Source organism: Caretta caretta, chromosome 1 (assembly GCF_965140235.1).
Source record: "Caretta caretta isolate rCarCar2 chromosome 1, rCarCar1.hap1, whole genome shotgun sequence".
In the NCBI taxonomy this organism is placed as follows: domain Eukaryota; kingdom Metazoa; phylum Chordata; order Testudines; family Cheloniidae; genus Caretta; species Caretta caretta.
The window spans coordinates 80,920,224-81,938,281 of record NC_134206.1 but is presented as its reverse complement, the minus strand read 5'-3'; the positions used below and the strand labels follow the sequence as shown (position 1 = coordinate 81,938,281).

Genomic DNA, 1,018,058 nt, shown 5'->3' with positions numbered 1-1,018,058 from the left:
GAGAGTATGGCCACTACCAGAAGTTTAAGCACCTAGAAAACTTTACAAAAAAAAGTTTAGGTGCCTAAAGGATAACGCAGCTGATGAACAAGGATTCTGAGGATCTAAATTTTGGATTTAGGTGCCTGAAAAGGCAGTTAGATGTCCAAATCCCCTGCTAGTATAGCCCCCAAGTCACCTAGGTGACTTTGAAAATTTTACCCAAAGGTGCCTAGATGCAGATGATAATGGAAGAACCTGAATAGAATAGACCTCAACCAGTCTTGAACCAGAAGTCTTCAGACATGAAAATCCAGAATACCTAGCAGTGAACCTGATAGCACTCTTTCCTGAAGAGCACTAGTGAATCCTGGCCCTACTGAAATCAGTGGCAGTTTTGAAACACATGAGAAGTCATTGAGAAAAGGCTTCATTTGTAAAATACCTTAAATTGTGAAATGCAAAAAAGAAAACCAAGACTTTCCCAGAAATAATCTTTATTTAACTAATTAGGGCAGAGCTTTCCCTCTGTGTGACATGCACCATGCAGATTTTTAAAAAAGCAAGTCTAACACAGCATCTATGGCTGCAGGACTAAATAAATAGGATAGGACATAAAAACTTAGCTTTGACAGTTTGGTTTTGTAATATTAATTAAATGGTTTCTCTGAACTATTGCTATAATATACAATTAATCTAAACAGTTCAGAATGTTGTTAATATCAATAACCTGTTGCTATGATTCTATACTCATTTTAAATTCTCATTTAGGTTACTCACTGTTATTTACCACTAATCAATGCAGGGCAGAAAAAAAATTTGGAATATATTTTATTTACTACCCTATGACAATTTCTAGAAGGACTCAATGCAAAAGTGGATGGGAATCTGGGAGGCAGTGACCATGAGTTGGTTGAGTTCAGGATCCTGACGCAAGGAAGAAAGGTAAGCAGCAGGATACGGACCCTGGACTTCAGGAAAGCAGACTTCGACTCCCTCAGGGAAGGATCCCCTGGGGGACTAACTTGAAGGGGAAAGGAGTCCAGGAGAGCTGGCTGTATTTCAAAGAATCCCTGTTGAGGTTACAGGGACAAACCATCCCGATGAGTCGAAAGAATAGTAAATATGGCAGGCGACCAGCTTGGCTTAATGGTGAAATCTTAGCGGATCTTAAACATAAAAAAGAAGCTTACAAGAAGTGGAAGGTTGGACATATGACCAGGGAAGAGTATAAAAATATTGCTCGGGCATGTAGGAATGTTATCAGGAGGGCCAAATCGCACCTAGAGCTGCAGCTAGCCAGAGATGTCAAGAGTAACAAGAAGGGTTTCTTCAGGTATGTTGGCAACAAGAAGAAAGCCAAGGAATGTGTGGGCCCCTTACTGAATGAGGGAGGCAAACTAGTGACAGAGGATGTGGAAAAAGCTAATGTACTCAATGCTTTTTTTGCCTCTGTTTTCACTAACAAGGTCAGCTCCCAGACTGCTACGCTGGGCATCACAAAATGGGGAAGAGATGACCAGCCCTCTGTGGAGATAGAGGTGGTTAGGGACTATTTAGAAAAGCTGGACGTGCACAAGTCCATGGGGACGGACGAGTTGCATCCGAGAGTGCTGAAGGAATTGGCGGCTGTGATTGCAGAGCCATTGGCCATTATCTTTGAAAACTCGTGGTGAACCAGGGAAGTCCCGGATGACTGGAAAAAGGCTAATGTAGTGCCAATCTTTAAAAAAGGGAAGAAGGACAATCCTGGGAACTACAGGCCAGTCAGCCTCACTTCAGTCCCTGGAAAAATCATGGAGCAGGTCCTCAAAGAATCAATCCTGAAGCACTTGCATGAGAGGAAAGTGATCAGGAACAGCCAGCATGGATTCACCAAGGGAAGGTCATGCCTGACTAATCTAATCGCCTTTTATGATGAGATTACTGGTTCTGTGGATGAAGGGAAAGCAGTGGATGTATTGTTTCTTGACTTTAGCAAAGCTTTTGACACGGTCTCCCACAGTATTCTTGTCAGCAAGTTAAGGAAGTATGGGCTGGATGAATGCACTACAAGGTGGGTAGAAAGTTGGCTAGATTGTCGGGCTCAACGGGTAGTGATCAATGGCTCCATATCTAGTTGGCAGCCGGTATCAAGTGGAGTACCCCAAGGGTCGGTCCTGGGGCCGGTTTTGTTCAATATCTTCATAAATGATCTGGAGGATGGTGTGGATTGCACTCTCAGCAAATTTGCGGATGATACTAAACTGGGAGGAGTGGTAGATATGCTGGAGGGGAGGGACAGGATACAGAAAGACCTAGACAAATTGGAGGATTGGGCCAAAAGAAATCTGATGAGGTTCAATAAGGATAAGTGCAGGGTCCTGCACTTAGGACGGAAGAACCCAGTGCACAGCTAGGGACCGAATGGCTAGGCAGCAGTTCTGCGGAAAAGGACCTAGGGGTGACAGTGGACGAGAAGCTGGATATGAGTCAGCAGTGTGCCCTTGTTGCCAAGAAGGCCAATGGCATTTTGGGATGTATAAGTAGGGGCATAGCGAGCAGATCGAGGGACGTGATCGTCCCCCTCTATTCGACATTGGTGAGGCCTCATCTGGAGTACTGTGTCCAGTTTTGGGCCCCACACTTCAAGAAGGATGTGGATAAATTGGAGAGAGTCCAGCGAAGGGCAACAAAAATGATTAGGGGACTGGAACACATGAGTTATGAGGAGAGGCTGAGGGAGCTGGGATTGTTTAGCCTGCAGAAGAGAAGAATGAGGGGGGATTTGATAGCTGCTTTCAACTACCTGAAAGGGGGTTCCAAAGAGGATGGCTCTAGACTGTTCTCAATGGTAGCGGATGACAGAACGAGGAGTAATGGTCTCAAGTTGCAGTGGGGGAGGTTTAGATTGGATATTAGGAAAAACTTTTTCACTATGAGGGTGGTGAAACACTGGAATGCGTTACCTAGGGAGGTGGTAGAATCTCCTTCCTTAGAGGTTTTTAAGGTCAGGCTTGACAAAGCCCTGGCTGGGATGATTTAACTGGGAATTGGTCCTGCTTTGAGCAGGGGGTTGGACTAGATGACCTTCTGGGGTCCCTTCCAACCCTGATATTCTATGATTCTATGGGCCTCACATCCATCATTTTACCCCCCTGCTAGGAGGTCAGCGGGGGAAGAGCAAAGCTTTTTCCAACCCTGGGATTAACAGTAGATAAAGGCTTTTGGTGGGTTTTTTTTTTAAATATACTTGGTTACTAAATGTTGGAGATCTTTAAAAAGTTACATATACACTACACAATCAAGAAATCTCATTCAATGAGAGCATGATGCAATACGAAGGAAGGCACTTTCAATATTTATGGCTTGATCCTGAGAAGTGAGGACTTAAATGGTAGTTTTAGGACTTCCACACCTCCTAGGATCAGGCTTTTGGAATAGAGATGCCAAATGGGAATTTCTACAATGAGATATTTACCAGTGTCACTATCCTGGCATAATAATGCCATTGTAGTTATACCAGTATCCCTCCCCACGTCAGCACTCTTATTCTGAAAGGTACAGTTGTATAACTACAGTGATGATATTATACTGGAATGTATACAAGCCCTAGGAAGAGATTGTGGTGATTTATCATTCCCTAACCGGGAACTGAAACGTAAGAGGAAGAACACGTTCAGTCTAGCTTTTGAGGGGGAGGGGAGAAATGCACTTTTAAAAGCTTGTTTCGGGGGGTTGCAGGAAATCAGCTACTGCTATGTGAATGCTACAATACTCTTCCCCATCCTTTTAATTAACTGCAGTACTGAGCAAGAGCCCTACTTGCTTTACTCATGCAAGTGACCTCATTGACTTGAATTAAGCTACCTGCAAGATTAAGAACAGAAGGATTAGGCTCCAGGTGTGGAAAATCCATTCCACTCTTTGTCTAATGCAAATAGAACAGTTGTCAACTTGATTTATCTGCACAAAGCCTGGGACTATGGGACCCTGATCCTTGATTGTATTGCAGTACACCTGACAAACCTGAAAACTAACAACTCCCAACAGGGTGATTTGTTAGTAGGGTGTCCAGACAGCAACTGTGAAAAATCAGAACAGGGAGTGGGGTGGTAATAGGCACATATATAAGACAAAGACTCTAAAATCAGGACATCTGGTCACCCTATTTGGTATGGAAATGGAATAATAGCTAACAAAAGTACATATATTGATTAGAATTAGGAGGTTTTGCTCAAACAGAAAGTTTTACCTTAACTAGTGGAACCTAAGAGCTACCACAGTTTGCTATTTTGATCTTCATATCCTTTTATTCTCTTACTTACTGAGGCCAAGATTCTGCCACCCTTTACTGGTGCTCTGTATGCATCATGGCAACTCTTGCATTACAGGGTGTATACACACAATAAATGCCAGGCCAAATTCTGTACTCAGTTTACACTAATGTAAAGCTGGAGTGATTCTGAATTTAGTAAATCACTTCAGCCTTATCCAAGTGTAACTGGAAAGCAGAATTTGACCTGGAATGTCATGTAAAAGTTATTTTAGAAATAAGTAGGTCAGCAAATATTTTATTGCTGTTTTTATTTAATACATGGAGAATCCTATACAAGATACCACTCCAATCACACAACCTAGTGCACAGAGCCTAAAGTATACCTAAATATACTGAGTGCAATTCTGCTCCACCTTTTTAGGCAGGTGTGACAGTCTATGCCTCTAGGGTCAGGGCAGCGCGGCCTAGCAGCCAGAGTCTATAGGGGTGGGGCACCCACCAAGGGGTGTGGCAGCCCAGGATACCAGTTCCAGGATACCAACCACCTGACAAGGCTGGCGACAGTGACTGAAACACTCAGGGAGATTAGAGAGCCTACAAAAAACAGAAGAGGAGGACTTGTGGCACCGTAGAGACTAACAAATTTATTTGAGCATAAGCTTTTGTGAGCTACAGCTCACTTCATCGGCTATCATATTGTTTTTCAACTCAGTAGTGTTGGCTTCTCCCACAGGGTGTTTTCCAACCCAGTCGCCCTGTGGGGCAGGGCAGCAGATCCTCTTGGTCACCACCATATAGGTGGCCTCTGGCGGGCACCGCAGGAAGGTTAAGGATCTGTTATTCTCGCTGCCCCAGTAACTAGACCAGAGTAGGAGGATCAGTGGCGAACCACGTCTTTTCCCCCTAAACTTTGCAGACTAGTGAAAGAATCAGCGAACCTCAAGAGGAGAGGTGCAACCTCCTTATCCAGCCGGAGCCCCGACTGCTTGGGAGGAGACAACCCCACCTCCTCAACGAAGCTGCTTCTTCCTGCCTCAAGAGCCCAACTCCCCAAAGTAGAACACTTTAAGAGAGTCAAAAAACAGAAAACCCAGTAATAATGGGGGATTTCAACTATCCCCATACTGACTGAGTACATGGAACCTCATGACAGGATGCAGAAATAAAATTTCTAGACACCATTAATGACAGCTGCTTGGAGCAGCTAGTCCTGGAACCCACAAGGGGAGAGGCAATTCTTGATTTAGTCCCAAGTAGCACATAGGATTGGGTCCTGAACAGCTTGGTAATAGCAACTATACCCTGATTAAACTTAGCATCCTTGTAGGGGAAGGGATACTAAATAAACCCACCACAGTAGCATTTAACCTCAACAAGGGGAACTACACAAAAAGCAAGGAGGCTAGTTAGATGGAAGTTTAAAGGAACAGTCACAAGAGTGAAACGCCTGCAAGCTGCATGGAAACTTTGAAAACACTGCAATAGAGGCTCAGATTAAATGTATATACCAATTTAAAAAAAATAGAGGAGCAAAAAAACGCCATTATGTCTAAAGAGAGTAAGAGGTGATTAGAGACAAAAATTGGAAGTCACATTCTACCGAGGAAAATAGAAAGGAGCATAAGCTCAGGCAAGTCAAGTGTAAAGGTATGATTAGACAGGCCAAAGAAGAATCTGAAGAGCAACTAGCAAAAGAAATGAAAACTGACAGGAATTTTTAAAGTACATCAGAAGCAGGAAGCTTGTCCCCCCTCCCAAAAAAATATCAATGGGGCCCCTGGACAATAGAGGTGCTACGGGGGCATACAAAGAAGACAAGGCCAGGGCAGAGAAGCTCAGTAAATTCTTTGTATCAGTCATCATTGTAAAGGGTATGGGGGAAATCCTCACTCCCATGCTGTTCTTTTAGGTGACACATCTAAAGAACTGTCCCAGACTGAGGTGTCAATATAGAAGGTTTTAGAGAAAGTTGATAAAAATCAAAATAGTAATAAGTCTTTACCCAAGACTTCAAGGAACTCAAATATTAAGTTGCAGGACTACTAACTGTGTTATGTAACTTCTCTCTTAAATCTACTTCTGTACTAGGTGACTGGAGGGTAGCTAATGTAATGCTGACTTTTAAAGAGGGCTCCCAAGTCTATCCTGGCAATTACAGGACAGTAAGCCTAACTTCAGTACCAGACAAATTGGTGAGGCATGATTTCCCATTTCAAGAGCTGGGTTGACTCTTCTCCAACATATTGTATTTGTGTCTGATAATTCTGTTATTTCCTACAATTTCAAACAACAATCTATTAGAATTTTCTGAGGGTATCAACAAACATGTGGACAAGGGTGATCCAGTGCATATAGTGTACTTGGACTTTCAGAAAACATTTCACAAGGTCCCTCACCAAAGGCTCTTAAGAAGAGTGAGTAATCATGGGATAAGAGAAAACGTCCTCTCAGGTTAGTAACTGGGTAAGAGACAGGAGATAGAGGGTAGAAATAGATGGCCAGTTTTTATAATGGAGAGAGGATCTGTACTGGGACCAGTCCTGTTCAACATGTTCCTCAATGATCTAGGAAAAGAGGTAAACAGTGAGGTGGAAAAGTTGGAAGAGAATACAAAATGACTCATGATAGCAGTCATCTTTAGATTTAACTATGTTACAAAGGAAGCTCACAAAACTGAATGACTGGGCAACAAAGTAGCATATGAAATTGGTTAGTCTCTAAGGTGCCACAAGTACTCCTTTTCTTTTTGCGAATACAGACTAACATGGCTGTTACTCTGAAATATGAAATTCAATGTTGATAAATGCAAAGTAATGCATGTTAGAAAACAATGCCAACAATACATATAAAACAATGGCGTTTATATTAGCTGTTACAACTCAAGAAAGATCTAGAAGTTATCATTGATAGTTTTTCAAAAACTATCTGCTCAATAAGCAGCAGCAATCAAAAAAGCTAACAGAATTTTAGGAACCATCAAGAAAGGGATAGATAATAAGACAAAATATATCATAATGCCACTATATAAGTTTATGGTACACTCACATCTTGAATATTGCACGCAGTTCTAGTCACTGCATCTCAAAATAGAGATATTAGAATTGGAAAAAGTAAGACAAGAGCAACACAAATGATTAGGAGTATAAAGTATCTCTTCAATTTCCATATGAAGAGAAATTAGAAAGACTGGGACTGTTCATCTTAGAAAAGAGATAACTAGAAGGATGTGATAGAAGTGGAGAGAAAGTGACAAGGGAAGTGTTATTTACCCCTTCACATACACAAGAACCAGGGGTCACCCAGTGAAATTAACAAGCAGCAGGTTTAAAAAACAAAGTCAACTTGTGGAACTCATTGCTAGGGGATGTTGTGAAGGCCAAAAGTATTACAGGGTTCACAAAAGAACTAGATAAATTAATAGATCCATCAATGGCTATTAGACAAGATGGTCAGGAATGCAACCCCATGCTCTGGGTATCCCTAAACCTCATACTTGACAACAAGGGATGGATTACTCAATAATTACCCTGTTCTGTTCAATCATAGAATATCAGGGTTGGAAGGGACCTCAGGAGGTCATCTAGTCCAACCTCCTGCTCAAAGCAGGACCGATCCCCAATTAAATCATCCCAGCCAGGGCTTTGTCAAGCCTAACCTTAAAAACCTCTAAGGAAGGAGATTCCACCACCTCCCTAGGTAACGCATTCCAGTGTTTCACCACCCTCCTAGTGAAAAAGTTTTTCCTAAGATCCAACCCAAAACTCCCCCACTGCAACTTGAGACCATTACTCCTTGTTCTGCCATCTGCTACCACTGAGAACAGTCTAGAGCCATCCTCTTTGGAACCCCCTTTCAGGTAGTTGAAAGCAGCTATCAAATCCCCCCTCATTCTTCTCTTCCGCAGACTAAACATCCCCAGTTCCCTCAGCCTCTCCTCATAAGTCATGTGTTCCAGTCCCCTAATCATTTTTGTTGCCCTCCGCTGGACTCTTTCCAATTTTTCCATATCCTTCTTGTAGTGTGGGGTCTAAAACTGGATACAGCACTCCAGATGAGGCCTCACCAGCGTCGACTAGAGGGGAACGATTACGTCCCTCGATCTACTGGCAATGCCCCTACTTATACATCCCAAAATGCCATTGGCCTTCTTGGCAACAAGGGCACACTGTTAACTCATATCCAGCTTCTCATCCACTGTAACCCCTAGGTCCTTTTCTGCAGAACTGCTGCCGAGCCATTCGGTCCCTAGTCTGTAGCGGTGCATGGGATTCTTCCATCCTAAGTGCAGGACTCTGCACTGGTCCTTGTTGAACCTCATCAGGTTTCTTTTGGCCCAATCCTCCAATTTGTCTAGGTCCCTCTGTATCCTATCCCTCCAGCGTATCCACCTCTCCTCCCAGTTTAGTGTCATCTGCAAACTTGCTGAGGGTGCAATCCACAGCATCCTCCAGATCATTATTGAAGATATTGAAGAAAAACGGCCCAAGGAAAGACCCTTGGGGCTTTCCACTTGATACCAGCTGCCAACTAGACATGGAGCCATTGATCACTACCCGTTGAGCCCGACAATCTAGCCAGCTTTCTCTCCACTTTATAGTCCATTCATCCAGCCCATACTTCTTTAACTTGCTGACAAGAATACTGTGGGAGACCATGTCAAAAGCTTTGCTAAAGTCAAGGAACACCACGTCCACTGCTTTCCCTTCATCCACAGAGCCAGTTATCTCGTCATAGAAGGCAATTAGATTAGTCAGGCATGACTTGCCCTTGGTCAATCCATGCTGACTGTTCCTGATCACTTTCCTCTCCTCTAAGTGCTTCTGAATGGATTCCTTGACGACCTGCTCCATGATTTTTCCAGGGACTGAGGTGAGGCTTTCTGGCCTGTAGTTCCCAGGATCCTCCTCCTTCCCTTTTTAAAAGATGGGCACTACATTAGCCTTTTTCCAGTCTTCCGGGACTTCCCCCGATCGCCATGAGTTTTCAAAGATAATGGCCAATGGCTCTGCAATCACATCCGCCAACTCCTTTAGCACTCTCGGGTGCAACGCATCTGGCCTCATGGACTTGTGCACATCCAGCTTTTCTAAATAGTTCCGAACCACTTCTTTCTCCACAGAGGGCTGGTCACCTCCTCCCCATGCTGTGCTGCCCAGTGCACTAGTCTGGGAGCTGACCTTGTTCGTGAAGACATTAGCTTTTTCCACATCCTCTGTCACTAGGTTGCCTCCCTCATTCAGTAAGGGGCCCACACTTTCCTTGACTTTCTTCTTGTTGCTAACATATCTGAAGAAACCCTTCTTGTTACTCTTAACATCTCTTGCTAGCTGCAACTCCAGGTGTGATTTGGCCTTCCTGATTTCACTCCTGCATGCCCAAGCAATATTTTTATACTCATCCCTGGTCATTTGTCCAATCTTCCACTTCTTGTAAGCTTCTTTTTTGTATTTAAGATCAGCAAGGATTTCACTGTTAAGCCAAGCCGGTCGCCTGCCATATTTACTATTCTTTCTACACATCAGGATGGTTTGTCCCTGTAACCTCAACAAGGATTCTTTAAAATACAGCCAGCTCTCCTGGACTCCTTTCCCCCTCATGTTATTCTCCCAGGGGATCTCGCCCATTAGGTCCCTGAGGGAGTCAAAGTCTGCTTTTCTGACGTCCAGGGTCCATATTCTGCTGCTTTCCTTTCTTCCTTGTGTCAGGAGCCTGAACTTGACCATCTCATGGTCACTGCCTCCCAGGTTCCCATCCACTTTTGCTTCCCCTACTAATTCTTCCCGGTTTGTGAGCAGCAGGTCAAGAAGAGCTCTGCCCCTAGTTGGTTCTTCCAGTACTTGCACCAGGAAATTGTCCCCTACATTTTCCAAAAACTTCCTGGATTGTCTGTGCACCGCTGTATTGCTCTCCCAGCAGGTATCAGGGTGATTGAAGTCTCCCATGAGAACCAGGGCGTGCAATCTAGTAACTTCTGTGAGTTGCTGGAAGAAAGCATCTGGCATAGGCCACAGGATACTGGGCTAGATGGAGCCATAGGTCTGACCCAGTATGGCCATTCTTCTGTTCACTGATACTTCATATTATTGCAGGCTCAATTCTTTCTGTTAAGAAAGCAAACAAGGATCAAGTGGTTCATTCAGTTTTGGAAGGTATAGGCTATTAAAATATACGCAAAGTTTTAGAGTCAGCTTGCTAATATCTATTCAATGACTTTGTACCAATTATAAATATAGATGCTATGTTGTCAATATTTTCCTCCAACTTCATTGATTGGAAACAATTTCCTTTCAGGCATTGTTGCTTCATACACATGAATTTGGTCTCTGAATATATTCATGGGTCGAAAACAAATGTTTGACAAGCTTGCCTTTTTGGTTTTAATAGGTCAGGTGATAGTATCAAAACTCCAAGTGAGTTCAGTTCTTAACATCTTCAAAGTATATTTTAAATTTATCTGTAACCTCAAGACCTATGAAGCTATAGTAATCTGTTGAATTACAGCTCAGAAATCATCATTTACATTTGAAAGGCAGAGGTTCCTAAACTTTTGTCATAATGTGACCTGTATTTTAATACAGAGTCTATGGACCCTGCTCTTCACAAATGGGAGGCAAGGGGGTCCACAGGGTTGTGATCTCATAACATCCCTGTATCAATTTCAGGGATTGCCTACAATGAAAATATTAGGAATGTTTTTACTTTTTAGATGTTTAATGCAGTTTGCCTTCTGAAAATTTGTAGAAGAAGCCAGGCCCATCCATGCCTATTGAAATCAATGAAAAGAGAAATCAAGACCAGCAAGCTCTCTGTGGGTCCAGGGCAACTCCTGTGTAGACCACTGTGTAAGAACCTCTGCTTTTAGGAATGTAAATATCAAATGGTCTCATGTTTAGATAAGAACCTGTCAAAATAAAATTCTGGGTCTGCATGGAACCCATCAGCTCAGTTTCTAAAAGAGCTGCAGCTCCTCACTTATGGAAATCTGGCCCAAGGTATCTTAAGTTAAGGATCCAAACAGTGAATGTTTTGCTCTTGGTCAAGAAGAAGGACAGACACAGCACAGTGGCTGTAAATATTAGAAAGGCTTCTGAAAGTAATTCAGAAGTCTTGTAAGCTGAGCCTAACCCGCGCACAGCATAACTGAAGTGTAATTTAATAAATATTTATAACTTAATTATAGTTTAATAAATATCAAATTGGGGGCAGTATCATATGATTGGAGAATAGCAAACCTAGTAACTAAATTTACAAAAGGGAAAAAAAAGTGATCCAAGCAACAGATCCATTAGTCTGACCTCAATAGTAAACAAGGCTTTAGAACAAATTTTGAAGGAAAGAATGATTAAAGACATGAGGAAAATAGAAAATGGGATAAAAGGCAACATGGGTTTATCAAAGGTAGGTCATGCCAGACTAACCTGATTTCTCTTTGATAAGCTAAATCACTAATTAGAAGAGAGATGCCTTGAGAGATAAAGATAGGTTTATCTGCACTTCAGTAAAGCACTTGACGTGATACCACATAGGAAATTAATAGTTAAACTGGTAAAGATGGGGATTAGTGCAGAAATTGTAAAGTGGGTAAGGAAGATGACAGATTACTAGTGGAGCTCCTCAAGGGCCTGCATTGGGACTGATCTTAATGTTTTTATGAGTGATCGTAGCACAAAAATTTGGAATATGCTAATGACAAAGTTGGGAGGCACCATCAATACAGGAGGAGGACTGAAGCTATAGCAGTGAGATAACATGCAAAGTCATGCACTTAGGGAAAAAGAATTTCTGGCATTAACTAGGTACTCATGAGGTGGAAACAGAAAGAGACCTCAGTGATCACAGGATAACTATGATCTACCCGTGTAATGTGGCTGTAGAAAAGGAATCCGCAAATGTATCAGGTGAGATATTTCTAACAGAGATAGGAAAGTATTAATGATATTGTACAAGGCACTGGTAAGACCTCATTTGAAATACTGTGTACAATTCAGGTCACACACTTTCAAGAAAGATTAGTTCAAATGGGAATAGGTGCCAAGAAGGGCTATTAGGATGATCAGGGGAATAGAGAGCCTCTCTTATGATAAGGGACTGAAATAGCTTTTGCTTTGCTAGGCTAAACAAACCAAGCTGTGAGGGGTTGTGGCTGTTCTCTATAAATACAGAAGGGGCATAAGACCAAGGAGGACGAAGAGCTATTTAAGCTAAAAAAGACAGTATTGGCACATGAACAAGTGTGTATAAACTGGCCTTTAATAAATTTCAGCTGGAAATTAGAAGGTTCCCAACAATGTCCCCTCTAATTTTGTCCATCCATGTGTGGAAAGAATTTTGTTATGTGCATCATATAGAGGTAATGTGCAGATGTGCACCACCAGTAGAAACAAAAAACTGAGAAAAAATATATATTTTTTAAAAGTTACCATAGGGATAATTACTCCAGCCAGAACAGGTTAGGCATTTTAGAACTCACTACTCAAAGAATTAAATTTAAGCGTGAGAGAAATAAAAATTATGAAATAGACCGGTCAAAAAAACAAACAAACTTTGAGAGAATCATCAAGTAGTAACAACAAGAAGTATGTGCTGGGAGGTGAGTGACAGAGACACGTGTGCACGTGCCTGTGTGTGTTGCCCCTTTAAGTACGCTGCCCTTTTAAGTAGATTAGCACTCACTGGTCTGAAGCCTCCTTGTTCAGACACAACAGCAGCCCCCAACAAGCTCCCTCCATCCCTCTCCAGAGCCCTGTTGCGTCCCCTCCTGCTCTGTGGAGACAGGGTACAGGGGCGGGAGGAGGGGGACACCCTGACATGAGCACCTTCCCTCCGCTCTGCACAATCAGCGGGAGGCTCCCGGGAGCAGCTGGCCAGGGGTTCCAAGGAAGAGGGGAGGAGCAGTGTGGCATTGGGAGGAGGAGCCATCTGAAGTGCATAGCCCTTGATACATTGCTGCATGGCCACACAGCTTAGAGGGAACTTAGGTTCCCAACCATCACAGGAATAGTTTAGGTCTAGAATAGCCTCCTCATAAGGGTGGTGGGGAATTAATTTCTGACTTTTTCAGTTTTTACACCCCAGCTATTTGTTATTTTTAAAAGTTAAAGTAAACTTCACCCTTGGACAAGAAGAACTCCAGTGTATGTTTTCTGACTTTCCTCACTAAGTTCCCAGTCATTCAGGGCCCAGTCCTAGCCCCAGTAAATAGCAAAAGCATCCAGTCAAGACACCTTATAACAGATCATAGTGTCAAAAGTAGTGGATATGTTTACAAAGATATAACAGTACAACTACCATATTACATTTGTATTTTATCAGTTATATGTAGTTTTGCAATTTATTAATGAAATTATTCAATGTCCTTCACAACTCTACACCACTGCTTATCTGCTCTTCTCTCTGTACAGCACCTCACATCTAAACACCTCTGCTGCTCTGTCAATGAAGCCAGCGTTAGAGGCCAATTTGTCTATTTCTCCACAAGAGGACTGATTTCTCCCCACTGCTACTTATGATAGAACACACTGTCCCTCCTCGCCACACCAAGAGCTATTGTTTAAGGCTAGTAGCAAGAGCAGTGCAGGAACCTGATCTTTTTGTTTTGTGGAAAATTCTGCCATTTTGACTTTTTCCTTCAGAATGAAGGAAAACAGCAAAAAAACAAAACAAGAATTCGGAATTTTCTGCAAATTGAAATCAAAATATTTCACTCTAAGAGTGAAACATTTATTTGAATTTTTGCTTTTTTAATATGTTGTGTAACATAAAAGTTCCAAAATTGAAAAAGAAGAGTTTAAAGCAGAAAATAGAAGGTGAAAGTGGAACATTTAGATCTATAGAAGTGTCTCCCTCACCCATTTTTCTTTCAAAATGAAATTTAATTCAACTTGACGTTTCCACAAAGCATGTAGCTTTTGACAAACTGGCATCTTCTGATGGACAAACATTCCATCTGAAAATTTCCAACCAGCTCTATTAACCACTTCTTCAATTCCCACCTCAATACCTACTCTAGTCTGACTGTGATACCTGCAAAAAGTCAGCCAACAAATAATGACTAGATTGAGTGGCAGTTGGGGAGAGTTGTTTATTTATATATTATTTCAAATAAAACTAGATTCTTCAAGGCAGGGATAGTGTCTTCCTAGGTCTTTGCTCAGCACCTTTTATAGTGAGACTATGTTCCTGACTTGCGTCTTTGGGCACCATCGCAATAAAAATACTAAATAATTAGGGTGGTAAAGTTCCTAGTTCTGCACAGAACTTTGAGTTTGTCCATGCTCCAGGAACTTTACAATTGAAAAGCCAAATCCTGCAGTCCTTGCTCAGGCAAGGCACCACTGAATTTCATGAGGGTTTTGCTCATTGCAGACTAAAGAATGGGGTTCCAAACTTGACAGATGTCCTGATTAGGCTGTTATCTGTGTAGTTTAGAAACCAATCCTTCATTCCTTGCACAGGCAAAAAAATCTGTATTTCCTTTAAATAAATTAGCTCCTTTCAAATAAGACATTAACTCCTTTTGTTTTAACTGGGAAAAAGACCCTGACTTCCCATTCAATCCTCAAAACCAGCTGAGGACCTGGCTCCAAGTATCTCAGCTAGTGAGTCCAAGCAGATGGCATGTTTAAAAGCAGGCCACAATGTAGATACAATAAGTCTTGGCTATCTGGACCTGCACTGTGTGTTTCTCTGGTCTCCACAAGACAGCATGTATTACAGTTTATTGCTTATGTGATCTGGGATATTGGTGAGAAACACGTTCAACTGCCTCTCTGTGGAGAGGCTGTGTGAACCAACCCTGACTCCAAAGAAAGTACCTGGACAATCACGTGTTTTAATGTCTGATTTATTTATGTGTCAAACTTAGTCCTCCAATTCTCACTCAGGAAAAATCCTTATTAGTTATAATGGGGTTCAGTGTTTCTGCCTTTGCACCCCCCTTCTCTTTTCTTCCCCTCTACCAACCTGCTTCTGTCTCTGCTTTTTTGGGGGGGGGGGGGAGGGGAAGGGTGAAAGGGGAGAGAAGAAGAGGAATGAATAATTGAATGGGGAGCCTCAAAGAAAATTGGATTTGATTGAACTGTCTTCTAGCTTTAATCCCATCTATGAGTCAACACTTCAAGTCCTTCTCCATTCCAGTCTGTCTTGAAGTCATTCCTTAGAACCCTGCAGCTAATCAAATCCTTTTGTACAACAACAACATCCATCCATCTAGTTTTGGGTCTTCCAATCCTATTACCCTCCACTTCTAAGTTTGACACCATTTGATATATTCTTCCAGTTTTAGTTCCACATGCCCAAACCAGCTAAAACCTGGATTCCTTCAGCTTTTTTAGCATTAGCCCCACCTTCACATTTACTCTAACTTGTTCATTCTGAACATGATCCATCTTGTAATGCCAAGCATTCATCTTAACATTTTCATTTCCACTGTATTCAGGATCTGCTTCTGTCTTTTCCTCAGTGCCCAGCATTCAGAGCCATACAGAAGTGCAAGCTTGTTGAGCTTACTTTTAAATTTGATAGGAGAATGACTATCACAGACCACTCCACTCACTTCTCTCCATTTAATCCATGCTTTTTCTGTTCTACTTATAAGTTAATTTGGTTGAACTGGCTCTGTGTGGGAAATTAATTCTTTATTAAAGACTTAATTTTACAAACAGAAAATCCATCAGGAGCCAGATTATCACATCACTTGCACCCACACACCACTCCTGTTGACTTGGACATAGACAAATTTACTGTATGTGCAGTAAGGACATCAGCAAAGTGCACATGTTTGTCCCAGAACAGCCATACAAAGCACCATACACCAATGGGGGCGTCAGGCAAGAATAGTATCAGATTCCCAATGCACAGAAAGAAGGAGAAAAACATTGACAAAAGGAGACAGACCACACCACTGAAAATAAGACAATCATACAAATATAAAAACATAGTTATTACCTTAGCAACTGTAGGAGTTATGCCCGTAAAATCCTTGAGGAAGTCCGAAGCACATTAAATTCTTAATTTGATACAGAGATGTTCCTAAACCATATACAACTCAAGTGGCTGACAAGTTTGTCAGTACACACAGAGTTTATCCAACTAGCAAAGGACACTCATATTTTACAATTTCCTGAAGTGCATTATAAACTGCGAGCTACTGCACATCTGGAGCTGCAGCAGTTTTCCATGAAGAATGGATGAAGTGCATTGGTCTCTAAGGAAAGCATTGTTTCTGATGGTGGCCCAGATTATGTAACTGCTCAGTGTTACCAGGTATGATTGATTTAAATTAAGTGCAGATCTGACACACCACTAGACTTGTCCCAATAACAACACTTTTTACAATTAACATAGTACTTAGATTTTGAAAGAACTTTACAGTCATTTACTAATTACTACGCACAATTAGCACTGGTAAAAAAAAGTTGAGTATTTTTTGAGAAAACAGACTTTTCACAAAATGTCAGTGTTTTAAAACCAAGAATAGTATTTGTGTCTCTTCCCCCCCCCCCCCCTGTTCACTGACAAAGTGGAAAAAAAAGAAGGGGGGGGGGTCCGTTTTTTAAACTGAGGTGTCATTGTCAGGGTGTTCTCCACACCCACTCTCTGAAAAACTGGAAAATCCTATCCCAATTCTGTGACCATTCCTCCAGAACAAATTGCCTCCCATAATGTATCAACTTTAAGGGCACTCCCTTTCACAATGCCCAGAGGAACATAATATCGCTGAGCGCGTTAGACTAATGGTCCACTTAACTAGTATTTGAACTCTGGCTGTGGCCTGTGCCAGAGGGAGGTGCAAGAAGTCTTTTAGTGGACAATTATGTAACAAGCCACCTATAGGGAAGTTTCCTCCCAGCCATAGTCAGTGGCTCTTTTGTTCGTTGGAAGAATTCTAGAAATTGGGGGCTGCATGTTTTGACTTTGTCGCAAATGATAAAATATCCCAGAGCGGATGCACTGAAGGGAAGCCACCTCCTACTCTCTTCAGTCCCCTTTTTACACAGACGTGTGTTGTGGTCTATCAACAGAGCAAAAGCCAGCTGAGGCTTAGGAACATTAAGAGTACTATTTTCTAAAAGATCCTTGAGTTGGGAAAATCCCTTGTCTTTCCACTTGTACCAGAGTGCACTCTTTGTATCCTAAGAGCCAAACACCCTTTCAAGGACACCTCAGACATTTAAACTCTAGCTTGAGCAAACCAAGAAAGATGAACTTGCAAATACAGTATTCTCCACAGCATGTCATTCATCTTTTAAGAATTAATGGATTAGCAATGAAATCACTGACAACAGATGAGCTCAGTGCCTGGGGGAGCTGGATTCACATCACTTGCTTACACCTCTGACCTTCCAGCATTTAGTTCATCATCCTCTAATGAGAAGGATTGCTAGTGTTTACAAGCAGTATGAAAAAAAGTTTTAGATTTTTAAAGTTTATACTTCCCACAGCAACAGCAGCCTGAAATCTTGTAACAATAATCTTTGCTTACTTTCCTCTCCCAGAGAAAAATCTTTGAGGATGGAAAAAAAAAGAAAGCTTTCGGGAATCTCCAAGGGAATCATTAACAATAGACTCCAAGAATCAGTTGTCATTTTGAATGATCTCTCCCTTCCCTTCCCTCCCCCTTCCACAGGGGCAAATACAGTGGTTTCCATTAAGCAAGATCACTTCTATCAGCACTTCATAGACAGTTCCCTTTAAAAACCGTTACTAGAAAATTTGAGAAGCTTAAATGACTAATTAAACTTGCTTCCCTTTCCTGTGCTAAGTGGATACTGTAGCAAATAAAGAGAACCATGGTGTCTCTTTTTCAGTAAACAATCTGCATTAAGTCAGAGACTTCACATCAGATTTCCGGGGAAGTGGGCTGCAAGAATGAGAGTTTATTTGCTTGTTTTCCCGACCTAGCCTGCTGCCAAGCAGATAAGGGAGGTCTAATTAGTTGTGAGAGCAGAGCCTCATGAGGCTATAAAATTCTTCACTACTACTATGTGGAGCTCAGTGGTGGAACCTTCTCATTCCTAGCTTCTAATCTGTGGTCTGGGGTTAAGCTTTCACGATTCAGGCACCCTAGGCTTGATCCAGCAAGATCACTACATACATACTGAGGCGGATTAAAGTTCCCTGGGCAAGAGCAAGTGGGGTGCCCCTCTCCACCCCTTCTGCCTGTAGCCCTGCCCACAGCCCCACCTCTTTCTACCACTTCCCCAGGGCCTGCCACTGTTCCTCCCACTGCAGCCCCACAGCCCTTTTTGCTACTTTCTCCCCTCCCCATTTACCATGGCCCCAAGACCAGAGAAGCTCTGCCCCCACACCACGGCCCCAGCGCCACAGCGGGGAGCGAGAGCTCCTCCAATCTCAGGGTCTGGGTGCTGGGGCTTCTTCCGCTCTGCCCATCCAGCATTTCTGCCGGGGATGGGGGCAGGGGCCATGGGCCACTGGGGCAGGGGGCTTCCCCCATCCTGCAGCTTCCCCCATCCCACGGCGTCCACTGGGGGCTCCGAAAGCTTAACCCTATTGCTGTCTAACCGTTTATGGCATTTTGATCAACTGCATTTTGTAGGATCTAAAGGGGAAGCCATCACAATGGAATGTTCCTCCCCGCACCATATACTTTTTTGTATTTGAGAGTTCTTCACCTCGTATATACACAGTGTGCTCCAGTTACTCCACGCCCTGTCGTGAGACATGTAAGAGCTGGCTACTTTGGCCTTACATCCATTGGGAGCTACCCCAGGCCGGGAGGTCATGTAAGTAGTTTCCACTTCTCTTGGGCTGCTCACGTGGTACATGGGAAGTGGTACAGGGCAGATAATCTTTCCCTAGACTCTTAATTGTGACCCCTGGACCTTTTTGAAATAATACATTCAGCCCTCAGGTTGAAGAGGTTGGAAGCACTAGTTTATGGTGTTTCTCTGGGTGGCAAGAGTCCCCACATAAAATGCAGCTGAAACCTTAAACTGCATTTGAGCAATTCTCAGGCTTCCCAAGGTCCCATGTCCATACTGACTGGCACTATGCCTATAACCAGTAGGAGCAACTTACTTTTAGTGACTACTCCCTCAGAGTAGAGGGCATCCAAACTTCTCATTTAAAACTTGCTGTGAGTTAACACACATATTCCACACTCACAAGAATATACATTGTGGGAGATACTATATTACATTTGTTACTCTTCAAAGTAATGTGTTTTCAGGTATAAACAGGAGTTGGTTATCATTTGTTCCAATAATATTCAAGGTGCTTTACAGATCTGCAAAGAGACCTAATCCCTACCCTGGAGATCTTACAATCTATGCAGAAATCTACAGCTGCAGGAATGGGGAAGAGAGACATGGCAAAATTGTTGCTCCAACACACCCCTTCTTAGCTAGATATGGTAACCATAGAGACCTCAGGAGGTCATCCAGTCCAACCTCTTGCTCAAAGCAGGACCAACACCAACTAAATCATCCCAGCCAGGGCTTTGTCAAGCTGGGCCTTAAAAACATCAAAGGATGGAGATTCCATCACCTCCTGAGGTAACCCATTCCAGTGCTTCACCACCCACCTAGTGAAATAATTTTTCCTAATATCCAACCTAAACCTCCCTGACTGCAACTTGAGACCATTGCTCCTTGTTCTGTCATCTGCCACCACTGAGAACATCTTAGTTCCATCCTCTTTGGAACCCTGTGAAGGCTGCTATCAAATCCCCCTTCACTCTTCTCTTCTGCAGAAGAAATAAGCCCAGTTCCCTCAGCCTCTCCTCATAAGTCACGTGCCCCAGCCCCCTGATCATTTTCAATGCCCTCCACTGGACTCTCTCCAATTTTTCCACATCCTTTCTGTAGTGGGGGCCCAAAACTGGCCGCAATATTCCAGATGTGGCCTCACCAGTGCCAAATAGAGGGGAATAATCACTTCCCTCGATCTGCTGGCAATGGTCCTACTAATGCAGCCCAATATGTCGTTAGCCTTCTTGGCAACGAAGGCACACTGTACACTCTCACCCAGCTTTTTGTCCACTGTAATCCCCTTGTCCTTTTCTGCAGAACTGCCACTTAGCCAGTCAGTCCCCAGCCTGTAGCGGTGCATGGGATTCTTCCATCCTAAATGCAGGATTCTGCACTTGTCTTGGTTGAACCTCATCTGATTTCTTTTGGCCCAATTCTCCAATTTGTCTAGGTCACTCTGGACCCTATCCCAAGCCTCCAACGTATCTACCTCTCCCATCTTAGTGTCATCCGTGAACTTGCTGAAGGTGCAATCCATCCCATCATCCAGATAATTAAACAACAAAATTGCAGTGCCCCTCAGTGCCCCTCCCCCAATGTCCTTTAGCTTACTCCAGACACAAAAGTGTCCCAGCCCTCCAGCCAGATGACTTTACAGAGTTCTGCCCCTTCCGAGGCCGCAGAATCCTTCACTAAACTCCTAAAGGAAGTTATACAGAAACAAAAAAAACCCACAAACCTTCAGTCCAGTCAGGCTCAGCAGGCCAGTTCCTCCTCACAGGTGCAGGCTTCCAGCCTCCAGTCAGGCTTCCAGCTCATTCTGTCTACTCTTAGCCTACTTCCAGGTTGCTTCTCAGAGAGAAGGAACTTCCACATCCTCTTCCATTGATAGAGTGGCCACCTGTTCAGGTTTTTCCAGGATCAACCCTTTTTTGAAATAGTTGTCCTGGCAAGCCCGTGAGAGTGCTTAGTATACACTGCCAGCTACCCAGTTTTATAGGGTCATCCTCCCAGTTGTACCTTGGGGCTGATAGCCCTATCTGTAGAGGTCAGGTCCCCTCCCCCCACTGGACTTACTCCACCCTTTATTGAAAGAAGTCGTGCTCTTCCCCAGCTGGGCATTATTTCTAATTAGGCCTGGCCCACCCTCCAAGCAGGAGCAGACAAGTTAATTAGCTTCTCAAGTCCATATTACCTCACATATGTCATGAAAGGGTTAAACACTCCATTACAGGAGGTAATAAGTGCCCTAAAATTTCCTAGAAAGCTCAATAGTTCAAAGATTATGAGACCTTTCAGAAGTGCTCAGAATGAGACACTTTCATTAGGAAAATCCTGTGTTCTGCAGAGTTAAACATTTCATACTCTTTGCAGGAATGCGCCTCTGCTGTTTAAACTGTGCAAAATGGTACAGGTATACATAAAAATCTGATAGCCAGATGGCTAACTAACCAGTTTATTAATGAAACATCTATTACACATAGTAATATGAGCAGCTCCATTTTTCAAACAAACTTTTCAACCACTTTGAGATAACGTTTTTCCATTTGGGCCCCATTTTACATTGTTACTACGCTTTGCCAATAGATTCCTTAGGGTAGGGGTAATCAGTTATTTTTTGTCAAGCTCCAGATTTCTTGGTCAAGGTATAGTCCAGGTACAGACTCCAGAGAAAATACAAAAAAACAATAATGATAATAAGTAAATAAAAAGATTTCACAGTCCATTCAAAAGCATCTGATGGTCCAGATTTGGCCCGTGGTCCACCTATTGACTATCCCATCTTAGGTCATAATTTGAATGTTGGTGCAAATTAAGAATAGCACACACTGTTCTATCAACATGTACAGCATGAATTTATAGATTTTGCATAGTAAGAATATCACACACTAGCACTTTGATAACATGTGGTAAGAAAACTGATTATGAAGGGGAGACCTGTATAACACAGTAATTTAATAACAACTTGGTATTTTAAAAAAATATGATTAAAGTAATAACAGGCAACATTCAAATTAAAGGGGACAAAATTCTGCACTCAGTTACATACTGTCAATCTGCAGTATCTCTACTGAAGTCAAAATATGCACATTTTTTTTTTAAAAAAGGTAATTTCTGATTAATGTGTCAAAATCCACTGTACACTCTATGGGGCAGGAAGTGTTTGCTATATGTATGTACAAGGCTTATCACAAGGGGGGCCTTGGTTGAGGACTCTAAGCAGCTACTGCAATGTAAATATTAAATATGGCATTTGGAAAAATTATTAGTTTTCCATTTCTTTTGTTATGCTCATTTGCCAAGTTTTGGCCTGAAGTAAATTCTAACAGTCTAGTTACAAACCACTGTGAAAGTATGATGCACAGTGGAAACAGCAACTCAGTTCTAGATATTCTATAAGAACAAATTTACCTAATCACTAATTTCAAATTTTAATTTCTCTTAATTGATAAATTAAACAGTTATAAAAGTCACCAGGACCAGCTGGCATTAACCCAAGAGTTCTCAAAGAACTCAAATATGAAATTGCAGAACTGTGGTAGGTAACCTATCATTTAAATCAGTTTTTGTATCAGACAAGTGAAGGATAGCTAATGTGACACAAATTTTTTTAAAAGGCTCCAGAGGTGATCCTGGCAATTACACACCAGTAAGCCTAACTTCAATACCAGGCAAATGGGATGAAACTAAAGAACTGAATTATCAGACACATAGATGAACATGACTGTTAAGGAAGAGTCAATACAGCTTTTGTAAAGGTAAATCATGCCTCACCAATGTATTAGAATTCTTTGAAGGAGTAAACAAACATGTGGACAAGGATGATCCAGAATGTAACCTTTGGGTAGTCTAGTGTTCACTTCATTACCCTTTTCCAGTGTCTTTAAAGAACAAAAACCCCAGCTCCCACAGAAAAGTAGCTGGAGACCCATAGTTCAGTCTCTAAGGGTTTTCAGCAATGATTGCACAGGGTCAACCTCCCTACCTTCAAGTCCCAAAAGGAACTAAAGAAATGAATTTAACTAAATAACTTTATGAAATCTTATGATAAACAAATCTAATTTTTACAGCATAACATGGCTATTTTACAATCACTGTTATACATAAATATAAATAAAGAAAAATTAAAATCTGAACAGGTCAGTCCCCACAGAAACACATTTATAAGAAACAAAGTTCCCAAAAGCTTAGGTTTAGTTCACCGAAGTCTCAGTTAAAGAGTCTGATCTATACAGTCTGCTGAGTTTAAAACATCTTGCCTCCACTTGCTTGTAGGAATCTTCAGTTGAAATCTATGCAGATACTTCCTCTCCTGCAGTCACTGTTTGCTTAATCAGCTAACTGATTAAATCTATACATTTAACTGAGTGGTTGCTTAAAGAAAACCCTGCTGCAAAAGCCTGCTTTCTGCTCCTGGGCTCAGCTTCTTCCAATTCACACAGGGCACATGGCCCTTTGTAAAGCAGCTGCCCTGACTGCTTGCCCTCATGGAGTCTGACCCCAGCAACAGGGAACTTATTGGACCAGACCCAAAACTACCAAACCCATTCCAGAAGCTTCTGGATGTCGAGTGCTAAATCAGCCTAGCCACAGTGACCCAGACCACAACTCACTCCTACTTTGAGTCCCTGCAATGGGTCTCAAAGAGATATCTTCATGCATCCGATGAAGTGAGCTGTAGCTCACAAAAGCTTATGCTCAAATAAATTTGTTAGTCTCTACAGTGCCACAAGTACTCCTTTTCTTTTTAGAGAACATATAGTGTAATTGGACTTTGACAGCCTTGGACTCTGACAGCATCTTTCAAAAAAGCTAAGAGAATGATAGGAACCATTAGGAAAGGGATAGATAAAAAGACCGAAAATATCATAATGCCACTATATAAATCCATGGTATACCCATACGTTGAATACTGCATGTAGTTCTGATCATCCCATCTCAAAAAAGATGAATTATGATTGGAAGAGGTACAAAACAATTGATTAAGGGTATAAAACTGCTTCCACATGAGGAGAAATTTAAAAGACTGACTTTTTAGCCTGGAAAAGAGACAAAGGGGAGATATGATAGTAGTCTATAAAATCATGAATGGAGTGGATAAGTGAATAAGAAATGAATAAGTGAATAAGAAAGTGTTATTTACCCCTTCACATAACACAAAAATCAGGGGTCACTCAAAATTAATAGGTAGCAAGTTTAAAACAAACAAAAGGAAGTATTTCTTCACACAACCCACTGTCAACCAGTGAACTCATTGCCAGGGTGTGTTGGGGAGGCCAAAACTGTAACAGGATTCAAAAAGATATTTGTACCAGGGTCCACAACCCACCCCTCTTCCTGGGGCCCACTTGCTGCCCCCAATAAGGCTCAGAGAGGCTTCAGGGTTGTACAACACCCATGTCTTTATTTACTTAACTTCATCCCACCACCAATGTCCATCTTTGTACAGGATTAATCTCCTCCTTTACAAGCAGAGCCAGCCAGAAGGCCTCCAGTTCCCTGAAACCCCCCCCCCCCTTTTCTGGCTCCCTCCCAGGCTTTATAGCTCTTGGCTTGTCAGGCCAACAGGCATTACCAATCCTCAGGCCAGCATCAGGCCTTTTCCATCAGCCCCAATCTGTTTCCACTGATTGGAGCTGACTGTAGCAGAGGCTTTTGCACCAGCACCCTACCACAGTATTAGATAAGTTCATGGAGGATAGGTCATGTACAATGCCTGCCAGGAATCAGGGCAAAACTAATCTCCAGGTAACCCTACCAGTGCAGCTGGCCTGCAGCAGGCTGACTGCTTAGCCATGCAACCTCATTGGTTGCAGAGGCCAGCAGTCTGCTCTTAAGCCAGCAGCAGGGGTTTCCTGGCTTCTCAATGCTTATGCTTACTGTTGTGAATATGCCTGCCTTACCCCTAGTCACATCTCTGCCCTGTGACCGTGCCTCAGTGGGTCACAACTGAGTATCAAATTCAGGACAAACTGCTGAAAAATAGGTCAGACACACCCCAAAACTGGTGATTACTCTCCCACGAGATATAACAAACCAGCAACCAAAGTAAACTTCTGTTTCACCACACTGGCTAACAAGAAACCAGAAAAGCAGTTTCCTTAGATATTCCAGTTCTTGTATCTCCACCAAAAACACTAGACTTAAAGATGAGTTGTTGTTTAAAACCAATTTAATCAGATAAAAGGTTCTTCTGATCCCAAAGGACCAGCCACAGACCCAGGTCAATATATAACTCAGATCTTACCCAGAAATCACGCCACTGCCAATCCTTTAGTATCTAAAATCTAAAGGTTTATTTATAAAAAGAAAAAGAAAGAAAGAAAGGTGAGAGTTAAAATTGGTTAAGGAATCAAATACATGCAATAATTGCAGAGTTCTTGGTTCAGGCTTATAGCAGTGATGGAATAAACTGCTGGCTTAAGTCAAGTCTCTGATTGCTTCCAAATCATTGGAAGGTCCTCAATTCCTTGGTTAGAATGCTCCCATTAGTGTAAGTCCAGAGGTTTCAGCATGAAGGATGCAAAATGGAGGTGTTTCCAGAGCCTTTTATAGCTTCTGCCAAGGGAAAGGAATCCCATTGTTCTCACTGTGGAAAATTACCGGTAAAAGATGGGTTTGGAGTCACATGGGCAAGCCACATGTCCATGTATGACTTTGCTTAGTCGTAGTAGGAAAGTCCATTAAGAGTAGATAGGCATCTTCCATTGTAAGTTAAGTGTTCTTTAATCAGCCATTCTACTTGACTAGTTCCTTCACAATGTGCTGGCTAAACACCCTGTTGGTGCTACCCAGAAGCAAACACCTTAGAAATACAGGTACAGAGTTAATATTACTAACTTCAGCTACAAAAATGATACATGCATACAAATAGCATAATCATATTCAGCGAATCATAACCTTTCCATAGACATCTTACATGCTACATTTTGTACAAGATTTGTTGCAATTATATAATAGTAGTAGCAACAATGATCTACAAGCTCATAGTTTAATCAGATAACGTCACAACCCCTCCTTGCTCCAGTTCCTGATCTGTGGTTTGACTCTTGGCTCTGGCTCCTGATTATGGACTCCAGCTTGACCCTTAGCTCTGGTATGTGGTTTCTGCTTTCTACTTTGACCCTGGGCTTTGGCTTCTGACTAAGGCTCTGACCCTGACCACTAGGCTTGCTGCCTGCTCTGACCACTAGGCTAGACTGGCTTTGTCCTGATTAGCTGGCACCAATAGATTGTTGTGGCATCAGAACTGAAGTAGGCACTAGACTAAGAGAACCTTGGCAATACTGCATTAGGAGGCAATCTGTAGGTGAGAGGTGCAATTACAGGCCCCCATTGTGCAAAGATTTGCACACAAGCAAAAGGTCAGAGCACATGTGTAGTCCCCATATAACTTAATATAATACTACCTAGTTCTTATAGTGCTTTCCATCAGTAGAACTCAGAGTGTTTTACAAAGGTAGTAAATATCATTATCACTGTTTTACAAATGGAGAAGCCGAAGTCCTCAAAGGGGAAGTGACTCGTCTAATGTCAACCAGCAGAGCAGTGACACAGCCAAGAACAAACCCTCCATCTGTTGAGTCCTAGTCCAGTGCGCTACATGCTAGGCTCCACTGCCTACATTGCTTAAAACTAAGCCTGTACCTAAACTTTTGCAGGATGGGTTCCTTAAAGGAAACTCCAATAAGTGTTCCAATAGAATTTTTTTTTCTTTTCTGATCTGTAAATTTTGATCATCAATGGACATATTTTTGTTGGTTTGTGCATGTACAGTGAAATCAACACTTAAGGATAAAAAGCTAATGCTTCCAAGCCTAAATATAAGCTAAGAAGAAAGGATAGGTTTTCAAATGGAATCAGGAAAAGTTTAAAATAGCTAGGAGCTGCAGCGGGGAAGATTTTCACATCAACAGTGGTGAGATTGTGTGAAAGATGACACTGATTGAATGTTTTCACTATGGATTGTGACCTCAGTTTCTTTGTAGCAGCACTCTGATGTGATATTTAAAGTGTTCCACTGAAACTCTGACACTTCAGTGGGGATCTGGAGCAGCGCTGGAGATGTTTTTCACATGTATGTTGGGCAACAATCCTTGTATAATTCTGTTCTATTGCCTTTTCAGCAGAATACATCAACACAAATTAGCTGTTTTAAAATCTCAGAAGTTTAATACAAAACGTAGTTCTTGTTAGAGCTTCTGTAAAATTATTAGGAATTCTATCAATAAAATGATTAAAAGAAAAATGACAAGTGTTACAATGTAAAGGTTATTTATCAGGTAGTATGTGCCTGTTTCTTCCAAATCTAACCAGAAACATGTAGGGAGAATAGGGGCACACAAACATCTGGATGGATACCCTTACATGTTGTCATTCTCGGGCCTTTATATAAGAGCACCCACTGATAACTAACAAACAGAAAAATTCATGTACTAAATAAAAAAATACAACCTATTTGTAGTGTAGAAGGCAAGTATACTTGTCTCAAAACCTCTTAAGTTGGGTTGGAGCATTGTTTACATTTTATACATTTACAGCAATTTCCTATCCCAAATAAGAGCTGGCAAGAATACTCAAAAGTGTTTAACATGTATTTAAATTTGAAATAGCTGTTTGGTTCAACCAGTTCCATGCCTCTTTTTGATCCATGTTTGTAAACATTTCCCTCAAGCATTTTTTGTTATATGTACACATATAATCACGCATGAAAAAAAGTATTTGTGCACAAACAACAGTATGCTGCCCGTAGTGATTAGTTATTCCCCTGTTTGTAAATATTTCAGTCATATAATCAGGATATAGAAATCAAACCATCTGACTCAAGTGACCAGTTACACAGCAGTTTATGAATAGCCAGTCAGCTGAAAATAGTTTGTCTAAACTATTCAACAAATATTTATAAATGACAAATCACAATCAGTTCATGGGTTAGTGGATAGAAAAAAGGATGCAATCCATCTATAATTTAATTAAATGAATAACATGACTAGCTCTCATCCTGATCAATCAAATGTGTTCTAATAATTTTGAAAGAAAGAACAACGCTTTTCCATATGCAACTAGAGTTGCTTAACTGGATTTGTAAAATCTTATTGATAGTAAACAGACATTTTCTACATGGTTTAAGATGGGATACTTTAATCTTCATGAAATAGGAATCTGACACTAACATAGCACCTTTCTTCCTAAAGAACTTTAGAAATCATGGGTCACTATGTAGTTGTCATGTGCACATAAATCCATGCCAGGAAATCCACAGCCAGAAGGGAATCAGTAGATGGACCTTTTCCCCACTTTGTAGGTTTTGGGATGTAGGCAATAAAAGACTAGAGAGGCTACTTTACTTTATATAGAGAGGTCCTATATGACAATGCTGCAGAGAGGCATTCTTGGTGGAGACCAAATTGTTATGGGCATACAATCCTTACCCAGCAATGTCTTCTAAATTGCCATCCCAACACAGATTATCAGAGTCCTAGCAGAAATGAACTATGGTCTTGTTGATCAGAACGTTGCTTTTGCACTGCTTTTCACTTAGAGTAATTAATTCATCACTAGTAAATTTGATGCTTAATTTTATATCAAAAAACTTAAAGAACCTAAAAGAAAAGGAGTACTAGTGGAACCTTAGAGACTAATCAATTTATTTGAGCATAAGCTTTCGTGAGCTACAGCTCGCTTCATCGGATGCATTCAGTGGAAAATACAGTGAGGAGATTTATATACACACAGAACATGAAAAAATGGGTGTTTTCATACACACTGTAAGGAGAGTGATCACTTAAGATAAGCTATTACCAGCAGGAGAGCTGGGGGGGTGGGGGGGGTGGAGGGGGAGAAAATCTTTTGTAGTGATAATCAAGGTGGGCCATTACCAGCAGTTAACAGGAACATCTGAGGAACGGTGGGGGGTGAGGAAATAAACATAGGGAAATAGTTTTACTTTGTGTAATGACACATCCACTCCCAGTCTCTATTCAAGCCTAAGTTAATTGTATCCAGTTTGCAAATTAATTCCAATTCAGCAGTCTCTCGTTGGAGTCTGTTTTGGAAGGATTCTAGGTGGACTCCTCCTGAAGGTCGAAACAACAGACTGGACTTCTACATAGAGTGCTTCCACCAACGTGCACGGGCTGAAATTGTGGAAAAGCAGCATCACTTGCCCCATTACCTCAGCCGTGCAGAACACAATGCCATCCACAGCCTCAGAAACAACTCTGACATCATAATCAAAAAGGCTGACAAAGGAGGTGCTGTCGTCATCGTGAATAGTCGGAATATGAACAAGAGGCTGCTAGGCAGCTCTCCAATACCACTTTCTACAAGCCATTACCCTCTGATCCCACTGAGGGTTACCAAAAGAAACTACAGCATTTGCTCAAGAAACTGCCTGAAAAAGCACAAGAACAAATCCGCATAGACACACCCCTGGAACCCCGACCTGGGGTATTCTATCTGCTACCCAAGATCCATAAACCTGGAAATCCTGGACACCCCATCATCTCAGGCATTGGCACCCTGACAGCAGGATTGTCTGGCTATGTAGACTCCCTCCTCAGGCCCTACACTCCCAGCACTCCCAGCTATCTTCGAGATACCACTGACTTCCTGAGGAAACTACAATCCATCAGTGATCTTCCTGAAAACACCAATCTGGCCACTATGGATGTACAAGCCCTCTACACCAACGTTCCAGACAAAGATGGACTACAAGCCATCAAGAACAGTATCCCCAATAATGTCACGGCAAACCTGGTGGCTGAACTTTGTGACTTTGTCCTCACCCATAACTATTTCACATTTGGGGACAATGTATACCTTCAAATCAGCGACACTGCTATGGGTACCCACATGGCCCCACAGTATGCCAACATTTTTATGGCTGACTTAGAACAACGCTTCCTCAGCTCTCATCCCCTAATGCCCCTACTCTACTTGCACTATATTGATGACATCTTCATCATCTGGATCCATGGAAAAGAACCCCTTGAGGAATTCCACCATGATTTCAACAATTTCAATCCCAACATCAACCTCAGCCAGGACCAGTCCACACAAGAGATCCACTTCCTGGACACTACGGTGCTAATAAGCGATGGTCACATAAACAGCACCCTATACCAGAAACCTATTGACTGCTATTCCTACCTACATGCCTCCAGCTTTCACCCAGACCACACCACACGATCCATTGTCTACAGCCAAGCTCTAAGATACAACCACATTTTGCTCCAACCCCTCAGACAGAGACAAACACCTACAAGATCTCTGTCAAGCATTCTTACAACTACAATACCCACCTGCTGAAGTGAAGAAACAAATTGACAGAGCCAGAAGAGTACCCAGAAGTCACCTACTACAGGACAGGCCCAACAAAGATAATAACAGAACGCCACTAGCTGTCACCTTCAGCCCCCAACTAAAACCTCTCCAACGCATCATCAAGGATCTACAACCTATCCTGAAGGACGACCCATCACTCTCACAAATCTTGGGAGACAGGCCAGTCCTTGCTTACAGACAGCCCCCCAACCTGAAGCAAATACTCACCAGCAACCACACACCACACAACAGAACCACTAACCCAGGAACCTATCCTTGCAACAAAGCCAGTTGCCAACTGTGTCCACATATCTATTCAGGAGACACCATCATAGGGCATAATCACATCAGCCACACTTTCAGAGGCTCGTTCACCTGCACATCCACCAATGTGATATATGCCATCATATGCCAGCAATGCCCCTCTGCCATGTACATTGGTCAAACTGGACAGTCTCTACATAAAAGAATAAATGGACACAAATCAGATGTCAAGAATTATAACATTCATAAACCAGTCGGAGAACACTTCAATCTCTCTGGTCACTCGATCTCTGACCTAAAAGTCGCTATATTACAACAAAAAGACTTCAAAAACAGACTCCAACGAGAGACTGCTGAATTGGAATTAATTTGCAAACTGGATACAATTAACTCAGGCTTGAATAGAGACTGGGAGTGCATGAGTCATTACACAAAGTAAAACTATTTCCCCATGTTTATTCTCCCCCCCCCTCCACTGTTCCTCAGACGTTTTTGTTAACTGCTGGAAATGGCCCACCTTGATTATCACTACAAAAGATTTTCTTCCTCCCTCCCCCCCCCCCCCCCCCGCTCTCCTGCTGGTAATAGCTCATCTTAAGTAATCACTCTCCTTACAGTGTGTATGAAAACACCCATTTTTTCATGTTCTGTGTGTATATAAATCTCCTCACTGTATTTTCCACTGAATGCATCCGATGAAGTGAGCTGTAGCTCACGAAAGCTTATGCTCAAATAAATTGGTTAGTCTCTAAGGTGCCACAAGTACTCCTTTTCTTTTAACAATTACATAGTCTATATTCTCTAGCACTGTAACTTGTTTAAGATGACACTGGGTCAATGTGTGAACAGACTAAAAATTAGGAATACAAATTTCCTTCATTCACTCCTTAATTTGAAAGCTTTGTACAATGTGACCATACAACATTATTCTATGCTATAACTTTAACATATACATATTCTGTTTTACACTGTACGGATATAAAGCACATACATTGCCTTTATGATACTGGATTTGATAAATGCCATATATTCCTTGTCACAGAAATTAACCATGATTTTTCTGGGTAGTTGTTATCATCCTCCATCAGCTGCGTCAGCGGTGTACACATTTTCTGTAAAGTAAAAGCCTCCTGTTGTAAACTCTGAGGATTCTAGCATTTGTTTAAGATTCCCTGCTTGGTTTTAATCTTTCAGTTTATGTAAAATTGGATAATTTGAGCCATTAGCATTTTGTTAAAGGGTCACTGTCAACTTGAAATTTCGTAGTGGTGTAGCGGTGTTGGGCCCAGGATGTTAGAGACAAGGTGAGTGAGGTGATATCTTTTACTGGACCAACTTCTGTTGGTGAGAGAGACAAGTTTTCAAGCTTATACAGAGCTCTTCTTTTGGTCTGGGAAACTTACTCAGAGTGCCACTACTAAATACAGTGTGGAACAGATTGATAAGCAAAAGTAGTTAAACATTTCAAGGGACAATTCAAGGTAAAGTGGCCTGCTAACACCTGTCTAGTCATAGGGAGGGAATGAAGGAGGTGGGGGAGTGAGCATCCGATGAAGTGATCTGTAGCTTATGCTCAAATAAATTTGTTCGTCTCTAAGGTGCCACAAGTACTCCTTTTCTTTTTGGAGATATGACAGTTTGCTATAGTGATCTCAGGTGCTATAGGTAACAATAGTTATTTTAAAAATCAGACAAATATGATTTTATAGTTGTCTGTTGTAAGATCTGCTTGGTGTGAGGGTGGCATGCTTTTCTTTGTTGAATTTATGTAGCGATTTGGACATTTTCATTACACTGAAAAAAGTCTATTTTACTTTGATTACAATTAATAATAAAATAAAGCAAAAGTATTCCATTCTACTTGTAATAAGGAAGAGCAAGGATTCAGTGATCAGAGGACCAATTAGCTGTACATCAGATAATTTCATAATTATTAGAGTACCTTCTTTAAGCCTTAAAAAAACTATGCACTCTTGGAACACTCTGCTAAGATCCCAGGGAATAATAGACCATAATTGTAATATAAAGGGAGTGATATTCAACTGAAAGTACATAGCCCTGAATGTCCTTTTGGATTAATTGCTATTTAAAGGACTATAGGAATAGTTATTAGGGTTAGATTTAGAATCTGGCCTATGGGGAGAAACTGTAGTTATCACCTTATTCTCGGCTCCTTCACGTACTGCAGTGGCTGGGAGAGCAAGAGAAGGATTAAAAACAGTTTCTGAGCAATAGCACTTTCTGTTTTATGCATTACATTCCAAACATCAAAGCAGTCCCTGCGAATTGCCAAAGGGCTAATAAAATACTAGTCAGAAATACGATGCTAATGGCTGTCCTGTATGTCAGAGGATCTGCTAGCAATAGTGGCCTATAACATGACAGTTTTCTTATTTTATTCATTTTATTTATTGTGACAAGTGTATCTGATAGGTTGCTGTGTAGAAACTATTAACTCTAATAGTAGAAGACAAGCTGTTTATGTAAATAATGACCCATCATTGTGGCATCTGATTTTATATGCCTACTAAGCCCACTCCTGAAGACTTTACTCAGGCAAAAGTCCCATAGACTTCACAATTGCGTTTCAGTGGGCTTTTTGGCTAAGTAAGAACCCCACTTTTGTAAACTGCCTATTTGTGTTTTTAGCTCAGGAAACAATGGAGAAACTCAAGGCTGCATACATGCCACTCATAGCACAGTTATGCATTTATATGTTGTATACATTCATAATTCAATATTATTGGATTGACTCAACTTTTTAATATAAAAACAAGCTACAATGTATTATTTACACAAACTGGTCCAGATTAATACTATCATGTATGAGTCTGTAGTAAAAAAACCCCTAATTCCTATCCAAATTAGATTATTTGAGTCATTTCTTATTCTCTGCTACATATTTCCAAATAAAGACAAGAAAAAAAATCAGACATAAAAAGTAATACTAACAAGAGCAAGAAATTGTAAAAGCAGCTAGACCCTAGTTTAGACAGGTACAATCAAAGTGAAATAAGTAAATATAATCAATGCTCTTTCATTTATTTTAAATTATGCAGGTCAGGGTTTTATCTTTTTTAATGTGTACATAGAAAGCAATGCATAATGTTGTATACATAACTAATCATAATACTACTAAATATTTTACACTCCCCAAGTTTCCACTTCTTACCTGTGCCTTTAAGAGTGATTTTTTTCCCCCCTTTTAGGACAAGAATTGTTTAGCTGTAGAACTACAAGAGGAATGAAAATAAAGTAACAATACTAATTGCAGCATTAATGGGAGTGGCGGGGGGAAATGCATGAAAGCATGCAAACACAAAACCTCTGAACTGCAAAAGTACATAAGAACAAATTGTGAACCAGCATGAAGATTGCATACTTTATATATATATATATATATATATATATATATATATATATATATATCAACAACGCATGCCCAACCCCATCCTCCTACTTACTGCTGTCTTTGGGGAATTCCACTGGTCTGAAAGTGATGATAATCTGATGGTTATTTAGCAACCCAATGTAACATATTGGTAGTCTTAATCCAGCTCTTAATAGACAGAAATGGCTCTTATTGGCAGTTTCAGCAAAGATGGTCAATGATTATGTGGACAAGAAAGTGAACTACCTTCTCATCTCTAAAGATGATTCACCCAGAAACTCTTAAAGCATTTTGACAGGGAACTCTAAACCTCTTCTTCAGACACTTTGTAGCTTCTCATTCAATAAAGTGTTTATTTCCAAGTGACTGGATTTGATCTCTGCCTTCAGCTCATCTCCCAATCCTTTCTGAGACCTGAGAAAAGACCTGTGTATGTTTTCCTTCCTATAAGTCTGGTTTTAAAACTCCCAGCCTGCTTTGATTTCCACAAGCTATTTGTTCCATCTCAGTTCAGCAGGAATACTAGCTCCCAATTTCTCTCCTTGGTAACTTGATCCCTCTCTGATGACCCACTGTTGTCCCTTTGCCAACTGGTAGCAGTGTTTGGAGCCATGAAGGTTAGTTTCCTGTTGAATCGGACATTGGTGGCATAGTCAAGGGATCTCCTAGTATAATTTATTTAGAGAATGTCCAAGTCTCATTTAATTGAATGGAGGTGGACTTGAATGCACACAGGCAACTTCCTGATACTTACATGACACTTTCTGATTCCTTCATTTTCTTCAACTCAGAACAAAAAATGACAAAATTGTTTTCAGTTAAAATTTAAAATTGCACAGCACCCATTGCCTTACAACCCAGCATGGGGCAGAAACTGCCACCTCTTGGGAGTTAAGTGATATCTTTTCATCTCTCATTCTCCTTTCTTCCTGATCTCTGTGCTGCTTTTCATATTGTCAACCACGACATCCATCCCAACCTCCTGGGACCATTTGTTGGAGTCTCAGCGAACTGGCCACCTTGGGTTTGCTCCCATCTATCAGAGTCCTCTTTTTTTGGAGCATGCAGCAGAGAGCTAGGCTAATCTACTAGATAGGGAGCTAGCCCTGAAAGACCAGGGTTCAGGAAATCACACCCCTTTTTTGTTTTTGAATTACCCACAAACAGACTTCGATTTATGTGATTGTTATTCAGTATTTGAGGAGTGATATTTGAACGCTTCCCAGCCCATGTTACTAATAAACTATTTGTTATGGCTGTTCCTTAAGTGCACTGTCCAGTAGCTGCTATTCACACTGTGTGACTGGTCACTTAACTTGCATAGTATTGTTTCCAGTCCCTGTTTGGATGACTCAAATCCCCAAAGAGCTCTCAGGCTGGCCCCATAAAACACTTTTAGTTCAGATACTACCACAGATAAAATGTATGAGTATTCATCATGCAAATATCTGTCCATAAGCATTGCAAACATTCATTCATATGAACACTGATGGAAGTGAATAAAAGGGCTCATAAATATCAAAAAACCTGAATTTGTTTAGATGTTTGTAATGCCCTGGAGTGAGGGGGGTCAAAGAGCAGTCCCAATCAGTGGTCAGAGTTCACACGAGGAGTCCAATAACCAGGAGAGCCAATCCAAGGGGAAAGAACACCAAGGCAGAATCAGGCAGGGCAACAAAGTCAGGCCAGTTGTGTACAAATAGTAATGAGCAGGCAATAGCCTGTTGCACAGACAAGGGCAGAAGGGAAGCAGGAAGTTTCTATTCAGTACTAGCCAATCAGGGTCAAGTTGGCCCACCTGACTTTGTGAATTGCCAGCTGATATAGTGAGTCTGTGTGGCATGATGGTTAAGGCTGTGTCCTGAAAACCCGGGGTGGGTGTGGGTGTGTGTGTCAAGACCATGCTCCTGATAGGTACATTCTTTTCAACACTGTCCACTTTTACTATATTTTCCCAGCTCTCTTCATAATCCCTTGTGTATTCAAAATCTTTTTATCAACACTATATTACCATGTGTGACAGAATGTACCCCTGTATCCACACCTTACACTCTGTTGTAGTAATTTTTGTACAAAGTATGCCTTGTGAGATATCATCTGAAAGCTCATAATTTGCTGGTCACGACTGTCCTGATAATATGTGTGGCAACATTGTATGTGAAGTTATAAGATTTCCCTGTATGTTTATTAATACATGTTCCAAACCACAGCAGAAGTTGGCAAACAGGTCTGTCTCAAACAAAGGAATGCCTACTCTGCTTAATTTGCACTTAAGCAGTAAACAGAATCGTTGACGGAAGGAAAACAAAAGGAGCTCCAACAGTTAAGGAAAAGTAGCAGGGAACATGCTTCCCTATAGACTCTTTGGCTCCTGAATCTCATCTGGAAATGTTTTTCAAGAGGGGGACTGATGCTCTAAAACAGGGGTCTCAAACTCATTTACCTGAGGGCCAGTGCCAGTCATCAAATCCTCCCAGAGGGCCAATAATGTCACTGAAGACGGTGTTCAGAAAAGAAAACATCTATATTGTATTTTTTATTTCAAATTTCTTAGAAATAATAAAACTGTCCTACAACTTTATAGAATTCTTCACCTGCCAGAGAGTTTTCAGTGTTTGCCAGACACCTGGCAATGCTTCAGTTCTGTCAGTTTGTTGATGTTTGGCCTCAGTGACTGAGCAGTTGAAACCTTCAGGATTGCAGCAAGGTGTGCATGTGTTTGGTATTTTGACTTGTTTATGTTCATTGTGGAAAAAAGTTTCTCACAAATGTGAGTACTGCCAAACAAGGACGTGATTTTTCTGGAGGTTTTGCAAAGATTTGGAAAAGAGGGTGGTAGCTGTCTGAAGAACTCTGTGACATCCTCAGTTTCTCTGAATTTAGTTTTTAAAGATGTGTTGCACTGTATATCAATGAGTTCCATTTGTAAATCACATGGTGCTGTTTCCACATCAACAGAAAACGGATTAGCAAACATATCGAAGCTTTCTTTGTGTTTTCTGAAATCTGCAAACCGCTGATCAAATTCTTGCAAAAGCAGGTCAAGCTTAGTAGTGTATTCAGAACCACTGAACTGTATTTCAGAGCCAAGCTCTTCCACAAGTGACTTGCATGCTGGGAAATGAGTGAGATTCCCCTGAGAAATCTGATTTTTCCACAATTTTAGTTTAGTTGTCAATGCTCTCACATTATCATACACTGCTGTCACCAGCTGGCCTGGACCTTGTAGCTTCAGGTTTAAAATATTCAGCTCTTGTGTTACGTCAACAAGGAAAGCAAGATTTGTCATCCATTTGTAATCTTCAAATTGTGGTACAAGCATTTTAATTTCTTCCATGAATCTTTTCACCTTTTTTCAATTCAAAGAATCTCTTTAAAGTAGAACTCCTGCTTAGCCAGTGCACCTCAGTGAAGTAGAGCAAGTCACTGTATTTAGATTTAATTCCCTCCAAGAAAGCACAAAGCTGTCTGTGCTGCAAGCCCCTTGAGTGAATGTAATTCACACATTTCACAACAACTGACATGACATCGTCAGATTTCAAAGATTTACTGCACAGTGCTTGTTGGTGAATGATGCAGTGCAACGCTATTGGTTGCTTAGCGTTTTGTTCAGCCATCGTTCTTTGTACTAGTGCTACCAATCCGCTTTTTTGATCAATGATTGCTGGGGCCGCATCAGTGGGTAAGCCTGCTAACAAGTGCCATGGCAGACCAGGTTGTTCCAGTGCTTCCATGAGGCAGTGAAAAATGTCAACAATGCACGGTAGAACAGTGGCCAGTGACAAGCTGAGCAATTCTTTAGTTACTGCAAAGTTTTCATCAACACCTCTCACAAATATGGCAAGCTGCACACTGTCAACCAAATCAGTACTCTCCTCAATTGCGATTGAATACGTGGGGAAAGCTGTGCCTTTCTCAATGAGCTGCCCATCGATATCTTTAGATAGCGCAAGAATACGCCCTGCTACTGTATTTGGAGATAGGCTGATATTGCTGAAAACATCTCTCCTATCGGGACATATGATCTCACCAACTTTAATAAAGCATTGTTTAATAAATTGACGATAAGTAAATGGCTTCCCACATTTCGCAATCATTTCACTCATGACCGAACTTGCCAAAACTGCTGACTCTGACTCTTTTCTCGCTTTCTGAAAAAGCTGCTGCTGCTTCGCTAAGTCTTTTTTCAGTTGTAAGACCATCTTCTCTCTCTCTTCTCCCTGATATTTATATTGCTGTGCACGTTTCGTTGTGCAATGTCATTTGATATTGTCGTCTTTTAAAACAGCAACTTTGTCTTTGCAGCTCAAGCGTGAGGCAGTCTGTTTGTTTTGTCATTGAGTACAATCAACCGTTCATTTATCTTGGAGTTGGCGGTGTTCATCATCAATTTTCCTTTTTTTAGGTTGAGACGTCTCTCTGTAAGGCTGTTTACAAGCAACCCGTGTGTGTGTGTGTGTCAGAGAGAGAGAGAGAGATGGGTTATTACACAGACCTGCAATGCCGACAGCTAGAAAGAACCTCTTTCCTTTCTTCTTATCTTCACCTTATCGTATCTGCAGGCACCAGGCACATTGCCTCCATGCAGGCACCTTCCCCTGGAGCTCCCATTGGCCACGGAGTCAGCACTCGGGGAGGGGGGATGGAGGCAGCGTGCCCCCTCGTACTGTCATTGGAGCTTCACGAGTCATGCCACCTCCCAGCCCATTTCCCACCCTTTTCCCTTGCTCCCTTGGCCTCATGCTGCCCTGGCTGACTCTGCCCAGCGACTCGTGACACTGCCTCTATGGCTGACTCTGCCCGGTAACTCATGATGCTGCCTCCATGGCTGACTCTGCCCGGCGACTAGTGATGGTATCTCTGTCCCTCTCCCCCAGCCAATGGGAGCTGTGGGGAGTGGCACCTGCAGCGGACAGAGCCATCAGTGTGGCTCCATGGGTCTTTCCTCCGCAGCTCCGCCAGCAACAGCAGGGATAGGGAACCACTTGCAGGGAGCTGAGCTGCCTGAGATGAATGTCCCCCAGGCCACAGACCTCAAAAGTTTTACGAATGACACGTTGCCGAGTGCAACCCCTGGTTGGGTCCCAGGAGCAGCAGGATGGAGAATCTCTCCTGCCTGTTCCCCTCCTGCCCCTCTCCCCCCTGCCCCTCCCGGCCAGCAGCCACAAGAACCAGATGAAAGAACTTTTTAAAAAGTTTCCATGGGCTGGAGTGCAGAGGCTCTTGGCAGATGGCCTGCGGCCAGGACTTTGAGACTTCTGCTTTAGAAAGAAGGGACAAACATAAGAGATCCCCAAACACACCCATTGGTTCACTGCACCAGAAGGAATAAAGGAAGTAGATGCTGGACTGGAGGGGGGTCCCGTCCTAAGAAGTTTTGTCAGTAAGACTGCGGCGAGCATGTGGGGAGAAAACTTTGCTTTGAATTTACCATCATTTAAGTTAGGCACCAGTGGCATCTTATCTTTATTTTTCTTGTAGCCATTTCTGACTTTTATGCCTTGTTACTTGTACTCACTTAAAATCTCTTTGTAGTTAATAAGCTTGTTTTATTTCATCCATTCCAGTGTATTTAAACTGAAATGTTTGGGGAAACTCCATTTTGGGTATCAAGATGTGCACATATTATTTCTATTGATGAAATGACTGACTTTATATAAACTTGTATTGACCTGGAGAGGGCTGGGTAGTACAGGACATACATTTTTAAGGGGAAATCTAGGACTGGGACTGTGCTGGTGTCATCCTGCAATATAACCAAGGCTGATAAGAGCCAAAGTGTGGCTGGCTGGCTGGCTGGCAGAGACATAGCTGGGAGTGACTTGTATGCTGGAGGCAGTTTGTGAGCAGTCAAGGCTGGGGGCTACAGCAGCAAAGAAGGGTAAAGGGCACCCCAGGTTAGAGGTCAGGGGTAACAGTTACTTATGAGTCTGGATTGCAGCCTGGTATGTTACATTGTGCAAACACGCATCTATTATAGCCACTATCACGTATGGTCTTTTCATCATTTAGTACATTCTATGCCCATTGGATGTCTATTTTTTCCTGGTTATTTTTACTTAGATTAATTAACTTGCATCAGTCTCCACTGAATTTCATTTTGTTATATTCTACCTATGTTTCTAGCCTAGCTATGTGCCTGATTCAAAGCCCATTGAAGTAAATGGAGGTCCTTCCCTTCAGTGGAGTTTTGATCAGGACCTATGTCTTTTTTATGTTATTTTTCTGTCCTCGCTATTGTCTGCAACAGCAGTATCGTCTACAAATTGAAGGGAGCAAAGAGAAAGAAAAGATGAAAGAGCAATGGGATGGAGTGAAAAGGAAAGAGTGAGACACAGGAAGATGAAGACAGTATCATAAAGAAAAAGATGGTAGAGGGCCACATTTCAGTCATGGCTGTGCTCATATTGAGCACACCGGTACCAATACATTAATTTATGCACAAATTGGAGTTTGCACTCACCCGATCTCTGTGCAGGGTATATTGGAATGCCAAAAGGGGAGCACGCACTTCTGGAAACCTTGCATTGTTGAGAAGAGGATAAATTAAGAAAATATAAGAAGGGGAAAATGAAAATGGGAGACAGAAAAAGTGCAGGAAACAAAGTAATAGGAAAACATAAAAGCAAGAAAAGACAAATGTTACGGTTAGTACTTTTTATTTATGCTACTCATTTTTGTTTTCTTGTATTTTCCTTGCACAATGGTACAGGCAGAGCCATACCTAAAGTACAGCGAATCTGGGCAACTGCTCTGGGCCCCATGCTTTGGGGGGCCCCACAGGCCAGCATGATTGGCCAGCACAGTCGGTCCTGGAAGTGATGGGTCAGTCCCAGAAGTGACGGGTCGGTCCCGGAAGTGACAGATTCATCACTTCTGCCCCAGGCACTTCCCCCCCCAGAGACGGCCCTGGGTACAGGTTCCATTGTATTAATCCAAAAGATGGCTAAATTTGTGTGTTTGTTTACAAAAGACCTCAGAGTCATAACAGATGCTATATATTTCCATAAGAGGGCATGACTAAAAAAACTGATTAAATTAACAAGTAAGACTTAGCCTGAATATTATGGAAAATGCTCCTGATGCCTGCATAATATCCATGCCACAACATGCATGAACAAGGCAAGCAGGATTTGGACCAGTGAAATCAATAGACTGTAGAAAATCTCTGACGGGAAGTGGGTAGAAGCTCCATCACTTGATATAGTAAAAAGCAGCTAATATAAATACTAGAAAATATTCTATAGGGAACAATCCTGCACTGGCAGCATGATAGACTAGATGACTCACTAAAGCAGGTCTTTCCATTGCTAATTTGTAGGAGTCAAGAACTAATAAAAATGATTGATTTCTAATGACTGTCACCCTGAAGATCTCGGTATTGCTCAAAAGCATGCCCTGTACCAACAGAAGTGGTCCAATAAAAGATATTACCTCACCCACCTTGTCACTCCCATTTCACTCAACTTTCATGGAAATATTTCCATTAGCCTTGCAAAAACAAAGTGACTATAAATCCACCAATGACATTCTGCTAGTTTTCTCTTACCAAATGCACACCTTACTATAATGCTGAAATGACAGTGTCTTCTCTAACAAACCCTCAGCTTTATATACAGCATGCTGTTCTAATTGTAAATCTGCTTTTTCTGGTACTTTCATGTTTCTGCTGTAGAAATAAAAAATAAGCTAGGTTAAGATACCTTCCCTTGCCTCTGAAACCAGAGACAAATGTTCTCACCCTAATCTAATATCAGAATTTAGATCTGATGTAATAATATTACCTAACTGCATGGTGCAAGTCCAAATGTTTTTCTATTGCATTACTAAAGCAGACCAGGGATGCTGTTAACTACCAGTGACTCAATATTCAGCTCTCCTGAGAATAGGTCTAGTAATTGCACATACAGTAATTTAGAGATTGCAAAGCTACCCCTCTCTATTCCAAAGCACGAACATTGTGAATTTATTTTTCCCCTCACACCCTATTTACTCAGGATTAAATTTAGTTTAAGATTTTTTCAGTAATCTCTTGAAGATATTAGGTGAAAAATTAATTCTTAAATTGCCAATAAAAGAAAAGATAAGAACGATTATATTAACTCTCTGCAAAACTTGAGAAAATAAAAAGATTAACTTTAAAAACTAATGAAAGCTTAGACAAGATAATGTTTCCTAACATCTTGTGTGCATCTCATAAATGATACAGTGCACAGCTATCTGTCTGCATATTATTTTATAAAGAACGCTGATAGCACGGGTGATCTAGAACTTTTGCAAGTTAGAAGACGTAAACCTTCAAGACTTTATGAAAACATTATACATATGTCTTAAACAATTCTTTTTTACATAAAATCAGTGTTCATCAACATGGCTTACTCTATGCATAGCAGTGGGTAATGCTTATTTATAATGTGTGTAAACTTCAGAAAATAGTGAGATTGGAGGAAAGAGAGGCAATATTGTTTGTAATACTAACACTGATTTAAAGGTCAGGATGGACTAAATAATTACACTCCAAGCAGAACTGATGTACTGGATAAGATCCATTCCTTCGATACAGTAGAATTTATAAAATGGGCAATAAACTAATTGGTTGGGATTTTCTTATTTTTACAGTAGGGTTAAAATATTCATTTTGTCAATCTTCATCATGATGGGCATAAGCAGGCAAGTTGATTGTGTCTGGGCTGGTACATTTTCATAATGCATTTGCAAGATTAGCTTAATGTTTAAAAATTCAGTTATTTAAACTATCTAGATTTTGTTCATATAGTTGTAAATGTAATAAAGTTACTTTAAATATTTAAGGCAATCTATATGCATTTTTATTCCGCATTGTTCCATTCCCTAGATTCCATAAGCCTCTTCTCCTTCACCTTTTTCCTGTTGCTTTAAACCTCTTTCCCTTTTCTTATACTTTTTACAGTTTTCCCTCCCCTTCCCCCCTTCTTCCGCACCTTTCCTCTCTCTTGTTTTTGTTGCCTATGGCTCCTGTACTCACTCACTGCTATTCACAGTCAGAAGTTTGCTCCTGCACTTCCCCAATGCCCTGACTTTTCTGCTTGCACTATTGTTTAGCAATTTAAATTGTAGTGACTGATCCTGCTTCCATTGAGACCAATAAGGTTTTGATTTGAATGAGAGCAGAACTGAGCTCTTAATCAGACACAGGGTGCACCAGCTTCTTCATTACATTTTAAAAAATACAAATGGAAACTAAAAGTTACCAACCAAGTTCCTGGGGGGTTGAGGAAGATACATCAGGCCAAAAAATAGACTGAACGATGGGGAAGGGAGACAGGTCAGCTGCAGAGATGGAGAGCAAAAGCAAGGGACTAAAAAAAAAATAAAATAAAAAAAATAAAATCACAAAACAGGATAAGAAATATACAGATAGGGAGTAAAAGAATAAAGCCATCGGGAACAGGAAGGGAAGGGACACAAATGGATAGATCAGTATCAGCTATATTCCCCTCACTGAATTAGCACTTCAAAATACATAATTATGGTATTCTTAATCAATGCATGTAGAAATTTCCTGATTGTTCTTTCAAACCATTTGATTTAGTTAAATGCAGGTGGCAAAATCCTGCAGTCTTCACTCAGTTTTGATGGACTGAGGATCAAAACATTCCACCTGTTTTTTTTTTTAATCGAGTATTCTGATGTTATCTGTATAAAATATTCTCTTCAATGCTTAGCCGAACAGTCGGCCGTAGCAATTGTTCGCCATTTAGTCTATTCCTGTGCGGGTGCAAGGGCTTGGCAGCCTGAGAGTCCAACACTGGAACAGACTTGATGAACCCATGTAATAGTGGGTCTGCCTCTGGGCCGCCTCCACCCCTTGGTTGGTGGAATTTTATCCCAGATGTTATAAGCCACCCAGAGAATGACGTTTGCTGGAATGTCTTGTGGCATTCTCATGACGTGTCCGAAAAGCATAAGGCGCCGTCTGCAGACAATGGCCCTAGTAGTCTGTAGACCAAAGCAACCACAAAGATCTGCATTACAGATGAAGTCATTCCACTTTATGCCCAGTATACAGCATTGGCATTGTGTGGAAAGCCTACAGCTTTGCCGAGTCTGAGCAGCACAGTGTCCATGTTTCACAGCTATACTACAGTACGGTGAGGATACAGCTCGAATAGATCCTGAACTGGGTTGTCATGCAGAGATTATGTTGATTTCATATTCATTGTAGATGACCTATGGCAGATGCTGCAGTGCCAATCCAATGGAGAACCTCCATGTGAGAGTTGGAGAAACTGGTGAGTATAGAGCCCAGATAGCAAAAACTGGAAACTGCTTCAACAGCTTCATTATTCAAAGAGATAGGAGTCGCAGGTGGACCTAGTCCTAGATTTTGCAGCTTTGTCTTTGACCACAAAACATGGAGGCCAATCTTAGCTGACTACTCCTCCATTTGCTGGAGTGCCTCATGAAACCTGTTGGGGCTCTGTACTAGAAGAACAAAGTCATTGGCATAGTCGAGATCTGAGAGCAAGAAATCACCAATCTTAATGCCTATGGACCTGATGGAATGCTGCATTATGAAATCCACTGCCTGACCAAAAAGTGTATGGGCCAAGACTCAGCCCGGCCTGACATCAGATACTGATTTAAATAGTTCCGCCATCCCATTCCCCAGACATACACGGACAATGGTTCCATTATGCAGCTCTCTAATCAAGTCCAGCAGAGAGCTAGGGACATCTATGGCCATTAAGGCCTTCCATAGTGCGACACAGTCAACTGAATCAAATGCAGCCTTAAGATTGACATACGCTACATACAGGGGCTTCCTGAACTCATGGTGTATCTCCAACACCATGGCGGGCCCAAATGGCATCTAATGTGGACCTGTTCCTCATAAAGCCTGACTGTTGGGGGCAACGCTTCCAAAGTAGCAGAGGCTCCAAGCGTGCCAGCGCAAACAATCAGCCTGTCGCTCTTACAGGCACCGCATGGTCCCTTGCCCATATAAAATGAGATCACAATGCCATCCTTCCAGGAGGTTGGCAAGCTTCCAGACAAAAGATGGCCAGAAGTGATGCAGCTATGGGGCAACAGCACATTTTAGCAGCTCTGGAGGGATGCCATCAGCACTGGCTACATGCCCATTTTTCAGTTTACAGATGACACACTTCATTTCATCCAATGTTGGTACATCAGTACAAGTCTCTGGGTCCAGAACTGCAGTGGCTGCCAGATTGTCAAGCTCTGAGCAAGCAGCTGCTGGAGGGTGGTCTAGGGCACTGTGATAATGTTCCACCCAGCATAAGAGGATATTGCTAGTTAATCACAAGGTCTTGTGACTGCATGGGCTAATCACAATTAAACCCATGTTACAATGATAATGTATGGGCCATGTCTTGTTTTGGTAGGAGTTTTCTTCAGCAAGTTCAATTGATCTCTGAAACACCAATTCCATCACTTTAGCTCCACAGTACATATGGTTTACCTCCTCTGAATGTATTAAGATGCAGTTTGTGCTCTACACACTCTTGTCCAATAGCATACAAAGCAATTAGCTTCCAAATCAGCAGCACAGACAATATCAAGTGAATCAGAATAAGTGAAATATGAAGAGGCAGTTCTGCTTGACACCATTCAGTTAATTTGGCCACTACCAATTAAGGTGTCATCACAGGGTCTCCGCAGGCTTCCTCCCTCTTGAGCCTGCGCCCTGTGTTTAGGCAGGTAAAATAGAGAATCTTCCATGCCTTCTTTTGCTGGAACACCCAAGTGTCTTTATTTACAGCATTCGTGCAGTTCCCCCAACAGCTAGTGCCCCACAGACCCTCCCAGCTTTTGAGGTTTCCTTCTTTAGTAAGGGGACAGCAATACTACCCTCCTGCCTCCTTCTAAGCTAGCCTCCCCACTGAGGTTTTTCCAGGGCTTTTATAGTCCTGTCACGCCACAGCCCAGCTGTCAGCACTTAGCTCAGCATGTTCCTCTGAGCCAGCCTTCATTAGGGCTTGCAGCTGGGCTCCCTGCTGAATACCTGTGTCTCTAGCCCGGCCTTCTGGCCAGACAGCAGGCTGCAGCAAGCATTTTGGCAGGGCATTAAAGGGGTTTACTCCTGCCCTGCCACAGGTGTATTACCAAAAAGAGGGCTAATTGCTATCGTCAGGTAGGACAGAAGTACTGGATAACCAGAACTCACTGGTAGTAATGATGCAGGGCCTTGGGACCAGTGTTGAACATGGATAAAAGTTACTTGGCTTATTTTCAGTCTGGAAAAGAATGAAGTGTAAGCAGAGTCAGGATGAGCTCCACCCTGACATCTGGTGAAGAGGTGTGGCAAGTTGTGGAAAAGAACTTCAGGGGCTGATCTCATTTGCTTAGGCACACCCATCCCACCTAGAATGAGGCAATAGCTGCCCAAATGGTCACTTTGGCTGCTGTGGGATCCCCGGTGTCTCTGTTATTGGGGGCAGGAAGAATAAATTATTACCCTGATTATGGGAATCAAGGACAGTGGAACTGCACTTGGCCTTTTGTTATGATGGAGGGACTCACCATCAACTAAAAGTAGCACTCGCTAGGCAAGGGACATGGGTTCCAAAACTCTGTGAATTGAGAGAGGCTGGGGATAGGTATTAATACTTGGTGGCAGGGGTCCCTGGTGAGGGCCTTACATGCTAATTGCACTTCCTCTTCTCTCCACTGTGGTATATCAGAGCTAATTTTGATTCCATTAGGAGTCTAGTTACAGGCTGCTGAGCTGAATTCACTTTGGGCTAATGGTGCACTGAGGCTCCCCTACTACAAGCTGAAATCACAAAAGAGCTAAACTTCCTAAGAGCTGAAATCACTGAGTGTTGTGTTAAGAAGTGAGGGAGCCTGAAGATATATGGTAGAGCAGTTTGCGGGACAGCGAGCGGAGCAGCTGGTAGAGCAGAGCAGTTTGTTGGATACCTAGAGCAGCCCATGGGGTGGCTGGCAGAGCAGAGCCCCATGGAGAGGTGGGGCCATCAGCTTTGGTGCCCCTTAAACGCCCCCCAATCTCCATCCAGATTGGGAGGTAAAACTCTGCAGGTAAACTTTTGAACTCTGGGGCTGCCCTGATCAGGGATAGAGACTTTTGGGTCATTGGACTTTTGGGACTTTGGGTGATTTTGAATTGCTGGACTCAAGAACTAAAGGGAAAGGACATGCCCCAATTTGCTTGGGGTGGGTTTTTTGCTCATGGGTTGTGTTATGAATCCTGTTGGTGGTGTTTCCTGAAAATAATGCCACATTGTTTCTCTCTGTTATTAAAAGGCTTTTTGCTACACTCAGACTATGTGCTTGCGAGAGGGGAAGTATTGCCTCTTGGAGGTGCCAAGCAGGGGTGGTATATATTTGTCCCAGGTCACTGGGTTGGGGCTCGAGCCAGTTTTGCATTGTGTTATTGGAATGGAACCCTTAGATACTGAACCCGGCCCTTGTTGCTGCCAACTCTGACAGGCAGAAGGGTTACAGAAGCAATCTTTTTAGCCAAGGAAGAGCACCATCTGCCAGCTCACTAAGTTTTACTGGGCAGCCATAAGCACCAAGGTGTTATACCTCACTAGAAATAACTTTGACCACAGACAATGATCATATAGTTTAAACAGAATTTCCATCCCACTTGGCTATTACAGACTTGCACCGATGACCTAGGGACAAATATCTGCCACATTTGTGTTGATTTTGGGTTGAACAGGTCAGGCAGTTACAGAAGCCAGACCTGCCAGCTTCTGCAAGCTCTGAGATTTACTATAGTTTATACTGTCCACAAGAGAACGAAAGGATCAGTTTTATCCTATTAATTACCAGTGCCAAGGATCTTACCCAGACCTAAGAGGAACATAAGGCATAAATCAAAACCTAGCATTTCCTTGCATAAAGTGGGAAAACTTTGGCACCATACCTGAGACAGTAATAAGATACACTAGAATTATTGTACTATATATGGCTTGCAAGAGAATTCAGTTTTAAGTCTCAACAGGCTTCAGAAAGAAATATCATTAAAGACTGATGTATGCAAGGTTTTAGAGAATGCCAATTTTATTTCAGCAAACCACTGTCAGATAGATACTACACTATTTGTAAACTATGTCCAGTATCGCCAGCCTAAGGCATTAAAAATCATGTCAAGCCCCCCAAAATAACAAAAAAAATAGGGTTCAGTTTGTCTTTTGGTTTCTGTGCCTTTGGGTGCACCCACTTCACATTTTCAAGCTTTTCTCCACAAACATGAGGGCTAGACTCTTGCATACATAATTCTCCAAACACTGACTTCAATGGTGCAGTATAGATTTATACCAGCTGAGTATCTGGTCCTATGTTTACTGTTCATCTTTGTTAATCTCTATCTTCAGGATAGGAGCTGCAGGTCTGATTCTCCACAGCCTTGTGTCTACTGTAGTCATTTATACTGGGCCAAAGTGGGTATGAACCTCTAGTTGATCAAAATTCTCCACTCTGTTGGCCCAAATTCATATCCCTAATATAGAAGTGCTGCACCAGTATAATGTGGGTTTTACATCAATCCAGTCTACTTTGGTAAATTATCAGATTAAGCTGCTCTGGTGTAAATCCCGCTTTGTGCCAGTGCAGCGTGCCAGTGCAGCATGCCTGCATTATGGGTTTGAACAAATGTGACTACACTGATGTCATTAAATGGTATGAAAATCCTTAATATAGAGAGGGCTTTATGGCAGTAGCATTGACATAAATGTCATGCAGCATAAATGACCAATACATAACATGCATGGCAGCAGAGAATCAGGCTAATGCTTATAAAGTTTATCTGGATGAAGAGTACTCATAAGTATCAGTTAGTATTTGATAATTAGCCATGCCCTCAAAAAGACTCAAATTCTACCTGGTCAGTAATTGATTTAATAGCAATGCACAGTTTATTTAGGAATCTATAGAGAAACAAGAAAACTCTCTGATCTCCGATAGTAATTATGGCCTACTGGAAACAAAAAATCATGGGTATGAAGAACAAAATAGAAATATGTGGGAGAAAAGCACCACGTTAAGGGCCTCAGTTACTGACAGATGTCAAATTAGCTATCTGGATAAACAGCATCTGTTTAAGTAACTCCACACTAGTCATACAAAAAGAGAGAGGGTGCCCAGATGGGGCAGACGCCTACAAAATAGAACTAGTTGAACTATTTAAAAAAAAACAATTTGCAATGTTTGGTTTTGTTTTCTGTTTGCAAATTGTTTGTGAATAAGTTTCTGATTTTTATTAATTTGTTCACCATTCCTAATTATTTGAGGACTGTTTTGTGCAAACAAATTTCAGCATATGGATTGCACATAAACCCAGCTCTGGGTATTTTTGAGGAAATACAAACCCTTTTAAAATGATCAGTGCTAAATTTTATAGGAATATTAATATTTACTGGTTACCAGGAGGTATGTATCTACAACCTGATGAGCCATATCTTCTGTTGGTATATATTGGCATAGCTCCAGTGAAGTCAATGGATTTATGCTGCTTTACAACATCTGAGGATCTGGACTGCATGGTTAAACAATAATCCCATGTATCTAAATGCACATACCCAAGGGATTTTACAGCAAAAGTGTAGCCACTACATAAGTTTAGGTGTCTTCAGGTTTAAACAAAAGTTGATCAGGGATTCTGTGGTTCTTAAAACTGGGACTCAGATCCACAAAAGTATATAGATGTCTATCTCCTAGTATATAAGGGAATACACCTATCGTGTTGTTCATAAATACTAAAAGGAGACAAAAGTATTAGGTGTGTAACACGTGTTTGTTAATTCAGATTGTTACTAATATTTTACACTGCATATAATCTGGAAACACATAGAAAAAAATTGCTAAAACAGTGGTCTGTCAGTTTCTCTCTGTCAGTGTCTCCTGCTGAAGCTGTTCCACTTTGTCTAAATAAATATTCACTGGGCCAGAAAGAGACTAACTGACTCTATAGCCCAGTGGTTAGGGCACTTATGTGGGAGGCCCAAGTGAAAGTCTCTGATCTGAGTGAGGAAGAACAGGAGTGAACCTGTATCTCCTACATCCCACATAAATGCCCTAATCACCCTGCTATTGGCGATCATGGGGAAAGGCTCTCTTTTCTTTTAAAAAAAAACATACACACACTCCAAAAGGTCTCAAGTTTGTCCTAATGTGGAATGGAGAATTTTTGAATTCTCAAAAATTTTCACAGGAAAAGAAAACAATTCGCCCCCACCCCAGCTCTGCAGAAAAGATTCTATTGCAAACCACAGTACTACAACACCACCATAAAAATGGATGGGAGTTTCGCCACTGAGTTTAATGGAAGCAGGATCAATCACTTATTGAATAAATATCTCTTCTGGTAGATATGATCTGTACTGATGGATTTAGAGGCATAGGAGCAAAAGAATCAGAAATAAATATTAGTATCTAGATTCATCCTTGGTATAAGACAATAGTTACTCAGGCTTTATACTGGCATAACTGAGAACAGAATTTTGTCCAGGGTCTTTAAATTTGCACTTTCCCTTCTCCTATTTATCTTCTGTGAAAGAATGTGTACGTGCTTCTCAGAAGAATGCCGAAGTCGAATGCTGACAAGTAACTCTTTCAAAACCTGAAAAACCAGTCAGTGAGTTGAGTTTGGTGTGATGCTAATTATTTAGTACTTTTATATTGCCTTTCATTTTAAAACACTCAAGAAATGCTAATTTGGTTAGCATTTCTCACAACGCTCACAACGCTCCTCCAAAGTGTTTCTAAATATTTTTATCCTCATTTTGCTGATGCAACAGAGAGAAAAGTCGTGATTCTCCATTGCTTTGAACTTTGTATAGTTCTTTCCATTATGCAAAGTGAAATATTATCACCTATGTAAGTGAATAGAAAATTTTGATTTGGTACCATTTTATATTCACTTTGCACAAGTATGAATGGCTTACAAAAGGTGCAAGGCAGTGCATAATCAGTCCTAGAAGAGTTAAGTGATTTGACCAAAGTAAAAAAAGTGATAGTATCAAAGCCAGCTAGGACAGAACCAAGGTGTGCCCATCTCTGTCTCATGCTGTGACTCTGTCATGCCATGACTTTTCTTTGGAGGTTCAAGCTTGTAAAATGCTGGCTTTAATGGAAATTGAGAATTTTCAGCAACCATGTTCTTCAGTAGCTTCAATTTCTAAACTGTGTCATTGGATAACGAATATGCTGTTCATGAAGCGAGACAATCTCATGCTGATAAATCCCAGGATAATGATGGGAAGGTCCAGATCAGAAAGAAATGGTAGTAGTGCTTTTCTCACCAGAGGCAGATGGAAAAACATGCTCTTGGCCAGAACTGCTACCTGCGCATCCAGGAGCAGCCCTGCACCTAAAAGAAATCACAAGACTGCAAACCTATGTCGCAGATATCTGACATCTTCCATCTCCCGGAAAGGAACGCTTCAATTTTCCTCTTCTTTGTATTGCCACCAAAAAAGCCTTAAATAAGTAATCTGTGAAACTAGAAAAATATTCAAACAGTCAGAAAACTCTGATAAAAATGTGATGTGATAAAAAGCTGTATTTTAAACAGAAAGGAGGCGCTATACCTTATGTACTTCCCACTGAGAAGTCTTTCTGGAGCACAAATGGAAGAAAAGCAACCTTACATCGCTGTTTGGGGGATGATAGCTATGGTAAGAAAAGTTATTAAACTCAAAATAATCTATAATTTCTGGACTATGAAGACATTACATTTGGAATGGGAAAAAACTTGAACCCTAATGCTTAATTTAATTCTGGATCGCTACAAAAAATAAAGACAGAGCAAATGTAGAAAGATTGAGTAGATGTTTGGACATGTAAAATTCACAGGCCAACACCTTCTGAATCAAAGAGTTAGCCGCAAAGAGAAAAATCCGTCAGGGTCTGTGAATCATAGGGCGTAAGATATAAGGCGTAATCCTGAATTTCAATGACTGCTTTCACGTGCCAGCCAAACAGGCTTTACCTTTTACATCATTCATCATTTAAGAATCATGTAAAACAACTTTCCAGGGTTTCATATTACAGTCTATGAAATATTGAAATAACTCATTCTATTAAAAATATGGAAATTTTAATAAAAAAGTATGTATAAACTTTTGTAACTTCACTACCAGATTGCCAGCCTGCATAGAAGCCCGATAACTTTGCCATTCCAAAAAACATACAGCCCCAAATGTAACCCGTTCATAGGATGATTATGATTATGATTTTACCTCAAGCTTAATACATCTCCACTGTTTTTTCAGTAAATGTATGCTTGCACTGAGTTCAGACAAATTAAGTCCTATTTCCTAATATATTTTAATCTTTCTTGATTATGCCTAGACATTAATAGCCAGCTTTTCTTATAAAATTCTTCTCCCATTTTAGTGTTAGATCATGACTGTTTACTTTTTAGAGAAACATTTTTGAGGGGGTTGGTTACAGAGGTTTAAGGACTATTTGTTAAGATATTACAATGCAGTTTAAGTGTCATTCAGGATTTGTTAATGCTTTCATGTATTTTTTTCTAAAATGTAATACAAGTTCCATATGAAAACGTTATGGAGAAATAATACTAATTATGCTATCAGATTTTAATATCAATTAAATGAGTGCTTCAGAAAATCCCTTGACTTAAGATATAGAAGCAAATTCTGCATTGACTTATTCCTCATACAGACCCATTTTCAAACGGTTGCCCAGGGAGTAATTTACTGTACCACAGTACTTTGCATAATACTGTTGGGAAAGTCTGATATGAGTTAACCATCTTTAAATCCTCCTCAATATTTGCAGTTGAGTTAAATATTATAAAGAATTGCAGAGGCTGTGTGATTGGATACTGAAGACCTCTTTGATCATTACTATATCACCTCTAATATGACACTATGACTAAGATTCTCCAAATTGGCCAATGGATTTTGATGCTGAGGAATCCAAATTCCTTAGGCAGCTTTGAAAATGTCAGCCTGTAATTCTAAACAAAAACTATACAGTTATTATTTAAGCCTATGTTTGCTATCATTGAAGAGAACTCAGTAGAAGAATATTACTCAATCTCTAGTGATATGGCAAGTTCCCAACAGAGAAAAATTAAATTAATGAAAGTCCATTGGTGTAGGGCGAGGTAGGAGGGAAATAAAGTAAATACAGTAGTAAATCATATCAAGTAAGTCTCCATAGCATAATCTTTTCACTTCTGGAACCACAGTTAGATCATTATATGGGGAGGCAACTTACATTATATCAATGAAAGCTAGCCTCAAGATGAACTTCAAAATTCAACATATATGGTTATTCTGATACATTGCAAAATGCACAGTAGTCCTACTATCCCACTAACATTTGAAATCATACTGTATCATTTTCCAAAATGCACTTTGCTCTGTGCAGTAAACAAACTATACTCTCTCTAGAAGAGTCATTCGTCTTTTTATTGCTTTTCTTAATACATAAAACCTATTTTTTGTTTGGCATGGAGAGATTAAGACTTATTTCATACTAGGGTGTGTGTGTGTGTGTAAAAATATAAAATCTCCCCACATGGTGTGAAGAATCATTGGAATTTTTCTTTGCTTATGTAAACATATTAATTTGGAATAAATACACCACTATCCTCAGAAACCTTTTCTGGCAATGATTATCATTTTACCCCAAGCTCAATGTTTCTCCACTGATTTGCAGTAAATGTACAACAAAAAGTCCTATTTATCTCAATTTCTAATATATTTTAATCTTTCTCGACTAAAGGAAGATCATGTGGGACCTATTATACCGCAGTAAAGATTGAGTTGAGTTTCTGCACTTAAATCAAGGATTCCATTTCTTTGATATGTATGAAAAATAGTGTCTCCTCCCTAGCATTACAGCACTCACTGAGTATAGATGGAATTTTCTGAGGATTTACCAGTGAGTTTGCCAATTAATTTGAGTTTTAATTTATTTTAAAATGGGCTTCATAAGAAATTTAGCACCCTGATTTAGAACCTTTTTTGTCCCTAGTGATTTTTGAATTATTATTAAAATTCATTGAAATCTTGTGCGTAGGCTATATTTGAAGGGTTTTTAAAACTGATTAATGGTAATTTTTTGCAGTCATTCTTGATAGTTTTTCCTTCTGCAGAGGCTGGTGAATAATCTTCAGAGAATTCCATGAAGAACTGCCCTCTTTCAGAATGTCTGCCATCTTTCTTTGTTCTGAATGGGACTGAGATCAAAGGCTTTCTGTCAAAAAGATGGCCACGGACTCCATTCAGCCAGCCTTTACAGTGCTCTTCTTCACCTACTGGGAGTCTAGGGAACCGCCATCTTCCTTGAAGGTAGTTTTGCTTCCCATTGTTCCCAGTGGCAGTGAAGCCATGGCTCTTTTCAAAGAGGACAATTCCTCATGGGGTTCTCGGAAGATGAAGAAGATTACTCTGTCAGTTTCCAGACTTCTGTCTAGTTAAAACTCATTGAATTTTTGTGGATAAGCTACATTTGCAACCTAATACTTTCAATGGGGCCACTGTGACAAAGGTAACTCAACCACTCCTCATCCTTCCCCTACAATAATTTGCATGCTACAACTCAATTGGTTGTAACGAGTCAATAGTATGAAATAGACTGGATACTAGTTAAAAAGTTCTCCTTGGTAGAGTTAAATTTAAGGTTTTGGTCCTTATCTTCAAAGTTCTCAAAGCCAAAGTAGCCTTGGCCCAAGATATCTAAAAGAGGGCCTAAAGTTCCAGGATGAAGACTGAGGCCAACAACTCTGCTCCTCTGGCATGATGGAACTCTTTATAATTAGGGTAAAGTTAATCTGTGGAGGAGGCAAAGCTTCCTTCGGGCTGGCCCGAGTGCGTGGAATGAATTTCCACAGGAACTAAAGGACCATCACAAACCTCATTTCTTTCTGCTCCAAGTGCAAGACACACTACTTTGATCTTGCCTTCACTAATAAGCATTGGTAAGGCTGCCATTGATTTCAAGCAGGATCAAGCTCCAGGCAAAGAATTATCAGATTATTAAGGGTCTGATCCTGAAATATAGATTTTCCCCCCTTTAAAAATGTAGGTTTTCTTTTGGAATTATTTCTAAATAGAGAACCAGGTCTCTAAAGAAAAAGAATTGGCTGTTTTTATTTACAGGCATTTTATTCTCATAGGAGAAAACGTTAAATTGATTTAGAGTTGTGACAGATCTCAGCTGGGCTGTGGTTGGAAAAGCAATCTATTAGGAATTAAATAGTTTGTTGCCAGAAACTGCCCTAAAAAGTAAACGCTTTCTCAAACTTTATAAACTGTTCTATAAGCTTCCACTTTAGCTAAACACCACTGAATGCAAGTTGATTGGATAATCTGCTGAAGAAGCCATGATACAAGAGTGTGCTATACCTGGTCTAGTAGTGTGTTAAAGAGCCTTAAGATAAAGGTGTACTTTTCTGAGGGGCTTGTTTAAGTCGCTGCTCCATCTTTATCTTTTTTGTAAGGCAAATTTTCAAAATCCCATGTAAGTCTTCAAAAACTTACTTAGTTAGAGATAAGGTTACACACACACAAAAAAACTAAATCTGAGATTTAACAGTTGTGAGTCTGTTCCCTGCCAGTTTGACAGACCTGCAGACGGATTATGATCTCATTTACACTGCTGTAAATCCCAACCATCTTCATTGTTTTAGAGTTATTTCAGATTTACACCAACGTAACTAAGATCCACTCCAACGCTCTATTCAGAAAACAGGTACAGCATGGACAGCATTTGTTAAGTTTCTCCACAGTGTCCTGCTAATGTGCTAGAAAGGGGACCTCTAAGCCAGATCCTGCACTCCCTATTCATGCAAAACTCCTCCTGATTTTCCCTTTCCACTTAAATGGGACTTCTGTCTGGTAGGGCTCATGGCCCCAGTTCAGCAGCTGAATTGGGGTGTACAGCAGGAAAAACAACTAAAGATGAGTGTAAGATAAAGCAGCACTCCACCACAAACACATTAATTTACACCCATGCCATCCCCAATATTCCCTGGGCCAAATTCATCCCTTTTATAAATATGTTCAACTACCATTAATTTCAGTGGGAGATTCATTCATTTATGCTACACCTGAATTTCATCCCAACAGAATATCGCATTGCTGTGAATTACATTTGTTTTGCACAGCAAATGCATGATAAATTGATGCAAGCTACACTACTTACATTCCTTATTGGAACTTACCCCACCAGTTATATTACTGCTGAAACGACCTTAATCTTCAGCCTGCCTATCACCCTACCCCATCCCATCCTTAATATCCTTTCAGGAGCAGGTTTGAGATTTTCCCTGGCTCATAGAGGTCAGACTGCCAGAAAAAAAAAAAAAAGATTGCAAGATCAGGACAAAATCCCTTTGACAAATAGTTGCTTTATAGAGCAAAGCAGTAAGAAAATGAAAAGCTGTGACAGGATGTATCATTCTGTCCCATTGTTGGCAAAAATAGGGTTAACCCTCTCTGCATGAGCAGAGAAATTACTACAGCTGCTTCCTTGCCTTCAGTGCAGGCATTGCCAGGGAGCCCAGCCAGGAGGGAGAAATGTATGTGGTTAACAGGAGTGAGTTAATGTACTCCAAAGGGAAATATAAGACAGGTGTGTGCTAAAGAGCCTAGCAGCATGTCATAACTTGTCCTAGGGGAAAAGCCCTGACTGAAGAAAGTTTATCTCAGGAGTTTCTGGAAGAAGTGAGGAATTTTTGTTTGCATATAGTTTTTCCTTTCAGTTTATTTATAAATCGGGACTGGAAGAAGCTCATTAAGAGTTATTTGACTTTTGGACTGTACAAAGGCCCTTTGGATTTCATTTAGAACTGGACTGTGAGAAGCCCTACTCAGTTGAATTAGTAATTGTGTACTCCAGAATAGCTCTCTCTTTGACTATGACCCATCAGATTTGTGAAATAGACCTATCAGATGGAAGATTTCCTTCCTCAACTCAAATATTGATTGGGGGAGAAAGGAAGAAGCTATGCTCAGCTGGAAAGCACTCTCACAGGAGGAGGGTTTTGAGTTGGAGACTCTCCCCATTAAGTGATGCTGATTGAAAGGTTCATGTCACTGAACTACAGTTTTGCTTCTTGCTAGCACTAGCAAGGGGATACTACACTGCTTTTAGAAGCTCCTGTGAACTGAATGGTCTCAACGAGAGATGGGGAGGCAGATGGCACAGCATTCTCTACTATCTGAGCATCTTCACAACTCTCAGCTGTTAACAGTGGGAATTACTTTTGGTCTGAGCATACAAGGGCCATAAAACATCTTTTGTGACTTGCACACCACAAAAGGCTATGTACTGATTGGAAAGGGCCTCATAAAGCTGTCATGGCATTATATTCTGGTAATAGAGTTCTCTCTCCCACAATAGCTTATTCAAACTGACAACCTCAAATTTCTAATTTAATAACTAGCTCCCTCCACACACCATTTTCAGATTTATTTAAGAAAAATGTCAAATACAATAACTATAACCTTTTATTGACTTTTTTTTTCTTATTACCACCTTCTACTAACTTCACCAGGCAAGGTTCATCACTAAGGGCCTGTCTTCCCTGCAAAGTGAATTCAAGTTATAACTCAACTGTTGCCCCTAATTTGAGTTCCATCCATGCACAAAAGCCCTTAACAAGTGCCATGGTGCTTTTGACTCAAGTTGGCTGGCCCATCAGGGGGTATAGGCTAACAAGGAGTTAGCACAACTGATCAGCTGATAACATGACTACAAGTTAGCTCAACTCAAATGCTGCTAGTCCACCCATGCCATCTATCAATTCCACCAGTGCCCAGAAAGGACAGACAAGTTTTACCACAATTCACTAGGAAATAATTCATAGAGCAGCTTATTGCTTTGCAAAGAACCATGGACTGTGCCCCCAAAAGCGAGCACCGTGCCAATGTGGGGACAGCAGCTCAAGTGTTATATTGCAGGGTGGCTGATTTCACTCCTCTCAAGTTAAATTGAGTTACTCAAACTAGGCTAACTGTGCAGTGCAAATATACCCTTAATAACTCAGAGTGCTGTTTGATTCCATGGAAGATTCAGTCTTGAATCTTCAGCTAAACTCAATTCTATGTAGCAGAAAGTGGAACTGGAGGAAACAAACAATATAGTTAATTTATATTTTTCCTGTAAAGTTAACTTAAAAAGCTAGATGAGACACTACTTCAAATACACTATGCATAAAAGGAGAATCTCCCATTTTCCTCATCACTAATCCAGTTCACTAATTTGTATTCTTTTAGGAGCTGTACTGGTCTTGTAAAATGGGGCACCTTGGTAAGGATACCTTAAATTACAAAAGTGCCTTACATTAAATTTTCACTGAAGCATTGGAGTTAATCTAGTCTGCAACAGCAGTTCTCTGATTATTAATTTAAAATCACATTTGCTAATCTCTTTCATTACATTGTTTCTTAGTATTTTACATACACATTCTATAGTCTCTTTTCTCTTCCACTTAAGCTTGTTTTACCTTCGGTGGGGGTGGGGGTGTTTCAGCTTAACTTCTGATGCATTTTCTTGCAAAGCATGTTTTCAAAGTTTCTAATATAAGCAACTTTCTCACACATTAGAATTTATTAGCACTGACAGTGTGCTCCATGCTATTCACACAAATAAAACACATTCCTTTCCCTAACGTTTTCACAATCCAGTACAGAAACAAAAGAAAAAAACATTTCTCACATCAGGTGCCATTATGAGTTTGAGATGAAGTAATCTTACAGATGACATTTTTGATAAACTTTATGGAAAATGTGTGATTTGAGAAGAGGTGTTTTGGTACAAAAGAGGGAGACTAACTGTTTCAAGCATGCCGGCTGTGTGGAAGAAGCCATATAGAAGAGAACTGAAAAAGAACACAGAGACGCAGATGGGAAGAAAACCTGGAAGGAGCACAAGGAGAAGAAAGAAATGAGGGCAGAGATAATAAACAGGATGGGAGCTGTGCAAGATCTTGCAAGAGAAGATGAGAAGTTTAAATTTAATGTTAAAGGTGAGGAAGAACCAGTGAAAGAATTTTAAGAAGGGAGTAATTTTAAGTGGCAGGACAGGAGGGTGGTTTTATAGCACCAGCATTTTAGGTGACATGGAGTGAAATATAATGGAGTGAAGTCAGATGCAGGCAGAAAGTCCATTGAGTTAGAGAACAGTCTTAAGTCATTCTCACTCAAAATCCTCAAAACTTCAGGGTCAAAGGTTTATGAGTGAAATTCTCACTCTACTGAAATCAATGGCAAAACTCCCATTTACTTTAATGAGGCCAGGATTTCACCTTATAGATTTAGGCCCTTATTCAACAAAACAGTTGAGCACATGCTTAACTGCTCTGCTGAACTGGGGCCTTATATAAATGTAGTTTGTAAATCAGTAAGTTTTTATTTATTTATTTATGGAATCTGTAAACGGTGTCTGCAAAATGATATCCCCAAAGCCTGCATGGTTAAATTGGACAATAGGAGGTAAAAGCCCTAACTGCAGCACACTATTCAAAAAAATCTGGATCAGATCTATACAAGTTATAGGGCAGAATAAAACTCTCATGTCCTGGTGATTGGAAACTTTTCAGAAGTTAGTAACAAAATCTTACTGTTTCCTGAAGGGAAAACTAAACCAAATTCTTGTGAAATCAGTAGATCTGTTACAGCAGAGAATTAGGTATTTTCAACTCTGCTGCTGACCCATTTTCCTTTTATTCTCCTGTGACCTAGAGCTGGATCTTGTACCTCCAGAAGTAGTGCTATCTTCTTATATTTGAAAGGAAAACTTTCATATGGAAGTAGAAGTTCAATACACTGAAAGAAACAGCACATGTATTAATTTGAAACTGTACCACATGGAGTTTAATATCCTTCATAATAATCAATGTAGTCCTATGTTTCACCTACAAATAGAAAGTGCCATAAGGATATACTGTATTCTGAATGATCCATTCTATCTTAGCATAATACTATAGCTCAAAACAAGTTTTGTTCATAAAGTACCCTCCAAAACAATATCAATACTCCTCCAGCAAGAAGAGAGAAAAGTCTGTAGGAATCCAAAGTTTCCTAATTCTATGTCATTGTTCTAACCTGTTCATGGGCAGAATCTCCACTGCCTGACACTCTCTGGAGTCATTTACAGCTGTGCAAAGTGGGTGTAAAATAGTATAATTTCCCCCATCACAGGTCAATCCCCAAATGGCTGAATTCACAAGCCTTAAAGACAGCATAAAAACTGCCCTAAGGCAGGGCACGAGTTGGACTACATAAATGCCAAGTATTATTAGTATTAATTTTACATCTTGAATTTTTAAAAAATATTCCCTGAGATGTTAAAAGAATTAAACAATTAGCATTATTTTGTGGGCCCAGAAAAAACAATGGTTTTTGCCCCAACTGAAGTAGTAGTTAACTAACAAAAGCCCTGATGTTGCAAATGTTTATGCATGTGCTTAACTTTACTACTGCAAGTAGTCCTGTTGACTTCAATAGTACTACCCGCAGCAGTAAGGTTAAGCAGATATGTTTGCAAGGTAGGATCAGACACTATTATCAGAGCTGTGCAGATCTCAATCAATTATACTAGCTCATATGGAAAACATATTTTAGCATGACAATGCTTTATATAGACGGAAATTGTTACTGAACTGTACTCTAGTTCAATTCAGAAATAATCTTAAAATCCACAAGGTAAAAGAGCTTCTTGCAAAAAAAGAAAAAAAAAGTGGTAAAATAAAGTTAAAGTGCCAAACCTCAAGGCTTAGGCTCCAGCTCTGACTTGCAACTGAATGATGAGACCAAGGATCACAAGACAGCAGCCCAGAAGCTGCACCTACTATCAAATATCTTTGACACAGTAGGGGAGCTGACAGGAGGAACAACAGGCTGAGAGACTTTCTGGCAAGTAGAATGAGAAAAAGTTGGGGTGTGGCTCCAGCTAAAGGAAGCCAATGGGAAGAGCTGGGAGGATAGTAACTGGCTGGCAAGACTCCAGAATACTCAGGAGTGGTTCCCGTGATGTGGAAACTGGGGAATGAGCCTGAGCAGGCCTTCCTTGGGAACTGACAGTGGAGGAGTCAGGGTAAAGTTTTTAAGAGGTAAACGGGGTCATGTAGGAAGTAGCCCCAGTGCTAAGGGGAGTGAATGTAAAACCAGAGTGGACAGTTGCTTCACTTACCAGGGTCTTTAGTCAGGCATGGAGGGGAGTACTGTGCTCTGCTGTGCCCTTATGGTGCTACTTCGAGAGGTATAGAAATCCTGTCACTGAATGGAAACTGGACTGTTGAGCCTGAGAAAGGGCTGAAGGCAGATCCTTGTATTCAGGGGGAAACAGGGCTGTTAACTGGATACTTTTTATTTGGACTTTTGTGCAGATCCACAGTAACTCTAGTTGCAGAAGCCTTTACTTTTGGATCTAAAAAAATATGACTTGATGGCAATTTTGTTCGATCCTATCTTTAGCTTAATAGATTGAAAGGCCTAAAGGGATAAGTATATTCATATATTCTGACCTCCTGCGTAACAAGGGCATGGGAATTCTCTAACTTCATTTGTTTGAGCCAGAGCATCTTTTAGAAAAATATCCAGTCTTGATTTTAAAATTTCTAGTGATGGAGAATCCATCACAGCCCTTGGTAAGTTGTTTTGATGCTTAGTTACCTTCACTGTTAAAAATTTGCATCAGTCTCACATCACATACATACACAGTTCAGAAAATAGATGTTTCTGTTTTTAAAGTATGGCATCTTGCCAACCAAAACATGTTTCAGGGCAGAAACCGTTGTACCAAACTTTGTTTCTGCTATGTTTTACAAATACCCAATGGAGAGAGAAACCGATCAGCTAGTCCTAGACAAAGGGATTAAGAATTGCAATACATAACCTTTAATCACCTAGAAGAATCACTGGAACAACAATGGGATCCACAAAGTCTGGTATAGGTGCCAAGGCTGAGACAGGTACCTAAGAATGGGGTCCACAAACACCACCTTTGGCAGGTAGGGTCATGCTCCTTCCTATTTTCAAAGAATAAAAAACTCTGAGACCTTCCTCCGATCAACTGTCTCTTGGTTTATTTTACCATGGTATCCCCACCCCCTATACAACCTCATGCAGCCCTGTATTTACAATATCATACAATCCTGAGCTCACTCAGTCAAGGAGGGAGGATTCAGAAAGTATTTTCCACTAAGAGCTCTCAACTGAGTCTGAAGAATTCACCAGCTTCTTTCATGCTAGAGGTGCATGAGTCAATACACAATGTGATGCACCATGTGTAGGTATCCCAGTGTACCACTCATCATTATCCTGCACACTGTATTTTGGAAAATTTTGGCAATGCACAGTGAGGCAGAAATTAGTTGCGCAAGAGTACCTGAGAGCATCATGCAATTTTCTCCATCACATAATGCCATCCATATCCCATAATTTTCATACCTTTTTAAAAATACCACAAACCTGTGTGGCACTTTTGCTGTCTGCCATCTGTGACAGAAGCATGGAGCCAGTACAGCTCTGCACTATTGTTACAAATGTTGCAAACAGAGATACAAATGTTGCAAACAGGTACAAATGTTGCACAATCCTCCGCTATTTGAAGAACTACAAGAAGAACTGCAACATCAGGGGACATGATGAGTTCTTTGAGGACAGATTCCTAAGGAAAGCAGTGAAACCAAATGAAAGGTGGCTGGTGGAGGTCACAGAGCAACTGCAAAAAGCTAAGTACTGTTTCCGGACCTGAGAAAGAGGCACTGACTGTTGGGATCACACTGTAATGTAAGTCTGGGACAATGAGCAGGAGCTGCAGAACTTTTGGATGCGAAAGCTCACGTTCCTGGATCTGTGTGCCAGGTTCATCCCAGCATAGGGACAGCCGAGTGAGAATTTCACTGACAGTTGAGAAGCAAGTGGTGATTGCACTCTGGAAGCTTACAATGCTTGATTGCTACTAGTCAGTGGAAAATCATTTTGGAGTTGGAAAAACCACTCCGTAGTCATGGGGGCCGTAGTCATGTACATGTGCAGGTCATCATTCAAGCACAGACGCTGATAAAATCCGTGTACAATGTCTAGATTTAGTCTACTAACTAGAGTCTACAAAAAGAAAAGGAATACTTGTGGCACCTTAGAGACTAACCAATTTATTTGAGCATAAGCTTTCGTGAGCTACAGCTCACTTCATCGGATGCATAACTAGTGTCTAGTACAGTATGAGCTAACGTTTAGCATGAAGATGTCTGTGTCCCTCAGATATACCAATCATTCCACTTTTATGGTGATATTGATAAATGCATTAGAGCTCAGGATCAACCGCTTAGGAAATACATTACAGTGCTTAAGCACTGACATTTTTGTTGTTAGTGCAAATTAGCAGTCCTTTCTCTATACCTCTTTAGTGAACTGTTATCTGGCAACAATGAGGATTTATTACTCATCTTTAAAGAGCAAGAGCCAAGCTCTGGTCTCGCTTACACTGCTGTAAGTCCACTGGCATCAATGGACTTTAACTAGTGTTACTGAGAGCAGAATTTGACCCAAAATATTTAATCTCCATTTTTCAGAAGCAAAAATACAATATAGAAAAAATATCAAGAAGCATAGGGGGACTTCTGTATGACAAAAGAGTAAAAAAAAGTAAGAATACAAGGCCTATTTAGAGAAGAGAAGATTAAGAAGAGAGATGACAGAGGCACATATAAAATAATGGGCTAGAAGTTCCTTTAAGAATTGCCTATACAGAAGGAAGAGGAACATTCACCCGAGCTTATGGAAAAATGCCATCTAATGTAGCATATTCAAATTCCCTGAAATAAGTTATTAACAAATCATTATTATTTATTATCCACTCTGAGGAGGTACTACTCAAGTATAAATATTTTATACTGCATAAGGCACTTCACCAATAGAGAGAGTTAAAAAGTTTGAACAAAATAGTTTACCATCAGAAAATAGGATTTTGTTGAAATTATAATTTTCCATTGTAAAAGATAGATTTTGGTGGATTTTCTGTCAATAAAATCAGAAACATTTTGTTTTGGGTCAAGTCAACATTCATCTGTGTTCACCTGAGATGCCACAGTGTAACACAAGACTCCCATCGTCCACCATCACAGCTGAGCCAGAAAGTGAGGATTAGTGGTTTAGCTGCTAGCCTATAATCCACAAAATCTGTATTCAAGTCCATGTTCTTCCGTAGGCTTCCTGTGTGATCTCTAGCAAATCAATTAGCCTCTCTATATCTGATGCTTTTTTTGCCTCTGTCTTCACTAACAAGGTCAGCTCCCAGACTGCTGCATTGGGCATCACAACATGGGGAATAGATGGCCAGCCCTCTGTGGAGAAAGAGGTGATTAGGGACTATTTAGAAAAGCTGGATGTGCACAAGTCCATGGGGCCGAACGAGTTGCATCCGAGAGTGCTAAAGGAATTGGCGGCTCTGATTGCAGAGCCATTGGCCATTATCTTTGAAAACTCGTGGTGAACGGGGGGAGTCCCAGATGACTGGAAAAAGGCTAATGTAGTGCCAATCTTTAAAAAAGGGAAGAAGGAGGATCATGGGAACTACAGGCCAGTCAGCCTCACCTCAGTCCCCGGAAAAATCATGGAGCAGGTCCTCAAAGAATCAATCCTGAAGCACTTACATGAGAGGAAAGTGATCAGGAACAGTCAGCATGGATTCACCAAGGGAAGGTCATGCTTGACTAATCTAATTGCCTTCTATGATGAGATTACTGGTTCTGTGGATGAAGGGAAAGCAGTGGATGTATTGTTTCTTGACTTTAGCAAAGCTTTTGACACGGTCTCCCACAGTATTGTTGTCAGCAACTTAAAGAAGTATGGGCTGGATGAATGCACTATAAGGTGGGTAGAAAGTTGGCTAGATTGTCGGGCTCAACGGATAGTGATCAATGGCTCCATGTCTAGTTGGCAGCCGGTGTCAAGTGGAGTGCCCCTGGGGCCGGTTTTGTTCAATATCTTCATAAATGATCTGGAGGACGGTGTGGATTGCACTCTCAGCAAATTTGCGGATGATACTAAACTGGGAGGAGTGGTAGATACGCTGGAGGGCAGGGATAGGATACAGAGGGACCTAGACAAATTGGAGGATTGGGCCAAAAGAAATCTGATGAGGTTCAATAAGGATAAGTGCAGGGTCCTGCACTTAGGATGGAAGAACCCAATGCACAGCTACAGACTTGGGACCGAATGGCTAGGCAGCAGTTCTGCGGAAAAGGACCTAGGGGTGACAGTGGACGAGAAGCTGGATATGAGTCAGCAGTGTGCCCTTGTTGCCAAGAAGGCCAATGGCATTTTGGGATGTATAAGTAGGGGCATAGCGAGCAGATCGAGGGACGTGATCGTCCCCCTCTATTTGACATTGGTGAGGCCTCATCTGGAGTACTGTGTCCAGTTTTGGGCCCCACACTACAAGAAGGATGTAGATAAATTGGAGAGAGTCCAGTGAAGGGCAACAAAAATGATTAGGGATCTGGAACACATGACTTATGAGGAGAGGCTGAGGGAAATGGGATTGTTTAGTCTGCAGAAGAGAAGAATGAGGGGGGATTTGATAGCTGCTTTCAACTACCTGAGAGGGGGTTCCAAAGAGGATGGCTCTAGACTATTCTCAGTGGTAGAAGAAGACAGGACAAGGAGTAATGGTCTCAAATTGCAGTGGGGGAGGTTTAGGTTGGATCTTAGGAAAAACTTTTTCACTAGGAGGGTGGTGAAACACTGGAATGCGTTACCTAGGGAGGTGGTAGAATCTCCTTCCTTAGAAGTTTTTAAGGTCAGGCTTGACAAAGCCCTGGCTGGGATGATTTAATTGGGGATTGGTCCTGCTTTGAGCAGGGGGTTGGACTAGATGACCTCCTGAGGTCCCTTCCAACCCTGATATTCTATGATTGTATGATTTCCCTATCTATGAAATCAGGATAACTGTACTGTGCTTCCTCCAAGGAGTTGTTGGCATCCTTTCGTCTGCAAGAGAGAGTGGGAATGGCAGCCTGTGATGTAATTGGTTTGCCATGTCTCACGTGACTGAATAGTCCAATCTGAGATTTGCATGATCTTTGGCAGTTATTGCAAATGTATGTATCTTGATTGGAGGCTGCTTGCTTCGTACAGGCTCTTTTCTCTTCAAGCTGTAGGAGCCAGCTTCTGTCATGGACTTTGATACCCTGATGGAGATGATGGCATCACTTGGTACAATCAATTGCCAAGATTTCCCATTGGTCAGTATCAATTCCAAATTCCTTCATATCTCACTCACATGTGTCTTTATAGTGAAGCTTGGGATGTCCTGTTCTTGTTCCCTCTGATAGCTCCATGTTTAGCATGTCCTTGAGTATGCGTCCACCTTCCAATCTACTCAGATGGCCCAATCAACACAGTCATCTTTGTTTGAGCAGGGCTGTCACACTTGGTAAATTTGCCCTTTGAAAAATCTTTGCATTGGAGTCTTTATCTTGCCATTTGGTCTTAAGTATGCAGTGTAAACAACATAGGTGGAAATTGTTAAACCTTTTCTGCTAATGAGCATAAGTTGTTGATGTTTCCCCCCATACATGAGAGTGCTGAGGATCATAGGCGCCGAGTTTCTAATATGGTGAGGGGTGGTCCCCCCAGCTCCACCCAGGCCCCGTCCCCACTCCACCCCTTCCCCCAAGGCCCCACCCCCACCCTGCTTCTTTCCACCCCCACCCCCACTCCGCTCCCACCCCACCTCTTCCCGCCCCGCCCCCTCCCCCAAGCATGCTGCACCTTTGCTCCTCCCTCCTCCCTCCACCGCTTCCTGACACTGCGAAACAGCTAATCCATGGCAGGCGGTAGGCGCTGGGTGGGAGGGGGAGGCACTGATTCACAGGGCCCGACGGTGGGCAGGAGGCACTTGGGGGCGGGGGAGGTTCTGTTAGGGGGAGCACCCACCATTTTTTTCCCATGGGTGCTCCAGCCCCGGAGCACCCACGAAGTTGGCACCTATGCTGAGGACACAAGCTTGGTACACTAGCATTTTGGTCTTGATGGTAAGCTTTGAGTTGTTCCAGGCTCTTTTAGTATGCTAACGGTGGTGGCAGCCTTTTCAATGTGAACATTTAATTCTTCATCCAGTGAGAAGTTGCTGGTCACTGTAAAACCTAAATAGCTGAACTTTTGGACTATTTCTAGCTGGTTTGCATTTAAGGTAACTGAAGGATCTTGTGGAACCCCCTGTCCTAATACAACCGTTTTCTTGATGCTGATGGTGAGAGCAAATGCCTGACAGGCACTTGAAGGACAGTCCATGAGTTCTTGTAGTAGATCTTCATTGTGGGCTATGAGGGCTATGTTCTTTCCCCTACACTCTTTGGAATTTCTTCTCAGTACTCTTGAACTGTGCGTTTAAGGACATGAAAGATGGAGTGTATCTCCACACAAGATCAGATGGGAAACTCTTCAACCTGTCCCGACATAAGTCAAAGACTTAAGTCAAAAAGGTGCTAATCAGGGAACTTCAATTCGCTGATGATGATGCCCTCATAGCCCACAATGAAGATCTATGTCAAAGGAGTATTATAAGGGAAAGAGCAAACAGCTCTTGTAAAGGCAAATCATGCCTCACCAATCTATTAGAATTCTCTGGTGTCAACAAACATATGGACAAGGGTGATCCAGTCAATATAGTGTACTTGGATTTTCAGAAGTCCTTTGACAAAACCCTTACCAAAGGCTCTTAAGCAAAGTAAGTAGTCATGGTATAAGGGGGGAGATCCTCTTACAGAGCAGTAACTGGTTAAAAGATAGGAAACAAAGGGTAGGAATAAATGATTGGTTTCACAATGGAGAGAGGTAAATAGTGTGGTCCCCCAAGGATCTGAACTGGGAACAGTGGTGTTCAACATATTCATAACTGATCTGGAAGAAGAGGTAAATAGTGATGTGGCAAAGTTTGCAGAGGATACAAAATTATTCAAGATAGTTAAGTCCAAGACAGACTGCAAAGAATTACGAAGGAATCTCACAAAACTGGGTGACTGGGCAACAAAATGGCAGATGAAATTCATTGTTGATAGGTGCAAAGTAATGCACATTGGGAAACATAATCCTTACTATACAAACAAAATGATGGTATCTAAATTATCTGTTACCACTCAGAGAAAGAGATCTTGGAGTTATTGTGGATAGTTTTCTGAAAACATTGGCTCAATATGCAGCAGTGGTCAAAAAAGCTAACAGAATGTTAGGAACCATTAGGAAAACAATAGAAAAGAAGACAGAAAATATCATAATGCCCCTATAGTAAATCCATGGTACGCCCACACCTTGACTACTACATTTCTAGACACCCCATCTCAAGAAAGTTATATTAGAATTGGAAAAAGTAAGAGAAAGGCAACAAAAATTATTAGGGATATGGAACATCTTCCATATGAGGAGAGATTATAAAGACTAGATCTGTTCATCTTAGAAAAGAGATGACTAAGGGAGGATATGATAGAGGTCTATAAAATCATAAATGGTGTGGAGAAAGTGAATAGGTAAGTGTTATTTAGCCCTTCACATAACACAAAAACCAGGGGTCATGCAGTGAAATTAATAGGCAGCAGGTTTAAAACAAACATAAAGAAGTACTTTTTCACACAGCGCACCATCAACCTGTGGAAATCATTGCCACAGGATGTTATGAGGGCCAAAAGTATAACTGGGTTCAGAAAAGAATTAGGTAAGTTCATGGAGGATAGATCCATCAGTGGCTGTTTGCCAAGATGGTTATGGTATCCTTAAGCCTCTGACAGCACGACTCACTCGATAATTGACCTGTTCTGTTCATTCCCTCTGAAGCATCTGCCATTGGCTACTGTTGGAAGTCAGGATACTGGGCTGGATGGACCGTTGGTCTGACCCAGTATGTCTGTTCTAATGACACAGACATTATACATATATAAGGGATAAAGTTAAAGCATTTGAAACTTAAAGGTAGGAAACTTTCATTTTAATAGATTCTTTTATTCAATTTCCCTTTATTTCACTTTCATTTAAAATCTTTTCAAGCAAAAAATATTGATCATTTTTAGATGTAGTAAGTCTTTACTGGAAAGAGAGGGAAATAGTCAGTTAGTTATAAATGGTAGCTCCTGAGCTGTTAAAATCTGATCCTGTTCCTTCTTAAGTCAACTACACACAGGGAAAAAGAGTGGAAAAAAACAGCAGAAGATAGAAACTGCAGTTTCTATTTATGTCTTTTTTACTTGTAGACTAGCTGCTGGGTAGGGTGAGAATGGTGAAAAGCTAATCTTAAAAGTGAAAGGAAATTCAAGGATTTGATAAAACTAGTCATCCATGTCAAATCAAACTACCTCCATCCCCTAACGAGAACGTGCAGAGGTCTGTCTTCCAAAGCTAGAAACAGAACCCAGATCTGTGGGGTAGCAGTCCCATATTTTATTGCCTAGACCTTGGCCTATCATATAAATTGCTTCAAAAATTTGCACTTTGGCTAACTGTAAAATGGGCTACTAATGATTTCCTGCTTTTGGTAAAGTGCTTTGAAATCTGTACATAAGAATGCACTACACAAGAGCAAAGAATTACCATTAGCCATATTTTCCAGATGTGCTAACTAAGGCTCAGAGGTTCAGGGACTGGGCTGGGAGGCATTGTGGTCTAGTGTCTTTAGGCACTGCGTATGGAACCAGAAGACCTGAGTTTTAGTCTTGAGTTTGACCCATAAGCCCCAATTTTACAATGAGCTCTGCATGGGTATTGGCGGTCTGAATGATGGAACACGTTGCGTGATCAGGGTCTGAAACTGCTCTGAATTTTTAGCACTTTTGTGAAACAATATTCAAAGTAATGTTAAGCTGTAGTGTGCATGCATACATGGCCGGCATAGTTAATTATTTAACATGCAACTGTTGTCAGGTGTGATTAGTGGCTCAGATCCATAAATGGATTTAGCTTTGCAATGCTGAGCATTGCAGTGCCTAGAAAATCACAGAAATACTGATCCACAAAGCCTGAGTTAGGTGCTTAGGCTCCCTATGCAATGAATGGGGAGAGATAGGCATCTTAGAATGCGATCCACAAAAGCCAGCATCCTAGGTGGGGAGCTGCCCAAGCTAACCAGTGGGACTGTTCCACTGTGGATAAATAGTTAGTCATTGAACCAGTGGCTTAGAGTATTCTCCTGAGAGGTGGAAAACCCCTGTTCAAAATCCTTTCTCCCGTTCCGGTAGAAAGGAGGGAATTGAACCTGGGTCTCCCACGTCCTTGGTGAGTGCTCCTATCCCTCTGGTCTAAAAATTATAATGTGGGTGCCACCACCTATTCCTTGGGCCAGATTCTGAATGTCTGAATAATCCAATCAGGTAAGCCTCTGATTAAGTATGACTACTGGACTGGGCTCCACAAGCAGGATACGTGGTGTCAAGGTTCCTTCCCCACTCTGAACTCTAGGGTACAGATGTGGGGACCTGCATGAAAACCTCCTAAGCTTACTTTTACCAGCTTAGGTTAAAACTTCCCCAAGGTACAAACTATTTTACCTTTTGCCCTTGGACTTTCGCTGCCACCACCAAACGTCTAATACCGGTTGCTGGGAATGAGTCCATTGGAAACGTCTTTCCCCCCAAAATTCTCCCAAATCTTACACCCCCTTTCCTGGGGAAGGTTTGATAAAAATCCTCACCAATTTGCATTGGTGACCACAGACCCAAACCCTTGGATCCTAAGAACAATGAAAAAGCATTCAGTTTCTTAAAAGAAGAATTTTAATAGAAGAAAAAGTAAAAAGAATCACTTCTGTAAAATCAGGATGGTAAATACCTTACAGGGTAATCAGATTCAAAACATAGAGAATCCTTCTAGGCAAAACCTTAAGTTACAAAAAGACACAAAAACAGGAATATCCATTCCATTCAGCACAGCTTATTTTCTCAGCCATTTAAACAAAACAGAATCTAACGCATATCTAGCTAGATTACTTACTAAGTTCTAAGACTCAATTCCTGTTCTGTCCCCGGCAAAAGCATCACACAGACAGAGAGAGACTTTGTTTTTCCCTCCCCTAGCTTTTGAAAGTATCTTGTCTCTTCATTGGTCATTTTGGTCAGGTGCCACGCGAGAGTATCCTAGCTTCTTAACCCTTTACAGGTGAAAGGGTTTTTCCTCTGGCCAGGAGGGATTTTAAAGGGGTTTACCCTTCCCTTTATATTTATGACAGGTGGCTAAATGCCTGTCTTCTTCTGATTTGTGAATTGCTTTGGGGCTTTGGTGGGATATAGGCATCTGGATGCCTAGAGTTGGACAGCAGTGTGCATTTGCTCAGACACAGAGACTTAGACACCAAGGGAACTTTTACTCTGAAAACTTAGGTATCAAGTGAATGTAGGCACCTACAGTGTTCTAAGAGTTTTGTTGGTCCCATGGAGCCTAAAACTGGGACTTAGATTCTTAAGTCTGGGGTTTAAGTACCTAAATACCTCTGTGGATTGGGGTCAGTGTGCCTGATCTGAAGCCAACTGATGTCAATGGGAGTCTTTTCATTGACATCAGCAGACATTGGTTCAGCCACAGAATGAAGCAGCGCTCCACAGAAGTCATTAGCTTGGCCAATGCTGTTCTGTCTTTTAAATAAAAAATCTGGGAATCTGGTCATACAATTTAAGTATTTTTAAATTATCTTTTATCTACATGTAATGTTGACCACCTCAGACATCATCGGTGAGGATCAAACGTGGGACCTCTTGAAGTTAAAGTATGAACCTCTACTGCCTGATCTAAAAGCTACATCTCACTTAGCTAGGGCTGTTTCAGGCTCATCAGTCTCTAAGTGGCCTAGCCACCATGAGAGGGGGACACAGTGCCACACTGAGCCGGCAGGGGTTAAATACATAAAAGAAAATTATAAAGATGTTAAACCTAGGAAATTCCAAAACCAAAAAATCCTTTTGTTTCAAAAACATGTAAAGGTTTGTAAATTAAAACAATATAGCTACCTATCACAATTTACAAAACCCACTAAAAAGGAAATGAGTTATTAAGGACATTATATATCTTACACTACAATAAAAAACATATTACTCTTAAGTATAAAGAAATGCAGATTTTATTGCAACAAAGTCTGACTCCAACTAAATAATATTGATGAGAGACAGAACAGTAACAACACAAACCCGTTTTGAAAAAGAAAAATATTTTTGTCGGATTGTGCCAGTACTTACACATATGACCTGAATCATGTGAGTTGTCTAATTGATATTAATGGAACATTCACATAAGTCAAGTTGGGTGTACATCTTTTTATGATCCAGAGGTAGATATGTACCTGCTAATGACAAGAGCCTCCAATGCATGTCAACTTACACTCATAATGACCACAAATTGATTATTTACATTTTTTTCTACATCATACTCAATACTCAAACATCAATTATAATTACTCCTTAAAAAGACTGTATCTGTCAGTTAATAAATTGCTATAGTAGCATTACCGGGTGTTCCTGTTACACATAGTCTTCTACTTTTCTTCTTGGGTTGCAAGCAAACGTTCAGTTTTAGGAAGACATGTTCTCTATGTACATATGCTCTTTATGCAGTATTGTTGTAGCCACGTTGGTCCCAGGATACTAGAGAGACAAGGTGGGTGAGGTAATATCTTTTATTGGACCAACTTCTGCTGGTGAGAGAGACAAATACACAGAGCTTTTCTTCAGGTCTGGGAAATGTACTCAGAGTGTCACAGCTAAATAACACATCATATATGTGTTAACTACTTAGTCTAAATAATTGGTTCCACCTTGTATTTAGCTGTGACACTGCGTACATTTTCCAGCCCTGAAGAAGAGCTCTATGTAAGCTCGAAAGCTTGTCTCTCTCACCAACAGAAGTTGGCCCAATGAAAGATATTACCTCACCCACCTTGTCTCTCTAATGCTGTTGTTGTTAGGGTTAAGCAAGATTCTGTGGAGAGGGAGCTGTTTGACCAGGAGGAGACTGGCACATGAAATTGCAAGCCCAATACCAAAGATTTTTAATGAATCTGTAAAGCCGGGGGTCATACCCTAAGACTGGAGAATTGCTAATATAGTTCCTATTTTTATGAAAGGGGGAAAAAAGTGATCCAAGAAACTAAGGCCTGTTAGTTTGACCTCAACTGTATGCAAGGTCTTGGAACAAATTTTGAAAGAGAAAGTAGTTAGTGACATAGAGGTGAACAGTAATCAGAATAAAATACAAACTGGTTTTTCAAAAAGCACCTCATGCCAGACCAACCTGATTTCATTCTTTGAGAACATCACTGCATTTCCTTTGTCTAAAAAAATCAGTTGATCTAATCTACCCAGATTTTAGTAAGGCACTTGATACAGTTCCACAGAGGAAATTATTAGTTAAATTGGAGAAGATGGGGATTAATTTGAGAATTCAAAGGTGAAAAAGGAACTGCTTAAAGGGGAGACTACAATGGGTCATACTGAAAAGGTAACTGTCAGGCTGGAAGGAGGTTACTATTAGTGGAGTTCCTCAGGGATTGGTCTTGGGACCAATCTTATTTAACATTTTTGTTACTGACCTTGGCACAAAAAGTGAAAGTGTGCTCATAAAATGTTCAGATGACACAACGTTGTGAGGTATAGCCAGTATGGAGGAAGACTGCAATATCATCCAAGAAGATCTGGATGACCTTGTAAACTGGAGTAATAGAAATGGAATGGCATTGAATAGTGCAAAGTGGAAGGTCATGCAGTTAGGGACTAACAACAAGAATTTTTGCTATCAACTGTGGACTTATCAGTTGGAAGTGATAGAGGAGGAGAAAAAGCTGGGTGTATTGGTTGCTCACAGGATGACTATGACCTGTCAATGTCATGTGGCCATGAAAAAGTCTAATGCAGTTCTAGGATGCATCAGATGAGGTATTTCCAGTAGAGACAGGGAAGTGTTAGTACCATTATACAAAGCACTGGTGAGACCTCATCTGGAATATTGTGTGCAGTTCTGGTCTCCCATGTTTAAGAAAGATGAATTCAAACTGAAACAGGTGCAAAGAAGGACTACTAGGATGATCCAAGGATTGGAGAACCTACCTTATGAGAGGAGACTCAAACAGTTTGGCTTATTTAGCCTAACCAAAAGAGAAGGCTGAGGGAAGATATGATTGCTCTCTACAAATACACCAGAGCGATAAATACTAGGGAGGGAGAGTTTATTTAAGTGCCAATGTGGACACAAGAACAAATGGATATAAACTGGCCATCAACAAGTTTAGGCTAGAAATTAGGCAAAGGTTTCTAACAATCTGAGGAGTTTCTAACCATCAGCTTTCCAAAGGGAGTTCTGGGGGGCAAAAAACCTAACTGGCTTCAAGACTGAGCTTGATAAGTTTATGGAGGGGATGGTCTGATAGGACTGCCTGCAATGGCATGTGGTCCATCAGCAATTGCCAGAAGCAAAAATCCCCAACAGCTGGAGATGGGACACTAGATGGAAACAAGTTTGAGTTATTACAGATAATTCTTTCCCTGGTACTTGCCTGGTGGGTCTCATCCATATGCTCAGGGTCTAACTGATCACGATATTTGGAGTAAGGAAGGAATTTTCCCCAGATCAGATGGGCAGAGACCCTGGGGTTTTGGGGTTTTTTGCCTTCACCTGCAGCATGGGGCATGGGTCACTTGCAGGTTTAAACTAGTGTAAATGGTGAATTCTCTATAACTTGGAAGTCTTTAAACCATGATTTAAGAACTTCAGTAATTCAGCCAGAAATTAGGGGTCTATTTCAGGAGATGATGTGTGAGGTTCTGTGGCCTACAATGTGAAGGAGGTCAAGATGATTATGATAGTCCCTTCTGATCTTAAAGGTTTATGAGAGTTTCCTTGTGCCTGGTGCGGGTCACAGTTGAGAATGACAAATTCAGGACAGATCCCAAAAAACCAGAGCTGTCACATCCCAAAACTGGTGATTATTCTAACATTAGAGTTCACCAAACCAGTAACAAAAGTGAGCTCCTGTAACACCACACTGGTTAACAAGAAGCCAAAGCATAGTCCCCTTAGGCAATCCAGCCCCTATCACCACGCAGAATTCTGGTCTTTGTGATGAGAGGTTACTGAAAACCAGATTCATCACACATAAGTAGGGCCCTACCAAATTCACAGTCCATTTTGGTCAAGTTCATGGCCATAGGATTTTAAAAATAGTAAATTTCATGATTTCAGCTATTTATAACAATAACTTTGTGACCCTCCTGCAACTCCCTTTTGGGTCAGGACCCCCAATTTGAGAAACACAGGTCTCCCCTATGAAATCTGGATAGTATAGGGTAAAAGTACACAAAAGACCAAATTTCACAGGGGGAGGCCAGATTTCAGAGTCCGTGAATTTGATAGGCCATGAACCTATACATAAGGTTCTTCTAATTCCAAAGGATCAGCCACTCCCCCAGGTCAATATGTGTACTTTAGATCTTACCAAATATAATGCTGTAGCCAGTTCCTTTTGTAACTAAAAACTATAGGGTTTATTAATATAAAAAGGAAAGAAGAGAGTTATTCGTTGGTTAAAGGAATCATATACATTACACTTGATTTTAGAACTTGCAGGTTAGGATAATAGCAGTGATGTTAAATCTGCTATCTTATAATAAGTCTCTCTGGTACACTCATTAGATTAGGGGTCATCAGTCCATTGTGCAAAGCTTTTCTTTGTTAGCAGTCATGTCCAGAGACGTGGAGCAGGAATTAATATAATCCAGTGATGTCACAGCCTCCTTTTATACTTTCAGCCTAAGCCTATGTCTACACTATGCACCTTTTAGTGACAAAGCTGTGCCAAGTCACGCCACTAAAAGGCATGCAGTGTAGCCACTGTTTGTAGGCAGGAGAGAACTCTCCTGTGGTCAAAAAACTTCTAACCCCAATGAGCGGCGGTAGCTTTGTCAGCAGGAGAGCTCTCCTGCTGACAAAGCACTGTTTACACCGGCGTTTTTCATCGGTAAAACTTGTCATTCATGGGTTGTTGTTTTTTTGCTTCACACCCCTGAACAACAAAAGTTTTACTGACGAAAGTCCAGTGTAGACAAAACCTAAGTGTATGGAAAGTTACAGGCAAAAGATGGAGTCGTAGATCACATGTCCTTGTCACATGTCCTTACATGCCTTGCTGAATCATGGGGCAGCCCTCGGAAACATCTCCAGGAGGGGCTCATTGGGTGAGCAGATTGTCCTTAATGGGCCATCAAGCAGGCTGGCTAGCCTTGATGCAAATCTCTCGGGGGGTGGGGGGGGGGTGTCACCCAAGGATACAACACACGTTTGAGATACAAATACATAGCATATAAACAGGATTGTCATATTTATCAGATTACAACTTTTCCATTGATACCTTACATGACATACTTTGTATCAGATTTAGTGCAATTTTGTAAGGCCCTGCCCCCTTCCCTGTCTCTTTCCCCAAGACCCTGCCCCTGCCCTACCTCTTCCACCCAAGGCCCTGCTTCTGCTCCACCTCTTCCCTCAATGCCCTGCTCCCTTCCCTGCCTCTTCCCCTGAGGCCCTGCCACTGTCCCGCCTCTGCCCGTTTCACCTCTTCCCTGGAGGCCCCACCCCTTTCTCTGCCTATTCGCCCCAAGGCCTTGGCCCTGTTCTGATCAGACTTTCTGGTCAAAAACTGGGCATCTGGCACCCTAAATGGCACCTGGACACAGAAGCCAAAATCCGGACTGTCTGGGAAAAACCCAGATGGGTGGCAACCCTACTTTCTATACAGCATCACATCTTGGTCACTGAGTAGATCAATTTTCGAGGTAGAGTTGCTCCCTGATCAGCTGGGTGTTTGGTATTAGGCTGAGATACCTGAAAGAAGGGATTCCCTGCATGCTTCTTTGTAGTCTATTCTATTCAGTTTCCTATATTGCCTTCCTCACACAAATATGTGAACAACTTCTACCAGTGCATTGAGCACTTCCATTCCAGGACTGGAGTATGTATGTGAGTAAAACAAGTTACACTTAGAATTATACCAAAATTCAGCATCACTGACTTGTCCTCCACTGGGAAGCCAGCCTGCTAAGCTCTGAAAGTCTGCTACCATTCCAAGGAGGGGCAATATTGGTGTCAGAATGGAATACTGGTGTTGGAAGAAGGGGAAACAATATAGTAAGTGATATTTCCCTTTTAACAGAATCCCTTAAGACAGTGGTGGGTAACCTACAACCCGCAGACTGCACGTGGCCTGCCGCAAGACAGTTTGTTTACATTTGCACAGCCACCCGCAGCTCCCAGTGACCGCAGTTCACCGTTCCCAGCCAATGGGAGATCAAGAAATCAAGTTAAAAATAATACAGTAAAAATATGAAGAGTCTATGGGTCAGAGTTAAGAATACTTTTTGTAAATAATGTGATAGGTGAAATTATTATTTAGCAAAATTAATTAATTTTTTTTGTTTTGGATCATAGGTATAGGTGTGTTATACAAAGAGAGAGAATGAAATTCTGCATTGGGCAGTAGTCAATACCTACTGTTTCAGAAGAAGCCATAATAAACCCCAAACATACAAAGTAGCATAGCCATGTAATGTTATGGCAGAATTCCTTACAGTTGATCAAATGGGCTCCAAACCCAGCCAGGTAGATCCCTGCTTTCAGTGGTGCTCTGTGTAGGCATATGGGTTCCTCATGTGGCATTCAGTATAGCATCAGGTTCATAAAGTGCATCCAAAATTACTTATACATTTTACAGGATGGAGTGGGTATAGAGTTATCCAGCTCAGCAGCTAAAAAATACACAAGCAATAAGAGAGGCTGAGACAGAAGGAGTGACAGCTCATAGACCTGAAGAGGCTCAGTAGATGTTAAAACACTTAAAAATAAACAAACAAAAATACTACTTTATAATCAGGCATTACATGGCCTTACTGAAAACTTACAGATAAATTGTATTAATTAGGCTTACATAATTCCCATAGAAAATGTCATGACCATGAAAACTTTCACTGAACAAATAACCTCACCAGGTTATTTTCACAGCAGATATGCCAGCACTCAAATGAGATCATCTTTACAATGGAAAAAGTAATTCTTCAGCAACTAACAGTATTCCTCGGTGAGACAATAAAGAAAAAATATTAATGAAAAATGCCTGTTTAGCTTTGCCTCCTGCACTTGCAGCTTGTTTCACTTTGTTACAGTATTCATTTAACTTTGCTACCAGTGGACAATAAAATCTGTACAAATTTGACAGTAAAGTCAATATTTCAAGGAAAGTAAAAAATAGAACCAAATAATGTGTTGAATAATGTACTTGATGAATTTAATTATATTTAAAATATATATTAAACAAATTTCAAAAATTTCCCCACCTATAAAGCTGGACTGATAAATTATCAGATATTGCAAATAAATTATTTGACAAACTTTTGCATTATTGTTCAAATATATAACTCTACAATTTAAAACGTAAAAAAATCACCCCGACCCAGACATGAAAGAATGCAACATAGGTAATAATGAGATGCAAGAGTATATACACTCCTTCAACAAAGTTTCCAATAATAAATGAGGTCCCAATCTGCAAACATTTCTGTACATGCATAATTTTATGCAAGTAACTAATCCTATTGTGTTCAATGGGACTTTTCATGTACATAAGAGTTGGTGTGATCTGGTTCTAAGGGAGCAAAAATTGACTAGGTTGTTATGACATCAAAATCCTGAGATATATTTTATATGAGTACAGACACAAGAAAATGATTACCTTTGTGTGTTGTATTTTACAATGGTTTAATAAGCAAAATGTGATTTTAAAATGTTTTAAATACATTAAAATGTAATTGTATATAATTTTAAATATATATAAAAGTCTAAGGTGCTGTTGCTGAAGAAATATTTCTCTCCTGTCACTTTGACCACAACATCCTCCTCCTTAAACTCCCACTGACTTAAGTGGGAACAGGACTGGGTCCTAAATTCATTCACTGGATTCCTGCCTTTAATCTTATCAAATTCAAGATCTTTAATTTCACCTTCCAGACCCTACATAGGATTAAATCCTGCTGGTTTTATTCACTTGAGTAGTCTTATTGACTTCAGTTGGAAGTCTTCTATGAAAATCAAGACAATCTGAGACCATGATCTCACTCCAGTCTACATCTGTGCTGTAATTTAGGACCTCAGTAGTTCACCAGCTTTCTGTAGGCCTTCTGCACATGAATTTCACTGTTATCTGAACAGTTGTCCATGCTTTGTCTTCTCTGTGTAAATTGCAAGTTCTCTAAGGTCCTGTTTCAAAGCCTATTAGGTTTAATAGACTTTGAATTAGGTTATAAGGAAGGGATCATGTGTTTTATGTTTTAAGTACTTTGAACATTTAGTATTGTATAAATGCTTAATATATCTTCTGTATTTTGTTTTTAAAGACTTAACATCAAGAAAAACAACTGCTTTTAATTTATTCACATACTGCAGTCCTATTTGTTAAAATGTTATATTTGTTTTGGATTTTTCCTCTCTCCTCTACAACTAACTAAGTAACTAAATAAATAAAATGAAAAGTAATATCTATGGCTAAAATGTGCTAGTATTTCTGCAATTACATTTTCAGTGTAAACTATTACTGAATGTATTTTTTGCTATAGACACAATGTGTCTATATTTATTTTGGTCTTGTGCTAAATAAGGTTCAGGCTTCTGAGTGCCATGGTGATTGATTTGGCTTCTTTCTCTATTGTTCTGTGTAATGTTTTGCTAGTTTGTCCTCTTTTTCTCTTTCCATGTGGTGTCCATATTATCACTTGCACCGGAAGTCATGTTATTGGTAGCCTCAAAGCATGCCCCTCCAATATGCACATCATCATCTTCTTACTATATTTGATGCTTTAGATTGGTTTGGTTTACTTAGAATTTCTGATGCTGAGAGAAACTCTTTTCAATGGACTCTGAAGATCTTCCACAGGCATTTACTTTGAAATGAGTTGATCTTTTTATCTATTTCTGTTGTAGATTTGCTTGACTTTGCTCCGTAAAGGAGGACAGACGTGATGCTGGTGTTAAAAATTTGTATTTTTGTGTCTGTGCCAATCATGCTACTTTTCCAAATCGCTTCAAGTTTATGAAAGTTGTTTGCTGCTTATGATATTTTTGCTTAACATCTAGCATGGTGTCATCATCATTGCACATCTCACTCCCTAGTAGATAAAATGGCTTACTTCTTGTAGTGTTTCTTTGTTCATCTAAAGGTTACTTTGGGGACATTGATAGCCATATATTTTGTCTTCCCTTTGTTGATGACCACACTAGTTTCTGTGGGGTGGTAGGAATATTTTATTGACATAAGCTTGAAAGGAAAGCATTATTCATGAATGATGGGGCTGTGAGTTATGCAGATCTCAGTAAACAAGTTCTGTTGGCATAAATCTGAACTGTATTTATTATGATTTATGGCATGACCTGAGTTCCCTGATGGAAATGTAGGTTTGTATTACATTGTTGTTTCCCTTTCTTTATATATATATATATATATATATATACATACACACAGATGTAAACAGAGTCAGAATGAGCTCTACCCTGACATCTGGTGGTGAGCTGTGGAAAAGGACTTCAGGGGCTGATCTCATTTGCATGGGCACTCTCGTTTGCATGGGCACACCCACCCTCCCTAGCATGATGGACTGCTTGCTCAAATGGTCACTCTGGCTGCTGTGGGATCCTCAGTCTCTCTGTTATTGGGGCAGAAGTAATAAAGGGTTGTTATCCTGGTTATGTGAATCAAGGACAGTAGAACTGTGCTTGGCATTTTATGACAGAGGGACCCGCCCTCAACTAAGTAGCACTTGGTAGGCAAGGGACATGGGTTCCAAAATCCAGTGAATTGAGAGAGGCTGGGGACAGGTATATGTACCTGGCAGTGTGGGCCCCAAACACTACATTAACCCTCTCCTTTCTCCATTGTGTAAAGCAGACCTAATTTTGGCTCTATTAGGAGTCTTATTACATGCTGTAGAGCTGAAATTGCTGATACCTAGATGTAAGCATTGGACCTACTTTGGGCTAGTGGTGCACCAGCACTGAGGCTCCCCTACTACCAGCTAAAAATCACTAAAGAGCTGTGTTAAGTGGGGGGGCCCTGAAGACAAGTTGGTGAGCGGACAGCAGGATGGCTAGCATGGAGAGCGGAGCGGTTAGCCGGGTGGCTGGCAGAGAGGAGCGGACAGCTAAGGGAGAGGCATTGAGAGCGGAACTGATAGCTGGGTGGCTTACAGAGAGGTGTGGCTGGTGGTGAGGACTGCAGCAGAACCCCATGGAGAGGCATGGCACTCAGCCATTGACCCGAGCAGTGGAGCATGTAAGATGCCCCCCAGACCTCCCTCCACTTCCACCCCGGCTGGGAGGTAAACTCTGCAGATGAACTTCTGAACTCTGGGGGGCTGCACTGACCAAGGACAGAAACTGGGTGTGCGGGGGTGATTATTGGGTAGCTGGACTCAAGACCCTGAGGGGGAAAGAACACTGCCAGACTTACTTGGGGGTGGGGGGGTCTTTTGCTCATGATTGGTGTTATGAATCCTGTTTGTGGTGTTTCCTCAACATAATGCCGCATTGTTTCCCTCCTTTATTAAAAGGTTTTTGCTACACTCAGACTCTGTGCTTGCGAGAGGGGAAGTATTGCTTCTTAGAGGTGCCCGGGAGGTGGTATGTAATTGTCCCAGGTCACTAGGTGGGGGCTCGAGAGGGTTTTGCCTTGTGTTATTGAAACGGAACCCCTAGATACTGAACCCGCCCCTTGTTGCTGCCAACTCTGATGGGCAGAAGGGTTACACATAGACACACACACAGATGTCTTTATCTTGGGAAGCAATATAATTGGATAACAAGGATTCTGTGCACCGAGACTATAATGGAGCAGAACTTTTTACACTTTTCAATAAAATAACCATTTCCTAAATACTCTCCAGAGTGTGTAGTTACAGAGTGATATGTGCATTACTCAGAATATGGAAGTATTCAACCTTCAACTTAACTGACTCACAGTTCATCCAAGACATATTTATAAGACATCATAAATACATATCTGATTTATGCAAACTGTTACTAAAATTGCTCATGGAATGAACAGATAAGTAAGAAATAATATAAGGAGATTTGTTTTTATACTGGATAACTACAAGACTTGGGTGCATTGTGTGGCATGAAAATAAAGCCTTACAACCCAAGAAGTGGAGTTATGCTTCTTGAAATGTTATTGCTTTCTTCCCATGGAAAGTGAGCCTTGGAGTTCCTTTGATATTTTCCCCTTCGACACCCAGTCCCCCGGCTCTCCTAACCCAAACATTGTTACCGTTTTTCTGGCTAAGAACTTAGGGTCTTGTAGATGTTGCAATGACTCTTCTGGCCAATTCAGTGTGATACTAGGCACTCTCCTCTATCGGAACCAAGTGTGCTCTCATTGCAGTGCTTGCAGCTAGCTCACCTGGCCACTCTGCTGTTTTCACAGAAAGCTTTTTTCAAATTGTAATAAAAGCAAATAATTGCACAAGGCAGTACTAATTCCAAATAAATCTTCAGCAAATAACATTCTTCCTTTCATAATCCTTGTTATATGATTGTCTAATGAATCATTTCTGTGCCTGTAATGTAAAACTTTATACAACAAAATTACACCATTCTTGGCCTATACCTACAAGTTGTAAATTTAAATGCACTCATTTAACATGGTAGTGTCATATATGTTACCACCCAATCAAGATAGGATGATCCTTTGTGTGTGCACTGTTGTAACATCAACATGGTCGTCAGTGGGCGGGATCAAACCTGGGACCTCTAAAGCTTAATTCATCAGCCTCTAAAGCATGAGCTAAAAGCCACGTGGCCCTTAGCTAAGACTGTAGCAGACTAATTAATCTCTAAGTGGTCTCAATGCCACTAGAAGGGATAAAGCACCACATCCAGGAGGTGTGTAAGTTACACTGCACATTGTGACAATTTCATAAACAAAGGGAAATATTTTCCCCAACGTAAAGAATGAAAACTACAGTAAAATCTTCCAAGATGAGTTAATAAATCTTCTGTGGATTTAAAATTAAATAATTAAGAAGTTTACATAAAATGTATATCTTTTTGAGGTAGGTTCTGATACTGTGCTGATTGCCATTGTAATACTATTTTTTTAATTGAAATCACTACTGTACATAAAAGAAATCATGATTCCCACCTCAAGAATTAGAATCTAAATAAAACAGAGTACACAGTATGAAATGATATACATGCTGAAGGTCCAAACTTCAAGAGCAGCAATTTTATATCTATTCAGTACGTGCATTACTGTTTACAGATTTCATATAAGCAAGTTTTAAAAAAGGAATTTGAAAGAGGATTTTAAAGTGGTTGCACTAGGAGACACAAAGGCAGAGGGTCCCCTGTTCTTTGCAAACAACTCTCACCTCAGACTGACAAACTCACTACATCAAATACATTGCTTACCAGGTATTTATCTGTGAAGGGTAACAAGTAAGGTCTATACTGAAAGCTTGCAATGTATAACATTCATAATCATGGTGTGATATGTGTATGGGTAGTATTTAAGGAATAATGTAACTATGCATCCGATGAAGTGAGCTGTAGCTCACGAAAGCTTATGCTCAAATAAATTAGTTAGTCTCTAAGGTGCCACAAGTACTCCTTTTCTTTTTGCGAATACAGACTAACACGGCTGCTACTCTGAAACCTATACTGAAGTTGTTAAAAGGAGTCACCAGGCAGTGATATTATTCAGTGACGGCCTATTTATGCAGGATTAAGTTGCCACCCTGTCCTCATTATCTGGTGAAGTAATTCAAGGCTCAGTTGTCTACGATTGCCCCGCCACAGAACAGTTAATGGAAAACCATCAAAGTCAACTACAAACAATCAAAACCACTTGGCGGTAGAAAAGGAACATTATAACACACAGGGGATCGCCTTGTCTACAAACAAAGAAACAGGTCTGTTTCAGTATAACAGGGTAGGGAGAGGTATTCCGTAACCATTCACTGAGGTGAAAACTTGTGGAGTGGGAACGTTTTCATTAAAGTTGGGATCCTGCTTCCTGTGCAGCCAGCCAGCTCTGCAACAGACTGAACTTCAAGAGGAAAACCAACATTATTAGCTAGGAAAGGTAACTATTAATAAGTGTAGGCCCTAGTTCATGCTTTATAATTTTGTTTTATATTGTGATAGTTTGTTTTCATCACTCTTGTTTCTATTTGAATCTCTATTCTTTTTTAAATAAAGAATAAATAATTTATTTATTTTTTAAATAAACCTACTTTTGTTTTAAGTCCTCACAAATGCTGTGTGTTGCACAGGGGAATGGTGATTTAAGATAAAACTAGGTACACTGCTTCTTTGGGGGCAGAGGATCTAGGATTCTGTGAGCAGTCAGCGTCACTGGCTGGATATCACAGGGGAACACTTCAAGGGGATTCAGAGTCTGGGATGCACCTCTTGTTAACCTACAAATCAACACTTGCAGATGTAGAGGGCTTTGAGTTAAACCAGCCTTCGTAGGGCGCAGTAGGGAAAGTGCTGCAATCTGTTCACACTGACAGATTGAAGCGCACTGGCGTGGCCACATTTGCAGCATTTGCAGCGGCATTGGGAGTGGGCAGCTATCCCAGCATGCAATTGACTGCAACATGCTTTTCAAAGGGGGGGGGTGGAGTGTGACAGGGAGTGTGTCGTCTGTATGTGGGGGGAGAGAGAGTGGGTTTTTGGGGGGCTGAAAGCATGTCAGTGTGCTGTCTTGTAAGTTCAGACAGCAGCAGACCTCCCCCTCCTCCCCGCCTCTGTCTCTCACATACAGCATTCCACAGTAACGGCTTGCTTTGTCTCGGAGCTGGCTGTCAGAAACGGAGCTTTCAAAGGGCATATCTGCATTCCTAGGCGAGTTCAAAACAATGAGAAGAGTGTCCACTTGACTTAAGGAGATTATGGGATGTTTCCGGAGGCTGATCAGAGTGCAGTAATGCAAAATCTCATTCACACTGATGCCCTGGCGTTTCAGCCACTATGCAACAAGCTTCAGAGGAACAGCCGTGTTAGTCTGTATTCGCAAAAAGAAAAGGAGTACTTGTGGCACCTTAGAGACTAACCAATTTATTTGAGCATGAGCTTTCGTGAGCCACAGCTCACTTCATCAGATGTGTACCGTGGAAACTGCAGCAGACTTTATATACACACAGAGAATATGAAACAATACCTCCTCCCACCCCACTGTCCTGCTGGTAATAGCTTATCTAAAGTGATCAGCAGGTGGGCCATTTCCAGCACAAATCCAGGTTTTCTCACCCTCCACCCCCCCCCACACACAAATTCACTCTCCTGCTGGTGCTAGCCCATCCAAAGTGACAACTCTTTACATAATCAAGTCGGGCTATTTCCTGCATAGATCCAGGTTTTCTCACTTCCCCCCCACCCCCATACACACACAAACTCACTCTCCTGCTGGTCTAAACTGACCACTCTCCAAGTTTAAATCCAAGTAAAACCAGAATATCTGGGGGGGGGGAGGAAAAAACAAGAGGAAACAGGCTACCTTGCATAATGACTTAGCCACTCCCAGTCTCTATTTAAGCCTAAATTAATAGTATCCAATTTGCAAATGAATTCCAATTCAGCAGTTTCTTGCTGGAGTCTGGATTTGAAGTTTTTTTGTTTTAAGATAGCGACCTTCATGTCTGTGATTGCGTGACCAGAGAGATTGAAGTGTTCTCCGACTGGTTTATGAATGTTATAATTCTTGACATCTGATTTGTGTCCATTTATTCTTTTACATAGAGACTGTCCAGTTTGACCAATGTACATGGCAGAGGGGCATTGCTGGCACATGATGGCATATATCACATTGGTGGATGTGCAGGTGAACGAGCCTCTGATAGTGTGGCTGATGTTAATAGGCCCTGTGATGGTGTCCCCTGAATAGATATGTGGGCACAATTGGCAACGGGCTTTGTTGCAAGGATAAGTTCCTGGGTTAGTGGTTCTGTTGTGTGGTATGTGGTTGTTGGTGAGTATTTGCTTCAGGTTGCGGGGCTGTCTGTAGGCAAGGACTGGCCTGTCTCCCAAGACTTGTGAGAGTGTTGGGTCATCCTTTAGGATAGGTTGTAGATCCTTAATAATGCGTTGGAGGGGTTTTAGTTGGGGGCTGAAGGTGACCGCTAGTGGCGTTCTGTTATTTTCTTTGTTAGGCCTGTCCTGTTGTAGGTAACTTCTGGGAACTCTTCTGGCTCTATCAATCTGTTTCTTTACTTCTGCAGGTGGGTATTGTAGTTGTAAGAAAGCTTGACAGAGATCTTGTAGGTGTTTGTCTCTGTCTGAGGGGTTGGAGCAAATGCGGTTGTATCGCAGAGCTTGGCTGTAGACGATGGATCGTGTGGTGTGGTCAGGGTGAAAGCTGGAGGCATGCAGGTAGGAATAGCGGTCAGTAGGTTTCCGGTATAGGGTGGTGTTTATGTGGCCATTGTTTATTAGCACTGTAGTGTCCAGGAAGTGGATCTCTTGTGTGGACTGGACCAGGCTGAGGTTGGTGGTGGGATGGAAATTGTTGAAATCATGGTGGAATTCCTCAAGGGCTTCTTTTCCATGGGTCCAGATGATGAAGATGTCATCAATATAGCGCAAGTAGAGTAGGGGCTTTAGGGGACGAGAGCTGAGGAAGCGTTGTTCTAAGTCAGCCATAAAAATGTTGGCATACTGTGGGGCCATGCGGGTACCCATAGCAGTGCCGCTGATCTGAAGGTATACATTGTCCCCAAATGTGAAATAGTTATGGGTAAGGACAAAGTCACAAAGTTCAGCCACCAGGTTAGCCGTGACATTATCGGGGATAGTGTTCTTGACGGCTTGTAGTCCATCTTTGTGTGGAATGTTGGTGTAGAGGGCTTCTACATCCATAGTAGCCAGGATGGTGTTATCAGGAAGATCACCGATGGATTGAAGTTTCCTCAGGAAGTCAGTGGTGTCTCGAATGTAGCTGGGAGTGCTGGTAGCGTAGGGCCTGAGGAGGGAGTCTACATAGCCAGACAATCCTGCTGTCAGGGTGCCAATGCCTGAGATGATGGGGCGCCCAGGATTTCCAGGTTTATGGATCTTGGGTAGTAGATAGAATATCCCAGGTCGGGGTTCCAGGGGTGTGTCTGTGCGGATTTGATCTTGTGCTTTTTCAGGAAGTTTCTTGAGCAAATGCTGTAGTTGCTTTTGGTAACTCTCAGTGGGATCATAGGGTAATGGCTTGTAGAAACTCGTGTTGGAGAGCTGCCTAGCAGCCTCTTGTTCATATTCCGACCTATTCATGATGACAACAGCACCTCCTTTGTCAGCCTTTTTGATTATGATGTCAGAGTTGTTTCTGAGGCTGTGGATGGCATTGCGTTCCGCATGGCTGAGGTTATGGGGCAAGTGATGCTGCTTTTCCACAATTTCAGCCCGTGCTTTATGCAACAAGCGTTAATCTTCTCGCCGAGGTAGAGTACCAGGAGCACTCTAGCCGTGGAGTCAGAGCACTCTACGTGCCTTGCCAGTGTCAATGGGGAGTGAGCTAGGGCACCTGGGGCTGCTTTAATGCTCTCTAACTTGCAAGTGTAGCCAAGCCCAAAGATAGGGATAGCCCAGAGGAGAGTGCTTTAGTGGCTGAAAGATTGGTGGAGTTAAGGAGCTAACGTCTAGTTACAAGTAAGTTTCCCTCATGCAGGAGGTAGGGGGTAACAAAATGACTCTCAGTCCTGGGTACCCTGAGAACCATCAGAGACGGAGAGAGAGTTACAAGCATCAAGGTCATTGTGGAAGAAGGCTTGAAGATGACTAGGAGAAGGGTACAAATGGATCTCTTGGTGGAGAGGGTAGAGAGAAATAAAGCAAAAAATGTAGGATAAAATGTTTTTCCATGTGCAAAGCCTTAAAGGTAAGGATGAGAAACTCTAACTTGATGTGAAAAGAAGCAGCAAGTAAATGAATGCAATAAGAAAGGAGACATGATTGAAGTAGAAAGAGAAGATTGTTATATAAGAGGCTGCATTTTGTCTTGGGAAAATAAGCAGGGCAAAATGGGATTTGGGTAAGCACAGAGGAGCTTACAGTATTATTGAACTGAATAATGGTCAGATGGGCACAAACAAGGATTCTCTAGTTGTGGGAATGGAGAAGAAAGTGTAGGATTTAGAACTCTTATAACTGAAGAAGCCAAAAGGTCAGATGTAGCCCACAGGGGCTATACCAGGGATGGGCAAACTTTTTAGCCCGAGGGCCACATCTGGGTGGGGAAATTGCATGCCTGGCTGGGGCAGGGAGTTGGAGTGCGGGAGGGAGTGCAGGGTGTGGGAGGGGCTGCGGTGTGCAGGAAGGGGCTCAGGGCAAGGGGTTGAGGCAGAGGAGGGGTGTGGAGTGCGGCAGAGGGCTCAGGGCAGGGGGTTGGGGTGCAGGAGGGGTGCAGCTGGGGATCAGGGCAGGGAGTTGGGGTGGGGGGTGCAGTTGGGGTTTGGGCTCCGGCCCAGTGCTGCTTACCTGGAGAAGCTCCAGGGTGGCAGCGGTGTGCACCGGTGCCAGGGCAAGCTCCCGGCCTGCCCTGCTCTGGCCCCACGCTGCGCTGCTCCTGGAAGCGGCTGGCACCACATCCTGCGGCCTCTGGGGAACGGGAGGCAGAGGGCTCTGCATGCTGCACTTGTCTGTGGGTACCACCCCTGAAGCTTCCATTGGCCACGGTTCCCCGTTCCCGGCCAATGGGAGCTGCGGGAGGTGGTGCCTGGAGGTGAGGGCAGCACATGGAGCCCTCTGCCGCCCCCACCAGGGGCCACAGGGATGTGGTGCCATCCGCTTCTGGGAGCGGCGCGGGGCCCGCGGCGCCACTGGGGTGGCAATCCCGCAGGCCGGATCCAAAGCCCTGAAGGGCCGGATCCGGCCCATGGGCCGTAGTTTTGCCACCCTTGGGTTATTCAGTTAATTTTTTTTACAATTTGAACGAAGAAAGACTTAAATATGGAGAATGATTTATAACATCTCATTGAAAGCATACCTGTCAATATTTGAAATATATAGATATTTGAGAGTAAAACAGAAACACAATTTTAAACTGTACTGAAATACATATAATTGGGAGTGTTTTGGAGGGACTGAGTAGAAAACATTAAATTATATTCCAAAAAATATAGTCTTTCTATCTATGGTTTGGCAGAACTATATACTGACATTTTTACTTCAGGATCAGTAGGGCCCTACCAAATTCACTGACCATTTTGGTCAATTTCACGGTCATAGGATTTTAAAAATTGTAAATTTCACAATTTCAGCTATTTAAATCTGAAATTTCAGGGTGTTGTAATTGTGCAGGTTCTGACCCAAAAAGGAGTTGGGGGAGGTGTGTGTCACAAGATTATTGTAGGCGGGATTATAGTACTGCTACACTTACTTCTGCACTGCTGCTGGCAGTGTCGCTGACTTCAGAGCTAGGCAGCTGGAGAACTGTGGCTGCCACCCTTACTTTTGCGCTGCTGCTGGCAAGGCACCGCCTTCAGAGCTGGGTGCCCAGCCACCAGCCACTGCTCTACAGCCACAAATCGCCGCTCTCTGGCCACCCAGCTCTAAAGGCAGCGAAGTAAGGGTGGCAATACCACTACTCCCCTAAAATAACCTTCAACCCCCCGCAGCAACTCCCTTTTGGGTCAGGACCCCCAATTTGAGAAACGCTGGTCTCCCCCATGAAATCTGTATAGTATAGGGTAAAAGCACACAAAAGACCAGATTTCATGGTCCGTGACACGTTTTTCATGGCTGTGAATTTTGTAGGGCCCTAAGTATCAGTGAAGTGGAATCTAGGCATCCTCTCCTTTTTCCTTATCTTTATAGGTCATCATGGTTTAGCGGTAATCTGTAAAAACTGAAGCAAGAAGGAAGATGGCTGCCATGACCCTTGTGGTAGTCATGTGCCAAATCTGACTAATTGTTTTGCTCCCTATCCAGTTAATTACCATTTGTGAGGAAAGCTAGAAAACAAAAAGGCAGCAGCAGGCAGATTCTGGTAGCACAGGGAGATCAAACAAAATGCCAGGCCCCTGGCTGCAGCAAAAATGGGAATTCCATGGGGTTAGAAAATTGTGAAATTCACAGGTGAATAGGACAGTTCACGCTTCTTAAATGCATTATTTCAGACTCAGGAATCTACTACTCCATTGGATTATGCCCACTTTAGGTTATTTCTGCAACTATAAGGACTAGAAAGGTAGTTGTAAAATGAAAGCTGGGACTCTGTATCAAGAACTAAATTCTGTGACTGGAATCACTGAAGATCTAAAGCTTTGACGACTGCGTTGCCAACTCTTGTAATATTTGGTGTTTATCTTGAAGTCCCAACTGCTAGAATTTGCCATACCGCGCCTGCATGTTTATAAAGTGCCTGCCACAATTGAGCCCTCATCTGCTAGGGCACTCATGCATTAGTGTGAGGCGTGCTTTGTGTATGTAGACGAATGCACTTGCATGCGAGTATGCACAGGGCTGTGGAAGGCTGAGCGAGCAGCAGCAGCAGCAGCAGCCGCAGCCTCCCCCCCTATGTCCGCCGCTCGGCGCTGCAGGGGGGAGCCGCCTGCCTAGTGCAGCAGGTACGAGCGCGCGGGAGACCGGTGAGAACGGAAGGGCTCGCTCCTGGATTTCCCGGGGAGGGGGCGGTGTTGAGGGGTCTATGGCGCCTGCGCAGTCGCGCCGTGTGTGTCTGACACACGGAGGGGGTGGGGCCGAGGTGGCTGCGCTGAGGGCGGCGGCGGCTGTGAGAGAAACTCCGCGAGGGGAAGCGGCGCCGGCCTCGCCCCCTGCAGCGGGCGTAGGAAGCCAGCGAGCGGCGCGGGGCCCCCGGGACCCCAGCGGATACACAAGCGCGCGCCCCGGTCCCCAACGCGGCCCTTCCGGGACCGCCCTCCGCCGGCAGGAGGGGGCTGCGCGGGCGCTGCGGCCGGGTCTCCAGCCGGAGGAGGCGGCGGCGGCGGCGGCAGGGGGCCGCTGGGGGAAGCGGCGTCACTGCGCCCCCTGCCCCGGCCCGGTTGGATGAGCAGCGCCGGGGCCGGTGTTGGCGTTTGCGGCCTCCCTATGGCCGGGCCCCGGCGGTGAAGGCAGCGGGAGCCGCCTGTGTCCGTGTCTCGCCGGGGAGGCAGCTCAGCCGCCAGGGGGCGGGGAGGGCGATGTGCGCGGCCGCCTCAGCCGCAGGAGCCGCCGCCGAGACTGGGGCCGAGGGCGGCTTCTTCTTCTTCGCCTCTTCCCGCGGGTCCTGCCCGGCGGAGGCCGGGGGGCCCGAGGAGAGCTCAGCCATGGGGCTCGGGGCGCTGCCAGGGGCGGCGGGGCCGCCACCGCCGGGCTGCAGGGACCGCTACCAGCTGCTGCTCTCGGGCCGGGCCTTGGCCGACACCTACCGGAAGATTTACACGGCGGCGCTGAGCGACAGGGATCCGGGGAGCCACGCGAACAGGTAACGCACCCCCAGGCCTGCCCCTCCAGGGCCAAGCGGGACGCCCTACCCCCAGCCAGCAGGCAGCTACCTGGCGTGTCATGCACTCTTTTCCTTAGCTGCCAGGGCCGTCCTATGCTAGAGAACTAATGCGACCATTCAGGATGGTAAAGTTCCCCCATTGCTACCTAGGATGTCCGCAGAGGTAACCCCCCAGCTTCCTACCTGAGCAAGTAAGGCACCCATGCGCCCGTCTGGAGTCAACTGGCAGGTAGCGCCCCTCCCCCGCCAGGACCCAGAGTTAGATAACGAGCCAGCCAGCGAGGTGATCACCCCCGAATCCTGGGGCTCTGGGGTAGGTAATGCCTCCCTCAGTAGAGCCTCCATGCAAATACCATTCCTACACTCTTCCCCGGGGGGCCACAGAGAACAGAGCTCACAACCTTACTCCTCTCTCGCTGGAGTCCCCCAAACAAATCACCTGGCCTAGTGACTACTCCTAGCAGGGTGATTTTGATAGGTAGTATGTCTAATTTGCTGTCTCCCCATCTGGATGGGTAATGCATTCACCCTGCAACTGAGATCATCCACATAGGTATTACACCCTCACCCCAAGGCAATGCACTCAGCTAATGTACCATCATTGGGGCCTCCCAGTTAGGTAAGGTGCCCCTCTCTTCTGCCCATACCTGTGTCTCTGAGCTGTTACTCCTGCCTCTGTTACCTAGCTAGCACATGTAATATTTGCCAACCAGCTCACTGGGTGCTTAATGTGTCTTGTGCTCTACCCAGTTCTCTGGGACAGGTAAGAAACTCTCCTCAACTGGATCTGCCTTGGCATGTATTGCACCTACTCTCTAACCCCCAGACAGATAACACAGCTGGTGCCTTCGGCTCCTGGGCAGGTGTGAGGTCCTCCATCTAAGTTTTAGTCTGCCATGGACAGACATATGCTATGCCCATTCCCCAGTCACTGTTCTCTCCCCAGGGCAGGTTCCGTGCCCAGGTACTTTGACGTAAGGCATGAAGTCTTCTCGTTGGGGACCTGTGCACCTTCTAAGTCTGCTTCCCCTACAGCCCTGGGCTAGGTACTCTGTCTTTGTGCCAGGTATTATGCTCTCCCCTTCCCACAAGCCCCTGTCCCCGCTTTGAGGGCCATCCTCCAACCGATTCTCTTCATCCTAGACAGGTGCCCTCCCCTATGGTATGTAATACATGGGGTGGGGAGGATGCAGGATCAGAGATTGCCTTCTTGCCCAGCAGCAGCACTGGGAGTATGTGAAGTGCTAGGGAGATGAGATGAGGGCACAGGCACACTACATACTCCGTCCTGCCTAGCAGCAGCTGTGGGAGGTTGCATGAGGCAATCTGCAGCAGTGGTGGGGAGAGGGGAGGACAGATGTGGGTCCCGTACGGGCTCTGAGTTGGTTAGGTGGAACCCTGTGGGGCTGTTGGGGAAAGATGGCTGGTGCAAGCTGGGTTCTAACCCTCCACTCTCTGGCTTCTGGGAGTGGGGGTCAGTGTGTGGTGGTGGCAGCAGCTGCTGAGACAGTATGGAGTGGGGTACTGCCCAGAACCGGGGGTGGGGCAGAATGGGGCCCGGTCCAACCAAAATGCTTACAGCCCCATTTGGAATTAGGGCAGCCTTGACCCTGCACATGATTGTTTCTTGCCATGGGCTGCAGTTTAGGGATGTGCAAATGTTACATCTTGCACAGGGAGGCTGCAGTGCCTGATTCTCCCATTCAGCACTGAAGGGGATAGGCGTTAATGTGTACATTGACAGCTTAGGCCCGTCTGTGCTCAGAGTCAACAGTGAGTTTCTGGGGAACTGGGTGTTGGGACCGCCACATGAAAATGATGTAAGAGGCAGGAGCAAGTAGGGTGCTCACATCTCCCCAGGCTGGGTCACAGTGGGGGACCCCCCTGGTGGCTGCTTCTTTGTGCGCAACAGTGGAGAATGTTGCTGTGTTGAATCCCTTTCGTTTCAGTGGGGTCTGTGTGCACCTTTCACTCTTACCCTTGGAGATTGCTGAGGATTTCAGTGACATGTTCACCTGTCTCTGTTTGGAGACCCTCCTAAGCACAAGAGCTGGAAGGGTGCTGTGTTGATTCACAATCTCGAGTTGAATTAAGTTGTGACATAGAGTGAGCAGAGCCAATTACAATAGAAATATTAGCTCTATGAATCAACTCCTTGACTAGTAAATGCTGGTGAAACATTAAAATTAAGTGGGTTTTTTTTTTTTACAGTTTGGCTTTACTTACTCAAATTATTTTCCCCTTTCGAAAGAACAGGGATCCAATAATTAATTGTAGCCAGTGTGTCTACAAGAGAGAAGTAATTTTACAAGCTACAAGAATAATGCAACCTTTCTGATTTATCTGTTAGCCAGTAGGTGGCTCTGGGTCCTGACCTTTAGTGTGTGTGTTTTTGTGCACCACCTGATTCGGTCCAAGCTGTATAACCAATAAACTGTCATATTTCAGACTGCACCTGTGAAAATCTTGCTGCTTTTGCTTCTGCGATTCCATGTTTCTCTGTTTTTTAATATTTTCTTCTCATCATGAGCCTTAAAAATCAGTTTAACCTGTTCTGGGACTAAAAACATTCATCCTAGGAAATTCAGGTTCAGCCTTAATTATATGGTTATTGCAAGGTGTTGTGAGAGAATAGAATTAAAGTTGTTCTGGTGTCTTAACTGTATGTTTTCACACCTTAACACATTTGGATTTCTTTTAAGTTTAACATTAATTCTGAATTTGGGTTTATAATGGTTGGTTTTGGAATAATTACAGTGATTGCCATGATTTTTACTCTTAAATTCCAGATATGTCCTCTCTTTGAACTCTGGTTTAACAGAGTTTTATTATTTTTTTTAAATTAAAAATGTCTTACCTTAAAGAAGAAACAAACTTAAAGATGATAGCTTGTGGTTTCTCAGAGTTAAAGATGTGTAGTATATCAATCTTAAACTATTTTTAAATTGTAAATTAAGGGCAGGTTCACTGGTATGTTTTGGCTCCTTTGAATCACTTCGGAGCAGCACAAAGAAGCCAGAATATATTAGCCAAGTAAATAAGATTTACAGCTGCTTTGTCATTGGAGCAGTGCAAGCAACTATAGAGTACTGCTGAATTTGGCCCTAATTTGCTAGTGTCATCCACTGAACATTTTAAGAGCAGACACAGTTGTTTCCAATGCAGTGACAATAGCTAAGCAATCTCCCAATTAGAACTCCTGACCAAAAAAAGCCAGTCTTTATCTCACCACTAACTCATTACAACCAAAAGAATTGTGGCATGCAATTTCTCTGTAGAAGAGTGGTGGTAGTCTGAGTTACCACTGTCATAATAGTTAAGTGTGTCCTAAGTTATTAACCTCACACTGCCTGTCGTCATAAGTAGAGCTGGCTGAAAAATTGAGTTTTGAATGTTTTTGATTTAAAAACGGTAACATTTTCTCTAAAATATTTGCTGAAAATATCCTTTTTTCCCATCCAACTCTAGTCATAACTAGATGCAGTAGTTAATAACTTCGACTGCATTAGGTTGTAATTAAGCTAACAGACTATACGTGAAGTTTTAACTGAAGCCTGCTGTTCCATTATTAAAATCATTTGGGTAAGTAATTTTTTTTTAAAGGACCCATTTCAAATAATTTAAACTATAACCAGATTTAGAAGTTGACTTGTAAATTCTCAGAAATTTCATTCTGTATTCAGAGAATGCTGTAATTTGGGGCATGATACACTAATTTTCTTGCATAATGAAGATACTTGAATCTTTTTTAACTCAGTTCAACTCAGTTGTAACAGTGAAGCTGTAAGTAATGCCTCTGTTGTAGTCAGATTTATGATAAAAGCTTGCTTTTTACTTTGTTTTGAAAAGTTAGAATTCAGAGCAATATGAGATTGACCAAGCACTGCCAATGCAGAGTTAAATATAGATTATTCAAGAATCATGTACAGAATTTATGAATGTATACTCAGAGGTTATTTGTACTAGTTGTCATCTAAAAGTAGTGAGTGAGGTATCACATGCTGAAAAGATTCAGTAATAGGTATTGAAGCAGACGTAAAGATGTTTCATATTTCTTACGTAGGGTTAGTTACTATCTGTATTTTAACAATGATGTTTTAGTGTACACCATTATCAGAAATGATTAGACAAAAGCTTTTTAAAGCATTTGACATAGCGCTATGACTAATGTCATACTTCTTGACAGTTGATTAAACTAAGATTAGTTAAAAAGATAAATGAACTTTGGTAAATCTACATTTAACCTCTATTTTTATGATTACTGCAATATTAGGAAACATAAAAACAGTGCTATTGTGGTTTGAAACCTTCCCTAGTAATCTAGACCAGGGGTTCTCAAATTTCATTGCACCGCGACCCCCTTCTGACAGCAGAAATTACTACAAGACCCCAGGAGGAGGGACCAAAGCCTGAGCCCATCCAAGCCCCACTGCCTTGGGCAGAGAGCATGGGGGGCAAAGCCCAAGCCCCACTGCCCCTGGTGAGGGGGTGGGGGCAGGGAAGCCGAAGCCAAAAGGCTTCAGCCCCAGTCAGAGAGCCTGTAACCTGAGCCCCACTGCCCAGGGCTTGGGCTTGGGCTTTGGCCCTGGGCCTCAGCAAGTCTAAGCCAGCCCTGGCGACCCTATTAAAACAGGGTTGTGACCCACTTTGGGGTCCTGACTCACAGTTTGAGAACCCCTGATCTAGACATATTATTGAAAAGTGAATCTAGTTTTTTAAAAGCTCAATTAAGTTTTGACTCATTTGCTATAAATAAGGCTATATTTTAGTCATAGTTACTTTTAGTAAAGTCATGAACAGGTCACGAACCGTAAACAGAAATTCACGGGCCCATGACCTGTCCATGACTTTTACTAAAAATATCTACTGTGACTAAAACTTGGGTGTGGGGGCCGTGGGTGCTCTTGGGGGGGGGGGCAGTCTGGAGACTCCGCTGGTGCTGGGGGAGGTGGCCCAGGATCCCTCCTGGTGCTGGCGGAGGAGGGGCCGGGTGGCGGTGTGGCACACAGCCCCAGGACCCCTGCTGGTGGAGGTGGCAGACTGCAGTGCACAGCCTGGGACCTCTGCTGGCTCTGGGGTGCAGTGGGCTGCGGTGCGTGGCCTGGGACCCCTGCTGGTGCTGGGGGGGATGGGTGTTTGGCAGGCCTGCCAGGGGTTTCCTACCCAGCTCTGTGTCCTTCAGCTCCTAGGCGGTGGAGGCAGGGGCTCCCCTGCTCCTGCCAGAAGTGCTGGCTGCCACAGCTCCAATTGGCTGGGAACTGCAGCCAAGAGGAGCTGCGGGGGCAGGGTCTGAGGGCTTGTGCAATGTGAAGCGCAGACCAACTCCTCCCCTGCCTAGGAGCTGCAGGGGGACCATGCCAGTTGGAGCCCGGGAGCCCCCCACCCTGAGGTAAGTGCTCCCTGTATCCTCCAATCCCCTGCCACTAGCCCTGATTCCCCTCCCACTCACCCAAATTGCTGCTGCTGGCTCAGGGGCTGAGCCATCACCAGTGCTGCAGGAGTCATGGAATCCGTGACTTTCGTGACAGACTTGCAGCCTTAGCTATAAAATATATTAATTTAACATTATAGGTGCCTTTCCCTCAATTTAGGACTTTCCTGCTTCTTATGTTTATTCCTCCATATTACACTGCCTAATGAAAAGAAGCTGATTTCTTGGTTTTGAATCATTCTTTGGATTGGTTGCCAAAGGATACTGTTAGGCCAGCACATCCAACCCTCTTAATGGATATCTGCACATCCTCTGTAGCAAGCTGTCCACTAATTCAAGTTTTTTTTTGGTCCCTCTCCCTCACTTCTGCACAGTTTGATGAAAAATGCCTATAAAGATGCTTACTTCCTTCAGACTTTGAAAACTTGTGCTTGCTTTTCACACTAAAAGCCAAACAGCACTTGTCATTTTTGAAAACATTAGGATGCTTTTTACCTTGAGATTCCGAAGTTTTTTAGTTTCATTGCTTCAGAACTGCTTACAGTGCTGAATGCAGCTTGAAAATACATTAGTCATATTTAGCCAGAAATAATGGACTGAATTATAGATTATACAACAATATTAATAACGAGACACTGGTGTTTCTTGTGAAAGGTATGTGCATTATATGACCACATTCTCCATACCTTTTGTAAAATAAGATTTGCTAGTCTGTTCAGAGTTTATTTTTCTGGTTTCAAACTATCAGACTACATTACATTATACATGGATAATTGTATTTTATTGGAAAACTGACAAAAGCTGTTTAATTCAACATTGTAGCCGTGTTGGTCCCAGGATATTAGAGAGACAAGGTGGGTGAGATATCATCTCTTACTGGACCAACTTCTGGTGAGAGAGATGAGGCTTTCAACAAATTATGTAACTTCTGAATATTTGAGAATCAGTGATATAGTAGCAGACTCTCTCTTTAATTTATACGTTGTTTTAATCTTTTCAGTTTATTGTGATGTTAGTTAATCCTCATGAGTAGCTGAATGCATTTATTTTTAGTCCTGTTTCTTGTCTTACACTAGTGCACAAGGTGTACCACAAGAGGATGTGTACTTTTAAAAGGTGGGTGGTAGAAATTCTGACAAGGCTTAAGAGGTTAAATGTTGATGCACTGTGCTATTTAAAACTATATTAATGATGGAAGTAGTGGAGGAATCAAGTAAACTGATTCATTGTAAAATTGTTAGTAAATGTTGAAAAGGGGCTTTGAGGGAAGGAGATGTAGAAAATCATAATTTGAATAAAGAAAAGGAGTACTTGTGGCACCTTAGAGACTAACCAATTCATGCTCAAATAAATTGGTTAGTCTCTAAGGTGCCACAAGTACTCCTTTTCTTTTTGCGAATACAGACTAACACGGCTGTTCCTCTGAAACCTGTCATAATTTGAATAACTACTTCTGAAGTCAAAGCAGTTTAAAGTGATGAAATGTACTATGAGTGATTCAAAATGAAATGAGGCATTGAGTAATTTTAAATATGACTTGAAGTGTAGGGTATACAGTGGGAACATAAGAGTTTATATGTGGGGATTTGGAAATTAGAAGAAAAATCTTGTTTTGGCAAATAAAGAGGTGGAACAATCCTGACTATACATGCCAAAGGGCATTTTTGTCTGTTTTTGTGGTCTTGATTCAGAACACTATCTTTAAAATATTTTAAATTTTAGACAGGGTGCATTTATTTTGGAGGGGATTAGCTGATTTGATGAAATTGCATTGCGTAGGGATTTTTGGCGGTTCTCAAACTTCATTGCACCATGACCCCCTTCTGACAACAAAAATAACACATGACCCCAGGTGGGATGGCCAAAGCCCGAGCCCCGCTGCCCTGGGTGGGGGCCCCAAAGCCGAAACCCAAAGGCTTCAGCCCCAGGCCAGGGGACTGTAACCTGAACCTTGCCACCCAGGTCTGAACCAAAGCTTGAGCCCTGATGCCTCGGGCTGAAGCCCTTAGGCTTACACTTCAGCTCTGTGTGGTGGGGTTTGAGCTTTTGCCCAGGGCCCCAGCAAGGCTAACACTAGCCCTGGTAACCCCATTAAAATGGGGTTGTGACCCACTTTGGGGTCCCAACCCATAGTTTGAGAACTGCTGGATTAGATTAATAATAAAGGGATATGTAAAGCCATTTGTGTTTAAATTCTAGTTCAAATCTAGTTTATTTTGGAAGTGACCAAAAGTAGTTTCAATTTACAGCTGTTTCATGGCATTTTTAAAATGAGTCTGTGGTTTCAGGACAAACCCTCATAGTTACCTATTCATGTTGCTAATTGGTGACATTTTGCCTTTGTTTGCTGTCTGTGAGGTAAAGGAGTGGACAGGGAGAGAAAACTGCCTTCTCATTTCTCAAGGTGGTTCTCTATAGTTACTGCTGAAGCATGCAAGTGAATCAGGATAGGGAAGTTTGTGCAGAGGTCTTTTTTTTCTGTACATGCTTTGAGGGAGTGTTTTTTGTGAACAATATATTTTGTAAGTATTAAAAGTGAATTTTAATAAAACAAAGCTCATTATGGTGGAGTGAGGATGTTGAAAGGAACTGCATTTTGAATAGTTTCATCTCTCTATAATTCTGGATTTTTCCCTCCCAAGGTGTGTTGTAAATTACACTCAGCAGTCTTTTCAGTTTGTATTATAATATCTTGTTTTGAAGAGTGGTAAGTATTTTAGGCAGCACATTGTGATACATCAGTTTTTTTCCTTAATGATTGCATGCTTGCTTTCATTAGAAAATAGTGATGATTGGGTCAATGTATGAGTGCTATGGGGTGCTGGTGGCCTGTGATATGCAAGAGGTCACACTAGATGAGCTGGTTGTCCCTTTTGGCCCCCAACTCTGATTGTTATCTAATCTTTTAAATAAGTGTTACTTTTTTGTATCAACATTTTTATTTTAAAAAAAATTTCTATATAGAGGGGATATAAGACAAACTTAAATGTATGAAGAGGTGGAAAGCCTCAGTGTAGCTGTTTGCAGGGTATCCTGCTTTTTGCTATCCAGTCATTTTCGCATTCTTCCTGCCTTGCAGTGTGGTTGGGAGTTACAGTAATCAGTTTCAAATTATATTTTTGCTTTTTTAAGTTTTGTAATACTAGCTTCTGCATGGTCTAATAGCGACCTTTAGGCATCTTGCAATTTTATGTATACATGCTATAGGAAGCTCAGTGTGCCTTCTATCATTCTCTTACACAGAAAAATGCATTTTAGTGCCTGCTGTATGTACTTTCCTGTTACCAAAAGCTTTGGAAAGCAAGAGTATGACAATTTAAGAAACGTCTTGGTTAACATTAACTAATTTGTCCACTTCATTAAAAACAGGTTTATTTATAAACAGGGAAAAAAAATCTGAAACGTATATGCCCTTCTAATGTGTGTTAAAATCTTCAATTGCACTTACAGTGCTTTTGAAAAACATGGTAAATGACCCTGCCCTTTTTGGGAAACCATGTCCTGCAGACGTCTGTAGTCTTGAGGTATTGTGTTGGGGTAGTGCCATCTGAAATTCTAGTGTTGTCAGTCCTACTAAGCTTGACTGTCATCTTTTGTCAATAATCTGCAATGAAAATTTGATCTATTTTCCTAGTCCTGTTAGATTTAGGAAGGATATTAATTTTGTAACTAATGGAATGTGACGGTTAAGACCGGTTCCTGCAGACTCCCACAAGGGGATTTCATGTTTCTCTTCATAGTTAAGAGCAGAGGAAATATATCAAGACTTGATAAGAGATGGGGCCAAGGCAGTTATAAAATAATCATCTCTTCTAATAAGGGATCACACTTCAGGCTTTGCCCTGGTGTCTACCCATATAACATCAGCCCAGAAGGAGACTCTATACTTCATGATTCAGACGGTCAGACTCTGAATGTACTAGTAACCCATAGAATGCCTACTTGGTCGAGTTCTCTTGTCCCATCATATTTTTTTTCTTTTAGGGTGAGCATTTGTAGTTCAAGGTCCTTCTGCATGATGCTCTGCACCTTCACTATGGGGGTGATTTTGTTGGAGAATCTCTGGCTTCTCATCTCCACATGGTTGGTTGGTATAGGCAGAATCTGAAATGAGGCAAGTCTTTTGTGAGCTGGGTAGAGTATTTTTACCTATAATTTCAGATCAGTGATATAAAAGCCCTTGGATCAGTTTTTCTTTTTCAGAACTGTTATCTGAGGAATACTTCTGATATCTAGGTATGAAAAATGCCTTATTTTTATGTCTATCTCTGGAATGCTCCACTTAATTCCATCTGCCATACTTCCTTCTTTTGATCCCTTCTTAAACTCCTCCCTTCTTCATTGGAATCTCATTTTAAAAATGTATCAAACTTTGAAGGCGCCATGCATGTATCTTCCAAGTGGCTGTCTTACCCCATAGTTCTCTCCTTTTTCTTCCACTCTCTCCCCGTGTTTTCATCTTCTTCTGTCCCTATCTTTCTTTATATCATAATCTATTGGTACAGAGAATCCAGTCCTTAATCTGTTTTCATAAAGTGTTAGGTACATCTGTGGTCCTATAGACATTATATACCAAAAAACTACTTTCTTTTAATGTTAATGTTTTTTCAAAACTTAGGAAATGCCAGAATTAAATTTCCCCATGGAACTTCAGTTCTGCCTTCGTGTACATATGGTGTTATGATACAATCTTTAGTGACATGATCGCTTACTCTTTTTCCCATAGGACCCTCCCTTCTTTGTAACACTGGATGCTCAGTGCTTATTGAATGAGACAACTATTCAATATTTCTCTTAATTTTCATCATTCAGTTTTTAGGACCATGGTTTATTAACTGCACTCCATCCAAATATGCACTGAATAAATTTTTTTTAACTATCTTAGGGGCTTTTCCAATGCACTTATTAACCATACTATATTAGTACCTTGGAGTAATTAATGCATTTATATCCTAGCATCTTTGAAATAAGGAAGTAGTAGTTTTCCATTTATAGATTGTCCAAAATGTGCAAAAGAATCCTCTGATTCTATCTTAGTGATTGGGTGCTTAATTTTGAGACATTACCTCTGAAAAATCAATGAGATCAGCAGGTGCTCACTATACCTGACTTCTTTTGAAGTTGAGAGCTTAGCACTTGTGAGTCAGGCCACCTGTGAGTGTTAGGACGAGCACCAGAAAATGAGAACCACACACTTAGCAATCATATCTTAGAACCAAATTTTCAGGTCTTCACAATTCATAGAATTTAAGGCCGGAAGGGATCATTAGATGGTCTAATCTTACTTGCTGTATCTCACAGGCCATTAAATCTCACCCAGTTATCTCTGTATTGAGTCCACTAACTTATATTTGACTGAAGCATAATTTGTTTGGCTAAAACCTATCTTCAGGGAAGGCATCCAGCCTTGATTTTGAAGACGTCCAGAGATGGAGAAGCCTCCATTTCCCTTGATAGTTTGTTCCAGTGGTTAATCACTCTCACTGTTAAGTGTGTGTCTGACTTCTGTTGTTAAGTTGTCTGGCTTCAGCTTCCTGTGGTTGGTTCTTGTTATGCCTTTCTTTCCTAGATTAAACAACCTTTTAGTACCTAGTATTTTCTCCCACCAAGGTTACACACTAGTGAATTCACCTCTTGATTTTCTTTTCAATAAACAGATTAGGCTCTTTAAATCATTCACTGTAGGGCATTTTCTTGAGTCCTTGAATCATATTTGTGGCTGCGTTCTGCTCCTTCTCCATATGGACACCAGAACTGGATGCAGTGTTCCTTTGTTATTTTCACTGATGACATGTACAGACCTTTACTCCTCATTGCTACTCCCCTGTTTACACCACTAAGGATCATATTAGCTCATTTTTTGCAGCCTTGTTATGGGGTGGGTATTCTGTTGCTTGCCTGCTATGAGCTCTGAATCCTTTTCAGAGTCGCTGCTTTCCAGGATAAAGTCCCCCATTCTGTAAGTGTGGTTTGCGTTCCTTTTTCCTATATGTATATCTTTGCATTTGGGTTTATTTAAATGCTTTTTATTTTAATGGGCCTGGCTTATCAAGCAGTCCAGATAGCTCTGTATGACTGCCCTGTCCTCATTATTTAGCACTGTGCCAATCTTTGTGTCTGTGAAGTTCCACAGTGCTTTGTTCCTGCCTTACATCCATTGGTTTTACTTAAGAAAACTTTTGGGAAGGAACTGAACAGCACGTTATTGATAAAATATTTTGTTTTTTCTACCATTTTTTTTTATAGCAACATAAAGAACGAAGAATGGTACAATAATATGGTAACTGGTCTGGGTTCAGTTACTTTGCCGTGGATTTTTCGTGTGATTTTCGGCAGGTTGCTTAGTCTACTTGTACATCCAATTTGTGTGGATTAAATGGGGATCATAGTGCTTCCCTACCTCAGGGTTATTGTGAGGATAAATCCACTAAAGGTGCTCTGATTCTATGTTAATGATGGAGATATAAATACCTAAGATAGACCATAGATGTGCATGGTGCTTGGTAATTCAGTTTCAGAAAAAAGTTTTCATGCTAAATTTGGATTCTTAACAGTGTACTTTTACAGCTAAGTTCTAATTGCAGTACCAAATTCTACCTTCATCTAATATGTTGACAATAGGAGTTGCACAGGTGTGATTGAAAACAGCACTGTATCTGCAGAATCTTTAGTGGAGCGGTATGTGAACAAGAAAGAAAACAGCTCATTTTTCAGAGGCCAGGTTGTGTTTGCCGAGCTGACAGGTGTGTTTTTACTTGCTTACTGAACAAATTTGACCTGGAAATGACTGACCAATAAAAATGGATTCCCCCCCCCCCCCGAGCCATTTTTAATCACTTTAGAACTGAGCCTAACTTTTCTTTGATTAGTGCCCTGTGGGTGCTCCAGGTCAGGTGTGCATGCACCTCCTTTTGCTTTTGATGGGAGATTTTCAGCAGCAACGCCTGCTTGATCCACACACGCCCCCATCTATCCTCGTGTCCTGTACTGAGACTGTTGCCGGCACCCAGTGCCAGAGGCAAGCAACAGCAGCGGTTCGTTGCCCGGTGTGCATCACCCAATAAACACAACAGGGTGGAGAAGCAGAAAAGTTTATTTGGAGCTCCAAAGAAGGTACAGGGAGAAAAGAATCTCAAATCCTGCACACTGAGCAGGCAGAGTCACATACCTTTATACTTCTTATCTCTATTGCATTACACATCAGCCAAGTAAAACTGCTTTGCCTTATATGGGTTACAACCATACTCTTTCCGGCAACCTTTAATGAGCATTTTAGCAATTCAAAACAACAGCACAGCCTGCTTAGCCTTGCGATTAATGAGACAAGTAAGCAGTTATGTCCTTGTAGCTGATTCCTGCAGTTATCCTAACTTGGCACCAGCAAAACCTACACAAAACAGCTCTATCTGCAGCTGCAGCATGATTTTGGGAGTACAAGGGCTTTCTCAGGCCAGCTAGGACTGAATTCTGTGAAGGGGGGTTGAGCAAAGAGACTTCCTCGACACTCATGGCCTTCCATCCCCTCGACTTACCCTGGGACCCCAACAAGACTATATAGGGCTATGGCGGATGAGCTACCTTCAGTTCCTTCTTAACTGCCTTGGCCTGAGACAAACTGTCTAATTATGCTGCCTTATTTTGCTAACTATGCCATTTGTACTTGATAGTGTACTTAACCGTTAGTTTAATTTGTACTAATAAACTAGTTTCAATAGTTTTATTATTTTTTTCCCAGGAGGCTTTTAACAAACCTTTCCCTCCTACGCTCCCAACACCTTTCCTTCCTTCCTTCCTTGTGGGAATTTTCCTTTCTTGAAGGAGCCTTTTTTCTTGGGTCATAACTAAATCCACAGGATTCAAGCATTGCCTTACTTGTTGGGAGTCCTCACCAGTTAGAGATGGCCATTTCCACTTTATCTGCTGCTTAAGGGATACTCAAGTGCTGTCCAAGGGCATGATCTGTTTACGATTCAAGAGTCATTTCAGGAAAGAGAGGGAGATAAGGTTAGACTCTCATGATGGAATGCTCCCTCTGACAGGCATCAGACCCAGGCCTGTGCCCCTTCTTCCCCCCTCCCCCCATTCAGTGATCATCAAGTGACCACAGTGTCCCATTACCTCTTTAGCTTGATTGTCCTCTTAAAAAAAAGAGATCTGCAAGTGATAGCATGAAGTCCTCTGTCAAGAGAAGCCCTAAATCTCCTCAGAAGGAAGTTGGGCCCTAAGAGACCTGCCATACTGGAAGTGCCACAAAAGGCATTGCTGAGGTTTCAAGGATTCTCTGTACTGAGGGTCCCTCTATATCTAAATTTAGCATTAGGTACCATGTAAGCAGGATCAAGGTGCTAGGAGACTCCAGAGGCTCTGTGCTGAGGAAGATGGTACCAACTGTGACCTACACTTCCTCATCGCTGCATATGGTACCCAGATCCATCAGTCAATTGATTCTGGCGCATTCTGCATCACTTTCAGTATCACAGGTTGCTGCTGCTGAGGCTTGTCAGAGTTCTTCATAGAGCCACCCAGTACTGCTGGAATTCAAATTCTCCAGAGACCTATTAATCTCTGACGAATCTGAGTTTTCATTCAGTGATGGAACACTGCCAATCCCATGGCCTGCTTTATCCCTTGTGCCACATCACTCACAGGTATTGACTGGTTCCTTGCAAATGGACAACCTGCTACTCCATCATTGTCTGTCCCCCTTTTGGACTTTGGAGATGTGACAGACTCCCCAGGATGCAACCTGGAACTGGGGAACCGTTGTGCCCTCTTAACTCGCCAGCCTGGCTGCCTCTCTCAGTGCTTTGCTAGTGACAACCAGCAAACCCCTCCAGGCACTGTTATCACTCAGCATAGCAGCATGTGGCGCCCCACACCTGGCTAGATTTATTCCTGAGGGAATTCTGCACCAAACAATTAAAAATTTGGCACCAAAATATTAAATTCTGCACACTATTTTAAAATTCTGCATGTTTTATTTGTCAAAATAACACAGTATAATCACACCATTTTCAATTATTTGCTGAAAAGTACTTTGAAGTAAATTACCAAAATAATGGAAAATGTGTTATTTTGTCAAAATAACACATGCAGAATTTTAACATTTTAAACTTTCTGGAGCAGAATTCCATCAACAGTACTAGGGTTCTGTGTGGCGCAGTCTGGGTGCAGGCAAATCAGACTTGGGTTTATAATTAAAGTAATTTTGGACAGAAATTAGGGAGTGAGAAGAACTATTGTCTCCTGTTGCACTCTGTACCTCAAAGCACCACCCTGGAACCACATATGCACTCCATCATATAATTATGATATATTTTATACAAAGCATGTCATGTAAGATATCCTATGAAAGGCCCTGATCTGCTGAAACCCATTGTTCCGTCAAAATATGTACATCAGAAGTGTTTTTTCTTGTATATGGTGTTGGATATGTGATAGGAGAGCAACATCATCTGCAAAGTCCAGGTCTTCAGGGCATGAGAGGTGTCCATTTATTGCCTCTTGGCGTGTCTTCTGTTGTACACTGCATTACCCATTCGATGACAACATTGGAGGATTGCAGACATGAGACACCCCGACGTACTCCTGTTTTGACGTCAAAACTGAGCTCGTGATCAACACTGTATGTAAAGTTGAAATAGAAGCTTTTGATGACGTTGATTATACGGAAAGGAATTCCATATGCCTGCAGAATGCGCTATAGGCTGGTCTTGTGAATGCTATCAAAAGCCTTCTCAAAGTCTATGAAATTTATGTAGAGTTGCCGTTGCCATTCTAAGCGCTGTTTTCTATTACGTGTCGTAGAGTGAAGATCTGGTCTGTGTATATCACCTTTCTGAAAACTGGCTTGCTCTTTTCTGAGAACACAATCAACTGCCTCTGATATATGCTGGACTATGATCTTACACAACACTTTGCGTGGCACAGATAAAAGTGTGATACTATGCCAGTTATTACAATCACCGAGAGTTCCTTTCTTTGGTATCTTTGCTATAACCTCATTGGTCCACTCATTTGGCACTTTTTCCCTTTCCCAGACTGATATAAATAGAGGGGCCAGGATTCTGCATTCAAGTTATCCTTGCTAGGAGCTTTCCCATTTTTTAAGGATTTGATAGGTTGAATGATCTCTTCCTTAGTTGCGGTGTCTGTGCTGATATCAAGATCATCTTCTGCCTCCTGGATGTTTGCTTCCTTTAGGTGGCTCCCTGTTCAGCAATTCTTTGAAATGCTCTTTCCAGCGTATTTCTTGTTCTTTTTCAGTTGTTAGTAGGTGTCCTTGTTTGTTCGTGATGATTGTTTGTTGGTGTCTGCTTTTACCACTGATAAGCCGCATCATTTTGTATATGGTTCCTTGTTCACCACAAGCAGCTGCATTCTCTGCTTGTGTTGCCAGATTATCAATATAATGCCGTTTGTCCGCTCCTACAAGACGTTTGACCTCCCGGTGTGCCTTGCTATACTGCTCGTGATATTTGTCCTTTAGCTTCTGGGATTTTGTCTAAAACTTTTTTTCTTCAGGGCTCGTTTGGTTTCTGTGGTGTTCCATATGTTGGGTGTAATCCTCTTCTTCCTGTAGCCTAGACAGGCTTCACTGCTCTGTTTATAAATTGATGTTACTTTGTCCCACTTCTTGTTGATCTCCTCATCTGCATTACCCTCCCCTTCATCAAGGTCTGCAAGTGCTTGAAACTTGTTCTTTAACTTCAGAACGAAGGCTTTTCTGTATTTCTGCTGTCAACCTTCCATTAACACCCAGCCTACTCACAGAGGACTCAGAAAATATTCTTTACCCCAACCCGAATGCTCTGTGACTCAAGGCTTGGTGCCTGATTGCCTGTTGGGGATAGAACTCTCTTTTTACAGAGATTCAAGAGGTTCTGTTGAATAGTAGAAAAGAATCCGCTAGAGAAAACTTACGGCAGAAATGGAAGAGATTTTACCTTTAGTGTACCCTACAATACTTGTCTCCTACTGACTCTCACCTCTCAGAAATCCTGGAGTACCTTGTTGATTTGAAGAATACAGGCCTTTCTCTGAGCTCTGTTAAAGTTCATCTAGTGGCCGTCATGATGTTCAGTGCTCCAGTGGAGGGGTTTTGGTGTGATCATCCTGCAACTTCTGGGTTCATCAAAGGGCTATTAACCTGTTTCCACATGTCAGGGATCCCCCATCCTGGGATTTGGACTTCGTCATTAACTCTGATGCAACCTCCCTTTGAACTGCTGGCCATGTATTCGCTCTTATGCCCTAGTCAGGAAGACCGCTTTCTTGTTGACAGTCACCTCTGCTTGGAAAGTTGATGAGTTAGGGGCTTTGATGGCTACACTCTTTTCTTTAAAGACAAGGTACTCCTCTGGCCATATCAATGGTTCTGATCTGAGGTCATCTTGGATTTTTGTATCAATCAGGCTAGTCATCTCCCAGTTTTTCACCATAAACATCATTAGACTAGGGATGATGACATCCTTCTCACCTTGGATGTTAGAAGGCTGTTGTCCTTCTGTTTAGACAGGACTAAACCCTTTCAAGCCCCTCTTTCATTTTTGTTTCTGTCACAGATAGAGTTACAGGAGCACTGGTGCCCCCAGAGACTTTCTCCTCTGATACAAAGCTGCTAGTATTCCATTCCCTTCTAAGTTCATTCCATCAGATTGCAGGCCACTTCTGTTACCCTACTAAAGAACATTCCTATTTTCAGAAATCTGCAAAGCTTCCACATGGGTCTCCATCCACACATTTCTCAAAGCACTCTGCTCTAGTGCATGCATCTTGCATAGATGCTGTGTTTGGGACTGCCATCTTCCAATCAGTTTTAGATCCTTCTCCAAAGCACCCACCACCTCTGAGTACTACTTGAGAATCACCTGAAGTGGAGCATACACAGGGACATTAAGTGAAGAAGGAAAGTTTATTTAACTTATACAGTGACTGGAGTTCTTCTTAATGTTTGTCCATATGAGTGCTCTACTCCCTGTCCTCCATCCCTTCTGCTTTGGAGTTGGGTTTCCATGGAACTTCTACAGTAGAGAAGTAACTGAGAACTGTTTGTCCATTACAACCCTATGTACCCCTAGTATGGGGCGCAAGGATAGGCGTTTTAGCACTTGATCCACTCAGAATAGGGTGAGAGATGTAGCCTGGAACTGTAACTTTTCCATAATGTGAATTTTCTCCAGCTTGTCCTAACTCCACCCCTCATTCCTCATGGAGAGGACTCTGCAGGGTCTGGAGATGGATGGTCCTTTTGAAGACTCTGAAGTTCCCTTTCTGTTTGACAATAGGAGTTCCATATGTGCAGGATTCTTCCATGCACAAATCAGGAGGGAGATGATTGGGACCATTGTTGGTTGATTCGATAACCATTTAAAATAGCATTACTTGCATGATTTAAATATTCATTTGAATGAGGTGAGCCTCATCTAATTTTAATAATAATTGTGCCATGAACTGAAATAAGATGGAATAGGGATGTTCAGCAGGCTTTGTTTTTCTTTAATTGCAGCCATTTTAGATGACGTTCTAATTTTCTTTCTTTTCTTGTGTGAACAGTGTTTCTAAGCCCTACGTGCCCATTTTAAAGAGACAATAGTTAATTTGACTAGCTTTGCACATTTATGGTGCAATATTGTTGCTATCAAAACAAATGAGAAAACTACTGTAAGCATCAATGTGAGCAGGCGTCTGTCCTTATTACCTAAAGAGCTGGATGCAACAATTGAGCCAGTTTTAATGAGAATTGAATTTGTATATTGAGTTTGGAAGAGAAGCTGATGGAACAGCCAATTATGATTGTATATGGAATTAGGAAATAGATTCACTAGCAGTAACTATCATTGTAATCAACGCTTAAACAAATTCACCACTTTACTAGCCTGAGCATACCTGGGGGTCACTGCCAGCAAGATCCATTGAAGTACCTTGATAAGGAGTTTCTTCTCATCCTAGCATCGAGCCAACAGCTGGGAACGTGAAGGTGGTGGAATTTTTAGTGGTTTCACTGGACCCTCCTTGGGGCTGCATATTTGGTATTTGTTCTGGCTAGAGGGTGTGCTACAAATTTTAGATGGCAACAACTTCTAATTGCTGGAAGAGAGAATATTCTCCTCTCTCTTTCTAGAGTTTGGCCGTTGTGAGCGGAGAGTGTAGTACGCAAAGGGTAGTTTCCAAGAAAGTGTGCTTCACAGCCTCATTCTTAATAAGGTATTTAGTGCATCCTGATAAATGATCTCATCTTTGTTTTGTTGCCCATAGGGGAATCTTTTAATTATATATGAGTTCAGGATCCTTTAGCTTAATTATTCAACAATCCTGTGCTCTAAATTGGGGGGCTTTTTGTTAACAAAGAGCAGCATGAAAGAATGTTACATTGAGTATTGTAAGTGCCTAAGGACCTATTGCGTTAGGCAATGTACAGACACAGAAATAGATGGCACCTGCCCGAAGGAGCTTACAGTCTTAATAGACCAGACACACACACAGTGAACTGTGTGATGGCAGTAAATTTCATGTTAGTTTCATAACTTATTTTCTGGTAGGGAGTGGGGATGTTGAAAATGAATGGTGAATGAGACATGGCAGAGGGGGATGTGTAAAACAGACTGAGGGATGGAGAGGGTTGGAACAAACTGAGAGTCAGCGCAGGCCTGAAAAAGTGCAGTCAAAACTGTAGAAAATGCTCTGCATGTCCTAAAGTCCTTGTTTTCACAGTTTCTGTAGCTCTTCCTACCAGTTGGCGTCTCTGGATGGTTTCTCCCAGCAGTTTTCCCCCCAAGGCCACATGGAGTGTGTGTGGCACCAGCCCAATATTTTAGCTCTAGTATCCCCAGAGTAATGATGTCTATTACATCTATTACAACCCTACGGGTTCTGGGACCAAGGAATGGTGGGGGGAGGTTTGGCTCTGCCTGGGCCCCATTTTATTCTCTCTCCTCAGTGCAGCAGTCTCTGCTTTAGCTACTTCTGTAGTTTCTCCTACCAGCTGGAGTCTAGTGCTGGTCATGTATTTTCAGAGCCATCTTTCCTGTATGGAGGATTTGGATCTGACTTAAGGTAAATATTTTACTAAAAATGTACACATTTTATCATGACAGAAGTACAGAATGGCTGTGTCTGTACTGAGAATTTTTTGCAATTCTTTCTGCCATTTGTCCTGCACAGTGCATCACCATCAGGGCTAACAATGATGAAAATGCTAGTATAGAGAGTGAACAGATATTTTTCTTGAGGTGACATCTAAACCTACTTAGAAAGGGGAGAGAAGAGGCCATTGGTCCGGGAGCTCTGAGAATCTCACTAGATTCAGTGGAATAGTGAAGTATAACTTAAGTATCATTGATGCATTCTTTGCACCTTTAGCTATAGCAGGTGCTGATTGCTTTGGGAAGGTATCCATAAGTAAGGCTACGTTTTAGTCATGGGTATTTTTACTACAAGTCATGGGCAGGTCACAGGCAATATACAAAAAGTCACAGTCCGTGACCTGACTGCGACTTGTACTATACCCCTGATTAAATCTTGCGAGTGCTCGTTTGGGGCGGAGGGGAGGGGGCACACAGGTGGTGGGGGGAGGATGGCCTGAGGAGGCAGGTGCTTGGGGGGCGCCGTGGGTGCTGGGAGGCGCCACGGATGCTGGGGGAGTGCCGGGGGAGGGGGGGCAGGTACTGGGAGGGGTGGTCCGGGGGGTGCCAAGAGTGCTGGAGGAGCAGTCAGGGGGAGGAGGGGCATTGCGGGTGCGAGCAGCCTGGGACCCCCACTGGTGCTGGGGGGAGTTGGCAGGACTGGTAGGCGACCTACCTGGCTTCTAGGAAGTCATGACATGTCCCTCCCTAAGTTCCTAGCTCCACGTGCTGCCAGCTCCGCAGCTCCTGTTGGCCGGGAACTGTGGCCAATGGGAGCTGCGCAGGCAGTACTTGTGGGCAGAGGCAGCGAATGGAGCTAAGAGCTGAGGGAGGGACATTTTGCTGCTTCCAGGGAGCCCTCCCAAGGTAAACGCTGCCCAGACCCCTCATCCCCTCCTGCGCCCCAACTTCCAGCCCTGAGTCCCCTCCCACACCCAAACTCCTCCTGTTGCTCTTGGGAGGGCAGGCAGTGGCCCATGACTGTCCCAGCTGCGGCCGGTGTGTCTGGCCCAAGGGCTCCCTGAACTGCTGGGGCAGCGCCGGAACCAGCTGCACAAGTCACGGAGATCCTGGAAAGTCATGGAAACTTGACAAACTCTCAGCTTTACCCATAAGGCTCTTGGAACATTCATAGTTTGACCCCAGCAAACTCCTTCCAGGTGCTGCTGCTGTTTCCTGTGGGGGTGTGGTGATAGAGGCAACAGGGCCAAGTATCTACTAAAACATTTTTCCAGTTAAAATTTAATTTTTAGTCTCATGAATGTTTCACTTTTTCAGGAGTAAGAAAATCTTAAGCAAGAAAAAACTGAAAAGGAAACAGAAGACTAAATTGAAAGTGAAAACACGCAACAAGGTAAATGATGTGGATCCATATGTTCAATTTCAAATAGACCAAATATCTTTGCATTAGCCAAAATAATTTCAGATGAGGGACAGATAAAGAAAAGAATGTTAACCAACACAGTTATTTGTCGTCTTTTTGAAGAAATAAAAACAATAGTGTTTGTATCCAGAGTGTACAATATGACTTTGGCTGCAAGCTTAGAGTTCTGCAATTGTTTGGTTCAGTGCATAATTTTATCAAAATTTATTTAGTAGTTATAGTTTCAGTGTGAAATAACAGTAAATATTTTTGGAGAAATAGTTTATAAATTCGATTTCTTTCATACTTAGTTAAATAATCTGTTAAGTCATAAAGCTTGAAAATTTTACTGTATACATAACAGGACAACATTATTGTGTGAGGAGAGCTTTCCCCACATTTGCTGCTGGGAAGACAAGGCCCCCAAGCGTCTAATCAATTTGAAACCTATGCCTCAGCTGTTAGGAGAGGCAGAATTTCAACACTTTGCCCTATCTCCTTCTGTGGGAATTGGAGTTTGGTATAGACTCTTACCGCTTTCTCTCCCCGGTTGTTCACCAGTGATTGCCTCATGCTATCTTGAACAGCACATTAAGCTTTATAACACCATTTTATGCCGTTATCTCCATTTAGCTCTAAGCAGCACTAAATATGAGAAGATATTTGTAAATTTTACTCTGCTGCATTGGAAAGCTACTGTTTGACCATTAGAGACTGAGGATAGGGTAAAGCAGAGGATTGTCTAGTTATATAGTAAAGAGACAAGGTGGGTGAGGTTATATCTTTATTGGACCACCTTCCGTTGGTGAAAGAGACAAGCTTTTGAGCTCTTCAGACTTGAAGCTCTATGGAGTTTGAAACCTTGTCTTTTCACCAACCAAATTGGTCCAATAAAAAATATTACCTCTCCCACCTGGTCACTCTCATATTTGGGGACCAACATGGCTACAACAACAGTGCAAACAACAATAGTTATATATTACAAAATATTAATCAAATTTTTAAAAAATTCAAAAACAAAAGGATTTGATGTATATTTTTAGTTTTATCTTTACTTATACCAAAACATTTAGTATTTAAATTAATATGATTAATTGAACATTGTTTTTGCTGAAATTTGCTCTTTCTAAAGAAGTTTTAAACTGTTCTGTATTCATGTGGACATGGAACTGGATCCCTTTGATTAACAAAAAATGGCTCAAATCAGGTAATGCAGATAGCACAGCAAAAAAACAGCAGTTAGAACTACTGTATTTTCTACTCTGAAAGGCAACAGAATACCCCTGTAATGAACAGTTTACTACACGTCAATTCTCTACCTTGTCCTTGTCTACCAAGCCTACTGTGGGTACTCAGACTCCAGAAAGATGGGTTTGGAAGGACAAAACCAGAACAGTTTCTCTAGCTCAGAGCTCAGTCTTGTCTCCTTGGATACTTACCATACTATTATGCTTAACTCAGCCTGGGGCTAATCTTCAGGACTGTTTCCTCCAGCAAATAGTTAGTTTACTCATATAAACTTAGTTAATTTCTAAACTATTTTCAGTTGTTTGGTAATTAGAGGATAGCTTTTGCCTTCTTTCAGTTACCTTAGGAGAACTCCTCCATTATCAGATTGGCTTCCAAGATAAAAGACAAAACTAAGAAGTCTAAGTAGCACTACAGGATGTATTTGGTCTGTGAACATTTCTCAATCTCTCAAGAGCAGTTTGTGCTTTCTTTAAGTAGGACATCTCTTCAGCTCTGTACCTTACTTCCAGCAACAGACCAAGGCAGCCTTTTACTCCCTTGATGGTGGTTCAGCGAGGTCACTGTCAAACAGGAGGATGAATCTCAGACCTCTGCACTCCACTAAGCTGACAATAAAGCAGATTCCTTGGGCCCCTTTCTTGCTTCCATTACATTCAGTGGAAAGGCTTGGTACTTGAGGAAGTCATAGGTCATCTTGAAGGCTGTAGCTGCTTCTAATCCACTAGTACAGACTCTGCTCTAATTGACCCTCACAGTCTGCATCTGCCACCTAAGTGATTTGGTTTCCAATATTTTTTTGTCCGTGTTTACAATAATTTTCATGTGAAGTGTTAAGCTGGCTTTATTTGTCTTTGAGGCGGCAAAAGTTTTGTTCCTATGCCTCATTCCACTTCTTGTAATAAGGTACACAGATCCTTGATACTGGGGTCTCTCTAATATGCAGCCTTGGAGGCAGACAGGACTTAGTCAGTGGTATAAGAGGTCTGATTCCACATCTGAGAAGTCTACCAGTTTTGTGTTTGCCTCTGCAGCTTGAGGAAGTCATGACATCAGGTCATTGCTTCAGAGCACATTGAAAACAAAAAAAAACGCAAAAAATTTTAACCCTCCCCCTCCCCCTTTAGTTGGCTTTAAATCTCCTGGCTCTCAGAATCTGTTTATTGGGACTCTCCATGTACTCCACTGCTGCTCCACATAGTTACTGGGATTCTCCATGTACTCCACTGCTTATTCATGCAGAGTGCAGCATGTCAGACTACTAAGAAAGGAAACGCAAGATGCTGCTGATTGAGTACCTGGATGGAGACCTGCACTTGTTTCTGTGCAGACTCAGGCTAGAGCAGAGGTTCCTGCTGTATCCCCTTCCTTGAGCAGTGGTGCTCACAAGAAGCAATGGGAGAGTCCCATGAAGAAAATCTTCTGGGCTGGGTGCGGGTAGTAGGCCTCTTTTCCCTACACTCTGTGTAGGTTAAAGTGCAAAAAGTTTCCCACATAGCCATCAGACTCTTCTCTTGCAGTTCTGATGGAGCAACTGTCCATCTCCCCACTTCTGCTGCTGCAATGGTGGGATGACACTGATAGAGACCCAGAAGAGAGAACAAGGAGAGCCTGCTAAATGGTCCCTCAGGCCTAATCCCTTCTCCCATTCTGTAGCCTTTCCACCACCCAGTGACTCAGAGCTACTTTGTTTAAGTGATAGGTTTCAGAGTAGCAGTCGTGTTAGTCTGTATCCGCAAAAAGACCAGGAATACTTGTGGCACCTTAGAGACTAACAAATTTATTTGAGCATAAGCTTTCGTGGGCTACAGCCCACTTCATTGGATGCATGTAGAGGAAAATACAGTAGGATGATTTTATATACACAGAGAACATGAAACAATGTATGTTCTTCACTGTCCAGCCCTTTCCTGGGCAGTTCAAATATTAGAGGTCCATTGCCCCTGTAAGGGATCAAATATGCAACAGGAATATGCTATTTTAACTGGAGCTAACCAAACAGCTCAGTTTAACTGCAGCACTGGGTTAGTTTTGATTAAAGAATGAAACAAAGTTATTGAACTACAAAGAAGTAGATTTTAAGTGAGTACATGTATAATGTATTAAAGTCAGCAATGGTTACAAGAGTGATACAGAATAAACACTTACTAGAAACTAAAACTTCGCAAACTAGACTTGTTTCAAAATAAGATCCTTATTACATGTTCCCAGCAACATAGCTGACTGAATTTTCAAGTTGGGATCTGCCTCCAAAGGGCTGGTTCATTTGTCATCTTAGGTGAAATAGCGAGAGGAGTGTCTGATGTGTTTTTGCCCCTCACTTCTATGGTCCAGACTCCCTTGAAGTGGATTTTCTGAGGATTACATCTCAAAGCAGATTATTCAAACAAGAAAGAAGGTTTATCCTGTGCTCGCTCTTCTCCCCTCTGTATGCTGAAATGCAGATTTGCCTGGTCTCCCTCTTGCTGTCTCAAGGATCCTGTTTACTACTTATATGTAAATTGAAGGAAACGCACATTACTTCGTTTATGATACACTTGCTTAACCATTCCTACCTAATCAGGGCTATGTGAGTTTGAGCATGCAGGGGAAATTCGTAACTTTACATATAATGTTGCAGCATACATTTCACCATGATATTATTGACCTGCGAGTTATTAGTTTTCAGGTGATACACTCACAAGCCATATTTTGTACAAAGATTATTGTACAAAGTAGTGTGTAAGATGTGAATACATGGGTGTATTCAGTCACAAAGGTTTTCCACTCTCCAGGGAGCTTGTAAATTGATCTCCACCTGAGGAGGATGGTTACAGGAAACATTTTTTTTAAAAGAGGGATGTGGGAGGTCTCAGTGCTCAGACTCCTAATCACGCCAACAAGAAGCAGAAACCTGCTCTGGACCGATCTGCCTGAGATGGATAGAAAAGGGAGGAGTAAGACCAGCTGACAAAGAGCATGGGAAGAAAAAAGACCCCCTCATCCACATTGTCTTCTGAGGAATCTGTGGATGCCTCAGGGAGGTGCTCTAAGAGACACAAAGCGGAATCTGCTTCCCACAAAGATTAATTTTCATACTCTTCTTGGGAGAGGGTCACCTCTTAGATTCTGTTCTATAGATCATAAAGAGGAGGTGGTTCAGGACAAACTTCTTCCCACTGATTATTTTATCACTATACTTAAAAAGACAGTATCTATATTGGGTTTGCTTCTACAGGAAATCCCTATAAGAGAGGAAGAGGAAAGCCAGTCTAATAGAGAAAGTGAGACCACTAAGCAATATAACCTTTCTGGTTCCAGACTAGAACAATATAGCTATGTAAATCCTCCCGGTTGAAAAAAATTATCAAAGAGGAAAGGGAGATTACATGCAAGACCAAAATGCATAGCGGCGTTGCCAAATAGTGCTACAATGTGCCCCAATCCAAAATCAAATATGGTCTCCTTTCCTTATGTTGATGCTCTTTTCCTTCTAGTCCAACACAATCAGTCTTTCAGATGGGGATCTATTGCCAAAGGATCTCACAGATTAGGAGAATAGAATCAGACAAGAAAAATTTTGAGGCCTTGCCTGCTACCTCAGTTTGTTTTGCAAAGGAATTCTGGCATGGATTGACAATCTGAAATACCTCTGAAGCATAGAAAGGCTTTTAAACTAGTTGCATCTCTGAAAAAAGATGTCTTTAGAAGCAGACTTCATATTTGACACCTCCCTTGTTGCCCTCTGGTACTCAGCTAGAGCAAAGATGTGATACAGTAACTCCTCACTTAAGGTTGTAGTTATGTTCCTGAAAAATGTGACTTTAAGCGAAACAATGTTAAGTGAATCCAATTTCCCCATAAGAATTAATGTAAATAAGAGAGGTTAAGTTCCAGGGAAATTTTTTTCACCAGACAAAAGACTAATATATATTAATATGACACACACACACACGCAGTATAAGTTTTAAACAATTTAATACTGGTACACAGCGATGATGATTGTGAAGCTTGGTTGAGGTGGTGAAGTCAGAGGGTGGGATATTTCCCAGGGAATGCCTTACTGTTAAATGATGAACTAGCAATGGGCTGAGCCCTCAAAGGTTAACTCGTTGTTAATGTAGCCTCACACGCTACAAGGCAGCACGAATGGAGGGAGGGGAGACAGCATGGCAGACAGAGACACACACCGTGTGTGTGAGAAAGAGATGCGCATTTCCCCTTTAAATACGCTGACCCCACTCTTAAGTACACTGCCTTGTTAAGTAGATCAGCAAGCTGAGACTGCAGCTACTGCCAGGAAGCTCCCTCCCTCCTGAGCCCTGTCCTGTGTCCCTCCTGCTCTATGGAAGATGGGGTAAGCGGGGTGCAGGAGCAGAGGGGAGGGTGACACCCTGACATTAGCCCCTCTTTTCCCCCCTCCTGCCGGCACAGCAAGCAGGAGGCTCGGGGAGCAGCTCCAAGGTAGAGGGCAGGAGCAGCACATGACAGTGTGGGGAGGGACAGCTGAACTGCTGGCAATTGATGGCCTGCTGGGCAGCTGCTGCACAGGGAACTTAGGGGAGTGGGGAGCTGATATGGGGGCTGCCGGTACACCCTGGTTCCAAGCCCCCATCAGCTAGCTCCAGTGGGCTGCTCTTCCTGCAAGCAATGGACAAAGCAGGCGGCTGCCAAACAAAGTTATAAGGGAGCATTGCACAACTTTAAATGAGCATGTTCCCTAATTGTTCAGCAACGAAACAACGTTAATCAGGACGACTTTAAGTGAGGAGTTACTGTTGTATGCTGATCCATGTGGCCCTGGGAGTGAAAGAGAGATCCACAGATTTACTGCTCTCAACCACTTCAAAATACTATGACGGGAAGCTGTTTGGCAAACATATGGGTAAGCTGGTAGTGGACTTCTTGGAAAGATCAAGTTCCTAACAAGCAGGATAGGAGCGACTACAGGTCTTACTCCATATCAAGGTAGTCCTTTTACATTGGCCAATATAGAAAATCCCACTGGAAACACTTAAGAGGAAAATGAAACAGATCCAGCGGAGCATGTGGTGGCAGAGGTGAGTTCTTTGGTTCAACCTCAGATTCCTCAAAACAAACTGCATCTCTAGCAGACACCCCAGTGTAGAGAGGGGCCCCAGATTAGTAGTTGGTGGCTGCTTCAGTTTGTAGTGTTCTGGCAAGTGGTGACCCTTGACAAACGGATTTTGGAAACAGTGCAAAGGGGATAGTCTTTTGGATTTTTTTCAAATTGAGACAAATTTATCCCATTTCCCTTGCTAAAGGAAGGGAAAAGATGAGACACACAATGGCCATCGTTCATCTCCTCTGAATGGGAGGAATAGAATCTGTTCATCCTCCAGAGAGGAACCAGTGCATTCACTCCATTTTCTTATTTCCAAGACTCTTTCTCCCCTTCCCCCCCCCCCCACAAAAAAAAAAAAGTCAAAGGCTGCAAGGCAGTTCTCAGTCTGAAGGTATCTCAAAAGGTTCAGGGAAGAAAAACAAAAGTCAAGATGAAACCTTAAATCCACACTAACCGCCATCAACGAAGATACTCTAGGCCAGGGCATCCTTCAGATCTAGTCATGTCAACTTCCATGTCCCAATTTGGCTGTCTAACAGATGCTTCTTGTGGTTTGCTCTTAGAGAACAGCACCACCAGTACAGGTCTCTTATCTTTTGGTTTAGCAACAGCCATGCAAATATTTATGAAAATGCCAGTAGTGTTAATACTAGGAATGGGATTCTTGCCTATTCTTTCCTGGATGACCTCCTTTTTCTAGCCTTATCCAGAGTCAGAGCTATAGCCGGCACCAGTCAGGATGCTTCAGTACCATGGCTCTGTGATTACATTTGGAGAATAATCATTTTTAACACCTTTGCAGTGGATTTCCCACCTCAGAGAGGAGAATAGATGCCGTTCTCCAGAAAGTTTTCATATCACAGGAAAAACCGGAGAAACTGAGGAATCTTATCAAAACTGGTCAGCCCCTCTTGGGTAGTATCCACTCACACACTGTCTATTCTGAGATCAGTAGTCTCTTGTGTGGATAATCTCTAGTGGACCCATGCTTATGTGAGGATGCTACAGAGCGTCCTCTTGTCCTCCCTCACCAATCTCTTTTCCACCCTTCAGTGAAGGTATATACCCAAGAGGATACTCAGGTCCATCAGATAGTGGGTTTCAAGCAGTTTGAGTCAGGCTTCCTGATAGGCAAACCACTCAGGAAGTTATTGCCACAGATGCCAGTCTGGAAGGATGGGGTGCTCACACCAGGTCAAGGACTTCCTTGGGATCTGCTCTAAATAAGGGAACGAACAAACAATACAAACTGCTTAGTGCTCCCATATTTGGACACTGGTCATGACAGACAAATACCTTGGTAACGTCCTACATCAGTAGGTGAGGGGGAGCAAGGTCCACGCTCTTATAAAAAGAAGGTTACTTGCTAATGACTTTGGCAGATTCTTCTCTGCTTCCTTCACATACAAGGGAAAAATGAATGTTAGAGCTGACTGGCTTAGTTGGGAACAAATAGATCATTCAGAATGGGAACTGTACCCAGATATATTCTGTCTCTTTGTAAAGGACGTTAGTCTCCGATATGTTTGCCTCCCACCTGAATCATGAGGTTCCATTGTACAGGGAAGAAATGATGACTTTTTAAAAAAAAATCAAAGCATAGAAAATTAATTTGTCCTATCTTCCTAGAGGAGCTCCTCATCTTTGCCTTTCAAGGAGAAGTTTTCGAATGTGAAAGTGAAGGGTTATTCTACCAGAATGTTCTGAAAAAATGTTTAAAAAGAAAGAGAAAATTGTCAGTCAGTTTGACATTGAGAATGAGCAAAGTAAAATAAAATATGAAAATTAAGAGAAATGGCACTAAAAAGGGAGGAACGTTACACATATAATGTATTTCTGTTCAGGATCTAAAGAGGAGCTTTAGATTTCCAATGACAATACATTTCCTTAAAGAGAAGACAGGGCTTTGCTTACTCTTGCACAAGTGTTTCAGACATCTTCTTGGATTGACTTTTTGTCAGATTCACAGCCTCAAATGTAATAGTTGGAAGCCAGAGTGTAGCTGGTGTGTTGCAGACCGGCTGCTGGGGTCAGAGTTGCTGGACCAGGCCTATATTACACGAACACTGAGGGTGGGACCCGCATGCTGTTTGTGAGCGGCCCAGAGCTGCAACAGCAAGAGGGCAGGTTTTTCCATCGGATTCACAGTCACTTACCTGACTTTGACCATGCCTGCTCTTGAGCAGTCATGTTCCTTGTTGGTGTAGGATATACTGCTTAACCGTAGAAAGCTGTCTACCAGCAAGTGTTAACTACTATTTGAAATGGACCAGTTTGGTGCCTTGGGTGAGGCAAAAATCTTAGGATCTTAATTTGGTTTCAGCTTCACTTAGGAACTTCCCTTTTGAGCCCTTGTCTGATTGTTCATTGTATTGTTTATCTCTTGAAATGGCTTTCATTATTGCCATAGCCTCAGCCAGAAGAGTGAGCAAGTTAAATGTCTTAATGGCTGAGTCACCATTTATGTCTTTTCAAAAAGTTAAGGTGGTTCTTAGGCCTGATCCCAGGTTTTTGCCAAAAGTGGTGTCTGATTTTCACATGAGACAATTAATTTGCTGGTATTTTTTCCCAGAGCCGTATATTAATAAAGGGGAATCTGTTTTATGTATTTTGGTTGCAAGAATGCTCTTGCATGTTGTTTAGGTTCAGGTGTTTTAGTTTTTGAAAATCATCTAGATTATTTTTGTTTTACCCTGTAACCCACATGATTCTTAGCATATCTTTCCAGACACTAGAAGGATTAAAAATGTATTGTTGAATGTTACACATTAACAAATCCCTGTATCCATGACAGCATGATTACATTCCACTACAGCTATGGTAACTTCTCTTGCTTACCTTAAGCAAGTTCTAGTTACTGAAATTTGCGGGACGACCTGGACCTCTGTACCCACTTTTCTAAGCATTATGCTCTTAACTTGGCTATAGGGGGTAATGCTAGATTTGGTAAAGTGGTGCATCAGTCTCTATTCAACTGGGACTCTGCTTCCTCCTCTGGGTTATTTTCAGCACTGCTTATCAAACAATCCCATGAGTGGGATGTAGAGCCACTTGAAGAAATGGAGGTTACTTACTTGTAACCAGAGTTTTTCAAGATGACTCTGCATAGACACACTTCCACCTGTCTTTTGCTTTGTCTGAGTGCTCTCTTTTTAATCTCTGGGCTGGCAGTGGAGGGATCTGCGGTGGTAAAGGGCACTGCACTCTCTTACATAGCCTTGGAACTTGCAGAGATGCTGAGGGGAGGTATAGGAGAGGGCACAGGAGCTCTTGAACGGTTATTGCTTGGAGAAGTTTTTATTGTTAGGTGCCATTAGGTGGTGCAATACTCATAACTATAAATATACAGAGCCCTCTCGAAGAACTCAAGCTACAAGTAAGTAACCTTCATTTTCAGACCCTGTTGGGCCAGACTGGCTATTAACATTTTTGATAGGTGATTTTTAGCATACCTCATAGACATTGTGATTATCAGGTCTTTAATGAATTCTGTGGTAGCATTTTTTTCACCTATATCTGTTTTTTGGCATCTTTGCCATTGATTATACAGTGATGATGAATATGAGCACCCTTATGTATATAGCTACCAGACATAAAAACATAATGGCAACCAAATCAACATCTCCTTTCAATTTCTCAACAAAACTGCACCCTTAGCCCTCCAGCCCTCTTTGAACTCCTGCACTAAAAGATAGACTTTTATAGTATGCCCTCAAGATCAGTACATTTAGGACAAAGGTGAATAGTGGATTATTCCTAAAATTATTTATCTATATCACAGTAGTGTGTTGGGGCTCCATTTTCTTATGTACTCTACAAACACAATACAAAACACTCCTTGTCCCAAAGAGCTTACAGTCCAGATAGACAAGATGGAGTATGAGGGGAAATAGAGGCACAACAAGGTGAAGGGATCTACCTATGGTCAAACGGGAGATCAGTGGCAGAATTGGGACTAGAACTCAAGTCTCCTGAGTCCCAGCCCATTGGACCACATTGACTCTCCAAATTGAATGGGCTCTCATGGAAAATATTCTGCCATCAGCTCTCTGCTGTACTGATGGGGTTCTAGTTTGAGTACATCCGCAGAATGAGACCGTGTTAGCTCAGTGCAGAAGGACAGATGGGTTGGAATACCTAAGGTTTGAAACCTAAACTATCAATTAAAGAACATAATGCTTAATACTGAAAGTAGGACAGGAGACAATTTCTGAAAGTTGGTCAGCTCATTGTAAAGATGCAGGAAAACAGTCTGTAATACTTAGTCTAGTGCTAAAAGGGTTGACTTCTGAAGTTATGTGAATGTACGTAAGATGACTTGGCCACCTACTTATAAGTAGCGGTGGGTGCTGCAACATATATAGATCAAAGCCTCATGCAATTCTAGTGAGAATGAGTTTAAATACGGAGATGTCAAATTTACCGCACAGTAGCTGTCATTGCAGTAACATTTGGCTTTATGTGGAAGGTGCTCCAAAGAACCTTGATATGTGCCCTACAATTGTTTTGCAGTACAAGGGGAAGCATTGCTTATGAAATAAATTGCTTTTGATTTGTATAATTAAGGCCAGTTTATTCAGCTTTAGGGCTGAAAACTGAGGTGACTATATATTTGGCTTATAAATAATTGCAAACAGTCTCAGAAAGTTTATGTATCGACAAAATATACTTCTGTATATATGTATTAAATTTTTATGCTATTTAATGTCCTGCTTCTATAGAAATTACATTTTTGTTTTGAGTCTGGAGCTTATTTTATTTTGAATGAGACATGACAATCTGGGCAGAACAGATTTGTCTATTTTTTCAAGTATTTTTATTAAAAAAGCAGTTATGCTCTGAAAACTGGCATTATGTGTTTTCATGTTCGCTTCTCAGTGAGTTCCATATCAAATTTGCGAAGCTAGTTGGTAAAATGATGATGGCTTTAACTTCTGGCTTGGCAGTCGCAAACTGAGATCTCAGAATCAGTCTCTGTTCTCTAGGATTTGTTGGAACATAGTTAACATTCTGTTTAGTGTGCGACTCAGGAAAAAAAATTATTTCCCCTGTTTGTATTTGCTCTGCAGCTCTAATGAGTAAGAGGTAGTAAAAATGAACTTTTTCAGAAAATTCTTTGAATACATACATAGGGATCTCATCTGTTTAGAATGAATGTGCCTTTTCTGCAGTCAACTTTCCGACCATAATCACATTTTAGCGTTAACCTAAACCCTGGCACAGAAGAACAAATTTAACATTTCTCTAGGGTTCCCTGCTTGTTTTCATGAGTTGGATTCCCAAATGCATGTCGTTGTATAAATTACATTTAAATATAAAAAGGCAAAAACATGTCTTTCTCAGTTGATTCTGAAATCCTGTCATGTGGTTTTCCTGTTGCTGTATTATGCAGCATATGGTGTCATGTAAAATTTCCTAATTTGAAGACTTGTGTGTTATTTAGGGTTATGATAAAGAAAGATACACATGCTGATGAAAATTGCTTATTACTGTGCATTATGAACGACGTGCTGCTTTTCTCTGCCATATGGAGTTCTGGGCATCCATACTTGAGAAAATAAAATATTAGCCCACTTTATACCATTGTCTGGCTAAAGGGATAGTGAGACTTTGATATTTCTCTTTAGTGAAATTTGAAAAGTTTAATAAACTTTATACATGGAAGAATTAACTTTCAGCCAAAAATAAAATCTTATTGTTTTTCAGACAGAAAACTTGGAGAGTACAATAACCATACCAGATATCAAATTACACAGCAACCCTTCAGCTTTTAATGTTTACTGCAATGTCCGCCATTGTGTTTTGGAGTGGCAAAAAAAAGAATCATCCGTAACTTTGGCTTCAAAGAACACTGTGCAGAGTGGGGATTCAGATAGTGATGAAGAGGAGGAGTCCAAAGAGCCGCCCCTCAAGCTTCCAAAGGCAAGTCACCCTGGATAATTTTTCATGTGTAACTTTATAGTCTACATGGCACATCTTTGACAGTTTTATTCATCAACATAAATTTAACCCTTTCTCAGTTGGGTCCTTTTACTTTATGACAAGTTGTTAGGAACATAGTAATGGTCATACCAGGTCAGACCAGTATCCATCTAGGCAAGTATCTTCTCTGACAGCGGTGGATACTAAATGCTTCAGAGGACTGCAAGAAGCTCTGAGGTGGTCACTGAGCCCTTGTCTACCCTGGGCGGGGGAGATGGATCTATGTTACGCAACTTCAGCTACGTGAATAACGTAGCTGAAGTTGATCTACTTAGATTGACTTACCGTGGTGTCTTCACCGCGGTGAGCCAACTGCTGCCCCCTTCCCCCCGCCCTCCCCCGTGTCGACTCTGCTTGTGCTTCTTGTAGTGCTGGAGTACAGGAGTTGACGGGAGAGTGCTTGGGGGTCGATTTATTGCATCTAGACTAGACTTGATAAATCGATCTCCGCTGTATTGATCGCTGCCCCCCAATCCGGCGAGTAGTGAAGACGTACCCTTAGAAATAAGCTACCCATAGAAGTTTCTTTTTTAACTCCCTCAATTAGAACTTGGCTTATTCTCTGATTTTATGAGTGTTTATATTACTTCCAAATATTTAGTTTTTCAATCCCATCTAATGTAACTGGGTATTTTCATCCTCCCTATAAATATTTTGTCCTTTTTTGAAATCTTGCTTGGCTCTTGGCTGCAATGTTTAGTGGCATTGATTTCCACCAGTTTGTCTGTATGTTAAGATTGTTGACAGAATACTTCAGTAATAATAGCCTTTGGAATTTAATGACTTTAACGATTTTGCTATGAGTGCATGAAAGGATGCTGTTCAGTAGTGGAATATTGGAAAGAAAAGCTGGTGGGAATGGTTAAACTGCATCGTTTTTCTTACATGCATATTTTATTTGCTCATATGTCCGTTTGTCAGTTGCATTTAACTATTGAGTATGCCTTTTGTGAATTCTGTTTTGCCTACCAATTAGTGTTTAATATATGTAATCTATTAATCTTGCTTTCTGTCATCTTTCCCTGATGTGAGCTTAAAGGGGCTTGGGCAGAGCAGCTTCACATAGTTCTTTTTTATGTGACTTATTATGATAAGGTTGAATTAAATACTACTAAAATTACCTTTTTTATGTTGGTGGTGGTGTTACCTGGAAAGCAGGAATCTTACAGTTGTTCGAGTTTACAGATGTTTTGTCATGAAAGGTTAGGTTGCAAGGCCAGAGGGGATGCTGGGGAACTTCAGAGGGACTTAACCAAAGTAGATAATTGGGCAACATGGCAGACACAATTCAGTGTTGATAAATGCCAAGTAATGCATGTTGGAGGGGAAGGATCGGTAGTAATAATGCACTTTTACAGAGTTCTAAATAAACTGTATCATCTCAGCTCATTGAAGGATTGCTCAATGTGTAGCTTCAGTTAAAAAAGTAAACAAAATATTAGGATGCATAAGGAGTGAGATGAAGAGTACTATGGAAAATAGAATGCCATTTTGTAAATCCGTAGTATGGCTTTAGTACTGCTGACCCTGTATCCAAAAGGATATTTGAGAATTAGAGGGGGTTCAGAGAAGAACAAAAATTATTACGGTAATGGAAAAACATTTACAAAGAGAGTAGAAAGATTCCTGTTGTTTGTCAGAAAGGAGAGGAGAAAATATGAGAAGAGTCTATAAAATGAATGGTGTGCAGAAGAAAGATTGGGAACTTCTGTTCTTCCTGTCTCAAAACACAAGCACCAAGGGGGTAGACATTCATCACAATGAAAGGTGGTAAATTTAAAACTGATAAAACGAATACTTTTTCACACAGCACTTAAATTGTGAAAAAATTGGAACAGGATGGTTTTTGAGCCTAATAACTTAGTAAGGCTCAGAGGGATTGGATGTTTATGTGGATAATTTTGTAATAGTCCCCTCCAACGTGCATTACTTGGTATTATCAATACTGAATTGTCTGCCATGTTCCCAATTATCTACTTTGGTTAAGTCCCTCTGAAGTTCCCCAGCATCCCCTATGGGCTTGCAACCTAACCTTTCATGACAAAACATCTATAAACTCGAACAACTGTAAAGAGTCCCGCTTTCTAGGCAACTGTGAAGGACAGAAGGAGACAATAAGCTCTGTTTCAGGATGTAAATCAATCCCCCACGTATATCTAGTGTGGGGTGGTGGTGGTTGGGTTTTTTTTTTTGTACATTCCTTTGAAGTATGTGGTGCTGGCCACTTCTGGAAACAGCATATGCAGCTAGATGAATCGTGAATCTGATCCAGTATGGCAATTCCCATGTGAGGGTACAGGGCCTGTTTTCTTTGTAAATTTGGTTGATAGCTTCTGAAGGTGAAGTTGTAAATGCTGCCTACCTTGATTTGTTTACTTGGGAGGGAAGGGATTTGTGATTTTTAATTGTGAATATGACTTTGTCACCTGATCAAAATGGAATGAGGGACAGCTTACCTGTGTGAATGTGTGTTTAAAAAAAAAAAGCTGTTTTAATGTCTTTAAATACTATTTGCAGTTTCTAGAAATACTTCCATAGTAAGGCAGTATTAGAGCAGTGTGAATAAAATTTTCAGAAGTGACTTAGGCACCAGATTTTCAGTTATTTTGATACCTAATGATGCAGTTAGGCATCTAGTGGGGCTTTAAAAAATCACCTACACAGGGTAGGCGCCTAATTTCCATTATAATAATTTGGAATTAGGCCTCTAAGTTGCTTAGGTGCATATCTGCATCATTAGACACCAAAGTGCCTTTGAAAATATGGACCTTTTGGAGCCCAACAACTTGTCTGCAGTGCACCAATTGCTGTGCATTACTTGTGGTGTGGACTGTGTTCCAGTGCAATGAAAGTCCCTGGTTGCAACTTAGTGGACTTTCACTGCTCTATAGCAGTGTCCACATGGTGTGTTACTGTGAAGCAAGCTGGTGTGCTTTAGATTTACTCTAGCTTGCTGCACAGTATCTCTGTGTAGACAAGCCGTATGTTTTGTTGAAAATCTGTAGGATTTAGGAGCCAAAGTGCCTAAATCACTTTTGAAAATGGGACCTAGACTCCTAAGTCACTTAAGTGTTTTTGAAAATGTTACCTTCATTAATAGGTGAATTGCTTTATGATATTTCTTATGTGCGCGCACACACATATATACTGGATTGGCATAGACTATTGAGCTCATTTTTTGTTAATCTGATATAAATGAGGAGAGTTGTTGCAGATGATTTAAAGTCTCATTTTAATAATTACTAGACTTATTTCCTTTGAATAAGAAACTGGGATAAATAGAGAATATTGATAAATATCTTTTATGTTTGTTAAAGAGTCAGAGGGAGGAAAATGGAAACTGGAAGAAAATCTTACACCTAACTTTTTCCACTTTCACAACTCCTCCAGTGCTAAGCTTCTTTTGTCTGAGATTGAGGCCTGGTTTATACTAGAAAACTAGGTCACTATAACTACATTGCTCACAGGTGTGAAAAATTCACACCCTTGAGTGGTGTAGTTAAGCTTACCGAAGTCCCGGTGTAGATAGCATTAGGTCAATGGAAGAATTCTTCTGTTGACCTAGCTATTGCCTCTCCGGGAGGCGGATTACCGGCATTGGTGGGAGAATCCCTCCTGTTGCTGTAGATAATGTCTGTACTGAAGAGCTGTGCCACTGTAGCATTTTAAGTGTAGACAGGCCTCTAGAATACTTGTTTTTAATTCAAATCCAAAATGGTTTTCCAATTGACAGTAAAACTGGTAGTTGAAAACAAGCAGAAATTTATTGTTCTTTTTGTACAAGATACATTAATAAACCTCAGTGAAATCTCTGGTTTTGTTTTCTGAAATCCGATAGGCCAACAAGCAAACCAAATGGTTTTGTATAGGCTTTTATTTGAAATATAGATCTGAATGAAAAAGTCTTTGGAGGTTCCTGTAAACAGATGATGTTGGAGCAAAATTTGCTGTTTCCTAAATTGCTGTGCCCCTTCGTTAGTCTTAATGCAAGGATTTTGTATTCTTTCAGTGATGAAAGTGTAGTTATCAGTGGTTCACAGTCATGCTGGAAGGGCATAACGAGTGGGATCAATTCTGGGTCCAGTTCAGTTCAATATCTTCATCAGTTATTTAGATAATTGCATAGAAAGTACACTTAAAGTTTGCAGATGATACCAAGCTGGGAGGGGTTGCAAGTTCTTTGGAAGATGGAATTAAAATTCAAAATGGTCTGGACAAATTGGAGAAATGGTCTGAAGTAGATAGGGTGAAATTCAATAAGGACAAGTGCAAAGTACTTCATTTAGGAAGGAACAGTCAGCTGCACACATACAAAATGGGAAATGACTTCCTAGAAAGGAGTCTGGGAGTTATAGTGGACCACAAGCTAAATATGAGCGAACAGTATAACACTGTTGCAAAAAAAAAAAAAAAAAAAAAAAAAAAAGTGAACATCATTCTGGGATATATTAGCAGGAGTGTTGTAAGCAAGACATGAGAAGTAATTCTTCCGCTCTACTCCATGCTGATTAGCCCTTAATTGGAGTCCTGTGTGCAGTTCTGGGCGCCACGTTTCAGTAAAGATGTGGACAAATTGGAGAAAGTCCAGAGAAGAGCAACAAAAATGATTTAAAGCTCTAGAAAACATGACCTGTGTGGTAAGATTGAAAAAATAGTCTGGAAAAGACCAGACTGAGAGGGGACATAAGTTTTCAAGTACATAACAGGTTGTTACAGGGAGGAGGGAGAAAAAATGTTGTTCTTAACCTCTGAGGATAGGAGAAAAAGCAATGGGCTTAATTTGCAGCAAGGGAGGTTTAGGTTGGACATTGACAGGAAGTTTTTCCTAGAGTGGGTAAGCACTGGAATAAATTGCCTCGGGAGGTTGTGGAATCTCCATCATTGGGGATTTTTAAGAGCAGGTTAGAAAAACACTTGTTGGGAATGGTCTAGATAATACTTACTGCTGCCATGAGTGCAGGGGACTTGACTAGATGACCTCTCGAGGTCCCTTCCAGTCCTGTGATTCTATGAGATGCAAACGTGTGTCTGAAACAACAGAGGGTAGGAGAATGGATATCAAGAGAGTAGATACTACCTGTGGTATTGGGACTAACAGTCAGGTTGGCGATACTAGTAGTAGAGTAACTGTACTTAGTCGGGTGAGGAATCTTGGTGTAGCCAAGCAGAAACAACTAAGATGTCTTTACACCAATGCAAGGAGCCTGGGTAACAAAATGGATGAACAAGAACTCCTGGGTCAGGAAGTGAAACTAGATTTAGACATAACAGAAATATGGTGGAATAGTAGTTATGACTGGAGGGTATGTTCTGGTCAGAAAAGATAGAAATACAGGTAAAAGTGGTGGAGTAGCATTGTATATTAACGATAAAGTAGGCGATCCAGAAATTTAGAAGTGATTGGATAAAGTGGGCAATCTATTTGGGTGAAAATCACTTTGGTGAAGAAAGGTGTAAAAGAGGCTTCACTGGGGTAAAGACCCCTATGATCTGATATGGATAGAGACTTCTTTAATATTTTCAGTGAGATATTCATACAATTCCCAGTAGTATTTATGGGAGACTTTAATTTCCCAGATATAGATTGGAGGACAAGTGCTACTAATAATGGTAGGACCCAGATATTCCTGGATGTGATAGCAGACAGATTTTTTTTCGCCAGGTACTCACTGAACCAAGAAGAGGTGATGCCATTTTAGGTTTTGTATTGGTAAGTATCAAGGGACTCATAGAAGAACTAGTTCTAGAGGACAACCTTGGTTCAAGTGATCATGAGTTAATTTACTTGAAACTAAATGGAAGGATATTTTAAAAAAAGGTCTGCAACTAGGATTCTTGATTTCAAAAGGGCAAACTTTAAAACATTGAGGGAAGTTGTTAGGGAAGTGGACTGGACTGAAGAACTCACGCAGCTGAATGTGGAGGAGGCTTGGAATTATTTAAATCAGAGTTGTAGAAACTATCTGAAGCTGCATCTGAAGCAAGGGGAAAAAATGTATAGGGAAGGGTTGCAGACCAAACTGCATGAACAAGCATCTCAAACAGGATAAGAGAAAGCAGAAAGCTTACGAGGAATGTAAGAAGGGATCAGCAAGGACAGGTGACTGTTGGAGGTCAGAAAGTGTAGGGAAAAGGTGGGACCTACCAAAAGCCAAACAGAGTTGGATCTTGGAAAGGAAATTAATACAATAGTAAGAGTTTCTTTAGACATATAAAGAAAAAGAAAACAAGGGAAGAAGTGAGATTGCTAAGCTCTGAGGATGGGGTGGATATTAAAGATAATCTAGATGTTTCCCAACACATGAATACTTCGCCTCAGTTTTAAATAAGGGTATAATATGGCTCTAATAATAGTGGCAGGGTGGCTAATGGAAATGAGGATATGGAAGTAGAAATTACTACGTTCTAGGTGGAAGTCAAACTGAGACAGCTTGGGACCAAATGGGGACCCCAGATCATTTCAATCAAGAATATTAAAGGAACTGGCACAAGAAATTGCAAGTCCAATAGCGTGGATTTTTAATGAATCTGTAAACTTGGGAGTTGTACCCTGTGACTGGGAAATTGCTTATATAATGCCTGTTTTTAGGAAAGGGAAAAGAAGTGATCCCATTAGTTTGACCTCAATTGTATACAAAGTCTTGGAACAAATTTTGAAAGAGAAAGTAGTTAAGTACATAAAGGTAAACAGTAATTGGGATAAAATACAGCATGGTTTTAAAAGAGGTAGATTGTGCCAGACCAATCCGATCTCTTTCTTTGAGAAATTAACTAGTTTTTTTTTTTTTTTTAGACAAAGGAAATGCAGTAGATCTAACGTAGGTGGTTTTCAGTAACGCACTCCCCATGGGACATTATTAGTTAAATTGGAGAAGATAGGGATTAATATGGGACTGGGAAGCTGGATAAAGAACTGGTTAAAGGGCACACTATAATGGGTCATACAGAAAAGTGAAATGTCAGGCTGGAAGAAGGTTACTAGTGGAGTTCCTCAGGGATCGGTCTTGGGACCAATCTTCATTAACATTTTTATTAATGACCTTGGCGCATAACATGGGGGTGTGCTAATAATTTGTAGATGATACAAAGTTGGGAGGTATTGCCAATACAGAGGAGGACCAGAATATCATACAAGATTTGTGTGACATTGAAAACTGGAGTAATAAACATGGGATGAAATTTAATAGTGCAAAGTGCAAGGTCATGCAACGAGAATTTTTGCTATACGCTGGGGACATCTCAGTTAGAAGCAACTGAGTAGAAGGAAGACCTAAGTGTATTGATCAATCACAGGATGACTCTGAGCTACCAGTGTGATGCAGCTGTGAAAAATGCAGTCCTGGCATGCATCAGGTGAGGTATTTCCAGTAGAGACTGGAAAATGTTATTACTATACAAGGTACTGGCCAGACCTCATCTAGAATACTGGGTGCAATTCTGATCTCTCATGTTTTAAGAACAATGAATATAAACTGGAACAGGTACAGAGAAGAGCTACTCAGATGATCAGAGGTGTGAAAAAGTACCTTATGAGAGGAAACTTAAGGAGTTTCATCTTGTTCAGCATAACCAAATGGAGGCTGAAGGTAGATATGATTGCTCTCTTTAAATACATTAGAGGGATAAACACCAGGGAGAGAGAGGAGTTATTTAAAGATGCTGATATGCTCTGGCTCTAACTGCAGATGTAGAGCGCTGGGAGTTAAACCAGCCTTCGGAGACCGCAGTAGGGAAAACTCTGCCGTGTGTTTACACTGTCAACTGGAAGCGCACTGGTGTGGCCATATTAGTAGCTTTTGCAGTGCCACAAAGAGCAGTGCATTGTGGCAGCTATCCCAGCGTGCAAGTGACTGCAACATGCTTATCAAGTGGGGGTGGAGTGTGACAGGGAATGTGTTGTGTTTATGTGGGAGGAGAGACGATGTGTTTTGGGGTGCAGAGAGTGTGTCAGCATACTATCTTGTAAGTTCAGACAGCAGCAGGACCTCCCCCCCCGCCGCCTCTCTCTCTCACACACCGCACTCCACGGTAATGGAATCCTTTGTCCTGGAGCAGATAAGCATGTTGGCTGTCAGAAACAGAGCTTTGAAAGGGGATATCCGCATTCCTGCAGATTTCAAAACAATGAGAAGAATGGCCACTTCAGGGGATTATGGGATGTTTCCAGAGGCCAGTCACAGTGCAGTAATGCAAGACCTCGTTCACACTGATGCCCGGGCGTTTCAGCTGGGGCGCAGCAAGCTTTATGCTTCTCGTGGAGGTGGATTACTAGGAGCGCTCCAGCTGCAGAGTCCAGGCGCTCTACATGCCTTGCCAGTGTGGATGCATCCAGGGCTAGGATGCATGGGGCTACTTTTAATGCACTCTAACTTGCAAGTGTAGCCAAGCCCTAAGTTGAGGGTCAGTGTTGGCACAAGAACAAATAGGCCATCAATAAGTTTAGGCTTGAAATTCTAACCATCAGAGGAGTGAAGTTCTGGAACAGCCTCCCAAGGAGACCACTGGGGGCAAATATTCTAACTGGGTTTCAAGTCTGAGCTTGATAAGTTTATGGAGAGGGATGGTATCAGGAGAGTGCGTACAATAGCACGTAGTCCACCTGTGACTGCTAGGAGCAAATATCCTACGGCCAAAGATGGGATATTAGATCAGGAGGGCTCTGAGTTACTACACTGAGTTCTTTCCCACTTGTGTGTCTGATGTGTCTTGCTGATATGCTCTGGGTCTTACTGATTTCTGCACTGGGGGCCAGGAAGGAATTTCCCCCCAGGTCCGATTGGCAGAGACCCTGGATATTTTTCGCCTTCCTCTTCTACATGTGACACCTAGTGACAGAGGATGTGGGAAAAGATAATGTACTCAGTGCTTTTTTTGCCTGTGTTGTCACGAACAAGGTCAGCTCCCAGACTACTGCACTAGGCAGCACACTCTGGGGAGGAGGTGACCAGCCCTCTGTGGAGAAAGAAGTGGTTCGGGACTATTTAGAAAAGGTGGATGAGCACAAGTTCATGGGGCCGGATGCGCTGCGTCTGAGGGTCCTAAAGGAGTTGGCAGATGGGATTGCAGAGCCATTGGCCATTATCTTTGAAACTCATGGCAATTGGGGGAGGTCCCGGATAACTGGAAGAAGGCTAATGTAGTGCTCATCTTTTTTAAAAAAAAAAAAAAAAAAAAAAAAGGAAGGAGGAGGAGGATCCGGGGAACTACACGCCAGTCAACCTCACCTCAGTCCGTGGAAAAATCATGGAGCAGGTCCTCAAGGAATCAATTTTGAAGCACTTAGAGGAGAGGAAAGTGATCAGGAACAGTCAGCATTGATTCACCAAGGGAAAGTCATGCCTGACTAACCTAATTGCCTTCTATGATGAGATAACTGGCTCTGTGGATAAGGGGAAAGCAGTGGACGTGTTATTCCTTGACTTTAGCAAAGCTTTTGATATGTTATTCTTGCCAGTATTCTTGCCAGCAAGTTAAAGAAGTATGGGCTGGATGAATGGACTATAAGGTGGAGAGAAAGCTGGCTAGATCATCGGGCTCAACGGGTAGTGATCAATGGCTTCATGTCTACTTGGCAGTCGGTATCAAGCAGAGTTTCCCCAGGGTCAGTCCTGGGGCTGGTTTTGTTCAATATCTTCATTAACGATCCGGAGGATGGCGTGGTTTGCACCCTCAGCAAGTTTGCAGATGACACTAAACTGGGAGGAGAGGTAGATACACTGGAGGGTAGGGATACGATAAAGTGGGACCTAGACAAATTAGAGGATTGGGCCAAAAGAAATCTGATGAGGTCCAACAAGGACAAGTGCAGAGTCCTGCACTTAGGATGGAAGAATCCTATGCACGGCTACAGACTGAGGACTGTATTCGGCATTGGTGAGGCCTCATCTGGAGTACTGTGTCCAGTTTTGGGTCCCACACTACAAGAAGGATGTAGAAAAATTGAAAAGAGTCCTGTGGAGGGCAACAAAAATGATTAGGGGTCTGGAACACATGACTTATGAGGAGAGGCTGAGGGAACTGGGATTATTTAGTCTTCAGAAGAGAAGAATGAGGGGGGATTGGATAGCTGCTTTCAACTACCTGAAAGGGGGTTCTAAAGAGGATGGATCTAGACTGTTCTCATGGTAGCAGATGACAGAACAAGGAGCAATGGTTTCAAGTTGCAGTGCGGGAGGTTTAGGTTGGATATTAGGAAAACCTTTTTCACTAGGGGGGTGATGAATCACTGGAGTGAGTTACCTAGGGAGGTGGTGGAATCTCCTTCCTTAGAGGTTTTTAAGGTCAGGCTTGACAGAGCCCTGGCTGGGATGATTTAGTTGGGAATTGGTCCTGCTTTGAGCAGGGGGTTGGACTAGATGACCTCCTGAGGTCCCTTCCAACCCTGATATTCTGTGATTCAATGTGGAATGGGTCACTTACTGGTTTAAATTAGAGTAAATGGTGGATTCTTTGTAACGTGAAGTCTTTTAAATCAAGATTTGAGCACTTCAGTAACTCAGTCAGAGGTTGTGGGTCTATTACAGGAGGTGGGTGGGTGAGAGACTGACTTGTAGTGTGCAGGGGTCAGACTAGATCGTCATGATGGTCCCATGTGGCCTTAAAGTCCATGAGTCTGAGACCTTGTACTGTCCCTCCAGAAAACAAGTCGTAGGTAGAAGACCTTCCTTGTGAAGGAGATGGATTATTCATCAAGAAAACTGAAGTGTTAGAGAAGATGAAGAATTCAGGGTCTACAGCACTCTGTCTTTCAACCTGCTGGAAGAAGGACCTCTGTGGTACTCTTTTAAGATACGGTGGGAAGTTCAGTCTACCATGTTGGTCGTCTTATTCTTGGAGTGCACTGCTGTTGAGGAGCTGGTGGTCATGGTCAGTGTTCCCCCTAATTTTTCCCTCCCATGTGCGGAATGAATTTTGTTATGTGCACCAATATGGAGATGCTGTGAAACACACCAGTTCCGGCGAAGCTAGGCAGGACCGGGGGAGGGGCTCTTCTCCCTGGCTGCGGCAGTTCCGGCTGGTCTGAGCTGGGCCGCGGGAGGGGCACCTCTCCCCAGTTGCAGCAGTTCTGAAGGGGTCTGGGCTGGGCGAGCTGTGCAGCCCTAAATAGCCTGCTGCGTTGCCGTGCAGCTTACAGGGAGCCTAGGTCATGGTACATATAGGTACTAATGAGATAGGGAAGGGCAGGAGACAGGTCTTGAAAGGCCAAATGTAGGCTGTTAAGTGAGAGATTGGGATTTCCATGGTACCAGAATCTGAAATGCTTCCTGTTCCATGTTCAGGTACAGCCAGACAGGCAGAACTGCAGGGTGTCAATGTATGGATGAGACCATGGTGTTGGGAGGAAGGATTTAAGTTTATTAGGAACTGGGGAACTTTCTGGGAAAGGAAGAGCCTATACTGGAAGGATGGGCTCCACCTAAACAAAAATGCTGGCATGTAAAATTGAAAAGGTCATAGAGGAGTTTTAAACCAACGGCTGGTGGAAAGCCAACAGGTGCTCCCTTAGGGGAGGATTTATTAACAGGGATACTCTGTCTTAGTAAAGAGGAGAGAATAGAAGCACAGGTAGGAACTGAAGAGAAGCAATCAAGTGAAAGAGCCCCATCAGTTGCATCACATGAAGGCAGACTACTACATATTTACAAATTTTGTAAGTGCTCATATACAAATGCAAGAAGTCTAAATACCAAGATGAACAAACTTTTGAGTATTAAATGAGGCTATTGATATAACAGGCATCACAGAAACTTGGTGGAACAATGATAATGATTGGACACGGGTAATACCAGGGTACAAAATATATAGGAATGACAAAGTAGGTCATGCTGTTGGGGGGTAGCATTATATGTGAAACAAAACATAAAATCAAATCTAATGAAAATCTTAATCAAACTGTACCCTAGAATCTCTATGGATAGAAATTCCGTGCTTGAATAATAAGAGTATAGCAGTAGGAGCATACTACTGACTACCTGACTAGGATGGTGAAATGTTCAGGAAGATTGGAGAGGCTACAAACACAGCAGCGAACCCAATAATAATGGGGGATTTCAACTACAATAGAACCTCAAAGTTATGAAAGCCAGAGTTATGAAGTGACTGGTCAACCACATATTTCATTTTGAACCGGAAGTACACAATCAGGCAGCAGCACAAGCACACATGCACGCAAGTACAGTACTGTTACATATAAATTACTACTAAAAAGAAAAAAGTTAAAAAAAAATTTGACAAGGCAAGGAAACTATTTTTGTTTGCTTCATTTAAATTAAAATGGTTAAAAGCAGCATTTTTCTTCATAGTAAAGTTTTAAGTCAATGTTCAGTTGTAAACTTTTGAAAGGACAACCATAATGTTTTGTTCAAAGTTATGAACAACCTCCATTTCTGAGGTTTTTGTAACTCTGAGGTTCTACCGTATCCTTGTATACGGGATCGACGTTACCTCAGGATGGGATGCAGAAATAAAACTTCTAGACACTTAGGCTGTGTCTACACTGTCATTCAGGCGTGTGAAGCCCCCCTTCCCCCCCCCCCCCCCGAGCGACAAAAGTTTTAGCGCTGAAAAGCTGAGAGCTCTTCCCCAGCGATAAAGCATGTCTACACTGCCCACGTCACAGTGCGGTCGCGCTGTAATGTGGGCAGTGTAGACATACCCTTAGTGACTAGCTATTCCAGGATGCAGTCCTGGAACACACAATGGGAGACAATTTTTGACTTAGTCCTAAAGCACAGGATCTGGTCCAACAAGTGAATATAGCTGAACTGCTCAGTAATAGCAACCATAATGTAATTAAATTTAACATCCTTGTATGGGGAAAATTGCCAAAGATATCCACCATAGTAGCATTTAATTTCAAAAAGGGGAATGACACAAAAATGAGAGAGCTAGTTAAATGTAAATTAAAAGGAACAGTTACAAAAGTGAAATTCCTGTGAGTATTCGCAAGCTGCATAGAAACTATTTTAAAACACCACTTATACCCCAAATTATAAAAAAACAAAAAAACAAAAAACAAACAAAAAATACAGTAAGAGGACTAACAAATGCCACCATGGCTGAACAACAATGTAGGAGAGGGCAGTTAGAGTCAAAAAGACATCCCTTAAAAATTGGAAGTCAAATCTTGTTGAGGATAATAGAAAGGAGCCTTAACTCTGGCAAGTCAAGTGTAAAAGTATAATTAGGCAGGCCAAAAACAAATTTGAAGAGCAACTAGCAAAAGACACAAAAACTAACAGCAATTTTTAAGTACGTCAGAGGCAGGAAGCCTGACAAGCTATCAGTGAGGCCACTGAATGATTGAGGTGCTAAAGGAGCACTCAAGGAAGACAAGGCTGTTGTGGAGAAGCTATGTGAATACTTTGCATCAGTCTTCTCTGCAGAGGATGTGAGGGAGATTCCCGCACCTGAGCCATTATTTTTAGGTGACAGTTCTGAGGAACTGTCCCAGGTTGAATTGTTAATAGAGGAATTTTGGAACACATTGATAAATTGAACATTAATAAGTCAGCAGGCCCAGATGGTATTCACACAAGAGTTCTGAAGGAACAATATATGAAATTGCAGAACTATTAACTGTGATATGCAAGCTATTGCTTAAATCTGCCTCTGTACCAGATGACTGGAGGGAAGCTAATGAAACGTCAATTTTAAAAAAAGGGTCCAGAGGCAATCCTGGCAATTACAAGTTGGTAAACCTAAATTCAATACCAGGCAAATTGGTTGAAACTATAATAAAGAATGTAATTATCAGACACACAAATACAGCATGTTGGGGAAGAGCCAGCACAGTTTTTTTTAATGGATACCTGACCAGTCTATTAGAATTATTTGAGGGTGTCAACAAGCATGTGGATAAATGTGATTTCATGGATATAGCGTACTTGTATTTTTAGAAAGCACTTGGCAAGGTCCCCTACCAAAGGTTCTTAGCAAAGCAAGCAGTCATAAGATAAGAGGAAGGGTTCTCTCACAGATCAATAATTGTTTGAAAGATAGGAAACAAAGGGTGGAGGAATAAATGGTCAGTTTTCACAATGGAGAGAGGATCTGTACTGGAACCAGTCCTGTTCAATATATTCATAAATGATCTGGAAAAAGGGATAATCAGTGAGGTGGCAAAATTTGCAGGTGATACAGAATTACTCAAAACAGTTAAGTCCAAAGCAGATGTGAAGAGTTACTAAGGGGTCTCACACAACTGGGCGAGTGGGTAACAAAATGGCAGATGAAATTCAGTGTTGATAGGTGCAAAGTAATGCATATTGGAAAACATAAACCCAATAATACATACAAAATGATGGGGGCCATATTAATTAGCTGTTACCAGTCAAGAAAGAGCTCTTGTGGTCATTGTGAGTAGTTCTCTGAAAACATCTGCTCAGGGTGTGGTGGTATTCAAAAAAGCTAACAATGTAAGGAACGATGTGAGCACTGTGATTGGCACTGCAATGAGGTGATTACACCCTTTGAGCTCCGACAGCAGCCTTAACCCCTCAGTGTGAACGTGCAGAGTCAATCTGAAAGAACTCCAGTTATAAGTAACCTTCATTTTCTGTGTCACTGTAAACTTATGCTGTCACAGGCTTTCCAATAGAAGCTATTACAGGTGCTAAAACCAAATTGGGCCTCTGCCATTCATGTGGTTGGTAACCAGGGGGTCTGCAGCCCAGAAAGCCAGTCTAAGTATGGTTGAACTGCATGACTCCACGCAGAGTGAGGTGCAGGAAGCCAGGCCAGTCACACAAGGGATGCATTTGAGAGGAAATAAAGAAGTCCAAGGTACAGTTTGTCCTGTAGCCACGACACTATCTAAAAGTTGAAAACAATCAGCTTTGTTCAGGGGTTTTTAAATATTAAATATCTAATTATGTAGACACACATTCTAGTCTGAAACCATTCATATTGGAATAACCGCATCTGTTTCATATTCAAAATTATACTTTGAGAATTTGGTTTGATTATTTCTGTCTATGGACTGCCATGATCTTCTATATTTACATGGTAGAGTTTGTGTGTTAAGCTAAAGAGAAATTCATACCATTATGTAAATATTTTTATGGCTGAACTGATCAAAGCATCCTGATAATGGGTCTTGTGTTAAAAATGTGTGTTGTACTTTTTTAGATAATTGAAGTTGGACTATGTGAAGTTTTTGAATTGATCAAGGAGACAAGATTTTCCCATCCATCACTGTGTCTCAGGAGTCTTCAAGCTCTGCTTAATGTGCTTCAGGGCCAGCAGCCAGAAGGCCTCCAATCAGAGCCTCCTGAAGTTTTAGGTAATATTTCATTCTTTTGCTTGAGCTTATGTTTGGCACCCCCCCCCCCCCAAAAAAAAAGAAAAAAGAAAAGATGGTCATTAGCTGTGAATGAGAAGAGGATGGTGTTTTCATCTATTTTAATAGATTATTTATACAAGGGATTCGTAGGGTTTGTATTCGGTTCTCTGTTATAAGCTGATACATTTAATTGTTGTGGGGCCTTGACTCCCTCAAGGGAATTGGACACTCTTACCCTTTATCTTTGTAAAAGAGACACCTCATTCTGTGCTTTTATGACATTCAATTCTGTGGTTATTGGTACAGTGTAGTGATAAAGAAACCAGAAAGTCCAACTGGTTGAGGTTCTTTTTGGTTTTACTAATCCTATAAGACATTGGTCTCGGAGAAAACAAGGCAATGTTGTGGAAGGCCACTATTCTATACTACTAGTGCATGCTAAAAAATTGTATATTTATCTATTGTATAAAAGTTGAATAATACACAGAGAAATGTCACGTTTTGTTTGTTGTCACTCTTGCACAATGGTATTGTTGCATATAAATGTAATGTCAGCATTTTGATTCTTTGGTTTTTGGTGGTACTGAAAACAGGTTGGTCTACCTCTTAACAGCTCTGCATATGAAAAGTAGTGAAAGAAGTGCATGCAGTGGAATTAATTACACTGTGGAAATGATCATAGAAAAAGTCTTCACCATAGTAATAGAGTAAGAAACTCACGCTGTCCATGCTTGTACTTGAACATGTATTGTTCTAAAACCTGTTCAGATTCCTTGGCTATTGATACCACTGTACATTCCCAGGCTAGAAGACTAGCTTCGGTATTCACTTGCAGGGATAACCAATACAACTGGTACATATGTTTGCACAAAACTTCTAATTATGGTGAGGTGTACTGTATGAAAAATTGCTAGAAGTTGGATTTGATATCCAGTTGTATATCAAACTACACATTGCTGCTTTGTAATACTGCAGCTGACATAAAAAAGAAGAAACACTAAAGAGGAAGATTTTGTCCGTGTTGTTCAACAGCCAAACAGGAAAAAGAAATGCACGTGATCACAAGTGTGTTTTTATTTTCAAGACACAGTTTACAAAAAAAGTAGGACTGTCAAGCGATTAAAAAAATTCATCACGATTAGTCGCACGTTAAACAATAATAGATATCCTTTATTTAAATATTTTTGGATGTTTTCTACATTTTTCAAATATATTGATTTTAATTACAGCACAGAATACAAAGTGTACAATGCTCACTTTATATTTATTTTTGATTACAAGTATTTGCACTGTAAAAAAGAAATAGTGTATTTTTCAGTTCACCTAATACAGGTACTGTAGTGCGATCTCTTATAAATCTACTTTATAAATGAAGAATTATGTTCCAAAAAAACTGTTTCATTTTTGAATGGAGTGTAAAATTGTAGAGCCTGCAAGTCCACTCAGTCCTACTTGTTCAGACAATCCCTCAGACAAACAAGTTTGTTTCATTTGCAGGAGATAATGTTGCCTGCTTCTTGTTTACCATGTCACCTAAAGTGAGAACAGGCGTTCTCATGGCACTGTTGTAGCCAGCGTTGCAAGATATTTACATGCCAAATGCACTAAAGATTCATATGTCCCTTCATGCTTCAACCACCCTTCCAGGAGACGTGTCCATGCTGATGACGGGTTCTGCTCAATAACAGTCCAAAGCAGTGAGGACCAACACATGTTCATTTTCATTATCTGGGTCAGATGCCACCAGCAGAAGGTTGATTTTCTTTTTTGGTGGGTCGGGTTCTGAAGTTTCCGCATCGGAGAGTTGCTCTTTTAAGACTTCTGAAAGCATGCTCCACACCTTGTCCCTCTCAGATTTTGGAAGGCACTTCAGATTCTTAAACCTTATGTCAAGTGCTGTAGCTATCTTTAGAAATGTCACATTGGTACCTTCTTTGTGTTTTGTGAAATCTGCTGTGAAAATGTTCTTAGAACGAACAACATGTGCTGTGGGTCATCATCTGAGACTGCTATAACATGAAATATATGGCAAAATGTGGGTAAAACAGAGCAGGGGACATACAATTCTCCCCCAAGGAGTTCAGTCTCAAATTTAATTAACGCATTATTTTTTTAACGAGCGTCGTCAGCATGGAAGCATGTCCTCTGGAATGGTGGCCGAAGCATGAAGGGGCATACGAATGTTTAGCATATCTGGCACGTAAATACCTTGCAGTGCCATCTACAAAAGTGCCCTGCAAATGCCTGTTCTCACTTCCTGGTGACACTGTAAATAAGGAGAGGGCAGCTTTATCTCCTATAAATGTAAACAAAGTTGTTTGTCTTAGTGATTGGCTGAACAAGAAGTAGGAGGGAGTGGACTTGTAGGCTCTGAAGTTTTACATTGTTTTGTTTTTGAGGGAAGTTATGTAACAAAAAAAAATCTACATTTTTTAAGTCGCATTTTCACGACAGATTGCACTACAGTACTTGTATGAGGTGAATTGAAAAATACTATTTCTTTTGTTTATCATTTTTACAGTGCAAATATTTGTAATAAAAAATAATATACACTTTGATTTCAATTACAACACAAAAAGAAAAGGAGTACTTGTGGCATCTTAGAGACTAACAGATTTATTTGAGCATAAGCTTTCGTGAGCTACAGCTCACTTCATCGGATGCATTCACAAAAGCTTATGCTCAAATAAATTTGTTAGTCTCTAAGGTGCCACAAATACTCCTTTTCTTTTTGCGAACACAGACTAACACAGCTGCCACTCTGAAACCTGTAATTACAACACAGAATACAATATATATAAAAATGTGTAAAAAACATCCAAAATATTTAATAGTTCAATTGGTATTCCATTTGTTAACAGTGCTATTCAAATTGCGATTAATTGAGATACATTTTTTAAAATCGTGATTAATTTTTTTGAGTTAATCGCATGATTTAACTGCGATTAATTGACAGCTCTAAAAAAAAGCTAATTTTTGTCATGCCTTCACAGAGACAACATTTTAAAGGTTGGGTAATTAAATCTGGTATCTGTTCGGACCATACACATCATCTCACTATAGAGGCAAACTAAATAGGTAATAAGAGGGCTCTGTGGAATGGGGACTGTATTAGTTCATGTTCCACTACTTGATTAAAAAAAAATAATGGAGAATTCCCGAGAGCAGTCTTTTCTCAGCTGAGCAGAATACAAAGGCCCACATTTTCTTTTTCAGTCACAAATCCATCCGAAAAAGCTATGGGTGAATTGTAACCCTGGCTAATTGATCTTCTGTAGGCCTTTGCTTCTTTTTCCCTGTTGTCCAGAATACGAAGGCAAATCAGGCAAGAAAAGGAATTGCTAATACTAGTGACTAATCCCTCCTGGAGTAGAATGTAGGTTTTTAGACCTACTGGAATTACTCTTTCATTTTCCTTTTCATCTGCTCACAAGGAAACATCTATTATTTCGAAGGCCCCTGGTTTGTCCATATTCTGGAACCTTGTGTCTTGGCTGTTGAATGGTGAGAACTATGCAGGAAAGACTCTCTTCTCAAACGGAAACATTCCATTTTTCAACAAAGTCATCCAGTAACTCAGACTTTTCCAGGGCTTGAAATAAATTCAACGGAGGATGCCACTCTAGAGGAATTGAGCTCATTTCAAGCAAGGATTACACGGATTATTGATTTATTCATAGACCAGTGTTCTTATTCATCTTTTAAAGCAAGCACACTTCACAAACATATTTTTGTAATTTCATCTGTTACAAGGTGAATAAACCCACGAATTCTCAGAAAATTAAAAAAAAAAATATCTAAAGTGAAGGCTTGAAAATGCAATTTGGTATTGAATATTCTTACTAAGACCTCCTTTGAATCTCTGTCAGCCTGCAGGGTTTGAAGTGAGAGCCTTGTCTATGGAGTCTCAAAACTTCACCTTTTCATCAGCGAAGTGATGTTTTTGCTTAGCTCAAGCATTTATCTACACACACCTGCTCTCCCTGACCACGGGAAATAGTCCTCAGAACATTCCACACAGATTTTGTACATCTGAGAGAAAAAACAATGGTACGTGTTGGATATCTATGAAGCAATTGGAAGCTACTTCATCCGATAGTCATTTAGGAGAACCAGGTCTCTGTTAAATTTACATGTTAACAGCAGTTGGACAAATAATCAAAACTTCAGTTATTAGATGGAAGACATGTATCAAAGAAGCCTAGAAATGTAGGCTTTAACCCTATAGACTAAGTCACTGCACTCCAGACTAACATCTGATTCATGAACTGAAAAATCCAGAAATTACATTGTGGGTATGTGATCATCTGCACAGATTCTCAAGATGCTGCAGATAAGATACATAAATCCTAGCAGATTCTGCCTTTTATAGAAGTGTGCTCCATGTTGTGGTGTTTCACAAATCTTACAGAAATCAGACTTTTCTTTGGTACATGATCTTGGAAGGCTCTCACTTGAGATTCCACTATTGTGAAAATCCCATTGTATCAATGGTACGCCTGAATAGGATGGGGAATGAAAGAAATTTGTCAGATTTTTTTTTATATCCAGACTCACTATTCAACTCTTCATTTAATTGACTTGTTTTAGTTGCATTTAATCTTCCAGTCTCTCATCTGTTGTTGGATATACCAGGCATAATTAATCTAATATTTAATACTGTTAATGAATACTCTTTGGGCTTGTCTACACGGCCGGGCAATGTGCATTAGAAGGGTGTGAATTCTAAAGTGCACCAAATTGTTGCGCACTAATGGGCCTGGGTAGAACCAGTTAGTGAGTGCTAAAAGTTTCCAAGTGTACAGTTATGTAGTGGGGACAAAACTGGTACACTAATGATAGATTTGCTCTGAATTTTATTGATTACATCAGAATTTTGTGTTCCTCTGCCTAGTTATGGTCAAATAGAAGAAAATGTTTTTGTCTGTGCCATAGCATCATCTGTTAAGTATGCCTAACATAGGTACTTGTATGGTCCCTATCATGGTTACAGGGTTAGTTGCATCATTCTTCACATTGTGGTCTTTCTGAATGCACCTCTTAGGTGGCAAAGCTCATTCCTTTACCTATCCTGGTTTCGAATGACTTATTTCTCCTACTTTTTGGGTTACAGTATCAATCATCCTCGTTCTGTAGGTCCATCTGTGTTGAACAATACTGTATGTTGATCAGAGAGCCTTTTTTCAACAAAAATATTTTAGCAGTAGGAGTAAAGCTTCTAGAGAAAAAAGACTTTAAAATTACAGTCTAAATGCATGTCTGTCTTAACTAAAAGTCCTCCTGGTGGTAACCTTAACAGGCTTAACTTCTTCAGACGCTCCCGGGGGTCCTTATGTCTTTGTATGGTTCCCCTGAACAACTGCCACTCATCTTTGAGAGAAGGTCCCTTTTTAACCATGTTCTTTTGTTCTTCTGTATTCCCAGTCTTTGACCCTGTTACATATGCAGTTGGGCGTCTCCTCCTGGCAGTCCCCGAGACTTGTGAGAGGACCCAGCAGCTGTTCTCTGCATGTTTAAACTCCATGATCTCAGTGCACTGCAGCACTACTTCCTCCCTTGGCCTCTTTGGCACATTACCTGGGTACTTGCTTTGTCTGCCACCCCTTCACTGAAATGGACACTTAAGCCCACCTGCATTAGGCAGCCAGTGCTGACCCTCAAGATACCTCAGTATCCTAAATACACCCCTTGTGGAACTCAGCCTGGAAGCTCACATCCTTGGTAATCATTTAACTTCCTCAGGTGGCATGTGGTAGTGAAGCATATAACAGAGAGACACTTCACATGGAGTCTAAAAATGTTGTTTGCTCTTTCACTTAACAGATAAAACACGAGAACAGATCATTTAGAAAATAATGAACACCCTAAATGCAGTGCCTCTCACTAGCTCTCCTTCAGAGTTCAGGGTTCAGGAAGGGACTTCGGCATATTGGATTGCTTTTCCCTCAGAGTCTTTCTGTCTGGCATGCCTTCTCTATTCTTGGCTGGTGCGTGCCCTTCCTTTCTCCTGCCCAGTGGTTCCTGTGTCTTGCTCCAAGCTTTACATATTTATATGCCCCCTGTCCAACAAGTGGCTTTCTTTGTTCTGCCTTTTGGTATATTTCCACTGCTTCAGAACTCCCCCTTCAGTCAGACAAGAGGATGTCTCTTCCCCCAGCAAACTCCCTTAATCTGCTGGCTAGTCATTTAAAAGTTAAGTACTCTTCATGTCCTCAGTCTGGTGTGTACCTGGTGCAGGTCTTGCCCACAATTGTGGATACACATACCAGGGCTTTCCATGATACAACAGTATCATGAAAACTTCAGAATAACTTCATAATATGAACCAAAGTTCATTGTTGCACAGAGAGGGGGCCCTGAGTTATCACTGATCCTCCTGATCAAAGCCAGTTCCAGAGGCTAGCTGGAGATAGAGCTAGAGTCCTCAGAGACAGTGGTTCTAACACTGTCCATTAACTCTCTCCCGTGTTTGAGGGGTGGCTTATCTTAGGCCATTTTTTCCTTCCGGACTTTTTTTTTCTTCAGACAGATGCTTATTGAGTTAAACCAATCAAGTCTTACAGAAAGCACCCCAATTACCAGACCGACATATAGTATTAATAAATTATTACAAATTTAAATCTCTCATTCTCCATCAGTGACCTATCTGAACACCGTAATGCATTTATCTTGACGATACCTTGTTTGGTAGAGCAGCTTTATCTCCATTTTACAGATGAAGAACTGAGGCACAGAGAGACTAAGGTCTCTGTGACCCAAGGTTATACAGGAATTGTGTTGCAGAGCTGGGAATTGAACCCGGGTCTTAAGTGCCTTGCTGGCACCCTAGCCATTGAACCATCCTTCCTGTCATAGATCAATGGAACTATTGGGCAGTTTTTATTAGAGACGAGTGAATAATATTTTTTCGGTTCAGTGGCTGAAATGAAAAACCTTGAAAAAAATATTTTTGTTTTGAATCAAAACTGACCTTTTTTCCCCCCCTCACAAAAACAAAAACTGAAAAATTTAATTTGGGTCAAATGAAATGCTTTGAATGTATACTTGAAACATTATTTTTGAAACAAAACGTTGATTCAAAACATTTTGGACACAGTTATACAATAGATTGTATGTTGCTTTTGGGAATGGTCATTATTGATGGTTCTATATGGTGTGCAAACACATATAATCACATGTTCTTTTCCCCCAAAAGGTTGCCATCTAAAATTATTTTACAGATAAAATTGATCTTATTTAGGCTGCTTTCATGACTACTTTGAGAAATAGGGTCAGAGTTAGAAGGGAGGAACACAAAGCTTATACAGATGGTTTATTTAATTTTGTCAGGGATTTGTATGTGCTTGAATAGTTGTGGCAAACCATTTGTGAGATGGACCAATATATTTCATGCTTGGTTAAAGCAAGTAGAGAGATCTTGGGCCTATGACTGACTGACTGAAGAATAAGTCATACTTATCTAAGCCATGGTTAGATCTTTGCTTGGGAGACCTTCATTAACAGCTTTACCCAATGTTTGTCAAGAAAATTGAGATGAGGCAACCTAGTTACGTTTGGATTCCACAGATTACTTTGATCGTTATTAGTCTGGAAAGAAGAATAGAGAAGGAGCTATACATGGTAAATATTGGTCACTTCTTTATTTCATCTTTGGAAGGCACTCAGGTACTGTGGTGAAGAGCGTGGTATAAGAACTTGAATGAATTCAGATCTGCGTATGGAAAAGACTGATAAAGGTGGTGGTTATCCACCTGTGCATGAATTGCAGTGTGTCTAGATGGATTCTGTTTTTCATCAACTTTTTGTGCCTTTTGATTACAAGATATTTTTACTCTTTTGAAAGTGTGAAGAGTGCCCTTCAGTGAATTTCAAGATGTTTTTGGCTTCAATAAAGGTTGATCTTGATTTCTGGCTCCTTTACTTCAAACCCTGATTCTCTAATCTCATTGGTTTTGACTGTCATGACTGTAACTCAGTCTAGATAAAGTTATTATTAGAAAATATTTCTATTATAGTGCCAAAGGCTTAGGACCTACTGTGCAGGTGCTGAACAAACACCAAAAATAGACATTTCCTGGTCTGAAGGGATTACAATCTAAAAACATAGACAAAGAGTAGGGGATGTGGATACAACATACAAGCAAATTATTATTGTGAAGAATTGACACAGCTTTTTAATGCATTTTATAATTTTTTAAAATTGGGGTTACAGGTGGGGAGGAAGGGAAGAAGAAAAGGAAAGAGGAGATACAGTTATAACTTGCCTCCTGTCTAGCCATGATCTTCAGGCTAGGTTTTTAGTAGGTATTATGGCAGAGGTGAATATTAAGGAGGGTGTGAAGGAGGATAAGGTAGTGGCTGTTCAGATTCCATCATGGAGTTTTCTCCCTGTGCATAAGGGGCAGCATGGGAGTAAGCATGAAGATGTTTGAGAGAAGCTGACGGGTGGAAAGAGCTGCTAGAGCAGGGGTGGGCAAATTTTTTGGCCCAAGGGCCACATTGGGGTGTGAAACTATATGGAGGGCCGGGTAGGGAAGGCTGTGCCCTCCAAATAGCCTGGCTCCCGCCCCCTCCCCCTTTCCACCCCCTGACTGACTGTCCCCCTCAGAACCTCCGACCCATCCAACCACCCCTGCTCCTTGTCGCCTGATTGCCCTCTGGCCCCTATCCCCCCCCCCCCCGCAACAGGCTCCCGGGGACTCCCACGCCCTATCCAACCACCCCTCTTCCCCGACCCCTGACCTCCCCAGAACCTCCACCCCATCCAACTGCTCCCTGTCCCCTGACTGCCCCCCGGGACCCCCTACCCAACTCTTCCACTGCTGCACCCGCACCATGCAGCTCAGAGCAGCAGGAACTTGCAGCCCCACTGCCCGTGCTCAGGGGCACTGTCTTCCCAGAGAATCTCGTCTTGGATCATGGCCTGCATCCGCTAGTGTTATGAGCTGGCAAAGGTGCCTATTATGAGTATCGTGACGGCTCACTCGACTAGAGCGCAGCAACCTTCCTGGCATAAGTGCTGAACCAAGAAATCTGTCTAGCTGCTACCTGGTCATCTGTCCACACATTTGCATCGCATTATGCACTTACCCAGCAAGCTCGAGATGACACAGCCTTTGGCAGAGTCGTGCTGCAAGACTGATCTGCGAGCCCACCTCCGAGGATACTGCTTGTGAGTCACCTAGAATGGAATCGACGTTAGCAAGCACTTGAAGAAAAAACTTTACTTACTTTTTCGTAACTGTAATTCTCCCAGGTGTGTTGCTCATGTCCATTCCATTACTTGCCCTCCTACTCCTCTGTCAGAATTGCTGGGAAGAAGGAACTGAGAGGGGCATTGGGTCAGCAGTGCCTGACATACTGCCGCATGAGCACGACGCTGTAGAGGGCACCACAGCTGACCCTACGGGTACTGCTAAGGCAAAAATCTCTGACTCTGCACGTGGGCGCGGACAGACCTAGAATGGAATGGACATGAGCAACATGTCTTAAGAAGAACAGTTATGAAAGGTAGGTAACCATTTTTTCCAGTCCTCTGAAAGGGAGAACTATTTGTTGGGTTGTGGGAGGCAGAGATAGCAAAGAGGTTTATATATTACTTAGTGCCAGACATATGTATGTAATTAGATTAAGCTACCTGAAGTCAGAGTTAAGTCTGTGCATTGAAGTGTCATTGTGAGGAATTAATGTGTACATAATGTGTAAATGTTATAACTGAAAAGGATTTGAACGTGACAGAGGTTTTGGTATTAAATTTGGGTGACAAGGCATGTGAGATGAAGCTTGTGTGTGTGTTGGTTTAATCAGGTAATTTTTAATTAATTTGATATGAAATGCAGATGAGCAAACAATTTTTAGTTAAATAACTTTATATAGGATAAAAACTCAGAATTTGCAGGGGCGTGATGCGTATATTGTATCTTTTTTAAATTTTAAGTTAACTGATTTTACTTCATTGGAAAACTGTTTAGTATGATTTGGTGATTTGTTATACCTATGTAATTGTTATATTTTATTCACAGAGTCTCTCTTCCAGCTTCTTCTGGAAATAACTGTTCGTAGCACTGCAGTGAATGATAGTACTGGACAATCCTTGACAGCACTTTCCTGCGCTTGCCTGTTCAGTTTGGTAGCTGCCTGGGGAGAAACAGGAAGAACACTGCAGGCAGTCTCTGCTATTCTCACCAATAATGGCAGTCATGCTTGTCAGACTATTCAGGTGTTGTACTAAACCTGTTCTACATGTAGAATTTTGGTTGGTCATATGCATGAGTTCTGGAAACATTCTAATACAGAAATTAGGGCTGTCAAGCAATTAAAAATATTAATTGCAATTAATCGTGCTATTAAAAAAATTATTCACGGGTAAGTAGAGTTTTAATCGCACTGTTAAACAATAATAGAATACCAATTAAAATTTATTATAAATATTTTTGGATGTTTTCTACGTTTTCAAATATATTGATTTCAATTACAACACAGAATACAAAGTGTACAGTGGTCACTTTATATTTATTTTTGTTTACAAGTATTTGCACTGTAAAAAAAATAGTATTTTTCAGTTCACCTAATACAAGTACTGTAGTGCAATCTCTTTATTCAGAAAGTTGACCTTACAAATGTAGAATTATGTAAAAATAAAACTGCATTCAAAAATAAAACGGTGTAAAATTTTAGAGCCCACAAGTCCTTTCAGTCTTACTTCTTGTTCAGCCAATCGCTCAAACAAACAAGTTTGTTTACATTTGCAGGAGAAAATGTTGCCCGCTTCTTGTTTACAGTGTCACCTGAGAGTGAGAACCGATATTTGCATAGCACTGTTGTAGCTGGCATCGCAAGATATTTACATGCCAGATGTGCTGAAGATTCATATGTCCCTTCATGCTTCAACCACCATTCTAGAGGACATGCGTCCATTCTGACAACGGGTTCTGCTCTGTGAAAATCCAAAGCAGTGCAGACCAACACATGTTTATTTTTATTATCTGAGTCAGATGCAACCAGCAGGTTGATTTTCTTTTTTGGTGGTTCAGGTTTTGTAGTTTCTGCATCGGAGTGTTGTCCTTTTAAGACTTCTGAAAGCATGCTCCACACTGCGTCCCTCTCAGATTTTGGAAGGCACTTCAGGTTCTTAAACCTTATGTCAAGTGCTGTAGCTATCTTTAGAAATGTCACATTGGTACCTTCTTTGTTTTGTGAAATGTGCAGTGAAAGTGTTCTTAAAATGAACAACATGTGCTGGGGCATCATCCGAGACTGCTATAACATGAAATATATGGCAGAATTAGGGTAAAACAGAGCAGGGGACATACAATTCTCCCCCAAGGAGTTCAGTCTCAAATTTAATTAACGCATTATTTTTTTAACGAGCGTCATCAGCATGGAAGCATGTCCTCTGGAATGGTGGCCGAAGCATGAAGGGGCACACGAATGTTTAGCATATCTGGCATGTAAATACCTTGCAGTGCCGTCTACAAAAGTACCCTGCAAATAAATGCCTGTTCTCACTTCCTGGTGACACTGTAAATAAGGAGAGGGCAGCTTTATCTCCTATAAATGTAAACAAAGTTGTTTGTCTTAGTGATTGGCTGAACAAGAAGTAGGAGGGAGTGGACTTGTAGGCTCTGAAGTTTTACATTGTTTTGTTTTTGAGGGAAGTTATGTAACAAAAAAAAATTTACAATTTTTAAGTCGCATTTTCACGACAGATTGCACTACAGTACTTGTATGAGGTGAATTGAGAAATACTATCTTTTGTTTATCATTTTTACAGTGAAAATATTTGTAATGTACACTTCGATTTCAATTACAACACAGATTACAATATATATGAAAATGCAGAAAAACATCCAAAATGTTTAATAAATTTCAATTGGCATTCTGTTTAACAGTGCAATTAAAACTGCTATTAATCGCGAATAATTTTTTTTGAGTTAATTGCATGAGTTAACTTTGATTAATTGATAGCCCCAACAGAAATACTTTCAAATTTACTGGCTTCATTCACTCTTGAAATCAGTTTTGAGATAGAGAAGAGGAGATCCATTTTGGATTGCCATGCATATTATGGAATGAATCAGTTGGAGTTTGTAGGAAGTAAATCTTACCTCTTTTCATGTATTTCTCATTAGTAAGAATGAAAGCATAAATTAAGGCTTACATTTTAGTAAAACAGCTTTTTCAGAGATGCAGTGTAGTTGTAGCTGTGTTGGTCCAAGGATATTAGGGAGGGAAGGTAGGTGAGGTAATATCTCTTATTGGACCAACTTGTGTCTCTCACCAACTGAAGTTGTTACAATAAAATATATTACCTCACCCACATCGTGTCTCTAACTTTTTCAGAGCCGGGATTAGTGACTAAAGCTTTATTTTCACCTCTGTATGTTGCTTAAGTTGTAATGTTTTATACCATCTCTTCGGGTTTTCTTTACCATTTAGGTGCCAACTATCTTAAACTCTCTTCAGCGGAGTGTTCAGGCAGTTCTGGTGGGCAAAATCCAAATCCAGGACTGGTTCAGTAATGGGATAAAGAAAGCAGCCCTGATGCACAAATGGCCATTGAAAGAAATTTCTGTAGATGAAGATGATCATTGTCTACTTCAGAATGATGGTTTCTTCCTGTACCTTTTATGCAAAGATGGACTTTACAAAATCGGCTCTGGCTACAGTGGGACAGTGAGGGTAATGTGACTCCTGAAAACTCATGATATCAGTTGTAAAAATTTTAATTTAAATGACATTTTATGATGTCTTGCTTGACTTTTAGATTGTCTTGTAACTTAGTAATACTGATAATTATTTTTTAAATATATTGATTTTAAAATTCTTGTAGTGTTTGTTCACCAGCTTCTCATTTCTTGTTCTGTTCATTTCTCATTGCTGTAGAAGATAATGTTTCTAGATGATAAAAGATTAACTATAAAACTGTCGTTCTAACAATTGTCAAACTAACTTTTTTGTTACCTTACAGGGTCATATATACAATTCTACATCCCGCATCAAAAACAGAAAAGAAAAAAAGTCTTGGTTAGGGTATGCTCAGGTAGGAGAATACATAAAACAAAAAACATAAAAGAATTAACTTAATATTTAATTCAAATGTAGCACAGTTTAGGACAGCTTTATACAAGTATTACATCATTCCTTTCTATCTGGCTGTAAAATAATAAAGCCAGTCCAGTGCAGTTAAAAATTCTGTTGTGGATAGGGGAGGGACCTCTTTTTGTTTTTCTTTTTTTTTATGCTGGCAGACTAAAAAAGGGATAATGCAGTATCTGCTGTAGCCAGACTATATTGCAATATTATCTCTAAAATTTGAAGATCTTGCACTATTTTGTTTCTGAATTCTGTAATAAGACGTAATAAATTTTGTATTTCCCTTTTAGGCAATCAAGCCAAAAAGTATTAAAAATATGACTTTGTGGTTATAAAGCAGTACAACACTGTTTTAGACTATTGTATTGGAAAGCTCAATTACTGTTTCTAACATAACCATGAATGGCATGTTTAGTTACCAGTAGGTTTTCTTTCAGTACTGTTTTACTACTTTCTTTATTTTTGAGCTATTTTCTTAGCAAGATTTATTACATCTTAAATCATTTTGCGCTCAAATAATCCAGTGCATTTTGAGCATCATTTAATCGCTTTGTGAAACTGCTGACTTACTCAGTCTTTTATCTTTGAAATTAAGTACTTCTTTTGAAAATATATACTATAGTATTACATTTGTTCCATTTGTACAGTACATCATTTTTTGTTTAACATTTTAACAAATATATTATCAAAATATGTATTAACACAAAATATCAATGCAGGAATATGTGTTCCATCTGTAGCATTTTTCTGTCTATTGCCGAGTAATGTGGTCAACACAATCTCACTATTTCTAAATTACTTTTTCATAGACACTCTTGTCTATATTTGATATTTGTACTACTCAAACCTCCCTGATTGGCATCTGAAGAAACTTGTGATTCAGCCTGGGAGAGTACATATGTTTACAGGATGGTCCATGGGCACTCCGCAGGAGTACTCTATACTTGGGTTACTGCTATGTACAGGGCTTCTCCAGGAGGTGAAGAGATGCTGTTCTTGGGGAAGCCATGGAGGATGAAATCTGTAGTCCTGAAGCATGTCCCTCATGCAGCCTGCAAAGGTTGAAGGGAAAGGAGGAATGTTACAGCAAACTATTGGGTGTAACCATGTGTGTTGGGGTTGATGTTATCAGAATTGCTGTGTCTTTTGGAGATATCTTCACTGTAGTGCTTGGGAACAAAAGAAATACACTGGATCTTGTTTTCTGTAAAGCTATTTTTACTTAGTAGGTGACACTGGTATAAATAGGAATACATAACAGTAAACAACACTCAAAAATTCCATTAACCTTTTAATACATTGATCTACATTCATGTCTCTAATACACAGATTCGAACAGTTGCTATTGTAATTGCATCTTATTCCTATGAAGAGAATCCTGGAGAGGGAGCAAGTGGCTTCCAGAGCAGTGTATAAGCACAATGTCACCATTCTGGTGCACAAGGAAGTAGGAATTCCAGAGTGCGTTCAACTTTCATTTTGTATTAGAATTAGCATAGAGAATAAGGTGTGGACCTGAAGATGAGAAAAATCTGATTTTGAAAACAAATAGCTAATGGGGAAAAAAGTAAATGATTATCAGTTTGACAATATCCCTTTAAAAGTGTTTATGAAGATTATACTTTCATTCTAATGTCTTTTTCTTTTTCATTTACCAGAGTTATTTGTTGTATAGAGATGTGAACAATCACAGTATGACAGCCATAAGAATAAATCCTGAAACCTTGGAACAAGATGGTACAGTTGCTTTGCCAGGTAGGAAATTCTAGACGTTACCAAGAGTGGTGGGAATACTTAAGGGACACCATACCCTGAAGATCAACAGATGGGGCGCTGCTAGAGAAGTAATTCATAGATTTATTCCACAGCTTGATGAAATTAGAGCATAACTCTTAAGGCTGTGTACACACTACAGCTTACGTTGGTATAAGTATTGTTGCTCAGAGGTCTGAATAATCCATTCCCCTGAATGATGTAAGTTACACCAACCTAACTGCCAATGTGGACAGTGCAATGTCCATGGGATAGGCTCTCTCGCTGACATAGTTGCTGCCACTTGTGGGGGCTGGAGTAATTAAGTTGATGGTAGAGCTCTCTCCTGTCTGCTTAGAGTGTCTGCAATAGCAGTACTACAGCAGCACGATTGCACCACTGTAAGCTCTTTAGTATTGCCATAGCCTCAGAAACACATCCAGTCTTGACATAAAGACTCCAAGTGGTGTAGAATATACACATCCTTTGATAATGTCTCCCAGTGTTTGTTTACCCTCACTGTTAAACATTTGTATTTATTTCCAGGTTGAACTTCAGTAAGTGGACTTTATTATGCCTTCATCTGCTAGATTAAAAAGCCCTCTAGTATCCAATATCTTTTCCCTGACTAAACACTTACAGACTGTAATTATATTTTCTTTTAATTTTCTCCTCTGAGCTTGAGCTCCTTTAGCTTCTTTCTGTAAAGCTTTTTCACTATACCATAAGTATTTCTTGTAGGTGAAAATATGTACCAGAGCCAAAGGAGACTATTGAAAACTGAATGCCACTAAACTCCCGAATATGCAAATCTGGGATAGTGGTTTTCAACCTTTTTAATTTCTGGACCCCTAAAAAATTTCAAATGGAGGTGTGGACCCCTTTGGAAATCTTAGGTATAGTCTGCGGACCCTAGGTTGAAATCCACTATTCTATGGTTCAACAATCTTTCGCAGACCCTTAGTATAGTGTTAGATTTAGTGTTAGTTAGTTGTAGTTTAAGTATTTCCCTAGTGATGTCCTCACCAGGTTTTAAACATTGTCTGTCATGTTGGGGAGTGATTCCCCAACAACGATTGCTACACATGGTGCTTGTTGTGCCTAGGCAAAGCCCATGGTGAGGAGCAGCGTTTGATTTACAAAACGTTGACAAAATGGATTCAAGTGGCGAGGGATCTTTGTCTGAAGCTGCACTTGCTCGAACAGGCCATGAGGCCTACATTAGCACCGAGGCCCTTGTCATCCTGTGGTTCTGAGTGCTGCCACTTTGCATCCTGGAGCTGGTGCCTCTCCAACGAGGTGGATTAGTCGCTGAGGAAAAGGTCATATAAGACCGACTGAGGCCATTTCATTCCCTTGGGGACTCGTCTTCCTCTGCCAGAAGAAGTGTGGATATGCTGGTGTGTGGGATGAGGCAGGTTCCATCAACTGCTCTGGTACTACAGAAGGAGGCCAGAGATTCTGTGCCATTGACTCCAGATCTAGCCCTGAGGTGTCCGTTTGAGTGATGCTGGCACCAGCTGTTTCCGTGCTGGTGGCGTATTAGGCAGAGATTTGCTATTGCCCATCTGTCTAGACTTCGCCCTTGAACCAGGACTTTGACAGGTCTGTGTGCTTTATAGCCCTGTTAGCTGGCTGGGTAGCTGAACCTTTGGGTCTGTTGGCACTTTACCCCAATGTTTCCCTTTTACAGTCAGTAGAAGTAGGGTAGGTTCTGGGCTTGGCGCAAGGGACCTCCTTCACATTGGGAGCGTCTTCAGCAGCCCTGTGTCTGGTGCTGCTGACGTGACTGTAGTGGCACTCACTGCCATCCACTTTGGCACTGTCAGTTACCTTGGTACTGCTGCCAACTTCATTGTCAACACCACTTCTGGCACCGGAAATGGTGGAGATGTAGTTGGTGCCACTGGTACTGTTTCTACCATTAGCACCAGCTCCCTCTTTATTCTGGGCTATGGTTGAGTTGGACTGTTCGCACTGTTAGGGCTGGCTCCACTTTTATTCCTCTGAAGCCTTGGAAGCTTCGGCATCGCAGTCAGGATCTTCCTCCTTTCTTTCTCCATCGCTTGAGCCACATCGGGGGCCATTCATGGAGCACTATGGATACCAGGACTAGTGCTTGTCTCAGGGTTGGGATGGGGACCTTGGGCCTGGCACCTACTGGCCACCAATGCCCATAGGAGGAGGCAGTCTGGTCTGTTGTTCATCCAGTCTACACACCCTCCCCTGGCACCTCCCAAGTGTCCATATTGAATGCTTGGTTCAGAGAAGTGTTCCAGTTGGCTGTTGTGCTTCCACAATGCTTGGGGCTCTGTCGTCACTGACAGCAGGGTCCTAAGCACCAGCAGACTGCTATGCCATCTAGTTCCTGTCCATCCCTCTCCACCCATCTTTCATGGACCCTCTCACAAGATACTGCTTGTCAAGCAGGTTTGCTCTCTGCTGGCTTTGAGAGCGGTGGAGGAGGTTCTTTTGGGACACTGAGGTCATGGCGTCTATTTCCAGTACTTTGTGGTTCCCAAATGCAAGGGAGGAGGGGTTAGACCCATACTCGATCTTCGCTGCCTCAACAAATATATCATATCTGAGATTCTGAACACTCATTCTATCAACTGTCCTCCCCGTGTTGTCTCCGAATGACTGGTTTGCTGTCCAGGACTTTCGGGATGCCTTCTTTCAGGCCATAGAAAATTCCTTCGATTTTTATTGTAGTAGAGCTCCATTTTCAGTATATGGTGCTTCCATTTGGCCTATCTTCTGCCCCTTCTACCAAATGCATGGTTGTCATGACAGCATATCTTAGGAAGAAAAGAATCCATATCTGTACGATTGGTTACTGTGGGGTAGGTCCAGAAAGGAAGCTTTCTCATGTCGCCACTATGCTGTGCTTGCTCGACCTTCTGGGTCTCATCCTAAACATCAGGAAATCAACTTTGGTTCCCACTCAGATAATCAAGTTCATTGGGGCCGGAATAGACTCTGAGTTTGAGAGCATTTCTGCCAACCGACTGACCGTTTTCTGTTGATTCATCACCTTTGAATCAGTCTGCAGTCTCAGCCTTCCCATACAGTTCAGCTGTGCTCCTGGGTTGCATGTCTGCTTGCATGCAGGTGGTCTAGCTTGCAAGATTGTGTTCACCCCCTCCAAATGTGGCTCAGGATGGTTTATCATCTGACTCTTCACCCCTGGACGGGTTGGCCTGCCTTCCTCAACTGGTCCTGGACTCCTTGCAGTGGTGGACGCTTCCAGAGAATATTTGCCAGGGTGTTCCCTTTGTCTGGCCCTTATCAACCAGGTCTGTTGTCACCAACACCCCCCTGATGGGTCAGGGACCTGAGGTCACTGCAAGTTCAAGGTCTGTGGTTGAGCAAGAGTCCTCTCTGCATATCAACATGCTGGAGCTTCAGGCCATCTACAATGCATGTCACACTTTACTGGACTGTATCAGGGTCTCAGTGGTTCACATACTTACCGACAATTTCACCGCAGTGTATGTGAACAAGGAACAGGGAGCATACTCCTAGATGCTTTGCCAAGAGGCAGTCATGTTGTGATTGCTCTGCATTGAGGAGAGCATTAGCCAATCATTTGTCTAAAGTCCAGAATCATCTCTCAGAGCACCCCAGCAGGAATTTTTCCCTGAGTCAAAAAGTGGTCTCTGAAGACTAGTGTTCTCTGGGTCATCTTTGTAGCTTTGGGCATCCCAACAATTGATCTGTTTGCTATGAGGGACAACAGGAAATGTCATCTCTTCTGCTCTTGAAGGGTCCTCTGTTCAGGCTCCCTGTCCAATGCTTTCCATCTCAGCTGGCAGTCAGCTCTCCTCTACGCTTTTGACCCGATCCTGATCATCCCACAGGTCATCCTCAAGCTGAAGGTGGGTTGAGACAAGTTTTTTCTCACTGCCCTGTTGTGGCTGAGGAGTGCTGGTTCCCTGACCTTCTTGCGCTATCAGTTCAGCCGTCCATACCACTTCCTCTCCATCCCGACCTAGTTACTAAGTATTATGGCCATACATTGGATCACATCCTCAGCTCCCTGCAACTAACGGCGTGGCTACTTCATGGCTAAATGAGAAGGAAGAGCGGTGGTTGGTAGCTGTTTAGCAGGTCCTACCCAACAATAGAAAACCCTCTACCAAAATGGCCTATTCAGCGAAATGGAAGCAATTTTCAGTGTGGTCATTGGCCCTTGGAGTTCAGCTGACGTGGTTTCTATCCAGAACATCTTGGAGTACTTGCTGCAGTTAGTTGTTGGGACTGGCATTTGGCTCACTGACAGTGGATTGCACAGTGATATACGCGTTTCTACTCCTATTCAAGGAAGATCAGTCTTCTCTAGTACCATGGTAGGAAGATTCTTAAAAGGGCTTCTTCATCTCCATCCTCCTGTCCGAGAGCCAGTTCCTCTGTGGGACCCTACCATGGTCCTAGTAGCTTTAATCGGACCTCTGTTAGATCCCCTGGAATCCTGTCCCTTTCTGGTTTTGTGTCAGAAAACTGCATACCTGATAGTGTTAACATCCACAAGGAGTTTGTGTGAGTTGCAGGCTCTGATGGCAGAGCCTCCTTACACACAATTCTCCAAGGACAAGGTGACTTTACGATCACAGCCTGAGGGAAACACTTGACATAAAAAATTTCAGATCAAATGGGTAAAGACTGACCAAGATATAAACAACTAAAAACAGGGTATTACAATGGGAAGTGTCAGGCAACCTTAATAATGATTGTGCTACCAATACTGAATAAAAAAGAACTAGCTCATTGGGTGGCCTTCTCCTTAAAGCTACTGGCTCCAATAAAATGTTTTTACTTAAAATTGCAAGTTTATATCACTAACAGACATCTTGTTAGATTTTAAGCTTGTTCTTAGTAGTCTGGGTTACCCATCACATATGTACTGCTATTATGCTAAGCATTTAGTATTGTGGAAACCCCCTTTGCTCCAGATGCTGTACGGTTTTAATAATTATAAAAGAAGATAGTAAACATTGCATTTTTTTTGGAAGTTTTGGTGCATATTCATTATTAAAACATGAAAAGAAAATTTTTTGGAAAGAAAAATCCTAGTAAAGAAGAACATGTAAAAACTCTAGTTTGCGTTCTGCAAAAATGGACTTTTAAATTTGGTTGCTTTTTGGGCAACCTCCTTTAACACCAGTGACAGTGCTTTGGCAAAGATACGGAGTAGAATGTCTTTAATTGAGGTGAATTAATGCAGACTACTTCATTTTTTCCTTCCTACACAGATTGCAACACTGAAGGGCAGAATATCCTGTTCACTGATGGAGAGTACATTAATCAGATAGCAGCTTCTAGAGATGTAAGTATTCAGTGTATAGTGTAGACATTTTGTTTTTTCCCTCAGCCAACACAGATGTCACTGTACTAAGTGGTCGTCTTTCAGATAAAAAGACGGACTCCTTTTGGCTAGTGTAGATAAAGGCAAAAACGCGTAGCTAGAAAAAATGAAAAATTGCTAGGCATCTGTCAAGAGCTTAGATTTCATACTACTTCATTTTCAATTGTGGCAAAATATCCTTTTCAGACATATATTTTACAATCAGTTTGGTAGCTCTGCTTCTGTATATGAGATTTTGTGGGCTGAAAAGTTTTTTGTTTATTTTAATGTGGCTGGCTGGACTTCCTTGCCATTAGGTCATGCTGTATATGAGTATATTTTCAAGGTAATTTGCGTTATGCTTTTCAGTAAAGCCTGTTCTGTTTCAAAAGAACACTGAGGTTAAAAGGGGCATACTTTTAACGATTGTGCCATTTGGAGTTTCTTCACTTTATGATGATTTCTGCATTTCTTTTTAAAACAGGTTTCCTTCAGATAAGGTAGTAAAAAATTGTACACTTACTGTGATGGATTGAATTCTAGTGTGACATTTGGGAATGGTATCAGGTTTCATGTTCTGTTGTTGAATAAATGCTGGATAATTTTTAATTTCATTAGAGGCAGCATTGTCTTGGCAGGAGAAGGGGGAAACAATCTAATAGCAAAACCATGATTGGCTGCTCATCCTATAGTAAAATTAAGCACTATAAGCAAACATTTGGTTTTTAAAGCCCCCTACACAAATTCATTGGGTGAGATCTTTCAGCAGGGATTGCTATTAATATGGCAAGTTTATGGAAAGGGTTTATCTTGTGAAAAATTAGTTAAGCAATGAGTTAAGTGATCTAGGTGTTCTCTTTCTGACTCTGCCATGGATTTCCTGTGTAACTGTCGCAGTTCATTTAACCTTTGCTTCAGTTTCCCATCTGTAAAACGCTGTCCTTATACTTCCTTTCTTTGAAGAGGTGTTGAGGTATAACCCACTTATGTTTGTTTGTAAAGTGGTTGTCTGCAAGCCATTAAGTACAAAGTATTATATTACTATTGGGAATATCTACCTTCATGGATAATCCTTTAAAAATAGTTATCTACCCTTATGGATTTTCTATCCAGTTTATTCATTTTTAAAAAGGCATTTTGCATTGCTATACTTTGTAAAACTATATGTAAAACCATTCTTCTCCACACACTTGGCATACTACATTTGAGCCAAGTGTGTGGAGAAGAATGGTTTTACACATACATTTGGGCATACCTACAGATACACATCCTCAAATGTGAATTTCATTTTTGGTGGTTTTTTATACTGTAGGAACGGAATGTGGGATTGGTTTCAGATCCTCCTTTCATTCATGTAACTGAAAATCGACTTCAGTACACAAGTATCAAACTTCCTTTATGAAATGTGCTTGGAATAGAAACACATTTTGTAGGTGTAAAACTCTAATCTGTAGTCAGCGTTCAATCCAAACTTCCCTAAAGTAAAAAGCTGTTAATATGTGATTTAGTGGTCTTGTTTCAGTTCATTATAAAGAATCTGGAGATGTGAAGTCTGGACCTAGATATAGAGCTGAAGTTCCTCAAAATTTGGGGAAGTTTGTCTGTGGGATTCTATTTCAGATCTATTACAAAAAGTAATTTTCTCTGATACTCACACCTTCTTGTCAACTGTTAAGAATAGGCCACTTGCACCTTGATTGAATTGGCCTCGTTAGAACTGCCCCCCCCCATTAGTAAGGCAACTCCCATCTTTTCATGTGCTGTAATATATATACTGCTTACTATATTTTTTAATCCATGCATCTGATGAAGTGGGTTTTAGCTCAAGAAAGCTTATGCCCAAATAAATTTTAGTCTCTAAGGTGCCACAAGGACTCCTCATTGTTTTTGCTGATACAGAATAACACGGCTACCACTCTGAAATCTGTATTTCAGATCTGTTTTGTGTATTTATGTGGTGGGGTGTGTTTGTTTTTTTTGTTTTTGTTTTTTTTGCTATGCCAAGTTCTTGATGATAGTGTTCATGTGGAATAGTTTGTACCCTATTTAAATTTTGTGTGTGATCTTTTCCAAATGGCAACTGAGAAAACTCATCTAATGTTCTACTTTATCATTATTTTTTAAAACACCTTCTAATTTTCAAGATTTTGGAATTTTTTTTTTAAAGCGTTACTTTTTTGTAATTTCCAGCAGTAAAAATGGAAGAATGGATTGAACTTCACATTGCACAGATTGACCTGACTTTTTTGAATACACTGCTGAATTTTTTTAGCAGCTGAAAATTAGAGTATATAGCTTGTTGAATACTTGTCTTCTTTAACATCTACGTTCTTTTAATCTCTGATGTCAGTGTAGTCAGTCCTCTGATTCTTATCTAACGTTTCTCTTTCCTTGTATGCTATTTTGCTGTTAAGAAGAAAAACGAAGTTGGTATGAGGGGGAAAACCCAATTGCTTAGGTTGTGACACAAATAAATCAGTTTTGATTCTAGCCTTGATTCATTTCTATTTGAGGGGACAAACAGATCTGTTAAGATAGGTAATATGTATGCTGAAATGCCTATGGACAAGAGTTACAAAAGTCATGTTACAGTTTTCATGTTAGCTTAAAAGTATGTGTTTTGTGTTATCTGACAGTGTTAAATTATTTGTAGCAAGAGAAGTACCAGACTCTGACCATTTTGTTGGTTTTCTTATGCACACTTACTACTTAGCTGTTACGAAATGAACCATAAAATGTTTACTTAAAGCCTTTTAGTAAACATACACTGTGAAGCTGCCAAGACTAAAAATTGGTCAGCATAACTTTTGCCCCATGGAATAAACATTAAAAGACAACACGTTCCATGGTTTTAGGAGTTTCAATAACTTGTGTGTCTTGGTTTGGTTTTTAATACATTTGAAGCAGAAGCAGTTATATATTTGAAAAAGTACGGTTTTTAGGCCTATCTCTTCAGGTCTGTCTGTCTCTAAAACATTTTACTTGTCTTCTATTCTTTTTACACTCTTTTTCACCAATTATTAGTCACTTTTCTACCTTTAAAACCCCCCATAATTTTGTCAGTGTGTTACCTACTGATTTGTTTTGAAGGATGACTGGGGATGCACAGTATACTCTTTGCAGGGTGAGATTAAGTCAGACTTACTTGTGGCACAGAAACTAACTAAAATGTTTGTTTAATGGTTTAAATGATTTATTTGTTACAGGATGGCTTTGTAGTTCGAATATTTGCAACAAGTACGGAGCCAGTACTGCAACAAGAACTGCAGCTTAAACTTGCTAGAAAGTGCTTACATGCCTGTGGTATCTCATTATTTGATCTGGAGAAAGACTTGCACATTATCAGTAAGACTTCATTTTGTAATGTCGTTTTCTTTCAACATTATAAGTAGTACAAACTTCGTACTATAATTCAATCCAATATATAAAAGTGAACAAGAACAAGTAAGGGGAGTAGCAGTGGTCTTTTCAGACTGAGAGCTCCATTCAGGAGTGGTGGAAGCTCACTAAAAGTTGGGGGGCCACCTGCGCCTGAACCGCCCCTTATGCTGCCCCTTCTCCAAGATCCCGTCCTGGTCCCACACCGCCTCTTCGACCCAAGATCCCACCCCCCACTTGCTCCTCTCCACCCCCTCCCCTGGGGCCATGCTCCCTCTCCCCACAACCCCTCTGTTCGAGTGTCCCTGGCTCCATTACAAATATACTGGTGACTACTAACATGGACCTTCATAGTTCTTAAACCCATACCCATATTGGTTTGTAGCAATCAACTTTATCCTATGTAAAAAAGGATCATTGTTTAAAATAACAGTTAGCCATGCCTCTACACTTGGAATCCATGTGGATTTAAAGTGAAACATAGTTGTCCTTTTGGAATTAGTTTAGAACTTTCCCATTGTAATGAAAGTAATTGAAGGTATACTTTCTGAAAATGTTCATGGAAAATATATTTTATTTTAGCTCTGATTTTTTTCTATAATTAGAGGTATGATTGTAAACTTGAAATTTCATATCACCTGGATTAGTTCGCGTTGAAAGAAAGCTTTCTTGAACTAAATGTTTTTCTGAGGTTCTGATCATATTGTCAGTTGACATCAATGACAAAATCTGCTTCTACAACTGTGCAGGATGAGGCACATAAAGAAAAAATTATCTTTAAAACCAACTACATATAAATTGCATACCTAATTTACATCTTGTTATGCTCTCAGGTACAGGGTTCGATGAGGAGTCAGCTGTTCTTGGTGCAGGAAGAGAATTTGCACTAATGAAAACTGCTAGTGGAAAGGTATTAGAAATATTTCATTATTGATATTAAATTGCATAAATAATATGCTACCAGATCTTTGTTATGGAAATTAGATTTGATATATTGGTTTGGAAAAGAATGATTAATTTCTGCTTCTACAAATATATTATGCTATTGTACATTGACAGTTGGCTATAGTTTTTATATATTGGCTTTCACTGTGATGTAGAAAAGACAAACCAATAAGATTAAGTAGTGTTCATATAGCAATTTAATTTTTTTATAACCCTCTCCTATACAAAATTATAGCAACAAAAATTACTGGATTATTCTTTCATTAACCAAATGTCATATGTTCACATTTTTTCAGTCCTATCAAAATTAAGTACTAAATTACAAGTAAAGCCTATATGTTCTTTCTTAGTACGTCTGTGTAGTTGAACGTATACAAAACTTGCCTTAAAATTTACTCTCTAACTTTGTCATCTACTTAATTTCAGTTTTGTTAAAGCAGCTTCTGGCTTTTCTAAATGAAAAGTACTCCTCAGCTGGAATCCAAAAGAATGGCTAGAGTTATTGCTGGGTTACAGAGAGGGAAGGGCCATAAAATGATGTTGTTGCTTTAACAGGGGGTAGCACTATTAGTTACAGCAGTGGATCTCAACGTATTTATCATTGTGGGTTGCATATGCAGCCCACAATGTGTTATGTGGGCCGCAGGTTGAGAACCACAGTGTCCCCCTGCCCAGAGACTCCTCCACAGTGTGGGTCCAGGAGCAGAGCCCTTGGGTGTGGGGCCGGGCAGCCGAACTCTGCCCCTGCTGCCCAGGACTGGGTAAACCTGGAGCTGCTGTAGCACTCCCACAAACTCATAGTTCCCAGCACCCCCCCACCACCTCACTGCCCAGAGTGCGCCCTGCACCCCAAACCTGCCCAGAGACCCACTATCCCGCACCCTGGCCCCCTGCGTCACTCACTAGCCCCGTGCTGGCAGGAGTGCTCCAGCAGGCTTCCTGACACTGTCCCCCTCTTAGCCAGCACCGCCCCCTTTTAGATCAGAGCGGCAAATTTTGAGGGTTTTTTTAGCACACAACTGTGCTAAAAAATTAGCTGTGTGCTAATTGGGCTGGTGGTTGAGAACCGCTGAGTTATAGTGTTGCATAGTAATTGTAAATGGATTGTTTTAAATTCTTGCATATAAGTTTGAGATATTTTTCTTAATGAGTAGCTAAGAAACAGCCTTTAGACCCTAAATGTACTTTCTAAGCTGTACTATCAAATAATTTTATTTTTATGTCATAATTTAGGTTTTGTGTTTACCAAAAAAAAGGGTGGGGTAGTGGTGGAGGAGAGATAACAAAGCATACAGTGGATCAAATGCTTCCCAGTGCGGAAGTTCTGTGCAACGTCCTTTTCACCACTAAATTGGTTAGTAGAGCTTTGTCCAGATGCTTTCTGGACTGGTGAGTCTCACTCATTAAGCTTAGACATGTTTTCATGAATCTTTCTTTTACATGTGAATGAAAGCAGGTTTTTTATAGATAGGAATTTTAAACAGTTTTATAATGGTGGAATTCCATACACTACTTTAAATAGTTTTACTTTTTAGTTCTTGTGAGGTATCACAATGATCAGTTTATCTTCAATCCAAATTGGATGAAGTGAAGAAAAGAAACAACACAGATGGTGAAAAGTAAATTAAACTTAAAAAAGTCTCTTCAGTTTTAAAAAGCTTTTTTGTTTACTTAATTTGTAAAATTTAGTAACTCAAAATGGATTTCAATGTGAATAGTTCAATTTTTTGTACCTTGTCAGTGCCTCCTTTTAAGGAAGCAATATCAATGCAGATTTTTTGTTGGAATACTAATTTTTTAAAGAGGCTGGTATTTTTAAATGGGAATCTTGAGGAACTCAGTGAGAACTATTTAATTCAAATTGTATGTCTAAAATCAACCTTATTGTGAGGTTGCAGTCTTCTGCAAATAAACAGTTATTTTGCTTGAATTGTTTATCTACAAGCCCTAGATACTTCTACAAACCTTCTTTATGCTGCGTGGTTCTCTACAAGTTCTTAACAGGTTGCTTGTTGCTGTATATTTAGAGTGTCAACCTGATACTTTCTCTTGTACCCTCAGTTGGCTTAAGCCTATTCCTAGTGGTTAGGAAGGTTAGCTCAGCTCAGTGGAAACTATTTTCACTTTTCTCAGAGATATGCTACATATTAGTTGATGTCTGTGGTCTAACTGGAAAAGTCAGCTGGGGAAAACATTTTATCTTGGTTACAGTTTGTATGACCTTGTATATTACCTATTGTGATTTTCCCATTTGGACAACTGTTTAGATTTTTTCACGGCTGTTCGTATCGAACAGTTTAGGGAGATATTTTATTTCCCTAAGATCAGAGTTCTGGTTTTGGCATGGTAGTTTGAACCTGTGACAATGGGCATAAAACTTACAAATCCAAATAGTGTCTGAGTCACAGTAAGGTTTAACTATTAAGCTATTAAACTATTAAGTTGCTCAATCTGGAACCTTTTCAAATGAAGGAGATTGCAAATGAATTTGAAGTGGTTCTTTCAAATGTACAAAATCCTTTTCAAACCAAACATGGTAGTTTTCATAGCTCTGATCCTCTGTAGTATTATGTTTGATTTACTGACAACCCTGATCATCTTCAGAAGTGCTGCATGAGGTTTTACATTCTCTAAGAAAGGTAAACTTTGGAGACAAAACAGGTTCAGAGACACTCTGATGATGATATTGTCTAACAGCTTATGAGACATTGGAGATAAAGGTTTCTAAACTACAAACATAGTCAATGGTGCTGTACGTGCTATGTCAGCAAAAAATTGGCCCAATGTTTTGTGGTTGTTTATCAATAATATACATGATGATTACTGTGGTACAGTAACAAACATTCATTTTTAATTTACTCATCCACAGTGGTTGTAGGTATTTACTGAAAAATGAATGTTTTAACATAATGTGTATATTGAAATCCACACAAAGTATCGTATCCAGTGATATGTCAGTGTGTGGATTCTTTGAGTACTGCAGTGTTTTGGTCAGTTTCATTTTTTGAATCCCATATTTACAAGAATGCAACTTTTTTCTATCAAATGTTTTTTAAAAAAACATTCCTGGAATCACTTTTTTCTCCTTTGTTCAGCATTTTCAGGATCGGGATTATATCAAAAAGTAGCACTATGATACTGTTAGGAAGGTGGATTTCAAAATAAAATAAACTAGTCAAAAAGATCCTGAAGTACAAAGTGAGGAAATCAAAATCCTTAGAGCTAGCGTGGAGATCATTTAGGAAAATCATCATCATCAGTTATGCACATTCCCTTTTAAACAAAATAAAACAAAAAGTAGAAAAAGCTCAGTATGGTTAAAGGGCAAGTTAGAGAGGTTATTTGATGCTAGTCTTCAGAAAATAACCATCAAGTGTCTAACTTTCCTTTCCTAATTGATAAACTAGGAAAGAAAAGTCTCTGACATCACTGGCAATATCTGACTCCCTGTTGATCAGGCTTCAAGTTAGGGCAGGGTAGAGAGACGATTCTTGTTGCTCTAATAGAGAACTTCAACGTCTCTGTTTAAAAAAAAAATAACAAGAGGAACTACACCTTCTCAAACACTCTGTGTAGTATTTGACACTGCTAATCATAAAATATTTCCTGACTTTCCAAAAACCTGCAGAGATTAATGGAAATGCCCTGAAAAAGTTTGAATTCTTCTCAGACCAAACCCAGAAGGTTGTATATACTCTATCTCCATAGCCTTTAACTTCAGGGTACCATAATGCTCAGAATTCTGCTGTGTGTGTCTGAAACCATGGGAATAGCTGGTGAAACAACAGATGCTGAGATGTGAGTGCTACACAGACAACATGCAGCTGTGCATCCATCACCTTTACATCAAATGCAAATAGCACAATCTCTACCCTTTTTAATGTGTCGCTGAAATCAGTCACTGATCAAAGAGAGGATGAATAAAGTCTGGTAAGAACCATCTCTGGGTATGTCTCAGCTGGAGCTAGAGGTGTAATTTCCAGCTCAGGTAGGTATATCTGCATTAGCTCTGATAGAACCAATAAAGAAGCAAAAATTATTCTTCATAACATTGCCTTCATGTAGTCCTGCTGGAGGAGCTGCATAATCCATGCTGTTGTAGATTTTTTGAGTAGTACTTGGTAGGAGGTGTGACAGGGTCGGGCCAGATGGCTACAGGAGAGTAATAGAAGGCAGATATATTAGCCTCAGGTTAAGTAGGTCCCTTTTCCATGGGTAAGGTAACAGGGAAGGTTCCAGTACAATCAGGAACCTTCTGGAGACAATTAAGACAGACAGGCTGATTAGAACACCTGCAGTCAATCAAGAAGCTGCTAGAATCCATTAAGGCAGGCTAATTAGGGCACCTGGGTTTAAAAAGGAGCTCACTTCAGTTTGTGGTGCATGGGTAAGGAGCTGGGAGTAAGAGGCGCTAGGAGCTGAGAGTGAGAAAGCATACTGTTGGAGGACTTAAGAGTACAAGCATTATCAAACACCAGGAGGAAGGTCCTATGGTGAGGATAAAGAAGGTGTTGGGAGGAGACCATGGGGAAGTAGCCCAGGAAGTTGTAGCTGTCACACAGCTGTTCCAGGAGGCACTCTAGACAGCTGCATTCCACAGGGCCCTGGGCTGGAACCCAGATTAGAGGGCGGGCCTGGGTTCCCCCCAAACCTCCCAACTCCTGGTCAGGCACAGGAGAAGTTGACCTGGACTGTGGGTTCACGAAAATGGCCAAACTAAGGGCTGCCATGAAGCTCCAAGGCAAACAAATCTGCCAATAAGCGAAAGACCCACCAAGGTAGAGGAGGAACTTTGTCACAGAGGGTTTACATATGCATGATCTTCACATTCTACAATCCATTTACTGCCAGAATAGTATGCCACCCCACACCAAATCTCACTGAACTCCCTGTAAATTGCTCTTTATAATGCAGCTGGAGTTTTATTAGAACCAGGAGTCCTAGTTTTCGGTGATTTAAAAAAAAAACCAAAAAACCCCCAAATTCTCTAATTTAAAAAAAAAATTGCCTTTTTTCTGCTATTAAAATGAAATGCTGAACTTTAGTTTCCTTAGCCACAATATATACAGGTATTAGTTGAACCCAATGTTTTATTGATATATTTACAATTTTTAAGCAAGTTTGAAACCACCAATGCCATCAGTCATAATAAAATAAAATTAATGGAATGAGCTAGTCACCGTGCATTGTTTCTTTACTGTTGTCAATGGACCTGCTGTTTCAGCGTCTCGTTTTCATTTTTTTTTTTCCATTCAGTTTTAGTGCTTTCCATGTGTTCTACAGTTGTCTGTCTTCGAATGTAATCTACAACCTTGCTGCATACAGTACAGAACAGCACATTGCCACCAATGTGAAATTTGTCCAAGCCAAACTCATTGACACTGTTTTTAGGGGTGATTTTTAAAGTTTTCAACAACTTTTTATAACTTTAACTATGTCTGGAGGCTGAAGTGAAATTTCATGTGATGTGCATCCAACGCACTGAACCAGAGTCTTTTGCCTATCAGTACCTGTAGAGGGGTGGCACTTGCACCTTGTGGCTGTGGCCCCTTCTCTGGCTACATGAAGTGGCGCTGCCCCGACACCCTCTGTTCCCTCTTACTGCTTGTGGCTGGAGTCGGAGCTCTGTGTGTGGTTGGAGTCTCACAACTTTGCATTTCATCTTAGCCTACTTTTATTATATGTATCAGAGTAACAGCCACGTTAGTCTGTATTCACAAAAAGAAAGAGAGTACTTGTGGCACCTTAGAGACTAACCAGTTTATTTGAGCATAAGCTTTTGTGAGCTGCAGCTCACTTCATCGGATGCATACTGATGAAGTGAGCTGTAGCTCACGAAAGCTTATGATCAAATAAATTGGTTAGTCTCTAAGGTGCCACAAGTACTCCTTTTCTTTTTATTATATGTAGTTAGTGATAGTTGCTATGTAGTGTTCCCAGCGATGCCCTCATCTGGGTTTAAACATTGCCGTTCATGTGGAGGAATGATCTCAAACAGCGACCCCACATGTGGATGCTTGCTTTTTCTTGGTAAGGCACACCTTAAGAGCGTAGATCATTTAAGGAGAGGACTCAGGTTGCGTGGGAGCTTTGCCTCAAGCAGCACCTGCTTGAACAGGCCATGTGACATGATCTGATACTGAGGCCCTCCTTGGGCCGGAGAGCACCCTTGGGCTTGGAGAGCGCTGCTGTCTCTTGTTCTGGGGCAGGTGCCTCTCTGAAGAGGCTCAGGAGCCTTTCTCCGTCATCTGTGCCAAAGAAGAGGTCTCATAAGACAAATTATAATGGCTCCAGGTTGTGGGGCAACTCCTTTGCCTCCCCCAGAAAGAGCTCAGACTGATGGAGGGCTGGCTTTGGTGCGCATGATGGCGCAGGTACCTTTGGCCCTTCCCTAGTACTGAGTAGGGAGGTCATAACCCTAATACCATTGTTCCAGTTCTGGTCTCCGGATGTTCGTTGAGTCCAGTACCGACAAGGGCGAGGCCTTACAAACTGTATCCACTGCATCGAAGTACCAGACTGTGGTAGAATTGCCCTGCCTTTCGGGCCCATCCTCATAGCTGGTCCAAGATTTTACAAGTCAAGTACCTTCGATAGCCCCTCCAAAGGAGTTTGCCACCAGTCATTGGGCCCCTCAGCATTGTACCCAAGATGTTTCTCCCCTGGTGGCTGGGATGGGTATGCTACCAGAATCAGTACCGGGGACCTCGGTACTGGGACCATCCGTGGCCCCGCTACAATTGATGCCACAGCTGCTTCCATGGCAACTGTCACCACTCTCAACATTGATGCACTTGGGTGCACAAGGATTGATGCTGCCTGCGGTACCAGCATGGTTGGTACTGCCTTCATCGGGGGCACTGATTCCAGACTCATTTTGGGCAATGGATGAATTGATTTGTCTTTTGGCTCCCTTGGGAGTTGCTCCACCCATGTCTTTGAGATCACAGGACTCTTCTGCTTCCAAGTTGGGGTCATCTGCCTCCTGCTCTGCTTAGCCTGCCAGTGGACCAGTATGGCTGCCGCGGTTGACACATGCCCTGGATGGAGGTCCCTGGCCTGGCACCTACTAGCCACCAATGTCCTATCCGTATCAGTGCCTACTTTGGAGATCGTGGGATGCTTCTTGTTAGTGGAGATCTCGCTCCTGGTCCCATTCAAAGGCAAGATTGACAATGGTGGCTGCAGATCAGCTGCAAACTCCGACATCGGTGGTTTTCCTCCCTGAAGAGCTGCTGGAGTCCTTCTGTCCGGGTATGTCATTCCAGGAGCAAGAGCTGGTTTGGCTCAGCCAAGAGCCTTGTCCTCATCTCCAGATGATGCAGTGCTGCCTGGTTTGTCCTCCCCTTCTATTCTGGAAGACTTTATGGCATACCAGGACCTTTTACGCTGTGGAGCTGCATCCTTCTGCATCCAGGCAGTGTTTCTCCAGGAGAACACACACACACTGGTGGACATTCTACAGCCATCTGTCCCTGAGAGAGTGGCCCTCTGGAGTAATAATGTGCTCTTCGAGACAGTGAGAGCCCTGTGGAGTACATTGGTCTCAGTACCACTGGTAGCTAAGCGCATGGAGAAGCGCTACTTTGCTCCTGTGCAGGAATTTTAAGGGTTCTGTTCCCATCTGTCCCTGAATTCTCTGGTTGTAATGGCAATGAATGACAGCGCCTGACAGGGTAAGTTCAAGCCCATCCTCAAGGATAGAAAGTCCAAGTAGTTGGACCTTTGGCCAGAAAGGTCTGTACCTTATCGTCCCAACCGATCAACAAGCTTTGCTGTCCACATTTGATTTTCTCAACTGGTCAGCAGTGTCCAAGTGTGTGGACCAGTTGCTCAAGGGCTTGCGTGAGGAATTTAGGGTGTTTGTCACAGAAGGCTGGTTTGTGGCCAAGATATCACTGCAGTCCCCCCTTGATGTTGCAGGTGCTTCAGCCAGGGTGATGGCCGCTGTGGTTACTCTGAGGAGAACTTCCTGGCTGCAAAACTCTGGGATCACTTTGGATGTCCAGCAAGACATTGAGGACTTGCCTTTTGATATCCAGACCTAGTTCTTGGACAAGACTGGCACTTTTTGCACTCCTTTAAGGATTCCAGGGCTACCTGGAGGTCCTTTGGGGCGTATATACATCCCACGCAGAGATGCTACTATGGGATTCAGCAACAGGAAGCAGGGCGACTACCCCAGAAAGAGGGATAGGTCTCACAAAAGGAATCACTCAGGTTCAGGGTTCAGTCAGTCCATGCCTTCACTTGGCACTTGCTAAGCAGCAATTTTGAGTGCTTGGTCCAGAGCACTGTTCTAATTATTGCTTTACCCTCTTTGTCCCCGTGTTCCTTTGGGGACAGACTGTCCCATTTTTACAATGTGTGGGACTTGATTACCTCTGACAGCTATGTTCTAGACACTGTCAGATGGGGCTATGCCATCCAGTTCCTCTACACATGCCATCCATATCCCACTGCTCCTCTTCAAGGACCCGTCTCACGAAACACTGCTCATTAAGCAAGTCAGCCCTCTGCTGATGTTGGGAGAGGTGTAGGAAGTTCTGCTAGAACATTGGGGCCACGGCTTCTACTCTTGGTACTTCCTGATACCAAAACCCAAGAGTGGGATAAGATCTATCCTTGACTTTCGCGGCCTCAACATATTCATCAAATACATGAGGTTCAGCATAGTCACTCTATTGGCTTTCTTCCCCGTGTTGTCTCAGAATGACTGGTTAGTTGCTTTGGATCTCAGGATGCTTGCTTTCATATGACGATTCTAACGAATCACAGGAAATTTTCTTCGGTTTGTGGTAGGAGAACATTTAGCCTCTTTTCTGCCCCCTGACTTTTCACCAAATGCATTGCTGTGGTCATGGCGTATCTCAGGAGGAAAGGAATCCATATCTTCCTGTACCTTGATAATTGCTTACTGAAGGGTGGCTCTAGAGAGGAAGTTCTTGCCAATGTCACTATCATGTTGTCTGTGCTCCACCAACTGGGGTTAATTTTAAATGCCAGAAATTCATCGTTGGCTCCCACTCAGAAAATTGAGTTCATTGGGGCCCTGTTAGATTCCACGAGGTCGAGAGCATTCTTCCAACTAATTGTTTCTAGGCATTTCAACAGCTCTGCCTCAGTCTGCAACTCAGCCTCCATGACAGTCAGGATGTCTCTGAGCCTGTTGGGACATAAGTGGTCTAGTTAGCCAGGTTATACCTTCACCATCTTCATATGTGGCCTCAGGATGGTCTACTGTCCTGCCTTACATTCTGTGGATAGATTGGTTTGTGTTCCTCCACTAGTCCTAGACTCCTTGAGCTTTTGGGCATCCCCATGCAATGTGTACTGAGGAGTCCCCTTCACTCAGCCTTCTCCAACCAAGTTTAGTTATTAATGCCTCCCTTTTGGTGGAGGGGGGAGGAGGGATGCATCTGGACTCAGTGTATGCAGATCCTGGGGTTGGAACAGGAAACCTCGCTCTATATCAACATTTGGGCCATCCACAATGCATGTTGTGCCTTCCGGTACCATATCAGGGACTCAGTGGTTCACATATTCCCCGATAATACCACTGTGATGTGAACAAACAAGGAGGAGCACTTTTCAGGTTACTCTGCTCTGAGGCCATCAACCTGTGGCAATTCTGCATCAAAGACGACATCCCTACGGTAGCAGTCCACTTGCTGGAGATGCAGAATTGTCTTGTGAACCATTTCAGCAGGTTTTTCTCCATGAGTGGTCCCTGACAGCCAATGTCCTCAAGGTCATTTTTGCGATCTGGGACATCCTCACGATTGACCTCTTTGTGATGAGGAAAAACAGAAAGTGGTGCCAATTCTGTTTTTTGGGGGGGCTCAGCCCGGGCTCCCTCTCGGATACTTTCCACTGCAGCACGTAGTTGACTCTGTTGTACACCTTTCACCCTATTCTGATCATTCCTCAGGGCATCCTCAAGCTCAAGGTGGATCGGGGCAAGCTCATCTTAATTGTTGTGGTGTGGCTGAAACAGTGCTGGTTCACATACCTCCTTGTTCAAGGCTCCCATACCGCTTCCTCTCTGTCCTGACCTGCTCACTCAGAACCATGGCCACACTCTCCATCCTGTGATTAGCTCCATGCACCTCATGGCGTGGCTGCTGCATGGCTGAATGAAGAGGTAGAACAGTGCATGGCGTCTGTCCAACATGTCCTACTCAACAGTAGGAAGTCCTCCACTAGGACAGCCTACTTAGTGAAGTGGAAGAGGTTCTCGGTGTGGTTCTTGGCCTGTGGGACCCAACCAACAGGGACTTCCATCTAGAACATGTTGGAGTACCTACTACATCTTTAGAAATCAGGGCTGACTCTCAGTTCACTGAGTGCATTTTGCAGCAATATCTGTGTTTCATCCCCTTATTAGGGGAAATCAGTTATTTCCAATACTACTGTGATAAGATTTCTGAAAGGGCTTCTCCACTTACATCATCAGGTCCGAGAGCCAGTCCCATTGTAGGACCTAAACGCAGTTCTGCTGGCTCTAGTTGACCCTCCATTGGAGCCCCTTGCATCCTGTCTGCTGCCCCTCCTGTCTCAGAAAACTGCATTCTTGATAACCATTACATCTGCAAGGAGGGTGGGTCAGTTGCAGGCCCTGATGGTGGGCCCTTCTTACGTGCATTTCTCCAGGGGGCAAATAATGCTTTGGCCACACCCGAAGTTTTTTCCAAGATGATCTGAGTTTCATCTGAATCAGGCGGTGTATTTATCTGTGTTTTTTCCCTAAGACGCATTTCTTCCCAAAGGAACAGCTCTTCCATATGTTGGATGTCAAGCAGTGTCTAACCTTTCATCTGAACAGGACTGAACTGTTTCATACTTTGCCTCACTGTTTGTTTAATATGCGGACCTCACAAAAAGGCCACAGGTCTCTGCACAGACCATCTCTAGATGGATAACCTCTTGTTCCAAGACTGTGTATGAGAGCTTCAGCTATGCCTTCTCAGCAGATACAAACTCATTTGATGAGAACACAAGCAACGCCGATAGCGTTCCTCAGTGATGTTTCCATATTGCTTTTGAGTGAGCTGAGGCCTTGTCTACACTACAGGAAAGTCGATCTAAGCTACGCAATTTGAGTTACGTGAGTAGCATAACTTAAGTCGATGTAGCTTAGATCTGCTTACCGCGGAGTCCACACTACGCGATGTTGACTGGAGACACTCTCCTGTTGGCTCCCCTTACTCTTCTTGATCCGGTGGAGTACAGGAGTCCAGTGGGAGAGCGATCTGTGGTCGATTTAACGGGTCTTCTAAATCTACCACCGATGCCTCGATCACTGCACATCGATCCCCTGGTAAGTGTAGACAAGCCTAAAGTGGCGAATATGTCTACATCAACTCCAAGAAGGAGGAACGGTTACTTACTGTAACTGTGGTGCTTTGAGATGTGATGCAGATGTGTATTCCATGACCCACTCTCCATCATAGTCTGCACTTGAGCTTTTGGTGCAAAGGAACTGAGAGGGGGTTGGGGCAGTGTCACCTCATATAGCCACAGGCATGACGTGGGAGTGCTGCCCCTCTACAGGTACTGTCCAGCTCCAGTGTGCTAGGTGTGGCACACCTAAGTTGAATACATGTCTGCATCACATCTCAAAAAAACACAGTTACAGTAAATAACCATTCTTGCCTTTTAATGTTCCATGAATCAGGTAAGTCTGTAAAAGAACTGTCTATGCCACTAAGAATGGCACTTAGCTAAAGGGTATGATGCCTGCAGTGCTGTCTCAAAGAAGTGACCAAAAGTACTGCAAGACTGCTTCACAAAATGCTGCCTCAAGAGGTAGTATGAGAGTCTGAAAGGCAAAAAGTAAATACTTAAGTAGAATGGATTTAGCCTGTAGAATTAATTCCCATAAGATATTGAAGACCAAAGCTTGGTGGAATTCATAAAGGGAATAGACATATGGATATTTTAGTCCTCACATATGGGTATAAAAGCTGGAAATCCCCTAGAGCTACAGACAGACATTTAAATGCCTTCCAAAGCAAAATGCCTCAAAAACACTACTTTCATAAATGGAATGAGTTTATAACAAATGCCAAGATTTGTCGGAGTTCAGCAACCCTTTATACCAACGTTATCTAGAAAAGAAGATGGAAATATATGGGGCATGTGTAAAGAATAAATCCAGAATAGCTGCCATGATGGGTGTGCTATTGAGAAGCTGGAGGAACATGCAAAAGGGGTGGATTGAAAGAATCCCTCCACTGAGTGCTACTCAGAGGCAAAACCTATGGGATTTAACAATACAGAGGATATGTGAAGAGTGGCCCAGGATAGACCGCTTAAGTGACAGGTAATTGCGTGGGAAGTATTCAGAGATTCAGATATGGAGAAGAGTACGTTACATAGGATATATTTTTGAATGAACTTTTGTGTCTTGTAGCATAAACCAATAATTAAGCTGATGGGGTTTAAGAAGAAATGTCCTGTGTGGGCAGGTCACTTCATAATTGTGCATTGTAAGGTCTCTTGTAACTTGGTACTGGTTATTGCTGCAGACAGGCTACTGGGACCAGCTGCAACAGTGGTCCGATTTGGTATTGCAATTCTTTTGGTATTGCAAATCCATAGGAATCATACTGTGATTAGAGTTAGAAGAAGCCTCAGGAGGTCATCTAGTCCAACTCGCTGCTCAAAGCAGGACCAACCCCAAATAAATCATCCCAGCCAGGGCTTTGTCAAGCCGGGCCTTAAAAACCTCTAAAGATGGAGATTCCACCACCTCCCCTGGAAACCCATTCCAGTGCTTCACCACCCTTCTAGTGAAATAGTTTTTCCTAATATCCAACTAGACCTCCCCCCATTGCTTCTTGTTCTGTCCTGTGTTTCTAACAAAGGAGAGTTTTTGATATTGGATGATGTTTAAATTGATATTTTTTAAAAGCAATGTTCAGACTGACATTTCTTAATTTAACTCATTTTACCAGTGTTTTAGCATGTGCCTTGTACCAGATCATGACACTAAGTACCAAAAGTACAATATGTACTAACATATTGAATAACTGGATAAGTTAAAGAATGTGTTTTTTATTTTGGTTTTCCTTGGTCTTTTTGCTTTGTAAGCATGCTTTCTGTTAATCTGCTCCTGTAATCAAATGAATCCTCATGTAGTTTCGGGTGTATTAATGCATAATTAACTATCAAAAGATTTTTGAGCAAACAAAGGAAGAGAGCTATGGCATAGAGTATCTTGGGGAAAAAATGCATGTTGCTGTTGTATTCCATTTCACCTTGCTGAGGTCATAGCTGGAAATAAGTCCAGTTATGGTTGTCATTTATAGTAAACTTTTCTAAGGTCATTATTAAGACTAATTTTTAACTTATTTACCATTAAATCATCAAATGGGAAAAATCCTTGAACCCCTTTATTTTGAATCTTGCTTTTATTAGATACAGTTATTGTTTCATTTTAAGTATTATGATACGATAGGAGAACAATATAACTCTTCCTTTCAGATTTATTACACTGGCAAATATCAGAGCCTGGGAATCAAACAAGGTGGTCCTTCAGCAGGAAAATGGGTTGAACTGCCAATCACGAAATCTCCAAAGATTATCCAGTTCTCCGTTGGACATGATGGTTCGCATGCCTTACTTGTTGCAGAGGATGGAAGTATATTCTTTACAGGCTCTGCTAGTAAAGGAGAAGATGGTGAATCAAGTAGGTTTTACAATTGTATTATCAATGGCTTAATACAGAATTAGTACTCGTAAATTATACCAGTAAAATCAGCATTAACCAGTCCTTAAGGTGTGAAAGGAAAAATGGGTCGACTACGAGAGCAATGCGCGAGCATATCATCAACATGCTTGTGCACATTATCTGCAAGTAAACACAAGTTTGTGTTTGAACCCGGCAACTAACATGAAAAGTTATGTTCGCAAGCATGTTAGTCTTTAAGGTGCCACCGGACTCTTCATTGTTCACAAGCAAGAATATTAGTGTTTCCTCATGAACAAATGTAGGAAAACAAGGAAATGCAGAATTAAGAGAGACTTTCTACACAACCTTAACACTGGCCTCTTTGATCCCAGCCCTTAAGAGACCCTCAGAATATGTTTACATTTGGAGCTTTGGGTGTGATTCACAGCTCACATAGACATGCTTGTGCTAGCTCTCATTGACCTAGTACACTAAAACCAGTAGTGTAGCTAGAGTAGCATGGGCAACAGTGACTGGTGGCATGGGCTAGCTGTGCTGAATGCATACCCACTGTGTTCATATGGGTTTATGGCTGCGCTGCCTCTTAACACTTCCTGTGCTACCTCGGTGATACTATTTTTTGCGTGCTATCTCAATGAGAGCTAATATGAGTATGTCTAATTGAACTGGGAATCAGACCCCCAGCTCCAAGTGTAGATATACTCTCAGAGAGATCCCAGAACCTTAACCCTCCATTAGCTTCTGCAAACCATCAGCAGGTCATCCTGGGATCATTGGTGCTGGACAGAGTGCAGTGAAGGTCCATTGGACTATAAATTGGAGTGTTGATTTGGAGTTGTATTGGAACAGAGAAGACGACAGGTTTTATTAGGGAAGGGATTAGGATTCTGTTAGATTCTTGCTTTTGATTGATATTCCCATTTGATTAGTTAAGGTTGTTTGACCATTATGGGTGGGAAGAGTTATCTTAACTCTGCATTTCTTGGTTTTACAACATTTATATTTTCTTATAATGCTGTTGTTGTAAAGGTTGTAGTAGGACGCCTTACCTCTGTTACAGCAGAGTAACAGTTCTGCTATAGTTAAGGTTAAGACCTGCTTTTCTGATTTAAAGCTTGGCTGTTCTAAGTGCTCTAGAATTTGCATAATTAATCATGTTGTCTTGAAATTTGCTGTGCCTCATGGGGTCTTGGGGTACTGGCAGTGTTCCAAAGTTGGGACCATTTGACTAAGTGATTCACAAGATATAGCTCTTTGGGGGGAAAAACAGTTTTTCTTAAAATTGATGCTTTCTGAAGGGCAGAAATCTGAAGTAAAAGAGCAGAAATACTGCTCCAATTAAACTCTATGAAAGGGGGATTTTTATTTTGGGGAAATATAATCAGAGTACACTAGAATATTCAGAAGGCATTGAAACTATTTTTTGAAAATAAAATGAACTCCACAAGCAAATGCTTGCCTGGAGGGGAGGATGATTATGGATGGAAAAGTAGGTAGGACTAGGGGGAGAGAGGCATTTGTATCAGGTGATGTGGAGGAGATGGGTACTACTTGGTGGAGGGGGACACTTGGATGGGGATTATGAGGGTAAGGTGACAGATGGACTGGGAGATAATAGGGTAGGGGTGCCTGTCAGCCCCATGTTCACCTCCTGTGTGTGTGCCATGATCTGGAGGTCCCCAACCCATCTACAGGGGTGTGATCTGCCTATCTGTTTCCGCTCCTCCCCGCCATGTGAGCCAGGTTCTGAAAGTTGTCTATCTGGGGTGGTCTGAGCCCTTCTCCTTCCCCACTGCTCCCCCCGGTGGTCTGATCCCTGCCCGATGTGAGTGCCAGCATCTGGGGAGTCCTGCCCATCTAGGGGTCTGTCCCCCCCCACCCTCCCCGACGCCTCATGTGGGGGGAGCTTGCCTTTCTCGGAGTGTCTACCTCTCTCCCTAGCCCTTCCCCCATATGTGAGCCAAGATATGGGTAAGCTCTGTCCTTCTGGGTGAGGAGTTTAAACAAGCATGCTTGAAATATTTACCAAGAATGAAAGGTTTCAGAGTAGCAGCCGTGTTAGTCTGTATTTGCAAAAAGAAAAGGAGTACTTGTGGCACCTTAGAGACTAACCAATTTATTTGAGCATAAGCTTTCGTGAGCTACAGCGCTTCATTAGTGAGCTGTAGCTCACAAAAGCTTATGCTCAAATAAATTGGTTAGTCTCTAAGGTGCCTCAAGTACTCCTTTTCTATTCATCAAGAATACACTGAAACTGAGATCAGGATCCGAAAAAATGGGTGAGCTTGATATCTTATCAAAACTCTTCAGCCCTAGTGAGGGGGGAAGGGAATACTCACTGACATGACTGGAATAGTTCACATGTCTCAGAACTATTGTTTCAGGCTGTACTCATCTCCATGGGATATTCTTTCAGCAGAGAACTTCTCATTGAGCTGAATGGGTCACTTAACACCTCCCTGAGCCTTTTATGCTGCTGATCCATGTGTAGAGCTCCAGGAATCATATAGTATTATAATGGAGTACCAGCTTTGTTCTAGGTAACATTGGGAAGCCCTTCCTGTTTAAACAATAAGTCTTCAAAATCTAAAATTTGCATGCATACAAATTGTCTTCACAGTTGCTATGCCTCATGGGAGTGCAAGCTAGGGTTAGTGATCTAAATGTGGAGTCATTTGATACAGCCCCCAGAAAAAATCATTTAAGTTCAAATCCCAGCAACTTTGAATGTTTGAAACCCACCTTGTGCAGAAAGCTGAGAATAAGCTAAACACTTGGGAAAAATCTGCCTCTGTCACAGGGTCTGTGTGTGTGTGTGTGTGTGTGTGTTAAGAAATATAATAAGAGTACAGCAGAATATTCAGAAGTCACTGAAAATATTTTTGAAAAGATAAATTACACATGCAAATACTCAGTGGGAGGGAAACTATCATATATTAAAACTGTCAAGATTTTGGGGCATAGACAATGGATGAGATTTCTCTCATTGTCCTTCTTATCAACTATATATTGCAAATGTTTCAAAACACAGCCATTTTCACCATTCCGCTATAACAGAATGTACAGGAGTAGGGAGGAGCACTGAGGAATCACACAGTAATCATGTGGCCTAGTGGAAGAGTGCTGAACTGAGACTGTTCCCATCTCTGCCACTGGTCTGCTTCATGACCTTGGGCAAGTCACTTCACCTCTCTGTGCCTTAGTTTCCTATATGTAAAATTGGGGTAATGTTGTAAAGTTCTTTGGGATCTAATAATGAAAAGCACTGTATAAAAGCGAGGTCTCTTGATTATTACCTCGCCACAGTAGCATATCTGCTTCAAACCTAGATGAGAACTACAGCTGTCTAAATGGACCACCAACTCCTATAATAAACATTTCTCTGAATTTCCGGGTTTTCAGAAGTTTGAGTTTTGCTGAACTTGATGTTTTGGAGGTGCAAGCTGTCACGGGGCAACCTTACCTCTGCATTAATAAAGTTTGTTACCATTTAATTTCCTGAGTTTCTGATGCTAGAGTTTTAAGATTTAAATTCTGATGTTCTGGAAAGGTATGAGGAGCAGAGGGAGGTGCTAAGTGACGACAACCTAAATTCCCTGTTAAAGAAGTTGTTAGGCCGTGAATTTTTTGAGAAAGTTGAGGTACTGAGTAGGGCACAATTTGGGGCAATTATGGGATGAATGGGTGCTCTGGGGAGGTTTCCTGAGCATTTCTCAGCCACTGAACTACTAACTGGAGGTAACACTAGGAAGCAGTGGGAGCCCCAAACTGCAGGGCTGTACCAATTAGATCAGCTATTGGTGCTGAATACTAGATGAACTCAGTGGCAGTCCATTAATATAATTTTAGTGGATACTGCCCAGGGTTTAGGTGGGGTCCATAGAATTGATTCACATAAAACTCATCAGAGAAGTCAAGCAAATAGAGAATTTGAATTCATGGTGCTTTGGGGTACAGGCCTCTCTCTGAACCACGGAGGTGTGTCTGTGGACAGGTCATTCACTCAGCCTCTCAATAACTGAGGTTTTCCTTGAGGAACTGGTGTTGAATCTGACTGGAGTGACGCCTGAGTAGTTTCCCAAGGCTCAGCTCTTCCTGGTCTCTGCCCAATGTGCCTGTGGTATCCCCCGAGTTTCCTTATTCTCAGCTCGTCTCAGTTCTGTGTGATCTGCTCTAAGCACGTCCATTTTTAGCTCCCCATCCTAGTTTCAGTGGTGAGTGTCTGTGGCTGGCACTGAACATGCCAACTCTCAACTACCCACCCCAGTTTCCGTACTTGTCTGATTCCTCATTACTTGAAAACTTAAAACCAAGTAATTTGGAGAAGGAACTCGGTGACCATATGGCCTCAAATTTGCACCACAAAGTCTGACTCTGAGGTGGCTTAGCTATTTTCAAATCAATATGTCTATTTGTATTCTTTCTAAAGCATTTTGAAAACAAAGTTGTGCTCGCCTTAACTGTGAAGTCACTACTGCACTTCCATAATAAAGTGATAGTAAAATAGATTTCTAAACAGAGGTTGCTAGGCTATTGATTAATAAAGGAACAGTGTAAACCATTTTAATTTTCAGATCCAGATGATTGAGTACAGAAGAATACCTTTTGGCCTTCTGCCACCCATCTGACTGTCTAAGGTCCATTCAAAGAGCAGCTGCTAAGATCATCTGTTCCAACTATGCAAACTTAAGTTGTCTACACTGCGCACTTTACAACGGCGCAGCTGTGCCATTGTAAGGTAAGCAGAGTAGCCGCTCTTTGTCACCAGGAGAGAGGTCTCCCAGTAACCAAATAAAACCACCCCCACTGAGGGGTGGTAACTTTGATGGGAGAGCGGGTCCCGCTGACAAAGCGCTGTCCACACCAGTGCTTTCCATGGTTAAAACTTTTTTCATTCAGGGGTGTGGTTTTTACACCCCTGAGCGACAAAAGTTTTAACCATGGAAGTGCAGTGTAGACATGGCCTTAGTCTAGTTCTAGTCTGAATGGTGACTCTCTAAAAATGGCATTGTCGAGTTGTGTTTGTGTTTTTGACTTCATATCTGATATGCTTAGTTCACAAATAAGGGTACCTCTGTACTGCAGTGAAAAAAACCTGTGGCACCGCGTCTAAGAGCCCGGGTCAGTTGATTCAGGGTTTAGGCTGCATGGCTAAAAAATTGTAGTGTAGATGTTTGGGCATGGGTTGGAGCCAGGCTCTGAGACCTGGTCCCCTTGCAGGGTTTCAGAGTGTGGGGTCCAGTGGATTTGGTGGGATTAAGAGTCCCAAACATTTTCCCTTGTGGTTCAGGTGGCAACAGAAAGGGGCCCCAAAACTCTGGTGGCAAAGTTAGGAGACAGTTGAGAGGTTTAAAACTAAACTGCAGTTGCAGCCTTGATTATGCTGAATGTGTCTAGAGGAAGCTTTTAAAATTAATAGATATATATTTAAGATGTAAAATATGACAGACTGTTTAAAATTTACTTGTAATTTCTAGGTTTTCTGAACAATTACATGAAATCTTAACAGTAATATCATTGTCGATTGGCTTTCATTGGGGCTTTATCATGTTATAATTTTAGCTAAAATATATATATAGTTGTGCTAATTCTATTAGGGAAGCTAATATTGTGGCTTCTATTGAAGCTTAATGAGACTTAAATGGGAACATGATCACGTCTTGATCTGAGAGATTACTGGAAGATTTAAAAATTTTTAAACCAAGATTTTAAAATAATAAAAATCTGGTCTGCAGACTTACTGTGATACAAATGACTTCAGCTTTTGCTTATGCATCTTTTCAGTTTCAGACAAAAAACTTCTGTGAGCAAGTATTGCTTTTTAGGATCACTTATTGTTATATCGAGTATAAACAAACCAACTAAAGAAGCCTTGCAGAGTCGTCATAAAAATGTCAGCCTAGGCACAAATTTTGCTTGTTTACCATTCCACTAATGATAAAAAAGTTAATGGTATTTTACAAAAACAACCAAAAAATTACTTTCAGTGGGAGAATCAGCAAACAGACTTTTGTAGGGATAATCTGAGGAAACCTTATTGTATTATGAAGCAAATGTTCATAGTTTAGCTGGTGAAAATCTTATTTTCTTCTTGCCCTCACTTCTTGGTGAAGCATATTATTTGTAAAATACCTTTCTTCTTTTAAAGCTAAAAGCAGACGGCAGTCAAAACCCTATAAGCCTAAAAAGATCATTAAAATGGAAGGAAAGATTGTAGTATATACAGCATGCAATAATGGGAGCAGTTCTGTCATTTCAAAAGATGGAGAACTCTATATGTTTGGAAAAGATGCCATTTACTCTGACAGCACAAGTAAGTTGATATTTGAGAAACATTATTTAAAGCTACATAATGCCAGTTAAGTACAGATGTAAGAGAGACATGTCTTTAAAATTTTGTTTGGTTGCATTTATTCAGCATTGACACATGCCAGTTTAAATGAAATGTTAGAGAAATTTTTGTTCCAATTGGATTATGGTTCTGTATGAAATCACTTTATAAAAAAACTTGTATATTTATTGTATTGACTGGGCAGATTAGTTATGACTGTTCTTCCCTCCTTCCTTTTTCTTCACTACCTGTGGCCTTGTCTGCACTACAGATGCTACAGCAGCACAGCTACAGTGCAGACACTTGTTACAGTGACGGAAGGGTTTTTTTTTTCCATAGCTGTAGTTAGACCACCCCCTTGAGAGGTGGCAGGTAGGTCGACAGAAGAATTCTTCCAGTGACCTAGTGGATATCTATACTGGGGCTTTGTCAATTTAACTACATTTCTCGGGTGTGAATTTTTTATACTACTGCGTGACATAACTAGGTCAACCTAAGCTTTAGGTGTAGACCAGGCATTTGTTTTACTAACTCCAATATTCTACCATTCTCACCTTACCTTTACTCCTGATTAAAAAATTAAATGTTTTTTAGCACTATTTGTGATATAGTGAATCTCTGATCCAGAGAGAGAGAATGCTGTTCATCATCCAAATGTTTTATATCTCACAGGTTTAGTAACAGATTTGAAAGGCCATTTTGTGACTCAGGTAGCTATGGGCAAAGCTCATTCATGTGTGTTAATGAAGAATGGAGAGGTTTGGACATTTGGTGTGAATAATAAAGGACAGTGTGGACGAGACACAGGCTCCATGAGCCAGGGAGGAAAAGGTGAGCTGCTTGTTTTTAGAAAATAACAAGAATAAAAATGTAGTTAAACTCTTATTTAGATTGTGTTTGAAACCGTATATTCTTCAAGTGATGGTCCCTGTTGTATTCTGCGGAGGGTTATGTGCATGAGCCTGGTGCTAGAACTTTTGAAAGTAGTACTGTTTGGCGGTCCGCGCATACGCCCTGAGCTGCCTTGTGGTTTCGCTTGAGGCGATGAATGGTGCATGGTTCAAGTTGGAGCTTTTACTCTATGTCCTTGTGTTGCACTTTCCAAAACTTTTCTAAATATCCTTAATACTGTTCGTAGTTTAGATTTATTATTGTTCTGTATTCCCTTTTTTATTTTTGTTTGAATTTATCCTTTTATACCAGATTTAGGACTTGGGATGCCACTTTCGGAGTGTTTGTCACCAAACGCTCCCCAGGCCTGGGTACTGGTTTATTCTGAAGCCTCTGGGGTTCAAAATCTGTGTTTCCTGCCCTCACTCATTTTCCATCAGCTTGGGGGAAACCCACATCATGTCAAGGTGCAGTATCTGCCTCTCTTTTCCTGCCTGTTCTCAAGAGAATTGGACTCTCCACCTCAGGGAACACATTATGGAGACTGCCATGGAACTGTCATCGGATCTCGGCCGGGGAATCGCCCCGTACATTGTCCTGAACAGGTGAAGAGTGCTTCCCTGCCATTGGGATCCGCTGGTATCAGTGCTAAGGATCCTGCGCTGAGCCTACGTAGGAACCAAGGAAGCATGTGCATAAGCATAGCAGTAAGTCTTCCTCCAAGTCTAAAGATTCGGCACTGTCCATAAGTTCTGTCCATGAAGGAGCCATATGTTCCAAGTCTCACAAGACTGAACAACAACCACACCAGTTGCTGGATCCGCTTTTGCTGATCATAGATCCTGCGACTCCACCACTTGTGGCCCCGCTGGCATCCTGGGAAACATCAGTCTCCAGACAGGTGCAGTTCCTGATACTGGCTTCTTCAGCGGAACAGGTACCATTCCCCCCAGGAGACATGGAAGCACTCCAGATCCCCATCTGATATTCATACTGGAGGGACTACGATTTCAACGGGCCCAGATCTGATCACCAAGTTGAAGGGACCCTTCCCCCGCTATGTTCCTGCCACCTCTGTTTCCTCTGGCACTGGCATTTGGCAGGATTTATGATTTGGACATTACAGATGTCTGACATGGTCTACCGCTCCTGTTCTGGAAGCACAACTACTAAAGATTCCAGTGGTGCTGTGGCAGTTCCCCACCTTGCCTGACCCACAGAATTGGTATCCGGGACTCCCGCATCTCGTCACCACAACTCTCATCACGTAGGCGTTCCAACATGACACCGGATGACGCACCAGTTAACCCCTCTCCAATGGTACCAATGGATCCGGAGAGGTATCCCTTATCCTCTTCAGATGCACCCACTTCTTCACTCCCCTCCTTTCCATCGGACACCGGACTGTCATAAGTTCCAAGAATTACTGCGGAGAATAGCCAATGCCCTGATGATCCCATTATAGGAAGTACATGACAATCAACACCAGCTGCTTGACAATTTACACACTTTGGTACCAGCGAGGGTAGCCCTGCTAATCAGTGAGGCCATCCTCCAACCCCAGCCACATGTGCACCTTCACCAAAAGGGGCTGAAAAAAGATATTATGTCCCCACCAAACGGTCAGAGTTCCTGTTCTCTTATCCTCCCCTGAATTCATTGGTCATCCAGGTGGCTTTACAGCAGCCCTGCTCCAGCCCATCCGATAGAGAGGGTAAGAGACTAGATTTCGTGGGAAGAAAGGTCTTCTCCTTGGCAGGACTCCAATTTAATATTTCAAATTACTTAGCCCTGATGGCAGAGTATGATTTTATTAACTATGGGCAATTGGCTGAGTTCGCAGATAAGCTGCCTTTGCAAGATTGGATCTTTCCAGGCAGTTCTGCAGGAGGGCAGGTTACTCACCAGGCCATGCTACAGGCTGCAGTGGACTCCTCAGACACAACTTCCTGTGTCTTGGCAGTGGGGATTGACATGAGGAGGGAATCATGGTTACATTCCTTTGGCTTCCCCAGGGAGGTGCAGAACACTATACACTGAGCCTCACCTCAGTCCCTGGAAAAATCATGGAGCAGGTCCTCAAGGAATCAATCCTGAAGCACTTATACGAGAGGAAAGTGATCAGGAACAGTCAGCATGGATTCACCAAGGGAAGGTCATGCCTGACTAATCTAATCGCCTTCAATGATGAGATTACTGGTTCTGTGGATGAAGGGAAAGCAGTGGATGTACTGTTTCTTGACTTTAGCAAAGCTTGTGACACGGTCTCCCACAGTATTCTTGTCAGCAAGTTAAAGAAGTATGGGCTGGATGAATGGACTATAAGGTGGGTAGAAAGTTGGCTAGATTGTCGGGCTCAATGGGTAGTGATCAATGGCTCCATGTCTAGATGGCAGCCGGTATCAAGTGGAGTGCCCCAAAGGTCAGTCCTCGGGCTGGTTTTGTTCAATATCTTCGTTAATGATCTGGAGGATGGCGTGGATTGCACTCTCAGCAAATTTGCGGATGATACTAAACTAGGAGGAGTGGTAGATAGGGTGGGAGGTAGGGATAGGATACAGAGGGACCTAGACAAATTGGAGGATTGGGCCAAAAGAAATCTGATGAGGTTCAACAAGGATAAGTGCAGGGTCCTGCACTTAGGACGGAAGAATCCAATGCACCGCTACAGACTAGGGACCAAATGACTCGGCAGCAGTTCTGCAGAAAAGGACCTAGGGGTGACAATGGGCGAGAAGCTGGATATGAGTTAACAGTGTGCCCTTGTTGCCAAGAAGGCCAATGGCATTTTGGGATGTATAAGTAGGGGCATAGCGAGCAGATCGAGGGATGTGATCGTTCCCCTCTATTCGACATTGGTGAGGTTTCATCTGGAGTACTGTGTCCAGTTTTGGGCCCCACACTACAAGAAGGATGTGGAAAAATTGGAGAGAGTACAGCAAAGGGCAACAAAAATGATTAGGGGTCTGGAACACATGACTTATGAGGAGAGGCTGAGGGAACTGGGATTGTTTAGTCTGCAGAAGAGAAGAATGAGGGAGGATTTGATAGTTGCTTTCAATTACCTGAGAGGTGGTTCCAAAGAGGATGGTTCTAGACTATTCTCAGTGGTAGAAGATGACAGGACAAGGAGTAATGGTCTCAAGTTGCAGTGGGGGAGGTTTAGTTTGGATATTAGGAAAAACTTTTTCACTATGAGGGTGATGAAACACTGGGATGCGTTACCTAGGGAGGTGGTGGAATCTCCTTCCTTAGAAGTTTTTAAGATCAAGCTTGACAAAAAGCCCTGGCTGGGATGATTTAACTGGGGATTGGTCCTGCTTTGAGCAGGGGGTTGGACTAGATGACCTCCTGAGGTCCCTTCCAACCCTGATATTCTATGATTCTATGACCTATAGACCTCCCATTTGACAGATTGCACTTCTTCAGTCAGAAGACGGATGAATTCCTCCACTCCCTAAAGGACTGTAGAGGCACTCTAAGATCTCTGGATATTTACATACCAGGACTAAGAGGAAATTCTACCTCCTGCCCCAATCACATCGTTACAGGGTCTCACAACTATACCATTAACATACCTATGAGCCTTCTCAAAAGCCCTGTAAGGTTCACAGATCACATCTGCCTATGTCGACTGCCAGTCGTCTACTCAGTTCATCAAATTGTCACGTATCGGTATTTCTGAGTATCCTTAGAGAGACGTCAGTCACTTCATACACCAATGTCCATCCTGTCCACCACCTTCACGGGCTGTCTCAAACTCTTTCTGCCAGCATGGAAAACAATAGCAATGGACAAATAGGCCCTAGATATTGTCTAGGGTGGCTATGTCCTAGAGTTTACAGTGATGCCCTCATCTCACCCTCCTCTGCGGTCCACGTGCATGGAACACCCATGCAATAATCTCTTCTAGCTAGAGACTTACTCCCCATTGCAAAGGGGAGCTGTGGAACTAATCCCAGACCCTTTTCACGGAACAGGGTTCTACTCAAGCTACTTTCAAGTCTCCAGAAAGAATGGAGGATGGGGACTGATATTGGATCTTCAGCACCTCAACCGTTCCATTTCCAAATGAAGAGTCCGTGTGGTCACACTCGCATAAGGGAACTAATTTCTTTGGTGATCTCCAACCCTTGGATTACGGCCAAAATCTACTTTTCTCTCTTGGGACAAATGGCCGCCTGCATGTATGTCATGCTGTTTGCATGCTTACACCTGCGCCACCTTCAACTGTGGTTGCAGAGGGTCTACTCCCCCATGCACCAGCTGATGAACGCTCTGCTCCACATGCCACCAGAAGTTCTCTGCTGACTACAATGGTGGATGAGTCTGCTCGGGAATTACCTCCCTCCTGTCCTTTTGCACCGTTAAAATCATAACAGATGCATCCCACCTGGACGACTACATGACACAAAGTATCTGGACAACACGGGAGGCTAGGATGCACATAAACATATTGGAACTCTGGGCAATACTTAGTGTGCCAGGGTTCCTGCCAGCCATCCAGGACTGGTACGTTCTTCTCATGTCAGACAACATCACCATGGTCTTCTACGTAAATAAGCAAGGGGAAACGAGATCCAAATCCTGTGTACAGAAGCCTTACGCCTATGGGAACACTACATTCTTCTGATAGTAGCCTACCTACTGGGCACCTAGAAGATGATTGTCGATGCAGAAACTTTGCAACTGACCATGAATGGGAATTGCACGACTCTGTAATCATGGACATCTTTGACTAGAACCCCAGCGAGGGATCTTTTTGCATCCCATAACACCACCCAGTATTGTTCAAGAGGAGGAATTGGAGCCCAATGCACCCAGTATTGTTCAAGAGGAGGAATTGGAGCCCAATCACAGGGGGATGCCCTAATCGGACGACTGGTTGGACTGCACAAACTGTCTCCTCCCTCTTACCCTTCCTACCATGAGTAATCCACAAGATCAGACCAGAGAAAGCAACAGCCATCCTGATAGCCCCCTTCTGACTTTGCCAATTCTCCTTTGCATGTAGAAGCAACCTCCACTCATGAGAATCTCCAAGTGGGTTTCTAGGTGCGTTACATGCTGTTATCAGTTATCGGGATGAGCCCCACCTGAAGGGATTTGGGCCCATTCTATGACAGCGTAAGCAGAAACTACAGCCGCACTCCACAACGTACCCATCGCAGACACATGCATGTTGGTCACATGGAGTTAGGTACACACCCTCTCCATACACTGTGCTGTAGTGTATGATTCCGCAACAGATGCATCATTTGGAGCAACAGTCCTCCATTCCACAGTCTCCTTGTAGCATCCTCCCACATACCCTCAGTAGAATACAATCGTCACTTCTTCGTCACTCGAAGAAGAAAATGAAGTTACTTAACCTGTAACTGGAGGCTCTTTGAGATGCGTGGTCCATATCTGTATTCCAAACACTCCCTCCTTCCTCTGTGCTGCAGATCCAACAAATCTGCAGAAGAAAAGGAACTGGAGGTGCTGGCGGCCACTGCACCCTTTATCACCTCGGGCGAAACCATGAGGCAGTACAGGGCACGTGCGCAGACTGCCGAACAGTCCTACTTTCAAGAGCTCCAGCTCTGGGCACGTGAATGCACATAACCCTCAGTGGAATTCAGATAGAGACCACACATCTTGAAGAACCTCCAATTACAGATAACTTTTTGTTATTCCTATTGTAGAGTTTACATTTGGAGCATATTATAGTATGACAAGCCAAGAAAGCATAGCACTTTAATGTTGTCTGTCTCTGTCTCTCTTAGTATTGCTACATAGTTGACTTTTAGACATTATTAATATTTTTCTGTTAAACAAATTCATTAGATGTTTTCATTTTGCTTTTTGGTAACTGTGTATTGCCATAATATAAAATATCTCAGATGCTTTTCTTTTAACAGTGGTCCCAAGGCATTTATTGGTTCTTAGATACCTTCCTTCCACTTACATTTACAAAGAGGGTATTTACATTTTACAGTACATTTTACAAATATAGCTGAAAGGATTAGTTAACCCAGAGGATTTTTTTTAAAAGTTATCTACTACAAATTTTAAGAATGAAAAAATGCATAGAATGTCCTGTTTCATAATAGACCTCATTTCTCTCCTCATGTTTTTAGTTCTTTCCCCATGTATCATCCCTGTATTACAACCACATTTCACTTTTTACCTTCCTTTTTGACTGTTTTTATCATCTCCTGTTCCTGCCACACTATTTAATTCTTTTTTCTTCTCTTCCAACACCATTTGATCCTCAAGCTTCTTATTCGTAAACTACTTCCTCTTCTATGCTTTTTCTTTAGCCTTGAAAAAGATAAAATATTTCTTTCACTTCCCTTTCCTCTCTTCAGAACTCTTGCATTTTTGAACATTTTCAATATAAACACTTCTGAACATACCATTTTGATATATTTCACTTTGTGCCACTTCCAATTATCAGTGCCTTTGATATGGCATTTCTACCTGTAATTAACATATTTAGTGATGCTACTGCATTTCAGATTATCATGGCAACTCTTATAATTAATTTAAAAACTGTCACTGTGCCAAAAGAGACACAGGGTTTTCAGTGGCATTATCATATGATCCAGCGGTTGGGGAAGCAAGGAGAGGCTGCTGAATTGGAATTAATTTGCAAACTGGATACAATTAACTTAAGCTTGAATAAAGACTGGGAGTGGATGTGTCATTACACAAAGGAAAACTATTGCCCTTTGTTTATTTCCCCTCCTGCTGTTCTTGTAAAGTGCTGGAAATGGCCCACCTTGATTATCACTACAAAAGGTCGTTCACCCCCCCCACCCCCACTCTCTCCTGCTGGTAATAGCTCACCTTTCCTGATCACTCTTGTTTCAGTTTTCAGAGTAGCAGCCCTGTTAGTCTGCATTCGCAAAAAGAAAAGGAGTAGTTTTGTTAGTCTCTAAGGTATCACATTTATCTGAGCATAAGCTTTTGTGAGCTACAGCTCACTTCATCTGTAACACCCGACGTATGGTAACACCCATTGTTTCATATTCTCTGTGTATATAAAATCTCCCCACTATATTTTCCACTGTATGCATCCGATGAAATGAGCTGTAGCTCACGAAAGCTTATGCTCTAATAAATTTGTTAGTCTCTAAGGTATCACAAGTACTCCTTTTCTTTTTACGGATACAGACTAACACGGCTGCTACTCTGAAACCTGAGTAGTTCCTGTATTTGAAGAGGTTATTTTAAGGAAATATGTCCCAGGACACTATGATTTGTTTGGGGCTGAGGTGGGGAAATCTATTTTCCAATGAGCTCTGTTTGTTAGTGTGTCAGTTAAGTTTGTCAAAGATTTAATTTATACTGGGCATGCTGCAACCCTCATCCTGGGGTTGAGCAGGATGTTCCCTGCAATTGTTCCTCCCAGGTACTGTGGCTCCAGACCTGGGAACTGAGAGCAGGGAGAGACAGTCTCTTCTGTGCTTTCAGTGCTCCTGCTGCTGGCTCTCAAGCAGCATAGCTGAAGAGGAGGAAGTGATATGACTGAAATGCAAAGGGGTGAGGTACTGGGCCAGAGTGGAGGAGTAGATTGGAACAAGGAACCTTAGGGTGAGAAACAGAGACTGTGACATGGGGAAGGGTGAAGACAAATCAGATGAGTAACCGCTTGAGACTAGAGCTGGTTGGGCAAGGAGCCAGGTGAGGGAGAGTGGTATTGGGAGCTGGGGTGGAAGACCGAATTGGACAAGGACAACCCTGGGACTGGCTGGGAGACCGCTAGGGATGATGAGTCTGATAGGATGAAGTCTGGGGCTAACTAGATGGAGAGACTGGGATGAGAAGGTGGGGAATCCTCTCACTGAATGAGGCAGGAGATTTGTTGAAAGAATAGAAAACGATCATGTTTCGAAAGAGTTTGTCATAATCTATGTGCACAAAATGGCCAAATTAAGGTTGCATTGGCATCTTTAATTCTGACATTTCTCAACTTGACTGTGACGTTGAAACCTTGACATTCTTCTAACATTTTTGATGTGAGAGATATATATATAAAATATATGCTATACAGTATATTACAAATATATCAAAATACAAATGAGTACAAAAAGAAAACAAGAATGAACAAATTAGAAATAAAAACACAATGATAGACTAGATTTGTGCTTGTTTTCCATGTTTTGGCTGTGCTGTTAGGGAAGCGTTAAAACAGTTCTGGGTCAAATTTTCTAAGGAATTTTGCATGTACGTGACTTTTATACTCATCTTACCAAAGTTATATATGCAAAATTGAGCCTTTGAAAGTCTGTCCCTAATTTTGTAACTCTGTTAATTGTATGTATCAAAAGATCCAATTTTCATCTGACTTGCCCTTGTTTTAACATTTTCCGTATAGCACTGTGTATCTTACAATAACTGATGTGAATTGTTGAAGTGTTTCAATATCTTTTTCAATAGGTTTTGTAGTTGAGAATATGGCAACAGCAATGGATGAAGACTTAGAAGAAGAACTGGATGAAAAAGATGAGAAGTCCATGATGTGTCCTCCAGGCATGCATAAATGGAAGCTGGAGCAGTGCATGGTATGCACTGTGTGTGGGGACTGTACAGGCTATGGAGCCAGCTGTGTTAGTAGTGGGCGTCCAGACAGGGTACCTGGAGGGTAAGTAAATACATTCATGCAAATATCTTTCATACAGTATGCTGAATAAGTAAAATGTGTACAGAATGTAATCAAAATAGATGTTTACTTTACTTCACTTCAGACTTCAGTCTTAAATAGCACTGTATCTAAAGAAAATATTGCTTATCTATTTTTAAAACCAAGAATATATTTAACTTTTGTGATTTTTTTAATAAACATTTTAGTAATGGTAACAGGTGACTTAAAATATTTCTTATGTTTATTCAAAATAATTCTCACAAAAGCAGAAAGGAGGAAAGTGTGTTGGGTATAAACAAATTTGGTATGCCTAATGACATTGAATGCTGCTATTTCAGGTATGGGATTTCTGGCTTTGGATATAACTTTTTTCTTAATAAAATGGAAGATGAATAGTAGTTGTAAAACCATAGACGTGGGGCTGGAAAGAACCTCGCATGGTTATCAAGTCCAGCCCTTTGCACAGAAGGCAGGACCAAATAAACCTAGATCATCCCTGACAAATGTTGGTCCAATCTGTTCTATTACATCTGTAGTTCAAATACATTTTTATGTAATATTGCTTGTCCTGGTAGATTACGGATAAAACTTATTTGTGTTATGTAGAATCTGTGGCTGTGGCTCTGGTGAGTCTGGCTGTGCTACATGTGGTTGTTGCAAGGCCTGTGCTAGAGAGCTGGATGGTCAAGAGGCAAGGCAAAGAGGAATTCTTGATGCTGTGAAAGAGATGATACCTTTAGATCTCCTACTCGGTAAGTGAGACGAAACTGATGAACAGACATTTGCCAATGGTATAACTTTTAGTCACACGATGCAACCAGCTTCCCTTTAGAATTAAATTTGGGCTTTGTAATCAGTCCCCATACATACTACTTTCAGAGTAACAGCCGTGTTAGTCTGTATTCGCAAAAAGAAAAGGAGTACTTGTGGCACCTTAGAGACTAACCAATTTATTTGAGCATAAGCTTTCGTGAGCTACAGCTCACTTCAGCGGATGCATACTGTGGAAAGTGTAGAAGATCTTTTTATACACACAAAGCGTGAAAAAATACCTCCCCCCCACCCCACTCTCCTGCTGGTAATAGCTTATCTAAAGTGACCACTCTCCTTAAAATGTGTATGATAATCAAGGTGGGCCATTTCCAGCACAAATCCAGGGTTTAACAAGAACGTCGGGGGCGGGGGGGGCTTAGGAAAAAACAAGGGGAAATAGGTTACCTTGCATAATGACTTAGCCACTCCCAGTCTCTATTCAAGCCTAAGTTGCAAATGAATTCCAATACTACTGTAACTAGTGGAAAAATAGCAGTTAATCAAGTAATTGGTACAATCTTATCACTTTTGTATGCATTTTGATTTTCTGGTTGTAGAATTTTATATCTTAATTTCATGGAATTTCATTCTTTCTTCCATTGCATTAACACTGCTGAGCTATGTTCTTTCATGACAGTTTTAGTGCAGTAGGTTGTTTTTTTTTCCACGAGTAAATTATTGCTTAGACTTCTTTCCTTGGTATTGTAGTAAAGATAGTGAGCGGACCTAACATTTGAACTTCATCTCTCCACTTGCATGAGGGCACTGTTTTGATACATATATTCAACTTTCACTTCCCCTTGTGATGACACTGCTGGTGTCATGAGGCTGTTCCTCTCCTAGCTCTAGAAGGGAGGCTTGCCACAGGTCTGTTGCCAGAAATTGGTACAACAGGATTGTACATAAAAACATGGGGTGTTCAGTCCCAACACTGAATAATTTTTCCTCCCAAATTTTTTGGAGAAAGTGGGAGGTGGCAGAAATGTAAAAATAATTAACTCTGTGGAAGAAAGTGAGATTATGTATAACCAGACTAATATTTAAGAGCTGAAGCCAGAAAGAATAAATTAAAAAAAACAAAATGACTTCTCTAAATACAAAGTTTGGGGCCATGACTTCTGATTAGATTTATTATGATAGAAAATGTTTTTAATATTGTATTCCCTAATTTTATAAGGCTGATTATTTTCCTAGTCTCAACTTCCTCCTCTTACTGTGGTTTATTCAGGTACCCGTTCAGAACTTCATACAACATGGAGTTAATAATGAGGCGATTTAGTCCAGGACCCAATTTTGGGGGTTCTAATGTGTGACAACTAACATCTTCAGATATTTAAAATTTTTCTTTCCTCAGTGTTCATCTCGCCAAGTACTAGCTTCTTCAGAATCAGAAATCAGTGTTAAAACATATAGCATAACAGTGGGATTTTAAAAGATATAAAATGTTGCAGGTGTTTCTCTTATTGTATTGGTTGAGCAGGAAAGACAGACCCCATGATACCTGCTATCGTGTGTACTCGTGATGCTCTAATAGCATTGGAGGGTGCTAGTGTTGTGGCACTATAATTATTTGCTGCCTGTTTCTGAAGGATTCTCCTGTTACTTGCTAAGGGGCAGATTTTCTAGTCTGGACTACTGTCAGTTTTAAAAAGATGGGACACATTAGGATTCTTTATTCTGAAATTTGTTGATTTCTGAATTGATTCTGCTTAGTTTACAATTAAGAATATATTTTTCTAACTGGCAGTCCTGCAAATTTACATGTGGTCTGAATCTGAAGATGGATTGTTTTCTTATTGTACGTTGTTCTGATGATGATGGTTTTGCAGAGCAGAAGTAAACTATTGGAATACTGTGAACACTTCTGTTGATACACAAGGAAGACTAGATTCCACCACTTAGCTTTGTTGTCTTTGTGATCCTAATAGAAGTAAAAGCAGTAAACACGTATGCTTCTTTGAGTGTTGGGTCCCCCTATATGGATTCCAAACATGGGCGTGCATGTGCGCCATATGCCAGAGCCAGAAGGTTTTCCTAGCAGTGTCCATTGACCGCGTGCATTGTACGTCCCCTCATGCTCATAGCCGAGGGTATAATAGGCTGCTTCAGTCGATGCCTCTCCACTTCCCTGAGTCGGAACCCCTGTTCCTTTGCTCTCTTAGCCTAGCTAAGAGAGTGGCCTTTTCATCCATTCTTATACATAGTTATAGCTAAGCTGTTTGTGTTCTATACTTGTTTTATCCTTAGATAGTCTAGTTAGTGTAGTTGTTCCCCTGTTTGGGGATTCCCCCCCCCCCCCAGGACTATGCTCTGCATTCCTGGCCTTAAGAACTGTGCCTCTTGCCTGCACTCATTCTCTGTGAGCGATGAGCACCAGCATTGTCTGTATTGCCTTGGCGGGGCTCACATTGTGGTACGCTCTGCTATCTGCAAATCCTTAATGCCCTGAACACGGGAGGCTCAAGAACGTAGCTGCCTCCATCAAGACCTTCCAGAGGTGATGTTCCCCCAGGCGCCTTCAGATCCTGGATCGGCAGAACTGACGGTGGAGCATCCATCACTGGCATTGAGTGCCCTTCCCAGCACCTCCCAGGCACTGGATCCATTGGTACTGAAGACAAGAGACAAGCCCCGCTATGAGGGGAAAAAAACATGGCCATGGCCATAAGAGCAGATCCTGTACCAGGACTGCTCATAACCTCATTGTTTCTTCCATGAGCTCCACCAGGTCAGGTGAGAGGTTGCACTCAGATCCATCTGCACAGGCATCCAGACTGCCCTGTGTTGATTCCGTGTGGACTCTCTGGCCTCTCCAGAGTTCTGCCTCGCACTCCCAGATGACTGGAACCACTTCTGTCCACAGAGGAACTGCTCCTCCCCATCTGCGTTTTCTGCTCCTCTCTGGACCTTCACTCACCACCATCCTCTCCTTGGTTGAACCTTTGCTCCTGCTACCAGAAAGACCCGCTCTGTTGCCACATGCAGCCCTCTGGTACTTATGGTCTCCTACACTCCCCTCCCCCCGGAACCATTGCCGGAACCATCTTCCAAGTCGGAGAGCTTCTCAGAGACAGAGTCCTTGTTTTCTCCCGTTCCATGTCAGAATTTGAAATCATACCCCAGATTGCACTATCCACCAGTTTATGACTGTGCTTCAGAGGCCTGGCATTGCTACCAATGAAGCCCGCCAATGGCCACACTTGGATCCCTACTGGGGATGCCAAGCACCATTGGTAGTCTCATATCAACCATCCTCCATTCGCCCTACAGCACCATTGGTGTACGAGGAAGAAGACAACATGGAACCAGTACTGCCAGTCTCCACTGCTGCATCTTCATCTCCAGATGAGGCATTTTTTCTTTCCTTGCTCTCTCCACCAAATGACCACCAATAATACCACATGTTGACAAACCTCATCACGGAAATCTCTTCATTCCCGCTGACTATAGCCAGGGTCTATCTGCCTGCCGTCTGGTCTGGTCTGTGTCATGCCAGGCTCCGGGTGCGACCCCTGCACAGTGGCTGGTGACACTCTATTCCCAGTCCTGAGACCCCCTGGAAAAGATTGCCACCATTCCCCAAGCGATATTTACCTTGCTGTGGTGGTGGACTGACTACAGAACAGCCCTGGAAGAGGTTCCATTCGACTCCCCACTCCATCAAGTTGGTGTCAGACGCCTGAGACCTTGTGTAGGGGGCACATATCGGCGTCCTCCAGACTCAGGGGATGTGGTCCCCGGATGAAGGGCGGTTGTACATAAAGAGCTCTGAGCAGTCTGGCTGGCATGCAGCATCTTGTTGCCCCACCTGTCAGGCAGGGTGGTACAAGTCCTGACAGACAACACAGCCTCGATGTTCTACATCAACAGGCAAGGGGCAGCATGCTCGGTGACTCTGTCAGGAGGCGCTCTGTCTCTGGGACTTCTGCATGAGCACGAGATTCACCTGGAAGCTTCCCAGCGTTAGGAATATGCTGGTGGACCAGCTCAGCAGGGACTTTTCCTCTCATCACAAGTGGTTGCTCCATTCGGAGGTAGCCTGCATGATCTTCCAAAAGTGGGCAACTCCCCAAATGGACCTGTTCGCTACCAGACAGAACAGGAAATGCCACTAGTTTTTTTTCTCCTCGGTAATGTCTGACCAAGGGCTCCCTCTCCAATGCCTTCCTCCTGTCATGGTCAGGGAGCCTGATGTACACGCTCCCTCCAGTTCTGCTTATCAGCAAGGCCCTGGCAAAGTTCGAGACAAGGCACAGGTCATCATGATCGCCCCGACGTGACCTCGCTAGCACTAGTTCAGCTCATGAGCCCGTCAGTGGCCCCTCCCTGGCCCCTGCCCAGCCGACCGGACCTGCTGTCACAGAACCATGGTCAACTTCTACACCCCAACCTCAGGTACCTCCACCTCTCGGTGTGGATGCTGAGTGGCTGAACCCGGCGGAATGGACCTGTTCGGAAGGAATCCAACAGGTCCTCCTGGAAAGTAGAAAGCCCTCAATTAGACTGACTTACCTGGCTAAGTGGACGAGGCTTTCCTGCTGGGCGTCTGAACGGGACATCTCTCGCCACGTTCCTCCATACAGGCTGTCCTGGACTGCCTGCTCCATTTGAGGGACCAGGGCCTGGCACACTCTTCCATTAGAGTGCATCTCACGGCCATCTCTGCTTATTACCCACCGATCCAAGGACAGACGGTGTTTTCCCATGACATGACAGTCAGATTCCTGAGGGGACTATGACAGGAGAGACTCTTCCTGCAGGTATGGGCTCCTGTCCCGCAGTAGGATCTTAACTTGGTCCTCTCTAGGCTCACTGGCCCGCCCTTTGAGCTGCTCCTTTTCCTATCTGTCATGGAAGGTCGTGTTCCTGGTGGCGGTGCCATCGGCGACATGAGTCTCTGAAATTAAAGCCTTGACCTCAGAACCTCCGTATATGGTCTTCTACAAAGATAAGGTTCAGTTGCGGCCCCACCCGGCCTTCTTGCCGAAGGTGTTCTCCACCTTCCATATGAACCAGAACATCTTCCTCCTGGTGGTCTGTCCCAAACCGCACAAGACCAGTGAAGAGAGGCGTCTTCACGCCCTTGACGTCCTCAGGGCCTTGACTTTCTACTTAGAATGTACCAAGCCTTTCTGTAAATCGACTCAACTCTTCATCGCTACAGCATATGGGATGAAGGGTCACCCAGTGTCCTTGCAGAGGATTTCCAATTGGATTACCTTGTGCATAAGGACCTGTTATGACCTGGCGGGGGTTCCGCTGCTGCCGATTGTCAGAGCCCACTGGATGAGAGTGGAGGCGTCTTCGGTGGCCTTCCTGGCACACATCCCTATCCAGGACATGGGTAGAGCCACAACATGGTCCTCTGTTCACCCATTCACCGCCCATTATGCCATCGCTCAGCAGGCCAGGGATGACGTTGGGTTCAGCAGAGCTGTGTTGCAATCTGCACATCTGTCATAAACATAAAGATGCAGGTAATATAAAATCCCTCCTTGTAGCTGTACTGAATTGCTTTACCTATGAGGGATTAAGAACCTCAAATAACCTGGTTGGCACCTGACCAGAAGGACCAATAAGGAAAGGAGATACTTTCAAATCTGGGGGGAGGAGGGTTGTTTGTGCTCTTTGTTCCCTCTCTAGATGGAGAGAGAAGCCAACTACGGACAATATCTCCTGAAAACATACCTGGAATAATCTATCTAAGAATTACAGAAATAGTAAGTGAGGCAAGGAAATGCATAAGGTTATCTTTTGTTTTAGCTTGTGAATTTTCCCTATGCTAAGAGGTAGTTTTATTCCTGTTTTATAACTGTGAAGCTGAGTCCAATAAATCTTTTTATTACCCTGTAAAGTTACCTTCCATCCTGATTTTGCAGGAGTGATTCTTTTACTTTTTTCTTTGTAATAAAATTCTTCTTTTAAGAACCTGATTTATTTTCAGTGTCCTAAAAACCGAAGGATTTGGTCTGTGCTCACATTGTAACCAATTGGTTAGTATATTATTCTCAAGCCTCCCCAGGAAAAGGGGTGAAGGGGTTTGGGGGGAATAGGGACTCCAAGTGACCCTTTCCTGAATTTTTGTATAAATCACTTGGTGGTGGCAGCAATACCATCCAAGGACAAGGAAAGGAATTTGTGCCTTGGGGAAGATTTTAACCTAAGCTGGTAGAATCTAAGCTTAGGGGGTCTTTCATGCAGGTGCGCACATCTGTAACCCAGAGTTCAGAGTGGGGAGGGAACCCTGACAACGTCTGTGAACTCCTACCCACCTCCAGGGGTATTTCTTGGGAGTCACCTAATATGGAATGGACATGAGCAAGCACTCAAAGAAGAAAAGACAGTTACCTTTTCCGTAACTGGTGTTCTTTGAGATGTGTTGCTCATGTCCATTCCATGACCCGTTCTCCTTCCCCACTTTTGGAGTTTCTGGCAAGGAGGAACTGAGGGGGTGGAGAGCCACCGACGCTCCTTATACCGCACCATGCAGGTGTCACTCTAGAGGGCGCCAGAACCGGTCCCTTACAGATACTGCTGAGGGAAAAACTTCCGGCACCAGTGCATGTGGTGAGTACACATGCCTAATATGGAACTGATATGAGCAACACATCTCAAAGAACACCAGTTACAGAAAAGGTAAATGTCTTTTTTATTTTATTTTATTTTTTTTGAGATGTGTAGTTCCTATTTGGATTCCAATACCTGCTCTCCATTCCCTCTGCTGTGGATTGGACTATTTAGAGGTAAGAGGGATACTGGAGAGGTGTCGACCTGCACAGCCTATTATACCCTCGACTGTGAGCATAAGGGAAGTATGATGCATGTGCAGGTTAACGGACACTTCTAGGAAAACCTTGTGGCTCTGGTGTGTGGTGTGCAAGCACACCCACATTTGGAATCCAAATTGGGAACACGCATCTCAATGAACCTCCAGTTACAGGTAAGTAACTTCCTCTTTCTGTCCCTTAAATAAGCATTTGTAACTCTGAATACAATCAGAGTTGGATAAAAGATGCCATTTTCATGGTCGCTTTTCAGAGTAGAATCATACTTTAAATAAGTTTATGGGTATTTTAATATTAGTGTGTCTCTGTTGTCCTATGCCTGCACTTAGGTTTGTATTAATCTTTCCATTATAACCCCCTATTTTCAAGGTGTTATAACTTGGTATTAAATTTATCAACATGCCAAAAATAACAAGGTTGATATACAAGCTTGATACATAATAATTGAATTAATAAAAATAATGCAACTATTTCTAAAATGAGCTGCTAATTGAAATACAGTGTTATTCATTTTCATGTTGCTATCATATATGCTGTACCTAAAGAAAAGTTTAAATAGATCAGTATTGTTTTAAATAGAATTTGTCAACTTGTAAGTTCTCTTGTCTTATGTTTACTGGAAATTTGGGGCAAAAGTAAAAACAACCAAACTCTTTTTTTTAACAAACTCTAAAAATGTGTTTAGCTGATAGATAGGAAGTACAGAAAACTATTAAACGTTGAAATTGTGACAGACTTATGAAAGTAAAGAAATCCAAAATTGAGGCTGACAGTCCATTCTGAAATCGTTATGTTGCCTCCTTCCTTTATTCCTAAACATCTCAGCATAGCTATATAAAGGATAAATTATTGAGCCTTAGCTTTCATTTTCTTGGCTATTACTAGGTTTTGTCACATTCATCATATTATTTAAACACAGATTTTGTATTTTTTATTTATTAATTGATGTAGCTGTCCCTGTTCCTGGGGTTAATATTGAAGAGCACCTTCAGCTACGGCAAGAGGAAAAGCGTCAGCGTGTAAACAGGAGGCATAGATTGGAGGAAGGCAGAGGTAAGAGATTATTTGTTACTGAATTGAGGCTAAAATAAAGATAAATGCACACCGTTTCTAAAAACGGACTAGGCCTTGCGAAATAGGCCTTTTTTTTATATTTAAAAACTGTCAAACATGAAACAAAAATCAGGTTTAAGTGTATATTCAGTAGAGGTTTGCACTAACTGAACTTAATAGATTTTTTAAAAAAAATCAATATACCAGTGCAATTTTATAATACAGAAAAGGCCTGCAAGGATTCAGTAATACTGCTGTGCAGTTGCTTGAGAATTTGGCTTCCATTAAGCCTATAATGGTGGGTATGGGAGACAGAACCATTGAGAATTTAGATCTAGGCCTTTAATTAGACAATTAAAAGATTAGCACCGTCAGAGATTTCACCTGAGATGTACAGGGTCAGAGTCAGAACTCCTAAGCTGTGCTGTTCAGTGCAACATTGGTGGATACTAAAGTATTTGTAGTCTTTGGTTTAAGAAAGAATGGGGTTCTTTGTTGTGCATATATTACTGGTAACTGTTGGATAAGACAGCTGGCCCATTGTCAGTCCATATGTTTTCAGATAGGTATTTGATACAGCATGAACTAAGAGAGTCATGAAGGTATTGTGAGGGGATGTACGAGTATTTCCTTCCCAAAATCTTACTCATCGGAATGTGTTCACTTTGTGTAAGTGCTAAAATGGGAATAAGATTGCGGGAACAAGTGGTTCTTCTTCGAGTTGTGTTTCTGTGAGTGCTCCACCTTAGGTGTATCTGTGTTCCTGCACCTAGGATTTGAGATTTTCAGCTGTAGTGCCCATTTGGGCCTCACATGCACTCCCCCCTTCGCGCACCATGTTTGGCAGTTATATAGTTCTGTGCAGCCAAATTAATCTCAATTCCTTCTCAACTGCCCTTGTCCTGAGTTGGAGTCCCTAGCAGAGCCCTTTCTATCAAGTTCTTAGTGTCTTTGTTCTCATTTGTCATAGTGACAGTGTTTCAGTTAGGATTTTAGTTATTTATAGTTGTTCCCGTTCTTCTTTTTCCTTCATTCAAAAAAAAATCTCCATTATTTATCATTATCCCCTCGATTAGAGTTGTAGTTTCTACATATCTTCCCTTTAGGGAGATAATCCCTATAAAGGGTGTTATGCTCAGATCCACCAATTTCAAACAGTGCCTCTATTGCTGGGAGGCCATCAGGGTCAGTAATGGTCGCTCTCTTTGCATTCGTTGTCTGGAAGAGGCATGCATTCCCCAAAACTGTATGTATTGCCTTAAACTTAAGGCACAGACTCAGAAAAACTGTGAGCTGAAATTAAAACCGATTGAGAGCTCAGCTTCAGATCCTGGTCCTGGAACCCTGCCTGGACAACGGTTGCTGTCAGCATCAACATCAGCCATGCTGCCCTCCTTGCTAGTTTTGAAGAGAAAATAACAGAGTCCCTGTGAAAAGACAGTAAAAAGCAAGCTTCAAGTTCACCTAAAAAGGAGCCACCAAAAAGAAGGGGGTCCCAGAGAGATCATTAGCTTCGGCACTGACAGGTATGAGACTGAATACCTGTGACACCCCTGGGGCCTCTTGGTAATGTCACCAGTAAGTTCAAGGACCCCAAGAGGGCAGGACTGGATAAGGTGGCATCATCAGGTAATAGGGGTAAGGAAAATATTGGAGTCTCAAAGATGGTACCGACAGCACCAGCTAGACATCCCGCACCGAGTACATCGGCACTGACAAGTCCACTGTGGTGCCGCCTGCTGGACACTCTGTGGAATGCAGCGCAATCCCAGCACCGACGACATCGTCAACAGCAGGACTGATGCAAATGTCCCCATGATACCGAGGCAAATGACTTCCATGGTACCAATGAATTTAGATTCCCAATACACTAATGTCTGATGCACTGAAGTCTCCACTGCTGTGTACCAATGTCGCTGCAGTACACATCTCATCCCCAGATGTGCATGTGGTACCCATTTGCCATTACCACCGAGGACTTCTGAAGTACGAGATCCCACTCCAGCCTGGAACCTCAGCCTAGTGCTACGATGCCTCAGTGGTTTCCCATTTGAGCCTATGGCAATCTGCTTGTTCATACCTATGAAATAACATACCCATATCTATGAAAAAAGCCTTTCTTGTGACCATCCCATCCACTCGAAGAGTGGGGGAAATAGGGGCTCTCATGGTGTACTTCCCTGTACAATCTTCAAAAATAGTTACATTAAGACCACATCCAAAGTTCCTATCTAAAATACCTTCCTCATTCCACCTGAATCAGCCTATTCATCTTCCATCGTTCTTCCCTAAACCACATGGAAATAAACGGGAGGCCGTGTTCCACATGCTAGATGTTAGAAAGGTGCTAAGCCTTATATCTTGAACGAACCAAACCTTTCAGAAAGACAGCAAGATGATTTCGTTCTATTGCTGAAAGATCAAAAGGATCAGCCATATCTAAACAAAGGCTGTGAAATGGATTTCCAGTTGTATTAACCTTTGTTATTGTCAGCATGATTTGCAAATGCCTCCGGGGACTAGAACGCACTCCACGAGATCACTTTCCACCTCAGTAGCCTTCCTGACCAATGTACCAATCACGGACATTTGTAAAGCAGCGACCTGCCTATCTTCCCACACATTCACCAAGCATTATTTAATCGCACAGGACTCTGTGGATGCTCTGTTAAGACTGACTGACTGTTTAATCATCTTGTGACACTCTGTACCTCAAAGTAGCACCCTGGAACCTCCATATTCACCACTCTCGTATAATTATGATATGTTTTATACGAAGAATGTCTTGTGATTTTTAAAGATTTTGAGCTGTTGGTACACACAATCTAACAGGATATTAATGTTTATCGTATGTGAAGTATTACTATATGAGTTAATAAAATATGTTGTGAGGTTGGGAATGCCCATGGCCAGCTGTTCAGTTACAACAAAGGAGTAGCCATCACTGGCCAGACGGTCGTTAACGGCACATCCACATGCAATGTACTATCCCGGAGGCTTCTTGGAGAAGTGATGTATGCCCTGGGGGCGGGCTAGCCCAGGTCCCAGCAATGATCTTTGTAACAGCTGGAAGAACATTTGCAAGAAAAAAAACTTTGAACTGGGGAAGTTTGGTCCCAGCTTCGAAAGTGCTCCAGTCTGTGTACTGAGGAATGTAACCTGCTTGTACCATCTGTTAGGGAGAGACGCTGCTTGGTTCAAATTTTGCTTTGTCTGTTCGAGTTACAATTTAGGCTCTGTTTCTATTTTTGTTTCTTAGGTAACTAACTTTGATCTCTGTGCCTGCTACTTGTAATCACTTAAAATCTACTTTTCTGTAGTTAATAAATCTGTTTTATATTTTACCTAAAACAGTGTGTTTGTGGTTGAAGTGCCAAGAGAATCTCAGCTCAGGTTACAAAGGCTGGTGTATGTCCATTTTCCTCTGAAGAAGTGGCAAACTTGGTAATGTGCTTATACTGGCCAGTCTTCTGATCCGTGCAAGATGGTACAGTTCTGTGGTGCAAGACTGGGGAGAATTGGCTGAAGCCTCTCCATTGATGGTTCATGAGTGGCTGGGAGATCATTCATGTAATCGGTTGGGTGTGTTCCAGCCTCTGGATGGCTGTGTAAGTGCAGTGCCTGTCAGAGGCTTGTAGCTTGACAGCAGCAGCACAGGTTGGTAGGTTTGGAGGGCTCAGCAGTCCCACAGTCCAGGTTGTATCTCCTTAGTGATGGACAGTGGTCCAAGTATCCATGCTAATTTCCTTAGATCTGTCAGCTGCCCTTCATATATTTTGACCATGAAATGTTGTTGACACCTCTGTGGATGATAGCTGGAGTAGATAGAATTACACGTTTCAGTGGGAGGTCCCAGAGGATTGCTTTATGTAATCCTTAGTCCACCGTAGAGGGATTTCTCTTGTGGGGTACCACAAGGTTCTAATCTGCATCTGTAGTTGGAGCTAGGGGTGGGATGCCTGGCTCAAGTAGACCATCCATGCTAACTCTGATTGGATGAGAGCTACTCTTAAAGGTCTCCTGGAAGCTGAATCTATCTTGGAATACAGCTTTCTGCTGGATTGTGGATATTCGCTTCAGAGAACATTATACCGGTTAGTAAATTGTACTAGCTTTTTATTTTCTTCTGTCTGCAATTAAGGGTGTTTACTTTGGTCTACAGGGCTCTCAATGGTTTAGGTCTTAACTGCCTCTTTCATTGATTGAGGCCAATTTAACTGCATGAGTCAACAGTTCTGGGGAACTCACTTTTCTTGTAGGTGTAACAGAGCCCATGTTTGACCTTAAGGGCATGGGACACGGCCCGGCCCACCATTTGAACAAGCTGCTGTCTGAGGGTTGGGAAATTGCTGTAAATGGATAAAAATGTAGGTGAAGTCTTTTTAGTTTTGTTTTGATTTTCTTCGACTCTTGTAATTTTAAAATGTTTTGTCATAGAGCAATTAGTACATCCATCCCGAATACCTTGGGAATGGACACATTTTATATATTTTTAAAAAGTGTATGTTGTGTGTGTATATATACGAAATCTATATAATTGTGTATACAGATATGTTCATATATACATTTATAAATTTGTATGTGTTTAGTGGAGGGTGTTTTCTGTGTTTGTATATTTTGATTGCTGTCAGTCAAGAAATTCAGATAATTTAGTTTATCATCTGGCATCCTTAGACTTCAGGTTAGACCTGCTGAGCTCTGCGTGACTGAAACTCAGGGCTTGTCTATACTTACTGAGGGATTGATGCGTGGTGATCGATGCATCTGCAGTCGATTTAGCAGGTATAGTGAAGAGCCACTAAATCGACCGCAGTCGACATCAGTCTCCCGTCAACTCCTGTACTCCACCGAATCAAGAAGAGTAAGGGGAGTCAACAGGAGAGCATCTCCCATCAACATAGCATAGTGTGTACCCCGCAGTAAGTAGATCTAAGCTACATTGACTTGAGTTACGCTATTCATGTAACTCAAATTGTGTAACTTAGATTGACTTTTCCCTGTAGTGTAGACAAGGCCTCAGAGTTCCCACATAGTTTATAAGCTTTGCAGGAGTTCAGTTTCAGCATTAAAGAGCTTTACAGCTTACCAGAACTGAAGCTTAAACATTCAGGGACTAGCTGCAATATACTGCTAGTTATCTAATTGGGGAGAGCCAGTAAATTGAAAGTTTACTGGACTGTGTGTGTATATATATTGTGGTGTGGCTGTATATTTTCATTTCAGCTACATGATTAAAATATCAGTTTGTCATGATGGTCTGTTGGTTTCTTACTATGATGTGTTAGTGGCTGTCAGTCATGGTAGATTTGTCGTGCTCAAGCTTTCAGCCTGAGGTCCAAATGTGTTGTTTCAAAATAACTCAGGTGGTCACGATCCATAATTTGGGGGCAGATATTTGAGCTATTCAGCTCAAGTAGCAGTTTAAAAAAAAAAAAAAGTTAAATCACCCACAAGTCTCTTGGTGACCACTCTGGCCTGGCAGAAACAGTTGTCTCCTGCTTGTTCATGGTTCAAAGGCTGTCTCAGGAGCAGGGAAGTGACAATTGGATAGAGCATGTTGAGTTTGGACTATCCCCGAGTGGTGTATGGGCCTTTGGTGACTGCAGCTGGCTGGAGCAAATTAGTGCAATCTCTAGATTGCACTAGCCTTGAAGTAGTAGGTTAATGCAGAGAATCAAGGAGCTATGAATGGTGGTTAATTTCTCACTTCTCTTCTCCTGGCTTGCCTTGGTTGGCCATGTTGGGGATGGGAGTCATCCTTCTCTAGATATTCTGTAGTCTCAGGCAGAGCCAGTCTTAAATTCTTATCCTGCTCTTCTTGGGATGGACACGTTCTGTCAGGAAAGCAGGCAATGAAGCAGTCAGATATTCTGCCTCCTGTTTTGTGGTGCAGCAGGACACCGTTGAGATTGAGGTGCCTTAGATTATTTTACTTTCACAATTGTTCCACTGATTTTTTTTTAAGTTCATGTTTGGTGGTGTTGTAATATTTATTACTTAAAAGAAGCCTAGGATTTTCAGCCAGTCTCTTTTCCGCTCAAAGATTCTTCTATTATTACTCAAAAGCGTGAGAGAAGAGGCTTATTTAAATTTACCATTCCTAAAAAGGAATTAAATTTATAGAATTCAGTGTGTTATAAGATATGGTAAGAGTAAATGCTCCTCATTTACTTTTTAGTTTAGTTCATAGCATTCTCAGTTTGATGCAGGAACCCTTAGATTACCCTCACTGTGATATAAAATTGGTGATTTAGACCTTGGTGTGCTTGTTTTCTTCCCATATTAAAAGAAGTCTGTAATCTTAGTGGTAACTGTCCTAAAGTGAGACCAAAAAAAATCTGGAAATTGGTTGCATCACACTTTTAGCCAAAGCTCCTGGACATTGAGACAGCATAATCTGGCACTGTCTGTGCCAGGTAGTTAGTTAGAGAGACCGGGTGGATGAAGTAATATCTTTTATAGGACTAGCTTCTGCTGGTGTAAGAGAAAGCTTTCAAGATTACATAGAGTTCTTCTCCAGGTCCTGAAGAAGAGCTCTGTGTAAGCTTGAAAGCTTGTCTCTTACACCATCAGAAGTTCGTACAAGAAAAGACCTTACCTCACCTGCTTTGTCTCTCTAATATCTTGAGGCCAGCACGGCTACAACACTGCATAAAACAATGGATGGCTAATGGTTTTCTAATATGTAATCAAGTAACATACTTAACCACTTACTGCTGAACTTTTAAAAACTATTTTTAATATGGCTAATACTTCAGCTTTTTAAATGGTAGTAATACCACAATAAAAATGTGTATTTTTGAAGAAAAAAATCACACGGTAATTGCAGCTGGATTATTACAGGTTAAATTATTTAAATCTATTTAACATTTATCCAAGATTTCACTTTGTTGACCTTTCCTTGAAATAAAGTTACCAATAGTACTGCTTATTACATGTCACTGAATAACCATCTTAATTTCCAGCAAAATATGTTATTCAAAGTGTTACTTTTTCATTAAACATTTGATGAAGTTAACTTTATAGTTACATAAGTTAAATGCATTATCTTGGTGATTCCAGGATCTACTGTTGTACTTTTTTCATAGTATATTATGTGTTTCCAGTATCTAGTATTGCACTTTTTTTCATAGTATGTGAAGGATCTTGTATTTACAAACCAAACCAAACCCACCTAACTGTTACATAATTTACTTTTGGTAAATTTTGATAGATCAAGACAAAACTGAGTTCTTTGCCTCTTCACTCTGATGTTTACTTAAAGCAAATATATTTCCTTGACATTTCACTCCCTTTACCTAGTCCATGTGAATTCAAACAGAAACCTCTCACAAACTAACCAGTATAAAACAAACCTGTTAATATATAGTGATATCTTATGAAAAACTCTGAAACACTGGAATCCACTCTTTAATATATATCACAGTAGTATAGATACTCTTGTGGTTTTGGAGGAACTTTATTGCATGCTTCTGCTTATAGATGCTTCAATTTTACAAGAAGTTTATTTGTTGAAATTGCACATGCATGCCATTGAGCCAAAAGCAAATTTTAAAGTTAGATGAAATTCCACTTGAATTATGTGAATTTTTCAAATGTGAAAATAAATAAAACCCCAACTTTTAGATAATTCAGTTACATTTTAAAATGTCTGATTTGCCGTAGACTCTATCCCCAATGAGGGTAGTGTCTGACGTGTTTTAATGTATATTACAGACTATGTGTACTTGTATATGTATACATTACATGTACTAAATTATATTAAAAGAATGTCTTGAGGGCATGATTAACTTAGGAAATGCTTGGGCAACCTTAATTTGGACCCCTTGTGTGTACACATTATGGTATAGTCTTTAGTTACATGATCACATACTAATTTCTTTCTACAGGACCTCTTCATACAGTGAACAGAATATCGGTGCTCACTCATTGAGCAGCTATTTGATATTTAATTTTATCCTCATTGTTCAGTGTGTGGCCACAAGCCTTATTACTCCACACTATTCAAACCATGTTAGGAATACATAATCATACAATCATAAATTTGTAGGACTGGAAGTGCCCTCCAGAGGTCATTTAGTCCAACCACCTGCACTCATGGCAGGACTAAGTATTATCTAGTCTATCCCTGAGAGGTTATTGTCTAACCTGCTTTTAAAAACCTTCAATGATGGAGATTTCCTAACCTCCTTGGGCAATTTATTCCAGTGATTAGCCACCTTGACAGGAAGCTTTTTGTAATGTTCAACCTAACCCATTCTTGCTGCAATTTAAGCCCATTGCTTCTTGTTTTATCCTCAGAAGTTAAAAAGAACAATTTTTCTCCCTCCTCCTTGTAACAACCTTTTATGTACTTGAAAACTGTTATGATGTCCCTTCTGTCTTCTCTTCTCCAGACTAAACAAACCAGTTTTTCCAATCTTCCCTCATAGGTCAAGTATTCTAGACCTTTAATTATTTTTGTTGCTCTTGTCTGGACTTTCTCCAATTTCTCCACCTCTTTCCTGAAATGTGGCGCCCAGAACTGGACATAATACTCCAGTTGAGGCTTAATCAGTGCGAGAAGAGTGGAAGAATTACAATCCTGCTAATACACCCAGAATGATGATTGCTGCCTTTTTTTTTTTTTCTTTTTTTGAAATCTTATCCTAAAACAAAAGGTGACCATAATCAGCCATAAGGACTATTCTGGTCTATTCCTGCCTTGAAATAAAAAAGGGTGGCTGTCAGGATGAAATCAAATCATACATTAATACATTTAATACAGAATACATTATTATAACCGTCAATCATTATAACCTCTAATACAAATATAAAATCCTCCTTCTCCTCCCTCCCCATTTCTAGTCTCTTCGCCCTGCTAGACCCAATTTGCCCACCCTGCTCCCCTCATGTTCCTTTTCCCAGTTTCCTCTTCCCTGGCTACTACTCCCTCTGGACTGTTAGATTTGTGATGATGTTGTGAAGATAAAACCTGATGTAATGATAGCTGTATGAGAAGAAAGGGAGAAGAGTGAAAAATATTACCAGAATTGAGTGTTGGGACAGGGAGAGTTTTAGATGCAAGAGAGATTTGGGGATACAGAAGTGTTAAGTTTTTGATATATTGAGTTTGAGCATATGGCAAGACATCCAGGATATGGGAAATAGACTGAACAGAAAGGGAGAAAGTCCAGTGGAGAATAATATCTGAGTCACTGGGGTAGAGATGTTAGTTAAAGCTATGACAATGGGTATAGATTGTGATAGAAGAGGAAGAGGCAATCTTCTCTGCTACACCAACATAGTGAGATGAATGGATTAGGATGATCATGAAAAACTACCAAAGTGTGACAAAAGGTAGAGGTTGGGAGAAATAGCAGGAGAGTTAAGTGTTCAGGGGTTCTGAAATCTGAGGAGAGAACTGATACAAAAAGGTGCAAATGACCTTGATACAGATAAGACAGATTGTCAGGGGCTAGGCTGTAATAGAAGCCTGGAGATTGTCAGGAAGAGTTGATTAGTATTCTTGATGAGGGCTGGTTTAGTTGAGTGGAGGAAAGAGAATTCAGATGTACACAATGGAACTTATGAATATTTGCACGCATGAAAGAGTGAATGAAATAGTATTCAGGTCAATGAGATTATGCTCTGTTCAAGAAGCTCAAAGGAGGGAAGGGATATGGGTAGTGGACTGTAAACACAGATTCTGACTTCTCTTTTGAGGTCAATGATAAAACTCATTGATTTCAGTGGGAGAAGGATGAGGCCCTACATTTGAATGTCTCTGGTTACAAATAATTCTGTATGAAATTTCGCTTGGTGGAAAATAACACGTGATATACAAGCGAAATTTCATACAGAATTATTTTAAAAGTTTTATGTAATGCAGCTACAAGACATTTTAATATATCTTATCACATTTTTGGAGAGAGTATCTCAACAAAAATTGTAGTCCTGGGATCTTTAAAATAATAAAATAAAATATATTCAAGTGTAAATGTGTTCTCCAAATTATGTCCTTTACAAGAAAAGTTTAAAAAATAATTTTAGATTTGAAGCATTCCGTTGTAAATATGTCAATATAATAAACCACCAAAGTGCATAGTTTTATATAACAGCTTCCCCTCAAAGAATGTCTCTAGGTAGTTGATAATTTGATGGACATTATTTCTGAATTTCAGATTTAGGAAATGTGACCAACCATATAATTTTCTCTGTTTTAGTGTTGATATGGTGATATTTTAATATTTTGTGCCAAATGAATACTTTGCAGTATAATAGAATAGCCTACAATGTATGGTATATACAATTTCTTTAGCTGTAAGACAGAATGTTAACTATTTAGGGCCAAATTCTTCTCCAGCTTACAACTCGTGTAGTCCTATGGGCTTTAGTAAGGTTCCATGTTTCTAAATCAAGGTAAAAATCTGTATCTTATGTGAGAAAATTACTGCATCTTTGAATAACATTTTGGTCTTGTCTTCAAGAATTATCAAATTAACTTATTTTTGACCTTGTAAAGCACAAGAGCAATGTAGAATTAGAATCATTTTTTCACACTTCTAATTTGAATTATTTTTTGTTTGAACACACTGTTTCCATTTTGTGAGCTTTCCTATGCATGTGCAAAATGTTTCTCCTCAGGCCCCCTTGTATTTCCTGGTCCTATTTTTATGAATCATCGAGAGCAGGCTCTAGCCAGAATCAGACCCCATCCAGCACAGCTAAAGCATAAGCGGGACAAGCACAAAGGTATTTGGTCTTCCTTATTGACTAGGAGGGACATATGCCCATCCTCCGAGTCATTTCTTCCATCCACTGAATCTTTGTTTTCAGAGAAATGCACAAAAATTATTCTGCTCTTTTCTTGTTAATCTTCTGTAACCTGAGGAGAAAAACACATTTTATATGTTTGTTTAATTTAAAAGTATGTATGTTTGACACCCTACATCATCTTTGTTTTTTCTTTTTTCTTTGATAAAGTATGTCATTTTATTTTTCTGTGTCTTTTCTAATTTGTTTAAATAAAACTAAAGAAATTTATACAACTTTCTAATTTTTTCATTGGGACAGGTAATTCAAGTCTGGAATATGCATTGTAATTTCATTTACTTGTCTTAATTTTATGATCTTGTACAATGCGTATCTGTTGCAGTTGCTAAAATATTGTTTATATTGCAGATTCATTAATTCAAGGCTTCTTTGATTTTCTGTAGGTTTACCATCTATAAGTAAGCCTTTTTTGATACTTCTGGTTTACAAATGTTAATTACTCAGTAAAAAATTACATTTGGATAACAGAAGACTTATGTCAAACGTATTGACACGTATGCTTTCAAAGCTTGCTGCAAGTAGTTGGTTTCCATCAACTTTTGGTAATAAAGCAGTGGTCATTGTAATCCTAAAATGGATGGGGCAATTTCCTCGCTCACTTTGTGAATTTTGTCTTTCTTTTCGATACTAGTTCCTGTCAAACAAAGTTCTGTGGCTTTTTAAGGTCTTCATGGCAAAACAGTATCTACAAGTGTTTACTGACCTTTTGTAGTAGTAGCAGCAGCAGGATGCTCTGGTGCCATTGTGGCCAGCAACAGTGGCAAGACTGGCAAATTAAAGGATAGTAACTATACTCTCACTCTTTCCATGGAGCTTTCTCAACCAGCTTTCTTCACTTCACCAGCTGGTGTAATGACCAGGAGCTTGCTGGCTGGTCTTCTGTTTTGCTAGCTTCCTGCATGTATTATGCAAGCTCCTTCCCTCATTTCTATTGCAAATATAACTTCATTGCCAGTCTGTTTTACAGTATTCTAAAATGACACCCTAATTTATAGAAAAGGTATTTTAGTTAATTTCCAGAAGTTTACAAAGATATTTTATTTATTTTGTCATCTCTAAGTCTGTACATGGTACCTAGTGCAACCTGTCTTTACATGGAAAGCAGTAGTGCTAATTTTTTTAAAAAAAACCCTCTAAAATAGATTCTGAAAAATGTATCTTAAACAAATTTCAATGGGTTTTGTGACAAAGGGTTTACTAGCACTTGTTTGGGATGAAATGCATTTATAGTTTTGTAAAACAGAAGTAACATGGCCAACTCAAACTCGTAAAAAATCTCTCTCACACACATACACACCATTGTGTTTGTATAAAAAGGAGTAGATAGTGGAATGGCTAATTTATTTGTAAATTGACAGCACTATATGCGCGACTGTTGTAGTTTTCTTAAAGAAGTGGAGGTACAGTTCAATTTTCATGCAACAAGTCTGTGTATTTAACACCCATACATTATATTAGTTCCTGTTTTGCTGAGTTAAATTAACTTGTTCATTCTGCAGAAGTTATTAACTAGTTTTTTCCCAGTTCAGAACCGTGTCCATTAGCAGATTCTGTTTGCAAATAGAATTTCAGTGTATCATATCTCAAAATCTGCTTTATTACCAGTATATGCATTTTGACCTCTTTAATCTGCTGTACTGCAGGTTGTTCTTGCTGTTACCTTATTCATACGTTTTCGTTTCCCACCCTTGCTCATTGTTCATTATTCTTAAATTTGCTTCTTGAAAAGAATCGGAATATAACTATGAATTATATGTTTGTAGATGGAAGTGGAGAAAGGGGTGAGAAGGATGCCAGCAAAATCACAACCTATCCTCCAGGAGCTGTCCATTTTGACTGTGAACTCCGGGCAGTACAAGTCAGTTGTGGGTTTCACCATTCAGGTACAAAGCTACAGCTTTTATCTAATGTGTGCACTTGTTGAAAAAAATTATGTGATCATGTGCCCTTCCACTCATATAACTACCATGAACTGCCTCCTTTAAGGAAAGGTGGTGTTAATCCTTACCCAAGTAAGTTTCAAATCATTGGTATTTTGGGGGTACAGTAGAACCTCAGAGTTATGAATACCCCGGGAATGGAGGTTGTTCGTAATTCTTAAATTGTCCGTAACTCTGAACAAAACGTTATGGTTGTTCTTTCAAAAGTTTACAACTGAACATTGACTTCATACAGATTTGGAACTTTACTATGCAGAAGAAAAATGCTGCTTTCCCTTTATTTATTTATTTATTATTTTTAGTAGTTTATATTTAATACAGTACTGTACTGTATTTTTTTTCCATCTCTGCTGCTGCCGCCTGATTGTGTACTTCTGTTCCAAATGAGGTGAGTGGTTGACTGGTCAGTTCGTAACTCTGGTATTCATAACTCTGAGGTTCTACTGTAATTCCAGTCTTCAGCATTCTATTGGATATCTTGATTAGCCATCTCTGTGTGGGTGCAAAGGAGTGATTAGGTTGGATTAACATCTGCAGGCAACTTCGGTCCTCTTCACCACTGAAGGAGGGTTAAGAAACCATACAGTGGTTAAGAAACCATGCTCTAGTGCTACTGCACTCCACTCTTCCTGCCAGTTGCCACTCTGAGCTGTGCTAGGTGCAGAATTCTGAACTGTGCAGGGGATGGGTATCCCATGTGGCCCACATAAATTCTTAACCTCTGTGTGGTGGAACTGCATCTGCTATGCGTCCATGGGCCCTCAATTCCAAACAGAGTAGGTTCAGAATTTGACCACAAGGCAATATTTATTGTTATAATAATTTTAGTGAGTTTTTGGATTAAGTGTAATTTGGAGTGCCATTGGAACAAATTATAATCCAGCATTATAATTGATTGGAGGCTCCCAAATTATCTCTAGCATGGAAAAAATTGTTTTAAAGTACAGTTATAATCACAAAAGCAACTGTGCAAAAATATTATCCTTGTTTTATTCAAGAAAATTGTTTCATGCTGACAATATGATTGGGCAGGTACTGTATTGTGTGTTGTACAGTGCTAAAGAACTCTTGTGAAGAAACTTAAACACACAGAAACAAGACATATGAGGAACAGATGAATGAGAAATTAGTAGCCTTGAAAAAGTGGATTTTAATGGTAGGATAATATTTTTCCGCAGAAAGATGAAAATCAGTCTGCACAGGTTCTTAGTAGGCAAACAAATGTAATAAATGCTTATGGCAGTCAGTTAACTGGTAATTTAATCCAGCCGTTACTTTTTCTAATTTTGCTCTGATTGCTACTTTTTGTTTTGTTCGAACGAAAATTTGATGATTTTTGTAATTAAACAGTTGAACAAAACATGTTTGACACGGATAGTTCTGTAATCTATTTGTTTAAATTAACAGATGAAAAACGTAATTAGTGTTAAACATTTCAATAGCTTTTTTCTTACCAGGGAAAGGCTTCAGTGGGACTACTCTCAGGTTTAAAGTTAATTGTATGCAAGTTTTTGCAGGATCAAGAACTTAATAAGTTAAAGCCAAAGAGGGTAAAATTATTACCCTATACAAATATTTTTAGTAATATAAAGTACACATCAAATCCAGGCATGTGTGAGGTCCTTCAAATTGTCAGGAAAAAAATATTCTGAAAACAAAACATTTTATTTTTAGTGGTTTTGATGGAGAATGGTGATGTTTACACATTTGGATATGGGCAGCATGGGCAGCTGGGACATGGAGACGTTAATTCCAGGTATGTTGTAAATAGGTTAAAGAACACATTTGTACTATTGAATTTCATTCCATATCTATGAATTGGATTACATATAATGGATATATTCTCCATTACTGAGGAGATGAGGTAGGGAGAATATTCAGGTGTCAAGTGGAGTGCCCCAGGGTTCGGTCCTGGGGCCGGTTTTGTTCAATATCTTCATAAATGATCTGGAGGATGGTGTGGATTGCACTCTCAGCAAATTTGCGGATGATACTAAACTAGGAGGAGTGGTAGATATGCTGGAGGGCAGGGATAGGATACAGAGGGACCTAGGCAAATTGGAGGATTGGGCCAAAAGAAATCTGATGAGGTTCAATAAGGATAAGTGCAGGGTCCTGCACTTAGGATGAAAGAACCCAATGCACAGCTACAGACTAGGGACCGAATGGCTAGGCAGCAGTTCTGCGGAAAAGGACCTAGGGGTGACAGTGGACAAGAAGCTGGATATGAGTCAGCAGTGTGCCCTTGTTGCCAAGAAGGCCAATGGCATTTTGGGATGTATAAGTAGGGGCATAGCGAGCAGATCGAGGGACGTGATCGTCCCCCTCTATTCGACATTGGTGAGGCCTCATCTGGAGTACTGTGTCCAGTTTTGGGCCCCACACCACAAGAAGAATGTGGATAAATTGGAGAGAGTACAGCAAAGGGCAACAAAAATGATTAGGGGTCTGGAACACATGACTTATGAGGAGAGGCTGAGGGAACTGGGATTGTTCATTCTATGGAAGAGAAGAATGAGGGGGGATTTGATAGCTGCTTTCAACTACCTGAGAGGTGGTTCCAGAGAGGATGGTTCTAGACTATTCTCAGTGGTAGAAGAGGACAGGACAAGGAGTAATGGTCTCAAGTTGCAGTGGGGGAGGTTTAGGTTGGATCTTAGGAAAAACTTTTTCACTATGAGGGTGGTGAAACACTGGAATGCGTTACCTAGGGAGGTGGTAGAATCTCCTTCCTTAGAAGTTTTTAAGGTCAGGCTTGACAAAGCCCTGGCTGGGATGATTTAACTGGGGATTGGTCCTGCTTTGAGCAGGGGGTTGGACTAGATGACCTCCTGAGGTCCCTTCCAACCCTGATATTCTATGATTCTGTGATTCTATAGGAGTGACATAAATAGGGCAGGACTTCCTTAAGCTCTGCTAAAAATTTTAGAAAATGTCTCCTGCGCATATGCAAAATCTGTCAGCTGTTTTCAACTTTATTTTCCTCTAGAATAAGCTAAAAGCATTTAGTCTTCAAAGAACTGTTCACACGAAGGTCTAAATGTTGTGTTGCTGTGTCTTTTTAAAAAAAAAAAAATGGTTACAGGAATTTTGATCTGTGGAAAAGTGGTTCCCTCTATTACCAGTTACTCAAAAAAATAGCAGGAAGGGACTTTGCTCAGACTTTTTAAGAACAAACAGTGCCTGCCTTCTGGCAGTTAGCAACCAGGGAAAATTTCAGTCCCCAAAGTATTTCAGAAACTTTAGTTTAAGAAAACTGTCATACAATTCAAAGTGTTTAGCTTTTTCTTTGGTTTGAAAATTTCTATACATTGTTTGGGCCCAAAGATGAAATGTTTTTGAAAGTTATTGCAGACTCCCTTCATGCATTTTGGTTTTCCAGACATATTAAGACTGCAGTGGATAAAGATTTCAGTGCCAAAAAATCTGCCAACCTTGTGAGTTCCACAAGGTAAAAATATGTGCTGAAATCCTTATGCCCTTAAGAACTTCAGTAAAGAAACTTCTACATATTATTATGTTTCTTACAATAGTTCCTAAAGACCAACCAAGAATGAGGTCCCATTGTGCTAGGCACTGTACAAACACAGAGTAGTAGATGGTCCTTGCTCTGAAGAGCATACTATCGAAATAGGCAAGATAGACACATCGTGGGGGAAAAGATATAACACACAAACAAAGTGAACAATGTGATGGCAGCAAACGTTGTGCTTCACGGTTTGCGGTTTTTTGGATAGGCTTATGAGACGATAAGCTAAATGGAAAACGTTTGCAGGGAAGCTAGGTGAGGGGGACAGGACAGGAGAGGAAGAGGGTAAGAAGAGTATGTATGGTTGTGGAAGCACATATTAAAGTCAGAGACAATTTAGACTACATCCTTGAAGTGGATTTTTTTGGTCAGACTAATATATGTATTTATACACACACACACATACACAGTATAAGTTTTAAACAAGCAATTTAATACTGTACACACCAAGGATGATTGTGAAGCTTGGTTGAGGTGGTGAAGTCAGAGGGTGAGATATTTCCCAGGGAATGCCTTACTGTTAAATGATGAATTAGCACTTGGCTGACCCCTCAAGAGTTAACACATTGTTGTTAATGTAGCCTCACACTCTACAAGGCAGCACGAATGGAGGGAGGGGAGACAGCATGGCAGAGAGAGACTGACACACACACCGTGTGAGAGAGAGACGTGCATTGCCCCTTTAAGTACACTGACCCCACTCTAAGTCTTTTTAAGTAGATCAGCAAGTTGTGACAGGTTTCAGAGTAGCAGTCTGTTTCCGCAAAAAGAAAAGGAGTACTTGTGGCACCTTAGATACTAACACATTTATGTGAGCATAAGCTTTCCAGAGCTACAGCTCACTTCATCGGATGCATGCAGTGGAAAATACAGTTGAGACAGCAGCTCCTGCCAGGAAGCTCCCTCCCTCCTGAGCCCTGTTGTGTCTCCTCCCTTCCCCCCGCTCTGTGGAGATGGGGTGCAGGAGTGGGAGAGATGGGGACACCGTGACAATAACACCCCTCTTTCCCGCCCTCCCTTGCACAGCAAGCAGGAGGCTTCTGGGAGCAGCACACAGCAGTGGGGGGTGGGACAGCTAAGCTGCCTGGCAATTGATAGCCTGCTGGGCAGCTGCCACACAGGGAACTTAGGGAGCGGGGAGTTGATAGGGGGGCTGCTGGTGCACCCTGGTTCCAAGCCCCCACCAGCTAGCTCCAATGGGCTGCTCTTCCTGCAAGCAATGGACAAAGCAGGCGGCTGCCAAACCACTTTATAAGGGAGTATTGTGCAACTTTAAACAAGCATGTTCCCTAATTGGTCAGCAACATAATAACAAAACAACGTTAACCGGGATGACTTTAAGTGAGGAGTTACTGTATTCTACCAGAAAAGTGCTCCTAATGTGGATGCTGCTTATACTGGCAAAACTAGGCTTTTGCTGGTATAGCTTATTCCAGTCCTCCTGAGCCAAATAAGATTAAGTAGCAAAAGTGCAGTAATATAAGTTATCATTTTAAACAAAAGTCTGTAAATAAAGTCAAAGGACTTGTCTACATGTAAAAGTTTTGTGGCACCCCTACGCACTTCTCCCCAGCGTGATCACAGTTATACCAACGTAAAGGCAGTTATAACAGTGCCGTTTATACCAGTTCCAGAACAGAAATAAGCTATGCCAGTATAAGGTGCATTATAACAGCACAACTTAGTCTAAATTAGGGCTCAGCAAAAAAGTCACATCTCTGACAGTTATATCAGTAACATTTTTAAGTGTAGACCAGCCCAAAGTTCTCATAGTAATGCCAAATCTGCCATACTGTCAATGTGTAAGTATATAATATTTTATTCCTCCTTTAATGTTAAAGTGCCTGGTGCTCAAAGGTGCAGAGCACCTCAGGATCGAGCCCTAAATGTGTAATTTAATATATTTACTGTTTGGTTTGTTGTATGTATACCATAAAATATACAGGATTGTGCAGAGATAATGTTCCTATAAGCTCCTCACTTAATTTTCCCTTGTTTTCAGTGTTTCAAATTCTAGCCTTAAAATCACATTAACTCACTAAATGCTTTATATTTATATAATAAAACTAAATTTCCCTCATTTTTGTTTCTGATTATCATCAGAATATCTGGTGTTTTAGTACTTTAACTATTTTAGAATGATAACCTTTGTGCAGAGGGAACCATGTCTGTCCAAATGAGCATATTGCTGACCAATAAGAACTGAGTTTTCTACAGCATCTTAAATAACGTAACGTGCCAAAGTACATTTCACTTGTACATTACCGCTTTTACCCTTGGCTTCAGATTTTCTTTCCTTCATTATATATCTTTGTGTATTTTTCCTGTCATATTCAGTGTCCTTCCTTACCTTGTATTCTCTTTATATCTTCTCTCATTTTTTTCATGCCTAATCTATCCATTGTCCTTCCCTCTAGTCATCAGGGATTCTCTACACATGGGTTTCAGAGTAGCAGCCGTGTTAGTCTATATCCGCAAAAAGAACAGAAGTGCTTGTGGCACCTTAGAGACTAACAAATTTATTAGAGTATAAGCTTTCGTGGGCTACAGCTCACTTCATCCGATGCATAGAATGGAACATGCACACGCACCTTGGAAGTTACCATACAAACTGTGAGAGGCTAATTAGTTAAGATGAGCTATTATCAGCAGGAGAAAAAGCTTTTGTAGTGATAATTAAGATGGCCCATTTAGACAGTTGACAAGAAGGAGTGAGGATACTTAACATCGGGTTATTCAGAAATAGCTAAAAGAAAAGGAGTACTTGTGGCACCTTAGAGACTAACCAATTTATTTGAGCATGAGCTTTCGTGAGCTACAGCTCACTGTAGCTCACAAAAGCTCATGCTCAAATAAATTGGTTAGTCTCTAAGGTGCCACAAGTACTCCTTTTCTTTTTGCGAATACAGACTAACACGGCTGTTACTCTGAAACCTATCAGAAATAGCTGTTCCACTTTAAATTTAGACCCTACCTTAATCTGAAACAATTTGCAAGTGTAGGCAAGCACTTAGGCCATGATCCAAAGCCCATTGAAGTCAGTGTTGACTTATCAGGCCTTTAACTTGCTCACCTCAGTGTTTTGGGTTTTTTTTTCTTTCTCACCTCTCAATCTCACTGCTTCTTTTCTCATCTATCACTTCAGGGTTTCCCCCCCACTCACCACTACTGTCCTTTCCCTCAGATACACTCACTACTTCCACTCCAATTGCTGAGAGACAGGTAGAGGGACTTTGGTGTTTTCCTTAAACATATCTGTATTTGGGAGGCGCACAGAAGACTTTTCAGGTCTTCTGGTGAGATTATTCTTTCTAGTATCTATGGACTTTTGGGGAAAGAGGGATGGTCTAATGCCTTTCCCTTCATTTGAGAGATGCAGAACCAGGATCTTCTCTCCCCCTCTGCCCCTCCCTAGACAGCTGGGGTAGAGTGTCATCCAGTTGTATTGCCTGCCATGCTTGGGACTGGAATACTAGCCAAATATTCAGTTGCATGGTAATACAACTAGTATTCCAGATAGTGTCTGACAAATGACAATAACAATATTACTTTGTGATCAACTGCACATTTACTAACATTAATACTGCATGTGTTAAATGTTGCATGAAGATGCACTGATACTGGTGTGGTTTTATTTTGACATAGGGGGTGTCCCACTCTGGTGCAGGCATTACCAGGTCCTAGCACACAAGTTACTGCGGGAAGCAACCATACAGCCATTCTCTTAATGGATGGACAGGTCTTCACATTTGGAAGTTTCTCTGTAAGGAAACATTTCTTTTTACTTTTGGAAATAAGTGTACAATATATAGATAAAAAACTAGAGTTACAGTAAATAGTTTTTAGAAAGATTTTTCACAGTTGCACACATTTGCATATACCTAACTTATGTCTGTGTACATTAAGTGTTTGTGTGTCTTCATTTTAAATCTGGTTAGAAAAGCATGAAAACCTGTGAAAATCTCCTGCTGTTCCTTATTTATTAGTAAGTGGGTCCCATATCAAATTTACTTGGTTTACAGGGGGAACTGTTTTTTTCCCTTCTAATTGGCATTAATGTCAAAACTATCTTCAAACTAACGTGGTGGGATTTCATGGCATCTGTAGAATATTTCTTCTACATGAGAAGATAATGCAGTGAGAAGGTGGTTAATATTGTTCAGAGCACTCCTGGCTTACATCAGAGCTTCTGCTTGGGCTGCATGGGAAGTTGTGGGAGGCAGCTAGGGAGGCAGTACCTTCTGTTTCCTCACACCAATGGTAGGGCTGATTCAAACTCTTAAGGTTAAAAATTGTAGGATGTAGCTCACATTCATAACTTTGCCAGACACTAAAAATCATCAGTTGAATAGAGGCTCTGGATTTAGGGCTTATTACAACAATCTGCAACCCACTAACAACAAGCTCCCCCCTCCCCAGCTGCTTACTCTCCTCTTCATTCTCTCCCTATGACTGGTGTGGTGTTAACAAGCCACTTCACCTTGAATGGTCCCTTGAAATATTTAATTACTTATGCTAAACAATCTGTTCAAACCTTGCTTTTAGCAGCCATATTTTGAGTTAGTTTCCCAGACCTGAAGAAGAGCTCTGTATAAACTCAAAAACGTGTGTCTCTCAGTAACTGATGTTGGGCCAATAAAAGATAATATCTCACCCCAGGAGTGCTGGAACTCCCTAAAAGTGTGGGGGAAAGGGGGGAGGGGTCAGTGGTGCCTGACCTGTGGCCCCACCCCCTGTGCCGCCCCTTGCCCCGAGGCCACATGCCACAGTTTGATGGCATTATGAAGTAAACTTTAAATGGGTCATCTTTTTCCAATTTTCCATTTTGTATATTGAAACTGCTATTTTATCCATCTGAAACTATTGTTGCTAGTATTTACTAATTACTGAATTCTTGCTTTAGAAGGGACAGCTTGGCAGACCAATTTTGGATATGCCATACTGGAATGCAAAGCCAGCATCCATGCCTAATATTGGATCTAAATATGGACGCAAAGCTACTTGGATTGGAGCAAGTGGAGATCAGACTTTTCTTCGGATTGATGAAGCTCTCATTAACTCTCATGTTCTAGCTACGTCGGAGATCTTTGCAAGCAGGCATATAATAGGTAAGAGCTCTTCAACAGTATTGTAAATTAGTTCATTTAACATACATTTAGTGAAGGGACTTGAAACATTACAGTGCAAGCAGTGGAGGTAATAAGTAAAAAATGCAAATTGAGTAAACTCTTACCTTATGACACTCCATTTTACTTTTAAGGTATTTATATTGTATGTGGTATCCTAATTAACTTACAAATGTAATTTTATTATTAATAAAAATCCTCCAAGGTACTCTTAAATTTTTAATGTTCCAGCGCAGTTAAAAAATCTCGTCACACCTATGAAATATTGTACTATGAGTGAACTTTCCTTATAGTAGTAGTATTACTTCAGAGATGGAGGCTAGCATGTGACAGATGGACTATTTGTCTATTTTTTCCAGGTTTGGTCCCTGCTTCTATGTCAGAACCGCCTCCGTTTAAATGTCTTCTGATAAATAAAGTAGATGGGAGTTGCAAGACATTTAATGATTCTGAACAGGAGGATCTTCAAGGGTTTGGAGTATGTCTGGATCCTGTTTATGATGTTATTTGGAGGCAAGTGTGGTTTGTAGTCACAGAAAGGGGGCATCAGTATAGAAATAAGATTGAATTTATTAGAACAATTTTGGGTAGCATCATCTGCTCACATAGGTTCAACTGTCATTTCTCTTACCTATCGTAAGAAGACATCTGTTCGGTCTCCTTTGTATCTGTTGCCAGGGCTGTTGTTTCTCCCTGGCTCCAAAGCATGTGCTGTCATGCCCCTCTTTTCCAGGAGGTTTATTTCTTTAAACAGAGGTTATCAAACAAACAGAAAACAGTCTCAGCTCAGTCCTTGGCCCCAGGCTTCAGGGTCAGCCCTCCCAGAGGTCTCTAGCACACCTGCTCCTGGCAGCTTCCCAGCCTTAATCAGCTTCTCTCCCATCCTGGAACAGCAGCCACAGGTCTGCTTCCCTGAGCCTATTGGTCCCTTGCTCTAGGGACGCACAATAGGAGCTAACTGCACTCCAGTGTGGCTTTTCCTCCCCAGGCTTAGCTCGCTCTATCCATTCCTCTCCACGGCTCAGCCTATCTGTCTTTCCTCCCTCCAGCTGCCTGTTAGCAGCCCTTTTTAGGTTCAGGTGTAGGCTAGCACTCTTTAATTAACTGAATTGGACTTACCTGCTCCAGTTCAGGGGAACTGGCTCAGTCTATCCACAGCAACCAGCTATTCTGTGACAAACTCTATCTCTGTTTTTCTTCTTCGATGGCTGGCTGTCCACTTAAGCTCAACCTCCATGGCCGAAACAGAGCTGCTTCTTTTTCCTCCTGAATTCTCTTCACATCAGTTGATCTCTGTTATTTTCAACAACTCCTCCAGGCTCAAAATATTCGGTAATCTTAAATTCCTCCATCTGTGTTCCTTTCATTGTGTTCAGGCCATATTCAGATTTTACTGTTTGTTCCTCCACAACGTATCGTGTATCTGAATCTTCTTGCCTTGCCCAACAGTTAAACCGCTTGTTTATGTCTTAATCACTCGATTCAGTTACTGTAGGATCTTCCTCAGCAGTCTCACTGATTGGAGTTTGAACTGATAGGAAGGGGGAAGAAGTGGTACTCTTCTAAGCTCTGCATACTTGAGACATAAAAATAAGAGGACATTCCAAATAGATTATAGCTCTTCCTTTGAGTGCCTGTGTATGTTCCCACTCATAGAATGCTCCAACCAGTGCAGCCTGAATGGTAGGATTCTACTAGCAGTAACCATTGGAGTGTCTGTGTGGCTTGGTCCCTCTGCGTGCTTCCCTCACCCCTCCCCGCCGGATGTTTTAGGGTTTAAAAGTTGCATGGAGTTCCACCACCTCAATTCCTTCAACCATGATCAGCTGGACGGTTACACTGTTACTGCGTGATCCTTATGGAGTAGTAGCTAGGTAGTTTGTATTGGTTAGTTGTTACCTAAGTGCTTATAGTTATATATTGTTAGAGGTAGGTAGCTAAAGGATAACATGTTGGATCAGAAGTTAACAAGCCTGGATTCAAAAGATGGTTCTCGTGACCGGCAGTATTCTCAGCATCAGATGCACATATAGATGCTTGGCATGTTTGGGGGAAGATCATTCTCCCTCTGAATATCCAATCATGCATGAAGAAGGACTAAGAGTGAGAGAGATGAAATAGGCTCCAGTCAGTTTTATTGCAGGAAGCACTAACCGTGGCAGCAGATTCTCAGAGAGGGTTGTAGTTCCGATCAGTTCAGCTGGGGAATAAAAACAGATTCAGCTTCTATGTCAGATGCAAGATATGACATAGTTAAGGATCCAAAAAAGAAAAGTTTTGGATCAGTGATAAACTCTGTTTCCATAGCTGTCCCATTTCAGAAAGAATCGGTTGCAGTACCAAAAAATGTGCAGATCTCCTTGGTGTCAGCCTCAATACAAAGAACCAGTCTGAGAGTAGCATTTACAAGGACAGAATCTCATTATAGAGCCAGGATCTGACTTAAAATCTCAGCTCAGAGTTGGGAGTTGTCCTTGTACAGATCTGACAATATCACATCTGGAGGAGCCTGTTCTCATGGTGAGATCTAAGGATCCAGTTAAAAGAACTGATGAGGATTTGTTAACTAGCACAATACTGTTAAAGCGGTAGTTCATCATATGGATCCATCTGTGGCTCCATTGACAGTTGAGCCTGGTATTGCTTCTTAGGACACATCACTTGGGTTGCTGCAAGCAGTCAAAGTGACTGCTTTTCTGAGAGTCGGCAAAGAACAGGAAAGGATCAGGAGCACTGTGCTGCTGCATTCTACTAAGATCCCTTCATGATCCCTGGAGAAGAACTTCTCTCTGCTCTCCATTTCAAGGAGGTATTGTCTCAAGTCCTGTCTGAGCCTCGAGTGATTTGGAGCTTGAAGAGAAATACAGATCACAGATTAGAACCAGGAAAAAAAAAAATATAATCAGTTCAGTGCAGGATCTGCAGGCACAGAGATATTTCCAGCTCAATCTATCCATGGGGGTTTTGGCCTGAGTGGCAGATACCTCCTTTAGTAAGATGGTCTCACTGGCCATTTCAGGCACCTTTTAGGAAGGTGTGAGGACAGACTTTCAGCAAGACTATATCAGGAGGACATTCAGTTGTTGAATCCAAGGGATAAGGACCAGCCAGTACAGCTTCCTCAGAAGAAGTCACCTAAGGAAATTGGTAAAATATGAGGACGAGCTGGAGCTAGAAGATTCTGATTCAGAATTAAGGGATGTGTCTTCTCCAAATGGAAATGTGGAGGACATCTCAGTATTATCACCATCAGAAGATGGCATAGCCTTTCAAGAATTAGTATCTCGAATGTCAAAGATGCTAGATATTCCTTCTGTTTTTGTGTAGGAATCATCACATCCTCTCTGATATTTTGGGGCCAGTGGTTAGATAACTAATCATATTTCCCTTGTTATGAAATATGTCAACCACACAGCTTCTCTGTAAAGTTGATATGTCAGTTCCCTGAAGAAGGACTTGGTATGTTTCATACTTGCGAGCCTCCTAATTCACGAGTGGCATTTCACAGATCAAAAAGTGCCCAAGCTCACTGCTCCATCGGATAACGAAGGGAAGAGACTGGATGTGTTAGGAAGAAGTATGTTTTCTTCAGAGAAAATCAGCATATGCATATCCAACTATGAAGCTGTCATGGCTAAGAGACCAATACCATTTCTGGAGCAAAATATCCTTTTGTTAATGTGCTTCTAGAGGAACACCAAAGATTATCAAATGCTATTTTGACTGAAGGACTGAATGTTGCTAAGCAACAGTTGACTGTGGCTTTGAATCTTCAGACATTTCAGCAAGATCAGTAGCTTTGGCTGTGTCACTAAAGAGAGACACCTGGTTAAGATTGATGGGACTCCCTCATGAGACAGAAATGAGGCTCTTGGACCTTCCATTTGAAGGAGAACGTCTGTTTAGTGTTCAGACTAAAGAGGTACCTGAGAGCATGAAAAATGTAAGATATGCTAGATCTTTTGGTTTCCTTAAATAGGGAAGAAATTATATTCTACTTCATTAAACAGGTATCAAAGGCAATATCCACATTTTTTGTCTCCTTCACATCATTACAGGTACCAGAGAAGGGCATATCATTTTCATCCGAAACATACAGCATCAACATCTATAGAGGAAGAAAGTTAAACCTCGTAATAATAAAGGGAAACTTTGTCATTTTCATCTTCTGCATTGCCTCTGATGGATCAGATTTGACATAATGACACAGAGCTTCAAGTCAGCCCGTATGGGCATTCTTTAATCCACAGTTTGGGGATTAGTTGTCCCATTTTTTTAGCAGTGGGAGTTAATAACATTGGACAGATGGATATTAGAAGCTCTTTTATATGGTTACACAATTCAGTTCAGAACCTCTCCCCCCAACAACCCACCCACTTCCTATTTGGGGAGAGATCAGTCATCTTGATTTGCTAAAAAAGGATTTCCAATCTCTACTATAGTTAGATGCAGTAGAGGTAGTTCCATGAGATCACAGAGGGAAGGGATATGGATTTAAGGAAATTAAACACTTTTATATAAAGGAACTTCACTTCTGCATGTTGTCTCTAACACCTTCTCTTTCCCTCCAGGATTGTTTTGCAGCTCTGATCTTAAAAGACCCATACTTTCACATTTCTGTAAACCATGTCACTGAAATTTTCCTGTTTCATTGTTGGAGACGACCATTTTTCAATACAAGACCCTCCTGTTTGGGTTATCTGCAACACCCAGGGCATTTACAAAATGCCTGCCTGTTGTGGCAGTATACCTAAGAAGGCAGGGGATGTATCTATACCTGTACCTAGATGATTTGCTAATAAGGGTCATCTAGGGAAGAGATCTTGTAAATTAAATATATTCATTAGTTGTTAGTCTGCGATTACAGATAAACTGTGAAAAGCCATGTCTAAACCCTATTTAAAGGGTTCCTTGTTTAGGAGCCATAGTAGATTCAACTGTGAACAGTGCTGTTCTCCCAGAGGGGAGAGAGATCAACATAAAAAGACATATGTATTTCCTCTGCCGCTTACTGAGACAATTGATTCTTTACATACTTCAGTTGCTGGGTCTGCTAGCATCAACCACAGCAGTGACTCCTTATGCTAGTCTTCAGATGAGGTCTTCAACACTAGTTAGCAAAGAATTACAAACCAGGTTTAGACAGTATTTCCACATCAGGTGTATCATCATTTAATGTGGTAGACAAACAATCAAAATGCAACGAAAGATGTACTTTTTCACTCTCTTACATCATCAGTAATACTGACCATGGATACATCTACCCTAGGATGTGGAGCCCATCAGATCAGTGAATTGTTGATCAGAGCTCATTGTTCATCAAAGAAACTTACACATCAATATTTTAGAACTGAGAACAATCAGATGAGCTCTAATGTATTTTCTACCTCAACTCAAAAACAAAGCAATTCTGTTAGTAATAGACTATATGACAGCATTATATCTGTGAAATTATGTATCTGAACCTTTGGTCCCTTCACTTGACTACACGGGGAATAGATCTTTAGATAAGCTAGAAGAAAGGCTTTCATTAGAAGTACAGAATAGACTGTTTTAGTCTAGAAAAGAATCCACATAAGTGCTATAGTCTTCAATGGAAGAGGTTTTTATTGTGGATTTCCATGTATAACACGGATCCTTATATGGCACCAATTAATTATGTATTTGAATATTTATTGTATTTAAAACATGTCTTTTTTTTATCTTCAGTTAAGGTTAATCTCTCAGCCATATCAGCATAGCATGTACCTGTAGAGGAAAATCAGTTTTTGCTAATGAGATGCAGTTAAGAGGTTTTGAAAAAGCCTTAATAATTTGTATCTTTCAGTACGAACTCCTGTGCTCTCTTGGAATCTGAATGTATTACAACACAATTAATGGAATCTCCCTTTGAACCCATTCTTTTTCATTTGTCTGTTAAAAAAAAAAAAAGTTTTTGATAGCAATCACTTCTGCCACATGCATAAGTAAATTACATGCATTAATGACTGATCTACCATTCACTATTTTTCATGAGGATAAAGTCATCCTTTGCACTCACTCTAAATTTTTACCAAAAAAAAATTCTGATTTTCACATAAATCAATCTATAATTTTACCAGTCATCTTTCACAAACCCCGTACTCATGATGGGGATGCTAAATTACACGTGTTATATGTGAAGAAAGTGTTGTCTTTTTATTTAGACAGGACTACAGCATTTAGACAGTCTTCCAAAATGGTCATAGCTTGCTGACCAAAAAACAAGAGAAAAGCTGTTTATATACAGAATCTCTCTAGATGGGTTAGATTTTATGAAGCATATAAATTGAAGGGATTATCCATTCCTCAAGGCAGCAGAACTCATTCATCTAAATCAAAGGCAGTGTGTATGGCTTTCTCTAGATATAACTCTCTGGTGAAGATATGTACAGTAGCAACCCATAGTTGTGTTCACACTTTTAGTAATCATTGTTCTTTAGACTTGGAATCTAGATCTGATGCAAAGTTTGGCAAGGCAGTCATGCACTCCTTGTTTAACTAGAATGCCTCTTGGTCAGAGTACTTGTTAATGCATCCCATAGGTAGGAATACGCAGAGGACATTCAAAGGAAGAAATGGAGTTGACTTACCTGTAACTGAGATTCTTCAAGATGAACTCTGGATAGTCACACTCCCCACCCACCTTTCCCCGCTACCTCAGAGTCCTACTTACCAGAGGGCTGAGGGTTGCAATTGAATGAACTGAGGTGGTGGGTCATCACGCTCCTTTTAAACTCTTGCCCTAGAACTCAAGAGTTCAGTAGGGGTAGGGAGGAGAGTGCAAGGGAGCTGCACAGATGCTTCAACAGCTATTGCTGGTAGAATTTTACCATTTGGACTGCACCAGTCAGAGCATCCCATGAGTGTGAATATGCAGAGTCCATATTGAAGAACCTCAGTTACAGGTAACTAACCTTCATATATTTAGAATATGATAATGTGGACTTTGATGGGCTCTTCAGGATAGACTTCCCTTCATCAGAGTTCAGATACACCTATGAACAGAGATGAGTTAAGGCAATAGGTATATGTTTAAGGCTCTACGATGACATCAGAATCTCAGCTTTCATTTAGAGAGAAGTTTCTAGCCATCATGATTGTGAAGAAAATCTTGAAAATATGAGTCAAGTGGAAGTGTTGCATAAATTTCTGCCTGAGTCAAAAAATCTATAGGAAGGACAAGCAGTAGCAGCTATAGAGCCAGGGAGGAAGCCAGTTAGCCCGCGTTTGTTTAGAAGGGATGCAGTCTGATTAGGGGGCAGGGCTTGAAAGGCCATCTGGGCTCTTCAGGACTGGATCCTTTTCATAGGGCCTTAGATGCCCTGCTCAAATCTGTGGGATCTGTTTAGATGACCTGCTTGGATCTATGGGATCTACTTTCCCTTCATGTGGCTTTTATATGCTCTTAGGGCTTTGTTTGTTTCCACCTACCCTTTTATCTTCATGAATCGGATGAAGAGGAAAAAGATGCTGTAGGTCTTCAAAATATGATTGTTCTTTCCTTACTAACATGCTTTGATGAGCAGTGAAATAATTTCAGTGTCAATTTTAACTGTCATCATTGGGATACCATTGATAACAAATACTTCTCACTCATTTCATTCCCTTTCTACATCTTACTCCATGCTGCTCCTACACATAGAAGGTTCTTATAATCCATTGCTAAGTTACTGTGTTCAGATCATTCTCCCTTTAAAAAAAACAAAAACAAAAAAAACCTCGTGATATGGGTTATCCACAAGAAGGTACTGTCTGTTGAAAAAAACAAGCAAAAATATATTTTGACCCCTCACCCCCATGATTTACATGCGTCAAAACTGCATAACCTCATGACTTTCAGTTGAAACCCTTGCTGTTCTTTGCCTCATCCCCTACTGTTTTGGTACTGTCACTTGTTGTATTGCATCTATTATTAGATTTTAAGCTCCTGAAATCAGCAACCATTTTAATGTCTCTTGTTAGCTCTGAGATATGCTTAGAATATTTTCTGGATGTTCTGTAATTTAAATAATCTAATGTAGTTTGAATTTAAGGTTATTAAGAATGTTTGGGGCTATTGTTATATTTTGTAATAAATAGTGGTTATCTTGCATAACATGTATTTCATTGGTACAGTAGATTACAATCCTAATATTCCCTACTAGTCAGAACTATCATAAAGTAGTTTTCAGTAGATATTAAAATAGTTTAGCAAGTTTAGATATTAAAATAGGTTCAGTTAATTTTTTGTTATGTTAAATTTAATTTTTTTGCTACATTGAAATCTTTTTTTTAACCTTGTGTTTTTGGGTCAGGTTTCGACCAAATACTAGAGAACTGTGGAGTTACAATGCCGTTGTTGCTGATTCCAGGCTTCCCTCAGCTCCAGACATGCAATCGCGATGTAGTATTCTAAGCCCGGAACTTGCTCTTCCGACAGGATCCAAAGCTCTAACCACCAGGTCTCATGCAGCTTTGCACATTCTAGGTATAAATTTATGGTTGATGAATCAGAAAGCTGAAAAGTAATAGTAAACGCACTCTGCTGTGTGTGTGTGTGTGTGTGTGTTGTTTTTGAGTAGTGTCCCCAGGGGTTTTCCACTTCAGGTGTGTTTACACCCCATACACCTGAGAGCAGAGGTTTTTTTTGTATTAGTGCTCGTTCGACTTGCATATATGCCCTACGCATCCTCATGCCCTGCACAGAGGCTATATAGGGCTGCATGGTAGAATTGCTCTCAGTTCCTTCTCATCCGCCTCAGCCTGAGACAGAGTATTAGTATGCCTTTCTATTCAAAAATAGTCTGTTAGCCTCTGTCTCTCATTTCTATTTATTTTGTTTCAGAGGAATTGGTCTCAAAAGTTCTGCTCTGGGTTTAAGGGCAGGGCTAGGAAGAATCGTGAGATAAGACTTAGACTCTTAACAATGGAGCATTCTCCCCATCCAGCCTCAGATCTAGGCCAGGATGCCCATCCGGTTACCTCAGACATTGACCTGGGAGTGAACATCGTGCCCCTTTGACTTCAGCACGTTCACCTGGATCTGTTGGAGGTAAATCCTCAGAGAAGACCTAAAAAAGGAGAGCCCATTCTCCTCAGAAGGAGCTTACTCTGAAGTCTCTGTCTCCTCCAACTAAGACTGTTTCAGAGACCTTACGTCCTGCTCTGGGTACTGTTGAGGCTCCAAGCACCATTCGTACTGACCTCATGTCTGGGCCTCTGGTCTCTTCTAAGAACAGAAACATCAAAAATGCTTTTGTACTGAGTCCGTCTGTACCACAGAAGCAGAGCTCAGCCGCAAAGGAGTTTAAGCACTCTTCTTCTATAAAAGGTAATACCTAGAATTCTTTTGGTACCATCTGTATCTGTGTTGCCCTCCAAAACAAAGACATCCTCAGTACTGGGTAAACGGCATGCATCTTATGCAATCTTGGTGCCCCTTAAAACATTCTTATCAGTATTGACTAATCTACCCGGAGGGACCTGCTCGAACAGCTTATGTCCTTGGAATTGACAGTGGAATATGACCCTGTACTTCAAACTTACCTAGTACCACAGGAATTCAGATATGCCAGAGATCTCCTTGTTTCGCATAAACTGGAGTCTCGCTCGTTAATGGTTGCCGAAATACTATCTGTGCTGGTGGAACTATGGTAATTGAAATTTGACCTTTCCCTGGTACTGCTCAATTCTCCAACATCTTCAGAGTGTGGTAGAAAGGCAGGACTTACATAAAACACGGACCCATGCACCCATGACCTGCTTCGAGCACAAGTGGATGCCTCCCCAAAGTGTCATATGGATCTGCTCATTGGGCATACTGGGATCCTTGGATGGCATATTGCCAGTAATTTTCACAGGCTCATAGTCTGTCTTGTAGGGTCTACGGAAGAATAAATCCGTCTACCCTGTCTATCCCGCCTCAGTTCTCTTACGGTCCAGAGTCCATTGAGAAACGGGAAGCTAGGAGAGATAAGAAAGTTATGCCTTAGACAAATATTTCTTCCTCCTCTACAGATGAGGCAGTTATTCTCTCCCCGACCTTCTACAACTGATGATTTCTGAGACTTCCAGGAGTTAATGAAACATATTGCATACTCCTTACAGATCCCCTTGGAGGAGGTCAAAGAGTCACAGCATAAACTCCTGGGTATCCTTCAGTAGTCTCCTTCTGCCCATGTTGCCCTTCCCACCAGTGAGGGTTGTGCTGGATCCTGCCAAGACCATCTGTCAGACACCGGTAACAATGCCACCAATGTGTAAATGGGCTGCTAAAAATATTACAGCCCAACTAAGGACTCTGAATTCTTGTTTACCCATCCTGCACCCAACTCCCTGTTTGTGGAGGGAGTGGTTGAATGTGGCAGGCAATACCATGCTAAAGCCATTCTGTACGATAAAGGTCAACAATGTCTTAATTGATTTGGCTGCAAGGTCTACTCATCCACAATACTTCAATTTAGAATAGCAAATTGTCAGGCTGTCATGGCTATATACAACCATTCAAATTACACCAATTTCTCCATCTTTATTGAACATTTACCAACTAAACAGAGTGAGCAGTTTTAGGCTATAATTAGGGGCAACTGTTAGCCAGAACGACTTCTCAGGTCTCATTGGGATGCTGCAGCAGTGGTCATATGCACAGCATCCTGGCTTCAGCTTTTGGAATTTCCAAGGGAGGTCAAAAACATTGTTGAGGACTTTCCCTTCAATGGTTTCAAACTTTTTGTGGAATCCAAAGACAAATACTTGCATACCCTAAAACAGGGGTCAGCAACATTCGGCACGTGGCCCATCAGGGTAATCCACTAGCGGGCCACAAGATATTTTGCTTATGTTGACCGTCCATGGGCATGGCCCCACACAGCTCTTAGTGGCCACAGTTCTCTGTTCCCGGCCAATGGGATCTGTGAGATGTGGCGGCCAGCACATCATTGTGGCCCGCCAGCGGAAAGGCTAATGTAGTGCCAATCTTTAAAAAAGGGAAGAAGGAGGATCCTGGGAACTATAGGCCAGTCAGCCTCACCTCAGTCCCCGGAAAAATCATGGAGCAGGTCCTCAAAGAGTCTATCCTGAAGCTCTTACACCAGAGGAAAGTGATCAGGAACAGTCAGCATGGATTCACCAAGGGAAGATCATGCCTGACTAATCTAATCGCCTTCTATGATGAGATTACTGGTTCTGTGGATGAAGGGAAAGCAGTGGATGTATTGTTTCTTGACTTTAGCAAAGCTTTTGACACGGTCTCCCACAGTATTCTTGTCAGCAAGTTAAAGAAGTATGGGCTGGATGAATGCACTATAAGGTGGGTAGAAAGTTGTCTAGATTATCAGGCTCAATGGTAGTGATCATTGGTAGTGTAGTGATCAATGGCTCCATGTCTAGTTGGCAGCTGGTATCAAGTGGAGTGCCCCAAGGATCGGTCCTGGGGCCGGTTTTGTTCAATACCTTCATAAATGATCTGGAGGATGGTGCAGATTGCACTCTCAGCAAATTTGCGGATGATACTAAACTAGGAGGAGTGGTAGATACGCTGGAGGGCAGGGATAGGATACAGAGGGACCTAGACAAATTGGAGGATTGGGCGAAAAGAAATCTGACGAGGTTCAACAAGGATAAGTGCAGGGTCCTGCACTTAGGACGGAAGAATCCAATGCACAGCTACAGACTAGGGACCGAATGGCTAGGCAGCAGTTCTGTGGAAAAGGACCTGGGGTGACAGTGGACGAGAAGCTGGATATGAGTCAGCAGTGTGCCCTTGTTGCCAAGAAGGCCAATGGCATTTTGGGATGTATAAGTAGGGGCATAGCCAGCAGATTGAGGGACGTGATCGTTCCCCTCTATTCGACATTGGTGAGGTTTCATCTGGAGTACTGTGTCCAGTTTTGGGCCCCACAATACAAGAAGGATGTGGATAAATTGGAGAGAGTCCAGCGAAGGGCTACAAAAATGATTAGGGGTCTGGAACACATGACTTATGAGGAGAGGCTGAGGGAACTGGGATTGTTTAGTCTATGGAAGAGAAGAATGAGGGGGGATTTGATAGCTGCTTTCAACTACCTGAGAGATGGTTCCAAAGAGGATGGTTCTAGACTATTCTCAGTGGTAGAAGATGACAGGACAAGGAGTAATGGTCTCAAGTTGCAGTGAGGGAGGTTTAGGTTGGATATTAGGAAAAACTTTTTCACTAGGAGGGTGGTGAAACACTGGAATGCATTACCTAGGGAGGTGGTAGAATCTCCTTCCTTAGAAGTTTTTAAGGTCAGGCTTGACAAAGCTCTGGCTGGGATTTAATTGGGGATTGGTCCTGCTTTGAGCAGGGAGTTGGACTAGATGACCTCCTGAGGTCCCTTCCAACCCTGATATTCTATGATTCTGTGATTACCTTGATGGGCCGCGTGCCAAAGGTTGCCAACCCCTGCCCTAAAGTATTCCAGAGCCACCTTGAGATCTCTTGGGATTTACACACTTGCGTACAAATTAAGGTTTAGTAGATCCCAGGAGATCCTGCCCCACATAATTTTCAGCTTTTCAGAGACCTTATGAAGCACTCATAAAGAAACTGTCTGTTTCTTCAGTGTCGACCACTTAAGTCCCATCAACATATAAACGGCAATTATGACAAGTTGGTCGTGGTCCTGAAACATCCCATAGAACTGAGCTGCATGTGCACCATTCTGCCGCCTCCCTCCTTTTTTGGAAACCACCTCTCCTGTTTTCAGTTTGCATGGGAGTTGATTTCATCAGACAGATGGTAGTTGCAAGATTAGGGTATTCCATCTGTTTTTACCTCCTTTTCCTCTTACCCACGCCTCTTCAGGGACCACTCTCATGAGTCTTTCTTAAGACAGAAAGTCGTTTCCCGTCTCTGCATAGGAGCTGTAAAAATGTTCCAGCTCAGCACAGTGGGAAGGGCTTCTACTCCAACGATTTCCTGGCCCTGAAAAAGAATGGAGGATGGAGATCAATTTTAGATTTAAGACTCCTAAACAACTTTGTGAAATCAGAATGTTGACTGTTGCAGCAAAAATCCCATCCTTGGAACCGGGGGATTGGTTTTCGGCTCCTGAACTTCAGGACACCTATTTTCATATGTGATTCCTCCATTTTGCAAGCAATTTCTTTGGTTTCTGATAGGTCTGGATCACTGATAGTACTGAGTGCTCCCATTCAGCCTCATTTCTGCCCCAAGGATGTTTTCGAAGGTGTTAGCAATGGTCACAGAATTATACCCAGGCATTGGAAATAAGCTATTTCCATATCTTGATGACTGGCTATACAAGGGCCAATCTTACAATCAGGTTTGCCATTCTTATCGCAAAGAGTGGTCTCTGTTCCACAAGCTAGGGTTGCATGTCCTGCCACAAGGCTAGTCAGCGCGTAGGGATTATATATGCATTTATTTATTTCCATCCTTCTTTTTGGGGGTCCTTCCTTCCCCAGTGGCCTGTGCTCGCTTCTATGGGCATCAAGAAGTGCCTCGCCTGCAGTGAGGGTATCCCCATCACAGACACGCATTCACAGTGCATTTGTTGTCTCGGGGAAGGACACATTCCTCAAAGGTGCCCTTTCTGTCAGCAGCTTAGACCTCGGTCTCCCAAGGACAGAGAACTGAGGCCGACGATTATATTCATGAAGGCAGCACTCAGACATTCTCTGGACCTGTGCCAAGAGTCTCCACACAGACATGAGTCTTCCCCACATCCCTCAACATCCAAGGGCTTTTGGGTAAAGAAATCTTCCGCCAACCTCTCTTGTAAGTCAAAAAAGAGAGTGTGAAGTCCCCAGAGTGAGCTGCGAGCTCGCTGCAAATTATCACCAACGTGCTTGGTAACCATGGTACCATCAGCACTGAGACAGGCCAAGCCTGGTACCCATGGCTCAAGGAAGACTACGGTAACAGGCACTGTTGATGTGCCCACAGACCTAGTGGGTATGGGCACAGAGTCAACGGCACCTAAGGAGAAGGACAGGACCAAACACTCAAAGGCACCACTGGTACACGATGTCCCATTGGTACTGACGCCTCATTCTGTACCTGAATGGCCAGTGTGAACAAGATTTGTCCCCCATAGCACCACTGTGGCACTGAGCTAGTCGGCACTGCTGGAATTCCGGCACTCAAGGATCCTCGTGTAACTGACATGCCGAGTCTCTTCTCCTCGTCACTGGGACTTCTGCACCAAGTCTCTACCCAGCACAGTAATCTCCCCTACTGCCTTGCCATGTTCCCCTGCTTTCCAGTGTGGACTCAGATAGCAAACCAGAGGAGGGGATATCTCTGTACTACCCCCAAACCCTCTACGGGGCCCGATACCAGCAGGGCCCATGGGCATATCTTCAGATGGTCCACTGGTGCCATCCCTCTTACGGCCATCCATAGGCATCACCACCCAAGTGTCCATACTGGGACCCCTGGGCTGCATACCACCCCCCATGCATCTTGGGATTCTAGTCCCACGTGTGAGCCCCTGAGACACACTTTCTTAGCCATGGTGTCCAGGACTTTGGAGGAAGTCAAGGATATGCACCACAAGCTCCTGGACACCCTTCATTCATCTTCCTCTTCAAAATTGTCCCTCCCTATCAATGAGGCCCTTCTCGACCCTGCGAGAACCATATGTCAGACTCCAGTGTCGGGTTGCACAGACTTGCAAGCAAGAAGACAAAAAATACTATATCCTTGCGAGAGAAACAGAGTTCCTCTTCTCCCATCCTCCATCCAACTCTATTGTAGTGGATGCTGTCAATTCTCATGGCTGTCAACATCACATGAGGTCCACTCCCTACTATAGGGACTACCGTTTGGACTTATTTGGGAGGAGGATGTACTCCTCGGCCATGCTTCAGTTTCAGATCACCAGCTACCAAGCGTTTATAGCAAAATATGATTATGAGAATTAGTTGAAACTGAACAGTTTTACTGAGCAGCTGCCCAAGTCGCATCATGAACAGTTTCTCTGCAAAGAGCTCAGTGCCCTCAAAGGGAAGATCTTGGATGATTGCCTGCACCTCCTTTGGGAAACCCAACAGGTGGAGTTGATAGGCATGTCACATCACTACTGCCATTGAGATGGATCTGGCAGCAATATTGGTCAAGGGCAAACCATAGCATTGTCTTTGCTGCTAGCTGCCTTTCTTGGATGATGGCCTTAAATTGAACCGATTGATTCACCTTCTATCTCAAGCCTCACCGAGACAACAGAGAGGCTATATAACATACTCTAAATTTCAGAAGAGCCCTAGCTTTCTACCTGGGCAAGATGAAGGCCTTCAGGAAGTCCCCCAGACTTTTCCTGTCCATTATGGGCTGGGCAATATCAGCCCAAAGGCTTTCCGCGCTATATTAGACAATGTTACCAAGTTTGCAATATGACCCCTCCAGATACCATTCATACATGCTCCACAAGGTCAATTTCCTCATCCATTGCCTTCTTCAAGAATGTCCCTGTCTCAGAGATCTGTAGAGCGGTGGCATGAGTCCACACCTGCATCGAACATTATGTGATCACTGGAAGTTCTCTGCTTCTGCTGCCATCTTTGGCTCCACAGTGCTGTCATCTGTAACTGACCTGACTCTGAAGTCCCTGCCCTCCAGAGGGGATACTGCTCGGGAGTCACCTACAGTGGAGCACCTATAGGGACACTACTTGAAGAAGACGTTACTTACCTTCTGCAGTAATGATGGTTCTTCAAGATGTGTGTGTCTCTGGATGCTCCACAATCTACCCTCCTCCCCTCTGTTTTGGAGTTCTTGGCAATGACTCTGTGGTAGAGAAGGAAGTGAGTGGAGTTAGCCTGTGCCCGGTAACTACCCTTGTGGTGGGGCTCGAGGAGAGACAGTGAATATGTAGGCTTAACGGACACTGCTGCTGAAGTTCTTCGATCAGTACAGGGATGCAAACACACCTACAGTGGAGCATCCATAGGAGGACACGTCTCAAAGAACCATTGTTACTGCATAAGGTGAGTAACTACTTCTGCTTATTTCCCAGGTACGAAATATGATGGCCTATCTCAGCAGACACCTCTCCCAGGACTGAATGGGAGTTGGACTCTTGAATGCTCAATCAAATATTTCTGAATTGGGGAGTTCTGGACATAGACCTCTTTGCCACTGTTACAAGAAATGCAAATGATTTTGTTGCAGGGCAGGAGAGGGTGATCAGGCCCTCACTCGTTGAGCCTCACTTTTTTGTTCCTTGAACATGATGCCTTCTGTATGCATTTCCTCCACCACCCCGATTCTGAGGGTGATAAACAAAATCAAGCATGGCAAGGTTAAAATCATATTAATGGTTCACACATGGCCCAGACAGATCTGGTATCCTTACCTAGTTCACCCAGCTGTTTGTCATGCAGTCACTCTTCCATCCATTCTTCATCTCCTTTCTCAATATGCTGGATGAATGTTTCACTCCAACCTGAGGATTCTTCATCTCAGAGTTTGGCTCCTTGATGGACTACAGGCCTAGAGACTTCCTGTTTTGAGGTGGTACAACAGGTATTAATGAACAGTAGAAAGGAATCCACAAGATTCACTTACCTTCATGACTGGGAAAGATACAGCATTAGGTGTGATCAGAGATGTTCTCCACCTACTCACTCATCCTCTCGACTGTTTTGGACGACTTTCTAGAGTTAAAGACTGGATTATTCAGGTTCCATCAGGGTATGGACATACAGCCATAACAGCTTTTTGTTGCTTGATTGAGGGATTCAGTGTTTTGCTTATCCCACAACTGAGGTTGCTCAGAAGATTAGGTAATTTTCCCCCTCAAGGTTAAGGAACCCACTGCCAAGTATTTAAATGCCTTATGAATCCTCTCTCTGAGCTAATTGTTTCTTCTTCCCTCATTAATTTATCTATGAAAGCTGCCTTGTTGTGTCTATTACCTCTGCTCAAAGGGTTGAAGAAAGAAGAGATCTAATGGTGGACCACATTTCCAGTATTTTTCAAGGACACAGTTTCTTTATTTCCACATTCAAAACTTTAACTTGAGTTTGTTGTCTGAGTTTCATATTAACCCAGTCATCCATCTTCTGATATTTTCCCCAAAACGTATTCAGTCCATTTCCCACCTTGGATGTTAGGAAGGCATCAGCCTTTTATCTGGGCAGAACAAAGTAATTTAGAAGCTCACCCAGTCTGTGTGTATCCATTGTGGGTTTGTCTAAAGGTTCAGCAGTTTCCACCCAAAGGTTCTCCAGGTAAATTTCTGATTGTATTATATAGTGCTACAAATCTGCTGAAATTCACCCTCTTAAGATGTTAGCCCATTCTAGGTGGTCTCGCTCTACCTCTGTGATGCTGCTCAAACACGTTCCAGTTCTGGACATTTGCAAGGCTGTAACTTGGATGTCAGTACATACCTTTTCTAGAAATTGTGCAATCGTCTAGTCTTCAAGATCAGATGCTGCCTTTGAAATACAGCCTTGTTGTCAGTCTTGGACGTGATTCCAAATCCCCCTCCTACTGTTGTGAATGCTGCGTGGTAGTCACCTGAAATGAAGCACCTATGGGGACACTACTCAAATAGGGAGAGGTTATTCACCCTTTGCAGTAACCGGGATTCTTTGTGATGTGTGTCACCATGAATGCTCCACTACAGTCTTTCCTTCTCCTCTTCTTCATAGTTTCCTTTGGGGACTTTGTGGTGGAGAAGGAACTGAGGGCAATTTGACTGCACAGGCCTTTGTAGCGTCAGTGCAGGGTACAAGGAAGAGTAGGGTGCATGTGCAGGTCAACTGGGGACTGCTACCAAAAAATTTTGATCAAAGGTACATTGGGTGTAAGCACATCTGAAGTTGAGCACCCATCGGCACACAAATCTCGAACTGCATTTACTGCACAGGGTGAGTAACCTTCCCTTCAGTTATAGCCTTCAGGCTGTTGGAAAACACTTATTTATTTATCTTTTGTGTCTTAGTACTATTATGGAGACAGAGTTATGGATAGAAGACCTCAATTTAAGAAACCAGTACTTAGTCTGGTGGCTTTCCAGGTTTTTTGTTTTGATTCCTTTTTTTCCAACATTTGTAGCCCTTTTGCCAAACATTAATGGTAATCAAATCAAATGGGTTTGTCCCCCTTTTCAGTCTTCCTGCCAATGCTGTTAGGGCTTAGGCTATGGGTGAACTGCTTTAACGGTTAGAGTAGCAAATGCAAAATGGTCTTGGAAATGTATTTAGTAGATTGTTCAAAAAACAGAACAAATGTTGTTTGTTGCAACCTTCCAAAGACAGGAACTCCCTCCCCCCTCCCCCCCGGCAAATGGCTCTTCAGAAGTACCTTTAAGATCCAAGCGTAAAAGTTACCCTCTGTAGGATGTTGTAGCAGATTCCAGAGGAAGAGAGAGCTCTGTTTTTTTATATATACACAAATGCGAGCTGTGTGTGTGTTCTATATATCAGTTGTATGAGATAGGGCATGCTGACTGACAACTGTCTGATATGGAGAGTCTTAGAATGAAAGTTCACAGGTAAAATAGAATTTCCCCTTAATAGAAGGCTCTGTAATCTGGCGAACAAAAGGTATAACAATGTCCAGCTAGACACATTCAAACTGAAACTAAAGTGAGGATAACCATTTTTAACGATGAGGATAACCATTTGAACAACTTAACAAGGGATCTTTTTGTTCTCTATCGCTTAAAACTTTCAAATAAAGATCAGATGTCTGTCTAAGAATATTCTCCAACTCAACCACAAGATATGGGCATGATGCTGGAATTACTAGGTGAAATTCTGTGGCTTGTGTTATACAGGTCAGACTGTATGACAGGGTGGCCAAACTGCAGCTTGTGAGCCACGTACAGCTCTTTTACAGTTAAAAGTGCAGCTCGCGGGGCTTGCTGTCCCCGCCCCCTTCTCCTCATAACAGACTGGCTGGGAGGGGAGCTTGTGGTTTCTGCCCTCTGGTGGGGCTCAGGGCACACCTGTCCAGCCTTAATCTCCTCTTTTCCAAACTAACCATAACTGGTTCCTTCAGCCTTTACTCATATGGCTCGCATTCCATCCCTTTGATCATCTTTGTTGCTCACCTCTAGATCCTTTCCAATTTCTCTGCATCCTTTCTATACAGCTGTGACCAAAACTGGACACACTACTCCAGCTGTGGCCTAATCAGCACTGAGTAGAGCTGTACTATCACCTTCTGTGGCTTGTATGCTATGCCTCTGTTAATGCAACCCAAAATTGCATTTGCTTTTTTTTTGCAACAGCATTGCATTGTTGACTCATGCTGAAGTTGTGATCCATCACATCTCCCAGATCCTTTTCAGCAGTGCGGCTGCCAAGCCAATTATCCCCCCTTCCATATTTGTACATTTGGGTTTTCTTCCCCATGGTAACACTTACATGTCACATATCTGGTGTGCTTGGAGGAGTCTCACTTTCTGGCCCAATGTGTCATTTCGAAGACATTCACCCCTCAGACCTGCAGGGACTTGAGGCTACAGGCCTGTAAGTCCTCTGAGGCCCTGAAGCCAAGATATTTGCCCCCAGAACAGTCTCTTGTGCATATCCCTATATTTTGCTGACGTCCTTGCCTTCTGTGCCTATGAGACACTTGCAGGTATCAGAGTTGGCTGCAGGATCTGGGTTTATTTTCATTACCAACTGCCAGAGGCACTATCTCCTGTCAGCATCTTGCAGCACCATACCCAAGAGAAGCCCCCATGACCTCACAGTGATGGCAACCTTGATGGCACCAGCTATTCTGGCACCTGCTCCTGCCGGGGTATCAGAACCACCCAGAAAAGGTATACTATCTGCTTCTGTGCCAGTGTCAACCCGATTTCTTAGCACTGACTTCTACTTCCACAAAACTTCTTCCAAAAATAAGGAGAAGAGGAAACATTTTGGCATGAGAGAACTTACCCACTTTTCTACACCAAGCATCCCAATTTGGGAGCCATTGCTGCCAAATCAATCTGTGTAGGATGAGTTGGCACTGATGTCAGAGGATCTCGATCTTCTTCCAGTATCCAGGACACTGTGTCTCCATGTCTTAGTACTTCTGGCAGGGATCCTGGTATCCTCTCTTGAAGACACAGCCCATTTCCCAGCCCTCTGGCCAGATTCTTCCAGTTTATGGAAGTAGTAAGGAACAGCCTTGGTGCATTCTAAGGCAGGCTCATGGGTCCCCAATGCCATGCTCTGTGTCTCAGTACATTTCAGCCCATTTTTCACCCTATCCCAGATGTTTCTTGGAAGGAGATGCTTCAAGATCCTGTATAGCTGCTTACATGGCTTTTCATACAAGGGTCAATTTAGGCCCATTTTGAAGCAGCTAAGCTAAAACTCTGGGCACCATCTGACTCGCATTCTAGAAGAGATGTCTCCACTTCTTTGGCACTGGTGAAGACACCACAACTGTTGGCACTAGTACTGGCTGTTCTGATACCTACAAATTATACCAGTTCAGCTTGCTGTCCCTTTCAGGGACCTGACACATCGACTAATGGAAGACCAGGATATGGGTTATTTTGGAAGAGGGTATCCCTTAGGACACTGACAATTCTGCTAATGGATATAATGTAGAGATCACCTCACCTGATGAAAACGTAAGATTTACTGTCATGTCATCACCTGATGTTTTCAAACAGTTTGCTATCTTCACATAAAGAGCCTAAATCTGGAAAAAGGTACTTGTACAGTGGAAGTCAACAGATCTCTTGTTGGCATCTTACAGACCCAGGCTGAAGGGGAAAAAAAACCACAATCCCCATTAGCCATAAGTTGTGATTGAAACTGGCTTCCACCTCATAGGTCTGTAGTAGAACACACTGTATGTATCCCAGTTCTCTTTGAGGATTCCATTTTTGGGGTAACCCCTGTCCCCAATTCCCTTGTGGTATCTGTAGCCCAGGATGGATTAAAATGGCCCAGATCTCTTTATTCAGCACCCAAAGGTGGGGAAGGTAGAAGACTTGGATGACTTTCGATTCAGGTTTTATTTTTCAGGCTACTTAGACATGAGAGTGGGAAGTTGCCAGGCTATAATGGCAAGGTATTCCTAATGTGGTCTGGGAAACATTGAGGCCTTATCTGTAGACCACAACCTCTTCAGTGGTGCAGATAACATGGTGCTAGAGAAAATGAAGTCCACTAGGGTCACTGCTAGATCTTGTAGTCTTTCTTAGCCCTTGACCTTTTTTATAGATACCTACCATCCTTACCCAATTTCACGTTCTACAGATGGGACAGTCTTAATTTGGCAGTGATTCTCTTCACAGAGAAGATTCCAGTCCCTTTCAAGACCCACCTATCATAGGAGGCCTTAACAACAATAAAGGAGCCAGCATCCTCAACAATCATCAACCCCAGACCACTTCATCTGTTTGTAAGAAGTGGATTTGATGGTGCACCCAATAGACACACATTTATTTTCCCCATCTAATTCCATTCTGTTCGCTCCTTTCAGTCCTCATTTATCCTTCTTTTACACCACCTGATGTGTGATTATTTCCAGTTGCTGAATCTGGGAGACTGTCCTTGACCCACTTTCCATCCAGTTTGGCACCAGGCCTCCTCACAACTGTCCTCCCCTCTCTCTGCAGGAACGCTTCTTATGAGAAGGTCCTCCGGGAAGAATTTGACTTGCTCCTGTCAAAGGTACCATAGAATAAGTCCTACTAGAACACCAAGAACAGGAATTTTACACCTGTTGTTTTCTCATCCCCAAGAAAGTAGGAAGTCCGAGAACCATTCTATACCTGAGGAACAAATAAGATAATCAAGAACTTGAAGTTCAGGATGACCACTTTAGGGGATCTCCATTTCTTCATTGCTGTAAGATGACTGGTTTGCAGCTCTAAATTTGAAGAATGCATACTTCTACATACATTCTGTTCCTTTGTGACAGCTTTCACTGATTGGCCATGCAAAGATAGAACTCTTTGTGTCAAGAGAATAAACAACTCCTTTATATTGCACCAGTTAGATAGGGAAAATATTTTCACAGTTTGCCACATGGCCACATCAACAACAGTATTTAGAACTCCTAGAGTTGTCCAAGGAAACTCCTCACCTGCTTCCTCTTTTCCTATAAAATGGAGGTCAGTTGCAGAATCTAAATCTGACTGGAGGATAATTTCCTAATCTGTATAGACTCTTTTTTATGCATACAGAGTGCTGATAATTCTCCTTCACTCAATGAAGGCATCTACCTTGAAGCATTATAGACAAAAATTGACATTTTATGCCTGAGACACCCGCCTGGAGAGGTGGGAGGCTGTCTGCCATGGAGAAAGGGATCTAGCAGCCCCCAGAGACAAGACTCCAGCCATGGAGCTGTTGACCTTGGAATATTTCACTTTAGCACATCAGCATGTTCCTACGAAACTTAATTTTGCCAGAAAAATTCTGACCAGCTCTATTTCTAAGCAGAGACTCTCTCAAATGGATTAAGTGCATAGAGCTATACTTGACTTCAGCTAGGATGCCTGTTCCTGCAGCTAATCTGTTTTCTACATGTTGTTTCTACATCCTGATCTTACTGTTGATTCTTGACCCATTTGATAAGAATATGTAGAGACTGAAAGTCAGGTGAGAAACTTCTGCTTTAACTCTTCATTTTACTTATGTATATAAAGCATACCTGATGCCAAAGGAGGAATGTGTATGTAAGGCTGTTGTTGAGAGGTTCTATGCCATTGGCCACATAACAGGTTTAGTCAAATATTTCTTAGTTTATTGAGAACAAATTCTTAGTAAAAAGAGTTGCCTTCGGTGGTAAGGCTGTATATTTTACCACAGTGACTTCTTCAAGTATAATTGGAGGCAAAGTTCTATTCTTCTGCTACAGTATGCTTATGTGGGTGAGGGGCAAGATGATGGTGCTGCTGATACCTTTTTTCTTTAGGAGCATTCAGCTTTTCATCATAGTTCCACCAACTGTGGTTTCCAGTTACAGAAATTGAATATTTCTTTTTATTTTCTTTCAGGTTGTCTTGATACATTGGCTGCTATGCAGGACTTAAAAATGGGTGTAGCAAATACAGAGGAGGAGACTCAAGCAGTAATGAAAGTTTATTCCAAAGAAGATTATAGTGTGGTTAACAGATTTGAAAGTATGAACTCAGTATAATCTTGCTCAACAAACAGAATTTCATTCCACAAATCTGGTTCTATATAGACCTATAATTATTTGTTCCTTGTAGGTCATGGAGGAGGTTGGGGTTATTCAGCCCATTCAGTGGAAGCTATCCGTTTCTATGCCGATACTGACATTTTACTTGGTGGTCTTGGCCTTTTTGGAGGTAGGGGTGAATACACTGCTAAAATAAAGGTAAGAGACTATCTCTTTCAAAACATACTGTTTTAAGATCATGGGTTTAGAAATGTAATTTAGAATTGATAAGGTTTTTTAATGATTTTACTAATGGGGTGAAAGGAGCCTTGCTGTACAGTTGTAAAAGCTATCCATCAAAAAACAAACAAACAAAAAAACCCACAGAAGAATATGAATCGGGCTCCTCACTGAGGCAGTATTGATTCAGTGCCTCATGATGATGGTAGTATGGGGGAGATATAAAACTGAGAGCTTCGCCACTCATCTTTAAAATCCTGTGCAACTTTTTCAAGAACAGGGGTATTGATTGGCACTGAAGTCCTGGCCAAATTTAAATTAAATGCTTTACCACTTGTCCTAAATTCCTAAGTAGCATTTCTGTTAACTTTTGGAGCTCTTCACTGATGGTGGATGAAGTGATTAGAAACTTTGTTCATTGAAGTGCTTTTTGTATCATTCAATACAAAAGGAGAATTCATATCGTATTTTTGAAGAGACGATATTTTGGTGATACTCTTCTTAGACATTACAGCTTGGGCTACTAGAAACTTTAATGTTGAATAAGAGCATGCTGTCATACTTATAGCTGGGGATGGGTGACTCTTATATTGTTTTTTTTCCCCCTAAATCCCACTGCAGTGTTGTTGAAAATACTGCCATCAGGCGCCTCAAAGCTTAAAATCTAAATAATAGGTTTGGTTATACAGGTTGCCATCTAACTAAAACATGCTAAAAACTATAAACAAAATTCTGTTGAGTACTAGGCTATTCCAAAAGAAGGCAATTGAGGGCAACACTCGGTTAAAATAATGCATTTAATAATTGCAATTCATTTGCTAAATTATGCAGTAAAATCAAGTGATTTTTCTAATGATAATTCTTCGTGATTATTTTGATTATGTGAAAATGGAGACAACATAGGTTCTCCAAAAAGCTTTCCATAATTTTCTGGAATCAATCCATCAAAGCAGCAGTAGTAAGCTTCCAGAAAGATAATGTGATAACTTCCAAAAAGTCCCGTCGTCTTTCCTAGTCATGACAGAAGAACTCACTGTCGTCTAAATGTTTTCATTGACCTACAAGTTGATCTGGTCCTATGCAAACACACAGAGATGATTACAATCTTAGGTCCCAATCCTAGAAACATGCCTGTGACTACCTTTACGCACTGAGTAGCCCCATTGGTGTCAGTATTGAAATTACTGATTTCAATTAATGTATCCCGAAGAAAAGACTTGATATTTTTAAGGAAAAAAACAAACAGGAAAAAAAAAACTGTTTAAAAGAACTTACCCATTATACATAAAGGCATAAACCATGTTTTTCCACTTTGTAGGTCTTCATTGAGTTACTCAAATGTAACTTCATACAGTCCAGGTTTCAAGATGGTCATACTTTGCTGAGTTAACGAATCTTACCATAAATATGAGTTTTTTGTCATTCAATGATTTTTATACTGATGAATTATTAATTCCTGTTCATAGGGATTTCAGAAATGCCTCAGAGGATGTTGAAAGGAAAGGAACAAGTTAGGTTATCTAATTTACTTAAAACCTGCTTTTTCTGCTTCACAGCATGTCATTCAGATGTCATCAGTTACTTAGTTATGCTGCCTGAGATCTCTTCATCTTTCAAACAAGTGGGATTATTAAGAGGCTCTATTTAAGGAAATTTACAGGCTCTGTTCATCAATAACATTTCTAGAGGGGAAAACTGAAACTGTGCTCATATAAACAGATTGGATTGCCATATGACTAGGATTGGTGCAGAGAATCAGAACTACAAGTGATCAGTAAGAGCTAAGATTCTTCATTTGTCTCTGTGGATCACTCTCCAGGTGTGCATATGCCTCATGTGATATCTTTGAACAACAGTGTTTTTTTGGGTTGCACTTGTGCCCTGCATGCTTCTGAGCCTCCTCACCAGGTAGCATAATGGGCAGAGCACCTGCCAGCATCTCTCAGCTCCATCTTACTGTACATGACAGTGAGGCGGGCCCAAACTCTGTCTGCCTGCTACTTCCTAGCACATTTCCTATAGCTTTATTTTCCTGTAAGTTCCCCCTTTATTTCTTTTTCTTTTAAAACCTTTCCTTAAATTCAGTCCCCTTAAGAAGGAGGAAAACAATTAGCTTTTTGCTTTGTGCCAACACCTCTTCAGTGGTGGATTCAAAACCTTTGTGCTTTAAACCCTGTGCTTGTCTTGTGACTGTTTCAATCCCTTACAGACGATCATAGCCATTGTTTGTTTTGTCAGTGAGAGCCATGTGCCCGACTGATGCTCCATCTGCCCATCATTCTCCTCAAGCTCATGAAAATTCAGCGATACTTGGCTGAAATTACATCTTCTGGAGCAGTTTGGGAGGAAGTTCACATCCAGAAGAACTGGCATCAACCTCTGTGTCCCAGTCTGTCAGCTTGGGTGTGACTCCCAAGACTGGTACTGGTAAAAAAAAAAAAAAAAAAAATCTGACCCAGCACCCACAAGCTATAAGTAACAGCAGCCAAGGACCACTTCAGTACTAATGGCTGCTCTGGCATTGAAGACTGGAACCATGCTGTGGAAAGGTATCAGAGCACCGGACTAACCAGGGTTCCCAGCAGTGGCCTTCCCCAAAGAAAGGGAAAGTTGTGGCCTAAGAGCAGCTCTTTTATTTATTTATTTATTTTGCTCTCTTCCCAAGAAAAGAGCACTAGAGCTGTGTGAATAACTGATTTTATTTATCTTTTTATTTTCGTTCACAGGCAATTCTGGGGGGGGGAGAATTGTAGTTCAGGTTGAACCGAAACTAAAAATTCTGAAAAATTTCAGCAAATTTAAGTCAACAAAAAACTAAATTTGATTTGTGCTGAAATGAAATGTTTAGTTTCTGGGCATTTTTAAAATAAAGGCAAAAGAAAATCAATGTCTAGATTCACAAAACGGCTGGAGGAGAAGGTAGCGGTGGTGGTTTTGCTGCTTGCCTTCCTTATAACCTTTAGCCCCAGGATTGGAGCACTCACCTGGTATGTGGGAGACCCAGGTTCAAGTCCCCCCACTTTGCCTTTCAGGGTTCAGGGACTTGAACCCCCCATCTAGGTGACTTCCCTAATTATTGGGGTAAAGGTTATAAAGGAGGCTCCTCCTCCTCCAATCATTTTGTGAATAGTGCTTAAGTCCCCTTGTGAATCTACTCCTCCCACCACCCCAAAAAAGATTGGCCAAAACTATTTGGGTCAATTTTGGGTCAAATTCTTGAATAGTTTAGAGTTGACAAAAGCTGTATTTTCCAGCAAGTAAACAATTTTCAAAAATATTTCTCCTAGCTCTACTGAGCACAATGCCCTTTCATACTATAGGGGCAAGTGACGCTGTTCAATCTCTGACTCTGCATCAAAGGGCCTCAAGGTCACACCAGAACCTGGGACTGGGATAGATGCCTCGGTGCTGAAAATCTCAGTACTGACATCAGAGCTGGCATTGGCAGTTAAGGCACTAATATTCCCTGATGATTTATTACTGATGGAAGCTACTTTCTCTCCAATATCACCCTCTCTCCCGAGGGCACTTCATCTGGCACCAATTTAAAGATCTCAGCTCCCCATACTGACGTCACCTCAGAGATCACCACCACCAATAGAGGAGATCTTCTACTCTGATCACTCTCCTAATTGCACCATATCAACACCCCCACCCCTATCCAACCAGCAATCTTCACTTCCCCGCTCTCCAAGATCAGGAGATGGTTCCAGACTAGAACACTCATTTCAGAGCCCCATTTTATCCATCATGTGGATGGCAGTGGCCCAACCTGGTCAAAGCAAACCATGCAACTTCCCATTTGGGCCATAATGGGCTTTCCAGGGCACACCCTCCAGAATTGGGTCTGCTTCCTGATAATCATGAAAATGTAGCTGGTTTTATTCTCCTGTGGCCTCAGTTTCAAGACCTCCTTCAGAAACTTTTTGGCTTAGTGATGAAGAATAGATGGATGAAGAGTCAGGTTCCCAGCCTCCAGACCAGTAACCTTCAACTTTTCCCAAAGATCTTTATCCTTCCTAATGATATAGTTTTTTCTGTTCCTTTACCAGCCCTGGATGATTTCAGAGTCTTTCAGGAGTTGCTTTCTCAAAAATTGTGTATGCTATTGAGATTGAGACCTCAGTGATCAAGGAGATGGCCCCTAAATTATTTGGTATCATCTGTTCTTGGTGGGTTAGCAACGCTTAAAAATAAAGGCATTTTAGAGCCAGCTAAAGATTGCTGGAGGGCTCCTGCTACCTTTTTTCCCAACTAGCAACCAAGTGGGAAAGAGATATTAAGTGTTACAGAAAGGCTTTACAGTTCTGCACACATCCAGTCCTTGGATCTCTGGCGGTCTCTGCAGTGCAGCAGAAAGCTTGACAGTTTGGCTCATCAGAGGCTACTTCCAGAGCTAAAGACCCCCCAAAAGTTGGATGTCTTTGGGAGGAAAGCTTGCTTTTCCACTACGCACAGCAAGTTGCTAAGTGTTGTTATACACAGTGAATTACTAAGTGTAGTACATTAAATATAATTTTTTGACACGAGACAAAGTATCTCCCTTCATGAACAAGCTTCCTCCAGAGCCCGGAGAGGAATTAAAGACTGTAATCTCTGAACGGTGGAAAGTGATAAAGACCTCTATATGAGCAGTTATGGATGTTTCTGATACTCCAGATGGGTCCGTGGCCATAGAGTAGAGTGAGGAGAGCTTGGTAGAGTGAAGAGAGCTTCAGGAATCCCAGAAGAGGTACACATACCATAGAAGATTTACCCTTTGAAGGAACTGACTTGTTTAGTAACCTCACTTTTGAGACTTTACAATTATTAGAAGATTCTAGGGCTACTTTTGGATCCCTAGGCTTTTTTACCCCGACCTCAAGGTAGAAGCCTTCCAGGTACCAACATCGGCCCAGACTGAGGGCACCCTCCCACTCTCAGCAAGAGCATGTTATAGAGGCGAGGGCTCTCTGGGGAAGAAACCTAGAGCTTTGAAGGAAGTCACTTTCTGTCATAGTCACCATCCACCCCGCAACATCTTTGAGACAGCGGGTTTGACCTGAAAGTCAAGAGTCACACCTGAGCCAACAAATGGATACTAGAAGTCCTCTTATGTGGGTATGTGATGCAGTTCCAGTCCCTACCTCAACCTCTTCAGGAACCTCTTCCCACAAGAGTCAACTGAAAGAAGTGGCCTCCTTGCTTTGCCCAAGAGCCATTCAGGCAGTACCTATGGAATTCACATACCCTTATTTCCTTATTGTGAAGAAGAAAGGGGGTCTTCAACCTCAGAAGACTGAACAAATATATATTCTGTCTCAGATTCAGAATGGCAGTGCTGCCTTTCATCATTCCTTCTCTACTGGCACAATACTGGTTCATAGCTTTGAACCTCCAAGAAGCATATTTCCACATTTCAATCTATCTGACCCATAGGAAGTATCTGTGATTCACAGTAGGGCCCAGTCATTATCAATACAAAGTACAGCCACTTGATCTGGCCACAGCGCAGAGAGTATTAAATGTCTAGCTGCAGTAGATGAATCTAAGAAAACAAAGTCTTGGGTCTAGTTATATCTAGATGATTGGCTGATCTAAAGCAGCAGGATATCACCGCAGCTCTGAAAACCATCCTCAATCTGGTCAAAGAGCTGGGCCTGATAAACTACAACAAATTGTCACTCTGACCATCGCAGACAGTAGAATTCATAGAAATTTTAATCACTTCCAAATTGGCAAATGCACATCTTCTGTAAGAGAAATTCCATTCTATTCAATCAACCCCAGTGCAAACCTGTCTCAAACTTTTAGCCAATGTGTCGATTTTCACTTAGGTGACACTACTATTCAGACATGTCTTACATCTGTTGTGGGACTGTCTGAGCTTTGTGTATCAACTTAAAAAACATCAAGTGCATGCACATGTTGGAGTCCCAGCTCATATCTTTTTATCCCTAAACTGGTGGATGTATTTCCAGAATGTTCTCTACCCATCCATCTATAAAAATGCCTGTCACAGTTGCTCCAGGAACAAGTTGGGGGATCACCCTACACCTCTTTTTAAATGCATAAAATATCATAGAATCTCAGGTTTGGAAGAGACCAGGAGGTCATCTAGTCCAGCCCCCTGCTCAAAGCAGGACCAATCCCCAATTTTGCCCCAGATCCCTAAACGGTCCCCTCAAGGATTGAACTCACAGTGCGGGGTTTAACAGGCCACTGACCTATCCATATGGTCCAAGAAGAACGTGAGACTCCATATAAACGTCCTGGAACTTAAGGCAATTAGGTTGGCCTGCAAAGCATTCCTCTAGCTTTAAAGTATTCTGTCACATAGATCCTTATATACAACACATCTGCAATGTATTATGTAAACAGGCAGAGGGCTGCCCATTCATCACTACAAGGCAACCAGAAAATGAACATGGTGTCACTTTAATGGGATAACCCCAATTGGTGGTCTTCCAGGGACCAACAAGTTAGCAGTCTTTCTCATCAGTCAGTGTGTCACCGATCATAAATGATCTCTAAAGAGCTACGTCCTCTCACTGATGTTTCAGCAGTAGAGAATATCACAGAATTATTTGCCATCAAAGAGAATGCAGAGTTTTGCCTGTGGCTCCGTGGGTGCCTGAGCCTAAGATCTATTCAAGATGTGTTTCTCATACCATGCTGTTGAGATACGATTCTGTCGATGCCCTTGGCACCCTGGGTTATAGGGAAAATCAGGATGCAGCCACACTGGTCCTGATAGCTGCTCATTGGCAGAGACAATTCTGGCTAACAGATTTTCTCCAGATGTCCGCTCTCTGCCCTTGTATCACTTTAGGACTGTTCAAACATAACATCACAGAGCTGTGGACAGATTGGGTATGGATGTACAATCACTACACCTAATAGCTTGGATGTTGGCTGGTGAAGGGCTACTAAAGAGACTGTTCATTACAGGTATAAGAAATCCTCTTAGTTCTCCTCCAAGTGAAAAAAGATTTGCTATCTGGACAGCCCGGGATGACAATGACCCTTTGAAGGCCCCTTCCCCCAAGATCCTTGACTACCTTCTGCGACTGAAACTGTCTGGACTCTCCATTAGTTCAATCAAAGTTCACCTTGCAGCAATCTCAGTATGCCACATTCTGGTTCAGTCATGCTCTGTATTCTCCCATCTTTCTGTTTCTAGATTTTTAGAAGGGTTGAATCACAGTTACCCCACCAGTTAGGGAGCCCCCTCCCTCTTGGGATCTCAACATTGTCCTCGCAGGTCTCAAGCATCTGAATTTGAACCCCCTCTCTGAATGTTCCCTTAACTACTTTACTCTCAAAATAGCCTTTTTGGTGGGTATTACATCTGCCAGATGTGTCAGTGAACTCCAAGCCTTCATGGCTAATCACATCAAAAAGGTGGTGTTGAGACCTCATTCTAAGTTTATTGCCAAAGTTGTTTCACATTTCAACTTAAACCAAGCAATTAATCTAAAGTTTTCTTTCTAAAATCCCATTTTTGTCCAGGAGAGGTAAAAAGGCCGTACTTTAGATTTGTAACAAGGTTTCTAGGTCCTTGTTAGAGTCACTAAAACAGAGTCCTTTACATGGCCTCCCATCTTTTTGTTGGTCTAAGTAGCACTGCTAAAGAGTTAAGCCATCTGCTTTCAAAGAATAACTAAATGCATTTCCCCGTGTATATGAATCTGTCACATGGATGGTGTATCCCTTCCAACAAACATTAAGGTTTGTTCAGTGAGAACTCAGGTTGCCTCTTGAGCATGTTTTAGAAATATCCCCATACCTGAGATGTGCAAAGCAGCTGCTTTGGAGTAATTTTCTCCATGCCCTTGATTTGACAGCAAGGGTTGGAAAGGCAGTGTTACAGTCATTAGTTATTAGCTGATAAGACTCCTCAATGCCACTTTCTAGATGAGAAACTGATTGCCAGTCACCTAGAGTGGGATCCACACAGACATACTCGGAGTACTACAGTTACTGTAAAATAAATATCTATTCTTTTTTATATTTACTAATGGTAGTACACTGTTCAATAGTGTTCGTATAGAGAGAGGCAAGAAAGAATGACAAGCAAATGAGAATGGTAGAATGAAATTTGTAAATATGGATAAATATTTTATTTATTTTTTGCAGTTGTTTGAATTGGGTCCAGATGGGGGAGATCATGAGACTGATGGGGACCTTCTTGCCGAAACTGATGTCTTGGCATATGATTGTGCTGCTAGGTAAATCATTTTATTTACTTTCTCTAAAGAGGCTTACAGTCTTGTTGATTTTGTTTTGGTATGCATCTTAAACATATTTTGAAGGTATGCTAAGTAATCTGTGTTGTTAGACTCTCTAACATGTTGTGCTGCATTTATTATCTTCAACAAAAAGAAACAGAGTGAGAAGAGCAAACAAAAAACCAGTTCAGATATTGTAGGGAGACTGAGATATAAAATGGAAAAGTGAAAGCCTTCCCCGTCCCAGCCCAACACATTTACTTTTATTTTTCAGTGGAAATGTAGATATTAAATTTTGTATCTATTTGATTAAAGGATAAAGAATAGCTTTGAGAGTGCTGTAGCAGAAGGGCACTTTTTTACATATATGCTAGAAGGTCCAAATGTGGAACGTATTGATATATTTCTCAGAACTGACTAATATTGTGATTACCAAAGGAAAGGACACTGTGTTGTGCTTTGATCCATTTTGGGAGTGGGGGAAAAAGAAGCATTCTTCACTGAAATATCAATATGTATGGAATTAGGAGACTTTTTAACGGGGGAGACGGGATGAATTTACACATATGCTGAGGAACTAGGAATGACACATTTCTGTAACGATACTCAACTCAACTCACCTTTCAAAAAGCACATCTGTACCTTGAAGTCTGGATTCTTGAGTGCTCAGTTACCTAGTGATGTCTTTAGCCTCCCTTTGAACAGAAATTGTACTTAGATACTGAAAAGGGGTGTAACCAGGAGGGCATATAATTTGCAAATAGAAAGTGATCCACAAAAAACTGCTTTGACTGCCTTAATTATTGTCCGTGTGAATGAAAAACAACTTTTCTTAAAGTTCATTTACAGCTGCTTTGGCCTTTCATGAACTTTCTGAATATCGGCAAGATTCTTTGCTAAAGCTTGTCATTGGGTTATTGAAATACGTAATGGATTTAAAACAATCTACTTCCCATTTTTTTAAAAAACAAAACAGTCACTGGGTAGTAATAGTATCAAATCAAGATAATGAGATTGTCTAAAAGATAATTAATCTTACATTATATTCTTCAAATAAGAGGGGAGTTACTAATTCCTAAATACTTTCCAAATGTGGTGACTGTCCTACTATGAACAGTTATCCTGCCAATATTTTTCACTTAACCGTCCTGCCCGTTGTGAAGTTTTTTTCCTATAAATGTAATGTGAAAAGGTTCCTAGGCTTTTCTCTGGGGTCTGTTGAAGCTATTAGAAAGCACACCCAGTTTTCTGTTTCATTTAATATTGATTCAGTAGGTTTTGCTTTTTTCATGGGTAATCGTGTTTAAATAACTGGCTGACTACCTTTCTCACAGTTTAATACAGTTACCTAGAACTTGAATGTCATTCCAAGTCAGTTAGAGTAGCTAGCTTTCTAACCTATGTCCGTTAATTAGATTTGCTAAACTTCCACATGGTCTTTGCACACTTTTACCAAGACATTGTTGGTTTGATTAATCCTTCAGACAAGAAACCAAATTTGGCTCAACAGAGTTACAGAATCTTTTTCTGTGTTAGAGTTGCTCAAACTGTCCTGTCTTCTAAAATTTTATTTCTGGGGGTGTGTCTCTCGCTCTCTCGGCATTTTTCAGAGGTATTTTATTTCTCCATATATTTGAAAATATCCAAATCATACAGTTCAAATAATAGTCATCCTGTTTGTTTCTTACTGTCTTTTGCAAACTGTTAAATTTTAATTTTAATAATATCTTAGTTTTTTTAGTTTTGTGACAGGGCATGCATTATGATTAGTATTTTAAGAGTTGGTGTATAAATTCTCATTTCTAAATATTTTTTAGAGAAGCACGTTCTTGCTTACCACTCACCTGTTCCACCCTCTCAACAGACTTGAGGTTTTTCTAAACGTTATTCAACAAATTGGCTACTTTGGGAGTATTTTCACTTCCCATTTGAAAGGAATGTGTGACATCATGAATATTTCATGGAGGCAATATTAGTTGCTCCTTGTTGAGTGCAGCTGCTTAAATGTACATATATGGGAGTTCCTCCAAGGCGTGTTAATCCATTCAAGATGTATATTTTCAAAGAAAATCTATTGCAAGTAACTCCCCCTTCTTTATAGTTTAGGAACTTTCCTTAAAGATTTAGAATAATAATAAAAAAAGAAACTCCTACAGCCCTACGCTGTTTAATTCAGATTTAGCTCTCCAGGCAAAATTTTCTATCACACTTAACATAAGCGTTAGTTCACACAATACTGTCTCCCCTACTACTCTGAGTCCTAGGTCCCCAGTTTCTGGTTAGATTGAGGTCCAGGTTCTTTTTCAAGTGCTGGTCCCTATGTGTATTACAGCTGTGGGTTTGCATGCGCATCATGGTTCCAAGTCTGGAAATTCTAACAAGCTGTGTCCCTTGGCCCACACATACACAGTAGTTCTTCTTGTGCTCCAGACCAAGGGCATAAGAGGAGTGGGGGACTGATGCCTCTCCAGTTTCTTCTTACGCTGCATGGCCTGAGTCAGAATCCCTATGTTCACAGATTTGTCTATAATGTGTTAAATAGATGTTGTAAATAGTTGTACTGAGTCTTGTTAGCTTTTATGGTATAGTTCTTTCCCCATACCGGGGACTATGCCCAGAGTCCTGAGAACATAACAGCCATACTGGGTTAGACCAATGGTCCATCTAGCCCAGTATCCTGTCTTCCGACAGTGGCCAATGCCAGGTGCATAAGAGGGAATAAGAGCAGGTAGTCATCATCTGATCCATTCCTTGTCTCTCATTCCCAGATTCTGACAAACAGAGGCTAGGGACACCATCTCTGCCCATCCTGGCTAATAGCCATTGATGAACCTATCCTCCCTCCATGAATTTATCTAGTTCTTTTTTGAACCCTGTTATGGTCTTGCCTTCACAACATCCTCTGGCAAAAAGTCCCACAGATTGACCGTGTGTTGTGTGAAAAAATACTTTTTTGTTTGTTTTAAACCTTCTGTCTGTTAATTTCGTTTGGTAACCCCTAGTTCTTGTGTTATGAGAAGGAGTAAATAACACTTTCTTATTTACTTTCTCCATACCAGTCGTGATTTTGTAGACCTCTATCATATCCCCCCTCAGTTATCTCTTCGCCAAGCTGAAAAGTCTCAGTCTTATTAATCTCTCCTCATATGGAAGCTCCATACCCCTAATCAGTTAAGCAGTGCCGCTCCAAGAACAAGCTTGGGAGTGGAGGCTGCTACTGCTGCTAAGCCCAAGGACTCCTGATTTAGGGCTTCCCTGGAGAGTAGGCTTTACTCTCATGATCACAAGGACAGATCCCTGTTCAAGTCTGTTCATAAAAGATAACATCCCTTCTTGATCCCATCCAGGTTGGGTAAGCCTTTGCTCATGGATCTTAAGAGCTTGGGACCTCTGAAAACCCTCAGGCATTGACATCCACTGGCTCTAAGGATATGTCTACAAAGAAAAGCAAAGAAAAACCTGTGGCTGGCCCATGCCAGCTAACTCTGGCTATGGGGCAGTTTCATTGCTATGTAGACTTCCGGGCTCAGGCTGGAGCCCAGGTTCTGGGACCCTCCCACCTCACAGGGTCCTAGAGCCCAGGCTCCATCCAGAGCCTGGAAGTCTACACAGCAGTAAAACAGCCTGAGCCCCACGAACCCGAATTGGCTGGCAAGATGTCTGGTTGCTGTGTAGACATACCCATATCAGTCCAGGACCTGACTCCTGTGTAGTACCAGGCCCTTCCTTTGAAGAACCACCCAACTGTGAACTCTTAGGACGCATTGAAACCATTGGTCCCATTCATCAGAATGCCCTAAACACCAAGACATATGGACATTTATACTTCACCGGAGGATATCTTCCTTCCTTACTCTCAGTCCCCTCTCTTCTTGGCCCATCCTGCCTAGGGCCATTTAACACCAGAGGATGAAACTGATGACACAGGAGTCATCTCTTCTCCAGCCCTTGGGCAGATGTCTGCCCTCTGGTACTGGCTGCCCCTCTAATAGGGAGAGAGCAATTTCAAGACTGGGACAAATCATATGTTCCAGCTAGTCGCAGTCCTGACACAATCAAGGAATTATAGACTCCCTTCTTGCAATTATGCTTTCCCCATGGTCCTCCTGAGACGATTAACTCCTCCTTTAGCCTACTGGCCCCCATGGGACCTGTGTGGCAGATGCCCTGGATCCATCTTTGAGTCACGCCATAGCTCACCTGCTTAGCATCTGTCAGAGTACAAGGTGGAAGATGTTGATCCAAGTCCGCAGATACTGACTGGAATCTGATCCTCAATGAAGGTGATGAAGATGAATCTGACCTGGATGAAGCAGTTACTCTATCCTCACTATCTCCACCACTCCTCCATAGACAGTACTAGGAGCTGCTGCAGAGGATAGCCAGTGAACCTGAGATCCCATGAGAGGAGGTTCAGGACCTCCAACTCCAACTTTGCAGCCTATGTGTGCCCTGTTACTGAGGCCATCCTGGAGCCCGCCTTGATGGTATAAGCAGGTATAGAATCATAGAATATCAGGGTTGGAAGGGAGCTCAGGAGGTCATCTAGTTCAACCCCCTGCTCAAAGCAGGACCAATCCCCAACTAAATCATCCCAACCAGGGCTTTGTAAAGCTTGACCTTAATAACTTCTAAGGAAGGAGATTCCACCACCTCCCTAGGTAATGCATTCCAGTATTTCACCACCCTCCTAGTGAAAAAGTTTTTCCTAATATCCAACCTAAACCTCCCCCACTGTAACTTGAGACCATTACTCCTTGTTCTGTCATCAGCTACCACTGAGAACAGTCTAGATCCATCCTCTTTGGAACCCCCTTTCAGGTAGTTGAAAGCAGCTATCAAATCCCCCCTCATTCTTCTCTTCCGCAGACTAACTCTTCCACAGTTCCCTCAGCCTCTCCTCATAAGTCATGTGTTCCAGTCCCCTAATCATTTTTGTTGCCCTTTGCTGTACTCTTTCCAATTTTTCCACATCCTTCTTGTAGTGTGGGGCCCAAAACTGGACACAGTACTCCAGATGAGGCCTCACCAATGTCGAATAGAGGGGAATGATCACGTCCCTTGATCTGCTGGCAATGCCCCTACTTATACATTCCAAAATGCCATTGGCCTTCTTGGCAACAAGGGCACACTGTTGACTCATATCCAGCTTCTTGTCCGCTGTAACCCCTAGGTCTTTTTCTGCAGAACTGTTGCCTAGCCGCTCAGTCCCTTGTCTGTAGCAGTGCATGAGATTCTTCATGAAGAGACCAAGGTCACAACATCAGAAGACCACCCCAGCTGACAAGGGCTCAAAGAGGTTGGACCTTTTGGGAAGAGAGGGTTTTTTTTCCCCCTCTGCAAGCCCCCAATTCTGTATTGCTACCTTTCAGGCCTCATTAGCGAAATACGATTTTAACAGTTACTCCAGGCTGGTGGACTTTAAGGACACGATTCCCCTGAGGGTAGAGTTCAGTTTCAATCCTTCATCAAGGAAGCCAAGTCAGTGGAAAAAATATCCTTATAAGCTACTCTGTATGCAGCGGATACATCATCTAGAAGTATAGCCACTGGCATAGTTATGAAGCATAAGTCTTGGCTTCACTTTTCAGGGTTCCCCACAAAGCTCCAGAACACTGTATGGTGACCTACCTTTTGACGAGTCAGATTTATTTAACAAGAAGATGGATGAGGCCTTACATTCATTGAAAGACTCTACTCCCTGGGAATTTGTACCCTGACTCTGAAGTGAAAAAAACACAGGCAGGTGTATGAACTAGGCTGCCTCCTCCACAAACATTCTGTCTTCAGTGTCCAGTTGAGCCTCCTCATAAATGACAGAGAAGTCAGAGGCCTCAATTTTCAGTTCCCTCTGCTGCCATGGCGTTACCCATTCCTAGCCACCTGCCCAGGATTCTTTTTGATGCTTCTGTTGAGAAGTGCCAGCCATTACTGATGACACCCATTTCTTCCCCGCTTATCTTTGGGGGCCATCTCTCACTTTTTTCCCCACAGTTGGGACTCTATCACCACAGACAGTTGGGTTTTAGAAATTATCTATCAAGGTTATGCCATTAAATTTCTCTCCTGCCCTTCCCCACAAACTTCCTTCCCGGCCCCTCTTCGGGGACGACTTTCATGAAGAGATTCTTCAACAAGAGGCAGACTCTCTTCCAACAAAGGGCAATAGAGGGAGTGCCATCTCAGAATCATGGGGAGAGGCTTTTATTCCCCTTGTTTCTTAATCCCCCCCCAAAAAGACACAGGATGGAGACCCATTTGGGACCTTCATAAATGCAACATCTTTATTCAAAAGTTGAAATTCAGGATGGTTACACTAATATCAGTAATCCTACAGGAGGGAATATGGTTTGTGGCTCTCAATATGAAGGACACCTGTTTTCATGTAGATAGTCATCTGTCCCCCAGAAAGTTCTTTTGGTTCATGATAGGTCAGGAACACCTCCAGTTGAAAGCTCTTCTTTTTGGATTGGCAAAAGCACTAAAGTTTTCTCTGTGGTGGCAGCCCAGATCAGATGTCAAAGTTACACAGTTTTCTTCTAATTGGACAACTGGGTCCTAGTAGGTTGTTCCGGCCATGGGGACAGATCAGTGAATTTGTTTCCACTCCATCTTCTAGCAGCCATGGGTGTCTGTGTGAACAAATAGAAGTCCATTTTAACCTCCAGAGCCACGCTGGATTCCCTTTCAGCAAGAGCTTTCCTCCCCACAGAAAGATTTCAGTTTTAATGAGAAATCTAATAGCACGGATTATCCGTCAAAGACTATGGTCAGTGTGCCTTTCTCTCGAGTCACATGATCTCACGTACTTGAGACACCATTCGCCAGGCTTCATCTACAATGCCTACAGGCCTGGCTTCTATCTATCTCACCAGACAAGGACCACATGAGCACCAGAGTGACTGTTGTTCCCACCAGGGTCATTGCCTCTCTTACTTGGTAATCGAACCCGGATCAATTGAGAATAGGCATCCTCTTCAGCACTCCCACACGCAGTGCTACCATACATATCCCTCCAAGGTTGGAGGGCTCACCTGAATAACTACACTGTACAAGGTACCTGACTCCACAGAAGGCCAGACAGTGCATCAACTTGCTGGAACTGAGAGCAGTCTGTGTGGCACGTAGGGTTCTTCTCCCTTTCATTCATTCTCTCCATGTCCAAGTAATGTCAGAACAAGGCTTTTTATATTAACAAGCAAGGTAGAGCAAGATTCCTTTGTAGTTAGATGAGGCCCTGAAACATAAACCCTTGTATCAGAGGCCCGGTATGAGGCCTAAGGCCTGAACTAAAGTAATGGTCAAGACTTTGCCAGCTTCTGTGAACAGGGCCTGCCTTTTGCTCAGAACTTAACTTTGCTTTATATTAGCCTCGTCTAACTACACCCTTCACCTCTGCATAGAAGCACTCAGGCTTTGGAATTGGTGCATCAGAAACCACATCACTACCTAAGCCATGTACCTTCCAGGTATTCAAAATTCTGCAGCAGACAACCTGAGCAGACACATTTCTGCGGACCACGAATGGGAAATACACAGCTCTGTCCTGAGCGAGATATTCAGTCAGTGGGGAGCACCTCAGTGGGATTTCTTCACACCCAAAACAAAGAAGAAACTGCTTCTCTATTGTTCCAGAGCAGCTATGAGCCATGATACTCAGGGTAATGTTTTCCTGCTGTAATAGACAACAGACCAGTTCAGATATGCATCTGCCCACTCCCCTGCTACCATAGGTCTTGAGAGAGGTCCTTCAAGACAAGGTCAGAGTCATTCTCCTAGAACCCAACCAGCCCAGGCCATTTTCATTCCCAGACCTTCTGGGAATGTCAGTCCTCGTATCAGGATCCGTCCTTTCCCAGATATCCTTATTCAGGAAGGCATCAAAATCCGACATCCCAATCGAGATCCAGTTCACTTCATGGTTTGGTGTTTGAATGGACATCAGATCTAGAATACTCTTGCTCGACAGCTGTCCAAGCCATTCTTAATAAAAAAAAATAGGAAAGATTCAACCAGTAGTTGCTATGGAGCTAAACTGAAATGTTTCTCTACCTGGGCACAGTCTTCCTCAGAGTTTGCTGGTATCCCAGTTGTGTTAGATTATTTCAGTGGTTACAGGTACACTAACACATGTATGCCTGTGACTGTGGACCAGCTCAGTCAGTGGCGGGACTGTCCACTGCCCCCAGGCCAGATGAAGGGTTAAAGCAAGGTATCCGAACATTTATAGACTGAAACAATCTGGGATAAGCAATTTACGTATCATCTTACTTGTTTGTTACCTCCCCTTGTACTTTTCTCTTGATGTTTCAGATAAAATATCCCTATTCATCACTTTTGTCAAACTATTTTATCGTGTGCTTGGTTAGTGTGTTCTTGTGCTGGCCTGCTGGAATGTGTTTACATATTCAGTGTGTTTTAGCAATGCTAACAATACTGGTGCCGAGTTCGTGTATTGGACACTGGCTTGCAGGCAAGCACCTGCTTTTGACAGGGCCTGACGGTTGCTCATAGCATAACTTATGCTGACTTAGGTTCAGGCCTCAGGCCTTGCACCAGGCCCATGCTTCAGGCTCTCTTTCTACTACACATACTAGTTCAGGCCTCTGCTGCCAGTGCTGCAGTGGGAACAGCAGTACTTCCAACATCTTTGTTGACAACATCCTTTGTTGACACCCACCTCCAGTCTGATGGGTTGCATACACAGAGGGACCTGCACTTGAAGAAATTGAGGTTGCTTACCTTCCAGTAACTAGTCGAGACGTGTCGTCCCTACTAGTATTCCACTACCCATATTCCTTTCCCTCTGCTTCGGATCCTATTGGATTTGTGGTAAGAAGAGGAACTGGAGAGGCATCGACCCACACTGCCTCTTCAGCTCTCAGGCTCGAGCACTAGGAGAACGACTGTGCGTGCGAGGGCGGAAGTACATTGCTTGTTAGAATTTCCGGACGCGGGTGCATGGCACTCATGCATACTCACGTATAATATATAGATAGGGACCATACCTCTTGAAGATGTGCATACGTCACACCTGTTTCTCATTCACATCAGACAGCTACACTAACCTGCCATTCATTCATTACTTCATACCCTCATGACTAATTCACATGTACTCTGGCTCATCCCCATTCATTTTTCAACCTGCTGTCTTTAGTCAATCTCTGCTCAATCACCAGTTCGTGAACTGATTCCAAAATATTCCCAACTCAGTCATAACTTCATTCACTCACTATTAACCCCATCATCAGATTTATCAGTTCGGTTTTCCTTCTCTTTCCCCTCACCCAATTCATCAGTTCTCTTCACAGTTCCACTAAACTGTTCCCATACAGTCATGTCTCTTTAAAGTTGTGTAGCTGTCTCAACTCTTTGCACATTGTTGGGCCACCGCATAGTACGTGGTTGCTCCTTTGTGTCTTTCCCCAGTCAGGTCTCAGTTCTTCCTTTCATAGTAAGTGTTTCACCTCTGCTTCATTTGCAACATTGCATCCATCCCCTAGATTGTGGAGGGACTGGGGGTTCTGTCCCTCTCCTTTATCTGTGGAGGGGCCAGGTAAGGAGCCAGATATCTTCTGTTCTCTCTGTGCCTGGAGAGTGGACTTGCAGAACTGGGTGAGTGCAGTTGGCAGCTTTAGAGCAGTACCACTGCCAAGCTTCACATTGCCAAAATACTCTGGATCTGGCCTCAGGTAACCAGGAGATGAAGAACAACCATGTCTTGGTCCAGGAGAGTGGGACGCCTGGAGGAACTGCTAATCATCATTCCTTAGTCAGTATATGCATAAGGTAGGAGGATTCAAAGGATTCTACAGGTGTCATTGCAGGAGTTCTTCACTCACTCACATGCTGAACTGAGGTAGAGTGAAAAAAGGTCCTCTTACAGGCCCAAATTTGTATCAGCTTCTCTCTTGCCACCTGTCACAGCAGTAGGGCTACATTCAGTTCACATTTCTGAGGTTATTTTCTAAGGTTGAAAGATGACTTTAAAAAAGTTAATTAGTTATTGGTGAAATCCTAGTCCTACTGAAGTTCACTGTATTCACTATTAATCCCATCATCAGAATCAATGTGAAATCATTTCAGGGAAACAGGTCTTCCTTTACAAAGAATTTCAGGATTTTACTTTGTACATATTTTCTGTGTATTCTCTATTTGTGTATCTTGACACCCTTCCATGTATTTCCTTTCATATGAGTATATTTATATTAACGTATTCCTTAGAATTTATATTAACATATTCCTTAGAATTTGTGTGATATCCTGAAATTCTTTATTAAAAGTCCTGTTTCCCTGAAATGCTGTAAAGCTGTAGTAAAAATTTGCATTGACCAGGTTATTTACTATGCATTAATGCAAATGTTAATATTCTGTGTTTTGTTAAACTAACTGCATTCATTAGCCTAACCAGCATTCTAAATCTGTAGTTGATCTGTAGTCTGCTATGTTTTAAGAACAATTTCAGGTTTAGTTTAGTGGATCACTGGATGTCCTGGCTTTCTGAAAAAAAACAAACGAAACAAAACCACAATCCACACACTGCCAGCACAATGCAAAGTAGTGTAAAGTTGAGAGTGGAAATAGGTAGATATTTCATATTGTCATCATCCGTCTGGTTCATTTGCGTTTAGGATATTTACTGTGGATTGTCTTTTTTCAAGCTAGTTGATGAATTTCATACAATTTAATTTGCAAGTTAATTCAGACTTTTTTTCTTTAAACTTTGCTTCTCTCAGAGAAAAATACGCAATGATGTTTGATGAACCAGTTCTCTTGCAAGCTGGCTGGTGGTATGTAGCCTGGGCACGAGTGTCAGGCCCTAGCAGTGATTGTGGATCTCACGGGCAGGCCTCTATTACAACAGATGATGGGTAATTTATTTTTGTGTCTCTCATATATTTGTATGAAATAGAGTATCTAATATTACTTGAATGAAAGTTGTTTTTTTTCTTTCAGCGTTGTTTTCCAGTTTAAGAGTTCCAAGAAATCAAATAATGGTACAGATGTTAATGCAGGACAGATCCCTCAGTTACTATACAGGTAATATTTTCATCCATTTTTGGGTCAGGTTATGGAATCATTCTTTTTTTTGTTTGTTTTTTTGAACGGAAGTACTGTAAAGATAAGCTTACCGTGCATGATAGGGCTGTTTTACTGGGTTAGGAAACTGTTGTTTGAAAACTTGTGGGAAAATTAAGTTATAGCTGAAAAGATATAAAGAAGAGTATGTGTCATACCAAAAGTTATTTCCATCTGGTTTTAAAAGGTTGTTGTGGTGTGTTAGTATTGAGATTTTGAATTAAAAGGTTTGCAATATTTCATCCTTAGTTTAGCTGCTAGTTTTGTGAATACTGGTGTTTTATCCCAAAAATAGTTCATTTTTGTGACAGATTGAAGGTCCTGAATGATTTGGCCAGCTCACTGCTTTAGGCTGTTTCTCAAAAACTACCATACAGAATTTCATACTGCAGTGCTTCTTAGACAAAATAGTCAAATGGTGCTTATACAGGCCTTGACTATGTATTTTTGTATTGTATTATCACCATTATCATTGTTATCATTGTATTGTATTATCACCATTTTGTTCTGTGGTTCACAGCTTCAGCTGTAAGTATTTTAGGTCCCAATCATAAAACTTTGCATTTGATTCTGAGAGTCTTGGATTTCTTGGCACACGTTCGAAGGCCAGTAGCTGACGAGTTGTTAGTAAAGCCCACTCTCACAAACAGTAAACCACTCTGGATTTTTTTTCAGTGTCTTTCAGACTGGTTCCTCTAAGTGCTACCACTAAACAAACAGTAAATATGCATGACAGAAAATATTGCTTAATTGGGAGTTTTATCGAATGTTGCTTTGCACTTTGCGCATACAACGTTAGCTAAGATCAGAGTGTTACTTGGGGATTTCCTTGGTGTGAGTGAATTGACACCTTAAAGTGTGGTAGGGATAAAAATGAAATATGGGCTACAAAATCTTGCTGAGGGCATGTCTACATGTACAGCAGTGCAACTGCACTGATGCAGCTGCACTGCTGCAGTGCATCTAGAGAAGACTCTCTATGCTGATGGGAGAGAGGTCTCCCATTGGCATAATAAAACCACTTCCGCGAATGGCAGAAGCTGTGTCGGCAGGAGAAGCTCTCCTGCCATCATAGCGCTATGCACACTATCACTTATGTTGGTATAACTTGTGTTTCTTGTGAGGAGGTTTGTTCACATCCCTGAACGACATAAGTCATACTGTAGAAGTATCCTTAGGGTTCTTGTGGCTGTGTGAATCTTGCCTACTGTTTTACTTTGATTCCAATCTCTCTCTCATTCTCTGAAAGGTCAAATGAATGTGACCGATTCAGTTTACATATATGTTCAGATAGTTCATTTAAGACTAGCAACTAGTGAAAAGTTGGCAATTCACAAAGATATCACTGAAGTAAAGACAGTTTTTTTAAATTAGTCTCATCAGCGATGCACTGCACTGTCCTCTGCAAAAGAGAATTTTCCATTTGTTTAACTTTCTTAGGATGTAATATATTCCCTGAGGTCAGCTGCCACTCTAGATTCACAGTGGTGGGAAGGGCAGTCAACCTGTAAAAAGATATTGAGGCAGCTCTGAATAATTTTGTTTCTTTGATATTCTCTTAAGTGTTGCCTGTGTTATATTTTCTTCTCTTCCTAATTGCATAATTTTGGGCTTTCTCTTTTGAGTCCCAGCCCTTCACGTAGCCTTGGAGGTTTCCAAGACCCCTTTCTCAAACTCAAGGGACCTCAGATCTCCCTTCCCTCTTGTTGTGAGTCTCCTCAGAGTCCTCAGTCTACTCCTCTGCATATTTTCTTACTCCAATACTATCTCTTTGAAATGCTACATGAAATGCTCCATTAAGTGAACTTGCTAGTCAGGAGAGCTTTTGTTAACCTGTTGTTTTCCCGCTTATCTCCTCTTTCAGAAAGCCTTGCATCTCTTTCCCAGCTTTTTTCCATTTCATTCCATTCATTCAATAAACTTACTCCTCCCCCCCCGCACCCCCAATTCAGATACTCTCTCTCTTCTGAGGCTAAAAGTCGAAGGCTAAGCCTCAGACACATTGATCTACCTTTAAAAAAAAAAAAAAAAAAAAAAAGTCTCGGAAGCCTAAAACAACAGCAACAAAATATCAAGGCTGAAAGCCAAGACTGGAGAAGCTTGCTCTCTGTCCTTACAGGAAAGAGAACTTTCCAGCGTAGTTTCAAGAGAGACCTTTTCAGATTCAGGTGGATACCTGTAGGCTATTTCAACGGATTAGAATTGACAGTTGTATTTCCAATGTCAGTTAATTCTATATTTTGCTTTACAGTACAGAAATAAAAAAGCACCTATCCCGGTGCTTAGGCACTTTTAAAGCAACTTTTTAAAGTACAGTAATATGGATGAGGGGCACACCACTGATTGGGTTGACATATGTACCCTCTCTGCACACATGCATATCATTTGTAAACTTACTATGTTTTCAATGAGGGTGAGATGTGATGTGGAAATGTCAAGTGGTGCTTTTACCATAGAAATGGACATAAACAACTGTCAAGGTTCCTCCCCCACTCTGAACTCTAGGGTACAGATGTGGGGACCTGCATGAAAAACCTCCTAAGCTTATCTTTACCAGCTTAGGTCAAAACTTCCCCAAGGTACAAAATATTCCACCCTTTGTCCTTGGATTGGCCACTACCACCACCAAACTAATACTGGTTCCTGGGGAAGAGCTGTTTGGACGCGTCTTTCCCCCCAAAATACTTCCCAAAACCTTGCACCCCACTTCCTGGACAAGGTTTGGTAAAAAGCCTCACCAATTTGCCTAGGTGACTACAGACCCAGACCCTTGGATCTTCAGAACAATGAACAATCCTCCCAACACTTGCACCCCCCTTTCCTGGGAAATGTTGGATAAAAAGCCTCACCAATTTGCATAGGTGACCACAGACCCAAACCCTTGGATCTGAGAACAATGAAAAAGCATTCAGTTTTTTACAAGAAGACTTTTAATAAAAAATAGAAGTAAATAGAAATAAAGAAATCCCCCCTGTAAAATCAGGATGGTAGATACCTTACAGGGTAATTAGATTCAAAAACATAGAGAACCCCTCTAGGCAAAACCTTAAGTTAAAAAAAAGATACACAGACAGAAATAGTTATTCTATTCAGCACAGTTCTTTTCTCAGCCATTTAAAGAAATCATAATCTAACACGTACCTAGCTAGATTACTTATTAAAAGTTCTAAGACTCCATTCCTGGTCTATCCCCGGCAAAGACAGAATATAGACAGACCCACAGACCCTTTGTTTCTCTCCCTCCTCCCAGCTTTTGAAAGTATCTTGTCTCCTCATTGGTCATTTTGGTCAGGTGCCAGCAAGGTTACCTTTAGCTTCTTAACCCTTTACAGGTGAGAGGAGCTTTCCCCTGGCCAGGAGGGATTTCAAAGGGGTTTACCCTACAACAGCATAGCATGTTAAAATATTTGCATTCGTTTCTGTTAGTTTAATGACTCTATTATTTCAAGACATAAAATTGGATTTCTTTGTGACCTCAAAGCATCGTAACAAACTAAAGAGTAAACTAAAATCTAATAATGAATTTGTACAGGTATCATTGAAATGAAGGTGACATTTCTAGTCAATATCATTATCATCTTGTTCATCATTTTTATGTATTCTGTTGCGAGTGCATGGGTTACCACAGTCTTCATTGTCTTAACATGTACACAGTTCTGTGCAGGGAGGATTGTTGTGACTACAGGCACACTTGATTGTCCTTAAGGGTCCAGGTACAAAGGGGATCTTGAAGCTAAGGTATCATTGGGCCCTTGAAGAATACAGGAAGTAGTTCATCATCCACATTTTTCCATCCATATTGCAAGGATGATCCAATATCTGGTTTACCTATGTGCAAAGACATCCAAATCTTTGTTTGCTGATATGCTCTTCAAAACTATCTTCACATGGGGGGAGTTTGGCCAGTAACTTGTTCTTTTTGATGGCTAGATTGAGGTGTAATCAAGTCAGATGTCTATGGGTCTCCTTTTCTTAATTGCTCTGGTCATACAGCATGGCTACCAACTTCCTTGCCTCAGAAATTGCAGCTTATCCATCACTCTCTACCAATTTGGCGGATCTCTGAAGAAGTAAGCTCCTTTTATTTTGACAAAGTTAAACACAGATTTTTCCCAATACCAAATAGGGATGACAGAGTCACATCCTGTTGTTGTGTATGTTGCAGAAGTCAGAAGTGAGTGTATTATACATTGCATGTGCAGGTTATGAAGTGACGCGTTTCAGTTGTGCTGGTAATGGTGCTTGTCTCAATCCAGGTTGTCAGTATATTCCATTTTTGGAAAGTAGTGAACAGCAAGGATCAAAACATCTGTACCATCTGATCTAATTACTGTAGATTTGATACCAAGAGACCCAAGAGCCATATTGGCATATACAGCATGCAGAAACATCCTTGTGTTCGCTGCCTCTTGAATGCTGTACAAGTCTTGGGCTTCAACACCTCTACTGATGATGGACTTTGCTACTTCACCATTGAAAAAGCCTCCAGCTACGAGGAATGTTTGTTCTGGGTGTGGTTCTGCACTCTCAGGTGCATTATGAACCATACATTCACAGCGGAATTTTACAAGTGACTGCTTGTTGGGTGCCACATTTAGAAACTTTTCAGCGAAGACATAGGAAATCCACCAATCAGCTGGCATTTCTTCCATCCAACTTTAGATCATGTCTGGTGCTGTCTTTCTGCACTTTTCACAGTTATTGCTGTCATATCAGTCAGACTTCAATTACAGAATTAGCTTTGTCAAATCCTTTCAGAACCTACATTAAGTACTCAGGAGCCAATTCGTCAAATGTGTGGAATTTGGCTCAAAGCCAACATTTGTATGACAGCCATGGCATCTCTGATATACACTGGTTTCTTTGTTGCGTGCTCTTAGCTCATGGATTCTTTCAGCTTGAAAGCTTCTAGCTGATGCCAAAATTCAGCTCTGTCTATTCTTATCATTGTCCCATCAGCATGGAATCACGGGTCCTATTGGATGACAGTTTCCTTTGAAACATCATCTCTGCATCTTGCTAAAGACAGGGCTCTATGGGAAACAGTTTTTGGATTGATAGCTGCTGTGATTGTCCCCCCCGTTGGACTTAAATTTCGTCGTCTTGACCATGTCAGAAAATCAGCCCTTTAGACCCCAAAACCATTGAACTTTAAATTTGCCATTTTCTTTTTCCTTGCTTTCCATCGTGATCGGGGTTAGACAACTGGATGACTATACATTGCCAGCATGGTCAGGGAAGGAGGGGAATCCAAGGCCATTGTAAATAATTTTCGATGTAGAATCCTATAACTTTGATTCAGGTAAATAGTAGGGGCTAAAACACTTTTTTGTAGACTGGATGAGCCATGAAATACCACTTCTCAACGGCATTTCTTTGACTTTCCCTCCTGTCAAAACTTCAGAAGTTCTTATCCTGCTTTCCAGTCAACCATGGAAAATTGCTTTCTTATATATACACCTTTTTCTTTCTCTGGGTATGTCTACACTACGGAATAAGGTCGAATTTATAGAAGTCGGTTTTTTAGAAATCGGTTTTATAAATTCGAGTGTGTGTGTCCCCACAGAAAATGCTCTAAGTGCATTAAGTGCATTAACTCGGCGGAGCGCTTCCACAGTACCGAGGCAAGCGTCGACTTCCGGAGCGTTGCACTGTGGGTAGCTATCCCACAGTTCCCGCAGTCTCCGCTGCCCATTGGAATTCTGGGTTGAGATCCCAATGCCTGATGGGGCTAAAACATTGTCGCGGGTGGTTCTGGGTACGTGTCGTCAGGCCCCCGTTCCCTCCCTCCCTCCGTGAAAGCAAGGGCAGACAATCATTTCGTGCCTTTTTTCCTGAGTTACCTGTGCAGACGCCATACCACAGCAAGCATGGAGCCCGCTCAGGTAACCGTCACCCTATGTCTCCTGGGTGCTGGCAGACGCGGTACGGCTTTGCTGCACAGTAGCAGCAACCCCTTGCCTTCTGGCAGCAGACGGTGCAATACGACTGGTAGTCGTCCTCATCGTGTCCGAGGTGCTCCTGGCCACGTCGGCTGGGAGCGCCTGGGCAGACATGGGCGCAGGGACTAAATTTGGAGTGACTTGACCAGGTCATTCTCTTTAGTCCTGCAGTCAGTCCTATTGAACCGTCTTATGGTGAGCGGGCAGGCGATACGGACTGCTAGCAGTCGTACTGTACCATCTTCTGCCAGGCAGGCAAGAGATGAGGATTGCTAGCAGTCGTATTGCACCATCTTCTGCCAGGCAGGCAAGAGATGGGGATGGCTAGCAGTCGTACTGTACCATCTTCTGCCGAGCAGCCATGAGATGTGGATGGCATGCAGTCCTTCTGCACCGTCTGCTGCCAGCCAAAGATGTAAAAGATAGATGGAGTGGGTCAAAACAAGAAATAGACCAGATTTGTTTTGTACTCATTTGCCTCCTCCCCTGTCTAGGGGACTCATTCCTCTAGGTCACACTGCAGTCACTCACAGAGAAGGTGCAGCGAGGTAAATCTAGCCATGTATCAATCAGAGGCCAGGCTAACCTCCTTGTTCCAATAAAAACGATAACTTAGGTGCACCATTTCTTATTGGAACCCTCCGTGCAGTCCTGCCTGAAATACTCCTTGATGTACAGGCACCCCCTTTGTTGATTTTAGCTCCCTGAAGCCAACCCTGTAAGCCGTGTCATCAGTCGCCCCTCCCTCCGTCAGAGCAACGGCAGACAATCGTTCCGCGCCTTTTTTCTGTGCGGATGCCATACTACGGCAAGCATGGAGCCCGCTCAGCTCACTTTGGCAATTAGGAGCACATTAACCACCACACGCATTATTCAGCAGTATATGCAGCACCAGAACATGGCAACGCGATACCGGGCGAGGAGGCGATGTCAGCGCGGTCCCGTGAGTGATCAGGACATGGACACAGATTTCTCTGAAAGCATGGGCCCTGCCAATGCATGCATCATGGTGCTAATGGGGCAGGTTCATGCTGTGGAACGCCGATTCTGGGCTCGGGAAACAAGCACAGACTGGTGGGACCGCATAGTGTTGCAGGTCTGGGATGATTCCCAGTGGCTACGAAACTTTCGCATGCGTAAGGGCACTTTCATGGAACTTTGTGACTTGCTTTCCCCTGCCCTGAAGCGCATGAATACCAAGATGAGAGCAGCCCTCACAGTTGAGAAGCGAGTGGCGATAGCCCTGTGGAAGCTTGCAACGCCAGACAGCTACCGGTCAGTTGGGAATCAATTTGGAGTGGGCAAATCTACTGTGGGGGCTGCTGTGATGCAAGTAGCCCACGCAAACAAAGATCTGCTGATATCAAGGGTAGTGACCCTGGGAAATGTGCAGGTCATAGTGGATGGCTTTGCTGCAATGGGATTCCCTAACTGTGGTGGGGCTATAGACGGAACCCATATCCCTATCTTGGCACCGGAGCACCAAGCCGCCGAGTACATAAACCGCAAGGGGTACTTTTCGATAGTGCTGCAAGCTCTGGTGGATCACAAGGGACGTTTCACCAACATCAACGTGGGATGGCCGGGAAAGGTGCATGATGCTCGCATCTTCAGGAACTCTGGTCTGTTTCAAAAGCTGCAGGAAGGGACTTTATTCCCAGACCAGAAAATAACTGTTGGGGATGTTGAAATGCCTATATGTATCCTTGGGGACCCAGCCTACCCCTTAATGCCATGGCTCATGAAGCCATACACAGGCAGCCTGGACAGTGGCCAGGAGCTGTTCAACTACAGGCTGAGCAAGTGCAGAATGGTGGTAGAATGTGCATTTGGACGTTTAAAGGCGCGCTGGCGCAGTTTACTGACTCGCTTAGACCTCAGCGAAACCAATATTCCCACTGTTATTACTGCTTGCTGTGTGCTCCACAATATCTGTGAGAGTAAGGGGGAGACATTTATGGCGGGGTGGGAGGTTGAGGCAAATCGCCTGGCTGCTGGTTACGCGCAGCCAGACACCAGGGCGGTTAGAAGAGCACAGGAGGGCGCGGTACGCATCAGAGAAGCTTTGAAAAACAGTTTCATGACTGGCCAGGCTCCGGTGTGAAAGTTCTGTTTGTTTCTCCTTGATTAACCCCCCCACCCCTTGGTTCACTCTACTTCCCTGTAAGCTAACCACCCTCCCCTCCTCCCTTTAATCATTGCTTGCAGAGCCAATAAAGTCATTGTTGCTTCACATTCATGCATTCGTTATTCATTCATCACACAAATAGGGGGATGACTACCAAGGTATCCCAGGAGGGGTGGTGGAGGAGGGAAGGAAAATGCCACACAGCACTTTAAGCACAGCACTTTAAAAGTTTACAACTTTAAAATTTATTGAACGACAGCCTTCTTTTTTTTGGGCAATCCTCTGTGGTGGAGTGGCTGGTTGGCCGGAGGCCCCCCCACCGCGTTCTTGGGCGTCTGGGTGTGGAGGCTATGGAACTTGGGGAGGAGGGCGGTTGGTTACAGAGGGGCTGCAGTGGCAGTCTGTGCTCCAGCTGCCTTTGCTGCAGCTCAACCATACACTGGAGCATACTGGTTTGGTCCTGCAGCAGCCTCAGCATTGAATCCTGCCTCCTCTCATCACGCTGCCGCCACCTTTGAGCTTCAGCCCTGTCTTCAGCCCGCCACTTACTCTCTTCAGCCCTCCACCTCTCCTCCCGGTCATTTTGTGCTTTCCTGCACTCTGACATTATTTGCCTCCACGCATTCGTCTGTGCTCAATCAGTGTGGGAGGACAGCATGAGCTCGGAGAACATTTCATCGCGAGTGCGTTTTTTTTTCTTTCTAAGCTTCACTATCCTCTGGGAAGGAGAAGATCCTGTGATCATTGAAACACATGCAGCTGGTGGAGAAAAAAAAAGGGACAGCAGTATTTAAAAAGACACATTTTATAAAACAGTCGCTACACTCTTTCAGGGTAAACCTTGCTGTTAACATTACATACATAGCACATGTGCTTTCGTTACAAGGTCGCATTTTGCCTCCTCCCACCGCGTGAACGGATTTTGGTTGAATGCCAGCAAACATACACTGCAATGCTTTGTTCTGCAGTGATTCCCCAGTACGTGTTGCTGGCCTGGAGTGGTAAAGTGTCCTACCATGAAGGACGAAATAAGGCTGCCCTCCCCAGAAACCTTTTGCAAAGGCAGAACCGCAAATGCCAGGGCAAAGTAATCCTTTCACATGCTTGCTTTTAAACCATGTATAGCATTTTAAAAGGTACACTCACCAGAGGTCCCTTCTCCGCCTGCTGAGTCCAGGAGGCAGCCTTGGGTGGGTTCGGGGGGTACTGGCTCCAGGTCTAGGGTGAGAAACAGTTCCTGGCTGTCGGGAAAACCGGTTTCTCCGCTTGCTTGCTGTGAGCTATCTACAACCTCCTCATCATCATCTTCTTCGTCCCCAAAACCTACTTCCGTATTGCCTCCATCTCCATTGAAGGAGTCAAACAACACGGCTGGGGTAGTGGTGGCTGAACCCCCTAAAATGGCATGCAGCTCATCATAGAAGCGGCATGTTTGGGGCTCTGACCCAGAGCGGCTGTTCGCCTCTCTGGTTTTCTGGTAGGCTTGCCTCAGCTCCTTCAGTTTCACGCGGCACTGCTTCGGGTCCCTGTTACGGCCTCTGTCCTTCATGCCCTGGGAGATTTTCAGAAAGGTTTTGGCATTTCGAAAACTGGAACGGAGTTCTGATAGCACGGATTCCTCTCCCCAAACAGCGATCAGATCCCGTACCTCCCGTTCGGTCCATGCTGGAGCTCTTTTGCGATTCTGGGACTCCATCATGGTCACCTGTGCTGATGAGCTCTGCATGGTCACCTGCAGCTTGCCACGCTGGCCAAACAGGAAATGAGATTCAAAAGTTCGCGGTTCTTTTCCTGTCTACCTGGCCAGTGCATCTGAGTTGAGAGCGCTGTCCAGAGCGGTCAGAATGGAGCACTCTGGGATAGCTCCCGGAGGCCAATACCATCGAATTGTGTCCACAGTACCCCAAATTCGAGCCGGCAACGTCGATTTAAGCGCTAATCCACTTGTCAGGGGTGGAGTAAGGAAATCGATTTTAAGAGCCCTTTAAGTCGAAATAAAGGGCTTCATTGTGTGGACGGGTGCAGGTTTAAATCGATTTAACGCTGCTAAATTCGACCTAAAGTCCTAGTGTAGACCAGGGCTATGACTCCTTGTGTTTTCAGGAAGTCCGTGAAGGACTACCACATGCTGGTTCTAATTTGCCCATCTTGACCAAGAAGCCATTTTCCTGAGGCCCCTTCAGATAGATCTCCATCCCACAAGTGAAAATATCACTCTCCTTGGACATGCTTCACTGGGCTTTCTGGTACAAACCTGAAACTGAAAAGGAAGCACTAGGAACGTGCATTTTTCCTCACTTGCTCAAGTAGTTTAATCTTCTCCAAATATTCTGAAAAACAGTGCTTTACAGCTTAAGGGAAGGGTCTTTAGGTCATTGAAATTAAAGGACAAGTCTTCACTTTGGGATTTGCTGGGAGACAGGGTCCTCTTGTGAGGCACACTCATATTTTCCATTTCTTAAAGACCATTTTTAATCTTAAATCCCATGTCAAGGCTTACCTTCCAACCTGGAATCTCACTTAAGTATAATAGCCTTGACAATCTTTTCCTTATTTTCTGCGGGATGAGTTTCCCTTTTCACTTCAGTGAAGATGTGGTCTTAACATGACTGTGCCTCAGTACAAAAAAGCTCTGTGTTCTTTATTTCACAGACTCTGAGAATTTCCTGTCTAGGAGGGCTCCCTTCCATAAATGCAATAATTTGGATGACCTGCTAGAAGTATAATTAATATATAAGTAGATCAGAATCAAAGTTCTGCAAACCTGCCGCCTAATCCTCACTATTTCACCTTTGTGAGGGATTACCATCTAGATGTCCAAGTCTGCAGCCTTGAAACACAAAGGCCTGCAGATGGTACTTCTTTCCTAAGTCATAATTTCTCTCTGTGTGTGTTCGTTTCCTGCCTTCCTTTTGTGTGACACTACTTTGGGCCTGCGTCTCAGTAGTCTTGAATCTGGATTATCAAATGCACTCTGCTGGAGAACGGGACAACATTATTCTACCTGTAATTTGGGTTTCATAGGAGCGTACCTGCTAATCCATCGTTCCCTCTATTTCTGCATCTTAATTCTGTTTCACCATAAAAGGATCCTGAATTAAGCAAATCTTTGGACATTTCTCCTGAGGTCATGTGCCTTCTCCTGTATTTTTCTGTGTTCTCAATGCCAGAAGGAAAACTTGCAATAATGAAAACAGAAAAACTCATTAGTAAAGTTCAGATTTTGTCACAGCTATTTTTAGTAAAAATGACAGACAGATCGTGAGCAATAAAAAATTCACGGAAGCCCATGACCTGTCTGTGATTTTTCCTAAAAACATCCATGACAAATGAGGATGGAGGAGGGTCCACTACCCACAGCTCTGGGGTCCCCCTGCTGCCTGGCGGCTAGGAGCTGCTGGGGGCCCGTTGCCAGAAGTGGCTGAGAGCTGTGGGGCTGTTTGCTGACTGTTCCATCCCCAGAGCAGAAAATGTCACTGAAATCTCTGGAAATCATGGACTCGATGACTTCTGCAGCCGCTGGTGTGGCTTCTGGGGAAGTCTCATGCCACATACACCCCCAGCAGCAGGAGGAGTTTGGGTGGGGCTGGAGGTTGGGGCACGGGAGGCGGTGAGGGCTCTGGGTCGTGCTTACCTTGGGAGGGGTCTCCCTGGAAGTGGTTCCCAGCCAATGGAAGCTGCAGAGCTGGCAGCTCATAGAGATAGGAGCTTAGGGAGGGACATGTCACTGCTTCTGAATTGAGCCCCCCTGGACTGCCCCTCCCCAGCACCTGCACCCCCCACCCCAAACACTTGCTGCACCCCATACCCCTGCCTCCGAGTACCTGCAGCACCTCCTGGGCCGCTGCCTCCAGCACCCACAGCACTCCTAAGATTTAGTCAGGGGTATAGTACAAGTCATGGACAGGTCACAGGCCATGAATTTTTATTTACTGCCAGTGGCCTGTCCATGGTTTTACTAAAAATACCTGTGACTAAAAGGTAGCCTTACTCATCAGTGTTTGTTTGAAGGACAGCCCTCCTTCCTAATAGTGCAGAATCCAAATTGGCAGATCTGTTTCTCTGAGAAGAATTGTTTACTTCACTTCATTTCTAAAGTAACATTTCTAGGTAATCCCAGTAGCATATCCCTGTACTGCATTGTCGCTAACCAGTATAATAAAACAAAACACGCTTAAAAACACAGTCAAGATTTATCATCTCATTTCTCAATTTCTGCTTTCAGGCTGCCAACAAGTGATGGCAGTGCATCAAAAGGAAAACAGCAAACCAGCGAGCCTGTTCATATTTTAAAGAGGTCATTTGCAAGAACTGTCTCAGTGGTGAGTACCAGTTACAGTCTTCATTTTCTATGTATTCATTTCTGATTGCAAAATTTAAAGAATTTCAAGGAAATTTTTTTAATTTTACTGTATTTTCCGCTACAACTTAATAAAAATTCACATACATTGAGAGGAAGCTAGATGTATTCATGTATTAAAGGCAGTTTTTTTCAGTTCTCAGTCAACATTCAAATGCAAACTCATGTCCGAGTAAACTTTGGTTATCATTGTGGTTGTCCAGATAATATAACTGCATATTTATTGCAGTATGTTTTTACCTTTTAATGAGTAAGCTAGTTTGGAAAATTGCCTTCACTTTTGATGTGTAAATATTCATATGTATTGATAGTATCACAAATAGTTGTCTTTACCAGCTAATAAGTTGTTAATGATTCCACGCAGTTTTGAGGCACCTAGTACTGTCTGTTGCAGGGGTGGCCAACCTGTGGCTGTGGAGCCACATGCGGCTCTTCGGAAGTTAATATGCTGCTCCTTGTATAGGCACCAACTCCAGGGCTGGAGCTACAGGCACCAACTTTCTAATGTGCCAGGCAGTGCTCTCTGCTCAACCCCTGGCTCTGCCACAGGCCCTGCCCCCACTCCACAATGCCGTGCCCTCGATCCTCCTCTCCCCCCCCTCTTCCCCAAGCCTCCTGCACACCACGAAACAGCTGATTGGGAGGTGTGGGGAGAGATGGGAGGAGGAGGCTCTGATTTGCAGGGCTGCTGGTGGGTGGGGAAAGCTGGTAGCGGGTGGGGGAAGCTGCTGAGGGGCACACATATCACGTACACGTACCCCATACACTGTGCTGACAGCTTGTGCCACATGCTCTCAAAGAAACTGCGGAACCATCTGATCAACATCCTCTACAGCAAACAGGGAGGGATTAAGAATGAGCTCTCAAAACTGGATACTCCCATAAAAAAACAACCTTCCACATAAACTTCCTCACGGCTGGACTTTACAAAAACTAGACAAGCCATTTACAACACACACTTTGCTTCTCTACAAAAGAAAAAGGACACTAAACTATCTAAACTACTACATTCTACAAGAGGCCACAACAGTGGTTCCCTTAACCCACCCAGCAATATTGTTAATCTATCCAACCATACCCTTAGCCCAGCAGAAGAATCTATCCTATCTTGGGGCCTCTCCTTCTGCTCCTCCACCCCCACGAACATGATACAGTTCTGTGGTGACCTAGAATCCTATTTTTGACATCTCCGACTCAAGGAGTATTTCCAACACACCTCTGAACAACATACTAATCCACAGAGACCTTCCTACCAAGACTACAAAAAGAAGGATTCTGGGTGGACTCCTCCTGAGGGTCGAAACAACAGACTGGACTGCTACATAGAGTGCTTCTCCCGACGTGCACGGGCTGAAATTGTGGAAAAGCAGCATCACTTGCCCCATAACCTCAGCCATGCAGAACACAATGCCATCCACAGCCTCAGAAACAACTCTGACATCATAATCAAAAAGGCTGACAAAGGAGGTGCTGTCGTCATCGTGAATAGGTCGGAATATGAACAAGAGGCTGCTAGGCAGCTCTCCAGCACCACTTTCTACAAGCCATTACCCTCTGATCCCACTGAGGGTTACCAAAAGAAACTACAGCATTTGCTCAAGAAACTCCCTGAAAAAGCACAAGAACAAATCCTCACAGACATACCCCTGGAACCCCGACCTGGGGTATTCTATCTGCTACCCAAGATCCATAAACCTGGACGCCCCATCATCTCAGGCATTGGCACCCTGACAGCAGGCTTGTCTGGCTTTGTAGACTCCCTCCTCAGGCCTTATGCTACCAGCACTCCTAGCTATCTTTGGGACACCACTGACTTCCTGAGGAAACTACAATCCATCAGTGATCTTCCTGAAAACACCATCCTGGCCACTATAGATGTAGAAGCCCTCTACACCAACATTCCACACAACGATGGACTACACGCCGTCAGGAACACTATCCCCAATAATATCACGGCAATCCTGGTGGCTGAACTTTGTGACTTTGTCCTCACCCATAACTATTTTACATTTGGGGACAATGTATACCTTCAAATCAGCGGCACTGCTATGGGTACCCGCATGGCCCCACAGTATGCCAACATTTTTATGGCTGACTTAGAACAACGCTTCCTCAGCTCTCGTCCCCGAATGTCCCTACTCTACTTGCGCTATATTGATGACATCTTTTTCATCATCTGGACTCATGGAAAAGAAGCCCTTGAGGAATTCCACCATGATTTCAACAATTTCCATCCCACCATCAACCTCATCCTGGACCAGTCCACACAAGAGATCCACTTCCTGGACACTACCGTGCTAATAAGCGATGGTCACATAAACACCACCCTATACCGGAAACCTACTGACCGATATTCCTACCTACATGCCTCCAGCTTTCATCCAGACCACAACACACGATCCATTGTCTACAGCCAAGCTCTACGATACAACCACATTTGCTCCAACACCTACAAGATCTCTATCAAACATTCTTACAACTACAATACCCACCTGCGGAAGTGAAGAAACAGATTGACAGAGCCAGAAGAGTACCCAGAAGTCACCTACTACAGGTCAGGCCCAACAAAGAAAATAACAGAACGCCATTAGCCATCACCTTCAGCCCTCAACTAAAACCTCTCCAACTCATCCTCAAGGATCTACAACCTATCCTGAAGGACGACCCATCATTCACAGATCTTGGGAGACAGGCCAGTCCTTACTTACAGACAGGCCCCCAACCTGAAGCAAATAGCAGCAACCACACAACAAAACCACTAACCCAGGAACCTATCCTTGCAACAAAGCCCATTGCCAACTGTGTCCACATATCTATTCAGGGGACACCATTATAGGGCCTAATCACATCAGCCACACCATCGGAGGCTCGTTCACCTGCACATCTACCAATGTGATATATGCCATCATGTGCCAGCAATGCCCCTCTGCCATGTACATTGGTCAAACTGGACAGTCTCTACGTAAAAGAATAAATGGACATAAATCAGACGTCAAGAATTCTAACATTCAAAAACCAATCGGAGAACACTTCAATCTCTTTGGTCACTCGATTACAGACCTAAAAGTGGCAATTCTTCAACAAAAAGACTTCAGAAACAGACTCCCAGGAGAGACTGCTGAATTGGAATTAATTTGCAAACTGGATACAGTTAACTTAGGCTTGAATAAAGACTGGGAGTGGATGTGTCATTACACAAAGTAAAACTTTTTCTCCATGTTTATTTCTCTTCCTCCTTCCACCCCCCCCCCCCCCCCCCAGACGTTCTTGTCAACTGCTGTAAATGGCCCACCTTGATTATCACTACAAAAGGTTTTTTCCCCCAATCTCTTGCTGGTAATAGCTCACCTTAAGTGATCTCACACGTTACAGTGTGTATGGTAAAGCCCATTGTTTCATGTTCTCTATGTATATAAATCTCCCCACTGTATTTTCCACTGAATGCATCCGATGAAGTGAGCTGTAGCTCACTAAAGCTTATGCTCAAATAAATTTGTTAGTCTCTAAGGTGCCACAAGTACTCCTTTTCTTCTTTTGACATATTACTATGGCTGTTCGACAATGTAAATCGGTAAATTCTGGCTCCTGCTCAGGCTCAAATTGGCCACCCCTGATCTATTGTCTTGTGCTCCCTTCAGAATATTACTGATTCCTAAGTAGTTACTGTTGAGATTAGTTTTTCTCCTGAATAAATTAAATTACTTCGCACTTCCAGAGTGCATGCTGTTTGTGGATCTCCAAGCACTTACTTAAGCCTCATTACACTCTGTGAGGTGAGGAATATACATAGGGCACTGAAATGCAGCTAACTCTGGAGTGGAAGACCCCATCTGTTGAACACTGTATATCAGCCCAGCGCTAAGACGGAATAAAGAACTGTTGACATTCTATGGAGACCCTTACATAAACAAATAGTGAGTTGGATCATGGACATCCTTGTCTTACAAAGAGTGCCATGGGATCTTTATTGGTTGTAAATGGTGATTAATTTAGTTTTTAATTTTATCACATGACTTTACGTCTTGTCTTGTACAGCACCAACCATACGGTCAGCACTTGGCAACTAATAATTTTCTGAAGGTTCTGCCTCAAGGAGTATATTTCCACATCTTAATTTTCTTCACTGGTACAGCGTGTCTGGCTCCTTTAAGGGGAGATGAGCCCAGCTCCATCTGTGCCATGACCAACTCTCCTCCCTAGATGGGGAGAATGAGGAGGTCAGGTAACCCAGATCAATCCTGGGGTAGATAAGGAGGGAGCCTAAAGAGAGAAGAGACTGTAGGTTGGTGTTGGAAGATGCCTGCAAACACTGCAGAGAGGAAGAAGGCTCCTGCAGGGCCCTGATTCAGCAGAGGGAAGTCACCAATGGGGAAGAAGGTATTGGAAAAGGCAGAGAAAGCTAAGATCCAGGCAAGAAGTACTGGGAGAGCAGTAAGCCAGACCATCAGGAGAAAGGGCTGTGCCCAGGTTGGAACTGGAGCAGAAGAGTGTTTGAATGCTTGAAGGAAGGCGGGCAGACCTTGAGGAGGAGTGGCTGTGCCCAGTGTGAGACTGAGGCTGAAGAGACTTTATTTTGAGTTTATTTTATGCTAATAAACCAGACCTCAAGAAGGGGAATTTTTATTGGGCAGAAGTCTTTATGGAATTATTGAGAAGCCTGAGTGAAGAGGAAAATGAGGCAGGGCGCCCCTAGCCACAAGGGGCACTAGGGAGGCAGCCCACCCTGTTACATTCACCAGCTTTTTTTTATGTCCTTTTTTATGTGGCCATCTGTGTTTGAAACTCCTTTAATTACCCAGTCTGTTATCTGCTGTCGTCCTTTAAGTTTCTCCTTAAAACTTTCCATGTGGCCAGAAAAACCCTTGTTGCCTTCTTTTAATAATAGCATTAAAACAAACTAACAATTACTCTCCACCAAACCTATGTTTTGTCATCCCTTCTCATATCATGTCATGTCTTAACCTGAATTGTAAACTATTTGGGATGGGGACATCCTTTCTCTTTTCTGTTTAGGGCACTTAATAAATAACCAACACTTTTTTTCTCCAGAACTCTTAAGTGTTCCTAGGCAGTGTCGCATCCAAGTACTGACATAGTATTAAACCTGGTTAGCTTGTAAGCTCTGACATTGACAGCAGCAGGCATGTAGTTATAGATTCTTTTTCATTAAGGCAAGGATGCACTCAGTTGAAAATAAGTATATTTTGAAAATTGTCCATGGTTCTTATTCAACAACTAAAAACAATTTTGAAAGCTTATTTTAATTCATTATACATTAATTAGGGCTATCAGCTATGTTGATCACCTGAATATTTTATATATGATAGAGAGGCTTATCTTCAGTTTTCAGTTTCCACTCACAAGGTATTGTTGTATACAATGCAGGCTGCTGGGGTGTATCTGTGTTATAATAGTGAAGTAGATCCTGCATTTCTTTCTTTTCTCATACTCAAATTAAAAGCACTCTTTAATGTGGTTAGTAAGGTTTTGTGTGTGTGTGTATTGACGTAAGAGTTTTTTTATATTACAGATGGAGATAGGTGCCATTAGTTTATAATCTTCCTTAGAAATTTGAACTTGACTTTTTTTTTTCCTTTCCTGAAATAGGAATGCTTTGAGTCATTGCTGAGCATTCTTCACTGGAGTTGGACAACCTTAGTGCTAGGAGTTGAGGAGCTTCGGGGATTGAAAGGATTCCAGTATACAGCTACCCTTCTCGATCTAGAGCGGTTGCGTTTTGTGGGCACTTGTTGTCTTAGGTTGCTGAGGGTCTACACGTGTGAGATATACCCCATGTCAGGTAATATTGTTTGGTCTGATGCATGTGAATCATATTTATCAGCAGACAGGTAACGTACAATATGGAGATAACTTGAGTAATAAACTAAATTTTCAAATAATTGATTTTTAGCAGCTGTAGCACAGTTTGAAATATTTTTATTGGAGCAATTTAAGAGAGTAGGGGTTGATACATTCAGAAATAGGAAACTTTTGCACTATCAATTATGTGCCTAATGGAACATATAACTGCACATGTTGGATTAACCTCCTAATTATATCGAAATATATTTTCATGATTAAGTGCATAACTATGTCTTCAGGACTACTCTGTGGTTTGTTAACCAGTTTCTGTGCATAGTATTTGCTTTGCTAGTAAACGTAATCCATTAAAATTTGAAAGCAGATGTGTTTGCTGTTTTCACACTTGCAAGCTAAGTGCATCTTTATTAAAATTCAGTAGCGTCTGTAAAAAGAAAAGGAGTACTTGTGGTACCTTAGAGACTAACAAATTTATTTGAGCATAAGCTTTCGTGAACTATAACTCACTTCGCTATAGTTCACGAAAGCTTATGCTCAAATAAATTTGTTAGTCTCTAAGGTGCCACAAGTACTCCTTTTCTTTTTGCGGATATAGACTAACACGGTTGCTACTCTGAAAAGTAGCATCTGTATATCTTTGTTTTGTTTCATTAGGATCTAGGACTGAAAAGATTCAAGTTCTTACGTATATTTAACGTTGCTTAATTTTGATTTGTCTTGCTTTGTGTTGGTATATACAATTACAAAACTGCTTTTAAATTTTCTCTTGTTAAAAATATGTGTAAGTACTATTTTTAACTTTCTGTGTAACTTTTGTGTATAGCTACTGACTATAATTTACATTTTAATAGACAAGAATATACACTGATATTTTGTTAATTGTAAATTTAATGTACTGCTTCTTGTCACCTTCTAGCTACTGCTAAGGCTGTTGTAGAGGAAACTAGCAAGTTAGCAGACTGCATTGGGAAAACAAGAACCTTGCTAAGAAAAATTCTATCTGAAGGTGTTGATCACTGTATGGTAAAGCTGGACAATGACCCCCAAGGATATCTCAGTCAGCCCCTGAGTCTTCTAGAAGCTGTTCTTCAAGAATGTCATAACACTTTCACAGCCTGCTTTCACTCTTTCTGTCCAACACCAGCTCTACAATGGGCTTGCCTCTGTGACTTGCTGAATTGTTTAGATCAGGTATACGCTAAATAACATCACTGAACAGTAGTTCTTACAATGCTGTGCTGTGCTCTAAAGGGACACAAAAATAAGATTCCTATTCTACTTTTTTTCACTTTTTTTATCTAGATTAATTTTTATCCTGCTTTTACAATTCGAGTTGTGCTATTCACTTCTATAAATATACTATAAATCCTATAACTGCTGTTTTATGATCTAAGGTACAATATTCTGGGGGGTTTATTTTATGAATTGACAATGACATTCTAAGTATAGTCTCAGATAGAAGGTGTAATAGAAAAGGAGGAAAACAAACAAATTCTTAAGGCTTTTATAGATAACCTTTTGGACACACTATTTTGTAAAATGATGTAGGATGCACTTATTTACTGGATAATTTTTTATTTGGTATTTGTGTTTGTGGGATTTGCCTTTGGATGGAAATATTTAGTTGAAAATGCACAAAACATTTTAGTTAAATTAAAATACTTTAAATGTGCTGGATACATAAGAAAAAAATAAGCATCAGCTTTACTTTTAAAACTTTAAGAAACAAAGGAAGTATTAACTGTATTTAGTGAATTGGCAGATTGTTTCTGGTCACCACAGGCTGGATTTTCAGAGGTATTTAGATTCCTAAAGATGCAGATAGGCACCTACTGGGATTTTCAGAAGTGTCTATGTAGGTTAGGTGCCTAGCTCCCATTTATTTCAATGGGAGTTCATTAGGTGACTAACTCTCGTTGAAATAAATGGGAGTGTCACAGTCACAATAGGTCCCTATTGAAGCTGTGACCTAATGCGGTGCAACACGTGAATAGCTGTAAATGAAACTGATTCTTTGAAGCCTACTAAGGCCAACTTTTATTGTTAAAATCATTGATATGCTTAAGTTTATTGCTCAGCTGAGGACATAATTTTCAAGTTTAAAAGTTGTAATTTGATAATGTCATAAATTTGGGGAAGTAAAACAACATTTGAGAGAAATAATGTGTTAATAAACTTAAGCTAAAAACCGTTTGAGAGCCAAACAGTGAATGTAAAATATACAAGAGAATTGACATTTTTATGCTTTGCTACTTACAGCAAACATTTTAAAAATAGCTTTAATAACTAAAGTGCCACTGGAAAAAGCCTTTCACTGTGATGTAGAAGCTTCTTGCACAAAAATTATTAGTTTTAGTGGCACAGTAACCTGAATGTTACTAGGAGAGAGGAAACTACTGTGAGAATAGAAGAATGGTCCCTTGTTTAAAGAACTAGACTATAATTCAAGAGGTCTGGGTTCAGTTCTGCCTGAAATATAGCCTGTGTGACCTTGGGCAAGTTACTTAGGAACCAAGGAGCAGAGAGACTATCTGTAAAATGGGGTTAATAGTACTTCCCTACTTCACAGAGACATTGTGAGGTTCTCAGGTACTATGGTGATGGAGGCCATTTAGGTATGTAAGGTGGAATGTGCACAAAATAGTAGTATGAATTTGAAAACCTATAATTCACTTACTGTTTGATATTTTCTTTCTTTTTTTTTTTTTTGTAAAGGACATCCAGGAAGCAAATTTCAAAACATCAAGTAGCCGGCTTCTTGCAGCTGTAATGTCAGCCCTATGTCACACTTCTGTAAAGCTGACCTCTATCTTTCCTATCACTTATGATGGAGAGGTGTTGCTGCGATCCATGGTCAAACAAGTCAGCACCGAGAATGACTCTGCACTGGCCCACCGTTTCCCTCTCTTGGTAGCCCATATGGAAAAACTTAGTCAGGTTAGGAAATTTTCTGAAATCTATCTATTTATTTAATTTTTTTGTGACAGCAAACCATTAGAATGGAAAGGTAATTTGAGTCCGGTTTATAAGATTGTAGCTGAGGTTGCCTACATGTTTCCATTCTAAGTGGCCTATTTCAGATGCTTACAGCTTTGTCAAAGATTCATCTTTTAGGCTGAAACTTCCCATATTTGTTCTCAACTGGAGAGAAAATTAATTTTTGGAAAGTTTAATCAAAAGTAGCTTAGTCATTTGAGTACATTTTGGGAAAATACCCTTTTGTTACTGTTAGTTTTATTACATATTTTTCATTAATAATCTGTTTTTTATTGACTTAGCACATGTGACCACATAAGCTGAGTAAGGCTTTTTTTAATGTGTGTCCATGATCAGTGAGACTGATGGGCTTTAATGAATGATCTCATACTACTTTTGGATCATAAATAAGGCAGGAGTAAGCAGTGATTGAGGCTGGTCCTGGGAGATCCCAGCTTCATTCAGAGATTGGAAGGTCTGCAGTGAATGAGTCAGGAGACCACACATGAGCAAGGATTAAAAAAAAACAAAACCCACAAGCCACGCAGCCTCCACATTGAATGAAGCAGGGTCCTGCAGCAATAATAGTATATGTTCAAAACCAGTACTGTACTTTAATGAATCAACATGACAGATGCTAGATGTTTTGAAGGATTGTTCATGAAGACATGGACTTGGCCCGGGCCCAGAATCTTGCATAAGAATCTTTTCTTATGGGTGATAGGATTAAGAGAGCTGTTGTCTCAGCTCTTAGTTGGAAGCCTGAAGATATGCTTCGCTGCGGTAGTCTGGGTTCCACCAAAAGTTCAAGAAGAAACCTGAAGAACTTCCCTGCTCTGGGGAGAACTGCTTTGGGGAACAGCAGAAATCTCTCCACTGAAGGCAGAGTAGATGTTTACTTGAGTGGGGCCTGGCTGTATTTCACTTTCCTCACCACTATTTGTGGTGGTGGTGATGTGTTTTTCTACATTAATGATTGGCTTTCAAGGTGTCCAGTACCTCCCTACACAGACAAATCAGCTCACTAGCAGAAGAAATGAAAGGATTCTAGGCCCCCTGTCCACAAGCACCTAAGAAGGGTTTTTGAAGGGTTCCAGAACATCTAGACCAGAGGTGGGAAAACTATGGCCCACGGGACCATCCTACCTGGCCCTTGAGCTCCTGGCTCGGGACGCTAGCCACTGGCCCCTCCCCTGCTGTTCCCCCTCCCCTGGAGTGATGACGCCGTGTGGGCAGCGAGTCTGTCTCCATCCAGGCAGTGGGGCTGCGAGCTCCTGCTGCTCTGTGCGGCATGGTAAGGGGGTGGCAGCAAAGGGCATTGGGTAGGGGATCCTGGGGGGCAGTCGGGGAGAGGGAGCCGGGGGTTTGGATAGGGGATGGGGTCTTGGGGGGCGTGTCAGGGGGTGGGGGTGTGGATAGGGGTCAGGGCAGTCAGGGAGCGGGGGTGGGAGGTTCTGAGGGGGCACTTAGGGTGGGAAGTGGGGGGGGTGGCTAGGGGGTGGGGACCAGGCTGTTTGCGGGGCACAGCCTTCCCTACCCGGCCCTCCATACAGTTTCGCATCCCGATGTGGCTCTTGGGCCCAAAAGTTTGCCTACCCTTGATCTAGACAGTCAGCTACTTGCTGTAGCTTGCCAAACCACCTTACTGGGGGGAGTTTGGGGCCTTTTACCATGCCGGTTAGTGGTCCTTAGCTACCTAGAACACATGGATCTTGAATATTATGGTTTATCTGCAAGATGAAATTTTTTAAAAAGCCCAACCTCTGTAGATTGCCCCTGGCCTCTTGGTACACTCTTGGGTATGGCCTTATCAAGAAGGGACACAGTAGGAAGTAAATTCCTTCTGGCAAAGAGAGCCATTTATTCCATTTTCTTCCTGATAATCGAAGACATGCAGACTCCAGCCCATTCTGGTGCTATGGACTTGAATCAGTATTTGGTCAAGGAAAAATTCAAGATGGTCACATCTTCTCTTTCCTGCCCTGGATGCTATTGTTGCTTACCTATAGATTCATAGATTCATAGATATTTAGGCCAGAAGGGACCATTATGATCATCTAGTCCGACCTCCCGCACAACGCAGGCCACAGAATTTCACCCACCACTCCTAAAAAAGACCTCACACCTATATCTGTGCTATTGAAGTCCTCAAATTGTAGTTTGAAGACCTCAAGGAGCAGAGAATCCTCCAGCAAGTGACCCGTGCCCCATGCTACAGAGGAAGGCGAAAAACCTCCAGGGCCTTCCAATCTACCCTGGAGGAAAATTCCTTCCCGACCCCAAATATGGCGATCAGCTAAACCCTGAGCATATGGGCAAGATTCATCAGCCAGATACTACAGAAAATTCTTATAGGGATAATTCCGTATCACCACAGTATCTTAGATTAATTGTAGGAGGAACATCATGACTACTTGGGGATCGATCCTGCTTTGAGCAGGGGGTTGGACTAGATGACCTCCTGAGGTCCCTTCCAACCCTGAGATTCTACGATTCTATGATATTTTCAGGGCTTTGAAGCTGGCATCAGTCCCAGTTTTCACAAAATGCTGGGTGATGGTTGTGGCTTTCTTGCATGGTTTGGGAGTTCACATGTTCCCCTAAATGGATGATTAGCTCACCCATGACACCACTCTGGAGATATCAGATTAATCTAATTTACCACTTACATTTAGCAAGTCTGGGGTGGTTTGTGTTGAGTAGGTTCAGTGTTTGAGCATGGGTCAGGTGTAGTAAAGAGGCGCTATCTACACTTCATTATCTCTTCTTTGCTATGTCTGAGCTACACCTAAGTTTGTCTTAGTGAAGAGAAGATGTTAGCCATTGTCCTGCAGTACTCATGCAGTACCTGCAGTTTCCTGAGTGTTCTGTAACATCTGGGTAGAGTGCTAGTATATGGTGTTGATGTTTTGGGCTGTCAAGTCCACCTTGACACCAACGCAGTCCATAGCGTTTGTAGAAGCGAGTCTAGACTCGATCGCAGCCAAAAGTGTATCTTCAGTAGGACAGGTTCCAGGCCACAGAAGAGCTTGCTGCACAACTTGGTCTAAGCCCACAGATGCAAGTTTGTACCTGTTTCATGCCCCTTTGTCATGTGGCATCCTGCATTTGTGTAATCCCATTTGTGAGACGTGGTTACCTACATGACTAGCTTCACACAGTTCACTCACCAAACAGACAGTATAAACAAGTTAGTCTCCCTCCCACACAAGAGGAGGGAGACTCCCTCCCAACAGCTCCCTGTGAAGAGTGAAGACTCCCTGTGAAGAGAATAGGAGCTTGGTTTTCGGATGGGCACTTAGCCTAGAAAAAGCTTGTTCAGAGGCAGTTGGTGCTATTCTCAACAGTTGGAAAAAGTCCATGAGAAAATGCTAAACATCCAAGTGGTAACAGTTTTCCATCTGGGCCAATAATTGTCACATAATTCCAGGAGAAATCGACATCCATACTGTTCTGGACAGCTTCTTCTCCATGAAGATCTCAGGTCTTTCACTTAGCTCAGTAGGCGTCCACTTGGGAACTATTAGTGCCTGCCATCCTCTAATCGATGGCTGCTATATTTTTGTCCATCATGTAACAATTCATTTTTTGAAAGACTTAAGTGAGAACTTTCTCAACTGTAAGCAAATCTCCTCCATCTTGGGACTTCAATCTGGTCCTCTCAGCACTAACAAGGCCTCCTTTTGAATCATTGGTGTCTGGCTTCCTATATCATTTCTCCATTAAAGCCATCAACTCCATTGGATGGATGAAGTGGGAGACTTTGTGGCAAACCCACAATACAGTCTTTCACAAAGTTAAGATTGTGTTGAGACTGCATCCTAAGTTTGTTCCTAAAGTGATTTCAGACTTTCATCTCCATCAGCCCATCACCTAACTTTTTTCTGAAACTTCACACCTCTAACAAATACAAACGTCAGCATTTTCTGGATGTTCATAGTGCAGTGGTATTCTATCAGCAAAGAATAAAAACCATTTAGAAAATTGCCTAGGCTGTTCATATCATTTGCAGAATGAATGGCAGGGAAGCCATATTGTCTGAAAAGACTTCCCAAGTGGATCTGAGGGTGCATCCTACTGTGTTATGAACTAACACTGCTCCACTACAAGATTTGAAAGTCAACTTTACCAGGGCTCAGACAGCTTCAATAGCTTTTGAGAGATATCCCTATGTAATTGTAAGTCAATGCATACCTTCTCTAGATATTAGGCCATAGTACCAGCCTTGAAAGCTGACACTTCTTGGGTACTGCTGTGCTCCCATCTGCAGTGTCCCAGTCTTCCTCACACCCACCACCAGAATAGACACTGCTCATCAATCACGCAGAATGGAATACACAAAGAAGAAATGGGGAGGTTACATACCTGTGCTGTGGCTGGAGTTCTTTGAGATAGGTGGTCCTTATCTGCGTTCTACTATCCATCCTCATCCCTCTGCTGCAGACTTAATTCTTGATTCATGCTAGAGAAGGAACTGGAGAGGGTGATTCGTCTGTACAGTGGCACCACAGCAGTTCTCCCATGTTCCTTTTCTCCTTGGCCATTCTGGTGTGCTTTGCATGCATAAGCTGCGGATGAACAGGTGCAGACTCATGTACAGGATACATTTTATTGTCCCATGCAGTGTTTATTGCTTGAATCATGAACCGGACAACCCCAGAATTGTCCATTGACTGCGTAGGCTGCAGGACGTGGTAGAATGGAGCGGGGACTCAGCACGTGGAGCTACAGCTTGTAGCTTGATAGTGAGCAACCTCTAAAAAAGCTCCTGGTGCTGGACCCTGTCCTCCTTCCTCAGTCTCTGGCCGTGTTGCAGAAACTACACCATCAGTTTCTCCTCCTGCTAGCTAGGTTGCCTTCCTCTGTCTATAGCCTCCTCTTCTCTCTTGTAATCAAGCTGTTCATCAGCCCTGGCCAAAATTCGTGCATCATTTCATTCCTGACTCTTCTTGCATATTAGTTGAGAATCTGCTTCCCCCAGCTCCTGGTTGCTTGTGTCTGTCCAGCAAAGGTGAAAGGAACTGATAAGGAAAATAAGAGCACATTGTCTGATCTGGGTGTGGGGTGGGGAAAAGACTATTGCCCTTTTTCAGAGGCTGCAGTACTTCAAGGTCACAGGATATGATATTTTTATATAAATTGGTTTTATTTTATTCGTCACTCACTGGCCGGTTTAGAAGCTCCTGCAAGCCATGCTTTAAGCCAAGAGACATGATAAATTGACATACCAAAATCAATTAAAATAATAAACAAGTCTCCATATTTTTTCCCATTGATACTGAGGTTTCCTATGAAGAGGACCCTGTTACTATGATTTTACAGTCCTTTCAGGCAAGACAAAGTCTGGAGGACATTGTCCTAGAAGTGCCTGAGTAGAAACAAGAACTTACATTACAGACCAGCGGAGGAGCGCCATGCATCTATTCTAAGGAGATTTTTTGGTATCTGGTGTCCGATCACATCTATGAATGAAGAGGGCTTCTGAGCTACAGAGGCAGCCATAATAAGTATGCTCAGCCCTGGAATTTAACTAACCATCTAGAGTTCCTACTATGTGGATATGTCTACACAGCCCATGGCAGCGAGCCTCCCAGCCTGGGTTGCTGGACTTGGGCTAGTACTCCAAAACTAGCTGTGTAGGCAGGGCTTTGAAGTTTTGGCTTGGACTGAGGGTTGGACTCTGAAGCCTACGCACCTCCCTAGGCTTCAGAGTCTGAGCCCCAGCCCAACCCACAATACCAACAGATATGTTTAGCTGTAGTGTAAGGCTGAGTTTGTTGACGCCAGCTGGGAGGCTTGCTGCCAGGAGCTACATAGACATACTCTGTGAGAAGTTCACATGCATCACCAGCCAGGAATGGGTGAAAAATTGTGACAAAATCAATAAGATTCTGATTTAGGATGGAGATGCATTACAGCCTCCTTACACCCACTCTACATTCCTGCATAGACCGAATAGGCAGCCAAGGACAAAATACATTCACTGCTACCATTTGGACTGACGATACTTCAGCTGAGCCAAGAGGATGGTCCACTGTGATGAAGTTAGACAGTGCTAACTTGCAGGAATAAGGAATGTAAGCTCCATAAATCTAATACATCAACTCATTTTTCTATCAATAAGAGTGTAGCTAGTAAAAAGTTAACGCTAACTGCTTGTTTAACTTTTTTTGCCATCCCCCTGGTTTTTTTTGCCATCCCCTTTGAATTCCTCAGGGCGAGGGAGCGGCAGCTTTGGAAATGGTGTGGAGTCCACCCCCAAAGGAAGCATGCTACCAGCCTTTTGCTTGTTAACATAATATAATTTGGTATATCCTGGAAATCCCTCCCATTTTTACTAGCAATAATTCTTTCCCTCCTACCCCTATTCCCCCCCCCCCCCAATGGTAGCGGAAATCTCCCAGGCTCCAACTCTAGGGCTTGTTTGTGCTGTTGTTTTGGCTGTGGGCTGCTCCCCAGGGCTGTCCCCAAACAGATCCTCTGAATATGGGCCCAGGATGTGCTGCAGCTGCTCTGGCAGCATAGCCTGATCTGGTACTGGCATCAGCAACGGGGTTACTTTGAGGGGTTGATCCAGCAACTGCAGGCACTCCTCTGGTTCTGCCTCTGTGGTTATAAGCATGCCATCCCTGCTCAGGCCTCTTGGTGTGGTCCCCAGCACTTGATCAAATTCCTTGTAGAAGGGGCAGGTAGACTGGGAGTTCTCTGAGGTGTGGTTTCTGTCGCTGGGTTTGTGGAAGGCATTCTTGAAGGACTTAACCTGCTCCCAGCATTGATCTCTGGGCTGGTGGAGCACAGGTGCTGCCAGCCTCTCCAAGATGCTTGTGCACACGTGCTCATTTCTTGAGTTCTTGCTGAAACCATGGCTCTTGTTCTCCTCACACCACAGATTCATCAGAATCTTTCTGTGTTCCTCTGTCCAGCTAGCAGTATGCTGAGGGTTAAATGCCAGGCAGTTGTTTTAACCAGGAGGTTGCTTCCAGTTCCTGGAAGTCAGGTGGGAAAGTTTGGGGGTTGAAGGTTCAGAACACACAGGCCTAGGGGATTGTGGGATAGCAATGATGGTCTTTCCAAACACAAGTCTGGTGACCTGGGCTTTGCCTATATCCATACTGCAAAGGTAGCAGGCTTGGACCTGTGCCACAGTAGGATATTGACTCAGACTCATGGCCCTGGGCTAGTCAGCAGGCCTGCATCTTGAGAGGCTTCTGGCACCTCTCAGAAGGTTTTGTGTGTGGATGGCAGGGTGGATAAAAATCTGATTTAAAAAAAAAAAAAAAGAATGCACTTTTATGTAGAAATCCATGATTAAATCGAGTCTTCCTGACTAGTGATTTAAATCAGATCCACTCTGGTGGATGGTTGGGGGGGGGGGGGGGGGGGGGTTGGGTGCAAAGCTGACTCAGAGCCTGGGTTTACTATCCAATGTAGACATACCTTTACAAAAAGCGGAAGCTTCTGGGACAGAGAAGACATGCAGACTGATACATATCTGCTTAATCTCTGCATTGACTTTCATTGTATGATTCATGCTATATGAAAAAAGCTGAGACAGTTTCCTCCAGTAGGGAGAGCTTCCATTGCTGGGATACAGCTATTGATGAGGTAACAGAATATAAGGGTCTATTATGACCGTCGTGGCTATACACAAGCCTATCTAGGAATTGTCTTTCAGGTTATAGCATAATATTCTTAATGAAACTTAGTTTTTATTGTATTTGAGAAGAAAAAACATAAATCTATATCTGGCTGAATGGTTGAATTGCTACGATTGTACACTAAACATGAATTAGCGTCAACATTTTCCTTAAGTCTTGATTTTTAAAAGTTATGATCTAATTTAAAAAGGTACTGATACCTCAATTATTATTGCAAGATAATTATATTATTTCATTTCAAGTTTACTTTTATGTAGAGGTACTGATGGTTGAACTGGTAAACCTTATTTTCAGAAAAATTTAGGGTTTTTTCTGTTAAAGTAGACCCACGTTTCAAATAAAAGTTGGAGTTTTTTGGATAGGAGGTGGGTGTTTTCCTTGGATTGCAGAGTATCGGTGCAATTTTAAGGAATCAAAATTTAAAACTTGCATCACCATTGTAGTTCTGAGATATGTCAGCATCAATGCAAAAAATGCAACGATATAAAAAGATATTTTATACGTTGATGTATGTGAAGTTTTACTGGATAAATCTGCTAATCATCTTATTCAGAGCTCATGCATAATGTAGGAAAGTGAATTTAGCGTCACAAATTTTTTCGTAAGGTTTGATTTTAAAGTGATCTGAAGTTCTAATTTAAAAAGGCACTTACGTCTCAATTTTTATTACAAGATGATTTGTATATAGAGATACTGTTTGTCATTTCTAATTTTTCTTATCATACCACAGAATGAGGAAAATATCTCAGGGATGACAAGCTTTCGGGAAGTGCTAGAAAAAATGCTGGTTATTGTTGTGTTACCAGTCAGAAACAGTCTTAGACGAGAAAATGAGCTCTTCTCTTCACACCTGGTTTCCAATACCTGTGGCCTTCTTGCTAGTATTGTGAGTGAACTTACAGCTTCTGCACTGGGATCTGAGGTAATAATGATTCTGTAAAATTATCTTTGATATAAGTGTGTTACAATATTTGTACATTATGAGTGTAATATTTACTGTGGTCGCACTTAAAGTTTCTACCTGTGTGAAAATTGTTACTGGTTTTACTGCTGTTCCTCATATGTATAGGAAGTCTCTCTCAAATCACTAAAATATTTCTTTTTAAATTGTGTAATCACTCTCTATTATTGAAGTGCTGTTCACGATTAGCCATTTTGTTATGGCTGAAGAATACAGTGCACCTTCCCCAAAATTACAGCAATTACTCTTTGGGTACAGAATTAACTTTCTGAGAATTTACAAATAATACTGTTCAGGTAGAGTTAAAATTAAATGTCATCTCATTTAAAAGACTGTTTGACCACTGTTTCTTCCCGCTCCTGAACACAAGCCAGATAGCTGTTAAGGCATGCATCCTCCTTCCCTTCAACGCCCTCCACCAATTGGTCTTTTAATCACCATCACCTCTGCCACAAGGGCATTTTTTTCCTCAAACTAAGTTTCTAATTACCAATATCAAGCCTTGCAGAAGGACTCCCCTAACCTTCTTTTGCTTCCTATCGTGCACAGTATTCATAAGGAACTGTTCAATTTCACCCCAATCTGATAAGGAGTGTTGAGGAAACCCAGAAGTGCCTCCATTTTGACAGACCCACCCATCCAGGGCTCCTTGGACCTCAGAGTGGAGCAACCTGGCCAGCGGATAACTCCAATTCATGGCCATGAGTTTACAGATTATATCCACTAATAGTAGAACCTTATTAATAAAGGAAGGTTCATATAATATTTAGATGAACTATAATACAGATAACCATTGATACAATGGGTTAACAAGTGCCTTTTGAATACTTCATGACTACATATGGCATTTCTATCATTATCCAGTGTAGCCTTTTATGAGTGCAACATTGTTACAGCTCTTCACCCCAGGAGTCCCATTTGCCCGTGCTCCAGCCCATAAAGTTCATCCAGTGGGCAGCTTGACATGTTTAAACTGTCACCAACCTACTTTCCTCCCAGCCATGTCTCGAATGGCAGTATAGCCTACCCCAAGGGTATAAGCGAAGCTGTGCATTAACTTCCTCTCCAGTTCCTTCTTTCCACTGCATGGCCTGAGTCGGAAGACTCTTCTCTCACCAAAGCTGCTTCAGTCTTCTTATCTGTGTACATATATTGTAAATGATTCTTAGTGTTTATAGTTTTTAGTGCTTTCCTAGTAGACTTTTTAAGTTGTATAGAGCATTTTTTCCCTGCCTTGGGGACTCTCCATGTTTTCTCCCCTTGGAAGAAGGACTGTGCACAGAGTTCCAAAGCTTAAAAACTGTCTCCCCTTCTCCTTCTTGGTCAGCAGTGACCACCAATGCTGCCTTTACTGCCTTAGAGAGGCTCATGTTTCTGCCATGTGCAGCATCTGCCACTCCTTCCCACCCCAAACTTGAGAAGGACGAGAGATTCAACAGAGGAACCACCTCATGGAAAAACCCATGAGACCCCAATCAGATCTAAACCAGGAGGACCCCCACATCCCGTACACAGTCCTCAGTCTGCAAGCAGTGCCCCTCCAAGCATGAGCTCTCAAGCTTTTCATGAGAGTGAGGGGCACTCTCACAAATGCAGGACCAAATCCCCTTCTAGATCTGATCCCAAAAGAAGAGATCCCTCTCTGACTCCCTCCAAATCAGCTGAGTCCTCATGCTTGGGTCCTAAAGACTTGTATCCTCCTAAATTTTTTGATCAGAAGGCTAAGGCAGGATCCATATCAATCTCCGAGAACTGCGGGCAGTACGAAGGGCCTGCAGTGCTTTCCTCCCACTTACATGGTCCTGCCATGTCTGAATAATTTCAGACAATATGATGACTGTCTTCTATATAAACAAACAGGGAGGAGCAAAATCCTTCTGTATAGAAGTGGTCCATTTATGGAACTGGTGTATCTGGAATTACTCCACCCTTTTAGTGATGTACCTCCTTCATGCACAAAACTCTCTGGCAGACAATTTCAGCAGACACATCTCCATAGACCACAAATGGGTGATTCACAATTCATTTTCATTGCACCTGTCAGGCAGGTGTCAGCAGTCTTACTGAATAGTTAGAACTGGGTTGAGGGCATCAGGGACCAAGGGTCAGAGCCAGGAGCTGGGAAGGGAATGCGGGGCTGGAGCAGGATAGGATCAGGGCTGGAGAAAGATAATAGCAGGCAGAGGCAAGAGTGGTCAAAGCTGAGGGCAAAAGCATTGAGTAGTTGGTGACCAGATGCTGCTGATCTTAAAAGCAGGCCTGCCAGCTCTCTTCAGCCAATCAAATGGCAGTCCTATCACAACTCAGTTGAGCTCATTAATCAGCCTGGAGGCTGGCCTAGCTAATCCTCAGGCTCAGCTGAAGTTGCTCGATCCTGATAGCACTCAGGTGGCCCAGGCAATTCTGGTTTCTGAACCTCCTGCAGATGTTCACCAGTCCTCCCATCAGTATCTAGCCCTTCCCAGATCTTCTGAATCAGGAGAATGGTGGGATCAGATTGTCTGGGTTCTCATATCTCCACATCACAGCTTGGTATTGGGATAAGCATCAGACCTACAGTGTTCATTTTTGGAGTCCAGTCGGACTGTTCTCAACCACAGCAGAAAAAACTCCACCAGAAAGTGTTATCTAGCTTAATCAAGGCATTTCTCTAGCTGAGCACGACAACATCTCTTCTCTCCAGAGACTGTGCAGGTATCTCTGGTATTGACTGCCTCCTCACTCTCAAGACAATCAGGTCTTTCTACTGGCTTGCAGTGGGTCCACTTAGCAGCAATCAGTGCCTTTCACCCTCTGGAGGAGGACTATTGTGTTTTTATTCACCAGCTTACAACCAGACTCGTAAAGGGCCTCACTAGGACCTTCCCAGCAGTAATGAAGCCCACATACCAATGGGACCTCAATCTTGTATTCTCAGTACTTAGATTGTCCTTTGGATTGTTAGCTGCATGGTCAGTGTCCCACCTCTCTATGAAGATCACCTTTCTTGTTGCCATCGTGTCACAGGAGGGTGAGTGAGTTGGGAACTCTCATAGCTGATCTTCAATACACCATGTTTCATAAGGAAAAGGTTTCCTTTTGCCTCCACCTGAAAGTCATCCCTAAGGTAATCACCAAGTTTCATGTGAATTTGCCTACCAATATTCTTCAAAACCTCATGCTTCTAGTGAGAAGAGACTTCATTCCCTTGACCTCTGAGGAGCTTTTAACAGTTTACCTGCAAAGAATGAAATTAATTAGGAAGATTATTTGTCTAGACTATTTGTCACTATAGCGAGTGATGGGGGCAAGCATTATGTGCTCAAAGACTCTATGTGGATTTCTGGCTGTATCATCCTTTGGTATCAGTTAGCACATTTTCCTTCTCCAGACACCGTAAGATTCCATTCTAGAGCACAGGCAACTTCATTAGCATCTCTTCAGGAAGTACTTGTATTGGACATTTGTAAGGCAGCCTTTGTGTTCCATCCAGAACTCCATGACGTATTACACTTTAGTCCAAGCCTCTTCTGCAGATGTCGTCGGGGCAATAGTATCTATACTGCTGCATTCTTGTACCCCCTCCTAGTTGAATACTGCTTACAGTCACCCACATGTGCAATACACATAGGGACCAGCACTCAAGAAGAAAGAAGGTTACTTACCTGTCTTTGAGGAGGGTCTTTGAGATGTGTAGTCCATATCTATATTCCACTACTCATCCTCCTTCCCCTCTGCTTGGGATTATATCTGAGTTCACGGTAGAGAAGAAACTGGGGAGGTGGTCGATCCGCACCTTCCCTTGTAACCTCGGTACTGAGCATGAGGAACATCAGGGCACAGATGCAGACCAACGGACACTACTTGCAAATTCTCCTTTCTCATGCACATAGAGAGCATCCATACCATGTGTGGAGTACAGATAGGGACCACACACTCAAAGAAACTCCAGTTATAGGTAAGTAATTTTCCATTTAGTAGTACAACAGTACTTCCAGAATTTTGCCATATCCATTCTTAAAACAAAAGCTGCAAAAATTAGCTGAACTTTGACGCCTTAAGTGTGAGTAAAGTGATTCATTTGATCTGCCAAGAGCGACAGAAGTGATACATGACATTACCATATTGTATATCTTTCCTTAAAAAGAAATTTCAAGCTAATTTTGCCATTTTAAAATATTTCCTACCTAGTTTTGTTAAAAATATGTAGTCAGATATTTTAGACAAATTGAGAAAGAGATGCAGTTACTATAAATCTTTTTATTTTTAACTAAAGTTGCAATCAAGTCCTCTTTTGTGATGTCTCTGTTGTTCTAATACCTGCTTTCTAAATTTACTAAGTTAAAAATATGTATATAATTGGGATAATTTTGCTTTCTTCCATTTAAAACAAAGTATATTCCAGTTGTTGCTTACATTTATTTCTTTACAGGTTGATGGACTTAACTCCCTTCATTCTGTCAAATCCAGCACAAACCGGTTCACTAAAACAAGTCAGGGAAGAAGTTGGAATACCGGTAATGGGTCCCCTGATGCAATCTGTTTCTCTGTGGACAAACCTGGTGTAGTTGTTGTAGGGTTTTCTGTTTATGGAGGAGGAGGAATTCATGAATATGAGCTGGAGGTGTTAGTTGATGATGTAAGTATTGCACTTTAAAAAAACCAAACAAATAAACAAAAATAAAGTAGGACATGTATATTTTTACTCTCCAAGATATCAGTGCACCAATACAGTATGTTACGAACTTATATTAGTATTAGTAGCATTATTCAAAATAAAATCTTTAAAGTCTTTGGATTTAATAAATACAATTATAGCACTAAAGAGAGAAGCTGTGGTAAAGGGAGGTAAATTGACCAAAAACTTTCAGCTGAGTTTTATCAGTATATAGATAAGTTGTTTCCCACCTCGAGGGTTGGGAATGCCAGCCTATTCAGGGATGGGAAGTGTGGCGGAGGGAAATCTGAAACAGAATCGTAGTGAGAGTAAAGTTGTTTCCCTTCCTCCTTGCAAATGTGCAGCTTTAACTATGAGTAAAGCAGCAGTTGGCTTCTGAAACGTGCTCTCCATCTTTCCCTGCTTTCTCAATTAACCCTAATATAGCCATACTTGGAAGAAGCTCACGTGTGCGTAATTGTGAGTCAGGTATTCCCTGAGAGAGAGAGGATGGTTTTTTGATTGCAATGATGCACTGGGACTCAGAAGTTTTGAGTTAATTCCCATCTCTGACATAGACTTCCTTTGTGACCTTGGGAAGTCACTTACAGCTTTATCCAAAGCCCACTGAAATAAACGGAAGTCCTACTATATATTTCAGTAGGCTTTGGATCAGACTCTTAATCTCTCTGTGACTAACACCATCTATATAATGAGGGGTAATATTTCCTTTCACCCTTTGGTTTAGATTCTTAGATGTTCAGGACAGGGCTTGTCTCTTACCATGTGTTTGTACTAGCTTATTGCAGAATAAGGCCTCATAAGAATATTGTTATGGCCTCAAGGTGTTACTGTACTACAAAAAATTAATCAGTAAATTACCCCAAGTTTTTGTTGTTTGCTCTCGTGGCACTCATCTCAGGTGCAAAAGCACATGTATTCATATATTCATGTATGTATTTGGGGGAGGGATAGCTCAGTGGTTTGAGCATTGGCCTGCTAAACCCAGGGTTGTGAGTTCAATCCTTGAGGGGGTCATTTAGGGATCTGGGGCAAAAAATGGGGGATTGGTCCTGCTTTGAGCAGGGGGTTGGACTAGATGACCACCTGAGGTCCTTTCCAACCCTGACATTCTATGATTCTATATATTGTGGCCTCTGAATTTGTCCTTAGAAATCAGTTCCTACTCCATATGGCATGTAGCTTTCTGGTGAGTGAGAGAAGGGAGGAAAACACCTAGGAGAGTTTGGGGTCCTGTAGGACAGGAGAAACTAGAGGGAACCCCCAGAAGAAGGGAAACAAAAAATGGGGGATGGGGATAGAGGAGGAAATCTTTTTGAAAGCAATATATACAGATAAGAAAAAACAAAGGAGGAGGTAAAATAGCATAGACAGAAAATTGACCGAAAAAAGGCAAAAATATACAAGAGTCTGGTGTGAGGTTTGATAGATGGAGAGATCACATTGGTAGATGCGCAGATGAACGAGCCTCTGATAGTGTGGCACCATCATAGGGCCTAATCACATCAACCACGCCATCAGAGGCATGTTCACCTGTGCATTTACCAATGTACATAATGTGCCAGCAATGCCCCTCTGCCCTGTACATTGGTCAGACTGGACAGTCTCTACGTAAAAGAATAAATGGACACAAATCAGACGTCCAGAAGAATTATAATGTTCAAAAACCAGTCAGAGAACACTTCAGTCTCTTTGGTCACTCGATTACAGACCTAAAAGTGGCAATTCTTCAACAAAAAAACTTCAAAAACAGACTCCAAGGAGAGACTGCTGAATTGGAATTAATTTGCAAACTGGATACAATTAACTTAAGCTTGAATAAAGACTGGGAGTGCATGTGTCATTACACAAAGTAAAACTATTGCCCCTTGTTTATTTGCCCTCCTACCGTTCTTGTAAAGTGCTGGAAATGGCGCACCTTGATTATCACTACAAAAGGTTGTCGTCCGTCCGTCCCCCCCGCTCTCTTGCTGGTAATAGCTCACCTTTCCTAGTCACTCTTGTTACAGTCTGTATGGTAACACCCATTGTTTTATGTTCTCAGTGTATATAAAATCTCCCCACATTTTTTTCCACTGTATGCATCCGATGAAGTGAGCTGTAGCTCACGAAAGCTTATGCTCTAATAAATTTGTTAGTCTCTAAGGTGCTACAAGTTCTCATTTTCTTTTTACGAGGAGAGCCTTAGGTTACATCTACATTACAAATTGCAGCAGTACGACTATGGAGCTGCAGCAGCACAGTGGTGTATACACATGCTACAGTGACAGAAGGGGTTTTTCTGTCACTGTAGTAAATCCACCCCCTTTAAAGGTGGTAGCTAGGTGAATGGAGGAATTGTTCTACTGACCTAGCTGCATCTACAGTGGAGATTAGGTTGACCTAACTAAATCGCACAGGGTGTGACATTTTTCATAGCCCTAAGTGACATAGCTAGGTTTACGTAAGTTTTTGGTGTAAATGAGCTATTTGTTTGCTGAAGGGTTTTTAACTCTTTAAAAACAGTGGTATTTGTGGTACACAGAGTTCTGACATAGTGCAATCTCTGTGCAGGAAAATATAACTTTGAAAGTATTATTATTAGAATAAGTGCATAAGCTGAATAAATGGTTACATTTTATACAAATTAAAAATTGATTTTATATTTCCTCAAACTAGAGTGATCATGCTGGAGATTCAACTCATTCCCATAGATGGACATCCTTAGAGTTAGTTAAAGGAACATACACCACAGATGATTCCCCCAATGACATATCTGAAATTAGACTTGACAAAGTTGTGCCTCTGAAGGTAAATAAAAGGAAAAGCTGTGTAATTCCCCATTTATTGTCAGTAAATGCTATGGATTTTTTATTTAAAAAAGTTAAATATTAGATTTAAATTTGTGTTGAAAAATAGCTGTGGTTCTATTTCTTTTATAGATGTGACAAGTACATGCTTCATTTAAATTTATATTATTTTGTTGAGAAATAAAAAACACAACATATCTAGAAAAAACTGTCATTTCATTAGCTGCCCAATAAGTGTCAAGTTCAAATCTAAAATGAATGAAATTTTATTTTTGAGTGTCAGTGTTCAATAGAATATAACTTGTATACTAATTAAAATATAAAAAATATTTTTAGACGCACAACATTTTTGCACACACATATATATATATATAGGCAGCTAATTTTGCGGAGTTTCTAGTCAATGGGGTACGTTGTCTTTTAGCTATTTTTTAAAAAAACAGAAATAATACAGTTTACATCACTGTGAACAAAAACTTTGAGGGCAGACGCTTCTGACTTTTACTAGATGCCACACTTTTTTCCACTTAAGGGAATACTCTAAAAATAAAATTCAGTTGAAAGTTAGTGTGTGTAAAATACTTTTCAGCCGTGTACTGTTTTTAATATAATTGAATCAAATTCTATTAAGTAGAAATGTGCTTTCAACATGAATACTACAAACTATTATGAAACAAATTTTGTGTACCAGTCTAATGTTTGCTGTTTCTGGCTTTTGTTTTGAAGGAAAATGTGAAATATGCAGTCCGTCTGAGGAATTATGGAAGCCGCACTGCCAATGGAGATGGAGGAATGACCACAATCCAGTGTCCAGATGGTGTGACATTTACGTTCAGTACGTGTAGTCTGAGCAGTAATGGTACAAACCAAACACGAGGACAAATTCCACAGATTCTTTATTACAGGTCTGTGAGCTCTCATGCTTGATTAAAAAAAATTTTTCATAAAAACTTAACATAAATCCATTTATGAGAATTCACAGGAACTAACAAATCTAAGTTAATTTTGTAGAGATAGCAGCTTTGGTTAGAACAGTATCTTGCTCTTCCAACTCAATTATGTTGTCCTTAGCTTTATTTTATTGAAAACAGTTGGCTTTCTGGATCATGATCTGTCCTTCTCATCCAGGACATTTGGGTTGTGCCTCTCTGCCATCAAATCTTGGAGGCAGTTTAGACTTGTCCATGAGACTCTGGTGCAAGGCTACACTTCTTCTGATCTCACTTCAGATTCTGAGCTCCAATCTGGCAAACTTTGTGGTAATTTAACTCTCCTGCTTTGTCCATTGTTATCCTGACTTTTAAAGCCAGATTTTGGAGCATCAGTAAGTGACATTTGTTCTTCCCTCTATCTTTCATGCAGGTTACACATTTTGAGGGGGATCATTCCTGGAATGGGATCACCTCCTGAGAACTATTCCTCTATTTTGTACTTCCCCCACCCCTCAAAGAATCAGATTGTATATAGAAATGAGTCTGTTTATAGAACTTCTGCCTTATTTGATTTAGAAATTGAAAGGTGTGTAGAGAATGAGGCAGGGAACTACAGGAAGAGAAAGTGGTTACGTCCATTGAATGCCACCCAAGAGAAGGCTCTGCCACAGAGTTCTGTGTAACACTGGGAGAGTCACTAAATTTAAATTTTTTGCAGGTGGCTACTAACTCTGTTTCTCATTTTCTGGGTGGCCAACTTCAGACACCTAGGGCCTGATTTTGACAACATGTCAATATAGGAATTGTTGTCATTCCCTCTGTGATAAAGAAATAGTTTAAGTTCTCTGCATCAGAATTAGGACTCCTGTGAGAGAGTTGATGGGTCTGCACTTTCAGGGAGTAAAGGGAGAAGCTGAGGATAAGAACAGTGTATCAAAGCTAAATAATTTCTTTCTGTTATTGTTCACTACAGAATATGCTGGGGAGATACCTAGTCTAGACATAAAAAAGAAAAGGAGGACTTGTGGCACCTTAGAGACTAACAAATTTATTTGAGCATAAGCTTTCGTGAGCTACAGCTCACTTCATCAGATGCATTCAGTGGAAAATACAGTGGAGAGACATGTTTTCTTACCAGTTAATAAAAATGACATGCTGTCAGTGATCGAAATTGTGGTAGAGGTGGTTCTGGAACAAACTGATAAATAAAATAGCAACAAGTCTCCAGGAACAGATATTTATCCAAGATTTTGAAGGATCTGAGCATGAAGAAACTAAGCTGCCAACAAAATGATATAGTTCTATTAAAGATCAGCTACTACACTGAGAGATTGGAGGATAGTAAATGCATCTAATTTTTAAATGTTAGTAAATGATGTTACATAAGAATGTCCATACTGGCTCAGCCCAGTGGTCCCTCTAGCCCAGTATCCTGTCTTCTGACAGTGGCCATTCCAGGTGCTTCAGAGGGAATAAACAGAACAGATAATTTTCAAGTGATCCTGTTGTCCACTTCCAGCTTCTAGCAGTCAGAGGCTAGGGACATCCAGAGCATGGGGTTGCATCCCTGACCATCTTGGCTAATAGCCATTATTAAACCTCTTCTCCATGAGCTTACCTAGTTCTTTTGTGACTCCTGTTATAGTTATGAATATGTTGAACAGCACTGGTCCCATTACAGATCAATGTAGGACACCACTATTTACCTGTCTCCATTCTGAAAACTGACCATTTATTCCTACCCTTTGTTTCTTGTCTTTTAACCAGTTACTGAAACATGAGGGGACCTTCCCTCTTATCCCATGACCGCTTACTTTGCTTAAGAGCCTTTGGTGAGGGACCTTGTTAAAGGCTTTCTCAAAGTCCAAGTGCATTATATCCACTGTATCATCCTTGTCCACGTATTTGTTGACCTCCTCAAAAAATTCTAATTGGCAATTCTGCTAGATTGGCTTGATTGCCCTTTATATAAGCCATGTTGACTCATATTGGTAATTTAAAAATTGAGCCTTATTTCCGTACTATATAAATTGGTTGAAACAAAATTATTTAATACCTAACTGAATATTATATGATATAGGGACAAAACAACACAGCTTCTGTAAACAAATGGAATAATTAAACCTATTCCTAGACACTGAGTTTTAAATTAATTGTACCACTTAAGAAAAAGGACCCAGACACTGTGGAAAACTCAATGAAAACATGTTTTCTCTTCAGTGTTCTGTGCCAGATCAGACTCTAGTTTGGTTCCTCCTTTCAAGCAGATGGAGACAGTGCATATAGAAGTCTTTCTGGCTTATAAGCTCAGTTGTTCCTGTCTACAGCAAGTGATGAGTTCAGTACTGCACTAACTATTACAAAGGATTGAAGAGAAAATAAGGGTCAGGGACCTCAAAAAACATGATGGGACTGTGTGGCTGTCCTAGGCTATACTCAGGGACTTATTGAAAACATTTGTTTTGCCTTTCTCAGCTTGCGGTCTGTTTCTTGAAGATTTCTGACTCTTGGATGATCAGGCCTAGGAAAGAATAGGCAAAATAGAGGACAAGATGTTGTCTACTAGAGACCCCTTAACAGCTAGGAAGTCCAAGGAGAGCACAGGACAGGGGAGCATCCCTCTCACAAAAGCCACAGGTAGTGCTCTACTGAGCTAGTCAGTGAAAACAGTGGGAGTGTGGGGAGTTCTGGCATATCTCACCCTGGGTTCAGGGACTAGGGATAGGTGAATTCCCCATTCAAGAAACCTTTCTAGTTATAGTAGTAGCCCTTGCCTCTCAGGGGTAGACTGCCTACACTCCTCTGTCCTAGCAGCATTTTTCTCTTGGTCAACCCACCCCTCACAAGAAAGGTTTCAGTCTGCCTACAATGGAGACAGCCCAGCAGCTGCACTTTGCTAGCAGTCACAGGGTGTCCAACTCAGACTCTGACTTCAGATTTAAGCTCTAACTTCAAAGGCTACAAATTGAAGTGAGACTAACCTAAGAAAAAGAGGGAGCATGGAACTGCTCCCCCTCAGGTATAGACGTCTCCCAAAGCCATCTTGGATGCACTGTAGTAAAATTCTAAGTATGTATTCAAGGACCATTGTTTCTGGTCCAAAACTGAGGTCCATAAAATCTTTGGGATGCACTTCCAACTGCCTTCTGCAGTCAAAATGATTTGAAGGTGGTGGCTAGAAAGCAGGAATCTGCAGAAGAGTCACCCCTGATGGTTGAGTCTATGGGTGGGAGCCTGTCAGGGAGGGAAGCCTATCTTTGAAATGTGGTAGCTCAGGTTAAATGGTTAAGTACCAGTTAAGTACAGACAGGCAACATGATCTTTGTTTGGTACATAAATTCTCAAGAAGTCCAAGAAGCAAGGACACAGCTAAGGAGGTGTTGAACTTGCTTTTGATGTGGGCAGAAAAAGAATAGAAAGATTGATCAGTTGGTACGGTTTGTAGAAAACTGAAAAATAGCATAGAAGGCTGTAACATCTCAGTATGCAGACATGGTAAATCTGGCAGCAGAGCCTCAGTTCTGGGATGCATTGACAGCACATCTCCTAATACATGGTTCCATTGTCAATGACTACAGAAAAAGATACGGTGATTTCAGTTTTGATGATCTCTCTGGAACAATGTACCACAGTACATCATGTGTTGGTTTGGCAAGTATTCTCTACTTGGTGTGACAATTGAAGGATTTACTCCAATACTATAGTCCCCAGTGTTCTGGATATTTTTGGGGGTGGTCTGAATTTAGAAATAAGTTCCAGTTCACTGAAAATCCACTTGGCAGTAATTGTAACCTTAAAGGATCCTTTAGATAAAATGCCATTAAGGGCATGTTCTGGTCATATGTTTCCATAAGACTCTGAAGAACCTGAGGCTGCTTTTCAGGTCACCACTTACACTATGAAACTAGACTTGGTCCTGAACACGCTTGCCAAACTACCATTTGAGCCATTACAAAGAATTTTCTGTGGTCACTCTCACTTAAACTCCTGTCCTTGGTTGCCAAAAGTTCAGCCTCTTTCATTGTGTTTCATCAGGAGGAGGAAGTGCTTAGGACAGTGCCAGAAATTTGGCTGAAGGGTCTCTCTTTATTTTAACCCCAAATATAAATATTCCTCCTTTGTGTCCTAATCCAAGGAACAGTAAGGAACGAAGATTGTGCTGTTAGTTTGTGATTGATCAGAACATTAAGAATGTCTCTAGAGAACTCAGAAGTTCAGGGGGTCAAGGAGGCTTTACTTCATGGAAAAAAGAATTTAAGAAGGGAAAAAGCAACGGCCAAATCTACCCTGTCTTATTGGATAAAATAACTCCCCAGTGAGGGTTACATCAGTAGCAGGAAGGAAGTCCCAGAATCACTCAAGAACTGCTTGTCAGAATTATTGGCATAAACATCTTTGCCGGTGTGAAGAAGTCACTTGGACATCACTCCATGCCTTTTTCAAACACTGTTGAGTTGAAGAAGAGGCCCAGGCCTCTTCCAATGCAGTATTCAGAAGGAGCATCATATGTGGTGCATTGTGGGATGCACGTAATGGTCTAGACTGATACTTTGGAAAATCTCAAGTGTTTTGGTCTAGCATAGAGAGTCCAGGAGAGAATGGGACATTTTCCTTATCCGATGACTTCTCTTTGCGTTTATGACAGTTGAGACCCTCCCCCTGTTCAGAGTCTGGATATAGTTTCAGTTTGGGTTTAAAATAGTGTGTGTTTAAAAATATCATATGACAGCTTTCAAAGTGTCTACTGAGCTGTCTAGCACCTTATGTGCATGACTGGAAAGGTTTTGTGTACTGCTCAATTACTTCATAGGGAGACACTATGTCCTAGCATAATCTTTTTCAAAGAAAAAAGTTATCTTGTAGGAAAATTTGCCCATCCAGGGCTGTTCATCATAAAATTATTCCGTCAGTTAAGAGGGAAAGACATTTCCTAAGGAAGTGCTATCACTAACATTTCCATTATAGAAGTTTTATACATTCCTGTAGTGAATCTGATAGAATCTTTTGTTGGATTAGATGGACAATTGACCTAGTCCAGTATAGCAGTTAGGATGTTTCTGTGGTAGAAGATTTGAAGAAAGCATCTAAATAGAGGAATATATTTCAACTTTGATATACATTTTCTCTTCAAATCAAAATAAATTGATTCGGAAAGGTTTTTATGTAGCTGTCACTTTCAGTATTTCTTCCATGGTCTCTCACTACATGCAGTATTATTTATTTTGTTCATTTTTGTGCTGTTTCTTTATAAATGAATTGATTATCTTTGTGCAATTTAAAATAAGCCTCTGTCAAGATTTGCTTTAAATGTCAAGTGTATGTAATCATATCCTTTAAAGGTAAAATTTGATATTATGAACTCACTTTAACTTAATCCGCTATCCAGGAGTGAGTATGATGGAGATCTACAGTCACAGCTTTTAAGTAAAGCTAATGAAGAAGATAAAAACTGTAGCAGAGCTATTTCTGTTGTGAGTGCTGTGGTACGAGCTGCCAAAGACCTGTTACACAGGGCTCTTGCTGTAGATGGTAAGACTTTTTTTCTAATTGAAACTTAGTTTTATTCTTTGTCAACACGAATTAATGGTAGAGAGATCAGTGTCTCTACAGTATAGATAGTATTAACATAAAATTCTTCCCCCTCCTGCCCCCCAGGAATATTCATCTACTGTCAACGGTGCTGGAGCCTTCCCAAAAGTGGGGGGCCTCCCCCCCGAGACCCTTTCCACAGCCAAGCCAGAACAGGGTTGGGGAGGCCACCTACCTCGCTCCCAAGGAGTGGGGGGCCGAAAGCAGCCCTCTGCTCGCCCCCTGGAGCTCCTTCCCAGGACAAGTGGAGGGATCCGTTCCCTGCAGCTGCCAGCACTGCTCTCCCCGACCCAACTCCGTCTGGGGGAACTGCAGAGCCACAGCCTGGCCATGATAAGAGCCAGGCGGGCAGCTGTAGGGAACTGCGGCAGACCCTCAACTGAGGCTGCGCAGCCCATGTCCCTGTTCCCTGGGTCCCCTGCCTAGGGCAGGTTGAGGTTCTGCTGCGGTTCCCCACAGCTGCACGGGCTTCCCGGCTGGGCTCCACGCTGGCCTGGTTGGAGGGTGGGGCCTCACAGGGAAGAGAAGGGGAAGGGGGCAAGGTCTGCCCCAGTGAAAAATGGATGGACCATGACCCACACTTTCAAAAAGTGGGAGGGCCCTGATCCCCTCCCACCCTCCCCTCGTTCTGATGCCACTGTCTACTGTATACATTACAGCATGCTTTTAATTACCGTGTTTTATCAGCAAAACTGTTGAAGATAATGTATTTGAGCATTTTCACAATAAATCCCCATTTTTAGGAGGTTATCATTTGGTCTTAAATAATTAGTGTTGTTTGGGCTGCTTCTTCAGAATAAGGATTAATTGACTCTAAAATATTAGACCATGTTTTAGAAATTTGTAGATTTTATTTTTGAATTTAACAGTTTTTATACCTTTAGTAGTAATATTTGACAGAATACTTTATTTTTGCTCTAACAAATGAAGCTTTTTATAAAGTGAATGTTTTAAATGGGGATTTTACCTTAAAATGAATTTTGCAGGCTCTTAAGTTGACTCTGAAACAGGGTGTGCTTTATGATGAAAATAATTTATACTGAAAATGCATTGGTGTAAACATAAGTTTTTACTCTATAAACCATTACTATACAGTTGGCAAAACAGAAGAATTTAATTTTGTCAGAGCTATAATACATTCATTATAAAGAATGATATCTAAGTATTGTAATTATCTTTGTTTAGCTGAAGACATTCCAGAATTGCTCAGCTCTTCCAGTCTGTTTTCAATGCTGCTTCCCCTTATAATAGCCTACATAGGACCAGTAGCTGCAGCTATTCCCAAGGTATGTTCTTCAGTAGCCTGTACAGATGATTTTTAAAATGCTGTATAAGAGATGGCTGTGGTCTGAAAGGCACTTTTGTGTTTGTGTATACTTGTGAATTCCTGATTCACCTTAGAACACTTGACACATTAAAGGCTGCCTCAGAAGTATTAGGGTTTTTCAGCCATGGTAACAAGAATTGCCTGTAGGCACTTTCTCTACCCTTACCTTTCTCTACTGTTGTCTCAGAATATTACTTATGATCTAAAAGACCAATTTATAGCAATGTTTTCGTAGCCACTTTTTCATAGATTCATAGAAATGTAGTGCTGGAAGGGACCTCAAGAAGTCAGTAAATCCAGCCCCCTGTGCTGAGGCAGGACCAACTAAATAAACCTAGACCATCTCTGACAAGTGTTTGTTCATCCTGTTCTTAAAAACCTCCATGATGGGGATTCCACAGCTTCCCTTGGAAGCTTATTCCAGAACTTAACTATCCTTATAGTTAGAAAGGTTTTCCTCATATCTACCCTAAATCTCCCTTGCTGCAGATTAGGCCCATTACTTCTTGTCCTACCTTCAGGGTCCCCCTCAGTCTCAAAATTAAACATGTCCAGCTTTTTTAACCTCACTTTGTACCCCAACCCTAGTTCATTCACTAACTCAGCATTTAGATTCGTCGTTGTCTTCTCCTTCTTTTCTAACAGCATTTTCCAACTGCCTCCCCTTCTGAAGTCAACAAGGCCCCTTCCCCAGCTTGAGCTACTCTCCAATGAACTGTTCCCTTCCCAGGTCAGCATTCCATGCTGCTGCATCACAGCTGCAGGCCCTAATAGCATGTCAATAACTCAAACCTGCAGCAGGTGCTAGTGCTTCTGTCATGGTTACTACACAGTGAACAATTGATAACTACTCTCTGACTACGATAGTTCACCCAGTTCTGCATGCACCTTATAGTAATTTCATCTAGACCGCATTTCCCTAGTTTGCTTATGAGAGTGTTATGTGGGACTATGTCAAAAGCCTTACTGAAATCAAGATATATCACGTCTATTGCTTCTTTTAGTCAACTAGGCCAGTAACCCTGTCAAAGAAAGAAGTTATGATTGGTTTGGCATGATTTGTTCTTGACAAATCCCTGTTCACTATTCCTTATAGCAGGTTTCAGAATAGCAGCCGTGTTAGTTTGTATTCGTAAAAAGAAAAGGAGTACTTGTGGCACCTTAGAGACTAACCAATTTATTTGAGCATAAGCTTTCGTGAGCTACAGCTCACTTCATCGGATGCATTCAGTGGAAAATACAGTAAGGAGATTTATATACACACAGAACATGAAAAAATGGGTGTTTATCATACACACTGTAAGGAGAGCGATCACTTAAGATGAGCTATTACCAGCAGGAGAGCAGGGGCATTATGCTCTAGGTCAGCGGTTCTCAAACTGTGGGTTGCGACCCCATTTTAATAGGGTCCCCAGAGCTGGCTTAGACTTTCTGTGGCCCGGGAGCAAAGCCCGAGGGCTTCAGCCCTCGGCATCGGGACTCAGGTTACAGGTCCCCTGGCTGGGGCTGAAGCCCTTGGGCTTTAGCTTTGGCTCCCCTTCCACAGGGTGGCTTGGGCTGGCTCAGGCTTCAGTCCCCACTCCTGGGGTCGTGTAGTAATTTTTATTGTCCAAAGGAGGTCACAGTGCAGTGAAGTTTGAGAACCCCTGCTCTAGGTGCTTACAAATGGATTGTTTAATAATTAATAAACAGTCTTTCCAGGTGTTGGAAGATAGACTGACTGGTCTGTAATTCTCCAGGTCCTCTTTGTTCCCCCTTTTTAAAAATAGGTACTATGTTTGCCTTTCTCCAGTTCTCTGGGACAGACCGTAACTGTCCTCCATGAGTTCTCAAAGATAATTGCTAATGGTTCCAAGATTGTCTCAGCTAGTTCTTTAAGTACCCTATGATAAATTTCATCAGGCCCTGACTACTTGAATACTCTTTTTAATTTCTGCTGTTATAACATCTTCAGTCCACATGGCTGTAACTTGGAGCCTCAAAACTAATTTTACCAAAAAATAGCAAAAGATTCTTTAAGATGGACGCTTTCCATCTTCTGCAGTCCATTGGTCACCCCAAAGTAACAAAAATGAGGCTTATTGATAGAATTTGATATTTTATCATTCACAAATTAAGCAATAGCCTCATGGGATTTAATTGTTTGCTTTAAAATGTTAACATTGCTGTGATTCTGGATCTTGAAATGGGATTTCTTTGTTTTAAAGAGAAACTTTCCCGTTTTTTTCGTGTGAAAATAACTTTGTTTCTGGCTTGGTGAAATCTGTGCCCCTCTTTAGAAAATTCATATGTGAGGGTGATTCTCTATTCATCCATTTGAGGGGGGAGGGTTCTTCCCCAGTTTGGTAAGTTTTGTGGCCTATGTTGATGATTGATCATCTGCATATTGCTGTGAATGGACATTGCGCTATAGTTCGGAAGGTCAGTGGCAGATGTGGATGGCCCTTCTCTGAAGTGGGCTTAAAATCTAGAAACATAGGTTTAAAGTTAATTTTACATTGTTTATAGATATGTTAAACCGAGTTGGAGGAGAGGGACATATTTCATGTTTAATTATGCTCAATGGCAGGGATACAAATTCAAGACTTTTTATGCCCCTAAATTCACAATAGTTAATTTCTGTAGGAGGTTTGCATAGGGATCATGGGGAAAATACAGCATTTATGTAGTAACTAAACTTTTATTTACTATTTATTCAGTGTCTTATTTTATAGGGCTGTCAATTAATCGCAGTTAACATAAACGATTAACTCAAAACAAATTAACTCGATTAAAAATTATTTGTGGTTAATCACGCTGTTAATAATAGAATACCAATTGAAATTTATTATAAATATTTTTGGATGTTTTTCTACATTTTCAAATATATTGATTTCAATTACAACAGAGTACAAAGTGTACAGTGCTCACTTTATATTATCATTTTTATTACAAATATTTGCACTGTAAAAAAGATAAAAGAAATAGTATTTTTCAAATCACCTCATACAAGTACTGTTGTGCGATCTCTTTATAGTGAAAGTGCAATATAAGAAATGTGGATTTTTTTTTTACAAACTGTACTCAAAAACAAAGCAATGTAAAACTTTAGCGCCTACAAGTCCACTCAGTCCTACTTCTTGTTCAGCCAATCGCTAAGACAAACCAATTAGTTTACATTTATGGGAGATAATGTAATAATGCCTGCTTCTGATTTATAGTGTCATCTGAAAGTGAGAACAGGTGTTTGCATGGCACTCTTGTAGCCCGTGTTGCAAGGTAACTATGTGCCAGATATGCTAAACATTTGTGTGCCCCTTCATGCTTTGGCCACCATTCCAGAAGACATGCTTCCATGCTGATGCTGCTCATTAAAAAAATAATGCATTAATTAAATTTGTGACTGAACTGCTTGGGAGAGAATTGTATGTCTCCTGCTCTGTGGTTTTGCCCGCATTCTACCATGTATTTCGTGTTATGGCTGTCTCGGATGATGACCCACAGTACATGTGAATCAATTTAAGAACACTTTCACCACAGATTTGACAAAATGCAAAGAAGGTACCAATGTGCGATTTCTAAAGGAGGCTACAGCACTTGACCCAAGGTTTAAGAATCTGAAGTGCCTTCTAAAATCTGAGTGGGATGAGGTGTGGAACATGCTGTCAGAAGTCGTAAAAGAGCAACACTGATGCAGAAACTACAGAACCTGAACCACCAAAAAAGAAAATCAACCTTCTGTTGGTGGCATCTGACTCGATGATGAAAATGAATGTGCATCTGTCTGCATGCTTTGGGATCATTATCAAGCAGAGCCCATCATCAGCATGGAAGCATGTCCTCTGGAATGGTGGCCAAAGCATGAAGGGGAGGAGGGTGTGGTTTTTGTTTGTTTTTTTTTAAAGTAAACCAAATTACATGACTGAACATTGATAGTGTTAATGTTGAGACTATTCAAAACAAGTACTATAGAGAACTATAGGCTTTTTGACTTTTTTCTTCCCAATATCATATAATATGTTATCTTCTACTGTGTCATACTGCAGGTTGCTGTTGAAGTCTTTGGCCTAGTACAGCAGTTACTTCCCTCTGTAGCTGTTTTGAATCAGAAGTATGCCCCTCCTTCCTTTAATCCCAATCAGTCTACAGACAGCACCACAGGAAACCAACCTGAACAAGGGCTCTCAGCTGGTACTACCTCTAATCACTATGCTGTCATAGAAAGTGAACACCCTTATAAACCAGCTTGTGTTACCCACTATAAGGTAAGGACCATTTCTGTGTCTGTATGCAATTTTTAATACATATCATAAATTCAAATTATGCATAGATTTTTAAGAACATCTCTAAAGTTGTTACCTAGTTTGTCTTTATGCTGTGAGTATACAGCGTTTGCACTGTTGTTTGATTTTATATATATGAATCTCATGCTATAATGAGTTATGTACTTGTTCTGAGGCAACTGATGCAAAGCTGTTCATAACCTAAGTCTTTTAGTTAAATTCTCATTTTGTATACGCATTTTTAACAGTTGCTATAACTCAGTTTCCTGATGTTTTCACTGTTGTAACATACTATCTGATTTATTTTCTGTTCAGCAGTGATGGTCTTTTTGGATGGTTTCTTTAACAGTGTAAAGTTTTATTTCTTGTTATGAATCAAAATAAACAAAGGATAGTTTAATATATGTCACGTTTTCAAAGTTTAAAGGAACAACGCTAGATAGTTGTGTAATGCTGTGCTTTGACTGAGCACCTTCCTTGTGAGCTCCTGGCAAACTCCTGCCTATTCATGAACCTAACAAATAATACCCCACAAGTTTGTTCTCATAGAGAAAGATAGTCCAAATGCGTATCCCCAACATTCTTATTGAGTGCTAAAATGTACTTTTATGAAATCTGATATCAGAGCTTTGCGTGTAAGTATAGTTAGCTCTAGGCAAGGGGAGACCCCCGATGCTGTAGCACCACCAGTTTGTTTTGTTGGCCAGGAGATCTGGCAGTTGAAATTATTCATGAAGTCGCCTCGAATCTGACCACCATTTAGGATGCAGAATTCTCAAGAGGTTAAGTCCTGTCTGTAGTTTTCAATAAATCATATTCATTTGTAGAATTGATGCGTTTTATAGTAAAGTCAAAACTGTGAAGCAGAAGGTTGCAAGTACTGAATCAATACAAGCTGCAATTCATTCATATCTGCTGCTCTTGAAAATAAGGAGCTCTATTTAGAGAGCAAGGCAGCTGATGCAGAAAATAGAAATAATCACCTGAGCTTTAACCTCTCTGGGCTTCCTAAAGGAGTTGAGTTTCTGACCCTGTAATATTTTCTCCATACATGGAACCCCCGAAGTTCCAGACAACATACAAAGAAATCTCTTAATTAGTATGAGTTAAAATTAATATAAAAGGGTTCATTTAAGAAACTTATCACACTGTCAGATCTTTTTTGTCTCCGATGATCTCAATAACATTTTAGCATACTCCTTCAAACATTGCCAATAGATGATTTATTAGGTTACATTTCAGGAAATGATACCGAAATTAAACTAACTTATTAGTAATTGTTATTATTGGTTGAGTTACCTCTAATGTTACAACAGCCCCATTTAAGATCAACCTAATCATCAGCTTTCCTCTCCAGTTAATTTGCATGTTTAATTCTGTTGATTGAAATGACTCAGTGATGAGGAATTCTGTACATATGTGTAAAGAGTTCCTTGGTAGAATACTAGGTCCTCAGCTCTCGCTTGTCTTGAAGTTCTGTAGCTACATGCTGACATACTAAGGGTCTGATTCACCAGTATGCTTCAGTTACTTTGTACTGTTTTAGCAGAGCACAAAACAGCCAAAGCATACCACTGAATCTGTCCTTAAAAGTTAATACTCAAAAAGTTATCTAAGATTGATACTATATATGTTCAACTCTGGTGGCATTCTCTTTGGATCTCTTGTTTAGTGTTTATATATGAAACTGATAATTGAAAAATAAATCCTGGACGAAAACCATTTAAACCATTTAATATTGACCGTGCTGATCAGTAGTTTTAAGGGGAAAAAAACATTGTGGATATTGTAATTATCCCAAAACAAACATTACAAACCCGAGAAATTTGGACTTTAAGGTTAAGATGAAAAGAAGTCCAAAGAACAAGGCATGGAATTGCATAGGTAAGGCATTCACATGAAGTAAACTGTAGGTAAGGCAATCACATAAAGTAAAGATTAGCCTGATTTTTAAAGAGATTACTCTGAGACAAAAAACATTAAATCCATTAATCATAACTCTGTGGTTATTGTATGGAATATTGCATGGTAAAGCAGGAATAAGTGGCAGAGGGACTTAAAATGATGACAAGAAACTTATGCTTGATTTGGTTGAGAATGGGGGAGCCATTAGAGCAATGCAAAAAGAAGGGGGAAATGGTCTGGAAAATGGGCAGCTAAGATGAATCTGTGTACAAAAGATTGTTCTCGTGCCTCCTTCTTTTGGATTTCTTTTCAAGGATGATTGGAATCTAATAAGGAGAACCGAAATTGCAGACTAGTTTCCCACAGTCCCCAGAAGTCAGTCATTTGCTTCAATTGTTTTAGATAAAAATAACCTGTGTTTTTTTGAGTACTTATCTATGTGTGTGTCATTTCTGGTGCGCATGTGCCAGAGATTGGAATATGTTAGCCAGTGGTGTCCGTTGGGCCATGCCTGTTCCTTTCATGCCTTTTAGCACCCTCTCTCCCCCCAGGAACATAAAGGGGGTGGCACAACCAGCCAACTCTCATTTCCTTTTCACTGCCTGTGGCTGAGACACGGCGCTGACTTAGCAGTTTTTGGTCTCTTGTACTTCTGCTTCCACTTTTCCCAATTTATTGTAAATAGCTGTCCTTAGGATAGGATAGTTTTAATGTAGTTTAAGACAGTTGACAGGAATCTTATTGTGTCTTAGTGTAGGATTTAGTTCAGGCAAGTTCTTTTCATTCAGCCAGTACCAGGAGTCAGCCTTAGAGATGGTCAAAAATCTCTTGGCTTTAAATATTGTTCATTGTATGAGGCAGCTCTACCCCCAACCATAGACATTCTACATGCTTATTTTGCCATGGGACGAGCACATTAAAGACAAATGTACTTTGTAATGTACTAGTAATGAACTGCTGAATCCAAGGAGGCAAGATTTAAAACTTATCTCCTGGATAAATTCATGAGACCTGCCTCTGGTCCAGAGAGGCAGGATCCATCTGGTTTGGAGTAATCTTCAGTTAGAATGCTTCTATTACGTCCTCATCTTGCAGGACTATCTCTGTCCCTGTGAGGCATTTTCTTGCAGCTTCCATGGCTGCTCCTTCCTCACATGTTGAGAGAGGTAAACCCCTGCTCAACTTCTCTAAGGAGCATACGAGTGGGTCTCCCACTAAAAGTTTTTTGGGAGTACAAAAAAAACGGGACAAATCTCTCTGTTTCTGCTAATAAAGACACTTCACGGCTGAGTCATAGTGCCCAAAAGGACTTAACTGTTGCTCACTGCCTTGGTACCACCCCAGGGCCTTCTCATACTAGTAGGCATCACTTACACTTCAGCACCAGTAGTTTTGGTATCAACTATATAGGCACTGTTGAATTTGGTACTGACCCTTTCAGCTTTTGTTTTGGCACTGATGCAATTGGTACTGATGTTTTTTATATCAGAGATTTGACTCTGTCCTCTTGCTTTCTTTGTCCATATTGGGTTTATCTCCAGCACCATCTAAAAGGCTCCCAGCACAACATAATTCTCAGATCCCCATCAAGTCTGCTGCTCCATTTGAGGGAGATCACTCCTTTCTCTTTTCTGCTGTGGACAAAAGTGGGGGTGGTTCCACCCTCCAACGGTCCCTTTTTTATGACCCATATATTTCAGACAGGCATCCCAAGGATGGGGGTCAGGGTAGCTTAGGGAAGGACCCCCTGCCTGCTACATCCGCCTCCTACTCTTTATCCCTATATATCTTCCTCCTGGCCTTATTGGGCACTGTGGTCTGTTTAGCACTCTAGAAGACAGTAATCTACCTGAAGTATCACAAGTCAGACCTCCATCCCTGCAGCAGCCACCTACAGACTATCAACAGCAATAACGGTCTGTCCATATGTTTTATACAGATGTTTCAGGCCATTGGTGAATTACCTCATCATCAAACAAGATTGTTGATATATGGGTATAGTAATGTGTCTTTCTTTCATACCTCAAAATCCAGCTCTCGATCTACATGATCTATATTCCCATTCAGCAAGCACAAAGGCAATATCTCTGTTTTGTAGTTGGTAACTCACATTAGCAATACAAAGTGTTCCATTTTGGATTATCAACATCTGTATAGCAGTAACAGCAGCCCACCTCTGAATTGGCTAGCTCATGGAAAATCTCCTCAGCAGGTAACAATCAATGTATACTGTACCTGTTGTTGAGGTTGGGACTAAAAATAAACAAAACAAATAACATTTAATTTCTACACAGAAAATAGAATCTATTGTAGCTCTCATAGACTTCTTTATGGTGGAGGTGTGTCTGCCTCAAACCAGATTCAACAAGTGTCTACAATCACCCAGCCCCAGCACACTCCTGAGATGACCCTGAGGACACATCTGCATTTGCTAGGCCATATAGCCTTATGGACGTTTGTGATTCCCTGTCCCAGCTTCATCTAAGTTGTCATCCGAGGATAGCTGAAGTCTTTTTATCATTTCAGGTTGCACAGCTTAGACATGCAGATCCAAACTGGTGGAAGGACGTTCAGCAAGTATGTCAGGGTGTTCCTTTCTCCCTGCCATTTCCTGTAAAGTATAGAGTGACCCATGCCTTGATGATCAGATGGGGAGAGCATTTGAATGTCCTCACAGTATAAGGTTGGCAGTCCAAAGAGGAGGCTTGTCTGCATAGCAACATCCTAGAGCTCAGAGCAGTACGTCTGGCTTGTATGGCTTTTCTGACTCACATCAAGGCCCAAAACATCCAAAGAGTGATGGTCAATACCACTTCAGTGTTCTATATCAACAAGCAAGGAGGTGCCAGATCTAATCCCTTATGCAGAGAAACTATTGTGCTGTGGAATTGGTGTATCCACCACTGGATAATCAGAAATTAATCTGATAGGTCTTCATGACATATTGGCAGATCATCTGAGCAGACACTTGCACAAAGAACCACTTCATACAGGACCTCAAGTGGTTGATAGAAGACTCTGTCATCAAGTCAGTATTCAGGCATTGGGGCTTCCCCATGCAGATTTGTTTACAATCAGAGGAAATAAGAAATGCAAGTTTCTGCTCTAGAAGAGTTTGAGCCCTGGTTTGAAGGCGGATGCTTTTCTGATTCCATGGAATGACAGTCTCTATTATGCCTATTCTGTAATCCCATTAAGACCTTGCGATTTGAGGAAAACCAGTCAGGATTCTGCATTAGTCATTCTCCTATCTCCAGCCTGGCCAAGGCAGTATTCATTTCCAAATCTTCAGACTTTATCCAAATATCATTTCCTCTTTTGCCAGACTTGGTCAGTCAGAACAACTGAAGCACATTTCATCCAGATCTTGCCTCTCTCTGTCTCATGGCCTGGAAGCTCTCTAGTTAAAAGATATGGAGAAAACTTGCTGTATGGATGTGCAGAATATCTTGATTCAGAGTAGAAAAGATCCTAGTAGGTTTGTTTGTTCTGCAAAATGGAAGTGCTTTTCTAGTGGTTAGCCTAGCCTAACCTCTCCCTATCAAAGACAGAGATCCCTCATATTCTTGAATATTGACTATCTTTGAAAATATCTGGATTATCTATATATTCTCTGTGTTTGTTTGGCATCCATTTCTGCTCATCATCAACTGACTCAGGGTCATGTTTTTTTCTCCTCATCCCATGATCGTGTTTCTTTGAGGACTCCTTCAGGTATTTCCTACAATCTGAGGACCAGCCCTGTCCTTGGACCTTAGTATCATCCTTAGGTTCCAATGCAGAGCCGATTGAACAATTATGACCACACATTTGTTAATCATCTTTCTCTGAAGATGGCTTTTCTTGTGACAATTGCCTTGTCATGAGTGGGTCAACTTCCAAACCTTATAGCTGGTCCTCCTTATTTGGTCTTTCTCAGAGATAATTAAGTGGTCTAAGTTTCTCTGAAACTCAAATTTTCATTTGATCCAATACATTAATTTGCCCGTCTCTCCTCTCCCCCCCCACCAAAAAAAAGTTGATCAAAAGGTGTAGGAGACTGCACCCTTTAGATGTTGTCCACGTTCTAGTATTGTATTTACCTAGAACAAAATCATCAAGAGATAAGTAACTTTCCTTTATCTTTCAGTACTTGACCATTTTAAAATTTTAAGTTTAAAGTAAGATACTTAAACCAAAATTAATGAGAAGTTGTACAATGATTTTTGTGTTTGTTTTCTGACTAATATTTGTTTTAGGTGACTTTCCCAGAATGCGTCAGGTGGATGACAATAGAGTTTGATGCTCAGTGTGGCACAGCTCAATCAGAGGATGTCCTTCGCTTGCTAATTCCTGTCAGAATTCTCCAGAACTCAGGATTTGGACAAAAGCAAACTTCTGTTCATGAAAATCTTAATTCATGGATTGAATTAAAGAAATTTTCAGGCACATCTGGATGGCCTACCATGGTTTTAGTGTTGCCAGGTAAAAAGAGTTTATAAATTGCCTGTTTCAATAAAATGGAGGGTTTGGGAGTATAATTAACAAAAGTGAACTTAAATTACAGTAATTTCCAGAGAAATAAACTTTACTTAGTCATCAAAAGTCTAATTTTGACTATCTTAAATAATGAGACTGAATTATCCAGTTTAGTTTTTAGAATATAAAGCTGAGGAGAAGCCAGGATGAGTGGAAAGGTGGGCCAGTTATAGCAATTGGTTGGATATCATGGAGTAATTATTTGCTTTCTTCTATGTGGTATAGATATGTAGATTGTTCAAGTGTTTGTTCTACCAGTTATGTTTAAAGGCTAACTTTCATATTTATTTTTGTGATACAAAAGTGGGTGAAAAAGGAGGAATTCACATAGATTTATTTTATGTTAATTGAATTGTTTCCTGTTAGGAAACGAAGCACTCTTTTCACTGGAGACTGCATCAGACTACGTGAAAGATGAAAAGGCCTGTTTCTATGGCTTCAAGTGTTTTGCAATTGGATATGAATTTAGTCCAGGATCTGATGAGGTGAGAATAAGTGAAGCTACTAAAATTACACCAAATAAATGTGCTTTTCTAAAGGCAGATTATTTTATACAGCCCTTTCCTAGTCACATTTTTGCCAACATGTTAGCAAAATGATATTTTAAAATGGTCTCAACATATGTGGTTTGAGCTTTGGCCTGCTAAACCCAGGGTTGTGAGTTCAATCCTTGAGGGGGCCATTTAGGGGTCTGGGGCAAAAATTGGGGATTGGTCCTGCTTTGAGCAGGGGGTTGGACTAGATGACCTCGTGAGGTCCCTTCCAACTCTGATATTCTATGATTCTATATCTTTTGAACTGTAGTTGTATGGAGATTCATTGTTTCATGCCTTTTTGTGCAGCTGCATGTGCATTATCCTACTGTACAAGGGTTCTCAAACTTTAACAGTTGGAACAGTCTATGGATATGTAAAGCATTATAAAATTCTATTATTGATTAAAAATATATATTAATTGCATCAAAACTACTCTGTATCTCCTGTAATTCTATCCAAGACATATGCCCCGATTCCATTATGCTGAGATATTCAAAATCTAGGAATGCTCTATAATAATTTATTAATCTGCAAGTACATTTTATTAGCATAGGTCATTGTAGGAACAGAGTCTTCTATTCTTTTTCCATCATTGGTCCAGACCCTTCAGAAGATAGTATACAAACCCCTAAAATAGAAAATAATGCAGTAAGATGCTTATTGAGAGAAGTTTCTTTTAAACACTAGGTGTTGTCTGATGTTATGAAGAATGAAGATTAATATTCCTTATAAAATTTTATCTTAGTGTAATTACAGATACTTTAAATCTCTGAAAAAAGAACTGGAGTACTTGTGGCACCTTAGAGACTAACAAATTTATTTGAGCATAAGCTTTCATGGGCTAAAACCCACTTCATCGGATGCATACAGTGGAAAATAGAGTAGGACGATTTTATATACACAGAGAACATGAAACAATGGGTGTTACCATACACACTATAACGAGAGTGATCAGTTAAGGTGAGCTATTACCAGCAGGAGAGAAAAAAGACCTTTTGTAATGATAATCAAGATGGGCCATTTCCAGCAGTTGACAAGAACATGTGAGGAACAGTAAAATTGTTTGTAAAACTATTTCCCCATGTTTATTTTTCCCCCCTCGAGTTCAAGTTATTCTTTCATGTAAGAAACTATTCTTCTTTGAGGGCCTCTGAATTCTTTCTCTCATATGTTGTCCCTGGTATGCATTGAACTGCCTTGAAAAGCAATTTTTTGTGGGGTAAGGGAGCACAATTGTTCTTGTGTAATGTTGACATCACCACACTCTTAAGGGAGCTCCCCCACCTCCCAACCACCTCAGTTTCTTTGCTGCCACAGAGAATGAACAGAATTCCTTTGTGACTTCAGGACTTTCCCCCTCGGCCTAGTTAAAGACCTTACTGTAAATATTTAGGCCAGAGTAGCATAGGATAGTTTAAAGAAAATAGCCCTTCCCTTGTCTTAGGAGCCTTTGGACCTTACTCCTTGTAAGGGCTTTAAGAGGTGCACCTCTTGTTTGACAATCACAGTACATCCTGCAGAACTCATCACCTTCAATGTCACATTCATGGACTCCACTGAGCCCAGAGCCTTTGTTCCAGAGAGAAGATTCTTCCAAACTTGAGACTCCCTCACAATTCAGGGAACAACCAGTTCAGACCTCACAATTTTTCTGAAGACTGGTAGGCTTGATAGCTTCATTGGACCTACATCATCACACCCTTTGCTTTTCTGAATATGAAAACCTTGCAGTACTGGATGGTGAGTACGATATTCCAGGTGCAGTCCAGACCAGTGAGGGGCTGTCTCACTGCTGCCCTGCAAACCTGGGTGCGTCACAGTGCTTTGCTGCTGTAGCTTCCACCAAGGCAACTCACAAACAGTCATCCAGCATGCAGGTTACACCCTGAGTATCTGTGTATAGCCAGAGCCGTGGCCCAGCAACTCTGAGCCCAGCAGCCTGTGACCGAACATCAGAGACACTTTGGCTTCCAGCAGCCTTTGGTTGCTAATTGCAGGGTGACTCCAACACAATCCCACTCCCAAATTCCCTGTCCCCCTCCCCCCCCCCCACCACAAATGTGTGTTCTGCACTGTCCAGCCCTCTCCTGGACAGTCCAAATATATTAGGTCCATTGCCCCTCTAAGGGGATCGATATGAATAGTCTGGTACTTGAAAAGGAGTACCCATGCAGTTCACAACACTGGATTAGTTTTGATTAAGAATAAAACAAGTTTATTTAACTACAAGGAGATAGAGTTTAAGTGAGTACAAGTATAAGGCATTAAAGTCAGAAATGACTAGAGAAATAAGTCAGATGCTTCCTAGGACTTAACCAGCTTGACTTGGTTCAAGATAAAATTCTTACCACATGCTCCCAGCAACATAGCTGACCAAATTTCAGGTCCAGATTTCTCCCAAAATCAAATGGCCTGGTTTCTTTTGTTGTCTTAGGTGAAAGAGCAAGACATGGATAGGGAGATCTAAGTTTTCATGTTTTTTCCCCTCACTATTATAGTTAGTCACTCTTTGAAATACATTTTCTTGAGGGTTACCCCTAGATAGAGTTCATTCCCACTGTGAGGATGGAGGCAAGGAGTATGGTGGTGAAAGAAGTTCCATGCTGTTGTTTGCTAAGGTGCAGATCTATTTGTTTCTGCCCCCCTTCCATGCAAAAGAACGGCCACTTGATTACACATCAGCTTTGATGACACCTGGCTAGAGGTGTGAACTTGTCCTTTGTCTTTGAGAAATTGATTTACCCACTCCCCAGATTTGTCTGGAAAACACATTTGAGACCTATTTTTAGTTTATTTATAACTTTACATACAGTGATGCTACACACATTTCATCATGATATTATTGACCAGTGAATTATTCTTTTTCAAATGATACCTTACAAGACATATTTTGTACAAAGATGATTACAGTAGTATGAACAGTGTGAATACAGGGGTGCATTCTATCACAGTGATTCACTATACAGTGAATGTACACAGCCTTCAAAGGAAACTGGCCATCCAACCTCAAGTACTCCAATAGCTTCATTGGTGGGAGAATAGGGAAAAGATCTTCTGGGGAGGAGGAGAAATCTTCATTGCCCATCACCTTACCATCACAGTCATCACTGTTACCTCCAATCTGGCCTGGGGTCCACAGTACCAAGACCTCTAAGTACATGATTGTTGAAACACCTTAGTCCAGATTCTCTATCAGCATGCTAGAGCTCAGAACAGTGCAGTGGGCCCTCAAAGCCTGTTGCAGATCCCTGCAGAATTATATAATACAGTTGCTTACAGACAACACTATAGCCTTGTGCTATATCAATAAACATGGAGTCATGCATTCACAGCTCTTATCTGTGGAAGCAATAAAACTATGGCTGTGCTTCATCTAAAGCTAAACATCATTGCATTTCACCTTGTAGGGGTGGATTGAGATGGAGGTAGATTTGCTCAGCAGGCCATCTAATGATCAACAGAAGTGGTCCTTGAAATCAGTGGTGACCTTAGCATTATTTGACGAATGGGGCCATGCACTAATAAACATCTTTGTGCCCAACAAAACTACCAAATGCCAAGTTTATCACAGAAGAATATACAGGACGAAAAGCTCCCTCTTAGATGTGATGCTGCAGGACTCAATCCAACACTATTCTATATGCCTTCTCTCCCATTTCCCTGATACCCAGGGTCATAGGGAATATCAGTTTCGATAGAGCAAACATTATATTAATAATCTCAATGTGACCTTGTTAGCACTGGAGTCTTAGCCACCATAATCACTGCCTTTCTGCCCAGAGGTCCTGTCTTAACCACAAGGGAGGCTTCTGCCTAGAATCCAACCTAGAAATACTCACCTTACAATGTGGAAGATAGTCCACATTAGTCAGCTGGCTGTTTCTGGTCTTGAACAGTTCAAATCATCGTTTTGTAATCCAGGAAAGGTGCCACTCTGATGTATGATTGTAATGTCTGCTCAACACAGTTCTGTTAAGAACAAGGACTTCTCTCCCCTACATTCTCTAGGTTCCTCTCATTAGGGAGCCTCTGCTGTCATAGAACTTTAATTTTGTCCTGACAAACCCGCTAGGTCCTACTTATGAGCGTTTTGCTCAAGTTTCTCTTGTGCACTTATTAAAATTTTCCTGATACATCTATAATGGAAGTTCAAGAACTGCACACTGTAAGTTATGCTGCCACTACCCTATACCCGCATATCCTTCGACAGTCACTTAGCGCACTGTTTCTACAACTGGAGTGCTATAACAGGTGGGTGGGTATTAGACATCCAATCTGGCTATGCGATAGTTTACTTCCCTACTTCCTCCAAAAACCTCATCCCCATTCCTCTTCAGGGACCATTCTCATGAGGGGATTCTTAGGCAGGAAGTAGAGTCGCTCCTCCAATGATGAGCAATAGAGTGGAAACCTCTCCAACACCAGGGGAAAGGCTTTTACTTGATACACTTCCCAGTACCCCAAAAAAAAGTGCGTTAGAGACCCATTCTCTAGCTCTGCAATCTCATCCGCTTTATTTGGAAGCTGAAATTTCATATAATCACACTTGCTTCCATGATCCCACCCATGTAAAAAGACATTTCCATTTACAGCTCCCTCTGTGATGGACACGTACATTCACGTGGACATTCATCCCCCCCAAAATCAGTTTCTCGGTTTCATGGTGGGCCACTTCCAGTACAGAATGCTCTCATTTGGCTTTGCCACTGATCCCAAGCTCTTTACCTAGTCATCCTGGTAATAGCAACTCATTTCAGATAGAAAAGTCTGACTGTCATCCCTTATTTCACCAACTGGCTTCTCGTTGCCAGGACGTTTCAAGAGGCCTGCATATTGACCTCATTAATACTTCAGCTCCTTTTCTCTCTAGAAGCCAGTGTAAACTTTTAAAAATATATCCTCACTCTGATACAGACCATGGACTTCATGAAGTGTATTTGGACTCAGTCACAGCAAGAGCTTATCTACCAAGGGACAGGTTTCATGCCATGAACAACCTGATAGACCAGGTTATATGCAACCCTCAAGTACCACTCAGAACTTGTTTTCCTTCTGGGACATGTGGATTCATGCACTTGTTACTGCATTCGCCAGACTCTTCTTACGTTGCCTAGAGGTGTGGTTCCAAACAGTGCATTCGCTGACCAAACACACTATGAATACCATAGTGACGCTTCCTTCCAAAGTAACGTAATCTGTCATGTAATGTAATCCCATCAACTACATGTGGGCATTCCCTTACTATCCTCCCTTACTGGTAATACAGTAATTACAGATGCCTCCCTGTTGAGCTGGAGGGGCCACACAGACGGACGTAGCACAATGCACCTGGACGCCCCGAGAAACCAGGATGCACATCAGTCTTTTGGAATTTCGTGCAGTCTGATAGGCTTGCAATGCCTTTCTTCAGTTTAACCAGTTCCATCATGTCTTCATAACGTTAAACAGCATAACCAACTTTTCAACAAGGAGGGGCAAGATCCATTCTCTTGTGTATAGAAGTAGTCACCCTATGGAATTTGTGCATTATGAATTGAATCACCCTGTCCTCAGCTTACCTTCTGGGAGCTCAGAATGTGTTGGCAGATACCCCCATTAGGCATTTTGCTATTGATCATCAGTGGGAGCTGCATGATTCGGTAATGAACCATATCTTCTCTCAATGGGGAACCCCACATGGAATCTGTTTGCCCCCCAAATGAACAGAAAATGCAACATCTACTGTTATATGGGAGCTCTAGGTCTACACTCTCAGGGCGATGCTATCCTTCTGACCTGGTCAGGAAACCTGAACTATGCCTTTCCTCTCTTACAATTCCTACCTCAAGTCCTATGGAAATTTCAGCCGGACAGGGCACAGCAGGAGTCATCCTCTTCGCCTCCACTTGGCTCAAATAAATTTGTTTCCCAAATCTCCGTTTAGTGTCACCTCACCCTTCAATCTGTATCCTGTCCTTTCCTGATCTCTTAACCCAGGAGAAATGCAGTATCAATCACCCCATCCCCGGAGCACTTCATCTCATTGCTTGGTTTTTGGATGGGCGTCAGACTTAGAACATTGCTGCTCTGAAGCCTTACAAACCATCCTTAATAACAGCAGAAAGGAGTTCGCTAGAAAACATTATTCAACTGAGTGGAAGAGTTTTTCCGTCTGCATGCAGCTGAAACACAAATCCCAAGTCAGCAAATATTCCCCTTACTTTGGACTATCTACATTCTGCCAAAATCACTGGGCTCTCCCTCAGTTATATACAAGACCACCTGGCAGCAATTAGTGTGTGCCAGCCACCATCAGATAATTACTCAATTTTGACTTGCCAGCTGCGTGGGGTGGCCCTCCAGAGCTCTGATCTGTGGGGAGGGGCACCCCTTGGAGCTCCCAGCCACTGTGTGTGATGGGGGGACCCCACAACTCCAAGCTGCTGCTTGCAACGGGGGGGACCCTGATACTTTCAGCCACTGTGGGCAGCGGGGACTCCAGATCTGCAAGCCACCATAGGCACCTGGGGGACCCCAAAGCTGCAGCAGAAGTGGGTGCTGGATCCCTCCCTTCCTGTTTTGTCGGGTTTTTTTTAGTAAAAATCAAGGGCAGGTCAAAGGCTTCTGTGAATTTTTGTTTATCGACCGTAACCTGTCCTTGATTTTGCTAAAAATAACCGACAGAATCTTAACCTTAGTTATTAGCCACCTTCTTCCCTGTCCTCAATGTAAATTAGAGCATCTTTCATGCTGCTCTAACTCAACCAGCAATCCATAGCTGTCCATAGCTCCACACCTTTTTCCTGCAGGAATTTCCAATGCCAGGGATTTTGGAGTGTTGCACAGATCTGCGGAGCTGATTGTTTACAACCTGGGGACTTAGTCAAGCTGGCCAGGGCACAAAGTGGATCTGGCTGTATTTTTCAGAGGGGTCAATGTATTCATCTCCTCTTAGTTTTTTCTCTTTTCTCTCATTGGGCAAGATTCTGATATCCTTGATCACATTTAATAGAAACTTACTCAACAAGCATTCCCATTGAAGTTCACGGGAATACTCAGAGTATGGTGCTATTCAGTGCAAATAAGGGTATCAACAAGTAGTCACTATAGAATTCCTTAGATATAATTTGAACCATTATGTTCTATTTGCCTAAAATGCCAAGATTTTTGAAAATCAAACTCAGTTTTGTGCTGTTCATGATGCAAAAGACAGACCTCCTATTTGGGCAGAACAGAATGGCAGTATAACCTAATTTTAAAAAAAAATCTACAAAGTAGAAGGGTATCCTTGCCATCTAGACATAAACACAAATTATTTTAGTGGCAAGACTAGTACATGGGCAGAAAGAGAACATGATACTGTGAAGCAGCAATTGGGTGGCCAGTCTACATGTATACTCAACATTTCAGAATCTGTAATTGGAGTCCGCTTGGGCTAAGTTGCATAAGGACTAAGTCCAAGACACACACTCTCTAGTTACAGATTAGTTAGCCTGAATCTATGGAAGGTGAGGCATAATCAAGATTCCAGATTGGAGGGCACTTTGGGCAGAGAGATTTTGGTCTTTCTTTGTATATTGTCTATCTCTGAAGGAAATCACTACCCTGGAAGCTCCTCTAGTTAGCTGTTCCCACTAATTTGTTTCCTTTTCCTGTATGTGGAATGAATAACTTCCTGAGTGCAAGATTAGAACCCATGCACCCAATTTTCAGAAGTGCTGAGCCAACTCACAGCACTCTCCAACTTAAAGTAGCATTGCACTCAGCACTTCCATTGTGTTCAAAGGGTCTGATTTTTGTAAGAGAGACAGCACTCTTAGGTTTAAAACATGAGCTCAGACACTTGTGTTCCACAGATAGAGAAATGCAGAAACTGAAATGGAGCACAATAGTCTCCTGTCCTCTGACAGAGGAGGAACAACACGCTTCTTCCCACCTTAGGAGAGGAGCAGCTGGGGGGACAGGGAGCCTAGCATCTGGGGAAACTAGCGTAGGGAAGAAATTGGGGACTCACTCAGGAGCAGAGCAGAAGGAGGTTGAGAGGCCACACTCTGTTCCTACGCCTGGAACAAGGGGATCATTCCACATACAAAGTCTAGCAAGGGGGAAGAAGGGTTCTCATTTCCCACCCACCCGCAGAGCAACAACATCAATGGGGAGAAGAGCCCCAGAGCTTTTTACCCTCCCTGAGGGCTAATATACGGGGAAGAGGCTGTAAGGGGCTTCTCCTGAGGACCAGCAGCTGGGTTGAAGGAGAATCTGGAGTCCCCTCAGACAGAGGCAGTAGGATAAGAAAGGGGGAAGCCCTTTGAGTAATGGTACAGTAACTCCTCACTTAAAGTCGTCCCAGTTAACATTGTGACGTTGCTGATCAATTAGAGAACATGCTCTTTTAAAGTTGCACAATGCTCCCTCATAACGTTGTTTGGCAGCCGCCTGCTTTGTCCACTGCTTGCAGAAAGAGCAGCCCATCGGAGCTAGCTGGGGGTGGGGGGGCTTGGAACCAGGGTGGACCAGCAGCCCCCCTATCAGCTCCCCGCTCCCCTAAGTTCCCTGTGCAGCAGCACTCCAGCAGGCTATCAGTTGTCCGGCAGTTCAGCTGTCCCTCCCGCCACTGCCATGTGCTGCTCCTACCTCTGCCTTGGAGCTGCTCCCAGGAGCCTCCTGCTTGCTGTGTAGGGGGAGGAGGAGAGGGGGGCTAATGTCAGGGTGTACTCCTGCCCCTCGCTTACCCCATCTCTATAGAGCGGCGGGGGGACGCCAACAGAGCTCAGGACAGAGGATGCTCACTGGCAGCAGCTTCTGTCTCGGCTTGCTGATCTACTTAAAAAGGCAATGTACTTAGAGTGGGGTCAGCATACATAAGGGGGCAATGCACGTGTCTGTCTCTCTCTGCCATGCTGTTTCCCCTCCCTCCATTCGTGCCACTTTGTAGAGCGTGAGAGCGTAACAAGAATGTTTTAACCCTTGAGGACTCAGCCGAGTGCTAGTTCATCATTTAGCAGTAAGAGATTCCCTGGGAAATATCTCACCCTCTGACTTCACCACCTCAACCAAGCTTCACAATCATCGTTGCTGAGTACAGTATTAAATTGGTTGTTTAAAACTTATACTGTGTATATATATATTTTTCTGTGTACATGAATTTTTTTTCACTAGACAAAAGACATATGTATATATATAGTCTGTTATCTGGTGAAATTTTTTTCCTGGAACCTAACCCCCCCGATTTTCATTAATTCTTATGGGGAAATTGGATTCTCTTAACATCATTTCACTTAAAATCACATTTTTCAGGAACATAACTACAACGTTAAGTGAGGAGTTACTGTACCTCTAAGTTGCATACATGAGTGAGTTCATGTATGCTGTATACATGAGCACATCTTAGAAGGAACATAGCTTTAAGGTATTTATGCATGTATCTACAGTTGGTTTATCTAGTAGTATGTTTCCAAGTTCCTTTTCTTTTAAGTGAATGCTACACACTAAAGAAAACAGTTATCTTCTGGTAAGCATGATTCTGCTGAGTGTAAAAGCCTAGCAGCCACCTACATTTAATAAATTCTGTTAATCAGAGAAATAGTTCTCGGCCTTTTTTCTACTGTGATTCTATGTTACAACAAAAAAGGGTCAGGACCCTCCTCCCTTATAGTCATAAAGCAAGGAAGGTGATTATAACTCCATGAAACCTGTTTGTGACCCTAAGGATGAGCACCCCTGAACTAGAGCACAGTATTTTTGTCTCTCACAATCTTCAGTAGTTTGTGGGCATTCTGTTGATACAACTATTCGGCTTTTCTTTTCTGAAATTGTACCTTTGGCTTTAAATTCTTCTCTTATTTTTGAAGGGTATTATACAGCTTGAGAAAGAATTGGCCAATCTAGGAGGAGCATGTGCAGCAGCTTTGATGAAAAAAGATCTGGCACTTCCCATTGGTAAGTCTCTCTTAAGGAACATAATTTTTTCCTTGGTAATTGATTTATATTATATGTTGTGAATTACTAATATTCTAGGAGTTTTAAGTTTGCTTCCAGTTGGAGATAAAATTTCTGTTTTCACTTTAAGACTAAAAATTAATCAACACAGATAAATAATGCTGTTTTGCCACCCACTCTACTCCCTTCTTATGTATAGGGAGGAGGGAAATCTAGTATTTAAATCTGAACTAGCTCACCCCATCTACAGGTAGAGTGTCAGTGTATGAGCTATGTTCTCCAGTTTCTTAATGGTACTTCACAAATGTTCAAGTATCTTACTATTTGTTTTTCTTATCACTGTTCGTTCTTAGCACACTCCACATCAATCATTAAGGAACAGTAGCTGTGGTGCTGATTTGTAAAATGGGCAATTATTTGTTTAAAATTAAGTGGTCATGAATATCTGTAGATCTTGGAGCCTAAAATAATAATTCTCCAAATTTTAAAATTATCAAAAGTATTACATTACTTCATAAGCAGACACAGTAGACACAAGTTTTCAATAATACAAACACAATTTCAAATGTACCACAAGTGACAAAAATGAGATTCAGCAAAAGTGACTGGAGCAGAATATTGTGACTGAAGTAGAACTAGAAAGAGAGAGATCCTAATTCTGACCTCTCTCTAGTTTTATCCTTGTGCAGCTCCATTGTCTTTAATGGAGTTATTCTTGTTTACAGAAGGCTCACAGTTTCTTATAAGGTGTCTGCATAACTATTTAAATTCATTGCTAGATTCAGATTAGTGATTAGCTTGTTAGGTTAAATGCAATCAAAGCCATTAAGTATTTGCATATTGCAAATGAGAGTGCTTAATAGAAAGGGCATGTTAATGAGCAACGGGACATTGACCAGTGTGCAGCTGCAAGCACAAAAACATAATAGATTTTTTTTTAAATCGGGTATTTTCTTGTGCACTTGAGCATGCAGATCTTACTTTCAATCACAATAGGCACTTCTCGTAAATATTCATTTTGCTCTCAAGAGTATGTTAGGCAATTCTGTAATATTGATTAGAATCCCTCTTTCCTCCACCCTTGATTAGAGGTAGTTAAAACTTACTTCCATTGATGGCACCTGCTTATCAACTGCTCCCTTTATTCTTCCATGCAAGAGAAAAAAACAGAAACTAAACTGCTCCCAACTTCAATTTCCTGGCTTTTGTAACAGTGAATTATCTCCAAAGACAGTTTTTGACTACAATGCAATTCCCTCCTTGCTAAAGGGGATAGTTGTTAGACTTTGTATAGTCTTATTTTAATACTTTGTATAGTATACCACAGTGCTGTGACCTTCTCTGTTCACTACTGGGTAGTAGTTTGTTCAAGACCGAGGAGCACGGCCTAAGGGAAAACAGTGTTTCAGCCCTTCCTGGAGCACTCCTCTTCCAGCAGGCTTTAGGCTCACCTCATGTTCTTGAGGACTTCAGAATCCCATAATAAAGGCAAAAGTTTGAGACAAGGCAAGAAAAGGGAGTGGCTAGTTCTTCCTACTCACTTTCTCAGCATCTCCCACTATTCTGATATGCATGGGCTGTTCCCCTCCTGTCTACAGTTTCTAGAGGCAGTTCAAAGCTGTATCACAGTCCGTGCTAGCCAACCCCCTTCTTCTCTTCAGAGATCTTCTGCCTCTGACCGCCTTTCATTTTATTCATTTGTGGGGGGCAGTAGTGAGCAGCCTTTAGTTCTCCTCCTTCTCCTGGATTGGGTATTGAGCAGTGAAGTAGTCTCAGCCAGCATTCTGGTGCTTCCCAGCCATGCTTCTCTGCCCCTGTTCATGCATAGCAGAGCTGTTGCACAAACACCAAACTAAATTCAAGCAGTGCTCTGATGTGAAGCAACTTTACAGGCTCTTAGGAGAGTAAATTATGTTCTGAGCCAGTGAGCCCTGGCCCTACTAATGTCAGGGCTCTAAGTAGGACAGGCATGTTGTGTCGTCCTACCCCAAGAAGCCACAACTCTAGTACAGAAAAGCCCAATCTGAAGATGCAGAGCAGAATGGGGAGAGACTCTAAAGTAAGAGGAGGGGTAAGTCCTGGGGAAGAACAGGACTGGAAAAAAAAAAACTCTTAAGGGGCTCCAGCTCCCCCGAAGACCTCAAATGGTTCCTAAGTTCCCTGGAAAGAGAATCTGGGCTTATATTCAGCTCCCCTTCTTCCCAACTCAAATCAAGGAACTCCACCTCAGCTGCACAGGGCGTGGGGCAGGACACTGAGTGAGACATATTCAGAGGGCTCAAGGCACTGCATAAAGCAAACCACAAAGGCCATGCCCTGTCCACAGCTGGGTGGCAATACTTGCAAAGCTAAAGTCTTTAAAAAATAAAATAAAAAAGGTGGAGTGAGGGGGACTAAAGAAAAGATATGAATGACCTAAGAGGTATTCATCCTCTTACTCAGACATCACCTCCTCTACTGCGGAAAGGGAGCTGTCATTCAGGCCCTGATCAGGATGTGAAGAAAATGCAACAAAGGTTGTTTTTGTTTTGTTTTTTTCCTCCTGCTATGTTTGAAATTGTGCAAAAAGGTTGCATCCATATTCCATGTCCAACTTGAGCAGGTGCTAGAGGACAAGCTTTTTAAATCCCCGCCTGGGACAGCAGTCCTGATTCGCCCATCCTTGTAGGATGTGATCAGAGAGTTATAGGAAATCCCTATAAGGGTAGATGCATACGCAGGCATGCGTTTAGATATCACAAGCTGCAAGAGCCAAAAAGTGCTGTGACGGATATACCAAAGATAAGTGCTGCAATAGCATTTCTAGCAAAAGATACGATAAACCTGCTTGAATGGGATGTCTTTCCCAAAGAGCCAACTGACAGAAAGGTGAAAGCTCAGCAGCTAGATGTCACATATGGCTTCACCCCTAGAAGGCTGATGCTCATTCCAAATAGATTATCTGCTCATCTAAATTCACAGGCTCTCTCTTTTGTGGGGAACGAAACTAGACAAAATAATGGCAGAAAGTGCTGCCAAACTGAAATGGACCCTCTCCGCCGTGCTCTAAGGACAGACGAAAAACACTGCTTTTGTCTATCCTTCTCACAAAAGTACCAGAGGAAAGACGACAGTTATATGAGGAGAAAACCCTGGAAATGAGGTCTGGGTGGAAAATCCAGAGATGGAACCACCACCTCTGAGTCCACTGTGACAACAAATAAATGTGCCTCTACTGAGACCTGAATCTAGGAAGCAGAATTTTCCATTTCTCCAGAAGAATGGTCTTGATCAATGACAGACAAGGGGGTGAAAGAGGTAGAGAGTCACAGATACTCCCTCAAACTAAAGGCCCCACTCCATTCCATCCTCTACCTTGAAGTGACTCCATCAAATATGAGCTGGTGTTAAATGAAATTTCACATCTCCTGCATATAAGAGCAATAAAAAGAGTTCCTACAAAAGAAAGATTAAGACCATACTCCATTTTCTTCCTTGTCCAGAAGCGTGCATGAGTGGGAGGGGAGGGGAAGTTAGACCCATTCTGGATCTCAGGCGAGTCAACAAATGGATGAAGAAAATAAGATTCCCGATGGAGACTGTAGCTTCAGTGGGAGCATCCGTGTCCCAAGGGGACTTCCTTGCTTATATGGAGCTAGCAGATGCATATCTCCACATTCCCATATGACCATTCCACCACGGATTGCCAAGACTTACTTACAGCATGGCTCACCACCAGTATCAAGCACTTCCTTTCATCCTTTTTTCAGGCCCAAGGCTCTTTACCAAGATGATGGTGGTCAGATGGTGGTCTGACTTCTTGGTCAGAGCTTTGACCAAAACATCAGCAAGGAGTGCCACAATCCAAACACTGGATTTGCTTCAAGCACATGGATTTATGATAAACACTAAGAAGAGCTCCTTGATTCCCTCCACGAAAGTAGTTCACCTGGGAGTGGAAATATACTTCCATGGCAAAGATCTAGCCATCACTGTACAGATTCCACAGGATCCAGAATCTGACTGATATCCATGTTTGTAAAGTGTGCAATTCTGACCATAGTTCAGTGTCTACAGCTACTAGTCCTTCTGGTTTCATGAATAGGAATTATTCATGGGCAGGGTCCAATATCAGGTGCCTCCAGTCCTTTCTCTTGGAAGTATGGAACCCTTGGAGGATCAGGTATTGGTGCTGGAGTTCAGGTGCTGAACTCTCTCAGATTGTCCTCGGAGGGTCTTCCCGTATGCCTTCCAGATCCATAGGAACTCACAACTGATACCAACCTGATAGGATTTGGAGCATAGGACAGTGCAAGGCACCTGGAACCCTGGGGAAAGGAACCAGAACACCAGCCTGTTGGAGCTCTCCACGGAGGTTCCAGAACTACCTACAGGGCAAGCATGTTCTGGTCCAGCTGGACTATGTGACCACTGTGGCTTACATCAACCATCAAGGAGCATTACTGGAGAGAAGAAGTGAATGGAGATAATGAAATGGGTAGAGAATACTCTACCTTCCATAAGAACAATACACATATAAAAGAAGAGCTGAAACAAAAGGCAGACTCATTCAGCAGATGCAGTCAATGATTAAGAATGCTGCCTAGACTGTGAAGTCGTCTTTCTGATTCTGCAGAAGATTGATCTAGCATCGACCTATTTGCCAGTTGCAAGAACAGAAAGCCGCTGAAGTACTTCCTGGGGGAAGCAGACTCCAAATCTGGGGATTGAGGCTCTTTTGCACAGATTCCCATAAGGCCTGCTATATGCATTCTTGCCCTTTCTACTTCTAGGAAATGTGATCCAGAAGACAAGGGGAGAAAAAGCAAAAGTGATAGTGGTAGCTCTGCACTGGCCAAGGAGCCCATGGTTTCCTGGTCTGATAGAACTGCAACTGGACTCACCACTGCAGCAACCAGTGAGATCAAGCATCCTTTTATCAAGGCCCACTCCTCTATCCAGAGCCTGACTGTCTACATATGGTCACCTGTCTATTGAGAGGGATATATTAGTCATGCAAGGACAGTGCTCCAAGGTGATTGGACCACTACTTTCCTCCAGGAGAACTTCAGTACTAAAGGCCTACTTCATTATTTGGACTATGTTTTGCTTGTGGTATCAAGAACACAAAAATCCTTATATCCCAGTGTCACAGTTCAGTGTAACTGCACCTGCATTTTCCCTCATGGGTCTAGCAAGGACACTCACTCTCACACTTCAGGCTCTTGCCTTTCTTGGGTGGAGACCTGCATCTCTCTCCTTCTTGGCAGGGTTATTTCCAGGCTGACCAGTTCCCTGCTTTCACTGTGTTATTCCCAGCAAAAGTCAGTCTGCCTAAGCAGTCCTGTTTACGTTCTTTTCAGAAACTAATAACAATGTAATTGCCAACAGTTATAAGTAACAACACAGATTTTTTTCTAAGAAAGCATATTTTATTCTTAAGGTGAAAGCACTACAGAGACAACATTTAAAAACAAAAAAGAACCTACCTACATGCATGCTAATAAGCTTACTGAAGATTACCCGTTACAACATGGGCTCTGGCAGGAGCAGCCACTCGAAACCACACCGCAGAGGTTTTTCTTTGGTTTCAAGTTCCTCATTCTCTTTGCTCAGAATCAGAATCCAGTCTTATGGGGCCCCACTAGGCCGAAGTCCTTCCAATCTTTCCCCAACGATTGTGGCCTTTTGTGGACTAGAGGTCCTGTCTATTTTCTGGATCAGAACAAAAGCTCTGACTCAGTTTAACTCGTGTATTTATCCCAACTTCCTTTCTCTGTCTTCTTTTCTCTAGAGAATCCAGTTTGAGCCTATGAAGAGACTGTGACTAGGTAATTCGCAAAATAATGTGTCCCTTCCCTAGGGTGAAGGTTCAAAGAGCTTATAACTGGAGGAATTACATTAGCATACCCCTCCTCTTAGAGGGGTTACATACAGTTTCACAATAACGCAAACAATTGCATTTTTAACAGAATGGACCTCAAAGATATTAAACTTGGATAAACCTTACTGAATTATTATATATTTGTCACACCTGGTTACCCTGAACTTTCTTCAGTAAAGCATTGACAAGAGACTTCAGCCCAGCCTCATAGTGTGCCAGGTGTCAGCTAAAAGTAGTGTCCTATTCACAGGATCCTCTTGTTCCTTGACAGAACACTGTCAGGAATACATATTTCTTAGAACAGCCAGACTAGCTAAAGCTGCAGTTGACCAATCTTTCCTAAATGGGACCTACCATTGGTGTTAAAAGTCCTAACTACGCAATCTTTTGAGCCACTGATATCGGTATCTCTATTCTACCTGTCCATCGAAACCTGCTTTCTGGTCAGCATCACATCTACTACATGTTTCTGAATTGGCAGCTTTGTCCATGCATGTGTGTTTCATTATGACAAGGTGGTGCTAAGAGTCCCAACGCTGTTGCTGCCTAAGATGAATTCATCTTTCGATGCTTGCTAGGAGAGAGTCTTTTCTTCATTCTATCCAAAGCCATATCACCTGACAGGAAAGCTGTGGAACAGTTTAGATGTTTGAAGAGCTCTAAAGATACCTGTCAAGTATACTTAATAGACAAAAAGATCAGGCTCCTTCTTTCCCTCCTTTTATCTGAAGTACCAAGGGCTTAAGCTATTCAAGCTATCATTACTAGATGGGTCAAGTTATGCATTGTAAAAGCATATAAGGCATCAGGCATGTGTGTTCCAGATTGCATCTGGGCACACTCCACAATGATCTATGGTGACTTTTCAAGCAGAAAGAGCTTGTGCTTCCACTCCTAAGATCTGCAGGACAGCAATGTGTGCATTGGTTAATACCTTTTTTTAGATACTATAAAGTGGATTTTGTGTCCTCTGCAGAGGTCTCCTTTGGCAGGAAAGTGCTGCAGGGGATGGCCCAGTAATAGCACTGGCATTTTAGACAATTAACTCTGGGAGGTCTTCCTTATCTCTTCTGTTTTTCTTATCCCTCTCTACTTATGTTCACTGCTCGCTGCTTCCCATGCATATCAGAATTGTGGGAGATGCTCAGCCTCAGAATGCCAAATTTCTTACCGGATAATTTCCTGTCTGCTAGGAGTATCTCCCAGAATTCTGCATTCCCTGGATGGCTTCCTGGTGAAGGGGACATAATTTAATTTTGTTAGTAATGCCTGTAGGACATAGTCTATTTTTTATAGGTTGGCACTGAAATTATCGTTACTAGTCATACTCTGCCAGTTTTTACACAGCTTTGGAATGAATTATCTGGCAGAAGGCTGGAGAGGGGGGCATGGCTAGTGTGGGCTCTGCTACAGCTTTGAACTGCCCTCACAAACTATAGATAGGAAGGGAATAGCTCATACGTGTCAGAATTGTGGGAGAAGCTGCTATCAAAAATGAAATTATCAGGTAAGAAATGTACCATTCTTATAGAAAACCTTTTGCCTGAAGCAAGCAGGTAGGTAACTGCCTGTGAGAATGACGGCAGCTTCAGCAAAAACAACTGGATGTGAACTTCAAAACCAGAAGTCATAATTAACTGTCTTGACTTAGAGAGTCCCAAATTTAAATAAGTACTTCCATAATAATGTAATTAAAACATCTAGATGTTCACCTGTCATCTGTACTGATGCTCCCACCTATCCTAAGTGGGTACTGCTGATTAGGTTAGAAAGACAACAAATAGGTATGACTGCTTGCAGTCTAGCTCTGCAGTTCCACTTGATTCTGTTGAGAGGCCAAGACTGACTAATCTATAAAAAGAGCAAAACAGTAGCCTAAGAAAAAGGCTCACTCAAAAAGGAGCAAGCACCTTAACCCTGTCCCCAAATAATTTGAGACCATTTTAAAGGTGATCAAGGCTCTTGGCCTTGAAACTGAGAGAGATGATATGTAGCTACTTGCAGGCTATAGTTTACTCAGAGTTTAAAGAAGAAAATGGGAAACCTACTAAATACTATGGTAGCAAATAAGGGGGAATAACATTTTGAAATGCCTCATTAGATGCAGCAATGAAAGTCCACAAAAAGTATAACATAATCATGCAGGAGAGAATTCTTGTTTAGGAAAACCAGACAAGAAGATAGACGTGACCTTGAGACAGAACTACAGGTTGTCATTGGCATCTCTTCATGTCACCTTAACATGAGCATGATTTGTCAGGGTGGTTGTTACTTGGTTTATGGAGTTCAGGGAAGTTACTTCCCACAAATACAGGTTCCTGTCTGTCAACTAGCTGTAGCATTTATCGCAGACAAGTCCATGGACTTGTTCAAATATTCCTTTAGTCCCATAGCTAACAAAGTGATGTGAAGGTACCTATATCTACAAATCTGGATAACTGACACCCTACATAAACTTTTAGCTTCAGCCAAGTTCACAGAAGATAATCAATTTCAAGAGAATCAGCAGCAGTCTAGTCACTCAGAAAGACCAGGGCTGTCAAACTCAGATCCTAAAGCAGAAGATATATTCAGAAAGGCAAAGTAAAAATACAAGCCTTATACCTCTCTAATTGCAGACCACAAAATAAATGGCTTGTAAATCTGAGTACAAGTTCTCCTATTTGGTGGCTGCCTCTCACGGTTTTAAGGAGGATGTAATTGGATTATTACATTTCCAAAAGTTGTTTTTGGAGTGTTTCTTGAACCACTAAGATCATTCCTTCAGTCCACAACAGCAGGATATCCCCAGAAATGTGAAGACACTCTTCCTCCTAAACATCTTTATTGAAGTTAAGAGCCATCCAGCCTGTTCACTCTTCTTAACTTTCTTTGGAATGTCCTCTTCTCTGTTTGGTCACAAAGAATTAAGCAATTTAATGAGTAATGGATCTTAAGGCACTCAACAAGTAGTTGAACTCTCAGATTACCAGTCAAAATTCTCCTTTCACTGTTCTGCCTCTGGGAGGGACTTCACCTGTTCAATTGACTTGAAGTAGATGATTGTTCATGTTCCATTCAAATTAGGATACAGAAAATACCTCTGATTCAGTTATAGCCTGAGCCATCACCACTGAAAGGTCCAGCCTTGTGTTGTGTAAACACCTAAGAATATTTACTGATCTACGTGATTGTGTTGAAAACTCCCTTTAGAAGAACCCAGGGATTCACAAAAGTAATAGTTTAGATGATGTAATCAGAATGCATTAGAATGGGTGATCCAGAATGCAAGCTAGTTGCTGCCTGAACCAAAACAGTTTTGTGATCAACATTAAGAAGAGCAGTATAAGCACTCCTTTTAGGAGTGTACAGTGACACAAACATCAATGTTTCTGAATTGAGAGATTTGATAAATTCTCAGATTAACCAAATCAAATTCTACAGAAGCTAATTCCATCCGATCCTGGCTATTAATTTAAAGGAATTGTGATCCCATGAATAGAACTATGTCTCTAGGTAAAGTTTCACCTAAGGATCGTGGTTCATTCTTGATGATTGGGATCCAGTCCTGGATCATCTGAGTTCATGGGTTTTTTTTTCTTTACGCTGTTGGTCATCAGATCAACTGAATATGAAGGAAATTCCATTCCATTCACTTCTGGTCACTAAAGATGGTGTAGCTAAAGACAGTCTGAACAATATGACCTTCCACTGGATGATTCACTACTAGAGCTCAGCATGGACCTGTTTGTGTCAGTCCCAAACAGGAAGGCAAATTAATGCTGGTCTGGAAGGAGAGACAGTGGAACTCTGGCAATGGATGATGCAGTGAGGTGTATGTGACCCCAGCTACTTTTGTATATGTGTTCACATTTGCTCCAAGGAAAATTTTGACTAACAATTGTCTGCTTCTTGTTTCTTCTTGGAGTGATTGCTCATGTGTATTCCAGAATAGGTGTGCGTGCTTGCCACGTGCACCAGTGCCAGAAGTCTTTCCCCTAGCAGTACCCGTAGGTGGGGAGCGCCTGACCCCTGGAGTGGCGACTGCCTGGCACGGTATAAGGGGAGCTACGCACTCCCCCCACCCTCAGTTCCTTCTTGCCGCCAGTGAAGGTGCGTCGGAATTACTCTGCTCCAGCTTTGCTGTAGCTCGTCCCCAGAACTGTTTGTTCGTTCAGTGTGAGTATCTGTAGTTAGTTAGCTGTTTAGTTAGTCAGTGAGCCCGGGACGGGGCATGCCTCGTGCCCCGGGGTTTAAGTCATGCGGCTCTTGCAGGCGTTCTATGCTAAGATGTGACCCGCACATAGACTGTTTGTGCTGTTTGGGAGAAACCCATATCAGCGAAAGGTGCAAGATTTGCAAGTCATTTAAGCCTCGGACCAAAAGAGAAAGGGACATTAGGCTGTGGGCCATCCTGATGTAGTTGACGCTGACCCCGACTCCGGCACGCCACTCCGAACCAGTACCCTGCACCGCGGCGTCGGTACGCAGCGACCCTCCGGTGCCATCAATCAGTCAGCGCCACTCTCCGAATACCGGGCATGCCAAGAGGGCCAGAAAGACTCCCTCTTCGCAGCGGCACTGAGGGAAGTCTGAGACAGAGGCTAGGCCCATATTGGGCAGTCCTCGATCCCCACTGGGCCCCAGGCCTCCGACTCTCATTCAGCAGAGTAGCCCAGCCCCTTCGGAACAGGCCTCTCCGGATGTCCGGATGCCATCCACGCCTGAAGCCCTCCAGGCGGCCCAGGACATTATGTCCATGCCGGTGCCCAGAGTGCCACCGATGTCAGCCCCATGCTCCAGAGGCAAGCCACCACTCGGATCTCCACAGTCGCCTCCGGCCTGGTACCGGTCTCGGTTGAGGGAACATTCCCAATGCCATTCACCACCCAGCGACCGTTTGGGGCAGAGTCCATGTGGATCGCCCTCGACACCGACAAGACTGTCTGGCTGGGTTCCGTCCGGCCAGGACCCTTGGCACCACTCGTCCACAAGGAGTGAATATCGACAGGAACACGGCAGGCGTCGCCAATGGTCCTCGTCTCGGAGGAGGTACTGCAGTTGGTTACGGCACAGTCGACACCTTTCCTGTTCAGACTCCCCCTCCAAGTCTCAGCCAAAACATTGCAGCCCCGGGCATCGATCACCGGTGTCTCACTGTCATGGGTCTGCCCATCGAGGCCGTTCACGGAGCAGCTGTTACCATCGATACCAATTCTCCACATTGAGATCGCGGTCCCATGGCCGACGTAGATCCCAGCACCGCCACTTCTCCCGGTCCAGAAACAGTAGCAGATCTTATGCCAGCTCAGCCTCCATTCGTAGCTGTCCTTCGATGGGCCAGGCCAGCCAACCCAAACAGCCGGCCCCACCGGTGCCACAGCACGTGCAGTGGCACCAAGTGTCTTTGCCAGCCCAATGGTACCAGTGGGCACCGTGGTCTCTGGCGCAGCCCCCGGTGGGAGCTCGCTCAGTGGCTGGAGCTTCGGAAGCCTCCCTCCCCAGATCCCCAAGAAAGGAGTCGGTGGGACATACGTCCTCGGCACTGTGCCTAGAGTCCGACCAGGTGGTGGATCCTCCAGTGCCGGCTGATACCTAGAGCACCACACCAGCCTTCTCACCCTGCCCAGAGGAGGTGATTGTGGCTCTGCCCCACAGGAGGAGTTCAGGGCCCATCAAGAACTCTTAAAGAGGGTGGCAGCAAGCCTCCATCTCAAGGCCCCCAGATTCCCTGTTTAACGTGCTGTCCCTGTCGGCACCGGGTAGGGTGGCCTTGCCTCTCCATGAAGGAGTGGCTAAGGTTTCAAATGCCCTGTGGCAAACACCGGCCTCATTGGCCCCATCTCTAAGAAGGAACGCAAGTCCTTTGTACCCACTAAGGAGCATGAGTACTTGTATACCCACTCAGCGCCCAATTCCCTGGTGGTCGAGTCGGTCAACCACAGGGAACAGCAGGGTCAGCCAGCCCCGACCCCAAAGAACAAAGACGCTCAGAGACTGGACTTTTTCAGAAGGAAAATTTATTAGTCTTCGAGCTTCCAGTTATGAGTGGCAAACCATCAAGCTCTCCTGGGCAGGTACAAATTCAATCTGTGGGGCTCCCTGCCCAAGATAGGAAGGCGTTCAAGGCGCTAGTGGAGGAAGGGGCAGCGGCTGCTAGGGTGCCCCTGCAGACAGTCTTGGATGCTGTCCCCCTGTCCCTCTTGGGGGACTCCTCACACGAAGCTCTGCTCAAGCAGGAGGTGGGGTGGCTCCTAGGACTAGGAGCGATAGAGGTGGTGCCCGAGGAGTTCATGGGCAAGGGGTATTACTCCCGTTATTTCCTTATCCCGAAGGCCAAGGTGGGGCTCAGGTCCATCCTGGACCTGCGAGGTCTGAACCAGTACATGGTGAAACTCAAGTTCCGCATGGTTTCCCTGGCTTCCATCATCCCCTCCCTGTATCCCGGGGACTGGTACGTTGCTCTCGATCTACAGGACGTGTACTTTCACATCAACGTATTTGAGGGGCACAGGCGCTTCCTCTGTTTCATGGTGGGACAGAATCACTACCAAGTAACGATCCTCCTGTTTGGTCTGTCCACTGCCCCCAGGGTGATTACAAAATGCATGTTGGTGGTAGCGGCCTACCTCAGACGGCGAGTGGTCCAGATATTTCCCTTTCTGGACGATTGGCTTGTCAAGGGCACCTCCCTGTTGCAGGTGAGGGATCACGTGGCTCTCCTCCTGACCACATGCACCACCTTAGGCCTGTTGGTAAACAACATCAGGTCCACGTTAGTCCCAGTACAACGCATGGAATTTATCGGGGCGCTCCTGGACGTAGCGTTGGCCAGGGCCTCTCTCCCATCAGACAGATTCGAGACCCTGAAAGGTTCCCGGTGACAATAGCCAGGGTTTGCCTGCAGCTCTTGGGTCACGTGTCGGCTTGCACGTACGTGGTCCATCACGCCAGACTCAGGATGTGGCCTCTCCAGCTCTGGTTGGCCTCGAAGTTCTCCCAGGCCCCAGACAGGATGGACAAGATCTCTACGGTGGTGGTCCGCCCCAAACAACATGCTCCAAGGGGTCCCATTCAGGGACAGGGCCCTGTCGTTGGAGCTGGTGTCCAATGCGTCGGACCTGGGTTGGGGGACCTGTGTGGGGAACTTTCAGAGCCAAAGCCTGTGGTTGGCTCAAGACCTGACCCTAGGTATAAACGTAAAGGAGCTTAGAGCAGTGCGGCTGGCATGTATGGCCTTCTGCTCGCACCTGGAGGGCAAGGTAGTCAGGGTCCTCAGGGACAACACTGCCTCATGTTCTATATCAACAGGCAAGGAGAGGCCTTATCCTCTGCCATGAAGCCCTCAGGCTATGGGACAGCTGTATAGCCCACAACATCCACCTGAAGGCCTTCCACCTACCGGCTGCCCAGAATGAGAGGGCGGATCGCTTAAGCAGGGACTTTTGCTCGCAACACGGTGATCCCTCCACCTGGAAGTGGCCCACCGGCTCTTCCGAAGGTGGGAAACTCCCCAAGTGGACCTATTCGTAACTTGGCAGAACCAGCGATGCCCCTGGTTCTGCTCCAGGGGAGGCTTGGGGAGGGGCGCTATCTCCGATACCTTTATCCTGTCCTGGTCAGGCTGGCTTCTCTATGCCTTTCCCCCATTCCCTCTAATCAGCAGGGTCCTGGAGAAGATAAAGACGGACAAGGTCTGGGTTCTCCTGACTGCCCCCGCGTGGCCCAGGCAGCATTGGTACGGGACCCTCACGGGCCTGGTAGTAGCTCTGCCATGGCCGTTGCTGCTCCGCCCGGACCTGCTCTCTCAGGACCAGGGCCACCACCTCCATCCCAACCTTGCGGCATGACTGCTCAGTGGTTAGGTGGAGAGGAAAGGACGTGCTCAGAACAGGTTCAGCACATCCTCCTCGAAAGTAGACAGCCCTCCACTCGCTGTGCTTATTTGGTGAAGTGGTCCCGGGTTTCTAGGTGGGTGGCGGACCAGGGTGTCTCCCCTGTGGCTGCCCCGATCCAGTTTATCCTTGATTATCTCCTCCACCTGGGGGCCCAGGGTCTGGCGCCCCCATCAGTAAAGGTGCGCCTGGCAGCCATATCGGCCTTCCATCCGCCGGTGCAAGGGCACACAGTATTTTCCCATGCTATGACTGGCTGGTTCCTTAATGGTTTGGACCATCTTTTTCCGCATTCTAGACCCTCGGTCCCTCAGTGGGACCTAAACCTGGTGTTGGCTCGTCTCACGGGGCCCCCTTTTGAACCACTGGCCACGTGCTCCTGGTCTCACCTCTCGTGGAAGGTGGCCTTCCTGGTTGCAAACACTTCTGCCAGGCGAGTCTCGGAACTCAGGGCTCTGACCTCCGAGCCACCATACACGGTCTTTCATAAGGACAAGGTCCGGCTCCGCCCGCACCCCACGTTCCTCCCAAAGCTGGTGTCCGCCTACCACATGGGTCAGGACATTTTTCTACCAGTCTTCTGCCCCAAGCCTCGCGTCCAGTGTGGAGTGCTGTCTTCACATGCTCGATGTGCGGCGGGCTCTGGCTTTCTACCTCGAGTGGACCAAGCCATTCAGAAAGTCCTCGCAGCTGTTCATCACCTCGGCTGAGCGCACGAGGGGCCAGCCGATGTCCACTCAGCGGTTTTCCAATTGGATCACTTTGTGCATCCGTTCCTGTTATGAGCTGTCCCCCCGCCACCCATTGTGAGGGCACACTCGATTCGGGCGCAGGCCTCATTGGCTGCCTTCGTGGCCCATGTCCCCATTCAGGACATTTGGAGGGCCGCCACATGGTCTTCGGTTCACACATTCATCTCGCACTATGTGATCATCCCCCAAACCAGGGATAACGCCGGGTTTGGCAGGGTTGTCCTCCATCCTGGGAACTTGTGAACTCCTACCCACCTCCAACAGATATAGCTTGAAATCACCTGTTGTGGAATACACATGAGCAATCGCTCGAAGAAGAAAAGACAGTTACCTCATGTCTATTCCACATGTCTATTCCACACCCCGCCCTCCTTCCCCTCTGTTGGAGTTGTCTGGCAAGAAGGAACTGAGGGTGGGGGGAGCGCGCAGGTCCCCTTATACCGCACCAGGCAGGCGCCACTCCAGGGGTTTCAGGGGGTGCTCCCCCCGTACGGGTACTGCTAGGGGAAAGACTTCCGGCACCGGTGCATGTGGCGAGCACACACACCTGTTGTGGAATAGACATGAGCAATACATCTTGAAGAACACCAGTTACGGAAAAAGTAACTGTCTTTTTTTAGTGTATCAATAGTATATTTGAGAATACAACTTGGACTCAGTATTGGCCTATGGAATAGGAAATGAATTGCCATAACCCTTCAATCTGTAGTTTGTTACAGTTCCTGCAGGACAATTTATCAGTAGGTCTGAGCCCCTGCTGCATAAAAAAATCCTCTATCCAGGAAAGTGATAGGTGCCCGAGGGGCTTGTCTTCGCTACCGGGGAGATTGCTGCTGCTGCAATTGAAGATCTGCTAAATCGACGGCAGAGCACTCTCTGGTCGACCCCAGTACTCCATCTCCCCGAGAAGATTAAGGTAAGTCGACCGGATAGAGTCTCCCGTCGACTCAGCACAGTGAAGACACTGGGGTAAGTTGACCCAAGCTACTTCGAATCCAGCTACGTTATTGACATAGCTGTGGTATAGTGAAACTTAGATCAAATTACCCCGGTAGTGAAGACAAGCTCTGAACAAGTTGTCACTGGGGAAAAAACTTGTTGCCAAAATTATTCTGTTTTCCCACTGTTAGGGCCTTGATATCTGAACTATCTTTATCTAATTTCTTATGTGGCTCCCATTTCTCTATTCTGAGTGCCTCCTACAAGTAAAAATGACAACAATAATTTTATTCCCTTTATCCCTGATGACAAGAAACTGCCTTGAGTTGTGGGGTTTTTGTTTGTTTTTTTCCTAATTTGCCATATATAAATATGAAAATGAGAGAACTGAGAGAAGGATGGGTCACGTCTTCCTCTTCCCTGCAAAAGTTAAGCAATTAGAGAGTTTCCCTTTTTAGGGGAATAGGCCAGAGAGCAAAGTCTTTTTTTTTTTTTTTTTTTTTTTTTTAATTTGGCCATTTGTTCAGATGTCTAAGTATGGATTTAGGATGCTAATTTTAGGCAACCATTTGTGAAATTGTTGTTGGTTTGTTTTTTTTTAAATCCCTCATCTCTAGGTTTTCCTTTATTCAGTAACGTATGGTGAGCACAGGAATACTAACACATTTCCTTAGCAATATCTGCATTTTGAAAACATGCAACAATAATGTTTAAATCCGCTGAGATAAGTGTCTACAACAGAAGAAAAATCTGGAATTGCAGGATCTCAGTAGTACTCTCTTTAAACCATTGCACTCCCCATCCTTCTGCTTTTTTAACTGTTAAGGTAACAACCATAGTGTCCAAGCTGGGATGGAAGGGAAAGTCTAGTGTATAAGACACTGGAATGGGTCTCAATAGACCTTAGGTACAATTCCTGGCCAGTCACAGGTGTCCTGTGTGATCTTGGGCAAGTAATTTCATCTACTTTATGCCTCAATTTCCCATGTAAAAAATTGTCATAGTACTTCCCTACCTCCTCAGCAGGGCTGTGAGAATAAAATCCATTTATGACTGTAAGACTATGGTGATGAAAGATAGATAGATATATGTAGAAAGATGGCAGAATTTGGGGAATTAGGATGTCTGAGTTTTGACTATCAGTAGTGGACCAATACGGTACATTTCACGGACAGGATGGTTTAGAAGATTTCAGAATACTTCCTGATTAAGGTCACATCTACATTCAACAAGGCCCTGAAGATAGCACTCTCTTTTGTCCAATGTCATCTAGCTGAAGTAAAAATAATAGCACTGCACAGAAGTGAGAAGGACAGTTAATTAAAACATACATCAACTCTTAAATTTGTAAAAAATCCACATTTCTCTTTTGCGCTTTTTCACACAAGGAGAAAGTGGCTAATGACCCTTTTTGCAGGTCACTTTTCATTTGCATATCTAAAGCATACAAGAAACACTATAAGGACAGTGGTGGGCAACTTGCGGCCTATGGGCCGCACACAGCCTGTCAGGGTAATCTGCTGGCGGGCTGCGAGACAGTTTGTTTACATTGATTGTCCACAGGCATGGCCGCCCACAGCTTCCAGTGGCCGCGGTTCGCCATTCCCAGCCAATGGGAGCTGCGGGCAGCCGTGCCTGTGGACGGTCAATGTAAGCAAACAGTCTCGTGGCCCACCCGTGGATTACCCTGACGGGCCGCAGGTTTCCCACCACTATATTAGGCTCTTGCAGCAGGTATCAAGAAGGTGCACTCCACAAGATTAATGATGATATCCTCTACAGACACAGCACCTGCACTAATTAAAGAAAATAAAAAAGCAAAGTATCATACCAAACTGCTACAATTGCCTGGATCAGTATATTGAATGAACGTTATTCATTATTTGATTACGTTGAGTGGATTTAGCTTCTGATACAGGTGTCTACATCTGTGGACATTTTTAATGCATTAGAACTTGAGTCCTTCTTTTTCTGTTCCTCTCTTATCTCACTAGTGATTACATCCTGTGTGTGCAGAATTGCCTGACATGTTTTGGAAAGAGTAGAAAAATGTTTTCCTTCCCTGTAAATTTATTTTCTCTAAAACAGCATGATTGTGAATTCTGGCCACCCTGGAATCAAAGTTTAGAACTGTGTCTGAGAAAGAAGTATGGAATACAGTTACATTGAACACATTTGGATTTAATTTTTACAAAAGAATTAATAATTGGCTAGCATTAGTATGTTTTTTTAAAACAGTTATTTGTATAAGCTCCTCTGAGGAGCATTTGGTGGATGGGTCCTAACTACTGCCATCTGGAAGTCAGCTCTAACTGCCTCCAAAATCGCTGGAAGGTAGACCACCTATCCATGTGCACAGAATTGCCAAACATACTGTTTTGGAGAAAATATATTTAAAGATATAAGAATAATTTTTTCTTTATATAAATTAGTGTCATATTTGTTTGTACACTGAATTATACCATACTGCATGTTTACAGTATTGAATGAAAATAATATTTTATCTGTTCATTAAGAAGTGCTGTGTAACCTTCGAACATTTTCACATGGCTGGGCTGAGCAAAATGAGGAAAGTTTTTTAGGTTCATAACAAGGTTAATATAAAATGCATTGCTAAATGGAATTATAACCAAATTTAAAATACTGAAAGTATGTAGATTTATCTTTGTTTATATTAACCATATATGCATTTCTGTTTATTTGTACAACAGCTAATGAATTTGAAGAAGATCTTGAAATTCTTGAAGAGGCTGCGTTGCAGGTATAGCTTTGCTTTTAACATCGTAAGACATTTTGGTGCTAACTTCCATTGTCACTTTCTTTTTGCTGATTGCCAGAGAAGAAACCTGTTTGGAAGATCTTGGCAGTATGAAGGAAGCTAACCCATTATTAGTAAACACAGTAAAACTGCTTTTGAAACCTTCAATGAAAAGGCTCTTAAATCAAGCTACTGGGTCATAGTAGTTCATTATTTACTGGTATAAACATGATTGGGTGGATATTAAGAGCTCTGGATAAGATTTTCAAAAGTGAATAGTGATGTTTGTGTGTCTGAATTGTATGTGCCCAACTTGACATCTCAGAAGGGTCTGATTTTTCAAAAATATATGCTAAGCACTCGGCCTTTGAAAAATATGCTCTTTCAAGTTGTCTCATTAAGCACCCAAAAAGACTAGTCATTTTTGAAAGTGACTTCTTCCAAGACTGATATTTTGGAGAAATTGCCTCTTGGTGGAGGAAGAGTAGGAAGGCATACATCTTGTCATCATAGAATCGTAGGACTGGAAGGGACCTCGAGAGGTCATCTAGTCCAGTCCCCTGCACTCATGGCAGGACTAAGTATGATCTAGACCATCCCTGACAGACGTTTGTCTAACCTGCTCTTAAAAATATTGAATGATTGAGATTCTGCAACCTTCCTTGGCAATTTATTCCAGTGCTTAACTGCTGTCAAGGTTCCTTCCCCACTCTGAACTCTAGGGTACAGATGTGGGGACCTGCATGAAAGACCCCCTAAGCTTATTCTTCCCCAAGGTACAAACTTTTGCCTTGTCCTTGAACCTTATGCTGCCACCACCAAGCGTTTAAACAAAGAACAGGGAAAGAGACCACTTGGAAACATCTTCCCCCAAAATATCCCCCCAAGCCCTACACCCCCTTTTCTGGGGAGGGCTTGATAAGAATCCTCACCAATTTGTACAAGTGAACATAGACCCAAACCCTTGGATCTTAAGAACAGTGAAAAATCAATCAGGTTTTTAAAAGAAGAATTTTAACTAAAGAAAAGGTAAAAGAATCACCTCTGTAAAATCAGGATGGTAAATGCTTTACAGGGTAATCAGATTCAAAACATAGAGAATCCCTCTAGGTGAAACCTTAAGTTACAAAAAGACACAAAAACAGGAGTATACATTCCATCCAGCACAGCTTATTTTACCAGCCATTAAACAAATGGAAATCTAACGCATGTCTAGCTAGATTACTTACTAACTTAACAGGAGTTGTGAGGTTGCATTCCTGATCTGTTCCTGGCAAAAGCATCACACAGACAGACCAAACCCTTTGTTCCCCCCCGCCCCCTCCAGATTTGAAAGAATCTTGTCCCCTCATTGGCCATTTTGGGTCATGTGCCAACAGGGTTACCTTAGCTTCTTAACCCTTTACAGGTGAAAGGATTTTGCCTCTGGCCAGGAGGGATTTTATAGCACTGTATACAGAAAGGTGGTTACCCTTCCCTTTATATTTATGACAACCACTGTGACAGCTAGGAAGTTTTTCTTAATGTCCAGCCTTAAACCTCCCTTGCTGCAATTTAAGCCCATTGCTTCTCGTCCTATCCTCAGAAGCTAAGAACAACAATTTTTCTCCCTCCTCCTTGTAACAATCTTTTATGTATTTGAAAACTATCATCATGTCCCATCTCGGTCTTCTCTTTTCCAGACTAAACAAACCCATTTTTTTTCAATCTTCCCTCATAGATCATGTTTTCTAGGCCTTTAATTGTTTTTGTTGCTCTTCTCTGGACTTTCTCCAATTTGTCCACATCGTTCCTGAAATGTGGTGCCCAGAACTGGACATAATACTCCATTTGAGGCCTAATCAGCATGGAGTAGAGTGGAAGAATTACTTCTCATGTCTTGATTAAAACACTCCTGCTAATACATCCCAGAATGATGTTTGCTTTTTTTGCAACGATGTTACACTTTGACTCATATTTAGCTTGTGTTCCACTATGTCCCCCAGATCCCTTTCCACAGTACTCCTTCCTAGGTAGTCTTTTCCCATTTTGTATGTGTGCAACTGATTGTTTCTTCCTAAGTGGAATACTTTGCATTTGTACTTACTCAGTTTTATCCTATTTACTTCAGATCATTTCTCCAGTTTGTCCAGATCATTTTGAATTATAATCCTATCCTCCAAAGCACTTGCAACCCCTCCTAGTGTTTTATCATCCGCAAACTTTGTAAGTGTACTCTCTATGCCATCATCTAAATCATTGATGAAGATATTGAACAGAACCAGACCGAGAACTGATCCTTGTAGGACCCCACTCATTATGCCCTTCCAGCATGACTGTGAACCACTGATATCTACTCTCTGGGAACGGTTTTCCAACCAGTTATGCACACACCTGATAGTATCTCCATCTAGGTTGCTTTTCCCTCATTTGTTTATGGGAATGTCATGCAAGACCATATCAAAAGCTTTACTAAAGTCATCCTTTGGTAGTTCTTAATAGCTGATTGACTTAGCATAGTGATTCTTTTGTATTATCTTATTTCTGATGGTTAGTTCTCTGTATTAAGAGGGAGGTAGTCTGAAATGAAATATAGTCTTACTGAAAGACAGGGATGGGATGAAGGAATTTGACCTATAAGTGGGATACAAAGCCTTTTAAGGTTTACATTTGAACACAACATAGGTCAATAATGAGCCCAAATTATCATTTGACAGCCATTAGATAGGTCCATTGTCCCCTCTTGGTTTATTTTGGGTATATGTACGCTGCAATTAAACACCCATGACTGGCCCGTGTCAGTCAACTTGGGCTTGTGGGACTCGGGCAATGAAGCTGTTTAACTACATTGTAGGTGTTCAGGCTCAGGCTGAAGGCTGGACCCTGGGACCCTCCCACCTTGTCAGGTCCCAGAGCCTGGGCTCTAGCCTGAGCCTGAATGTTTACACTGCAATTAAACAGCCCAATAGCCTAAACCCTGTGAGTCCAAGTCCACTGACACAAGCCAGCCATGGGTGTTTAATTGCAGTGTGGACATAACCATAGTGTCTTACATGGAGCCATGCTTCTATTTACTTGTTAGAACTGGGGTCTCATTTTCATAAAGAGAAGCAGTATTTATTACCAATTGATTTAAATTGTCATATTATATGGAAGTAAATTATCTTGTGGGGCACACTCATTGATTGGAATGTTTTCCGTGGGGGTGGGGGAGATACGAGAATATGGACAAAAGGAGGGCATCCCACTACTTGTGCGATAGTATTTAGAAGAAAGCTAAAAGGATTTTATGGAAGTGTTTATTATCTGTTTAATATTTACATTAAGCACTCATTATAGTAAAGTTTTCAGAACATATATTCAAACATAAATATTGCAAAATGGAGCTGTGGCTTATTTATATTTTTATTAAATATAATATTTTTGATATAAAATTATTTTTCTTTGAGTAGTGTTGGTGTGACTAACTCACACAGGTGGCTGAGTTGTGTGCTTACCTTCTGTGTAGCTAACAGCTGGTGGCAAATCAGGATAAATGATCATCTCCCTCCCTTCTGAGTTTTTTGCAGGCAGATGCCCCCGTTGCTTCCAGATTTACAGCGGAGAAGTAACTAGTGCCATAGATTAGCACCATTTAGGGGGCCTTGAATCTTCTTCAGCCACCAGGATGGTAAAATAGGGGAAAACCTAGAGGAGAAGAAACAGTTCAGGAAGAACAAGTCATGCCCTTCAGTGCTGGGATGTAGATGGCCAAGCCTAGTGGTTAGCGTAGGACTGGGGACCGGGTGCTCATGCAAGCTGGGGTTCAGAATCAAAGGTCAGGAAGCAAGAGTCAGATACCAAGAATCATGTTTAATCAGGAAACCAGGAGGTCAGGGTCAGGAGACGGGTGCGGGTAGCACTGGGTGAGCATTCCAAAGGAGGGTGGAGCCCAGTTGTATGGAAGACTACGTCCTCCTTCCAACTTAAGTAGGGTGAGCCGGCCATTCAGGAGCTCCAGTGTTTCACCAGTTGGAACCTTCTATCTGAGCTGAGCTTCAGGGAGTTCCAGTTCTAGCTGATGCCCGTAAGCCATTGGGTGGAGGTTTGGAGTACGATGACCCCCAGGATCATGACACCATGCCTTGGCTGCAGCATTTTTTTTTCAGTCCTCCATTGTATGGGCCACTAAAGGAGGACAGAGGTAGCCTGTATTAGCACAGTGCTGGTGAATGGTGTGCAACAGTACTCTGGTACTCCACTGCTCTGAGCTCCTTAGTCACTCGCACGAAGGGGAGTATTCTTGCACTCTTCAGACTCTCATCTTTCTTACGCACTCCTCCACATGGGAGGAAGGAAGAGAGCAGTTAAAGGACAAGGAATTCAGATGGGAGGAGGTGAGCCACCTTATGAGGTGGGACATTGGATACAGGGCAATTCCCTGGCCTATCCAGCTTCTCTCTTCCCCCTAGAAGGGATTTTTTATATTGTATCCCATCAAAAATAAGTTCCTTAAGATGGATTCTTCTCCACTGGCTGTATCTCGAGCCCCTTACTTAATTTGTTTTGGGACATTTTCACTGAAGCAAGTAGAAGAGCTACTTGCAGTATTCTCCTGGAAGTGAAGAGGACTCTTCTACCGGGAGGGTTAAGTCTACCTCTTTTTTTTTTTCCTCCTCTCAGCACTCCTCCCCCAGGCCCTGAAGCGGGTTTATCTTTTGAGATGACACAAACCATCAAGATTTCCCTTATAGAACAGAAGATAGCAGAGGAGGCGTCAGTGACAAGCCCAGTTGTGCCCTGTGTTTAGAGGAGGAATAAGATCTGGTGGCTACAGCAGCAATCAGTAGCAAGGAATTGGAGCCCAGGATCAGATCTGGAGTCAGTGGCCAGGTGTTAGAGCCAAGGGTTAGAGCTGTAGTCAGGAACCAGAGCCCAGGGTCAGAACCGGGTTACTTGCAGTGAGGCAAACTGGGTCCAAGGCTGGGAATAAGTAGGCACAGGAACTGTCACAGCTATAGGCATAGAATCATAGAATCATAGAATATAAGGGTTGGAAGGGACCCCAGAAGGTCATCTAGTCCAACCCCCAGCTCAAAGCAGGACCAATTCCCAGTTAAATCATCCCAGCCAGGGCTTTGTCAAGCCTGACCTTAAAAACCTCTAAGGAAGGAGATTCTACCACCTCCCTAGGTAACGCATTCCAGTGTTTCACCACCCTCATAGTGAAAAAGTTTTTCCTAATATCCAATCTAAACTTCCCCCACTGCAGCTTGAGACCATTACTCCTCGTTCTGTCATCTGATACCATTGAGAACAGTCTAGAGCCATCCTCTTTGGAACACCCTTTCAGGTAGTTGAAAACAGCTATCAAATCCCCCCTCATTCTTCTCTTCTGCAGGCTAAACAATCCCAGCTCCCTCAGCCTCTCCTCATAACTCATGTGTTCCAGACCCCTAATCATTTTTGTTGCCCTTCGCTGGACTCTCTCCAATTTATCCACATCCTTCTTGAAGTGTGGGGCCCAAAACTGGACACAGTACTCCAGATGAGGCCTCCCCAATGTTGAATAGAGGGGAACGATCACGTCCCTCGATCTGCTCGCTATGCCCCTACTTATACATCCCAAAATGCCATTGGCCTTCTTGGCAACAAGGGCACACTGCTGACTCATATCCAGCTTCTCGTCCACTGTCACCCCTAGGTCCTTTTCCGCAGAACTGCTGCCTAGCCATTCGGTCCCTAGTCTGTAGCTGTGCATTGGGTTCTTCCGTCCTAAGTGCAGGACCCTGCACTTATCCTTATTGAACCTCATCAGATTTCTTTTGGCCCAATCCTCCAATTTGTCTAGGTCCTTCTGTATCCTATCCCTCCCCTCCAGCGTATCTACCACTCCTCCCAGTTTAGTATCATCCGCAAATTTGCTGAGAGTGCAATCCACACCATCCTCCAGATCATTTATGAAGATATTGAACAAAACCGGCCCCAGGACCGACCCTTGGGGCACTCCACTTGATACCGGCTGCCAACTAGACATGGAGCCATTGATCGCTACCCGTTGAGCCCGACAATCTAGCCAGCTTTCTACCCACCTTGTAGTGCATTCATCCAGCCCATACTTCCTTAACTTGCTGACAAGAATACTGTCAAATGCAAATGCTGGACTGCTGCTACTTCTGGGTTGGAGTCAGTCTTCAGACTCAACCAACCAGTCAGGCGGAGTAGCCAATTAGGCAGCCCCACTGCAGGCCAGCTGTACTAGTTAGGTTGCCTGGTGACTGACTCTGCTGCAAGTCCTGGGTCCACACTGGCACTGCTGCAGCCCCTGTTTCTGTTAGGAGAAGGCCTTCCTCCTTGTGTGCAAAGGAGAAGACATTTTCCATGATCACTGTTCTGTCATTGAGAGTATGGAGATGGTGTCCTGCTTTCCAGGTGAAGTGGAATCCTACCCCAAAAATCTGTTTTTACCAGTGTTGTCACATAATTGAAAACATCAACATGTAAGAGATTTGTTTCGCTGAAAATCTTTTTTTTTTTTTTAAAGGTGTGTAAATCTCACTCAGGCATTCTTGGAAAAGGTTTGGCACTGTCTCACTCACCAACCATCTTAGAAGCTCTTGAAGGAAACCTTCCACTTCAGATGCAAAGCAACGAACAGTCATTTTTGGATGATTTCATAGTCTGTGTACCAGGGTCTAGTGGTGGACGGCTTGCAAGGTGATTTGTGCGCTGTATGAATGAGCCTATTATTGCCTTATTTTCATTTTTAACCACGGTAGCAAAATATAGAACTTAAACCATTTCTAGGTATTGTTTTGCTTAGGATCATGGTTTTATTTATGTTTCAAATTACTGGAATTTGAAAACTACATGTTTTAGCCCTCTTGCTTATCCTGTAGTAATACATTTTTATAACTGTGCCCTTTATTGGTATCTGTATATTAGAAAGGCCTTGTTAATTTGGGCCTTGGGTTTTTATTAATACGGTCATTATGAAAAATATTTAATTACTTCAGACTTGACTCTGTTTTTGCTCCTTAATTACAAGTATGACTAGAGGCTTTTTGTTAGGTCTCTGTATTTGTCTTTATTATGATTAGAAGGTAGTACAAAACATTCTAATGTTAAATATTTTTTAACTTTGCTCTGTTCTAGATGGCTTCAGCCAGATTCATATGCTGATCCTCAGAAGACATCTTTAATCCTAAACAAGGATGACATACGATGTGGTTGGCCAACTACTATTACCGTGCAAACAAAAGACCAGTATGGAGATATTGTTCACGTTCCCAGTATGAAGGTAATTGTGTATGAACTAGAACTCTTGGCTGTTTTCATCCTGCAGTAAATTTGTCAGCATTTTTGGTTGATATCACACACAAGATTCTTGATTAGTGCAGAAAGTGACATTCTGAAATTTGGGTAGTCTGTGGGACTTTCTTACATTGGTGCAACACCACTATGTCTAAATTATGCGGTTAATTGCGCTTGCTCAACCCCATTTTATCCAGATTAAATCATTCTAGTCTATAATGGATTTATGCAGGTATGGCTAAGGACCTAATTTGGCCTGCATGATCTTTATTATTGGTGGTGATGTGTAAGAAGAAAAGAACCAACTTTCAGCATGCAAGTTAGGAAAGTTAGGAAGTTAGCCTTTGACAAGGTCCCTCACCAAAGGCTCTTAAGCAAAATAAGCAGTCATGGGATAAGAGGGAAGTTCTTTCAAAAGACAGGAAACAACAGGTAAGAATAAATTATCAGTTTTCAGAATGGGAGGTAGATAGCAGTGTTCCAAAGGAATTGGTACTGGAACCAGTGCTGTTCAACATACTCGTACATGATTTGGAAAAAGGGATAAACAGTGAGGTGGCAAAATCTGCAGATGATACAAAATTACTCAAAATAGGTAAGTCCAAAGCTGCCTGTAAAGTGATCTCTCAAAACTGGGCAACAAAATGGCAGATGAAATTCAATGTTGATCAATGCAAAGTAACATACATTGGAAAACGTAATCCCAACTATACATACAAAATGGTCATGGCTAAATTAGCTGTTACCATTCAAGAAAAAGATTTTGGAGTCACTGTAGGTAGTTTTCTGAAAATATCCACTCAGTGTATAGTGACAGTCTAAAAAGCTGGCAAAATGCTAGAAACCATTAGGAAAGGGATAGATAAGATGACAGTAAATATCATAATGCCAGTATATCAATCTTGGTATGCCCACATCTTGAATACTGGTGTGCAGCTCTGGTCTCCCCATCTAAAAGAAGATACATTGGAAATGGAAAAGATAGAGAGAAGAACAACAAAAATGATTAAGGGCATGGACTAGTTTACGTCTGAGGAGAGATTAAAAAGAGTGATTGTTCTGCTTGGAAAAGAGACGATTAAGGGGGGATATGATTGAGGTCTACAAAATCATGACTGGTGTGGAGAAAGTGACTCCGGAAGTGTTATTTACCCCTCTACATAACACAAGAACTAGGGGTCATCAAATGAAATTAATAGGCAGCAGGTTTAAAATAAACAAAAGAAATACTTCTTAACATAATGAACATTCAACCTGTGAGACTCGTTGCCAGGGATTTTGTGAAGGCCAAAACTATAACTGGATTCAAAAAAGAATTAGATAAATTCATGGAGGATAGGTCCATGAATAGCTATTAGCCAAGATGGGCAGGGATGCAGTCCTATGCTCCAGATATCCCTAAGCCTCTGACTGCTTGATGCTGAGACTGAAAGATGGGATGAATCACTTCATGATTGCCATTCTTATGTATTTATGTTCTTAAAACAGTATTTTACATGTAAAGTGAATACATGTCATATAAAATCAGCAAGTTATGAGCATGCCATTTTTAGAGTTGCTTTCTGAAAGTAGACCCACACTTTAAATAGAGGATCCCATAGTCAGAGAACCTATAGTCGCTCAGGTTTCAGAGTGGTAGCCGTGTTAGTCTGTATCCCCAAAAACAACGAGGACCTTGTGGCACCTTAGAGACTAATACATTTATTTGGGCATAAGCTTTTGTGGGCTAAAACCAACTTCATCAGATGCATGGAGTGGAACATACAGTCAGGTGGTATAAATACACAGCATATGAAAAGATGGGAATTGCCTTACCAAGTGGGGGGTCAGTGCTAACGAGCCAATTCAATTAAGGTGGAAGTGGGCTATTCTCAACAGTTGATAAGAAGGGGTGGAAATCACTTTTGTAGTGCTAATGAGGCAGTGTAAACAAGGTGGCCCATTTCAAACAGTTGACAAGGTGTGAGTATCAGCAGGGGGAAATTAGTTTTTTGTAGTGACCCATTCACTCCCAGTCTTTATTCAGGCCTAATTTGATGGTGTCCAGTTTGCAAATTAATTCCAGTTCTGCAGTTTCTCACTGGAGTCGTTAAAGTGAAGAAACAGATTGACGGAGCCAGAAGGGTACCCTGAAGTCACCTACTACAGGACAGGCCCAACAAAGAAAGTAAGAGAATGCCACTATCCATCACCTACAGCTCCCAACTAAAACCTCTCCATCAAGGATCTACAACCTATCCTGAAGGACGATCCCTCACTCTCACAGATCTTGGGAGACAGGCCAGTCCTTGCTTACAGACACCCTCCCAACATGAAGCAAATACTCACCAGCAACTACACACCACACAACAGAACTACTAACCCAGGAACCAAACCCTGCAACAAATCCCGGTGCCAACTCTGTCCACATATCTATTCAAGGGACACCATCCTAGGACCTAACCATGTCAGCCACACCATCAGGGGCTCGTTTATCTGCACATCTACCAATGTGGTATGTGCCAGCAATGCCCCTCTGCCATGTACATTGGCCAAATTGGACAGTCTCTACACAAAAGAATAAATGGACAAAAATCTGACATCAGGAATTATAACATTCAAAAACCAGTAGGAGAACACTTCAGTCTCTCTGGACACTCAATAACAGACTTAAAAGTGGCAATTCTTCAATAAAAAATTTCAAAAACAGACTCTAATGAGAAGCTGATACTCACACCTTCTTGTCAACTGTTCAAAACGGGCCACTTTGTTTACATGGATTTTTCCCACCATCCAATTAATAATTGCCCTTTCCAGCGTCTATAAATCCTGGCATACAAAACTGCTTGTGACAGCAGCAGTTGGAACCCAATTTTTTCCTAGAATTCCTGTGCAAGGGAGCTAGAGAAATTGTGCAAATATTAACGTTTACGTAATTGCAATAGAATTATTCAGAGAGATTCAAAATTAACAAAAAAAATTGAAGTCAGGTTTCATCTACATTTTAACATCCCAGTATCACTTTGGACTAGTACAAATGTTTTCAGGACTTTTATTTACTGAATCCCCAAATTGTTCTAGGTACAGAACAGAAACAGCATGGCTCAGAAAGAAACAGGAAATACATGGGGTCTTTACTGAAGAGTTTACAATCTAAACTTATGTGATATGATAAGTGAGGGTATCATAAAGTAAAGATAGATGGATGATGGGATGGTAAGGCCACAACAGTAACACCACATGAGATTCAGATTAGCCATGTGCATAACTCGATGGCACAGATGAAAGTTTTTATCTGTCAAATCAATCTATAGTTTGTGGTTGTAGACTCCTGGAAGTGAGTCTTAAAAACACTTTAGGAAACTTGTCTGAAAGCAATGGTCCTAGACCAGTGATCAGGAAAAGGAAATGTTGATCCCTACTGCCAAAGTAATTTCTGGATTTTTAATTTCATTGTGATTTCCTTACCTGAGCGTATTAAAATCACTGATGTTTTAAATTAACTTGACTGCAGGTGTCCATGGGTATCCATTTATTCAACACTCCCCATTCAAGCCAAACTCCCATTTAACATATTCAAATTCAGATTAGTGGCACTATAATCAGTGCTGGTTTGGACTCAATTGTTTTCGAGCTTAAATACTAAAAAATCAACTCATCTTCCAGATTATTTGTTTACTCTTCATCTGAAAGTTGCATAGCAAATAGTACTTGTCAGAAATTCAGGTACCTGGAGTGAGGTGAGGTGGGGCTGAGACCTTGTTGGGGTGAGAGGCTTTTAGACCCAAGTGGGGTTGCTGAAGAGGTTGCTCCAACCATTACTACGCAGAGTGGAAGAGTTACTCAATAAGAGATGTAGAATTTGTAGAGGAGGAAATAAAGGCATTTCAGGAAAGTGGTAGTGGGAATGTAGGGGTGAGATTGTAAGTAGTTTAAAAATAATATGAAAATGGAAATGAGGGACAAAACAAATAGAAATTTTTAATCATCTTTTCACCTCTTATTGCATTTTGGCAGGTGGAGGTCAAGGCTATTCCTGTTTCACAGAAAAAAACATCTTTGCAACAAGAACAACTGAAAAAACTCCAACGGATACCAGGCAGTCCTGCAGCACCCACTTCCTCTGGCACTGATATGACTTTTGGAGGACACCCTTCACCAAAACTTGATGCTTCATATGAACCTATGATAGTGAAAGAAGCTCGCTACATTGCTATTACAATGATGAAGGTAAATTATTGTCGTTTAAGCAATGACAGTTATACCATTCTCCATGTGAAAAAACAAAAGGACTATATACAAGTGAATACAAAGATCTGCAAATCTCATTTTATTCATTATAACTCTCTATTTTGGGGTATTTGGATTTATAAAATTACATATACTTGATCTTTCTAGAGATTTTTGCTTTTTTACAAAAATCAAAATGATTTAAAAAATTTTGTGGAGTGACATTAAGTTTTCTCCTGTGAACCAAAGCAGAGCTGGTCAGGAATATTTTGACAAATCACTTGTCATCAAAAAATGTGAATTTGTTTAAACCAAAAGTGTTTAAGAAACAGGGTTGGATTTGACCAAATTCCTGGCTCAAAAAAGTCAAGAAAAAAGCTTTGAAATGATCTAAACATTTTTGTTTTGACATTTTCTTAATGGAAAATGCTTTTTTTGTTTGTTTGTTTTTGTTTGTTTGAAAGAACTTTGTTTAGAAATTTGAGCTAGTTAGACTGGGGAAGAAAGGAAGAAAAGGTAAAAATTGAAAGAAAACATTTCACTTGACCCCCAAAAAATCAGTTTTTCAGTTTGTAAATATTTTACAAGATTTTGATGTTAAAATAGGAAAAAATTTCAACTTCTTGAAGATATTGAGGAGACAGAAAACAGTTTCCCACCCAGCTCTAGTCTAAAGTGCTCAGTGCTGCTGCATTCTTGAAGGAGGACACTCCTTGGTAAGGTGGACTGTATTTGTGGCCTTTATGTCTAAAGCTCATAAGGTCAGAGATCTGTATGAAGGTTTTCCTTTTGTAAGAAGCCTTGAAGCCGCCTCGTCTTTGATTCATTTTCTTAAAAACAGAACATGTATATTTCCAGTCCTACCTACATTCCAAGGAAATTGGGCTTGCCTGCTAAGTATCTGACTCCTGTGGAGCAGAGGCCAACTTTAGTTTTCAGGACATTCTTTCAGACAAACGAACAAAAAAAACCCTTCCATGCATTCCAAGGTTTTCTTGGCAATGGTGGAATTTAAAGAGCAATATTTTTAGAAGAATGTCATCAGTTTAGAAGTTCCTTTGCTTCAGTCTTTCAGTTCCATCAGGGACATCTTATTTTTAGTATCACGCTGTCTGGAGTGGTTTATGACTGAGTGCCTATTCCAGACTGTCAAAAACAGGGCAGGCACCCCCGAACTGGTAGTATATTCTTTAATTAGATTTCACCAAGCCAGTAACAAATATGAACTCCTGGATCATAGAATCATAGAATATCCGGGTTGGAAGAGACCTCAGGAGGTCATCTAGTCCAACCCCCTGCTCAAAGCAGGACCAATCCCCAACTAAATCATCCCAGCCAGGGCTTTGTCAAACCTGACCTTAAAAACTTCTAAGGAAGGAGATTCCACCACCTCCCTAGGTAACGCATTCCAGTGCTTCATCACCCTCCTAGTGAAAAATTTTTTCCTAATATCCAACCTAAACCTCCCCCACTGCAACTTGAGACCATTACTCCTTGTTCTGTCATCAGCTACCACTGAGAACAGTCTAGATCCCTCCTCTTTGGAACCCCCTTTCAGGTAGTTGAAAGCAGCTATCAAATCCCCCCTCATTCTTCTCTTCTGCAGACTAACTCTTCCGCAGTTCCCTCAGCCTCTCCTCATAAGTCATGTGTTCCAGTCCCCTAATCATTTTTGTTGCCCTTTGCTGTACTCTTTCCAATTTTTCCACATCCTTCTTGTAGTGTGGGGCCCAAAACTGGACACAGTACTCCAGATGAGGCCTCACCAGTGTCGAATAGAGGGGAACGATCACGTCCCTCGATCTGCTGGCAGTGCCCCTACATGTACATCCCAAAATGCCATTGGCCTTCTTGGCAACAAGGGCACACTGTTGACTCATATCCAGCTTTTCGTCCACTGTAACCTTAGGTCCTTTTCTGCTGAACTGCTGCCTTGCCATTTGGTCCCTAGTCTGTAGTGGTGCATGGGATTCTTCCATCCTAAGTGCAGGACTCTGCACTTGTTCTTGTTGAACCATCACTGTAACAGACTTTACCATGGAGTCACAGGGCAATCCCCTTGGGCACTGCAGTCTGTTTTGCCACCCAGGCAAGCTGGTCATAGAAATAAATGGTCACTTATCCCCAAAATTACAAAACATTCAGGTTGCTCCCAGTTCCAAGAGGCCAGTCACCCAGTTGATCTGACACCAAAGACCATTCTTGTAGCCAATCCTATAGTAAACTAATTAAGGATTATTGACTAGAAAGAAGAAATGAGAATTATTTACAGGTTAAAGCAGGCAACATATATGCACAAATGAGTTCAGCATATGGTTCCAAAAGGCGACAGAAATATAGTATTCAGTCAGCATTGAATGTCTTTTCAGGGCTAACCCTGGTTGACCTTGCAGATCTCTGCTTTTTGTTTCTTAGTTCCAGCCCTTATAACAGTCCAACAGCAAAGAGATGAAAAACTTTAATGTGAACTATCTTTATTTCCCTCTTCCAGCATTCAGACCAATGGGACAAGGCCTCCTGCAAATACTTTTGATGGGTGAATAGGGCAATCAGCAAAGCTTTTGTCCTACAATGGCCCACTTAATTTTGGTAGTCCTCCTGGATGGGCAGGGGAGACACTTCCCATCTGAGTTCACAAATTCAGAACAGGCATTTTTACAATTATAAAACAAACTTTTATTTTACCTTGTAGCATGGAATATAGAAATTACAAGTAAGATTAATACATACAGCAACTTACAAGCATTTTATAATCTGAACCAGTTGTTGTCAACTCGTGGCCTGTATACTGGGTGCAGCCCAATCAGCACACAGTTGCAGCCCATGTGATATCCTCGGGGCCATACACGAGGTATATATATATTGTGTGGATGCTGCCCACACAACACACACAAAGCTGCATATGTGGCCCCCAATGGTAATAGGTTTAGAACCACTGGTCTAAACACCTCCTTATAAGACTAACACCTGTCTTGAATAATATTGACATATAAGTGAGCTGGTGTGCTTTCCAGGTATGAATTTGTCAGTGCTCAGTTGATGCCTACAGAATTGGCCAGAGCTAGCACCTTATTTACCAGCCTCACACTTAGGCTTCATTACCCTCTTTTGGCTTTCCTGAAAAGGAGGAGGAAGCATGGCACTGGACAATATTATTGGCACTGGCTAGAAGAGCTGTCATCCTGCTACTTCACATAATTTATGTAATTCCTCATCAAATTCCTCAGACATAAAGAGATCGGGAAGTCTCAGATTCTAGGGTTTTGTCATGGAAACTTCCAGCATAGCTACTTATCTTCACTTTCCAGCCCTTTCATGGCCTGTCTCCACCCTACCTATCATCTCTCATATGCGATCAACATTTCAACTCCTGTCTCCGATTGGCTTCTGATGCCAGTCTTCATCATCCACATGTTAAATTTTCAAATAAGCACCTTTGTGTTTTTTCCCATACAGCCCCTCACGCTTGGGAGGAGCTTCCCATAAACATCTGCAAAGCTAACTATTTGTTCTCCATCAAATCCCTCCATAAAACTCTTCTTTGCCATGATACCTACAAAAAAATTGACAGTGGTTAGACAGCTGGCACCATTGCCTGTCATGCTGACCAATATTGTCTCAGTGATTCCTTGTGCTCCCCCATCTGCCTGCTTGTATTCACCTTGTTGTCGCATGTTTTATGCTTGCATTGTAAGTAGGGCTGTCAGTTAATCGCAGTTAACTCAAGCGATTAACTCAAAACAAATTAACTTGATTTAAAAAATGATTCATGATTAATCGCAGTTTTAATCGCACTGTTAAACAATAATAGAATACCAACTGAAATGTATTATAAATATTTTTAGATGTTTTTCTAAATTTTCATATACAGTACAGACCCGTTTAAACGCAGATGTCGGGAGTCAAGCCGTCATGACCGCGTGTTAACGGACCGTGGGTTAAGAGGGCCATGCTGGAAAAAGTGTCTATGATTCACTTAGAAAAAAAAGCCATTATTTTCTCCTCTTTCTGGCTCACTTTTTTTTTCTTATGAAGTCTGTCATTCGCTGCAGATGAAACGCATTCACAGCCGATTTATCAGCTGATCGGCTTTCTCCAGAAATCAATACCTGCGCTACGCCATGACGCTTTTTAAAATGACTTATAAACCCCTTGCTGGCTTGGAATGATTCATCCCCTGTTAAATGTCCAAATTTTGTCGCTTGGGCTTGAAGAATTGGCCCACTTAGTGGCATTCCTTTCAGCCTTTTCTGAGCAAACCACGTGCGCATGGCTTTGTCTATTGTGGGTTTTGCTGAATAGCGAACACATTTTCGCTTAAACCCCACATCAGAATCGATATTTTGTACCCAGCCATTCAGTTTAGATTTGTTTTTTAGCCATCCTCGGAGAGTAGATTTGGCAATCCCAATATCTTTTGAAACTTTGGCCTGGGTTTCTCTGCTATTTACTTGATCTATTGCAGCTAGCTTTCCTTCTACAGTGTAGGAATGCCGACGCTTGCGCTCTGCCATTATATTAGGCCTAAGGTTAAAATTTTCTAATGTAGTATATATATTACTATATAACTACTATATATTATATATCTCTCTAGCATGACAATGACTAAGCGTGCGCGATGCGTCTTTACCAATATCAGTAAAGACGTACAACAAATTTCTGCTCTGCACTTCCTGTCTATTTCTGTCAGTAAGTTAGTGAGGAAATCTGTAGCGCTACATAGCAAGTTCCTGTATCGCGTGTTAACGAGTCTCGCGTATTAAATAGGTAGCACTGGAAGGCATGGCGCAACCGCGCTTTAAGCGGATTCATGCGTAAACGGGTCTGTACTGTATATTGATTTCAGTTACAACACAGAACACAAAGTGAACAGTGCTCATTTTGTATGATCATTTTTGTACAAATATTTGCACTATAAAAAAGATAAACAAAAGAAATAGTATTTTTCAGTTTACCTCATACAGGTACTATAGTTCAATCTCTTTATTGTGAAAGTTCAACTTACAAATGTAGATTTTTTTTATTGTTACATAACTGTACTCAAAAACAAAGCAGTGTAAAACTTTAGAGCCAACAAGTCCACTCAGTGCTACTACTTGTTCAGCCAATCGCTAAGACAAACAAATTTGTTTACATTTACGGGAGATAATGCTGCCTGCTTCCTATTTACAATGCCACCTGAAAGTGAGAACAGGCATTCACAAGGCACTTTTATAGTCAGTGTTGCAAGGTATTTACGTGCCAGGTATGTTAAACAATTGTATGCCCCTTCAGACTTCGGCCACCATTACAGAGGAAATGCTTCCATGCTGATAATGCGCTTTAAAGAAAGTGTTAGTTAAATTTGTGACTGAACTCCTTGTGGGGAGAATTGTATGTCTCCTGCTCTGTGGTTTTACCTGCATTCTGCCATATATTTCATGTTATGGCAGTCTCGGATGATGAGCCAGCACGTTATTCGATTTAAGAACTCTTTCACTGCAGATTTGACAAAATGCAAAGAAGGTACCAATGTGAGATTTATAAAGGTAACTACAACACTCGACCCAAGGTTTAAGAATCTGAAGTGCCTTCCAAAAGCTGAAAGGGACGAGGTATGGTACATGCTGTCAGAAGTCTTAAAAGAGCAACACTCCAATGCAGAAATTTAAGAACCTAAACCACGAAAAAGGGAAATCAGCCTTCCGTTAGTGGCATCTGACTCATGATGATGAAAATGAACATGCGTCAGTCCGCACTGCTTTGTATTGTTATTGAGCAGAACCCATCATCAACATGGAAGCATGTCTTCTGGAATGGTGGCTGAAGCACGAAGGGTTTTACAAATGTTTAGCATATCTTGCATGTAAATGCCTTGCAACACTGGCTACAAAAATGCCAAGTGAATGCCTGTTCTCATTTTCAGGTGACACTGTAAATAAGAAGTGGGCAGCGTTATCTCCCGTAAATGTAAACAAACTTGTTTGTCTCCGCGATTGGCTGAACAAGAAGTAGGACTGAGTGGGGGAGCTTGAAGCCTTGATGGCTGTCCCTCTGTACGTGGTATTCTAGCATGACAAAATGACACTACATCTACAATCTTGCTTTCTTCCTAAGGTTTCCTCAAAATTTGATGTCAACCAAGAGATACAGCTACTTGTGGTTTTATCCTAGCCCTCACTCTTCAAGAGAAGAAATGAGCCGTCATACACATTCTAGATCCTAGTTGACAGGTGTCCACCTCATATAAATGCCACTCATTCAAACCCTTGCTGGCAGATTTAGCAGGGGAATCAAGAATGGATTGTGGATAGAGGATTAGCGGCCTTTTTACCCCTTGAGAGTGGTCCCTTCAGAATTGGGGTCAGGTGCATTAGCAATGTGGAAACTGGGCATACTTTTACTCTTCCCTCCCTGCCTCAAGCACTGTTAATCAGCACCTTGCATGAGCAATAATTACCGTTCTCATCTAAAAAGGTCACTTTAAAAATGTGTATTTTTGTGTACACTTTGTATCAATTTCTGGTTCCCTATTCTACACTTATATGAGCAATTAGAGTAACATGTTTGAGAAATTGTTTTGTACTGATTTAAAAAAATTTACAGTATTAGTATAATAGCATTGACTGAGTTTTGATTTTGTTTTAGCTGAACGTTTTTTTAATTCTCTGCTTTGCAGGTATATGAAAACTATTCATTTGAAGAATTACGCTTTGCCTCACCAACACCTAAAAGGTAAAAAATTCTCTTGTAGAGAGTTACACATTGACTGGAATTAAAAGTAAATATATCAACTTTTTAAAAATCATGTTAATATCAGAACTTTATGTGAATAGGCTTATTTTTCCAGCAGAGTTATTGTAATTTCTGTTTAAAGAACTGTTGAGACTTCAACACTCTGAAAAATATTCTGTGTAAGGGAAAACAGTGAAAATCTAGCACATTTTTCTTAAAGTTACTGGGACGGTTCCATAAAATCAATCTTTTATACTTAGTTTATTTGCTCCAATTGCATATTCCTCACCTAAATTCACTTTCTGAATATGATATCACATTCAATTACTCTAGAAGGTTATGATTTCATAATAAACAACTTGAAAAGCGTAAGTGGCTTGATTAGATGAATTCCTGTGGATCAAAGATCCTGTTTCCATAGAAGTGTCCCTGGTAGACCACAAAAGACAGTGTAGTTTGGGAGCATATGGAGGGAAAAAAGGCAGAAAATAAATCAGCGGAATGGCTTCTAAATAGAATGCTTCAGCAGCTTTTCAATAAGTTAACATTCGGTTAATTGTTTCAGTGTCTATTTTGTTTTTGTCTAGACCCAGTGAAAACATGTTGATCCGAGTCAATAATGATGGTACTTACTGTGCAAATTGGACCCCAGGAGCTGTTGGTCTTTACACCATTCATGTTACTATAGATGGCATTGAAATAGGTATCTAATTTTCATTAATCTTATATAATAACCACAAGTGCTTAACATGTATGTATCCACAATGGTATGCGAAGATTCCTGTAGGTAACATGTCCATGAAAATTAGCACACTGCTTTGGGGGATCCAAGATCATTCTATCCAGTTTCCCTATGTCTTCCTCCCCGCTCCCCCCAGCATATTGTTATCAAAAAGCTGAAAGTAAAGACATGACTGACAAAAGTGTACCTTCATAAGGAGCTTAAACCAACTGTTTGGAACTCTTTTCAAATACTGTTTCAATTTACCTTTAAATATTTTTTCTTAAATTAAGCTTTCATTTCAGTAGTAGAATATCTGTGTAGATTTTACTGAAGACAACTAGTGCTCAGGATTCTTTTTTCACTGCAAAAGTTAATGACCTCATAAACCTTTCTAAAGCACTCCTTACAGGTGTTTGAGATTAACTGTTGCAGGGAAAAAGAGAAGAGAATCAGAATTTGGATCCTAGTAGGTAATTTAATTATTTATTTAGTATTGTAAATTTACAGGGCACTAGATAGTAATAGGTCACTACCAATCAGATCACTGACCCAAAGGGTTTACAGTCTGAAGCTCAAGTGAAGATGCATGGAACAAACAAGACAGAAGAGAGTAGTATTGTAACCCTGTGTTAAACTAATATTTTCACTGAGATTCTTCATTTTATGGAAAACATGACATTGACTGCCATGAAAAACAAAAAACCTGGGAAAAGGAGATTCACTTTTACCAGTTTCACTTCCTGCACATGTGCAATGAAAACCCTCAGACACTCGCTTGAGAAATGTGAGAGTAGTTGTGAATGTGCTGGAGGTGGTCAGCTGCTGTGCTCCTGAGTTCTTTGACGTTGATTCCACAGATCTGAATACTACGAGTAATACTGTTTTTTCTCGGAGAGAAGGCCTGGTTTTCTTGCCTTTTTTTCCTCTTTTTCATGTTGCTCTCAGTGGTCTTGCGTATAAGGAAAGTTTCTTGTTTAAGCTGCTTGAGGGGGATCTGACAGAAGTGTAGGAGCGGGGAAAATCTTAAGAAACCAGGGATCTCAACGCTCCTTACAAATACTCTTGTTTCATCTGTGGAAAGTTGGGTGTAGGGGCAAGTCTCAATTCTTTCAAATATTTGAAGTTTTTAATTTTGCCCCCACTTCTGAATGGCTTAGTTTCCTTCATGACCTGCAAACCCTTGGCTACTTCACTGGCTCTAGAGAACAACAGTGTGAGTTACGGTACATGGAGCATAAATGTTGAGGAAAACCAAAAAAAGTGGCTGTATCTGGAAATTTAGCATATTTCCATATCTGAAGTATAAGAGTGAAATATTCGTCTCTGGATATATGTGCTGCATTACCTGTAGTATTCCAGATTATCGTAAAAGCTACATTTAGTGACTAGTAGTGTGTGAGAAGAAATGTCTTGAGTCTGCTGCAACCTGCTTTATGGTTGCAAAATAGTAAGCAACAAGATAAAACAAAGTTTTCTTTATTCAGTGGGAACGTTTACATATGGTAATATGCCACTCAAAACTTTTGATTTCTAATGTACCTGGACACACACCTGTTGGTAGTAGTTAAAAAGTACTTTCCAATTGTCTTAGATAATGAAATAAAAATTATAATAGTATTCAAGGTATGTCTTGTAGTTAAAGTATTGGGAAGTCTACATGGGAATACTACAGAATTTGAAGGGAATGTTGTCTATATTAGATAAAATTTGCAAGTTTTTCATTACTACCAGTGTGAACTCTGCTGGATTCATATTAATATGTCTAGGATTGTGAATGGTAGGTATTTATGTTAAAACATCTGGCAAGCTCAGGGCCAGTCTTCAGAATTTCTTCTCTTGGTATAATCACGGGCTGAACTTTTTTTTTGCTGTTTCCATCATGCAGAACATTTCAACCACAACATTTTTTTCTTAAGAGATCTGCATGTCAACATGTAAACTTGTCACAAAATATCAAGCACAACATTAAGAAGGAAATGTATTGTGCACCCATTAAGCATCATTGTAAATGCTTATCTGAGATAGACCAAGTGAATGCTCATCTTGCATATGACTGGTTTTTGCTACTGTACTAGAAGCATGGAACTTGAAAAACACCAAAGTGAGTTGTCCCTAGGAGTTGCCTGACTGCATGGAGCAGAATGGTTGTTTTTATCAGACAGCCAATTGCAAAACTCTTTAAAGCAGTGTAAAATAACCTTCCAATACTTCCTACATTAGTATTTAGAGTATCAGTTCTATACAGCATACTACAACTGAATGAAATATCTATTGTAGAACTTTTTAGAAGTTTTTTTTATTAAAATTGGTTGTGTTTTAATGCTTGAAGATTTTAAAAGTGAACCAGCAAACTAAAATGAGAATAGAAATGCCCTGTTTCTACAAGTATGAACTGAAACACTTCTAGAACTTGATAAAGCACTGTTAGATTGATCCTGCTTGTTAAAATGTGTCTAAAATTTCACACTGCCCTATTAAACTTGGTTTTGTTCAATTTTTTTTGGAAGTGGTACATTTTCAAGGGGGAAAAAAAAGAGCCTTAGCCATTAGAACCTGAATACTTCTCAAAATAGGTGAATTTAGTAGTCTGTTTATGGGGAGAGAAGTTGGTTGGTGTATAATCATGAATATGTTATTTCAGGCTCAAAAGTATAGCAAAAAAGTGTGGAAATGGGACTGGGTGAAGGAAACAGGCAGAAAAGAGAGAAGGAGTTGTAGGAGAAGATAAGTATAGAAATGTAAACACAGATGACATTATGGAAAACCATGAAAATGAGGAGAGGCTTGAATTTGATAAGAATGGGAATCAGCAAATTGATTCATTGAAGATATACGCAATTATGGAGACTTAGTATGTACATGATCTCATTTTAAAATGTAATTGGTATTTTTTAAGTCTGTTTAAAGAGATTCTTTTGCTGATTTGAGATTCCAAACTGGTCTCTTTTCTTAAAAATTCTCAATTACACTTTAAAAGAAATGCAGGTTATATGAGTTCTGAGAACAGTGTGTCTCCCATTAGTGAAGACCTTAGCAATAGTTCATACAGTCAGCAACTATTCTCTTAAGCCAAAGCAAGCCTGGCCAATTCCTCACGGTGTATGGGCCTTTGGAGAGACAGGAATTCACAGTTGAACCTAGCAGGGTCACTGATAGCCCACCAAAATGTTGTGCCTCCATATTAGAAACAACCCCTTAGAGTAATTCCCTGAGCTTTTTTGCCCTTTTAAAACTTATCTTGGGATCACAAGCCTTTCTACCCCACTCAGTTTTTTCCCTCACTACTTCTTTTCTTCCTTCTTCCTCACATGACTAAAGCACTACCAGCTGAACTGGAGAGTGGTCTCCTAAGCTATTCATATTTTCCTTTTCCTTCCCTGAAGCAGAAAAAGAGACACGGATATGGAAGAGGCAGAAGTGACCTTTCATAGGTTCTTCTGTGTCTATCCCAACTCAAGCAAGGCCATGCAGAACTAAACAAATTACAAGACCCACTAAGGAGCTATGGGCTCTTGCTCCTCTTCTAGAATGGAGACCTCAGATTGGTGGTTGGGCACCAGAGTGCTAGCGAGCTTCTGTCTCTCTGCTTTGAGGTAGGGTTGAGAACAAGGAGATATATCAGAACTACAAGGAGGTAAATCAGTAGCAGGTAATCAAAATGACTCCTGGTCCTCCAAGTTGTTCCACATCACAAGAATGCTCTATTCTTGAATTTCCTAATAAACATGTGAAACGCATGAAATTTCACATGTCCTCATTGGATGTCTTAGTGGCAATAATTTTGCTTAAAGGAGTTCATATCAGGAGACTGAATGAAGCCTATCTAAATATGATGTGTTATCAATACAAGATACTTTAGTTTGTGTTCTTCTCTACCTCCAGAGTTTTCATGAAAGTGCTGATGACCCTGCTAGCACTGTTCTGAACCAGACATATTCTCTCCTTATTTAAAGCAAGGTCCATGAACTGCCCACTAAGATCACAATAAAACTATTACTGAGATCAGCCACAATAACCTAGTTTACAAGAAGAGTTGCCTGGGGTCCTCAGTCTTCAGTTTACTTGGGAATGCTACTGTATACCAAGAAGAGCATGTATATGACGAGATAATATATGCCATGGAAGTATCAGATAGAGCTCTGTCATATTCTCAACAAAGAGTAAGAAATTCTACTCTGGGAACTCAGAATTCAGGTCCCTTGAGTCCAGACATGCTAATCCAGGAATAATATAATGTTTCTGTATCCATTTCCTTTAATCTACTGCTATCAAGATTATCGCAACAAATAAATCTCATCGATTTTCAGTAATACTAACTGTACCAAGCTGACCAACAAGGCAATGGTTTTAAAATCTAATCAAAATAAGAACATGGGTCCTGGTAAAGCCCAGATGTCCTAAACCAGTGGCTCTCAATCTTTCCAGACTACCGTATCCCTTTGAGGAATATGATTTGTCTTGCGTACCCCCAATTTTCACCTCACTTAAAAACTGCTGGCTTACAAAATCAGACATAAAAATACAAAAGTGTTACAACACCCTATTACTGAAAAATTGCTTACTTTCTCATTTTTACCATATAATTATAAAATAAATCAATTTGAATATAAATATTGTACTTACATTTCAGCATATATAGAGCAGTATAAAAGAACTCATATGAAATTTGTTTTTACTAACTTCGCCAATGCTTTTTATGTAACCTGTTGTAAAAGTAAGCAAATATCTAGATGAGTTGAGATATAGGAGACTTCTGTGTATCCCCAGGGGTACACGTACCCGTGGTTGAGAACCACTCTCATAAATCAAGGACCTATAATACATCCAAATCCATCCAAAACTGAATTTGGCAGATTATTGATGAGAAAGATCAGTACTAAGATGTAAAGGATATTTGGAGAAAGTAGTAAGTACTTTCCAAACCTTGAAGAAAAAATCAACCATGTTAGTTTCTTGCAGTGTATAGATCCATTTTAAGTACTGGTATGAGAGAGGAAGAATGGCCTGGTGAATTACCTGGGAATCAGTGGATTTTCCTGTGTGATTTTGGGCAGTTTACTTAGTCTCTCTGTGCCTCAGCTGCCCATCTCTATAATAGGTATGATAATACTTCTCTAACTCTCAGGAGTGATGAGGATAAAGACATTCAAAATTGTGATGCATTCAGATTCTTGAGTCGTCTTAGCATATGCACAACATGCCGCAGGTGGCACTTCCCCAGAATTTATCACCAAATTTGCTGGTTGGATCATTGGCTTGCCCGGGCTGGGTACTGACATAATGTGGGCCAGATAACTACCTAATATAAAGAGGTTAACCATCAGAAATCTGATATTTACCAGTTACTCCAGTTTCTGCAGTGTAGTCTGGGTGCTGGCCTCTGCACAAGGTGTCTGTGAGAGCCCTGTGTTGGGCTGCAACCCAAATAATTCCTCTCAGAAGATCCTCATATTAATAGATTCTTAAAAGCGTGGCCTTCATGTTCACAGTCCAGAATACTTAAATACTCAAATATTCTATTACTTTTCCCCTCAGTTCCAAATTCTTCTTCTTTTGGGGGGCCTGTGCTATAACTTGGGCAAAGGCTCTTCTCCTTGGTTCAGGTGTCCCACATCCTTCTGGGGGCCTACACTGTGATTTAAGGCCAGCTTACCCTGGCCTATCAGTAGTCAGGTTCTAGCCCTGTTTCACAGATCTCCTTTTGGTTCAGCAGCCCAAAGACTTCCTACAGGGACTGTCCTTGTAGACAAATATTCTCCTTTCCAAGCTGTCTACCCTCTCTCCTCCCCCTAAGGCTCTCAGTCTCTAGAGGCTTCTCTCTTATCTCAATCTTGATTTAGCCACATGACCTGCCTGTCCTGTATCTGATAATTTTCCCCACCTGGGGAGGAGAACAGAGGGAATCATAGCTGGGCCTGGACCTATTACTTCTTAAAAGAATTAGTCATCCTGTGACAGGTTGCAAATTTAAATGATCTTTCCTTGCTTGTAGATAATTATATTTGTAGTGTCTTAGTACACTTGTTTTTAATATTAGTACAACTTCAGGATAGCCAGTTTTGGCAGGCTTTCGCTGGTCTGGTAGTTATGAAAGGAGGTGGGCCCTGCTGAATTCATCTCTGAACTACATAGGGAAGGACCAATCCACAGTGTGGGATTGCCAGATATACTATGTCTGTTAACTTTAGTTCTGAGAAACATTTCTCCCCCCCCCCCCATCCTTTTTTTCCAACCAAGGAATAAAATAAATTTCAGCTGGTTTATTTTAGCCAATTGAGCATACTACGTATTCATGTCCTGAGGCAATCTATGCTGCATTGGACCTTCAGTTGTAATTTTATGTTGACTGAACAAGATAACATTTAATAGTATAGTACCTAACCATGCCAATAACGATGGATAATTAATCTCTTGTGGAAATCTATCCCCTTAAAATGGTCTTTTTTCTTTGTTTAACTTTTTCATTTTTAACTCTTGTTTGTTTACAGATGCTGGATTAGAAGTGAAAGTAAAAGACCCTCCAAAAGGGATGATACCACCTGGAACACAACTTGTCAAACCAAAAGTAGAACCTCAACCAAACAAGGTTTGGAGAACTAAGAATCCAAAATACTTGGATTCTTTGTACATTTTGGTGGGTTAAAATGGTAATTCTAAACTAGAATATTTGCAAATTACCTTTATGTACCGGATGCCCGCGCACACACAAAAGAAGGGGAGTTTCAACTAGTTTCTAGTTAACCTCTTTTCCTCAAATTGCAAAATTGTGCGGTTACTGGCTTCCATGTGGTTTGACACCCAAGCATGCAGATCCTTGGTGACTCCACGCCTATCATTACACAGCACTGAAACGGTTTACCAAAGGAATGGTAATTTCTTTTATTCAGCACTATGATTTATGAGAGGGACAAAACAATTTAAAGAGACTTCCACATTTATTTTTTAGTAATCCTCTCTTCTCTGTCACTGGGAATAAAATCTTACATTTGTCTGTTTCCCTCTCCCTGAATTGTGTTCTCTGCTGCCTCCTCACATTTTCTCTCTTCTTTCTCCTCTAAATTATTTCTTCCCCAAACCCTTTTCCAGCCCTTTTTTTAAACTTACCCTATCTGTAATTTTTAACTTTCCCTTACTGGCCAACTCTCTACATGAACTCACATAAGATTTGGAAATGTAAACCTGCCCCTCCGCGCCCTTCTCCCCTTCCCACCGCCCCCCTCCACACACACACACAACCTCAGTCTTGTGAGCTCGGGAAAAAGATAACTTCAGGTTGGAACTTGCCAGAGATGTGAGACGTCCAGTGCATCTGCAGAAGCAGTTTCAGCAGGAACCTATATCCACAGATGTCATCAAACTGCTCTACAGCTTTTACTCAAATGTTTTTTCTCCTTTTCTGATTGGTTGTTTGCTACTTCTTGTCCTCCTTCCCTCAGTCTCTTCACTGTCACTTCACCTGCCTACCATGATTCTCTACTTCTTTCCTCCTTTTTCTCCCTATCCCCCTTATCTTTCTCACCATTACATCCATGAACTCTTTAAGTATTCCATTATTTCTGGTGTAATGTTATACTTGTGGTACCAATCTAGCTAAAGAAATTTCAGCATCTGTCATGTTGTGAAGTGCACTGAAGATAAGCAATTCAGAGAGAGAGGAGTGAGCGGAAAAAAGCAACTGTTCTAGATACCCAATGGGGTAGGGAATGAGATTTGCTGTTGTCATGGATCATTGTTGACAAATGGTTGCTCAAACTAATATCCAAAGAACTTGCTCTGGACTTCATCTTGGATCCGTTGAGACAGATTCTGCAGAACTGAAAGCCACCAAGACAGCCCCAGAAATTTACAGATGTGCTCCTCTTCACATTTTATGTGCCACAGAGAGAAGCCTTTATACATCTTTATTTTAGCATTTTGTTTTGAGGTGTCCTCCATCTTTTTCATGGTTCTAAAGATATTGGGCAGTCTGACCAAAGTAATGGTTTGCCAAGCATTCAACAAGTGCATGAAATGTCATTAGTTGCAAATGCAGTCCCTTTTATCAGTCTTCATGACCCTGCCACTGGGAGAATTTAATTACTTCATTTCAGCTGGAGAGAGACACTTGTGTCTTATTAGACTGAGTCAAGGGTTTCTTTAGAAAGGAATAAAACTTGCAAAAATGACTGCAGGAGGTTGCAGAAGGAATTGACAGATTACAGGGTGCTGGCAGTAGTAAAGAGATGCATCCCTTCTGTATAGGGACTGATTCGCAGTCCAGACTTGTTTTTCATGAGCATATCACCCTTTCTGGCTTAGGAAATCTAGAGCTATTTTGGACAAAACATTCCATTCTCAGTGGATATCTTCCTTGGTCTAATTAACAGTAAAGAACTGGAACCAGAAAAGATTAAAATAAAATATTTTACAGAAAAGCTTTGGAATCTTCCAATTTCTTAGCCAACATGACTAATCCTAAATGTACCTGAGCCCCAAAGAGTTTGAAACATGGGTGGCAGAACATGATTCTGAATTCATTTTTCCTTTTCTAGTATTTAAAATGGAAGGTCTAGATTTCTGTTCCAAATCTTTGTTAGTGAAGGTTGTGTCAGTTTCATCCAGTCCTAAACTATCTGGATACTCAGAACAAGTACCTCTTTTCTATGATTGTGGTGGTGATCAGAGTAATTGAATAGGCAAGAAATTCCACACTTGGGGGACGCTGTCAGTAGTGAATTAACACTCTGCATTTTATAAAGATGAATGGTGTTATGAGAATTCGAAAATATGTGCAGACCAGATGCTACTTTCCGCTGGAATGAGTACTTCCTTCTATTCATCATAAGTATACATTTTTATAACATAGATGTGTGAAAGATAATAAAAATATCTTCATAAATAGGACAGAATTGTTTAGGAAATCCATATTTCTTTTTTTTCCCTTTCACCCAAAGGGGAAGAAGGTGGCTAAATACCCCAGTGGTCAGGAGGCTTATAAATAATATACCTGAAGCGTACAGCAGCAGCTGTTCTGAATGCAGGTCTTAGGGCTGTTCTACACTAATGCTGTAAGTTGATCTAAGTCGCACTAGTTCAGTTACGTAAATTAAGTAACTGAAGTTGACGTAATTTAGGTCAACTTACAATAGTGTCTACACCGTGCTATGTCGACGGGAGAGCATCTCCCATTGACTTAGCATGTATTCCCCAGACTCGTTAAATTGACACCGCTGCAAATCGACAGTGCCAATTTAGCTGGTAGTGTAGTATGGCCTTTGTGCTGCCTGCTGGAAGAGAGATCTTTCTCTAGCTCGCTTGAGGGAGAGGATTGCTAGTATGAACATAATGCTAAATATAGTGTCTTGAAGTGAATAGATGTACAGAAAAGATGTAAGGATCATATTTTGCTTTAATTTATTACTATTTTCTAAAAGGATTTTTTCAAATGAAAATGTTCGCAAAAAGCGTTACAAATTCTTTTAGGAACTTAATATTGTTTCTTTTAAAAAGAGGATTAATGCACTTCAGAAGGTTTAAATATCTTATCTTGAATACTTTTTTTCTTAACATGATTCAAAGGGTCTGTAAAAGATTTTGTGTTACAGTATTGTCAGTTTTTACATGAAAACTGTTGATGCTGGAAAACTTAGTTTTAAAATATAGATTGCAAGAGTGAGGAAGAACACATATTCCTTAGACTGTATGTATATCTTAAACCACTAATCTTCAAGAGCTTAAATTCACCCAGCATAGAGCACAAATCTGATAGTGGGGTAGGATGGGAGAAGAATGGCAGTAAGAAGATTTGGGTGGAATAGGGACTATTGCAAATCAAAACAGCAATAAGGAGGGCCTGATGTAAACTTGCTATGAGGAAGGGATAAACAACTGGATGGTTACGACGCAGGTACAATGAGGGATGGCTACTGGCTTTAGATTGGTGTTTGAAACATTATTTAGGCAAATTTTGACAGATATCAATTAGAAACAATATTTCTCCAAAGCTGTAATGTTGAGATGCTCCACCAAATAGAAACTAGTGATCTTGGGCTGTACAGTTATTACGGTTTATGGACCTGTTAAAAAAAAAAAACCCTAACATTGAAACTTTAAAGAAATAAAATAAAATGTGAAGATAGTATTTCACAGAAATGTCTGATGTTCTTATGTTCATATTATAATTTTTTTTAGTTGAGTATAGTTTTGCTATAAGATTTTTGTATTGGTCATAAATAAAAATGGAAGCTTTATACATCAGCCTTGGGAAACTAGCAACAAACTCTTGAGACTGCCATCTCATCACTGTAACATTTCAGAATCTGTTGAACCTATTTCTGTATACTCTTGAGCATTCTCTTTCAATTTTTTTCTGCCTTACTGTCTGCCTTTGCCTTTCTTAGGTTCGCAAATTTGTGGCCAAGGACAGTGCAGGGCTTCGTATCCGTAGCCACCCTTCCCTTCAGAGTGAGCAAATAGGCATAGTGAAAGTCAATGGATCCATCACTTTTATTGACGAGGTAATTCATAAGAAACTGCTGTTTAAATAAAAGGGGTGAAGATGTAAATAAATGGTCTAATTTTCATGTATAGACTTTGCCTTATCTGTAATTAAACAAATGTACATCAAATATTTAGATTTTTGTATTTTACATCAGTTCAGTTTTTTTAAGATGTCATTTTACATATTTTTATTTACTTTTTTTACCTACAACAAACTTTAAGACTACAGCCTGAAGAAGAGGAGTAGTAATAGTAAAAGCTCATTATGTTAAACATTTGGTATGGTATCTCTAGGGATTGGCTGTTCTAACATTTAATCTATATATTAAACACTACATTAAAATTTTGAAGTTGTAGAAAGTATTTTAATGAATCTTTCATTTACATTTCTGAAAGATCATAACATTGTGAGTAATTGTGCATGTATTTTCCTTATAATGTAACTTCATATTTAATTGAAGTTATAAAAGCCAAAGTGGTACTGATGAAACATAAAAGTGAAAGGTGGGGAGAAGCAATTTTTATTAGGAAAGGCCTGGCTTTAATTCTTAATGAATTTTTCTGGTGTTTCTTTTTACTTTCAGTGCCTGGTACAAGTGACTTTCACAACTTAGCTTCTTAAAACTTATTCTTCGTACTGCTTTGGCATTCTTTGCTGCTTTAAATTTCTCAACACTATTCCCTATCTTTCCATGTCTCCTACCTCAATAGCAAAGAGCTTATCTCTAATGTTACCATTTTCTGCCTGGTCTGAAATCTTTTAGTCTTTGCTAGCTATGTATTAGTTGCAGGAAGGCATGGCTCGTTTTTGTTGCTTGTTTCCCATAGATCCACAATGATGATGGAGTATGGCTGAGACTGAATGATGAAACAATAAAGAAGTATGTTCCTAACATGAATGGTTACACTGAAGCCTGGTGCCTCTCCTTTAACCAGCATCTTGGCAAGAGCCTTCTGGTCCCTGTTGATGTAAGTAAAAGGTGCCTTTGAAGATTACTAGCAGTACACTCTGTCCTCATTACAAGGTTTTCTTTAATTAAGGCTGCAACTGTTCAGTCCTGAGGTAAACCACATTGTACTACATATTGCCTTATATTTGTTTGAATTCTTCAGGGCTACTGTGTAATGAGGGTGGAGTGTAGAAAGGTTAAGGCCCTTTATGCTGAACATTCCCCCCCCAAAAAAAAAGAAAAGAAAGAAATAACAAAGCAGGGACCATGACTATAATTGTGCAATGAGGATCAGTCATATTGGAGAGTATGTGGTCTGCGCCAGTTGTTTTTTATTTTAGTCTAAAACTTAATTATTCATAACACTGCCCATTGATGCTGTGATTTGTATACATTAGCTTAATATTTATTTGTTTTATAGATGGGGAGGAGTTTTTCGTTTCATGTTTGGGTACTTTTAGTCTTTTTCGGAATATTATTACACCCACTTTATGGCAATGCAGTACAATTGATGATAAACCATCTCAGGTGAAATGGTGGTGTTACTGGGAGTAAAAATTTTAGACTGTTGGAATGCTCTTTAGGTTCTACTAATTTTTCATTGGTCAATCTCTTTGTGGATTTCACAGTTGAGTCTTCACATTAGCCAGCAATTTCTTGCCATCAAAAGATTTTCCAAGAGTTTGAGATGGGGGAGGAGGGAGGGGGGGAAATCATGTTAATGAATTTATAATAGCAATAAGCAAAATGTAGATGTGTGGCTTTTAGAAGAAAATCACAAGCACTAGAACTTGAAAGTAGACAGTGCCTTCTGTGGTGTCATAGTGTCTAAATGCATACATCAGTTACATCATGAAACCAAAACCTTTAGATTTTTCCTTCTTGCCAGTAAAATCATATGTTGACAGAACAACACTTTTATTTTGGGATCTTTCCCAATGGAAATCATATCAATGGAAGTATCTGGGTAGAAAACCTATTGCATTAAGAAACACACTGTCTTCTTAGAGTAGAGGACCTGTGCCACTTCTGTTCCTTCTCAATTGCCTGCAGATTGAGATGAAGCAACTGTGGTGTCCACTGCTTCCTAGAAGCTTCTTCTCTTGCCTTTTATTTTACGTTAGTATTTAGTTTTTACTTGGATATAGTTTTGGCTTGGGGGGGTGGCGTGTGTTGCCACTCCTCCCCCTAATGTTCAGCTAGGACAGATTCCTCAGTCACTTTGGTCAGTGGCCTAACTTCGGGGATATGCTAAAGGCACCAGGATTCAAACCTTTCTGGACCTGCTTTAGATGTTTCCCCTGGAGCAACAGGCACTCCAGCTGTCACTGGTGTCTCAAACATTCACAGTTCCCATCCATGTGCAAGTTTGGCATGAGGTTTAAAAGCAGATTTCTCAAAGAAAGAAGAGTGATGTTGGAATGTTCCCTAAGGACCCCAGGGTCCCAATTCCCCCTACTTTGGCCTCATTCTCTCAGATTGTACAGATGACCAACGCTGCCTCGGACAAAACACTATAAGAAAAGAGAGCCTCTTTCCCCTGAAAGCAAGTCCAGAGGAAGGAGTAAGTCACCCCTTAGAACCTACTGCAGAGAAACCTCATGTCCAATAATAGATGCCACTAAGATTTCAACAAATCCCAATACCAAGGCATCAGTACCACCTGTGATGATGATCCACCCCAGTAAGTCTGCGAGTAAAAAGCACCAGGAGGTACCATCCTCAGTATTGTCTGTGGTATTGAGACTGTGCTAAAATGAAAGGCTTGAAAAAGCCTAAGGCACTTGTATTGACATTCTCTTGGAGTTCTTACTGAACCTCTGCTCCCTCTCCAGCACTATCCTTTTTGGGTTGTATGCATTCAGAGCACGGAGATACGGCTTTGATGGCCACTTTGGTACCATCTTCGATGCCAGCTTGGTTATTGTCCCCTCCAAGGGATCCGGTACCAGTCCCAGTTCCAACTATCCACTACCATAGCCCTCTAACATCCTCTCATGAGAATCAGTTCATCTCCAAGGACCCAGAGTCCTCCCTTAAGGGCTACCGAGAGACACTTCCCTCCGGTACTGCTACACTGTCAGTCATCAACCCTTCACACCTGACAGCAGGAGCCAACCTTCCAGTACCTATCCGTCCTTCAGTTTGTCTAGCACCTTCTTGGCCTCCATTACTGGCCTCAGCACCAATACCTAGGAGTCTTGCCTTTGGACTCCGAAATTTTGTTAAGCTTTAACTCACTACCTTACCACCCTATGCCTCTTGAAGTGTACCCCAAGGGGGACTCATTAGAACCCAGAAGATGCCCCAGGCATTCCAAACATGAATACCCCAGGGACCCTTCCCTTACCTGGCAGCACTATGATGCTATTGGAATTTCTGAGCCTGTTATGGGGACTGGAAGAGGCCATTTTTGGAATACCTGTCGGTGCCATAACCACCACTGGCACCACAAGTGCAGCCACTGGGATCATGTCTCCCTAACACAAGTAGTATAGGAGGAACAACAGCTACCAATGGAAGAGACATTTCCATCACACAAGTCCGCCGCCTCCTATGATGAGGTGTTGATACCACTGCCACCACCACTTTCCTATGCAGTCGATTTTAGTCTTGTGGATACCATCTTTAGGATTCTCATGTCTGTGATAAGTTCCCAAGAAATAAAGTGGATAGTGGTGCCCGAAGGGAGATGGGGTGGGATGGTGGGTTTGATCAGCAGATCCGCAGGAAGGGGGTGTTTGTGACACTTGTCTAGGTTGTCAAAAGGAAGTCACAGGTAGGGAGATCTCTACTCTTTCCCCAACTCTCCTCCCCCTCCCTCTGCAGGGACCACTCTCAGAGGGTCTCTTAAAGCAGGAGTCCATTCCCTCCTGTCTGGATACAACAGAGCTAGTTCTCCCAACATTTGTCAGAATAAAGTCCTCAAAAGAAACAGTGACTGAAGGCTAGTCTTGGACCGCAGAAACCTGAACACATACATTGTTTCACAGCATTTCAGGATGGTGACTCTAACTACAGTAATCCCACCCCAAAATTAGAGCAATTCGTTTATTGCCCTTGATCTTCAAGACACGTATTTTCCTGTTGCTATGCACCCTTCCTATAAATACTTTCTGTGCTTTAGCATAGGTACAGAACATTATCAGTATTGGTTCCTTCCCTTCAACCTCTCTGTGGCACCTTTACAAAGATCCTCTTGTTAGTCATGGCTCACTTGCATAGAAGGGGTATAGCAATCTTTCTCTGTCTGAACAATTGGCTCCTCAAGGGCCACCCCACAACAGTTGGCAGCCAAGAAGGTCCTAGCCCTGTTTCAGTCTCTGGGCCCATGCATCAACCTTGGAAAATCCATACCTTCAGCAAATAGATTTCATTTGGAGATACTCTAGACCAGTGGTTCTCAAAGCCGGTCTTCCGCTTGTTCAGGGAAAGCCCCTGGCAAGCCGGGCTGGTTTGTTTACCTGCCATGTCCGCAGATTCAGCCGATCATGGCTCCGACTGGCCGCGGTTCGACACTACAGGCCAATGGGGACTGCAGGAAGCAGCATGGGCCGAGAGATGTGCTGGCTGCCCTTCCTGCAGCCCCCATTGGCATGGAGCGGCGAACCGTGGCCAGTGGGAGCCGCGATCAGCGGAACCTGCAGACATGGCAGGTAAACCGGCCCGGCCCGCCAGGGGCTTTCCCTGAACAAGCAGCGGACCGGCTTTGAGAACCACTGCTCTAGACTCTCTAACTACTAGAGCCTATCTACTCCTATCTTCTCCACCATGTCTGCACTGATCATGTGACACAGTGTCTGCTGAGACTCATCAAGCCCTCAGACCACCACCCCTTCCTACTTATTCACTTGGGCAGCAACGATACTACCAAGAATGACCTAGAGTGGATCACTGCAGACTTCGTGGCTCTGGGAAGAAGGATAAGAGAGTTTGGGGTCTAAGTGGTGTTCTCGTCCATCCGCCCTGTTGAAGGAAAAGGCCTGTGTTGGGGACCGTCGAATCATGGAAGTAAACGGTGAGAGGGCTTTGGCTTCACAACAAGCTCATGTTCCAGGAAAAGAGGGCTCCCATACTGGGATGGGCTCCATCTATCAAATACTAGAAAGAGCAACTTTGGACATCGTCTGGCTAACCTGACAAGGAGAGCATCAAACTTTAAAAAGGGCCGATTGGGGATGGTGACAAAAATCCAGCCAATATGCAGCTAGGCTCAATTAATGAAGACAAGGGGAAGAGGCTGATTTTTGGAGAAAGCACTAGAAAACACAACTACATTAAAAAGGCAAGACAAAAAGCAACAGGGCAGTCCACAAAATATCTTTGATGCCTATATAAAAAGTGGAAGTTAAATCCTAGTGAGGAAAATAAAAAGGAGCATAAACTCTGGAAAATAAAGTGTAAAAATACAATTAAATCATCTATCATTTAAATCAGCTTCTGCACCAAATGACTGGAGGATAGCTAATGTGATGCCAATTTTAAAAAGGGCTCCAGAGGTGATCCCGGCAATTACAGGCTGGTAAATCTGACTTCAGTACCAGGCAAACTGGTTGAAACTATAGTAAAGAACAAAATTGTCAGACACATAAACATAATTTGTTGGGGAAAAGTCAACATAGGTTTGTTTTTTTTAAAGGGAAATCATCTCACCAAGCTACTATAGAATTGTTTGAGAGGGTCAACAACCATGTGGTCAAGGGGGATCCAATGGATATAGTGTGCTTAGATTTTCAGAAAGCCTAAGCTGTCATGGGATAAAAGGAAAGGCACTCTCTTGGCCTGGCAACTGGTTAAAAGATAGGAAACAAAGGGTAGGTATAAAGGATCAGTTTTTAGAATGGAGAGGGGTAAATAGTGGTGTCCCTCGGGAGTCTGTACTGGAACCAGTCCTATTCAACATATTCATAAATGATCTGGAAAAATAGGTAAACAGTGAGGTAGCAAAATTTGCAGATGATACAAAACTACTCAAGATAGTTAAGTCCCAGGCAGACTGCGAAGAGCTACAAAAGGATCTCTCAAAACTGGGTGACAGGGCAACAAAATGGCAGATGAAATTCAGTGTTGATAAATGCAAAGTAATAAACATTGGAAAACAAAATCCGAACTATATATATAAAATGATGGGGTCTAAATTAACTGTTACCACTCAAGAAAGAGATCTTGGAGTCATTGTGGATAGCTCTCTGAAAACATCCTCTCAATGTGCAGCAGCAGTCAAAAAAGCTAACAGAATTTTGGGAATCATTAAGAAAGGGATAGATAATAAGACAGAAAACGCCATATTGCTTCTATATAAATCCATGTTATGCTCACATCTTGAATACTGCATGCAGATGTTGTCACCCCATCTCAAAAAATATATTTTGGAATTGGAAAAGGTTCAGAAAAGGGCAACAAAAATGATTAAGGGTATGGAACGGCTTCCGTATGAGGAGAGATTAATAAGACTGGGACTTTTCAGCTTGGAAAAGCAATGACTAAGGGGGATATGATTGCGGTCTATAAAATCATGACTGGTAAGGAGAAAGCAAATAAGTAAGTGTTATTTACTGCTTCTCATAATAGAAGAACTAGGGGCCACCAAATGAAATTAATACATCGCAGGTTTAAAACAAACAAAAGGAAGTATTTTTTTTCACACAACACACAGTCAGTCTGTGGAACTCTTTGGCAGAGGATGTTGTGAAGGCCAAAACTATAACAGGGTTCAAACAAGATCTAGATTATTTCATGGAGGATAGGTCCATCAGTGGCTATTAGCCAGGATGGGCAGGTATGGTGTCCCTAGCCTCTGTTTGCCAGAAGCTGGGAAGGGGTGACAGGGGACAGGTCACTTGATAACCTGTTCTTTTCATTCCCTCTGGGGCACCTGGCATTGGCCACTGTTGGAAGACGGGTTACTAGACTAGATGGATCTCTGGTCTGACCCAGTATGGCCGTTCTTATATACAAATGCAAGGAGTATGGGGAACAAGCAGGATGAACTGGAAGTCTTGCTTTACAGTAGGCATTACAGACACTTGATGGAACAACTCCCATGACTGGAGTACCAGCTCTGAGGGATATAGCTTGTTTCAAAAGGATAGGTATGGGGAAAAATGAGGTGGTGGTGCACTGTACATCAAGAATGTATACGCTTGCTCTGAGGAAATGACAGACCTGCTGAGAGTCTCTGGGTGAGGAATAAAAGGGGAAAGAACAGTAGCAATGCTATAGTGGGAGTCTACTACAGACCACCAAAGCAGGAAGAGGAAATGAATGAATCACTCTACAGCCAGGTAACAAGATTAGCTAACACACACAAGCTAGTACTAATGGGGGATTTTAACTTCCCTAATATCTGTTGAAAGACTGTTACAGCAAAACATAGTATATCTTGGAAAATCTTAGCATGTCTAGGGGACAACTTTGATTCAGAAAGTTGAGGAAACAACTAGTGTCATCCATTTTGGATCTGGTCTTGACCAACAAAGATGAATTAGTTGCAGCTATGAAGGAGGTTGGGAACTTGGGAGGAATTGATCGTGATCTGATAGAATTCAAGATCTTATGGAAAGGAGGATATGAGAACACCAAAATAAGGACACTAGATTTCATAAAGGCAGACTTCAAGCAACTCAGAAATAGTAGGCAAGGTCCCACGGAAAAACCAATTATGAAGAAAAGGAGTCAAAAGTGGCTGGCATTTCCTAAAAGATGTAATACTAGAAGCTCAACATCAAGCTATGGAAAGATGAGAAGAGCCACAGGAGGCCAGTGTGGCTGCACAAGGAGCTTTTTTAGCTATCTAGAACCAAAAGAGAGACATACAGGAAATGGAAGGAGGGGCATGTCACCAAGGATGTACACATGGAAATAACGTAAATGCGTAGGGACGAAGATTGAGTAACAGCTGGCAAGGAATGTTAGCAGCAACAAGAAGGGGTTCTTCAAACATGTCAGACAAGGAAAGATCAAGGATGGTGTGGGTCCGCTGCTCAGTGGAGAAGGTGAGCTGGTAATGGAAGATGATAGAAAAGCAGAGCTGCTCAATACCTACTTTGCTTCAGTCTTCTCACAAAAAATAACATGACCAGAGAATTAGCGAAGTTACCATAGACAGTAAAGGAGAATGGATGCAGATCAGGATAAATAAAGATTAGAGATCTTCTGCCCAATTTGAATGAACTAAAATCAGCAGGGCCTGATGCTATTCACCCGAGGGTACTCCAGGAATTAACTGAAGAAATCTTAGAGCCTCTGGCAATAATCTTTACAAATTCATGGATGACAGGAGAGGTCCCAGAAGGCTGGAGAAGGGCTACCATAGTGCCCAACTTTAAAAGGGGGTAAAAGGAGGAACCAGGGAACTATAAAACAGTCAGCCTGACTTCGATACTTGGAGGATGAAGGGGGAATCACTAGCAGCCAAGAACAAATCATGTCAAACCAGCTTTATTTCCTCTTTGACAGGGTAACTGGTTTGGTGGATGGGGGAATGCAATGAACATAATCTACCTGGACTCCAGCATAGCACTTTCTCCATGACATTCACGGCCACTCAGTCACAGTAATAATAGACAGTATACTCCTGGGTGGATTCTGCACCACTGCGCATGCGTAGAATTTGTTCGCTGCTGAAAAATGACTTTCTGATGGGGAAGCCACGAGCAGTCATGCGACCCTCCCCAGCAGTAAGCTTCTGGGGCCCAGGGCAGCCGGCAGAAAGGTGGGGCAGGGGAAGACACAGATGGTGGCTCCTACTGTCAAGGCTGATTCCCCACTCTGGCACTTGGAGTGCAGAATGTGGGATCCTGCAAGGATTCTAAAAATTAATACTGGCCATTCCAGGCTTGTATAAAAGTCCCAAGGTTACATTTTTTCTCTCTGACCTTGGATGGGTAGATGCTGCTGCCACCACCCAAATGCAAAAAAACCCTTTGAAACCAGAAAGGTGCACTTGGGAATTTTCTTCCTGTGGGCTACCCTCAAGCCCTTTCACACACGCTCCCCCCTTCCAGGAAAGAGCTCAGAAAAAAACCCAAACAAAATCAGCTGTTGCCACCAGCTAATTAAACAACATAAGCACAAACCAGAAATCCAATCCTGTTCTTAAAAAAGGTAAATTTTATTAAAAACAGAAAGAAAGAAAGAAAATACATCTGGAACTTAGGCTTTTGCTAGATTTAAAAAAAACACTTACAAAATTTAAGTTTAAACAAATTTAAACATCAAGAATAACCTTCTTGAGGTCCAGCTTAAAGGTTACAAGCAAAACAAAGTGTTTGGGGTTAGCACAGAGGAGTCCACAAGTCAATAAGAAATAAACAGAAATAAACTTAATCACATCTTCCTAGACTTTCCCTAATTTACTTACATATTTGGGGTTTCAGATAAGCAATCTTTAGGTATGATCTGATGGTTTTTCATACCTGGTTTTCAGCTTCTCACAGCATAACTGCTCCCTGTTTCCCTCTTTCCCAGAGAACCACAACAAGCAGACAAAGGGAAGTTTTTTTTCCCAATTTTAAAAAGTTCTAGCCCTCCCATTGGCTCTTTTGGTCAGGTGCCCACTCCTTTCCTTTTACCGGTGGGCTTGTTAACCCTTTACAGGTAAAGCAAGTAGAGAACAACCACCAAGAGGATTCCATAGCCAACTGGCTTGGTGTTCACAAAAGGGAGCAATCCCCCCTCTCATTTATCACACCTATCCTGCATTGGGCTCAGCTACTAGTCCCACCTGGGCTGGGAAGGACAGGACTTTGCACAGCATCCGGGGCTGGGTCAGACCCACCCCCAGATTTCTCTCACACTGAAGGAAGCTCTGCAAACTCTCCCTCCCCCCACCCCCTGCTTCCTGCACCCATCGCTCCTGAGCTGCAGGGGGAGTGATCCCTGTACAGGTAGCTGCTCCCCCATCCACCCAATCCCTGTGTATCCAGGCCCCCTCATACCCCGACTTTGCCGCTAAGTCTCATTCCTGCCCGCACTCAGAATCCCCCCCACACTAAGCCCTTCCACACTGGGATCCTGCCTTGCTGAGCCTGCCTGGTCACACCTGGTGCAGAATTTTAAAATATGTGCAGAATTTTTATTTTTTTGGTGCAGAATTTTTAATTTTTTGGTGCAGAATGCCCTCAGGAGTAACAATAGGATGTCAATTGCTATAATTGATGAGGGGGAGCAAGAACTAGTGTAGTAATTAGGCCTACAAATTTACCGTAATTGTACATTTAATTGTAATAAATATATGAACGTTTATAAGATGTTACAATAACCTGTAATAACAAATGTTAATGAAAAGTAGGTCAAGTTGTTTTTAGTAATGAATGTTTTAAACAGATGTAAAGACACCAGACAGACTAAATTAGTCTAAACAAAAAAAGTCATGTTAATAGAATTCAAGGACTCGATTAAAATCATGCTTGGTAAAATTAGAAACTGTGGAACTGGAAATTAATTAACTGAAATTGGAGTGTCAGATAGCTAAGTCCAAGAAGACTGCAAAGAGTTACAAAGAGATCTAACAAAACTGGGTGAGTAGGCAACAAAATGGCAGATGAAATTCAGTGTTGATAAATGTAAAGTAATGAATATTGGAAAACATAATGCCAACTATACATACAAAACATTTGAGATCTAAATTAGCTAAATTACCACTCAAGAAAGAGATCTTGGAGTTACTGTCAATAGTTCTCTGAAAACATCTGTTCAAGGTGCAGCAGCAGTCAAAAAAGCTAATAGAAAGTTAGGAACCATTAAGAAAGGGATAAATAAGACAGTAAATGTCATAATGCCACTATATAAATCTGTGGTACGCCCACACCTTGAATATTCCATGCAATTTTGGTTGCTCCATCTGAAAAAAGATATATTAGAAATAGAAAAGGTACAAAGAAGGGCCACAAAAATTATTAGGGGTATGAAACAACTTCCATATGAGGAGAGATTAAAATGACTGGGACTGTTCAGCTTGGAAAAGACATGACTAAGGGGGGGTATATGAGAGAAGTTTATAAAATCATGATTGGAATGGAGAAAGTGAATGACGTGTTGTTTACCCCTTCATGTAACATAAGAATCAGGGATCATCAATGAAATTAATTGGCTGCAGATTTAACACAAACAAGGAAATGTTTCTTCACACAGTGCATAGTCAAACTGTGGAACTTATTGCCGGGGGATGTTGTGAAGGCCAAAAGTATAACTGGGTTACAAAAAGAACTAGGTAAATTCATGGAGGATGTATCCATCAATGGCTATTAGCCAAGATGGTCAGAGATGCAACCCCATGCTCCAGGTTCCCCTAAGCCTCTGACTGCCAGTTGTTGATAGGGGATGGATTACTTGACTATTGCCCTGTTCTGTTCATTCCCTTTCAAGAGTCTGGCATTGGTTACCGTCGGAAGACAGGAAACTGGGCAGGATGGACCACTGGTCTGACACAGTATAGCCATTTGTAGGTTCTTATATTAGCCCAATTGGTTGACAAAAATAATGATGGTATGAATTCCGCTCATCAGTCCCTTTTTGGGTCCTTAAAGAAAGAGATTTCAGGGAGGAAATAGGAAGTACAAGACACAGGCTCCTGAAGCAAGCTTTACCATCGTGTCTGTCACCCCCACCATCTCCTCAGACCCCAGCCTTCATCATTCTAATTTTGAGAGATGGTGTGACCAGGCCAGAGAGAGGTAACCAAATATCACCACCTCTGCTAGCTCCAGCTGAATTCCCAACACCATCTGGAATAAAATAAAATTTAACTCTAACAACAGCTCCAGCTCATTTCAGCTAATTTCTTCTCTTTTTCCCAAAACGATATTTATTACCATCTTTAATTCTATCTAAGACTGTCAAGCAAGAAGGGTTTTCCTTCTAAGAATTCTCTCCACTAAAGGGAACCAGGGATGTTGTATTAAATAAGCTTTCATTTTAACTGTAAATTGCAAATGTGGTAACACTTTTTCCTCCTTTATCTTTAATAAAAGGTTAACAGGATGTTTAATTGTGCATTTGCCATGGTGTTAAGCAGGCTGAGGTCTCTGTATAACAAACCTCGAACCTTATTTAACACTGTTTAATGTTGGACAGTGTGATTGGGTTATATTAACATCTTTAGCCCATATATTCCATCTAAATTAATACAACTGATCCCGGTCCTAATGCATTGTCACTAAAACTATGGAAATCACAGATTGCCCACCACATAGAGATCTCCAGTTAACTTTAGGGCTTTGCCCAGACTGTTCATATCCTTTGCTGAAAGAATGAAGGGACAGTCTCCACACACAGACTATCAGTGTGGGTTTCGGGTTACACCCTGACCTACTATGAAGCTTCTGGGATGTGTCCCTCTCCTAGAGTAACAGCCCACTCTACCAGGGCTCAGTCCACATCCATAGTCATTCTTAAGGACGGTCTCATACTGGAAATTTACAGGGCCACAATCTGGTCCTCAGTTCACACATTCTCCAAACATTATGCTGTCCTACCTGCCTCAAAGACAGAAGCAACTTTTGGTGATGCTGTCGTCCGAACCATGTTGGATCTGCCTCCTCAGCACCCAACTTCATTTGCGTTATTGCTTGCGAGTCTCCTACAGTAGAGCAACCCATAGGGACATATACTTGAGGAAGGATGAGAGATTACTTACCTGCACAGTAACTTGAGTTCTTCCGATGTTGGGTGTTTCATCTCCATCATTCCTTTTCCTCTGCTGCAGAGTAATCTAGGCTCTATAGTTAAGAAACTGAAGCAGTAGGGGTCCACTCTTCTCTGTACACCCTTGCTCTAGAGAACAGGGTTGAATAGTACACAGGTGGGGACTCAGAGACACTGCTAATTTAAATCTCCAGCTGAGAGCACACAGGCGCGTACACATCCTACAGCTGCACACCATAGGGACAAAACATCTCAAAGAACTCAAGTTACTGTGCAGGTAAGTAATATGGTCTCTCACCACAGTCTGCTGCCTGACACTATGGTAACAGGCATAGTGAATTACATTGATTCAGAATCCATGGAAGTAAAATACATGGAAACGATCATTTTAAGATGTATTCAAAAGCTAACCCACATTTTTAACCTTAAAAAGTGGTTCTATACTTCTGCTCAATTAGTGCAGTACTTAATACTATGAAATACAACTATCTCCACAGGATTTTGTGTTAATCACCCATAGTGAGGTAGTTGATGATATTATTCTTTATAATTTATTATTAAGGCCCTACTTAATTCACGATATTGCAGAAATTGCAGACCCTGGAATAGTAGGTTTCCACTGAAATTTCGACAGCGGGAACCCCACCATACCCAGTGCTGACGGAGTCCTGTCTGCCCCAACAGTGGGAGCCCCTACTGTAAGCCCCAGGCAGCTGCTATCAGCCCCAAGCGGCAAACAGTGGCAGCCCCCCTCTCTGCCCCCAGGTGGCTGACAATGGGCTGCCAACAGCGGGAGCTTCCATTCTCAGTCCCGGGTGGCCCACAGCAGAAAATCACGGAAAAGTAATAATGGACCTTATTACTGCAAATTTTGGACAATCATCAATGATTCAAATAGGGCCTTATTTATTATTAATTAATAGTGCTTCTAATTTCTCTGTAAAAACCAGTCTTCAGTTTAAAAGGTATTTTGCATTACTGGAAAAGTAGGCATTTATATCAGCAAGTTCCGGCTTGTCAGTATTTGTCAGATAGTTCAAGACCGTTTTCTATTACAGCAAAGTTGGTTTCCTTTCTGGGTAGAATGTAGTCTGTTCACTCTCGAAAGGAATGATTCACCAAAGATTAATGTCACTGTGCTATCACAATAAAAGTATTCAGAGTTTGAATGAACATGTCAAATACAGTGAAACATGAAAAATTAAGGACCATCAAAATTACATTTAAGGCTACTTACTCATAAAATTCATGGAAAATAGAAACATTCATGCAATTGAAAGTTGAGATGAAATATATTTGGTAAACTTTGTATGATAGAGGACTGTGGACTCATTTTGATGCCATTTGAGCACTGGTGATAGGGGAATTACTGATTTTTAATTTTTTAAATAATTTTAAACATGAAGCTGATATTTTCCTCTAGTTGGTTATTTGGAGAGTGTTTTGGTGAAAAGTTGAATCATGCATCATCACCTGATAGTGTAGGACTCTTGATTTCCTTTGGGGGATTGTTCCAGAGACAAGGAACTATTTTAAGAAGCTTCTAGCATCCCATTCCTTTGAGTTTGAGTGTGTTTTTTGTTAGATCAGAATGGACTGGATTATCATAGCAGTTAAGGCAGACTTTGGAAAGGCTCGCAGTTTTGGGGAGACATTTAAACTTCGTAGTATCAGAAGACCAAATGCTAGATCACTATGTACCTTATTTACTACTGAATGCAGAGCCAAGCAATTTGCAGAGCACTGGGATAATTTTCTCTTAGCCTTTTCCTACTTGGTTGGCCTTTCATATGCCATTTTCAGCTTCTTTGTGAACATCACAAAATTTAACAATGAATTGTTACATACTATCTATTTAGTGGAGCGTTAATTTTGTACTGCATATTGTAGATGCAGTATAGCCATGTTGATGCTGGGTGAACCTTTACATTTGAAATTCTTACTTTTATGTTTAAATTCTTTGTCCTAATATTGGATATATTTTTTCATTGAATTTATAGATGATGTAACTGTATATGTGAAAAGATTGCTTTCCTGTGTGCTCTAAGACAAAGTCCTCATTCCCTACTTAGAGTGAAAATTCATCCCCGCCCTAGGGTTTAACTCTGTTAACAAGCAAATAGAAGACATGGATTAGACTTTAACTCCCATGAGTTGACTGATTTTAGCATTTCTTGTTCAGGCTACTCATGCCATACAATAATATCTAAATGAACTACTGCATGCTGTGGGATACTGACTTGTGAAATTTCATTTTTTAAAATGCTATTTTAAAATTATAGAGATTAAAAAAAAGTTCTGTAAAGTTTTTTAAATTTGTACGGGTATTATATTGTAAAAATGTAATTAATGGGTTTTGATGATTAAAAGACAACTCATTCTGGGCTAAGATTTATTTATGCCAAATTTCAGTTGGAGAGAATTTTCATATATCTTCAAAACATTGAAAATGGGGTTTGGACTAGAAACAGCAACACATTTGGTTGAAGAACAGTATTGTAATTGGTGACACTATTATGTTGCTTATTTCAATTAAAAGATTCAGTTTAGGGGCAGAAGTAGTTAAAGCAAAGAATCTGGAATTCATGCGGCCATGGTTCTATTCCTCGCTCTGGCCCAAGTGGATTGTGGTTTTCGACAAATTACTTAATCTCCCTATACATCGGTTTTCTCATTGTAAAATGGTTCTAATACCTAATTCGTATGGATGTTGTGAAGTTTAGTTCATTATGTACAGAAAGGATTTGGAGGCCCTCTTATAGAGGATGCTATATAAATACAAAGTATTACTAATAACAAAAAGGTATATGAACCATTGATCAATATGTAATGGGGAGAAATTTAGGTTTCTCTTGTGAGAAACTAGATTAATATAATTTTGAAGTGTGGTTATGCTCTAAAGAGTGATACTGTAAAAATGGTATCCTGTGTTTGTGTATCTCTCAATTACTTAATTTCAAATTTCATTCATTAAGGAGAAAAACTCTTCTGCAAGGCAGACATTGCTCTGTTACACTTGCGCCCATTGCAAGCAAATAGGTTCGTACAGGTGTGCCTGCAGGAAGAATTTGGCCTCCTGAACCTTTATTGTAGTGACAGGGCATAAAAAGAAAAGAATCAGATATAAATTCCAGATCACAGGTTTAGTTGGCTGAGTTTAGTGTGTGGGGGGGGAAGTATCTTGTAATCTGAGGGAATTTGGTATGAAATCATTGAAGCACATTAAAAATTGATTCCCAGTGTGTCATTTTAGAGTTGTTTTCAGAGTAAAAGAACACTCTAAGATAGAAAGATGATTGTAACACTGTGCTTCAGAAAATTCGAATGAATTAAAATTGTTAAACTCTCCCCAAATTCTCTGCTAAAATATGTTGTTCTTTAAGTAATTTGCATTTAAAATATTTTCAAATCTTAATGAAAAAATTGTGTGTAAGGAATGAGATTTTTTTTTTTCAAAATTGGTTTGCAAATTAAAAAATAGGAATTGAGAGTCTACAGATGGCAGCATAAGGGCTAATATGTGACACATTTGCAGGTCTGTCAATCTAATTTTTTCTTCTTCAACATGGAAACATTGTTTTCAATCTGGCAGAATTTTATTAGGAGTTTTTAAACCAACATACACATGCATGTACATTCCTGTAAACTGGCATTCGGCAAATTGTAAGCCAAGAAAACATGATGTTTTAAGGTTCTAAAAGTAAAACAAAAGAGAAATACTAGTTCGGTATATTCATTGTTGCACAGCCATTATATTGCTTTTTTTCCTGCTGATAATTTCATGTTCATTGCTTTCACATAGAGCTTTATAACACAAAAATAATATGCAACTTTGAAAGAGAGCACCAGAAAAATCATTTTTGATGTTGTTTTATGTACAGAAAGTCTGCATTTCTCTGTTAAGAATAGACATTGAGAATAAATGGCAAAATTAGACATTCCATCTGTTAATATAAATTGAATTAAATAAACTGATCAGACAGATATAGGCTTTAATAGTTCTCTTAGGTTTATGCCAAATGTCTATGTCTATATTTCAGCTTTCTATCTTAACAGGACGGATATCGGCCACCTTGTTTGTGTATAAATATTATGCCTATTCAAGCATTACATGGGTATAATGTTATTCTAAAAAACTTGTCAGAATTAGTACTGTTCTGTTCAAGTTTTTAAAATTGCAAATTTTTCGTGTTAGTAAAACTTGATCTGTGTTTGAGATGGTTTATTTTAGTTTTTTCTTTTCTTACTTTTTTTTTTAACATGTACAACCTTGGAAAAGCAATGTATGGAAAAACTTGTCAGAAGCTTTCTGTATGACTTTATTTTTTATCTAAGACAGTTCATTACCGCTCCTGTATACCATTGTTAAACTGTAATATGACTGCTGTTCAAGGATTTTATTTAATTTCCTTGTCAAAATAGGCCTAGGAAACATGATTTTAATAATAAGCATGTTCTGTTAGTCTAGATAAGTCTTGCTGTTCCAAAGAGATGCTGCAGAATAGATTCATTTTGATGATAGTTAATTAACACGCTGCTTTAAATAGAGATGAAATTTTGCTTGTGTATGACAGGAGCAGGGAGAGTTTCTTTGAAGTGGAAAGAAATAAAGTTTGTATTTTAATGTGAGAACAGGTTGTTTTGTGAATATTTTCCTAGCTGCATTGTGAAAGTTTTATTTAAAGTGTACAGTAGAACCTCACTAATTCCCACTGAATGGACAGCAATTGCAGCTTGCTAAAACTCATTCATTTATTTTACAATGCATTTATTTTATTTTATTTTATAATGTACTAGTAAATGTATATTTTGTACAAATTCTTATATATATCTTGTATATACCAAATTCTTAATGATAATCCCTCCTATCACACTCTATTTTAGTTTTTCTTCTGGTATAGTGGGGAGAGGGTGCTATTTTTGTATGCAAATTTTAGGTGTGCATTCTAGTGAGGTTGTACTGCATGGCAATAATTTGTTTTCCAACTTTTTTGAAGACAGCTTAATACTTTATATATCTTTCCTGTTATGAATTGAGTGGCTGAAAGTCCATATTCAACCATGCCACATTAATTTGCTTAAATAATCTTTAGACAGCAGCAGACTCTCTTGTCATAAAACAAATCTGGCTTGCAGTGGAACATATATTGTTTCACTGTGACAGGAGTGTGGGGTTTGTCTTGCACAAGTCTCAAGCTTTAACAGATGTCTGGCTCTTATTTCAGTAAATGGCATGACACACTACATCCGTTTAGAGCTTTTGACATATGAATCTGTTTTTGTTTAACAGATGATTTGCAATGGTGAGCAATGGACTCAAATGACTTCATTTTTAAAAGTCAGTTTATTTTAATATTGATGTTAGAATGCAGGCAATTTGAATTACAGTGTCTCTAGCATCTTCTTCCAATGTTCTCTTGTTCCCATTTCCTTGTTGATATTTGTCTTTTTTTAAACTTTGTTGCTCAGAATGTCTTTAATGCTAGCCAAGGAGTCAGGGATTTGGACTTTTTTTCATGGACTTCTAAAGCTTCCCCCCCCCAGGTGAGTTAACTGTAAAGAACAGTAACATTATATCCTGATGTTTTACATTAATAAATACATTTATATTAGATAACCTTTTGAAGTCTGCTGTATTCTGATGTATTTTTGCAGGAAATGCTAGATATGTAAATACCATACTGTAGAATTGTGTATCTACTCCTTTAATCTCACTGTACTCTAGATTGAAAAATTATTAGTTCAAAATGATAATGATGGTTACTGAACCTCCAGCAACACAAAAATAATAATTTTCTTTTAAATATAGTACATCCTAATTACAATATTCACGAGAATTGTTGGCCATTTAACATTAAAAAGAGAACCTTCCAATCACTTATGTTTATAGACAAGGTATACTGCTAAACTTTTCTTTCCCTGTTTTCAGTGCTATACACCCTAGTCCATTGCAAAAATCAGTAAATTGAACATAATAGGCTCCTTATGAACTGGGTCAGCTCAAAAATATTAATAAACACAGCTGATGAATAAGGCTTTGTGTCTGTCACGGAGGTCACGGAAGACACAGATTTTGTGACCTCTGTGACTTCTGCAGCGGTCAGTGTGGCTGGCTCAGGGGCTGCCCAGAGTCTGCTCCGCCAACCCCAACATCCCCCTCCGACCCCATATCAGTGGGGTCCTGGGCTGTGCACCACCGCCTGGCACCCCACACACACACAGCACCAGAGGAGGTCCCGGGCCACCCCGCCCAGCACCCCTGGCGTGCTAGGCCACCCCCCGCAGAGCACCTCTGGCCCAAGTTTTAGTTAAGGGTATATAGTAAAATTCATGGACAGATAATGGGTCATGAATTTTTGTTTACTGCCCGCGACCTGTCCATGACTTTTACTAAAAATACCTGTGCTGATGAACACTACACTAACTTCTTTACTAATCTATTTCAAAATTTCCATAATTCCTAGAAAAATATCCAGTTGTATTATATATGACTAAGTGTTTTAAATATCTCTCAGATGCTTTTGTAAATGATCTGGAAGGCTATTGCTGCTTTTTAGGCAGTAGTTTCCATAGAAATTTTTTAATGGAAACTATTCTCAATAATTACACATATTTGTTCAGCAACTTAAAAATATACTTTTTCACTGTTTTTTTCCCCCACAACAACACTGAACTGCTTTGCTGCTCTGTAGATATATAGAGTTGCTGTAGAACATTAGACTTTTTTCCCCTTGAAACAATTTACTTTAGAAAATCCCACAACTTGAAGTGAAAATTCCCTTCTTTGCAGAACAACTTTATACTGTATAATGGCTCAGTTGCAGTATTTTTCTTGGGAAAGCTATTATAACATTTGGGAGGGGTGTTATAACATTCTGGGCACAATACACAGGAATCAACACCAAATAGAGCTGAAAACGGATCAGTGCAAAAATTTTGATTTTAATAAAGAAATTAACCACACTTGCAAATGGACTTTGTATGCAGGTCACACATCTTGTTTTTAAGGTACATCAGCCATTGCTACTGCTACATATTTGTTTCTTTGTGATATAAAGTGTGTATGAGTGTTCCTCCCCATTATCTTCATGTATACTGGAAATTTTATTAAATTACAGCCAGTGGAAGAGCCATGCCAGTATTCCTCATTTACAGTGCAGGTTGGAGAGTTGCCTAAGAACTCTAAACGTATGGAGTCGTCATACCTCAGAAGTATAACATCAGATCAGGCCTGGGTTTGTCCTTCATCCTTGCTTAGTTCTAAGCAAAATAAGTCTGCTATGCTACTCCAATTGTCACAATAAAAATATAATAATAAATACACACTAGTATTTTATATGTGCATACAAGAAACATGGGGTTACTGCTCCACTTGGCCTTAGTAATAATAATTTTACCTTTATTCAGTGTTTACAATATATTCCTGAAATTGAGTTCAGAGAAAGGAGCACATTTAAATTGGAAACCAGCTAGCATATACGTCTCCTTTACACATGCCTAGATCAATCACTGGTTACTTTTACCTGTTATATTTGCAACATATTCAATCGCGTGTTTGGATTCTCTGTGCTGATAAATGACAGTACTAAACACAAAGTACTTTATGAAAATGGTGGTGAAAATAATTTTATGTCAAACTGCACATATGAAAATATCTGTATATTTAGTGGCCCAAATTTAAACAATTCATTTTCCACTGAAGTGCCTGTTCATTTCAAATACAGCAGTAGTTGAGTTGTGTGTACCTCTGCAAGCTAAAACAGTCAACTGGAAAGGAAACTTACAATTCAACTGGCATTATGACCAGTTTTTTTTCTCTTTCTAGGTTAAGAAGTTAACTGTTCCAGACTCAGGGAAGAGGTGTTTCTAATCTAAAAAGTGCAAAGGCATTATTAACAGGTTCTATTCTGTTTTTCTTTTGCTTCTTTAAATTTTTCAGGAGCCTAGGTCTAATACTGATGACTTTTTCAAAGACATAAATTCACGCTGCACACAGGAAGCAGTGATGCAAGAGCAAGATATGCCATTCCTTCGAGGTGGACCTGGAGTGTACAAGGTAGTGAAGACTGGCCCTTCAGGTCACAACATCAGAAGCTGCCCTAACCTTAGAGGTATCCCAATTGGAATGTTAGTTCTGGGAAACAAAGTCAAGGCAGTAGGCGAGGTATGGATCCTTGTAGCTTCAGTTCATGTCTTCATAGATACCAGTTTATATCAGTAGTAAACGCAACAAAAGCATCTTCCCCTACACAAGGTTTGCTTTTCCAACCCTGGTGATTAAATGTTAACATTTGAACTTGATTTATATTATAAATACTAATTCAGTTATGTGTTTTGCTTTGTAGAAAAGTGTTAATTAATTGGAGTTACATTAAACTTGAATTTTCTGATACCACAATTACCTACAGTTATTTATATATTTGTTACAGTATGGTTGATTCATTGCAAAATAAGATTATCTGTTTCACTTACTGATCATATGTATCAAAGTGAATTTACCTTGTTGGAGGAATCATTTCCAGGGCTGTGATCAGTTCAAAAATTATCCTATTTCACTGTATTTATTCAATTGTTATTGTACTTGTCATCATGCTTTGGTATTTTCCTATTGAGATGGGCTTGAGGATGTAGTGTGTCATGCTATTTTTCTCAAACAACATCAGGAGCATAATTAGCAAATTTACAAATATTTCATATATAACTAGACATTATAACTTATTTTGGTGTTTCAGGTGCCAAAAAAGCATGGAGGTTGTTGGATAACACCTTCTAAGAGCTTATTTGCGTTTGTGTGGTTGGTCAAATATTGAACTTTTTTTTCTAAACATAAACTGGCCTAATATTGTGAAAGTATTTATAATTTTAAACTTGCCATACATGGAATTGGTTTTTGTTATACCTCAGGCTGTGGCCTTAATTTCAGAAACAATGTTTTTTGTAATATCATGATGAAAATGAGCATATTGTTTCAAATACTGAAGCATGTTGCTGGATCTGAGCACTGGATTATTTGAAAAGTGAATAAACTGCTTTTTTATGTGTGTGTACCAGGTGACTAATTCTGAAGGTACATGGGTGCAAATGGATAAGAACAGCATGGTAGAGTTCTGTGAGAGTGATGAAGGCGAGGCATGGTCCTTAGCTAGAGACAGAGGTGGAAACCAGTATCTGCGGCACGAAGATGGCAAGTTGTCTTTTTTTTTTTTTTTTAAATTAACTACTTAAAGTGTTTGCCAAAATAAAGTGGGGGGAGGGGAAGTTTTAAGAAAGAACTGAGTTTTTGAAAAGATGTAAAACAATAACTTATAAAATAACCCAATTGGAGAAAATATGAAGTCAAACTTTTTTCAAAATTAAATTTTCAGTAGTCATCAGACATTTAGATTTTGCAAACGTGACATTTTTGTAAGTGTTTGGAGTCATTCTTCTATATAAAATTTGAAGTAGAGTGTTGTCCTTTCTTCTGTTTATGGGGATTCAGTTTTCAGACAACTAATCCTGTACTTCCTAAGGCAACTTTCTACAGTCTACTTTTGTCTCCACCTGAAAACAAAAAAGGACTGAATGAATTTGTACTGCATCTTAATTTTTTTTTATTTTGAGTTTAACATATAATCCCAACCACTGGATTGGGGCGACAAAAGTACCCTACTAAAAACTGCCAACAAATTTTGAACACCATATATGAAATGAGAAGAAATCTGTAGTTGGTAACCTAATGTTCTTTTGCTCAGTGCTTCCTGTTTTTCCTATTATAATAAAGGAGTGGTGAATGTTAAATTAGGAATGGCAAAATGATTTCCAGAAAATGCAGTAAATACAATCACGTTTTAGATCATTACAACCAGCATATTTTGAGCAAGTTCTGTAGATTTTGACAGAGCTCTCTGAGCTTTTCCTCTTGGCTAGAACAATATTTTTCATTATCCGTGTCACTTCCTGTGAAAATACTAGCTTAATTACCTCTATGATCAGTTAGAGAGTAGAGTGGGATATTTTCTCAGGATGATGTGTTTTTGTATGTACCTCAACCAAAATAGATCTTTAATGTGCCATTTATTTAACCTAATTTAGGATCCAAGCACACTACCGCTAACATCTGCTTAAAATCAGAGTTTTTTCCCTCCGTTTCGAGGACACTATCCTTAAAGTAGTAGTACTGGGGCTTTCTTTGGATCTAAGGAGTCAACTGGACTGCTTTTGACCGCTGTACTTAGATTTAAATGTGATAGAAATGTAATATCTGCTACAAGCTCCTTTAGGGAATTTTATCTCACATTTGCATGAAAGTAGCCTTGATCTTATAGGTCTTTTAACTTCTGTGTAATCCTTTTTCCATTTATTCTGCTATCCTGTGATGTCCTTTCTCATCTGTGGACATTCCGAAGTAACCTTGTCTTATTTCATTATGATGTGCAGAAAACAAACTTTATGCTGCGGTATAGGTATATAGGTATACTGCCTAATTCTGTGGGGAGGTGTGTAATGTGTAGTGAGCAAATAAAGGCACACCTTGAACAGTAAAGATAGAAAATATTTAACAACTGTTCTTTGACTGATTGCACATGTGCATTCCACTGCAGGCGTTTGTGTGCTCCACTGCACAATTGAGTTTTTCCCTTAGTGGCACTAGTCAGGGCAGCATGAGTGCCCTGCTGCCTTGTGCACCACATGCAGGCATAAAGGATCAAGCTGCCTTGACACCCTTCTCTCTCTCCTCCACCCCCGCTCCTTCCTACCACCCATGACGGTTGTTGTAGGTGTCCTAGCTATCTTTAGTCAAAATATATAAATACTGCCGGTTATGTGTAGTTTAGAGTTTGGTTGGTTAATTTAAAATAAATGTGTTTGTTCTTTTGTGTGCTTTTGGCAGCTAGGCTGGGTACCCACCCCAGTACCACAGATATGCAGCACACTCCAGGTTTCAAGCCCTGCCATTCTTGTGGTAAGGCAACACCTAATAGTTACCCTCACCCCTGTTGTCTTAAGTGCTTGAAGGAGGTCCAAATGAGTGACAAATGCAGCATTTGTAAGGGCTTAAAGCCCCATTCAAAAAAAAAGGTGGGGGGGCAGATTAAAATATATGCTGCTGAAATTGACTTGGGAGGACATTCAAAGAAGAAACATACCCCAGAGCACACCTCTAAACAGAGGAGTTGGTTGGCTTCAGAGCACGGTATGGGCCTGTTGTGACCAGTTCCCGAAGCACCTTTGCTGGTCGAATGCCCTGGTACCAGAGTGTCGTCTTGGTCATTTCTACTCCTGAGATGTTTGAGGCTGCAAGAGAGTTGTTAAACTTCTCAGTGCCACCATCACCAATGGTTCAAGAGACTCGCCCGGCACTGGCACCCAGCACCTTCACCTCCATACTGGGCAATTCCATCAAATTCAGCAGTCAGGGTACCAATTAAGGTGATATTCTCTACGGGAAAGCCACAGATGATGTGCTAGCCACATCTGGATATGGAAATTGTATGGCGGGCCATGAATGCTCACAAAATTAAGGGCTGGGGTGCAGAAGGGGGTGAGGGCTCCTGCTGGGTGTGCGGGCTCTGGAGTGGGGCCAGAAATGAGGAGTTCAGGGTGTGGGAGGGGGCTGATACTTCCTGATCCTGAAGGCAAAACAGTCTCACAGGCCTATTTTAGGTCTAATACCTAACTTAACAAGCTAAGCGAATTTGAAGCAAAAAGGTTTCTCTCAGCTTATGCTTACAGCAGTCTGGCTGGATTTCTCAGCCAGGACCCCTCTTCTAGTCCAGTGATGCTGCTTTTGTCTTTCAAAAGTTGATGCTGGGAGTAAAGATATGGGGGCAGAGGTGATTTGTGTCTTGTGTTCTCCATAGCATTTCTCATCAGAAGTGACTGCTGTGATGATTTAGTCTGGCCTAATACAGACCACTGAACTTCCCAAAATAATTTGTTTTAATTTGAGCATACCTGTTAGAAAAACATCTAATCTTGATTTAAAAATTGCCAATGATGGAGAATCCACCACAGCCCAAGTAAATTTTTCCTATGGTTAATTACCCTCATTGTTAAAAACATACACCATTTTTTTTCCCAGTCTGAATTTGTCTAGCTTCAATTTTCAGCTGCTAGATCTTATTCTACCTTTGTCTGTTAGATTGAAGAGCTGATTATCAAATACTTGTTCCCCATGTAGGTAGTTATAAACTGTGATCAAGTCACACTTTAATCTTCTCTTTGTTAAACTAAATGTATTGAACTCCTTGAATCTCAGCACTAGATGATTATATCAACAATAATTCCCTTGTTTATTTCTTTTGCTCTTTGTCAGTCCTGAATTTATGCAGAGGAGTGAAGCCTTTAGGAAAACTTTTCTACCTCTAAATTTAGTTTCTTTAATTTTTTCTCTATCGGTCCGATACTCACATATAGTCTGTGATGTTGGGTCTAGAACACATGAATTTAAGGGTGTGGGATGATGTTTTGCTTCCTGTTCAGATGTTATCCACCAGAAACTGACTGTTGCTTTCTTGCCCATATGCTCAGGGTCTAACTGATTGCTATATTTTGGGTCAGGAAGGATTTTTCCCCTGAGTCAGGTTGGCAGGGGTTTTTCCCCTTCCTTTGCAGCATGGGTCACTTGCAGGTTTAAATTAGTGTAAATGGTGGATTCTCTGTAACTTGAAGTCTTTAAACCATGATTTGAGGACTTCAGTAACTCAAACAAAGGTTAGGGGTCTATTACAGGAGTAGGTGGGTAAGGTTCTATGGCCTGCAATATGCAGGATGTTGTATTAGATGATCTTGATGGTCCCTTGGAACCTTAAAATCTATTAATCCAAATATGACTGAAAATAATTGCGCAAGGGAATTGTCAGGGTTGGGTTTTCTTGGTGTTTGTTTTGGGGGGAGTAGGGACAGGGGAGGAGGTAAATCCTACAGTACCAGACTGATTCAGAAGAATTCAAAGAAGATCAATTGACAGGTAGGAAAAATGTTTTTCTTTTGAGGTTCTTTTTGTCTTCAAAAGACACTTTTTCATGTTTTAACATTTCATCTCTATATGTTTTTAAAAGAGCAGTACATTTTCTCCTAACAACTGCATATTTTTCATTTGGCTGATATTTTTCTTCTTTTTTAACTGAGCTAAAATTATGTGGCTGCTTTTGATTTTGCTACTACATTTTTATTTAGTGTTATGTCTTGCGTTGTGTATGGTTGTCATACATGTCCACACAGCTTTTAGTTTTTGTTATATTCATTTTGCTCAGTTCAGTGTTCTGGAAATTTACGTGATGACAAGCACCAATTATAGTTAACATTTTTAATTAAAATTGACTTTTTGAGACATCTTATTAAAATGTAGCACTGTTAGATGTGTTAGCAGCCAGAGGATACCAATTAAAGCAACGGGAAACTCATTTACCATCTGTTTTATAATTTAGTAATCAGAAACTGCTATATTAACATAACATTTAAAATATTTTTAATTCCTGACACCTACAATTTAAAATGAATGAGATGCATTAAATGATGGTGAGACATGCAAATGACTGAGGGGAATTTTTTATCTAGCTAATGGGAAATAATTTGATCCTCCTCCCTTCCTCAATAAGTCAGGTTTTCCAAAATACAGCTATTGCAGACAGTAGATGTCTTACCTGTTTGTGCAAAAGAATGGCTGATACATGCCATTATGCATATTAGTGTATCAACAATAATTATGTACTTTCAATGATTATTTGTTTATGCTAGTTCCTACAGTGCCTCAGCTTACAGATGTTTGAGCATGGACAGTCTCTGCCCCAAAAAGTGTAGACATATTTGCAAACCAATAAATTTGAATTTAATATGTTTTAACTAAAATAATAGTTTGTCATTACTGACTCTCCAGAACAGGGGTAAGAGTACTGGTTGTTGAAGGAGATGATGATGAGCCAGCTGAGTATTTTCTCCTCTACAATAATTGCCTCACAGCTCCATCAGTCTGTTAAAAATGTTAAGTAAAGCATAATGAACAACTGTATTTCATTATATTCCTGAATATTCAGCTTAAGGCTGGTGCCCATTTTCAGTAGTGTATAAGCTAGCTTGTGACATGAGTGATTTTACACTTATGGTGTATATTTGGGGGCCTAACAGAAAAATAACATTAAAAGCTTTCACTATTTTGTCTTGTGACTCATCTTTCCTCTGCAAATCAGTGATAAAAGAAATACTAACTCTGAAGTGGTGGCTTGTTTTACAGAGCAAGTTCTGCTAGAGCAAAATGCTCAGACTCCTCCTCCAAGCCCTTTTTCAATACAAGCTTTCAGTAAGGGATCTGCTTGTAGCAATGGACAAGGATTTGATTATGGCCTTGCAAATAACAAAGGTAAGTTTATAGCTATAACTATTTTGTAAAACATTGTTTTCAAACTTTAGCCTGTGCATTTTTCGCTACTCATTTTCCATGACTTGAGTAGACATCAGTGCCATTTGCAACACCAACAGATGTGCCCCCACAAAACCATCCATCATTATGGTGAAACGAGTTGCTGACAATTGCAATGGCATTTCTGCTGTATTTTATGCAGTTAGTAATATTGTAACTTGTGTAAATTTCTGCTTTACATAGATGTAAAGGGAATACTTTTAGACTTACTGGAGTTTTATGTTGGTCCCTTTAATTGCACTATTGAATAGCTTCATTGATAAGTTAATGTCCTGTAAATTCCTGTCAAGTTAGCCACAGAATTGTAATACAAGAATTACAATTTCTTACTCATTGAGCCAGAAAGAGTGATAACATCCAGTATTGTTCAAATTAGGCTTCAAAATCGTTAGGTTGGAAAATTTTCAAGAAAACTATGAGGATTCTGGCTATCTGCTTAAAATAGCTTAATTTTTAAAAAGTGCTTTTACATTTGATGACTGGGTGGAAGATTAGGTTTGATGTTTTGATTATAGTTAGTTATACTACTAAGCATTTTTATAATAGCATGAAACTGCTCTGTCTAGATTATAGGCTTGGAAATCTCACATTAAAGTAGAATATTAATATGGAGTATAATGCTAGTAGTTGTTAAATTGGAGTATTGCTTTGTTAGCAAAAGTATATGTAGGTTTTTAGAGTTTAGGTTGATAAATATAGGAACCAAATAGCTTAATCCAGATGATATCGTACAATAAATCACAGCAACATATAAAACAAGAAGAAATGCAGCTTCAAGTTTGAACAGTAATAACATAGGGCAAATCACCTGGTATCTGCATCAAACTTTTGTTCACTCATTACTTATATGCAGAAGGCTAAGTGAACTGGAAGTTCTTTTGCGTAGTTATGTGTTCTTGAGGAATATCACTGAAACGTGGAGCTTTGCTGTTCTAATCTTCTGTTTCTGTGGTCTAGGTCAGGGTTTCTCAATTCGTGAGTTTCTCAACCTTATATTGGGTCACCAGAACATTTTGTCTCGTGGCAGTTCCTGTGGCTCCTGTCCCACAGGGCTGGCTAGGCTCGCCTCTCTGCTCCAGGCATTGCAACCTCTAGGGTCCCAGTGCCACTCAGGTTTGGCCCAGCTATCCTGATGGGAATCCGGGGAGGCCAAATTTGAGTGAGTGGCACTGCACTCCCATGAGCCAGGTCACAATCCCACTCTCACAAATTTGGTCCAGTCAGGGGGGCTGGGCCAAACCTGAGTGGTGCTGCAACTCCAGAGGTTGCAATTCACAGAGCAGAGAGCCAAGCCCAGCTAGCCCCTCAGCACAGGAATGGCAGGAGCCACACCTGTGGGCAGGGGGGAGGGGAGTGTACCGGGCAAGATCCAACTAAAACTACCCCAGGGCAGGGCCATAACCAGGGTGGGGCAAGTGGGGAAGCTGCCCTTGACGCAAAGCCACAGGGGTGGCTCAGGCTGGTGATGCCACAAGGCTCAGGCCAGACCCAGGCAACGGGGAGTGGCTCGGGCCAGCCCCATGGGGTGGAGCTCAGGGAGGGAGCGCGACCTCCACCTGTAGACTCACCTTAGCTGGTCATCCAATCTGTCTTGGTTGGGGGAGACACAACCAAAAAATTGTGGGGTGACTCTGCAGTCCTCCTCCCTTCACCCCCCTTGTCACCTCTGGTATGGGGCACAAATACACTTGCTCATCCCGGGCGCCAAAATGCCTAGTTACATCTCTGCTCCAAAGCCTCCAGACTATTTACTGGATTGCAACAGGCCATAAATATATACAAATAAGGCCTGAGCCCCAAAAGGTTGAGAACCACTGGTCTTGGTGACACTTGCTTTTGGGGTGGAGGGTGAAACTTCCATTTAACACTAACTAGAGCCATGGGCACACTTCAAGAGTAAGGTAACTTGGTTTTGGTCTTGAAGAGGCTTTTAGTAATTAGAATATTTTATTTTTTTTTAAAGGGAGGACAGAAGAGGGCTTTATCTAAACTTTCTGAATTAACTATTTTTCACTGTTCATATAATTTTAAGGAACATTGAAATACAGGATTTACATAATTTTACTGAAATTTTAATATGTGAATGAAGTTTGTCTATTCTTTATCATAACTTAATCCATCCCTAATGGGATCCCTTTTTCTGGATGAAGATTAGAGAAAATTCATGCATTTTGATAGTTAGAAAACTAAGCTTTGCCCACGCCACTTCCCACTAGAAGTTCTGCCTTCACTGGGAGCAATAGTTTTTTCCCTTTTTTTTGTTTTTACTTCTGTTTACAGTTTACAGTGTAAGAAGTAATTATTTTCTTTGCCTTTACTACTAAGTCTTTTTCTGAGGTTTTCTGTATTATTTAGCCCATGGTGTAGTAATTTCCCCTGTGAGATCATTCTGTGAAGTACTCTTTTTTTCCCCAGCCTAGCCATCCTCATTTCAAAATGGTGACTCAGACCAGAAGCACACAAATGCAAGAGATGCTCAGTTTGTGGGGCAGTATTACAGATTACTAGTGAGCACAGGAATTGTTTTATAAGAATAAAACATTAACAGTGATTTTCTGTGATAAGATTAAGAGAAAGGAAGTTTCCTCTCATGGTTTGTCAGAATGAATAAAATCCTGAAGAGAAACTTGCTAAGGTCAAGAGTATTTGTGAAGGTGTTGTGGTTCATTTGACTTGCTCCATACTGGTTTCTATGGCATGCCACTGGATTATTCCAGCTGTGGAAAAGTTAGATCTTCATTCTGTTACTAGCTTCCAAACCTTTTATGCCACATTAGTCTTTTTATTTAGCTTCAAAATCTAATGCATAGTTTGGGTGAGCAAGTTCTGTAATCATTGTTTAAATAGGTTTCAGAGTAGCAGCCATGTTAGTCTGTATTCGCAAAAAGAAAAGGAGTACCTGTGGAACCTTAGAGACTAACAAATTTATTTGAGCATAAGCTTTCAAGTGAGCTACAGCTCACAAATAAATTTGATCCAATAAATTTGTTAGTCTCTAAGGTGCCACAAGTACTCCTTTTCTTATTGTTTAAATAGGTATCTTCATTTACCTCCTTATCTATCTTGTACCGCTTGTGCCTTTCCCAAGAGTGGAGAATCTATAATTACTATACTTGAAGGAGCAGAAAGGTTACTTCCATTAACTGGAGTTCTTCAATTATCTTGTCAGAGCAGACCACATGTTCTACCATACATCCCAGTTCTATAGAGTTTGTATTGAATTCCAAGGGATGGAAAAAGTAAGTGTGTGTGAGTCATGTATTTTTATATAATCTCAACCTGAACCCTATCATGTCTTGATGAGTCTGTGTGGTCCCACAATCGTCCACTTTCCAGAGGCCTTCAGGGTTAGCGTGTAGATGTACCCAGAGTTTAGTTCTGTACTGGTAAGCTATTCAAAACTCCAGTTATAGATGAGTAACCTTTCTTTCCTACAATTTAAAAGTACTCTTCTGAAGATAAATGGAATGGATGAGCCTTACATCCCAAACGTTGTATCACACACTAGAAAAGCGTATGTTCTTCAACCACAAGAAACAATCAGTGACAGATTAGAGTTATATATTAATTGGAAAAAATAAGTTTATAGGTGACAAAAATGTCATAAATCTCATTGCATCCTCCAATCCACTGATTGTCAAAAGAGACACATGTGCTTTGTTTACCCTTCAGCAAACTATATGGTACAGACCTGGCCAGTTTAGATATTCCAGGACAAAAAGATGAATGCACTAATGGATTTTTTAAATGTACCCAATTCATATGTCATACTGAATGTAACATCTAAAATGTTTTACTCTTGACGTTTTTAAGAGATAAAACATACTTATAAAAATGGGCTGAGAAAAAAGACTGACTGACTTTCACAAAGTTGTTTACGTATAGGAGAGAGTGAGGCTTGTTAGCATGATTTGTTATAGCAAAGTACTTGATATATCAGCTATCAGAAAAACAATAATGACCCAGAAAGAATAGCTAGTCTAATATCCCCAACTGTCAGCTAAGGACATAATAAATCCTCCTCCTTCAAGGAGTATGCCTGTGGGTGCTCCACTTTAGGTGTCTTGAAGCCCTGTGCTTGTAATCGGAAATTTTTAGTAACAGTGTCTGGTTGGGCTGCGCACATGCCGTAGCCATCTTGTGTCACTCCGAGCTATTACATAGTGGTGCACAGCCAACCGTCCCCCAGTTCCTTCTCTACCACCTTTGGCTTGAGTCGGAGCAACAGCAGTACCCTCTCTTACCTCAGATAAGCTTAATAGTTCATAGTTGTTCCCAATAGTGTTAGTTTAGTTGTCATTAGGTACCCTATCCCGTTGCCCTTTATATTTTATATTTTACTTTATCTTTTCTTCTAAAATATATATATGTTCCTTCTTTCTTTTACTCCTGCATCCTCGGCAGGTACTCAGCTATTACCTTAAAAAGAAAGAGGAAAGAAATAAAAGCAGGGTTTATCCCTGTTCTTTCTCTAGAGGACTTTCTCTTTCAGGAATGCCCAGCTCACCTGGCTTTAAACACTGTCTGACTTGCAAACTCTCCATACCAGTTTTTGACAGCTACTCAGTGTTGCCTTGGCGAGACATACAATACCCAAAACTGTCCACACTGTAGAAAACTGACAGCCTGGACAAAGAAGGCCAGGGATCTCCAGTTGAAACTCCTTATGATGGAGAAATCCCTGAGACCAGCCTCATACCCCGAATCCAGGATGCCTCCTGACCAGCGGTCGTCAGCAGCAGCGTCTGACGGGATCTGCTTCAGCAATGGCTGCTAAGGAGCCTGCTCCTAGAAAGGCTACCAAAAAAGCAGCCACACTCACCCCCACTCCGAGAATTGCCTAAAAGAAAGCGATCTACAAATGAAAAAGATGCCCCAGTACTGACAGCACCGAGAGTGTCAGACCGCAAGACACCAGGAACACCCGGTACCAAGACTTCCCTAGGAGCTAACATCCTATGTGGGCAAGCTCTAATGGAGTTGCATGCAGCAAAGTCAAACCTCGCAGCGGGAATCTCCTCTACTGATACCAACGGTACCCCATCTAGACTGGGACCAAGCCTAGTAACCACTCCCTGTGGATCAGCCCCTCCTATCTCCAGTGATGAGGATGAAGCAGTAATATACGCTCCTTGCCACTCCTCACCTAAACATGGACCTTATCACAAACATCTACAGACGTGCAGGGCTGGTATGGTCAACCATGGGCACTGTCCCCTATACCATTCCCACCCAATTGGCCATACTGGGATCCGTGGGCAATGTATAGAGCCCCAAACCTCAGGCCCCCTAACCCACCTAGGTCCAGAGCAACACGGGACACCAACTTCACCAACTGTCACCAACTGTCCCAGCACCCTCACAGACACAAGAGGAAGAGACCGAGGAGCCTGGGGACACAGCTGAAGGTGACGCTCTGCCGCCCACTCACATCTCATCTTCGTCACTGGATGAAATGATGATGCCACCACGCCCCCGCCCCACACACACACACACACACTCTATGGGGGATGATTTCAAATCTTTTCAAGACCTCTTCAAAAGGTTAGCTGAATCCCTGGACATTTTGCTCTCAAAACTACCAGAGACCCAACACAAGCTCACGGACATACTCTAGGCATCCCCAGTAGCAAAGAGATGATATCATGGAGCCTGCAAAAATAATTTGGCAGACACCTGCTACAGCCCCTCCCTCATCTAAGAGGTCTGACAAAAAGTATTACATGCCAGCAAAAGGAGCTGAATTTTTATTCACCCATCCCGCACCAAACTCTCTCGTGGTAGATGCAATCAACCAAAGGGGAAAACAACACCAGTCCATACAGACTGGAAAAGGCTAGACCTCTTCAAACAGAAAGTCTACTACTCTGCCACACTCCAGTTCCGCATAGCCAATTATGCAGCCCTACTGGCAAAATACACACACAATCTGTTTGTGAAAATGTCAGAATTTATTGAATGTTTACCTGAGGACAGAAAAAGCAATACAAGGCAAACATTTCTGAAGGGTCTCTCATTGCTAGGATGGCCCTACAGGCCTCTCTTGACTCTGCAGACACGGTACCATGGTCTATCACTACCTCCGTGGTCATGTGCTGTACCTCCTGGCTCCATCTTTCTGGTTTCCCAAGGGAGGTCCAACAACTGTTGAGGACTTACCCTTTGAAGGGCAAGAATTATTCGCTGACAAAAAATGATGATTTTCCTCACACCTTAAAGGACTCAGGGGCAACCTTAAATACCTTGGGCATATAAAATAGAAATATCTGCAAATAAAAAGAAACAGAGCATGTTTTACATCCAGAGATTCCAGTCTACACTATACTCCCAGTCACAAAGACAGTACAATCAACAGTGTAAACAAAAACAAAACAGAAGTTGGCAGAACCAAGATGAATCTTCGACATCTCAACCATCCACCTCCAGACAATCATTTTGAATGTATAGTTAGGGCACGAGACCTCCACACTCTGATTTCTGAACGAGATACGGCCCCCCGCCCATTCGGAAACTGTCACCATGCTACGCAGTCTGGAACACCATCACAGCAGATCATATGGGTTCTAGAGATTATCCAGAAGGGCTACTCCATCCCCTTTATTTCTAGCCCACCTAACCATCCCTCCTTCCCCATCCCTCTTCAGGGACCCTTCTCATGAGCACCTGTTAGAATAGTAAATAAATCACTTCATACCATTAGGTGCCGTGGAACCCGTACTATCCACACACAGGGAGAGGTTTTTATTCCCGTTACTTTCTAACTCGGAAAAAAACGGCAGGTGGAGACCCATCCTGATTTTACAAAAACGTAGTGAATTTGTGAGAAAACAACATTTCAAAATGGTGACTCTAACCACAATAATTCTGGCATTAGAGAAAGGAGATTGACTGTCAGCCCTCAACCTCCAGGACACTTATTGTCATATTACCATTCACTTGTGACACAGAGGATTCCTGAGATTCACCCTAGGGAAACAGCATTTCCAATACAGAGTACTAACCTTTGGCCTGTCCACTGCCCCAAGAGTTTTTTTTTTTCAAGGTTCTTGCTGTCGTTCCAGCTCACCTCCGCAGACAAGGAGTGATGATATTTCCAAACTTAGACGATAGCCTGATAAGGACACCAACGCAGCAAGGAGTAATAAACGCCACGCAGACTGATAACCCGGTTCACGGACTAGGGTTGCAAATAAATGTTCAAAAATCCAAACTGGTTCCTGTCCAAAAGTTGGAATTCATAGGGGCCTACCTTGATTGTCTCTCAGCAATAGCAGTGTTACCCCAACAATGCTTCCTCACTCTAGTCAACCTAATTTCAATGGTGATGAACAGCCCACAGGCATCTGCCAGAACATGCTTCCAACTCTTGGGGCACATTTTGGCAACAACATTTGTTGTAAAATATGCCAGACTCCATATGAGATGCTTACAGGCCTGGCTTCGAGCAGCGTATATACCGCACAGACACTCTATCGACAGGTGCCTCACAATGCCATGCAGGGTAAAAGACTCACTTACATGGTGGTCACAACTATACAATGTCTGCTCAGGAGTCCCTTTCTAGTAAAAAGCTCCAACCATGATAATCACAACAGATGCTTCCCTAGTTGGTTGGGGGGCACATCTTCACGACAATACGATCCAAGGCTGCTGGTCCCCAGTGGAGTCCAACCTGCACATAAATTTATTGGAGCTAAGGGCTGTCTGAAATGCATGCGAGCACTTTCTCCCTTTAATCAAGAACAATGCCATCAAGATCCATAAGGACAATATAGCATGCATGTTCTATATAAATTGCCAAGGGGGAGCAAGATCATACCCCCTATGTACAGAGGCAGTACATCTCTGGAATTGGTCCAGCACCAACCACATAGAGATATCAGCATCCTATCTGCCGAGATGTCAGAATACGACTGCAGATCAACTAAGCAGGGATTTTTCACAAACCCACAGGTGGGAAATGGATCCCAGAATTCTCAAAACCATATTCAAACTGTGAGGGTTCCCCACCATAGATCTATTTGCAACGCCAGAATGCCAAGTGTTCACAATATTGCTCCCAGACCAGATTGGGACACCACTCCCTAGGCGATAATCTCCCCCTAAAATGGGAGGCACCACTCATTTGCATTTCCCCCAACTCCATTCTTAAGCCGAGTCTTTCACAAGATCAAGCAGGACAAATCCAGGGTCATTCCCGTTGCACCCACATGGCCCAGACAAACGTAGTTCCCGTACCGGCATCAGATGACAGTGAAACTGCCTCGAGACCTTCCCTTAATACCTCACTTATCACAAGATGCGGGACACGTCTGTCTCCCCAACCTTGCAGTACTGCATCTCAAGGCCTGTTACTCCATGGCTGACGGGTTGAGAAGGACTGTTCTGAAGAAGTGAAAGATATACTACTGAACAGTCAGAGACTAAGTACAAGAAAGACATATCCATAAATGGAAACGATTCTGCACTTGGTGCCAGGACAAACAGATCTGTCCACAGTCAGCCCTACTGCCAAGAATCCTTGACTACATACTGGGCCTTAAAAAATTGGGGCTCTCCACATGCTCCATCAGAGTACAGTCAGCTGCCATCACCTCATTCCACGACAAGATAGACAGTCACCATATTTGCTCACCTGATGATTAAACGCTTCCTTAAAGGCATAAAGAAAACTTATACCACACTAAGAAACCCTACACCCATGTGGGACTTCAGCCTTATTTAATGCAGTCTCATGGGAAAACCGTTTGAACCCCTTGCAACTTACTCCTTGTTGCACTTCTCAATGAAGGTGGCTTTTCTCATTGCCCTCATGTCCACAAGACAATGGGAGAATTAGGTGTCCTAATGGCACACCCACTTTATACAACATTCTGTAAGGATAAAGTAATCCTACGACCGCACCCTAAATTCATACCCAAGGTCACCTCCCCTTTTCATTTAAATCAGCCTATTTACGTAACTGTATTTTGCCCGAAGCCACGTGCTGACGAGAGGAAGGCCTCACTCCAGACGCTAGATGTTCAGAGCATTAGCTTTCTACATAGAAAGAACAAAAGCATTTAGAAAATCACCTAGATTATTCGTTTCCATAACAGAACGCTCAAGGAGCCAAATCATCTCAAAACAGAGGCTATTCAAATGGATATCTGGATGTATATTTGTGCTACCAAAACAACTATCTGCAACCCCCATCGGGAGTTCGCATACATTCCAACAGATCGTTACCAGCATCTGTAGCCTTTCTCAGTACCTATCATTGACATTTGCAAAGCTGCTACCTGGTCATCAGCCCATACTTTCGCTAAACACTATGCTCTAGAACAAAAGTCAACAGCAAATGCTTAGTTTGGACTATTCATCATCAACAGATCAACTTCAAAGCCCCTTCTCTCCACTGACAGCCCCTGCTCAATAGACACCTAAAGTGAAGCACCCACAGGGACACTCCTCGAAGAAGAAGAAGAGAACGTTACTCACCTTGTGCAGTAACAGAGGTTTTTCTAGATGGTTGTCCCCTGTGGGTGCTCCACTGCCTTCCCTCCTCCCCTCCACTTCGGAGTTTCATGCCGATTCTCTGAGGTGGAGAAGGAACTGGGGGACGGTTAGCTGCACACAGCTATATAACTGCTTGGAGCAGCACAAGACGGCTATGGCACGTGTGCCGACCAACCGGGTACTGCTACTGCAAATCTCCAATTACAAACACAGGGTGCCAAAGCACTTATAGTGGAGCACCCACAGGGACAGCCATCTCATGAAGAACCTCAGTTACTGCACAAGGTGAGTAACCTTCTCATTCGTTGAAAATATGTGCCAAACAAAGATAATGGATCTTATTTCTAAAGAGTTTCTTTGGCATTCTAAAAATGTACACATTTTTAAATAGTATTTTTTTTCCCTGAAGCAGACATGGAGGGAGTAGTTTTATTTTTTACAAAAATTACTAGTTGACCTAACTTTCTTTTGTTGATATTTATATATACAGAAAAAGTATAATACAACTCTTGACCTAGAATTCATTGTTCTGAAGATGGGCATTTTGAATTTGTGAATTCTGCACTAAAGATGTCAGTTGTCTTTAGTGTAGTGTGGGATGGGGTAGTAGTTGCAGAAGTAGTGATTCTTAAGGTTTTTGAGTGCCATATTGTTGTAACACTGAAATAAAAATGGTTACACAGGTGATTGTTTAGATATAGGTGCTTCAGTTCCAGCTCTTCTTTCATAGTAATTTTGATTTCTCATTTTTAAAACAAAAATATAGTATTAAAAAGAGAGAGAGAATAAGGAAAATATTTAATTTTGGTGGTGTTGGATCTTGTAGGAATCATTAGATTCTCTAGTCTTTTTCTCCTTTTAAAAAATTAGAGAATTTATTTTAAAAATCTAAAAAACTTCAGTTTTAAAGTGAGTTGTTTATTTGTTTCCAGTTTGTTAAAATTATTTTTCCACTAGTGCTTCTGTAGTACTGTCAAAAGTGATATGGGATGTCAGAAACTGTATTTAAATAAAGGAACACTGTTAGGGTATGGTAGATAATAGGGGCCAAAATTATTGCTGCTAACATCTCAAGATTTGACCTTAAATGATTTAACCTACCTTTTTTATTGTATGCACCTTATGTTTGCAACATACATCTAATTCTTTCTTTTCCTTTTTCCAAACAAAGGCTTTCTTCAAAAAAAAAAAAAATCACAACTTTCCTAAGATACCCTCCAACAGCCAATCCAATGTGCACACAGAGTTTTCTTAAGGAAACAAATTTCAGTTTAAAATCAAAACATGGTTGTAAATAGTGGGGAGCATTTTTTAGCTGTGAAAAATGCCTTGACAGTGTTCTTTTAAGTTTTAAAAGCAAGCAAGTACTTTCCTAAACTTGTCTCACACACACACACAAAATATGCCTGCCAATGCTTAATTATATTTTATCTTAACCCTTTTATTATCTTAACCCTCTCATCTGGCAATACTCATCTGAGAGTTTTGTTTGCCCTTGTGTGTATTTCTGTGAATGGTAGCTGATTTTTTTGTTTGGCTGCTTTTGTTTGTTTTTAGCAAGATATAGGTGATTTGAGATGCATTTTGGAATGCATCCCTTCCAATGAGTCCCTTCCAACCCTGATATTCTGTGATTCTATGTTTTAAATAACAAGGGTAAAGAAGTCATGATTCTTACAAACCTTGTTCATATTTTTCAGTATTTGCATCACCATTCATGGGGTGAGGCCTCTACGTTTAGCCATGTGTGTTTTATGGTTCTAAGGGATTTTTTCTCCAATTGTGTAAAAGTTTGTGCCGTATCTTAGAGTTTTGGAATCAAAACGAACTATGTCAGAGATTAGTGCGGTCTTTATCAATTATCTTCATCTAAACTTCATTCAGAAGCATTTACTCTGCCTTTGTGGAGGATGAAAAATAACAGGTTGTAGTTTTGACTGTTTTGCTCACTACAGGTGACCAACTGAGTACCATACTGAATTCCATTCAGTCACGGCCTAATCTCCCAGCTTCTTCCATCTTTGATCAAGCTGCAAAACCTCCCTCTTCCCTAGTCCACAGTCCATTTGTGTTCGGACAGCCCCTTTCCTTCCAGCAGCCTCAGCTTCAGAGTAAGTCTGTCAGCCTTACCTGCCTCATCAGTCCATTTCTGAAGCTTTGTCATTGCTATAAGTCTTAGTTGCTTACCAGCTACTAATCATCCATCAGTGCATCTGTCTAGTTTTGTTCTTTTGAATTAATTTTTTATTATTCAGAAACATGAGTTAATGCTCCCAGAGAAGCATACTTGTGCTATTTTTATTTCAGTATTAAAATTACTGTATTGATTTGTATATATGTTCTGCAGTGTAGGTAGTATACTTACGAAAGTGTGTTTCTAATATAGTGTATTGCGGTAGGATAATCATTAAGGTCAATATTGCATACAATGCAAAATATTGTAATTCCTGTAACATTTAAAGAAATTTTGATTACAGATAGATAAACAGTAGATAAATATTTCAGTTTTCTATTTTAAAATGTTTGTTGCCTCCTACATTCCTTACATTGTCATAATTTTTTGTTAACACACTTGAAACTTGGAATTGGGACAACTTAATTCAATAATTAGAAACATTAATAAGAAAAGCATTTCTGTCTAGCATAGGTAGCCACTGGCGTGCTCGTGACCATTGGCACCAAAAAGTTGTTAAACATTAACTGCTGATGGGATGAAGAAGAAACTGTTAAACTTTTTCTCAAGTTAGAGGTCATTAAGAATGGCAGATTTGATCACCCTGGAGAGGTATTTCTCTTTATCCACAGAACAAGTATAGTACAGGTAGCAGTAATACAAGCCTCCCACACACACTGTCCTTCAGAGGTGCGTTATTATTTTCTTGTAGAAACCATTTCAGTCAGTTCAGTCTCTGCCTCTTCATTCATTGGCGTCCTCACTGAGAATAAATCAAGAATGTGAATTGTGATAGTGGTCTGTAATATGTATACTTATACAGTGAGAACTAGACTGAGCTCTCCAGTTCATTTCACAAACCCTTCACCAAAAAGCCTTCAAGAACAATAACTTTTTGATTATACCAGAGTCAAAAGAATGACCTGGAAGTGAAATACTAAGCCATTTAGACATCCTCTGAGCCATCCAATATCAGGGAGGAATTTAACTATAAAATTGGCAATTTTGTAATTGAATAAAACTTTTCTCTATCATTTTGAAAATATTTTTCTTTAATGGAAATGAGCCTCCCTTCTGTCTTACTGATACATACCTTTCTTTAATTAGTCTGTCCCTGTGTATGGTAAATTAAATCACATTATTTTAAAATAAGGGTAATTTCTATTGCCTGAATCCTGTGAGTCTCTGCAAACAGGTGCACTGCTGCATCAGCATAAAGCCCTGTTGAAGTCACTGGACTGCCACAGTGACACAGTGAATTGGAGGACTTGGGGCATCATTCTAAAACTGTCTGTCTATACAAACTGTTACTTAAAAACACTTTTTAGAAAGGTTGAATTTTCTATTGGATTACGTTTTCCTGAGTAAGTTGCCTTTTTTTTTTTCCCCGTCACATCTTTCATCATGGGGAGCTAGACCACAATCATCTCTTCATTTTTGTCACTCTTCATTTCTACCATGACTCTTTTTTTCCCCCCATCCCCCAATCAGTGGAAAGAAATTTAAACTTTTCTTTAAAAAAAAAAAGACCACTAGGGTGGTGGTTTGCTTTTTTAACACATTTGTCAAATTGCATTTAAAAATTATCCATTGACCCTTTTCTAATGAGATAATCTAATATTCCAGTTATCTCTGAATAAGGGTGGGTAGAGTATCTACTGTTTCTTTTTCAAATTATATCATCCCCCATAGTTCTGGGATGATATTTCAGCTGTCATACTCTTTTCTTCTTTGAATGGGCCATGTCTTCTGATCCACCTTGTTATGTCAAGACTCCTCTATTGACTAGACAGGAAGCAGCTAGACCTGTGCATTTCTATGAACTTCATGCCTGTCACCATCTTTCTGCTGTGTGTGCTTGCCACTACATGGCAGAAAAGGGATCCCATTTCCATGTCAGACAAACTTCTTAATTCCCAAGTGGGATTGTCCTATTTCCCCTCTCTCCAAATTTTCTTTACTACTTTAACTCGCCACTTTTCTAATAAACTGTCTTCTACTTCTTTCCCCTTCTGTCCACCATTATTCACACCCAGTAAAGTATTGTCCCTTTCTCTGAGAACACAGGACAGTAGCTTCAAGATGGCAGACTGCAAGACGGAAGACTTATGAAGTATGTCTATCAAGGAATCCTCTTCTCTAGTGGGTATAGGAGTCAGTATTTTCTTTAATCTACTTAAATATTTATAGTGCAGTTATCTCTGAACCACCTTGTTCTCACAGTGGTTCTTCCCAATATGAAAATTTTGACTGATCATAATGGGAAATTGGGCTGCCTTCACCTTTACTACACTGGCCCCCACAAATCCCCATAAAGCGTAGTGAGGCTATGCCAGCGGCACTTTGGACCAGCAACTGCATAAAAGAACACCAAAACCATCCTCAAGAAATCAAAAAGAATGTCTGAGAGAATGTCTCCCTTCTCAGTCACCATGATATACAGGAAATCTTGTATATCAAAATACTATAAACAGTGTAAAGAGGAAAAAACCTCAAAAGTTAAACCAAACATTTCAGATTGCTTCTCACTAGAGGAATAGGATTTGTCAGCATCTGAACATTCAGAGGCACCCCCGCAGGGCAGGCTTCTATCAGTACTTTGAAACTACAGTGAAGCCTATTCGTTTGTTCAAACGTCCTTAGCATTATACAGGGAAAAAAAACACTGCTCCCACTTAAGATCAAATGAGTCTAGGGATTGTTAACAAAATTACAATTGCATTATCCTTCATAACAGGAACCAGTATTGATTAAAAAAGATAATCCTCATAGATGGCATCCAGTACCGTCACTAGGAAATATCTGTCTCTATCTGTAAAGCAGACCAACAAGAAGAGAATCTGATAGCACTAGCCTGCACAAAGTGGTGTGACACAAAATTTTGAAAAGTAAAAGCTGTCATGCCCTTCTTTCCGCTTTAGCAGTAGAGGAGAGTTAAGATAGTTCAGTATGTATCAAAGTTCCTTTCTTTCCTGAGGATATTCCAAAATCAGTAGACTAGGAAATCAACAGTGAGAGGTGTGGAAATAGGAGTTTCAGGGGTTGAAAGTCCCACCATCACATTGGCTACTAGGGATAGATTGAGAATCCCTTCTTATTGGTGGAGTCTTCTCATTTCAGCATAATTTAGGAGATCTTTCTATATAGGCAAATGATCCTTTGTGTGCTCATCAAGAGGGAATTCAGTTGAGCTGGAGAAATTCCTGGGAAATCACATAGTTCAGTCATAAATAACAAAAATATTTCAGATACTGGACAAGACATACACAATAATATGTTGTTGAAATAAATTTGGAGTAATGAGGATACTGGTATGGAAGTTACTAGATTGCAGGCCCTAGTTCTCATGGGAGACTTCAATCACCCTGATATCTGCTGAGAGAGCAATACAGAGGTGCACAGACAATCCAGGAAGTTTTTGGAAAGCGTAGGGGACAATTTCCTGGTGCAAGTGCTGGAGGAACCAACTAGGGGCAGAGCTCTTCTTGACCTGCTGCTCACAAACCGGGAAGAATTTGTAGGTTAAGCAAAAGTGGATGGGAACCTGGGAGGCAGTGACCATGAGATGGTCAAGTTCAGGATCCTGACACAAGGAAGAAAGGAGAGCAGCAGAATACGAACCCTGGACTTCAGAAAAGCAGGCTTTGACAACCTCAGGGAACTAATGGGCAGGATCCCCTGGGAGAATAACATGAGGGGGAAAGGAGTCCAGGAGAGCTGGCTGTATTTTAAAGAATCCTTATTGAGGTTACAGCGACAAACCATCCCGATGTGTAGAAAGATTAGTAAATATGGCAGGCGACCAGCTTGGCTTAACAGTGAAATCCTTGCTGATCTTAAACACAAAAAAGAAGCTCAGAAGAAGTGGAAGACTGGACAGATGACCAGGGAGGAATATAAAAATATTGCTCAGGCATGCAGGAGTGAAATCAGGAAGGCCAAATCACACTTGGAGTTGCAGCTAGCAAGAGATGTTAAGGGTAACAAGAAGGGTTTCTTCAGGTATGTTAGCAACAAGCAGAAAGTCAAGGAAAGTGTGGAGGCACTGAATGAGGGAGGCAACCTAGTGGCAGAGGATGTGGAAAAAGCTAATGTACTCAATGCTTTTTTTGCCTCTGTCTTCACAAACAAGGTCAGCTCCCAGACTACTGCACTGGGCAGCACAGCATGGGGAGAAGGTGACCAGCCCTCAGTGGAGAAAGAAGTGGTTTGGGACTATTTAAAAAAGCTGGACTAGCACAAGTCCATGGGGCCGGATGCACTGCATCTGAGAGTGCTAAAGGAGTTGGCGGATGTGATTGCAGAGCCATTGGCCATCATCTTTGAAAACTCATGACAATCGGGGAAGATCCCAGACAACTGGAAAAAGGCTAATGTAGTGCCCATCTTTAAAAAAGGGAAGGAGGAGGATCTGGGAAACTGCAGGCCAGTCAGCCTCACCTCAGTCCCTGGAAAAATCATGCAGCAGGTCCTCAAAGCATCAATCCTGAAGCACTTAGAGGAGAGGAAAGTGATCAGGAACAGTCAGCATGGATTCAACAAGGGCAAGTCATGCCTGACTAATCTAATTGCCTTCTATGATGAGATAACTGGCTCTGTGGATATGGGGAAAGCAATGGACTTGTTATTCCTTGACTTTAGCAAAGCTTATGACACTGTCTCCCACAGTATTCTTGCCAGCAAGTTAAAGTAGTATGGGCTGGATGAATGGACTGTAAGGTGGAGAGAAAGCTGGCTAGATTGTCGGGCTCAACGAGTAGTGATCAATGGCTCCATGTCTAGTTGGCAGCTGGTATAAAGCGGAGTGCCCCAAGGGTCAGTCCTGAGGCTGGTTTTGTTCAGTATCTTCATTAATGATCTGGAGGATGGTGTGGATTGCACCCTCAGCAAGTTTGCAGATGACACTAAACTGGGGGGAGAGGTAGATACGCTGGAGGGTAGGGATAGGATACAGAGGGCCCTAGACAAATTAGAGGATTGGGCCAAAAGAAATCTGATGAGGTTCAACAAGGATAAGTGTAGGGTCCTGCACTTAGGACGGAAGAATCCAATGCACCACTACAGACTAGGGACCGAATGGCTAGGGAGCAGTTCTGCGGAAAAGGACCTAGGGGTTACAGTGGAAGAGAAGCTGGATATGAGTCAGCAGTGTGCCCTTGTTGCCAAGAAGGCCAATGGCATTTTGGGATGTATATGTAGGGGCATAGCCAGCAGATCGAGGGACGTGATCATCCCCCTCTATTCGACATTGGTGAGGCCTCATCTGGAGTGCTGTGTCCAGTTTTGGGCCCCACACTACAAGAAGGATGTGGAAAAATTGGAAAGCATCCAGCAGAGGACAACAAAAATGATTAGGGGACTGGAACACACGACTTATGAGAAAAGGCTGAAGGAACTGGGATTGTTTAGTCTGCGGAAGAGAAGAATGAGGGGGGATTTGATAGCTGCTTTCAACTGCCTGAAAGGGGGTTCCAAAGAGGGTGGATCTAGACTGTTCTCAGTGGTAGCAGATGACAGAACGAGGAGTAAAGGTCTCAAGTTGCAGTGGGGGAGGTTTAGGTTGGATATTAGGAAAAACTTTTTCACTAGGAGGGTGGTGAAGCACTGGGATGCGTTACCTAGGGAAGTGGTGGAATCTCCTTCCTTTGAAGTTTTTAAGATCAGGCTTGACAAAGCCCTGGCTGGGATGATTTAGTTGGGGATTGATCGTGCTTTGAACAGGGGGTTAGACTAGATGACCTCCTGAGGTCCCTTCCAACCCTGATATTCTATGATTCTATGATACCACTGGTCCTTAAGACCTTCAAGTGCACAAAAGATGCAGATGATTCCAGGTGCAGTTCTCCTCAACACAGAAGGTCCATTCTACTGGCAGGATTGTCTCCCCTCCACTGATCTTAAAGGCAAACCTGAAGAAACCACTTAGATACATACAGATAATTCCCGATGTTTGCACCTCTCCTAATATCAATTTAAAGATCTCCTGTGCAGCCTCATGACCATCTTGTGAATATTTACCAAAGTCCTGGGCACAGTTATTGCTAATCTTAATGGCAAAGGAATACCTTTATATCTGTTCTAAGGTGGCATCCACATTCAGGATGTGGATTTCTGTAGTACGCTACTGTCATAAATATAAAGGGAAGGCTAACCACCTGATTTAAATGTAAAGGGTTAAGAAGCTAAAGATAACCTCGCTGGCACCTGACCAAAATGACCAATGAGGAGACGAGATACTTTCAAAGCTGGAAGGGGGGAACAAAGGGTTCTCTCTGTCTGTGTGTGTTGCTTTTGCCGGGACCAGAGCAGGAATGCAGGTCAGAACTCCTGAAAAAAGTCAGTAAGCAATCAAGTTAAGTATGTGTTAGATTCTGTTTTGTTTAAATGGCTGATAAAATCAGTTGTGCTGAATGGAATGTATATTCCTGTTTTTGTGTGTTTTTGTAACTTAAGATTTAGCCTAGAAGGATTCTGTATGTTTTGAATCTGATTACCCTGTAAGGTATTTACCATCCTGATTGTACAGAAGTGATTCTTTTACTTTTTCTTTAATTAAAATTCTTCTTTTAAGAACCTGATTGCTTATTCCTTGTTCTTAAGATCCAAGGGTTTGGGTCTGTGTTCACCTATGCAAATTGGTGAGGATTTTTATCGAGCCTTCCCCAGGAACGTGGGTGTAGTGCTTGGGGGGAAAGACGTTTCCAAGTGGGCTCTTTCCTGGTTATATTTGTTAGACGGTTGGTGTTGGCAGCAATAAAGTCCAGGGACAAAAGGTAAAATAGTTTGTACCTTGGGAAAGTTTTAACGTAAGCTGGTAAAAATAAGCTTAGGGGGGTTTTCATGCAGGTCCCCTCATCTGTACCCTAGAGTTCAGAGTGGGGAAGGAACCTTGGCAGCTACAGACCATGGAAACCACACTGAGAGCCCTGCAGAAAATAGGTCTTTCATGAACATCCAAAATAATAAATTGTCTCTTAGACTATCTTTTCCATATGGGGAGTGATCATAAACGGGTCAGAAGACATCACATCTCTGACAGCAGATACAAGAGACAACAGACATTTATAGCCTTAAGGAATTACAAAGTCTCGTTAGCATTGTAGCTAGTCATGTTAAATTGCTGTTGTGGGCAAGATGATAAATAAGATCCCTCCTCATATATCAGCCTCTCCAAATGTGCAAAACACACAACCAGAATGGCAGAGTATTGCTAGGTGTTGAGAAAATTTAGGACTTCCTACACTGATGTACTTCCCAGGAATTATTCAATCAGATAAAAAAAGAGAACTAACAACCAATACCAGCATTGAGTGGAAGGTAGATTCTGCTTTACAATAGGCCAAAAGATTGCCATCAGTGAAGAAAAATAATGCTCTTTAAACTTACTTGAATTTCAAGTGATCCAGTTGACCTTCTACAACCGCAGTCCTTGCTGGAGGATCAGTATATCCTTGTGATGTCGTCATCACCACAGTGGCCTACATCAACAGGCAATGTGCCAAAAAGACACCCAAGGATTTAATGAGGTGGCAGTACTTCTGTTCTAATGGGCAGAGGAAGGTGTGATATCCGTTGAAGTGATGCACTTAGAGCATGCTAAATGACACCTAGTTAAATCATAAGAGACTTTCCTTATGTAGTTGAAGTGTCCTTGCAACCGTCTGCTGAATAACATTCTCCCTTCATCGTGTCTGGAATGGCAGGTAACCACAAGGCGCAAGTGTTCTAGGAGAAAAGGCCAGAGAACAGGGACATCAGATGCTCTATAATTGGACAGGTCAGAGGATCTGCTATATATCTTATCTTCCATAACACTTCCAAAGAGTCAAGGTGGGAGAGCCAGGGTCTTTCTGGTTCCATCTGCATCAGACACATTGGTGCTTCTATCTCATACTGTAAATGACTTGCCCTTTAACATAACTAGACCTGCTTCCTCAAGGAACAGTCAACCACAGCAATCAAATTAAACTTGAATCTAGCACTGTGATTGTTGAACAGAATGAGACGAGTGTCTATTCCAAAAAAAGTCATCAGTTCCTTACTTGCTCAACTGGATCCTTTTTAAAAGATCTACTTAACCAACTGATACAGATAAGTGGAGTGGGCTAAATGGTAATCTATACAGTTGATCTTTCAGTTCCTTTAGCACCTTATGGGTTTACACTTTGATTTTACGATGAATCCTGTCCTGGCTGGTGGAGTGGCCACTGATAGACCAGTCACATGTACCACAATTTCCCAAAGCAGCAGCAAAGAGAGAGCTTCCCTAAAGTTTTAGTGCCTGATTTGGAGTCCCAGTTTAGTGCAACCCTTCAAACCATTTTGCTCAGTTGCCCTGATTTTGTATTATTTAATCTCATGGAGTCCAGAGTCCACAGTTGGGGTTGGATCCCTATTCTGCAAGATGCACAGATACATAGGAAGACATGGCCCCTCCCCCAAAGAGGAGTGTACAGTCTAATTTAAGACAAGATGCACCAGTGGTGAGTGAAACAGAAAAGACTTGGATATATTATAAAAGTTACCTTCAGAAATTAAGAATTGTATGCAAGTAATTTTCTCACTTGAGAACTTCCTCAGTTTTTGGAAGCGTGTATTGATTTGTTTGCACTCAGTTCACCTAAAGGTCTGTCTCAGTATACTGTCTGGCAGCTTTTAAAGCTACATTCATATAGTCATTCATTCAAGACTCAAGGAAAATATCTCATTTATTTTACAAGAAATTTAAAGCTTTTGAAATTAAGCATTTCTTCTGTCAACAATTTAATTAATAACTTTTTTTGTTAGCGCAACTGTGTCCATTAAGATATCAAATTGTCATTTTTTCAGAGAACTGGGTTTTCAGTTTTAACATCCAGAATTAAATAACACAGTTGAGATTTTTAGAATCCTGGCAGATTGAGACAGAGAAATCCTATTAAAATCTAACTTGCTTAGTCTTTAAAAAAATCCCAGTCTACAACGCCAATATAGGATATGTTCTAGCCAACCTGTGTTAGGGCTAAAATGACTCTCAATCTCATCAAGATATTGTAGTATACAATGCAATAAATATTTATCACCTAATTTCATTATGAAACATGGTGTCCACCAGCTCTGTGCCTTTGATTATTCTCATGGAAACTCTCTCTCTCTTTGCACCTCTTTCTATTTGAAACCTCCAAAATCCATGTATTCAGAATGAGTAATAACTGTGTGTTTGCATGTGTATTTTTATCCAAGGATTCAAAATTCCTTACAGATAATTAAGCCTCACAACTCCTCTATGTTAAATATCAAACCCATTTTACAAATAAGATTCGTTAAGAGATGCTTCCTAGGGTTTCACAGCCACATCAGTTGTAAATCTAGGTACAGTGAATCCAGGAGTTCTGCTTCTAAGTCTTATGCTCTAGCCAGTAAGCACTTCCTGCAGTAATGCATCACAAAATTGAAATCAATAATTATATTCAGGGAGAGTTAGACATCAAAAGGAATCTGTGTCTTAATCATTTAAAAACAGCTGAAGCTGCTAGAATCTTCTGACTTATTTTTCTGTAGATATCAGTGATGTTTAAATGCAAGCTTCCATGGTTTTATACTTAGTTTAAAATCTTGAGTTTTGTCCATATGGATTAGAATGTGTTCATTCACTCTTTTTAAGGGTGCTTTACTGTGGTGGCAAAGCTTGTAAATTCCATATGCAGAATATCTTAGATTCAGGATACTTGCATGCTGAGTTACGGGTAGGTATATGAGAGCCTATGCAATTTGAGATCCAGTGTTTGGATGGGTGAGGAGAAAGAAACATTAGAATTAACCCAGAACTGTACTCTAGTATAGGTACAGGTTGAAAAGACGTGTTTTTGTGGTGGTGTGGGTTTTCCTCTTGGTAAAAATTCATGCATAAATTCCGCCCCAAACCATAGTTAACAGTGTTAATGTTGAGAAATCAAGCATAGAAAAATCAGTACATTCAAAACGCCAAGTTTGTTTTGTTCCCATTGGTAACACTGCATGTTATGTAGTATTTTTTAGTCTTTTTCCTATTAAAATGTAAAGCTTTATATATCTATTTTTTAACATATGCTATAAAAACTTGTGGTGTGACAGGTAAGGTTGCTACCATGTTAAACTTTTAGATTTTCATGGCCCTAAACATTGCATTAATCCTGGATGGTTTTTAATTTAATTTACTATTATGTGTAAGTGTTTTGGGGCTTCCACACATCTACTCATACTTGCTCTTCTTCCTCAATTTTTAATTTTGTATATGTTTAGTTTTCATGTTATTCATTACTGATTTACTAAGATCTCTGTGTTCTGGCACTACTAGGGGACTGTCGGTATTCCCAAACTGATTTCCTTTCATGCACTCCAACATTCTTTCTTCTCCCTTGCACAAGAACAGTTTTTTCTGTCACACCTGCACACACAATGAGTTATGGCACACTCTCTTAATAATCTTTTAGGTTGTACAGGGTCTCCTATGTAGCTTGAACTCTAGAAACTCTCTAATGGATAATATAAACTCTACATGGTCCCTGATGGAGTTTAGAAATAGCTGAACTTGGAATCATGGCAAACATTTTCCCTGCAACACCTCACATGGTCCTTGTCTCCTAACCACACAAACAGCAACCTTGCCATCACACCAGCACACAACCTGCATCATTGTACTCCTGAGGCACTTTTAAGCTCACCTTAAATCTAGAACCTTAAATCAGGTACACCTTATATCTAGAACATTGTGGACACTACCATAAACAATTAAGAGTATTTAATTAGAGTGCGTTGGAGTCCACATGCTTTACCATAGACTTAATCAGCATTTCTTAAAAGTGAGGAGAGGGACACAAAGGACTAATTGCTGGGGATAATGCACAGGTATGGCACCCAAACAACCATAACTCTGCCCTATAGGGACACAATGAAGGGGGGGAAATGTAATGTCTTCAGAAATCATTCCAACCTAATCTGGGGCCACAAATGAAGACGTGCCTTAATCGTACAATTATTGCATGGTATTACTTTGGAGTAGCACAAAGCAATCAGAGAATACTGTCCAGTTAAGCTCTTTTTTTGCAGTTGCTTTGCATTGCCAGAGGAGCACAGAGAAGCTGGAGTGTGTATTTGAATTTCCTATCAGTCCTCAAATTTCTCCTCCCTTTTGCACTCTAACTTCCCTTGCACAGAAGCACAGCATTTTCCCCTCCCACACATACATACCTTCTTTTGGTATGGTCAGGTGGGTAGCTTTTGAAAATGAACATTTAGGATTAATGACCACTTTTGCTATTAATTTTCATAGCCAAGCGTTCTTCTCAGTAGAGGTTGGTACATTAAAATGGCCTCCTTTTGTGATTTGTGGAGAATTTGTGGAGAAATTTGTGGAGAATTGCTCTTTTTCCAAATTGTCACTATCTTCTGTTGTTCCCAGGGAACTGAGGCTATAGCAGCCTTCAGTTAATGTGCCTTTTTTTTCAAAATGGCCACTATCTACTTGTTTCCATTGTGAGTGAAGCCAGCAGCTATTTATAATAGCTGCCTGTGGCCTAACAACATGGTAGATGATAGCCATTTTGAAAGAGTGCAGTTCTCAGAGGACTCCTTTGTAGCAGAATATTTGTCAGCCCTGATGAAGAAGAGGGGAAGGTGTGGGGTGCAGCTGAGGTGACAAGACTGTTAGGGGGAAGGGAAGCTGGGTGGGTTGGAGCAAACAGCCAATCTTCACAGTGCAGAGAAAGTCCAGTCAAAACTGTAGACAGTTGTCTGAATGTTTAAAGGACCAAAGATTCCTGGTTTGGCTGCTCCTGTTGCTACTGGATGGCTCCTCTTTGCAGTTATCTCCCAAGCCCCCTTTTACCGTCTCCCTTCCCAGGGCAGCAGTCCTTGCTTTGGATGCTTCTGCACCTACTAGCTGGAGTTGCAACAATCCAGCCATTCCTCTTTGGTTACATAGCCAAAATTCTTATCTAAGTATTCATAGTTCACATCTTTACTACAACGGCCTCTTCATTTTTGGCCTTTACTATTGCAGCCTTGGTCCCATCTAGGCTTTTCAGATTGTTACTGCTAAAATCATCTTGGCTCATTGTTCTGATTATGTGAATGCTCTTTTTGAGTCTCTCCACTGGCTTCCCCTTCAACTCTACATCAAATGCAAACTTCTTGTCTTTATCTTTTCATTACTTAGTCAAAGCTTCTGCTACCTGATCTAGTAACGTATCATAACGTTGATCCCTACCTTTGTTTCACCAGTATTTCCAACCTTTACTGCCCATCAGTCAACTTCTCCTGTAAACACTCCATGCTTTCGCCGCATTCTGCCCCTAAGCATAGGAAAAACTCCCTGATAAAATCCAAACAAACACTACCCTGTACTCCTTCAAATCCCTCCTTAAGACTCACCTCTGTCACCATGTCTACAAAACCCAGCCTGGTGATCATGGGTAGACAGGTGACAAGCTGTGACTACTCTTCTTTTCCTTTTCTTCTCCATTCCTTCTTACCTGTATTGTATTTTTTTAACAGGGTGTACATGTAACTAAGAAAGTTGTATTAATTCTTCACCAGTTTCATTTGCGTGTATATTGTATCCTCATCTTTTGTCTGTTTGTATCTATGGACTGTAAGCTCTTCAGCACAGTGATCATCTCTTTTCTGACTGTACAGCACACTGTAATCTCAGTCCTAATTCAAATTGGGACCTCTGTGTGCTAGCATAATAATAAATATTTAATAATAAAACTTAGGCTCCTTTGAAAATCCCAAACTAAATAGGTGGTGAAAGAAGGAAGGCAGAAGGGGATTAATGAACGCAGATGGGATAAGGAAGGAAGAGTGCAGAGAAAATATTAAGAGAATGTGACATATGGAGAGGACAGGCAGAATGTGAAGTGACACTGAAGTGAAGAGATGGGTGACAGGGGTTGGAGGAAATAGCCAGTCAGACGAGACCATAGAGTCTTTGGTTGGAAGAAATGAGCTCACTAATGTAATGGACCCAGCTAGGCTTAGGTTGTTGTTGTTTTTTTTTTTAAAGGATATTTTGTAAACTGGAATATCCAAGCATGTTCTCTCCATCACAGAAAAAAATTAACATCTATGCTGGAGTATTTTTAATCAAAAATACTACTTCATAGAGGAAATTTGAAGAGGAATTAGAAGTGGGTATAATGGAAATAGATATGGGATGACTACAACTATGAAACTTTGACTCTTTTCTGCATCAGAGGCAGCTGCATTATTATTATTATTATTTTTTTATTATCACATACACCCTTAGTGCTAGGTAGCTCACAGTACAAATAAGAAATGGTCCCTTTCCTAGAGAACTTAAAATATTTTAAAAGGCTTGAATATGCCCCAGTGAGGGAAATTCACAAACTGTTTTCCAAGATCTGGAACTGTGGCATGTATTAGCTATCAAATATTTTTGACGCATCAGATATTTTTGTGGGGAACAGTAAATGTGGCATTGGGCTTTTACATGTTTATTATTCTAGGATATCTGGATGTGAAGCTTATTTTCTCTGTGGCAAATTTTGTAAATTCCAAAACATCTCTGGATGAATCATGGTATAAAGTTTGGAAGAAGGGTATAAATTGCATTAAGCTTGATTTTGGATATATCTTAACAGTTTGAACAATAATTTACTGAGATGTTACAGTTGAATAAGAACTATTAGGTCATTTTGTGCAGCCTTCTTGAATATATTCAAGTTCATTGTCCAGATTTAAAAAGCTTGAATGATCTAGCTCCCACTATTACCCTGGGGTAATAGATATTTTTCCCCCTGGTACTACACCTCAGCTTTCCTTTGTTGAGATTAATCCCATTACAACTGCTGTCGGAGACTAATTCTCTCCTTTTTTTAATATTTGTATATTCAGGTATTTGTAAAATTCAGTATATTTTTAATCATAAATTAGTGAAGAAGAGGCTCCTTGTTCTACTACCACTGCATTTGTTCTTTCGGGATCTATAGAAATATAAATATATTATAATATTTCAGGTTTCAGAGTAGCCCCCCACCCCCGCTCTCCTGCTGGTAATAGCTCATCTTAAGTGATCACTCTGATTAAAGTGTGTATGGTAACACCCATTGTTTCATGTTCTCTATGTATATAAATCTCCCCACTGTATTTTCCACTGAATGCATCCGATGAAGTGAACTGTAGCTCACGAAAGCTTATGCTCAAATAAATTTGTTTTTCTCTAAGGTGCCACAAGTACTCCTTATAATATTTCAGAATATGCAGTCATATTGTGGCCTGTTCTCCTTTCTGGTCTGGTGTAAGGGAATAAAAGGGGCATAAGACACCCCATGTGGGGGAGAACCATACCTCTGCTGCTTGTTCACTTGTTCACTATCTCCCACCATCATGCTTGACTTCAACCCCCAATATGCCTGGATGCGTCGTTACGCCAGTGTGTCTTGGAGCATATGCTGTGACAGGTATAGATGAGTTGCACTTTATTCCCTTCCCAAAGGCAACAGGGAGACTGGGATGGATATTGACTCTTTGAGCTGCAATTTCCTTCCTGCACTGATTTAGGGGCAGCACAAACTGACAATCTCTAAATCTTAATGAAAAGTAAATACAGAAATTGTAAATATATAGGATGAAAAGATCTTGGGAAAGTTACCAATACAGACACACGTGTTAGGAACAGAAAATCATGTTATAGTAAGAAAAGCATGATGCTTACATATCAAATTAAAATTTTTAATTTTTACTTACCATACTGTTCCTCTAATCTTTGTTAATCCTTCTTTATTTTGATATCCATTACTGTAAAAAGTTTGTTTCTAAGCATACATGTATGCTTTTTTCCTAGTGTGTTTTTTTTAATTAGTGTTTATTTTATCTTTGTGAAATAAACTGTCAGTGTACCCAAGATCTGGCATCTCTGTTATATCCTGGAAAAATAGTTTTCAAATAAGAAATAATAAGCTTAATGGTGGGGGCATCCATTCACTAATCTCAAGTTTATGCTAATGTTTGATTGAGAAGGTGAATGTAATCATTTATGTTTTAATATTCTGTCTTGAAGAATGGGATTGTTGTTTCAAGTGTTCAAAGTGTATGTGAACTCCATCTTTCTTACCCACTACAACAACTACCCTTAAAACTTAGGTCGGGAGATACTTCACCTTTTTGTATGCTTCAGTAAATAGAACACTAGAGACACAGGCAACAAATCTTTTATGAAATACATGGGTTGATACCACAGTTCCTCAAATACACTTGCCTCTTGAGCTTCTGCAAAAAACCTTTTCTAAAGCATGCTATTTTCTACTGCATATGCAAATTAAATCTCTAAAGACCATTATTACAATAACTATTCGATTTAATTTACTAAAGGAAAAAGCTAGGAGTTAAGCTTAAAAATTGAATTTTACAGCAAGACAGATCTAGAGTTAAGGCTAAAATTCCATGCTAACATTTCCATGTCACTTACATTTTACAAGTCTAGAGTTTTGTTATGATATACTTTTTTTTAAATTATGGCACACTTAGTATGTATGGAAATATTTCCTTGGTTTTGTGGCTTTATGTTAGATAGTTCAGGCTACTTTGACTCAGTGGAGCAAAATTCATCCTTGATGTAACTTAAGTGAAGTTAAGCATGGAGTTATACCATGAATGCATCTGGCCCATTGTTTTTAAAGGCATAATTCTTGCCCTTCACAATTTTGAAAGCATTATTAATAAAGGATCTTTCTTATAGAAGTGTGGGAGTTGACATGCCAAACTCCTCTTCTGTTTTTATAAATAGATTATATATGGATAAAATTTTCAATCCATAATTAATTGTTTATTAGAATCTCATATAATCCTAGTCATGTCATTCTGTAATACTGATCAGTTAAAAAGTTCATATTATGCATGTTAGGTTATACGAAAAAACCACCATTACTGAGTTGAGTTATAATATTTTTTTGCATAGATAAAAGGAAAAATAATTCCAATAAAAGCACTGAAACTGCCTTTAAAAATGTAACTTATTTTATTTTTGTAATTGGAATTTTCAAAGGTGAATCTCCCACATATTCTCTTTAGTTTCAGTTAAGAACAGTTTAATTATTGCTACACAAAAATGCCATATTACAATTCTAAATCATGCATGTAAATTTATAATTATAAAAATCTCAAATTGAAACACAATTAAGATAGTTATTATTATTGTATCATCCTTTGTTTTTATAATAAACTATAAACCCTGCTGTCTGTCCCACAAATACTTGGTTATCAGTTTTTCAAAATGCATGTTTAAATCCTAAAACATTTCATTTTTACTCTTTAAAAAAATTATGTAAACCTTTTGAAAAAATATTTCAAAATTAAATACCATTCTCATATAAGACATGTTTAGGAGAATGTATTTTAGCAGTGAAATACAATATATTTAGCAGAGTAGAGACACATCATTTGAAATGCTTGTTTTGCTTGTTTTTATCTTTGCTAATCTTTTCCATTGAATCTATGCTGCTTCTGTGCCACTGTTTTCCACTATAGAAACTCCATCCCGCTGCCTTGCTTCTCGTGAGCGCATTTACAAAAGTAGTGATGTAGCTGGGCCTGCCTCTGCTATTTCATCTCTGTCTCACAAACTAAAGGGTGGGTATGCATGCAAACACAGACAGGTTATTCAAATTTTACATTAGAAAATGGTTTTTCTCCTTCCATTCATTTTCATTCCATTCACTTGATAAAACACTTTTTCAAAATGAATGTTAAAGTTTGATATGTATGAGTGTTCATATAATAGAACAACTCACTGTTGCTTATTTAATTGTAATTGTTTCATAACTTGTATGTTGAAGATGGAGTGTTAGTTTACAACCAGTTAAGATACTATAAACCAGACTACTGTCATACATGTATGAATATTTAGACAACAAATTAGTGAAATTTTGGAGGACAGGGAGAGATTCATTTTCATGTTACTTATTTTTTCATTAGTTTATTTATAGACTAACATTTAATACAGTATTAATTAACTATTCCATTTTTGTGCTGGTTGAGTTCAAAATGCTGACACATTTGTGGAACTAATTGTGTTACCCTGTACATCACAAGTGTTGCGATCATTGAAATCAGTGGGATTAATCACATGAGCAAGGGAATTGCTGTATAAGGCCAAGGAAAGAGGAGGTATTCTAGATTTATTTATTCATGATTACTCAGTAGCTTGCCAGCATTGTTTATAAATGCCATCCTGTAAAATAGACTGACTACATCCATTCATAGAAAACAATATATGGACAAATTACTTTCTTCTTGTGATCTACACTATTCAGCCTTGTAGACATGTATTTTTACATACATTTATAAAAAGCAATTACATAGATAATCAGATTGCCAATCAGATAATGGATTGGCAATGAATTGGAGTAAATATAACCAATTACACTGTCTGCATCAAAACAAAAAAGATGAATTAGTAGACGAGTTGTCACATGTATTTATTCTCAACTGACCTTAATAATATGGCAACCTCCAACTTGAGCCTGACTTTTTTGCAACGTGTCTGGAACATGCTTCTTATCCTAATTTACTTGTGTAGTTTCAATTACTTTCTATATGTCCTTTTTGTCCTTTAAGCATAGAAGAAAAATAAATAAGTAGCCAAGAGACCATCCTGCAAGTTCCATAGTTGTAGTCAGTCTAACATATGTAAAACTAATAAATAATAATTTTGTTGTGACTTTGATAAGCTTAGCTATGGTAAACTTAGCTAATAATGCTTTGTATTCTAGCTTCCAAGTAAACAAATTACTTTCCCTTATTGGTTGTTAGTGGAGGTTGTGAACTCAAATTCTCCATACGGTATAGTAGTGCTTTTGCTCTCTAGGTAATTTCACAAGAAGTGCATTTTCTATTAAATACTTTCTTGTGCATGTTTTAAAAGCATGCTCATGTATATATTTGTGCACCCTTTGCAAAGGAGTTTCAAGTAATCAGTGGTTGCATTATAATTGCAAAAAAATCCTTTTTATCAGCTCTGTTGACACTTTGGGATGTTAACAGAAGCACCTGGTTGAATTCTATTTTTGTGTTCAATTCTGTGTCTTTTAATTTGTATTGTAATGGGTATCAGTTATAAAATGTAGTAATAATTTCACTATAAAATGTACCATACAGGTGACAGAGTGAATTTCACAGCCACTGCTAGACCAGTTTCTCCAGCAGGAAAATCGGATATATCAAAACACAGGGCTGAGAGCAAGTCACCCAAACCTGATGGACGTGTGATCAGAACTGTTGCTGACCAGAAAAAAACAAGGAATACAGAAGGCTTATCTGCCAGTGAGTCTCTTATGTTGAAATCAGATGCTGCAAAGTTGAGGTCAGATTCTCATAGCAGATCATTATCTCCAAACCATAACACTTTGCAGACTCTAAAATCTGATGGGAGGACAACTTCTGGTCTAAGAGCTGAATCTCCAGGACCAGGAACACGGTCTTCCTCACCAAAGCCAAAGCCACTCACAGCAGGAAGATCCAGCACTTCTGGTGCTAGTTCACCACGATCATCGTCTCCGCACGATAAGATTCTACCTCAAAAAGCCTCAGTCCCTGTAAAAACAAAGCTTGATCCTCCTCGGGAACGATCCAAATCAGACTCTTACACACTAGATCCAGACACACTTCGCAAAAAGAAAGTACCGCTAACAGAGCCATTAAGGGGACGGTCCACTTCACCCAAACCAAAAATTCTATCAAAAGATGCAAAACCTGTGACTGAAACTGAAAATAGAGCTCCTTCCCCTCACGTTGTACAAGAAAACCTTCACAGTGAAGTTGTTGAAGTTTGCACTTCAAGTACTTTAAAGACAAATAGCATTACAGATAGCACATGTGAAGATAGCACAGAATTCAAAATTGTGGATGATAGTTCTAATAAAATTCATTTTAGCATAGGAAAAGCACCACTGAAAGATGAGCAAGATATGAGAGCTTCTCCAAAAGTAAGCCGTAAGTGTGCTAGTAGGCACACAAGACCCAAAAAGGAAAAATCTGGCTTACTTTTCAAAGGAGATGGATCCAAATCCGTAGAGCCAGCCAAGCAAGCAATGTCGCCATCTGTTGCAGAATGTGCCAGAGCTGTCTTTGCTTCGTTCCTGTGGCATGAAGGAATAGTCCATGATGCTATGGCTTGTTCATCTTTTTTGAAGTTTAATCCAGAGCTTACCAAAGAGCATGCACCAATAAGAAACAGTCTTAATCAACAACCTACAGAGGAAAAAGAAACCAAGTTGAAAAATAGACACTCATTGGAAATATCATCTGCTCTTAATATGTTTAACATTGCACCTCATGGTCCAGACATATCTAAAATGGGCAGCATCAACAAAAACAAGGTCCTGTCTATGCTTAAAGAACCACCTCTGCATGAGAAATGTGAGGATGGAAAAACTGAAATTACCTCTTTTGAAACAACTAGTCATTATACTATGAAATCTAAATCTCCTCTTCCCTTAACACTGCAGCATTTGGTAGCTTTCTGGGAAGATATTTCTTTAGCAACTATCAAAGCAGCATCCCAGAATATGATTTTCCCAAGCCCTGGTTCCTGTGCAGTATTAAAGAAGAAAGAAAGCGACAAAGATAACAAGAAAACCAAAAAGGAAAAAAAGAAAAAAGAAAAAGCTGAGGCTAGACCAAGGGGAAATCTTTTTGGTGAGATGGCCCAGCTTGCAGTGGGAGGACCTGAGAAAGATACCATCTGTGAACTATGTGGAGAATCCCATCCATATCCAGTGACTTACCACATGAGACAAGCTCATCCAGGTAAGACTTTTTCTTCCCCCCCATAACCCATTCCTCAATCAAAGTTTATTTTTACATAATTTGTATTTTGACAGTCATTATTGTTATGAAAGTAAATCAGGCCTCCTTAGCCATAGTGGGAATTGTTTTAATTAAAAGAATAAAGAAATTGAAGACCTTGATTCAGCAAGGGATTAAGCATGCATGTAGTTTTAACCACTCATGTTTAAAGTTACAGGTACATTTAAGAGCCTTGCTGAATCAGGATCTAAAAGCAGTTAAAAAGCTGAATTTACAGTACCTATTTGGAAACACAATTTTTAATCTAAAATCTTAGTTTGTGACTATGTAGGGAAAATGAGAGGAGATAAAAAATAAAAGCCTAACTTTAGTAGGAGCTCTAGGTTGCAAAACATTGCCATTATAACTCCATGTTTTCAGTCACTGATAACTTTCTGAAACTTTAGACTAAAATTTTTCAGACCTGTTCTCTGGACAAGAGTGAAGATTCTTGGCAACTTTGAGCAAAAACTGTTCAGCCTCTTGCAAATGGGAGGAAAAGTGGGGGGGAATGTTTACTTTTGCCACTATTTTTGTTGTTTTTGTCAAGCAGCACTTGTTCTAAAATGCGGTTGTGGGGAGAGGGTGGGTAGAAAGTTGAAATTTGACAGAGAAATAGTTGTCTGTGTGAAGTATCCTGGAGTGCTCCAATGAAACTTTTCATTGGAACAGGTTACAGGGGTTTGAAAACTGCGCCTTGTAAGTGAAGGAAGGCTATGTCACACATGCATGCCTGGCTTACTTGACTTCATAGTAAACATGCTTCTATCCTAAGATGTGTCTGAAGGAGAGAGGGCTCCCTAGACGTCCTGTTTCATTCACTATGATCACCAAGGCAATCACCTACACATCTTTACATGTGCATGCTATTTCAAACTAGGACTCTACAAAAAGCAGCATGGGCATTTTAAAAAAAAATTTAGTTTCTGATAGAACACCCTTTAAATAATACATTCTGAACTTTAAAAGAAATCCTCTTCTTGAAAATACAAATTTTTCCTTCATTTTTATAAGTGCCTTCTCACGAAGGGAGAAACTGGCCATACGCAAAGACACATGCACTACACAAAGTCAACAAACTGAAAATACTGGTTTTTTGCTAACTTACTTCAGTTACAGTAATCTTGGGTTCTCCAGTAGCTATAGTATGTACATAATTTTCACACAGAAAAGTAATTTTTTTAAAGTTGAAAATGTCCCTTTATTTTCTGAAATTTCCTAACTTTTAAGAGCTTAATTTTTCAACCTTAAAGTTTTATTACATCTAGGGTTGGATTTTTGTTATTTAGAATTCCTTAGATGTTTATTTTAAAGCAGAAGTCTGCAACCGTCGGCACGCGGCCCATCAGGGTAATCCACTGGCAGGCCGCAAGATATTTTGTTTACGTTGATTGTCTGCAGGCATGGCCCTCCGCAGCTCCCACTGACCGCAATTCACTGTTCCCGGCCAATGGGAGCTGCGGGAAGCAAAAATATAGAATCCAGTTGAAATTTGTGCTCTCTCTTTTAGCTGTGCAGCAGTTAGCATACATTCCATGCACTTCCCTGAATATGACTGATACCCTTTGAACACAAAAAGAAACAAAGCTTAAAAATGTATTTGCAAATTTGAAGGGGGACGAAGTTCTCAGCAGGGTGGTAGCACCACCTATCATGAAGGTTGCATGACATTTCTTATTTTCAGATTTATGAGCCTTTGGGATCGGGGACTGTCTTCCAGTGTGTCTGCACAGTCCCTTGACTTTTGGGCACTACTGTAATATAAATAAGTAATAAAGAATGTAATTCTCAAGCTTTTAAAAAGCTGTTCTCATCAACAGACTTTAAAAAGCAAAAACTTTCCAAGCATTGGACACCACCCATTTTCTTTCAGAATATAGCTTTCAAGGAATGCAGAGAGAATAAAACCAAGCTAACCGAAAGAAAATGTGTCTTCTCCTTCCTATTTTACAGATAGGAAAAGAAGCATTAATTGTTATTCCTAAAAGTAAAGTTATTATTTATGGATCTTGTCTTCATTATTTCAAGGTTGTGGCCGGTATGCAGGTGGTCAAGGTTATAATAGCATTGGACACTTCTGTGGAGGATGGGCTGGTAATTGTGGTGATGGTGGTATAGGAGGAAGCACTTGGTATCTGGTTTGTGATCGATGCAGAGAAAAATACCTCCGTGAAAAGCAAGCAGCAGCAAGAGAGAAGGTATATTTATTTGTTTCTCCAGTATTAGTTTTAATAGTTCAGGTATATCTTGATAATTTTAGAATTTCAGGATATTTCAATGTCATGAAATGATTGCTTGTATTAAAAGTATTTTAATGTACTGTGATTAAAAAAACATGAACACTTCTGGTTTTGTACTTAAGATCCAATTTATTCCTTGTGGGGGAAGGAGGAGAAGTCATAACTGATTAGCTGTTATTAATCCAAATTATTTTATAGTGTATTTACTTATTTTCAGATTCAAATTTGTAAATTAGTTTAGTTTTATGCTAACATATTTGAATATAGAAACTAATATCTTGCAAGCAATGTATGCAAATGTCTTTGAATAAGTCATTATCTGGCAAATAACATGCTGTCATTGTACAGTTGGTTAAATGTCAATTTAAGCAGATAGTCTCCTCCTTGAATAATTGTTTTAGGTGATTCTAAGGCAAATTCTTATGCTCATTGAATCTCGAGGATATGTCCCTGCCATATGCCAATGTTGCAGTCTCACTAGAAATAACTGTGATTTGCTGTCCTGGACCAAGCTGTACCCTATAGCCTATATCTGAGCAACTGGCTGCTCTGAGCTGGTTCAGAAGCTTCAGCCAATGCATCAGTGAAAGACAGTAAGGCTTATTTGGGAAGGCAGGGGTTAGTGATAAACAAGAAGAGCTCCTTCAGTCCCACACGAAACCTCATGTATCTGAAGAATTCACAATACTAAATGGGCATTTCTTGTGTAGGACTCTATGAGTAAGCTGCAGATCCACATCAGAACTTTTAATTTATCACTCAAAGAGCACAGTATAGAACTGCCAGCAGGTGCTAGGGTCAATGGCAGTGAGCTTCAATTTAGTGCCCTGAATATGCTTCTACATTGCACTCTCTTTAACGTGTCTTCCTGTTATCGGAATTGGAGTGAAGAGAGAACCTCAAAGAGCCTGCAAATATCTTCAAGACTCATGGAGTTAATAGCTAACTGAGGAAGATTTCAATAAACCATCCTCTGGGGTGGAATTTTTTTTTTTTAACATTGCTGCAGTGTTCATCACTGGTTCAAAAGAAGTCTTCCATAAACAAGCTAGAGTCCAAGATTGTGAGGATCTCACTATGTTACACTTCCAGAGAAAGCTAATATATTCATCCATAAAAATTCAGTTGGACATTGCCACGATCTGTAATATACATCTGTCACCAGGGACGCACAAAAAGTCAAGATATGTTCAGAGAAACAGACCTGTTGATGGCTTAAGCCAAAAAGAACCCTACCAGTCAGTTGGCAATCACAGTCTGAGGATGAGAACCAGCACACCTGACTGAATGAGTAGAATGCAGTTAAGTTTAGAGGCAAGAGCAACAGGGTAATGTTGTGGTGGGCATGTGCTATAGATCACCGGATCAGAAGGATGAAGTAGACGAGATTTCTTCGGACAGCTAACTGAAGTTTCCAGATCACAGGCCCTGGTTCTAATGGGAGACTTTAATCATCCTGACATCTGCTGGAAGAGCAATACAGCAATGCGCAGACAATCAGGAAGTTTTTGGAGAGTGTTGGAGACAACTTCCTGGTACAAGTGCTGGAGCAACTGACTGGGGTCGTGCTCCTCTTGATCTGCTGCTTACAAACAGGGAAGAATTGGCAGGAGAAGTAGAAGTGGGTGGCAACCTAGGCAGCAGTGACCGTGAGATGGTTGAGTTCAGGATCCTCACAAAAGGAAGAAAGGAGAGTAGCAAAGTACAGACCCTGGACTTCAGAAAAGCAGACTTAGACTCCCTTCGGGAACTGATGGGCAGGATCCCCTGGGAAGCTAATATGGGGGGCAAGGAGTCCAGGAGAGCTGGCTGTATTTTAAAGAAACCTTGTTAAGGGCGCAGGAACAAACCATCCCAGAGTGCAGAAAGAATAGCAGACATGGCAGGCGATCAGCTTGGCTTAACAGTGAAATCTTCGGTGAGCTTAAACTCAAAAAGGAAGCTTACAAGAAGTGGAAATTTGGACAGATGACTAGGGAGGTGTATAAAAATATTGCTAGAGCATGCAGGGGTGTAATCAGGAAGGCCAAGGCACAACTGGAGTTGCAGCTGTCAAGGGATGTGAAGGGTAACAAGAAGGGTTTCTACAGGTATGTTCGCAACAAGAAGAGGGTCACAGAAAATGTGGGACCTTACTGAATGGGGGAGGCAACATAGTGACAGATGATGTGGAAAAAGCTGACATACTCAATACTTTTTTTTTGCCTTGGTCTTCACAGACATGGTCATCTTCCAGACTGCTGCACTGGGCATCACAGTATGGGGAGGAGGTGACCAGCCCTCAGTGGTGAAAGAACAGGTTAAAGGCTATTTAGAAAAGCTGGACGTACAGAAGTCCATGGGTCCAGATCTAATGCATCCAAAGGTGCTGAGGGAGTTGGTTGATGTGATTGTAGAGCCATTGGCCATTATCTTTGAAAAATTGTGGCAATTGGGGGAGGTCCTGGACAATTGGAAAAAGGCAAATATAGTGCCCATATTTTAAAAAGGGAAGAAAGAGAACCCAGGGAACTATAGGCCAGTCAGCCTCACTTCAGTCCCTGGAAAAATCATGGAGCAGGTCCTCAAGGAATCCATTTTGAAGCACTTGGAGGAGAGGAAGCTGATCAGGAACAGTCAACATGGATTCACCAAGGGCAAGTCATGCCTGACCAACCCAATTGCCTTCTATGATGAGATAACTGGCTCTGTGGATATGGGGAAAGCAGTGGATGTGATATATCTTGACTTTAGCAAAGGTTTTGATACGGTCTCCCACAGTATTCTTGCCCGCAAGATAAAAAAGTATGGATTGGATAAATGGACTATAAGGTGGGTAGAAAACTGGCTATATTGTCGGGCTCAACAGGTAGTGATCAACGGCTTGATGTCTGTTTGGCAGCCGGTATCAAGCGGAGTGCCCCAGGGGTCGGTCCTGGGGCTGGTTTTGTTCAACATCTGTGTCAGTGATCTGGAGGATGGCGTGGATTGCACCCTCAGCAAGTTTGCAGATGACTCTAAACTGGGGGGAGAGGTAGGTACGCTGGAGGGTAGGGATAGGATACAGAGGGACCTAGATAAATTAGAGGATTGGGCCAAAAGAAATCTGATGAGGTTCAACAAGGACAAGTGCAGAGTCCTGCACTTAGGACAGAAGAATCCCATGCACCGCTACAGGCTGGGGACAGACTGGCTAAGCAGCAGTTCTGCAGAAAAGGAGCTGGGGATTACAGTGGATGAGAAACTGGATATGAGTCAGCAGTGTGCCCTCATTGCCAAGAAGGCCAACAGCATATTGGGCTGTATTAGTAGGAGGATTGCCAGCAGATCGAAGGGAGTGATGATTCCCCTCTATTCAGCACTGGTGAGGCCACACCTAGAGTATTGTGGCCAGTTTTGGTACCCCCACTACAGAAGGGATGTGGACAAATTGGAGAGACTCCAGCGGAGGGCAACAAAAATGATTAGGGGGCTGGGGCACATGACTTAAGAGGAGAGGCTGAGGGAACTGGGGTTATTTAGTCTGCAGAAAAGAAGAGTTAGAGGGGATTTGATAGCAGCCTTCAACTCCCTGAAGGGGGGTTCCAAAGAGGATGGAGCTAGGCTATTCTTAGTGGTGGCAGATGACAGAACAAGAAGTAATGGTCTTAAGTTGGAATGAGGGAGGTCTAGCTTGGATATTAGGGAACACTATTTCACTTGGAGGGTGGTGGAATCTCCATCCTTAGAGGTTTTTAAGGCCTGGCTTGACAAAGCCTTGGCTGGGATGATTTAGTTGGTGTTGGTCCTGCTTTGAGCAGGGGATTGGACTTGATGACCTCCTGAGGTCTCTTCCAACCCTAATATCCTATGATTCTAGGAATCAGGAGAATGAAATCTCATTATACCCAGGAAAAAAATACTTCAGGTTCTAGAAAGCAGGAGCAGGAAGAACAAATTTTCTTGAATGTCAGTAGACATCAGCCAAATGGATATTCCCCTCCCACCCCAGCCCATGATCAGCATAGTCCTGTAGAAGGTCTTCCAAATCAAGAGGAGCTTTTTTTCTTATAATTCCAAACTGACTGAGAAGACCCTGGAACTGGTGAACATGTCCATGTCCACCCCCATTCAGGCTCCTGTTTATTCTGAACCTGTGCGTGCTTAATTCATGTGACATCCAGTACAGTTGGTAGTCATGACTTTGCTATTGAGTGTACAAGACCGAAGAAGACTGGCTTGTCAGATGCTTTGGAAGATCCCAAGCATATTATCTGTTATAGAAGATCAAAGAGGGGGGGAATTATCTTTATCTGTTAATTTTCCTTCATTAAAGCCTTTTTATACCAGTCCCATCCTAAGATATGAGTGCCTAACTCATTGTTAAGAACTTTGATACAGAGTCACTGACAAACTGAAACTATGTTTAACATTTTTTTAATGGTTATTGATGAATTGGTTAGGTTCCTACTTGGTACTGCTTCTGAAATATTCAACTGCAAGCTGAGATAGCTAGACCCTTATACAGGAAGATATTGCATTATTTAAATTCTTGTTCTTCATCGGGTGGTTTGTAAGGTCTATAATCGAAGTATACGTCCTGATATAGAAAATCTTGAAGAAAGAATATTAATAGGAAAGGAAACTTTTTCCCTAGCCTTGTCTGATGTATCGTTTTTGTTTCGTTTGTAACCCTCCTCTGTGTTTTGTCATTTAAGTGCGATGTGAATAAAATTGCTAACAAAAAATTACATTCAAAGAATGTTAAGGTTTCAAAGTCAAGCACTCACACGTAAGAAATGCCAGAATTAAGTTTACTGATGCGAGTGGTTTGGAATTGGGGGACAGAGTTTTTATAATCAAAAGTAAAGGAGTACTTGTGGCACCTTAGAGACTAACCAATTTATTTGAGCATGAGCTTTCGTGAGCCACAGCAAGCTCATGCTCAAATAAATTGGTTAGTCTCTAAGGTGCCACAAGTACTCCTTTTCTTTTTGCGAATACAGACTAACACGGCTGTTCCTCTGAAACCTGTCATAATCAAAAGTGACCACTAATTTGGGATGCCCAGTTTGGTATGCATAAAGTCTAATTTTTCAGACTACTTAGAATTATATAGCCTTAATATCTTCAAAACATAGTTCACATTGACTAGTTGCAGCTGAGAGTGCACTCTGCAAATCAGACCGGAGGGCCTCACATTGGGAACCCAGAAAATGAGCATGTTAAGTGGCCACCTGTGAAAAGTTTGGTTTAAGTGACTTGCCTAGCATCACAAAGGAACTCTGTGACAGAAACAGGGATAGAATTCAGTTCTCCAGGGCATTTAACTGCCTTAGCCATGAAACCATCTTTTTTCTTCTTGTATCCTCTGCTTCATTCATTACAAGCCTTCCAATTTCTTGAATGAATGAGGAAAGGGGTCTTACAGAAACAACGGTGTCCTTTGCTTACACAACCCTTATTCATTTCCAAAGCATGGTCTATGCTATGCACTGAACAAGGCAGGAGCCCTATGGAAAAATTGTTATGTGAACATGTGTGTCAAAGTGGGAATTTTCTGTAACATTTTTATGAATCCTAAGCATGTGTCAGTTTCCCTCTGTGTTGCATGGCTACTAAGGGTATGTCTATGCTATGGAATTAGGTCGAATTTATAGAAGTCGATTTTTTAGGAAGCGATTTTATACAGTCGATTGTGTGTGTCCCCACTAAGTACATTAAGTCGGCAGAGTGAGTCCACAGTACCGTGGCTAGCATTGGCTTTTGGAGTGTTGCACTGTGGGTAGCTATGCTACAGTTCCCGCAGTCTCTACCGCCCATTGGAATTCTGGGTTCAGCTCCCAATACCTGATGGGGCAAAAACATTGTCGCGGATGGTTTTGGGTACATGTCGTCAGTCGCCCCTCCCTCCATGAAAGCAAAAGCAGACAATCGTTTTGCTCCATTTTTCCGTGCGGACGCCCTACTGCTTTCAGCAGATGGTGCAGTAGGACTGCTAACCATAATCATCGAACCACCACTTCCGCTGCAACTCTGCTCTTCTGTTCTCCTGGTGCCATGAATCCACTTCGCAGGTCCTCTATATGACCATCATCATCCACCACTTCCTCTGCAACTCTGCTGTCCTGCTCTTGTTTCGCCATACCACGGCAAGCGTGCAGCCCCATCAGCTCAGCTCACCGACACTGTTGTGTCCTGGTGCTGCTGGCAGCAGACGGTGCAATAGGTCTGCAAAACTGATCATCCAACCACTGCTTCCGCTGCAGCTCTGCTCTCATGAATCGATCTCACAGGTCCTCTCGTCGTTCTCTATAAATATCTATTCTCGTGGCATCCGTCGTCAGCCACCACTTCCACTGCAACTCTGCTCTCCTGCAGACGCCATACCACGGCAAGCATGGAGCCCGCTCAGATCACCGCAGCAGTTATGAGCATTGTAAATACCTCACACATTATCCTGCAGTATGTTCAGAACCAGAACCTGCACAGGCAGGCAAGGAGGCAACAGCAGCGCGGTGACAAGAGGGATGAGGACATGGACACAGACTTCTCTCAAAGTACGGGCCCCCGTAATTTGGACATCCTGGTGGCAATGGAGCAGGCTCATGACGTGAATGCCGATTCTGGGCCCAGGAAACAAGCACAGACTAGTGGGACCATGTAGTGTTGCAGGTCTGGGGTGATTCCCAGTGGCTGTGAAACTTTCTCATGCGTCAGGGCACTTTCATGGAACTTTGTGACTTGCTTTCCCCTGCCCTGAAGCACAAGAATACCAAAATGAGAGCAGCCCTCACAGTTCATAAGCGAGTGGTGATAGCCCTCTGGAACCTTGCAACATCAGACAGCTACCGGTCAGTCGGGAATCAAGTTGGAGTGGGCAAATCTACTGTGGGAGCTGCTGTGATCCAAGTAGCCAACGCAGTCACTGAGCTGCTGCTATCAAGGGTAGTGACTCTGGGAAATGTGCAGGTCATAGTGGATGGCTTTGCTGCAGTGGGATTCCCTAACTGTGGTGGGGCTATAGACGGAACGCATATCCCTGTCTTGGGACCGGACCACCTTGGCAGCCAGTACATAAACCGAAAGGGGTACTTTTCAATGGTGCTGCAAGCACTGGTGGATCACAAGGGACATTTCACCAACATCAACGTGGGATGGCCGGGAAAGGTTCATGACGCTCGCATCTTAGAATCATAGAATCATAGAATATCAGGGTTGGAAGGGACCCCAGAAGGTCATCTAGTCCAACCCCCTGCTCAAAGCAGGACCAATTCCCAGTTAAATCATCCCAGCCAGGGCTTTGTCAAGCCTGACCTTAAAAACCTCTAAGGAAGGAGATTCTACCACCTCCCTAGGTAACGCATTCCAGTGTTTCACCACCCTTCTAGTGAAAAAGTTTTTCCTAATATCCAATCTAAACCTCCCCCACTGCAACTTGAGACCATTACTCCTCGTTCTGTCATCTGCTACCATTGAGAACAGTCTAGAGCCATCCTCTTTGGAACCCCCTTTCAGGTAGTTGAAAGCAGCTATCAAATCCCCCCTCATTCTTCTCTTCTGCAGGCTAAACAATCCCAGCTCCCTCAGCCTCTCCTCATAACTCATGTGTTCCAGTCCCCTAATCATTTTTGTTGCCCTTCGCTGGACTCTCTCCAATTTATCCACATCCTTCTTGAAGTGTGGGGCCCAAAACTGGACACAGTACTCCAGATGAGGCCTCACCAATGTCGAATAGAGGGGAACGATCACGTCCCTCGATCTGCTCGCTATGCCCCTACTTATACATTCCAAAATGCCATTGGCCTTCTTGGCAACAAGGGCACACTGCTGACTCATATCCAGCTTCTCGTCCACTGTCACCCCTAGGTCCTTTTCCGCAGAACTGCTGCCTAGCCATTCGGTCCCTAGTCTGTAGCTGTGCATTGGGTTCTTCCGTCCTAAGTGCAGGACCCTGCACTTATCCTTATTGAACCTCATCAGATTTCTTTTGGCCCAATCCTCCAATTTGTCTAGGTCTTTCTGTATCCTATCCCTCCCCTCCAGCGTATCTACCACTCCTCCCAGTTTAGTATCATCCGCAAATTTGCTGAGAGTGCAATCCACACCATCCTCCAGATCATTTATGAAGATATTGAACAAAACCGGCCCCAGGACCGACCCTTGGGGTACTCCACTTGATACCGGCTGCCAACTAGATATGGAGCCATTGATCACAACCCGTTGAGCTCGACAATCTAGCCAGCTTTCTACCCACCTTGTAATGCATTCATCCAGCCCATACTTCCTTAACTTGCTGACAAGAATACTGTGGGAGACCGTGTCAAAAGCTTTGCTAAAGTCAAGAAACAATACATCCACTACATCTTCTGGAACTCTGGTCTGTCTGAACAGCTGCAGCAAGGGACTTACTTTCCAGACCAGAAAATAACCATTGGGGATGTTGAAATGCCTATAGTTATCTTTGGGGACACAGCCTACCCCTTAAGGGTTATCCTTGGGGACACAGTCTACCCCTTACCTCATGAAGCCATACACAGGCACCCTGTACAGTCGTCAGAAGCTGCTCAACTATAGGCTGAGCAAGTGCAGAGTGGTGGTAGAATGTGCATTTGGACGTTCAAAAGCGTTTACTGCTTGCTGTGTGCTCCACAATATCTGTGAGAGTAAGGGGGAGACGTTTATGGCGGGGTGGGAGGTTGAGGCAAATCGCCTGGCTGCTGATTATGCGCAGCCAGACAGCACGGTCATTAGAAGAGCACAGCAGTGCGCGCTGCGCATCAGAGAAGCTTTGAAAACCAGTTTCATGACTGGCCAGGCTACGGTGTGAAGTTCTGTTTGTTTCTCCTTGATGAAAACCCGCCCCCTTGGTTCACTCTACTTCCCTGTAAGCCAACCGTACTCCCCCTTCAATCACCACTTGCAGAGGCAATAAAGTCATTGTTGTTTCAAATTCATGCATTAATTATTTATTAATTTTTATTAAATTTTTTATTAATTCGTCACACAAATAGGGGGATAACTGCCAAGGTAGCCCAGGAGGGGTGTGGGAGGAGGGAAGCACCAGGAGGGATGGTGGAGGAGGGAAGGATAGGGCCACACTGCACTTCAAAACTTATTGAATGCCAGTCTTCTGTTGCTTGGGCAGTCCGCTGGGGTGGAGCGGTTGGGTGCCTGGAGGACACCCCCCGGCATTCTTGGGTGTTTGCGTGAGGAGGCAATGGAACTTGGGGAAGCTGCAGCGGCGGTCTGTGCTCCTGCTGCCTTTTTTGCAGCTCAGCCATATGCCGGAGCATATCCGTTTGTTCCTCCAGTAGCCTCAGCATTGCATCCTGCTTCCTCTCATCACGCTGCCACCACCTCTCCTCTTGCTCCCGCCGCTGCCTGTTGTCGCGCGTCCCTCCTGTGCTCGCGTTCATTTTGTGCTTTCCTGGACTGTGACATTGTTTGCCTCCACGCATTTTGCTGAGTTCTTTCAGTGTGGGAGGACTGCATGAGCTCAGAGAACATTTCATCGCGAGTCCAATTTTTTTCTTCTTATCTGCACTAGCCTCTGGGACAGAGATGATAAGGGGAGCTTTGAAACATTTGCAGCTGCAGAAGGAAAAAATGGGAGAACAGTATTTAAAAATACACATTTTAGAGAACAATGGGTAGACTCTTTTGGGGTGAACCAAGCTGTTAACATTACATAGTACATGTGCTTTCGGTACATTTTGCCTCTTATATTGAGGACCTGCCAGTTTGGTGTGAGAGATAACACACGCAGGACCAGGCAACAGAATTCGGCTTGCAGGCAGCCATGGTAAGCCACAGTCTTTTGGCTTCTTTAACCTTCATAACATGTGGGAATGGTTTCAAACAGCAGCGCCCTCATTTCCCATACCAAGCACCCGTTGGGTTGGCCATTTAAAATGGGTTGGCCAGTTAAAAGAAGGGGCTGCGATTTTCGGGGGAACGTGCAGCACGAACCCAACTAAACCTCCACACACACCCAATTCTCTGGGATGATCGCTTCACCCCTCCCCCCACCGTGTGGCTGACAGCAGGGATGATTTCTTTTCAGCCACAGGCAAACAGTCCAGCAGGAATGGTCACCTCTGAATGTCCCCTTAATAAAATTCCCCTATTTCAACTAGGTGACCATGAATGATATCACTCTCCTGAGGCTAACACAGAGAGAGAAAGAATGGATGTTGCTTGAATGCCAGCAAACACTGGGACCATACGCTGCCATGCTTTTTTATGCAATGATTCCAGACTACATGCTACTGGCCTGGCGTGGTAAAGTGTCCTACCATGGAGAACAGAATAAGGCTGCCCTCCCCAGAAACCTTTTGCAAAGGCTTTGGGAGTACATCCAGGAGACCTTCACTGAGATGTCCCTGGAAGATTTCCGCTCCATCCTCAGACATGTTAACAGACTTTTCCAGTAGCTGTACTGGCCGCGAATGCATCCCAAGTCTTCGGGGCAAATTAATCATTAAACACACTTGCTTTTAAACCATGTATTATATTTACAAAGGTACACTTACCAGAGGTGCCTTCTCTGCCTTCAAGTTCCGGGAACCCGGGTTGGGAGGGTATTGGGTCCAGGGTGATAAACAGTTCCTGGATGTCGGGGAGAACGGTTTCTTCTTCATCGTCATCTTCTTCGTCCCTTAAATCCTCATCTCTGTTGTGTGAGACTCCCCCCTTGCAGGAGTCTACATACAGGGGTGGGATAGTGGTAGGGGCACCCCTTAGAATTGCATGCAGCTCATCATAGAAGCGGTATGTGTGGGGCTCTGACCCGGAGCGGCCGTTTGCCTCTTTGGTTTTTTGGTTGGCTTGCCTGAGCTCCTTAATTTTCACATGGCACTGCTGCGGGTCCCTGTTATAGCCTCTGTCCTTCATGCCCTTGTAGATTTTTTCAAATATTTTGGCATTTCATCTTTTGGAACGGAGTTCTGATAGTACAGATTCATCTCCCCATACAGCGATCAGATCCAGTATCTCCTGTTCAGTCCATGCTGGAGCTCTTTTGCAATTCTGGGACTCCACGGTCACCTCTGCTGATGAGCTCTGCATGGTCACCTGTGCCACGCTGCCCAAACAGGAAATGAAATTCAAAAGTCCCTGGAGCTTTTCGTGTCTACCTGGCTAGTGCATCTGAGTTGAGAGTGCTGTCCAGCGCAGTCACAAGGGAGCACGCTGGGATAGCTCCGGAGGTCAATACCATCAAAATGTGTCCACACTACCCCAAATTTGACCCGGCGTTACCGATTTCAGCACTAATCCCCTCGTTGGGGAGGTGTACAGAAATAGATTTTAAGAGCCCTTTAAGTCAACAAAAATGGCTTCGTCATGTGGACGGGTGCAGGGTTAAATCGATCTAACACTGCTAAATTCGACCTAAACTCGTAGTGTAGACCAGGGCTAAGTGGATGCAAAATGGTTAACGCTGCTCCCAAAACAGTGCTGGAGACAGAAAGTGTGTGCGTGTGTGTCACATGGGAGTCTGGGTGGAATGATCAGGTCGTTAATGAACTGATTGAAACTGACCCAAATGAACAGAGGATGCAGCAAGACAACGAGCCACCAACTACTGAATAATCAACACGTAACAGCAGTCCCTGGGGAGAGCGGTCTCTGGGGGCCTTGGAGCAGCGTGCTGCTGAGGGCAGTCAGCCCCCCACACACACTTGAGTAGGGGCCCCCCAGATCAGCGGGGCCCTAGGAGCAGAGATTGTCATCATGGGTATTTATAGTAAAAGCCATGAATTTTTGTTTATTGCCTGTTACCTGTCCATGACTTTTACTAAAAATACCCATTTCTAAATCTAATCCTTACTTGTAATAAAATAATGATGTGAACATGTAACATTTTTGTATTCTAGGTTAAACAATACAGGAGAAAACCAATGCAAGTTAAGACTCCTCGTGCCTTGCCAACCATGGAAGCTCATCAAGTGATTAAAGCCAATGCTCTGTTTTTGCTGTCCCTGAGCAGTGCTGCTGAGCCCAGTATTTTGTGCTATCATCCTGCAAAACCATTCCAGTCGCAGCTTCCCAGTGTTAAAGAAGGAATTTCTGAGGACTTTCCCATTAAAATGCCATGCCTCTATCTGCAGACTTTAGCAAGGTAATGAAAGCTACTCATGAGTTCATAAATATATTTATTCATAATGTTTGAATAAAAATAAAATGTGTATTTTATGTACTAAACTAAAATGTATATATAAAAATGTGCTGCTCTCTGGAAGCAGTCTCATGCTTCTTTATCATCTTGTCCCCTGACTTTCTCTCCATCTTTCATAGTATTTTCATGTCTGTTTAGATTGCATTTGCTCCAGGGATCAGAGCTACTGAATTTGGGAGGTACCCTAACACACTTTTGGATGCTTGATTAATAATTCTTAAAACTTAAATTTCAGTGATTTAAGAACTTGGTAGCAGAACTCCATAATAAGACTCACATTATGACTTGAGCCTAATATACATAGTCCCGTCAAACCTTCACTCAATTCAGAGCATATAAGCATGTGCCTCTTTGTATTTCCCAGTATATTTCAATTTAGTATATAATGTTCATGAGCTCTAAAATGGTTCAGGATGAAATGAGGAAATTTGGTTCTGCAATAAGTAACATCATCTTGAGAAGCCCTGCTGTTTGCGAAACATTAGCAAATGATAAACAAATCCACATCCTTCAGCACCATATTAACATTTACATTGCTTCAGTTCCTAAAGGCCACAACCAGGTTAGGCTCAAATGCGGTAGTTGTACAGACATGGTAAGTGACAATAATTGCTAGCTAATTGGCCTGGAAAGGGTCGGTTGGTTTTGAACTCTTTTTTTTCTGGGTTTGTACAATGCCCAGCACAATGGGGTTCTGGTCCAATAGGTTTCTTAAGCACTGTGATAATACAAATCATCATCATCATTAGTTTAAATATCTACTTTAATGCAGGCATCATCATGAAAACTTTGTTGTCTATCAAGATGACAACCTCTTCCAAGATGAGATGAGATATCTGCGTTCAACTTCAGTACCTGCACCATACATATCAGTCACTCCTGATGCATGTCCTAATGTCTTTGAGGAACCAGAGAGTAACATGAAATCCATGCCACCAAGGTATGCCAGTGTAGTTCTTGATAACTGTTAGCTAACATACTAGCACAGCACAGCACTGAAGTGAACACAAGGGTAATGGGACTTGTTGCTGCAATAGGTAGCCAAAGTACCAAGTCAGTTCAACGCTTGAATTATAGCCATAACTTGTATACGTTTTTCGCTTATAGGCTACCAGAAATCGTACTACTTTACAGAAAGAGAACATTCTCTCATACCTTTTCGAACACCAGCTCCAATTCTGTTCAAAGCTTAAAACTAATTCATATTATTTTATTTTAACACAGAATTGCTGCAAGTCTGAACTTTGGCACTAAAGCAAACAAATGGAAACAAAATCTGGGATATTTCATATATTAGGAGGACATAATCAGCCACAAAAATTTTATTTATTTATTTCTATGTCATCGAACTTGACATATAAAAACAAATTTATTGAATGCCAATATTTAAACATGACCACTTTCTGTAAAGATAACGAGGTATCTGGTCAATAGATCTCAAATCTCTGCTCTAACAGGATTATCTTGGTGTAGCCACCTTGCCCCTATTGAGACTTGGGGCAGTGGGGCTCTCCCATGCCCTGTGGGAAGATTGGGAAGCGGGAGCTCTTCTGCAGACCATACGAAGTTCACACAAAGTAGGGAGTGAAACATTCCAGGGGCTTGGCAACAGCAGATCAGAACTGGCTGGGAAACGTTATTTCCCACACTAAACAAACTTTTAAATTTCATGTAGGAGGCCCATGGAGTTTATAAATCTGTGTCTACATCATACATTTGTGTATCTGAAACTCAGTCATCTGAATACTTTGGATGCCTCTCCTTGCCCCTCCCGCCATGAAATACTTGGATAGTCAGGGTTTAACTTGTTACATCACAATTATATATTTTAAGAAATACAAGGTACACGTATATGTTGAAAGAATTTGCAAGAATTTCTCTTTGGCCATACTATATGAACAAGTATATGAGTTCATCTAGTTATTACTGTTACGTTGCATAAGGTAAATTTTCATACATCGGTAGTATTGCCATTAACCAAATGTATGCTGCTTTCTAGTCTGCTTCATTTCCAGTCTTTAAAGCGTAGTTTTTTAATGATAATACTGTAGTTCTGCATTTTGTCTGAGTTATGTCATCACTGAAACTTAAAAAAAAAAGTGTTTATGACCTCACTGATTTCTTTGAAGTTTGGAGACCAGTCCAATAACAGATACAGACCTGGCAAAGCGCACAGTCTTTCAAAGATCATACTCAGTTGTTGCATCAGAATACGACAAACAGCACTCGATTTTACCTGCACGGGTTAAGGCCATTCCCAGACGAAGAGTCAACAGTGGCGACGCAGGTAAAAATAGACATCTTAAAGCAGAAAAAGTATTTCCACTTTTCTAAAATATCTATTTTTAGTTTTAAAAAAAAGTAAATGGAGTTTAAGGACAATAGGATTACAGTTCCTCAGTGAAAGACTGTAGGGAAAAAAATTACCATTTGTGATAAATGTATGTAATTAATAGAGCTGGGCAGACTTTTTTCAGTGAAAAGTCCCTTTTCCGCATCAGACAAAGGGTGAAAGAAACCTCCTCCTTCTCAGTCTCTGGTTACTTTGTGAATCTAGTCCTCCTTTGCTTTTGAAATGCAAAATTCTGGGTCGGTCAAAATGAAATGTTTTGGTTTGACCCAGTTCAAAACTTTTTCAATTCACTGAAAAGCTTTCAAAATGTTGTTTTCGTTTCAATCTGAAATTAAACATTTTTTGATACTTTGGAATTGACGGTGAACCAAAAAATCCATTATTCACCCAGTTCCAAATACTAATAGCTTGTCAAACATTAACCGCATGTAAGTTATGAGAAATATGCAGAGCGTTAAGAGTGGTTCAGGAATTTATTCAGGTCTGAAATAAATTCCTGGGAGTTTTCTGCTTGGTTTTAAAACTCAGGAAGTATTCTTGTGATTTTTAGTGTCTGCTTACCCTGAAGTGAAGCACAATTTTTTCACTTCAGGGATTGTATTATATTGTTCTACAAGGAAAAAATACTATTTTATAAATAATAGCAAACTAGTACTTCAATTTTTATAGCTGCAGTAAAAACAATTACACAAAGAATCTAATATATATATTTTTTTATACTTTTAAATAGAAGTGGGATCCTCTCTCCTGAGACATCCATCTCCTGAACTTTCTCGGTTAATCTCCGCCCACAGCTCTCTTTCTAAAGGAGAGAGAAATTTCCAGTGGCCAGTTCTGGCATTTGTAATCCAGCACCATGATCTGGAAGGACTTGAAATAGCAATGAAACAAGCCTTACGGAAATCTGCTTGCCGAGTCTTTGCTATGGAGGTATGAACGCATTAATGGATCTAACTGTAATTAAAATGACACATCAGTTACTTATCCTTCTTCCAGAGAAGTTTTGAAACAAATTTTTATATTAAATTAAATACTAATACAAAAAAGAGAATGCTCTTTTACTAATCCCAAATTGAGACTTCCAGCAAGTTTTAAAACAAGTCTAAGTAGCCATAATATCTGCAAAATCAGAAATATAAAAATAGAAATGTTAACTGTAAATGTGCTAGTTTGGATGGTCAGCAGTGTTTCTTTAATCTTTAAATGTATCTAAGCGACTTTTTTTTTTCAAGCTTTGTTTTAAACTGCTGTTCTGTAACAGAGTCCACATGATCTCCACATGATCAATTAGTGTGTGACAGGCTAGAGCACTGTAGAGTCGCCCCTCAGCTTGCTGCACACTGTCTGTGTGTACGAGCCGTCAGTGTGGTGTATTCCCTATGATATATTTACATCATTGTAAGAAATAGTTTATAGCTTAATAAAAGGGCTTGTGCAACAGTGTTTTTGATAACTTTTCAAAATACTAGTGCCTCTCCTGTGACATGTTTAAAATGAATCTTTTTGTTGAACTCTATATCCATATCTCCAACTTTCCTTACCTAAATTATAACTTTCCTTACCTAAATTATAACTATCTACATTTGTTTTAGGCTTTTAACTGGCTTCTCTGTAATGTCATTCAAACAACTTCTCTTCATGATATTTTATGGCATTTTGTGGCTTCACTGACTCCTGCCCCTATGGAACCTGAGGAAGACGAGGATGAGGAGAACAAAGCAAATAAAGAAAATGCAGAGCAAGTATGTGAGATTTTAACATGCTACTCATAAAGTATATTACGGAAATTGTGGGTATGACTGTACAAGTAGTTTAAAAATATTTTCTGAATGTGTAAAAGTGAAAACAAAGATTAATCTTGTATGTTGTGTAACTTTTAGTGAGAAACAAAATCTTAACTATGGAATGGGAAATTTTAGTTCACTTTTTTCAAGAACATATCTATGCAGTATTTGTTTTTGTTGATCACCCTTAAATTTAATTCGCTTTTCATGACTGCTGAATGATATTCTGCTGATCCATTGTAGTTTTGTTTTAGTACATTGATTTGCACTTAAACTGTTTAAAACATTCTCTATAATAGAAAATGCTGTTTTTGACAAGTACAGTAACTGAAAACTGTGCTTAGATTGCTTACCAGAAAACTGAGGGAAATTTTCTCTAAGAAACTCCATTATTCTTAGGGCTTGTGTAAACCACAGGTTATGCTGGCATAATTTATGTCGTTCAGTTATCCACCTCTCCTATAGAGGCAACTATTCTTTTTGCTATAATGAAGTAGTCTTACAAAACTCTCCTCACCCACTTGACTGGGATGAGTAATTTTCTGGCAGGCGAGTAATTGGCAACAGTTTTTCAACTTTGTAGTTAAGTGTGTTCCAGGGTTTTTTGCAAAGCTTGATAATGAAATTATTTTAAATTAAGCTAATGTATATGGCCTTGACTTGTATTTGAATTATATTTCTTCTCTTTAATGGTGTGATCTTGTGATGAAAAACACTACTGTTATGTATACTCTTTTAAAGTAACAGATTTCAGGTAGTGTAATGATCAGTGCAAATAGCCTCTACCAATAAATGGTGCTGTATCTCTCTTACTGTTAGGTTGTAGTATTGTATATTACATTTCTGTATCTGATCTGGGAGTAAGAGGAAGTGCGGACCCTGGGGAGTTGGGGGGGGGCAACTCTTGGAGGCTTAAAGTTGCCTCTGCCAGGCCTACAGAGTGACAGAGAAGAACTGCTCCCTGTGATGGCTTGGAATAAAGTTGTGGTGAAGCCAGGTCATCATGCAGTAATGCCCATAAAGATAAAGGACTGCTGTAGTGAAGCTAGAAATATCCAGGCAGGATTGCTGTTTAGCAGATCTCTGTATTGAGCTGGACCAAAGGGTGAGTTCTGGGTAGGAGCAGTTAATGTCACTGACTAGGAAGTGCAGCTAGTGAAAAATCAGACCTTGGAGACAGTATACAATGGCTGATATCTAAAAACCTCTCATGGGGTAGAGACTAAAAGATGTAAAAGAGCTATGTGTTGACTTGAGAGATGCTGCCAGAGAAGGTGACAAAAAGAAGTGATTAGAACAGCAGCTCTTATGGTATGCTAGTGTGTTCTCCAAGAATAATGAAGATCTTGAGAGATGTGATCAGGTACTGCCTCGGATTGTTCTTAAGTGAGGGAGCGTTCCTGCGACGCAGCTCCAATATCTGATTCCCCTGGTATATTAGCAGTGGAAGAGAAGCTACATCATATGCTGCATGATAGCCTGATTGCACAATCTACATCATCTTGGGTATCTCCAACTATAACTGTGAAAAAGTCCAAAGGAGGCCTGAAGATATGTTGACTACAAGAAACTTAATTCACAACATTTCAAGATAGCTACTCCCACATAGCAGACTCTCTGGATAAAATGTCAGGAGCAAAATATTTTAGTAGTTTTGATTTGGTATTTGGATTCCATCAGATTAAAGTGGCACCTGAGAATCAAGAAAAAAATGCCTTTGTGACACACTATGGATTGTCTCAATTACTTATTAATGCACCAGGATGTTTCAGAGGGTAGTAAATGACCTAACCCAAGTTTTGAGAACTGAAGACCACCTCATGTACTTAGATGACTCTTTGTTTCCACAAACCCCATTTAAATCCTGACTCCTTAAAAAGTTTTAGAATCCTTTCCGCTTCTACCAGATGCTCCTCCCATGTTTTGAGTTCACATATATTGACTTGAAAGGCTCACTACCAGAAATACCAGCTGTAAATCAGTATTTGCTGGTCTGACACCCTCTCAAAGTATGTGGCGGCACAACTACTGGAGCATAAAGGGTTGAAACAGTTACAGCTGCATTGATGAAACATGTAGTATTGCAGATCAGACCACCAAGCTGTATCTGTAGTGATTGGGGAAGAAATTTGAACCATGGTTATTGCACAAGGTTTGCTGACAACTCCAGATAACCAATGTGAGGCCCAATGTCCCCCACTCTGCGAGTGATGTAGAAGTGGAGAGAGTAAACCACACCTGGTTCCATGCTTAACATCTGTCAGTGAAGTCCAGCAAGACTGGAATACAAAGTCATCTTTACATATAATGCTGGCCAGCACTCAGCTATCTATTACTCTCCTGATAAGATTATTTTTGGACTCAGCAAACCCATGCATCCCTGTGACTTGATGTTCAGGCAGCAAGAATCAACTCGCAAGGTCCCCTGCATCTACATAGGTGGGTGACATGACAGAGTCGTATATGAGTGATGTGGGGACAGCATTCCAGAAGATGGAGAAACAGATGAGTCGGAAGCGAGCATGCCAGACTTAAATGCCAGGAAATAGGGGAATTATGTGCCCATCCAGGAAGGGGAGAAGGTGTGGTTATGCAACTGGAAAAAGCAACCTGGAAAAAATCCCAAACTTCCTCTTTTTGTGGGGGAACTTTACCCAGTAATTAAAAAACTAAACTACTACTAATTTGAGTGATTGTCCCTATGTGTGGTGCACTTCAGGTTGTGCATGCACTCCATATACCTGGGACCAAAGATTTTTCCCTAGTAATATCTGTCTGTTTTTGGAACTCCTCTCCAGGGTGGGGAGCGAGCCATTGCTGTACCACCCCCGCCTTCAGCCTCAGCCTTCCAGTGGTTACAGGACCAGAGTATGTTTAAAAAGTTGCGTAAAGTGCCACAAACCCTTCTCAGTCACAGACTTTCACAACCTCTGTCTGTACTGCTTGGGGAAAACCCACATCCCTTCCAGGTGGAGTATCTGCAGGTCATTCCCAAGTAGAACTAAGCATTCTGGGGAGTTTTGACTCTGTAAGTTCATCATGGAGGAGGCTATGAAGGTGGGATCAATCTCTGATGGGGAAGACCCTCCTGTCTGTTGGCCTGAAGAAGGTAGCAGTGACTCCTCTTTGTTCCCTGGCAGCTCCAAAACCAGCACCCCTGAGAGAGTCAGAGTGGAAGGGGCAGGGGGAGGCAACTGCTCCCACAAGGCCAAGAGGGAAGGTTTCCTGTCCAAGCCCTCTACAAAGAGGCAGAAGTCCCTGTCCCATACCAAGTCATTGGGAGCTTCCTGGTCCATAACAGGACCAACCGGTACTGGGAAGAAGCACACTGGGACTTCCTCACAGGGCAAAACAGCAGCACCCTACAGTATTCGGACTGCTTCTTCAGCACTGTAACGCACATCAGCACCACTGGATCCGATGTGGCCTGAGCCAGGGACATGACTCCATTGACTCAGGCTTAGTTCTTGGCTGCAGCTACCTTTTAGTGCTCCTGAAAGTGGCATCACCACTTCTTTGAAGACCTCAACACCTAGAACCAGGACTTCAGCCAGTATTGGTATCCCTGCAGTACCTCTCTTTGTCCCTGTCTACAAGTAGGGGTCAAGCCGGACCAGTACCGTCAGTGAGAAGAGACAGATCATCACTGCCTCCTCCAGTCTTAAGGGCTCCCCCACTGAATCCAGATTCCAAATCTTCAGAGACAGAAAAGAGCTATTGGACACACCTACTCCCGGACTTCGCCCCCTATGGTCCCTTAAGGAGACTCAGGCTGGACAGAACATTGGGAGTCTCCATGGTATCTCACTATTCTCACATGAGAGAATACTCTCCGTATAGCTTCTGGCACCCAGACCTATGCCATGGGGTTATGAAATTCTGCAATGACAGCATTGGGGCCCAGGATATCCATGAGACTACTGGCCGATATAGTCACCTCATGAGATAAGGAACCCAAGGAGATCCAGAGCTCCCAGAGGAGAGAAGAGCTTCCTCAGCCTTATCAAGAGGCATAATTTCAGCAGCATGAGGAAGACAAGCAACACAAACAGGAGGATTCTTAACTGGTGACCTTTTTCTCCTCTTCCCCAGACAAGGCAGTGATTCCAGCTTCTCCACCTGTGCCCTGATGATTCTAAGGCCTTCCAGGTCTTGCTTAAGAGGGTGGCATAATCACTTCAAACCCCCCTGGAAGAGGACCGGGAAACACCACACAAACTAGGAGTGATACAACTAGTATCTCTAGCAACAAGGGGAAAGAGATTCTACTTGAGGTAGGTTTCAGAGTAGCAGCCATGTTAGTCTGTATCCGCAAAAAGAAAAGGAGTACTTGTGGCACCTTAGAGACGAACAAATTTATTTGAGCATAAGCTTTTGTGAGCTGTGCTGTAGCTCACGAAAGCTTATGCTCAAAAAAATTTGTTCGTCTCTAAGGTGCCACAAGTACTCCTTTTTACTTGCGGTACGTACTTGACTCCAAGAAGACAAGGGGATGGAGACTCATTCTGGACCTCACAGAGGTGAAAAGTTTCATCTGCCACCTAAAGTTCAGAATGGTGACCCTATGGTCAATTGTCCTGTCTCTGGATCCAGACAATTGGTTCATGGCCCTCAATCTCAGAGTACCTGTTTTTCATGTGGACATACATCCAGCACACAGGAGATTCCCAAGATTTGTGGATGGCCAACAAAATAACCAGTACAGATTTCTCCTTTTTGGACTCTTGATGGCACCAAGAGTGTTCACCAAGATATTGGTGATGGCTGCAGCTCGCTTTCGCTATCAAGGAGGGATGGTTTACCCTTACGTACCTAGCTCCTAAAGCTATGATCTTACCAGGAAATACAAGAAGAAACCACCATGCTTCTGCATCTGTTTGAGAGGTTGAGTCTCAGAGTGAACCTGGAGAAATCCACCCTGGAACCCACGCAGTCAATAGAGTCTATCAGGGCAAGGCGAGACTGAATAATGTTACATTGCTTACCAGACGGTTACATCCTCTCCATTAGTGGACTCATACAGAAAATCCAAATGGGCTCCAGGATGTCCGTATAGTCCTGCCTGGCACTTGTGGGTTATTTGCCAGGCTTCATCTCAGGTGTCTGAAAGCCTAGTTGTGGACTGTTCATATTCTGGACAAGCACAGTATTGACCATGCTAGTCATGGTTTCTCAAAATGTCTTAGCCTCCCTTATGGTAGTAGGACAGGGGAAAAGTGAAAGGGACTGGGGAGGGGGAGATGTAGTTCAACTCCCCACTTCCAACAAAGACTATAACCCCAGGCACATCCTTCTTAGGTTGTAGAGTATACACGGAGTGGCAGGTAAAGCAAGGGATTTTGTCTCTTCAGGAGCCTATGCTTCATGTCAATATGCGGGATGGGAAGTAGGAGGTAGATTAGGATGATGTGTTGAAGGGTTTGTAAAGAGGTACAAGAGGCAGGGGTGGTTTGGAAGACAAGGAGGGGAGAAATTGGGGTGTACACTCCAGCTGGTTTGTGCTACTCAGATGAGGGGGGGGAAAAAAAGCAGCTGCAAACACGGCTTAATGGACCAGTGGGCTTCCGCTTTTTACTGCTCCAGAGTGGCATAGAACAGCTGGTACATACTGATGAATTGGGCCATAACCTGTTTAATTTTTCCAAAAAAATTAAGGTTGATATTTCATATTTTAAAATAATTAGAAATATCATGTGGTAACATTCTCTTTTCAGTTTCTTGTTCGTGTTCATGTATGAAATTTTTGATTTTAAAAAAAGCCTGAGAAATTCCCAGACAAAAACTACATTAAGTTGGTAAGAAGGTTAAGAATATGTTTCAGATTTCAGAGTAACAGCCGTGTTAGTCTGTATTTTCAAAAAGAAAAGGAGTACTTGTGACACCTTAGAGACTGACCAATTTATTTGAGCATGAGCTTTCGTGAGCTACAGCTCACTTCATCGGATGCATTCATTTTCCACAGTATGCATCCGATGAAATGAGCTGTAGCTCACGAAAGCTCATGCTCAAATAAATTGGTCAGTCTCTAAGGTGCCACAAGTACTCCTTTTCTTTTTGCGAATATGTTTCAGTAATTTTAAGATAAAATAAATTTTAAAAATGCTGTAAAAAAACAAGTTTTTTTAATAAACCCAGGAAATTCAGAGTTAAGTTTAAAAAAGAAATGAAGTATGTTAAGGTATAGCATTGCAGATTTAGGCACCCAAACTACCTTCACTCTGCTTGGTAGGGACACTGGGAGGATTGAAAGAAAAAAGTTAATGGGACTTCAAAATATCAGTTTAAACTAATGCGGGACCACAAACTCTAAAATGCTTATATTGCATGGTGTCAATCCTAATTGTGCATTTCTGTATTTTAACCTCTTTAGATTTCTTTTAATGTTAACTTTATCTCTGTCTTTCCGGCAGTTTATAACAATTCGTTTGGGAATAGTCACAACATCCCTAGAATATATTTTATTCTAAATTATTTGTATAAACTCTCAACCTGAACTGTGTTAATGTTGTTTTTGTCTGTCTATATATATTTATTTTCTGAAAGCCACTTAATAGCAGAGCCAGTGTAACATATTTCCTTTGAATCTTAGGAGAAAGACACAAGAGTATGTGAACATCCACTGTCAGATATAGTGATCGCTGGTGAAGCAGCTCATCCATTGCCCCACACTTTCCATCGTCTGCTTCAGACCATCTCTGATCTTATGATGTCTCTCCCCAGTGGTAGTTCATTGCAACAAATGGCCCTAAGGTAGGTACAAAATAGGGGAAAACTCTGAAAGGCCCAACACATCCAAGCATTGTAAACTAACTCATTAGAAGATTTTGCAATGTATTTTAGAAGTCTGAAGTGCCTGGTGTGCTATTTTAAAAATGAGAAAAAATATATTTATTTAACCCTGGCATAAACAAAGGGTTTATAGAGAAAAATGTATTTGATTTTAAGTTTTGTACCATGTCCATTACTTTTAGTGTAAAAATAATTAGATCACTGTGTTCTTTAATGTACATGCATAAGCCGTATATAGCTTAAATACCATTCGTGTGAAAAATCTGTCATTTGGCTATTCCCCAAATTTTCCGTATTCTTCATTTTGCTATTATAGCTACCATAAAGGAATATATGGAATAATTATTATTGAATTCAACTCTCGTGTGACTATAACAAATATTCCTGCTTTAGACTTTTCGCAGTGCTAACAAATATTTCTTCTTGCCTTCTTCAGAATGATACACAATATGTTTCTGATCCTGATGTTTCCTTTCAAAACGTTTATAAAGCTTAAATTTTTAAAATTATACAATAATTAAAATAATGTACCGTACATACTCATTCATTAGCCCATTCTTTTATAAGCCAACCCCCAAAGATGGATAGGTAAAAATAATAAAAACTGTCTGACCCTTTCATAGCCAACCGTATATTTCGGGGATTGGCAAACTTTGGCTCCCAGCCCATTAGGGTAAGCCGCTGGTGGGTTGGGACGTTTTGTTTATCTGGAGCGTCTTCAGGCAAACAAAACGACAATGTATAGATATTCAATTCAATGATTTCATAGAGTTTAAAATCATCAAATTTTGGTGTAGATCCATTTATAAGCCAACCCCCACTCTTTGATGCGTCGCTTTTTTGCCAGAAATATTCGGCTTATGAACGAATATATACGGTAAATACTAATGGTGCTTGTAAGAGTGCACTAATATTGAAAACGTCTTTTAATAAACTTATTTTTAATGTTTTCAGATGTTGGAGCCTCAAATTCAAACAGTCTGACCACCAGTTCCTGCATCAGAGCAATGTCTTTCATCATATTAACAACATTTTGTCCAAATCTGATGATGGAGATAGTGAGGAGAGCTTTAGTATCAGTATACAATCTGGCTTTGAAACCATGAGTCAGGCAAGTTTTATATCAGTAAATATCACAAGGTGTAGATCAAAATGAATTAGTAGATAACCTTCAGCACTATAATCAAGCTGTTCTAGTTTTCAGCAATCATACTTTATTACATATAAATGTATTAATAACAACTGCCATTTATTTAAATATTTCAGTAACAAATATCTATCGTGATCAGGGCCTTTGTGGATGATATTCTGATTGTTATATTTAGATTTAAAAATTCAAATATTACCCCTCAACCTGAACCTCATTCAAATGGGTATTTTGGAGTAGTGACCATTCCTACTTTGTTACTGGTTGCTAGGGTCAGGAGCAGGTGGGCCTTTTATGTTTGAATTTAAATTCATTCAAAAATTGCCTTTAAAACTCATGTTCTCTTTCCTACCTCCACTTATTCACGATCCCTTCTTCCTCACATTTCTTCTCTCTCCTTTTGTTCTTTTGAAGGCACACATTGCTGCTTTTTAATGAGCACCTACAAAGGAAAGTACAGTAAAGAGAGGGTATGGGAATTGAGTAGGAGAAAATAAGCTGAGTATTGTTTCCTATTCTTAATACACTTTTTAGCAACTGAAACTGTTCTCAATGGTATTTCCTCTGGTGGCTGGAGCTCAATAAACCAGGAGCTTTGATCATGTAACTTACTCATTGTGACAGGTTTCTTCTTTTAATTTAGAGAGTATATTCATCTTAATAAGTATTCCTTTAAAAAGTGTGTTAGACATTTTTTTACTTGGGCTTCATTTCTGTAAAATTTCTGAGGTTTTGAATCATCTTTTTGATACAGGAACTGTGTATAGTAATTTGCCTAAAAGACCTAACCAGCATTGTTGACATCAAAACATCAAGCCGACCTGCCATGATTGGCAGTTTGACAGATGGGTCTACAGAAACCTTCTGGGAGTCAGGAGATGAAGACAAAAATAAAACTAAGAACATCACAATTAATTGTGTCAAAGGAATCAATGCTCGCTATGTCTCTGTTCATGTAGACAACTCACGAGATCTTGGGGTAAGAGAAAAATTGTCTGTCTTCACTAAAAGTGCATAGCCAGGGCCTTGTGTATTATTCAGTCACAGATTTTATTGGTGTCCTCCTCCCCACCACTTTTGCCATCCTGTTTGGTTCAGAATTCTACTCCAGAATCTAAATCTCATTTTGAGACATTAAGTTTCTACTTTTTTTGGTTATGAAGAAAAGCTTCCAAACATAAACAGAATGTAAAGTAAGCCTCATTCTCAGTGGGTTGTTACCTTTGAAACCTAATTATTAGAATTTAAATATCCATATTATTAACTGTTTTCCTGCTAACTGTTTTTTGAAAAAACATCCACTTGGAGAGTTTGTTCCTACAATCCCAAATGGCATCCTTTGCCTCCCCAAGTACCAGAAGATCATGACTGTCTCCTGTCCTATTGCCACAATTTCTACTTTTTCTCCTGAAAACTGACACATTATTTGTAACACACTGAATGTTTAAATTTAGGGGCTGTGTAAAATACATTGGACTTAATATAAAATTAAATGATACAAGGAATACTGCACTGATTTATTGAATTTAAAGCCTCAACTTTTTAGTAGATCTGAAGCTGCTATGGTATAGAATCATAGAATATCAGGGTTGGAAGGGACCTCAGGAGGTCATCTGGTCCAGCCCCCTGCTCAAAGCAGGACCAATCCCCAACTAAATCATCCCAGCCAGGGCTTTGTCAAGCCTGATCTTAAAAACTTCAAAGGAAGGAGATTCCACCACCTCCCTAGGTAACTCATTCCAGTGCTTCATCACCTTCCTAGTGGAAAAAGTTTTTCCTAATATCCAACCTAAACCTCCCCCACTGCAACTTGAGACCATTACTCCTTGTTCTGTCATCTGCTACCACTGAGAACAGTCTAGATCCATCCTCTTTGGAACCACCTCTCAGGTAGTTGAAAGCAGCTATCAAATCCCCCCTCATTCTTCTCTTCCGCAGACTAAACAATCCCAGTTCCCTCAGCCTCTCCTCATAAGTCATGTGTTCCAGTCCCCTAATCATTTTTGTTGCCCTCCACTGGACGCTTTCCAATTTTTCCACATCCTTCTTGTAGTGTGGGGGCCCAAAACTGGACACAGCACTCCAGATGAGGCCTCACCAATGTCAAATAGAAGGGAACGATCATGTTTCTCGATCTGCTGGCAATACCCCTGCTTATGCAGCCCAAAATGCCAATGGCCTTCTTGGCAATGAGGGCACACTGCTGACTCATATCCAGCTTCTCTTCCACTGTAACCCCTAGGTCCTTTTCTGCAGACCTGCTGCCTAGCCATTCGGTCCCTAGTCTGTAGCGGTGCATGGGATTCTTCCATCCTAAGTGCAGGACTCTGCACTTGTCCTTGTTGAACCTCATCAGATTTCTTTTGGCCCAATCCTCTAATTTGTCTGGGCCCTTTGTATCCTATCCCTATCCTCCAGCGTATCTACCTCTCCCCCCAGTTTAGAGTCATCTGCAAACTTGCTGAGGGTGCAATCCATGCCATCCTCCAGATCATTTATGAAGATATTGAACAAAACCGGCCCCAGGACCAACCCTTGGGGCACTCCGCTTTATACCAGCTGCCAACTAGACATGGAGCCATTGATCACTACTCGTTGAGCCCGACAATCTAGCCAGCTTTCTCTCCACCTTATAGTCCATTCATCCAGCCCATACTTCTTTAACTTGCTGGCAAGAATACTGTGGGAGACCGTGTCAAAATCTTTGCTAAAGTCAAGGAATAACACGTCCACTGCTTTCCCCTCATCCACAGAGCCAGTTATCTCGTCACAGAAGGCAATTAGATTAGTCAGGCATGACTTGCCCTTGGTGAATCCATGCTGACTGTTCCTGATCACTTTCCTCTCCTCTAATTGCTTCAGAATTGATTTCTTGAGGACCTGCTCTTTGATTTTTTCCAGGGACTGAGGTGAGGCTGACTGGCCTGTAGTTCCCCAGATCCTGCTTCTTCCCTTTTTTAAAGATGGGCACTACATTAGCCTTTTTCCAGCCGTCCAGGACCTACCCTGATTGCCATGAGTTTTCAAAGATAATGGCCAATGGCTCTGCAATCACATCCGCCAACTCCTTTAGCACTCTCCCATGCAGCACATCCAGCCCCATGGACCTGTGCTCGTCCAGCTTTTCTAAATAGTCCCAAACCACTTCTTTCTCCACTGAGGGCTGGTCACCTTCTCCCCATGCTGTGCTGCCCAGTGCAGTAGTCTGGGAGCTGACCTTGTTTGTGAAGACAGAGGCAAAAAAAGCATTGAGTACATTAGCTTTTTCCACATCCTCTGCCACTAGGTTGCCTCCCTCATTCAGTGCCTCCACACTTTCCTTGACTTTCTGCTTGTTGCTAACATACCTGAAGAAACCCTTCTTGTTACTCTTAACATCTCTTGCTAGCTGCAACTCCAAGTGTGATTTGGCCTTCCTGATTTCACTCCTGCATGCCTGAGCAATATTTTTATATTCCTCCCTGATCATTTGTCCAATCTTCCACTTCTTGTAAGCTTGTTTTTTGTATTTAAGATCAGCAAGGATTTCACTGGTAAGTCAAGCTGGTCGCCTGCCATATTTACTAATCTTTCTACACATCGGGATGGTTTGTCGCTGTAACCTCAATAAGGATTCTTTAAAACACAGCCAGCTCTCCTGGACTTCTTTCCCTCTCATGTTGTTCTCCCAGGGGATCCTGCCCATTAGTTCCCTGAGGGAGTCAAAGTCTGCTTTTCTGAAGTCCAGGGTCAGTGTTCAGCTGCTCTCCTTTCTTCCTTGTGTCAGGATCCTGAACTTGACCATCTCATGGTCACTGCCTCCCAGGTTCCCATCCACTTTTGCTTCCCCTACTAATTCTTCCTGGTTTGTGATCAGCAGGTCAAGAAGAGCTCTGCCCCTAGTTAGTTCCTCCAGCACTTGCACCAGGAAATTGTCCCCTACACTTCCAAAAATTTCCTGGATTGTCTGTGCACCTCTGTATTGCTCTCCCAGCAGATATCAGGGTGGTTGAAGTCTCCCATGAGAACCAGGTTGTGCGATCTAGTAACTTCTGTCAGTTGCTGGAAGAAAGCGTCGTCCACCTCATCCCCCTGGTCTGGTGGTCTATAGCAGACTCCCACCATGACATCACTCTTGTTGCTCACACTTCTAAACTTAATCCAGAGACTCTCAGGTTTTTCTGCAGTTTCATACTGGAGCTCTGAGCAGTCATACTGCTCTCTTAGATACAATGCAACTCCCCCACCTTTTCTGCCCTGTCTGTCCTTCCTGAACAGTTTATATCCATCCATGACAGTACTCCAGTCATGTGAGTTATCCCACCAAGTCTCTGTTATTCCAATCACATCATAATTCGTTGACTATGCCAGGACTTCCAGTTCTCCCTGCTTGTTTCCCAGGCTTCTTGCATTTGTGTATAGGCACTTGAGATAACTTGCTGATCGTCCCTCTTTCTCAGTATGAGGCAGGAGCCCTCCCCTCTCGTGCTTTCCTGCTCATGCTTCCTCCTGGTATCCCACGTCCCCACTTACCTCAGGACTTTGTTCTCCTCCCCCCGGTGAACCTAGTTTAAAGCCCTCCTCACTAGGCTAGCTAGTCTGCTTGCGAAGGTGATCTTCCCTCTCTTCGTTAGGTGGAGCGTCTCTGCCTAGCACTCCTCCTTCTTGGAACACCATCCTGTGGTCAAAGAATCCAAAGCCTTCTCTCCGACACCACCTGCATAGCCGTTCATTGACTTCCACAATTCGACGGTCTCTACCCAAGCCTTTTCCTTCCACGGGGAGGATGGATGAGAACACCACTTGCGCCTCAAACTCTTTTATCCTTCTTCCCAGAGCCACGTAGTCTGCAGTGATATGTTCAATGTCATTTTTGGCAGTATCATTGGTACTCACGTGGAAAAGCAGGAAGGGGTAGCGATCCGAGGGCTTGATGAGTCTCGGCAGTCTCTCCGTCACATCGTGAATCCTAGCTCCTGGCAAGCAGCAGACTTCTCGGTTTTTCCGGTCGGGGCGGCAGATAGATGACTCAGTACCCCTGAGGAGAGAGTCCCCGACCAACACCACCCATCTCCTTCTCTTGGGAGCGGTGGTCGTGTAACCCCCATCCCCTGGACAGTGCATCTCATGCCTTCCAATCAGTGGAGTCTCCTTCTGTTCTCTTCCCTCAGATGTATCATCTAGTCCACTCTCCACATTAGTACCTGAGGAGAGAACATGAAAATGGTTGCTTACCTGTATCTGCGTTGCTTGTACATGGACTCTCCCCTTTCTTCTTCTGGTGGTCACATGCTGCCAAATTTCTTCACCATCCTTCTGTCCCCGCTGCGCAGCCTGCTATGAATCTTCAGAATGTTGTGTCCGTGAAAGCATAGAAGGTAGCTCTAGTCTGGTGTATGGAGTTCCCCAGAATCCAGCAGCATTGCCATGGAGTACACAGGGTGTTTGCATGTAGTATGTAACCATACTGGTAGATCTGTAATTGCAGTGTTTCGTATATGTCCTCATTTCAAGTGCACATAGTGATGCAAAAAGAAGAGGTTGCAGATTTAAATGGAACTTTTCTGCAATTCTTCATTGTCCTAAGTTTTCAATATAAAATCACTTTCATTTTTTTTTATTTATACACTTTCTTGTTTCTACTTTTGTATGTAATGAGAACTTTAGGTTGCCTTAGACATACAGATATCTTGTGTTTTAACTCCATTAATTCTGTCTCTCTGAAAAGGCACTCCATAATGTTAATATGGAAGAAATTACCCTAATGCTACTCACCTTCAGAATTAATTGTGGAGGTTTTTATTTGTCTTTTTGATTTTGCTTGTCTGTTGCAGAACAAAGTGACTTCAATTACTTTCTTGACTGGTAAAGCAGTAGAAGATCTTTGCAGAATAAAGCAGGTAACTGATTACAAATGTTGCTTCATGTAAAAATAACAGGTCTTGTTAATGATAAAAATAATAATCCTTTGTATGTATACCACACAGCCCATCTGAGGAAGTAGTTTACACGTGTTACCATAAATCTCAAAATGCTTCACAACTGTTTAACAAATTAAGCCTCACAACACCGTGGGAAGTTAATTACTTTTTTACATACAGAAAAATTGAACCCTAGTGAGATTTCATGGCTTGTCAGAGTCTCATAGGAAGTCAGTTGCAAGCCAGTTTGCTTTAAACTTCATACCACGAGACCATCCTTTCTTGTTAAGATATTGTCATCACTTTTGAGTAATGCCCTTTCCATAGAAAGCTTTGTGTTAGACATTGTACGGGGGGGGGGGTTAATTGTGCAATTTGCACAATCTGCTCCTCTATTAATCTATGGTGATTTTGCAACAGCTGTCAGGACCATGAAACTTGATTACTGTAATTCCCTCCTGTGGAAACAAACTCCTAGCAGGAATTCTCTATCGCTTGTAGTTTCTTCAGAATACCACAGTATGTTTCCACACTGTTTTTGAGCAGTCATGATCATATTATGTCTGCCTTATATTGTTTACTGTAGCTTCGAAGAAAAAAATGGTAAATTGGCGTTGTTACCTTGATCCTACTAGTTGTTTAAGCACCGGCAACTTCTTTTTGAGTCTTGAACTAAGTGGAAGATCAGACACTTTCTATCTTTTTAAGGCTCCTACTTTTTGTTTTATAAGCTAATGGGCAATAGTGTCCTTGATGTGCTGTGTGCCAGGATGTGCTACTCTCTCCTTATTGGCATCACTGTCAGTTCATCCCTCCACATTTGTAAACAACATCTAGAACCCTTTTCTTGCTAAACGTGTTTTTAGTATGACCATTATTGGCCATATAGAATCATAGAGCCACAGAAATGTAGGGCTAGAAAGAACCTCGAGAAGTTATCAAGTCCAACTTCCCTTTATTTGAGGTAAGACCCAGTAAATCTAGACCATCCCTGACAGGTATTTGTCCAACCTGTACTTAAAAACCTCCATTCCACAGCCTCCCTTGGAAACCTATTCCAGAGCTTAACTACCCTTATAGTTAGAAAAGTTTACCTCATATCTAACCTAAATCTTCCTTGCTTCAGATTAAGCCTATTACTACTTGTCCTTCCTTCAGGGTCCCCTCTCAGTCTTTTTCTCAAAACTAAACATGCCCAGTTTTTTAGCATTTCATCACAGGTTAGATTTTCTAAACCTTTTATTATTTTTGTTCCTCTCTGGACTCTCTCCAGTTTGTCCACATCTTTCCTGCAGTATGGCACCCTGAATTGGACACTGTATTCCAGCTGAGGTATCATCAGTGCTGAGTAAAGTGGGACAGTTACCTCACCTATCGTGGTCACAGCTCATTTAACTAGGGCCCAGGCAACAGCGCACTTGACTGGTGCAGAGGCAAAAACAGTTGCTTTCTTGAGTCATGCCCCTATTTAGAACATGTGTAGGGCAGTTACCTGGTCCTCAATACATACATTTTCCCAGCACTACTCTCTCTTGGAGACATCCAAATGGGATGCTAAATTCTACAGGGTTGTCCCACAATCACTATGTAGATAGACTCCTAGCACTTACCTCCTACAATCTAGATCCCTGCTTGATAGACACAGTGAATACATATATGGATAAGCACTCAGAAGAAGAAACGGTTATTCACTCTACACATCTCAAAGAATTATAATTACTGTCAGGTTAGTTTCTTTTTGTGGATGACTTATCCAAACAGTATAATAATTATTGCTTTTCATTAACTTTTTTCTCCAGAGAACTTTGAATCTTGTTTTAAATGGAACCTAAATACTGTTTTCTGTGATTTAAAAAAAACACACTTGAGATGAAATCTTGGCTCCATTAAAAAATAAATGGGATATTAGCCACTGACTTCAGTAGGGTCAGGATTTCAACCTGTATTTCTATTTTTTTTTTGTCTGACACAGAATTTGAAAAATTAAGTGCTTTTAACCATGTTTTATATTTTAGACAACTACTTTTCTTACAGAAAGTGAAAGAACTTTACATCAAAGTGATTTACACGTTTATAAATTGCTGCTGAGAGCATGAAATAGACTCTGGTACAACTGGATAACCAACAAAAATGACTTTTTACTGATTTTTTTAAACTGGGCTTTAAAAGTGAGAAGAAAATGAATAGTTACGTGTCTTTTTTATTTATAATTTGAGACTTTGAAATCTTAACCTGTGAAGATTGGTAGTTTTATAGTAAAAAAAAGATTTGTAATCTTATGTTGTTCAGAACAGACATTTGTGTGTCACCTAAGCTATAATTGGTTTCTACACTGTATGCTGGATAATTTGTACCAATAACTCACCAGGAGTAAGTGACTCAGTTAGCCTGATACTGTGTTTCAAAGTCACATCTTTGTATTCCCGTTCATCAGGTTGATTTGGATTCAAGACACATTGGTTGGGTAACAAGCGAACTTCCTGGTGGAGATAATCACATCATCAAAATTGAATTGAAGGGCCCAGAGAACACACTAAGAGTTCGACAAGTGAAAGTACTAGGATGGAAAGATGGGGAAAGCATTAAAATTGCAGGCCAGATCTCAGCAAGTGTAGCTCAGCAAAGAAACTGTGAAGCTGAGACACTGCGAGTATTCCGCCTTATTACATCCCAGGTAGGATATTGCAACTATCTCATATGGTGAATCACTGGAGAACATGAAAGCTGCTGAGATTTATTTACTCATTCTTTTTAAAAAGAAGAAGGCTATTGTTTTTTTTTTCTGTGTGGGGGGTGGTGATAGAGTGGTAGATAGCTATGGTAGAAAATAACTTGAATTACTACTTCATATAGTGATTAAACATGCTGATGAAGTAAATTTCCTTCTGGAGCTTTTCCATTGTACTGATTTACAGTTGATTTGTTTCTTTTGCCTTTCTTTGGTTTAAACAATCCACTGTCCTGCAAAACCTCATTTCTTTACACTACCAACAACATACTACTTTATATTCCTCTCCCATGTTTTTTCCCCGTTCCTTCCTTTTGTCCACACCCGCTACCTCATTTAAAAAATATGCTGTATCTCTTTCTTGTTTATCTTGTCATTTTAGACTATAAACTTTTCAGGCGAGAGATTGTCTTTATTTGTGTTCAGACAGCACATAGCATAAAGATCCTGATCAGGGCCTTTCGGTGCTAATGAAATATAAATAATATAAATTCAGACATTTTGAATAACCATCGTGTGTGTTGGTGATAGATATTATCACAGAAATTGGAGAGCAAGCTAGACATTTTAAATGTAGAATGACAGGCTTTTTAAAACAGTGACATATTGTAATCGAATGTTAGCAGCTGAAATTTCTCTGATGCTGACTGCCAGTGCAGACTCCTCTTTACTATATTGTTGCCAGCAATCAGAAAATCTGATACATGGTCCACAAAACTAAGCAATGTTAATCTGTTTTAAACTACAAAGAGTGACTGTATAACCCTCCTTATTTTATCAGCTCGAAAAGTTTTATGTCCATATGAGCCTAGTTTTGAACTTTTGTTTAACCTTTGTTGTAACTTCTCACAGGTATTTGGAAAACTCATCTCTGGAGATGCTGAGCCAACCCCAGAACAAGAAGAAAAAACACTGCTGTCTTCCCCGGAAGGAGAAGAAAAAGTACACAATGTATTATTTATGTTTTACAATTATTATTTTACTGAAATAAGTTGTCCAAGATGTTTTTTCAGTCTATTTTGATTTTACTCATATCATAATAGATCCTCTTACTCAGATATTCTTTACATCCCAGCAATATTATACTGCTGCCATGGTCTATTTTTAAAAAAAAACATAATTAGAGGGATTTTTGTGTGATTAATACTTTTGATGACTAGATTATAATTGTGGCTATAGGTTTTCATTAAAGAGTCTTTGTAATAATGGTACAAATCAGTGATACTCAGACAGGCTCGGGAGCCGCAAGTGGCTCTTTAATGTGTCTCCTGTGGCTCTTTGCAGCACATGATATTAAAAAACTGTGTGATTTAATTATTAATCAATCAGGATGCTTTTACTATGTTGTTAACTAGTGGTAGAATACTCTGTCAGTCAATTTGTTGTGAGAATAATATAATATACTATACATAGAGAGTGTGTAAATGAAATGAATTCACGCTGTGGCTCTTTTGAGTAATGATGATTGCTAATTTGGCTCCTGAACCACTGAGGTCTGAGTATCACTAGTACAAATCATACTAACAGTTATGGAAGTCAGACATCTGTCACAGTAAGCAGAAGAATCAAGTCTCTGAATTTTGTCTGTAACTACTCAGAGCTAATTACTTATTTATTGTAGGAGATGCTGGCACTCCCTCTTGCTGTTATACATTGTTTCTTGTTTTATTTAAACACTAAATCACATTGGTTTGCACAGGAATTTGGAATGGGGATCATTCTGGAGTTGAGGAAGCACTTGTTGCCCCATGAAAATAATTTGGCTAATATCAGCTGTCAAAAAATCACAATTTGCTGTCTGCATTGTGTACAATAGAGCTGTCTTGAGTCTTGCTGGTAAAATTTCTCAACAGTCAATCTATACTATCTTCCCCAGTGTCTCATTTGAGAATGCTATACAGAGCTAAATCTCCTGATAGGATGCACCACATGACTGCTGCCTCCATTGCTCCTCCCCTTTCTCCTCAAACAAAATAGCCTTTTGTTTATGAGCAGGTGTGCTGGGCTGGGAATTTGGAGAAGAGTTTTAGATCCATTCCCTTCTATGAACTGGTGTTAATAATTTTGTGCCCTAATTATTGAACAAGGTCTCATGGTCCACTGAGAGACTCTACAAGCTGGGAATAGAACCAAGGGATGAAATCTTCACCTTACTGAATTCATCACAAAAATTTCATTGGATACAGTGGGGTAAGGATTTCTTCCCTGCTCTCCAATATGGCGTACCCAAGTGTCACTGGGTTCTCTGCTCACTGCTGCGGCACCTTCTTGTGTGTCATTTGGGGAATAGTTGTCAATGAGTCTGATGCCCCCTCTTTCAGTTGCTCACCATGTGATCTCTCTCTCTCTCCCTCTTCATGACTCAGGGTGATCCCTCTGACTAGGTCATCATAGCTCTTCCTTTCTGGGGTATCAAAGTCCTAGTGGACAAACTGTCTGAGGCAGTCATGTTGTCTACTGTCCTCATTCTGCCACTTTCCCAGGGGCTGGTAGGGGAATCCGGACCCATCTACTACTCCAGGGACCCTATGTTTAGCACACATGGTCTTCACAGTCCCAGACACTGTTTCCGTTTCCCTCGCCTCCTTCCTACCTTTCTTCTCTAGCTCTGCCCCCACTCTGGGTTATCAGTGGAGCTTCCTCTGATCCCTATGGCTGTTTCACCCCTCTCAGGTTCTTGCAGGAGTCTGTATTCCAAGGATCTCAGGGCTTACTTCCTGCTAGAACTCCGCCCTTGTTGTTGCCATTCCCCGCCCCCCCCCAGGGAGTGCCTGTAAGTTCCTTCCTGCAGCCCCCTCTTACCACCAACTTCTCTCTGTGCCTGTCCCAGCTCCAGCCCCAGCTGGGCTTCATCAGTCATAAGACCTTATCAGCCCTGGCTCTTCTTTAGGTGCAGCCTAGCAAAGGGTTAATTGGCTCTTTCTTCCTTCTTAGGCCTTGGGTGTGGTAGACACTCCATCACACCAAGTCTCATCCACTGCACCACACTGTCTATCAGAAGGATTAAGAAAAATCTGTTAAGATTCTGCCAAATTCTGTGCTTTCTTAAAAAAGACTACTCATGCATGTGTAACCCTCTGTTTCAGGGTGCTATGCATCCTCTTCATAATGGCTGGTGTGCAGATGGTAATGGCTTATTCATGCTGCCAGATGTTATAGTTAGTCCTTTTGCTGAAGTGGTAGAGTTTTGTGGTGAAGTGTAGAAGGTCCAAGGTTCAAACACTGCTGAAGATAAATGACAGGAGGTCTATTACAGTTGCATATGGTTCTGTCTTTATTGCTTTTTGAAAAAGTCTAGGAAATTCCAAAGAGAGAAATGCCAGAGTTAAGGTCACCTGTGCAACCATAATTTTGTCCCCTCGTGCATATGCATTATTACATAGTCTTTAATTGCATGATCACTTGCTATTTATTCCACAGGACCCCTGCTCACTCATCCATCCTTCCATTGTCATAGTAAAATCTGTTTAAAAATAGATATATTTTAAAAATCATGAAAATTGTGGAATTATGTATTATTGATCATGGCAAAGTTCAATCATATTAGAATTTAAAACTAATAGAAAGTGATGGGCTCGTGACTGGTAATAGCATTTGGAATCTTTCATTACCATATTGCTGGTTTAAAGCTGTCCCAGTTCCTAGTAACTTAAAAGTATAGTTTTCATTGGATGCTTTTTAAGTGGCCCAGGCCCACTTGAAAAGATTTGCTTTTAGTCCAGTGAGCAAGTTATTTTTTATGACTCCTTAAAGTAGTTCATCCAGAACGGGGTTAAGGCCCAGTGGCAAGGCAGGACTTCTGTTTCCAGTGTTGTCAGTTCAGCACATTTCACAAGTGCTAAATTAACTGCAGATGATTTATGGCGGATCCTGAAAAATACATTGTCTGATTTTTGTTGCCTTTACATATTATAAATCATGGAATTTTATTTTTATTTTCATTGTTGAGTTTCTCCTTCTGGAGACATTTAATTTAAAATACGTAAAGATCGTAAAACTGGTCCGTGTTACGTTAGTTTCTAAAGACTTAATCATTGATGATCAGTATTAAGTTGAATTCATAAGGGTACGTCTTAGAAGACAGAATTTCATTTGTCTGAGCTTGCTGGAGATGTATCTGTACTCTGACCTTTTATATTTTACTTATATACCAGGAAGGAAAGAAGCACAGCTGACCTGTGTCAGTTTTCCTAATTGATTTATCTTGGCTACATAACATTATGCTATACATCAGTATGCTACAAAAATCTGTTCACTTTTAGCATAGAATAGATTGACATTCCACATTCATTGGTGTGAAAATACTTTAGAAAGTCTTAATCTAATGTTATTTCTGCTTCTTATAAAGGCAACTTCAGATGCAGATCTGAAAGAGCACATGGTTGGAATCATATTCAGCAGGAGCAAACTGACAAATTTACAAAAACAGGTTTGTGTAATACAGTTCTTGAGGTGTTAAATGTTTATCTTAAATTGTAGCTACTGGAAAAGAGCATAATTATAGATCTTTTTGTTGTTTGACATTTTTTTACTTGAGTATTTTTCATCCTTAATAGTATTTGCCATACCTAAGGCTCTGTTTCCCTTATAAATTACATCTTTAAAGATTTATAATTTGGCTTAAAAATTTAGCAGTGAACTGTAACTAAAAATAAAATTTTATCCTGTGAACCTTCTTTTAAAATTATAGTTAAGTGGCATACAAGTTGTCTTGTGTTTACTACTAATAGTTAATGCTGTCATACCTCGTTCAATTTTCAGATGAGTCTCAGCTGCCAATTTTGGGTACTTATTTAAAACACATTTTCCCTTTCCATGCCACCAAATAAAAGTTTAGATTTCTTAGATTATGGACAGGAACCAGCAAGGAGATCAAGGTTTGGGCTCTGAAACTACCCCACCCACAATGTCTTCAGATGTTTGGATCTGGGGTTTTGTTTAGCTTCATCTGTTTTTTATTTTATTTTTTTTTACTCAAACATAGAAAATTGGCTACTGTGCATCTGAGGTAACTTTAAGAAATTTCTTAAGTTTTTTTATTTAACTAAATTCTCCTTTCACATAGTAAGATTAGAGAGGAACTAAGTGCCCATCTCCCATTTAATTTCAACAAGATTTAGGTGCCTGTTTCCCTTTTGCACCTTTGAAAAGCCAAGCCTTACAAGCTTTAAAATCTTTTAAATATGTTTACTTTTTTAACACATTATTGGGTAAATTATATGCATTTAATAATGTGTATGTATACATAACAATAAAGGTTTTTTATTGTCTCTAAGATTTCTTAAATATGTGGTTAGAAAAGAGATTATAAAGTGGTTTTAAGGAAGTATTCTCTTTTGGGAAGGTATATGTATCTTTTTGACTTCTAGTTGGGTGTTTTCCTGGATTTTAAAGAAAAACATAGTTAAGTGATATTGCTACAAACTCACAGAGTCCAGCAAATTCAGTATTATAGGTACATCTTTAGCCTTAATTTGCATTTATAGTGGGGAGTAATAGAAAAAATCAGCAATATTTTATGGGCTTTTTTGGTTTACATTGCAGTCTTGAAGGTGTTTTTGCATTTTTTTTTTTTTTTTTAGTTCTTACTAAGCTACTGTGTGTGGGGCATTTGTTTGGTTAGGTATGTGCTCATATAGTCCAGGCCATCCGAATGGAAGCAACCCGCGTACGTGAGGAATGGGAGCATGCAATCTCTAGCAAGGAGAATGCCAACTCTCAGCCTAATGATGAAGATGCCTCTTCTGATGCTTATTGCTTTGAGCTGCTGTCCATGGTTCTGGCACTGAGTGGTTCCAATGTAGGTCGTCAATATCTGGCTCAGCAGCTGACTCTACTCCAGGATCTCTTTTCACTACTGCATACTGCCTCTCCCAGGGTACAGAGACAGGTGAGTGTGCTAACTACTCCTTATTTCTTGAAGTATTTCCAGCAAAATAATCCAGTGCTAAAAATTAGATCATAACGGGCTTGACAGTACAGAGTGTATGCGAATTGATTTTTATTCAATTTAGTTGTTTGCCTCATTTCTGATTTTTATTAAACAAAATATGTGTGTATAATTTTCACTGTCAAATTCAAAATGTCCTCAAATATGAGATATGAAATAGTCTCAAATAAAATAAAAGCATACTTTTGTAGTGTGACTACATATGGAGGACAGTTAGCCTGAATAGAAAATGATTCAAAAAGTTATGAGCATTTGAAAACAGGGATTATAGTAGAATCTGGTTTTGCAATCAGAACTATGACATCTGTTGGCCACTCAGTATATAGTCCCAGCTGTCTGTGGACAGTATTGCTGCTCAGGATCTCACTCTGCATCCCCACCCATCTCATCTCAAAAGGTTTGCGATGCGAGCCTTTTATGGCAATGTGAACTGCCTTGTACAAAATTTACACCAATGGACATTCTCTCCAGATTAGCACAGGGATCTAATGGTCTTTTTGCATTATTATGTGACAGGCCCATAGAGGAGAGGGAGAATCACTTGTTTTAAATACAAAAATATTTGCAATACAGATTAATACAGCTCAATAGCCCTTAATATGAAAAGAATTATTTTCTCCATTCATCATTTTTTTTTCAGATACATTGCATAGATAGTATCTTACCAAGAAAAGACACACAGGAAATATGTGCAAATAACATGAAGAAAAGTGCAATATTATGTAAAGAAAGTCCACAAACTAATAGGCAGTTCTAACAATCATCAATTCAACACAACCTTTAAACTGTGAGCAAAACTGGTTTAAGACAATCTGGGGACCTACACCTATCATTAGAGGGAGTGCCCTCAGCTGCACCCCCTTTGCTCTGCCCTCATGAAGTGATCCTGTGGCATCAACCTCCTCCCCCAACTGGGACTGCTAGTGACAGACAGCACCCTGCCCTCTTCTAGAGCGGCTGGGGCAGCAGCATGGGGCTCCTTTTTTCTGCTACAGAAGTGATAGTGGGGTCCCTCTTCCCCTCATGGATAAAATGAGTGGTAGCAGACATCACCTCTTTCTCCTAGATTGGCAGAGGTGCCAGTAGGGGAACCCCCCATGTGTCTGAGTGTACCTGCTCAGGTGGGTGGAGGGCTGGCTGAGATAGTGGCACTTTTCCTGCCACAAACACAACTTTGGACAGTGTTGTCAAGAAGCAGTGAGTGTTGGAATTAACACCCCATTGATATTCATCGAGGAATTCATACCACTCTGAGCCAATTCTTTCACATTGTTTGCAGATTCAGGCAGACGCAAGTTGCACTTGTCACTTTTTCAAGCTTTTCCTCAAAATCATCAGTGCTAGAAGCTTAACTGAAAAGAAAACATAAAAGCTCTGATTCTGAAATTATTACAAGTCTGTAGTTTCTTAGTGCCTATACCTTTATCTGGTCCTGTTAGTGAATGTAAAACAAGTGAAATCCATTTAAAAAATAGCTGTTTGAGTTGCTTGTTGTTACTTACAAAGAATGCTATCACACGGCAGTATTACAAAATTATTAAAATACAGGAAGCAGAAATTTTTCTTTAAAATCTTAGAACCATACTTCTTTAGACATAGCTACAGCAAAAATCATTGAAATTTGAAAACTGAAATTCTGTATGCAAGCAGCTCTTAATGAAGAACAGCGTCATTGTTGGGGACTGGTTGAGTGCTCCAGGCCAACAGCACTGCCTAATGGAGACACTGCAGGATATACCGCTAATGGTCAGAGTCCAAAGGTCACTTTGCCTAGTGGCATTATCACAGGGTAGAATCGCCTACTGGAGAGAGTCCAAGGGCCACTTGTACTAGTGGCAATATTACACAGTAATGGCACACACTGACAAGAGTCCAAAGGCTGCTATGCCTGGTGGCAATATCACAGGGCCCAATAGCAAGTATGGGGTGGGTAGGAGAACCTGGCCCACCCTACTCAACCAGGTTCCAACCCTGAGCCCTTTGAAACAGTGTACCCTGACACAGCATTCAAGTCCTGATACCCCCAAGCGTGTTCCCTGGGTCCCTTCCTACCTTTATTCCAGTCCCTCTAATGTAGTCATCAGGTTGGACACGGGGTGATTCTTGTGTTCTCTCTGATTTGTCTCTGGAGTTTTCTCCACTGACAACAGCAAGTGGTCCCCTTCAGTTCCCATGGACAACTGGCTTCCCATGGCGCAGCTAGGAGGCTCAACCCTGGCAGCTTGGAGTCCTGGCAGCTTCCTGGCAGGAGGTTGCTGCAGCTGCTCTCCTCCTCAGTCAGCCTAAACTGAGTTGCGCTGCTCCCTTTTGAATATTCCCTCCATTGGGAGTTTGCCCAGCAGGGGTGAGTGGGCATGGCCTCTTGAGTCCAGGGCAGTTTGTTAACCCTCACCTCTCCAGTTCAGGGTTGGTACACCCCGTCATAGTCATTGCTAGGTTTGGAGGGGAATAAGAGATTGGCTGGTCGCTTCTGAATATTTGTACGATTTTAGCAGAGCTTACTGAATTGCTGCTCCCTTTACATCATCACTACCCTTTCTTTCTGCCCAACCCCCCAATAACGTGGCTGCTGCTGGAACAATGTATGTGATTTAATGTTAATTTTATTTTATTGTGTCATTGAAATACAAGCAAAAAAAAAGTTACCTGGTCATAAGCAATAGGAGAAAACGTGGATACTGGTGTTTTTTTAGTCTATTCTCTGTTTTGCTACACTATGTAATACATCATACTGCATGTTACAAGCTTTTATTTAAAATAAAATAACCTGTTTCTGCGAAGATGATACCCTCATGTGTAAACAAATGTGTGTTGCCCACTTAACCTACCCTTGCAGAAACTATCTTCAGCCAGAAATAGTACTCACATTAACTTCTGAGATAAAAAATTAATTGGCATCTAATATTAAGCACAATTTAGCATCTAATATAAAGCACAATATTTTATTTTTTCTGTTTCAAAATAAATTAAAAACACAAAACTAGGTCAGTGCAATGTTAAGGCTGTACAGTATATAGCTTAAAATTTGAAAATCAGGAAATGGAGGAGTTAAGTTTCCAAAAGTAATTTTAACCTGGTCACATTGCAAATCCTTTGTACTTTATCTTTACATTTAACAACATAAACAGAAGTACATTAAAATAGAAACAGAGTAATATTTCCTGTAAGCAGTGTAGCCAACTTAACATTAAAGTTATAACCTAGTGTTGTGTTTTTTGTTGTTTTTTTTTAATTTCATTGTGGTTTTTATTTTAACCAGGCAAACCAGTATTGTATTAGAATAGGGAAATTTATTTCACTATTGATAGTAGAAGTTTGTCTAGGTTTGAATGTTTTCCAAAGGCAAGAGATTTACAAAGTTAATGAAAGGTAAGTTATTGGGGCAGGGAGAAATCTTGTTTAGTAAAATAGCTAATTGTGGCAGCTGAATGACCTCTACTGGAAAATGTTGATTTTAACTGCAACCAAAAATTGCAATTAGGTTTCTTTCCTTTGAGTTCCTGTAATAGCAGTTCTGTATCTGCTCAATACTTAAATGGAGCAAATTTAGACCAACTGTAATAAGAGTACTTGTGGCACCTTAGAGACTAACAAATTTATTGGAGCATAAGCTTTCGTGGGCTACAGCCCACTTCATCGGATGCATAGAATGGAACATATAGTAAGAAGATATATATAGATATATACATACGTACAGAGAACATGAAAAAGTAGAGTAAGAGGCTAATTAATTAAGATGAGCTATTATCAGCAGGAGAAAAAAACTGGAGAAAAAAAACTTTTGTAGTGATAATCAAGATGGCTGATTTAGACAGTTACAAGAAGGTGTGAGGATACTTAACATGGGGAAATAGATTCAATATGTGTAATGACCCAGCCACTCCCACTCCTGACATCAGGAATCATAACATTCAAAAACCGGTAGGAGAACACTTCAACCTCTCTGGCCACTCAGTAACAGTTTAAAGGTGGCAATTTTGCAACAGAAAAGCTTCAAAAACAGAATCCAACGAGAAACTGATGAGCTTGAATTAATATGCAAACTAGATACCATTAACTTGTGTTTGAATAGAGACTGGGAGTGGCATCAGTCAGACCTAAAATGACCATTTAGTGCCTGGCTATTGCTTCTTACATCTCCCTACCTTCCTGTTAGTAAGTATTCTTAGTATACCACAGAGAGCTTTTGAAAGTCTCAAGCCTTAATTATGAATTTATATGCTGTGTTGCATTCTGTATTCCAGTGTAAGTAATCAGATTTTCAGTATAGCAGCTTTTAGTTGCATTTGCATAAGGTACTTGGATACTCCTTTTTATTGCAATTTTCCTATAAGTAACTGCGTTAATAATAATTATGCTTGAAATTTATATAGCACATTACAATTTACAAAGTATGGTACAAACATTACAACATTTCTGAGAAAGATTATTTAGAAGTTAAAAAGTAGATTAACTGTTCTTATGAAAATGACGTACCAAAATAACTTATAAATAAGTAAAAGGTGCTTTTGAATATGGCTTTAAAATTCAGCTATCTCCTTTAATTTTGTGTTGCTTTGGTTCTCCTCCTTAGGTCACATCATTATTAAGACGTGTTTTGCCAGAGGTGACCCCTAGTCGCTTGGCTAGTATCATAGGTGTGAAGTCTCTGCCACCAGCAGACATAAGTGATATTATTCACTCAACGGAAAAAGGAGATTGGAATAAGCTGGGTATCTTGGACATGTTCCTGGGGTGCATTGCCAAAGCACTCACTGTACAGCTAAAAGCCAAAGGAACCACTATAACTGGAACTGCTGGCACTGCTGCAGGCAAAGGAGTTACTACAGTTACACTTCCAATGATTTTCAATTCCAGGTTGGTAGAAGCTATATTTTTGTCAAGTTAAAGACAAACAAAAGCCAGAGATTTTAAAGTAAAATACACTCTTTATCTCTCCTTTTTATAATCTGAAAATAAATACTTTTGCCCTACTATTAGAACTATTTAATTTGACATAAAGTGTTACTATGTTGATGATGTAAAAAGCAGGGTACTAAATAACTGTAATGTTCCTTTGATTACTTTTGAAATATACTAAGGCATTGCCTTTATTAATTTCATTTATCTTATTTATTATCTTTTGCAGCTATATTCGCCGAGGTGAAAGCCATTGGTGGATGAAGGGCTCAACTCCTACGCAGATTTCAGAAATCATTATTAAGCTGATTAAGGACATGGCAGCAGTAAGTTTCCATGCTCTGAGTGTTACTTTGATGTTGAAACAGTTCTGATCACTGAACAGTTCATGTATTGTGTTTTTCCTGAGGAACCCTGCTTCATTCAATGCACTGTGAATGAGGTACAGGTCTCAGGAAGAGAATAGACGGCCTTTAGGTTAAGGCATTGAACTGGGACCAGTGAGAATTGGGTTCTGTCTCTGGCTTTGCCCAGATTTTCTGTATATTGTTGAATAAGTCACTTAGACAAAAATTTCAGAAGTAGTGGCTCACTTTGTTCCTCATTTGTTAGCTGGCCAATGTGAGACACCTAGAACCTGATTTTTCAGGAGTGCTGAGCATTCACAATTCCATTTGAACTCAGAGGAAGTTGTTAGTTGCACAGCACCTCTGAAGTGTCACTGGCAAGTTTAATTATTGAATTTTTAGTTTTTGAATGTTTGACTTTGCCAATGTATTATTGTTTTTATATATTTGTATGTAATTGTTTTAGGCAAAGGTGGTAGAGCCACCTATTGCTAAGGTTGCCCAACACTTCCCACTGTAAGACCCTATTTCCAGTTCCTTATTACTTTGGCAAACTGTGTCTTACATCTATGACTTCTGACTATAGAAAAGGCTTGCTCAAAGAATGTCTGCTGGGTGACTGGTATGATGGTCCTAATAGTTTAAATGCTGCCTGCCAACAACTGTTTTCAGTGATTTATAATGGAATACCAGAAGCGTTTTTGGCTCTTGTGAGAGCTTGATCAACTTTGTGTTGCTATTCAGGTATCATCTTGTCTATAAATGAAGTTATTGTTGGGAATCTTTTGGATATAGTAGTGTAACCAGGCCTCCGTGGATCACAACTGAGAATACCAAATTCAGGACAAACTGCTGAGAAATAGAGCAGGTACACCCCAAAACTGGAGCTTATTCTCCCATGAGACATACCAAACCAGCAACAAAAGTAAACTTCTGTCTCACCACACTTGCTAACAAGAAGTCAGAACAGCAGTTTCCTTAGGCATTCCAGTCCTTGTATCACCACCAAAAACACTAGACTTAGAGATGAGTGGTTCTTTAAAACCAGTTTAATCAATTAAAGGTTCTTCTGATCCCAAAGGACCAGCCACACACCAAGGTCAATATACAACTCAGATCTTACCCAAAAATCGCGCTGTTGCCAATCCTTTAGTATCTAAAATCTAAAGGTTTATTTATAAAAAGAAAGAAAGGTAAAAGTTAAAAATTGGTTAAAGAAATCAAATACATACAATAATTGCAAAGTTCTTGGTTCAGGCTTGTATCAGTGATGGAATAAACCGCTGGCTTGAGTCAAGTCTCTGGTTGCTTCCAAATCATTGGAAGGACCTCAGTCCCTGGGTTAGACTTCTCCCATTAGTATAAGTCCATGGTCCAGAGGTTTGAGCAGGAAAGAGGCAAAATGGAGGTGTTTCCAGGGCCTTTTATAGCTTCTGCCATGTGGAGAGAAACCCATTGTTTCAAACAAAGCCCTCAGCACAGCTAGTGGAAAGTCACAGGTGACAAGATAGTGTTTGGAGTCACATGGGAAAGTCACATGTCCATGCATGATTCTGCCTAGACACAATATAAGCCACTGCTTAAGCCTCAAACAGCACATTCACAGGAAAGTCCATTCAGTGTAGAAGGGCATCTTCCATTGTGAATTAAATGTTCTTTTGATGGGCCACTCAATTTGAATAGACCTTCCAAGATGTGCAGGCTAAATACTTTGTGGGCGTTACCCCAGGAGCAAACATTTGAAATCTAGGTATAGAGCTTATACTCATAGCTTCAAATACAAAAATGATACATGCATACAAATAGCATAATCATATTCAGCAAATCATAACCTTTCCACAGACACCTTACTTGACAATCCTTGTACAAGATTTGTTGCAAATATATAACAGTGGTTGCAGAAATTATCTATAACGTCACAAGTAGGTTGAAATATCTGTTGTGTTCCTGATGACTGAAGAGGCAGACTTGAATGTACAAGACTTCCAGATTATGTTGTCACAGGAGGAGGACTTAAGGATCGAGAATGTTTGTTGCAAGTGCAACCACTTTCAGTGTCTTTTGTCTCAGACTCATTTTTTTAACTTCATTTCTACTCAAGAAAGATTTTTTAATGTTTGCAGGACATTTCATACATACAATGATGCATTTGGTCATTCTGATAGCATTTGGAAATACATATTTCATTTAGCAGTACTTGCAAAATGCAGATCCTTTTTTGTCTGTCTTTCACTGTGGAAATGACTCCATATGTTAGAAGAGGGTGTCACCATTTTTGCTGAGGGAGAAGAAAAATAATAAGAACTCCTCTATGCTGGGTGCATTTGGTTCTTCCTGTGAATCTCAGGGTCAGGACTCGGAGTCATGATCCATTCCAGACCCTTGAGATTCAACATGAGCACATACAGATGTTTTTGGGTGTGATTCAGAGGTGGACCAGCTGGATACCTTGCAGCCAGCTCACGTGGCATGTCAGGGGAGGCCAGGGAGGCTCGCTGGGCAGAGGCCTCATAACAACTTCCAGAGGACATGGAGGGGAGGTAGACAGGGAGCACCCTCCCACAGGATCTGCTTGAGGAAAGCAAAAGAAGCAGAAGGGAAGGCTGCCCTCACCTCCTGGAGCACGATGGGGACACATGGGGTGGGACAGCCCAAGCATGATGGGATCCACCCAATCCTTGCATTCGTAGTCCAGGAGTTCTCCAATTCTGGTAGTGCCAGCCAAGACCAACCTCCAGGGCACCAAGGGGGACTCCGCCACCTGCACATCAAGGTGTGGGTTGTATTTCAGACAGGCTTCCATCTAGAACTGGGGATATCTTTTAATCATCTGACTTCCTTAAAATATTGGGAATTAATCTTTATCACTTTTAGCATTTTTCTCTACACCAATTTAGTCACTGATGGAACTTTCCTGAATAAGGTCAATCCTTTTATTGAAGTTGAGCTGATTACAGATCCATAGTTAAGATTACATTACAGATTTCATTTTGACTGTACAAATAGTTAAAATTATCTGGTCAGTCTGTGGTGTTTAGAGAGAAATAAGAAATGTAAATTACAGATGAGGAAGTTTGATGTATTCGCATTTCTGGTGTATTGAAAACGGAGCTTAGGAGGTTAGTGGAATTACTATTTTATTTCCTAAGGATAGCTCAAAAATCTATTTGTTTCAAGGCAGATTTTCACCTTTTTTCAGACCCCTCCAGCACATAAATTATAATATAGAAATGCATGGAATTTGTTTTATTAGTTAATGGGTACCTAAGGATGGGAAGAATGTGTGTTAGCTACTATATTTTACAAAAATGCATCATTTCCCTGTTAATGAAAAGTAAGTACATCAGTTTTAAGCCACTGGATTTGTAAATGTCTACATTACATCTGAGAACATTGATGAAATAACTTTATACATCAATATTATTTTCAATTTTTAAAATGTTAGTAACAGGACACAGCTGTTTTACTTTCACCTATACATGGGACACACAGTTTTGAAGAGTATTTATAATTGTGGTTTTATGTATTGCTTTCATATATACACTTCCTCTGTCTGTCACCTTCAGCTGTGCTGGACAGAGAGGGAGCTGTGTGTGAGGGGCCTGCTCTTTCTTGGACTCTTGAAACAAGTTGCCCTTTGCCCAGCCCTCAAGGGACAGGCTTGGAGGGTTGTCCCTAAAACTGAACTTGCACTGTAATGCAAACATTGAACACCAGTCTCTGCAAATGCATGTGTGTTTGTGCTGTTCACATGGTTTACTCTTTAAATTCATGTTGTTACATGTTTCTAATGAAATTATGAGGTCGGAGTTGAGAGTGCAGTACAGTGTGAGTTACAGGAATGTTTTGTGGCATTATATGTTTGATCAAGAGGAGGAATCTGTCAGTGAAAATAATTAACTTTAGGGATGAGTGACAAGTAAAGCAGCAGTCAGCCCTAAGGTGATCATTTGACACTGGCTGCTGCATCCTACATTTTCCTCCCTTCCCTCTGGTAAGTATTCCTATTATATTTTCCCTTTCTCTTATTGCTAAGATGGAATGTTATCGCAGTTCCTTCTATGTTCCCAAAGCAAGTTCTTAGATCAGTGAGGGTTATCCACTCTTCCCCCAGTTGTCATGCTTTCTAGATGATTCTTAGTTCATGTCACTGATACCCTTAGGAACTTAATCTGCGGAGGCACTACACGAAGAGTAGGTCTACATTTGTGGTGATCTGTAGAATACAGACACTGCACGCCCAGCTAGCTCAGGAATAAATATTGTAGACAGTAAGCTACTCTTTAGGTGGGTGGAGTAGAATGTCTTATATGCCTGAACCCTAGGGCACATACCATACACAGCTTTCTACAAGCCCAAGCAGTACTTCTCATGTCTACACTGCTGTTTTTGGCCACGTAGTCTCTGACTGCCAGAGCCTTTCCCCACCATAATGAAACACTCCGGAAGCAGGGAAAGGCTCCAGCAGCCTTGCCACTGCGGGAGCCTTTCCCCTCTGCCTCCCTCTGCTGGAACCTTTCACTGCCATGTGCGTTTGAACACCTTTCACTGCAGCATGGAGCTACATGTACCCTACATGCTCAGCAAGTGTAGCAAGGCCAAAGTTGGCATTTACCAATAATTACCACATAGGTATCTGAGACTAACCATTTTTCTGTATGCTTAGAAAAAGAAATAACTGGTAACTGAGTTGCATTTGCTGGAGAATGCTGACTTTTTAACTGTGACCACTGTACTTTAAATTCCCTTATTTCTAGCTTCCTGTTGAGTTTAATTGCAGTTTCATTTCTATTTGATACTTTAATGAGGAAAATAGTAATATGTTAATGAGTTTTAGAAAAGTTATCTACAGTTCCCTCTTTAACAGGGTCACCTGTCTGAAGCTTGGTCCCGTGTGACAAAAAATGCTATTGCTGAAACCATCATTGCTCTGACCAAAATGGAAGATGAATACAGATCACCAGTGCGATGCATTGCAACAACCAGGGTAAGGACTTTGGTCAGTTTGTTGCACACATTTGATAACAGCAACATCCTATCTAATGGCACTCCCACAGGTTAGCATAATGTTTGGTTCCATGTGTCCTCACAGTAGTAAATTTTGCATACAGGGAACAGAAATTACAATTGCTAAGTCCTGCTCTGTATGTTATGCTGGGGATATGTCCTGTGATATGTATCCTGCCTACTCTGTACAGGGTGGTGGTTGGCAGAGCCTTTACATGTGTATTATTTTGTATGTAACAGTTTTGAGGTACTGTGTACCTCCGTTTTGAAGCTCTAATTTATAACTAATTATGTGCAAACAGTATGGTTTATGTCACACTAACGTATGTACAGTTTTTAATAAAGGTAAACAGCAAAACTTCTTTAAAAGATCAGTAACAATGAACATTTAAACTTAAATTTTAAATACAGTTTTAAATGAGTTTCTCCTTCATTTATTTATCTGCATTGAACAAAGTTGAAGATTCTGTATTTTCTCTGCAACATGGATAGAAGACCTCAAAAACCCGATATCAGCAAATGATATTTCATATTTCGTATGAAATCATAGAGCACGTAATATTTAATTTTTAAGTTGTGTGTGTTCCTACGGTGTGAAGGAATAATACTATTCCACTTGGCATTCATGCAGTGAAAAATAAACATACAAAGGTCTATTTGCTAACTGTTGAAATATTTCCCATTGTTCAAGGAAAATAATAATTTAAAAATTTCTGGTTGGAAGAGAACTTGGTAAATTTTACATGATGTTGAAAATGCCTAATATTTAAAATTTCTTTCATAGGAATGCATTTGCCTCCGAGATTTGTAAGCCCAAGAAGTTAGATATGTAATAAAGTTAAATAGATGTGCAAAACCCTTTTTAAATTTTTTTTTCCAACTCTGAAATATTCTGGTTCTGGTTCACTGAAGATTGCAACATTATAGATACTTGAGTCTCATGGTAATCCATGATATTTTATGTCACCAAATGATGCACACTGAGATATTGCTGAACCAGGAAGACACCAAGAGGATTTCACAAACAGAGGGAAGGAAAGAATCTTTTACGTGTTAAATCTTCAAAGCCATACTGTGATATCTAGTCAAGGCCCTCTCATTTGACAGTATCTAGAATTGTATGTCCGGAACTGGATGCAGAGAGCCCTAAAAAACTCACTGGTCTGAGAGCACCTACATTTGTTTATTTCAGGGCACATTGCAAGGCCTCTGTTAATTCAGACTTTTTATCTGATGAGGAAAGTATGTCCTTTTGGTGAAAGGGTGGTGGTCTCATATGCTGACATTTTCAATTTAGTGTTACTATTTTTTGTTGTTTTAAAAACTGTGTAAATGAACACAGATGTATTTAATACACTTCTTAGGAAGTGTTTAATACATAAAATGGTAAATATGTAAAATGCATGCCAAATATTTATACAGAATATGAAGATAATTTTCTTTTATCATCAACACCAGATATGTTAAAATAATTTACATAAAATAATATTTTGTGAAACTGTTGGTAGTAAAAATATTCAACATTTTAGTCCTCAAAGGATTTTCCATATATCTTCTTGGGTAATCTTTGTGTATTCTGATTCAAGATAGTCCACATATTTCAATTTTCTTCTGTATGAAAGAAATATAACACATTCGTCAAATTGAAGAATTTTCTTGGAGCAGCTCTAAGCATCCTCCACAGAATGAACAAGAGTTACCATCTTCCTTTCATTTTTCCTTTCTAGAAATGTTTGCCTTCAGTTAAACTAATCTCAGAAGCTTGGTTTGTGAGACTTTCAGCAGAAAAAATGCTACTCTTGGATAGAGGAACTGCATTTACTCTGTCCCTTGGGCTTTCAACACTCCAAACTATTATTTTATGTTGATCTCAGGTTCCTAATATTCATAGGCCACAAATCTCCATATTTTTAGGCTGTGAAGAGCACTACTCAGCAGCAAAAGGCCTCTGGAAGAGATAAACCAAGCTTTGTCTTTGTTTAACTTCACCCTGGGACATACTATGTTTCTGAGCCTTTTCTTCTTCCCATAGTCCTCTTTCATTTTAAAAATAAATAAAACTAAAATCTTCTATTGAAACCTGGCCCCATGATGTGGCTTCCAGGGTTGCTCCTCTCACTTAAAAATAAAAAAGTTAGATTAAGTAGTAAGTACTGCTAAGTGACATCTTTTAAAACTTCTTCCAGCCCCACCTTTCAGGGTTGAGGTAGCGTCATCATCTTAGTTCATGTGCCAAAAGTATTTTAGACTTTTTGACTAAACAGTGGAGGGAGGATTTAGTGCTCTCAGTTGAGGATTGGTCTCAGAGCCCTAGTCAAATATTTTTGGCTGTAGTGGTGGCATTTCTACTCCTCCTCATAGAATAGTTGTGTGAAGAGGGAGGTACCCAGCAGCTGCAGGTATTTTGCCATCAAGGTCTATTTTAAAATGTTAAGCTAATTCCCTTTTCCATCTCCGTCCTCATCTGTTCTCTGCATTTTGAATGTCACTGGGTCCTAGTCCCCTATCATGGAAAAGATAATGCCATCACCCTCATACGTCAGTCAGGACTTAGAGTAGCTCCAAACAGCAGATTTCTTCTCCTGACAAGAGCTCAATAAAATCTGTAAATTGAAAGATGATAAAGCAAAGTTATAGTTCCTGGCTCCAAAAGTAAAATGCAGTGGATTAAAAAATGAACCTCATTAGGGCAATGCTGTTTCCCAGGAATCTTGATAAGTGATTCACCAGCAGTCCGAAAGATGCCATTTTATCTCCAAATGAAAGGTCATCCCACATTTGCCATCTCCAGCCCTATTACACAAAATTACATGTAAGATTCAGGTGAACAAAGCAAACAGTGTTAGGAGCCCAGAATTCTCAGAGCATTCTGCCTGTTTGACACCCTCGCTAACTTTTGGGGCTGCCACTTAGATACATTAAGGTGTGAAGTAACTCGAATCAGTCATAGAAAACAACTTTTTATCAGCAAATGGTATTTCTCTTGGTTAGGACAATTCACACAGACCACCCAGCTGTTCTGTGAATTCCTGCTGTAACTTTAGCTTGTTTTTTCTATTGGTATTCTTTATCAGCAGTGTATACTGACATTCTGTATTTATTTCTGTATTATTCCTTAAGTGTATTGACAACGCTTGTTCAGTTTGGCAGTAGTTGTGCTTTATCTATCATGTTTCTCTACAACCTACTATGAGTGGTTTTCCTTCTCTGCCTCTCAGTTGTATAGTTAACTAATATGTTAATATAATTTTAAGGCAGGGAAACTGGAAAGAGATGGGTTAGTCCCGAGATTTGCACCTAAAAGTCAGTAACTTTTATTCACGTCCCTGACTCTCTTCTTTATGTGGTGTTTTAGAAGAATCTATACTAAGTGGCTTGACCTGAAAAGAAGGCAGTTGAAAATTGTGTTTATTCCTAACCATGAGAATTGCATTTATTTTAGTCTTTTGTGTCTACCTGGAATATTTCTATAATACAACCCTCTCTTTCAACAGCTCTGGTTAGCCCTAGCATCCCTGTGTGTGCTTGATCAGGACCATGTAGATAGACTGTCTTCTGGAAGATGGATGGGAAAGGATGGACAGCAAAAACAGATGGTAAGACTTTGAATTCAAGAATTTTTTTTCTCTTTTAAACTTGGATTGTATTGAATTTACTTTTCAAACAAGCAGTAACAATGACAAAGATTACAGTAGCACATGATATGTAGAACAAACATTCTCAGATTTCCTCAAGAGGTTATACTAGCCAGACAATGCTCAGAAAAAGGAAAATCCAACCCAAGGATATATCCAGTAAAAAGGAACATATAATATGGCAGCCAATATGTAAGATCAAATAGCAAAAGTTGAAAAACAAATACATTCTTTAAATAGATCAGAAATAGAAAAGCCTTCAAGAGAACTGGTGGTTCGATTGGCCCACCAATGATTAAAGGGAGCAATTAAGGAGGATAAGGACATTGCTAAAACATTAAAAGATTTTTTTGCACCAGTCTTCACTGGCGAGGATGTTGGTGAAGACACCTACCCTTGACCTACTCTTTGCTGGTAATAATCACGACGTATTGTTAGAGCTGAGTGAATGATATTTCAGTTTGCTGGTTTGAGCCACATCTGAACTTCTTCAAATGTTTGGCCAATCAAAAAAGTGGGGAAAATGTCCATTTCAGGTTGAACAGAATGTTTTGTTCAACCTGAAACATTTTTGTTTCTGTGCATTTTTAAGGGCCAGAGTCACAAAAGAGAAGGAGGGAGAAGTGATGGTGTTCCCCCTTATAACTTTTAGCTCAGTGTATTCTGTGGGGGTCTCTCTTAGTATCTTCTGTTGAAGCTGTTCCACTTTGTATAAATAATTAAATAGATAATGGAGCAGGAATTGAATTTGGGTCTCCCCACTCCCAGATTAGTGCCCTAACCACTGGGGAATAGGGTAATCTAAGGTGGGTTTCTTTCTGTCCTGTTAAAGCTGTTCCACTTTGTATAAAATATCTGAATAGTTACTGGGAGTCAGAGAGAGTGTGAGAATGACCCTATAGCCTGGTGATTAGGGCACTCACGTGGGAGGTGGGAGGCCCAAGTTCAAGTCCTTGTTCTAATGACTATTTAAGTATATTATACAAAATGGAACAGCTTCAGCAGGAGGGATTAACTGGTCGTCACTTAAGGTTATTTGTAAGGTTAAATGTTAATGTGGACACCGCACAAACATTTTGTTCAAGGACACAAAAAGGATTGCTTTCTGCCTTCCCAGAACCTGACTGCAGTTGTCTCTTCACCCCTGTTTTCCCCCAAGGGGAAGTTAACTGGATTACAGTGCAGGCTATTTGCATTGTTCAATGGAGACAGACAACAGGGCGTGGGGAGCCAGAGCTGGAATCCATCTAGCAGCTAGGAAGTAGGGGAAGTCAGAAGAGTAGGCTTGTGAGCTAGGCAGATGAAGAACTAGTGCAGCAGTCAGGGAGAAGAGCTGCTGAAGCCTGTTTCAAGTTCCCCACTCCCTTGCATACCTAGCTGGAAGGAGGATGTGTTTGTGTTGCAGTAGAGATGGAAGTGGATAGTGTGTTATAGCTGTAGAATAAATTAATGTTACAGTGGAATTTAGGGTTTGTTGCCATGGAATTTGTTCACACTGTACTGTGGAATAACCTCCGCCTTGATTATTTATCTTGACAGAAAAGACAACATATCATATCAGGGGAGTTAAAGGTAGATATCTTGCCATTTTGATGGATCTTTGAGGGTTCCCCCTCATCAGTTTCCATAATTTTTTTCTATCAAGTGTAGCATGCTCCCAAAATTTGAGTAACATGTCAGTTAGCACAGCAAGACTTTTGTCTCACTTTTTTAAAACAGATTCCCAGACATTTTAGTGATGAATATGAGCTAATTTTCATAAAACAAAGCAAATCTGGGTTTAGAGGCATTATTGTACATTTGTTTCTTACATTTCTGCCAGACATAACTGTTCTTAGATATTGATCATTTCAAAGCTGACAATTTATAGTCTAAAACAAGTTCAAATTGTCCTGTTTTAATTTTCCTTTTTTGGGAAGCCCACAGGGAGAGGGGAGTTGAGGGAAGCAGATTTAATGTATAGGGAATTATTCCACTATTTTTCTTCTTTATTCAGCCAATGTGCGATAACCATGATGATGGTGAAACCGCTGCAATCATTTTATGTAATGTCTGTGGGAATTTGTGTACAGACTGCGACAGATTCCTTCATCTCCATCGGCGAACGAAAACTCATCAGAGACAGGTAGAGTAAATAAAACTCACCAAGTAGTGTGCATTTCAGTAGCTTTTCTTGGGTGCGGGGATTGTTCCATTGATAAATTAGATTAGAAAACCGTTAGTGGCAGTGAGCAATAGATCTGCAAACTGTTCTCTGTGCTTTCTGAAAGGAATAGATAACTTTGCATTTAATTTCGCATTTGATTCTACTTGATTTTCTTGTCCTTAAAGAATGTTCTTATGAATAGGACTGTAATGTCAGCCCCTAATCCCTCAACCCTGGCTCATAATCCCCATCTGTTTCCTTCTTTCCTATTCTAACATCATTGAATTCAGACTTCCTTAACTAAAAATCCATCCATTACTCCCTCAGAAATGTTATCTTTACTTCTCCTTTCACATGGTGTCCATATCTATGAACACAATTAATCGTTTTCCCTCTTTGACACCCTCTTTAAGCCCTTTCTGCTCCTCAATTCTTTCCCTCTCAATTTAGGGCCTTACATACTTTTCATGAGTTTGTTATAGCTCCCTTTTTTCCCCCATTCCTCATTTCCATGCCCCTTGCCCTATTTCCTTTTTTCCTTTACCCCAGTTACTCACTCAAAGGCTACTCACCTGTTCACCACAAATCTCTCCATCCCATCCTGATTTGTGAACACCATTTCCTCTGCCCTCATCCCCTTCTTTCAAGCACCTTTTCTTCAGATGCAAGTGTGCTGTAATATTCATACTGCTTCACCGACAACCTTAAAAAAAAATTTTTCTCATTGTATCCCCTGATCTTCGGCATATCTGTCTGACTTATCTTGCCTGGCCAGTTCACGTTTCACATGGCCAAAATATTGTTCCTTCTTTTTCTTTCTGTTCCCTCCCTTTGATCTCCTTTTTCCACTGCTGTTGACATCACCTTCTTCCTGTTTTTCAGGCTTGCAATGTTGATGTCACCTTTGATTCCTTTTCCTTCTCTCCACATACCTATGGTGTCAATAAATCATGTCATATCTATCTTCATTTCAAAAATTAACCCTACTTTCTGTACCCATGTCAGCTCCTTCCATGGCAACTAATCACTACCTCCTGTCTTCCTTGATGCCATATTGCTTCTCTTCCAATTCGTCCAAAATGCCTGCCAGTCAGACCACGTTACATCTAAATTCATGTTTAAATTTCTAATTCTCATCTTCAAATCCCTGAAGAACTGCACTCTGGCCTCTACATTGTGGATCTAAGATCTTTCGTGTTCCACCTCTCTCCCTTCTCTCTGTTTATATTGGCAGCTCAACACCTCATTTTTCATTCACCCACTGCTGTCTTTCATGCCTTCTGCATGAAAGAAACAACCTCCCAGTCATTTTCACCATCTTCTGCATATCCTTCTCCAAGACATATTCCAGCATTTTCAGAATTTGGTTCCTAAACTCTTGTTTTGGCACTAATAAAAGTGTCCTGATCTTTAGAGTCCCACTGAAGTATAATGGAAGTAGAGTTGCTCACTTTAATTTATTTACTTAACTATGGATTTAAGAACCTAATTTTGGACCACCTGGATTTGGAAATTTTGGCTTTTTTTTCCATGAGCCCCCACAACTGGAAAACTAAAATATTTTTAAATCAGTGCCTACGGTTTACTTTTGTTCTAGACTGGAGACTCTTAAGGCAGGGATTATTTTGAAATATTTACTTTATATCACTCTCATAGTCAGTTTTAACAAATAATAATTTGTCATGGTCAATTTTAGTAGGTTACAGATGGTCATGGTGAATAGGGCAAACATGGGAATACTTTTTTTAACAAAAAGGCAAAAGTTAAAAAAAATTCTGTACTCAAAAATAACATTTTTCTACTTCTGTTGCAAACAGGAACAATATGTATTCTGTGATAGCGAGAGATCTTATATATACACACAGGAAGCCTCTCTCACTTTCATTACAATAGTATATGTAAAATCAATTCAAGCAGAGCCTTCCTAACCAGGAAAGGCAGAAAACCAGAAGACTGCATGAAGTCCTTTTGGGATCTTGCTATCTAACTGTAATTTACCTGGGAAGTGTTTAGTTACTACAGTGGTGGACATTATAAGAAACCTTAAGACAGAACAGTTTTCAACATATTTTTTGCCATACTAGAGCCTACCTTTTATAAACCTACGCTGATTTTTTTAGATGTAAACAATTTTACTTTACACAAGAGGTTGTAGGGTAACTTAAGTCCTCCTGAAGTTTAAAGCTTTCACTGAGAGTCTTCACATCATTCTGGTTCTTAGCATAGCTGCATTGCTTTTCAGTATTCTTGTTTTCTTTGTTGACTCTTTGGCTAATCCAGCTTTTACCCTTCAGAGTGTGTTCCAAATCATCATATCATCCCACTCTTTGCATGCATACAAATTACAGAATGTATAAAAGTCGTATTTTTAAAACTTGCAATACAGACTCCATAACACCATGAGTATTGCAACAAAAAATGTAAACTTACAGGTGATACCAAAACTAAAGTTTCTTATAATTGGTTACTGACTCAGCTTTTTGTAAGAGTACTATTTAATACCCATATGGTTAAACTGATAGGTATTCAAAGAAGAGGAAGAAGCTATCAAAGTTGATCTTCATGAAGGCTGTGGTAGGACCAAACTTTTCTGGCTCATGGCACTAGCAGACTCTAAAACTATGAAGGCTATGGTGGAGTTTAGAGAACAGACAGGTAAAAATCAGATATTTCTTGTTCCTTACTCATCCTGATTACTTTTTTTTAAGCTTCTCCAAAAGATCAGTTTCTAGAAATGTGACTCTCTGAATCTTTACATTAATGCTTTATTATTTGTATTATTTAACAGAAAACACTGAATCCTGGCAAATTACTTATTGCCTTGGCGGTAGCATGATGGTGCTGCTTTGCAACACCAAGTGGATGCTTGAGTTCAGAAATGTTGTAAGCTCTTTAGGGCTATGTTTTTGTTCTGTTTATGTACAGTGCCTGACACAATGGGATCAAGATTAGGGCTCCTAGGTGCTACAGTAAAGTAAACAATAATAATAATAACTGGATATTTAGCTCTTTGAAATGCTAGAAGTTTTTAAATGTGGCATTCTTGAGTTGATACTACCGCTCTTTATCCACTCGTGCAACTCCCACTTCCATCAAAGGGAGTACTACAAATTGAGAGCAGTAGCCCGTAAATAATTGTCACCTGTACTTACATTTGAATGATTTATAAAATGCTTTTATTTTCTTTTGAGGAAGGTGGGCACACCATATAGAAAAGAACCTAATCTATCAAGAACAAAATTGAACTGGGTAATTAGAAAAAATTATATAAATAATAGTTTCAATACCCTTGAACGATGTAAATGCCAATTTCTCCAAAAACAAACTTTTTCCATTGCCCTAAAATATAAACACTTCTAAAGTATCTTTAGACATAGTATTGTGATGACTACTACTAGAAAGAAAAGACCACAACAATGTTTAGCTATGGACAGTGTCCAGCTTGGCATTTGGATAGTCATTACATTCCAAGTATTGTGTTACATCTACAGAGCATTTGGGTGGTAAAAATACAGCCATCCCATAGCCCTTAATTACAGCCCTTTTCACAGTGATCAGAATGTTCAGATATGTTGGCCTCTGTGCAACACTATAATAATAAGAGAAGCCAACTGTGTGTCTGCCTGCTTCCAAATACTCCTCTTATGGTCACAAATTAATAGGAAAGATGCTCTATTACAGGGGTAGGCAACCTATGGCATGTGTGCCAAAGGTGGCACGCGAGCTGATTTTTCAGTTTCACTCACACTGCCCGGGTCCTGGCCACTGGTCCGGGGGGCTCTGCATTTTAATTTAATTTTAAATGAAGCTTTTTAAACATTTTAAAAACCTTATTTATTTTACATTCAACAATAGTTTAGTTATATATTAAAGACTTATAGAAAGAGACCTTCTAAAAATGTTAAAATGTATTACTGGCATGCAAAAACTTAAATTAGAGTGAATCAATGAAGACTTCTGAAAGGTTGCCGACCCCTGGTCTATTATCTTACCCTTGAGTGATACGCTGAACAGCTCAATTTTAACTTTGATAGCATGAGGTTGGAGCGGGGGCTCCCAAGAATTAGAAGTACTTTATCTTTCATTAGATTTAGTAAAACAAAGAAAAAAATATATATCATGTTTTTCCATTTCCCCCATCCCTCCTTAAGGAATGCTGCTCCTTTCATTATGTTTGGTGATCTTTAGAGATGAAACTGATATTGCTTGTAAAATGTAGTTCCCAATATCCTAGTTTAAGCTTTGGGAATGCAAATATTTATAAATTAAGCAGAACTTGGAAGATTTCCTGCTTTCTTTTTCATGTAATTGACGTGACAAATACTTGACAAACTCCCCTTGTGAAGGGGAAATATCTTGATATGCATTTCATAAGAATACAAAACATCTAGTAATGTAAGAAAGAAAATAAATGAGTTGAAATTCCAAATAAGAGTGAATTAAACTAGGATTAATAATTTTTGTAATCAAGGCAGTTCTAGCTAGGCATGAGATGAAGTAAATAAAATGTTCACATGAGGTAATTTTTAAAAAAAACAAAGCTTTCCTCTCTCCACTTTGGCTGTAATTTGTCTTAAATTGTAAAGTCGTCAAGACAAGAAACCATCTTTTTTACATGTATATAAGGTGGCTGGTACACTTTTTTTAGCTATTATCACATAAATAACAATATTAATGTATTTCTGTAAGCTTTTTCTGCCAAAAATTTGCAGTATTTTTCATATCCTTGTGTTGTGTTTAGTGGTCTTTAGAGATGTGATTCTGTGGTTACTGGCGAAAATCCCATGAGCATAGAGTTCTGCTAGCCCATGCATGAAGCAATTTAGTCTAGATTCATTTAATTTCCTTAGTATTTACTTTTTTCCTGCTTTTTTCATGAGATAGTTAAGGCTATTATTAGTGTGTTGGTTGATAAACACTTCATTTTGGTAAATTCTGATTTTTTTGTTTGTTTTGTGGGTGTAGGTAAACCAACCACCAGCAGCTCTGAAGCATGTCGTTTCTGTGGTTGTAGGAGTGGAACAGAGTTATCAGCAGTAGGCAGTGTCTGTTCTGATGCAGATTGCCAGGTATCTATACATACCTCACTTTATCTCATGAAGATGAAATATTAATATATAGTTGAGTCTACAACCAGCCATACAAGATAAAAGCTAAATTTTAGGTCCTGTCATCCAAATAATTTTGAATTGTGAATAATACTTACTCTCCCTGCCAATTTGTGTGGTCTTCTTCTGTTCCCATTTTTCTTATTTTTTTAAATGTTTCTTCTCACCTCTGTTACTGTGAACGGGAAAGTGACTGATTACACAGGGTAAGCCATGAATCTAACCATATAAAAACTGCTAACAAATGCACAAAATATGTACACCGGAAGAACAGAGAAAAACAGTTTCAGGTTCTGTAATGCGTCTGATCAAAAATATTTTTTCTTAAAATAAAGTTTCATTAGGGTTCTGCTATTTAGGTGTCACATAGCAAAAGCAAATTAAAACATCTGTTTCACTTCAAAGTCCTAGAACTCAAGATGTATTCCTAACTATACTGATGTCTGTATTATACTTAGACAATTACTGTCACTGCTCCCTAACCTGAGTTTTCATTGCAAGTAGTAAGACTACTTCAAGAAGCAACAGAATAAATATATTACAGTGTACAAAATGGTTCTTTGATTAGAAAAAATGTTAATTTAAGAATTCCTTTTTAATAGGAGTATGCTAAGATAGCTTGTAGCAAGACTCATCCTTGTGGTCATCCATGTGGAGGTGTTAAGAATGAAGAGCACTGTTTGCCGTGCCTGCATGGTTGTGATAAGAACGCCACAACTCTTAAACAAGATGCTGATGACATGTGCATGATTTGTTTTACTGAAGCACTTTCAGCAGCACCAGCTATCCAGGTTTGCCTTTGCTATTTAATAAATGAATTCTATACAACTTTGTTAAATTTTTAAGAGTTTACAATTTCTTTTGAAGGGATGCATTTTTAAAGGTTTCAGAGTACGTACTGTCAGTGAGCAGAGGATCACATTGTGTGTCTAGCACTACTGCTCTCTCTACTGTTTGAGAATGCAGATAGGATCATTCGATGTGTACATTTCCTCTATTTTGAGCATTGTGTTTGTAACTGAAAATCCACCTCACATAGAAGTATTTTTAAGAGTTTTAAATCACCACCCTTTTCTTCCTTATGTACCACTCTTTGTATGCAAGGGACAGATCATATTAAAATTGTTCCCATTTCTTATACATGTAACTTGTAGCATATTCAAAAAAAGGGCATATGCATAGATCTTGTAGATAGTGTACATTTATGTCTCAAGATTTTACTGTAGTTAGTATGCTAACTTGGTCACTTTGGATGATTTCATATGTCCAGTGGTTAGTGTTATGCAAATTTTGTTTTGTAACTGATTTTAAAGGCCATTAATATTCTTTCTTTTCATGGGTGGAAAGGCTTTTCTGATGTTAAGATTTTAAATTAATAAATGAATTTGCAATTTGACACCTCTGTTAGTTAAAATCAAAAACTCAAATATAATGGTGTCTCATTACAGTAGCTATTGAAACTTTTGAATTTACAGTACAGTTGTTACTCATACATCTTTCTTTTTTCTTAAAGTTGGACTGCAGTCATGTATTCCACTTGCAGTGCTGTCGTCGAGTACTAGAAAACAGGTGGCTTGGGCCCAGGATAACTTTTGGGTTTATGTCTTGTCCTATTTGCAAGGTAAGGATGATGTGCTTACTATATGTAGCACAGAGTATCTACAAGTGCTTACTTTAATGTTACTTATGATGGACATTAGATATTGCTTATTTTCATTCCCAGAGCTTGTCTATGCAGAGACTTAGTATGCAGCAGGCGGTAAATCTACAATGCACTAGCTTGCCACACGCTAAGTGACGGTGTAAATCCTACTGCTGTACACCTCAAGTCCTGTAGTGTGCTTTGACATACTTCCATTTCAAACAGCTGTATGCCAAAGCACACTATGGAATTTTTAGTACACGGCAGCAGGGCCCACATGACCAGTTTTAGTGCACAGCAGGCTAGTGAGCTGTTTGCTCACATCCTAGTTAGCCGTGCACTAAGCACCTGTGTAGACAAGCCCTCAGTTCTTCTTTGAGTGCTTGTCCCTCTCTGTACTGCCCTTTAGGTTACATGCACCCAGGAGCAGAGATTTTTCCCTAGCAGTGTCCCTCAGGTATGTGCCCCACATCTCCTTATACTCCGCATCAAAGGAATAAATAGGGCATATTGGACCATCACCAGTTTAATTCACTCTTACTGTTCATGGTCTAGGACAGAGCTTCAGTATTTGTTCTAACTTCTTCAGCTTCTCTGTAAAAAGTTGAAATATATTATAGTTTTTAGGGGTTTGGTTCCTTAATTCTTGGAATCCTCCATCTAGGATGGGCAGAGATTTCTCAACTCTCCCCTCTTTCCCCCTCCCAATCCTAGTTCTCCAGCGGTTGAGGGAGAGTATACCAAGGATTCCCAGCCTTTAAAAGCTGCATCAAGTGCCACAAACCCTTCTAGGGCACAGTTTCCTCAGGAATCTATGCTGTCATTAGAGTGTATGAATTGAGAGCAAGCAGGCTGTCCTGTGAGCAATTCCAGTCAATCCAGGTGTTATCAGACAACATGATGGCAGTCTGTTCCATCAGCAAGCAGGAAGGAGCACACTCCTCACAGCTTTGCGTGGAGGCCATCACCCTCTGGAACTGGTGCATTTCCATGCAGATTACTCTGACTGCAGTCCATTTGCCAGGAATCCAAAACACCCTGGTGGACTCCCTAAGCAGACATTTCTCCACTCAACATGAGTCAGAACTGCACCAGTTCCAGAGGATGATGACCTCCATACAAAGCTGTGTGGGGTGTGCTCCTCTCATACAGTGGCCGGGAGTCCTGAGTTTTACCTCCCCCCCCCCCCCCCATTCCCTTATTTCCATTGGTATTGAGGAAAATCAGACCAGACATGGCGCAAACCATTCCTATAGCACCTGCCAGGTCTGGTACCCCATTCTATTACAATTGTCTATATCTGTTACTCTGATGTGACACCTCTTAACGCTGGCTGAGGGAAGGACTTAACACTCCAACCCAGCCATATTTCACGATAGGGCTTGCTATTTAGGTGGATGTCAGAATTAGAATAGTTCTGCTCAACTGAAGTCCAGGCCATCCTGAACAGTTGTAGAAAGGATTCTACTGGGAAATGGTATGAGACTAAGTGGAACAGGTTTATGTTTTGTTGCAAAGAAAAAGGAATTTCCCCTTTATGAGCAAAGATTCCGGATGTGCTGGACGTAGCTCTTTACCTTAAAATCCACACAACTATCTCTTACTTCTCTCAGGATACACCTGCCAGTCACCAGCAAATTTCATCTGCCAGATACCTACTCTGTATTGTCTTACCCAGTCGTATCCTGTTTCCTAAAGGGTCTGATTAGAGTGTTCCCTCCAGTGGCAAAACCTGTACGAGCCTGAGACTTGAACCTGGTTTTATCAATGCTAACAAACTCACTGTTTGAGTGTACGGCAGGCTGCTCTCTTCTATGTCTCTGTGAAAGTAGCGTTCTTGACTGCTATCATGTTGGCCAAAAGGGTTAGAGAGCTAGGGACGCTCAAGGCTGATCATCCTTACACAGTTTTCCACAAGAAAGAGGTATACATGAGACTGCATCCAAAACTTGTCTTGAAGTTGGTGTCTGACTTTATCAACCAAAGTATCCCTAATCCTCACTCTAGCATGGAAGAAATGTGGCACTCACTGGACATATGTAGGGCTCTTACTTTTTATCTAGAGGACAAAATCATTTAAAAAGTTTCCGAGACTCTTTATATCATTTGCAGAACAAATGAACAAGAGGCCATTCTCTTCCCCTCTTCTTTCCCCTCCCCCCGAGGCTGTCCAAATGAATCTCTGGGTGCATCCTTCTCTGCTATGAACTGAACATTGTTCCTCTTGAAGGAAGTGTGAGATCACACAAAATGAGAGCTCAGACAACAGTGGCAGCTTTCCTTACAGATGTCCCACTTCTGACATCTGCAAAGCAGCAACTTGGAGCTCTGTACACGCTATGGCTAGACACTGCACGGGTGTAAGCAGCTGCTTCTGATGCCTCTTTGGGCAGGGCATTTCTGCAATCGTTGTGTCACAGGACTCCAGACACCCACCTCCTCAATAGAGGTATTGCTTCTGAATCATCTGAAGTGCATTACACATAGGGACAATGATTCGAAGAAGAAGGATGCATTACTCACTTTCTAGTAACTTGACTCCTTTTAGGGGCGTTGTCCCTGTGTGTAGTGCTCCTTACCCTCTGTCTGATTTCCCCCTACTGGGAATTGGCAGCAGAGAAGAAATTAAAATGGTGGTGGTCCAGCAGTCCCTTTATCCACTCAGTGCAGAGTATGAGAACGAGGAGAGCAGGGGCACATGTGTAGACCAGACAGACATTGCTCAGGGAAAATCTCTGCTCTGCCGGGAGCACATGCACAACTGGAGATCCCCTGCACTACACATCTCAAGGAACTCAAGTTACTACAAGATGAATAACCCAGCCTTTCCAACATAGCTGAAAGGAAAAAACTGTAAATTGTGGGTATGGGAGGGTCCTTTTTTAAAATTTCCTTGCATAATATGCCTACAAACATGGTTTCTCATAAAAAGTGAAAATAATGTAGAATTGTAGTCCTTTTTAATTATTTTTATATACTTAGATGTTTGTATAATATACTTCTATATACTTAAAATTTGTAATAATTCAAGAGTTGGATTCAATGTAGCACTGCAAAATAAGTGAAGACTTTAAGTCTCTACACTCCGTGCTTCCCTCAGTTTAGCCTAAATTATCTCAAACAGCAGGACTGGGGTAGCTCCACCATTAGCAAGATGCCTTTTTAACCTGTCTTTCAATACCACATGTGCATAGGACTCAGTCATCTTTATGAAGCTGCCAAAAGCTCCCTTTACATTCTCTACTAAAAGAGGGAGATTGCCATCACTGCCAGAAAAGAGGGCATATTAGAATATAAGTACGTTGAATTGATCGGCCTTTAGCAACTCCACCGTGCTGGACTTCTATATTGGCAGTCATGATAGGAGCTTGTGACGGGGTGATCTTCCAGTGGCATGGATCCAATATAGGGGCTCTTATGTCATACACCCTCCTTGTTGCTGATGAAGAAGGGAAAAGGGAGCATGGATAGAGAAATGGTGTATGACTGGGGTACTCCTATGCTGCGCTGATCCTCTGCTGTGTTTTTTAGTCCCCTGTGGCTGCTACAGCCCAACGTAAGCTAGACCAGCCCTCAAGCTTACGGATCTGAGTTTCAAAAATTTGAGCGTAAAAGGGTATTCCTGTTTACCATGAGTGCATTAGCTGAAAAGAATAAGCATCTAGTGTAGGCATCCCTCCTTGAAATATATATTCCGTATTCTTTTCTATGATTGATCAGCATCCAGCACAATGGAGCCTTTTGGCACTATCACGATATAAATAAATACTTCTGTTATAATGAAAGTATTAGTGTTCCAAGTTTCTTATCAATTGTTCTTTATTTTAGAACAAAATTAATCATACAGTATTAAAGGACTTGCTTGATCCAATCAAAGAACTCTATGACGACGTGAGGAGGAAAGCTCTAATGAGGTTGGAGTATGAAGGATTGCACAAGAGTGAGGCCATCACAACACCTGGCGTTAGATTTTATAATGACCCAGCTAGCTATGCAATGAACAGATATGCTTATTATGTTTGCTACAAATGCAAAAAGGTATGACCGCTAGCACTTTCTCAGATGAAATTGATGTAATGTTGCCAAAAAGTCACTTCTTTGTGTATGGTGTATGAAAATTGGAAAAGCTGCACTGCACTGTAAAATCCAAAAAGCACTAAAAAAGAACATAGAAAAAGACACACCGCTGGCCCTGTGAAACCGACAGTAGAGAGAGAGAGTGGTTCAGAAATCAGACACCTTATATGAACAGAGGATGGTGCCATCTCAAAAAAATGTGGACATCCTATTTTGTTAGAAAACTCCTCTGGCCATCCACCCTGTTCCGTTCTGTTCCCATCTCCCACAGTTAGTCAATGCTCACTCCCCTATTGCGACTCTCAACCAATTTAGCTTTTGGCTCCCCTCCCAATAAAGGTATTTTCTTCTTCTGCCTCTCCCCCTCCCTCCATCACTTCTGCTCCCATTACACATCATGCTTTCTTTCCAACATGCTGTACACGCTCATATTTCATTCTGAACTCTCTCCCACACATGCATCCCCTCTGTATTGACTCCACTTCAGTATTTTAGTATTCACCCCCGATCTGTCATTTAGTTAACCTCAGGCTACCGACACCTGTGATTTTATTTAATTCCTGAACCCTCCCTCACTCAAATGCCTAACGTTTAACACCTGAGCACACCCTTTAGAAGTCTCCTCTCTCTGGTCTGCAGGGTTGGGGTTCCAAAAGGGTTTTCCTTCCTGGATAGTGGCCTGGAGACTCCTTTCCTTATCTCTTTCCAGATTTTTTTTTGGGGGGGGGGAAACTGGGGGGAAATATCATCCCCCTAGGCAGGAAGAGGGTGCATTTCAGGCAGTGCAGAGATAGCAGGAAGCAGCTGCTGTGTTAAGAGCCCTATAATTCTGTATATCCAGTAGCTCTGATTAGCTGTCTTTCCCCTGGAGGTTGGGAAATGGGGAAAGGGCAGCTAATAAGATGGGGTTTCCACCCACGAATCCATAGCAGTGTCTGAAAACGCTTAAGTATATGAGGAAATTCCACAGAGTAGGCAGCCCTACTTAGTGTGTGTTTTATGGCTGCCCAGTGTGCCTTGTGCCATAAAACCAAAAACTCAGAGCAGCAAAATGCCTTGGCCACCAGGACCCAGAGCATGGGAAGGAAGGAGCAGTTCATTCCCTACTCCTCACTTCTGCTGCCTTTGCCCACTCTGCTGCTCTCCACCCAATTGGAGAGCAGTTTCTCTGCTACCTTGCCCATTTAGGACTTGGCTCAAGGCAGAGGGAGTGGCACTTCAAGCCAGCTTCACAACCCGTTGGGGCAGGATTTTCCCCTCCCCTGAATCGGAGTACTGTGCTGGCAGGTGGAAAAGTAGAAGGGAGGGAGAAGCTTCCCTTCAGCTTCAGCATCACTTCAGCAGCACCAACCCTGCCCCCACCTTCTTGATATGCACTCATAGATGGCCAAAAAATCATCCCATGATCCAAACCGTGCAGTCTTTTGCACATATTAAAGACATGTATATGGCATATGTTGGATTGCTGGATAATTTTGGGCCATTTTGACGGTCATGGGGGGAAAAGATTATTTTTTAAAGGTTTAAACGTATAGAACATCATAAAGAGATTGTACTAACAGCCTTTATCATCTTCTCCATGCGTATGAATTTGGTAACAGGAATATAAACTGTTTGTCCCCAATCTCTTCAGTTTTAATCTTCAGTCATTTGTGTCCCCCATTTAGGCATACTTTGGTGGTGAAGCTCGTTGTGATGCTGAGGCTGGACAAGGAGATGATTATGATCCAAGAGAGCTTATTTGTGGTGCATGCTCTGATGTTTCAAGGGCACAGGTAAGCAGACTAGTTTTGAACTTGTTTTCTTTTAAAGATTTTTAAATACAGTTATCTGAGCTATACAGCAATTAGATTTATTTGTAGTAAAATATACATATTTGTTCAATTTTTGACAGATGTTTCAAATGTGTAAATATGTTGCTTAAATGTTACAGTTTGGTTTCTAATGTTAACAGCACTTTTTTGTTTTCTTTCTATGCAGATGTGTCCCAAACATGGTACAGATTTCTTAGAGTACAAATGTCGGTACTGCTGCTCAGTAGCTGTGTTTTTCTGCTTTGGGACAACGCATTTTTGCAATGCTTGCCACGATGATTTCCAAAGAATGACAAGCATCACTAAGGAAGAACTTCCACATTGTCCTGCAGGTAATGTTTTTTACAGAACAGTTTTAGCAATCTAAATGACCAGAAAATTATTTAGTCAGACAGTTATTCTATTACAATTGAGCTTGCTAATTTTTAGAAATATAGCAAAATTAATCATGTGACGTCTTAAGTTCAGCATTTTAGATAATCTTCAAGGGATGGATTATTTTGTTCTGTGATTCATTTCTTTCTGGAAATATTGGTTTCCAAAATGGGCAATGCTATTATCACAGTAAAAACAATACATCATTAGATACTTTGAAACTTCCTGTCTTCAGCAAATTGCCTCCACACACTACTGGAGTTGCATGCTACCACGTGGACCAAAGAGATAAAATAAACAAACTTCCAAACATGAAATGGTGTAGCCAGACCTGAATACTTATCCTGCAACTATAAAGGAAAGCACTTTGAACTGTGCTAATCCCTTAGTTCCTGGCATCATTGTGTGCCACTGATCCGATGGTCTCACCAGAATTGTGAATTTTAATATTATGTTTCATGTGCTCCTTATAGCTTTCACATATTGTTTTAATGTAGTGTTAGAAGATTACTTAGATAATTTGAGGAGAAAAGGCAATATATACTTTTACTACATTGCTTAATGTTTCACTTATACACCAGAGAAGTAATTGTTGGCCTAACTCCTGAATTGTTCTTCAGGTGAAATTTCGTTTAACAAGTATATGTTATTCAGATGTAAAGGTTCTTGTTTCATATTGGGCTGAAACTTTTTTCACTGTATTGAAGATCCATTTAAAGAAATTTTAATTTTCTTTCAATAAAATTTTGACTGTAAATTTTCCGTAATTAATTTGGTTTAATATGACTAGATAGTAGTCTAATAGTCTGGGGTTTTTCTTCAAATTTGTGTTTAATCCTTTACCTGAAGTTGTAAATCTTGTAGAAGCCAACAGTTCTGGCCCTTTTTGTTAGGCTTAGTCAAACTGCTCACAATTACTCACTTTTCATCCTGTAAAAGTTCTAATTTTTAAATGCCTGATAGAAGCTGGTCATGTGAAAGTGGCCCGTTACTACTTTTTCCTATACCCACTGCATTTTTCCCAAATCTTTTTTATTGGTGTCCTGTAAATTCAAACAAACTGATTTCTCTATTTAATACTGTGTTTTTCAATACTTGTACAGTTTTATTTAAATAAGATTTGGAAGTTTTGAAAATGACTTTTTCCCTTTACACTGATTGCAGGTCCCAAAGGCAAACAACTTGAAGGAACAGAGTGTCCACTTCATGTTGTTCATCCACCCACTGGTGAGGAATTTGCTCTGGGATGTGGGGTTTGCAGAAATGCTCACACTTTTTAGACTAGAATTTTTTTTACCAGAGCAAAACAGTTGTCCTCATCCCACAAGTGTCCTAAACAGAATATAAAGTCCAGTCAGGATGAGGATGGGACCATTTCATAACCCAGGTAAAAGGAACAATTTACAGTGCAAGAAGGATGCCAAATACCATGTACCATGCTGTGAGAAATTGACATTTTTTGAACCAAGACATCAAAAATTGTGAGATGTTTGCATGTGGCCATTACAGTCATTGGCTATGAAGCATTGGACATTTACAAATAAATAATTGCTATTAAAGGATCTCTGTGTCTGTGGACTATGAATGATGCTGGTTTTCAGATGAAGAAAGAAAAAACGGATTATTGTATACTGACTTTTTGTAATCCTGTACAATTGTAACTGCATCATGGGTGGGGGAGGGAAAGAGGAATATTCTCGTTTATTTCCTAGACTGTTAAAAAAAAATTGTGTTAGGAAGGCATAAATGTAACAAGTATCACGCTGTATATAAAGAATATCAATGTTTGTCCTGTATAAGAATTACTGAATTACAACAGCAGTTTCATTTAAACTTCTGGGTTATGTTTGAGCCTGAAATTTTAATGAAGTGCAATACTGAGTGTGCCTCATATCTTGCAGCTGTAAACATAATGGAATGTACATGTCAATAAAACCACTGTACATTTTTATACAGTGAAAGTCTAAGGAATGTGTAAGACTTTATTTTAGAATGGCTCAAAACCAAATCATTTCATTTCACAAATAAAATGTATTTGTTTTTTAAAGAAGAAAATTCAAAACCAGCTAGTAAACTGTTGGTCACTACTTATTAGATAGAAAAAGTTTGCTTGAACATCCTTTAAGAAAAGTGGGTAATCTTATTAGACTTCACATGAAGTATTATATTTGAATTGATGAACAGGTCGATAAGCAGTTCCTGAAGGCTTCATGGTAATATCCTGGAAGACTAATTTTTAATTGGTGAGTATTTTCTTTTAATTTTAAAGCTCTGCAGATACCCTTTTCTAGTATGTATGGACTCAAGCCATGAGTCCAAATAAGTTTGGTCAGTGCTGTCCATTGGGGCTGTACATGCATCCTCTCAGTTTCCCTACCTGTGGGCAGATAAGGGAATGCCGCACCAACTGCACCTGTTCCTTCTTAGTGCCTGTGGAAGTGTCTCACAATTCAGCAGTGTCCACAGCAACTTATTTTTAAAATGTTAGAAAATTAGAAAATTAATAATTCTCATAGTGGTTGCGGGCGGGAGAGTAGTTGTCCTTTTGGCAGTTTTTAGATAGATTTTGACCTGTCAGATGACTGATTAGCACAAGGACTGCTTTCCCACTGTATGGCTGAGGTAAAATCTTTAGGGTTAAAATTCTGCCCATGTGACAGACTGAGGCGCAGTGTGGAGGGTCACACAAAGTAACTTTTCTGCCTTGGGAAAGGCCATATCTCCAGCATATTCCCAACCTGCTGATCCTTCTTCAGACAGACCTGATGTGATACCGACAGCCGCCTGACTATTTTCACCAACTGAACAATGCATGAATTTGGCTTCAGGCTTTGAGCAAGAGGATCTTCCCTCGTGATCCAGAACCTGGTCCAAATGTGCAGCGCTGACCTATACTACAGAGGTGCCTACCATCTCAGGGCAGTTGGCCTCTGCTCTAATGGGCCAGTGAAATCTGGTTGGTTTCAACAGGTAGATGAGGAAAAGCAGTTGGGACCACCTTCTCAGGTGTTTCAAGCACCAAAGCTGGGACCAGCACCAAGAGTCAAGTGCTGATCCACCTTTCTCAGCATGATACCCCGCCACATCAGACTATCCCACATTGCTAACGTTGGCTCAAGTCCCCTAGATGCCAGGAACTCTGCAGCCCTTTTTGACCTCCTCATGTTCTCAAGCTTTCAGAAATGTATTACAAACAATGAATAGAAAAGCTGTTGTAAAAAATAATTGGATCTTTTCAAAATTTAGACTGCTAATCACATAGACCTGTTTTACTAACATACTTGTTAACTCTCATCACAGACTGTGTTTTAACAGCAATGTGAAGGACCACATGAGTGGGCAAAATAAAGTATGATGATCGATTTAGGCCCACGGTATGGTGGTTATCAACATTTTTAAAGAAGCAGCACAGCTTTATTGTAGATCTTGACTGGCAAAGCACAGACATAATTAAGGAGAGGAACAAGTAAGTCCTTTGGAAATAGATTGTTTTAATATCACTCCCAATAAAAAAGAGGAAACTTCATCTGTAAATTGAGGTAGCTTTATTATGGCGGTTTCTAACTGTCACCTAATCTACACTGATGAATACTTGCTACATGTTGCATTTTCTAGTACATAATGTCTTTGCTTTCTGTGTTCAGTAAAATCTAAATAACTGCAGGTAAAGCTAAATTATTAATAATTTCTAGATTTTTTGTAGGTGATACTATGCATTTTAAATGTCTTTTTAGCTTTGCTTGCTAAATGCATTCAGATCATAAAAGCCCCTTAAATCTAATAATCTTCAGGTACTAGACAAGTTGATTGACAAATAACAGATGGAGTCACTTCAATGCTCATTTGCTAATCCTATCTTGAAAACACTGTGTGAAAGTATTGGTTCAGTAATGACTCAGGTAAGAGTGTCACTTACTAAATGATGTACCTGCATTTATCAAGTGCTTTCCACCTGCGGGTCTCCAAAACACTTTAAAAATATTAATGAATTAAATTTCACACTACTCCTGTCCTGAGGTACATGAATTTTACTTTTCCTCATATTATAAATGAGGAAACTGAGGGACCAAAGCCTAAGTGAGTTGCTTGAAGTCTCTCAGTCTGTGAAAAAGATGGGAAGAGAACCTAGGTCTTCTGACTCACAATCCTGTGCTTTACCATGGGCAGAAAGTCCCCATTGTGCTCTAAACAGTAGCACCCTGGGGTTTCCCTGGAGATCACACATCCTGGTTCTGATCAGACTACCTTGTTTAGTTTTGAGTTCCGATAAAATCACAATCTGAAGTGGTCAGGCTGTGCGCAATTGGTCTTGTGGCTGAATCTAAAACAAGCAAACCAGTGTATTCCAGTGTCTGAAATCTGGGGAAAAGACTGAAAAGATACAACATGAAGTAGGGAGACACAGCTCCCTGATGTACCTGAAGCCCTTGAGCAGATCAACAGAGAGCATCACTCTAAGGCACAGAAACAGTAGAAACAACAGTTTGGAGGAAGTTGAGCAATGGCCATGGTGTTGACACAGTGATCATGGCATCAAGAATCAAGCAGCACAGACCCAGTGCAAAAGGAAGTGGGAGAGAAGGCAGAGATCCTTGAAGAATTTAGACAACATGGGAGAACTGGGAAAAGGAAGAGAAGAAGGAATGGATGACTGGCAATGAACAGCAATTTATTTGTATATAACTTTTAACATTCAATCTTAGATAAAAAATCATGGATACACTAAGACAAAAAATAAGCAACAACATTCTGCAAAGCCCTCTACAAATTTCTTTACTTCACCATACAGTATTAAGCAAGATTAGATTGGTGTATGTTTCTTCCAGTAATGAGCATTAGAAATAGACTTAGGTTTAATTCTGTTTGCCGATGGAAGAGAATAGTCAATAGATCAATGGATAAGAATTCACTGTCAAAAAGCATATTTTGTTGTTTTTTACTGCTGGTGGCTGTAACTACTTCAGTTACAATTGGATCCTATGAAACTGCCAGACAATAAAGCAGGTGAGTTATATGCACTCTAATCACTGTTTACTTTTTTGACCCTTCTATTTATGCTTGCTGCTTGGCATAATGTATGCTGCCCAGCCTAAAATGAGTAGAGACTTACAAAATACAGTGTATAGCTGAATCATTTGTTTTATGTGCTTTTTTCACTGAACCGCTACTTCATCAAAATTTTCATAATGGTCATTTATGTATTTAGAAAGCTCCACTAGAATCCTCCTCCTCTGCAGGGGATTTGCTAGCAAAAATGGCAACAAAAAATAAGTCCAATAATCAGTCCAGGGTCATTGTAACTAAGGCTTGGTCTACACTACAGAGTTAAGTCGACGTAAGGAAGTTTATGTTGACCTTATTATGTCAGTGTACAGCCTTGCTTCCACCAATGTAAGTGATTGAAAATCTATTGCCGGAGGATTTTTTTTCCTCTCAATCCTACTTATAAAACAAGTGCAACAGCAGTGAATACAGAGTGCCTGCCAGGGCACGAACAGAGGTGGTGCAGCAGCATGTGAAGTGATGCACTCCACACACAGATCCGTGACATGGCCCCATGGAACAAACTGATAACAGTCATTGTTAGTGGGGTATGGTTGGGAGGCTGCTTACACTGCAAAAAAACAACCTGCCAAACTGGCTAAAGGAAGAAATGTCATCCTAGGCTGCTAGCAAGGGTAAAACACAGTTAACTGTGGTAACAAGTGTTATTAATAAAGCTGGCCAGGAAACAGAATTTCTGTCCCATGAAAAATTTGGAGTTTGCAAAATTTATCCCATGCTTTATCAAGACAAAAATCAAAAACTTGTGGAACTGAACGTCTGTAATACCAGGTCCACATATTTAGCCAAGTGGAAGCGTATTTTCTGCTGGTGCGCCCCGAGCAATACTGCCCCCCTGCAGGCGTCAGTACCTGCCATCTTGGACTACCTCTTGTCCTTGAAACAGCAGGGCCTGGCAGTTTCATCCATCAAAGTACACCTGGGCGACAATGGGTGCTTGGTCTTCTCCAATCCCATGGTCAGCAGGTTCTTTGAGGGATTGGAACACCTGTACCCGCAAATTCGGCATCTAGCCCCTATGTGGGTCCTCAACCTGGTCTATCCAGACTCATGGGTGCCCCGTTGGAGCTAATGGCCACCTGCTCGCTCCTGTACCTTTCCTGAAAGACAGCCTTCCTTGTAGCTATCACCTCAGTGAGGCGTGTCCGAGCTTAGAGCCTTCACGTCGGAACCACCGTCTACGGTGTTCCATAAGGACAAGGTACAGCTGCCACCACACCCTGCCTTCCTTCCTAAGGTGGTGTCTGCCTTCCATGTCAACCAAGACATCTTCCTCCGTCTTCTATCCGAAGCCGCATGCTTCTTGACAGGACCAACAGCTGCACTCCCTAGACATTCGTAGGGCCCTCGCCTTTTACATTGAACAAACAAAACCTTTTAGGAAGACAACCCAGCTGTTCATAGCTGTGGCAGACCAGATGAAGGGCCTTCCGGTCTCCTCCCAGCGCATCTCATCCTGGATCACATCATGCATCCGTGCGTGCTCTGACTTGACTGGTGTCCCAACTACACACCTTACTGCCCACTCCACTCGGGCTCAAGCTTCGTCTTCCGCTTTCCTGGCTCATATACCCATACAGGAGATATGTAGAGCAGCAACTTGGTCATCAGCGCATACCTTTGCTACCCACTATGCGATTGGATTGTCTAGCAGTCAAGGGATGATGCGGCATTTGGCTCAGCAGTTCTGCACGCCGTGACATCTTACTCCGACCCCACCACCTAGGTAAGGCTTGGGAGTCACCTAATTGGAATCGATATGAGCAAGCACTTGAAGAAGAAAAGACCGTTACTCACCTTTGTAACTTGTTCTTCGAGATGTGTTGCTCATATCCATTTCAAACCCGCCCCCCTTCCCTTCTGTTGGAGTAACAAACAAGAAGGAACTGAGGGGGCGCTGGGTCGGCTGGGGCATCCCAGGCTACCATCTGCCTGGCTGCCCACACTTTTCCACCCTTTTCTCATTCCTTCTACTAGCTTTCTCTCAGTGAGTCAACACAGTGGTCTGGCCTATACTGCCAACCTGCTGATGCCAATTAACCCTTCTGTTCTCGTGGCTCCCTTAAATGTAAACTAATCCAGTCCTTCATTATACCATTGCTTTTTGTGTTCTTACTGATTCCTCTGGAGCATCCTGAAATATAGCCCCTGGTGCCAGTAGTCCTTTTCTTTTTAGCCTACCCTAGGTCATTGTGGTCTAAATTTGTCAACCTGCTGGTTGCTTTTCTTATCGATGTAGCAGAGCAACCTTCTTAGTCATTACTGCCACCCTCCCTTCCCCCCTAACCCATGCACTGTGCAACCTTGCTCCCGAGGAGTCATCTGGCTCCAACAGCTGGTTGTCCAACTGCCCCCTGTAGCTCATGTCTCTCCCCCTTCCCTACACTGCTGCTTGCCTGCCTGCCATGCATCTCCATCAGTCCAATTGGCCTCGGCCACAGGTCAGGTGGGAATCCAAACCCTGCGCACAGAGCCTCCTCCGGTGGGCCGCCCTTGGCAGGGGCCCGTACAACCCACCCCAAAGGCCAGCCCTGAACAGACGGATGTGAGACTGCACGGTCTGAAGGACACTCGGGCCACCTTCCACTCCCTGGGGATGCATACACCTCAGTCAGCAAGGAAGGAATGCTAGCCGCCCCACACCACCAAGGCCTTGGCAGGGATGTACGAGGAGAAAGGACAGTGGGTTCAGTCACCCCTGCCCTTCCTCCTCCCATTCACCTGCGCAACCTGGCCCGGTGAAACACCACGGAGGCCAGAAGTGGGTGTTTTGAGGGTATGCTCAAGAGCGATGCCCCAGTCACCTCCCCGGATCTGCCTCATCTTTACCTGAACCATCTCCATCCCTACCTTTTCGGCCTGGTCAAGTCACCTCGGTCCATTGGGTGCTAGAGATTGTGTCGCTGGGCTACACCCTTCAGTTTTCGGCCATCCTACCCTCTCATCCTCCTTTCCCCATCCCTCTTAAGGGACCCTTCTCATGAACAATTCCTCATTCCAGAGGTGGACAGCCTCCTACAACTGGAGGCGGTGGAGTAGGTCCCTCAGGAAATAAGGGGGAAAGGTTTCTACTTCCCGCTATTTCCTGATCCCAAAAGCAAAAGAGGGCCTACACTCCATTCTGGACCTGCGATGGCTCAACAAGTACCTCAAGAAGTTAAAGTTTTGCATGGTATCCCTGGCCTCCATTATCCCCTTCCTGGATCCGGGAGACTGGTACACCGCTCTCGACTTGAAAGATGCTTATTTCCATATCTCTATCTGCCAAGGACACAGACAGTTCCTCCGTTTTATGGCGGGACAGTGCCATTTCCAGTTCACGGTTCTTCCCTTTGGCCTCTCCTTTGTCACGTGGGTATTTACAAAATGTCTGACTCCAGTAGTCACTTACCTGAGGTGTTGCGGAATCCAGGTTTATCCTTATCTCGACAATTGGCTCATCCAAGGCAGCCTCGATCTGGTGCAGTCCACATGCCGCAACCTGGCCCTGCTAGTGAAAAAAAGAGTTCATCAGGGCGGTTTTCGATTCCACGTGGGCCAGGGCATTCCTTCCGGAGACCTATTTCCGAGCCATGTTGGACGTAATCTCCCGTGTGAGGGGCCACCTGCTCACCACTGCCTGCACTTGCCTAAGGCTGCTAGGCCACATGGCTGCCTGTACTTATATGGTCTGTCATGCCCGGCTTCACTTCCGGCCACTGTAGTCATTGTTGGCATCAGTCTACAATCCCCAACAGGCATGACCTGGACCTGGTAGTCAAGGTGCCGGACCACATCTGATCATTGCTGGTGGTGGCTGGACCCCGCATCGGTGTTGCAGGGAGTCCCCTTCGCAGCCCCGGCCCTATCACTAACTCTGGTGTCCGATGTCTTGGACCTGGGCTGGGGAGCCCACCTGGGTGATCTCAGTACACAGGACTGCTGGTTGGGGGGCAATTAGCCCCTCCACATAAATGTCAGGGAACTCAGGGCGGTTCGCCTGGCCTGCCAGGCTTTTCAGTCCCAGTTACAAGGCAAAGTGGTTCAAGTCCTGACGGACAACACCACCATGATGTTTTATATTAACAAGTCAAGGTGGAGCCAGGTCATCAGCCCTCTTCCAGGAAGCCCTCTGGGACTTTTTTGTGCAGCACGCCATTCATATCATGGCAGCGCATCTCCCCAGAACCAGGAATGTGTTGGCAAATCACCTCAGCAGAACCTTCTCATATTTCCAAGAGTGGTCCCTCCACTCTGCTGTGGTCAATCAGAACTTCCAAAAGTGGGGGTCTCCCCAGGTGGACTTGTTCATGACTCGTCAGAAAGAGGACGTGTCACCAGTTCTGATCCTTTAGGGGGGTTGACGGGGCTCCTTTTCAGGCGCCTTCCTACTTCCATGGTTGGGGGCTCTGATTTACGCTTTCCCACTGGTGCTGTTGCTTCACAGAGTCCTCATGAAGATCAAGCAAGACCATGCCAAGGTTATCCTGATAGTTCTGACTTGGCCTCACCAATACTGGTTCGACCTGATGGACCTCTCAGTGACAACCCCGCTGCAGCTGCCCCTCTGGCTGGATCTCCTGTCACAGAATCATGGCAGGCTCCTGCACCCAAATCTGGCAGCACAGCACCTCACAGCTTGGTTGCTGCATGGTTAACTGCCGAAGAGCAGGAGTGCTTGGCCCAAGTCCAGCAGGTCCTACTGGGCAGTAGAAAGCCCTCCACTGGCCAAATGAAAACGATTCATGTGCTAGGCCTCAGCGCAAAGGGTTAGGCCTGAGCAGGCCTTTCTGCAGTTGATCCTGGACTACCTTATGAATCTCAAGCTCCAGAGTTTGTCCCTTTGATCAATTAAAGTCCACTTGGCCGCTTTATCAGCCTTCCATCCTCCATTCCAGGGCAGGTCAGTCTTCACTCATAACATGACGGTCCGGTTCTTAAAAGGTCTGGAGCAGCTCTACCCCCAAGTCTGAGACCCAGTCCCTCCGTGGGACCTAAATCTGATGCTCACGTGGCTCATGAAAGCCCCTTTTGAGCCCATGGCATCCTGCTCCCTCCTTCTGCTCTCCAGGAAGGTGTCATTCCTGGTGACAATAACTTCTGCCTGAAGAGTCTCTGAGATTAGGGAACTTACATCAGAGCCACCCTATACGGTGTTCTTCAAGGACAATGTCCAGCTGCGGCTACATCCATTTTTCCTGCCCAAGGTGGTTTCGCAGTTTCACATGAGCCAGGACATATTCTTGCCAGTCTTCTTCCCAAAGCCTCATAAGTCTAAGGAGGAACATAGGTTGCACTCCAGGATGTCAGGAGAGCACTGCCCTTCTACATGGACAGGACAAAGCCATTTCACAAGTTGATGCAGTTGTGGCAGATAGGATGAAAGGTCGTCCAGTGTTCACCCAGAGAATTTCTTCTTGGATCACTGCCTGCATCCAATTTTGCAATGATCAGGCAAAGGTGCCTCCGCCAGCTATTTAGTAACTGTCGACTCAACCAGAGCACAAGCCTCGGTGGTGGCCTTCCTGGCCTATGTGCCAATTTCAGCTATCTATATGGCTGCCACGTGGTCATCCACACATAGTTCATGTCTCACTATGCGCTTACCCAGCAAGCTCGAGACGATGCTAGCTTTGGTAGAATGGTGTTACAGGCTGCACATCTGTGAACTTCGAGCCCACTGCCTGGGATACTGCTTGCAAGTCACCTAGAACGGAATCAACATGAGCAAGCACTTCAAGAAGAAAAAATGGTTACCTACCTTTCATGAGTGTTGTTCTTCAAGATGTTGCTCACGTCCATTCCGTTACCCGCCCTCCTGCCCCTCTGTCGGAGTTACCAGCAAGAAGAAACTGAGAGGGCGTAGGGCTGGCGGCGCCTGATGTGCTGATGCACGAGTGCGGCACTCAAGGTGGCGCCACAGCCAACCCTAAGGCAAAAGTCTCTCACAACCTGTGCACGTGGACGCACACACACCTCAAATGGAATGGACGTGAGCAACACATCTCGAAGAACAACAGTTATGAAAGGTAGGTAACCATTTTTTCATTCCAGCTCATAGCGTCAACAACATTGACTAAATTCCAGTTGCAGAACCTTTACTGTTGATGATGTGTGAGCAACAAAAGACTAGTGTAACTGTCAGATTCCAGGTTGCGTTTGTAGGAATTAGGAAACCATCTTTTTACTTGTAAACTGTTTCCATTAGGACTCATTGATAGAAAATGAACACAGATACAGTCATTTTTACAAAGTCACTTTTTAGAATTTTTTGCATTGGTGTTTTAATGACAGGTTTCAGCTCTTCTTCCCGTGCCCTCTGCATATTCCCACTCTTAGACTAGGCGCTGACCAGTGGGACCTTCTGTAAGCAGTGCCTGTTAGAATGTTAGTGATGGTGCATGTGCACAAGCTCTCCCCTCAGCATTCTAGCACGTTCGGAGGGCAAGCCTGTAAAAGGGGGCACAGCAATGGCTGCCACCTCAGTTCCTTTGAACAGCTGATCTTAATGGATGTAATCCTTCAAATACAGGGAATCTGTAAGTCCCTTGTTCTTGAAAATTTTTAGCTAGTTTATTACTTAGTATTAGTCTAACATAGTTTTACTGTTATTATTAGTTATTATCTGTAGCTAAACTTCTGGAACTGGGTCAGAGAAAAACTATGCCCTTGTCCAAAACAGTTATGAACAATGGGCAATCTATGACTGAGATCTATGGGATCCAAGGAAAAAGAGGCCAAGATGAAGAATCTTTTGATGCGGGAAAGACCACCAATCAGTAGTTTCTCATTTGAATTGGAAAATTCACCAAGGATTCAAACCTTAAGGACTCTCTACCATCAGATCATTCAATCTCTACAGTTCCAAAAAAACTGTCAGAGCCAAGTACTTAATCATGAGAGGTTTCAGAGAGCAGAAATCCATTCTCTACTACTACAGGGAGCAACAGGAGAAGATCTCCGGCATTAAGGTTTTTATACCCATTCTTTTCTGGTTCCAAAAAGAGATGGAAGTTTCCAACCAATCCTAGAGCTGAGAAAACTAAACGACTACGTCATGAAGTTCACTTCAGGATATTGATTCTCAGTTCAATCATTCCCATAACTCGACGACTGGCTTCTGAAAGCCGATTCCAAAGATGGGTAGAACAAGGTCATTCTCTTCACATGTTCTCTATTCCAAAAAGTAGATTTTCTGATTAACAAGAAAAAAAAATCCATATTCTGTCCAATGCAAACAATTCATAGGAGCAGTTCTTGATTCCAGAGTAGCAAAAGCTTATCTCCCAGAGGAAAAATTTTGAAACTGAAATCCAACACACAATGCTTATTCTAGTAACTAACACAAGCAGTACTGTTCTTCCTCATCCTTCTGTATCATATGGAATCAGCAATATATGTTGCACCTTACACAAGACTCAGAGTGAGACCTCGTAGCAACATGGGTTTCAAGGAATGTCAGGCCCACAATGCACAACATGATGCTTATAATTCCAAGGAAACTTTTGAATACTCTACTCTTCTGTGATGGTGAAAGGAGTGACGATAAACCTCCGCTTCCTTCAGTAATAATTACAACAGACACTTCCAAGACAGGTTGGGGGGGGTACATCTCAACAAATTATTAACAAGGGGTTTCTGGAATCTGCAAGAAATGCAACTTCACATCAATTTTGGAATTACATGTTGTTTAGCACTCAAATCCTTTCTCCCTCAAATTCAAGACTGTGCAGTTCAAGTCACCACAAACATTGGCAACATATTATGTAAACAAACAAGGAGCAGCCTGTTCATCACAACTTCATTGAGAAACAATGAAACTATGTGATTGGTGTATATGTCACAAAATGTAGCTGGTTGTATTGCATGCAGCAGGATCTCTCAACCAAGTGGCAGACCAAATCAGTAGAGATTTTTCTCAAATTCACAAATGGTCTTTGAAGAAATCCGTGATTTGGGACATTGTCAGTCTTTGAGGATTTCCACCTCAACAATCTCTTAACAATCAGCGTCATTACCAAATGCCTTCACTTGAGTTCAAGAGCAGGGACAGACACTCAAGTCATTGACAGATGTGTTTTTCATCCATCGGGTGACAGAGCTGATGTATGCTTTTCTGCATTTTCCATTAACATTGAAGGTGGTAGAAAAGATCAGACAGATCTCAGACAAAATAATACTCTTTGCTCCAGCATGGCTGAGACAGCAATGGTACACAGATTTGTTTCTCCTCTCCAAAGGGAAATTCAAACACTTACCTGTGTCACCGGATCTCCTACCATAATGGAAGGAGAGTGTACTCTCCGTCACTACATCTCACTGTCTGGGCGGTAGAACTCTGACAAATTTTGAGAGCTTTCTCTTGAGGTGCAGCATGTACTGCTTAGTTCTAGGAAGCAACCTACTAGAAAACATTCTGATCTAAAATGGAAGGGATTTCTACTACGGGTACCAGATAAGGGTTTTTTTCCAGTATCGGCACCTATTCAGTGTATTTGCTTTCCCTAAAGAATAAGGGATTATCCATTCCATCCCTTAAGTTACGTCTACACTGACAGTGGCGTCCAGAATGGCACTACACATGTAGTTACACACCACAGTGAAATAATAGGGTGCATTCACACTTATCACAGTGGTCTGTAGCTACACACCACAAAGAAAGGCTCCAGCAGCGGAGAGGCACAAGTAAAGGCCCCAGCAGCTCCCTCTGCAGCAGGGAGGCAGTGGAACACTACACTGCTAAAAATAGCAATGTAGATATGTAGAGAGCCCATGTAGGGTTTATACCCTTGGGGGCTTCAGGCATGTAGGGCACTCTGCTCACTTAACCCGTGCCACACCAGCATCTACACTGCTATTTATACCCTTGCTACAAGGCATGCAGTATCTGTACTCTACACACTGCTGTAAGTATAGACATACCTTTAGAATGCATTTAACTACAGTAGCGGCTTTTCACAATCCTGTGGACGGAAAAATCTATATTTTCTCATTATATTGTCCAAAAGTTTTTAAAAGGTCTATTAAGAGTAAGAAGTCCCGTAAGAGACCCTATTTTTCCATGGGACTTAAGTTTAATGTTAATGTAACTCATGTGTCCACCATTTGAACATTTATCAGCTTGTTTTTTATTTCACATTTCCATTAATACATTATAGCAGTTACATCACCTAGAAGAATTATTGTATTGTATGCCTTGATGGAAGAACCTCCAGTTACAGTTTTTTATAAAGCTAAAGTAGCATGGCCATACGCAAAATGTTTACCAAAAATAATTTCTGATTTTTCAGTGTATTAACCTGCCAGTATTCGTTCCAAAACCTCACCCTCATAAGAATGAATCAAAGTTACATTGTTTGGATGCTAAAAGAGTTTGATCTTACTACTTAGATACAACTGAAGAGTTCAGGGCCTTACAAATGATTAATTTCCTAGGTGGATAACTGTAAAGGAAAAACTGTTCCTGCTCAAACTTTATCTAGATGGGGGTCAGACAGTGCACAGAAGGGAGTTAAAAGAATGTTTCACATTCTTCTACTAGTTTTATTAAAACACATTCTACCTGTGCAACTGTGTTCCATTAATTGAAATTTGTAATGCAGCCACATGGAGCTCAATTCATACTTTTACTAAACATTACTCATGTAGCTGGTAGGTCTGATGTGCAATTTGGCAGGGCTGTTCTTCAATCCCCTTTTAATTAAGACACCTTGTCTCACTATCCATTTACAATGTACTCCTGACCAAACTACCCCAACAGTGGGAATACGCAGAGGACACTCGAACAGAAATGAAGGTTACTTCATGAGGGTAATGAGGGTTCTTCGCAATAGACTCTGCATATTCATATACCCTGTCCTCCTTCCCCTCTTCCGTGGAGACCTAATTGTTCAATACTCTGCATTAGTGATGGAAGGAACTGAGGCAGCAGATGTTGCTAAATCTCCTTTTGTGCTTTCAGAACATGTTACAACACTATGGGGAGGGGACAGAAGGGGGCATGTGCATGCACCAGCACTAACATTCTAAGAGGCACTGCTTACAGAAAGTTCCACCATTCAGTGGCACCATTTGGCACATATCCCAGGAGTGGGAATACGCAGAGGACACTCAAAGAATCTTAGTTACAAATAAGTAACCTTCATTTTAAAAACTGGGATGCTACAGTAAATGTCAATTATTCCTATGAGCTACTACAGTCTCACAAAACATAAGCTGAATAATAATATGGTACTTGTCTTTATATGAAAGGAACCGTATAAAAGCTTTTATCTTCACTATCTTAGCTATTAATATGGCAACAATTATTGTACCCAAGGAAAAGAAATACCACTGAGACAATTTATGAGCCTTTAAAAATATCTCAGGCTTTTACTTTTCTTTTTAAATGTGTACGTGTTAGTTTTTTTCTTGCTTTCGTGGCTTTAACTGAAGTCTAGTTCCTGGTATTAAAATATAGTATATTTTATTAGTACTAAAAGTGCTCTGTACAATACAGACACAAAAATACCTTCCTGTCTGAAAGAGCTTATTGTGCAAATAAGAGGATTGCCCAAGGAAACTCAGTAGTGGAAAACAGAGGCGATTTTTCCTTATTCCCTCCCCTTACCCCAACTGTAATAAACTCTTTTCTTATGATCACTGTGGAAGAAGTGATTATTTCCCCCAGGGACGTGAATGAGGAGAGGGTGGTGGGCGAATGTGTTGGCTTCAAATTGGGCAGGCATGCGGTGCTCTGAGAGCTGGCCACTTCCCCTGACCCCACTGCATCTTGTGCTCAAGAATTGGAACTTTCATTTAAAAAAAAAGAAACAAGGTGTTCCTGTGTTCTTCAGTGTATGTAAAGTGGGACTCGGCTGAAAAGTGACACAGTGATGTCTACAATGGCCATGATAGTTGAGGAATGAATTGCTGTAATTCAGGTCAATGATTGTTGATTCTGCAGCCTGATAATGGCATGTATGTAAATTGCTATGCAGTTATCAACATCATGGCTGATTAAGGCCTCTGAGGGCTGATTCTGTATCCACTGCCTGTAGGAGCTACTGCAAGGGGTAAACACTGTTGCCAACTCTTGTGATCTTTTTCTTGGATCACCAGCTTTCAGCTGGAGCTGCAGCCAGCCTGCAATGGCACCAGAAGATCCAGCCCATTTTCAAATTTCTATCCGGCCTGAGGGTAAAGCCCCCTCTGATTGGTTGCCTTTTTCATTGCCCTGTCTCTCAGGGAAAAGGAACCAAGTAAAGCTGCTGCAGGAATAGCATTGGAGTTTCACCAGTCCAAAAATCACTGGTCAATTGACCAGTCAAATATTGGTCAAACATTTTAAAGCACCAATTTATTAGAACAGTAGAAACAATGACAAAAAATAACACTTTATGGTCTCTGATGAGCTTAGCCTTAGACATACTTATGCCTAATTAATTACAAAAAACACATTACTGAACTGACTTATTTTATCTCAGAAAAATGTGAAACAATGAATTGAAGTTCTAAAAAAGGAAAGAATAACATCACTTTTTTGGCAATGTTAGGTTAACATTTAAATGAACATTATTCAAGACCGAGCAGTTATAAAAGAAAATTTCAATTAAATAAAAACAAATGTAGCAAAAATACAAGAAAAAAAGACAGTTTTAAATCCACTTATGCTAGATAGACAACAGGCCAACTCTTCAAGCTGCTCAATGGCTGTGCCTCTTTCCTCGATGTGCTAGGGGAGGCTGTTTAATGACAGTGGATCCTTCTCTCCCGCACTCCCTTCTCAGTTAATTTTTGTATGTTTATCTAGTCAGTTTAGATTATAAACTCTTTGAGACAGGGACTGTCTTTTTAACTTGTGTTCTTTGTAAGCTGCCATGTACGCTGGCAAATAAAGATACAGAGACATAGAATGTTTGTTTTAGAAGATTCCAGACAATCAAGCTGCTCGGCTTTTAGTTAATTCACCTTTTTCCAACAGGTGGCAATAACATGTAATTGTAACACTTTGTGGTTCAACATAGATCAGTAAGCGGTCAAGTCACTGCCTGGCTTATAACCCTGGGTGCTTCTTATGCTGTGCAGATTTGGCTAGGAGCCCTAATACCAGCAGCATGCTCACTGCACAATAGCCTCACCCTGGCTTCCACCAGCCTGGTTACCTCTTGCACAATGCCACCAAGAGTCCTTCCAGCCTTGAGTTTCCCCAAAACCGTCTCCCTTTGTAGCGTCCAGTCCCTATCACTGGAACACTCACAAAACATTATCAAATTTGCTGCTCCTTTAAAGAGCCAATATGCAACCCCAGCCTGTTAGTCCATAGGATTTCACACTGTCATGACCAGGTTGTGAGCAGTCTGACCTATGGTCCAAGCAGGAGCTGAGAGTCTAGCCTGGCCAGAGTCCAGGAGATCAGAATCCAAGATAGGCCAGAGGGCAAACCGAGAAACAGGTGTCAGGAGGCAGACAGGGTCAAGTTACCAGGAGTTCAGGAGCAGATATTGCAGGGGAAACAGTCTTAAGCAGGGAGGACCCAGTTGCATGGACAACTTCCTCTTCTTGTGCTAGGTTTATATAGCAACTGTGAACCAGTCAGGACCCCCTGTTGTTCTGCCAATTGGATTCCAGGACTAGCGTCCTCTGTCAGGGTTCAGCTTCTATTCTGGTAACTGTTAGGCGGTCACTGGGTGGCAAGTTGGAACTTGCTAGTGCCTAAGAGCAATGTAGACCAGCATTCAAGACCTGACATCTTTTCTGTTTGAAACACTAGGCTGAGGTGGTTGTATAATAAAACAAGATTAAGTTTATTAACAAAGAACAGATTAGTAGTGATGGGATGTTTAACATAGTGAATGCCAGTGACAATGCGGTAGGTAGAGACTAAAATAGGGAAAGACCAAGTTAAAAATTATTTAGACAAGTTAGATATCTTCAAGTCACTAGGGTATGATGAAATACACCCTAGAATACCCAAGGAGCTGACTGAGGAGATATCCGAGCCATTAGCGATTATCTTCGAAAGTCATGGAAGACAGGAGAGATTCCAGAGGACCAGAAAAGGGCAAATATAGTGCCAATCTATAAAAGAGGGGAATAAGGACAACCCGGGGAATTAGTCCAGTCAGCTTAACTTTAGTACCCAGAAAGATAATGGGGCAAAAAAATTAAACTATCAATTTGCAAACACCTAGAAGATGAATAAGGTGATAAGTAACAGTCAGCATGGATTTGTCAAGAACAAATCATATCAAATCAACCTAGTAGCTTTCTTTGACAGGGTAACAAGCCTTGTGGTTGGGGGGAAGTGGTAAATGTGATATTTCTTGACTTTAGTAAGGCTTTTGTTACTGTCTTGCATGACCGTCTCATAAACAAACTAGGGAACTACACCCTAGCTAGAGCTACTATAAGGTGGGTGCATAATTGGTTGGAAAACCATTCCCAGAGAGTAATTATCAGTGGTTGACAGTCAAGCTGGAAGGGCATATTGAGTGGGAGGCTGAGAGCTCAGTTCTGAGAGCTCAGTTCTGGGTCCAGTTCTGTTCAATACCTTCAGTGATTTAGATAATGGCCTAGGGAGTACACTTATAAGATTTGCGTACGATACCAAGCTGGGAGGGGTTGCAAGTGCTTTGAAGGATAGGATTAAAATTCCAAATGATCAGGACAAATTGGAGAAATGGTCTGAAGTAAATAGGATGAAACTGAATAAGGACAAATGCAAAGTATTCCACTTAGGAAGGAACAATCAGCTGCACACATACAAAATGGGAAATGACTGCCTAGGAAGGAGTACCGTGGAAAGGGACCTGGGGATCATAGTGGATCACAACCTAAATATGAGTCAACAGTGTAACACTGTTGCAAAGAACATGAATATCATTCTGGGATGTATTAGCAGGACTGTTATAAGCAAGACGCAAGAAGTGATTCTTCCACTCTACTCTGCACTGATATGGCCTCAACTGGAGTATTGTGCCCAGTTCTGGGTGCCACATTTTAGGAAAGATGTGGACAAACTGGAAAAAATCCAGAGAAGAGCAATAAGAATTATTAAAGTGGGGCTGTCAATTGCAGTTAAACTTAAGCGATTAACTGACAACAAATTAACTCGATTTAACTGGAGTGCAGCTATGTTAAAAAAAAAATTCTACATTTATAAGTTGCACTTTCACAATAAAGAGATTGCACTACAGTACTTGTATGAGTTGAACTGAAAAATACTATTTTATATTTTGACAGTGCAAATATTTGTAATAAAAATAGTAATATAAAGTGAGCACTGTACACTTTGTACTCTGTGTTGTATTTGAAATCAATATATTTGTAAACGTAGAAAACACCCCAAAATATTTAAATAAATGGTATTCTATTATTGTTTAACAGTGTGATTCAAACTGTGATTAATCACAATTTTTTTTAATCTCACAATTAATCATGATGAATTGTTTGACAGCCCGAAATTAAAGGTCTAGAAAACCTTTTCAATCTTTTCTGAGGGAAGATTGAAAAAAATTGGGTTTGTTTAGTCTGGAAAAGAGAAGACTGAGAGGGGACATAACAGTTTTCAAGTACATAAAAGGTTACAAGGAGGAGAGCAGTAAATTGTTCTCCTTAACCTCTGAGGATAGGACAAGAAGCAATGGGCTTAAATTGCTGCAAGGACAGTTTAGGTTTGACATTAGGAAAAACTTCCTGTCAGGGTAGTTAAGCACTGGAATAAATTGCCTAAGGAGGTTATGGACTCTCCATCATGGCAGATTTTTAAGAACAGGTAAGACAAACACCTGTCAGGGATGGTCTAGATAATACTTAGTCCTGCCATGAATACAGGGGACTGGACTAGAGGACCTCTTGAAGTCCCCTCCAGTCCTATGATTCTATTTAAGTGATACCAAGTACAGTAGACCCTCAAAGAGACAAACATCAAAGTTACGGACTTATCGGTTAACTCAGGGATGGCCAACTTGAGCTTGAGGAGGAGCCGGAATTTACCAATGAACATTGCCAAAGAGCCACAGTAATATGTCAGCAGCCCCCCTCCCCCACTACCTCCTTCCAGCCCTGAGTGCCTCCTGCCCACCGGCAGCCCCGCCAATCAGCGCCTCCCCCTACCTCCCCATGCCTCCCGCAGTCAGCTGTTTTGTAGTGCGCAGGAGGCTCTGGTGGGGAGGGGGGAGGAGCGAGAGCATGGCAGGCTTGGGGGAAGGGGTGGAGTGGTGGCAGGACCTGGGACAGAGCAGGGGGTTGAGCAGTGAGCATCCCACAGCACATTGGAAAGTTAGCATCTGTAGCTCCAGCCTCAGAGTCATTGCCTATGCAAGGAGCCGCATATTAACCTCTGAAGAGCCACACGAGGCTCCGGAGCCACAGGTTGGCCACCCCTGGGTTAACTGGATACCGTATGGACTCAGAAGTAATCAATCAGGCAGTAGTGGTGACAAAAAAACAAAACAGCAAATACTGTATTGCCTGGGAGCTTTAGCCCTGTGTCTCAGGGCTTCAGCCACGGGGGTGGGAGGTGTTGGGGCTGTAGCTGCAGATGGGGGGGCAGGCCTTCTGATGGGGCGGGTTCTGACCCTCGGGAGCAACGTGGCTCAGAACTTTGGAACCTGGGGTGTGTGTGCTGGGGCTTGGGGCTTCAGCCCTGCAGGGGGCGCTGGGGCTCAGGGCTTTAGCTACAAGGGGAGTGCCAGTTTCAGCCCCAGTGCTCCCCCCCCATAGTTAAAGCCCGGAGCTCCCGAGCCCCCTGCTGAAACCAGGAGTGGAGCCATCGGGAGCCCTGGTGCCGCCCACACGTCAGAAGCTGGGAACAGAGTTGCAGGGCTGAAGCCTCAGTGCCCTCAGGTCTAAAGCCCTGGTGCTCCCGCAGGGCAGAAACCCTGCCCCCTGCCCAGAGCCTTGACCCCCATTGCTGCAGCCCCAACACTCCCCCACACCCTCCCCGGCTGAAGTCCATTGTTCAGAATTATGGAACAATTCAGTTACGCACAATCTCCATTCCCAAGGTGTCCATAACTCTGAAGTTCTACTTTAGAGTAAATGGGATACAAATGGTTACAACTAAACAAAAGTAAAAATATCTTTCTAATAGTAAAACCTCACTTAGCAAACTACAGTCTTTTGTTCAAGTAGATTTCTCACCACAGTCCTTCTTCCAGCATGGCTGGCCAGTCTTTAGCCAGGGTCTAACACCCAGAACCCAAAGCAGTTGGTTTCTGTCTCCTCACTTGAAGGATGTCAAAATGGCTCTCTCTCTCTCGCTCTCTCTCCTCTCTCCGCTTACATCTACCAAAGTTCAATAACCTTGCTTCAGGAGATAGGAAGGTTTTCTGGAGCTGCTGCTTCCATCCCTTGTAGAGAGTGTTAAGTGGCCCTCCCCTGCACAGGCCCTCCCCCGCACCATCCCCAGATGGTGTTGTCTACCTTGCACGTTAATGTAATTTCATTGTCTCTTCTTGCTTAATTTATACTGGAGACACGTTCAAGCAGGTGGAATCACATTCCTTTATTTAGGATAGGACGATTTAAACCCTGCCTGCCAAACACCTTTTAAGAACATGTTTTCAGCACATTTTTTCATGTCACCTGTACATACACCATGCAGTAATATTAATGATCAGCACGTTGCCAGTTCACATATGATACCTTTGAAGATACAGATGATAACAACAGTGAATTGGGGTACTTGAGCTGGTCAGGGCAACTGAGGCTCATGGTTACACACCAGAAGCCCCTTGTCCTCTCGTACTGGGGTGCTGTTAGGTCACAGTAATAAAGTGAGTGACTGTCAAGGTTCCTTCTCCACTCTGAACTCTACGGTACAGATGTAGGGACCTGCATGAAAGACCCCCTAAGCTTATTCTTACCAGCTTAGGTTAAAAACTGCCATCACCAAGCGTTTAAACAAAGAACAGGGAAAGAGCCCACTTGGAGACGTCTTCCCCCAAAATATCCCCCCAAGCCCTACACCCCCTTTCCTGGGGAGGGCTTGATAAGAATCCTCACCAATTTGTACAGGTGAACACAGACCCAAACCCTTGGATCTTAAGAACAATGAAAAAAGCAATCAGGTTCTTAAAAGAAGAATTTTAATGAAAGAAAAAGTAAAAGAATCACCTCTGTAAAATCAGGATGGTAAATACCTTACAGGGTAATCAAATTCCAAACATACAGAATCCCTCTAGGCAAAACCTTAAGTTACAAAAAGACACAAAAACAGGAATATACATTCCATTCAGCACAACTTATTTTATCAGCCATTTAAACAAAACAGAATCTAACGCATATCTAACTAGATTGCTTACTAACTCTTTACAGGAGTTCTGACCTGCATTCCTGCTCTGGTCCCAGCAAAAGCATCACACAGACAGAGAGGACTCTTCCCCCCCCCCCCCCCCCAGCTTTGAAAGTATCTCGTCTCCTCATTGGTCATTTTGGTCAGGTACCAGTGAGGTTATCTTAGCTTCTTAACCCTTTACAGGTGAAAGGATTTTTCCTCTGGCCAGGAGGGATTTAAAGGTGGTTAGCCTTCCCTTTATATTTATGACAGTGACCATTTAAGTAGAATTCCTAACAGATGGCACCACAAAGCGATCAGAAAGATCGGCCACCACCTACATCAGGGCATGCGTGCTGGAATATTTGACTATATTTGACTGTAGGCAAATAGGTAGTCAATTGAGATTATCTGATCTGTCATGTTATAGCTACACTGCAGTGTAAGCCTGGGCTCAGTCAAGCTTTAACCCAACTCCCCCCCCCCCCCCCCCCTTCCATCTACACACAATTCTGTCTGACTTGGCCTTGGCCCCAGCAGCCCACAGAGTGGGTGGATTTGACCCCAGGTCCCATTGGAACTTGGCCCAAATGCCTTCATTTTGCACTGGGGACACAGCTCAGGCCTGGGCCCCCAGACTTGGGCCCTGACAATCTACCAGCACTATCCCACAAACTCATGGCCTGGTGTTCTGTGTCCATTCTATCCCAAGAGTAGCCCGTCAACTTCCAGAAAATGGAAGCAGCTCCCCTTGTTCAAGTACAGTAGATTAGAATTTAACCCTTCCATTTTATTCTGACCGCTGAGCTGCAAACACAGTGAATCTTCTCCTGTGTTTACAATGGCTACTGACCAGAAGAAATTCTTTGCAAAATGCGCTGCTTCCTGGTCACAGGATCACAGCCAAATTTTGGTGAATCTCTGGTGTGAGGTGAGCAAAAAGTTTGATTTTTAGTAAGAGTACCAGGAATGACTAAGTGTACCAGGAAATACTGAAGAAACTGGCAGTATTGGGAATTCTCTGGACCCATGACCAGTGCAGGGAGAGGATTAAGTGGCTCATGATCAACTACCAAAAAGCCAGGGATGAGAACCATGCCTCTGGGATCTCGCAGTCACCCTTCTCCTTTTCTGAGGAATTTGACCAGTTGTAGGGTACTGCACTGAGTATGGAGCCAACAGTGCTTCCCAATGGCCTGATCAACTGGGATGGCAGCCTTCTGACCCCAGAATCCAGTTTAGGACCAGCGGGGAGCCAGAAAATGCTGGATCAGGGTAGCGAAGTGACTCTGGTACTGGAAGTGGTCCCGGTCCTGAGGTCTTGCCACTGAAGCAGCTCCAGTACAGCCTGGGTCCCTACTTAGAGGAACTTTTTGATGCTCCCCTTTACTCCCCAAGGAGCAGTCTGCCACAGAACCAGGAGCGGAAATTGAAGTGATGGAATGCCCCCTAGAGCCTTGCAAGATTCTGGCTCCATAATTGTTTTTATTAATGTCGGAACAGAAGCGGTTTCCAGATTATGAACCAATGCAAAAGTTATTACTAGTCACTGGCAGCAGAGGGTATCCACTAATGGTGGATTGTATGGCAGTGTCTTAGTGACCCCCCCCCATCCCCACCTCACATGGAATTAAAAATGGAGACCAGGAAGCACAAACAGTGAAACAAGCATTTAAAAATTAAGTTTTACTCGAAACTCCCACAGTCTTCCTAAAATGTGCCAGGATGTTAAAAATAAGAACCTTATATTGCCTTTTCTGTTAGCATGCTGCTCTGCACTAACACAATGGTGTAACAAGCTGGCCGTAAACAGTGAACTGTCTGGGAGGGAAGTTGACATGTAGTCCATTTACAAGTGTGGTCTATTTAAGCTAAATGTAGTCCAGGTAGTACATGGGTACAAAATCATTTGTCTGAAATAAGGCTGGGGAGGTGTATGCAGTTCAGAAATGTGCTGGGATGGAGGTTTGCTGTGCAGTTCTTTCCAAGTTCATAGTAGCATGTGTACTTGCATACAGTCAATAAAAGGCTGTATCACAAGCCATGGGGAGGCAGTAATCCATGCAGATGGTAAAAGAGCATCCTGTTGATTTCCTAATGAATGAAGCCCTAATCCTGGGTGTTGATAGCCATAAACCTTTCCCAGATAGGTATCACATGTCAGGGAACAGCATATTTTCCAGTGCCACCTCAGGAACTGACCAGCCCACTCCACTCATACATGACCTGTTCAGTCACCATAAATTTGAATACTTCAGTGGGATGCACACTTGCCACTGGAAGCTTGGAATAAAATCTCTTTGCCATGCAAGAACCACAAGAATTGTTATGTTCTCTAAAAAGTGGAACGTCTGAAAGGATAGAGAAGGCTTGTGTACTATGCTGCAGTCACCTCCCTTTCCCAAAAGCAGTCTGTAATTTTTAAACAAAATTGTGACTTTTGACTTACCATTCTCCATATATTCTTTTCACTGCAATTAATCCAGCTGCGTCCCTAGAGCTTCGACAATCTGAAGCGTTCTCACAATATACTGACGTTCAATTTTACAAAGTATAATTTTTTTGTCCTTGAAATTCCACAAAGTTTTTTTTTTTTTGTGCTCATGCACTGAATTATTTGATAAGTACTGAGACAATAATTTTCTGTTTCATGTCAGCTTGCAGGGACCGTCACAGGCTATTGTACCTTGGCAGTTTGCACAAGTTCCAGCTGAACCTTGGGTCTCAGTATCATAACTGACTGGTCCAAGAAGAAGTTTTTCCATCATGAACTTATTCTTGAAAAACTGGACAAAGCCAACAAGTGCATGCAACATCGAGAGGATTCACAGCAAGTGGAGAAGCAATCGGAAAGGCACATGCAGGGTGCAGAGCTCCAGAACAGAACTGTAGCATTAGATCAGACACTTGCATTGTAGTTCCTAGAACAGGAACGTTGGTATACAGAGGAGGACCGAGCACAGCAGAAAGCCTTGTTTGAATTGCTGCTTTTGCTAATGGCCATTAGCGCAGGCTTCTGCTGCATCTGCACCGTGGCCTGATTCTCCTCCACAGTAACATGCACCACATAACAGGAACATGTTCGACAATTCCATAGTTGGGTGGCTCATACAACTGCGATTTAGCAGCAGCTGGACACGGCAAGTCTACCCCAGTTTACTTGCACCCCTATGGTAACCCCTTCCCCTCCTGAATACTTCCATCCCCATGCATGCCCCTTTCCTCTTGCAGTCTGCCACACCACTGCACACCTCCACACTTGTGCAGTGCAGCAGTGCCAAGTGCATGATAATCGCTGAATAAAAAGAAAGGAGAACATGTTAGGAGACATGCAAAATTAAGGGATTTTTGTGGTGGCACTATTTAATGTTTGGTTTGTGCTCTTTGTTTTATTACTCTTTGTGGTGTTGGTGTATTACAATTGTTTCTGTGCTATAGTGACAGCTGGTTCTGTTGTACCAATAAAATAAAAACCAGCAGGATCTTATTAAAGGGAAAAAGGCAAAATACCACATTTATTGTGAATACAGAAAGAATCATAGTAAGCAGTTAGTTCTAGTTATAACATTCCATTCAATCTCATATTTATTCACACATTCATTCATACAAACACACACACACACACACACACACAGGTTCTGCAAGGTTGTTATCATAGTTACCAGCCTTAGAGTTGCTCATGCCAAGCCACTGGCCAGGTGGCCTGGACATGAGGAGGGAGCAGGGCCTTGTCAGATGCTCATCTGATGCTCCTGGAAGTTGGTTTGCAGAATCAGACCCCCAAAGTTCTCACTTTTTAGAGTCTATTTTTATAGGAATTTCTTCCTATGCCAGTCTATGGGAATTGCTTCATCATGCTGTTGCTGAATCAATCAGCAGATAGCACATTCCTGACGGCTCCAAGATGTTATCTTGTTCTTTGGTTCTCCCATTCTTGAGGCTGTTGGGTGGATTCCAGTCTGCCCTCCGGGGGGGTCCTCTGGTTATTTCCACTTGACGCCTTCTTCAGCCGATGGACACTGGATTCTTAGGCTGGCACCTCCCTGATCATTCAGTTATTATCCACACCAAGCATCCATCCACATACATCCTCTATCTCTATTTTAATCACAATTGTTAATACAACAAAAGGGTGGGGAGTCTCTGGGTGTTGTTTCTGTTGTTAGAGTATTGCTTTGAGTCTCTCTCTCTGTGAATTGCTTTGAGAACAGACTCTGTCTTAGAATGTACTAACACAATTAGCAGCTTGCAAGTTTCACACATAGAGGGAGAGAAACAGTACCAAAAACCAAGAGACCTCTTAATTAGTAATACCCTGGAATTTAAACTATGGGGAATCAAACTCATTTGTGATTTTAATACAGAACTTCTTTAATATGATCCAACAGTTCTGCCTGGCAATGCTCTAATACTGTTATTTTTGTAATTCAAATAAAGGCTTTTTTATTTTATTAAGAAAGTTTGTCATCAATACATCACATCTTATAATGTGAATTCTGAATAATAAAGATAAACATGGGGTAAGGCACAACAGATACGTTGCATCTAAACACAATTTCTCAAAATATATATGCACATTAATCAATAATGTAAATGCACTGTTTCCCCACACATTACATTGTCATGTCATCCAAAATAAAAATTCAGGACAATCAATATCTCTCCCAACTCACTCTGTACGTTGACAGTACAGCCCATCCCCTATCCCCATTTCATTATGTGATAGCACCTCATTTACTGTAAACAATGCTGTAGAAAAACTTTCATAAAAGTATTATTCTCCATCTTCCATTGGTCCATCCATGTTCACAACATGGGAGCACAGAGCACCCCTGATTTCTGTTGTTCGGGTGCATCCTGCCCCAGATGTGATAGGTGCAGTTCTCACTGAGTATACCAATTCAGCAATCCATTACTGTCATAGGTCCATTCAGTGGTAAAGGGCTCATCTTTGGCTTCACAAAGATTGCAAAGGGCACAGCAAGTCACAAAAATGCAGACAGTATTGATGACAGTGGAATCCAAACAGGTTTGTAGACAACGCCAGAAGGATTTCAATCTGCCAAACTCACATTCAATCACCATTCTACACCTGCTGAGAGTGCAATTAAATCTTCTTTTGCCAAGCTCTCTGAGATCAGGATATGGTTCCATCAGCCAAGGCAAAAGGGGTTACGCTGGGGGACCCAAGCTAAAAAATTCTTAACCTAGGGTCACCAATGAGTGTGGACACGCAAGCCCTGGGCTTTCAAACCCAGGGTTCATGAACTCAAATCCCAGTAACCCAGGTCTTACACTGCAGTGTAGAGATACCCTCAACTGACCAGCCTGCCAAGCCTATGAAGGAGGTGGACAGAGCGCTTCACCCTCAGGAGTCAACATCATTCTTGCAGGAATGGAATGAACACAACAGCCAGAATGAGTCAGACCAGTGGTTCATCTAGCCACGCATCCATCCTGTCTTTTGTCAGTAGCCAACAACAGATGCTTCAAAAGGAATGAATAAAACAAGGCAATCATCAAGTGATACATCCCCGTCATCCAGTTTCAGCATCTGGCAGTCAGAGGTATAGGGACACCTAGTGCATGGAGTTGCATCACTGACCACCTTGGCTAATAGCCACTAATGAACCTATCCACCATGAATTTATCTAATTCTTTTTTTAATCCAGTTATAATTTTGGCCTTCACAACATCCGCTGGCAATGAGGTCCATAGGTTGACGGTGCACTGTGTGACAAAGTACTTCCTTTTGTTTGCTTTAAACCTGCTGCCTAATTTCATTGGGTGACCCTTGGTTCTTGTACTATGTGAAGGGGTAAATAACACTTCCTTATTCACTTTCTCCACACCATTCATGATTTTATAGACTGCTATTATCATATCCTCCCTTGGCTGTCTCTGTTCCAAGCTGAATAGTCCCAATTTTTGTTCTCTCTCCTCTCATATAAGCTACTCTATACCCTTAATAATTTTTGTTCTGAACCTTTTCCATTTCCATTTTTTTTAGATGGGGTGACCAGAACAGCATGCAGTATTCAAGTATTCCCAATGCTTCCGAACATTCTTTTAGCTTTTTGACTGCTGCTGCACAGTGAGCAGATGTTTTCAGAGAACTATCCACAGTGATGCCAAGATCTCTTTCTTGAGTGGTAACAAGTCATTTAGACCCCATCACTTTTTAAGTATAGTCGGCATTATATTTTCCAGTGTGTATTACTCTGCATTTATCAACATTGAACTTCAGCTGCCATTTTTTTGCCCACTCACCCTGTTTGTGAGATCCCTTTATAACTTTTCATAGTGTGCTTTAGACTTAACTATCTTAATTTTGTATCATCAACAAACTTTGCCTTCTCAGTTTACCCCTTTTTCTAGATCAAGCAGGAAGAGCCCAGCAGCTCAGGGTAACTGTTCCCTTCTCCCCGGCTCATAACCAACAGGACAGCTCCCAAACCCTTCCCCCAGCCTGGTACTGGTAGGGTGAAAGTCCCAGGAGGGGCATGGTGGTAGAAGGGGGCAGGATTGGCTGGTGTAACCAGGCCCTCTCACCAGTACTCTTTTACTGTTTTCTTATGCTCACCTATCTGCCTGCATGCATCTGTTTTCTCATCTCGGACTGTAAGCTCTTTGAGGCAGGGCCTGTGACTTTGTTCTGTTTGTACAGCACCTAGCACAATGCAGTCTTCATCTATGACTGGGCCTCCTCAATGGCACTACAGGACTACTGATAATAGTGCCTAATTTGGGGGTTCAAGGCAGAGTCAATTGCTGGCCAGCGAGATGCGGGGGCCAGGTAGGAGAACTCCTGCGGCAAGAGTCAAAACGCGCCTCACGGGGGCAGGCACCGGCAGCAGACCACTTGTTTAGTTTTAAGCTGGACCATCCTGCCTTTTTACGGTTGGTCCCCTGCCCAGTCGTAAGACAAAACGAAACGTGACTTTGTCTGTCATCACCAGCACCGACCACCAGCACCACCACCACCACTCCGGCAGCTGCAGGGCAGCACACGCTCCCAAACGGCGCCCAGCGGCGGCGCGCCCTTGCTGCTCCGGCGCTCCGCCCGCTCCCGTCCGGTAGCTTCTGTGGGTGACGCTGCCATCAACACCCAGGAGAGGCGGTTCAAATAACAAGAGCGAGAGCGAGATCCCCCGCGGCTCCCAGGCCCAACTCATGGCTTCCGGCGGCCTGGAGGGGTGGTTTGGTTATAAACCCCACGGGGTCATCACAGGGGAGGCCACAGCTCAGCCCCCGGCCAAGCCGGCCTCCTCTGCCGAGGGACTGCGGAGTGGAAGGAGTTCCCGTCCCCAGGCTGGCGGCCACAGCGAAGTCGAACCGGCCAACGGCTCGCCGAGGGCCGTTGAAAGGGATGACTCGCGCCCGCCCACAGCGCACCCCCAGGGGCGGAGCTTGTTGCCGGGCGCGCTCGCGAGGCCGCGCGAGGCTCCCGGGCCAAGCCGCCGCCATTTTGGGTGCTGTGCGGGGCAGCTTCCGCCGCCGTGAAATAAACAAGGGGGCGGAGGGAGCGAAAGGACGGAGCCGGAGCCGCCGCGGGAAGCTTGTTTGGCTGGTGGGAGGCGGGACGCTGCTTGCCAGAGCTGCTGATGCGGCGGGAGCGGAGGCGCCAGTGTGGCCTGGGCCCAGGTTAGCGTGAAGCGCAGCAGGGAGCCGCCGCCGCCGCCGCCGCCAGGTGAGGGGCTGGGGCCCTGAGGGTAGAGGCTGACGGGCCGGCGATGGGAGGAGGGGTGATGGAGCTGTCTTTTCTCCCAGCTGCCCAGAGGCAGACCCCGGTGCTGGCAGGTCCCTCGTCTCCGCGGGGCCGGGCAGCGTGAGTCCGCACAGAGCGGAGACCCAGTGCTTGGCGCGGCGCAGCTCGGGCGGCCCGCCCCTCCCGGGGCTCGCTGTCAGTCCGTCCGTGCTGCCTGGAGCCGGGGGGTTATCCGAGCCGGGGGGCGCTTGGCCGTACCTAACACGCGCATCCCGGTGATGCACACGGGCACCTGGGGGGCGGCCAGCCCGGCTAGAAGCGCCGTTGGGGTGGCGGAGGGGGAGTATTTTCCAAGTAATAATTGTGGCGCCAGGTTAATTGTCGTAAGCGAGCTGGGGCAGGGCTGCTTATTTGCAAAGCATCCCGTGCACTGATGTTGCTTCCTGTTGAAGAACAGCAGTAAACTTCCCTAGCTGTAGTTGTAGGTGCTCTAATGACTGCTTGTCGCGGCCCCAGACCACCAGCCCTTGTTCTGTTTCTCTTCCACGCACTCTTAATGCTTCATCCCAAACGCAGGCACAACAAGCCCGCTCAGCATCTGTTCGGTTTGTTCATGTGAAGGAAGTTGGCTTGCATTAAAACGTTGACTATCATTGGTCGGCTTCTATTGTGTCTGTGCCTTTCTCAACACTCAAAACTTGAACGTTAAACAACATCTGCTTTATTTCTCATCTGAATTAATGACTGAACTGCCTAATTGCTTTGGAGTGTGATTTGCATTGCAAGCAAGTTATTGTAGCATATGCCCAGACTTGGCATCTGGGAAAATCGCAGGTACCAAATAAACTAATCTGTATTGAGAAATCTCTTGAGAAAATATCTTGATGAATCAGATAAGCAGAAAAGTATTAAGTGAAGCTAAATCTCTTCTATAGTGACACTTTGTTATGACTGGTTTTACACTGTATATCTTTTTCAGCCAAGTTCATTACAGGCTATGATTTGGAAAGAACTTGTCAGTAACATATTGTGTCCTAGGCAAGCTGGAGAGTATTATTAATAGGGTTTGTTTGGTACTTTAAGCATATGGAAAATGTTCATCTGTTAATGTCTGCTCAAATGATGACACCCATGTTGTGATTTTTTTTTCATCGTGAAAATGTTGTCTGCTGTGTCCAGTGTTGCCTTTCACTGTTTGCTGTTGTCTGTAATTGTTTCAGGATTCAGTATGGTGGAATGTTTGGTATTTCAGAAACACAAGGCCAAGTTTGGTTAATTACCTGACTGAATTTATTTTTTTCTTAAATTTGGTCTGCAGGACGAATGGCCTCATTTTCCTTAATGGCATCCACTTTGGATCTTTTCTGTGGACAAATGATACTTAAACTTTTTTTAAAAAATTTATTGATGGAACTGGTCTCAATATTGCAGCCTACACTTTAAAAAAAAAATCCTGATATCTTAATCATGTATAAAATAAAAATTATATCTGTTCCTACATTCTGTTGCAAAAAATATGCTTTTAATGAACTGTATGCTCAAGTGCAAAAAGTTCCATAATATAGTACTTTTGAAGTCTAATCAGGATTACTGTCTATGTTCAGTTCTTTGTGCACCATAGATTTCAGTAATTGAGCGTTTTCAGAATTTAATTTTGTTTCTTTTCGCCACTGCTGTCTGTGGCAAATAGATTCATAGATACTAAGGTCAAAAGGGATCATTATGATCATCTAGTCCGACCTCCTGCACAACGCAGGACACGGAATCTCACCCACCCACTCCTGCGATAAACCTCTCACCTATGTCTGAGCTGTTGAAGTTCTCAAATCGTGGTTTAAACACTTCAAGGAGCAGAGAATCTTCCAGCAAGTGACCCGTGCCCTATGCTTCAGAGGAAGGCGAAAAACCTCCAGGGCCTCTTCCAATCTGCCCTGGAGGAAAATTCCTTCCCAACCCCAAATATGGCGATCAGCTAAACCCTGAGCATATGGGCAAGATTCACCTGCCAGATACTACAGAAAATTCTTTCCTGGGTAACTCAGATCCCACCCCATCTAACATCCCATCACTGGCCATTGGGCCTATTTACTATGAATAATTAAAGATCAATTAATTACCAACATCATGTTATCCTATCATACCATCTCCTCCATAAACTTATCGAGTTTAATCTTAAAGCCAGATAGGTCTTTTGCCCCCACTGCTTCCCTTGGAAGGCTATTCCAAAACTTCACTCCTCTGATGGTTAGAAACCTTCATCTAACTTCAAGTCTAAACTTCCCAATGACCAGTTTATATCCATTTGTTCTTGTGTCCACATTGGTACTGAGCTTAAATAATTCCTCTCCCTCTCTGGTATTTATCCCTCTGATATATTTATAGAGAGCAATCATATCTCCCCTCAACCTTCTTTTAGTTAGGCTAAACAAGCCAAGCTCCTTGAGTCTCCTTTCATAAGACTGATTTTCCATTCCTCGGATCATCCTAGTAGCCCTTCTCTGTACCTGTTCCAGTTTGAATTCATCCTTCTTAAACATGGGAGACCAGAACTGCACACAGTATTCCAGGTGAGGTCTCACCAATGCCTTGTATAACGGTACTAAAATCTCCTTATCCCTACTGGAAATACCTCGCCTGATGCATCCCAAGACCGCATTAGTTTTTTTTCACGGCCATATCACATTGGCGGCTCATAGTCATCCTATGATCAACCAGTACTCCCAAGGCCCTTCTCCTCCTCTGTTACTTCTAATTGATGTGTCCCCAGCTTATAACTAAAATTCTTGTTATTAATCCCTAAATGCATAACCTTACACTTCTCACTATTAAATTTCATCCTATTACTCCAGTTTACAAGGTCATCCAGATCCTCCTGTAGGGTATCCCTGTCCTTCTCTAAATTGGCAATACCTCCCAGCTTTGTACGATCAGCAAACTTTATTAGCACACTCCCACTTTTTGTGCCGAGGTCAGTAATAAAAAGATTGGTCCCAAAACTGATCCCTGAGGAACTCCATTGGTAACCTTCCTCCAGCCTGAGAGTTCACCTTTCATTAGGACCCGCTGTAGTCTCCCTGTTAACCAATTCCTTATCCATCTTTCAATTTTCATATTGATCCCCATCTTTTCCAATTTAGCTAATAATTCCCCATGTGGCATGGTATCAAATGCCTTACTGAAATCTAGGTAAATTAGATCCACTGCGTTTCCTTTGTCTAAAAAATCTGTTACTTTCTCAAAGAAGGAGATCAGGTTGGTTTGGCACGATCTACCTTTTGTAAAACCATGTTGTACTTTTTCCCATTTACCATTGACTTCAATGTCCTTAACTACTTTCACCTTCAAAAATTTTTCCAAAACCTTGCATACTACAGATGTCAAACTAACAGGCCTATAGTTACCCGGATCACTTTTTTTCCCTTTCTTAAAAATAGGAACTGTGTTAGCAATTCTCCAATCATACGGTACAACCCCTGAGTTTACAGATTCATTAAAAATTCTTGCTAATGGGCTTGCAATTTCATGTGCCAATTCCTTTAATATTCTTGGATGAAGATTATCTGGGCCCCCCGAGTTAGTCCCATTAAACTGTTCGAGTTTCGCTTCTACCTCAGATATGGTAATATCTACCTCCATATCCTCATTCCCATTTGTCATGCTACCATTATCCCTAAGATCCTACTTTGCCTCAGTCTTTAATAAGGCTAAAGATTTGTTTAGATATTGGGCCATGCGTAGATTATCCTTGACCTCCACTCCATCCTCAGTGTTTAGTGGTCCTTCTTATTTATACGGCTATAGAACCTTTTACTATTGGTCCAACTCTGCTTGACTTTTAGCCTGTCTCACTTTATCTCTACATGTTCTGACCTCAATAACGTAGCTTTCCTTGCTGATCTCTCCCATCTTACACTCCCTGTACACTTTCTGCTTTTTCTTAATCACCTCTCTGAGATGCTTGCTCATCCAGCTTGGTCTACAACTCCTCCCTATGAATTTTTTCCCCTTTCTTGGGATGCAGGCTTCCGATAGCTTCTGCAGCTTTGATTTAAAGTAATCCCAGGCTTCCTCTGCCTTTTAGATCCATAAATTCTTCAGTCCAATCCACTTCCTTAACTAATTTCCTTAATTTTTGAAAGTCAGCCCTTTTGAAATCAAAAACCCTAGTTGCAGATTTATATTTGTTAATCCTTCTGTTCAGTTTGAACTGAATTAACTCATGATCACTTGAACCAAGATTGTCCCCTACAACCATTTCTTCTATGAGGTTCTCACTACTCACCAAAACCAAATCTAAAATGGCATCCCCTCTAGTTGGTTCAGCAACTACTTGATGAAGGAATCCATCAGCTATCGCATCTAGGAAAATCTGAGCCCTATTATGACTAGCACTCGTCCTCCAGTCTATATCTGGAAAGTTAGTCTCCCATGATCACACAGTTTCCATTAGTATTTACTTTATTAAAAAGATTAAAAAGGGCTCTATCCATATCCAAATTAGATCCCGGCGGTCTATAGCACACCCCAAGCACTATCCCAGTGGAGGCTCTAATAGTTTTCTTCCCCATTGTAACTTTTGCCCAGACAGACTCTGTCTTATCCATTCCATCGCTTCTTATTTCTTTACATTCTACCTCATCATTGATATACAATGCTACTCCACCACCTTTACCTTTATTTCGGTCTTTCCTAAACAGCACATACCCTTCAATACCTGTAGTCCAGTCATGACGACTATTCCACCATGTTTCTGTTATCCTTATAATATCTGGTTTCACTTCCTGCACCAGTAGCTCTAGTTCCTCCATTTTGTTACCTAGGCTCCTCGCATCGGTGTACAAACACCTTAATTTTTGCTGTTTGGCCTCGCTCACATTCTGTACCCTATTAGGCACGGTCATTCTACAGCCAGTATAACCTATTAGACTGGTATCCACACTGCCCTTCCTCCTTATAGGTTTCAGAGTAACAGCCATGTTAGTGAGCTGTAGCTCACAAAAGCTTATGCTCAAATAAATTGGTTAGTCTCTAAGGTGCCACAAGTACTCCTTTTCTTCCTCCTTATATACATTCTCCTACCCACGGTTGTATCCTTTCTTAATTCGTTTTCTTCCCTCTCTATGCTAAAATCCGGTGTGGAGATTACCTGGACATCTCCCAACCATCTTCCCCAGATTCCTAGTTTAAAGGTTTCTTAATCAGTTGTGCCAGCCTCCATCCTAGAAGTCTATTTCCTTCCCTACTCAGATGAAGTCCATCCTGAGAGAACTGTCCTCTGTCCATGAATGCCTCCCAGTGGCCATACATCCCAAAGCCCTTCTTATAGCACCACTGCCTAAGCCATTTGTTGATAGTCATAATCTTGTCACACCTTTGTTGCCCTTCTCTAGGAACAGGCAGAATCCCACTAAAGATCACCATATAGATTCAAGGGTACACTTGTGACTGGAAAATAGTGCTTTGGTTCTCAATCGGCCCTTCTACTGAGCAGATTGCCTGAAGTGTGTCTATATAGAGAATGTGATGGATTACCAATCTAGTAGAAATGCCCTGTTGACCGTGTGATGCTTCTGTGGCAGTTAATCTAACCTTGATTGGACCTGAATTTTAATTAACCTGCCTATACAGTTGCAGAATGCACCCAATCCATAGAGGAGCAAAAACTGGCAAATACATTATTCATTACTATGCTGGGCCCTTTGCTTCCTCTATACAAATAGAAAGTCATCTGCAGCTTGGTCAGAAATTTCAGATGAATAGCCTATTGCAGCACAGTAGTAATGACTTTCTGCACGCTTATGTTCATGAGTTTATGGATCATTGTGGATAAATTAAGTAAGTGCATGAGAATGTGTTTACAGTAGTGCTTTATCAAAATAAGCTTGTGTTGTGAATGCTGCCAATTCTGGGATAGAACAGGGATATTGAAAGGATAAGGACATGGAAACGCAACTTGTCAGTATATGTTCAAATTTGATTATTTCATGTTACAAACAGAGCGTCTGACCATGCTTTCTCTCTGTTACTTTGACTCATGCTCAAAAATAACTTTGAACAATATGGTTGTGATGGGGAGGGGAGAATAGCTAGGAAATGTAGTTGAGGGAGCAATGAATATTCCTTACCATATTTTACTTTATGCATCCTTTTGTGCTATCTAGCAACTATATCTGTGATAAACGTTTCACTTTTTTTTGTCAGCTATAATGCTTTTTTTATAATCAGTTCGCTGAAACATTTAGCAAATGAAAGCTTGTTGGGAATTGCACAAGTAACTTTCCAAGCTTCAAACTGACAATATATTATTGACCTTAACCATAGTACCTGAATAGTCATTTTCTGACTGAAGATGTCTGTCTTTTTACAGAAGGTTTGGGGGTTTTTCCTGTAGGACTGCCCCAGTATTTGGAGGACTGGGAATGAGATATTATACAGGCCATGTCAATTTATTGTGATCTCATGTTCCGAGTCTTTGAAAAACTGCTGAAGTCAGGACTTGACATTTGACAAATTCTTGGGTTTTTTTTCTTTTTTTTTAATTTCATTATTCTATCTTAATACATCAGAGCACTAAAGTAAAAGTAAAGGATTAATGGGCACAAACTGTTTTAATTTTGGTTTCGAAGCTGACATCTGTAACTCTAAAAACATCCTAAATGTTATCTTCATTTTAAAATGGGCTTACAAAATCTGACCCTAAATTTTATCCCTGTCCATAACTTATTTTCTTAATTTATTATTTCCCCCCATAATAGGCAAAGCAAGGTAGAAGTTGCAGAACACCATGTTTTAAAAGAAATGCATACTGTTGAGAATTGGGTACCTGTTTGCCATATCACATCTATTCAACTTAATAGAATAACATTTTGAATATCTAATTAGAATGTAAACTGTGGTGCTCATCTAGATGTTTAGCCCAAGAATTAAACTTCACTAATATTCATGAAATGTAGCTGTTTAGAAGTTAGCACTAATTGGCACCTTCGTAGTCTCAGCAAAGAAAGTGCCAATTGAATGGACCTGGAACCAAAACTATTTTTTTCACCCTAAAATGTGATGGTCAAGTCAGGATTGAGACTCATTGATTTGGGAGGGGATGTGTAGTAGCAAGGATACAGTGTCTCTTATAGGGTCTGAGGAAGAGTGCACACATAATGTCTTCGCGCTAGTAGTGAGACGGGAAGTGCAACTGACCATTCACAAAATAGTGAAATTGGCTATCAAACCCAGAATTGAACAATCTGAAAAGAGTTTTTTCTCTAATCTTTTGGTTTCATTAATCTTAAATTTTACTTGTAACTGTGGAAGGTACAATGCTTTCATATGTTAAGATAATATCCAAGATGACTTCTCTTCCAGACTTACGAAAGAAACACCGTTAGGTAGCATAGAAATAAGCTGTCACAGGGTTGATAGCTCCTATTTTGAAAAAAATTCCGTTTCACCATAGCATTTTCCACATTTTTCAGTTTTGACTTGACGTTGATGTAGCAAGAGGAAACTTCTCTTGTGAAAATTCTATCCTGTGATGTGTATTTCCATGGTGCCTGGGACCAGGACCCCTTTGTGCTGTAAGTACTTAATGTCTCTGTATTCTGTGGAGGTATGGAGAGTAATACATTTTTCTTATTTTGATAGAATGAAACGAGGAAGGAAAAATAGTGAGGCCAACAATAGTTCATCAGAGGAGGAGATTGGAGGAGAATCTAAGAAACAGAAGATTACAGATGAAGAATCCACTGAGATCTCTCTGAGTCCTGATTGGGGTAACCTCCTTCCAGACATTATTCTGCAGGTGTTTCAGTACTTACCTCTTCTTGATCGTGCTCATGCATCCCAAGTCTGCCGAAGATGGAATCAGGTGTTTCATATGCCTGATCTCTGGAGATGTTTTGAGTTTGAACTGAATCAACCAGCTACATCTTATTTGAGGGCTACGCATCCTGAGCTTATCAATCAAATTATTAAAAGGCATTCCAATCATCTGCAGTATGTTAGCTTCAAGGTAACATCTTTTACATTCTTATGTTTGAAAATGAGTAATTAAAAAAATTGATTTGCATTTCAAATAAGGTTTGAAATTGAACAAGTTTATTGCAGTTCTATTAAATTTAAACAATTCTTAAAACTCCTTTTTATTTGTGTATGACATGGCTGAAGATAACAAAATAGTATTTCTTGAATACTCCAAGATAGCTTTCACAGTCTTGATAGCTTTCCTAGTTATCCGGATAAATTTCATAGTATGAGTTGTAAGAGATTTCACTTATCCAAGAAGCAATAATTGGAAAAAAAGTAGCATTATTGATTAAGTGAACAATGACTATATATAGTTGTGAACAAAGCATTTTAACATAATGACGTTTCCTAATTCACTTAGAAAAACAGCTTCCATTTTAAAAGCCTGTAAGTGCAAAGTTAAAAGACCATCCTAATCATGAGTATTGTCAGTATAAAGTGATATGGGTAGTTGTGATTTTTATGTATCTCCTTTCTTCAGAATGTTTCCTTGTAGAACAAAGGAACTTAATGAGTGGAAAGGGATTAATAACAAAGTACATACTGACTTTTCAAATGAAAGGTGTAGTGGTATTACAGGGAGGAGGTTTATTTGGTGTGGAGAATTGGCAAGACGTGGCTAGTGGATTTTTCAGAATATGTATCTTTTTCTCATTTTCCCCCTTATTGTCTGGCCTGCAGCCACAGATAATCACACTTGGGTTCCTGCACATAGTGTTTCTTCTGGGACCTATCCGAAGCAGGAAGTGCTGTGAACAGTAGCAGAGATATTGACCTGTTGAGGTGGCTGACTAGATGAACAGGGAAAGGAAGAAGCATATGAGAGAGCGTGAAAAGGAGGGTGGCTGAAACAGAAAGAAAAATGTATGCAGAAGGGAAAATGAGAGTGGAAAAAGGAAGAGACTGAAATAGGTGATATGGTGGTAAAATGCAAAAATGAGTGGGAAAGACTGGCAGAAAAGGTGTCAAGAACGAAATATAAAAGGAAGGGGAAGACCTAGAAATGGGAGAGGTGAATCAAAAACAGAAGAATTACTTAGAGCTAGTTGACACTGAAACCTTATATTATCATGGCTAAGTCTGAGAAGTGTGCAAAGTCCACCTCCCTGAAACATAGCAATGCTGACCAAAACTCCACTGGGTCAACAGAAGAATTCTTCCATCATACTAGCTACCGTTCTCGGGGAGGTGGATTAACTACAGCTATGTGAGAATCCCCTGCAGTTGCTGTAGTGAGTGTATACGTGGCAGCATTACAGCAGTGCCACTATAGATTATGTCTACGCTATGACTTTTGTTGGTGTGACTTATGTTTTTCAGGGTGTGGAAAAAACACCCTGGTGAGCACCATAAGTTACACCAACAGAAGTGCTGGTGTGAACAGTGCTATGTCGATGGGAGAGCTTCTCCCACCAACATACCTCCCTGAGCAATGTTAGCTGTTTTTATTATGTCGATGGGAGAGCTCTCTCCTGTTGGCATAGAGCAGCTAAATGAGCGATCTCACAGTGGCGCAGCTTACTGTGCTGCTGTAAGCTTACTAGTGTAGATGTGGCCTAAGAGTGCAGCCTTTAGTCTTAGGATGGACATACTTTCTACCCAGAAGACTAGCTGGATTGGTAGCCACAAGAAACTCAAATCTTTTGCCTAAAATTTTGGCATATTTCTCTTCCCCAATCCTATTCAAAAGGGCATCTGGATGTGTTTGTGTGTAGTTTGCTCCCCCTCCTTTCCTTCTGTCCACACAAATTAAATTAAAAACTTGGCACTGAGTAAATTTGGATGTTTTGGTTACTACCCCAGTCTAGATCAAAACACCCAACTCGGCTCAGTTTAATATTTGCAGTTTCTGCTGTGGTATATGAATTGCAACGTAGCACAGTTCCAAGTCAAAATTGTGATGTATTGGCAGAGTACCAGGAGGAAACTTGCTCAATCTTTGGCTATGTATCCCTGTTCTAGCCTATATAACAAATGTATCACTACATATTTGTTCTGTAGTTCATCACCAAAATGGCAATTAATAGCCACTTGAATTTGAGTCTAATGTAAATGTGGAAAAGCAAAGGCCAGTGTTTTAACTTGCGCCACTAATGTATTCCCAGATTACGATGATTTTACCTCTTGAGAGCCCAAGCTCTGAATCCTTGGGAGATGCTGTTTTTCTTGCCTGCCTGCATTCCTTCTAAATAAGGCTAAGGAGACTTAAGGAAGACTAGTTAGCCACACGCACTGTACCTGTTGGACTGTGTTTGTGGCTGCGCCTGAGGTAAAGACCACTGTTAGTCAAACAGTGAATGCAGAAGGGTCATCTAAGTGATGTTCCAAAAAACAAAAATGTGAGATTAGTTGGAAAACTAGACAACTGGTGATTGGAGTAGTTGCATTTTCAACAGACTTAAGAAAAAAAATTAATACAAAAGTAGGCAATTCCTGTTTAGTTTTCTGTTGTGTATCAATCTTGTCTGGCAACCCCTGGCTATATCTATTCTAGGTGTCTCCGATTTAGAGGTCGCCAAGCAGTCATGCTGAGTTAAAGGGACATTGGCTCAAATTTCTTGAAATTGACTAATTTTTAAAAAGTACTGTATGAGATATACAACCTTTAAATAGCACATGCTCATTTTATTAAAATATTCCGATAAAAATCTAATGAGCTTTTTTGCTTCTCTAGCTATTTTTACAAGGTTATTGTATTGAACTGAATAACACTACCAAAAAATATTCAGGCCTCTCTCTTCTTCTCCCTTCCCTCTGTTTACATGCTGCTGTGCTATCTGGTTTTATGGTTACTTTCCCAGACCATATACAGGAGTTCTTCTGAGAGTCGTGTATTGGGCATTAGCATCCTCACAGGAAGTGCAGTTAACTATCAGCAAAAATAAAGTAGTTATTTTTCTCTCTAACTTTAACTTTAGAAGGTACAAAATCTTCAGACAAAAACGTGGGATTTCAAATGGACTGTATCCATTTAAGCTAAACGGTGGAGGTGGTTGTTAATGTTTAGAAATACAGATTAAGATCTCAACTCTCTTTCACTACTGTCTTAAACCAGATTTGCTGTTAGTATTCTTTTCACCTTCAAATATTTGAACTAATAGTGAACTAATCTGCATTCAACTCACTTGGGTTCCCAATTTTGTTTTGATGAACTACTGAATGTATTATAAAAATGTAAAGAAAAAGCAGTAATAAAAAATACCCATAAATTTAACAAGAAATGATCACCTAGTTGGACCTGTCAACCCCTATCCCTGCCTTCACTTCATAAGTCTAGTTTAAGGGTAATTTAAACAGGGGAACCGGAGAAAGCACAACATGGCCTGGAGTCCCTTCACTTTCCCCCTTCTAAATTGATTTCTTTCTGCTTAGAACCCTTCTACCAACTCACTTTTTTTTTTTTTTTTTTTAAATCTAAACTTCTACTGTGGCAACTGGCAGGTGATTTGTGTCCAGCTGTATGGCTGGAAGCTACCTGGGCCAGTGAGAAGTACCTGCTTCTCTTTATCCAAGACCATAGTCTCTGTATAGAAATACCTTATTCCGTTTCCCTCTCACTCTGCCTTTTGGATGCACCATGTCTCACATCACTCTTCATGGAGCAGCTGCATCCCATACAGGACAGACTTGCAATAACCAATACATCCCCATGTCGATATGCAAGCAAGTTACATACAGTAACTTTAAGTGTAGTGCTAGTCCAAAAAGTGACATGATAAAAATAGTACCTTCTTTTCAACAGAACTGCTTCTGTGTGTACTTGCTCATTTTTCGTTGACTAAAAATGGGTTGGGCAATAATTTAGTCAATTGGTCAATCAAACATTCTGATCAGATATTTTAAAGCACTACCTTATTTGAACAGTAACAAAAAGGAGTAATGACAGGTTTCAGAGGAACAGCCGTGTTAGTCTGTATTCGCAAAAAGAAAAGGAGTACTTGTGGCACCTTAGAGACTAACCAATTTATTTGAGCATGAGCTTTCGTGAGCCACGGCTCACGAAAGCTCATGCTCAAATAAATTGGTTAGTCTCTAAGGTGCCACAAGTACTCCTTTTCTTTTTAAAAAGGAGTAAGACTTTGTGGTCTCCAATGGATGTAGCCTTAAATATTTAAGCCTAATTACCAAAAAAAAGTTACTTAATTGAGTTATTTTAAATCAGAAAAATGCAACAGTGAAATCAAGCTCTAAAAAAATTCAGGAATAATTACCTGTTGCAATATTGCATTAGCATTTTCATGTGAATATTAGTCTTACTGAACAGATACAAAAGAGGAAAAATGAAATGAAACAAAACAAAGACAGCAACTATAAAATTTTTTAAATGTACTTATGCTAGGTAAGGAGCAGGCCAATTCTTCAAGCATCTTGCTTCTGTTTTCTTTATTGGCTCCCACTGCTTCATCTGTATTCCTGTCATTATCAAATTCATCAGTCTCCTTCCTCTTCATCTGATGAATATTGAGTTGACTCCACATGTGCCATTTTCTTCTTGTGATACAGTCACCAGTTTCCCCGCAGCGGAGGACTTTTGTCTGCTTCTGGGTTTTGAATGGATGATTCTCCAAACTAACCGCTCTTTTGTTATGCACATGCAGTAGTACATGGAAGTGTTAAAATTTTCTCCCATTGTAGCTAGAGTACAGGGAGGACTCGGCCCTTTCTACTATGATGAGGCAAATTATTTTGATTCAACTGCTGGGATTGTACTCCATATTGTTCTACAACTGAATAGGCTTCTTGTTTTATAACTTTCTAGATCCATCAGAGTTATTTGTTTGTATGTTTAAAATTTGCAACAGCCACTCTGAGGTTACAAGCTGGATCAGATTCATCATCAGAAAGGTCTTGGCCCTGGAAGCATCAAGAAGGTAGGCAGCAACATATGCAGGACTGATCATTTGATTTCCCCCTCCCTCATGATATTTTATCTGTCTATTTTTCTTCCACTTTTGTAAGTGGACAGCATTCAGAATTTTTGCAGATATATTTTTTTTTAACGTTCAGGAACTTGTTCTTGGTATCAAAACAGAGTAGAACTATCATTTTCCGTACTCTGAAAGGACTGAGCTACAGGTTCAAGCAGTGAAATGAATTTTGTTTTCAAAAAACGTTGTCATGAAGAATGTCAGTGCAAATTACTTTTGGGCAACACTGAGCCGCTCCTTCAACAGCAACTGCGTGAAGAGCCTTCTTGAATATTTGGAGGCCTTTGAAACATTTAATTAAGATGTCCATTGAGTTGGCCAGGCTTACTCAGTGTGGACAAAAATGAGTGCAGTATTAAATGATGCTGAAAAATGGCTGCTGATACCAGTTTTTGAAAAACTTGAAAATGCCGTTCACTTTTACACAAGTGATAAGAAACTTGTTACATCTCAACAATCGCCTGTGAAGAGCTGCATTGTAAGGGCAGCACATCCGTAACACAAGTAGATATTGATTTATCAAAAATGCTCAAGCACCTTTCTTAGCCATGTTGTCTGTCACAACCAAAATAACTTTCCATTGACTCAATTAATTGCTTATATTTTTAAACTGGTCAGCAATACATTGGGCTGAGTCATGTGGTGATGCTCAGTTGTGCACTGGAATCAGGTTGTGGAGTTGTTACCAGGAAGTTAGTGACACCTTTATCATGAATATTTCTCCATCTAGTAAGCAGTAGAGACACGTGAGGAATTTGTGCAATAACAACACCAACTCTTTTTCATTTCATCCACTTCAGCATTCAGAAGACTTCCTTGTTTCCAACGTGATACTTCGTAAATTGGATGCAACTTATGGAAAAAATGCAAGCATTTAATGGTGAATGAAATGGTGTATTGTTGACATAAATACCTCTAACAAACTTAGCTGTGTTTTGGTTTTTTTCCTAGGCCTGGGACATTCAATCGAAAAACCTCTTAATACCAATTTAATGTGCATCTGAAGACTTTCCAGGAGTAGGAGTTTTCAGTGCTGAAGCAGATAGGGTAGCTATCTACTAGCTATAGAGTAAACTCTTGTTAGAAGATGAAGAAATAGAATTAGTTTCACTTTCATTAGAGATACAAAGTGGGTGAGGCAATATTGTGTATTGGACTAACTTCTGTTGGTGAAAGATACAAGCTTTCAAGTTTACACAGAGCTCTTCTTCAGGTCAGGGAAACATACTCAGGCCTGGTCTACACTACACCGCTAGGTCAATATAAGGCAACTTATGTCAACTCAGTTATGTCAGTGTACACACTATAGCCTTGTCCCACTGATGTAAGTGCGCCACTACATTGATGTAATAACTCCACCTCCATGAGAGGTATAGGGCTTGTGTCGGTGTAGTGAGGGCGCAGTGTCTGTCTGTGTAGACGCTGCATTACTTACATTAGCTGTAAGCTGTCTTGCTCCATGCTGGAGCTGTGGAAATTGACCAGAAAGCTGAATAACTAGAGCCCGGGTGTCCCATCTCTCTCCAGGCGGCTGCTCACTGCTCCTGGACTCTCAGCCCCCTCCACCCCTCTTCAGTCGGTGGAAGCACTCCTAGTGAGGATGCACATCACCAGCAGAAGGAGGGTAGTGTGGACATCAGCCACCAATGTAATTACTATGTTGGCTGTAAGTCGACCTAACATAAGTTGTCGACTTAAGTTAGTAGTGTAGACATGCCCTCAGAGTGTCACAGCTAAATACTGTACAAGGTGGAACAGACAGGCCTGCCGACAGGGGTGGGGGGCAAAAGGGGCAATTTAAAAGGGCCTGGGGGCTCCCGGCAGCGCAGCAGAGCTAAGGCAGCTTTCCTGCCTGCCCTCACTCCGCGCCACTCCTAGAAGCGGCCGGAACGGCCCTACGGCCCCAGGGGAGCAGGGGGTCTCTGAGCGCTGCTCCCACCCTGAGTGCTGACTCCGCAGCTCCCATTAGCCGGGAACTGCGGCCAATGGGAGCTGCAGGGGCGGTGCCTGCGGGCAGTGGCTCATGGAGACCCCCTGGGGCTGCTGCCAGAGGGGTGTGCTGGTCTCTTTTGAGAGCCGCCCGAGGTAAGCACTGACCCTATAACCCCCTCATTCACCCCTTCCCAGAGCCTGCACCCCTTCCCACGCACCCCTCCTAGAGTCTTCACCCCCCAGCCTGGTGAAAGTGAGTGAAGGTGTGGAAGACCAAGTGATGGAGGGAGGGGGGATGGAGTGAGAAGGGGCTCGAGGAAGGGGTGGGACAGGGGCGTGGTCTCAGGGAAAGGGCAGGGCAAGGGACTTTGGATTTACGCAATTAGACAGTTGGCAACCCTAGCAGGCAGGCACGTGGAAGCCCTGGCCATGCTGGAAGAGCGAGCCTGGCAGCTCATTAGGCACCAGCCAGCGCAGGCACAGCACCACCCAAATGTCAGGCAGACTGCATCAGCTCTGGTGCAGCTTGTGCGTGTGTGAGGGCCAATTGACTGTTCTGCCCTGGGGCCTGGAATTGCTAGGGCCTGGGAACAGATTGTTTAGCATAAGCAGGAAGGTAGTTTTGTGCATCTGAAAGTTCTGCAGCCACTGCTCGTCATCCCATACTTGTATTACGATGCAGTCCCACCACTTGGTTCTTATTTTCCAAGCTCCATACCAATGGTCCACCATGTGCATCTGCTCCTTGAATGCCAACAGCAATCTTGAATTGTTTCTTTCCATTGCTCGCAGCAAGGCAGACGCCACTGTGTCATCGTCATCAGATTTGCAGCTCCTGAAATAATGCAGAATCAGTTGTGTTGTGTTCATGACGCTCATCACAAGATAGGAGAGCTATGCAGGATCCATGCTTTCAGATAGCAGCACGCAATTTACTGGGGCTGTTGAAAAACAGTGCAAAACATAGTCGGAAACCCATGGAATGATGGGATGGAGAAAACTGCGTCCTGGGCTGGTGAGCCTGCCCCTATGAGACACTGTGATCCCTTCCCAGAGCACCCAGCGGCAGATGGTGGTGAATTGTACAATGAGATAGCAGGGTGCTGTTGGTAGCTCTCTTGATGCAAGAGCACCAATGGTGGATGCGCTCTGCCATCACAAGGAGCATTGTGTGGACATACAAAAGCTGTTTAATTACAGTGGTGGATGATTGTCAAGTTTAATTAAGTCAACTGAACTATGTAGTATAGACGTAGCCTGTATCTGAAATCTTTGTTTATTAGGGGAGAGGGTTAATGGTTATGCATCTCTTCTCTTTGTATTGGTGGAGAGGCTTAATGAGTGGGAACCCTCCTCTTCTTTCTGTGTTTTTGTATGTTTTTCTAGTCAGTTTAAATTGCAAGCTCTTTAGGGCAAGGACTGTCTTTTAACTTGTTTTAATGTACTTTTGTAAGCTGCCATGTAGGTTGATGGCCCAGTATGCAAATAAAGATGGACATACTTGTTACATCTGTTGACCATCTTTGCTCAAAAATAAAACCTAATAAAGTGATAGGGAATAGCCAACATGGATTTGTCAAGAACAAATCATGCCAAAAAACCTAGTTTAATTCTGAGATGTATTAACAGGTGTTGTATGTAAGACACAGGAGGCAATTGTTCCCACTCTGTTTGGCACTATTGAGGATTCAGATGGAGTACTATGTCCAGTTTTCAATATCACAGTGTAAGAAAAGTGAACAAACTGAAGAGTCCAAAAATAAGAAGTCTTCAGATGTTTTCTTAACAAGTTTAGAGACCTGGACATTTTAAGGCAAGAGAAGGCTTAGGGTGGGAACATGGAAACAATCCTCAAATAATAAAAGGTAATTATATAAAGAGGGTGGTAATCAATTGTTTTCCCTATTCTCTAGGGGTAGAACAAGGAGTAATCAGTTTAGGGTGCAGTAAGGGAGATTTAGGCTGGGTGTTAGGAAATGCTTTCCAACTAAAAGAATAGTAAAGCATTGCAACCGGTGACATGGGGTGAAATCTCTGTCTCTGGAAGTTTTTAAGAACAGTTTAGACAAACATTTGTCTGGAACGATCTAGGTATACTTGATTCTGCCTCAACTGAGGCGGGTAGACTAAATGAATTGTCCTTTCCAGCTGTATATTTCCATGATTCTCTATTCTCCTTGCTATAATGAACATATGTCTGCTGATGTAATTACTTCTTTGATAATGTTGCTTGGTGAGTGGAGTTGACTTAGCTCAGGCAACATACTGGGATGGATAGGTCAGCGCTTGTTTGGCTTGGTTCCTTCACGGCTGAGAGGTCCCAGGTAGTTGTCTTGGGTAAATGTATGAGGGTTGTCATAAATATAAAGGGAAGGGTAAACACCTTTAAAATCCTTTCTGGCCAGAGGAAAAATCCTTTCACCTGGAAAGGGTTAAAAAGCTAGGATAACCTCTCTGGCACCTGACCAAAATGACCAATGAAGAGACAAGATACTTTCAAAAGCTCGGAGGAGGGAGAAAAACAAAGTGTCTGTGTCTGTCTGTGTGATGCTTTTGCCGGGGACAGCACAGGAATGGAGTCTTAGAACTTAGTAAGTAATCTAGCTAGATATGCGTTAAGATTATGATTTCTTTAAATGGCTGAGAAATTAAGCTGTGCTGAATAGAATGGATATTCCTGTCTGTGTGTCTTTTTGTAACTTAAGGTTTTGCCTAGAGGGATTCTCTGTTTTGAATTTAACTACCCTGTAAGGTATTTACCATCCTGATTTTACAGAGGTGATTCTTTTTTTCTTTTTACTTCTATTAAAATCCTTCTTTTCAGAAACTGAATGCTTTTTCATTGTTAAGATCCAAGGGTTTGGGTCTGTGGTCACCTATGCAAATTGGTGAGGATTTTTACCAAACCTTCCCCAGGAAGTGGGGTGCAAGGGTTGGGAGGATTTTGGGGGGAAAGACGTTTCCAAACAATGCTTTCCTAATAAAAATAAACCCAGATAAACGTTTGGTGGTGGCAGTGGAAGTCGAAGGGCAAAGCGTAAAAATAGTTTGTACCTTGGGGAAGTTTTACCCTAAGCTGGTAAAAGTAAGCTTAGGAGGTTTTCATGCAGGTCCCCACATCTGTACCCTAGAGTTCAGAGTGGGGAAGGAACCTTGACAAGGGTCCTCTCACGAGAGGTGCCACAGTTTTATCTTGTTACCCCTTTTTTTAAATGGGGGGGGGCTGTTCAGAGGCTGAGGTATGGGTTAGGGTTTATACTCAACATTGTCTCTATCTTGCTTGATCTCAGATGAAGGGGACTGAGTCCGATGGCGTACATAAGAACAAAATGGGACTAATCCAGACAAGATACTGATGTGGATAGGTTGGGGGAGAAAAATGGAAGCTATAGCTAGAGTCTTATCAGCTTGCTTAATTTGAGGATGTGTGCCCATTGTGGGTTTTTGGTTTTTTTTCAAGTTCTTAATTTAAGAATTTGAGAACAGCAGCTGCATTTAGATGATCAAGTAGCAGTTTTGGTCAGGAGAGCTTTTTTCCATCTACACTTGACCAGAGGAGCCACTCTTCTTTCACATGCTGTTCTTGATATTATGTCTGTCACTTGGAAGTAAAAAGAAAAGGAGTACTTGTGGCACCTTAGAGACTAACCAATTTATTTGAGCATAAGCTTTTGTGAGCTACAGCTCACTTCATCGTGTATGCATCCGATGAAGTGAGCTGTAGCTCACGAAAGCTTATGCTCAAATAAATTGGTTAGTCTCTAAGGTGCCACAAGTACTCCTTTTCTTTTTGCGAATACAGACTAACACAGCTGTTACTCTGAAACTTGGAAGTAAGATTACTGTAGTGTTCTCTAGGTTGGTCTTACAATATAACAGCATTTTTTTTTCAAAGTTTGGGTCGCGATCCAGTACTGGGTCGTGGCACGTAAGGCACTGAGTCACTCTGGTCAGCAATGCTAACCAGGATGTTAAAAGTCCCATTGGCGGTGCTGCCCAGCTAAGGCAGGATAGTGCCTCCCTGTTCAGACACCGTGCTGTGCCACAGAAGCAGCTAGCAGCAGGTCTGGCTTCTAAGCAGGGGGACCATGGGGCTCCACATACTGCCCCCACCCCAAGCACTGGCTCCGCACTCCCATTGGCCAGTGGCGCCTTTGGGCGAGAGCCGCACGGAGCCGCTTGCACGCCTCCACCTAGGAGCCAGACCTGCTGCTGGCCACTTCTGGCGCAGCGTGGTCCAAGGTGTCGGGACAGGTGGGAAGCCCGCTTCTGCGCTGCTGACTGGGAGCCGCCAGAGGTAAGTCTGCACCCCAACCCCGCACCTCAATCCACTGCACCCCAACCCCGCACCCCAACCCCCGCAACAGCCATGAGCCCCCCAAACCCAGAGCCCCCTCCTGCACCCCCAACCTCTTTGCCCCAGCTCCGTTGGGTCACAGGCATCGACAGTTTTCTTCAACTGGGTCCCCAGAAAAAAAATTTGAAACCACTGCAATATAAGCCACTTACTGAATAGTGGGGTTGGCAGGAGGATTTGACCCCGCTGTTATCCACACTACTTGCTAGCTGACTTTCAAGTAGAATTTAGGTGTTTGGATTTCATCCTGCAAGGTCCTAACTGACCCTGATATCTGCCCAATTGAAAGGAAGCCTTTCTCCCAAAGCAGCATTCCCACAGATGAGATCAGGAGAGGTGCTCAGACTGACTCTTTCCTTTTGTAATCATGGGAGAGACCTACCAGTGGGATATTCACAATGAAGCGCACCTTCAGATTTGTAATTCTTTTCCCTTTTCTGTGGCTCTGATCCCTGGATCTGAAATAGCCCAGATCTGTTGGACTTTGTGACATGCTGTCAGGCACATCTGTTTTTAGGACTTTCAGTGAGGAGGAGAATATAAAGGAAATGGGATAGGATTTGAGGCTGTATGGATATTGGCTTGTTTATTACTTGATGCAGGTTGGATTTTTGTAAGAGGAATAGACTGGCTGAGGTGCTTTATTGTATTGACTAACTTCATATGTAATTTTTAACTGATGATCAGTGGTTCACAGTCATGCTGGAAGGGCATAATGAGTGGGGTCCCACAGGGATCAGTTCTGAGCCCAGTTCTGTTCAATATCTTCATCAGTGATTTAGATAATGGCATAGAGAATACACTTTTATAAAATTTGCAGATGCAACCCCTTCCAGCTTTGTATCAAGTGCTTTGGAGCATAGGATTATAATTCAAAATGATCTGGACAAACTGGAGGAATGATCTGAAGTAAATAGGATGAAATTCAATAAGGATAAATGCAAAGTCCACTTAGGAAGGAACCGTCAGTTGCGCGCGCACACAAAATGGGAAGTGACTACCTGGGAAAGGGATCTGGGGGTCATAGTGGACCACAAACTAAATGAGTCAACAGTGTAACACTGTTACATCCCAGAATGATGTTCGCTTTTTTTTGTATTAGCAGGAGTGTTGTAAGAAAGACACGAGAAGTAGTTCTTCCACTCTACTCAGCGCTGATTAGACCTCAACTGGAGTATTGTGTCCAGTTCTGGGTGCCACATTTCAGGAAAGATGTGGACAAATTGGAAAAAGTCCAGAGAAGAGCAGCAAAAATGATTAAAAGTCTAGAAAACATGATCTCTGAGGGAAGATTGGAAAAGAGAAGACTGAGAGGGGACATAAGTTTTCAAGTACAAGTAACAAAAGGTTGTTACAAGGAGGAGGGCAAAAAATTGTTCCTCTTAACCTCTGAGGATAGGACAAGAAGCAATGGGTTTAACTTGCAGCAAGGGAGGTTTAGGTTGGGCATTAGGGAAAACTTACTAACTATCAGGGTGGTTAAGCACTGGAATAAATTGCCTAGGGAGGTTGTGGAATCTCCATCATTGGAGATTTTTAAGAGCAGGTTAGACAAACACCTGTCAGGGATGGTCTAGATAATACTTAGTCCTGCAATAAGTGCAGGGGACTGGACTAGATGACCTCTCGAGGTCCCTTCCAGTCCTTTGATTCTTTGACTGAACTGTTGATAAGCACCTTTTTTAAGAAATTGAGAACGTTCAGTGTAGAATTAGTAAGACACACATGGGACCCTACGCTGAGATTTTTACACTTTTCAAAGTAGAACTGCAGTTAAAGGAAAGCTGTTCTTTTTGAACTCTTTATTGCAAAGTTCGTTGGCTTGATGTGTTGTTTTCCTGGACTAATAAATGATTTGTTTCCATTTAAGGTGGACAGCAGCAAGGAATCAGCAGAAGCAGCTTGTGATATTTTATCACAACTTGTGAATTGCTCTTTAAAAACACTTGGACTAATTTCAACCGCTCGACCAAGCTTCATGGATTTACCTAAGGTAGCTTGTGCATGTTTAATTTATTTATTGAAAGACTGTAGTGGTAAGTATGATACTGATATAACTTAAAGTATATAGATTTTAAAGCAGTAGGTTCTCTGTGGCTTCATCTGCTCCTGGGAGCTCTTAAAATGCAAGCACTGAGACTAGTACTTAAATTTGACTAGAACTTTACTGATTGTATCTGCATCATGTGAGTGTTTACAGTACTTGCTTAACTTCCCAAATATTTCCCCAACATACGTTGGCTTCAGTGTAAAAATCTGTGAAATATTCTCTAGTAACATAGTCCTAGTCAAGAATCTGGAGGGACTATGCTTAGGATATTGCATACGTGTGTGTGTGCACACGAGAGAGAGAGAGAGCATCACAGTCTGTATATAAAATAAATCTAAGACCAGCAAAGAGCATTCTGATCATCTAGTCTGACCATCTGCATGATACAGGACATAAAATTTCACCCAGTAATTCCTGCATCAAGCCAATAACTTTTCTGGTTGAGCTAGAACATAATTTTTAGAAATGTATCTGATTTTCATGTCCTAACTTGAAGCAATGGAGAGTCCATTGCATCCCTAAGTAAGCTGTTCCAATGATTAATAGCCATCACTGTTAAAATTTTGCCTCTTATTTCTAGTGGGATTTGGTCTAGCTTCACTTTCCAGCTATTGGATTTTGTTGTGCCTCTGCTAGATTAAAGAGCTTCCACTACCGGAAATCTCCCCATCCATAAGGATGCTTATAGACCAGGGGAGGGCAAAGTATGGCCTGCAGGCCGGATCCAGCCCGTGGGATTGCCAGCCTCATGGTGCAGCAGGGCTAAGGCAAGCTCCCTGCCTGCTCTGGCCCCACGCCACTCCTGGAAGCAACTAGCACCACATCCCTGCAGTCCCTGGGGGTGGGGAGGGCAGAGGACTCTGTGCGCTGCCCTCGCCACCAGGCACTGCCCCCCGCAGCTCCCATTGACCAGGAACGGGGAACCGCAACCAATGGGAGCTTCGGGACTGGTACCTACAGGCGAGGGCAACGTGTGGTGGAGCCGGCTGCCCCACCCCGCCCCCAGGAGCCACTGCCGGACATGCTGGCCACTAAGGGAGTCTGCCTTAGCCGCACTGCATGCCGCTGCCACCCCAGAGCCACTCAAGGTAAGCTGCACTGGGCCAGAGTCCACCTCCCTATCCTTCCTCAGTTTCTGGTAGATCTTCCTCTTCAGTGAACAGCATTACTGCCTGGTTGTGGTGTTGCAGCAGCATACTAAAAGTGATCTGAATCTTGTTTTTCTTCACAGCTGCTCACAGGGTTCTCAATAGCAGCAGTGAAAACTGAGAAGACAAGTCAGTTTTCATTCTCCTGCTTGAGAAACAAAGGTACTGGAGCTGTCTGCAGATTTAGGAATACAGCACTCTTTGAATTATACTTGGTTCTTCAAGTGATTGCACTTGTCCATTACACTTCAAGTCTGTGTGCATATGGTGCACTGGAGCTGGAGATGTTTTTCACATAGCTGTACCTGTCAGAGCAGCACATGTGCCCTCAACACCATTGTGCTACCAGCTGCAGTATAATGGCGTGTAGCCACCCCAAACTCCCTCCGTTCCTTTTAACTGCCCGTGATCATTAATTGGACTGCCTGTGCTTGTGTGCACCAGTTTCTTTTTGAGAATAGCTAATTTATATTTGTTAGTATAGTAGTACTCATAGCTTATTGTATAGTTTTTGTTTCCTGTCTTTGGACTTAGTGTCAGATCTCTTCTTACAAGATAAGGTGCAAACACTTGGTACTGGGGTATGCTTCAGTCCCCAGGTTTTAAGCCCTGTGCTGAAAGCAGGAAGTCCAAAGTTGGTTAGTGATACTCATTCTCTGTGCCTGAAGTGTCTGGGTGAGGGCCATGTTCGTGATCGGTGCCAACTTTGTAGAGATTTCAAGCCCCATACTAAAAAGGACAGAGGTAAGCCTTTACCACATCCTAATGGAGGCTGTCTTGCATCCTTCCTCTGAGCCCCGCCATTGATACACTCACTACCCCATCTACGAGTGCTCCTGAAGACTATGCCCTCTCTTCTCCTAGAAAAATTTCTGAGAGGGAGACACTGTTCCCATTCTTTGGTGCCCATAAGAAATTAGATGACCGCTGATCTTTAAAAGCTGGAAGGTCTCCTCCTCTTAGGAGCTCTAGGGTCTCAGGTGGCATCCTTGAGCAGGAGGGAGGGTACTGGGGGGTACAGTTCCAGCCTTGGCTTGGCACTCCCCAACACCACATACCACTGCCTTCTGTCAGCCATAGTCACTGACTCCAGCAACTACCTTGGTGCCATCAAGATTGGCTCCTATGAATGTTCATGCTTCTTCAGTACAGGGGTGTCAAACCAAGGATGCCTCTCAATACCACAACTCCAGAGACTCTCTGCCTCGCAATACTGGACTCTGATTGTCCAGGTTGTAAATTTATCAGTACTAGTCACCTCACAAGCTTTGGTCCAGCCTGTGTCAATTGGGGCATCCCATTCCACTCTGGCTATTGAGCGTTAGCCCTCAGGACTGATAGCAGTCAAGGCTTTAACAGACATCCCCTGGCCATGCAGTGCCATCACAAATTAAACAGTGTACTGACTACATCAAATCAGAGATCCTAATTACCAGCACCAAGCAGTATCGCACAGCCTTGGCCATCAGACTACTCCATGTTTTCCTGGGAGTACCTAATTCTGCAACAAGAGGCCTTACATTCCTTTGCCCTCATCAGGAAAATCGAGGTTTCAGTACCCGTATGGGTATGGAAGCAGATCTAAAGAGAAGGAACCATGGAACAGTCTCTTAATTGGGATCCTATGCCACATAAGTTGCCTTTCTATAACCCATGAGTGATGCCACCCACATCGTGTTCTATGCCAGTTTCCTCAGCTGACAGCTTATCTCAGTGGCAACACTGGAGGTCACCAGACAAGATGAACCATGGTCCTGGTACCAGTCTCAATACCAGTTGAGATTCAGAGGTCCCTCACCAGGATTTTGTCCCATCAGCTTCGCATTCATATCCAAGAGGTCCAGATTCAGTCTTCCATGAACGTGTCCTCCCTGCCTCCATATGAGGTGACAGTGTTGGAGGCATCCTCTTGTCCAAGATGATTATAAATCTTAAGACTTGTTAGAGTAGCTAGCTCTCTTGATATTCAAATCAAAATGATTCAGGGGAGTTTGCCTAGATCAGTGGACATCTTGAATACGGCAGGGCCATCTGAAGAGGCTCTTCTAATAAATGAGGAAATTCCACCTCTAATTGGGGCCAACTCTGCAGCTAGAGTTATGGCATTTGTGTTTCCTCCAGAGATGCAGCACAGAATTCAGGCCCTATGTTGTTTTCAGGGAAAATGGCCACGGCTGTGCATCTATCTTAACCTGTTGGGAATCCCACTTCTTAGATGCTCAGACCCATATTACAACTGATCACTGGATTCTAAGCACCGTGGAACTAGGATACACCCTGCAGTTTTTCTTTCCCTCCTTCCTACTTACCTTCCCCATCTCTCTTCAGGGTCCATTTTTATGAGGCTACTCTTATACAAGAGGTACAATCTCTTAAACAACTGGGAGTCACAGAAGAGGTTCCTCCTCCTTAAAGGGGGAAGGGTTTTTATTCCAATTATCTTCTGGTTCGAAGTCAAAAGGCAGACTCAGACCTATTCTGGACCTGCAAAACCTAAACAAATACTTTAAAGAACAGAAAATATTTGTATGGTCATTCTGTCCTCCATCATTCCTTCCCTGGCAATTCATACACTGCCCTCAACTGGAAGGCTGTTTACTTCCACATGGCTATCCATCAGAACCACAGGTAGTTTAAGACTTGTGGCCATGGACCCTTATCAATTTGCAGTCCTCCATTTGACCTGTCTGAACCCCAAGAAGTCTTCATAAAGTGCATGGTGGTAGTACATTTTTCTCAGAAAAGCAGAAGTGTTCCTGTATCTGGATGATTGGCGGATCCAGGGTCACTCCAAAAATGAATGGAGATCAGTTTGGTCAGGGTTCAGTCTCTTTCATTCCTTGGGCCTGTTAATCAACAAGGACAAGTCAGTTCTTGATCCTGTTCAGAAAATAGAATTCCTAGGAGTTGTGCTCACTGTACAGTGTCAAGGGCACCTGTCTCAGCTCAGATTCCAAAAAATTCTGAATCTCTGCATGGACCTCAAGGCCTATCCTTGCACAAAGGTAAGAAATTGATGAAGACTTTTAGGACACCTAGCATCGTGCATGTCCATGACTTAGCATGCCAGACTTTACCTCAGGAAGCTGCAGTGGTGTCTGAAGTTTGTTTATACTCTCTCATCATCCACTGCACATCCTGACTCATGTACCTGCAAGGATTTTATATTCTCCCCAGACTGGAGGATGGATCCTGCCAATGTATATACAGGAGTCCCCTTCTCCCCATCTCTACCCTCAGTGACTTTATTTACGGTTACTTCATCTTGGTTGGGAAGCACATATGGAGGACCTCCACAGACTCAGGACCTGTGAGCAGACCAAAATCTTTCTCTACACATAAGTGTCTGGGAATTGTGGGTAATTCACTTGGTGTTAGGCTTTCCTCTAGCACATCAAAAGAAGTGCAGTTTAAGTCCTCACAGACAATACAGTTGCAATATTCTGTTTGAACAGACAGCGTGGTGCCAGGTCAGATTGCCTTTGCCAAGAAGCTGTGGATCTGTGGGACTTTTTGTATTGGCAATGCATTAACATTCAAAGCCTCCTACCTCCCAGGTGTGCAGATCTGCCAGACAGTTCTCAGCTGATCTTTCTTTCAGCAAAAATCCCAAATGGTCTCAGACCGGATATCGTCAAATTCATCTTTCATACTGTTGGGATGAGGTTACCAGAGTTAGATCTCTTCACCACTTGACTGACCAGAAAGTGCCACCTGTTTGTGTCCCACTCTGAAACAAGTGTTAGCTCCATGACAGATGCTTTCCTTTTGTCTTGGAGGAGCAAGCTACTGTATGCCTACCCCCTGATTCCAAAGGTGCTATAGAAGCTCAGACAGGATCATGTCCACATGAGCTTCATAGTGCCAGGCTGCCTTTGTCAACATTAGTTCTCAGACGTATTGAACGCTTCTGTCAAGAAAATGATAATACCTCAGGAATCTGAATTAATATCTCAAAGTCAAAGTTGGATGTTGCATCCCAATCCATCCATTCCATACCTGAGAGCATGGATGCTCAGTGGTTAATATCTCAGGAAGCAGAGTTTTGTCTGGGTTCAAAACATCCTTTAAATACCAGAAAACAGTTCACTAGATACTTAACTGATGAAGTGGAAGCATTTTTCAGTGTGGTCTCAGCATTTATTTAACTTTTGCATTCTTCCATCCAGGGTATTCTGGTCTGTTTACCTAAAAGGAGATGGCCTCTCTGTTCGTTGAAAGTTCACCTGGCAGCCATGCTTTCTGTCCTCTGGAGGAGGATGATCTGTTTTGTTTTGGTTTTTTTTCTAACTCTATGATTATCTTTTTTTTTTTTTTTTTTTTTTTTTTAAAGGTTTGGAAAGGCTAATTCTCATGTCACAGAGCTCTCACTTCTCTGGGATTTAATTTGGTGCTGGCAACTCTAATGGGAGCCATTGTTGTTGGTAGCTGTTTCCTCAGCTGGGAGGATAAAGGAGTTGAACGTGTTGGTTGCTGCCACCACCCTCAAATGCAGCATTTTTTCTAAGGACAAGGACTGTTTACACCCTCACTGTAAATTCCTGACTAAACTTAGCTTAATTAAGGGGCAAGTCAGTTATCTATTTGCTTTCCTTTTTTCCAAAGCTACATTCCCATAAGGAGGAAGAGACACTGCATACTTTGGATGTTAAAGTGTTAGCTTTCTGTTTAGACAAAACCTACCTCTTTAGGAGATCTCCTTAGCTGTTTCCTTTGCTGACAGGATGAAGGGCCTTCCTTTAGGATTTCATCTTCTATTTGCATATGCTATGACATTGCCAAAGTCCCTATGCTGAGCAGTTTTAGCACACTCTACAAGAGCTCAAGAGGCTTCAGCTGCATTTGAGTCATATCAATAGGGTAAATCTGTAAAGCTGCAACCTGGTGATGTATACATGCTCTCACAAAACATTATGCTGTCATCATTAAAGGGATGATGCCAAATTCAGACGTGTAGTTTCACAGTCATTGTTCAGGTAGACTCTGAAACCCTTTTCTGGGCTGAATTGTTTGACTCAGTGGAAAATCCCTTTAAGAATCAAAAACAGTTACTAACGTACTTCAAGATGTGTTGCACACGTCCATTCCATGACCCACCCTCCTTTCCCCCTCTTATCTTATCAATCTCTTATCCAATAAGAAGGAACTGACAAGGACCAAATCCACCCCTTTAGACCATTGGCTGGCAGCATAAGTGTGTCAAGGGTGCATGTGCCGCCTCAGTGGGTACTGCTATGGGAAGAACATATCTGGCTCCGGTACACTGGGTGCACACACACCTGAAGTGGAATGGATTTGTGAAACACATTTCAAAGAACAGTTACAAAACAGGTTTACTCTTTTTTTACACATTTGGAAGACTGCCTTCACAATTATACGGGTGACCTGTGGTGCACAGGAGGTCAGACTATATGACCTAGTGTTCCCTTCTGGTCTTAAACTCTGGTATCTTCTTCTTTTAATAATTCTGATGAAATTTCAGACTTGCATTTTTGCTAAACTTAGTCTTTGTATGTAGATAAAGTGTTTAGAACAGATTTTATATATTGGAGTTTTCCTTCATGTCTGAGTCTGGAGGATGTTGCCTTGGAAGTGCACTTTGCAAGTAATCTTCAGAGCTTACTTTTAGGTTTGTGCACTTGTATAGGATATTTTGAATTTTACAGCACTTCATTTTTTTGGCCCAGTTCCTCTTAATGTTGAATATTATCAATGACCATTCATAGACAAGGATTTATAACAAAAAAACTAAATACTTGATTTAAAAAAAAAGCACACTTGATCAAATGTTTTACTGTCTAGTTGAAATAAAATGGATGCAGTAATGTTAAATATTGCGATAGATGTTACTCTACACCTTCCTTTAGGCTATCTATATGTGAAGATGTAAGGAAACATTAGTTTTGAAAATATATTTGGAATGTTTCACATCCCTGTTTCACTGTTACTGTTTTTTTCCCTTCTGCAGTCACATTTTATTTCTGCACTGATAGTGGTGTTTGTAAACTCCAAATCCCTCTCTTCACTTAAAATAGATGATACGCCAGTAGATGATCCATCCCTCAAAGTACTAGTGGCTAACAACAGTGATACGCTTAAGCTGTTAAAAATGAGCAGTTGTCCTTATGTTTCTCCTGCAGGTGAGCTACTCTGTGTGTGTGTGTGTGTGTGTGTGTGTGTGTGTGTTTAAAAAATTTTTTTTCTTTTCTTTTTCTTTTATTTTCTTGCACAGTGTGAACTATCCAGAAATCTTCTGAAAAATTGGTGGGTTTTTTAGCTAGTATTTACAGCCTCTGACATTTTAATACTTGTTCCACTGTCTTTGTTTCATAAGAATATCAAAACTGTATGCCTATGAAACATAGTGTTTCACCATCATGGACAAATAATTTTGAGCTGGGGGGGGGCAGGACGAATGAAAATTGATTTTAAATTTTTTTTAAAAAATAAGCAGTATCTGTTTGCTGCTAAAGTTTTAAAGAGTGTGTTGAAGTGCTAAACCATCTTTTGACAGCAGTATCCTCTTCCACAAGTGCAGAACAAATATTTGTTTACTCCAGTTTGTTCAGTTCAGTGACTAGTTCATTCAAAGTTAACCCTATTAGGAGCTGAAAAAACAAGAAAACTTCTTTTTCTTTTCCTTTTCCAGTCTAAGAATAAAAATAAGGTGTGAGATTGACTAATTCTAAAATCTTAAAGGACATGGTAACCAGAAACAATCAGTTCAGTTCATTCACTACAGATGATGCATCCTTTGTTTAATAAATGTTTATCAAAAATATTTTGCATTTAACTTTTTTCTTTGTGTATCAATCACATAAAAAGTAGTTTCATTTAACCAATACAAATTTAAAATGCTGCTTTAGTGCATTTTTTAAATAAAATTCCAATTTCCATCCAAATAGAGCATGGTACAAATAAAAAGTTAATCCTCTAGTAAGTGGATCATTCACCATTTTCTAACATAAGTAAAAAATTAAGAATCTATATATGCTATATAATTGCTGAAATAAATGTGCATAGCTATAGTGATCCTCCTGATTACAATAAATTTGGTACTTTTTTGATTAAGTTTTATATAGTTGCAAATCAGCATGTTTTAATGGCTACCAACTAATGAGAATAAACTTTTATTTAGGAAAATAACAAGTATAAATACACAAAATTAAAACCAGTGATTTAAATCAAGGTTTTCTACTTGTTGATTTAAATCAGCTCCACTCTGGAGGGTGATTGATATGGGGGGGACATGGAGGAATCTTTTAGAAGTCTCAATCCAATTTGATGACTTAAAATAGGTTGACAACTCTCTTGTGCTTCACTGGAAGTAGAATACATTCTCAGGTATTTCAGAATGTGAGTTTCTCCAGAGCAGTTCATTATGACTATGACTTGAATTATGGAGTGCCATGGATAATGGAAAAGGAGTACTTGTGGCACCTTAATGGAGTGTCTGATTTCCTTGTTCTGAAAGAGCAATTTTATCCTTTACAGTAACTCTTCACTTAAAGTTGTCCTGGTTAACGTTGTTTTGTTGTTACATTGCTGATCAACTGGAGAACATGCTCGTTTAAAGTTGCGTAATGCTCCCTTATAATGTTGTTTGGCAGCCGCCTGCTTTGTCCGCTGCTTGCAGAAAGAGCAGCCCGTTGGAGCTAGCTGGTTGGGGCTTGGAACTAGGGTGGACCGGCAGCCTCCCTATCCATGGGCACCGACTCTGTGGGTGCTCCAGGGCTGGAGCATCCATGGGGAAAAATTAGTGGGTGCTCTACACCCACCGGCAGCCAAGCTCCTCTCACCCCCACTTCACCTCCCAGCACTTCCCACCACCAAACAGCTGTTTGGCGGTGATTAGGACTTCCCAGGAGGGACCGGGGAGGATCGGGGACGTGGTGTGCTCAGGGGAGGAGGTGGAGAAGGGGCGGGGACTTGGGGGAAGGGGTGGAATGGGGGTGGGGCAAGGGCAGAGCCGGGGATGGGGTTGAGCACCCACTGGGAACAGTGGAATTTGGTGCCTATGCCCCTAAGTTCCCTGTGTGGCAGCTGCCCAGCAGGCTGTCAATTGCCGGGCAGCTCACCTGTCCCTCCCCCCACTGCTGTGTGCTGCTCCTGCCCTCTGCCTTGGAGCTGCTCCCTGGAGCCTCCTGCTTGCTGTGCAGAGGCGATGGAAACAGGGATGCTAATGTCAGGGTGTCCTGCTCCTGTACCCCATCTCCTGAACCTTATCTCCACAGGGGGGATGACACTACAGGGCTAAGGACTGAGGAAGCTTGCTGGCAGCAGTTGCTGTCTCAACTTGCTAATCTACTTTAAAAGGCAATGTACCTTTTGAGTGGAGTCAGCTTACTCAAAGGGGCAATGCACATCTCTCTCACAGGGTGTATGTCTCTGTCTCTCTCTGCCATGCTGTCTCCCCTCCCTCCATTCATGCTGCTTTGTAGAGTGTGAGGCTACATTAACAACAATGGGATAACCCTTGAGGGCTCAGCCGAGTGCTAGTTCATCATTTAGCAGTAAGGCATTCCCTGGGAAATATCCCACCCTCTGACTTCACCAACTCAACCAAGCTTCACAATCGCTGTTGCTGAGTACAGTATTAAATTGATTGTTTTAAAACTTATTGTATAGTCTTTTGTCTGGTGAAAAACATTTCCCTGGAACCTATTTACATTGATTCTTATGGGGAAATTGGATTCACTTAACATTGGTTCACTTAAAGTAGCATTTTTCAGGAACATAACTACAATGTTAAACGAGGAGTTACTGTACTTGAATTGAAAACAAGAAAATAGACACCCAACATCAAAGGGGTGAAGGACCTGGGCTGTACAACACATCTTCTGTCACTGACAGTTCTACTTCTCTAACACAGAAGGGTCTGCTGCAAGGGTGAAGCTAGTTTGTGTAGTAGACAGAGCATTCTCAAGCTGCTTCAAGACCGTAGAACTTTCTCCTGCAGGAACTAAGAACTACCTTAAATTTCACTACTTTCTGTTCCAAAAACAATGCATGATTTGAGCTTGCTTTCACAAGTAACAGCACATCTGCTTAAAAATGACAGATACATTTTCCCAGAGGAAAAGAAAATAGCAGGAACCAAACATGACATGCTAATATAGATATTCTAGGTTACTCTGGATTTTGCACTTCAGAACTCCTGCTTCTGTTTGACATGCAAAAGCTAATTTTTGTTTGAGGTTAAATTCAAGAATACTCGCTTTGATTTATAAGACATTTTCCATGAAAACAAATGTTAACACTTCAATGTTCTTTTCAAGGTATCCTTTGTGTGGCTGACCACTGTCATGGTTTACGTGAGTTGGCATTGAACTACCATCTCTTGAGTGATGAGCTTCTGCTTGCTTTGTCTTCTGAGAAACACGTCCGATTAGAACATTTGCGCATTGATGTAGTCAGTGAGAATCCTGGACAGACTCACTTCCACACAATTCAGAAGAGCAGCTGGGATGCTTTCATCAAGCATTCTCCCAAAGTAAACTTAGTCATGTACTTTTTCTTATATGAAGAGGAGTTTGACCCATTCTTTCGTTACGAAACCCCTGTCACCCACCTTTACTTTGGGAGGTCAGTAAGCAAAGATGTACTTGGTCGTGTTGGAATGACATGTCCTCGATTAGTTGAACTGGTTGTGTGTGCCAATGGATTACGGCCACTAGATGAAGAGCTTATTCGTATTGCAGAACGCTGTAAGAATCTGTCAGCTATTGGCCTAGGGGAATGCGAAGTCTCGTGCAGTGCCTTTGTGGAGTTCGTGAAGATGTGTGGTGGCCGCCTCTCTCAGCTGTCTATAATGGAGGAAGTCTTGATTCCTGATCAGAAGTACAGCTTGGAGCAGATTCATTGGGAAGTGTCAAAGCATCTTGGTAGAGTCTGGTTCCCAGACATGATGCCCACATGGTAAAGTCCTTAAAGACTTCACGGCATGTGAAATAGCACCTTAAATTTGAGAATACCATATTGCAACTTATCACAAGCTTATTTAATATTATTTTTATTGTAATGTCACTACTTTGATTAGTAAATGGATGTCCTATTTAGCACTAATTTCTGAAATCCACATTTTCTATGCTTAAATCTGGATATTCCAGAAACCTTTCATCCTAATAAAATTAGTCTGTTTTAGGTTTTCTCACTTTGCCATTGACAGTGACTCTAAATTTATGTAAATAATAAAATTTGAAAAGATAGACATATTTAAAAGTTGTGGTTGCAAAATATTAGCTATGAATTACAATATTTTATCCCTGTTACTTTGATATAAATATTAATAGTGAACATGACTGATTTGTATTGACTTACAAAGGGAGATGAGATTGAATGTTTTTACCGCAGACTATAGCAGTTACCTAGTGTTTAAATTATATGAACTGCCTGAAATACAGAATTTTAAGATTACATGGAGCATTTAGTAGGCTATGAAACTCATACATTACATAGTAGTAAATTAAGAGGTAAGGCAACAGAAATATTGTTTAGACACTTTAAAAATATTAAATTTGCTACTCATTTAATTTCTGATTAGTAATTTGCACAGGATATATTTTATAGATTTAATAATGAGGGTTACCAAAAGCTTTTTTTCCTCTATGCATTTTTTAATGTAAACTTGACATTTTAGGGTCTTCAGGGTCATTTCTAAACTTGTTTTAAAATATTAATTATAGCTCAGAAAGCTGAAGCATTCTGGAAGAAATTGTAGATACACTATATTTTTGACTGGTTGAAATTGACAGGCTTTTCTCAAAAGTTAATCAAATGCTGCAAGACTGGTTTTATCTGGAATACTGCATGTATTTCTAGGTAAGTGGAAGTTAAAAATATGCAGAGAAATGTTGAATGTAATAATGGCTGTTTAAGTAAAGATAACAGAGCAGAGTGAACACTGAATTTTAAAAGGAGTCTAATGAGCCATTTGACCAAAAAAACCATCTTGGAAGACCCATTAACTGCTTACAAATTTAAGAGAAAAATGGCTTTGTAACTAAACTGCCTTAACCATATATAAACATTTCTGAATAGCAATTTATATAAAGTGATGTTTGATAGCTATCCATTTTTTGTATTCCTTTATTTCAGCTAGTTTCAGATCATTTCATATTTAAAACTCAGAGAATCAAACCTGTGTGAAATAGAGCAATATGCAGAAATTAGATGTACAATTTCACAAAAATATGGTTTATAAATTGTTTTGATCAAAGAAAATGTTAGCCTACAGTGAACTTCGCTGGTGGCATGCTTTCCATTTTTGGGTTCTACAGTTCTTGTAATAAATTTAAGTAGATTTTGTTTACTTCTAATGTTCATTGTGCTCCAAATGTATAGTTTGAGGATAAACTGTAAAATTTATAATATGGGCATATTTAACTTTATGATGTTTTTGAGCAAGCATTACTCAGTGGACTGACATCTTAACAGTAAAGCTATATGTTTTTGTAGAGGTTTGTCATTAAGAATCATACTATTGAGTAGGCAATTTTTTTTGTATTAGAATTTGTTAAAATATAGCACTAAAATTGCTTTTATCTGTACAAAGGTGTCAATATACTTAGTCTTTGTAAAAGAAAAATGTTAAGTTTGGTGTTTTAATACATGATATTTCTTTGCCTTTATTTTTGTAAATGGTCTTTGACACTGGTACTTCAAATGGTCACAGGCTGAGTGGTGATACTATAATGCCATTACAAGATTTTTCTAGGGAATAATTACCAGTGATTACTTCAAGCATGCATGTGGCAGAATCTCTTCTAGTAATGTGACTAAAGCCTTGTTTGGAGAGGTGAGCAATGCAGGAGTAGGGCCAAATCCCGCTGATATTGTATGACTATGGTAAGCAGTATTGGCCACTACTTATTGCATTGGCTGAGAATACCTGTGTGCGGAAAGTAAAGCAGTTAATTTACACCCCTGTCACCTCAAATTGTTGCTCATCACTAGGAATTTCATCCATTTGAGTGCCATCATTCTGCTTCATAGATGCTGTTGACTATTGGATCCTGAGGAGAAAAGATGCAAGTAGAGGGAGGCGCCATAAGTATAATTAAAAGTTAATTGCCCCCAAGCTGAGTTAATTTTTCATCCTATGCAATTATGAAGAGAAGTGTGAAATAAAGGTGGTTTTTGTTTAAATGAAAGTGGGTAAAACAATACATACAGAAACTACTCCAGGTGGTGTCCTATCTCAATCAAAATCAAACAGTATTGATATAAAAATGATGAATAGTATTGTAATAGTATCAACCTTTAAAGCAATGTTGGTCAGAAAAGGGAAACATTTTGAAGTAGACAAGGCCTTCCACCTTAGATTGAAAATGTTCAGCCCCCAGTCAAAGTGGTGACAAAGCATTCTCAGTTTCAGGGAGCCAGATGTGGCTCAGATGTTTAGAGAGGATCAGGCACATCAGTCTGGTTGTCTTCACTAAAACTTTCATTTTCAAAATGGTCTCCCCCCCCCCCCCTTAAGAATGAAACTCGTATATTTACCTACACTTCTACCCCAAAAACACACCCAGCCAAAACAACCCTGAAACATCCACTCATTTAAAAACAAAAAACACCCTCCCTCAAAGGGAATAGGGCTTGTCTCCCATGAAGTCCACTGGGTATGTCACTGTTGATTTTTATATAGAAGATGTTTATAATCTGGTTTAAGCAATATTAAGGCTCATTTTCTGCTACTTTCAAAGAGTATGTGAATACTTTTACATTTTGTAGGAGTTGACTTAAATGCTTCAAACATTTGTTAAATTTACAAACAAGTTGAATATAACTTCAAACTGAACTTTCAGCATATACTCAAATGCTAGCATATTAAGTAATCTGGGTTGATTTGTAGTAACACTAAAATGTCTCTTACGTTGTCATATCAATATGATCTGTAACTCCTGCTGAGAAAACGGCATATTGAATGTTTTGGACATATTAGCTAAATCCATCAACTCCATTTACTTCACTGGAATTAACAGCATTAAATTTGCCCTCTTTTTGTATTTTCGATAGGTCTAGTTAATGAAGCAAAGTTTTGGTCATTTTTGGACTGTATCTCAGTAAACCAATCAGTCTCTCAATGCTCTAGATGACCAAGAGTGTTACTAATGCTACTGTCTTGTAAAATTAGAGTGCTTTGCTAACAAAAGTTTTTGGAAAACTGAAGTAGTTCAAGCAGTAATTTAGGTAAACTAGTAAATAGAACAGACTAACTTTCATTCTCATAGTATAGCAAAAATTTTAATATGCTGTTTGTCTACTGCAGAAGCTGATGATGCTTGCCTCTTGATTACTGGGGACAGGAAGTCAAAGGCTTTTGTATCTCCTTTTCCTGTACCCTTGTTATATTCTAGGATCCTTTGATGGAATTTCGTTTGACGAGCTCCATTTTCTTTCCTTGTGGGTTTTAGTAGAAAAACAATTACTTTTCACTTCTGCTTGACTCTGTAGGGGTAAGCTCAACTCAGAACTGCTTTACGGGGGAGGAATAGTAGAGAGCAACACTGTCTCTATCATGTAATGGAAGCAGCTAGGCTTCTACATGATGGTACCAGCTAGCCTGAGGAGATTTTGTGGTCTAAAATCTTCAATTTGTGAGCAGGCTGATACTGTACTTTGTCTTATTTTTTTTGTCCCCTTCCATTCAGAGGCAAATCAGATGTCAGTCTTTGGCAATCTCTGAGAGTTCTGAGTAAGTCACAGGATAGTTCCTTATTTGTAATGAGGTTCATTGGGTTCCTGCTCTACATAGCTTTGGAGATAGACCACACATGTGAGTTCCTGACAGGGGAGGTGTAGTCTACTTCTATGCTCCAGGAATGCAGGTCAACTCATATTCATGGAGTGCAGCATGGGGGAGAAGGCTGTGAAGAAAGAGGTAGACAAACTGTCTTGCTAGATGAGTACCTGTTTTGTGAGAGGCCTAGCCTCAGATCCTGCTGGCTGATGTGGAGCAGGGCTTTGAACCCCCATCTCCACCATCCCCCTAACTACTAAGCTATGAAACCATTCTACTTCTATATAAATTAAATAGTCATTAGGCCAGAAAGAGCTAAAGGGTTAGGGTTCTGATGTGGGAGACACATGCTAGAATTCCCCATAGTCCAGGGCTTGGGGCACTTCCCTGAGACGTGGGAGATGCAGGTTCAAATTCCTGCTCCATGTCTTCCAGAGGGGGATTTGAACCCACATGAGGTAGGTGCTCTCACTGCTGACCTAAAGGCTATAAGGGAGCAACACTTCCTTGGGCTTTTTTGTGATAAGAAAGGCCTTTGGTGCTTAGAGAGGGTTCACAGCTGTGCATCCTGAGCAGAGCTAGCACTGAAGTGTGCCTTTTGAGGGAGTGGGGGTTGGCCAGTGTTCTCAACGACTGGCCTGAGGAACAGAGCTGGTCCCTGAGATTTCCCTGATGCAGTTTAGGAAGGTAGGAAGCTGGTCCCTGGTATCAAAAAGGGTGAGAAATACTGGGTTAGGCCACACACCTCTCCTTAACATTTCCAGGCTAGTTTAGGTGGATATATTTACTGCATAGTGTGGAAAGATCAAAGCGTTCATCATCTGGTATTGAACAGAGAAGCCTTCAAGCTTCCATTTGTAGTAGTTATTATCTCAGAGATATACAAGTCAAAAAACACACTTCCATCTTTCAGAGTAAGAGCTCACCCGCTCAGTTATTGTAATGTCATGGGCAGAAAAAACTCTCTCATACAAAGTAGTCACCTGCTCAGCCAATCATTTTCTGATGCTGCCCTTGGTAGATGGGTGCTCCCCAGTACAGTGTCCTGCTAACTACCCTATTTCACCATTGTACATAGCAGTGTCCCCCTTGGGGAACATACTAGTATGAAAATCCCAATGGCATGGAATTCTGGCCCTCATGAAAATTTTATATATTTCTTATTAAAAATTTAGGTTCTTGAAATAGAGATCTACAAATCTACCCTATGCTGAATAGGCTATTCTGTGGGGGAAAGATATGAGATGAGTTACTGGCACTCAAAGTTTGTTTCATTATATTCCATGCTCTTTAGAAGGATTGGTCTGTTAGTCTTAATGTTCACTTTCATTACTAAGGCTTGGTTTACACAACAAAGTAGGTCAATATAAGTCACCTTGTGTAGCCTTGGTACATGTTTCTAGACATAAATTTGTCTCCTGCTGCCATAAGCCTCCTGTTACGGCGATGCAGTAACACCACCTTTCTGAACAGCATGCTGCTGTGCTTGACCTATGGAAGTCAACACACTGTGAATGTATATACTGCACAACCTGTATTGACTCTAACAGCAGTTGATGCATACTGGCCCATTCCCTGTAACACTGCTTGCTCACATCACGGTTGTAAACTCCATGGGTCACAGAGACCCAAAATGACCCCATTGCCCCTCTTTTAAAACCCAGTATTTTTGAAGTGCCTTTTCCTGATTGCCCGCTTTGGCAAGTACACCCATCAGTTCTCCCTTGTGTGCAACTCTCACCAACCACACCAGCTTGACACATTCCTGCCTGGAGTAGACAGGCGCTCTCAGCTTTTCTGGACCTGTAGGGAGAAAAGTCTGCCAGGCCAGCCATAGAAATGTGGACATCTGCAAAAAGATTGCATCGGGGATGCAGGAAAAGGCATACTCGGGAGCAGCAGCAGTGCCCCATGAAAACAAAGGAATTGTGGCAAGGGCAGGAAGTCCACCAAGCACTCTGGTGCTGAGCTGCAGATTTTGTGTCTACAAAGAGCTGCACACTAGAGACCCTAAAAACACCCCATAAAACACTATGGACATCTTGCAGGAGCCCAAGCCAGAGATCCTTGCCATGGTCAGTGAGCGGGAGAGACACCTGGGCGAGGAGGGGTGGTCCAGCCATATTAGGAGCCATGATCAGTTCAAGTCCCACCGCAGTCTAGCTCGTCTGACTAGCCAAACACCGATGAGCCTGCTGAAGGGGAAGTGTGTGCATATATTTTCCCTTACAATGTTTAAATTTAAAGATGGTGCCCAGCTCATCCCCAAGCTGCCATGACACACAAATTGACTTTTCAGTGTTTTACTTGTTCAACAAACAGGGGTAGAGTTATCTGCGTTTCACTTCCCCTGTCACATTTGGTGAGGGTGGCCATGTGAAGTACTTTATTTATGCACAGCGGGACATCCTCGTATTCTCTTGAGAGCTCTTGATGAAACTTTCACAGAGCTACTTTGCAATTCTTTCTCAAAAATGTATAGGGATGGCTTCCTTGTTTCTTCCTCCATGGTAGGACATGCCCCTGTGTGAAAAGTTTGAGTGGAACCATTGCAGTAAACCTATTTTTCACAATTTGTTTTTATCAAATCGATACAGTTGTAGTTTTTAAAAATAAAATATCCGTTCACAACACATTGTATAATGCATAGTACTAGTCAAAGCACCCACTACTTGTAATGGTAGAGCACCACAGAGCCCATAGGTTAAAAAAAAATCATATTTATAAATGTACAGCAAGCCCTACACAATTCCTAGCAGTAGCAAAAGCTTCAGACACAGAGAACAATTCCGCACAGAACACTACTGTGGCTGCCCACTGAAGTGTTCTTTCAAAACCTTCCTCAACTACTTTGTTGAGCTCTTGTAATGACCCTTGTGTCTGGCGGCTCAAACTCAGTGGACAGTCACTGTAACTACTGCCCATGCCAGTGGCAGCTGCTGTCCCTTTGGGGCTACACAGCAGCAACACACCTGGGGCTGGCCTGCGCTAGCCAACTCAGGCTCACAGGGCTCAGGCTGTGGAGCTGTTTCAGAGCTGCATAGAGTTCGGTGGCTGAGCTGAGGCCCAGACTACGACCCTACAGCAATGAAACAGCCCTGCAATCCCAATGCGAGTCGGCTGGCACAGGCCAGCCACGGTTTTTCTTTGCTGCTTAGTCATACCCTTTGTCTCACAGCTATTATGCAAGCAACAAGAGGCAGCTCTAACCATTGGGATATTTTTCTCACTGAGATCCAATCTAGTGCGTAAACACTGCCAGGGTCCCTTCAGTCTACCAAAAGCCCAGTCAGACTGCACCCACTGAGGCAGTAGTTGACTCTTTCTTTGGTGCTGTCGTGGTGGCCATGAGCCAGGAGCACAAAGGGTAGGGTGGGGCTCCCAGAGTTATTGGCCTTTCATTATCACCAATAGTAATCTGCCAGTTGGGAAAGAATGTCTGAACAGTTCTGTGTTCTTAAAGATGTGAGCATCATGCACCTTCCATGACCAGCCCATATTGATATCACTGAAGCATCCCCAGTGATCCATAAGTGTTTGCATAACCACAGAAAAGGAGTCCTTTCTGTTGATGTACTCTGTTGCAAGAAGGGTTGGTGCCAAAATAGGGATGTCCACGCCATCTATCAACCCACTGCAGTTCAGGAACCACCTTGCTGTGTAACAGGAGATGATTGATGGCCCTACAGCTGTGCATTGGATTTTCCAATTCAAAATCATAGCCCACTGATGGGTAGCAAGCCAGCATTAAAAGCTTCCAGAGTGCAATCGCCCTGCACTTCTCATCTACCAGCGTGCAGCTCTGATTTGAATGTCCCTTCGCTGCAGGACTTGGGATTGCTCAGGCCACAGCAGCAGGAACATCTGCAGCCACTGCTCATTGTCCCAAACCTGCATTATGATACAATCCCACAAGTCAGTGCTCATTTCTTGGGTCCAGATGCAGTGCTCCATCATCCACAACTACTACATGTATGCCAACAACCACCTTGAATTGTTTTTCACTATGTCCCTTAGCAATCTTTCCTTGAAGAAATTGTTATATCCCTGTAATGGTCCTTTCTGCAGGTCTGCCAGTACAGGAGGGCTGTGCAGCCTGTATTTGCAACACACCTGCGACTAGTGCAAAGCTGTGGGGACTGCTGTTGTGGATGGCTGCCAGAAAGGTGCTCCTCAGGTTTGTGGAATTTTTTAAAATGGCATGAAAATTATGGGTTTTGGATAACATTATGGGATGGTGAAAGTTGCATGCTGAAAACTTGACCACCAGCTCCCAGAGATCTAACCCCACCAGATGTGAAAATTTCCCACAAGGCATTTTGCCAAACGGTGGCATGTGACACACTGGGCTACCTACCCATGGTGCATCACACTTTGCATCAACACAAGCACTCCTGGTAAGTACATGCTGTGCTGACCCAAGCATGCACACCAACAAGCGCTATACTAACTTTGGCAGCTGTACACCAATGTAACTTGTATCAATCAAAGTTTGTAGTGCAGACATGGCCTGATACAGAGTGGTTAGATATTGTCTAGGCTGTGGAAACGTCTCAGCTGGCAGATTTTGCCCTGCCAGTGACTGAACGGTAAGATGTTCCTCCAAAGCTGCATAAAGCAGAGATCCTCAACATCATGGATCTGTGGCCCTCATTACTCCACGGGAAATTTTCAGGTAAGGCACTGCAATTTTCATGTTGCCAGCCTAACCTGCTCAAACCATACTTAATGAAAGGCAGGGAGGCAAGAGTAGAGTTTCAAACTGGTAAATTCTTGGCGTTTGTCTACAAAAAGAAGAAAGTATTCTCTAAAGATTCACTTCACTAAACATTAGTAAGGTCTTATCTAGCCCTAATTTCAATAACTGCTGCTGCTACTACTTCTTACTAGAACAAACCCGTGATCTTCATTGGCAGAGTTTACCCCACATTTCAAGCTTTCCTTGGCCAAGTATGTTGTTGGCTTTTGTTTAATTGATATGCAGGGGAGGAACACTCTGCTTAGTCTGGCTGAAAATCATATTTGTTGTTTAGAAGCCTATGTTTAGGCTCCCAATTTTTTTTAAATCTTAGCCTTTATCCACAATAGGGTTTTGCATTGATGCAACACTGCTTGTTGGACACAGGATTTCAGTGAGCCCAAGAGCCTCAGTGGATCAAAGGGTCAGGATTTATGTGGCTCACAGGAATATGCAGAGTAGTTAGTTACAGTAAATGCAACTGTTTTGTCAAGGATATTAAACCCTCACGATTTAGGCCTCTCAGGGGTGAGAACGAATTTTCCAGGAAGCTGCTTATTCTATAGGTGCCTGCTGCAGGGTGTCTCTGAAACATTTGGGACTAGCCTTTAAAGTGACAGAATACTGGATGAGGTGGACCACTAGTCTGACAACTATATTGTTATACTCTGTTCCTATATTGCTGAAATTAGTGCTAATCACCCCTAAGGCCTAAACAAAGGAGACAAATTTAAAGTCAGACTGAAAGATCAAAGGAGACGAAAGGCAGGGGTGGATAACGTGGGAGTCATCTATAACTGGTTGTTGGTTCTTAATCTCTCCCGGGAAGCTCCATACAGAAGGAAGCCATCCTTTGCTAGAAGCTCCCTTAAGCTCAGGCAGGGCCAGTCAAGCTGTCCTACTTGAGGCTCCTATAGGCTGGTAAGCAATGCAGCAGCCAGAGCTGCTGCTCCAGGGGAAGTGAGGAGAGATGTCCACTGTTCCTCCCCATAGTAACACTCCCTGCTCCCCAGACCCGCCGCCAACTGCCCCCTGCCGCCTCATCCAATCCCCCCCTCATTCCTGACTGCCCCCCTGCGACCTCTGCCCCATCCAACCCCCCTGTTCCCTGCCCTCTGACTGCCCCAACCCCTATCCACACCCCCAACCACACCCCTGAACTCCCCTGCCATCTATCCAACCCCCCTGTCCCCTGACCGCGCTGCCTGGGGCGCTGGTGGCTGGCGGTGCTACAGCCATGCCGCCCAGGGCACCAAGTCAGGCTGCAGCTCTGCAACTGCACTGCCTGGCCGCCCAGAGCACTGCGCCCACGGCTTGGGGCATGGCTGCGGGGGAGGGGAAACAGGGACTAGCCTGGGAGGGAGGGACCGGGACTAGCCTCCCGGGCCAGGAGCTCAGGGGCCGGGCTGGAGGGTCCCACGGGCTGGATGTGGCCCGAAGGACATAGTTTGCCCACTTCTGCTTTAGACAATAGCTCTAAAATGAAATTGCTCCTATCCATGCTAGAATCTATTGAACATAACTGGCAACACTAATTTTTATTTGCTAGTCTTTAGAGCAGAATCATCAAGATAACTGTACTATTGTTGGAGGCAGTGGCAGATACTGAGTGAAGCAGCTACTTTGGAATCAACATGCCCAAAAAGAAGAAGAAAAGATGCAGGGCTTCCATGTACCAAACATCAACTACCTGAGGCTTGCAACCTCCTCCTTTGGCCAAAAGTTCTAGCTATTAGTCTCTAGTTTTTATTTGGCAAGTTCGGTAATGCATTTCACTGATTGATGCCTTAAATTTGCTAGGTCTTCTACAATGTAAACTATACTGAATGTTAGGGGAAAATGTAGTAATTGTAGCAGACAGAGGGGGGAGCTGTCAGAGGGAGAAGGGGCTGTATAATACAGGTCTAACATAGGCCCTTATAATCGTACCCTGGCAGCTCTACCCCCACTGCTATGTTAGCATATTCCAGAGTAGAGTGTTCATTTACATGAAAGGAATAATGCTACCCACTGTTATTAGACCAAATATTTTAATCTTTATTAACAAATTTACAAGTTTTGATGTTGCTTCTGTAACCAGTCACTAGTTCCAAATGTCATGCTTATAAGAAACACACAGGATCTTTTTCAGGGGAAAATGCAATATGCCGCACTTATTGGCAATACAACAATTAGCATATGCATTCAATCACACGCACAAGTCGATGTTATAGTTACCAGTTCAGAGTCCGGAGCAACCTAGTGGCCAGCTGGGCTGATCACAGGTACGGAGGAGCCGGGTTCTCTTGGTCGCAACACGATCCTCCGGGGAAGTCTTGGCAGGACGAACCCAAAGTTTCATGACAAAGCACCCTGTTTATATAGTGATCTTTCTTCATTGGGACCAATGAATTTTGCACTGTCATGCTGTAATCAATCGCCATTTGACGAGTGCTTGTTTTCTTAAATTGTTCTTCTCATCCTTTATCTTGTTCCTTCATCAGTCTCTCAGGAAGTTACCCCATGCTGATTTTGATCACAGCTATCTTGTCCTGATTGATAGGTGCCTGCTTCATCTTTAGAGTCGTCAATCTGCTCTCCTCTGACATCTCAATAGGGACATGTTGCAATCTCCTGGCGCCTTTATCTCTGTTCTTGGTTCTTCCCTAGAACATCTGGTCCGGTGATGGCCTTTATACTTATCTTCTAAAACACACATTCCTCATTCACACACAAAACCGGAATGATTTACACAGAACATTTGAACAGGAACATCAAATTGCAATGCAGCACAAAACAATCATTGCATTATTTTACTTATTTCAAAATGCTAATTTTAAACCTACAACAAAGTGGTGACCCTAAAGGTCTATTACTGCCTTGAAATCAGCTTCAGACACAAGATTCTGGCTGATGCATCTTTACCAATGGCACACTAGGCCATTCCTTTCTGCTTTCAGAAAGATGGCTGGCAGAATATGGTCAAATCATATCATACATCAATACATTTAATACACACTTTATCCTTCATTCTAAAATTAGACAAAATACAACCATAAAATCCTAGTACTACACAAACAGACTGCAAGCTCAAATTAGATGCGATTATTCCTCTTTCATCAATACCCATCACCTCAGCAGATTACCAACAGCAAAGTGTTCAGACGCTAACTCCCTAGAACCAGAGTCAGACTTTGCACATCACCACCACCACCTTCTAACAAAGGAGTCATCAGCATGACAGCTGTAATCTACTAACAGCTCTCAACCCATTTCCATGTCTGCTGACTTCATCATGTTCCAGGACAACTGGTCCCAGTTCCATCCTTTCAAATATGAAATATACACTGTTCCAATGGGTATAAGGTACATTTTTGATGGAGTCAAGCTAGCAAGCCCCTGTGTCTGCTGGTAACCAGCTCCTACAGATTCCCATCCTTAAGAAGAAGCAGATGATTGGCAGTCATGTGGTCAATGACAGGTCCAAACCCCTTGAGAATTCCGGGGCTGTAATGCAGCTAGCAAGCAGGGGACTCTTTGTTCTGCCCTTCCTTGCGTGAAGAGTCAATGAATATACATAGAACCTACATTCAAAAAAGCCTTCTCACTGCAGACACAGTATAAGGAGCTGCCATTTCTGCAGTAATCGTACCAATATAACATCAACATCCTTAGGAACATCTGGGAGAAAGGGCATTTTTGGTACTAATGAAATAATTACAAACCAACCTTCATATAGTCTTCATTAGGTAAAGGGATCTCTTCATAAGTTATTTTGATGTAAGGGGACTTCATAGGTAAAAGCCAGTATTCTAAGTTGTAAAAGAGGTAAAACTGGTGGTTCAAGACAACCTGATCTACTATTTTTAAGACATTCAAGAAGAACTCTTCAACAGACTGATGAGGTTTGAATAGATAGTAGAAATCTCTTATGGCTGCAGCCACCGTCTTGTTTCCTAGAGGTCCAAAAATAGATGTTTCATTCCCCAAATAAATGGGTTCTCCAGTAAACAAAGTAATGCTGGTGTAATTTGTTTGTATCTTATTAAATACAGCCCCTAAATCAGCCAACTTCTGGTATGTTCTTAATATAAATTTCGAGCATTCATAAGATTCAAACCACACTACCGCATGCTTGTCAGGACTTGCTCGAACTGTCCAGGTCTCATAGTATATGCCAGTTTCGTTGTCACATTGTACCCATTTTGCCATTTGGTTAAACATTGTTCCTGTAAAAAATAAAAATAGGATATGTCCATAAGCATTATGGAAAACAATACTGACAAATGCATACAATTAATAGATTACAAAGCTAGAAGGGACCATTATGAACTTCCCCAAAATACTTCACAATGAGCATGCCTTTTAGAAAAAATCCAAACACCATTTAAAAATGGTCAGTGCTGGAGAATCCACCACAACCCTTGGTAAATTGTTCCAATGGTTAATTATTAAGGCTATGATTTCGTCATGGAGGTCGCAGAATTCACGGAATCCGTGACTTCCAAAAACCTCTGTGACTTCAGCCCTGGGAGCTAGGAGCTGAAGGGTCCTGCCACCTCCCCCACCGGCGGGGAGCCGTGAGGTACCCCCGCCACCTGAGGCAGCGGGTCCCCAAGCTTTGAGTCGCCATGGGTGGTGGGGGTACCCCGCAGCTCCCAGCCGCCACAGGCTGCGGCGGTACCTTGCAGGTCCCAGCTGCTGAGGGTGACGGGGACCCCGGAGTTCCCCGCTGCTGGGGGGGGGGCAGGGAGACCCTGTAGCTTTCTGCCCCACAGGTGGTGGGGTCCCAGAGCTCCCAGCCACCCTGCAGCTGCCCAGCCTGTGCCCATTTTATCATGGAATATTTTTAGTAACAGTCAGGGACAGATCATGGGCTTCCGTGAATTTTAATTTATTGCCCCCGACCGGTCTGTGAGTTTTACTAAAAATATCCGTAACAAAATCTTAGCCTCATTAATTACTCTCACTGTTAAAAATTTACACCTTATTTCCAGTCTGAATTTGTCTAGCTTAAACTTCCAGCCATTGGATTATGTTATACCTTTCTCTGCTAGACTGAAGAGCCCTTTATTAAATATTTATTCCCTGTGTAGATATTAATAGGCTGTACTCAAGTCATCCCTTAACCTTCTCTTTGTTAAGCTAAATAGATTGACCTTTTTGAGTCTATTACTATCAGGCATGTGTTCTAATCCTTTAATCATTCTCATGTCTCTTCTCTGAACTCTCCAATTTGTTGACATCCTTGAATTGTGGGTGCCAGAGCTGGATACAATATTCCAGTAGTGATCACACCAGTGTCAAATACAGAGATAGAATACAGGGCTATTGACAGAGGTAAAATATAGGGTTATAAACCAGAGGTTCCGCTGTTTATGCATTTCAGGATTGCATTAGCTCTTTTGGCCACAGCATCACAATGAGAGCTCACATTCAGCTGTTTATCCACCATGACCCCAAAAGCTTTTTCAGTGTCACCGCTTCCTAGGATATAGTCCCCCATCATGTACATATGGCCTACATTCTTTGTTCCTAGATGTATACATTTACATTTATCCATATTAAAATACTTTGCTTGCACACACTTTACTAAGCAATTCAGATCAGTCTGAATCAGTGACCTGTCTTCATTATTTATCACTCCCACTATTTCTGTGTCATCTACAAACTTTATAAGTGATGATTTTATGTTTTCTTCCAGGTCATTGACAAAAATATTAGTGTAGGGCCATGAATCGATCCTTGTGGGATCCCACTGGAAACACACCCACTCGATGACAATTTTCTATTTACAATTACATTTTGAGACCTATCAACTATACAGTTTTTAATCAATTTAATGTGTGCCATGTTAATTTTAGATCATTCTAGTTTTTAATCAAAATGTCATGTGGTACAAAGCCACATGCCTTACACAACTCTAAGGGCTTGTCTTCGCTACTGTGCTAAATCGGCTGCCGCTGCAGTCTTGCCCTTCTCATATCCATTCAGAATGCTCTTGCGAATACCCTTTTCCTAGCCTGTTGCTTTGACCACATCACCTCTCTCTTCCATCCCTCCACTGCATCCCCTTTCGCTATTGCATCAAATCTAAGCTGCTTATCTTCACTTGTAAAGCCTTTAACTGTCTATCCCTACTCTGCCTATCCATCTCTCATTCACTAGCCTCCGACTGGCCCATGATGCCAGCATCCATCACTCACTCGTTAAATTTTCAAATAAGCACCTGTGCTTTCTCCCATGCTGCCCCTCACTGCTTCAGAGGGGCTCCCCATACACATCCGAAAAGCCACTTCATTGTTCTCCTTCAAATCCCTCCTTTAAAAAAAAACACTTTTGCCCCAAAGCCGACAAAACACTTGGCAACGGTTTGCTAAGACCACTGCCTAATATACTAACCAATTTTGTCTCATTGTTTCCTTGTACTCCCCTGTCTGTCTGTCTCCACCTGTTTTGTACTTAGATTGGAAGCTCTTTGGGGCAGGAACTGTCTTTTTTTCCTGTGTTTGTACAGCACCTAGCGCAAGGGGGTCCTGGGCCATAACTGCAATACAAACAACAATAGCAACAACAATCCTATTCTTTTATCACAGTTAGTTGAATTTTTGGAACTTCCTATGATTCAGGTTCATAATAAAGCAAGTCATAAATCCTGTATTAACAGCCACCCTGCCACTGTATGCCGCACAGAGAAGAATTTTAATTACACTTCACATTCTTGGGGTGTACCGCAGTGTGTATCATGGGATGGCGTTTCCCTCTCTTCACAAGACTGGGATTTTTATTGTTAAATAAAAAGCACTGGCCACAAACAAACAAAAGATTATGCACGAACTGGGCATGCAATTTAAATTATAAAATTATCTTTTTTACTTTTTTAATGTTTCAAAACATATGCCCTTACTAACAACTCTGTGACTCTTTAAAGTGATTTTCAATTATTACAAAATGTAAATCACCAAAACTGGCACAAGCTATCCAAAACACGTTCAAACCTACCCACTGAAGAAATCCAACCCACACACATTTCTTACGAAGTTAAGGTCTGAGGGAGTAAAAGTGCCATGCCGTATTTTCTGAAGGTCAACACACTCCATCTTCAGAGCAATGAAGAAAGTGATTTCCAGAGCATTCTCCTATCACAGTGAGAATGCCAGTAAACCACAATTGCACAAGAAATGCTGTGGTATTAGGAGCCCAAAACTGCAGACTCTTGGTAGTGCTGATTTGCTTAGTTTTCGCAGCATTGGGTCCCAAGGTAGTAGGTCCAAAACCTCCCCACAGATTCCTTTGCTTCCTTGCAGAAAATGGTTTCTGAGGGGAAGTAAAGAGAAGCTGCATCAGTACTCACTCACCCTCCCTGGCAGCTTGGCAGCTCAGATGCTTCTGTTCGGGCAGCCAGAGAGAGAGGTAAATCACTGGGGGAAGTGGGATCTGGGGATGCGCTGGCCGCCCAGGGATGTTACCTAGGCCAGGGAGATGGTGGAATCCCCATCCTTAAAAACCTCTAAGGCCTGGCTTGACAAAGCCCTGGCTGGGATGATTTAGTTGGTGTTGGTCCTGCTTTGAGCAGGGGATTGGACTAGATGACCTCCTGAGATCTCTTCCAACCCTAATATTCTAGTCTCAGCTGGGTGGGGTGGGGGAGGAAGAGGAGGATTGAGATGGAGTTCCCCCTTCCCTGCATAGAGCAGCCAGGGCTGGGTCAGATCAAGCCCCAGAAACTTCCCCTGGCTACAGGAAGTTCTGCACCATGGGGGTGTGTGGGGGTGTCTCTGTGCAGCGGGAGGGGGGGTCGTCTAGATGCACGGGGATTGGGCGGACAGGGAGCACAGCTCCCTGTACAGTGACCCCCCCCCCCCCAAGCCCCCTCTGCATCAGGAACCCGCTGCACCCGGAACCCCTGACTGAGACCCTCAAATCCCTACCCGGCCAAGCCTCACTCCCTGCATCAGGATCCCCCACACCCAGACCCCCATCCCACTGAACAGCTGCACCCTGACCCCCACACATCCTCCCCCCGCGCACACACACACGCACACTGAGCCCTAACCACCTTCATCTGGACTTCCCTGCAGAGTCCCATTCCCCCTGCATCCAGAACCCCACACCGAGCTGCCTGCACCCAGATTGCGCCACACAGACCCCTAATGCTCAAGGGAATTCTGCACCAAAAATTTAAAAATCTGCAAAGTTCTGCATATTTTAATTGTCAAAATAACACAGAAACGCAACAACAATATATCCACATCATTTTCAATTATTTGCCCACAAGTATTTTGAAATAAATTACCAAAATAATTGAAAATGGTGTGATTATATTGTTGTTGCGTTTCTGTGTTATTTTGACAATTAAAATATACTCCCAGAAGTGGCCAGCTCCTGGGGGTGGGGTGGGGCAGCCGGCTCCGCCACACGCTGCCCTCACCTGTAGGTACTACCCCTGAAGCTCCCATTGGCCACAGTTCCCCATTCCTGGCCAATGAGAGCTGAGGGGCGGCGCGGGGGGGCAGTGCCTGCAGGCGAGGGCAGAGCACAGAGCCCTCTGCTCCCCTAGGGGCCACAGGGACGCGGTGTCGGCTGCTTCCGGAAGCAGCATGGGCCAGAGCAGGCCGGGACCCTGCCTTAGCCGTGGTGCAGCGAGGGGCTGGCAATCCCACAGGCCAGATTTAAAGCCCTGACGAGCTGGATCTGTCCCATGGGCCGTAGTTTGCGGTCCCCTGCACTAAATAGTAATGATCACAAGACAATTAGATTCAACATCCTATGGGGAAGTCAGGTACCAAAAAACAACATAAATTACACTAAACTTTAGAAAGGAATATTTCAATAAAAAGGAGACTAGTCAAAAATGCCCTAAAGTCAAAAGTAAAGGCAGTTAAATCCTTAGATGTGGCATAAGGAAATAATAGCAGTCTCAGAAGGCATGTATACCTCTGAACAAAAAGGCATAAGGAAAGCAAAAAGGCAACCAGTCTGGCTAAATGGCCAGGTTAGAGAGGTTATTTGAACCAAATAGATCTTTCCAGATTTGGAAATATAATCCCAATGAAACCAATAAACACACATAAATTACAGCAAGCAATATGTAAAATGGAAATTAGGGGGGGTAACATGGATTTTGAAAAGCAAACAGCTAAAAAGGTATAAAAACAAACTATGAAATTTTGTAAGTCTATTAGAAATCAGAAGCCTGCAAAAGAACTGGTGGTCTGTTGCATCAGAGGAGTGAAAGGGAGCAATTAAGGAGGATAATAAGGATACTGCTGAGAGAACAAATGATTCCTTTGCCTCAGTCATCACCATAAAGGACGTCAGGGAGATAGTTACCTCAGATCTGCTCTCTTCTGGTAATACACATGAGGTACCACCAGACATTGAGGTGTCAGAAGACAAGTTGATGGAGCAAACTGATAATTTAAAAAGCATCTAGTCACCAGGCCTAGTGTACGTCCAAGAGTGCTGAAGAAACTTAAGTATGAAGTGGCACACTGGCTACCAAAAATACACAATCATTAAAAACAGCCGGTATACTTTGGACAGAAAGGTGATATCTATGTTATAAGAAGGCTCCAAGGCTGATCCAGGGAATTACACACCAGTAAACCTAACAGCTGTACTTGATTGAAACAATAATTAAAACCCAAATAATAAAACACCTGGAAGATCATGATATGATGAGGCCTAACCACAAGGTTTCTGCAGAGGGAAGTTGTCTCAATAATCTCTTAAAATTCTTTGAATAGGTCAATAAAGTACCGGGCAAAAGAGAAACAACTCCCCTTCAACAAGGTCCCTAACAAGAAGCTACTAAAGAAGCTAAGTAGCCCTGCGGTGAGAAACAAATTAGTGTCCTGGATCAAAACTGGTTAGCATACAGAAACAAGAAGTAGAAATGGTCAATTTTCATCATGGCACAAGGTTAACAGTGGGGTGCCTCAAGATTCTGTGCTAGGTCCAGTGATGTTTAATACATTAACAATCTGGAAAGGATGCAAGTAGTGAGGTAGCAAAATTTGGAGATATTATAGAGTTATTTAGGATAGTCACATCCAGAGATGACTGTGATGGACCAAATTAAATAAATGGACAGCACATCTGCAGATGAAGTTCAGTGTTGGTACATCCAAAGTAATGCATGTTGGAGGGGGGGAAAATTGAACTGCCTGTACACTTTATATGATTCTAAAGTAACTGTGTCAACTCAGGAAAGAAACCTCGGCATCAACGTAGACAGATTAATGAAAAACCACTGCTCAGTATACAGCCAAATTCACAACTGATGAAAAGAAATACTTTTTCATACAATGAATAATTAGACTATGGAACTCATTGCCACAGGATGTCACCAAGAGGGAGCATTTAACAAGAATTAAAAGAGGGATTAGGTATTTACAAGAACAACAAGAATATCCAGTGTTATAACAATCAATGTTAAACATTTTTGGAAAGGATATAAAACCTCATGCTTCGGGGCTTAAGCCAATCTCTAATTAAGAAGTAGGAGGCCACTGGGAGGGGTGGGGGGGGAGGAGAAAGAGATTATCCCACATCTGCCTACTGTAGGTTTTTTGCATCTGCATATGAAGCACCTGTTGCTGACCATTGTTACAGATAGGAAACTGGAGTAGATGGACCATGGACCTGATGCTGTCTGGCAATTCCTATGTACACCCAATTAGCACATGTACATATGGTTATATAAGACACACAGGAATAGAGATTCAGGTAAAAGATGTATGAGTGTCATCAATGTGCTGCAGCACTACAACCCAAACCATCTGACTTTCTCCCCAAGCAGATTCACGTATGTGCCAGAGAACAGGGAAAATGGAATGGAGTCAAGGATTACCTTCACAAAAGGCCCTTGGAAAAATGAGCAACCTGCCAAAACTGCACATAGCATCTCCCCAAAAGGAAAGTACCTCACAAATAATATTCTAACCACTCCCGCTAGGACCCACAGGAAAGTTCAAAAATACATTATGATCAACAGTACCAGAGGCTACCAACAAATCTGAAAGAACCGGTGTGGATGTATGAATAATATGGAGGAGACCCATGTAGTTAGTTAGTTAAGGCTCTGTCACTTTATATGGGCTGCTTTTTATTTCTTAGCAGCATCAGTCAAATGGAATCTGCAGACTCAAAGGTTGAGATGCCAAGCTGATGAAAATGGAAGGGAACTTAGGTAGAATAATACATTACGTTAGCATTTGAAGCACATAAGTCCATAGTTTTAATCGGATTTTTGCTGCTTAGAAAGAAAAGCAGCCTGTAGAGCAGGGGCGGGCAAACGTTTTGGCCTGAGGACCGCATCGGGTTTCAGAAATTGTATGGAGGGCCGGTTTGGGGAGGCTGTGCCTCCCCAAACAGCCAGGCATGGCCTGGCTCCCGCCCCCTATCCGACGCCCCCCGCTTCTCGCCCCCTGATGGCCCCCCGAGAATCCTGCCCCATCCAACCCCCGCATTCCCTGACAACCCCTGCCCCATCCACCCACCCTGCTCTCTGTCCCCTGACCGCCCCCAAACCCCCACCCCAACTGCCCCCCTGCCACCCCATCCAACCCCCCCTCTCCTTCCTGACTGCCCCCCCAGGACCCCTGCCCCATCCAACCACCCCTTCTCCCTGACTGCCCCTGGAACCTCTGCCCCCATTCTACCCCCTTTCCCTGCCCTCTGACATCCCCGACCCCTATCCACACCCCCGGCCCCTGCCCTCCCCTGCCCTCTATTCAAACCCCCCGACGCCCCCTTACCGCGCTGCCTGGAGCACCACTGGCTGGCGGTGCGGCTGCACCAGGACAGGCAGCCACGCCGCTCAGCTGGAGCCAGCCACGCACCGCGCAGCACAGAGCAGAGGGGTCTGGACGGGCTCTGCAGCCCTGCTGCCCAGAACATTGTGCTGGCAGCGCAGCGAGCTGAGGCTGCAGGGGAGGGGGGACAGCGGAAGGTGGGCCGGGGGCGAGCCTCCCGGGCCAGGAGCTCAGGGGCCGGGCAGATTGGTCCTGTGGCCGGATGTGGCCCACGGGCCTTAGTTTGCCCACCTCTGCTGTAGAGTGTGCCAGAGGCTTAGCAGGCTAGGTGAACATACGGAACACTTCTATACATTTTATTTAAAAGGCAGCAGATTCTTGTATGAGCTTTTCATGCAATTTGTTCAGTATCTGTTAAGGAGAGTATTATTTTATTCTAGCATTTCAGTTTCACATTAAGGGGCCATGATGAGCCCATGAACCAAGAAGCTATTTTGATAAGCTATACAAAAAGACTAAGTATAATAAATACACCACTTGTCCTGCAATATGTGATAGATAATCCCAGTAGCAGTAATAGGCCTATTTGCAGCTTTATGATACAGCAGTTGGAAAAAAGAGACGAGTGACTGTAGCTGTTCTTGAGAGCATTTCCTGTTGTGCTCTCAAACCGATAAATAGAACACAACACAATTCTCTCAATTTTTCCATTTTAAAATTCATCTGCCACTTGACAGCAGGAGGTTGTGTTCCAACACAAGTGTATGAAAAGAGGCCAGAATGGTTCCGCTGTTTTGCTATTTTTACACTCAAAAGACTGCATTATTCTTACAGAGGTGCTCATGTGACATAGCAAGCAATTCTCACTTAACAGCATCTTTTTAGCATGGGTTGTTCGAAGGACAGTATTACCATATCACTTCCTATATTCAGAAAATTAGAAAACTAATATTTCAATTTCAAATTAACAACTTCAGTCACTCTACATTGCAAATGACTCACAAAAAGTGAGTGGAAAGATATTGTCTGACATGATATTATGATATTAGTGTCACCACAGGATTCCAAAATCTACCTGATATAGTAGTCACCAGAACCAAGGTCCCATTTTCCTTCCAGTGTACATCATCTATTCCTTCATAAAAGCAAGCAGCTCCCTGATTACACCAGAATGGTGCATCCCTGTCAGGCCGGAGATGCGGAAATGTGCAGTTTCCAAGCTGAAAGAGTTCATACCATTCCATTGTGTAGTTTTTGCCAGTTAGAGAGCTCTTGAAGCCAACAGCATCATGCATAATATTCTGAGGAAAGATCATGAACACAAAGAAAAATGGTCTTGTAGTGCCAACTTCACTTTGCATTACTTACCTACTGTACAGTAGTTTAGAAAACAGGGTACTGTAATGGGATGTACCACACTAAATTACACAAACATTGATTCACATCATACTTGTCTGTATCCTGCACCTACTTCCATTTGCAGCCTGTAGTAGTGGTAATTATGAGTTAGATATTCAATCGTAGTTAGGCATCAAACTCCCTCTTACCTTTGCATATCCCCCCCCCCCCCAAATTGTGGGCCAAGGATCAACAAACGAAGCTCCTTTTGTGGACCCAATCCTGTACAAAGTAATGTAAAGCATTTGAAAACCTCAGTGTTGCCAACTACAAGCATTCAAAAATCATGAGTCAGGCCCCCAAAATCATGGAATTACCTTAAAATTCATGCTGTTAACAATAAGCGTTGGATTCAGCTTATTTGCCTTCTCATTTTTTACTCTCTAGAGTCCGCCTATTTAAGCGTCCCTCTGCAACCATGAGGGCTAGAAACTTACTTTTAAAAAAAGCAGCTGAGATTCTGTTGCATTCACATGATTCCAGGAGCTGTGGCTTTAAGAGAAACACCATATATTGTAAGAGTTGTTATAAAAGTCAAAAGAGTTGGCAACACTGTCAGTGAGTGATCCACAGGGAAGACTGCAGTCTGGTTTTCCAGATCAGACAATATCCATGTTCATACAAAATTTAATTCAAATCAGACTTTGTTTACTGTGAGATCTTACTTCTTCATTTAAAAAAAACAAAACAAAGCTGTAGATGTATAAGATTAACAAGATCTTTCCTACACACTAGCCAGACATTTTGTCATAAAGGATCAACTCAAAGGTGTTCTTTGTAAGTGATGTTAAAGTCAATGTAAAAATGCAAATAAATACAAGTTAATGCACACACAATACATTTCCAATGCTTGGTATGTAAGGGCAAAAGTACCACATCATGTTCTTTTCCTAATCTGTCTTGAATTACTCCCATAATTCATTTCAAGGTTAGTGGTTTTCTAGCCCATAGCCTTCAATACTCCACACAACTGTGCTGAAATAGTACAATGAATGAAGTCCTATTGTTGACATTTGCTGCTGAATTTAACTGATTTGCAACTAAAAATTTTTGTTAAATGAAAACATCACCTTACCAAATGTCCAAGCAGATCCCCATATTTGAATTCCCACACTGGAGCCTGTAATCGATAGACTTCAATGACATCCTCATCCTTCATTACTGGAATGGGACAGCCAGTAGGACAGAAAGTGTAACGAGCTTGACAATAGGAATCTGTTTTTGGACGGTAATCAAAACGCCTACGTTTAAAAACAAAAGCATGGAAAACTCTCAGAGGAAAGGTAGGAAGCCACAAAGACACTTATTTTAAGAGCCACTTTCCAAAACAGCCTCTAATGGTCTGATTTTTAGAAGTTCTGAGTACCTGGGGCTCCCCTTAAAGTCAATGGGAGCTATGGGTGTGCAGCACCTTTGAAAGTCATAATACCTCAATCCTGAAAACACGTACACAAATGAGTTCATAGGATTACTCAGGTGCATGTTTGTAGGACTGAGGCTTAAAATAGCGTCTTCAATATGTGCAAATAATAACATTTAGATGTCTAATGTGGGAAACAATGTTAATTGCACTGTAATGTACTTGCACTTGCAAGTAACTTGCACACACTACACTGTGGTCACAAGATTAGAGGTTGGTTTAAGATGTGTCTCAAAATTTGGTCCTAAGGGCTTTTCTACACAGGAAATAGCTATTCTGGAATAGGTATTCCAGAATAGCACCCTGTAGACACTATTCTGGAATAAAAATTGACTTTACTCCAAAATAATTATTCTCCTCACAATGTGGAGTAATTATTCAGAAATGAGATCAGTTTTATTCTGAAACAGTGTCGACAAAAGAGAGTTATTTGGGAACAGCTATTCTGGAATACTGATACCAGTTAATTTCCCCCATATAAAGAAGGCCTAAGAATATGAAATCCACTCATATCCTCCAGAGATTTTCAGCTCTCCCATTAAACCTCATTCTAGGTAATCATACCTTGTTTTCACGATAACTGAAAAACAGACTCTACTTGTATAGTACTATCAATATAGAACATAAAACCATGATTTCTCCACTGCAAAAGTTCTCCAATAAAGATATGAGATGATCAGGCTCCTATATGCTTTATAAGGGTTGGTTTTGTTTCAACAAGTTTGAAGTCATAGCGCCTAATTCTGCACCCACTGAAGTCAATGGCAACCCCACCACGGACTTCAGTGGATGGAGGAACAATCCCTCAGTTACTATGTGTTTTGTTTCCTTTCTAGCATTCAGTAATCAGTCTTTGATACTGGGAATACACTGCCCCCATGGGCAGCGAGTTCTATGGGCCAATGCACCAGGAATATTCCTGTCCCAGGGGCCCAGCTCCAGCAAAGTTTCCCACCTCCCCACCACACACACACACACACACTCCCCCCGCGTTTCCCCCGGCCCCACCTGCCACCCCCAGGCGATTATAAAATAGCCCTCGGGCTCCCGCCGCCACCCAGCAAGGCAGCGGGGCTCAGCGGCTATCTGCACGCTAGTTCCACGTGGCTGCTGGCAGGTCCTTGCGGCCCGTGTGAGGGGGTTGTGCTGCTGCGCGCTGCCCCCGCCCCAAACACCCCTGTGGCCAATGGGAAGCTGCAGGGGCGGTGCCTGGAGACAGCAGCATGAGGAGACCCCCCGGCCTGCCCCGCCTAGGAGCCGCTGTCGGAGGGGGTGCCCCAGGTAAGCATCGAACCCCCCCATCCACTTCCAGAACCTGCACTCACACCCCCTCTGCAAACACACCCTTCGGACCCCAAATTTCCTCCTGCATCCCCACCCCCGCACCTCCTCTCGCCCCCAAACTCCCTCCCAGAGCCTGCACCCCTCACCCCCATCCTGCACCCCGCACCCCCTTCCCCCAACTCCCTTTTGCACTCCCACCCCTCCCCTGCACCTACTTTTGTCCCCAAACTCCCTCCCAGAGCCTGCACACCCACCTGCTCCCGCACCCCTGCCCAGAGCCTGCACCCAGCACCCAAACTCGTTCCCAGAGCCTGCACTCCAGATCCCCTCCCCCACCCAAACTCCCTCCCAGAGCCTGACCTCTCACCCGTTCTGCACCCCAAACTCCCTCTCAGAGCCTGCATCCCCACCCCCTCGTGTACCCCAATCACCTGAACCCCAGACCCCCTCCCCCACCCAAACTCCCTCCCAGAGCCTTAGGCTGGTGTGTGTGTGGAGTTTGCGGGGGGAAGGGGGGGGGTTGTTTCTGGGCATCACCAAAATTTCTACAAACCTGCTGCCCCTGACTGCCCCCCTATCCCTCATACACTCACTAGATGTAATAATTTACACCCCTCTCTACCCCCTCCCACAAGTCCTTCCCCACGTAAGTCAGACAAAAATTCTACATGTATTACTATCCCTTCTCCCAAAATCCTCCTACAATCACATACACAATTCCATTTGTTTGTTAAATGTACAGGCTATGAAGCAGGATTGAAACTTACTACTGAACACAGATGATATTCTATGTCTGGTAGGAAGTTCCAGCTATAGAGGAGAGGAAAGAAATACAGAATTGAGTTTTAAATATTCTGCCACTGTAATTTTGATTGCAGAGTTTCTTTGAGGCTTTTGTATTTGTTAATTGAAAATAAAAAAATAATCAATCAGATTAAAATTTGTTCTGTGGATGGCATATAGCTCAATACAATTAAATCAGTGAGACAACTCCTGGCATTAAAGTTAAGCACATGTGTTTGCAGGACTGGAATCTTATGTATCTACCTTTAATAAAGTTAATTAGCTCACACGCATTAGAGAGAGAGAGAGAGAGAGCATGTGTGTGAAAATATTTAACATACTTGGTTCACCAAAAAGGGCTGCAGATGCTCAAAGGCCTACCTAGGAAAAACAAAAAGTGGCTATGCAAAAATATCACCTTCAACAGATCAGCTCCCTGTGTGTATTCAGAATCTTATCTTCTCACTTTATAACACTGAATATTTAATTTTAATTTAAATTAAAGAAAAAATCCTATGGCACAATTAACTTCTGTTAGCACTGAAGATTCCATACAGCCATAGAACAATGAGCAGGAATCTATATTGGTTCATGCATCAATAACAATTTTTAACTAAGTTCCAATTACAAAATATTTTGACCTGATTTTCTGAGGCCTCAGGCAGCTGCAGCTCCTACTTACTACAATGAGAATTAAATGATAAGTATCACTGAAAATTGGGGCACTTATTACTGTTTGTGGCCAAGATCCACCAGCTAGAAAGAACACAGGTTGATTTTCAGATTCCAGGTCAAGTCTACAGGACTTATCCTCTTACTCATAAATTGAGAATTTGATATGATGCTACTGACAAACAAGGAATTACTCTGAATGACTTAAAAAAGAAGTAAGTCCCAAACTTTAATTTTTTTTTTAAAGGAGTCAATTGCTGCCAGTAGGGAATCGTTAGTACAGATTTATAGTCTCTCTGGAAATCTGAGTTTTAAATGGAAAGCATGCCAGGTGCTTTAACTATATCACTATTAACACCTTATTATGTACAATAATGAAATGGGAGGATGGAGTCTACCAAACTAAAACAGGTATCAGAAAAAAGCAGAGGTCTCACTTAAACAGTCCTTTGGCAAACTAGATTTACTAATGTACTAGAACTAGAAAAAAAATGACTAAAATGGTTCGAGTCCTGACACAGAAGTTCCAATTTTTAGGGCACTTAAAAAACACCCTTAGAAGAAAGAAAATCATTGCAGAAAAGAAATCAATGGTGACCTCAACATTTTTCAGCACTCTGCAATTTTCAGGCTTGCTCTTGACCCATTACACACTTCCTCAATCTGGACTGGAATTTTGAAAAGCAAAAACCAAAAAAGCCATCTTAATTAGTTACACAACTTTTCACAAAACAGTGAAGCACAATGACTTCCTGGAGTTATGAAACCTGTTTTCAGAGACTGTCCCTGGTTTTTTGTATTGGTTTAAGACTCTATCTTTTGCAGGCAGAAGAAGGGAAGTAAGTAGTTGCAGTTTCTATGCTTAAACAGTTCAGAGATGGCTTGATTTATAATGTGCTGTACATAAGAATGGCCACACTGGATCAGACCAATGATACATTTCCTCTGAAGCAGCTGACGCCACTGTCAGAGCACAGGATACTGGGCTACATGGACCATTGGTCTGACCCAGTATTGCCATTCTTAGTTTTTTAAGGCTTTGACCAAAACTGCAATTTGCAAACTGTTACTCACTTGGATAGTCCCTACTGATACAAATCAGCCCTTTGATTTCAAAAAGAGCTACCTGGACGAACAGAGACTCTTCCTGGGTGTATACCTCTGATTAGCCACTTCTGCAATCAAATCCAGGGGTCATTTCCAACTAAATGGGAAGCGTGCCTGTAGCGCTGCAGGCGGACACTCAACGTAGGCCTTTTTAACCCTGTGAGTCCCTGAACAAGGAAGCTTTACAATGATGTCTGGTTTACACACACTCACCCAAAGAGGAGAGGCAAAGAGGCTCTGAATTAAGCGTCTAAAACAAACCCCAAAGTGGGCGTGATTTCGGCTGCCTGACTCTGTGTGTGTGTGTGTGTGTATACACACACAGTGAGTCAGCCTTGCTTCTTGAGCAGCCTACCAACTCACCTGTAAGGCACAGGCCACTTGCGCTGCTGCTGGGGCTGGGATCCTGCAAAGCGGGCAGGCATCCCAGCCACGAGCAGCAGCAGCAGCAGCTCCCGGAGGCCATCAGCCCTCATCTCTCGGCGCGGCCCCTTCCCGCAGGCCCCGGCCGCTGGTCCGGACGCCTGAAGCTGCCCCGGGTGGGGACGAGGCAGCGGACTCGAGTCCGCCCGTCACATGGGCTCCGTGACTCAGCCCTGGCAAGGGCGGGGGAATTATGCGGCCTCCGTTTTCCTTTCGCTTTCGGCTTCCTCCTCCTTCCCCCGCCGCCCTCTGCTCGCCTCCGCCCCGGGGCTGGCTCACCAAGCAAGGGGGTGGGGAGGGAGCAGACTGAGCGCCGGTCGCAGCTGCCAGCCTGCGGGGGTGGCACCGTGCCCACGGCCAACTTCTTGGTCCGCCTTTGGGCATCCAGTCTGGGGGGGTGGCGCACCAGCCGGCGGGGGGCTGGTTGTACTGTAGCTGCAGCCCGCGCCGGCCGGGCGCCGCTTTTCTTATTTATTTATTTATTTTACTAAAAGCTCAGCTCAGCTCTGCCTGGGTCCCTCTTTCTTCCCCACCTCCCAGCCTGGAGCCCCCTCCGGCGCCCCAAACCCCTCATCCCTGGCTCCACCCCAGAACCTGCACCTCAAGATGGAGCCTTCACCCTCCCCAGCCCAGAGCCCCCCCAACACCCCGAACCCCTCCTTTGTGGCCCCACCCTGGAGCCTGCACCCTCAGTGAGAGCCCTCCCCCATCTTAACCCCCTGCCCCAGCCCAGTGAAAGTGAGTGAGGATGGGGGAGAGCAAGCCAGGGAGGGAGGGGGAATGTAGTGAGCGAGGGGGGAGGGACAGGGTCTCGGAGAAGGCGGGGCATAGGGCGTGGCCTTATGGAAGGGGCGGGACTAGGGTGTTCAGTTTTGTGCCCTTAGAAAGTTGGCAACCCTAGTAGATGCATGTGGAGATCTGGGGTCAGTTGGGGGTGCATGGGGCCCTGCCTGGGGCAGTGGAGTGGAGGCGCTTGGGGCCCTGGCAGGGGCAGTTGGGGTGGAGGCGCATGGTGGGGTCCGTAGCTGGGGCAGTTGGGAGGAGGCACATGAGAGTCTGGCAGGGACAGTTGTGGGGCCCTTGCAGGGTCAGTTGGAGGGGCTCATGTCTTTTGGTTTTGGCTTTTTATTTTTATTTTTATTTTTTTTCCCGCACCACCAATGCTGGTTCATACAGCGCCCCACCACCGACCAGCACTTAACTCACACTTGCCTGCCTGGCTTGGACTGGGGCGGTAGGCCGGGGGCGGCACCGACCAGGGTCAGCAAGCTGTTTGCATGTGATCGGCGCCAGGTGCAGCATCGCCTCATCTCCGCGGGTGGCTCTTCCAAGCCTGCTGGGTCTTGCGCGCACGTCCATTCAGAGCCTGCCTCCTGTGAGCGGCCCTGGGTGAGTTAGGAGCCCGAGACAAGCAGCTGGAGCTGGAAATACTGGGGCGGAGCAAGCCTGCAGGTGTGTTTGGGCTCCTGGCCTCTTCCAACCAGGAAACCATCCTCACTGTCGCTTTGCAGCCTCACCTTGGCTCTGTGCCGCTGCTGCTGCTTTGCTGATGTTACGAATTACACCTGGTAGGACACGCACACAAGTGCTATGAATTACACCTGGTAGGACACGCACACAAGTGCTGCGAATTATACCTGATAGGTCACGCACAGTTCGAATCTAGGCTGAGGCACAGAAACAAAGTCCACAACTGCAGAGTTCCCAAAAGACACTAAGTTTATTACGCTCGAGCGTGGTGCCCCCCTGCTAGCCAAGAGGGGACCCTGAATGCAAATTATACAAAGGTTATATACCTTTTAGCAAAGCATGTTGCCCTCATGCATCGGAAACCTTAGCCAATAAACAAACCCTTGTCTTATCTACCACCTATCCCTGCTTGGTGCATTCCTCGTGCTATACCAGTATGTTAATTACACAGCATGGTCCTAAAGCTATGCATCAGTAACTTTTATTATCAGGATGGGAGGCCTCACATCAAGGCCAAGAGACAGGGAGTTAGAGACTGACAAAAACCAGATACTGGGAGTCAAGGCAGGCTGGAGACAAGGAGGAGGATTTTCACAGGGATTCAATATCTAAGGATTACTCCTCCTGGTGTATGATGTGCTGGCATTTAAACAATGGTGGGCCCCAAACCAAAATGGAGTCACATGTGCTAACTTTTCCTTAACACTGATATGCACCCTTCAATGTGAATCCCTGCTGGGACTGCTTGCATTTTTAGCTATTTAATGGAGGGAAAATCTGGTACCAGCCAACCCTGGTCCCTGCTATTCTGCACTACCTGCTATTTTGGATTCACCCCTACTTCCCCCCTAAATGAGATGGGGTGGGATGGGCTAGACACTTCATTTACTATTGAACCACTTGGAAGATACAGGAATCTTTGATTTATCATTTGCAAGTGCCAAGATCAGGGCTGATGGAGAGACTCTGTAGGATGTAATTGGGAAAAGTGCCTATACCAGGTGCACTGCTGGGACTGAAAGAAAAAATTGAATGTCTTTGCCTATTCCATCCACTTAATGGGAAAATGCTTCACCGTTAGAGTGCACCTTAACTAACTGGGTGTGAAATCGACTCTCCACCTAGTGTAGATAAGGAAGAGCAATTATATTTAAAACCCCTAAGGTTTCAGAGTAACAGCCGTGTTAGTCTGTATTCGCAAAAAAAAAAGGAGTACTTGTGGCAATTTCTTTTTGCGAAAACACCTAAGGTTAACCACAACAAGGTAACATGTTTTTAAACGTGACTTGGCCTGGTCTACACCAGGTACAAAATCATGTTTATGATAAGGATAATTAAGACATTTTCTAACTGCACAGTCACCGTTGAGACAGTCCCCAAAGCAGCATTAGAAACAATTGAAATAAATAATCAACCGAATAATTTTCTCCCTCTAATGGTAACTTGTCTGAATAACCTGGAAAAAATATCACTTGTTCAGATTAGGTTTCTGGTTGTGTCGGTCTGCTGGATAATGGTGTATTCTCTAGTCTGGTTTAAGCACGGCTCTTTAATATACCAGATCTATCATTGAAAATGCCACTTCTGTGCTGTTAGAGAATGTGTCTGCCCAGCACATCCATCTTCTCACGCTTAGGGAATTCCACTGAGAGGCCAAACAGTCTGAACCAGCGCAGCAATAGGACTTTCCTGTGGTGGCAGGGATGTCTTGGTAAACCTACTCAGATTGCAGCAGGTTTTTGCTGAAATAAACCACACAGCCTCATCCCCTCTCCCTGCAGGGAAAATGCCTTGCATGAAGGGGAACCCAGTGCATATACCAATGGCCAGGTTTCAGAGTAGCAACCGTGTTAGTCTGTATTCGCAAAAAGAAAAGGAGTACTTGTGGCACCTTAGAGACTAACCAATTTATTTGAGCATTAGCTTTTGTGAGCTACAGCTCACTTCATCGGATTCATAAGATGAAGTGAGCTGTAGCTCACGAAAGCTTATGCTCAAACAAATTGGTTAGTCGCTAAGGTGCCACAAGTACTCCTTTTCTTTTTACCAATGGCCAGTCTTTGGAACAGAACTCAGTGGCAAGGTTTCCCCCTAGTAGCAAGATCTGCCTGATGCAGAGGTGACAGTAGTATATTTTCTCCTCTCTTCACAGGTAGAGGGGGAGCAAGGTTAATTCTTAGAAGAGAGGTTCAGGCTAAACATTACAATGAGAGCTGGTCTTCCAGAGGCCTCCTCACAGTGACCATAGCTTTGCCCACACTAGAGTCTGCAGAAATGGCTGGGTGAACTGCAGGCCTCATGAGCCTGAGTTCAATAGCCAGGCCCATTTAAATCTTTGGCTTCTTTAGTAAAACTGCCAATTGATTTTGCTTGCAGTGGTGATGTAAAATGGACCCTTGTCCATGAGGACCTACAGGGACACCACCAAATCTTCACATAGACCACAAAAGAGCCATCAGATGGTGACAGTTTAGAGAGGCTACTAATTTGGGCTAAACTTAAATCAGCAAATTAGAGGTGAAATGGTCTGTATCCTATTACTGGTCCCCAGATCAATCCTGTGCCTCTGTAAAATGTTCAAATTTCAGAAGACCGTCAGCATGGCACATTGATTTTATTTATAGTTTTATACTGATATATTAAGTTGATACCCAATTTTACTGTTAGTGTTTTAATCTTTCGTTGTATCTGTATGCGTTTTATTGTGGAGCTCCTGTTTTTGTAGATAGATTCTATAACTAAACTGTTCTTTTATTCAGATTTGTTTCCTGCCTTGCATTTAGTATTGTAATATTGAATGTTACCTGCTTTGTCCAGAAAGGCATGTATTTTTATTGCATGTACTAATTCTGAGCTTTTGTATCGCACTTTTCATCTGTAGCTCTCAAAGTGCTTTACAAAGGAAGGTGTAGGCATCATCATCCCCATTTTGCAGACAGCGAAACTGAGGCACAGAAGTGCAGTGACATGCTCAAGCTCATACAATGGGTCACTGGCAGAGCTAGGAAAAAAAAAACTAGTCTCCTGATTGAGTCTCAGTCCATTGCTTTATCTACTAGGCCATACTGCCCTACAGTAAGTGAGCATGGATTGTCTACAAATCCAAATAATAAACAAGTGTAACATTAAAATTAAGTAAAGACAGGGCTGTTGAGGGTGTTCTTAAAAAACACCTGTAAGATGGCAAGACTACTGAAAGTCTTACCCAGACTGTTGCACAGAATGCATTGAAGTCAGGTCCAAGACAACACTGACATGGTTACATGCTCTGCCTTTTCATGTATGTACTTTACACAATATTTTAATCCAGGAACTACAACGTTAATGAATTCTGGAATAAATGCCCATGGCTATTTCTGAGTCTGCAGCTGAGTCTAGTTAATTAGTCTGACTAACTAAGGGCCCCGTGCAACTCCTCTTGACTTAAATGGAGTGGAATCAGGTCCTCTATCAACAGACAAACAATGCAGAAGAGCTGAGAGCAGCTATAGAGATCAGCTTCTGGGAGCTAGTTAGATTGCTCTTTTGATCTCAGTCTCTGGAAGTGTCTTAATAAAATTTAAAAATTTTGTTGAAGAAATTTGAATTGGTGCTCTGTGACTTATCAATACAAACCAGCACCTTTCCCATTTCTGGATGACAGAGGGCCAGAGGCTATAAGGAATAAAAAGAAAGAAAGAGGCAAGAGAGAACTTCTGCAGCAAGAGAATCCTTAGTGAGGTTTCTATAAAGCTGAAGGGGAAAAAATGCATTAATAGTTGCAGAGAAGAGACTCTTGATAAGGAAGCAATAGCTGCTATGTTATTAAAACTGCCTTTGCAAAAACATCTCTGCATGGTACTTATGTTCAAGCACGCATCTGTCAGCATATAAACAGACTATACCATCCAATCAGAAAGTTATAAGTGTAGCTGGATCACAGCTGATGAATCTGATATATAGAGATTGTTTCATGGGATTCAAAGCTCAGTTGGATTCATTTTGGAAAATACACAACAGCTTCTACAGCTATATAAAAGCAGATCTAAGGCTCCATGAACCATGCAGATTACAACTCATTTTCACTTATAATACTGAAGTAATATAGGAGAGGAAATAAGATGTGTCTGTTTGCATTTGGTGCTTGTTATTACTATTCCCAAATGAATGATTTAATGAAGGACTGAGACTTCAAGTAGCCAGATAGAAGAAATAAGAAAGCTCATGACAGGCTCTCATTGGAAATAAATAGTCCAAAACTAGAAGAATGGTTCCAAAGCATATGTGAGGTGGTTGTTGTAGAAAAACTATTGCAGTGGTTGCATACCCAGCAAAATAGACAGAGGACAAATAGATGCTTACATATGTGTTTACCATTTATTCAGTACACTTTCACATGCAAAACCCATTTGTTTTGTGGTAGATCAGGCAGTCAGGTACCTGATTTTTAACTTGAAAGACCAAGTTTTGCACATATACCATAATCCTGTAAAGTTTCCTATACATGCTTAATTTTAAGCACAGTTTAGTCCCTTTGAAATCAGTGTGAGCACAAATCTCTGCAGGATCAGGGCCATAATATGAACATGGATTGTGTGTGCAGGAAAAGTGGAAGCCCCTTGAAAAATTGGTTTATGCATATTTACTGAGCGTCAACTGCAGCGGGATACTCATAATTTGTCTCAGGAAACCAGATTGTGTAGCGTGAGAGACAGAGACCTTACAGTGCCCATAACACTGTTAAGGGCCAGCTGTTGAGCACTGCATGACATGTAGATGATGGGGACGAGCTTCTTGGCTACTTTTCTGCGCAGCACCTGGCACGATGGGGCTCTGCTCTTTGGCGTTGCTAGGTGCTTCAGGAATACAGACGATACTGTGATTATTAATCAGAAGCGGCTGAAGCACTTTCCAGGCATATTCCCTTTAGGGACATTATGGCTGGTCCGTTCCTATCGTCTTGACTCCAAATCAACAAATCCCCGCTCCCTGCCCGTCCCCGAGGCTCGGATTGGAGGCGGCCCCTGTCGTGCCTAATACAAAGGCCGCTGGGCAGCAGCACGGGGCGTGTAGTCCCCAGCTTCCGGTGCCCGCAGTTCCCGACGCGTCCTGCAGCGGGTGTCTGGCCGAGCCGAGCGAGCGCGGCATGGGGAAGCGGGTGGCCCTGGTGCTGGCCGGCTGCGGGGTGTTCGATGGCAGCGAGGTGCACGAGGCCTCGGCCGCCCTGGTTCACCTCAGCAGGGGCGGAGCGCAGGTGAGAGCGGAGCCGCGCTGCACGGGGCAGATCCCCGGCTCGGGAGCAGCCCCGGAGCCGGGGAGGCCGTGCTGCGGGCCGCTAGGCCGGGACGGCCGCCGCCCCTTGGCGGGGCCTGATCGCCGCGGGAGCCCTGGGGCAGCTGCTGCTGCAGCGCGGGTGGGACTCGTCGTGTCTCAGTCCAGAGTAACCGCTGGCTGGGGTCTTTGGCACGGGGACCCTTCTCCGCAGGCCGCAGACGCTGCGCTGTGGTAAGCTAGGTGACTGCAGCGACAGGTCTCAGAGTAGCAGCCGTGATAGTGAGCTGTAGCTCACGAAAGCTTATGCTCCAATACATTGGTTAGCCTCTAAGGTGCCACTAGTACTCCTCTTCTTTTTGCAGCGAAAGGCGGTCTCTCTTCTTCCCCCTGCCCCCTCCTCTCGTGGCCCCCTCCCCAGCCCAGGGTCAGAAAGAGAGTGAAAAGTAGAGGTGGGCCCCGGTTTAAAAACTCTGATCCAAATACCTGCCCTCTTCTCCCCCACCCCTCCAACTTTGGATCTAGATCCAGATCCAAATTTTGCTGCTAGCCTGTGTCTTGGGCTAAATCAGTTTTATTGGGAGACGTTTGAACCTGGATCCAAATTTTGTGCTTGGGCCCCACCTCTGTATTCAGACAACAGAGACTGGCCCCGTCTCAGTTGTGCATAACAGATAATGAGGTGCTGGGCCTAGGAAACAGCCCTGGGAGTCCATCACAATCAGGGACCTGGGTACAGATTTGAGATTTATTAATGGATAAAAATTAGATATTTCCTGTGCTTTTACAAAATGCAATAAACGCAACCGACGAAAGGTGTAAATAGAAGTGTGAAAAGCATGTTCCATAGTAGTTATGCAAAAATATCAACCATACCACTTTTTTTGAGGCTTCATGGTTTTTCATGCTGACTTCTAAAGGCTTGTTGAAGAAATGTGTTCTTCTTTTGAAACCATTTTGTTCTTCCTCTTTAATCTTTCAACAAAAGGATAGGTTGTTGGATGAAAATGCAATTCCCATGGCAGTGAGCTATGACTGATTGTGAGGTAGAAAGCACATTTTCAGAAATAGAAAAGCAGAAGAAATCAGCCAACAAAATTGCTCTTCCTAGAAACATTTTTTTTAAAGTTTGCTCTAATACAGGGGTTGGCAACCTTTGGCACGCACCCATCAGGGTAATCTGCTGGTGGCTGCAAGAAGTTTTGTTTACATTGACCATCCACAGGTACTCGGCTATAGAGCCCAGTGACAGGTGACTGCTCTAACCACTGGGTTAAAAGTTATAAATTGGGCACCACGACCACCTCTTCTGCCTCCTGCGATTTGGTGTGGAGTGAGGCAGGCACCTAAGCAGCCTGTCTCTGGGAAAGGGTTCCCAACTGTTGATCACAAACAGAGAGAGCCTGCTCCCTGAAGCCCAGAGTTAGGTACCTAACTCTCTGTGAAAGGGTTAGGGCTTTGGACACAAGGTCCAAAGCTCCTGTCCTTGGCATCACCCATTGGCTATTTCAGGTGTTTCCCCACCTAGCATGCTGGCTTTTGTAGTCCGATTCTCAGACATGTCTATCTCCCAATCCAATGTTCTTGGGTAAGTGTCTCTAGTTTTAGTGAAGTTGTTGAACTGATATGATCCCTGGAGCTCTGCAGCTACAATGTGTTTTCCTAGTCTTAATTTGTTTCTATGTACAACCTATTTTGTTCTGTATCTGTATTTTAGGTAAGGATATTTGCACCCAACATAGAGCAGATGCATGTAGTAGATCATTTCAGAGGAAGTCCAACAGAAGAGAAGAGAAATGTGTTGGTTGAAAGTGCCAGGCTAGCAAGAGGCAACATTGAAGATCTGGCTGAACTGAAAGTTGGTGAATTTGATGCAGTCATTTTTCCAGGTGAGTTCTGTTTTAAAAATAAACAGAAAATGCCCCACCCCCATAAACTGTAATTACAAGTAACTATTTTAACTTTCTGTAGCTAATTTTTTACAAATCCCTTTAAATAAAGGACATTCTGGACCTGTCCAACTTGAGAATCTTTCTTATAAACATGGATTTTGTAGAGGGTCTCAAAATATTTCTGAATAAAAATTACTCCATATAGCTCTCCTTGTTAGGTGAGTATTGTTATCCCAATGTATAGGTGTCAGGATGCTGGATTTAATGTTAGCATACATGTCACATTGTTCCTTCTCCCTAAGAGTCTTGTAAACTCCCAATTCTCTACCTATGGACAAGAACAGAGCGCAGAGGAAGAGCAGAACAATGACGGAACTTGCCATTATACAACACTTGCTGTACTTTAGTGACTCTAAAATGGTTGCCAGAGTGTGATTCCCAGTTGGATAACATTCCCTGTCTGACATTTTGTTGAAATTATAGCTCCATTTTTTTTGCTGCTGACATAGCAACACTTAGCACGTGTATAACTTTTTTCATTCATAGATCTTAAGATGCTTTATAAATATGGGTAATTATTGTTTCCATTTACAGGTGGGAAAACCAAGCCCAACAACCTTGTGACTTGCTCAAGGTTGCTTTCCAGAATCACATATACAAAACTTAAAGTACTAGCACCTCAGTTGGCCATTAGCAGCGTTCATTTTTAAATCATGATAGCATTTTCGGTGGTAGAGCTGGTAGAGGGAGCACCAGTATAATACAGTATAGTAAAAGCTGTTTTATCTGGCACTTCACCAAGCAGAAAGCTCTATAAACCAGCATTTCTGATCTTCATTGAAATTCCGGTTTATGGTCCGGTTGGGGCAGGGCCAGCAGGGGGTTGAGGCACGGGAGGGGGTGTGGCGTGCAGGCTCCGGGAGGAAGTTTGAGTGCAGGAGGGGTCTTGGGGCAGCGGGTTGGGGCATGGGAGGGGGTGCTGGATCCAGGGGGCATTCACCTCTGGGTGGTTCCTTGCAAGCAGCACCCTGTCCCAGCTGGAGACACTGCAGGCAGCTCTGCACGCTGCCCCCGCCCCGCCTCAAGTGCTAGCACTGCAGCTCCCATTGGCTGGGAGCCAGGGCCAACAGGAGCTGCGGGGGCAGCGCTGGTGGGCAGAGGCAGCGCACCATAGAATCATAGAATATAAGGGTTGGAAGGGACCCCAGAAGGTCATCTAGTCCAACCCCCTGCTCGAAGCAGGACCAATTCCCAGTTAAATCATCCCAGCCAGGGCTTTGTCAAGCCTGACCTTAAAAACCTCTAAGGAAGGAGATTCTACCACCTCCCTAGGTAACGCATTCCAGTGTTTCACCACCCTCTTAGTGAAAAAGTTTTTCCTAATATCCAATCTAAACCTCCCCCACTGCAGCTTGAGACCATTACTCCTCGTTCTGTCATCTGATACCATTGAGAACAGTCTAGAGCCATCCTCTTTGGAACCCCCTTTCAGGTAGTTGAAAGCAGCTATCAAATCCCCCCTCATTCTTCTCTTCTGTAGGCTAAACAGTCCCAGCTCCCTCAGCCTCTCCTCATAACTCATGTGTTCCAGACCCCTAATCATTTTTGTTGCCCTTCGCTGGACTCTCTCCAATTTATCCACATCCTTCTTGAAGTGTGGGGCCCAAAACTGGACACAGTACTCCAGATGAGGCCTCACCAATGTCGAATAGAGGGGAACGATCACGTCCCTCAATCTGCTCGCTATGCCCCTACTTATACATCCCAAAATGCCAGGCTGTCTGCCACACCTCTGCATAGGTGAGTGCACCACGGATCCCGCACACCCCCCCCCCGCACCCCAACCTGTTCCCCTGAACCCGCTCCCAGAGCTTGCACCCCAGCCCCGCACTCCCTCCTGCACCCAGACTCGCTCCCTCTTAATTAACCAGCATTTTTCACTTACTAGCAGCCCCCATTCCCTCAATATGCAGGATAAAACCGCTTCTACTGTATTAATAAACCCATTTCCCAGGGCTGTGGTGAGTTGGTAACATCATCACTGCTGCAGGTGCATAGGCAAGTTAACAAATTCCATATGAAGTTATTGCTTCATTAGAAACCTGGTGGAGGGGGCTGGGAAGAATGAGCATCAAAGGGAAACAGTGTAAACTTTAAGATTAAAATCTTATTTTGGAACTTCCGAGATAACAACATTCAAAACAGTGAGTAATGGGAATAGGCTGAAAGCAAGAAATTAAAATATTGTCCCTTAAAATAGTTCTTTCAACACTCTCATCATTTATTGTAGGAAAGCCAGTGGTTGTGTGCATTACACAAGGAATCAAATATTATTGGATGATTACACTTGGTAATTTTTTTATTACTTTTGATCATTTAAACTAGTGTAAATCCAGCAAATGAAATTGCAGTAAAATTTAATCTGTTTCTATCAAGAAATGAGGATTAAGTGCAGATACATGGTTGCTTATTATAGCGCATCTCCAAAGATGCTATTAAAAAAAACAAAACACACTGCAACTTGCTTTATAATTCACAAGAGATACAGCCCAAAGCTCCTAGTACTGCAGTGTCCTTAAAGTGAGACATCTCAATAACTGTAAAGGTCAAACAGAGTTAAAAGAAACATATTTTTAATAATTGTTTATATCTTGAACTAAAACTTGCAAAAGAAATTACTCTAGAGGATAAAATATATTTGCTTTATCAATCTCCATTTTCTTCATCTGGAATGTCTAGAAGACTCATGCTGCTTGTACCAAAGAAAACCCCCAGGGATTGGGACAGAGGATTCCTGCCTCATAAAATAGCCTAGCCCACAACAAGAATGCTTAATCATATTTATCAGCTGAATGCAGGCTTGATTTTCCCCAACACTCATGAACTACACAAGTATTGTCCAATTCTCAGTTAAATGTATCATCATTCTTGTTTTTAGTTCCTCCTTGTGTGTTGGTAGGTGCAGATAAAGTGGTAAAACCTAGTGGGGAGAGGCCTCTGCTGGGTGGGTTTGAAGGTTAAATTGTTCTCTCACCTCCTGAAGAGGGTTGAGCCTCCTTGCTGGGACGTGTGGGAATGCTTGCACATCTGCTGCCTAGGCAATCCAGGATTTCAATTGTTAATGTTGTAAATCCATCACGGTTTGCATGCTGAATGGTTAGTGGGCTGAACTTCAACAAATGTAGATAGGCTATGATTAAAAACTCTGCTTTGGCTAAAAAAAAAAAAGGGTACAATGTCCTTCTAGTGCTGTAGCAGATAACTAATTGCTCTTCAGACTGCCTTAAATGTGAAAGTATTCCTTTTTTTTCCCCCTCCCCCCCAGGTGGATTTGGTGTAGCAAAGAATCTGTGTTCCTGGGCAGTGGATGGAAAGAACTGTACTGTCAATGAGCTTGTGAAGTCCACTCTTCAGGCTTTCCATAGTGCTAAGAAACCCATCGGTTTGTGCTGTATATCCCCAGTGCTGGCAGCTAAAGTCTTCCCAGGTTGTGAAGTCACAGTTGGCCATGATAAAAATGTAGATGAAAGGTAAGACAGGGTTACAGATGCTTTATTTTGTTATGTGCACAAAATATCACAGGTTTATGATATCAGCATTTCCCAGAGAATGCACTAGTCACACCCTTTCTTATTTTACACTATGCATTTCATAATAGCAATAAGAAATGCACTTTTGGAGGAAGAGGGCTGAATGTGTGAGGCTGGTTGGTTTGTTATGCACTTGAGGGGGAATCCTAATTTACCCTAACCAAGAAATACACTGGTCCAGTACTTGTGTGCTAACAACATCCATAGTCGTTACACTGGTTTTTTTAATTCTGTCTAAGTAATATATGCTTCAGAGCACAATCAGGTTAGTAGATGCCTATGGTAAGACAGCAGCTTCCCATCTTAGCATGGTATTCCTGTGTTGTCCTTGTCTTCCCTAAAGCATCTGCTACTGGGCCACTGCTGAATTAGATGGACCATTGGTCTGATTCGGTATGGTGGTTCTATGTTTCAGGATGTTAAACTTGGCTGCTGGCAGATGTCCAAATGATAACACTAAATAAACTTAACAGAATCTTAGGCCCGTGTCATGCCTTTGACATTCTCCTTACTCTCATTGTTTTAATGGAATTGTCCTTTCTGGTGGGATGGTTTTGAAGGCATGGGCAGGTAGCAGATGAGAAGGAAACCTAGCAGAAGTTAACGCTGCTTCATGTAATGTTAACTACGGATAGGATATCTGAATGGAATTCTATAGACTCAGTCAAGAGTGATGATGGGCAAACCAGCTGTTTCACCCCTCTCCTTAGAACAAAATCAGTTCACTGCAGATGTGGTGGAAGGTCTTCTAGACTAGAAGAGCCCAGAAGACAATTTAAAGTTGCTGAGAGCCTAACCTTGCCTCCAGGCCCCTCAGGAGAATGTATTTTTGAGTGCCAAATGTTATGATTGGCATCTCCTCATAAATTCATCAAAAGATTGTTAGAGTTTTGCAGTTATCCAGGTCATGGATTTATACTGTAGATGGCAAAACATCTTGATTTGGCAAGATATCAGATCAGTGATAAATAGGGTGTGGGGAGGGAGTACTTTTCTTTGCTGAAGTCTCTGTAAATCTCAAATCTGGCTGTCTGAGATCCCTTCATGTCGTCACTAAGGCTAAGATTTTTGTCATGGATATTTTTAGTAAAAGTCAGACAAGTCATGGGCAATAAAGAAAAATTCACGGAAGTAGTGACCTGTCTGTGACTTTTATTAACAATATCTGTGACAAAATGGACTGCAGGGTATACCTGCAGTGGCTTGGAGCTCTGGGGGCTGCCAAAGGCAGCAGGGGTACCCTGCAGCTCCCTGTGCCCCCCACTCCCACCCGGGCAGTGCAAGGCCTGCAGCTTCCAACTGCTGCAGGCTGAAGTCACAGAGGTTGCTGGAAGTCAGATTCCATGACTTCTGCGACCTCCGTGACTAAATCGTAGCCTTAGTCATCACTGCTAGAAGTGGTTTGACTATTTCTGTAACTCTCTCTCTGAAGTGGATTGCCAAAATCTTATGGCTACAATGTTTCTGTTTAATGTTAACAGGTTTCCTGATGCTGAAACTGCATCTGCTATAGTAGAACTTGGATGCAAGCACATTTGTAAAGATGTAACTGAATCCCACGTGGATGCCACCAACAAAATAGTCACTACTTGTGCTTTCATGTGCAAAGCTCCTTTGCATGAAATCTTTGATGGAATAGGAACAATGGTGGCAGAAGTCCTGAAACTCAGCTGAGGGAACTCTGATGTCTGCTATCCCCAGCAATGAAATGACTACCAGTAAATATAAAACATTTATCTGTACTTAACTATATTAATAAAATAATACAGTTAGTGAGCTTTTTTTCTCCCTTTATTTGAAATATAGGCAGCATCTCTTTAGTTTTATTCTGAGACTTGGGTAGGAATCCTTCTTGCCTAAATGGGTTTTTGTAATACCCAAGTGTAATAAAATGTGACAGCAGAAGAATTAAATCAATACAGCAAAACCACAGAAATAATCTGGAGTTTATGTTCCTGTGACTCTTTAAACAAGCCTAACTCTAATATCTGTTAGACCAGTGGTTCTCAAACTGTGGGCTGGGATTCCAAAGTGGGTCATGACCCCATTTTAATGGGGTCACCAAGGCTGGCATTAGACTAGCTGGGGCCCAGGGCCAAAGCCCAAGCCCCACCTCCCAAGGCTGGGGCCAAAGCCAGTGGGCTTCCACCGTGGGTGGTGGGACTCAGATTACAAGCCTCCTGTCTGGGGCTGAAGCCCTTTGGCTTTGGGCCCCCCACCCAGGACAGGGGGCTCAGGCAGGCTCAGGTCTGTCCCTCCTCCTGGAGTCATATAGTAATTTTTGTTGGAAGTGGGTGGCATGCAATGAAGTTTGAGAACCCCTGAGCTAGACAAACCAGTTTCATGTGTTGATAGTGTGTTTGAAATTTAACACCACTTATTTTGTTGAAAATCATCTTTTTATAGTCAAATTACATTATCTTTGCTGTTTTTAAATGAAATAATGAAGGATTCAGTTAGGAGGAATTAGTTCAGTTACAGATATTTGCACACACAAATTGCAATGGCAAGACTTACTTAACCAAGTGGATTATAAAAACTCAACCATCTGTTTTCATTGAAGATGTGGGGGCAGAAGTCAGCATTTCTTATAGGCACAATCCTTCAAGAACTGTTAACTTCCATTAACTTCAGTAGGAGTTGGTACTAAAAACTTGACGGGATTGGGTTCCTTGGCCCCAATCCACAAAGATACTTAAGTGCCTCAGTCTCCTGTTTAGGCTCTGCTGAAATCCACAAAACTGCTGTCAAACCCTGTCGGTGCCTAAACTCCTCTAGCACCTAAGTTTCATTCTCTGAGTATGCACACTGACTAACTCTAGGTGTTTGGACACCTACTTCCACAGGTGCCAACACTGGTGGGTGCTCACGCACCACCTCTTCCCCGAGCATGCTGTGTTCTTCCTCTCCTCCCCCCCCCCCCCCCCCCAGCACTTGCTGTGGGAAACAGCTGGTTTGCGGCACAAGCGCTGGGAGGGAGGGGGAGAACCAGGCTGTGGCGGCATGCTCTGGGAGTAGGCAGAGCAGAGGCAGAGGTGAGCTGGGGCAGGTTGGGGAGCTGCCAGAGCACTCGGAGTCGGTGTCTATGCCTATCTCTAGCCTAAGCCCTCGAGTAATCCACTAATTGGGGAAGATAGGCAGGTGATGCCCGTCTCATGGGCAGGGCCAAGCCAGCAGGTGTGCTGACAGGCCACCTACCAGATCAGCACCTTTCACAGGAGGAGATGGTAGTGCCCACCTTACAAGTTTTAACCCAGTGCTTAAAATGCTTGCCTGGGATAGGGGAGACAAAGGTTCAATTTCCCCCTGTGCCTGACGGGAAGAAAGTATTTGAACGGGAGTCTCCTGTCAAAGAGGAGAGTGCTCTAATCACTGAGCTATTCTGATGTGAATCTCCTTCAATCTCATGTTAAAGCTGTTTTGGATAAATATTGAAAGAGTGATTGGACAAGAGGGACTGGACTCTAGGTTGCCCACCTCCCATGTGGGTTCCCTAACCACCCCTCTCTGCACCAGTGACTTTTCCCCTGTGTGAATAAATACTTTACTTATTTATCCAGTGGAAAAGTCATTGGGCCACAGAAGAAGCAACAGAATAACTCTGTAGCCTGGAGGTAGGGGTATGCAGCTGGGCCATGGGAGAGCCAGGATCTATTCCCCCTGCTGCAATTACACCTTCATTATTTATCCACAGAGGAACAGCTTCACAGAGAGATGGAAGGAGCCCTGTGACAGGTGTTGCAACTACATGCAGTATCTTTGGGAGGAACGGGGGTGTATATTTTAGTACTGTGGGCCAGGGATTATTTGTGTTTTACTCTCTGGGAGGAGAGTCACTGCAGCTCCCTCAGGGACAGAGAGAGTGTGTGTTGGAGGGGGAGATTAAGGTGAATCACTCACATTATAGACACTCCAGAAGGTAGTACCTCCTGGTAGAAGTTCACCGATATTTGTTCAAGCTGGGCTCCCAGAGTCTAGGAAATTGAAGAAAGGGCTTTTTCCTTAAAAAGGCTGTGCTTAGGCAGACTCAGAACCTTTTTGCTGATCCAGCAAATGAACAGGACCTTCTGTCTAAGGGCCCCAATCTTTGCAGAAGGGTTGGAAGGCTTTTGGCCTTTTAAGCACCCATAAAACAGATTGGTAACATCTAGTAAGCTTTTAGCATGTGTATAGAAACTTTTTTTGTTTAATAATTTTCTCTGTAATCCTTTTCCCTTAAGGACAAAGGTACTTGCTTAGAAGGAGCAGTGTGATCACTTGTAACCTGTTCATAGCCCTCAGAGAGAAAGCAACACACACGCACTGGCCCTTAAGCAGAGTGGCTTGCTGGGGACATCATGGTATGAGATAGGGAGCTGTGTAGCTTTAAAACCATGACCAGGCTGGAGAGAGGTGGGAGCTAGAAATCTTATGTGGGTCCCTTCCAGAGACAGAGGGGTCACACAGGTGCAGTTACCCTGAAGCTGTAACAGTAGCCCCCCCAGCAGAATATCCTACACCTCAGATGCTTAGAGCACTCTATTGGAAAGTAGGATTTGAACGCAGGTATCCTTTCTCCCCATGGCAGAGAGGGGGCAATTGAACCAGGTAAGCACTCTAACCACTGAGTTATAAGGTGGGAGATGCTTCTGCTGCCTCCTCCAGCAAAGCAGGCACCTCTCTCATTCCTTCAAGAAACTGCTTGGGCACCAAAGCCACCCTGTTCCAGGAGACATGTTCCTGTGTGTGGGTTACTAAGCAGAGATAGAGGCTTCCGTCAGAGAGAGGAGGGGCTTAGGTCATACCTCTAGTTGCCATCTTGCCTAGCTTAGCCTAGTGTGCTGGCTTTTAAGGCTTGCATTCTAAGGTTCTTCTCTCCCTCGATTCATTGTATAGGGAGCCCAGGTGCCCACCTTAGGCTTTGTGGATCACAGTGTTGTTCCTGTGATTTTTCTAGGTGCCTAAAAGGTGCCACAACACTCACTGTTGCAGTGCCTAAGTCCCTTTATGGATCCAGGCTTATGTAACTAGTGATGTGCGCTCTAACAACCATTTGTATGCTGCCCTGTAGAAGTCATTCATCTAGCTGAGCTGACTGTAGATACAGAAGCTGATCATTCTTTCAGTATAATAAGTGATTGGATTCCAGTGTGGTGGTAGTTATGCTGAAAGGCCTCCGTCTACCATAACAAAATGTACTTAAACACAGGCTTTTCTTAATCCCAAAAGGCATAACATTGTGAGTGATCCATGCAGCCTGGATATGAAAGTGGCTGAGGGGTGGAAGAGATCTGCCCCTATGAACAAATAGCTCATGTACAAAATTGAAACATCACAGAAAGTCTTAGTATATTTAGTAAAATTATACAAATAGTTACAGCTTTTTAAAAGTTGTATCACTCCAGACACATTAACATCCACAACTTTTGAAGATATAACAGTGACGTGAACAGCATATCAAACATTCCTCCTAAACTAGCCTGATTTTAAAACGTAGGCACCTAAATAAGCAATCTAGTCCCAAATGCTATTACAGGTGCCTAAATATGGCTCTAAATGCCTATTTTTAGATCCTCAAATAAGAAAATTAGTCCCTTAAAGCAGAAGACAAATGGCGCACGTGGCTTCTACAGTAAAGCACAAGCTCCGTTAAGCACATGAACTAAGATATCCATCTGCCTGCAATAGTCACAATTACTGACTTAAAATATACCTTTCTGTACTGGAGAAAGACAAATCTGATTTGATAGACTTCAGTGTAAAATGTGGAAGGATGTGTTAGCAGCAGTGTTATGTTAATTTAAAAATATTATTTAAATCTTGATTGAGTTCTTTTAAAAGTGAAAACCCCCTCTGAAACTTTCCTGGAACAACAGGTTAGACAGTTCGGGTCAACGATGCAAGTCCTATGTACTGACAGTGAATAACAAGGGAAGCATCCTAAGGCTACATTCCTTAACATGTCTGGTCAGCTACATTGTGGCTGGAGGAATGTGACTTGACTGATGTTAGGGAAGGTATAGTGAAGGCAACCTCAGAGTTACAAAGAGCCAGTGCCACACAACTGGAACAAGTGTAATTTTCAGCTACGGTAGGAAACAGATTGTCAAAAGTGAGTCCTTATGTTTTTAGAGCAGCCAACTGTGGAAACAAAAAGGATCGTATTGTTTACCATTGGTGTGATTGTCAACCCAGCTTATACAAGACCAAGTTTGATGGGGAAGTTGGGATGTTTCTTGGAGAATACCAAGCACTACAACTTTGGTGCCTTGGGTTTTTCTTTTAGCGTAGACAGAATTTTTACATATATTAGCTATAAATTGCTTATTCTCTCCCTGACCTTTCAACTGCTTCCCTCCCAGAAGCAGTGACTGCCCTATCCCTCCAAAATTCAGGTCTGCGCTACCCAATCCTCTAATATAAGCAGGATATTTAGGAAGAGGCTTTTGTTTCTGGCACCAGCATAGCAGAGAACTTGGTAGGAGGAATCCCACAGCAGCAGTGGTACTTGGTGGAGCCTGCAGCCAACACTCTTCTAGTAATGGTATAAGGATAATCAAGGGGGACACTGCCAGCACAGGATCTTCCTTCCAGGCAGTGGCACGGCACAGCTACAGCAGAACACAATCTTTGTAACTAGAGCCGCAATACTGGACTTAAAATGCTGCTCATGTTACAGGAGTGCAATATGATAGGAGTTTTTGATTCCTGATTCATTTTAAGCGCAAAGGAGTAGCTATGAGGATGTAAGTCAATAAATGTCAATTATTTTTCAAGGTAAGCACATTTTTGAAAGTACTTTGGTTGACTGTGTCCCTTTTAGAAATGCACTTAACACAGAACAGTCTTCTACTTTTTCTAAATTCTCCACAGTCTCTATAATGCCTTCTGTAGCTTCCACTGAGAGCACACTGGAAGCATTGGAGTGAAACTTTTTCTTCAGATCATCTGTACTCAGAGGTTTCCTCCAATGTCCATAGAATGTATCGCAGTGTTCACGAAACACCTCGCCATCCTGAAGAGTGACATTCACCTCACAATAAAGGTTCTCAAAGCTAGGCTTGTTATCGGCAGGATGCTCTAGCTTGGTTTTGCTGAGCAGTTCCTTTAACTCTGGCCTAGAAATGTTCTGCTCACTGAATGACTGAACAGAGATGCTGCCATCCAGTAGAGCAGTGCATGCAGCAAACTGGAAAGAATGCCGGGCTTCGTGTTCAGAGTTAGGGAAAGGTCTGTTCACATATCTAACATCTGGGACTTTGACAACAATTTTCTTAATTCTACTAATGGGGACTGGCTCATCACTCTCCACAAGGTGCTTCCTCAGTGAAGAGACTGCATCTGCCACCCAGTGTGTTCCAAGATGAGCAGGAAAGCGCTTGATGGCCACGTCTTGTTGATCCAAGAGCCAGGAATAAGATTGTAAAGTTGGCAGAAACCGGGGGGTATAGTCTGTATAAAAGGCACCCAACCCTGACTCCATGTCCAAGATCTGTTTGTTTCCTTGAAGACCCAGTGATGCTAAGCAAGCTGCTTCCAGGCCATGCCTAGCTGCATTGCCAATGTGGAGGGGTTTGGTTTGTGTTGCTGCATTAGCCATTGGGGCACCTGCATAAGAAGCAGCAACAGCCAAAGCTGCTTTACATTTAAACTGATCAAGTGCTAACAATTTAGCAGTAGCTGCTGCACTCCCCATGGTACCAACCACAGTTGGTGGATGAAACCTGAGAAAACAAACAAACAAAAAAAATGCTCTTCATTACCAGATTTCAGAGAGAGAGAGACATGAATTTTAGGAAAGAACTCACTGTAAGCACCTCATCCAACTCTTTTTGACATTAGTGGGAGTTGGATCAGACCATAAATCAGCATATATTTAAAAGCTCAGGGTCCAGTCTGGTAGTCCTAACTCTAGAAAAGCTCCCGTTTTGCCTAGATGTTGACCCAAAATGCTGTATATTATTATTACTAATGCAGAGAAAAAGCTCTTCAGAACCTCCAAACACGGTGGAAGGAGTGCAGTTCTGTTGTGGGGCGGAAGAGCACAAAGTCTTTAGGGCAGGCTTAATAGCTTTAGACTAGATTCACAAAGGTACTGAGGTGGCTAGCTGCCTCTTTAAGCATATAACCAAAATTAAGGACCACTGGAATTCTCAAAAAAACTCTGCTCTAATGCCAACTTACCTTGCAGGCATCTGAATTTCCACTGGCAGGCATGTGAAAAGCCAGCTAACACCACCAACAGCTAATTAGCCGCATGGAGCCCTAGTGCAAGCAGAGGACCCAGGGCCCTGAAGCAGACTTCTCAAACCAGGTCTGTCCTTCTATCCAATCTTGCCAATGAGGTCCAATCCTGTAGGCATTCTCAGAACATGCCTACAGGCTCGGATCTCTCACGAAAAAGTGTGTCCACCTATGTCTAGAATACCAATAGCCCAGTGCATAGGGCCAACACCTAAGTACCTGTGTGAATGTGGCCCTTTGTGATACATCACTAACTCCCCTACTCCATATGTAGTAAGCAGCAAGAGAACTCTAAGGCTGTGGTAGCAACAGCAAAGCGTACATCCTGGTGGAGGGGATTTTTTGTTCCTGAACTGCTTTGAGGCTATCTTCAGTCTATAGCCTGTTTGCTCTGGGATTATACTGAGCCGAAGGTTAGTGCTTGGGAGAGGTGAATCTTCATTTGTGGGAGCAACCGATGGTCTTCTGTTTGCATATTCAGATCTGATCAGATGCATTCCCATGTCCGATTAAAACTGACAGTCTGAGATTTTTCCCCTTAGCATTGTTCTCTTTTCACTATTTTGAATCAATATAAAGGCTAATAGAGTCTTTTTAAATGTCCCACTGACTGCACAGCAAACAGTGCCCCCACCCTAAAAAGACAATGCCATTTATTATGCTAAAAGGCAAAAATTACAATGGAATGGTTTTTTTGTTTTGTTTTTAAAGATTGGCTTCAATTCTTGTTTTTGAAATTCTGGACAGAACCACACAGAAAATGAGATTAGCTGTACAACTTTCATGACTTTGAATCCTGAAGTGGAACAGATGATAGTGACCAATTGTCTCTAGCTATGAAAGAAATTAATTTATTCAGACTTTGAAAAACGTGTCACAAAAAGGCAGTTCTGGAGAGGTTTCTGACAGAGTAATTGGAGATTGGAAATGAGTATTGCTTTTACCTCTTAATCTTAATTATATTAAAAAATGAATAAATATAGCACCTCCATTCGACCCAAATACTATATTTCAAAATATCCTTTACATACCTTTTTGGAACATTGCTGGCTTCATTGGAAAAGCGCATCAATCTTCCTTGTACTTCAATCCCTACATTGAAAGCTAAGAGCATGTCAAGGCCAGAGAATTTTTGCTTTTGAGGCAGGACTTCTGATAGAGCAAACAGAGCAGGAAGCACAGCCCCAGATGGGTGTGTGGCTGGATGCCATGTATCATCAAAATCCATTGAGTGAACCTTATGGGAAAGAGAAAGGCCTCGATTTGTAATCAGAGATTCATTGTCTGCCTTGACAAGATCAACTAATCCCAAATGAAAAGATTTTAACTACATATAAATAAATGTTGAAGAATTTAACTTTCATTCAGGATAATCTTTATTTTTACTTATGCTTTCTTTTTATTGAGGTATGCACAAAAATGATAATGAAAAATTAGAATATTATAATATATACTTTGCGGAGAGGGGGCTTGATTCAGATCTCAGTTTCACCAGCTTTAAAGCAGTGTAACTCTAAAAGCTTGTCTACTCTAGAAAACTTTGCTGTTTTAAATATATGGATATTATTTAAGCAGAAAAAAAAATCCTTGCGAGGGCACAGTTATACTGGTATAAAATTACTTATACTGGCATAGCTTATTTTGGTTCAGGAAGTGAAATTAGCTATATTCGTAAAGCAAGGGCTCTACATATAACTGCCTGCACACTAGAGCTTATACTGGTATATCTATAAAAACTCTCAACCCTAACTGACATAGCTATGCTGGTAAAATGTTTCTAGTGTAGACCAGCCCTAAGTGACAACAGAAGTAGGCTTATGAATGCAGACATTATTTATGTAATATTTATATTACATACCAAAAGAATGTTTTCAGTTTCAAAACACTAGAAAGTTAGGAAATGTCAGATTTACAGTTGCCTGTCCAATCGTATTTCTGCCCCTTTGCGCATCCATTCTGTGCTCCAAAGGAAGCAGAGTTCTTGTAGGAGAATAGTATGTGACCATGCAATAAAAGACTGTATCATGTTTGTGAACAAGAGCTAGAATTAAAATGGCATGGGCAACTGTAAACTGGCATCTCCTAGCTCACGAGTGCTTGGCTTTGCATTCTAAATAATGTAGCTTTTTCTATGTAATCGCTTAGGTTCTGGGAAAAGGAAAAGGTGAAAAAACCTGTTATGTGTAACCGTAGCCACCTCCCCAACTTGTATCATCAGTGGGGTTTCAGCCCCTCACAACAGATTTCTACCTCTTGAGCAACAGCTGGTACCAGGAGAAGGCTGTTATCCCAGAGTTAGGATGGCCATTGGCCCTGTGGGGTCATGTGCTGCATCCATGGAGTATTTGGGGTGGGGAGGGAGGGGTCCAATGCAGTCTGGGCTGGTTCCTCAACCCCACTCCAGCTGCCCTGGCAGCTCACAGGTGTTTCCAGGTACAGTTTCTGCTACTGTAGCGGCATCATGAGTCCTGTACTTTAGAATGTTTGTGTCGTCAGTTGTTATTCTGGCAGGCTGCCAAATTTTTCCCTTCAGAACTTGAGCCCCACAGGGAAGGGATGTTTTTAACAGTTTATATCTCTGCAAAACCTGGATGGAATTAAAGGGACAAAAGACACTTTTCTTGCTTACAGACTATTACCTTGCCACATTCCAAAGGCCTGCTGCACACAAAGTATGTGTTAGCCCATCTCAAGAAAGGTGGCAAGAATCTTTTATAATGGAATATATCAGACAATCTAAATACAGGGCTCACTAACAATGTCACCCATCATTATGGTAACACAGAGAGCCTGTCAGGTCCTTGTTGTGTTTCATGCTGTACAAACAGAAGTAGACACTGTTCCTGCCCTGAATAGTTTTGAGGTCAGCTATTGGACTAGATGACCTCCTGAGGTCCCTTCCAACCCTGATATTCTATGATCCTGTTCTATGATCCTATGAAAACATCCTGTCCTAATGGGAGCTGAAGGTTATGCCTTATGCTACTGGTAAACCAATTTTCCTTTGATGTTCAGCGCGGTCTTGTGTTTGACTTATGACCATGATGAATGAAGGAATTATCATATATAGGATTTGGACATTCTGAATGTATTAACTGTCATACTTGAATACCTTCTAGACCATTAGGGGTGCTAAGTGTCATGTCAAAAATAATTTTTCCTCCATTTGAAATGAGAGGTCTGATTTGACTTATGACCTCATTGTCACACTAGTTTGGGCATTCCTAATATACCATTTCCCCAGATTGGCACCTTCACTAGCTTTGCATAATTCAAAATAGGTCTAATTCAAATCTGGTGTAAGTGGGTGGAATGCCATTGACTTCAGATTGGGTCTGAATTTGGGCTAAATTTCTGAGGAGCCAATCATGACTTTATTGATAAAATGGAGCAAGTACAAAATGTATGGTTTTTATCAACATGTGTGACTAAAGATTAGAATATTTTCTTAAATATATTTGTGATTGCTATGATACTGTGTGTGTGTATGACTTTCTATATTATTGCCTGCTGTGTGTGAAATCTGGGTCACATTGAAATCAGTGGGAGCTAGATTTTTTTGTGTGACATGTAAGTACAGTGCCTAGCACAATGGGGCCCTCACCTTTGATTATGGCCCCTACATACTATTACAATACAAGTGTCATAAGATGGACAATGAACTATCCTATTTCACCCTTAAAAATTGGTCCCCGGAATAAAGTTGAGGCACATTGGTAGGACAGTCTAGGGGAGTTTTATAGTGGCTGTAAATCTGGCATCAGTCCTAACTCCAGAAAAGCTCCTGTTTTGCCTAGATGTTGACTCAAAATGCTGTATATTATTATTATTAATAATAAGGATGAAGTAAATTAACAAATGTAGTGAAAATAAATGTAAAATATCACTGCATATAGCATATAAAAGCTGATGTAGAATAGAGAGAAAAGATGTTTCTTACAGCTATTCCGTTCACAAAAGCTGCATACGGAGGAGGAAGTCTGAAATCCGAGTGACCCCAAACCGTGCTGGATGCATCTGAATGGTAGATCTGGGAGTAATTTGATATCATTTAATGTAAAATACTGAACTCAAGCATAAGACAATACATTGTGCCTCACTCTTACTGTTTTCATTATTTACAAAGCAATTATCTTTACCAGCTGTTGAGATTAAATCAGTGGAGTAATCAGAATAACCAAAGGGTGCAGAAACACAGGGCCAGATTCTGATCACACTAACACCAGTGTACATGCAGAGTAATTTCCTTGAAGGTAACAGAGTATTTTGGTAATGGAGTTAGTTTTAGTAACGTAGTTAATCAGCATCCATGCTGCTCTAACTAACATCAGAATCTGACTTTTTGGGACTGAATTTGAACCCTCTCATGGGAGAGGAAAGCCTCAAGAACGTCACCTCTTACTTCCCTGGTCCTTCTCGCATGAACAGAGAGCAACAATATCCAAAGTCCAAAGGCGCAAACAATTTGATGTTTATTGGGGAGAACTTCCAGCAAGCATGATTCCAGTTTCCTTCCTTAGTGTCCCCCTTCCCAACTCTGATACCACAGAGCCTTACCTGTGGCCCTGTTCCCATTCCTGCCCTTAGTTAAACATGATTCCAATTTCCCCACCCCCATTCCCTGTTCCCATTTCCCCCTTTAGCAAAACATGATTCCAATTCACCCCCCCATTCCCTGTTCCCATTTCCCCCTTTAGCAAAACATGATTCCAATTCACCCCCCCATTCCCTGTTCCCATTTCCCCCTTTAGCAAAACATGATTCCAATTTCACTACCCCCATTCCCTGTTCCCATTTCCTCCCCCCACACACCCACACCCACTTCCTGACTGACTGCAGACTATATAGTAAAACTTGAGTTCTGCTTAGCTATACCTTAACCAAGCATTTTCCTAAAATTTAACTCACCAATCCTAACATATTGTAACATGATTATGTAACCAATTATATCCCACACCTTAATTAGCTTACACCCAGCAAAATTAATTATACAGCAGACAGGAACAATCACAGAACCAGACAGAGATTATACAGACAAACAATAGCAAAGTGGGAACTATAATGACAAAACAATACAGAAGTGAGGATTTTACATCCCAGCTATTGATAAGCGAGTTCTTGCCAGACAGGATGCTATCAAACTAAGTTTCCTTTTACATTTTCTAGGCACTTCCCTTTCTCTGGAGGTGATAGGCACTATCAGGACAGGATTGTATTACTAACAGCCCAATAGCACCTTATTTCAATGTGACTAGTTTGGAATGTGAGGAGGTGACCCGTGGCTTCCTAGCTTATGGCTGCCTCTGTTGCTTAGCCAAAGGCCTTAGCCTAAGAACAGGGCCTCAGACTGTCACAGTAAGAGAAGGACCTTACACTGGCAGACAGTGATTTTGATTCTTTCTTTTATACCTCTAACTAGCCAAGTGATAAGAATACACCTAAATTATTAGAGTATAGGCTGTTACAGACAGGCCTGAATATCTATATCCTAACACCACTGAAGTGCAAAGAGTTTCCCTTGTGTAAAGGACAGGAGATTGGAGGGGAACCAGAGCCAAAGTTTCTATATAGCAGTATATTATATAGTAGAAATGACTTTAACAATGTTGTGTATTTAATATTCCTGTATCCTGTGCATTATAACATTGTAGAACTGTCTTCTTAATATTGTTTCTTTTGCTAATATCTTTCCTAGAATCTCAGATGTGAGAGAAAGGACCTGGTAGGTTAGCTAGTCTATGCTCTGCTTGGTCTGCAGAGATTTACCATACAGCATACTTTCTAGTGCTTTGTCCAGCGTAAGTTTAAGTAACTCAAGCAATGGAGCTTCTCTACCTCCAAGGGAACTATTCCACCATCTAACAGAGCTCTGGGAATTTTTCCTTCATATCTTAAATTTACTTTTTCCTCAATTTTCTTTTAGCTACAACTTTTCTGTAATGTGAAGTTCAAGCATCTTACTTTACTGTATTGTGTAACTTTGTGGAAGACATCCGTGCTGGTACCCAGCAATCCCACTCCCAGAGTATCCAGGATCATCCGTTTGCTTCTCTGAATGACTAGATCTGTCAGGTGGCTTGCATTCAAACCATGGATAACATTAGCAAAATTTTCAGTGACGGTCTGGGGGAAAAATAGAGGTCTTAATTTAAAAGAAAACATTAAAAATCTCCAACATTTTATTTCTACTAAATTGTTTTGCTTTTATTCTTTCAAGTCTAAAATATGGGACTTTTAATGTTGTGGCTTTACTCACCAATAATTTATATTGCTTCCATCACTCTGTAGATGACTGATTTACACAAATTACATAAAGTCAACCGAAGGTTTAAGTTAGCTGAGTTTTGATTCACTTCCCCTCTTTTCCAGTAAGCATATGGGAATATGTTTATTTCTCTTTCTCCATCTCCTTTCAACACCCACTCTTGCTTCCTTCTCTCATTGTCATACTTCAATGTATTTTTGCAGTGTTGTTGTAAGTATGTATGTCCCAGGATGGAAGCGAAAAGGTCGGGGGAGGTATTAGACCAACTTCTGTTTGTGAAAGTTTTGCAGAGCTCTGTGGAGTTCAAAAGCTTGTCTCTTCCACCAACAGAAGTTGGTCAAATAAAAGATATTACCTCATCCACCTTGTGCTTTTCATATCCTTTAATTATTTTTATTGCGTGGTGGGGAAGTTATGGAGAAGAAATAGAAATGTAATCCTTGAAGTGATGAGGCCCCTGCTTTCATTCACAGTGGTTAAGAGTACCAGTTGTGATTGCATAGATCACTGTGGTCAAGTCTGCATCTGTCAAACTAGGACATAATTTCTTGGCTAGTTTTAGATGGAAGGAGGAATTTCTACTATTTGTTGGTCTTTGTGCATCTAATAACAGAGAGTCCGTAGGGCTGCGTACCATTTTGCCATCTTTAGGGCAGACTTTTCAATTGAGGGTGAGATTATGATGTTGGCTGGCTCTTCAAAATATCCCCTCCTCCCCATCCCAGAAATGGGTTCAGTTCTCCCCTGATTCCAAGTAAAGCTCAGGTGCAGGATAGACTGTGAGAGCTGACAGGGATCTGATGTCAGTTCCCTGATTTTGCTCTGTCCAACCCTGGCATAATTTAAGGCTGCAGGGGGAGTAACAGAGAATCAGATACAACAGCACCTCACTCCAGCATACCTCCTCACCTGACCCCTTCGTCCCCTTTGACCTACACCTTACCAGCCCTCACCCAACACACCCTCTCCTTGCCCACAACATGGCCCCTCCTCCATTTACGCCAGACAATGCAGCTTTGATGGAGGAAGTGTCATTAGTAGATGGTAGAGCCTGTGCAAGAGACAGCAAAGCCCCCGCTGCCTGCTTTATACCAGATGGAGATTCTCTCTACACCTCAAGAATTCTCCATAGGGTTTCTCCTGGCTATCTAAGTTCACTTTGCACTGCATAAGCAGAGTGGAGCTTCCAGCCCATCACCTCTATGTTGCCCAGGTTTAGTATCAGTCTTAATTCAGGAGTTAATCTGGTTCTAGCACTGGGAGAAGTGGGAGTTGTTTGCATTTCCTTCAATGTGCCAAGCAGAGATTGGCTTCATCCAACTATTGCTGGCACTGAAATCAGTGACACCTCACAATCTCCCCACAATGTTAACTTGGATTGGGGTGAGGATAGAACCTTGGGTGATACAAGAAGTCTTGGCATGGAGGTGCAGCTGGTCATCATGAGCCACTGGGTCAATAGCATCTCAATGCTATTACAGTACTTCAGACAGAAATTCTCACATTACGATGTATACTTTTCATAGTGGTATCAATAGTTCTGGAATTATGCACTTTATTGGAGGGACAGATACTCTCCATGGTTCCTCCTATACCTGGGTGTCCACACGGCCACAGATAGAGTGCTATTTTTAGTGTGCTGGCTTGATGGAAGCTAGTGCACACATGGCTGCCTGAATTAGGGTATGTCTATACTGCAGCCAGGGTTGTAAATTCTAAGTCACTTAGACCTTGTAATGCCAAGCAGAGCAACAGCTCAATACCTTTAAAAAATTGGGCCTTAGTCTCTCTGTGCTTCAGTTCCCCATCTGTAAAATAGGGATGAATAGCACTTCCTTACCTCACAAGGGTGTTGTAAGGATAAATGCATTAAAGACAGCAAGGTGCTCAAATACTATGGCAATGGGGGCTATAACTACCAGATAGATGTGAAACTAGTTTGGTATTATCAGTCCAGATCTTGGAGGCCAATTGTCTGTATCACAGAAACCACCATGACAGCTGGTAGGAGTTGAGACCCTGTTGGTCAGTCTGAGTAGAAAAGGCCAGTGATAAAATGCACAGAGACTTTTCAGCCCTCGAGGTGTTCTTTCCAGAACAGGACTGATATTGTGAGGGTGTTGTGGATCGGCTTCCATTGCTGCTGTCTATGGGGACCAGATGTTTTGAGAATAAATACCATACTTCATTCACCAGACTGTCAACCTGGTACCTTCCCCAAGAATTAAAGTCACTGAAAATACTTTAAAAAGGAAAGGTGAAATATAATGCTACAAAAAATAGTTCTGATTTGGGTTCCTTGTTTTCCAAGATGGGTCTAATTTATAGCACAATGATTAAATCATTCTGTTGAGCAGAATTCCCCAATACACCAACAGAGCAAAATCCCCCAACAGCCACAGCTCCCTGATTACTCCCCTTACCCACTGTCTTCTCAGAAATTCATGTGTCCGAATAACAGGATTCACTCTGGCTAATATATTGATGGAACAAAGAAGGAATACACTTTTGTGTATCAAATCTGTGTGATTTTCTCCCTCTTTTCTTTTCTTTGCTTTTCTTTTCTTTTCTTTGTTGAAGAACATATGAAACCTAAAGCAGATGAACTACAGGCCCCACAGGAGCCTACTGAAGAATGTACAGCAAAGATACAAAAGGTTAAAATGAAGACACAAACTTAAAATGCAGAAAAAGAAAGCAATACCTTTGCCCACATGTTGCAATGGATGACAACTGGTCCCTGGAGTGAAGATATGAAAGGAACAGCAATGGGTAAGCTAGTAGGAAGCTTTGTCTCTATATAAGCAGCTCTGGGCTTCTGTACTTGTCACCCTGACCCACCCCCTTCCTTCTCTACCCAGAAATTTCCCCCTTTCATAACCTCCAGTCTTCCTTGACTAACTTCCTCCACACCACAAATTGCTGAGACTCCTGGTTACAGCACTTTGTGGGGCAAGTTCATACGTCATGTGCAAATTGGCATATGTTACGTTGTTTTATGGCCATAAGAGTATAAATTGGGGTAACTTACATCTGGAGCCCATGGAAGATGTCAGTTAATGTGTGTTGGTCTTATCCAGATCTCACTTCCACCAGCATAAATCATGAGTAACTCAACTTGAAAGTAGTGCAGTTACATTACTGTCAAACATGTGAGAGGAGAATCAGGTCCTGTGTGTGGCACAGTCATAACTTACATAATCCTGTTATGTTTTGTCCTGCTATATTCCTCTGTCTTTGTACCTTATGTAACTTGAGCTTTGTGCAATTAGAAGCTCCACCAGAATGTTGTATTAAAACAGCTGTGTGCATTTAAACTACCCTTTTCCAGACTGAGTTGTCACAGTGAGTGCAGTGGGGATAGGCGTCACCCCCTTGCACCTAAGTGGGCTGCTGCACCCTAGACAAGGATTCCTCCCCCAGGTAAGGGCAGGAATTGTTCATTCCATAGAATCATAGAGGTATACGATTGGAAGGGACCTCAGTAGGTCCGTTAGTCCAGTCCCCTGCATTTAAGGCAGGACTAAGTATTAGGTAGACCATTCCTGACATCACCCCCTTAAGAGGTTCAACCAGGGTAGGGGGCTCCAAGATTCTACAGGAGTCCTTGCTAATCAAGGCTGTTCAGAAGATGACTTGAATAAAGACATCTCTTGGCTGCCTTGGCCAAACCTACCAGTCTTGCTGACTTTCTAGGCTGTACTGGCTGGTTCAATATTAGTGAAAGATGATGGCTACTGGCACCATACCCTCCTGCAAATCTTGTCCAGTGACTTCCAGCCATTGGGGATCCACCACTTGATTGTGCAGCATTTATTTACTGCAGTATTTGTTATAAATACTGCAGTATTTGTTATATAATTTGTTATTACAGTTTACGAAGCAGAAGTTTTCAGACATCCTTGCTTCAAGTGCAGTCAGAAAATCTGAACCACAATGGAATAAAATTTGCTTTATGTGGGGTACTTGATATGATGTGTCATTGCAAGTTAACAAGGATTTCTAAAGTAATTAAAGTGAATACCCCAAGAGACATTTTATTACATTATAAATGTACCATGCTGAGCTATAACAAAGTATTACAAATTACTACAGAAATCATGAAAAAAAAAAAAAGCAACAAAGTACTGGATGGTGACACTTAATTGAAACAAATATGGTTACAAACAATTTCTGAACAAAATGAACACCAGACACCATTTTTTAGAGGAAACGCTTATTTCTACCAATTAAGAGTATAGGAAATTCAAAGTGGAGTCTTGACTGATATATATGAATGCAAATTGCTGGGCTCATTCATGTAGGACTGATGAATATATTCTTAAAAAAGTGTAGCAAGTTTTGCTTGGAGTCCTAACTTATGCATCAAGTGCATGGTCAGTTGAAAATTTGGGACTGCATTTTTCTAAGTAACAGCAGTGTGCTTGATGAAGGATATAGTTTGTTAGTATTTTTTTTAGGGTTGTCAAATGATTAAAAATTAATTGCAATTAATCACAGTTTTAATTGCCACATTAAACAACAATAGAATACCAATTTAAATTTATTATAAATATTTTTGGATGTTTTTCTATATTTTCAAATGTATTCATTTCAATTACAACACAGAATACAAAGTGTAGAGTGCTCACTTTATATTATTGTTGATTACAAATATTTCCACTGTAAAAAAAGATAAACAAAATATAGTGCAATCTACAAGTCGAAGCATGAAGGGGCATATGAAGGTTTAGCATATCTGGCATATAAATACCTTGCAACGCCAGCTACAACAGTGCCATGCGAACATCTGTTTTCACTTTCAGGTGACATTGTAAATAAGAAGCAGGCAGCATTATCTCCTGTAAATGTAAACAACTTGTTTGTCTTAGCAATTGGCTGAACAAGAAGTAGGACTGAGTGGACTTGTAGGCTCTAACGTTTTACATTGTTTTGTTTTTGAGTGCAGTTATATATATAAAAAAATCTACATTTGTATGTTTCACTTTCATGATAAAGAGATTTCATTAGAGTACTTGTATTAGGTGAATTAAAATACTATTTCTTTTGTTTATCTTTATTACAGTGTTTATCTTTATTACATTATTTTTGTAATAAAAAATAATAATATGAAGTGAGCACTGTTCCCTTTGTATTCTGTATTGTAATTGAAATCGGTATATTTGAAAATGTAGAAAAACATCCAAAAATATTTATAATAAATTTTAATTGATATTCTAGTATTGTTTAACAGTGTGATTAAAACTGCGATTAATCATGATTAATTTTTTGAGTTAATTTGTTTTATGTTAATTGTTTGAGATTACTGCGATTAATTGACAGCCTTTTTTTTCCTGTGTACAAATAACAACATGACTTTCTTTTGGCTAAAGGGGAAACAACAAAACAAAAGAATGAATCCATGTAAAGTCACAACAATGTATGTCCCCTCTGTAATGCAGTGCATCACTTCTGCCTTACAAAATGACAGTTGCCTCTGTAGACTAAAAAAAAGTCAGAACAGTTACCAGCTAAACACACCAGCGTACACCACAGTCATCCATACCCTCCCATGGGCCACTGAATATGGTGAGGGTTCCTTACAGTCCTAACATTGGACCTTGCAAATCACATCACCCTACCTCATCTAACTGGACCATCCTCATTTTCAAAAATTGACAAAAATTATCGAGCCAAATGGTAACAGAAATTCTGTCAGCTATTCATGATGGCAGAAGACTGAAGAAGGGGATGTTATGAAGGCTAAATTGATAAAATCCACACTTTTCTTCTTCTTTCAATTCCCACTTTCCTGCCAGGAAGATACAATAAAATGTAAGAGCTTGAATTAAATAAAAAGTTATTTAACCTTAAATGTGTGTCATTCTTTTATTTCTTTTCCATTTGACATTTTTAATCCCCATGCTTTTATCCCATTTTCATTCTTTCCATCTGGGATAGTCTCTGATCTAAGTTTCAGAGTAACAGCCGTGTTAGTCTGTATTCGCAAAAAGAAAAGGAGTACTTGTGGCACCTTAGAGACTAACCAATTTATTTGAGCATGAGCTTTCGTGAGCTACAGCTCACTTCATCAGATGCATACCGTGGATCTTCCTGATAACACCATCCTGGCCACTATGGATGTAGAAGCCCTCTACACCAACATTCCACACAAAGATGGACTACAAGCCGTCAAGAACACTATCCCCGATAATGTCACGGCTAACCTGGTGGCTGAACTTTGTGACTTTGTCCTTACCCATAACTATTTCACATTTGGGGACAATGAATACCTTCAGATCAGTGGCACTGCTATGGGTACCCGCATGGCCCCACAGTATGCCAACATTTTTATGGCTGATTTAGAACAACGCTTCCTCAGCTCTCGTCCCCTAAAGCCCCTACTCTACTTGCGCTATATTGATGACATCTTCATCATCTGGACCCATGGAAAAGAAGCCCTTGAGGAATTCCACCATGATTTCAACAATTTCCATCCCACCACCAACCTCAGCCTGGTCCAGTCCACACAAGAGATCCACTTCCTGGACACTACAGTGCTAATAAACAATGGCCACATAAACACCACCCTATACCGGAAACCTACTGACCGCTATTCCTACCTGCATGCCTCCAGCTTTCACCCTGACCACACCACACGATCCATCGTCTACAGCCAAGCTCTGCGATACAACCGCATTTGCTCCAACCCCTCAGACAGAGACAAACACCTACAAGATCTCTGTCAAGCTTTCTTACAACTACAATACCCACCTGCAGAAGTAAAGAAACAGATTGATAGAGCCAGAAGAGTTCCCAGAAGTTACCTACTACAGGACAGGCCTAACAAAGAAAATAACAGAACGCCACTAGCGGTCACCTTCAGCCCCCAACTAAAACCCCTCCAACGCATTATTAAGGATCTACAACCTATCCTGGAGGATGACCCAACACTCTCACAAATCTTGGGAGACAGGCCAGACCTTGCCTACAGACAGCCCCCCAACCTGAAGCAAATACTCACCAACAACCACATACCACACAACAGAACCACTAACCCAGGAACTTATCCTTGCAACAAAGCCCGTTGCCAATTGTGCCCACATATCTATTCAGGGGACACCATCACAGGGCCTAATAACATCAGCCACACTATCAGAGGCTCGTTCACCTGCACATCCACCAATGTGATATATGCCATCATGTGCCAGCAATGCCCCTCTGCCATGTACATTGGTCAAACTGGACAGTCTCTACGTAAAAGAATAAATGGACACAAATCAGATGTCAAGAATTATAACATTCATAAACCAGTCGGAGAACACTTCAATCTCTCTGGTCACGCAATCACAGACATGAAGGTCGCTATCTTAAAACAAAAAAACTTCAAATCCAGACTCCAGCGAGAAACTGCTGAATTGGAATTCATTTGCAAATTGGATACTATTAATTTAGGCTTAAATAGAGACTGGGAGTGGCTAAGTCATTATGCAAGGTAGCCTGTTTCCTCTTGTTTTTTCCTACCCCTCCCCCCCAGATGTTCTGGTTTAACTTGGATTTAAACTTGGAGAGTGGTCAGTTCAGATGAGCTATTACCAGCAGGAGAGTGAGTTTGTGTGTGTATGGGGGTGGGGGGGATGTGAGAAAACCTGGATTTATGCAGGAAATAGCCCGACTTGATTATGTAAAGAGTTGTCACTTTGGATGGGCTAGCACCAGCAGGAGAGTGAATTTGTGTGGGGGGGTGGAGGGTGAGAAAACCTGGATCTGTGCTGGAAATGGCCCACCTGATGATCACTTTAGATAAGCTATTACCAGCAGGACAGTGGGGTGGGAGGAGGTATTGTTTCATATTCTCTGTGTATATATAAAGTCTGCTGCAGTTTCCACGGTGTGCATCTGATGAAGTGAGCTGTAGCTCACGAAAGCTCATGCTCAAATAAATTGGTTAGTCTCTAAGGTGCCACAAGTACTCCTTTTCTTTTTCTGATCTAAGTGAAATTCTAGCTTCCACTATGGCTCCTCTATGCCCCAGTGTCAGCACAAAGGGTGTTGACTAACAATAAAAGCTGCACAGCCACATGGGGGAGAATTTCCCCAATGCAGTCACTGTGCAGTTCCCCTCATGACTCCAGTGCAAGGGCATGCCATGGTCATGAGGGGAATTTTTCATACTGAACTCAGATGACTAGTCCATAGTCCTGGGAGGAGAAGACCACAAAGTAGAGCCACTCCTGAATGTTCTCATTTATGCTAGGGCAGTGGTGTGCAAACTTTTCCAGTCATGCCCCCCTTATCATTCATGGAATTTGTCAGGCCCGTCTTCTCTGGGACTGGGATCCCACAGGACCTGCTGCCATAATAGTTAGAGCGCGATAAAAATTTCAACAAACAATGTGGGAGCAGGTATTGTGGGACAGGGATGGGAGGAGAATTAAAAAATATGATCTTCCTGCACCGCAAACAACATGAATGCTCTGGCCAGCAGCCACTGTTCTCCAGCTGCCCAGTTCTGAAGGCAGCAGCACAGAAGTAAGGGTGACAAGGGGCACTAGTAAGTGCTGTGAAACATACAAATATCACTCTTGTATTTTAAAAGGGCCAAAGTCTGAAATTTCTTCATGACCCCTCCAAGAGACTCTTGTCCCCCAATCGCCGAAGGGCATGCCCCCGTTTGTGCACCACTGTGCTAGGGAACAAAGCCCCAAACTGGGATGGTGCAAGAGTGTCAGCCACCATTGCCCCCCTTCCTGGTGAGCTGCATCTTCTGTGCTGTGTCTCCAGGCAGCACAGAATCCTCCCTATGGGTATATACTAAGTGTAACTCTATGGAGTCTCAGAAGGATTTTATTAAGGAAGGTAAGTATCATAATCTGCAGCCTATAGGCAATATTAGTGCATAATACTTTCAAACACCTGTGATTTCAGGCAAAAGGTGAAATTTTCCCCTGTGCAAGTGGCTCGTACGAGGCCTACTCACCACTTAAGCTCTCAAAATAAATGGGACTTAAGTGGAGCATAAGCCTCGTCCTGGCCCTCTGGCACAGGATAAACTTTTTCACTGGTCTCCAGTCACACTGATTTTGGATATAACTTACCTTCCTTCTGTAAGATCACTTGTAGAATACATTATTCAACACTTTGAGAAAATGACTTTAGAGGAGTTATACCAGGAACAGATTTAGCCATTTATGTGAAATGGACTTTTAAACCTTAAGTGGAACTGTGTTCTATAAAAGTAAATTGCTTGCAGACTGACAAAGGCTCACCTCTTTGACATAAGGGAATCCTCTTCTCTGACATAAAGGAAACAGTTCTGCAGTTTTGGTTGAAAATTGCTACCAAGTGAACATACTGGAAAGGCAAAAATGCACTAGTTTCGTTTCAACTTTCAACAGCAGAGACAGGTATATATATGAGCATGCTAATTATAGACAGAGGCTTTGGGTTATCAATGTCCCATTGTTGCTTGTCTCCTGCAGACATATATTTTTCTTAAGCTCCTTACTTTTCATTTTACCACTGCTGACTTAGGGCTGAACTCTGCTCACAGTTACAAAACATACAGTCAGTGGGAAGGTTTCAGAGTAACAGCCGTGTTAGTCTGTATTCGCAAAAAGAAAAGGAGAATTGTGGCACCTTAGAGACTAACCAATGTATCTGAGCATAAGCTTTCGTGAGCTACAGCTCACTTCATCGGATGCGTACTGTGGAAAATAGAGAAGATGTTTTTATACACACAAACCATGAAAAAATGGGTGTTTATCACTACAAAAGGTTTTCTCTCCCTCCCACCCTACTCTCCTGCTGGTAATAGCTTATCTAAAGTGATCCCTCTCCTTACAATGTGTATGATAATCAAGGTGGGCCATTTCCAGCACAAATCCAGGTTTTCTCCCCCCCCCCCCCCTTTTCCACACACACAAACCCACTCTCCTGTTGGTAATAGCTTATCTAAAGTGATCACTCTCCTTACAATGTATATGATAATCAAGGTGGGCCATTTCCAGCACAAATCCAGGGTCTAACAAGAACATCTGAGGAACAGTGGGGAGGGAGGGGGGGGGAAGGAATAAACAAGGGGAAATAGGTTACTTTTTATAATGACTAAACCATTTCCAGTCTCTATTCAAGCCTAAGTTAATTGTATCCAATTTGCAAATTAATTCCAATTCAGCAGTCTCTCGGAGTTTGTTTTCGAAGTTTTTTTGTTGAAGGATAGTCACTTTGAGATCAGAAATCGAGTGACCAGAGAGATTGAAGTGTTCTCCGACTGGTTTTTGAAAGTTATAATTCTTGACATCTGATTTGTGTCCATTTATTCTTTTACGTAGAGACTGTCCAGTTTGACCAATGTACATGGCAGAGGGGCATTGCTGGCACATGATGGCATATATCACATTGGTGGATGTGCAGGTGAACGAGCCTTTGATAGTGTAGCTGATGTTATTAGGCCCTGTGATAGTATCCCCTGAATAGATTTGTGGGCACAGTTGGCAACGGGCTTTGTTGCAAGGATAGGTTCCTGGGTTAGTGGTTCTGTTGTGTGGTATGTGGTTGCTGGTGAGTATTCGCTTCAGGTTGGGGGGCTGTCTGTAGGCAAGGTCTGGCCTGTCTCCCAAGATTTGTGAGAGTGTTGGGTCATCCTTCAGGATAGGTTGTAGATCCTTGATAATGCGTTGGAGGGGTTTTAGTTGGGGGCTGAAGGTGACGGCTAGTGGTGTTCTGTTATTTTCTTTGTTAGGCCTGTCCTGTAGTAGGTGACTTCTGGGAACTCTTCTGGCTCTATCAATTTGTTTCTTCACTTCCACAGGTGGGTATTGTAGTTGTAAGAATGCTTGATAGAGATCTTGTAGGTGTTTGTCTCTGTCTGAGGGGTTGGAGCAAATGTGGTTGTATCGCAGAGCTTGGCTGTAGACGATGGATCATGTGGTGTGGTCAGGGTGAAAGCTGGAGGCATGTAGGTAGGCATAGCGGTCAGTAGGTTTCCGGTATAGGGTGGTGTTTATGTGACCATCGTTTATTAGCACTGTAGTGTCCAGGAAGTGGATCTCTTGTGTGGACTGGACCAGGCTGAGGTTGATGGTGGGATGGAAATTGTTGAAATCATGATGGAATTCCTCAAGGGCTTCTTTTCCATGGGTCCAGATGATGAAGATGTCATCAATATAGCGCAAGTAGAGTAGGGGCGTTAGGGGACGAGAACTGAGGAAGCGTTGTTCTAAGTCAGCCATAAAAATGTTGGCATACTGTGGGGCCATGCGGGTACCCATAGCAGTGCCGCTGATTTGAAGGTATACATTGTCCCCAAATGTAAAATAGTTATGGGTAAGGACAAAATCACAAAGTTCAGCCACCAGGTTAGCCGTGACATTATCGGGGATAGTGTTCTTGACGGCTTGTAGTCCATCTTTGTGTGGAATTTTGGTGTAGAGGGCTTCTACATCCATAGTGGCCAGGATGGTGTCATCAGGAAGATCACCAATGGATTGTAATTTCCTGAGGAAGTCAGTGGTGTCTCGAAGGTAGCTGGGAGTGCTGGTAGCGTAGGGCCTGAGGAGGGAGTCTATATAGCCAGACAAGCCTGCTGTCAGGGTGCCAATGCCTGAGATGATGGGGCGCCCAGGATTTCCAGGTTTATGGATCTTGGGTAGTAGTTTATGGATCACAACTCCAGGTCGGGGTTGCAAGTAGATAATAGAGGGCAGAATCTGTCCCCTGAATCTTATGCTTTTGACATAAAATCCACAAGTTGATCTTGCTTTGCCCCAGGCACCTACATAGTTGTCTCTGCTCACTGGTTGTGACAACAGGAGTACATGGAAGCGAATGCATATATGCTCTGTTGCTACATGTTGGTATGTTTAATGGCTTTGCTAGGACATTTTAGCCATGGTATAGGGGTAGGAACGTTGCCACACTTTGGCCTTCTCCTCATGTAGAGTCTCTGTTAATGATCTGAATTATTTGACAGGTTTCAGAGTAACAGCCGTGTTAGTCTGTATTCGCAAAAAGAAAAGGAGTACTTGTGGCACCTTAGAGACTAACCAATTTATTTGAGCATGCTCAAATAAATTGGTTAGTCTCTAAGGTGCCACAAGTACTCCTTTTCTTTTTGATCTGAATTAGTTGTATTAGTCTATAGTTAACAAACTTACAGCTATAAAATCCTTTGATTCTTTAATTCATATCACAAACAGGCCTCCCATTTTCACAGTAGCACCAGGGAGAAACTGATGAGTTAGCCTACTCAAGCAGAAACCGCAGAAGGGAATAGCAAAAGAGGCACCCGCACTGATTACACCACAAAGGACAGCCTGATATGTTTAACTTTTGAAATCATGTAAAATGCTGAAGGGAAAATTCCCCTACTTGTAGCTCTGTTACTCACTCAGTTGCGAAACTGAAGACAACTGAAACAAAATATACAAGTTACTTGCAACATCTGAGGTTCCCATTTCCAACTTCTTCAAAACAAATATCAGAATCACTATGCCCTATACCAGTAAGTGTTTACCCAGGTCAGTGCAGTAAGTCCAGGATATGTTCTTCTCCTTCCTCTTTTGATATAGTACATACGTATAAAGAGATGAACTTTCAAAAAGGATTTAAATTTACAACTAGCACTAACTATGAGATAGCCAGTGCTAATTAACAGACGGGAACTAGATGTGGCTGTAACATTCTGTGCATAGCATCTTGCCCAAAGGGGACTGAGCAATAATCTCAGCAGATTTAAGACGGGATATCGTGAACTGGACACCTGGTTCTCACTTAGGAACAAAGGTGTGTTTGAGGTGAGCCAAGGAGTGCATTGTTGGACTAACAAAAGAACCCATTGAATAGTGTTTATGGAACAGTATGACTGACAACAAAAGGTGACACCACAATTCCATGAAATTCCAACCCAACCCTGTGAAAATCTTACTCACCGAGTTAAACTGTTGCACCTGATCATAATAAATTACTTCCCCAATTTCAGCTATGTATATGGCCTTTTCTTGATCTTCTCTAAAGAAGGTGCAGATACTAAATATTAATTAGGCCTAACTCTCTTTGAATCAAGCCCTAACTCCTTGTTAGTCTTAAGAAATACACTGACTAGTATCAATAGTAGGTACATTGCTGAAGTCAGTCTTTTTACCTGTGCTCTAGGTTCTGGTACACCGAGGACAACAACATTTATTGAACATAAACATTTTCTCAATGAGACGCCAGAAGCAGTTCCATGTACAATATACAGCCTAACATCATAAAAGTGTTGCAGGCACTGTACATTGTGGTCTGTCTAGGGACATTCAAGTAATTTGAGAAAAAGAAAATTTGTTGCTGTAACCGTGTCTGTGTGGGTCGCAACTGAGAATACCAAACAGGACAAACCACTGAGAAATAGGGCAGCTACACCCCAAAACTAGCAGTTATTTTTCCATAAGATATACCAAGCCAACAACAAAAGTAAACTTCTGTCTCACCACACTGGCTAACAAGAAGTCATAAAAGCAGTTTCCGAGGTATTCCAGTCCTTGTATTACCCCCCCAAAACACTGGATTTAAAGGTGAGTGGTTCTTTACAACCAGTCTCATCAAATAAAAGGTTCTCCTGATCCCAAAGGACCAGCCACACATCCAGGTCAATATACAACTCAGATCTTACCCCAAAATCATGCTGTTGCCAATCCTTTAGTATCTAAAATCTAAAGGTTTATTCAAAAAAAAGAAGAAAGAGAGGTGAGAGTTAGAATTGGTTAAAGGAATCAAATACATACAGTAACTGCAAAGTTCTTGGTTCAGGCTTGTAGCAGTGATAGAATAAACGGCTGGCTTAAATCAAGTCTTTGGCTGCTTCCAAAACATTGAAAGGTCCTCAGTCCCTTGGTTAGAATGCTCCCATTAGTATAAGTTCATAGTCCAGAGGCTTGATCAGGAAAAAGGCTGGAGCAGGATAGAGGCAAAATGGAGGAGTTTCCATGGCCTTTTATCTCTTTTGCCACGTGGAGGGAAACCTATTGTTCTGACTGTGGAAAAGGAGAGTAACAAGATGGTGGTTGGAGTCAAATGGACGAGTCACATATCTATGCATTTCACCTAGTCACAGCAGGAAAGTCCATTAAGTGTAACAGGTATCTCCCGTGGTTCATTGTCAGTTAAATGTTTTTTTTGATGGGCCACTCAATTTGATTAGTCCCTCCAAGATGTGCTGGCTAACCACCTTGGGGGCATTACGCCAGGAGCAAACATTTGAAAATCCAGGTATAGAGCCAATACGTATAACTTCAAATACAAAAATGATACATGCATACAAATAGCAGAATTATATTCAGCGAGTCATAACCTTTCCACAGACACCTCACTTGACAACCTTTGTACAAGATTTGTGGCAAATATAGAACAGTGGTTATATCATATAGCAGATGTCTTGGGTTTTGTGTATTGCCTTGTGTGCTCCACTCTACTAGCAATGTCCTGGCATATATCAGGTAGAGCAGTACCTACAAAGATGTAGAGGCTGTTGACTTGAGTAGACTTAAGGCAGCCTGTAATATACCAGTGGGCTGTGTTAAGTACAGTGTCAGGCTTCTGGAACCTATATACTTCAGGGATCTTAAAGCTTCATTCCTGTAGCTGGTTGCATAGTAATACTGTCAGCCTAGAAGGAGTTCAGTCTAGGTCAGGGGTTCCCAAACTTGGTTCTCAGCTTGTTCAGGGTAAGCCCCTGTCAGGCCGTGAGATGCTTTGTTTACCTGAGCGTCCTCAGATACAGCCGCTCACAGTTTCCATTGGCCAGGAACATAGTTTTTTCATTCAGTAAGTGCCATTGTCAATGTTTTTTTATATGCACTCTGTGGATCAACCACCACTATCTTCTTAAAGAACCAAACCTTTTTTAAAAACCACTCTATAAAATTCTACAGCAGGGATAAACTTCCTTATTTAATTCTGTTGCTTTTAACGATGCTGTGATTCAATCTATGCTGATAAATGTGTTGTTAACAGATGTGTGTTGGACTGATTCCTGAATTAATTCCTACCGCCCCAAAGGCTCCAGGAGGTATCTTCACCTTAAGGCAAGGGATGCGAGTTTGGAACTAACTGCCAGAGAGGGGAACGAGCATGATTAATGCTGTTCAAGGTCCTCATTTTTTAAGTAAAGGAAAGCACAATTAAAAATAAAATTAATAAGAGCATTATAATATTTTCCATTTTTAAAAGTTGAAGGATCCCTCTCGTCCAAATAATAAAAACACTACATAGTGGAGCAAAAACATACCACAGGTATCGCTGGTTAAAAGCATTTATATAGTTTCACTCCGAATTTGGAGGGTATGTTGACAGCTACTCCAGAGAAGCTTGCAAGAATCTTTCCACTGCTTGTGGGCAGAAGCACCTATGATTGCTGGAACTTTAGCCATCTAGCATATTTCATGAAATGGCTTCTCTGAGCTATGATACTTCAGTGCTTTGACACTTGGGAACAGAGACAACACTGCCACCTACTGTCCTCAAAAAGCATTGGTCTCCCTCTTGCCAGGAGAATCGCAAGTTAAACAATCTCCAGAACAGACAGTAGCAGTCCCTTATCAGACTTTAATGATTAAAAATAAATATCAACTATGCCCTTTGCCAAACATCCTGGGACAAATTCTGCATCGGGACAGTCCCTTATCACATTTCAAAAAGTAAAATGGGCAACCTCCCTGTCTCTTATTTTGTTACTTAGAAATGCACCTAGACATTCACATTTTTTGTTGGTGCAATGTGTACAATCTTTAAGGAACTGTGCACTTCCAACCCCATCAATGGGATTTGAGTATTCTCGGCACCTCCCAGGACTGAGGTTCATGGTTTATACTGCTAAAACTATTCCCAAAGGAAGATTTGATGGACAGGGCCAGAAAAATGTAATTTTTCCAGAAAGGAAGAAGAGTAGAGAAGAAAATCAAGATCATGTTATAGTAGATGAACTAGCAGTGAGAATCTGTTTAAGGGTTTTCTATAGCATCTGTTACCATAATATATCTAAGAGCTGAACAACAAGTTTAAATCTGTAAAGTATTGCCCATGGCAGACATCACAGTAGATTCAACCATTACCAGAAAAATGCCTGAAAAGTGTTTACACTCTAAGATCATATGACAGGTTTCAGAGTAGCAGCCGTGTTCGTGTGTATTCGCAAAAAGAAAAGGAGTACTTGAGGCACCTTAGAGACTAACAAATTTATTTGAGCATAAGCTTTCATAAGCTACAGCTCACTTCATCGGATGCATAAAAGTGGAAAATGCAATGAGGATGTTTTTATACACACAGATCATGAAAAAACGGGTGTTTATCACTTCAAAAGGTTTTCTCTCCCCCCACCCCACTCTCCTGCTGGTAATAGCTTATCTAAAGTGATCACTCTCCTTACAATGTGTATGATAATCAAGGTGGGCCACTTCCAGCACAAATCCAGGGTTTAACAAGAATGTCTGAGGAAGGGGGGGGGGGGGGGGCGGCGGGGAGTTGCATAGGAAAAAACAAGGGGAAATAGGTTACCTTGCATAATGACTTAGCCACTCCCAGTCTCTATTCAAGCCTAAGTTAATTGTATCCAATTTGCAAATGAATTCCAATTCAGCAGTCTCTCCTTCACTCTCCTTACAATGTGTATGATAATCAAGGTGGGTCATTTCCAGCACAAATCCAGGTTCTCTCCCCCCCACCCCACTCTCCTGCTGGTAATAGCTTATCTAAAGAATGGACACAAATCAGATGTCATGCATTATAACATTCATAAACCAGTTGGAGAGCACTTCAATCTCTCTGGTCACATGATTACAGACATGAAAGTTGCGATATTACAACAGAAAAACTTCAAAACCAGACTCCAGCGAGAGACTGCTGAATTGGAATTCATTTGCAAATTGGACACAATTAACTTAGGCTTGAATAGAGACTGGAATCTGAGCTCACTCAGCCTGGCAAGGCAGTTAGTCTAATTTTTTGCATCTGATGAAGTGGACTGTAGCCCACAAAAGCTTATGCTCCAATAAATTTGTTAGTCTCTAAGGTGCCACAAGTACTCCTGTTCTTTTTGTTGATACAGATTAACATGGCTGCTATTCTGAAGTCTAATTTTTGATGCTCAGGCTGAAAACCCTCTCTGCTCTTATGTCCATCAAGGAGTTGATAGGGGAACCCAGGCCCACGCACTCCACTGGGTTCCAGCTCAGGGCCCTTAAGCTAGATAAGGGTTCATTGACTCCAGCTATGCCCAGAGCTCCTTCCTACCCTCCCCTGGGTTTCTGAAGGCTCTTCAGCCTGTTGGTCTTGTCATCTCATTTTAGGGTGTTGTCCCTGAGTGGCTCTTCAGCAGCTTGCTGACAGGCGTTCCCTTCTCCAGCCTTCTCACTTCTCTGGTAGCTGCCCCACCCCTCCACTTCCCAGCCCTTTTATCCTCTGAGCTGCTGTGAGGCTGCCAATCAGCCAGCGCTGGCAGTGCCTGGGTTAACCTTTTGGTTGCTGGGCCAGAATGGGGTATGTGACACTACACCCCATATTCGTCATAGTAATATTAGTATGATATGATTATGGTCTAATTATGAAGCATTTTGTACAAGATGGGTCATGTAAGGTATCATTGGAAAAGTTATGATTTGCTGAATATGATTATCCTATTTGTATGCATGTATCATTTTTGTATCTGAAATTATAAATATCGACTATGGATCTGTATTTCAAATGGGCTTTCTCTGGAAAACACCAGTGTTGGGCTTTCAGGTACAATAATGAAGAAGCCAGACAGTGCTAATGGCTCATCAACAAAGACAATGGGCTGTGGAATAGCTTAACCTTCCTGTAAACGTTTCAGATGGCCTGTAAGTAATGGCAGCTATGACTCTGCAAGGGCATGTGACCAGGCCATATGACTCTGAACTCCAGTTTGGGTACCTGTATTTTTCCACAGACTGGTCTGGGAACCAAGTTTGGAACAAAGGTCTCCTGCCAGAGGAAAAAATGTTATATAAGGCAGGGAGTGACCTCATCTGTTCTTCACTCCCCCCACAACTCAACACCTGAGAGAAGCTCTGAAAGAAAAGAACTTGGAATGGGGGTGAGGAGCCCAAGCTGCAAAGCAAGTCCAGCTTGTGCCTTAAGAATCTGCAAGCCTGCTTGTATCATCAGACAGGGTGAGAAATTGCTAATTCATATCCAGTCTTTCTAGTATTTTAGGCTTAGTTTGCGTTTTTGTTTATTTACTAGGTAATCTGCTTTGACCTGTTTGCTATAATTTATAATCACTTAAAATCTATCTTTTTGTGGTTAATAAACTTGTTTTTGCTTTATCTAAACCAGTGTGCCTTTGAGTGAAGTGTATGGGGAAAAATCTCAGCTTGGTTAACACAAGTGTATTGTGCATATCCTTCCCACATCGAGGGGAGGGTGAACTTTATGAGCTTACAGATCCCTGTGCAGTGCAAGATGGTACAATTTTGGGTTTATACTCCAGCAAGGGTGCAGGGTGGAGGAGCTCGGAAATTGGTCATTGTCTCCTGCCTGTCTTTGAGTAAGGCACTCAGGTAGTTCAGTTTGGGTGTGTGGTGCCACCAGCTGTCGTGTTGGGTGACCACAGGGCCTTGAAAGGCTGTGAGTCACCAACAGAGCAGTGTAGGAAAGGCTAGCCCAACTGGAAGGTTAAAGGGGAGCAGTGGTTCCCATGGCTCCCAAACTGCACCCCAGGGGTGACAACATGTCACAGGGTACATATACCCCATGATCGGGTGACATTAGTAACTTTTCATGCTAGTCAAAGCTACAATAAAAAAACTAACAATGTGACTCTTTTAATATAGCTAAAACGACTAGGTCTTGCCCATCTCTCAAAATGCACATGAAAAAAAACCCCAACCTCCACAAAAAACCCAGAAACCACTGAATATGTGATGAAGTGGTAATAGGAAATGCGACTATGAAATTCAGAGTTGCAGCATGGAGATGGAGGGATGGAAGTTAACACACCAGTTATGCTGGTTAAATTACTGAACATGTGTGTGCAGCACTAGTAGGGAGAATGTATCAAGCTCTCTCATGTGTTTAGGAATATGTTATTCTCTCACTCTCCAGTAGAATATCTTGAGGGAGTATATGACCACTAACAGACTAACAAGCAGAAGACCATCCTTTAGCTCAAGTGACAGAAGCATATGCTTTAGGAGTAGAAATTCATTAATTATGCTCTCATGCTCTGCATGAGTTTTCTAAGTAACTATGGCATCTCTGCATTACACAATCAAAGGTTCAGATTTCCAAAGCTGATTAGTGGATTTAGCTACACAGCTCCCATTAATTTAAGAGGAAGTTGTATGGCCAAATCCCCTCGTTACTTTGAAAATTTCAACTCAGGTTCATTACAGTGGCGTGCCACTATCTGTAGCATCAAGTGTTGGTGTCTGGGGACAACAGAAAGGCTGAATACTGAACGGTACAATAAAAGTTTAAATCCCGCAGGAAAACCCAAGATAGGAACACAAATCAGAAGTGCCTGAAAGGAACTAAATAGGAGTTTTAATTTAAGTTGGTGTGATCTATATGTTTTAAATATTAAATATGCTTATTGCCAGTACCCAGCTTTGGGTAAGTGAGCCAAAATGTTATTCTGTAGAAGTGCAATGCTGGCAAACCTGGGGCTTTGCTCAGTGTATGGTACAAGGGTTACACAGAGAGAAACAATCCTGTTCAGCTTAGGGAAACTGGCCATATAATGCTCTTTTTGCTACCAAATGTGGCTTATAGAATCAGTCACAATAGTTTCTATATATGATACCACCCTGAAGGATCTCAAATTGCTTTGCAAAGTATTACTGACATACAAGTTATACATCACTGAAACACAGCCAACCCGTTGGGGAATTCACTTTTAAAAGTTCAAGACTCTTCCTATTAATAACATTTTAAAATATATTTTTTCTTTGAATAGCTGTCTAAAGGACTTCCCCTTCACATCTAACTCTAGGGAGTCCTCTATTCCTGTTTCTGTGGCCGTTCTTGCTCCTTACTACTCTGGATGCCTGAGGCATACCTTACTCAGCACTACTACAGACAAGGTCAGTAGGCCTAAGAATTGACCTAGTGCAGCAGTCTCAGGATCCCAAAGTGGGTCTTGACCCTGTTTTAATGGGGTTGCGAGGGCTGGCTTAGACTTGCTGGGCCCCGGGCCAAAGCCAAAGCTGGAGCCTGAGGGGTTCAGCCCTGGGTGCCGGGGCTTAGGCTACAAGCCCCCTGCCAGGGGCTGAAGCCCTTGGGCTTTGGCTTTGACGCCCCCACTCAGGGCAGTGGGGCGTGGACTTCGGTCCCCCCTCCTGGGGCCATATAGTAATTTTTATTGTCAGAAGGGGGGTTGCGGTGCAATGAAGTTTGAGAACCCCTTACTTAGTGTACTTTAACAACTGATAACCATTACACAGCATTCCTCTTCCCCCTCCATCATCCCTTCTATGGGAATTCTTATTATCACTTATTATATCACTTATTCTTAAGTGATAAATAAATAGGTTAGTGCATATGCTTACTCTAAATGACGGAAAGCTATTAGCACTATAAAAGCGATGCGGTATTGTGTCTAACAGTGTCTGATAAAAGTGAACAGTAAGTTCTAACAAACACTATCAGTTACTTCTATCCAAAGACCGTGAGCCAAATTCTACCCTCACATACATATTCACTTCCTACTGAAGTCAAGGGAAGTTTCATATGCATATATAAGGGCAGAAGTTGATCCTTAAAGAGGAATGGGGGGAGGGATAGCTCAGTGGTTTGAGCTTTGGCCTGCTAAACCCAGGGTTGTGAGCTCAATCCTTGAGGGGGCTATTTAGGGATATGGGGCAAAAATTGGGGATTGGTCCTGCTTTGAGCAGGGGGTTGAACTAGATGACCTGCTGAGGTCCCTTCCAACCCTGATAGTCTATGATTCTATGAAGAGTGAAGGAGAGAGGTCATGTGTTTGTGTGTCTTGCTCTTATACAACAAAAGTAATATGAAGCAGCCATAAGAGCACAATGAAATTGAAATAACTATCTTTGCTAACTATATATAGTATGTAAGACCCCTCTACATACATATACTGTTGTTCTGGCAGGATTGTGGTAGCTTTTGAAACATAGAAGCTGATGAGAGCCACTAGAGGGCTTGCTAACTATTTAAAGAGTGTGTAGCCTACACGCTGCAGTTATGCTGATGTTTCTAGTTTATATGTTTTGTTTCTTTTCTTCCCTTCTCCTCCCTCCACCCCAACAAGATTTGTTCTCAGCTGCTTTGTTTTTACTTTTCTTTTTCTGGCTCTGACAAGAAGCTCTTTTCTTATCCCTTGAGCTTTTTGTCACTTGCCTTGCAGGCTTCATTTTCAGCCTCTGCCCTTTAGATAATCTTCCTTTTTACCAGAAGCCATCCTGCAATCTCATCCTGTCTCTGTGTGACTTAATAATGTCCCTAGTCTGTTTCAAGGCTTAAGAAAAATGGATTTCTCTTTTTGCTTTATTTGTGCTTGTAGCATAATTTCTTTAAAATGACATTAAATAAAAGATTCTATTCTCCAGGGCTGTTAGTCCAGCATTTACATAAAAATCTTAAAGTTGAAATAAAACAGAGCCTTTCCCTTAACAGAACACCCTCAAGCTAACAATAAGCTGTAGCAGTGACATACAATGAAACATCATTTTGTGGCACATATCACAGGCATGCGTATGTGCACGTACATATAGGCATGAAGAGTCCGAGGCCATGTCTACACATACAGCGCTGCAGCTGTACTGAGGCAGCTGTGCTGCTGCCACGCATCTGGTGAAGACGCTCTATGCTGACCTCCTCTGTGAATGGCAGCTCTGTGAACAACAGAAGCTATGTTGTTGGGAGAAGCTCTCCCACTGACGTAGCACTGTGCACACGAGCACTTATGTTGGTGTAACTTATGTCACTCAGAGGGCTGGTTTATTCACAACCCTGAGCGACATAAGTTATCATAAGATGTAGTGTAGACATAGCTTGATTTTCAGACCAGCCTCAAACTGGCCTCCCTTTTTGCACCTGCAACTATTTACAGGTGCAGCTAAGACAGTTTATGTGCCTGAGTGAACCCACATATCAGATAATTATATGTCCAAGTGATCTTAATTTTGTCATCAACTGCAGGTGCTAGCTAGCCAATGGAAATGAGAGGTATTGGGGCCTAACTCTGTTTGGGATTTGTAATCTTACCCTCTCCTGGAGTTATGAATCTAAAGTCTGGTCTACACTGGGCTCAGCAGGTAGTCACTGAAGGTGACAGGGCAAGGAAAAAGAGAAGAGCGGTTAGTCCTATAGGAAAAGGGGAAGAGTTAATGGAGATTACACCAAATATGAGCCCCAGGAGGATACAGGATGGGTTAAAAAGGATTACAAGGGAGAATGGGAATGGAAAGAACTTGCAGCCAGAGGGAACAGGGGATAGACTGGAGAATAGCACTGTCACTAGGAAAAGGCAGGTCTATGTGATTGGGGACTCTTTACTAAGAAGAATAGATAGGCCTGTAACCAGAGCTGATCCAGAAAACAGGAGGGTGTGCTGTCTTCCAGGTGCTAAGATACGGGATGTAGACCTGAGGTTGAAAAGGATTCTAAAGGGAGCGGGAAAGAATCCCCTAATTATCCTTCATGTGGGAACAAATGATACGGCTAGATTCTCGCTGGAAAGTATTAAGGGAGACTATGCTAGGCTGGGGAGGACGCTTAAGGAAATTGAGGCTCAGGTGATCTTTAGTGGGATTCTGCCTGTTCCTAGAGAAGGGCAACAAAGGTGTGACAAGATTATGACTATCAATAGATGGCTTAGGCAGTGGTGCTATAAGGAGGGCTTTGGGATGTATGGTCATTGGGAGGCATTCATGGATAGAGGACAGTTCTCTCGGGATGGACTTCATCTGAGTAGGGAAGGAAATAGACTTCTAGGATGGAGGCTGGCACAACTGATTAAGAGAGCTTTAAACTAGGAATTTGGGGGAGATGGTTGGGAGATGTCCAGGTAATCTCCACGCCAGAATTTAGCATAGAGTGGAAAGAAAATGAAGTAAGAGTGGATACAGCTGTAGGTAGGAGGAAGGGCAGTGTAGATACAAGTCTAATAGGTTATACTGGTAGTAAAATAACCGTGCCTAATAGGGTACAGAATGTGAGTGAGGCCAAACAGCAAAAATTAAGATGTTTGTACACTAATGCAAGGAGCCTAGGTAATAAAATGGAGGAACTAGAGTTACTGGTGCAGGAAGTGAAACCAGATATTATAGGTATAACAGAGACCTGGTGGAATAGTAGTCATGACTGGGCTACAGGTATTGAAGGGTATGTGCTGTTTAGGAAAGACCGAAATAAAGGTAAAGGTGGTGGAGTAGCACTGTATATCAATGATGAGATAGAATGTAAAGAAATAAGAAGCGATGAAATGGATATGACTGAGTCTGTCTGGGCAACAATTAAATTGGGGAAGAAAACTATTAGAGCCTCCCCTGGGATAGTGCTTGGGGTGTGCTATAGACCACCGGGATCTAATTTGGATATGGATAGAGCCCTTTTTAATGTTTTTAATAAAGTAAATACTAATGGAAACTGTGTGATTATGGGAGACTTTAACTTCCCAGATATAGACTGGAGGACGAGTGCTAGTAATAATAATAGGGCTCAGATTTTCCTAGATGCGATAGCTGATGGATTCCTTCAGCAAGTAGTTGCTGAACCGACTAGAGGGGATGCCATTTTAGATTTGGTCTTGGTGAGTAATGAGGACCTCATAGAGGAAATGGTTGTAGGGGATAATCTTGGCTCAAGTGATCATGAGCTAATTCAGTTCAAACTGAATGGAAGGATTAACAAAAATAAATCTGCAACTAGGGTTTTTGATTTCAAAAGGGCTGACTTTCAAAAATTAAGGAAATTAGTTAGGGAAGTGGATTGGACTGAAGAATTTATGGGTTTAAAGGTAGAGGAGGCCTGGGATTATTTTAAATTAAAGCTGCAGAAGCTATCGGAAGCCTGCATCCCAAGAAAGGGGAAAAAATTCATAGGCAGGAGTTGTAGACCAAGCTGGATGAGCAAGCATCTTAGAGAGGTAATTAAGAAAAAGCAGAAAGCATATAGGGAGTGGAAGAAGGGAGGGATCAGTAAGGAAAGCTACCTTATTGAGGTCAGAATATGTAGGGATAAAGTGAGACAGGCTAAAAGTCAAGTAGAGTTGGACCTTGCAAAGGGAATTAAAACCAATAGTAAAAGGTTCTATAGTCATATAAATAGGAAGAAAACAAAGAAAGAAGAAGTGGGACCGCTAAAAACTGAGGATGGAGTGGAGGTCAAGGATAATCTAGGCATGGCCCAATATCTAAACAAATACTTTGCCTCAGTCTTTAATAAGACTAAAGAGGATCTTAGGGATAATGGTAGCATGATAAATGGGAATGAGGATATGGAGGTAGACATCACCATATCTGAGATAGAAGCGAAACTCAAACAACTTAATGGGACTAAATCGGGGGGCCCAGATAATCTTCATCCAAGAATATTAAAAGAATTGGCACAAGAAATTGCAAGCCCATTAGCAAGAATTTTTAATGAATCTGTAAACTCAGGGGTTGTACCGTATGATTGGAGAATTGCTAACATAGTTCCTATTTTTAAGAAAGGGAAAAAAAGTGATCCAAGTAATTATAGGCCTGTTAGTTTGACATCTGTAGTATGCAAGGTCTTGGAAAAAATTTTGAAGGAGAAGGTAGTTAAGGACATTGAAGTCAATGGTAAATGGGACAAAATACAACATGGTTTTACAAAAGGTAGATCGTGCCAAACCAACCTGATCTCCTTCTTTGAGAGAGTAACAGATTTTTTAGATAAAGGAAACGCAGTGGATCTAATTTACTTAGATTTTAGTAAGGCGTTTGATACTGTGCCACATGGGGAATTATTAGTTAAATTGGATAAGATGAGCATCAATAGGAAAATTGAAAGGTGGATAGGGAATTGGTTAAAGGGGAGACTACAACGGGTCCTACTGAAAGGTGAACTGTCAAGTTGGAGGGAGGTTACCAGTGGAGTTCCTCAAGGATCAGTTTTGGGACCAATCTTATTTAATCTTTTTATTACTGACCTGGGCACAAAAAGTGGGAGTGTGCTAATAAAGTTTGCAGATGATACAAAGCTGGGAGGTATTGCTAATTTAGAGAAGGACAGGGATACCCTACAGGAGGATCTGGATGACCTTGTAAACTGGAGTAATAGGAATAGGATGAAATTTAATAGTGAGAAGTGTAAGGTCATGCATTTAGGGATAAATAACAAGAAATTTAGTTATAAGCTAGGGACACATCAACTAGAAGTAACGGAGGAGGAAAAGGACCTTGGAGTATTGGTTGATCATAGGATGACTATGAGCTGCCAATGTGATATGGCTGTGAAAAAAGCTAATGTCATCTTGGGATGCATCAGGAGAGGTATTTCCAGTAGGGATAAGGAGGTTTTAGTACCGTTATATAAGGCACTGGTGAGACCTCACCTGGAATACTGTGTGCAGTTCTGGTCTCCCATGTTTAAGAAGGATGAATTCAAACTGGAACAGGTACAGAGCAGGGCTACTGGGATGATCCGAGGAATGGAAAACTTGTCTTATGAAAGGAGACTCAGGGAGCTTGGCTTGTTTAGCCTAACTAAAAGAAGGTTGAGGGGAGATATGATTGCTCTCTATAAATATATCAGAGGGGTAAATATCAGAGAGGGAGAGGAATTATTTAAACTCAGTACCAATGTGGACACAAGAACAAATGGATATAAACTGGCCACTAGGAAATTTAGATTAGAAATTAGACGAAGGTTTCTAACCATCAGAGGAGTGAAGTTTTGGAATAGCCTTCCGAGGGAAGTAGTGGGGGCAAAAGATCTATCTTGCTTTAAGATTAAACTCGATAAGTTTATGGAGGAGATGGTGTCATAAAAATAAAGGGAAGGGTAAACCCCTTTGAAATCCCTCCTGGCCAGGGGAAAGCTCCTCTCACCTGTAAAGGGTTAAGAAGCTAAAGGTAACCTCGCTGGCACCTGACCAAAATGACCAATGAGGAGACAAGATACTTTCAAAAGCTGGGAGGAGGGAGAGGAACAAAGGGTCTGTCCGTGTGCTGCTCTTGCCAGAGACAGAACAGGAATGGAGTCTTAGAACTTTTAGTAAGTAATCTAGCTAGGTATGTGTTAGATTATGATTTCTTTAAATGGCTGAGAAAAGAATTGTGCTGAATAGAATAACTATTTCTGTCTGTGTATCTTTTTTGTAACTTAAGGTTTTGCCTAGAGGGGTTCTCTATGTTTTTGAATCTAATTACCCTGTAAGATATCTACCATCCTGATTTTACAGGGGGGATTTCTTTATTTCTATTTACTGCTATTTTTATTAAAAGTCTTCTTGTAAAACACTGAATGCTTTTTCATTGTTCTCAGATCCAAGGGTTTGGGTCTGTGGTCACCTATGCAAATTGGTGAAGCTTTTTATCCAACATTTCCCAGGAAAGGGGGGGTGCAAGTGTTGGGAGGATTGTTCATTGTTCTTAAGATCCAAGGGTCTGGGTCTGTAGTCACCTAGGTAAATTGGTGAGGCTTTTTACCAAACCTTGTCCAGGAAGTGGGGTGCAAGGTTTTGGGAAGTATTTTGGGGGGACAGACGCGTCCAAACAGCTCTTCCCCAGTAACCAGTAATTGTTTGGTGGTGGTAGCGGCCATTCCAAGGATAACGGGTGTAATATTTTGTACCTTGGGGAAGTTTTGACCTAAGCTGGTAAAGATAAGCTTAGGAGGTTTTTCATGCAGGTCCCCACATCTGTACCCTAGAGTTCAGGGTGGGGGAGGAACCTTGACATGGTGGCACAGTGGTGGGATTAACCTGAAATCATCTGAGATCCAGTTGAGATTTTTTGAACTAGAAATACAGATTTTAAAAAAGGAAATTTTTTTTTCTTTGGAAAGAAAGTCCAGAAAGCAGCTTTGAAACCTGAAAGCAGCTTGGTTTCTCTCTGCTTTGTGGCCAAGCAGAGACAAGGGGATTATCTTGTGAATTGCAGGTTTTTTTGCCTGGAGGCAGGGTACTTAACTCCTGCAGGGAAATTCACAGTCTTCCAACCCATTGTTTTTTTTTTTCTTTTCTTCCTAAAAGTAAATAGGGGGTGTGTGTTCTACCCATTTGCTTTTTCTTTGGGCTGGGTAAGCAGGTTTCCAAGCAGTTGGAGGTTTTTTGCTTTAATTTGGGCCCAGAGCAGAGACAAGGGAATTGTCTTTTTCTGTAGGCTGACAATCACTATCAGAGAATAGGTATTCTATTCCAGCACAGCAAAATTTTACAGCCAAGTTTTGTTTGTTTATTTCTAAACCTCGGGTGTAAAGTTAGTTAAAAACAGAGAGGTTAGAATGACCAAATCCTCAGCTCGACTACAGCTGGAATTAGCCAAATTTCAGGCTGAGGAAAGACAAAGGGAACATGAAAGACAGATAGAACTCATGCAGCTGAAGAAGGAACAAGAAATGGAGGCAAGGAAGCATGTGGAGGAGGAGAGGGAAAAAGAGAGGAAGCATGTGGAGGAGATGGAGAGGATAAAGGCCCAGCAGAATATACCAACAAACCCTAGCAATCCTTCTCCAGGTACCACTTCCCATCCCAGAAAGTTCCCCACCTACAAGGCAGGTGATGATACTGAGGCCTTCTTAGAAAACTTCGAAAGGGCCTGCCTTGGGTACAACCTCTCTACTGACCAATACATGGTAGAGCTGAGGCCGCAGCTCAGTGGACCCTTAGCTGAGGTGGCAGCTGAAATGCCTAAAGAACACATGAACAAGTATGAACTGTTTAAATCCAAGGCGAGAGTCAGAATGGGGATAACACCCGAGCAGTCTCGTCGGAGGTTCAGAGCCCTAAGGTGGAAACCAGACATGTCATTTACCCGACATGCCTACCACATTGTGAAACATTGGGATGGCTGGATATCAGGAGCAAGTGTTGAATCTCCAGTAAATTTGCCCTTCCTAATGCAAATGGAACAATTCTTAGAGGGTGTTCCTGAGGAAATAGAAAGATACATCCTAGATGGGAAACCCAAAACTGTAATTGAGGCAGGAGAGATTGGAGCCAGATGGGTGGAGGTGGCAGAGAAGAAGAAAACTGGTCGCAGTTGGAGCGGAGACCAGAAGGGACCACCCCAGACCACACCCTATTACCGGGGGCCGCCCAAAGCCCCACCTACCTCCCAAAGAACCCTCCAGACCCCTTATCGTCCCACCACCCCGTTCTCCAGCAACCCTCCTCGCCCCAGTGACCCGTCAGCTGGACGATGTTTTAAGTGTAACGAGCTGGGGCATGTAAAGGCCAACTGCCCCAAGAACCCCAACAGATTACAGTTCATTGCACCGGAATCACACCAGAGGTCCACAGGCCCAGATACCTCCCAGATACCCTTGGAGCGGAGGGAAACTGTGAGTGTGGGCGGGAAGAAGGTCACCGCGTGGAGGGACACCGGAGCACAAGTGTCAGCTATCCATGCTTCCTTAGTGGACCCCAATTTAATCAACCCAGAGATCCAAGTGACGATTCAACCCTTCAAGTCCAACTCTTTCAATTTGCCTACAGCCAAGTTGCCTGTCCAGTACAAGGGCTGGTCAGGAATGTGGACTTTTGCAGTCTATGATGATTATCCCATCCCCATGCTGTTGGGGGAAGACTTGGCCAATCATGTGAAGCAGGCCAAGAGGGTGGGAATGGTCACCCGCAGCCAGGCTAAACAAGCCGTGAGGCCTAGCTCTGTTCCGGAAACTTCTATCAGGACCCAGTCAGAGGTGATGGACCTGGACCCCAGGCCAATGTCTGCAACAGCAGTAGTGGATCCAGTCCCAGAGACCCAGACGGAACCAGTCCCAGAACCGGAACCAGCCGAACAACCAACACCAGACCCCGTGTCAGCACTGAATCCAGTACTTGCAACCTCAACAACGGAGGGCCCCACCGAACCTGAACTGGCAGCAGCCGATAACCCTACACAAGAGGCTCAGCCGGAGCCTGAATCCCAACATAGTGCACCAGCGGAGAGCGGTTCACAGTCAATAGAAACAGCTCCATCCCCTATATCGCTTCCAGAGGGACCAAGCCTAGGTCCACAATCCCATGAGGAACTGATGTCTCCAGCATCAAGGAAACAGTTCCAGACCGAACAGGAAGCAGATGAAAGCCTCCAGAGAGCTTGGACGGCGGCACGGAGCAACCCACCGCCTCTCAGCTCTTCTAATCGATCCAGGTTTGTTATAGAAAGAGGACTTTTATACAAGGAAACTCTTTCTGGTGGACACAAGGAAGACTGGCATCCTCAGAGACGGTTGGTAGTTCCAACTAAATACCGGGCCAAGCTCTTGAGCTTAGCCCATGATCACCCTAGTGGCCATGCTGGGGTGAACAGGACCAAAGACCGTTTGGGGGGGTCATTCCACTGGGAGGGAATGGGCAAGGATGTTTCTACCTATGTCCAGTCTTGTGAGGTGTGCCAAAGAGTGGGAAAACCCCAAGACCAGGTCAAAGCCCCTCTCCAGCCACTCCCCATCATTGAAGTTCCATTTCAGCGAGTAGCTGTGGATATTCTGGGTCCTTTTCCGAAAAAGACACCCAGAGGAAAGCAGTACATACTGACTTTCATGGATTTTGCCACCCGATGGCTGGAAGCAGTAGCTCTAAGCAACACCAGGGCTAAAAGTGTGTGTCAGGCACTAGCAGACATTTTTGCCAGGGTAGGTTGGCCCTCCGACATCCTCACCGATGCAGGGACTAATTTCCTGGCAGGAACTATGAAAAACCTTTGGGAAGCTCATGGGGTAAATCACTTGGTTGCCACTCCTTACCATCATCAAACAAATGGCATGGTGGAGAAGTTTAATGGAACTTTGGGGGCCATGATACGTAAATTCGTAAATGAGCACTCCAATGATTGGGACCTAGTGTTGCAGCAGTGGCTCTTTGCCTACAGAGCTGTACCACATCCCAGTTTAGGGTTTTCCCCATTTGAACTTGTATATGGCCGTGAGGTTAAGGGGCCATTGCAGTTGGTGAAGCAGCAATGGGAGGGATTTACACCTTCTCCAGGAACTAACATTCTGGACTTTGTAACCAACCTACAAAACACCCTCCGAACCTCTTTAGCCCTTGCTAGAGAAAACTTACAGGATGCTCAAAAAGAACAAAAAGCCTGGTATGATAAACATGCCAGAGAGCGTTCCTTCAAAGTAGGAGACCAGGTCATGGTCTTAAAGGCGCTCCAGGCCCATAAAATGGAAGCATCGTGGGAAGGGCCATTCACGGTCCAGGAGCGCCTGGGAGCTGTTAATTATCTCATAGCATTCCCCACCTCCAACCGAAAGCCTAAGGTGTACCATATTAATTCTCTAAAGCCCTTTTATTCCAGAGAATTAAAGGTTTGTCAGTTTACAGCCCAGGGAGGAGACGACGCTGAGTGGCCTGAAGGTGTTTACTACGAAGGGAAATGTGCTGGTGGTGTGGAAGAGGTGAACCTCTCCATGACCCTTGGGCGTATGCAGCGACAGCAGATCCAGGAGCTGTGCACTAGCTACGCGCCAACGTTCTCAGCCACCCCAGGACTGACTGAACGGGCATACCACTCCATTGACACAGGTAATGCTCACCCAATTAGGGTCCAACCTTACCGGGTGTCTCCTCAAGCTAAAACTGCTATAGAACGGGAGATCCAGGATATGTTACAGATGGGGGTAATCCGCCCCTCTGAAAGTGCATGGGCATCTCCAGTGGTTCTAGTTCCCAAACCAGATGGGGAAATACGTTTTTGCGTGGACTACCGTAAGCTAAATGCTGTAACTCGCCCAGACAACTATCCAATGCCACGCACAGATGAACTATTAGAGAAACTGGGACGGGCCCAGTTCATCTCTACCTTGGACTTAACCAAGGGGTACTGGCAGGTACCGCTAGATGAATCTGCCAAGGAAAGGTCAGCCTTCATCACACATCTCGGGCTGTATAAATTTAATGTACTCCCTTTCGGGCTGCGAAATGCACCCGCCACTTTCCAAAGACTTGTAGATGGTCTCCTAGCGGGATTAGGAGAATATGCAGTCGCCTACCTTGACGACGTGGCCATATTTTCGGATTCCTGGGCAGACCACCTGGAACATCTACAAAAAGTCCTTGAGCGCATAAGGGAGGCAGGACTAACTGTTAAGGCTAAGAAGTGTCAAATAGGCCTAAACAGAGTGACTTACCTTGGACACCAGGTGGGTCAAGGAACTATCAGCCCCCTACAGGCCAAAGTGGATGCTATCCAAAAGTGGCCTGTCCCAAAGTCAAAGAAACAGGTTCAATCCTTCTTAGGCTTGGCTGGTTATTACAGACGATTTGTACCGCACTACAGCCAAATCGCTGCCCCACTGACAGACCTAACCAAAAAGAAACAGCCAAATGCTGTTCAGTGGACCGGAAAGTGTCAGAAGGCCTTTAACAAGCTTAAAGCGACACTCATGTCTGACCCTGTACTAAGGGCCCCAGACTTTGACAAACCGTTCCTAGTAACCACAGATGCGTCCGAGCGTGGTGTGGGAGCAGTTTTAATGCAGAAAGGACCTGATCAAGAATTCCACCCTGTAGTGTTTCTCAGCAAAAAACTGTCTAAGAGGGAAAGCAACTGGTCAGTCACTGAAAAAGAATGTTATGCCATTGTCTACGCTCTGGAAAAGCTACGCCCATATGTTTGGGGACGGCGTTTCCACCTGCAAACCGACCATGCTGCACCAAAGTGGCTTCACACCGTCAAAGAAACTAACAAAAAACTTCTTCGGTGGAGTTTAGCTCTCCAAGATTTTGATTTCGACATCCAACACATCTCAGGAGCTTCTAACAAAGTGGCTGATGCACTCTCCCGTGAAAGTTTCCCAGAATCAACTGGTTAAAATCGTCCTTGAGATGTGGAAAATATTGTTAGTCTTTATGTACTTGGTAGTATATTTAGAGATGCATGTGTCTTATTAACTCTGTTTTTCCTAGAGCTCCAGGAAGAAATCCCAGCCAGTGTTTCACCCTAGCTGAGATTTGGGGGGCGTGTCATAAAAATAAAGGGAAGGGTAAACCCCTTTGAAATCCCTCCTGGCCAGGGGAAAGCTCCTCTCACCTGTAAAGGGTTAAGAAGCTAAAGGTAACCTCGCTGGCACCTGACCAAAATGACCAATGAGGAGACAAGATACTTTCAAAAGCTGGGAGGAGGGAGAGGAACAAAGGGTCTGTCCGTGTGCTGCTCTTGCCAGAGACAGAACAGGAATGGAGTCTTAGAACTTTTAGTAAGTAATCTAGCTAGGTATGTGTTAGATTATGATTTCTTTAAATGGCTGAGAAAAGAATTGTGCTGAATAGAATAACTATTTCTGTCTGTGTATCTTTTTTGTAACTTAAGGTTTTGCCTAGAGGGGTTCTCTATGTTTTTGAATCTAATTACCCTGTAAGATATCTACCATCCTGATTTTACAGGGGGGATTTCTTTATTTCTATTTACTGCTATTTTTATTAAAAGTCTTCTTGTAAAACACTGAATGCTTTTTCATTGTTCTCAGATCCAAGGGTTTGGGTCTGTGGTCACCTATGCAAATTGGTGAAGCTTTTTATCCAACATTTCCCAGGAAAGGGGGGGTGCAAGTGTTGGGAGGATTGTTCATTGTTCTTAAGATCCAAGGGTCTGGGTCTGTAGTCACCTAGGTAAATTGGTGAGGCTTTTTACCAAACCTTGTCCAGGAAGTGGGGTGCAAGGTTTTGGGAAGTATTTTGGGGGGACAGACGCGTCCAAACAGCTCTTCCCCAGTAACCAGTAATTGTTTGGTGGTGGTAGCGGCCATTCCAAGGATAACGGGTGTAATATTTTGTACCTTGGGGAAGTTTTGACCTAAGCTGGTAAAGATAAGCTTAGGAGGTTTTTCATGCAGGTCCCCACATCTGTACCCTAGAGTTCAGAGTGGGGGAGGAACCTTGACAGATGGTATGATGGGATAACATGGTTTTGGTAATTAAATGTTCATGGTAAATAGGCCCAATGGCCTGTGATGGGTTTTTAGTTGGGGTAAGATCCAAGTTACCCGGGAAAGAATTTTCTGTAGTATCTGGCTGATGAATCTTGCCCATATGCTCAGGGTTTAGCTGATCGCCATATTTGGGGTCGGGAAGGAATTTTCCTCCAGGGTAGATTGGAAGGCCCTGGAGGTTTTTCGCCTTCCTCTGTAGCATGGGGCACGGGTCACTTGCTGGAGGATTCTCTGCTCCTTGAGGTCTTCAAACTACAATTTGAGGACTTCAATAGCACAGATATAGGTGTGAGGTCTTTTTTAGGAGTGGTGGGTGAAATTCTGTGGCCTGCATTGTGCAGGAGGTCAGACTAGATGATCATAATGGTCCCTTCTGGCCTAAATATCTATGAATCTATGAATCTATGGTCTACACTGGGGAGAGGGGGGATCGATCTAAGATACGCAACTTCAGCTACGAGAATAGCGTAGCTGAAGTCGACGTATCTTACATTGACTTAGAATCACTTACTTCGCGTCCTCACGGCACGGGATCGATGGCCGCCACTCCTCCGTTGACTCCGCTTCTGCCTCTTGCCCTGGTGGAGTTCCGGAGTCCACAGCAGAGCGATCGGGGATCGATTTATCGTGTCTACACTAGACGTGATAAATCGATCCCCGATAGATCGATCACTACCCACCGATCTGGTGGGTAGTGCAGACATGGCCTAAGATGTTCTTTTGTAAGAAATGCCATAGCAGCAGCAACAACTGTAGCCCAGTGTTTACAGCACTGTAAATATAGAAGACTTGGGTTTAGTTCCCCCCCTCAGCCTGCAGTGGAAAAGGGATGTGAATGCCCTCACTGGTGGGATATCCCGGTTTGGGTTTCTCAGTCTGTTCTGTTGAAACTGTTCACCTGTGCATAAATAAATATGCATTGCGCTAGCAAGAGTACGAGTAACTCTGTAGTCCGGTGGTTAGCGCACTTGCATAAGCAGTGGGAGACCCCTGTTCAAATCCCTTCCTTGCCTCAGGTGGAGGAATGAATTAAACCGGAATTGTTAGAGTGTATCTACACTGCTGCTGGAAGTGAGCCTCTCAGCAGACAGATGTGTGCTACAAACACCAAGGTGGATGTTCTAACTCTGGCTCTCAAGCCCACTTGAGAGCCTGAACTTCAGAGCTGGAACACGTGGACTGCTATTTTAGTACGCTAACTCAAGCCCTTCTAGCACAAGTCTGTCTGCCCAGGGTTGGAGGCAGGCTTGCTCCCAACTGAACTGTAGACGTCTCCCCCACATCCAGGGTGAGTGTGGTGTAACCACTGGGCTAACGGTTATAAGGGGGCCTCCTCACCACTCATCTGCTAGATTGGGCCCAAAAAGCAAGATAGATGAGGGAATGCCTAGTTTGCAAATCTCACTGGGGCCTGGAAACTGAGTGCCCATTCTGTTGGTGGTCACTGAGAGTACTCAGAGGGAGTTAATACAACTCTGAACTGTGTTAACTGCTGACTAGAGATTCACACACAAAATGTGGTGCGTCTGTATGGGACAGTGATTGAGAGAAGGGCTGGATGTGCTCTGTGCTACCCTGCAGATGACTGATTTCCCTCTCCCCCCCTTCATCGGGTTCTGAGAGAAGCTGATGTTCCAGAGGTAACATCTCTCCCACACTGGCAGTGGGAGCTCTACCTACGGAGGGTAGAGCTCCAGACCACTATTAAGTTCTAGGTGATTGTCAATTGTGATAAAATACTTGCGGTCTGTTCAATGCATGACTTATGTAAAATATTTTTTCATAATGTCTGGCCTTTTAACAACATGCCATCAGATAAAGACAAATGCTCTCAGAATAGTCTTTATTGATGCACAAAGGATAAATTTGCAGATAACTTCCACTACTACTCCTGTGAAATAAACACTCTCATGTTAGCTGTGGAGCCATATAAAGCAGTTTAGGAGGGGTTTTGTAGGAAGTGATCTATTTTGTTTTTTTCTGGTTCAGATAAATTATACTTCAATTTTTTTGCCACCACCTACCCAACACTTGGGTCCCATGTGAGAGATTTTATGAACAGTCTACTTAATGGCCATCTGTGAATACTACCAATGATGTTAATGTGCTATTCAACTGAAGATAATGGGTGTTTTTGACAGTAAAAGTCAAACCTACAGAACTTCAAATATTTCAAGAGCACAGATACGGTCAGAACCATCAAAATACAAAACTTTAACAATCCCCAAGCTTTAGCAATTAAACTGTGCATGTTTTCAATTACTGAATGAACTGCAGGAGATAAGGGAATCCTTATTGTCACCCCCACCACTTCATTCTTTAACCATGCATTGTCAAGCTTAAATAGTGACACTTGATAAGCCTTCAGTTCAATAAACAGTCCTATTCATCTAGTGGCATTTTCTGTAGTTAGTAAAAGTTAAATATTTTGCTTCAGAAGCAATTGAAGCATATTGAAAGGTGCCATCCGCTAATTAAAGTAATATAAATCAGTAAAATCATAAGCAACCCGTCTTTATTTGTGAAACATTAGACTCTAATATCCATATTGGTATAGGAGCAGAGGGTCAAGTTTCTTTTTTTGTCAATTCTAATGGGGAAAACTCTGGATGTAGTTACACTAGCTAATTTACAGCTATTCTTATGATAAAAAGGTTGTAATTTTCTCTTTACTGTAGATGTTCTGTTGTCAACAGTTTCGAGCCTTTGAGCCAACTTCTATTTTGGCTGCAACTTAAATCTCATACCACTAGGTGTTACCCTTTCTCTATCATAGGTGAAACTGCTTTATGAAGAAGACTGTTTTGAGTGAAAAGAAAAGGAGTACTTGTGGCACCTTAGAGATCATGTTTTGAGTGAAAAACTAATCTTGATTCCCAGTTTCCTCTGTGCTATCTGAATATAATTAGACTTCTGATTTTTATTAATGATTACTGTTGGTGGGGAACATGACTGAAACATCCTTCTAAACTCTGATACAAGGATTAAAAAAACCCAGCTAATCAATATCACCTGACATAGTGTTACAGCTTTCCTATAATGTAATCAGTAAAATTATTAGAACACAGATTAAAATAGCATGAATCCATGCACAGACAGTCCTGATATGATGCTAACAATAACAAACAAAAATACTTGCCTGTCTTCTTTCAAGTCACTGTTACTCATTTGGAAATGACAGGTCACTATACAACTAAAGAAGTTCACAGACTTGTTCATCTTTACAGAACCCAAGCTGTCTATTACTCCATATTTAGCTCTTTTAAATGATGATGTATATTTCCTAATAAGACATTTTGTTCCAAATGTAGCATTTTGAGTGTTATAGCTACTAATACTCTAATTGTGTCTCCTACGTAAAATTAAATGAGTGTAAAATACTGAGATTACAATAGTGTTGTACAACCAAGTGACTGAATATTTATCTGCCATATCAATGTGATGTATTTGTTATCCATTTTAAAATAGCTTATTTGAAGTGGAATCCAATTCCATTTCATGGAAATGTACCAAAGTGGGAGAGAAGAGATGAAAAATGATGATACTCCATTCCTACCCAAGATTCACCAGCTTGAACTACTGAAGAGAATCTTGAAATAGCTACTGTCCCTTTCTTTTCAGGATATATTAAAACAACTGAAAGCAATCCCACTTGGAAAATACACACAGAGTACAATATTTTTGAACAGACATTGCTTTACAATTGTGTTTATAGTTCTAGATATCATGATGTGAGGCACATTTATCACATAAAACGATTGCTATTTCACCGAGACAGGCTTCAAACACTACTTGTGTCATGGGCCAATATTTTGTGATACAGTCTGTACTAGCAGAGGCTTCCCCTTAGAAGACTCTTTCTTCACTTTATAGATACCACACCACACTCTGCATATGTCCTGGTTTATAGTACATTTTACTGTAATTTACCCAGAGATACCCAGAGATAGTTAGCCTTCTGTGGCAGGGATCTGGATAAATTTGTTTGGCACAACTCCCGTCCCTTAGTGTGCAGTGCCATGTACTCAAAACAGTGCTATATAATGATACAGTGAACCAGTCAAATGTTGCTTCCCAGCAGATGCTAGGTTTGGAAACAATGAACATTTATAAGGGGTTGCATGTGAGGGAGCAATACAACTTATTAATTTGTGCAACTGCTAAATTAGTTATGCTCTAGACCTATTAACCTAATAAATAGGTTGCAATATGCTTTTGTTAACATATTTTAAAGCCCACTTGAACATGGAGAAAGCCACAGTTTATTGAAAGGTAAACTGAGCACCCATTTATGCTGATTCAAATATTTGAAAATCTATATATTTTATTGTAAGCTCTGGTTTCAGAGGAACAGCCGTGTTAGTCTGTATTCGCAAAAAGAAAAGGAGTACTTGTGGCACCTTAGAGACTAACCAATTTATTTGAGCATGAGCTTTCGTGAGCTACAGCTCACTTCATCAGATGTATACCGTGGACGGTATACATCTGATGAAGTGAGCTGTAGCTCACGAAAGCTCATGCTCAAATAAATTGGTTAGTCTCTAAGGTGCCACAAGTACTCCTTTTCTTATTGTAAGCTCTGTTATAAATAATAGACCTTGCCAGCATTATGTATTCTCACTTTCTGGATGCACAGTTCAAACACAAGGCTCTCAATACATTGCCTACACTGGGGAAGATTAGTTTGAAATATGAATGAGTGGGAATCTGTAGAAAGCCACCTCAAAACACAGGGTGCAGTTGTAGGAAGTTACTAGTTTAAGAGAAGGAGAGCCAATATCAACCATCCCCTAAAATGGTTGCCAGTTAACCATAATCTGAAAATCTAGTGTACATATATACTCAGGGTCAAATGGTTCTAATACAGTTCAGGAAAAACCCTTTTCTAACCAGCAAACAGATACAATAAATAATACAAATCATCTTTTTTCCTCATAAAAAACAATGCCAAAACCATTTTATAGTTACATGGGTAGCAGATCAGTTCAATTCAAGGTTCTTTTCCTGCTCTTGCCATGACAGTGCTATCAGACCAAAAACCAACAGCAAATTCTTTATTTTAAAATAAAATGAGTTTAACATTTTGCATTGTTACCCACAACAATGCAAAGTTATTGGTGGCTTAACAACCCTTTGGCAGCCAACTTTTTACCAAATAAAAAGTAATAGACTGCCTTTAGAAAAAGTTTTCTTGGTTCAACTTTTTCTTTCCTCACCATTTCCTGTCTCAGTTTTCTTCAGACTAGATTTGCTACAATGTTCACTTCAAGTGATGGTTTTTCCAAGCTAGTCTTGATTTCTTTCTTAGTCCAAAATACCTTTTCTGATTCTCTGTCATTTCGGCATTTTCCTTGCCAGCCAGTTTTTCCATTAATCCTTCTTTCTATATATACCCACCTGTTTCTTAACTGTTTTTCTTTTCCTTTGTAAAATGCCTCCCTTTTGAGCTAACCTCCCCCTAAACACTCTCTTTTCTTAAACCTTTCTAAAGTCTCTTCTTTCTCCATGCCCACTCCCCTCCCCCTGGACCTGGACCTCCAAACCTATGATTGCTCAAAACAAGTTTACATCTGTAGATACCTATAGAGTGTATTGCCTGCTGCTATAACTCTCCTCAAACTTTCATGCCTATTCAGTTGTTCTCTGCTGGAAGTCAGAAAGAGCACTTTCACTCTCAGAGGAGAAAAGCTGAGAAGCTGGAAGCAGTGACTATCTCTGCTATTGCTTGCAATGCCCATGCCATACACCAATATGTATGAAATTCAATGGAGGTAATTTACAATCAAAAGAAAAACAAAAACATAAACTTTAACCAATGCATTTAAAATATATATGCATGTTTTGTACAAAAGCCTAATCAAATGAATCAACATTAAATCAGAGCTATAACATCACCTGATTAAACACATACATTCACACAGCCCTACATGTGTCATCTTGTAATTAAAGTACTGGTTTATTTGTTCTACCTCTGTAGGATGGAATATATCAGACCTACACAAATGTTTTATCATTTTGATATTGTCTCACTCTCTATTGACTGAATCAAGGACTGATATGAGGATTACCTCCCTCCCAATCATAGCTATCAGCCAAGGGAAATTCTTCATTCATTCAAGTGGCAGAGTTCTAAGTATTAGAGAAGAAGATTGTAAATTCTGTTCCCTGTGTGGTAAGACTGGCAACTTTGGTATCTGTATGTACGTGACCACCATTCATGAATAGAACAAACATGCTGCAGTACTGAAATTCAGTATTGGCTTTCTTGGAACTTGTGTGTGTGACATTAAGGATCAATGTGACAAAATACAGAAACTTATCAACGAATTTATTTGTTGAACAACGTGGTGAACTACTTGTGGACTACATCCTACTTCAGCACTGATGGTAAACCTGTAAGTGTTTTCACAGATGCCACCATTTTAAAGAGCAATAGACATTTATTATGCAAATGACAACAAGTCTTTTAACTCCAGGGAAATGCACTGGACTAGAGAAAAATACATTAAGATAGAGACAAACATGTCCATGTTGGAAATAAATTTTCTTTAAAAAAAAAAAAAGGTGCGTGGGTGAGGAACATACTTCTCATCTTGTCAGGGCCCAAGGGGGAGATACAAGTTTGGACAAAAGCTTAAAAAAGACTAGTGCAGCAAGCTCCCTGAACGATGCGGGATTAATTTCTTTACCATCATTAACACTTTTAATTTTATTTTCACGATTCTGCATTTGTGATGTAAATCAATTAAAACAATGAAAATGAGAGAACACCAATTGTGTGAAAAGGAGATTAAATTGGACTCTGAGGGATGTCCTTCATCAAGAGCAGATGAGAGGCATTGGGTATAGGGGTGTATGGAAACAGCTTTGACTGGTGGCAATCATTATTTGCAGTACCAATCCAAAATAAATGCTTGAAGTTTATTCATAACGTTTAGAAACTTTGCATTACATTGTGCTATACATATCCAAAGCACTGTCCAGCCATTAAATCCTGATTCCTGCCTGCGCTGTGTAAGGTAAGCGGCTAACTACTCTGATGATGTTTAGATGGATGAGCAAATGATCCGAAGTATGGACATTCCCGCAGTGAATCTCAGAGGCCGGAGCCACATTTGGAAAAGGAACCCGGCTTTGCAGTGGATTAGGAAAGGGACACAAGGGCTCTGGAGTCTCCTTTGTAATTGGGGAAGGGAGGGTACGTCAGTGTAAATCCACCCCCTTTCGCTCCGTCTGAGAGTCTCTGCGCTCAGCTCTGCCTCCCAGCCACCCTCCCACGCCTCCTGCGAGGTGCAGCAGCTCTACATAAACACAGCCCCGCTGCTCGCGCAGGGCACTCGCCTCTCAGCCTGACCCAGGAGGCTCGCCCAGCGGGCAGGGGGGACGTAAGCGGGACATAAGCGAGGCGGCGGCGGCTCCTTCAGCGCTTGGCGTGAGGCGCTGCGGCAGCTCAGCCCGCGCTCGCAGAGAGGGAAGGGGCCGGAGGAGACGCTGCCCGCGCCCGCAGCGAGAGGCTCTGCCAGCGCGGAGCAGAGGACGGCGAAAGGGGCCGAGCGGCGGCGGCGGCTCTTCCCAGGGCCGGGGGGAGGAAAGGCGGCTGCACCCCCGCCGGCGTAAGGGCAGGAGGCGGCCGCCGGCTCGCTCCGGGATGGCCCTGGCGGACAGCGCCCGGGGGCTGCCGAACGGCGGCGGCGTGTCCCCGGCGGCGGGGCCGGGCTCGGGGGCCGCGGGCTCGACCGCCTTCCCGGAGATCGTGGAGCTGAACGTGGGCGGGCAGGTGTATGTGACGCGGCGCGGCACGGTGGTGTCGGTGCGGGACTCGCTGCTCTGGCGCATGTTCTCGCAGCAGCAGCCCGGCGAGCTGCCCCGGGACAGCAAAGGCCGCTTCTTCCTCGACCGCGACGGCTTCCTCTTCCGCTACATCCTGGACTACCTGCGGGACCTGCAGCTCGTGCTGCCCGACCACTTCCCCGAGCGCAGCCGCCTGCAGCGGGAGGCCGAGTACTTCCAGCTGCCGGAGCTGGCGCGCCGCCTGGCGCAGGGCCGGGGGGCGGCCGGCGGGGGGACGCGCCCCGCCGCCCTCCACCGCGACGGCTCCCTCTGCCCCGACGAGCCCCCGCCCCCGCTCGGCTCCCTGGAGGCGGAGTCGCCCGAGGGAGGGGGCGCCGCCTCGGCCCCGTCGCCCCCCTCCAGCCGCAGCCCCTCGGGCGGCCCGCTGCTCACCCCGTCGCAGTCCCTGGACGGCGGGGCAGGGCGGCGCTCGGGCTACATCACCATCGGCTACCGCGGCTCCTACACCATCGGGCGGGAGGCGCAGGCCGACGCCAAGTTCCGGCGGGTGGCGCGCATCACCGTGTGCGGCAAGACGGCGCTGGCCAAGGAGGTGTTCGGCGAGACGCTGAACGAGAGCCGCGACCCCGACCGGCCCCCCGAGCGCTACACCGCCCGCTACTACCTCAAGTTCAACTTCCTGGAGCAGGCCTTCGACCGCCTCTCCGAGGCCGGCTTCCGCATGGCCGCCTGCTCCTCCACCGGCACCTGCGCCTTCGCCCCCGAGCAGGGCGGCCCCGCCGACGACAAGATCTGGACCAGCTACACCGAGTACGTGTTCTGCAGGGACTGAGCCGGCAGACGCGGCGGGGCTGGGCGTCCCCAGCCCCTCACACACAGCGCCCTCCCCGCCCCCCCATCAACCTCTGCCCTGCACCCCCGCCATGACCCCAGCTGCGTGCCCGCCCCTCCTCCCCCACCAGATAGCAAGTGTGGAAAAAATTGGAACAGAGGGGAGTGGGGGGCTAATTCGAGCCTATATAAGAAAAAGCCCCAAATATTGGGACTGTCTCTATACAGTCGGACATCTCCTCACCCTTCGCACAGGAGATGTTCAAAACTCTGGCTGTCCGCTCTCCACCCCTCAGACCCAGCGGGTGAGGGGAGCTCCCTCTCCCTTACTCCCAGGGACTCTCTTCCCATAAACTCTCTACCCCACTGAGAATGCGGGGGGCGGAGGTAGATCCCATCCTCATGTTTTAACTTCTCCTCCCATCCCATCGTTTTAACTTCTCCTTCTTGCCCCTGTTTGGCAACCTGGCAGATTTACAACTGCCCACCCAACTATGATATGGTGAGTGGGACAGCTATCTGTGATGATGGGTTACCCCTCTTGCTCATGATTTTCCTCCAAGAAGAGTGTGTGATTGGTGGGGGTGGGAATGACTAATCCTCCAGGACCAGTTACTTCCTTATCCCTTCTTACTCCATCTCCTCTGTCCTTCCCCAAAGCCCTGAACTTAGAAACTCTTGAACTGGATCAAGTGTGGCTGACTGGTGAAGAAGGCTGATGGCCAAGGACAACTATCAAACCAAGTACTCTGGATTATATAAAGCAACAATTTTTCTTGAAACCTTACAGTGCTTGTGAATCATAACTTTCATAGGTGGTGTAAAATCCTTAGTGTCACAAAGTTACCATATACGGTTGAACTACATAAAAATCCATTGCACGTTCCTTAAAATCCTTTAAAGTGGATTGGTGTGACATAAACCGGGTTGGTCAGAGAGGAGACAGAGTGCCTGTTTCCTATGAAAGTGAGATTTTTAGATGTTGAAGTGATACAAGTTTACAAATCCAAGTAAAAACAAGTGAATCCTGCTTGCTACTTTCAGTGTTGTCACTTTAGCACTATATAATTGTTGAAGCTGACTGAAATGCTTCCTCAAATGGCTTTCTTAACAAAATAAATACTGATTTTTAGTTTTTTGTAGCAGTATTATCAGAGAAATCACACTGCTAAGTTCTAAGTAACATTTCCTAGGCATAATAAGTACTTTCTCAAAATAAGGAACAGAACTAAACGCAGACCCAGCAAAAACAGGAGCAACAATATCTTCCTTCAATGGGAGTTACCCCTCCTTACAGTAGTGCTGAACTTGGTCTATATAAGCTAACAAGTTTAGAACTGCTTCTCTTCCAGAGGAAGCAGCCATAGCTTTCCGTGGAAGAACAACATACTATATAAGCACAAGCTTTTGTAATGAGTGAAGGTTTAGCCTCCCTTTCTAATAAGCAGCTAAGGATCTGAGAATAAAAGCACTTTATACTTCTTGAATTTTAAAACATGAGTTATCTATTCAAGCTTCAACAAAAAAATTACACCTTTTTAACCATCCTAAACATTCAAGGACTTTAATGGTGCATATTAAAGTTTGAAATTACAAAGATAAAACTGCAGTTTAATTGGTTGTTCTGACTCTTGTATTTAGAGATAGTACTAGCACTTACGATCTAACCAAAGAGTTTCACATTGGGATTTCAATTTTAAACCTTATTTCCTTTTTACAAAGCTATAGCTTCAGATAATATGAAAACTTTTTATTTAAGCAATGTTAATTAATTTGAGTTTCAGTGCTTTCTCTCTTTTCACCACCTAGTCTCTTAACTGAAGGCATGCATGAAAGTAATACTGAAAATAATTTGCAGTTTTAGTTTTTTTATGCATTAAGGTAGAGTTTATCCATGTGATTAAGCTGAAAATATACATGAGAGCGCCAGGTATTGTCCAGTTGTAGATAATTGTAAAATGAAATATTTTTAAAAGTGAAATATACATTTCAAATTAGATGAGCAATAATAAGATAGTAGTGGGAGGCCAGTGCACCAGAAAACAGAGTGAAAGCTGGTTGTCCTATGCCTTATTCTAAGATGATTTATTTGTGCATATTTTATCTATACCACAAGTGAAAGGATATTGATCACAGCTACTAAGTATTTAAAATGTCATTCTTAAGTCAATGACTGTCTTTTTCTAGTTTCTGTTAAGTAACTTTATCTGAAGTATGTTTTTTAAAACTTTGTATAAAATGGGTTTTCAGTAAGTGTTTAAATTAGCTCCAGCTAGTTTTTTTTTAAGAACCTTATACTATGGCTTAATAAATTCATCATAGGAGTTATGAATGGAGGACCATTAAATTGAATTTGAGATTTAGTGTATATACACTATATAAACATTTTACATGAATCATTTAGTTTTTTATTCATTTTAGTGCTACAAAATTTCATAAAGTATATCTAGCCTGAACACTTGCATATTACTCTGTATATAATATGGTAATGTTTTGATCCATTTCTTAGTTTTTCTCCATAGAAACAGGAATAAGTATGAATATCAACATAATTGTAGAACTAAGTTTGTCTACACTTATTTGCTTGAATGTGAATTATAACTAAACTTCCTGTTGGCTAGATGCCCCCTTAAAATGAAGATACCTGTATTTTGATCAGTGTCTGTTTAATTGCTAGCAGATGACCCAAAAGCTCATATGATTATTTTAAAAAAGAATGGGTGTAAATAAAATCAACTCAAATGAATCATTTTTTCTAATCTTTGTGTTTGTGATATTAAAGACTAACCAGTGACTGGTAGTGAGCTATGGAGCCTTTCACTTATAGGTCTCTGGTTCTAATTTGGACTCAGATTGATGATGACCTAAAGTAATTAGCTGTTTGATAGCTATCATACTTATTTGTAGTCTATGTAAAAACTGAGTTGGTAATTGCAGTCAAATTCCTAGTGGGCAGTCTTCCACTGGACAAGTTACTGACTCTTACTGTCTCTCTCAGAGAGCCTAAGGAGTGCGTGGATGTGGTTGCCTTTAGAGGTAGTCCCTCTCCAGGTTAAAGTGGAGGCATGCTAATGGAGCACTGTATACATTTCTCTAATTACTGTTGCTCACTCTTTGCCTGTTCTGTGAATAAATACAAGTCTGATACTTTTAATGAGCACTTTTTTTTTTTTTTTAAAAGGCACTCTTTTTTAATTAGAAATGAAGGCACAGGTACCATACTTTTATCAGTCTCGTGTGTCAGATGGTATCTTTACAACAAATGTTTGATAGGATGTTTATATTTTTATACATGTAGATAATTAGTCATATATTCATTTTTTTTTCACATTGTATAGTGTTGGAAACAGACATCCTTCTAGGAAGATGTTACAGACCAAATTAAATTCTTGTTCTTTTGATACTAACTTAGTCATGTTATTTATACTGTCCTTTTACTTCCGTTAGCGGCAATTTACATTATGTCATTACCCTTACTTTATATTTAACAGCATTAGGTTCACCTCTTCAACAAAGCTTCCTAACTAGTCTGTAAAGCTGAAACATGGAGCAAGGGATAGTATGTGTATAGTGCTGTTTCTCTAAGGACATTCATGATGATGTGGATAAAGATTAGTAATGCTGATAACGTCACACATGTTCTCTTTAAGATATACAAGAAACTATTGTGGTGCCAACTTTGGTGATAGGCGCCATCCATCAGTCTAGAAGAAACCATCATTTTTCAGTAGCTTAATTTGGATAATATAGCTGGCCAGCTGAGATATTAGTATTAGTACTTCATATAACACTGACCTCTAAAGAGGAAAAGGTAATGAGAGCATCTCATGACAAATTTTGTTTGGATTCATTAAAAAAGCAATAAAAGCTTTGCTGCACTGATGGAAGAGTGACTTTATTAACTAAAGCTGATATCTCTATAATGCATATTTTAATGTAATGGAAGTGAATTTTGTCTCATTCATGGAAGATTAGTCATTAATTGTTAGTAAAAATCCAAATTTTCCATTACTGTGAAGCATTTGGATATTAAGGGATTTTCTTTAGCTATCCTGTTGAAGATTTTAAAGAATCAAACTACTGTTCTTTTATAAAATACATCTAAGTCATCTGATTCAGCTGCTTCATGGTATTTGAAAGTGTTTCATTATGACCGCAATAATAGTAGAAAAAATATTGACCATAGTCAGTTTCTGGCATTGTTAAAGTAGAACTTTTTGCTGAAGTGGAACAATGGCAATCCAGGAATGTTAACTAAGGGTGGGGGAGATTCTATGCTGTGTTCCCAAGCAGCACAGCATACAACTCTCAGCCAAAGAAGTGGGTGGGCTAAAATGGCTTTAAGTTGCTTCCAGGGGGCTGGAGAGGCTCCTGGCATACAAAGTCTTTGGGGTCCTGTCTGAATTTCAGTAGTCTCCCTATGCTGCTCAATATCTCGGCTGCCTAGCCCTACACCAGGGAGAACAATAGTAGTTCCTGTATGGGCCCCTAGTGCAGTCCAGTTGAGAGTTAGGGCTCTTCAAGCCTAGTCCCTGGGTGTCCTCTCCAGTCCAGTCTGTATTCAAGCAAATACGAGCTTGTGGGTTTCCAAGCTAGGTTCAGTTGGTGTCTCTCATTGGGTCCCCTTTGCATGGGCTTCCTTTCCAGTCACTGCTACTTCCCCAGGTGTCCCACACAGACCTGCACCCAAGTGTAATACCGATGAGAAGTGCAGTCGGCAAAGTAACTGAAATACTTCCCTGATGGATTGTATTTTCTAAATGGACAGCCTACCCTAAATTCTCAATTACTTAGGGACAATCTTCACTCATTGTTATATTTTGCTTTCCAGAACCAACTCTCTGTACAACTTTTCATGAGTGATGTACCCAAATACTTGGATGTTAATATCTAAACTGTATTGTTAAATTTATTCACCTAAATTTGGGTTATTGCTGATTATGCACTATATGTATCTTATGACTTTTTAAAAACAAACTTTGTATTTGTGGATAATGTAAGCACTATCCCCAGATGTACAGATACTCTTTTCTTAACCTGTGTATTTAATTTTTTAACATTAGCTTTAATAACTTTTTAAATTTGGCACTCACAGCCCTCCGTACGCAGCTCTGCATATGGTTCCTAAGGAAATCTTTTCTGCCTCCAGGTTCCTTGCAGCTCCTGGCTATTCTTGAGGCCTCTGCATCCAAACAGAGCCAGGCCACTTCCTGGTTCAGGGCCTTTCCTTGCCAGAGGAAGGGGATATGCAGTGGGGACAGAGATGATGGGACTTGTAGTCCTCTGGTTAGCAGCTCCATCACTGGCTTCTCTGAATACTATTCTCGGGTGTCTAACTCTTCCCATGCATTGTACAGTGTTGCCAACTCTCATGATTTTGTCATGAGTCTCCTGATAATTATTGTTTTCCTTAAAGCCCCAGCTCCTGGAGTTAAGTGGATATGTGATGATTTCAGCCTTCATTCTTAAAGAAAAAGTAAATTTTTTTTAGTCCTTGTGGCTGTGGAGAAAGCTTCGAAATGTGACCTAGTGCACCCTAAAGGGTCAAAAAGCAGAAGGCAAATAAAAACACCAGATCTATTACTTTTACATAATCTTTGATTTTTAAAATCATATCTCATGATTTTTGGTGAGCCGGATTTTTGAACATTTGAGGTTGGCAATACTGATTGTATAGGGATCCTGAGCTCTGCTTGCGGTAGTGGATTTCACTAGGCAGTGGGGTGCCTAAAGTTATGCAGAGCCTAAATACCCTTTGTGGGTCCAGTCCAACATGTGTATTCCCCCCTCCCCATCTTTTCCAAATTGGAAATAAAATTGTTTTTACAATATTAAGTCCTACACTTCCAGCTGTGAACTTGTTTAGAGTATATTGTAGAATATTTGGTGCGTTTCTATAGAACCTGCTCTAAATTAGCAGCAGTTGGTAAACGTTTAAAAAACTTCCCTTCTGCAGTGGAAATAAAAAAGTAGTGCCAAGTAGATCAGAAAAGCAAGAGAGCCTTTAATACAAATTCTGCAGTAAACCCTTTGTAGTTTTGTGCTGACTTTAAGAGGAAGTTTCTTTTGACACTACCGGGTTACTCAGACTTTTCATATCTAAGTGATAAATTCAGAGATTAATGGAACATCATTATTAGTATTTGGCAAACTTTTTGGAAGAACTATTCTTGAAGATGCAGGGCTAAATTTTCATTGGTCTGTTTCATGTGTCTTTTCTGGATCTTGACGCTGCTTCATTTGAGGGAAAGCAGGAACCCTTTTTCCTCCATTTAAAGAGACTTCAGGGGCTGTAGCTGCTGAGAAATGTGGATGCTAGCAGTAGCATGAGCTGAGATAGATCTGTGGACAGAGTGCAGCTGTGGATAATATCTTGTCATCCTTGCCATTTAACATGTTAATGAAAGAGTCTCCACTTTATCCTGTAGTGATGGAAATGCATATAGATGGTGGAGTGGGCTGTGATTTCTTCAGTATGCTGAGGATACCCAGCTCTGTATCTCGTCTAACCTGGCTATTACAGATGAATATTACTCAATCCACGCATCACACTATGGTTAAACTGGCTGAAGTTTAAACTACAGCAGACAGAAGTAATATTTATAGATTAGGGGAAGCAACTGGAAAAAATGGCACTTAAGTGTGCTTGTTATTCCGGTTTCTAATTTTGGGGTAAAATTTAAACCCACTATTACTGTATGTCCCTGGAGCAGCTGTGGCTAAAACCACTCTTTCCCAATCTCCTTTTCCCACTCCCATACAAAGTAGAGTTCACTGTAGGGATAATCATGGTATCCAGTGTTGGTGAGAAGAGTGTAACCTTTCCTTTTGGTTTCAGGCCTTGCTACAATTATCCATTCTCTACCACCTTCAATATAGATGTCTACAATGAGGTTGGCTATACCTTAAGATCATTCAAAAACTTGTTAGTGTTAAGTGTCTCTGCCTACTTAATAAGCAGTGCTTCACAGAGAGCATGTTACATCAAAGCTGTGTAGACAGCACTGGATTCTGATATAGTTTGGGTTTGATGTATAAAACCCCAAATAGTTTGTTTCCTACCTACCTAAAATCAACTCTCTCCTTTTGATATTGCATCAATTGTGACAAATAAAGGTACTTTAACTACAGCCCCCTGCTTTAAAAGGCTGTTGGCAGGAGGTGTTTGTATGTTTTTGGTTTTTGTTAGGGGCCTTAACTCTGGAAATCTCGTGATCCCACTTTCATCCAAACCCTTTTGTCACTGTTTCAAGTGAACAGTACCTCTAACCCTCATGGACTATGAGTGCACCCTTTCTAGATCTCAAGCGGTCACCTCTCTCTTTAAAGATTCATAGATTCTAATGCCAGATCTAGTATGCTCTTCTGCATAACACAAGCCATAGAACTTCCCTGAATTAATTCCTGTTTGAACTAGAGGAGATCTTGTAGAAAAATATACAGTCTTGATTTCAAAATTGCCAGTGAAGGGGAATCCACTACAACCCTTGGTAAGTTGATCCAATGATTAATTATCCTTATTTAAAAAAATGCACCTTATTTCTAGTCTGAATTTGTCTATCTTCAGCTTTTAGCCTTTGGATCTTGTTATAACTTTGTGTGCTACACTGAAGAGCCCATTATCAAATTTTGCTCCCAATACACATATTTATAGCCCGTGATCAAGGCATCCCTTAAGCTTTTTTTTGTTAAGCTAAATAGATAGACTCAAGGAACCCAATTTCTAAGCCATATTTTCCAATCCTTTAATCATTCCTGTGGCTCTTCTCTGAACCCTCTCCAATTTATCAACATCCGTCCAGTATTGCTACACCAGAACTAGATGCAGTGTTCCAGTGATGGTTACACACTGCCAAATACAGAGGTAAAATAACCTCTCTACTCTTACTCAAGATACCCCTGTTTATACATCCAAGGTTCCCCTTAGCCCTTTTGGCCACAATGTCGCATTGGGAATTCATGTGCTGCTGATTATCCAGCTGATGATTCTCCAAGTCTCTTTAGAGACATTACTTCCCAGATAGAGTCCTTCATCCTGTAAAAAAGGCCTACATTCTTTGATCCTGGATGTATAACTTTACATTTAGCTGTATTAAAACACATTGTTTTCTTGCACTCAGTTTACTATGTAATCCAGATTACAAGTCAATGATACAAAGCATTTTTCATTATTTACTAATCCCCCAATCTGTGGGTCATCTGCAGACGTTCACTGATGTTTTTATGTTTTCTTTCAAGTACACTTCTTTCAAGTACATTTTATCAAAAAAATTAAAGGGAGGTAAAGTCTCAAACACCCAAATGGCCCAATGGATGCTTATTTTAGTTAATAAAGGGGTAACCACAAAAACAGTGTCCAAGCTAATTAAAAAAGGGAATCAACATAAATGTCCAGAGGTCACTCTAAAGCAAAAAATTGCCTTGGTAAAAGCACTGCCACTAAAAGAATTAAATACTGTGGGTCAAGAAAAGCACATCTGGTTTACTAACAAAAGAGCAATGATAGTATTAAAAAAAAAGTGTAAAATACACGGCCCTTAACTTAAAAAAAAAAAAAAAAAGTAATTCAGGGACGTTTAGACCATGAATCGGCTCAGCATGCCGAGTTCCATTCAATTTATCAGGTTTTAAGGCAATACAAAAATTCCTCACGGCCCGTGTATATTTATGCTAACAGTAATTTTTGTGTAAAAAAAAAATACAGTTTTAAATATATAATTGGTATAAAAATGGTAAAAAGCAGCAAATAAATACTGCATATTCAAAAAAATAAAAATTAATTTACCAATGGGTAACAAAAAACCCTAAACAGTTAAAGGTGTGACATGTAAAAGCACACAGTAAAGGAATGGGTATAAAAGCCATCTAAAATCGGGTAAATACAATAACCCAACAGCATAAAAAAAAAAAAGTCTATGCTAACACATCTGAGCCAACAAATGGCACTACAAACCGCCCTAAACAAGTTCCAAAAAATACCCCCCACCACAAAAGTTCCTTTAATGTAGTCCATCAGTTTATGCATAAAATAGTAAAAAAAAAGAACACTTTAAAAAGGTTGAAACAAGTAGCAAAATAAAAGTATATAAAAATGTTAAAACATGGGTGCAAAATTGTGTGCAGTGTGCTCAGGACAAGGCTTGTCCACCGCACTAGCTACCCAGAATAAACCAACAAAGGCCTGGGCCGTGGCACAAGGTTCAAATTAATTTTATTAATAAATTGCCAAACAAAAATTAAAAATCCAATATTTATTGGTAATAATTCATTTTCAGGATGGGTAAAGGCATTTCCTACTAAAAATAATAGTACCAGGGTAATGTTAATAAAATTGTATGTAAATATGGCACCCCCAAAATAATAAATTCTAACAATAAAAATGCCTTTGTAAAAATTTTTTTTACAACAATAATACAAGCCTTAAATATTAAACAAAAGCTTGGTATACCATACTGGCCTCAGGCCAAGTAGAGTGCATGAATCACACTATTAAGGAAGTGCTCCAAAAAATAGTAAAAAAAACCCCTGGCCAAATAAACTGCCTCTAATTTTGGCTGCCATCTGCGCAGTAATAAACTAAAAACAAAAATTCAACCCTTTCAGATTCTGTTTAAACATCCAATGCGCCTAATAATTAATCCTAGTTACCTAATACAAAATAATAAAAAGCAGCTCTAATATAACCCATCATAATTATTTCCATTAGCTCTTACAATTACAAAAAAATAAAACCATCATCCAGTATAAAATTAATCAGGCCATCAAACACAAATAACAAAATTTAAAAACAAAGGGCCACAAAAACAGCCCTATAAAAAACAAAAAAACAAATAATATTCCTTAAAATAAAAAAAAAATATTTCACAAATTAAATTATTTACATAAATAATAATGTTTAAATTCTTGCAAAAAAATAAATAAATCCCAACACCCAAACACAAAGCACTGCTTAACCATCACAATTTTAATCCACAAAAAATAAAACTCCAGTGTAAGGTATGGCTTTACCAGCTTCTAAAAACTTTTAGTAAAAATGCAGCCCTCCTTATAAAACCTAAAAGTAAGTAAAAATAAGTTCAGTTCCTTTTCATAATTGAAAAATAGTCTCATTCAAAAGCAAGCAAATAATACTATAAATTTAATACAAATAATTCTAAAAAACCTAAAAGCAACATAAAATATGTGGCGGTGGCTAACCACCATCTCCTAGCTGCTATATAAACAACAAATAAAATAAAAAAAATAAAACGCAACTTCTTAGTTTAGCATCACTTAAACATAAAATGTTTTGGGTAATATCTAAAAATGTTCAAGTATTAATGCATCTTTTAAAACAACAAAAAAAGTCCTTGTTCAATACGTACAAATATAAATAAATTCAATATATTTCCAGCATAATTAAGCCTAATTTGTTATTAGGTGAAATTATTGTTAAAATTGCTCACCAACAATCTATAAAAACAAAAATATAAAAAATAAGCTCACTCCCAAACTTTATCATGAAATCCTTTTGGCTACCCCAGGTTATAAAGCAATATATTACTATAAAACAATTATATAAAATATAACCCACTCAAGTATTGTTCTTAAGGGGTCAAGAGGGACATGTAGTAGTAGGATTTTATGTTTGTATTTTGTATAATAAAAATTTATTTTGTATAATTTAAAATAAAGAATAAAAAATAAGATAATAATGTTGCATGTATTAAATGTATTGATGTATGATTTGACCATATCCTGCCAGCCACCCTTTTTGAGTAGCAGAAAGGAATGGCCTAATGTGCCATTGGTAGAGATGCGTCAGCCACAATTTCTTTGTGTCTGAACTGATTACAAGGCAGTAACAGACCTTTGAGGGTCACCACTTTGTTGTAGGTTTAGCATTTTAAAATAAGTAAAAGAATGCCATGATTGTTTTTCTTCTGCATTGCAATTTGATGTTCCTGTTCAAAATGTTCTGTGTAAATTAATTCTGTTTTGTGTGTAAATAAAAAATGTGTGTTAAAAAATAAGTGTAAAGGCCATCACTGAACCAGATGTTCTAAACTCCCCCCAAAACAAACACAAGGGCGCCAAAAGGCTGCAACATGCCCCTATTAACATATATTAAAAAAAGCAAATTATCAATAAAAACAAAATAACTATAATCAAAACCAGCATAAAATAACTCCCTAAAAAACTTAATTAAAAAAAAATTAAAAAAAACCAAGCACTCATCAAACAACAGCTAATTACAGCATGATGGTGCAAAACTCATTGGTCCCAATAAAAAAAAAATCACTTGATAAACAAAATGTCTTGCCATTAAACTTTAGGTTCATCCTGCCAAAACTTCCCCAAAGCATTGTGTCGCGACCAACAAAACCCAGCTCCTACCTACCCATAATCAACCTAGCTAGCCACTAAATTAATCCAAAGTCTAAACTAATAACTATAATATCAACCAACAAAACTCTCTCTCTCTCTCTCTAATTAAATGCATACACTAATTATTATATCTTCAATAAACGTGGCGTATTGCCTTTTCCGCTAAAATGAAATCCCATATGCTTCTTATAAACATAACATCGGTATCCCATGCTATAAGGCAATACCTAAGTGTTTGCTCTATAACTGTAAAAGGTTTGTTCTGAAATTCTGTAACTCACCAAACAGGAACAAATCTTCACCTAATGCAAACTACTGGATTCCTACAGAAGGAATTATCTCCTGCCCATCAGGAAGGACTACTGAATCCAAATGGGCCATTGTGGAACAAAGACTTTGTTGAGTGCTCCCCTACCCATCCATGAAGAGGTTATATGCAGAAGCACTTGTCCCATTTGCTTGGACTTCAGGAAGGGTGGGTGGGGAAGAATCCCTGACCAGAAGGTCCTGGAGTCTGTTTATGCTGTTTGGACTCTAAGGGGCAAAGCTTTCTAAACATAAGCAAGAGATCCCAAAGCTGCTTGGCTTGGGTTAGCTCCAAAGGACATAAAAGCTTGCTTATGATAGATGCTTCTATTACCTTTTGAATTTAAGCTTGCATCTCATTTGCGTTTGTATGCTTACCTGCTTTAACCTTATAAATAATGCTCTCATTTCTTTTTCCTAGTTAATATACCTTTAGTTAGGGCTTGTCTACACAAGTGGTTCACAACCAAGGGTATGCGTACCCCTGGGGGTATGCAGAGGTCTTCAGGGGGTACATCAACTCATCTAGAACAGTGTTTCTCAACTGGGGGATCATGGGATGGGATTAGTGGGGCTGCAAGTGCAGGGTTGGCATTAGGGGGTGGCAAGAAGAGCAATTCCCCGGGGCCCCAAGCCACAGGGAGCTCCACAAAGCTAAGTTACATACTTCAATATTTATTTTCTATGGCTATTTCATTTGCTGTAATGGAACAATTTTAGAAGGAAAACACGTTCTCAAAAGCCTTACTTTGTCTCAGTACAGATTCCCTTTATTTTTTTTTGTAACAATGCTGACTAATGTAGATGTATTTGGAATGAGTTTTCCATACATGTTCAGCATGGCCAAAAAGAAATATCTGAATAATCCACACCCCTGAGCGACACAAGTCACACTGATCTAAGTGCTGGTGTAGACAGAGCTTCTCTTGTGGAGGTGGAGTAATGAAGTTGACGGGAGAGCTCTCTCCCGTCGGCTTAGAGTGTTTTCACCAGACGTGCTACAGTGGCACAGCTGCACTGGTAAAACTGCGTCGCTGTAGCGCTTCTAGTGTGGACTACCCCTTAGTTTGTTAAAGAACTGATTACAAGCATTGTCTTTGAGGTGAGATCTACAGTGCAAATTGACCTGAGGAAAGTAACTGGTCCTTTGGGACTGGGAGTAACCTGAATATTTTCTGATCTTTGGTGTAAAGTGACCATCTGTCACAGAGTCAAGCTTGCCTGTGTGGCAAGATAGATTGGAATGCCCAAGAGGACTGTCTGTAACTCCATGTTAAGGCTGCACGGTGCCTGCCCAGTGTTTGCACTTGTTACTTGGTTGGTGAAATCTAAGTATAGAACTCACAGCCAGTTTGGGGTTTGTGTTCTGCTTCTTAACAGTCTGCCCTGAGGTTGATATTCTTGCTCTTGAGCCACTCCAGACAGTGTGACATACATAGACCCTATGATCAAGGCATACAGGCCCCTCTAAGTACATCAAATCTAACAAGTAAATGAGATTTTAGAAATAAATTGCAGTGAAGTCATAGAACACACAAATTGCCATACTGCATCAGATCATAGGTCTGTCTACTCAAGTATCCTCTCTCCAACTGTGGCCAGTACTAAATGCTTCTCAGGAAACTGCATAAAGACCACAAATGTTCTTCATCATGTATTCCACTTCTGGACACCTGCAGTTATCATCAGCTCCTCCATAATAACAATTACCATTACATAATTAAATCAGCATCCTTGGGCAAGCCTTTTGGTAACACTACCTCTATTCTCCCATTTTTTCTGGAGAAATAAGGATGAACTCTCTTGTCCACTATGTGATGTTGTCATCTGGAGAGATCATGTTGCACTACTTTGTTCAAAACAATATTTATTTTCTGTGGCTATTTAATTTGCTGTAATGAAACTATTTTAGAAGGAAAACGCTTCCTAAAAGCCTTACTTTGTCTCAGTACAGATTCCCTTTATTATTTTTGTAACAATGCTGACTAATGTAAATATATTTGGAATGTTTTCCATGCATGTTCAACATTGCCAAAAATAAATATTTTTAGGGACAGCCACATTTTCAAAAATGTGTCTTTTTAAGGGTTGCATCTGTGCTAAGCCCCAACAAGCTGAACAATTTATTTCTAGAAGAAAGCACCTTAACTTAAACCTTATTTTTGTAATCTTTCAGAACATCTGAGATCTTCCCTCCTCTGCATCTTTCTCAGTTATCAGTGTCACCCAAATAAGAGATGACATCATTTAACTCTCTCAGACATTTGGGTTGCAATCTTTTCCCTTAGTTTTACCACTTTTTTCAGTCAGCGACTTCAGGAGGCCAAAATGTGACTCCTCATCCATCACTACTACTTCTTATGCTATCTCTTCATATCTGAACAACTGTTTGTGTATTTTCAGAGGTGGTCCTTTTTAAAAATCTGGCTCTTGGAGCAGGTTTAGTTTTGTATCCTTAGTAAATTAATCTTGTGGTTTTGTAACTAATGGCATACTGGGCCACCTAAAACCTGTAGTCCATAGTAACTTTGTAGGACCAAACAAACTCTAATACACATGCACACCATGTGCAGTCTATTCACTGAACTCCAAAGGTGGAAATTATTCTCTTCTCTTGTATTTCTTCTAACTGTGTTTCTATGGGGTCCTGCAAATTGTAAGGTTAAAGGATAAGCCTTTAGAAATCGCACTTTCAACCATGTGCAGCTTTGCCATTACCCCCTTATTAACTACATGTCTGTATTAAATTTACATTTCACTTTTTAATTTCCCTTCTGGAATCACAGTGTTCCAATGTGAGCTCATTCAGCCAATTTCCTCCAGTCAAAGGTAAGAGACATGGTGAGAAATTACCTTTGTAATGTACAGTGACCTGCAGGCATTCTAATACTTGTCTTTCTCCCTAACTATAGTTTTTCAAAGCTACATCAATTTCTCTTGGTTTATGATTAATCAACATTTATTTGCATATTTCTGGTGTCCACGTATCTATTTCCATTCTCATTTTCACATCATTTCTATTTAACCCAGTATGGAGTATTTGAGTCCTGTTTGCACATTGCATATAGTTCTATTAAATAAGTAATATACAAAAGTCACTTTATTCTAAGATGAGCTCCTCAAAATTTAGAGCTAGTGAGGGGGTTCATGATTGTACGTATTATGGATTTCCTTTTCTGGGTGTGCAACAGGCCCTGACAGTCTGTCCCTATTTCCAACAGGTCAGAGTTTCTGTTCTGCAGCTTATTGAATAAATCCTACTCTGACCATTGCAATGTCTGTGAGCAACAGAAATATGGATCCATCTAGTTTGCTGATATTATCTGGGTTGTGGCAAATCTTGTTGTCTTAGGCTCTGTCCACTTATTTTTTTTGCACATGGCATGCTGCCAGAGGTGCCTTCATATATTGTCAAGTAAGGCTGAGATTTTTCAAAGCTGCAGTGCACTGGACATGCACTTTTAGAGGGAATTGGGCATCTGGATCAAATCCATTAGTTGACTTTGAAAATCTTAGTCTAAACTCCTTCCTGAACAAAGCATCCCTCTTAAAGCCTTAGAGCAGTGGTGGGCAACCTGCGGCCCATCAGGTTAATCTGCTGGTGGGCCACGAGACAATTTGTTTACATTTGAATGGCCACCCACAACTCCCAGTGGCTTTGGTTGGCTGTTTCCAGCCAATGGGGGCTGTAGGAAGCGGTGGCCAGCATGTCCCTGCGGCCCGTGCCACTTCCTGCAGCTCCCATTGGCTGGGATCTGCGGGCGGCTGTGCAAATGTAAACAAACTGTCTGGCAGCCCACCAGCGGATTATCCTGATGGTCCACAGGTTGCCCACCACTGCCTTAGGCTCCTTCTCATTCTTTAGAGAATGTTTTTAAGCACTGCAAATGTCATCTTCCTCCACACTGGTATCAGAAACACTTTTTTCCTGTGCCACAATTATAAATAGTATTTGCATAAACCGTTCGTTTTTCTGAACATGTGTTCCAGTTTCTTGAACCTCTCTATTAAATGGAAGCTTCATATTTTCAAAGTGGATATTTTGTTGTTTTTAAACAAAAAAAAAATCTCTTTGCCGTTGCTTCCCTTTCTCTGAACTTTTGGTTTTAGGTACATCCATGTTGCTAGTGCTAGTACATCCATGTTCTTTGTTTTCCTTACCCAGAGAGCAATTGTACAAAGAACTCTTCTTTTTTCTTCTCAAGCTAAAAAATGCAAAAGTAAGGTCTCCATGAGAGAGGCGAATGTGTCTGCTCTGTAAGATGCTGCATCTGAACTAAACAGAAAGCAGCAGCTGTGTCTAGCAAAGAGACCACTAGATATTTAAAGGTGCTGTGCAAAGAAGCCACAATCTTTACACCACTGGCACCAGTGGAACTTTCAAGAACCATGTCCCTTTCATGCTGCTGCTTTGGAAAAGCTATCAGCAGCAGAAACAGGCACAGGAATCACGAGAGAAGGACTCCAACAGGAGGATGGGTGAGGAGTGGAATAGTGGAAAACTTTCACTGCCTCCGTAACAGGAGACTTGGGGGAGTGGAAGAAGAGGAGACATCCTTCCTACTAGGCTGGAGGAAGCAAAGACAAAGATCTTTCTTTCCTTTAGTCAGTGTGGAGTAGAGCTTCAAATTTATCAGATACTTACTTGCCAGAGGTTGAGGGCAAAAGATGAGACCCATGAGTAATGTCCAGAAACAATAGTTTGGTGGACATCCTGGCATTCTTCCCCTTACCAGTAACTGCAGGTTGTTCTTGGACCTCTTACCCTAGCATGAAGCCCTTACCCTAGTCTTTCATATCTACTTCTGGCAGTGTGGTAAACTTTCCAAGCTCTGAGGTAAAGTTGAGTACATAGTATGTATCTGGAAGGCAGGATCTCTGGGGCATATTGGAAGGGTTATTAGAAAAGGTTTTAAATCACTCTACATAGCATGGAGATTCTTCCCCATGGTGAAGTAATAGGTAGCAGAAGGGTGGTATTTTTGCACCAGGTAGAGAGTAAGATATGATTTAGTTAAAAAGAGGAATTAATTCAGGAAAATCCTATGGGCAGTATTATGCAGGAGGTCAGAGTAGAAGATCACAAGTGGTCCTTTCTGGCCTTAGATTCTATGAATAAGATGTGATATGTTGTGGTATCTTTATGATGTTGTGCTATGGTGGAGGATAAGAGGCAAATGCCTCTATGGTCTGTACGTTGAAGCTGGGCTGGAATAGGAGAGCAGAGCTAAGGTTATTTATGGTATTGCAATGCGATTTGCATTTCTTTGAGAGCGAACTGAAAGTAAATTATATAGATATATATATATGATCTTCCCTTAATGTTTTGTTTCCATATTTTTAACTGCTCAAGTATTTTAAGCCTAGTGTCCATTGGTATATATTTGTTTCACCTTAAAGTTAACTAGCAACTTTAATGTAGAGATAACAAAGTGCTGTTACTTTTCTTTGCTTGCTAGTTTCCCAAGTTTGTTTCATCAACACACTTTGCCCATTAATGACAGCTGGTCTGCTAGTTGTGGTCATTTACATATATTAACAGCTGAAGGCCAAGCACTCACTGGGATGTCTTAGAATGCTATCTCTGAGTTAGACAAAATGTCTGTTACAAGAAGTGACAGTGACAAATAGTCTCATATTTTAAATAGTTTCCTTACACTTAATGCCTGTTGCCTTGTCCAACAGCTTAGTACTTAAACAGGTGCCTGGGGTTTTGAGTTCTGCCAAATCATCTTGAAATTCAAATTATAAAGCATATGGTGGGTGGCAAGACTTTTTAGGTACACATTATATTATAATGACAGGTTTCAGAGTACCAGCCGTGTTAGTCTGTATTCGCAAAAAGAAAAGGAGTACTTGTGGCACCTTAGAGACTAACAAATTTAGTCATTAGTCATCTGATGAAGTGAGCTGTAGCTCACGAAAGATTATGCTCAAATAAATTTGTTAGTCTCTAAGGTGCCACAAGTACTCCTTTTCTTTTTATTATATTATAAGGAGCTTATAAAAGAATAAATTATGTTTGTCCTTTCACAGTCAGCATCAAGTAGAAAACAAGTTCACATTTATGGCAGGTATTATTGTTAGAGGCATCATTACAACAACAGATAGGGAGAGAGGATGGTGTGGCAGGCATGATGCTAGCATGGGACTCTGGAGACAGGGGTTTAATACACTATTCTGTGACAGACTTCCTATATGACTTTGGGCAAATCACTTAGTCTCTCTCTCTCTGCCTTGGTTCCCAGCTTTAAAATAGAGATAATAGCACTTCCCTACCTCATAGAAGTGTTGTGAGGATAAAAACACTAACAATTGTGATGGTATTCAAATACTATGGTGATTGGAGTCCATATAAGTACCAAAGCTAGATACTATAAAGCTTAGGGTCTCTTCATTTAGTCAAGGTAGTTCTGAGACACTGCACAAGGATGAGTGAAAGTGCTACCCTTGGATCTTTCCCAAGATCATGAGTTTGGCATGAAATTACACGAATTAATGAGTTTGGCATGGAATTACTTTTGTAAAGCACTTTGAGATCTACAGATGGAACGTGTTATATAAGACCTAAGTATTATTATTATCTTCTTCACCAAAACAGCACTCTAAACAAGGAGTTGAGCTTCTCATATGAACAAGAATAATATACCAAGTAGTAGTTTGAGGTGTACTGCAAATAAACAGTTGAATTGAACCACGAAACATGGTGAGAGTCCTGCTTTTCTATTGAACAAATCTGTTCAAAATCTATCTGCAGGAACTGTCCATGTGTAAATAAAAATTCAATGGGATAAACTATTACTCCTGTGTCTGCTGTCCCCTCATGTTTTCTCATAGAAATAACTCATTGCTTACTGCCTGACCCTGATAGTGCTAACAACTGGAAGTGCTGTTATGTTATAATAGAAGACCAATACCTTTAAGAAGTTGGTGCTTGGATTTTTTTTTTAAAGACAGCATTTCGTGGCTGTACGAAAAAGGAAATCCTGCTTTACTGCATTATCCACCTTCTCCGCAAGCCACTCAAAATTGTCAAGTAAAATGTTTGACAAGCTACTCCTCTTTCTCATCCATAATTGTATTGGATTATTTTTTTCTAATCTGTAGTGTATACTGTTCTGTTTTGCCCCTCAGCACAGTTCCTTTCCTTTGCATCTTGCACATTACATGGTGTGGATATCAAGCTGGTGAGACTGTGGCTTTTGTTGGATGGGTTTCTCTTTTTTTAAATATAACTGCAGTGTCATCCTATACCTAATCGTGTGAAAAGAAATTAAACTACCAGAAGTGCATAGTGAGTTTTATGTATATGAAACTTCTAGCTTCTAAATTGCTAAAACCATTAAACTAAAACTATTAGTATTGTATCTAATGGAAAGGAGATGAAATGATTGGTTCTGAGACCCACTACCCATAAAGGAAGGTAAAGAGCTGAGGACCAGCCTCTCATCTGGTGTTAATTGGGGTAGCTCCATTGGACCCATAGTAGGATTTTATAATTTCCCCTTAATGTTCACTGTTGCATGTGGGACTTGTGCATGGCCCCATAGGTTACTGCTTTGAAATGGCTCCAGTACTCAAGAGTATGGTTCTCGAGTAGTAACTCTCAGAGAACTTAACCTATATGTTCCAGTATTATATAGTTAATTGTCTAACTTACTAAGAAATTTTGATATTAAACCAGTACTGATGTAGTACTTAATACAACTAAACGTTCTTACATTGGGATTCCACATTGCTGGTATCATAAATGATGGCTCTTTGCAGAGGTATGGCTACCACTACCATTAATAAGCTCAGGCATATTAATTATAATTAAAAAAAACAACGAGGAGTCCAGTGGCACCTTAAAGACTAACATATTTATTTGGGCATAAGCTTTCATGGGTAAAAATCCACTTCTTCAGATGTAAAAACCTATGTGATTAGAGCATTTGTCTGTGAGATCCAGTATCCAAACCTCCTACTCCAATGACTTTTTAAAATTATTTATCCACAGTGGAACATCATAGAATGCTCTAACCACTGAGTTTTGGAATATTCTGGTGTAGGGCCCCCTTAATCTCTCCTTTTGAAGTTCACTGTGGACAAATAATGAGCGGTTGGAGCAGGGGGATGGGACCCAGCATCTCCCCACCTTGGTGCTCTAACCACTGAACTACAGACTTGTGTTCTCTCTCACTCACTCAGTTCCCAAAAAGACTATTCCACTGTTGATATATACTTAAACAGTCATTTGGCCAGAGTAGGGGTGGGCAAATTATGGCCCGTGGGCTGGATCCGGCCCCTCAGGGCTTTGGATCCGGCCAGCAGGATTGCCACCCCCGTGGCGCCACGGGTCCCACACTGCTCCGGGAAGTGGCCAGCACCATGTCCCTGCCACCCCTGGGAGGGGGGGGCGCAGAGCTCCTTGCGGCTTGCCTGTGGGTACTTCCCCCGAAGCTCCCATTGGCCAGAAATGGGGAACCATGGCCAATGGGAGCTTCTGGGGAGGTACCCACAGGCAAGTACAGCGTGCAGAGCCCTCTGCCTCCCCTCCCGCAAGGGCAGCAGGGACGTGATGCCGGCTACTTCCTGGAGCGGTGCAGGGCCAGGGTTAGGGCAGGCTGGGAGGGAGCCTGCCCTGGCCCTGGTGCGCACTGCTGCCACCCCGGAGCCCCCTGCCGCACCCCGCACTCCTCCCTGCACTACTGCCCTGAGCCCCCTCCCATACTATGCAGCCCCTCCTGCACCTCAACCCCCTTCCCTGAGCCCCTTCACACACCCCACACTCCCTCCTGCACCCTAATCCTGCCCCAGCCCTACATTCATGATCCTGCAAGCAATTTCCCCACCCAGATGTGGCCCTCAGGCCAAAAGGTTGCCCACCCCTGGACCAGAGAGAAAGAGGCAGAATTGAACCTGGGTCTCCGACTTCCCAGGTGAGTGCTCTAACTACTGGGCTAAACATGATTAGGTGGACATCACCATCACCACCACCTCCTCCTCTTCAGGCTGTTTTGCATGCAGTGAGTCAGGTGCCTAAGTCATTCCCTCAAAAAGTGGCTTAGTGGCCTAAGCTGCCTGACTCTAGTCAGTGGGTTCCCATTCATGGATCACTGAGGAGAGATAGGCATCTCCCTGCAGTCTGAACTTGCGCACCTATCTCTGTGAGAGGGGCTGTACTTAGCACACACTCCTCTTGTTGGCAGTGACCATTGGCTAGTTTAGGCAGGGAGCCATCTAGTGTGCTGGCTTTTGTGCATTCTAAAGCATCTGTCTCTCCCTATTCATTGTATAGGGAGTTTAGGGCACCAAACTCGGCTTTGTGGATCTCAGTGTTGTTCCTCTGATTTTCTAGATGCCTAAAAATTAAGTGCCATAATTCTCAGCATTGTAACGCCTAAGTCTTTTTGTGGATCCTGCTTTGAATATCTTACAAAGTTAAATATTCTTTATATGCAATCTGCATACATTTTAAGTGCTTCATTTCTGAATATGAACCTTGCATTAACATTAGTGTTTTTATAGGGGATTAATTATTGTGCTTATATAAACATACATATAACATACATGCAGGACTTAATTTTGTGTGTGTAACTTTAGTACCCTCATGGCCAATATGGAGTCTGCACTGTAGGCATCTCCGGGCAAGAAAAGGCGTGTCCAGGAATTCAACAGGGAAAGTCCCTTCCACCCGAGACGCAACAGGGGAAAATATAGGGGGAGTGGTAAAACAGGGTTACATTCAACAAAAGGGTCCACAGACCCAATGGTACCAGTCTGAAAGGGCAGATGCCAAGCAGATTCAATGCGCTTTGTGAGGATACTTTCCATCCACACTACCTGCTACAGCATATCCTCTAGCCGCTTGATGAAATCTGACAACCGTTCGTGGGGTTCCTGATAGGTGTGGTGGAAATGATAATACAGGTCTCCACCGCTATGAGTGGTGCCGAAGACACTCTCAAGACTGATTAAATAGTCGTGCACTGTTGCAACTGATTGGGAGTTTTTTAGGGCTTGGACGATTCACAAAATCACCTCCGGGTCTCATGTGGGTTACATCCCTGAGAAAAAACATAACCGCTTGTATGGTGCTGTCATAAATATAAAGGGAAGGGTAAACGCCTTTAAAATCCCTCCTGGCCAGAGGAAAAATCCTCTCACCTGTAAAGGGTTAAGAAGCTAAAGGTAACCTCGCTGGAACCTGACCAAAATGACCAATAAGGAGACAAGATACTTTCAAAATCTGGGAGGAGGGAGAGAAACAAAGGGTCTGTGTCTGTCTGTATGCTGCTTTTGCCGGGGATAGACCAGGAATGGAGTCTTAGAACTTTAGTAAGTAATCTAGCTAGGTATGTGTTAGATTATGATTTCTTTAAATGGCTGAGAAAAGAACTGTGCTGAATAGAATGACTATTCCTGTCTGTGTGTCTTTTTTGTAACTTAAGGTTTTGCCTAGAGGGATTCTCTATGTTTTGAATCTAATTACCCTGTAAGGTATCTACCATCCTGATTTTACAGAGGGGATTTCTTTACTTCTATTAAAAGTAATTTTGTAAGAAAACTGAATGCTTTTTCATTGTTCTCAGATCCAAGGGTTTGGGTCTGTGGTCACCTATGCAAATTGGTGAGGATTTTTACCAAACCTTTCCCAGGAAGTGGGGTTCAAGGGTTGGGAGGATTTTGGGGGGAAAGACGTGTCCAAACTACGTTTCCCAGTAAACCCAGTTAGAGTTTGGTGGTGGGAGTGGAGATCCAGGGACAAAGGATAAAATTAATTTGTACCTTGGGGAAGTTTTAACCTAAGCTGGTGAAAGTAAGCTTAGGAGGTTTTCATGCAGGTCCCCACATCTGTACCCTAGAGTTCAGAGTGGGGGAGGAACCTTGACAGGTGCACTTTTATACACTGACTTCAATGTATCTTTGAGGGAGTTCCCCAGCTCTTTGGCCCACTCCACCAGGCTGGGTGCTGCAGCTGCTCCTAAGGTCAAGATTAATTCTTCTCTTAGCCACTTCTCATCTACCATCAGAACTTGCAGTTTCTGTGCTAATGAATCCACCTCAAGGGACACAAGTACATTAGGAGAGGACTGCTCTGGCTGCAGATTTGTCCAGAGGGTACCTTCCAGTAGCACCTCTTTGGGCACCTTATCAAGATCTGCTTCCTTGGAGTGAATACATAGTGTTATCATGCCATTCAATTTGTGGCTGTAAATACAGGTGTGGCACTTCACTCTCCCCAATATTCCCACTGCATCTAGAATCTCCTCAATTTCATTGGGTTCCATCTCTTCTGGGAACCTCACCACCAGCACCGCCTTGGTTACTGAGGTCTGTGTCCCTTGGCACAGGTCTTCTAGTAACCCCCTCTCCTTTTCTTTTCTTTTTTTTTGATTGAGAGGAAAATCACTCAGGTGTCTCTTTGCTCTGTGAAGGAGTGCCCAGTGTGTGTGATGTAGGTGTGTGCATGTGTGTACTGGAATTCCCCATATGGGCCACCAAGTGAAAGTAGTGCCCTCATTCCCAAGATGAAGTCTGCGCTGCAGGCAGCTCTGGCCAGGAAAAGGCACATGCAGAAACGCAGTAGGGAAAGTCCCTTCTACTCCAGGGGACCTGTTCCAACCCTCCTCCGCCCCCCGAGTGAACACACACATCCTGGAATAGTACAAGGAAAATAGGAAAGGGAAATATTTGTTCACAGAGGGATGAAAAACAACCAGGGGAAAGATACGGGGCATGGTAGAACAGGGTTACATTCAACACCAGGTCCCACAGGCCTGGTGGTACCACAGTTAAAGGGCAGACACCACACAATGTGTCTGCAATCAGAGTTCAGGAGTCCTGGGTTGGTTCCAGTCCAGTGGTGAGTCTGGATGTTCCTGATCATCTTTCACGCCAATAAACTTTCCCCAACAACCCCTCTGGTGCCCTCTTCTGCCGCTTTCTGCAAACCCACACAGAATGACAACCTCTCCACTTAGCTAGCTAATAGCCTTCCTCCTTATTCCCAATGCAAAGTCAAAAGTCCCAGTACTCACAGCTGCACACAGCTCTGGGCAGCAGTGATAATCCAGCTCTGGTTTGTCCTTTTCAGTGATTCCGTCTTGGCACAGTGTTCCTCTTGGCTCCTGTCCCAGGGTATTCCTGGTGGGCCACTTTGTCTCTTCCAGGCAGGTTCTCGGCTGCTTCACTATGGGAGGGTCTGCCTGCTGTATCCCTTCTGTCTGGAGCTCCCAACAAAAACTCTGTTGCTCTCCCTCTCTCCATGCTCTCCCTCTGTAACGTTCTGTGCCTCGGTGGAATATCCTGCACCCCCATGTTCATCCTTATAATATAATGGTGTGGTATCCAATGCAAAGTTTGTCATGTCGGGTGTCTTCAGAAGGCTCATGATGCACTGAGAATTGTTATGGTAATGTTATAGGTTGTAATTTCATGTATTAGTTATGAGGCTGAAAATGTGTCCTCATGGCTTAAAACAAGCCCAGGCAAAAACTCTCCAAGAGCAGAGAGGCAGTTGACATCTCATCAGGGCATGTATGGAACAAATCCAGCCCAGCCTCACAGAACAAAGGATACAGGCCTACACAGCAACCAAGGATTTGTTGGACTCTTGAGTGAGTCACCCCCCTTCCCTTGGTCAGTTTGGGACTGCGAAGAGGTAATGCGCACCTGACTCTGATGGTGGGGGGGCAAAGCCAAGAGGGAAGAAAGAACATGATAAAAAGGGGGAGACATTTGCCATGCTCTTCCTCACTCTTCCACCTCCATCTACAGATATCCCCACCAAGCAACTACAGCGCTGATCAAAGGGGAGAGCCTGGCTGAAGAGTAACCAGCCAGCCTGTGGTGAGAAGCATCTACGTTTGTAAGGACACTGAAAGTGTTAAGATCAGCTTAGAATACCTTTTGCTTTTATTTCATTTGACAAAAATCCATCTTGTTGGGCTTAGATTTTAAGTGATTATAAGTCAATCTATTTTTGTAGTTAATAAATCTGTTTGTTTATTCTACCTGAAGCAGTGCATTTGGTTTGAAGCATGTCAGAGACTCCCCTTGGGATAACAAGCATGGCACATATCCATTTCTTTGTTAAATTGATGAACTTGTATAAGATTGCAGTGTCCAGCAGGCATAACTGGACACTGCAAGATGGAGGTTCCTAGCTGGGACTGGAGATATTGGCTAGTGTCATTTGGTTGAACAATCCAAGCAGCTTACATGCAAGAGGCTGTGCGTGAACAGCCCAGGAGTGGGGGTTCTCACAGCAGAGCAGGGTAAGGCTGGCTCTCTGAGACTTGGATTGGAGTGACCTAGCAGATCACCGGTCCAGATAACACCAGGGGAATGTCACACCCTTCGCCAAACGTCACTTACTCTTCCTGGAACAATCAGCACTTCCTCCCCTCCGGGCAAAGGTTTAAAGAGGCCATGCTCTCTAGATCTCAAAGGGGTTACATTTAAAATTAGCAAAATATGGTTAATGGTCATATTTGGCCACTAGCAACAGAATGGCATGCTTTCCCATTTATATGCACATATGATAAAATAGTACTGCACTATAGTAGTGCTTGCATTTCCTTCAGACGAGATGCTCACTGATGATTTAGGTCCTGATTTTGTAAAGATTTATGTACATGAATAACTTTATGAAACTGATGAATTTCAGTGGGACTACTTAGGTATATAAGCCTTTGCAGGATTGAGCCTTTAGATTGCTGGTGAGCAACAGACAGGTGTAATCTAGCAAATACAATAACCCATACCATAATGTTTGTGCTATATTACATAAGAAAATATGGAAGATATTAGATTACTCAAAGGCTGTTCATATATCTGTAGTTAAAACTTCAAAAATGGCTTTCTGAAGCTGGTAATATTAGTCTTATTGCCAAAATAATGAACACAATTTTCTTTCCACTGTTATACTGACTTTGTTTACTGACACTATTTGTCTAACTAAGATAAATTGATAGGATTTTCTTGTCAAACTGGATTTCCATATTATATTAAACAGGTGATCTTGGAACTGAACATTTGCTAGCTAAGAAAATAGACTAATTATAGATAATTTAAAAAAATGAATATAAATTACCTTGCAAGAAACAAAGTAGTGTTTTTTTAAATACATGATCTTTGTCCTTAAATGAACCATCATAGCAAAAATATAAAAAAAGATGCAAGTTAAGTATTTAATATCTATTTGCTTGTCTTAACATAAATCAGGGTAACAGATAACAGATTCTTGCATGTGACTGGCAGCAACCCATAGTGTTAGTACCATTTATGGTGATGAAGAAACACAAATGTAGCAATTTACATACCCCCCCCCCAACCTCCTGAGGTAACTTCTAAGAACTAGTTTTCTGTTTTATTTCTTCCAAAAATGCCTGCACATACAAAGCTGTTTATTTTAAAATCAGAGCACAAGAGATCTCAGATCTGATCAAAAACTGTCAAAGTCATGAAGTATTCAGAATACAATGTTACATTTTACACATTTCAGACAAAAACTGATAATTATGGAAATGGTAAAATGCATACACTCATATAAAGATAGAGGTAGCTATGCGTAGATATAGTTTTACAATGTAAGATCCCAATTCAGGATCACTTAAGCACATACTTAAATTCACTTCTACTTAGCAAAGCACTTAAGTGCACTTGCTCAATTTTAAGCAAATGTCTAAAAGTGCCTTCACATCACTGGCAATTAAGCACATGCTTCTGTATAGTCCTAAATTGAGATGGTTTTCGGAATTGAGACCTAAATGATATAGTGGATTGGAACATCTTCCTTGAATTGTAAACACTTGAAAGTCTACAAGAGCACAAGAATGAACTACACAGATGGGCTGAGCTGCAAAGTTCAATCTGGAGCTGAACTGTGCTTAGATTCAAGTGTGTTTTGATCTGAGATTTTGGTTCTGGCCCATCATTAGAGGATGGGAAGCCAATGCAAGGAGGAGAAAGTGATATGAACCGAAGAAGGCTATTAGACTCAATATTGTTAACTGTTCCACATCTGAAGCAAGTGTTTCACGCTACTAGTACAGGGAAATTCTGTGTCCCTGTAGTGGTCACTCACTCTCAAGTGGAGAGGGAGGCCACTCTGTCTCACTATGGCAGGCAACAATAGTTGGGCTAAGGCCCCTCAGACTGCTTGTTGCTCTGCTCCAGCCAATGACCTGCAGCCTCCTGGCTGGGGCAGATAACATTTTAACAGGCTATGACTAGGTCTTTTGGCCTCAGGTGAGTAGACAGCCAGCCCCCAAGCATGAGGTGGCAGAATGAAGGGGGACCTAGATGCCACCCTACTCCACTGGATCCCAGCCCAGGGCTGTAACAGTGGCAGGTGGTCCCACCACTGGGTCAGTGGGGAAACCACTGAAACACATTGCCTTGCTTCCTGGCAATGCAACGGGATCAATGTCTGGTTCCCTGGGCTACTTTCTACCCCACTCAGGTGACGTTGTTCCATTGACACTAAGCTCAGTTTGGCTGCTTCATAGTGGAGCAGTATCCCCTCTGGTGCTCCTTGGGGCCTTCCACCTCTTCCGTCAGCAGAGTGCTGCTCTGCTTAGGCACTGCTCCAGGATCCTGCAGAGGGCTCAGCTTTCTGGAAGAGACATCTGCTCCCTCTCTGGGTCCAGCACTAACTGAGCTCCAGGGCTCTCCTTTTATACTTCCTGTCCTGCTCTGATACTTCCAGCGAGGGGGGCAGGGTGGGCAGCACGTCCCTCAGCCTGTGCTACTTCCTGCAGCCCCCACTGGCCTGGAACGCCGAACCGTGGCCAGTGGGAGCTGCAATTTGCCAAACCTGCGGACGCTGCAGGTAAACAAACCATCCTGTCCCGTCAGCGGATTTCCCTGACGGGCCGCTTGCCAAAGGTTGCCGATCCTTGGACTAGACTCTGAAAGTCCATCCTTCACTTTACCAGAGAATTTGAATCCCAGTACTTTCTTTTGATGATGCTAGTGTGTGCACACATGCATGTGTGTATTTTTATAATAGCGGTTTAGTGCTAAAAGACTGAGGGCCCAATCCAGCTCTTTCTAAAGTCAATGGATAGACTCCCACTGATTGCAATGGAAATTGGATTGGACCCTTCGTTATCAACTTGAGTTCTGTCAACTTAAAATTTGAGATACTACTGCAAACTATGATGGAGGACTAATTTGAGACAATTGGTGAAAGTAGCTGTAGTGGTTGGGTAGCAATCTTTCAGTGTTTCTATGTTTCTGAAGTTAAAATGAAAACCAGCCCATAGTGCTGAACTGGCACATATTGAACTGGTGTCCTGGATTTAACAAATTTAGAGGAGAACCACCTCTTAGTTATAGTTGTTACTAAGCTTAGGTTAATGGCAGCTGCTGCTGTTAGCTAATGGGTTTTTAGAATGAGAAACCATTAGTTTCTTCAGCTATACATTTAGGAAGTGTCACTGTGTGAATAATTAGCTCATACTGTAAAGCTGCAGATACCTGATATCACATTACTTTTTTTCCCCTTCATTTTTATCTTTATTTTCCTTATCTACCCAAAACAGTCCAGTTGTTGTCAATGTTAGTTTACTACTTTGTATTACAAATACTTGGCAGATGAAGACATTTTATACTTAGCAAAACCGCCTTGATGTTCGCATTTCTTATGGCTGTGTCAAAATTATAATTGAAAACCTAAAAAAGCTTTTGCTTCTTATTCTAATGCAAGTCAGGCCAAATAAAGAATTTTCACATTTCCTATATGGAAAAATAGCTATTCAAGCCCTCCGTCTGTAGGAGAAAGGAAGTCTGCTATTAGAGACAATGTCTAGCTTCAGACTATTTTTTTTGTTGCAGCTGTTTTTTCCCTAGCCTCAAACACTACACATCTGTAGATATCTTTGCTTTTCCATATGGTGGATCAGCTTTGGTTAGCAATTGAAAGGGAACTGTAGTTCTCTCTCACAAGTCCATTACTCATGCAAAATTCTTTGTTCCATACTTTTAAGACTTCCTTTAATATTATATTAAAAAGTTTACTAAAACCCCTTTTGTATTGATTTCATTAGGCTGCTAGAACCTTTCTGCTGATCTGGATGTCTTCATAGTATTCTTGCCAGCAAGTTAAAGAAGTATGGGCTGGATGAATGGACTGTAATGTGGATAGAAAACTGGCTGGATTGTTGGGCTCAACGCGTAGTGATCAATGGCTTCATGTCTAGTTGGCAGCCGGTATCAAGCGGAGTGCCCCAACGGTCGGTCCTGGGACTGATTTTGTTCAATATCTTCATTAATGATCTGGAGGATGGTGTGGATTTCACCCTCAGCAAGTTTGCAGATGACACTAAACTGGGAGGAGAGGTAGATGCGCTGGAGGGTAGGGATAGGATACAGAGGGACCTAGACAAATTGGAGGATTGGGCCAAAAGAAATCTAATGAGGTTCAACAAGGACAAGTGCAGAGTCCTACACTTAGGATGGAAGAATCCCATGCACCGTTACAGACTAGGGACCAAATGGCTAGGCAGCAGTTCTGCAGAAAAGGACCTAGAGGTTACAGTGGATGAGAAGCTGGATATGATTCAGTGTGCCCTTGTTGCCAAGAAGGCCAATGGCATTTTGGGATGTATAAGTAGGGCATTGCCAGCAGATCGAGGGACGTGATCATTCCCCTCTATTCGGCATTGGTGAGGCCTCATCTGGAGTACTGTGTCCAGTTTTGGGCCCCACACTACAAGAAGGATGTGGAAAAATTGGAAAGAGTCCAGCAGAGGGCAACAAAAATGATTAGGGGACTGAAACACATGAGTTATGAGGAGAGGCTGAGGGAACTGGGATTGTTTAGTCTGTGGAAGAGAAGAATGAGGGGGGATTTGATAGCTGCTTTCAACTACCTGAAAGGGGTCCAAAGAAGATGGATCTAGATTCTCAGTGGTAGCAGATGACAGAATGAGGAGTAATGGTCTCAAGTTGCAGTGGGGGAGGTTTAGTTTGGATATTAGGAAAAACTTTTTCACTAGGAGGGTGGTGAAACACTGGAATGAGTTACCTAGTGAGGTGGTGGAATCTCCTTTCTTTGAAGTTTTTAAGGTCAGCCTTGATGAAGCCCTGGCTGGGATGATTTAGTTGGGGATTGGTCCTGCTTTGAGCAGGGGGTTGGGCTACATGACCACCTGAGGTCCCTTCCAACCCTGATATTCTATGATAAGATCTAATAGCACTTCCTATAGATAAACTGAACAGTCTAATATCAAGTCATAAGACCCAAGAATGAAAATCATAGGGCTGATTTACATTAAGTGTATTCTTTTCATATTGTTATATGATGCATTTAAGATGCATAAATATAGCAGTTTTCTATGTTTACTTTAAGTGACATTCAGATGTGGTTTTAATATTGAAATGATTTTTATTCATTCAGTTAGTGTTAGATCCACAGAGGGATTTAGGAACCTAACTGCCAGTTTAGGTGGCAAAGTCCAAAATTTAGATCCTCAAAACTCCTGCTCAACTGCTGCCTAATTCTGTAGATGCCTAGAATTCTTAGGTGCCTAAATTTCTGCCATTAAATTCCCCATGGTGCCTAAAAATTTGAGTGAGTGAGTATGGACATAGCTGCCTGTCACACCTAAGCCCTGGCATGATTGTTATTTAGGTGTCCCCTCACCTATTCTGTCTGCAGGGCTCAATCCAGTAAGTGGTCTCAGAGGCTGCCTGAGATCTGCTTCACACAAAACAGCTGGAGAATGAGATAGTGCTGCCCTTACAACGTTTACCCCAGTGGTTAAAGTGCTCACCCAAAATATGGGAGACCCAGCTTCATATCCCCTGCCTCTGTCTGGTTAGGAGCAGGGACTTGAACCCACATCTCAGGAGAGTGCTCTAACCATTAAGTTATGGGTTATTCTAAGGTGGGGCTTTCAATCTCTCCTGTTGAAGATGATCCGCTATGTATAATTACATAAACATTAGAACAGGGACTTGAACTTGGCAACCCTGCGTCCTGGATGAGTGCTCTAACCACTGGGTAAAGGGCATAAGGGAGGCAGTAGTGGCACCCCTACCACCTTCTTTTCCTCCATTTTTGTAAGAATTCAAAGAGAGGGCTCCTGATTGGGAATCTCAGGCAGAGATAGGCACTTCCCTCCTCCAACCCAGACTTAGTCACCTATATCCCTCTGAAGAGGTGGGGCTTTTGGTCAGCCCCCAGCTAAGCATTTCCTATTGGCTAGTTTAGGCAGCTCCACACTCAGCTTGCTGGCTATTGTGGATCTGATTTGTAGGTGCCTAACTCTCCCCATCCATTTTAGAGGGCACCTGGGTGCAAAACTCAGGACTGTGGCTTTCATTAGATGGCAGGGCACCAAAAGTTTGGCCTTGCAATGCTGAGCCAAAGTCCCCTTTATGTATCTAGACCTAATGGAGATGACACTAAACTGGGAGGAGAGGTAGATATGCTGGAGGGTAGGGATAGAGTCCACAGTGACTTAGACAAATGGGAGGATTGGGCTAAAAGAAATTTGATGAGGTTCAACAAGGACAAGTGCAGAGTCCTGCACTTAGGACAGAAGAATCCCATGGACTGTTACAGGCTGGGGACTGACTGGCTAGGCAACAGTTCTGAAGAAAAGGACCTGGGGATTACAGTGGACGAGAAGTTGGATATGAGTCAGCAGTGTGCCCTTGTTGCCAAGAAAGCTAACGGCATATTGGGCTGCATTAGTAGGAGCATTGCCAGCAGATTGAGGGAAGTGATTGTTCCCCTCTATTTGGCACTAGTGAGGCTACATCTGGAGCATTGCATCCAGTTTTGCGTCCCCCACTACAGAAAGGGTGTGGACAAATTGGAGAGAGTCCAGCGGAGGGCAAATGAATATGATTAGGGCAGGGATTGGCAACCTTTGGCACGCGACCCATCAGGGTAAGCCCTCTGGTGGGCCGGGCCGATTTGTTTACCTGCCGCGTCCGTGGGTTCGGCCAATTGCAGCTCCCACTGGCTGCGGTTCATCACTGCAGGCCAATGGAGGCTGCAGGAAGCAGCGCGGGCCGAGGAATGTGCTGGCCACCACTTCCCGCAGCCCCCATTGGCCTGAAGTGGCAAACTGCAGCCAGTGGGAGCCGCGATTGGCCGAACCTGTGGACACGGCAGGTAAACAAACCGGCCCGGCCCGCCAGGGGGCGTACCCTGGTGGACCACATGCCAAAGGTTGCCGATCTCTGGATTAGGGGGCTGGGGCATACGATTTATGAGGAGAGGCTGGGGGAACTGGGTTTATTTAGTCTGCAGAAGAGAAGAGTGAGGGGGGATTTGATAGCAGCCTTCCATTAACTGAAGGGGGATTCCAAAGAGGATGGTGCTAGGCTGTTTTAGTGGTGGCAGATGACAGAACAGGAGCAATGGTCTCAAGTTGCGGTGTGGGAGGTCTAGGTTGGATATTAGGAAACACTATTTCACTAGAAGGGTGGTGAAGCACTGGAATGGGTTACCTAGGGAGGTGGACGAATCGCCATCCTAAGAGTTTTTTGAGGCCCGGCTTGACAAAGCCCTGGCTGGGATGATTTAGTTGGGGTTGGTCCTGCTTTGAGCAGAGGGTTGGACTAGATGACCTCCTGAGGTCTCTTCCAATCCTAATCTGCTATGAGTCTAATCTAAATAAAAAGACATAAGAAGATATTACTCTAGTCTGAAGAGAGGAAAATACTTAAAAAAAAATCATAGAAGTTTTTTTGGTGAGTAGTTTTGAATGTTTATTTCCGCCTCCCCCCCTACTTTTTTTTTTGCCATGCTATACTATAATGACATCCAGCCATACAACACACAGAGCAATATGGTAAGTGTTAGCAAAAGCAATGATTATAAATCATACTGTTTCAGAATATTTTAAATGGAACATAAGGCCAGTGCTAGGTTATAGGAAAACATGCTACTGGAACTATTTTTTCATTTTAGGATGCTGGTGCTTAGCCAGTGAGAATATTAATAGGATTATTTCTGTTGTTAGTAAAGTGTTACCAAGTGTATAAAAATTACTGCTTCTCTTACTTATACCTCGCCAGAACAATCCTGTCACATAGATAAACAAAGGGGAAACATTGTCCTCCACACTAACAGGCCTGATTTCCCTCCTAGGATTCTCAGCCCACTCTCTACCCAATGATATTGATGATATTAGGACTGAATTACCTTCTCTTCGCCTTCAAGCCTCACATCATCCATGGGACTCCAGCATCTGTAGCAAATTCTCTCTTTCTTGAGGCTTGTTGCTACTGGATTATGCATGTTAGTGTTCTGTCCCCCAAAGCAATTTTTACTCACTAGTATTGGAGTGGTCAGTCTGCCCCGGACATAAGGTGCAAAGGAAGGGCAGACATTAAGTAGAGGTGAGGGAGGCTGGCAATGGCCTAATTAAAAGTCATGGGGATGGAAGGAGCCCAGTTTGGTCACACCAGCATGAGGACGAGGGCATCCTTCTCCAAACTTTTTCACATCTCCAAGAAATTTATTTTGATTTTATTTCAGTAACTGAAGCAACTACTGATGCTTGCGCACTTTGCTTCTGCACCCATCCTCACAACTTTGTAAAAGGGGAGTGTCATTACAACCAGACTATAGCCCTTGATAAAATCCTTCGAAATCAGAGGTGATTTTTTAAGGGCATTCAGCCCGTTCTACCCTCTGAAATTCAAAATTGCACTCAAGGGACTTGTGTACTGCTTGACTGAATATGGAATTGAGGAGAGAAATAATGGCAATAGTTCTATGGAGAGGGATACAGATGGAAGGGGGATTATTTCTCACACATAATAATATGCATTTATTTAAGGGAGTCTAAGAATGGTGATTTTTTTTCAGGATGGGTAGGTGAAGGCATCAGAGCCCAAGCATTGCTCTCTGACTACCTCAAAGAACAGGCCAAGCTGAGTTACTGATTGATATGCATCTAAACCAATTGTGAAACTATTCATCAAATTAGTTGTTAGTTTATCTGCTGTCTTGTTGTTTGCAAAATAAAATATAGGGAACTCCTGGATGTGGTTATACTGATTCCTTCATCAGTGATGTCCAACCATCTGCAACGTACAATTATTCATGCTACATTTGAATCAGCTATAGTGGAAAAATTTCTTCAGTATAATTCCACCCTATAATTTACAAATTGAATTTGTTTTTTTAAAATGAGTCATGGCTTAGGCTTGTCAAAAAACAACTTTTAAAATATGTCTCACTTACTGAACTACAGTAAAAAAAATGGCTGAATATACTGATCGATCAGTATGTCCTATTTGTGGAGAAGCAAAAAATGGTTTTCCTATCAAGATATATTTCAATAATTTTTGTACTATCAAGTAAGTAAAGGATGCAAACCATTAACGAGTACTTGTATAAGTGTAGGAATGTCTGTAGTAACAAGTAAATATAAAACATGACAGGAAGAAACAAACATAGTAGAGCTTGAACGGAAGACTAAAAATATCACATATGTGCTCAGGGTTGATGCTTCAGGTTATGATGCCCTAGGCAAAAGTCCATCCCCACAAGCTCTCCATCACTCAAGCAGTCACTGAACAGCATTCGCATGACCCAGGAAACTGGTCCTGAATAGGCTTAGTGGCTGTCTGAATTAAGGTTGAATGCATTACTTAAAATACAGTTAAGAATGGGTACTTCAGCAGCTATACATAATTTTAAAAAGTTAATTGGAAATAATTAGCTTCAGGATAATTTATTGCAGAGGTTTATCTTTCTGCAACATTTTTGGAAATTCATATGAGTTCTTCTAAAGTTGTAATGGGTACACAGCATGTGTCACAGATAGTGGAACTTAGCTTTGCAATCACTGAGTAGAGGTATTGCCTCAGGACCTCCTGAATTATGAGGGTTCTTATTATTGGCACATTTCTAACATTATCACACTTTAAAAACTGCCTCTACTTGATGCCTTTAAAAAAAAAAAGTGTTTCGCTCTGTGCAGCTGCATAATACAAAACCATAAATTGATTGTTGGCTCACAACTTTCACTTTGAAATCACACAATCACAGGAGGTGAAATGTCCAAGTATGGGCCCTACTGATTTCCAGCTCACAGTATGATTCTCTAGACACACTATTTTCATTTTTGTGTACTGAAAAACAGTGATTTATTGACTCAGTTGAAATTATATTCACTTGTAAATATTTAGTTGCATTTATATCAAATAAAGGCTCCTGTTTCACTATGACTACCAGATAAAAGCTAGAACAGCAGTTGATTCCAAGTGTATCATCAACAGGCGATGGGTCCGACACACTTATCTTTTCTAGGGCTTGAATATCACCAAGTGTAGTGAGGCGGCTGCCCCACTCCAGGAAAGCAGGGGTTAAAAGCAGCCCTTGGAGAGGGCTGTGGCTGGGACCCAATGAGAAAAGGGATTAAGAGCAGCTGAGGAAGGCTGGCTGAGTAGCTGGCCACATGCTGGTCCTGATAAGAGGGCTCTGAGCCAGGAAGTCTCACTCCAGCCTTGGAGTGGGAAGGACCTAGCTGCCTGGGAGCACAGGGTACCTGAAGCAGAGCAGAGCAGAGCAGAGCAGAGCTGAGCTGAGCTGAGCTGAGCTGAGCTGTGCTGTGCTGGGAAAGAGCAAGAGGAGTTCCAGTCTGGCAACTCCCGAGGCTGAGGCCTTGTTAAAGGCCTAAGGAGGCACTGAGGCTGCAGAGATGCAGCCTGGGGATAGGCAGAGGCAGCTGGTCCAACCCCCCTTGCCAATGATGAGTGGCCATTACAGACTGCAGTTTGCCCCAGGGAAAGGGGGCTAGATGATGACTGGCAGTAGCCACTGAGGCAAGGTGGGTATCGGGGATTGGAGGTTCCCCTGGGAGGGGAGACCCAGAGTGTGGGGGTACTGCTGTGGGCAGAATCCCAAGGTAAGGAGCACTGGGGTCCAGGAGGGACGGTGGCCCGAGGCAGGAGAGACACTGGCCAGCAGGAGGTGTTCTGAGGCTGGTGAGCTAATGCCGGATGACCAGCAGGAGGCGCCGCGGCAGTGAGTGCTCAATCTGCTACACCAAATATGTCTGCTGCTTGCAGATCTAGATCAGCAGTTGAGTGAAGAACATGTTAAGGCTGTGACAGACCAAATGACTTATAGCAAACATCTTACAATATTCCATGAGGATTATAAGGCCTACAAGGTCATCTCTGCAAACATGGATAACTCATGGATCTGGTTATTTACATCATTTGCTACTATTTTTCACATTGACTCTTGTAGCTGTAAGTTGGTGTCTTATACCCTGACTAGTATTTTGTCTCATAACCAACAGCTTAATTGATGAATACAGCCCTCGGGATGCAGATACTGTCAAATACTGCAGTAATCAATTTGTACTTTGTTTTTCAAACATCATTTTTTAGGATAATAGAATGAGTAGAGGACTTGCCACTCCCTTACCCACAGCAGTATTTTGTAAATTGAGTGTATTCTGCCCCTGATATTAACTGCTGGTACAGGTAGGGTAGCGTTATGTCATGAGGAGAGTGAATGTGCTTTCTACACCATTGCTTTGGACGTACCTCTGCCAGAAGCTGATGTTAGGAACACTGGGGCATGGCCACTAGGTAACTCGAGGGGATGGAAGACCACGAGTGTCGATGAAGCCCCCTCGCACTAGGCCCGGTGTCCTTGGCCCCCCCTCCTGCCTGGAGGCACTCGCAGCAGCTCTGCGTACTAGGCCCAAGTGTCCTTGGCCCCCCTGCCTGGAGGCACACACAGCAGTTATGCTGAGAATCTGCAACAGTATGTTGCAGAGTCAGACTGCCTGAAACTAAGCAAGGCCAAACAGGGGAGATATGGAAGAAAAATGCTGAATAAAGCAGCTTTATGTATAGTTTAACAAATGATACAGAGAATCAGGGAACTAGCTGGGAACTGGATTGGCTGGCTATATGGATACTTGGGGCAGCTTGCTATTGGATAAGTATGCTGGGAAAAAGGATGTATAAAAGCCTGTGTAACTTCCTGCTCTGTTGTGCAGGATTTGAGATTTTATTCTCCCTGTACCTTTTTGCAGCTGCAAATAAACTTTTCTGCTTCTCCACCCCATTGTGATTATTGGGTGCAGCACACCGGGTAACGAACCAACTCAAGCTGTTGTTCAGCCTCTCGGCACTGGGTGCCGGCAACACTGAGATGGTGAAATGATTGGGTATATCTTTCTGCAGGTGCATTAATTTGAGTACTGAGTCAAAGTAATTGTCAGGGAAAGAGGCTAACAGCAGCAAAGCAGGAGATGCCTTTGAATCCAGCAATTAGTCTTTTGTCGGCCAACAACACACTAGCACAGATTATCACAGTCTAATACAGTGGCATTACACTCATGGTTAGTGTAGCACAGAGGTGGGCAAACTACGGCTCGTGGGCCACATCCGGCCCACGGGACCCTCCTGCCTGGCCCCTGAGCTCCTGCCCCAGGAGGCTAGCCCCCGGCCCCTCCCCCACAGCCTCAGCTCACTGCGCCACTGACGCAATGCTCTGGACGGTGGGGCTGCAGAGCCGCCAGCCACCGGTGCCCCAGGCAGCGCGGTCAGGGGGCAGGGGGGGTTGGATAGAGGGCAGGGAAGTTCAGGGTGGTGGTCAGGGCTGTGGATAGGGGTCGGGGCAGTCAGAGGGCAGGGAACAGGGGGGCTGAATGGGGGCAGGGGTTCCAGGGGGGGCAGTCAGGAAAGAGGAGGGGTTGGGCAGCAGGGGGGGCAGTCAGGGGTGGGAGTTCCGGGGGCTGTCAGGGGACAGGGAGCAGGATGGGGCAGGAGTCCTGGGGGGGGCTTTCAGGGGGCAAGAAGCAGGGGGAGGGTCAGATAGGGGGCAGGGACCAGGCCATGTCTGGCTGTTTAGGAAGGCTCAGCCTCCCCCAACTGGCCCTCCCTACAATTTCTGAAACCCGATGCAGCCCTCAGGCCCGTCCCTGGTGTAGTGAGATGAGGACTCACCGCTGCAGCGCCGCCTCCTGGTCATCTGGGAATTAGCTCTTTTCCAGCATATGGAGCACTCTCTGCGGGTTGCTATCTCGCCTGCCACTGGCCCGGTGCCCCTCCTGGACTCCAGTGCCCTTTACCTCAGGGTTCTGCCTCAGCAGTAGAATCATAGAATCGTAGAATATCAGGGTTGGAAGGGACCTCAGGAGGTCATCTAGTCCAACCCCCTGCTCAAAGCAGGACCAATCCCCAACTAAATCACCCCAGCCAGGGCTTTGTCAAGCCTGACCTTAAAAACTTCTAAGGAAGGAGATTCTACCACCTCCCTAGGTAACGCATTCCAGTGTTTCACCACCCTCCTAGTGAAAAAGTTTTTCCTAATATCCAAACTAAACCTCCCCCACTGCAACTTGAGACCATTACTCCTTGTCCTGTCATCTTCTACCACTGAGAATAGTCTAGAACCATCCTCTTTGGAACCCCCTTTCAGGTAGTTGGAAGCAGCTATCAAATCCCCCCTCATTCTTCTCTTCCATAGACTAAACATCCCCAGTTCCCTCAGCCTCTCCTCATAACTCATGTGTTCCAGTCCCGTAATCATTTTTGTTGCCCTCCACTGGACTCTTTCTAATTTTTCCACACCCTTCTTGTAGTGTGGGGCCCGAAACTGGATACAGTACTCCAGATGAGGCCTCACCAATGTCAAACAGAGGGGAACGATCACGTCCCTCGATCTGCTGGCAATGCCCCTACTTATACATCCCAAAATGCCATTGGCCTTCTTGGCAACAAGGGCACACTGTTGACTCATATCCAACTTCTCATCCACTGTAACCCCTAGGTCCTTTTCTGCAGAACTGCTGCCGAGCCATTCGGTCCCTAGTCTGTAGCAGTGCATTGCAGTCTTCCGTCCTAAGTTCAGGACTCTGCACTTGTCCTTGTTGAACCTCATCAGATTTCTTTTGGCCCAATCCTCCAATTTGTCTAGGTCCCTCTCTATCCTGTCCCTACCCTCCAGCGTATCTACCAGTCTCTGGGTCTCCCCTCCTAGGGGAACCCCAACCCTCTAAACCCACTTTGCCTCAGTGGCTACTGCCAGTCATCATCTAACCCCTGCTCACTGGGGCAAACTGCAGTCTGTCATGGCCACTCATCATTGGCAAGGAGGTTGGATCAGCTGCCTCTGCCTGACCCCCAGCTGCTCCTCCCAGCCCACATACCTACGTAGGCCTCTATCAAGGCCTGCAGCCTGGGGAATTGCCAGGCTGGAGCTCCCCAGCACTGCTCTGTCTCAAGTACCCTTCTCTCTCAAGAGCTAGAGAGAGACTCACTTAGCTGCTGGCTCACAGCCTTTTTTATAGGGCCAGCTATGGCCTTATTGGGACGTGGCCCCAGTTGTGGCTGTTTCCCCAATCAGCCTAGCCTTTTCTCTCCAGAGCGGGGTAACTGCCCCGCTACAGTTAGTAAAGAACATACTCTCTGCCACCCAGTGGTGCAAGTAGAATTCATTTCTTATTGGTACGCTGCACTCATGGGAGGGACACAAAAATGGAGGCACCAGCTAGAGGCGGGGCACATGACTTCCCTATGTCACTCCTTCCCGCCCAGCCCCCAGCTGGGGCTCCCACACTCTCCCCATGATCCATCCCTCGTTTCCCGGGTGGCGGGGGGGGCTCTGTCCTCCTCCTGCTGCACTAGAGACCTCTGAACTGCAGGGCTCTCCAGAACCACAGCAGCGAAAGGAGCAGAATGTGGGGCCACTAGCCAGCCCCATGCCGGCAGCTCCTCCGATGCGGCTGTACCACCCCCAGCCCTGTCCTCTGGCGGAGCTGCTGTACAGACCCCAGACAAGAGATGCAGCTGCATGGAAGGACTGGGGCAGGACTGGGGGTGGTACAGCCGTGCAGGAGGAGCTGCTGGCATGGGGCTGCCTGGAGGCCTGTTTTGCTCCTCCTGTGTCTTTCTGGTACAGAGTACTGGCTATAAATATCTTACTGGTATGGTGGACCGGACACCCCTACTTGCACCATTGCTGCTACCACTATCCCACTTGTGAAGCATCCCCTGGGTTGCATGAGGATAGGCCCTTGTAACTAGTGTTTTCAACTCTGTTGTTAGCATTGAAACTTGATTGGTATTAGTAAGTTTTTGTCATGGTTACTGGGTGAGCTGTGCCTTGGGCCTCTTTTAGTCCCTTCAGTACTTCACTACCTTCTCCTTCTTTGGATGGAACCACACAATCCAACCACACTCAAACTGGATGTCTGGGGTGCAGCACCCCACCCCCCATTTCCCAACTGTGTTAATCTGACAGATCCTGCTGAGTTTGGCACCTGTAAGTCTCTCTTCCTCTGGGAATCTTTGACTGGCTAATAGATAACAGGTGCATATAACTCATATGACTCAAACAGTTTTTTTTCTAACACAAAGCATTATTTATTCTTTCACTCAAGGGCACATAGCACACAGAACTAAGGGTTAAAACAAAAAAGAATCCCATATATGTATTTTCCTTTATCTACTCCTTAATCCTTCCTTGCCAGAATTTTAGTCCCTTTCAGCCCAGCTAACCCCCCATCTCTGACTGCGAGAAGCAGACTGTTCTGCATGGATCAAGGAATTATGACGTGATTGGAATAACAGAGACTTGGTGGGATAACTCACATGACTGGAGTACTGTCATGGATGGTTATAAACTGTTCAGGAAGGACAGGCAGGGCAGAAAAGGTGGGGGAGTAGCACTGTATGTAAGGGAGCAGTATGACTGCTCAGAGCTCCGGTATGAAACTGCAGAAAAACCTGAAAAGAAAAGGAGTACTTGTGGCACCTTAGAGACTAACCAATTTATTTGAGCATAAGCTTTCATGAGCTACAGCTCACTTGATCGGATGCATACTGTGAAAAGTGTAGAAGATCTTTTTATACACACAAAGCATGAAAAAATACCTCCTCCCACCCCACTCTCCTGCTGGTAATAGCTTATCTAAAGTGATCACTCTCCTTACAATGTGTATGATAATCAAGTTGGGCCATTTCCAGCACAAATCCAGGTTTTCTCACCCCCCCCCCCACACAAACCCACTCTCCTGCTGGTAATAGCTTATCTAAAGTGACCACTCATTGACTGTCCAGTTTGACCAATGTACATGGCAGAGGGGCATTGCTGGCACATGATGACATATATCACATTGGTGGATGTGCAGGTGAACGACCCTCTGATAGTGTGGCTGATGTTATTAGGCCCTGTGATGGTGTCCCCTGAATAGATATGTGGGCACAGTTGGCTATGGGCTTTGTTGCAAGAATAGGTTCCTGGGTTAGTGGTTCTGTTGTGTGGTCAAACTGGAGAGTCTCTACGTAAAAGAATAAATGGACACAAATCAGATGTCAAGAATTATAACATTCATAAACCAGCCGGAGGACACTTCAATCTCTCTGGTCACGTGATTACAGACATGAACGTTGCTATATTACAACAAAAAACTTCAAATCCAGACTCCAGCGAGAAACTGTTGAATTGGAATTCATTTGCAAATTGGATACAATTAACTTAGGCTTGAATAGAGACTGGGAGTGGCTAAGTCATTATGCAAGGTAACCTATTTCCCCTTGTTTTTTCCTACCCCCCCCCCCCCCGACGTTCTTGTTAAACCCTGGATTTGTGCTGGAAATGGCCCAACTTGATTATCATACACATTGTAAGGAGAGTGATCACTTTAGAAAAGCTATTACCAGCAGGAGAGTGGGGTGGGAGGAGGTATATTTTCATGCTTTGTGTGTATAAAAAGATCTTCTACACTTTCCACAGTATGCATCCGATGAAGTGAGCTGTAGCTCACGAAAGCTTATGCTCAAATAAATTGGTTAGTCTCTAAGGTGCCACAAGTACTCCTTTTCTTTTTGAGAATACAGACTAACATGGCTGTTACTCTGAAACCTGTCAGAAAAACCTGAGTGTCTCTGGATTAAGTTTAGAAGTGTGAGCAACAAGACTGATGTAGTGGTGGGAGTCTGCTATAGACCACTGGACCAGGAGGATGAGGTGGATGAGGCTTTCTTCCGGCAACTCGCAGAAGCTACTAGATTGCACGCCCTGGTTCTCATGGGAGACTTTAATCATCCTGATATCTGCTGGGAGAGCACTACAGCAGTGCACAGACAATCCAGGAAGTTTTTGGAAAATGTAGGGGACAATTTCCTGGTACAAGTGCTGGAGGAATCGATTGGGGCAGAGCTTTTCTTGACCTGCTGCTCACAAACTGGGAAGAATTAGTAGGGGAAGCAAAAGTGGATGGGAATCTGGGAGGCAGTGACCATGAGTTGGTTGAGTTCAGGATCCTGACACAGGGAAGAAAGGTAAGCAGCAGAATACGGACCCTGGACTTCAGGAAAGCAGACTTCGACTCCCTCAGGGAACTGATGGGTAAGATCCCCCTGGGGGAATAACATGTGGGGGAAAGGAGTCCAGGAGAGCTGGCTGTATTTCAAAGAATCCCTATTGAGGTTACAGGGACAAACCATCCCGATGTGTCGAAAGAATAGTAAATATGGCAGGCGACCAGCTTGGCTTAACAGTGAAATCCTTGCGGATCCTAAACATAAAAAAGAAGCTTACAAGAAGTGGAAGATTGGACAAATGACCAGGGAAGAGTATAAAAATGTTGCTCGGGCATGTAAGAATGAAATCAGGAAGGCCAAATCGCACCTGGAGCTGCAGCTAGCAAGAGATGTTAAGAGTAACAAGAAGGGTTTCTTCAGGTATGTTGGCAACAAGAAGAAAGCCTAGGAAAGTGTGGGCCCCTTACTGAATGAGGGAGGCAACCTAGTGACAGAGGATGTGGAAAAAGCTAATGTACTCAATGCTTTTTTTGCCTCTGTCTTCACGAACAAGGTCAGCTCCCAGACTGCTGCGCTGGGCAACACAGCATGGGGAGTAGGTGGCCAGCCCTCTGTGGAGAAAGAAGTGGTTAGGGACTATTTAGAAAAGCTGGACGTGAACAAGTCCCTGGGGCTGGATGCGTTGCATCCGAGAGTGCTAAAGAAGTTGGCGGATGTGATTGCAGAGCCATTGGCCATTATCTTTGAAAACTCATGGCGATCGGGGGAAGTCCCGGACGACTGGAAAAAGGCTAATGTAGTACCCATCTTTAAAAAAGGAAAGAAGGAGGATCCTGGGAACTATAGGCCATTCAGCCACACCTCAGTCCCCGGAAAAATCATGGAGCAGGTCCTCAAGGAATCAATCCTGAAGCACTTACACGAGAGGAAAGTGATCAGGAACAGTCAGCTTGGACTCACCAAGGGAAGGTCATGCCTGACTAATCTAATCGCCTTCTATGATGAGATTACTGGTTCTGTGGATGAAGGGAAAGCAGTGGATGTATTGTTTCTTGACTTTAGCAAAGCTTTTGACATGGTCTCCCACAATATTCTTGTCAGCAAGTTAAAGAAGTATGAGCTGGATGAATGCACTATAAGGTGGGTAGAAAGTTGGCTAGATTGTCGGGCTCAACGGGTAGTGATCAATGGCTCCATGTCTGGATGGCAGCCGGTATCAAGTGGAGTGCCCCAAGGGTCTGTCCTGGGGCCGGTTTTGTTCAATATCTTCATAAATGATCTGGAGGATGGTGTGAATTGCACCCTCAGCAAGTTTGCAGATGACACTAAACTGGGAGGAGAGGTAGATACGCTGGAGGGTAGGGATAGGATACAGAGGGACCTAGACAAATTGGAGGATTGGGCCAAAAGAAATCTGACGAGGTTCAACAAGGATAAGTGCAGGATCCTGCACTTAGGATGGAAGAATCCAATGCACTGCTACAGACTAGGGACCGAATGGCTAGGCAGCAGTTCTGCGGAAAAGGACCCAGTGGACGAGAAGCTGGATATGAGCATTTTGGGATGTATAAGTAGGGGCATAGCCAGCAGATCGAGGGACGTGATCGTTCCCCTCTATTCGACATTGGTGACGCCTCATCTGGAGTACTGTGTCCAGTTTCGGGCCCCACACTACAAGAAGGATGTGGAAAAATTGGAGAGAGTCCAGCGGAGGGCAACAAAAATGATTAGGGGTCTGGAACACATGACTTATGAGGAGAGGCTGAGGGAACTGGGATTGTTTAGTCTGCAGAAGAGAAGAATGAGGAGGGATTTGATAGCTGCTTTCAGCTACCTGAAAGGGGGTTCCAAAGTTCTAGACTATTTTCAGTGGTAGAAGATGACAAGGAGTAATGGTCTCAAGTTGCAGTGGGGGAGGTTTAGTTTGGATATTAGGAAAAACTTTTTCACTAGGAGGGTGGTGAAACACTGGAATGTGTTACCTAGGGAGGTGGTAGAATCTCCTTCCTTAGAAGTTTTTAAGGTCAGGCTTGACAAAGCCCTGGCTGGGATGATTTAATTGGGGATTGGTCCTGCTTTGAGCAGGGGGTTGGACTAGATGACCTCCTGAGGTCCCTTCCAACCCTGATATTCTATGATTCTATGATCATGCTCTCTGTTTGTGTCTTCATTCTCAAGCTTCTGACAACCTTACTCCTCTCCTTTTCTAGGCCAGCATCTTTAAGGTTAGGATCCCCTTTGATCCTAGACTTTCAGCCTTGGGAAGAGTAAGTTATTCCAGCCTGCTGGGAGTCAAGCAGGAGCATTCCTCAATTAGTAGCTGGGGAATGCTCCTGCACTGTTGCCTGAAGGAGACTTATCGTTGCCATTTTTTCATCTCCTATTTACTGTCCCCTTGTATTTAATGCCTGACAGTCAGGCAGGCTAACGGATAAGAGGTGCACATAATACTTATAAAAATATACACAACTTCCTCATTCTCCACAGTCTTGACTGACAAGTGCTTCCTTGGAAATCACATCCATCTCCAACAGTCCCTGTTTTCATTTGTATGTTACTCATACATCAGACAAATATCTTTATGACAATGGGTGCCAGATGATGTTACATCTGCTGTGGGAGATGTAGTTCTTAGACCACTGATGGCTGGATCACTTTCAGAAAGGTCAGTTTTGTTGACTGCAGTCATTTTTAGTGTCTTCTCACAAATATCTAAAACTGTAAAAATCCTGACTTAACCCAGTGAGGTTAAGCATTGGCATGAGACATCAATAGCAAAATGACCAAGTGAAGTGATTAACATAGCTATTTGTGAAAATGAAACCACACTTAGTCTAAACCAGGGAATAATTATAGGGTACTTATAATACAAGCTTCCTTCAGTTACTCTAGTGCAGTAGCATTATTGTACTTTTATCTGCAAAGTTCCCCAACTTCCTCCTGCTCACAACATACTTTGCTTAAAAGACCACTTCTAATTCTGGCTCTGCTATTAGCCAAAAAGTCCTGAGCAGAGTTTAATTGCAGGGAAGTTGCTGTAAGCACCAATGCATTCCCTAGTTTGGGGTTTGGATTTAAAATGTTGAATAATTTGAAGTTTAAAATTACTGCTTCTTTTTAAAGTTTGTAGTGTTTCTTTCCATTTATCTGCAGGAAGGACCTTGCTGTAACAGGAAGGAGTAACCAGTGTGGTAATGAGATTACAAAAGCAGCTAAAATAATCTGTATCGGTGAAGGAGAAAGAAGGGGAAGGATGTCAGCAATGGGAAATTGAACAAGAATGTAAGACATTTACAAGCCTTGACAACTCCTTCAGTGCCATGGGGGCCTTTTTCCTCCCCTCAGGTCCAGACTGCAGCAAGAAGACCAATGTGAGACAGAGGACTTCACAAAACCATAACCACGCTTGATGGTTTCTTTCATAGAATGGCTTCTTTGTCTTGTATGATGGGCAGGAGATCAAAAGAAGCAGGCATGTTGGAACAATTTGCATAGCGGGGGTGCTGAGAGCCATTGAACTAAACTGTAAACCCTGTATATAATTGAAATCACTTCAATCCAGGGAGTGCAGCAGCACCCCCAACACGCCTAGCTCTAGCACCTATGAAAAGAAGTGACCCCCATCTCACAGTGAAAGCTCTTCCCTACGCCACCCTCCTGTGATGTCACTCTAGAGGAGCAGTGTGCTCTTTGCCCTAACAAGCCTGGTGATCTCACCTGTACCACTGTTAGAATCAGGCAACCAGGGTTTTCTTCTTAACCTGACCACTGCCTTCTGTTTTGACTTTGAACACTTAACCTCTCATTCTCAACTTCCCCATCTGTAAAATAGGGATAAGGCTGAACTACCTTTATTAAGTACTTTGGAGGACATTGAATGAATGGTGCTTTATAAATACAATGTATTATTATAGATTGCCTGGGACTTCTTCAAGGAGGACATTGAATGAATGGTGCTTTATAAATACAATGTATTATTATAGATTGCCTGGTCTTCTTCAAGGAGAGACCAGCCTTCTTTTAATATATAATTGTGGACACTAATTACAGAGCTAGCTAACTTAATATGGTCACATGACTTTAAGTACAGTCTAACCAAAGGCTCTAAAAATCACTTGCTTCACAACATTTAATCTATGGTAGAGTATTTAAGCAGTCTGTGGTATCTGTGTGAAATACACAGCTTCTAAACATCATTGTCAGACAAAGTTTTATGCCATTAATGTGACATTCTACTGTCTCTTGAATGTGTGGCCTTTGACAGTCCCCTCTTGGAAACCATGTCTGAACACAACAGACAATAAGAGAGATCCAAAGTTTATAATTCCTGTAAGGTGTAAAGTAACTTAGTCAGTACCAAGACTTTCCTTTCCTCTGTACTTACTGATACTTCATACATTGCCATATTAATGCTGATGTAGATCGCATTCTACAGATATCAAGATATCTCTTAGGCCCTGAAGATTCCAATTTTAACTTTGTTTAATACACAAGAACTGGGGATCACCAAATGAAATTAATAGGCAGGAGGTTTAAAACAAATAAAAGGAAGTATTTCTTCACACAACGCACAGTCAACCTGTGGAACTCTTTGCCAGAGGATCTTGTGAAGGCCAAGACTATAACAGGGTTCAAAAAAGAACTAGATAAATTCATGGAGGATAAGTCCATCAATGGCTATTAGCTAGAATGGGCAGGGATGGTGTCCCTAACTTCTGTTTGCCAGAAGCTGGGAATGGGCGACAAGGAATGGATCACTTGATGATTACCTATTCTGTTCATTCCCTCTGGGGCATCTGGCATTGGCCACTGTTGGAAGACAGGATACTGGGCAAGTTGGACCTTTGGTCTGACCCAGTATGGCCTTTCTTATGTTCTTAATGATTACACCTGTCATGTAGTAGCAGCATATAGACCAAAATACCCATGAAAGGAATGGATGCTGACATTCTAGTTTTAATGTTTTTTTTTCTGTATAAAAGAGAGAATATATGACACTGTGTTGTTGTGACATAAAGATTTTAATTCTTTCATTAGGAATAAAGTTGTACTTGTACCTTTGTGATGTGTGTAATGTAACCATTTCAAATTCATGCTGTTAAAACCTTTATACAACAAAACCCTATGCCCCAACAGGCATACACACGCTCTCTCTCTCGCTCTCTCTTTGTGTTTGCAAAATCTCCTTTCAAAATCTGACATTAGCTTACAGACATTTTGCATTGTGTTTGATTTGTACTTGTTTGACTTAAACCTAGAATATCAGCATCCGTTCTTTTCATCGGCATTTTGCCATATATGCTAATACATGACAGGTATAATCCTTCCGTGATCAGCATTGTATTCCTATGTTGAATTTCTACCTACAATGAAACAAAGACTTTATTTTAACAGGGTAGAGAGGTTTACTTTTAGTGCCTTAGACCTATCATGTTTGTATCTAGTGTGTTTATCTTTTTCTCTCGTTTTTGTTGCATACTCTTCTACTCTATATAGCTCAAGACAGCATAATTAAAATTTGGAATTCTGATATTTAAGAAGTGTATTTTTCTTCTGGAGAAGTTTCAAATGTGTTCAGAGAGGTGTTTTACTGACCCTGAGCTCTTTGATATTCTCAATTCTCTAAGATTCAGTGACTCAGTCACTGAGCACTAGACATCATCTGTATCTTTTTCTTATTTCTAAGATCAAATGGTATAAAGGGCAGAATAGAGAAAAATAAAATGATGTGGGTGGTAACATGGCAAATGAATACCAGGAAACTGATAGATGTCACACTCATCTTTATTTTGTTAGTGATGCAGCACAAGGTAAATTGAACCAGTTAGTTCATCCCATTTTTCACTCTGTCCTTATGGGATGTTTAGAGCAATGAGGTCAGCTGAGAGATGGACATAAAACTTACCAGAGCTGGCCCAAAATAACACTTATCTTTATACTGTTTTTATGCCTCTAAACATTCACTTCACTTGTTTGCAGTGATGTGCTGCCAGTATGTTAACAAAGGATTCCAAACAAAAGTTTTCCCTCTTAGCCAGTGACAAACCTGGTGTATGTGTGTAAACATATTAAACAGCACTTTTCTAAAAATACTTATACTCTCTTCCTGCAAAAATATGTGGAGTTTATTAACAGTATAGCATAGTGTTCAATTTGTATAATCTGAATAGTCTGCAGACTTTATAAGTGTGCCAAGCAGAATCCTCTCCTGGATTTTTTTCTTCAAAGTAATTGTAATCTGGTCTATTCTAAAGGCAAAACACTTGTAAGTAATTTACGAAGAAGTAATTTATATGTCATCTCTGGAAGGGATGAATTCACAGTATTCAGAGATTTGGTTAGCCTTCATAGGCAGGCTAAACATCCCAACCTTCATTAAACTGGTTAGCAGAATTTTAACAAGGGAACCCCCTGAACCCCAAATACTCCTTTGGAGTATTTGGAGAAAATAATATACAGACATTGTAATGTGTGTCTATATATTTATTTATAGCTCGCTTTTTATAACAATGAATCTGTGTAGGATGGGATTGAGAAAGGAAAAAAAAATAGAAACAGCTGGATTTTTAAATCTTGACTGGCATAATTTGAGAGACGCTTCTTACAAGGGTATTGCTAACATAAATTCTGTATATGGCTATGATTAGAAAGTTGAACCTCATGCCTTGATTTTGAATGTGATGAACTGTTTAGGCTGCACTTAGCTAGGGACAGAACCACAGGCTGGTGTGTAATGGATACCATCTTATGATTGAAGTCATTTTATAATGTTGTACAGTCATAGCACTGCCAATTCCTTCAGATCCACTAGTCTGAAGAAAGCCAGTTTGAGTATTAGAAAAAGTAGTGAAATTTACCATTCACTGGGCTATAATCCAGTTGTAAATACTAGAAGTATTAGGGAAATACAAATATGATGATATAAACTAAGGTAAACAAAACTTAAATTCCAATTAAAAGCAAATCAAGGAAAACCTGGTAAGAACTTAGTTGATTGTGGGTGTTCGGTTTTGGGTAATAAATACTATTTATCATAGCTGTAGTTCTATTACACTGTAGAACAGACAGACATTCTGGTTAATTTGCATTAAAATAAGGAAACATTAATTTGTTGAGTGGGATCACTCACACATAGTTTGAATTATGTCTTCAGTGTTTTTACCAGTTGCGCTCAAATAATAAAGACTTTGGCCCTTTGGGTCTGATTCTCTTCTCATACCAGTTTTACACGGGTGTAACTCTATTGACTTTAATGGAGTTATTCCTGATATACATTGATATAAGAATAAGTCCTCAGTTAAGGCAATGATGGACACAGTTAAAAACCTAAATAGAAGATTTAGATGGAAGGTTAGTATTTTGCTAAAAAAACAACCTTAGTCACAGGAAATATCCTCTGATTTTACACAGAAGTGATGCTCTTGGAAATATTTTTATATAAGTATACCACATTGCTTTAAATCTTCCGGATTTCTTTGTCTTGTGGTTTTGTTTCCTTCTCATATTTGCCATCAGCTAAAGGATCAGAACTGATGAACTGCATGGAAACATGTTGTGATGTTGTATATAAATTTCTTACTTTCTAACAATTGTTTTTTACATTTAACTTGTACTCCTTTGGAGAGGAGATGATTATTTACTGTTATACTTACATACTACTTGCCCATCAAAAATGCTTTGCAGATGAACCTTTCTAATAGGGCTTCCAAACACTGCACTGTCGAAGTTTGCACTGGCAATCACCAGTGTCTGTGGGCTGCCCTTAATATGCACAGTCATTTTCATTGGTTCTGACTTTGGACAGACAGTGTTCCTCCTTGATCTCATCAAAATTGTCTGGATTGTCTGGAAGAGTGCATCCCAGGGCACAGACGTGCAGTGTAAGGAGACTACATGTTATGTAGGAGGATGGCTGAGGACCTCATTTCAGATCGATACGGGCCTCATTTTTAAATGTATTTGTTGATTTATTCACATTTATAAAAGCACCAATGCAAAGCTCCTGTTTCATGGCAATAGTTATATACACATTCATACAAGTATTTGACTGTCAGGCTGTAGTTCCTATGACTAGCCAACTCCCTTCCCCTCTAGGGAGTGACTGCACACCGCCTTCCTGCTCTCACTTGCTGATTTATAATCCTATCACAGGTCCACCTGAAGCTGGACTTCATCTACCATTAGGTTTTATCTATCCATGGTTTCCTTCTGGGTGCAGCATAAGATTTAATTGGCCCCTTTTGGCCCACATTAACCCACTCAGCACTTGTGTGGGGTGGACACCTCAGCGCAATATTCCTTTCCACAAAAATTGGTATGTTTAATTATAAGTTTGGATTGTCCTTATCAATATAAATGTCCAACTCCTTTATGAATCTGATTAAGTTCTTGACCTCAGCAACTTCCTGTGACAGTTTTTCCCCACCATTTAACTACATGTTGTGGTTAAAAGTATTTTCTTTTATTGCTTTTGAATTTCCCACCCTCTAACTTAATGGAATGTCCCTGTGTTCTGCTGTTATGAGAAAGGGAGAATAGAAGTTTTTGAACTACCCATTATCAGGTCTCTTCTTATTCATCTTCTTTCTAAGGGAAATGATCCCATTCCCTTCAATTTCTTTTCATATGAGAAATTTTCAGTGCTCTTGTTCATTCTCATCACCTTTCTCTGAACCAACTCCAATTCTGTAATACTCTTTTTGAAATGAAATGACCAGTAATGCACATAGTATTCTGGATGAGGCCGCACTATTGCTTTATATAAAGGCATAATATTCTCTGTATTATTCACCATCCTATTCCTTATGCAAAGGTAAATTATTGTTTGCTTTTTACAATGCAGCTGTACCTTGAGCAAAAGTCTTCATTGAGCAGTCTACAATGATACTTCTTCTTGAGTTGATGCAGTTAATTTAGAACCCAGTAAGGTCTATGAATAGTTTAAATTTTTCCCTCCAATATGCATTACTTTTCATTTATTTGCATTGAATTTGCAATGTAATGTATGTTGGAGGTTAAAGTTTAAGCTACTCATCCACCTTATGGGGTTCTAAATTAACTGTATCAGTTCAAGAAAGAGACCTAGGCATCGTGAAATTACTATCTCATGACTATTCAATGTCTAAGGCATTTGATGGTCTCAGTCCAGTTCCTGAGGTCATGTGTCCACATAGCAAGAAACCCCCACATTTGGCACTAATCAGCTGAAACTGCCACCAACTGAATGGATATGAAGAATGAACAACAGTCCCATTTGTAAAGGTGATACCTCCAGGTCAGGCTTTAGGCACATTGCCAGGAGAATGTGGGGACGCTGCCATTGTCCCTGCATGTGCTGTACCTGTTCTGCGGAAACAGGAATTTTGTCTTCCTTCTCTTACTCTGATCTTTGTCTCATGATCACCTAAGATAGTTTTCTACATGTCTGTTAGCTGACAACATTCAAATGCCTCCTGAAGAGACTTTTTCCCTGATGTCTTTCACAGACAGTCTACCAGAGAAAGATATTTAAATGATGGGGTGAAATTTTCAAAAACACGTAAGGGATTTAGGAGCACAAGTCCCATTTATTTTCAATGGCACTTGTCCTCCTTACTCCTATATGTGTTTTTCAAAATGTCTCCCTATACAGGTATTTAATAAAAGTGAAGAAAATCAACATGAATTTTGGTAAATAATCTACGTACAAAGTTGGATTTCTGTGGGCAAACTGCTCTCACTGAATAGCATTCTCCTCTTATGGCTTTCCACTATCACTCCATTTCCCAGTTTCTTTCTCACCATGATCTGTCATGTTTGTTGTGCCCTTGATTTCATGCTGCATGTAAGTTCCTCTAGATTGGGACTTTGCCTTTTTCAGTTTTATTTTACCTATTAAGTGGCATGCACACTTCTGCATCATATATATCACTGCTTTGCCATGTGTGTTCCGGGCCTGGTTTGAATACTCAAATCTGGACAACCCCCACCCGCCCACTACAAAAACAAAAACTGAAAAACAACACCCCCAAAACAAATCCTGAAATCACCACAAAGTAATTTTACAAAGGGATCTGGTTTCAGAGCAGGCTAGGAATCTCATTAATTAGCTCATCCCAACCTGCCATGTTTCCGAGTTCCCTATAGAAATAACAGCTAGATTGCTTAACCTCTTTTGCCCCATAGGCATTCTTAGATAGGGCTTGATTAATTTTAGCTTTTCAGTAACAGCCCCAGTTACAGGAAGACAGCAAAAAGTATGCAGTACTCTTTCTGTATATGGAAACTTAAATCTAAAAGCCCTTTTATGAATGTAGCTAAGAAGATCAATGGGCGACATAATTTCTAAGTCATCCTTACAGATTTCTCACAAAAAACTGTCAAAGAGCTCAATGCTATTCTCAAAGCTCTAGTTTAGTCTAAAGCAACAAAAACACCCTCAACCTGATTGTGTAGTAGACAGTTGGTCAGCCAAGGTAGAGGTAATCTCGGCATGCTTTGGCATTTTAATGTAACACTAATGTAATTTTTCAGCAAATCCCAATGAACGTGGAAAACAGGGTATACAATCTTTGAACAATTAAAAAAAAATGGAACAGCTTGGGGAAAACCATTGCAGCAGTTCTCCAATAAGATTCAGTGAGTGGACAGTACATGGGATGAAAGACACGTAGTGATTTATGTCAGAAACTATGATGTGGTTAATCATGCCAAGTGATCGGAACAGTGGCAGTTGGGTCTAGTTGTGGGAGCCTTGCTCAGAGCTGGAATCAGGAGTCCAAAGCAGAGTTGGAACAAGATTAGAACGGGACTAGGGCTGGAGCAGGAGTCAGTTACCAATATCTGACAGAGGAGAGGTCCAATCCATGAAACACTGTTGTGGGAGATTGAGTGGCTGTTTCTCTGAGTCTGAAATACCTGAATTGAGTCAACAGACCAGCTCTGGCTTGTGGATTGGCTGGAGCCTAGCACAGGAATGACTCATTACTGGATGTCATTAAGTCATTACTGACTTAATCAGTGTCTACTTCAGAGATGACTCATCACCTTACAATTTACCTGAGAATTTGATTTTGAACATCTATTGCAGCCATATTAATTCCATTGTCATAGCTTTGTCCTCTGCAATCAGCAATATCTAAACCATCTTTTTTCAGCTTCTCTAAAATAATCTCCATAACACCCTCCCCTGTTTTGGTGTGGATAGCTATGAAATCTACAAAGCATTAAACAGGGCCCTGAATGGTCCTTGGGGGCTGAAGATGGAAAAGGTTAGGGCCCCCACAAAGGAAGAAAAAAAAAGAGAAGTTGAAAAACAAAACAACTCCCGTCACCAAACCAAGGCCCTTTATGGACCCCTAACTTGCTCAGGTCCTTTGGAATCATTTGAATCCCCCTTCCAACAGCAGTGAGATATATAATAAATAAATAAAAATGGTTAGTCTAGTACCTTTCATGAGTACCAAATTCACACACACAAAACTCAGAAGAGTAGAATAAAAGCACTTTTTTATTAAACCTGGTAGTTGCCAAATGGAAGATTGAAAAATATTTCAAAATGTTAAGGAATTTGAGATTGGTGTATGATATTAAATACATTGTTTCAGTATTAAAATGTTTGGGTTGTTCTGTTTAAGGATGTAAATAAATAGCTCTCTACAAATTACTGTAAGCTGCCCATAATGCTGCTCACATTTAAGACCTTGTTAATCTTTTCAAAATTATTTGTAGGAGACTAAGAATTTCTAATATATTTCATAACCAATTAGAAAAGTCTTTTACTGGGGCTTAGGATATAGGACTAATATGCATACCAGTTTTAATGCACAATCTTTCCATATGTCTGTGTTTTTGATGCATTGAAAAATAGTTTGTGCTCCATTTGGAATTCGGTTTTACTGAACATATTGCTGTGTTCAATTCAGCCACTGAGCAAACCGTTTAGAGGCCCACTCTTCTCCAGCATGAGTATATTTAAAGTGACCTAGACAGAGCTGTTAATGATGGAAGCCACTTTTACCTTCATCTAGTCATGGCAGTATATATTGATATGTTAATCTGGTTAGCCATGTTCCAAATAGAAGCATTATTGCATATTGGCTGGTTACCTATTTGTTAATATCTGGATCCTTGAAATAATTCACTCTGCAAACATATAGGCTTTATACCCTGTGACTGGGTGGAGTCTCCATTCTACTCCAGCTAAGGTTTGTGTGTGCTATATAAGGTCAAGTTCATCTCTTTTCCGGGATCTGGTTTACTTAATACAGAACATATACCTGTCTTTCTAAGCCTGGCTGCTTATGGGGATTTCTACAGGATCTTTTGCCTCTGCCCCAAACAACACTTGCAAATGAACTTTCAGAAGCCCCTCATATTTTTGCTGTTGTGAGTGGTGGAATAATGTTTCAAAGCTATATTGAAAACTTAATAGTTCAGCTGATTCAAAGGCTTTAAACTAGGTTCACCGGGGGAAGGAGACCAAAGCTCTGAGGTAAGTGGGGAAGTGGATACCGGGAGGAAGCACGAGCAGGAGCGCATGAGAAGGGAGGGCTCCTACCTCATACTGAGAAAGAGGGGCGATCAGCGGATTATCTCAAGTGCCTAAACACAAATGCACGAAGCCTGGGAAACAAGCAGGGAGAACTGGAAGTCCTAGCAAAGTAAAGGAATTATGATGTGATTGGAATAACAGAGACTTGGTGGGATAACTCACATGACTGGAGTACTCTCATGGATGGATATAAGCTGTTCAGGAAGGACAGACAGGGCAGAAAAGGTGGGGGAGTTGCACTGTATATAAGAGAGCAGTATGACTGCTCAGAGCTCAAGTATGAAACTGCAGAAAAACCTGAGAGTCTCTGGATTAAGTTTAGAACTGTGAGCAACAAGGGTGATGTCGTGGTGGGAGTCTACTATAGACCACCGGACCAGGGGGATGAGGTGGACGAGGCTTTCTTCCGGCAACTTGCAGAAGTTACTAGATCGCACAACCTGGTTCTCATGGGAGACTTCAATCACCCCGATATCTGCTGGGAGAGCAATACAGCGGTGCACAGACAATCCAGGAAGCTTTTGGAAAATGTAGGGGACAATTTCCTGGTGCAAGTGGTTAGAGAAACCAACTAGGGGCAGAGCTCTTCTTGACCTGCTGCTCACAAACCGGGAAGAATTAGTAGGGTAAGCAAAAGTGGAAGTGGGAGGCAGTGACCATGAGATGGTCAAGTTCAGGATCCTGACACAAGGAAGAAAGGAAAGCAGCAGAATATGGACCCTGGACTTCAGAAAAGCAGACTTTGACTCCCTCAGGGAACTGATGGGCAAGATCCCCTGGGAGAATAACATGAGGGGGAAAGGAGTCCAGGAGAGCTGGCTGTATTTTAAAGAATCCTTATTGAGGTTACAGGGACAAACCATCCCGATGTGTAGAAAGAATAGTAAATATGGCAGGCGACCAGCTTAACAGAAATTCTTGCTGATCTTAAATACAAAAAAGAAGCTTACAAGAAGTGGAAGATTGGACAAATGATCAGGGATGAGTATAAAAATATTGCTCGGGCATGCAGGAGTGAAATCAGGAAGGCCAAATCACACCTGGAGTTGCAGCTAGCAAGAGATGTTAAGAGTAACAAGAAGGGTTTCTTCAGGTATGTTAGCAACAAGAAGAAAGCCAAGGAAAGTGTGGGCCCCTTACTGAATGAGGGAGGCAACCTAGTGACAGAGGATGTGGAAAAAGCTAATGTACTCAATGCTTTTTTTGCCTCTGTCTTCACGAACAAGGTCAGCTCCCAGACTACTGCACTGGGCAGCACAGCATGGGGAGGAGGTGACCAGCCCTCTGTGGAGAAAGAAGTGGTTCGGTACTATTTAGAAAAGCTGGATGTACACATGTCCATGGGGCCAGATGCGTTGCATCCGAGAGTGCTAAAGGAGTTGGCGGATGTGATTGCAGAGCCATTGGCCATTATCTTTGAAAACTCATGGCAATCCGGGAAGTCCCGGACGACTGGAAAAAGGCTAATGTAGTGTTCATCTTTAAAAAAGGGAAGAAGGAGGATCCTGGGAACTACAGGCCAGTCAGCCTCACCTCAGTCCCTGGAAAAATCATGGAGCAGGTCCTCAAGGAATCAATTATGAAGCACTTAGAGGAGAGGAAAGTGATCAGGAACAGTCAGCATGGATTCACCAAGGGCAAGTCATGCCTAACTAATCTAATTGCCTTCTATGATGAGATAACTGGTTCTGTAGATGAAGGGAAAGCAGTGGACGTGTTGTTCCTTGACTTTAGCAAAGCTTTTGATATGGTCTCCCACAGTATTCTTGCCAGCAAGTTAAAGAAGTATGGGCTGGATGAATGGACTATAAGGTGGATAGAAAGCTGGCTAGATTGTTAGGCTCAATGGGTAGTGATCAATGGCTCCATGTCTAGTTGGCAGCCGGTATCAAGTGGAGTGCCCCAAGGGTCGGTCCTGGGGTCGGTTTTGTTCAATATCTTCATAAATGATCTGGAGGATGGTGTGGATTGCACTCTCAGCAAGTTTGCAGATGACACTAAACTGGGAGGAGAGGTAGATGCGCTGGAGGGTAGGGATAGGATACAGAGGGACCTAGACAAATTGGAGGATTGGGCCAAAAGAAATCTGATGAGGTTCAACAAGGACCAGTGCAGAGTCCTGCACTTAGCACGGAAGAATCCCATGCACCGCTACAGACTAGGGACCGAATGGCTTGGAAAGCAGTTCTGCAGAAAAGGTCCTAGGGGTTACAGTGGATGAGAAGCTGGATATGAGTCAACAGTGTGCCTTTGTTGCCAAGAAGGCCAATGGCATTTTGTGATGTATAAGTAGGGGCATTGCCAGCGGATCGAGAGATATGATCATTCCCCTCTATTCGATACTGGTGAGGCCTCATCTGGAGTACTGTGTTCAGTTTTGGGCCCCACACTACAAAAAGGATGTGGAAAAATTGGAAAGCATCCAGCGGAGGGCAACAAAAATGATTAGGGGACTGGAACACATGAGTTATGAGGAGAGGCTGAGGGAACTGGGGATGTTTAGTCTACGGAAGTGAAGAATGAGGGGGGATTTGATAGCTGCTTTCAACTACCTGAAAGGGGGTTCCAAAGAGGATGGCTCTAGACTATTCTCAGTGGTAGCAGATGACAGAACAAGGAGTAATGGTCTCAAGTTGCAGTGGGGGAGGTTTCGTTTGGATATTAGGAAAAACTTTTTCACTAGGAGGGTGGTGAAACACTGGAATGCGTTACCTAGGGAGGTGGTGGAATCTTCTTCCTTAGAAGTTTAAGGTCAGGCTTGACAAAGCCCTGGCTGGGATGATTTAATTGGGGATCAGTCCTGCTTTGAGCAGGGGGTTGGACTAGATGACCTCCTGAGGTCCCTTCCAACCCTGATATTCTATGATTCTATGAAATTTAAAATTTGTAAGCAATTTTCATGTTGGAATGAATAATATAATTATATCAGATTTACATTAGTTTTCATTTTGCTGACTTTCTTCTCTTGTTTAAAACATATGTGACCTAGAGAACAAAATGCTTCATTACCCGCCTTTGACTTGCCTCTTAATGTTTTTTCTCCCTTTCCCTCAACAATTAAACGTTACTCCCACATACAGGAGAAAATGTCCCTTCTTGGCCCAAAATTTTCAGTTTTCAATTTTTTCATGTAAAAGTCAAAGTTTTCTGTGGGAACCCTCCTCCCATTTTCCATCCAACTCTATTCTACACACAAAAGCAAACAGACTATTCATAGGTATAGAGGGCAAGCTGAAAATTTAGGTGACTGATGATGTCCCCATAACTTTAAAGGTTAAGGGGATAAAGGGGAACATTCAGCCTTAGCATAAGCAGATGCAACTCCATTGACTTCACTGAATTAGAACTCTGCCTGCTTATGCCCTGAATATGGCCCTACATTGGGTAAAGTCCTACCTTATGAATGAAGTTATTACTCTGAATTTTGAGAACTTTCCTGTTTCCCCAATGGCTGAACTCCAGTAGCAATTTGTCTAATTGCCTATTCACAGTAACAATGGATAATTCATCAGTAATACTGCTCACTGATTCAACTTCATACATAATATTATAAGAAAACCAGTTCTAAAATTGTAGAAATCTAAATATTTTCAAACTTCTATGTAAGGTTCTGATCAGGTTCAGTTTGCATTTTGAATCCAAGTTTGGGTATATAGGTATTTTCTCAAGTTTTTTGTTATTAATTTCATCTGTTAATAATTGGTTGACGTAGGAAGTACATCTTTCTTCCTCAAATGATTTTAAAGATTGTTTTTGGTGTCAGACACTGTAGCACCTTTGGTGAAACATTATAAACATCATATCTGCAAGACAGGCTAGAGTATTTTCAAAGTGTCTTGCTAAGGATAATAAAGTAAGAATGCCTTTTACTGATATGTGCTACAGCCATTCCTTTATTTGTAATTTCTATTCACAGCACATACTTCTACTCTTTGGCTGGTTAACATCTTTCACTTTAGATCATGTTTTGTGGTAAGCGGAGGAATTTGGTTTTGTGAGGTTTATTGCAGCTTAATATACTGTAGCAATAGTATAAATTTATCTACAAAAACACTTGCATAACTGCAGAAGAAAATGAAGACATAGTGAAAAATAAAGTGCATGTTACATTTTCAAAGCAGTAAATTAAACTTCACACTGTGATGATGCTTTGACTCTGTATAAGCTCTTTACCTCCAGAAGCCACTGTAGCCTTACATTACCTTTGTTTCTTTTTCTTTAGAAATTATCAAGCAAATTTTAAATCTCTTAAACCTCGCACATTGAATATCCTGCATAGTAATTAATGTTTAGCTTCTTCTAAAACTGTGTGTAGAAGGGCACACACAAAAGTCATTTGCCAGCTGGGGTTTCTGTATGCTTCTCCCATGTATTTGAAATGTTTAATCTTGTATGGTAAAGACCTTTACTGTAGCATTGCAATTATCGGTCATTGCAGATTTCATTTTCATTATCTTTGTTGCAGTCTATTTCAAAATAGAGTGGAAACCTATTATCGGGAACTAGACTTCTGTCTAGTCATCTGCAGTTTCAGTCACAACAAGCCACAGGATTAATTTTAGTTGCTTAGATATACTCGAAGTGACTATCACATGGTGATTTGCTGAAGCAACTGAAGCACACTTATAGAAAAGTTGTTTTTACAACGGGAAAAGATAAGTGATTAAGTTATTTGTATAGTACCTTTCTTGAATACTTATGTTTAAATGTAGCTGCTACCAAGGTATCTTCATGGAGATTTACACATGTAGCTCCCATTAGTGTCAATGGGAGTTATCCATACAGTTATTCAGACTCACTGAGTCAAGTGGTTTGACTCATAGCTCTCTACCAGTCCTTTCAAGCTCTTTGTGGTAAGCATTAATCCTGATTTTTCAATTTAGCAATGGGCATGCTTTAAGTTTTTGTTCTGGGTCTGTTTTCTTTATATTTAGAGTCTACTGCGGCTTTAAGTCATGTAATAGGTCTAGTACTGTTTCTGTGCTGGTGACATATATATATATATATATATATAAATAACGCTCATTTTCCAGATGTGTGTGTGTGTCTCTGTGTGTGTGTGTAAATATTATACACACACACACCTGGAAAATGAGCACATATATATATCTATATAAGTGTGCTCAGAGCTCGCCTACCAGATTGGCCCTTATAGATGAGCTTACACAAAACGGATGGGGGGAGGGAAGAACCTCCCTCATAACCTTTAGCTCAGTGGTTAGGGTACTCACATGGGATGAGGGGAGACCTCCAGGTTTTGAAGGGATTTGAAGAGAGCCCTGCCAGTTCTAGAATGCATGCTTTAACCTCTGAACTATATGATAGTCTGAGGTGGGGCTGCTCAGTTTCTCCTGTTGAAGCTGGTCTAATGTGAATAAATAATTTTTTAAAAAGAAGTCACCAGAGCAGGGCACTGAATCCAGCTTTAACAGGAGAGACTGAGATACCCACCACACTATCCAATAACTCAGGGCACTCACCTGTGCGGTTGGAGACACAAGTTCAAGTCCCTCCTTGTACTCAGGCAGAGTGCGAGTTTGAACCTGAATCTCCTATGTTATGGTTGAGTGGTCCAACCACTGGGTTATTGGGCATGGGAGTGGGGGCACCTCCTCAGCTTTCTGAGACAAACAGCTGACCTGGATTAGGTGAGTGAAGGGAGGTGCCTCCCCCTGCCCTGGAGTTAGGCACCTAGGGCCAGATTCACAAAGAAACTCTTAGGTGTCTAGAAAAAAAAATCCACTGGAGTCACAAAGCCTGAATTTGGCACCTAGGCTCCTCATACCATGAATGGGGAGAGACAGGTGCCTCGAATGGGATTCACGAAAGCCAGGATGTTACGCAGCTTGTTGCCTAAAATAGGTGATGCCAAGCTGAGAGGTGTGTACTAAGCCCTGCCCCTCTCTTGCAGATAAGTGCCTAAGTCCTGGCTGCAAGGAGGCACCTATGCCATTTTAGCAAGAAGTCAGTGTAGGAAGGGAAGGAGCACCCGCATAACTTTTAGCCCTGTGGTTCGGATACTCACCTTGGATGTGGTTGACATCTGGTTCAAATCCTCCCTTGGCCTGAGGGGGAGAAGAGATTTGTATAAATTCACTAGGCCAGAGAAAAAATTACAATGACTCATTAGCCCATTGGTGAGGGCACTCACCTGGAAGGTTGGATACCCAATTCCCTGTTCCAATAAATGTGTTTATTAATACAAAGTGGAACAGCTTCAAATGGAAAGATTGCAAAAGAGTGCATTAGAGCTGGATTGGATACTACAGGAGAGGTGGGGGAACATAGTTTGTGAATCCTGCTGGGGCTTAGGCACCAGGCACCTCCACAAAGTTAGGATTTATGTAGCAGTGCACATGTGCACCACCAGAAATTTAGGCACAAAGGGAATCTTAGCTATCTATGGACTTTGTGCGTACAGGGTTAGGTGGCTGCTAAGCAGGGGGATCTAAATTTTGGACATAGGTACCTCAAATGGTAGTTAGAGGTCTAAATGTGGATTTAGCTCATGGTTTTTTCCCAGTTGTCTAACTTTAAAGTTCTAGTCTTCCTACATGACATCATCCAATTTGTGACAATGTTCATATATTTTTTATGCTGACCTATCATTTGCCACTCATATTAGTAACAATTGCCAGATTTTGTATCCTCCATAAGTCTAACATCAAATATTACCTGTTTGTTTCTCACTGTAGTTTTTTTCCTCACCTTTATTATTATAATGATCATCTTGCTAGCCTTTCAGATTTTTCTGTTCCGCCCAGGAGCCACTAAAAATGCTGCTGCTTGTTTAACTTGTTACAGCCTCCCCAATTTCCATATTAAACTTCTATTTAGGAGTTTACATGGTTACCTCTGAAGCTGACAATTAAGTTCAAAATCTTATTCACATTTAAGGCTCTTAAAACCTCAGATGCTTTGGTACTTATGGAATCTGATTCATGTTTAAATTCCCTTTTGAAGTTTGCATTCAGCTTCTGATTTATCTCAACTTCCTCCCTTGCCATTTGTTTTGATGAGCTATCTTACCTTTGCTAACACTATCCTGATTTGGTGGACATCTCTCCCTTTATTTGACCTCTACTCTTTTTTTAGTATGTTTTATGTGAGTTTAAATGACAGATTAGCAAACCTTTTTTAATCCATAGAACGGATACAGTACAGATAGAAGCAGTGTGCCTCTGTCCTGACCTGGAGGAACCAGCACAACAAGCAAGAGGGCAATTCTCTGCCCATATTCATTCAGTTCCTGGAGTATCTGCTGCAATTGTCAGGAAGGATGTTCGATGTGATGGAGACTTTTTGTGGACTCACCTCTGCTAGAATCACCAACTCATTTCCAGTGGACTCCAAAACAGCTTTGCCACATATTCACAAAGCAAGCTTGCTTTAATTTTACAGTAATAAACTGGTACTTAATTCAAGATGGACCCCTCAACTTTAAATTCCATAACACTAACCCACAATCCTTCATTGGTATAATCAAAATGTGCAGTCAGTGTTAAGTCCTGATTGGTCCGGGCATCTTGGATGAAGAGAGGGAAGATCCTTTCTTCATGTCCCAGTTCCACCTAGAACTGGCCCTTGGTAGAAGCCACCAGCCCCTTTTTATCTCACCTGCTAGGCCCAGGTAGGCCCTCCCACAGGGGCAGCATAAGCCTGTCACAAGCTAATTTCCATTCATGCTGTCAAACTGATCAAAATTGAAATGTGCAATATACAGTTTAAAAATACTGTTTAACCCTTTAACCCATTCTTGAACTCACCTTTTTTCAATATTTTCAGTATTTCCAGTCTGACGGAAATAAGAACTATCTAGACTCTCTACCCATTACCTGAAATGGGCATTTTGTACAGGTTTTAGCAGTCCCCCCACACTTCTGTCACTTAAAGTGTAATAGGCAGGAAACTTTCTGTCTACAAGGAGAAGTCCAGCAGCTCTCATACCCAATCCAGTAGTGGCATGAGCAAGGTCTCCCACGCTAAGCTAGACCACTTTTCTTCAAATTAAAGCTGCAGTCTGGTGCTTCCTGGGAACAAAGCAACTCAGATTGCATCATGACTTCTGAAAATGCAGAACCATTTAAACATTCAGGGGGAGGGATAGCTCAGTGGTTTGAGCATTGGCCTGCTAAACCCAGGGTTGTGAGTTCAATCCTTGAGGGGGCAATTTAGGGATCTGGGGCAAAACTTGGGGATGGCTCTGCTTTGAGCAGGGGGTTGGACTAGGTGACCTCCTGAGGTCCCTTCCAACCCTGATATTCTATGATCATGTACTATAGAATTTCATCAGCTGTGGTGTGCTTTGAGGCATGAGTTATGGGAAAGAATACATCTAAATTTAGAAAGAACTATTCAAAGGGGCCCTGCAGGAGGAGATACTGGGTCCTGCCCCTCAATTGGGTGGACAGCAAGAAGCACATCTTCCTCCTTCCCCCACAAACCAAAACATGCCCAACCACCCATTTGACAATGGTAGTGAATCCCAATCACTTTCTCGTAGTACTGAGTATGAAACATAATAATGTTATCCCTGAAATTTACATGCTTCTTCATAACATATGAGACCTTTCCCAGGCTCCTCCTGCTTGGAGTCTCACTACAGATTTAACCTCTGCTCCCTCCTCCTTCTGCATAAACAAAATTACTATTTAACAATAGTTATAGGTAAGGCTGTGATTTAGTACGGACGTCATGGAAGTCATGGATTCTGTGACTTCAGCCAGCGCCGGCTGGGAGCTGCATGGTTCCCTGCCATCTGAGGAGCCCCAAGCAAGAGGAGCCCCCCGCAGCTCCCAGGGGGATCCCCGTAGCTTCAAGGTGCCAGAAGGGGTCTTTGGAGCACTGAACCCTCCTGGGTGGTGGAGGTCCTTGGAGCTCCCAACCCTACTCGCAGCTGCCCAGGATCCTCATTTAATCATGAATATTTTTAGTAAAAGTCAGGGACAAGTCACGGGCTTCTGTGAATTCTTCATTATTGTCCATGACCTGTCTGTGACTTTTGCTAAAAATATCCGTGACAAAATCTTAGCCTTAGTTATAGGTCAAGATGAGTCATTGGTTTCACCACCTGTCCACATTTATTTAGATTTAACATTAAAAACAAAAACTGTGCCAGGTGTCACTCACCTCTTGAGCGCCTCCTACTGCTGCATCTGGTACTGCAGGCCTTTTCGTGCTCCTGATGCCCCCCTGTAGGCAGTCAGCCTCATTAGGGAGGTCTTCAGTGGCTCAGCCTTCTGGCGAAATCGTACAGCCAATACGAATGAATGAACAAACGAACCAACCCCTTCCGGGATTAGAAAGGTCCAGCAAGGACAATCGGTGTGCCCTTGTTAGTGTCTTCAGCACTGTATCTGGGCCCTCGAGAGTCTAGCCCCTTTCTTGGGCTTTTTGTAAAAAGTCGAGTCAGAATGTGTTGTTTGCCCTCACCAGGGTCTTCAACCCTATCTCTGGACCCTTTTATCTAGCCCCTTTTCTTGGGCTTTGAAACTAGCCATGTTCCCTTTCCAGGGCTTCAGCCACTCCAGCACTGTCTGGCAGGGGGACCAAGGCCTGCCCACTACTCTGGGTACCAACCTAGGGACCCTATACACTGCAGCCACCTATTTGTCCCTCCAGTTTGCTGCTGCTACTACTATTTCCTGGGCCTTTTCCTACATAGCCCCCTTCTCTTCACCTTCCCCTCGCAGCTAAAGTTCTTAAAGTCTCTTCCTCCTGGCTGAATGCCAAAATACCACCAGAACTCTTTTTCTGGTTTTCTCTCAAGCTCCTGTGATTTGCAAGGAGCACCCTTGATAGATCCTCTAGTCCCAGCAAGGGACTGACTTGCTCAGGCCCTGCAGCTCCTTTTATCTGAGCCTGCTGGGCTCTGATTGGCTGCTTCCATACAGCTTTTCTAGGCAGACCTGGAGGACCCACTTTCACTGCTCTTTTTCTGGGGCATTGTAGGACCACAGGGACTCTAGCAGGAGTTCACAACAGCCTGGTACACCCCGTCACAACACATACAGTCATAATGCAAAGGCACTGAAAACCCTGCCTTCTGACTTACAATAACCATCCAGCAGAATAAATATTAATATAAAATAAATTAACTCTGCCAGCCAACAACAGAATAATCACATGGAGATAACAGATTGTCAGCTGGGGCTGAGGTAAATAATACTTGAAAAACTCCAGAAAATCCTCTCACCCAAAATCATACCCAGTAACATCCTCATCTCCTTCTCCATGAACAGCTGGTTATCTTATGACCTTGAGGAGGATTTGTCCAATTGATTCATTTGGATTCTGAAATCCTAAAGGTTTAAACTCTTGTTCAATAGGTTTAGGACTTTCCTGAACAGTCTTTCGCCTTTCACTCATGCTGTGGTGAGTACCATTTTTTCTAGGTTCACATGGCTATTCTGATGTGAATTCTCTGGTGACTCAGTTCCTCGGCAATAATATGGTGTTTTTTGTTCTACAATTTTCTTAGAAATATCTATTTCTCTCTCTGCCATTCCCATGTCTTATGCATGATGGGGTCTGGAAGGAATAGGTTTGAAATCATACAATATCCCAAAAGTTTGGAAATCAGAGCTAGAAAACAATGACTCATTGTCAGTGTGTATTTCTTGGAATCCTAGAAGCATAGGGTTAGAAGGGATTGCAGGGGTCATTTGGTCTAACCCCCTGCCAAGATGCAGGATTTGTTGTGTCTAAGCCATCCAAGACAGATGGCTATGCAGCCTCCTTTTGAAAACCTCCAGTGAAGAAGCTTCCACAACCTCCCTAGGCAGTTTGTTCCATTGTCCAACTGTTCTTACAGTTGGGAAGTTTTTCTTGAGATTTAATCTAATCTGCTATGCTGTAGTTTGAATCCATTGCCTCTTGTCCTGTTCTCTGTGGAGAAAGAGAACAACTTTTCTCCATATTTTTTATGGCAGCCTTTCAAGTATCTGAAGTCTGCTATCATATCCCCCCTTAATCTCCACTTTTCCAAACTAAACATACTCAGTTCCCTCAGCCTTTGCTTATATGGCTTGTGTTCTATCCCACTGATCATCTTTGTTGCTCGCCTCTGGATCCTTTCCAGTTTCTCTACATCCTTTCTATACATTGGTGACCCAAACTGGACACAGTACTCTAGCTGAGGCCTAACCAGTGCTGAGTAGAGATGTACTATCACCTCCCGTGACTTGCATGCTATGCCTCTGTTAATGCAACCTAAAATTCCATTTGCTTTTTTTGCAACAACATTTCATGCTGACTCATGTTGAAGTTATGATTCACCACAACTCCCAGATCCTTCTCAACAGTGCTGCTAGCAAGCCAGTTTTCCCCATTCTGTATTTATGATTTGGTTTTTCTTCCTTAAGTGTAGCACCTCATCTATTTTTGTTGAATTTAATTTTGTTTCTATAGCTCAGTTCTCCAATTTATTGAGATCCCTCTGAATTTTAGTTCTATCCTCCAAAATACTGGCAACCTCCACTCCCACCCCCCAGCTCTGCGTCATCTGCAAACTTGATCAGTGTGCTCTCTATACTTACATCCAGGTCATTAATTAAGATGTTAAACAACACCAGACCAGAACAGATCCCTGTGAAACCCCACTTGAGATCTCCCTCCAATCCGACATAATTCCATTAATAGTTACTCTTTGTTAGTGGTTGTTTAACCATTTATGTAAGCACGTAAGGGTAATTCTTCCAAGCCTACATTTCTGCAGCTTATTTATCAGAATGTCATAGAATCATAGAATCATAGAATATAAGGGTTGGAAGGGACCCCAGAAGGTCATCTAGTCCAACCCCCTGCTCGAAGCAGGACCAATTCCCAGTTAAATCATCCCAGCCAGGGCTTTGTCAAGCCTGACCTTAAAAACCTCTAAGGAAGGAGATTCTACCACCTCCCTAGGTAACGCATTCCAGTGTTTCACCACCCTCTTAGTGAAAAAGTTTTTCCTAATATCCAATCTAAACCTCCCCCACTGCAGCTTGAGACCATTACTCCTCGTTCTGTCATCTGCTACCATTGAGAACAGTCTAGAGCCATCCTCTTTGGAACCCCCTTTCAGGTAGTTGAAAGCAGCTATCAAATCCCCCCTCATTCTTCTCTTCTGTAGGCTAAACAGTCCCAGCTCCCTCAGCCTCTCCTCATAACTCATGTGTTCCAGACCCCTAATCATTTTTGTTGCCCTTCGCTGGACTCTCTCCAATTTATCCACATCCTTCTTGAAGTGTGGGGCCCAAAACTGGACACAGTACTCCAGATGAGGCCTCACCAATGTCGAATAGAGGGGAACGATCACGTCCCTCGATCTGCTCGCTATGCCCCTACTTATACATCCCAAAATGCCATTGGCCTTCTTGGCAACAAGGGCACACTGCTGACTCATATCCAGCTTCTCGTCCACTGTCACCCCTAGGTCCTTTTCCGCAGAACTGCTGCCTAGCCATTCGGTCCCTAGTCTGTAGCTGTGCATTGGGTTCTTCCGTCCTAAGTGCAGGACCCTGCACTTATCCTTATTGAACCTCATCAGATTTCTTTTGGCCCAATCCTCCAATTTGTCTAGGTCCTTCTGTATCCTATCCCTCCCCTCCAGCGTATCTACCACTCCTCCCAGTTTAGTATCATCCGCAAATTTGCTGAGAGTGCAATCCACACCATCCTCCAGATCATTTATGAAGATATTGAACAAAACCGGCCCCAGGACCGACCCTTGGGGCACTCCACTTGATACCGGCTGCCAACTAGACATGGAGCCATTGATAACTACCCGTTGAGCCCAACAATCTAGCCAGCTTTCTACCCACCTTGTAGTGCATTCATCCAGCCCATACTTCCTTAACTTGCTGACAAGAATACTGTGGGAGACCGTGTCAAAAGCTTTGCTAAAGTCAAGAAACAAGAATATCAGGGTTGGAAGGGACCTCAGGAGGTCACCTAGTCCAACCCCCTGCTCAAAGCAGAGCCATCCCCAAGTTTTGCCCCAGATCCCTAAATTGCCCCCTCAAGGATTGAACTCACAACCCTGGGTTTAGCAGGCCAATGCTCAAACCACTGAGCTATCCCTCCCCCTGTCATATGGGACTGTGTCAAAAGCCTTGCTGAAGTCCAGTATATTATGTCCACTGTATTCCCCCTATCCACCAAATTAGTTACCCTACGAAAAAAGGACATCAAGCTGGTTTGGCATGATTTGTTCTTGGTGTAAGCAGAGTCAGGATGAGCTCCACCCTGACATCTGGTGGTGAGGTGTGGCAAGTTGTGGAAAAGAACTTCAAGGGCTGATCTCATTTGCATAGGCACACCCATCCCGCCTAGAATGAGGCCATAGCTGCCCAAATGGTCACTTTGGCTGTTGTGGGATCCCCAGTGTCTCTGTTATTGGGGCAGGAAGAATAAATTGTTATTACCTTGATTATGGGAACTGTGCTTGGCCTTTTGTTATGATGGAGGGACTCACCATCAACTAAGTAGCACTCACTAGGCAAGGGTCATGGGTTCCAAAACTCTGTGAAGTGAGAGAGACTAGGGACAAGTATTAATACTTGGTGGTATAGGCCTCTTGGTGAGGGCCTTACATGCTAATTGCACTTCCTCCTCTCTCCACTGTGGAATATCAGAGCTAATTTTGATTCTATTAGGAGTCTAGTTACAGGCTGCTGAGCTCACTTTGGGCTAATGGTGCACCAGCACCGAGGCTCCCCTACTACAAGCTGAATTCACCAAAGAGCTGAACTGACTAAGAGCTGAAATCACTGAGTGTTGTGTTAAGCAGTGGAGGAGCCTGAAGATATATTGTGGAGCAGTTTGCGGGATGGCTGGAGTGCCTTGTGGACAGGCTGGCGGAGCAGTTCATAGGAGGGCGGGAGCTGCTTGTGGGATGCGGAGCTAGTGGAGCGGAGCCCTATGGAGCTGCAGGGCAATCAGCTTCAGATCATGTAAGGTGCCTCTTATCTCTCTTCCACCCAGGTTGGGAAGTAAAGCTCTGCAGATAAACTTTCGAACTCTGGGGCTGCCCTGACCAGGGACAGAGACTTTTGGGTCATTGGACTTTTGGGACTTTGGGTGATTTTGGGTTGCTGGACTCAAGAACCAAAGGGAAAGGACACGACCCAATTTGCTTGGGGGGGGGGGTGCTCATGGGTTGAGTTATGAATCCTGTTGGTGGTGTTTCCCCAACATAATGCCACATTGTTTCTCTCTGTTATTAAAAGGCTTTTTGCCACACTCAGACTCTGTGCTTGCGAGAGGGGAAGTATTGCCTCTTGGAGGCGCCCAGCGAGGGTGGTATATATTTGTCCCAGGTCACTGGGTGGGGGCTCGAGTCGGTTTTGCATTGTGTTATTGGAATGGATCCCCTAGATATTGAACCCGGCCCTTGTTGCTGCCAACTCTGACGGGCAGAAGGGTTACATTGGTAAATCTATGCTGGCTACTAGTGATTACCCCTTCATCCTCCGGTATTCGCAAATTGAGTGTTTTATACATTGCTAGAGTAGCTTTCCAGGTATCGAAGTCAGGCTGATTGGTCAATAGTTCCCAGGCTCCTCCTTTTCCCCTTGTTTAAAGAGGGGCAGTGTGTTACAGTCTTATGTGAATTCTCCTGTCATCCATGAGTTTGTAAATATTATTGCCAGTGGCTCTGAGATGTCTTCAGCTAATTCTTCAGCACCCTGGAGTGAATAGCAGCTGGACCCACTGATTTGAATTCATTCAAATTGGACAGACGATTTCTTATGTGTTCTTTACTTACCCTGATCTGCATCCCTTCCCCTTTATTGTCTATAGTAACTTCACTAGTCATCCAGTCACATGTTATTTTTTGCAAGAAGACTGAAGTAAAGTAGGCATTGAGGCAGCTCTGCCTTCTTATCCTCTCTGTTACCAACTCATCTTCTCTACTGAGCAGTGGACCATACTGTCCTTGATCTTTCTTTTTGCCTGACATATTTGAAGAATTCCTTCTTGTTGTCTCTCACATTTCTTGCCAGCTGTAACTCATTCCTTGTCTTGGCTCTCCTGATTTTGTCCCTACATACACGTGCTATTCCCATGTATACTTCCTTGGTGACATACCCCTCCTTACATTTCCTGTATGTATCCCTTTTGGTTTCTAGATAGCCAAAAAGCTTCTTGTGCAGCCACATTGGCCTCTTGTGGCTCTTCTTATCTTTCCTCTTCATCAGAATAGCTTGATGTTGAACTTCTAGTATTACATCTTTTAAGAACTGCCAGCCCTCTTCCGTTCCTTTTCTTCCTAATTGGTCTTTCCATGAGACCTTGCCTGCTATTTCTCTGAGTCGGCTGAAATCCTCCTTTTTGAAGTCCAGTGTCCTTCTTTTGCTGTTCTCATGTCCTCCTTTCCAAAGGATCTTGAATTCAATCAGATCATAGAATCATAGAATCATAGAATATAAGGGTTGGAAGGGACCCCAGAAGGTCATCTAGTCCAACCCCCTGCTCAAAGCAGGACCAATTCCCAGTTAAATCATCCCAGCCAGGGCTTTGTCAAGCCTGACCTTAAAAACCTCTAAGGAAGGAGATTCTACCACCTCCCTAGGTAACGCATTCCAGTGTTTCACCACCCTCATAGTGAAAAAGTTTTTCCTAATATCCAATCTAAACCTCCCCCACTGCAGCTTGAGACCATTACTCCTCGTTCTGTCATCTGATACCATTGAGAACAGTCTAGAGCCATCCTCTTTGGAACCTCCTTTCAGGTAGTTGAAAACAGCTATCAAATCCCCCCTCATTCTTCTCTTCTGCAGGCTAAACAATCCCAGCTCCCTCAGCCTCTCCTCATAACTCATGTGTTCCAGACCCCTAATCATTTTTGTTGCCCTTCGCTGGACTCTCTCCAATTTATTCACATCCTTCTTGAAGTGTGGGGCCCAAAACTGGACACAGTACTCCAGATGAGGCCTCACCAATGTTGAATATAGGGGAACGATCACGTCCCTCGATCTGCTCGCTATGCCCCTACTTATACATCCCAAAATGCCATTGGCCTTCTTGGCAACAAGGGCACACTGCTGACTCATATCCAGCTTCTCGTCCACTGTCACCCCTAGGTCCTTTTCCGCAGAACTGCTGCCTAGCCATTCGGTCCCTAGTCTGTAGCTGTGCATTGGGTTCTTCCGTCCTAAGTGCAGGACCCTGCACTTATCCTTATTGAACCTCATCAGATTTCTTTTGGCCCAATCCTCCAATTTGTCTAGGTCCTTCTGTATCCTATCCCTCCCCTCCAGCGTATCTACCACTCCTCCCAGTTTAGTATCATCCGCAAATTTGCTGAGAGTGCAATCCACACCATCCTCCAGATCATTTATGAAGATATTGAACAAAACCGGCCCCAGGACCGACCCTTGGGGCACTCCACTTGATACCGGCTGCCAACTAGACATGGAGCCATTGATCACTACCCGTTGAGCCCGACAATCTAGCCAGCTTTCTACCCACCTTGTAGTGCATTCATCCAGCCCATACTTCCTTAACTTGCTGACAAGAATACTGTGGGAGACCGTGTCAAAAGCTTTGCTAAAGTCAAGAAACAATACATCCACTGCTTTCCCTTCATCCACAGAACCAGTAATCTCATCATAGAAGGCGATTAGATTAGTCAGGCATGACCTTCCCTTGGTGAATCCATGCTGGCTGTTCCTGATCACTTTCCTCTCATGCAAGTGCTTCAGGATTGATTCTTTGAGGACCTGCTCCATGATTTTTCCAGGGACTGAAGTGAGGCTGACTGGCCTGTAGTTCCCAGGATCCTCCTTCTTCCCTTTTTTAAAGATTGGCACTACATTAGCCTTTTTCCAGTCATCATGATCACTTTCTCTCAAGTTCCTGACCACCTTCACTAATGCAACTAATTCAACCCAATTGGTCAAAACCAGAGCCCAAATGGATGACCCCCTAGTTGTTTCCTCAACTTTTTGAATCAGAAAGCTGTCCCTACACACACTATGAATTTGCATGACGTATTGTGTTTTGCTGCAATAGTCTTCCAACAGACATCTGGGAATTTAAAATCCCCCAGTAATACTACCTCATGTGTGTGTTTCTTCTGGAATGTCAAATAAAAAAAGAGATACCTTGAAACTGTGATGACCTTTTGTGGGTCTAGTGAAAAATAGAATTTTGACAATTCCAGAAATATATTTCAATAGCTACCAGATATGTATGTCTTTTCTCCACACCAGGTTTTAAAAAATGTTTACACAGCCATGCCCACCCACTCTCCCCCAAGATACCCAGCTCTTTTAATCAAAACAACAATTCTTGAAATCAAGTATCAGAGGGGTAGCTGTGTTAGTCTGGATCTGTAAAAGCGGCAAAGAGTCCTGTGGCACCTTATAGACTAACAAACACATTGGAGCATAAGCTTTCATGTGTGAATACCCACTTTGTCAGATGCATGTCTGTTACAATTCTGGAAATGTAATTCAAAATTTGAAAATTAAATCTGTATATTATTTTGTGAATCACAAAAAGGTAGGGCTGGAAGGGACCTCAAGAATTCATTTAGTCCATCCCCTTAATGATATATTAACCATCCATATAAGAAAGTTTTTTCTAATATCTAACCTAAATTTCCCTTGCAGCAGATTAAGCTGATTACTTTTTGTGCCCTGGGTGGACAGGGAGAACAACTGATCACCATTCTCTTTATAATAGCCCTTTATGTATTTGAAGACTGTTATCAGGGCCTACCTCAGGCTTCTTTTTCCAAGACTAAGCATACCCACTTTTTAAAACCTTTCCTCATATAATATTTTTACTAATGCAAAAATGTCTTGCTTTAAAATTATAAATATTTAGGGATCTTTATGGTATATAGACTTTGTATGTGAAAGGTGATATAGAAACTGATATATAATCACTAATAAAATGTGCTGAAACTTCATGTTTATTGGGGTGAGACTATATCCCTGAGGTGATTAAAACATTGTGTCTTATGCTCAGACCAGTTCTAGCCTACTTTACATGCTGAGTGAAAAAGCTTTTGAGAGAGTCTCCACGACTGTTTGTCTCCAGTGAACATCACACCTCATATTATGTTTTGTAACATGATTGTCAAATATTTTCTTTGGACTGATCATGCATGAAAGACTGAAATCTTTTACATCAGCGAGTGTGTTCTCTTCAGAATTTTCATGTCCTAGCACTGCCTCTTTCTCAAGCGTAAATGTGACCTTCCTGTCTCCCTCACCAACAGATTCCCTTGAATAAAGCAAGGAGGAAGAGAGAAAAAAATGCCTTGTGATTTCCTGTTGGCATGGGGAGGGGTTATGCCGCTTTCCCCCCGTCTTGTGCAACCAGCCAATTCCCTCTCCATCTTTAATGCTGATTTCTGTAGCTAGTTTTTGTTCTGTTTGATACATTCTGACAAGGTCAGCATATTAAATTACTAAGCTTCTCATTAACAGTATGTAGCAAAACATGGAAAAAGAGAGGGCAGTTACTTCCCTAGTAAATACAGAGGCTCAGCTTTGTCTGGACCTCTCTATTGCTATTTGAGTAATCCAGGGAACAAAGGCTAGGGACACTAATCTAATTTCTGCAGTGACACTGCTAAATCATTTAAAAGTCTTCAAGTATAGTTGTCTTGCTCAGGAACATTTATATATGAAAGAATGTAGCCCAATTTTATTTTGCTGCTATATAAAATTGTTTGCAGTTCAGCTGCAGAACATTTTCTATCCAAAGAACACAGAATCTAAAAACACTGTTACCACTATTGCTACATGTAAATCTGATGCAAATGACAGAACACAGAATGTACTGTGGATTTTCCCTTCTTACTTCTGCTTTTTGTTTCCTTTATCATTTGTCTATGAAAATATATTACAGATCTCCATTTTCAGACAGTTACTCTAACTATGGCCATAATAGGAAGAAAGACCAATACTTTAATTTTATTTTCTTCTAGAACTTTTTCAAACAGTGTTACACAGATAGTTCCTAAACTGCACCAAATCTGACCTGGCAAAACATATTCTTACAAACTGCACAAACTCTATTTTGTTCCATTTGAGCAGAGCAAGCAGAATGAAAAGCCAATGTCTGGCACCTCCCCAGTCTTTGACAAAGGCTCAAATACTGGCTTTTTGTTCTCTATTGCTGTTCTATAGTAATAGAATAAAATATCAATCATGCATTTCTATAAATATAACTTGATTGAGCTCATTTAATATTTCAGCTTTGGTGAATGGTAGTCTGAATTTTCATTTTCCTCTATAGCTTAAATTATGTAACTTTCCATGGGCCCCTCACTACTGGAGTCTCCTTAAGAATCTTTGAAGGGTTTTGAGCTCTATGAAGATCTTACTTTTTAATATTGTGAAAAAACCCACAGGCATTTCTGAAGACTCCATAGACAATAGTTGCTTGTGTGCTGGCAGGCCATATGGGCCATATTTAGACTAGGGAAAATCATAGTTTGAAACAATTGTGTTAGCTAATCTCATTTGCAATATCACTTAAGTCCTGGTGTAGCTGCAGTTTAATACCTTGAAACCCATATTTGCTGGTCAGGTTTGAACCTAGTGGGGAGCCAAGTGTCAATGCTGACCAGCTAAACTAGGTTTAAAAGTGTTAAATTGCACGCAACGCTGAGTCCTCAGTGGTCAGTGGATGCCACTTAATAGCAAACCTGATATTAAGAATTTATGGTTAATAGCAACATTGTGCTGTGAACTAATCCTGTCCCATTGACTTTAATGTTAATGGGATTTGGAAACTAGCAACAGAAATGTGGATTATTGGTAATGTTTTGATGTGCCTTCCTTGGCTGCAGCCTGGCCTGAGGCTGGGAGGGGAGGCTGCAGCCTGGATGCCAGGGCTTCCCAGGGGGATCTGGGTGCAGGGGGCTAGTTGACTTCACAGTACCTCTCTCTGCTCTCCAGGTTGCTCCCTGCCTTGGCACTGAGGGCCAGGCTTGGCATAGCCCAGTGCTCCATTCCCGGGCTACAGCCCCGCAAACCTGCCAGAGGTTCTGCAGCCAGGGAAGGAGGTGCTGAGATGTGCAGAGGAAATGCTGGGACATGGCAAGCACCAGCCACAGGCAGGTTTGTGGGGATGCAGCCAGGGAAGGAAGCGCCAATGTAAACAAGGTGGCCCATTTCAAAACAGTTGACAAGATTGAAATGGGCCGCCTTGTTTACAGTGGCCTCATTAGCACTACAAACGTGATTTCCACCCCTTCTTGTCAACTGTTAAGAATAGCCCACTTCCACCTTAATTGAATTGGCTCATTAGCACTGACCCCCCACTTGGTAAGGCAACTCCCATCTTTCATATGCTGTGTATTTATACCTCCCTTCTGTATGTTCCACTCCATGCATCTGACGAAGTGGGTTTTAGCCCATGAAAGCTCATGCCCAAATATATTTGTTAGTCTCTAAGGTGCCACAAGGACTCCCCATAATTTTAAAAAGTACTCATCACTTTTAAAAAAAAGCTTCTGGCACTTGTGGGTGCTGAGGACTTTTGAAAATCTGGACCTTAAGTGTTAATAGCATGAATATCCCTGTATTATAGGTCAGTTATTGACTTTGTAGCTCTGAAGAAAGTGGACATTTTCTAGAGCCTTCCTCCCCCATCATGGATATTTCAAAAAGACTTCCTTATAAAAATCTGTTTTGTTTTTGAACACAGACCAAATATTCTTTCAAGCTTGTTTATCCCTTTTAGTTAAGTGGCTCCACTGTATCCATGACACAAATGCCTGAAAAAGGAAAAGGAAAAACATCTTAAAGTTATAATCCAAGCCAATCAAACTCTTAAATGTGGCTAGCAAGTTTATCCCTTAAAATCTATGTTTTACTGTGCTGTTATTTACTATGTCATATAAAGTAGAATGTACTGGAGGCAAAGAGTACAAAAAAGGGAAGCCAGAAATTTAAGTACAACTCTCCAAATTATCTTCATTAAAGCTCACACTTAAGCCCTAGCAGAATTCACAAGATACAATGTAATTTGAGAGTGTAAAAATGAGATAGGTGCTCGTTTCAGATTTTTGTGCACACAGCTTCATGCTTGGGCCTAGCTTGCCTGCATCTGATTTACATGAAAAACCTCTCACTTTAGCTCCAAATTCCCTACTATTTTCTGTCGGTAACAGCTGCGACTCAAAAAAGGAATCAAATACCATTTCTTTACTTACTTTAAAAATTCCTAATAAAGCAAACTACATTTTGTTCAAAATTAAATTTAATGGTGCTTGAGTTGAGATCTTTCCTTACATTTTTGGCCTCATCCAAGCTTTCCCCTTACAGATGAAAAGTACATATAGTACTATGTATACAAGGAAGCACAAAATAAATACAGCTTAGCTCAAAATCTTTGTTCAAAATCATCCCCACTGAGACATTGGAATCTGGAAAACTCCCAGCAGAGATGACTGACTGAAACAGATTTATATATTTTTATAGAGATGGATAACACTTTCTGCTTGGCTAGGAAGCCAGAACAATTGTACATAGTCCAGCTGCCCTTTCTAAATGCCAGCAGTATATCTGTTTGTGACAGGATGTAATTCTATTCTCTTTCTTCTAATCTGGTTTACATGTATCTGTTACTTCGGTAATATTTCTGTGCCACCCAGGGCAGCAATAGTAGTTTAGAGCTGTTTTAATTTGCCTTTAGCAGATAATGGCCTTGATGACCAGGATTAGTGACACTTATTGTGCCCCAGCCCCACTCTCCTGCCATTCTTGATACACCTTCACTGCAATGGGTGGGGCATACAGGGTCTGGTTTAGGGCTGGTTAAGTTACCACCTCAAAGAGCAGAGCAAAGGAGACTTAAGCGGGGCTAAGGATTTGGCCCTCATTCTTTATAATCATCTAGTATCCTTCATTAGGAAAGAAAACACTGGAGTTTTCCTTTTGGGTCTGGAATAATTTCTTCCAAGTAACTCAAATTACTGCATATGATTCAAAGTCAATTATGTAAATCAAAGACAAAGTTTCCAATGTTTTAAGGCTACAAAAGTCAAATTTTCAGTTCCTTTTGCAATTGCAAAAAATTTGAAAAGATAGGCTTTTACTCAAGATTGTGGAGATTCTTATGCATAAAGGACTAAATTTGGAGGCAGATTAAGTGATGATGTAAATTAAACAATGTGGAGTCACTTCAAGTTGATATAGTTTACACACTGAAAGGACAGAAAGGAGGGGTAGACCATTTAATGGTGATGGGTACATTACAGAGATACAGAACCCGATTCTGTCAGCCTCAGTTGCATCTTGCTCTGTGAGTAATCATAGTGCAGTCAACATGTATAAGACTGGAAAAAATTAGGTACATTATAATAGTAGCTAGAAGAGCAACCACCAGGATAGTGTCAGATGGTGTAAGGTAAATAAATATGATGGGTGACCTTATCATAACCTAGATAGAAAGAAAACAGTTCTCCTACTTTATCTTATACCTTTTTACTCTTGCTTTCTTTTCTTTCTCCAGCCTTGTTCTGCTACCCATTTGGGATGCAAGTTACACCATCACTTTTTACATTTACTTAGGATGTGAATTTGATCCCAAGTTTTGTATTTGTTTATATCAATATGCAAATTATATAAAATTTTCTGATGAAAACCTTGAACTGACAGTGGCTTTGCCAGTCTTTTAAAACCATCAATCCTTGACCAATGCAAATAACCCTGTTCCTCTGAAAAATTGTGTACATTTATTGGACTGTGGATGTGGAGAAGAAAGAAGCTCAATGTGTGCTAGATGACCTTTTGGTTCTTTTCTTCTCTTTACTTGCAGCTGTTGTTGATTCAGGAAAGGGAGCTTTTCTAATGGTTTTGCCAAAACTTAGCATGAGACATTGTTCATTTTTCACCCTGCTTTTCCAGTTTACCAAATGATTCCCTAGGGCATAGCTATATAATAATATTTGCCCATAAATCTCACAGCTCTTTACATAATGTCATTATACCCATTTGACAGATGTGGAAATTGAGACATTGAGGTTTGAAGCATCTTGCCCATAGTCACATGGTCAGTGGCCTCTAAGGTCCCAATATATATTCCACACCAAAAAATTAGTAAGCTTAGAGTGATGGGGCCAGATCTTTGGCTATGTCTGAGAAGGATGCAGTGCAGGTCAATGTAAGGAATGGAAAGATGGCATAAGTCTAACCTTTACAATTCACTGACCTTAGACCTGTTATGTGCCAGCACTGTCCCTAGATGTGAGTTACTGCTGTAAGTTAAGCATTTTCCAACAACTCCAAAATGGTAGCCAGAGACCTGTGGAGTATAGGGAAGTCCTGGCCATACCCCTACACTAACAGGAGAGTGGGGGATGGTGTAGGAGACCTCCACTGCTTGTACACCAATAGAGCACCCCCCTACTTTTAGGCAGTACCAGATTAGAGTATCTGGGCCATGCTGCTACATTGTGCATCTCACCAACACAAACTCTAAAAACCAAGGAAATAAGTAGTTAAGTCACCAAACACCCCAGCAGGTTTAAATAGGAAGAGTTCCATTGATTTCATCACTAGCTGAGGATCTGTTTCTCATGTTTTCCCCTCCACCCCACTGATACTGCACTCATCAATTCCCCCTCTCAAGGTCAGCTATTTTTTCTTCCACCACCCACAGCTTTCATATTTCCATCTTCATTCTGAGGAACTAAAGGGCACCCTTGAACAACAACCATGGCTATTTGTTTTGGTGATGAACATAGGGTTGCTATAGCTTTCAGAAGTTACATTGTATTTAGTTCTGTACATGATCTTGTACTGGTATGTGTAAGTAAATGAAGTATGGTGACCACTGCTCAGTATACTCCCCACATATTCCTGATTTCTAATTATGCCCCCCCTTTCTTTCCTAGGCTCAATTTCTGGGTCAAACACAGACTTCCTATGTGAACTTGGATAAGTCATTTTATTTAAACCATATCTGAGTTTCCCATCTGTAAAATGGGAAGGATTCTTCTGTAACTTACAGTAGTGTTAGGATAAAATCCCAGTTGTGTGGCATTCTGAGGTGATGTGGGCATATAAGTACCTAGGCAGATAAATGTCCCACAGGAAGTTAATCAGATGGAGAATTGGCTTGTGTAGCAGAGTTTCAAGCTCTTGGTACCTCTTGCTATTTGTAGGGGTTGAGATAGAGTTGGAGGAGGAGGAGAGAGTTGCAGCCCAGGTTGTGTGGGACTAGGGTCTAACTCCACAAAGGAAACTCAGCCGCAGCATTACAATGCCTAACATTGAAGTGCCCTGTCATCTAGTGGAATCCACCACCCTGAGTAGGCACCCAGGATCCCTAGACAATCCATGGGGAGAGTTAGGCCCCTAAGAGCAAGGGGACTCACAAAAGCCAGTAAGCTGAGTGGAGAGCTGTCCAAGCTAGCCAACAGGAAATGCTGAGGAGAGGGGTGAGACCTAAGCCTTGCCACTCAAAGGGAAATAGGAAGCATCTTGGTCCATTTGGGATTCATACTTGTGAATCCTCTACAGATTTAGGTGTCTAACCTAAGTCAGTCCTTTCTTGCACAAAACCAAGGAAAAGGAAGTGCTCTGCTTCTACCCAATAGCTCAGTGGTTAGAGCACTCAGTGAAGACTTGGGAGACCTGAGTTCAATTTTCTCCTCTTCCTGATGTGAGGTCTCCCCTGTATCAAGAGTTCCCTAATGACAGGGCTATAGGACTGGCTCCAGTTGCCTGGAGTCCCTGGCTGTAGGCTGGCCCCAGCCCCGGCCTGGGGCTCCGGCCATGGGGGAAGAGCTGCAGAGTGCCGGTGGGAAGAAGGCAGGATCTGGGGGTGGGCGGGACCACACGGGGCTGTTTGGGGAGGTATAGCCTCCCCTGACCTTTGATATCCATCGCCCATGCTATAGAGCAGTGGTTCCCAAACTTGTTCCGCTGCTTGTGCGGGGAAAGCCCCTGGTGGGTCGGGCCGGTTTGTTTACCTGCCGCGTCTGCAGGTTTGGCTGAAAGCGGCAGCCACTACGTCCCTCGGCCCGCGCTGCTTCCAGCAGCTCCCATTGGCCTGGAGCAGTGAACCCCGGCCACTGGGAGCCGCAATCGGCCGAACCTGCGGACGCGGCAGGTAAACAAACCGGCCCGGCCCGCCAGGGGCTTTCCCTGCACAAGCGGCGGAACAAGTTTGGGAACCACTGCTATAGAGTTATTCTTGCTCTCTCTGGCTCAATGACGATTTACGTGGTTATACAAAATGGAACAACTTCAACGTGAGGCATTGAGAAGCACATGCACCAGACTGCCCTTTATCCCAGTAGTTTAAGTCACTCTGCTTGGATATGGGAGACTTGGGTTCAAATCCTCACTCCAAATCAGGCAGAGGAGGGATTTGAACCTAGGCTTCCCAAATCATGGGTGTGTGCACCAACTGCTGGGCTATTGGATAAAATGGTACACTACACCATTTCCTGTGGGGTCGGGTTCAGTAGGTGGCCTCTGAGCCTGCCTACTGGATCAGGCCCAGCAGATGAGATAGGCAGGGGAACACCTAGCTTGTGAATTCTGCTGGGACTTAAGTGTGAGCTGGGTGTCAGAACAGAGGTGGCTTTGTGCATGCCCACCAGCAGAAACTTAGTCACCAACAGAGGTAGGCAGCAGCTAGGTGGGATTTTGAGAATCTGTATTTTGTATTCAGGCACCTAAAATTCCATTGTGGATCTAGCTCTAGGAGCTTGTATCTCTGCTTACAGAAAGCTGCTCCCTGTAACATTGGGAAAGGGAAATAAATGACAGATCTGAAGAGTTAGTTGATTTTTCTTGGGCAGACATTAGTTAAGTTATTATTACTAAGAGGAATAGCCTCCTTTTGTATTTAATTTTAAAAAGTAGCTTGTCGTCAGAGATGTTATGATACAGGGTGCATGTGGTTCTGAACATTGGTGTTTGTGGTGATTGTTTAGGAAAACAGAGTGAGCCTGCCAGGGCAAAAGGGAATATTTAAAAATGTGTCAGCTACAAAAATGCATACATACTTTTCTTAAGAAAATGTGGAAAATTCAATCATCCCCAAATCTGGCAGATTTGGAGATTAAGTTCAAGAGGGACTTTATTCCTATTTTAAATTCAAGTTTCCCGGCAACCTGAACTATGGTGCTGCTACGTTGCCTATGTAGTTCAATGTGAATATAAATTCTGGTCATTATCATTCCTCCAGTTGAGATTTCTGTTGTTTACAAGTTAAATAACTTGTAACCTATATTCTCATTTGCTGTTTCACTTTCCACTTAGAGGAATAGTGAGATAACAGTGGATATTTCAGACTCTTGTAGACACAAGCCACTTGTGAAATGAATGGCAACACATGATGGAAAGAGGAGAACTATCACTGTGTTTGTGCAGTTAAACATGAAAAGTAAGTAATCCAAATACTCTTAATGTGCAACCTGTGACCTAAGCAGATTGCTTACATACACAAACCAAAGTGGATTATATTTGAACAAATTGTACATTCAAAGACTGGCTGCTCCTCTTTACCCAGCCCCCACAACACCTTGTCTTTCCCAGCAAAAATACTCTTAAGCTCAAAGTTGACTGTTTTACCAACTGTGTGCTGGTTAATAACCAGAATTCCTTTTTAACTAAACTAGCTCTCTGTTAAAGCAACTATTTACAGAGCTGCTCCAGCCACAGCTTATCTTTCCTAGCCATATGCACACAGACTGACTTCTTGATGCTTCCTCCATACTCTTTCCCCGTGTAATCAGTGCTCCTCCATCTCAAGTGCCAGGCCAGTTCCTATACTGGCCACTTCTAGAAAGAGCTGCAAGATGTACCTTTTAACCCAGGCTTTTCCAATGAATTAAATTATTAATTCCAAGGCTTCTAGCTGAATGGTCCAATCAAAAGCTATGCTGGCATGTAAGCATGCTGTTTTACTTCTCTTTTTTGGATCCCGGATCCAACTCTCATGATTTCATCAGCTGAAGCTAATCTCACCATGACAGAAAAGCACCAGCTGTCAGTAAATGGGAGAATGCCTCTGATTAGCTGCCTTCCCCACTTACTCTGGTGAAGAGCAGCAAATCAGTGCTGCATCAGAGGCAGGTCTCTCATACCTCCTGTGGGGCTGGGAAGAAAGCACCTCCCTTTCTTCCCCCCTTTCAATCCTGCCTGTTACTCTGAACAAACCTGATGGGGGGGGGCCACTCAGAAAGAAGGACATACAATTAACTCTGACCATCTGGGAGGGTTTGAGTGAACGAATAGACCAGGCAGAGCAAGACAGTACACCCACCACCATGAAGGAACACAGAAGCAGCAAGCAGCAGCTTGTGTTGCGGCAGGGAAAGAAGCAGAACTGGGAACTGCTTGGAGAGCCAGCTGCTCGCAAAAAGAGGATCTTATAAATGCACAACCTGGAGCAGACACGAGAGCTGAGACCAAACTAGGGTTACCACCTGGCTGGTATTTGACTGGACTGGCCGATATTTTTATGGATTTTCCAGTTGCCAGAAAAATAATTTAATCTGCCTTTTTTTGCATGGGTATAAAGATTTGCATTATTACCACAATACATTGGAATACCTAATGTTAAAAGTCTGTCCAGCTAAAGATTCTGCAATGTTCCCAATTCCACAATTTAAGTGATAACAGGTCAAAACTGTCGAAAATACAGTAGCTGTCTGCCCACCAACACATAAGTACACTGTGCATGTGTGTGAGAGAGGGTACTCTCTAGATCAGGGTTGGGGAACTTATGGCCCTTGCTCATTTTCATCTGGCCTGCAGGCCACATGTTCAACTCACCTGCTGGAGGGGCGGAGTCTTAGTGCTTCTCCACGGGGCTGGAGCCACAAGTGCTGGCTTGCCCCACTGCAGGGGGAAGCCCTGAGCCTCTGTGCCCCCTGGGCAGGTGAGTTGAAGGTGTGTGGCCCACCTTTGATTTTTTCAGTAAATCAATGGCCCCTGATACAAAAAAAGATTCCCCACCCCTTCTCTAGATACTATAAATGGCTGAAGGGGGAGGGTGGCTTGCAGATTTGCTTTGTGGTTGCAGCAGTGTGTGGGGGTGTGGTTTTTTTTTGCATTTCAAATGTGGTAACCCTAAATAGAACCCACCATTCTGAGCTCACATCAAACACCAGCATCAGCATGCACAGACAGATTGGACTGACCCAAAGTGGGGGAATTGCATTAGGGTGGGGCAAAGAGTGTGTGTGACCAGCTAGGTTGGGGCGGCGGGAGGGCTGTGTGCTGTATCTGGACAAGGGAGTTGCCCGTGTAATCCCTGCTTGAGATCCTGACCTTGGTCTACTCCTAGCTTTACATGGGTTCAGTAAAAGTGGTGTTCTCTTGTTAAGTGTGGTGCTTGTTCCAGGGGTTTAATTCTGGCCCCCTGTAGGAGGGAGGGGTTGCTGTTTGTGCAGAGGTGCATGGCTGGGGCCTGGGATCCTTCTCCCAATTCTGGAAATCCCTAACCTGACACCTCCCCTCAGGAGCTGAGAGGAGTTTTTGGATGGGAGTGGGGAAAAGCAACAGACACCATTCTCACAGTAGGAAGTGGAAACAGCTCATCTGCTCAGGGTGGGTCTAGTCCCTCCCTGCTACCCCCTCCTGTGAACAATGGATCAGACTTCTGTCTGCTCCTTCCCCCTTCCCATCCCTGCAACACAAGGTCTCGGAGGGGTGAAGAGCCCCTGGAGCTGCAGGAGGAGCAGAGGTGAGAGCTGTGTGGGAGAGGCAGGTGTGGGGCTGGCAGTGTTGCCAACTATCCCAAAGGTACAGAGTAAGGAGATTTGGGCCCTAGCTGCAGGAGTTCTTGCTGGGAGACCCAATGGAGATCAAATTATACAAGCTTCTAGCTTTGCTTCTCCACAAAACTCTAAGTAATTAATTGTGTCTCACCCCCACTTCTGCCCATTTCTCAGCTCAGGAACCCCCCTCCCTCAGCACTGATAGTAATTGGCTTATGCCTTGTTTTATGTATGGTGAGGATTCTGATTGGGCAGATTGCCCTTTGAAGATATGGAAGGTGCCTCTTTGGGTTATCTCACTGAGTTCTGGAGGTTAAATGGAAACCAATAGATTTGTTTAGGTAATAGAATAGATTAAATGGAAACCAATCCATTTAATCTATTTTACATTTGTTGCATTTTATTTGAGTGCACTCTTCATGAGTTTTACAATTTCACATAACAGGAGAAAGAAAATTGATTTCTTCGTAACAGTCATTGATATATATGTATACACACACACCTATCATATCTCCTATTGCTTTTCTCCTTTTAAAATGTAATACTCTTAATCTTTTAACTCTCTCCTCATATAGAAGTCCCCACCCTGCACTGCTACACCTATAACCAATTATTCTAATAATTTTCCATTTCCCTTTTCTATTTCAGTTGTCTTCTTTTAACTAAGGCAACTAAGCTGACTGAAATATTCAAAGGGTACTATATTTTGAATATATCCTAACCATGTATTTGCTTATTAAGTTTTTGGCTGAAGTCACAAGGCCTTATGATCAGCCTGATGGCATTTCTCTGTTTATGGATAGAGTGATAACTTCTGAATGGTTCAAAAAGTGGAAACATGGATAAATTACTAAGAGTACAAAAGAATAACAAGCATATAGACAAAATCAGAAAGGCTCAGGCACAAAATGAGTTACATCAAGCAAGGGACATAAAAGGCAACAAGAAGAGGTTCTTTCAATATATTAGGAGGAAGAGAAAGAAAAAGGAAGTGTTGGTTCTCTACTTAGCAGGGAAGGAGAGCTATCAATAATAAGGTGGAGATGTCTATTTTGCTTCAGATTTCACTAAAAGGGTTAATGGTGACCAGATACTCAAACACAATTAATATTAACAAGGGGGAAAACACATGCAAGTGATAATAGGGAAAGAACAGGTTAAAGAATATTTAGATTAGTTAACTGTATTCAAATTGACAAGGCCTGATAAAAATCATAGGGTACTTAAAGAACTAGCTGAAGCAATCTCAGCACCATTAGCAATTATCTTTGAGACCTCATGGAAGATGGGTGACGTTCCACAGGGCTAGAGAATCCTCTTTAAAAAAAGAGAACAAAGAGGACCTGGGGAATTATAGACCAGTCTGCCTAAACTGGGATACCTAGAAAGATACTGGAATAAATTACTAAACAATCAGTTTGTAAGTACCCAGAGAATAATAGGGTTATACAGAATAGCCAGAACCAATCTAATTTCCTTCTTTGACAGGTTACTGGCCTAGTGAATAGGGAAGAATTAGTAACTATAACCTATCTTGAGTTTAGTGAAGCTTTTGATCCAGTCCCACATAACATTCACATAGGCAAACTAGGGAAATGTGTTCTAGATGAAATTACTATGAGGTGGGTGCACAACTGATTAAAAGACCATAGTGAAAGAGCAGTTATCAATGGTTTGCTGTCAAATAGGGAGAATGGGTCTAGTGGAGTCCCACAATGGGCAGTCCTAGGTCTGGTTCCATTCAATATTTTTGTTAATGACTTGGATAATGGAATGGAGAATATACTTATGAAATTTGTGGATGACACTGAGTTGGGCGGGGTTGCAAGAGCTTTGGAGGACAGGATTAGAATTCAAAGTGAGCTTGAAACGTTGGAGAATTGGTCTTAATTCAATAAAGATAAGTGCAAAGTACTTTACTTAGGAAGGAAAAATCAAATGCACAACTACAAAAAAGGAATAATTGGCTTGGTGGGCATACTGCTAAAAAAGGGCCTGCAGGTTATAGTTGATCACAAATTGAATATGAGATGCTAAAAAGACTAATATTATTCTGGGGTATATTAACAGGAGTGTTAGGATAGAGATATTCAGGCCTGTCTGTAAAGGCCTATACTTTAAGAATTTAGGTATGTTTATCATTTAGCTAGTTATAGAAATATAAAAGAAAGAATCTGTGTAAGGGCCTTCTCTCACTGTGACAGTCTGAGGCCCTGTTCTTAGGCTAATGCCTTTGGCCAAGCAGCAGAGGCAGCCATAAGCTGGGAAGCGACAGGTCACATCCTCACATTCCAAACTGCCTTATTTCAATATGACTCATCTGGGGCTGTTAGAAAGGTGATTCAATCTATCACTTCTAGAGAAAGGGAAGAGCCTAGAAGATGTAAAAGGAAATTTACTATGATAGTTCTCTGTCTGGTAAGAATTCACTTATCAATAGACACAGCTGGGAAACCCTTATGTCTTTATAGATGTAGTTGTGAAATCCTCACTTCTTATTGTTTTATCAGTATAGTTCCCCCTTTACTATTGTTTATTTGCATGGTCTCTGTCTGGTTCTGTAATTGTTTCTGTCTGCTGTATAATTTTGCTGGGTGTAAACTAATTAAGGTGGTGGGATAATTGGTTAGCTAATCATGTTACAATGTTAGTATTGGTTAGGTAAATTTCAGTAGAATGATTGGTTAAGGTATAGACTATATCAATTCGGGGCAAACAGGAAGTAAGTTGGGATTCAAAAAGAAGGAAAAAGGAACTTGCATTTAAGCTTGCTGGAAGTTCACCCCAATAAACAATGAATTGTTTTCACTTTTGGACTTTGGGTATTGCTGCTCTCTGTTCATGTGAGAAGGACCAGGGAAGTGGAGAGTGAAGGAATAAGCCCTTGGAATGTCATTTGTAAGACATGGGAAGTCTACTTGGTGCTGGTGAGGCCTCAGCTGAAGTACTTTGCCCAGTTCTGGGTGCCACATGGGCAAACTGGAGAGAATCCAAAAAAAAGCAACAAAAATGACAGAAGGTTTAGAAAATGTGACCTGTGAGGAAAAGTCAAAGAAACTAGGCATGTTTAGTCTTGAGAAAAGAAGGCTGAGGGGGACTTGATACCAGTCTATAAAGAGGATGGTGATCAATTGTTTTCCATGTTCACTGAAAGTAGGACAAGAAGTGATGGACTTAACCTGCAGCAAGAAAGATTTAGGTAAGATATTAGGAAACACTTTCTAAGTATAAGCTCTGGAATAGGCTTCCAAGGGAAATTGTGGAATACCCATCATTGGAAGTTTTAAAGTACAAGTTAGACAGATACCGGTCAGATATGGTTTAAATTTACTTGGTCCTGCCTGCCTCAGCACAAGGTGTGCCAGTGTGCTCCAAGCCAGCACTATCACCTAGTGGCCAAGTGTCCAGGGCTACTTTGCCTAGCTGCTGCAGGTCCAAGAATGTCACCCAATGGTGAGAGTCAAGGTTTCTCTGCCTAGCAACTACAATTCCAAGGAGGGTGGGTAGGGGAAATCAGGCCCATCCTACTCTACTGGATTCTGACCCAGGGCCCTTCAAAGCAGTAGGCCTTATACATGGCCTACTGTCTGGTACCCTCACTCACACTTCCTGGGTCACTTCCTACCCCTGTTTCCTGTACATCCATTGGTGTCTTGGCATCTCTCCTCACAGGTTCATCTCTGGAACTCCTTCCTCTGGCAACAGCAAGTTGTTACCCTTGCCTCCCACAAGGGCTTCCAGTGGCTTGGCTATGAGGCTCGGTCCCAGCAGCTTGGAGGCCGGGTGGCTTCTCTGTAGGAGGCTGCTGTATCCAACTGGTCTTCACTTCAGCTAGCCCAGACTGAGCTGACCTGCTCCTTTTTGAATGCTCCCAGCACTGGGAGCATGTCCAACAGAGATGAGGGGGCGTGGCTTCTTGCATCTGGAGCAGCTCCTTAACCCTTGCATCATCACTGTGGGGTTGATACACCCTCTCACAGGCTGGACTCAATGACTTCTCAAGGTCTCTTCCAACCCTACATTTCGATGTGTCTATGAGTTCCAAAATTTAAGGGAATATTCTAGGCATCAATGGGCAGAACCCTAGTGATTTTGGTAAAAATTGGAAAAACTGAAAAGGAGATATGGGAAACCTTGTAATCTGGTTAGCAAATTTACCAGCTTCACCCAAGTTTGTAATTGTCTATAGATCAAAAAACCAGTTAATGGCAGCCATTAACACCTTCCAGCATAACAATATCCCTCATTTTAGCTGTTCTCATCCTCTCAATACAAATTTAAAATGTCTTGAAAGAGAAAGAAAAGAAGAAACAAGGAATATAAGAATAGTTGTAGGGAAGGGGGTGCACACAGAGCCCTTGGCACAGAGGAAGAACAGGGAAACCTAGCATGGGAGGAATGAGTGGGCATACAGAGCTCCTCGCATGGCAGGGAGGAGGGTACATAGCTCCTGACATGGGGAGAGAATGTGAAATCCAGGAATGGGGTAATAGGGGTCACACAGAACCTCTTGCACATGTGGAGAAAGGGGGACTCTGATATGCTCAGTACCAATGTGGACAAAAGAACAAATGGATATAAACTGGCCATCAGGAAGTTTAAACTTGAAATTAGACGAAGGCTTCTAACCATCAGAGGAATGAAGTTCTGGAACAGCCTTCCAAGGGGAGCAGTGGGGGCAAAACACATATCTGGCTTCAAGACTAAGCTTGATAAGTTTATGGAGGGGATGGTATGATGGGATAGCCTAATTTTGGCAATTAATTGATCTTTGACTATTAGCGGTAAATATGCCCAATGGCCTGTGATGGGATGTTAGATGGGGTGGGATCTGAGTTACTACAGAGAATTCTTTCCTGGGCGTCTGGCTGGGGTGAGTCTTGCCCACAAGCTCAGGGTTTAGCTGATCTCCATATTTGGGGTTGGGAAGGAATTTTCCTCCAGGGCAGATTGGCAGAGGCTCCGGGTTTTTTTCACCTTCCTTTGCAGCATGGGGCACGGGTCACTTGCTGGAGGATTCTCTGCACCTTGAAGTCTTTAAACCATGATTTGAGGACTTCAATAGCTCAGACATAGGTTAGGGGTTTGTTACAGGAGTGGGTGGGTGAGATTCTGTGGCCTGCGTTGTGCAGGAGGTCGACTAGAAGATCATAATGGTCCCTTCTGACCTTAAAGTCTATGAGTCTATATGGAATGGAATGGGGAGATGGAGGGCCTGGGGGGAGGAAAGTGGGAAATACATGCACATTCAGGCCCTGGCATGGAGGGGGAGAAGAGGGGTCCTGGTATGTTGGGGAAGAAGGGCATGGGGGACACACAGAACCCCTGGTGGGGGGCAGAATGGGGAACTCTGGTATGGTGGTAGGGGACAATAAGGGGCATACAGAGCCTCTGGATTGGGGTGAGGGAAATGGGAGATTGGATATGAGAGACTGGATGAGGGGGTTGCAGGGAGTCCCTGAAATTGAGGGGGATGGGAGGGTGGCACACAGGGAGCTTGTGAGGGAGAATGAAGGGACGGAAGGAGCCCCTGGTGTGCAATGATCTCAGCCTACCAAAGCGACAAAGTATGTGACGCCCTAGGCATTGCTGCTATAATTTTAGAATATAAAACTGAGTTCCCCCTCTGCATTATGACAGCTCTGTAATGTTTGGCAATCATTTTGTGGATCAGCCTTTTTTAACCTCATTGTGTGATACCTACGGTTTTGCAACACAACACACATATATTTGTGAATTGTGTCAGTTCTGAAACTTGCCTTCATCCAGTTTAAGAACAACTGTGCTACTTTAAATTATGCAGTGGGGGGTGAGAGAACATTCTGGTTTTTGAGAAAACAGAATCCTCCATTTATGAGTGTGGTCTGTTGAAAAAGGCTGAATATGAAATAACACAGTTACATGTTCTGGGTCTCTTTGTTGGTGAAAATACCATGCATGTGGTTGTTCCTGCAGTATTTTCAATGAATATCATGGGAACAATCTGTGCCTGTGACATTTTGGTTTGGCCATCTGGTAGGAAAAATAGGATAAAAGAAGAGAGGAAAGAGAAATGGCAAGAGGATTGTCTGTGTGTGTGTGTGTACGCGCACACACATGCATGTGTATCAGGTAGGCAGACAAATAATCAGGGAGGAAGAAATGAGAAGGGTATAGAAGGTGGGAGGGAAAGAAGAACAGAGAATAAAAGCAGAGTAGAAACAGATTGTAGCTCTGGAAAAAGACAGAAACGAAGAACTTGCCAGGGAGAGATACAGAAGCAGAAAAACAAAGCAGAAAGGCTAAGAAATAAAATTAGAAATTGTTGGATCAATTCCAGTTTTGTCAGCAATTGAGTTTAGAACCTCCCCCTGTCACTATGTTTCATAATCTGAACCTGAACTGTGCTATACACAAGACAGAGCCCACTGAACTTCTCGAAAAGTATCCTTGTGGCAAAGGATATCTGTGCTGCATGACACAGCTCTTAGAAACCTAGAGGGTGATTCATGAACTTTGCTTTTGTACTTAAGTGAATATTTATTAAGGCTTTACACTATTTTGAGATTGTTTTTATAAATACCGGAGCTATCCCATTCTATATTATTATGACAATAATAGCTGCAGTTTGGGGTAACACCCAAAGAGCACTAAAAGAGCCTGCTGATAGCAAAGACCTTCTCTGTCTCCTCAACATTGGTTCACATCTTACTGCATTTATCATTTTGAACTATATACTAGTGAACAGAGCTTGCCTTTAAACAATGCTGTTTCAAACAATGATGGTCCTCAGCATCAACCTGAGACTCAGTGGGATTACATTGATTTGTATTTATTTCCTTGCTTTTCTTTATAGGGGTGTGTGTGTGTAGTGAATGGGAACATCCAGCCCAGATCCAGGTAGAATGCCTCGAGCACTGAAGGAGTGTGTTTATGGTGCTCCTTACATCTCTCTCTTTTTTAAAAAAGCATCAGATAGTAATATGTGTGCAAGGGTGGCAGACCCTTGGTGACACCTCTGGCCATGCTGGGCATGCTTGTTTAGGGGAATGGAGTGCACTGGGTAGGCTAGCTGGTTCCACAGTCTAGTACCCTGAGCAGGGTTACAGGCTGTGATGGTGAAAACGCCCTGTGCTGTGAGTATAGTACATCTTCCACCATTGCTATCACATGTGAAGCTGTCCCTAATGGAGAATTATGCATCTGATTTTTTTCTAATGAAGATGCATTTTAGGAAGCTGACTCATTGCTGACAATGACTGTGTCAACAAAGGTCCTTGACCTGGTGCTAAAAATGGGCTTACCTGCAATCACAGGTAGGACATAACCACTCACAGCAATATTATAGGAAGTGTTATTGAGACTTGTGGAACTTAGAATCCCAGGTTACAGAGACGCTCAGTTAGCTAACATCCTGAGTACTATAGTTGGATAATTAGTTAAAACTTTGTCTCAGGAATCTTTTGTGTAAGGGTGCGGAAAATGGTTTTGTCTAGCTTACACAGGCAACTGAACCATCTTCAGCACCCATTGTTGACAACCATTGTCAACAATAAGCCATTTTCTTCCATGGGCAGGGTTTTTTGGTTTCACTTTCCATATTGAGTTCACATTTCATTCATTATCTCTTTCTCAACTCATTCCTTTGTTTTTTTTTGTTAGTTATTGATGTGATTTTACTAGATATCTTAGCTTTTAATTTTGGCTCAGTGCTCAGGAGCCAATATCTTTCTCTCATGCCAGCTCTGTCTGACACATGTAGTATGTCTAAATTTCAAGATTTATTAAAATGAGAGAACGTAAAGAAAATATAGGGACAATAACTGGATAGTCATGATTTAAAATGGCACTAATTCTCCAAAAAACTTGTTAGTACAGGTGGGTTCAAATGCTGGATCTGAATATCTCCAAATTTTGTCAGATGAAAGTCCTCTTAACGTCACGGATTGTCAGATCAGGTCCATGGTGATCAAAATTGAAAGTAAGTCAAACAAAATCATACACCAGTCTCACTTTGGGAGGCAGTGTGTCCTAGTCGATAGATCACTGGGCTAGAACTTGCAAGATCTGGCTTCAGTTCTCAGCTCTTCCATGGAATTGCTGCATAACCTTGTATAAGTCATGTCACCACTCTGTGCCTCAGTTTCCCAATCTGTAAAATAGGCATAATGATGCTTACCTCCTTTGTACAATGCTTTGTGATGTATAACACTTTTAATCTATATAAAGCCAGTATTTTGGCTTCACCCAGATTAATCTATTTATCAACTAAACAGTTAGTTTCACAACCTGAGACAGAAGTCTTATGGGTACCTAAATAAAAATAACCAAAAATGTAATGTAGAAAAACAACAGCAATTTACCCAAATCATTGTATAAGCAGGAAATAATACCAGTCTGACATATATTAGGCAAAAACTTCAGCAATAAACACCACCAATTAAAATGGACACAAAAAAGTTGCTAGCCTTGTCTTGAAGAATGGTGCAGATCTACTGCAATCTGATGAGTCTCAAGGGGAAAGGCCTTCTAGAATGTATGGAAAAGGCCCTACCTCCTGCTCATGCTAGATTTCATGGTCAGCAGCTTCATCCTCATTTATCTCAGTTCTCATGGCGTTATCGTAATTTTATTATTTTGTTTGTTCAGTATTGGCAAAGTTTCTGATTTCTTCAGAACTAACTGACCTAAGCCTGGAGCACAGATACAACAGTTGAACCTATCTGGGTTCTTTGAATCCTGTTTTTCAGTCACTCTCACAGTACTTCTACAGCCACTTTAAAAGTACAATAAAAATAGAAATACTTGACTTGAGTATGAACCTCATTTCCTTGTTATCATGTGATTTGTGATGTTAAAGCCAATAAGAGAGGCCCAGAAATTGCTAAGTCATTGTTCAATGTATTTTTGTTCAAGTGCTAGATTGATGGACTGTACTTTCAGTGGAACTAAGGTAAGAAAAATATCCTTTTCCTTTTGCTGCCTAAATGCCTCACTAAAAGAAAATAGGAAAAATATAGGAGACCAAGTAGTATAATAGCAAAAAAAAAAAAAAAAAGGAGGAACGAGGAAGAAAAGAGAAGAGGTTTATGTCAGAGCATTTGACCCTAAGAGTTGAGGAAGGAAGACAGCCTCATGTAAAAACCACAAAGTACAACTAGCTTACATATTATATCAGTGAGAGATACAATTTCAAAATAGTGATCCAAAGAGACAGTGAATGTTTTTCTCCATACTGGTGCTGAGGTTGGGGTGCTGAATTCTGCAAAACTCTGGGTAGTGTATTGTGTCTTTTTAATATTTGTGTTTTAGTTTTCCAGGACTTGAAAAATCCCAAAAGCCCCCCTGCCAGGAATAAAGTGTAAGTCTTCCTTGGAGGGTGTGGGGACAAAAACCACTTTTTTCTTCAGAATTTAAAATTTCATTTACGGAAAATGAAGTTTTTAGTCCTTATAGTGGCAGAACAAACCATCCGAATGTCAACTGAATGTAAGCTAATGAAATGTTGTCTTAATGCACAGATAGACTTATGCCACTGCTCCTACTAGTACTTATAAAATCATAGAAATGAAGGGTTGGAAGCAGGGCTGTCCCTAGAGGGGTGCAGGGCCCGGGACAACCCCCCCTCTCTGCCCCAGGCCCTGCCCCTGTTCCACACCTTCCCCCAAGCCTCCACCCCCGCCCTGCCTCTTCCCGCCCCTGCTCCGCCCCCGCCCTGGCCCCATTCCATCCCTTCCCATTCCATCCCTTCTTTCCAGCTTCTGCCCCCTCTCCCGAGCAATGCCAGGAGCTGGAGGGGCAGGGCAGAGTGGAGGGGGGAGGGCTGGGGCCGGGTCACTCACTGCAGCCAGCACCAGGCCCCCCGTTAACCTCCCAGGCTGCTCTGGACTCTGCGTCCTAAAGCATGGGGCCCCCCAAAGCGCGGGGCACGGGGCGGTTGCCCTGGTCTGTCCTATGGATGGGACAGCTCTGGTTGGAAGGGACCCTGACAGGTCTTCTAGTCCATCCCCCTGCACTGTGGCAGGACCAAGTATACCTAGACCATCCCTGACAGTGTTTGTCTAACATGCTCTTAAAAATCTCCAGTGCTGAGAATTCCACAACCTCTCTTGGAAACCTGTTCTAGTGCTTAGCTACCCTTATAGTTGGATATTTTTTCCTAATATCTAACCTAAACCTGCCTTGCTGCAGATTAAGCCAATTACTTCTTGTCCAACTTTCACTGGACATAGAGAACAATTAATCACAGTCCTCTTTACAACAACCCCCCCTCAGTCTAAAACAACCCTTCTCAGTCTTTCCTTGAGACTCAACATGCCCAATTTTTTAGCCTTTCCACATAGGTCAGGTTTTCTAAAGGTTTGATCATTTTAGTTGCTTTCATAGAATCATAGAATATCAGGGTTGGAAGGGACCTCAGGAGGTCATCTAGTCCAACCCCCTGCTCAAGGCAGGACCAACACCAACTAAATCATTCCAGGCAGGGCTTTGTCAAGCCTGGCCTTAAAAACCTCTTAGGATAGAGATTACACCACTTCCCTAGGTAGCCCATTCCAGTACTTCAGCACCTCCTAATGAAATAGTTTTTCCTAATATTCAACCTAGACCTCCCCAGCTGCAACTTGAGACCATTGCTCCTTGTTCTGTCATCTGCCATCACTGAGAACAGCCAAGCTCCATCCTCTTTGGAACCTCCCTTCAGGTAGTTGAAGGCTACTATCAAATCTCCCCTCACTCTTCTGCAGACTAAACAATCCCAGTTCCCTCAGCCTCTCCTTGTAAGTTATGTGCCCCAGCCCCCTGATCATTTTCATTGCCCTCCGCTGGACTCTCTCCAATTTGTCCACATCCTTTCTGTAGTGGGGGGCCCCAAAACGGGACGCAATACTCCAGATGTGGCCTCACGAGTGCCGAATAGAGGGAATAATCACTTCCCTCGATCTGCTGGCAATGCTCCTACTAATGTAGCCCAGTATGCTGTTGGCCTTCTTGGCAACAAGGGCACACTGCAGACTCATATTCAGCTTCTCATCCACTGTAATGGGTCCTTTTTTGCAGAACTGCTGCTTAGCCAGTCGGTCCCCAGCCTGTAGCAGTGCATGGGATTCTTCCGTCCTAAATGCAGGGCTCTGCACTTGTCCTTGTTGAACCTCATCAGATTTCTTTTGGCCCAATCCTCCAATTTGTCTAGGTCACTCTGGACCCTATCCCTACCCTCCAGAGTATCTATCTCTCCCCCCAGTTTAGAGTCATCTGCAAACTTGCTGAGGGTGCAATCCATTCCATCATCCAGATCATTAATAGAGATGTTGAACAAAACCGGCCCCAGGTCCGACCTTTGCACTCTCTTCTGTTTGTCCACATTTTTCTTAAAGGGTGGCACCCGGCACTGGACACAGCCCTCACCAGTTCTGAGTAGAGTGGGACAATTACCTCCTATGACTTACATATGACAATCTTGTTAATATACCCTCAGAATGAAATTAGCCTTTTTTGCAACAGAAGCACACTGTTGATCATGTTCAATTTGTGATCCACCATAACCTATAGATTCTTTTCAGCAGTACCACAGCCTAGCCAGTGATTCCCCATTTTGTAGTTGTGTATTTGATTTTGCCTTCCTAAGTGGAGTACTTTGCAATTTGTAGTACTTGTCTCTTTTGGCAAGCAGCAGCAAAGTGAAATTAACAAGATTCTGTTCAGTTTTCCTGCTTCTGTTCAGAATCCTGTGGGCAGCAGTGACAGTGTCAAGAATAATGTCAGTTACTTGCTGCTGTTGCTTGGCAAAGATATAAGCAGAAACAGGGGAAGAGTGTAAAAAGTGGAGCCATGGGAAGGGGAGACTAGTGGAGATCGACCTCATTATCAGTGGTAAGAAGTTTCTGGAAAGGGAAAAAAAGAAAACTCTTTCTTTTTTCTAGAAGCTAGAGGAAAGTGGAGCTTCAAGCCTACTAGTCACTAACTGATATAAAATATGAAGCTCACATGCAAGGTCCAAGGCAATTCTCAGGTAGAAATCTTAGCATCTTTTCTCTTCCCAGTCAGGTGGCAGAAAGCCTTAAAAAACAACAAACGAACAAACAAGCAAAACCGCAACTTTAGGATGTTAAAGGTTCTGCCATTCATTTTCTGAGAAAAAGAAAAAAAACAAACAGATTCTTCTGATGAAGAGTATTAAAATTATTTCCTGCAGTATAGATCACTCCCAGCCAAAGATTATGTTATGATGAAGTTACGGTTGAGAGTACATACCAGTCATTTAAGACACAATGTATTTCAGAGCTGTTGCAGTTATCCCAAATGAAGTGTTATAAACACAGGAAATTCAGTGTTATTGTTAAATTTCAAAGAAATCCAAACATGTTAAGATATGGAAATATCCAGTTAAGGGATTGAAAAAATCATAACTCTTCCCTTTAGCTATGCTATGCAATGCAATAACCATGCGAGTATGATTAAACTATCTTAGTATTTGTGGTACCAGATTAAATTAAACTGATTTTTGAAAAGTGTTCGATATTTTCTTCTTTAGCTTCTATTCTTCACCTCTCCTTTCAGTAGCTCTGATACAATGGGTATTTCTGAAAATAAATATTTAGGATTAATGGTCATTTAGTGCAATCATTTTTACAACTGAAAGTTTACCTGCCAGCAGAATCTGGTGCATAAAAATCTTCTCGTTCAGAGAAACTCACAAAGAATTGCTCTCTTTCAAAGTGGCTGCCTTACTCCCTTTGTTCCCAGTGGGAGTTAGGCCACACCTGCCCTCAGTTAAGATGCCATTTTCAAACCATGACCACCACCTTCCTTTTGTCTCCAGTGAGAGTGAAGCCAATAGGCAGCTTTTTATAAGAAAGGCCAATAGAAAATGATGGGAGATAGCTGACCATTTTAAGAAGGGCTTCTATCTGTTGGTTAGGTATGAACTGAGACCTAGTGAAAACACTGGGAGATGACAGCCATTTTGAAAGAGGGCAGTGTGACACTGTGCCCCAAAGCAACACCCTGGCACCCTTACATTCACCATAGTGATATAATTATGATATGTTATCAGTGGTGAGCTGGAGCCAGTTCGCACCGGTTCGCTAGAACCGGTTGTTAAATTTAGAAGCCCTTTTAGAACCGATTGTTTAACCAGCCAAAAGTGGCGCCTTAGGCAGAGCACCCACCAGTAGCTCCCCGCCCCACCCCCGGCCCCAGCTCACTTCCGCTCTGAGGAACAAAGACTGAACTGAGGGATGTACTGGTCCTAGACAGGAAAGAAGAAAACCCTGCCTGTGTATTAAACATCAGCAAACTCCTTATACAATCTAACTAGGTGAGACTCAGCTTGATTCAACTCCTGTCTAGTATATGAAACATAGTTTGTGATTTTGTTTAGGTAATCTCTTTTGATCTGTACATCTATCACTTATAATCCTTTAAACTCTATCTTTCTGTAAATTAATCTATTATTTTATATATAATCTATAATAAATCTATATTTTACCTAAAAACTGAGGTTTGAGTGAAGTGCTTTGAAAAAAAATCTCACCTCAGTTAACTAAATCTTGTGCTTATGTAACCCACACACCTCCAGGGTATGGTGTTTTGTCCCCTCTAGTGGCATCAAGACCACTTAGAGAGAGAGTTAATGAGTCTGCTCTACAGCCTTAGCTAACAGGAAGTTGGCTTTTAGCTCATGTGGTAGAAGCTCATGCTCTGAGGTCCCAGGTTCTATCCTGCTCGCCAATGACCAGGGTTTGTCGGTGTTACACATATACCTCTCCACAGTGAGGGAGGGGCAGACTGGAAAATAAATGTACATGGGTCAGGCTTTTGACCAGGGTAAGATGATATTGTTCAAGGGTGCAGGGCTGGGAACCTGGGGGAAAACTGACTGGAGCCTTTCTGTTGTTAGTTCATGCAGTGGCTGGCCAGAGCATTCATGAACACAGATGGGTCTGGCCCCTCCCTGTGGATGTTTGTGTGAGGGCAAGCTTGGAGGGCTTTGCAGCTTGTCACAACATTACAGTGTGATAAGGAACGTAGATTGGTAAGACAGAGGACTCAGCAGTACCCCAGTTCCAGGTTGTACGTAGGAACAACCTACACAGGCAGTTCTATATGTAATAGAACATTATTCATCAGCCCTTGCTAAAGAAGAATCTTTTAGTTAGGAAGACTAATGGTAAAATATCATTAGTCCTAAAGAAGTTCTTCAAAAGTAGCCTATACCTAAGATTTCTGTGAGTTTTAACTATGTGGGAAGATGAAGTGCCTGAGTTCTTACATTATTAAGAACATTCAGGGGAAACAAAAGTTTGACACCAGGAGCTAATTTTCTTATCCATTTAAAAATTAATTTTAACAAACTAGTTGACTCATTTACTTGTAAATTCTCAGAAAATTAATTCAGTAGTTAGAGTAACTGCTGTAAATTTGGAAAGGATATTCTGTATTTTTCTGACATAAAGTGGTTGGATTCCTGCTTTTAATATAATACTCATGTCACTCTTAACTATGGAACTGCAATCAGTGGTTCCATAATATATATTATATAAAATCATGGTTACCTGCTTTGCTTAATTGTTTTTGTCATGATGGAGAATGACTCCTCTGAAAAACATGTAAGACCTGAGAAATTATATATGTGTTCTACTGCAAATTTGAGGAGGCTAATGCAGTCCTTTTGTAGGAGTCTTAAATATGCCAGTGTAAATTCCATAAGGCTATCCCATATTACACTCCTCTCCCTTTTCTAGGCTCATAACTGCATTTCTTGATTTCCACCCCTTCTGGTTTTAATATAATGTACTGGATTTTTGTTTGTACTAGATAGTGTAATGAACAGGTTAATGTGTTGGTGTCACCACTGCCCTCTGATAGTGTCATCACTGGTGAACTATGTGTCAGACTACGTTGTTAACATAGCCATATTCTTTAAAATTAAAATTGTCAGTTGCCTAGAGCCCAGAATAGGTTAACAGTATCCAGGAGCGCCACACATTTTGTTACATAAATAAATAAGTTAATAAATAACAGATCACGGAGCACTTTACTTCAAGTGCTAGGAGCTTGTATTTTTGGAGCAGGAAGATTTGAATTCAGTCTCCATTGTGCAGTTCCAAAAGCATCAGAGTGACAAAGCTGACCATGGATTTGTTACAATATCCTGTTTTGTCTAGCTATGCTTAAAGTTAAATAAAATACAACTAGTGAAAATAATCCATGTTGTACAGTACTGTCTGCCAGTTCCTAGCAAGACTGTATCTACATTGGGCCCAATCACTGAAAGACAGTATTTGGCCCTGGTGCTTTCTTTTCATGGCTCACAGACTGTGGTGCATGTTCCTCCTCACTTCCAAGGCTCTGTGTGTTGTAAATGTTTCTCTCTTCTGTCAAACCCTCCCTTTACTCTTAGGTCCTTTCTTTCTGTTGCCAGGCATACTTTTTTCTTATGTTGCTAGGCAATTTTAGCTTTCTCCTGATTCTGCCACAATGTCACAGTTGTTCACCTTCTACTCCTAACATCACCCCTCCCCCACCTTTTATTCATTTACCACTACTGCCCATACACACATACTAAATTACAATGAACTAAATAAGGGGCAAATGAAGTTTTAATGAAGCTTCCTTTACCTTAGCTAACCTTAAACAGACAGAATTTCCAATAGAGCTCGAATTGAAAAAATATGATTCCATTGAAAAACATAGACAGTGAGTTTTCCTCCAAAGTATGCTGGTTAATCAAAATTAAATCCAGTGTGTACAGCTCTGGAGAGACGGGTAAGGTACTTGCTGTAATTATCTATTATGTGGTCATGCATAAACATAAGATAGATGGCTGTTGAGGTTAAGCTACACTTCACGCTGTTTGTTTAAAAACCTACCATATAACCCCTTCTGGCACCTACTTTATTAAACCCACTTCACTAAAGAGCAGCATGAATAAAAAATAATTTCCAGCGCTTGTACTAAAAAAAAAAAAAAGAAAAGAAAAAAAAAAAAGATAGGCCAAAGGCTTGGCATTTTATTTCAATGAAACCAAATGATACGGAGCGGACATGCTGTCCTGGTGTGACAGCATAAAATTACTGTGCTATCAGCTTTCAAAGGTTCTGATTGCTTTGGCCTTCAAAGCTTGCCCCATTTTTGTTTTCTCCCCAGATGCCATCACATAGGCTGATTCCAAGGCGCCGACTGGCCTAATTGCTTTTGTCATGTAATTTTCTCATAGACCTTGTTGTTCGATATGACATACAGGAGAATGGGACTAGAGGAGGGCAAATAGCTCACTCCTTTTCCCAGCTAAGAAGTAGGCCCAACCCTGGTAAGAGCTTCACTTCAACACCTCAGCTGTCCAACTCTCTGGCTACCCTTATGAAAAGCAGCTCAACTTGTCTTTTCAGTAACCAAAGTCCTGACCAACCAAAACTGCCAAACTCCATATTACCCTTTCCTATGACAAGAGGAATGATGGCCAACCCCCCAGGTGCCAGACTCCCTGTCTTCCCCCCAGCCACAAAAAAAGCCCCAACTCAGCCCCACTTCCTCAGAATGAGGAGCCCAACCTGATCCACTGGGAAATATGCCCAAGCTCCTCATTATATTCTTATTCCCCGGTTCCCTCTGCCCTCACATAAACCAGGTACCTAAACACTTACACACTCCCCATCTCCAAGTTACAAGCAGTGTTGCATACTGGCAAAACTGATACTGTCAATGTTCTATAGTTTCCGAGTTCTGTGACCTCATCCTTGGAGCATAGGCAGGAGCAGATGGCCAGCCACATGGGGAAGCAGACGTCCTGGTGGCAGAAGGCATCTGGGCAGCAGACCATGATCACAAAATTCCTAACATCTTGTAGTAAGGATTGTAGAGAGTTTATGATATGGCAGCAGGCACCCTTAGAAATATTCTTCATATTTGTTAAAAGAAAAGGAGTACTAGTGGCACCTTAGAGACTAACCAATTTATTTGAGCATAAGCTTTTGTGAACTACAGCTCACTTCATCGGATGCATTCAGTGGAAAATACAGTGAGGAGATTTATATACACACAGAACATGAAAAAATGGGTGTTGTCATACACATTGTAAGGAGAGTGATCACTTAAGATGAGCTATTACCAGCAGGAGAGTGGGGAGGGGGGAAGAAAACCTTTTGTAGTGATAATCAAGGTGGGCCATTGCCAGCAGTTAACAGGAACGTCTGAGGAGCAGTGGGGGGTGGAGGGGGAAATAAACACGAGCAAATGCAGTTGTATCGTAGAGCTTGGCTGTAGCCGATGGATTGTGTGGTGTGGTCTGTGTGAAAGCTGGAGGCATGTAGGTAGGAATATCGGTCAGTAGGTTTCCGGTATAGGGTGGTGTTTATGTGACCATCGCTTATTAGCATGGTAGTGTCCAGGAAGTGGATCTCTTCTGTGGACTGGTCCAGGATGAGGTTGATGGTGGGATGGAAATTGTTGAAATCATGGTGGAATTCCTCAAGGGCTTCTTTTCCATGAGTCCAGATGATGAAAAAGATGTCATCAATATAGCGCAAGTAGAGTAGGGACATTAGGGGATGAGAGCTGAGGAAGCGTTGTTCTAAATCAGCCATAAAAATGTTGGCATACTGTGGGGCCATGCGGGTACCCATAGCAGTGCCACTGATTTGAAGGTATACATTGTCCCCAAATGTGCTCCAACCCCTCAGACAGAGACAAACACCTACAAGATCTCTATTAAGCATTCTTACAACTACAATATCCACCTGCTGAAGAGAAGAAACAAATTGACAGAGCCAGAAGAGTACCCAAAAGTCACCTACTACAGGACAGGCCCAACAAAGATAATAACAGAACGCCACTATCCATCACCTTCAGCCCCCAACTAAAACCTCTCCAATGCATCATCAAGGATCTACAACCTATCCTGAAGGACAACCCATCACTCTCACAAATCTTGGGAGACAGGCCAGTCCTTGCCTACAGACAGCCCCCAAACCTGAAGCAAATACTCACCAGCAACCACACACCACACAACAGAATCATTAACCCAGGAACCTATCCTTACAACGAAGCCCGTTGCCAACTGTGTCCACATATCTATTCAGGGGACACCACCATAGGGCCTAATCACATCAGCCACACTATCAGAGGCTCGTTCACCTGCACATCTACCAATGTGATATATGCCATCATGTGCCAACAATGCCCCTCTGCCATGTACATTGGTCAAACTGGACAGTCTCTACGTAAAAGAATAAATGGACACAAATCAGATATCAAGAATTATAACATTCATAAACCAGTCGGAGAACACTTCAATCTCTCTGGTCACTCGATTACAGACCTAAAGGTCGCAATATTACAACAAAAAGACTTCAAAAACAGACTCCAACGAGAGACTGCTGAATTGGAATTAATTTGCAAACTGGATACAATTAACTTAGGCTTGAATAGAGACTGGGAGTGGATGTGTCATTACACAAAGTAAAACTATTTCCCCATGTTTATTTTTCCCCCCGACCCCCCACTGCTCCTCAGACGTTCCTGTTAACTGCTGGCAATGGCCCACCTTGATTATCACTACAAAAGTTTTTCTCCCCTCTCCCCCCGCTCTCCTGCTGGTAATAGCTCATCTTAAGTGATCACTTTCCTTACAATGTGTATGATAACACCCATTTTTTCATGTTCTGTGTGTATATAAATCTCCTCACTGTATTTTCCACTGAATGCATCCAATGAAGTGAGCTGTAGCTCACAAAAGCTTACGCTCAAATAAATTGGTTAGTCTCTAAGGTGCCACAAGTACTCCTTTTCTTTTTGTGAATACAGACTAACACGGCTGCTACTCTGAAACTCTTCATATTTGTTGTAAAGAAAGACTGAGTAAAAGAGGAGGATAGAGTGGAAGGGAAATAGGTGGTAACTAAAGAGACACATCCACTCCCAGTCTCTACTATCTACTTCTATAATCATCAAGATTATTACTCATTATAATTCATTTTTAAAGTGCTGACAGAGTGCTCATTGCTATAGCAGACACAGATATCAAGCAAATCCTTGTCTGGAAGAGTTTACTGGCAATTAAGAAGAGACTCACTTAGCAAACCTGAGGAGGGAGCTACTACCATTATGTTTTTCATTCTGTTTTGTGTTAGTGGGCCTCATGACAGACATAAGTCCTTAGGAGGGTTTGAATGAGGACAGGAATAGCGCCTGAAACTCTGTGGTTGCCAGAGTATTCTTGTGGTTATGACATGGGAGTAGCCAACTAAAACCATTCTTCCTGAAAATCCTGCTTGGGATGAAAGGGAATTAAATTGCCCTGCACAAGTATAAAAGAACCAGTTTCCGCTTGGCAAAAATCCCAATTTAGACACTGTGGGCCTCTGATGTTGCTGGAGACAATTCTATGCTATTAGTGAAATCAAGATTTGTGAGCAAACTCAATCCCTTTCAAATTTATTCTGTTTGAAATGGATTACTCACACGATTTTGGTGAGCTATAAAAATACAACATTCAAAATACAGGTCAAAGCTATTTAATAATACTCCAGTTTAATGAAAGCATGTTTTAGTGCCCCAACATAGTCACACTCCAGTCATCCAAAATGCCTTATATTTGACTAAATCAGTCTTTTTGGATGGTCTCAGGCCTATATGAATAAATGGTTAGTAAAACAATGGATATACAAAAGACAACACTTCCTCCAAATGCAACCCCTTGTATATTAACACAATGTTCACACAATCATAACTTCACAATGAGTGAACTGTCTGGATCACCCTCAGTTGCAGACAACTGGATCCCTCTTTTGCCATATCTACACAGTGTCATGCCACAGCTTTTTCCATAGTGAAACTCATTAGGATTTTCCTGTCCTTTAGTCTTTAATCCAGAAGGACTGGATCTGGTTTAACTCCATTGACTTCAAAGGAGTCACTGTTAACTTATATTGGTGAAAGAGAGAAGAGAATTAGGTCTATTTTCAAGTCTATCTACTGCCATTGCAGAACACGAACTAAACACAGCGATCTTAAGTATCAGCTTTATAGAAAGGCTCAATTCCTTTTATATATCAGCTTCATAAAGAAAAGGAAAAGATACATTGCCTGATATTCCTAGAATGGGTCTATCTTGAAAACATTAGGTCAGATTCTCTGCCAGTGTAAATAAACAGCTCCATTGAGGTCAGTGCCGATTTATACCAGTTGGGAATGTTGATGTGTGTGAATTATTCATTTCACTATTATAATAAAATGTTTTTACATAGAACCTTTTGTAATGATGTTCTTAGGAAATGCTACAGGGTCAAAGCAGAAAGGGACAGAAGTTAAAGAGCTCAATGCTCCTATGACTAATCACTCCAGAGCTTCTTATATTTCTGAAGCTTGGTCTTACTGGTGGAGGTTGACATGGATGAACTTAAAAGTGAAATATAAAAGAGGTCCCCATGCCAAATGTTTTTATTTATATGGCACACTGCCTTGTTAATTTGGCCTTGCTTATTTGACAGCCTGAACTCTTTTTTCTTGTGGTGCACAGATAGACTGTGTGTGGGCGTTATTGTTATTAATTCCACCTCTCTTTGTAAATACCATACAAGTTTGCTCAGTAATCTTATCATCAGGAGATGTTATCAGGTTGCTTGCAAAATTAATTTTCTCTTGCAAACAGTTTGAGAACCACATGCATAAACACTTGATAACCTGTTTCCTTATAGAATTGTCTTTAGCTTGGAGTCAGCCCCAGTTTTACCCTCAGCCTAAATTGCAGACATGTAGCCAAGTGTCAAACAAGTTTTGTAGAATTCAGCATGGAAGAGTGGGCAGAATCTCTCTTTCTAAGTGATGCTGATCAGGGCCCCGCTCACACTGTGTGCATAATTGATTGTCTTATGCTGCCTCTTTTATCAAAGGGCTCAAAGCTCCTCCTTCATGTATTACCCTAGTCTATCCCATTAGGTTCAGAATCTGAAAATGTGCTGAGGATGAGCTCAGAACTACTATTGCTGCTTTTCCTTGATTAACACATTCTAAACATAATTCAGTAAAAATGTTAATAAAATACTAAGGTTGTGACTGAAACCCACCCAAGTGAAGGCTTCCATTAATACATTGAGCCAGATCAACAGTTGGTGTAAGTCCACTGAAATCAATGGAGCTACACTGATTTGCACCAACTGAGAAGGAGGTGACCCATTAACTCTGACCATATAAGAAATACGATTTGTACACTACACTTTCATTATGTGATCTCATCAAAATGGGACATTCTAGAAAGCAAAACCAAGTATAGACACCTCTAAAAAGGTCATAGGAAGGAGAGTCATTTATATGTTCCCTACACAGATATCGTGCCCTTTAATTCTGAGTCACCAGCTTAATTCAGTTCATCTGAGAAGGGGCAACTTTTAAAAGTAAATAATCTCCCCTTTCTCTAACTGAGATTGCCTAATACTAAGAGGTACAGATCCCACCCCCGCAAAAGAATACACGAGGTTACCCACCGTCACTTCAAAACATTTAGAACTTAGTCAGGTAGACACACTGTGTATGAAGCCTTTATATACTTCATTGGGAGATCTTTGCAGACAGTGGGTCCCAGACTGATCCCTTCAATGGTTTATTTTCTTTAAAATGCCAGATTGGCGTTTAGGCAATGCTTAGTACATATTGAAAAAGGGGTGGTGGGGAAAACTACTTTTAAACCATAGCAATTCCATCCAATAATCAATTTTTATAACATCAGATTTAAAATAACGCTTTTATTCAGAGTCTTTACTTATTGCAGTATGTTCATGGCAAATATCCATGCTAATACTATTAAATCTATCAGTGTCAGTGACTTTCAAAAGGGTGGTGTACAAAGTACCACTAGCTTGAGTGAAGGACCTGGCTGAGGTAGACAGAGTACCTTCATTCAAAGAAGGGTGATGAACAATTGCTTTTCTTTCCAAGGACCCTAATCTGTGGAGCCCTGCAGGACTCAGTCCTTTCATTCTTCATATGCAAAATCTATGTGAGGCCTCTAGGAAGGATCATAAGATGATAGAAGGCACAACAATACCACTAATGTGCTGCTCCTAGTCTCTACAACTCTGCCATGAACAGACAGTTCATTTTCCCTGGTGTCTCACTTTCTGGGAGAAATAGGAACATGGAGAAAAGCTGCTGACTCAGAGCCATGCAGAACAACAGAGTCACAGCAACAAATAGCAGAGGGAACCACCTTAAAGAACGGGCAGAGTTTATGGCCCCCTCTCAACTGGGGGCATACATCCCTCAGTGACTTGCTGGACTTGACCCCTCCTGGACTTTAGTATAGCAGCAGTGGCCAGCATGGATATCTGAGCCTTGTGAACTGCTAGCGGGAGGTCAGGTACCATTAAGTCCAACACGATCTTTTTACCATACTACACCTAAAAACAGACTGACAGATCAAACAGATCAAAGAAATCTGAGGATTCCAGAAAACTCCAAAGTTACCACTTTCTACATAACCTTACCCAGGAAGGGAAAGTTAGAAGTGATTGCAAGGTCATCAATGTATAAAGAGTTAGTGAGCAAAAGCTGACTGACTACTTGCTTGTGGGAGGCTGGTACCTTGCTGCCCCTTAAGGAAGGTTTAATTATTTTTGCCTACAGTGGACACAGTGCCTTTCTGCTTAATTTTACCAATGGGGGAGCTTGGTTCTACCTGACAAGTAGCAATCTAAAGCTCCTGCCTGGACCTCCAAAACCTCTTAATAAATGTGGTCAGAATTCAAACAGAGCTGGTATCTGTCCCTTCCAGAGACAGATGTGTCCACAAACAAACAACCAATTTACTGCTAATTCAAGAAACCTTTACAGTGAAAAATGTCAAAAAATCATAGTGAGAAATAGAGTCAACTCTGCTGGTAGGTACTGGCAACTTGGATCTCCTCCAAGATTTCTGCCCCACAGAGCAGTGCAGCTGGGAAAGATTTTGCAGACATGATTTGGAAGAGAAAAAAATCCTTCACTACCACGATGGCCATTGCACATGATTTTAAACACACTCCAACTACAGTCAGTTGACGTCTGACTATGACATCTGCTCCTGCTTCACCCTTCCATACATAAATCAGATGTATTCACATTGGCCTGGCCTGATGAACTTCACCCTTGAGTACTTAAGGAACTAGCTGAAGCAATTTCTGGACCAACAGCAATTTATATTTGAGAACTCATAGAGATTGGGTGAAGTCCCAGAAGACTGGAGAAGGGCAAACAAAGTACCTGTCTTCAAAAAGGAGGACTCAGGGAATTATAGACCTGACAGCCTAACTTTGATACCCGGAGAGATACTGGAACAATTTATTAAACAATCAAGGATAACAACATATCACGTAATAGCCAAACAAGTTATGCCAAATCAATCATTCACTGCACGCTACTGGAATTAAATAATTACTTTGTTCAGTCTCTTCCGATTATGATGTTTATTATTTGACTGATGGTACCTCTCAAAATCTATTAGCCACTTTATGGACATAGGAAAAGCTATCCCTACCCGAAAGAGCTTATCCAGAGTTTAAAAGGCACATAAACATCAAAATCAGACTCTGATCAAACTGAATATTCCAGCCCTGTTTGAAACTGCACTGACCTTCGCTAGTTTTTCTTTTGAAGCCTGTATTAATCTGTCTGAAACTCATTGCTCTAGGAATCATTTTTCTGTGTTGTTGCCTTTGAGAGTTACTTAGATCCTCTTTTGTTTCCTGTTGCTTATCCTCTTACAAATCTGAACTACTGCACCACTGATACATATTTTGATCTGTGAAATATGCCCAAATCATTGCGCAACTCTACCATATTTGGTAAATACACAGCTATTGTGGCCATTGATATCTATATACTTCTGTTTCAATAACCACACATTGCTATAGATACATTTTACAAACATAACCTAGATAGATATGCTTGCAGATGATATCCTCATAGAAGCTGGTTTGGTGACTTCTTGCTTTCAAATGTCTTACAATGAATGCTTCATGAGATGTGTACATCACTATCCAAAGATCAGAGGTTCTCTACGAGTTCAAGTTAGGGTACCAGGGTTGCCTTTGAATTTCTATGTTTTTGTAGATCTGAGTCACAATTTAAACAGATCTTTTTTTACGAGCACTGTATATTTCATCTTTCCTTTATTAAAAAAATAGAACTTTAAAACTAAGGTCTTCAGAGAAGTAAATATGGGTTGACAGCTAGACCATAAGTCACATCAATATGCTCAAAGTACACGAGACCGTAGAGCTCTGATTTAACACGGTATCCAAATGTACTTTCATTTTTTATTTTGTCTGTGATGTGTGTTTAAACTCCACTCTTATGCCTGCTGTGTTTGTGGGATTAGCATATGGAAGTTATGCTGAGTGCTCATGGGAATGTCCTCCAAACACTGCCAATTAAAAGATCTGGTCCAAGCAGGAAATGAACAACGTGCACTGACAACCATGGTGGCAGTAGAGACATTTGCTATTACAGCATTTCTGTGTTCAGTCATTTTTATATATTTACTATCAATTTCATTTGAATGATTAAAAATAATTTAGGATTATCATTTTCCCTGAAAAGAAAAGGAGTACTTGTGGCACCCTAGAGACTAACCAATTTATTTGAGCATAAGCTTTCGTGAGCTACAGCTCACTTCCCTGTTACACCAATATTTTAGCCATGAGCTAAAGCTCTTTGTTCAGCTGATATGGGTTTACTGCTGGAGACTCCAAAAACTAGAATGTTGGTCTTCGGCAAAGCACAGCAGGTCACTGCTCTCCTCAGCTGTAGAGACTGTACCATTAAGCAGTATTCTGCATACGACCTTATTCTCTACAGAGTGAGAAGATTCTAGAGATCTAAGCTAAAAGATGATAAAGATCTATTAGATCACCTCCATCCCAGGTGCTGACAATGGAGGACTTTTACCTATTGTACAAGTACTAGATTTTTATCCCATTTAGTTTCAAAATGAGGCAATTGGTGTGTGATGGGTGGAGGGTCCCTGTTTACTGCAGAGTTGAGTGCACGCCATCCTTTGAGCAGCCCTGTCTCTAGGCAGTGAGACTTAAGGGGTAAAGTCAATAGAATTGCCCTGAGCTGCAGGGCTGTAAGGCCTAGTGGCCAGAGTCTATATAATTGCTCTGATCTGCAGGATGGTAAGACCCAGTGGCCCAAGTCAACGGGGTTGCTCTTGTCCTCAGGGCAGCATGGCCTGGCGACCAGAGTCAATAGAGATATCCTGGTTCGCAGGGCAGCATGGCCTAGCAGCCAGAGTCAATGAAGATACCTTGGTTCGTATGGCAGCTAGTCTAGGTTGAGAAGAAACTCAGAATACTGTGGTGCTGTACTACAGGTTTGACTGATCTTCCCTCTGGTCATGGCTGCCTCAGTTCCCGGCTCCTGTGTGAGGGTGTGAAAGAAAGATATAGAGAGCAGCACCCTCAGAATGTTTTCCTCAATTGCCTTTGAGATAGGGGCAATGACGAGAGGTATTTCCCAAACTACTTCAGTTTGGACTAAAAAGGAAGCACAGAGTTCAGCAGCCTCTTGTCCACGGATCTCAAGAACAGCCCTTGTAAATTCCCAGACAGAATCAGCCAACTTTGCCTACTTCTTCAAAACCTGTGGGGAATCCCATTGCTCCTCTGCAGTGAAGGTAGATTTGGCATCAGAAGTCTTCTGGCTGCTCTGTGTGCAGTTGGCAGCTACTGTATCCTTAGTCATCACCCTGTTCCCAACCAGGCAACACATGCTAGTGAGGCAATGGGAAAGCTTAGATCACTGAGAGTGCCTTGAAAGGCATTGGCAGTGACTACAGTGAGAACTTAGGTGCATGGATGCTGGTGTCCCAGTGTCATGAGCAACCCCTCCTGTGCCAAATGAGCTGACTCCCAGGGTGAGGGCATTGATCTTGATGTCCTCCAATTTTACTGAGGGGGACAGTAGCTGGACAGCATATGCCACAAAGCAGGAGGGGCCAGAGCACCCAGAAGATGAATTGATTTAATGCATCTTCTCGGCCACTTCCTGTGATCAGAGTTTAATATCCCTGTGATATCCCTGCCTGCCTTCTCCCCAGGATGAAACTTAGTACAGCTGGCATGATGGTAGTAAGAGTGCAAACTGAATCATCTTGTGTCTGCTGGGGTGAATCAAGCCTATTAACTAAATGAAGTACAACAAACAGTATTTGTGGGGTTAACTTCAATAGATAAAGATAATGCAACAAATTTACTACTGGCATAAGCAAATGCAGCTCAGCTGAGGTTGATGGAGTTGAACTCTTTTACAGCTGCAGTGATTTTGGCTCAATATTTCTTTGAGATTATTTTTGCACTATGTTCCCAACTGATCCTTTAATATCAGGTAGTACAGGAAATCAATGGCATTTTCACAGAGTGCTGGCAATGCATACAGCTTAATTGATTTTGAATAAATAGGCAACAGAACTGTGTGCAAGATTTGGTTTAATTTTTTTGGTAGTCTAAATAGGAATAAACTATTTGGTTACTGGAAATTTTTATTGTACATCTTTTAATAGTTCCTCAGGTGCATCTGAGTACAGAAAATACCAGATTTTAGAGTTAGTGAAATTCTGAACATACATTTATAAGCAAATACATGTCTAAATCTAGCTGTGGAGAAATTCATATTCAGTAATATTTTTTTAAAATGAATCTGACAACCAAAATTCTGAATGGTGTTATTCTAGTTCACTTTACAATGCTCTGGATAGTATTTTTAATAGGGACTTTAAAAAAAATTGTTCTTGCATAAATGCTTTACCTGTTTTAGCTGAACGCTTAACCTTCCTTAATTCTCTATTCCCTTTAATCCTGGGATTGGTTCTATTGTGCCTTGCTGAATCTTTAAATGCTATGTTTTCATGATGTCATTAGGTCCTTTTTTTTCTTTCTCTAGTTCAATATTTTTTCAAGCAAAACATTTTCAAGCAAAAAGCTATTTTTATAGCTATGTAGTGAGATTTCAAATATTTTCCTGTGTTTCAATTCTGCCTTTTTTCAGTTTAATTTGTAGCTGGTAAATTAGCTAAGAGTTTCTTTCCTTTTTCACACATTCTAATACTTTTTTTTTGGTAAAGTCTAGAGGTCCTGATGTGGGTTTTAGTGCCAAAGAAGCAATCTCAGTGCGGTAGGATGCTACTGTTTTTCCCTGTGAGGAAGTCCCAGTCCTCCCTTTCCCGGTACCAGATGGACCTGCTATACAGTGGGGAAATTCCCAATGGCTTGGTATGGATGGGGATTTCTGCTTCTTTTTAGAGGAATCCATGTAAAGTTTTAGGCTTCCCAGCTGTCATGTCTTTTGGGGCAGGTGTGTAGGCTTGCGGTGCCTCTGCACTTGACTGTGATTTCCCAGAAGATCTGACCAGGGTCCAGCACTGGTGGATAACTTTCTTTCTCCAGGGCCTATAACAGTGTTCACCAGTTAACAACCAATCTTCACAAAGCAAACTGCATTTGTTCTTAGGGCAAAAGGATTACAGGAAAAAAAATGTAAAAATAATGAGAGAACCTATACACACAGTAAAATCTTACCAGAGGTAACCCCCAACTCCAACATAGGGCCCTGGTATGTGTCAGTCTTTCAAACCCCAGAACAGTCTTTCAGGCCCATTTAATTACAAGTTCACTCATGACTGGATTTTAGATCAGGAACCAGATACCAACTGGACCATTCAGCTGTTTTTTTATACAGCTTGGGCCTTTGACCTCCGGTCTCCAGCAACAAGTAATCATCAGTCAATGGCCCTCGCCTCTGGGCATAGCTTCAAAAGGCTGGGTTTTTGCATAACCAACATTGTAGAATTTGCATTAACCTCTCCCCAGGAAACCTGCTTTATACTTATTGTCACAATAGTCCATGCCTGTCTGGCACATTTCAGTATAGTTGGCTGAACTCATTACACTCCCCAGGCCTCACATCAGTGACATTTATGTGGCCCTCAATACTATAGTAGCTGTGCACTTAACAATCTTTAAGGAATTTATCCTCAGCACCTGGTGAGGTAGAGAAGTGCTATTACCACCAGTTTATAGATGGGGAAGTGAGGGACTAACGCCCAGATCCACAAAGTTACTTGGCCCCCTAACACCAGATTTAGGAGACTACCTATCAATTTTGGCTCCACTGCAATTGACAAAGCTCTCACCAAAGCCTGTAGGCACTTACACTTACTTGATGTCTAAGTTTGCAGGGTAAAAGTTCCTTCATATCCGATGTTTCTGCCTCTGAGTACATGTACTGCTTCACTCTCAGGGTCCTAACACCTATCCCCTGCCTAAGCCCTAGAGCGATTCATGAACTGGATAAGATGCCTATATTTAATTCAGGTCGTCTTCTGGTAGACATGCTCAGAGGCCATCCTAGATCTGTGGGTGTGGTGGGAGGAAGTGGAGACAGTTCCCATCTTCTGACTTTTAGCCCAGTGATTAAAGCACTTGCCTGGAATGTGGGAGACTCAGGTTCAATTCCCCACTCTCTACCAGAAGGGGCGAAAGGATTTGACCAGGGGTCTCCCACATCTCCGGCACATGTGTGAACCACTGAGGTATGGGATATTGTGATGTGATGTGGTCTCCCAGGCTGAAGCTATTGCACTCTGGATAAATAATGAAAGAACAAGTAATTAGAGAAGAGGGACTAAATCCAGGGTCTCCCACCTCCCGGGGGGTACCCTAACCACTACACTACAGAGTCATTCTCTCAGGCTGTGGCATAATGCCCGTTCTACTGTGATAAATACTTAGACACTAATTAAAAGTCATCAATAGCTGCCACTTCAGGGTGTATATCCCAAGACCCCGCAGAGGAATTCTGTCTGTGACATACAGAATTGCTTAATGACAGGTTTCAGAATAGCAGCCGTGTTAGTCTGTATTCACAAAAAGAAAAGGAGTACTTGTGGCACCTTAGGGACTAACAAATTTATTTATTTATTGTTTATTTTTATTGTTAGAGACTAACAAATTGCTTAAGGGGCTTCTGCTGCAGTACGGCGTGCCCCCCCCCCTCTAGTTCAGGGATCGGCAACATTTGGCATGCAGCCTGTCAGGGAAATCCGCTGGTGGGCCGGGATGGTTTGTTTACCTGCAGCGTCCACAGGTTTGGCCAATCGCAGTTCCCACTGGCCGTGGTTCGCTGTTCCAGGCCAATGGGGGCTTTGGGAAGCGGTGGCCAGCACATCCCTTGTCCAGCGCAGCTTCCCACAACCCCCATTGGCCTGGATGGCAAACTGTGGCCAGTGGGAGCTGCGATTGGCCAAACCTGTGGATGCTGCAGGTAAACAAACCGTGCTGGCGGGCCAGCTTATATCCATAAAAGCATTCAAACATTAGAAGGATTTAGTATTACAACTGATCAGGACAATTCCTGTTGGACTTGACTAGAACAGCTCTGATCAATATGCCTACATTTATCACTTCTAAGCATAATAATTTTTTCAATCAGTATTGAAAAAGAAGACTATAAAATAACCACAAGGGTTTATTTTTATCTAAAAGGAGAAGGCTATCTTGTGAACTTTAGCACCATATCCAGGAGAATATAATTCCTTTTATAAAATGACCTAACTGAACATAGCCTTACAAATACTTCATAGTCATGTATAGTACAATGACAATATTCCATCTTTTGATTATATTTTTTTCCTCTGAAACCTAAATTTTTTTTAAACCACCTCATAAAAGATTTTAACTGAAGGTTTCAGTACTTCATAGCTTCTCCACAGTGGGAATCCACACGAGACTATATTCACTTAAGTCCATTTGTTATATATTCCCTAGAATATGCTCAGTATCCTGGTGTTTTGTTCTATTGTATTTGTGTACACTGATCTGCATTTGTTGGTGTTCAGATACTTTAGGCCCCAGTTCTTCAAGGTGTTTCATGTGAGTGGGCATCTGTACCTGCGTGGAGCCCCATTGGTGGCAGGGGTCTGTCAGCATGGAACATCCTAGCAAATCAGGTTGGAAGAATACTCTAGCAGAGCAAATAGGGCACTGGGTTAAGACAAAGAAAACCTGTGTTCAGTCTTTGACACAGGCTTCCTGTGTAATGATTGGCAAGTTACTGTGATAAATGCAAAGTAATGCATGTTGGGGAAACAATCCCAACTATACATTCAAAATGACAGGGTCTAAATTAGCTGTTACTGCTGAAGAAAGATCTTGGAGTCATTGAGTGGATATTTTCAGAGAACTATCCACAATGTGTAGTGGCAGTCAAAAAAACAAACAGAATTTTGGGACTAAGTAGGAAAGGGATAGATAAGACAGAAAATATCATATCGCCTCTATATAAATCCATATCTTGAATACTGCATGCAAATCTGGTTGCCCCATCTCAAAAAAGATATTAGAATTGAAAAATGTACAGAAAAGGGCAACAAAATGATTAGGGGTATGGAACAGCTTCTATATGAGAGATTAATAAGGCTGGGACTTTTCACCTTGGAAAAGAGACAACTAATGGAGGATAAGATAGAGGTCTATACAATCATTTATTTTCTCCACATCAGTCATAAGGAAGTGATATTTACTCCTTCTCATAACACAAGAACTAGAGGTTACTAAATGAAATTAATAGGCAGTAGGTTTAAAACAAAAGTGAGTATTTTTTTCACACAATGCACAGTCAACCTGAGGAACTCTTTGCCAGAGGATGTTATGAAGGCCAAGATTATAACAGAGTCATGGAGGATAGGTCCATCAATGGCTATTAGTCAGGAAGGGCAGGGATGCAAAACCATGCTCTGAAGTGTCCCTAGCCTGTTTACCAGAAGCTGGGATTGGGTGACGGGAAGGATCACCTGATGATTACCTGTTCTGTTCCTTCCCTCTGAAACGAATGACATTGGCCACTATTAGAAGACAGGATACTGGGCTAGATGGACAATTGGTCTGACCCGGTATGGCCATTATCATCTTATGGTCTAAATTTTTAAGTTATTTGAGCTACTCTGTGCCTCAGTTTCCCATCTCTAAAATGAGGATAATACTTCTCTACCTCCTAGGGATATTTTGAAGATAAAATCCATGCATGGTTGTGAGGTGCTCAGGTAGTATGGTGATGAGGGCCATATAAGCATCTAGCAACCTTAGACATTGGAGATGATGCTGTTTGCATCATAATGGAATCGTGTTGTATAATTGCTCCCCTTTGAGACCGCATGAAACTGAGATACACATGGCATTTTAATTAGGCTGTCCTTGGGAGAAAAATGTTTCAGACAGATTTTCAGAAAGTGCTAAGAATTAGGCATTCAGCTTCATGCCTTTGCATGGCCAGAGTTAAATGGGTGAGGTAGTTGGGTGACTAACTCCAGTAGGCTGTTTTGAAAATCCCAGCTGAAATAAGGAAACAAACAAGCCCTTCTGAACTGAAGTGCATTGGTTCTAGAACCATCATTGTTGTACCTCCATTTTTTTTATCTTCCAACAAAGAAATTCTATTTTTGATAGTCTCATCCAATTCATATACAGTATGTATACTACATACAACTGCAGTCCTAGGACTAACCCTGCTTGCTCCCACCTATTACTTCTTTCCAGCTAAAAATGTTACCATTTTCTGTCCAGCAAGAAGTGACAGGTTGACAGGGTTTGTAATGAAAGGTTACAAATTATTTATGTAACATTCTAAGAACCAGGCATGGCAGGAATCTAATAAGCAGGTGATTGAAGGTCAGACAACTGCACTCAATAAATTAAATACAGAAAAGCAGTTGTAGATGCCAGAGAGGCAAACAACATATACGAAATTCCAAGAAAAGCCCAGCTAGAGGACAAAATCCACCCTATGACAGCTATTCATTTTCACAAAATGCTTCATTATTATTTGTATTGTGGTGGTGCCCAGAGGCTCCAGTTAGGATCAGGTCCTGTTTGTGCTAAAATATCGTACAGTTTTCTAAAGCCACTTAGGAGCCTAAGTCCCATTGACCTTCAATGAGATTTAGCTTCCTAAGCACCTCAGTTACTTTTGAAAAATTTACCCACAGTCCCTGCCCTGAAGGACTTACCATGAAAGAATTCAGGAAATGAACACAGGGAGAGCGATACTGTCAAAAATAAATACTGCCATAAGATACCTAATAAATAGCTAATAAGTGTACACTGTCTAGGACATGATGGGGTGCTAATCTAGTACAAATAATTTTAAAAATTAACTCATATGTTTGTCTGGTAAAAACTGTCTTTGCATTTTTAATGGACAAAGTGCCATCATTCTAGATTACTAGATCTCTGCTGGGTAGCTTGAAAGAATTTGCAAGATGTATGTTGATGGTGATCAATGAAAATAGAAGAGGACGACTTGTGGCACCTTAGAGCCTAACAAATTTATCTGAGCATAAGCTTTCGTGAGCTACAGCTCACTTCATTGGATGCATTCATACAGACTAACACGGTTGCTACTCTGAAACCAATGAAAATAGATTTCAGAGTAGCAGCCGTGTTAGTCTGTATTCGCAAAAAGAAAAGGAGTACTTGTGGCACTGAATTGGAATTAATTTGCAAATTGGATACAATTAACTTAGGCTTGAATAGAGACTGGGAGTGGTTGAGTCATTACACAAAGTAAAACGATTTGCCCTTGTTTATCTCTCCTCCCCTCCCCCCGCCACTGTTCCTCAGACGTTCTTGTTAACTGCTGGAAATGGCCCACCTTGATTATCACTACAAAAGGTTTTCTTCCCTCCCCCACTCTCCTGCTGGTAATAGCTCATCTTAAGTGATCACTCTCCTTACAGTGTGCATGATGAACACCCATTTTTTCATGTTCTCTGTGTATATAAATCTCCTCACTGTATTTTCCACTGAATGAATCCAATGAAGTGAGCTGTAGCTCACGAAAGCTTATGCTCAAATAAATTGGTTACTCTCTAAGGTGCCACAAGTACTCCTTTTCTTTTTAATGAAAATAGAGTATGCTTTACACTTAGAAAAGGCTTTCATCTGAAAATCTCAAAGGCTTTCTAAGGGGTGGTTAAGTATCATCATCACTGCTTTACCAATGGGGGAGTGATTAATCTCCTTTGGTGCAGAGGGATGCAAAGTACACTCTTCTGTATCAGCAAAGATGTCACTGCTGGGAATGGGCAGGTCTACTAATACTTAAACCAGGGGGTTCCATCAGGAGAGGCAACTTTAAACTGATTGGGGCTGCATATGAAAACCATTGAATCAGCATCTCTCGGTGGTGCCTTGGTTCCACCCAAATCAGCTGGCAGAGCCCCAGTGAACTAAGCCCCAAATCACAAAAGAATTAAGAGGCTTGGAGCAGTGCCAGGAACAGAACTCTGGTCTCCTGACTCCTAGCTGCCAGTGCTAACAACTAGAGAATGTTAAAAGAAAAGGAGTACTTGTGGCACCTTAGAGACTAACCAATTTATTTGAGCATAAGCTTTCGTGAGCTATAGCTCACTTCATCGGATGCATACTGTGGAAAATACAGAAGATGTTTTTATACACACAGACCAGGAAAAAATGGGTGTTTATCACTACAAAAGGTTTTCTCTCCCCCTACCCCACTCTCCTGTTGGTAATAGCATATCTAAAGTGATCACTCTCCTTACAATGTGTATGATAATCAAGGTGGGCCATTTCCAGCACAAATCCAGGGTTTAACAAGAATGTCTGAGGAACAGTGGGGGTTGGGGGGGAGGGGGAGAAGGGAGGAATAAACAAGGGGAAATAGGTTACTTTTTATAATGAATCAACCATTTCCAGTCTCTGTTCAAGCCTAAGTTAATTGTATCCAATTTGCAAATTAATTCCAATTCAGCAGTCTCTCGTTGGAGTCTGTTTTTGAAGTTTTTTTGTTGAAGGATAGTCACTTTGAGATCAGAAATTGAGAGACCAGAGAGATTGAAGTGTTCTCCGACTGGTTTGTGAATGGTTTCAGAGTAACAGCCGTGTTAGTCTGTATTCGCAAAAAGAAAAGGAGTACTTGTGGCACCTTAGAGACTAACCAATTTATTTGAGCATGAGCTTTCGTGAGCTACAGCTCCGATGAAGTGAGCTGTAGCTCACGAAAGCTCATGCTCAAATAAATTGGTTAGTCTCTAAGGTGCCACAAGTACTCCTTTTCTTTTTGGTTTGTGAATGTTATAATTCTTGATATCTGATTTGTGTCCATTTATTCTTTTACATAGAGACTGTCCAGTTTGACCAATGTACATGGCAGAGGGGCATTGTTGGCACATGATGGCATATATCACATTGGTAGATGTGCAGGTGAACGAGCCTCTGATAGTGTAGCTGATGTTATTAGGCCCTGTGATGGTGTCCCCTGAATAGGTATGTGGGCAAAGTTGGCAACGGGCTTTGTTGCAAGGATAGGTTCCTGGGTTAGTGGTTCTGTTGTGTGGTATGTGGTTGCTGGTGAGTATTCGCTTCAGGTTGGGGGGCTGTCTGTAGGCAAGGACTGGCCTGTCTCCCAAGATTTGTGAGAGTGTTAGGTCATCCTTCAGGATAAGTTGTAGATCCTTGATAATGCATTGGAGGGGTTTTAGTTGGGGGCTGAAGGTGACGGCTAGTGGCATTCTGTTATTTTCTTTGTTAGACCTGTCCTGTAGTAGGTGACTTCTGGGAACTCTTCTGGCTCTATCAATCTGTTTCTTCACTTCCGCAGGTGGGTACTGTAGTTGTAAGAATGCTTGATAGAGATCTTGTAGGTGTTTGTCTCTGTCTGAGGGGTTGGAACAAATGCGGTTGTATCGCAGAGCTTGGCTGTAAACAATGGATCGTGTGGTGTGGCCAGGGTGAAAGCTGGAGGCATGTAGGTAGGCATAGCGGTCAGTAGGTTTCCGGTATAGGGTGGTGTTTATGTGACCATCGTTTATTAGCACTGTAGTGTCCAGGAAGTGGATCTCTTGTGTGGACTGGACTAGGCTGAGGTTGATGGTGGGATGGAAATTGTAGAAATTATGGTGGAATTCCTCCAGGGCTTCTTTTCCATGGGTCCAGTGTTGGATCATATTAAAGAAGTTCTGTATTAAAATCACAAATGAGTTTGATTCCCCATAGTTTAAATTCCAGGGTATTACTAATTAAGAGGTCTCTTGGTTTTTGGTACTGTTTCTCTCCCTCTATGTGTGAAACTTGCAAGCTGCTAATTGTGTTAGTACATTCTAAGACCAAGTCTGTTCTCAAAGCAATTCACAGAGAGAGAGACTCAAAGCAATACTCTAACAACAGAAACAGTACCCAGAGATTCCCCGCCCTTTTGTTGTATTAACAATTGTGATTAAAATATAGATAGAGGATGTATGTGGATGGATGCTTGGTGTGGATAATAACTGAATGATCAGGGAGATGCCAGCCTAAGAATCCAGTGTCCATCGGCTGAAGAAGGCGTCAAGTGGAAATAACCAGAGGACCCCCGGAGGGCAGACTGGAATCCACCCAACAGCCTCAAGAATGGGAGAACCAAAGAACAAGATAACATCTAGCAGCACGGAGCCGTCAGGAATGTGCTATCTGCTGATTGATTCAGCAACAGCATGATGAAGCAATTCCCATAGACTGGCATAGGAAGAAATTCCTATAAAAATAGACTCTAAAAAGTGAGAACTTTGGGGTCTGATTCTGCAAACCAACTTCCAGGAGCATCAGATGAGCATCTGACAAGGCCCTGCTCCCTCCTCATGTCCAGGCCACCTGGCCAGTGGCTTAGCATGAGCAACTCTAAGGCTGGTAACTATGATAACAACCTTGCAGAACCTGTGTGTGTGTGTATGTGTATGAATGAATGTGTGAATAAATATGAGATTGAATGGAATGTTATAGCTATAACTAACTGCTTACTATGATTCTTTCTGTATTCACAATAAATGTGGTATTTTACCTTTTTCCCTTTAATAAGATCCTGCTGGTTTTTATTTTATTGGTATAACACCAGATGATGAAGATGTCATCAATGTAGTGATAAACACCCATTTTTTTCATGGTCTGTGCGTATAAAACCATCTTCTGTATTTTCCACAGCATGCATCCGATGAAGTGAGCTGAAGCTCATGAAAGCTTATGCTCAAATAAATTGGTTAGTCTCTAAGGTGCCACAAGTACTCCTTTTCTTTTTGCGAATACAGACTAACATGGCTGTTACTCTGAAACTAGAGTATGATGTCTCTCTGCTTAAATGCAATGGTTTTAAAATTTGTCTGAAGAGTGCGTTCCATGCTGTCAAGAACTTAATTTAAATAATTTCACATTAAAGCTACATATCAGAAGCCATTTGCAGTGTAGTACAAGAAGTTTTATCGGTCTTATTAACTATTTACATACATGCAGACAGCTCTCTTAAAAGATCACCTCTGTATACTCACCTCAGAGTAACAAATGGGGCATCAAAGCAAATCAATGCATCCAATACCATCACTATTCAGTGAATCATGAAAGACACAACTACTGGTAATCAAGGTGGAGAATGTACTAACCCATATAGAGAAAACCCATTAAATAAAACGTATGGGGCCAGATCCTCAGAGTCACTGAAGTCAAAGAAGCTTTACCAATTTTCACCAGCTATAGATCTGGGGCTTTGTCAACTCTAACAAAATACTGGCACTTGAAAAAAAAAAATCAATAGTTTAGCTGAGTCACTCACTTTTCAATAAAAGCTGCTCTTGCCTTTAGCAGCAGACAGCTAATGGCACCTCAGACACACCACTTGGACTAAATTATATTGGAGACCATGCAGCAAGATCACTAAGTAATGTAACTTCAGCTAGATAGAAAAGGAGTACTTGTGGCACCTTAGAGACTAACCAATTTATTTGAGCATAAGCTTTCGTGAGCTACAGCTCACTTCATCGGATGCATACTGTGGAAACTGCATGCATCCAATGAAGTGAGCTGTAGCTCACGAAAGCTCATGCTCAAATAAATTGGTTAGTCTCTAAGGTGCCACAAGTACTCCTTTTCTTTTTGCGAATACAGACTAACACAGCTGTTACTCTGAAACTTTCAGCTAGATAATGTACTGCAGTAAATAAAACTTAATTAGATCTAACAGTTCACTGCCTGAGTAAAAAGTCGACCTCATCCTAGGACACCATCAGTAAGGAAACTCTGCCAACTGGCATATCAAGAAGAATGTCTTGGATTTTGATGATTATGAGGCGGTCACTGATGGAGGTTGGTGATGGGATTTAGCGATGCGAACGGGGTTATTTTTTCACAAAGCTGTGAGAGATGAGCTTGTCTGAGACTTGTCTGGGGTCTTGGGTCAGCTGCATGTGCTGAGATGATTCTGCAAATCACGCTGCTCCAATAAGTGAAGTTCCTGTGCTTGCCTCTTAAATGGGGCTGAAGATGTTTCAGTGCTTCCTGTGTGACAGATGACAAGCATTTTCCTCAGCCTGTGCAATCTTCTGTGAGCTATTTACCACCCTGCAACTCTGGATTTGTTCTGGTAGTTTCTCTTGTGCTGATAGAAGCAAGCCTGGTGTGGTGGCTGAATAAAGAATTCAGGTTTAACATGTCATGTTTTGTAAGCCCTTGGCAGTACGAAAGCTAATACCTTGATAATGAGCCATCATGATGCTGAAACTATGAGTACTAATTCAATCTCTTGGTCTGAAAGAGGTAGGGATTTGTAAATGCTGTCACTGAAGAATGTCTCTGATAGACAGGAGCATAAACCAAAACCATGGCTCTCAATACCCCTATCTTTGGTGAAGTTCAGATCCAGATTTTGTAGCTCTGGCCTCTCTCTAGTACTAATATTGGTACTGGTCGGGAACATAGTTCATTTCCTTTAAGAAAGGATTGTGCAACTTGTGGTGCAAACGTCCACAGTTTCACATTTTGGAGCTAAGAACATCACTGTATTTGCCACCTTCTGCTCATGTAGCCATTTGAACAGGTTTGGTTTATTACCTGAGTGCACTTTGGCCTCTGCAAATAAGCATTTTTGAGGGGTACTCTAAGTAGGAATAAAGTGAATTGTTTGGAAATGGAAAAGGCTAGAAGATAGGTGCAATGTGGATTTAATAGGTGTCTGCTTGTTTTGTTTAGCTAGACAGTAATAAAAGTCTAGCATGTTTTAAGTACCATATGTATATAAAATTTTAATAAAATAATGTCCAAGTTGTCTGAGAAGTTAAATAAAATATGATCTACTCCCACACTGGGAACAGTGTGATCACTGAGTTTTACAGTTATCAGAAAGCTTATGGACAGAAGGATACATGTTAGAAGTTGGCACTAAAATAAGCTTCTTGAGCAAAAGGGAAATAACCCTAAAATAAGTACAAAAGAGCTATATAAGAGGAAACCAGAATAAGAAAAATGTGTTAGGTCTCTGCAAAGCTACTTTCAAAACTCTACCTGACAAGGTAATATCACAAATCCCCACCTCTGTGGTTCAGTCCTCCCAGAGGAACAGAACACATCTCAGCAAAACTATGGAGAACATTAACCCTCTTTCCTCCTGAGGATGCCCAGAAAGGATTGACAGGGCTCTTACACTGACACACGCCCAGCTAGTTGCCGACTGAGAAAAGATACCGGCAGCAGGCAGTCTCAGATGGCAGATCCATCTCAGTGATTGAACGGGCCGCACTGCAGAAGGTACTGATTTGAGAATACTCAGGGTTGTGTCTTTAGTAAGCTGCTGAGAGTCAGAAATGGCATTTGACAGTTGTCACGCATCCTTCTTGACCTCCACCCTACATGTTTCTCTTTGTGTGTTTTATTAATTGGCTGTGGGGGCTGTTTCCAGCTGATATTGTGTCCTGTTGACATTTGATTTGTAAAAGAAGGAAATGGTAACAGGACCCACTGGAGTCAATGGATATGTGTCCCTGCCATGTCACAAGGTATAACCTTTTGTAGCCGTCTCCCATGTCGTGTGACAGGTCAGCAAAAGGAGACCAGCCTCCTGTGTGTTACACTCTATAATCTATTTTCTATTTGGTTGTTCCAAATGCCTCCAGTGAGCTTCTACCATTTCCACTGGAGCACCCTTCAACAGTCCAATATTACTAAAGGTTTAATTTAGAACTCTTGTTTTCAGCTCCTTTTAAAAATAGTCTTAAAAGAACAAAACATTGAGGATGGCTTTATTTTAAACACAAATTTTAATGTATTTTAGTTCAGATATAACCCAAATCATTTTATACACAGGTTTTTTTGTTTTCTCAGCCAATCTGTTCCTTGGCATACAGCTATATTGGCATTCAATTTGATTTACTGTGTGTCAGGATAATTGGGTAGCAGATTTATTGGAGCTCTTTTTGGGATGCATCTTTTTCACTTCACCTCTATGACATGAACAGTGATTGCAGGCATATTTAACAATATTAAGTAGTTTTTGTTCTGTTTTTGTGCCTTACTTGTTTTGGGTGTAGTTTAGAAGTTACATGTTTAAAGGGACAAATTGTTGACAACAAGAGAACAAGGCCAGCGTATTTGTGACAATATTTTAGGAAAAATATCATGGGAGGATACATAAATAGCAGCAGCAATACAAATACAAGCTGATAACATACACAGTATCACAGTGAAATGGTAACTGGTATAGTACCTACTGGATAGGGCACGGAACTGAAGTTATGGGAGTAAAGGTCTATTTGCAGCTCTGTCATTGACCTCTTGTGTGACCTTGGGCAGGTTGTTACACATCTCTGTGCCTTCTTCCCGTCCCATCCTTCAACTGTCTTGTCTATTTAGATTGTAAGCATTTTGGGGCAGGGGCCTTTAAATGCTGCCACAGCACAAATGATAATATCAGCAGTAACTGTAACAAAATGACTGATGCCACAGCACATTATGTGCAGAGGAGGGTGTACTGTAGTTAGCCAGTTACTGTTTTATGACGACCACTCTTTGAAACAAAAATAACCTTTTGCTATTTTGTAAGATGTAATAAAACTAATTTAAAAAGGTCTGCACCTGTGTCCAGATAAAATGAAATGTAATCTTAGGTAATATTCAGATACTACCTTTCTCTGAAATTCATCATATTTGAGTAAGTTACCATTCCAGTAGCTGATCGTGTAAAAGTAATAACTTGAAAATGAAAGGCCCAGATTTTGGTCTCCGTTACACAAGGGAAAATCTGGAGGAACTCTACATACATTTGTGGAATTACTTCAGATTCATTCCAGTGTTACCTTGAAATTAATTGGTCCAAGGAGTGCAGCTGTCCAATATCATCATCTTTACCCTAAAGCATTTGATTACTTTGTATAAGAGGGGACATGTACGGCTGTAACTACAGGATAACTCAGCAATCCCCCCCAAGCCCTGTGGTACTATCATTATAATAAAAAGGGATACATTCACCTACCAGCTTCTCCCCAGCATTTGAAAATCTGCTTGAAGTGGAACTGCAACTGCACAAGATTAGATTGTAAAAAAGATCTTTTAGATTGCAAGCTATTTGGAACAGCTGTCATTTGTGCTGTCAGTTCAATGCCCAGCAAAATGGGGTCCTGACCAGGTTGAGGCCTTTATTACAGGCAGGGCTGGTAGTATTGCCTATTATTAAGGTTGCCTAACACTTCCCATTATAAGATTACTTATAACTTTGCCAAAAACTTTAACTGAAAAAGTTTGCACTGAAATTTTTCATGCTGGTTGTCTCCTTGGGCTGATTTTTTAATCTCTCTCTCTCTCTCTCTCTCTGTCACAAACAAACAAACAAACACACACACACACACACGCACACGCACACGCACACACACACACACACATACTTTTTTCTTCTTTTTTTTAAAATTTCTGCCAAAATGTTCAGTCATCCCTGAAAACGAGGTTGGAGAAAACCACATTTTTTCCCTAAATTAAAAAACTTCTGGTGACCTTTTATGTGAAAAGCTTTGCAGCAGGGACTTGAAGTTTGCCAGGGGGATGGCCTTCATGACAGTGATGTGCCTTTTGCTGATCCTGTGACAGCCTGACCAAACTTAGCCAAGATATAAGAAGTGAAGTATCCCTGACCAAAGTATCAAAATTGTTGTTTCTGTGATTGAGATGGTTGGGTTGAAGATAAAGAGATTGTCTCTCTTTAGGAACTCTGCCTTTTCCTAGGTTTCAGAGTAACAGCCATGTTAGTCTGTATTCGCAAAAAGAAAAGGAGTACTTGTGGCACCTTAGAGACTAACCAATTTATTTGAGCATGAGCATTCGTGAGCTACAGCTCACTTCATTGGATGCATACTGTGGAAACTGCAGAAGACATTATATACACAGAGACCATGAAACAATACCTCCTCCCACCCCACTCTCCTGCTGGTGATAGCTTATCTAAAGTGATCATCAAGTTGGGCCATTTCCAGCACAAATCCAGGTTTTCTCACCCTCCGCCCGGCCCCCCCCCCCCCACAAACTCACGCTCCTGCTGGTAATAGCCCATCCAAAGTGACCACTCTCTTTAAAATGTGTATGATAATCAAGGTGGGCCATTTCCAGCACAAATCCAGGTTTTCTCACCCCCCCACCCCCCTCCAAAAACCACACACACAAACTCACTCTCCTGCTGGTAATAGCTTATCCAAAGTGATCACTCTCCTCACAATGTCTATGAAAATCAAGGTGGGCCATTTCCAGCACAAATACAGGTTTTCTCACCCCCCCACCCCCTTGTTTAAAAAAAATCACATCCAAAGTGACCACTCTCCCTACAATGTGCAAATACTCACCAACAACCACATACCACACAACAGAACCACTAACCCAGGAACCTATCCTTGCAACAAAGCCTGTTGCCAACTGTGCCCACATATCTATTCAGGGGACACCATCAAAGGGCCTAATAACATCAGCCACACTGTCAGAGGCTCGTTCACCTGCACATCCACCAGTGTGACATATGCCATCATGTGCCAGCAATGCCCCTCTGCCATGTACATTGGTCAAACTGGACAGTCTCTATGTAAAAGAATAAATGGACACAAATCAGATGTCAAGAATTATAACATTCATAAACCAGTCGGAGAACACTTCAATCTCTCTGGTCACGCAATCACAGACATGAAGGTCGCTATCTTACAACAAAAAAACTTCAAATCCAGACTCCAGCGAGAAACTGCTGAATTGGAATTCATTTGCAAATTGGATACTATTAATTTAGGCTTAAATAGAGACTGGGAGTGGCTAAGTCATTATGCAAGGTAGCCTATTTCCCCTTGTTTTTTTCTACCCCCCTCCGCCCCCGACGTTCTGGTTAAACTTGGATTTATGCTGGAAATGGCCCACCTTGATTATCATGCACATTGTAAGGAGAGTGGTCAGTTTGGATGAGCTATTGCCAACAGGAGAGTGAGTTTGTGTGTGGGGGTGGGGGTGGGGGGGTGAGAAAACCTGGATTTGTGCTGGAAATGGCCCACCTTGATTATCATGCACATTGTAGGGAGAAAAAAGAAAAGGAGTACTTGTGGCACCTTACTCCTTTTCTTTTTGCGAATACAGACTAACACGGCTGTTCCTCTGAAACCTGTCATTGTAGGGAGAGTGGTCACTTTGGATAAGCTATTACCAGCAGGAGAGTGAGTTTTTGTGTGTGTGTTTTTTTGAAACAAGGGGGTGGGGTGTGTGTGAGAAAACCTGTATTTGTGCTGGAAATGGCCCACCTTGATTTTCATAGACATTGTGAGGAGAGTGGTCACTTTGGATAAGCTATTACCAGCAGGAGAATGAGTTTGTGTGTGTGTGGGGGGGCAGAGGGTGAGAAAACCTGGATTTGTGCTGGAAATGGCCCAACTTGATGATCACTTTAGATAAGCTATTACCAGCAGGAGAGTGGGGTGGGAGGAGGTATTGTTTCATGGTCTCTGTGTATATAATGTCTTCTGCAGTTTCCACAGTATGCATCCAATGAAGTGAGCTGTAGCTCACGAAAGCTCATGCTCAAATAAATTGGTTAGTCTCTAAGGTGCCACAAGTACTCCTTTTCTTTTTGCCTTTTCCTAAACTGATCTGGCTGTTTCTGATGATATGAAGAAGTAGATGACTGGAATCTCTGTCTAGAAATATACTGAGGTTTATATATAGAAATATATATTTTCTCAAACTTGGAGTGTAAAGCCCCAATGATCAGAGGGTAGCCTGAGCCTCTTCAGAAGAGCAATGTCTTGTCTGTCTTTAGATTGAACAGGCCCTTTCCATGAAATGGTAAGTCCTGCAGTAACAGCCCCAACTGGAGGGTCAGTCTAGGAATTCTTTGAACTTGGGGCTGTGTAGGAAGTGGCTCGTATGGTGTCGCATTCATCCCCGGCACTGACTTATCCAATGCCACCTTAGGCAGTTACCTGATAACTGTGATTCTGCCTCTCTCTTCCACGGAATGACCCTCCTATACAATGGGTATGACCTGAATCCTGGCAAGTGAGGGTCCAGCATAAAAGCTGGTGCCTGTACCAAAATGGATACAGCTAATTAACTGGACTAACTATATTAAATCTGAATAAAAACTGTTTTTATTTTAGCCAACAGGCTAACAGAAAAAATTAAAATAACTAAATAAGGAGTATTTACAAAGAAGAAAACACTGAGCAACTATGTTAAGGAGGACACTAGATGATGTTCTAACTATGTTGGAGGTAGCTAGAAAGAACTGAATGGGGGTCATGCTACCCCTTTATGCCTGGACACTACTTTTTGAACTCCTGTGCAAGGGGTGCTACTGCAACTTCACTATAAGTGGGAGCCACATACACAGGAACTTGAAGAAGAAAATCACAGTTCACACATGCTCAGTAGAGAGACTTAGATTTTAGGAGCTAAATCCCTTAAACATTCCATCCACACTGGGTATGCTCTCACCTGGGGCTAAGCAGGACTTTCCCTGCAATTGCAACTCTGGGCTGTGCTGGAGCTGGGCAACCGAACTGGGAGCAGGAAGACTGTCTCTCCTGTGTTTTCAGTATCCCCGCTACTAATGCCCCAGTAGTGAGGAAAAGAAAGCTCCCTGATTCAAATAAACAAGGGACAAGATCCAGACTGGTGCAGGGGAGGGGGAGGAGACTGAGACAAAGAGCCTGGTGGGGATGGGGGGGAGAAGGGGAGAAGAGAAGACTGGGATTGCAGGTGTGCGCGCGCATGTGTGTGTGTATGATAAGAAAACTGGAAGTGGGAGTTGGGGTAGAGGGGAAGTGGAACTGAGAGCTGTGAGGGGTCAGAGGTGATGGACCGGAGTGAAGCCTAGTTGCTGGGGGAGAACTGGGACGGGTTGTGCAAAGAGACTGGTATTAGGAACTGGGGGGAGAAATAAGGGGGAACTGGGAGTGGGTGAGGAGGAAGCCTGAGATAGGCAGCACAGAGGGGAAGACTAGGACTGCTTGGCAAGGACTCAAAGTTAGGAAATGTCAGTATTAAGGTTGCCTGTACAATCTTATTTCTGTCCTTTTGTGCATATGCATTATGATTAAATCATCACATTGTTTTCCACATCACCACAAGTAAATTTGCCATTTTACATCTAGTTTGTTACTGAGCTGTTTACTTTCTAGCCTTCTCTTCTTCCCTTTAAATGATCTCTTGCAATAATGCCCAAAGTCACTTCTGATATCTGTGGTAACAGGACTGCAGTGCAGTCTTATTGCAGTCTTATTGACACATTGAGCCTAACTTGACAGTCCTCACTCAGGCAAAACTCTCAATGAAGGCAAAAGAGTTTTGCCTGAGTATGGACTGCAGTCTCAAGACCTGTGTGTGCTTCCTCCTCCTTAGAGTAAGAGTTTACCTGATTTTAGCACATGTAGTTAGGAAATATTTACTTTAAGCTCCTGTCAGACAGATAAAAAACATCTTGCTGTAACTTCTTCTGAAGAGTGGGAAAATGGTTTGTTTGAGATCCTCGTAAAATGAATCCATATCACTATGTCCTGCAGTGTGTCAGGAAATAAACTTCAAACACTGCTTAATGCACAAACAATAATAAAAAGTGGTTATAGAAACATAGCCAAGTCCCACATAGTTTTTTGGGAGATGCGAGGAAGGGAAGATAAAAAAAGCATACCCACCCTCAAACAAAACAAAAAGAACTGCCCATGATAACCATAATCTTTGAGATAACTGTCTGTGGATGCATGGATCCACCTTATCTGCCCTCTTTCCACATTCCTTTGCAGTCCCATGGCAGGTCCTGGATTTAGTGGAAGGAACTGAGTGGTGGTTAGGGCCGTACCCTTTATAGCCTTCAGTGTATGTGCACTGCCATCTCACACTGCTAACTAGAAGGTTTGGCGCTTGCACGCCAAAGACATGTTGTTAGGATATAGATATTCAGGCCTGTCTGCAAAGGCCTGTACTTTAAGAATTTAGGTGTATTCTTATCACTTGGCTAGTTAGAGGTATAAAAGAAAGAATCAAAATCACTGTCTGCCAGTGTAAGGTCCTTCTCTTACTGTGGCAGTCTGAGGCCCTGTTCTTAGGCTAAGATCTTTGGCTAAGCGACAGAGGCAGCCATAAGCTGGGAAGCAACCGGTCACCTCCTCACATTCCAAAGTAGTCACATTGAAAGAAGGTGCTATTGGGTTGTTAGGAATACAATCCTGTCCTGATAGTGCCTATCACCTCCAGAGAAAGGGAAGAGCCTAGAAGATGTAAAAGGAAATTGAGGTTGATAGTTTTCTGTCTGGTAAGAACTCACTTATCAATAGACACAGCTGGGAAACTCTTATGTCTTTATAGATGTAGTTGTGAAATCCTCACTTCTGTATTGTTTTGTCATTATAGTTCCCACTTTGCTATTGTTTATTGGTATCGTCTCTGTCTGGTTCTGTGATTGTTTCTCTCTGATGTATAATTAATTTTGCTGGGTGTAAACTAATTAAGGTGGTGGAATATCATTGGTTATCTAATCATGTTACAATATGTTAGGATTGGTTAGTTAAATTTCAGTAGAATGATTGGTTAATATTACTATATAAATTAGGGGCAAACAGGAAGTAAGTTGGGATTCGAAAATAAGGAAAAAGGAACTTGTATTTAAGCTTGCTGGAAGTTCACCCCAATAAACATCGAATTGTTTGCACCTTCGGACTTCGGGTATTGTTGCTCTCTGTTCATGCGAGAAGGACCAGGGAAGTGGGAGAGTGAAGGAATAAGCTCTCTAACACACGTTCACATTCAGTGTGAAGCCAGGAAGGAAAAACACAGTTACCATGGAAAGTAACTGTTCTTTTCAATATTCAGTTAACTATGGGTTTTGCTGAAGATCCAAACTTCACATCATTCTATCACAGAAATCAAAGATATGTTTAAAGGATATACTAAGAAGAAGTAAGCTGCTACAATATATGAAAAGTAGTTTAGAAATAGACAAGTATCTTTTAGAATTAGGGGTAAAATTCTAAAAATGCCCTCCTATCTACACATGCAATCCTGATGAAATCATCAGAAGTTGAATGTATTAATGTGAAGGCAGAATTTGGCCTTGGTCAAATTTATATCTCCTTAGTTTGACTGTCTACTGCTTCTGAACTCCTATGGCCAGACACCAGCTCCATTTTGCCTGCTTTGCACCAGAGAGATAACACAAGCATGTGGGAAGTTGGCTTAATTGGCTGCCAGAGGATTCCTCACAGCCTGGGAGAATCCTGAGGCGGTGTCAGACTGGTGTACCAGCTCACCTCCTGAGAGGCTAACATGTCTCTTTGATGTTCAGTTGCCATTATGGCCTCATAAAGGTGATTGCCCTTCCAGGAGGTTTGGCTCCAATCCATCCCTAGCCCAATCGCAGCCCTGTCTCTTAGCACCAATAGGTAAAATATCCAAAAGCATCAAAATGACTTAGGAGCCTAAGTCCCATTTTCCAAAATGGAAGTCATTGACACTCAGATGCCTAAGTCACTATTGAAAACGAGACTCAAAAGCATTCACATGTTTTGAAAATTTTACCCATTATCTGCTGGTGCAATTTAGAACAGCGCTGAGGCTACTAAAAGCTGTGCTTTGGACTGGTCTGGCACCTGAGAGCCTCTGGAACGGGGTGTGTTTCACCATTTTTACCACCCCCACCCCACTGATCTGTGCTGAGCACAGAAGGGCTAGTCCCATGGATCTGGTCTTTGTTGTCTGATGATCACCCATAGTTAGGATGAAAGCACGAAGAGACTTTTTTTAGATGTCAGAAACATTCATAAACGTCAGGTACAGCTAAGGGGCATGTGGGAATCAGTGTTTCATTTTCATTTAGGTGTAGGTGTTTTTGGACTGTAGGAGGACTATGTAATAAAGGTTTTATAACCAGAGAGAATTTGGCTGTAGGTTGACATGCTGATAGGGGATTACACTTTTTTTTAAAAAAAAACAACCACCACCTTATACTACTCAATTTAGGAACTCTATTCTACAGGCGACATGCATGGTAAAAACAACAAACCGTTTTTCTGATTCTGGTAGTAGATTAGAAGCTACTACTGTACCTTTAATTATAGAATCTTCGGATAAATTGACATACTTAAAAAATAACTAGTGCTCTTGTTTATCTAGTAGGATTTTTCCTACATACAATAGATCATTTTTAGTAGAAAAATGGCATGTGCATTTATTGTAAGGTCTTATATAATTTACTGTAAAATTATTTTTTGGTTGAGAAAAAGTTTAATCTCTCCATAAAGGCTTGTTTGGCTGTAACCGGCTTTTATTTCTTCTATGGTACTACCGCTTAGCACAACAGAGTGACTATTGTATGATTCTTTACTGTCATAATAGCTACAATTAGTAATTGATTAAATTATTGATTAAATTGAGCAAATGCATCACATATGCAGCATAAAGGTTGCAAAAATCAAACCCAGGAAATTCCAAATATTTTAGTTGTTTTCTGCAAGCAACAGTGAAAACACAGATGGGGTGGGCAGCCCACTGTGAGAGGCTTAATTAAAACTAACAAGCAGCACGTGGGATCCAGCAGTTGTGTCAACCCACACCAGACTGGTGGACAGTGAGGGAGGGAAACTATGCCAGGCTGTAGCACTATAAAACTCCCCCCCCCCACCTTTACTCCAGTGAGTGGATTCCCCTTATAGAAGTGCTGTCATACATTAAGGGCTAACCAAGAACAGTGAGAAAATTCACTGGGAAAAAATTAACCCTTCAGTCTTAAGTGAACAAACATTCTTTGGCTGGTGGAGTAGGAGACATGGTGAATGAAACACTGACAAGGTAGGGGGGAACCCTTCTGGGATCACTGTGTCTCTATATACAGGTGGTCATGTGGCATTTGCTCTGATTAATTAACAGCTATCAGCTGTTAATCAACTCACTCAATATTCTTTTTTGCTAGGGTAAGAAGCAAGAGCTTCCAAGGACAGAGCAATGCCGTCCTTGTGTTGAGGTTTCCCCAAGGCCCTTGCTGGTGTAGAGTTAGCAACTGACAATACGTCGGTAGGTGTCACTTGGACTGGAAACTGCAGAGGATGATTTTGGTACCTCTTACTGATACTTTTGGTTCCCTTTGGGTCCCCTGGCTGGCTCCCTTATTTCAGGGCTGCCTTTCTTTAGGATATTTTTCCTTCCAGGGAAAGTACCTGGGCTTTTGATAGGCTCAAAAAGTCTCAAGAGCTTTCTCAGCCTCCATAAACTACTCTTTGAAGAGGTGAGCTCTTGTTGCTGTTGGAACAGGAGGAAAACAGAGCTTAAATTACAAGACTTTGGGACATTTTCTGTCCAGGAGTCACTGTAGCAAGTAGAAAAGGAGTGCTTGTGGCACCTTAGAGACTAACAAATTTATTTGAGCATAAACTTTCATGAGCTACAGCTCACTTCATCGGATGCATTCAGTGGAAAAGACAGTGGCGAGATTTATATACATAGAGAACATGAAACAATGGGTGTTACCATATACACGGTAACGAAAGTGATCACTTACGGTGAGCTATTACCAGCAGGATAGCGGGGGGGAAAAAAACCTTTTGTAGTGATAATCAAGGTGGGCCATTTCCAGCAGTTGACAAGAACGTCTGAGGAACAGTGGGGAGGGCGGAGTGGAATAAACATGGGGAAATAGTTTTACTTTGTGTAATAACCCATTGACTCTCAGTCTTTATTCAAGCCTAAGTTAATTGTATCCAGTTTGCAAATTAATTCCAATTCAGCAGCCTCTCGTTGGAGTTTGTTTTTGAAGTTTTTTTGTTGAAGAATTGCCACTTTTAGGTCTGTAATCGAGTGACCAAAGAGATTGAAGTGTTCTCCGACTGGTTTTTGAATGTTATAATTCTTGACATCTGATTTGTGTCCATTTATTCTTTTACGTAGAGACTGTCCAGTTTGCCCAATGTACATGGCAGAGGGGCATTGCTGGCACATGATGGCATATATCACATTGGTAGATGGGCAGGTGAACGAGCCTCTGATAGTGTGGCTGATGTGATTAGGCCCTATGATGGTGTCCCCTAAATAGATACGTGGACACAGTTGGCAACAGGCTTTGTTGCAAGGATAGGTTCCTGGTTCCACTGAATGCATCCAATGAAGTGAGCTGTAGCTCACGAAAGCTTACGCTCAAATAAATTGGTTAGTCTCTAAGGTGCCACAAGTACTCCTTTTCTTTTTGCGAATACAGACTAACACGGCTGCTACTATGAAACCTGTAGCAAGTAGGACTATCTCTACACATGACACCTTCTTTCCTCCTCATGTTCACACACTAGCTGGTGGGAATGGTTTTGTTGTTCACATACTGTGTAGGGCCATATTCTGGTCTCATTTACACTTGCATTTTGATGGAGCAGCTCCACTGAAGTCCGTTACTCTACAGGGCCGTCACCTGCTCCTATGTGAAAACACAACGGTTCCCATGCTCTTCTATATGCAAAGCATAACCTTCTATGCCAAGGAACTTATCCAGTAGTAAAAAATAACATATTGTATATGACAAAGAAAAAAGGAATTAAAATGAATTATTGAAATGAAACAGAGTGCTAATAACGACATATTTCACAATAGTCTCAACTTGTATGCAAAAGTTCATGAAATTCTGTCTTGGCTTTTATTACATTATTTTCTTGCTTTAAACCAGAGAAATATTTCCCCCACCATTTGGGAATATATATTTATATTTTCCCACATGCAGCCTGCTTCTGACTTACTAATTATTTTTCTTCATGATTTTTAGACAGCTTGTACTTTCCTCAACATTATAGAAAGTTCCAGCCGTTAAAATTGTTACGACAACACACAGTTTTTCCAAAAGTATGCTACTATGCTATAGTCAGTATCAGTGTTCTGTTTCTAACTTGGCTAAAGCCACTATTTTGACCTTCAGTTCTTATAGTCCTAGTAAATAATGTTATATTTCAGGTCTTTCAGGGCTAGATGAATATGCAGCATTGGCTGTCATATAACTGTACTGCTCCCTCCATAGTTCTCAGTTTAAAGTAAATGTAATTTAGAATATGAAATAATGCAGAAATGTGAGCAATTGTGTCCAGCGCTTGTCTTTTGTAATCTTCTGACGATATGATACATTGGGGTAAATTCAGTGTGATTCATGGAGACCTTGGTACTGGAAACTGTATGACTAAATGCCTTTTCAGCGTGCAGTAAATATACCCTTTCACATTTATGTATTTTGCAAGAGTACAAAGGAAAATTCCTACATTTGCCACTGATGCTCTGAGTACATATAGTAACAGTGTAAAAAATATATGAAGTATTTTTTATGACCTCACACCAAACCTGGAATGAGATCACCATGCTTTACAGATGTCGTAAACCCCTGGAAGGCTGGGTGATTTCTGTCCATATCTTAATTCATCACTGGTTATTCTCTGTTCACCAAAGGAAGTTTTGCACCTTTATTCAGAGCCATGAATGAATTAGGTCCTGGATACTTTACAGATTGTATCTCCATCTATGAAGCACCAAAAAGTTGCATATCTTTTGGAACAATATAGGTCTCAAAGCCCAAAGACATTCTTGTTTAAGGTTGTACAGCTGTGAAACAAACTTCCAGAAGAGACCGGACAAATCCAGAGTCAAAACTCCTCTAGGAACTTCTGCAACTCTCTTTGGTAACACTTTTCCATCATAATCAAAATAACAAAAATCATCCCTCTTTCCTCTCAATTAAGTCCAGTAGTGATCTCTTTAGTTTACAGGGGAGACACTCAGATACTACAGTGGTGGGTGGTAATACAAAATTTTGAGAGACAGATATTAGGCTATGCTTTCCATCTTCACCAGGTAGCATAGGCAAGAAATAACCACTGGTATATTGCTTTCCCAGCTCCTGTCTAAGGGCTCATTCCAACTTCTATTGATCAACTGAATGATTCCCATTAGCTTCAATGTGAGCTTTATTGGGTGCTAAATAGAAAGCAGGTGATGACCTTTCCACTTACAAGGTACTTGAATGTATCTGTGTGAATCTGCTCCCCTACTCAGAAAATCCTGCTGACCTTTACATGTAGGTCTCTAAATCCCCTTGTGAGTATGAATTAAAATGTCACATCCTGTCTCAGATAGGGGGACACATTCACCCTCAACAAACCCAAACACAGGATCAAGTTCCTGCTCCACCTCTCTAATAATTTCATACTACTATTCTACTGTTCTTATGCAGTATGACAGATTGAAACTATTCCTTCAAGGTCACTAAAGTTTAATAGATCCTTAATCTAATAGCAAAGATGAATTTTTACAGTGGACTGTAACAGCTTCTTCCAGCTCACCAGGCAAAAAAGTGTCCTTTAAAATAATGTCTTAATGGGTATTTTACCTGGTAAACATGTTTTTATGTCTTTATTAAATTTCCATGAACAACAGTTTTGACTAAATTCTTTTCATGTGGGAACACAGCTGCAGAAATTCTTAATTCTTCCATTAATTTAAATGCACATTATGCCACCCAAAGGATGCATTAAAGGCCCAATTTCAGCCAACAGTACTAACTCTCAGGAGTCTTCAAGGATATACAGCAGTGGTAGGCAACGTGCGCTGCTTCCGGCAGCTCTCATTGGCCAGGAACAGTGAACTGGGAGCTGTGGGCGACCGTGCCTGTGGACAGTCAATGTAAACATTGTCTCACAGCCCGCCAGTGGATTTCCCTGACTGGCTGTGTGTGGCCCACAGGCTGCAGGTTGACCACCACTGATATATAGCCACTGAGGCTGCTCCCAATTCAAAGGAGAAAGTACCTCTAGTATGCCCTGATCTCAAACGTGTGTGTAGGTGGCCTGCAGCACTAGTGTGGAGCCTCACTAAAATCAAGGGAGCTCCAGATACATGGTCTCCTGAAGAAGAGCTCTGTGTAAAGCTTGAAAGCTTGTCTCCCACACCAGCAGAAGTTGGTCAGTAAAAGAGATTACCTCACCCACCTTGTCTCTGTGTAAGTACCAGCAATCGTGGCCATGCCTTTAGATGGTGGGCCTCAGAAGCCATGGCTACCTGTTCTTTTTGTTGCAGTTTGACTTTAAAGCTTTACTGAAAAGGTGGTAATGAAAGAAATACAGAAGTGTGGGGGCCAAATTTTCCTGTTACAGGTTAAAGCACCTGTGTAATGAGAGGAGAAAAAAACTCCAGGAAAGAATGATTGCATTAGAGGTCAGCCCTTCTGTCCTCTGTATGCTCTCTACTATTATATTTTAGGGAGCAAAATGGCTCAGCATGATCAGCTCTTTAAGAGGAGCTGGCTGGATAAAAATAGTTTCCCATTAATAGACAGCTCATTGAGACTCTTAAGAAGAAAGTAGTGAAAAACAGCCTGCAATATGACTTCATTTGGCATCTGACTGAGTTCTAGGATCCCGTAAAGCTACTAACAGCTTCCTGCCCAACACTCATGGAAAGGCTTGATATAGTGTAAGCTGTAAACACTACCCAGTGGGGAACTCAAGCATAATGTTTTGTTTGATTAAACGTTAACTGCAAGGAGATGCTCACTGTGGACTTTCAGAATGTTGAATATCTAAACTGGATACCCTTTGCTGACAGCAATAAGACATTGAAGCTTTACATCACTCCAGCAGCGTAAAGGGACCTATAAATGGAAATATACTGAATTTCACCCACTTTAAATCCCCTTTCCATCGCTAAAGAGGTGTCAAGTGGCCTGACTGCACATGAGAATCAGGACCTGAAAAAAGATCTACAAAGAATGTGCCTGATTGTCCTCTCACTTATACCAGTGTAAATCAAAAATAATTCCACAAAAATCAATGAAGTTAAACCAGGGTAAAAGTGTGTATGAAATCGGAATGAGGGACAATATGTTCATATTTAGTAAAATGTTTTATGAAAATACAAAGTGTCTTTTTATGCTCTGTTATAATTATGTCTAAGATTTGCTTGTATTTGACATAGAGTATAATTGATTTTGTTTTTTATCTTACAACATTTTAAAATAAGATCTGGGAGACTTTAATAGGGTGGCAATAGTACAGTCCAATAACGTGAACTCTGTTGTATAGATACTTTTGGCAGCTGGCAGACCTGATAAGATACAATGGAGCAAAGCTTCCTTGCTGAGTATCTTAGCAGAGGATGGAGAGTGGACTGGGACAGGACATGGAGAGCCAAGGAGGGGTTATTTAGAAGCGAGAACCATGGAGTGGGACTGGCTGGAGAGCAAGGGAATACTGGGCCTTGGAGTTGGTCTGACTGTGAGCACTGGAGCCAGGGTAAAGGGTTTTTACAACCTGCTGTCAGAAAAATGGTTATGATTCATTTTGACTTTGGAGTTATTGTGAACCTTTTGTTACAGGCAGAGTTAAGATTATTGAGGGTTGGCTATTGGTACCATATTTGATCAGGAATCTCTATGTATAAAGTAGAAATTAAGGTTGGTGTCAGAATTTTATTATACATTTATGTAGTGATTTCCACAGCTTTTTTTCTGTGGACTTCTGTTGTTATTGATACGTTTCATAGTACATTGTCTCTTAAGTTGCATTTAGCAACCTTAATTGTAACTTAATTACATTTTTGTTCAGGAATCCATTAGTAGTGCAAATGTTTTTTGTATTTGCAGTTTGTTGCTTCACTCTCTGATGTGCTTTTCTGTGGGGGTAGTTGGTGGGGAGAAGGGCAAGCTCACAATCCCTAGGATGACTAGTGTTTGCCATTCATAGTTCTAAATATGCAATAGAATAATAAAATAAATACATTAATTAGAAACCCAACAGCTTATATTGCTATTCTAAGACTCCACCAGAAATCAAACACTCCCACTCATACTGCTACCCTTGGATAAGATTTTTATAATCAGAAGTGATTAAAAGTCTGTGCCCTGGTGCTGGCCAACCTCATTGTGTACTTTGCACCATTGAAAACCCAGGGTAAGTTTTCAGCATCATAGAAAATTGTGTGCCAGGTACATAAATCTGACTTCTATCAAGCCTCATTCCTCGAACACTTTAGAAGACCACATTAAATAGACAGGATTTCTATTACTACACACTGAATGAGGCAGGGGATAACTGAATCCTATCTTAGGTAGGGCCTGATCCAAGTGCCTTTGAAGTCACTGGAAGGGCTCCTATTGACTTCCATAAAAGTTGGGAATGTGGTATGTCCTTGACTGATATGCATGTTCACTCTGCAGCTAATGCATATGTAGCTCAGCTGTTTTCACCAGAACTGTCCAATAAGCACATAATATAAATGAATTTCAGTTTTCTGCCACCAACTGTGTTTATTTAAAATTGTTCAAAGGTTGCAACATTTTTCTTTGTAATAAGGAAAGTGCATTTATTCATCCTCCCTACAGTCAAAAGTGATGGACCCCATTTTCTCAGTTTTTGCCAAAATATTTATCTCCTCTATTATTGCAGAGATAAATTCTTCACCAGCTGCGATGGTATGTTCAGTGAATGGGTCTGCTGCGAATTTCTGCTTCTATTTTTCATACTGATCTGGTAAGTCAGATATTAGTCCTGATTTTTAATTTGTTCTGCAGCCTCATGGTATGTGCTTCTTTGAGACAGTGTGCACCACATTTACAAACTTTTTGTGATTTTCAAAAGCATTCCGTTGATCTTTCTTACAGAAGCATCAAAATTGTTGGTGAAGCCCTTCCATTCCACTTTCTTCAAATTAAATTGATACTGGAATGTTATTGAGTTTGACGTTGTGGCTACATTGATCTGGATGGGGATGGGCTGATGTTGCAAATGTGGAATTGGTCTAGGTTTATTATATGAACAAGCTATGTTGTTGCTGACAAATGCCAGATCAGGGTTGTAGCCCCATTTCCATCGGGTGATGTTATAGGAACTGGGAAACTTGGGTTGTGAATTAAGTTCAGGTGGTGTGTAAGATCTTAAGCAGTGAGGCTCAAGCACACCACCTGAGCCTCACTACTGAAGATATTACACAACAAATTTTGAAAGACCTCCAGAAACTGGTTCTTGACCCTCAAAATACTTTATGTTCTTGCTTTGATGGTGCTAAAGTTATGTCAGGGTGTAAAGGAGATCTACAAATGCTTTTACAAGAGAAATAAAATAAGCAAATATCTTACACACACTGCTTGAATCACCATTTACATCTGGTGGTTACTCACATGTGTGACAAGAACTCTGCAGTGACAGATACATTCTCAAATTGTAATGCAAATTTTTTCACAGGCATGAAGTGAGTATAAGGCTGGCACCTGCATAGAAACAAGATGGACTGGTCACCTGAAAACCTTGAAAATAATCCTTAGGAATTTGGAAGCGATTCAGAGTGTTGTGTTAAACTTTGATATGGCATTGATATGACTTGATATGGCAATCTCTCCACTGAAGCAGGAGAGCTACTGGAAGTTACAGAATCATCCACATTCTTCTTTTTAGGTGAAGTTATGAGAATGATTTTGAAAGTTTTTGCTCCCGTGAATAATTACCTTCAAAAGGAACTAAACCAGTTTGCTAAAGGAACTGAATTGACTACTGTTGCCTGTGAAGAACTTCAACAAAGAGAGATGTTTGAAGGTTTTTTCTCAGAGATTTCAACCACCACCCCTGTTTTGAAAGATACACGTGATGAAGCATCAACATTAAGATGTGCCACCAAAAGGGCCAATGTATTTCCCCAAAATTTCAAGATTTCATAAGCACTGAACACTTACGAGGATCCCAAAGTGTAAATGAGCTCAGTGGTCCCAGATTTACCATGAATTGATAGATAAAACCAGTGGTGAATTGCAAAGGAGATTTTCTGAGAAGAACTCCAAGTTATACAAAAACTTGTCAGCAATCTATTCCACCAGCAATCTTCTTGAAATTGGAATCAGTGTGTGCTTTGTTTGGCTTGCTTGGATTAGATATTGAGAAGGTGAAAGATGAAATGGCTATATTTAAACCACTGACAGGTAAGAGAAATTGCAAAGAATTTACAGACATTCTAGATGCTTCCAAGGAATTAAAGGAGGCTTTCCCATGTATTTTTTGAAACTTATATAGTACTCTTGTTGTTTGAAGCATTGATTAACTGCAGCTTGTGAGAATTTCATTTCTTTGTTTGAAAAATAATGTATCCACCCAAAGGATGAGCATGACCCATGAAAGAAAGCGAAACCTAATTCTCCTATCATATGAAAGTGATTTGACTTCAAAAATGAACCTGGATGTCTTTGTAGAAGAATTCAGATGCCATTATCCAAGAATACTTTAACTTTAATTTAATGAACAGTTTTTACATTACACAGCATTTTCATGTTAAGATCTATACTTTATATTTCTGAATCTTTGAATACTGGAATATTTCTTATACTGAACAATCATAGAAACATAGAACTGAAAGGGATCTCAAGAGGTCATCTAGTCCAGTCCCCTTCACTCATGGCAGGACTAAATATTATCTAGACCATTCCTGATAGGTGTTTTTTCTAACCTGTTCTTAAAAATCTCTAATGATGGAGATTCCACAACCTCCATAGGAAATTTATTCCAGTGCTTAATCACTCTGACAATTAGGAGTATTTTCCTAATGTCCCACCTAAACTTCCCTTGCTGCAATTTAAACCCATTGCTTCTTGTCCTATCCTCAGAGGTTAAGAATAATTTTTCTCCCTCCTCCTTGTAACAACCTTTTATGTACTTGAAAACTATTATCATGTCCCCTCTTAGTCTTCTCTTTTCTAGACTAAACAAACCCAGTTTTTTCAGTCTTACCTCATAGGTCATATTTTCTACACCTTTAATAATTTTTGTTGCTCTTCTCTGGACTTTCTCCAATTTGTCCACATCTTTCCTGAAATGTGGTGCTCAGAACTGCACACAATACTTCAGTTGAGGCCTAATCAGTGTGGAGTAGAGCAGAAGAATTACTTCTCATGTCTTACTTACAACACTCCTGGTAATACAACCCAGAATGATGTTTGCTTTTTTTTGCAACAGTGTTACACTGTTGACTCCGATTTAGTGCATGGTCCACTCTGACCCCCAGATCCCTTACCGCAATATTCCTTCTTACGCAGTCATTTCCCATTTTGTATGTATGCAACTGATTGTTCCTTCCTAAGTGGAGTACTTTGCATTTGTCCTCATTGAATTTCATCCTATTTGCTTCAGACCATTTCTCCAGTTTGACCAGATCATTTTGAATTTTAATCCTGTCCTCCAAAGCACTTGCAACCCCTCCCAGCTTGATATTGTCCGCAAACTTTATGTGTACTCTCTATACCATTATCTAAATCATTGATGAATTCATCATTGATTAATACAATCACATATGTATGGTATTTTTTAATTTAGTAAAAAGATAGTTCAAAAAGGGTTCTTACTGAAACTGCATTTTTCACTACGTACCTGAACTTCTGAAGGCAAGCACAGTTGCCTCTCTCCCACCTCATCTCACCTCACCTCATGTAAATGTCTAAGCATCTGAACCCCAGGCTTAGTGAGTTCCATTCAGTTGAGGGTGACTTCCTCAGTCAGGACAGGCTCAGCACAGTTTTGCTGCCCTTTACTAATACAGTAAGGATAACAACATTTCATTACCCCTGCATTCAAAGAAGTATTTCAGTTACTATCCCAACTTTGCTTCTCAGTGGCACTCCAGCTCATTTCTCCCTGGTATTGCTGATGTCCAATGATATATTTTAAATAGATGTCCCTCAGCCTCCTGATGGCATCTGAAACCATGAGTTGACACATCAGTTGCATGTAGTGCTGACTGATTCCGCATTCCCACAACACTTGCTCATTACTCAGGTCCCATGCGCCCAGGGCTCTGATGATCAGCGCGTGTGTTTGAAACTTGTAACCCTTAGCTCTCAAGGCATCGGCCAGAGGGGCATATTTCTCCACCTTTCAAGCTGGGTCATCGAAGAAGCCCGTAGTCCTGTTCTCAAAGGGAACTGTGACGTCCGCTGTTAGAGGGCTTATTTCTTCACCCGCTTATTTCCCTGGTCCTTCTTGCATGAACAGAGAGCAACAATACCCAAAGTCAAAAGGTGCAAACAATTCAATGTTTATAGGGGTGAACTTCCAGCAAGCATGATTCCAGTTTCCTTCCTCAGTGTCCTCCTTCCCAGCTCTGACACCACAGAGCCTTACCTGTGTCCCTGTTCCCATTCCCCCCCTTAGCAAAACATGATTCCAATTTCTCCACCCCCATTCCCTGTTCCCATTTCCCCCCACCCTTACTTCCTGATTGACTGCAGACTATATAGTAAAACGAGTTCTGCTTAGCTATACCTTAACCAATCATTTTACGGAAATTTAACTAACTAATCCTAACATATTGTAACATGATTATTTAACCGACCACCTTAATTAGTTTACACCCAGCAAAATTAATTATACAGCAGACAGAAACAATCACAGAACCAGACAGAGACCATGCAAATAAACAATAGCAAGTGGGAACTATAATGACAAAACAATACAGAAGTGAGGATTTCACAACTACATCTATAAAGACATAAGGGTTTCCCAGCTGTATCTATTGATAAGTGAGTTGTTACTGAACAGAAAACTATCAAACTAAACTTCCTTTTACATCCTCTAGGCTCTTCCCTTTCTCTGGAGGTGATACATCAGATCACCTTTCTAACAGCCCCAGATTGCCTTATTTCAATGTGACTAGTTTGGAATGTGAGGATGTGACCATACACTTCCTAGCTTATGGCTGCCTCTGCTGTGTAGCCAAAGATCTTAGCCTAACAACAGGGCCTCAGACTGTCACTGTAAGAGAAGGCCCGTAAACAGGCAGACTGTGATTTTGATTCTTTCTTTTATACCTCTATAACTAGCTAAGTGATAAGAATACACCTAAATTCTTAAAGTATAGGCCTTTGCAGACAGGCCTGAATATCTATATCCTAACATCCGCTATGATGATCTTCTTCTGTTCCTCGTTGGTGATGGCAATATCTGGTCGCAGTTGGCTGTCCATTCCAGGGATGGTGGAATTCATGGCAACCTTGGTGGCAGGATGGCTCTGACTAGACAATCATAGATGGCATTGTGGTGCAGCTGCCAGGGTCTGGAATGGGGCTACACAAGACGTGATTTGTAATCCAACACCAACCAAAATTGATCACTTGAGCAACACAACTCTGTCTGTTGGATACCTGCATTAGGCAGAGTAGGTGTGTTTATGTAAATACAGTCCTGAAGCTCATCACTAGCTGTCAGAGGAGAGCTCCTTTAGACCTTGCTTAAATCAACATGGCACTGCAGTGTCCCAAGTGAAAGAACAAAACTTCAGCATATTAACTCTTTGACACAGCAAGGCAATATAAAAACTCATCCAGGATGGTTAAAAGCCCGCCAGAAGGCAACCCTAACTGAAGGCCAGGGCAGCAGGTACTAAAAGGGCACAGCTCTTCTTGACCTGCTGCTCACAAACCGGGGAGAATTAGTAGGGGAAGCAAAAGTGGATGGGAACCTGGGAGGCACTGACCATGAAATGGTTGAGTTCAGGATCCTAACACAAGGAAGAAAGGAGAGCAGCAGAATACAGACCCTGGACTTCAGAAAAGCAGACTTTGACTCCCTCAGGGAACTGATGGGCAAGATCCCCTGGGAGAATAACATGAGGAGGAAAGGAGTCCAGGAGAGCTGGCTGTATTTTAAAGAATCCTTATTGAGGTTACAGGGATAAACCATCTCGACGCGTAGAAAGAATAGTAAATATGGCAGGAGACCAGCTTGGCTTAACAGTGAAATCCTTGCTGCTCTTAAATACAAAAAAGAAGCTTACAAGAAGTGGAAGATTGGACAAATGAACAGGGATGAGTATAAAAATATTGCTCGGGCTTGCAGGAGTGAAATCAGGAAGGCCAAAACACACCTGGAGTTGCAGCTAGCAAGAGATGTTAAGAGTAACAAGAAGGGTTTCTTCAGGTATGTTAGCAACAAGAAGAAAGTCAAGGAAAGTGTGGGCCCCTTACTGAATGAGGGAGGCAACCCAGTGACAGAGGATGTGGAAAAAGCTAATGTACTGAATGCTTTTTTTGCCTCTGTCTTCACGAACAAGGTCAGCTCCCAGACTACTGCACTGGGCAGCACAGCATGGGGAGAAGGTGATCAGCCCTCTGTGGAGAAAGAAGTGGTTCAGGACTATTTAGAAAAGCTGGATGTGCACAAGTCCATGGGGCCGGACGAGTTGCATCCAAGAGTGCTGAAGGAACTGGCGGCTGTGATTGCAGAGCCATTGGCCATTATCTTTGAAAACTCATGGCGATCGGGGGAGGTCCCAGATGACTGGAAAAAGGCTAATGTAGTGCCCATCTTTAAAAAAGTGAAGAAGGAGGATCCTGGGAACTACAGGCCAGTCAGCCTCACCTCAGTCCCTGGAAAAATCATGGAGCAGTTCCTCAAGGAATCAATTCTGAAGCACTTAGAGGAGAGGAAAGTGATCAGGAACAGTCAGCATGGATTCACCAAGGGCAAGTCATGCCTGACTAATCTAATTGCCTTCTATGACAAGATAACTGGTTCTGTGGATGAAGAGAAAGCAGTGGACGTGTTGTTCCTTGACTTTAGCAAAGCTTTTGACACGGTCTCCCACAGTATTCTTGCCAGCAAGTTAAAGAAGTATGGGCTGGATGAATGGACTATAAGGTGGATAGAAAGCTGGCTAGATTGTCGGGCTCAACGGGTAGTGATCAATGGCTCCATGTCTGGATGGCAGCCGGTATCAAGTGGAGTGCCCCAAGGGTCTGTCCTGGGGCCGGTTTTGTTCAATATCTTCATAAATGATCTGGAGGATGGTGTGGATTGCACCCTCGACAAGTTTGCAGATGACACTAAACTGGGAGGTGTGGTAGATACACTGGAGGGTAGGGATAGGATACAGAGGGACCTAGACAAATTGGAGGATTGGGCCAAAAAAAATCTGATGAGGTTCAACAAGGACAAGTGCAGAGTCCTGCACTTAGGACGGAAGAATCTAATGCACCGCTACAGACTAGGGACCGAATGGCTAGGCAGCAGTTCTGCAGAAAAGGACCTAGGGGTTACAGTGGATGAGAAGCTGGATATGAGTCAACAGTGTGCCCTTGTTGCCAAGAAGGCCAATGGCATTTTGGGATGTATAAGTAGGGGCATAGCGAGCAGATCGAGGGACGTGATCGTTCCCCTCTATTCGACATTGGTGAGGCCTCATCTGGAATACTGTGTCCAGTTTTGGGACCCACACTACAAGAAGGATGTGGAAAAGAGTCCAGCGAAGGGCAACAAAAATGATTAGGGGACTGGAACATATGACTTTTGAGGAGAGGCTGAGGGAACTGGGGATGTTTAGCCTGTGGAAGAGAAGAATGAGGGGGGATTTGATAGCTGCTTTCAACTACCTGAAAGGGGGTTCCAAAGAGGATGGCTCTCGACTGTTCTCAGTGGTAGCAGATGACAGAACAAGGAGTAATGGTCTCAAGTTGCAGTGGGGGAGATTTAGGTTGGATATTGGGAAAAACTTTTTCACTAGGAGGGTGGTGAAATATTGGAATGTGTTACCTAGGGAGGTGGTGGAATATCCTTCCTTAGAGGTTTTTAAGGTCAGGCTTGACAAAGCCCTGGCTGGGATGATTTAATTGGGGACTGGTCCTGCTTTGAGCAGGGGATTGGACTAGATGACCTCCTGAGGTCCCTTCCAATCCTGATATTCTATGATTCTATGAAAATGTTCTTTTCAATATGATCCATCAGATGTTAATTGAAATACAATTGCATTTTTATGAGATATTTTGATTTTGTTCACCTTTTTATTGCTTTACCTTCTTGCACTTCCTAGCAAAAGGAGGTCATGATTGTACAACCATTACAATGTATCCTTTACATGATTCTTTTTTTCAAAAAGCCTTTAATTGAGAACTTCTTTTTATTTTTTGTCCCTAATATGCCATGCCCAAGAAAATCATCACTTCACCCCTGCAGTTTGAGTCTCGTGTATGGAAAGCTACTGAGACAATGTCACTTCTTATTAAGAATAATCATGAGATTAGATCAGATGTTCCAGTATAGTTCAACAACATCTTGACCAAAATAAAACTAGAGAAAGGATCTGGTACAAAAAGTTCAAATGCTTTCTATGTCCCTTTAGGTATTTTCTAATCACAGTGTGCTCAGACAGTACACAATTTTGTCAGTTGGTATTTTTTCGTCATGGGAGACAATTTTAAAAACTAAGGGAAATTGTTCTTGGGGAAAAAAATCCCTATTTTGCGAACAAACTCTTAGTGGTTTCAGTACAAATGAATATTTTCAAACTGTACAAGCAATCTCTTTATTTTGTTTACTGCCTTCCTATCAGATCTGTTAAATGCACACCAAGAATTTTGTTCTTATATGATGTATTTTTTAATTTTGGAAAATTATACTTACAGTATTTTTGAACTGTACAATAATCCTCAACAACAGAAAAAACAAACACAGCCCCTCCTTGTTTTAAGGGCCAATCAAACAGTGATTTCCCATTTCCATCTATATTCTGAATTTCCAAGACTTAGATTCATTATCAGCTATGTAAAAATGAAGAGAGGATAAAGCATTTTTCTGGATGCCCCTCAGTAATATTATATTAAGCAATACCTCTAGCTCTTAGAAATCCACCATTTAGTACAACAGTTATGGTCCAACACTGGACCTGTTTTACAGTTGTATTTTCATGGTGCATGTTCTTCTGATTCTGATGATCAAATCTTCAGCAGCAGGCCAACTATTTGAGAAGGCCTCATCTATGGAGTTATTTTCAAAAAAAGAACAACATGATGTCTTCTTCTCTGGTGATCCAGACTCTTTACTGGTGGCAAAGTCCAAACAACCAAACAAACTGGAAATTTGAGTAATCAAAACGAGCCGAGCAACCAAGGCCCCTCCTGAAAGGGAGATTGCTCCTTGTCTCAAACAAGATGACTTTTTACACCAGATTGTCCCAATTGTCTACTGATATTATCCAAATGGTATCAAAAGCACCTGAGAGCAAAACACAGCAAATGCAGCAAGGCTAAAGACACTATAATCAGAAAGAAATGAATTAAATCTCATCTCTGATAGCCTATCCAAATACCAGGTAGGTGACAAACAGGAATGATATCATAATCCATACGTAAGAATGCAGTCATTAAATTCAGAATAGTCCCACCCTCTATGGAAGTGTGCATAGGAACACTTTAGTCCACTTGGCAAGAGGAATAAGATCATTTTCACAGTGTAATAAAGCAGTGGATAGTGTTTTCATTTGGTGGTGATTATTCCAAAGAATACTAACAAGTAGTCACCAATAAGCTTGAAGATAGGTTTCAGAGTGGTAGCCATGTTAGGCTGTAGCAGCAAAAACAACGAGGTTTTTGCCAATAAGCTTGAAGTTTGAATATCAACCATTGAGTAGTTGCAGGGAATTTTTTGCAACAAATTCATAAAGTAAGAGAGGAACTTAAAAAATTGTCAGATTTGAAGAGAGAAATGTGATATATTTGCAAATTGCTTGCAGATAATACAGGAGCAGAAAAAGAAGCTCAAATAATCAAATATATTATTCATGTTAAGTTATTTGCTCACCTCTGCCCAGCATGCACTTTGTTGGTGATGCTGCAAATTACAAAACTCCACTGGAATGGGGGATTTAGATACGTGCCTTATTTTTGCTGTATTGAATGATTACAAAGTGTTGAGAGCAATCTCATATTCCTATGTATATGCCACGGAAGAGAAGAGTAAGTCGTCAAATACAGAAGGGAGAGACAACCACTCCTCCCCCTGTGTATTTTCTCTCTCATTTGCAATTTTAGCCTAATAGCTTGTATAATATAAATGATTTGTTGTTGAACCAGAAAATATATCATTATCTACAATATCTTGTGTACAGATACTTCCTTCATACAATAAGCTGTCAGACATGAAAAACTCAAGGGGGTTGCTTTCACTTTGGAGGAATAAAATGAGTCATTCCCTCTTGCTTGTCAGTGATCTGCTAGTCAATATACTAGCACTGTTATGTTTAAACACACACACAAGCACACATGTGAATGCACTCACACCCCTAACAGAAGTAGAAGGAGTCTACAGATAGGCAATTGAAATGATTAGAAGCATGAATGGACTTCCATGTGAAGACAGACTGAAGAGATTAGGCTTGTTTAGCTTAGACAGGAGACAAATTCGGTGGGATGATAGATATATAGAAAACAACTAATGGTAAAAAGAAGGTCTGTTCAGTGGTCCTAATTATCTTCCTCATTATACAAAGACAAAGTGACATCCTGTGAAACTGAAAGGCAAGACATTTAAAATGGATGACATTTCCCCCCCATAACCTGTGGAACTCATTTTCCCAAGATACCATTCAGATCAAGGCCTTAGAAGGATTCAAAAAGGGATTCAACATTTATGTGTGAGGCACCTGGCTGCCACCTGCCCTATGTGTGAAGAAGCCTTGTCTGTGCCTGCCAGAAGTCACCTCCAGCAGCCACCTGTAACACAAGCACTCTACTCTCAACCTACACATGCTCTGTTGTCCCACTGCAGGTTTGTGATAGGCAAACTCCAGCCCCCGAGCACTCTGAGTGTCTCTTTGGAATGTCTGCAACCTATTTCGCTGGACACCCAGAGAATTCACAGACCCCCTGCTCCCGAAGGAACAATACCCCCAGCTTACAAGTAACACCTTAGGATCGCCACTCCGCTCATCTCACAGCACTTAGGTTTATTTTATAAATTTGTTTAACAAAAGAATAGAGCAGGGATCAGCAACCATTGGCACATGGTCCCCCAGTGTAAGCTCCCTGGCAGGCCGGGCCGGTTTGTTTACCTGCTGCGTCCGCAGGTTTGGCCGATTGCGGCTCCGACTGGCCACGGTTCGCCGCTCCAAGCCAATGGGGGCTGAGGGAAGCCGGGGCCAGCACTACCTGAGTCTGGTACTACCTGATTTCCCTGCAGAGCTCTAGGGCCAGATTCAAAAGTTACTCCTGATTTACACTGGTGTGAGTCAAATAAAAATAGAGCCTTAGTGTCTGTGGAGCGTCCAGATCACACCCTCTTACAATCGAACATCTGCAGTTTGAGCAGAATATACAGTATTGAGGAAAACTCAGCGGGCTTTGTGTACACACAGAAGTCACACTGGTTAACTTAAACTGGTTAAAAAAATGATTTTGTTAAACCAGAGCAAACCCCTGTGTGGACACAGTTTTATTGGTAATGCTTTTACCTGAAAAATACCATAAGTTATTGTAAACCAATCCAGTTAAACGCGTGCAACTTCATGTGTGGCTGTTCATAAATCAATTTTAACCCTAGTTTAGCTTGCACTTGTAATATAGAGTGCAAACACACACACTTTAAGTCTGGCTAATAGCAGTTTAGCTTGCACCTAATAGATAGAAACCAGGTTGAAATCAATTAAAAGTTGCACTGGTTTAACAAAAAGAAAAGGAGGACTTGTGGCACCTTAGAGACTAACCAATTTATTTGAGCATGAGCTTTCGTGAGCCACAGCTCACTTCACCACCCCTGTAGTTAATGGTGCAATGCTCTGTAGACCAGGCTTCAGCATGATGGATGTTGCTGGTTTCTAAGTACTTCCCTCTGTCCCCATATAGGATGTCCCCCTGAGATGGAAGCATGAACTCCAAATAAAACCAAACTTTTTTTTTTGTTTTTGCTTCACACATGCGCACAGCAGTGTTTGAGAGGGGAAAGGGAACTAAGGATGACTACAAGTGAATATCTGTTATGGAATTTGATACTCAAGCACATTCTCTTCTGCTTTGTGCCAAGAGACGTAAATAAACTACAGATCATAATACTGAGGCGAAACAGTGCTAGAACAAAGGCATTTCCAGTTTCCCTTTCTAACTGTAAATGAATCATGATTCTATGATTCTATGAATAATAATCACTTGTTCAACAATGATCACAGTGAAAATGTCTAAATTGTTATTTCCTTAAATTAGTTTGAAATTAATATGTGCATGGGTTAAAAAAAGGTTTTCCCATCACCCTAGAATTTCATATACAACGTTATTTGACTGAATAGTGGATTGTAACGCTTTTTTTCCTGAAACTACAGTATATCAAATGCTACTTTCAATGCAGCTAAAAAGTGAGCTTCTGTAACAGTGATTTCTGAGCTAGTTTTGAAAATGTGGCTATTGTTCATGCCAAGGTTTTATTGTAATTGTTCAATTCTGCAGGTCACGAAAGGTGAGATTCATAAGGATGACTTAGGCACCTAGTCCAACACTTAGGTATCACTGGCATTCACAGACTCCCACTCAGCTGCCAGACCTAAGCCCATATGCACCTAAGTTTCTGCTATTGAAGTCCTGAAGCAGCTGCCCAACAGTGCAGTGCCTCACACTTATGCCCCATTGAGATCCACTAACTAGGCACTCTGCTGCCTAGCTTGTATTTAGGGCCCAGTCCAGTAGGCATGCTGAGAGCATATCTAAACCCACACAAAATGGCAGGAGGAAGATTGGCTGCTACTGCTGTACTATCCATTCGTCCACTGGCCAGTGGCATCGCTCCATGAGATGGGAGAACTGGGTTCAAGTCCCCTTCTGCTTAAGGCAACCTCTCAGTACAGTGCCCTAAGCCCTGGGCTGTGGAGTCACTTGTTGCATTGTTCTGCTTCAGTGAATATTGAATTATTTATTAAAAACTAGAACATCTTAAAAAGAGATAGAGATTCCTGCCCCAGATCATCCCATAGCCCAGAGTTTAGAGCACTCTTGTGGGAGATGGGAGTTGAACCCAGGCCTTCCCTATATAGGGTGACCAGACGTCCTGATTTTATTGGGACAGTTTTGATATTTGGGGCTCTGTCTTATATGGGCACCTATTACCCCCCACCTCCTGTCGTGATTTTTCACACTTGCTATCTGGTCACCCTATCCACATAATAGGGGAATTCTGTGACTGGGCTAAAATTTACAGGTGGGGGATGAGGAGGGAGAAGAGAAAGGGGTACCACTACTGTTTTTCTTTAAAAAAGGACCGACCTGCCTTCCACTGTTTCTAGTGAGAGTGAAGCCAAGAAACATCGTTGTTGAAAGGATCATGTGGCCTCATTCCTATTGAGAACAGTGGGAGATAGGTTGCCATTTGAGAAGGGCATCTAAGCATAGGGAAGTTATGACCTCAATTCCCTTGAGAACAAAATGATATGAGAGCCATTTTGAAAGAAGGCAGATCTACATGAAATTCTCTGTACTTGAACATTATTCAGCTCCTGATGTAGAAATAACTTTGAGTTATGAAGACTATGGGAGGAAATTACCAATAATATATTTAAAGGTAGCCTATATACAATATTTCAGTGAGCTTTAACTAGGAGCGAAATTTAGAATGTCTGTTTTATTCCGTTAGGATTATTTGAAAGAAAAACATTGTCACAGGGTGTTAAATTTCTTGAGACCCATTTTAAAATAAATTTTAACTCCTAAGCTGGTTAATTAGTTTAGCTGTAAATGATCAGAAAATTAATTCTGTGCTCAAGGAGTAAGTGCCGTAATTTGGGTGCATGTGTGTGGGGGAGATAATCTGTATTCTTTATACATAACCAGGTTGTTGACTTCTAGCTTTAAATTCAAAAATCAATTCAGTCTTAACTATGGAACCATGCAGGTGTTTGATCTATACCAGTGATTCTTAACCTGCGGCCCATATGTGGCCCAATTAGCACAAAGCTGTTCCCCAGCTGTGTGCTATAGGCTGCCCAGCCTGCACGGCGGGATCAGGCTTATTGCCTGGCCCGGCACAGTGAGGCTGGGGTCGGGCTGCTACCCGGCCCCGCCCAGCCCCATGCCCAGGGCTCTGCTCCTGGCCCTACTCTGTGGAGGGGTTTCTGGGCAGGGGCCTGTGGCAGGGTTTGGGGGGGGGCGGTGCTGTGATTCTCAACCTGCAGCCCAGGTAACACATTGTGCACTGCATATGCGGCCCACAACGATAAATAGGTTGAGAACCACTGATCTATACTAAGATTGAGGAAAAATATTTCTTAGCAAAGATTCAAATTATTTTTGTTGAGAGCCAAACTGAAACTTGTCAAGAAAATCCAGGTTTGGCTGTGGTAAATTTCTCTTTAAAATAAATAAAAATAAATAAATAAAATGAACTAATAAATAAAGGGATGAGTGGTTCATTTCGTGTTTATGCCCACTTCCTTCTGAACACAACTTCCGTAATTTTCTGTATACATCAGATTGGTGGCAGTTGGTAAGCTCTGGCATGCTTATTAAATAAAACAGCTTGGTGCTAAAGGTTAAGTGACTTCATGGTTTTCTGATCCCTTCCATTGGTGCTTTCTACTTTTTCCAAATGTCAGTTTCCTCTAGGCTAGTGTAATATAACATTACCCATTGTAACTATGGTTAATTGTGAAGCATTTGTATGTATAATATTTTATAAAATTAAATTAATAGATTATAAAGCCAATTGTGATTTTAAAAATTCTAGTGATGGAGAATCTACCACAACCTGTGATAAATTGTTCCAGTGCTTAACTACCCTCACTGTTAAAAATGTGTGCCTTATTTCTCGTCTAAGTTTGTTTAGCTTCAACTTCAACTATTATATTGTAATGTTATAAACTCCCCAATCTTTGCTTTTATGACACTAGTCCTCCTCAGTGGAATTATTTATTTGTAAATCTCTGTAGCCATTCAAATCTATATGGATAGTGCACTCTATATTTAAGTTTGAATTCCAATTCTCCTCTAATCCCCTCCATGCATGCTGTAGTTTCACCTGCTTGTAACTTGATGAAGCCAATTACTTTTGGGCTGGAATTTCCCATGCTGAGTCTCCTATACCAGAGCAGTATATCTTTTCAAGTCTCTGAGAAAAAAATTGGTGTAGCTATTTGCATTTCAGTGCCATATGTATCTGATTTGTACTGTGCTTTGGGATCCCTTGGGATGGAAGGTGCTGTGCAAATATTATGATTATTTATTAGACTGTGGATTCTCAAAAAACTGGGTCAGCTCGGGAAAGGAGAACAGGAGTCGAGTTACTGGACTCAGCACAAGAGCTTTTTAGTCATCTTTCCCCAACATCGTTCTTTACTCATTGAATATGACCAACTTGTCACAGAACCTTTGGTTCCATCTAACATATCCTCAAACACCAGCTCTCTCTTTGAAAATCCTGTTGCTATATATGCAGTATAGTTGTAGCCGTGTTGGTCCCAGGATATTAGGGAGACTATGGAAGTTGGGCCAATAAAAGATATTCCCTCGCCACCTCTTGGTCTCTTTGTTTCTATATAGCCAGTCCTGGAGAGTGAAAGACTATTAACCATACTGTCTTAGCTGATTCTTCTCCCTCAGGATGAGCAAGAGGCTGGAAGGGAAAGGCAGGAGCATCTCAAAGATTCCTTCAGCAGGAATCTTTGTAGCGAAGATGGGACTCTCTTGTAAAGCGCTTTGAGACGCTTGGATAAAAAGCACTCTATTGGTGCAGAGTATTATTATTAAAGATTTTAAGCAACCTCTTATCAAAACCACTCACTTCTAGAGTCATTAGAGTACAATTTGAGGAATTTTCTTTATTGCTGAGCTGCGTGAGTTGTCAACCCCCCAGGATTTTAATTGTAACACTTAAGTGCGGAACAATTGCTTAACTCTTCCCCCTTTGATTTTTGTAGGCACAGTAATCAGATTTTCATGATACGGCTGGTCCTAGCACACTATTTGAACATTGGCTACTCCCATTTCCCAGGGGCTCTCTGATCGACCTTAATGTGGGCGTAGTCTTTACAGAATTTTTGTGGAGGATGCAAGAATCTTGATCTTGATATTTGCAATGATCTATGTGATGCTTGGCTGCTCTATGGTGAAAAAGTTACTGGACAGGAGTAATTTATTTAGCTTCACTTAAAGATTGTGTTTAGAGATTGTAAACTATGTTTTGCGGTTATTCTGGATGATACTTGAACTATAAGATTTTGATTGACATGTCTGACCAATTTGTGTTGTCCAAAAGTGTGAGTCCAAATGGAAGGCATTATGCTGCAACTTAGAAGTGTTTTTGTGCCCATATTTGCATTTAAAAATGGATTTAGATTTTGACTGCTTTAATGTCGAAAATTTTTGCAGAGCTGCATTTGTGAAACAGTGTTTTAGTAACTGTACAGTTATTTTGCAAAGCATGATTCTAGTAATTATAGCAACCTATAAAAAGTTAGAATTTTAAAGTAATAATTTGTTGCTAACCTTTCTAAGTATCTGAGAATATGAGACTAAATCTGGCAAACCTAGTTCAAATAGCAGTTGCTGATTTTTCTGCTTACATTTCAGAGTACACTTGTATTATATGTGCCTTATGGTTTGATATTTTTTCTGCATTTCTGTAGGTGTGCTAGTTCATCTAAGAGCACAGTATCTTTTCCTCTCATGCTGCAGATGCTATTAATGACAAATAATCATTTGGCGAGATGTACATGCCTCATTATTTGTAGAACAGTAGTGCCTAAACTGTACCAGGCATTGAGATATGTACATGCCTCAATATTATTATTTGTGGTATCATAGAATCATAGAATCATAGAATATAAGAGTTGGAAGGGACCCCAGAAGGTCATCTAGTCCAACCCCCTGCCCAAAGCAGGACCAATTCCCAGTTAAATCATCCCAGCCAGGGCTTTGTCAAGCCTGACCTTAAAAACCTCTAAGGAAGGAGATTCTACCACCTCCCTAGGTAACGCATTCCAGTGTTTCACCACCCTCTTAGTGAAAAAGTTTTTCCTAATATCCAATCTAAACCTCCCCCACTGCAGCTTGAGACCATTACTCCTCGTTCTGTCATCTGATACCATTGAGAACAGTCTAGAGCCATCCTCTTTGGAACCCCCTTTCAGGTAGTTGAAAGCAGCTATCAAATCCCCCCTCATTCTTCTCTTCTGCAGGCTAAACAATCCCAGCTCCCTCAGCTTCTCCTCATAACTCATGTGTTCCAGACCCCTAATCATTTTTGTTGCCCTTCGCTGGACTCTCTCCAATTTATCCACATCCTTCTTGAAGTGTGGGGCCCAAAACTGGACACAGTACTCCAGATGAGGCCTCACCAATGTCGAATAGAGGGGAACGATCACGTCCCTCGATCTGCTGGCTATGCCCCTACTTATACATCCCAAAATGCCATTGGCCTTCTTGGCAACAAGGGCACACTGCTGACTCATATCCAGCTTCTCGTCCACTGTCACCCCTAGGTCCTTTTCCGCAGAACTGCTGCCTAGCCATTCGGTCCCTAGTCTGTAGCTGTGCATTGGGTTCTTCCGTCCTAAATGCAGGACCCTGAACTTATCCTTATTGAACCTCATCAGATTTCTTTTGGCCCAATCCTCCAATTTGTCTAGGTCCTTCTGTATCCTATCCCTCCCCTCCAGCGTATCTACCACTCCTCCCAGTTTAGTGTCATCTGCAAACTTGTCAAGGGTGCAATCCACACCATCCTCCAGATCATTTATGAAGATATTGAACAAAACCGGCCCCAGGACCGACCCTTGGGGCACTCCACTTGATACCGGCTGCCAACTAGACATGGAGCCATTGATAACTACCCGTTGAGCCCGACAATCTAGCCAACTTTCTATCCACCTTATAGTCCATTCATCCAACCCATACTTCCTTAACTTGCTGACAAGAATACTGTGGGAGACCGTGTCAAAAGCTTTGCTAAAGTCAAGAAACAATACATCCACTGCTTTCCCTTCATCCACAGAACCAGTAATCTCATCATAGAAGGCGATTAGATTAGTCAGGCATGACCTTCCCTTGGTGAATCCATGCTGGCTGTTCCTGATCACTTTCCTCTCATGCAAGTGCTTCAGGATTGATTCTTTGAGGACCTGCTCCATGATTTTTCCAGGGACTGAAGTGAGGCTGACTGGCCTGTAGTTCCCAGGATCCTCCTTCTTCCCTTTTTTAAAGATTGGCACTACATTAGCCTTTTTCCAGTCATCCGGGACTTCCCCGGTTCGCCACGAGTTTTCAAAGATAATGGCCAATGGCTCTGCAATCACAGCCGCCAGTTCCTTCAGCACTCTTGGATGCAACTCGTCCGGCCCCATGGACTTGTGCACATCCAGCTTTTCTAAATAGTCCCTAACCACCTCTATCTCCACAGAGGACTGTCCATCTCTTCCCCATTTTGTGATGCCCAGCGTAGCAGTCTGGGAGCTGACCTTGTTAGTGAAAACAGAGGCAAAAAAAGCATTGAGTACATTAGCTTTTTCCACATCCTCTGTCACTAGTTTGCTTCCCTCATTCAGTAAGGGGCCCACACATTCCTTGGCTTTCTTCTTGTTGCCAACATACCTGAAGAAACCCTTCTTGTTACTCTTGACATCTCTGGCTAGCTGCAGGTAGGTAGTGTCTACTTTGTATCAGGCACTGTACATACCCATATCAAAGAGACAGTCCCTGCCCCAAAGAGCTTACAGTTTAAGGTTGTATACACTTATTCATTCATGCAATGGGAGTACTCAACTGTGTAAAGTTACTCATGCACATAAGGGTTTGCAAAATCAGGACTTACATTCACACAACAATAAGAGAAGATGAAAATAGAGAGGGCTAGAAGAACAGAAAGATGATGGAAAAGGACAATATGATTAATGGTGACGTCTCAGGGTTATTTAGACCAAATCAAAGAAAATTCTAAATTATTGTATTTAGCTTTATATTTCTCTTTCTCTGTAATTTTAAGTTCGTAATCTTTCTTGAAGAAGTGGGTGTTGAGAAGGCATGTAAATGCAGAGAGTGAGGAGGCAGATGTGGTGAGGGTGGGAGCTTGAGGCATAAGGTTCACTGTTCCGACAGAAGCTAAAAGGAACGTGTTTACTAGAGGAAGCCTTGGAATGGATGAGATACCCTTCATTGGACAATTGCTTCTTTCTTTCCCCACAGTTTACCAGGAATGGACAAGGCTGTTGATGGAGAACAACATGGATCAAATAAATTCACAGCTGGTAAGACACATGAAGGAATCCTCACCAATTAAAACTGTGCTCACAGAGGGAAATTCAGGAGGATCTTCAGACAGTGAGAAACAGGATCTTTAGAAGAACTGAGAGATAGTGAACAACTTTGGGGAAAGGGAAAGAAGGAATTTGACTGCACTAAAACCCAACTTTTGACAGTTTGAGGGTGGGGGGGGGAAGAACTTGATTTAAGGAAGGAGAAAGCAGGAAAGAAGAATATTTCTGCTATTTACATAGAGCTAGTTGACTTTTGTGAGAGAGTAAAAATGATTACTGGGCTTACATTAATTGCTAAAGAGACGTGTCAGAAGCAGATTACTGTAGCAAGTAGTGATGCATCATAATAGCTAATTACAGCCAGTCAACTAGAGTGGAAGACGCTGGCTGGGTTAGCGCACTTGAAGGGAACAGCAAGGACTCAAAAGCTGGATGAAGATAATTCATCCAGGGAGCAAATAGGAAGAGACAATGGGGGAGTGAAGAGAGAGTTAGATTGAGAAGAAGTGTCTTTTGTTTTTCTGGTAGGAGGATTTTGAAGTTTTGACGGACATATGTCCATTATAGGCTTAGTCCATCCTTGTTACTGCTGACCACCTAAATTCAATTTGAAAAAAAAAATCCCCAAAGAATAAGCAGATTGCATTAAGCTATGAATCCGAGGTTGTTGTTGCAGCATGTCAAATTCTCTGTATTAGGGACTTGCTCAGTTTCAGGCAAAATCCTGCCTTCTGAGTTGATTTACGGGTTTTGCTACTGCAGTCAGGTGTTGACAGAAAATGGATAATTCCAATGAAGTGCCGTACCCCTTTCAAATCCTCTGGAGCTGGCATGTCGCTGACTGCCTTGATCTTGTTAGGATCTGCTTTCAGTTCCTCTGCCATAAGCAGATGTCCAAGATATGTCACCTTACCCAGTTTGAGTTGCATTTTTTATGAGTTCAGTTTTCTGTTCTTGTCCCTGCATTGCTGTAGAAAATCTTGTAGTTTTCTGTCATGATCTAGTATGGCTTCTGTATCATTACTTCCTACATCTACAATGAGGATATTATCTGCAATTATTTTCACCCCAGGCAGTCCTTCCTGTGCTTGGATGAGCCTTCTCTGGAACACCTCTGGTGTTGGGCGTATGCCCATCGGCATGCAGTGCCATATGTAGCAATCAAATGGTATTACAAAGGTTGTCAGTATGCCAGACTCTTTATCCAGGCTTGTATGCCAAACCCGTTACTCAAATCACAGACCATAAAGATTCTGGCTTTGGAAAGTTCTTGTAGGATGCTATCACTTGTGGACAATAGATAGTGGCGTCTTCTTAGTGCCTGGTTCAGTGGCTTGGGGGTCTATGCAGAGGCATAGTTTGACTGATGACTTCTTTACCACCACCATGCTACTGACTCCGGCTGTATGGTGGCCACTACAGGTGTTATGATACTACTGCTCTGCAGTCTTTTGAGCTCCTTAGATACTGGATTACATAATGATTAGTGCACAGGTTCCACTGTAGGTTCTACTTGCAATCACAGCTTTCATGTGAGGCACCCAGCACCTTTGAAAATATTCCTATATGCTTTTAAAATTGTCTCCATTGTCCTTGGGACTCTCCTTTGGCTTCTTGCACTGCAACTATAGCATTCTGGTGCTGCACCCTGATCAGATCCATTGCTTGTATGGCTATATTTACACAAGAGGGGTCTGTGGCACTTACTATTCACAAACTTAAGTTGGTATCATCTGTTATTTTTCAGGTTAGTTATTCTGAGGTCACATGTTCCTACAGGCTGCATTATACTCTCATTGTACATTATTAGAGTGTGCCTGCTCTTTATAATGCGTATGTTGAAACCCAGTTCACCCCAAGGAACCACATTATTGGAGGTCCTGCTATCCAGGGGAAATCGCACAGGCAATTTCCCTATTAAGATTATTGCATGCAGAGAAGTTGGTATTGCACCTTGTAACTTTCTGGCCCTGGCAGCCTGAACCTGATATGATCTAGGACTCAAGGAGAGAGTCCAAGGTCGTCATTGTCTTATGTGCCTTCCCCTTCTTGTACAAGTATGACTGAATCTTTCAGAGTCTTTCCTCTGCTCTTGCACACATTGTTCGACTTGCTACATTCCTTGCAATGTTTCAGAGTAGCAGCCGTGTTAGTCTGTATTCACAAAAAGAAAAGGAGTACTTGTGGCACCTTAGAGACTAACCAGTTTATTTGAGCATAAGCTTTCGTGAGCTACAGCTCACTTCCTCGGATGCATAAAGTGGAAAATGCAGTGAGGATGTTTTATACACACAGACCATGAAAAAATGGGTGTTTATAACTTCAAAAGGTTTTCTCTCCCCCCACCCCATGCTCCTGCTGGTAATAGCTTATCTAAAGTGATCACTCTCCTTACAATATGTATGATAATCAAGGTGGGCCATTTCCAGCACAAATCCAGGGTATAACAAGAACGTCTTGCAATGCTCTCCTAGCGTTTGGCATTTTTCCTTTACCTACTCATGCTGTCTCCCCCAGTAACTGTATCTAACTCTGGGTATGGAACCCTTGGTACCTGCTCTCCTTTGCTGGTGTCCCTCTGCATGTACTTCTGGTGATGGTGTGTCTCCTAGGGCTTTCATTCATCTTTTGAGTCTTCACTGCACACACCATGTCTAAGCAGCTAATATGAGATTGCTTTCCCAGAGCAGCTGTTCCCACAGGTGGTGATCCAAGTGCCACAACTATTCAGTCCTGACTCAGGGAGTTCGTCAGGTTCCCAAAACTGCATGTAGCAGCCAGTATGCTTAAGGCAGTAACATAGGGGTCTAAGTCTATCCACTCCCTTCAAATTGGTCTCTAATGAAAATCCTGTGTTGCTCCACAGTGAAGCTGAATGCAGGCTAAATTGAACAAGTGAATCTTTATTAAACTCTGTGCACTGCTCTATCCATGTCACTGAATTGCTTCCAGCCTAACTCCACTCATTCCCTAGTTCTCCTGGTATCCTGCCCATAACAGTCCCTCCAGGAAACACGGGGCATCTGACTCCAGTACCACTGACCATGAAACACCGACCAGCTCTAATCATGGATTTACTGAGTACTGTTCTCTTGTGATGTATGGTAAAACCTGGCTGCTGGAGCAACAGATCAGTTTAGCTATTACAGGCACATGCCCTTTGCAACATAGAGACTTGTGGCCTAATTCTAAAACAGTTGTGTTAGTGAGGATCCTGCACCTGTAGGGAGTCCTACTGTATTTGCAGGATTGAGGCTCCAGCATTGCACAAAGTGTGTAAAATAGAAACATAACAAGATCTCAAGAGGGTATAAACCCGCACACTATAAGTTACTTCATTATCCCCCCCGAAACATCCAGTGGTTCAGCACAAATTTGGGGTTATTTTAAGATTATACACACTGAGAATTCCTTCTGCCTCGCTATTAAATCATATATTTTCTTATGCAATAATCTGTGATTTTAACAAGAGTCACGGTCAGACTTTCTGCTATTTCTACTGTGAAGCAACAGATCTTTACCAAATCTACACATTTATTACAGTCACAATTTTCCAACAGCACATGTTTATCAAATTAATTTAAAATGGTTGATGATCCTTTAGTGTGACCTTTTATATCATAATTCAATATTGTGAAAGTCTGGCCTTTAAATATAGCAAATTCTATTTAATTTACATACCACTGCCTCTTACATGACAATGTAATAATAATAAATGCTCCTCAGGTAAAGCTCTCCATTTTCTTGGTTGGTTCATTCACTATTCTTGTGTGCCTCTTATCTTGCTTTGCGAATATGAATTTTGTTCCTACATATTGTAATTACTGCTGACATTTGCCAGTTCCAAGGCTCAGTGTTGCCTCTAATTTTTACCTCAGTCTAAAAGAGGAAGGGAGAGTGAGTGCTTATGCTGACGCAGTTAATGTTTAACAACCATGATTTCATCTTTTATAATAGCTAGCTAGTAACTGAGCTGTGTCACCTCACCACATTCTGGACGGCCATATTCTATGATTGTTCCACTGAAGAATATTCTACTTCCATACACTTATCATTTGTTAATGTTTCATCGAGGCAAATGACCTTTTCTGATAAATTCATAGAGCCAAATTCTAAATTAGCATCTAAGTTTGCATACCAACAAGTGCAGACACAGCATTTGGTCTTCTTAAAATTTTGAATTTGTACAAGAAGCATGTAGTGTCTCTCAAAATTCTTTCAGCCAGTCGTGCTTTGTAATGTAACTACAGCAACTTTAACTGAATCAGACTAACAATAAAAATGGAGTAACAAAGATAATTAGGTTAACTCAGCAAGTGAGTCTTTGTTACAAACCACATCCAGCACCACTTCTTTCTTGGGTTCAATTGCCAACTTCAACTTCAGGTGCAGTTGCTTCAAAAATGAAAAATGTTTTGAAGTCTCAGGGCTTGCAGGGTTTAGGAACATAGAAGTGAAGTAACCAGACATCCACTAGTTCTTAAAGCTTCATGCAACACTTCAAAGCCAGCAGGCATATTGGACAGAGGATGTCTATCCAAATAATGGCATGTGCAAATAATGTTTGGTAAGCAAAAACTTGAGATCCCGAGATGGAGCATGCAGTAAAAAGGCAAAACTTAAGGACTAAATTATGTTCTCACTTACCATTGTGAAACTCCAGAGACATCAGCATCAGAAGCAGTATTTCTAGACAAATGTATTCCCCTTTCTTTGCTGTAGCAAACAATGGAGGAAAGGTTTCTGTGTGGGGAATCTAAAAGGTTCTCAGATTTGAATAATAAAGCATGACTCGATTATCCTGCTCTTTACAAATAAGAGGCATGATTTTTTTCTGCAGTCAAATAATGTTTTCATTTTTTTCCACATTGTCAACAGATGAAAGAAGCAGGATTATTCTCACTCTCTCATATCTGGTCCAGTTCTACCACTCTTGTGATGGGAAATTATCTTATTTTGATTTCAATGAGACTACTTACAACGAGGCTACATGCAGAGTGAAGTATTATTGCTCAAAGTGTAGCATATTCAGGCCCTTAGTAAGATAAAAGTTGCAGTGAAAGTGATAAATTGAAATACTTAGTCTACTGTGACCTAAGCTACTATTATTTTAGAAATAACAGAGGTGTAGCATTTAAGGCCAGAAGACCACCAGATGATCTAGTCTGATTTCCTATATATCACAGGCCACTAAACACCACTCAGTCATCACCAAACCAAGCCAAGAACCAGAATTAGACCAAAGTATTACAGCCCTTTGGAGACTATTATGTATCACCAGCAGAGAACAGGAAGGAATGAGGTGCACCAATGCATGGGGCCCCTGCAGCAGCAGGGAATGATTTAGTGAAATATACCTAGATGATCCTAGCAAGCGACCCATGCCCCATGCTGCAGAGGAAGACAAAAGCATGTATTATGGTGCGTGCTCACTGCTGGAGTGCCCCCTGGTGTGAGGATGTGGTGTGTTGCAGAGGTTTTTCCATCATGGCCCCCCAATCTGGCATTCTAGCCTTAGTATGGTCTGTGGTTTTTGTGTCCTGGCCCTCTGGCCAGGTTGCCTTTCAAACCCAGTTCCCTTATGGGGTAACACAGGTCCAGGCAGGGCAAGCCCACCATCTATAGGCCTTTATGTCAAACCTTCAGTCCACTTTCAGGACTGTGTCAGTCTTTTCCTCTCTCAGTTCTGAGGCTCATATTGTCTCCTTTGCTGGGAAGAGGTCACGGAACCAAGACCCACCTTTTCCTCTGGGTTGCAGCTCTAGGACCCTGTCTTAGGTAGTTAGGGATTGCTCTTTCAAGTCCCTTCGCAACTCCCTTGGTGGCTCCTATCTTTCCTTGTTCATCACCATCTCTTGTCAGGCTGTAGAGTCTGTTCCTGCTATGATTCAGTCACCTCATATGTCTCCTTCCCATCTGGATACAGAGGAGGAGCTTCTTGAAATCCACTCCCAGCCTTTCTGGCCACTGGGCTCTGATCCATGGTGTTAGCTATATCTCTGTAGGGCAGGAATCGCAGCCCTTTCTTGTGGAGCTGGGCGGCATCTCAGGCAGCTTCTCCATCTCTCCTTAATACAGGCATTCCCGCAGCTCCTCCCCTGGAACTGAGGTCTCTCTGAGACCATCTGCAGGCACTCAGCCCGTTCCTCTTCCAGCTGGCCCTTTCCCCTCTCCCGATCAATCCTTTCACCTTAAGGCTAGAGAGTGCAGCAGTCAGACCTTTTTCTGTGCTGGAGAAGGCAGCATAAATACTAGTCCACTTCCCCCACTCGTTCCCAATTTGTTGGGTGAGAGGGAAGCTTTACCCCACCCTGAAAAGCTCCTGATCTCAGGCCTTTAAAGGAACAGAAACAGGTTTCTCTCCCCTAAGTACTACTTACTCGCAGGACTGCTCCCTGTTGCTCAGGAAAGCTTATGCTCAAATAAATTTGTTAGTCTCTAAGGTGCCACAAGTACTCCTTTTCTTTTTGCAAATACAGACTAACACGGCTGCTACTCTGAAACCTGTCTACCTATATCACTTATTTCCCAGATCCGTATCTATTCAGACCTCCCTAGCTCTTAAAGGGCCACACCTGTAGGTCGTGGGTAAGCTAACCCCTAGGCCTTACCATCATTTAGGGGCAACCTAACCCCACTATGCCATATTAAACAATTCTCTTAATTTCCTTTGAAATGCTAATTGTCCGGGAGCTATCATTCAGCCAATTAATCAAATTCCAGTTAAATCTTATCAAAGATGACTGTTGGAGGGATTCTAACACTAACATATGGTTGGTTGCAAACACCAAGAAATCAGCAGTATATTGCACATATTCTATCCTGTGATTAAAGGTAACATTTGCTTTTATTTACAGGCTTTTATTATGTGAATGACAGATCACAGGGTGATTTGAGTTTGACATGAAACAGAATCAATCAACTAACACCTTTAGAATAAAGAATTCTATATATTTTTGAAGGGACTTATATGGCCCCCTCATCTGATCATCGTCCAATTATTTAAAAATAAAACCAACAATTCTACTCTATACAGGTTCTTATGTCACCCATCACCATAGCATCTGAGTGCCTTCCACTAGTGCATTAAGCAATGTGATTAACATCTGTCATGGGTTGTTGTTCTTTCATCCTCGCCCCAGTGGAGTGTTTGAGTGGGGAGGGGGGTCTATATCTATCATATACCATCATAAATCTCACAACCTTTGCTCTAAGTACAAAGTACATTTCTTTGACCTTGTATTCTCTAACAAACATGTTGCAACATGGGTATGTGTATTGATATTTATATACACACACCCATGTTGCCGTATGTTTGTTAGCGAATGCAAGGTGAAAGAAATGCAGCTTGTTCTTGGAGAGGAAGATAGTGATGTTCATGATTGTTCCTGGTGGAGTTCATTCCATAGTCTCGAGCTGACTCCTGAGAATTTCTGTCTCCTGTATAGATGAGTTTTACCCTTATTGTAAAAAGAGTTTTACCCTTATTGCAAGAAGAGGGGCGGGGGGGGGGGGGGGAGAGGTAGAAATTGTTGACCACTGTCTTCATCCCGTAACTTTAGATGACATTTAGATATCCAAGGCATTCAATGGCCTGGGACTAGAAAATAAAGACCAAGATCTTTAACTTGAGTCAATATTCTAGGGGAAAACGAGTGTAGGGAACAGAGGACAAGTGTGGTGTGTTCACAGTAACCCAGGTTGCTGAAGAGATGTGCTACAGTGTTCTGTATTAGTTTGAGTTTCCTAACAGTATCTCTCCTTGCCCCCACTCCCAGTTTCCCTTCCCAGCCTGTAAAAGAATAGCTTGATTAGTTAATAATGTTTTTTTGTTTTGCTGATGTTTATGTATGTGAATGAGTTGGTGTATTGTGCATGTATGATAAGAAATTGCTGAGGGAAAGCTGAGTTGAAGCAATTAGTTTTGCATTCAGTCTTAAAAATGCTTAGTGCTGTAGTCTTCCTTATCATTTGTGGGAGTGAGTTCCATAGCTTAGGTCAAGCTCCTGTGAGAGTCTCCTGTCTTCTGCACTCCAATTCTTTGTCCCACTGGGATGTAGCTGTCATAGAAGGTCCTGGTTATACAGCGAGAAATTATTTCTAAGGGAACTAAGGCCAATCAATCCCATAAAGGGATTTAAAATGGGGAGTCATGTCTACACTACCCTCCACTGTAGACTACAGTGTGGAAACAGAAGTCCACCACAAAGTGCTGCACTGTAACTCCCCCATGTGGATGCAAACTAAAAGGTTCCTAGTTTGCTTTAATCTAGTCCTCTTCAGCAGGACTACATTAATGGAATAATCTTTTAGTTTGCACCTGCAGTGCCCACATGGGGGGAATTATAGGCAGTGTTCTGGTGTGCACTGCTGTACACATGTCCCTACTCCAAACTGAGTAGGACTGGACTGACTGGAATGGGCGACAGTGAATGGATCACTTGATGATCACCTGTTCTGTTCATTCCCTTCCCAGGGCATTGGCCCCTGTCGGAAGACAGGATACTGGGCTAGATGGACCTTTGGTCTGACCCAGTATGGCTATTCTTATGTTATGTTCTTAACCGAGTGGCAGTGTAGACATGACCATTGTCCTTGAACTGTACTCCGCATTCTGTGAGGAGCAAGTGCAGAGAGCGGAGGGATGGGTTGATGTGTTCAGGGCAACCTGTGTTGCTAAGGAGACAGGCAACTGTCTTTTGAGCTAGCTGGAGTCTAGGGTTTGTGGCTTCATTCCCAGATATAAATAATCATAATTTAAATAAGAATGATTCTTATTTTCCAACGTGTACAATAAATTTAAGTAGTTACAGTCAGTCAGAAGTGTCACAGTTCACAAGAATTTCATGGAACTATATTTGTATTGTAACTAGCTTCAGAAGAGAATTCTGGATAGCTGACATTTCTATTTTCTGAATGCTTATTACTGTACAAAAATGTGTATAAGCAATCTCATTAATAAAATAATCTTATCTAAAGCTGGAGGGGGGATCAAAATAGTCACAACAACATGAAATATTATGGGAGAGAAGAGGGGAGGACATAGCATGCTTCACCATCATGAAAGTTTAGTTTTATTTTACACATGCCTATGATTTGTACTCAGTCTTTTTACACGTATACTTAAGCTGCAGTCAGGGGGCAGGAAGTGGGAAGGGGCGGGGGCCAGGCTGTTTGTGGAGACACAGCCTTCCCTACCCGGTCCTCCATACCGTTTCACAACCCCAATGTGGCCATCGGGCCAAAAAGTTTGCCCACTCCTGGTTTATACTGTAGCAACCTGCATGGAACCTGGAGAGAGAATCATAGGTCACAAAAGGGAAGAGTTTGGAGGAATCAGGAGGAAGTCAGTCTGTTTGCCATGGCTAGAATAGTAACTACAACCTCTATAAATAGCTCTCTTTATAAGAAGACCACTTAGTACTAAGTTACTCTGCCTTAAAATTGCTGGGGTTGCACCTTTCTAAGTTCAATTTTCTTGCTATTTTATTGAGATTTTTTTTAACAAAATGAAGGTTTAAAGTGCCATTAAACTGAAAACTTCAGACTCATCTTAACTGTGAAGTCGTGACCAGTGACTCGCTAACAAAGTACCAGGAACAGAAATATAGTGAGGGAAGAAAGGTGGCAGCCAGAAGATAGATCATGACAGAACCTCTTTAATAGGTGTTTCCCAACTCTCTCTCTGTCAGCCCATTGTTCTGTTGAGTTGTTTTACGTTCTTTGCTAGTTTTCAGTGTTGCTGGCATTGCCGAGCTTCACGGTGGTACTTTTAAACATTCTAAATGGGGGGAAAAAATGAGGCACATGAAAAAGCTTGAACCAAGCAAAAATTGCTGGAAAGCTGTGGGTGTCCCAGAACAGTTGTTTTAGCACAGAAGGCTGAAAACAGTTATTACACTACAGCAACACTAGATTTTCCATCAGAAATACTGCTGCAATGTCCTACAAAAAATTGTGGGCAGTAGAGTTTGATCTCTTTCTGGTAGTTTCACTTCATACTGTTATCACTAATATTAAATCTTTAAAACATGAAACATCTGCTCCTTGGCTATCTAAACTAGAGCAGAATGTACAAGCCCAAGGAAAACCGCTCCAAACTGGGAGTGAACAGAGCATTGGATTTTCTGATGTATTTTGAAACTGCCCAGATATTTTGCAGCTTTGGCTGCATTATTTTAATATGAAAGTAGAAACATTGGATAGCAAATGTGGAAGAAGGATATTCTTGTGCTTAAGGCACTGGACTGTGTCTCAAGAGAACTAGATTTAATTTCCAGCTCTGTTTTCCTGTGCAAGTCACTTTATCTCTCTGTGCTCTGGTTCCCCTTCCATAAGGTAGGGATGATAATACTACCTTTCTCCTAGCCTTTGTTCCTCTTATCTGTGTAGAATGTGGTCTCTGCCCCAAAGAGTGTTTCTCTTACCCCACAATAGGGTCTCTAGACACTACAAGAATACAGATAATGCAAGTCATGATTTAAGGCTACTCAGTGTAAAAAGGAGGATAAATGACACAGAAACCACTGATAATATCCAAAATCTTTTCAAAACACTGTTGAGCACTGTGACAAAGCTCTGTCCTTGTCTCCGCGGGTCTCGCATTTCCTGGCAGATTTCGCTAGCCTCAGAGGCTCATTGTGATCCTCCACGTAACCCTTCTCTCTCTAGAGACAAGGGTCACAGTCTACTGAGCCATTTTCATCATAAGCCAGCAAGGGAGGTGAGGAGAAGCTATCCTCCCTTGCACAGTCTCTGTTGTCTCCCAGTCTCAGTGATTAATTGGGGGGGGGGGACAAAGGGCAGAGCCCAGGCCCACCCTCTACTCCAGGCTCCAGCCCAGGGACCCTAATAATATCAGGTATGGTAGCTGACTTTTAGAAATATGACATGTACAATTTCCTGGGCTACTTCCCCACAGCAGCCCCCACTTTCTCAAGCTCCATTTCACCCTTACCTCAGGGCCTCCTTCCTTGTGCCTGATATGGTGTGTACTGCTCAGTCTCTCCAACAGCACAACTTCCTCCCACAGCTCCTGACATCCACACCCACCTGACTAACTGGGAAGCTTTTAACTAGTTTCAGTCAGCCCCTGATTGGCTTCAGGTGTCCCAATCAAACTAGCATTCTCCCTGCCTTCTGGAAAGTTCTTAATTGGCCCCAGGTGTCTTAACTGACTTGGAGCAGCTGCCATTTAACTTATCCTGGTACCAGGCATTTGTTTAGCCTAGAGCTAATATATCTATCTCCCACTACTTTTCTAAAGCCATCTGGCCTTGCCCCATCACAGCACCAAATGAGACATTTAGTTGCATAAATGCTGTGGAAAACTCTGGGACAATTTAAAGAACATCCATATTGAATGTGAAGGGTAAATCCTCTGAAGAATCTTGCTAAACTAATGTAGGGTCTAAGCCTGGTGGCCCAATTCAGGCAAAACTTTCAGTGAAGCTGAAAATCAAAGATTTCTACAACTATGTTAATTGTTCTTTTGCTTCATCGCTCTTGCACTTTGACACCCAGTTTATAAGTGTGCCAGTCATTCTTCTTGATTTAAGATAATCTGGTTATGTGACATTCTTCCTACATAACTCACTTACATTTCTCATTTTCCCAAAATTATTGCAAACTTTGAGGGGGACAAGGGCCCAGTCAGAATTGCATGCCTGCGTGAGGATGGTTCCATGGCAGTTGGATGAGAAGTTCTTCCTTCTAGATGCTGTAGCCACTCCACCACCACTATTGCATCACTGAGCATGCAGTAGCTCCTCCAGCTTTTGCTTTTTGGATACAATAACCAGGAGATCCCACAAAGCAGCAGATCTACTTATTTCTGTCTTCTCTTCCACCAAGCCATCCTTCCCACTCACATAGCTAAGGAGTGAGGTGGCAAAATTTGCAGATGATACAAAATTATTCCAGATAGTTAAGGCCAAAGCAGACTGCAAACAGTTACAAAGGGATCTCACAAAACTGGATGACTGGGCAACAAAATGGAAGATGAAATTCAGTGTTGATAAATGAAAAGTAAAGTAATGCACATTGGAAAATTATAATCCCAACTATGTAAAGAAAATGATGGGGTCTAAAAGAGCTGTTACCACTCATGAAAGAGATCTTGGAATCATTGTGGATAGTTCTCTGAAAACATCCATTCAATGTACAGTGGTAGTCAAAAATGCTAACAGAATGTTAGGAACCATTAGGAAAGGGATAGATAATAAGACAGAAAATATCATAATGCCACTATGTAAATCCATGGTACACCCACTCTTGAATACTTGTGTGGAGAAAGTAAATAAGGAAGTGTTATTTACTTCCTCACATAATACAAGAGCCAGGCATAGCTCAGTGGTTTGAGCATTGGCCTGCTAAACCCAGGGCTGTGAGTTCAATCCTTGAGGGGGCCATTTAGGATCTGGGGCAAAAATTGGGGATTGGTCCTGCTTTGAGCAGGGAGTTAGACTAGATGACCTCCTGAGGTCCCTTCCAACCCTGATATTCTATGATCTGATCACTCAATTAAATTAATAGGTAGGAGGTTTCAAACAAACAAAAGGAAGTACTTCTTTAAACAACACACAGTCAATGTGTGAAACACATTGCTAGGAGATGTTGTGAAGGCTAAAACTATACCAGGGTTCAATAAAGAACTAAATAAGTTCATGGAAGATAGCCATTGATAATCCTATTAACCAAAATGATCAATGATACAACCCCATGCTCAAGCTGTCCCTAGCCTCTGATTGCCAGAAGCTGGAAGCAGATGACAGGGGATGGACTACTCAGTGATTGCCTGTTCTGTTCATTCCTTCTGAAGCACCTGGCCACTGTTGGAAGACAGGATATTGGGCTAAATGGACCATTCGTCTGACCCAGTATGGTCATTTCTGTGTTCCCCCACAGAACTGTGATTAATTGCACACAGAAAGTTGCACTCCTACATAGGCGCCTCAAATCTTGCCCTCCGTAGTAGTAGAACTGAACACATTTTGTGTTTTATGGAGACATCCCATCCAGTGTCTATGGAGGGGTGGGTAGAGGCATCCGGCCCCAACTGATCTGTAAAATTAATAAACTGTTACTCTGTCCAGAGAAGAAAGTTGATATATTTGAACTCACATATTTAGCCCGATACAAAAATTTATTAGGTATAAGCCTCTGGTTTTACCGAGTGAATGAAAGCCTATGTTATCTGAGAAGCTAGAGTTGCTAAAATCCTTATCTGTTTTCTTTGAGAAATGCTATATGAAACCAAAAGTCACTGAGATAAACAACATTATATCTGCAGGAACATAAACACCAGGGAGAAAGTTACGCTGGTAAGCCTCAAGCTAGACAGTGGGCTAATTAAACCTATAAATTATCATAATCACCTGAAAATATGCTCTTTCATAAGCCCTTGAGTCCCAAGAGCTATGAGATGTCTGGCAAGTGTAGCAGTCTTCTCCCAGAAGAGATCTCTCTGTGCTGGTCTATTATTTGTCATGAATCCTTTGCTTAAATCCCATCTTGCAATCTCACTGTTTCTCTAAGAATGTACAAGACAGATTCTTTTTGGAATTTCAAATGCCTCCTTATTTGACAACATTTCATAACTGTCTGAAGAAAATTACTCATATTCTGCACCAGGGCATTTTGTGCCTGATAGGTATTGTCAAAAATAGAGTTTCTTTCCATGTCAGTGGTGGTCCTTTCATAGGATCACCTGGTGGTCTTCCAGTTTGTGAGACTGGAAAGTCAAAGGAGCACAGATCAGATACAGCTTTATGCTAAGTTTACCCCCATTAGAACAGCTTTAAAAGATGTTTGACCCACCAGCAAAACATCTAAATCAAGTACAAAATGATCATAAGAGCCAAGCAATACATACAATACTAATAGCTACACAGTTGCTCTAGAAACAATCTAGTTTCACTATTGTCAAGGTTCCTTCCCCACTTTGAACTCCAGGCTACAGATGTGGGGACCTGCATGAAAGACCCTTTTTTTAGCTTATTCTTACCAGCTTAGGTTAAAAACTTCCTCAAGGTACAAACTTTGCCTTGTCCTTGAACCCTATGATGCCACCACCTAGCGTATTAAACAAAGAACGGGGAAAGAGCCCACTTTGAGACATATTCCCCCGCAAAATATCCCCCAAGCCTTACACCCCCTTTCCTGGGGAAGGCTTGATAAAAATCCTCACCAATTTGCATAGGTGAACACAGACCCAAACCCTTGGACCTTAATAACAATGAAAAAGCAATCAGGTTCTTAAAAGAAGAATTTTAATTAAAGAAAAAGTAAAAGAATCACCTCTGTAAAATCAGGATGGTAAATACCTTACAGGGTAATCAGATTCAGAACATAGAGAATCCCTCTAGGCAAAACCTTAAGTTACAAAAAGACACAAAAACAAGAATATACATTCCATTCAGCGCAGCTATTTTACCAGCCATTAAATAAAAGAAAATCTAACGCATTCCTAGCTAGATTACTTACTAACTTTTTACAGAAGTTCTGAAGAACATTCCTGATCTGTTTGCGGCAAAAGCATCACACAGACAAACAGAGCCTTAGTTCCACCCCCTCCAGCTTTGAAAGTAACTTGTCTCCTCATTGGTCATTTTGGTCAGGTGCCAGTGAGGTTATCTTAGCTTCTTAACCCTTTACAGGTGAAAGGGTTTTGCCTCTGGCCAGGAGGGATTTTATAGTTCTGTATACAGAAAGGTGGTTACCCTTCCCTTTATATTTATGACACGCCCCCCAAATCACAGATATGGTGAAACACTGGCTGTGATTTCTTCCTGGAGCTCTAGGAGAAAACACAGTTAATAAGACACATGCACCTCTCAATATACTACCAAGTGTATAAAGACTAACAATATTTTCCACATCTCAAGAACAATTTTAACCAGTTGATTCTGGGAAACTTTCATGGGAGAGTGCATCAGCCACTTTGTTAGAAGCTCCTGAGATGTGTTGGATGTCGAAATAAAAATCTTGGAGAGCTAAACTCCACCAAATAAGTTTTTTATTATTTCCCGTGGTGGTATGAAGCCACTGTAGCGCAGCATGGTCAGTTTGCAGGTGGAAACGCCGTCCCCAAACGTATGGGCGTAGCTTTTCCAGAGCGTAGACGATGGCATAACATTCTTTTTCACTGACTGACCAGTTGCTTTCCCTCTCAGACAGCTTCTTGCTGAGAAACACTACAGGGTGGAATTCTTGATCTGGTCCTTCCTGCATTAAAACTGCTCCCACACCGTGCTCGGACGCATCTGTGGTTACTAGGAACGGTTTGTCAAAGTCTCTTAGCACAGCGTCAGACATGAGTGTTGCTTTAAGCTGGTTAAAGGCCTTCTGACACTCTTCAGTCCACTGAATGGCATTTGGCTGTTTCTTTTTGGTTAGGCCTGTCAGTGGGGCGGCGATTTGGCTGTATTGCGGTACAAATTGCCTGTAATATCCGGCCAAGCCTAAGAAGGATTGGACCTGTTTCTTTGACTTTGGGACAGGCCACTTTTAGATAGCATCCACTTTGGCCTGTAGGGGGTTGATAGTTCCTTGACCTACCTGGTGTCCAAGGTAAGTCACTCTGTTTAGGCGTATTTGACACTTCTTAGCCTTAACAGTTAGTCCCGCCTCCCTTATGCACTTGAAGACTTTTTGTAGATGTTCTAGGTGTTCTGCCCAGGAATCCGAAAATATGGCCACATCGTCAAGGTAGACAACTACATAGTCTCCCAATCCTGCTAGGAGACCATCTACAAGTCTTTGGAAGGTGGCAGGTACATTCCGCAGCCCAAAAGGGAGTACTTTAAATTCATACAGCCCGACGTGTGGTGAAGGCTGACCTTTCCTTGGCGGATTCATCTAGTGGTACCTGCCAGTACCCCTTGGTTAAGTCCAAGGTAGAGATGAACTGGGCCTGTCCCAGTTTCTCCAATAGTTCATCTGTGCGTGGCATTGGATAGTTGTCTGGGTGAGTTACAGCATTTAGCTTACGGTAGTCCACACAAAAACCTATCTTCCCATCTGGTTTGGGAACTAGAACCCCTGGAGATGCCAATGTACTGCCAGAGGGATGGATTACACCCAGCTGTGGCATATCCTGGATCTCCCGTTCTATAGCAGTTTTAGCTTGAGGAGACACCCGGTAAGGTTGGACTTTAATTGAGTGAGCATTACCTGTGTCAATGGAGTCGTATGCCTGTTCAGTCAGTCCTGGGGTGGCTGAGAACATCGGCGCATAGCTAGCGCACAGCTCCTGGATCTGCTGTCGCTGCATACGCCCAAGGGTCATGGAGATGTTTACCTCTTCTATGCCACCATCACTTTTCCCTTCGTAATAGACACCTTCAGGCCACTCAGCGTCATCTCCTCCCTGGGCTGTAAACTGACAAACCTTTAATTCTCTGGAATAAAAGGGCTTTAGAGAATTAATATGGTACACCTTAGGCTTTCGGTTGGAGGTGGGGAATGTTATGAGATAATTAACAGCTCCCAGGTGCTCTTGGACCGTGAATGGCCCTTCCCACGACACTTCCATTTTATGGGCCTGGTCCCCTTCTTTGAAGGAACGCTTATCATACCAGGCTTTTTGCTCTTTTTGAGCATCCTGTAGGTTTTCTTTAGCAAGGGCTAAAGAGGTTCAGAGGGTGTTTTGTAGGTTGGTTACAAAGTCCAGAATGTTAGTCCCAGGAGAAGGTGTAAACCTCTCCCACTGCTGCTTCACCAACTGTAATAGCCCCTTAACCTCGCGGCCATATTCAAGTTCAAATAGTGAAAACCCTAAACTGGGATGTGGTACAGCTCTGTAGGCAAAGAGCAACTGCTGCAACACTAGGTCCCAATCATTGGAGTGTTCATTTACGAATTTACCTATCATGGCCCCCAAAGTTCCATTAAACTTCTCCACCATGCCATTTGTTTGATAATGGTAAGGAGTGACAACCAAGTGATTTACCCCACGAGCTTCCCAAAGACTTTCCATAGTTCCTGCCAGGCAATTAGTTCCTGCACCTGTGAGGATGTTGGAGAGCCAACCTACCCTGGGAAAAATGTCTGCTAGTGCCTGGCACACACTTTTAGCTCTGGTGTTGCTTAGAGCTACTGCTTCCAGCCATCAGGTGGCAAAATCCATGAAAGTCAGTATGTACTGCTTTCCTCTGGGGGTCTTTTTTGGAAAAGGACCCAGAATATCCACAGTTACTTGCTGAAATGGAACCTCAATGATGGGGAGTGTCTGCAGAGGGGCTTTGACTTGGTCTTGGGGTTTTCCCACTCTTTGGCCCACCTCACAAGACCAGACATAGGTAGAAACATCCTTGCCCATTCCCTTCCAGTCGAACGACTTTCCCAAATGGTCTTTGGTTCTGTTCACCCCGGCATGGCCACTAGGATGATCGTGGGCTAAGTTTAATAGCTTTACCCGGTACTTAGTTGGAACTACCAACTGTCTCTGAGGATGTCAGTCTTCCTGGTGTCCACCAGAAAGAGTTTCCTTGTGTAAAAGTCCTCTTTCTACAACAAATCTGGATCGATTAGAAGAGGTGAGAGGTGGTGGGTTGCTCCGTGCCGCCGTCCAAGCTCTTTGGAGGCTTTCATCTACTTCCTGTTCGGTCTGGAACTGTTCCCTTGAAGCTGGAGACATCAGTTCCTCATTGGATTGTGGATCTGGGCTTGGTCCCTCTGGAAGCAATGTAGGGGATGGGGTTCCGTTGACTGTGAACCGCTTTCTGCTGGTGCACTACGTTGGGGTTCAGGCTTTGGCTGAGCCTCTTGTGTAGGGTTATCTGCTGCTGTCAGTTTGTGACCCCCAGTTTGAGAACCCCTGCTTTAAGTTATCCTCCCCCATTGGTTCTCCAAGCTGGATGCAGCTATGAAGCTCCTGCAAGATCAAAATCAAAAGTATTATTTAGTTAAACTATGCAACCAGTTAGTTATTGCTGCATCTACACACAGAATACTCAGGCCTGCAGCAAAAGAGAAAGACAGTTCTTTAAACACAGTGACTAATGCTATTGAATTAAGGGCCTGATCCAAGGCCAAGTGAAGTCAAAGGGAGTCTTTGTTGGCTTTAGTGGGCTACAGATCAGGCCCCAACTGAGCAATAAATTGTTGCTTTGTTGTCCAAACAATTTTGAAAATGCTAACAACTGAAGAGAAATGTAAAAACCATCAAAACCCTTTTATGCAGCCATAAGATTTACACATGCAAAAATCCATTCATCCAAATGGATTTTGTACTTGTAAATATTGTTGTTACTGGTGTGAGCAGAAGTTAGGATTTATCAACTGCATATATCTAATCTAATCTCCAGGACACATGTAAAACGTTAAGTCCTTGATGGTTTTTTGGTGATTCAGCTTTTGCGCAAATAAGATTAATTTTAAGCCCAGAGGGGACCATTAAAATAATCTATTCTGACCTCCTGCATAACAGAGGCCACAGAACTTAACCCAGTGATTCAACATCAAGACTTGTAACCTGTTGTTCGAGCTAGAAAGATGAATCTTGGATCATTACTGTGAAGCATATATAATATTATGAAGCCAGCTAAAACAACTTGAGAGTCAAATTCTGCCCTCAGCCGCATTGTGTCATCTCATTAAGGGTGAGTGGCATGGTGTAACTGAGGGCAGAATTTTTCAACTAATCATTTATAGTTTATTTTGCCTTATGGTGTGTATGTATTTTATATAAATACATTCACATCAGATACCATGGTGATGTACAATATTAAAAAAACCCTTTTGATCATCATCACTAATAAGAGTCAAGAATCTGAAATGTGACTGTTGATCCTTATGTCAGTGCCTAGTGCACTCTGCAGAAAGGTGGACCTCTAGAAATTCTATGGTAGCTTCATTTAAATAAAAACTGAAGAGTTTAATAAATTAAATAAACATTACAGCCAGCACTGTACCCTCTGTGTTAACCATTTTGATCTTAAATTTTATTTAATTTATGTTGTCCCCACATTATCAGTTTTCAAAATGCCAAATACTCTTTTTTTTTAAATGGATAAAGCATAATGGCACTGTAGAAATGACTGGGGGAAAGCTAGAAGTTTGGGCATTTGCATTAGGGTCATCTGAGGAGGAATGGGAGGCAGTTTGAGATTGTGGGGAAAAGCATATGCTCTTCATGCTAACATCATCAACAGTGAAACAGTTAATGTTTACATGTAAGTGTTCATCATGATTAACAGGCTCTTAACTGCTTGAGGTTGTCTGCAGACTCAGGCAGATGAGGTTTAATTGGTTTATACTCTGTTCACGTTTTCAGAGTTTTCTTTGCAATTATAAGGACTACAAACTTTTTTTTTTTTTGGTTTTAAAATGAAAGCTTCGATCGGGCAGCACAATTCTACAGCAAATGGTGGAATCTTTGGCAAATTCCATTGTTGTGGAATCGTGAAGTACATAGAGCCCTCCTTAATATTTGGTACAGTTTCTCCATCTGGGGCAAATTTTGTCCCTAACTGTTTTAGCTTGTCAGTCTCCCTTGACAGTGTAACTGCTATAGTTCTCGCAAGCAAGGGTATGGGTAGTATTCAGCAGGCTGCTGAGCTGCAGTGTCCAGGGGATGGATGGGACACAGGGTACAGCCGAGCAAGTAAAACAGCAGAGAGGGGAGTCTAGGACAGGGATCGGCAACCTTTGGCAAGCGGCCCATCAGGGAAAGCTGCTGGCGGGCCGGGCCAATTTGTTTACCTGCAGTGTCCGCAGGTTCGGCTGATTGCACCTCCCACTGGCCGTGGTTCGCCGTTCCGGGCCAATGGGGGCTGCAGGAAGTGGTGGCCAGCACATCCCTCAGCCTGCGCCGCTTCCCGCAGCCCCCTTTGGCTGATGGGCTGCGTGCCAAAGATTGCCGATCCCTGGGCTAGGAAATCCTCCGCTTCACAGAGCCCCTCTCCCTTCCTGATTCATGTAGCAGGGCTGCATAAGAGACCAAAGAACCCATTCAAGCTATTGGGTGGTTCCACTGGTCCTCTACAAACTGAGGAGTGGACTCCTCAGCCCTTTCCCTGTGCATCTGCCCAGATACTTGCTAGAGAATTTGCCTCTTAAGTGATGCTTATATGACCAAAGTAAAATAACTTTCTTATTTATTGCCTCAGTTCAACTTCTAATGGACAGGCCAAGATCACAGAAAATACTATTACAATTAGAATTTTTGTTGCCAGTCTCAAGAGGTATACCAGCTGTAACCAGGATTCACTCACCAGTAGGAGCCCTCTCATGGCCAGGCATGGCATAGCAGCTCCTTACTGAACTTGCACCCCCTGTCAAAAGTCACTCCAGTTTCTCTGCCTGGTAATTTGTCCAGTGCCTCAGCCCTCAGGCCACATTACAGTCTTTAATCTACTCCTTCCAGTGTCACTGTGTTCCCAGACAAAAATGTCTTAGCACAAGAACAGAACCTTCTGCCCGCTCTGGGGCTATTCCTGTTTGATCAGAGTCTCTCCTTGTCTGGAAAGCTTTTCCAGTTTCTCCCAGGCCTCCCTGGATAGAGAAAAGGAGTTCTTGTGGCACCTTAGAGACTAACCAATTTATTTGAGCATGAGCTTTCGTGAGCTACAGCTCACTTCATCAGATGTATACCGTGGAAACTGCAGCAGACTTTATATACCCACAGAGAATATGAAACAATACCTCCTCCCACCCCACTGTCCTGCTGGTAATAGCTTATCTAAAGTGATCAACAGGTGGGCCATTTCCAGCACAAATCCAGGTTTTCTCACCCTCCACCCCCCCACACACAAATTCACTCTCCTGCTGGTGCTAGCCCATCCAAAGTGACAACTCTTTACATAATCAAGTCGGGCTATTTCCTGCATAGATCCAGGATCTATCTATAGATAGATAATCTATAGATCCTGGATCTATGCAGGAAATAGCCCGACTTGATTATGTAAAGAGTTGTCACTTTGGATGGGCTAGCACCAGCAGGAGAGTGAATTTGTGTGTGGGGGGGTGGAGGGTGAGAAAACCTGGATTTGTGCTGGAAATGGCCCACCTGTTGATCACTTTAGATAAGCTATTACCAGCAGGACAGTGGGGTGGGAGGAGGTATTGTTTCATATTCTCTGTGTGTATATAAAGTCTGCTGCAGTTTCCACGGTATACATCTGATGAAGTGAGCTGTAGCTCACGAAAGCTCATGCTCAAATAAATTGGTTAGTCTCTAAGGTGCCACAAGAACTCCTTTTCTTTTTGCGAATACAGACTAACACGGCTGTTCCTCTGAAACCTGGATAGAGAGTTTTCCTCTGCTGACGCAGTCTCTTCCCTGCAGTCTCTCTAGATATAGTGACAGTTTCTTCAGCTTCCCCCATTTCCACTGCCATTTCCTGCTCTGAGATTCCTACCTCTGTAAGAACCTCCCTCCACCTCTTAACCCAGCTGGGCTTTATCACTACTTAAGCATGGCTCCTTTTACACAGGAATCACCTCATTCCTATTATATCAGATTGACTTTATCCCAAGCTGTACAGCCCACAGGGCAGGCCACCCTGTTACACCAGTCAATTAATATTTGTGTTAATTGCAAGCTTTTAATGGACAGAATGTTCTTAATAAAACCTGATAATTAAATATAATTACTTAGTTATCCATAGCTTGTATACATCACTCAGAGAATGTATAAGTGGTTAAGCTGAATGTGAATCACTCTAGTTTCTCATCAATCCAAAAGTGTATCTACAGTTCATGCCAGAAGTCTTGAGTTGCTAAGGATTTTATTACCTGAAATGCCAATTTCTACACTATTAATTTCCTTAAAGATAATGCAGTGAATGTCATTGTGAATTAGAACCTTTAAAGTGTTTGGAAATTATAGCAAAACCTTCATTCTATTACATAAGAACTACTGAGGGTACAAGAGATTGATGAATGCAAGAAGGAAACAATGACCGAAAGTAAAGCTGAGAGTCATTTACTGAGCTTGTCATTAATACTTCTCATAATAATATTATTATATACCAGGCACCAAAAGTAGTCTTTGTCGGGGCTCTTCAGAAACGAAGAGGAAGACGCCTGCTCCAAAGATATTACATTCTAGTTCTGACATACATGACACAGATAAAGCCCAAATAGCACTTACACTAATTCAGGACTTACATCTTCAAAGTCCTGTGTAAACATTAACTAATATATTAATTTGAAGGAAGCATCTTTCCTTGAGGTTGCTGTTAGACAAAAATGAAAACACCCATGTACATATATATTTTTCATTATTGGTATAGTTTTATTATTATATACGGGACTATTTCAAGAAAATGAATGCCTTGTGTATTAGTCATCCAGGTTACATGAAACATCTCTCGGCATTCATTTCATCCTATTGTGTGAAATTTCATATGGATAGGATGGAGCAGGTAATGTGACAACACTATTAAAAATTCAAAAACTGTTTAATAACCTGATTTGTGTAAGTAGATAAACTATTTCAATATTTACTATTTTAAATATGCAGGAGCTTTTACATCTGTAGGCTGCCTTCAATACCAGTGGTCGTGAGATTTTTGGTGACACATTTTTGTCCCTAAAATGGGTTACTGTTGAGCAGCTTCTTAGAGGGTAGCACTGAGCAATTGTTTGTCCATTCGCTGGGGTCCTGCAAAGTTCCACCCTCTTCTCTATGTTTGTAAATAAACTCATTTTATTTCTCACTAAAATATTTTTTAAAAAGTGAATAGGGAATAATTATGAGATACCTGTTGGCTAATGTTGCCTTCCAAATAGCAGCCAGTGTACCACGATAGACCCTGTTAGAGTAAATTAAAGCAACTAACTAATTAGTCAGTGCTGAAGTTCCCAGTAGAAGACATGCAACTGAAATTTGTTTTGCCTTTAAGAATGGTTCAGTCCAGTTTTACACAGTATGCAGAATGTTTTTTACTAGTCATTTGTTAATAAGTGAAGCAATTTCAGTAAAGCAAGAGATATTATATGTAATGATATTTCCTAGGTTACAGTAGGCTGCTGGAGTCTTTTGTGGGGCATTGCTGCAGGTTTGGAATTGAGGATACAGGGTAGCCAGATCTAATTATTAGTTAAATTGATGTAGAACATGCCTAGGAGCTCTATCTTAATCAGGGCAAATGTATGGTTTTCTCCTTCAGATGTAGGGAGTGAGAGTTATGACTTAGTAATTTAGCTGGCCTTGTTTTCTATTTTCTTAAGGACTTTCCCTTTATGAGTTATTTGATGATGTTTTGAAAGTCTGGTCCTATTATAAATCTTTTTATTATTATTATTTGCCACCTGTTTTTTGAAGTTGTGCAGAAGAGTGAAAAATAGCTACAACACACTGGATAAACTAGGATTTCAAAAGCCTGATCCAATTCCCATTCAATTCCAAGAGTCTCACTGTTTTCAGTGAGAACTGGATTGAGACTTAATTGAGGAGGGGTTCTACTCCCTATTCATTACCAAGATAGCACTAATATTTGCACCTAATATTGTGTTTGTATATTGCTTTGATGGACTGAGATTGCTTGGGCTATTGTCATATGCTTCCAGGTGCTTCGGAGCTCTTTGAGTTGGTTGAAGCTGAGGCAGAACAGTTCAGCACAACATAAAAACAGTATGGATCAGCTCAATGAAACACTAAAGAACTCTGCCACTGAGCCCTTGAATAGACTCAAAGCACTGAGAACCTATGTGAAATGTGGCATCAGAGTGGAAAATCTAAAAGGAGATTAAGATAATGAATATATTCAGAAGCACTTCAAAATAGTGTGTACAGTTAATACCGAATAAGAATCTCACCCTACTTCATGAAGAACTCAAGAGATCTGACTCCTGCAGCTGCTCTGTTTCTTCTGTGTTAACATAACACTTCTCTCCTTTTACTCTTGGTTTCACCTGTTTGAGTCAGAAGACAGCTCAGAAGTAAGCATAAAGCAACAAGAACAACAAATCCTTACCACCACATCTGTCATCTTATCATAGAGCTCTTTCATATTTCTCACACTCACATTTCCAGTTCCTTGCCAGCTTAGATATGTGGACCAAATTCAGGCCTACTATGAGCAGATTAAGCTCCATAATGGCATTGTGCCTGCTCCAATCTGTATGTTTGCTATTGGTTAACCAAGGGTCCTCTTAATAGGGATTTTTATAAATTCACTTTGCACAAAAGCGTAACCTTTGAAAGTAGACACATGAAACGAAACTTGTAGTGTGATGGCATATTGTGTTAGCAGTAGTGCAGATAAATTAGCAGAAGTGTGAAGAGCAGCAGGAAGCAGTACTGGAAGCGGTAGCAGGCCAATACATGCCCTAACAATTCTAGTATGCAAAGCTGGGTGGGAAACAATATTCTCATCCCATGAAAAATTTCAAAAAATGTCCTGTTTCAGGTCAGGATGAACCTGAGACCATTAGAATTATTTCACAAAATATCAGAGAGAGGGAGCACTCTTCTCCAGAATAGCCAGTAGCCTAGCCGTTAGCTCATTTACCTGGGATATAGGTGACCCAGGTTCAAGTATTTGTTCTTCCTGATTTGGAGCAGGGATGTGAACTCATGCATCCCAGATACCAGGTGAATGCCTGAACTGCCATGCTTTTGGGTGTTTCGAGGGGTGGGGGTGTCTCTCTGGCCAGAAATGTCATCCTGGACCTGAGAAATCTTCCCAGCAAAAGTTTAATAGAAACTGAACCTTTCCGCAAAAAGTTAGGTTTTGATGAGTCAGCATTTTCTGATGAAAAAATCTTTCATCCAAAAATTCCCAGGCAACTCTAACCTTAACTCCCCCCCAGCCCCCGCAGTGTCTCTGTTAATAATAAGGAATGTGAAAAGTCTGTTCAAGTAGTACATAGCGCATATGATCTGGACCCAAGCAATATGCAAGGGGACTCCAGCTATTGTCTTGTCCATCTCATTTGCGTCAGTAATAGTTGGTTTCTCCTCTATATGTCCAGAAGAAGAAAGGAAACTAGTCTTGGGCAGCAGCTAACAGATATCCAGTTGAATTCCTGGATTCAGAAATCAGGAGTTTTCAATAATTTTTCATAAGTTTGTAGATGAAGTGTGTACATTCTCCAAAACTCTGTACATGTTTTTAAGGTTTCATTGTACATGGAGGTGTCAGTGCGTATAATCCACAGCCTACATCCATTTCAGGCCAGTGAAAGGATCAAGTGCAATATTCAACCATTCCACAACTCTAGATATTTGATTAAAAGGGAGGGGAAATGGAAGTTAGTTCCGTTGCTATATTTCAGGGTGACATTTAGTGACCTGCTGTCAACCAGGAAGGTAGTCTGGAGGCGAGAGAGAGTGTGTGTGCAAGACTGGGATGGTTGGAGAGGGATCGGTGACCATTATACAGTTAAAGCTAATGGGAGCTGAGAGCCAGTATGACCATCAGTCAGAATGTGTTAGACAGCATTACCTTGTCACACAAAGCAGACTCTCCAGGACAGTAACTCAGACAATACAGTAAACTTTTACTGGGTAAATGATGGGAAAGCTGAATGCAGTGTCCCCTTAGATGAAAATGGTGAAAGTGTTTCACATACTTCATATTTTGGACCCTTGTAATGCAGTTTTTGATTCTGAAATATATTGGCAATCTGTTATGAGTGTTTTATCCTTTAGAAAGCCATTTTACATTCGTAAGATGTAGTTACAGCAGCAGATAAAATGTTACATATAACACTAGCAACAATGAAAATAGTCACTATTTATCGACATTTGACATTCTGGTAGTGGTTGGGGTACAGTAGAACTTAAAGTCACATCATTTTGTATTATTACAGAACCGGGGAAATTTGGAATATAAACTAATAGGGTTGATACACAAGCCTTAAGTCACACTGTAACAAGAGCATGACTTAAGGCTGTGGGGGTTGTCTCAGACCAGATTTTCAGCTTTAGTAAATTACATGGTTTTATGGATTAAAGTCAGACCCTGGAAGTTAAAGTTAGATTTGCAGGTTGAACAGGGCTTTTCCCTGCAAAAGATGTGAACGAACGAAAGTATTGCACCTGTGTACTGCTTACTATTTACTTAATTTTAAACAATAAAAGCTGTGAAGGAACAATCATAAAACCGTTGATGCTTATGCACTCTAGTCTACATTTGTCTCAGAGAACTTGACTCTATGAAGGCTGTAGACATTGTCACTGTCTCTTTAATTTACAGCCTTACATCTGTCCTTGAATTTGGTATTTTGTCCCTGGTATTTGTGAACAGTGCCCCAGGCTCCTGTGGTGGCATCTTAGAGGTGCCTACATTCTCCCCTAAAATTAACAAACAAAAGCTGACAGTTATTAACAAATAAAAAGTTCTGGGCAATTCTCAGGCCTTTGCAGTAGCACTAAACTCTGAGGGTCAAATTTTTCAAGTGGCCTGACCTAGCTACAATTTTTCACCTGCAACTTTGTGACCAAAATCAAGTGCAGACAGTTAGTGGCAGTAACAAAATATGACTTTTAGATATTTACATGGATGTTTTCAAAGTCAACGGGAGTTGGATGGCTAACTCTCCTTTGTGCCTTTGAAAATCTCCTTCTAGCTACCAGATTGCAAGTATAATCTCCTACCTAGACAGCTACTGTTCAATAATTGTTAGTGTCCAGTTAGTTATCTGTAATTGACTGTGGGCACAACATTGCAGGTACCTAGAGAGAAGCCATTTTAGAATTTCAGGACCTCAAAACATATGAAAGGCAAAAGCTGGAGCTCTAGACAATTTTCAGTAGATAACAGATGTGGTCAGCAACCTTACTGTATTGAGAAAAAAACAAATCATGTCATTTTTAACATTTTACTTTCATGATTATTGTCCATTTTCACTTGAAACACAATATAATGTACAGTGTCAAACTCAGCAGGAGCAAAGGTTATGTTACCAGTCACCATGCAGTTGGTCCTGGTAGGGTAGCTGGAGATACAATAGGTCTGACATAACTGAGATTTTGTAACATGCGTATTTAACTGTTTCTGATGGTGGCTCTTTCTCTGTTTCAGGACCTCTACTCTGTTCAGTTCCACTGTGCTCTCTTCTTTTCTAGCTCACTTTTTCCTTTTGGACAGAGTCTATCTTTTATTTTAGCTCCTACTTTTGCACTGATGATACTCCAGTGTCTATTTTCTAGTACAGTTTATGATTCCTCCCTTTCCACCTTCTATGGAGGTCTTTATCAAATAAACTTGTGGCTTTGTTTCATCTTCTGTTAGTTAATCTCAGAACATTCTTGTCTGTCACTATCTCGACTTCACCATTGCTGGCTGTACTGCTAATCCATACCTATTAATACCTCTTGCCTTTGTTATTGAAACTCCTGTATGGCTTCCCTAAGTCATAACTCTCCAGACTCCAGCACATGCAGAATGCAGCTGCTTGCCTTCTCACGTACAAAGGGACTGCCACACCAGTCCCATCCCTCTACCAGCTTTCACCATCTGGTACAAAATTGCCCACCTTGTTTACAAAGCCCTTTATTCTTTCCTGTCTCGTGATCTTTGTCTCTCTTTACCCTCCATTTGTCTAGCACAGGGCTCTTCTCTCTCTCATCCTTCTCCCTTTCTTTTCCAGTTCTGTCATTTGCAACAGGCTTTCTCTATCTCTCTTCTCATCAGTTCACCATCAATTATCAAATCTCATTTGAAAACATCTCTTTCTCCCTGTCTTTATAACCACTTAATTTCTCTCATGCTGCTATCATTTATTATTTAATTCTCTGATATTGTTTAGTTCTGCCAAGTGATTTAGGGTGTAGTTTATGTAAAAGATGCTCTACCCAATAAAATACTCTGGCATTTTATTGTTGCTAGATAGGGGTTTAAAATTAGATGCATGGGGAAAATGTAGTCCTCAGCTAGTCAGTGAGCTAGTTAAATGATCTAGCTTGTTTACAAGGAAGAATGGCATGCCTGAAATGAACTTCTCATTTTAAAAATCAACAATGCTGGTTTCCTCAAGAATACATATTTTGAACAGTATTAGTCTACATGAAAACCAATAACTCAGCCCTCTGGGACAGGGCAGACAAACACTTCTAATAATTTACATGAGAAATCCTAGAACTGAAAAATACAGCATATTTTAAAGAGTGGGAAGTAATATTAGACATCTCCCTGTTTAGTGTTTAAGTAAAGGAGCATCTGTGTTGCATATTCATTAAGTATCTCTGAAAATAGGCTTCACAGGATGCTAACAGTTTCTGTCACTAAATTGGACTTTTTTGTCTGAGCCCTATAAACTCCCTTTCTCTCCAGCACAGCTCTCTAATCCCACAATCCCTTTCTCTGGCAGGCTGTACAGCATGCTGAAGCGGAGAGGTTATTTGTTCATTTCTGAATCCTTACAACTCCCCTGCTTCCTGTCCCAGCTTTTAAAACACCACAGCCCATTGAATTTGCAGGCTGTGTAGCACTATCAGATAGGTCTATGAAAAGAGCCATGCCATGTACATACTTTCTCAGCAGTGACCTGAACGCATATCCGACACACAGGGATGGATGTGTTTAATATCAGATAGTTTTATTTTATAGTAATTCATTCAGATTTTTGTTTGTGTCTGTTCCCCCATCTCTGCATAGCAGATTGTTTACATAAACCAAATGTATTGACATGGATCATTTTCTTTAATCTTTGGGGATGTGGATACCAATGGCCATAGATTGTGATTTCCGTTCTCAGTTTCAGTGAATCCTGGATATACTTTCAAATGATGCAGGTATCATTAGTTTTATAAAACTGACCATTTCACTGTCAGCTTAAATCCTTTCAAAATGTTGAGTAACTGAATTTATCACTCAAGGAGAAATGCTTAAATGTAATTTCCTTCTAAATATAGGGGCTGGAAATGAACTTCAAAGGGGAGATATCCCTTGGTGAAGAAGCAGTGTAAGGCTGACTTTAGTGGCCCTGAGCAATTGCTTGTCCATTGGTTGGGGTCCTGTAAAGTTCCACCCTCTTCTCTACGTTTGTAAATAAACTCATTTTATTTCTCACTAAAATATTTTTTAAAAAAAGATAGGGAATAATTATGTGATATCTGTTGGCTAATATTGCCTTCCAAATAGCAGCCAGTGTACTGCGATAGACCCTGTTAGAGTAAATTAAGGCAACTAACTAATTAGTCAGTGCTGAAGTTCCCAGCAGTAGACATGCAACTGAAATTTGTTTTGTCTTTAAGAATGGTTCAGTCCAGTTTTACAAAGTATGCAGAATGTTTTTTACTAGTCATTTGTTAATAACTGAAGCAATTTCAGTAGAGCAAGAGAGATTATATGTAATGATATTTCCTAGGTTACAGTAGGCTGCTGGAGTCTTTTGTGGGACATTGATGTGAAGCTTTAACAGCCTGGAGATGGTTCAACAAGTAGTGAGTTGAACCAGTTTCTGAAATGCTGGACTGATAGATATTCTGTTTCCATTCATCTGCTGCAGGAGTAATAATTCCTTTGCTTCTAGCTCTAGTTTCTCTATTTCTTTTTATCTTTTGCAAACAACTCTTTTTGAAGACAAAAGGAGTCTTCAGCTCCTCTAACTCCTAATTTACTTTTATAATTATTAATTTTTATTTACAGATTTTTATGTACAGAATTTCTGATCTCCCAGCCACTGCATAAAGAAATTCTTCAGCTAATGGTAGAGGTGGAAGAACAGGAAAGGGAAGAATGTGATCCAATGATATCATAAACAAATCCTCAAACAATGTTGCTCTCTATACTTATATGTTTATGTTAAGGGTAATATTCTTTTTGGTATCCATATTTAAAGTGATATATGTTTTTAGGTGGTGAACCCTTTCCCTTGGTGATCTTTTTTTTCCTTTGGATCATGCATGAATCTTTTTTCTTGTTAAACCATTAAGTGCTTGCTCTATCCTGATTCGTGCAGGGATACACATATTTTTCTCATTCTTCTGATGCCTGATCCTGTTAGGGGTTCAGTATCTTCAATTCCCACTTAAGTCAAGGTTGCTCCCTGGTCCTGGAGCCAGTACTACAGCAGCCCCAGCCACAGTCAAGAATGTAGTGATGCTCTGGCTGTGCCCCTTCCTCTTCAGAAACTGTGGATGCAGGAGAGCAGAGGGGAAGAGAAGGAGTTAGCATGGGAGGCAGCTATGTCAAGTCTGTGCCCAAAGGGCACTCCATCATATAGAGATGCAGTGGCTTTCCAGCCCTTTGGTACTATTGGAATAGTGCATAGGGGCCAGAACAAGTTAAAGAATATGGCTTACCTCATAGGGTGGATGTGAGACTTAATTAATAAAGCAAGCATGTAAAATGCTTTGAGATCCTCCGAGTCATAGATTTTAAGGACCAAGAGACCCTTAGATCATCTAGTCTGACCTCGTGAACAGCACATGCCACAGAATTTCACCTGTTACCCCTGGATTGAACCCAACAATTTATAACAACTATGAAAGGAAATATTCTCAACAGGAATCTCAATAGGGCTTAGCAAAGGAGCTGATTTTTATGCATGTTTCGGAGGATGAGCAAATTCTTCATGATTATTGCTCAATCAAAAGGAAATGCTACATAGAAGCAAAAGACTGTCCATTGGCTCTCTGACCTACAGTATAATAAGCTCAAGAGTTTCATAGTCACTTCATGTCCAGCAATTAAGCCAATAAATCTACACTGAAAGCGAGACAGTTGAAGAAAAGCTCAGCATCTGGGATTTGTAGTTGCCAAGTACCTAATCCTCTTCTTAGTTGTTGGTGGGCAGAGCAGAGCAAAAGCCACTGCCAACAGAGGGAATGGTACATACTAAAGTGACTAATGGAGGAAAATTAGATACAGTGTTTTTGCCAGCTTGCATTTTGATTGCATAATTCTTTGTAGAAGGCACAAGCATGGTCAAATGTCTAGTCTTTGAAAACATCTAGAAGTTCTGAGGTCAAAGTAAAATGGGAGAAGATGTGTCAAGGGCTTTAGTGTGTATTCTACACCCTAGTTCCATGGCTTGACCATTGTATGTCAGTCCCTTCCAGACAAGGAAGACCTGCAAGAAGAACAGGGTTTTCTGGCATGGCTTTGATGACACAGAATGAGAAGTGATAAAATCTGAAGATTGTTATTAATCACCTCCTGCAATTGGAGGAATCAGACATGTGGGATATGCTGTGCCTCACCAGATAGAGGAGGCTCAGAATGCAAATCCTCTTTAAAGTTCACTTTATCCCTTAACAAATTAATTGAATTGTATTAGAGGACACGATGATGGCTCTCATATGAGTCAAGGTACACATGGTGTGCTTTGAACTGTCCTTTCTTTCCAAACAAACAGATGTGAGGATTAGATAAGCACACGCACACAAATGTCAAATACAGATGACTCATCTTTTCCATCATACTGTAGAAAGGACATACATAATTTCTGCAAAGGAAATGTTATTCTGTTCTCTCAATTGACATAAAAGAAGCCATGATTTTATTTAGATCCCTGGGGCTGCACAAAATGATGTTGCTAGAATATATTTTATCATTTGCTGGCACTAGGAATCAATGACAAGAAAAAAAATGTGGGTTTAGTATTGCCCTGCCTGACTTCCCATGACATAGGGCTACAATCCTTTGCTAACATTATGGGCATATCGACATTAAGGATTTTTACACCAATGTTGCTACACTGGGTACATGCCCTTAGTGTGGAAATGGGACTTTATCAGTACAACTTACCCAGGTTTCGAAATCTCAACCGTGAAGCCAGTCTAGGCAGATAGATGAGCCACTACCCCAGGCCTTACTCTGTGAGGTAGGACTAGCTGGGCATAGAACCCTGATCATCAGAGGGATCCTAGAAATCCATTTGCCATGGAAAAACACAGAATTTGCATTTTTACAGAGAATTTTTAGTTTCTACATTTTGTGAAAAAAATAAAAACATATACCGTAGAATCACATTTATCTGAGTCTCCATTATCCAGCTTTCCATATACCAAACCACCAGCCACTCAGGGCTGACAGTGGCAGGGCAGCTGGTGGTTCGGTTAATACGGCGAGACCGATAATGGAGTCTCGTATTAATGGGGTTCTATTGTATATCAATAAAATATTTTGTTCAACTGATACCTATATACATTGTGGCTAGGGAAACTAAAGTTCAGCTTTTCATTTTAATCGTGGAATAATGTGGATTTTTATGTTTTTTATCAGAGGATTTTGTTTTTTTTATCACGGAAAACTAAGATCCCCGATTATCAGTGTAGCTATACTGGTGGACAAAATCCCTAACTGTATACAAATGCTAAAGTTAAAAGGAGATAGTATTCCTTTCCTGACTGCCAGTCCCACCTCTACAGAGGCAAGTTAAGATAATCAGTAAATGAATTTATGCTAATAAACAAATAGGCAGAGCATGTGGTCAATTGGCCACGTAGTATTTTTCAATATGTAACATTAATATATTATTTATTATTTGTTTTGCAATAGTGCCTAGAGACCAACTGAGACTGGGGTCTGATCACAGGTGCTTGAACTAGGAGTGCTGGGGGTACAGGAGCACGCCCTGGCTTGAAGTGGTTTTCATCATATACAGGGTTTACAGTTTGGTTCAATGGCTCTCAGACCGCCCACTATACAAATTGTTCCAGCACCACTGGGCCTGATTGTGCTAGGATCTGCACAAACAGAGTGAGACAGCTCCTGTCCCCAAAATCTTACACTCTAAATACACAAGAGATGAGGGGAAAGGGATATAACATACAAGTACAGTGAACATGGTGATGATTTCCAAAGATCATGTGAATTCCACATTCTACATATAGATATAAACACAATCATACTCACTTGAACTCATTCCAGGAGTGGAGTTTGTGTTTGGAATGTATGCTATATTTGAAAAAGATCTGGATACGAGAAAAAAGAAATCTAAGGTTCTGCTCCCAGCTACTCCTACCTCACCAAGTCAAGTCTGTTCAGGGCATGAGCTGTGCTGTGCTGCTGGTCTCCACATACCTCCATTCCGTCTGAAGTGTGACTAGTAGGAGATCGATGCTATGGTGACGATTCTTTTTCCTGTTCTGTAACAAAACAAACAAATCTCTCACTGTACAGCACCGGCTGACAAAACTAGTATTTAGGGTTCCAATTAAATGTAAACATCTACAATCTAATTCAGCATTATATTACTGTTGCTCAACACAACTCCCTTCTCCACTTAATACAGACTTCCAAATTGACCTGCACTACTGGAATTATGTACCACACATACGCTTTTAATGTATATTTTAAGCTCTAGTGTCTGTAATATATCAGTTTTTCCCTCAGAAATGCTCAGTTTTCACTGTATCTTTATTAAATAACAACAAATTCAAACTCATACAAAAGATCCGTCTAAATGCTCTCCCTGAAGACTGTGCAGAAGACAGCAAGGGGGGTCAGCACTACATGACCCCAGTGCTCTGAGATCTGCACTGGCTGCTTATTGGTTTTTAGGTGAGTTGGTTTTGACCTACAAAGCCCTAAATGTCTTGGAACAGATATTTGACAGATAGCGTCAGGTTCCATCCCAGATACTCCTTTACTCCTTAAGAGCTTTGTTCCATTGAAACAAGCCAATGCAGATGCTCCCTCAATGCTGGGATCTTCCTTGACTCAATCTTTTCTCAGAGAGAATCACAGCCATGCTACCAACCTATTTCATTAAGTGCTGCTAATTAACTGGAGTTTTACATAACTGACACTGAACAACAAAAGTATTGAAAAAACAAATAAACCAGTTTAGTAAATCAGCTTATACCCATGCTTTAAAGTCAGATCATTCTTGTTACCATTTTGCTGTCGTCACCAATTTAATTCCAGCGTAACTAACAGCCAGGAGTCTCATGACCTTTTGTAATCAGAGATTAATGCTTTTTACCATTTGAAAACTAGAGTTATAAGATTTAAACTGGCATGCATCATTGAGTTTTGCTCTAACTGTTCTCAAGGTCGTGAAATTGAAGTGAGGCTAAAAAAGAGTTTCCCAATGCACACAGTATTTGCTTTTATCCATGGTGACTTGAGAAATAAGACCTTGCATTATCACTTGTCTATTGAACCAGAGGGATGTCTGGTTCTGTTAAAAAAAATCAATCTGTTTGGGGAAAACTCATGAACAGGGCAGAGAGCTAAATGCATGGAATATCCCATTCTTTGCAAATAGTGTGACCAGTGCTAGCATTTAGATGCCTACGTACAAATTTAGACATATAATTTTAGGCATTCAAATGTGAAGATAAGGTCCTTTGGTATTAAAAAGAGTTGTTTAGAGACAGATTCTTCCTAGGTGTGAACTACAAGGGAGCCTTCCTTGCAGGCAGAACTATAACCCCAGCATGTGGGGCAATGCAACCATACTCTGATCTGCATCTTAAGGACAGAACAGCCCCAAACAGGCCATTTCCTAGACAGTCCAGGGTATTTTTAGCATCTCAAATATCCAGGGTCAGTCCAGTCCTGGGATAGATTGGGAGATGAGATTGCAATGGTTCCTACATCACTGGGAAAAAGAGAATTCTGAAAAATGCTTTAAATCTTCCATGCATGATGCCTTTTTAAACTTGTCCCTAAAAAGGCCAAACCCCTTTTCTCTCTCTTAGAGACCTGCTAGAGACATGTTTTTCATCATTTGATATATGATGGCAGATGCTGGGTGTAATTATTTTCACTTCCTCATTTTACACAAAAGCTCATCATCAATATAAATATTCACCTATTATAATGAGAAGTTTCTTTGTATAAAACAGTATCCTCTTAATGAGTATTGCTAACAAATTTCCCAGAGTATTGCTAACAAATTTCCCAGCTGTTTTTGATGACTTGATAGTCTCCGACTGCACTGAAAAATTGCAGCTTTAAAGATGGCAGTTTTGCAGTTGTAAGTGGTGTGTATTCCATCGAAATCCAACAGATAAAAGTCTAATAGGCTTCAGTGTAGATTGCTTTTCAAATCTGGAAGCTGACAGAGAACTCAAACTTGACAAAAGCCCAAAACCTGAATGGATGGCTTGAAGAGTTTTAAGCCTGTTATTTCCCACACTGTCCTCTTATTTCAGTTGAAAAGCTGGGAATGCACTCACCAAATGAATTATCCTGGAGATAAAACTGGTGTTTTTGTGTGAAGACTACTGATTTGGAGAACACACCAGAACTCATTGCTCAGCTGGTAGTACCACACACCATTCCAAATTAGAGGAGATGGGGAAGGGGAAAGTGGACTTCATTCATATAAATACAATTGGAAATGGGCCTCAGTTACAAAATATTATTTTTATTATGGTAGTGCCAAGGGGTTTCAAAAGCAAGACTTGGGCCCCATTTTGCTAGGCACTGTACATCCACATAGTAAGAGATGCCCTTTGCCCCCAAAAGCTTCAAATCTGCATAGACAAGACAGTCAAAGTGTGGGAGAAAGGAAATAGTTTCACCCCCCATTTCACAGGCAAGTGAGGCAGCAAAGAGAGACTAAGTGACTTCTCCCAGGTCACACAAGAATCTGAGGTACAAAATGGAAATAAACTCAGATCTTCTGAGAGCAACGCTAGTGCCCTAACCACAAGACCATGGTTTCCTCTTAAACTGGGACTCAGATCCAAACTTTTCTACAGTTCCAGGGGAGTTTGGTTTTGGCCTGGCCCCATCAGTGGTTAGAATAAAGTTATACAAGTTCACTTCTCAGTGGCTGTTAAATTTGAAGAGGTGCTGTAGATAGCTATAGAATGATTGTGGCCGGATATTCTGACATTACATGTGATTTCTGCATTGTGACATTGCATGGGCATAACTCAGCCTCATGACTTATTAACATGACATGATGAAATCTTCCTAAAGCAGTATAAGTATGTAGCCCCACTGATTATTTTGGGGCTTTTTGAGACTCCATTTAATATAGTACCTTCCCTTCTCCCTTTGGCTGTACCTGTCTCCCTCCCTTTTCCCACCTTTTTTCACTTAATGTAGGGGGGAGGGTAACCTGGTGGATCTGGTTAGTTATTGTGGCTCAGTGCTCCCCTCTCTGCCTGGCGTTTTTCAGAGACCACTGAGAGTGTACAGGGAGACTTTGGCAAACCAGTAAAGTGCCTGAAACCACTATGGCTTATTGCTAAAAGCAGCCAAGTCAGCAGGCTGTAAATTAGCCAAGTCAGCAGGCTTAGCTTAATGAAGGCAGGAGGGGAGGGGGGTCTTCGGGTGCCACAGAGAGGGCAGCTTGACCCCATGTCCTTCCTGATAAGAATTGTGTTGAAGTGGCTGATACATGCATTTTAGAAGAGCAGTTTGTGCCCCAGGAATGTCTATTGGGAGCCTCAAGGCTGCAAACTCTGGAAAAACCCACACCTGGTTAATCAATAATCAGAAGGAACCTTTTGCTGGACCACTGAAACTGCTTGTAACAAGTTTTCTTTAAGGGACATGTCTAATGTATAAATAAGGGGGAAAAGTTTGATGTAGTTGGACTCTTTTTGGACTCTCCCTCTGGATACATCTTGCAGTCCCCACCGGCAAATGGAAGATTTGGCCACCGGAAGCCTGCCGCTGTGCCACTCGAGAGCCCTCCTCAACTCTGGTAATTATCAAGGGTTGGGGGTGTTTTACTAACCTTTTGCGGATGTCTGTAAGTGCTTGAGACTAAATAAAGTTTAGCTTTAAGTGAAAGCACTTTTGCATTGTCCTGTTTGTGCCAGCCATCTATTGGTTGGACGGCCGTGTCTCCCCTTGATTTATTTCCTGACACCACCTCGCACAGAGTAAAAGTTACCAAGAGCTTTGGGTTGAAAGAACCGCGGGTAACAAGAGAACTCCTGTGATAAATGATCTACTTAGTAAGCCTGTGACCAAGAGGAAATGCAATCAGCAGTGCTCAGCGGAGAGCTGCAACTCTCAGAGAAACTGCAGTGCTCAGCAGAGAGCGAAAGGTTGTTGTGCTTCAGCACAATTGAGAGCAGCCATAAGTAGGGTGATTACAGTGTGGAATAAAACCCAGAAACCCTTGCATGACTTTTCACTACTGTCAGAAAATGAGGATAAAAAAGGGTAAGTGGAGAGGCAAATGGAGGTGTCAGAGTATCAGAAGAGACATGAATGATTATCAGGTTAGCGGTGAGGTGATTAGCTACACATGTCCCGTACATACTGCTGGTGAACTGATTTGGTGATCAAAGTCCTCTATATAGGATGATGACAGTTTTCAGAGTAGCAGCCGTGTTAGTCTGTATCCACAAAAAGAAAAGGAGGACTTGTGGCACCTTAGAGACTAACAAATGTATTTGAGAATAACCTTTTGTGAGCTACAGCTCACTTCATCGGATGCATTCAGTGGAAAATACAGTGGGGAGATTTATATACACAGAGAACATGAAATAATGGGTGTTACCATACACACTGTAACAAGAGTGATCAGGTAAGGTGAGCTATTACCAGCAGGAGAGTTGGTGGGGGAAACCTTTTGTAGTGATAATCAAGGTGGGCCATTTCTAGCAGTTGACAAGAACGTCTGAGGAACAGCGGGGATAGGGGGTGGGGGAGGAGAATAAACATGGGGAAATAGTTTTACTTTGTGTAATGACCCATCCACTCCCAAACTTTATTCAAGCCTAAGTTAACTGTAGCCAGTTTGCAAATTAATTCCAATTCAGCAGTCTCTCGTTGGAGTCTGTTTCTGAAGTTTTTTTGTTGAAGAATTGCCACTTTTAGGTCTGTAATTGAGTGACCAAAGAGATTGAAGTGTTCTCCAACTGGTTTTTGAACGTTATAATTCTTGACGTCTGATTTGTGTCCATTTATTCTTTTACATAGAGACTGTCCAGTTTGGCCAATGTACATAGCAGAGGGGCATTGCTGGCACATGATGGCATATATCACATTGGTAGATGCGCAGGTGAACGAGCCTCTAATAATGTGGCTGATGTGATTAGGCCTTATGATGGTGTCCCCTGAATAGATATGTGGACACAGCTGGCAATGGGCTTTGTTCCCATTTATCCCAACAAGGATAGGTTCCTGGGTTAGTGGTTCTGTTGTGTGGTGTGTGGTTGCTGGTGAGTATTTGCTTCAGGTTGGGGGGCTGTCTGTAAGCAAGGACTGGCCTGTCTCCCAAGATCTGTGAGAGTGATGGGTCGTCCTTCAGGATAAGTTGAAGATCCTTGAGGATGCGTTGGAGAGGTTTTAGTTGGGGGCTGAAGGTGATGGCTAGTGGTGTTCTGTTATTTTCTTTGTTGGGCCTGTCCCGTAGTAGGTGACTTCTGGGTACTCTTCTGGCTCTGTCAGTCTGTTTCTTCACTTCAGCAGGTGAGTATTGTAGTTGTAAAAATGCTTGATAGAGATCTTGTAGGTGTTTGTCTCTGTCTGAGGGGTTGGAGCAAATGCGGTTGTATTGTAGAGCTTGGCTGTAGACAATGGATCATGTGGTGTGATCTGGATGAAAGCTGGAGGCATGTAGGTAGGCACAGCGGTCAGTAGGTTTCCGGTATAGGGTGGTGTTTATGTGACCATTGCTTATTAGCACTGTAGTGTCCAGGAAGTGGATCTCTTGTGTGGACTGGTACAGGCTGAGGTTGATGGTGGGATGGAAATTGTTGAAATCATGGTGGAATTCCTCAAGGGCTTCTTTTCCATGGGTCCAGAGGATGAAGATGTCATCAATGTAGCGCAAGTAGAGTAGGGGCATTAGGGGATGAGAGCTGAGGAAGTGTTGTTCTAAGTCAGCCATAAAAATGTTGGCATACTGTGGGGCCATGCGGGTACCCATGGCAGTGCCGCTGATTTGAAGATATACATTGTCCCCAAAAGTGAAATAGTTATAGGTGAGGACAAAGTCACAAAGTTCAGCCACCAGGTTTGCCGTGACATTATTGGGGACACTGTTCCTGAAGGCTTGTAGTCCATCTTTGTGTGGAATGTTGGTGTAGAGGGGTTCTACACCCATAGTGGCTAGGATGGTGTTTTCAGGAAGATCACCGATGGATTGTAGTTTCCTCAGGAAGTCAGTGGTGTCTCGAAGATAGCTGGGAGTGCTGGTAGCGTAGGGACTGAGGAGGGAGTCCACATAGCCAGACAATCCTGCCAATGCCTGAGGCCAGGGTGCCAATGCCTGAGATGATGGGGCATCCAGGATTTCCAGGTTCATGGATCTTGGGTAGCAGGTCAGGGCTCCAGGTGTGTGTCTGTGCGGATTTGTTCTTGTGCTTTTTCAGGGAGTTTCTTGAGCAAATGCTGTAGTTTCTTTTGGTAACCCTCAGTGGGATCAGAGGGTAATGGCTTGTAGAAAGTGGTGTTGGAGAGCTGCCTAGCAGTCTCTTGTTCATATTCCGACCTATTCATGATGACGACAGCACCTCCTTTGTCAGCCTTTTGATTACAGAACGCCACTAGCCGTCACCTTCAGCCCCCAACTAAAACCTCTCCAACGCATCCTCAAGGATCTACAACCTATCCTGAAGGACGACCCATCATTCTCACAGATCTTGGGAGACAGGCCAGTCAACCTGAAGCAAATACTCACCAGCGACCACACACCACACAACAGAACCACTAATCCAGGAACCTATCCTTGCAACAAAGCCCGTTGCCAACTGTATCCACATATCTATTCAGGGGATACCACCATAGGGCCTAATCACATCAGCCACGCTATCAGAGGCTTGTTCACCTGCACATCTACCAATGTGATATATGCCATCATGTGCCAGCAATGCCCCTCTGCCATGTACATTGGCCAAACTGGACAGTTTCTACGTAAAAGAATAAATGGACACAAATCAGACGTCAAGAATTATAACGTTCAAAAACCAGTTGGAGAACACTTCAATCTCGTTGGTCACTCGATTACAGACCTAAAAGTGGCAATTCTTCAACAAAAAAACTTCAGAAACAGACTCCAACGAGAGACTGCTGAATTGGAATTAATTTGCAAACTGGCTACAGTTAACTTAGGCTTGAATAAAGACTGGGAGTGGATGGGTCATTACACAAAGTAAAACTATTTCCCCATGTTTATTCTCCTCCCCCACCCCCTATCCCCGCTGTTCCTCAGATGTTCTTGTCAACTGCTGGAAATGGCCCACCTTGATTATCACTACAAAAGGTTTCCCCCCCCCCCCACTCTCCTGCTGGTAATAACTCACCTTACCTGATCACTCTTGTTACAGTGTGTATGGTAACAGCCATTTTTTCATGGTCTCTGTGTATATGAATCTCCCCACTGTATTTTTCACTGAATGCATCCGATGAAGTGAGCTGTAGCTTACGAAAGCTTATGCTCAAATAAATTTGTTACACAGGATGATGTTCCCCTGTGCGCCTGATCACTTTTTTCTTGGGTTCCTTTTACTGCACCTCTTCTGTGCAGGATGAAGCCCCCACACAGCTAAATATGAGTCTCCAGGGACTCCACTTGCAACTCTAGCGTCACAGATTGAGTACAATTGATATGCAGTTCATAGTGAATAGGAAGTCCCTTTGTTAAATATTTGGGCCCTGTTGCATGATGCCACTATAGTGCTAGCTGCTTCTCAGTTGTCTCTCATCATGGGAGAACTTCATATGAGATCTACTTTTATTTCTGACTTAAACACTGGTATTAGTGTTTACTTTTCCCTATTTAAATTATTTACCTTTAAAATTACTTAAGTATGAAACTGATTTAATTAAAATAGTCTTTTAATACTGTAAACTTGAAAATTATGTTTCCATTTGCAAACTTTATATTTTCTCTTTTAAAAAGTAGCCCCTAAAACTATTAGGCCCGAAAGATTAAGCACAACCCAATGTACCTTATAAACAGAAAAGGGTAGCAGAAAAATCCTTTGAAAAATATGTAAAAGGATTTTAAAAATATTTCAAATATTTTAAAGGCTGTTTGATGAGGAAAGGAATTTTTTGAAAGCGGTTTGTCAATTTAATGAAGTTCAAATTGACAGCATCTCTTTAAATTCACACCACAACATTTCAAACATCCTCCTCTTATTTATTTTTGTTCAGTCCTTAATTTGGTGACTTTGTCCCGCAATGTACAAAGCTGTGTAGCTGCCTCTTGCATATTTGTTTATGTTGGGGAGTATCTTCTTATATAAGCACTTCATTTGAACTGTTTCTACAGAAATATAAACAGTAGTCCTCTGCAGACATGCACAGACCACACTTCCTTGCAGGAATTACCATTGTAAATGAAAGCCAAGAGAATCTTAATGGAACTCAAACACAGCTTTTAATGAAAAATCACAAGTTTTGGGTGTCATGAAAAACTAAGTCCCATTTGACAAAACATGGGAGGAAGACTTACTGGCCAGAAAAACAAAGAGACTTCCAGAAAAAGCAGATCTACTGGCTTAGTCAGAAGGAGGTCTGTTTTTGGAGGTCCATTTACAGTCTGCTGGAGGAAAACTCATGAACAGAGCTGAAAGCTAAATGCATTGAATATCCCATTCTCTGCAAACAGTGTGACCAGTTCTAGCATTTAGATGCCCATGTACAGATTTAGACATATAACTGTAGGCATTCAAGCTTAAAATTAAGGCCCAATGGTATTAAAACAGGTTGTTTAGAGACAGATTGTGCCTGGGTGTGAAAGGGAGGGAGGTTTTCTCACCTTATGTGGCCTATGTAGGGGCCAGGCAGAATTGCTCCCAGCACTTGGGGATTTTTCTGATCTGCATCTTAAAGACAGAATTTAGCTTTTAGTGAAGAGTGTTTTATTTCTTCTTGTTAATGGCAGTCTCAATACAGCCATTAAGGCCCAGTGAGGGGCCTTTTGAGCAGTGCCCACTCTCATGGTGAGAGTTGGTGGTACGCTTATCAGCACTTGCTCAAATCCTTTTCCTCTTCAGGTGTTATCACCCCCTCCTCCTCTTCTTGAGACACATTGCCATGTGTACCAAGTTTAAACTTCTTGTCCTTACCTTTAAGGTTCCATACAGTTCTGTTCTGACCTATTATTTGGCTTGTAATTCATCCTATTTCCTTTTTCACACCTATTTCCATTTACAAGCCTGGGCTACACTTAGAATTTAGGTTGTCATAGCTATGACAACGCAGGGCTGTGAAAAAGCCACACCCCCGAGTGCTGTAGTTATACCATCCTAACCTCTGATGTAAACACCGCTAGGTCGACGGAAGAATGACCTTGCTATTAGCACTCAGGGAGGTGGTGTTCCAGAAAAGTCCCTTCCGTTGCTGTAGGCTGTGTTGGCGCTGAAACGATGCCACTGTCGTTCCTCTAGTATAGACATGGCCCCACTCTTCTCCTTGCAAGACTCCACATTGTACCCACATATCCTTCAGTAAGTTAGACTAGACAAACTCTTCATCACCTTTTGATCTGCCAAGAGGAGCAGCTAAGGTCTGATCATCCCCCTGCAAAACCTGAGAACTCTGTCCAGGCAAGCGGGCCCTAACACTCTGAGGCCCTCGCACTGGCGTTCTGGACTTGCCCATGTCCTTTTACATGTCAGACTGCTTGTGAAATGGGTAGTTAAAATCTTTTGCCATCATTCTGATATTTCTCCTGTGCACTAGGGCTGATAAAAGTATTTAAGATGGAATGTTTCTGAAGAAATATGGCATTATTTGATTATCAGCCATTCAGTATTAATAACTCTCTCTGCTTGAGATCTACTCTACAGTCTAATTAATTGCCTGATCCAAGACAAAAGCTTTTGGATAAATACACTCATGAATATTGTATATAAATGAGGTAGAGGTTTTGAAATTACTTTAGTCATTTCTCTCTTTTCTGATAGGTCATTAATTTGCCTTTTTATTTTTTCAGGAATAATTTTTCCTACATTAATTGGAGAAGGGGGACACTTCCAGAATAATAATAATAATAATAATAATAATAAAAAAGACCAAACACATTGCATTGCTTTTCATCTTTCTTTGGAGTTGGAATAATTATATTTCAGTAAGTTAAATAGAAGTCTTTGAATTCTTCTTCAATTTTTCTCAGCACTGATCTCCATTTTTAAGGATGTGCATGTGCCCTTGATGTCAAGTCAAATCCTCTGGAAAACCAGTGACTACTGAGGCCTCAGATAGCACATGCAGAGTTGAATAGTCCACTACAGTGGCTGCATATCAGAGGGAAGGGAAAAAACATCATCTTGTACTCAAGCCATTGACTTGTGATTCTGGAGATGGGTGTTTAGCTTCTAGTCTGCCAGAGATTTCATTGATGACCTTGGGGCAAGTCAGTTAATCTCTCTGTGCTTCAGTTCACCATCTGTAAAACTGAGATATTTCCTACATCATGGGGATGTTGTGAGTATAAATCCTAAATGTTTAGGAGTCACATAGATGTTATGGTGATAGGGGCTATATAAATGCCTTGACAGAGGCTATAGACCCAACTGTTCTTCAATTCCTTCTCACTAAGAAAGGCTAAAGACAAGAAACTTCTGTCCCTCCCTTTCTATCCTCCCTTAGAAATGTAGATAGTTTCTCTAATAAACAGTCAGTATTAGAATTGCTAGTTTTTAGGATATTAGTGTGTCCATGTCATAATGTGCCCTTACAGATAAACCCAGCACCCAGAGCAGATTCAGTGCAAGTCTGTTAGTGATTGTTTGGGTTGAGTTCATTGTCCATCTTTGGTAAGTCTCAACCCAAAAAAGATTTCCAGGTGTAAGAGGTGTACATCTGTAGATACCAAGATGCTGGAGCTGAACCCATCCCTTTAGTGGCTGAGTGAGTATTATTCTCAATGAACATCTGTAATTTACATGGCCTTTAGCCCCTGTATTCACAGAGGTCTTGTGGAATAATGCGCTGCAAACTAAGAGCTTGTCTATACTGGCACGCTAAATTGGCATCACTGCAATTGATGCAGTGGCGTTGATTTAGTGGGTCTGGTGAAGACGCAACAAGTCGATGGCAGAGTGCTTTCCTGTCAACTTCAGTACTCCATCTCCCCAAGAGGTGGAAGGTAAGTCAGCGGGAGACATAGTGCAGTGTAGACACTGCGTTAGGTCGATGTAAGCTACGTTGCTCAGGGCGGTGATTTTTTCACATCCCTAAGAAACGTAACTTACATCGGCAGTATAGACCAGGACTAAATGTCACCAACAGTCATAACCTAGAATATGTATATCAAAGGCCAGCTCCGGGAAGTCCTCAGTACTGATAAAATTAGAGGCATAAAGATAAATGATTGTTCTGATCCATCTTCTTCTCCATCATTGTCAAGGAAGGAGGAAAAGAAAACAGAGATGCAGAGTGACTGTTCTTCCTTATGTTCCATGAAAAATTGAATTGGCTGAATTCTGAGTGTTTGCCAATGCTGAAAAAGAGTCCTCATCTTCTAGACACATTGGATACTGTGGAACTCTTCAGTGTAGAGCACATCCTCAGTTCCAAGGGAGACCAGTGCAGGCAACACTTTGGCATACTATGCCACAACTCTAGGTTGTTGTGGTTCCTATCTTTTCGCTACCTGTCAAGCATTCAAAATCTGATAATACCACAGAGCCAAGGATGAAGCATCATCTACTACTTTCTTTGTTTTTCTTCCTCCTCTTCTAAATACCTGATCATGCCCTAATACAATTAGATGGAAAGAAATTCCTTTGGAACCAAGGTCTTGGACCTGAGAGCTTTTGGAGTTGGTCTCACTGCCACCTGGGGTGGAATATGAGGTCCATCTTGGGGAATAAATGGACAGAACTATGGAGTAACTTGGCTTGTAGTCCCTCATATGCAGTTAGATCTAAATGTTCAGCTCATAGCATCAATGGTCCCTGCTTTTCTAGGGTTCTGAGTCAATACCAGGGAAACATCCTCATACCCAGAAGTGTGGATCTATGCTGACAATGTACATGAAGAACTCCAACTATTTTCTGACAGGGCTTAAGTTCTCAGAGATTATTTCCTGGAGCCCCCCCCCCCACATCTCCGCATTTGGGGCTTGGGGCTTTAGTCCCATGGGGGTGGGAGGCATGCTGGTGCTCAGGGCTTTAGTCTTGGGGCTTCTGTGTCACAGGCCACACCAGGGCTCAGGCTTTCAGCACTGTGGGAAGCATTGGGGCTCCCATGGGCTTGAAAATATTTACTGGAGCTATGCTCTGGATGGCTCCAGCTGAATTTAAGCCCTGCTTTCTGAGGTAATTTGGTTAACAAACAAAGAGTAGATCCCTGGTGTTTTCAAACAACCTGACATTATAGATCATTATCTAATATTATCCACATATCTAAACAATGAAACTAAATTGTGTGTAGGCTCTAAATAAATTGAAATGATTATTTTGTGCTAAATCACAGTGTTCCTAGGGAGAGCGTCTGGGTCCTGTGTTGCTACAGTTTTAAGATCAACAGGGTGAAAATTACCCTTAGCGACTCTCTTAGGTTGGGACACTCTAGGAGTACACGAAGAATGAATACAGTGGCCAATCTTGCTTGTATTATAAGTCACGCTCACATGCATATACACAAAACCTGAGAGAGTCTATACAATAGGCCATGCTGTATTCATACTCACATACCCAAAGATATCATAGAGCCTGAAGGATCACTCAACAGGAAGTCATTGATAGAGGGGTGATTCCTGCTGGGGTCTTCCCATCCTATCCATACCAAGGAACCCTTTTAATCCGATTTTATGGTCATGTCCACCACTTTATGCATATGCAGGAGGCTTCCAACCCCCTCTTCTTTATCTATACTTCCACACCCAATAAATTTTGGGGTCCCCCACTTTTCATAAGTTGTTCTCTTAGTTCCCCTTATTCTCATTAGCATCTCATTAGTATCAATGTAAATAAGTTCCCATGGTAACTTGCAGTGAGAGTGAAACTTTCCATGATGTTACAATCAGGTGTCTTGTGGTCTAGATAGGCACACTGCAGAATATTTTCCCGAGCTTCATCTATTGGCACATTTTTTACAGTAATCTTGTAACTTTACTGGCACAGGGTTATTCTTGGGTCATCTGCTTATGTCAACTTCCTTAAGCCTGAGGCCTAGTATGGGCCTGAGCTTCATTAACCTGTAGGCCTTGCATTATAGATTTACATTACTTATATACCTAATACACACTCATCACTCCCGAATATGTGTCAATCTTATACTCCTATAATCCTATACCACTTATATCTATACCTACAACTTAAACCTATTCATCACACATTGATTACATATGCAAGAACATATGTAAGAGGGAAGGTTCTCTCATGGATTGGTAACTGGTTAAAAGATAGGAAACAAAGGGTAGGGAATAAATGGTCAGTTTTCAGAATGGAGAGAGGTAAATAGTGGTGTCCCCCAGGGATGTGTACTGGGCCCAGTCCTATTTCACTAATTCGCAAACGATCTGGAAAAGGGAGTAAACAGTGAGGTGGCAAAATTTTCAGATGTTACAAAACTACTCAAGATAGTTAAGTCCCAGGCATCTGCGAAGAGCTACAAAAGGATCTCACAAAACTGGGTGACTGGGCAACAAAATGGCAGATGAAATTTAATGTTGATAAATGCAAAGTAATGCACATTGGAAAACATAATCCTAATGATACATATACAATGATGAGGTCTAAATTAGCTGTTACCACTCAAGAAAGAGATCTTGGAGTCATTGTGGATAGTTCTCTGAAATCATCCACTCAATATGCAGCGGCAGTCAAAAATGCCAACAGAAACTATCATATTGCTTCTATATAAATCCATGGTACACCCACACCTTGAATACTGTATGCAGATGTGGTCATCCCATCTCAAAAAAGATATACTGGAATTGGAAAAGGTTCAGAAAAGGGCAACAAAAATGATTAGGGGTATAGAACAGATTCTGCATGAGGAGAGATTAGTAAGACTGGGACTTTTCAGCTTGGAAAAGAGGTGACTAAGGGGGGATATGATAGAGGTCTATAAAATCATGAATGGTATAGAGAAAGTAAATAAGGAAGTGTTATTTACTCCTTCTCTTAATACAAGAACAAGGGGCCACCAAATGAAATTAATAGGTAGCAGGTTTAAAACAAACACAAGAAAGTATTCTTTTTACACAAATCACTGTCAACCTCTGGAACTCCTTGTCTGAGGGTGTTGTGAAAGCCAATACTATAACAGGGTTCAAAAGGGAGCTAGATAGATTTGTGGAAGATAGGTCCATCAATGGTTATTAGCCAGGATGGGCAGAAATGGTGTCCCTAGCCTCTGTTTGCCAGAAGCTGGGATTAGCTGAGAGGGCATGGATCACTTGATGATTACCTGTCTGTTCACTCCCTTTGGGGCACCTGCCATTGGCCACTGTCAGAGGACAGGATACTGGGCTTGATGGACCTTTGGTCTGACCCAGTATGGCCATTCTTATGTTCTTATATGCAACAGATAACATAATTAAATGATAAAATAAACTAATTGGCTACAGGTGCCATAATAAAATTTCACTAGTTTTCTTGATGCCACAAAAGAACTAAGAGTATAGTCCAAAGGAGAAAGGAAAATTATCTCTGTACAGGCATTTATATATTAAGTGCTGATTCTATAGATCAGTGGTTCCCAAACTTGTTCCGCCGCTTGTGTGGGGAAAGCCCCTGGCGGGCCAGGCCGGTTTGTTTACCTGCCACGTCTGCAGGTTCAGCCAATCACAGCTCCCAGTGGCCGCGGTTTGCTGCTCCAGGGCAATGGGAGCTGCTGGAAGCGGCAGCCAGTATGTCCCTCAGCCCACGCTGCTTCCAGCAGCTCACATTGGCCTGGAGCAGCAAACTGCGGCCACTGGGAGCCGTGATCGGCCAAACCTGTGGACACGGCAGGTAAACAAACCGGCCCGGCCCACCAGGGGCTTTCTCTGCACAAGCAGCAGAACAAGTTTGGGAACCACTGCTATAGATGCACTAATCACAATTTTAATTCTTCAATGAAAAAGAGAGCACAGATTAATGCTTTCAAAATACTAAGCAATGCTGTGAAGCTGTTAATGAACAACAGTCTTTGCTAATAATGCTAAACACACTCTTCTCTTCACTGTTATGTTGCTCTACTCCTTCATTGTTGGGTTATAGAAAATATTCATTGTCATTCAAGCATCAAAATAAAAAGGTAATGAGTGTGTAAAATTTCTTAAAGAAAGCACAAAAAATGGAAGGCAAGCAGAGCCTTTTAACAGAAATTAATTTTCTACTCTTGAAAATTACTGCAGTACTTTAGAAAAATGTCTGTAAAACTGTGCTTCTCTCAGCTTATAGGTTAATAACAGGATAACAATGTGGTGAGCAGTGACATGCGTCAATAGCACCATTATAACACAATAATGCAATGTCATTAATGCACTTTGTTGCAGTACAGACCATTATTGCTAATGACAAAAATGTCCTGTAGTGTAGTGGGTGGTTGTGTCACCTCTCTAGGTTTCATTTGAGTAGTTGAACCTTTAGAAGAATGAGGAAATAGTCAAGTGTACACTTGAATCAGTTTTTTTTTTTTGGAACAAACCAAGCCAGGATAAATATGTGATGCAGGGGAATTCTTCTATGTTCTATGATAATTTCAACATCAAAATATAATGATGTTAAAAAAGGTTGAGCTAGTTTCCTGGAGAATTAAGAGAAAGCCATTTGTTAAACATTAAAGACCATCTAATATTAGAACAGGAATCAAAAAGAAATGAAAGAACACAAAATTACTTTCTTGTCTGATAAGACATGTATGTGTTTTCCTCCATCCTCATGCTAAACGAGTTCTACAGAATTATACATTAGCAAATTTTGAGAGCAAAAATAGCTTTGAGGTTGGAGTGCTGCCACACCGGTCAAAAAGGTGACTTCTGTAGTGATGCTCCTAATGATCAGACATCTACTGCATGAAAGCCTTACCATATTTCTTTCCGATGACAGCACAGAGCTGTTGACCCAGCATCAAAAGCCACATACAAGGGTATAATGCAAAATTAGTTCCTCATAAGTAAAGGGTGTAATGCAAAGTTAACTCCTCACAAGAAGATCTGGACAAGATCAATAGCTGAGCTGTTCATAAATGGTAATTTATCAGTTTCTGTAAAAATAGATTTCAGAGTAACAGCTGTGTTAGTCTGTATTCGCAAAAAGAAAAGGAGTACTTGTGGCACCTTAGAGACTAACCAATTTATTTGAGCATGAGCTTTCGTGAGCTACAGCTCACTTCATCGGATGCATACCGTGGAAACTGCAGCAGACATTATATACACACAGAGACCATGAAACAATACCTCCTCCCACCCCACTGTCCTGCTGGTAATAGCTTATCTAAAGTGATCATCAAGTTGGGCCATTTCCAGCACAAATCCAGGTTTTCTCACCCTCCGCCCTCCCCCACACAAACTCACTCTCCTGCTGGTAATAGCCCATCCAAAGTGACCACTCTCTTCACAATGTGTATGATAATCAAGGTGGGCCATTTCCTGCATAAATCCAGGTTCTCTCACTCCCTCACCCCCCTCCAAAAACCACACACACAAACTCACTCTCCTGCTGGTAATAGCTCATCCAAAGTGACCACTCTCCCTACAATGTGCATGATAATCAAGGTGGGCCATTTCCAGCACAAATCCAGGTTTTCTCACCCCCCCACCCCCATACACACACAAACTCACTCTCCTGCTGGTAATAGCTTATCTAAAGTGATCATCAAGTTGGGCCATTTCCAGCACAAATCCAGGTTTTCTCACCCTCCGCCCCCCCCCCCCCACAAACTCACTCTCCTGCTGGTAATAGCCCATCCAAAGTGACCACTCTCTTCACAATGTGTATGATAATCAAGGTGGGCCATTTCCTGCACAAATCCAGGTTGGGGGGGGGGTGAGAAAACCTGGATTAGTGCTGGAAATGGCCCACCTTGATTATCATGCACATTGTAGGGAGAGTGGTCACTTTGGATGAGCTATTACCAGCAGGAGAGTGAGTTTGTGTGTGTGGTTTTTGGAGGGGGGTGAGGGAGTGAGAGAACCTGGATTTATGCAGGAAATGGCCCACCTTGATTATCATACACATTGTGAAGAGAGTGGTCACTTTGGATGGGCTATTACCAGCAGGAGAGTGAGTTTGTGTGGGGGAGGGCGGAGGGTGAGAAAACCTGGATTTGTGCTGGAAATGGCCCAACTTGATGATCACTTTAGATAAGCTATTACCAGCAGGACAGTGGGGTGGGAGGAGGTATTGTTTCATGGTCTCTGTGTGTATATAATGTCTTCTGCAGTTTCCACAGTATGCATCCGATGAAGTGAGCTGTAGCTCACGAAAGCTCATGCTCGAATAAATTGGTTAGTCTCTAAGGTGCCACAAGTACTCCTTTTCTTTTTGTAAAAATAGAGACATGAAAGGGGACTATAGATTAGTTTACTGCTGCTTGCTGTTAATTCCAGTCTGCATGTGATATTGTGGAAACAGGATATTGGACAAAATCAATAGCTGAGCTGTTCGTAAATGGTAATTTATCAGTTTCTGTAAAAATAGAGACATGAAAGGGGACTATAGATTAGTTTATTTCTAGGTTATTTGTACTATCATTAGATTTAAATTTGTTTCTGCATTTAGTGGATTGAACATTACTACAAAACCAGTGAAGTCCTTAAGTCCCTATGGTACTGAGAGTCTGCAATGGCATGCCAGCACTGCAGTATAACTGACGAGCTATTTTTACTTCTGTTTTACTAAGAATTGAATTTAGGCTTTTTCATCACAATTGAAAACAAGCGTTTCTACATACATTTTAGATATTACTCTTTGGATTCCCACATCCTGCAAAGGGAAAGAATAGCCAAATCCAAAGAAAATGTAACCTTTTTTTTCATCTGGATTTCATTCAGTGAGGAAGGTGAACAAGTCCCTAATAAAAAGAAGTAGATTAATGAAATTGCCACCTTTAAAAATAGACCATAACATAAGGGCCAAAACTATTTATGGAACAGTGATTGTAAACTGGAGTGCTTTGTATTGACTGCCATAGAATACCATATTAATGTTTTTAAGGCCATATATAAATGTTTCTAGAAAGCCTGCATATATATTACAATTTTGTTTTTGATCCCTCATGCAAGGGTTTTCCTCTTTGAAACTGAAATGGGTTCAAAGCTGCTGCTGCAACAGAAACCAACTACACAAATAAGAAGGAGGTTACTCCCCTTGTGCAGTAACCGGAGGTCTTTGAGATGCGTCTCCCTGTGGGTGCTTCCCTTCAGGTGCGCCTGTGCCTTTGACCAGAGATTTTGGTAGTGGTGCCCGTTCAGCCAATGCATGCACTCCACACATCCTTTGCCTCATGCTGAGACTACATGGAGCTGCGTGGGCAAACTGCCCTCAGTTCCTTCTCCACTGCAAAGTTCCAGAGGGGGACTCCAAAGCAGAGGGGAAGGAGGGCAGCTACTCCAGGAACTGCACAAGATGAGTAACCTCTCGTTCTTCTTCAAATAGTGTCCCTGTGGGTGCTCCACTTCAGGTGACTCCTAAGCGGTATCCTCTTAAGGAGGCAGGATGTTTGGAGCACAGTCCAATACGGAAGAGAGGACTGCATTGCCCACAGATGAACCTGATTTTGCCATCAGCACCATGGCATAATGAATAGAAAAGGTATGAACAGAGGACCAAGTTGCTACTCTATAGATGTTCACAGTTGGTACATCCTTGGGTAACGCTCTTGATGTAGATAGTACTCTTACTTACAAAGGCAGTTGGACATGAGCTCTGTTATAACCAGTCTTAATACTACTGGAGATCCACTTTGTCAACTTCTGTTCCAAAATTACCATACCCTTGTTTCTGTCCATAATGGATATAAATAGTCTAGGAGATTTTCTAAATGGTTTGGTCTAGGTAGAAGGCGACTGACCTCCTGACATGTAGAGTATGGAATGTGGTTTCTTGACTAGTCTGGTGTGGTTTTGGGAAGAAATCCAGGAGATGAATGGTTTGATTAATGTGGAATTCTGAAGACACTTTAGGTAAGAATCTTGGATTCATTATATTTTGAATAAAGTGACACTTTATTTCTGGAGAATATTATAAATGGGGATCCATCTTTAAAGCCCCCAATTCTCCTACCCTTCAGGCCAGAGTGATAGCTACCAGAAAGGCTTTCTTCCTAAATAAATCTAATAACAAACATGTAGCTAGTGTTTCAAATGGATGCTTCATAAGGCCATTAAGGATTAGATTCAGGTCCCAGCTAGGAGTAGGGTCATTTGTGGGGAGATATCTGACAAACCTCACAGGAATCTTGAGGTGAGCAAAGAGAGAAAAACCCCCATGGGTGTGTGAAAGGCTATTATTGCCGCTAAGTGAATCTTAACAGAATTCATAGAAAGACCTGATGTCTTCAATTCCAACAAGCAGTCCAGTACCCTAGGAAGAGGAGAGCGAGCTGGCAAAATCTGATGACTGTTACACCAAAGATGGTATCGTTTCCATTTGTGGAGGTATTTCTTATCAATTATTTTCTACTGTTTAACAAAACTTGTAGTACATCTGAGGAACAAGATCTCTCTACCCCAAGAACCATTGAGGAACCATGCTTGGAGCCTCAGAATCTTTAAGTTGGGGTAAAATGTTTGACCTGCATCTTTAGTCAGTAGGTAAGGACTAATTGGAAGCTTCCATGATGAACATGAGGTGGACATGTGTCACAGCAGTTGAAGGCAATCTCTTTCTGTAACTTGAGGACAGCCCTGAATCCTTGAGATGAGATTTACTAGTGTGAGAACTCTGCTGATTGGTAGGTATGCTCTGACTGTCAATGCATTGAGGGAAGCCCCTATGAAATCTAGATGCTGTAGTGGTGTCAAAATGGACTTTGAGGTTGATTTGAAGGCCCAGGCTCTGAAAGAGAGAACACTGATCTTTACTCATTCTATCAACTCCTGACAGGATCTGCCCTTTATCATCCAATCATCTAGGTTCAGAAAAATGATTATAGCCAAATAACATAAGTGTTAGGCAACTATTGCCAGAATTTGTGAGAAAACCTTTGGTGCTAGAGACAGTCCAGAAGAAAGCTCCCTATATTGTTAGTGTCCATTTCTGATTCAGAAATGAAGAAACCTCTTGTGTCATCAGCTAATAGTGACATGAAAATATGCATCTAGTAGGTAGAGAGTTGTGAACTGAAGTGTGGCTGAAGTGTAGGATTTCAGTGAAAAGAATCAGGCCTCTTATGGTTCTTGCTATCTATATAGGGTGAACTTAGAGCTATGTTGTTTGTCTCTTTCATTAATGGTGTCTACTACTAGGAAGTTTGGAGCTGGGTAAGAGAATAGAAATGCAAATTCCCTGGCAGGAACATAATACTTTTTATCTGCTGTCTTGTGGGTAGGTGGTGTTGTAACTGGGGTTTGTCAAATAGTCTTAGAGGGCATCATAAGAGCTTCATTCACTGAAATGACAATTCTCATAGATGATGAGGTGTGTAAGATATCTAGGACCTTTTGGTGGGAATTCTGAAACTCCTCTTAGGGAATCTGCAGTTTGTTAGCAATTCACTTAATCAGATCCTGAGCCATCTGAATTCATCTGCCACAGAAGGTGGTGGAAGCATGAAAACTTTATCAAGTGATGAGGAGAAAATATTCATAAGGGGTCCTCCTTGTCTGCCCCTGCTTCTCAAAGGTCTCTTCCTCTGGCATGAGGAAGGTGCAGGGCAAATGGTTACCACAAGAGCAGCTTCTCCGCATAAACCTTTTGGAATTGAGAGTGGTCAAAAATGCTAGCCTATACCTTCTATCTCTAATCAGATTGAAGTCGATAAAGAGGTGGTAAAGAGAGTTGAAATGAATAGGCCCTTCTCTGTTCTCTCCGGTGGTGTGAAGACCTCATCGTCATTTTTTGGCAATAAAACGCCCACGGATCCCTACAAGGCCACTGAGGGGGGGAAAAGACAAAGGTGGAGGCATCCATCTCTGTTCCTGTGACATTTGACATCTATTTTCCTGTAAAACATCAGTGAAGGAAGCAGAGTGATGTCTTCTAGAATAGACAGGGAAACAGGCACCGAGATCTGAGAATCTTAAGGCTCCTCTTCCACATACTCCAGGAGGGGGGAGAATGCGTGAGGGAGGGAAGGGAGAAGAAGCTGTTAAGTTTGCAAAGCAGAGGAGGATGAGCACGGTTCTGTGTGTGACACAGGGATCTGTGACCGAGAGGGTCTTGATGCTGACAAACCCCTAGCACTCACTACTAGGGGAGACTCTGGCTCCAAAGAGATTATCAAGTGCTTAATGTACCTGAACTCTTGTAGTACTGTCAGTAACAAAGACTGACTTGGGAGAGAGCTTGTGGAGGGTGGCTTCAGTAGCAATGTAGTTGGCACTGAGCGCTTGGCTTGGAAGTGTGTCTGCTTCGATTCCCTCAGTACCATATTAGGTCTAGCTGTCTTTGGTACAATTGATGTTCCTCAATATCAGTACCGAGTGTTGTTCCAGGATGGGCTTATAGCTCTTTTCACCCATGTCTCTGCCATTTAGGATATGGGTACCCAAACTTGTTACCGAGTCTGTCTTAGACTGAGTTTTCTTCTTTGCCTTTGTGGTGCTGGCATCACTTGCAGCCTATATGGAATTCCCCTGGAGTCCTGAGGTCTCCATAGCCCTCTGGTGTGCCAGTGATCAAGATCCTCTTGGAGATTTACTCCCTACCTCCTTCTTTTAGATGCAGATGACCACTTTAGTACCATAGAAGTGCTTGCTTCTGCTGTACCGCCTAGTGGTCTCTGGTGACCGAGATCTTGATGGGGATGGGAGCAGTACCAGGAGGTCTATGTACAGAGGGATCCTCTGACCCTGGGTCTGAAGCTGGACATAAGACTTGCTCCATCATGAAAGGTTTAAACTTGATCTCCCTGTGTTTTCAGGATCTAGTCTTGAAGGATGTACAGATCTTTCACTTACTAGGAATATGGGTATCACTCAAACAGGAGAGGAACTGGGAAAGCCCGTCTTTGATCAGAATAGCCTCACAGCGGGAGAGACATCTCTTGAATCCCAGGAAACATAGCATTCCTGAGGAAAAATCCCCAAGAAGGGAAAGTTCTAAACTACTATCTCAGAATAAAAGGATTTTAATTAATTTTGGGGGGTGGGGGTGGGGGAAAGAAAGAAAGAAAGAAAGAAAGAAAGAAAGAAAGAAACTAACTAACTATAAACTTACTATCTATCTAAATGCTAAACAGAGAACAGGCACACATTGCAGACTCTGTTTCAGGTTGAACAGGAACTGAGGGTTTTTCACCCACAGAGTCCCATATATAATTGGCATGGAGCACAAGGACCTGTGGCTCACATGCGTGGGCCGAACAGGCACTGCTACCAAAAATCAAAGGTGCAAGGGTGCAGCTATACCTGAAGTAGAGCACCCACAGGGTCTCAATTCGAAGAAGAACAAATAATTATTTAGAAATCCAAGCAAAGTTTCTTGTTTACTTGTTTGATTTAAAGAAAAAAAGAGAGACAAGCAGGTTAAAATGTTCAATGTATGAATTTAGAACAGTTTTACTGAACTCACAGTGCTGGCTTGCAGTCAGTATACTGCATGCTTCAGAATTCTTAGATCCACAGGCTTTCATTGTTGCTTTAATATTATTTTAATTCTTTTGCATGAATTTAGTGCTTACGAAAAGAGTCACAATGAAGACCCTGCAGATTCATCTCCTCTCCTTAGCTATAGACCACACTCAACTTGGGCTGCAGCAATGCCCAGCCAACATACCTCTCTGCTGTCTCAGCTATATCACCTCAGAGAGAAGGTAGTTCACTCTCACATAACCCCCACTCCCAAACCACCACCACCACCACCACCAAGACCGTAAAAACATTGAAATGATAATAAAATCAATCCTTGGGGGCAAAGGTTACCAGTCACAACAGAATATTTTCAAAGTTTCCCATAACTATTACCCTCAGTTGTACAGCACCCTAAACAGAAACATATGCAGAAACGTATAAAAAGACAAGGACCCTTCCCTGAGACCTTGCTATCTAATTTTAGATAGGATGCAATGAGAGGGTGAAAGGAATAAGACAAAAATAGTGGGGGAGAGGTTGAGAAGGATGAGTGTTTCTGTAATGCAATCACAGAGACAAATCTATTTCGGCAGGTTCATAACTTGCAGTTTACATATAATTAATACAAATGTCTTTCTCTGTCTTTTTTAATAAATTCACTTCTCATAGGCAATATGCCAGTCATTCATTCACCCCTCACTTTTTGTGACTGTGAAGAGCTGTATTTATTCAATTTAACTTTGAAATTTTTTTAAAAAAAATCAAATATCTGGAAAAGAGACAACTTGAGAGAAACAATAACCTAAGTTGTTCAGTGCATCAAGGATATATATCTGTGTGATAATAGCAAAAGCCAGGTGTATTTTTTTTAAAAAGTTCTATCCTTTCCATTGGCTCTTTTGGTAAGGTGCCCACTCCCTTTTCTTTACCTGGGGGACTTTTAACCCTTTACAGGTAAAGCAAGCAGCCACCAAGAGGAACTTTATAGCTAACTGGGTGTCCATAAAAGGGACCTTCCCCCCCACCCATCATTTATTAAAATCTGTCACAGCAGCATCCTTATTGCTGAATGTTAAGGAAGAATGACATACTTCTAGTGAAATTCACACCACCCTTTCTGTAAACATATGGCTCCTAAATGCATCATCAATGTAGGAAGTCACTTTTAGAAATATTAAGTTGTTGACTGAATGCTTTCTGTGCCGTGAAATATCACAAACAATAATCCAATGAGAACAATTTGTTCTACAAAATATATGTGAGGAAGGTTCCAATTAAGAGTTAAATTGGTTTGAGGACATTAAATTGGGAACTAACAAAAGTTATAGATTTTAATTCATTTGGTTGTGCGGAAATTTTAAGATGGCTCACTCGGGCAGTGGAAATAAGATGAGAAATTGTCACATAGCTATAAATTGATAGAGACCATGCCGTGCTTACAGAAGCTAAATTGGGAACAGATGTCTGCCCACACAAAGAAAATGATTTTATTAGTAAATGTTTCTTCTAATGATGAAGAAAGTGATACTTAGCCTATATCAAGCCAAAAAAAAAAAAGAAAAATGGTACATACTGGAAGATGGAGTTAACAACTCACCAGCAGAAATGGAGACGGTGGTTTAATCACATAATTAAAAACTGTTTATGTTATGGATATTTTTAACAATCCTGAAGGGAGTTTGGCATACCAATGAAACCTTAGAAATAACAGATTTTTCTGCTACTTTGGGATATATTTATTTTTGTTTGCTAGGAGATTTAGAAAACAGATCCGTGGAATGTTCAAAGATTAAACTTAAATGGACACTCTAGAGGAAAAGTAAATACATTATTTTCTTTATACAAAATGGCAAGTAATGTTCTGGAGCAAAAATAACATGTACTCCCTCTATTTACAGGGTAAATTGTTGATTCCTTGCTTTGATGTGGCTAGAAATGTTTTCTGGGATTAGTGCAATTCTGTCAATTCTGTCAATTAGTTAGACAAAGTTTTGTAATGCATCAAAAACTGCATACCCTGTCAACATTGAACTAATTTAAATACTAATTATCATCATAACTTTTACAGCAGTTGTCACTACTAGAACCTAAATTGCTTGATAAGGATTGGTAGAGCATTATTTCCTCCATTTTACACACTTTTTGCTGGAACATGTTTTTTGTTATAGATTCAAAATTGAAGTGTCTGTTTGCAGCTGGAACAAAACATTTATTTTAAATAACAATAATCTTATACAATTACAAAACTGGACTCCGTAATGTAAGAGCTAAAAAATCTTTATGTAAGTATGAACTTAAACGTAAAAAAAGGCATTTATTTTCAACCACAGTTAGCGCCACTTCAGAATACAGATGCAGTGGCACAAAGCGTCCTGAGCGATAACAGAAACAGTGGGGGTGGGGCTAGTGAAGACAAATGCTGTTTAAAGGAAAAAGGATCCTGCCACTCTCGCACCCTCAGTATAGAGTGTATTATACGTCAATCTGCAACTGTACAGACACTCAAGTGATTATTATAACCCAAAGCTACTAAATTATTAAAAACTAATTACTAAATTTTAAGAGGTAGATTGTTGTTAGTCCTGCTTTGGTGTACAAATGTGTGTATGGGAGTAGGACACAAGGAACATTCTATATTTGGGAACACTGCAGGGGCTGAGTAGTATATAATCCCAGATCTTAAGAAGATGAGCAGCCGACTGCTGCCTGTGATGACAGAAACCCTAAAACGGATAGGGAGGGACAAGGAGGCTTTGGTCCTGCTGCCTTCTGGGTTGGCCAGCAAAACAGAGCTGGCACAGAGGGAAGCAAATGTTGCATCTTGCTGAAGATTGTCGCCGTGGCTACTAATGTGTATTCTCTCTACGGGCTCCTAGAGGCATTGTGCATTTCCATAGTGTGGGCTGCAGCTTAAAAGACAGAAAACAATATTTAAACATTTTTTTTTGCGTAAAATATATTGCCGTAGTCTGAACTACAATTTAAAAAAGTGGTCTCTTACAGGTCAGATGAGAACTGGGTTTCCAGGTGCATGTAATATTTTCTGTCAAATATTCTTGTGTAATGAATAAACAGCCCTTTGACAGAATGATGACAGCTTTGAGAGGGAGAGGGAAATTAAAAAAAGAAAGTGCTTAACATAATAAGCAAATTAGAAAACAACAGGTCACATTCAATTTTTCAGCTTCTCATTTGTACATCATTTTGTACCTCAGTTTTGTGATGTAAAATTGTCATGCTCCAGAGCATGATGGGGATATGGGCTGAGACTGTTTTAGGTTCCAGGTACCATGTCTGGTAGGATAGATTAGCAGCAAAGCACATTCACTGCATTTAATTACAGAGGAAGCAGTTTAATGCTGTTATCTACCTACTGATGAGCTAAAATCTAAACACACACTCATAGAAGCACAGAATATCGGGGTTGGAAGGGACCTCAGGAGGTCATCTAGGCCAACCCCCTGCTCAAAGCAGGACCAATCCCCAACTAAATCATCCCAGCCAGGGCTTTGTCAAGCCTGACCTTAAAAACTTCAAAGGAAGGAGATTCCACCACCTCCTGAGGTAACACATTCCAGTGCTTCACCACCCTCCTAGTGAAAAAGTTTTTCCTAATATCCAACCTAAACCTCCCCCACTGCAACTTGAGGCCATTACTCATTGTTCTGTTATCTGCTACCACTGAGAACAGTCTAGATCCATCCTCTTTGGAACCCCCTTTCAGGTAGTTGAAAGCAGCTATCAAATCCCCCCTCCGCAGACTAAACAATCCCAGTTCCCTCAGCCTCTCCTCATAAGTCGTGTTCCAGTCCCCTAACCATTTTTGTTGCCCTCTGCTGGACGCTTTCCAATTTTTTCACATCCTTCTTGTAGCGTGGGGCCCAAAACTGGACACAGCACTCCAGATGAGGCTTCACTAATGTCGAATAGAGGGGAATGATTACATCCCTCGATCTGCTGGCAATGCCCCTACTTATACATCCCAAAATGCCAGACTTCTTGGATTGTCTGTGCACTGCTGTATTGCTCTCCCAGCAGATATCAGGGTGATTGAAGTCTCCCATGAGAACCAGGGCCTGCGATCTAGTAACTTCTGCGAGTTGCCGGAAGAAAGCCTCGTCCACCTCATCCCCCAGTCCGGTGGTCTATAGCAGACTCCCATGACGACATCACTCTTGTTGCTCACACTTCTAAACTGAATCCAGAGACTGAAGTTTTTCTGAAGTTTCATACCGGAGCTCTGAGCAGTCATACTGCTCTCTTACATACAGTGCAGGTCCCCCACCTTTTCTGCCCTGCCTGTCCTTCCTGAACAGTTTATATCCATCCATGACAGTACTCCAGTCATGTGAGTTATCCCACCAAGTCTCTGTTCCAATCACATTATAATTCCTTGACTGTGCCAGGACTTCCAGTTCTCCCTGCTTGTTTCCCAGGCTTCTTGCATTTGTGTATAGGCACTTGAGATAACTCGCTGATCATCCCTTCTATCCTGCTATTCTAATTTTTATCAAACTACCCACTGCACTCTCTTTATTCATTGCTTAATTAAAAAGGACATGAGATAATTTGAACTGAAACATTATTCAAAGAGTAACCATACTATATCTACAACACAACATGCTTCATGTAGTTTGTAGAGACCCTAGTTAATCACATCAATACTTATTTTCACTTGCAATTATTCTCTCATGTCTACACTATGAAATTAGGTCGAATTTATGAAAGTCAGTTTTTTAGGACATGACTTTATACAGTCGATTGTGTGTGTCTCCACTAAGTGCATTAAGTCGGCGGAGTGCGTCCACAGTACCATGGCTAGCGTTGACTTTTGGACCATTGCACTGTGGGTAGCTATCCCGCAGTTCCCGAGGTCTCCGCCACCCATTGGAATTCTGGGTTAAGCTTCCAATTCCTGATGGGGCAAAAAACATTGTCGCAGGTGGTTTTGGGTACATGTCGTCAGTCGCCCCTCCCTCCGTGACAGCAACGGCAGAAAATCGTTTCATGCCTTTTTTCCATGCTTTCAGCAGATGGTGCAGTAGGACTGCTAACCGTCATCATCAACCACCGCTTCCACTGCAACGCTGCTCTTCTGCTCTCCTGGTGCCATGAATCCACCTCGCAGGTCCTCTATATGACTGTCGTCATCCACCGCTTCTGCTGCAACTCTGCTCTTGTCTTGATAACAAATTTCTCCATGTTGGCTGTCATGGGCTCCCGCTCATCTGCAACTCTGCTCTCCTGAATCCACCTCACAGGCCACCTCGTCAGCCACCACTTCTGCTGCAAATCTGCTTTCCTACTCTCCTGCAGACGCCATACCACGGCAAGCATGCAGCCTGCTCAGATCACCGTGGCAGTTATGAGCATTGTAAACACCTCGTGCATTATCCTGCAGTATGTGCAGAACCAGAACCTGCAAAAGCAGGCGAGGAGGTGATGGCCGCGTGGTGATGAGAGTGATGAGGACATGGACACAGACGTCTTTCAAGGTACGGGCCCCAGCAATTTGAACATCCTAGTGGCAATGGGGCAGGCTCATGCTATGGATTCTGAGCCCAGGAAACAAGCACAGACTGGTGGGACCATGTAGTGTTGCAGGTCTGGGATGATTCCCAGTGGCTGCAAAACTTTTGCATGTGTAAGGACACTTTCATGGAACTTTGTGACTTGCTTTCCCCTGCCCTGAAGCGCAAGAATACCAAGATGAGAGCAGCCCTCACAGTTCACAAGCGAGTGGCAATAGCCTTCTGGAAGCTTGCAATGCCAGAGAGCTATTGGTCAGTCGGGAATCAATTTGGAGTGGGCAAATCTACTGTGGGAGCTGCTGTGATCCAAGTAGCCAACACAATCACTGAGCTGCTGCTATCAAGGGTAGTGACTCTGGGAAATGTGCAGGTCATAGTGGATGGCTTTGCTGCAATAGGGTTCCCTATGGTGGGGTGATAGACGGAACGCATATCCCTATCTTGGGACCGGACCACCTTGGCAACCAGTACATAAACCAAAATGGGTACTTCTCAATGGTGTATCACAAGGGACGTTTCACCAACATCAACGTGAAATGGCCGGGAAAGCTACATGATGCTCGCATCTTCAGGAACTCTGGTCTGTTTGAACAGCTGCAGGAATGGACTTACTTTCCAGACCAGAAAATAGCCATTGGGGATGTTGAAATGCTTATAGTTATCCTTGGGGACCCAGCCTACCCCTTAATGCCATGGCTCATGAAACCATACACAGGAACCCTGAACAGTCATCAGGAGCTGTTCAACTATAGGCTGAGCAAGTGCAGAATGGAGGTAGAATGTGCATTTGGACGTTTAAAAGCTCGCTGGCGCAGTTTACTGACACGGTTAGACCTCAGCAAAACCAATATTCCCATTGTTATTACTGCTTGCTGTGCGCTCCAGAATATCTGTGAGAGTAAGGGGGAGATGTTTATGGTGGGGTGGGAGGTTGAGGCAAATCGCTTGGCCACTGATTACATACAGCCAGACACCAGGGTGATTAGAAGAGCACAGCAGGGTGCTCTGCCCATCAGAGAAGCTTTGAAAACCAGTTTCATGATTGGCCAGTCTACAGTGTGACAGTTCTGTTTGTTTCTCCTTGATGAAAACCTGCCCCCTTGGTTCACTCTACTTCCCTGTAAGCCAAATGCCCTCCCCCTTTAAACACCGCTTGCAGAGGTAATAAAGTCATTATTGTTTCAAATTCGTGCATTCTTTATTAATTCGTCACACAAACAGGGGGATAACTGCCAAAGTAGCCCGGGAGGGGTGGGGGAGGAGGGAAGTACCAGGTGGAGCGGGGGAGGAGGGAAGGACAAGGCCACACTGCACTTCAAAATTTATTGAATGCCAGCCTTCTGTTGCTTGGGCATGGAGTGGTTGTGGTGTGGGCCTGGAGTGGTCTGGGGTGGAGTGGTTGGGTGACTGGAGCGCCACCCCTCCTGCATTCTTGGGCATCTGGGTAAGGAGGCTATGGAACTTGGGGAGGAGGGTGGGTGGTTACACAGCGGCTGCAGTGGCGGTCTATGCTCATGCTGCCTTTCCTGTAGCTCAACCATATGCTAGAACATATCAGTTTGATCCTCCGGAAGCCTCAGAATTTCCTCCTGCCTCCTCTCATCATGCTGCTGCCACCTCTCCTGTTGCTCTCACCACCTCTCCTCGTGTTCATTTTCTGCTTTCCTGGACTCTGCAGTTGTCTGCCTCCATGCATTCTGCTGAGCTCTTTCAGTGCGGGAGGACTGCATGAGCTCAGAAAACATTTCATCACAAGTGTGTTTTTTTTGCCTTCTTATCTGTGCTTGCCTCTGGGACGGAGATGATAGGTGGAGTGTTGAACCATTTGCAGCTGCAGGAGGAAAAAAAGGGAGAGTAGTATTTAAAAAGACACATTTTAGAGAACAATGGGTAGACTCTTTCATGGTGAATGGTTTCAAACAGCAGCACCCTCCTTTCCCATACCAAGCACCCATTGGGTTGGCCATTTAAAAGGAGGGGCTGTGGTTTTTGGGTTAACGTGCAGCACAAACCCAACTAAACCTGCACCCACCCAATTTTCTGGGATGATCGCTTCACCCCTCCTCCCACCACATGACTAGTATCAGGAAAGATCCCTGCCAGCCAAATGCGAACAGCTCAGTGTGAACGGCCCCCCCACACCGCGTGGCTAAATGTGGGAATGATTTCTTTTCAGCCACAGGCAAACATCCCAGCAGGAATGGCCACCTCTGAATGTCCCCTTAATAAAATTCCCCTAGTTCAACCTGGTAACCATGAATGATATCACTCTTCTACGGATAATACAGAGAGATAAAGAATGGATGTTGCTTAAATGCCAGCAAACACTGGGACCATACGCTGCCATGCTTTGTTATGAAATGATTCCAGACTACGTGCTATTGGCCTGGCATGGTAAAGTGTCCTACCATGGAGGATGGAATAAGGCTGCCCTCCCCAGAAACCTTTTGCAAAGGCTTTGGGAGCACATCCAGGAGAGCTTCAATGAGATGTCCCTGGAGGATTTCCATTCCATCCCCAGACATGTTAACAGACTTTTCCAGTAGCTGTACTGGCCGCGAATGCATCCTAAGTCTCAGGGAAAATTAATCATTAAACATGCTTGCTTTTAAACCGTGTATTATATTTACAAAGTTACACTCACCAGAGGTGCCTTCTCCGCCTTCAAGGTCCGGGAACCTGCCTTGGAAGGGTATTGGCTCCAGGGTGATAAACAGTTCCTGGCTGTTGGGGAGAATGGTTTCATCATCATCATCATCTTCCTCGTCCCCCAAATCCTCTTCCCTGTTGCGTGAGACTCCCCCCTTGCAGGAGTCCACATACAGGGGTGGGGTAGTGGTAGGGGCACCACCTAGAATTGCATGCAGCTCATCATGGAAGCGGTATGTCTGGGGTTCTGACCTGGAGCGGCCATTTGCCTGTTTGTTTTTTTGGAAGCCTTGCCTGAGCTCCTTAATTTTCACGTGGCACTGCTGCGGGTCCCTGTTATAGCCACTGTCCTTCATGCCCTTGGAGATTTTTTCAAATATTTTGGCATTTCGTCTTCAGGAACGGAGTTCTCATAGCATGGATTCATCTCCCCATACAGTGATCAGATCCAGTACCTCCCGTTCGGTCCATGCTGGAGCTCTTTTGCGATTCTGGGACTGCATGGTCACTTCTGCTGATGAGCTCTGCATGGTCATGCCATGCTGGCCAAACAGAAACTGAAATTCAAAAGTTCCTGGTGCTTTTCCTGTGTACCTGGCTAGTGCATCTGAGTTGAAAGTGCTATCCAGAGCAGTCACAATGGAGAACTCTGGGATAGCTCCCGGAGGCCAATACTGTCAAATTGTGTCCACACGACCCCAAATTCGACCGGGCGATGTTGATTTCAGTGCTAATCCTCTCATCGGCGAGGAGTACAGAAATAGATTTTAAGAGCCCTTTAAGTCAACAGAAATGGCTTTGTCGTGTGGACGGGTGCAGGGTTAAATCGGTTTAACGCTGCTAAATTCGACCTAAACTCATAGTGTAGACCAGGGCTAAGGACTGAACATAAAGACGTAATTTATTGTGTTGGGACTAGAGCTGTGTGAAATATACATCACTAAATTAACAACTTTTGAAATATTGCCCCTACTTTAGCACATGGACTGGAAGGTTTTTTGGATCCACGAACACTGTGTCAAATTTGGGTGTTTAGAATTTTCCCTGTAATATCTGGGTGCCAGTAAAAATGTCAGTTGAACTTTTCATGGGGCAATTAATTTTGCACTGGGCTGATTTGGTGAAGTAAAATTAAACTGATTCAGGTCACCTGGCAGGCTACAACCACGCTATGTTCTCAGGAGAATCAGCAAAACCAAGATTGAGTTTTCTTATGTCAGCATTAGAGGAAGGGTGGAGATAAGCCCCCTACAAGAATCCAGGGGGAAGAGAGAGAACAACAAGGATTGCTCCTGAAGCTGGCTTGTTACTCCAAACTGATTGAGGGAGTGGGGAACTGCAATGTAACATAGTTCCGTTAGGAGACTGGCTCCCTTTAACTGAACTGCCGATAGCTACACATTGCCTCTGTTACCAGTGGAGGTTGGGGAGATGCTATGCAGAAGAGGAGCATTAATTCTCACAGATGTGGACCCAGTAGCTATCTACTGGGTCCACAAGGGGAATCATCCCATGGAGTGATGTATACACCAGCCCCACCCTCTCCCATTCTTGGTATGCCCCTCCTATTCTGTATACTATCCTGAACACGCAGAGTTGCTTCACATGGGCTCTGCAGTCTCCCAGGGATCAGGGGAGCATGTCATAGGTCCATGACTTCACCCTTCTGCACCCTCCAATCTGTTCTTCTCTACCTGATCATTTTGTCTCAAAACAATAAGAGAAGGGAGCAGCAAGCCCAAACAAAATTACATTTTACTGAGCAACAATTTCTCACCCATCAGTTTTGTCACAGGTAACCCTGGCACAAATGATGCTGTTGACTTTGCCTTCTACCACTGGAGAAATGAAATTCTTCTGACTGAAGGAAACTTCTGACAGACCACGCATTTTTATAGATGGCATTTTCATAATCCAAACAAAAGCAGTGAGTAATCATTTAACCAATGTATATATTTAAGCAGCATGAAGAAGAGGGGGTTTAGCAACTCATAGCATCCCACATCTCATATGTTAAAGGACAAAAATAGCCAGCTGATACCAGATTTTATTACACACCCCAGCTCCTTTTCCTCCCCTGCCTAGAACAATAATTATTTTGTAAAATAATGGCCTTCTAGACTACCTTTCCTTTGGACTTTGCTCTTCCCTGCACAGGTTCTCATAGTAAGGAGCAATCACTGTGGAATTTGCAAGGCATAAAAAAAGAGATAATTACCTTATCAGAAGGTAGTCACTGTAACCAATCAAATACATTTGTGATTATTAGAACATTCTTGATAAATCAGAAACCTCAGATCTCTCTTGCATTAAATATTATTTACTGTGCAATACAGTTCCTGGTGACACCAATGACTCTTACTGTCCTCTGAGTTTGATATAGGTGAGCCTACCACTGGAGATAAACATAAAGCTGCTAATTCTCTTCCAACTCATAGATCATAGTTTTTTAATCCTGAATCTCCCAGTTGTGGGTCACATAAATTAACTGTTTTTACTTAAAAATGTGTTTCCATTAGAGGTAAGAAGCAGCACATGTAAAAGATTTCAAAAGCAGTAATTTAAATTAAAAAGCAAGTCGTATAGTAGTGGAGTAAATGATTGGGACTAGTGGGCCTATTATAAGACATTTGCTATTAGAGTACGGAATAGAGAAGCAGGCAGAAATGTTCCTAAAGTCAGAAGCTGTCATAAATATAAAGGGAAGGGTAAACCCCTTTAAAATCCCTCCTGGCCAGAGAAAAAAATCCTCTCACCTGTAAAGGGTTAAGAAGCTAAAGGTAACCTCGCTGGCACCTGACCAAAATGACCAATGAGGAGACAAGATACTTTCAAAAGCTGGGAGGAGGGAGAGAAACAAAGGGTCTGTGTGTCTGTCTATATTCTGTCTTTGCTGGGGATAGACCAGGAATGGAGTCTTAGAACTTTTAGTAAGTAATCTAGCTAGGTACGTGTTAGATTATGATTTCTTTAAATGGCTGAGAAAAGAACTGTGCTGAATAGAATAACTATTTCTGTCTGTGTATCTTTTTTGTAACTTAAGGTTTTGCCTAGAGAGGTTCTCTATGTTTTGAATCTAATTACCCTGGAAGGTATCTATCATCCTGATTTTACAGGGGGGATTTCTTTATTTCTATTTACTTCTATTTTTATTAAAAGTCTTCTTGTAAGAAAACTGAATGCTTTTTCATTGTTCTTAGATCCAAGGGTTTGGGTCTGTGGTTACCTATGCAAATTGGTGAGGCTTTTTATCCAACATTTCCCAGGAAAGGGGGGGTGCAAGTGTTGGGAGGATTGTTCATTGTTCTTAAGATCCAAGGGTCTGGGTCTGTAGTCACCTAGGCAAATTAGTGAGGCTTTTTACCAAACCTTGTCCAGGAAGTGGGGTGCAAGGTTTTGGGAAGTATTTTGGGGGGAAAGACGTGTCCAAACAGCTCTTCCCCAGTAACCAGTATTAGTTTGGTGGTGGTAGCAGCCAATCCAAGGACAAAGGGTGGAATATTTTGTACCTTGGGGAAGTTTTGACCTAAGCTGGTAAAGATAAGCTTAGGAGGTTTTTCATGCAGGTCCCCACATCTGTACCCTAGTGTTCAGAGTGGGGGAGGAACCTTGACAGAAGCATTTTTAGCAGGCTGAAGCATATCACCTAGAGAAAAAAACTCTTGAACTGCTGTAACGATCATTGTTTTCCCCATAAGTATCAGCAACACTAGCCCTTCTTCAATTATTTCAGGTCATTACTGCTGAGAGCTCTAATCTCTGGCAGCTGGACACTTCACTGGCACTAGATCCACAAAGCCAAAAATTTAGATCCTCAAAACCCTGCTCAGCTACCACTGAACTCGGTAGGGCTCCTAAATTCCCTAGGATGCAAAATTTCCACTGATAAAGATCCCTACATGCCTGAAAATCTGCCAGTGAGCATGCACACAGCTGCTTCAGTCTGACACTTGGCTTGGGCCTAAGCCTTGGTGGGATCCTCATACTAGACTTTTCCCTGACTGAGCATGCCTGTGGAGTCCAGTCCAATAGGAGTCCTCTGAAGCCACTTTAGAGCATGCTTACTGGATTGGGCCCTGCATAAAATGGAGAGATGGAGATAGTGCCCACCCCACGTTTTACCCAAATTCAAACCCCCTCTCTGACAGGGGCAGGGAGTTGAACCAACTGTTTTACCTCCCCAATGAATGCTCTAGCCTTTGGGCTATAGGTTATTCTGGGGCAGGGTCTTTCTCAGTCTCTCCTGTTGAAGCTTTTTCACCTTGCCTGACATACATAAATACTCATTAGGACAGTGGGAGTGTGAAAATGACTCCATAGCCCAGTAAGTAGGTCACTCATCCAGGAGACCTGTGTTCAAGTCTCCCTGCCAGTGATGATTTAAGTATTTTATGCAAAGTGGACCAGCTTCAACAGAAGAGCTTGTGAGAGTCCCTCCGTGTTTCTCAGTGGTTAGGGCACTCCCCTCAGAGGTGAGATATGTGTGTTCAAATCATTGCTCCAGAGCAGGGATCTGAGTGTGGGTTTCCCAAATCCTGGGTGAGTATTCTTATCACTGGGCTGTTCAGTAAAAGGCAAGGGGCTTCTCTCCCTCAGTTTGATTTGTAGCTTTAAGAGCAGGTAGTTTGCTGACGAAAGTCACTGCTTCATTCAATACAGAATTCTCTTTGAAAAGGCGGGAAAAGTGGAAAATCTGCAGCTCACAATTTAATTTGTTGCTGCTAAGTTGGGGGTGAAGGAAAGGTTACAGTGGATGGGGGAGACATTAGCATCTGCTGAAGGAAGCAATGAAAGGGGGGAAAGGAAGAGTGGGGAGCAGCAAAGTAGAAATAGAAGCTGAAAGTTAAAGGATCACAGAAGAGTGACAGAAAGGTAGGAGAGAGAGAGAGCAATACTGAAGGTTATATGGTGGTCAGAGAGGGGATTAAAAGAAAAAGCTTGAGCCAACTATTTTTCATCCTTCTGCTGATTTCCTCCAGGCAATGTGACCTGGAGAAGGAGATGGGCAGTTGCATATGGGTGACATGTATATTTGTGGCACTTACAGTCTCTCTGACTGGTCTAATATACATGATTAAGAGAAAGTAAGAATATACGAAGCTTTGTGAGAATACCCTGCATGATACGGGGATAGGTGATGAGCAGCAGGTGCCCTTCTCCACCCTCTGGGCCCTGTCTGATGGAACGGAAGGGATCAAGTAGAGTGCTGATACATTTACACTTGCAAGATCCTCTATGCAGGTCTTTAGCATAATGTGATCAAAGGCAACTGATTTAATAGTCAGTGCAAAGTTCTCTTTCCTGTCCAAAGCCATGAGCCATCACCCATCAGTGCCAGCCCCTGCTGTGTTTTGTCTTCCTCTGAAGCTTGAGGGTAGTGAATCCAGAATGTTTTCCCAGAATAAAGATTGCTGGGGCTCTCCCTAGGTGGTCCAGGCCAGGTGCTCAGAGTCACACATAGGCTTCTGGCAGACTTTGTCATGTAAATCTATTCTGCAGGAAAGGATGTGGAACTAGATCTCAGAACTAGCTCGACAGCAGCAGACAGCCAGAGCCAGGCTCCAGCTTTCAAGCCAAGCTGCATTATTCAGTTGGCAGCAGTCACATTCCTGTGTCACTGTGTGAAATTGATCTGTAAGAGTTGCTGGCAGAACTACAGAGGAGATATCCAGTGCTGAATGGTTTTGGTCAGTGAATACAAAGTAGGGCATATACAGTGGTCACTGTTTTATCTACAGTTTAGCACATTTTATTTATTTAGATTTAAAATAATTTTTAAAATGCCTATCCAAGCCTCTGGACATCTAAAATAATATAATTAGATCTCAGCATCATTAAAATAATGAACTCTGCCAGCCAGTCAGCTACCTGCAGAGAGTCCTTTCCACCCTTTTATCATTGTTGGAAACATACCCTGAAGCCTTCTCTAAAACCTTCTCAAACAGGTGTCTTTTGCACCAGGCCTGGAAAGTCACCAAGTTCAGGCTATTTTGGTCTAAGGAGGGGAGCATGATCCCTCACAGAGAATGCCCTCCCAGCTGTCCTCTTCTTTTTTAGTGAGGGAATCATTTTGGGCCACCTGCTGACTGTAGCTATGGCCGTATGGCGCAGGAAGAGAGGCAATCCCTCAGGTAGGCCTATCCCAGGCAATTTAGGGCTTTAAAAGTCATAACCAACACAAACCCTACCAAGACACCAATGGGAGCCTGTGCAGATTTGAGTGTCATAGAGGCCCCGTGAGATGCCCTGCTCAGTCAGTGAGCCACAGCTTTCTGCACCAGCTCCAATCTCTGAATCGGAAGCAATAAGCTAAGCAATTTTTAAGAGTGACCACAGTAAATTCTGATTCATAGATAATAATACCTAGTGCTTATATAATGTTTTTCATTTGTAGACTTATAAACACAAATCAGCACTTAGGTGGGTAAAATGGGTATCTTATCTGCATTAGAAATACCAAAAGAGCCCCTCTTACTATTGTATGTAAATACTAATTAATAGATGCCTCAATAGATTTAGCGATCTAGCTCCAGATACCCAGATTTGGAAAGTGTGCTGTGCGATTACATTGTATTATAAATACAGGGAAATACTGCAATGTCTGAGACTCCAGCTGAAGGTCCAATGGATAAATGTTGACTTTTTGATAATATCATTTGAAAGAGACAGAAAATCTCTTCCTCACAGAGGAATGTATAAGTAGGGGCATTGGGATGTATAAGTAGGGGCATAGCGAGCAGATCGAGGGACGTGATCGTTCCCCTCTATTCGACATTGGTGAGGCCTCATCTGGAGTACTGTGTCCAGTTTTGGGCCCCACACTACAAGAACGATGTGGATAAATTGGAGAGAGTCCAGCGAAGGGCAACAAAAATGATTAGGGGTCTAGAACACATGACTTATGAGGAGAGGCTGAGGGAGCTGGGATTGTTTAGCCTGCAGAAGAGAAGAATGAGGGGGGATTTGATAGCTGCTTTCAACTACCTTAAAGGGGGTTCCAAAGAGGATGGCTCTAGACTGTTCTCAATGGTAGCAGATGACAGAACGAGGAGTAATGGTCTCAAGTTGCAGTGGGGGAGGTTTAGATTGGATATTAGGAAAAACTTTTTCACTAAGAGGGTGGTGAAACACTGGAATGCATTACCTAGGGAGGTGGTAGAATCTCCTTCCTTAGAGGTTTTTAAGGTCAGGCTTGACAAAGCCCTGGCTGGGATGATTTAACTGGGAATTGGTCCTGCTTCGAGCAGGGGGTTGGACTAGATGACCTTCAGGGGTCCCTTCCAACCCTTATATTCTATGATTCTATGACTATAGCTTTGAATTAAAAATCACTCTAGGTGTCAATGGAAACTAAATGAAATTGAAAATGAAAGATTTATATGTGCACATGCATCCCCCCCAACAACCGTATAATTGCATGCAAGCAGAATGCATGTTGGAGTAGCTTCATGCTCCACAGGTGATCTACAATATATGAGATACAGACAGTGCAAATTAGAAGCAATTAGTATATTCCTCCAAATTTAATACTGAAGTTTATTTCTGAGCTGCACAACACTTCTACTAAATTCAGAGCTTTATCATCAGAAGAGTGAAAAGTGGTACTGTTTAATCCTTAGTTTTGTTTTTTGCTGCAAATTAGGTAATGTAGAGAGAATGAATGCAATGTAGGACTATCATTCACCTCTTGCCAAGAGCATAACTATAGCTCTTACTCATGTGTCATGGAATAGACAGCCAACCAGACAATAAACGGTGTGGTTTGTACATATACAGCTGTGGCAGTGAGCTGGGTTAGGTTATGCTTCCTGTATGCTGTGTGTGTAGCATATAACTTATGGGTGTAGCAATAACTTGTGAGCAAATGTATCTCTGCACATACACAGTCTATACTGCATGAGTCATGAAAACCTTTCATATATACAGAGGCTTCAGTAAATTCTATAAACAATGAATCCTTACTTTACTTATATTAGCTGGTAAAATGACCCAAGAAAATTATCCTTGGAGGAAGTTGTAGATCAGTGAGGCATTACTATCCCCAGTTTCAGGCCCTGCATCAGAGGCAAATGGAGTTGCACAGTCTAAGGTGGAGCTTTGGGACAATAATGCCTGGAGTTCTCCAGTACACCAGGGTGGCATGATCAGCATATCAGTTTTCTGAAAGTTTCAGCCTTTTGTCATGGACTGCAGTTGTAGCCTGACCTGGCCTCCTCCTGACTTTCTTTGGGGTTGGTAACACAACCCAGGGGGTGCTAGCAGGGATTACAGTTGGGTCTTACCTTTGTGCATTATGTCCTCCCTTTCTTGCGTATCTGGACAACAGCCAAATTCATTAACACTGTGTGTATTAGTACATATACAGTAGTCAAACTCTTCACCCCTTTTCCCCATCTCCAGCATACACTTTGCCTCCTTTACCATATTAATAAAGGGAAAGAGTCATCCCTGTTAGGGGGTCTATGACAGACTGTACCCATATGTTCACCACTTTTACAAGACAATGATACATTTTGTACAAAGTATGCCTTGTGAGGTATCATTTGAAAACTCATAATTTGCTGACCATTATTGTCCTGGTAAAATATGTGTGGCAACATTGTATGTAAAGTTATAAAATTATACAGTATGATGTTACTAAGGTATATTCCAAATCCAAGGAAGGAGCTACAAACAGAGACAAAAGGCCAACTGATGCCTCAGCCAGGTGCCAGCATCATCAGATGAACTATCACCTGATTAAGTGGCCATTCTTGGCAGGAAGAAAGCTGTGAGTGAGAAATTTACATCTCATATGCACAGCCCGGCTGTTGCCTTAACCCCAGCTGGAGATGATTTTCAAAGAAGAGAAATGTTATAAGAAGGGAGAACAGAGGGCACAAATCACCTCTCTCCACTTGTGGCCTTAACAACATTTGAAAGACAAAGCATTGTTGAACTTGGGGAGGGGTCCTGGCTGAAAAACCCATCCAGACAGCCGTAAGCGTATGGCGAGAGAAATCTTTTTGTTTTAAGTTCACTTAGCTTGTTAAATTAGATATTAGTTTGCATTTTAACTTTTATTTCTTTGTAACCAATTCTGACTTTTATGCCTAATTACTTGTAATCAGTTAAACTCTTTCTATAGTTAAACAAACTTGTTTTATCTAAGGCAGTTGTTTGGATCAAAGTGTTTGGGAACCTCCATTTGGGAGAACAGGGTTTGTGCATATCATTTTCTATTAATAAAATAACAGACTTTCTATGAGCTTATAGTTCAGAAGGAAAGAGCTGGGCAGTACAAGATGCACATTTCTGGGGAAAAGTCTAGGACTGGGAATTTGTTGATGTCACTTTGCAATATAATTCAGGAGTGGCTGCTTAATCTTAACTACCACAGAGCTACCACTACACTATAATACAGTTGTCCATTAACCACAAAACATTGTTCCACGTAATATACATAAATACAAACCTGTAAGGAAATTGTTTTAACAACCGTCCTTCCTGGCTTTGAAAACTGAAATAAGACTAAAGTAACAAACCTTCAGAAAAAGAGAGAGAGAGTTGTATTGTATTAACTACAGCTGGGTGAAACCTTGTTATGGGTTCAAATGAGTCCTTGTTCAAACTGATGTGTGAATGAGTCCATTTAAAATAGTTGTAGGAGACAGTTAATGGGTCACATCTTAAATAAGGCTTAATAGAGTCTCCCCAGAAACTAGCCCTGTATGGGTGGGGAATTCCCCTGGGTATCATGACTATGTGTAAGTGTACATGCATACATGGAGAACAGACAGAGAGGCAGAAGCAAAAAGGCAAGAAAGCCAAGCAAAGCCTGTGAGCACAGTGTGACCACTGAATAAAGCTTTTGTGTCTGATGTTGGCTGAAGAGGCTTGGGGTCTGCAAGATAAGAAATTACTTTTTATCCTTGGTTCCTTCTGTGTTTAGAGACACAGGACTTTGTACTTTCCTTGTAAATAAGGAAGGTTGCGGCAAACAATATACAAGATCCCATCAATTTCTGCTTCTAACTGGAAGACCCCATAGGCCCAAATTTCGGCTAGCTGTATGGGTGGAAAAGGAGCGCCAGTATTTTGTCATATGCAGAATACATGATGGTTTTAACTGAAACATTTATTTCAGTTGACATTTACAACTCATTTGTGGCTTTGCTACTTGCAGTTAAAGGGCCAACCCCAAACTCATGCCAATAAAACCTTTATGCCATACTGCATCATCATGTATCTGCCACAAACATTTTAAAAAATAACAACCAAAAACTTAAAACACAAACATTTAAAGAAAGTTTTAAAAGTCTTCAGGCTATTTTTCCTTTCCCTCTGCTTGTAAAGCCTGGTACTCTCATTGCTACACATCCAACTTTCTCCGGGAGCCATAAGAACTTCACAGATGACCTAAAATTGCTATTCTTTATGTAAAAATATCACCACTTTAAAGGCATTATCTCAGGGATGAAAGCAAGTGCTTATGTACCACTGGAATCCTTGAAATGCTCTCTTTTCCAATGGTAAAAAGCTCATATTTCTAGCTGTCACATTCTGGGGTGCAATCCTGAACAGCAAGAGGTTGTCACTGCCTGCCCAGTATGCCTGGGTGCCTAAAATGCTCAGCTGCTGTGGCTCACATCCTGGACACCAACAGCCGACAGACTGTCTGTGAGCTGTGCAGCCCTGGTTCACTGCTCTGAGCCCAGCAGCCTGCCGGCAACACAACAGCCCTACCCTGGTCTCCGCCAGCCTGGGTTACTACTTGCAGTCTCAAATTTCGCTAGAACCATCTGCCCTGACATATCCAGCCAGGGGTGAAAGTAACTTAAGTCTTACCAGTATGGGGGCCCAGCTGTGGGCCCCTGGAAGGAGTAGGGCTAAGGGTCAGCCTCTCCCAGCCAGCCCTTCGCACTACCCGGCCCGCACCATCTGGGGCTCTGGAGATTTAAAGGGCTGGGTCCCTCTCGGTGGCATTGTGGCGGGGAGGGGCAAAGGGACAGCGACATTAAAGCACTGCCATGGCAGTACTTTATGGACTCTACCGGCAGGGCCACCAACGTGGGAGGGGGCAAAAGGGGCAGTGATGTTAAAGTGCTGCTGTGTACGGGCCTGTAATGGCGGCCACTTCTTACCGGTACACCATACCGGCCCACTTTCACCTCTGCGTCCAGCTCTTTCCTGGAACACTAAGAGACAAAAAGCACAGTATATTACTTTAACTGGACCAGTGCTGTGTTTGAATTGATTTAGATTACAAATTAAACAAGCTTATTAACACAAGGACATAGGTTAAGTGATACAAAGTAGAAGGGATTGAAGTTAGATTGGGTTACAAACCAAAAAAAAAAGTAAAAAAATGCTTTCTAATGGCGGAGACTTAGCTCACCAAACTACAGCCTTGGCTCGTGGTAGATTTCTTACCATTCCTTTTCTTTCCAGCAATGGCTGACTTTCTGTCAGTCAGGCCTTCCACAGAAGTACAAAGTGCTGATTTTCCTAGTCTTCCTAGTCTTATCTGAGCAGGTTTCTCACCTATATTCCATTCCCAGAGACTTCAACCCCCTTGGTTGAAGGGCTTCTCTTTTTTAGATTGTAAGAGCTCTGCCTCCTTGTGTCCTTACAGCTTCCCAAACTCACTGTTTTGTTCCCAGATGCAGGATGACCTCATGCTGTTCCTGTAGATTTCCACCCCTCTCCTGATATGTATGTAAATGGAATTTCCATGATTTTTGATCACACCTTGCCAAGTTTTGTTGAAGTCAGGTAAATAGCTGTCTTCCCTTCATCTGGGAGAAAACCTGTTTCTCCCTGTGTACTATTAAGTATCCATGTTTCCTCATACCATCTTAATACATACATGTCACAATATTAATCACCAGTGTGCACTAGCTTTCAGAAAAGACCTTATTTGATATATACAATATTACTGTATTATAAAAGTATAATTAGTGGATTCAATGACTATCAGTTGAAGTTAAGATCCTTGCAAGAGGCTCTCCCCCCCACTCTTTAGGTTGATGGCTTCGTTTAACTTTTATGTAAATGTGCCCGAGTTGTCTCTGCCTGATGATCAGGCAGGTCAGACAAACTAATACACATTTCTTTTTCTAGGGCAGGTTGGCTTGTGCATTGCTTGCCAAACAAGCATGTTAATAACATAATTCTATCCATAACTCGTTGTACGCAACTCAAACATACATCATGCAAGAATATCAATGATCAGTGTGCTATTAGTTTTTCAATTATATATTACATGACACCTTTTAGATATAGATTATGACAATGATGTGTTAGGTGTGGTGAGTATGCCAGGTTTGACAATTGCTGCTGACACAAGAGTTGTGGACCACAAATAAGCCTGTGTGTCATATGAGCCCTGCAGGATCAAGAGATACTGGATCATAAACTTGTCACTGAATATTGCCTGATCTCAGGCAGATGGACTTTTTAAATTTTTTGTTTGGTGGCGGTGGTTGGTGGGAATTGATGGGGGAAATTCCACATTTGATGAGAAAAGGAAATTATTTTCTGATAGGGATTGAAAATATACAGGAGTTTGAAATGTTAGAATAAGTCTTGTCAGAGATGGATTAACAGGCAGATAGTGGGCAAGTTAGCTTGAACCCAATTTATCACATGGCTATCTCCTTCTCAAGCATATGTGTGTGAACATTGTTGTCCTTTTGCTGAGCAGTAGCAGATTTTGAGGATTTGCAAGTTGTTTGGAGGAGAAATCAGTGATATGGAATCAGAGTATTTTCTTAGAGTAACTTATTTATTTACACTACATACACCAGTCATAGAGCAGAGGCAGGCAATCCCCTCTTTCAGGAATCTCAGCCCAAACACCAATGCTTGGCTCCAGGAAGCAGATTTGCCCCAATAATTGACTCTAGTCAAAGAGATTAAGGCAGAGAGAAAACTCTTGCTGTTTCTATAACTCCTCCAAAGAAGCTGCATCACCCCCAACAATAACATCACATTTCTTCAGAGACTGTACACTGGGACACACAGCACAGTCAACTCAAGCTATAGCTTGAATGTTACCCATGAATCAACTCCAGTCCACACACACACAAATCTCTAGCTCCAGTTCAATGGTGCTCTAAGTTTGAGCTAGCTATCCCATTGGGATGGCGGTGAAGGGTTGAAGCACGAGTGTGGCTGATGCTTGAGCTAGTGTTGCAGTGGGGATGAAACAGCCTTAGTTACAACTTGTCAGGCAGCTCCAGTGACACCAACCACTCTTCAAAACAACACTTGAGTTTTACAGAGTGATTTGACTATCTGTAACAGTGCCATCTGGTAACTCCAACTAGACTATACACCTACAAACAAATCATTTAAATGCATATTATGGGCTAGATTAAGTGCTCATCAACACAATCAAGGGTAGCACACTCACATGAGTAGTACCACTGAAGTCAATGGGACTACTCACATGAATAAACATTCTGCAGGGGAACTGCAGCCAATGGGAGCTTCAGCGGAGGCAGGCAAATGCAGCACGCGGAACCCTCTGACCCTCTTTCCCCCAGGGGCCGCAGGGACGTGGTGCTGGCTGCTTCCGGGAGTGGTGCGGGGCCAGCGCAGGCAGGGAGCCTGCCTTAGCCCCGCAATGCTGCCACCAAGGTAAGCAGTGCCAGGCCAGAGCCCTGAACCCATCCTGCATCCCGCACCCCAATCCCCTGCTACACCCCTTCCAGACCCCAACCTCCTGCCCTGAGCCCCTTCCTGAACACTGCACCCTCCCCCACACCCCACACTCCCTCCCGCACCCCAGTCCACTGCCTCAGCCCTACATTCATGGCCCTGCATTCAACTTCTTCAGATGCATGGAGTGAAAATTACAGATGCAGACATTATTATATTGACACATGAAGAGAAGGGAGTTACCCCACAAGTGGAGAATCAGTGTTGACAGGGCCAATACAATCAGGGTGGATGTAGTTCACTCCCAATAACTGATGAGGAGGTGTCAATTCCAGGAGAGGCAAAGTTGCTTTTGTAGTGAGCCAGCCACTCTCAGTCCCTATTAAAGCCCAAACTAATGGTGTTAAATTTGCAAATGAATTTTAGTTCTGCAGTTTCTCTTTGAAGTCTGTTTGTGAAGTTTTTTTGTTCAAGTATGGCTACTTTTAAATCTGTTATAGAATGTCCAGGAAGATTAACGTGTTCTCCTACTGGCTTTTGTATGTTACCATTCCTTCCATTGTCTGTCCAAGTTTGGAGCGTGGATGAGAAGAGATGGCTGAAGTACAACCTAGGTAACACAGAGGCCAAGTTGGTAGGTAGTGTACAACGGAGGCTATTATGTTTACATGCATGAGATGGCAATCTATACACACACACACTAATCACACACACTAGATGGAGCTGGTAGTAATGCGTATAGTAAAGCTCACCTTCCATTCTAAGACTCTGTTTCAGTCGCTTATAACTTCAACCGTTCAGACTGATATTTTCCATGCTTGGTATCTGCCTCAAGCTGAATTTGTATGGAATTTTGGCAGAAATGGTTAAGCTGTTTCTTAGAAAAAAGTTAGGGAAAATGCATTGTTTTGCCCATGTTAATTTTTTTTTATAACTAGTGCATTGAGAAGATATAGCAGTCCCATGCTTTGGGTCAGAGACTTAATATTTGGCAGGAGGGTTTCCTGCTCATAGAAGGAAGGTAATATGGATGGGGGAAGTTCATAGAAGGAAGGTAATATGGATGGGGGGTGTTCAGCTGTTGTGACCTGCACTGAATGTGCTATGTTTGTCTTTCTTCCACAGGACAGAAGCGACTTTGTCTGTACAAAGTGCAAGCTGGTCTCCATATTGGAAGAGAAGGTTCAAGGTCTGGAGCAACAGGTATCGACCCTGCGCTGCATAAGAGAAACTGAAGATTTCCTGGACAGACGTCAGGATATGCTTCTACGGGCACAAGGGTCTGAAGATTCAGAGCAGGCTGCACATCGGGGACAGGAGGATGGTGAAGAAATTTGGCATCATGTGACCTCCAGAAGAAAAAAGGGTAACATCCATGTACCAGCAATGCAGATACAGGTGAGTAACCGTTTTCATGTTCTCTCCACAGGTACTAATGCGGAGAGTGGACCAGATATGTCTGAGGGAAGGGAGCAGAAGGAGACTCCGCCGATTGGAAGGCATGAGATGCACTGTCCTAGGGTTAGGGGTTCCACGTCCACCGCTCCCAAGAGAAGGAGGCGGTTGGTGGTGGTCGGGGACTCTCTCCTCAGGGGGACTGAGTCATCTATCTGCCACCCCAACCGCGAAAACCAAGAAGTCTGCTGCTTGCCAGGAGCTAAGATTCGCGATGTGACGGAGAGACTGCCGAGACTCATCAAGTCCTTGGATCGCTACCCCTTCCTGCTTCTCCATGTGGGCACCAATGATACTGCCAAGAATGACCTCGAGCGGATCACTGCAGACTATGTGGCTCTGGGAAGAAGGATAAAGGAGTTTGAGGCGCAAGTGGTGTTCTCATCCATCCTCCCCGTGGAAGGAAAAGGCCTGGGTAGAGACCGTCGAATCGTGGAAGTCAACGAATGGCTACGCAGGTGGTGTCGGAAAGAAGGCTTTGGATTCTTTGACCATGGGATGGTGTTCCAAGAAGGAGTGCTAGGCAGAGACGGGCTCCACCTAACAAAGAGAGGGAAGAGCATCTTCGCAAGCAGGCTGGCTAACCTAGTGAGGAGGGCTTTAAATTAGGTTCACCGGGGGGAAGGAGACCAAAGCCCTGAGGTCAGTGGGGAAGTGGGACACCGGGAGGAAGCACGAGCAGGAGCGTGTGAGAGGGGAGTGCTCCTGCCTCATACTGAGAAAGAGGGGCGATCAGCAGGTTATCTCAAGTGCCTATACACAAATGCACGAAGCCTGGGAAACAAGCAGGGAGAACTGGAAGTCCTGGCAAAGTCAAGGAATTATGATGTGATTGGAATAACAGAGAGTTGGTGGGATAACTCACAGGACTGGAGTACTGTCATGGATGGATATAAGCTGTTCAGGAAGGACAGGCAGGGCAGAAAAGGTGGGGGAGTTGCACTGTATATAAGAGAGCAGTATGACTGCTCAGAGCTCAAGTATGAAACTTCAGAAAAACAAGAGAGTCTCTGGATTAAGTTTAGAAGTGTGAGCAACAAGGGTGATGTCGTGGTGGGAGTCTACTATAGACCACCGGACTAGGGGGATGAGGTGGACAAGGCCTTCTTCCGGCAACTCGCAGAAGTTACTAGATCGCAGGCCCTGGTTCTCATGGGAGACTTCAATCACCCTGGTATCTGCTGGGAGAGCAATACAGTGGTGCACAGACAATCCAAGAAGTTTTTGGAAAATATAGGGGACAATTTCCTGGTGCAAGTGCTGGAGAAACCAACTAGGGGCAGAGCTCTTCTTGACGTGCTGCTCACAAACCGGGAAGAATTAGTAGGGGAAGCAAAAGTGGATGGGAACCTGGGAGGCAGTGACCATGAAATGGTCAAGTTCAGGATCCTGATACAAGGAAGAAAGGAAAGCAACAGAATATGGACCCTGGACTTCAGAAAAGCAGACTTTGACTCCCTCAGGGAACTGATGGGCAAGATCCCCTGGGAGAATAACATAAGGGGGAAAGGAGTCCAGGAGAGCTTGTTGTATTTTAAATAATCCTTATTGAGGTAACAGGGTCAAAACATCCTGATGTGTAGAAAGAATAGTAAATATGGCAGGAGACCAGCTTGGCTTAACAGTGAAATTCTTGCTGATCTTAAACACAAAAAAGAAGCTTACAAGAAGAGGAAGATTGGACAAATGACCAGGGAGGAGTATAAAAATATTGCTCGGGCATGCAGGAGTGAAATCAGGATGGCCAAATCACACTTGGAGTTGCAGCTAGCAAGAGATGTTAAGAGTAACAAGAAGGGTTTCTTCAGGTATGTTAGCAACAAGCAGAAAGTCCAGGAAAGTGTGGAGGCACTGAATGAGGGAGGCAACCTAGTGACAGAGGATGTGGAAAAAGCTAATGTACTCAATGCTTTTTTTGCCTCTGTCTTCACGAACAAGGTCAGCTCCCAGACTCCTGCACTGGGCAGCACAGCATGGGGAGGAGGTGACCAGCCCTCTGTGGAGAAATAAGTGGTTCGGGACTATTTAGAAAAGCTGGACGAGCACAAGTCCATGGGGCCGGATGCGTTGCATCCGAGAGTGCTAAAGGAGTTGGCGGATGTGATTGCAGAGCCATTGGCCATCATCTTTGAAAACTCATGGCGATCCGGGGAAGTCTTGGACGACTGGAAAAAGACTAATTTAGTGCCCATCTTTAAAAAAGGGAAGGAGGAGGATCTGGGGAGCTACAGGCCAGTCAGCCTCACCTCAGTCCCTGGAAAAATCATGGAGCAGGTCCTCAAGGAATCAATTCTGAAGCACTTAGAGGAGAGGAAAGTGATCAGGAACAGTCAGCATGGATTCACCAAGGGCAAGTCATGCCTGACTAATCTAATTGCCTTCTATGATGAGATAACTGGCTCTGTGGATGAAGGGAAAGCAGTGGACGTGTTGTTCCTTGACTTTAGCAAATCTTTTGACACAGTCTCCCACAGTATTCTTGCCAGCAACTTAAAGAAGTATGGGCTGGATGAATGGACTATAAGGTGGAGAGAAAGCTGGCTAGATTGTCGAGTTCAACAGGTAGTGATCAATGGCTCCATGTCTAGTTGGCAGCCGGTGTCAAGTGGAGTGCCCCAAGGGTCGGTCCTGAGGCCGGTTTTGTTCAATATCTTCATAAATGAACTGGAGGATGGTATGGATTGCACCCTCAGCAAGTTTGCAGATGACACTAAACTGGGAGGAGAGGTAGATACGCTGGAGGGTAGGGCTAGGATAGAGAGGGATCTAGACAAATTGGAGGATTGGGCCAAAAGAAATCTGATGAGGTTCAACAAGGACAAGTGCAGAGTCCTGCACTTAGCACGGAAGAATCCCATGCACCGCTACAGACTAGGGACCGAATGGCTAGGCAGCAGTTCTGCAGAAAAGGACCTAGGGGTTACAGTGGACGAGAAGCTGGATATGAGTCAGCAGTGTGCCCTTGTTGCCAAGAAGGCCAATGACATTTTGGGCTGTATAAGTAGGGGCATTGCCAGCAGATCGAGGGACATGATCATTCCCCTCTATTTGACACGGTGAGGCCTCATCTGGAGTACTGTGTCCAGTTTTGGGCCCCACACTACAAGAAAGATGTGGAAAAATTGGAAAGAGTCCAGAGGAGGGCAACAAAAATGATTAGGGGACTGGAACACATGACTTATGAGGAGAGGCTGAGGGAACTGGGGATGTTTAGTCTGTGGAAGAGAAGAATGAGGGGGGATTTGATAGCTGCTTTCAACTACCTGAAAGGGGGTTCCAAAGAGGATGGCTCTAGACTGTTCTCAGTGGTAGCAGATGACAGAACAAGGAGTAATGGCCTCAAGTTGCAGTGGGGGAGATTTAGGTTGGATATTAGGAAAAACTTTTTCACTAGGAGGGTGGTGAAACACTGGAATGCGTTACCTCAGGAGGTGGTGGAATCTCCTTCCTTAGAAGTTTTTAAGATCAGGCTTGACAAAGCCCTGGCTGGGATGATTTAATTGGGGATCGGTCCTGCTTTGAGCAGGGGGTTGGACTAGATGACCTCTTGAGGTCCCTTCCAACCCTGATATTCTATTATTCTATTCTATGATTCTAGGTGTCAGGGATGTGCCTTTTGCCATAGCAGTGAAAATACATCAAGTCTGACTAAGTTATAGCATCATAGAAATAGAATTTATGGCCAGAAGAGGCCATCAGATCATCCAGTCTGACTTCCTTTATATCACAGGCCACCAACGGAATCCAGCACCCTCTCACTAAATGCAACAACTGAAATTAGACCAAAGTATTACAGCCCACAGAGACTAGACTATTATGTGCCACAAGCAGACAACAGGAGAGACTAAGGTACACCTCAGCAAAGCACAATTGGCACATGCTCAATAGAAACTTGTTAGAGTTTTTCCACCAAATTCTCTGAAGATTCCATTTGTATAAGGCATGCTCTAGCCCAGGGATGCAGAGGCTGAGGGGAACTTTTTCTGCAATTGCTGTTCCCAGCTATCAGGAGCAACTATGATAACAGGCAAAGGAATTGAGATCAGGGAGACTGTCTCTTGTGTATTCTCAGTGCGCCTCCTGCTGGTGCCCAGGAGAAGAAATGGCCTAATTGGAATGCAGAAGGGTGAGGATGGTCAGGGAGAAAAATACAGACAGGCTACAAGGGGAGGAATAGGAGCAGAATGGGGACAGAGACAGACTGTGGCAAGTGAAGGATAGGAGTTGGGCAGGTGGAGTGGGAAGGAAAAGAAGGGTATGTAAACACTACAGCATACTCCTTTCCAGAGCCTGGAATTAGAATCCAGTCTCAACAGTCCTCTGCTGTCTAGCAGGCATATAAAGTAGGAGACAAAAAATCCCCAAACCAGCAGAAAGCTCATTAGAATATTGAAGGCCTGTGGGCATATTAGATGACAATCCATAGCATAGTCAAATACTATATTGAGCTACTGCTATACAGTAAGTGTATTATTTGGTTTAGATAAAGGGGGGCTTTGGGGCAGAGAAGAGGGATATATGACCCTTAACGGTTCTATTTAAACTTTTTATATGAGAAGAACATATATATTTCTTTTTGCCATGATTTTCAAAGTCAGCATTGAGCATGCCCTATAGCTGGTGTAATCTTGCATACATATAAGGTTGATGATTGCTAAAATAGTGTCCTACCCCATTTCTTAATCTAGTGGAATTCAAAGATAAAACATGTCAAAGACAATATCAGATAGAGCCCAGACCAAAGCTGAAGATTTGTATTCATCCTAGAATATGGGTTTAGAGTTGAATTCTGGCTGGCTTATGAGAAAGAAACCTAAGAAAGGAGGCACAGATATTAATGATGAAACACAATAAGATAACACTTGAGGATGTGCTAAAGTTAGCTGGGCCAAAGTCTCTGTGGGTGTGTAAAGATCCATGGTTAGATGTAAAGATGCCATTGTCATCAGCTAGGATTGAACCCTGGACCTTCAGCACCAACAGTACCTACCACTTGACATTAAAAAACACCCCGAACAAAAACAGTACATGCTGTGGTTTAGTAGGGGATAACATTTATTTAAAAGGGAGAAAAAAAAGCTGGAAAGTAACCACTAAAGTAATTCATAGGGAAGGTAAGTCTGACCCACTGATTTCTACAATTCCATTCTGTGCACCTGTTGACAATGGACATAATAAATTGGCCTGCATCATATAAAATTTGCTCGTGAATACGATAATTTGAATATATGTCTATACACCTTGAAGACCTGGACCATTTTTGCTCTACTGGAGCTCAAGAGAAGCATAGTTTAGACAGCAGACATGAGTGTTTGAGCAGCAGAAAGAGATTGTCAAATGTAAACTTCTTCTTTGATCATACTCCCACTGAAGTCAAGTGGGAGTTTTGCCATTGACTCAGGTTGGAGCAGGAAGTGTCCCTTTGATTGTAAGCTCTTCAGGGCTGGGGGCCTTCTATCCTTATTTCTAAAGGATTTGGAGCAGTGGTTCTCAACTCGCGGCTCACGGCTACTTACGGCCCAATCAGCAAACAGCTGCAGCCCACGTGACAGCCTCAGGGACATACAGGTAGTATATATATTGTGTGGGTGCAGCCACATAACACATAGAGAGCTACATACGCAGCCCACAATGGTAAATAGGTTGAGAACCACTGATCTGGAGAATAATTGGTCTATTATTGGTATGTACGTAATATGTATAATGTGTGGAATTATGAAACAGACAGTGACAACATGATGAAGTTTGTTGTAGAATTCAGGGAATCAAATTGATGGGCAAGTGATTATACTTACCTTAAGGATAAATGTGCTTGTCATCTTAGGACTATTTTTAGAGGCCCGTGAATTTATTATTTTAGTCTTTTTAGAGGGAATTGTGTGTAATTTTGTTTTATCCATCCTGCCCATCCCCTTCCCAAACACAACCCCTACCCCCCAGAGCCCTAAACCCCTCCCACACTCATAACCTCTGCTGGAGCCCCAGACACCCTTGCTTCAATACTTCCCCCCCCATGTACTCCTCCCCACCAGCGCCTCCTTTCTCCACTCCCTCCCACAGGGGAGAAGAACTACAGTGTTGCAGCCCCTTGACTGGGCAGGCTCAGGGGAGGCTGAATGCCTGCTCTCCTCACCTCAACAGCCTCTTTGCTCAGGCATGTCTCTCTCTCCTTCAGTATTCATGCTGCTGTCAGATCCTCCCACCAGCCATTTCCTGCCCTACCCCCTCAGCACATATGCTTCACGCATATGCCATGCATGCACGAAACTTGTGTGGGACCCACATTGACTGGTGCATTGCATACGATGGAAGTGACCCTGTATGCTCACAATTTGCAGTTGTGGGTGCTGCCCTTGGCTACTGAATTTCCCGCTGGCTTAATGAGAAACTTTGTTTTATAATGATTCATTATATACTTAGCTTGCCATTTTATTTTGTATTTGCCAAAACAACAAGACTAACTACTTCATTTTGTGGAAAGTACTTGGTATAAACAAACGTATTCCTTCCCTAGATGTGTGACAGGGCATCCTGCTGCTCCTGTCTCTTTTCTAGCCGCATACCACTTGGAGACCTTTCTCTGGTCAAACACCTTGGGCAATTTATTTACAGCGTTCTTTCCACAATCCTTACCAACTTGTGTAGCTCTATATTTACAAAAAGAATGTACATCTGATGAAGTGAGCTGTAGCTCACGAAAGCTCATGCTCAAATAAATTGGTTAGTCTCTAAGGTACCACAAGTACTCCTTTTCTTTTTGCGAATACAGACTAACACGGCTGTTCCTCTGAAACCTGTCTATATTTACAATAGCACATGCTCCTTAGCTAGGGTGACCAGATAGGAACTGTGAAAAAATGGGACGGGGTGGAGGAGTAATAGGCGCCTATAAAAGAAAAAGTCCCAAAAAAATGGGACTGTCCCTATAAAAACGGGACATCTGGTCACCCTGTCCTTAGCTCACTCTAGCCAAGGATTGGAGAGACAGAAGGTACCTTCCCCCTGACAGATCTCACCTGGTTCTGACTCTCAGAAGCCTGCCAGTCTCTCTCTCCCCACCTCCCCCAAGCCTTTCTGGGCTAATGGGTTAATTAGCCTCATAGCTCTCTCCAGCCCATCCCCAATCTGTCAATTAGGCACAGCTTTGCCCCTCACATTTGCTCTGGGGTGATTTAATTGGTGATCCAGTGACAAAAGTGCGGGTACAGCTGCTGTTACCTGGCACAGTCACAAAATAGACAAGGCAAAGTTGAACAAGTATTTTTTTTAAGCAAAGATCATTCAGTCTATCAGATTTGAAAACAAAAAAACTGAACAAAAGAAAGTAAGCCTGTTATCTTGGTACCAAGATATCTATTGTTATTGCAAATAGGAAGTACTCAAATACAAGCTAATTGCAGTTTTAATAGAACACACTCCAAGGTCATTTTTGACGTAGCATTTCTGCCTGTGGCCTCGCTAGTCTTAGTACATGTCACTGTCACTGTTTTGGTCCCTCTGCAGCGCTCTTTTGGGACATAATGGTGGTTATGTATTTACTCAGGTTCTGTCATCCAGACTGGGGTGCTCAGTAGCACTGGACCAGGGATGAAATCCCTGCCCTCCAGCTGAGTTCCACTGGAGTTTACCCTTGGCACGGTTTCAAGGGAACAAACAAAAGACCAGGAAAATAAACGAAGCAAAAGGAAACAGACGGTCAATTCCAGACAGGCTGCCAGCCTCTCTTCCCTCAGAGGGACCTAAGTCAAGCAGTAGTCCAGCTCGCTGTCTACTGACCAGCCTTCCTTCACTTCAGGGAGCTTAGACCTTCTATAGAAAAAGAAGCAGGCTCTGCCAGTTTGATGATTTAACTGGGAATTGGTCCTGCTTCGAGCAGGGGGTTGGACTAGATGACCTTCTGGGGTCCCTTCCAACCCTTATATTCTATGATTCTATGATCTGTCAGGCCTCTCTCTCCCTAGGCACTAAGGAGATTAGCAAACCATCCTTCTCCCTGAGATGTCTAACGCTAAGCTGAGCTTCTCTTTTGAACTCTTCCTCCATGGCTGAAATAACTTGCAGGTGCAGCAGGGCAGAATCACTTGAACCCAAAACCATTAGTTAACCCCTTTCTGCTTAATGCTGGGTTTGTACATCCCACCACATTGACATATCAGAATGCATGCAAGGATAAACTGACCAGAGTGTATTAACAAATGTTTGTAATTATCTTACCTATCTTTAGAAGGCTAACGTTTAATGAAAATAATGTTGTTAAACTAGCCAGTGCATAGCTGGGTTTGGATTTTGAACAGGCAAATGACAGTTTCATTTATAAACTGTTAGAAATGGTCAAAAAACCCCACCCAGTCTCATTGAGTTTTCTTGCATTTAGCTTGGTGCTTCTAAAATTGTCTCTGGAGAAACATTAACCCAGACACCTTCCTCATTATATCTAGAGAAAAAAAATTATCCACTTAAAATGTCTATTGTGCTAAAATTGACATTAAAATGAAACATGAATTTGTAATTTAACCAATCCAGATTTTTGTTTCTTTGCTTGTATTAATGTTGTGGTTCTCTGAGATATAAAGAAAAGAAATCCTGTTTGACTCCCTTCTTAGTATTTCTGAACCATATAAAAGAAAGTCCTCACCTTGCTCTGATAATTAGAACTGGATTAGTATCAACCCAATGTCAAATTCATTATGTCCTTGAACATGGTTTAGTTAATTTAGCATGAAAGGTACCAGTTTAGCAGCTTGGAGATTCATTACCCCACAGTGACCAGGTAATGTGCTTCAACTCTCAGTTGGAAGGACCACCCCTGTTGATGAGAGAATGGTTTTGTTCCCATGACCTTTTAATCCTTAATTCCTCTACTGAGGCTACCAGTTATGTCAATTGTGATGTGAACACCTCTAAATTAGGAACTGAACTGAACTCATTAACTCATCTCCCACAGATCAATGAACAGATTGGCTGTTTTTATACTGGTTCACTAGAGGTGAGATGCTCTGAATTCCACTGTAAACCCAAGAACCATCCAAGGCCCAGTGTTACCAGGTGTTTTAGACTGACTTTTACGTGCAATAGTTTTGAATGGCTTGAATAACATAAGCACATTTCAATGGAGGGTGGTGTCATACCAACATTTATTACATTAAATCTGCACCAACATAGAAGGAGCTGGATACAGCAGAGACAGGGAGGGTGGGGGGAGTTGTCAGAAGAGCAGCTGGACCCAACACATGTTGGAGTAGTCTAGGAGCTGATCTAACTTGAACCAGTTGGCAATGGCCCCTAAGGAAGTCTGGGCCAGTTAAGGATAGCTTGAGCACAGTGTGCTCTGGCCACTCCATCTCCCCTGATGGGCTCAGGACACTGATGTCTGAGCAAGAAAAGCTGTCTTCAATGGTTTTACATACACTGGGGATTTCTCCACAAAGAGCAGTTTTAACTCCCTTTGCACTTGCTTGAGAAACTACTCTATCAATGCTATAAGGAGAGTATTAGTTGAAGCCACACAGAATTGGAGTATCACTCTTCATTTAAGTGGGCATGTAATAAAAATAAAAGGGCTCTTCCTACTCCCGTTGAAGTCAACATGAGTTTTCTCATTGGCTTAACTGGGAGTATGATTGGGCCCTATCATTTCACCTACAACTATTCAAAAGTTCTCGTTAGAGTTTACCCATCTTGTTAGAATGTTTCTATAATAATCTAACAGAGTGCAGCCTTCATTCGTCTCTTATCTTAGAAATCCGCTTAGCACTTCCTGATAGATGAACAAAGGGGTTATTATGCAATGTGAATATTATCTACTACTGGGATAGATCTATAATTGGATATCCATTTATGGAAGTTTTCCAATTACATCTAAACAGTTATGCCAATTACTGTCATAATTGTAAATGAATCAGATTAAGCATCAGCAAATGAATCAAACTGGAAATGGCACAGGTCGCTTTGTTAATTATATTGTGCACAAAACAGCTAACAAGAGATGCCTTCTACATGCTCTTGTGTTTGGCAGGGGTCTTTATGCAAGTGGTGATTACTATTAATAAAAAAGGATATTTAAAAAGAAAAACATAAATGACATTGGATAGAGATCAAGAGTGTTTGTTTTAATGGACAGAAAGTTCTCATTGTGTTTATTAGAAGAGTTAAAAATCATATATTTGTAGAAACAGACTATTTTTCAGCTTAGTATCAGAAAGCACTGAAGAAACTAATACTGGGCTTGTGTACATGGTGCACCAGTATGCCTGAGGGGTGTGTGAATCCTAATGCACACCACCATGTTGAGCAGTAACTCACTGGTCCATGTAGACCCAGTTGGCATGGATTAAAAGTTCCCTGCTGCATGTTAACAGAGTACTGTTTCAAACAGTACTGAATGACTCAGACTTGAAGTTTCAGACAGTACTATGTTAAATGCACTAGGGAGCTATTACTGTATGCCAACAGGGTCTACGCAGGCCAGTTACTGTGCATTAGAATTCACACCCATCTGGGGGGCATTGCTGCACCATTTCGGAGTCATTTTGAATCCTTTCTAAATCAAATTCCTTTTTTTTTTAATTATAATCTTTCAGATACCAAAGATAAGTGGGATATGGTGGGTGGCAGAAACCCCAATTCAGGACGTTGTTGGACATGAATGTATTCCCTAGCCTGTTATAATAAATTAAGAAGATCCCCACCAACATAAGTCTTACATCTAAAAGATTTTGTCCCTTTTTACTGGTTCTTGATTTATAAAGACAAGACTTTTAAAAGAAACTGTATGTAGTTATTTGGAATAGATGTTTGCAGGTATACAAAAAGGCATGGTCTGATAATAGGAAAGTCATACATTTATAGTAAATAATGTCACAGGTAACAGTATTTTAACCAAAATAGCCTTCATTTTGCAATTAAATCTGTTTTTAAATGATTTAATAACATCTAATTGAACTAGTTGAAAACTGCTCTCCCAATGCTGGTTGGTTCAACGCCACATCAACAGCAATAGAAGGAGGGGAGGACCAGGGCCTCTCAGAGGTCCAGAGAGGCCTGGGCCACTTACAGCTTTTGAAACCCCTAGCCATAGTAAAAATAAAAAATGACAACACATGAAAACAAAATAAGGCACCAAAAAAAGAGAGAGACATAATTTGAATATTTTTTTATTTAACAAATGCTTTTCTAGCCTTTTTCTGTGCAAATGTTCTAATTATTGAGGAAAAATCTAGCTTTCGTGCAATGTCACAGTTGATATTAATCCTGGCGAGCCCATTCAAATGCTCTTGTCCCATAGTTGAATGGTGACAGTTCTTTATGTGCTTCAACACGTTGAAGGTGCATTCACCTGAAGCCACGGATGCAGGCAAACTGACAAAAATACACAATACAATTCTGATATTAGGAAACACCCTGGAGAGTCCAAGTTTGAGTATTTTTTGAAGCAATTCTTTTGGCTTGCAATCCAATTTAAAGTTCGTGGAATATATTCGTTTGAGGAAGATGACCTCGTGACTGAGACCTTTTTTGAGATTTCTTTGTTGTACTGCTACTGAAATTGTTCAGCTACAGAAAGTAGATCTTCATTACGCAGTCTGTTGAACTGCCAAAGAAACCCCAAAAGGGTACAGATTATTCACAGTGACTCAAATTGACATGTAAGACCTGATTGAATAGAGTCAATGATGACAAGGAAAACATTGACCCTATAATGCTGCTCGGCATCGGATTCAGTATGTACGTTGCGATTGGTGGAGAACTCAGATGAAAAGCCAATATTCTGTGCTACTAATTTGGACTGTCAGGATCGCATCCCATTGTTCATAAATCTGTTGAATGTCATTGATAAGATTTTCAATGTTATCTCTCTCAACATCAAGTGTAGCATTGTGTGCTTCAATTACCAGATTAGTCTGAGAGTAGCAGCCATGTTAATCTGTATCCGCAAAAAGAAAAGGAGTACTTGTGACACCTTAGAGACTAACAAATTTATTTGAGCTACAGCTCACTTCACTGGATGCATGCAGTGGAAAATACAGTAGGGAGATTTTATATACTGTTCCTCACATGTTCTTGTCAACTGCTGGAAATGGCCCACCTTGATTATCACTCCAAAAGGTTTTTTTTCTCTCCTGCTGGTAATAGCTCACCTTACCTGATCACTCTTGTTACAGTGTGTATGGTAATACACATTGTTTCATGTTCTCTGTGTATATAAAATCTCCCCACTGTATTTTCCACTGCATGCAGCTGATGAAGTGCGCTGTAGCTCACGAAAGCTTATGCTCAAATGAATTTGTTGGTCTCTAAGGTGCCATAAGTCCTCCTTTTCTTTTTTCAGATTAGTTTGGTGGATCATTGTAAGTAGCTTCATCCACAAAGATGACATCAGAATGCATTCAAATTTGGACATGTGCTTCTGAATAGACTGAAGTTCAGTTCAAGAGATTCAAGCTAATTTAAAGCCTTTCTCACTGAATTCAAATGCTGTGCAACTGGTTGAACACCATCAATCCATGCAGACCATCTAGTTTTGGACATCCTATGCAGTGAAACAGGAAGATACTGCTTCAGAATTTCCCACCTTTGTGGACTGCTACTGAAGAGATTGTACATTTGCTGAACAGTTCCAAAGTAAGTAATTGCCTCCTTGCATGATTCAGCACAGTCAACACCTACAAGGTTTAGTGTGTGGTTTCCATACCTGGAGAAAATACAGTTTGAGTTATGCTCAAGCAGAACTGCTTGCACATCTTTGTACTTCCCAGCCATATTAGATCCACTGTCATAGATTTTCAAGTCTGAATTGGTCAAGCCTAACGTAAAACCTTCTAAAATTGCTAGTACTCGAGCAGCAATTTCTTTTCCAGTTTTTCTTGTGAAATTATCAAACGAAATAAACCTTTCTTCAATTGAAAATTTTGAGCTGTCTACAATCTTAACATATTGAATAACCATACTAGTCTGTTCCTTGTGAGAACAATCTGGAGTGGCATCAACAATGATTGAAAAATACTTGGCATTTCGAATCTCATCAAGAATTGTTTTGTACGAATGACCCACATAGCTCAATAAACTCATTTTGTATGCATGTGGAGAGATAATGGACTTGCATGTGCTTTTGACTCTCCTGCGATTCTTGAACATGTTTACAATGTTCTGCTAAAAGTGGGTCATATTTGCTGAGGAGCTCACCTCTACCTAGAAAGTTTCCATTTGCACAATCACCAATACATTGACTGGAACCAAAGAAAGCCAATCCCCGCTCAGAAAGAAAAAGGATGACATTCACGATGTGCTCAAGAAGTTTTTCCCAGTTATTAGTTTCCATAGAGAGTTCAGTAAATTCTCAACTGAACTTTCAGCTGATCATAGAATCATAGAATACCAGGGTTGGAAGGGACCTCAGGAGGTCATCTAGTCCAACCCCCTGCTCAAAGCAGGACCAATCCCCAACTAAATCATCCCAGCCAGGGCTTTGTCAAGCCTGACCTTAAAAACTTCTAAGGAAGGAGATTCCACCACCTCCCGAGGTAACACATTCCAGTGTTTCACCACCCTCCTAGTGAAAAAGTTTTTCCTAATATCCAACCTAAACCTCCCCCACTGCAACTTGACACCATTACTCCTTGTTCTGTTATCTGCTACCACTGAGAACAGTCTAGAACCATCCTCTTTGGAACCCCCTTTCAGGTAGTTGAAAGCAGCTATCAAATCCCCCCTCATTCTTCTCTTCCGTAGACTAAACATTCCCACTTCCCTCAGCCTCTCCTCATAAGTCATGTGTTCCAGTCCCCTAATCATTTTTGTTGCCCTCCTCTGGACTCTTTCCAATTTTTCCACATCTTTCTTGTAGTGTGGGGCCCAAAACTGGACACAGTACTCCAGATGAGGCCTCACCGTGTCAAATAGAGGGGAATGATCATGTCCCTCGATCTGCTGGCAATGCCCCTACTTATACAGCCCAAAATGTCATTGGCCTTCTTGGCAACAAGGGCACGCTGTTGACTCATATCCAGCTTCTCGTCCACTGTAACCCCTAGGTCCTTTTCTGCAGAACTGCTGTCTAGCCATTCTGTCCCTAGTCTGTAGCGGTGCATGGGATTCTTCCATCCTAAGTGCAGGACTCTGCACTTGTCTTTGTTGAACCTCATGAGATTTCTTTTGGTCCAATCCTCTAATTTGTCTAGGTCAGTGGTTCCCAAACTTGTTCCGCCGCTTGAGTGGGGAAAGCCCCTGGCGGGCTGGGCTGGTTTGTTTACCTGCCGCGTCCACAGGTTTGGCCAATCATGGCTCCCAGTGGCCGCGGTTCGCTGCTTTAGGCCAATGTGAGCTGCTGGAAGCGGTGGCCAGTATGTCCCTCGGCCCGCACCGCTTCCAGCAGCTCCCATTGGCCTGGTGGGATGGACATGGAAGAGGCCACGTAAGTGGCAGCGGCACTGAGAAATTTGACCCGAGAAGTGGCCATGATGAAGACTCAGGCACATACTGTGCCATCCTCAAGAGGGGAGAGTAGCAGGAGGTCTGATAGCTGGTGAAAAGGTTTCTGTTACAATTGTGGGAGAGATGGTCACAATGTCTTGGACTGCCAGAACAAGATAGATCATGCAAGGGTATCTCAAAGATTGCAGCAAACCATTAGGGAGCTTCAGGAAAACACCAACAGGGTGTGGGGAAGGAGCAACCCAAGACCCTAAAATTCCAAGGCTACCCAGAAAAAAACACAAATAGGGGTTACCCAGATGGGCTGGTAGGCCCCCATGGTATAGTACCCATTCGTATAGAAGAATGATTGTGTGAGGTATTGCTGGACAGCAGATCACAGGTCACCATACTTAATCTTACTACTGAAAACACCTGCAGCATTTATTCTTGCATCCCCTGTTTGGCCTGACAGTCTGGGGAATTGGCTGTAACTCCTGCCCCTATCGGGGATATATCCTGTTGAATGTCCAGTTTCCAAAGAACGTTGTGGGGTAAACGAGGAAATAAAAGCATTGGCATTGGTCTGCCCAGATCCAAAGGGAAAAGAGTATGCACCTTTAATCCTAGGGACAAATGCAAACCTGTTCCAGAGATTGGCATGAAAATGCCATGAGATGGCAGGGAACAACTATCTGCAGGAGCTGCCAATACATGCTTTATGTAAAGCCGCATGCCAGCGAGTGAAGGGCCCCCCATCCCAAGAGGAGACCAAGGCTAAACCTTTTGGGAGGGACAGTTTCCAATTTGGGGATTCCCCCATTCCTGCTGAGTGAAAGGACCACCGGTGTAAAAAGTTAATCAAGAGAGAGGCTGTTTTCTCTATGCACGAGTAGGATGTTGGGTGTGTGCATGATGTGGAGCACCATATCCAAATGCAGGATGGTTGTCCTTTTCGAAAGAGGTCAAGACAATTAGCCCCCACTGATATTGAAAATGTGAGGCAGCACCTACAGGAACTGGCTCAAGCAGGTATCATTAAGGAATCCAAAAGCCCCTATGCATTGCCGATTGTTGTAGTACAAAAAAAAAAAAGTGAAAAGGTGCGCATGTGCATTGACTATCGCACTCTGAATCAGTGGACGATCCCTGACCAATAGAAAATGCCTAAGTGGATGATGCCTTAAATAGAGAACCAGTAGTTACCATTCAGGCTATCCTTGACCTCCGCAGTGGATACTATCAAGCGCCCATGGCACCAGAGGACCGGAAAAAGACATCATTCATCTGCCCCTTAGAGTTTTACCAATTTAATCGCATGCCCCAGGAAGTATCTGGCGCTCCAGCCATGTTTCAGAGACTCATGGAGTGGGTGGTAGGAAACATGCACTCGTTAGTGTGTCTAGTGTACTTGGATAACATTGGAGTGTTTGGGCACACTTTAGAACACGAAAGTCGACTGTGCAAAGTCCTGGATCGCTTGGAAGAAGCTGGCATCAAGTTATCCTTAAACAAGTGCATCTTCTGCCAGATATCCATGCAGTATGTGGGACTCATAGTGTCTGCAGATGGTATAGCTACAGACCCAGAAAAGGTAAACGCGATAACCGCCTGGCCAACGCCCGCGACTCTCAAGGAATTACAGCTGTTTCTTGGATTCTGTGGCTATTACCACAGGTTCATTATCAAGAGTGTGAGGGCAAACTCCAATCAGTAGCATTTGGAAATCAAGGTCTCACACACCTAGAGAACTATCCTGCTCATCAAGTGAAATTCCTGGCATTAAAATGGGCCATCACATAAAGGTTCCATGACTACCTCTATGGGGCCAAGTTCACTGTAAAACCAATAATAACCCTTTGACATACATCAAGACAACAGCAAAATTATCCATAGCAGGGCACCAGTGGTTAGTGGCACTCTCTGCCTATGATTTCACTCTACAGCCCCACCAGAACTCTCCACCAGAATCATCCATTACCTGTAGGACAAGTATTGTTTCCCCATAAGGAAGTTTCCACAAATTCTGAGCCTCCTGGCCCCGCAAGTCGGACACGGTCCCAACAACAAAAATATACTTGTCCTCTGCAAACGCCCAGCTCCTCGAAAAGTAAGAATAAAATGGGTTTTGGCAAACATCCAGTTTAAAATGCCACAACCCTAATGAATCCTCTTGTTGTCGCACAAAAAACGGTAAAGGGGAAGAACCCACACTCAGCACTCCCAAGACCCCACTGTCCAAAGCTGTAAACCCTCTTCCCCGCAAGGACATGATGAGGAAGGTTCAGTGCAGGCAGAGAACTCTGTGCTACAAACAGCCACTTTAAACCAAGAAGCCTTCAAATTCGTGTCTCAAGAACCCATCATCTTGCCTCCATGTTCAGTGGTGTCACCTCAGCCAATACCCGACAGCCAGCCTAGATGTTACTCTAGGGAAGGGAAGCCCAGGTGTGTGCTGACATATGATCGTTTAGGGGAACGCTGTGATCTCTGGGGTGCCATGGAGGGCGAGTTGCCTCATGGGAAACCTATTCCACTCCTCGGGGTCCTCTAAAATGAATAATGAAAATGCTCCTGACAAATGGGGGCCCTGGGTCTCCTGCTGGCAATCCATGTTTAAAGTTGCCCACCTTGATGGGGACATTAAGGATTATTTCTTTGGGGGGGTGGGGGTGGGGAAGAGAGTGTAACCCCTTTGGGGTTTAGAGAGCATGGCCCCTTTAAATCTTTTTCCTAGCGGGGACAGGGAGCAGTAAGAAAAAGGAGGAAAACTCCCGGGGGTGGCTCTGGAGCTAAAAAAAGTGGGCCCTCCCAAAGTGAAGCAGCAAAAAACCTGCCTGAAGCCTGAGAAGGACAGTGTGGCTGATTGGGAACACTCCAGGACAGGAGCCAGGAAGAGCACTGTGCCAGGGAGGAATCGCCCGAAAAGGACAGGCCGGAACTGAACCTAGTATCACTGCTGCTCAGAGCTGCATGGGGTTGTAAGTACTGGGGCTGGTAACTCTACATTGAAAATAAGAAGGAAGGCTGCTAGCTAGTTAAGTGGGGAGGTGGTTGCTCTGTGTGGCTTTGCAGAGAGTGGCACTGAAGGGTAGAGAAGGGCAGAGAAAGTTTACTGGCACCGAAAACAACTGGAAGCACCCAAAACTCATCACTGAACTGAAAATTTGCTTAGGACTCCTAAACTCTGTGTGCAGACACATTGCTGGGTGTCTGCCCTTTCAAACTATGCTACCCACTGGGCCTGTGGGGCCTTGGTTTGACTGCAACCCTGTTTTACCACTCCCCCTATATGTCCCCTTGTTTTCTCCTCTCATCCCTCTGTAAATAAATATTTCACTTTCTTATATCCATTGTACTTTTCCTGTGTGTGTGTGTGTTCACTCTGGGGGGTTTAAAACAGGTGTCCCTGGGGTAAAAGAAATCTTTCCTGCTGCATTCCTGCAAGCAACCTTCTCTTGGCCAGAGCTGCCTGCAGAGCAGACTCCATCTTGGCCACAAGGGTGCTAAAGTTACATACAGTTAAATTCTGAGGGCAATAAAATGCAACTGATCTTACTAAGAAATATAAGAACCAGGCATCAACACTGAATAGGCCTGGCATCACCTTCACTGAGACTGCTGTCAGGCATAGCTGGCTAAGAGAGCTTGGACATAGCTAGAGGAGGGAGAGAGGGAAAAAAAAGAAAAGATTCCTACAGTCTGCTGTGATTGTTTCTCTGATGCTGAGAACTCTCCCTCCCGAAAAGGCTGAGCTGAGACTGCTGCAGAACAGTAGACAGGATGGCTTTGACAAAACAGATGGTGCAGGGGTGGTGGCATCTTTGAGGCACAGGCTGGCATGGTGTGGTAGTGACACCAGCTTCAAGATGAAGGATGGAGCAGAGCTGAAGCGTCTTGGGCTGAAGCCACAGGAAGCAGCAGCCTTAGGTAGGGTCCCTACCTAAGGGACCCTATCCAGCAATTACAGCTGAAATCTGTATCACTGCTAGGACAGGTGGTAGAGCCCCCAGGCAGCACTGGCTTCCCAGTGGGTTGAATTGTCCAACCCAGGGCAGCTAACAGAGTGGGGAGCTGGGAGGAGAGAAGTGGCTAGAATGCACCAGCCACTCACATTTGCCAGGAGTGAGACTGGGATTATTGTTAAAACACCCTTGGGGCATGGGAGTCTTGCCTCACAGAATTTGTTGATTTATTAATTGCTCGTTTCCCCAAGTTTATTCTTTTGTTCCCCCCTCCCAATGTAATAACATTCTCTTTGTTTATTTTTAACCCCTGGGCTCAGTGTTTGTGAGTGTCGAAGTATTGCCCATCAGGGCACCCCAGGTGGTATATAGTTTCCCAAGTGGGGGCTTAAGCTAGTGCTAGCTAAATCTTTAAGGAACCCCTAGAAACTGAACCGTTTTTGCTGCTGTCAACAGCTGGTAGGAAGGATACATACATTAGAGTATTTCATTTGGAGCAAAATCTTGGCCCCCATTGAAGTCCATGGCAAAACTCCCATTGACTTCAGTGGAGTCAGGATTTCATCCTTTGTGTTTTCTTCGATTCTAGTTAATCTATGAAGTATAGTGTTTATAAGTTTAACTTGGACAACACACATTTCCTGCTTCACTCTATTATAAACAATGATGACCCATCACTTAAAACATTTAATTCTAAATCTGAGTATAACTAAAGAAGGTAAACTCTGTAGGCAAAGGATTCAGCTAAATGTTGCTTTCAGTAATGTGGAACATACTTAAGAAAGTAGGGGTTAGCCAAAATCCAAGAATCCATTTTATTTATTATTATTGCTGCTGTTATTTTATTTTTTGTTCTAATGGTGACATGTAAGGGTGACTATCAATCATGACAGGATGCCGGTTCTGTCTAAAGGACTGAGTTACCAGGGGCAACAGCATTTGAAATCAGGACAATTACAGGAGGATCTCTGACTGTTTATATCCTTGACTATCCAGAGAGAAAGAGACTGTATCTTTCTCTGCTGAAAAAGGTCAGATGCAAGTGAGATACATAAATTAAGAAAATGGAGGCACTAAGTCTAGGATAAAATTCTTTGATTAAAGTGCAAGAAGTGTAATGAAGGAGTTCCTGGAGGATAAACAGAAAGTGCTTTTTAAGGAAATTATGTGAGGAAGTTGAGTGGGGAAGGGTAAAAAGAAAATGAATTGTTGTAGAGAGACATATAGGAGAATGAGGTGAGTAGTAGAGGGAAGCAAGGAAAGGAAAGAGGGGGAGAGCTGCATTGATAATGGAAGTTATTAATGGAAATGTGCATGTGAATGCTAGAGGAGCTATTGAAACAAGGGAAAGGAAAGGTCAGGACAGGAAAAGGTCTGATTAACAGGATTTTGGTAGAACGTTTAGATTGGGGGAAAGAACCAGGGAAGATAGAGGGTGGTTGTAGATGTAGGAAAGACAGGGTTAGGATTGGGCAGGGGAACGAAGAATGGTTGACAGGCTAAGGAAGAACAGAGAATGAGGGGTGGAACAGGGCTATAAAATATGGGAGTGAAGGGTGGTGGGTGGAATAAGCAAAAACCAAGGGAATTAAATGTGACTGTTGGGTGAGGAGGAAACTGAAATGAGGAGTGGTTATTGGAGGGAAGGAAGTTTTTAAAGTGGTGATTATTAGAGAATGTGGTGGTAAAGTCAGGAAAGGAAAAATGGCTGTCAGTGGCAAGACATATATCCGTCACTCAACCTCTTCAGTTAACTATCCTTCTGCCAAACTCTACCATATGTTTCCTTCCTTCAGCAGCAACAACCATCTCTTTTCCCATTCACAATCTTCTCCCCAGTTCCTCTCAGCTCCTCCTGTTGACTCAGATTCTGTCCAGATTTGCACAGCTGTGCAGTGTAGGATAGCAGGGAACATCTTTCCTTGTGTTGCCCTTTAAGGAACGACGAAAGAAATTTGTAATCCCTGTGCTCTCAGAAGTACATAAACTGCTGCCTCCCTACATGCCAGGGGCAACAAGAAAGTGGTCAGGTGTAAGGAGGAGGTGAATCCATGGCTATATTCCTCACCCCCCATTATATAGCAGAACACCTCTTTTCCTTTTCTCTCCAAGGGGGGAGGGGATCTATGCAGCTTCTGCTTTTTCCTGCAGGTAACCTCTGTTCCTCAACTGTGGGAGAGAAATATTCTGACCATTTCCCCCTCAGTTTTGAGGGGAGAGTAAAGTTTCTGGAGGCTACCCCTGTGACACTCCCCCAGCAGAACCCAGGGTTATGAGGGTACCTCACTACTACCTGCCCTTAGCATGAAGCAGTCTTGCCTGTGCCTGCTATGGATCAGTTCCCTGAAACCATCAGCTTCTGGTAACACAAGCATGACCTTCCAGGCCTCCTCAGGCCTTGCATTCTCCAAGAGATAGTGACAACCCCCAAGTGCTCAGAGTGGCCCCTTGGCCCCTGAACACTCACAGCATTACCAGGTCTGCGGTTCCCAAAGGAACAGTACACACCAACTTGTCAGATTCAGCTCAGGATCACCACTTTGCGTAATACGCAGCACTTAAATATATTTATAGTAAAAACAAGAATACGTTTATTATCAAAGAACAGAGATTCAAATAATAGTGAGTAAGAACGTTGGAAACAAATGGTTACATATCAAACAAAATCCTAACATGCTTTCTAGAGACTAAATTTAGCTAACAGATTAACCTCCTGGCTAAAGAAGTTTTATCTCACCCAAAGTTCTCTCCAGCATTTTCTACCACACCTAGTTGAGACCCCTTTCTCATCAAGCAAGACTGCTGTCCTTCTACTTCTTCACTGAAGGGTGCCCTGGTGTCTTCTTTGCCCCCCAAATATAATAGAGTAAACCTTGGGTCTGCACCACCAGATAGTAACCCCCTCTACTATTTAACTATTCCTGTTAGTTTCTTTCTGAAGACCCCACAATCCTTTATTTCCATTCATTTCAGAGTGATGGTAGGAGACCTACTGTGAATGAAGCAATACCTAATTTACATTTAACCACCCAGATAGATAAACATTTCTTGTCTGACAGAAAATCCGTTTTTCACCTTTGCTGGTGACCACGAGTCCCTAGACACAAACTTTCAGAACATATTTTCAGTATCTACACATAACTCCTTATATAGTAACTGTACATACATTTTACAATGATATTGATGACCAGTGTCAACACCAGCTTTTATTTGAGACCTCACATGTCATTCTTTGATAAACTAGAATGTATATACTGGACTCAGGAGACTCCTACAACCCCATTGCATCCTCCCCACCTTTGTGCTCCTTACCAGTTGGCACTAAGAGGTTCCTGGGTCACTATTCCCTACGGGCTTGTTTGACATCCGTCTCCCTTCCCCCAGTGTAATCCAATGTTTCTAGGGCTGTCCTGGCACCCAGGAAAACAGTAGAAAGAGGGGAAAGCAAGGCCATAAAAATAAGTGAGACAGGGATCATCACCATAAGAATAGCCATACTGGGTCAGACCAAATGTCCATCTAGCCCAGTATCCTGTCTTCCGACAGTGGCCAATGCCAGATGCCTCAGAGGGAATGAACAGAACAGATATTCATCAAGTGATCCATCCTGTCACCCATTCCCAGCTTCTGGCAATCAGAGGCTAGGGACATCAGTCCTGTCCTGCACATCCTGGCTAATAGCCATTAATGGACCCATCCTCCATGAACTTATCTAGTTCTTTTTTGAACTCTGTTATGGTCTCGGCCTTCACAACATCCTCTGGCAAAGAGTTCCACAGACTGACTGTGCATTGTGTGAAAAAAATACTTCCTTTTGTTAGTTTTAAATCTGCTGCCTATTAATTAGGCCCCACCAATTAATATGGGGGGCACAGCAATGACAGCCATTGATTTGGGGGCAGAGGAAAGGGGAATAAGTGAGAGAGAAAGTTCTGGGATGAAATGAGGAGCAGGATGTGAATGAGAGGGGGAAGGAGAATAAGACCTTGTGAGAGTATGTCCAGTCTTCACAGAAGCTGAAGTGGAGGCTCCAATTTCAGCTTTGTCAGGTCTGAAAACTAAGATCTCCTTGGCCAGTGGGGAGTTTTTGATATTACTATGGCATGCTCTCGCTTTACTTTCTAGACTACCTTCCTGAGGAGCGGGAAAAGGGTGAAAAGGCATAGAGGAGATCCTGCAGCTTTCTGTGTGAAAAGGCATCTGGAGTTGGGGTCAGTCTCCCTGGTCAAGTGTTTTGGTCTATTCAAGTTTGAACTATTCACAAACAGGTGGGCTGAAGGGAGACCAAAAATCTGCACAATTAGATCAAAGACCTTCTGATTCAGGCACCTCTAGAAGTTGTTGACCCTGCACCTGCTGAATCAGTCCACATTTTGGTTCAAGTCCCCTTTTATGTGGATCATTTTGAGGGAAAGGAGAACTGCTCTGCCCACCTCATTATTTCCATTGCTTCTACATGTACTGCTGGTCTCCACGTTTCCCCCTTGGTTGTTCACATATGCAACCATAGTTGTGTTGTCTAACTGAACCAGGATCTGGCCGGAACCATCACAGATCCAGCTTGACCACTTTCAGCTCTGGAAGGTTTATTCTGTGAGAACCAGAGGGTCTGGAAACCATGCCTCTGCAGCCATTGCCTTGATCTGACCACCATTTTAGGGATCTGAGCAACTGCACTGGGACCCATATTTGATCTTTCATGTGTTCCAGGTAGTGGTCCCACACCTTTAGGATGAAGGCTTCAAAATGCCTGATGTGTGATTGTGCCCATGGAATGATCTCTATACATGACACCAGGAGGCCTAGCAGTCGAAGACACAGCACTATGGTAGGCCTTCTGTAGCTCTGGAACATGGCCATAAGATCCTGGATTTTCTGGATCCTCTCTGTGATGGATAGATCCTTGCTACTGAGGTGTCGACGTTGACTCCCAGGTGAGTTGTTCTGGTTGAGAGAACAAAAAAACTTCTCTTCACATTGATGACAAAGCTGTGTGCTTGCAGCAGATTCATTGTCCAGGTTGTGCTTCTGTGCACAGCAGCCTGGGATGAAATTCTGATCAAGAGGTCATCTAGGAAGGGGTACAGGTGGGTACCCTTAAACCTGAGTCTGGGTCTGTTCACCTCCACCACCTCATCTTTGTAGAGATCCCGGGAGTCAAGATCAGTCTGAATGGGAGCATTTGGTGCTGATAATGCTTCCTGCTGCAAACAAACCTCGGAAGTCTGTGGTGCCATGGGCTGATGGGAATAGGGAGATAAGTGTCTGCCAGATTCTCTGAAGTTAGGAAGTCCCTCAAAGAGAGGAAAGACACCATAGAAGCCATCCACCATCTCCTTTTCTTCATCCACTTGTTGAGCCTTTGATATTGAGTGTGGCTCTGATTCCCGCCATGTGTTTACAAACAATGAAGAATATTTGCTGCATTGTCAGCCACCACCTTGTTTAGTATTTCTCCAAAATGGACTGAACCTATAAACATGGCTGAGTAGAGGGCCTACTTAGAGTGGATATCTACCTTTTGGAAGTGCTTAATTTGTGCCAGGGCTTGCCAGCACTTAGCCCCAGCTCCTCTAGGCTTGGCAGTTCATAGCCCCGCAACCTCTGGGCTTGCTGCATGAGTTATGAATGTAAAAAAATAGCTTGAGCCCCGGAACCTCTTTCATTACAAATTAGGCACTGCCTTTTGGGGTCGGAGCTGTAGATGGCTCCTGATTACTGAGCTGGAAGCCATGGCCCTGGCTGAGAACTTCATTGTATCCATTGAGGCATCAGCGATTAATGCTGCCGCTGTTAGGGAGACTTTCTTTAAAATGGAGTCAAAGTCAGACTGATCTCTGTCTTTTAGGGATCTGAGATCTTCCATCCAGGAGAGAGCTGCCCTTGTGAAGCAGGTAGCTCCTAGGGATACCCTGAGGTTGCCCAAGGAGGCCTCAAAATCCTCTTGTGAGTGGCCTCCATTTTTATATCCATTGAGTCGTTAGGGTAGAACTCCTCTTATGAGGGAAAGACCATATGCCTTGCTAGAGATGCTAGAGTGGTGTCTACCTGTGGTACCTCAGTGATAAAGGCCTTTAGTTCCTGTATCTTATAGACCCTGAGGTTATTTTTGTTAATGTGCTTGTTCATACTAGGCTTGTTCCATTCATCACTGATCACGTCCTTGAAGGAGAAGTGCAAGGGAATCACAGCCTCAGAGGATCATTTTAATGGGGGAAAATTACTCTGAGGCTTGCTCTCAGGAACCTGTTCACATTAGATTTGAATTGTGGAGACAGTCTGTCTGCAGATGGCCCCAAACTTCTCACGGGGAAAGAAACCTCTGTTGTTTTTCCCCCAGGCCTGTTTGGATTCAGAGTTTGGTAGCTTACCTTCCTCAGCGGAGGAGAGGGAAGAGGAGGAGGAAGAGGAATTGGATGACTCGTACCTCCTGGATTTTTCTGGCCTCTTTCCCTAGTTTTTTCCTTTTTTAATTTATTTGCTCTCTTTGCATGCTTTATGGGCATAAGAGTTTTGGTAAGGCCTTTTACCGCTTGCCTTCTGTAGGGCCCTAAGCCCTCTGGAAAGTTCTCTCTTCAAGTCCTTCCCTGCTGGGTCCCATTCCCTTGTGGTCATGGGGGGACTCGTTACCAGAGCCCTCCTGGTCAAACTGAGAAGGATGGGGACTGTTTAAGAGCCCTGCTTGCTTTCCCAGAGCACTCCCAATCCACTTTAAGACTTGGGGAGGAGGGAGGTTTGTTGTCCCCCAAGCCTCCACCCTTTGTTCTCCAGGGGTCCCCTGGGTACCTCCTGCATCAGTTGTGTTCATCTTTAGACCTTTTCCCTACCATACAGTGTGCTTCCTGGTCCATTTTGTTCATGTTCGAGTAGAGGCTGCTTTGGTGATTAGGGGATCCCACATGCCTGTCCAACACTGAGACCTCATGGCATTAGGGTTGGCTGGCTGGGTGCAGGCTGGGCAGTGCTTAATTTGTAATGAAAGAGGTGCCAGGGCTCAAGCAATATTTTTACTTTCATAACTAATGTAGCAAACCCAGAGGTGCCGGGGCTATGAACTGCCAAGCCTAGAGGCGCCAGCCTTGGCAAGCATTGGCTCAAATTAAGCACTGAAGCTGGACACGGTTCACCATCTGCTAATGGAGAAATTACAATTGCATATCCCTTCAAAGTGGACAAAAAGGTTTCTACTTAATGGCAAATGCTCACCATCTTCAACAACCGACTCTCCTGCAGGTGAAACTTTTGTAAAAATGCAAAGATTCTAAGGCCAGAGGGGACCACTGCGACCATCTCATCTGATGTCCTGCATCATACAGACCGTAGAACATCCCCTAAATAATTCCTGTTTGAACTAGAACATTATTAAAGAAAATCATCCAACCTTGATTTAAAAGTTGCCAGTGATGGAAAATCTACCATGACCCTTGGTAAATTGTTCCAATGATTAATTACTCTAACTTTTGAAAATTTGCACCTTATTTATTGGAATCAGTCTAGCTTTAACTGTCAGCCATTGTATCTTGTTATAAGGGCAGACAGCTAATAAAACAAGGCACAAACCCAAAACTGATTGTGAGTCCTAAAGTTAGATTTCATCAACTAATTGCACCAAGTGCAAACTCCTCAGACACATTAACAGCCTTAAAACAGAGTCACAGACAGTCCCCTTGGATACTCCAATCTGTCTTGTCACCCAGGTGAGCATATCTCTATGACAGATGTCCGTGAGGACCAAGAATCACAGCAATATTCATGCCATGTGCTCTCAGCTGCAAACTCAGGTGATAGGAGTCCACTCACATGACTCATCTTCACAGGGAGGAGTCCAAAACAACCAGAGAGTCTTTAGTTTTTTTGTTTACCAATCCTTAATCCAGATTTAGGGAGTTTCCAGTTGAAAGATCTAACCATAGCCTATCTGGTATTGATGGGCCTCCCCTTGCAGGAGAGGCGTAATAATTTCTGTAGAAGAGCAACTCTTCAGGCTAATTAATGTCCTGCTCCTGTATGGCAATCCATACAGTCAGAGGCTCACACTGCACATTCTCAAATATTATATTACAATGTGGAATATAGATCTTACAAGTAAGATTAATGCATGCCATAACTCACAAGCATTTGATAGAGTCCAAACACTTTCTTATAACTCTAATACCTGTCCTATCAATATTAACCCACAAAGTGAGCCAGACAGATTTCAGCTATGTTTCAGTGAGTTCAGTTGAGACACGGGGACCTTGGCATGAGTGGGCGAATGGTCTGCCAGCGTTACACCTTTGCTAGAGTGAAGAGCATGTAGGCACTTATAGACTGCAATCAAGTTTCCCCTTAATTTTCTCTTTGGTTAGCTAAATAAATTGAGATCCTTTAGCCTATCACTAAAAGGCATGTTTTCAATCCTTTAATTATTCTCATGGCTCTTCTCTGAACCCTCTCCAATTTATCACCCTTTAACATCCTTCTTAAAGTGTGGGCACCAGAACTGGACACAGTATTTCAGAAGTGGCCACATGAGTGCCAAATATAATCTTCCTACTAGAACTTGAGATTCTTATGCTTGTACATCCAAGGATCACATTAGCCCTTCTGGACACAGCATCACATTAGGAGCTCATGTTCAGCTGATTATGTACCATGACCTCCACATCTTTTTCAATGTCAGTGCTTCTCAGGATAGGGTCCTCCATTCTGTAAGTCTGGCCTATGTTCTTTTTTTTTTTTTTTTTTATAGATGTATGACTTTACATTTGGCCATATTAAAATGCCTATTTACTTATGCTCAGTTTACCAAGCAATCCAGATAGTTTTGTATCAGTGACTTGTCCTCTTTGTTATTTACCAGTTCCCCAAACTTTGTGTCCTCTGCAAACTTTATCAATAATTTTATATTTTCTTCCAGGACATTGATAATATGTTTAATAGCATAGGCCCAGGAATCAACGCAGGATCCAACTAGAAACATACATGCTCGATAATGATTCCCCATTGACAATTACATTTAGTGATCTGTGAGTGAGCAAGTTTTTAATCCATTTAATGTGCACCATATTAGTTTTGTATTGTTCTAGTCTTTTTAGCCAAAATGTTGTGCATATTTCTTGTTTCTGTCTGGAAAGTCCCCCCCCGCCACCAACTCTTCAGTAATGATTCATTTCTCTTTCTTACAGTGGATCAAATGTCAACAAAAGGAACCAATTTTAGAATAGACGGAGGATGCCACAGGAGTTTCTTTTCAGTTTGTCAACTTATATGTTGCTGGAGCTCTGTTAGTGACCCGTGAAATAAAATGATTCTGTCCTCTAGCAGCCTTCGCTTAGCAGAGCCTTTGAAAATGAACTCAAGATCACTTCCTGTACGTCCATTTCCCTGACAGACAGCAGATGCCTGCTATTGTTTCTTTTGTCTGTATTGCTTGTTGATGAGCTGAGCCCAGACAAACAGAAAGCCCAGTATTGCTTCTTTATACTTTTCAGGCAAAAATGAAAGAAAACAAGGTATCAAACCTGTGAGGATGCCAGATTGTCTTATTTATTATGTTGCTACCATGCTGTGAGTTTCAAAGGGGCTTATCTTTTTTTTGCACACCCTTAATTAAGAGGGTTTTTTTAAAACTTTAGTTGCAAATTCTGGATTTTTTGAGGGGAGTGATGTGGTTCCTCTGAGGCATCCTCCAAATTTCTGAGGATCCCCTATCATTTCATCTTTTGCCACCCATACCACCTCAGCAGGATCATCTAATTCACCATTCTCACTAAAAAAAAAAAAAAAAGAGGACGACTTGTGGCACCTTAGAGACTAACAAATTTATTAGAGCATAAGCTTTCGTGGGCCATTTCCAGTACTTTAAAGAACAGTAGGAGAGGAAATAACAAGGGGAAATAGTTTTACTTTGTGTAATGACACATCCACTCCCAGTCTTTATTCAAGCCTAAGTTAATTGTATCCAGTTTGCAAATTAATTCGAATTCAGCAGTCTCTCGTTGGAGTCTGTTTTTGAAGTTTTTTAGTTGAAGAATTGCCACTTTTAGGTCTGTAATTGAGTGACCAGAAAGATTGAAGTGTTCTCCGACTGCTTTTTGAATGTTATAATTCTTGACTTCTGATTTGTGTCCATTTATTCTTTTACGTAGAGACTGTCCAGTTTGGCCAATGTACATGGCAGAGGGGCATTGCTGGCACATGATGGCACATATATCACATTGGTAGATGCGCAGGTGAACAAGCCTCTGATAGTGTTGCTGATGTGATTAGGCCCTATGATGGTGCCACACTATCAGAGGCTCGTTCACCTGCGCATCTACCAATGTGATATATGTGCCATCATGTGCCAGCAATGCCGCTCTGCCATGTACATTGGCCAAACTGGACAGTCTCTACGTAAAAGAATAAATGGACACAAATCAGAAGTCACGAACTAGAACATTCAAAAAGCAGTCGGAGAACACTTCAATCTCTCTGGTCACTCGATTACAGACCTAAAAGTGGCAATTCTTCAACTAAAACACTTCAAAAACAGACTCCAATGAGAGCCTGCTGAATTGGAATTAATTTGCTCACCTTTCCTGATCACTCTTGTTACAGTGTGTATGGTAACACCCATTGTTTCATGTTCTCTGTGTATATAAAATCTCCCCTATTAAAACTATATTTTCCACTGCATGCATCCGATGAAGTGAGCTGTAGCTCACGAAAGCTTATGCTCTAATAAATTTGTTAGTCTCTAAGGTGCCACAAATATTCCTTTTCTTTTTACGGATACAGACTAACACGGCTGCTACTCTGAAACCTGTCACCATTCTCACTGGAGCCCTTCAATACCTCCTGAATGTATACATGGCTGGTTGTGTGGTATATATCCCTTTCTCCCCACCTTTTGTCTTTTCACATTGCTCAGTCTTCATCTGTGTTTGGAAAGCCCTTAACACATTTTTCAGTCTAAATAACAAATTACATACAAAAAGCAAGGTTAAAAGAATGTTAAGGTTTCAAAATTAATCACTCAACAGATAGAAAATGTCAGAATTAAGGTTGCCTGTGCAACCTTTATTCAGTTACCTTGTGCATAGGCATTGTAACATTGTCTTTAGTTACATAGTCACATGCTATTTTTTCCACAAAATCCCTGCCTCATTCATGACCAAATCAATACATTCCACCCTAACCTCATTCTTGGAAATGGCAAAACCATTTTTGGTAAAACTTTCAAAATAAAATAATCAACCTAAGGCAGACACTAACTGTGGTGTTAAACTTCAGATTTTATGGTCGGTATTCAACTTTGATCTGTACACTATGGAAGTATCAGAGTAAATGCCGTGTTAGTCTGTATTCGCAAAAAGAAAAGGAGTACTTGTGGCACCTTAGAGACTAACCAATTTATTTGAGCATTGGTTAGTCTCTACGGTGCCACAAGTACTCCTTTTCTTCTTACTATGGAAGTAGAGAAAGTAATAGACTTGCTCAAAGTAAAAACTTTGCCCCCGCAAAGAAGTGAAACCCAATGTTTGCTTGTGTTACATGCTTTGTAACCTCAAATTTCCTTCCGTTTTCAGTGAGATCCAAAAGTTTTAGTAGCCCATTGCATCGTCTACTGTAGTGCCAGGGAATGTCCGTCATTTCACTTCGCTTGTAGTTTGAATTATTTGCACTATTTGCTGTGGAGGTTAACACCAAATCTATTTACTGGATGCTTTTTTGGCTTATGGTGAATGTTTGGAACTGAAAAAATGGGATGCTAATGATAAAGGAACAGACTTAAAACAATCACTAAACACATTCAGAGAGTGTTCACATTCAGCAATTTGTTTGACAATACATATTTTGAAATCTAACAGTTACAGAGCTGGGATAGTAGAAAGAATTGCATGTATGGTTTGTTTAAATTCATTGATTTTGTTTTTCATTGAACTGACCTTTTTAAACAAGCAAAACCAAATAATGAATGACTTCGGCTCAGCTAGACAATTCATGCAGCATTACTGAAAGATGTGGAAAAAATAGACGTCCTAAAACAAGCTAAACCACAGAGCAGAGCCTGCAGGCAACTGACAGTATTTTTTAAACTTCTCACCACAGCCTGAATTCCATTAGCATGAGATGTGGAAGGACACATCTGTTATTCTTTAAGGAACTAAAACAGTTGGCTGCCCTCCTAGCTCTTGAACAAAGTGTTCAGGGCTCACATGGCAGCACTTTGCTGCATATAATGAATCTGTTTAATTTAAATAATTTTACTAAAGGGATGAATAATGATTAAGAAGCATCTGTGTAGGATCTGCTACACTTTGAATTTTTTTTTTTTTTGCAAAGCCTGTCTCCCATGTATTTTCTTCATCTATCATCTAGAGCTATGCTTTGGTTACTGGAAGCAGTACAAACATGTGGAAGTACTGTAGATAAAAATGTAATGTCTGGAGATTAGTGTAGCTTCCTGTTTTACTAAGTCTTACATATGAATAGACAGTTACAGAATAGCTCTGTACAATGCTATGTTTAAAAGAGGGCTGCCCTCAGTAGATTGCTAGACAGCGACTGAAAGCGTGAACCAAACATTCATAGTCTATGCCACATTTCTGTTGGACTGTTGTTGCAGGATGTACAGCAGGATCATGTTTTCCCTGCATGAGATTTAATCTAAAATTTCCCCAACGCATAAAATCGAATGTACCTAAGGGATCATATTATCTGTAGAGACAAAGGAGAGGTTAACAGAAACCAGCCTTGTTTGAAGTTACCCAGAAAGTACTGTACCATGAAAACCACAATAGTAAATCTTATGTGGAGAAAGGTTGGAAAGAAGTAAGGCTGCGGTGCATGCATTAGCTGAAAAATGTATGTGTATCTATATATGTGTATGTGTAAGCCAGTGATCTGAATGAGCTCTCCCCTGCCATCTATTGATGAACTGGGAGAAAAGACCTCAGGAGCAGACTGTATTTGCAGAGACACACCTACTTTGCTTAGGTGAGCAGACATACCTGCTTTTGTACCAGATATGGACTGACTACAGAGCTTCCTTCTTGGAGAGATATACCAGATGTGTTCATATATGGCTCAGCATTGTCTTTTACGGTTATTTGTACTGGATTGCCTTTCAAAAGTCCAGTATCATCAAATATTCCATTGAATTCTTCCACCTTTCTCAGTAGAACCATCATGGCTGCTACACTGCAGCTGAGAAGGCTGTTGGTCTGTGATCCATTGCTCATACACACTCTGAATGCAAAGCTTTTGTCTTTGTAAGTTGCTTCTGTGGTGAATGGGCCCATGCAGTTCAGAGTACCTCCAGGGCTAATCTGACGATTGCCCCGGGACCTTGAATTCTCTGGTGAAAATATGCTTTTATAAACCTAATTTCTCTGAGGTATAAAGTGTGCATCAAACATAGCCAGAACTCTGTCAGAGTATCTTGTGACTGTCATCAGTAAAGTGAAAGGGTTTAAAGATATGCTCTGACTGTCCCACACCCCATAGAATACATTAAAGAGCATACCTGTGTCTTCAGTTTCCTTATGGAGTTTTGTAGCAATTCGAAAACTTGCAAAATACTGCTTCTAGTCTGTCCATTGTGAAGGTCGAAGCTGAAGTTCTCTAGGGCACTGAGGAGTGGAATGGTGATAAGATCCTTGAATGTTTGTTGCTTTGTTCTTTTTGTCTACAACAATAGTTGCTTTGTTCCTTCTGTCTGAAACCTTAGTTGCTGTTTTCCCTCTCTTTCTGTTCTCTTCTGGCGCTACAGTAGTTTATGTCTGACACCATGCCCTGTACACCTTGTACATGGGAGGTTACAAGGCTGCTACTAGCAGGTCAGGCTTCTGTATCAGATATGAATTGACTACAAGGCGTCCTTTGCAGAGAAATACACCAGAGATGCATCTTCATAAGATCCTATAATGATCTGCCAGGTCTGGCTGAGGTTGGCTTAACTATGGTATGTCACACACATTGCCACCCATCCCCAGTGCTTCAATAGGTGCAGCATGGCAGCCATAATGGGCCTAGTGAGAAAAGTCCAAGAGGTCAAAGGAAGATTTGATGATACTAGACTTTTGAAAGGAGATCCAGTGACAATAAACTTAAGAGATAATGCTGAACCATATAGTGTACAAACACCTTTACCAAACAGACGTTGAAAGTCACTAGCTGCAGATTTATGTGAATTCAGAGGACATCATTACCTAGTCATAGTGGACTACTTTTCCAGGTGTATAGAAATAATGTACTTAAAAGACATAACATGCTGCAGAGTTACCGAGAAACTGACGTGCGCTTTTGCTTATTTTGGTATTCCAGAACATATGATAGGACAACGGACCACAATTCACTGCAGCAGAATTTAAGTCATTCTGAACAAAATATGATTTTGATCATATTATTAGCAGCCCACATTCCCTACAAGCAAAGAGAGAGTCTGAGAGAGCTGCACAGAGAGCCAAGGAAATCTTACAGTAGGAAGAGCCATTCCTTGCTCTTCTGAGCTACAGATCAACTCCAATAGCAGATATTGGATATAGTCCAGCACAATTCCTGATGGGAAGACAGCTCAGAACTAAGATTTTTTCCCAAAGTTGGAATAGATCTCCAAAGTGGCCAAATGAGAGTAGGGCCGGAAAGGCAAAAAATGCTTACAAACACTTTTACAACAGCAGACATTCAGAGGACTGCCAAATCTAGAACCTGCTGACTGCATTTGTGTCAAACTGGGTAGAGAAAAAGGATGGACAACTGCAGCTGTTGTAAAGAAAAGGAATTCAGCACCCAGATCATATGTGATCGAGATTGACAGTGGAGAGTTCAACAGAAACTCTTTGTTCCTCAGAAAGAACAATTAACAGAGCAAAGTTTACAGATAGTGGATGCAGAACAAGACGACGACGATTCAATGATTCCAAATTGATCACAGCCAGTCATTGCAACTAGATGACCAAGTTGTTATGCATTTGGGTCATATGATTAGAAAACCAGTGTGATTCAGACACACTTAACAGATTCATCTGTATTGAACTTCAAAGACTGCATGACAGTCTAAATATTGTAAATGGTGGGAATGTTGAATTTAAAGGGGGAGACATACTGTTCAGCCACTATATTGTGCTGTGTGTAACAGCATAAGGTACATAAGGTAACCTCTGCCATGCCTGGCAGAACATTAAAAGGATCTTATGGAAAACACATCTCTGATGTATCTCTCTGAGAAGGAAGTTCTGTAGCCAGTCCGTATCTGACACAGAAGTCTGACTAACTGGGAACAGCCTTGCAACTTCTTATGTGCATGAAGGGGTCACCCTAAGTTTAAGCTTACTTGCTAAGCAGGGGGTAAGTGATGCCAAACATAAGTGAAAGCCGGGGGGGACGTGTTGCCTCTGAGGTTATGTCTACACTTGGAGCGAGGGGAGTGATTCCCAGCTCATGTAGACATACGCTCACTTCCATTGAGCTAGCTCACTAAAAATAGTAAAGTGGATGCGATAGCATGGGCAGAGGTGGCATGGGCTAGCGGCCCTGAGTTCATACCCATGGAGTCCAGGTGGGTTTGTGTTCAGGGTGACTAGCCTGTGTGGATGCACATGCTGCTGCCATGGCTACGCTGGATATATTTTTTGACATGCTAACTCGATCAGAGCTAGCACAAGTATATCTGCACAAGCTGGGAATAACCCCCCTATCTCCAAGTGTAGCTGTAGCCTTAAAGGCACCTGGGGGTGGTTCATTTTGCCAGATTTTTGGAGGGGGGGGTTGAGCCACTTCTGTTTTGTAATGTTAAGAGGAACCACTTGATATTGAACCTGGCCCTTGTTACGGTCAACTTCACCTGGCAGAACGGTTGCATATGTATAGCTATGTATGACCCATATACAGATCTATGTATACCAACTGTATGTGTATACACAATATGTTTCTGTTTGTAAGGGATTAAAAATTTAATGTAACTGTTATAAGAAAGTACAGAGAGGGTAGATACATGATAGGTTGAGTATCTTAAGGATTTAACTTTTACACGCAAAAACTCCACAATAATTCAAGTCATGTACTACCTTCATATAACTAATGCAGCCTGTAACATTAAAAAATAAAGGCGAGACAGGGAAAATGTTTACATCATGCTGTACCCTTTATCATTTATGTAAAGACTAACTGGCATTCTCTAAACCTCTAAAAAGCCTCTTTCATCATCTCTTTATTAAACATAGTACTTCCACTTGTTTGCAATGTTCCCAGTAAGCAAAGCATAACTATAGATGATAGATAAAGCGTATCTCACAGAGATGAACGCTGCAAAAGTCCACATATAACAGATCCTATGTAGATGCTTCCCAGTCGTTATCATTCATTCCCTTTTTTCCTTAAGGAGAAATAATCTTTGTATCTGAGCACCCTTTGGCCAGTATGACGTGCGTGCGTGCGCACACACAGATGGTGGTGGTGATTGTAGGTTTTTTCTTCCTTTATGCAATGGAAATTTTTTTTTTTAAATCACAGCTTAGTTCTCTAACCAGTCTTGTTGCTTCCAAATGCATTAGCATGCATGCTGGTCACAGAAGTATTTCAAACACTACCTAGCATAAACCCTTCAATTATAAAAATACTGTAATCATACATGTACAAAGATATAGTTAGATCAGTGAAGTCTATTTTAGGCAGAACAAAAACTGACTAAAAAATTTCAAGAGCGATTACACCCTTTGAAAGGAGACACTAATAGATTTTTTTGGTAAGAACCCTGTGATTAAAAAATGAAAGAAAGATATGAAAAAATTAGATATTAGCATGGATGTATTGGGCTCAGGGCTGGAAGCCAGGAATTCCCCAGTCCTAATATCATTTTTGTCTCTGACTTACTGTGTGTTCTGGAATGAGTCATTTAACATCTCTATCCAAGTTGTCGGGTCTCTAACCTAATTCACAGGTATAGTGTGAGGGCTAATGTTTGCATAGTTTTCATCTCTCTCCCTATCAGCTGTGACTGCACTTTCTGGGTATTCCATCTGTAGCTTGTCAGTCCCACACCCTCCAACCTTCCATTGAACTGTTGAGAATGCATTGGCTCCTGTGATATCATCCTCATCTCTATAGCCATGGAGGAGGGCAGACTATGTAAGACCCAATAATGCTGCACTCTGGACCAGAATTTGGCCCATTCATTATTATTTTTTGCTGAAAATAAACAATGGATTGGCTCGCTGTAGTGCCTTATCTGACTGGAGACCCATCACTTGAATGTTACAGTAGTTGGTATCTCTGTGAAAGGTTATTATTGGCCACTTGATTTTTTTTTTGTTATTTTGTGCCAGTGTGAAAAGGAACGGTATGTTATACCACAAACAATTTCTTTATCAAAAAGATTTTTTTTTTCATTTTTCTGGTCTTCAGTAACATGGCTGGAGGAATGGGTGGGGAAGACACTACAAAACTAGCAAGTGTGCAAACTTGTGAACATCTGGCAATAGTCAGGAGGCCTCAAATGCCATGGGTGGTTGACTGTTCAAGTTATTTTCAAATAGTTCAGCAAAACTTGTAATGGAAACCAAATGGATTTTCCTTCTAAGAGAATTCAGACTGCTAAGATGAGATTCCATTTCTCTTTTGATCACAATATCACATGACAGAATGATCACTTATGGGAAAACTTCCAGAGAAATTATTTTATGAAAAACCTGTGGGCTTTCAACGATAATTTTGAACTCTCAGGCACTGAGGCTCCCAGAGAAGTATAAGCCAGTTGATAAGACATCAAAACTAGAAGTCAAGAGACCCGCATTCTGTTCTTGCCACTGACTATCATGCCTTTTGCCCAGTCAATGCTTACTTACCTTTAGCCCCAATTCAGCAAGATTACTTAAGCACATGCCTAACTATAAGCAAACAAGAAGAAAAGGAGTACCTGTGGCACCTTAGAGACTAACAAATTTATTTGTGCGTAAGCTTTTGTGAGCTACAGCTCACTTTGAGCAGTAGCTCACGAAAGCTTACGCGCAAATAAATTTGTTAGTCTCAAGGTGCCACAAGTACTCCTTTACTTTTTGCGAATACAGACTAACATGGCTGATACTTTGAAACCTATAAACAAACAAGTAGCCCTAATTTAATGGGACTATTCATGTGCTCAGAGTAGTCACAATCTTAAGGACCCTTGCTGAGCCAGTAAGTTTGAGAGCTAAGGATTAAGGATATGTCTACACTGCAAGTGAATGTGTGCTTGTAGCATGGGTGGGTATACCTGCTCTAGCTTTAATCTAGCTAGTGTGAGTAACGCTAGTAGAGAAGGAGGGGCAGCATGGCCTTCAGCACAGGATAACCACCAAAGTATGGATCCAGGGATCCCTGTGGGCTTGTACTTCGATTGCTGCACTGAAGCCCATGCCACCTACTGTTGCTACTTGTGCTAGCTAGATTGAAGCTAGCACAGTGTGCTTAGATCACACCGTCACTTGCAGTGTGAAACCAGGGTAAGAGTTCTATGGATTTCACGACTGGCTAGTCAACTCCATGCTCACCTGAGCGCTCACTTTTGGAATGAGAGCAGCCACCACCACATTTTTTCATTCTGAACTTCCCCACTGTCCTGCCACTAAAGGTTGTCCATTTGGATTCATAACCATTCCTCAAAAACTATTGGTATCCCCCAGAGCCATTGGATAATTAGCCATGGATTTCTCATCTGTTGTTTATCAGTTGCCATATTTTCCATCTCCCGCTGAACCAGATTTGGTCAGTTACAACCGGCAACTCCTTATCTTCCGGAAGCGTCCCATTAAGCCATTGTACTACTACCGTGACATTGCCTATTATGTGTTGTTGAACCAAGCACTCTGGGTGTTACCTGAAGACAACCCGTTACAAGTGAGTCACTCGAAAGGCTACAAGCTGTGGGAGGGGAGAGAAATGGAGGACCCTTGCTTTATTTCATTCTACTGCACTTACATTGGGGAGTTCTACTCTTTGAAGAGAAATTTGTATTGATAAACCTTCATTCAAAATGTATAATAATTAACAGTTTGATTCTGGTGGGCTTTTAAAGTATGCAAGGACCAGATGTCTGACAAGTACTGCTACCTACTGAATATTAAATAGATAAATGACTAATAGAATAATTAGTAATAAAAAAAAAACTTTCTGAAAAATCAACTTCAGGACTTTGTGTAGGAATGAGAATTGTGCCACAAAGCACCATTGGCATAGTACATGAATGTTTTATCACAACTCTCATTTTCCAGGTGCCAAATTAATTCAGGGCATTGTCTGACAAAGGTCAGTCCTGACCAGATTACTATTAATTTAAATATCAATATATAACTGTGGGAGTGATTTTGTATTATTTTTTGATATTTAAATAATGAGTAGAATGGTAGAAAAACACAGCTATTATCCTGTTATCGTAGTGCTGATATAATTTACTGTGCTTTACCATATCCCGAGCATGCCTTTTTAAGGGAGAAAAATGGATTACAAAATCTTAACTGTGATGTCAGAAGAAAATGTGAGCATTCACATGGCTCACCACTATCTACTTGTGAAAATTTTACTGCTTATTTGGTTCATTTGTGGCCAAGTGGCTAGGGCATTGGCAGGGTCGCCTCCAGCTTTTTTGCCGCCCCAAGCGGCAAAGAAAAAAAAAAAAGAGAAAAACCCGATTGAGCTGCTGCCGAATTGCTACTGAAGAGGAATAGAGGGAATGAAGGACTTGCCCCTGAATGGCCATTGAAGACCCGGACATGCCGCCCCAATAACGCACGGAGTGCCGCCCCTTTCTATTGTCCAGCCTAGGCACCTGCTTCCTTTGCTGGTGCCTGCAGCCAGCCCTGGGCATTGATGTGGCACTCTGAAAGCCTAAGCTTAGTCCCAGCTCTGCCACTGGTCTACTGAGAAACCTTGGGCAAGCCTCTGTGCCTCAGTTTCCCCACTTTGTAAAATGGGAATAATGATACTAACCTCTTTTGTAAGATCTAGTAGAGGTAGGCACTATTACCAGCATTCACATTGTCCTCTCCTTTTTTGTCCATTGTTTGTGTAACCCTTCTGCCAGCAACCAGGGCTGGGTTCAATCTCTAGGGGTTCCTTTTCAACAATACAACACAGAACCGGCTCAAGCCCCCACTCAGTAACCTGGGGACATTACACACCACCCCTGGGTGCCTCTGGGAGGTAATATTTCCCCACTCGCAAACACAGCATCTGAGTGTAGAAAAAACTTTTAATGAAAGGAGAGAAGTCACCTGACATTAATTAGACTGCATGGGGCAGTGCCTTCTGCCTCATGTTCTTGAGTTCTACAATCAACAGTTCCTTTTCTGTGCCTTCTCTCACCATACCCCACTCATGGTGGGTGCCCTTGGTCAGTGAGGACCCAGAGTTCAGAAATGCATCTCTGTGAGTTCATCTCCCAAACCGGGGAAGAAGGCACCTTGCTTGCCATGCCAACCGCTGCTCCTTGCCACCTGGGGGACTGATGTGCCCCTCAATCGGGACAGGGTCAGTACAGTTCTGTTCCCCTTTACTCACGGAATAAAGATAACATGGATAACATTTCACTACCCCTGCATTTAGTACAGTGTTTTGTAACCCAGCACCAGGCAAAGCTGATCGCTTTTGAGCATCAGAGCTCCTGTCTGCTGGATACCTATGCAGAGTAGGTGCGTTCACATTAATACAGTTTGCTCCTGAAGTCTCGCCCCCTCCCAGCTAGCTGTCAGGGGAGAGTTCATTCAGACCCTGCTTACGTCTGAAAGAACCTTCCATACTCCCAAACCACTCATTTTAACCTTCGTTGCGTGTTTGCTCACTTCCTATATTACATTTTCGAGGAGCTTTGTCTCTCATTGTCCGAACAATGTGATTATGTTTCTAAAATTGTGTTTAAAAAAATTACCTCTGCATTTAAAGCCGGACAAAACAGTCTGTAATGAGCTCAGTGTGCTGTTGACAGATGTTTAAAGCGATTTTATGCTAGGAGGCTTCCTTGTGTCTGGTTCCTGTGGAACCAGGATAAATTGTAACGAATGTGGGTGTTCCAAACATGAGTTGCATTGTTTGACATCAGATCATCCTCCTCTGTACCCTAATTTTTTTCTTTTAACGTTTGTGTAGGTGAGGTTAGTGCTTTTGAAACGTGGCACACTGACAGCAGTGGAGAATGGAGTCCTCGGTTTATGCACAGAGAGAAGAATACTTTCTCTTACTGCTTTGCCCCTAATCTGGGTCCTGAGCCATGTGCTTAGTTTTAAGCACATGGGTAGTTTGATTGCAGTCAGTCACATTGCTTGAGGACAATGGAACTAATCCCATGCTTAAAGTATATGTTGAAGTGCTCTGATGAACTGAGCTCTAGTGATCACCTCTGCTCAGGGAATAGTTCTCTAAATCCATTTTATACATGGCTACAAATTAAAGTCCCCTGTGCCATGAACATCTTTCCACTAGCACCTGGACTACGCACACCAACCATGTCTATGTGATGGTAAGGACTTTCATTCACTACCATTGTAGGCCGGATTTGAGCTAGTTGCCTGAAAGGCTCAGTATCTGTTGAATCATCCATTCCCCCTCCCTCAACTCATCTTTAGCCATAAAACAAATTTCCCATTCATGCCCTTTGCTGCAATAAAAATAAAAGGAAAGGAATTAAATGAATGTGCATTAGTGCACTTAGTCTAGGAATCACTGTAGCAACATTGCTCATATGCCATTTAATGTTGTGAAGAAAAACAATCATAATCAGAAAGATCCCCTAAAGAAGGAAGGAGTAAGAAATGCAGCTTGGGTGATTATACCAACAACCTTATTAAAATACAAATATAATAACTTGAAAAGGAACTGGAAATATGATTAGAATCCTTAATTTAGCATTTAGATAACTCAAAGCCCCAAAGGAGCGTTTTGATTATTTGAAAGCGGATGCTACAATGCACAAACTACAATCTACTACCCTTGTTTTCTTGGAGACATGTCTTATCAAAATGGATGGCATTTGTTTCCTGTGCCTAAAGCAGAGCTTAATGTTATGAACTCCCAACCTTGAAGACATACGTTGATAATGGCAAAAATAAGTTGCCAATAATTATTTTAGGAAAATTCATCATGGTGAGACAAACTTACAAAATATTTATTGAACACCCCTCAGATCTCACAGTGACTACCTGAAAAGGAAGGTATACCAAAAAAAAGGGGGGTGGGGAGAAGAAAAATTAAAATTTGAGCTCAGTCAGGGAGCCTCTTCTAGGACCAAGTCTACAACACAGACATTTCCTGGCATGGTTTTGTCTGCCAGGTGTGTGACACAGTGTCATCCTTGACAGACAGAGCTGGGCCAGCAAAGCACCTAGTATAGCTGCAGTTATACGGGAAAAACTGTGCTTTTGGTGACATAGCTTTTTGGTGGTTTGGGTTCTTTTTGTTTTGCTTATTTATATTTTACTGAAATTTTTTTTTGCTGTAATCAAAAAATGGGAGACTAGAAAGAAGAAAAAAGGAAAGGAATAGAAAAGGAAAGGAAGGAAGGGGGATGGAGCGGGAACAGAAAGTGACATCTCGGTTTCCATCCACTAGGAATTAATCAAATATTTCTAAAAACTGAGACCAAATCTTTGTCTGAGGCTCCTCTTCTCCCTTATTTGCTCTTTATTTGAGTGTGCTAGAATAAGCTACATTGGCAAAAATGGGCTGGTTTAAATGTGTCTACACTAGGAGTGCTTTGCTGGCATCGTATACCAGTATAGTAATACCAGCAAAATGCTCCTGGTGTAGACCTGGCCTATGATTGAGTATTGATGGCATCACTTGAAGGAAGAATCAACATTGTCATAGATCCAGGGAGGGTGTGAGTGGATCAGAGGCCTTAATTCCAGCTCTCTTTATTCCATGCCCTTCCAATAATGCTGATCCCAAGAACTCCATTGAACTCCTCTTTTCGGGATGGTGTGGGCCCCTTATTTCTGATGTACTTCAGTTTTCTGGCTGGTACCCATTGGTTGTCCTAACGGTTCCTCAGAGTTCTACTCTCCCAGTGCCTCCGGATTTACCAGAAGCAACTAAAGTGGTTGGGGACTGCATGGGCCTCTAAATATAACCACTTCAAACATTCAGGCTGTGAGGAAGTACTCATGTGACCTGTGGCACTGGTTTTCTAGATGATTCTTGAAGCTCAATAGCACTAGGATGGTGCACCCCACGAGTGTGAATATGCAAAGGCAATATTATTGCAGAGCCTCAGTTACTGGTAAGTAATCTTTCTCCTCACAATTATGCAGAAAATATTTAACTCAGCCTATTTAAATAATGTATTAAACCCAGGCCACAGCAGAAGTATATTTAAATTAAATCTGACAAAAAAAGGGCTGCTCACAGCAGTGGAAATGAGGAATTTTGAAAACTAGATCTTCTGAAAGAAAAAATAACTAAAAGAGCTACTTCAATAAGATAATTTATGTAATCACCTTATCAGCAAATATGAAAATGTAGTTGAACGAGGCCTCTATAAGATACAGAGGACATTAATTGAAAACAAGATATCAATATATTACTTTGCAGGAATTCAGAGACACCAAAACAGGCAGATTGTTCTCAGTGGAGTGGTCTCATTTCTTGCAGCTGAGACCCTCTGTCTTATTTTCTCAAGAACATGAGCATAAACTTAAGCACATCTGAGAAGAGACGACTATATAGAAAGGATGCAAAGTTCATATTTTTGGAATGGTGATTGTGACAAATGTGGGGGTGCTTCGTGGTGTAGGTTGATCTGTGCCCAAAACAGTTTATGAATTGGATTTCTGACATGTGTTGGGCTATCAGGGGGAGCAGACAATTACAGAACACTCCCATGAGTACCAAGGCCATCAATTGGAATGGGTCTAACTGCCACACAATGGAGCAATCATCACAGGGGCATGCTCCTATATGGCCTGAGCCCAGTCATGCCTATTTGGTAATAAGTGGTTGGTACCAACAGGGTGCTGTACCCAGATCTGAGTTTAAGAGTAAGAAAGATTTCACCCCAAGACAGGTAAGCGTAAGATGCCTAAGACCTGAAGGGGTACACTCAGAGAGATCAGAAAGGAGACATAGGCATGGCTAAACCATGATAACTGTAATAGTTATCAAAAGTTATACTAATGTTTATGGACAAAAAAGGAGTCTTGCTCTGTCTCTATAATCGAACCTCTCCATCTGTCCCTTGAGCCTATTCCACCCCAAATACTAAATTACTTTTCTCCTGCCCTCACTGACTCTCTATGTCCCCCTCTCTTCTCTCTCCTTTCCTGCAGTGTACTGTCCTATAGATTGAATCTCCTGGAAAACAAGCCTTAACTGCACCACTATCTCTAACTAGTGTCCAAATATCCTTCCTTCCACCCTTCACCTCTAAGTTCCTTGAACAGGCTATTTACGGCAGCTGCTCGCACTTCTTCTCTGATAACTCCCTCCACTTGAGATTTCAGATCTCCATTCCACTGCATTCAATTACCTCTTCCTGGCCTCTACCCCAATCTCATCCCTTGTTCTTACATCAGTGTTCAGCATTGCTAATCACCCCATCCTCTTTAACACTCTGTCTTCCTCTTTTCTCTCAGACCTTTCTTTTAGCATGTCATTTGAGGACTTCTTCTCTCACCTTCTGTCTACTGGATTTTCACTGGGATCTGGGCAAGTTCCTCCTCTTCTCTGTCAACACCTAGTCAATGAGTGTCAAGGTTCCTCCCCCACTCTGAACTCTAGGGTACAGATGTGGGGACCTGCATGAAAAACCTCCTAAGCTTATCTTTACCAGCTTAGGTCAAAACTTCCCCAAGGTACAAAATATTACACCCGTTATCCTTGGAATGGCCGCTACCACCACCAAACAATTACTGGTTACTGGGGAAGAGCTGTTTGGACGCGTCTGTCCCCCCAAAATACTTCCCAAAACCTTGCACCCCACTTCCTGGACAAGGTTTGGTAAAAAGCCTCACCAAGTTGCCTAGGTGACTACAGACCCAGACCCTTGGATCTTAAGAACAATGAACAATCCTCCCAACACTTGCACCCCCCCTTTCCTGGGAAATGTTGGATAAAAAGCCTCACCAATTTGCATAGGTGACCACAGACCCAAACCCTTGGATCTGAGAACAATGAAAAAGCATTCAGTTTTTACAAGAAGACTTTTAATAAAAAATAGAAGTAAATAGAAATAAAGAAATCCCCCCTGTAAAATCAGGATGGTAGATATCTTACAGGGTAATTAGATTCAAAACATAGAGAACCCCTCTAGGCAAAACCTTAAGTTACAAAAAAGACACACAGACAGAAATAGTTATTCTATTCAGCACAATGCTTTTCTCAGCCATTTAAAGAAATCATAATCTAACACATACCTAGCTAGATTACTTACTAAAAGTTCTAAGACTCCATTCCTGTTCTGTCTCTGGCAAGAGCAGCACACAGACAGACCCTTTGTTCCTCTCCCTCCTCCCAGCTTTTGAAAGTATCTTGTCTCCTCATTGGTCATTTTGGTCAGGTGCCAGCGAGGTTACCTTTAGCTTCTTAACCCTTTACAGGTGAGAGGAGCTTTCCCCTGGCCAGGAGGGATTTCAAAGGGGTTTACCCTTCCCTTTATATTTATGACACGCCCCCCAAATCTCAGCTAGGGTGAAACACTGGCTGGGATTTCTTCCTGGAGCTCTAGGAAAACAGAGTTAATAAGACACATGCATCTCTAAATATACTACCAAGTACATAAAGACTAACAATATTTTCCACATCTCAAGGACGATTTTAACTAGTTGATTCTGGGAAACTTTCACGGGAGAGTGCATCAGCCACTTTGTTAGAAGCTCCTGAGATGTGTTGGATGTCGAAATCAAAATCTTGGAGAGCTAAACTCCACCGAAGAAGTTTTTTGTTAGTTTCTTTGACGGTGTGAAGCCACTTCAGTGCAGCATGGTCGGTTTGCAGGTGGAAACGCCGTCCCCAAACATATGGGCGTAGCTTTTCCAGAGCGTAGACAATGGCATAACATTCTTTTTCAGTGACTGACCAGTTGCTTTCCCTCTCAGACAGTTTTTTGCTGAGAAACACTACAGGGTGGAATTCTTGATCAGGTCCTTTCTGCATTAAAACTGCTCCCACACCACGCTCGGACGCATCTGTGGTTACTAGGAACGGTTTGTCAAAGTCTGGGGCCCTTAGTACAGGGTCAGACATGAGTGTCGCTTTAAGCTTGTTAAAGGCCTTCTGACACTTTCCGGTCCACTGAACAGCATTTGGCTGTTTCTTTTTGGTTAGGTCTGTCAGTGGGGCAGCGATTTGGCTGTAGTGCGGTACAAATCGTCTGTAATAACCGGCCAAGCCTAAGAAGGATTGAACCTGTTTCTTTGACTTTGGGACAGGCCACTTTTGGATAGCATCCACTTTGGCCTGTAGGGGGCTGATAGTTCCTTGACCCACCTGGTGTCCAAGGTAAGTCACTCTGTTTAGGCCTATTTGACACTTCTTAGCCTTAACAGTTAGTCCTGCCTCCCTTATGCGCTCAAGGACTTTTTGTAGATGTTCCAGGTGGTCTGCCCAGGAATCCGAAAATATGGCCACATCGTCAAGGTAGGCGACTGCATATTCTCCTAATCCCGCTAGGAGACCATCTACAAGTCTTTGGAAAGTGGCGGGTGCATTCCGCAGCCCGAAAGGGAGTACATTAAATTCATACAGCCCGAGATGTGTGATGAAGGCTGACCTTTCCTTGGCAGATTCATCTAGCGGTACCTGCCAGTACCCCTTGGTTAAGTCCAAGGTAGAGATGAACTGGGCCCGTCCCAGTTTCTCTAATAGTTCATCTGTGCGTGGCATTGGATAGTTGTCTGGGCGAGTTACAGCATTTAGCTTACGGTAGTCCACGCAAAAACGTATTTCCCCATCTGGTTTGGGAACTAGAACCACTGGAGATGCCCATGCACTTTCAGAGGGGCGGATTACACCCATCTGTAACATATCCTGGATCTCCCGTTCTATAGCAGTTTTAGCTTGAGGAGACACCCGGTAAGGTTGGACCCTAATTGGGTGAGCATTACCTGTGTCAATGGAGTGGTATGCCCGTTCAGTCAGTCCTGGGGTGGCTGAGAACGTTGGCGCGTAGCTAGTGCACAGCTCCTGGATCTGCTGTCGCTGCATACGCCCAAGGGTCATGGAGAGGTTCACCTCTTCCACACCACCAGCACATTTCCCTTCGTAGTAAACACCTTCAGGCCACTCAGCGTCGTCTCCTCCCTGGGCTGTAAACTGACAAACCTTTAATTCTCTGGAATAAAAGGGCTTTAGAGAATTAATATGGTACACCTTAGGCTTTCGGTTGGAGGTGGGGAATACTATGAGATAATTAACAGCTCCCAGGCGCTCCTGGACCGTGAATGGCCCTTCCCAAGATGCTTCCATTTTATGGGCCTGGAGCGCCTTTAAGACCATGACCTGGTCTCCTACTTTGAAGGAACGCTCCCTGGCATGTTTATCATACCAGGCTTTTTGCTCTTTTTGAGCATCCTGTAAGTTTTCTCTAGCAAGGGCTAAAGAGGTTCGGAGGGTGTTCTGTAGGTTGGTTACAAAGTCCAGAATGTTAGTTCCTGGAGAAGGTGTAAATCCCTCCCATTGCTGCTTCACCAACTGCAATGGCCCCTTAACCTCACGGCCATATACAAGTTCAAATGGGGAAAACCCTAAACTGGGATGTGGTACAGCTCTGTAGGCAAAGAGCAACTGCTGCAACACTAGGTCCCAATCATTGGAGTGCTCATTTACAAATTTACGTATCATGGCCCCCAAAGTTCCATTAAACTTCTCCACCATGCCATTTGTTTGATGGTGGTAAGGAGTGGCAACCAAGTGATTTACCCCATGAGCTTCCCAAAGGTTTTTCATAGTTCCTGCCAGGAAATTAGTCCCTGCATCTGTGAGGATGTCGGAGGGCCAACCTACCCTGGCAAAAATGTCTGCTAGTGCCTGGCACACACTTTTAGCCCTGGTGTTGCTTAGAGCTACTGCTTCTGGCCATCGGGTGGCAAAATCCATGAAAGTCAGTATGTACTGCTTTCCTCTGGGTGTCTTTTTCGGAAAAGGACCCAGAATATCCACAGCTACTCGCTGAAATGGAACTTCAATGATGGGGAGGGGTTGTAGAGGGGCTTTGACCTGGTCTTGGGGTTTTCCCACTCTTTGGCACACCTCACAAGACTGGACATAGGTAGAAACATCCTTGCCCATTCCCTCCCAGTGGAATGACCCCCCCAAACGGTCTTTGGTCCTGTTCACCCCAGCATGGCCACTAGGGTGATCATGGGCTAAGCTCAAGAGCTTGGCCCGGTATTTAGTTGGAACTACCAACTGTCTCTGAGGATGCCAGTCTTCCTGGTGTCCACCAGAAAGAGTTTCCTTGTATAAAAGTCCTCTTTCTACAACAAACCTGGATCGATTAGAAGAGCTGAGAGGCGGTGGGTTGCTCCGTGCCGCCGTCCAAGCTCTCTGGAGGCTTTCATCTGCTTCCTGTTCGGTCTGGAACTGTTCCCTTGATGCTGGAGACATCAGTTCCTCATGGGATTGTGGACCTAGGCTTGGTCCCTCTGGAAGCGATATAGGGGATGGAGCTGTTTCTGTTGACTGTGAACCGCTCTCCGCTGGTGCACTATGTTGGGATTCAGGCTCCGGCTGAGCCTCTTGTGTAGGGTTATCGGCTGCTGCCAGTTCAGGTTCGGTGGGGCCTTCTGGTGTTGAGGTTGCAAGTACTGGATTCAGTGCTGACACGGGGTCTGGTGTTGGTTGTTCGGCTGGTTCCGGTTCTAGGACTGGTTCCGTCTGGGTCTCTGGGACTGGATCCACTACTGCTGTTGCAGACATTGGCCTGGGGTCCGGGTCCATCACCTCTGACTGGGTCCTGATAGAAGTTTCCGGAACAGAGCTAGGCCTCACGGCTTGTTTAGCCTGGCTGCGGGTGACCATTCCCACCCTCTTGGCCTGCTTCACATGATTGGCCAAGTCCTCCCCCAACAGCATGGGGATGGGATAATCATCATAGACTGCAAAAGTCCACATTCCTGACCAGCCCTTGTACTGGACAGGTAACTTGGCTGTAGGCAAATTGAAAGAGTTGGACTTGAAGGGTTGAATTGTCACTTGGATCTCTGGGTTGATTAAATTGGGGTCCACTAAGGAAGCATGGATAGCTGACACTTGTGCTCCGGTGTCCCTCCACGCGGTGACCTTCTTCCCGCCCACACTCACAGTTTCCCTCCGCTCCAAGGGTATCTGGGAGGTATCTGGGCCTGTGGACCTCTGGTGTGATTCCGGTGCAATGAACTGTAATCTGTTGGGGTTCTTGGGGCAGTTGGCCTTTACATGCCCCAGCTCGTTACATTTAAAACATCGTCCAGCTGACGGGTCACTGGGGCGAGGAGGGCTGCTGGAGAACGGGGTGGTGGGACGATAAGGGGTCTGGAGGGTTCTTTGGGAGGTAGGTGGGGCTTTGGACGGCCCCCGGTAATAAGGTGTGGTCTGGGGTGGTCCCTTCTGGTCTCCGCTCCAACTGCGACCAGTTTTCTTCTTCTCTGCCACCTCCACCCATCTGGCTCCAATCTCTCCTGCCTCAATTACAGTTTTGGGTTTCCCATCTAGGATGTATCTTTCTATTTCCTCAGGAACACCCTCTAAGAATTGTTCCATTTGCATTAGGAAGGGCAAATTTACTGGAGATTCAACACTTGCTCCCGATATCCAGGCATCCCAATGTTTCACAATGTGGTAGGCATGTCGGGTAAATGACACGTCTGGTTTCCACCTTAGGGCTCTGAACCTCCGACGAGACTGCTCGGGTGTTATCCCCATTCTGACTCTTGCCTTGGATTTAAACAGTTCATACTTGTTCATGTGTTCTTTAGGCATTTCAGCTGCCACCTCAGCTAAGGGTCCACTGAGCTGCGGCCTCAGCTCTACCATGTATTGGTCAGCAGAGATGTTGTACCCAAGGCAGGCCCTTTCGAAGTTCTCTAAGAAGGCCTCAGTATCATCACCTGCCTTGTAGGTGGGGAACTTTCTGGGATGGGAAGTGGTACCTGGAGAAGGATTGCTAGGGTTTGTTGGTATATTCTGCTGGGCCTTTATCTTCTCCATCTCCTCCACATACTTCCTCTCTTTTTCCTTCTCCTCCAGTTCTTTGTCCCTCGCTTCCATAGCTCTCCTGTGAGCAGCCGCTTGGTGTTGTTCTGCTTCTCTCGCTGCCTCCCTTTCTTGTTCCTTCTTCAGCTGCATGAGTTCTATCTGTCTTTCATGTTCCCTTTGTCTTTCCTCAGCCTGAAATTTGGCTAATTCCAGCTGTAGTCGAGCTGAGGATTTGGTCATTCTAACCTCTCTGTTTTTAACTAACTTTACACCCGAGGTTTAGAAATAAACAAACAAAACTTGGCTGTAAAATTTTGCTGTGCTGCAATAGAATACCTATTCTCTGATAGTGATTGTCAGCCTACAGAAAAAGACAATTCCCTTGTCTCTGCTCTGGGCCCAATTTAAAGCAAAAAACCTCCAACTGCTTGGAAACCTGCTTACCCAGCCCAAAGAAAAAGCAAATGGGTAGAACACACACCCCCTATTTACTTTTAGGAAGAAAAGAAAAGAAAAAAAAAAAAAAACAATGGGTTGGAAGACTGTGAATTTCCCTGCAGGAGTTAAGTACCCTGCCTCCAGGCAAAAAAACCTGCAATTCACAAGATAATCCCCTTTTGTCTCTGCTTGGCCAAAGTTTCAAAGCTGCTTTCTGGACTTTCTTTCCAAAGAAAAAAAAATTTCCTTTTTAAAATCTGTATTTCTAGTTCAAAAAATCTCAACTGGATCTCAGATGATTTCAGGTTAATCCCACCACTGTGCCACCATGTCAAGGTTCCTCCCCCACTCTGAACTCTAGGGTACAGATGTGGGGACCTGCATGAAAAACCTCCTAAGCTTATCTTTACCAGCTTAGGTCAAAACTTCCCCAAGGTACAAAATATTACACCCGTTATCCTTGGAATGGCCGCTACCACCACCAAACAATTACTGGTTACTGGGGAAGAGCTGTTTGGACGCGTCTGTCCCCCCAAAATACTTCCCAAAACCTTGCACCCCACTTCCTGGACAAGGTTTGGTAAAAAGCCTCACCAAGTTGCCTAGGTGACTACAGACCCAGACCCTTGGATCTTAAGAACAATGAACAATCCTCCCAACACTTGCACCCCCCCTTTCCTGGGAAATGTTGGATAAAAAGCCTCACCAATTTGCATAGGTGACCACAGACCCAAACCCTTGGATCTGAGAACAATGAAAAAGCATTCAGTTTTTACAAGAAGACTTTTAATAAAAAATAGAAGTAAATAGAAATAAAGAAATCCCCCCTGTAAAATCAGGATGGTAGATATCTTACAGGGTAATTAGATTCAAAACATAGAGAACCCCTCTAGGCAAAACCTTAAGTTACAAAAAAGACACACAGACAGAAATAGTTATTCTATTCAGCACAATGCTTTTCTCAGCCATTTAAAGAAATCATAATCTAACACATACCTAGCTAGATTACTTACTAAAAGTTCTAAGACTCCATTCCTGTTCTGTCTCTGGCAAGAGCAGCACACAGACAGACCCTTTGTTCCTCTCCCTCCTCCCAGCTTTTGAAAGTATCTTGTCTCCTCATTGGTCATTTTGGTCAGGTGCCAGCGAGGTTACCTTTAGCTTCTTAACCCTTTACAGGTGAGAGGAGCTTTCCCCTGGCCAGGAGGGATTTCAAAGGGGTTTACCCTTCCCTTTATATTTATGACAATGAGCATGGATTCAACTATCGTTTCTACATGGATAACTCACAAGTCTAACTTTCTACACTCAGCCACTCTCCACAACCATTGAGTTCTGTGTATCTGACTGTCTTGGACTTAGCATTCTGGTTAGCTTACTACCAATTCAGATTCTATACACACAAGTCTGAACTTCTCATTATCCTTCTTAATCCTCTCTACTTCTTTCTGTGTTGGTTTGGACTACACAATAAATCCTTCTCCCTGCTTACAATGTTGAGGGGGGTGCCAAGGAGGCTCCTATCTTCCTCTTCATGTCTAGGCAGTTATCAAATCTTGCCACTTCCTTCTCCACACCAGAACAAAAATTCAACATTTGTTTTATATCCTGATATCCATTCTAAAGCACTTGTCAGTGCCCTGATAATCTTCCACCTTGATTACTGCAACAGCTTCCTCTCAAAATCTGGCTGTCAAAATGAACTCCTTGATTGTCAAACAGATCACATCAGTCCCCTCTTCAGATCCTTCCTGGTTTTCCCCTTGTTTGTCATGTTTAAACTTCTAGTCATCACCTTCAAGGTTCTGCACAACAGCCTCAGCCAATATATCAGTTCTTGTTTCTTAGGTCCTTTCGTTGGCCCTTCACTTTGCCAGTGACACCAGTCCTGTTTGAAATGGGACTATGTTAACATGAACTAAGTAACTTTTAGTTCACGCCAGCAGGGCTCATGCAGAGCAGTTACAGTGCACCAGTTTAATATGCACTGCAACACTCACCCCCATATTAGCACTGTGGCGCCACGTAGATAAGTTTTAAGAATAAGTATTAGAGGGATGATGTAATTATGACAAAGCCAAGCATAATAAACCTGGAAATTCAGAGCTATGGATACGCTGACAAGAAATCCAGACATCCATTAAGGTATGGAAGCGGATACTTAAGGCACCCAAACAACCTTAACTCTGTACAGTAGTGACCCCATGAGGGGAAAATATGAAAAACGAACATATCTTTAGAAGTCAGTTTAATCTGGAACCACAATTCCTTAATCATGATCACAAGGTCATTGCATGAGGTCACTGCAGAGCAGAGTAAAGATTGTTCATTCCCATATATGGATAGTTTAGAAATTAGAAATAGTTGAGAAACCCTCTCATTTCACCAAGGGCATTAGATATCACTATCTCATGCCCATTGCCAATATTTGGGCTTTGCAATCATGCAAGTTCATCCCATCATCAGCTGGGGGAGACTTTTTTTCTACCAAGCTACGTACAAAGGGGGCAACCAAAATGCCTTTCTGATTTTTGTAAAAATCCAGCTACACAAAATGCTAGATTATCAGCGTTATAAACCTGATTCTTCTATCACACAAATTTTATACTAGTGTAATCTCATGTATATCCATAGAGTTGTAAATTATACCCGTGTAAGTGAAAAAAAAAATCACATTCAACCTGTCTACCCATAGCAAGATCATCTGAAGCTAGTAGCATGAATTAACTCTTTGGTGAGAGAATTGGAATAACAACATAATGTATCTGGCAAATTGTACATGTGATTAAAAGTTTGAGTTTGTTTTTATAAAAATTTGTTATCAGTAAGATACTAGCAGAATTCCCACACCAAATATAGGGAATACCTGCTCAAACCAGTCAGGATAGGGAGACTCAAAACACTAACTGGCTCCCTATACACGCTACTACATAAAGCTTTGAGAAAAGGAAAGAACATCTCAGGTCTGTACAACGATGTCATCCTATTAGCACAAAGGCCAGGACTGTGCAGTCAGTGATCAGGTCAGCACTATACCAGAGTGGAAGAAGCCAAGCACCTTTCCAGAAGGGACTGCTGAGTATTCACATCAGGAACAAAGTGGCTCGGTGTAGTCTCATGGCCACAGAGACACATGGGGGAAAGTGAAGGAAAGAGAAAATGGAAATAAACAGAAAGAGATTCTACAGGTAATAGGCTGAACAAAAAAGAGGAACCTTGATGAGTCCCTGAGAACAGGCACAGTAAGTGCCCTTTCCTGTGTTGTCCAATGTACATGGGATTCTCAGTGAAGGGCAAAAGCGTATGTAGTTATACAACCTGGGAAACTAGATTGGGGAAATTCCTAAAGCAGCAAGACAATGAAGATTCGTATCACTGTTGAGTGTCGGGAATGTGGTGATGGGATTGATATTGTGACAGGGAATGGACATGGAGTTGGCTACTAGAATAGGATTGATTCTGAAGAACTTCCAGATCTCAACACCATTGACCTCCACTATAACAGAGCAAATAAGCTCATTCAGAACTGAATATTCAAAAAGCTAAACCCAGACCAAAATAAACTATCCACTGGGGAAGAGATTAGAAATCAAAACAAGACAGATCACTCCTTAGCCAAAACTTCTCACTAGCTGATCCCTCACAACAGTGAAATATGGAAAACAAGGCAGAGCTCTACAAAATATAGAACTAGTGATTACAAACTGGAGTGTGAGCGGGAGGCAGTGTCTCCTGCCTAGCTGTTAGAGCCCAAGGTGGCAGTTACACTCAATAGTTCACCTGTGTCAGCAACCTTGCCTAGTGAGTGCTGCTCTTCAGGGCAGCTCCATGTAATGGATACAGTTCTTGACAGCAACCCTTGGTTCAGTTCCCAGGCAGAAGTTCTGCCTAATGGCTACAGTTCTCTCTACTGGGTTCTGACCCAGGACCCTAGGAGGCTGGTTCAGCTTTGCTCACCCCACGGTGCCTCACATCAGCCTCAAATCAGCTTCCCTGGTTCACTTCCTACCTCTCTCTGCATCCTAGCAGGCTGCCATCTGTTCCTGGGGAATGCTGCCTTCTGGGCTTCCTGCCCTGGTACCAGTCTCCAGTGTCATGGCTTCCCCATTCGTTGGTTTGGTGCAGGATCCAGCCACGTCTCCCCTAGAGCTCCCAGAGCACGTCCTTCTCCCTGGCTTTCCAGCCCCGACTGAGCTGTCTGAATGCCTTTTAAATCCTGTCTCCAACCCGAGCATGCTCGGCATGGGCAGAGAGGTGGAGCCTCCTAAGCCCAGAGTTGCTCCTGAACTCCCTCCTGTCCAGTGAGGGGTTCGTACACCATCACAGGGAGGACACAAAATACAGTGGAAAGCCATAGATGAATGACTGTGAAACTAAAGTGATAAAGGAGAGCATCTCAGTGCAGCACTGTAATGTCATCGTGTCAACAAAAATGCCTGCAAGGTAAAGTTAGTACTGAGGGCAGCAGAGTACCGGCTAGGGAGGTGAAGACTAGAATGCCTTTCCAGAATGGAATCAATAGTTCAGCAGAGAGGGAGCAAAGTGTCTGGGCAAATCACCTCCTGGCCATAGAGGGTTGTCTACACAGCATTTTGGAGTGAGCAAGAGTGAATCTCCTAATCTCTAAAAATAGCAGCGTAGACAGTGCTTTGAAATTGTGGATTAGACTGGAGCTCAGGCTCTGAAGCCAGGGATGGGGTTGGCTTCAGAGCCTGAGCTTCCACACAAACCCAAAGGTCAAAGCATTTTCTGCTTAGCTATTATCAGACGGCTAGTGCAAGCCCTGCTAGCCCAAGTCTGTTGACCCAGGCTAGGAGGCTTGCTCCTATTTGGTCCAAAATGCAGTGTAGACATACCAAGACACACTCAGGGAAAAGACAGGGAGAGAAGGCAAGAAGAGAAGAAATTTAACAGGCATCATAAGAAGAAAAGACAGAACCCAGAAAAGACCCTGGAAACAGGATAAAGGACCAAGGAAAAATTAATCAGGACCAATTTAACAACGTCCCTGGGACAGGAAAGGTTAAGTGATTGGGCAGTTATTTCTGCAGAGAACTCAGAAGCAAGGCTGATAGACACAGATGAGCTAGTTAATGAGAGAGCCTTTTCTGAAGCAAAGAAGATCCCTTTGAAAAAGAGTACTAAGTGGTGATTGCAGGATTGGGTGGGTTTTGCGGGGGGGGATTAGGGGTTGGCAATGGAGGAGGAGAAAGCCTGGATTTGAGTCTCTGACCTGAGCTCAGAACTGATCATGACATCTAACAGATCTGATTTCAGTGACACCACTATAAATCCAGCATAACTCCTCTGAAGGCAATGGAATTATTCTTTGTCATTGGTCTAATTTTAAAAGGGACAGGAAGAATCCAACCCCCACTAAAGTGTCTGTCAGCAGGGACAGCACTGTCTTTGCTCCCTCCCACCCCATAACTTTAATCCTTTTATAATGGGAGAGAAATTAAATAGAGTGAGAAGCAGGGACAATTTGTGTGGTGCTGCTTTGCACAGCAGTGCTCTACCTATTTCCTCTCCCTGTAAGCTTCCAGGCCTGCCAATCAGCTGCTGAGATCACAGAAGCAGCTTCAGTAATCATGGAGTCACTCAGACAGGAAGCATTTTTTTAAGTGTTGCTCATCTCCTGCCTCTAGGGGCCATTGTATCCACCGTCTGATGAGATGACCGACAGCTGGGACACGTATAGGTAGCTGGCCCAACTTATTTTCTGACTTGAGCCCCTCTTCATTTTCCAGTGCTCTCTAAATGACTGACTGTAGAATGGAAAGAGGAGCCTAACAAGGCAGGGAATGGAAAAGGAGATTCAGCTCCTGGCTTCCTGTAGGAGGCAGAGTGGAAGCAGGTGAAAACAGGGAAGTAAAGGAAGATTATGGAGGACCTTGAATGAACAGTGAGACATTTGTAGGGAAGGGGAAAAAATTCAAGAAATTTGGAAGTAGGGAGACAGGAAAGGACAAAAAGAAGAGTATGAGGGGCTGGGTGGCATCTGACCCTACTATGTGACAGGGTACCTTTTAAACACCAAATCAAACCACTTACCCATCAAGTCCAGGATCCTGTCTCTAGGAAGTTCTGAATACCTAATGCTTAAGGGGAAAGAGAAAAAACAAATAGCCAATTGTGCAAATCTGTATGTAGAGGAAAAAAATCCATCTTGACTTCTGAACGTGATCTGTTTATGCTCTGAAACATGAGTTTTGAAGATCTTTATTTTAGAATCTATAAATACAAACTATTTAATGGGCTAACTCCCCATTCTTGCAGATTGTGTGGAAATTCATCTTATTTGTTTTATTCAAAAGTGGTTTTTTTGGCCAAACAAAGCAAAGCCCTAAACTCAACTGGATGGCTTTTGTCTGTTTAGCAACTTTTAAAACACTACGTCTGACCAATTCCAAAGTGGCAGGAAATGCTGTAGACAATGGGAAAAACCCTATTGATTTTGGTGAAAACTGGAAATATCAGAAGGGGAGAAGGACGGACACAGGCAGACTCTGGCATCTGATAAGCAGCCTCAGCCAGCTCTGTAATTGACAGGTTTCAGAGTAGCAGCCGTGTTAGTCTGTATCCGCAAAAAGGAGTACTTGTGGCACCTTAGAGACTAACAAATTTATTAGAACATAAGCTTCCGATGAAGTGAGCTGTAGCTCACGAACGCTTATGCTCTAATAAATTTGTTACTCTCTAAGGTGCCACAAGTACTCCTTTTCTCTGTAATTGACTCTCTCTCAAAGAATGGATTGATCACACAACTACGCTTCTGTTTCAGCAGTGTAGTATCCCACTGCCAGAGCCTTTCCCTGCTGCCAGAGTCTTTCATTGCAGTGGGGCAACAGGACACTACACTACTAAAAATAGCAATGTATATGTGGGAGGCACTGCTTGGGCAAGTAGGGTATATATTCTAGGGTTCTGGCATGCCTGTACTCTTCTCACTTCACCATCTCACTGCTATTTATACCCCTGCTACTGGGCGGTGTCAACATGCCACCGAAAGTTTAGACCTACCTTAGCAGGCAAAAACCACATCTGTATCTAGTTAGGTCCCAAGGGTCGGACCTGGAAGTGCCATAACATGGAGGAAGAATGAAGATTTGGGTTCTGTAGTCCAGGGCAATGGTGGGAGATTCCTTTTTTCATGTTACAGGGGAAAGGGAGATAAGCTGCATTAAAATGTAATATTTCGTATAGCATATGCATAGCACTCAGAGGCCAGCTCCACATTTCCATTTCAAAGAGCCATGCTTTTCCATTGTATTTATAGTCCAGTGCACTGTGGCACCTGTGGATACTAGTCACATTTTTAATAGAACACATACCTCATTGCGGCCCAGTGGGGCATGGTACTACGGCAATACTTCTGTAAATGAAAAATGATGAAAGCCCTGCAGTACATGAAAATTAGTAAGTCTGCTGTAGTTTTTATTTAGTCAGGCTCCTTTTAAAATTTCATGCTGATCTGGACCTAAAGCAGGGAGAACTGAATACCTCTAGAAAACTCTTGACTCTTTGAAGTTCAGCACAGTGCATCACAGATAGAGTAACCACAGTGCCACTGTTTAAAAAGTCTGTTCTTCCAGGCATGAGAAGATATTTGCTGCTAACTACTAGTTATTGTAAGAAGAAACACAAAGACTCTTTTTATCACCTGACAGACTCTTGATAGATGTTCTTTGTCTCTTTATTAGGAACTGCTACCTGGTTGCACAGTCTTCAAGTTGCTGAGATTTCCCCCAAGATAAAAATCTTAACAAAGTGTTTAAGGGCCTGTTCCAGCACCCAGTGAAACCAAGCGAAAGATTGCCATTGACATGGGTCCTGGTTAGGAACATCCTTGCTTTAGTAAGCAGCAGAGGTGCAATGTCATCTGTCACCAGTTCTGCACTAAGGCTTTTTACCCCCAACTTTGTGTCTGAGACAGTAACTTTATTTAGAGCAAATGAAAGGTGTGAGAGACATGGACAACTGAAGGTCACCTCAAAGAGGAAATTCAGGATGCTGCTGCATAGCAGGGAAGTGTGACACTAAGCCCACCATCCCCGTCTTCATATCCCACTGACTGTTATAATCCGTATCTAAACAGTGTCATGTCATACATCATTGGAAAGCTTATAACTCACTGGTTATTAATAGCATGTACATTACATAATGAAAGGAACGGAGACAAAGTTATGGATGTAAACTGAAATTATAATTCTTAACATGTGTTTCCAGTCAAATAGGAGTTATCCCACCTTAAACAAAGGAATGTGGTTTCTCCACAGGCCAGTTACTTCCAAAGCACTTTGAAAGACCGTGAGAATTCATTTTATATATCAGACATACAAAGCTAGCAAGTCGGGGGAAGAGGCAATGTGGCTACACCCTAGCAGGGAAGAGAAACTTCATCTGAGATATACAGAAGGGGAAGGGGAGGAGGGCCAAACCTCAAACAATTGAATCAGTGGATTTAATTCACTAATATTGTATCATGTATGGTCTTTGGTGACTAGTATTATTGTGAAATGTCTATATTAAACACAATAAGAGGAATTATGAATACTCATTGATATGTTTTAAAGTGTGTGGCCAAACAAAGGAAGAAATAGTTTCTGCCCAGATTGGGGAGTGGGGACAGCTATTTACCTGTCTCCTATGTATACAAAACATGGTAGAATCAAAACAATGGAAGCCACATTTACATACCAGGTAATCAAGTGATCCACTCCATGTCACCCATGCCAAGCTTCTGGCAGACAGAGGCTAGGGACACCATCCCTACCCATCCTGGCTAATAGCCATTGATGGACCTACCCTTCATGAACTTATCTAGTTCTTTTTTGAACTCTGAAATTAAACACTTTTACATGTGAGCAACTTTATGCACATGAATATTTCCACTGAAGTCAATAAGGCTCAGATCCACGAAGGGACTTGGGTGACAATGCTGAGCCTTGTAATATCTAACTTTTAAGCACCTAGGCACCCAGTGGAATCCACAAAGCCTGGCTTAGGTGCCTAGGCTCCCTATATGATGGGATGTGATAGGTGCCTGAGAACGGGATCCACAAAAGCCAGCATGCTAAGCCAGCAGATGCTGAGGAGAGGAGTGTGTCCTAAGTCCCACTCCTCTCAGTGAGTTAGACACCTAACTGCTTGCAATCCACAGTCAGGAACCCTCTTCTTGAGATAGGCACCTAAGCTGTTTCTTGCAAGCACAGCAGTGGTGCATGTCTAACTCCACACAAGACAGCCGGGGGGGGGGGGGGGGGGGGAAATCAGAGGATGGTCTTATGACTGTTAGCCTAATGTTTATGGTACTTTCCTGGGATGCGGAAGACCTCAGTTCAATTCTCCCTTCCTGCTGGGGAAAGAGGATTTAAACAGGGGTTTCCCATCTCCCTGGTTACTGCCCAAACCACTGGACTATGGGATATCCTGATGTGGGGAGGTCTCAAACTCTCCAGTTGAAGCTGTTCCACTTTGTATTAAATAATGAATACATTAAATATGCATTGGACAAGCAAAAGAGTGAGAATGGCTCTATAACCCAGTGGCTAGATCACTCTTCACAAGTGGGAGACCCATATTCAGATCCCTTTTTCCTCACCATGCCTCTTCAGAGGATTGAGCTGGGGTGTCCCACATCCTAGGTGAGCGTCCTAGCCACTGGCTGAGAGTTACAAGGAACACTGCCTCCTTTCCTCTCCCCCCACCCCACCTTGGGTTGGTTGGTGTGGAGTTAAGCATGCTCAGATAACTGGAACCTGCAGGCAAGACAGGCATTCCCCCACCTATCTTCACCTGGTTTGGTGAGGCTTAGGTATGAGATAGGCAGGTGCCCAGATGCCTGAGGCATAATGCACATGCCCAGTTTTGTACCTGAACACCTGTGAGGAAGACTTGGGAAGCATGATAACAAAGATAAGGTTTATTCCCCTCACTTTAACTCTTCCCCTCCCTCTCTCTCCCCCTCCCCACTCTAGTCCTGGAAATTGTTCCTGGACCCAAAGCTACAGGAACCATCTAGGAACAAATTTACAAACACAAAATGAGATAGCTATCTGCAGACACTTAGGCAACTAGAGGACTTTTATAGTGAAAGTTTAGGCATCTACAGGATTAGGTGGTAGCTGAGTGCGTGTATGTGGGTGGGGGGTTGTGGATTGTAGTAGCATCTATATGGATTGAGGTTTTACTGTTTTCATCTAGGTAAAACAATAAAGAACATATACACACACAAACATATATAAACAAACTTAAAAATTTTCCACATTTTTTAGATGTTTTACTGATTTTTTTACTTCCACTTTCATTTTTTGCTTGTTAAATATCCTTAACCTCTTTAATTCTGCTGTGAGAGAAGTGGGCCCTCTTAAAATCTTGATATCTACAACTCTAAGTATCTAGCTATATTCTGGTGTTTGTTCTTTTCCACATTCTACGTGTAGAATTCTGCGTCCCTTTGAATGGGACTAGTTGCATGAGTTCTGCTAAATGACAGCAAGGATTACAGATTCCATAGGGAACACTGCAACTACCAAGGGGAAAAGAAATGCTACGACACAATAAACATCTGGACCAAGATTTAGAAAAGAGTGACTAGTGATTTTGAGTGTCCATGTTGAGATACCTTAAAGGGCATTTTCAGATGGTGGATGCTCAGCACTTTCTGAAAAACAGGCCCCTTTAAGCATGTATCTCAATATGAGAAAAAAATACAAAAGTCAAGGCACCAATATCACTAGCTGCTTTTGAAAGTCTGGACCCAAGATTTTAAATAGTGTCCATGGTACTAACTACACCTGACCTTAGGTGACAGGATTCCACTGGAACCTCAGTGCATAATGCAGCACCTGGGACATTTTGCCTCAAAAGAGTACTAGTAAGGCCCTGATCCTGCAGAGACTTATGCATGTGTTTACACAGTGAGAGTAGTTCCGTTGACTAATAGGACTACTCATGCTCAAGCCTTGCAGGATTGGGACCCTAGTTTGGTTGCAGCAAAGAAGCTTCACCACAGTACAGCGGGGATGTTGTTAACTGATTAAACTGGTACTGGGGTGTGATAATTGAAAATATACATGGAAGCCATCTCTGAAACTCATTCTGCACTCATTTATATGGAATTATGAGAACAAACATTTAACCACACTAGCTGTTCCAAAAATTTAGTGCCATGAACTAAATATTTAAAATAGTATGAAACAATGTATGAATTAAAAAGGTACTTCCTGTTTACACCAGTTATAAGTATGAAAAACACAAGGGCATACCAGATGCTGAAACACAACCCCCCCACCCATTTAATTCTGGAATTCACATACATTTTAATGAGGCTTTATAATGGAACAGCAATCCTGTCACATGAGTCAGTAACTGCTTCCTATCTCAAAATAGACTGCAATTCTCTAATTTATACTCATTGCATTACTTTTTAATAAAATATTCTCTTTTTCCATTTCCTTGTGCTCTCAATGTCTGGAAAAGTATGGTATAGATCCCTGGTTGTCTATCTGCATGCTACATTGGTGTGAAATGTTGAGAAAGAAAATCGAACACTTAAGTATTTTTGAGTTTGCAGAATCTTCACTAACATGCATTTTTTTTAACATCAGCTAAGCTTTTTACTGAACATCTATATGCCTGCAAACAGTTTTGTATTCTTTTTACTGCTTTTGACAGTGCATTTCAAAATTTGAGCTGGAATTAGACCCTCCAGCCCCAATCCTACAAGCAGCTCAATTTGGGCAGAACTCTTCCCATTCAGAGGACACATTTGCATCTAGTGACCATAACAGGCATTGCTGTTGAAGTCACATGATACAGTTTCTGCTTCCCTGGCTGGCTGAGCCTACCACTTCTGGTAAAGAATATCAGTCAGCAGAAGCTATTAGTCTCTCTCTGTGGTATATGCTGCATTTTGTGTGTTCACTTTGAACCAGTTAGAAAAACAATACAGACTAACATGGCTGCTACTCTGAAACTAGTGAATTAATTTATTATTGAAGAAATATCTAGGAGCCCCAGCCATGGGTCAGAACCCCGCTGTGCTGCTCACTGAACAAACAGAACAAAAAAATAGCTTGTGCCCCAAATAGCTTATTGTGTGCTATGGTAATTGTCATGGGATTTACAAACCTATGTTGAGCACAGGCAGAAGGGAAAGGAGAGTCTTCCCTTGCGATGGGGTGTACCAACCCTGCACTGGAGAGATGAGGGTTAACGCACTGCTCTGGGCCCAAGAGGCCAGGCCCCCTTGACTCTGCTGGGCATGCTCCCCAGTGGGTGGATGGATATAAACTGTTCAGGAAGGACAGGCAGGGCTGAAAAGGTGAGGGAGTTGCACTGTATGTAAGAGAGTAGTATGACTGCTCAGAGCTCCGGTATGAAACTTCAGAAAAACCTAAGTCTCTGGATTAAGTTTAGAAGCAACAAGGGTGATGTTGTGGTGGGAGTCTGCTATAGACCACCAGACCAGGGGGATGAGGTGGACGAGGCTTTCTTCCAACAACTAACGGAAGTTACTAGATCACAGGCCCTGGTTCTCATGGGAGACTTCAATCACCCTGATATCTGCTGGGAGAGCAATACAGCGGTGCACAGACAATCCAAGAAGTTTCTGGAAAGTGTAGGGGACAACCCTGATCTTAAACACAAAAAAGAAGCTTACAAGAAGTGGAAGATTGGACAAATGACCAGGGAGGAGTATAAAAATATTGTTCAAGCATGCAGGAGTGAAATCAGGAAGGCCAAATCATACTTGGAATTGCAGCTAGCAAGAGATGTTATGAGTAACAAGAAGGGTTTCTTCATGTATGTTAGCAACAAGAAGAAAGCCAAGGAAAGTGTGGGCCCCTTACTGAATGAGGGAGGCAACCTAGCGACAGAGGATGTGGAAAAAGCTAATGTACTCAATGCTTTTTTTGCCTCTGTCTTCACGAACAAGGTCAGCTCTCAGACTACTGCATTGGGCAGCACAGAATGGGGAGGAGGTGACCAGCCCTCTGTGGAGAAAGAAGTGGTTCAGGACTATTTAGAAAAGCTGGATGAGCACAAGTCCATGAGGCTGGATGCGCTGCATCCGAGAGTGCTAAAGGAGTTGGCAGTTGTGATCGTAGAGCCATTGGCCATTATCTTTGAAAACTCATGGCGATTGGGGGAGGTCCCAGACGACTGGAAAAAGGCTAATGTAGTGCCCATCTTTAAAAAAGGGAAGGAGGAGGATCCGGGGAACTACAGGCCAGTCAGCCTCACTTCAGTCCCTGGAAAAATCATGGAGCAGGTCCTCAAGGAATCAATTCTGAAGCACTTAGAGGAGAGGAAAGTGATCAGGAACAGTCAGCATGGATTCACCAAGGGCAAGTCATGCCTGACTAATCTAATTGCCTTCTATGACAAGATAACTGGCTCTGTGGATGAGGGGAAAGCAGTGGATGTGTTATTCCTTGACTTTAGCAAAGCTTTTGATACGGTCTCCCACAGTATTCTTGCCAGCAAGTTAAAGTAGTATGGGCTGGATGAATGGACCATAAGATGGATAGAAAGTTGGCTAGATTGTCGGGCTCAACGGGTAGTGATCAATGGTTCCATGTCTAGTTGGTAGCCAGTATCAAGCAGAGTGCCCCAAGGGTCAGTCCTGGCGCCGTTTTTGTTCAATATCTTCAATAATGATCTGGAGGATGGTATGGATTGCACCCTCAGCAAGTTTGCAGATGACTCTAAACTGGGGGGAGAGGTAGATATGTTGGAGGGTAGGGATAGGATAGAGAGGGACCTAGACAAATTAGAAGATTGGGCCAAAAGGAATCGGATGAGGTTCAACAAGGACAAGTACAGAGTCCTGCACTTAGGATGGAAGAACCCCATGCACCGCTACAGACTAGGGACTGAGTGGCAAGGCAGCAGTTCTGCAGAAAAGGACCTAGGGGTTACAGTGGACGAGAAGCTGGATAGGAGTCAACAGCGTGCCCTTGTTGCCAAGAAGGCCAATGGCATTTTGGGATGTATAAGTAGGGGCATCTATTCGACATTGGTGAGGCCTCATCTGGAGTACGGTGTCCAGTTTTGGGTCCCACACTACAAGAAGGATGTGGAAAAGTTGGAAAGCGTCCAGCAGAGGGCAACAAAAATGATTAGTGGACTGGAACACATCACTTATGAGGCGAGGCTGAGGGAACTGGGATTGTTTAGTCTGCAGAAGAGAAGAATGAGAGGGGATTTGATCGCTGTTTTCAACTACCTGAAAGGGGGTTCCAAAGAGGATAGATCTAGACTGTACTCAGTGATAGCAGATGACAGAACAAGGAGTAATGGTCTCAAGTTGCAGTGGGGGAGATTTAGGTTGGATCTTAGGAAAATCTTTTTCCACTAGGAGTATGGTGAAGCACTGGAATGCGTTACCTAGGTAGGTGGTGGAATCTTCTCCCTTTGAGGTTTTTAAGGTCAGGCTTGACAAAGCCCTGGCTAGGATGATTTAGTTGGGGATTGGTCCTGCTTTGAGCAGGGGGTTGGACTAGATGACCTCCTGAGGTCCCTTCCAACCCTGATATTCTATGATAGGGGGCTGCTTCCTTTTGAATGCTCAACTCACTCTGGGCTGACTGAGGAGGAGAGCAGTTGCAGCAACCTCCTGCTGGAAAGCCACTGGGGCTCCAAGTCCCTGGAGTCAAGCCTCCTAGCCATGCTGGGGGAAGCCAGTTGACTATGGAAACCAAAGGGGATGATCCACTCTTGCCAGCAGAGGAGACTCTGGAGATGAATCAGAGAGAACACAAGAGGGATCCTGTGTCCAACCCTGAGAGGGGTGGAGACTGGAATGAGGGTAGGATGTGACCAAGGGAATCAGCTTGGGGGTATCAGGACCTGAACTCTGTGTCAGGGTACACTGTTTCATGGGTCCCTGAGTTGGAACCCCATGAAGAAGGGTGGGCCTGGGTTCCCCTACCCTCCAGTCACTCACCATTAGGTGACACCTCTGTGATAATGCTGCTAGTCAAAAAGCAGTCACTGTACCTAATCAGAATAAGTGAAGTCCAAGCAGTGTTTGCTTGGCTGCTTTACCAGCAGTAGACCATAACCTCCTATACATTAAGTGTCAGCCAGTGGGAAAAGTTCTGCTGTAGTCTTCCCATGTTCACTCAGAAGATAATTATTTTCTCCCTAGGGCAATGAATACTTTCAAAAACAAATCCAGAGATGATATGTTTCTGCCCCGAGGTTAAACAAACATAGTTCTCAGTTTTTTAATAAGGGGAATCTACTATATTTAGAAGGCAGAGCCAGAGTGGACACATGGAATTAAGTTTCTTAATGGCTGTGTTTTTTATTTTTAAGTAAATTAGGTACATAATATGCATAGATATGTATTTGTATCATACTAAAGTTGCATTTCTTGGGCACTCAAGCGTGCACACGCACACACTTTATGGGATGCAGTTAAAGATGTTACACATACAGGTACCTGGAACAAAACAATAAAAGCAATGAAATGAAAAGCCAAGCCACCTAACAGTACATATCCTCTACTCCTCCACCTACAGGCAGACACATCTTGCCAATACTACTACTGCCATACAACACACCACAGTCTTAACTCAGCTCCCCCAACCTTCTCTTCTTCATGCAATCGTTCCCTATGTTACCCTCTCCCAACATCAAAAGGGGAACGTTTGGTGATGTGGCAATGGTTGTTTGATAAAGGGAGTGACGGAAGGCTGACATTCCTAGGGAAACAGCTAAAATTGTGAGCTGATATTTTCAAAGTTGCCTAAGGTATTTATATGCTCTATTAAAAAAATTCCAGCACAACAACATCGTGTTGTGTAACAATTGCTGTTTAAATATATTCACCAGCAACCCAAACACTAAAACACACTACACAGAAATCAGGCAACAGTTTATTATAAAAAAAGTCGTCTTCATCCAGCCCCATTCAACACATGTAAGTCACCTATCACACTAAGCAAAAGCCCCTGCTCAGTATTTTCAAGACGGTGCCAGAAGCTATCCCCAGGACAATTTGGATCTGTTATTATAAGAGCCCACCCAGAGCTTCGGTCCTCTACGGCAGCGCCAAGAACAATGAAGAACCTGATGGTGAAAGAAATCCACATTGATTAATGCATTTTACAGTGGGAAGAAGAAATTTGGCAAACAATGGTTGGTGGAATCTCCGGCTCAAGAACTTTGAAAACCAGTGAGCTCTCTGGGCAAGTCCTAGTTCTCATGAAACTGAGGGGGAAGAAACCCTTGGGTTTCAATTCCTTTTAACATGATAAATGAAATTTTCCCTCAGCCACATGCTTACAATATTGGTCTAGTTGCTGCTGGCTAGTTCTGTAACAGTATTGTTTATTTGTATAAAGCACACATTTTTGCAGCACCATGTACTTAGTATATTTTCCACTTAGCAAATGAAGAATGTTTGGGGCATGTGGAGGCATGACATTTAAGATCAAGTTGCTTAAAACAATGCTGCAAGTGTGTTTTAGAAACAAAGTGTCTGTCCCAAGGGGGAATGGTATATTAAATAGGGAGATTCAGTGGAGTGGATTAGCTTTTAATTTTCACAATTTTTTAAAATTTTCTTTGACCAGAAATACACGATGCTTGAAATTATTGGAGGGCAATGCCAGCACCACCCTTGTATCTGGTGTATAGTAATCATGGACAAGTACACTGACACTCAGAAAATCACATCCCATACTTCACTGCAGCTGTACAGGTGCTGTAGTGGACCACAAGCAAAATTTAGCTTGTTCTGGTTTTTCTAAGTAAAGAAAGCTATAATAAGTGAAAAGTATGACAAAAATATACAGCAGAGATGAAAACAGTGAATAAGTGGGAAAATACCCATCCCCATCTCAGTTAGGGGGACATTTAATCAGACAGCAGGGTGAATATATTGTTACTGGAAGAGGAGTGTGAGCCGAGCCCAGGCCTGGGAAAATGCCTCCCCTCGGCCTTATTAGGTCAGGGGACTGTTCCTAATTGAACTAAGAAAAGGGATGCGCTGCTCCCAGGTGTTACCTGTCAACTCTGTGTTCTTGGGGAACCAGGGCACAGTACCCAGCCTGTCTGACTCACAAAAGACCTCCCTCCACCCCCCGAACCCCTGCTTGAACCAAAACTGATCAGAAGACTTACAAAAGGCAATTAAATGGCTGTGGGAGACACCTAAACCTCTGGGATAAGGGTGACAGGTGTGATTTTTTTGGCTTCCTCATTCGCTGTGTAGCAACGCTTCTTGTACATAAGCTAAAGATCCCTGCAGTGCCCAAAAATCCTGTGGGGTTTGCTCATCAAGTGAGTTACTACCAGAACAATTGTAATGTGAAAGTGGGAATAGGGATGTGCTGAACCTGGGACCTATGAGGGTGACAGCTTGGAAATGCTGCTTGACCCAGCCTGAGTCCAGGGACATATAAGGGGTCAGCTTGGGAGTGCCAGGATCTACAACCTATCCTGAAGGACAATCCCTCCCTCTCACAGACCTCGGGTGACAGGCCAGTCCTCGCTTACAGGCAGCCCCCCAACCTGAAGCAAATACTCACCAGCAACTCCACCCCAGAGGATTGTCCAAGCAACAGAAGGCTGACATTCAATAAGTTTTTAACTGTAGCGTGGCCTTGTCCTTCCCTCCTCCACTACCCCACCTGGTGCTTCCCTCCTCACCCACCCCTCCCGGGCTACCTTGAAAGTTCCCCCTATTTGTGTGTTGAATTAATAAAGAAAGCATGATTTTGAAACAATAGTGACTTTATTGCCTCTGAAAGCAGTGATAGAAAGGAGGAGCTTGGTTGGCTTACAGGGAAAGCTGAGTCAACCAAGGGGGTGGGTTTTCATCAAGGAGAAACAAACAGAACTGTCACACCGTAGCCTGGCCAGTCATGAAACTGGTTTTCAAAGCTTCTCTGATGCGCAGGGCGCCCAGCTGTGATCTTCTAATCGCCTACGGTGTCTGGCTGTGCGTAATCAGCCGCCAGACGATTTGCCTCAACCTCCCACCCTGCCATAAATGTCTCCCCCTTACTCTCACAGATATTGTGGAGCACACAGCAAGCAGCAATAACAATGGGAATATTGGTTTTGCTGAGGTCTAACCTAGTCAATAAACTGCGCCAGCGAGCTTTTAAATGTCCAAATGCACATTCTACCACCATTCTGCACTTGCTCAGCCTATTGTTGAACTGCTCCTTACTACTGTCCAGGATGCCTGCGTATAGTTTCATGAGCCATGGCATTAAGGGGTAGTCTGAGTCCCCAAGGATAACTATAGGCATTTCAACATCCCTCAACGGTAATTTTCTGGTCTGGGAAGTAAGTTCCTTCCTGCAGCTGTTCAAACAGACCAGAGTTCCTGAAGATGTGAGCGTCATGCACCTTTTCTAGCCATCCCACATTGATGTCGGTGAAACGTCCCTTGTGATCCACCAGTGCTTGCAGCACCATTAGAAAAGTACCCCTTGTGGTTTACGTACTGGCTGCCAAGGTGCTCCGGTCCCAAGATAGGGATATGCGTTCCGTCTATCGCCCCACCACAGTTAGGGAACCCCATTGCAGCAAAGCCATCCACTATGACCTGCACATTTCCCAGAGTCACTACCCTTGATAGCAGCAGCTCAGTGATTGCGTTGGCTACTTGGATCACAGCAGCCCCAACAGTAGATTTACTCACTCCAAATTGATTCCTGAGTGACCGGTAGCGGTCTTGCGTTGCAAGCTTCCAGAGGGCTATCGCCACTCGCTTCTTGACTGTGAGGGCTGCTCTCATCTTGGTATTCTTGCGCTTCAGGGCTGGGGAAAGCAAGTCAAAGTTCCAAGAAAGTGCCCTTATGCATGCGAAAGTTTTGCAGCCACTGGGAATCATCCCAGACCTGCAACACTATGCTGTCCCACCAATCTATGCTTATTTCCCAGGCCTAGAATCGGCGTTCCATGGCAGGAACCTGCCTCATTACCACCATGATGTCTAAATTGCCAGGGCCCGTGCTTTGAGAGAAGTCTGTGTCCATGTCCTCATCACTATTGTGATCGTGCTGTCGTCGCCTCCTCACCTGCTTTTGCAGGTTCTGCACATACTGTGGGATAATGCGCGAGGTGTTTACAATGCTCACAACAGCAGTGGTGAGCTGAGTGGGCTCCATGCTTGCCATGGTATGTCGTCTGCAGGAGAGCAGAGTTGCAGCGGAAGCGGTGGATGACGACAGATGCCACGAAAATAGATATTTATACAGAACGACGAGAGGACCTGTGAGGTGGATTTATGGCACCAGGAGAGCAGAGTTGCAGCGGAAGCGGTTGAGGACGATGACGGTTAGGAGTCCTACTGCACCATCTGCTGACAGCAGTATGGAGTCTGCAAGGAAAAAAGACACAAAACGATTGAAAGCAACGGCAGACATGGAGGGAGGGGCAACTGACGACATGTGCCCAAAACCACCCGCAACAACGTTTTTGCCCCATCAGGCATTGGGAGCTCAACCCAGAATTCCAATGGGCAGCGGAGACTGTGGGAACTGTGGGATAGCTACCCACAGTGCAATGCTCCGACAGTCGATGCTAGCCACGGTCCTGTGGACACACTCCGCTGACTTAATTTGCTTGGTGGGGACGCACAATCGACTGTATAAAATCGCTTCCTAAAAATCAACTTCTATAAATTCGACCTAATTTCATAGTGTAGACATACCCTAAGTGTTCATGGAACAATACAGTATTTCTTGATATGCTGTTTTCTGGCAGGGAAGCCTAAAGAATAGACTTTTTCCATCCAAATAATGAATATTTTGGTTGTGTGTTGCTAATGTATGCAAGCAAATAACTGATGGAGAGGGGAAATAGCAATGTGCATATAGAGAAGTGAAAAGCTAAGACTGAGACATTCATCCAATTCTTGGCTGATAAAAGCTGACCATGATGGTGATGTGGCTCTATCAGCCATGTTCTTCTGTTCAAAATGAACACCACACTGACTCATACTGAAATCACTGAGGGTAATCAAAATACCAGCTGCCCCCTTTATCGAGCTGTGAAATATTTCTATTCCCTTTGCAGCTGTGTATACCTGTACTAATCTACAGGGCAGATCTAGAGGAGAGCTCAAAATAGTTTTCTTGCAGGCCGTTTTGCCAGAGCATTCAATACACTTTGTTCATTTAAGGGGTCTGATCAATGATTCTCTCTAAAGGAGTGGGAATGCGATGTATAGAATAGAATGTAATTTTCTGGTAGCTTTTCATAATCTCAGAGATGAGCGAGATCTATTAAAGGGTCCGAAGTTGCAAGGTGTGAAGCATCATCACCCCCTTTTGAAATCAATAAAGCAGGAAGGTTCTCAGCACCTTGCATGAGGTACCACAGCACTTTATAAAATTGAGCCCCCAGTTCAACTCCCTGTCAAAGAAAGATGGCATTTGAAGTCCTTTATTTCTCTAACAAGTAGTAACCATCCAAAGGGAAAGAAGACAGACAGATAACTAGTTTGTTTGACAGATGTTAAATGATAAAGCAGCATTAAAATCAGCCAACCAGTATAAAGTATTCACTCAAGTGTCTGTGCATGTGTACGTGGCTTTGGGAATTATGCTCTAATTAACCTAGAGAATGTAGCATTTCTTTTACCCACAATGGGAAAAGTGAAATGAGTGCAGCAGATTTGGTGATGATTAACATAATGCCACTGGTAATAAAAACAAGAGAAAAGATATGGGAGTACTCTAAAAATGGAAGTTGTAGATTCTGCTGGTGACACTTTTAAAGCATATTTGGAGGCATATTTTGTATTTTTATTGGCAAGGACACTTCTCAGAAGGTGTATCGTTCAACAAAAAAACCCCTTCAAAAACAGACTCCAACGAGAAACTGCAGAACTGGAATTAATTTGCAAATTGGACACCATTAAATTAGACTATAATAAAGATTGGGAGTGGATGGGTCATTACACAAACTAAAAACTATTTTCCCCATGCTAATTTCCCTCCCTACTGTTACTCACACCTTCTTGTGAACTGTTTGAAATGGGCCATCCTGATTATCACTACAAAAGTTTTTTTTTCTCCTGCTGATAATAGCCCACCTTAATTAATTTGTCTTGTTAGAGTTGGTATGGCAACCCCCCATCTTTTCATGTTCTCTGTATATATATAATCTTCCTACTGTATTTTCCACTACATGCATCTGATGAAGTGTGTTTTAGCCCACAAAAGTTTATGCCCAAATAAATTTGTCAGTCTTTAAGGTGCCACAAATACTCCTCGCTCTTTTTGCTGATACAGACTAACATAGCTACCACTCTGAAAAGGGGTACTCTAAGTAATTTTATTGATTTCAGTGGCACAGTATAGGGCATTGCCCCCACATAAGTGAGTGGGGCAGAATTCACGTATATTCCTGAGATTACAAGTCCTATTAAACTTGTTTAACTACACCTACTATTAGCTCATCCTGAAATCTGTAAGCTATGTTTGTGTTTCAGAATTTAGGACTCTCCCTCCCAAAAAATATCCATAGTCTGAGCTATGGAAAGCATAGAATGCTATAGATATTATCACGTTAGGAGGAGGTCCATGGATCTTCTGTGTGGAGAAGATAATTTTTGTAATATTAGGTCTTTAGCTGGAAGTTTGTCACTGACTAATAATGTTATGGAAGGAATCAGAAGTTGGAGCTGTTACAGTCTTACATGTTCTTTTTCAGAGCATGCCAGCAAGATTTTAGGCTTTGAAAAAAGTCTGTATTGTTAGTTTGGTTATTCAAGGGGTTTTATTTGAGAGAAGCTGCTGCAAGTATCAGGAGACTTTGCTCTATGCCTTTCTCTCCAATGAGAGTTAATTCTTGGGCCAGAATAGCTTCCTGGGAACCAGGCATTGACCTTGGTTCTGAATGAGATAATTGCCTGCTTACTATTTATGACTGTCTCCATTCCAATACTGGTTCACATATTTTAAAATATCTTTCAATGCAATTTATCATCCGGGAAATAGGAAGAGCCAGCATTATCTGACCAACCAGTTCTCTGTGAACCATCAGCACAAGCTCCGTGGACCATGGAGCACAGTGTGGGAACTGCAATGTGCATGAGGTCAGACTAGATGATCACGGTGGTCCCTTCTAACCTTAAAGGATATGAGTCTATGTAGGGAATTGATTACAGATGCGGGTAGTTAGAGGCACATATCTATTTAGAATGAAAGAATAGAAAAGGATATCCAAGGTGAATTTTGTATATTTTTAGACTTTGTGCATATTATATAATTGTGCTTATACATCATTTCTCTTTCCCATCCCACCAGGATAAAACTATTAGACTGTACTCTGACTTTATCTACCAGGAAGCAAAGATAATTTCAGTTATCCAAGAGGCCATATTGGCTGCTCAAGAGAGAATGGACAATGGGTGGAGATCTTTACAATGAGATCTTAATGGAATTTTCCTCCCTACCGAGCCATCTCCTACACATCTCACTGCTTGAAAGGATGGTCTGGGCAAATAAAAACAGTACAATACTAATACAAGGCCATATTCATATTATATTATGTTAAATAGGCTGCTTATCCCAGTTAAAAGAATAACGTAGCTAAATACCCACTAGCAAATGTAATAATAAAGTTACTCTTAGTAAATATACTCAAGGGTCAAGATCACATTTTTCATGGGCTCCTGATGGTCTAGATAAGCTGTATTTTTGTATGCACTTGGGGTTTTAGTACTTCTTGAAAGGTTTGCTGCTCCAGGAATCTTCAGCTGGGGAGATCCAACCAATTGGAGCAACACAAAGGGGCTGTGAACTGGGGGCAGAGACTGGCTTGATGTGTATTTAAAAAAAATATTTAAAAGTATTCTGAATATTTTAGGCTTTTTTGTTGTGAACACTAAGCCTTGGAGAAGATTTGGCACTTTCCTATGCTGTCTTCCTGCCAGGATTTACTTAGCTAGATTTGTTAATGCTGAATGGTCAGGGTAATATCATGTAAAGCAGGGGGAGTGTGATTTAGTTCAAATAGGCACTATTATTACAAAGTCTACATTCAGTTGCAAGCATGCTCTGCTTGATTACGTCAGCTTATTTTTTTGGTAAGAGCTGTGATTTTGATTGGATGAGCAGAGGAGATCAGCAATGTGCTGGTTTTGCAATCATAACAAATGTGGCAAACTTACCGTATAGTTTGGCTTCATACACGAGTAATATTAGTAGCTGATGTCTGATGACAAACTATCTCTAGGGACCGTACAAGGGAGGATGACACATATTTAGGCTTGGAAGGATTGGATTTTTATCCGTAGATGTTGGTAAACAATGTCACCATACTCACACAAACCAACAAAAAATGTTTTCATTGATAATTATCGATGTTTACAGATAGTCAGAGTAAGAACTCCTGCTTGACAATTTATTAGTTTCATATAGGGTATTGATTTTGTTAATATCACATGTCAAAATACACCATTTGTGTTTTAATGCTTATAAAGCTCTAAGTTTGAATCTCAAGGCCTACTGTCACTAAATTATTGTTTCACTCCCCCATAATTGTGTGTAATTGTGACAATTTCAAGTAATAAAGATTTGAAAAATGCTTAAAAATAAGACATTATCCGTCAGTTATTAAAAGTTAAAAACCAAATTCTGCCAAGTCTACACATATTAAATGTTAGCACAAAAGGCAAATGGTTAAATGTAATTCTTCTCAAGATACAGACTATGGCACTGCACCTCTGAGGCATGTTCATTTGGCTTCTGATGTGCTGCACATAAGAAGTAGGCAGAACCCCCCCGGCCAAAAAAAACTATGGTTATGTCTAAATTAATATGGGCATGGGTATTTCTTTACTGGCATATTTCTAGAATAGAACCTGAAAGCATGTAAACCAATAAAGATCTGTAAATACAGCTGAGCTTGTGGTTGGGTAGCCACTAGTTGAAAATCATTTAGAAACTGGCTACACTATGTTGGGTTATAATTTCCTTATCACCTGCAGGTTGGAGTAAGATGTAGGTTATTTCCCTCTGTGCAGATTAGGGCCTGATCCAAAGCCTTTTGAAATCAATGGTAAGACTCCCATTGTTTTCAGTAGGCTTTGGATCAGGCTAATAAGAAATCAGAATAAATTTTCCAGATTCCAGATTTTCCATTAGAACTTCATAAATAAAAAAAGTTCTGCTCGTAGCACTTCTCTGCGCATTATAACTAGATGTTCTTCATTTAGGCATCAGTTCAGCCAAACACTTAAGCCTGTGCTTAACTTTTCATTTCCATCGAGACTTATGCCTGTGCTTTGGTGAAACGGGGCATTAAACTTCTGATAAAACTTTACTGAACTGGATTTGTACATAAAATGCAGCAATGAAAGTAACAGATCGAGAAAGAAAATCTAAATGGGTGTTTTGTTGCTATGAGCAGTCTCAAAATATCCTTAGAAATAAAAGCTACATTTTAGCTCTTGAATTTTTAATCTTTCGTTTAGATTTTTCAGCTGATGGGCATGACGACAGGAAATGCAATTAATTCCAGTAATAATATGGAAATACATATTTCCATGCAACAACATTACATTAAAATGTTAAGGAGGGAAGGAAGAAATAAATGTAAGGGGAAAATAGAAGTTAGTTATCCCCTGGGGGCTAATATTGTAGTTCACTTTCTAAATATATGCAGCAAAATGTGTGGTGAGAGCAAGAGAGAAGGGAAACAAACACAGCAGCAGCTGCTGAAAGGAAAGTCTAAGTGAAACAAGTGTGAAGGTGTTGACTCACCACTGGCACCTTCTCATGGCCAAGCATGGCCGTTCTCTCTCCCTTGGGGTGTCCTGCCAGTGGCTGCTCTGTTGTGGTCTGCCTCTTTCTGTGACTTGGCCCTCTGGCCAGGTCACTTCAAAGTCTCTCCCCTTCCAGGGTAGTCCATGAACAAAAAAAAAAGGGAATTAATACAAATTAAGTAAATCAGAGATAGAGGGGAATGACTCCCTCTCAGGGTATATCAGGATCTGGCTCTCCATTCCCTCAGGGAGGGGTCTTCACACATTGGTTGCCTGGAAAGCTTCAAGTCATCCCTCTCCTTAGGAACTGCGGTTTGCAGGTCTGCTCTCTTCCATGATCGGGCCACAAGTGACCTGCTCTGCTCCCTTTTAACTCCTCCTGCATCCTGTGCATCTCTTGCAGGTGTGGCAGGGTGGAGCTGGCTGAGCCTAGAGCAGCTCATTAACCCCTTGTTGTCCAGTGTGGGGTTTGCATACCCCATCACATAGGGAATAAGAACAAAGTAGGTAACTTTTTGGCACTCCAGTAAATTGCACGCAATATTCATAGAGGCTTCTGAACTATACAAAAGCCCCAGCCATTACAAAGAGCTCTATTTTGAATGCCGAACCTGAAGTAAGGGACATTACGGCAGAGAACCCTATTTCCTAGCAAGGAGAGAGAAGACTAGTAACAGATTGCTACAATTAACAAAACGGCTTTGTAAATGTTAGGAGTGCTAGTGCCGATGTAGGATCCAGGCCTGTAGTTTTGCCTGAGGTAGTACTTTGAGCTTTGCTTGCCTCTTTGATATATATATGGGTGAACAAAGGGATCCTTACTTAGGACAAAGACAGACGCTGCATACGCGCTTTTGACCAAGCCAGATGGGTTTGTTAGTATCCTGGGAACAGATAAGAGCAGCTAAAGTGTTAGTGGGTATGGTGGGAGTGTAATATATGAGCGAATAATGGTTCTCACTCTGCCAATTGCCCTCCCAATTCTAATCGCCCTACCTCCCACAACCCTGGGCAGCGCCGACCCAAGGAACATGATTTGGATGAAGCCGACCCCTTGGGAACATGATTTGGATGGAGCTGGTGAAGTTAGGGGAGAAAATATGATCGTCAGCCCCTCAGCAACCTGATTAATGTTTTGTCTCAGGTCATATGGAGAACAGAGTTAATGCAGGGAGCCCCCCCTCAGCCCACTGCCCTACAAACCCCCCAAAACAGAACATGACCATAAGTTGTAAGGGGTGGGGCTGTGGGTGTACATTTCAGGTATAATTATGCCTGCTGAGGAGCGGGGAGTGGGAAACACTGGGAAACAAGGCTCTGCGGCCTCAGAGTTTTGGGACACATGTTTGCTGGAAAATAATCCGAATAAACATCGCATTGCCTGCACTTCAGACTTCTGGTCTTCTGCTTTCTGTCTGCGTGATAAGAACCAGGGGAAAGGGTGAAAGGAAAGCCCTTTAGCTGTAAAGAGCCATTGTAAATCCCGCCTCCAAAAGTTTGCATGTATAGTACTAAATGCAACAAACACATTAATATTAGACTGAAGACCCCACCACTTGGCCCTAACATAACTACAGTTCAGGTGTGTCATCACTTCTGACTATACTTCTTGGGACATATTGTGCCTGTCTCGGCTCCAGAGTACCTGCATCCATATTTCCCCCCCATATGGTCCCTCGAGGGCACCCACTTAAGGATTTCTGGCTCTCAGCAATTACCTCTCTTGGGTGGAGACCCACAACATCTCACTTCCTTCTGACCTGGGGTTTTAAGGCCGCACAGCTCCCTGATCTACATTGTGATATCCCCAGTTCCTATGCTTTGCTTTTCTCCGACAGCTATGACTAGTTACAAGTTACCACAGAGCTCCTTCTAAGCAAGCACACTTATTCTTAAGTTAAAAGCATTACAGAGAAATCATATCAAAACAATAGAAGAATTTACACTCATGCTAAAAAGCTTACTGGAAGTCACCACCAACTCCAACAAATGGCTATAGTAGGTGTCAGTCCTTCAACCCCAACTCAGTTCAAGTTTGGGCTAGTTATCTGAAAGTCCTGTCTTTTTCTGTTGGTCTCTGGAAAACCCAGTTTGACCCAGAATGTGTGAGTCTCCCCAGGAAGTGGTAGCTCTCTGGAGGTGTTATAACTTAAGAGATTTGCCTTAATCATCCTCTACTGTTTTTACTTCCTGGTGAAGCTGTGGTTACCCTCCCCGCATAGAGTGCATACAATCCCTGGCTCACAATGATACATAAACTAGGGAAATACAATCTAGATGGAGTTACTATAAGGTGGGTGCATAACTGGTAGGAAAAATTGTTCCCAGAGTGTAGTTATCAATGGTTCACAGTCATGCTGGAAGGACATAACAAGTGGGATCCCACAGGGATTGGTTCTGGGTCCGGTTCTGTTCAATATCTTCATCAGTGATTTAGATAATGGTATAGAGAGAGTACACTTATAAAGTTTGCAGATGATACCAAGCTGGGAGGGATTGCAAGTGCTTTGGAGGATAGGATTAAAATTCAACATGATCTGGACAAACTGGAGAAATGGTCTGAAGTAAATAGGAGGAAATTCAATAAGGACAGATGCAAAGTACTCCACTTAGGAAGGCACAATCAGTTGCATACATACAAAATGGGAAATGACTGCCTAGGAAGGAGTATTGCAGAAAGGGGTCTGGAGGTCACAGTGGATCACAAGCTAAATACGAATCAACAGTGTAACACTGTTGCAAAAAAAGCAAACATCATTCTGGGATGTATTAGCAGGAGTATTGTAAGCAAGACACGAGACGTAATTCTTCTGCTCTACTCTGCACTGATTAGGCCTCAACTTAAGTATTGTGTCCAGCTTTGGGCACCACATTTCAGGAAAGATGTGGACAAATTGGAGAAAGTCCAGAGAAGAGCAACAAAAATGATTAAAGGTCTAGAAAACATGACCTATGAGGGAAGACTGAAAAAACTGGGTTTGTTTAGTCTGGAGAAAAGAAGACGGAGAGGGGACATGATAACAGTTTTCAAGTACATAAAAGATTGTTACAAGGAGGAGGGAGAAAAATTGTTCTTCTTAACCTCTGAGGATAGGACAAGAAGCAATGGGCCTAAATTGCAGCAAGGGTAGTTTAGATTGGACATTAGAAAAACTTCTTAACTTCCTAACTGTCAGAGGTTAACTGGTTAAGCACTGGAATAAATTGCCTAAGGAGGTTGTGGAATTTCCATTGTTGGGGATTTTTAAGAGCAGGTTGGACAAACACCTGTCAGGGGTGATCTAGATAATACTTAGCCCTGCCTTGAGTGCAGGGGACTGGACTCTCGAGGTCCCTTCTGGTTTTTATGATTCTATAAACTATTCATACACTTAATACAATATGGTCTTCCAAAGATATTGCAAGAAGTTGCCATACCTATGACAGGGCCATCAGCCTTTTAATAAGCAATGGGGAGTTCTACTTAAAAACTCATGGCACAACACGGTCTATTTTATTCAGAGACATAATTTGCTGCAAAATTAAACATAGTGCTTATTTTTTAATTATATATGGCAAAATACAGGGTTTGTGGGTTCAGGTGCTCTTTGTACTTCCAATGCCCAGAGATTACGTCAGTTTAAAAAGATGATTTATGTTTCTATATAGAAAGACAAAATATGTATTTTAACTGAAGTAACATTTCAGATAATATATAGGGCCTTTGAGTGTCAAATTAATTGAACACTGAGTTTTGAAAGCAGTAACAGATCAGTAAACCATTTTTTAAAAATAAAGATTTTAGCACTCAGACATACAGTACAGAAAAGCACTCTATATGGATTACACAGCATATTGCTTCTTTAAATACACAGCAGTTCTAGAGATTAAAGTTCCCTGAATACACAAGAACATACTGTGGTGTTGTCACCATCTATTGTGCTAATAATCTGGATTAAGTATCACTAGCAGTACAAATAAACATGATGACACCAAGAGGAGTGTTTCTCATATAGACCGAGTTGTAGACAGAAGGCAAGTCTGTAACCTAAACTGCCTTTTATCACTTCAACAAACATCATATATGTTAAAGAACATTTTTGCGTGTCAATATGTTTGTATATATTTACATAGAGCCAAATATACAGATTTGATGGGGTTTATTTTTTAAACAGTTATTGCTTTGTCAGGCACAAAGGAGTGTACTATACGCGGAATTGTTGGATGTTTCCGTTCAGTTTATGTCTTGGAACAGACAGAGTGAAAGTGATATAACTCTGTCACATTCCTAGCAATGCCTTTCTGTAGGATTCCTCTCTAGGGGCCGGAGGCCGCTCTGCCTCTGAACTTGAGAATCAAGGTTCATCTGAGGTGTGGGGGGATCAAACAGGGGCAGCAGGTGGGGACCAGAAGCTCCATTACATGTTCAACCATCCTCTGGACTGTCTGAAATGCCTCTGCAAACTCTGCTTTGCTGGGGCTTTGTAAATGGAGGAAGGGGGCATTCTGGGGCAGGAGAAGGAATGGAGGGCAACATCCGGTAATTTAGCAGATTTCTGCTGGGACGTCCCCATGGGTGTTAATATTTTTAAGCAACATTTACTGCCTCCGTGGTCTCTAATCCTAGGACAGGAGAGGAGGGGAATGGAGAAATACTGTAGTGGGGGTTTAGCAGATGAGGAAGGAGGTCTCTCCAGTGACTGTTAAGAGGCAGACCGTCCCCATACACTTGTGTTTTGTTGCAGGAGCCAAAGGGTTTCCTGATCTCATGTTCGGGGGAAATTCAGTCCATAAAGAGAGCTTTATTGACTTTCAAGCAGAGTTTTTCCTTTCTGTGGGTTTTTCTGTGTGGGATGACATCAGACTCAAGGTGTTTTGCCCATCACCAATTTCACTGCATTTTCCCTGCTGGGCTTCTTTCTCTCTGCCTCCTTCCAATTTACTTTCCTTCCAATTACCACATAATCACTTGTCTTGCAGCAAGAAAAATTTATAATCAGATGATTATAGAGCGTTGGTCTTTCCTACTGGTTAGTGTTTGCTACAACTGTAGCTCTGTTTAATGACTACCCTGTCAGCCAACTCTGAGAAGCCTGCGCAGATAATTCTCTCAAACCATTCTGTTGCCTCTATCCTACCCAATGGGTTGTTTTCTATTTGCTTCCTGAAGAAACATTTGCAAGTTATTGTTACTCAGTTTTCTTTTGTACCCTAATCTTGAAACCACATAATTACGCTCTGGAAATTCATTGTTTTGCTATTGCTTCTCAGGTTTCACTGCTCACTGTAACTCAGCTGTGGGCATAAGTAACCTTTTTAACTGCCCTCAGTGTTACTGTTCCTATCATTATCCTGACAAACTTCAAATGAGTCTAAGAAAATTACATTTCTAGCAGTAAATTATAAATATTTGTCAAGGAGATAAAGTATGTATTTCCCAATGGTCCTTCAGGTTTACTGCTGCTATGAATGGAAAACTAGTAAATTACTAACATATTCTCCCTAGATAGCACTAACTGTCACCATGACAAAGCATCAGGAAATAAATATCTAGTAGGGATGAGCAAAAAATTTGAAACTACTATGTCTAAAAGGGTAGTTGTATATGGTCCACTGTATTTACAGCCAGGAAAATGTACTTCTTGAATTTCCTTGCAAGAGGAGTGATACTGATATACAGGCCAAGCGTACATTATATTTCCTATTGGTACTGAATATGCAGGTGCAAATCTTTCTCTTGAAGCTAAGAGAATTCATTTGGATATCTACCTGCTAGTCCCCCTGTTCAGTTCATCTCTAGTATTTCCTTTAAGGTGATGGATTTCATTTACTTCAAAATTTTTACTTTTGTGTTGTCTTCAATTTTTTATTAACTTTGATTTGGTAAGATTTCTGTTGAGACTTTTAAATTGGGTTACCCCTTACTGCTGCATCTGTTATTCTTTGTATTTTGTGAAATTAGCTGGATCATGGAGCAATAGCATTATAAAAGTCAGAGCCATTGTATTGTTTGTTCTCATTTCAATTGATTGCAAGCCTCTTAAAATCTTCTAAGGCATTTCTAGGGCCACATTTTCCAAGGCTGCCCATTACAAATCCATATATTATAGCTATGCCATAAAAGAGGCAGTTGGGCCAAGAAATTTGTCTTCAGCTCTAAATAAACAGGATCCTACCACAACCCAATGAAGAACTCTTTTAGCTTATATTAATAGTAGGTCTAATGTATTCTCTCTGAGCTGGCCACCAAATGCCAAAGTCACACTCACTCCCACGTCTACATAAAGCCAACATGTTACAACATCTGAAAGACCACCCTGTTGATCAGGACCTTCCATAACAGCACAGTACCATTGGAACAACAGAACTGTCAACTCTCAATAATGAAACTCATACCTGCAGGAGACACAGATTTCTGGGAGTCTATCCCACAAATCTGGAAATCCTAAAAGTTCTCTGGATGAACTTTCAAGGAAAAATACAAAAAATATCTTTGTGTACCCTTCACAACTTTGGGTGGATTTCAGATACCAGAGTGATCGATGCCAAGACATTGCATTTGTGTATTCAAAAATGGATTTGTGAACACAAAATTCCTTGAGAATCCAGAATTTACAAGGATAATTGCGGAGACTGGCCCTGAAGCAAGGTGGAAATTTGGTTATTAATACAAATGACACACCTACACCAAAAGTTAGAGCATCTTTGACTTCCTTTGTTCAGTCCACAGCCATATCAAACAGAGCTTCTCTAGTATGGTTTCTGAACAGGATCAGGAGAGCCTAATTTTCCAAAGATAAGAAGAATGTTTTTTTTCATTTTCCCTCAACTCAGATGCAGCATCTGGTTTTCAGCAAAGTTCCAATGTTTACCTGACTTTCCAGAAGCCACTGTGAGCATGTGTCTGCTTCATCTGTGGCTAGAACCCCAGATCTTCTTGGCTCCCAATTCTTTGCTGTAACCACTTCTAGTTAAAGCCTTATTGGATAAACGTTGTACCATTCCTGTTTTCACTAGTCTTTGTCATATGACTAGATAAATGCTGTGTCATTTTCTTCTATTTTCATATTAATTGCAAGGTCAACTTGAGTAGGTTAGGAAGCTGAAGGCCCAGAGTAACACTTCCTTTCTTGGGATGCAGCAGACTTTTCTTCTGCATCCCCCACTTTCTATAGCTTTCCTGCATTCGATGACTGGCAGTCACAGGGTGAAATTCACCCTGTGCAGAGGCTCAGCACAAGGCCTATGCACTAAAGAAGTCTCCACCAGAGAACTTAAATGGTGAAAATGCCTTGTGGTATGTCTCTGCACAGTCAGCAAATTTTACCTTCATTACATAGCACACAAGCAAAGAACAGGTGTTTAACATATACATTATTAAGATTTCACTGCATTACAAAAACAATAACAAGACATCATAGTACCTATTATGGTTTATGGAAAATAAAAAAGCTGTAGAACTGTAAAAACAACAACAACCCTACACTTCTGCATTTTCACTGTCTTGCCTTTGTGTTTTATGGTAACATGTAACTGATTCAGGCCTCAGTCCTGCATGTACTTAAGCACATGTTTAATCATAGAATCATGGGACTGGACGGGACCTCAAGAGGTCATCTCGTCAAGTCCTCTGCACTCATGACAAGACTAAGTATGATCTAGACCATCCTTGACAGGCGTTTGTCTAACATGCTCTTAAAAATATTGAATGATTGAGATTCTGCAACCTTCCTAGGCAATTTATTCCAGTGCTTAACTACCTTGACAGTTAGGAAGTTTTTCCTAATGTCCAACCTAAACCTCCCTTGCTGCAATTTAAGCCCATTGTTTCTTGTCCTATTCTTAGACATTAAGGAGAACAATTTTTCTCCCTCTTTCGTGTAACAATCTTTTGTGTACTTGAAAACAGTTATGTCCTCCTTCAGTCTTCTATTCTCCAAACTAAACAAACCCTCATAGGTCATGTTTTCTAGACCTTCAATCATTTTTGTTGCTCTTCTCTGGACTTTCTCCATTTTTCCACATCTTTCCTGAAGTGTGGCATTCAGCACTGAACACAATACTCCAGTTGAGGCCTAATAAGCATGAAGTAGAACAGAAGAATTACTTCTTGTGTCTTGCTTACAACACTCCTGCTAATACAACCCAGAATGATGTTTACTTTTTTTGCAGTGTTACATTGTTGACTCATATTTAGCTTCTGATGCACTATGACCTCCAGATGCCTGTCTGCAGTGCTTCTTCTTAGGCAGTCATTTTCCATTTTGCAACTGAATGTTCCTTCCTAAGTGAAGTACTTTGTATTTGTCCATATTGAATTTAATCTTATTTACTTCAGATCATTTCTCTAGTTTGTCCACATCATTTTGAATTTTAATCCTATCCTCCAAAGCACTTGCAATCCCTCCCTGCTTGGTATTGTCTGCAAACTTTATCAGTGTACTCTCTATGCCATTATCTAAGTCATTGATGAAGATATTGAACAGAACCAGACCCAGAAGTGATCCCTGCGGGATCCCACTTTATATGCCCTTCCAGCTTGACTGTGAACCACTGATAATACTTTCTGGGAACAGTTTTCCAGTTATGCACCCACCTTATAGTAACTCCATCTAGGTTGTATTCCCCTAGTTTGTTCATGAGAAAGTAATACAAGACAGTATCAAAAACCTTACTAAAGTCAAAATATACCACATCTACTGCTTCCTCCCATCCACCAGGCTTATTACCCTGTCAAAGAAAGCTATTAAGTTGATTTGACACAATTTGTTCTCGACAAACCTATGCTGACTGTTACTTATCACCTTATAATCCTCTAGGTGTTTGCAAATTGATTGCTTAATTATTTGCTCCATTATCTTTCCAGGTACTGAAATTAAGCTGACTGGTCTGTAATTCCCCGGGTTGTCCTTATTTGCTTTTTTATAGATGGGCACTATATTTTCCCTTTTCCAGTACTCTGGAATCTCTCCCATCTTCCAAGACTTTTTGAAGATAATCGCTAATGGCTCAAATATCTCCTCAGTCAGCTCCTCGAGTATTTTAGGATGTATTTCATGAGGCCCGTGTGATTTGAAGACAGCTAACTTGTCTAAGTAATTTTTAATTTGTTCTTTGTTAAGCACAGGAGTAGTTCCACTGAAAATAATGGGATTACTCATGTGCTTATAGTAAGACATGCTTAAGTGCTTGCTGAATGACAGACATAGGCAGGGCACAGTATTGAATAAAAGTGCAAACTTCTAAAAGGCATTTACTATTACTGTAACAGCACTCAATGAGAGTTTTGTCTGAGTAAGACTTCAGGATTTGCCCCATAATAGATAACAGTTTGATTAGAAATTGCTTAACTGAACCTCCTCCCCACCTGTGACCCTAGAAGTGCCTTAGTGCCAACTGACAGAGGGCCCACCATACTGTAACTCACGTGTCCTGACACACTCATTACCCCCAACACACTGTTTTCACCATATATATCTAAAAGGTCATGTAAGATATCACATGTAAACTGGTGACACACTGATTCAGAAAAGCAGTGCATGATGTATGTATGGGTTGTGTACAAAGAGCTATAGATGTGTGCTAGAATTATGTTCTTAAAATGTATTTGTGAGGCAGTGTATAAACCAAGCCTGCCTGGGACAGGGTCGACTTGCTTCCTGTGAGTGCCCCTGCTGGCCAGATGCATGCCTGCACTCTCTGCTTTGTGCTGCTTAGGGTGACCCCTGTTGGCATTTAACTTTTCTCAAGCAGGTTTTCAGTGACTCAGCTCTCTGGCTAAGTCTCACACAATCTGTATGTGCAAAACAAAACAGACTCCTTCCAGGTACAAGGCCAACAGGGCCTATCTCAGTGCCCTCAGTACAGTCTCTTTATCTGTAGCCCCATCTGTCCAACAGGGCATATCACAATACCCTTGTTGGCAGAGTTTTCACCTGCAACCCTCCATGGGCTCAGGTCCACAATCAGTCCCACAGGATCTATCACAGTACCCTGGTTCAAACTGACTCTCAGCCCCTTCTGGTCTCTCTCTCTCAAGTGGTCCCTGCTCTGGAATGGAGCAGTGCCCCCAGGGCTTCCCCCTGGAAACTCGTCTCTTGGTAGGAAACCTCACTGGCCGCAGCTCTCCAGCTGGGCCATGAGTTCAGTTCAGTCGCCTTCCAGGGGGATTACAAAGTCTAAAAATGCTGACCTCATTGAGGTCCACAGCCCACTCCTTGGGCCTGTTTAATCTCCCCTTCTTCAGGGCTTTCGGCCCCTGCATGTGGTGAGGGGGGAACCAGGCCCACCCACTACTCCACATCCCAGCCCCGGGACTCTATAAATAACAGACACATGCTGCATCCTTTTCAACTTTCTGCTTCTGTTCCTGGGCCACTTCCCTGCAGCCCCTTCACCTTCACCTTTATCTCAGGTTTAAGTCTTTCTTGCATTCCCTCAGCCAGCCAGAAGCACCTTCCTTGTTCCCCCAGTCCCTGCCAGCAATTATTCTGCCTAGGAACTGCAACCAGCCAGGAGCACTATGCTCACTCCCGGGGCGCCATCCAACAACTGACTCCGCTCTGTCCAGCAGCACCTTTTATGAGAGCCTGCTGGATTCTATTGACTGCTCTCTGCAGCCTCTCTCTAGTTGGCTGCTTTCCCCATAGCCATTCTAGGCAGCCTGGAGGACTCACTTCCGTTGCTCCTTTTCAGGGGCAGGGTGGGGTAGGATCATGAGGCCTCCAGGAGGAGGCCTTTGGACATACTACCCCACATCACACTGCCCTAGACAAAAGAAGGTGGATTTACCAGTTTGACCACCTTGATTACAGACAAAAGACAATGAAAGTAATTTACATATCAGGTAAATAAAGCAATCAAGTAAACAAGCGACAGAGGAAACAACTTAGTGAACTTGAGAGTCCGAGTATGCAGCCAGGAAGTCTTCCTGACTCTTGCGATGAACACAATGGAGTTTGGAAATGTAAGGGAGAGCAAAAAGATATTCTAGTTATCCATCACGTAGGGGACATAGGAACAACATACTTTGAGCTTTTGACAGTTGGATCCTCTTGTCCTGAACAGCAGGAGCTGCCGATAACTTGCTGTAAGTGAGAAACTGGTTTAGGCAAAGAAAGAACTTGCTAGAATTAAGTTTTAGTCAATAGAAAGCAGGTTTTCTTTGCTTTTGGTTGTAACCAGACCTGTCTCTTTTTCTCTTGCTTAGTATCACTTACATCTCTGCTCTCTATGAATAAACTTGTTCTTAGTTTTCCTATCAACCCTCTCAGAGCTATTGTATTAAAGTAAAGTGTGAGGCTTCAGATAACGTAACAGTCTGGTATGAATACTGTCTCTTTGGAGATAGTGTACCTTAATAATTTTTGTGAGCGTCCAGTGAGAGGGACTGGACACTACAGAAAGAACTCTCTGGGGAACTCAGGAACTGGGGTTCACTGATTGTTAGCTGAAAAGCAAAGTAAAGACTGATGCAGTCTCAAGGGATGAGATGGACAGAGTGGTGTGACAGGGAACTGACCCAGTCTAATCTCCAGTAAAGGTCACTCTTGCTAAGGCAGAGGGATAACAGAGAGGGTTACAATTCTAGGTGTCCCTAGCAGAATGTCACACCACCTCTCTCTGAATCTTGGTCTGAAAAATGAATTAAACCTTTTCTGGGATTCAGTATAGTTTGCTTAACATTTCCCCTCACTCTTTTTCATTTCTCTGTAATCTGGATAGGTATTCAAGTGCCAAAATACACTGTTCTTACAGCATTTCTGGCTCACTGTTGCAGATCTAAGAAGAATTAGATAAGTATTCAAATGTTAAGATGTTTATCCAAATAAAAACACGTTGGAACCTCCTGGGGTTCATCCATCTCCATTTTGGATGTTATGTTCCTTTGTGACAAAGCTCTAACAAGAAACTAGACTAAAGGAATCAGTTCTGGAAAGAATAATTTTATAATGAGAGCAGGAAATGGAGAGCAAAGTAGTTAACCCATTCTTAATATAGAGACAAATTATGACTGTCCCCACAAAGGTGTTATGGGTGGGAGGGGAGGGCACAGGCAACTTATCCATTGCATTCTGGTGCAGGAAGCAACCACAATTTCTCAGCCATTGCTCCTAGCACAATAGAAGCCACCCTACATTCAGTTCCTTGAGTTCTTCATTCCAGTCCACTTCCCTAATTCCATTAATTTCTTTTTTTTTGCCTTTTAATTCTTTTAATTGCCTTTTTTTAAATTAAGGACCCTAGTTGCAGACTTATTTTTGTTTATCCTTCCATTTAGTTTAAACTTATTACACTCATGATCAATCAAACCAAGTTTGTCCTCTACAACCAGTTGTTCTATGAAGTCCTTGTTTTCACCAATACTAAATTGAAAATCGCATGATCTTTTGTTGGTTCAGTGACTGTTTGGTGAAGAAATCTGTTGGCTATCACATCTAGGAATATGTGGGCCTTCCCATTATTAGTAGCACTTGTCCTTCAATCTATAGCTGGAAAGTTAAAGTCTCCCATAATCACATATTAAATATTAAAGGGGTCTCTATCCACATCCAGATTGGATCCTGGGAGTCTGTAGCAGACCCCAAGCTGTATTCTAGTGCAGTGGTTCTCAGCCAGGGGTCCGAGGCCCCCTGGGAGGCTGTAAGCAGGTTTCACGGGGGCCGCCAAGCAGGGTCAGCATTCGACTCACTGATGCTCAGGGCAGAAAGCTGAAGCCTTGCTGCATGGGGTTGAAGCCCGGACCCTGATCCCTGCCACCTGAGACTGAAGCTGAAGTCTGAGCAATGTAGCTTTGCAGGGGCTCCTGTGGCATGAGGCCCCACGCAATTGCCCTGCTTGCTACTCCCGAATGCCGGCCCTGGCTTTTATCTGCAGGAAACCTGCTATTGTGACACAGTTGGACCGTGGGGTTTTTATAGCATGTTGTGGGGGGTGGGAGGCCTCAGAAAGAAAAAGGTTGAGAACCCCTGTCCTAGTGGTTCTCTGTTACTTTTTTTCCCCAAAGTGATTTTGACCCAAACAGCTTGTAAAGAAATTAGAAGTGATGGAATGGATAAAACAGTCTACCTCAGCATAATATACAATGGTGCTTCACCACCTTTGCCTTTATTTCTGTCTTTCCTGAACAGCACATATGCTTCAATACCTGTATTCCAGTCATGGCTACTATTCCACCATGTTTCTGTCATACCTATAATATCTGGTTTCATTTCCCGCACCAGTATTTCTAATTCCTCAATTTTGTTACCCAGCACCTTGCATTTTTGTTCAGACATATTAGCTGTTTCTGCTTGACTTCACCCAGATTCCTCACCTGATTAGGTACAATCATTTTATTGCCTGTATTACCTACCTCACTGTTACTGTCAGTGGTATTAGCACTATCTTTCTTCTTGTTGCCCATTCTCCTACCCTCTGTTGTTCCTTTCTCCAATTCTGCATCCTCTTTCACTTTATTTTCCTCCTGCTCAGTATTAGAATCAGGCATAGTGATTACATAAGCATCTCCTAACTGTCTCCTCCAAATTCCTAGTTTAAAGCTCTTGCAAATAGTTGTGTCAACCTACATCCCAGAAGTTTATTTTCCTCCCTACTTAGATGGAGTCCCTACCATGAGAACAGTCCTCTGTCAGTGAATGCCTCCCAGTGGTCAAACATCCGCAAACCCTCCTTATAGCACCATTGCCCGAGCCATCTGTTGATCATCATAATCTTGTCTCACCTTTGCTCTCATCCTCTTCGGACAGGTAGAATCCCACTGAAGATTACCTGAGCCTCCATTTCTTTAAGCATCTTCCCCAGCCTGATCTAGTCTTCCTTGATGCATCCCAGTAAGACTCTAGCAGTATCTTTTGTTTCCATATGAAGGACGATCAGGGGATCCCACAGAAGGATTCTTTCTCACTCCCATTAGGATCCTCTTCAGCCTCAGGTCCACATTCCGAATCTTAGCTCCCAGCAAACAGAACACGCTTCTGGTCTCCGGATCAGCTCTGGTGACAGGCCTGTCTATTCTTCTTAGCAGAGTCCCCAGTCATGTAGACTTTCCTCTTGCTGGTGCTGTGCAAATTCTCCAGCTTTCCCACTTCTGTTCTTTCTGGCTGCAAGTCTTCTTGTCTTCTGTTCTCATTTGCAATCTTCTGTGAGTCATCCTCTGCCCTCTTTTGGCTCTGAACTGTAGCTATCTGAATTGTCTCTTCCCCTCTTCTTGTAGGACTGGCCACTCTTCCCTTCTTTCTTGGTCTCCCATCGTCTATTGCTGCCTGCCTCTTCCCTTCATTTTCCAACTCAGTGAACCTGTTCTTCAACTCTATTTCTCCTTCACTAGCTAGTCTTTTCCTCTGCCTTGTTCTTGTAGTCACATGCTTCCACTAGCCACTTGCCTCATCCAGCAGTTTGCCCTCAAGGTTCTCTGGTCCAGCATGCATCTACAAGTCTTGACATTTTCCTTTAGTCTCCTGTTTACTTCTCTCCATATCCACTCAAATCCCCTTTGAAACTCAACCATAGTTTCTATCTGCATCTCCAAACCTTGGACCATCTCTTCCATCATATCTAACAGGCATACAAAGGAAACACCTTTCAGGTATCCGCTCCAGAATATTGTACATCCCACAGCTTCCACATCCAGTCATCTGCATTGTCTTTTCCATTCCTTGGTTTACTACCACTGCTACCTCTTTAGATGTCATAGCCTTTCCCCCTAAGCTCCTATCAAGAAGGAAAAAAAACACCACACACACACACACAAATAAACAAACCAACCATCCTCCCCCTCCCACAAAACACCACACTCCCTCCCCCAAACTCTCCTTACAAATTCCAACTCAAATGCCCCTGTTTTCAGCTCTGTTTGCTGGCTCCTATGCTGCTGCTCCTGTGTAGTTGTAATCCTATGGTCCTCCTCATTTTCTTTGCTTTGAAGGATAAAACTAATCAAAAAAATCAATTTGTACTAGTCCAGGACCATCATGCAATATAAGCATTAAAATGATTAACTTCAAGGGAAACAAAAACTCATACTGTAGGGCCTGCTTTTCAAAAATGATGAGTACCTACACTCACATTGATGCCAAATGAAGTTATAAGCAATCAGCATTTATAAAAACTCAGGCTCACTGTGTTCTGAATGGGTTCCAGTGGTATCTTGAAATTACAGCATTTCTTAGTACAGCAAATGGCCGAATGATTGTGCTAGTCAAACTTAAAATGGGCAATTCCACAATGAAAAATGACTAAAATAGCATAATGGTGCTCCATGTTTATTAGCGAGACATGGTGAGTGAGGTCATATTTTTTATTGTACCAACTTCTGTTGGTGAAAGAGACAAACTTTTGCGCTTGCACAGAGCTCTTCTTTGGGTCTGGGAAATGTACTCAGAGTGTCACAGCTAAATACAAGATAAAACAGATTGTTTAGCATAAGTAGTTAACACATATCTCAAGGTATCATTCAAAGTGAAATGGCTTGTTAACACCCTTCCAGTCACTGGGGGGAAAAGGCAGCAGTGGGGAGTTGTTAGCGAGTTATAGGTTGTTGTAATAAGTCAGAAATCCAGTGTCTCTATTCAGTCCAGGATTTTTAGTGTCTAGCAAAGTTATGAATTTAAGCTCATCTTTTGAAAGTGTTGGGTAGGTTTCTTTTGAGGATGAGGATTGATAGGTCAGATATAGAGTGATCGCTTTGTGAAACTATTCACACACTGATGATCTAGTGTTTTTGTCTTTTATCATTTTCCTGTGTGAGTTCATTTGAGAGCACAGTGATTGTCTGGTTTCACCCACATAGTTGCTAGTTGCTATTGGGGTATTTAGTGCACTGGATGAAGTACACACATGTCATGCTTGGTATATGTAGGACCCCATAGATCTTAAAAGTCATATTGTGGGCGATGTTGATCATTGTAGCAGTGGAGATATGTCTGTAGGGTTTGCATCTGTTGTTCTGGCAGGGTCTGGTGCTCCTTAGAGTAGGAGTGTCCTGGTCTGTTGGGAGCTTGCTTCTGATGATGGGCTTGGAGAGGTTGAGGGGTTGTTTGAAGGCCAGAAGAGGGGGTTCAGGAAAAATTTCTTTCAGGATGGGGTCCTCACTGAGTATGGGTTGTAGTTGTTTGATGATACCCCATGTGGGTTCCGTGCTTATCAGTGATGCCATATCAATTATGCTTTGTTTATAAACAAGGTAGGCTTTTTCTTACTGCCAGGTGTGCAAACTCAATTTATGAAGACACTCTTCAGAGTTTCAGAGTAACAGCCGTGTTAGTCTGTATTCGCAAAAAGAAAAGGAGTACTTGTGGCACCTTAGAGACTAACCAATTTATTTGAGCATAAGCTTTTGTGAGCTACAGCTCACTTCATCGGATGCATACTGTGGAAACTGTAGAAGACATTATATACACAGAGACCATGAAACAATACCTCCTCACATCCCACTCTCCTGCTGGTAATAGCTTATCTAAAGTGATCACTCTCCTTACAATAAGAAAAGGAGTACTTGTGGCACCTTAGAGACTAACCAATTTATTTGAGCATGAGCTTTCGTGAGCTACAGCTCACTTCATCAGATGTATACTGTGGAAACTGCAGCAGACTTTATATACACACAGAGAATATGAAACAATACCTCCTCCCACCCCACTGTCCTGCTGGTAATAGCTTATCTAAAGTGATCAACAGGTGGGCCATTTCCAGCACAAATCCAGGTTTTCTCACCCTCCACCCCCCCCCCCACAAATTCACTCTCCTGCTGGTGCTAGCCCATCCAAAGTGACAACTCTTTACATAATCAAGTCGGGCTATTTCCTGCATAGATCCAGGTTTTCTCACATCCCCCCCACCCCCATACACACACAAACTCACTCTCCTGCTGGTAATAGCTCATCTAAACTGACCACTCTCCAAGTTTAAATCCAAGTTAAACCAGAACATCTGGGGGGGGGGGGGGGAGGAAAAAACAAGAGGAAACAGGCTACCTTGCATAATGACTTAGCCACTCCCAGTCTCTATTTAAGCCTAAATTAATAGTATCCAATTTGCAAATGAATTCCAATTCAGCAGTTTCTCGCTGGAGTCTGGATTTGAAGTTTTTTTGTTTTAAGATAGCGACCTTCATGTCTGTGATTGCGTGACCAGAGAGATTGAAGTGTTCTCCGACTGGTTTATGAATGTTATAATTCTTGACATCTGATTTGTGTCCATTTATTCTTTTACGTAGAGACTGTCCAGGGTTATGTGCATGCCATGTACATTGGTCAAACTGGACAGTCTCTACGTAAAAGAATAAATGGACACAAATCAGATGTCAAGAATTATAACATTCATAAACCAGTCGGAGAACACTTCAATCTCTCTGGTCACGCAATCACAGACATGAAGGTCGCTATCTTAAAACAAAAAAACTTCAAATCCAGACTCCAGCGAGAAACTGCTGAATTGGAATTCATTTGCAAATTGGATACTATTAATTTAGGCTTAAATAGAGACTGGGAGTGGCTAAGTCATTATGCAAGGTAGCCTGTTTCCTCTTGTTTTTTCCTCCCCCCCCCCCCCCCAGATGTTCTGGTTTAACTTGGATTTAAACTTGGAGAGTGGTCAGTTTAGATGAGCTATTACCAGCAGGAGAGTGAGTTTGTGTGTGTATGGGGGTGGGGGGGATGTGAGAAAACCTGGATTTATGCAGGAAATAGCCCGACTTGATTATGTAAAGAGTTGTCACTTTGGATGGGCTAGCACCAGCAGGAGAGTGAATTTGTGTGGGGGGGTGGAGGGTGAGAAAACCTGGATTTGTGCTGGAAATGGCCCACCTGTTGATCACTTTAGATAAGCTATTACCAGCAGGACAGTGGGGTGGGAGGAGGTATTGTTTCATATTCTCTGTGTGTATATAAAGTCTGCTGCAGTTTCCACAGTATACATCTGATGAAGTGAGCTGTAGCTCACGAAAGCTCATGCTCAAATAAATTGGTTAGTCTCTAAGGTGCCACAAGTACTCCTTTTCTTTTTGCGAATACAGACTAACACGGCTGTTCCTCTGAAACCTCTCCTTACAATGTGTATGATAATCAAGTTGGGCCATTTCCAGCACAAATCCAGGTTTTCTCACCCTCCGCCCTCCTCCCCCCAACAAACTCACTCTCCAGCTGGTAATAGCCCATCCAAAGTGACCACTCTCTTTGCAATGTGTATGATAATCAAGGTGGGCTGTTAGGATATAGATATTCGGGCCTGTCTGCAAAGGCCTGTACTTTAAGAATTTAGGGGTATTCTTATCACTTGGCTAGTTCTAGAGGTATAAAAGAATCAAAATCACTGACTGCTGGTGTAAGGGCCTTCTCTTACTGTGACAGTTTGAGGCCCTGTTCTTAGGCTAAGGCCTTTGGCTAAGCAACAGAGGCAGCCATAAGCTAGGAAGCGAACAGTCACATCCTCACATTCCAAACTAGTCACATTGAAATAAGGTGCTATTGGGCTGTCAGGCACTATCAGGACAGGAGTGTATTCCTGTCACCTCCAGAGAAAGGGAAGTGCCTAGAAAATGTAAAAGGACACTTAGTTTGATAGCATCCTGTCTGGCAAGAACTCACTTATCAATAGCTGGGATGTGAAATCCTCACTTCTGTATTGTTTTGTCATTATAGTTCCCACTTTGCTATTGTTTGTCTGTATAATCTCTGTCTGGTTCTGTGATTGTTTCTGTCTGCTGTATAATTAATTTTGCTGGGTGTAATCTAATTAAGGTGGTGGGATATAATTGGTTAGCTAATCATGTTACAATATGTTAGGATTGGTTAGTTAAATTTCAGTAGAATGACTGGTTAAGGTATAGCTAATATTACTATATAAATTAGGGGCAAACAGGAAGTAAGTTGGGATTCGAAAATAAGGAAAAAGGAACTTGTATTTAAGCTTGCTGGAAGTTCACCCCAATAAACATCGAATTGTTTGCACCTTCGGACTTCGGGTATTGTTGCTCTCTGTTCATGCGAGAAGGACCAGGGAAGTGGGAGAGTGAAGGAATAAGCTCTCTAACACTAACTTTTACCTTGCCTCTGAAAGCCGATATTATGTGATTTAATGTGTTTTAATTAACCCTATACTATGTGGTGTTCTATTTCATTCATTCATGGTGGCTGAATGCACATAATATGGTTGCAATTGGCTTGATCACATTCTGGGGTACACCCCCTCCCAAAATCTAGGATAACAATTTAGTATACAAATTTCAAAAGTATCTACGTGACTTAGGAGCCTAAGCCATATTGACTTTGCCCTGACTTTGGAGAATCAATGGGACTTAGGCACCTAAGTCACATAGGCACATTAGAATTTTTACCATTATTCTCCCTCTGCTTCAGTTCAAATAATAGCACTTCTCTATCTCACAGGGCTGTTGTGAGGATGCATAAATTAAAGACTGTGAGGTGCTCAGATATTGTGATAATGGCAACCATATACTTACCCAAGATAGAAAAAGAGGGTGTGAAATCTGTCAACAAACTTTACCAAAACATAATAAAACAATTTAATTGAGATGAGAGCTTATTGACTGAAATAATCAATCTAAATTAGTTTCCACGGGCATTTACTCTTGGTGAGGGTAGACAGTACATCATGGGAGATGGAGTATAGCTGGGGAACCCAGCCCATAAAGGAGAATAGGTACATGGACAATCAAACTACAACTTTCATGAATAGTTGTTTTGTTTCCCTGGCATTGCCCCTTTTGCCTCCTGGACAAAGTGACCCTTGGATCCAAGTCTATTTTTTAATATTATACTGTTAGTTCGGTTTTTTCTTTCTTTCTCCTTACTGTCCCCAACCGCCTCTCTACTTACTACTTAGTTCCTTTTGAGGGGATTGTTTTAAATATAAGCTATGCCCGCAATTTCCACAGTTGACAGGACCTCTCCCGCTGCATAAGCTCCCTGTCATTGGACATATGCTCATGTGAGGCTGTGAGTCCATTGAGGCCTGGCAGGTTCTTTCCTGCTCTCACTGCTTCTTGTCAGAGGGAAGGGGAAGGCCTTTGTAGGTGTCCGGTATAAGAGGGCAAACTGTCCTTTGGCCAGTCATTGAGCATATGCTCTGATGTCACTCTGGGTTGGGGCTATGAAATTGTGACCAGGGCCTATTACTTACACACTACTTACATACCATTCTTTCCCTATACCCAACACTGATGCAAATACAGAGTCCAGACCTGCTGAAATAATCTGAATATGAGGGGGCATTGTACCCTTATATTCCTGAAAGTGTGGGCTTCTGGGGCCAAATCCAGGCTCTGCAGAGATTATTGGGAAGGAACTCATCTAGATTCTTCACTCTGTTCCCTGGTGCTACTAAAAATATAGGCCACCTCCTCACTGTTGGTAAGGTTTCTAATTACATTGACTTGGCTTTGCTTCTTCTGTATTAAATTACATCTTTATAAAATATTCAAGCAGTTTTTTAATTAGTCATCTTTAAAAATATATTTCATTGCAATAGTCTGTTTCAGTATGCATTTGAAAACTGACCATACTGTCCATTAGACATTACCCCTTTGGCTCAATGATCATAACTTTTGGGACAGGCATATATCTAGCTTTTCATCTGTCACTAATGAGTGATTGCCTAATCAGTTCCTATATATCAAAGTTCGTTCAAACCCTCATTTCCCTGTCCAATTTGATAACTAGCTGCTCAATAAATGTGTTTATTTCTGTAGGATACAGAGATATGTATGTGTTGGGGCGGGATGGGTTATTATTTTATGAGCTTTGCATAAATACAATTTGCAGCTCTGGTAATAGTTTAATGCAATATTTCCTAAAGGAGTTTGGAGAAGGGACAACATATTAAATATACTTTCTACACAGAAAGTACATTTCTACATTTCCTTATTGAAATATCACAGAAGATCAAACTGTAAGGGACACGTTTTATTTAACTAGCTAGGAAAGTAATATAGGATATTAAAAAAAATTCATATAAATTGTGGACTTGTCCTAGAAAAACTTATAGTCTTCTATATGTTTGGGGTCTGATTCTACACACATTGACATCAATTGGAATTGTTTTGATTGTGAGCCCCCTTTAACGTTTCACTGGATTAACTTGCCTAGTATATTGTTGCTGCTTTTTCTAACATCAGTGACCCATTCTGACACCACCACTGCCCCTTACTGAACTATAGCAGAACTCAAGGGCCTTGCAGATCAGCTTCCCAGTGGTGGAGAAATCAATGATGCAGAGTCTGGATATATTGTAAAGTGTACACCAGTCCTAGAACAGAGGTGATCACAAACAGCATGCAGGCAATCCCTTCTTTGAGGAATCACAGCCCAACACCAACACTTTGTTTCTAGAGAAAAATCTCTCCTTTAGAAACTGACTAATCAGACACTAAGGCACTGCACAAACTCTCCGGCTGCTTGCATATCTCCCTGTCCAAAAGCCACTGCTCCGACCAGAACCTTGCGTAATGCAAAAGTAATGCACGGCACATTTTCCCAGGATTGAACATTTGTGTGCACATTTAAAAAATTAAAAAAATAAGAAAGAAAGAAAGAAAGAAAGAAAGAAAGAAAGAAAGAAAGAAATTGAAAGACTGTGTGTAACAGCATCATCTCATGACACCTGCCAAAACAATATTTTTATTCCACTGCAAAACACCATAATAATTCTGCTTTTTATTAATTCTTCATATCTTTAGATTCCTGCCAGTATATTTGAGATGGATGGGAGTTTTGCATAAGTTAGGTCGGGGTGAATTCTGTTCATTATTTTAATGTTTCAAAATGACTACATTTAATTTGTCATACTCCTATTCATAGTTCATTAATTTTTGCTTTTCACTCCACGAAACTGAAATCATATAATTTTTAAAAGAAATATTTCCACTAAAACCTCTCATTAGAGTTTTGTACAGTGTATTACATGTCAGTGTTAACTTTTTAGATTAGGAAAAAAGAAAACAAATTACTTACTTGGAGTTAATATGTAAATATTTTCAGTAATATTGAATACATACATGAAAATATTCATCTGGAGAAATCATGTTAAGTAAATAGGTTAGTGTCACAATCTTTTGTTTAGACTGACGTAGGTGTAAACAATACATTATTGTTCTTTGCTATGTATAGATACAAAAATGTAATTCAACATTATTTAAATACTACAAATGTTTCAATCTTTCTGTCTATAATTCCATTTCACCTTCCTTCTGTATCTCCTCTCTAACCTTTCAGTTAATTCTATCCATGACCAAAAAACAAAAAACAAGTTCCCTACAGAACTAATGGCCAACATTTTCAGACTTGGTGGATAAAGTTATGTTCCTAAATCCATATTCTGCACAGCAAAGCCCTTAAACATCTACTTAACTTTAAGCACCTAAATAATCCCATCCCTGTTTTAACAAAACACTTATGTACATATTTATTTTAGACATGCATTCAAGCCTCTTCGACTTTGAACATATACCTACGCGCTTTGCTGATTAGCGATAGGATTACTCATGTGCTTGAAGTTAAGCATTTGCTTAAAGACTTTACTGAGTCAGGGGTCTCAATAGAAATGGCATGATTTTCAGAGGTGCTGAACAATCACAGCTCCTCTTGGCTTTAATATATAGAGGCACAGCAGCTGAGCACACAACTTGCATGCATTACTGACCATTCAGATGTGTATGGTAACCAGCCAATAACAACAAACAATAAGAAAGGATGGTCCAGTTGTTAGTGTACTAGACTATGATTTGGGAGACCAGAACTCAAATCCCTGTTCTGCTAGGGGTTCCTGTGTGACCTTAGGCTAGTCTCACGGTGACTCAGCTCCAAGTTAGTGATATAGGGATAAAAAAGATTGGGAGGCATTCAGGTACTGTGGTGATTTTTAAGGGAAATACTTGCTCATGACCTTACTGTAACCCACAGAGAGCTCATGAGAAATCAAAATCTCTTGACAGGTGTGAAATTATCCCAGAGTAGCGACAGAAATAATGAGCCTAACACAGCAGAGACATTATTAGGCTTCTCTTGGTTGTCAAAGAAACTGGCATTACAAGTGAGGAAAAGCTGCAGAGCACTCCAGTACAGAAAGGTGAAAGCAAAGCTGAGTGACATCGTCATCAGGGACCCATTATATGCTTCATAGTATAAGTGTGGTGGATGTGAAATACACTAAATATGTCAGGGCCACACAAGTACTTGTAAAATATCAGGACAGGTAGAGTATTCACGACAGATGTTGGAGCGCCTTGATATTTCCTTTAGACATTAAGGGCTTGATTTTCAAAATTCGGCATGTTCAAATATGCACATAATTTGTGTGTGCAGTTACCACCCCTGGCTTGTTAAGTGTCATTATCTTCTGTATTGTTCAGTTCCATGTTCAATTTACCATCAGTTTATATCAAACCCGTTGCAACGGTACCTTTGCAGAGCATCTGAGCGATAATGGGGCTGTGTTCTCCTTAGGAGTGAGCAGATGAGGCTCCAGGAACCAGAATTCATTGCTGCTGAACTGAAGGATGTGTACAGAGTCCCTGGCCTGATGGAAATGCTGAGGGAATTCACAGGTAAGTTAATGTCAAATCAGCAGGAGTTCTCTGGGTTTTCTTATCTGCAACCTCAAAATCACCCATGTTTTTCCCATTCTTAAATCCATATGCCACATTCCGCTGGGCTCTGCCTCCTAACTGTACTAAAAGTGCTATAACACATAGATAACAATAGTTATTACCTAGTCCTGCCTTGAATGCAGGGGCCTGGAATAGATGACCTCTCAAGTCCCCTTCCAGTCATATACATCTATGATTCTATGATATAACTCACGGCCCCAGCTGAGGGCAATTATACACTTTCTGGTGGGGGATTAGGAGCACCAAGGTGACAATCATTGGGTTAATGAGGTAACTGGGGGAGAATATAAGGGGAGGAAACAGGAAGCAAAGGTTTCAGAGTAGCAGCCGTGTTAGTCTGTATTCGCAGAAAGAAAAGGAGTACTAGTGGCACCTTAGAGACTAACCAATTTATTTGAGCATAAGCTTTCGTGAGCTACAGCTCACTTCATCGGATGCATTCAGTGGAAAATACAGTGAGGAGATTTATATACACATAGAACATGAAAAAATGGGTGTTATCATACACACTGTAAGGAGAGTGATCACTTAAGATGAGCTATTACCAGCAGGAGAGCCGGGGGGAGAAAACCTTTTGTAATGATAATCCAGGTGGGCCATTTCCAGCAATTAACAGGAACGTCCGAGGAGCAGTGGGGGGTGGGGGAAATAAACATGGGGAAATAGTTTTACTTTGTATAATGACACATCCACTCCCAGTCTCTATTCAAACCTAAGTTAATTGCATCCAGTTTGCAAATTAATTCCAATTCAGCAGTCTCTTGTTGGAGTCTGTTTTTGAAGTCTCTTTGTTCTAATATTGCAACCTTTAGGTCTGAAATCGAGTGACCAGAGAGATTGAAGTGTTGTCTGACTGGTTTATGAATGTTATAATTCTTGACATCTGATTTGTGTCCATTTATTCTTTTACGTAGAGACTGTCCAGTTTGCCCAATGTACATGGCAGAGGGGCATTGCTGGCACATGATGGCATATATCACATTGGTAGATGTGCAGGTGAACGAGCCCCTGATGGTGTGGTTGATGTGATTAGATCCTATGATGTCCCTTGAATAGATGTGGACAGAGTTGGCTATGGGCTTTGTTGCAAGGATAGGTTCCTGGGTTAGTGGTTCTGTTGTGTGGTGTGTGGTTGCTGGTGAGTATTTGCTTCAGGTTTGGGGGCTGTCTGTAGGCAAGGACTGGCCTGTCTCCCAAGATTTGTGAGAGTGATGGGTCATCCTTCAAGGCAGGTTGTAGATCCTTGATGATACACTGGAGAGGTTTTAGTTGGGGGCTGAAGGTGATGGCTTGTGGCATTCTGTTATTATCTTTGTTGGGCCTGTCCTGTAGTAGGTGACTTCTGAGTACTCTTCTGGCTCTGTCAATTTGTTTCTTCACTTCAGCAGGTGGGTATTGTAGTTGTAAGAACACTTGATAGAGATCTTGTAGGTGTTTCTCTCTGTCTCAGGGATTGGAGAAAATTGGAGCGGTTGTATCGTAGAGCTTGGTTGTAGACGATGGATAGTGTGGTGTGGTCTGGGTGAAAGCTGGAGGCATGTAGGTAGGAATAGCGGTCAGTAGGTTTCCAGTATAGGGTGGTGTTTATGTGACCATCGCTTATTAGCACCGTAGTGTCCAGGAAGTGGATCTCTTGTGTGGACTGGACTAGGCTGAGGTTGATGGTGGGATGGAAATTGTTGAAATCATGGTGGAATTCCTCAAGGGCTTCTTTTCCATGGGTCCAGAGTATGAAGATGTCATCAATGTAGCGCAAGTAGAGTAGGGGTATTAGGGGACGAGAGCTGAGGAAGCGTTGTTCTAAGTCAGCCATAAAAATGTTGGCATACTATGGGGCCACGTGGGTACCCATAGCAGTGCCGCTGATTTGAAGGTATACATTGTCCCCAAATGTTCAATAGTTATGGGTGAGGACAAAGTCACAAAGTTAAGCCACCAGGTTTGCCGTGATATTATCGGGGATACTATTCCTGACGGCGTGTAGTCCATCTTTGTGTGGAATGTTGGTGTAGAGGGCTTCTACATCCATAGTGGCCAGGATGGTGTTATCAGGAAGATCACCGATGGATTGTAGTTTCCTCAGGAAGTCAGTGGTGTCTCGAAGGTAGCTGGGAGTGCTGGTAGCGTAGGGCCTGAGGAGGGAGTCTACATAGCCAGACAATCCTGCTGTCAGGATGCTAATGCCTGAGATGATGGGGCGTCCAGGCAAAGGGCAGATCGAGAGAAGTTCAGAATGAGCCTGGGCTGGGGAATGAGGGAAGCCTACTATTCTGTAAGCTGGTATTGCACAAGTATTACAGTAGTATATAAGAGGGAAATAAATGCACACCTTGGTGAAAGATAAACATGGTCGTGTGTGTTTGGGATTGGCATACCATCTGAATTGGCTAGGCAGTGAGATTCACCAAGTAGCAAGGGAAGCATCCTGTGACAGGTCCCGATTACCAATAACTTCTCTGGCATGTTAGGGCTGTGATGCAGGGAGCCTTAAATTCTATTATTTCTGCAGTTACTCTGGGGTAATTTCACACCTGTCATGAGATTTTACTTGATTTCTTGATTTACGGGAGCTCTGAATGGGTTACAATAAGGTCATGAGCAATTATTTCCCTTAGAACAAGGAATTAAATTAATTCTTGTTTCCAGAGTACAGCTGGAGTTCAGAAATTGATTAAGCTGATGTTATAGTCTCAGTTTAGTTCCATACTTATTTAAAAGGTATAATTCTTCTAGTAAGAAAACTAAAATCACTTTACTTCTGCATCTTCTTTCTTTTAGGCAAACAGTAACATCCTCCCTAGATTTAGCAAAAAAATTGATTGTGGGGTCCTTAGAGTAAAATTCCTTCAGGTCAGCACTTCAGTCTTAAGTGACTCTCTGCTAGAAATGCAAAACATTGGATTCAGAATCAAACCTATTTAATGAGTGATCACACTTTTCACTCTAGAAGGGACCTGTTTGGCAGAAGAGATGCAGAGCATGGAAGCCAGAGAAGAATCCAGAGATTGGTTCTGCATACAAAAGAGATTTTTAAAGTTATTTAGTGCCCAGAAAATGTGTAGGATTAACTGCCCCAGAGAGGGAAGAGCTCTCTTTAGGCATATAGCAGACAACATGAGGGAAGACTTCCATGCATTGTCTCATTGCTCTTCCTCAACTTTGTTTTCTAGTGAGATGCTAGGATACTACTGCCATAGGTTTCTTGTTAGTGCTACCTGTAACAAGTCCTTTCAATAAAAACATTTGATTCACTAATTTGGGGATTTTTTTTTTTTGATGTATGGGACTGTAGAGAGTACAGCCATGCATGTGAGGCCTAAGAGTGCAGGGTGGTAGCTATGTACTCCAAGTAAAAGATCAAGATGCATCAAAGTAGTTCAGAGTATCCTTCATTGTGGTACTGGATCACGTTTGGAAGTGCACCATCCACGACCAGCTTGGCCCACATTCTGCTCTCAGTTACACTGATTTAAATGCTGAGTAACTGCACAACAATCAATGGTGTTACAGCTGTGTAATAGTGAGCAGAATTCTGGGCCCTTAAAACCAAAGTTCATACCAAGTGGAACGCAGAGTCTGAAGAACGGTGCATCTGAGGCAACAGAATTCTAGCAACTTCTCTCCAATGCAATATGGGGGCCCTGTCAGAGTAAATCTGCATTGCTGACTACCAAGATGACTTGCCTAACTCCACTTCCCCAAAAAGAGTGAGAATTGGTAAAACCCAGGGCTTAACATTGCTGTCCTCATTCATGCTTCCCAAGTCTTACTGGCCTCCCCAGAAACCCTGCAACTGACCTTGCCACACCTTGATGCCTTCTACCAGGATTCCCCCATGCTGCTTCCCATAGCTCCCATTGGCTGGGAACGGGAGGAACTGCGGCCACTGGGAGCTGCAGGCAGCCATGCCTGTGGACAGGCAATGTAAACAAACTGTCTCACGGCCCACCAGTGGATTACCCTGATGGGCCACATGTGGCCCACAGGCTGTAGGTTGCCCACCACTGCTCTAAAGTATATGGTCCAGTGCAACCACAAGCTATGGGACTCAGTAGAGTTCACCTGATAATAAAGAAGAATAATTTCATTCACTGCAGCAATTTCTGGGTGACGTTCTATGACCTGTGCCATACAGGAAGTCAGACTAGAGAATAAGGAGTAATGGTCTCAAGTTGCAGTGGGGGAGGTTTAGGTTGGATATTAGGAAAAACTTTTTCACTAGGAGGGTGGTGAAACACTGGAATGCGTTGCCTAGGGAGGTGGTGGAATCTCCTTCCTTAGAAGTTTTTAAGGTCAGGCTTGACAAAGCCCTGGCTGGGATGATTTAATTGGGTATGGGTCCTGCTTTTGAGCAGGGGGTTGGACTAGATGACCTCCTGAGGTCCCTTCCAACCCTGATATTCTATGATTCTATGATAATTATGGTTCCTCTGTGTCTTAAAAATCTGTGAAATCAGACAATCTGGCAGCACAATTATTTTTGGCAAATTCACATTACAGTCTGCTGTTCCTAATTATGCTTTTTTTCAAATAAATTCAAACAATCTAGAGGTAACTTCAAAAAATTAATGTAAAGTGTTCAATTTGAACTACACTGAAATGGCAGACCTTAATTATAAGGGAGCTCTGTTCACAGATTACTGACAGAAAGCAATATCAGCACAAATGGCCTAAGAGCTAAGCACATGAATGATGTAATGATTGTGGGAAGGGGAGGCTAAAGCTCAAAGCAGACTGTCTCTTTACAAAATAAGTGTGTAATCTTATATGCAAGAATTCCTAAAGGCTATTAAATCTTAGGGCTCCATTTCTTGCTGTTGATTACCATACTGCATGAGATCAAAAAGGCCTTTTCTTTTTTCTAATGTACAACACATGGTGAAACATCTAGAAAATGTGTTGTGTTTGGAACAGTCAGTTAACTACTTTGGAATAAATGGTTTTCCAAAAAAGCCAAAGCAGATGGCATATATATTTACAGCCACAAACCTCTATGCATGGTCTAGAGCCAAAAATTCCCACTTCAAATGCAGTAACAAGGAGGTTACAACTATACTATGCAGTGTAAAAGACTGAAAAAATAAGGGCTAGATTCTGCTATCCTTAATTGCATTGAGTAATCTGCAAGAAACTCCTCTGGGCCTCCTTCCTGAGTCCTACTTGAAAATTATGCAGCAAAAACCATAGCAGAAGTTCCCAGTATTCATGCCTTCATCTCTCTTTGCAGCTTCTTCTTTTATTTCCAACCCTTTCTTCCTGCCATCATCAGTGTCTCTGGGATTCACTTTCGTCAGTGGGACCAGCTGTCCTGAAGGGAATCAAAAACTCTTTTTCAAGAAATGTCCACAAGAGCCATTTTGGGGGTCGCTTGTCTCCAGATAGCTGAGTACACCACACTTAGTCTGTGTAAATGAAAGGGTAGTCTGATATGAGTTCCATTCATGCAAGAAATGAATATGCACAGAGAAGATGTGAAGACTTCCCATGAAAGGGAGAGAGGAATCCAACACTGGGTGCATTTCCTGAGACCTATTATTAGAGCAATGACTCAAGGTAGTGCACTTGATGGTATAACACCAGGAAATGTCTTAGACCAAGAACAGTGAGTTGAATTTATTTGCCTCTCTGATTTCTCCCTATGCATAGAATATCAGGGTTGGAAGGGACCTCAGGAGGTCATCTAGTCCAACCCCCTGCTCAAAGCAGGACCAATCCCCAATTTTTGCCCCAGACCCCTAAATCGCCCCCTCAAGGATTGAACTCACAACCCTGGGTTTAGCAGGCCAATGCTCAAACCACATCCTTCCCCATGACTTGTTTAGAGATTTCTTTATTGTTTCTCATTATTGCTTAATGGTCACAGATAGAAGCGAACTGTTGTTTGTTTGTTTTTAATACATTTTACATTTTTGCCATATCATGAGTTTTCATGCAGTATGAAAGCATTTCACTGCCCTTCTTTTGATGCAGGAAGGACGGTCATATTTTAAACTGCTTTATTAGTTTTTTTTAAAAAAGAAATATGTTTGAAAAGTCAGTGGTTCCACTGCATTAAAAGCCTTTGTGGAACAGCTGTAAAACTTTAGGCAACTGAAGTAAAGGCATTTCAATGCAAACATTCAATGCTATCTTAAATAACCTGTCAAAATTCTCCCTATCGGCTCAGATTACTTACAAACATTGAATTTTTTTTTAATAAAGTCACCCAAGAACACCATAAATACCTAGCTCAATTTCCTTCAGTCACCAAAGTGTTCAATGAATGTGTAAGGTGCAGGCAAGCTGTAGTACTGCCATTATGCAGCACAGGAGAAGAATGTCATAAAACATTCCATCTTGCAGATTCTCAGGCAACAGTCTCAAAGTCACATTATTTTAGGTCGGTAGACTTCTGTGTTCTGTTATTCCAGCCAGAAAGAACAACCACAACAGAATACTGAGAAGTCAGTAGGTGCCATAATTTACTCCCAGCTCCCCACTACAAACGTAGGGGCTTCATCCCACTCATATTTAAATCAATGGGGGCTTTTCCATCAGTTTCAGTGGGAGAGGATTGGGTTTGTCTAAATCTAGAGTGACACTTTTTTCTAATTGAGGCTATTGCATAAACTATCATCCTTTGAAACTAGGTGTTTCATCAGCTGGCCAAGAATTTTCCTCTAGGAAGAAAAAGCATTGAACAAATCAATCCCACACCTGCTATATCATAAAGCACTATATGATGGAGTAATTTGATGCATTTTAACTATTTTTGTTACCTCTCCGAATTATCACCTTATAGAAATGTTGATTAATTGCTAAGCACACTGAAAACAGCTGAATATTCTCTCCCAGAGAGCTACCACCTGTTGGATGAAGTGACAGAAGACATGAGTGCTTTTCCGTGGGGAGCCAATTGTCCTCTTTTGCCACCTAGCTACACACTCTCCTACCTTCAGCAACTCTAGGTCTCTCATTTCCTGGGTCTATAACAGTAAGAGTAATGAGTAGTCTGATTCTCAGTGCACCTCTGCACAGCTGAATGGTTTCTCTCCCTCTTGCCTGGCAATACACAGTACAATATATATATTTTTTTCTCTTGAAACTGAATATAATGCTTATGAAAGGCAACAGCATGAAAGTCCTGGAGACATCTGATCCTTTATTTATACAGAGATGCCTCCTTCCAGCACGTCTAAGTGCTTGAATACTTGAGGTTCCCTAAAACCTATAAACTGTTGCAGAAAAGAAGGCATAGAGAAGCGAAGCCTTTTCTCTCCTTATGAGCACAGCTGATGTTTTGGATAGTATTCATCTCAGCACGGAAAGAGGACCCTGACAGTTCAGGTTAGGGCAGGATGTCTAGTTCTCAGTATCATGCCTCTTTCAAAACAGATGCTAGTTCATCACTGTCCACCAAGGCTGAGCTTTCCCAGGCATCTTCATGTGATAAAATCATTCCCATTCCATAACACTGAAGCCTTAACAGGACTAATCTAAAAGCTATTCAGTGGTCCCAAATGTTTGGTTTTGATAGACTACATTATCTCTTTCTTCAGGTGCTCTATTAACTGTCTCTTTCTCATAAAGCCGGTCAGCTGCAAATGTACTAACCATTTTCTGTAAAGGCTCTTGTAAAATGTTGGCATCCCTTCAGGTTGTTTTGCACATTCACCCACTGAATGACATTTTTTCCTCATCTTTCTGAATGATTGTCTAGGTCAAGTGGATTGAATTGTTCTTGTGCACGTATTGTTGCTCTGCTGAATTAGGTGACTGCACATGCATGCATATTATGAGTTACCTTTCCCCACTCTCAGCTACAGAGTATTTGGTTCGAATGAGGGTAACTGCCCAGCTTGTCCCTGCATTTCTCTTACTAAACAGTTTTCAGACTTCCTGCCTCTTGGCTGTGCTATTGTGCGCCCAGATGCCAATGACATTTGAATAGTCAGTGAGCTAGAGATGGAGTGTCAGGCTACAGCCCATTGGTCAGAGCACTCACTGAGATGTAAAAGACACAATGTCAAGCCCATGCACCAATCAATATTTAATTATTTATACATAGGAATCTACCAAATTCTCAGTCCATTTTGATCAATTTCATGATCATAGGATTTTAAAAATCTTAAATTTCACGGTTTCAGATATTTAAATCTGAAATTTCACAATGTAGCTACTGTGGGGGTCCCAACCCAAAAGGGGGTTTTATGGGGTGGTCGCAAGGCTACTGGAGGGGGGATGCGATATTGCCACCCTTACTTCTGTGCTGCTGCTGGTGGTGGGGCTGCCTTCAGAGCTGTGCTCCCAGCTAGCAGTCACAGAGCTTCCTGCAGCCAGGGGTAGTTCCCAGCAGAGGGTATGACCTGGCCTTGGGAGTGGCCCATGCAAGGGAATAGAAATTCCTATCCCTCCCCAGAACAACCTGAATTACCTGGAGCTTTACAGGAAACAAAACTGATACCAAGATACCTTCATCCTGGAATTCCTTTCTGATTGCACTAAGTGCTCTCCTTTGCTTTGCTGCAGGGCTGAGATTAGGAAATATCTGTATCCTCTATGTGACTGTTTCAATGCCCCCTCTTTTTCCTCAACAGCTACTGTATCAGCAGGCTCTCTGTGTCCTGTATGCTAAAACACAGACCACATATTCAATGTAGGGCCAAAACCCACTCCTTTCCTGAGATGTGCCTTTAGTACAAAGGAATGAAGAATAAGATGAAGTGTTCTTTCTAGGCTCCGCTGCTCAGCATAACTCTCGGGCCCTCTCTGCTTCACTTCCAAGATTCATCCATCAGGGGAGTACGGCACAGAAACCGGATTCTGTGTTCACACAGAGCTAGCACAGTGGGGTCCTGGGCCATGACTGGGGCTCCAAAGCTCGACAGTAATACAAATAATAATAATTCTTTCCTTCTCACCCCAGTCCCCCCCAACAGGAGATCTATTCCTCCAGGTTTGATACTGCTGGCAGGTGTCTCTAGATAGACCTTCACCTCCTTCCTGCTCTGGAGGGTCCAGTGTAGATTTTATTCAGCCCATCATAGCATTGTAGAGAGATTCCTGTGCCGGAAAGTTGTCATCAAGTGTGAATTTCATATTGTCCGTTATACTGGTGAGAATTCTGAGCAGCCTTTTTCTCTTGCAGCACGCAAAGTGAAAAAAATCACGACTACAATTTTCCTTTTTTTCATCAACATCCATTACTAGCCGTCTGTGGTTCACTGAGACCACTGCTATATAATATTAGAATTACTTGTATAACAGGAGACAATGAAGGCGCTCCTGTAGTATGGAGTCCTTCCTGGTTAGTTACAACCCACCTGCTGAATTCCTTAAACTCATTTTGGATCAGACTGTTAAGCTTCCAAAGGATAGCGGGTGTCCAAGATAGAAATATTCCCATCCCATGTATGTCATTATGATTTAAGTCCTGATCCAAAACCCACTGGAGGCAACAAGAGTCTTTTCATTGACTTCAGTGTGCTTTGCATTAAGCTCTCAGTGTGTGGCACTCATACTGCTGAGCCAGAAGGTCACCGAGTAAAATCCTTCACTCGAATTTGGGCTTAATACATAATTATGGCATATTAGAGTGCAGTACTAGCCCATGAAAGCTCAGAATGAGAAACTATGGGCCAAATCTAGCCCTGGAATAAGGTGGCAGAATGCTACTGAAGTCAGTATACTTGTGCCTGATTACAACTGATCTGAATTTGGCCCTACAGCTAGAAATCAAACACAGATCTACACAGCTGTATACAGTACTACCAATGGGCTGGTGTCCACATCCAGTATCACGTCACCACACTGAATCAGATCAATAGCTGAGACTACTGCTAATCACACTGACATAATAAAATGAAAGAACTATAGAAGTACAGTTGCAGGTTTAGTTTTAGAAGATTGACTACTATAAACTTCAGTCCTTTGAAAATGTAGTTAAAATCATACAAATGGTGTTCTGCATCATATTACCCAGGAAACCTGTATGTTATATGCACCGTGAAACATCTGTAAATTGGAGGTGCCGTACCAGCAGAAAATCCTTTATAAGGACAAGCTTTGTATACCTCTGAGTTCAAACCATCCATCCCAAACCCACAGATCAATCTGATTCTTAATATTCAATTATATGGTTTAGCGCTTGCACCAGAGTTTCAAAAAAAAATCTGCGGACATAGGGCCTGATCCAAAGCCGATTGAAGTCAATGGAAAGAGTCCTGTTGACTTCAGTAGGCCTTGGATCAGACCCATGGTGCTCAAGTATCGTGCAACAATAGCTTTATTCTTTCCTGCTGCTCATACCTTCTTTGCAAATTCAGCCGTTTCTACTCATTTAATTACAAGGTCATCCTTGGCAGATGACATTTTGACACAGTCACTGCTTTTCTTTTATGATTTCCAAATTGAACAAGTCATTTCTTTTCACTAATCCAATGAAGGTTATTCCTAAAGGTGAAAGACGCAGTTGTTGAAGCAAGAAAAAATTGTTTTCTTAGGGTGTGATTATTCCCTTTTTTATTTGATATGAACAAAAGGGTAGTGAAATCACCCCTGAAACATTTCTTATATATACATGGACCCACTGGGGCCTCTACGTACCTCAGTGAATGAAACAGACATGTATGCCAAATAATTAATTTGCAGGGAGAAGTGACAGAGGCAAGACTATAACCTGTTCCCCACATTCTCAGGCAAGTGACCCTGCAGCTAAACCAAAGAAATAGATTTGTTCGGTAAATCCATTTGAGATTATTAACCCACTGATTTCATCAGAGTTAAACTAGGTAAGAATTTGGTCCGCAGAGTCCATGTTTCAGAGACAACATGATGTGACTTATAATGTTGAACCACTTTCTCCAAGGATGCAGACGGTCACGGCGAAAACATCATGTAACAAAACAAGATATCTGAAAGAGCCGTAGTCAGTGTAATTGGACAGTACTGTCTAAATGCATTAATGTATAAATAATTGTAATATTCTGCAATATAATACTTGGCTGCCATTAGACAAACAACTAGTATTTCTGGGGTACAGTTCTAAAATATATATTTCTATCAGTTGGAGTTTTATATTTTGTATATCAGCCAAAATTTTTGACCTATGATTAGGAGGAACTCACTGTAGCTATTACGCTGTATTAACCATAGTTATATTTATTTTTAAATGGAGCCATAATGCCAGAGAATCAATATGGTCTGAATCAGATGCTGAAGTGTGATGTGACCAGATGTGATCTTGGTTTGATTTTGAAAACGGTTTTAAGAGTGTATATATTTTTCCTTTAAAGAAAAAAAACTATGTAAAACAATTGCTCCTACCTGTGGGGTGGAAGGGGTATAGGCTGCAATACATTGTGCCTATATAAACAGTACATTTCAAGATCATGGCCCCTGTGTAGTCAGAGGTAGACACTGGGCTCAGTACTTAGTGCAGTTAGGATGGAGAGGCAGGTGGCTTTAAGCTGTCTTTCATACCCCCCACCCGCCATGCTCGTAGGTCAGTTGAAACTGAAACAGCTCCTGGCATAATTTAGAGTAGTTTCTGGGCTACTCTAAATTATTCTGCGGCAGCCTCTGATTAGTGGAGCCAAGAATTAGGTGGAGCACTGTGTGCTCTGACCTGGCCTCTCCCTTCCCTGCCCCTCACTGCTTCCCAACATGCCCTCTTTGCAGAAGGGGTGAGAGGCAGATGATGTAGAACCAGTTACAGAGGCTTTGCATCACCTGAAGTTTCCTCTATGTTGAGGAAATTCTTGGCTGACCCTTTAGGGCAGTTTTCTGGCTGCTTTTCACTGCCTCAGCTGGGCTAAGTAACTTGCCTTGCTGTGGTATTGGAATCTGTATCTTTAAGACTCATTGCACAGTCTAGGCAGGGTGCTGTGAAGCTCTTGTTGCTGTGATCAGGGGTGCAACAAAAGGAGTGGACCCAAGGGACCCAAGTCCCCCCCTCCTCTTGACATAGACCAGAACTACTATAAATTCACTGTCCTGGTCTTCCCTGTGGGACGGGAGAAGGAAAAGTTCCTAGATTTAACTCTGTGCTGTCCAGAACTCCAGACTGACATCTCCTCATACTGCCCTCCTCTACCTCTTCTGCTTCTGGGCCCTCTCCAGCAGGAGATACGGTGGCTTGGTGAGGATGTTTGTAGCAATGTGAAGGGGAGGAAGAGGAACCCCCATATACATATGTAAACCTCTTGGAATGCAATATGTGTAAAGCGGGACGGAAATTGCTGCTGCTGAAAAGGAATTCCTGCTGATAAGGAAATTGGGAATATAAGGCATGCTGTGACCCCTGCTATTTGGCAGGAAACCTGGACCCTTTCCTGAAGAAAATTCTGGTTGCATCTCTTGTTGGGGGGTGGGGGGGGAGGGATAGCTCAGTGGTTTGAGCATTGGCCTGCTAACCCCCCAGGGTTGTGAGTTCAATCCTTGAGGGGGCCATTTAGGGATCTGGGGCAAACATTGGGGACTGGTCCTGCTTTGAGCAGGGGGTTGGACTACATGACCTCCTGAGGTCCCTTCCAACTCTGATAGTCTATGATTCTATGCACAGCCAGCTGGACATGGATACAGAACAAACTTGCAAGCACTTCAAGTACTGAATGATCACTGATCACCATATGGTATCAGAAGTTAGATAAAAATATAAACACTCTAGCTGGAAGATTGAATTGTAACACTACTTTATTTCTTAGAACTCAGAACAATAACACCAACAAAAATAGAGATAGTCAAAGCAGGCTGCTCCCTAAAAAAGAGAGGTGCAGTTCACCTCACCTTAGTATTGGCTGTCTGTCTGCCGACCAAATCTGATGGCATGCTTCCCTACAGAGCCCACTGCCTGCAAACAGGACTAAGCAACCCCCTGAGAATTTAAAGTGATAGATTTACAATTTTAACACAGTTTTCAATACACTGCAGCTTAAACAATGCTTCATTCTGTATCTGCAAGAAATGGGTGTCAGCAAAAAAGAAAGACACTAAGAGGGTAGCCTTATTTCTGATAATAGTTGGTTCTGAGGCACTTGATGTGTTTTAACAAATTTTGGTAACTCGGGGAGAGGAGGAGAACTGTGAAACAGTATTACAGAAACGTGAGGAGTATTGCACTCTATGTAAAAATGAGAGATGTTTTTAAATAGACAGTATATAAACCATAGAAGAGTTTGTGACTTATCTGAGGCTAAGGAGTCAGTTATGCAATTTTGGGGGGCTAAATGAGTCCCTGATAAGAAACCAAATTGGGATTGGGATCTGGGACAAAAAATTCAGAGTGGGACTATTGGACGACCCAGAATTAACCCTGGACAAAACAATTAGAATTTGCCAAGCGAAGGAAGTCAACCCATCTAGAATAAAGCTTACATAGGGTGGACAGTGCTCCGACTCTGTAGATATGACAAAGAATCCAAAATAAGACAAAAAGAGAGAGCTGAGGCAGAAAGGCATGCTGAAAGGAGCTGAAAGTTGGAGTCCAAAAAAAGTTGGAGTTCATACTCTGTGGCAACAAACACAGGCTAAGATAATGCCAGCTATATAGGAAAAGATGCAAGAAATGCAACAGATTACATCACTTTGCAAGAGTTTAGAGCACCCGTAGACTGTGCACAATGGGTATGTCTATACTGCAATTAAAACCCGCTGCTGGCCTCTGCCAGCTGACTCCAGCTCGCGGAACTTGGGTAAGGGGTTGTTTAATCACCATGTAGACTTTGCGCTCAGGCCGTAGCCAAACTCTGGGACCCTCCCACTTTGCAGGGTCCTAGAGCCCGGGCTGCAGCCAAGTCCAAGCTCAAATGTCTACACCATAATTAAACAGCCCCTTAGTCCGAGCCCCACAATCCCCAGGCAGCTGGCATGGGCCAGCGGTGGGCTCTAATTACAGTATAGACATACCCAATGTGGACAAAGAAGACGTTGACAGCATGACTAGCTATGAAGAATGCTTCACAGGAGCGATGGCCAATATTGCAGCAGAAGATGATTGGACTGTCAATCTGAAAGCAAATGGAGCACGTTATTTTGAAGTTGGATCCTGGTGCGCAATCCATTGTGCTGCCAGAAACAGTGTTATTACATTAAAAGAAAAGGCCAAGGTACCACAGTCTAAATCAATGAAACTCAGGGCTTACAGTGGTGAACTTATCCCTCCTATATCCTGACTAACAGCATATAAGAACTAAATGTATGGATAAATAACACACACACTTTGGATAGTACCATGGGAAAAGACTGCCCATTATTGGGTTAAAAAAGTGTCATGCCTTTATCCCCTGATCAAGAAGGTGCACTCATTGGATGGGCAGGGGACCAAAACAATTGAGGAAGTATGTGAAAACATTTTCCATGGGATAGGGAAGCTTTCAAAAGAATACAGATGAAAGAGCTGGTGATACAGAAAAAAATGTCCACTACAGCAAGGTCGGCATAGATTTGTTAATGTTGGAAAAAGATGTTGATTGTTTATGGTGATGGGGGGTGGGTGGGACGGGACTATACAGTTGTCCTAGACTATTATTTTCACTTTCCTCTGATAGTCTTACTAGAAGACACCTCAGCAAAACAGGTGACTGTACATATCAAATCTATTTCTACTGGAAAATGGTATATGTGTCATAGTAATGTTTGAGAATGGACTGCAGTTTGGGCATGCATTTAAATAGTTTGCAGGGAGGTACAGATTTAGACATGCAATTGGTAGTCCCCATTACCTTCGATCCAACTGACTGGTGAAAAACAATACTAAATAAATTACTAAAAAAAAAATACACTGAAAAAAAGAATGCAGTGTCTGACGCTGATCCATATATAGCACTGTTAAATTTCACAACGGAACCAGTGAAGCATGCATTCTCGCCTGCTGACATTTCAGTTTCGTAAAACTGAAAACAAGCCTGCCTGCACTGTTAGAAACTGATGTCAGAGTCACTGGGGACTTGCAGACAAACAAAGAGACAGATAAGGCAAAACAAAAAAAAATTGGTATGATCTGGGGTCCAGGTAGCTGCCACCACTTCATAAAAATGGCACTGTGTGTCTCTATGATGGGAAGCTATGGTCACAAATGGCTATGGTGCCCCAAGAGGTTGCTCTGTGGTCACCTGAAGTTGTCATTCTAGACTGACACAGAGAAAGAGGTAACACCTGCTCCACTTCCCTGAAGGGAGGGAGAGATGGGTGAGTTGGTTGGCTTGGCCAAGAAGGTCTCAGACAGGCAATAATCTCAGCAGGTTGAGCCAACAGAGCCCCAAGTCATGGAACAACCAGAACGAGTGGAACTGCTGCCTCCTGACAACAGTAGTGCTCATGATCTAGGAGACTCCCACAGGTTCAAGCAATGGTGCAGGGCCTCCCAAAGACTAACTCAGCATTCTTAGTAAGTTTAGTTATTGGATTTGTTATAAGTATTCATAATTGTGTGTTAAATTAATGGTGGTTTTAAGTGTTATTGTTATTAAGTTTTGATTTGAAAGGGAAGATGTGGTCTTGAAGACTGTGCCTTTAAGAGCTGAGCTTACCAGAGTTTGGATGGGACACTGGGAAGCTATGATTATGCACGGCCATTAGGAACTAGACACAGAGCAACCCAGAACCCTTGAAAACCCCTTAAGCACTCAGGGTGCAATCCACAAAGTTTCTTAGGTGCCCAAGTCCTGTTTTTAACCCCCCACTGCAATCCACAAAACTCATGCTTGGCTGTAGACACCTACACTCACTTTGCACCTGTGTTTTTGCATCTGGGCTTGTGGACTGCTGTCTCACTCTAGGCACCCAAGTGCCAATCTTCCCACCTGAGCACATGCATGGCTGCCTTGAAATGGGCATCTGGACTCCTTTCTCCCACCTAAGCCTCAGAATAATTCACAAATTGGGCCACCTAATTCATGTGTGGGAGGCCCCATCCGGTAGGCATGCTCAGAGGCTGACTACCAGCTAGGCCCTCTTAGGCGAATTCACACAAATGTCTGGTGGGGGGCAGAAGGAGGAAGGCTAGACTTTAGCCTAGTGGAGAGGATGTGGAAGATTGCCCTTCCACCCCTCCCCTCCACCGATTAAAGATCCTTCTCCACCTGAGGAGAAGAAGGGATTTAACTGCGATCTGCCACCTCTCAAGTGAGTGACCTAACCAGTAGGCTATAGAGCCATTCTTGCTCTCTCTGGTCCAATTAATATTTAATTATTCAGTTCGTTAATTAAAGTGGAACAAGTTCAGTAGGACAGATTGAAGGAGCACCACAACAGAACAGTCTATAGGTGAGTGGTTAGGGCACTCACCTGTGCGGTAGCAGACCCCTGCTTAAATCCTTTTTCCCTCTCAGAAGAGAGACTTGAACCAGGTGTCTCCTACACTACATCACTAGTAAGTACCCTAACTTCTGGGATAAAGCTTATCAGGGAAAAACTCTCCCTTGCCATTTTGTTTTGGGCCCTGCATGTGACTTAGGTGACCAAATGCCTATCTTCCCCTGGTCTGTGGATCACAAGCTGAGCTGGGTGCCTCCCTGCAACCTGGATTTAGGTACCCATCTCTGGGAGGTAGGTGGGGCTTAGCACACACCCCTCTGGTCACCATCTCCCATTGGCTAGCATAGTTGGCTCCTTGCATAGCATGCTGGCTTTGTGGATTGCAGTTTAAGGCACCCGTCTCTCCCCATTCATTGTAGAAGAGCCAAGATGCTTTAACTCAGGCTTTATAGATCAGTGTTGTTCCTGTGATTTTCTAGGCGCCTAAAAAGTTAGGCTCCATGACACTCAGGATCACAATGTCTAACTCCCTTTGTGGACCTGGGCCTAAGTGATCAATGAACACCACACATCCTTTTGCTGTTGCCTGGGAGCTGTACATTGTGCCTTTTCCCACACAGTTTTTAGGACACTGGTGCTGTCTTTTAAAAATTGTTATTGCTTATGATTTTAACCAGAGCATCCCCCTGGATTTGTAATTTATGTTTGTGTGTCAGGGAAAAAAATCCAGGAAAGGGCTAAGGGCTACTTGCCAGTCATGATTCAGTAGGGGAATCCAAGACAAAGGTATGTTACATTTCCTGGGGCTGAGAGAGGCCTGTAGGAAAGCCTCTGGAGACAGCAGCCCATTTTGGTCAGTGGAATTGCTGTGTTTTTCTGATTAGCATGAGTTTTGTGTTCTAAACAATAAATTGTGCCCTGAGGCAGGGACTCAGATGTGGCACTGGCTCCTGCCTGGGCTGGTGAGATAACCCATCAGATTACAGCCTGGCTACCCAGTGAGTCTCAAGATCATTGAGGTAACCAGGAATAACTGACCATATCCTAACCCAGGGACTACTATGGCTCTATACTTCCTGAGACTCAGGGGAGTACCTGAGTAGCCTGTTATATTAGCTTTCCAGATGCTATGCACTGTTGGAATAGCACAAAAGAATCACATTGTACCTGAGAATCAAATCCAGAACATCTGATTTTCTGCGCACATACACACACAAATCTACATTTCTCACCCGTGTCTGGGCGGTACACAGACTGTTGCACAGTATATTGTTTAATCAGCTTGCTTAGACTGTGTGCTACACTTAAATGTTCTCTGAAAATGTAAGGCAGTGAGCCAGTATCTGCTGGTCCAAGCTCACGTGAGTTCCATATGGATAACCAATCCTTTGCTCTGAATTATCCCTTTTAGACATACTCTGTCCCATAAGAGGAAGGCAGGTTATCATTAAGAATTAAAAATAGCTAAGTGCTTTTATGCATAATGTCTCAAGCAAGCACAATTATCTTTCTTCACGCTCCCTTTTGGGGGGAAATAGCAATTACTAAATATGGAAGACGGGGGGGGGGGAATATCAGTTCATAATTTTGCATCACCAAAAGTAAAAGGCTAGAGATGACAAAAGATCTGCTCTTTGCAGCTGGTTCAGCAGATAACACATGCACAAAAAATGCGGTGCAAAACCCCACTTCATCGTATATCAGGAACTGGTAACAAGAAAGTAAATGACAATTTGTCTTCAGAGTGGAGCTTTGGATTTAATATTTTTACACAGAGACTGTCTCTGTCCAAACCTCGGGTATTTTTAAACCAAATGTCAAAGTATTGTACATGGCTATATAATCTGCTGTATTTTTTAGCCTCAAAACCATCCGCTTGTTGCAGAGATGTACTAAGACCCCAGGCCAGAAATGGCTACAGCTGGCATTAGTATTTTTTAATTATGCAGCCAGCTATGGGGTTTGCCTGCCTACAATTTAGGTAATCTGGTTATTTATACATCTCTGTATAAACCCACCAAGCACTATTACATTTCTCTGGTATAAGCCACTTCTTAAGCCCCAGATGTTAGCTTTAACCTCAGCTGCTGCCTATTAAAAATACACTCTCTCCAATGTTTATTTAATGTGCAAAATATTAGGGTTAAAATATAGAGAGGTCACATGCTTTCCATTTAGTAAAATAAAAATTATTCTTAACACTGAAAGGACCAGAGTATACTCAGCTCCTATGTGGAACTGCCAGGTGGAAGA

General features: G+C 42.0%; 7 protein-coding genes and 2 long non-coding RNA genes across 26 annotated transcripts; 5 read left to right on the top strand and 4 right to left on the bottom strand.

The window, feature by feature from the left end:
• Nucleotides 1–90,638: 90,638 nt before the first annotated feature.
• MYCBP2 (MYC binding protein 2) lies at nucleotides 90,639–511,011 on the top strand. Of its 15 annotated transcripts, none has more exons than XM_048852698.2 (86): nucleotides 90,639–91,363; nucleotides 112,217–112,292; nucleotides 124,321–124,536; nucleotides 139,726–139,879; nucleotides 149,902–150,098; nucleotides 152,318–152,560; nucleotides 152,850–152,921; nucleotides 154,633–154,729; nucleotides 159,979–160,052; nucleotides 163,277–163,415; nucleotides 164,282–164,358; nucleotides 177,882–178,086; nucleotides 184,238–184,402; nucleotides 185,093–185,251; nucleotides 193,739–193,943; nucleotides 194,550–194,695; nucleotides 202,493–202,594; nucleotides 213,221–213,328; nucleotides 215,173–215,292; nucleotides 217,024–217,105; nucleotides 222,524–222,641; nucleotides 223,782–223,986; nucleotides 224,364–224,517; nucleotides 232,320–232,492; nucleotides 246,957–247,082; nucleotides 247,173–247,300; nucleotides 255,440–255,531; nucleotides 266,268–266,402; nucleotides 266,488–266,571; nucleotides 278,906–279,002; nucleotides 284,648–284,840; nucleotides 285,777–286,051; nucleotides 287,576–287,797; nucleotides 296,225–296,416; nucleotides 300,867–301,073; nucleotides 303,771–303,902; nucleotides 304,628–304,806; nucleotides 310,220–310,362; nucleotides 311,608–311,708; nucleotides 315,775–315,993; nucleotides 322,155–322,380; nucleotides 322,801–322,919; nucleotides 332,801–332,888; nucleotides 351,028–351,077; nucleotides 357,577–357,749; nucleotides 358,188–358,332; nucleotides 362,343–362,555; nucleotides 369,214–369,269; nucleotides 369,857–369,972; nucleotides 376,482–376,579; nucleotides 380,373–380,489; nucleotides 381,301–381,441; nucleotides 398,538–398,612; nucleotides 401,008–401,124; nucleotides 402,120–402,252; nucleotides 407,284–407,409; nucleotides 418,899–419,078; nucleotides 435,647–435,748; nucleotides 437,276–438,925; nucleotides 440,993–441,162; nucleotides 453,042–453,286; nucleotides 454,116–454,283; nucleotides 455,473–455,630; nucleotides 456,427–456,626; nucleotides 457,289–457,438; nucleotides 464,070–464,230; nucleotides 465,224–465,380; nucleotides 466,171–466,395; nucleotides 471,230–471,295; nucleotides 473,751–473,990; nucleotides 474,897–474,995; nucleotides 478,393–478,473; nucleotides 479,668–479,934; nucleotides 484,568–484,851; nucleotides 485,123–485,219; nucleotides 490,108–490,227; nucleotides 493,742–493,843; nucleotides 495,879–496,007; nucleotides 498,551–498,683; nucleotides 500,994–501,097; nucleotides 501,739–501,927; nucleotides 502,650–502,757; nucleotides 506,607–506,816; nucleotides 508,523–508,630; nucleotides 508,836–509,001; nucleotides 510,209–511,011. In XM_048852698.2, exons 1-86 carry the CDS (start codon nucleotides 91,080–91,082, stop codon nucleotides 510,322–510,324), a joined length of 14,274 nt encoding a protein of 4,757 aa, XP_048708655.1. In that variant the 5' UTR covers nucleotides 90,639–91,079; the 3' UTR covers nucleotides 510,325–511,011. The 15 variants fall into 15 exon arrangements, with proteins under 15 accessions (XP_048708655.1, XP_048708619.1, XP_048708611.1 ...); XM_048852662.2 differs by having other exon boundaries at nucleotides 401,008–401,232; nucleotides 418,923–419,078; XM_048852654.2 differs by having other exon boundaries at nucleotides 401,008–401,232; nucleotides 474,897–474,986.
• On the bottom strand, nucleotides 274,830–276,722 carry LOC125637786 (uncharacterized). The gene is made up of 2 exons (XM_048852791.2): nucleotides 275,827–276,722; nucleotides 274,830–275,439 (listed from the first exon to the last, which is right to left on the bottom strand). Exons 1-2 carry the CDS (start codon nucleotides 276,404–276,406, stop codon nucleotides 275,315–275,317), a joined length of 705 nt encoding a protein of 234 aa, XP_048708748.2. The 5' UTR covers nucleotides 276,407–276,722; the 3' UTR covers nucleotides 274,830–275,314.
• LOC142072444 (uncharacterized) lies at nucleotides 496,041–533,985 on the bottom strand. Its single transcript, XR_012668787.1, has 4 exons — nucleotides 533,797–533,985; nucleotides 501,235–501,311; nucleotides 496,601–496,731; nucleotides 496,041–496,145 (listed from the first exon to the last, which is right to left on the bottom strand). It is a non-coding gene; the product is annotated as an uncharacterized LOC142072444 (long non-coding RNA).
• Nucleotides 533,986–538,764: 4,779 nt separating this feature from the next.
• FBXL3 (F-box and leucine rich repeat protein 3) lies at nucleotides 538,765–573,119 on the top strand. The gene is made up of 5 exons (XM_048852631.2): nucleotides 538,765–539,037; nucleotides 546,694–547,060; nucleotides 560,162–560,284; nucleotides 567,458–567,629; nucleotides 570,768–573,119. Exons 2-5 carry the CDS (start codon nucleotides 546,695–546,697, stop codon nucleotides 571,409–571,411), a joined length of 1,305 nt encoding a protein of 434 aa, XP_048708588.2. The 5' UTR covers nucleotides 538,765–539,037; nucleotide 546,694; the 3' UTR covers nucleotides 571,412–573,119.
• Nucleotides 573,120–581,981: 8,862 nt separating this feature from the next.
• On the bottom strand, nucleotides 581,982–600,566 carry CLN5 (CLN5 lysosomal BMP synthase). Of its 3 annotated transcripts, XM_048852608.2 has the most exons (5): nucleotides 598,734–599,124; nucleotides 596,576–596,618; nucleotides 594,180–594,345; nucleotides 592,782–593,007; nucleotides 581,982–584,176 (listed from the first exon to the last, which is right to left on the bottom strand). In XM_048852608.2, exons 3-5 carry the CDS (start codon nucleotides 594,261–594,263, stop codon nucleotides 583,665–583,667), a joined length of 822 nt encoding a protein of 273 aa, XP_048708565.1. In that variant the 5' UTR covers nucleotides 594,264–594,345; nucleotides 596,576–596,618; nucleotides 598,734–599,124; the 3' UTR covers nucleotides 581,982–583,664. The 3 variants fall into 3 exon arrangements, with proteins under 3 accessions (XP_048708565.1, XP_048708555.2, XP_048708544.1); XM_048852598.2 differs by lacking the exons at nucleotides 596,576–596,618; nucleotides 598,734–599,124 and adding an exon at nucleotides 600,006–600,566; XM_048852587.2 differs by lacking the exon at nucleotides 596,576–596,618 and having other exon boundaries at nucleotides 598,734–599,122.
• Nucleotides 600,567–605,268: 4,702 nt separating this feature from the next.
• On the top strand, nucleotides 605,269–612,771 carry LOC125637696 (glutamine amidotransferase-like class 1 domain-containing protein 3, mitochondrial). 2 transcript variants are annotated; one of them, XM_048852563.2, is made up of 4 exons: nucleotides 605,269–605,496; nucleotides 607,231–607,402; nucleotides 610,731–610,935; nucleotides 612,477–612,771. In XM_048852563.2, the coding sequence occupies exons 1-4, from the start codon at nucleotides 605,389–605,391 to the stop codon at nucleotides 612,667–612,669; spliced, it is 678 nt and encodes a 225-aa protein (XP_048708520.1). In that variant the 5' UTR covers nucleotides 605,269–605,388; the 3' UTR covers nucleotides 612,670–612,771. The 2 variants fall into 2 exon arrangements, with proteins under 2 accessions (XP_048708520.1, XP_048708528.1); XM_048852571.2 differs by lacking the exon at nucleotides 605,269–605,496 and adding an exon at nucleotides 605,705–605,835.
• A 3,540-nt stretch (nucleotides 612,772–616,311) lies between these two features.
• ACOD1 (aconitate decarboxylase 1) lies at nucleotides 616,312–628,265 on the bottom strand. Its single transcript, XM_048852549.2, has 5 exons — nucleotides 628,188–628,265; nucleotides 625,180–625,341; nucleotides 623,159–623,248; nucleotides 620,250–620,455; nucleotides 616,312–618,698 (listed from the first exon to the last, which is right to left on the bottom strand). Exons 1-5 carry the CDS (start codon nucleotides 628,197–628,199, stop codon nucleotides 617,747–617,749), a joined length of 1,422 nt encoding a protein of 473 aa, XP_048708506.1. The 5' UTR covers nucleotides 628,200–628,265; the 3' UTR covers nucleotides 616,312–617,746.
• Nucleotides 618,687–628,800, top strand: LOC125637704 (uncharacterized). Its single transcript, XR_007357048.2, has 2 exons — nucleotides 618,687–619,288; nucleotides 628,064–628,800. It is a non-coding gene; the product is annotated as an uncharacterized LOC125637704 (long non-coding RNA).
• A 36,729-nt stretch (nucleotides 628,801–665,529) lies between these two features.
• KCTD12 (potassium channel tetramerization domain containing 12) lies at nucleotides 665,530–670,583 on the top strand. The gene has a single exon (XM_075129078.1). It carries the CDS (start codon nucleotides 666,207–666,209, stop codon nucleotides 667,179–667,181), a length of 975 nt encoding a protein of 324 aa, XP_074985179.1. The 5' UTR covers nucleotides 665,530–666,206; the 3' UTR covers nucleotides 667,182–670,583.
• The last annotated feature ends 347,475 nt before the right edge of the window (nucleotides 670,584–1,018,058 follow it).

Coding starts and splice junctions, on each gene's coding strand:
- MYCBP2 (XM_048852645.2), top strand. CDS start 91,080: ATGTGCGCGGCCGCCTCAGCCGCAGGAGCCGCCGCCGAGACTGGGGCC. Junction 362,556..369,213: donor TTGCTATTACAATGATGAAG/GTAAATTATTGT, acceptor TCTGCTTTGCAG/GTATATGAAAACTATTCATT. Junction 401,233..402,119: donor AAGTCAAGGCAGTAGGCGAG/GTATGGATCCTT, acceptor TGTGTGTACCAG/GTGACTAATTCTGAAGGTAC.
- LOC125637786 (XM_048852791.2), bottom strand. CDS start 276,406: ATGCAGAGCTCATCAGCACAGGTGACCATGATGGAGTCCCAGAATCGC. Junction 275,440..275,826: donor AGGCGGAGAAGGGACCTCTG/GTGAGTGTACCT, acceptor TTTCTCCACCAG/CTGCATGTGTTTCAATGATC.
- FBXL3 (XM_048852631.2), top strand. CDS start 546,695: ATGAAACGAGGAAGGAAAAATAGTGAGGCCAACAATAGTTCATCAGAG. Junction 547,061..560,161: donor TGCAGTATGTTAGCTTCAAG/GTAACATCTTTT, acceptor TTTCCATTTAAG/GTGGACAGCAGCAAGGAATC. Junction 560,285..567,457: donor GCTTCATGGATTTACCTAAG/GTAGCTTGTGCA, acceptor TCCCTTCTGCAG/TCACATTTTATTTCTGCACT.
- CLN5 (XM_048852587.2), bottom strand. CDS start 598,846: ATGAGGGCTGATGGCCTCCGGGAGCTGCTGCTGCTGCTGCTCGTGGCT. Junction 594,346..598,733: donor AAGTGGCCTGTGCCTTACAG/GTGAGTTGGTAG, acceptor TTTTAAACGTAG/GCGTTTTGATTACCGTCCAA. Junction 584,177..592,781: donor TCTGGTGACTACTATATCAG/GTAGATTTTGGA, acceptor TATTTTTTACAG/GAACAATGTTTAACCAAATG.
- LOC125637696 (XM_048852563.2), top strand. CDS start 605,389: ATGGGGAAGCGGGTGGCCCTGGTGCTGGCCGGCTGCGGGGTGTTCGAT. Junction 605,497..607,230: donor TCAGCAGGGGCGGAGCGCAG/GTGAGAGCGGAG, acceptor TCTGTATTTTAG/GTAAGGATATTTGCACCCAA. Junction 607,403..610,730: donor TGATGCAGTCATTTTTCCAG/GTGAGTTCTGTT, acceptor CCTCCCCCCCAG/GTGGATTTGGTGTAGCAAAG.
- ACOD1 (XM_048852549.2), bottom strand. Junction 623,249..625,179: donor AAGTTACACAATACAGTAAA/GTAAGATGCTTG, acceptor AATTACTCCCAG/ATCTACCATTCAGATGCATC. Junction 620,456..623,158: donor CTTTTGTGAACGGAATAGCT/GTAAGAAACATC, acceptor CTTTCCCATAAG/GTTCACTCAATGGATTTTGA.
- KCTD12 (XM_075129078.1), top strand. CDS start 666,207: ATGGCCCTGGCGGACAGCGCCCGGGGGCTGCCGAACGGCGGCGGCGTG.